The sequence below is a fragment of the Oncorhynchus mykiss genome, chromosome 23 (assembly GCF_013265735.2).
Source record: "Oncorhynchus mykiss isolate Arlee chromosome 23, USDA_OmykA_1.1, whole genome shotgun sequence".
In the NCBI taxonomy this organism is placed as follows: domain Eukaryota; kingdom Metazoa; phylum Chordata; class Actinopteri; order Salmoniformes; family Salmonidae; genus Oncorhynchus; species Oncorhynchus mykiss.
In genome coordinates this window covers 19,934,315-20,899,955 of record NC_048587.1, presented here as the reverse complement: position 1 = coordinate 20,899,955, position 965,641 = coordinate 19,934,315, and the positions used below count along the sequence as shown (strand labels likewise).

Sequence of the window (965,641 nt, the reverse complement as noted above, 5' to 3'; positions counted from 1 at the left end):
TACCGCCAAAAGGACAAGATGCATGGATAACCGGTAAAGTGCGTTAAAATATAATCGTATTCAACATTCTGGTCGTAAGAGGAAACGTTCCAGATTCAAATGTTTTTTTCTGCCCAACGTAGTATTTAATACAATTCAAAGTTGAGTTTCCAGGCAATAGTCCAGTGCTTGTCTTATGTTTGATGTGTCTTTACTGAGTGTACTCTATGTCTAATCCATCTCTATTTCCTTCTACTGATTACATTGCTAATAAGCCTCCTGTATACATTTTTTTCCTTAAGTTGGATATTTTGTTTAGCCACCATATCCTCAGAATGTAACGCAGGGAGTTGTTGGTGAAGACAGGAAGTTTATTGATTAGGAATTGTGCGAATCTTGATGTTTAAGGAGAGCTGTGATGAGAGCCATATGGGGCGGAGTGTCATGAAAGCATGTCGAGCTTTGCTGAAGCATATTTTAAAATCCCCCGTCAGTGCTGATGTTGCTTCCAAGGTAGACAGTCAGGCACGTTTTCAGTAGTTTTCCCATCAATTGGGAGTTTTTCCGGGGGATTTGTTTTTTATTGTCAGAATCTTGATATTAACCACATTTATTTTGAGGCCAAGTTGCCTGCTGTTTTCCTATAGTCAATCTGTTTTTTGTTGCATTTGCTTTTGACTTTCAGAGTCCAAAGCCAGGTCCTCCAGTTGAGCGAATGGGCTCCACTGGATCCCTGTTTTTTGGTGGGCTGTGACTCTATTCATGGTCCAATCAATGGCTATTAGTGAAAGCAGAGGGGATCTTAAGCAGACTTGGGATACTCCAGTTTTGAGATGGAGTTTGTCATTAAGTTTTCTGTTGGAAGTGACCTGGCAAGTGAACCCTTCATACATACTCCTTATCAGATTTTTATATATATATATATATATATATTTTTTTTTTATTTATTTATTTATTTATCACTTTTATCACTTTTATCACTTTTATTTAGCCAGGCAAGCTAGTTGAGAACAAGTTCTCATTTACAACTGCGACCTGGCCAAGATAAAGCAAAGCAGTGTGACACAAACAACAACAAAGAGTTACACATGGAATAAACAAGTGTACAGTCAATAACACAATAGAACAAAAATAAATTCTATATACAGTGTGTGCAAATGGCGTGAGGGGGTAAGGCAATAAATAGGCCATAGTAGCGAAGGAATTACAATTTAGCAGATTAACACTGGAGTGATAAATGAGCAGATGATGATGTGCAAGTAGAGATACTGGTGTGCAAAATAGCAGAAAAGTAAATAAAAACAATATGGGGATGAGGTAGGTAGATTGGGTGGGCTATTTACAGATGGACTATGAACAGCTACATCGATCGGTTAGCTGCTAAGATAGCTGATGTTTAATGTTAGTGAGGGAAACATAAATCTCCAGCTTCAGAGATTTTTGCAATTCGTTCCAGTCACTGTCAGCAGAGAACTGGAAGGAAAGGCACCCAAAGGGGGTGTTGGCTTTGGGGATGACCAGTGAGATATACCTGCTGGAGCGCGTGGGTGTTGTTATCGTGAACAGTGAGCTGAGATAAGGCGGAGCTTTACCTAGCATAGACTTATAGATGACCTGGAGCCAGTGGGTCTGGTGACGAATATGTAGCGAGGGCCAGCCGACTAGAGCATACAGGACGCAGTGGTGGGTGGTATAAGGGGCTTTGGTAACAAAACGGGTGGCACTGTGATAGACTGCATCCAGTTTGCTGGGTAGAGTATTGGAAGCTATTTTGTAGATGACATCGCCGAAGTCGAGGATCAGTAGGATAGTAAGTTTGGCGGCGTGAGTGAAGGAGGCTTTGTTGTGAAATAGAAAGCCAATTCTAGATTTGATTTTGGATTTGAGATGTTTGATATGAGTCTGCAAGGAGAGTTTACAGTCTAGCCAGACACCTAGGTATTTGGTGTTGTCCACATATTCTAGGTCAGAACCATCCAGGGTACTGATGCTAGTCGGTCGGGCGGGTGCGGGCAGCGAACAGTTGAAAAGCATGCATTTGGTTTTACTAGCGTTTAAGAGCAGTCGGAGGCCACGGAAGGAGTGTTGTATGGCACCGAAGCTTGTTTGGAGGTTAGTTAACACAGTGTCCAAAGAAGGGCCAGATGTATACAGATGGTGTCATCTGCGTAGAGGTGGATCAGGGAATCCCCTGCAGCAAGAGCGACATCATTGATATATACAGAGAAAATAGTCGGCCAGAGAATTGAACCCTGTGGTACCCCCATAGAGACTGCCAGAGGTCCTGACAACAGGCCCTCCGATTTGACAAAATGGACTCGTCTGCAAAGTAGTTAATGAACCAGGCGAGGCAGTCATTTGAGAAACCAAGGCTATTGAGTCTGCCGATAAGAATAAGGTGATTGACAGAGTTGAAAGCCTTGGCCAGGTCGATGAAGATGGCTGCACAGTACTGTCTTTTATCGATGGCAGTTATGATATTGTTTAGTACCTTGAGCGTGGTTGAGGTGCACCAGCTCGGAAACCGGATTGCACAGCGGAGAAGGTACGGTGGGATTCTAAATGGTCAGTGATCTCTTTATTAACTTGGCTTTCGAAGACTTTAGAGAGGCAGGGCAGGATGGATATAGGTCTATAACAGTTTGGGTCTAGAGTGTCACCCCCTTTGAAGAGGGGGATGACCGCGGCAGCTTTCCAGTCTTTATGGATCTTGAACGATACGAAAGAGAGGTTGAACAGACTGGTAATAAGGGGTTGCAACAATGGTGGCGGATAATTTTATAAAGAGTGTCCAGATTGTCTAGCCCTGATTTGTACGGGTCCAGGTTTTGCAGCTCTTTCAGAACGTCTGCTATCTGCATTTGGGTGAAGGAGAAGCTGGGGAGGCTCGGGCAAGTAGCTGCGGGGGGGCAGAGCTGTTGGCCGGGGTTGGGTTAGCCAGGAGGAAAGCATGGCCAGCCGTAGAGAAATGCTTATTGAAATGTTCGATTAACATGGATTTATCGGTGGTGACCGTGTTACCTAGCCTTACTGCAGTGGGCAACTGCTCTTGTTCTCCATGGATTTTACAGTGTCCCAAAACTTTTTGGAGTTAGAGGTACAGGATGCACATTTCTGTTTGAAAAAGCTAGCCTTTGGTTTCCTGACTGACTGCTGATTTTGAGGGATGCCGTAGCAGTTTCCATAGACTGTTTCTGTCTAGACTATCGAAAGCTTTTTCGAAGTCTACGAAGTTTATGTGTAATGGTGTCCGCCATTTAATGCACTGTTCAACGATTATCCTGTGTTACAATGTGGTCTGTACAGGAGTAGTCCTTCCTAAAGCCTGCTCGTTCCTTTCAGAGTCTCTTATCAAGTGCGTCCTGCATCCTATCCAAGATGATCCGACAGAGGATTTTGCTGAGGATTGAGAGGAGCATGAGCCCTCTCTAGTTCTTGCACTCACTGAGGTTTCCTTTCTTGGGGATTGTAACAATCAAACCTGTCTTCCATTCTGTTGGTACTTCTTATTTTTCCCAGATCTCATTCAGTAGGATGTGTAAGACCTCTGCAGTGGCACGGATTTCTTTTTTTAGAACATCATGTGGTATGTTGTAATTTCCTGCCCTGCCTAACTTTAGCTTTTTGGTGGCTCGCTTGATCTCCGCCTTGGATGTCCTACTACAGTTTATGTTTAGGTCTTCTGTTGCTTCGATGATGTCTGGGGTTAAGTCAGGTGGAGGCCTGTTTAGGTTTTCCTCGAGGTGTACTTTCCAGAGTTACAGTTGTTGGGATTGTTTGGTAAGAAGGTTTCCACGTTTGTCTCGGATGGAGTGGCTTCGGCTCCTGTTCTTCCCGGGCCAGCTTTCTGGTGATCTTATACAACTCCTTGGAATTGTGTTGCTTGGCTGCCATCTCTGCCTCGCTAGCAAGTTGTTCAGTGTGTGCTTTCTTGTCCCTCTTGCATCTCTTTCTAACCACCTTGTTTCTGTGTTGGTATTCCTGTCTCATACTTTTACTTGGCGTCATCCATTCCCTGTTAAGTTTGGTCTCCCTCCTTGCCTCTATTTTTTTCCAGGTGTCATCTGTGATTGTCTTTTCTCCTAACTTCCCTGTGGCCTAGAACTTCTTCACAAGGCTTCACAAATCTTGACCACTTCATCAATGATTTCTCCCTCTGCCAATGCTTGAAATCTGTTTAATAGAGATATTGCCCAATTCCTGGCATATCTAGTTATTTAGTAGTTTTCTGATCTCAAATCGCCTCTGCACCCTACTGCCCACCGTGCTCTTTACTACCAACTTCATCTGGAATTCCCCAACCAGGAGGTGATGGTCTGACTCCATGTCAGACCCTCTTTTGACTCTGACATCCAGGAGAACTATTCTCCATTTCCTGGTTATTGTTATGTGATCAATCTGGTTTTCTGTTCGGTGGTCTGGGGATATCCATGTGGCATTGTGGGTGTGGTTGTTGTGGGAAAAGACTTCAAATTGCCAGCTCATTGAGGGCACAGAAGTCTGTGAACAGAAGACCATTCTCATTCATCTGTCCTAGACCGTCTCTCCCAATTGTGCCCCTCCAGTTGTCATTGTCCTTTCTGGTCTTGGCATTTATGTCCCCCAATACAATTTGGATGTCTCTTTTGGGTACTTTTTGAATAACTGCCTGGGCTGTTGACAGAAGGCGTCTTTTCGAAGTCAGCTGAGCTGGTTGGAGCATAGCACTGTATGAATGTAGTGTTGCACCCTTTAGATGTAAATCTGTCTGTGATGATTCTTGCAGACATTGGCTTTCACTCAATCAGACTCGTTGCTGCATTTTTTCACAGAAGTAGTCCAACTCCATGTTTTTGTGGGTATTCTTCATTTGTGCTTCCAGAGCAAAGGAAGGTTTCACCCTGGTGGTTGTTATTTCACCAAAAGTGTTCCACCTTTCACAGACTCCAATAATGCTCAGGTTGTATCGTCTCATCTCTCTGGCTAGTTGTGACAGATTACCTGTCTGGTGTAATGTTCTGACATTCCAGCATACAATTCTCACTCTTTACTTGAGCTGTAGTAGACTTTTCCTCCTCTAGGCTTTCAGTTGAGTTTGGCCCAGGGGATTCGTAGACACCCTTCAAGGGTAGTCTGTTCGGCTCAGGTTTTGGAGAGGTTGAGTTTACATATTTTTGGTTTCTGTAATCATGCTTTGTCTGACCCCTCGCCCTAGACCTGTCTGGTTTGGTTAGACCTGCTGAGAGTTACCTCCCACCGACATATCTCTAAAGGGTCGCTAAGGTACACAAGCCCCCTCACCACGACAAGGTGACAGTCCCACTGAGTGGCACAAGTGTAAAGACAACAGCTCTCCCTGTGAGAATGACCTTAATTACCTTAATACCAGTAGACAGCATTTTAGCTCTGTTAGGCTTTTAAAATATCTATACGAATCATTGAACTAATTAAGTGTGCAACACTATGCACAATATGGTTTGGATGAGAAGCTCCTTTATAGTTTTAATTGCTATCCTTATATTGTTTGTCTATATACTACGTTAAGCTAATAGCTGCACTCACACAGGAAGCAGGAATGTGGCTTTGGTTAAACCACATCCAAGACTAGTGTAAACATAACTTGCAAATCTGATGTTCAAGAGACTTCATTGGGAGTATGGAGGTGGATGGCAAAACACAAGCAGTTTTGCAAGCGGCGTGGTTTGTGATGCTCGCTCCCGTAAACGGCGCCACTGGCTTGGCGATCGTGGCGCCGAAAGATGAAATTAAGTCTTGAGTGGCCGCCGTGCATGATTAACCAATGAGCGGAGTTCATCTTGTCAACCAATCAATGACAACATTCAAGCTGGCAACAACCGGGACCACTGGTCTCTACACACGGTTGGCAGATTTTCTCGTGGTTCAATTGCCATTTACCGCGGCCCATCTGTAGGCACCTTAATAGAGTTGTGATAAGGATCATGACCTCTATTTGATCAATTGGCCACTGCACAGTTGATGTCTCTTCAGCAATTCAGAAAAAAATATAGGCGGTTTGATGTCAGTTTGTTTCCATTTCATTCTGTCATTGTAGCATATCAGTGTTTTCCCTTCTTTTAGCATCTGCCATGGTATTCACAAACTGACTAATGCAAAACAAAGAGCTAATCCAAGACCTCAGAACATGCCAGCAGTCTATATATACACATAAGAATGAAAGAATCATTTCAAAAGTAGCTGTTCTAACATTCACAGAGTGAGCCTAGAAGGAGTGTAGGAAACCCAGCCTGGATTCCCTTTCTGTCGTCTGTCTTTGTTCCTCAAAAATGTTTGATTCGGGACAGTGACACATTTTAGGCACAAAGCAAGAAACTTCAGATCGCTCAATGGGCCTGCTCCTTGCCAGGTTTGCCTCATGGGATAAGAACCAGAGTGCCAGCTTGGTTTAGGAGAGTTTACTTCTGTCAACATCAATGATTACTCTTGTGCAGGTAGTATTGCAATTGTGCGCCAAATGTGAACGTGTAGCAATTAAGCACCACCAATCTTGGGCAGAATCCCATTCAGCTATTATTACAGTTTGATCTGCAAACACAGCACTGACATATTGTAAAACAATGTTTTTTTTTGCAGCACTATTTTCTGACTTCTCTTGAAACACTATATAAGAGTAAGTACAGGAGGGGGTTTCAGGTTGCAATTCAATTGGTCAGCATGATCCTAAAAGTATGACATCATTTTCCATGTGCTGAAACCTCTGCAATCTGCCAATACCCAAGATGCCTTCAAGACAAAGTAGCCTACAGGAAAATGTCATGATGAATAAGACAAGCACATGGAAAATTGTCATTAGAGCTGTAATTCTGATGTGCTGAGCAGGATGAGTAATATTGGAGCAACATAATAGTAATGAAACACAAGAGTGACTCAGATATTTAATGGCACCACTCAATAACACATTATATATATTCACCTTAACATTCAAGGTATTTTATACAGAGTACTTACAGGATATGTATGAAGAGAGGTGTGTACAGTATAGAGGTTGACCGATTAATCGGAATGGCCGATTAATTAGGGCCGATTTCAAGTTTTCATAACAATCGGTAATCAATATTTTTGGACACCGATTTGCCTATTTTTTTTTATTTTTAATTACACCTTTATTTAACTAGGCAAGTCAGTTAAGAACACATTCTTATTTTCCTTGACGGCCTAGTTAACGGTGGGTTAACTGCCTTGTTCAGGGGTAGAAAGACAGATTCTTACCATGTCAGCGCAGGGATTCCGGGATTTGTTTTTGCAACCTTCCGGTTACTTGTCCAACGCTCTAACCACCTGCCTTACATTGCACTCCACTAGGAGCCTGCGTGGCAGGCTGACTACCTGTTACGCGAGGTCAGCAAGAAACCAAGGTAAGTTGCTAGCTAGCATTAAAGGCTCGTATTTCTGTGTGTTATGTTATAATTAAGTCTATGATTTGATAGAGCAGTCTGACTGAGTGATGGTAGGCACCAGCAGGTTCGTAAGCATTCATTCAAACAGCACTTTCGTGTGTTTGCCAGCAGCTCTTCGGAACCCAGTCCTATAATTGCTAAAATAACTACAACCTAAAACTTCTTACATGGGAATATTGAATCATGTTAAAAGGAACCACCAGCTTTCATATGTTCTCATGTTCTGAGCAAGCAACTTAAACGTTAGCTTTTAGGCACATATTGCACTTTTACTTTCTTCTCCAACACTTTGTTTTTGCATTATTTAAACCAAATTGAACATGTTTCATTATTTATTTGAGGCTAAATTGATTTTATTGATGCATTATATTAAGTTAAAATAAAAGTGTTCATTCAGTATTGTTGTAATTGTCATTATTACAAATACATTTTTAAAAAATGACCGATTAATCGGTATCAGTTTTTTTTTGGTCCTCCAATAAATCGGTATCGGCGTTGAAAAATCATAATCAGTCGACCTCTAGTACAGTAGACCTATAGCATTCTGGAGTTGAATAAAAATCCTTCAATGAAAAAGCAACAGTGGCAGGAGCGAGAGTCTGAAGATTGTTTTAAAGAAAATATCACAAAATAAATAGTTGTTCAGTGACAATCGGAAACATGCAGTCATGTGACTTAAAGCCCCATATAACAAAATAAGGTTTGAACGTTCAGTGGAAACTGTAAACAAACATTCCAGCAAGTGTACAGGGGAGTCGTTAGTTTTGTTTCCTATTGGGATTGAAGTACTAAAACCAGACAGTTGTAATTTTTGCGTTAGTAATAACCACATGAAGCTTAGACATCTCCTCAGTATGAGCGTTTCAAAATCAGAGTGGCATGTGACCATGTTACGTCTGCACTGTATATGCTTGGTAAGTATGTAAGATGTGTTTGTCAAACTATATAAGAATGATGAGAAGATTGCATGGATCATTTGGGAATTGCACTGCAACTTGAGACAAAAACTCAGATATGATATAGAATTGAGATGATGTATGAAAAATAAATTGACAGTGCACACAATACATGTAAACACACACACTCTCTCACACGGACATGCTTGCACACACACACACACACACTCACCCCGCCCCCTCTGGCTTCACATAATGCTGATAGGAAAGTGCAGCTTTTTAACAGAAATTGGTTGACAGATGGATACTGTATGTGGGCAGGCAAACAGGCAGACATAATTTAAGCCTTTGTGAGAAGCCATGTCATCATTGCCACATATACAGAGCCTCAAAGGCCCACTCATGCCTCTCATATGATCTAAACCAGCGATCTGTAAGCTGACCAATTTGGCCAATTGTTTCAATCAAGAGTGGAGCACATTAGCATAGGCATAAGTTAAAATGCATGCACAACAGGAATGTTCATGAAACAATTATTAATTTAGAAGCCATATGTACTGTAAATATACAATATTGTACCTTAATGATACTCCACCTAATGCTTCTGACTAGACTTCCTCCCATTGGCACCATTAATTGGCTTTTCACAGGTGTCGCAGTGTGATACTATGGCATGCATTCTAGTGCAATGTCATTCACCTATGCAGTCTGGCTCTCATAATTGAACCATTGATGCATTAAATGCTCTCATCAAAGTGGTATTTCCACACAACCAAGAATGCACAATGCCATACAGGCTTCTCAAAGTGTATGCAAAACAAAAAGTGACTTAAAAGCGCTCTGCTGGATGTGCAACTTTATGAGTGAGACCGTGAGCAGATACCCGGATGTGGTAACCCTCTCTAACCGGTCACTGCGCCTTTAATCCCCCCACCTCCCCAAAGTCATATGATAACGTGAGCTGTCCAATGGCACAGTAGCAGCATCAGATCCTTGGAGGGTTGTTGGTGACTTGGTCAATCCAGCGCAGGAACCTGCTGACCCGCGTGTACACCCCAGGGAAGGAGGGGTCACCACAGCCATGACCCCAGGAGATGACCCCCGTCAGCACCCAGCGGCCCCCCTCTCCCTGACACACCAGGGGACCACCGCTGTCACCCTGGCAACTGTCCACGCGCCGACGGTCCGACAGGCTGCCCGCACACAGCATGCGGCTGGTATAGCGCTCGCCATATCGCTTCTTACACTTCCAGGAGGGCAGCAGGGGAACCCAGGCCTGCAGCAGGGTACGGGAGTATTCCGAGTCTGAGAAAGAGAGAGCGAGAATGAGAAAGTGAGGGACGAACAGAGAGATAAGAGAGAGAGAGGCAAAATCCATGGAAATGCTCTCACATAAAATATCAAGCAATGAACAGATCAAATGGCTGATTCCAATATAAAACACAAAAGGAACTGTCTGTAACAGAGAGGCTCATGTTCAGCACCTGTGATGCCCCACCCTGTGATGACACAGGCGGCTGGCCTCTTCCCCCACTTGCTGCCAGGCGCAGGGAGGCAGGCTGAGTTGGTATGAGGGTTAAAGGCCACACAGTTGCCTTCGGTGCCCTTCAGTCTAAGCAGGGCAATGTCATACTCCCAGCCCTGGCTGTGGTACTTCCTGTGAATGATGATGCGCTCCGGGGACAGGCTGCGCTCAAAGTCATCCCTCTCCTCCGTGTGGTAGTCACCCAGTCGCAGCACGTAGCGCGATGGGTCCCCGCCAAACCTAAGAGAGGGAGAGAGGACGAAAAAGAAGAGGACACGAAATCAAGGTCTGAGGAAGTTGAAGCCAAGCTGAAAAGAAGCCAGACTGAAAAGAAGCCAAGCTGAAAAGAAGCCAAGCTGAAAAGATCAAGACAGTGACTCAAGAAAGTTTCACTTATCAGAGGCGTGTCAATCTCTTACTAAGCATACTTTATACAATTATTGACATAGACAAGCTCCTTGATAGATCATTTATTGTATGCGTGACACATGTCATTTTTAGAACGTAGTCACTGCAATTCCATCATTGAACACTAGACGTCTCTATGTCCCACCTCTTGAAGCAGTGTGCAGCAGTCAGGACCCAGCAGGAGTTGATGAGCGTGGCTCCACACAGTGGATGGTTCCCTTTGGACTGGGACTTGAGCCACAGAGACACCTGCCATGGCCAGTCCCCCCTAACACAGCACAACCAGGGGAGGAGAGAGAACATATGTAGAAATAGATCATGGATGACTTGATAATGTGATCATTTGACTTGTGCAATGTGTTTTGCATATACAGTATCTATGCAGTGATACAAAGTAATATAACCCTTTGTACGTGCGTGTGTTTACAGTGTACCTGATTGACTTGTCCCCTCCAATTATCCTCCTCCTGCGGCGCTGTGTGTTTGGTCTCATGCCGCAGGTCTGCGTTATTATGGCGCCATCTCCCACCGGCTCGGGGACGTAGTCACAGATGACCCCTGCATCTTCGCTGTGCTTGCAGTCATGGGCGTCCTCTCCCTCGGCCGGACACTCCCCCAGGGACACCTCAGCCCCCATGCACCTCACATTGTCCAGGTGGATGGGGCCCTTGCCTGCTCCAAAATATGCCATGGAGCGAGCCTTCGACACCCCACTGAGGAAGAGCCAAGTGAAAAGTACATTTCAAAATTCCTAAATGTCCCCATCTCCTGAATGGCAGTTAAAGTAAGAGTTGATCACTCAGAGACAGGGAAACCCCAGGTGTCTAACCACATACTTGACTTTGAGGTATACCACAGATGAGGGAAAGGATATGATACATTAACAGGGAGAAATATGAGAAGAAAATCCATATTTACACAAATCCCAACTGCCTGCAGACCACTGCAGCATTGACGTCATTCCAGCCGTCATCACACACGCTCCCCCATTGGCCGTTCAGAAACACCTCCACACGCCCCTCCTTTCGGCTCTCTCCAGCAACCAGTCGCACCAGAGGGCCTGGGACCAGAACAGAGAACCACCATAAACCGCAATGTATGAATTTGAATTTTCTTTGCAATATTCACCAGAGAAGATAAGACATCTAACAGAGATATGTGGATAGGAACTTTGATTTGATTTCTTATGCAATCTCAGTGGGTACAGTTAGTTGGCCTACCTGCGATGCGTGGCAACCCTGGCACCTCATTGGTCTCTCCCCCCCTCTCACAGCGCACCCCTACGTCCTCGCTGTGGGAGCAATCATGGCGACCCCACTCGGCGTGCCCGCAGGCAAGCAGGGTGGCCTCTGAGCCTTTACACTGCACCTCATCCAGCAGGATCAGCCCTGTGCCCTCTCCGTACAGCCCGTCTGATGTCACCTCTGCACGCCCTCTGCTGGACAAAATACGCCATTACTACAGTATCACTACACTATTACGACAATATCACAACACTATTAATACAGATACACCTACTTCCCATGTTCAGATTGTATTTGTACATATAAGGACTCCTGTAGACCGACCTGAAGCCAAGCTGTCTACACACCACTTGTGCGTGGTGCTCAGTCCAGTTGTCGTCACACACCGTACCCCAGTCCCCAGAGTGGTACACCTCCAGACGACCTTCCCAGGGACTGTCAGACCCCACCAGCCGTACTACACCATCTGCAACACGGTGTGTGTTTGAAACAGTGTGTATGTGTTTTGCATACAAATATGTGTAATGTTCTGGGTGTTTACATACACATAGTGTTCCTGTCCTGACTCCTGACCTGTATATGGGTTACAGGACACGCCAGCATCCTCCATGTGGTCACAGTTGTGTTGTTGCCAGTTGTTGTGGGGACACTCCTCCAGGGAGAGCTCGTTGCCTGTACACTGCACCCCATCCAGGAGGATGGGACCAGAGCCCTGGCCAAAGTGAGCCCACGTCCAAGCCTTCGGTACACCCCTGAGTGGACACACACACAGGCATACGCAATGACCATATGACTAACTCACACAAGAAATACAAACACCATATATGGACAACATGTAAACAATATATGGCAACCACTCAAGGGTCATTCAAATGTACACATATAAATGTATTCCCACCAAGTTAACAGGCTTTAAGGGTACTGTACAGAGCACAAAAACATGCACTTACAGAGCAGATAAATACATTTACATGGCACAAAAACCCCAGTCCCTGTTTCAACACTCATGCACACCAAACATAGTCAATATAATTGAGAAATGAATTATTAATGACCCGTGGAATATCTGAAAAGTGTCCTGAGACCGATCCACTTTGCTTTTTTGTTTATTCACTCTTTGTACACACGCACTGTTGGTGCGAGTGACTCTGAACTTACCATGGCTAGCCTCGAGTCGTACAAGAAAAAATTAAATATAGAACATTTTGCTATTTGCCTCATGATTCCTGTATGCTTTGTTGACTACGAACTTTCTTTTCCCAACTGTGGGACAGACTGTTTGTTCCCACACTCGGGACTCTGACTCTCTATAGGTTACACAGACTTTTGGCCTAACATCCTATTCTAACCACCTCTCGCTGGCTTTGTATTCATGTTACCTGATGAAATTGCTGTACAATATGATCTTGTTGCCATCTGATGCAGATGTCATAAATCAGCAGTGCAGAGCTCTCCCTGTCCTGTGCCGTACCTTGATTGTATTACTGTTGATGGTATCTGGAAATGTGCATGTACTCCCTGGCCCATCTACAGTTGCTAGCCCCAATTCTGACACTGATATCGGCGTCACTGATTTCTGCTCTCGTAAAAGCCTGGGTTCTCTGCATGTTAACACTAGAAGCTTATTACTTAAAATGGATCAATTGAAAGTGTGGGTTCACAGCTCCAATCCAGATGTGTTGGTCATTACTGAGAAGTTGTTCAGGAAGAGTGTTTTAAATACTGATGTTAACCTTTCTGGTTATAACCTTTTTCGGCCAGACAGATCTTCCAAAGGTGGGGGAGTGGCAGTTTTTTTTTACCAAGGATCACCTTCAGTGCTCTGTTGTCTCCACCAGGTCTGACCCCAAACAATTTGATTGGCTGGTTTTACACATTAAACTTTCAAATAACTATTTGTTGACTGTTGCTGGGTGCTATCATCCTCCATCAGCACCGGTATGTACCCTACCTGCCCTAAGCTCTCTCTTGGCCCCTTACACTAAGTCTGAATTTGTCCTGCCAGGTGACCTAAACTGGGACATGCTTAAACTACCTGACCAAGTCCTAAAGCAATGGGACTCCCCAAATCTTTCTCAGATTATTACCAATCCCACAAGGTATGACTACAAACACCTAGAAAAGGCTACTCTCCTCGATGTTATCCTCACAAATAATCCTGATAGGTATCAGTCTGGTGTTTTCTGTAATGACCTTAGTGATTACTGTTTTACAGCTTGTGTCACTGCTGTAACACTGCTCAGTGAAACGACCTGTCCTGATTTGTCATAGACGCTTGCTAAAAAAAAATTATGTTCATGACAATGCTTGCTCTGGCCTCTGTAAAATGGTATAGAATCCGCTTGATCGCCTCTGTCGAGGACGCTTGGCCTTTCATTTTTGATATTTTCTGTGGTATTGTTAACAAACACGCCCCCATAAAGATAATGAGAACTAAAAACAGGTTGAGCCTCTGGTTCGACCGTGATCTTGCAGTTACTCCACATCAAGAATTGCATTTGGCGAAAGGCTCGGCACACGCATACCCAGGTTGACTGGCACTCGTTCAGCAAATGAGAAATAAGTGCACTCAGATCCGGAAGGCCAAAGTTAGTTACTTTAAGGAGCAGTTCTCTCTCTCTGGGTCTAACCTCAAGATGTTCTGGAAAACGGTTAAAGACCTGAAGAATAAACCCCCCCCCCCCACACACACACACACACAGCTGCCCATGTACCTTAATGTTGATGATGTGGATGTTACTGACAAGAAGCACATGGCTGAGCTCTTTAAATCACTGACTGGCTTGGTTGATGTCTATCGTATTATCTCGGGTATGCAATCTGGCTTCCGCTCAGGTTATGGATGTGTCATTGCAACCTTAAAGGTCCTCAATGATGTCACCATTGCCCTTTATTCTAAGCAATGTTGTGCTGCTATTTTTGACTTGGCCAAAGGTTTTGATACGGTAGACCATTACATTCTTGTGGGCCGTCTAAGGAGTATTGGTGTCTGAGGGTTCTTTGGCCTGGTTTTCTAACTGCCTCACTCAGAGTGCAGTGTATAAAGTCAGAAAATCTACTGTCTCAGCCACTGCCTGTCACCAAGGGAGTACCCCTTGGCTCGATCCTAAGCCCCACGTTCTTCTCAATTTACATCAACAACATAGCTGAGGCAGTAGTAAGCTCTCTCATCCATTTATATGCAGATGATACAGTCTTATACTCAGCTGGCCCCTTCCCAGATTTTGTGTTAAGTGCTCTACAAAGTTTTCTTAGTGTCCAACAAGCATTCTCTACCCTTAACTTGGTTCTGAACACCTCCAAAACAAAGGTAATGTGGTTCAGGTAAGAAGAATGCTCCTCTCCCCACAGGTGTGATTATTACCTATGAGGGTTTAGAGCTTGGGAGTATGGCTAGACGGTACACTGTCCTTCTCTCAGCACATATCAAGCTGCAGGCTAAAGTTAAATCAACACTTGGTTTCCTTTAAAGTAATCGCTCCTCTTTCACCCCAGCTGCCAAACTAACCTTGATTCAGATGACCATCCTACCCATGCTAGTTAACGGAGACATCATTTATAGATCTGATTTTCTTTACCATTCGGCCGTCAGATTTGCCACTAATGCTCCTTATAGGACACATCACTGCACTCTATACTCCTCTGTAAACTGGTCATCTCTGTATACCCGTCGCAAGACCCACTGGTTAATGCTTATTTATAAAACCCTCTTAGCCTCACTCCCCCCCTATCTGAGATATCTACTGCAGCCCTCATCCTCCACATACAATACCCGTTCTGCCAGTCACATTCTGTTAAAGGTCCCCAAAGCACACACATCCCTGGGTCGCTCCTCTTTTCAGTTCGCTGCAGCTAGTGACTTGAACGGACAGTTTTATCTCAATCTCTTCATTCAAAGACTCAATCATGGACATTCTTACTGACGGTTGTGGCTGCTTTGCGTATTGTTGTCTCTACCTACTGGTCCTTTGTGCTGTTGTCTGTGCCCAATAATGTTTGTACCATGTTTTGTGCTGCTACCATGTTGTGTTGCTACCATGGTGTGTTGTCATGTGTGGCCTTGCTATGTTGTTGTCTTAGGTCTCTCTTGTCATGATGTGTGTTTTGTCCTCTATCTATATATATATATATTTTATCCCAGCCCCCATCCCCGCAGGAGGCCTTTTGCCTTTTGGTAGGCCATCATTGTAAATAGGAATTTGTTCTCAACTAACTTGCCTAGTTAAATAATGGTTCAATAAAATAAATAAATCAAACGTACTGTAAGCCACTCATTTTGTGTGCGTGGCTACATGTGGGTGATCTGCTAAGAGCAACGATGACATCTGAATAATCTGGTTCAGCTGGCTCCTCTCCAGCAGAGCAACAACCCAAAACACTGTAGGCCATCAAAAATGCATGCCTTCCGTTCATCTATATTAATATAGTTCACTCAGTGGGAATGCAGCAGTGTAAATAAGGCTATCCTTGCAGGAGTGCATCCAGCTTTGTGGAGTGCAGAGAGCCTTGGTTGGTGGGCAACTTCATGCCTGGGAACCCTTGCTACCACTGATAGGGCATCACCTCTAGTTTTTACCTACATAGGAACTGAGTCACATTTAGTGAAGGGGAATCACATTAATAACCCATAAGCTACCTGCAAGCCAAGCACCATGCTCCTGAGCCATCAGAACCCCAGTGCTGCTCACCCCAGTCCCAGCTGCCGACAGACCACCTCAGCATCGATGTCATCCCACTGGTCATCACAGATGGTGCCCCACCTCCCATCATGGTACACCTCCACACGACCCTCGAAGTCCTCCAGGCCACCTACCAACCTCAAGGGGGCGCCATTGCCTGAAAAAGACAGCAGAAAGTAGTTACCTGGCAGAACACGTTGGCATCATGTTACAATAGAAACCACCAGTCTTCTAAGTTATCTACTTGTCCACTTATGGTCTCCTTGATGAATGCAAATGTAAATAACCTCGTGCCTAGTGCCATGATAAATAAAGTGATCTGAACCACAGAACTGTTGGAATGCTGTGACCCCTAACACTGGCTCAGTTTGGTTCAACGCTCCGGCATGTCATTTGAAACTACAGCAAGTATAAGTATGTGCGGGATGCAGGGAGCAGGAAAGGGGGGTGGATCAGTTATGCAATCGGAGTATGTGAGCAGCCCTGGCAGAGAAGTTGAGGAGGTGGGAGGGTTGTTTGGGGTAGGTGGTTTGACAGGGGCTCAGGGCTCTCAGATAGCTCTCTCCCTCATAATGTTCCAGACTGAATAATTCACCGCACCACACTAAATATATCACCAGGGCCTGCTCCTCTGGGCACCCCTCTCTCTACCCTCCTAACACACACGCAGAGGCACACACACGCGGAGGCACACAAACAAACACACACACACACACACCCCTGTTGTAGTTCATTATGCCCCTTTGGGACGCTATGACACGAGTGCTGTAGAAGCCGTGAGAGCTGGCAGCCTCAGAGAGCTCTAAAAGCTACGTGAATGACTAGGCAGGCAACATCAGCTCCCTCTTGGCCGTGCTGCTCAGAAGAGACTGTTCTTGTTCTAGCCTTGCAGTGTTTGTGTTATGGAGATGAATCTTAGCCACGAATCTCAAACTGGTGCAGCAGCTCTGAATGAGGTGGGATAAGGACACAAACTCTTAAGAGTCTACACAGTCTCTCTCTACCACTGTCTTACTCAAAAAGGGGAAGTGGCTCTTCACAACTTTAGATAACTACTGGTAGGCCTAGTACACATGTAAAGTAAAATGTACTACATTTATACTTGTGCGAAATCTATGCTTTATCCCCATGGATGTTTTGAAATCTCCAACAGCCTCACCTTCAGGTGCAGCACACACCACCCCCGCTTCGTTTCCATGGTTACAGTCGCTGGTGACAAACTTCCGACTCCTGCAATCCAGCAGAGTGTTTTCGTTGCCACGGCAGCCAAGGCGTTCATAGTGGAAGAGTCCAGAGCCGGGCCCGAAGTAGGAGTGCTGGAGGGCCGTGCCGATCTCACTGCAGACAGAAAGACAGGATGGACAGAGAGAAAAAGACCGGTGGACAGTCAGGAGTGGAGGATAGGATTTGACACACACACAAAGCAGTGATACAAGTATGGCAGTAGCTCTCACCCCAGTCCAAGCTGTTTGCAGATCACACTGGCATCGCGGTCGGTCCAGTGTGTGTCACATACCGCCCCCCACTGGCCATTTAGGTATACCTCCAGACGCCCGCCCTGAGGGGAGGACCCACCTACCAACCTGGCAGCTCCTGGAGAGGAGAGAAGGCATTAAGATATGGAACAGCACCAGAGATTGTGAAATCATTTGAAATGACAGGTGGGACATCTCTCTCTCACACCCACCAGAAACAGGTAGACCGACAAATTGCTACCAAGTCAACCATGAATCCAACAGGTGTGATTATCTCAGGATAATTGTATAGATTATCCTTGGTTTGTGGGTCTTGCAACACTTACCTATTCCAACCTGACAAACACACACACCCTAAGTCAAATTGCCTACAAACCCTGAGAAAGGTTAACCGTTTCAAAGAGAGAACTTGGGAGAGTTAAAAAGAGGCAGACATAATGACAGCAAACACAGATATTTCAACACGGGGATACCTACATACAAGCAAGGTGCTGACAGACCAGTACAAAGACAGATGGTTGGCTAATGGACACGCAGGGGTAAAGGCTGACACATGCTTCCCAGTCTAAACAGTTTGAGCATATATTATGAAACCATTTTTGACGTTTTGGTGTTCGGTAGGGTTTTTCTTCAGGCCATTTGTGCACACAACATTTTTTTGTTCTTGAGGCAAGTCGAAGTTCGGTAGCCGAAGTCTACGCCCCTTCATCTGTGATTGGTCAACAGTAGGGGTGGGAACTATGGATGGGATTCTTCAATGAAGTGTTTGCTGTCATTCAACGAGGGAGAGCACAGCAGCAGCAAGGCCCTACTGTCTGCAGTGCACTAGTTTTCATGCACATTTTTTCACTTGAGAAGTACTGCACCAAACATCTTAGCTAGATGTAAAATTGCAAGACTAAGCAAAAAAAAGTCTAAACTAATTACAGATTTCTTGATTTTTTTTCCAAGCATTTTTCTTGTTTTTCAAGCAAAGGTCTTTAGGGAGTATGCGAGCACAGACATTCACTTGACCGAGTTCTGCTAGGAGCAAACCGAACCGATGGACAGTATGTGGATGCCTTTACACTACTAAAGGGGTTGGGAGTCACGGAGAGAACAATATCGGCTGCCTAATGGATAGGTGGGAAACACAGTGGGAGGAGCCAACTGACAGACATACAGAAAAATAATGGGGTGCAGACAGATTGAGAGACACAAGCAGACAGGCACATACAGTGCATTCGGGAAGAATTCAGAATTTTTCCGCATTTTGTAACGTTACAGCCTTATTCTAAAATCGATTAAATAGTTTTTTCCCCCTCATCAATCTACTCTGAAAACACCATAATGACAAAGAAAAAACAGGTTAAAAACATTTAACTGAAAAATCACATTTACATAAGTATTCAGACCCTTTACTCAGTACTTTGTTGAAGGACCTTTGGCACCGATTACAGTATTGCTGTACAGCTATTTTCAGGTCTCTCCAGAGATGTTCGATCAGATTTAAGTCCGGGATCTGGCTGGACCACTCAAGGACATTCAGAGACTTGTCCCGAAGCCATTCCTGCATTGTCTTGGCTGTGTGCTTAGGGTCGTTGTCCTGTTGGAAGGTGAATCTTTACGGTCCTGAGCACTCTGGAGCAGGTTTTCATCAAGGATCTCTCTGTACTTTGCTCCGTTTATCATTCCCTTGATCCTGACTAGTCTCCCAGTCCCTGCCGCTGAAAAACATTCCCACAGCATAAGGCCACCACCATGCTTTACCGTAGGGATGGTATTGGCCAGGTGATGAGCGGTGCATGGTTTCCTCCAGACGTGACGCCTGTCATTTAGGCCAAAGAGTTCAATCTTGGTTTCTTCAGACGAGAGAATCTTGTTTTTCATGGTCAGAGTCCTTTAGGTGCATTTTGGCGTGCTGTCATGTGCCTTTTTACTGAGGAGTGGCTTCCGTCTGGCCACTGTACCATAAAGGCCCGATTGGTGGAATGCTGCAGAGATGGTTCCCATCTCCACAGAGGAACTCTGGAGCTCTGTCAGAGTGACCATCGGTTTCTTGGTCACCTCGCTGACCAAGGCCCTTCTCCCCCCGATTGCCCGGGCGTTTGGCCCGTTTAAGAATTTAAGAATGATGGAGGCCACTGTGTTTTTCGGACTTTCAATCCCGCACAAATGTTTTTCTACCCTTCCCCAGATCTGAGCCTCTCGGAGCTCTACAGACAATTCCTTCGGCCTTATGGCTTGGTTTTTGCTCTGACATGCACTGTCAACTGTGTGACCTTATATAAACAGGTGTGTGTGCCTTTCCAAATCATGTCCAATCAATTGAATTTACCAAAGGTGGACTCCAATCAAGTTGTAGAAACATCGATGATTAATGGAAACAGGATGCACCTGAGTTCAATTTCAAATCTCATAGCAAAGGGTCTGAATACTTATGCAAAAAAGGTATTTCTGTTTTGACTTTTAATACATTTGCAAACATTTCTAAACCCTGTTTTCGCTTTGTCATTATGTGTAGATTGATAAGGAAATGTTTTTACTTAATCCATTTTAGAATAAGGCTGTAACGTAACAGAAATGTGGAAAAAGTGAAGGGGTCCGAATACTTTCCAAATGCACTGTAGGTTCCCTAGATAGTCAGAGGCATAGATATCCTGCCAGAGCAACATGATCACCCCAAAATCACAGCAAAGATACAAAGATACCTCGCAATTATTTGTTGGTCCCTTTGGAATTCATACACCACTATAAATCATCTGGTTCCAGGTAGTTACCCAGCAGTATTGATTCCCTTGAAGTAAGTATCAGTCTGTAAATTCTCACCCTGGTGGCAGTCACAATAGGCCCAGCCGATGGCTCCAGAGCTCTGGCGGAAGAAGCACCAGGGGTTGGACTCACGGTCAGGGTTACGGCAGTAGCTGTGGCCGCCCAGCCCCCGGCCTGGGTACTGCAGGACGTAGTCTGGGAACTCTGTCCACTTCAGGCAGGGCGAGCCAGAGTCAGTCTGAGACACAGAGCCGTTGTAGTAGCCCAGCTCAGTGAAGCCTTCTGAACAGGACAGAGGAGCTAGGGGGAGACACATTCGCATACAAGGGGTTAATCAAAGGATGAGCTTCTGTTGAAGCTTAGTTAATACAGTATAGCGATACACATTTTTGTGAGACGAAGTGATGGAGGGGGGTTAAAGCAGAGTTTTATAATTAAGTCACATTAAGCCAGGCAGGCGTTCAAACAATTTCCTCTCCTTTGTCTCTCTCTCTTTTGGTTCCACCTCCCCCTCTCTCTCCATCCTCAGAGGTAAAGGAGTGAGCCACCTGGCTGGTCAGACTGACAGCGTGCTGCTGCAGTGCAGGGGCCAGAGTATTTGTGTAGGTCTGCTTTGCTGAGTCACAGAGCGTGGTGGGCTACCTTCTCAGACAACCTGAAAACCTGTGCCCTTACTGCAGCCATCTCTCTCTGTGTGTGTGTGTGTGTGTGGGTGCCCGTGCGTGCATATATCTCTATTTTTTTGTCCTTAAAATGCACCCCAGGCATACAGGTCTTAAAATTATTTTAAAAATTCAAATCCTCACAATTATTTTCTCAATGCTGTCAAAAGCATAGTTTGATGATAGATATACAACTTTGGGGTAGACAACTATTCCTCAAGAGGGGTGGATGCTCATGTCCAGAATCCAGTGCATAAGCCATTAGTTCCTAAAGGGCGTACTGATTAACTGAAACTCACTGCAATGCAATTCTCTGAGTAATCCAGGGCTTTTTAATTACAGATGCATTGAACTGGGTCTGCGAGTGCTGCATCTCTATTCTCTAATTGGCTTTGAGAAAACGTGAGATGGGATCGTTACGGAAAAACCTGAGCTCAGCCTTACGTTCTAAACTATGCAGGTTAAAGAACCACTGGGACCACTTGTGAAGATGACCCATCACATTGAATAGGAGTGGGCCATTAAACACAAACACACATCTGGTCCACAGATTGAGTTTTAAAAACAGGGGGAAGGGTCTGTGGTTTAATGCAGAGGCAGACATTTAATGGCAACCAGAGCCAGAGGCAGCCCTGAACTTGATCCATAAATAACCCATGTATTTCCAAGGGATCAATGTCTGGTAATACATCATGCAAAGAATACAGACAGTTGCTTGGGAATGTCAGTTAAATGCAAATCCAGAACCAACTATAACTAACTGAATTATCAGTCCCTTTTCAATGGGATATGTATGCGCTTATCTGCCTAGCAGTCAGTCTTCAGTAGAAGTAAGATAATCTTTAGCTTTAGGCCCATGCTTCCTGTGATGTGTAACTGATGTGGCTGTACCTCAGCCATATCAGTGTGTGTGTACTGTATAGGATATGAAGGGGAGACGTGCTAACATCCCTCTAGATCCAAGTGTTAAACCCTGAGGAGATTGGAGGGAAGTGGAAATGGGCACTGGGGTCCAGCCAGGAAAGAAAGATATCCTCTTCACGCACCTAAACTCCTCGTCCTGAACGCTCTAAACCAGTGGATTAAGGACCGCAAGTCCTTTGAGGTGTCGCTGGGTAAACATTCACAGCTGTGAGCGATCGCTCGCAAATCTACACCCGCCCAGTGAGTGGCCTAACCCCTGTCTGTGTTTGTTTGAGGGACTGCTGGTCCACATTCGCACAGGCTTAGTGACTTAAGACTGGAGAGGGTGTCTGACTGATGCCTGAGAGAAAAGACATCTTGAAGGAGCAATACTCTGCTCAATTCCAGATTGACACCTTGTCCCAAACCCTGGTCACTTCATGTAGATCTTAAAGGATTGGATATCTATGAGCAATATGGTAATAGCTCTAGCAAGGTAAAGGTAATACATCCATCTGGCTCTTTGATAGATTAGGTGGATTTGTATAGAATTTTGCTTACACCTATCTAATCCTTTCAGATCGCATAATCGGAGGAGATACATATTTGATAGAGTTCACACATTAAGAGGGTGTGCCAGAGACAGAAATGTTATGGATAGCGTTATTACGAAAGGTTACCCGGAACATCACCAGCACATGAAAGCAGATGTGCTGTATCGAATGTGTATATGCATGGATAATCTGTTTCCATGCAGAGGATGAGATAGGGAGTGAGTATATAAATGCATGTATTGAGAGCAAGAAACTCAGTATGCACGTTGGTGTCATAAATCTGTCACACTGTCCATCCCAGTTTAACTAAGCTCTAAAGTATCTTAACATAGCTTGCATTCTATCCCCGATGGGTGTCTATAGTTGAGCCACAAACGGACACAACCATCTTTAAGACCCAGACTTTTTGAGACCCCATTACATAACTTCACCAAAGACAAGGACCAGACATACAGCATCTGGTTGTTGGAGAGTGAGAGTCGATCAGAGATGATGTCAGGGCTCTTAAATCAGGGACACTCATTTACATAAATGAAAGCCTAAAAATGAGACAAATTTGGGGGTGGGAGAGGGGAGCTGGTTATGTGTCTTTTGGCTGTGGATAAAGAGAGCGACACTCCCAGCAGACTGCCTCCACTGTTGAACAGAAAGAGAGAGAGAGACAGAAAGAGAGAGCGAGAGGGAGAAATAACAAAAGAGACTGATGAGGGAGTTGAGCGTTGCCTGAATATCAACCCAACCTTCAGAGGCTCAATTAGAATCACCATCTGATCATCAGCAGCGCTGGTGACATCAAATTACTCTTATAATAGCGTATTTAGCAGAGGAGGGAGGCTTTTTCAAGCTTTTGTTCTGAAATTGTGACATTTTGCTGAAACAACACCTTGCCATCTCACATCCACACCATCCCACTAGGTCCCTAGGCGGGGTGCATCACTTGAGTGGGTTGAGTCACTGACGTGATCTTCCTGTCTGGGTTGGCGCCCCCCCTTGGGTTGTGCCGTGGCAGAGATATTTGTGGGCTATACTCCTTGTCTTAGGATTGTCTCAGGATTGCCTTGTCTCAGGATGGTAAGTTGGTGGTTGAAGATATCCCTCTAGTGGTGTGGGGGCTGTGCTTTGGCAAAGTGGGTGGGGTTATATCCTTCCTGTTTGGCCCTGTCCGGTGGTATCATCGGATGGGGCCACAGTGTCTCCTGACCCCTCCTGTCTCAGCCTCCAGTATTTATGCTGCAGTAGTTTATGTGTCGGGGGCCTAGGGTCAGTTTGTTATATCTGGAGTACTTCTCCTGTCTTATCCGGTGTCCTGTGTGAATTTCTCTCAGAGGACCTGAGCCCTAGGATCATGCCTCAGGACTACCTGGCATGATGACTCCTTGCTGTCCCCAGTCCACCTGGCCGTGCTGGTGCTCCAGTTTCAACTGTTCTGGCTGTGGCTATGGAATCCTGACCTGTTCACCGGACATTCTACCTGTCCCAGACCTGCTGTTTTCAACTCTCTAGAGACAGCAGGAGTGGTAGAGTTACTCTTAATGATCGGCTATGAAAAGCCAACTGACATTTACTCCTGAGGTGCTGACTTGCTGCACCTTCGACAACTACTGTGATTATTATTATTTGACCCTGCTGGTCATTTATGAACATTTGAACATCTTGGCCATGTTCTGTTATAATCTCCACTTGGCACAGCCAGAAGAGGACTGGCCACCACTCATAGCCTGGTTAATCTCTAGGTTTCTTCCTAGGTTTTGGCCTTTCTATGGAGTTTTTCCTAGCCACCGTGCTTCTACACCTGCATTGCTTGCTGTTTGGGGTTTTAGGCTGGGTTTCTGTACAGCACTTTGAGATATCAGCTGATGTACGAAGGGCAAAATACATTTGATTTGATTTGTTCATTTAGGCCAGGGATGAACAACCCCAGTCTTCTGTGGCCGGACTGGTGTCACACTTTCTCCATCCCTAGCAAACACAGCTGATTAAATGAATTGCATTCTAAACTGAAGATCATGATTAGTTGATTATTGGAGTCCGCTATGTTAGCTGGAACAAAAGTGTGACAGCAGTCTGGCCCCCGTGGACTGGAGTTGCCCATCCCTGATTTAGGCTATTCAATTAGTGCTGCTGAGTCATTCATCCATGTCCTTGGATGACTTGGCAGAATCACAATGATGGATGGATGAAATCAAGACCTATTAGAGGAAGAGGAAAAGAGGTGTCTACCTGCACTCTGCATAGTATTTAGGTAGCCATCTTGAGAGATGACCTGCAAAAAAAAAGACAACAGAATATGAAACTGCAGGCTTATTTAATTTAGACCAAGTTTTCCACATTAGGTTATGGAAGCCTGTTCATAAGTAGTCCCTTATATCCCATAAGTAGCCTGTCGGATTGTTTGCAGCCTTCATACAGAACAACGTTTTCTCTCTCTAGTATTATATTGTAGCCTACTTGTAGAAATATGGTTTTACTCAACCTATCTATGCTATTCTGTAGATCTGTGAAAAGCATTGTTACACTGTGTTAACCATGTTCATCCCTCTTCTCTTCTGCTATCTGTTTTCAATTACTTTCTATTTTACCACTGAGGCCGGGAGCAGGTGGCATCGTTTAGAATGTCTATGCAGAAAGCAATTAAATTATTGAAGGGTTAAGTTAAAGGGTTCTACTTTGTGGCACCACTATCCCCACCCAGGCCACTAAAATCAATACTGTCATGCATGGGAAACAGCTGCGCCTTAATCAGTTGAACTCTAATAATTGCATCTGTCAATCTAATGGAGACAGGGGCAGCTGGAGTTCTCCATAGAAGGATTCTTTGGGGGAAAGGACAGGAGTAGTTCCTTAGCCCATTTAAAAATGAATTCACCGTTTTCAGTGGGTAACTCTTTATAATAACATGAATGAGAATTAATAAACTATTTATAAATAGTAGCTTATACACATTATTCCTAAATTAGTATTTCATTATTTGTAAACATGCATAAGCATTTCATAAACATTACACTTCATAAGCATTTATAGCATTTAACATTGAAAGTTATAAAGTGCAAGCAAGTAACCTACAACCGTTGCCTTTACTCTTTTTTTGTGTTTTTGTTGTCACTTTAAAATGATGTAGCCTACAGCCTCGAACCATGTTTTACAAAAATGTTGCTCGCAAGGAATGTCATTGGCTATATGAATCAATTGCTATTTGCAAGGAAGTTTGAACATATCATTGAATGCATTTGCCCCAGTGTTTTTATATTTTTCTTGGTGGTTCAGTATTGCACACATCAGTGTGCATGGCTTTAACTACTGTAAAACGCATGATGAGAAAACTCTGACGCACGACCTCCGCAAGGGATGGCGCGGTTTGACAAAACTATTTCTCGTCATCTAATGAAATCGCTGGCGGAGAATAAAAATAATTGGGTCCAATTCAACCGAATTTATACTGGAATATCGTTGTATTTACCAGCTGATGGGCGCGCTTACTGTGCAGGCTAATTTAGGACACACAGTCAGCCTTCAGAAATGCATTTAGGAAAGCTCAGCATTTATTTATCTTAAATGTTTTACAAAGTGATACTGTATTAACAGTATCTTAGGATGAGTTACCTTATGACAACAGCAAGCCAAGATTGATTGCTGAGGATAGGGTGATGGTCTGTCCCAATTATTTCCTTCACCGGCAATAAAACAAACTGATAAGGGTAGGCTATAGGCTATTGCTCGTTCTTAAGTTTTCCTGGGAGCAAAGTCCTTAGTGAAATGAAAATGTAGCCTACATAGGGCACTATAAAATAATTGGAAGAAAAATAAAAGCGAAAGCTCAGTAATGATGCACTGCAGAAGCAGAGCAGGCCTAATATGATACATTCAAGTGAATATGTGTGGCCCAATTTGGATGGTTTAACCTCAGAAAGCGGGTTTACTGGCACACGAGAAGGTGCCACGCACAGCATACCTTTTGCAATTACACATAGGTTTATGTTACATAGGCAATAGGCTACGCAAAGTATATAGCCAGTAGACTACGCGAAGTCTATAGCCTACCTATATATTCCCAATGAATGTAAATCGTAAGGAATTTGGTTATCTATGGTCACCTGTTTACCTTTCTGTTGTCAATACATATCCCCTCGCAAACAGAAAACGCACAGTGACGATGAAAGATACACATACCTCTCCAGAAACTGAAACCAGAAAACACCATACAAATGACAGAGAGAAGATTCCTTTTAAAGCGTCCTTGTCCATCATCCTGTTATATGTGTCATTGCCCGCACCTTGAGCAGATTTCACCCATATCCAAAACAAACAGCCAGCCTCCGAGTGCAAGCGACACTGACCAGAGAGAGCCCGCTACTGAGCGTCCAAAGTTAGGCGGGGGACAATGAGACGATGTGCTTGTTTTTTCTGTCTGGAAAAATATTTTTAAAATAATCCAAACTCCTATGTGACATTACACACCCTGAGGTGCTCCAAGCTTCGACTATAAATGACGAACCTCCTAGTGAGGAAGTGTCACTGAAAGGAGACACCGGTGAGAGACACGCTGTCGCCTCTCGCCTTCTGCGCAGCCCACATATGCCGATATGTCGACAATAAACAACACAGCAAGCTCAACGCGGTTTAGTTGTAGGCCTATTGCACTTGCGTAAAGGGGCGTTACTGCGCTCAGAGGATAGGTAGGTGAGTGAAGGTTTCATGTTTTATTAATGAATATTTGATTGGGCTGAGTAGGCCCCTAACTTAATATTGCTGTTGGATATTAAATCAAGAATATGCCTGAATTTAGTGACACATGTTCCACCTGGATTTGATGTAGACGGTCATTTCAACCAGTCACCAAAACGCAAAAAACATAAAATTACTAATCTCCAAATTATGCTTTCCTAGCATGGAAAGTTAAACTCGAAGATCAATTACATGTATATTGCCTTGCAGTAACGAGACCTAAACACATTCTATAACATAGATCATGACACTGTGGCACTCTCATTTAGGCAAGGGTATTGTAACGACAGATTTCATCCTCTTCGTCTGAAGAGGAGGTGTAGCAGGGATCGGACCAAAACGCAGCGTGGTAAGTGTCCATATTGTTTATTATAAAACATAAACTGAACACTAAGAACTACAAAACAATAAATGTGAACATGAACATTAACGAAAACCAGACCAAACCGAAACAGTCCCGTGTGGCACAAACACTGACACAGGAAACAAACACCCACAACCCAACAGTGAAACCCAGGCTACCTAAGTATGATTCTCAATCAGAGACAACTAACGACACCTGCCTCTGATTGAGAACCATTCTAGGCCGAAACAGAAACCTAAACATAGAAATACAAAACATAGACTGCCCACCCCAACTCACGCCCTGACCATACTAAATAAAGACAAAACAAAGGAAAATAAAGGTCAGAACGTGACAGGTATTGTGCCATACTTGGCTAATGGAGATCTCCAGATATGTAATTGGCAATAGGCTAGTACTAGTCATTCTCCCACTAAATTCGTTCCAGGAGTAGAGTAAGCTAGGCTACTGCTCACAACCCGAGGCAGCAGTGGAAACATTTTATGAGACTTTGAAGCCATATGAACACATGTTGGCAGCAGCAGTATAGCCTAATGCACAGAGCTTACTTAAAAGCCAGGTTGTCTGATATGTTGGACCCATATATATGCCTGTTTGTCAACTACAGAGTATTTTGAATTTGTTAGCTCTGGACTAATTTTAGAGTTTGAAATAGACTACGCCTTTTGGCTATGTTTTATCAGTAACTGTGTTAAAGGTGTGTCCCGAATTTGATAAAGTAGGATTTTTTATTCTGTGTGGAAGTGTGACCTACACCTACAGCAGTGGAGACTCCTCAGAGGAGGACCATCCTCCTCAGGGAATTTCATAAAATGTAAATGGTAAAACATTTAAAAAGTCATAATTTTTTGATAAAATTATACTAAATATAATTATATTAAAACACTATTTTGCAAAGGTCTACAGTCGCCTCAGCAGCCTACCAGAGCTCTTGCAGCATGAACTGACATCTTGTCCGAACAATCAAAGGTTCAGGGAATGAATCTAATAATGAAAGCATAAGCTACAGCTAGCTAGCACTGCAGTCTATAACATGTGGTGAGTGGTTGCATCAAAGAGAAAAGACAATAGTTCACCAGTTTTGAACAAATTAATTTATTCCAAAATGTAGAAGCAAGAGAGAAATAGAGATTATCATTTTTTTTTCACTTTCAGTTTCACTTACTTAGCTAGCAAATGCAGCTAGTTAGTACAGCCTACTGAAACATTCTGCTCAAACAGAGGGATGCTATGTTAGCTAGCTGGCTATGACTTTCTAACACGACACTGGAACTCTTCCAAGTCAAGGTAAGCTTTTGGTATTACAATTTTTTTTGCCAGCGGGGCCCGCCGGTATTACTGCATACTGACTGTACACTGTAACGTTACTGCATGATTGTAGCGGACGTACTAACGCGTTAGCTCTATTAGCTATGCTGACTATGACGTTATTTTAGCTAATATGGTGACAACGATGTAGGCTGTGTGTAGCGGATTGGCGGGTCAAATACAGCTGACGTGTTGTGCATTGAAGTCCACATGCGAAGGGAAGAGGTGAGAGAAGAGCACATAGATGTGAGAAGGAATACAACGTGGCTGCTATGAAAGTGAACTGTTTACTCGTGATCAGGGGTGTATTCATTCTGCCAATTCTGTTGAAAAACGTTTCTTAAATGGAAGCAAACGGAACAAAATGGGGATAAACATACCTGAATTTGTCCAATAGAAACTCTCGTTTGCAACTGTTGGACTAATGATTACACCCTATATCAGCTAGATACAGGCAAGAGTGTTGCTAGGCGGTATTGAATGTCACTGTCTGTCACCTCAAATGTGTCTCTCGATCTGTGTGCACCTACCATGTAAACTTTAATTCATAGGCCAGGTTGTAGCAACCTCAAGATGGGTATAGGGAAAAGTTGAGTATCATGTAGTAACCTAAACCTAAACCTGTCACTGTTACATTGAACTGGGTGAATGGAATATGAATGAGTCATCCAATATGCTGTAATAGAAATAAGGCCATGCTCCTGAAAAACAAATTGTCCTCCCTCATCTTAAACGACACTGACTGCCACTGATCTACAGCATGCTTAATAGAAACATGTTTTTAATAAAGATCTTAAAAAACCAACCACAACTGACCTTCTCACCATTAGTAAGAAGATTATTGTTATTATAACAAATATGAGATCATGAGATGTACTTCTAGTATAGGCCTATAGGCTATTTTCAAACATGGCTTTAAAGGATTTAGAATTTGTTTCTCACTGACCAAGGCGTGATTAGTCCTACTTAAGGGGCACCACTGTTTTCTCTGGCATCCCAACATAAATATTCAGACGGGTACACAACATGAGCATGATAAAATCAACATCTCCTCAAAGGTTTTTTTAGATATTTCTGTGCGACTTGAGAGTCTGTGATGCTCTGCTGGCAACCTTTTAAGAGATGTCAAAGATAGCCCATTTTTTCTTATATCCTATTGGAACAGCTGATTATTTTCTGAAGTTCTATTCTGGTCTGAACAAGGAATCAAAGCGGGCCAAACAAAAGGGGAAAGGCCTTCTAGATTCTGATATGATCTTCAAAGGACCTATTGATTTGCCTCTAGTCTTGGACTGTTAATCACTTTCGGGGTGTCAGTCTAAAGTAAATATAGTCACATTTTTATGAATATAGATTTAGATACCAGGCAACACACAGTCTAAAAACAGTTCAACTTTTGTAACTGGTCTAGAATATTCTCGCAGTGTCTAAGCCAAGATCAGCATGTTGTGATAGGAGGCCTTGATCCTTTTACATGCTTTAATACTATAACTCAAAATGACTGCCAGTCTAAGTACAGAAATATAGAAATAATCCAGTACTGTACTGTTTCATAGTTGTACATAAATACACTGAACAAAAATATACACGCAACATGTTAGGTGTTGGTCCCATGTTTCATGAGCTGAAAAAATACATCCCAGAAATGTACCATAAACACAATAAGCTTATTTCACTCAAAATGTTGTGCACAAATTGGTTTACATCCCTGTTAGTGAGTATTTCTCCTTTGCCAAGATAATCCATCCACCTGATGAGTATGTCATATCAAGAAGCTGCTTAAAAAGCATTATAATTACACAGGTGCACTTTGTGCTGGGGACAATAAAAGGCAACTCTAAAATGTGCAGTTGTCACACAACACAATGCCACAGATGTCTCAAGTTGAGGGAGCGTGCGATTGGCATGCTGACTGCAGGAATGCTGTTGATGAATGAAGTTGATGAAGTTGTTGCCAGATAATTTAATGTTAATTTCTCTACCATAAGCCGCCTCCAACGTTTTAGAGAATTTAGCAGAACATATGGTATGGGCAGGAATAAGCAACGGACAACGAACCCAATTGCATTTTATCGACGGCAATTTGAATGCACAGAGGAACCATGACGAGATCCTGAGGCCCACTGTAGGGCCGTAGGGCCAATTTTTTTTAAGGGATCTGTGACCAACAGATGCATATCTGTGTTCCCAGTCATGTGAAATCCATAGATTAGGGCCTAATCAATTTATTTCAGTTGACTGATTTCCTTATATGAACTGTAACTTTGTTCACTGTATATATAGTGAATTGCTATTTTGTGGTAGTGGGATCAAACCCATATGCACTGCTAATGGTGAAGGACAGCATTTATTTTTCAGTCTAGGCGTTTAGCAGGAAATTATAAGGAGGGTGAGGAAATGGTAGGGCGGGGTGGCAATGGGGTGGGATGGCAATGGTTCTCTTCATAATGAGGGGCAGCCTAATATGGAAATACTTAAAATACCCAATTCTGACATCGGATTTAGCCGTTTCCTGGACGGCAGACAAAGCATAAGTGCATCCTAATGCTGACTTCAAACATCATTAGCGTAATATAAAAAACAGTGCCTGAATCAAAAGGACTAAGGGAGGGTTTTAAGATTAGAAAACGGAAACAATGTATGAAGGTAATGCAGTTGGAGCTGAAATTACAGTAGACGTTAGTCAGCAAATGAGATATTTTCTTGGCACCTCAGTCATCTTAATGCAATTTTCAATACCTGTGTGACTATGACCAGCAATGGGCTTTACTTCCCGGCATGTAATCCTATCTGGCAAATTGGTCAATAATACAGAATAGCTAGAATGTTCACTATATCAGGAGTGTTTCAAATTACATTTGAGTGATCTATTTGAAACTCAAAGTAGGTATTCTATTGAGGTGACCATCGAGTTATAGTGCACGCCAGAGAAGATGAGCAACAAAAGAACAATAATTCAATACTGCACAGGTCACTAATAATATCTTCATATCATTAGCAACCACTGTGCAGTATAGAATTATTGCGATCATTTTTATGGGCGTTAACTCAAGATACTGGGTTAACAGTCAGTCACAGTATTTCATCCAGGTCACACCCAATATCATGTCAAGTAAGTTACGAAAACAAATGTCCTTGATTGTTATGAGAAATGTGAATTAGCATCGTAAAAAGTAAAGTAGTAATATATGTAATATTAATATAGTCATGTAATAATATAGCAATAACTGAAAGCCTAATGAAAATGCTTTTCAAAATATTACAGACAGTGAGTGAAGTTATATATTCGTAGGAACCTTTTGTGACTGAAGCCATTTAAATGGTACTGTTTTAGATGACCTATAACAGCATACTCAATTAAACATAGCAATCACAACAAGTGTATCTGCAGCCCAGTTTGTTGATTAATCACGTCTGGCATCGATGGAACTTGATGTTTCTGTGTGGGGGGGTCAAAAATTTTAGAATATCTACTCATTCAAGGGTTTTTCTTTATTTTTACTATTTTCCACATTGTAGAACAATAGTGAAGATATCAAAACTATGAAATAAAACATGGAATAATTTAGTAACAAAAAAGTGTGAAACAAATCAAAATATATTTTATATTTGAGATTCTTCAAATAGGCACCCTTTGCCTTGATGACAGCTTTGCACACTCTTGGCATTCTCTCAACCAGCTTCATGAGGTAGTCACCTGGAATGCATTTCAATTAACAGGTGTTCCTTCTTAAAAGTTAATTTCTGGAATTTCTTGCCAATCAGTTGTGTTGTGACAAGAAAGGGGGGGGGGGGTAATACAGAAGATAGCCATATTTGGTAAAAGACCAAGTCCATATTATGGCAAGAACAGCTCAAATAAGCAATGAGAAACGACAGTCCATCATTACTTTAAGACATGAAGGTCAGTCAATATGAAAAAATGGGGTAAAATAGTGCAGTTGCAAAAACCATCAAGCAAAAACCACCGCCACAGGAATGGAAGCACCAGCCTACAACAGCATTCTGCGGCGATACGCCATCCCATCTGGTTTGGGGTTTGTGTGACTATTATTTGTTTTTCAATCGAACAATGACCCAACACACCTCTAGGCTGTGTAAGGGCTATTTTACCAAGGTGGGTGATGGAGTGCCGCATCAGATGACCTGGCCTCCACAATCACCCGACCTCAAACAAATTGAGATGGTTTGGGATGAGTCAGACCACAGAGTAAAGGAAAATCCTGCAGTGCCAGACGTGTCCCCCTGCTTAAACCAGTACATGTCCAGGCCCGTCTGAAGTTTGCTAGAGAGCATTTGAATGATCCAGAAGAAGATTGGGAGAATGTCATATGGTCATATCAAACCAAAATATAACTTTTTGGTAAAAACTCAACTCGTCGTGTTTGGAGGACAAAGAATGCTGAGTTGCATCCAAAGAAGACCATACCTACTGTGAAGCATGGGGGTGGAAACATCATGCTTTGGGGCTGTTTTTCTGCAAAGGGACCAGGAAGACTGATCCGTGTAAAGGAAAGAATAAATGGGGCCATGTATCGTGAGATTTTGAGTGAAAACCTCCTTCCATCAGCAAGGGCATTGAAGATGAAACGTGGCTGGGTCTTTCAGCACGACAATGATCCCAAACACACCACCCGGGCAACGAAGGAGTGGCTTTGTAAGAAGCATTTCAAGGTCCTGGAGTGGCCTAGCCAGTCTCCAGATCTCAACCCCATAGAAAATCTTTGGAGGGAGTTGAAAGTCCGTGTTGCCCAGCAACATCCCCAAAACATCACTGCTCTAGAGGAGATCTGCATGGAGGAATGGGCCAAAATACCAGCAACAGTGGGTGAAAACCTTGTGAAGACTTACAGAAAACGTTTGACCTCTGTCATTGCCAACAAAGGGTATATAACAAAGTATTGAGATAAACTTTTGTTATTGACCAAATACTTATTTTCCACCATCATTTGCAAACAAATTAATTAAAAATCCTACAATGGGATTTTCTGGATTTCTTTTCTCATTTTGTCTGTCATAGTTGAAGTGTACCTATGATGAGAATTACAGGCCTCTCTTTTTAAGTGGTAGAACTTGCACAATTGCTGGCTGACTAAATACTTTTGTGCCACACTGTAAATAGTCTCTGGCCAGCAACCTGAGTCAATGAACACATCTTAATAGTAGGGCTTGTGGTAGTACTAGATTCATTTGTGTAATTTGGGGTGTCACTTCAGCAGGGTTGTGGCTTGTTTTGGTTGAAAGCATCCCCCTTGGCCAATGATGTGATGCTCTGATATGGCTTTCACTGCAATCTGTGAGGAAATACATTTAGACAAAAACTGTTAAAGAAAATGCATTGCCTCATTCAATACTAATTCAATTGAAAGCGTAATGGCTTTGAGCTATTTATTCACATTTGTAAATAATGTTTTACTTCCTTGTAGACACTAAACTGAAAGTGTAATTTAGCCAAAGACTTGTCATCCATCCATGCAGTGCTATAGTAGCATGCGGTAGCTGGGCATCTCAGCTGAGGAAGGGAAATTGTGAAAGAATGGAAAACAAAAGCAAAACAGGAAGGAAGACCTTCAAGGAAACAGGCCTGGGGTAGATTTTTTGTTATGACTCCTCCCAAGCCAGGAAACGCCATAGAAAACCATGTTACCCATACTGCTTGGTTACCTTATCTCCTAATAAAATGTTTAATATAACAACGCTGACCTAGTTTAAAACAACAGGGAGTCGGGAGAGTGGGGGGGGGGGGGTGTGTGTGTAATAAGCCTGTAGCAAGGATTTCCGGTACACTGTGAGAAGCAGCATCTTACCTGGGCTTCTCAACACACTTGTAGAAGGACTGCATTTCATTGGAACACAGGGCATCGGCAAAGTTGTTCTGCTTCCAGCATGCCATCATCATGGACATCTCAGTGATACACATGGCATCTGTGGGGAAACAGTGTAATCACTGTCCAGTGTTGTTGTCATTGTCACCAAAAATATTAAAATGTTGAATAAAACACTGAATTATAAGGTACTACTAACTCAGCATGCTGATCTACATTGATTTCAAAAGAGAGTGTATAATTTATGCACACTGCAGTAAAAAGAGGTGTAACAGGCAACATGGCTGACCAATCAAACGCTGAGGGCGTTTTAGTAGACAGAACATGGTGCAGCGTTTAATTCAACTGAAACGGTAGCCTACTGTACTGAACAACCAGTTGAAGAACATTGTGATTATGGTGGCCCAGAGGGCCCAATAAAGGGAAAGTAACTGAATGACTACCAACCCGTAGCACTCACATCAGTCATCATGAAGTGCTGCGAGAGGCTAGTCAAAGACTTCTGTACATTACCTCCTCCCTCCCAGACACACTCAATCCTCTACAGGGAAGAGGTTGGCACTAAGACGGTGTGGTACCAGCTAAACAACCTCTCCCTCAACCTGTCCCTCGTCTGTATGAGTATCTAGATACAGTGCTTTCGGAAAGTATTCTGACCCCTTGACTTTTCCACATTTAGTTATTATTTGTATTTAACTTTTATTTAACAAGGCAAGTCAGTTAAGAATAAATTCTTATTTACAATGACGGCCTACACCGATCAAACCCGGACGATGCTGGGCCAATTGTACGCCGCCCTATGGGATTCCCAATCACGGCCGGTTGTAATACAGTCTGGATGCAGTGCTTTAGACTGCTGCACTACGTTACTGCCTTATTCTAAAATGTATTAAATAAAACTATTTCCTCAGCAATCTACACACAAAACCCCATAATGACAAAGCGAAAACAGGTTTAGACATTTTTGCACATTTATCAAAAATAAAAACAGAATTACCTTATTTACATAAGTAAACAGACACTTTGCAATGAGACTTGAAATTGAGCATCCTGTTTCCATTGAATCTTGATTGGAGTCCACCTGTGGTAAATTCAATTGATTGGAGATGATTTTGAATGGCACACAACTATCTATAAAAAGTTCCCACAGTTGACAGTGCATGTCAGAACAAAAAACAATGTTGAAGGAATTGCCTGTAGGGCTCCGAGACAGGATTGTATCGAGGCACAGCTCTGGGGAAGGGACCAAAAAAATTCTGAAGAATTGAAGGTCCCCAACAACACAGTTGCCTCAATCATTCTAAAATTGAATAAGTTCAGAACCTCAAAGACTCTTCCTAGAGCTGGCCGCCCAGCCAAACTGAGCAATCGGGGGAGAAGGGCCTTGGTCAAGGAGGTGACCAAGAACCTGATGGTCACGTTGACAGAGCTCCAGAGTTCCTCTGTGGAGATTGGAGAACCTTCCAGAAGGACAACCATCTCTTCAGCACTCCACCAAACAGGCCTTTATGGTAGAGTGGCCAGACAGAAGCCACTCTTCAGTAAGATGGTGCCGACAGATATAGCAGATCTGCTTCTAGCTCCTAAGCAACTTTTCAGTATTTTTTTGTGTGTGTATTATTTCTTATATTATAAGGCCAGAATTTTTTGGGGTCTTATTACATTCAGCTCGGAAATAACTTTTGGATATCAGAGTGGCGCTAACTCAACAGCATTACGACCAGGAATACGACTTTCCCGAATTGGATCCTTTGTTCGTACCCGCCCGGGAAATGTAACTTATTCCAGAGGCTGCTCCAAGACACACCCGACGGAGAAGAAGTATTTGGAGTGGACTTTAAGTCCGACTCAGGAGGTGTGCAAGCCATCCACCGCTTCCGATTATATTACTCGCTAATGTTCAGTCTCTGGATAATAAAGTAGACGAGCTCAGGGCGAGAATCTCCTTCCAGTGAGACGTCAGGGATTGTAACATACTCTGTTAAACTAAAACATTGCTCTCTCGAGATATACTGTCCCCGTCCATTCAGCCACCTGGGTTCTAAGTACATCTGTAGGCTGTCATTGTAAATATTTGTTCTTAACTGACTTGCCTAGTTAAATAAAATAAAAATTAAAACATAGAGCAGACAGGAATAAAGAACTCTCCGGGAAGAAGAAAGACAGGGGTGTATGTTTCATGATTAACCACTCATGGTGTGATTGTGCTAACATACAGAAACTCAAGTCCTTTTGTTCACCCGACCTAGAATACCTCACAATCAAATGCTGACAATATTACCACATCATCAACCACCCCGAGCCACTGCCTGTTCACCCCTCTATCACCCAGAAGGTGAGGTACAGGTGCATCAAAGCTGGGACAGAGAGACTGAAAAACAGCTTCTATCTTAAGACCATCAGACTGTTAAATAGCCATCACTAGCCGGCTTCCACTCGGTTACGCAACGCTGCAACTTAGAGGCTGCTGACCTACAGTATATACACAGACTTGGAATCACTGGCCACTTTAATCATGTTTACATACTGCTTTTATTTTTTTAACATTTTATTCACCTTTATTTAACCAGGTAGGCTAGTTGAGAACAAGTTCTCATTTACAACTGCGACCTGGCCAAGATAAAGCATAGCAGTGTGAACAGACAACAACACAGAGTTACACATGGAATAAACAATTAACAAGTTAATAACACAGTAGAAAAGAAAAAAAAAGAGGCTATATACATTGTGTGCAAAAGGCATGAGGAGGTAGGCGAATAATTACAATTTAGCAGATTAACACGGGAGTGATAAATGATCAGATGGTCATGTGCAGGTAGAGATACTGGTGTGCAAAAGAGCAGAAAATAAAATAAATATAAACAGTATGGGGATGAGGTAGGTAAATTGGGTGGGCTATTTACCGATGGACTATGTACAACTGCAGCGATCGGTTAGCTGCTCAGATAGCAGATGTTTAAAGTTGGTGAGGGAGATAAAAGTCTCCAACTTCAATGATTTTTGCAATTCGTTCCAGTCACAGGGAGCAATGAACTGGAAGGAAAGGCGGACAAATGAGGTGTTGGCTTTAGGGATGATCAGTGAGATACATCTGCTGGAGCGCGTGCTACGGGTGGGTGTTGCCATCGTGACCAATGAACTGAGATAAGGCTTACAGTGAAGTGCTTACTTACAAGCCCTTAACCAACAATGCAGTTTAAAGAAAATACCTGTAAAAAAAGAGCAGCAGTAAATAACAATAGCAGGGCTATATACTAAGGTAACTGAGCTAAATGACTATCGCCCCATAGCACTCACTTCCGTCATCATGAAGTGCTTTGAGAGTCTAGTCAAGGATCATATCACCTCCACACTACCTGTTACCCTAGACCCACTCCAATTTGCTTACCGCCTCAATAGGTCCACAGACGATGCAATCGCCATTACACTGCACACTATCCCATCTGAACAAGAGGAATACCGATGTAAGAATGCTGTTCATTGACTGCAGCTCAGCATTCAACACCATAGTACCCTCCAAACTCATCATTAAGCTCGAGACCCTGGGTCAAGACCCCGCCCTCTACAACTGGGTTCTGGACTTCCTGACGGACCAACCCCAGGTGGTGAAGGTAGGAAACAACATCTCAACTTCGCTGATCCTCAACACTGGGGCCCCACAAGGGTGCATTCTCAGCCCCACTTGTATTCCCTGTACTCACACGACTGCGTGGCCATGCACGCCTCCAACTCAATCATACATTTTGCAGACAACACAACAGTGTTGGGCTTGATTATCAACAATGACGAGACTGCCTACAGGGAGGAGGTAGGGCCTTCGGAGTGTGGTCTCAGGAAAATAACCTCTCACTCAATGTCAGCAAAACAAAAGAGATGATCATGGACTTCAGGAAACAGCAAAGGGAGCACCCTCCTATCCACCCCCCTAACGGGACACAGTGGAGAAGGTGGAAAGTTCCTCGGTGAACATACTGTATCATCAACAAATTGAAATGGTCCACACACACAGACAGTGTGGTGAAAAAGGCGCAACAGCGCTTCTTCAACATCAGGAGGCTTAAAATATTAGTGTTGTCACCAAAAACCCTCACTGATTTTTACAGGTGCACAATTGAGAGCATCCTCTTAGCCTGTATCACCGCCTGGTTCGGCAACTGCACCGCCTACAACCGCAGGGCTCTCCAGAGGGTGGTGCGGTTTCCACAACACTTCACCGGGGGCAACCTACCTGGCCTCAAGGACATCTACAACACCCGATGTGACAGGAAGGCAAAAAAAGATCATCAAGGACAATAACCACCCCAGCCTCTGCCTGTTCACCCAGCTTCCATCCAGAAGGCGCGATTAGTATAGGTGCATCAAAGCTGGGACAGAGAGATTTAAAAACAGCTTCTATCTCAAGGCCATCAGATTTTTAAACAGTCACCACTAGCACAGAGAGGCGGCTACCTACCTACAAACTTGATATCGTTGGCCACTTTAATAAATGGAACACTAGTCACATCTCACATTACTTATCTCATATGTATATACTGTATACTGTATCCTTCACTATCTTTTGCATCTTAGACTCTCTGTCACGGCTCATCCATATGTTTTATACTTATATATTATTATCCCATTCCTTTACTAGATTCTGTGTATTACGCTTTGTTGTGGAATTTGTTAGATATTACCTGTTAGATACTACTGCACTGTCGGATCTAGAAGCATAAGCATTTCGCTACACTCGCAATAACATCTGCTAACCATGTGTATGTGACCAATAAAATTATATTTTATTTGATTAAGTTATCTATACTTTTACTCAAGTGTGACAATTGGGTACTTTTTCCACCACTGCCTATCCCCTTTCTTAATTTTCCTGTAACCTCATCTTTCAGAGACAGCGGTTTGTTGGGTTTCAGAACGTTTTTTTTCTGCTTTCTGCTCAACATCTGAACGACCTCCTCCTGAAGTGCAGTCCCACCGTGCATCGACATTGCGGCTTGCACAATACAATTATAACACGTAGCTAAATAGCTGAAATAAGAAAGTAAAATATTGCTTTCGCAAATAAATTATGGCAAAACATACGCACATAATATGTGTATTAGTGATATTTTCTCAAACAACTTTTCCACTAGAGACAAACGTGGAGAGCAATCTTTGATCGTATTTTGCTGTTACTGTCGTAATGACTAAGTTACGACCATACATTACAAAATATTAGCGTACACCATTTGTAGTTTTCTGTCGAATAATGAGCTGCACCCAAATAATTAGGAATTAGAATACATTAATAGGATATCTTCGGCTGCACCTCTGAAATGTATTTAAAGCGGCAATATGCGATTGGTACTTCCATTTTTTAAAACTTTAAATTAAGGATATTTGATCATTGATTCTTGAAGAATTTAACTTAGTTCCACTTAGTTCAACTGTCGTACCCCATCAGAACCCCAAATATAAGCTTGTTTTACACCATTTGTAAACAATGTAATTATAGCCCCAAAACATGGTTAAAATGATCATTTTGATATCAAGGATGGTCAATCCATAGCTCTGTCTATGAATTTGAGTGTGGTTACATTTCTCCATCCCCATCCTTCAGCTCTTTACCAAAACAGTGACCATTTTGTTATTGTTTGAACTGAAGTTTTCCCCTTTAATAACGCCATCATTTTTGTCAATTCATATTGTACCAAAGGAGTTACATAACTTGCGTGTCGCATATTTATAGATCACCAATTTTAAGAGCCTTTCTTGAGCTTTTGCGTTCTTGCCCATGGGCTGCAATAATTCACTGGCATTGGCACATTCTAAATGAGACACATTCTGTCTCAAGGATACCTGGAGTTTCCAGTGGAAAGGTAAGCATGCAAAGATAAATATGTTGACTCTCCAATACGGCAGTGTGACATTTTTGTTATAATATAGGGCAAGTCAAAACATTGGCTCACCTCTTGGGGCACGTTGTGTGGGGGCTGCAAACTCAGCAGATATTAGTGTTGATAGTTCTGTCAGGTGAGTTCACCGCCCAACTCCCAATACACAAAAGGGGATCTTCAAGAGATGACGCACACATCTAAGGGACGTTAATGGCAGTATAATAGTATAACAGTTTTATAACTAGGTGAATCACTTGAAATAAATAGTTAGTTATGAAATAAACATATGGTTTTGGGGAGTGGACTTGCAAAATCGATAAAGGAGTAATACACTATTTACATTGCATATAGGAAATGGTCTAATGCGTTCTTTCGTGTTTTCACTGGATGCCATTTCCACTGAAACGTGGCAGTGATTGGGCCATGCACCGTGGAGGCGGCCATAAACAACTGCACAACATTTCATCCAGTATCCATCTAAGACCATTAAAGTCAGACCACGTGACTGCTGCACATAACTTCAAACCCAGATAGAGTTACAGTATAGTAGGTGGGCAAAGTCATGTTCTCCTACTTTTTTTATCACGTGGCGTGGATATAACCAGGATGATGAACGTTTTCCTGTGTGTGTGTGTTTGTGTGTGTGTGAGTGTGTGTGTGTGCGTGTGTGCGTGTGTGTGTGTGTGTTGCAGTGATTCAGTTTGCTGTCGTATTTCCTGACATCGAAGCTGCTCAGAGGTATGCTGGACCCTCAGGGAACAACACAAGGCTCGTTAGGGCTCTTAGTAGAATAATATTTATCACTTAATATGTTTACTGATTATGTTTGCTTTCCGTCCCTAGTCAGGTTTTCGTGGGGGTAATATTTCAGCAGATGGGCTCCAGCATATTCACACTGGCACATTCCATTGATTCACCGCCTCCTGGACCCAAAGTTTCTGGTATTCACTCTGTCTCTGCAAGCTTATACCTGGAGGAAACTTGCATAAGAGCACTTGATAAAATAGTTGATGTGCAGCCAGCATCAGTTTCTCCTCAGGAGCCTAATCTCACCGCAGTCAATTAGGTATAGCTTGGACATCCAAAGGTTTAGGGCTCAATGATACACATAGTTGGAAAGAGACAATCACCCGACAGTATCTACAGATCAGGGAATGTAGTCCATTCAAAGCTATATCCTGGTAATTTGACAGGGGAAATGCAAATGAGATATTGATGATGAATGTGCAGGCGGAAACTCTTGGGATGGACAATGCTATGGAGACATTAAGTGGCCCCTGCTGAACTCTAAACCCTGAACCTTCCAGACACTCGCTTGACTGAGCAGCACTACATGGCAAATACACACTTAATCACTCGCTCGCTAACTCATTCTCACTCTCTGTCTCTCTCTCTCTGTCTCTGTCTATATCACGCTCTCACACACACACACACACACACACACACACACACGCGCGCGCACACGCACGCACACACGCTCACAAAGAAAGACACTCTCAGAAAGGTTTGTGAAGTTCCTCCTTTTGTGAGGATTTTAATCGTAAATCAATCTGACACTTTCTATTTGAGCATTCAAAATAGTCAAAATTCCAAAGGCACTCGCACGTCTAAGCTATCTTTGTTGCAGGTGCGTAGTAACAATTGAATAACATGAGAGAAAAGAAGAAGAAACCAGCACACTGCTCTTGCTACTGTCACTGCTCTTTATTTAGCTTTTACGTATCGGCCTCAAGGCCTTTCGTCAGAGCCACAAAACGCTCTGACAAAGGCCCTGCGGCGGATACATAAAGAGCAGTGACACTAGCAAGAGCAGTGTGCTGGTTTCTTCTTCTTTTCTCACACATCTGCATGTCACCATATGGGAAAGGTTGATCTTTTTGTTCAATTCCAGAGCTCTTGACTCTAACTTGAGGTTATTATCAGTATCACTCATGCCAGTGATAAGTCAAGTTGTAACACAACCCCAGCATTTTAATGTAATTGCTGTATGATAATGAAATCATTTAGATAAGCTAAATTGGCACAGGGAACACTTGTCATGTGGTACAATATATGGCTGTCATGAAAAAAATGCCTTGTTTAAGCATAACAGGCATTGGGCCTTTGACAGCTTGATGTAGATGATGCCTTTGTGAACCACAGCATTGGCAAATATATTACATTGTTTGTGTACTAATGGTGACAACCAATATCCTGTGTGTTTCATCACCCTCAATATGAGCATGGTGTGGTCAACCAATGGAACAACAAAGAGTACAATGGATTAAGATGATGAAATGAAAATTGTTGATGAACAATGGAATGTTTATTGCTTGAGGCTTCCGGTATTGCTGTTAAGCTCAGTGTCAAAAGCCTGTCCTCCACAATGTTGTCAATGTTCACCAACCATAACCACCTGCCTACCAACTGGAGCAGAACTGGGCTGGCCTGTCAATTACAGGACTGTTGGTATTGAAACAGCTCTCAGAAAGTCAACCCTTAACTGGTAAGTTGGTCAACCGGAGCCCCCATGGAGTTGTCGCCCCATTCTCCTGTCACAGCCCCAGTAATGATGCAGTGATGTTTTAGGTGCTAACAATTTGCAGATGTACTAACAGTGGGAAATAATGTCTATGTACACTGTCTGTTAATTGAGGGAAAGTTTGTGTTTGTCAGGAGGATGGTGCTGCCTCTACAGCTTTGACCTGTCCTGTCTTGTTCAGCTTTATGCCCAGGGACTTCTGAATCACTCTGAAGCGCTCAGTGAATCTGCATATTTACTAGTGACCTTGTGGGGAGGGGGTAGCTGGCTGCTGCTGAGGTCAACTCTGCTTTCTCAGCCTCTCACCTCTCTAGTGTGCCTGAGAGACGGGTTCACTGGCTACAGACAAAGGAATAACAAAACATGTACGGTCTGTATGTCTATCTTACTTCCCCGTCATTAGGCTATACATTCCCTGTTTATAAACTATGGAGAACTTGAAGTCCTCTTCCTCCGCACTTTCTGATACAGTATATAGGCTAGCCTCTAGTTGATGATCACTGGTATGAATATTGCCTCTTTTTTTAGATTTTTATGTTGGACTTATATGTGTCTACTTACACATATAGGTCAAAACGAAGATCAACATTTCCATTTTAAAGACTTTTGTCAAAAGGTTCAACTAACTTTCAACTAGTCCGAGTAAAACTTCTATCCTTAACGCAAAAACTGGCGCACTGGAATTTTCTACGTCAGGTTCGGCAGTTTACCTGTCTAACATTAGCTGGCTTGCGCTGAGGTGGGAGGGGTGGCAATATGAGGGGTTCCTTAAAAGCAAGTGCAAAAGTGACAATTTCATGCAGCGCCAATGGGAAGTTTAGACCCACAAAAAGCATGTGTTGAAGGTCACGCAGTTGATAATGGCATGGAATTTGACTGTGCAGCCTATCCAGTCATGATGCACAGTGGCCATGGAACGACTTACAGTGCATTCGGAAAGTATTCAGACCCCTTAACTTTTTCCACACTTTGTTTCAGCCTTACTCTAAAATGTATTAAATACATGTTTTCCTCATCAATCTACACACAATAGCCCATAATGACACAGCAAAAACAGATTATTTTGAACATTTTTGAAATGTACTACGAAAAAAAGAAATATCTTATTTACATATGTATTCAGACCCTTTGCTATGAGACTCACATGCATCTTGTTTCCAATAAACATCCTTGAGATGTTTCTAACACTTGATTGGAGTCCACCTGTGGTAAATTCAATTGATTGGACATGATTTGGAAAGGCACACACCTGTCTATGTGAGGTCCCATAGTTGACCACGCATGTGAGCAAAAACCAAGCCATGAGGTTGAAGGAATTGTCCGTAGAGCTCTGAGACAGGATTGTGTCAAGGCACAGATCTGGAGAAGGGTACCAAAAAATGTCTGCAGCATTGAAGGTCCCAAGAACACAGCTGGCCGCCCAGCCAAACTGAGCAATCAGGGTAGAAGGGCCTTCGTCAGGGAGGTGACCAACACCTGGTCACTCTGAGAGCTCCAGAGTTCCTCTGTGGAGATAGGAGAACCTTCCAGAAGGACAACCATCTCTGCAGTACTCCACTGCAGCACTCCGGTCATGGGACCGATATAAGCATTTTTCGCGCATATTTTTAAAAAAAAATTAATTGGTGAGCTTCACAGTCAATTTCAGAAACTTTTTGGATGATTTGGACATGATGGACGAAAAATACTAATATCGATAATTGTCTTGAATGAGATTTGTGCCACAAATGCTAGAACATAGTATTTGGAAACTAAACCAGCATGGATTGCTGTCATACCTTGTTCATAGACTGGTGACAGGGTAAAGAAACTTTAATAAAGATTTGAAATTGACAGCCCATCTGCCTAGGGAGACTACTCTTCATAATGATGATCAAAAGATTGGATATTACAGTAAGCCTATAACCAAGCCAACTATAATGGGTATGAGGTAGGGAGGGATGTAATTGATGTTGGTCAAGATTGACATTAGCCTAATCTATTTGAATGTTGAAAATGTAAACCATAATGTTGATTCGATCAAAGTAGGTAGGCTAATCAATATGTAGAAGTTATGCTTTGCTTATTGGTTATGTGGTGCATTGGCACAGAAACCTGTTGGTGGAAGATGCATTATGTATATTTTATGTAACTATAAATGTAGCATTAAAATGTGTGCCAGCTCTTTGAATACCCCCGCGATCTTGCTTTAAAACAGAATCTCCTTATGACAAAATGTGTACAATTTCAGGAAATGCATTTAAAAAAATATTAAAGTATATTTTTCAGGAGGAGGGCCACTAAAATGTTTTGCCTGTGAGATGGGGCCCCCAGCAAAAATGTGCTTAGGTGTCACTGAAAATGCATCATAGTCTAATCCACAGTTTCACCTGTTATCTTCTCAGTATTTAATAGCTGTTGTCAACACTAGCCATATGGCCAAGTAACTTTAATGAGCTACACAATCAGTTTCAGACTCTTTGAAATTATTTGGGCATGAAAGATGCCACAATGCTCTTTGCCATACTGTCCTTCCGAGTGATTGAAAATAAAGAAAGAAAGAAAGAAAGAAGAGTGACCAAGTGAGATACAAAATATAAATATATATATTTAAATAAACATAACATTTATATATATATTTTTTAAATAAAAATACTAAATATAAAAGCTAAAATCTTGATGATAATAATAATAGATCATAGTAACAACACTCTGAATACTTATGGAAATAAGGTATTTCTGTTTGTATTTTAATACATTTGCAAACATTTCTAAAAACCTGTTTTCCCTTTGTCATTATGGGGTGTTGTGTGTAGATGGATGAGGAAAAAAATTCATTTAATCAATTTTAGAATAACGCTGTTATGTAACACGATGTGGGAAAAGTCAAGGGGTCTGAATACTTTCCAAATGCATCTCTAGCTTAAACTGACAGATTGTTTTATTATGTTAATTCGATTGACGCACAGGATTTGAATGAATGTAGGGTGTTATAATCTAATTGACAATGTTCCAGCTTCAATGATACAGATGATTTAATGCAAGTCTGGCTCAGCTAACTGTCTGATTAATATACGGTACATGCTAAATATTGAACTATGAGTCCCTCTACCTTCCTCTGCTGTTCTTTCTCCTTTAGGATGTTCACATACTTATAATGAGAGATGTTCTACACATGTAGACGAAAGAAACCCCCTATTCATTTAAATTGTTACTGTGCTGTACAGTTAATGAGAATTCATGCCTCAAGAGATTGCCCTCACCTCCTTTGCCTGTGTCGGAGTGGGCGGGTTTTACACTCTAAATAGTGAGGAGTTATGGAATATTGGATGTAAGTGGAGAGGTGGGGGAGAGTGAAGAAGCAGGAAACCAGCATGAAACTGAATTATCATGAAGGAGAGAGGAGTGAATTAATGGATTCTCCTTTGGTAGGATACATGACGCTTAAGGATTTGAGGATCAGAGTTTAAGCAGGCCAAGAGGAAGGGGGCAGTGCACTGTCAGAGATTTAAAAGTAATTTGCAAGGGGCAATGATGGGTCACAGAAAATCCACAGTAAAATAACCGTTCCAAAATTACGTCTATTTTTGTCCAAAGTCTATTTTTTGCACCTATACAAGTTCTGTCTTTGTTTTACAGTTTAATACTTACTGTAACACTGTACAGGGTAGATGTTTAGCACATGGGACCATACCAGGCAAACAGATTCACAGAACTACTTCAGAAATGGATGTTTTTCCACATTGTAGCAAGCTTTTTTTTCAAGGAAAATCAAAACACAACATGTGTGTTATTATAAGCCATATGAGAGCTTTGGGATTTGAGTCTGAGCGTAGATATCTCAGGCTTTGAGAGTTTTGGCATAATGGTCCAGGATGGCTTTGAGGAATTCATCAGTTTGTGTCAAATCTCTCTGATTGATCAGTTTACAGCTTCATCTGGCAAAACAACACACAGTGGCGGCATCTATAAAAGTGAGCTTGAAGTAGTTATCTAAGAGCCTCTGGCACTGTAAAATCTCTACACTCCACATGAGAGCAAATGAAGAAAAGTGAGAGAACACGTGTGTTTAGATGTGTGCGGTGTATCTTCACTCTGGATCTTTCATTTTGTATTTTTGCCCCAGGTCAAGGGGTGCACGTCTCCCTCCATATAGTCTTTAAATATGCAGTTGTGAGTGTACTGTAGGGTCGTCATTATGCTTCAAATGATTTGCATGACGTGGGTACTCCCCAGGGGATGGAGGGGATCCCTGTGTTTTCGTGCTGTTCAATATTTGATGAGGGCGTAAGGTCTGGGAGCTGTCTCAGCTGGCACAGGGGGTAACATCCCTGACCCCCCCCCCCCCCCCCCCCCCCCCCATAGAGCCTTGGTCCACCGCCCCAGCTGTCAGAGAGAGAGAGAGAGAGAGAGAGAGAGAGAAGAGAGAAGAACCCCACACCCACTGATAAACTTATCAATTTTGAAACCTTTAGGGTACTTATTCGATTGCCAAACATTTTACTTGAATGGCCCTCTAATGTCCTATACGACTCCACAGATAATAGTTTTTATTTGAATAAATGTTATCATTTAGTTGGTAGTTATTTTGAGGAGACTGTAGTAAAATCACACTGCGTCATGACAGGCCCCTTGGGCAGTTGAACAGGGAAATGCATGAGCACGTACAGTATCTCCAATGTCACTGCTGAGGGTAAAAGACAGACAGAAACAAAACAGGGTTTCTGAGTGGGTGGGAGGGATGGAATGAGGAGAAAATAGAGAAACAGGGAGGGAGGGAAGGAAGGAAGGAGGGTGGGAGAGAGTGAAAAAAAGAGAGCACAGAATGTGACTGCGTACTGTCTAGGTTTGAAGATGGATGTCTGGGAGACTGAATTGATTAGTTGTGGACAAGGCCATTAGCTAATGAAGGCTGTCTCGGGAAGACAACAGCACCTCTTCCAGAAATTACCTTCCTTCCCTCACAACTGGATTCATGTGGCAGGTAGAGGGAGGGAGGGAGGGAGGGAGGGAGGGAGGGAGGGAGGGAGGGAGGGAGGGAGGGCACTGCTGACAGCACTACAGCATCCACTATCATTGTCACATACCATACGTAAAGGCTGTGAAATAGATTCATTCAGTCTGGACCAGATGTGGTTCTCTGATGCAAGAACTACAACATGAACTACAGCCCTACTTCACAGACATTTACATAAGGGAATTTAGAGAATGCCTGATGCATTGATTTTGACATAATCCGGAAAGGCACAATGAATCACAAAGCTGCCCTTATGCTCTTGTGCATTAGTGTGAATAATGTCTCTGTTATAAGTCATGACATGAGGAAGGAACCTGTGTGAATACGAATCCGTGCTTCTCCGCCGTGAGAGCTGATGCACTTCAGAAGTGCTCCTGGAGTCTTCTCTTAACATACTCCAGAGGCTGATCTTAAACTTGCTCTGTCCATTAAACAGTTATCTGAACTGTAACTCCAATCAGATTGGTAGGTCATTTGGTTACGTGTTGTCTCTGTGGCAGGTGCACTCAAAGAAAACACTCCTCATGCTGTGAATAAAAGTGAATGGTTTTGTTGCGTCAGTCTAACTAAATATGATTCCCTGTGTATGTATGGAGCATTTAACATACAACGATGCACTTAGCCATGTAATTCACTTTATCTGAGTCTGGGATGGACGTATCACTGAGTAAGATCTATCTCTCTAATAACTCTGAAGCCTTACCATAGGTCGGACTCTATGAGGCTAAATAGTCCCTCAGTGGCCAGGAACCCAGCTAACATGACCTTCTGGGGCCTATTCAGACCCTCTGATACATTAGGCTGACTTGTCTGGGGGGGAAATCCCTGTTAAACTGTGTCGGAGCAACCGTCTTTGAGGCCAAGCTGGTCAGAGAGACTTGGGTTTCCTTACATTCTCCGTGCTTCTCCTATGATTGTCCTGTGATAACATGTCTTGTCGGGTCATGATGGATTTCGTTCATGGGGTTAGAAGCAGATAGCCAATAAGAGGGCAACTATTTACAGACTTACTTACTTAGTCCTCTTCATCCCGAGTGGGACATGACTCATATACAAAGAATAGGCCTTGATATTTTGTCCACATTATTAGTATTGAGTGGAGGGATCAAACACGACACTAAAGCTTTGGACAATGGCATTGTCATTTTTGCATGACAGTTTTTCAGTAGATAGCGTAACTGTCACGAATAGTGATAAAAGGGCTGAATTAATTACGTTCCATTGTCTGACCGGTATCTGCATTTCCAGATGGTGATGAATTGGCAGCACAAGGATGTAAGTTGGAGAAACAAAATTGAATCACCAACCTTGGGGGAAGAAACTCTGGTTTTAATGAGCTGTCTTAAACTGCCACCTGCTGTTCAAAACCAAGGCAGCAGAAATGGAACTATCCATGTGGCTCTAAACTGGACTTCTCTTTAACGTCCTCTGTTGGTGACTTCTATACACAACCATGGACATGGTCATGAAATTATTCATGGTATCAATTTGGTGTTAACACTGCCCACATAGAGGTTTGTGATCTACCAGTATTGATCAACTCGCTCACAGAGCCTCTTAATCTGCCCCAGAATTTCCTGGCACCCCTACAGTAATAGGTTCTATCTGGATTTGTAATACTTTACATTACGTGTCGCCGGTGTGGCTTCATTTAGCTACTTCTTATGAAATGAAGGTCTCACGCTCTGCTGGCCCAGTAAATCTTATTGATAGGAAGGAAATATGATGTAATAAGAGGTAATAAGATGATGTCATATACTAGTGATAGTCCTATCACAGTAGCCTCTGTGTTGTAGTTTATATTGCATTATGACCTTTATTTAGCAATCAAACCATGATTTTTTTATTTGTTGTTATTGTTCCTTTTTAAAGTAATCTTTAAAGGTTTACAGGGAGGCTGGACGAGTAAAGGGAATCCGTTTTTGCGTCATTGTTGTGGCTTCTTGTATTTCAGTCTCAGTGTCTCCTAGGAGCTAATAGTCGACTGATGAGCTTTGGAGAGATTTAGGATTTAGAGCGTATTAGAAAGGGAGCGAGAAGGAGGGCTGGAGGGAGATAGAGAGAGCATGGATGGGAGTGAGAGAAAGAGAGAGAGAGAGAGAGAGAGAGAGAGAGCGAAAGAGAGAGAAAGAGAGGCAGAAGGGCGGGGTGGGGGAGGGATTGTGTGAGAGAACTAGAAGGAGAAAGACAAGAGAGAATTAAAAAACAGAGGCAGGGAGTGAGTGGTACAGAGAAGAGAGACAGTGTCTACTGTGTGTGAGACAGAGGGAAATAAAGACAGAGAGGGAGAGAGGGAGAGGGAGAGGGAGAGAGAACGCAAGCGCAGTGACTGAAGACAGGGCACGCCTGGCCTGAAGCAGGGCTGCTGCTCTCTCATTACTGAGTCAAACACACACACTCACACACACACACACATACACACATACACACACATACAGTATCGGCAGAGGAAGGAAGCCAGAGAGCCGGGATAAAATCCCAGGGAGACAGTAGTGAGCGCCTGCCGACCTGCAGCCATGGCCGACGTGGGTGAGTAGAAAAACCCTTTCTGAAAACCTCCGTTACAGCGTGTGCATGCCAATGAGTGAGTATAGCAGTGAAGGCATTGCCAATATTTGGAGCAGGGGATGTACAGTACAGTGGGAATCAACAAGGATGTAGCTCAGATTCCAAGACACAATCAGCCTGTCTATTTTAGTTCCCTGTCTTGTGTTTAAAGGTCATAGTAATATAGGCTGACATTACAGGCCCAGGTAAACATTGTGGGACAGAGACAGGGCACAGCGGGATGTCTCAGAAGCAACCCTGGAAGACAGGGAGAGGAGGGGAGAAAGAGAGAGAGATGGGAGGGCTGGAGATACCTAAAGGAAGCACCTCGTTTGTGGTATGTCAGTGGTAATAAGGACCATGGGGGGGGGGGGGGGGGGGGGGGGGGGGCTATATCTATATCAGTGGAACAGATTAACACTCTGCTGTACGCAGCATTTCCCTAGACTCTCACACATATGCACACACGCACTCATGCACACACACTATGAATGACAAACGGAAACTGTGAAATTGGGGTCTGTGTGGTACTTGACTCTGTGTATTTACTAGGTATCGCCGTAACTATACCAGTATCATCATGTTTTTTCCATGGCAAAAATAAAAACACGAAGCAGACCAAAGTCTTTTGGTCCTTTAAAAACCTGCTGTATGTAAAATGTTGTGTGCTCTAGCTTGGTAATGAAATAAATGGGACTCTGGATGATTGTTTCCAACATTGGGGCTGTTTTACGAAATACGTTTAGTTTCCTTGCCACGATAATGACGAGTATTGTGATTCTGGTATCGTTCCGGGCCTATATCTAACCCTGATAGCCCCCTACTGTAGGTTCTATTTTCCCACTGCTTACCAGGGATTAGCCAAGGTGATTACTCTCTGTCTGTGGCTCTGCTTGGAAAGTATGTGTTGACGACACAGCACAGAGGACAGCTAACTATCACACCCACACATTGACTAAGCTCTGCTTTACTCTCTCTTACTCTCTGCGCTCAAGTCAAGGGTTCTCTGCTCTTTTTTGTTCATATCGCTTTATTTTCAGATAGGTTCAATGAAGTTGTAAAGTCATTTATATAGAGAGAATTTTGTATATATATATACAGTGCCTTGCGAAAGTATTTGGCCCCCTTGAACTTTGCGACCTTTTGCCACATTTCAGGCTTCAAACATAAAGATATAAAACTGTATTTTTTTGTGAAGACTCAACAACAAGTGGGACACAATCATCAAGTGGAACGACATTTATTGGATATTTCAAACTGTTTTAACAAATCAAAAACTGAAAAATTGGGCGTGCAAAATTATTCAGCCCCCTTAAGTTAATACTTTGTAGCGCCACCTTTTGCTGCGATTACAGCTGTAAGTCGCTTGGGGTATGTCTCTATAAGTTTTGCACATCGAGAGACTGAATTTTTTTCCCATTCCTCCTTGCAAAACAGCTCGAGCTCAGTGAAGTTGGATGGAGAGCATTTGTGAACAGCAGTTTTCAGTTCTTTCCACAGATTCTCGATTGGATTCAGGTCTGGACTTTGACTTGGCCATTCTAACACCTGGATATGTTTATTTTTGAACCATTACATTGTAGATTTTGCTTTATGTTTTGGATCATTGTCTTGTTGGAAGACAAATCTACGTCCCAGTCTCAGATCTTTTGCAGACTCCATCAGGTTTTCTTCCAGAATGGTCCTGTATTTGGCTCTATCCATCTTCCCATCAATTTTAACCATCTTCCCTGTCCCTGCTGAAGAAAAGCAGGCCCAAACCATGATGCTGCCACCACCATGTTTGACAGTGGGGATGGTGTGTTCAGCTGTGTTGCTTTTACGCCAAACATAACGTTTTGCATTGTTGCCAAAAAGTTCAATTTTGGTTTAATCTGACCAGAGCACCTTCTTCCACGTGTGGTGTGTCTCCCAGGTGGCTTGTGGCAAACTTTAAACGACACTTTTTATGGATATCTTTAAGAAATGGCTTTCTTCTTGCCACTCTTCCATAAAGGCCAGATTTGTGCAATATACGACTGATTGTTGTCCTATGGACAGAGTCTCCCACCTCAGCTGTAGATCTCTGCAGTTCATCCAGAGTGATCATGGGCCTCTTGGCTGCATCTCTGATCAGTCTTCTCCTTGTATGAGCTGAAAGTTTAGAGGGACGGCCAGGTCTTGGTAGATTTGCAGTGGTCTGATACTCCTTCCATTTCAATATTATCGCTTGCACAGTGCTCCTTGGGATGTTTAAAGCTTGGAAAATCTTTTTGTATCCAAATCCGGCTTTAAACTTCTTCACAACAGTATCTCGGACCTGCCTGGTGTGTTCCTTGTTCTTCATGATGCTCTCTGCGCTTTTAACGGACCTCTGAGACTATCACAGTGCAGGTGCATTTATACGGAGACTTGATTACACACAGGTGGATTGTATTTATCATCATTCGTCATTTAGGTCAACATTGGATCATTCAGAGATCCTCACTGAACTTCTGGAGAGAGTTTGCTGCACTGAAAGTAAAGGGGCTGAATAATTTTGCACGCCCAATTTTTCAGTTTTTGATTTGTTAAAAAAGTTTGAAATATCCAATAAATGCCATTCCACTTCATGATTGTGTCCCACTTGTTGTTGATTCTTCACAAAAAAATACAGTTTTATATCTTTATGTTTGAAGCCTGAAATGTGGCAAAAGGTCGCAAAGTTCAAGGGGGCCGAATACTTTCGCAAGGCACTGTATATACATATATATATATATATATATATGTAATGTATATACTGTATGATAATTCTTTCATTTGTCTGTATGGAGGGAGACCAATGGAGAGCCTGAACGGGGAGACCGCCCCCCAAACACTCATGCACTCACACACGCACACAGTGTCCCCTGTCACAACAACATCATCAAGCAGAAAAGTGTGGGATGTGACAAGACAGCGTCACGCACCAAGCAGTCCGATATTTGCTAGCTGGAGGGGACAGAGGCATGTTGCGGAAATAATGTACGCACACACATTCCCCACTTCTCTCCCTTCTACTCCTAGCCTCTGGCATGGGGGATACCGTTGCCAGCCACCCCTTCGCTGTCTCTGATGTATAATCCATGACGCAACTTGACCTCTTTGCCTGTGTATTCATATATTCATATCACTCTGGTCCTATACTCTATGTGCCAATGTGTTTGGCTGAGATGAATTGCACCAACAGTAACAAGTGCAATACATTTGACATGTATGTGCATTGGTAAGCCACTATGAGATTGGAAGATCCTGAAGGTTCATGAGGAGTTGCAGTGTTGATGTTTATACAGCATCAGGGTGTACGGTTACCAGCATGTATTATTTGTACAGGAATATTTTGTTGTATATGTGAGCAAGGTAGTTGTTCTGCAGGAGGATATGACTAATACATGATGTGTCTCTCTTCCTGTGTGTGTGTGTGTGCTTGTTGTGTGTGTGTGTGTGTGTGTGTGTGTGTGTGTGTGTGTGTGTGTGTGTGTGTGTGCTTGTTGTGTGTGTGTGCTTGTTGTGTGTGTGCTTGTGAGGGTGTGTGTGCGCTTGGTGTGTGTGTGCATGTGTGTGTTGTGTCTGTATATGTTGCAGACTCCCTGACTGAGGCACTGAATGCCATCAGTGTGAGCACGGAGTTGGTAGAGCAGGAGCTGAAGCCTCATCTGGACACCCTGCTGGCTGTACTACTAGAGAAGAGTGAGTCTACACACACATTTGCAGTAGACACTGACCTCTGATTCATCAATCTCACTATTGCCTGTTCCCATCAGACAGCTTTTATGGCATTGCTTTGGCCATGGCAAGCAAGGCCTTAGCTTCTAGAAACTATAGTAGCAATGTGGATCTATCGTCTCAGCTTAAATTATCTCAACGTTATTCATCAGGTTGTTTTGGAATCTGTCCTTCCCCCCTTGAAATGAACGGAAGGAAGTGTGATAGGGACAGTTCAGGTTATTCTCCAGCTCTCTCTCTCTCTCTCTCTCTCGCTCTCTCTCTCTGCTCCAGCAAATATCCAGTTTATCTGAAGTTGCACTGTGCACGGGCAGCTAAATTTGGTTCCCCTCAAAAACGGACAAGGGGACGTTACCATAGCAGCGCAGCGTAGCCTGACAACCTGACCTGCCTCCTTGGCTGTTGTGTCATTCTTTGAAAGGGGAAATGCTAATATCAGGTCTTCCTCTGTGTCTATTGCACGTTGCTGCTTTAATGACAATGAATCTGCCTCCCAAACTCAACAGAGGAGGATTCTATTTTAGTTTCTCTCTCTGGTCTCTTGACTTTACAGAGGGGTTAGAGTCACTGTTAATCAGAAACAGGAGTAGAAAGAGGAAGGCCGAAGACAACCTCTGCACCCAGTGATCCTGATCAATCTCAACACAGAGAAGATTGACAGGAAATGGAATTATATCTACTGCTGGGACACTTACAGTACATTAGCAAGAGTTTTGTGTCAGAACTAATTTCTGGTTAACAATTAGCAAGTTGTCAATAGGTCAATAAAGATATTTATGTTACTATGGAGCCAATGGTAATTTTCCATCCTCAGTTATATTCCATTTTATTCTATATCCATACCCAGGGGTTGTTGCCATATAAGTATGTGTTATCTGTCCCCAGAGAAGGGTGCCGCAGTGGAGATTGCCTCCAGTGGTATCGTTCCCATCCTGGCCCAGTCCCTCGGAAAGAAGAGTCTCCTCACCAAACAGGTGGCACTGGTGGTGGCAGAAATGGCCAGGGAAGGTGAGATTAGATGCCACCCTACTACTGTAGACAAAGGGACAGGGGTTATGGGGCATGAATACCAATCTGCAACCTGGACTCAGGGGTAAATGTAACGGATGTGAAACGGCTAGCTTAGTTAGCGGTGGTACGCGCTAAATAGCGTTTCAATCGGTGACGTCACTTGCTCTGAGACCTTGAAGTAGTAGTTCCCCTTGCTCTGCAAGGGCCGCAGCTTTTGTGGAGCGATGGGTAACGATGCTTCGAGGGTGACTATTGTTGATGTGTGCAGAGGGTCCCTGGTTCGCGCCCGGGTATGGGTGAGGGGACGGTCTAAAGTTATACTGTTACATAAACGTAACATAGTAAACGAGAATCCAGAAAACTCTAATTAGTATGATACTGTATGTTAGGTTTGGTATGGTATGCATTAATTTGTCGATGTCCATAATCCATTTTGTATGATATGTTACGAATTACAATTCATATGATATGATATAAATTATAATTTGTACAGTAGTACGAATTTGCAATACGTATGATATGTTACAAATTCCAATTTGTTGTGGCTAACATTAGCTAGGTGGCTAGGTGGCTAACGCTAACGTTAGGGGTTAGGGTTAAGGTTAGCGTTAAGGTTAGAGTTGGGAGTTAGATTAAAGGGTTAAGGTTAGGCTTAGCTAACATGCTAAGTAGCTAAAATGCTGAAGTTGTCCATGATGAGATTAGAAGACGCAACCTTTGGGTTGCTAGACGTTTGCGTTGTACACCCACCCCGACCAACAACGCTACTTTAGTTTTTGCCTTAAGTAACCTTCTGTTTTATGTAACCATACCAAACGTAACATATCATACTAATTTTAGTGTCACCGATTTTCATTTACTATGTTATGTCTAGTCTGAGACCAGCCTGCAATCTGAGTTTAATGTAGAGAACCAAGGCCTTAATCACTACTACTCTGACTCATATTGTGTCAGAAAGACTCACTGATTAAAACAAAATAAGTTGATTTTGCTATGGATGTTGACACATTTGATGTTGACACATTCTAACTTTATGTAGATGATACTGGATCGATGCATAATATCTGTTACTGATGTGCCCTGTCCTTCTTTCACTATACATTGTTATTTATTCTATGCCTTATTCTGTGCTATGCTTAAAGCACCTCTGCCACTCAGTTATTTGCATTCAGTACTAACCACCCCCTAAACCAAAAATGAGGGGGTGGTTTTGGTTATCACTCACTGACAGTGCCAAGAGTACTTTTCATTTACATCTGCCAAGATCCAGTCCAATGCCATAGGCTCACTGTGGGTAGAATCAGAGGTTGATGAAATTCTGTCCCTGTGTTAAAGCGGCCGTGAGGGACACGTGCATTGAGGCAGGGCTAGTGAAGGTTCTGGTGCCCCTGCTGAACAGTGCAGATGAGGAACTGCTGCTCCACACTGGAAGAGCCATCGGACGCATCTGCTTCGACAACAGTGAGTGAGACTGACTCTAGCAGGCCGGGGCCTTCCCACAGGGAATCAGGCTTCACCTGCAGTGACAGGATGAATTTTACCCTATTAATACAATTAATTCTGTAATCTTAGCACGCAATGCTTGTCCTGGTGGATTTCGTGTGTGTGGATGTGTGTGCCTCCACCTCTCTATGTCTATTTATCTCAGTCTCAATCCATTAGACTTTCCCTCCTTCTTTCCCTTTCTCTCTATTCTCTCTCCTCCTCCCTCTCTCAGCGGCCCAGCAGGATCAGCTGGTGCAGAGTGGGGTGATCCCCAGGCTGGTGGCCATCATGAGGGAGTATCCAGAGAATGACCCACTGGTCAACGTGTGTCTGCTGGCCCTCTGTAACCTGGCCGACATGGGTGAGGACCACCGGAGGAACTTTAGAGGGTCACAGAGACGAGGAATGACTCATTTGTTTTGGAGACTTTACACTGTATACTGACTTGAACCAGTTGATATTGTGTTCCTCACATCTTATCTGCGAATGATAATTGTTTCATAACTGAAAGACCTGGTTAGATAAAGGTTTAGACAAAAACGTTTGGCCTCTGATCCCTGCAGACACGGCGCGGGAGGCGCTGGTAGAGGTGGGCGTGGCAGAGGTGCTGACAGCCCAGCTGAAACGGGCTCCTGACGCAGAGAGAAGACACATCATACTGGAGGTTCTGGGATCCCTGGGAGAGAGTGGTGAGTCTGGACAAGGGCCTGAAATATAATTTATACAGAGACACGCGAGATGAAATAGGCTGTATGGGGTTTATGCTTTTCACATGAAGGGTTGAATGAATGTGTGCTCAGACTAACACACCCCTCCTGTGCTGCTGTTGTCAGACGTGCTAAAGCTGCAGTTTGTGGAGTCGGGGGTGCCTAAGGCTCTGTCTGAGATGATTCGAGGTCTACAGGGTGGCTCTGACCCCCATGATCTCTGCAGCATCAAGATCGGCTCCAACCTCATCGTGTCTCTCCTTCTGGGAGGTAAGGAACTCAACCTGACCTGGAGGCACCAGAAACCCTTTACTATCCTCCCCTTCAACCTAACCCTCTGTGTCCATGCCTCACTCACACACACACACACCATTTCACTGTCTATCAGCTCATATCTCTCACGACTCAGAATATGACTCAGATGCAGACACAGGAGGTGGATGGTTCGGTTCTCAAAATATTTTTCATGACAAAAGGGCAGGCAGAGGTTCGTAGTCCAAAGCAGAGTCTAAAAGGGACAGAGCGGCAGGCAGGCTCAGGGTCAGGGCAGGCAGAAAGGTCAGAACCGGGAAGACTATAAAGCAAGAACAAGGTAACAAGGTAACACACGGAAAACATGCTGGGACATTTGAAGAGACAAAATGAGACAAGAAGAACTGGAAACAGGAGACAACGGGCTGTGAGACAAAGGTTTAATCCTAGACCCATGGAAAGTGGGATGTATACAGAGGGTACGGGGCAATAGAAGACAAACAGCAGAGGGAAAAGTTTTCCAGACTCCACCCGTAGGGGCAATCACTGGAGGACAGCCATACCCTCTGTCTGGGCCGATAGCGGTGAGATGGGGTCCGGTGGCGATCCTCCTGTCGCCGATACCTAGAGGTGGTCTTAAGAAGAGTGGACCAGGCTCTCTTCCAGGTACGCGACAGCTGACCTCTTCCTCTTTCTCAGGGAAGAGCACGGGCTGGTAACCCAAGGAATGCTCGAAGGGCGAGAGTCCAGTGGTCACGCAGGGAAGGGAGTTGCTGGTGTACTCCAGGTGGTGGGGTTGACAGAGACGAGGCAGCGAAGAGTAGTCTCCAGGTCCTGATTGGCTCGCTCCGATTGGCCGTTGGACTGAGGATAAAATCCGGAGGACAAGCTAGCCGATGACCCAATGAGGGTGCAGAATGCCTTCCAGAACCTGGACGAGAACTTAGGACTCCGATCAGAGACAATGTCGACCCGGAAGTCTATGGATCCGGGAAGACATGCTGCACCATAAACTGGGCTGTCTCCTTGGCTGAGGGTAACTTGAGAAGGGGAATGAAATGTGCAGTTTTGGAAAACCTATCTACCACAGTGGGGTTGCCATCTGACGGAGGGAGACCGGTGACAAAGTCCAGGGATATATGGGACCAGGGGCAATGAGGAACAGGGAGTGGTTGAAGGAGGCCAGCCAGAGCGATGGCCCGAGCGGCATAGGCAAGGTGCAATAGATGGTATAAAATACTGTGCTGTACATGTGATATGAGTAATGTAAGATATGTAAACATTATTAAAGTGGCATTATTTAAAGTGACATTGTTTAAAGTGACTAGTGATCAATATATTAAAGTGGCCAGTGATTGGGTCTCAATGTAGGCAGCAGCCTCTCTGAGTTAGTGATTGCTGTTTAGCAGTATGACGGCCTTGAGATAGAAACTGTTTTTGTCTGTGATGTGTACTCATAAGAACTTAAAACTTTCCACCTTCTCCACTGCTGATGTCCACAATCATCTCCTTTGTTTTGTTGTCGTTGAGTGAGAGGTTGATTTCCTGACCACACTCCGAGTGCCCTCATCTCCTCCCTGTAGGCTGTCTCGTTGTTGCTGGTAATCAAGCCCACTACTGTTGTGTCGTCTGCAAACTTGATGATTGAGTTGGAGGCGTTCATGGCCACACAGTCATGGGTGAACAGGGAGTACAGGAGAGGGCTGAGAACGCACCCTTGTGGGGCCCCAGTGTTGAGGGTCAGCAAAGTGGAGATGTTGTTTCCTACCTTCACCACCTGGGGGGCGGCCCGTCAGAAAGTCCAGGACCCAATTGCACAGGGCGTGGTTGAGACCCAAGGCCTCCAGCTTGATGATGAGCTTGGAGGGTATTATGGTGTTGAATGCTGAGCTGTAGTCAATGAACAGCATTCTTACATAGGTATATTATTTTTGTCCAGATGGGATAGGGCAGTGTGCAGTGTGATGGCGATTGCGTCGTCTGTGGACCTGTTGGGGCGGTATGCAAACTGAAGGGCGTCTAGTTTGGCCGGTAAGGTGTAGGTGATATGAGCCTTGACTAGCCTCTCAAAGCACTTCATGATGACAGAAGTGAGTGCCTCAGGGCGATAGTCATTTAGTTCTGTTATCTTTGCCTTCTTGGGTACAGGAACAATGATAGCCATCTTGAAGCATGTGGGGACAACAGACTGGGATAGGGGGTGATTGAATATGTCCGTAAACACACCAGCCAGCTGGTCTGCGCATGCTCTGAGGACGCAGCTAGGGATGCTGACTGGGCCAGCAGCCTTTTGAGGGTTAACACAGCGAGCCGCGACGGTGGCACTGTATTATCCTCAAAGCGGGCAAAGAAGGTGTTTAGTTTGTCTGGAAGCGTGACGTCAGTGTCCGTGACGTGGCTGGTTTTCTTTTTGTAGTCTGAGATTTCCTGTAGACCCTGCTGCGACTCCACCTTGTCCATGTACCAGCATTTTGCTTGTTTGATTGCCTTGCGGAGGGAATAACTACACTGTTGATATTCAGCCATATTCCCAGACCTCTTTCCATGGTTCGCGCTTTCAGTTTTGCGTGAATGCAGCCATTCAAAACCTACTCTGGTTAGGGTAGGTTTTAATAGTCACAGTGGGTACAACATCTCCAATGTACTTCTTTATAAACTCACTCACCGAATCAGCGTATAGGTCGATGTTGCACTTCACTCATGCACTTCACTCCGAAATGGCCTGCATCAATCTCGGTTAGCACGGCCTCTATCTCCACTTTAGTAAAAAATCATCCTCCTGAGTGGCTGTCCATCCTTCCCCCGTAGGTACATTTGCCATTTGACTTGCACTTTCATCGTCTGCACATCTTTCACTCCAGTGTTTAAATTGCTAAATTGTAATTATTTCGCCACCATGGCCTATTTATTGCCTTACCTCCCTTAACTTACTTCATTTGCACTCACTGTACATATACTTTTTTTCTATTGTGTTATTGACTGTATGTTTGTTTATTCCATGTGTAACTCTGTGTTGTTGTTTGTGTCGCACTGCTTTGCTTTATCTTGGCCAGGTCGCAGTTGTAAATGAGAACTTGTTCACAACTAGCCTACCTGGTTAAATAAAGGTGAAAAAAATAAAAAAAATAATTATAAATTAAATAATGATCACAAAAAAATTATAGTTGGTGGTTGACTAGTCTGATGTGCTGCCTTTCCCTGTGTGCTGTGTTTTGGTGCATTAGATGAGTCCATGCAGAAGTGTTTCGGCGAGGGCACAGGGGTGGTGTACCAGGACGTGCTCTCCTGGCTGCAGTCCTCCAACACTCAGCTGCAGCTGTCTGGAGCCCTGGCCATCGCCAATTTTGCCAGGAACGGTAAGATGGCAAAATGCCTTCAGATTGACTTATCTGCATTGTCTGATTTGGTTTTGACATGAGAATGGATTCTCACCCGTCTCTGATGTTCTAAGCCCCTGTCTATCTTCATATTTGATTACCTTATCACCTCTTTCTCTCTCTGTATCTTTTCACTGTCTCTTCTCTTCTCTACCCTCTCTCTATCGCCCTTCCTCTCTCAACCTTCTCAGATAGTAACTGTGTGAAGATGTTGGAGTTGGGGGTGGTTCCTCATATCCTGACCCTGCTAGAGCAGCATGTGGACGAAGGCGATGTGTCCGTCCAGCATGCCGGACTGAGCGCTCTCAGAAACCTGGCCATCCCAGGTGCATATTAGGATGGATAACCACATACACACATGCATACACACACACACACACACACACACACACACACACACACACACACACACACACACACACACACACACACACACACACACACACACACACACACACACTGACCCCACCACTGAATTACAAACTGACACCATGAAAGGAATCACTAATGGTATTCTCTTGTAAGCTCTTCTCAGGACTGTCAGCTCTGACCTTTGAACCCTCTTCTCCCTGGTGTTTCAGCTACTAATAAGGTGAGGATGCTGAAGGACGGGGTGACAGAGAGAATCAGGACCTTGCTGCGCTCTGACATGCCCCCAGTGCAGTTCAAACTACTGGGCACCCTGCGCATGATGGTGGATGGCCAAGGTGACTGGAAAAGGTGTATGGTGGAAGAGGGGTGTGTGCTCAGTGTAGATGTGTGGGTTATACTGTATCTGATTAAGCTAAAATCATAAAGGCATGATGCATTTAGCCGGTATAGAGGTAATTATACGGTAGCAGCCAAACATATTGGGACCCTTGCACTTTTCTTTAAAAAAATCCCGATTTCTTTTAAAATATGTAGAAATTTGAGGAAAAATACTTTTGGTCTCCACACATTGTTATTATATTTTCAACATTGCACAACCAATGTATTTTCGGGAAACTTAAAGGTGCTACACAAATGATTTGCAAAAATCATTGCATTATAATTTCAGAAAATGTTGATAATATATCTGGCACTAACAGTGGAATGATGATGTTTCAGAGTATTATTTACCTGCCAGTGTTGTGATTGGCTGTGATATTTGCCTATTGATTTTTCCCGCCCGAGTGGCATCTGTTGATAAACTGGGATAACTGTTCTTTCTGGCTGTTTTATCTAGTGGAACTCGCACTCATTTTCTGGCTGTAAAATTCTTCAGTTTATGTGAGAAAACAATAGTGTAGGGAGTTATTGTACCGTCTATTTTCAATAACAAAAATGTAGTTTTTACAGCTATTTGAAGATGATGGACCTTTCTGTCTTGGTCCATCAGCTTCAAACAGAGGTTTTGGTCCATCAGCTTCAAACAGAGGTTTTGGTCCATCAGCTTCAAACAGAGGTTTTGGTCCATCAGCTTCAAACAGAGGTTTTGGTCCATCAGCTTCAAACAGAGATTTTGGTCCATCAGCTTCAAACAGAGGTTTTGGTCCACCAGCTTCAAACAGAGGTTTTGGTCCACCAGCTTCAAACAGAGGTTTTGGTCCACCAGCTTCAAACAGAGGTTTTGGTCCACCAGCTTCAAACAGAGGTTTTGGTCCACCAGCTTCAAACAGAGGTTTTGGTCCATCAGCTTCAAACAGAGGTTTTGGTCCATCAGCTTCAAACAGAGGTTTTGGTCCACCAGCTTCAAACAGAGGTTTTGGTCCACCAGCTTCAAACAGCTGTAAAAACACTATTTTTTGTTAGTGAAAATATATTTCACAGTGATTTAGATGGCACAATGATATATGTTATGGACATTTTCTGAAAATACGATGCTAAAATTCAACAAAGAAATACCTATATGTAGCACCGTTACTTTTACAATTTTAATTACGAAAATAGAAACAAATGGCATTGACAAAATGTTTGGCACCCGGAGCTAGTACTTGGTTGCACAGCCTTTGGCCAAGATAACTACAGACAAACACTTCTTGTAGCCATCAATGGGCTGCACCTTTCTACTGGCAATTTGCCCTACTCTTCAACTACTCCAATTCTTTAAAGTTTGAGGTGTGCCTTCCACCAACTGTTTTCAGATCTCTCCATAGATTTCCGATGGGATTCAAATCTGGATTCATCGTTGGCCACTCCAGAACTGTGCAACGTTTCTTCTTGAACCATATCTGGGTGTTTTTTTTAACGTGTGTTTTGGAGAGAAACAGTTTTTGGACACTGGGTTGAACGCTGCACTCCAAGACACCTTTGTAATCTGCTGATTTCATGATGTCTTGCACACATTCAAGGCCCCTAGTGCCAGAGGCAGCAAAGCAACCACACAGCATTATCAAACCTCAAGGACAGACCTTTTTCAATTTCAAAGTCTTTTTTGAACAAGTAGGGAATTGAACAAGTAGGGAATTGAACAAGTAGGGAATTGAACAAGTAGGGAATTGAACAAGTAGGGAATTGAACAAGTAGGGAATTGAACAAGTAGGGAATTGAACAAGTAGGGAATTGTAAGAAAAGTGCAAGTGTGCAAATACACTTGGCTGAAACTGTATGTGGTGGGAGTCATTTTAGTTGTGATAAATGTGTGAAACAGGGCTGTTGTTCCCACAACCAACCATCTGTAATTGATAGTTAATTCAGCTCCATTAGATGTTGTAATGTTATACTATGTCCAACGGCACTGTTGGAATCACAGCCTATTTACACTGTCTGTGGGAGGTCTCAGCGCCAAACAATAGAGTAAATGCCAAGCCGCCACAGGCGCTGCTATGACCTGTCACGGTAAATTGCAGGGTACTGTGGCTCCCCTTGATTACTGGAGTCTACTGAGGTAATACACTAGTCTAAAGGGAGTCACCACTCTTGAGTCTGCTTTCTCACTCCTGCTCTCTTTACTCACTAGCCCACCTCAATCTTGACTGTTTCTTTGCCCGTCTCTGTGGTTCTCTTTCTAACTTCTGCAATCCCCTTTCCCTTGACACTTTCTAATGTCCTCACCCTCTCGGATCCTTTCTGTTCTTTATTTTCCTGCCTTCTCTTTTTTGTCTCTCTCCTCTATATCCCTCTCGTTCAATCATCCCTTTCTACCCAACATATTTCTCTCATCTCTACTCTCTCCCTTATCTCAATCTCTCACACCCGCTCTCCATCTCCGACTCTCTCTTCCTCCGCTCCTTCCTTTCGACCTCTGTCAGAGGAGGCAGCTACGGTGCTGGGCAAAGATGAGGTTCTCTTGGCGAGGGTCATGGAGTGGTGTGAGGCAAGGGACCATGCAGGGGTCAGGGGAGAGGCAAACCGCCTCCTGGCTGCCCTTATTAGACACAGTCGTGCTCCGGTGAGACACACACACATGCGCACACGTGCACTCACACACATACCCACACACACACGCACGCACACACACCATACATACAGTACGTAATCCCCATCTCTTCTAGAGGCTGATTCTCTCCCTCCTGACTTTGACAGGAAGTCATCAACGCTGTAACCAAAGCAGATGGGGTGCGTCACCTCATCTCTATGGCAACCAGTGAACACGTCATCATGCAGAATGAAGCCCTGGTTGCCCTGGCGATTGCATCTGCCATTGACATTGGTGAGGGATTTTTCTATCCTTTGAGCGCATTCAGAGGGAAAGACCAATACATCTAAACCTACCATTTGGACTAGCATAATATAACTAGATACAGGTTTACTGACAGCAACCAAAACTAATACACTGAGTATACAAAACATGAAGACATAGACTGACCAGGTGAATCCAGGTGAAAACTATGATCCCTTATTGATGTCACTTGTAAAAATCCACTTCAATCAGTGTAGATTAAGGGTAGGAGACAGGTTAAACAAGGATGTTTAAGCCTTGAGACAATTGAGACATGGATTGTGTATATGTGCCATTCAGAGGGTGAATGGGCAAGACAGAAGATTTAAGTGCCTTTGAACGGGGTATGGTAGTAAGTACCAGGTGCACCGGTTTGTGTCAAGAACTGCACCGCTGCAGGGTTTTTCATGCTCAACAGTTTCCTGTGTGTATCAAGAATGGTCCACCACCCAAAATACACTCAGCCAACTTGACACAACCTTGTCGAGTCCATGCCCCGACAAATTGAGGCTGTTCTGAGGGCAAAAGGGGGGTGTTCTGAGGGCAATATTAGGAAGGTGTTCCTAAAGTTTGGTATACTAAGTGTATATTTGTAATAATGTCAGTATATATTATATTATTATCGGTATGTAATAATATACTGCTAATGTAATAATATCAGCTCATATTTTACAATGGCGAATTACTGTAAGCTTATTCTAGTTTATACTAATTCCCCCGCATACCAACGTACATATATCGTAATGTACTTACTGTAAATGAGAGTGTGTGTGCCTGTGTGTCCTGCTGTTCTCCAGACTCCATGCAGGAATCCTTCCAGGAGGCAGAGCTCTTGCCTACACTGCAGAAGATGCTGGAAGACCCAGTGGGGGCAGTGGAGGTCAAGTTCAGTGCCCTAGGCCTCATCTGTAGCCTGGCCAACTCCAGTAGGTACCACACACACACACACACACACACACACACACACACACACACACACACACACACACACACACACACATATATGCATGTCCTTTCTCTACTTCTTTCTCACTCTCTCAGGCATGATGAAGGAAGAAATGGAATCTCTAAACCTGAAGGAGACGCTCACCAAGCTCTCTGGTCACTCCAGCACCAAGCTAGCCACACAGGCCGACACAGTGCTGGCCATGCTCTCTGAAACGAACTAGACTGTCCTGACCGGACCACTGCCCTGGTCAATGTGATCATGGACTCTCCGCACCACGTGCCACCACAATCACCCCTACTACCGTGACCACACCATCCTACCCATCAACCGCACTTCACCAGAGAACAACCCATCCCTCGCTCTGAAAGGGGAAAAGAGGTGGAGGGTTTGAAAATACATATTGACAGTCTTCCAAAGCTGGGTTTTCATTCACCTGGCCTATGGAGAACACAGTTGGACAGAGATATACTAGGACTGACCAACCCAATCTGACAGAGAGGTCACAAGGTGATTGCCGATGTTCGAAGCACAAGCTGAATGAGCCAACCCATGTAAAACGCACACGAATCACAACATCCCCGGTTCACTCATCATGACCATCTGTAGAAAGAGTGTTTACTGTATGTGTGAAATAGCTATTCTAATCAGTACACCAATCAGTTGAATGTACACTATGTAGATTTCCTGTAGGGATCAGTGTATATTGTCAAAGGAAATGTTTGCGTATGTATGCGCCATAGAGTTAACGATGGCTACTATTCATAGCATCTACTGTGTTAACCCTCAATGGAAAACATAAAACTAACATCTGACACTGTTTATCAATGTGATGTTCTATATATGCTCTGTATTGACCAATGTATATGGATGTAAATGTTCCAAGAATATGACCATGCCTGTCTCTTCTCTGTGGATCTCGTATAGTGAGATTCTCTTGGCAATATCTACAGTGTACAGGACAAGAAAAGCATTCAAAGTCAATATCTCAATCATGATCTTTTACCAAAGTACATTCTAATTGTTAAAACTGTGCGCGAGGAAGTAAGAAATCTAATCTGATTAACAATTGTGTGAGGCGTTTGATTCTTTGATTGTCATCCAGGTACCAGGAAGATAACAGTAACTGTAGACCTAAGAGGTTTTTATCCCATGTTGTCGGAGGGAAGATCTCCAGACATTTATCCCCCCAAAAAATTCCTACTGACACATCTAGCTCAGTCCTAGTTATGTAAGAGCCCGGGTGGGTGGGCACTGGGCAGGGTAATCATTACAGAGCTGTGAGAGTGTCAGGCAGCTTTCCCACTGGGTGCCAGCTCCAACATTCTGATGAAAAGAGATCAATATGTTGTGTGAATGCTGGGGCAGCAAAGGGCTCGTGATGAAGGGCGCTTTAATGTTGCACTCAGAGCCACGCTGATTCATCCAACTCCTTTTAAGACCAATTTGTTAAGGTGTCTAGAGCCCAACGGAGACTGGCTGGCTATTTCAAAAGCATTTACATAGTGAATATCAACTGAAAACAGCCCTCCGTCCCTCTGTCTGCCCTTAATAGTACCTAATAAGCTACTCAATGGGAGCTGAGTTGTTGTTATTGAATTTATCTTTGAAATATAACTATTTTGATGTTTTAAAAAGAGTGGCTTACAGAAACAACTGGAAATAAAATAAAAATATGAATGGCCATGGCCTGTGACTCTTTTCTGTTCATTGGAGTATATATGAATGACTGTGGGTGTGTTTCAGTCCTCTAAAAGACTTCCTGTCCTTGTCTCCTTTCCTTCGTCTGCACTGATCTGAAAACACAGGACAGGTGAAAAAATTGGAGGATGGCTGCTGGTCTTTTTCCCCCCTACAATTCAATACTGGGTCTGCTGTCTACTTGTCATTTTCCGAACATGGTGGCTGCTCTTCTCACTCTGCTAACGTATTCGAAACACTGATTAACACATTGTTTCACACAGACTCCCTTAGGCTCTTTCCCTGTGAGGAGAATGAGTTGTGGTAAAGCCTCCGTGGTTACAGGAGAGGTCATGTTTTTTCGTTGGGTTTTAAAGGCCCGTACTGTGCTTTACACCATACATACTGTGTAAAAAGCCCTTGTATGTCCCGCCTGTAGAAGGACAGGGAAACAACAATGTAGCACATTAGAAAGGAAGACAACCATTCTAACCACTAGGTGGCAACATAGTTTTAGGGTACAGTAGATGCTTCTCCAGGGCTCCTTATTGAAATGAGTCTCTGTGTGTGTGTGTGTGTGTGTGTGTGTGTGTGTGTGTGTGTGTGTGTGTGTGTGTGTGTGTGTGTGTGTGTTTTCGAGTGTGATCTATGTGTGTGAGTACATGCTTGTACGTGTATCATTGGGTAGCCACAGATTTTCACAGATTGCACAGTGGCCAACATATGGGTGATCTCCGCAGGAGAGTGGGATACTGGGCCACGGGCCCAGACAGTATTCTTGTGTGTGTGTGTGTGTGCGTGCGCACGCGTGTGTGTGTATGTGCGTGTGTCTCACACCAGGCAGAGCACAGCTGAGTCCTGAGTGTGTCATTAACACTGCTGCCAACCTGCCCCAAGTTCTGCACCCTGAGCTAATCAGATAACCACCTCTATAACCAACATGGTTGTATACCAGGTTGACTTTATTGGAGTCGCACTGCACATCTCGCAACATTGGAATTAGAACCTGGAGCGTGACCGTCATGTCAGTGGCTTCCATTTCTGTTGCAGTATGTACCAAGTCATCTGTGTGGGATAAACATTTAGGACCACATACCACTAGAAATATACATCTGTAAGAGCCATCCATGTTAGATCTGTGTATCACAGTATACCAAGTTATCTATGGAAGCGTACAAGTCGTGTGACATTTGAATGTCATTTGTATGTCACTCTTACATCTTCTTTGTACTCTAGCAGAGCATTCCCCAGAGACTGTGAGCACTAGACAGACAGGAAGCACACATGAAACACTGCTACAGTTTACTATAGAATACTACAGAACTCTGTAGTAAACCGTAGTATACTGTAGAATACAACACTACACACTGTAGTATGGTGTGTAGTACTTTACTATAGAATGTTGTAGAATACTGTTGATTATTATAGTGAATACTACATTATTATTCACACAGAAACACTGTACTAAATACTAAAGTAATGTCTGCAATAAAAACACAGTTCTATAAAACACTACACTTTTTAACTATTATAAATAGTACAGTATTTCATTTGCATATACTCTGCCCATTCCCCTCACCGAAATCCCAGTTTGCGAAACCTACATGCCATGTATAGACCAGATACAGCATTCCCCATAGCATCTAAAAAAAGAGCAGAAGCTTTGAACTACAGTGGGGAGAACAAGTATTTGATACACTGCCGATTTTGCAGGTTTCTCTACTTACAAAGCATGTAGAGGTCTGTAATTTTTATCATAGGTACACTTCAACTGTGAGAGACGGAATCTAAAACAAAAATCCAGAAAATCACATTGTATGATTTTTAAGTAATTAATTTGCATTTTATTGCATGACATAAGTATTTGATCACCCACCAACCAGTAAGAATTCCGTCTCTCACAGACCTGTTAGTTTATTTTTAAGAAGCCCTCCTGTTCTCCACTCATTACCTGTATTAACTGCACCTGTTTGAACTCGTTACCTGTATAAAAGACACCTGTCCACACACTCAAGTGAAAACATATTTTTAGACATTTTTGCAAATGTATTGAAAATTAAATGCAGAAATATCTCATTTACATACTGTAAGTTTGGCAGTAATTACAGCTGTGAGTCTTTCTGGATAAGTCTCTAAGTGCTTTCTACACCTGGATTGTGCAACATTTTCCCATTGTTATTTTCAAAATTCTTCAAGCTCTGTCAAATTGGTTGTTGATCACTGCTAGACAACCATTTTCAGGTATTTCCATAGATTTTCAAGTAGATTTTAGTCAAAACTGTAACTCGGCCATTCCCGAACATTCACTGTCTTCTTGGTAAGCAACTTCAGTGCAGATTTGTGTTTTAAGTTATTGACCTGCTGAAAGGTCTCTCAGTGTCTGGTGGAAAGCAGACTTAATCCGGTTTTCCTCTAGAATCTTGCCTCTGCTTAGCTCCATTCCGTAAATGTTTTATCCTAAAAAACTCCCCAGTCCTTAACGATTACAAGCATATCCATAACATGATACAGAAACCACTATGCCTGAAAATAGGGAGAGTGGTACTCAGTAATGTTTTGCATTGGATTTGCCCAAAACATAACACTTTGTATTCAGGACAAAAAGTGAATTGTTTTGCCACATTTTTTGCAGTATTACTTTTAGTGCCATGCTGCAAACAGGATACACATTTTGTTATATTTCTATTCTGTACAGGCTTCCTTCTTTTCACTCTGTCAATTAGGTTAGTATTGTATTTGGGGCGGCAGGGAGCCTAGTGGTTAGAGCATTGGGGCACTAACTGAAAGGTTGTGAGACCAAATCCCTGAGCTGACAAGGGAAAAATCTGTTGTTCTGCCCCAGAACAAACAAGGCAGTTAACCCACTGTTCCTAGGCTGTCATTGTAAATAAGAATTTGTTCCTAACTGACTTGCCTAGTTAAATTTAAATGATTGTGGAGTAACTACAATGTTGTTGATCCATCCTCAGTTTTCTCCTATCACAGCCATTATACTCTGTCACTGTTTTAAAGTCACCATTGACCTCACTGGGAAATCCCTGAGTGGTTTTCTTTCTCTCCGGCAACTGAGTTAGGAAGGACACCTGTATCTTTCTAGTTACTAGGTGTATTACTACACCATCCAAAGTGTAGTTAATAACTTCAACATGCTTAAAGGGATATTCAATGTCTGCTTTGACATTTTTCACCCATCTACCCATAAATGCCCTTCTTTGCGAGGCATTGGAAACCCTCCTTGGTCTTTTTGGTTGAATCTCTGTTTGAAATTCACTGGTCGACAAAGGGACCTTACAGATAATTGTATGTGTAGGGTACAGAGACAAGATAGTCATTAAAAACACTATTATTGCACACAGAATGAGTCCATTCAAATGATTATATGACTTTTTAAGCAGTCTTACTGCTGAACTTATATAGGCTTGCCATATCAAAGTTTGACTACTTATTGACTCAAGACATTTCAGCTTTTCATTTTTAACTAATTTGTAAAAATTTAATTTCACTTTGACATTATGCGGTATTGTGTGTAGGCCAGTGACAAAAAATCGAAGTTTAATTCATTTTAAATTCAGGCTGTAACACAACACAATGTGGAAAAAGTCAAGCTATGTGAATACTTTCTGAAGGCACTGTATAACAGACAGACAGTGTACAGATGTGGGATCTTAATTTGATTACTTTGCTGTCGCTGAGAATGTTCCCTCCGTCACAGGATTTACATAAATTCACTAAAAACCTGCACTAACACATGGTTATATTAACAGTACTGCACTTTCATGTAGCCTAATTTTGGCCAGCTAATTGCCTAACCACGATCAAGCAACATTACATCTGGAAAAGAGTGAATGGACTAAATGTTCATTATTTTGCTGCGACAATACTTGTCAAATTACGATCCTACACCTGTACATGGCGGACAAAGATGATAACCCAGCATTTTTATATACCACAGGAGGTGAGGGATCACATACAAGCATCTTTTGTTTGACCTTCTGTAGATTTCTGCTTGCTAAGCCCCCTATAATAGCCACCATCAGGCCTCTCAGCATTCCTGTGGGAAGCAGGTCTTGCAGATCTTGATGCATAGATAGGAATCCCTTAGTTCCACTCTCCTCTGACATGACTGGGAGGGCAATAACTAGTTTCCAAGGTGACACAGGTCTCAAGTGATAGGGTTTGTCCTTGGTCTCTGTTAAGTGGGTCTCATGTTTACACAACACACCCCACATTGCTTTTGTACAGAGTAGAGGGTTTGAGGATGTTGTTTGGTAAGGGATAAGACAGGAAATCATACTGCGAATAACACCCCCTGTTGACTCAAAGAGTTGTTGTTTTATCTGTAGGTTTGATCAGGATGTGAACCGCCTTGCGGGCCACAAATGTATTTTCTTTCCAAGTACTTTTTTTTTTTTTTTTTTTTTTTCCAACATTTTCCAAATGTTAACTGTTGCTGAGAGACAGTGCAATGACCTGAAGAGAGCTTTCTGTGCACATCACTGGGTATCACTCAACCTCATAAATAAAAAAAATACTGTAAATTAAATCAAATGTTATTTGTCACATGCGCCAAATACAACAGGTTAGACCTTACCTTGAAATGCTTACTTACAAGCCCTTAATCCATTCACAACAAAATGTGAAATAAGTCAAGAGGTGTGAATACTTTCTAAAGGCACTGTAGCTCCATCGCCTTAATCTTCATTTCAATTGGTGGTGGTTGACCCTCGCCCTTTGACCTCTGTGGATTACAGGCTATGGCATCTGATAGCTAACGATCCCAAAGCTTTGAAAACTTCTACTGTCAATGTGAAGGGTGTGGATAAAGTGTGACTAAGCAACCCAATAACAACACATCCAGTATATATGGTTGATGAGGAGTCACACTTTGTAGATTCTGCAAACTGTGTCTTACATTATAATATTTTGTTCCAGTTTTGATATGAGTTCCTTTATTTCAGCTCATAATGTTCTCCTGGGTTTCAAAATGAAACAGTGCTTTGCATAAATCATAGAAAGCCATCAGATGATAATTATGCATACTAGGCAGATTCTTCTATCAGGGACTGAGAACTGTGAAGCCAGAATAGGAGAAACAAATTGGCTTGGGATGCATTCTAGGTCAAGGTGTGAGCCTGAGTGTGAAACTGAATATGCAGATGTAGAGTAGGTGTGTCTCAGATTTGCGTGAGTAGGCGTGTTTGCAGGGCCAGAAAAAAAGGAACTGAGCTCTAAAAAGCACCTGCGAATGAACAATAGTGCACTTTGGAACTGCCGATACGCGTTACCCCGAATCCACAGTTTTCACAGGAACAGGTGTGAGCTCCACAGCCATAGAGGTGTGTTGTGGCTAACGCTGAGGTAGCTAAAGCAACAGAACAAAGAAACTAGAGAGGAGCACTGGAACAACACAGACCTGACCCTTTATGAAGGTAATACGAGACATTAAATTGGACAGGACAAGTTATAATGCCTTCCAATCCTTCCAATTACCACATACATGCATGGCTTTGTATTATAACTTCATTCAGTCGGTGACAGGTGGTTATATAAGATTGTTACGGGTTTGTATGCGGATAAGAGTTTCAAAGAGTGTCCAATAGGTCAAATGTTTTGCTGTGTTGTACCATATGGTCCTGTTCCTTTATGCACACGTACGAATGTCCTATATGTACACAGCACAGGGGCTCAAATGCAGCGTATGTGGCACTTTCATTTTGTTTGCTGTCGTGGACATAAACATGGACATTAGTGTTTTGTCTTGTGGGTTTCCCGGGAGACAGGAATTAGATCAACCATTTATCTACAATATGACAACATCCAACTCCCATGATGCTCTGTGGCACAACCCCAATACACCACATCTCCTCCCCACCTACTTTAATTGCCCCCACTATGAACAACAGTCCTGAGAAGGTGACTTTAAACACCTAGGTGACGACTGCTGGGTCAAGGTGTCACCTAGTAACAGTTCTGGACCACTCACGACTTGTGGTTCTGTCGGTGTTGCTTTTCTCAACAGTAACTGATCTGTGTGGCTTTTCCAGATTACATCCTCTGCAGTCTGGACAGTGTAGGACACAGGACCAGTCTGCACAATGACTGTAGCAGGAACCCACTTTGGTCTGTTGAGGTAGTTCCTAGCTAAGACAGTTTCTCCAGGTTTGAAAGCTCTGTCCTTTGCTCTCAGTTCACAACGTTTGACTTGACTCTCCTGTTGACGTAGGACTGTCTCCTTTGAGTTCGGATGTTTGAATAGGTCGAACTTGTGCGCAGCTCTCTCTTCATGAGTAGCGATGCAGGCAAAGCCCTTGTGGTTGCATGAGGCATGTTTCTGTAGGATAGCAGGAAACTGTTCTAGCGTTGGTGCAGTGTCCCTTGACCCTGAGATGTTTCATGGTCTGTACAAACCTCTCCGCCAGCCAGTTGGTTGATGGATGATAGGGTGTGGACCTGATGAGTTGTACGCCATTCACCTGAAGGAACTTAGCCATTTCTTGAAACACTTGCTGTGGTCCGTTGTCACCAATGAGTTGGAGTGGAAATCTGAACCGACTAAACACTTCTCCAATATTCTCAATGGACTTCTCTGCAGTAGTAGACCTCATGATGACAACTTCTGGCCAATTGCTATCAGCCGGTTCAGATCGGTTCAGATGGCCACTCCAACTCATTGTCGACAACGGACCACAGCTAGTGTTTCAAGAAATGGCTAAGTTCCTACAGGTGAATGGCGTACAACTCATCAGGTCCACAGTTTGGTGAAAGCATGGTTTTCCTATGGTTCTTCTGCTTACACCCTTCCCACAACTTTCTGGGAACGGTGCAGGTTAATTGTTTGGCTTTGGAACATTCTCAGCACATTTGAGGAACTTGACAAAAAAAAACATTATTTTCTTAGTATTTCATTACTTTAACAGAACGTTTCCTAAAACATGGTTACATTTCATTTCAATTTTGGTAGTGTACTAGGAACATTCTCAGACTGTTTCAGAGAACGTTATGAAACAATGTTCTTCTGTGGGAATTTAAGTACTTCAGCATAACGTTTCCTACAGGTGTCCTCATGGTTCTATTTCAAGTCATGTTCTCAAATTGTTCTGAGAATGTTAAGAAAACTTTCCAGAAAAAACACGTGAAAACTTTAGTAATGTTCAGAGAACATTCAGTTCTCAGCATCAACAAAACTCCCTCTATCCTCTATCTTGTTAAACCTCTTTGTGCTAGGGGGTGGTATTTTGACGTCCGGATGAAAAGCGTACCCAAAGTAAACTGCCTGCTACTCAGGCCCAGAAGCTAGGATATGCACATAATTGGTAGATTTGGATAGAAAACACTCTAAAATAATGTCTGTGAATATAACAGAACGGAAATGGCAGGCGAAACCCCAATGACAAACCACCCCCCCAAAATAATTCAGCATTACACTGATTTCAATGGCTGGCACATTTATTATAGGGCAAAATCCTCCCTGATTGCAGTTCCTAGGGCTTCCACTAGATGTCAATAGTCTTTAGAAAGAGTTTCAGGCTGGTTTTTGGAAACATGAACGAGAAGTTGTCGTTTTTCTAAGTGGCTCCCATTTTGGCTGTAGTGTTTCCAAGCGTGTGGAGGAAAGCGCGTTCTTTGTTATTTATCTCTGGTAAAGACAATAACAATATGGGACATCGCGAGTGGCGCAGCGGTCTAAGGCAGTGCAAACTGCGTTGCTACGGATGTTGGTTTGAGACCCGTGCCAGCCGAAACCGGGAGACCCGTGAAGCGACGCATGGGTTTGGCCGGCCGGGATGTCCTTGTTCCATCGCGCTGTAGCGACCCCTGTGGCGGGCCAGGCGCATGCCCACTGACATGGTCACCAGGTGTACCGAGTCCGACACCAATTCTGGTCCGATTCAATCAGTTCAGGCCCCTCGAAAGAGGGCCGCTTCTGGGCCGACTCCTCATTACTAGCTGGGTATATTCCTCCCTTTTTAATCACGTTGTTTTCCTGCTTTTCATCCATCTCGAATCCTTTTCTTCCATGCCTGACGATGCTAACACGCTCTCTTAGCTAGCTAGACTCTGCATTTGCCTCTGCTAGTAATACGCTGTGCTAACATTAACTTAGACTGTACCACGGGATATAACATTTTTAAACTTGTAAAAACCGACTTCTTCCAGACAAAATAGTTCCTGTAGGTTCAGACTTACTCATCGCCAATCTTTTGTTATGTCTTGTGGGTTTCATAACCACGTCTTTATAATGATTAAATGATGAGACAGGAATTAGTTCAACCATTTATCTAGAATGTGATCATCTACCAACATCCAACTCCCATGATGCTCTGATGGGACAACCCCAATACACCACATCTCCTCCCCACCTACTCAAATTGTCCACATTATGAACAACAATTATATACAACCTTACAAGTCCAAGCGTCTTGGTGCCCGCCTATCTCTCATAGGGTAACGGCGGTCAACCTGCAACAATGTCTCTAGACTGTAGCGTTGACTCTGGTGTAGGCATGTGAGTAGCCTATGTCACAGTCTCATCATATACTTGTGTGGGTGCGGCTGAGTCAGTGTCCTGAGAAGGTGACTGTGAGCCCTTAGGTGACAACTGCTGGGTCAGGCCTGCAGATGAAGAGTACAGGTCAGGCCTGCAGATGAATCTGTCCCCCAAGGGGAAAACAGTTTGACTGAATATACAAAATGTAACATGAAACTTGACCCAGGAGAATTACTTATTGTGATGGATAATGTCAGAGATTCAAGGCACAGATGGTGCTAGTATCACACTAGTAGTTTTCTCTTTTCAAGAGAAATGGTTTAGCCTATAGTTGACGCTTAAATTGTGCTATGAAGTTTCTAGTCTTACTATGTTAACTGTCTGGTAGTTTCTCAAACCATAGATGTTTTACTGCTACTGCACCTCCTATGTGTTTGCTTCAGCCCAATGGAACTCTGAGGAGATGGTGTATCTTTATCTATGACGGTCTTTGTTGGGGCATACTCAAATACAGCATTGACAGGATATCAATGCCTGCTCCAAAGTTTATTTATACATTGCCATCCCAGCTAGCACTTTTGGTTCCTTGGACGTTGAGGGAACGTTTGTTTTTGGTTTCACATTGGTTGTTGGAATGAAGCCATACGTTTCCTGACCGGTAAAACTGAAATTTTTTAAAACATTCTCAGAACAGAAATGAACATTTTGCTTGTTCTGGGAACATTTATTTTTAGGTTGCAGAGGTTCTGAGAATGTTTTATTCTGGTTCCTTTAAAATGTTCCTGGTATGTTTTATTAATGCTCTGAGAATGTAAATTATATGTTATTTTGAGGTTTTTGTATAATTTCTTTAAACATTTCACTGAATGTTAAAATAAGACTTTTAATAACGCTGCTAACTTATTTGGGATGAACTTTTTTGAACTCCAAGCACAGATAGGACACTTGGAAATGAATTTCCATAGGCATGAATCATGCAAACATGTATTTTTTATTGTGAGATGGCATCAGTGAAATTCAAACCTATAATGATCTATTCTCCATCCATGGAATTAGTCCACTGCGCCACCAGAATGGAGCTAGCATGCAATATATTTTTTTACACATATAAAGCAGTTAATTTTAATCTATTCAAACAGACCCCATTTCAAAGGGAAAATGCACTCATTAATAAGATCAATTGTGACCAATTAATGGGCACGGCGAAAACACTTCAACACACTTAACAAGAGAGTTTTGCTGATGCTGAGAATGGAATTAATGTTTTTAAATAACATTCTGTGAATGTACTCTGAACATTACTTCAGTTTTCTTGTGGTTTTTATGGAACGTTTTCTTAACGTTCTGAGAAAGGAATGTATGTTTTTAAATAACATTCATAGAACTTTCTCTGAATGTTTACAAACATTTCTTCAGTTTTTTTATGGAATGTTTTCTTAAAGGGATAGTTCACCCAAATTACAAAATGACATATTGGTTTCCTTACCCTGTAAGTCTATGGACAAGTCTATGGACAAGGTATGACAGCAATCAATGCTTTGGTTTAGTTCCCATGGCACTGTTTCCACATGCTAATGTTTTAGCATTTGTGGACAAATCCCATTCAAGTAATGGAACCGATATTAGCATTTTTCACGCAATTCTCAAAACATCTATAAGTGACTTTGTTGAGCTTCACAATCAATTTTTGATACTTTTGGATGATTTGGACATTAAGCACGAAAAATGCTTATATCGGTCCCATGAATTGAAATGGATTTATGCCACAAAATGTTAAAACATGAACATGTGGAAACAGTGCCAGGGAAACTAAACCAAAGCATGGATTGCTGTCATACCTTGTCCATAGACTACTTACAGGGTAAGGAAACCAATGTGTCTTTTTGTAATACCAAGAAAATAATGTTTTTGTTGTCAAGTTCCTTAAATGTGCTGAGACTGTATCAAAGCCAAGCAACTATCCTTCACCATTCCTAGAAAGTTGTGGGAAGGTTGTATGCAAAATAACACATGGTTCTGAGAATGTTATGTTCTAGCTGTAACTGCTGATTAAAGGTGTTTTTGTAATGCTTATTCAAATGATCATGGATAGCTTGGACAAAGAATTGGAGAGTTGTTTGTGTGTGCTGGGAGTAGTAGGGGATCTATTCAGTGAGCCGGGTGTATCAGCCATGTTATATCTGAATTATATCTGAATGCATGCAGCTAAGGCTTTCCTGTCTCTGACAATGCCGGGAAAGATATCACGGCCATGCTGGGGCATTGCTGTTGCTGAGATACTATCAGGGTTGTATGATAGAGGATCTCATTTAATTTCAGTCTGCAACAATATGGTTTGCCAGCTGGAGAAACTCACTGATGAATGAAATGTGTCTCAATCTGTCTCCTTACCCTTCCTTATGCCTGATACTATTTAGGTCCTAAAACTGTTACTGTAATTGGTACAGGAGCCCTCCCTGACATTGTTCTTAGCTGTGAAGGCTGTTGGCCAGTAGGATCTTCCACAAACCTCCATCCCTCGCTGACTCTCTCTTTGAAATCTAACCTTTAATCCCCACACGTCTATCCCTGGTACTGCCCTTCTCCAGATGTTCAGTCTGCCGTAATGAGACTTTTGCTCCTAATACTAACTCAACCTCCCTCCCCTCCTCCCAGAACTTCTACTACAACAATCCCAACCCCTGTACTTGAAATACCGACGCACAAGTGTAGCCCATCCAATCACACACAACCCCTCCCCTCACCTCGGTTAACAATGCAAAAAAAAGATTTTCATCATAGCAGTATGCACTAAGAACCGCTAATTACCCAGATCAAAGGTTACTTGTGTTCCTTCTGCCAGATACATATCATTCTTCCATTTGAGCTTCTACAGATGTACAATTACAATAACCCAAACAAGAAATGTGATATGTCTGACAGGCTTTGTTATGACTGCCTTTTGTTTGATCAGACATTTTCTGTCTTACACTCAAACCCCCTGTCTGTTTTTATTTTCCACCTGTTACTGCGGTGAGGAGTGGTCCTTTACTGTAGGCCTCATTCATTGTTCATTGTTCCCCCTAATGGTTAAGGTTTGATTTGGGAAGGGTAAGCTGATCCTAGATCTGTGCTTAAGGGCAACTTCTACCCATAGCCTGTCACAGCCTACTAGGTGTGGTGGGTTGGAATCAGGCGCAGAGAGCAGGGTTCAGTAAATCTTAATTTATTATCGGCAGAAAACGGTCACGCCAACATACAGGGCGCATAAAACAGACCAGCCCAAACACAGGACCAAACAGTCCGGAGAATACAAACATGAAACCACAACCAACAGAGTTAAAAAAAACAATCCCGCACAAAACAAGGGCGGGTCAAACTACTACATATAGGGAAGCTAATTAAACCAAAATACACACAGGTGAAACTAATAAGACAAAACCAACAGACAAACGAAAAGGGATCGGTAGCGGCTAGTAGGACGGTGACGACGACCGCCGAGCACCGCCCGAACAGGCAGGGGAGCTAACTTCGGCGGAAGTCGTGACAGTACCCCCCCCCCCCCCCCCCCCCCCCCCCCCCCCCCCCCCCGGAGGACCCGGAGGACAAGGCGCCGGGCGATCCGGGTGGAAGCGGTGGAAATCTCTCAGGAGAGAAGGGTCCAAAATGTCCCCCACCGGAACCCAGCATCTCTCCTCCGGACCGTACCCCTCCCAGTCCACGAGGTACTGTAAGCCCCCCACCCGGCGTCTCGAATCCAGAATGCCACGAACCGTGTACGCCGGGGACCCCTCGATGTCCAGAGGGGGCGGAGGGACCTCAGGCACCTCACCTTCTTGCAGGGGACCAGCCACCACCGGCCTGAGGAGAGACACATGAAACGAGGGGTTAATACGGTAATACCTAGGAAGTTGTAACCTGTAACACACCTCGTTTATTCTCCTCAGGACTTTGAACGGCCCCACACACTGCGGCCCCAGCTTCCGACAGGGCAGGCGGAGGGGCAGGTTTCGGGTCGAGAGCCAGACCCTGTCCCTCGGTGCAAACACGGGGGCCTCACTGCAGTGCTGGTCAACGCTCCTCTTCTGCCGTTCTCCCGCTAACCTTAGCGAGTCCTGGACGGCTTTCCAGGTGTCCTTGGAGCGCTGTACCCATTCCTCAACCGCAGGAGCCTCGGTCTGGCTCTGATGCCATGGGGCCAGGACCGGCTGGTAACCTAACACACACTCAAAAGGGGACAAGTTAGTTGAGGAGTGGCGTAGGGAGTTCTGAGCGAGCTCAGCCCAAGGAACATACCTTGCCCACTCACCAGGCCGGTCCCGGCAATAGGACCGCAGAAACCTGCCCACATCCTGGTTTACGCACTCCACCTGCTCATTACTCTCGGGGTGAAAACCTGAGGTTAAGCTGACCGACACCCCCAGTCTCTCCATAAACGCCCTCCACACTCTGGACGTGAATTGGGGACCCCGATCAGATACAATGTCCTCAGGCACCCCATAGTGCCGGAAGACATGGGTAAACAAGGCCTCCGCAGTCTGTAGGGCCATAGGGAGACCGGGCAACGGGATGAGACGACAGGACTTAGAAAACCGATCCACAACGACCAGGATTGTAGTACTTCCCTGGTACGGGGGAAGGTCGGTAAGAAAGTCCACCGATAAGTGTGTCCACGGCCGTTGTGGAACGGGGAGGGGTTGTAACTTCCCTCTAGGCAAGTGCCGAGGAGCCTTGCTCTGAGCGCACACTGAGCAGGAGGAGACATCAAATCTCACGTCCTTAGCCAGCGTGGGCCACCAGTATCTCCCTCTAAGACTCCGCACTGTCCTCTCGATGCCAGGATGACCCGAGGAGGGGAGAGTATGAGCCCAAAGGATCAGCTTATCCCGGACCCCCCTTGGCACGTACTGAGTTGGACAGTTAGGGGGGGCCGGCTCTAACCGTGAGGCCCTCTCTATCTCCACGTCCACCTCCCATACTACCGGTGCCACGAGACATGAAGGTGGAAGGAAGGGAGTTGGGTCAAAGGACCGAAACCTGGTGAAAAACATGGCCCATCTAGCTTGACGTGGATTTAGTCTCCTCGCTGCCCGGATATACTCGAGATTACGATGGTCAGTCCAGATGAGAAAAGGGTGTCTCGCCCCCTCAAGCCAATGTCTCCACACCTTCAGAGCCTTGACTACAGCTAACAACTCCCGGTCCCCCACGCCATAGTTTCGCTCCGCTGGACTGAGCTTTCTCGAAAAGAAGGCACAAGGGCGGAGCTTGGGTGGCACGCCGAGCGCTGGGACAGCACGGCCCCGACCCCCGCCTCGGACGCATCCACCTACACTATGAACGCTAAAGAGGGGTCCGGATGCGCCAACACGGGCGCATTGGTGAACAGCTCCTTCAAACGACTGAAAGCTCTGTCCGCCTCTGCTGACCAACGCAAGCGCACCGGTCCTCCGTTCAGCAGTGAGGTGATGGGAGCAGCCACCTGACCAAAACCCTGGATAAACCTCCGGTAGTAATTGGCAAACCCTAAAAACCGCTGCACTTCTTTCACCATAGTCGGAGTCGGCCAATTACGCACGACTGTAACGCGGTCATCCTCCATCACCAAACCGGAGGTGGAAATATGATAACCCAGGAAGGAAACGGCCTGTTTGAAAAACTCACATTTCTCCGCCTTGCAATACAGGTCATGCTCCAGCAGTCGCCCAAGTACCTTACGCACCAGAGACACATGTGCCGAGCGTGTGGCAGAATAGATCAAGATGTCATCGATGTACACTACCACTCCCTGCAAGAGCAGGTCTCGGAGAATCTCATCTACGAAGGATTGGAAGACGGCTGGAGCATTCTTCAATCCATATGGCATGACACGGTACTCATAATGACCAGATGTAGTACTAAATGCGGTTTTCCACTCATCTCCTCCCCGGATACGTACCAGATTATACACACTCCTCAGGTCCAGTTTTGTGAAGAAGCGCGCCCCGTGAAATGATTCCACCGCCGTAGCGATGAGAGGTAGTGGGTAACTAAACCCCACTGTGATGGAATTTAGGCCTCTATAATCAATGCACGGATGCAGACCTCCATCCCCTGTCCCAGCGATTCAGCAACATATGTTTCCATCACTACTGTCTCCTCCTGGGACAATGGATACACGTGACTCCTAGGAAGTGCAGCGTTCTCCAGAAGGTTTATTGCACAGTCCTCTCAACAATGGGGTGGTAATTGGGTCGCCCTCTTTTTACTGAAGGTGATAGCCAAATCGGCATATTCAGAGGGAATGCGCACGGTGGAAACCTGGTCTGGACTCTCCACCGTAGTCGCACCAACGGCAACTCCTATACACCTGCCTGAACACTCCTCTGACCACCCCTTAAGAGCCCCCTGTCGCCAGGAAATCACCGGGTTGTGTTGAGCTAGCCACGGAATTCCCAACACCACTGGAAACGCAGGTGAATCTATAAGGAACAGACTAATCTGCTCCTTATGACCCCCCTGCATTACCATGTCCAGCGGCACCGTAGCCTCCCTAACTACTCCTGACCCTAATGGTCGGCTATCTAAGGAGTGCACGGGGAAAGATAGGTCTAACGACACCAGGGGAATCCCTAGCCTTAACGCAAGCCCACTATCCATGAAATTCCCTGCTGCGCCTGAATCGACTAGCGCCTTATGCTGTAGAGAGGGAAGAAACCCAGGGAAAGAAGTTAACACATATATATGACCGACAGGAAGCTCTGGGTGAGTCTGGTGCTTACTCACCTGGGGTGATCGAGTAGTGCTCCGCCTGCCCTCCCGACTCCCAGACGAGTTTCTCCAGCACCAGTCGGCCGTGTGCCCTCGCCGACCACAACTGGTGAAGGAGGACACTCCTCCTCCGGTCCCCCTCGAAGCCGCCCCTCCTAACTCCATAGGGATAGGGGCAGGAGGGCTGGGAAGTGGAAACGACAGGACCTCATCCGAACGCCCGCGGGCAGCCAGCAGGTTGTCGAGACGGATAGCCATGTCAATGAGTTCATCCAGTGTGAGGGTGGTGTACTAGCTCCCTGCGGACGTCCTCCCTGAGACTGCATCGGAAATGATCTATCATGGCCCTGTCGTTCCACCCTGCTCCTACGGCCAAGGTCCTGAACTCCAGGGCAAAGGCCTGCACGCTCCTCGTCTCCTGACGCAGGTGGAACAGCCGTTCACCCGCCGCACGACCCTCTGGTGGGTGGTCAAACACAGCTCGGAATCGGCAGGTGAACTCGGGGTAATGATCCCTCGCCGAGTCCGGACCATTCCACACTGCGTTGGCCCACTCGAGAGCTCACCCAGTCAAACAGGAGACGAGGGCGCTCACGCTCTCCTCTCCAGAGGGAACAGGACGCACGGTAGCCAGGTACAGTTCCAGTTGTAGAAGGAAACCCTGGCACCAGCCGCCGTTCCATCATACTCCTGTGGGAGCGTCAGCCAAAGAGCCCCGGAGCCAGATGCGGTAGCAGGAACAGGAGGTGCTGGAGGAGGGCATGCTGAAGATGAGGTGGGAAGGCCACTCCTCTCCCATCGATCCATCCTCTCCATCATTTGGTCCATGGCTGAACCAATCCTATGGAGAACGCTCCCATTCCTCCATGATGGGAGAGGAGATGCGGCTTCTCCTGCTGATTCCATGTTCCGGTGCAGGATTCTGTCACAGCCTACTAGGAGTGGTGCAGGGTTGGTAAATCGTAATTTATTCTCCGGCAAAAAACGGTCACGCCAACATCAAACTAATAAGACAAAACCAACAGACAAACGAAAAAGGGATCGGTAGCGGCTAGTAGGAGGGTGACGACGACCGCCGAGCACCACCCGAACAGGCAGGGGAGCCAACTTCGGCGGAAGTCGTGACATAGCCTTATGAACTACAATAAATACTGTTTTATACTCCCATTACTTTCCATTTTAATGTGACTTTTCAAGCAAATTACATTCCTGCTTTTTAATTAATTGTCATGCAAAACACGGACATACCATGGCATGTGACATCCATGCACAAAAAATTGACATAAAATCACATTGTTCTCTTGTTACTTGACAACCATGAGCACTGTCGTTTCCCGCCTGCCATGTTTTGCTGTCTGTCGCCTCACAGTAACATAGAAAATGAACATTCATCAGAGTCCCATTGAGTATTGCAGTTTCCATAGCAACAGGGACAGAGTGATGGAGAGTGGGCGAGATTGATGGGGAGTGTGTAAAGGAGTAGGTGAGGTAGGAGTCAAAACAATGTGTGTGTGCGTGGGTGTGCACGTGTGTGTGTGTGTGAGAGAGAGACAGAGAGAGGAGGATGAGTGGGAGGGAGAGAGACAGAGAGAGAGAGAGAGAGAGAGAGAGAGAAGAGGATGCGAGAGAGACAGAGGCTGACTGTCTGTGTGAGGGGTGGCTGTTTTTTCGCTGTGAAACCTTCTATTCGATAACATCCATTCATGCATTTTTCTGTCTCATTTTTTTCTCCCAGGTGGACGGAGTGACAATGACGCTGTCTGCCTGACTATCTGTGCATCTCCTCATTATCATTCTCCCTCCCCCTCTCCATCCAATCCCCTAGTCCTATCTACCATCCCCCTGTACACCACACACAAAGCCAAACAACCACCACCACCCATCTCTAACAACGTCTCACACACACACACACACACACACACACATATAGACACACACACATTCGCACACACACTACCCCTGTCTCCTGGAAAGGGATTTAAAGATTCGCAGTCTCTCATTTGTAATCAGATGAAAGAGAGGATTATCTCAAGGTTTCCTCCATCTTGTTCACAGCCAGGATAGAGGGAGGGAGAAGGAAGAGGAGGAGACTAGTCGAAGGGAGGGCGCTGTGGATGGTGCGTGGCGAGAGGGGGGGGGGGGGGGAGTCACCTGTGGATGTGAGGGAAGGAGAAGCGCTTTCCTTTTCCTTTCCAACATCCTGGACTAACAGGGGTTCTCCGGGGATCCTGGGGGATAACTGGACTCTGACACTGAGTGATTGAGAAAGAGAGGGAGAGGAGGAGGAGAGAAAAGGAACATAAGGCACGGATCTCATATTCTTCCTGAAAGGTAAGCAGGGGTTACAACAGAGACTTTTCAGGATGAAATGGTTAAATCTCTGTGTGTGGGTGTGTGTGCATGCGTGGCTTGCATGTGTGCGCGTGTTTATGTACTGCATGCATGTGTGTGTAGGGTGGGGGGGTGGATTGATGTAGGCCCCTGAGTGAGTCAATACATGCAGTCAGTCACAAGCTGTCCCTAGTCTCATACAAAGTTCAGATAGTTGAGGCATTGTTATTATTTAGATGTTTGTATAGCATAGCAGAAGGAATATCAATTTGTTGCGTTGTGTGAGGAGGTATATTCTGAAATGTTATTGTAAAGAGAAGCATTACTGTAAAAATAAAAAAGGCCACTAATTCATTAAATTGACTTCTCACATCTCTATTTTCAGACTACCACAGATCAGGTGTTTTGTTCTAGTGTCAGCGGGCAAAGTGTTAGCACGCCATTATTTTTCACTGACTGGTCGCATGTTCCTACACTTTATGGCATATCATCTGCCTGATCTGTCTATTGTCAGAAGTGACCTTTGGTTCAAACCAGCTTAGATGTAGCCAATTTATAGGAGAGAGACAACTCCGTGCTTCGGATCAGCAGCAGCTTGTTAGCTGTGAGGAACATGTGGCTAGTCAGACAATATTAAAGAAAGGCATGCTAACACTTTGCCCACTGACACCAGGCCATACAGTGATTTCATTGCACAACATTAAATGACTTGAGCGTTTGCTGTTGCCTGTCAACATTGTAAACATTGAATTGAATGGGTTTGTCTTGTCTGTAGACAATACGATTTACATATGTTGTAATTCACTGCGAAGACATTCAGCTTGTGAGCTGTCAACACAGATTCCTTCAATAAATACACTGAATAATGCACAGAGACTAACATGAGACTAACACTATCCTGCATGTTATCCCCAAAAAGACTGTAACAGATATTCATTATTCATTATAATATTCATATTCAGCCTGTAGAGCCCCTAACAGAGACCCTACATGTAAATAACGAGGAGGTGTACCATGGGACTGGGGTGGGATGGAGAGCCATTTGGCTCCAAGGGTAGAGCAGACTCATTGGTGATGCTTTTTAAACTGCCCCTAGAGGCCTCATATGTAAAGTAGAATAACAAGACATCAATGGACAATTAAATGCATATTTTTCAAAAGCCCATAGAAGGTACATGATCATTTCTGTATTGTGTGTATATCATTTCAGGGTATTTGACTTAAAAGTTAAAGGTTTTGTGATTGAGGTGCAGCACTCTAGCCGACATCGTATCATCACGCCATGTCACAAGTTAACACATCCCACTACCAAAGCTTTAGAGAGCCTACATTGAAGACACCCCCTAATGCTCTCAAAGAAGACATAGACAATCCTGTATTTCTCTTGTAATCTTATGGATCAGTGAGGGGCTGATCCAGACCTAATCTGAACGGCCTAATCTCTGCCACTGTGAGTGAGAGATACCTGACCAGTTTGCTCATGGCATGCCCCCTTCTGTAGTGGACAAAACCAATGACCCTCTGGTTTAGGCTGGCACCACAATCTGTGTACAAGAGATAATCAAGGCCTTAACGTTTAAGCTGCAGAGACCAAATGGTCGTGTCTGTGTCTCTCTTGTAAATCAACAAAACAACTACACTAACACTGTGAAAACACTTGGGACTAGACTCAACTTCAATTATAAAAATGAAGAAAAAAAAACACTGTGAAATTCTAGCTGTCAAGTCTGGCATTACACTAGACTACTCCCAGCAGGATGATGACTCATCTCATAATGAAGCAATTAGCATGGTACCAGATGACTGGTTTCATCAGGGCGTCCTCATGCATAAACTGTGTTAGCTTTCCTTATCATACAATAAGAGCTTATATCCCTGAGCCATATTGTTGATGCTCTGTTAATTTCCATTGTGTTCCAGGGCTTTCCCATGGCAGAGAGTGGGCATCCTGTGTCTGAGTTATACCCACCAGAGGGCAGTGTTTCCCTTGACTCTGCTCTCTTTACCGACCCCTTTTTACCCCTCTCCCAGAGCTCCACAGATGGGCTGACAGGTCCCCTGAGGCAGGAGGAACTCAGGAGGAGCTCCAGTGAGCATACAGCTCCATGCTCTAACAGAGACAGAAAGAATGACAGCCAGGGGCCTACTCAGGCTGTCCAGCACACCATCCAACAACATGTGGACCCCAGGACTACTGTTCGCCCTCACAGTATGGCTGAGTCATCATACACAGCCCATCACCATGAAGAGGGCATCACCAGCCATGGTCACCAAGCCAGCGGGGACATGTTATCAGCCTTCGGAGAGAGCCAGGAGCCTTACCCCTCGTCATCATCCCAGAAAGACCTGAGAGGACTGGATCTGTCCAGGTTGCCTGTCCAGAGGAGTCACTCACATACCCTCCACATGCTCAGGGAGGTCTCTGCCCCCCCACCCCGCAGTGAGACCAGCTGCCCCTTGTATCCAGGGAGAGACTACCTTTTCCAGGATGCCTCTCCTCAGGCCTTCTCCAGGTTTGCCTGCAAGCAGCCCATGCAGGTCCAGAACTGCAACACTGTCAACACCACCGGCAGAGGGGGAAATGGTAGAGGAGGCAGCCCCACACAGCAGCCTCAGGCCGGGAGTGTCAGGGTCGGTGCCCCTGGCCCCTCTAACACAGCCGCTGAGGTCGGCGATGAGACCCAACAACAACATTCATGTGAGGAGGCCATCTGCTACTGCACTTTTGTCCATCACCACGGGGCGTTGGAGGACACGTTTGCGGCGTACTGCCACCCCCAGCCCATCCTCGCCACTGCCCAGTTGATGCCACGCTTTCCAGGCACCGAAGCTAAGTTCAGGGACCAGAGGGTGCTGCCACCTCACCTGGCGCCTACCCTCATCTCCCTCCCTTGTCTCATGTCCTCTGGCAGTGAGACAGGACTGGATGCCAAGCGCCTGCTGCAATGCTGCAACCTCAATTGCAACCTCAACTGCTCCTGGGCCAACACTCTGCCTCCTAGTGGAGCCCTGCAGCAGCAGGAGAATAGTTGTCCTAGCAGCAACAATAGAGCCACCAGGGACACAGGGACTATGACATCCCACAGGGAGCTCAGGGACGTGGGGGTGCAGACTGGGAAGATCCACGAGGCATGCCTGGCCCATGTGTTCCCCCAGGTCTGCCTGGTGGAGAAGAACAGGAACGAGAATGAGAACGAGAGCGGGAATGAGACGGATACATCCCAGAAGTCCCCAGTGAAGGAGGTGAAGTGGGACGCGGAAGGGATGACGTGGGAGGTGTACGGGGCGTCTGTGGACCCTGAGGAGCTTGGTCTGGCCATCCAAAAGCACCTGGAGCTGCAGATCAAGGAGACGGCTGGCCGCGCTGCTAACCTGTCCTGCCAGGATACGGCCACGTCCAGGAAGAGCAGTATTGGCGCTGGCGACAGGAAGAAGAGGGGCGGGGTGATGGGCTCAATCAGGACCCCAGCCTGCTGCGCAAGCTCCAGCACGGCTGTGGACTGACGGGGGGAGACCTGAACACTGTGCTTAGTGGTCAAGTTGGCAGCAGCTTTATTATGCATCAAATGTGACCCCAAAACACCAGAGACAGTGTGACCAGCCTCACATAGTGAATAAGATCATCTGTGTGTCAGTCAGAATATTGGCATGTGTACAAGAACCTACCATCATATTGATAAAAGAGGTGAATGGACAGAGAGTGAAAGGTTGTATTTGGATGGAATTCATTCGTAATTGTACCTTCATCATCAGCATAGATGCCCAGTGATAGAACGGAGTGCTGCCACAACAGTCAAACAAAGGGATACAATTATTTCTTTATCATTTAGAGTTGATTTATTTACTAGGGGGGAATAACTAGGGGTTTCTGTAAACAGACAAGCTAAAAGTTATTAACAACACAGAGTGGGAAAAGAAAGCATCAATACACCCTAGACTTCTAATCACTATGGCTGGAAATATATGTCTATCTTTCTCATTTCTAATGCTAGGATTTAATCAAATTCTGTGTGAATGTTTGAAGCATGCAATAGTTTTCGTTTTTTTGCATTTCTTTTCACATTATTTCTACTGCCCCATATTCACATTGAAAATATAGAGAAGTTATCGCACACCTGATTTAGCAGTACTTCATTCTACTGGCATATAAAATAAGTCTTTAACTAACCTCAAATTCTGTGATCTCAGATGATTCATCCAACACTGTGATGCAGCGGAGAATACCGTGACATAGAGAAAGGGTTAACAGACTGGAAAGCGTTGATCAAGAAAGCTGAAAAATCTCATCAGATATCATTCAATATATTAATGCACATAACAAAAGGCCAAATAGCCTATTTGTGAATAATACTTTCTTTCAATTTTTCAACATTGTCATATGAACATTTATTGCATTTGACCCAGTACTTTAATATGTCTCAAAAACATTATGGGTAACGGATCTAATGTGTTACATGTTCTGCATGATGATTGTCTCAAAACCACAGCCAATGTTTTAGTCATGTACTGTATCTAACCAGAGGGTTAAAGGTTAACTATCACCACTGTAACAGAATCTTAGCAATTTACTGTGCCATAAAAATGTGCTGCATTGGTAGGCCTTTTGTAAAATGGATGAGTTACAACTAGCCGGTCAGTTTCATAAACCTTTCAAGTATGTCACTTCCATATTGCGTTTGAAAGAGATTTTGCTCAATCAATTATAACCAGATTTAAAGTAGCTTTTACTGTTGCTACAATGCAGGAATAACTGTTTTATCATTAAATCAGTAATATAATGTTTAAGAAAGTTATTCTTGTGTATTAAATAATTACCAAGCTTGGCATTAAAGGGCTCTTTTGTTCTTTATAGTATAATTTGAATACAATTCCTTTATCATATATTGCCGTTTCAGGTCATAGCACAGGCTGTTCATCAGTGTTGGGTTTGTAGTGGAGGGCGTGATGATACGTTAATAGCAGTCCTTATCAGTAGAATATGACTGCTGTTATCAGGTCTTTAGAAACCTGTATTACTGGTTATGTATGTATATCAGTGGAGGCTCCTGTTGGGAGGACGGCTCAAAATATTGTCTGGAATGGAGTTAATGGAATGGTATCAAACGTGTTTGCTACCATTCCATTCACTCCATTCCAGCCATTATTATGAGCCGTCCTCCCAACAGCAGCCTCCACTGATGTATATTAGGACATAACCAGTTTATTAGGTACACCTATCTAGTACCAGGTTGACGTCCTCCCCCTTTGCCTCCAGAGCAGCCTGAATTCTTCGGGGCAATATACAAGGTGTTGTAAACTTTCCACAGGGATGTTGGTCCATGCTGATGTGATGGCATCATGCAGTTGCTGCAGATTGGACGACGGTACACTCATGCTGCGAACAGCCCGCTCCATCTCATCCCAAAGATGCTCTATAGGGTTGCTGTCTGGGAACTGCGCAGGCCCCTCAAGTTAACTGAACTCACTGTCATGTTCCAGGCAATGTTTTTCAACTCTTCAATTGTCCAGTGTTGGTGATCGCGTGCCCACTGGAGCTTCTTGATGACTTGTGCGTTCCCGAGATGCGGTTCTGCACAACACTGTTGTACTGCGCCGTTTGTGGCACGCCTGTTAGCCTGCACCATTCTTGCCATTCTCCTTCGACCTCTCTCATCAATGAGCTGTTTTCGACCACAGGTCTGCCGCTGACTGGATGTTCTTTGTTCGTCGTACCATTCTCGGTAAACCCTAGACACTGTCGTGTGTAAAATACCACGCTCAAAGTCGCTTAGGGCACTGGTTTTGCCCATTCTAACATTAAATCGAACAGTAACTGAATGCCTCGATACCTGTCTGCCAGATTTATACAACAAGCCACGGCCACGTGACTCACTGCCTGAAGAAGTGATCCATTTTCGTGAACGGGGTGGTGTTACCTAATAAAGTGTATGTCCCAGATAATATCTCTTAGATGAAGTCTGAATTGAAGCATCTAGGAAACTGTTTCACTCCTTTTTATTACTGAGGTTAAACGAACCTCTGGTGACACTAATGTCAGGTATTTAGAATGCCACACTGTAATTCAGTCCCTACAAAGAATTCAAATATGTTTTGTCTCATTGTCTACCTTGCGGTAAAGCTCAAAAACAACATCACTGGAGCGGATAATTCACAAAATGATAAATATTTTTCCCCTACGAAAGGTTCAACCTGCAGTTGAGAGCTTGAGAAATGTAACCATGTTCTGAGGCGAGTTTTTGTTTATAATCAAGAGAGTAAAACAAGCTTACTGTATCTTTTGGAATGTATCTAATTAATTTAAAAGTAAAAAAAAATGGATGTACTAATGGAGATTGCCCCTTTAAATGAAACTGCAAGGTGTGTTTAATGAAATGTTTTATTTCACTTTTATTCAACCAGGTAGTCTAGTTGAGAACAAGTTCTCATTCACAACTGCGACCTGGCCAAGATAAAGCAAAGCAGTGCGACACAAACAACAACACAGAGTTACACATGGAACAAACAAACGTACAGTCAATAACACAATAGAAAAAAGTCAATGTACAGTGTGTGCAAATGGCGTGAGAAGGCAAGGCAATGAATAGGCCGTAGTAGCGAAGTAATGACAATTTAGCAAATTAACACTGGAGTGATAGATGTGCAGATGATGTGCAAGTAAGAAATACTGGTGTGCAAAGGAGCAAAAAGTAAATAAAAAAAATATGGGGATGCGGTAGGTAGATTGGATGGGCTATTTACAGATGGCTGTACAGGTGCAGCGATCGGTTAGCTGCTCAGATAGCTGATGTTTAAAGTTAGTGAGGGAGATATGTCTCCAACTTCAGCGATTTTTGCAATTCGTTCCAGTCATTGGCAGCAGAGAACTGGAAGGAAAGGCACCCAAAGGAGGTGTTGGCTTTGGGGATGACCAGCGAGATATACCTGCTGGACCGCGTGCTACGGGTGGGTGTTGTTATCGTGACCAGTGAGCTGAGATAAGGTGGAGCTTTATCTTGCAAAGACATAGATGACCTGGAGCCAGTGGGCCTGGCGACGAATATGTAGCGAGGGCCAGCCGACGAGAGGATACAGGTCGCAGTGGTGGGTGGTTTATGGGGCTTTGGTGACAAAAAGGATGGCACTGTTATAGTCTGCATACAGTTTGCTGAGTAGAGTGTTGGAGGCTATTTTGTAAATGACATCGCCGAAGTTGAGGATCGGTAGGATAGTCAGTTTTACGAGGGTATGTTTGACGGTGTGAGTGAAGGAGGCTTTGTTGTGAAATAGGAAGCCGATTCTAGATTTAATTTTGGATTAGAGATGTTTAATATGAGTCTGCAAGGAGAGTTTACAGTCTAGCACACCTAGGTATTTGTAGTTGACCACATATTCTAAGTCAGAACCTTCAACAGAGTAGTGATGCTAGTCGGGCGGGCAGGTGCAGGCAGCGATCAGTTGAAAAGCATGCATTTAGTTTTACTAGCGTTTAAGAGCAGTTGGAGGCCACGGAAGGAGTGTTGTATGGCATTGACGCTCGTTTGGAGGTTTGTTAACACAGTGTTTAAAGAAGGGCCAGACGTATACAGAATGGTGTGTGTGTGTGTACGTGTATTCTCATTCATGTTTCTGTCTGTGTCCTCTGCTGCCTGAGGAGTTCCAGGTGTATGAGTTGCTCCAGGAAGCCAGAGTTTGGTCCGATGGATCTGCTCAGATAGAGAAAGGTTCTTGTAGACCATCAGATACCCCAGGGCCAGAACATTGGATGCCCATGGCACAGTAAACAAACCCCTAGCCTTCAGGACACACAGAGCATTATACCTTAGTAACCATTGTGTTTCAGTGTGTGTGTGTGTGTGTGTGTGTGTGTGTGTGTGTGTGTGTGTGTGTGTGTGTGTGTGTGTGTGTGTGTGTGTGTAATTGTGTGCGATATGGATAGCTGAATAAGAGGAGAGAAGGATGAGCTGAGACAAGCGAGGGATGAGAGGAGAGAGGGATGGCTGGTGGTCCGTCAGTGGGCTAACAGTAACTCCAGCAGCTCAGAGACAGATGGAGATTCATAGCACCGCTTCTTTAGAGACATGCTGCCACCGTCTGGAGAGGAGGTGTGTGTTAGTTACAGAGACAGAAAAACCTAAGCGGAGCAGAAAACAGTCTGGTCAACAACAATCAAACAAAACCTCTTTCCCATCTGATCCAAGTCAACTTACCTTTAACAGGCAGCACAGCCCCTCCTCTTACCGCATCTGCTCCTCTTCATACACACACACGCACATGCACGCATACACACATACACACCCCTGCAGTTAGCTTCCATTTTTAGCATTCTGTAATTCTATACCTCCTCACCAGTGACGAAAGCATCCTCCAGAATTTACTGGACAGATGACACTATTCATTATGTAAAGGTTTCATAGTTCTTAATATATTAGTAGTACACGCCTGAAAGTAATATAATAGACACCAATCTGAGAGAAAAAAAGTACATTTTAAATTGTGTAATCTCATTATTAATGTTTCAACTGATATATTCCCAGGAGACAATTCTCAACTGCACAACTCACAGCGGGCTCAACATGACAGTGAGCATTGATTGTCATGTGCCTTTCTTTTACTGAGGAGTGGCTTCTGTCTGGCCACTCTACCATAAAGGCCTGATTGGTGGAGTACTGCAGAGATGGTTGTCTTTCTGGAAGGTTCTCCCATCTCCGCAGAGGAACTCTGTCAGAGTGACCATCGGGTTCTTCGTCACCTCCCTAACCAAGGCCCTTCTCCCCCGATTGCTCAGTTTGGCTGGGCGGCCATCTCTAGGAAGAGTCTTTGTGGTTCCAAACATCTTTCATTTAAGAATATGGAGGCAATTGTGTTCTAGGGGACCTTCAATGCTGCAGAAATGTTTTGGTACCCTTCCCCAGATCTGTGCCTCAACACAATCCTGTCTCAGAGTTCTACGGACAATTCCTTTGATCTCATGGCTTGGTTTTTGCTCTGAAATGCACTGTCAACTGTGTGACCTTATATAGACAGGTGTGTGCCTTTCCAAATCATGTCCAATCAATTAAATTTACCAAAGGAGACTCCAATCAAGTTGTAGACAGATCTCAAGGATGATCAATGGAAACAGGATGCACCTGAGCTCAATTTCGAGTCTCATACCAAAGGGTCTGAATACTTATGTAAATAAGTTTTTTTTTTAATGTATACATTTGCTAAAATCCATTAAAAGCCTGTTTTCGATTTGTCATTATGGGGTATTGTGTGTAGATAGATTTTTTTAAATGTAATATATTTTAGAATAAGGCTGTAACGTAACAAAATGTGGAAAAAGTCAAGGGGTCTGAATACTTTCCGAAGGCACTGTATCCATCAGAGAGAGGGTTACAATACAGGGTTGATTAATGAGAGATGGAAATGGAGAGAGAAGGGGAAAGAGAGAGAGAAAGAAAGAAAGAGCAGAGAAAGAAAGAGAGTCATGTAACAGGCATTATGTCACAGCTGAGGTCACCAGATGACAGGAGGGAGGAATGGAGGGGTGTGCATGTGTACTGTGTATGCGTGTTTATCATGTGTGGGTGTCAAAATGTATTGGTTGCGTACACAGTTTTGCAGATGTTATTGCAGGTGCAGCGAAATGCTTATGTTTCTAGCACACATAACCCCCCCCCAAAAAAAGAAAAGAAATTAAGACATATCAGAACGAGCAATATAACACACATACTGTATGTGTGTGTGTGTCAGACCTGGGAAGAAAATTGTTGTATTCGTAGTTTATTTGAAAATACCAACTTTAAAAATACTCAAGGCAGTTGAATATAGGCAATTATTAGTTAAATACACGAAAAGTAATTATTTCCTTTGGCATTCAAATACAGGTTTCAGAAAAACAAATCATATTTGAAGGTATTTCAACATTTGCAAGTTATTTGAAAACAAAAAAATATATATTTGATGGCTGCCAAATATTTGATGAAGAAACATAAACTACAACAGTTAGTTTAATTCATCTAAATCACCAACCTTTTCTGAGTCAAGATCACTTCCTCAGTAAAAAATCAAGCCGAGATCTACCACTTTTTTTTAAAACATGACTTACATTTTTAAAACATTAACCTAATAAAAACTGTTCTGTAGGGAAGAGGCTGGGCAGTAGGCCTGATACATTATCACAGCATATTGGCTATATGCCTAGCCTGACAATATTGTTATTCTCATACCATATTACAGGCTATTTCAAAACTCAACTTTTGGTAACAAAATAGATCGGTGGGTGTAGCACTTGAGAGTTACTGCTGAGCATTAATTTAAATAATTCGCTTTTTTTATTTTACTGGACTGATGGTACAAGCATCTTGTGGTAATGGTGCTGGGACAACTGGGAACTCTGAAGAAGAAAAAAACGATGTCAAATCATAACGTCATAGATCTTCAGGCCGGAGAGTTGAAGATCTAGAAAGATTCCCGATTTGGAATTCCGAGTTGGATGATCGTTCAAAAAAAATCCCAGACGGAGCTCGTTTTTTCAAGTTCCCAGTTGTCTTGAATACACTGAATTCGGAAGTCAGAGATTTCCGAGTTCCCAGTTCCGAGTTGTTTTGAATGTTGCATCTGTTTCCCACCTGATGGCGAAACTCTAGTCGCACCGCATCTGCCATGCACAAATTCATGTTGTTCCTATGACCAGAGAAAGTTAAATATTCCTCATATTAAAATAGACATTACGAGCTGCTAATAATAATAAAAACGCAGGGCTATCGATACACTTGGCTAGGCCACTCAAGCACATTTTATGTTTTGTAATAGTGTTGACAGTGCTGAATAAATAGTTAATCATGAACACATTCGTAAAAACAGCAGCTATTTGGTGTATTCTTTGACAGTCTCGCTGTGGCCATGGTTTTAAAAGTTATTAAATCTTACGTAGGCTAATATCAATGTTTGCTGTGCCGGAGGTCTTGGAAGCGCTGCCGGTGATTTGAGCTATCCGATTGGCCAGCGCACTCTCACACACTCTCACGATCCACAGATCTCCCGGTCCGCCGGGAAAGGCGGAGTTTGTTTTCAGACAAATTAAATGGTTCAAAATGGAAACACTTTGTTTACCCGGTGCGCAGGGCTTCTGAATCAATTGCACCGCGAATAAAAAACGAAATGTTTGGAGATCGACTAATAATGACTTGAAGATCGACCAGTTGGCGACTGGTGAAAATATCCAGTATGAGAATTTAATGTTACTGAGAATACTAACAGTAACTGCTAAAATATGTCAGTTAATTGTCTAAGGGAACTAAATATCCCTAAACTGCCTTCTTGAATCAACTACAGAAAAGGTAGTTGGAAAATCATGTTAATTTGTATTCTGAGTAAACTATCCCTTTAATGATAGCGTGTGTTTGATATAAAAAAATATATAAAAAAGAGTTGCACACTACATATGATATATTTCGGGGATATGTTGTGTAGTGTGTGTTTGAAACAAGAACTCTCAGATGGACAAAGAGGTTCAACATTGTTTTTTCTGAGCATCCAACTTCCCGTTTGCAATGTTTACAAATGGCTTTGAATTATTTTATGGAATCATAAAATTAATTGCAGCTTTTGACCTTTAAAGAGTCATACACTCTAAAAAAAAGAAGTTATGAATACTGTTGTGTGCATTTTTTGTATAATATCTGTATAATTACAATTTTTGGGGATTCATAAACTTCACCCTCTCTACACCTCTGAATATAACATGAAACCTGTTTGATCACCATGCACTGCAAAATCATTCTGGCTATGGATAAAGAGAACATCAACACATTAAAATCAACATGCCAGAGGATATGTAGTTGAGCATCACAACTTATTTATATTTATCTGTACAAAATATCATTGGTTTGACTTGATTTTCTACACCTGGGGCCTGTTCAGGAGATTGGAAATGTGCTGAATGTTCAGATATAAATGCATTATGTACAACAAATATGATCGACTGCAAGATAGATTTGCATAGTGTAGGAAATTGTGTTTGCTCTATTCATTCTATTTCTATCTGCAACATGCATTTCCTGATACAGCCATGCCTTTAGTTGAAGGTAGCTAATCCAATAGTTTATGTTCCAGATACAACCCTACCATTAGTTAAAGAGTGGTTACTTTCTGAGATCTGTATTCAAATAGTCTTAAAAAGTAGTCATTTTTTGGGATCTATAGTCACAGGTATAGTTACTTTCCACAAATAATATTCAAAACTATAGTTATCCCAGGTCTGGTGTGTGTGTATTCAGTCCATTCTCTCTCTGTGAAGAGTGTAGTCCAGGTTAATAAGCTGCATTAGGAAGCCTCTGTTGGGGAACACCCATCGTTTTTGCTGCACCAACCGGATGGCTGCCAGCAGAGGATGATGATGATGGATCATGAGGAAGGCTAGGACCAACGCAGCCGACCGACTCACTCCTACAGCACAGTGCACTAACACCTTGCCTAGGGAAGACAATAACATATTTACATACAGTCATGCATCAGTCACTCACACTCACGCACAGACAACACACACACACCAGCTCACTGTATGGGTCGTGGCTTACCTCCTGACTTTAATGCCTGGTGGATGAACTGAGCAGCAGGGTGAAAGAAAGGTGAGAGGTCAAAGGTGGGTAGGTCATTGGCAGGAACACCGTAATAGCTGACTGTGGTACCATAGTAATCATCACTGCCTTTACAACACATCTTACCATGGGCTGCATTCAGGACATGAGTGATGCCCAACTTCCACAGCTCATACTTGTTATGAGACATATACCTAGGAGAAACAACATAGAGATATCACTACAATAACACACACTATCACACACACACACACACCAACAGAACATACTGATTCAGCCCATACCTATCAAGAGACATGTAGCTGACACACACACCATATCCAAATATATGTGATGTGTAAGTATAGGTGTGTGCATGCACATGTGTGTGTCTGTGTAATTACGACTGGAAAAACAGGTGTACTCACATATCCCCCAGGTATAGGTTGGGCCACACCTCGTCTCCGTGCCTACAGGAGCTCTGGGCTGAATGTAGCACCTCCTCCAGCTCCTCCAGAGATGGAGGCTCACACACATCTGGCTCACATTCACAACTCTGCCCAGTGTCACATGAGCCTGAGACACCTGACACACAACCCAGTAGCTCACCTGTTTTGCTGGACACTGTACTTGAAACTCCCTCACTGGCCATTGTAAAGCCTAAACATAAACAGTGATAGTCCTCAGCTCATACAGGCCTCGAACATAAACAGACCATTGACTCTGTACTGCACTCTGCAAACTCTCCCTAGGCACACTTGTTTTTGCTTGCCTGGTGTGCCAGGTAGGAAGAGTTTTCAAGCTTGCGTTATGACAGCAAGTGACTGACATGAACAGGCGGAACAGTTAGCGGTGTTGACTAAATCTATAACACCATCTTTATACCCCCTCTAGTGGACATTGAAGCCCAATGTCTGCAGGATTGAAGGAAGGAAGAATGCTATTACAACCCTACTACATCTCTGGCTGCATACAGCAGCAGACAGCATGATTCTTGAATGAAGAGTGACAGTCTAAAACGCATTTAGGTTTGTCAGCAAATATACTGATAACTAGTTTTCCCTTGTGTCTTTGTTGTCAGTTTTCATTTTAACTGACGCTTGAGAGCGCCACAATAAGTAGAGCGAAGCTTGTGACGTCATTGAAAACACGAGCTAAAATGGCAGCGACCATGAGCAACGTGGATGAAATTCGGAATAGAGTGATATTAGGTGAATTTGATATAAAAAATGTAAGTGATTTAAGATTATACAATAAAATCTGATAAATTAAGATACTGTTTGTGTCTGAAATATATGTGCAGATGATATTCGAATTAACGGGTAGCCAACATTTGCTGGCGAAACATAATGTGCAGCTAACGCGTTAGCTAGCTAACGTTAGTACGGTAGAAAATACAACACAGTTCGCACACAGCATATTTCTCATGAAATATATGTACTGTGTTTAATACGCCAATAGATTAGTTGATCTGCGACGTATAAGTGCTTTAAAATTGTTCAAATGTTTCCAGGTTCATACAACAGATTACCCTGGCAATTATCCTGGCTACGATGACACATGGAACTTGCAGAAATTTCAAAAGGTAGCTCTTAGCTAGTTAACTAACTATTATCATGCTGGTATAATTTTACATTCAAGTCTGTTAAGTGGAATGCCAATAATACCCTTTACGTCAATATTATGTATTTATTGCAGAATTTCAGAATCGACGTGGTGCAAATGGATGAGACTTCTCTGGAGTTCGACATGGTGGGCATAGATGCTGCTCTCGCCAATGCCTTTCGAAGGATATTGCTTGCAGAGGTAGCTCAAATAGCGCCCTGGCAATAAAAATTATATGTTTATTATGTTTTATATGGTACATAGTGACGTGTATTAATACGCCCTCTCCTAGGTCCCCACTATGGCTGTCGAGAAGGTGCTTATTTACAACAACACATCTATCATTCAGGATGAGATCCTTGCCCACAGGCTGGGCTTGATCCCTATCAAGGCTGACCCACGACTGTTCGAGTACAGAAGTGCAGGTACATTTATGCTGCATACCTTGTCTCCACTTCCTCTGACAATGTTAACACAACGTTCCAAGACTTGTCTTGTAGAGGGTCACTGCCAATTACATCAGTTTTAAGGCATTTGTGCTTTTCCCAGGGGACGAAGAAGGCACAGAAATCGACACAATTCAACTTCAACTGAAGATCAAATGCACCAGGAACCCCAGAGCCACCAAAGACTCCGCTGACCCCCGGGAACTTTACCTGAATCACATGGGTAGGTAAGGCCGTGGACTGGGGCCAGCTCCAAGCAGAAGTGGTCACTGGACGCTCAGGGGCCCATTAGGATGTCAGTGGGAGTCTCAACTTACTGTTGAGAGTTAGAATAGTAGAATACACAAAGTGCAAGTTTCAAATTTGGTTGTGCGTCAGTAGTTTTTATGTCAGTCACTGACTCACTCAATTAGCCATGTCAGCAAACAATTTTTAGATTAAGTTAGTCAAGCCAGTTATCTAAACTTGTCGTAATCATTGTTGAATACCGACCAGGCACGCAGGGCACATGCCCTATTGATTTTTTGAGTCACTCTCATATGATTAACATGGCATAAGTCATGGGAAAATGTGTAGAATTGCAGGAGATATGCTTTAAAACTGCAAAAATGTCTCTGTCCCATGGTAAAATGAGTAGAATTGTATTACATTTTTTACACTGTTTTTCTTCAGTGTACTCTAAGGACATGAAGTGGGCCCCTATTGGGAACCAAGCTGATGTGTTTGCAGATGCTAACATCGGTCCAGTACATGGGGACATCCTTCTGGCGCAGCTCCGGCCTGGACAGGAGCTGGATATAGTCATGCACTGTGTGAAAGGCATTGGTGAGAGGACTTTCTCTGCAAAATGTTATAATGTCTGCACAATGGCAATCTGACGACAGTTTAACCTTTCTCAAGCCCTGTAACCAGTGATGTAGTATACAATTTAAATAATGTGGGTAAATGCTGATATTTGTCTGAATAAGTTAATTCTCCCTGTATTTTCAATGCATTTTTAGCAATGGGTGGGTAAACACTCGTCCAAATAAAAATACTTTATGTTAATTTACCCTCGCCACGCCGTTGCCTGTCGCTACAGATCTACGTCATATTCTGTTGAAATTAGTGATCTTTCTTAGCTGTTCTGGTGGCTTAATCCTATGCTCTATGTTTCCAGGTCAAGACCATGCCAAGTTTTCACCTGTGGCTACAGCCAGTTACAGACTCCTTCCTGAGATCACACTAATGGAAACAGTGGAGGGGGAGAAAGCAGAGCGACTAAAACGCTGCTTCTCACCTGGAGTCATTGAAGTGGAGAACCATGGGGGTAAAACAGTAGCTATAACATTTTGAAGCATTGTCCTTTGCACATACTGAAATTGTACTTTTACTGTAGCTATTTAAGTTCCATGTAGTTAATTCTCCATCTCCGTCTCAGGAAAGGTTGTTGCCAAGGTGGTGAACAGCCGCTTAGATACCTGCAGTAGGGAGGTTCTCCGACATGACGACCTCAAGAATGCTGTGAAACTTGCAAGAGTGCGGGACCATTTTATCTGTAGGTACCCAGGGAATTTAGACATCACTATGTTTCTGTTTCTTGAATTTGTGAAATGTACAGTCATAATGTCTAGTAAACTCAGCATAAAAACAAACGTCCTTTTTTCAGGACCTTTTCTTTCAAAGATAATTCGTAAAAGTCCAAATAACTTCACAGATCTTCATTGTAAAGGGTTTAAACACAGTTTCACATGCTTGTTCAATGAACCATAAACAATTAATGAACATGCACCTGTGGAACGGTCGTTAAGACACTAAGAGCTTAGAGACCGTAGGCAATTAAGGTCACAGTTATGAAAACTTAGGACATTAAAGAGTCCTTTCTACTGACTCTGAAAAACACCAAAAGAAAGATGCCCAGGGTCCTTGCTCATCTGCGTGAACGTGCCTTAGGCATGCTGCAAGGGGGCATGAGGACTGCAGATGTGGCCAGGGCAATAAATTGCAATGTCCGTACTGTGAGATGCCTAAGACAGCGCTACAGGGATACAGGACGGACGGCTGTTACATGTGGTCTGCCTCGCAGTGGCAGACCACATGAAACAACAGCGGGACAGGTTCAGGATGGCAACAACTGCCTGAGTTACACCAGGAAAGCACAATCCCTCCATCAGTGCTCAGACTGTCTGCAATAGGCTGAGAAAAGCTGGACTGAGGGCTTGTAGGCCTGTTGTAAGGCAGGTCCTCACCAGACATCACCAGTAAAAAGTGCTCTTCACTGACGAGTCGCAGTTTTATCTTACTAGCAGTGATGGTCGGATTCACGTTTATCGTCAAAGGAATGAGCGTTACAACGTGGCCTGTACTCTGGAGCGGGATCGATTTGGAGGTGGAGTGTCTGTCATGGTCTGGGACGGTGTGTCAGAGCATCATCGGCTTGTCATTGCAGGCAATCTCAACGCTGTGCGTTACAGGGAAGACATGCTCCTCCTTCATGTGGTACCCTTCCTGCTGACATGACCCTCCAACATGACAATGTCACCAGCCATACTGCTCATTCTGTGTGTGATTTCCTGCAAGACAGGAATGTCAGTGTTCTGCCATGGCCAGCAACGAGCCCGGATCTCAATCCCATTGAGCGCGCCTGGGACCTGTTGGATCGGAGGGTGAGGGCTAGGGCCATTCCCCCCAGAAATGTCTGGGAACTTGCAGGTGCCTTGGTGGAAGAGTGGGGTAACATCTCACAGCAAGAACACTGACTGTTAATTTTGCCCCCCCCCCCCTTTTGTTCGGGGGCACATTATTCCATTTCTGTTAGTCACATGTCTGTGGAACTTGTTCAGATTGTCTGTTGTTGAATCTTATGTTCATACAAATATTTACACGTTAGGTTTGCTGAAAATAAACGCAGTTGACCGTGAGAGGACGTTTTTTGCTAAGTTTAGTACATAGCCCATAGTGTTTCCACTGGAATATTTTTGCAAGGGTTGTGGGAAGGGGGTTGGGGGAATTAAGGCTTTAGATTTTGTTACTTTTTTATTTTAGGTTTTCACTCTGTCCTTTTTAAAAACTTTTTTTTTCTTTTTTCCGAACATCCCATTTTTGTTGTACATAAAAATGTTAAAACCACACCAGGACCACTTTTGAGGTCTGGGAAACATGTATGAAATTGACTTTTGCTTCAGTTATCCCTTAATTCAGGTACATATTCAGGTACATATGAACGTGATGGAGTTTGCAAAACAAATGCCCACTGGATTGCTGCAAATAATAATTATATAATTCTGCCAGGTAGATAGAACTAGCTACAAAGTAACCTATTCAACATTTAATTCAAGGTTTTTGGGAAAGCCTTTCCATCTATCAGAAGACCGATCATTAGCATAGCTATATCTTTTTTCCTGTTCAATATTTTGTTGTGGTGGCAACAATTTAGCAGTGGCGATGCACTGCTGCTAAATGAATACGAGGGTAATACTGCCCATATCGTTTTGCACTGTAGAAGCTAATTGATTCTCAGTGATTCTAGTACTTTATTAGTTTAGTATAGTTTGGCATTCTGTGCATGAATACTGTCATCAATCCTGTCTTTCCTCTTTCCCATACAGTTTCTGTAGAATCCACTGGCATCCTGGCACCTGATGTCCTGGTCACAGAGGCCATCAAAGTTCTCATGACCAAGTGTCAGCGATTCCTCGGTGAACTCGATTCCACAGAGATGGAATAAGAGCTATGTTGGACCAAATGGAAATACCCACTACGGGGGTTGGATATATGCGTGTGTTGAGCCGGTGTGCAACATGCTTTGGATAGTAGAATACAACACCAGTTGGAATAGCAGAACAATGCGGGAATGCTGAGGATGCTTTATTTTAGATTAACTAGACTATGGATTAGTTTGTTCAAATATGTACCCAGCATGACTTTGTCGTCCTCAAATAGTTGTGCTACTTATATATTTTCTATTCTGATTCATGCTAATGTCACTTGCAAATCCTTATGGCTCACCCATGTCATTAGGCCATTTGTAGAATTCTGCCTGAATTCTGTCCTTTTGGGTATACAAGAAAAATAGGTTGATGTCTTTACTGAATGAAGACGGATTTAGAACAAATTTGTCAATGGCGGGATTGGCTCTTCTCAGCCAGGTGCACAGTTGTGTTGTGTTCTGTATGGACTTGTTTCATGAAACAATAAAGGTAAAGCATATTACTCTAAATACTGATGTTGCAACATCTGTGCATACTTTACATTTTAGCAGATGCTCTTTAATTACAGGGCCAATTAGGGTTAAGTGCCTTGCCCAAGGGAACATTGACATCTGTGGGTCACAGGTACCTTAAACAAAATGGGCCACGGTATTTTTGTGCATTCAAATTGCCATCGATAAAATGCAATTGTGCTCGTTGTCCGTAGTTTATGCTTTCACATAGTATAACCCTACTGCCAAATGGGACACTGTTCACAACGTTGACATCAGCAAACCACGCAGATGTCTGTACAGAAAAAAAGATTGGGTAACGCAGCTTGATGATTGCTTCTTGAACAATATCAGTTGTAGCCAATGAGATGACTAAAGTGTAAATCAGATTGACATAATTGTGACACTATAACCCAGGGCTGGACACAGCTGTTTGTAGGGACGAGTGGGTTCATGCAAAATCTTGCTACTTTGTTTACTCAAGTGAATTGAAATAGTTGTGTACAGTCTTGCGAGACTTTTTCGAGCGTTGTTCAGAGAATGTTCCCTATGAAACGTCATTTCCCCTATCTAGCAATTGAAGATGGCTGCCGTTGTAGAAAGAGTCGAGGGAGGTTTTGGAGCCCTGGATTGCGACTCGGCGTTACCGAGATTGTCTACACCACCACCGGATCAACTACATCAGAACAACCCGCTCTTAGGACTTCCCATTGTGGCGATTGAGACTATTCTCAATTTCCTGTCTTACGACGAAATCAGCCTGCTACGCTTGGTGAGAGAAAACAAAAACAAACCATTAAGCAAATACCAATGCAGCGTCTGGCTAATCTAGCTCCTGCCAACGTTGGCTATTTAACGAAAGGTAGTAGTAGTCACTGCTTGCTTATATGTTAAATGTGGATGTCTTTCCCACTTTTAGTAATAATAATAGCCAAGGGTACCGAAATATAGCCAACTAGCTAAGCTAGTTTAGGTTATTTGCATCGGCTTTTATTTCAATTTCATTCCCAGTTGCTTTAGCCAGCTAGGGCCCTCTCCTGGCTGGAACTCATGACAAACATGTCCATTTCAAACAAACAAATGGCTATATTGTTTGTTTAAATCTCTACTTTTCTAGCTAAGTAAATGCGTCATCTAGTTACTTGGTATGTTTGTCAAGATTTAGCAAAACATCAGTGTAATTCTGAATGTCCACACTAAACTGGCTGGCTAAACATTTGAAGTTTGGTTTTATTTCTGCTTTCCACCAAGTACAGTAAGACTTCCCTTTAATTTACAGTGGTGCAATAGGCCAATTGACATCTAGATGTGTGTGTTGGGGAGGAGTAGTAGGCTATTTCAGCTCTACCGCAGCCCTTTTCGATCTGGCCATTGTAGAGTGCCAGTCGGCGTTAAAATGGAACTGACAGCATTATAGCAACATGAAATCTTATTCAAATCTGTTCATATACACTCCCAGTAATGACACTTACCTGACAGGTGTTCACTTAGATATGGTAATTTGTAGAATGTTTGGGAATTGTCTACTAAGGCATTTGTGAAAATGTTATAGTAATAGTGTGAAAGCGGCCATGTGTTTGGAAAATTTAATAGACACTGCAGTAAATAAAAACATCTGTCTCCTCCAGGACCGGAGTCTACGCAGACCGGTGCACCATAGCCAATCAGAGCTACAGTAGGTCTTTATGCAAACAAGAAATTGCCACAGGCCTGCTATCATTAACTTTGAACTGGACTGTGTTTACAGGCAGTTGTAACTGCACGACTTTAGGTCAATAGAACGCATTCACCAAAAGCCACAAATACACCTGAATGGATTTCTGCAGATGTCAATACCATGGGAGTTCTCTTACATTTGGTAACTTTGCAGTCCTATTGCTCAAACCATGAAAAGGTATGCTCTCTCCCTCAATTATGCACAAGATCAACAACTAATGCTAGCCAGAGCAAGAAGCTTACTGACTCCGGTCATATTCAGCAGGTGTTGTGTAAATTCATCAGTTATTCTGCACTCCGGCACACAGATGAAAGCATCTCGTGTTTGCAAATTCACTCTGGCTGTCTGCCAATTTTAGAGCAAACTGGATAAGTCGTTCAAGTTCTTGCTTGCAAACCAAATAACCCCTGCATCTTTAGCTGTGTATAGCCACCGAAAATTAGATTTAGGGGAGGGGGGGGGGGTCACTCAATGATATCCTCCTAGCAGCTAGCTAACGTTAGCCTCTGTGTTTTAAGCTTGCTACATAAATGGGTAGCTAGCCTATTAGCCACGTTATGACTGACTTGTGATCATTGCCCTTGCTAGGTTGATTGTAGTGACATTCCCAGTCTTAGTTACATTTGTCTGTTTTTGTCTGAGATATTGAGTCATTGAAACTGAAACAGTGTATCCTGAATGGATGCAGTAAACAATGTACCAGGCCAGCTGTGATTTACAACCTAATAGCAATATTTGTGGGACTACCAAGAAATGAATTGGGGGAATTATATTTATCATGCATTGAACTGCATCCCATTATTCTACCAAAAATGCCTTAGTGAATGTCTTGGAATGTTGAGTCAAATAGAACCTGTTTTATAAATGTGGTTTTGTAGCATAAACTGGGAATTTTATATCGCTTTCATATCTGCAAAGTTAAAAAAGCTGCCAGTTCCACTTTCAGGCCAAAGTTCAGTCTACTGTAGGGATTCTTCAATGGTCTTTCATTTAACGAAAGATGACACAATTTTCATGCACATTTTATCATTGTTAGATGTAAAATTGCGCGACTAACATCTCCTTGGCAAAACCGGCAAAGTTAATGTCTGATTCCTTGAGTATGCAAGCACACTTGTTTTCCTAGCCTTTAGGTATGTCGCTGCCCCGCACATCTGTGGGAACACAACCTGTGGTTACCTAGGTTCATATGCAATTTTTCTTGTCTGCTTGGTTCAGTCATTACAAAACTACATTAAAGAAAAGTACATGTCTTAAGAGTACTTTAAAACATTGCATGTGTTCTCACTACTTAAAAAAACATATTGCAGTGCTTCCCTCATGCCCCTTTTCATGACTGCGAGCAGCCATGTGAGTGCTAGCTACTCAACATTAAGCTAGCCCAACTGGACTCGGGTAGACGTAACATAGTAAATGTAAATACGGGACACTCCAATTAGTGTATGCTATGTATTAATTTATGCATGTCAATCATCCATTTCGTACAGTGTTAAATTGGGATTTGTGGTGGCTAACGCTAGTTGGGTTAGGGACAGGCTTAGTTAACATGCTAAAGTTGTCTGTGGTGAGATTCAAACATGGAACCTTTTGGTTGCTAGATGTTTGTTATATGCTCACCCATCCGCCCTACTTTTTGTTTTTGTTTTTTTGCCTTAAGTAACCTGTCGTGTGTGTGTGTTTAATGTTACATTTGATGTGTGTGTGTATATAATATATTTCCAACCATATCAAATGTAACAAACTAATTTGAGTGTCCCGGATTTAAATTTACTATGTTACGTGTGGTCTGAGACCAGGTGGGCTAGCAAAGACCAACAACACAAATAAATGGACTTTTCAGCTACACGTGGATTTACAAACGGACTATACTAAACAAGTTAAATGTCTTACCTGTGATGTTTGTATTTATTTCCACACGCATGGCTACGCCTACTTAGACACCGGGTCCGCACATTTCCCACTCTCCCATGCTGAATAGCCTGAAGCCATATGGCTCTTCTCACATGCTCGATTTCCCTACATGGGTGTATTGCAGCATTTTTTTTACCTGGTTACATGTACATTGAACAACACAGCAGCTTTTCGGCATGTTTTGTTATTTCTGTATAACAAAAAATCCATAACGAAGTTAGCTCTTTTTGTTTCCCCAATTTGTGGGCGTGGTCAAGGGGAATTAATTCTTAGTATGAGTACACTGAAGACAGTACAGTATGATGGGAAGAAACTGCTTCTCAAATAGAAATCCCCGATCACAATTGTAGTCGATGTCATGGCGACATTGGCTAGTTTGGCTCATGTGTAGACCTGATGACATGTTTCTAACGGTCGTCTTGCGCCGAACTGCACCTGTGCCGGCAGTGCACTCTTTCGACAGTTTTTAACGTGTCAGTATGTCACTTTCACCAGGTTAGAGTAATAACGTTGGCTGGAATCTAGGTTAACGTTTTAGATTTAGAATGAACTACTCGGGAAGAATTTCACTTCTCATTGGGCTTGTTCAACATTGCACCTGACAGTGCAGGTGACTGCTGACTGATCTACAAGTCACCTTGCATCATAAATAACGACTCGTCATTTGTAAGTCAGTCACTATTTACTCATGATTCATCACGGTTTTGATGCTCTCGAACAGGGACAGATTTCTCACACCTGGGTCTGTTTCGCAAGCATTCTCAGAAGTCTTGCGACATTGTTTCTGGGTTTAGAAACTCTGTGGCTGTACCATCACCCCACTGGTGCACCCTGCAGTGCAAACTGTCACTTTAGTTTGAGGATCACAGGCTGTATGTGTCATGCAAGGTCATGGGGAGGTTGGAGGAAGGGTAAAAGACATGCTACTCAACCATACCTTCCCGACTCTGTTCTTTTCCCAGGTATGCAAGCGCATGGACATGATCAATCAGCGCATGCTGAACCAAGGCTTCCTCAAGGTGGAGCGTTACCACAGCCTGTGCCAGAGGCAGGTCAAAGCCCAGCTTCCAAGGTCAGTCTCAACACCACTGGAGGGAGTTCTATAGTATTTGATGTGTATGCTATTTGAATATACATGTTTTTGCTTGGCCTATGTCCTGTAGCAAATCAATGAGTAAAAGTTGGTCTATTGCAATTCAGGAAATTAAGTCAGAAGTGCTTGAGCTCTGTAGGAACTAGGGCAGTCTTGTTCTTTCGACCTATCGATTGGTGTACATTTTAAGATGTGTATTTTTCCATATAAACACCATATTTTATAAATCATCTAAGTAGGTTGCTGAGCTTGTCTAATGATTTAACATTTCTTCGAGATCGGTGTTCATTCCACGGGACGGTTGAGTTAACGTAGGCTAATGTAATTAGCATGAGGTTATAGGTAACAAGGAAATCTCCCAGGGCATAGACATATCTGATATTGGCAGAAAGCTTAAGTTCTTGTGAATCTAACTGCACTGTCCAATTTACAGTAGCTATTACAATGAAATAATACCATGCTATTGTTTGAGTGAACAATTTTGAACATGAAAAGTTGTTAAACAAATTAGGCACATTTGGGCAGTCTTGATACATTTTGAACAGAAATGCAATGGTTCATTGGATCAGTTTAAAACTTTGCACATACACTGATGCCATTTAGTCGCCAAAATCTAAATTGCACCTTGGCTGGAATAATAATACATTATGGCCTATCTCTTGTATTTCAAAGATGGTAAAAAAAAATACAAAATGTTTTTTTTCCCTTTGTGTTATTTTTCTACCTGATCTATTGTTATGTTATCCTACATTCCACATTTCCATGAACTTCATTGTTTCCTTTCAAATGGTACCAAGAATATACATATCCTTGCTTCAGTGCCTGAGCTACAGGCAATTAGATTTGTGTATGTCATTTTAGGTGAAAATGGGGGGGGGGGGGGGGGTTAATCCTTAAGATTAAAATAAAAAATGCACAAATTACTAAAGCGGGAGCCAGAGATCAGTATAGCCTAACCAGAAGCAAAACTTATCCCGACCAAATGTGCTGAAGGTGAACCGAAGCCTTAAAACGTGAAGTTGCTTGATCCCCATCAAGGGAGGAGTGGATTTTGATTTGACGGGAAAACCATGTGTTGGCTCCTTCAATTCTTGCACATTTTCTCAAACTACTAAATTTGGAACCAATCAGAACTCTCATACATACTTGTTGTAATGAAGGCAGCCAATGGCCTGCTTCTATCTATGATTTAAACACAACCTCTTGTGAAACCGCAAGCTGCTGTCTGATGAAGAGGAACAGATGTAGCTAGCTGGCTCCCCCAGACTGAAATAAGATATCTGTGAGTGAAATATGCAATATGAGTTGTCTTGATGAGGTTACTCATTTTTCTACTTAAAAAAAAAAGCTAGCCGATATTAGACTAGCCAGTTATTTAAAAATAATTAATAAATATATGTTTTACCCTTTTTCTCCCCAATTTCGTGGTATCCATTTGGTAGTAGTTACAGTCTTGTCTCATCGCTGCAACTCCCGTACGGACTCGGGAGCCAGCGATTTTAAATGTCCATTTGTGTTTTCTCTTCGTGAATTCAATTCATGTTTGTCTCATTTTCAAGTAACTAGCTGCAGGCTTAAAAACATTAACTCATATACAGTGACAGTGAAGTTTGGACACCTACTCATTCGAGGGTTTTTCATTAATTTTACTGTTTTCTACATTTTTAGAATAATAATGAAGACAACTATGAAATGACACTTGGAATCATGTGTTAAACAAATACAGCTTTGCACACTTGGCATTCGCACAACCAGCTTCATGAGGAAGTCACCTGGAATGCATTTCAATTAACAGGTGTGCCTTGTTAAAAGTTAATTTGTGGAATTTCTTTCCTCAATGCGTTTGAGCCAATCAGTTGTGTTGTGACAAGGTAGGGGTGGTATACAGAAAATAGCCTTATTTGGTAAAATGTCAAGTCCATATTATGGCAAGAACAGCTCAAGTAAGCAAAGAGAAATGACAGACCATCATTACTTTAAGACATGAAGGTCAGTCAATCCGGAACATTTCAAGAACTTTGAAAGTTACTTCAAGTGCAGTTGCTAAAACCATCAAGCTCTATGATCAAACTGGCTCGTGAAGACTGCCACAGGAAAGGAAGACCCAGAGTTACTTCTGCTGCAGAGGGTAAGTTAATTTGGCTTTACTGCCTCCGAAATTGCAGCACAAATAAATGCTTCACAGAGTTCAAGTAAGACACATCTCAACATCAACTGTTCAAAGGAGACTGCATGAATCAGGCCTTCATGGTCGAATTGCTGCAAAAAACTCCTACTAAAGGACACCATTAAGGGCCAAGAAACACGAGAAATGGACATTAGACCAGTGGAAATCTGTCCATTTGGTCCAAATTTGAGATTTTTGGTTCTAACCACCGTGTCTTTGAGACAGTTGGTGAACAGATGATTTCCGCATGTTTGCTCTTAGTGGAACTATCATTTGTTTTTCAACATACAATGACACAGCCTGGAGGTGTGTTGGGTCATTGTAAGGGATATTTGACCAAGAAGGAGAGTAATGGAGTACTGCATCAGATGACCTGTCCACCACAATCACCTGACCTCAACGCAATTGAGATGGTTTGATATGAGTTGGACTGCAGAGTAAAGGAAAAGCAGCCAACAAGTGCTCAGCAAATGTGGGAACTCCTTCAAGACTGTTGGAAAAGTATCCCAGGTGAAGCTGGTTGAGAGAATGCCAAGAGTGTGCAAAGGGTGGCTACTTTGAAGAATCTAAAATATATTTTAACACTTGTTTACTACATGATTACATATGTTATTTCATAGTTTTGATGTCTTCACTATTCAACAATGTAGAAAATAGTACAAATAAAGAAAAACCCTTGAATAAGTAGGTGTCAACTTTTGACTGGGATTGTAGTTTGCATAGAAACCTAAATAAAAGCATGTAGATGGAAATATGCTAGAATGGAGGTTTAAAAATGAAATGGTGAATAGCACTTGGTTGATATCTGGAGAGCTGAATAGATCGAGTCAAAGAAGAATTAATCAAATAAATCGCAGAAAAGGAATGTAGTGTGCGCGTTTAGTGTTTTTGTTTGCTCATACAGGAGCAATAAAGGCAGAGATTTTTGGGGTAACAGCCAATGTTTCACATTCATTGGTCGGCACGAGAGAAGCTCGATCTCTGTAAAATTCCAAACGGTCTAAGCCATTTGCTTTCGAGAGGCTGGTCCGGATCGTCCTTGAACCAGTCAGACGTCTTTTTGGACCGTTCTGGACCAGCCTTGATTTGTCCCCAACTTTGATGTTCTGTCTTCTGAGCTGTTAATGCTCTGTATTTTGTCATGTTTTGTGGACACCAGGAAGTACTCTTCTGCTGCTGCTTTTGCAACATCTAATGGGATCCTAATAAAATAACACATTTCAATGTCTAGATTTTTGGTCTGGAATAAATCTGAACCAATCAGACGTCCATGATTTTGACTGGACCGGCCTTGATTTGGTCCAAAAATAGACGTCTATAAGAGACTTAGGTTCTGAGTGAAAGTTGAAAATAACTTCAATATCTGGGAAATAGGGATTTTAGACGACTTTTCAAAATGTTGGATTACTGGGTCTACTCTAGATTTGTGGGTTATATGAGGGCATCAATTTATTTGCCTTGCCTAGGGTGTCAGGATGGCCAATTTCATATAATGCAACTTTGGATTTTACCCGTCTCGAAAGTGACTGGTTTGGAATATTATGGAGAAAAACTACATACATTTTTTTTTTAAAAAGGTGCCTACAATTCAAAGCTGATCAGACCGCACCAAATCTGCATTTAACATGGACATCAAAGTTTGGGCCAAATCAAGGCTGGACTGGACCAAACAGATGTCTATGATTTGGTTTAACGCTGGTCCCAACTGCACAAAAAGACAATAGGACCAAAAACAATGCGTCCAAAAAATGTTGGCATCGGTCCATGCTTACTGGGGTGTGGCCTACAGTGTCTGCTGCAATGTAATTTTATAAATGCCCATCCATGTGGCAGCCCTACTGTTTGTAAAACAGGCACTTCCATTGGCTTGACTAGTCCTGATTCCTGTGACTAATCAATTAGCCTATTTAAGCTCTGAATATCAGCTACTTAAATATCAGCTACTTAATCAGGAGTTATCCTGAGACTATTTGCAATGTGTTTACACAGCGGGGAAATGCTTATCACAGGTTCGGCATCAGTGTTCGCCTTAAAATACCATATTCCACTGGTTAAGGTTTAGTTTTATTAATTTGACCAATTTTTTTTTTTTAAAGCGCACACCTTGAAAAGGCCATACATGCACATTTAATAAAATCATTGAGGATAACACACAATAAAGACTTATTTCCATTGTGGTCCTCTTGAGACAAGGTGGCTAGACAAGATCGAACACAGTACGGCAGTGAAATAATAAAACAAAAACAGAGAAGAACATCTATCTCATCATTCCAGTTACATCATAGGGGTTATTCATATATGCACAGAAGACATCAAATATATTTTTTACTTTATTTTTTAAGCTGCCCAGAGAGGACGTTGTTTTTATGGGCAGAGGCAACTCATTCCATTCTGAGGCTCCAGTACACAAGAAAGTTCCTTTCCCAGCATTACTCCTCAACCTGTATAAGCACACATCAGCAACACCTGATCTGGTGCTGTGATTATGTGCATCCCTAACACGAGGAAAGTAATCACTTGTATTTATGGTCCTGCGCCCAGATATCTTCCTGTAAACCAAACCTAGTCAAATCTGGGACACCTTAGCCTCAACAGGCAGCCAGTTTAGTTCCTGAAAGCAGCTCCTGCCTATGTGAGTACGTGGACTCACCTTCAATACTACTCTGATCAGCTTATTCTGGGCTATCTGGAGCTTCCCCTTCATAAGTTTAGATAAGCCCCCAAACCAGGAAGTACTAGCATAGTCAAAATGGCATTGAAATGAGGGCAGTAGCTAGCACTTTCATGGAGTCCTTAACAAGCAGCTTGGACTATTTAGGCAAAAACTTAGTCCTGGCATTAACCTTCCCTAGCACCTTATTGGCCATGCTCACACCTCCCAAGCTTCCATCTAGGATACATCCCAAGTAGCTAACAGAGGTTTTAGTAGTCAGCACCTCACCCCCTAACTCCATTCTGATTTCTGACGACCTACACAATTTAGGTCTGGATCCAAAAATAAAAACCGTAGGTGGACTCCTAATCCTGCCTAATGGGCTAAATGCCATGCTTTCAAAATATAAAAATATTGACATGGTACTAGCTCAACAAATTAAGTTAATCAATGGGTGGGAGTGATTCTGACTTTTTTTTTAAGTATGAAAGTTGTGACAAATCAAATTTCACACACCCGTAATCTGATAGTCAGGTGGAGCTCAGTCTGCCCAATGGCTCAGGTGCCCACACACACACACACAACATTGACAGGCGCACACTAGCAGAGGTCTAATCGGCATAAGGTCCCCTCAGACCGATCCAGCTCAAAGGCCCAGCTTCTGAGATCCCCCTCAGCAGCAGATATTAATTTTAAAATGGAAAATGTCATCTTTATTGACACTTTAAAAAAAATATCAATTCTTTCCCCTACTCAAAATGAATCACTTTAAACTAAAACGTATCGGAGCGTTGCTATTCTAGATCGAATCGTTCATGAAAGAAGATCCATGTTTTCCTTGTTACAATAAGAAAGATGCATTGTGGATGATTAAATAACATGAATCATTTGACCATATACTTGTGAATACTCACCCCAGTGTCAGCAGCACCACCAGTGCATTACAAAAGTGATTACCTCATGCCTCGAGGCTATTTTTTTGTATGGCTATACTTTTATTCCAAACCATTCAGCAACTTCACTTTTTGATGATCCCTCAAGTTTGCATTCAATCGTGATAATGTTACTTGTAATCATAAAGTTCTGTCATCTTGTCCAATGTGTATATTTGGTGCGCTTAGGCCTCCCAAGTGGCGCAGTGGTCTAACGTGCCACTAGAGCTTCTGGGTTCGAATCCAGGCTCTGTGCCGTCGCAGTGCACGCTGACACGGTCGCCAGGTGTATGGCGTTTCCTCATTGATGCGGCTGGCTTCCGGGTTAAGAGGGCATTGTGTCCAGAAGCAGCGCGGCTTGATTGGTTTGTTTCAGAGGACGCATGTCTCTCGACCTTCGCCTTTCCTGAGTCCATACTGGAGTTGCAGCGATGAGACAAGACTAACTACCAATTGGAAACCATGAAATTGGGGATAAAATATTTTGTACTTTGTCTTGTGGCAGGCGGGAGTCGGAGCGGAGGAACCACTCACTGGCCCGTCACGCTGACATCCTGGCTGCTGTAGAAACGCGTCTCTCGCTACTCAACATGACCTTCATGAAATATGTGGACTCCAGTCTTTGCTGCTTCATCCCTGGCAAGGTGCCTAGATTCATCCTCTTTAACCTACCACCCACTAACGACCTGTCGCATCTGTACATTAGATGCTAATTTCTGTTTTATGGTTTTCTTTTACATCGACTAACTTTAGAGCTTCTCCCGTTTGGCCACATGATGGCACTCCTGTTCTTAGATTGACTATAGTTTAGGAAAATTATTTGATTAAATTATCAAAGCATAATTTTTTTTTAAAGTGGAAGACTAGTTCCATCCCAGAATAAACATGCTAGCTACTTCCATTAACTTGGATAGTCTTGGCCTCAACATTACACACACACACACACCAGGATCACATTCTTAACATTCTAAGCCTAAGCGTACAATTTATTCTAAGCTTAAGGTTCCCGGCATGTGACTGTGTCTTTCCCTGAGGTGATTGATGAGATCTACCGTGTGCTGCGCTATGTGAACTCTACACGTGCGCCCCAGCGGGCTCATGAGGTGCTGCAAGAGCTACGGGACATCTCTTCCATGGCCATGGAGTACTTTGATGAGAAGATCGTCCCCATCCTGAAAAAAAGGCTTCCCGGGGCTGACCTGTCAGGGCGCCTCATCGGATCTGCCCCAGGTAATGAACAACTACACTGACCTTTCTATGGCCAATAACGATTCAACAAACATCCATGTTATTTAATATGAATACAATTTAACATGACGATATTTATTGTTCGACTTCGCTACCCATTTAAGAGTGTACCTAAGATCATCACCCTCCCTATTCTCTCTGCCTACCCCAGTGGCCGGCCCCTCCACCTCCCTGACCACCATGTCCCTGCTGGCCAAGAACACGCCGTCACGCTCTGAGATGACCAAGGTGCAGCAGCAGGTAAAGGTGAACGGGGCGTCCATGACGGTGCTGCGGCGGGAGAATCAGGAGGTGCGCGTCAAGCAGCTGGAGCAGCAAAAGCAGCTGCAGGACCAGGAGCAGAAGTTGCTGGAGCAGACTCAGGTTATCGGGGAGCAGAACGCCCGGCTGGCTGAGCTGGAGCACAAGCTCAGGGAACTGATGGACAGTGCGGTGGGGGGAGGTGCCAGGCCGGCCGTAGCCACCTCCACCACAGCAGCTTCTTCCACGACGGGCTCTTCTGCTGTCGCCACGACGTCTTCTGCTGATGTCGCCACGGCAACCAGTGCGGTGGGTAGCCCGCCCTTGAAACGCACCAGGAAGAGCTCAGACCTCCCGCGCCAGTCCAAACGCCTGCGCAGCAAGAAATAGGACACAATGTTTTTTGTTTTTGCCTGATTGCACATCCCACCATGTCCTGTGACATTTATTTTAATTATCATTGTTTGGAATGTCTTTAGGAGAGGGGGGGGTCATGGTAAAGGAGACCGGAGTTGCTCTGTTTCCCTTGCGTTGAATCCCTTTGTCATATCCTTTTCAAATTCCTGCAGAAACTACACCATGGACATGTTTATGCTGATTTGGCCAGCATATTTGGGCAAGAGTGCCAGTAGTCTCCACAGTTTAACCACTGACTCTTAAAGCCACTAAGAATTTGCACACTAGTTGACAAGGTTAAGGTTAGTTTGAAAAGTCAAACACCAATTTTGGTGTTCACTCTTTCTTGTCCATCAACAAAAGTCAATCCACATTAGGTTGTTGGCTCCTAGTTGGGAGAGAGTCTTTGCAGTGAGGCAAGAAGTAATGAGAGCTTTCTAATATGTATCGCTTAACTACTGAAAAGGTTGACTTTGGTTGGTTAGAAATGCATTTGAAATATTGGCTAGACGAGACCATTCAGGATAAAGGATGTTTAAATTCTGCCTCTCAGACAATTTTGTTCTTATTGATGCAAATGTCATTTCTTATTGTGTTGTTCTCTGTTGGCCAGGTGGGATTGCTTGAAAAATATCCTTGAGCAATATTCTTCATTTTCTGAGACGGGCTAAATTTAAAGTATTTGATTCCTGCATCGAGAGGGTTATATCCCAAATGTGGCGCAGTAAAATTAAAGGAAGTTAGTCTCTATTTTGAAAGAAAATGGACATTTGCATATTTTAGCCAGGTCCTGGGAGATCACACATCTTCATGAAAAGGACAGTTTGAGGGTTCCTGTTGTAATGAACACTGTTCAGCTAGCATTAGTGAAATGACACACTTGATTTTAAATGCATTTCTGTGTTCCACATGAAGATGCAGTCTGGCACTCCATGTTGCGTTGAAGACAGGCAGGCTAGTGTGGCTATTTATCATGTAGCCGAGGGCACATCTAAAGCCATGGTGCCTGGGAAATTAAGGGAGTCTTGACATCGGACAACTATAGGATCCCACTAGACGTATAGTTTTCAGAGATCAATCATTTCTGAAAATAGTTCTCGGACACCATGAAATCTTCCTTCAGGGCTAGAGTATTTCTGCTCCCCCGTTATCTGTATTTTTTGCGAATGCCTGTCATTGATCAAATACTAGTCTGTAAAATGGGATTTATATGCAGTCAAGTATCTGCTGTCTTTGGGGGAAATTAATCAAAGCTTTATCGAAGAGGTAGAAAAGACCCTCTGTATTGATTGACCAGACTGGTGATTCTGAGGTCGAAGGTAAATTTGCCACTTAGAAAATGTCTCCACTCCAGTGTATTTAGTCAGTTGTCATCTAGACCTACTGATCTTATTGTTATGGTGTCTTTGTACACAAAGTTCCCATGTAACATGAAGTTCATCTGTTCAAGAAATATTCAGATTTGCCAAATGACTGTTGTACAACTACAGTAGTCTGTCTACCAATGTAAGACCTACTGAAGATGCATTGTGGAAGGAGTTCAACTAAAAGTGACAAGGTTTTTAAGTCTTAGTATTCTCCCTGATTGCTATAAACTCTTGCACAATAGCACCTTTCCAATTTCAAGATCTCAGCACACAGTTCTCTTTTCAGCTTGAGCCCAAAATGCGGCTGGAAACGTAAGAATGACCTCAACTACTTGTGGCATGAAATCTCTGTGTAGCATACTGGGAAACGCAGTTCACAACAGTGGACTCAAGCGTGTATTCTAAACGGACTGGGCAGGAAATAATTATCTATTGGCTTAATTTGAGACAGCGTCTCAGTTTAGAAATGAGTGTTCTATAAACTTCATGTACTTAAAAGTGTAGATTGTGGATTATAATGTATGTATAAGAGTGTAAATTGGCCAAACTGTATGGGTTGCACACTTTACCGTTACAAGTACAAATGACGCATTAAAAGATAACATATTGGTGTGTGTGTTTGAGTAGTTTTGCATAACATTTTTATTTTTACTGTAAAATGTGCCGATACGTGACAAAGCCTGATCCATATGAGGAACATGTGACCTATTCCTCCAGTATGGTTCCTCCTATCCAAAACCTTTTTATAAAAGGTAGCTGTAGTATGAGATCTAGTATCAGGCCTTTTACTTGATGTATTGGTCTGGCTTGTTTCCATTCCACATCTGATCAGATATTATCTACAGGTACTAAACTCTTACCTGGGTAGTCCTCCATCATATATGCTCTGTAAATGAGTTAGAACCCCACACACAAGCACGCTGCAACACGTGCAACTCAAGTCATTACTGTACCCTCCTTCCCAACAGTGACTCATCCGAACTTCAGAACAGTTTCATCAATAGAAAAGACTGCATGAAAGGAGATGTCTGTCCTGCTGTGGGTATGATTGAGGAACAATTTCACAAAACTTGAAAGGCCTTGGCTGATTATGTATTTATTGTTTAACAGAATAGCTTTCATAATACATACTTTGTATTAGAATGCCAATGTTTATGCTTTTTACTGTAGCTGATCAGTGGATTGTTTCAAGAGGACATGGTCTTCTGCACTTTGCTATTTTAAACTCTGCTGTGCAACTACTATAAAGCCTGGTGTAACAGCGACATAGATTAATTTACATGCCAGAGCAAGTTCCTGTTACAGAATTCGAAGGAATTTACATTGCGATAAGAAACGGTGCTGTGTGTTGGTTTAGCAACCCTGTAGGTATTTGCTTACCGGTCTCTTAATTATATTTGGTCACATGTATCCTCCGTTTCCTTTTGGATAAAACAGGAAATGTTGCTTCCACACTGCAAAAGTGAGTCCTTCGATGGCAGACTGGATTACGTCCGGAAGAAAAACATGATCATTAAGAACAGCAGCTAGAAACTGCAGTGCATATATTTGTTTTTATGTTCACTTGTGTGATGCATGCTGTGAGCATTTTGTGAATTCGTCATTCTGTATTTACTTGCGCTAAGTTTAAACATTTGTATCGACCACTATTCAATTGTTGTAATAAAAAAAAATGCTATTGCCACCATTCTGGCATACTTTAAATGTTCAACGCAGCCTACAAAATATATAGTTATGATTTATGGCTAACAAAGTACCTTACTGTGATTTTTTTTATTTTATTAAAATGCAAAAAAATAGCTTCTTGGCAACGGGCTATTTCTCAAGCAAATCATTTAGCTAGAACTGAGTGGAGAGGGGAAATTTCCTGTTATGGGAAATTAATGAAGTTTTTTTTTGGTCTTTGGCTAAACGGTAAAAAATAAAGTCTGTGGTAAACATTTGTTCTGAGATAATCATCAGCTAATATCACTTGTGAATTTTGAAGCATTTATGTATTCAGAAAATAACAAAAATGCTTCATAATTAATAAAGGTCATGTTAACTGACTGATTTTATAACACTATAAGATCTAAGCCTGTTTTAACCTCACCTTATTTTTCCAATAGAAATGGCTGAACGAACCAGAGGTAACTCATTTCTGTTTATTAGGACTACAAACTGGCGAGCTCTATTGGCAGTGGTTTGGAACTTAAAATCAAATCAAAGTTATTGGTTTCGTACACAGTTTGGCAGGTGTTATAACGGCTGCAGGAAAATGCTTATGTTACTAGCTCCTAACAATGCAGTAAAATGTCAAACAAGAAATCAAGAACGGCAAGACTAATCTTATCAACCCAAATAGCATTGTAGCAGTAATCAAATGCAATCTATACGTATTAGTGAGCCATGTCAATAATAAATATGCATTGTGTATAAACAGTGTAACTAAAATACAATGTACAGTAGCAGAAATATTATGAGCTACATTAGGGATACAGTATATACACAGTGTGAAACGGGAAGTGATCAGTGATTAAATGTCTCTATAGCATGGGATAGCAGTGTTGGTTGTGTGTGTGTGTGTGTGTTCGTTAGTATGAGGTGTGTGATAGCTTGTGTGTATGTTTTGAGTGAGTGAGTGTTGATCACCTGGTACATGGCTAGTGATGGCTGTTCAACCGTCTGATGGCCTGGTAATAGAAGCAGTTTTTTTAGTCTTGCTCTTGGCACTGATGCACCTGTACTGACTCCGTCTGTCGGACAGTAGCCAAGTGAACAGTCTGTGGCTCGGATGACTGAGGTCCTTAATGATCTTCATGGCCTTCCTTTGACACCAGGTGCTGTAGGAACTTGAAGCTTCTGACCCTAGCCACTGTGGCCCTGTCAATGAGGAAGGGGGCATGCTCTCTCGTCTCCTGTAGTCCACGATAAGCTCCTTTGTTTTGTTGACATTGAGGGAGAGGTTATTTTCCTGGCACTATTTCGCCAGGGCTCTAACCTCCTTACTGTAGGCTGTCTCGTCATTGTTAGTCATCAGGCCTACCACTAGCAGATCCACAAAGTTCTACAACTGCACCATCAACAGCATCTTGACTGGCTGCATCACAGCTTGGTATGGAAAATGTACCGCCCTCAACTGCAAAGCGCTACAGAAGGTGGTGTGTACAGCCCAGTCACTGGGGCCAAGATCCCAGCCATCCGGGACCTCAATATCGGGCGTTGACAGAAAAACGGTACCAGAGCATCTGCATTCGGAACAAAAGTCTTCAAGACAGCTTCTACCCACAAGAAATAAGATGTCTAAATAGCTACAAGATTCTAAATAGGTAATTAAATGTACTATCTGCACTGACCCTGACTCGATGCACACTCACAAGACTATACATACTGTGCTCATACCCCTTGACCTATTCCACATTTTGTTGTGTTACAGCCTGAATTCAAAATTGATTAAATATATATTTTGCTCACCCATCACCTAATACCTTTTTTTGCACTATTGGTTAGAGCCTGTAAGTAAACATTTCACTGTAAGGTGTTTGTAAGGTGACCTGTTGTATTCGGCGCACGTACACTTTGATTTGATTCGATCTACACACAATACCCCTTAATGACAAAGTCAAAACATGTTTTTAGAAATTTTAACTACCTTGTTGACCCATCCTCAGTTTTATCCTATCACAGCCTTTAAACTCTGTAATTGTTTTAAAGTCATCATTGGCCTCATGGTGAAATCCCTGAGCAGTTTCCTTCAAAATCGACAACTGAGTTAGGAAGGACGCATGTATATTTGTAGTGACTGGGTGCATTGATACACCATCTAAAGTGTAATTAATAACTTCACCATGCTCAAATTAATATTGAATGTCTGCATATTTATTTTTTATCCATCTACCATCAGTGCTCTTCTTTACGAGGCATTGGAAAACCTCCATGGTCTTTGTGGTTGAATCTGTGTTTGAAATTCACTGCTCGACTGAGGTCCATTACAGATAATTGTATATGTGTGGTACAGAGGTGAGGTAGTTATTCAAAAATCATGTTAAACACAAGTTTTGCACACAATGAGTCCATGCAACTTGTTAAGAAAATGTTTTTAACTTATTTAGGCTTGCCATAACAAAGGAGTTGAATACTTATTGACTCGAGACATTTCAGCTTTTCATTTTTTATTCATTTGTAAAAACATAATTCCACTTGGACATTGTGCGTAGGCCGTTAACTTCGATAAGGGAACATATCTTTCATCAATCTGTCATGGAAAGAGCAGGTGTTTTTCATGTTTTGCATACTCAGTGTATACACACACATACATATACACTGCTCAAAAAAATAAAGGGAACACTAAAATAACACATCCTAGATGAGGCTCAGTATTGTGTGTGGCCTCCACGTGCCTGCATGACCTCCCTACAACGCCTGGGCATGCTCCTGATGAGTTGGCGGATGGTCTCCTGAGAGATCTCCTCCCAGACCTGGACTAAAGCATCCACCAACTCCTGGACAGTCTGTGGTGCAACGTGGTGTTGGTGGATGGAGCGAGACATGATGTCCCAGATGTGCTCAATTGGATTCAGGCCTGGGGAATGGGCTGTGCCAGTCCATAGCATCAATGCCTTCCTCTTGTATGAACTGCTTTCACACTCCAGCCACATGAGGTATAGCATTGTCTTGCATTAGGAGGAACCCAGGGCCAACCGCACCAGCATATGGTCTCAAGGGGTCTGAGGATCTCATCTCAGTACCTAATGGCAGTCAGGCTACCTCTGGCGAGCACATTGAGGGCTGTGCGGCTCCCCAAAGAAATGCCACCCTACACCATGACTGACCCACCACCAAATCGGTCATGCTGGAGGATGTTGCAGGCAGCAGAACGTTCTCCACAGCGTCTCCAGGCTGTCACGTCTGTCACATGTGCTCAGTGTAAACCTGCTTTCATCTGTGAACGGCACAGGGCGCCAGTGGCGAATTTGCCAATCTTGGTGTTCTCTGGCAAATGCCAAACGTCCTGCACGGTGTTGGGCTGTGAGCACAACCCCCACCTGTGGACGTCGGGCCCTCATACTACCACCCTCATGGAGTCTGTTTCTGACCGTTTGAGCAGACACATGCACATTTGTGGCCTGCTGGAGGTCATTTTGCAGGGCTCTGGCAGTGCTCCTCCTGCTCCTCCTTGCACAAAGGCGGAGGTAGCGGTCCTGCTGCTGGGTTGTTGCCCTCCTACGGCCTCCTCCATGTCTCCTGATGTACTGGCCTGTTTCCTGGTAGCGCCTCCATGCTCTGGACACTACGCTGACAGACACAGCAAACCTTCTTGCCACAGCTCGCATTGATGTGCCATCCTGGATGAGCTGCACTACCTGAGCCACTTGTGTGGGTTGTAGACTCCGTCTCATGCTACCACTAGAGTGAATGCACCGCCAGCATTCAAAAGGGACCAAAACATCAGTCAGGAAGCATAGGAACTGAGAAGTGGTCTGTGGTTATCACCTGCAGAACCACTCCTTTATTGGGGGTGTCTTGCTAATTGCCTATAATTTCCAACTGTTGTCTATTTTTTTGCACAACAGTACGAAATTTGTCAATCAGTGTTGCTTCCTAAGTGGACAGTTTGATTTCACAGAAGTGTGATTGACTTGGAGTTACATTGTGTTGTTTAAGTGTTCCCTTTATTTTTTGGAGCAGTGTATATAAACTCAGCAAAAAAAGAAACGTCCCCTTTTCAGGACCCTGTCATAAAAAGATCATTTCTAAAAATCTAAATAACTTCACAGATCTTCGTTTAAACACTGTTTCTCATGTTTGTTCAATGAACCATAAACAATAAATTAATATGCACCTGTGGAACGGTCGTTAAGACACTAACAGCTTACAGACGGTAGGCAATTAAGGTCACAGTTATGAAAACTTAGGACACTAAAGAGGCCTTTCTACTGACTGAAAAACACCAAAAGAAAGATGCCCAGGGTCCTTGCTCATCTTCGTGAACGTGCCTTAGCCATGCTGCAATGAGGCATGAGGACTGCAGATGTGGACAGCTGATCGTCCTCGCAGTGGCAAGTAACAAGTAACAACACCTGCACAAGTAACAACACCTGCACAGGATCGGTACATCCGAACATCACACCTGCGGACCAGGTACAGGAAGGCAACAAAAACTGCCTGAGTTACACCAGGAACGCACAATCCCTCCATCAGTGCTCAGACTGTCCGCAATAAGCTGAGAGAGGCTGGACTGAGGGCTTGTAGGCCTGTTGTAACATCACCGGAAACAACGTTGGCTATGGGCCCACCATTGCTGGACCAGACAGGACTGGTAAAAAGTGCTCTTCACTGACGAGTCGCGGTTTTGTCTCACCAGGGGTGATGGTCAGATTTGCATTTATCGTAGAAGGAATGAGCATTACACTGAGGCCAGTGCTCTGGAGCGGGATCGATTTGGAGGTGGAGGGTCCTCCATGGTCTGGGGCGGTGTGTCACCGCATCATCGGACTGAGCTTGTTGTCACTGCAGGCAATCTCAATGCTGCGCGTTACAGGGAAGACATCCTCCTCTCTCATGTGGTACCCTTCCTGCGGGCTCATCCTGACATGACCATCCAGCATGACAATGCCACCAGCCATACTGCTCGTTCTGTGCGGGATTTCCTGCAAGACATCTTATAACTCTTCTGCAGTAACATCTCGTACACCAAGATACTTCTCTGCAGCTGCCACCTCCACTCATTAAAACCCACTACCCCATTCCACTACTTTGACCCTATCTGCTCCTGCACCATGCCAACGGCCTGGGAGGGCGGGACACCACCCCTCGACCCTGTGACTCTTCTGAAGTCAAGTTTCGTATACCAAATATATACCCAAATACTTCTATGCAGCTGCCATCTTAACATCTATTTTCTGAGATGTATGTTCCATTTCTGTGGTAGTTGATAACCATTGCTATGAAATCTAAGAAGCCAACCTTACTGAAGCATAAATCACTCGTTGGCCTATCCCTCTGTGCTGGCACAAATCTACTCATTGGGATCATCTCAGGATCCCTCATGCTTGAACCATCCTCTACTTTCTTCACTGACTCGGCATACGACACCTTCTGCATTACTCTGACCACATCAACCTGCCTCTCTCACACCGGACGCTTCTGATCCCGCAATGGCACCCTTCTTCTTCTTCTTCTTCTTCTTCTATATCATCACTCTTCCTCCCTTCAAATGTTCTTTAATATCTACTGTGGACATAGATATTGGGACTCCAGTGATGACTCTCCTCAATCTAGTGTAAGCACCAGGGACATGGCTTTTAATCTTCTTCCCATTAAGCTTTTCCATTTTCAGAATCTTCTCTTGCTGAGCCTGGCTACCACAACATATGAGCAATCTACCATTTCCAATGAACCAAGCTAATTTGACTTCACCTACCTCCTACGTCTTTCCATTACTGACCATTCCAGTCCTTGCCCCTCATCCTCCCATACCATCAGAACTGACACACATATTATTCACATTACAGTACAGCTTTTGCTTCACCAACTTTTTCTGAATTTCCTCCATTTCATCCGCACTACTCGCTGCCATTTCCGACTCACCAATTTAACAACCTTTCCCCGGTCCTCTTCTCCACCTGTCTCTCAAAGGCAACCCAATTGCACCCTTCTCAAGTTCGAGGCGTGTAAACTGAAATTTTTATTGAAAGAAAGAAAAAGTGGACGGGCAGGCAAGTCCCAGCTCTCAATCAAATAGGCTAAATTACCAGAAACCGTGCACTGCGCTGTATGATGTAGAGAGAGAGATTGTGTGAAAGGGTTAGGAGGCTGGATAGGGTTGGGGTAGCGGGGGGAGGGAAGTGGTGTCTAGGGCTCTATTTTGCCTTAGAGGAACCGGACTAATTAAAGAGAATTGAATGTAGGTAGGCCGTGACTGGCCTCACACTCCAGTACAGTAGGCGGCGGTGTATGCATCTTAAAAGTTGGATGCTATCCGCCAAAACACTCTCAAAGAAGAAGAATGGCGCACTGCGTGATCTGCATTCGGAGTCTTTTCAGTGAGTCATTCACAGATGCGATTCGGTTCCCGACGTTCACCAAAAATAGCCGTTTGTTCGCAAACGACCAATCGACGTTACTGCGCAGTCCCGCGGCGCCGGAGAGGGTGGTGTGAGTCCGTTAGGTAACCAGGGAGTGAACTTGACACTTTTAGTAAAGCAAATGTTTTGAGACGTTCATTTTCGGTTACTTACACCAACAAAAAGATATGGGTAACCGTGTCGCTCGTGAGGATTACGAATGGGTTTATACAGATCAGCCACATGCCGACAGGAGGAAAGACATTTTGGGTGAGCAATCCCCACACCCCAGTAACGTTAGACGCTAACATTAGCTTGTGTATTTTTTTAAACTAGACCTGATATCTAACTTGCTAATGTAGAAACCACATGTTGTTTGCTTAGCAAGCTCATGAATCAATAATTTAGCTAATGTTTATCTTGTCTTGCATCACAGCTAGCTGGCTGCTAACTACTAGTAACTAACGGCAACCCTCTTCATCTTATGTGTGGTACAGTATGCTATGTAGCTAGCAATAGGTCATTGCAGCCACGGATTCATGGTTAGCTAATTAGCTAGCGTCAGTAAATTAGCGAACATTGGCTAGTTACTTACCTTGTTAGCCAGACAGGGAGAGGGGTGTTAGCTAGCAGCTAATCTAGTTTCAACAATAACTGTTGCCAACAAGTAGTTAACATTTTCGTCGTTTAGCTAGCCAGGCCAATTATTCGGTGTAAAGATTTATGTGTACGGGTGTGGTTTTGCTAAATATTGGCTAATTAGCTATTTCTCCAATTAAACACAAACTGGAAACCGTTACAACAAAGTCCCTGCCATGACCCGGGCCCTAGACTCACTGACTGCGCCACTCCCTGAAAGTGAACAGTTAACTAGTCAGCCTGTAACGTTAAGCTATTTGGAGATTACACGATGGTAAAGATTCAGGAGAAAAATACCGTTTGCGTAAACTAGTAAAAGATAAAATCATGAAACTATTTAGCTACAAATACTGATATGTATTATTGTTTGCCAACTCGACCGTTGAGCATTGTCATGGGAATGGAGTGACACAACTGTAACTGAGAACAAAGGGGCGGGGGCAGCACGTACAATTAGAAAAGTAGTGTTGCCAGACGTAAGCCAGAGGCACTGGCACAGCTGATCTCTAGGGCTAGTGTGCCGGCCAAAGCCTTGTGGGTGTGGTACCTGTAGTCCCTTGGCCATAATTACCGTGGCCTTCTTTTGAGGTGCAGATAACCCCTGTGGTGAGCAGCAGGTGGTCTTCTGTATGCATGGTCTTGTCATGTATGATTGGGGTTGAGTGGGCTTTCTGAGGGTCCAATGTTGATATAGTCTCAACATGTTTGGCATGTCAGCAATCAAGTTTTCAATAGCTTTAGAAATACAGTATTTCATACTGGCTATATTTCATATGATGCTAAGTGCATTATACTAGCAGTATTACTGTATTTTGAAACTTGATTGCTGACTTGCAAAACATCCCTTTGTGCTGAGTCCGGGCTCTGTCGATGTCATAAAGAACTCATTGAAAAAGGAAACATATCCTGTCTGAGTAATTCATTGTATGCCCTGGGAGTACAGCAGCACCAGGAGACACAGAGGGACACTGATAGTTTCTATCATAAACAGGGAGGCTACGGGCTACTATTTCAGTCTGGTGATGGCGTTTAACTTTTTATCTCAGTGTAGTTTACTGTAGGACAGCCCATGTAAGGTATGTAGACCCTTTCTGAGCTCATCACATTGAATCAAGCATGTAAAGGCTTATGCTAATCACATGATCAGTGATCACACATGCCTCAGGCCTCTCCCACCACACAGCCCCTTGACGAAACACAGAACAATGTAGCCTACACAGGAAGTGGCATTTCTTTGCATGGACTTGTCCCCTAGATTAACTGCAGTCATCATGGCCTCTCTTTCTCAGTAGCCTATTAAACAAACAAAAAAACATAAGCACTCTTAAAATATGAATTAAAAACACTATGATTTAAAAAAAAAAAAAAAACTATTTACAACTTTTTCTAGATTTTCAGATATAACAACAAAAACAGTACAACCACCAACCCTTCATTCTTCCACTCCCACCCTCCACCCACCCACCAAAGCATCTATAAAAGTAAATTAAATAGGAAAGAAACTAAAAGTAATAGAAACAAAAACAATGGGGGGAGGAAATGTTCTGATTGTGAGCTCAAATGGCCACTAGAACAGCTTACTAAAATATGCAGGTTACACTAGTAAAAGACAGGCTCTCCACGTATTGTATTAATGGGGACTAGGTTAAGTCTAACTTTTGTCGGGAACAGTCTGATTTCTTAATAGTGAAAATTAAACTGTGCTTCCTGGCACTGGTAAAAATGGCCCTAATGAGATGGGGCATGCACCATCGCGCACTTGTTGCTTTTGTCCATCCACACCAGACGCGATAAGGACACACAGGTTGAAATATCAAAACGAACTCTGAAACAACTGTATTAATTTGCAGACAGGTCGAAACGCATGAAACATTCATGGCCATTTAGCTAGGTAGCTTGCTGTTGCTAGCAAATTTGTCCTTGGATATTAACATTGGGTTGTTATTTGACCTGAAATGGACAAGGTCCTTTTTTCTGTATCTTTTTAGAATTTTCAGTCACACACAATCGTGTGTTCTCTACTCCAGTAATTAATCCACAGATAAAAGGTGAATCTTACTTAGTTTCTAGTAATCTCTCCTTCAGTCTTCTTCTGTGGACTTCATATGGCGATTGGCAACCAACTTTAAGGTGCCCCACCAACTGGACTGGCGTGTGGACCTCAGTTCATCTTTCAAACACCCATGTGGGTATATGCTCCTAAAAACCAATGAGGAGATGGGAGAGACGGGACTTGCGGTGCATGCTACGCAGACGCTCGTTGACATGCGCAAGCAGTTTGGATGAAATTATTGAATAACGTGCATGTCTACATTTATTTTGCAATGCTTGCACATGCAACGCGGGCGATGTGGTCAGGAAGTAAGGTAAATATTTTGAAAACCATTATGCAAAGGTGGCTCTGTTATATCTTGGAGACTTCTCTGAATTCTAAGATTTCTCACAGATTCTCTCATCCCAGAGGAATTGTCAGTTCCCAGAAGTGGTAAATCTGACCTTTTAGAATAATTAGTCCAGACATCACACCAAAATCCAATCAAACTATTAATTTGATCACTCCACAAAGTGATAAGAAGTGAAATTGGATAGGATCATTGGACTATTGTCAGCTAGCCAGCCCACCACCTTCCACCTGAGTTTTTCCTGTCTCTGTCATCCTTTATCATCCTTATCATTCAGTACTACTGAGGAAACCAACCGAAGTGTGTTACCCTGTGATGGGACACTGCCCAGAAAGCCAACAATGTAACTTAAGTTGTTGAGTACGATTTTGGTTATAACTAGGGCTGGGAATTGCCAGGGACCTCGCGATATGATATTAGCACTATACTTAGGAGCCGATACGATATGTATTGCGATTCTCACGATGTATTGCAGTTTGATACTGTGATTTTTATTGCGATTTAATGTTCCAAACATATTGCTCACCATATGTCTGTCCTTTGCTGATGGACATGCGAGAGTCGTGAGAAAACAAGTTTTGATCGGTCATGGAAACAAGTGCTGAAAATAAATTAGGTACCTATTTAAAAAGATGGAAACGTTTTGGTGCAGGTGGGTGCAACCAACTAGCACAAAAATAATGTAGCGACATTGTCAAAACAATACGATATATATCGTGAAAAATAATATCCCAATGTGTAACTGTCAAGTTTTTTTTCTCCATCACTAGTTATATCTTTGCCTTATAAACACCACCATTCCCCATTGATACGAAGTTGAAAGTTCATTCATCAAGAAGCACTGCAGTGAGTAGGCTGAACAGTCCTGTCTGTCCACACATCCATTATAAAGTAGCACAGTAAACTCAAGGTCAGCGTGGTTCGTCTTTCACTTTCTAGTTTATAGCCTAGTTAAATAAATCCATGTGATAATGTAGGCTAGGCCAACACATACACACAAAATAATCTTAACTTTTGTCCACTGTAGTAGGTGCTACTAACACTTAAAACATGATTTTTTTAAAAAGTAGGCTACTACAAGCTGGTGATGTTTGGGTCTCAGAAATTGTGGGTGGATTAGGAAGTATCACCACATACATCGTTAGAATGACTTCTCCCTACCTGCTGAAAAGGTTTCCCTATTCCTTTGTATATAACTCGCATGTACAGTGCCGTGCGAAAGTATTCGGCCCCCTTGAACTTTGCGACCTTTTGCCACATTTCAGGCTTCAAACATAAAGATATAAAACTGTATTTTGTTGTGAAGAATCGACAACAAGTGGGACACAATCATGAAGTGGAACGACATTTATTGGATATTTCTAACTTTTTTAACAAATCAAAAACTGAAAAATTGGGCGTGCAAAATTATTCAGCCCCTTTACTTTCAGTGCAGCAAACTCTCTCCAGAAGTTCAGTGAGGATCTCTGAATGATCCAATGTTGACCTAAATGACTAATGATGATAAATACAATCCACCTGTGTGTAATCAAGTCTCCGTATAATTGCACCTGCACTGTGATAGTCTCAGAGGTCCGTTAAAAGCGCAGAGAGCATCATGAAGAACAAGGAACACACCAGGCAGGTCCGAGATACTGTTGTGAAGAAGTTTAAAGCCGGATTTGGATACAAAAATATTTCCCAAGCTTTAAACATCCCAAGGAGCACTGTGCAAGCGATAATATTGAAATGGAAGGAGTATCAGACCACTGAAAATCTACCAAGACCTGGCCGTCCCTCTAAACTTTCAGCTCATACAAGGAGAAGACTGATCAGAGATGCAGCCAAGAGGCCCATGATCACTCTGGATGAACTGCAGAGATCTACAGCTGAGGGGGGAGACTCTGTCCATAGGACAACAATCAGTCGTATATTGCACAAATCTGGCCTTTATGGAAGAGTGGCAAGAAAGCCATTTCTTAAAGATATCCATAAAAAGTGTTGTTTAAAGTTTGCCACAAGCCACCTGGGAGACACACCAAACATGTGGAAGAAGGTGCTCTGATCAGATGAAACCAAAATTGAACTTTTTGGCAACAATGCAAAACGTTATGTTTGGCGTAAAAGCAACACAGCTCATCACCCTGAACACACCATCCCCACTGTCAAACATGGTGGTGGCAGCATCATGGTTTGGGCCTGCTTTTCTTCAGCAGGGACAGGGAAGATGGTTAAAATTGATGGGAAGATGGATGGAGCCAAATACAGGACCATTCTGGAAGAGAACCTGATGGAGTCTGCAAAAGACCTGAGACTGGGATGGAGATTTGTCTTCCAACAAGACAATGATCCAAAACATAAAGCAAAATCTACAATGGAATGGTTCAAAAATAAACATATCCAGGTGTTAGAATGGCCAAGTCAAAGTCCAGACCTGAATCCAATCGAGAATCTGTGGAAAGAACTGAAAACTGCTGTTCACAAATGCTCTCCATCCAACCTCACTGAGCTCGAGCTGTTTTGCAAGGAGGAATGGGAAAAAATGTCAGTCTCTCGATGTGCAAAACTGATAGAGACATACCCCAAGTGACTTACAGCTGTAATCGCAGCAAAAGGTGGCGCTACAAAGTATTAACTTAAGGGGGCTGAATAATTTTGCACGCCCAATCTTTCAGTTTTTGATTTGTTAAAAAAGTTTGAAATATCCAATAAATGTCGTTCCACTTCATGATTGTGTCCCACTTGTTGTTGATTCTTCACAAAAAAAATACAGTTTTATATCTTTGTTTGAAGCCTGAAATGTGGCAAAAGGTTGTAAAGTTCAGGGGCCGAATACTTTCGCAAGGCACTGTATGTGTTTTTGTCCAAAACTTTTCAAACGGGTGTTTATGGACAGTTCTTCAAGTTCTACATTTCACCCATTCTCCATCAGCTGTGAAATCAAGGCAATGAGGATAAGTCAGTTTCTGTTTGGTGTTGCTTCCCTTTACCTGTTATGTGGTGTAAACTGATAGGCCTGCATCTAAAACCCTCTGTAACCACCCATGTCCCAGTCTTGGCCTTCTGTATAATTTGTTCTCATGAACATGACATTTATTTTTTTGGGGTGGTGGACCCCTCACCCCACAGTTTGGGAACCGCTGCTGTAGTAAGCTGAACCCTCAGTGCTTTGCTTTTGTCAATCATCGTCTGGGCCCTAGTGGTTGCAGGCGTAGGCCTAATCTGAAACCACCCTTTGTGCACATTAGGTTACTTTTTAGTCAGGAGCGATAAGATTCATTCTCAGTGATATGACTTTGTCACAAAATGTATGTTGTGACTCGCTGACTGCTTTATTTGCAAGTGGAGGGTGGATTTGGTAACCTTGTTTACATTGCCCTTATTCTTTGAAAGTACTTGTATCATTGTGGTCTCATATCCTGGTGTGGCTGCTAGTCAAATAAGATACTGGTATAATTAGAGTAGTTTTGAATTGCAATTGCCAGACTGTTCCTGCAGGCACCTTTTATAAATTGTGTTTTGTAGTTGACAGTTTGGGATCTCTGGGCCAGTCCTGTCTTGGCTTTAGGGGGCCATTTGACTGAAGTAGCAAAGATGCAAAGCTCCAGGGCTTGAGGTCCTGCAAACAGTTACAAAGATTACAATTTGTAGGAAATGGCTGATTGGTTTGTAGCAATTAAAGTTCTGAATTGGAATGACATTACAAGAAAGGAGTTGTGTATCAGTGTTTTATGAAGTCTTGATTAGTGCTTTGCCAAATTAGAAAATTAACCAAACTTGTATTCTTTCTCTTTTCTAACAGCAAAGTACCCAGAAATAAAGACACTCATGGGGCCTGATCCCAGGCTGAAGTGGATTGTTTGCATGATGGTAATCATCCAGTTCTTAGCGTTCTACCTGGTCAAAGACCTGGACTGGAAATGGGTCCTGTTCTGGACTTATGCCTTTGGCAGCTGCATCAACCACTCTATGACCCTGGCCATCCACGAGATCTCCCACAACACGGCATTTGGCAACAACAGGGCCATGTGGAACCGCTGGTTTGCCATGTTTGCTAACCTGCCCATCGGGCTGCCGTATTCTGCCTCCTTTAAGCGCTACCACCTGGACCACCACCGCTACCTGGGAGGAGACGGTATAGACGTAGACATCCCTACTGATTTTGAGGGCTGGTTCTTCTGCACACGCTTCCGCAAGTTTGTCTGGATCATCCTCCAGCCTCTGTTCTACGCCATCCGCCCTCTCTGCATCAACCCCAAGCCCATCACCGGCCTGGAGCTGGCCAACGTGGCCGTGCAGCTGTCCTTCAACGTGGCCCTCTACTGGCTGTGTGGAGCCAAGCCTGTGGTGTACATGATGGCGGGCTCCTTGCTGGGAATGGGCCTGCACCCCATCTCTGGACACTTTATCGCTGAGCACTACATGTTTCTCAAGGGCCATGAGACCTACTCCTACTATGGCTCCCTCAACCTGCTCACCTTCAATGTGGGCTACCACAACGAGCACCACGACTTCCCCAGCATTCCAGGACGTAGGCTACCTATGGTATGGATGTTGTAAACAACATTGGGGGGTGACTGGGCCCCTTATTGATTCAGGAAAAAACCCTGCTAATAATTATCTTTATTTACTTACTATTTGCATTTGCTTGCTTATCGCGATGAAACAGGATAAGTAATACAACACGAGGGTAATAAAAAATGTTTAAAAAAATATTTAAAAAAGATACAACCATATTCCTCCAAATATGTTTAGGCAGTCTGTCCAGGCTCATTCATAAGAAAAGCATTTCCACAAACACAGGAAGACTTTGACCGTAAGCTCTATTTCACAGAACATTCTGTGTTTGGAGACGTAAATGATTTAAAGCATGAAACACCATTGTGCAAAGAATGCCTATATGTTGGTTTATGGGGAAATGTGTTGCATCATGAGTATTCTTATATGATTCAGGACTGCTGCGATTTCGCTTTATCTGTTGTAGTTTCCCTGATTTGGTACTGAGAGGTGAAAGGGGAATCCCAGATATGTCACATGGGGTAAAAACCTGAAGCTTCTGGTTAGAACTTCCACTCACCACCTAATATTAGGGCATGGACGATACTAGTACTGCGACGCTCGTCCGTGTCAAGGAAACTTTTTTTTAGGAAAGTCTTAATGTTGGAAACAAACATCATTATGTTGTTGCGTTTTATAAAAAAAATGTTTTTAAAGCTTTAGCATACAATATTTGACATACAGTAGGTTTTTAAATTACCAAAAAGTTTAGCTTGCTTAGTGTTTCTTTTTTTGCCATGGAAAAAATATTGCGATACTGGTATTGTCACAGTCCTACCAAATATGGTGATGAGTGGAAGTCCAGTGGCAGGCAGAGGGGAAAGATGAAGCTGGGCCAACGTTCTGCTTATTTGATCATCGATTAAACATCCAATCTCTTACAGTTTTTGGTTCCCTAAACAATAATCTGTGTTATGAGTGCACTAAGTTTTGTAGAATTGACCCTTTGCCAAAGTATAAAAAAATTATATTGTTTAGGAGGAGTGCAAGGGCGAATTGAGTTATTGCACACGGGCACTTCTGAGTAGGCAGAAATACCTGTGTGCACTTCTGGAAATATGTGTTCCCTAATGGAAATATGCAAATACATGTTAAAACATGCCAGGATCTCGCTAGCTTGTGCTTGGCTCTGCCCACCTTCTTGTTTGTTCTGACCACTGTGTATAATTGGTTCCCAATGTCAACAACGTATGTCCTATCTTGGGTTAGTTATAATCATCTTTGATTGTAGCAAACTAGACTAATGTTTTTTTATTTTCTTCCGCTAAACCTAGGTGAAGAAAATAGCATCAGAGTACTATGATGACCTGCCCCACTACACATCGTGGGTGAAGGTCCTGTATGACTTCATTATGGATGACCAGCTCAGCCCCTACTCTCGTGTGAAGAGGAGGCTGAAGGGAGACGTCAAGCAGGAATAAATCCTTCCCTTCTCCTACTCTCGTAACAAAACGACACTGACGCACCTGACACCAGCCCCAACTCGCCACCAAGACTTTTTACAGCTTTTGCATATTAATACACATTTGCACTGAATGTGAAGAGAATGTGTGGACAGGACATGTGCGACATGTATGTAAGAATTTGTTCAGTCCGTCCTTACAAACAAAATAATTTGTTCTACTAGTCAATACACACAATTACAGTTGTCATTTCACCCATTTTTTTGCACTTGTGGTCATTTTAGAAACTTATAATGTGGACAATTTTTTCCAGTCAAATTTGATTCCAGAATTAATTTATATGTATAATTGACATCTTTAGATTTGAGTTTTGTGCCTGTTTCTGCACGTGTAGAATATATTAGATCCTGTTTTTTTATTATTATGATAACTCTCTTGAAAGAGGCTGTATAGCAATATACAGTTACCCATTTCAATGCTACTGATCTGCATTTGCTGTGGATAGTTTGTTCTCTCCTCACTCAATCGTAAAATGTCCCTTTCATTCCATGTAGACGGCACTTAGCACATGACTGTGTGTGTGGACATATTGACTTACGTTCTGAGCTTTAGTTTAGCCCATTTTGATCCAAGTGCCATTTTGTATTGTGATTTTGTCAACACCTCAGTCCAATAACTGATCCAGATAGCCTGAAGCACCAAGTTAATTTGCGCTTCGCTAAATGTCATTTTTGATACAAACGGGAGAAAGCTAGTTCAAAGCAAGGTTAGGTAAGACAAGGGCCGGGATTCAATCGATCATGGGTTGGAGACAATGCAGATTTGAATCTCAGCCAAGGTCAAACGTTGTCTTTGTTTTGTTTAGTTGAGCTTTAACGGAAAAACCAAATGTGGCCTTAAATGTGTAAATTACTGTAATGGAGGAGAATCATTCATATTTTGTCTGATGAACATAAACTTTTCCGGGCTTATTTTACGGGTTCTCCTTCTATAATTAATACTCAATCTTAAATATACTGAATGTTAAAGCTAATTTAGATTTTAGACTAGTGAAGTCTTTTGACAGTAGCTATATTGAGTTTCTTATGGAAACCCAATCGAGGGCCAAATTAATTGAAACCAAATTTCCTTTTGTTCATATACTGTATGCTTTCATATTTTTTTCTTTAACACTTTCACTTGATTATGAAAGATTATTTCCAATTGTGTCCTTAACATTTTTCAAAGCAGTATGCAATGCCGTAAGTAGCCTAATTAATGTGAGAGAAAACAAAATGGCTTTCTTTAGCAGTGATTGACCTCAAGAACAGAGCAGTGCCCCCTTAATCCTAGAGTCCGAAAGCTACTCAAATGTTTAACTTTAAAGTAGCTACCAATGAGGTAGTGGAACCCAATTGATGCATCACATTATGCAAACCGTGATGTGGATGAATATTGTCCAAAGTAGAATGGAAGCTTGCTGACAGCAGTGCTGAATCACAAATTGACCCTTAACCCTAGACACTCCATGTAGATCTGGAATGAACCTTAGCAGTATGGTAATAGCTCCATCTTGCCATCTGATTGGCTTGGAGGGAGATTTGCAGTATTGAGTAGACTTAGGGCTCGATTCAATCTACCGCAGAACTAATATGGAAGATGTATCTTTAAAGGCAATGTTCTCGCGTTGGCAGAGATTGCATTCATGGTAGACGCCTCATATGTCTACTCAATCGTAAATTACCTTTACATTTTTAAAGCAGATCTTCCACCATACGGATTAAATCAACCCCCTATACTTATCTAAAATAGATGTGGCTAGGGGTTGATTTGGGATTCAATGGCTTCTAAAACGGTAAAGGAGCTGTTTGTTCCATCTACATCTATATTAAACACAAGCTGAGCTCATGCTGGGTAGCACCTCATTAGGCCCTTTCACAGTTGTGCATATTGGACTACGGGTGAAATAATTATATAAAGTAGTCTTTATCTTCTTAAATCAAGCATATTCTTTAATGTAGAATACCCCTCAGCACTATGGGAAGGGAGGAGTCATGATTCCACCCTCATTGTGTAACACATGCCTTTTGCATTATTGAGTTTTGTCAGATTGTCATCCTTTTTGCTGGTCAGCCATAAAGGTTCTGTTATAAGATGGAGTAGCAGGTCAGATCTATTGGGTATAGGCTAGAGCTGTACTGGTAATTGGAGTAGGACTTTAACGCTATCTCCCTTTCACCTCATTTAACACCTGAGTACGGGCCTCTTTACACTACAAGATACTTGTGTCGTGTAAAGAAATGGATCTAGATTCAAATCTATCTTTAAGAGATGTCTCCCACACATCTTACAGCGGTAGTATGGGAGACATATACGCTAGTGATGCCAATCCCTACGGTTATAGCAGCGGGTTTAGGGTCATTAAATACTGTGTGGATGAAGGGCGGGCGGGTTGAATAAAGAGAAAACAATACCTTAAATGTATCATTCTTGTACAATTTATATCCATAAGATCTGTAAGCTACATTGAGGTTTTTAATAATTTTTGGCTATCTGGCAGCCTAAGCTTTAGGGCCTAACTGTAAGCGTGCCAAATAGCTTACATGCCAAATGCTTTTGGGAATGGGCAGAAAAATATTGGAGTTTAATTCAATAAGAGGAAAAATAAAGACGAGTAATGTTCGGAAAAGATTTGGTGAAGTTGTCAGAGGATGATAGCAGTGCCTTTTATGTTATGTGTGATTGTAAGGCGCTATACAACTTAAACCGTCACTAGACTGGGACTTTAAATAGGTCTATGGCAAGTCAAAGGAACTGTAGCCAACTGTTGAGATGGGTTAAATGGAAACTGAAATCTGGACACTGACTAGGTCTAAAACCTCTCACATAGCCATAATATTAACTCTTGCAGAATTAAGCATTTCTTGCAGTAAAATAGTACACCAAATGTTGGTACAATTCTGACTAGAGAACAGGAGTGGAGAAATATAATTTCTTTCTTTCAGCATCTTAAGAGAATGCGGAGTTAGCACCTCCACAGACTCTATCTTTATCAGCATCATAAAAGTTGATAGTATTTCAATGACATGAAATATGCATCCGAGCCAAACTGAAATCTTATCAGAAACATGTTGGGTTGGTTTTACAGCTTTCTATTTCCTTACAACTGATGTTATTTGGAAATGTTGCACAGAAAATCTTTCCAGTTTTTTTTAGTTAGGGCCATTGCATTTTCTCCCCGGTCCCTAAACGTCTTTGCTCTACGGAAGAAGCAGAGATGACCGAGATCTTTACAGATTCTATTGAGTTATGACATTCTGGTGAACAAGGGTTTATTTAGCATTCTAGGGCAACATCTACACTGAACAAAAATATAAACACAACATGGAACAATTTAAAATATTTTTCTGAGTTACAGTTCATATAAGGAAATCAGTCAATTGAAATAAATGAATTAAGTCTATGGATTTCACATGACTGGGAATACAGATATATATCTGTTGGTCACAGATACCTTTAAAAAAGGAAGGAGATGTACTGCAGTCAGGATCTGGTGTGACTGCCATTTGCCTCATGCTGCATGACACATCTCCTTCGCATAGAGTTGATCAGGCTGTTGATTGTGGCCTGTGGAATGTCCCACTCCTCTTCAATGGCTGTGCAAAGTTGCTAGATATTGGTGGGAACTGGAACACACTGTCGTACACGTCGTTCTACAGTACCAGTCAAAAGTTTGAACAAACCTACTCATTCAAAGGTTTTTCTTAATTTTTTACTATTTTCTAGAAAAATAGTGAAGACATCAAAACTATGAGATAAAACATATGGAATCATGTAGTAACCAAAGAAGTGTTAAAACAAATCTAAATATATTTGTGATTCTTCAAAGTAGCCACCCTTTGCCTTGATGACATCTTTGCACACTCTTGGCATTCTAATCAAATCAAATCAAATTTTATTTGTCACATACACATGGTTAGCAGATGTTAATGCGAGTGTAGCGAAATGCTTGTGCTTCTAGTTCCGACAATGCAGTAATAACAAGTAATCTAACTAACAATTCCAAAACTACTGTCTTGTACACAGTGTAAGGGGATAAAGAATATGTACATAAGGATATATGAATGAGTGATGGTACAGAGCAGCATAGGCAAGATACAGTAGATGGTATCGGGTACAGTATGTACAAATGAGATGAGTATGTAAACAAAGTGGCATAGTATAGTATAAAGTGGCTAGTGATACATGTATTACATAAGGATACCGTCGATGATATAGAGTACAGTATATACGTATGCATATGAGATGAATAATGTAGGGTAAGTAACATTTATATAAGGTAGCATTGTTTAAAGTGGCTAGTGATATTTTTACATCATTTCCCATCAATTCCCATTATTAAAGTGGCTGGAGTTGAGTCAGTGTCAGTGTGTTGGCAGCAGCCACTCAGTGTTAGTGGTGGCTGTTTAACAGTCTGATGGCCTTGAGATAGAAGCTGTTTTTCAGTCTCTCGGTCCCAGCTTTGATGCACCTGTACTGACCTCGCCTTCTGGATGATAGCGGGGTGAACAGGCAGTGGCTCGGGTGGTTGATGTCCTTGATGATCTTTATGGCCTTCCTGTGACATCGGGTGGTGTAGGTGTCCTGGAGGGCAGGTAGTTTGCCCCCGGTGATGCGTTGTGCAGACCTCACTACCCTCTGGAGAGCCTTACGGTTGAGGGCGGTGCAGTTGCCATACCAGGCGGTGATACAGCCCGCCAGGATGCTCTCGATTGTGCATCTGTAGAAGTTTGTGAGTGCTTTTGGTGACAAGCCAAATTTCTTCAGCCTCCTGAGGTTGAAGAGGCGCTGCTGCGCCTTCTTCACGATGCTGTCTGTGTGAGTGGACCAATTCAGTTTGTCTGTGATGTGTATGCCGAGGAACTTAAAACTTGCTACCCTCTCCACTACTGTTCCATCGATGTGGATAGGGGGGTGTTCCCTCTGCTGTTTCCTGAAGTCCACAATCATCTCCTTAGTTTTGTTGACGTTGAGTGTGAGGTTGTTTTCCTGACACCACACTCCGAGGGCCCTCACCTCCTCCCTGTAGGCCGTCTCATCGTTGTTGGTAATCAAGCCTACCACTGTTGTGTCGTCCGCAAACTTGATGATTGAGTTGGAGGCGTGCGTGGCTACGCAGTCGTGGGTGAACAGGGAGTACAGGAGAGGGCTCAGAACGCAACCTTGTGGGGCCCCAGTGTTGAGGATCAGCGGGGAGGAGATGTTGTTGCCTACCCTCACCACCTGGGGGCGGCCCGTCAGGAAGTCCAGTACCCAGTTGCACAGGGCGGGGTCGAGACCCAGGGTCTCGAGCTTGATGACGAGCTTGGAGGGTACTATGGTGTTGAATGCCGAGCTGTAGTCGATGAACAGCATTCTCACATAGGTATTTCTCTTGTCCAGATGGGTTAGGGCAGTGTGCAGTGTGGTTGAGATTGCATCGTCTGTGGACCTATTTGGGCGGTAAGCAAATTGGAGTGGGTCTAGGGTGTCAGGTAGGGTGGAGGTGATATGGTCCTTGACTAGTCTCTCAAAGCACTTCATGATGACGGATGTGAGTGCTACGGGGCGGTAGTCATTTAGCTCAGTTACCTTAGCTTTCTTGGGAACAGGAACAATGGTGGCCCTCTTGAAGCATGTGGGAACAGCAGACTGGTATAGGGATTGATTGAATATGTCCGTAAACACACCGGCCAGCTGGTCTGCGCATGCTCTGAGGGCGCGGCTGGGGATGCCATCTGGGCCTCTCTCAACCAGCTTCATAAAGTAGTCACCTGGAATGCATTTAAATTAACAGGTACATTTGAGACATCTGTGGCATTGTGTTGTGCGATAAAACTGCACATTTTAGAGTGGCCTTTTATTGTCCCCAGCACAAGGTGCACCTGTGTAATGATCATGCCGTTTAATCAGCTTCTTGATATGCCACACCTGTTCGGTGGATGGATTATCTTGGCAAAGGAAAAATGCTCACTAACAAGAATATAAACAAATTTGTGAGAAAAGCATTTTGTGCATATGGAACATTTCTGGGATATTTTATTTCAGCTCATGAAACATGGGACCAACATGTTGCATTTATATTTTTGTTCATTTAATTGTCGACAAGTTGACTAACAAATAGCCTACCAAAATGTCAGAAATGCAGGTGCTGGCCTCACTTTCAAAGAAAATTGTATTGGTCACATGCGCCGAATACAACAGGTGTAGACTTTACAGTGAAGTGCATACCCAACAGTGCACAGTCAGAAAAGTAAGAAAAATGTTTGCTAAATAAAAAGGAACAATAAATAGGCTATATACAAGAGGTACCAGTACTGAGTCAATGTGCAGTGGTAAGAGGTAATACCGTATGTGGTTAGGGGTTAAAGTGACTAGGCAATCGGGATGTATAATAAACAGTCTATCAGCAACGTGTGTGTGTGTGCACACAGTGCATTCGGAAAGTATTCCTACGTTACAGCCTTATTCTAAAATGTATTCGTTTTTTTCCCCTCATCAATCTACACACAATACCCCAGAATGACAAAGCAAATATATTAAATATAAAAAATGTATATTACATTTACCAAAGTATTCAGTCCCTTTACTCTGTACTTTGTTCAAGCACCTTTGGCAGCAATTACAGCCTCGAGTCTTGGGTATGACGCTACAAGCTTGGCACACCTGTATTTGGGGAGTTTCTCCCATTATTTTCTGCAGATCCTCTCAAGCCCTGTCAGGTTGGATAGGGAGCGTTGCAGCACAGCTATTTTTCAGGTCTCTCCAGAGATGTTCGATCCGAGCTCTGGCTGGGCCACTCAAGAGACTTGTCCTAAAGCCACACCTGCATTGCATTGGCTGTGTCATTGTCCTGTTGGAAGGTGGACATTTACCCCAGTCTGAGGTTTTCATCAAGGATCTCTGTACTTTGCTCCGTTCATCTTTCCCTCAATTCTGACCAGTCTCCCAGCCCCTGCCACTGAAAAACATCCCCACAGCATGATGCTGCCACCACCATGCTTCACTATAGAGTTGGTGCCAGGTTTCCTCCAGACGTGACGCTTGGCATTCAGGCCAAACAGTTCAATCTTAGTTTCATCAGCCATATAATTTTGTTTCTCATGATCAGAGAGTCCTTTAGGTACCTTTTGGCAAACTCCAAGTGGGCTCATGTGCTTTTTACTGAGGTGTGGCTTCCGTCTGGCCACCCCTCCATCAAGGCCTGATTGGTGGAGGGCTGCAGAGATGGTTGTCCTTCTGGAAGGTTCTCCCATCTCCACAGAGGAACACTGGAGCTCTGTCAAAGTGACCATCGGGTTTGGCCGGGCGGCCAGCACTAGGAAGAGTCTTGGTGGTTCCAAACTTCTTCCATTTAAGAATGACGGTGGCCACTGTGTTCTTGGGGACCTTCAATGCTGCAGGCATTTTTTGGTACCCTTCCCCAGATTTGTGCCTCAACACAATCCTGTCTCGGAGCTCTATGGACAATTCCTTCAACCTCATGGCTTGTTTTTTGCTCTGACATGCACTGTCAACTGTGGGAACTTTTATATAGACAGGTGTGTGCCTTTCCAAATCATGACCAATCAATTGAATTTCCCACAGGTGGGCTCCAAGTTGTAGAAACATCTCAAGGATGATCAATGGAAACAGGATGCACCTGAGCTCAATTTCGAGTCTCATAGCAAAGGGTCTGAATACGTATGTAGATTAGGTATTTCCGGGGTTTTTTAAATATACATTTGCAAACATGCAAACTTGTGTGTAGACTGATGAGGAAAACAAAATGTGGAAAAAGGGAAGGGGTCTGAATACTTTCCGAATGCACTGTATGTTGGAGTGCAAGATACAGTGAAGTTGGAAGTTTACATACAGTTAGGTTGGAGTCATTAAAACTTGTTTTTCAACCACTCCACAAATTTCTTGTTAACAAACTATAGTTTTGGCAAGTCGGTTAGGACATTTGTGCATGACACAAGTAATTTTTCTAACAATTGTTTACAGACAGATTATTTCACTTATAATTCACTGTATCACAATTCCAGTGGGTCTGAAGTTTACATACACTAAGTTAACTGTGCCTTTAAACAACTTGGAAAATTCCAGAGGTTTGAGTCAATTGGAGGTATACCTGTGGATGTATTTCAAGGCCTACCTTCAAACTCAGTGCCTCTGCTTGACATGAGAAAATCAAAAGAAATCAGCAAAGACCTTGTAGACCTCCACAAGTCTGGTTCATCCTTGGGAGCAATTTCCAAATGCCTGAAGGTACCACGTTCATCTGTACAAACAATAGTGCGCAAGTATAAACACCATGGGACCACGCAGCCGTCATACCACTCAGGAAGGAGACCCTATCTGTCTCCTAGAGATGAACGTACTTTGGTGCGAAGAGTGCAAATCAATCCCAGAACAACAGCAAAGGACCTTGTGAAGATGCTGGAGGAAACAGGTACAAAGTATCTATATCCACAGTAAAACTAGTCTTACATCGACATAACTTGAAACGCCGCTCAGCAAGGAAGAAGCCACTGCTCCAAAACCGCCATAAAAAAAGATCAGACTACGGTTTGCAACTGCACATGGGGACAAAGATTGTACTTTTTGGAGAAATGTCCTCTGGTCTGATAAAAAAAAATAGAACTGTTTGGCCATAATGACCATCATTATGTTTGGAGGAAAAAAGGGCACGCTTGCAAGCCGAAGAACACCATCCCAACCTTGAAGCATGGGGGTGGCAGTATCATGTTGTGGTGGTGCATTGCTGCAGGAGGGACTGGTGCACTTCACAAAATAGATGGCATCATGAGGTAGGAAAATGATGTGGATATATTGAAGCAACATCTCTAGACATCAGTCAGGAAGTTAAAGCTTGGTTGCAAATGGGTCTTCCAAATGTACAATGACCCCAGGCACACTTCCAAAGTTGTGGACAAATGGCTTAAGGATAACAAAGTCAAGGTATTGGAGTGGCCATTACAAAGCCCTGACCTCAATCCTATAGAACATTTATTGTGGGAAGCTTGTGGAAGGCTATCCGAAACGTTTGACCCAAGTTAAACAATTTAAAGGCAATGCTACCAAATACTCATTTAGTGTATGTTAACTTCTGACCCACTGGGAATGTGATGAAAGAAATAAGAAATAAATCATTCTCTCTACTCTTATTCTGACATTTCAAATTCTTAAAACAAAGTGGTGATCTTAACTGACCTAAAACAGGGAATTTTTATTAGGATTAAATGTCATGAATTGTGAAAAACTGAGTTTAAAAGTATTTGGCTAAGGTGTATGTAAACTTCCGCCTTCAACTGTAAATAAATAATAAAGGAGGTCAATGTAAATAGTCCAGGTAGCCATTTGATTAACTGTTGAGTCTCATGGTTTGGGGGTAGAAGCTGTTCTGGTGCCTTTTGGTCCCAGACTCAACACTCCGGTACCACTTGACATGTGGTAGCAGAGAGAACACTCAATGACTTGGGTGGCAGGAGTCTTTGACCATTTGTAATGCCTTCCTCTGACACCGCCTGGTAAAGAGGTCCTGGATGGCAGGGAGTTCGGCCCCAGTGATGAACTGGGCCGTACGCACTACCCTCTGCAGAGCCTTGCAGTCGGTTTTTGAGAAATTGCCATATGAAGTGGTGATGCAGCCAGACAAGATGCTCTCAATGGTGCAGCTGTAGACTTTTTGAGGATCTAAGGGCCCATGGCAATTTTTTTGTGATCTGGACACCGAGGAACTTGAAGCTCTCGACCAGCTCTACTACAGCCCCATCGATGTGAATGGGGGCGTGTTCGGCCTTCTGTTTCCTATAGTCCACGATATACTCCTTTTTCTTGCCCACATTGAGGGAGAGGTTGTTGTCCTGGCACCACACTGCCAACCTCCTCCCTATAGGCGGTCTCATCGTTGTCGGTGATCAGGCCTACCACCGTTGTGTCGTCGGTAAACTTAATGTTGGTGTTGGAGTCAGAGTATGTGAGCAGAGATAAGCGGTCGGAAAGACATGCTTGCACACGTCCTTTCTAACCATTCTAACCGCTCAGCTAAAAACCGCTCCTCTCTCAAAAAGAAAACAAAACTGCCGCTCCAAATTAGCTCCATTCATTAAAATTACAATTTAACCAACACCCATCAATTTTTGTGACTAAGTTGACCTACCATTTGGTTTTGAATGAAAGGTATTTAAATAAACAGGAAAAGGTGACTCTATGGCTATATAATACAGCAAATATACACTAAATAGGTCAGGAGCCAGACAGGGAGCCTAAGAAGGATCGAAAATGTATTATTTAGGTTATATTATTTCAATTATTTCAAGGCTATAGCCTACAAAGAAATACATTGTGAAGCATTTGCGAGTGCGACACAGTAGACTGGCTGGGACATAAAGCGCACAGCATTTAAACATTTTGTTGTGTTAAATCATTATAGTTTATAAATTGTGCATATAGGCTGTGACTTACTTAGAATGAAATACAAATTCAACAAAAAATCAGTCCAAAGTGCCTGTGAATTCATTTTTAGTAACATGAGTTTGGCCAGAGTACGGCTTCAGGCTCGTGATGGTGCCTGGAGAGCAGGCCAGCAGTAGAGAATACCCTCTCTGCGTTTGCAGAACCACCGGGGATGCTAAACACCCTTCGGGCCACTCTTGCCAGACTGGGCAGGGATGCCTAGTTGTTTATTTTTTGTTTTTCTTTTGTTTGGCCTAAAGATTTTTGGGAAAAATAACCCAATGGAAAGCTCCTTCAAAGAGGTAATATGCCAGGCCTATTGGGCCAAAATCAATGATGGCCTATTGTATAGATAATAGAACGAATATAAACAAAACTTTTAAGAGATAGGATTTATAATCTATAAATACTTAGCTACAATGACACACTTAGCTATGTGGCTACCCACCGCCGTTCCTTTCTGTTAGCATGTGCACATAGTATGTACAGCATCACGCTTTCGGGATACTTGTCTTTTCAGATTCCACAATGATTCTTTAGCTGTAGACACTACATCACCACACTCCCACTCTTGCTCTTGGTCCTCCTCTTCTTTGTAAGTCACCTTTATTTTTCACCTGTGTGTTTTATCAGTTTCTTTATGAAAATATGTATCATACTAGATGACAGTAGCTAAAGCAGGGGGCTATAGCAGCACACAAGTAAGTTACAAATGCATGCTGGGAATGCCGCTGGCTCCCGGGTTAAGTGGGCATTGTGTCAAGAAGTAGCTTGGCTTGGTTGGGTTGTGTTTAGGAGAACGTACGGCTCTCGACCTTTGCCTCTCCTGAGTCTGTACAAGACTGTAACTACCAATTGGATCCCACGAAATTAAGGAGAAGGGGTAAAAAAAAATTATTATGCTATTCATTGACTACAGCTCAGCATTCAACACCATAGTACCCTCCAAGCTCATCATTAAGCTTGAGGCCCTGGGTCTCAACCCCGCCCTGTGCAATTGGGTCCTGGACTTTAATGGGCCGCCCCCAGGCTCACTGAGCCTCAACACTGGGGCCCCACAAGGGTGCATGCTCAGCCCCATCCAGTACTCCCTGTTCTGTACTCCCAATCATCAAGTTTGCAGACGACACAACAGTAGTAGGCTTGATCACCAACAATGATGAGACAGCCTATAGGGAGGAGGAGAGGGCCCTCGGAGTGTGGTCCATCCACACAGACAGGAGGCTGAAGACATTTGACTTGTCACCTAAAACCCTCACAAACTCTTACAGATGCACAATTGAGATTATCCTGTCGGGCTGTATTATTGCCTGATACGGCAACTGCACCGCCCACAACCGCAGGGCTCTCCAGAGGGTGGTGCGGTCTGAACAACACATCGCGGGCAAACTACCTGCCCTCCAGGACACCTACAGCACCCGATTTCACAGGAAGGCCAAAAAGATCAAGGACAACAACCACCCGAGCCACTACCTGTTCACCCGTCTACCGTCCAGAAGGCGAGGTCAGTACAGGTGCATCAAAGCTGGGACCGAGAGACTGAAAAACAGCTTCTATCTCAAGGCCATGAGACTGTTTAACAGCCATCACTAACACAGAGAGGCTGCTGCCTACATACAGACAATCATTGGCCACTTTAATAAATGGATCACTAGTCACTTTAATAATGGCACTTTAATAATGTTTACATATCTTGCATTACTCATCTCATATGTATTTATTGTATTTCATACCATCTATTGCATCTTGCCTATGCCACTCGGTCATTGCTCATCCATATTTTTATATTTTCTTATTCCATTCCTTTACTTAGATGTGTGTATTAGGTAGTTGTTGTGGAATTGTTAGATTACTTATTAGATATTGCTTCACTGTCAGAACTAGAAGCACAAGCATTTTGCTACACTCACAATAACATCTGCTAACCATGTATGTGACCAATAAAATTTGATGATTACAGATGTGAGTGCTACATGGTATTAGTCATTGTAGCATGAAGCCTTAAGAGTTCTTGGGAACTGGAATGGTGGTGGTCATCGTAAAACGTGAGGGAATTACAGACTGGGACAAGGAGAGGTTGAAAATGACTGTGAATATGCCTGTCAACTGTTCTCCGCATGCTCTGAGAATGCACCCTGGAATACCATTGGGCCCCGCAGCCTTGCAGGTGTTGACCTGATTCAAGACCTTACATTGTCCCTAGTATGAGTAATTTACTGTCAGCCTGGGTGTAAAAGGAGAGAGGTAATTGTCTCATGGAAGATCAGTTTACAGATGGAAGATTGTGGTGGATCTTGGGTATACAGTGGGGCAAAAAAAGTATTTAGTCAGCTTCCAATTGTGCAAGTTCTCCCACTTAAAAAGATGAGAGAGGCCTGTAGTTTTCATTATAGGTACACTTCAACTATGACAGACAAAATGAGAAAAAAAATCCAGAAAATCACATTGTAGGATTTTTTATGAATTTATTTGCAAATTGTGGTGGAAAATAAGTATATATATTTTTTAAACATAATTCATAAGGTTTACTCTTTCATAAAATGTGTTATAAAACATGGTTTGGATTAGAAAACAGCAATCCTCCAAAAAGTTAATATAGTAAAAATGTGGTCAAATCCTCATAAGAGATTCCTTTAGCTGCTCATACATATGCTGGTCCTATAGAGAGGGGACAATAAAGTGCATTTGTTTAAATCATTAAAAATCCTTATGATTTTCTCTCTCTCCCCCCAACGCAGTTAAGCCAAAACCACGCCCCGTTATTCTGAGAGATGTTCTACTACGCTCCAATTGGCTAACTAGCGTTGTCTCACTCACAGGCGATCAGTGCAGAGACAGTGACCTTCCAAGGTAAGGATGGAAAGTGTCATTTAACAATTAGCTGCCTACCGTAATGCAGGCCTATTATCATCATCATGTTTGGTAACATTTGCAGATGTATTTATATTCAGAGTTTCAATGAGTTGTAAAAATGTCTCAAGATAATCAACTCAACTGAAGGTCAGCTAAATTAACCTAGGCTACTTAACGTTACTAGCTCGGTATTTGATGTTTTATTATCATTAGTAGTCTATTATCAGGTAAAAGCAAATGCTTATTATTCATAATTTCTCTAATATTGATTAGCTAATCATTCAGTCGAATACGCTATGCTACAGTCATAGAATCTGTCTGTAAACTTGAAATACAAGGGCAAATGTTATTAATCAGTGACTAAAATTTCGAGCTACGTGATATTCACTTCCGTACTTGCAGAGTGCTCAAAGGGTTGTAGAACGCCCCTCTGAATAACGGGGAGTGGTTTTGGCTTAACTGCGTTGGGAAAAAGAAAGACGCGTCTACAGCGGGTGGTCCCTAAAACCACAGAGTATCCATTATATTGACCAGATACTCTAGTGGCCACTCTAACAATGAAAATAAATGTATTCAAAAATGGAAGGCAGTCGGAAGGAGGCAAGATCAGGTGGGACGATTCTAGCCAATGAGCGGTAGGTTCGCTTTTGAACAACAGGCACGGTTTCCATTAGTTACCACAGACAGAAATTCATTATCATATTTTTTTTTAATGCTTTTTGGTTTTAATTTAATGTTAAGCATACGGGTAGCAGTGTGGTTAATGTTTGGTTAAAAATTACATTTTAAAAATAGGTGGTGTTTATAACTCTGGTAACCAGGTGTAACTCCGATAAAAAACCTTTATTTCTCGATGTCGCTGGGATGCCATGTGACCTACTTATATCAGTACACTTGTAACAACCTAATCATTGCGACACTTATATTCGATCAAATAAGCCATTCCATTTTATTTTTATAAATATTTATTTCTACACTCATTGACCTCCATACAACAAAAATGAAAAAACACCACCTGCTGGAGAGCTCCCAGTTGTCCCTCTTGCTACGCCTTTTCCTCTCGGCTAAAACACAGCGTGTAAATAAAAAGCACACGAATTCATTGTATGACCACAGGCTAGACCATGTTTAATGGGCTTAATTTACATCTATCTGTATGGGCCTCCCGAATGGCGCAGTGGTCTAAGGCAGTGCTAGCTGTGCCACTAGAAATTCTGGGTTCAAGTCCAGGCGCACAATTGACCCAACGTCGTCTTGGTTAGTTTAGGGTTTGGCCGGCAGGGATGTCCTTGTCCTATCGCACACTAGTGACTCCTGTGGCGGGCCAGGCGCAGGGCACGCTGCCAGGTTTAGGGTTGCCAGGCGTACACATTGGTGCGGCTGGCTTCCGGGTTAAGTGGGCAGTGCGGCTCGGTTGGGTTGTGTTTCGGAGTATGCCGCTTTTTCCGTGTCCGTATGAGAGTTGCAGCAATGAGACAAGACTACCAATTAGAAACCACGAAATTGGGGAGAAAATAGGGCAAAACATTGTATGCAAATAGGGATGGAAATAGTAATTACGGAACAGTTAGTTCCCCAGAGTCCACAAACCCCCTGAGGCTGTGTGGGAATAATGTGCTGACCCCCTCCATTGTTAATGACCACATTTAGGAATGCTGATCCTAAGGATGACCGAGGCAACTCAAAAAGCCATTACCAGAAACACACTCACTGGGGACATAACTACTTGTCTAATCGATTTGGATTCGAGGCGAGTCACTCACTGGATAAATGATGACAGTGCAGGAGATTTGACTGCTATGGTGTGTGGTCATCCACACCCCCTCCCAAAATGGCTGCTGTGCCATTTCTTCCCCTTGCATGTCTGTGCAGTCATTCATATGTCCATGTCCCAATGCATCTCACCTTTTTAGACACAGACCGGCCGTACTTTCTTGAAGGCGTCCTCAAAGTTCTGCTCCCAATGCATCTCACCTTTGTGAGATGTCGGCCACAGGGCCGTTGGAGTAGCTATGACCTGAGGGGTTAATAAGTACAAACTCAGACGGAGCGGAAGTGGACTGGTGACCTTGAGGCTAATAGCGCAAATCCCTGGTGGAGGATACTGTACAAATGCTATGACCTTGGCTACGGTACTTATCTTGCCTTAGAAAGCGTTGTAAACAGAAATCCAGCTTTCTAAATGGCAGGCATGGGGAAATGCATGTGAGCAGTAAACCAAGTTTGCAGTGTTCCATAAAACAATAACAAGAGTAAAGAGGCAGAGAGGACCTAGATGTCTTTAGGCCAGTATTACCTGTGTAAGATGGGTTGGGTTGAGTCAGGAGGTAGGCTCTCAGAGCATTGACAGAGGCTTCCCTCACCAACACAGACAGGTCTGTCCCACTGCATGGAACATAGACACACATTACACATACGCTCAAACACATCATATCCACTGTGTTATTATAGCCACTGTGTTGAGGAAGGCAGCGTGAACATCTGTAACAAAATCATCAGGGTGTTCTAAGGGAGTGGGTTTTATTTCTCCCGGTGGAGCAGACAGACAAGTTTAGATGCATTTTGCTCTCTCCTTCCTTCTCTGGGACACTCTGGCAAAGCAGTCACTGTGCACGTCACGGGCAATTTGTTCCAGACTCACGTCCTGCTCCAGATGATGTTTGCTTCCCCCCTATGCCAGACACAGTAATCACGAAACAACCCTTCTCCCAGCAACAAACATTATGAGAGGCTCATGGACCATTTACATCGTGAGCTTCCATCCATGGCATTCCACGTTACCCTGGTGATGGTGAGTAAGATGGCGTGTCGGTCTGATGGAGGTGGGAGGCCCACATACAGGGTCTTGTCCAGACGGCCTGGTCTCAGCACAGCAGGGTCAATAATATCTACAGGGACAGCGTCAATAATGGTGAATAACTTCAAGGATTTTGATTGTAGCTTCATACAAGTATACAAAACTGTACATGTGTCAATATAATCATACCTCAAAACAATGAATAATAATCTTTGTGAATATCCATGTCAGTGAGGGAGTGAAATTATGCCAGACGTCCTCCTGGTCTGTTGGTAGCCACCATGATGAAGACCTGCCGCCTTGTCTCCAGTCCGTCCATCTCAGTAAGCAGCTAGTTGACCACACGGACACTGGCTCCAGACTGAGGACACACCGCCACCATCACCCACATGTCAACAATACTACAGTGAGTCAATCTCATCTCTCTCTCTCTCCGACCTACGAAGGGACAAGAGACACAACGATGTCTAACTCATGTCGAAACGCACAGCTTGAATAAAAGAGACGCAAAAATGTCTTAGCTACATAATGCAAAGATAATAATTCAGGTCCCCAGGATCCTTTGTGTTTTACTTCACATTATATAAAGTCAGTGGGCATGAGTTAGGAATCTTACCTCCCAGTGTGAAATGTATCTGATGTAATGCCAATTAAGGTTATTGATGTCTGTGACTACAGGTAACGGGAGCCCTCTCCAAGTAAATAATGCACAATACTTTTTGGGGGGCGGCAGGGTAGCCTAGTGGTTAGAGCGTTGAAATAGTAACCGGAAGGTTGTCAGCTCGGGGGTTTGAACTTGCAAGGTACAAATCTGTCGTTCTGCCCCTGAACAGGCACTTAACCTACTGTTTCTAGGCCGTCATTGAAAATAAGAATTTGTTCTTAACTGACTTGCCTAGCTAAATAAAGGTTAAATAAAGGTTGAGAAAAAGGCTATTGGATCAATTAAGCCTGCTCTCTGTGAGAACGCTTTCGAGAGCTACGGCGATGCTATTGATTTCAGTGGGGCACTTCAGTTACAAATATACATTTCAGCAGATCTACCAACACAGAGGCAATATTACTGGACAGGGCAAAGGGTCACAGGGAAAAGAGTGACGTCGAGGCACTCCAGGAATCTGTATAGCTGAACGTCTCACCATGTTCAGCAACTCTGGCCCCTTGACAGAGATGAAGTTAAGTCCAGACTCATTGGCAACAGCCTGAAATAAGAGAAAATGGTATACTGTTTTAAATGATTAATTACTTAAAACAAGCCTTCAACATTCTACTTATTTTAGCAGTTGGCAAATGGTACCTTGGCCAGCAGGGTCTTTCCACAGCCTGGAGGCCCAGCTAGCAACACCCCTGCAGGAGCACTGAGCTATGAACTGCTCAGGAGAACGCACAGGGGCCTATGGACACACACAAAGTTACACACACACTGCCCTTATTCATCTAAACAGCACACTACCACAGCATTCCTTCTGATGTCAACAACATTGAATGAATGCTGGCATGCTACCAGGACTATTTGCATTGTCCCCCCACCCCCATTTTTACGCTGCTGCTACTCTGTTTATTATCCATGTGTAGTCACTTTACCTCTACTTACATGTACACATTATCTCAATTACCTTGACTAACCTGTGCCCTCGCACCAGTACACCCTGTATATAGCCTCGCTACTGTTATTTTATTGTTGCTACTTAATTATTTGTTATTTTTCTTATTTATTTTTTACTTCCGTTTATTTTAGTAAATACTTTAACACTTATTTCTCTTAAATCTACATTGTTGGTTAAGGGTTTGTAAGTAAGCATTTCACTGTAAGGTCTACCACACCTGTTGTAGTCTCCGCATGTGACTAATAAAATTTGAAATACACCCTACCACAATCCAGTCTGAATCTGGTGTTTAGAACTAGATAGAGTTAAAAGGCCTGTCATACAATTTTTATGTATGTATAACATTTACAATTAGGGACGAGATGATACTAGTACCACTATACTCGTTAGTATTGTAGCAAGCTGACAAAACACTAACTTCTTTAGGAAAACAGCCCTAATGTTAGAAACAAACACCATTATGTTGTCATCCAGAGTCAAATGTATTTTCCAAGCTGTAGCACACAATACTTTACATACAGCAGGTTTATAAAGAACCAATGAGTTCGGACAGCTTGTTTTAATTTTTGCCATGGAAAAGATATATAGATAATGGTATCGTCCCGGCCCCATTTACAATGTGCCATTAACTCTGTGAACACTGCTATTGACCGTGTAAATTGACTGACATCATGCAGTTGTTAAATGAACCCAAAGAGGACATATGGTTCCTTGTGTTGCTACTTATTCAAATCATAGCAGTTGAGTCAAACTACCATGTTGTTGGTGAGGAAGCCAATTATACATGGTTAAGTTCCCACTGTCAATCCCTATTGATCTAAATGACATGCTCAGAACAGGTATATTTCCTTTGTTCTGATGACCTTCTAGGGTGGGGACAATTGCTGTATGGTGTTATACTTTTAGAGTAGATGGTTTAATGTTTCTTAGAGAGCTAACCGCGATAGAGTTTGATATTGAACTTGACCAACTTAGAGACTACAAGAGCAAAGGAACTGGTCAATTATACTTTAAGGAGGAGGCAAGGAGTTTTTCCTGACCATGTGACCTGACCAGAAAAACTCCTGGCTCAAATTAAGTCCAAATCTTAATATGTTGGTGCGCAGTGGCTAACACTGAGCCCAACATATTAGATATCTTGTTTCAGGCCTATCGAGGCGATACCCACCAGGAGGGCCATGGTGAGCTCTTCGCGGATGTCATGCAGGGCCCCCACATCCTTCCAGGTGACGTCTGGCACCGTGGCGAAGCCTTCACTCTTGGCAGAGGGCTGCGGGCTGGCCAGTGAGCCCTGGAAGTCTGACATGAGGATGCACAGGCCAGCCATCTGTTCCTCAGACAGAGATTCACTGCTCTTCAGCAGAGACAGCAGGTGACACAGCTCCCCCTGGTGGTAAAGACAGAAGTGGAACATTTTCACACCACTGAATCTGGTGAACATTCCACCTTAATGGTCAGAGGGAATAGTAGATCCCATACTATGTACAGCATTCTGCCCTGGTGAAAAACACAACTAGTCTACGCTTAATGGAGTCAAATATATCACCCTGAAGATTGTCTCTGTGGCCAGAGGCTGCTGCTCATCTCTCGGTGGTACATTGATTAGGTCTGTCATCTCCTGGCTTTCTGTGTCTGCTAAAGCCTGACAGCTCTCATCACCTGCTCCCTCCTGGACCTCTGGGCCCTGTTGGAGAGGACATGCGCCCTGAGGCCCTTCTGACTCTCCTCTCCCCTCCGCCTTGGGGACCAGCCCCTGGTTCTTGTCCTGCATCTCCAGCAGGACCCTGTCGACGGCGCTCATGGCGGCCTCGCGGCACAGCGCCATGAGTTCAGCTCCCACATACCCAGGGGTCAGGCGGGCCAGCTGCCGGTAGTCAAAGTCCTCAGGGTGCTTCAGCTTCCGACAAAGGGTCTTCAGAATTCTGAGAGCAGGAATCAACACATGGCGGGTGACTTACAGTTGCAACACCAGAGCTAGCAACCACATTCTTGTCAACACCACTATTATTATAGGAGACAAGCCCACTCACCTGAGACGAGCTGCTTCGTCAGGTATCCCCAGACAGATTTCTTTGTCAAAGCGTCCAGCCCGGCGCAGCGCTGGGTCCAGAGAGCCTGGCCGATTGGTAGCACCAATAACCATCACCTGGGCTGTGACAGCTAAAGAGTTCAGGTCTGGAGGAACATATCGATGAGTGAAGGGACGATGAACGTCAACCAAAAGTACCAGAGAACGTGAATTGATCCTCTCCCAAGCCTGCCAACAAAATATGTCATATTGATATTTTTTATCATAAGTACTAAAAACGGAGATATTCCTATCAACAAAATGAAATGATGAAATCAACAAATGTATTCCACTAGCATCTCTCACCATCCATGCAAGTGAGCAGCTGAGAAACAATCCATCTCTCCATGTCCTTGGATGCCACCTCTCTTAGGAGTGATGGCATCAATCTCATCAATGAACAGGATGCAGGGGGAGCTGGTCTGCAAGGGTAAAAGGACCAGGATTGTTAGTCTCAGCAAGCGGTCCTTAAAAAAAGCCACAGTTAGCTGTAAAATAACATTTAAAAAACGTGTGTAGCAGCTTGACAGTAAGGTCTCAGGAGTAGGGCTTTCCCCAACAACAACAAAACATCTTGCTTCCGAGAGTTGGAACTTTGAGACTCGAAATTGAGCTCAGGTGCATTCTGTTTCCATTAATCATCCTTGAGATGTTTCTACAACTTGGAGTCCACCTGTGGTAAATTCAATTGATTGGACATGATTTGGACATGATTTGGCACACACCTGTCTATATATAAGGTCTCACAGTTGACAGTGCATGTCAGAGCAAAAACCAAGCCATGAGGTTGAAGGAATTGTCCGTAGAGCACTGAGACAGGATTGTGTCAAGGCACAGATCTGGGGAATGGTAACAAAAAACTGCAGCATTGAAGGTCCCCAAGAACACAATGGCCTCCGCCATTCTTAAAATGGAAGAAGTTTGGAACCACCAAACTCTTCCTAGAGCTGGCCTCCCAGCTAAGCTGCGCAATCGGGGGGGGAAAGGGCCTTGGTCAGGGAGGTGACCAAGAACCCGATGGTCATTCTGACAGAGCTCCAGAGTTCCTCTGTGTAGATGGGAGAACCTTCCAGAAGGACAACCATCTCAGCAGCACTCCACCAATCAAGCCTTTACACTAGTGGCCAGACAGAAGCCACTCCTCAGTAAAAGGCATATGACATCCTGCTTGGAGTTTGCCAAAGGCACCTAAAGACTCTCAGACCATGAGAAACAAGATTCTCTGGTCTGATGAAACCAATATTGAACTCTTTAGCCTGAATGGATCAAGGGAATGATGAACGGAGCAAAGTACAGAGAGATCCTTGATGAAAACATGCTCCAGAGCGCTCAGGACCTCAGACTGGGGTGACGGTTCCCCTTCCAACAGGACAAGGCAGGAGTGGTTTCGTGACAAGTCTCGATGTCCTTGAGATGCCCAGTCAGAGCCCGGACTTGAACCCAATCTAACATCTCTGGAGACTTGAAAATAGCTGTGCAGTGACGATCTCCATCCAACCTGACAGAGCTTGAGAGGATCTGCAGAGAAGAATGGGAGAAACTCCCCAAATACAGGTGTGCCAAGCTTGTAGCGTCATACCCTAGAAGAGTCAAGGCTGTAATTGCTACCAGAGGTGCTTCAACAAAGTACTGAGTAAAGGGTCTGAATACTTATGTAAAATATATATTTTTTTAATATACATTTGCAAAAATGTCAACCTGTTTTTGCTTCATCATTATGGGGTATTGTGTGTAGACTGATAGGAAAAATTATGTAATGCATTTTGGAAAAGTCAAGGGGTCTGAATACTTTCCGGATACACTGTATATTTGCGACTGCTCGACCAAAAGCCTATCCACCAAACAATCGACTAAATGGTGTCAGCCCTACTTAGGAGTGACACTTACCACAGCTTCTGCTCAGACTCCCCTGACACCCCAGACACCAGCTCTGGCGCAGACACCTTCAGCAAGGGCAACTCCATTTCCTGGTAACGCAGAGGGAAATTAATAAGTCACCTAGAAACCACTATATTATTTGTAGATTTTTCCAGGAAATGTGTAAAAGTGCTACCAAAAAACAGGTTTTGCACAGTAGTGAGAAAAAAATTAAATCAACATTCAGACCAAGGTTATTATAGTAAACAAAAAAAGAATTAAAACAAAATAATGAACAAACCCGTTTGAAAAACTAAAACTATTACACTTGACTACAAAACTAACTAAAATCCATCATGAATTATGTTCAATTAGATTTTTTCTAAACTTCAGCCAAAAACCTAAGCTTTTTGAAGATTGTCTAGTTACTGAATCTGGCAGGTAAAATGTGTCTGGGAGATGGCAATGTTTCAAATAGGCCTAGCTTGTGCATCCCTATTACTAGCGATCACTAGATAACAGAAAGACAAAAAAAGGTTTGTAGGTTGCCTACTAGATTCTGCCTTTTCTACTAAAGTTAAAAAGCAGTGGATTGGTGTAAACATGGGCGAAAGAGTTTTGCTCTGTAACAAAGTTAAGAACGTACCATAAGCTCACGCCACAGCTAGCTTGTAATGTTGCCGATGGAGCTATCGATTAGGTCTTTTTCGATAGCTCAAACGGTTGGTACGTTGTCAAGATAATCAAATTGTCACATGAGTCTAATACAACTGTTGTAGACTTTACCGTAAAATGCTTGCTTACGAGCCCTTCCCAACAATGCAGAGTTTAAAATAGTAACAAGAGGAATAAAATAAAATACACAATGGAGCTACGAGTACCAGCACCAGATCAATGTGCAGGGGTACGAGGTAGGTATTTGAGGTAGATATGTACATGAAGGGAGGGTAAAGTGACTAGGCATCAAGATAGATAATAATATGAGTGAGTAGCAGCACACTGACTCACTTACAGCTACTGAGTAGCAGCACACTGACGTCCATTTATTTCACTGGTGCCATGACCCTAATCGGCTGTTGGGCTCAGCTCAACGGCTGGGGTCGCTCGCTGTGTAGTGAGTTTAAAAGGAGTGAATGTAACGGAGTTAAGAATGTACCGTAGGTGCACTGCACAGCTAGCTTGAAATGTCGCCGATGAGCTATTGAATTAAGATATTTTTCGATAGCTCAAACGGTTGGTATGTTGTCAAGTAGGACGGTCACGTGTGTCTACGAGCAGAGGACCACTGGTTTGAGTCCAGTATGGTGACAGGGAAAGAAGCTACACTGTTAACAGCACAGGACCCGTTTCACTTCCAACATATTTTTTTTTACATCAGTCTCTCTCTCACAGACTATTCCTTTAAAATCCACGTCACATTGAGATGGGTTTAAAATTATAAAATCAAACCTATAACCTGACCCGTCACCTTGTATTACTGCCAACCAGTTGCAAAGTGACATCCCCAAAAAATGATTCAATACAAATAACTAGCCTAGCCTCCCATGCCTGCTTTCTATCCCTAACACTAAATAATATAAAAATGAAATATAAATGTTTTAGTAACCTTGATCCAGAATCACACCAGCCACAGGCTGGGCCAGGAGAGTCTTTCCACAGCCAGGGGGACCATGGAGCAGAAACTCCCATGGAGGGACAACCCCCAGCTGCTGGTACACCTCTGGGTGACGCATATGGATCAGCAGCTTGCACACCTCCTACAGTTACAAAGAGCCAGATAGGAATTCAATCTACAAGCCATTATGGTTCAGCGCCTGGGTCATCATGTTCAGTAGAATACAATGTAGCAAAATGCTTTGAAATGGGAAATGAATACGAGCATTCTTATTGGACAAGTTCAGGTATCATCTCTACTGCATCAAAACACAACCCTGGATACATCTAAATGAGCTTCCACAGCTAAGCAAACAAAATACTAAAGGAAAGATGTCAATGTAACAAGTGTACCGCCAATGTGTCTTCATTGCCACCAACATTTTCAAACTTTAATGTAGAATACTGTAGCTCAATGGATTTTGTCATCGCTAGAACAATCAGAGGACAACTTATAGTTTATAAAACACACACCATTCTGACTTCATGTGCTAATGTAAAATGTCTTGACATGTTCAACTGTTTGCTGTATATTGTTTGTATCCTTGACTGACTACAATGTTAGACTTCTTAAACATCAGCAAAGTAAGGTGGGAAGCAGCCTTTACCTTTCTTGTTAATGATACTGGCCTCTGTCGCCATCATTTCGCTTTGAAACTCCCTCTTTCTGATGTTTCGATTTTTTTTAAATTGGCATTTTTTAAAATTTCTTCTCGGGCTCAAGCATTGAGACATTTGTCTGCTTCTGGTGAAGTCAATAGAAGCATTCAAATTGTTATAGCAAATTGTGAGACAAAGAGACATGTAGCAATCCACAACTGATGAAAGACAGCATAGGAAGCTGTAAGACATACATTTCCTGCAGGACTGGCTGCCTCCTCTTTGCACAGGTCAATGAGGATGCTGTCCTGCTCCGGGCCTCTGCCCTTGTTTTTGAACCACCCCCCTGCAGACACCTTGGTGCCACAACTATGAGGGGTGGACTGAGCCTGGGCAGGGCTGTCTGATGCAGACTGTTCCCTCTTGGGAGAAGTCCCACTCTCTGGGTTACCCTTCTTGTACAGGGACATTGGGGAGCTATTCATGACGTTGATGGGCTGGTCAGGCAAGGGATAATCAGAAGGAAAAACAAGTTCAGTCTATTAGCATAGCATCCTGAAGCTCTTTGCCATTTATTATATTACATGGTAATAAGCAACAGCTAATGATGGTACACCTGACAAATTAATTATATGGGAATTAGTAGAGGATTATGTACCAGTTGTTCGGGAAGGTCCTCATGTCATCCGAGTTACTGCTGCCATCACTGTAAAAGACCAGAATATGAACAGTTTAGTCACGCCACTCAGGTGACAAATCAAAAAGGTTATGAGCAGATGGCGTGACCCTTACCCAGCATCCTTCTGACTGTGTTTGGCTCTCTTGGCTAAGTGCTTGTTCTCCAGATCTGTCATTCCAGATTCATCGCATATCACTCCATGGACTAGAAGGGAAAAGGAAGCGAGAATAACAATATCTGGTTTTCTCTCGGAGAGACAGGCTAACATACTTTCACCAAAAGGCAAGAGAACATTGTGATCGTCAGTGGCATTATTAAACTATCAAAAATGGCTTCCGAAGTCAAATAATAGATTGATTATCTGTATGAAGAAAAGGTTTTTGCTGACCTTTTTCCACCTGAATCCTGAATGCAGTCTTGTTTCGCCTGCCATAGTCCATTCTGAGGGTACAATATTATTTTATTATTTATTTTATTTAACCTTTATTTATGTGCATAAACCCTGAAGGTGTTCAGAAAGGCAAAGCTGTGGAAAGAGTACAGGGGGAAATTATGGCAAACCTCACCTGTGGAGTCTCTGAAGGTCTTCTGCCATTGAAGAAATGTCAACATTGTCCGCTCTGGTTACTCAAATACCAGCAAACAAAATTGAACAGATTCCAATACAGTAACAAACCATTATTACTGTTAATTTTGTAGCTAGTTGTTACCGTGGATAGCTAGTCCAAAATTGTCTTTACCTGCTCAACTTTCTGATTGAGTCGGTTGTCCACTCTGCCGAAGCCACCTTCATTGTGTCCTGTCACATTTGATAACTGCATTAGTGAAGCGTTATTACACGTAAGCTAGCTAATGCAAACTCGCCACATTCCGTACAAATGTGCGCAACCGCAACATTCAAACGAGGCTACAAAGAAAACTAATGGGACTGTAGCGACTGTGTTGACTTCAACATCGGGGGTGTGAACTAGGTTTCTATTCAAGCATTGATCGACATGGTAATGGCTCTATAGTATTGGAGAAAAGTTGGTCTTCCAAATTGACAATGACCCCAGGCATACTTCCAAAGTTGTGGCAAAATGGCTTAAGGATAACAAAGTCAAGGTAATGGAGTGGCCATTACAAAGCCCTGACCTCAATCCTATAGAAAATTTGTGGGTAGAACTGAAAAAGTGTGCACGAGCATGGAGGCCTACTGTCACACCCTGGTCAAAGTATTTTGTGTTTATCTTTATTTATTTGGTCAGGCCAGGGTGTGGCATGGGTTTTTGTATGTGGTGTGTATGTATGGGGATTGTAGCTAGTGGGGTGTTCTAGCTAAGTCTATGGCTGTCTGAAGTGGTTCTCAATCAGAGGCAGGTGTTTATCGTTGTCTCTGATTGGGAACCATATTTAGGCAGCCATATTCTTTGAGTTTGTCGTGGGTGATTGTCCTTAGTGTCCTGATGTCATTGTTCTGTGTTAGGTTACACAAGTATCGGCTGTTTCGGTTTTCGTTAAGTTTATTGTTTTGATAGTGTTTGTGTTTAGTGTGTTACTTCATTAAACATGGATTGCAATAGACACGCCGCATTTTGGTCTGACTCTCCTTCTCATACAGAAAACCGTTACAGAATCACCCACCACAAAGGGACCAAGCAGCGTGTCAACAGGCAAGAACAGCCCAAAGTGGAGTACAGTATGGACTATACTTCTTGGGAGGAGATAGACAGGTGGGCGGTCGACCCAGGGAGAGTGCCGGAGCCCGCCTGGGATTCGATGGAGCAGTGCGCGGAAGGATATAGGAGAATGGAGTTTGCGAAGCAAGCAAGGCGGCGCGGACGGAGGCCCCATAGTCAGCCCCAAAAAATTCTTGGGGGGGGGCTCAGGGAGAGTGTGGCAGAGTCAGGAGCCAGACCTGAGCCAACTCTCCCTGTTTATCGTGAGGAGCCAAGGAGGAGACCAGAGCCGGTGTTGGAGGTGAGCGAAACAGAGACTGTGAAGGAGTTAATGGGGAAATTGGAGGAGAGAGAAATGAGGGAGTTGCTGTGTTGGTGTTTTAAACATGGAATTCGCCCGACGGAGCGTGTCGGGGATTTGATGGCACCTGGGTCAGCGCTCCATACTCGTCCTGAGGTGCGTGTTAGTCGGCTGGTGAAGATGGTGCCAGTCTCACGTACCAGGCCTCCTGTGCACCTCCCTAGCCTTGCACGTCCTGTGCCAGCACCGCTCTCAAGATCTCCAGTACGCCTTCACGGTCTAACCCATCCTGTGCCTACTCCACACCCCAGCCCTCCGGTAGCAGCTCCCCGCACCAGGCTTCCTGTGCGTGTTCTCGGCCCAGTACCACCAGTGCCAGCACCACGCATCAGGCCTACAGTGCGCCTCGCCTGTCCAGCGCTGTCGGAGCCCTCCTCCTCTCCAGCGCTGTCGGAGTCTCCCGCCTGTTTAGCGCTGTTAGAGCCTTCCTTCTCTACAGCGCTGCCGGAGTCTCCCGCCTGTTCAGAACTGCCAGTTAGCATAGAGCTGCCAGTTAGCATAGAGCTGCCAGTTAGCATAGAGCTGCCAGTTAGCATAGAGCTGCCAGTTAGCATAGAGCTGCCAGTCTGCAAGGAGCTGCCAGTCTGCAAGGAGCTGCTAGTCTGCAAGGAGCTGCCAGTCTGCAAGGAGCTGCCAGTCTGCAAGGAGCTGCCAGTCTGCAAGGAGCTGCCAGTCTGCAAGGAGCCGCCAGAGCTGCCAGTCTGCAAGGAGCCGCCAGAGCTGCCAGTCAGCATGGAGCAGCCAGGGCCGCCAGTCAGCATGGAGCAGCCAGGGCCGCCAGTCAGCATGGAGCAGCCAGTCAGCATGGAGCAGCCAGTCAGCATGGAGCAGCCAGAGCAGCCAGTCAGCATGGAGCAGCCAGAGCTGCCAGTCAGCATGGAGCAGCCAGTCAGCATGGAGCAGCCAGAGCTGCCAGTCAGCATGGAGCAGCCAGTCAGCATGGAGCAGCCAGAGCTGCCAGTCAGCATGGAGCAGCCAGAGCTGTCAGTCAGCATGGAGCAGCCAGTCAGCATGGAGCAGCCAGAGCTGCCAGTCGACCAGACTCTTCCAGATCTGCCAGTCGACCAGACTCTTCCAGATCTGCCAGTCGACCAGACTCTTCCAGATCTGCCAGTCGACCAGACTCTTCCAGATCTGCCAGTCGACCAGGATCTTCCAGATCTGCCAGTCGACCAGGATCTGCCAGTCAGCCAGGATCTGCCGAAACCACCAGCCAGCCAGGATCTGGTAGATTCATCAACCTGCCTGAGCTTCCTCTCACTCCTGAGCTTCCTCTCACTCCTGAGCTTCCCCTCAGTCCCGAGCTGCCTCAGTCCCGAGCTGCCCCTCAGTCCCGATCTGCTCCTCAGTCCAGTGGGGTTCTGGGTGAGGACTACTAGGCCATGGTCGGCGGCGAGGGTGGACTATCCAGGGACGCGAGGAGAAGGGGCTAAGACATTAGTGGGGTCCACGTCCCGCGCCGGAGCCGCCACCATGGACAGACGCCCACCCGGACCCTCCCTATTGTTTTGAGGTGCGTTCGGGAGTCCGCACCTTAGGGGGGGGGGTTCTGTCACACCCTGGTCAAAGTATTTTGTGTTTATCTTTATTTATTTGGTCAGGCCAGGGTGTGGCATGGGTTTTTGTATGTGGTGTGTATGTATGGGGATTGTAGCTAGTGGGGTGTTCTAGCTAAGTCTATGGCTGTCTGAAGTGGTTCTCAATCAGAGGCAGGTGTTTATTGTTGTCTCTGATTGGGAACCATATTTAGGCAGCCATATTCTTTGAGTTTGTCGTGGGTGATTGTCCTTAGTGTCCTGATGTCATTGTTCTGTGTTAGGTTACACAAGTATAGGCTGTTTCGGTTTTCGTTAAGTTTATTGTTTTGATAGTGTTTGTGTTTAGTGTGTTACTTCATTAAACATGGATTGCAATAGACACGCCGCATTTTGGTCTGACTCTCCTTTTCATCAAGAAAACCGTTACACCTACAAACCTGACTCAGTTACGCTCTGTCAGGAGGAATGGGCCAAAATTCACCCAACTTATTCTGGGAAGCTTGTGGAAGGCTACCCAAAACATTTGACCCAAGTTAAACAATTTAAAGGCCATGCTACCAAATACGAATTGAGTGTATGTAAACTTCTGACCCACTGGGAATGTGATGAAAGAAATAAAAGCTGAAATAAATCATTCTCTCTACTATTATGCTGACATTTCACATTCTTAAAATAAAGTGGTGATCCTAACTGACCTAAGACAGGGAATTTTTACTTAGATTAAATGACAGGAATTGTGAAAAACTGAGTTTAAATGTATTTGGCTAACGTGTATGTAAAATTCCGACTTCAACTGTATTTTTTTGTATTTTTTTTATAGCTGCTAGTTAAATAAAGGTTTAAAAAAAAAGTACTTGCCATGCTAATCTCATTCCACCGATGGGTTGCTGCGTGGCTCTCAGCATTGGTCATGTCTTCAAAGAACTCCTCACACTTCTGGCAGTAGAACCTGATGACAGGAATTAAAAAGCTAGACCCTGAAAAATATAGGAGTGAAAAGGCATTTAAGAGTCATTCTATTTGCAAGTAATGATAGAATCAACAAATAATGCTTAAATTATGTAGACAGAAAAGATGGGTCTATAATGAATAATATTGTACCATCCTGCTTTAGCAATTCCTCCAGTTCCTTCACAAGAGTCTCTTTCCTTTTCATTTGGTCCTGTCTCGATCTCCTCTGACTCGCATGGTCATCTTTGCTCTAGAAACATACTGTACACAACATACAGTACCAGTCAAAAGTTTGGACACACCTAAGGGCTTTTCTTTATTTGTACATCAAAACTATGAAATAACACATGGAATTGTGTTAAACAAATCAAAATATATTTTATATTTCAGATTCTTGAAAGTAGACACCCTTTGTGTTGATGGGAACTTTGCACACTCTTGGAATTCTGCTCAGCTTCATGAGGTAGGCAAATGGAATGCATTTCAATTAACAGGTGTGCCTTGTTAAAAGTTCACTTGTGGAATTTATTTTCTTCTTAATGCGTTTGAGCCAATCAGTTGTGTTGTGACAAGGTAGGGGTGGTAAACAGAAGATAGCCTTATTTGGTAAAAGACCAAGTCCATATAATGACAAGAAGAGAAATGACAGTCCATCATTACTTTAAGACATGAAGTTCAGTCAACCCGGAAAATTTCAAGAACTTTCAAAGTTTCTTCAAATGCAGTTGCAAAAACTCTCAAGCACTATGATGAAACTGGCTCTCATGAGGACCACCACACCACGGCCCAGAGTTACCTCTGCTGCAGAGGATAAGTTCATTAGAGTTAACTGCACCTCAGATTGCAGCCCAATTAAATGCTTCGGAGAGTTCATGTAACAGACATCGAAAATAACTGTTCAGAGGAGACTGCGTGAATCAGGCATTCATGGTCGAATTGCAGCAAATAAACCACTACTAAAGGACACCAATAAGAGGAGACTTGCTTGGGCCAAGAAACACGAGCAATGGACATTAGACCAGTGGAAATCTGTCCTTTGGTCTGATGTGTCCAAATTTGAGATTTTTGGTTCCAACCGCTGTGTCTTTGTGAGATGCAGATTAGGTGAAGGGAATATCTCCGCATGTGTGGCTCGCATCGTGAAGCATGGAGGAGGTGGTGTACTGGTGCTTTCCTGGTGACACTGTCGGGGGATTTATTTTGAATTCAAGGCACACTTAACCAGCTTGGTTACCACAGCATCCTGCAGCGATACGCCATCCCATCTCATTTGCGCTTAGTGGGACTATCATTTGTTTTTCAACAAGACAAGGACCCAGAACTCACCTCCAGGCTGTGTAAGGGCAATTGACCAAGGAGAGTGATGGATCAGATGACCTGGTCTCCACAATCACCGACCTCAACCTAATTGAGATGGTTTGGGATGAGTTGGACAGCAGAGTGAAGGAAAAGCAGCCAACAAGTGCTCAGCGTAGACTGTTGGAAAAGCATTCCTCATGAAACTGGTTGAGAGAATGCCAAGAGTGTGCAAAGCTGTCATCAAGCCAAAGGGTCGCTACTTTGAAGGATCTGAAATATAAAATATATTTGATTTGTTTAACACTTTTTTGGTTACTACATGATGCCATGTGTTATTTCATAGTGTTGATGTCTTCACTTTTATTATACTATGTACAAATAAATTAAAACCCTGGAATTATTGTTGTATCCAAACTTTTGACTGATACTGTACATCAGGAGTAATTATCATCAGCAATAATTAGTTTTATCTCAGAGAAAAGAGTGTGAATAGAATGATACTGCCAGGCAAATTACCTTTTGTTTGCCTGAAATCCTCTGGGAATGGTTGCTATCATGTGGATCACTCTCGGCACTTTTCTCCCTTGTTGTTAAGAAAGCAAGTGAAATGCAATTAGTCAGGTAAGTAATATAGATTAACATGTTTCCTGTAAGAGTGAATGTGTTGTATATAGACTGCTCTCACCTTTAATAATGGACTATAAAGACTCCAGTGCTTGTCGTATTGGTGCTGTTCCAAGTGCTGGCGAGGCCAGTCTGGGCTCCTGTGATTCCCCAGCTACAAGAGGAAGAGGCAGCATTGGTGCTGGTAACGCCAGTTTCTCCTCCTGCTTCTGCTCCGGTATCTTCCCATCCTTCTGCTCCGGCATCTTCCCATCCGTCTGCTGCTGCAGCTTGATCATCAACTTACTGATCTCCGCTGTGCCCAATGGTTTTCAGCATGGTCTTGATCTTCTCACACTCCTTCACAGTGGGGGCAGGTTTCACATCAGGAGCAGGGACAGGCTGTACCCTCGATTCAGGCCTCACACTGAACTGGACCAGTGGAAGAGGCAACTTGAAGTCCTGGATTTCACCATGGTTCACCATGGTTCACAGAGGCATGCTTTGATCGTAAGGAGGGCCTGCCGGTGAAACCTCTGCATAGCTTTGCTGGGTAATGGTTGTGGACTGTGCAAAAGGCAGGGTGGCAGGGCGTTGTTTTGGTTATCCTCATTCCCATAAAGAAAGTCCTCCTCATCCTCAACCTCCTCCTGTTTCTGAACAGGCGAGACCTCCCTAGTGCCCTGCAGCCAGAATAAATCACAGCCCACTCTCTCGTGGGGGAGGAGATTGCTGTCAGTTTCCTGCTGTCTCATCTGGGAAACTTCCTGTCCACTGACTGGATTAGGCCCATCTGGAACTTGAAGAAATTCCTGTCTTCTGGCCAACCTGGAATACTGCTGCTCTGGATTTCTCTGCTGAAGTTATTGGCCTATGGAACAAATAGAAAAGACAATGAGTTTTATTGTGAGAATTTATTTTACATTTGTTAGATTGCCTAGCCTTCTTCACTGCAGATATAATTAATAGTTTTGCAGCAAAATGGATCTCACAAGGTCTGTAGAACATTCATTAACTTACCATACCCCATGATGACATGTCGTTCTCATACTATACCTGGATTGTGAGAATGGCATTCTTGATGGAAGGCATACTGTCCTCCAGTTTGAGGCACTGGAGCAGGTCATTGTAAGCGGAGGCGTGACTACTGATGCTACTGCCGCTACAGCTCCGACTGGGGCTCCTTTTGTCCCTGTGGTCTGGGTGATGTTCCATTCAGCCCTGACTCTTTCCACGGCTGCGACTCCTACTCCTTGCTCTGCTTTTGCTCCTTGTCTGACTTTTCCCTCGGCTTCGGCTGCTACTACGAGCCTTGCTTTTGCTTCTGACCTGGCTCTTTCCACGACTGTGACTCCTGCTCCGTGGTCTGCTTTTGCTTCTTGCCTGGCTTTTTCTTCGGGTACGACTTCTGCTGCGCGGGCGGCTCTTGCTTCTCACCTTGCTCTTTGCTCGGCTCTTGCTCCTGCTTTCCTTTGCTGGACTACGAGATTTTCTCCGCAGACTTTGCCTCTCATAGCCCCGGTCTTCTGGTACACCTGGTGCCTTGACTGCCTTCCCTGCGTCCGACAGGTTGAGTCCTTTGAGGAAGTCAGGGACTGGCTTATTGGCTGCAAGGCATCTGAGGAATTCTTCACCAGCCGTCAAGTTCTCCCTGATATACAAGTAAAAGCTGTTTAGATTCCTGTCCATTGCAAGCAGCTACAATTGAATGAGGTTGTGAACTAGGGGGCGATTCCACGTCAGCGTAGGTGGAAAATATTTTTGGTATCTCAGATTGTTCTGACAATTCTCACATATAAATTATGTTTGACATGCTTTTTACATTTGTATCTTTCCAGATCCCCTTTTTTCCTTTAACGAGTCCAAAGACAAGGATATACTGCTCTCCCGGGAACAGGCCCAAATCACTGTCATTTGCGTGACGAAAAGATAGAGGATAAGAGGACGCAGATCGGGCTGCCTTCCGAGAATCTGTAGGCGAGGAAGTAAACTTCCACTGCCATCCGTCCTACTTGCTAACATGCAATCATTGAAAATAACATTGATGACCTACGATTACTCTACAAACGGGACATTAAGAACTGTAATATCTTATGTTTCACTGAGTCGTGGCTGAACGACGACACGGATAATATAGAGCTGGCGGGATTTTCCATGTACCAGCAGAACAGAGAAGCTACGCCTGGTAAGACGAGGGGTGGGGGTGTGTGTCTTTTTGTCAATAACAGCTGGTGCACAATGTCTAATGTTAAAGAAGTCTCTAGGTATTGCTCACCTGAGGTAGAGTACCTTATGATAAGCTGTAGACTATATTTGTAGCTGTCTATTTACCACCACAGACCGATGCTGGAAATTAGTTTTACCAAATGTTCACCAGCATGTTACATGTGCAACCAGAGATAATAAAACTCTAGACCACCTTTACTCCACACACATAGTGGGGCAAAAAAGTATTTAGTCAGCCACCAATTGTGCAAGTTCTCCCACTTACAAAAGATGAGAGGTCTGTAATTTTGATCATAGGTACACTTCAACTATGACAGACAAAATGAGAAAAAAAATCCAGAAAATCCCATTGTAGGATTTTTAATGAATTTATTTGCAAATTATGGTGGAAAATAAGTATTTGGTCACCTACAAACAAGCAAGATTTCTGGCTCTCACAGACCTGTAACTTCTTCTTTAAGAGGCTCCTCTGTCCTCCACTCATTACCTGTATTAATGGCACCTGTTTGAACTTGTTATCAGTATAAAAGACACCTGTCCACAACCTCAAACAGTCACACTCCAAACTCCACCATGGCCAAGACCAAAGAGCTGTCAAAGGACACCAGAAACAAAATTGTAGACCTGCACCAGGCTGGGAAGACTGAATCTGCAATAAGTAAGCAGTTTGGTTTGAATAAATCAACTGTGGGAGCAATTATTAGGAAATGGAAGACATACAAGAGCACTGATAATCTCCCTCGATCTGGGGCTCCATGCAAGATCTCACCCCGTGGGGTCAAAATGATCATAAGAACCACACGGGGGGACCTAGTGAATGACCTGCAGAGAGCTGAGACCAAAGTAACAAAGCCTACCATCAGTAACACACTACGCCGCCAGGGACTCAAATCCTGCAGTGCCAGACGTGTCCCCCTGCTTAAGCCAGTACATGTCCAGGCTCGTCTGAAGTTTGCTAGAGAGCATTTGGATGATCCAGAAGAAGATTGGGAGAATGTCATATGGTCAGATGAAACCAAAATATAACTTTTTGGTAAAAACTCAACTCGTCGTGTTTGGAGGACAAAGAATGCTGAGTTGCATCTAATGAACACCATACCTACTGTGAAGCATGGGGGTGGAAACATCATGCTTTGGGGCTGTTTTTCTGCAAAGGGACCAGGACGACTGATCAGTGTAAAGGAAAGAATGAATGGGGCCATGTATCGTGAGATTTTGAGTGAAAACCTCCTTCCATCAGCAAGGGCATTGAAGATGAAACGTGGCTGGGTCTTTCAGCATAACAATGATCCCAAACACACCGCCCGGGCAACAAAGGAGTGGCTTCGTAAGAAGCATTTCAAGGTCCTGGAGTGGCCTAGCCAGTCTCCAGATCTCAACCCCATAGAAAATCTTTGGAGGGAGTTGAAAGTCCATGTTGCCCAGCAACAGCCCGAAAACATCACTGCTCTAGAGGAGATCTGCATGGAGGAATGGAGCCAAAATACCAGCAACAGTGTGTGAAAACCTTGTGAAGACTTACAGAAAACGTTTGACCTCTGTCATTGCCAACAAAGGGTATATAACAAAGTATTGAGATAAACTTTTGTTATTGACCAAATACTTATTTTCCACCATAATTTGCAAATAAATTCATTAAAAATCCTACAATGGGATTTTCTGGATTTTTTTTCTCATTTTGTCTGTCATAGTTGAAGTGTACCTATGATGAAAATTACAGTCCTCTCTCATCTTTTTAAGTGGGAGAACTTGCACAATTGGTGGCTGACTAAATACTTTTTTGCCCCACTGTAGATGCAAACAAGCTCTCCACCGCCCTCCATTTGGAAAATCTGACCATAATTATATCCTCCAGGTTCCTGCTTACAAGCAAAAACTAAAGCAGGAAGTACCAGTGACTCGCTCAATACGAAAGTCATCAGATGACACAGATGCTACGCTACAGGACTGTTTTGCTAGCACAGACTGGAATATGTTCCGGGAATCATCCAATGGCATTGAGGAGTATACCACCTCAGTCATCGGCTTCATCAATAAGTGCATCGACGACGTCGTCCCCACAGTAACCGTACGTACATATCCCAACCAGAAGCCATGGATTACAGGCAACATCCACATTGAGCTAAAGGCTAGAGATGCCAATTTCAAGGAGTAGGACACTTATAAGAAATCCCACTATGCCCTCGGACAAACCATCAAACAAGCAAAGTGTCATTACAGGATTAAGACTGAATCCTACTACACCAGCTCTGACGCTCGTCGGATGTGGCAGGGCTCAAACTATTACGGACTATAAAGGGAAACCCAGACGCGAGCTGCCCAGTGACGCGAGCCTACCATATGAGCTAAATGCCTTTTATGCTCGCTTCGAGGCAAGCAACACTGAAGCATGCACGAGAGCACCAGCTGTTCTGAATGACTGTGTGATAATGCCCTCGGTGGCCAATGTGAGCAAGACCAATGTGAACAGGTCAACTTTCGCAAAGCCGCAGGGCCAGATGGATTACCAGGACGTGTACTCAAAGCATGCACAACCAACTGGGAAGTGTCTTCACTGACATTTTCAACCTCTCCCTGACTCAGTCTGTAATACCTACATGTTTCAAGCAGACCATCATAGTCCCTGTGACCAAGGAAGCGAAGGTAACCTGTCTAAATGATGACCGCCCCATAGCACTCACTTCGGTAGCCATGATGTGCTTTGAAAGGCTGGTCATGGCTCACATCACCAGCATCCTCCCGGATACCCTAGACCCACTCTAATTCGCATACCGCCCCAACAGATGCACAGATGATGCAATCACAATCGCACTCCACACTGCCCTTTCCTACCTGGACAAAAGGAACACCTATGTGAGAATGCTGTTCATTGACTACAGCTCAGCATTCAACACCATAGTGTCCATGAAGCGTATCACTAAGCTAAGGACCCTGGGACTAAACACAACCCTCTGCAATTGGATCCTGGACTTCCTGAGGGGCCGCCCCCTGAGGGTAGGTCCCTCCTGTACTCCCTGTTCACCCACAACTGCATGGCTGCGCACAACTCCAACACCATCATCAAGTTTGCTGATGACACGATGATGGTGGGCCTGATCACCAATGACGATGAGACCGTCTATAGGGAGGAGGTCAAAGACCTGGCAGTGTTATGCCAGGACAACAACCTCTCCCTCAACGTGGGCAAGACAAAGGAGCTTATGATAGACTACAGGAAATAGAGGGCTGAACACGCCCCCATTCACATCGATGAGGCTGTAGTGGAGCGGGTTGAGTGCTTTAAATTCCTCTATGTCCACATCGCTAAGGACCGATCATGTCCAAACACACCAACACAGTCATGAAGAGGGCTAGACAATGCCTCTTCCCCCCCAGGAAGCTGAAAAGATTTGGCATGGGCCCTCAGATCCTCAAAATGTTATACAACTGCACCACTGAGAGCATCCTGATTGGCTGCATCACCGCTTGGTATGGCAACTGCTTGGCATCCGACTGCAAGGCACTACAGAGGCTAGTGCGAAAGGCCAAGTACACCTCTATACGCGCAGTGTCAGAGGAAGGCCCTCAAAGACTCCAGTCACCCAGGTCATAGACTGTTCTCTCTGCTACCACATGGCAAACAGTACCGGAGTGCTAAGTCTGGGACCAAAAGGCTCATGAACAGCTTCTACCCCCAAGCCATAAGACTGCTAAATATACTGAACAAAAATATAAATGCAACATGCAACAATTTCTAAGATTTTACTGAGTTCATATGAGAAAATCAGTCAAATGAAATAAGTGCATTAGGGCCTAATCTATGGATTTCACATGACTGGGAATACAGATATGCATCTGTTGGTCACAGATACCTTAAAAGAAAAATGGGCCTCAGGATCTCGTTACTGTATTTCTGTGCATTCAAATTGCCATTGATAAAATGCAATTGTCTTGGTTATCCTTAGCTTATGCCTGCCCATACCATAACCCCACTGCCATCATGGGGCACTCTGTTTACAACATTGACATTAGCAAACAGAGCTCCAGAGTTCCTCTGTAGAAATGGGAGAACCTTCCAGAAGGACAACCATCTCTGCAGCCTCCACCAATCAGACATTTCTGGTAGAGTTGGCCAGACGGAAGCCACTCCTCAGCAAAAGGCACATGACAGCCCACTTGGACTCTCAGACCATGATAAACCAGATTTGATGGGCTGTACAGAAACCCAGCCTAAAACCCCAAACAGCAAGCAAGGCAGGTGTAGAAGCACGGTGGCTAGGAAAAACTCCCTAGAAAGGCCAAAACCTAGGAAGAAACCTAGAGAGGAACCAGGCTATGTGGGGTGGCCAGTCCTCTTCTGGCTGTGCCGGGTGGAGATTATAACAGAACATGGCCAAGATGTTCAAATGTTCATAAATGACCAGCATGGTCGAATAATAATAAGGCAGAACAGTTGAAACTGGAGCAGCAGCACAGTCAGGTGGACTGGGGACAGCAAGGAGTCATCATGTCAGGTATTCCTGGGGCATGGTCCTAGGGCTCAGGTCCTCCGAGAGAGAGAAAGAAAGAGAGAATTAGAGAGAGCATATGTGGGATGGCCAGTCCTCTTCTGGCTGTGCCGGGTGGAGATTATAACAGAACATGGCCAAGATGTTCAAATGTTCATAAATGACCAGCATGGTCGGATAATAATAAGGCAGAACAGTTGAAACTGGAGCAGCAGCACGGCCAGGTGGACTGGCAAACTTGAGTCAACTTTTTTGATGAGATGGGTCCTATTATGTCTGGTGAAAACCAAACACTACATTCCACAGTAAGAACCTCTTACCAACAGTCAAGCATGGTGGTGGTAGTGTGATGGTTTGGGGATGCGTTGCTGCCTCAGGACCTGGACGGCTTAATAGGAGGAACCATGAACTCTGCTCTGTATCAGAGAATTCTACAGGAGAATGTCAGGCCATTTGTCTGTAAGCTGAAGCCAGGGGCGCAACTTTCACTGGGGACGGGGGCGGACATTCTGAAATTGCAGTTTTGTCATTGGAATGTGATACAATACGAGGCAATGGTGTGCTTTAGGACCATGCGGACGCCTCCGAGGTAGGCTTTGATGTCGTCGTCCCCCCCCCCCCCCCCCCCCCCCCCACACACACACACTTCTAAAGCCAAAGTTGCACCCCTGGCTGAAGCTGAAGCGCAGCTGGGTCATGCAGCAAGACAATGATTCAAAACACACAATCAAGTCTACATGAAAATGGTTAAACAATTTTTTTATTGTTGTTGTAATGGCCTAGTAAATGTTGTGGCAGGACTTGAAACAAGCAGTTCATGCTTAACAATCCACAAATGTCGCGGAGTTAAAGCAGTTCTGCATGCAAGAGTGAGCCAAAATTCCCCAACAGCGATGTGAGAGTCTGATCAACAACTACAGGAAGCGTTTGGTTGCAGTCATTGCAGCTAAAGGTGCCACAACCACTTGTTCAGTGTAAGGAGGCAATTACCTTATCACACAGGGGAATTGGGTGTTGCATAACTTTGTTAGTTAAATAAATAAAATAAGTAGATCTTTTTTTATTTATTTGTAAACTCAGGTTCCCTTTATCTAATATTAGGTTTTGGTTGAAGATCTGACAACATTCAGTTAAAAAATATATACAAAAGTAGAGAATCAGAAAGTGGGCAAATACTTTTTACAGCACTGTATCTCATAATGAGTCATTTATGAGATAGTAAGTTATTTGTATGAGAAAGTTACTTACTATCTCATAATTGACTTAGTATCTCATTATGACATTAATTTAATTATGACTTACATATCTCATAACAAAGACTCAATTCTGATTTACTATCTCATAATTCCGACTTACTATCTCATAACTGGTAGTCAGGTTCATTTTTTTCGTGGCGGGAACGAGCTTCCATATCACTTGGCATGTTTGATTTACAATGATAAATTGTAGATGATCTGTGCCATTTGGCCACCACTAGGGGGTGGTGTCTGATAACACACATTTTACATTTCCCATTTCACTTTAGATGACAGTGAATTCAGACATTTTAATAGAACACGAAAGGCATTTTTTTCAGATGTTGCTTCCTCTTTCTAAATTAGATCTAACTTAACTGTATCTGCTTTCTGTGGGAGACATCCTGTTGTGGACACCCCATCTTCCCTCTCTACATCCCACTGGTTCAACATGTAAAAAAATACTGGTACTCCAGTCTGATAAACAGGAGTCGATTCTTTATTTGGCCGTTTACAGTGTAAAGGTCGATAGTTTACATGCCACATATGGAGAAACAGAATTCGTAGCACTCCAGGGGTTTATCTTTAAGACATGGTGCCCCCCAGTGAAGATACAACACACATAGGTCTAAGCAGAGATAGAGAGAGAAGACAGATTTGGCAAATCAACCCATAGCACATGGTTGACAAGATGGAACAGGACAACATTGAAGCACAGTATAGAGCAGATTTATACATAAAAGTGAAATATGAAAAGATATGGGAAATGAGTAGGCTACTAACAGCAGATGGTTCATAGGAATAATGTAAAACTTCTATAAATACATTATATTATCATCACTTATTTTTCCTTTGTTCAAAAAAACACTGTTTTTAAAGCCCATAACCCCAACATAATCCATCAAGGTAATGCGTTTAACACATAAATAAGGTAATTGACCAAGGTAATGTATATACAGTGCCTTGCGAAAGTATTCGGCCCCCTTGAACTTTGCGACCTTTTGCCACATTTCAGGCTTCAAACATAAAGATATAAAACTGTATTTTTTTGTGAAGAATCAACAACAAGTGGGACACAATCATGAAGTGGAACGACATTTATTGGATATTTCAAACTTTTTTAACAAATCAAAAACTGAAAAATTGGCCGTGCAAAATTATTCAGCCCCCTTAAGTTAATACTTTGTAGCGCCACCTTTTGCTGCGATTACAGCTGTAAGTCGCTTGGGGTATGTCTCTATCAGTTTTGCACATCGAGAGACTGAAATTTTTTCCCATTCCTCCTTGCAAAACAGCTCGAGCTCAGTGAGGTTGGATGGAGAGCATTTGTGAACAGCAGTTTTCAGTTCTTTCCACAGATTCTCGATTGGATTCAGGTCTGGACTTTGACTTGGCCATTCTAACACCTGGATATGTTTATTTTTGAACCATTCCATTGTAGATTTTGCTTTATGTTTTGGATCATTGTCTTGTTGGAAGACAAATCTCCGTCCCAGTCTCAGGTCTTTTGCAGACTCCATCAGGTTTTCTTCCAGAATGGTCCTGTATTTGTCTCCATCCATCTTCCCATCAATTTTAACCATCTTCCCTGTCCCTGCTGAAGAAAAGCAGGCCCAAACCATGATGCTGCCACCACCATGTTTGACAGTGGGGATGGTGTGTTCAGCTGTGTTGCTTTTACGCCAAACATAACGTTTTGCATTGTTGCCAAAAAGTTCAATTTTGGCTTCATCTGACCAGAGCACCTTCTTCCACATGTTTGGTGTGTCTCCCAGGTGGCTTGTGGCAAACTTTAAACAACACTTTTTATGGATATCTTTAAGAAATGGCTTTCTTCTTGCCACTCTTCCATAAAGGCCAGATTTGTGCAATATACGACTGATTGTTGTCCTATGGACAGAGTCTCCCACCTCAGCTGTAGATCTCTGCAGTTCATCCAGAGTGATCATGGGCCTCTTGGCTGCATCTCTGATCAGTCTTCTCCTTGTATGAGCTGAAAGTTTAGAGGGACGGCCAGGTCTTGGTAGATATGCAGTGGTCTGATACTCCTTCCATTTCAATATTATCGCTTGCACAGTGCTCCTTGGGATGTTTAAAGCTTGGGAAATATTTTTGTATCCAAATCCGGCTTTAAACTTATTCACAACAGTATCTCGGACCTGCCTGGTGTGTTCCTTGTTCTTCACGATGCTCTCTGCACTTTTAACGGACCTCTGAGACTATCACAGTGCAGGTGCATTTATACGGAGACTTGATTACACACAGGTGGATTGTATTTATCATCATTAGTCATTTAGGTCAACATTGGATCATTCAGAGATCCTCACTGAACTTCTGGAGAGAGTTTGCTGCACTGAAAGTAAAGGGGCTGAATAATTTTGCACGCCCAATTTTTCAGTTTTTGATTTGTTAAAAGAGTTTGAAATATCCAATAAATGTCGTTCCACTTCATGATTGTGTCCCACTTGTTGTTGATTCTTCACAAAAAAATACAGTTTTATATCTTTATGTTTGAAGCCTGAAATGTGGCAAAAGGTCGCAAAGTTCAAGGGGGCCGAATACTTTCGCAAGGCACTGTATTTGGATGTAGCCTATGAAGTTGCATTTCTTTTATTGCTTTTTAACCATTTTCATTTAGACTTGATTGTGTGTTTTGAATCATTGTCTTGCTGCATGACCCAGCCGCGCTTCAGCTTCAGCCAGGGGTGCATTCATATTATATACATAAATCCAGTATTCAAGTTTGATTAGTTGGTGAATTCTGCCTCTCTAATAATGCATCTGATATTGGACTGCAATGACAGTTTTTTTGGCCTCAGAATGTGTTGGCTTTCCTTTTCCCTCAAACAAAGACTGTCAGCAGGTAACAGGGCACTGTTTCAAAAAATACACAAGGAGTAAAAACACTGCCATATATGACTGGTTTCAGGAAAGCATTGAATGAGAGTTTTCTGTGGTAACCTTCAATAACAATCTGACAATTCTAAACTGAATACTAGGTGCTGAAAATCTGTAGTTTTATACAGTACATTATAAAAATGTGTATACATTTGCCACATCAACAAATAAAATAAAATTGGCACAGAATGGCTAATTAAACAATGCTAGAAAATGCTCTACATAAACAATACATTAGACAGTATGAAAATAGATGAAAAACGTACAATCAAGTGAGAACACACTTTTCTCAAGTAGACCAGTTAAATGTTGATAATAGTGTCATCAATATTGTTGACAATAATTTGACAGGAATAATATAAAGTTGGAATGTGTCCCGAATACAAACAAAGTGTGTCGTTGTAGAAGTGAAGTTGTTCTTGTCGTAATATCCCTTATAGACATGATAACTCAGAACCTTTTTCAAAAACAAGCAAAGTCATTTTGTGGTATTTACAAAACATGACCAAAAGTATGTGAACACCTGCTCGTCAAACATCTCATTCCAAACTCACAGGCAATAATATGGAGTTGGTCCCCCCTTTCCTGCTATAACAGCCTCCACTCTTCTGGGAAGGTTTTCCACTAGATGTTGGAACATTGCTGCAGGGACTTGCTTCCCGTTCAGCCACAAGAGCATTAGTTAGGTCGAGCACTGATATTGGGCGATTAGGCCTGGCTCGCAGTCGCCGTTCCAATTCATCCCAAAGGTGTTCGAGGGAGTAGAGGTCAGGGCTCTGTGCAGGCAGGGGCGGCAGGGTAGCCTAGTGGTTAGAGCGTTGGATTAGTAACCGGAAGGTTGTGAGTTCAAACCCCCGAGCTGACAAGGTACAAATCTGTCGTTCTGCCCCTGAACAGGCAGTTAACCCACTGTTCCCAGGCCGTCATTGAAAATAAGAATTTGTTCTTAACTGACTTGCCTGGTTAAATAAAGGTAAAAAAAAAAAAAAAAAGGCCAGTCAAGTTCTTCCTCTCCGATCTCGACAAACCATTTCTGTATGGACCTTGCTTTGTGCACAGGGGCATTGTCATGCTGAAACAGGAAAGAACTGTTGCCACAAATTTGGAAGCACAGAATCATCTAGAATATCATTGCACGCTATAGTGTCAATATATCCCTTCACTGGAACTAAGGGGCCTAGACCAAACCATGAAAAACAGCCCCAGACCATTATTCCTCCTCCACCAAAATGTACAATTGGCACTATGCATTTGGGCAGGTAGCGTTTTCCTGGCATCCACCAAACCCAGATTCGTCTGTCGAACTGCCAGATGGGGAAGCGTGATTCATCACTCCAGAGAACGCATTTCCACTGCCTCAGAGTCCAATGGCGGCAAGCTTTGCACCACTCCAGCCGACACTTGGCATTGCGCATGGTTATCTTAGGCTTGTATGCGGCTGATCAGCCATGGAAACGAGTGGAGGCTGTTGAGGGGAGTACAGCTCATAATACTGTTTGGAACGGAGCAAATGCAATAGCATCAAACACATGGAAACCATGTGTTGGATGTATTTGATACCATTCCACTTATTTCCGCTTCAGCCATTAACATGAGCTTGTTCTACCCAATTATGGTTGAGATTGCGTCACCTGTGGATCTGTTGGGGCGGTATGCGAATTAAAGTGGGTCTTGGGTATCCGGGAGGATGCTGTTGATGTGAGCCATGACCAGCCTTTCAAAGTACTTCATGGCTACCGACGTGAGTGCTACCGGGCGGTAGTCATTTAGGCAGGTTACCTTCACTTCCTTGGGCACAGGGACTATAGTGGTCTGCTTGAAACATGTAGGTATTACAGACTCGGTAAGGGAGAGGTTGAAAATGTCAGTGAAGACACTTGCCAGTTGGTCCGCGGATGCTTTGAGTACACGTCCTGGTAATCCATCTGGCCCTGCAGCTTTGTGAAAGTTGACCTGATTAAAGGACTTGCTCACATCGGCTACCGAGAGTGTTATCACACAGTCATACAGAACAGCTGGTGCTCTCTTGCATGCTTCAGTGTTGCTTGCCTTGAAGTGAGCATAAAAGGCATTTAGCTCGTCTGGTAAGCTCGCATCACTGGGCAGCTCACGTATGGGTTTCCCTTTGTAGCCCATAATAGTTTTCAAGCCCTGCCACATCCATCGAGCGTCAGAGCCAGTGTAGTAGGATTCAATCTTAAACTTGTATTGACGCTTTGCTTGTTTGATGGTTAGTCTGAGGGCATAGCACGATTTCTTATAAGCGTCCAGATTAGTGTCGCGCTCCTTGAAAACAGCAGCTCTAGCCATTAGCTCGATGCAGATGTTGCCTGTGATCCATGGCTTCTGTTTGGGATATGTACGTACGGTCACCGTACGTTGTCGATGCACTTATTGATGAAGCCAATGACTGAGGTGGTATACTCCTCAATACCATTGGATGAATCCCGGAACATATCCCAGTCTGTGCTAGCAAACAGTCCTGTAGCGTAGCATCTGACCACTTACGTATTGAGTGAGTCACTGGTACTTCCTGCTTTAGTTTTTGCTTGTATGCACGAATGAGGAAGATATGATTATGGTCAGATTTGCCAAACGGAGGGCGGGGACGAGCTTTGTATGCATCTCTGTGTGTGGAGTAAAGGTGATCTAGAGTTTTTTTTCCTTTGGTTGCACATGTGACATGCTGGTAAAAATTTGGTAAAACGGATTTAAGTTTTCCTGCATTGAAGTCCCCGGCCACTAGGAGCGCCACTTCTGGATGAGCATTTTCTTGTTTGCTTATGGCCTTATGGAGTTGTTTGAGTGCAGTCTTAGTGCCGGCGTCGGTCTGTGGTGGTAAATAGACGACTATGAATAATATAGATGAGAACTCTCTTGGTAGATAGTGTGTCTACAGCTTATCATAAGGTACTCTACCTCAGGTGAGCAATACCTTGAGACTTCTTCAATATTAGATATCGTGCACCAGCTGTTATTGACAAAAAGACACATACCCCCACCCCTCGTCTTACCAGACATAGCTTCTTCTCTGTTCTGCTGGTACATGGAAAATCCTGCCAGCTCTATATTATCCGTGTCGTCATTCAGCCACGACTAGGTGAAACAAGATATTACAGTTTTTAATGTCCCGTTGGTAGGGTAATCGTAGGTCATCAATTTTATTTTCCAATGATTGCATGTTAGCAAGTAGAACGGATGGCAGTGGGAGTTTACTCGCTCGCCTACGGATTCTCAGAAGGCAGCCCGACCTTTGCCCTCTTTTCCTCCGTCTTTTCTTCACGCAAATGATGGGGATTTGGGCCTGTTCTCAGGAAAGCAGTATATCCTTCTCGTCGGATTCGTTAAGAGATATAGCTTCTTCCAGTTCGTGGTGAGTAATCGTTGTTCTGATGTCCAGAAGTTATTTTCAGTCATAGGAGACGGTAGCTACAACATTACATACAAAATAAGTTAATAAATAAGTTGCAAAAAAACTGTTGGTTAGGAGCATGTAAAACGTCAGCCATCCTCTTCGGCGCCATCTTATCAAAACATGTGTTTAATGCCATTCCATTTGCTCCGTTCCAGCCATTATTATGAGCTGTCCTCCCCTCAGCAGTCTCCACTGATGGAAACCCATTTCATGAAGTTCCCAACAAATAGTTATTGTGCTGACGTTGCTTCCAGAGGCAGTTTGGAACTCGGTAGTGAGTGTTGCAACGATAACAGACCATTTTTAGGCACTGCGTGCTTCAGCACTCGGGCAAGTCCCGTTCTGTGAGCTTTTGTGGCCTATCACTTTGCGGCTGAGTTGTTGTTGCTCCTAGACGTTTTCACTTCACAAGAACAGCATTTATAGTTGACCGGGGCAGCTCTAGCAGGGCAGAAATTTGAAGAACTGACTTGTTGGAAAGGTGGCATCCTATGACGGTGCCACATTGAAAGTCACTGAGCTCTTCAGTAAGGCCAATCTACTGCTAATGTTGTGTGCTTGATGTTATACACCTGTCAGCAACGGGTGTGGCTGAAATAGCCAAATCCACTAATTTGAAGGGGTGTCCACATACTTTTGTATATATAAGTGTATGTGAATGTGAGACAAGCAGAGAATTCAAAGGTCAGCTTAGTGGCATTCATTAGTGTAACATTATACATGCATGTGTATGTTCTCAATACCCAACACGTAACAACTCCAGTAGAGCTATATAAGATCTGGCACCAAGATCAATGAGAACTTATGCAGACCAATGTACTCGAAAGCAGCTCAGCCAAGCATATGGAAAGAACCTCTGTGGCATCACAACACTTTGCTGTCCTTGATTTTAGCCAGGTATGATGATATTGTGGGTTTAGGAGACCTTGCAGGAATATCACATTATCCATGAGTAGTCCAGCAGCAAGGAGAGTGATATTGCACTGACTCGTGTCACCCACTAAGCACTGAATCATTGTCATCCCTTAAAGGCCCAGTGCAGTCAAAAACGCAATTTCCTGTGTTTTATATGCAGTATATTTCCATAATGCCCTTTGCACAAGAGCTGTTTGAAAAGATTGCCTGAAATTTCAGCCTGTTTTGGTAGGACAGAGCTTTGGTCTGCCTGGTGACATCACCAGGAGGTAAATTAGTTAATAGTCCAATAAGAAAGAGAGTTCCAAACCTCTCTGCCAATAACAGCTCGTTTTCCTCTCCCCTCTCAGACCACTCCCAGACAGTCCTAGCAAAATGATTGCTTGAGAAATTGCTCTTTGCTAAGAATCTATGTGTTTGTTTTCAATTAAAATGGTCAAAAAGAAACACAGTAAGGTACTTAATTGTTACACAAAAATGATTTGATGTTGAGATAAAAAAAAACGGCTGCATTGGACCTTTTTAGCTCTTGTATATGAAGCCTTGGATATCTCTTGCAAATATACACAATATTTCCCCCATGCTCCTCCCCCAACATGGAGTCCTCTGACCCTGCAGTCCTGTTCTTGGCTCTGTCTTACTGTGTCAAACAGAAGGTCAGACTCTATTGTCATTACAGAGACCTCCATGTTAAACTCACCTGCCCGTACCTACTTGTCCCTACCTTGAGGACCTACAAGAAGTCTCTCTACAGATGAAAATAAACTCCCTCCCCTCACGTAACCTGCTGTATCCTTGGTGATGGAGAAACTTACCTGCTCACTCAACTGATGCCTGGCAACCACAGCACAAGCACCTGGGCTCACACCTGGTGCCACTGTAAGCAAGTGCGTAATCAGTGCTCCACTGACTGACTGACTGGCTTAGTGGAGATTCCATTACCTCTGCCTGAATGCAACAGGCTTGATTCTTCAGCTGATGAAAATAGGTCAAAGGTCACTCAAATGGTGTCTCTATTTATGTGGACAATGAGAAACATTGTTGACCCATATTCACATATTCAGCCTGCAAGGCTTTGAAATAACCGGAATACTTTAAACATGGAATCGCCTGACTATCAAATCCCTTTGAAATAATAAGGCTGAAAATAATAACGCTTTCTTGACTAACCAAAAGACAACTTTTCCTTAAATTTATAACACAACTCTCAGTGGTTGCATTGTTCTTTTCCTCATGCTAACACAACAAGTACCATTTCTTGTATTCCAGACTAAGATATAGAACTGGCTCATAAACGATCATCAGTTGTCATGCTACATGTCATGCCACTTTTAATCCATTACCCTTAGAAACAATGTACCTGCCACTTTTTCCCTCATATTCATCTTCACCTTTAACTTTCTATTGCTTTACATCTTGATCTCTTAATGCATTCTCACATCTCCAAATGCATTCTCACGTTGCATCCCCCACCCAGTCCATCATAAAACATTCACAGTGTCCTCAAAATGTCAATGAAACATGATACATTATTGCAACTAAGCCACGTGAACCAAATAACTTAATTTTTTCAGCAAATCAACAGTAGATAACACACATATGTGCTCCACAGACCACACACAAATTCAATAGGAAGCATGTACATGCTCCGACATTCATACAGGCACAGGTGGACACCCGCTCATTTACGTTCAGTCAGTCAAACACTGGTGAGCCCCAACAAACCTAAATCACATGTACTGTAAGTAGTCCAGGATCCTTTTCCAATGACACTGATGGGTTGTGAAGGCAGGGTGTGTAGAGCTGGGGAGCATTGAGCACAAGGGCTTTTTCAGTCCCATCACTCACATCCCTGGTTCGGGATTAAACATCAGTATTCATATGAGGTTCACTGAACACCTGTCTGGATAGGCCAGAGGAAGTCCATCCTACTCCAGGTCACCAAACGGGGGCCTCAAGCAGCCAAGTAATTCGCCCAGTGAGGAGTGCTTCCTGATGCGGGCTTCCAAGGGCCTCCTGGAGCCCTGGGTTCGGCCCTTGGTGTCTCCAAGTCAGCTGTCCTGAGTGCAAGAGGAGAGACACGCACTGTAGTCACATACTCAGAGCTCACGATAGAGGAGAGAAGACAGGAACACACTAGCCAGGTATTCCCAAGAAGTCACTACTGTAAATAGACATTCAGTTATTGTATTCTTGTTTTTCTTTACAATTAGATTGCATTGGTAAGAAATTGGCCAATGATACAGTAAGGTTTTACGTTCTGAAGGCTGGGCCTAAAATAGTGTATAAGAGATCATACAAAAGAGGTTCTGTAGTGATTCCTATGTTGAAGATGTAAAGAATATTGTGTTGTATTGTTTATTGAGGAGCAACCAGACGCCGCACTTGACATATTTATGAAAACAATTTTACTGAGTTACAGTTCATATAAGGAAATCAGTACATTTCAATAAATGAATTAGACCTGGGAGGTCATTTGCCGAACCACTGGGGAATCAAGCCCAGCCACTGGGGAATCAGGCCCAGCAAATCAGAGTTTTTCCCCACAAAAGGGCTTCATTACGGATAGAAATACTCCTCAGTTTCATCAGCTGTCCAGGTGACGAGTCTCAGACGATCCTGCAGGTTAAGAAACCGGATGTGGAGGTCCTGGGCTGGAGTGGTGTCAAGTGGTCTGCGGTTGGACATACTGCCAAATTCTCTAAAACAACATTGGAGGCGGCTTATGGTAGAGAAATGAACAGACAATTATCTGGCAACCGCACTGGTGGACAATCCTGCAGTCAGCATGCCATTTGCCCGCTCCCTCAAAACTTGAGACATCTGTGGCATTGTGTTGTGTGACAAAACTGCACATTTTAGAGTGGCCTTTTATTGTCCCCGCACAAGGTGCACCTGTGTAATGATCATTCTGTTTAAATCAGCTTCTTGATATGCCACACCTGTCAGGTAGATGGATTACCTTGGAAACTGAGAAATGCTGATTTCCTGTAAAATGTGTGGCCAACATTTTTGAGAAATAATATTTTTGTGCAAATGAAACATTTCTGGAATCTTTTATTTCAGCTCATGAAACATGGGACCAACACTTTACATGTTGCGTTCATATTTTTGTTCAGTATAATAATCATGCACCCAGTAAGAAACTGACTCTAAAAATTGCTAAATCCCTGTGGATGATGAGAAATGGAAGCATTATTGTTGAGAGGGACGAGGCAAAAGGAATGGCAAATAAGTCTGTCCACACAGCCGATTGGCAAACGTACTGTAAATTGAGAAATCCTGTGACTAAACAAATAGAAGAAGAAACTACTATGAAACAAAAATAAATGTAAAATCTTTGGAGCATCATAAATTATATTTTGGGGAAAAAGGCAAACTCAGCTCCATCCTGCATTGAATCAGATGTCTCATTCATCACAAAACCCTCTGATATTACCAACTACTTTAATGACTTTTTCATTGGCAAGATTATCAAACTTAGGGAAGACATGCCAACAACAAACTCTGAACCTTCGTGTCCATACATAACTGACCAAATTAAGAAAGACAAGCATTGTAATTTTGAATTCTGTAAAGTGAGTGTGGAACATTTTAAATTATTGTTGTCTATCAATAATGACAAACCACCTGGTACTGACAACTTGGACAGATTTTACTGAGGTTGGTAGCGGACTATATTGCCATTCCTATTTGCCATCTCCTCAATCTAAGCCTACAGGAAAGTGTGTTTCTTTAGGCCGGGAGGGAAGCAAAAATAATTCCGTTACCCAAGAATACCAAAGCACTAGTTCAAACAGCCGACAAAACAGCCTGCTATGTATCAAAAACTAAAAGCATTGAATTTGGGACAAATCATTCACTAAACCCTAAACCTTGGTGTAACCCAAGATTGTAAACTGACATGGTCAAAACATATTGATGCAACGGTAGCTAAAATGGAGAGAGGTCTGTCTGTGATAAAGCGCTGCTCTGCTTTCTTGACATCGCTATCAACAAAACAAGTCCTACCGGCCCTAGTTTTATCACACCTGGACTACTGCCCAGTTATATGGTCAGATGCCAAAATGAAGAACAGAGGCAAATTACAGTTGGCCCAGAACAGAGCAGCACGGCTGGCACTTAAATGTACATGGAGGGCTAATATCAATAATATGCATGTCAATCTCTCCTGGCTCAAAGTACAGATCAGATTGACTGCATCACTACTTCTTTATGAGAGGTGTTGACGTGTTGAAAGCACCTCACAGCACATTGCGGACTGTGAAGAGACACACACACACACACGCACTCATAGGGCTGTGGTGGTCATGACATTTTGTCAGCCGTTTATTGTCGTGCAAATAACTGGCAGTCTCACAGTAACTCACCGTTAATTAACATAAACACATTTAGCATCTTCTGGCTTCCACGCAAGTCTAATAAATCTATGTAATTTAGCCGACACCTTCACAATAAATCCATTATTTGTTTTAGACAGGTCTAAAGAAACATGATATGAAGAAAATGTAGTACATTTTCAGAATAGCATACTCTGAGTTGTTCTTACGTTAGGCTCTGATCTGGCTATGCCATATGGCTGTGGGCTACACTAGTTCTCTTAGCAGACAAGATTTGTTTAGAATTCTGTGGAATTATTTTATAGTATTAAGAATACAATTGAACAAAGCTGAATAAAATAGAAAGGATATTTTCTCCAAGCGATTTGAGTGGTTAACAAAGAAACAGGTCCTACCGTGTGCTTAATTTAGAGTTATTTATGCAACTTCAGTTTGTTTTCAAACGTTGGGTTTTGATTTTTATTTTTAGAATTTTACCCCCTTTTCTCCCCAATTTCGTGGTATCCAATTGTTTAGTAGCTACTATCTTGTCTCATCGCTACAACTCCCGTACGGGCTCGGGAGAGACGAAGGTTGAAAGTCATGCGTCCTCCGATACACAACCAACCAAGCCACACTGCTTTTTAACACAGCGCGCATCCAACCCGGAAGCCAGCCGCACCAATGTGTCGGAGGAAGCGTTTTGAGGAAGTGTTTTGATTTTTAATACATTCTAACACTGCATGATGGGACTCGAACAATGATTTGAAAAAAGTTGTTTGAAAGGCATGACCTCGTCTTTGTTTTTAGCGCAGGCTACACTGCACTTCCTCAGTCTGTCATTCACAAATTGAGAAACACTTGATAATGCCTCAAATTTCTCGGCGGCATCCCCTTTGTGTGGCCGTAATGCCCCCTAAAAACATCCATGCCTTTTGCGGCCAGTGGCGGTTGTGCCCTTGGGCTGAGTATGTGTCCATTGTGGCTGCAATACGGTCATCATAACAGTTCTAACTCTACACACACACACAGTAATGTTATGGTATTGTGAATTTTATATTGTATGTTTGTAATAATTGAGTAATAATGTAATGTCTTTTGATGTTTTCTTTTATTTACGATTGTGTTTGGATGTAGTTGTTTTAACCATATTTGGACCCCAGGAAGAGTAGCTGCTGCCTTGTCAGCGGCTAATGGGGATCATAATAAATACTAAATACAGTGTCTCATAATGGGATAAAGCAATATTTGGTAGTGAGTTTTGTTGAGGCTCTTAGGATGGAAACCACTTGCAAATATGTTTGACTGAATGTCTAAAAATAGAGGAGCCAGCGTGTTTGCAAGTCACCTTCCATCCTTTCATGTATTTCCAAATATTCCTAAGGTAGCTGACCTAATAATACCATTAGTGCCTCAGGTTATAACAGCATGATTTGTCTCGATAAAATATTCAACGCCCTGCTTTTGAGCCAAAATATCAGGTCTTTATTTAACCTCTATAAACTGATGAAAATCAACTTTTTGACACAGGCCACCATCTTTTAAAAAAAGAAATCATTGTTGGACATAAAAGACTTTAAAACATCAGCTTCAAGGGATTTCAATTTTGGACATTTGTGCCCAAATATTCCAGGCATAATAGAGAGACATATGTGATCTTATATAAATAATAATAAATAATGATTGATTGGATTTAGGCCTATGTGGCACTTTTCTACCAACTGAGGTACTCAAAGTGCTTTACATAGTAGAGGGAAACTCACATCATCCACCCTCAATGTGTAGCACCCATCTCAGTGATGCAAGGCAACCATTTTTGTGCCAGAACGCTAATTCCACCTCAGCTATCAGGTGGAGAGGTGATATATGCCAATTTGGAATGAAGGGGATAATTAGGTGGCCATGAAGGGATGTAGCTAGGTTGGGAATTTAGCCATGAAACCAGGTTGAACACACCAGTGGTCTAGTGGAGGGTATACCCACTTATTTTTCAGTGTGCATTGCATATACTCACTTCTTAAATCTCCACGATGGGTATTACAGTGTAGTGGAGGAATGCGCCGTATCAGTAAAGAGGGCTGATAGAACAGATCCGAATGTTTAGCTTAAAATGTTGATCAAACTATTATTTCTTCACATTTTAGGTGCAGCAATGTTCACACTGTAGTAGGTCTATATGTGAATGTTCCAAAATGCAATTTGCAGGAAAACACAGTTCTAAAATACGCACCCCACATGCACGCTGTTTCATGGACAGAGATCAAAATATCCTTTAGAAAGATTGCCTCCACATTTCTATGGCGGGACTTTGGCTATAGGCTACTTTGAAGCAAGGTAAGACATGCCTCATAATATGAAGTAAAAAGATAGGCCACACCATCTTCTGGTAGAAGGAAAGGCTTTCCCAAAAACCTCTAAATGTTAACTAGCTACAAAGTAGCCCATGCCTTGTTGTCAGAATGATATCATGATGATTATTTGCATTAATCCAGTGGCCATTTATTTTGCAAACTCCGTCTCGTGTGCCTGCACACTTGAATTAAAGGATAATTACTCTCAAAAATCTAAATGCCTCAGATTTTCCCGGAACTCAAAAGTGTTCTCCTAATGTGGATTAACCATTATGGGCTTAGAACATATCACTTTGATGTTTTTCTGTTTAAAAAAGTGTGACTTTGAGAACGAAAACCTGAAAAATGTGAGAAAATCTGAAACCTGTGAACTTCGGACTCAGTTTCAATAGTAGGCCTACTATAGGCCTACTGCACAGGGCAGCTAGGGTTGGCCTGACTGTGAAAGACCTACAGTGCCTTGCGAAAGTATTCGGCCCCCTTGAACTTTGCAACCTTTTGCCACATTTCAGGCTTCAAACATAAAGATATAAAACTGTATTTTTTGTGAAGAATCAACAACAAGTGGGACACAATCATGAAGTGGAACGACATTTATTGGATATTTCAAACTTTTTTAACAAATCAAAAACTGAAAAATTGGCCGTGCAAAATTATTCAGCCCCCTTAAGTTAATACTTTGTAGCGCCACCTTTTGCTGCGATTACAGCTGTAAGTCGCTTGGGGTATGTCTCTATCAGTTTTGCACATCGAGAGACTGAAATTTTTTCCCATTCCTCCTTGCAAAACAGCTCGAGCTCAGTGAGGTTGGATGGAGAGCATTTGTGAACAGCAGTTTTCAGTTCTTTCCACAGATTCTCGATTGGATTCAGGTCTGGACTTTGACTTGGCCATTCTAACACCTGGATATGTTTATTATTGAACCATTCCATTGTAGATTTTGCTTTATGCTTTGGATTATTGTCTTGTTGGAAGACAAATCTCCGTCCCAGTCTCAGGTCTTTTGCAGACTCCATCAGGTTTTCTTCCAGAATGGTCCTGTATTTGTCTCCATCCATCTTCCCATCAATTTTAACCATCTTCCCTGTCCCTGCTGAAGAAAAGCAGGCCCAAACCATGATGCTGCCACCACCATGTTTGACAGTGGGGATGGTGTGTTCAGCTGTGTTGCTTTTACGCCAAACATAACGTTTTGCATTGTTGCCAAAAAGTTCAATTTTGGTTTCATCTGACCAGAGCACCTTCTTCCACATGTTTGGTGTGTCTCCCAGGTGGCTTGTGGCAAACTTTAACCAACACTTTTTATGGATATCTTTATTAAGAAATGGCTTTCTTCTTGCCACTCTTCCATAAAGGCCAGATTTGTGCAATATACGACTGATTGTTGTCCTATGGACAGAGTCTCCCACCTCAGCTGTAGATCTCTGCAGTTCATCCAGAGTGATCATGGGCCTCTTGGCTGCATCTCTGATCAGTCTTCTCCTTGTATGAGCTGAAAGTTTAGAGGGACGACCAGGTCTTGGTAGATTTGCAGTGGTCTGATACTCCTTCCTTTCAATATTATCGCTTGCACAGTGCTCCTTGGGATGTTTAAAGCTTGGGAAATATTTTTGTATCCAAATCCGGCTTTAAACTTCTTCACAACAGTATCTCGGACCTGCCTGGTGTGTTCCTTGTTCTTCATGATGCTCTCTGCGCTTTTAACGGACCTCTGAGACTATCACAGTGCAGGTGCATTTATACGGAGACTTGATTACACACAGGTGGATTGTATTTATCATCATTAGTCATTTAGGTCAACATTGGATCATTCAGAGATCCTCACTGAACTTCTGGAGAGAGTTTGCTGCACTGAAAGTAAAGGGGCTGAATAATTTTGCACGCCCAATTTTTCAGTTTTTGATTTGTTAAAAAAGTTTGAAATATCCAATAAATGTCATTCCACTTCATGATTGTGTCCCACTTGTTGTTGATTCTTCACAAAACAATACAGTTTTATATCTTTATGTTTGAAGCCTGAAATGTGGCAAAAGGTCGCAAAGTTCAAGGGGGCCGAATACTTTCGCAAGGCACTGTATATGGGATTTATCATTTATAGGTCATTCAGAGTGTATGTCACTGTTTCACCACTACAACACTGGTACACCCCTACTCATACAATAAGTGCCATGGGATTTTGAATGACCACAGAGTCAGGACACCCGTTTTAACGTCCCATCCGAAAGACAGCACCATACGCAGGGCAATGTCCCTAAATGTAATCAAGGATTGAAATGATTATGTCTCTGTTTCGGCTTCTTGCGGTCAATTTGCAGTCTACAAATGATTTGTTTTATTATGATCCGGCCCCCCGACCATCCGTTTAATAATAAATTGGCCCATGGCTGAATTTAGTTGATGATCCCTGATCTAGATACTCCCAATGAATGAAAGAGAAAATGCCCCTCGTTGCCCTGTAACTGAATCTCTTGTTTCCAAGGGGGGGGGGGGGGGGGGGGGGGGGAATAAATGAGGCTTTAATAACAAAATATTATGAGGTTGTGAGGCCATAGGTAAAATAGATTCATCATTCACTGTGTTATTCTGCATCCCTGAATCTGATCTGGCCAGGTTATCCATTTGGGCTTGATAAGAAAACATGTATAACACAATAATAACTGTAAGGCTGTAATTGGTATTTTATTAGAAAGAAAATACAGTCTTCAAACATCCATGAGAGAGGATCAACATGAACGAACAGGATGTGGGTAATAACCACTTGGGGGAGAATGAGTGATAATGGGAGACTCAATGTGACATATGTTGTGTCACAGATAATTAAAATAACCTTAACCTTCCCTAAAGACACAAAACAATACACACACACACACACACACACACACACACACACACACACACACACACACACACACACACACACACACACACACACACACACACACACACACACACACACACAGGTACTCACACTTTCCAATATACAGACCAATATACAGAGATCTCCTGATCCATCTACACTCTCAACCCACACACACATACACACACACCTCAGCAGCAATTACCTTCTCTCTGTGTGGTATTATCCCGTTCTGCACCACCTCTGCAGGTCTGTCTGTCTGTTCCTGGGATTCCCGCCGACCCCTGGGCTCCTCCTGGGCCTCGTTCTCCCAGCGGGCAAAGCCTTTGCTCTTAGAGGCCTGCCGGTGTGGTCGATACTTCATCTTGGGGAAGGTGTGGGAGCCCCCATCCCCAGGCCCCCAGGTGTGCTCTGGCCATAGGTGCTCCGTCTGCGTGGTCTGGCTGGTGGTGGCCCGCTGTAAACCCACAGAGATCCGCTGGGCTGAGCCCGTCATCAGGGTGATGGACTTATGCTCCAGGTCAGAACCTCCAGGTGTCACCGAGGGGAACTCAAACATCTCGTCCTCATCTGCATGGAAGACAGTACGACAGGAATGAAACACACTGACCAAGACCATGTTAGTTGAAACGCTGTTGGTGTATGTATCACTGAAGTGCTGCTGTACCCTTGAAGGTGGGCATGGTGGGGCTGCTGGGTAGAGAGCTGTGGGTCAGGCCTCCAGGGGAGACACTTTGCAAAGAGGTGGAACGTGGCAGCTTCCTACAGGCCAGTACCAACAGCTCTCTGCACTGCTTGTGGCAGTTCACACCGCAATCTGAAACAGAACACATAACAGCACTGTCAGGCCAAAGCCCTCACAGTGCATGCATTGAAAAATTCCAAATGTCTTAAATATGTAGTTCTATACACATGAACATTACAGTCCATAGAGCCTACCTTTGCACTTGTATCCCTGTTTGATTATTCCCCAGAGCTAAGAGCAACATGTCCAGAGGGGCAGGAATAGGAGGGAGGTGGAAAAATACAAAGGAGTGTTAGGATTTGTAATGTGGAAGCATATTCATGCTGCAAATATGGTCAGAGGGGTCAGTGTAAACCATTGTGTAATACCGTTTTTCTTTTACAATCGCTTTGGTGCAATTTGCACAAATATGTAGTATACTTTCACAACAACTACAAATACAAATACCTAGGTGTCTGGTTAGACTGTAAACTCTCCTTCCAGACCCACATCAAACATCTCCAATCCAAAGTTAAATCTAGAATTGGTTTCCTATTTCGCAACAAAGCATCCTTCACTCATGCTGCCAAACATACCCTTGTAAAACTGACCATCCTACCAATCCTCGACTTCGGCGATGTCATTTACAAAATAGCCTCCAATACCCTACTCAACAAATTGGATGCAGTCTATCACAGTGCAATCCGTTTTGTCACCAAAGCCCCATATACTACCCACCATTGCGACCTGTACGCTCTCGTTGGCTGGCCCTCGCTTCATACTCGTCGCCAAACCCACTGGCTCCAGGTCATCTACAAGACCCTGCTAGGTAAAGTCCCCCCTTCTCTCAGCTCGCTGGTCACCATAGCATCACCCACCTGTAGCACGCGCTCCAGCAGGTATAGCTCTCTGGTCACCCCCAAAACCAATTCTTTCTTTGGCCCCCTCTCCTTCCAGTTCTCTGCTGCCAATGACTGGAACGAACTACAAAAATCTCTGAAACTGGAAACACTTATCTCCCTCACTAGCTTTAAGCACCAACTGTCAGAGCAGCTCACAGATTACTGCACCTGTACATAGCCCACCTATAATTTAGCCCAAACAACTACCTCTTTCCCTAGTGTATTTATTTTATTTTATTAATTTATTTTGCTCCTTTGCACCCCATTATTTTATTTCTACTTTGCACATTCTTCCACTGCAAATCTACCATTCCAGTGTTTTACTTGCTATATTGTATTTACTTTGCCACCATGGCCTTTTTGTTGCCTTTACCTCCCTTATCTCACCTCATTTGCTCACATCGTATATAGACTTGTTTATACTGTATTATTGACTGTATGTTTGTTTTACTCCATGTGTAACTCTGTGTCGTTGTATGTGTCAAACTGCTTTGCTTTATCTTGGCCAGGCCGCAATTGTAAATGAGAACTTGTTCTCAACTTGCCTACCTGGTTAAATAAAGGTGAAAAAAAAACCTCTTAGCACAACATTCAGTAACACTTTATTTGGATAGTCCAGCTGTAGATTCTCTACAGACTGTCAATAACATTTCAACTATCTAGTAACCCTAACTCTAACCTTAACCATTATTCTAAACCTCACCGAAACCATAGCCTGCAGTTACTTATCAACAGATAGTATGGGCATCTGTAGAGCATCTACAGTGCCTTGCAAACTATTCATCCCCCTTGGCGTTTTTCCTATTTTGTTGCATTACAACCTGCGAGTAAAATTGATTTGGATTTCATGTAATGGACATACACAAAATAGTCCAAATTGGTGAAGTGAAATGGAAAAAATTACTTGTTTCAAAAAATTTGAAACAAAAAATGAAGCCCCTAAATAAGGTTTGGTGCAACCAATTACATTCAGAAGTCACATAAGTAGTTAAATAAAATCCACCTGTGTGCAATCTAAGTGGCACATGATCTGAGTATGTATACATACATGTTTTGTTCTGAAAGGCCCCAGAGTCTGCAACACCACTAAGCAAGGGGCATCACCAAGCAAGCGGCACCATGAAGACCAAGGAGCTCTCCAAACAGGTCAGGGACAAAGTTGTGGAGAAGTACAGATCAGGGTTTAAATTTTTTTTTTTATATCAGAAACTTTGAACATCCTACAGAGCACCATTAAATCCATTATTAAAAATGTAAAGAATATGTCACCTCAACAAACCTGCCAAGAGAGGACTGCCCACCAAAACTCACGGACCAGGCAAGGAGGACATTAATCAGAGAGGCAACAAAGAGACCAAAGAGAACCCTGGAGGAGCTGCAAAGCTCCACAGCGGAGATTGGAGTATCTGTCCATAGGACCACTTTAAGCCGTACACTCCACAGAGCTGGGCTTTATGGAAGAGTGGCCAGAAAAAAAGCCATTGCTTAAAGAAAAAAATAAGCAAACACATTTGGTGTTTGCCAAAAGGCATGTGGGAGACTCCCCAAACATATGGAATAAGGTACTCTGGTCAGATGAGCATTGAGCTTTTTGGCCATCAAGGAAAATGCTATGTCTGGCGCAAACCCAACATCTCTCATCACCCCGAGAACACCATCGGCAGGGACTGGGAAACTGGTCAGAATTGAAGAAATGATGGATGGTGTTAAATACTGGGAAATTCTTGATGGAAACCTGTTCCAGTCTTCCAGAGATTTGAGACTGGGATGGAGATCCACCTTGCAGCAGGACAATGACCCTAAACATATTGCTATAGAAATACTGGAATGGTTTAAGGGGGACATTTAAATGTCTTGGAATAGCCTAGTCAAAGCCCAGACCTCAATCCAATTGAGGATCTGTGGTATAACTTAAAGATTGCTGTACACCAGCAGAACCCTTGAACTTCAAGAATGGGCAAAAATCCAGTGGCTAGATGTGCCAGGCTTATAGAGACATACTCCAAAAGACTTGCAGCTGTAATTGCTGCAAAAGGTGGCTCTACAAAGTATTGACTTTGGGGGGGGTGAATAGTTATGCACGCTCAAGTTCAGTTTTTTTGTCTTATTTCTTGATTGTTTCACAATAAAAAAATATTTTGCATCTTCAAAGTGGTAGACATGTTGTGTAAATCAAATGATACAACCCCCCCCAAAAAATCAATTTTAATTCCAGGTTGTAAGGCAACAAAATAGGAAAAATGCCAAGGGGGGTGAATACTTTTGCAAGCCACTATACAGATGGGAAATCCGGACTTTCCAAGTAAGATGTGACCAAAATTCAAAACAGACCACTGAAAAGGCAGTTGTTTCAAACTCTAAGCACATTTTCAATTGACTAAGTATAACAGACAAAATCACAGTCACATTTTCACCAAACTTAATCAGTGATTCATCTAAAGTAATTGGTTTTCACAATGCAATGCTCACATTACCTTTGATAGGATTTTCTTCTAATTTGTTAAACCAATTTTACTATTACTTAATACGAATGCTTTTAATTGATAATCACTTAACCATTTGCTAAACCTACTGGTTTATCTACTATAGATTGAGAACTACATAGTGAAAATGTTTGTAAAGTATAAACATACATATAAAGTTTGATAAATACTGTAATGTACTATTATGACTTCACAGTAAGTTTTACGAAATATAATATTGACCCAAACTGATTTACTGTATGTAATGCATCCTATATACAGTAAACTTGTATCCCAAATGAAGTTGCTAGGGTATTGTAACGTCTGCTTCCAACTCTCAAACACCTAGATCCCCTGAACGCAGCTCACCTTCCAGCCCACTTTCCAGCTCACACTCTCAAACACATAGATCCCCTGAACTCAGCTCACTCTCCAAATCCCAATAACCTGAACTCTGATCACCTGTTCACACACCTGTATGTCATTACACACACTATTTAGTTAAGATCTTTGCACCCCATCATTGTGAGGTATTGTTTGTTTTGTGACACACTTCTATTGGAGTGCTGGTTTGTCCAGTAATTTAATCCTCCCGTGTTTTGATGGTTGTATGATGGTTGTATGATGGTTCTGTTCCTGCCTCCCTAACGACGCCTATCGGATTTCCTGTTATCAACCTATTGCCTGATCTCCCGGATGACGTTACTAGCCTTTTCCCTGCCTGTACTGTTGCCTTTTTGGACCCCTGTGTAGGACCTTCTGCCTGCCCCTGGACCCGGCTAACCTGCCTCCTCCTGTGTATGACCTTCTGCCTGCCCCTGGACCCAGCTACCTGCCTCCTCCTGTGGTCCTTTACCAATAAACACCTGCTGCGCCCTGCGCTTGAAACCAGCTCTGTGTCTCCCATTGTGTTCATTACAGGTATTTTTGATGGTGGGGTTTCACACTACTTTCCTAAAACTGCATTGGCCAATACATTTACTGTACTACTGTGATGTATGCCATTTACGTAGCAGGTGTTTTATCCAAAGTGACAACAGTGAGTCCACACTTTTTTTTAAGTGACCCCAGTGGAAATCGAAACCACTACTCTGATGTTGTTAGTGTCGTGCTTTTACTAACTGAGCCACACAGGACCACTACAATACAATAATGTCAAATAAAATACATGATTACAATACAAGTGGAAGGTGTATGACCGCCATCCCCATGAGCATGCCACCCTCGTCCAGGCCATGGATCATGTGGCAGGTGTGCAATGACATCAATCCAGACGTATACAAGGCTTGGATTCACCATGCCAAATTGTTTTTCCCTAGGTCCATGAACAATGAGGGCATGTACTGCAATGTCAATGAGAACCTATAGCCAAATGTGCAAAACGGGCTTGATGCAGACTACAGTACACCTATGCTGTAGTTATATCTTTGAACAATATACTTTTTGCATCAATGATTGTGAAAGCTGTCTTCAATTATCACACATTTGATTACACATGGGATAGAAATGATGGAAATGGGATTTAACATTTTTGAGGGGTCAAATTTGATAGGTCGTGTAAGTTTATTGCCTAATGTGAAAACAGTGTAATGTACTTTAGCGTACTGTAGTATATTACATTCAAAGAGCAATTTTGAAATATGTATCTTGCATTTTTTGGGTATTGAATTCAATTGTTAAAACAACTACATTGAAAATATCTCATTATGTTGTGTTCTGGTGATTCAATCAATGTTCTCATGGTATTTCACAGTAAACTTATTTGGTTGTGTGGTGAAAGATGTCTCCAAACAAAATGAATGCACAGTAAAAAGGGTTTGAATATAAGACATGCTGTATTGCGAGTGTTAACAGTTTGGCGTTTACAATTAGTTTTGAAAATGTTCCACACTTGTGAAAATAGCACCAAAGTGATGTAAAAAAAAAAACTGTAAACAGGATACAATGTCTCATAACACCCTTCCTGTAAACTCGTATGTGTGTTTTATTTGTGTACCTGTGTGCGTGCTCGTTTAAGAAGAGGAGGAATTCTCTATAGAAATTCTCATTTATTTTCACTAAGTGATGCCTAAATCAACACAAATAGAAAGCTAGAGGGAACATCACTTGTGTACATGTTTTGACACATTGTTGACTATGTGAGTGTTGCCATCACAATGTAAATTGCATTATTGTTCCACCAACGCTAGTCAGTGTTTCTTTATAAACCTGTAAACAATGTAGCCTGCACTCATGTCAACATATTGCATCTCTGTATTTTGAAACCCCTCTATACACTGTGAATAATCTCTGTCTCAGAAGGTCATTAAGAGCCATGGGGTATCAACTTCAAGGAATAAAGATGGACATCTTCTCTCAGCGCTGTATCATTTGGTAGCTGACTGAGGGCTTGACGGCAATATATAGCACAGAGTTCCTGACAGAAACTACCAGAAAGCCTATACTTTTCTTCCAACCGAAATTGCACTGTGTTGCTGAGCATAAACAGTTCATGTTTCTCACATGGTGCACAGTATACATACAAATCCAGCACAGTGCTCGCAGAAGGTAGGCTTCAGATACGTCATCTCCGTAAAGTTGTGGATAAAACCAGGGCCCATTTTACACTGGAGCAAGGGGTTGGCCCTCAGGAAGTAAGCCATCATCTCATCCTTACTAATCAGGCCATCTCTGGAGTGAGGGGGAGAAGACAAAGAATATAGATAAGAGAATAATAAGATGGCGAGAATGACAGCTTTTGTTCTGCAAACATTACAGTAAATCCCAACCCTTATTTCTGTCTTATCCAGACATGGAGAGACCTACAAAAATGCTCTAGATCAGACACCCAGGTGGTTTGTAGCAGCTCCAGCCTCTGCATGTCTCCAGTCTCCCTCCCAAGGAGCTTAGCCTCCCAGACCTATTTCCTGAGTCATGGAGCTGCTCAGGCGATCTGAAATGTGATTTGAGGGCAGAGCACTGTGTGTGGCGCTGCGTGTCCTTCATGGGCTGCCATAACCTTCACCTCCCCCTCCTCCAGCCATGGTGACAAAGCACCACTCCTAGTCAAGGCAGGGCAGGGCTAAAGCAGACGTAACTCTGTTGTGACTTCAGAGTGTTTTCCTGCAGATTTACGATAGGAGGTTTGACAACACCAATGACCTCATTCATACTGTACTGTAGGTTTGTGTGGAGAAAAATGGGTGATGGCCTGTGAAATCACAGGGTTTTTAGAACACACCCACAGTTGCAGTCCTATTGCATCATGGATGCTCATAATTGCTTTAAAGGCAAATATTAGGCACAAGAATCACATTACTGTGTTTGTGTATAAGAGAGAGTGAGAGAGATATGGGGTGCATATGTGAAGGGCAAACAAGGTGAGATGTATGAGGAGATGGGTTAGTGTGGAAATGTCAAAATGTGGTTGCATGTGTGGAACTTGAATCTGTGGGTGGGTGAGTGCTTGTGTGGGTTGGGTGTGTGTGCGCGTGTGCGTGCTTGGTGCCTGTGTGTGTATGAGTGAGAAAGAGGCGATGTGAGAGAGTGTTTGTTGGTGACAGAAAGAGGGAGATAGAAGAGGAGGATGAGGTGACTTAGCTGTGACACTTCTGAAGCTTGAAAATGTCAATGGTAGACAGGGTCACTCACTGGTCCTTGTCCAACACACAGAAAGAGTCCAAGAAAGGAAAGTTGGCAGCAATACTCTCAAAGTCCTCCTGAGAGATGTAGCCATCATGATCATGGTCGTAGTTCCTGAATACAGACTTCCCAGAATAAGACAAAAACAAAGGACTTCAACTGATTTACAAGCCCCAGCAATTGTGTGATTCATATTTTAGTAGTTGTTGTGAACCATCGTGGAAATGGTTCATATACAGTACCTACTCAAATATTTGGTATTCTGACAGAAATAGCCACAGACTGATTCTTGAAGTCATGTATGAGATATTTCTGAATGGGTAACTCATCTTATAGATAATAACATGTTTAAGTCTTGTTGTTTTTTTTGAAAACTTAGTTTTCTACTACAATGTAATTTCATCAGTCAATAAGAGTTTCAGTTCAGACCACAACTTACATCCACCACCTTCCTGATGTGCTTGTTCACCACATTGGGGTCAGGTTTGGTTGTCACACCTGATGCCCAGTCCAGAGGGGCCATTGGCTTGTTGGGGGTTGTTGGAGAAGTAGGCTGTGGAGTGGGAAAAGATGGAGTGAAGATAGGACCACTCAGGTATCAAATATTATTTCTGTTCTTTATACATTTCAGTTGATATTTATAATAACCATAGATCCAACAATGCAGCCTATAGACCCCAACATGGAGACTTACCAAAGACTTTGGGTTCCGTGGTTCCCTTAACAAGGATAGCTCATATATCTCATCTTCAGTGTAGTAAAGGTCTAGAGAGAGCTGGGGAAATCACTTAAGATTAAACATGAAAATAGACTTAGTGTTTCTGCAATAACAAAACCATTTATGATCATGTTACTCTTCTGTATGATCCTACAAAATGTGGTTTGAGACCCACTGAAATGAGAAATGTGACTGAACGATTAACAAGTCCATTTCCTGTTGATGGGGGACCTTTTAGGCCGGGACACTCACAGTGAGCAGGTAGATGAGGTCCATGTTTGGTTCCATCTGGGCTGCAGCACTCTGCAGGGACACCAGCTCGTTGAAGGTGAGGTAGAGCTGCTGCATCTTTACGATGTTCACCTTGTCATCGTTCACCCAGTCGGGGAAGACCACGTGCACGGCGATCAGGTCCTTCAGGTGGACTCCCAGGATGGGGACCTTGAAGCCTTCGGAGTCTGTGAAGGCCTTGCGGTAAGCACAGTAGTTCCCATTGGAGGAGACCAGCTCCGTCATCTCATTCCAGATCTGATGGGAGGGGTAGGACGGCAGGAAGTAGTGGACAGGATCGATATTAGATACAGCACCGGAAAGCTACAGAGAGAGTGACCAGTGCCAGGGAATCTACTATGAACATATAGTTCACCAAGCTACCAATTACTTCACACTGGAAAAAGTTAAGCTACATTAAAGCTTCCCTATAAAAAAATGTGCTGGAGTTCCAATAATTCTCTACACCACATGGCAAAAAAAGTTATGAACTACTGAAAACACTACCAATATTTTAATTTAGTTCAACTACCACCAAGCTTCTGCTAAATGTAATTAAATTACATGTGGTTCACAACTCCCCAACACTGAATGTAACATCAAATGGCAGGAAATGAAGAAGATACCAATTCTGCGTGGTGTGTTTTCTGAAACCATCACTACATGGCAGTTGATGAATTGACCTACATTGTTCCTTAGCAGACGCTAAATGATTATGACCATGATCTAAAGTCAATTCAAGTGTAGAACCCGATCAGATGATATTAGTGAGGCTGTGACAGAGCACAGGCAGGCGTACGTGCTGACCTTGTTGACCTCGGGTGCTAGATGAGAGTGGGTCTCCTTCAGACGGGAAATTGAGCTGTGGCTCAGACCTCCAACCATGGCCATCAGTGTATTAAAGTTCTGCAGTTGGAGGAGTTTCTGAAGGACAGAGTGGCATGGAACAAAGTGGAAGAGATTGGAGGTAGAGTGAGAGAGATAAATAGAGAGATAGAGAGAAATATAGATAACGAGAAAACAGTGCAAGAAAAAATTACAATAAACAACAAACAAACCTAAAATATAAAAATAAATGTACCCCCTTTTTCTCCCCTAATTTCGTGGTATCCAATTGCGATCCAATTACGATCTTGTCTCATCGCTGGAACTTCCCAACGGGCTCGGGAGAGTTGAAGGTCAAGTCATGCGTCCTCCGAAACATGACCCGCCAAACCGCGCTTCTTAACACCCGCCCACTTAACCCAGCCACACTAATGTGTCAGAGGAAACACCGTCCTACTGACAACCAAAGTCAGTCTGCAGGCACCCGGCCCACCACAAGGAGTCGCTTGAGCACGATGAGCCAAGTAAAGTCCCCCCAGCAAAATCCTTCCCTAACTCGGACGATGCTGGGCCAATTGTGCGCCGCCCTATGGGACTCCCGGTCATGGCCGGTAGTGACACAGCCTGGGAACTCACCAGGGTCTGTAGTGACGCCTCAAGCACTGCGATGTAGTGCCTGCTGCACCACTTGTGAGGCCACCTAAAATAACCTTAATAAAAAAACAGTACCTAAAATAACATAAACCAACATAAATTGATCTCTTTACATTGTGCTTATGGAATCAATTGCATGAGGGGAAAGTGCTTGAACATCTTATTTAAAAATGCGAGAAGCTTTACAAAAAAACTAAAGAGCCCTCTTGAGTTAAACGGTCACACTTCTGCATTTAAAGGGTAGGCCATTTCATTGTAGCTGACAGATGACCTGCATAAACAATAGAGGCAGACATGAGCATGAGTGCTTGTCATTGGTCTTCTGAATAATTCCTTTTTCTAAATCCTGGTAGATGATAATGGTAGAGAGAAGCCACCGGTCTCTGATGAGATTGAGAGGCCTAATAGCATGCATGATGCTTAATGTCTGTTAAGAAATACAGACAATAATTGGCACCCCCCCATGCACACAGCAATTAGACATGGAGAATCACATTAATAATGATGAAACGTAATTGCTGGAGGGACGCCCTGTGCTAACATATCATTGTCTTACGTCAGATAGCGCAAGGATTCCGCCTGCACTGATCTGTTTGGTTTATCGCAAAAAGAGCAAGGGGATGGATCAAAAGTAATTCAACGACAATGTGCCACCATAACTATTGAAAATACTATGCGAGTTCGAGTTCAAGGTCACCTATGTAATGATTTTTGTGAAAGTTCTCGTGGATTAATGTTGAGATACGTTGTGATATGCAACCTGCTAAACAGCATTATGAAATACAATTTCTCACAATAAGCTATAGGCTTCAATTGTTGATAGGAAGGGTAACACTGAATCTTAGCCCTCATTCTCATGATGGCCTTTCTCAACTCAGAGAACTCTAGTGGATAATGGTTGATGAAAGGGTCGTTCATCTGAAATTGAGATTGATCCCCACAACATCCTGTATGGCATAGTCCCCATGCATCTTAAAAGCTATTTTACTTCAGTACTACCCTGACTACACCACTCGCATGCGCTAGCTAAAGAGGACAAATTAGCTAGCAAGTGCAAGCTAGCTAGCTAAATTGCCGTAAATGTTTAATGCTTTTCGACATGTCCCCAAATTAATGTAATTGTTACAGAGTTTGTTTTGATATTTTAACCTGCGTGTCGTGATTGCGTTTGGTGTGGGGCGACAAAATAGATTTATGCACGATGGCACACGATGGCGCACGCGCTTAGCCGGTTTGGGTTCCGTGTAAGTGACTCCAGAGGCAGTGCCACCGACTTTGTGCCATGTCGTTTCTAAGAGTTTTTGTATATGTATCTGTTGCCGGGTGTAACATTGTTATGTATTTTAAATTGTCAAACAAAATCAAATAAAAAATACATGAGGAAAGCATATAAGAGAAGGCCTTTCTATAAGACAAAAGAAAGTATGTGTGGGCAGCACACACATGTTCTGATCTAATTGACAATGTTCCAGCTCCATTGATACAGATGATTTAATGCAAGTCTGGCTCAGCAAACTGTCTGATTAATATATGGTACATGAGTCCCTTTCCCTTCCTCTTTCTCATTCGGGATGTTCACATACTTATAATGAGAGATGTTCTGCACAAAAAGATGAAAGAAAGGTGAAAGAAACCCCTATTCATTTCAAGTGTTACAGTGCCGTACAGTTTATATATTTAAAAAAATATTACTCCTTTGTCCAATTGGTAGTTACAGTCTTGTCTCATCACTGCAACTCCCGTATGGACTCAGAAGAGGAGAATGCATCCTCCGAAACATGATCCAACCAAGCCACACTGCTTCTAGACATGATGCCTGATTAACGCGGAAGCATGCCGCACCAATGTGTCAGAGGAAACACAATACAACTTGCAACCATGTCAGCGTGCACTGCGCCCGGCCACAGGAGTCACTAGAGCGCAATGGGACAAGGACATCCCTGCCGGGCAAACCCTCCCCTAACCCGGACAATTGTGCGCCGCCCCATGGGTCTCCCGGTCGCGGCCGGCTGCGACAAAGCCTGGACTCGAACCAGGATCTCTAGTGGCACAGCTAGCAACTGTGAGGCAGTGCCTTAAACCACTGCACCACTCAGGAGGCTAGGGCTGTACAGTTAATGAGAATTTATGCCTCAATAAATTGCCCTCACCTCCTTTACAATTGCTTGTGTCAGAGTGGGCGGGTTTTACACTCTAAATTGTGAGGAGTTATGGAATATTGGATGTAAGTGGAGAGAATGAAGAAGCGTGAAACAGCACCTCCCCAGCTGTCAGAGCGAGAGAGACAGAGAGAGAACTATTTGCAAATCGTTACAACACGGTATATAGACATAACATGACATTAGAAATGTCTTTATTCTTTTGGAACTTCCGTGAGTGTAATGTTTACTGTTCATTGTTATTGTTTATTTCACTTTTGTTTATTATCTACTTCACTTGCTTTGGCAATGTTAACATTTGCTTCTCATGCCAATAAAGCATTGAATTGAATTGAGAGAGATACCATCTCCCTCTTCTTACCTGGGCCACGTTGATGTATTTGGTGATGACCTCAGCACGGTGTTGGGGTGTCAGCTTACTGAGCACCATGAGCTGAACCCACTGGGAGACTCCGTTGAACAGGGCGATGGAGCGCTCCAGCGTTGGGTTGTCCACCAGACATCCATGCATCACATAGCTTTGGTAGTCTGTGAACTGGGTTTGGGGGTTGGAGAAAGAGAGAGTTAGTGTACGTGGCATGTACAGTACCGCTGAGTTAATAACACAGATGCCATTGGCATATTCAGTATACAGTGTTCCCTCAGTCACTGGTGAATTTACAAGTGAACTGCCCAGTAAATAAAACAAACTGAAAGGTAGAGCAAACGTATCTAAGAACATATTCTGTGGTGGTGCGCAATTATCCTGGGGATGAAGTTAGTTGACAGCCAAAGCTTTGTTCTGTAGTTAGTAACAGAAAAAAAAAGAGTTCTGTGGAAAAAGCACTCTTGGAAAGAGTATTGAGGAATGTCACACACAGGGGTTAGATAGGGAGGAAAGGGCACAAGTATTTTTCCACCAGGGACACTCACAGATATCCTCCTGATGGACTTGTACTCCAGGAACGTGAGGTGTTCCGCCAACTCCATGGGCTCTAGGTGGTCAAAGAGGAGTGAGGCTTTGCCCTTCTTGGCTTGCTTCTTCCTCTGGGTCAGCTTTCTCATCCAGTCATATGACGGGCTAGAAAGAAACACACACAGTCTGTTGAAACTGGAAATTCTCTACTGACTGCGTGTGCGTGTGCGTGTGCGTGTGCGTGTGCACGTGCGTGCCCATCCTTGGGTAGTTCCTCACATGGTGGAGATGTCAATGAGTTTGTAGTGTTCCTCACAGCCCAGCTGAGCCGCCACGTCTCTGAACTCCTCAGTGAGGCGTATAAGGCCCATGTCCAGGTTAAACTCTGCAGGAAACACCGTAATCCAGTACCTGACACACACGCACACACACACGGATGGCTGATTTAGCACTAATATGTTAGCAGTTACGCAATATGTTTACTGTTTGCACGTGGACATTATGGCTGGGCAGTCTGGCTGAACATCATAGTGTGTAGCCCCAAGCAGCAGTTCCAATAGAATAGGAATGATTCACAATGACACCATAGTCTCAGAAGGAAAAGGTAGAGTTGAGGGTACTGACCCTGCACAAGGACTGCCGGGGGCTCCTTGCTCAGTGATTTGTAGTGTGATGTGGCTAAGGGGAGTGGTGAGATGGGCAAGTCCAGCAACCATGGTCATAAACGTGGCCTAGATTTTATCAACCCAACAAATCATGTTTCCCTAATGTGGAAATAACAAATGAATACAGAGAACCATTGACAAGGGAATGGTATTCCCCCTTCGGATACAAATTCAATGCAAAATATAACATGGACTTTAGTATGGCGTTACAGTAGTTAACATTAAAATCAGATGATTTATTTAGTGTTTCCTTTCATGTAAAGGTTGCACACAAAATAATAGGACACATTTTTTAATGGATTGGCAGACGGTGGTAGAGAATCGCTTTAAAGGGGTTACCAGTGAAAATGAGTGTCTGTGTACTCTGTTAAAGATGGCCTGAGGACGTTTTTGGGGTAAATAATAGATCACAAGACTCCTAATTCACTGAACGCTTTCGCACAAAACAGTATCTCCACTGCAGATGGCAGGCGGCGACCCACGTCTCATGAGGACAGCCACTGGCTGTCAATTGTAATGACATCCTCTCAACTCTCATTGCACCAGCCAGTCAGTCACAGAGCCCCAAGAGAGGAGCCTACAACCCTCAGGGCATTTTCAGCCTAGCAATACAAAACATCTTCAACACTAAAGAGCGCAGAAACTCATTGGTATGTAGCAGTGTTTTCTTTACCTCATTAAATAGCAGATCTTCAGTCTCGTTCTTTGGCACTCATCTCCCTGGCAGTCACGGTATGTGGGGTTGTGTCAAGGACAGTTTAGCACTTTTTGGAGACCGTGTCCCAAGCCCTATTACGAATGGACACACATTCCACATTTCCAACCCCCCCCCCCCCCCCCCCCCCCAAAAAAAAAATACAACAATAAAACAGCATCTTTCATGAGAAGCAGCAGCTGCACATTTATCAGTTGGACAAAATGTCTCTAATGAAGAATAACTAAAGTGTTCAAAGAGGAATGCCCAGTATGTGGAAATATAAAAACAATGAAAGGTCTGGCCATGTTATGAACCTCTCCACCAATGCGTGTGCACATTCTCTAAATAATTGTCACTTGCCAATGTTTTTCCTCCTCGAAATGTACAGGTAGCTGACAAAATAAAGGAAACACTTGAGAAATTAGGGATACAAAGTATATTGGATGCAGGTCCTTCCACACAGGTGTGGTTAATGAGGTAATTAAACATCCCATCATGCTTAGGGTCATGTATAAAAAAATGCACGGAATTTTGCAACTCTAACCATGGCTAGAGATCTCAGTGACTTTGAAAGAGGGGTCTCAAAAGGAGGATAGGGGGTTTAAAGGTGTGTGTGTGGGTTGACGTATTGAACTATTCTTGTGGGGACCAGAAGTCCCCACAAGAATAGAAAACAAACAACACTTTGACAAACTGGGGACATTTTGTTAGTCCCCACGAGGTCAAATGGTATTTCAAGGGGGTTTAGGGTTAAGGTTAGAATTAGTGTTAGGGTTAGAATTACGTTAGGGTTTGGGTTAGGGTTAGGAGCTAGGGTTAGGAGCTAGGGTTAGGGTTAAGGTTAGGTTTTTGGGTTAAGGTAAGGGTTAAGGTAAGGGTAGGGTAAGGGTAAGGGTACGGTTTAGGGTTAGGGTTAGGGGTCAGGGAAAATACGATTTTGAATGGGACTGAATTGTGTTCCCCCAAATGGTTAGCTGTACAATACTGTGTGTGTGTGTGTGTGTGTGTGTGTGTGTGTGTGTGTGTGTGTGTGTGTGTGTGTGTGTGTGTGTGTGTGTGCATGCCTCAGTCACCAGATCTCATCCCAATTGAACACTTATGGGAGATTCTGGAGCGGTGCTTGAGACAGTGTTTTCCACCACCAACAAAACACCAAATTAAGGATTTTTATAGTGGAAGAATTGTGTCGCATGCCTCGAGTTCCAGACACTTGTAGAGTCTATTCCAAGGCGCATTCAAGCTGTTCTGGCGTCTCGTGGTGGCCCAACGCCCTATTAAGACACTTCATGTTGGTGTTTCCTTTATTTTGGCAGTTACCTGTAGATCTTAGAAGTAGCTTTGGAGAGGCCTTGGGCAGGGAGCCAGGTCTGGAGCGTAGCCTGCCTACTATCACTTTCAAAAGGAACGCAGCTATTTCTCTGCCCAGGATATAATCACAACCATGCAGCAGAGAAGACTAACCTCTGCCTTCTTTGTGGTCCTATGAAACTCTCCCACCATGGAGGGTCAGGATGGATGCTTATTGGATGTATACATGACTGTGGAAAACACACACAATCAGTTGGTCTCGCCTTCTCTCCAGAACACTGAAAGATATTCTCATGGGCTAACTCACAAACGTGGAGGCGATTCAATGAGAAACACATTAGGTGTAGGAGCTAAAAATACACCTCAGCAACAGCTGAAGGACAACGATAAGCACTGTATATTTTGTTGGGTTAATGCAAAAGCAAAAAGTGAGAGAAAGGGCAGAATAGTGCCTTCGTATTCTGTCACATGAAAGAGGCTCTCTGCTCTGGCTCTACTCTGAGGCAGCTTCATACCGCATGGAGAAGGTGAGAGTTTCTGCAAACTGGTCCCAGGTTAGATATTTGTAGCACTTTCCTTACGGTAAGGTTAGGATTGGAGTTAGGGTGATGGCTAATCTGATTATAGATCTGCAAATAGGGGAATCTTCCATCATGAGCACCACAGCCATTACTCCAACCAGCAGCAGGGGAAAGATGGGGTTCGTCAGTGGAGAGGCCTGACGCCAGGCATTGTAATATCTCAGGGTGTCTAACCAGAAGCAAAGACATCAAACCACTTAGTGGTATGGAGTCTCCAGGAAAACACTGTCCAGGACCCTGCTAACTGAATCAGATTCAAATGCACAGTCAAGGCACACTAGGTACAAATCATAAAGAGGAATGGAACGCTAATAGCTATCGATTCGATCCAGGTTGCTCTTCCTTTTGAAGCGGTTCTCCATCTCGAACGTTGCTCTCAAATGCACGTGCACATAACACGTCTAATTCTTCCAGTAGCTTTGATAGGACAATCTGCCTTAACCCAGAGCTGTGCGATCAACCAATCATAATTGGTTGCTAGAAATGACACAAACAGTTGACTGATATACTATCCCTCAAAATAAACCAGATATTTTGTATACTCAGGAAAAGTCATACAGGGTTAGTCAGTGTCCACCCAGAAAATACATTTGGCACAGTCAGGGAACACAGCATTCCATAGCGCCCATATTACAGTATATACTCTGCCATTTCTAAACACTATCAGAAAGGCTTTAAATGGCATATGACAACTGTTCTTTGTTGGTCTGATGAGAATCCACATGGAAGGATATATCATGAGCAGCTTCCCGGCCAGCTCTGTGGACGTGACATACCAGCGATGCATCAGCAGTAGAGTGCGAGGGAGCTGGTTGGACTGCAACTCCCCATTGTCATCTGTGGAGAGGGATCACATCATAGAAAAGGAACAATGAGAACACATCTACACTGAGTGTACAAAGCATTCTAAACACTGTCTCTTTCCATGACATAGACTGACCAGGGGAATGCAGTTGATGTCACCTGTGTAGCTGAAGTGGAGGAGACAGATTAAAGATGGATTTTTAAGCCTTGAGACATTTGGGACATGGATTGTTTACGTGTGCGATTCAGAGGGTGAATGGGCAGGGCAAAAGATTGAAGTGCCTTTGAATGGGGTATGGTAGTAGATGCCAGGCACACCGGTTTGAGTGTTTCAAGAGCTGCAACGCTGCTGGGTTTTACACACTCAACAGTTTCCCGTGTGTATCAAGAATGGTCCTCCACCCAAAGGACATCCAGCCAACTTGACACAGCTGTGGGAAGCATTGGAGTCAGCATGGGCCAGCAACCCTGTTGAACGCTTTCGCCACCTTGTAGAGTCCATGCCCAGTCTAATTGTGGCTGTTCTGATGGCAAAAGGGAGTGCAACTCAATATTAGAAAGACATTCCTAATGTTTTGTCCACTCAGTGTATACTGTATGGATCACATCACACACCACTGAGATAGCTTCCCCACTGTGTTTCTGTGCCATACCAGGCAACTGCACCGCCCGCAACCGCAGGGCTCTCCAGAGGGTGGTGCGGTCCGCCCAAAGCATCACCGGGGCAAACTACCTGCCCTCCAGCACACCTACAGCACCCGATGTCACAGGAAGGCCAAAATGAGAATCAAGGACAACAAACACCCGAGCCACTGCCTGTTCACCCCGCTATCATCCAGAAGGCGAGGTCAGTACAGGTGCATCAAAGCTGGGAACGAGAGACTGAAAAACAGCTTCTATCTCAAGGCCATCAGTCTGTTAAATAACCATTTCTAGGCGGCTTCCACTCGATTACGTAACCCTGCACCTTAGAGGCTGCTGCCATATATACATAGACATAGACTTGAAGTCGCGAGCCACTTTAATAATGGAACACTAGTAACTTTAATCATGTTTACATATTTTTGCTTTACTAATTTAATATGTACATACTGTATTCTATTCTACTGTATTTTTGTCGATGCCACTCTGACATTGATCGTCCCGATATTTCTATATTCCTTAATTCCATTATGTTACTTATAGGTTGTGTGTATTGTTGTGAATTGTTAGATATTACTGGACTGTTGGAGATAGCAACACAAGCATTCTGCTACACTCACAATAACATCTGCTAAACATGTGTATGTGACAAATAAAATGTAATATGATTTGATTGGTCACTCACTAAAAGCCTGGATGCAGGCATCCAGTAGCATGTTGAGGGGGGCTGCCTTCCCCAGCGTCGATGTTCCCATGGTCCCACTGGACGACTCCTCACAGCAGAGATGGGTTCACGCCCCCCGAGCGGGAGAACACATGGTACACCTCCACACCTGGAGGTCAGGGGTCAAAGCCTGCTCAGGAGCTCTCTGTGAGAAGAGGAGACACAGCCAGGCTAAACAAACATTGCTTACATCCCTTCATGGGATTATTGTAAACACATGCAGACATGGGTGTGGATGTCGTTTATTAATCAGCACACAATCATAATTGCTGTTCTAATTGTGAACATATACACAGTCAATTCACCAGGTGTATTTCCATGTACGTTACATATGACCACTACATGGATGCTATACTAGGTTTTTCAATAGACAACAGTGGCTAGTGAAAAAAGCCGGTTCAGTGCATTCCTCCAGCATCATGCTCCTCTCCTCCACATCTGCAGGAGCTGGGCAGTCTTCTGAGAACTCCCATGACAGCCATCAATGTTTAATGAATTTCTGATGTGCTCAGTGCGTGATACCACCAAAACAGCTCATGATTCCATACAAATTGCATAATACTCTTCAGGCCCAGTGAGCCGGACAAGACAGCAATGGCCTGGTTGGGGACTGGGTTTATGTAATCTGGATACTGTGGTTTCTCTCTGTCTGAAGAATATCAGTGATTGTCAGTTCATATCGTATCGCCACTGATGCCAACACAAAGTTAAGAAAAGTACAGACAAGGTCATTTTAGAATGTTTTTCTAGGGTTTTAAGATTCCCAGATTAGATTTTACAACACAACAATAAAGGTTGATATAGCAGAGCGAGTTGTCTGTAGTGATGACATTAGAGGTGGCGTCATCGAAAGGTTTGGTTGGTGGTTTTGGAAACCGTGGCTGATTTGGATTGGTTGCGGTAGTGGTGACGTGGGTAAGATCACTGAGGAGGACAAGCCAGTAAAAAAAACATATTACAACCTATATTGTGATAATTGCGTTGTTCGTTCTATAACCCATTGGTTCATACACCACCGTGATATACAAAAAGGCCGGAACAACAAAAAGACAACAGTCACACAGTGGTGGAATAAATTCAACCACACGTATGTTTGATTCATTACTAAACCAGAGAGCAACATCTGTGAAGTCCCCAAAGCAAACATTGCATGTAACAAACAGTTATATGACCTGCAAAATGGTCAAGCAAGTTGTTTTCGGCAGTTTACGAAACAACTACTGATTTTGAACCACAGAGTTACCGCAAGTCAGCACAAAGAGAACAGGAGTGCTGCCTCCGCTACTCCAGAACCATTTCAATTGAAACATTTAAACATCATCAAATCAACTATGTTATATATATATGCATAGTTTAATACTCTGAAAAACCAACTTAAAGATACCAACAACTATTTATGTTGCTAAATATCATGTGGATGTCTATGGTACTGATTTCTGTCTGTGTGTGCGTGAGTGCGTGCGTGCGTGCTTGCTTGCAAATATTATTATTTTTTGACTCCCCCTACATGCAAACTAGTTGAATGACAATGCCATCCTCCTCTCTTTCATGTTGGCAAAGTGGTCAATGGCTCTGTCATACAATGCACTTTTAGTTTTTGTTGTCATAGGCTACCTAGATAAAATGCTTACTAGCCTGACTTCCTCACATGGGCAACAATCAACCAGCTATGTTAGATTGCTAATTAACGTGAGCCTGAAAGGGCTAGGCTTCACATTGCACTTCCATCGTCTCAGGCCAGTGGCACAACATATTCATTTATGGTTAGATCAGAATCGCCGTCATAATTATTTGTACAAGCCAATGATTTGGTCCAAATCCCATCTCCATCCATGGCTTAGGAAAGGGCGAATTTAACAAGCTAGATACAGCAGGACATCAACACAATCAGACCAGAAATGAAAATGACGTTTTGCTTAGGATGTGATTTGATTGGTGAGGAGCAAAATCCAAACTGGCCTCCAAACAGACCAGAAATGAAAATGACGTTTTGCTTAGGATGTGATTTGATTGGTGTGAAGCCAAATCCAAACTGGCCTCCAAAGAGACCAGACATGGCCTGCCTTGGAGAGCATTTTGCTGCACCAGGACAACCCTCAGTTGAGCTCAGCTCAACGCTGATTGGCTAATTATTGGTGGGGGTTAGGGTCAGGAGTGGTGTGTGTGTGTGTGTGTGTGTGTGTGTGTGTGTGTGTGTGTGTGTGTGTGTGTGTGTGTGTGTGTGTGTGTGCGTGCGTGCCACATGCTTTTTCTGGAAATGAAATCAAGCCCTTGTCCCTTGACTGTAGGATGATTAGTGAGCTCTCTCTAGCTGCAGACAGAGCTGTTAAGATCTTAAAAGATGGACATAGAATGGATGTGTTACCGTACTGACTACTATGTGTCCTTCAACTCCGATTCATCGTCGTTAATGTTAAGATGGATGATGTCCATGGCCTTGACTGAAGGCGACCTTTCTTAATTAAGGCTCGGCGACAAACATACGTAAATCAAGGCCTAGTCTCGGATTGCCTTGGTGCAAACATTAATCAACTCTGCCATGGAGATTCATGTCAAGCTACCTACTTCAATCCCATCTCAAGCCTCCTGCCTACCACAGTTTCAGGTGCATTTGAAATGTAACAAACTGATGTACACTAGTTCCGTGATTAAGTCGCTCTGGATGAGAGCGTCTGCTAAATGACTAAAATGTGAAATGTAAATGTTCTACAACATACAGTATATATTGCATTTGAATAGTATGCACATATATTGATAAATACATATTATGTCAATAGTCTATGCAAAGGGAAGAGCAAATGCGTGAGGAAGATTTGATCAGCATTCAACTCAGTGGAAATATGTGACTCTGTTACGTTATTACCTAGCCAATAGCCTATCACTGCACTGAAACAAAACAGCAGATGCTTAGAGCCGAACTGGACATCATGACAGATATGCCCAAGCTTGTTAATCTCAAGCAATTACAGTTGATTAATAAGCATAAAGGCACTAACAGCAGCCCTCCTAACAGATAAGAGGTTGATCACCACTGTTTTCCATCATGATCTGCGACATGATCTCCACTTCATGGACTTTGAAGCAATTACAAGAGCCATAACAATTGGTCTAATATCCTACAAACTTCTACCCCTTATTCTGGGTATTTCACCTCCAACTCCCTGTGCAGTCTGTCACACAGTCTGCCTTTGTGTAGCTCCGCACAGAGCCAGAGTGCAGCCAAAAGCCAAAAGCCAAGCAGCCTTGGAGGGTCACACTTCAATCAGCTGAGAGGAGCACTGATAAACCAACAACCAACTCAGCTACTGCTTTGACTCCAGGTTCACCATACATTTTGTGCTCAAAGCATACAGTGAGCTATTTGGTCAATACAGTTGTGAACACAGAGTTGTACAGTAGCATCCTGAATTACATAATTAGTCTATGCTGTAAATGTTGTTCTGACCCCATAGTACAGAGGGACAGACAGAACCAACATAAGCATCATCTGTCAACTGGAAACGGCATGTTTCTCCACAAGCATGTCCAGTCAAAATGGTTCCACCTGGAACCAACACGGTTTCTTCAAAGGGTTCTCCTATAGGGACTGCCAAATAACCCTTTTAGGTTCTAGATAGACTAACCACAGTAGCCTTGTGGTTCGAGTGTCCGCCCTGAAAGGTTGGGAGTTTGATTCCAGGCGGAGTCATACAAAGGGCCCTAAAAATGGGACCTGATGAGTCTCTCCTTGGCTCTCAGCGCTAAGGAGTTGGATTGGGGGTAAGGCCCTGCAATAGACTAGTGTCCTGTCCAGGGGGTGTACTTGTACATCAAGCTGCCTCATACTACAGAAACAGGATATTCACTGTTCTAGCGCACACAAGCCAAGGCTCGTTCAAGGCTACTTACTTACTTAATGGCAACACGAATGTTAGCAACACCTCCATTTGGTATATCCAATAAGACCTCGCATTTATGCTTCCACAAATACAGCAGGGAGCGTGTAGGTAATATTATTGCACTACTGTATCTTACGTGCCGTAGTTAGATGACACCGAATGACTGTTGAGTTTGTTGCCCAGGGGTAAACATCCCTAATGTGTCTTCTATATTTACCCATGACACTGCTGATCTTTGAATCCTTAAGACCACCCTGTGGGTGCTTGGAAAACATTCTGCATGTCGAAGAGCCTTTATCTCAGAGCCTTTAGCTCTGATTAACAGAATGAAATGTGAGCGGAATGCTGTGGCAGAGCAGCATGCTGTCTCAGGGATGTGCTAAAAGACATCTATAAAAATGACCACAAAAGTACCTTCTACAATTTCTCCTCAACCAAAAAAAACATTCTGCAACCTCTCTAAATCAAACGTCTTCTCCAACCAGAGAGAGACATCATGGTTAGCCACATCAGGGCAGTGGTGTACAGAAGCGTGCAGCACACGGCTCCTCGCGTGAAGAGTCTGCTGCCTTGAGCCTGAGGAGGACCTGGATCAGTAAATTGATTAATTGTCCATTCCGGGGTTATCAGGCAGGCAACTCCAGCCCTACTCTCCACAAGGACACGCCAAAGCTTGACCCCTTCTATCCCCCTTTAGTCACTCCCCTTGTCCAGAGCTGATAGGAGCGGACGGATGGAAGCAATATGACAGAAACTACTTAGGTATGGGCACCTTAGTACTATAGCAGTACTTAGTACTATTAGGTACTACTACCGCATATGAAAATGGAAGTGATTGTGGGCAGTAAGTGAAAACACTTCTCTGTTGAAAAGAAGCCTTGCTCGACTCAGTATCACTACTTCATAATGCCATCCACAACACAAGTGAACCATGGAGAAATGAGAGGGAAGGAAGCTTGTTCTGGAAATGTCAATTCGAGGTGAACAGAATTCCTTCCTGCATTAAAGAAGCGCAGGAGCCGAAACGGAGCATCCATCGTGAAGGAAAGGGTCATGTGTTATTTATAATCTTGCATTTTCATGTTTGACTCATTTCCTTAACGCCTCATAAATATTTGATTGATTGTTCGGATGTGGATGTACAAGGATGTGTGTATGCTCCGGCTCCAAGGGCGGAAGCAGAACGCCTGTAGAGCTACAGTTAGATGTTGCTTGTTTAAAGGACCCCGAAGTCACTATTTGTATCACAACCCAAGGCAGGGCGCTTGTTTGTAAATCAAATATTCCTTGGTGGATTCAAGGCCTTGGCAGTTTCGTAAACAAAAGAGTTGTGTTTTTCACAGAGCTGCGAGGGTTTTCCTAATCCTACTGACATGGATCGCTGTTTACTGTTCATTTTGATTGTTTATTTCACTTTTGTATATTATCTACCTCACTTGCTTTGGCAATGTTAACACATGTTTCCCATGCCAATGAAGCCCCTTGAATTGAATTGAATTGATCCCATACGATTGGCCTTGGGTGCAAAGGCTATATATTTATTGCCATTCATGTTCATATTCCAAGAAAGTGTGTAATGTGTCCTTCTGTTTGTCACAGATTGACAGCAGGTAATCTGTCTGTTTTCCAGGAAGCTTTACCCTTGAGACCCCTCTCTATACAGCTTTAAAACACTTAAATGGTCACTATAGGCAATCCCACTGCTAGACACACTGCTATATGAATGTGGGCGCATTTGGGGGAAACATTGGAGTACTAAGGAAATGTCAAATTTCAACACAAAGGGTGTCCTCATATAGCAGCTTTGAGGGCACTATATAAATATGGAACAGTTTTATATTATTTGATATTATCAGGAGGATAGGATGATTTAGGATTTTCTTAAAAGAAATACATATTATTTTCAAAGACTATCTGTCAAATAAGTTGTATACACGGAGGGACCTGGAAACGCAGACAAGAGTGGATGGATAAATCAAAGTTTAGCAGGTGTTATAATGGTGCAGCAAAATGCTTATGTTACTAGATCCTAACAATGCAGTCTAGACTTGTTGTAAAATCAAACCAAATCAGATGTCATTGGTCACATACACGTGTTTAGCAGATGTTATTGCGGGGTGTAACGAAATGCTTGTCCTTCTAGTTCCGACAGTGCAGCAATATCTAACAAGTAATATCTAACAATTTCACAACAACTACCTAATACACACAAATCTAAGTAAAGGAATGGAATTAAGAATATATAAAGACATGGATGAGCAATGTCAGAGCGGCATAGGCTCAGATACAGTAGATAGTATAGAAAACAGTATATACTGTACATATGAGATGAGTAATGCAAGATATGTAAACATTATTAAAGGGACATTATTAAAGTGTTTCATTTATTAAAGTGGCCAATGATTTCAAGTCTGTATGTAGGCAGCAGCCTCTCTATGTTAGTGATGGCTGTTAAACAGTCTCATGGCCTTGAGATAGAAGTTGTTTTTCAGTCTCTCGGTCCCAGCACCTGTACCGACCTCACCTTCTGGATGGTAGTAGGGTGAACAGGCAGTGATGGGTGGTTGTTGTCCTGGATGATCTTTTTGGGCTTCCTGTGACATCGGGTGCTATAGGTGTCCTGGAGGGCAGGTAGTTTTTCCCTGGTAATGCGTTGTGCAGACCGCACCACCCTCTGGAGAGCCCTGCGGTTGTGGGCGGTGCAGTTGCCGTACCAAGCAGTGATACAGCCCGACAGGATGCTCTCAACTGTGCATCTGTAAAAGTTTGGGTGACAAGCCACAGTTTAGGTGACAGGCCACATTTCTTCAACCTCCTGAGGTTGAAGAGGCGCTGCAGCGTCTTCTTCACCACACTGTCTGTGTGGGTGGACCATTTCAGTTTGTCAGTGATGTGTACGCCGAGGAACTAAAAACTTTCCACCTCCTCCACTGCTGTCCCGTTGATGTGGATAAGGGCGTGCTCCCGCTGTTTCCTGAAGTCCACGATCATCTCCTTTGTTTGTTGACATTGAGTGAGAGGTTGTTTTCCTGACACCACACTCCGAGAGCCCTCACCTCCTTCCTGTAGGCTGCCTCATCGTTGTTGGTGATCAAGCCTACTACTGTTGTGTCGTCTGCAAACTTGATGATCGAGTTGGAGGCATGCATGGCCACACAGTCATGGGTGAACAGGGAGTACAGGAGGAGGCTGAGAGCACACCCTTGTGTGGCCCCAGTGTTGAGGCTCAGTGAAGTGGAGATGTTGTTTCCTACCTTCACCACCTGGGGGCGGCCCGTCAGGAAGTCCAGGACCCAGTTGCACAGGGCGGGGTTCAGACCCAGGGCCCATAGCTTAGTGATGAGCTTGGAGGGCACTATGTGTTAAGGGCTGAGCTGTAGTCGATGAACAGGATTCTTACATAGTTATTTCTCTTGTCCAGGTGGGATAGAGCAGCGTGCAGTGCAAGGGAGATTGCGACGTTCGTGGATCTGTTGGGGCGGTATGCAAATTGAGGTGGGTGTAAGATGTTGGGTAAGGTGGAGGTGATATGGCCCTTAAATAGATTCTCAAAGCACTTCATGATGATAGTCATTTAGTTCAATTATCTTCGCTTTCTTGTTACAGAAACAATGGTGGATAAGAGACACATTTCAACATCATGTGTAACCTCGTGAAATGTGGGCACAATCAGAATGTGGACAAGATCAGGAAACACAAAGCATGTTATAACCAGGTATAAACAGGGCTTAAAGGGGCAATATATGTTTGCTACATCCATTTTTGGACATTTAAATTCATCATATATACTCATGGATTCCTGAAGAATATACAGTTGAAGTCGGAAGTTTGCATACACCTTAACCAAATACATTTAAACTCAGTTTCACAATTCCTGACATTTAATCCTAGTAAAAAAATCATTGTTTTAGGTCAGTTAGGATCACCACTTTATTTTAAGAATGTGAAATGTCAGAATAATAGTAGAGAGAATGATTTATTTCAGCTTTTATTTCTTTCATCACATTCCCAGTGGGTCAGAAGTTTACATACACTCAATTAGTATTTGGTAGCATTGCCTTTACATTGTTTAACTTGGGTCAAACGTTTCGGGTAGCCTTCCACAAGCTTCCCACAATAAGTTGGGTGAATTTTGGCCAGAGCTGGTGTAACTGAGTCAGGTTTGTAGACCTCCTTGTTCACACACGCTTTTTCAGTTCTGCCCACACATTTTCTATAGAATTCAGTTCAGGGCTTTGTGATGGCCACACCAATATCTTGACTTTGTTATCCTTAAGCCATTTTGCCACAACTTTGGAAGTATGCTTGGGGTCATTGTCCATTTGGAAGACCCATTTGCAACCAAGCTTTAACTTCCTGACTGATGTCTTGAGATGTTGCTTCAATATATCCACATAATTTTCCTACCTCATGATGCCATCTATTTTGTGAAGTGCACCAGTTCCTCCTGCAGCAAAGCACCCCTACAACATGATGCTGCCACCCCAGTGCTTCATGGTTGGGATGGTGTTCTTCCGCTTGCAAGTCTCACCCTTTTTCCTCCAAACATAACCATGGTCAGTATGGCCAAACAGCTCTATTCTTGTTTCATCAGACCAGAGGACATTTCTCTAAAAAGTACAATCTTTGTCCCCATGCAAACCGAAGTCTGGCTTTTTTATGGCGGTTTTGGAGCAGTGGCTTCTTCCTTTCTGAGTGGCCTTTCAGGTTATGTCGATATAGGACTCGTTTTACTGTGGATATAGATACTTTTGTACCTGTTTCCTCCAGCATCTTCACAAGGTCCTTTGCTGTTGCTCTGGGATTGATTTGCACTTTTCACACCATAGTACGTTCATCTCTAGGAGACAGAACGCGTCTCCTTCCTGAGCGGTATGACGGCTGCGTGGTCCCATGGTGTTTATACTTGTATACTATTGTTTGTACAGATACACTTGGTACCTACAGGCATTTGGAAATTTCTCCCAAGGATGAACCAGACTTGTGGAGGTCTACAATTATTTTTCTGATGTCTTGGCTGATTTATTTTCATTTTCCCATGATGTCAAGCAAAGGGTCACTGAGTTTGAAGGTAGGCCTTGAAATATATCCACAGGTACACCTCCAATTGACTCAAATGATGTCAATTAGCCTATCAGAAGCTTCTAAAGCCATGAAATACTTTTCTGGAATTTTCCAAGCTGTTTAAATGCACAGTCAACTTAGTGTATGTAAACTTCTGACCCACTGGAATTGTGATACAGTGAATGATAAGTGAAATAATCTGTCTGTAAACAATTGTTGGAAAAATGACTTGTGTCATGCACAAAGTAGATGTCCTAACCAACTTGCTAAAACTGTAGTTTGTTAACAAGACATTTGTGGAGTGTTTGAATAACGAGCTTTAATGACTCCAACCTAAGTGTATGTAAACCTCCGACTTCAACTGTATGAATGGCCATACGCTTAGTTCAATTGTCTAACCCCATCAGAACCCAATAAAAAAAACGATATATTTGTAAACAAACACTGTAGCACCTCAAAACATAATTAAAACTGTAATTTTACATCCATCGCACTGTCTATGAATTTGAGAGTAGTTCAAATTCTCTCAGCCACAATCCCCCACGTATTTATTTCATCAGTAAAGCTAGAACTTTACATTTGATTCGATACTCCCGCATTCAAATGTTTTATATGAGGCGACAGTACAGAATGTCACCTTTATTTTGACAGCATTTTTATACATAACTGTTTACCGTTTAGAAATAAAAGCACTTTATGTATCTAGTCCACCCATTTGACGGTGTCATAAGTTTGGACAAATGAACTTACAGTGCCTAGATAAAAGGCTACACCCCTCTTGGATTTCACATTTTATTTTATAATAAAGTGGGATTAAAATGTATTTAATTTTGTCAATGATCTGCAGTACACCTAACACTCTGTAATGTCAAAGTGGAAGAAAAATGTAATTTTTTGTGTAAGATTATTGAAAAATTAAACACTAACATACCTTGATTAAATACACCCCGACATTTTTGAAACACCTTTGGCAGTGATTACAACTGTGAGTCATCTTGGATGTGTCTCATAAGAGCTGTATTGTGCAATATTTGCTCGTTATTCTTTTAAAAATTGGAAATCATGGCCGGACAGCAATTTTCAAGTCTTGCCAAAGACTTTCAAGCCGATTTAAGTCAAAACTGTAACTTGGCCACTCAGGAACATTCACTTGGTAAGTAACTCCAGTGTAGATTTGGCCTTGTGTTGTAGATTATTGTCCTGCTGAAGGTCCATTCCTTTACCAGTGTCTGTAAAGCAGACTGAAGCAGGTTTTCCTCTCGGATTTTGACTGTGCATATCTCCATCCCGTTTCATTTTTTAAAAACTCCCCAGTCTTCGCCAATGTCAAGCATTTCCCATACCATGATTCAGCCACCACCACGCATGAAATTAAGGAGGCAATTACTCAGTGATGTGTTGAAATTTCCTCAAATATAAGGCTTTTCATTTAGGACAAAAGTGTATTCCTTTCAATGTTTTTTTATATTATTACTTTACTGCATTGGTACATACATATGCATGTTTTAGAATATTCTGTATATTTTTTTATCTTCTTGTCACTCTGTCATTTAGGTCATTATTGTTTATTCACTACAATGTTGTTGATCCATCCTCAGTTCTCTCCCATCACAGCCATTGAACTCTAGCTGTTTTAAAATCACCAATGGACTTATTTTTGACATCCCTGAGCAGTTTCCTTCCTCTCATGCAGCTCAGTTCAGAAGGACCACTGCATCTTTGATGTGTTTGGGCTGTTTAATACATCATCCACAGCATAATTATACAGTTGACGAGGCTTAAAGAGATATTCAATGTCTTGGTAATGTTCTCCATCTACCAATCACTGCCGTTCTTTATTGAAATTCAATACTTGACTGAGGGACCGACAGATGTTGCATATATGGGGAACAGAGGAAGGTGTAGTCATTAAAAAAATCATGTCAAAGCCCCTATTATTTCACACAGAGTCCATATCACTTATTATGCGATTTGTTAAGGCAAAGGGGGTGAATGCTTCTGCAACGACTATATTTATATAGTTATTACATTTGTATTAATTGGTAAAAATGTGTAGAATTTTCTTTTTAATTTGACCGTATGAAGTATTTTGTGTAGATCAATTACTAAAAATTACAATAAAATCAATTTCAATCCCACTGTGATTTTTAATTTTAAGGTAGTGTAGACTTTCTATAGGCAGTATAAATGTGTACTAAAGTAGTCAAAAGTGTAGTATTTGGTCCCATATTCCAAGCACGCAATGACTACGTCAAGCTTGCGACTCCACAAACTTGCTGGATGCATTTGCAAGACATTCTAACCTCTCAACCATACCCGGGGGGGTTATAATTTGAGGGGGTATGATCCTTGTGCCTCTTACTTTCTCACTCCTCATTATCATGATTATGATTCATTCTAGATTATCCGTAATCATGGTAGAATGCATCCAAATTCACGCAGAAGTATTCAGAAACATATTATACTATAGACCACCCTCTGCCCCCAGCTGTGCTCTGGACACCATATGTGAACTGATTGCCCCCCATCTATCTTCAGAGCTCGTGCTGCTAGGCGACCTAAACTGGAACATGCTTAACACCCCAGCCATCCTACAATCTAAACTTGATGCCCTCAATCTCACACAAATTATCAATGAACCTACCAGGTACCTCCCCAAAGCCTTAAACACGGGCACCCTCATAGATATCATCCTAACCAACTTCCCCTCTAAATACACCTCTGCTGTCTTCAACCAAGATCTCAGCGATCACTGCCTCATTGCCTGCATCCGTAATGGGTCAGCGGTCAAACGACCTCCTCTCATCACTGTAAAACGCTCCCTGAAACACTTCAGCGAGCAGGCCTTTCTAATCGACCTGGCCGGGGTATCCTGGAAGGATATTGACCTCATCCCGTCAGTAGAGGATGCCTGGATATTTTTTAAAAATGCCTTCCTAACCATCTTAAATAAACATGCCCCATTCAAGAAATTTAGAACCAGGAACAGATATAGCCCTTGGTTCTCCCCAGACCTGACTGCCCTTAATCAACACAAAAACGTCCTATGGCGTTCTGCATTAGCATCGAACAGCCCCCGTGATATGCAGCTGTTCAGGGAAGCTAGAAACCATTATACACAGGCAGTTAGAAAAGCCAAGGCTAGCTTTTTCAAGCAGAAATTTGCTTCTTGCAACACTAACTCAAAAAAGTTCTGGGACACTGTAAAGTCCATGGAGAATAAGAACACCTCCTCCCAGCTGCCCACTGCACTGAAGATAGGAAACACTGTCACCACTGATAAATCCACCATAATTGAAAATTTCAATAAGCATTTTTCTACTGCTGGCCATGCTTTCCACCTGGCTACTCCTACCCCTGTCAACAGCACTGCACCCCCAACAGCAACTCGCCCAAGCCTTCCCCATTTCTCCTTCTCCCAAATCCATTCAGCTGATGTTCTGAAAGAGCTGCAAAATCTGGACCCCTACAAATCAGCCGGGCTAGACAATCTGGACCCTTTCTTTCTAAAATTATCTGCCGAAATTGTTGCCACCCCTATTACTAGCCTGTTCAACCTCTCTTTCGTGTCGTCTGAGATTCCCAAAGATTGGAAAGCAGCTGCGGTCATCCCCCTCTTCAAAGGGGGGGACACTCTTGACCCAAACTGCTACAGACCTATATCTATCCTACCATGCCTTTCTAAGGTCTTCGAAAGCCAAGTCAACAAACAGATTACCGACCATTTTGAATCTCACCATACCTTCTCTGCTATGCAATCTGGTTTCAGAGCTGGTCATGGGTGCACCTCAGCCACGCTCAAGGTCCTAAACGATATCTTAACCGCCATCGATAAGAAACATTACTGTGCAGCCGTATTCATTGATCTGGCCAAGGCTTTCGACTCTGTCAATCACCACATCCTCATCGGCAGACTCAACAGCCTTGGTTTCTCAAATGATTGCCTCGCCTGGTTCACCAACTACTTCTCTGATAGAGTTCAGTGTGTCAAATCTGAGGGTCTGTTGTCCGGACCTCTGGCAGTCTCTATGGGGGTGCCACAGGGTTCAATTCTTGGACCGACTCTCTTCTCTGTATACATCAATGAGGTCGCTCTTGCTGCTGGTGAGTCTCTGATCCACCTCTACGCAGACGACACCATTCTGTATACTTCCGGCCCTTCTTTGGACACTGTGTTAACAACCCTCCAGGCAAGCTTCAATGCCATACAACTCTCCTTCCGTGGCCTCCAACTGCTCTTAAATACAAGTAAAACTAAATGCATGCTCTTCAACCGATCACTACCTGCACCTACCCGCCTGTCCAACATCACTACTCTGGACGGCTCTGACTTAGAATACGTGGACAACTACAAATACTTAGGTGTCTGGTTAGACTGTAAACTCTCCTTCCAGACCCATATCAAACATCTCCAATCCAAAGTTAAATCTAGAATTGGCTTCCTATTTCGCAACAAAGCATCCTTCACTCATGCTGCCAAACATACCCTTGTAAAACTGACCATCCTACCAATCCTCGACTTTGGCGATGTAATTTACAAAATAGCCTCCAATACCCTACTCAACAAACTGGATGCAGTCTATCACAGTGCAATCCGTTTTGTCACCAAAGCCCCATACACTACCCACCATTGCGACCTGTACGCTCTCGTTGGCTGGCCCTCGCTTCATACTCGTCGCCAAACCCACTGGCTCCATGTCATCTACAAGACCCTGCTAGGTAAAGTCCCCCCTTATCTCAGCTCGCTGGTCACCATAGCATCTCCCACCTGTAGCACACGCTCCAGCAGGTATATCTCTCTAGTCACCCCCAAAACCAATTCTTTCTTTGGCCGCCTCTCTTTCCAGTTCTCTGCTGCCAATGACTGGAACGAACTACAAAAATCTCTGAAACTGGAAACTCTTATCTCCCTCACTAGCTTTAAGCACCAACTGTCAGAGCAGCTCACAGATTACTGCACCTGTACATAGCCCACATATAATTTAGCCCTATCAACTACCTCTTTCCCAACTGTATTTAATTTATTTATTTATTTTTGCTCCTTTGCACCCCATTATTTTTATTTCTACTTTGCACATTCTTCCATTGCAAAACTACCATTCCAGTGTTTTACTTGCTATATTGTATTTACCTTGCCACCAAGGCCTTTTTTTGCCTTTACCTCCCTTCTCACCTCATTTGCTCACATTGTATATAGACTTGTTTATACTTTATTATTGACTGTATGTTTGTTTTACTCCATGTGTAACTCTGTGTTGTTGTATCTGTCGAACTGCTTTGCTTTATCTTGGCCAGGTCGCAATTGTAAATGAGAACTTGTTCTCAACTTGCCTACCTGGTTAAATAAAGGTAAAATAAAAATAAATAAATAAATACTTTTATTTTGGGTAAAAGTGACTCCAACATGACATAATACATTATTTACCATTCATTTCCAATGTGCGCAATATAATCTGAAACACAACGAAAACAAACTGCAAATGCATCCAACAAGTTTGTCATTTCTAAACGATAAAACAGATATGTAGGAAAATACCCTCAAACACTGTCGCCTCATACGAAACATTTGATTTCAAATCCAAAATGCTGGAGTATAGAGCCAAATCAAAAGTTTTAGCTTCACCGTCCAAACAAATACGTAGGGGAGTGTATTTATCAAATCAGTGGCTGAGTGGCGGCTTGTTTATTGTTTGATCAGCACATTGTCTCTTTAAGTGATATGCTAACTTCTTATTACGTAACAACCCCATGAGTAGATTGGTGTGTGTGTGTGTGTGTGTGTGTGTGTGTGTGTGTGTGTGTGTGTGTGTGTGTGTGTGTGTGTGTGTGTGTGTGTGTGTGTGTGTGTGTGTGTGTGTTCATCCCTGTCTTCCTACGTATGTGTGTGCGTGAGCTAGCATGGTGGGCTGTTTGCTAAGAATCCTCTCCAGGTTTTGTCATGCAGTTCACTTAATCTATTATGTAGCATGTTATGATTAATGTACACAAGTCTTCATTCTGGACTAGGTTCTCTTGTCAAGATACGTCAATATTTCAAGCTCGCTCAATTTCAGAGCGTTTGGCAACAAACAGAAAATGTCATCAACAAAAAAATAATGTGTTTCCAACGATGGGGTGTTTTCTTACGAATCCAGTGGGATTATCCCAGAGAGATGAGGAGAACAACATTAGGTAGAATGTGTTGCATTGTGGGAAAGCTGGTTATTTCACATGAGCTGTGGTGACCAGCTACCAGTAAACAAATGTACTTAAACATGGTCCACTGGTGTCTGTGGTGGGGGACTACGTGTTTTTTGCTTTAACACCAATGTCATACGTGGTTTTGAGGATATTTCTCTCTGTCTCCTCCGATCAAATGGTGGCAGAAAAGGGATTCTCAACGAGGAGGGCCCAGAACCTAGAGGGCCTCAATTCATTTTCCGAGGGGTATTCATGGACAAGCAGGGAAGAACAATGACATCATTTTTTGGGTGGAAGAGTACTGTCTGACTGGAGAATTACACAGAAAACTATAAATATATAGGTCAGAGGCCAGTCAAACTAGACATCGGCAAGTTTTAATAGACAGAGTACAAATCCACAACTCCAAACTACCAGTCTACTAAGTATAAACATTCTTATTGCTTAGCATGTTCTTAATACTGTCCAGGAAGTATAGCACCACTCACACACTACCCTTAAAACCAATTAATCCCAGCCTTCCAGAGTAACAGACCACTCCCCTAACTGCCACCCCATGTGCTACCTACACCGCTCCCAACTGGCCTCTTCTCTCCCTCTGTCAAACTCTCTGTCGGCACAGTCAATGAAACACAGACACCCCCGGAAGTGTGGAGCGAGTGAGCGCTGCCAAACCATGCATGCACACACACACACACACACACACACACACACACACACACACACACACACACACACACACACACACACACACACACACACACACACACACACACACACACACACACACACACACACACACACACACACACACACACACACACACACACTCTATAAATAGCCCCAGGGTTTACTGGAAACAAAAGCCCCGGCCCACGGCTGCTCTGCAAATAACAATCTGTGTAGCCTTGCTGGAAACAGAAGGAGGGAGAGGCAAAGAAAGAGGAGTGAGTGAGATAATAATGAGAGAGAGAGAGAGAGAGAGAGAGAGAGAGAGAGAGAGAGAAATGAGGTGTGTGAACATTTGTGAACCTTTCCCCTCAGATTTGTCCTGTTTTTTAATTTTTTTTAATGTTACATCAAGTACCAAACTTAATTTTGAAGTCCACATTTTATCATCATAATAAAAAAAAGATGTGTCTGTGGTATTTTGCAGAGGGGGCACACTGACTGGACCATGCAAAGACTACTCCTCTAACCCCACCCATTCTCCTCAGTAAGTGGTTCCTTCTGATGTGCACCACGGAGCAAAGATATGCTACGTCAGTGGAGGAGGAGAGAGACAGTGTTGATGGGTGCATGACGCCGCTGTGTGTGTGAGAGAGACAGAGAGAGAGAGAAGGAGAGAGAGAGAGAGGAAGAGAGGGAGATAAAGAGAAAGGTGGAGAAGAGACAGTAAAAGACAGAGGAAGGGAGCACTCTCCCATGTTAGTGATTTATCTCTCCCTCTCAGTTGTCTGCTGGTCATAATTAATCAGCTGGCAGGTGCAGGTGGAGCAGATAGGGGTGCCGATCGAAGAGAGAGCGAGGGAGAGGAAAGAGAGAACGGAGAGAGGGATCGAGAGACAGAGAGGAGAGAGGAGAGAGAAAGAGGGAAGGAAGAGAGGAGGACCTGGCTATCTCTGGCTGGTATCTGACTGGGACCTGACAGGCAATATAGGTGTGGGGAGGACTGTCAAGTGCCTGAGGCACTCTCTGTCTAGTCACAAGCTCCAGATGTACTTTGACATTACGTTTTCAAAAGGGGAATGATCTTTTATGTTGCCTATCTAACAGCTCAGCGAGAGAGACAGAAAAGTTAGGTGAAGAAAGGAATAAGAAAACAAGCATGTGACTAGAATATAGCGTCCTCCGTTCTCTCAGGATCTATAGCTACTGTTGCTACTGCCGACACTGACGCATAGAAAGTCTACAGTGGTAACGCTATTACTATGCATTAGGATCCTCGTATTACTTTTACCCAATATAGCTATTATATCATCAACTATTACACTAACTTAATTAAACTGCTATACTGTTTTAGCATCCTCTGTGTTGATTACACAAGGAGAGCTTGTGTGCTAGATGTGTGATCATCTTCACTGTAGGTAAGTTGCCGCATCCCCCCACAACCCCCACATGTTAACTAATTCATGTTCTTTTATAAATCTCAGTGAGGCTGTCAGGGAGCCACCCCTCTGTGATGTCATCCGCCACGCTTCAAACACGCCATGGGTGACACAGGGCAAAGCTAGATTTAATGTCTTGGACACACACACACGCACACACACACATACAGTATGTATACTGATAAAAAAAATATATAAACGCAACAAGCAACAATGTCAAAGATTTTACTGAGTTACAGTTCAAAGAAGAAAATCTGTCAATTTAAATAAATAAATGAGGCCCTAATCTATGGATTTCACGACTGGGGAGGGGCGCAGCCATGGGTGGGGAAGGCATAGGCCCACCCACTGGGGAGCCAGGCCCAGCCAATCAGAATGAGTTTTTCCCCACAAAAGGGCTCTAGTGCAGACAGAAATACTTCTTGACATGCCACACCTGTCAGGTGGATGGATTATCTTGGCAAAGGAGAAATGCTCACTAACAAGGATATAGCAAGGATATAAACAAATTTGTGCCCACAATTTGTGATAAATTTGCTTTTTTGTGCATATGGAACATTTCTGGGATCTTTTTTTTTCGGCTCATGAAAAATGAGACGAACAGTTGACACGTTTGTTTATATTTTTGCTCAGTGTCAACATGCACACCCACTTTTTTTGTTACAGAAGTTTTGACACGGACACACGCTCACAGCAAATACCACCTCACTTTCAACACTGCTTATCAGACCGGCCTTGAGGCTAAATTAAAGTAGTGCATCTCTCTATGTGCCCCAGATGCTGACACTCGGTCATATTTTTGGCAGAGTTATAAGTTGCTGCAATGGTAGCAACTCATTTCCAGAGCTCATTAACAAACAAACGGGGTGGGATTTCTCCCCGATTTTCTTTAGGAAACACATTGTCCAAAAACACCTGTTACACCAACTTCTCTCAATCAAATATGTATCCTCCAACAACAGCACACCGCGTTCTTTTCTCACCCGTCTCCCTGAAATCTCTACTCAACTTCAACATTCAGGTGAAAAGAGCCTTTGTTGATGTGCGTTATAGTTCAGTTGCTGAGTCTGACAGACACTGTGAGAGTCTCCAGTCTCAGCTGGAGCTGAATTTGCTGTGTAGCATATTGTTCTTACCTCTGTCTCTTCTTCGGTATGGCTTACTCTCAGTGGGACAGGAGTAGTTGAGTCCTGACTCTGGTCATGCTGTGGAAACTTTCCACTCAAGCTTGGGCAGCAGTGCTCTCTGACAGTGTGAGCGACTCTCGCTCTCAGCTGAACCAGAGAGGCTAAACAAAAACAGCGTGCTGTGCAGAGAAAGAAGCATGTGATCACAGCCCTCTGTGTCTGTGTGCCTGCTCTCTCTCGCTCTCTCTCTCTTTCTCTAGTGAACACTCTCTTGAACACATTCTCTTGAACACACTCCTTTTCTCTGTGCTCTACACTCTGAGCGCTCCCTCTTCTCTCTGAGCACTCTGAGCGCTCCCTCTCCCTCTCTGAGCACTCTGAGCGCTCCCTCTCCCTCTCTGAGCACTCTGAGCGCTCCCTCTCCCTCTCTCACACACAAAAAAAGGATCCAAACATTTCAAAGGTCCCTGTATGCATGGCACTCAAGGGCTGAAACACACACGCACGCACGCACGCACGCACACACACACACACACACACACACACACACACACACACACACACACACACACACACACACACACACACACACACGCACGCACGCACGCACGCACGCACGCACGCACACACGCACGCACGCACGCGCACACACACACACACACACACACAATCTCTCCTCTCTATCTCACTATCAATGCTCTTACACTTTCTCTCAGATCACTCCTCTCGCTCTTTGGGGCTGAGTCTGGTGCAGGCTCTCTCCCCACCTCATGACATTTGAAGCTATGTGAAGCAGTTCTGGCTGCAAGAGTAGAGTTGTATCAGCCAATCAAATACTTCCTCCATACATGAATTTTGGCATGTGCACACATTTGAAGCATATTTTTCAAACACGTACGCAAGCAGGCATGCACACACACACAAACAAGCACACACACATGCCTGCCAATCACGTAGTCCCTTCACAGCCAATGTGTGTAATAATTCCACGTGGATTGGATTTGAGAGAGAGGGTCTGTTCTGTTCAAATAGGAGCTGTATAAATCAGATTAGATACTGCTGCCTTCCTTGCTATGGTGGAGAACAGGTTACAGTCCAGACAAGACCTGTCTACTGCAAGTGGTTCTCAAAGCAAACTAACCTAACCCAGATACAGATGAGAGCTGTTAGTGATAGCCACTGACCTGTAGGGTGTTATAGGCTGTAGATTTTCTCTCCAATTCGATACGTCCTGATTAGGGGTGGCGAGCACTGATTGAAGTTACCTCGTTAGTCAGGATGTTGTTGCCCCTCTATGGAAAGATGAGACTCCCACGAACACAATGGTGTTCACAAGCGTCTTGGGACTTGTCTGAAGTCGATACAGCTACACACTAATATGACCCCTCTGTGGAAAGGTGAGTCCCTCACGAACACGTACATGTCGTTATTTTGCTCTAGGAAGCCCACAGGCCTCACAAGACTCGTCTGAAGGTCCCCCAGTACCAGTTGAAAAAATGAATAGTACTGTATAATATGGACACTGATTAGTGCCAACCCTTTTTTTTAATGTTTCCTGATCTTTCTTATATCTCTCAAACATAGGACAGTCACTTCAGAACAAACTTCCTTTAGATTGTTTTTTTTGGGGGGGGGTCTTTCTGTTGTTCCATGTATTGAATCTGTTATTCAATGCTCTTGGATGGGCTAATAGCAGTAAGGCCAAAACAAATTTTTCATTACATTTAAAAACATATATATTGGATATTTTTTATACTTCAAGGGGTCTTAAAATATAAAATCAAATAGCTAAATGATCCTTGGTATGACCTTCTTAAAACAATTCCATATAGCTTAGTAGAACCCCTCCCTGGCATTGTTTTGAGAGGAGATTTTGGGAGAGCTACACCCCACCTTAGAGCTTCCACTTTAGCTAGTCAAACAAAGCCTGAATCTGTTTTTTTATCCCCTGTTAAGTTTGGTCCATATTCTTTGTTACGCCTCATTCTAAATGGGTGTGGGCTTTTCCTTCCAGATTTTCTTTTCAGACTACATTTATTTTGTAGCGTTTTTGTGACTGACAAACAACGTAGGGGGGTTACAAGACTGGTGAAATCAGTTTAACAATGTAATAAGCACAGAAAAAAATACATGGAAGCATTTGTGGAAAATCCTACTTGGGGAGATACTAGATAAACGTAAGAAGGCAAATCTGATTAGTATGACATCTACCCATTCAAAATAAGTTGTCAAATAGTTACTCGATGCTGTTTTGGTGGAGAAGGAAATACTCCTGGAGAGAGAGGACGATTAAAAGGGTGCTACAGGTAGTAGAGCAAACCTTGTAGACGTGTAGCTGCAGGAGGTAGAACTACAGGAAAAAATGGATCAACAGAGATTAGAGTTTGATTTAAAGAAATGGGAACTTGGGTTAGAGCATGCCATTTGATTAAAAGAGTTGGATCTGGAAGCACTCAGTATCCATTCAGGCCATCATGCACTCTCAACAGCGTTCGATCTTGGTAGGAACATCTGGCTTGTACCGCCTTTCAATGAAATGGAGGTGGACGTACGTGTATATTTTACTCTGTTTGAGCCGATTGCCACAGAAAAGGGCCACGCAATATCTGGTCGCTGCTCCTCCAAAAGTGTTTTCATGGGAAAAGCTCAACATCTATGCCACTCTATCTCATGATCAGGGTTCAGATCATGACACTGTTAATGCTGCCATCCTTCGGGCTTACGAGTTAGTCGCAGAGGCATACAGACAACAATTCTGTAAATTGCGAAAGAGAGACACAAAGTATTGTTGAATTCGCAAGGGAACAAGCATGTCTTCTTGATCGGTGGTGTGCTTCTCAAGAGGCAGAGGACCTTGAGGGTTTAAAAACACTCATACTACTTGTGCAGTTCAGAAATTGCCTTCGCGAAAGGGCTGTTACCTACATTAACGAGCGCAAGGATCTCCCTCTCGAGACAAAGTCCTTGTTTGTGTTGACACATAAAATGACTTACTGATCCCTAAACACAAGTCTATCCAGAGAAGTCACCTCCCACTACAAGGTTTCAGTCTTTTTCCCCAGTGCCCAAAGACAGGGATGGGCAGAAAACGGGTTCTTTGTATCCGCTAATTCGTCATTATGAGAAAGGCCATACTACTGTGAGAAAGGCCATATTGTGTCCTAAGTTGAAACAGAAAAATAAGAGAAAGAAAAAGCAGTTTCTTCTTGTGGGAGCCCTCCAGCCCATGAAGTCTCTGGTTGGGACTGGTTTATCTCCTAAACAAGATTTTGGATCAGATTTGTATGAGCCCTTTGTTTCAGATGGGTTTGTGTCTCTGCAGAGTGGTGATGTTGTTAGGTAGCCTGTGAAGAAACAGTGAGACACTGGGGCAGCCCAGTCCTTCATTTTAGAGGGTGTTTTGTCTTTGTCTGACACATCAGCAACTGGTAACAGTGTTTTGGTTCAAGGCGTGGAGATGCATGGAAGTTCATTTGTATAATGTGGAACTCAAGTCTGATCTTGTTTCTGTTCCCGTGGTCATTGGAGTGAGGCCTAGCCTACCTGTGAATGGGTTGTGACAAATAATGTCATTTGTAAGGTGCCCGAGTAAAGGAAACTGATGGGTTATCAGAGAAATACCCTAGAGTGTTCCCAGCATGAGCTGTTACATGTGTTATGTCTAAGATGATTGCCAAGAGCAAGTCTAGTTTTAAGGAGGCTGGGGAAATGGGATACCTAGTCAGTTGCACAACTGAATGCATTCTTCCGCATTTTAACCCAACCCAAATAAAGTGTAATATTTTTTTGCTCATATAATTTAAAAAAAAAGTTGTTAGGTGTAGGCAGGGCCATAAGTAAAAAGGTAAACTGGGATGTGACTAAATGATTCATCAGGGTGATTTTTCCACAAATAGACAGGGGTTATCCTTTCCATGGCAGCAATATCTTATCTAATTTGTCTAACTTTCTATTCAAATGTATTGTAGTGAGATCCTTTCTTTCTTTTGAGATATGAATACCAAGTATGTCTACTTTACTGTGGGACCATTTTCGGGTGAACTACATGGTAAACATTGTATTTTTTAGAGAGCCAATACATAATTTGGTGCATTTATCATCATTTGGTTTTAATCCAGAGAGGTTAGAAAAATTATCTAGATCCTCTATGAGGCTGTGCAGGGATCCAAACTGCGGATTTAAAAGAAAGCAACATGAATCGTCAGCGTACAATGACGCCCTGGATTTCTAGCCCCTTTATATTATTGTTTGATCAGATTTTAATAGCTAACGTTTCGATGGCCATAATAAATAAATATGCTGATAGTGGACAGCCTTGTTTTAATCCTCTTGACAGTAGCCATATTTATTATTTTGCAACTGTGATACTATATTTAACTTTAACCCATTGTATAAGAGATTCTCCAAAATTAAAATAGTCCAGGCATTTATATATAAATTCAAAGCCATCTATGAATACCAGGCCTGCTTTCTCAAATGGTATAATTCCTTTTTTTTCCTTTAAAAAATGTCACCTAAAATGTTTTTGTTTTAAATATGAGTATTGTATTGCATTGCCTCTAAAGGCACATTTAAAAGTGTCCCATGCTGTACCACTGTTATGTCAGAAAAGTTGGTTAGAAATGATTCTGTCCTATATATATATATATATATATTATTTGATGGTCTGACCGCATTCTGTCCCCTATCAACACTTTTTAAACTTTTGGTAGCAGGGAGAATGACATAAGAAAGTAGTCAAGATGACTAGCTTGATTGAGCCTCCGCCATGTATATCTCACTAGGTCAGGATATTTAAGCCTCCATATATACACTAGTTCCAATATATCCATAATATTCGTAATTTCGAGGTTGATAGTTTGTAGTGTGATTTCCATATATTCGATTAAGGTACTTAAAACCTAAATTATAACATTTTAAATGTAACCTTTATTCAAGTCAGTTAAGAAAAATTCTTATTTACAATAACGGCCTACACCAGTCAAACCCGGACAATGCTGGGCCAATTGTGCACCTCCCTATGGGACTCCCAATCATGGCCGGTTGTGATACAGCCTAGAATCGAACCAGGGTGTCTGTAGTGACGCCTCAAGCACTGAGATGCAGTGCCTTAGACTGCTGCGCCACTCGGAAGAGTCATGTATTGCCTGTAAGCTCGCTAAATTATTATATATATTTTCAAAGAAAAGTGGATCATCAATATTTGGACGATATAGATGAATGAGCCAAATGTGTTTATGGACCAATAACATATTTAAAAGGATTCACTTGCGTATCTGTTTGAACAGTTTGCACCTTCAGATCAAAATGATTGTTAGTTAATATCCTTACTCCTTTTGAGTTTCTCTGCCCATGGGAGAAATATATTTTGCCACCCCAATCCTTTTTCCATACAACTTAGTCTAAAGGTGTAGAATGAGTTCCCAGTAAACAACAGATATTATATTCCTTCTCTTTTAGCCAGGTAAAGACTGCTAAGCCATGACAATAATAACTAGCTATACTTATTTCACCATTTACCATAATGAGATACAAGTTTTGATTATACTTACCACCGCGTCCTGTTGAACGCGGAACGAGGGAGAGCTCAATTTGTTGTTTTGAAAGTCTATTCAAAAGTTTCTTGGTAGCTAGCTGCCGTTTGAGTTTGGATCGTGAGACACAGTTGCCGTCATTTGTGTGAATCCCACTTTAAGACCATTGATGGAAAGAGATAGGATGACCACCTCGTTCAGGGATGGGCAATTGACCCTTTTGAAGGCCATTGGAACAAATTATTATTATTTATTTAAGTTGAGGTCTCAACTTACTGTTGCAATTTAGAATAGTGAAATACACAAGGTGCATTTTGGAAATTTGGTTGTGCATCAGCAGTTTTTATCATATTGTCAGTCACTGATAGTCACTTAATTAGCCCATGTCAGCTAAACATGTTTAGATTGGTAAGTTAGTCTAGTGGTCAGCTATCTAAATTTAGTAATCATGGTCGAATTACTGGCAAGGGGGCCCCAACGATTTAGCAAGTAAAGAATGTAGTCTATTCCAGTATCCTGGTGGTGGTGAAAGAGGGATCATGAAACTACAGAAGTTGATTCTGGTAATACAATAATTTTCATTATTGAGAATCAAGACTGGAAAAAGTTTGGGATTTGCTCCCATTTTTCTACATCAGACTCTATGCTTCTTAAGATGGTGTTGAATGTGTTTGACTATTTATTGATTGCAAAGTAGGAAAGATGTATATTCCCAAGTAGTGGAAATGGGGCGGCTGTGAAATACACATTGCTTTGCTCAGGGGCAATAAAGCGGATTTTGTCCAGTTGAGCTATAGAGCTGTAGTTATTAAAAATGCCGAGAAGGTTAGGTAATAACTGAGGTGCATTGCCCAAATAGAACAATATATTGTCTGCATACACTACTCATTCAAGGGTTTTTCTTTATTTTTACTATTTTATATATTGTATAATAATAGTGAAGATATCAAACTATGAAAGAACACACATGGAATCATGTAGAGACCAAAAAAGTGTTAAACAAATCAAAATATATTTTATATTTGAGATTCTTCAAATAGCCACCCTTTGCCTTGATGACAGCTTTGCACACTCTTGGAATTCGATGTGTCGTCTTTTAAGTGCATGACAATGTGTGTGAGGTGTACACTTTTTTTTTGTTTCAAAGTAGATTTGTTTAAGACACACTCTGTGTGACCCTGATTTACCCCACTGCAGTAAAAGGTTGACATTCGAGAATGCCCATCCCTGCAAGTTAAAAGGCCATACAATTCAAATTCTGTATAAAGGCACAGCATTTCATCAACTTTACTGTGGGAAAGTGTATATGTTGATATGCTTCAGTTTGTTGCTATATGAGTGGTTTCACATTTGTCTCCAGCGATTTTAAGGTAAAAACAAGTGTCATTTAGATATCCAATTCACTTATCCAAACGGATTTATCATTTACCTTGCACTTATCAAGTTGTAAATTACAGTGTATGGAGAATGCTGTTATTTTTCTCAGAAAAAATAAAGTACAGTCTTGGCCAAAAGTTTTGAGAATGACACAAATATAAATTTTCACAAAGTCTGCTGCCTCAGTTTGTAGGATGGCAATTTGCATATACTCCAGAATGTTATGAAGAGTGATAACATTAATTGCAATTAATTGCAAAGTCCCTCTTTGCCATGCAAATGAACTGAATCCCCCAAAAAACATTTCCACTGCATTTCAGCCCTGCCACAAAATGACCAGCTGACATCATGTCAGTGATTCTCTCGTTAACAAAGGTGTGAGTGTGGCTAGAGATCACTCTGTCATGCTGATTGAGTTCGAATAACAGACTGGAAGCTTCAAAAGGAGGTTGGTGCTTGGAATCATTATTCTTCCTCAGTCAACCATGGTTACCTGATAAGAGACTTGTGCCGTCATCATTGCGTTGCACAAAAAGGGCTTCACAATCAACCATTTATCGGATCATCAAGAACTTCAATGAGAGCGGTTCAATTGTTGTGAAGAAGGTTTCAGGGCGCCCAAGAAAGTCCAGCAAGTGCCAGGACTGTCTCCTAAAGTTGATTCAGCTGCGGGGTCGGGGCACCACCAGTACAGAGCTTGCTCAGGAATGGCAGCACAATTTTGCCTAAGAACACAGCCATGAAAAAAGAATGGTACCAACACATCCACCAAGAGCAACTTCTCCCAACCATCCAGGAACAGTTTGGTGACGAACAATGCCTTTTCCAGCATGATGGAGCACCTTGCCATAAGGTAAAAGTGATAACTAAGTGGCTCGGGGAACAAAACATTGATATTCAAAACTTCCCAGACCTTAATCCCGTTGACAACTTGTGGTCAATCCTCAAGAGGCAGGTGGACAAACAAAAACCCACGAATTCTGACAAACTCCAAACATTGATTATGCAGGAATGGCCTGCCATCAGTGGCCCAGAAGTAAATTGACAGCAGGCCAGGGTGGATTGCAGAGATCTTGAAAAAGAAGGGTCAACACTGCAAATACTGACTCTTTGCATCAACTTCATGTAACTGCCAATAAAAGCCTTTGACACTTATGAAATGCTTGTAATTATACTTCAGTATTCCATAGTAACATCTGACAAAAATATCTAAAGACACTGAAGCAGCAAACTTTGTGAAAATTAATATTTGTGTCATTCTCAAAACTTTTGGCCACGACTGTACATACATTTCCACGTGGAACTGGCAGGTTCGCTAGACCTTATTTATGGTTTCGTTGCGTGTAAAGCTGGTGGAATTATTAAGGAATTAAGTCACGGTCAGAATATGCCATATCTGTAGACACACCTCCGCCACACCTTCATTTATCCCATCTCCACCCAAAATGAATTGCAGGTGAATAGCTACTATTCTCGAGTTCAAGGTCAGAATACGCAGAGAGAGAAGGGAATTACGTTCCATTTACGCACGCTTAACTCGGGTCGGAATCGGGCCCATGGGGACTAGAAAGATGGACTTTGTGACCTTGGAGGGACAAGTTAAAGTCAGCCCGAACCTTTGGCTGAGCCTGAGCTGATCTAAGTCCTGACATCAGAAAATATCTCATTCACACAACAGGAACCAAGCCCTCAAAAACAACATGGGCTTAACAGGGTAGGAAGTGATGCCACGTAGAGGGCTTGATGACTGAAAAAAACATAATTGACATACTATTGGGGAGTACAGTACATAAGCACTAAACATACAATATTCTTAAAGTAGCAGTCTACAATGGTCAGGGAGGAAGTCAGCACACTATTACAGTTGAAGATTCTACAGAGTGGGCTTCCAATGTGATTGAGAGGCAACATGGGAAATGCCTCATCTCTTCCAAATTACTGAACAGGGGGAATTCTCGGTTACCACCCGGGTCGCTCTTTTGTTCGGCGCAAATTATGGTCAAGCCTGGCGCTGGAGGTGCTAAGCTGAGTTTAATGCTGTTTGAGTCCCCCGTCAAAGGTTTCCGCTGTCCCCTTGTCACTGTGGGAATCCCCATCTGGGTAGCCAGCCAGGAGGAAGGCAACAGTAACGCTTAACATTTATTAACTGACTGGCTGTGGTGTTTTTACACTGGTCCTGCTACTGTGCCATTCAGATCTTAGTGGTTATATCAGAGACACAATCACAAATACACAGATCTATAATAACCAGATCCAACCACTGAGCTTCAGCCATGTCACTGTTGGCCCATAATAAGAACAACAGCAGGGAAACAAAATGATTGCTCAGGTTTACTACGATGTGTTGACATCAGAAGTGTGGTTGCACTGTCTGTGTCAATGGAAAACATGACAGAGGGGACACTGGAACATGGGGCAATAGGGAGGGTGGGGAGAGACAGGCAAGTGCTGAAATCCTCGAGATCTGCGAGCAACAAGAATGCAGCAACAACAGCAGCAAGGTCATTGGTAGTTGAAGCGACCTCGGCCTCTTTTCCTCTGATCAGAGGAGGGTCTTGACACTCTGGTGCCAATTCATATTTCTATAATGCAGAAAACATCATCTCTGACCGAGGTATTTCTCTGCTGATCAACCAGTCCATGTTAAGTGAAGTGTGTTCACCCTAACCCTGAGACTACACATACTAATAATAGCATTGGTCTGAGGGTTATTATGGAGTGACCAAAACAATGACAATTAACAATATGATATGAATTAACCATATGGAAACAGAGTGTTGGAAAGGTGTGATATAAAATGTATTGATAGTAACAGTTGCAAAGGTGTAAACATGACCCATTTCTTTTGTGTCCATTGTGATCTAGCTTGTGTTATCGGACATGGGTCACATGACTATGGTTCTAGGTACAGCTATTGAGCACAATGTGAATAGGTCTTTGTTGCTTCTAATAATAAGTTCCATCACATACCAGGGAGTATAAATATCACCATTTGTGATTTATTACCAGGGGTTTAATATACATCATAATATGAATATTCGTACAAGAGCTATTTTTCATGAACAAATTACAAATACATAAAACTTGGTTTCTCAACTCTTCTGTTTAAATGTACAAAATTTCTCCCACGGCTGTCCCATAGCAGCTTTGCAACCTGGAAAGACTTTTACACATTGCAGTTAGATGCAGAAAAAGGTTTCATTAAAGTGTGAAAAAAATCTGTCGTAGAATTTTTGTTCAAAGAAATAAAACAATATCTCAAGAAAAAAAAAATGGTAGGGAATATGACTGCTCCACAGGGCAGGCAAGAAAAAAAGAATAAAATAAAATAAAGACCTGCTATTGTCCAATGTCCAAGACACAGAGAAGTAGTTTTGTGTTTGCATTTATCATTAATACAAAAAAATGCCTAGAAAAAAAGCTTATTCCAATGAATTTACATGAACAAAATGATATTACAGTAGTGTGCATACTGTATGTTTGTGTGAAGCCGCGGAGCAAAGATCTTATGGCTGTCCATTCATGACCAGGCAGGCAGTCCTCCACAGCCACTGTACGGGGACGAGGACTGTGAGGAAGAGGGAGAACGGGGAGAGCAAAGGGACGGCTGGCCTCTTCACTGAATTAAATATCCACACACAAGGCGTTTTGGGCTGGGTAGAAAATAAAACGTTATCCCCCAGTAAGAGTTCATAGGGTTTGTCGTTGCGTTAGGAGAGCGAAAGCTCCTAAACTCATTGCATAAACTCCTTCTAATATAAAAAGTTAAACTTACAAAAAACAAACATACATTTTATACAATGTTGTGTTTCTCCGTCACAAGGCACCACATAGTTGGTTAAATTGGATCTTCATCTCAAGTAAATGATTTTGTTGTTTTGTTTAGTGTGTTTTTATACAGTGCAGGGTATATGGGCTTGGATTAAATAAGTGTGTTTTTAGTGTGTTGGGTGTCCCTCTACTGGCCATGGGGGCTCACTCCCTCTCTGTGCGCGCTGCTGCTGCTGCCTCTTGTTCCCTGGCCACGCAGTAGTTAGGCTGCTCAGAGGGGGTGTATCCTGGCAGGCACACACACTTGTAGGATCCTTCCGTGTTGATACATTTGGCGTTCTTGCAGAGGGACATCCGGTTGTTGAGCTCGGAACATTCATTCACATCTGTGAGAGGGAAGAGGGGTAATTAGGTTAGCACAGTCTACGTACACTCAGTGGACAGTTTATTAGGCACTCCCATCTAGTACCGGGTCGGACCCCCTTTTGCCTCCAGAACAGCCTGAATTCTCCGGGGCATGAAAATATTGCTCAATTGGTATCAAGGGACCTAAACGTGCCGTTCTGCACACCACTGTTGTACTGCGCCGTTATTTGCCCTGTTTGTGACCGGCCTGTTAGCATGCACGATTCTTGCCATTCTCCTTCGACCTCTCGTTAACAAGCTGTTTTCATCCACAGGACTGCCGCTGACTGGATGTTTATTGTTAGTCGCCCCCATTCTCTAAGACCTAACGCTCAACGGGAGTTGAACATAAAGGGCGTGACCGTTGAGGAAACTGAACTCTTAGGAGTAACATTGGACGATCAGTTACAATAGTCAAGTTGCTGTGAAGATGGGGAGAGGTACAGTGGGGCAAAAAAGTATTTAGTCAGCCACCAATTGTGCAAGTTCTCCCACTTAAAAAGATGAGAGAGGCCTGTAATTTTCATCATAGGTACTTCAGCTATGACAGACAAAATGAGAAAAAAAAATCCTGAAAATCACATTGTAGGATTTTTTATGAATTTATTTGCAAATTATGGTGGAAAATAAGTAGGAGAGATGTACTATTTTCCTTCTAGTCTATTCAGTGTGTGTGTCCTCCACCCATGTCTTACCCACACACGCCATGCGGGACATATCCAGGGTGTATCCGTCGAAGCAGTCGCAGGTGTAGCCCTCCTGTACCCGCACGCAGCGCCCGTTCTCACAGCCGTTCAGAATGCCACACTCTTCCGCTCTCAGGCCCTCAAACGCGTCGTACGCGACTGCAGGACGAGGGCAGGGAATGAGGTGTTTCATTAATCCAAGTCAGATGAAGCTATTATGAATGATCATTTTTGAATGTGGTGTAATGATGATTTAAAAATCCTCTACATTTAACTAGCTTGACTAGATAAACTAATGAATAATTAATCATCTCTTTTATGTTCTTGGAGGACCTTGGTTACCTCTGTGCCTACCAACTGAAAACAATTTGTGGTCATGGCATGTAGTAATTCATGTGGACACAAGATGGCAGAAAAGAGCTATCATTGAGAGAATAGGCAGCTTGTCCCAAGCTCCCCATGCCATATCCCCTCTCTCTGCATGTTTGAGCTTCATCAGTGTGTTGTGGTGGGGACTGGTTCACTCACTCTCCTCATCCTCGTACAGGGGCAGGGCACCAGGCTGGTCGGGGCGAGGTTCATAGTCCAAGTTGACCTCATACTCCTGGACGGGCTCAGCCACAAGGGCGTCGCGACCATATGGACGCCCCTGTCCTTCCCTCATTGGCACGTTACACATGGAGGCATAGTCCTCTGTGAGAGAAGGGAGAGAAACTGAGACATGGCCCTCAGAGAGAGAGAGAGCGAGAGAGAGTGAGAGAAGGGAGAGAGACTGAGACATGGCCCTCAAGGAGAGAGAGAGAGAGTGAGAGAAGGGAGAGAGACTGAGACATGGCCCTCAGGGAGAGAGAGAGAGAGTCTTCTGAGAGAGTGACAGAGGGAGAGAGACTGAGACATGGCCCTCAGGGAGAGAGAGAGAGAGAGAGAGAGAGAGAGAGAGAGAGAGAGAGAGAGAGAGCGAGAGAGAGTCTTCTGAGAGAGTGACAGAGGGAGAGAGGAGACTGAGACACAGCTCTCTGAAACAGAGATGGAGATGTAGCCCTGTGACCACAGCTGAGATCAGGAGCTAGAGAATGCATGTGATGCTGGGCGCTATTTACAATGTACTCATAAAGACAGAAAACATGACAAAAACCTACTATGTTTGATCAACACAACACGTTTCTGTGATTTATAAGAACTGAAGCTTATTCAAATTTCAACACAAGGTTTTTCAAAGTAATTACATTGCCATCATCACTTGGCTTAGTAGCCAGGGGATACTTGACTGAACTGAATAGTCAGGTTGTGACTAGCGGCCCACTTCCCTCCTGAACGTGGCGTTCAACACACACCACAGCACGGCACCTGCTCTGAGGTCCCTCCTCATTGGTCACTGTACTGTGGGAACCTAAACCAGAGTCTTTCATCTGCACGCCCCGGCCAGCCATCCCCTACAGTCCCCTGCTAATCCCACGCACCTGCTTGCCTCTGTTCGCTCCCACAAGAACGTCTACACAGGAAACGCATCAGAGAGGGACCGCAGAGCGATCTGGATGGGCCTGATGAGAACAAACCGACTGTGTGTTCTGTCCTCTCTGCGGAGAGCAGGGGTGAGCTCACACACCTGCATCTCAGTTTCTCAGTAAGGATCCAAGTGGGGACCATGTTGGCCGATGTTGGACAAGAAGTCTTAAGTGGAACTCCAAAGGGTGTTCCACGGAATCGTTGAAAACCTGATGAGGTGCTCTCTGTTTAAAAGTGGCCCGGACGTGCAACTTTGAAATGGCTAACTTGGATTTCTGTCGATGTTTCTCAATGACGTAACAGAAACAGATTTTATAAAGAGAGTGTGCAACTGTCATAGCTGTAGGCCTATGTTGCACAGCTGCAACGTTCCTGGAGAGCTCTCGTGACTTAACCGGGCCCACTAAACTTAACCGGGCCCACTAAACTTAACCGGGCCCACTAAACTGTCGGTTCAACATCACTCTCACATGAAGCTACGAATTCCTAGTCAAACTGCTGGGAAATCACTCAACATTTAAAAATCCCCAACTCTACCAGTTCCATCTTCCAGTGGGTTGGAATAATAGTCTTATTTTATCAGAGGGAGGAAAATGATCCAGTTCAGAGCCCTGAGGACTGTCCCCACATGTTCCAGTCCACAGGTCCCCATAATGCACACTGCAGCCATCTTCCCTGGCAGCATGGTGAGGACATGCATCAGAGACCAGACCTCCCTGCCTAGACACACTCCAGGTATTGGATAAGGGAGGCGAGGAAACGGGAAAGGGGGGGGGGGGGGGTCAACGATAGAAGATAGGCCCCAGGCAGGCTAGATCTCAGAGGCTCCAGCAGACAGGAGCATTAGCAGGCAGCTGGCAGACTCCAAGCCTAATGAGGTGTCACTAGTCCTGGGTCTGATGTCTGAGAGGCCCTGGCCCATCTGGTTTAAGCACTGACCAACATCATCACTCTGAGACCAGCTGAAATATACTGTGTGGGGTTCTATATTATATCGCACACGAGACTAGACGAAGCATCTGCCTCAAATGAATGACTCTACATATATGAAGAAATGACTCTAAGATCTCTGAATGTTAAGTGTTCATAGCAGGACAGTGTAAACACAGTGTATTCACTCCAAAGATAATGGATCATAATCGGTCAAGGACAAAGTCATTATAACAGTAGAGTTGATAGATGGACATGAGTGCTGGTGTGGAAGGGTTGTATTGTTGAACCTGTGTTCTTCAGGGGGCAAAGGGCACAGTCCATGCCCCAGGCCTCTCCATGCAGACAGCAGCACTCTGTGAAGGTGGTCTTTCTGTTGGCTAGGGGCTTGGTGCAAGTCTTCCGGGTGCCCGTTACCGTCTGCCAGCAAATACCCTGGTAGTCAGTCTGCACAGAGTGTTGCTCTGCAACAGACACGTTACATCTCAGTCACAATCATTACCTCACTATCAAGGCACACTACGACTACGACACGGCAAGGCATGCAATCGCCATGAGAAAGACGTCAACAAAAAAATAACATGTTTCCAAAGAACAGAGACAGTACGAGAGGATGCTTCTATTTTTGCATCCAGCGTTCTTACCAGCCACTTCAGGGGCGATCACGCAGCGCTTGTTGTCAGAGTCCAACACCATGGGGCGGGTACAGAAACACATGTAGGAGCCCTGTGTGTTCAAACACTCTCCTCCCACACAGCTCGACTCATCCTGACACTCATCGATGTCTGCAGGGGAGGAGAGGAAGGGAGAGAGATGGAGACCAAGATGTCAAGAGGCCCCGTTGGGAGTTCTGTCGTCTCACAGCCCGATTCTCAAGGAAAACGCACCGTAACTCTTCACTTGGATATTCCATCTGTAGATGCTCAACCGACTGTCTGACGTTTCAACTAACTATCTACTAACCCCAGCCCTTATCCTAACCCTAAACTTAACCCGTACCCTTATTCTAAACCCAACCCGAGCTGTAACCTTAGTTGCTTATCAACAGTTTGCTAATAGTATGTCCATCTGTAGAGCATCTACGGAATTGAGGAGGAATCACCCACTCAAAACATGACTAACAAACCAACTGCATTTTCTCCATCGCATTGATGAGAGCTCAAATCTGTTTTCCCTGTGTCCGTGAAAATGTCTGTTGCAGAGACGAGCGGCGCAGTTAACAAGTTTTTGTGAATTCTCGGTAAACTAATACAGCTTCAAGGGGATTATTTTGCATACATTTTGAAAAATAAACCTGCTATTTGGATTGTAACTTCGTCCCAACTGAAATCCCATGTATTTCTGAAATATACAGCCACAGTGAACGCATTAGATACACATCAGGCCTGTGGTTTCATAATTACTGAGGAAATGATATATATATTTTTTTAACTCAATGGTTTCATCCATCCAGACATTGAACTGAAATACACATCCACTTGATATTCTACACTTTCAAAAATACCCCTCCATCCCCTTTTTAAAAATATCCCATATAGAGCACGGCTCCAGGGCTGGTGGTGGTAGTGGTTGGTTTCTCTAGTCCACGCGTAACGGGGTAAAACCAGGACCGTCCAGGGTAAAATGCCAAACCTCCGCTGGACCCTCCGCCCAATCTCAGCCTGTCCAAATAATCAAATGCAAATATGGTGGAACTCTGCAGACGGCCCCACGGGCATTCCACTGCTGCCGACCAGGGGTGCGGTGTGGGGCCAGGGGGTGCGGTGTGGGGCCAGGGGGTGCGGTGTGGGGCCAGGGGGTGCGGTGTGGGGCCAGGGGGTGCAGTGTGGGGCTAGGAGTACGATGTGGGGCTAGGGGTACGATGTGGGGCCAGGGGGTGCGGTGTGGGGCCAGGGGGTGCGGTGTGGGGCCAGGGGGTGCGGTGTGGGGTCAGGGGTACGATGTGGGGCCAGGGGGTGCGGTGTGGGGCTAGGGGTACGATGTGGGGCCAGGAGTACGGTGTGGGGCCAGGGGGTGCGGTGTAGGGCTAGGGGTACGATGTGGGGCCAGGGGTACGGTGTGGGGCCAGGGGTATGGTGTGGGGCCAGGGGTATGGTGTGGGGCCAGGGATGCGGTGTGGGGCCAGGGGGTGCGGTGTGGGGCCATGGGTACGATGTGGGGCCAGGGGGTGCGGTGTGGGGCTAGGAGTACGATGTGGGGCTAGGGGTACGATGTGGGGCTAGGGGTACGATGTGGGGCTAGGGGTACGATGTGGGGCTAGGGGTACAATGTGGGGCCAGGGGTGCGGTGTGGGGCCAGGGGTACGGTGTGGGGCCAGGGGTACGGTGTGGGGCCAGGGGTACGATGTGGGGCTAGGGGTACGATGTGAGGCTAGGGGTACGATGTGAGGCTAGGGGTACGATGTGGGGCTAGGGGTACGATGTGGGGCCAGGGGTACGATGTGGGGCCAGGGGTACGATGTGGGGCCAGGGGGTGTGGTGTGGGGCTAGGGGTGCGATGTGGGGCTAGGGGTACGATGTGGGGCTGGGGTACGATGTGGGGCTAGGGGTACGATGTGGGGCCAGGGGGTGCGATGTGGGGCCAGGGGTACGATGTGGGGCTAGGGGTGTGGTGTGGGGCTAGGGGTGCGATGTGGGGCTAGGGGTGCAATGTGGGGCTATGGGTGGGATGTGGGGCCAGGGGTGCGATGTGGGGCCAGGGGGTGCAGTGTGGGGTTAGGAGTACGATGTGGGGCTAGGGGTACGATGTGGGGCTAGGGGTACGATGTGGGGCCAGGGGTACGGTGTGGGGCCAGGGGTACGATGTGGGGCCAGGGGTACGATGTGGGGCTAGGGGTACGATGTGGGGCTAGGGGTACGATGTGAGGCTAGGGGTACGATGTGGGGCTAGGGGTACGATGTGGGGCCAGGGGTACGATGTGGGGCCAGGGGTACGATGTGGGGCCAGGGGGTGTGGTGTGGGGCTAGGGGTGCGATGTGGGGCTAGGGGTACGATGTGGGGCTAGGGGTACGATGTGGGGCCAGGGGGTGCGATGTGGGGCCAAGGGTACGATGTGGGGCTAGGGGTGCGGTGTGGGGCTAGGGGGTGCGGTGTGGGGCTAGGGGTACGATGTGGGGCCAGGGGGTGCGGTGTGGGGCTATGGGTGGGATGTGGGGCCAGGGGTGCGATGTGGGGCCAGGGGGTGCAGTGTGGGGCTAGGAGTACGATGTGGGGCTAGGGGTACGATGTGGGGCCAGGGGTTGCAGTGTGGGGCTAGGGGTACGATGTGGGGCCAGGGGTACGATGTGGGGCTAGGGGTGCGGTGTGGGGCTAGGGGGTGCGGTGTGGGGCTAGGGGTACGATGTGGGGCCAGGGGTACGATGTGGGGCTAGGGGTGCGGTGTGGGGCTAGGGGGTGCGGTGTGGGGCTAGGGGTACGATGTGGGGCCAGGGTGTGCGGTGTGGGGCTATGGGTGGGATGTGGGGCCAGGGGTGCGATGTGGGGCCAGGGGGTGCAGTGTAGGGCTAGGAGTACGATGTGGGGCTAGGGGTACGATGTGGGGCTGGGGTACGATGTGGGGCTAAGGGTACGATGTGGGGCCAGGGGGTGCGGTGTGGGGCTAGGGGGTGCGGTGTGGGGCTAGGGGTGCGATGTGGGGCTAGGGGTGCGATGTGGGGCTAGGGGTGCGATGTGGGGCACGGCAGAAGGCCAGGGTCCATCCAGTTTGACCGGGTTGGTAGTTTGGGCGTGCTGCCTGAGCCTGCTGGGTTTGGCCCCTAGGTCACTGCAGTCTGGCCTTGTGTCACCCCCAGTGTCCCGTGTCCCCACCCTGCCTCTCACCCTGCTCTGACCCCCACCTAACCCAGGGAGGGGACCCACTCTGCACACCCTGGCCCAGCCAGCCAACACACACAGGCTGTGGTACAGTAGCACTAACTGCTTTTAATGTGCGTGGACAGTTTAATGACACAGGGCTGTGGAAATGGTATATTAGTAGGCTGAGGGCTATTGATTCCAATTTTTTAATTGTCGCAAAAAAACAGCATGTTGTGAGTAAATCAAGTATGTTTGGGCTGAATTAACACTAACTAATGTGAATGACCTGCCCACTGACCTCTGCACTGCAGCTTGACCTCGTCGTAGTACAGGCCAGTCTTACAGTAACACTCGTAGCTCCCTGGGCTGTTGAGGCAGAAGCCATCCTTACAGATCTCCTGGCCAAACAACGCACATTCATCTGCATCTGGGAGGGAGAGGACAACACGGGTTTAGTAACAGCACGCACGCCCACACACACACACACATTTTCAATGCATCTCTTACTATTTAGACAACAATGTAATCATGCAGTTACTTCCCCGCTGAATCTGAGGGAACACCAATACCACTCAACGGGAATATACATGTCCAGTATTCAAACAGTCTCTACTCTTTATGTTTACAGAAAGGGGAGACCAACTCAACGCTTTAATGAGATGAAATCCGGAGAGGCGTAGAGAAAACCTCCATCAACAAACAGTTCTGCGTTTCAGTACTCTACTCTTCCTTCGGTTGGGCGTTGGTGTTTGCAACTGAGACCAATAATCAGCCATGCAAACAGGTTGACTAATTGAAGACATATCCAGACGTGTCTGAACGTGAACGTGTCTGGCAACTCGCCTTCCCAGCCCGTCTCAGTCTCTCTCTCGGAATATACCACATTCACTTGCTGCCGGCCCCTCTCTACCAGAGATAATAAATTACATGATTGAATTAAGGCTGTTGGTTCGATGAATTAGCTTTCGCGCCAGGTGAACAATCTAGGCTTGAAGGGGCTGGGAGAGGAGAGGTGAGAGAAGAGGACAGTGGGAGAGAAGAGGACAGAGGGAGAGAAGAGGACAGAGGGATAGAAGAGGATAGAGGGAGAGAAGAGGACAGAGGGAGAGAAGAGGACAGAGGGAGAGAAGAGGACAGAGGGAGAGAAGAGGACAGAGGGAGAGAAGAGGACAGAGGGAGAGAAAGGAGCAAGGGAAAAAAGCAGGAGAGAGGGGAGAGGAGAAGATGCGGAGGTCATATGTCTCCAGACATCTAAAGCTGGTATTTCTGCTCTGTGACTCCAAGGCTGAGAGACAAAGACCACAGACAGAGACACACACATAAACAAACACTTACACAACAAGAGCACAGACACAAGCCATTCAAAATCGTGGGGTTTGTTGCGACCTCATTATCTGAATCATGAGGTTCTCACAGCATTCTCTGAACACTACCGTTGTGAGCGAAGGCTCCGCTCAGCCTATACTGGGTCTCTGAGTTCACATACCTTTATAACTCTCGGCTGCGGTCACTCCGAACACAGCGTCACCAGTGGGGACATTGCCTCTCCCAGCTGGACACATCTGGGAAAACTGATCTGTCGAAGAGATAGACAAGAATATGTGTAACAAGTAGTGTGTGTGTGTGGATATAATAAGTGTGTCTGTGTGTTCATGTGTGTGCTTCCTCACCGGTGCCCTGGACGGGGCAGGGGTGCACCTCACAGTTGTCCCCCCAGCCTGCCCCCAGCGTACAGCAGCACTCCTCCATGGTGACACTGCTGGTCAGCACGTTCTCACACAGGTTCTCATCATTGAGGTTGTAGTAACACTCCTTCCTCTCTACTGACGAGGCTGGGGCAAACAGGGGAGAAGAAACATGATTACACATGAATAGATCAACAATAAGTGTTCAGTAATATTTGCAGTTGTGGGCGTGAAGGAGTAACGCTTTTTCTTAACCCAGGAGGAATGAGACTCTTTCGTAAACTGGGACAATTTGCAGCCTGATGGAGAGATGGGCCACATGATGACTGTGATCTGGGTCTTCGCACTGCTTTAATGATATACCTGGAGAGAAGAGAACAACCCCCCTTCCCTTCCCCTCCTATCTCCACCTCCTCTCCTTGGTTTCCCCCAAACCCTCCACATGCACTTACGCACATGAACACACACACACACACACACACACAGCGGTGTCTTTATCACAGTTTTGTGATCTGTAAATGCCTCTGATAATTACAGATTACCAGAGATTCGTATCTAATTGCCCATTCTCAGAAAAACACAGCTTTTATTGCTTCAACATGGAAATGGCTTTTATACATTCTTCTAAAGCAATCCTACTATTACGTAACGTCTGGGGTTGTGAGCACAGAACATGCTCTAATTCCTAACATTATATAATGATACACTATCCTCCTTAAATATTTGGGAGTGTTCTCAGAGGTGAGAGAACATACTTGAGGTCATCGGGTGAAGTCTGACAAGGAGCCCAGGTTAATGTTAAGCTTTGGGACCTAAAGCCCTGTATTATACAGTATATCCGCCAGACAGACAAGACACACCGTTGGCTCTGTTTCTCATTAGGGTTTTACACTAGGCAAAGACAAAGGAGGCCCCTAACCTGCGGCTGTGTTGTTAAACAGAGCCAGGCCCCCTCATTCATCAGAGCACCACTCTACTCAAATGAAACTCCAAGCTATGAAAGGTTAATATTGTCCTCTGAGACAATGCGCTACCACTCAATATTCAATATTTAAAATGAAACATTTAAACTGTGCTTTATATAAGCTTCATTTCTCTTCAGGCAATGTGTGGGTCACCTGTGGGAGCGGGACTGCACTTGGCGGTCATCTGGTTGTACTCCTGGTCCTCGTCGGGGCACATACACAGGAACGAGCCCTCCACGTTCTCACACAGGGCCTCGCCACACACACCGCTCAGCAATTCACACTCATTCACATCTGCAGGGAGAACACAACACCTTGGTTAGCGGTTAGCACTAATGAGCATAGTTAGCAACCTCACAGGATGCATCTTATTTACATAATATCTCACATATGTGGCATGTGTGGTTTCATTCACAAGACAAGTAGCTAATAAAGATACATTAAGATACTAAGTGGTGTACTGTATGGGGAGCTGGTGATATACTCTTGGAAATAGATGAATCAATGAATAGGCCTATACATTGAGGAAGAAAAACACTCAAATATCTATTTCACACTCCAATAACATTGTCTGTTTTCCTTTGACCTGGCTGTGGTTATAGCTGTGCATCCATCCATGTATGTCTCTCCAGTTATGAAGGAACGTGCAGAGAAAACACATACATCAACCCCGACGTGGAGCTTAATGTAAAAAGACAACAAAGTCTCGTGGTTCCGACGTGCTCTGAGCTGCTCTGCATTCCCAACACCCTATCCAATACTTCACACTGGGGTGTGGGCCAGTTTGTCAATGAGCTAGAAAGTGTTAAGGAGAGAGCGGGGAGGACGAGAGTGGGTGTGTCGCAATAGGGGAGCACTAAAAAGGGGAGAGGTCCAGAACGACAATGGAAAAGGCAGATTTTTCTTCATAGGATAATATATTTCAATATATTTCACGGCCTTTCCCGCTCAGCGGAATGGGACTACCATTTGGAGGGAAATTTGTTTTCCATTTCAGTGGATTCTGTCCTCACGCATCTGTGACTCCTTTCAGGAAACTAGGTGTATGTCGCGGGTCACTACTTCACAGGAGGCATTTGAACGTAAACATTTTTTATTAGATCAAAATGCCTTTTATGGCAGAAATTCCTTCTGGAACTTGTGCACCTTCATGTGCCTTAATAACAATCTTGTATGCCATCTGTAAATATGAATACAATTGTTCAATTATGAGCCTAGTTGGTATAGCCACACAAAAAAAGACAGTAACCTTTCCCCTAGCCATGACTGGCTAAGATAATGGATGGGCTGGACATGCCGAGAGAAGAGTTCGGATTCCATGTAGCGCGCTTCTGTCTTTCACATGAGCTGCTCAGTATGTGCAAGTAATCCTTTCTAACGCTGCTTTTTTGAAAGTTATCACAAAGAACTGTGATAATGTTGCTAATGCTCTCCACTTTCTGGAGGACCGAGTTTTGAAATATGTGGAATGCTCAGTGGAAGGTAAGGAGATTCAGGCGTTTGATTATGCGGAGGGAGAGAACACACAAAGGATGTTGTATAAAACAACTGTCTCCGGATTACATCTTCAAACTAAGGGCAACCATGGCATCCATGACAGAGAGGGAGAAGCGTTCATCCATGTATATGGGTAAGAGAGTGTCAATGATTTAGTTATAGGAGAAACGAGACCAAGATGAGACTCTGGACAAGGCGGATACGGTATATTTGAGGCATTTTAATCTAGCATAGTAATATCTGGCAAACGTGCAGCACGGCTCCTATCGTCCACTCTTAGGGAGGTTTCGGAAAAAGAGGGCGTAACACATATTTGGGCAGTACATTTATACATTGAAATGACGTAGGTAGATTCTAGTAGTCCTGGCTCCTGGTTGGTTGTTCGTAGGTGATAGACAGTCCTCTCCAGCCTGTTGTCTGTATCACATTGGTTCTTGACAGAGTTCTTTGTCTTTGTAGCCCATCCCAAAGGGTTTGGAGCAGTGTATATTCATGGGTTATCAGTGTGTTTAACAACAGTCCGTGAATGCGTCATTACATGTTTTAATATGTTATTACAACAAGAGTCTAGCTAGCTACATTTTCAGATATTATAAGTTTCAAATATTGTCAGAAAGTCGTTTCATTGCAAGTTAGCTAACGTTAGTTGGCTAGCTGGCTCGCTAGCTAACGTTACATGTATGATCTGTTTAGTGATATTATTTGTATCTCAGAACCATTTGTATTGCTAGTTATAGCCTAACGTTAGCTAGCTAGCTAACATTGAACCTAGTTGGTTAACTTTAGCTACCTGTAGATTCATGCATGGTAGTAATGTTATGAGTTGGGATTATGGTTCATTGTTTAGCTAGCTAGCTACATAAACAAAAGACTCCACTATGCAAGTAACCATTTCACTGTACCATTTACAATTACTGTATCCTATGCATGTGACAGATAAACATTGATTTTATTTTATATGGTGTGCATTTACCAGAGACGGTAATGTGAAGAGCAACATGACCTGCACCAAAGTCAAATTATGACATAATGTTAGGCCAACCAAAGTTCTAAAATTCTCCAGTAAAATGCCCTACTTTTATTTCATTACACTCCCAACCGTAAGCTATTTTCTGTAATTATCTCACCATTAACTTGTAAATAATGATCTTGTTATGAGTTTATTTTCCTGTAATAAGAAATACAAATTAGTTAAGGCATTGTCAGCAATATGATATGGCCATTATTTGAACTGGTTAGCAAGCTCACATAACAAGCTAGATACTAACCAAAATATTGTTTAGAAAATTGCTTTTAGTTACCTGGTTTGCTAGATTGACACATACAACATTAATTTTTAAACAGGTGGGTTTATTGGTGTTAAAATACGCCAGTCATGCTATTTTGAACCACCAGGCTGCTGATGTCATGCAGCCTGTCGTTTTTGTGTTTATACTTTTTCCTAGCGACAAGTTTTATGTCGGACAACAATAGAATGTTCATGATGTCACTGCGACAACTGTCTACAAACATGTCGATAGACGTAGTATAAACCAACCTTTAGACTTGATATCTTTGGTTGTTTAGTACACAACCATACTCACTCTGTTTAGCACATGGCCTCACGTGTGAATCCTTAAAGAGATGGGTGGGGATAAGGCTTGAGAGGGTGTGAACAATGCTGAATGGGTGTAGACAAAGAAGAGCTCACCAGTAGGTGTACCTAAACATTCAAGAGCCATTTGCTCAAAAGTGGGGTTTCAAGTTGATCAACTTTCAAAGCAGAATTACTTTCCCATTGTTCCTCAACTGCAGTGTACGGTTTACCATGTTCCAGCTCCGAATCAATTTTATCCAATGTAAAAAAAACTCAATTTAAAATGTTGCTATATAAGACCAAATCGAGCTGGTCGAACACATTTAGGTTTACCACAATTTGGCTATATAGTACATCTCTACTGCCCAGCCAATGGAAATTATGTTTTCATGTGTAAACGTAGAGAAATGCTGAGTTACAGTAAAGTACAGACAGGCTGGTTAGAAGAAGGATTTAACCGTGGCTCTATTTCCATGGCTATATACAACTTATTTTTATGCAAACATGCTTTCCTGCGTAGTTAACTTTATTGTTGTTAATTCAGTATGTGACTGGGCAGAAATAGCCAGTCGCAAGAGCCATAGAGACTGTATCATAGTTTGATTCAGAGCACAGATGGCTTGGCATACCCTTCCACAATGACCGTCACCGCATATATCTGCTGCCACGGATTGGAAAGCTCATTAACGGCCAGGTACACAATGCAGGAAGCAGACAAAAATAAAAATAAAAAGTCCCTCCTCCTCTCCCGCCTCTAGTTACAAACCTTCCTCAACGCTCAGCTCAAAGCGCACCGCTACTGAGGAGAATCTATAATTCATTAGCAGACATTAAAACCTGCTGCTGCTTCTCTGGTTATAGCCCGCACCGCAGTGCCCTCATTAAAAGCCAGTCTGTCTGGCGTGACCCTGAAGCACCTTGTTCGCCTTGCACAGTCACCATCTGGGTTCAGCCCCAACCGGTATCCCTACCCCAACCCCTGTCCAGCAGAATGAGAAAACGCTGGTTGAATCTTGATCTTGATCAACGTTGCAGCTGGACTAGAGGGAGAGAGAGGGAGTACTGTCAATGACACGTGTCACTTAAATCACTTGACAGTGAGAGAGAGTTCCGTTCAATGACATGAACTGTGAAATGAAAGGACACAGACAGATAAGCTACGTTATCTGATTCCCAGTCTGAAGAATATGTACCAAACAACACTGAATGCCAACACAAAGTCATTGAACTCCAAAACAGCCTCTTAATCTGGGAAGCAGCAAACAATCCCAGAGGCTCAGGGGTTCATCTGTCTAGGGGTAACCAGAGACAGGGAGAGGAGCGGGGGGAGAGAAGGGGTTGGTTGTGGACTACTTCCAATAGTTTTGGGGGGAAAAGTGAGCCCATCTGTGCAAGACACAACAGAATGATGGGCTGGCAGGAGAATGGAGGCAGCTGGCTGTACAGGGCTGGGGTGGGACCAACCAACACTTGCCAAGGTACAGATGGAGAGTGTGTGTGTGAGAGAGAGAGAAAGCAAGAGAGACCATACGTGTAGGTTTGCATGACTGTGTGTGTGTGTGTTTGTTGCGTGGAGTGCGTGTATGTGTGTGTGTGTGTGTGTGTGTGTGTGTGTGTGTGTGCGCACAGGTCAGGGGAGAGATCTGGCTGGAGGAAGTGTTCTATCAGCTTCAATAGGGGAGTGCCTGTGACCCACTTTCAGGGCTCTGACAGACCTTCCTGTAGGAACGAAAATTGTAAAGATGGAAACTGCATGGGCCCAGTTAAAAAAAAAACAAGACAAACAAGCTCCAATTCTTCACCTTGTCCCAGAACATGAACTCACTGACTCTCTATCTGATTGCGATCCCCCCACTCACCCAAACCCCCTCAAACGATGAGAATGAAATTGAAAGCTACAAACAAAATGGCATTCTGCTGATTGAGTGAGAACTGGCTTCCTTTGAGTCTGCGGAAGAATGTCCTCAATGCCCACTGGCTTGGCTGAGGAAGACATTAATCCAGGATGATGGTTTGATTTGGTGGCAGGGATGGACTTTCTGACAGAACACTCTCACCTTTTCTCACTGCACCCCGAGGCTGAAATGAAAGCCACGCATCATTGACAGTTAGCGGTGCCACCACAGCACAGCCCAGACCAGAAAAAGCTATTGACTGAGAAATAACCTGGTCGACCACACATGTAGTATATCACATCAAGAAAGAACATTGAGTGTAACCTACACTGAGTGTACAAAACATTAAGAACACCTACTCTTTCCATGACAGACTGACCAGGTGAAAACTATGATCCCTTATTGATGTCTTTAATCAGTGTAGATGAAGGGGAGGAGACAGGTTAAAAGAGGATTTTTAAGCCTTGAGATAACTGAGACATGGATTGTGTACGTGTGCCATTCAGAGGGTGCATGGGCAAGGCAAAAGATTGAAGTGCCTTTGAACTAGGTAGGTGCCAGGGTAGTAGGTGCCAGGCTAAAAACTGTACCCCTGCTGGGTTTTTCACGCTCAACAGTTTCCTGTGTGTATCAAGAATGCTTCACCGCCCAAAGGACATCCAGCCAACTTGACAGAAGTGTGGGAAGCATTGGAGTCAACATGGGGCAGCATCCCTGTGGAACACTTTCAACACATTCTAGAGTCCATGCCCCGACACATTTAGGCTATTCTGAGGGCAAAAGGAGGGGGTGCAACTCAATATTAGGAAGGTGTTCTTCATGTTTTGTACATTCAGTGAATAGATCGTATTCAGACAGCTCCAGTCTCGAAACAAATCAAATCAAATGGCGAAAATGTAAACACAAATCTAGGTCTTATAGTCAATCTTTCTCTTCAGTGAGGATAAGCAGACAGGAACCAGAGGCCCGGGACTCACACCGACAGAAAGACAGACAGCTGCCATACAGCTTCATGGCTCCGGCTCCATCACTTTCACTGCAGCGGAGTGTGTGTGCCCATGTGTGCGCCAGTGTGTGGGAGACAGCTTGGCTAAGAGTCTAAGCTCCGGTGCGTTTCCAATCCCAGGGTCTGAGGAGCGCTGCAGACACGGTGGGGATATGTCTAAAACATCACAGAGAACGCCGGCTACACCTTCAAATTGAATGAAAATAAATGGTCACATCAATCAAGCGTCTGCCATCTTTCTTTTTTTTTTCCTGCAGAGAGGGAAACCACTGTCCAAATTTGAGAGGACAGGAGTATTTAAAGTCCCATCAATCTGCCCCAATATGGCCCATACCACATCATTACATTCAAGTCTTTCATGACATATGATTTAATGTCTACAATGCTTATACTATCTTTAAGAGAAGCATGACGCATGACGCATACGTGTCTAGCACTGCCACCACCAACAAACTTCAGAGGGAAAAAAGCTGTCAGGGAAATACACTCAATCATACTTCCTATTGCTTTGCATGGACCACTTCATGTTTGTAATTGGCAAAACGGCTACAGCAGTTGTCACTGAGTCAGAAAATAAATCTCATTTGAAGATTAAAAGGTTACTGTCGGTATTCTCGGTTGGCAGACACATCCATGGCAGACTACCCAGCATGTCCATAATAGGGGTGAGCTGTCCTCCCGTCGTCATGACAACCCCGCTGAAGTTCTCAAGGCGGGAGCAGACGTTTTAGCCATCAGAGTGTTCCAGTGCTTTCAGCAGGACCCTTCAAGGAAAGCCTTGTAACTTCCTTGCAAAGAATGAGCACCTATATCATCAAAGCACACACATGCACTGACATGAAATAGGCGCTTCTGAGTATCAGACCAAAAATATATCAAAAGATAGACCATAATGTCATTGAACATTTGAACAAAAACTTGCAGTGGCTTTGCTCTAAGTCAAAGCAGGAGCCAACTGTTCAGTATATTCTAGCACATACTGTCGATGTACTAAAGACTATACCAGATGGTCTCCATGAAGAAGCAGACCTATCCATGCCCATGTCATACACTACTGTCTTCATTCCTTCTCTGGCCCTCCTGGGACTTTTTTGTAACCCCCTCCCCTTCCCCAGACACCCAACCACCCCCAACCCCCACCCACCCACCCCCAACACCCACCCAACCACCCCCAACACCCACCCCCAACACCCACCCAACCACCCCCAACACCTACACAACCACCCCCAACACCCACCCAACCACCCCCAACACCCACCCCCAACACCCACCCAACCACCCCCAACACCCACCCAACCACCCCAACACCCACCCAACCTCCCCCAACACCTACCCAACCACGCCCAACACCCACCCAACCACCCCCAACACCCACCCAACCACCCCAACACCCACCCAACCACCCCCAACACCCACCCAACCACCCCCAACACCCACCCAACCACCCCCAACACCCACCCAACCACCCCAACACCCACCCAACCACCCCCAACACCCACCCAACCACCCCCAACACCCACCCAACCACCCCCAACACCCACCCCCAACACCCACCCAACCACCCCCAACACCCACCCAACCACCCCAACACCCACCCAACCTCCCCCAACACCTACCCAACCACGCCCAACACCCACCCAACCACCCCCAACACCCACCCAACCACCCCAACACCCAACACCCACTAAACCTAACCCTTACCTTAACCCCTAACCCTAACTCCTAACCATAATTCTAACCCCAACCCCTAAGCCTAAAACAGCCTTTTTACAAGTGAGGACCTGCAAAATGTACTCACTTCTTTGAATTGTTGTTGATTTACTATTCTTGTGAGGACTTTTGGTACTACAAGTATAGTAAAGTACACACACACACACACACACACACACACACACACACACACACACACACACACACACACACACACACACACACACACACACACACACACACACACACACACACACACACACACACACACACACACAAACACACACACCACTCCTACTCACCCACGCAGCCGAGGCCCTCCTGGGACTCCTGGTAGCCCCGGTCACACAGGCAGCGGAAGGAACCGACCGTGTTCTCACAGAAGCCGTGGTTACCACACACCGTGGCGTTGACGTTGCACTCATCAATATCTGCAAAACGAGGAGGAGGAGGGTCAAGAGCTAGTTAGCCACTCTTCTTTACAGTCTCAGTGGCAAAGGTGGTCCCACAGTTAGGACCAGTTGACCCACAGAACAGCACCCACTGAGCTGCAGTGGAACTAGTCTCAGGTTTAAAGCACATCTCTCATTGGTGCCATTGCGATGAGTAGGAGCATCCAGAGTTCAAGCTGACAATGTGTCCGGAGTTGAGGTAAATCAGAAGAGTGCAGCACACCACGAACACACAGAGGGAAGAGCTAAATAAACAAAAGGCAGATCCATACACTGAAAAAGAGTGTGTGTGTGTGTGTGTGTGTGTGTGTGTGCGTGCGTGCGTGCACATCAGACTCCACACCTTGCGAAGACTATAATAAAATTGCTCAAATATTAACACTAGGGAATTCATGGAGAGTGATAGACAAAACACTTCACACACAAACATCCTCTTGGCTGAGCTGAGCAAACAGAGCACTCTAAACTGTAGCTGGAACACTGTGTAACCCAAACAGTGCAAACAACCGCCTGACTCCCAAACAAGCAAATGCAACAGATGTAATGTTGCTGCCTCACGACAGATGCTCAGAGTGAGTTACTATGGTCAATGAGGGACCTGTTCTGTGGAGTTCATTCGTAGAGAACCAGCTTTAGTTAGCTGGACCAAAGAGACAGTACAACTCCGTTAGAAGACCCCCCCCCCCCACATACATGTACAGGGGTCAAGTCAAGTTGACTCTTTGTGGTGATCAGTGTCTAATACAAAGCAGAGTTGATAGGACAGAACACAAATGTTTGAAGATGGATGGGGAACAGCATGGAAAGGCGTGTTGATGGGTGAGGGAGTAAGGTGATGGATGGATGGATGGATGGATGGATGGATGGATGGATGGATGGATGGATGAAAGGATGGATGGATGGAGGAGGGTAAGATGAGATACATTGATGGGTAGAAGAGAAGCACAAAGTAAGACACTTGATTGGCACGTGAGCATTTCAAAGAATTGGATGGGGCAACAGCTGAAGCAACGGAAAGTTGGCATGGCTGTGGCCTCCTTTTTGATGCCCCCGTGATGCTGACTCACCAACACAGATGCCTTCTGGGCCACGGTCGTGTCCAGGGGGGCAGTCCACCAAACACCTATAGGAGCCCTCTGTGTTCTCACAGAGCCACGCCCCACAGATACTCTGGCCCAACTCTGCACACTCATCGATATCTGGGAGAGCACAGCACCACAGTACCCCAGTCAACACTCAGCTAAACACCTGTACGCCCCACTGAAGTGAACACAGTAGCGATGCTTGAATTGCAGTCCTCGGGATATCATGATCGGTATAGAGAATGATGGGATATGTAGTTGTGTTACCAACCCAGGCATGTGTCAGTGTCTGGCTGCAGGCGGTAGCCAGTGTCACACTGGCATCTGTAGGAACCCTGGCTGTTCTCACAGGAGCCGCCAACACACCTGGTGTCATCCGAGCACTCATCCATATCTGCAAAGAAACACACAGTCACGCTCGGCATACCGGTATGTACCACTTCACATGCCAACAATAAACCTTCTCAAAGGGGGTGTTGGAAACAAACATCCAACACCTTTCTTAGAGTCCAAGGACTTTGATGTCTTTGGATACCCTGAATGTCCGTTGACTGAGACTCAAAGAAACAGCATCCCGCCATAAGAGCCTAGAGATGAAAGAGACAGGGAGAGACAACAACGAAGCAGATGGGACAGGCCAAAGCAGGTTACATCTTCCTCTTGATCTCAACTGGACACAATTCAATCTGGCTGTCAAACAGGCCCTCCCTGAAGCCCAACCATTCTTCTTCGAGGGGTCAGAACATCCTTTGGCTGTTACAGGGGAGGACAGTCTGTGGGGGTATTACGGTGCTTAAGCCAAGCTTGGGTCTGGGTAGAGGAGCAGGGAGCCATGACCCCTCTGCTTTTATTGTGTTCCAGGCCTCAGTCCCAGTCTGCTCCTCAGCTGTGGTTCTACTTGTCCAATATAAACAGGGGGGGGCTGAGTTGGGGGGCGCTGAGGTGTTTTATGGCCCCTGTCCTGTTGCTGGTTCACTGGGCCCGTGTTCCCAGGATCAAACAAGGTCGGGGCCCCACCTCAGGGGGGCCTATCATGGGGCCATGTTCAGGCTGAAAACATGTTTATATCACAGGGAGGAGAGGAGAACTCCCCTAACAGTAAATGCTATTTCTCTGCTTGCCTCCTTTCAGCTTGGGAGGATCATGTGTCTGTAGTTCAGTCTCAGTGATGACACCTGCGAAAGCCATCTGCTGTAAACTCTGCTTTATAGACTTACACAACATGCAGGATGCTCACATACTATGGAGCATCCGCCTAATTCATTTCCTTAGTAATGGGATTAGTGAAATTACATGAAAAGAGAAAATTGTATGACTGCAGATTAGGACCAAAAACGGTAAATTGTCAATTGTAGTGGTAAGTGTGGAATATGTTGTCCGCCACACACACACACACACAGACACACACTCTCGCACGCACGCACGCACGCACACAGACACACACTCGCACGCACGCACGCACGCACACTCACACAGACACACAGACACACACACACACACACACACACACACACACACACACACACACACACACGGGGGACCTCACTGACTGAGCCTGAGATCCTGCATAAATCAGGAGTAACAGAGTACAGCAGAAAATATTCCTCCTAGTCTAGACAGCGAGCTCAAAGGCTTCCTTCTTTGTTTTTTCTCATTTTTTACTGCAGGAAAGGGCATTTAAAACAACTCTGGCACGGGGCAAGACTCCTGGCATGAAGGTCTTTGGTGGAAAAATAGCCGGAGCCATATGTGAAAGAAATGAAAGTCACTCTCTTCCAGGAGTATCAAGGCAACGGCAGGGAGAGAGACAGAGCCGGAAGTGCGGAGGGACCAGGCGGCAGCATACGGAGGAGGCGTTAGACAAGCATCCTACTAACGTCAGATAAACAATCAGTTGAACCAGAGGAAACTACAGCCAAACATGGGACTGCTGTCAATCAAACCACAACTTTAACAACGGGTGTTGAGGAAAGATTGTGTACGTATGACTATGTGTGTGTGTGTGTGTGTGTGTGCGTGTGTGTGTGTGTGCGTGTGTGTGTGTGCGTGTGTGTGTGTGTGCGTGTGTGTGTGTGCGTGTGTGTGTGTGTGTGTGCGTGTGTGTGTGTGTGTGTGTGCGTGTGTGTGTGTGTGTGTGTGTGTGTGTGTGTGTGTGTGTGTGTGTGTGTGTGTGTGTGTGTGTGTGTGTGTGTGTGTGTGTGTGCGTGTGTGTGTGTGCGTGTGTGTGTGTGTGTGCGTGTAGTGCTGAAGTAGTAAAAAAAAAAAAATTGGGTAAACTCTTGCGCAAAATAAAAAAGGTGCGTAAATAGAATTTACTGTACGTGCATTTACCCAGTACTACACACACTGCATGTGTGTGCATAGTGTGTGCATACGCTCAAGAAAGAGTGACGTGAGAGAGTGACGTGAGTGAATGACCGTGTGAACGCGTGACAAAATGACTCAGTGAGTCAGTGAGCCGCCCCCTAACACACCTAACCACTCTAACAGCGTATCATATACTGTACCACCAGTCCTCTCGGGCCACAGAAACAGAGCTACAACAACTACAGATCACTGGAAGACGCGGAGCGTCGTATTCTTCTGTGGCCTACTGTACCACCAGTCCTCTCGGGACAAAGAAACAGAGCTACAACAACTACAGATCACTGGAAGACGCGGAGCGTCGTATTCTTCTGTGGTCTCTACTGTACCTTCACAGGTGTGTGTGTCCTGGCCTGCAGCGAAGCCTCTCTCACAGACACAGTAGAAGGAGCCCTCGGCGTTGAGACACTCCCCGTGTGGGGAACACAGCTCCGGGTCGTCCAGACACTCGTCAACATCTGTAGGGGACAACCAGCCAGACCAAGACACAGGTGTGAGGTCATTCAACTTGACACACCAGGGAGGGAGGGGTGGATACAGGCAAGAGGCTTGTCAACAGCTGCAGGTGCCCCTGTCTCTGATTACTCCGTACACACAAACACACACGTACACACACACACACACACACAATGAAGGACGACAGCAGCGTTACCACAGGCAAGGGAGACATCTGACATCACCTGGTACATCAGACTGACATCACCTGGCCTCTCAACTTCTCTGGCACGCTCACATGATGTGTGTGTGTGTGTCAGAACAAGTTAACGTATGAGTGAGAGGGTGTGTACAGCTGCATGTGTGTGTATTCATGTGTGTGTAGGTACATCCCCTAAAAAAAGAGATGTATATACAGCACTAGTTAAAACGTTGGACACACCTGCTCATTCAAGGGTTTTTCTTCATTTTTACTAGCTTCTAGATTGTGGAATAATAGTGAAGACATCAACACTATGAAACAACACATATGGAATCATGTAGTAGCCAAAAAAGTGTTAAACAAATATTATTATAATATTATAATATTAATATTATATTCTTCAAAGCAGCCACCCTTTGCCTTGATGACAGCTTTGCACACTCTTGGCATTCAATCATACAGTCGTATGAAAAAGTTTGGGCACCCCTGACAATTTCCATGATTTTCATTTATAAATAATTGGGTGTTTGGATCAGCAATTTAATTTTGATCTATCAAATAACTGATGGACACAGGAATATTTCAGTAGTGAAATTAGGTTTATTGGATTAACAGAAAATGTGCAATATGCATCAAAACAAAATTAGTCTCCTTTTGCTAAAATAACAGCCCGTAGACGCTTCCCATAGCCTCTAATGAGTGTCTGGATTCTGGATGAAGGTATTTTGGACCATTCCTCCTTACAAAACATCTCCAGTTCAGTTAGGTTTGATGGTTGCTGAGCATGGACAGCCCGCTTCAAATCATCCCACAGATTCTCAATGATATTCAGGTCTGGGGACTGGGATGGCCATTCCAGAACATTGTACTTGTTCCTCTGCATAAATGCCCGAGTAGATTTTTAGCAGTGTTTTGGGTCGTTGTCTGTTGAAATATCCAGCCCCGGCGTAACTTAAACTTTGTGACTGATTCTTCAACATTATTCCCAAGAATCTGCTGATATTGAGTGGAATCCATGCGACCCTCAACTTTAACAAGATTCCCAGTACCGGCACTGGCCACACAGCTTGTGGGTAGCAAGTGTTTTTCTTGGAACGCTATGTTCTGTTGCCACAATGCATAACGTCCCTTGTTATGACCAAATAACTCAAATCTTTGTTTCATCAGTCCACCGCACCTTATTCCAAAATGAAGCTGGCTTGTCCAAATGTGCGTTTGCATACCTCAAGCGACTCTGTTTGTGGCGTGTGTGCAGAAAAGGCTTCTTCCGCATCACTCTCCTATACCGCTTCTCCTTGTGCAAAGTGCGCTGAATTGTTGAACGATGCACAGTGACACCATCTGCAGCAAGATGTTGTAGGTCTTTGGAGGTGGTCTGTGGGCTGTTTTTGACCGTTCTTACCCTCCTTCGTCTTTGCCTCTCTGATATTTTACTTGGCCTGCCACTTCTGGCCTTAACAAGAACTGTGCCTGTGGTCTTCCATTTCCTCACTAAGTTCCTCACAGTGGACACTGACAGCTTAAATCTCTGCGATAGCTTTTTGTAGCCTTCCTCTAAACCATAATGTTGAACAATCTTTGTTTTCAGGTCATTTCAGAGTTGTTTTGAGGCCCACATGTTGCCACTCTTCAGAGGAGAGTCAAAGAGAACAACAACTTGCAATTGACCACCTTAAATAACTTTTCTCATGATTGGGTGCACTTGTCTATGAAGTTCAAGGCTTAATGAGCTCACCAGACCAAATGTGTGTTCCAATTAATCAGTGCTAAGTCGTTACAGGTATTCAAATCAACAGAATGACAAGGGTGCCCACATTTTTGCATAGTCTATTTTTCACATCTGATTTAATTTCATACAACTTAATATTGCCACACTAAAGATCTTTGTCTGGACAATACCCCAGTACTCAGCTTTTATTAGAAAACGAATGGCATGCCACTGTGATCATTTTCTGTGACGACAGAGTAAATTATTATGCAGCCTCAGAGGGGTGCCCAAACTTTTTCATACGACTGTATGTGCTATTTTATGGTTTGGATATCTTCACTATTATTCTACAATGTATAAAATAGTAAAAACCCTTGAATGAGTAGTTGTGTCCAAACCTCTGACTGGTACTGTATATATAATACATGGTTTTTGTGTCTGTTTGCATCTGTGTGTGTGTGTGTGTGTGTGTGTGTGTGTGTGTGTGTGTGTGTGTGTGTGTGTGTGTGTGTGTGTGTGTGTGTGTGCATCTTTGCATGTACGTTTTGAGAACGTGAGGGAGCGAGTGGCCTATACCTAGGCAGCTGGTGCCGTTGATCTGCTGGTAACCCTGGGGGCAGCTGCAGTGGTAGGAGCCCATGTTGTTGACACACTGGCCCACACTGTCACAGGGCATGGGCAGCTCCTGGCACTCATCCACATCTGCAACCACAGGTACAGCTCTCAATGCAGGCAACACACACACACGTACATACTGTAAGTGTGAACACACACAAATACACATAAAGACGTACATAATGTGCACGCACACACACACACACATGCATGCACACACACGCACACACACACACGCAGGCAGGCACGCACGCAGGCAGGCACGCACGCACACACACACACACACACACACACACGCAGGCACGCACACACGCACGCACACACACACACACACACACACACGCACGCGAACACACATACATGGACCAAAACACAGACACTATGCTTTATGGGCAGATAGATGATATGAGTGCGGAGGGTGAGTCCGTTTTAGGGTTTTAATTAAGGTAGATTCTATGAGGGGTTGGTGGGATTCATCAAACAGGAAATCAACTCCTGAACCATCAACAAACCTGAGCATCTGACAGCAACACAAGTTCAACAATCAAAAGGAAGAGAGTGTTATAAATAGATTGATGGATTGATGCTGTACATTACATGATTCAAAATACATTCAACTAGATTAACAATATACATAATATTGATACTGTATTTGCTGATGCTGAGTCCAAAAATGCAATCTTCAGAATCATTATCAGAACCGAGTGGTTTAAATAACTTTTTTTCAGATCTATCTAAATACAGTTAACTGCAAAGTGTCCCAAAACATCCACTGCACAGTAGGACATTGTACCACATGAGACAGTGTGCAGTTCTGAACGTGAGGGTGTAATTGTATGAGTAAGTGTACAATGGTATGAGTCCGCGTATAACGGTGTAAGTCAGTGTGTAATCGTAAGCGTCAGAGGGTAGTAAGAGTCTTACCGTCACACTGGTCCACCGCCGGGGAGGCCCTAAAGCCCGGCCCACAGATACACAGGTAAGAACCCACAGTGTTCTGGCAGTGCCCCCTGGTACACACCTGCTCATCCTGGCACTCATCCACATCTGGGGCACAACACACAGCACTGTTAGGGCAAAACTAGCATACAAATCATCAAACAAAAGCAGTAAGGTATTTGTATTTATTCAGGATCCCCATTAGCTGCTGCCAAGGCAGGGGTCCAGAAACATTAAGGCAGTTATATACAATAAAATAAATATATGACATGACATTTGGAAGGTACAGATTAGAGGTCGACCGATTATGATTTTTCAACGCCGATACCGATACCAATTATTGGGGGACCAAAAAAAAGCTGATACCGATTAATCGGCCGATTTGTTTTTAGTTTTTTTGTAATAATGACAATTACAACAATACTGAATGAACACTTATTTTAACTTAATATAATACATCAATAAAATCTATTTAGCCTCAAATAAATAATGAAACATGTTCAATTTGGTTTAAATAATGCAAAAACAAAGCGTTAGAGAAGAAAGTAAAAGTACAATATGTGCCATGTAAGAAAGCTAACGTTTAAGTTCCTTGCTCAGAACATGAGAACATATGAAAGCTGGTGGTTCCTTTTAACATGAGTCTTCAATATTCCCAGGTAAGAAGTTTTAGGTTGTAGTTATTATAGGAATTATAGGACATTTCTCTCTCTACCACTTGTATTTCATATACCTTTGACTATTGGATGTTCTTATAGGCACTTTAGTATTGCCAGTGTAACAGTATAGCTTCTGTCCCTCTCCTCGCTCCTCCCTGGGCTCGAACCAGGAACACAACGACAACAGCCACCCTCGAAGCAGCGTTACCCATGCAGAGCAAGGGGAACAACCACTCCAAGTCTCAGAGCGAGTGACGTTTGAAACGCTATTAGCGCACACCCCGCTAACTAGCTAGCCATTTTACATCGGTCAAAAAGATTTCCGATTGTTATGAAAACTTGAAATCGGCCCTAACTAATCGGCCATTCCGATTAATCGGTCGACCTCTAGTTCAGATGCTACATTGAGGATTCTGAGGTGCGTCACTAAAAGTCAATAACATCAAACACGGCCCGTTCCCATTTGAGGCTGAAAAGAGGCATAACATACCATTTTTGGAATAATAATACTTGAAATAATGTGAATTAAATGCGAAAGCTGTGTTCAAGGAATTGTCAATGATGTTGGCCTTTCTACCGCATCTTGAATGCTAGTGCTGTCCACACCATAGAGAATCTATTAACTTAAGAAATAATAGGGAGGAAGGATGTTATGGATGCAAACAATATCAAAAACATTTTTGAAAATCCTGATGAAAGTGGCAATTGTCCGCTCGTTTTAGACCTATACGTGTCTCTTCTAAGACCCTATGATCCATGAACCGTACATAATACAGACACCATCTTGGTTTCATCATACTTCTTAGGGTGTGCTCTCAAATAGGGAGTATTTTTCACATTCATTTATCAAAAATGAAACATATTGACAGGAATATCTCAAAGTACCCATTTTTATTGTGCTAATTTGTATACATATTGTTTTAAACAATATACTCTACAAGCTAGTGGGCTCAGAATCTAGACATCCTCCATATTTGCACACTATAAGAGTATAATGACCAAGATGTCGTCTGTATCATGTAATGTTCACAGATCGTAGTGTTTTACAGGAGGCATGTCTAGGTCTAAAAAGGGCCTAAAATGGCCACTTTCCTCATGATTTTCAAAAAAATGGTTTGTGCTACAAATGTAAAAGCATGTAAATAAAACATTTCCTGAACATATATTCTATTTTCAAGTTTTCCTGGGGTTGAATCGCCTCACACTTTGATACACAGACTCCAAGAGCAAGGTAGCAGGGAAAAGATTATTCTCATTTCAGGTGCAAGAGGTGGGCCAGGGAAACAGAGAGAGATATTGATGCGGCGTATTGGGAGAAAGATGACGAGATATTGATATACCGCAACTCTTAAGGGTTTCATATACTTTCATTACCCCAAACAGCCCAGGGTGATTACTGAAATTCCATCATTTATTTAGCAGGGCCCAATAGCTTCACTGTGGGCACAACGGTCCGCTGAAAAGGTCGAGCGCTGCCAGGCCAATTCTGAATGATTTATAAACCTGCACTACAAGGTCTCCATCTTAAGCAAGGCGCCTTGTGACTGGCATTAAAGACACTGTGGGAAAAGTTTGGGAAAAGTGCTTCGCTGTGCTAAACTGACTGTCTTACACAGGCAGAGTCATTCATTATGTCACATATACAAACAGTGCCCAAACAAATAAGTGATTATGAGGTAATATGTGCTTACTTTTACGGCATTCGCTCTTTGCCGCTATTATGCTGTTTACATTTATGGGTTTTCTGGAAGATTCTAACCAGTGGCTAATTCAGTTTGGACAAAATGGTGATTCTCTCTAAACTATGATATCATCCAGTAATAATGGAATCCAGTCTTCTAGATCATTCAGGGACTTGGTAGAGCTAGTTTTGAGTTGTCACTTGAAAGTCCCATAACACCATAAAGCACTAGAATTAGGGTGTTACCTTCACATGATTGTCCATCTAGGCTGAGCGTGAATCCATCGTTACACGAGCAGACAAAATATCCCTCAAAGTTGGAGCACTTCCCATTGGCACAAGTTGACTGGTGCAGGCATTCATCTACATCTGGGCAGAGTCAAGAAAACAGGAGGGAAAGAATTGTAGTCAAAGATTTTTACAATGTGTTTAATATCTCAAATGTCTAAACATGCTGCCATGTTGGATATGATATTAGAAAACCAAACTCCAGCACAATGTTATTTTTTCATGCTTCACAGTGTGTTTAATGGATCTCAAAACCAATGTCTGGGCCAACCTTCACTTGGCTTAAGGTAATGCACCTGGAACTGCATTATAATGTGTGTAAACAACCCTCATTGTCTTGGATAAGATACAACCACACGAAACAGACCCATTGAAAGTTGGCATGACCTAGCTAAGGACCTAAACCAGCACCACTACCTTAAATGAGACTCTAGAGGTCTCCCTATGTGTCACATGGCCTAATGATTTCCTGTCCCAACCTGCACCCTGCCTACCCACTGTGGCTGGGCTGGGTCAGGACACTGTGTGAATACTGCTCACAACCTCACAGTCAACCATCCACCACATGCAACACGTACTCTCTGGAAGGGCTGAGTGATGCACCTATGGTTTCAACAGAAACCGGTCGACTTCCAGGAAAATGTGGGTCCATATGGTGGCTTTTTAATTGGTTGATTTGTGGGACTTATACTGTACTGAGCGTAAACAGAAATACTACATTTGTTTCCTGAGGTGTTCTTTGTCCATTAAACAGAAACGGTTTAGGAATGAGATTAGATTATTCCTTGAAACTCATGGTTAAATAATACGGCTGTGGAATACTGTCTATAAAGTGTAGGAAATTCACTCATCTCCCAGGCAGCTCACATGATGTCCTGGAGCTAGGATTAAAGCTGATGTGAGGCATCATGTACCTCACTGACAATACAGACTGTACCCAGCGACCTACTCTGCATTCCAAATCTAGCTAGTGCGTTTCAGAAGGTGGCTACAGCTAGGGCTGTGGCGGTCATGACATTTTGTCAGCCGGTGATTGTCAAGCAAATAACTGCCAGTCTCACAGTAATTGACTGTTAATTAACTTAAACACATTTAGCATCTCCTGTCTTCCAAGCATAGCCTACAAGCCACTGATGCAGACCTTTGGAACATCTACATTTTAAAAATAAATACATGTAATTTAGCCTACACCTTCACAATAAATCCATTATTTATTTTAGACAGGTCTAAAGAAGCATGATATGAAGAAAATGTAGTCTATTTCAGAAGAACAGAATAACAGACTCTGCGTTGTCCTTATGTTAGGCCCTGATCTGACTATGCCATATGGCTGTGGGCTACACTAGTTCATTTAGCAGACAATATTGCTTAGAATTCCGTAGCATTTTTTTATACAAAATATATTTTCTCCAAACAATTTGAGGGAGTGCGCACATGCACATGCGGCTATTCTGTGTTGAGCAGTTAACAAAGAAACAGGTACTATTATATGATTAATTTAGAGTTATTTATGTAACAAATGTAGAGCTATATGTTTTGATTTTTAATACATTCCAAGGCTGTATGATGCGACTCTAAGGACAATTTGTTTTTTAAAGTTGTATGAAAGGTTTGAGCTCTGCTTAGTTTTTTTGCGCAAACTGTACACACTTCATCAGTCTCTCATTCACAATTTGACAAGCACTTGATAATGCCTTGAATTTCCCGACCAGTGGTGCTATGCCCAGTGGTGCTATGCCCTTGACCTGAATATGATAATTATAATTCCCTTCAAACATAGTACAGGACAGTTGTGGGATGCGATAGATCCCAAATTAATACAACCACTAAAAAAAAACTGTTTTTATGCTTTGAGCCTGAAGCAACAGATGAGAACATTTAGCTTAAAATGTTGATAAACTATTAGGCTATTTCTTAACATTATAAGCGCAGCAATGCTTCTTGATTTAATCATGTCTTTACATACACTAAATCATATATGCGGGAAATAATGTTTTGATTTGGAATGGACCATTATCATGCACCTGTCTCGAAACAGGGGCAGCGGGAAAAAAATACATTTAATCGCTGCATTTTAATAGTGAATGAAGGAAGCTTTCCCTGTGGTTCATTTATATATCAGCCAGGTAGGCTTTACTCCTGTTTTAAAAAGAAGCAACGTGCTTAATATTCGGAAGGTTGAGAAATAAATATAGTAGGCCTAGCATATAGAAAGCTGATTGGATCCTCCTCTTTTTAATAGAGGCCATCACTCTGTTTTCTCACGCAATTGCATAGCCTATAGAAATATTGCACAACATGAGCTCATGGGCTCTCATGAAGTGTTTGATTAGATTTTCTATTACATTTGCATTGATGTCAGAGTGATTAGAGGGACAATGGAGTGCAGAGTACCAGGCAGTTAGTAAGTTTGGTAGGCTACTAATGACCATCGGCAGCATCAGAGCTTGGAGATGTCTAATTACCGTAAACGGTGGAACATGGAATTTGACTGCCATCATGACTCGTGACCGCCGGTGTGGCAGTAATATGTCACCGTAACAGCCCTAGCTACAGCACTGTATTCTGTATATGACCAACAGCAGGGTAAACACTTAGAACTGTCAGTGCAGGGTAGTATTAGAAATTCTAAATAGTGATATCCTCTCGATATATACCCTGTTGGAAATACAGTCTGTGTCCCAATTCCCCTGCTTTCAGTCTGTGTGAGGGCTTTGAGAAGACAGAAAAGCAGTGAACCAGCACTGTGGCTCAGGGGTTCTGAGGAAACTCTTGGACTTCGTAGTAAAGGCGGAGTGTAAGAGAGATGGAGTGGGGGACGAGCCAATGCCCCAGGACAAAGCACACACCTAACAGCTTTGTCCCCCCCCCCCCCCCCCCCCCCCAGGCAGTATAGAATTTCAATTCAGAGCCAAGCCACTCCAGTAATTTGGATGCTCCTGATTATTTGTGTGAGAGAGAGAATGTGCAGTCACATACCGACACACTGTCCTCCCTGGCCCTGGAAGCCCTCTGGACACGAATCACACTCATAAGAGCCCAGCAAGTTGACGCACATGCCGGATGGACACACACCCATGTCCAGACACTCATCTATATCTGTTCGAGAGAGAGAGAGAGAGAGAGAGAAAGAGAAGAGAGAGAGTGAGAGAAAGTAGAGGTGGGGGGAAAGAAAGAGAGAGGCGAGGAGAGAGGCAAGCACTGAATCAACACCACAAAAGGCCAAGGATTTAAGTGTGGGTGATGTGTAAGTCGGCAATATGCATATAATGTTGTTAATATGTCAGAAACAACCATGGCATTGTCTTACCATGAACCCCCCTCTAATTCTCTTGCCCCTAAAGCTCTCCAAATAGAACCCAAATCGTTGAAGGGCGCTTCTTGTACCTTCACACTGGCCTGTTGGGCTCATCCTGAAGCCGCTGTCACAGTGCCGACAGATGTAGGAACCCACATTGTTGACACAAAAGCCATCCTCAGGACAAGCGTGGGAGTTCAGACACTCGTTTAAATCTGAGCGAGGGATACAGAGAGGAAGAGGAGGGGAGAGAGAGGGATGGAGGGAAAGACGGGGGTGGGAGCGAGAAGGAGATATTTGAGGATAGTAACTGGCTCCAACAAAGATACTCAATCTTTCAAGAATAATCAACCCTTTCTTGGTACTCACCCAAACCCATTAAGAACATAAGCATAATCCCCAAAACCCTGGAGAAATGTGATGGGGTACACATCATTTTAGTGCTGTGTCACTTTTGTTTTACAAACATGTCAGACATTACTCCGTCCAATATCAACAAGGGCAGCGGAAGTTCAGGCTAAAGTGATGGAATCCCCTGGTCTGTCCGTAGATCTGTGCCAGATCTCTATGTACCCCAGTCTGAATGTGATATCCATCGATCTAAACGATTTGGACAGTCTGGCATTACAGATAGCTAGAAGAGTGACTCATGACGCTCTTTCCTTGACTTTAACTGAATATCATGGACATTGCTGATTCATGCCAGGACTTTCTCTGCTTCATGCCCTCCCAGCCCCCTAAAATGGACCAAAGCCAGCTTAAGGTGACATAAACTTCCTCTGAGGGCCCTGGGCGGGACTTCCTGTGGGACATTACAAAAGACAGAACCAACAAGGAAGGAAACAGGGACTCTAATTAGAGGGGAGTGGTATCCAGGATACCACTCCCCTCGTTAGTAGCCAAACACCCCCCCCCCACCTTGAAGTAGAGAGTGTAAATGCATGACTCAGCAAAATGACGACAGGCAAGAAACAGACTGGACATGGAGTGGAAAACTTTATTTCGGTTTTAACTCGTCATGTAGTGTTGCCTCTGGTTAAGTAAGTGTTTTCAAAGTATTTTTAAACTGAAAAAAAATATAAACGCAACATGCAACAATTTCAAAGATGTTACAATTCATATAAGGAATTCAGTCAATTGAAATATATATTCATTAGGCCCTAATCTATGGATTTCACATGACTGGGCAGGAGTGCAACATGGTGAGTGGTGGGTGGGCACCCACTACCCACTTGGCAGCCAGGCCCACCCACTGGGGAGCCAGGCCCAGCCAATCAGAATGAGTTTTTCCCACAAAAGGGCTTTATTACAGACAGAAATATGCTGTTTAATCAACTTCTTGATATGCCACACCTGTCAGGTGGATAGATTATATTGGCAAAGGAGAAATGCTCACTAACAGGGATATAAACCAATTTGAACACAACATTTTAGAGAAATAAGCTATTTGTGTCTGAAACATTTCAGGGATTTTTTATTTCAACTCATGAAACATGGGACCAACACACTGCATGTTGTGTTTATATTTTTCTCCAGTATAGTTTCGTTTTCATCATTGGATTCAAGTATAACCAGTCACTCAATGTTCCATCTGTCTTATTGAAGATTTAGGGCTGTTGTCCTCCAAGTTGCCTGTTTTTGCACTCTTCTTAATATTAATAATAGATCAAGTACTCATATCCACATAGAAATCCCTGGCAAACGGTGATAAATTATATCCTCATATTTCCTTTTCAGATGTTTGACTGTTACAGTACAGTACAGTTACGGGGAAATAATCATTGGCTTTATGCCTCCGCAAACCTCATTTTCTGTCATTTTGTGGAAGAGAAAATCTGTGTAGAAACACCAGAAACCACCTAATGACAGTGTTCACAGTATTTATATCCCGGGATGGGGAGGAGGATGGGGAGGACGTCGCTAATGGGCCACACTGTGGTCATCTCCTAAAATGCAGCCCCTATCTCCAGGGAGGGGGGACAATGCCAATGGGGAACTATACTGGAGACAACTGGGGAAATAACTAGGGGTTTCAACAAAAATGAAAACACCCAAACGGCTATCCAAATGTGTGCTGCTGCGGTGCACAACACGTATTGAATCTCAGGGAGTGTGGTGGTATGTGTGTGAAATGACTTTACCAATGCAACTGGTTCCCTCCTCATCTGTCATGAAGCCTGGTTGGCACACACACAGGAAGCTGCCGGGAGTGTTCCTGCAGCGGCCGTTGGAGCACAGTGATGCAGACTCCAGGCATTCATCAACATCTGTAGCAAGGCAGGAGTCATGGGATGGAACATGGGTCAACTTGCTAAGAGACATACTGACATACTAATGTAAGTGGATTAAAGTATTATGAGTATAGATAGTGTTTATTTCAAACCACCACTGCACCAGAGCGGTAACTAAATGATTATTCTACAACATTCACACATAACTCCAAAATGCTGAAAGGCTAGTTAAATCATTATATATCACAAGTATATTCAGAAAAGGCCGTCATTGTAGGCAGTCATTGTAAATAAGAATTTGTTCTTAACTGACTTGCCTAGTTAGATAAAGGTTAAATAAAATAACAAAATATTCCCATTTACTGATGTAATTCAATTAATATATGTTCTGGGGCAAATGTGAAGAGTGAAAACCTAATCCAATCAGACCAAATGACAAAAAGACTCCGTTCCCATTGGTCTGATAAATGGACGTGACCTTTGACGTCTTGTTTCTTACCGACACAGGTGGTGTGTGTCTCATCCATCTGGTAGCCCTCTCTACAGATGCAGGTATAACCCTCCACAGTGTTGTAGCAGATCCCCTGGCCACAGATGTGAGGGTTGACCTGGCACTCATCCACCTCTGGCCGAGAGCGAGAGACAGAGAGCGAGAGAAAGAGACAGAAAGAGAGAGAAAGAGAGAGAAAGAGTAGAGAGAAAGAGAGAGGGAGAAAGAGAGAGACAGACAGAGAGAAAGAGACAGAAAAAGAGAAAGAAAGAGAGAGAGAGACCCAAATAGCAGGATTTTGAGTATGCATGCTGAACACAATCATGGAGGAAACCTCATGCTACTCTTCAAATACTAAATACATAAATACTGTATCTATATGCGCAGCATAAACAAATCTATTCCATTCCTGCAAATGGCCTTTCCTCTCCCTAGCCGATATTCTCATCAACTTCCCATTCATGGCTGCAAATGTGTTTCTGTATGACAAATATTGGCAAGGATTCAGCACGCCCAACCAACAACTGCTGATAAGCCAATGCTTATTAGCTTGGAAACCCCCTCTAACTTTAAATCTCATAAGGTTATTGAACTGGCGAACTTAAAGACATGCTCCGTAACTTTGCATTTTTTAAACCTCACGCTTTGGGCTGGATGTGTCAATGTTAGGTTCATGTCAATGTTTTGTTCATACATGTATAATCTATGAGCAGAATTACTGTCTTACCTCAATTAGCCGCAAAATTCCTAGTTTGATAGCAACTGTTTCCTGGAAGTTGTGTGGCGCCATTTCCCCTACATTTTCCCCCACGTGGGCCAGCTCCCTAGCAATTCGAGTTCCAGCCAATGAGCTTCAGCCCCTCCCCATTTGAATGACAGCTAGCAAGATGCACACACATCAGAGCGAGAGAGCGCAATGATGTGGTGCACATATCTGCACGTGACATAATATGAAATTTGTGTGGACCACTTTTGGCTCGTGAGCGCTACTTTCAGAACTACTAGCTAAAAATTATAGAAAATATATTTTTTTAAATGTGCAGAGTATTCACTCAAAAATGTATATGTTAGGCATTTGGGTCCAAGATACTAACCCTGACATTATTGTACTCTCTGAAACTTGGTTCAAACAATGTATAGCTGAACACCGCAGCTCAATCAGGTGTAAGAAAACCGACTGCACAGTAGAAGCTCACTTTGTTGAAGCTAAACATCCTATCTCCTCCCTCAAATACACAGGTATCGAGCATGTTACTCTCTCAAGGAGAGGTAACATCGAGACCAGTTGCAGGCTACTCAGAGGAGGAAAGGGAGGACCATCCTCCTCAGTTACTTTCATAAAAATAAAAATAGTAAAACATTGTAAAAACATATCCTTTTTAGATGAAACTATACTAAATATAATCACGTCACCAAATAATTGATTAAAACACACTATTTTGCAAATAAGGTCTATAGTAGCAGCAACAGCACTCTGTAGGGTAGCACCATGGTGTAGCTGGAGAACAGCTAGCTTCCATTCGCCTCTGGGCACAATGACTTCAATACAAAGCATAGGAGGCTCTTGGTTCTCACCCCCTTCCATAGACTGACTTACACAGTAATTATGACAACTCCCAGAGGACATCCTCCAACCTATCAGAGCTCTTGCAGCATTAACTGACATGTTGTCCACCCAATCAAGGATGTGAGAAAGGATCAAAGAATGAATCTGGTACTGAAAGCATAAGCTACAGCTAGCTAGCACTGCAGTGCATAAAATGTGATGAGTAGTTGACTCAAAGAGAGAGAAAGACAGTAGTTCAACAGTTTTTAACAAATTCATTTCTTCCAAAATGAAGGAGAAGCAAGAGAGAAAAAAGGAAGAGAGAGGGAGAGATGTAAATGTGGCCATATAGTCTAGCCTACTGAAACACACTGCTGAAACAGAGGGATGCTATGTTAGCTAGAGGCTATGACTTTCCAACACAACACTGGAACTCTTCCAAGTCGAGGTAAACTTTTGGTTTTACTAATTTATTGCCACCGGGGCCCGCTGGTGTAACTGCTTACTGACTGTACACTGTAACGGTTACTGCATGATTGTAGCGGGTTTACTAATGCGTTAGTTCTATTAGCTATGCTGACTATGATGTTACTTTAGCTAATATGGTGACAATGATGTAGGCTGTGTGTAGCGGTTTGGCTTGGAAAGGTTTTTCTGCTTGGTCACATACAGCTGATGGGTTGTGCATTGAAGTCCACACGCGAAGGGAAGAGGTGAAAGGAGGAGAGCTCATGGATGCAAGAAATAATACAACGTGGCTGCTATGAAAGTGAACCGTGTCTAAGCGTGATCAGGGGTGTATTTATTTCGCAGAAAAAATGTTTCGCAAACGTGACAAAACTGGGATAAACATACCTGAATTTGTCCAACAGAAACTCTTGTTGGCAACTGTTGGACTAATGATTACACTCTATATCAGCTAGATGCAGGCGATAATGTGCAAGGCAGTATTGAATATCACTGTCTGTCACCTCAAATTTGTCTTTCGACGCACCTACATTGTAAACTGTCATTCATAGGCGAGGTTGTAGCAACCTCATGATGGGTGTAGGGAAAATTTGAGTATCATGTAGTTGCCTAAACCTGTCACTGTTACATTGAACTGGGTGAATGGAATATGAATGACAGTCATCCAATATGCTGTAATAGAAATAAGGCCATGCTCATTAAAAAAATATTCGTACTCCCTCCTCTTAAATGGCACCGACCGCCAAAGATCGGGACCCTACTACTACAGAGGGAGGCCTAATGGATCTCCTATCTAAAAACACGGACTCCTAGTGGTCTGATTATTGAATTTGACCTCAGGCCATTTCAACCCAATGATTTTTTTTTGGGCCACAGTTTCTTAGCTTATACTGCATGTCATGTTTCCCATGGTGATGATGCTCATTATGCATTATGTTTGAACCACAACAAGATATGAAATTAAGTAATGAAACAAAGATGAAAGTAAATTAAATGTAAGAATAATGATTGTTGATATTAGCATAATGTATTCCATTATATCTAATCATGTTGACATAAGATTATGTAAATAATTGTCCGCATGTATTGCCATGCTGTTTCACTGTTTTTCATCCCTCCTTACCTTAATTACTATGACACACCCCTCACTGTGTTCATTGGCTCCACTAATTGCACTGCTTGTCTACATAACTGTATCAAGCAGTTACAATGTAACCCTGAAGGCAGCACTGCGTTCCAAAATGTTGGTTACTATACCCATTAAATGTTTGGGAGTGTGCGACCTTCTTTCTTTTTTATAGCCCTATCCATATAGGCCAATTTCTACAAGTGTAAAGGGTTAAAGCCGTTAGATGTAGTTCACCACAGTGCACTTTCCGTTTTATAACGGGGTGATAGGTTTTGCACTCATCACTACTTGCTCTATCAGAAATTAGGATGGCCCTCTTTGACCTCATGTAGGTCGAAACACTGCATTTTGTAAAAACTCCCTCATTACCTTACATCTTTACTTACCTATAGAAGTACGAGTTACCATACCAGGTCACAGGGATGGATATCTATGGAAATTCCGTCTGTTGCTACAGACTTTTAGCTTTAAGTTTCTTTGCACCCCAAGTATGGAACAATCTTCAGAGTTCCCTACAAATGGATGTATTGGTGCCTTTCAGACTATTTGCATTCACTGTTATTTTATTGTTGCTCTTAAATTATTTGTTATTTTTCAATGTTCTTATTTTTAAATTTTATTTATGTATTTATAAATGTTTTACTTCAGTTTATTTAGTAAATACATTCCTCTTAAGGATCGGCCCCTTTTTCCCCCCAGATTTTCGCCTAAAATGACACACCCAAATCTAACTGCCTGTAGCTCAGGACCTGAAGCAAGGACATGCATATTCTTGATACCATTTGAAAGGAAACACTTTGAAGTTTGTGGAAATGTGAAATTAATGTAGGAGATATCACATATCAGATCTGGTAAAAGATCATCTTTGAAATGCAAAAGAAAGGCCACAATGTATTATTCCACTTTAGGCTCTATTTAGATTTTGGCCACTAGTTGGCAGCATTGCATGTGCAAAGTTTTAGACTGATCCAATGAAACATTGTATTTCTGTTCAAAATGTTGCATCAAGTCTGCCCAAATGTGCCTAATTTGTTTATTAATACATTTTCAAGTTCATAACTGTACACTCTCCTCAAACAATAGCATAGTATTATTTCACTGTAACAGCTACAGTAAATTGGACAGTGCAGTTAGATTAACAAGAATTTAAGCTTTCTTCCCATATCAGATATGTCTACGTCCTGGGAAATGTTCTTGTTACTTACATGCTAATCATATTAGCGCACGTTAACTCAACCGTCCTGTGGGGGGGCACCGATCTCGCAGTTAACACTTCTTAAGAAAGGCATTGTCGGTTGTAGGCTTGTAAGTAAGCATTTCACTGTAACATCTACACCTATTGTATTCGGTGCATGTGACAAATACAATTTGATTTAAAAGTGTTGATTGGGGACCTCTTTGCTGTGGAGTGTGATTGTTTTTCACGAGTGTGCTTTATTGAATTTTTTGTATTCTCTTTGTATTTTGTATTTTCTGGTGTATTTCCTATGTCCAATTTGTAATTGTAAGATGCAAAACAGATCTTGGTCTCAATGGGACTACCTGTTAAAATAATCGGTAAAATCCCAAAACCTACTCACTGGGTGCATCAATCGGTCTACTCATGTCTCGACATGAGGTCAGCTGTGGGACATAACACAGTGGGAAAGTATGGAATGGAGTAAATCATAGTGTCTAATGCCCATCAAAAGGCACCAATATGCAGACATATTACAGAAGTGGGCCACTGGACCTACAGTTCCAGAGACTTAAGGACTCCGCCATATCAGCCGAAACTGCACAACTGTCCAATCACAGTGACGGAGCGGTTTGCCATTTCAGGACTTGATGAGAAGAAGAGAAAATGAAAGGGGTATTAAATTTGTGGTGATCGACGATGAATATAGTATTTAAGAATTACAGTGTTGCTGAGGAAATGGTCGTCAAAATGTCAGCAAGCTTCGAGATCACATTAACAATACATTACGCATCCCTGATGTATGTGATTATTAATGGCTGGGCTTCTTCAAAGCTCAGCAGGCCAGTATGGTGGAATTACAAAGAATTGAAGTATTACTGTACACATTTCAATAGGCGAGGTATTATTGCTCAAATATGCCACAGCGGCATCTCCTCAGAAATACAGTTACATTCAATTACTGCTGTGTTTTATATAGGATTTAGGGAAGACATCAGCCAACCAGAGGAGGATGGGCTCCTGCTCTAGACTCTGCTTCCTGTCAAGGTTTCTTCCCGCCTAAGGAGATTTCCCTCATCCGTTCGGTCAAGCGTTAGTTATATTTTAGCACTTTGTTACAAATGTATTTGTAAAATGCACAATCATTTGATTGACTGACTGACTGATTGGTTGATTGAGCTACAGAATGATTAGCGAGTGTAGTTGCTTTTTCACCTCAAAGAGCATCTCCGCCATGTTACAATCAAACGATTGTTGTGTTCTGTCGAGGATGTACTTTAGAAAGAAACGTCATGTTGAGAATGATTAGCAAGCGTTGAGGCACAGAGGCCAGAGTCTAATCACAGTAAGGATGACAGAATGATTTCAACAAAAAAAAAAAAGAGAGACGCAATTATGTATCACAGTTTACCGAGTACCTGTCATCAGGTGGCTTAATTGCTGTGGCTTCTTAATATGGTGTCACCTTTCCGGGACACCGGGACGTAAAACGCTGAGATGAGAGCGGTCTGGGTGCTTGGATGTCCGCCTAGCAAATATAACCCCAAATACCCCAGATGTCCCCTGATTGGTCCAGGTGCTTTTTGTGGGCCTGGAACCAGATAGTCCCACTCCCTTCCCTCCACACTTGTCTCCGTGCCGACACTAATCTCTATTCTACTGCTCTGTGAAGTCCCCCCTCTTCCTCGCCCTGGGTATCAAAACAGGTGCGTTTCACACAAGTGGTTGCCTAGCGATGGCACAAATCTCTGGCCTCACTGGCCTTTCCCTTCCGATTCAAATAACCACAGCAACAACTTCTAAAATGGGAGTCTCTCAAATACAACAATACAGGACCCAAATACATTTCTCTAAGGGTCAGGAGAGAGAGAAAAAGTTGCTCTGCATTTTCATTGGAGTGAGTTGAAGCCTTTATGAGGATGTTGTTAGACTATTGTTAAACTATTCCCATCTAGAAAGTGGAGAGAGAGACTTCATGTTGCCACGGCCCCTCAATAACAACACAGGATTCCTAATTATAGAAGAAGCCCGAAATACAACGGGGTAGAACCCCAAGGACAAAGAGAGGAGGCCCGGAAGAGTCAGAAAGTGCCATGTTCCCAGTCTGCGGGCCTCTATTCATTCATGATTTTTACACAATCAGCTTGGGATAGCTTAGATAGAGTTTGTAGCAGGGATAGTAGTTACTAACCGGCCAGCAGCACAATGACCAGTCGACTAAACTGTGTCCAGATGTCACCGGGTTACTGCGTGTCACTGTATGTCACTGTGGGCTCTTACCTGCTGACTGAGTCGGGGCGATGTCCTGGCCAGCGTTGGAGGGGAGGATCAGGGCTGGAGCAGGGGGCGACGTTTTCTCCACAACCTCTGCGAGACCAGGACAGATAGAGCCAGGGGAGAGAACAGCGCAGTCAGACTTTCCGTGGTCTTTAAAATGAGTGTTTCAATGTTGAGTTGTTGTCATGAAACTGTAACACGGAGCGCTGCAGAAATCAACAATCCCAGCGGACAGAGATAAATCACTCTTCACCGTCACGTGCTGAGCTGACAGTTGTTAAAAGATTTTTCCAGCTTGGATACATATTGAACCCTTTTTACAACAATTGAAACCTTGCATTTCAATGAAGATAATCCTATACTAGAGCCTGGAGAACACCCATCACAAATGGCAGGTGCTCTTTCCACTATGACGATTAGACCTGTCACAAGGGAAAGAACATCATATATTTTTCAAACCAACCCATTTTCATTTCTATTCTTTCAGGTCAAATTGACCGAAAGTACAGTGCCAAAACAACATAAATCATAATTAAATTACTTCCACACTTTGCCCTGTGAGGGTGGGCACCAGCCCAGTGAGACTGAAATAGCAGCAGAGAGAGTAGAGGGGAAGGGAATGGATGAGACACCTGGGTAGGCCGGCTCCATCCTCATGGTAGAGACACCGGGAGAGAGCTGTGGCTGGCCAGCCTCGACCTCAACTACTGGCCTACTACTAGTAGCCTCCAGAATAACCAGCTCCTTGAAGGACAAAACACAAGACAAACACAATATGGACCTCGGGGTCAGTGGACTGATCCGTATAGACATGTGTGAGGTTTCGGTGAGCAAGCGCCGCTCATGCACCGCTGTCATGCGTGAGCTCGTCATATAGGCCGCTCGGCAGTAAACTATTTACAAATCAGCTTGCATGGCAGCTGAAGGAAAGAAAGTGCTTGAAAGGATTGTAAGAGCAAGATTTCGGATTGTGAGAGCAACATTTGTTGTCATTGAGTGGACAGGGTCTATAGAATGCCCAAGTCAGTTGTGTGGACTCCAACTTGACTTCAGCTTTGTAGACATTTGGAGTTTCTCAGAGTGTACTGCGCAACAGTGTTCACTTACTCCACCCTTGTCAAAGTGCTTTTAAAGAGTTTCAAGCAGCTGAGTCTACTTTACCGCTGAAAGAACCAAGACCAGATCATGTAAAAGAGAGCTTCTATATTTAATTCAAAAAGTCATAATACAATACTAAATCCATTACAGAAAGGTTTCAGGACTGTTCAGTGTTTGAGGCTCTAAGGCTGCACTTAAACATGCAGCCCGATTCTGATCAGTTGCTCAATTATTGGCAAAAGAGCTGATCTGATTGGTCAACTGACCAATTTGTGGAAAAAGATCAGAATTGGGCTGCCTGAGTAAACGCAGCCTTACAGTATGAGGCTGGACAAAAGCGCAAAGAGCAAAGTCTTGCCAGCTGCGAACGGCATTGACATAGACGTTCCACTGTGAATGCTTTAAGTGCGCTTAGGCTGAAAGCATGGAGCATTGATTGGCTCAAAGTCATGCAGTGGTGATGCCGACTTCATGCAGAGGTGATGCTGCAGGCTGCTTCTGCAGGTCGCTGCCATAGAGGCTGAAGGATGAATACTTCTTGTTGCATGCAAGAAAGCTTATTTCTGTTCCGTTGTTTTTTTGCAGAAGAAACCCAACCTACCTGCTCAGGTGCATCTGTGGCAACTGGCCATGAAGACAAAATAAAAACAACACAAAGAAAGAATGAGTTCAAAAAAAGAGTGGGACCGTTTGAAAGCACAAGGCTGGATATACCTGCCCTTGACTACCAAGGTTTGTCAGAGGCAAGTACATCATTTATATGTATTTTTAGGACAACATTCACATTATAGTTCCCCATTAAATATAGTCAGGCTTTTGAATACATCAATTAACCCGGCTGGGGCCAGAGAGGATTAATGATTTGCAATCCATAAGATGGTCACCTTCACAGGTACTTTTAGCTGTTCATGACCGCATCAACATGTGATATTTTTCATGGCCACGTACAAATGTTAATCAGTAACAAGGATGTTCCACTAACACCTTATTTTAAACACTGGCCAAATGCCATGTCATAACTCAACCCTCTTGCATTTTTACGGAGGTCATAAAGACCAACGGTATTGTTACGAATGACGCATAACATTAGGCGTAAAATAAATTCCCTCCGACAGGGTTCATAGCGCCTTGTGGCATGCAAACACTAATCAACACAGGTTTGGGCAGTGACTTTCTCCTCTTATTTTTTGTCTGAGTCTGTCCTCTGCATTGGATCCTCTGTGCTCAAGAGAAGTTTAGCTGAAGTTTGCATAAGTCTGTGCACTCTACCGCTGGCCAAGTTTCTCTCTCCCTCACCAGCCGCCAAGCATGTCCTGAACAATAAAAGAGAGGAACTCCATCTCTCCTCTCAGAATCCAGCGGTTTGAGTGGTGAGGGCAAGCCAAAGCATGTGAATCCTCATCATCCTATCCTGGGTGGAACTGAATTGGTGTCTGGGTGAGCAATGTTTTTAAAGACCCCCACACACTCACGCATACAAGTCGGTTCTGTCTTTTGTTTCACTTATGTGCTGCCTTTTGTCGAAGGGTGGATTACGAAAAAAGTGCGCTGGCACTGAAGGTACACGATATTCCACATATCAAAACAGGACAGCATCGTGAAAAGACAAAAGCATGGCCCCAGGGCCCATGTGTTACAGTCTATGATGCCAAATTCCACAGAGCACTACTTGAATTCTAAAAGACCAAGCAACTCCCATCTATGAGTCACACTGAGGCCCAGCTCATCCCAATGTTCTGTCTCTGTCTTTCTGGAGTACATTAGTAAAGATGGCTGCTCTTCTACTGGTGCTTGCTGTGTGATGTTGACTCAGCTGGTATAGAGGGAATTGTGTGATGTTGACTCAGCTGGTATAGAGGGAATTGTGTGATGTTGACTCACCTGGTATAGAGGGAATTGTGTGATGTTGACTCAGCTGGTATAGAGGGAATTGTGTGATGTTGACTCTCTAGGTATAGAGGGAATTGTGTGATGTTGACTGAGCTGGTATAGAGGGAATTGTGTGATGTTGACTCAGCTGGTATAGAGGGAATTGTGTGATGTTGACTCACCTGGTATAGAGGGAATTGTGTGATGTTGACTCAGCTGGTATAGAGGGAATTGTGTGATGTTGACTCACCTGGTATAGAGGGAATTGTGTGATGTTGACTCAGCTGGTATAGAGGGAATTGTGTGATGTTGACTCTCTAGGTATAGAGGGAATTGTGTGATGTTGACTGAGCTGGTATAGAGGGAATTGTGTGATGTTGACTCAGCTGGTATAGAGGGAATTGTGTGATGTTGACTCACCTGGTATAGAGGGAATTGTGTGATGTTGACTCACCTGGTATAGAGGGAATTGTGTGATGTTGACTCAGCTGGTATAGAGGGAATTGTGTGATGTTGACTCACCTGGTATAGAGGGAATTGTGTGATGTTGACTCAGCTGGTATAGAGGGAATTGTGTGATGTTGACTCTCTTGGTATAGAGGGAATTGTGTGATGTTGACTCTCTTGGTATAGAGGGAATTGTGTGATGTTGACTCCCCTGGTATAGAGGGAATTGTGTGATGTTGACTCACCTGGTATAGAGGGAATTGTGTGATGTTGACTCAACTGGTATAGAGGGAATTGTGTGATGTTGACTCTCTTGGTATAGAGGGAATTGTGTGATGTTGACTCTCTTGGTATAGAGAGAATTGTGTGATGTTGACTCAACTGGTATAGAGGGAATTGTGTGATGTTGACTCTCTTGGTATAGAGGGAATTGTGTGATGTTGACTCTCTTGGTATAGAGGGAATTGTGTGATGTTGACTGAGATGGTATAGAGGGAATTGTGTGATGTTCACTCACCTGGTATAGAGGGAATTGTGTGATGTTGACTCTCTTGGTATAGAGGGAATTGTGTGATGTTGACTCCCCTGGTATAGAGGGAATTGTGTGATGTTGACTCACCTGGTATAGAGGGAATTGTGTGATGTTGACTCAACTGGTATAGAGGGAATTGTGTGATGTTGACTCTCTTGGTATAGAGGGAATTGTGTGATGTTGACTCTCTTGGTATAGAGAGAATTGTGTGATGTTGACTCTCTTGGTATAGAGGGAATTGTGTGATGTTGACTCTCTTGGTATAGAGGGAATTGTGTGATGTTGACTCTCTTGGTATAGAGGGAATTGTGTGATGTTGACTCCCCTGGTATAAAGGGAATTGTGTGATGTTGACTCACCTGGTATAGAGGGAATTGTGTGACATTGACTCAGATGGTATAGAGGGAATTGTGTGATGTTGACTCACCTGGTATAGAGGGAATTGTGTGATGTTGACTCAGCTGGTATAGAGGGAATTGTGTGATGTTGACTCACCTGGTATAGAGGGAATTGTGTGATGTTGACTTAGCTGGTATAGAGGGAATTGTGTGATGTTGACTCTCTTGGTATAGAGGGAATTGTGTGATGTTGACTCCCCTGGTATAGAGGGAATTGTGTGATGTTGACTCACCTGGTATAGAGGGAATTTTGTGATGTTGACTCAGCTGGTATAGAGGGAATTGTGTGATGTTGACTCACCTGGTATAGAGGGAATTGTGTGATGTTGACTCAGCTGGTATAGAGGGAATTGTGTGATGTTGACTCTCTTGGTATAGAGGGAATTGTGTGATGTTGACTCTCTTGGTATAGAGGGAATTGTGTGATGTTGACTCCCCTGGTATAGAGGGAATTGTGTGATGTTGACTCACCTGGTATAGAGGGAATTGTGTGATGTTGACTCAACTGGTATAGAGGGAATTGTGTGATGTTGACTCTCTTGGTATAGAGGGAATTGTGTGATGTTGACTCTCTTGGTATAGAGAGAATTGTGTGATGTTGACTCAACTGGTATAGAGGGAATTGTGTGATGTTGACTCTCTTGGTATAGAGGGAATTGTGTGATGTTGACTCTCTTGGTATAGAGGGAATTGTGTGATGTTGACTGAGATGGTATAGAGGGAATTGTGTGATGTTCACTCACCTGGTATAGAGGGAATTGTGTGATGTTGACTCTCTTGGTATAGAGGGAATTGTGTGATGTTGACTCCCCTGGTATAGAGGGAATTGTGTGATGTTGACTCACCTGGTATAGAGGGAATTGTGTGATGTTGACTCAACTGGTATAGAGGGAATTGTGTGATGTTGACTCTCTTGGTATAGAGGGAATTGTGTGATGTTGACTCTCTTGGTATAGAGAGAATTGTGTGATGTTGACTCTCTTGGTATAGAGGGAATTGTGTGATGTTGACTCTCTTGGTATAGAGGGAATTGTGTGATGTTGACTCTCTTGGTATAGAGGGAATTGTGTGATGTTGACTCTCTTGGTATAGAGGGAATTGTGTGATGTTGACTCCCCTGGTATAGAGGGAATTGTGTGATGTTGACTCACCTGGTATAGAGGGAATTGTGTGATGTTGACTCAACTGGTATAGAGGGAATTGTGTGATGTTGACTCTCTTGGTATAGAGGGAATTGTGTGATGTTGACTCTCTTGGTATAGAGAGAATTGTGTGATGTTGACTCAACTGGTATAGAGGGAATTGTGTGATGTTGACTCTCTTGGTATAGAGGGAATTGTGTGATGTTGACTCTCTTGGTATAGAGGGAATTGTGTGATGTTGACTGAGATGGTATAGAGGGAATTGTGTGATGTTCACTCACCTGGTATAGAGGGAATTGTGTGATGTTGACTCTCTTGGTATAGAGGGAATTGTGTGATGTTGACTCCCCTGGTATAGAGGGAATTGTGTGATGTTGACTCACCTGGTATAGAGGGAATTGTGTGATGTTGACTCAACTGGTATAGAGGGAATTGTGTGATGTTGACTCTCTTGGTATAGAGGGAATTGTGTGATGTTGACTCTCTTGGTATAGAGAGAATTGTGTGATGTTGACTCTCTTGGTATAGAGGGAATTGTGTGATGTTGACTCTCTTGGTATAGAGGGAATTGTGTGATGTTGACTCTCTTGGTATAGAGGGAATTGTGTGATGTTGACTCCCCTGGTATAAAGGGAATTGTGTGATGTTGACTCACCTGGTATAGAGGGAATTGTGTGACATTGACTCAGATGGTATAGAGGGAATTGTGTGATGTTGACTCACCTGGTATAGAGGGAATTGTGTGATGTTGACTCAGCTGGTATAGAGGGAATTGTGTGATGTTGACTCACCTGGTATAGAGGGAATTGTGTGATGTTGACTTAGCTGGTATAGAGGGAATTGTGTGATGTTGACTCTCTTGGTATAGAGGGAATTGTGTGATGTTGACTCCCCTGGTATAGAGGGAATTGTGTGATGTTGACTCACCTGGTATAGAGGGAATTTTGTGATGTTGACTCAGCTGGTATAGAGGGAATTGTGTGATGTTGACTCTCTTGGTATAGAGGGAATTGTGTGATGTTGACTCTCTTGGTATAGAGAGAATTGTGTGATGTTGACTCACCTGGTATAGAGGGAATTGTGTGATGTTGACTCAGCTGGTATAGAGGGAATTGTGTGATGTTGACTCTCTAGGTATAGAGGGAATTGTGTGATGTTGACTGAGCTGGTATAGAGGGAATTGTGTGATGTTGACTCAGCTGGTATAGAGGGAATTGTGTGATGTTGACTCACCTGGTATAGAGGGAATTGTGTGATGTTGACTCAGCTGGTATAGAGGGAATTGTGTGATGTTGACTCACCTGGTATAGAGGGAATTGTGTGATGTTGACTCAGCTGGTATAGAGGGAATTGTGTGATGTTGACTCTCTAGGTATAGAGGGAATTGTGTGATGTTGACTGAGCTGGTATAGAGGGAATTGTGTGATGTTGACTCAGCTGGTATAGAGGGAATTGTGTGATGTTGACTCACCTGGTATAGAGGGAATTGTGTGATGTTGACTCACCTGGTATAGAGGGAATTGTGTGATGTTGACTCAGCTGGTATAGAGGGAATTGTGTGATGTTGACTCACCTGGTATAGAGGGAATTGTGTGATGTTGACTCAGCTGGTATAGAGGGAATTGTGTGATGTTGACTCTCTTGGTATAGAGGGAATTGTGTGATGTTGACTCTCTTGGTATAGAGGGAATTGTGTGATGTTGACCCCCCTGGTATAGAGGGAATTGTGTGATGTTGACTCACCTGGTATAGAGGGAATTGTGTGATGTTGACTCAACTGGTATAGAGGGAATTGTGTGATGTTGACTCTCTTGGTATAGAGGGAATTGTGTGATGTTGACTCTCTTGGTATAGAGAGAATTGTGTGATGTTGACTCAACTGGTATAGAGGGAATTGTGTGATGTTGACTCTCTTGGTATAGAGGGAATTGTGTGATGTTGACTCTCTTGGTATAGAGGGAATTGTGTGATGTTGACTGAGATGGTATAGAGGGAATTGTGTGATGTTCACTCACCTGGTATAGAGGGAATTGTGTGATGTTGACTCTCTTGGTATAGAGGGAATTGTGTGATGTTGACTCCCCTGGTATAGAGGGAATTGTGTGATGTTGACTCACCTGGTATAGAGGGAATTGTGTGATGTTGACTCAACTGGTATAGAGGGAATTGTGTGATGTTGACTCTCTTGGTATAGAGGGAATTGTGTGATGTTGACTCTCTTGGTATAGAGAGAATTGTGTGATGTTGACTCTCTTGGTATAGAGGGAATTGTGTGATGTTGACTCTCTTGGTATAGAGGGAATTGTGTGATGTTGACTCTCTTGGTATAGAGGGAATTGTGTGATGTTGACTCCCCTGGCATGAAGGGAATTGTGTGATGTTGACTCACCTGGTATAGAGGGAATTGTGTGACATTGACTCAGATGGTATAGAGGGAATTGTGTGATGTTGACTCACCTGGTATAGAGGGAATTGTGTGATGTTGACTCAGCTGGTATAGAGGGAATTGTGTGATGTTGACTCACCTGGTATAGAGGGAATTGTGTGATGTTGACTTAGCTGGTATAGAGGGAATTGTGTGATGTTGACTCTCTTGGTATAGAGGGAATTGTGTGATGTTGACTCCCCTGGTATAGAGGGAATTGTGTGATGTTGACTCACCTGGTATAGAGGGAATTTTGTGATGTTGACTCAGCTGGTATAGAGGGAATTGTGTGATGTTGACTCACCTGGTATAGAGGGAATTGTGTGATGTTGACTCAGCTGGTATAGAGGGAATTGTGTGATGTTGACTCTCTTGGTATAGAGGGAATTGTGTGATGTTGACTCTCTTGGTATAGAGGGAATTGTGTGATGTTGACTCCCCTGGTATAGAGGGAATTGTGTGATGTTGACTCACCTGGTATAGAGGGAATTGTGTGATGTTGACTCAACTGGTATAGAGGGAATTGTGTGATGTTGACTCTCTTGGTATAGAGGGAATTGTGTGATGTTGACTCTCTTGGTATAGAGAGAATTGTGTGATGTTGACTCAACTGGTATAGAGGGAATTGTGTGATGTTGACTCTCTTGGTATAGAGGGAATTGTGTGATGTTGACTCTCTTGGTATAGAGGGAATTGTGTGATGTTGACTGAGATGGTATAGAGGGAATTGTGTGATGTTCACTCACCTGGTATAGAGGGAATTGTGTGATGTTGACTCTCTTGGTATAGAGGGAATTGTGTGATGTTGACTCCCCTGGTATAGAGGGAATTGTGTGATGTTGACTCACCTGGTATAGAGGGAATTGTGTGATGTTGACTCAACTGGTATAGAGGGAATTGTGTGATGTTGACTCTCTTGGTATAGAGGGAATTGTGTGATGTTGACTCTCTTGGTATAGAGAGAATTGTGTGATGTTGACTCTCTTGGTATAGAGGGAATTGTGTGATGTTGACTCTCTTGGTATAGAGGGAATTGTGTGATGTTGACTCTCTTGGTATAGAGGGAATTGTGTGATGTTGACTCTCTTGGTATAGAGGGAATTGTGTGATGTTGACTCCCCTGGTATAGAGGGAATTGTGTGATGTTGACTCACCTGGTATAGAGGGAATTGTGTGATGTTGACTCAACTGGTATAGAGGGAATTGTGTGATGTTGACTCTCTTGGTATAGAGGGAATTGTGTGATGTTGACTCTCTTGGTATAGAGAGAATTGTGTGATGTTGACTCAACTGGTATAGAGGGAATTGTGTGATGTTGACTCTCTTGGTATAGAGGGAATTGTGTGATGTTGACTCTCTTGGTATAGAGGGAATTGTGTGATGTTGACTGAGATGGTATAGAGGGAATTGTGTGATGTTCACTCACCTGGTATAGAGGGAATTGTGTGATGTTGACTCTCTTGGTATAGAGGGAATTGTGTGATGTTGACTCCCCTGGTATAGAGGGAATTGTGTGATGTTGACTCACCTGGTATAGAGGGAATTGTGTGATGTTGACTCAACTGGTATAGAGGGAATTGTGTGATGTTGACTCTCTTGGTATAGAGGGAATTGTGTGATGTTGACTCTCTTGGTATAGAGAGAATTGTGTGATGTTGACTCTCTTGGTATAGAGGGAATTGTGTGATGTTGACTCTCTTGGTATAGAGGGAATTGTGTGATGTTGACTCTCTTGGTATAGAGGGAATTGTGTGATGTTGACTCCCCTGGTATAAAGGGAATTGTGTGATGTTGACTCACCTGGTATAGAGGGAATTGTGTGACATTGACTCAGATGGTATAGAGGGAATTGTGTGATGTTGACTCACCTGGTATAGAGGGAATTGTGTGATGTTGACTCAGCTGGTATAGAGGGAATTGTGTGATGTTGACTCACCTGGTATAGAGGGAATTGTGTGATGTTGACTTAGCTGGTATAGAGGGAATTGTGTGATGTTGACTCTCTTGGTATAGAGGGAATTGTGTGATGTTGACTCCCCTGGTATAGAGGGAATTGTGTGATGTTGACTCACCTGGTATAGAGGGAATTTTGTGATGTTGACTCAGCTGGTATAGAGGGAATTGTGTGATGTTGACTCACCTGGTATAGAGGGAATTGTGTGATGTTGACTCAGCTGGTATAGAGGGAATTGTGTGATGTTGACTCTCTTGGTATAGAGGGAATTGTGTGATGTTGACTCTCTTGGTATAGAGGGAATTGTGTGATGTTGACTCCCCTGGTATAGAGGGAATTGTGTGATGTTGACTCACCTGGTATAGAGGGAATTGTGTGATGTTGACTCAACTGGTATAGAGGGAATTGTGTGATGTTGACTCTCTTGGTATAGAGGGAATTGTGTGATGTTGACTCTCTTGGTATAGAGAGAATTGTGTGATGTTGACTCAACTGGTATAGAGGGAATTGTGTGATGTTGACTCTCTTGGTATAGAGGGAATTGTGTGATGTTGACTCTCTTGGTATAGAGGGAATTGTGTGATGTTGACTGAGATGGTATAGAGGGAATTGTGTGATGTTCACTCACCTGGTATAGAGGGAATTGTGTGATGTTGACTCTCTTGGTATAGAGGGAATTGTGTGATGTTGACTCCCCTGGTATAGAGGGAATTGTGTGATGTTGACTCACCTGGTATAGAGGGAATTGTGTGATGTTGACTCAACTGGTATAGAGGGAATTGTGTGATGTTGACTCTCTTGGTATAGAGGGAATTGTGTGATGTTGACTCTCTTGGTATAGAGAGAATTGTGTGATGTTGACTCTCTTGGTATAGAGGGAATTGTGTGATGTTGACTCTCTTGGTATAGAGGGAATTGTGTGATGTTGACTCTCTTGGTATAGAGGGAATTGTGTGATGTTGACTCTCTTGGTATAGAGGGAATTGTGTGATGTTGACTCCCCTGGTATAGAGGGAATTGTGTGATGTTGACTCACCTGGTATAGAGGGAATTGTGTGATGTTGACTCAACTGGTATAGAGGGAATTGTGTGATGTTGACTCTCTTGGTATAGAGGGAATTGTGTGATGTTGACTCTCTTGGTATAGAGAGAATTGTGTGATGTTGACTCAACTGGTATAGAGGGAATTGTGTGATGTTGACTCTCTTGGTATAGAGGGAATTGTGTGATGTTGACTCTCTTGGTATAGAGGGAATTGTGTGATGTTGACTGAGATGGTATAGAGGGAATTGTGTGATGTTCACTCACCTGGTATAGAGGGAATTGTGTGATGTTGACTCTCTTGGTATAGAGGGAATTGTGTGATGTTGACTCCCCTGGTATAGAGGGAATTGTGTGATGTTGACTCACCTGGTATAGAGGGAATTGTGTGATGTTGACTCAACTGGTATAGAGGGAATTGTGTGATGTTGACTCTCTTGGTATAGAGGGAATTGTGTGATGTTGACTCTCTTGGTATAGAGAGAATTGTGTGATGTTGACTCTCTTGGTATAGAGGGAATTGTGTGATGTTGACTCTCTTGGTATAGAGGGAATTGTGTGATGTTGACTCTCTTGGTATAGAGGGAATTGTGTGATGTTGACTCCCCTGGTATAAAGGGAATTGTGTGATGTTGACTCACCTGGTATAGAGGGAATTGTGTGACATTGACTCAGATGGTATAGAGGGAATTGTGTGATGTTGACTCACCTGGTATAGAGGGAATTGTGTGATGTTGACTCAGCTGGTATAGAGGGAATTGTGTGATGTTGACTCACCTGGTATAGAGGGAATTGTGTGATGTTGACTTAGCTGGTATAGAGGGAATTGTGTGATGTTGACTCTCTTGGTATAGAGGGAATTGTGTGATGTTGACTCCCCTGGTATAGAGGGAATTGTGTGATGTTGACTCACCTGGTATAGAGGGAATTTTGTGATGTTGACTCAGCTGGTATAGAGGGAATTGTGTGATGTTGACTCTCTTGGTATAGAGGGAATTGTGTGATGTTGACTCAGCTGGTATAGAGGGAATTGTGTGATGTTGACTCACCTGGTATAGAGGGAATTGTGTGATGTTGACTCAGCTGGTATAGAGGGAATTGTGTGATGTTGACTCTCTAGGTATAGAGGGAATTGTGTGATGTTGACTGAGCTGGTATAGAGGGAATTGTGTGATGTTGACTCAGCTGGTATAGAGGGAATTTTGTGATGTTGACTCAGCTGGTATAGAGGGAATTGTGTGATGTTGACTCTCTTGGTATAGAGGGAATTGTGTGATGTTGACTCAGCTGGTATAGAGGGAATTGTGTGATGTTGACTCACCTGGTATAGAGGGAATTGTGTGATGTTGACTCAGCTGGTATAGAGGGAATTGTGTGATGTTGACTCTCTAGGTATAGAGGGAATTGTGTGATGTTGACTGAGCTGGTATAGAGGGAATTGTGTGATGTTGACTCAGCTGGTATAGAGGGAATTGTGTGATGTTGACTCACCTGGTATAGAGGGAATTGTGTGATGTTGACTCACCTGGTATAGAGGGAATTGTGTGATGTTGACTCAGCTGGTATAGAGGGAATTGTGTGATGTTGACTCACCTGGTATAGAGGGAATTGTGTGATGTTGACTCAGCTGGTATAGAGGGAATTGTGTGATGTTGACTCTCTTGGTATAGAGGGAATTGTGTGATGTTGACTCTCTTGGTATAGAGGGAATTGTGTGATGTTGACTCCCCTGGTATAGAGGGAATTGTGTGATGTTGACTCACCTGGTATAGAGGGAATTGTGTGATGTTGACTCAACTGGTATAGAGGGAATTGTGTGATGTTGACTCTCTTGGTATAGAGGGAATTGTGTGATGTTGACTCTCTTGGTATAGAGAGAATTGTGTGATGTTGACTCAACTGGTATAGAGGGAATTGTGTGATGTTGACTCTCTTGGTATAGAGGGAATTGTGTGATGTTGACTCTCTTGGTATAGAGGGAATTGTGTGATGTTGACTGAGATGGTATAGAGGGAATTGTGTGATGTTCACTCACCTGGTATAGAGGGAATTGTGTGATGTTGACTCTCTTGGTATAGAGGGAATTGTGTGATGTTGACTCCCCTGGTATAGAGGGAATTGTGTGATGTTGACTCACCTGGTATAGAGGGAATTGTGTGATGTTGACTCAACTGGTATAGAGGGAATTGTGTGATGTTGACTCTCTTGGTATAGAGGGAATTGTGTGATGTTGACTCTCTTGGTATAGAGAGAATTGTGTGATGTTGACTCTCTTGGTATAGAGGGAATTGTGTGATGTTGACTCTCTTGGTATAGAGGGAATTGTGTGATGTTGACTCTCTTGGTATAGAGGGAATTGTGTGATGTTGACTCCCCTGGTATAAAGGGAATTGTGTGATGTTGACTCACCTGGTATAGAGGGAATTGTGTGACATTGACTCAGATGGTATAGAGGGAATTGTGTGATGTTGACTCACCTGGTATAGAGGGAATTGTGTGATGTTGACTCAGCTGGTATAGAGGGAATTGTGTGATGTTGACTCACCTGGTATAGAGGGAATTGTGTGATGTTGACTTAGCTGGTATAGAGGGAATTGTGTGATGTTGACTCTCTTGGTATAGAGGGAATTGTGTGATGTTGACTCCCCTGGTATAGAGGGAATTGTGTGATGTTGACTCACCTGGTATAGAGGGAATTTTGTGATGTTGACTCAGCTGGTATAGAGGGAATTGTGTGATGTTGACTCTCTTGGTATAGAGGGAATTGTGTGATGTTGACTCTCTTGGTATAGAGGGAATTGTGTGATGTTGACTCCCCTGGTATAAAGGGAATTGTGTGATGTTGACTCACCTGGTATAGAGGGAATTGTGTGATGTTGACTCCCCTGGTATAAAGGGAATTGTGTGATGTTGACTCACCTGGTATAGAGGGAATTGTGTGATGTTGACTCCCCTGGTATAAAGGGAATTGTGTGATGTTGACTCACCTGGAATAGAGGGAAGCTGTCTCTCAGTGACGCTCAAGGCCTCCACTGGTTTCTCGGGTGTCGGGAAGGGCAGAGGCGGGGCCACAGCCTCTTGGTGGGTGATCATTGGCTTGTTGATGGTCTCAGGTTGGCTGGGAAGTTTGGGTAGTTGATTGGGTAGTTTGGGCTTGTAAGAGCCTGTGACAGTGTAGCCCATCCCACCAGGGCATATCTCCTTGAATTTAGCTAAAAATGTTAAAAGAAAAATAAGTATTCTTTACGCAAGAAAAAAAAACACATCAGAAACCACTTCCATCCCAAAAAACAGATCGAAATGTCCACATTAAATATATTTACTTTGCATAATTCATAGCTATATGACTAATTTGATTGATCTTTTATTTGATGTAACTCATATGTAAAGTACAATAAGTTAGGTTAGGTTTTTGTTGAAGCAGATTCACCACGTGTATATAATTCTCTGAGTTCTTTCCGAGCTCCACATACAGTGCATTCGGGAAAGTATTCAGACCCCTTGACTTTTTCCACATTTTGTTACGTTACAGCCTTATTCTAAAATGGATGAAATAAAAAAAAATCTCATCCATCTACACACAAAGTGTGACAAAGTGAAAACAGGTTTATAGACATTTTAGCAAATGTATTACAAATAAAAAAGTATTCAAGCTCAGGTGCATCCTGTTACCATTGATCATCCTTTAATGTTTCTACAGCTTGATTGGAGTCCATCTGTGGTAAATTCACTTGATTGGACATGATTTGGAAAGGCACACACCTGTCTATATAAGGTCCCACAGTTGACAGAGAATGTCATAGCAAAAACTAGGTTGAAAGAATTGTCCGTAGAGCTCCGAGACAGGATTGTGTCGAGGCACAGATCTGGGGAAGACTACCAAAAAATGTCTGCAGCATTGAGGTCCCAAGAACACAGTGGCCTCCATCATTCTTAAATGTATGAAGTTTGGAACCACCAATACACTCACTAGAGCTGGCCACCCAGCCAAACCTAGCAATCGGGGGAGAAGGGCCTTGGTCAGGGAGGTGACCAAGATCCCGATGGTCACTCTGACAAAGCTCCAGTTCCTTTGTGGAGATGGGAGAACTTTCCAGATGGACAACCATCTCTGCAGCATTCCACCAATCAGGCCTTTATGGTAAAATGGCCAGACGGAAGCCATTCCTCAGTAAAAGGCACATGACAGCCCGCTTGGAGTTTGCCAAAAGGCACCTAAAGACTTTCAGACCATGAGAAATAAGATTCTCTGGTCTGATGAAACCAAGATTGAACCCTTTGGCCTGAATGCAAAGCATCGCGCCTGGAGGAAACCGGGCACCATCCCTACGGTGAAGCATGGTGGTGGCAGCATCATGCTGTAGGGATGTTTTTCAGCAGCAGGGACTGGGAGACTAGTCAGGATCGAGGGAAAGATGAACAGACCAAAGTACATAGAGTACATAAAACCTTCTCCAGAGTGCTCAGGACCTCAGACTGGGGCGAAGATTCACCTTCCAAGAGGAAAACGAGCCTAAGCACACAGCCAAGACAACACAAGAGTGGCTTCAGGACAAGTCTCTGAATGTCCTTGAGTGGCCCAGCAAGAACCCAGCCAATTGCAGTTAAAACACTACATTTAACATTGATAGTGAAACAAATATATCAGATCAAACAGTAACTAATCCAGCTACCTTGGTAAACATTCCAACAAACGAAGAAGAACACATTGAAAAGATACCTTAAAAAACGCTGCACTTCACATCAAGGTTAGTCCTGAAATGATTACACCAATCCTATATGTCTACTCAAGTTTATTTCCTGATTATGGAGCACAAGTCTATAATTTACTCTTATCTTCTTATGGCTGCAGGGGCAGTATTGAGTAGCTTGGATAAAAGGTGCCCAGAGGTGCCCAGAGTAAACGGCCTGCTCCTCAGTCTTGTCAGTCTCAGTATTGGATAGAAAACACTCGGAAGTTTCTAAAACTGTTTGAATGATGTCTGTGAGTATAACAGAACTCATATGGCAGCCAAAAACCTGAGAAGAAATCCAAACAGGAAGTAAAAAAATCTGAGGTTGGTCGATTTTCAACTCAGGTCCTATTGAATTCACATTGGGATATGAATGAAGTTGCACTTCCTAGGGCTTCCACTAGATGTCAATCGTCTTTAGAAACTTGAATGAGGCTTCTACTGTGTTGTGGGACTGAATAAGAGCTGAATGAGTCAGGTACTGGCAGAGAGCCATTTCCTGGTCATGCGCATTCCACATGATATCGACTTTGCTCCTCTAGACACAAAGGAATTCTCCGAAGATTCTGAAGATTTATGATAAAAACATCCTAATGATTGATTCTATACTTAGTTTGAAACGTCTCTTCGACCTGTAATATAGTTTTTGTCCGAAGTAATGCACGAGCGTTTGATATGTGTACTTAATGCTAGCTACTTTTGCTATAGATAACGGACATTATCGAACAAATCAAGCATTTATTGTGGAACTGCGATTCCTGGGAGTGCATTCTGATGAAAATCATCAAAGGTAAGGGAATATGTATCATGTAATTTCTGGTTTCTGTTGACTCCAACATGGTGGCTAATTTGATTATTTTTCTGAGCGCCGTTTCAGATTATTGCATGGTTTGCTTTTTCCGTAAAGTTTTTTTGAAATCTGACACAGCGGTTGCATTAAGGAGAGGTATATGTATAATTCCATGTTTATAACTTGTATTATCATCTACATTTATGATGAGTATTTCTGTTGAATCGATGTGGCTAGGCAAAATCCCTGGATGTTTTTGGAACTAGTGAACGCGCCAATGTAAACTCAGATTTTTTAAATATAAATATGAACTTTATCAAACAAAACATACATGTATTGTGTAACATGAAGTCCTATGAGTGTCATCTGATGAAGATCATCAAATGTTAGTGGCTAATTTTATCTCTATTTGTGCTTTTTGTGACTCCTCTCTTTGGCTGGAAAAATGGCTGTGTTTTTCTGTGGCTTGGTGGTGACCTAACATAATCATTTGTGGAGCTTTCGCTGTAAAGCATATTGATATCGGACACTGTGGTGTGATTAACAACAAGATTACCTTTAAAACGGAATAAGATACATGTATGTTTGAGGAATTTTAATTATGAGATTTCTGTTGTTTTGAATTTGGCACCCTGCACTTTCACTGGCTGTTGTCATATCATCCCGTTAACGGGATTGCAGCCCTAAGAAGTTATAACAGCTCTTAATCTTACCCACAGAGATGTTCTCACTTGGGCCCCATTCCAAGATATCATCCTCTAACTCTACCACCCACACTCTCTATAACAACCTGCTGTACCAAACTGCAAACCTGGAGGATCTGGCAACCAAAGGAATCTGGCAACCCAGATTAATTTGACTGGTGTTGTTAATTAGGCAAAACGAGGTAATTTAGTAATGTCTCTCGGAGCCCAGACAGACAATACAGGCACAGACGAAGAAAAGGGTTAGACTTATTCCCAGATAAACTCCCAGGTCTAATGGAATGTTTGGCTCGACGTCATAAATTAAATAAGACAGACCTTTTTGAGTGGAAGTGTGAGGACTCAGCGAACAGCTTCTATCTATTTAGTGTGGCTGTGGTCCACATGATCTGCAAGCGTCTGCTATTGTATCACCAAGGCGAACACTGACCATAATACCCGTACAGGTTGCACTGACAGAGGGGGAGCCGTGGTGGAGTAAGGGGAGACAGTGGGAGTGTGGTGGTGGTGGTGCAGTAAGGGGATACAGTAGGAGTGTGGTGGTGGTGGTGGAGTAAGGGGAGACAGTGGGGGTGTGGTGGTGGTGGTGGAGTAAGGGGAGACAGTGGGAGTGTGGTGGTGGTTGTGGAGTAAGGGGAGACAGTGGGAGTGTGGTGGTGGTGGTGGTGGAGTAAGGGGAGACAGTGGGAGTGTGGTGGTGGTGGTGGTGGAGTAAGGGGAGACAGTGGGAGTGTGGTGGTGGTGGAGTAAGGGGAGACAGTGGGAGTGTGGTGGTGGTGGTGGAGTAAGGGGAGACAGTGGGAGTGTGGTGGTGGTGGGGATTTAACTGCATCTAAAAGCATATATTTGGCAAAGCAGTTAACCACATGCACAGAGAGAGAGAGAGAGAGAGAGTGTCTGTGGGGGGGGGGGGGGTCGGATGAATGAATGCCATTGGTCCCATATTTCCATCTCTCAGTGTGAGATTGGTGGAATAGATGGATGGGTAGAGGTGTAGTCTGTCTGGAGCTCAGAGGTGCCAGCGTTGGGGACCTTACCTGTTCCTGGCAGGGGGCACTTGTCGCAGCGCGGGCCCCAGGCCTTGCCCACACTGCAGCAGCACAGCTGTTTGCTCAGCTGAGCAGGCACCGGGTGCAAACACTGCTTCCCCGAACTGACCAATCGGAAACAAGCCCCTTTCTCCTCGTGGACGGCAGGGGTGTCAGCTGAAGAGGTGCGGCGGAGGGTGGAGGGAGAGGGGCGAGGGGAGGTGCGCCACAGTGGGGGGGAGACACATACATGGGGGAGAGAAGAGAAATAAAGAGAAGAGAAGTAAAGAAGTCCCCCTTCACCGGAATCTCCCCGCCCAACACAGAGTCCAGTAGTCACACATTTATAACAACGACATCAAAAATACCAAGGAAAATGTGAAACATCTCGGCGTAGTTAGCTGCTACCGCTGAGACCTTTCATATCTTCGACGCAGGATTTTTGAGCTATGAAGAAAGTGTTGACTCAACTAAACGCTCAAACACAAAACACACGCGACACATACAACATCGAAAGCTCTTTGGGTGTACACACATTGAGCGCTTCATGCCATGGCTTCATGCACTAGTTAGCAAAGTCAAACGCTGACTCAAATAACAGCATGCAGTAGGGTTGGTTGAGTGTTTCTGAATGGTGCCCATCATGAGGGGTTGAAGCAGCTCAAATCCTGAAGTGGGGGAGCAGGAGTGGAAACTGTGGCACGGCAAGGCACCAACGGAACAAAGACTCTCTAAGGCTTTGACCTCCAAGTAGAGCTAGAGCCATATGATGTTCTTTCAGCATTTCTTCATTTTTCAATTGGTAAGCCGTCCTATCAACGGCAAATCAGTGCTAACACATATGGACCATGACATTCCTTTATTTCTCTCGCACAACAGTCTCCAAAACCCCAAATGTGACTGTGTTGTACTGTTCAGACCAACAGCAGGCATTAATGAGTTAATGGACGAGTTTACAAGACATCATTCCAACAACAGTGAAAGGTAATAGGCTTTTCTTTACCAATTCCTGTACAAAAGGTCACAAAGGCTTGTTCCAAAGTTTTAATTCCTCTAACATTTTCCCCTTCAGGCAGTTTGTGTGGTGCATTGATATTCGTCAAAACAGGCGGAAAGAGTTCTCAGGTTTCCAGTCATTATGTTGACAAAGCTGAGCGTGTGTGTGAGCATGTGTGTGTGAGAGTGTGTGTGAGCGTGTGTGTGAGTGTGTGTTACTGTTGGAAAGGCGGGCTCAAACCACTGAACCACTGTCCCCCCAAACCCTCTACAAAAAATTGTGACGGCGCCTCTGAGTCTCACACTTCACAGCTTGGACACACGGTGGAAATCGTGCATGACAGGCAGCAATCATTTTTGCTCTAGTCTCCACTCACTTCCCAAAACTCCATCCACCCCCCTCCTCCCTCCTTCTTACCACCCACAGTAAAGTTGCCACCAATTAATACCAGTGACTACCAACTCCCTGATATGGCAGCACCACCGTGTTTAACACACTTGAGTCTTTTTGAGTCTCAGTAACGGTCCAGCTAAAAGGGCTATGGCTTGGCTATTGGGTTCAGTTGCTAAAGGCTAAACTAGAGCAGTCCCATGAATAGGCCAGTGAATGACCCAATGTTAGAATCTCTCTCGTTGTCAGATGTTGGGAGGTAGCCCAGTAGAGGGTAGTGGAGATAGAGGGATAGAGAGAGGTGAGATTTCTGGGGTTCTGTTAGATTGCCCTGGATGGCCCTCCCTCCATTCCAAGTCAGTTGCTCTATTTGTGTCCCATCATGTTACCCTATTTTGGAGCTTGATCACGTGTGGTTTGTGAACTTCAAGCAGTCATTATTTTTAACCTTTTGGTCAAGAATTTGTCTAAAATTACAGTCTTGCACCAGTGGAATGTTTGATGACGTGTCAAAATCCCCAAATACAAATTAGTCCGAGATTTTTTAAGTGCTACGCATGGAATGCATTGGTTTATTTTTGTTATACGTTTAGTTGGACACAGGATGTACACGTAAGTAAATGTCAAGTGTCGCTCACAATGGGTACGCGAGTTTTGGTTGGTTACTGTCATGCACACTATAAGCCAATCAACACGCAAAGGCGCAGTACAGGGGAGGGTCAGGCTATATCCTGGTCCTTCATCGACACCAATATGTTTCTCTCCAAATTCCACTCTGCTTTTCAGGTCAGTAGAGAGCCAGAGAAACTCAGTAACTCAACACACACAACGAGGGGAGACGTCTAGACCTGACATTGGGGGTTCAATGACAGGCAACATATGCAGGGGAGGGGGCAGACACAATGGCTGATGTCACTGATGAATTTCAAACGCCTCCTTTTTCCATGTAAGAACAAAACGGTAGCAAGGCTCCTTGCCGTAGCCAGTGATGTTGATGAATGGCCACTCAGGTTTCATTAGCAATGAGATAAATAGAGGGGAACCAGGAATAGAAGAAAAAACAAGAATGACAACGCACACACGCATACACACAAACACACATACACAAACACACACACACACACACACACACACACACACACACACACACACACACACAGTGGTCGGACTGGGAGAGACAACGAGCCGACAGGGAAACACAGATTACATTGGAACAGTGATTAAAAGGCCATCACTGTTCAATCGCTCTCCGACCAAAAACCCAGAGAACGTAGAATCAGGTCAATAGGATTTTAATCCCCCCTCCCTCCCTCCCTCCCTCCCTCCCTCCCTCCCTCCCTCCCTCCCTCCCTCCCTCCCTCCCTCCATCCATCCATCCATCCCTCCTTCCGTCCCTCCCTCTTTCAGTAGAGAGAAATGAGATCTGCTGTGTTTTCAAATGCTGTGCCTTGTGTTCCATGCTCTAGGGGGAATCTGATTAATTTGATAAACACCATGCTTTTCATCCATGCATTTTCATCTGTTCCCACATTCGTATGCATTTCATCAAAACGCAGCCTTTGCAGTACGATTTGCGGCATTCACAACATTCTTAGACTGCAACCCAGACTGTATGGGCTGAATTAATACAAATTCAAAGAAATGTATGGGAAATGTATGTCACACCCAAAAATGGCACTGAGAGAGAGAGAGAGGGAGGGAGAGAGGGAGGGAGAGAGAGAGAGAGAGAGAGAGAGAGAGGGAGAGGGAGAGGGAGAGGGAGAGAGAGAGGGAGAGGGAGAGAGACAGAGAGAGAGAGAGACAGAGAGAGAGAGACAGAGAGAGAGAGAGAGAGGACTTACGGATACAGGTGGAGAGGGTGGGGTCAGGGATGAAGCCGGCCTTACAGCTGCACCTGTAGCTACCCATGGTGTTCAGACAGTCTCCGTTGGGACACACGCCCTGCAGCTGGCACTCATTAAGATCTGCAACAGAACAACAAGGAGAGGAACAAAGTAATGCACTGTTGATATACATATTAGTGTTTATTACACAGTACAGAAAGGAACATGAACTGAATGTGCATAGAATGGAGTTGTGTGCAAAACACAGCCTGTATGCCTGACACATATTACCATCATTTTATTTGTTTCCGTGCATGAGTTTGTATAATAGCTCACAACAACCACATTCATATCATAACCCTGGTGTAGCCGCATAACCCTGGTGTAGCCACATAACCCTGGTGTAGCCGCATAACCCCGGTGTAGCCGCATAACCCTGGTGTAGCCCATTAACCCTGGTGTAGCCGCATTACCCTGGTGTAGCCGCATAACCCTGGTGTAGCCGCATAACCCTGGTGTAGCCCATTAACCCTGGTGTAGCCGCATAACCCTGGGGTAGCCGCATAACCCTGGTGTAGCCCATTAACCCGGGTGTAGCCCATTAACCCTGGTGTAGCCCATCAACCCTGGTGTAGCCGCATAACCCTGGTGTAGCCCATTAACCCTGGTGTAGCCGCATAACCCTGGTGTAGCCACATAACCCTGGTGTAGCCGCATAACCCTGGTGTAGCCGCATAACCCTGGTGTAGCCGCATAACCCTGGTGTAGCCCATTAACCCTGGTGTAGCCCATTAACCCTGGTGTAGCCGCATAACCCTGGTGTTGCCCATTAACCCTGGTGTAGCCCATTAACCCTGGTGTAGCCCATTAACCCTGGTGTAGCCGCATAACCCTGGTGTAGCCGCATAACCCTGGTGTAGCCGCATAACCCTGGTGTAGCCACTACATAACTGTTCTGGTCCAAGGCAGCCCTGTAGTTTTAGGTAATTTATGTGGAGTTGAAGAGACAGTTTCAGGTCTTAGGCATGAATCCTGGTTATGTAGTAACCTCACAGAAGAGCAGGTTCATTTCCTTAGTTCAAGGTCTGGGTTATGAGGCTGGCTGTGGGACTAACAGCTTTATGCTTTATGTCCTCAGGGGTTCATTGGCTCATTGCAGCTGGGCTGTGTCAGCCAGTCACTAGAGAAGGGTTTCTCAAACCCGGTCCTCGGGACCCCAAGACGTGCACGTTTTAGTTTTTGCCCTAGCACTACACAGCTGATTCAAATAATCAACTAATCCTCAAGCTTTGATCATTTGAATCAGATGTGTAGGGTTAGGGCAAAAAAACTAAACATGCAGCCTTTGGGTCCCGGGGACCGGGTTTGAGAAACCCTGCTTGTTCATGAAGCAACAGCAGGGTAGACATAATATGTCCGGCTGGAAGAAGGTCAACAGAATGCTCTCCCCCATATTCTTCCTCCTAACAGGAGACAGGGAGCCTTTGTATCCCCTTCCAACTCAGCTGCCTCTTAGCTGTTTACATATACCTGGCTCATTTCTTCTGGCATCCAGTTTACAAGTGCAGTTTGTTATTGAGAGGGCTAAATACGAAGCATGTGTCTGAGTTATGTATCGAAAGGAGAGCTTTGTTTTCCCTCTAATTCTGCTCCACAGGACACATATTTTCACTTTCTGTTTGCAAAGTGAAAAGCAGAAGCAGTACAGGAGCATCATGTACACAGAGAGTGTGCTAGACGCCTGACACTAAGTGGATGGTGTCATGACAAGAACAGCATCACATCACCGTGTGGCACTCTAACACCAGCCGGCAGCATGTTGATATCCTTCCATGTAAGTCATGAATATTTCAGCGGCTACATCACGCCCAGGTCCATAACACAGGAGGCTCTGTCAAACTGTCAAAGAACCACTAATCAGGGGCAGAGACGTCACTTCCCAGTGACGTTTCCCCTGGGGTGGGTGAATGAGGGTGTTGCTTCCTGCCCTACAGGATAGATGATCAAAATCCCCCTTTTTTTTCTCGGGCAGATCTCAAGAGGAGAAAGATGTTTGCGTTAACATTCTTTTCTATGACACCCTCTGTCGGGAATATCAATGAATGGCAATTATCATCTTACGGGACGCGGCGTGTCCTCAAACACGTCTCCACTGGTGGTTTCACAGTTTCAACACCTGCACCGCTCCTCTGAGCCGTGCCCACCTGCGCTGTCAATCACCGCACTGACAGAATAATTACCCACAAGGCAATAAAACGGCCCAGCGGTGAGCCGAGTGGAGGAGAGATGAATGGACTATTTCTGGCCCCTTGGGGCCCCACAGAGAGCAGCCAATTGCCTCTGATGACACACGGAGAAATGTGTCATGCTAGGTTGAGGAGAAGCATAGGAGCACAGCTACCATTGGAAATGAGACCCTGGTCACAATGGGTTCTCCTGGTTAAATAAAGTTGAATAAATCACTGCTCCCTCATCACCTTAATCACTTTGTACTCAAATCCTCTGCCTGGGCTGGAACCAGAGCATGTGAGCAGAGTGAAGCAAGTTGCATACCGCTCTGGCGCTTCATGTCCTTTCCAACCGCTCCGTGCTCACAGAAAAATAATGCCACTCCAAATTCGCTCCATTAATTAAAATCAATTTAACCAACACCCATCTATTCTTGTGACTACCTGGACCTACCATTTGGTTTTGAAGTATTGAAACCAAACCATTTGGATTTGAATGAAAAGTATTTGAATATAGCCTACAAAGAAATACATTGTGAAGCATTTGCGAGTGCGACACAGTAGACTGGCTGGGACATAAAGCGCTCAGCATTTAAACAACATTTTGTTGTGTTAAATCATAATAGTTTATAAATTGCGCATATAGGCTGTGACTTATTTAGAATGAAATTAGTGCATTTGAATTCATTTTTAGAATGAATTTGCAGAGCTACTGGGATGATAAACACCCTTTTGGCCACTCTTGCCAGGCTGGGCAGAGATGCAAAGTTAGTTTTTCTGTCTATAGGTAGGCTTATAGGTAGGCCTTTCTCTCTATAGGTAGGCCTATAGGTAGGCCATTCTCTCTATAGGTAGGCCTAAAGGTAGGCCATTCTCTCTATAGGTAGGCCTAAAGGTTTTTTAGGCACAATAACCCAATCAAAACGGAAAGCTCCTCGGACGTGGGAATATGCCAGGCCTATTGGGCCAAAATCAATGATGGCCTATTGTATAGATAATAGAACAAAAATGAACGAAACGTTTAAGAGATCTGGTTTTGAGTTTAGAAATACTTTGCTACAATGACACACTTAGTTATCTACCCGCCTCGTTCCTTTCTGTTAGCATGTGCACGTAGTAAGTACACCATCACGCTTTTGGGATACGTGTCTTTTCAGATTCCACAATGATTATTTATCTGTGGACGCTACATCACCACACTCCCACTCTTGCTCTTGGTCCTCCTCTTTGTAAGTCAGATTGATTTAGCACCTGTGTGTTTTATGTCTTTCTGAAAATATTTAGCGAACTCCATGAGAGTAGCTAAAGCAAGGGGTTTACAGCCGCACACAAGTAGACTACAGACGCATGCTCCGCCAGGCCCTGAGCTCGTGAAGTGAACGCTACTGGGCGAGAAGGCCGATGCTCCAGCCTTTGGGAATCTCGCTCCCTGCTCTTGTCAAATTGGCCACGCTCCACTCCTCGCTCCACTCCATCTCCGCTCACATAATCTGTCTGGGACGCACCTGCGCATTAGCCCCCACAACATTCAGCAGTGCCTGAGAAGTGCTAACCTAGAGTATGTGGGAGGGAGATTGGCTTGTCCAAGTGAAATCATACTGAACTTAACCATGCCTAACACCACACTTTGCCCCTAACCTCACCGCTTCAGAACTCAAATGGCTCACTCGGGAATTTAATCAGAACCTGGATCAGACCGGGGACCAAACATCTTTAAACCAGCCAAGCAATCCTCTACCTTGTCTCTTTTTCCCTCCACATCTTATATTGGACACAGTCACACCATGTCTGGCGATTAGTAAACACACGTACCTAGCTCCAAGGAAAACAAATTGGAAATGAAATCCCCCAAAAAAGGGTGAATAATAACGGGAACAGGATGTGGTGGATTACAGGGTGAGTCACAGCACCTCCACAGGGATAGCCAAGTCTGGGCTCCTGGGCCCTGGGCCGGCGCTCTGTTCTCCTCAGCCTGGCAGCTCTCCGACTAGGCAGCAAGCAGGCTTCAGCTCCCCTTTCAGAGCCCTTTGCGCCTGGCAAACGCTTCGGCGTGCTGGCGCTCTGCTTCATGGCGAACCAGTGTAACCCTGGCAGATGCCCTCTATTGGTTGTGCCATGCACGACAGTACCAGTGCTGCCAACGAATGGGATTCCTTTGAAGAGAGCAGGGAGTGATGCCAAATGATGTCCCCTGATATCATCAATGTCTTCAATGTACCGTCCACTGTTCCAATATATCATTCCTCAATGATGTGGAATAATGTAGTGTACTAAGTGTTGGGCAGTTGCTATTGTCGAACAAATGGCACAAGCTCGATTTGAAGGAGAAGCCTTCACTAGTTCAGAATCCAATCAAATCAAATCAAATGTATTTTGATATCTCAAAGTGCTGTACAAAACCCCTCTCTGTAAGATCTGACCGTTCAAACAGCCAGCTACCATGGAGAGGAGCAGAGGTCTGGGTTTGCAGGTGAGATGATGAGAGCGTTAAGGGTTATAAATTACTTCTGAAAAAGTGAGCAGTCAGTTAAGTCCCTGAAGCAGAGGCCTGTGGCCCACATGGACCCCCACCCAGACACTGAGGCTGGCCTTCTCTCTCTCTCTCTTTCTCTCTCCATCTTTCCCTCTCTATCTCTGTCTCCCTCTCTCTCCCCTTGAATGGAGTGCTGAGTGAATCTTTTAAGATGGTGCCGACGTGCAAGGCAGCTCTGCTTCTAGCAGCAACTTTTCAGTATTTGTTTTGTGTGCGTGTGTGTTATTTCTTACATTATTAGCCCAGAACGTTTTTTTTTGCATCAGTACATACAGCCGGAAATAACATTTAGCTATAAGAGTGCCAGTAACTCACCAGCATTCCAACCAGAAATACAACTTTCCCGAATTGGATCCTTCGTGACAAGCATTTCGCTACACCCGCAATAACATCTGCTAAATATGTGACCAATAAAATGTGATTTGATTTGAATTGGGCCACAGTGGGTTCAAAAGTCGCTGGCGCGGAGCAGGCTTGATTTAGAGTGACTCCCCTGAAAGTGGTCAGGCCTGCCAGCCCTGATGTATTGTAGTCATCACTTGCTATCATATTCAAATTCAATACAGATTAGGGAAATCTATCAAATATGGCACCTGCCTCTTTTTTCCTCTCTCTCCTGCATGGCTGTTATGGTGTTTGGGGTCCTGTGAAAGCAGGATTGATCACTGACGAGTGAGTGGAGCAGGTCAGGAGGAGAAAGAAAATAATTTAAATTTTTTTTAATCCTTGATGGATTTCAGGCAGCTCTGGGAGACAACAAATGGCAGCTGGCACACTAGGGTTGTAAATTAAGAATATATTCTCTCTCGCCTCAGAGTTGGCTGAGTGAGTGCGTCTGTGGAGGACCGGAAGGTGAGGGACCAGCAGAGGGTGCTGTGTACAGGTAGACAGGCCCACACCGCCCAAGGAAGGAGTAGAGCAGAGAAGAGCGCACAGGACACCAACACAAAGCGAGAGAATTATATCATTGTCAAAAGGAAGCATATTCATTCCCATTTCTGGTTTGCAGCCCTGCTCTCTAGCAGGGTTTTATGTGGCTGGTGACAAATCATTTCTTTGGGGCTCATTTCTCTTGGCAAAGCCCTCCTCCACGCTAAGAAACGCTCTCTGTGTGGGAAAACACAAGCAAAACAATGCCAGCGGGTCGACGCAGAGAGGTTGAACTAGAGGTGGGCCGCAGCTCTTACCTTGGCAGTGGGAGTTGTTGATGCGCTTGTATCCCTGGGGGCAGTCCATCGCCTGTCTGGATCCTCCAGCTGTCAGAGGAATAGCTGGAGAGAAGAGAGAGAGAGAGAGTTCTTTGTTTTGACGCCCATCATTCCATCTCTGAGGCGTATATGACTCAGAGCAAATGTAGGTGGAGTATATACGCTTCATTCTCGCACATAAACACGTTTGAGGACATGTCAAGGTTTTTTCAAATGCGTTATGCATTTTCTACTGATACTTTGGGGATTCCTTCTGACTTCTGAGTAGACCGCATTTGAGGACTCATCCAGAATTGTCTAGGAAGGAGGAAGGCCACTCTGACAGTCTCTACTCTGACCTGTTCAACACAAACACGATCCATCAAACAAACACCCTGAGTAAGAACCAGCGTTTCATCTGACACACGTGCATGCATGCGTACAACACACACGCACGCACGCACGCACGCACACACACACACACACACACACACACACACACACCATTTTGTTTATCGCACTGGAAGTGTCACCTAGAACAGTTCCATAGTTTATCATGACTCCAGGCTAGAGGTGGCGTCAGGAAACCTGCCAAGAATAAAAACCATCACACTTGGTTTTGATTGATGACAGGTTGCTTTAATCCCACTTTGATCTGAAATCACGAATGCATGGTGTGGTCCTCCTGACGCAGGCCTCTCTGCTTACTAGCATTGTCTGATAGCTGTTAAAGGACAAGAATAGGGATCTCAAGCTGACCTCTAGGGAAAATGAGAATCACGGCAAAATAAAAACATTTCTGCTCCCACATGGATTTGAGTTGAACGACAGCACAAGCATCCATAATATGAAAACAAAATGAAAGGGAAAATAGGGGTAAAACCTCCCTTCTCTCACGTGGTGTGCACATGCACGGCAACTGATCAAACCCATGAACAAACACTTCCTCTCATGCATTCAACTTTCTTATCCCTGGCCACACAAGCCTCAAGGACAGAACACTGTGCAAAAACACCCTCCTACCTCCGCTTCCAAATGCCAAACACCACGTAGCCTTACTGTTTCATTTCCAAAGGTTGACATTAATTGCTTTCATTGTAAAAACTCAACGAAGGGAGCTGACATCTGTTAATCAAGACTCTGGTTGAGTTCCGATGGGTTGACAGGGGATGAGAGCCCGAGGGCACAGTCAGAGTCCTCAAAGAGGAACCATTAAACCGCATTGCCCATGGTACCGCTGGCTCAGAATAAATCAAACCATTTCAATGCTGATGGGTGATTGCAGATGGAGAGTTAACTCAAAGTCTGCTTACGGTAATAAGGGGGAATCTAGATCTACTCTGGCAGACGGAAGTACTCATGGAGGGCTTTTCAGGCCCCGTGACAGGGTGGCACCCAAATACCTAAAAGCAGATTGATAACTTGCTAGCCTTGTCAACAGGGAACAAGGCTGTGTTTGTTTGCGCGTAAGCCAATCTATTTAACAGCGAAAACTGTCTCCGGGGGCATAATGTGGCTGTTAACACGACGCCCACACATAAACACTAACCTCACGCCCCTGCCATTCCTGACTCCCAACACAACCAGTCAGTATACTGTGCCTCCTTTGTACCTCTCAATAACAGGAGACTTTTGGGAACAAACTGGTGAAGGGCTTTAGGTTTTGTTCAGTGTGGAAAACAGGGAAGTAATGGTAGAAAAATATGTGTGGTGATTTCTGACCTTGAAAGAGTCTACCTGTCAGGTAAGACAGGAGTACAAACTAACCAAGTTAAACTTGATTCTCAGGCCCAACAGGGAAAAGTCTCCCTGACATAAAATGAGAGTTAATGAAAAAGCTGTCATAAGATTATTTGATAATGATTAAAGCGTAGTTATTTCATCTCCAAAGTGCACTGAGGGCACAGAGTACTTTGATGCCTGTCTGATTGAGGCAGACTAATAGCTTTTTTCTGGGTTACAAATTAGTTGTTTTTTTTATGAGCTCTTCTTGAGTACAAGCTATTCACGCGAGGATATCCACCGCCCTCCAGTTAATTGATGAAAACACATATCTCTAACCGCGTCCCACCCCCGTCTCCTCCCACCATCCCCTCAGTCTCCCAAGCTCTCAACGGTCCCATAGCTTTGGTGCGAAAGAAACAAAGATCATTCTTTAAGCAGCACCCTTGGGAGATGGTTGGAAGGGTCTAATGCAAACATGGGCCTCACCTTCCCCCACCGGGTAACAACAAGCTAAAATAGCCCAGGAAGAGAAAGACAGGACAGCCACGTGGGAACACAGACTACTGATATGGAGACATCCAGGTTTTTTTCTCTTTTTAAACAGATCTCTTCTCAAAATAAACCCACAGGGCCAGAAGCCAGCCACCTTTTTTTTTAATCTGGATAAACACAAGGGTCATATTATGTTCCCAAATGAATGTGACTCTGCGTCTTTATTTTGCCTGTTGCCAGCTGATACAAGTGACTGGGCAACTCGTGAGAGTGCATTATTTTGTATTTGATCTTTATTTAGCTAGGCAAGTCAAAGCTAGGATTTTCATTGGAGGTAGGCTAGCAGTGCCTCAAGAGCAGCTGCTCTGAAATGACTGGGCTGGACATTCTGTTGTTACTTGCCGTAACTAGGCTACATTGTGTAATGTGTCTCAGGTGATGAGAGCGAGGCTGTGTCATGTTCATTTGAAAACAGATCTCCCAATTTCTCATTCCTAGCATATTTTTTTAGCATCCCAGCATAGTTCAACATTTTCCAGAACTATAAACACAAAAAGACGAAAGATCAAGATAATGTGTCTGGGTTTCAGTCTGGGTCTTGTACAAATCATTATTTCACCAAATATGGATGATACAAGCACGGCAATGTTGTAACGCTCGTCTGGGGGTATTAGAGGGAACGATTTTCACCTATTGTAGCCCTTTCCACTTGTGCCCGTATATACGGGTTGATAATTGCAGATTTGGGCACTGATAAGCCCATAAATTAGAACGCAGTGTCTGTATAGTAACATGCTATAAAAGATGCCAGAGATCAGGCTCTGCGCTTCACAGCGTTGTATGGGTTTTGACTGACAGACGTTCTGAATTTGAGCACAGCACGCGACAAGAAGACGCCCCCGTCCCTCCCGCTAATTGGGCAACTTTATAAAACATTGTTGTTGTCATCCTGTCTGGGTTGGCCCCCCCCTTGGGTTGTGCCGTGGCGGAGGTCTTTGTGGGCTATACTCAGCCTTGTCTCAGGATGGTAAGTTGGTGGTTGAAGATATCCCTCTAGTGGTGTGGGGGCTGTGCTTTGGCAAAGTGGGTGGGGTTATATCCTTCCTGTTTGGTCCTGGGGGTGTCCTCGGATGGGGCCACAGTGTCTCCTGACCCATCCTGTCTCAGCCTCCAGTATTTATGCTGCAGTAGTTTATGTGTCGGGGGGCTAGGGTCAGTTTGTTATATCTGGAGTACTTCTCCTGTCCTATTCGGTGTCCTGTGTGAATCTAAGTGTGCGTTCTCTAATTCTCTCCTTCTCTCTTTCTTTCTCTCTCTCAGAGGACCTGAGCCCTAGGACCATGCCCCAGGACTACCTGACATGATGACTCCTTGCTGTCCCCAGTCCACCTGGCCGTGCTGCTGCTCCAGTTTCAACTGTTCTGCCTTATTATTATTCGACCATGCTGGTAATTTATGAACATTTGAACATCTTGGCCATGTTCTGTTATAATCTCCACCCGGCACAGCCAGAAGAGGACTGGCCATCCCACATATGCTCTCTCTAATTCTCTCTTTCTTTCTCTCTCTCGGAGGACCTGAGCCCTAGGACCATGCCCCAGGAATACCTGACATGATGACTCCTTGCTGTCCCCAGTCCACCTGACTGTGCTGCTGCTCCAGTTTCAACTGTTCTGCCTTATTATTATTCGACCATGCTGGTCATTTATGAACATTTGAACATCTTGGCCATGTTCTGTTATAATCTCCACCCGGCACAGCCAGAAGAGGACTGGCCACCCCAAATAGCCTGGTTCCTCTCTAGGTTTCTTCCTAGGTTTTGGCCTTTCTAGGGAGTTTTTCCTAGCCACCGTGCTTCTACACCTGCATTGCTTGCTGTTTGGGGTTTTAGACTGGGTTTCTGTACAGCACTTTGAGATATCAGCTGATGTACGAAGGGCTATATAAATAAATTTGATTTGATTTGATTTGATTTTGTTCTCTGAGTGAGGGACATGCTGTAAATGAAGATGCCTCGTTGTATTTTGAAAGATGAGACACTGACGATTAGAATAAATACTGCTGTGAAGTTATACAAGCAAGCCAAACACCCGTGAGTAAAAATGTGCACTTCACATTTCCATATCCTAAAACTCGTGTCATATACAGTGTCAGGAAAATGTTATCACTGTGTTAGATGTACAGTTACAAGATGACAATCTGCCGCAGAACACACACCTGAATGCAGTCATGACTTCTTTCTATCCGCACCAAAATGACAATCTGTTTCTCTGAATAGCCCTGTGAAAGCCTAACACTGGTAGATGGTATTTTATTGCTTATAGCTGGTCATGTTTTTGGGCCGTTTTTGGATTGCTTAAACAACAGTAACTGTGTGATGGCGGGGACGCAGGGTTGTGTTCCAAACAACTACAAGTGTGCTTCCTCTAGTTCCTCAACAGCACAGCTAGAAGAGCCCAGAAGCACCTTATAGTTGAAGACTCTTCTTGAAATAGTTTAGGAACTGTGCGCACTTTGGAGAGGTGTGTGTGGCCAGTTAGTCCTCTCACTCAAACCCGTGTAACTTTTTTGGTCTTATGTCGCACCTACCCCACATTTTCCAGGAATATTCGTATCATGTTACTGAATGTATCCAGAGTATTTTCAGATTTCGTGGTCAACAAACGCGAGGAAAAGTACAGTAAATGTAAAATGCGTGTAAAATCAACAGTGTGATATTTGGATTCAGTTTTGTGTCCCAGGTGAACTGTTGTGTCCTCAACTTTGGCCTAATCATTTTCCCATAATCTCCAAACTGTTCCGTTTCAATTGCTACCATGCCTGCATATGCTTTTCATACTTCTTCTGCAATAAACATGAACATTTAGCCTTACCCATATAGGCCAATTCCCACGAGTGTAAAAGGTCACAAGAAAGTTATTAGAGGATTACCATGAGGTGAGTCCGTGGACTGGACACCAGGGGTCCGGTTGTTGGAACATAACTGTGGGTCAGTGTCTGGTCTGGGTCTGTTTGCTATGTGAGTCAGCACATTCACACTTGCGTGTCTTCACTGAATTCTACCATTTCTCCAACTCCCCCCCACCCGCCCATTTCCTTCTGCCCCCTTCTCTGTCATTCTCTGTGAAAAACCATTACCCCTCCTTTTTTTGGCAGAAGTCGGGTTCCAATGTGTTGATTGTCTCGACACAAAAAAACTCATTTTCTTGGAAGCAGTTAGGAAGTGAGAAACTGCACATGCCAGTAAACTGCTTCCACAGTGCCAGTAAGGTGCATTACCGGATCTATCTTCAACTACTGTGTCTCGGCAGCAAATAGCCACACAGCACTCACATAAGCTGAGACAAATTTCATTGGGCTGAGACGTCCTTAATTGGGTGTACAGTTCATCTGTCTCTGTCGCTGCCTGTCTATCCCACGACAGTCTCTCTCACTCCCCATTCCCCTTCTGATAAAGGCCAAGCATTATAATCTACACCGGTCAAAGAGTGTTACTTGTATTACATCGGTACTTACATGGTTTTGGGCACTTCTGGCATTTGTGGAACCCCCAGGATGTTCCGATGCTCTGACAGCATTCCTCCTGCTTGCTGAGACCAGGGAGGGCCTTGCCACACTGGCATTTAGAAGAGAAAGAGAGAGAAAGAGAGAGAGAAATAGAGAAAGGGAGAGGGAAGGAACAGCAGAGGGAAAGACTGAGTGAGTTCAGTATTTTCAGCCGGGAGAAAACTCCATATTCCTCTATTTGGCTGGCTGAAGTAATAAAAAAAAGCTGCAGAACAACGACATGGGCTTGTGAGCCATCAGCATCACACAATGCCCATCTGTCACTCCAACTCCAACTCTCAGACAGAACAGCTCTATTATAGAACACATCCTGTCGCCAAGCCTCCCTCAGATGGACACACACTGATAAGGGAACAGTCGTCGGCGCCTCGCCTGCTGATGGAGCCTTATCACCACAACGTCCATTTGACTGCAAAATGCAAACCAAATTGAATGGTGATCTGGAGTGGATAAGATGGGCGAGTTGCCAATGCTGCTAATAACTTTGGATGTATTTAAACACTGACCTGGGTTAAGGGACTATTTCTAAGATGGGAAAAGTTGCTTGGTGTTGATAAGATCTTTATTCTCTGGGTATAAAGCAGGCTGAAAAATGACAGGAAGGCTCTTACACCTGCATTGATTTAAATTGAGGCATGGTTGTTCCCCCCCCCCCCCCCCCCTTTAAACACACATCAATTTAGATTAGCGTAGATTAGTTTGATGCACAAACAGCTACTTTGATTGTAGTTTTTCCAATGCAAAGAATGATAAATGGCTGGCATTGAAGCAGTACTCATTAACCACAAATCCTAACAAACTCTCCCCCTCTTATTTCCACTCTCTTTCTCCAACCCCCACTTTTCCACTTGTCCTTCTCTAACTTGTCTTCCAATACTCTCAATCTGCACTCTCAACACTTCCAGTTATCCTCTCTCTACCCCACTCTTCACCACCATCCCTCCTCTCTCTCTCTCCATCCCTCCCCTCCCCCCTAGTCCCTCTCTGACCTGTGTGCCAGTGGTCTCTTGGAAGCAGCGCCCCAGCTGGCTGTTGGAGACAGGCTGATACTGGGGTACGTAGCTCTGCAGGTTGGGGTAGATGATGTTGTGTCCCTGCTGCTGGATCTTCTGGCTGCTCTCTGAGTGGTGGTAGGTGTAGTGGGACTGGGTCTGGGAGTGGCCATTCTGCCCATTGGCATCCAACTGGGAGACCTGGTGGATCTGCACCGAGGCCTCTGGGGGATGCTTCACGTGGATGTTCACGATGCTGGGGGCATATTTCACTAGGGGAGACAAGGGAAAGAGGAAACGTTGGGTCAACGTTATTGAAAAGAGGAACTTAATGTTCCCCGACTGCACTTACTGGATGTACACTTACTGGATACTCCTTCATTTTTGTACCTCTATGCCTGTGCATGAAAAACTAACATTTTCAAAAAATCATCCTTAACTCCATGTTTCTGGACTCTATCTTACCAGGGTTCTGTCCATTGCTGAAGGTGAGCGGCAGAGTGTGAGTGGAGTGAATCTGGGACGTCTGCTGCTGTCCATTCTGGCGCTGCTGCCCATTCCCATTCTGAACAGGCATCTGACAGAACTTCCCTGTGAAGGTAGGCGGGCACTGACACTTGTCCCTGGCACTGCACTTCCCTCCATTCATGCAGGGAAGATGGCACACCACTAAAGAACACAAAGAACGTGAAGTTTAGCCAGCTGTGTCCACAGGTGACAGCGAACCCAATGATAATACACACACACACACACACACACACACTCTGAGCATTTCACAGCAGTTTATTGTTGGAAACGTTTTTTAACTCGGAGGCTGATCAACCTTTAAATAAAGAGCAAGTAGACAAAACAACCACTGTTTATGAACTTTGTTTGACATTTCTCCAAGAGTTATCGTCTTCCAATATTGTTTTCTTCTCTGAGTGCTCTCTCTCTCTCTCCCACTCCAGCGTCCATATGCCAAAGACCTCCTCTAGGAGGTTTGTGCTTTGGCACACAAAGATATGAAGCCGGAATCACAAGCTGCAACATTAAAAAGCATGATGGATCCATCCAGACCAGGGAGAACAAAGCCTGTGTTGTTCAGCCATCGTTCACATCTCCGTCCTCGTCTTCCGGGGTTCTACGCCATTACACATTCAGCTCAGTGTCCAAACACTGCCTGGCTCCCCCGCCATCAATATTCATCACAAAGAAGCAAGGAGGGGGATGGCAAATGATCCATTATGCCTGGAGACTGCATAATTCCTCAGCAAACCTGGATTAATTGAGGAGCCTGTGATGTATTCATGTATTCAGCCCTAGGGTGTGTTTTCCATCCGGACTCTGACAGTCATGAAGAGCTCAGCCTGGTTCTGAGGGAGACTTCAGGCCCAGATAAGGCTGCTTGAGGCTAAGACCCAAACCAAATGACAGAGGTGTGACCAGGAAAGTATTACTCTCCAGAGGGGGCAATGACACAGAAATGCCTTGATGTTCATACTCAAAATTGAGTAAGTGTTCCATTCTTTTTACTATCTCTCTCAAACCATCATTCACACCTACAGTCTCACTTTTCACGTTCTCTCTCTGTCTCAGTTGTCAGTCACCCAAGGCGTATTCATCCACAAAGGAATTTCTTCATATTTCCAGCTAGTCTCCGCACGTGCCGCACATGCCACCACACCCCTCAGCTCACCACACGCACCACACGCCAGATTTAAAGAAACAAAAACAAATGAGAAATATAGAATCCAAAGGAGAACATTAAAGGCTCCATTCAGGCAGTAAGTTTCAATAATTGCCAGGCTGAAGGACCTTCTGTGGAGGGTTTGTTTGCCGATCCATCCTCTGACAAGGTCTGAGGGAACTGAATCCCCCCCCCCAGTGTATTTGAAATATTTGTCAATGGCGTGTGGGTCGCCAGCATGAATCAAGCTGTCAGTCCAACCAGCAGACAGAGAGGCGGTCTCTCTCTCTTGCTCTCTCTCTCTCTCAAATGGGAATACCTGCTGCCTACGGGGAACACCACAGTCTCTGCCGTCTAGGCTTCCTGGGTCTGTCGCCCTTTCGACCAGTGCAGGAATCTCCTCAGCAAACCGCGAGTCGATTGCTCAATTGAGCGAGAGAGAGAGAAGTAGTAATCACGCCTCTTCTGGCACTCTATTGCAACGTTGTAGTAAAGCATGTCAAACAAAGACACACAGCAGAAATCCCTGGTGGTGTTACGTGTTCTGACGCAAATCACACACTTTTCAGACCTTCAGAGGCAACCGTAGACATTAGCCTCGCGCTAGTGTTTCAAAATGAAAATGGTGTTCCAAATTCCTCGAAAGAGGCATTCGAGTTTATTATAGCGAAAGTTATACATGTTCCAACTGTAGCAACAACATTAGTATATAGTAGCTCTTTGCCCTGGGACCTATAGTCTTTGTGTTCAGTGCCTCCGGGTCACTACCATACTGCCCACATATTGTATCCACGTTTTTTCCCTTTCATTTAGTGTGTTTTTCCTAGAAAAGGGACAGGCAAGGTTTGTTAGGATTTGCAGCGGTGACACAATGACAGCTGTAATAAATCTGCCTCTCCCCAACCCTCTCATTATGGTGACTACAACACCGCTCCCAAACCTCACATTCCGGCTGCCTCTGATCCTATCTGGCCCATACAGGGACCTGCTCTAGAGTTCTGTTTGAAGTCCTCTCTGACTCTGCCCTTCCCCAGCACCAGTCCCCTCCCAGGTCTGACCCATGTCATTACCATGCAGCTGGTGGCATTAGGAGCATCAGGTGACATCCTGTTTGCTAGGCATCTCAGGGACAACGGGTTATTGTTGACATATGGGGTGTCTGGAAGAGACAGCATCGATGTAAAATGTGCTTTGAGAGAGTATATATGGCTAATCAAACTGGTTGACAAGCCGTTTGCCACATTTGTACTGACTGGTCATTTGAACAGAGCAGGATCTACACATGATAATCATGGGTTTGGTGGGCCCCAAATCAAACCGAATTGGATGAGTACGTAGGGTCGGTCATTTTTCCTGACCACGTGACCCGACACCTCCAGTCTCTTTGAATGAGGTTCATTCGCGCATTAAAAATGTCAATCACAATGCCTAATGTGATGAGTAACTGTGTCTCTTGTTGACTGACATCCGGTTTGCCCTCCTCCTCCTCCGCAGCCCTCAGTATGATGTCATAGAGCCTCCACCAGAAGCCACAGCTGTGGTTCCCAGAGCCTAATGAGATCATAACTACATAGACTGCTTACCGGGGTGAATGACCCCCAAAACCACCCAACTTCATCTGATAGAACGTGTTTTGTCAACCCATCCCCTAGAACCACTAACCACACCATAATGGTTACACACTCATCTTGTTGTGGGCGGAAAACAAGCTACTGGAGCTGTGTGTGCCAAAACATCACAGGGTGGGAAGGGAAAACCCACTCTTTCAAACAGCCATTTAACTTTATCAGACCTGATCTGATTGACCTCTGATAGTCAGCCACTTAAGGGAAATCAATGTAAGAGCATTCAAAGGAAATTAATCCACACATCGTAGTAGTCACAAAATATTCAATATTCTTTTTACATTTTTTTTTTTGTACAATTAATAGCAATGTCAACATCAAATCAAATCAAATTTTATTTGTCACATACACATGGTTAGCAGATGTTAATTCGAGTGTAGCGAAATGCTTGTGCTTCTAGTTCCGACAATGCAGTAATAACAAGTAATCTAACTAACAATTCCAAACTACTGTCTTGTACACAGTGTAAGGGGATAAAGAATATGTACATAAGGATATATGAATGAGTGATGGTACAGAGCAGCATAGGCAAGATACAGTAGATGGTATCGGGTACAGTATGTACAAATGAGATGAGTATGTAAACAAAGTGGCATAGTATAGTATAAAGTGGCTAGTGATACATGTATTACATAAGGATACCGTCGATGATATAGAGTACAGTATATACGTATGCATATGAGATGAATAATGTAGGGTAAGTAACATTTATATAAGGTAGCATTGTTTAAAGTGGCTAGTGATATATTTACATCATTTCCCATCAATTCCCATTATTAAAGTGGCTGGAGTTGAGTCAGTGTCAGTGTGTTGGCAGCAGCCACTCAGTGTTAGTGGTGGCTGTTTAACAGTCTGATGGCCTTGAGATAGAAGCTGTTTTTCAGTCTCTCGGTCCCAGCTTTGATGCACCTGTACTGACCTCGCCTTCTGGATGATAGCGGGGTGAACAGGCAGTGGCTCGGGTGGTTGATGTCCTTGATGATCTTTATGGCCTTCCTGTGACATCGGGTGGTGTAGGTGTCCTGGAGGGCAGGTAGTTTGCCCCCGGTGATGCGTTGTGCAGACCTCACTACCCTCTGGAGAGCCTTACGGTTGAGGGCGGTGCAGTTGCCATACCAGGCGGTGATACAGCCCGCCAGGATGCTCTCGATTGTGCATCTGTAGAAGTTTGTGAGTGCTTTTGGTGACAAGCCGAATTTCTTCAGCCTCCTGAGGTTGAAGAGGCGCTGCTGCGCCTTCTTCACGATGCTGTCTGTGTGAGTGGACCAATTCAGTTTGTCTGTGATGTGTATGCCGAGGAACTTAAAACTTGCTACCCTCTCCACTACTGTTCCATCGATGTGGATAGGGGGGTGTTCCCTCTGCTGTTTCCTGAAGTCCACAATCATCTCCTTAGTTTTGTTGACGTTGAGTGTGAGGTTATTTTCCTGACACCACACTCCGAGGGCCCTCACCTCCTCCCTGTAGGCCGTCTCATCGTTGTTGGTAATCAAGCCTACCACTGTTGTGTCGTCCGCAAACTTGATGATTGAGTTGGAGGCGTGCGTGGCCACGCAGTCGTGGGTGAACAGGGAGTACAGGAGAGGGCTCAGAACGCACCCTTGTGGGGCCCCAGTGTTGAGGATCAGCGGGGAGGAGATGTTGTTGCCTACCCTCACCACCTGGGGGCGGCCCGTCAGGAAGTCCAGTACCCAGTTGCACAGGGCGGGGTCGAGACCCAGGGTCTCGAGCTTGATGACGAGCTTGGAGGGTACTATGGTGTTGACTATGTCATTAACAGCAGTGATACAGTGTACATGGTTTGGTTTTATGATCACTGCAAAGGTTTAAAAAATATGAACGGCCTAAATGCCTTAATCAGCTGAGTCAGAGAGAGTGACCTCAGTACCTCAGTTCCAAAATCAGCCACAGTCTTATGCGCTCCAGATGTTTCCTTTTGACTACCACAGAGTAAAAGAGTTTAAGGAGACTATTTCACCTGGTGGACTGTGGACACACACACACACACACAGATGTACACAGATACAGTTAACACAAATACCCTAACGGCAAGGGCGCAACGTTCACTGGAGACGGGGGGGACATGCCCCCCACACATTCTGGAATTGCATTTTGTCCCCCCCAGTTTTATCACTGGAATGTGATCCAAACGAGGCAATGGTGTGCTTTAGGACCACGCAGACGCCTCCGAGAGGTCGGTAGGCTGTTTGGCATGTTTATCCGACTGGATAATAAAAAATAAAAAAATAATAATTATGTCCCCCCCACTTCTAAAGCCAAAGTTGCGCCCCTGACGAACACACACACAACCACACTGACTAATTTCCTCCTCATCCACTAAATGGTTGAGAGTGGAAAGTGAGAGAGGGAAAGAGAGGGACGACCGGAGCCCTGGAGCCCTGGAAGTTGTTCATTAATGCAGGCTGCTGTGCTCCTTCCGCGGGCCAGGGATGTGTGATTAGAGGAGGCTGGGTCAGCAGCAACACAGTGTAGGGCCCCTGGGTGCCTAATGAGATTTTAAGACGTGGTGTCTGGCATTTCACAGAAAAATCACACTTAGTGGTTAGAGCAGTGAGGCAGGTTGGCCCAGACAAGGCAACCCTAGACTCACGAGAGAGGCTAGTGCCTGGTGTTTACTGTGGGCACAGGATCTGGCAACCAGAGAAGCCCCCCATCGCTTCCCACTCCACCGCAGGCAGCCCATCCACTGAGACTGTAAAAACAGGGCAGCGCTTCCCTGCCTCCCAGGTAGGGATGACAAAATAAATGCAATCTACAAAGAAGAAAACAAAACTTGGAGGGAGGAAATGACAGTGCGGTGATTATAAACTAATGAAATCTGACAAGGAGGAAATGACAGATACCAGAGGAGCAGTTGACTCCAGCCATCTCCAGCTCCATATAAGGCTGGAGCTGCACAGCTCATAAACTCTCCAGCACGCTCCGCCACTGGCAACCGCTGGACTCTCCCCTTCCTCCATAGCTACAGGTTTTATTCTTCACCAGATGATCACCCAGCCATAACTTGCGTACGTGGGAGAGAAGGGAGCCTATAAAACTCAGTGAAAGTGTTTCAGTTAAATACCTGGCACTCTCCTTTACAAGGCAGACAGAGAGAGAGCTGCAGACTTGTTTCTTTCCCCAGGAGCCTCACATGCTTTCAATTAGGCACAGACCAAACACCTGATTACACTCCTTTGGTCCAGTGAAAGCCTAAACGCACTATTAGTGTGTAATGCTCATTAATCAAGTCTCATGCAGGACTCCAGACACATAGGCCTCCAGACAACTACCTCCACCCAAAGTCAACATGGACGTCCAAAAAATGGAATGGGAACCCCTCCATTACGGTCCTTCTCACCTCTGTAAAAACTGAACAGGTTACCTGAGGAATTAGAACATTTATGGAAATTGTCCTGAGAGCCGGGGAAATCTATCGGCTTCTTTCTTTACCTCCTCCCTGAAATGGGACATACACTACATGGCCAAAAGTATGCGGACACCTGCTCGTCAAGCATCTCATTCCACAATCATGGGCGTTAATATGAAGTTGGTCCCCTCTTTGCCGCTATAACAGCCTCCACTCTCCTGGGAAGGCTTTCCACTAGATGTTGGAACATTGCTGTGGGGACTTATTTCCATTCAGCCACAAGAGCATTAGTGAGGTCGAACACTGTCTCGCAGTTAGCATTCCAATTCATCCCAAAGGTGTTCGAAGGAGTTGAGGTCAGGGCTCTGTGCAGGCCAGTTCTTCCACACCGATCTCGACAAAAAAATGGACCTTGCTTTGTGCACGGGGGCATTGTCATGCTGAAACAGGAAAGGGCCTTCCCCACCAAACTTTACAGTTTGGCACTGCATTGGGGCAGATAGCGTTCTCCTGGTATCCGCCAAACCCAGATTCATCCGTCAGACTACCAGATAGTGAAGCGTGATTCATCACTCCAGAGAACGCGTTTCCACTGCTCCAGAGTCCAATGGCGGCAAGCTTTACAACACTTCAGCCAATGTTTGGCATTCTGCATGGTGATCTTAGGATTGTGTGCGGCTGCTTGGCCATTTCATGAAGCTCCCGACAAACAGTTCTTGTGTTGATGTTGCTTCAATTTTTACCTTGCTACGCGCTTCAGCAGTCGACGGTCCCGTTCTGTGAGCTTGTGTGGCCTACCACTTCGCGGCTGAGCTGTTGTTGCTCCTAAACGTTTCCACTTCACAATAACGGCACTTACAGTTGACCGGGGACGCTCTAGCAATGCAGAAATTTGAGGAACTAACTTTTTGGAAAGGTGGCATCCTGTGATGGTGCCACGTTGAAAGTCACTGAGCTCTTCAGTTGCGGCCATTCTACTGCCAATGTTTGTCTATGGCGATTGCATGGCTGTGTACTCGATTTTATACACCTGTCAGCAACGGATGTGACTGAAATAGCTGAATCCACAAATTTGAAGGGATGTCCACATACTTTTGGCCATGTCGTGTATTTGTAGAGGTGCTGTGTGAAGAAAAGGGGTATATATAAAATGCTTCCCTCCATCTCACCTCCATCTTGAGTTCAATCGAGTACAGGTTTAACTGGATGAACAACAGAGACAGATTGCAAAATAGAATTGTATTAAATAGTTTGGGATATGGCCTTGTCTCTGAGGAATGCAGTTTGAAGGAAGTTGCTAACTATCGCTAGTACAATTGCTAACTAATGCTAGTTAGCATTGGCTCGCAAAACTACCTCCAACTTCCTTTCTACTGGACACAAATACATACAAATGGTATCCATCAGTTTCTCTGACTCTGCCAATATCCCGAAGTATCTCTTTAAGGGTAGTATAGCTGGTGGTGGGGAGGGGGATGGTTGTCGACAACTGTTGCTGAAAAACAGCAAATATGAGAGAACATGGGGAAGTTGACATATAAATACATCCCAAGGTTTACACTCATTGGTTGAGAGAGAGTGATAATTGCAAGAGTAAGCCCAGAGGCCAATCGCCAAGCGTGTGGAAAGTGAATTACTGTACAGTGACATGGTTAATAGGAAGAGGAGAAGAATGAGACGCCATGCTGATACATTTGTATTAATTCCCGCTATGGCCGTATAATAGGAAACAGAGGAATTATTTTGATGAAATCGTCTAGAACGAAGCTAACACACAAAATGAACTGGCAGCCGTGACCATTTTTAAATATGAAGCCTGGACCGATCCAGGAGGCTCACAATACTTGGACAGGCAATGCGCACAACAGGGGACACAACACGCCAAAAAGACCACTGAGGTCTGGAGAAACACCACTCTGAAAGAGTCCCTTATCCCCCATAGAATACTGTGACAGTGGAGAGAGACAAAGAAGAGAGAGAGAGAGAGAGAGAGAGAGAGAGAGAGGATGCGAGGGAGAAATGTTATTCCGTTATCAGTAAGGAGCTGATATGGAAACTGAACAAGACCGTTATACAATCTGCAAGCCAGTAGACTGTACAGCTGGGTCCTTCTCTCTTTCCACATACAAGTCTAGCGGAGTTGGACTGCAGGGAGAGTTGAGGGGCTGTCTCCATCGGCGACAGAGGGTAATATGGCGGCCCAAAACCACCAGGCCTCCAGCCCTGAGCGCTGACTAGGCAGGGCAGCAACCCAAAAAGGAATGTGGAGAAAATGAGACTGCTGCTGCTTGTAAATCAGACGGATGCTTAAAATCACCGGCAGGTTTTTTTCCCCCCTCATCTTAACGCCTTTGTTTTCCCCAATCCAACCCACATCATCAAATTATTCCTATCATATTCTCAAAGGATGTATTGTGTTTTAATTGCACAAAATGTCGTAAGAACAGCACAGTTCAACCCACCACTATGATCTAACCCTCTTTCCACAGGACTGTAAAATACATTTTTCCTTTGCAGAGCCTCCAACAGGCATTTAGTACCGTGTTAAGTGGGTAAAAAGAACAGTTGCAACTCGCCCTGGATAAATGAGTCACAAATCACAAAACAACTTAAGCTTGTTATGGGCTTGGTAAGCGTGTTAATTAGCCAACACCCTGTAGCAAGCAGGGACACATCCCCCCCCCCCCCCTTTTGTTATTATGAAGCAAAACTCTCCCTCCTCCTCCTTCTTTCTCATCACTCAGGTATGATAAACAACCATGGGATTTATTCCATCTCTGCTGCTGGAGATGGGCCCGCACACTGTAAATGAAACGTTGCTCTCCTTTTTTTAGGCTCTCGTCTGTGCTACTTAATAGCTCTCTTGGCTCTGAGCATGTAGGGAAGAGCCGGCCTGGGACAGACTGCATGCCTCGACGGGTACATTAGGCTGATACTGCGCCAGGTGCTCTCATTTAAAGAGACAGTCACACGGACAGAGCAACGCTCGAGACTGCAGATCTGCACAAAGAGCAGGAAAAGGCAAGTTAAGCTGCTAAATTTGCATGCACTTCACAACATGAGATAGGCATTTAGTGATGATTAAAGAAAGTATCTTGAACCACAAACTGAGTAACAACATCAAATGGTATTGGTCACATACACACATTTAGCAGATGTTATTGTGGGTGTAGCAAAATGCTTGTGTTCCTAGCTCCAACAGTGCAGTAGTATCTAACTATGCACAACAATACACACAAATCTAAAAGTAAAAGAATGGAATTAAGAAATATATAAATATTGGGACGATCAATGTCGGAGTGGCATTGACTAAAATACAGTAAAATAGAATACAGTTTCTACATATCAGATGAGTAAAGCAGTATGTAAACATGATTAAAGTCACAGAAGCAGAGCGAGCGCTCTCCTATCTGTGTTTGCTGCTGAGTCAGACAGGAATTGGTTTTCTTTGGGTTTTCCCACATGTCTGTGTCAAGAGCAAGGGGCAACAGACAGTGGTGAGCTCCGTATAAGGATTGAGACAGATTAACATACTAGACTTTTCCAGGGTCTGTGCAACACATTAAGGAACACCCACCTTTTGTGATCCTGTATTGGAACAGTCACTATTCTATTTTGCATATAGCAGGGTTCCCCAACTGGCAGCCCGCGGGCCTAATTTGGTCCGCGAATGATTTCATTTGGCCCCCCAAGTTTTCTGACCATCATTGATGGACATCAAATACTGTAAAAACACCAGGAAATCATCTCCAAGTGATTTACATTTTGAGATCGTATGAAAATGTAAGCAAGGTTTGAAATGATTATGTTTTAGTCAAATTTGATATTTGTTTGGGCTTCTTGCGGTCAATTTGCAGTATACAAATGATTTGTGATTATATTCTGGCTCCCTGACCATCCGCTCCAGAAACAATCGTCCTGCGGCTGAATCCAGTTGATAATCCCTGGTATATAGCATGTAAATCAGATACTACACGTTTATACAGGAAAATACAGTCGGCACATAATGTAAACATCAATCATCAAAATAGTTTCTCACCTCATACAGAACGCAGATCATGCGCACACGCACCAACACACACAACATAATAAACCACCCTGATGCCGGATGCTTTCTACCGCATTAATCACCAGACACAAGACAGCGACCACATTGGATGAACACAAGACAGAAGCAGGTGGGGAAGAGTGATGATAAACTGGACCAGAGATCACTCACCTACTCTGAAGTTGGGGGCAGTGAGGGTGTCTGCGGCATGGCCGTTCTCACTGACGATGGTGGTGGTGTTCCCCAGCTCACAGTTGTTCTGGCACCGCCCCCCTGTGCAGGTCACTTTGCAGATGGTGGGTGTGAAGACCACCTTGATCCGTCCCGTGTGGTTCCCCACTGCCAGTCGGGACGCACAGCACACCATCAGAAAGAAGAGGGAAGGGAGGGAGAGTCTAGTCAGTCTTGTATCCATTGGTTAGTCAGTAACACCTTGAGTGGCCTGTCACAGACGATCACGAACAACGAGTTCAGTCAAAACAATAACTGAAAGGACTGTTGTCCTCTCTATTCACATATACCCCCGTTGTGTCTCTCCTTTCCCCTTTTATCTTTCTCTTTCATTCCCTCTCTCTTTCTCTCCCACTGCTTCTAAATCCGGTGGCGTCTCTGAAACATGAGGAGGGAAAGAGAAAAAACAGAGGGAGAGAGAGCTCAGCAAACAAAACTCTGGGATGCACTCCAATTCTTCATCAAAAGTCAAGTTCCCTGAGAGGTGGGTATTGGCAGATCACAATGCCATGCTTTATTCCAAGACGCACAACGAGTGGGCATGGCGGTGTAGTCGGCCCTGGTTTCTCTGCCTTCCACCCCTCCCTCTTCTTATTTCTCTCTCTCACTTTCTCCCTCCCTTTCTCTGCCTTCCCCCCCTCCCTCTTCTTATTTCTCTCTCTCACTTTCTCCCTCCCTTTCTCTGCCTTCCCCCCCCCCCCTCTTCTTATTTCTCTCTCTCACTTTCTCCCTCCCTTTCTCTGCCTTCCCCTCTCCCTCTTCTTATTTATCTCTCTCACTTTCTCCCTCCCTTTCTCTGCCTTCCCCTCTCCCTCTTCTTATTTCTCTCTCTTACTTTCTCCCTCCCTTTCTCTGCCTTCCCCTCTCCCTCGTCTTATTTCTCTCTCTCTCACTTTCTCCCTCCCTTTCTCTGCCTTCCCCTCTCCCTCTTCTTATTTCTCTCTCTCACTTTCTCCCTCCCTTTCTCTGCCTTCCCCTCTCCCTCTTCTTATTTCTCTCTCTCACTTTCTCCCTCCCTTTCTCTGCCTTCCCCCCCTCCCTCTTCTTATTTCTCTCTCTCACTTTCTCCCTCCCTGTCTATGCCTCCCCCCCTCCCTCGTCTTATTTCTCTCTCTCTCACTTTCTCCCTCCCTTTCTCTGCCTTCCCCTCTCCCTCTTCTTATTTCTCTCTCTCACTTTCTCCCTACCTTTCTCTGCCTTCCCCCCTCCCTCGTCTTATTTCTCTCTCTCACTTTCTCCCTCCCTTTCTCTGCCTTCCCCTCTCCCTCTTCTTATTTCTCTCTCTCACTTTCTCCCTCCCTTTCTCTGCCTTCCCCTCTCCCTCTTCTTATTTCTCTCTCTCACTTTCTCCCTCCCTTTCTCTGCCTTCCCCCCCTCCCTCTTCTTATTTCTCTCTCTCACTTTCTCCCTCCCTGTCTATGCCTCCCCCCCTCCCTCGTCTTATTTCTCTCTCTCTCACTTTCTCCCTCCCTTTCTCTGCCTTCCCCTCTCCCTCTTCTTATTTCTCTCTCTCACTTTCTCCCTACCTTTCTCTGCCTTCCCCCCTCCCTCGTCTTATTTCTCTCTCTCACTTTCTCCCTCCCTTTCTCTGCCTTCCCCCCCTCCCTCTTCTTATTTCTCTCTCTCACTTTCTCCCTCCCTTTCTCTGCCTTCCCCTCTCCCTCTTCTTATTTCTCTCTCTCACTTTCTCCCTCCCTTTCTCTGCCTTCCCCCCCTCCCTCTTCTTATTTCTCTCTCTCACTTTCTCCCTCCCGTTCTCTGCCTTCCCCCCCTCCCTCTTCTTATTTCTCTCTCTCACTTTCTCCCTCCCTTTCTCTGCCTTCCCCCTCCCTCTTCTTATTTCTCTCTCTCACTTTCTCCCTCCCTTTCTCTGCCTTCCCCCCCTCCCTCTTCTTATTTATCTCTCTCACTTTCTCCCTCCCTTTCTCTGCCTTCCCCCCCTCCCTCTTCTTATTTCTCTCTCTCACTTTCTCCCTCCCTTTCTCTGCCTTCCCCCCCCCCTCCCTCTTCTTATTTCTCTCTCTCACTTTCTCCCTCCCTTTCTCTGCCTTCCCCCCCTCCCTCTTCTTATTTCTCTCTCTCACTTTCTCCCTCCCTTTCTCTGCCTTCCCCCCCTCCCTCTTCTTATTTCTCTCTCTCACTTTCTCCCTCCCTTTCTCTGCCTTCCCCCCCTCCCTCTTCTTATTTCTCTCTCTCACTTTCTCCCTCCCTGTCTATGCCTCTCCCCCCCCCCCTCCCTCTTCTTATTTCTCTCTCTCACTTTCTCCCTCCCTTTCTTTCCTGTCTCCCACCTAGCAAATGTTCTAGGTCTTTGGCACCTCTGTCCGAAAGAAAGTTCTCCCAAAATGCTTTTGCTGTCTCTTCCTAAGATCACCTCCTCTCTCTCTCTCTCCCTCTCTGCACTTTAGGATGAAGTCACAGGCTACCCACTGCACCGAGATAGAAACTATCAGCCTACCCGTCCACCCATTCGCCTATCCTCTCCCCTTCCTTCCTCCCTCACCACCAAACCCAGCCCTCATATCAGACAGGCAGAGAAAGAGAGGGGGAGGGAGAGAGAGAGAGAATGAGAAGGAGACTAGCGAGACAGAGAGAAGAGTATTGATCACAAACATCTGTACGAGGTTTACCGCATCCCTTCCCAGACTAGCCTCCTCCAACCTTTCCCCTTCTACTTTTCTGCATTCAGTGACACAAGTCTTTATAGAAAGTTCCTCAGCTCCCCTTCCTTTTTTTTCTCCCATTCACATCTTCCTTTTCCCTTCACCAACGTCTCTCTCTACGTCCTGTCTTTACTACTTTGCATGTACCCCCGCCCACCCACCACCCCACCCCCCACCCATCCAAACTTCCCCAAAACCCCAGACTCCTGAGCTCAACATTTCGTCTGCGGCTGTCAGCTGTTCACACCAGACAGGGCAGAGATGCAGGGAGCATGGCCAAGGGGAGAGAGGGCTTTTTCCTCTAAACCAGAAAGCAGGCAAAACCACTGGATTACAGACTTTTGGGCCGCCTAAATATTTGCCATAAGATTTTTAAAAAAAGATGATGTGGACATAAAGGGGAACTAATATGATGTAGTCATATGCCAAGGACTAATAGACTGGAGCCAACTGTATTATATACATAATAGACATAGTATTTAAAAGACAAGTTTGCCAAATGTCATTTCCAAGTAGAAGGAAGGAGCGCCGTTCCCATGTAGGAAGGAGCATTGATCTGACTGATGCTGGCATGGGAGAGCTGATGGGGGAAAAGGTCTGCTTTAACAACCTGCTCTGCTTCTTTAAGACCCTATAGACATATCAGGCTCCACTCATGAGAACCGTCAACCTCTCCATCAAACTGCCGCTGCCTGCTGAAAGGTCCTGCGTTCTTTACCTGCAGTATAATCCCCCGTGTCACACCAGGGCTTCCTGTGTCTGCTACGCTGCGCCATCGCTCCAGACTACGCAGAGTTCGGCCAGCGGAGTGTCCCTTTTTAGACATTGCCTCTCATGTCGTTCAGTCTCTCTGCACTCTAGCGTTCACTGTATTATGCCGGTTTACCTCCATCAACCTCATCACACCGTGACCCAAAAAACGTACTGGTTTCTCTCTGGGGGCTGAGCATTAATTTGGCCGTTACCTCCCAGTAGTTTGTAGCTCTTTACTTTCTGGGGTTTCTGGGTGATTAAGCTACTTCTGGGTGATTAAGGCTCTGCTGTTGTCTGACAGCCCCCCTGCACCATGTTCAACACATGCCTTAACTACTCTGACACAGCTTGGAGTCCCTGGCCTCAACAGTGATAAAACATGTCCGCCTTCATCCCTCTATCCCTCTTCTGCCTCCATAAGAGCTGCCTCCGTATGTAAGCAGATCCTTCGCACGGCACGGTAGACTTCTCCAGCTCTGTGGAGCAGCTCTGTGGAGCATATGGAGAGAGAAGCTGGAGGGGCGTCTCAGACAGAACGCAGACATCAATCAGCATGGAAGACGCAAGGGGATGCAAGAGGAAGGGGCTGAGAACACACATGCTAGGCTAGACTGGAGGGATGTGGGGGGGGGGGGGGTATGGAGAAAGCGAGTCTGCAAGGAAAAAGAGGGTCTTCTTTTGAGCTCCCCTGGTGGAACTCTACTGGTCCAATATTTCCCTGTATGGGGTCAAAGACAGCAGTCTGAAGCCAAACATGTAGCCTGGTTTGTCTGTGTGGGAGAGCTGGGGGACAGTGGCCGGCGGGGACCATAGCTAGCTGCTGACAGGCTGTCTGTGTGGGAGAGCTGGGGGACAGTGGCCGGCGGGGACCATAGTTAGCTGCTGACAGGCTGTCTGTGTGGGAGAGCTGGGGGACAGTGGCCGGCGGGGACCATAGCTAGCTGCTGACAGGCTGTCTGTGTGGGAGAGCTGGGGGACAGTGGCCGGCGGGGACCATAGCTAGCTGCTGACAGGCTGTCTGTGTGGGAGAGCTGGGGGACAGTGGCCGGCGGGGACCATAGCTAGCTGCTGACAGGCTGTCTGTGTGGGAGAGCTGGGGGACAGTGGCCGGCGGGGACCATAGCTAGCTGCTGACAGGCTGTCTGTGTGGGAGAGCTGGGGGACAGTGGCCGGCGGGGACCATAGCTAGCTGCTGACAGGCTGTCTGTGTGGGAGAGCTGGGGGACAGTGGCCGGCGGGGACCATAGCTAGCTGCTGACAGGCTGTCTGTGTGGGAGAGCTGGGGGACAGTGGCCGGCGGGGACCATAGCTAGCTGCTGACAGGCTGTCTGTGTGGGAGAGCTGGGGGACAGTGGCCGGCGGGGACCATAGCTAGCTGCTGACAGGCTGTCTGTGTGGGAGAGCTGGGGGACAGTGGCCGGCGGGGAGAATGGCTTTCCCAGACAAGGCACCATAGCTAGCTGCTGACAGGCTGTCTGTTGGGTGGGACAGGGCTGACAGGAAGGCTGCAGGCCCAGCGATTTAGGAGCACAAACATTCTCCCCTGTCTGCTACTCCATCAGTCAGGTAGCACACCAACACCACTGCACACTGGGCTAAAGCCAACAGTGACATCCCTACCAATGGGGAGCTGAAGGCCTGAGGCGCCATTCATTGTAACATAGGCAGTGTATCTACTGTAAGTGTTTTGCAAGATGGAGTAAAGTGTTTTGTGCGGGAGGCAGGAGGCAGGGGGCAGGAGGCATGGGATGGGATGGGGATGGGGGTGGGAGGCAGGGGGCAGGGGGGCAGGGGATGGGGGCAGGGGGCAGGAGATTGGGTTATATTGTGCCCTTGTACAGGTGCATTCATTTTCCTTTTAAGACCTCTACTGTGTCTTAGTGATGTGCAGTTTGTGAACAGTTCAATATTTTTGAATGACTCTTTTTACTGACTCAAGAGTCATGATTCACTCATTTCACTTGTTCGTTTGACCTGGGATTAATACGCCCTCCTCCGGCTTAGCAGCTCTGGATACGTGCTCCAACCAACTAATGCTGCAGGCAGCATAGAGAAGAAAAATACATGTTCGAACTGATCATTGATCGCATGGTGCAAGAACGAATGCAATTCATTGATTATTGAATGTTATTGATGTTCAGCTCAACAAACTCAAACTCGAGAGCTAATCGTTTAAGGGGCTGCTGCAGTTCGCAAACGATATTGTGCTTATCTCCCTCGCTGCAGTCAAGCATTGTGTTCTGCCAAGACTAGTCCACAATGTAGTCCAATTGCGGCCCCAAAGACATCGTTTCAAAGTTAGAGAAATAATCCTATTTTTATGCCTACCAATCAAAACGGTACATTGTTTGAAGCACACTTTTATAAGTCTCAGTCACAAATGACAGCTCTAATACCCCTATAGAGAACGAGAGGCTTGTAGAATCATGACTCTTTCTTGTTCATCAGTAGGGGGTCCTGCGTGCTCTGGGCATTACAAATGAAAGAAATTAGTCAAAAATATTTTTATTTTTTGAACAGAAAGAGTTGTAAAAATCAGTAAAGTCCGTAAAAAAGAGCCGAACTTCGCATCGCTACTGTATTTCTCCTTTCGTCCCCTCTTTCCGTCTCCCCTTCTCACCATCTATGTCTCTCTCTCTCTCTCTCTCTCTCTCTCTCTCTCTCTCTCTCTCTCTCTCTCTCTCTCTCTCTCTCTCTCTCTCTCTCTCTCTCTCTCTCTCTCTCTCTCTCTCTCTCTCTCTCTCTCTCTCTCTCTCTCTCTCTCTCTCTCTCTCTCTCTCTCTCTCTCTCTTCTCTCTCTCTCTTCTCTCTGATGCCTGGACATATCCCTGATGGTCCCACACTGGAGCTGTATGAGAGTGGACTGGGGTTATTTGTAGCTCTGTGGCCAGGCTGGGGCTGGCTGAGCACTGCAGCCACAAGGGCCCCAGAGGGGAGAGGGAGGAAGACGCAGACAGAGACCAGCGGAGGCTGTTGTGTCTGCAGACTGCTCCATTTATAGCACAGAGACTGTCTGGGTAGATGGACATGATGGTAGATGGACATGGAGCCATTCACTTCCAGGTCAGCAAATGACTTACTTACCTAAGGAAGTCTAACAGGAGGTTAAAATATGTATATCCTCTGCCAACACAGTAGAGAGTATACCTCTAGGTGTACAGCATATCAGATGTACAGTATAACCTTAAATACATACCATGAGATGGGAAATCATCATAAAATCCTCCAAGCCACTATGCGTCCAACCACAAGCCATGCATTATTCATGTATCTCACTTTCAAAAGCCACTTGACTGTTCGGCCACATCGTAAAGTGTAAATGGAAGACAATGTGTCTTCCATGAAGGGGCCGCAAGGCTATTCAGCGGGGGAGCTTTAAGAGGAGCAGATAACAGCTATTCAACAGCTCAGCACACTGGAGATGGCCTCTTCCATTCATATCAGTCTGTCACAATTGTTGTTTCAGCAATTGAGGGGTTCTCTGTTGGATGACACAGTGTATCACCTTGCTCTGTCATTTAGTTTTCTCTCCCACTCCCTTCCTGTATCTGAAATTGCCCACTGAAAATGAGGCTAATAATTCATTTTAGACAGAGCCGAGCAGCAGGCAATGCTTAACTCTTTATGCCATTACCGCTGGGGCTGCAATTTGAACAATCCCATTGCTGCCCAACTTCAAGCTCCAGTTACAGCAGACGTGAGTGAGTGTGTGTGTGTGTGTGTGTGTGTGAGTGTGTGTACTGTTTATGCCCATAAGGAACAATTGCTGCCTTTTATCCATTTAGATGAAATTACTTTTGAGTAAGACAATGTATTTACCATGCAAAGACTTATCTGACTAGAGGCAGCTGACAATGTGACAGATGTTTCTATATAGATCCCATCTAAAGACTAACATACCATCTTAAATGTTTCAATGGCACCGGAGGAGATGGCTGCAGTTTTACGGGCTCCTAATCAATTGCGCTATTGTGTGTGTTTTTTCACATTATTTGTAACTTATTTTGCACATAATGTTTCTGCCACCGTCTCAAATGACCGAAAGGAGCTTCTGCAAATCATGACAGCAATTACTCACCTCGTACTGGACGAGTCGGATGCAAAGGATTTACTTCGGACAAGGACCAAATCCCTGCATTCGCATGAAGAAGAGACGGCGATATCGGGGACGTAGGTCGGGTGCCTTGTAAGGATCCGACGGCGAGTGGGTAATCCGCCACCTCTACCATCAGTCCTATTAGCCAACGTGCAATCATTGGATAACAAACTGGATGAGCGTAGATCAAGGCTATCCTACCAATTGGACATTAAAAACGGTGATATCTTATGTTTCAATGACTCGTGCCTGAACGACGACAATATAAAACAGCTGCCACCGGTAAGACGAGGGGTGGTGATCTGTGTCTATTTCTCAATAACAGCTGGAGCATGAAATCTAATATTAAGGAAGTATCAAGGTTTTGCTCGCCTGAGGTGGAGTATCTCATGATAAGCTGAAGCCCACACTATTTACCAAGAGAGTTATCTATATTTTTTGTAGGTGTCTATTTACCACCACAAACCGATGCTGGCACTAAGACCGCACTCAACGAGCTGTATAAGGCCATAAGCAAACAAGAAAACGCTCATCTAGAGGTGGCTATCCTAGAGGCCGAGGACTTTAATGCAAGGAAACTTAAATAAGTTTTACCTAATTTCTACCAGCATGTTGCAACCAGAGGGAAAAAAACTCTAGACCATCTTTACTCCACACACACAGATGCGTACAGAGCACTCCCTTGGCCTCCATTCCGCAAATCTGACCATAACTCTATCCTCCTGATTCCTGCTTACAAGCGAAAATTAAAGCAGGAAGTACCAGTGACTCACTCAATACAGAAATGGTCAGAAGACTCAGATGCTAAGCTACAGGACTGTTTTTCGAGCACAGAGTGGAATATGTTAGGGGACTCTTCTGATGGCATTGAGGAGTACACCACATCAGTCACTGGCTTGATCAATAAGTGCATTGATGACGTTGTTCGCACAGAGACTGTACAGAGTAGCCTAGTGGTTTGAGCGTTGGACTAGTAACCGGAAGGTTGCAAGTTCGAATCCCCGAGCTGACATTCTGTCCCTGAACAGTTCCGGACGACTGTGTGATCACGCTCTCCGTAGCCAATGTGAGTAAGATCTTTAAACAGGTTAACATTCACAAGGCCGCAGGGACAGACGGATTACCAGGACGTGTACTCCAAGCATTCACTGAACAACTAGCAAGTGTCTTCACTGACATTTTCAACCTGTCCCTGACCGAGTCTGAAATACCAACATGTTTCAAGCAGACCCTGTGCCCGAGAACACCAAGGTAACCTGCCTACATGACTACCGACCCGTAGCACTCACGTCTGTAGCTCACATCAACACCATTATCCCAGAAACCCTAGATCCACTTTAATTTGCATACCGCCCTCCCAACATATCCACAGATGACGCAATCTCTATTGCATTCCACACTGTCCTTTCCTACCTGGACAAATGGAACACCTACGTGAGAATGATATTCATTAACTACAGCTCAGCGTTCAACACCATAGTGCCCTCAAAGCTCATCACTAAGTTAAGGCCCCTGGGACTAAACACCTCCATCTGCAACTGGATCCTGGACTTCCTGACGGGCCGCCCCCAGGTGATAAGGTTAGGTAACAACACATCTGCCACGCTGATACTCAACACGGGGGCCACCCAAGGGTGGGTGCTCAGTCCCCTCCTGTACTCCCTGTTCACCCATGACTGCATGGCCAAGCACGACTCCAACACCATCAGTAAGTTTGCAGACGACACAACAGTGATAGCCTGATCAACGATGAGACAGCCTATAGGGAGGAGATCAGAGACCTGGCAGCGCTGTGCCAGGATAACAACCTCTCCCTCAACATGATCAAGACAAAGGAGATGATTGTGGACTACAGGAGCACACCCCCATTCTCATCAACGGTGCTGTAGTGTAGCAGGTTGAGAGCTTGTCAACATCTCCAATGAACTATCAGGGTCCAAACACACCAAGACAGTCATGAAGAGGGCACGAATGTGCCTATTCCCCCTCAGGAGACTGAAAAGATTTGGCATGGGTCCTCAGATCCTCAAAAAAGCTCTACAGCTGCACCATAGAGAACATCCTGACTGGTTGCATCACCGCCTGGTATGGCAACTGCTCGGCTTCAGACCGCAAGGCACTACAGAGGGTTGTGCGTACGGCCCAGTACATCACTGGGGCCAAGCTTCCTGCCATCCAGGACCTCTATACCAGGCAGTGTCAGAGGAAGGCCCTAACAGAGGAAGGCCCTAACATGTGCCCCCGCACATTGACTCTGTACCGGTACCCCTTGTATATAGCCTCGTTACTGTTATTTTATTGTTGCTCTTTAATTATTTGATATTTTTCTATTTCTTTTTTATGTATTTCTTTTTTACTTCAGTTTATTTTTGTAAATACTTAACACTTGTTTTTCTTAAAACTGCATTGTTGGTTTGGGGGCTTGTAAGTAAGCATGTAAGTTCTACACCTGTTGTTTTTGGCACGTGCCAAATAAAATGTGATTTGATTGATAATTTGATGTTATCTTCCTCGCCATAAACTAAATCTCCTATTACCATAAACAATCTGGCTTTATATTCAACCATGGCAGATCATTTTCTCAAATTGTTAGATATTTCATCTTACTAAATAAAGTACATATAAACTTGAATGCATCTTCCACACAGTGATTGGGATACCATCAGTGCAACCCCTCCCCTCCCCACTGGAAACACCCTATCCCCCAGCCCCTACCCCCGAACTCGCCAATTAGGCTATGTGTGTTTTTATATGACTCAGAGTACAGCAGGAACCCATTCCACAGGGGGAGAGCGGGCTACTGCATAGCGCTGAAATCGCACTGGCTCCCGTAACGTGAGAAATGGGTGCAGTCCAAACCCCATGCTAAAATAATGACAGGCTGACCTAACTAAAGCGTCACTACAGTGTCCGTTTGGCAGTGATTAATGGTCGGCCCGATAAATCTCCAGCCCTGAAATAACAAACAGGCCAGTGTAATTGGCTCAGCTGGATCTGCTGACACTAGCTGGTGTCGTGCGGTCTGCTCAAAGAGTAAAGAGAGAGAGAGAGAGAGAGAGAGACAGAGAGAGAGAGAGAGAGAGAGAGAGAGAGCCTGTCACGGAATTTTCCAAACCTCGGGTTCAGTCGTCCCCAGTCTCTGCCCCGTGCCAGCGAAGCCGTGCCTGGGAGAGCTCAGGAATTTTAAAGCCGAGTCGACGACACTTTTATTAAAAAATTAAATTAATTTGTGAAATAACATCTTTAAAGTGTTTGAGGACTTTGCGTACCGCCACAGAACCAATGGTTGGCAAAATGTGGGAAAGGCCTCAGACTCACAAAATCATCACTTAGTGAATACTAGCTGATTTAAGAGCAGAGGTTTGTGACAATATAGTGCTGCCCTATGAGTAAAGATGACTGTTTCTTAGCTTATTTTGCACATCGTAAAGTCACCTGGTGTTTGAGGTGCACATCCAAAGCTTCCAAAGACTTAAATTACGTACATCTGTGGTTAGAGCTTCAATAAAGCCACCTGTCAGTCCAGTACAGTAGCTAACCTTCCTGTTAAAAACCCTCTCTCTTTAACCTTCTCTCTGGGCCTGTGAGAGACACAAACTTTGTAGCCTTTTACAGATGAGGTAGGAATCCATCACCCTTCTCAGCCTGACCCTATTGTACAGTGGCATAGGGCACATCACACCTATGTGTTAGGGACCAGTTTTCCAGGGAAATCAGTCAGCTGACCAGGGCCAGCCTGGCTCTCCCTGCTGGTGGTAATAGACACCCATTCCTGCTTGTGCTTTAGTTGCTTCCAGGAGGGCAGGGTTAAGAAGGTCGCTGTAAACTACTTGTGTTGTTATGTGTTAATAACATTTAGGCTATGTTACCCAGCAGGCTATGCGGGTGGTTGAAGAATGCCCTGCATGGCTAAACATGGAGTTTTCTAGCTGAAGTATATGTTCATTAAAAGTAGTTAAACCCATGCCCCGGTTTGTCATTATATAAGGAACAAACATAACATGGTGTCAGATTTGTAGTCGAGACAGAGAAAAGAAAGGAGTAACAAATTTCCGCGATGAAAATGGAACATTCTACCACAAGTCAAGTGACGTGAGTAGTTGAAGACGCTAGCTTGCAAGAGCGAGGACAGCGAGCCGCAGCAGCGAGAGTGACAGCAGCGAGAGCGAGGCTGCATTGGAATCTGTTGACGAGCAAGTTGATGAGCAACATACTGAAGTAAGAGAAATTGACACTGTTCCTGTTCTCCGTCATGGATAGGCGTAGTCCTCCTACTCCCATGCAGTTAACAGGCAATCTAGCTGACAATTGGAAACGTTTCAAGCAGAGATTCAATATCTACCTAGCAGCCAGTGGTGCAGGGGGAGATGATGACAAATTGAAAGCTTCCATTTTTCTGCATGTTATTGGAGAGGATGCATTGGACATTTACAATAACTTTCAGCAAGACGAGGCAAACTTGACATTGACTGTGCTAATGACTAAATTTGAGGAGTACTTTGTACCAAGCCAGAACGTCACGTTTGAGAGATACAGGTTTTTCTCTCATGATCAGAGACAGGGAGTCAGTTTTGACCAGTATTTGGCTGAGCTGAACACACTGAGCAAAACGTGTGAATTTGAAAATCTGAAAAACTCACAAGACAGGATAGTCTGTGGCATCCTTGATAATGGACTCAAGGAGAGATTGCTGCGTGAGCAAGATTGAACTTTGGATAAAGCAGTGAATATGTGTTGAGCAGCTGAAACCACCAGAGCACAAGCTAAAGAACTGCGCAGGGATGAGACGTCAGTGTATACAATAAAAAGAGAGGAGCACCACACACACAACGCCTTACAAAACATAAACAAGCAAAAGAGAGAAATCAAAACACTACATGTGGAAAATGTGGATTTATCCACAAGCCAAAAAAAATGCCCTGCATATGGCAAATCATGGGACAACTGTGGGAAAAAATAATAATTTCTCAAAATGCTGCAAAGCTGAGGCTACAAAGAAAAAGGTTCACACAGTCGAGGAGATTGAATAATTCTTTGTTGATTCTGTGGAAATATGCAATGCAGTAAATGCTGAATGGATTGGACTGTGAATGAAACTATAATACCATTCAAGCTTGATACTGGAGCACAGGTAAACCTGTTATCTCTGGAGGACTACAAAACACTGAAGGTGAAGAGCAAAATACACCCGGGGAAAATGAAGGTTACTGGTTATACTGGGGAGAACGTACCAGTCAAAGGAAGCTGCATAGTAACTTTACAGCACAAAGGAAAACAGTTCAGAGCACAGCTGCTGATTGTGGAAAAGAGTGTACAGTCTATTCTAGGAATTAATGCAAGTGAAAGGCTCAATTTGTTGAAAATAGTGTATGTAGTGACATCACAGACTGAAAATGACCAAGAATCGCTACTGGCTGAATATGAGGATTTGTTTGAGGGTCTTGGATGTTTACCAGGAGAACACAAAATATGTACTGATGACAAAATTACTCCAGTTGTGCATGCATGCAGAGAAGTTCCATTTGCACTGAGGAAAAAGCTCAAAGAGGAACTCGGACGCATGGAAAAGATGGACGTCATAACAAAAATGGATGAACCTACAGACTGGGTAAGCTCACTGGTTATTGTGGTGAAAAAGAACAACGATCTCAGGATATGTCTAGACCCGAGAGATCTCAACAAAGCAATCAAGAGAGAGCATTTCAAGTTGCCAACCAGAGAAGAGATAATGTCGCAGTTTGCTGGAGCAAAGTGGTTCAGTAAGCTTGACGCCTCATCAGGATTCTGGCAAATGAAGATAGATGATGCAAGCTCAAGGCTATGCACATTCAACACACCTGAGGGCAGGTACAGATTTCTTCGTCTACCATATGGGATTCTCTCAGCGCCAGAGGTCTACCACAAGACAATCCACATGATCTTCGAGCACATTCCAGGAGTGGAGAGTCTGGGGGTCCACAAAAGAAGAACACAATGCGAGAGTAAGACAAGTGCTGGACCTGACACGGAAAGTCAACCTAAAACTAAACAAGGACAAATGCGAGTTTGGTGTGAAAACACTTACCTTCGTGGGAGACATACTTTCAGAGGATAGAGTCAAACCAGACCCGAGGAAAACATCAGCCATCAACAACACGGAGCACCCGAAGAACAAGGACGATGTGAGAAGCTTCATGGGCATGATCACCTACCTTGCAAAGTTCATACCTCAACTGTCAGCACAGTCCGCTCCACTCAGATGTCTTCTGGAACAGAAAAATAAATGGGAATGGTCCCATGAATAGGAAAACTGCTTCAAAAACCTAAAGAAGACAATCACAGAAGAGCCAGTGCTCAGGTTCTATGATCCAAAGAAAAGCACAAGGATTTCTGCAGATGCGTCACAGTTTGGCCTGGGAGCAGTTCTTCTGCAACAGCATGACGACACATGGCAACTCATCGCTTATGCGTCCAGAGCCTTGACAGGCGCAGAGACAAGGTATGCACAAATAGAGAAAGAACTACTGGCGAGCACATACACTTGCGAAAGGTTTCACCAATACGTCTACGGATGAGACTTCGAAGTAGAAACCAACCACAAACCATTGGTGTCAATCATGTCTAAGCCACTGAATGATTGTCCAATGAGAATCCAGAGAATGTTGATCAGACTGCAAAAGTATGATGTGAAGATGATCTATACCCCGGGAAAGTTCATGTTCGCCGCCGACACTCTTTCTCGAGCAGTCGACAAGAAGGAGAGCTTCGACAAACAGAAAAATACAGATTCAGGCCTCCGTCGACATGATCGTAGCATCACATCCTGTGTCCTCTGAGAGAATGGAGCAGATCAAAAGAGAGACTGCAGCTGACCAAACAATGACAGAGTTGAAAGAAACAACACTGATAGGATGGCCCGCACAGAAAAACAACTGTCCAAGGAGAATACAGGATTACTGGATGTGCAGAGCAGAGCTCACCGTTGTGGATGATATAGTGTTCAAAGGCAACAAGATTGTCATTCCCATGACACTACGCAAAGAAATGCTACAGAAAATACACGAGGGCCACTAGGATGAGGAAAAATGCAAATGACAAGCACGAGAAGTAATGTACTGGCCAAGAATGAACCAGGAAATCAGCCAGACCACTGATTCATGTGAACTGTGTTTGACCTACAGGCCAAAGCAGCAAGCAGAGCCGCTAATGCCTCATCCAGTACCCAATAGACCCTACTACAAAATTGTCAAAGGTCTGATGAAAAAGGCACATGATGGAAAGGAGGATTTCCTAAAGAATCTGATGATGTACCGCAGCGCACCGCTGCAGAACGGACTTTCAACTGCACAAATGTTGATGGGACGTCGCATCAGAACCGACCTACCCATCCATGAGGACTTGCTAACACCCAGAAGTGCTCACAAAGTCAAACTCACGAAGGAAAAACAGAAAAGACAAACAAAAACAACGACACGACAAAAGTGCAAGACGCTTACCTGAACTGAAACCTGGAGATCATGTACGACTCCGAGACATCACTACAGGAACCTGGATGCAGCAAGGGTGTGTGCAGAGAGAAGTTGCACCGCGATCCTATGAGATCCAAACGGAGCATGGATCACAACTGAGACGAAACAGAGTGGATCTAAGGCTGCAGCCATCCACTCAAGGGACTGAAGATCATCAGGAGGATACTACTGAAGCGTCAAATGCCTTTAGAAATGGACAATTCAGTCAGAACACCCTGACTGACAATGAACGCTGTCCAACTGTTTCAGGAAGCACTTTAGCAGAATGACCAAAAAGGACTGTCAGAGCTCCTGAAAGGCTTATTGAGAATTGCTAAAAAAATATTTAAAAAAAGGGGCACCTGGACTGAATGTTTTGTTAATGTGAAAAGAAAGAGCCACAATAGAGTATTGTTGGAAAAAAATAAAAATTGGGGGGAAAGAAATGTGTGTTATTGAAAATGGCATGTTATGCAGGTTGAGTAAACAAATGTGATGTGACGTGTAGTTACATAGAAAAGTAATTTTATTTTAAAGGAAAGAAGATGTGTTGTTATGTGTTAATAACATTTAGGCTACGTTTCCCAGCAGGCTATGCGGGTGGTTGAAGAATGCCCTGCATGGCTAAACATGGAGTTTTCTAGCTGAAGTATATGTTCATTAAAAGTAGTTAAACCTACGCCCCGGTTTGTCATTATATAAGGAACAAACATAATACTACTGTCCTCCACTACAACTCATAACTGGACATTCCTTAAGGGACAAGCCTTCCCTCCAATCAAATCCAAGTTTATTGGTTGTGTACACAAATGTGCAGACGTTATTGCAGGTGCAGCAAAATGCTTGTGTCTCTAGCTCCAATAGTGCAGTAATATCTAGCTTTTTTTTAATACACACATTTAAAAAAAAGTTATGTAGGATGAGGAATGACTAAAATACAGTATATACATATAAAGTAGGTGAAACAGTATGTAAACATGATTAAAGTTATAAGTATTCAATGACTCTATGTACATAGGGCAGCAGTCTCTAAGGTGCTGTGTAGAGTACAGGGTGGTAGCCGGCTAGAACAGTGACCAAGTTTCAGGGCAGGGTACTGGGCGGAGGCCGGCTAGTGGTGACTGTTTAACAGTCTAATGGCCTGGAGATAGAAGCTGTTTCTCAGTCTCTATATCCCAACTTTGATGCACCTGTACGGTCTATGCCTTCTAGATGGAAGCGGGGTGAACAGGCCGTGGCTGGATTGGCTGAAGTCCTAGAGGGGGAGCAGTGTGCCCCTGGTGATAGGCTGGGCTGATCGCACCACCCTCTGGAGAGCCCTGCGGTTTCAGACAGTGCAATTGCCGTACCAGGTGGTGATAGAGCCCCGACAGGATGCTCTCAATGGTGTATCTGTAGAGTTTGTGAAGGTTTTAGGGGCCTAGTCAAATTTCTTCAGGCTCCTGAGGTGCATCACTGAACATGAAAGAGAGCTTTGTTATGATTCATCTGTATATTTGATCTGTTATAGGTTGCTATTGCTTTGTTAGTATATGCTAACATCCTTGTGTATATGTCAGGATTGTCACCCATGTCACATACTTCACACATTCTGCCCCTTTGGCATAGTTCTGTATACCTTTATGTTCAAGCCATGAGAAAAAGGATGCATTTATTGTAGCTGGGGATTTTAACAAAGCAAATTTGAGGAAAACGCTACCGAAGTTCTATCAACACATTGACAGTAGTACTCACTTAGGAAAAGCACTAGATCACTGCTACTCACCTTTCGAGATGCCTACAAGGCCCTCCACCGCCCTCCCTTCGGCAAATCAGATCCAGATTCCATTTTGGTCCTCTCTTCCTATATGCATAAACTAAAATAGGAAGTACCCGTGCTAAGGTCTATTCAATGCTGGTCTGACCAATCGGAATCCATGCTTCAAGATTGTTTTGAACACGCGGACTAGGATAAGTTCCGGGTAGCCTCTGAGAATAACACTGACGCTTAAACAGACACGGTGACTGAGTTCATCAGGAAGTGTATAGGGGATGTTATTCCCACTGTGACTATTAAAACCTACCCAAACCAGAAACCGTGGATAGATGGCAGCATTCGTGCATAACTGAAAGCGCGAACCACCACATTTAACCATGGCAATGTGACTGGGAATATGGTTGAATAAAACTGTGTAGTTATTACCTACATAAGGCAATCAAAGAGGCAAAACGTCAGTACAGAGACAAAGTGGAGTTGTAATTCAACGGCTCAGACACAAGACGTATGTGGCAGGGTCTACAGACAATCACTGATTACAAAGGGAAAACCAGCCAGGTCGCGGACACCGACGTCTTGCTCCCAGGCAAGCTGAACACCTTCTTCGCCCGCTTTAAAGACAACACAGTGTCACCGACGAGGCCCGCTCCCAAGGACTGTGGGCTCTCGTTCACCATGGCCGAAGTGAGTAAGACATTTAAGCGTGTTAACCCTCGCGAGGCTGCCGGCCCAGACGACATCCCTAGCCGCGTCCTCAGAGCAAAGGCAGACCAGCTCGCTGGAGTGTTTACGGACATATTCAATCTCTCTCTATCCCAGTCTGCTGTCCCCACTTGATTCAAGATGTCCATCAAAGGTAACTGAATTAAATGACTATCGCCCCGTGACATTCACTTCTGACATCATGAAGTGCTTTGAGAGGCTAGTTAAGGATCATATCACCTCTACCTTACCTGACACCCTAGACCCACTTCAATTTGCTTACCGCCCCAATAGTGACACATTGGTGTGGCTGGCTTACGGGTTAAGCGGGCATTGTGTCAAGAAGCAGTGTGTCTTGGTTGGGCTGTGTTTCAGAGGACGCACGGCTCTTGACCTTCACCTCTCCCGAGTCCGTACGGGAGTTGAAGCGATGAGACAAGACTGTAGCTACCAACTGGATACCAGAAAATTGGGGAGAAAAAGAGGGTAATTTTTTTATTTTTTTAAATGATGTTCATTCCCTATAGCAAGCCTTCAACACCATAGTACCCTCTAAGCTCATCATTAAGCTTGGGGCCCTGGGTCTGAACCCTGCCCAGTGCAACTGGGTCCTGGACTTCCTGACGGGCTGCCACCAGGTAGTTAAGTTAGGAAACAACACCTAAACTTTGCTGATCCTCAACACAGGGGCCCCCTCCTGCGTGCTCAGCCCCCTCCTGTACTCCCTGTTCACCCATGACTGCGTGGCCACGCACGCCTCCAACTCAATCATCAAGTTTGCAGACGACACAACAGTAGTAGGTCTGACTACCAACAATGACGAGACAGCAAACAGGGAGGAGGTGAGGGGCCTGGCAGATTGTGGCCTGGGAAAAAACTCTCTAAACGTCAACAAAATGAAGGAGCTGATCGTGGACTTCAGGAAACAGCAGAGTGAGCACGCCCCAATCCACATCGATGGAACCGCAGTGGAGAAGATGGAAAGCTTCAAGTTCCTTGGCATACACATCACTAACAATCTGAAATGGTCCACCCACAAAAAAATTGTGGTGAAGAAGGCGCAGCAGAGCCTCTTCAACCTCAAGAGGCTGAAGAAATTTGGCTTGTCCCCTAAGACCCTCAGAAACCTTTACAGATGCACAAATGAGAGCATCCTGTCGGGCTGTATTACCGCCTAGTACAGTTACTGCACTGCCCGCAACCGCAGGGCTCTCCAGAGGGTGGTGCAGATTGCCTGCCCTCCAGGACAACTACAGCACCCGATGTCACAGTAAGGCCAAAAAGATAATCCAGGACATCAACCACCCGAGCAACTGCCTGTTCACCCCACTATTTTCATTTTTTTCATCATTTTTTAAAAACCTTTATTTAACTAGGCAAGTCAATTAAGAACAAATTATTATTTACAATGACGGCCTACACCGGCCAAAGCTGCATCGCAGTGCCTTAGAGACTCTGGGTTCGACTCTGGGTTCGAGCCCAGGCTCTGTCGCAATCGGCCGCGACCGGGAGGTCCATGGGGCGACGCACAATTGGCCTAGCGTCGTCCAGGTTAGGGAGGGTTTGGCCAGTAGGGATATCCTTGTCTCATCGTGCACTAGCGACTCCTGTGGCAGGCTGGGCGCAGTGCACGCTGACCAGGGGCACGGTGTTTCCTCCGACACATTGGTGCAGCTGGCTTCCGGGTTGGATGCTGTGTTAAGAAGCAGTGCGTCTTGGTTGTGTTGTGTTTCGGAGGACGCATGACTCTCGACCGTACGGGAGTTGAAGAGATGAGACAAGTTAGTAACTACTAAAAACAATTGGAAACTGCGAAATTGGGGCGAAAAAATAGGGTAAAAAAAAAAATCTGGAACCATAGAGACTGAAAATAAGCTTCTATCTCAAAGCCATCAGACTGTTAAATAGCCATCACAAGCCGACTATCACCCGGCTACTAAACCCTGCACCTTAGAGGCTGCTGCCCTATATACGGTTGAAGTCTAAAGTTTACATACACCTTATCCAAATAGGTTTTTCACAATTCCTGACATTTAATCCAAGTAGAAATATCCTGTTTTAGGTCAGTTAGTATCACCACTTTATTTTAAGAATGTAAAATGTCAGAATAATAGTAGAGAGAATGATTTATTTCAGCTTTTATTTATTCCATCACATTCCCAGTGGGTCAGAAGTTTACATACACTCAATTAGTATTTGGTAGCATTGCCTTTAAATTGTTTAACTTGGGTCAAACATTTTGGGTAGCCTTCCACAAGCTTCTCACAATAAGTTGGGTGAATTTTGGCCCATTCCTGCTGACAGAGCTGGTGTAACTGAATCAGGTTTGTAGGCCTCCTTGCTCGAACAATCTTTTTCAGCTATGCCCACAAATTTTCTATAGGATTGAGGTCAGGGCTTTGTGATGGCCACTCCAATACCTTGACTTTGTTGTCCTTAAGCCATAAGTGAAATAATCTGTCTGTAAACAATTGTTGGATTCCTTGTGTCATGCACAAAGTAGATGTCCTAACCGACTTACCAAAACCATAGCTTGTTAACAAGAAATGTGTGGAGTGGTTGAAAAACGAGTTTTAATGACTCCAAGTATATGAAGACTTCAACTGTACTACTGTGTGCTATTACTTATAGCCCTGCTAGCTCCCACTGTACAGTTGTGGCCAAATGTTTTGAGAATGACACAAATGTTAGTTTCCACTAAGTTTGCTGCTTCAGTGTCTAGAATATGTTTGTCAGATGTTACTATGGAATACTGCTGTATAAATACAAGCATTTTATAAGTTATAAGTAAAGGCTTTTATTGACTATTACACGAAGTTGATGCAAAGAGTCAATATTTGCAGTGTTGACCCTTCTTTTTCAAGACCACTGCAATCCACCCTGGCATGCTGTCAATTTACTTCTGGGCCACATCCTGACTGACGGCAGCCCATTCTTGCATAATCAATGCTTGGAGTTTGTCAGAATTCGTGGGTTTTGGTTTGTCCACCCGCCTCTTGAGGATTGACCACAAGTTCTCATTAAGGTCTCGGGAGTCCTTAATGATTAAGGTCTCGGGATTAAGGTCTCGGGGTTAAGGTCTCGGGGTCTCGGGATTAAGGTCTCGGGAGTCTCCTGGCCATGGACCCCAAATATTAATGTTTTGTTCCCCGAGCCACTTAGTCATCACTTTTGCCTTATGGCAAGGTGCTCCATCATGCTGGAAAAGGCATTGTTCATCACCAAACTGTTCCTGGATGGTTGGGAGAAGTTGCTCTGTTCCTGGATGTGTTGGTACCATTCTTTATTCATGGCTGTGTTGTTAGGCAAAATTGTGAGTGATCCCACTCCCTTGGCTGAGAAGCAACCCCACACATGAATGGTCTCAGAATGCTTTACTGTTGGCATGACACAGGACTGGTAGCGCTCACCTAGTCTTTTCCGGACAAGCTTTTTTCTGGATCCCCCAAAATATCGGAAAGGGGATTCATCAGAGAAAATAAGTCCTCAGCAGTCCAATCCCTGCACCTTTTGCAGAATATCAGTCTATCCCTGATGTTTTTCCTTGAGAGACGTGGCTTCTTTGCTGCACTTCTTGACACCAGGCCATCCTCCAAAAGTCTTCGCCTCACTGTGCGTGCAGACGCACTCACACCTGCCTGCTGCCATTCCTGAGCAAGCGCTGTTCTGTTGGTGCCCCGATCCCACAGCTGAATCAACTTTAGGAGACGGTCCTGGAGCTTGGTGGACTTTCTTGGGCGCCCTGAAGCCTTCTTCACAACACTTGAACCTCTCTGCTTGAAGTTCTTGATGATCCGATAAATAGTTGATTTAGGTGCAATCTTACTGGCAACAATATCCTTGCCTGTGAAGCCCTTTTTGCGCAAAGCAATGATGACAGCACGTGTTTCCTTGCAGGTAACCATACTTGACAGAGGAAGAACAATGATTCCAAGCACCACCCTCCTTTGGAAGCTTCTAGTCTGTTATTCGAACTCAATCAGCATGACAGAGTGATCTCCAGCCTTGTCCTCGTCAACACTGACACCTGTGTTAACGAGAGAATCACTGACATGATGTCAGCTGGTCCTTTTGTAGCAGGGCTGAAATGCAGTGGAAATGTTTTTTGGGGGATTCAGTTCATTTGCATGGCAAAGAGGGACTTTGCAATTAATTGCAATTCATCTGATCACTCTTCATAACATTCTGGAGTATATGCAAATTGCCATCATACAAACTGAGGCAGCAGACTTTGTGAAAATTGATATTTGGGACATTCTCAAAACTTTTAGCCACGACTGTACATATTGTATACTATGCTAGTCACTAATTGCATCCCATTTTATACTGCCTATGCTATTCTAGCCCATACTACAGCATGATACCATTTGTCTTTTGTAGCCTGTTCGCCTGCATTACTGCTCTGTAGCATGTTAGCTTACTAGCCCCTGTGTATTACTGTATATTTATTACCAGACAATAATATTACCATGCGAGCACCGCTAACACTACTATAGCCATTACTATCATGTGCTATCCCATTGCTATGCCATTGCCGATTTGTATATATTGTATCACTGCTATTACTACTGTGTATCCAACACTGCTGCCACGCTGTTGTAATATATATTCCCTGTTCCTTCTGTCCTACAGAAAACCAATATCACGTTCACTGATTGTATTCCTCTTCCTGTTTGATGTGTGGTAATAAAGTGTGGATTGTATTTCTGTCCTCTGAACAAGACCCCCGGGACAGTTGTACCTATAATCTAAAACAGCACCTCTTTCGGAAACCACCACATGGTGGCGCTCTTTTCCAGTTCTTATGGAGCTTAGGTTAAGTTAATACAGGAACAGGATAGGGTAAACGAGGTGGGCTACTCACCGTGGATGGGGTTGTGTCCCACTGTCAGGGGAATGGGTCTGTCAGGCTGATGCTGGACATGTGTCTGTGTGTGTGTGGTTTGTGTGTGGTAGTACTTGGGCTTCCGGACAAACTGCTGGCTACCAGGATGGATTCTGTAAGGGAGAAGAAAAAAAATCTGTCAAACACTGTAAAGAACAATTTAATCTATGCACATTATCCACTGTGTTCACATCCTTGAAATAATACATGAACAATTAAACTCAGCACAAAAAGAAACCTCTCCTGTCACTGTCAACTGTGTTTATTTTCAGCAAAATTAACATGTGTAAATATTTGTATGAACATAACAAGATTCAACAACTGAGACAAACTGAACAAGTTCCACAGACATATGACTAACAGAAACGTGTCCCTGAACAAAGGGGGGGGGGGGTTCAAAATCAAAAGTAACAGGCAGTATCTGGTGTGGCCACTAGCTGCATTAAGTACTGCAGTGCCTTGCAGGAAATCACGCACAGAACGAGCAGAACGGCTGGTGGCATTGTCATGCTGGAGGGTCATGTCAGGATGAGCTTGCAGGAAGGGTACCAAATGAGGGAGGAGGATGTCTTCCCTGTAATGTATGTAGATTGCCTGCAATGACAACAAGCTCAGTCCGTTGATGCTGTGACACACCGCCCCAGACCATGGCGGACCCTCCACCTCCAAATTGATCCCGCTCCAGATTACAGGCCTCGGTGTAACGCTCATTCTTTCGACGATAAACGCAAATCCGACCATCACCCCTGGTGAGACAAAACCGCGACTCGTCAGTGAAGTGCACTTTTTGCCAGTCCTGTCTGGTCCAGCGACGGTGGGTTTGTGCCCATAGGTGACGTTGTTGCCGGTGATGTTTATTTTTTTAACCTTTATTTAACTAGGCAAGTCAGTTAAGAACAAATTCTTATTTTCAATGACGGCCTAGGAACAGTGGGCAGAACAACATATTTTTTTACCTTGTCAGCTCGGGGATTCAATCTTGCAACCTTTCAGTTACTAGTCCAACGCTCTAACCACTAGGCTACTTCCGGTGAGGACCTGCCTTACAACAGGCCTACAAGCCCTCAGTCCAGCCTCTCTCAGCCTATTGTGGACAGTCTGAGCACTGATGGAGGGATTGTGTGTTCCTGGTGTAACCCGGGCAGTTGTTGTTGCCATCCTGTACCTGTCCTGCAGGTGTGATGTTCGGATGTACCTGTCCCAGCGCAGGTGTTGTTACACGTGTTCTGCAACTGTGAGGATGATCAGCTGTCCGTCCTGTCTCCCTGTAGTGCTGTCTTAGGCATTTCACTGTACAGACATTGCAATTTATTGCCCTGGCCACATCTACAGTCCTCATGCCTCCTTGCAGCATGCCTAAGGCACATTCACGCAGATGAGCAGGGACCCTGGGCAGGGACCCTGGGCATCTATCTTTTGGTGTATTTCAGAGTCAGTAGAAGGGCCTCTTTAGTATTCTAAGTTTTCATAACTGTGACCTTAATTGCCTACCGTCTGTAAGCTGTTAGTGTCTTAACGACCGTTCCACAGGGGCATGTTCATGAATTGTTTATTGTTCATTGAACATGCATGGAAAGTTATTTGTGAAGGTATTTGGATTTTTACTAATTATCTTTGAAAGACAGGGTCCTGAAAAAGGGCAGTTTCTTTTGTTGCTCCCAAGGCAAAGATTATGGGGGCGGGGCTACGGGACTTAAATCATGGCGTCAGTCGTCTCATGTCCTCCCACTAAGAGAGAGGGACATGAGACAAGAGCACCGGCCAGAAACCCAGAGAATGAACCTAACCTAATCTCTCCCAGTGAGACGGGTGAGGAAACCCAGACACATCCTCAACACTGGAAGAGGGAGGGGAGAGAGGAGGGGGTCCGGAGCTGGTCCAAAACAACCAGACCACCCTGTAGTCCCCCTGACAAGGCCCAATCAAACATGACAGACAGAGTGAAAGGACAGCAGGGTGTGGTTGGCAAGGGAGTGTGGAGAGCAGAATTGGGGGTGAGTGGGCAAGGAGAGGAGGGTGAGGAGAACGTAAGAGTTGAAGTAGAACAAAACCCTCCAAAAGCAGCCCTGCAAAGCCTCTCTACTCCTAACCACTCTGCTAAATGTCCCCCAGTCCAAATGAAATGTGACTTGTTTACACGGGAGGAAGAGAAATCTGGTAATCTGGGGCAGGGCTGCTGAGGGAGACAGCAGTAGTAGAGGTTTTTTCTTCACAGCATAACCGTATCAAGTTGTCAGCTGCCAAACTAAAATCCCTCAGACAGGTCTGGGTCATGGTAACAGAGGACAAAGGACAAAAATAAATTTAATTTTGACAGGAGAGAAAAGAGCACAACAATATGGGTGGTGTTGTGCGCCATATCTAAATGGTTTATAAAGGGGGAGGATAAAGAGACAAAACATCGGAGACGTTCAGACTTTTCAGAGCACTGAACAATCTTCATATGCCTACAGGGAGACAACAATGTACTGGCCGAGAAATAGCTTATCATTAGCTGAGGCATAGCCAAGTCCCCATTTCCATAAAAAATGTATGTAATTAAAATGTCATTTGAACAGCTTGATAGAAGCCTCCCTCAACCTACTGCAATAAGTACTGTACATACATCTAACATAAAATAAACACACTTGTGACAGACTCGTCCTCCACACCCAGACACACACCCGCACACATACAATAAAGTTGTCACTCAAGGCCACCCGTGGCTGTGAGCTTGACCTTGACTGTTGACCCCTTTTGTGATCATCTCATCTCATGTGAGTCCATCTCAACAGGGCCTCTACTCACTCTCTCTGTGCTAATTAGACCTGGCTCTGCCTGCCACCACAACAACCATGTGTGTCATGTAGCCCCTCATCACGTTCACAACAGACAACAGAGATTGTGTAAGGAAGAAAAGAAAAAGAGGATATTGTGTTGACAAATGCCAGTGTCAATCACTGTGAGTAAACTCCTCCCTTTCCTCTCCTCCCCTTTCATTCCTCCCTCTCCCTAATGCACACTCACAGACTATCAAACAATGGGACCCTTTCACTCCTCCCTCTCCCTAATGTACACTCACAGACTATCAAACAATGGGACCCTTTCACTCATCCCTCTCCCTAATGTACACTCACAGACTATCAAACAATGGGACCCTTTCATTCCTCCCTCTCCCTAATGCACACTCACAGACTATCAAACAATGGGACCCTTTCACTCCTCCCTCTCCCTAATGTACACTCACAGACTATCAAACAATGGGACCCTTTCACTCATCCCTCTCCCTAATGTACACTCACAGACTATCAAACAATGGGACCCTTTCACTCCTCCCTCTCCCTAATGCACACTCACAGACTATCAAACAATGGGACCCTTTCACTCCTCCCTCTCCCTAATGTACACTCACAGACTATCAAACAATGGGACCCTTTCACTCCTCCCTCTCCCTAATGCACACTCACAGACTATCAAACAATGGGACCCTTTCACTCCTCCCTCTCCCTAATGCACACTCACAGACTATCAAACAATGGGACCCTTTCACTCCTCCCTCTCCCTAATGCACACTCACAGACTATCAAACAATGGGACCCTTTCACTCCTCCCTCTCCCTAATGCACACTCACAGACTATCAAACAATGGGACCCTTTCACTCCTCCCTCTCCCTAATGCACACTCACAGACTATCAAACAATGGGACCCTTTCACTCCTCCCTCTCCCTAATGCACACTCACAGACTATCAAACAATGGGACCCTTTCACTCCTCCCTCTCCCTAATGCACACTCACAGACTATCAAACAATGGGACCCTTTCACTCCTCCCTCTCCCTAATGTACACTCACAGACTATCAAACAATGGGACCCTTTCACTCCTCCCTCTCCCTAATGCACACTCACAGACTATCAAACAATGGGACCCTTTCACTCCTCCCTCTCCCTAATGTACACTCACAGACTATCAAACAATGGAACCCTTTCACTCCTCCCTCTCCCTAATGCACACTCACAGACTATCAAACAATGGGACCCTTTCACTCCTCCCTCTCCCTAATGCACACTCACAGACTATCAAACAATGGGACCCTTTCACTCCTCCCTCTCCCTAATGCACACTCACAGACTATCAAACAATGGGACTTCAAGGAATCTGGCTGAGTTTCATCTTTTGTTTGATCCTATGGGGTGGAGGGTGGTCGCAGGGTGTTGGGGGGGGGGGGGGCATCAGGGGCTGAACAACAGCAGTACGGCTTCTCATGTGCCTGCTTTCATCCCCACATTCACCCCCCCCCCCCCCCCCACCACCACCACCTCTATCTCCACCTCCAACTTACTGGGTGAGTGTTGTTTAACTTCTGCAGTCTTTCATGTACCAATACAGTCATGGTGAGGTAGACTGTCACAACAAACCAATACTTGGGTTTCTTTGCTACAAGACCGGGAGTTGTAAACCAAAGCCTCTCACTGTCAAATGCAAGCATGGCCCACAGGCTACAGTATGCATGGCTGGTTATATATTTATTTGTAATTTTCTGTTATTAACTGTTTACGGATTTCTGTGATGCAGTTTTATTGGCTGTAATTCCAGTATTTGACATTCCTTTATGGCCCCCTGGGGGCAGAAACCAAACACCTACAGCTCATACAGTACATTCCTCCCGTTATAAAATAATTATCAGCCTATATATAGACTATTCGGTATGCTTGCGACTGACTGTATCTATGTGGATTAGCTAGGATAAGGTTGGTTTTATGTAGGAGCAAAACTAAGTGGATGAACCCGTCTTCTCCCATTGGCAACTGTAGAATGGAAGCATTGTTGTGGGATGTGTTGTTGATCGTGGCCCGACATGCATTTTATACCAAAATTAATATATTAGGAAGAGTTTACAAGAGATGCAGACTCAGAAGAATCTCAAGAGAGGACAGAAAGAGGGTAGGGGAAAAGGAGTTTATGGTAGGGGAGAAAGAGGGAGAGGCTCACTGCCAGAAAGATTCAAATACAAAAAAAAAAGAGCGAGAGGGTGAGAATGGAATTGAAAGAGAGAGAGAGAGGGACTAGAGGGTGTATTTCACAATAGTCCTCAGTTGTCTTTCTCTCCTGTCTCTCTTTCCAAATGCCCTGCGGTGATCTAATCTGCAGTGTCTGCCATGCTCTAACGCCTGCCTGATGCAAAGTGTTTGAACAAAGGAGAAACATATTCCAGCCCCCCGGTTACATCACAGCCCTGCTTGGAAAGCAGACTAAAAAGTGTCAGTAATTCTCCCCTTTTATTGGAGGGAACATGGCAAAACCAACCCTCAGACAACAGGAAAGACATTGGAGAGTCTATTTATCTCCATGCAGAATGGACAACCTGTATTTTCTGTATCTTCTCGTGTCTTGTTGACATAGTTTGGTTTCATTGGAGTTCAGAGGGAGTGAGAGGACATACTATGGGGTAAATGTGCACTTTGGCCTAACTTGCCATCCTGAAATCATGAGCTTGCCTAATCTAAGTTGTCTGTGAGAGATATTTTACGGGTCACCAACAAACCAGATTATGTGCCACCCAGGGCCTAGAAAGACTCTTCCCAGGGTTACCGTCAACAAATACAAAGAAACCTTTACGCTTATTTCCCCAGCAATAAAACCTAGCGGCTTTCTTTCCCCCGATTTTTTATGTGACGGGAACACTTGCAGTAAATACTGGGAGATATGTGTTAAGCTCTTCCACATGCTCCTATTTGGCCCATTGACTTTAGCAACAAGTTCAGCTCTTACCCTAACCATCTCCAACATATCAATTAGCTCAACTGAGAAACACTGAGAAACACAGAGGAGGATTACATCAATTCATTTGAAGTTGTTTGAAAAAGATTGTGTGCTGTGCAAGGTCGCCTTAGTCGATCTCGACACAAGCTACTTATCAAAATATATTTTGATAAATAAAACGTTGAGGTCGAATAAACTGCTCTACTTTAAAAAGAGGCACAGTAACGCAAAAAAAACATTGAAAATCTTCTGAGATTAGGTGGTTATCAGGTTTACTGCTATGGGCCGTATAGGCCTTCAGCATATCATCCACCAACTGTCCTTTCTCCTCTACCACAGGTGTAAAGTTTCTGTTGTATCATTCCTAATATACAAAACCACAACTCACTTAAACTGGCTGGCCAAGCTTCAGTTGGGCTCAAGTAGAAGAAAAACAACAGTGAAAACATACAGAACATATTAGAAATGTGGAAACATTTTTACAATCAAGGTTGTCTTTTTACCAGACCCATGAATAAAATGCCGACTTACTGTACAGAAGGTTACGATGGGCTACTGTTCTTGTAAAGTTCCCCCTGAACTCACTAACTTCACCAACCCCAAGGAGCACGGAGGGGATTCTTGGCATCATCAAAACACTGGGGTGTGTTTCAAACAATTTGCAGGACAAATGATTTCCCTGTAGGGAGCGGGACTGATGGGTGCTTGCCATTTTTTTTTCTCTCCTAGAGATGTGGTTTTCCTGCACATGAAGACTTGAGGAATGCTGGTGTGGAACAAGTTCTGAGGCCAGTTGGCAGGTTTGCGAGCTTCTCACAGACGACATCCATCAAAGCAGAGATTTGTCATGTTATCCCCTGATTGAGGGGACTGCTGGTCTCGGCCTCTCTCTCTCAGCTGTGATTGGTGAGGGGATACCTGTGTCTCCCCCTCTGTCTACACTGCCTACCACAACACCACCAGGGTTTTTTCTGAGGACTTCTGACAGGAGTCTGGAGACAGACAAGGCAACCCACCCAAATGGAGGCTTACTTCTCATTCATTTTTACAGCTACGGCTTAAAAAGGGAGACTGGGTTGTATTTCTAGACAAAACCAACAAGCTAGAGAACCTAAAGAGTTCAGCACCTGTGCAGGACTGCTTCAAGACATCTCTCCTCACCAAAATGATCAATGAAGACAACATGCAGAAACATTATTGTGTCTGGGGCTGTAAGGATGCAAATACACAGGGGACCATCTTTTTGCGTAGTTTAATTTTGGAAATAATATGTATATGAGTATATTTTACAATAAATCACTGCCAACTTAGATATCCAGCGATGGTCAGTTTGTAAAAACACAGCGTACTTGTGGGAGTCTTTTTACATTTCAGTATATACTCTGCAATTCTAAACAAGCACTATCAAATAACATTGGCCTCCTAAACTCATCCCTTGCAGTAAGACTGCACCTACAGAGGACTAGAGAGCCATTAAAGATGTAAGGATGATTAGGTCAGAACTGGCATTGATAGAACAGAGTGCAACATATTCCCTAAGCTGAAGCTGAAGCATCCCGAGTCAGGGAGTCTTCCGGTCTATCCCTGTCTGTCCCCCACTGTAGTGGTATCTGCATCCTTTTGAGTTGCTATTGAGCTTCAGTTTGTGTAATGACACAGCTTGCCAGAGAGTAAGATAAGGACACCACAATGTCAACAGTTGACTCATGTGGTGGCAAACAGAGTGATAACCACTCACGGTCAATCAAGACAGATGAACTGTAAACTCTCAAATCGATGAGGACAGTTCAACAATGATGGTCCACCTCTACTAGATGACGACAAATCATTTTAGAGGGGAGGTGACTTTGATGCAGCCAAAGAGTGCGTCAGAGGGCTGCTGCTGGAGTGTCCACGTCCCTCTGGGCCAAGTGATAGCAGGTAAAAAAGGGGGCTAAAGTGAAATTGCTCACTGTGAGGTCTGAATGTAATGCCTCATTAAAAACCACAATAAAGGGACTGCAGCATCGCTCAGCAGCCCAGAAACCCTGGGGGAATTATTCATCGTAGCAGTCAAATAAAAAAAATGGGCGCAATAAAGACTGCATAGATGGCTATCCAAATAGATTTTCTACACTCAGTTTTTTTCTTCTTTGGTGAGACTTTTTGCGGTTGCATGCATTGTGACCTCTAGCCAGCATGGGCCTTGTGTCACTTAGCATTGAAGTGTGGTGAAAATCGGCAGTAAATCTATTTCAGCCGGTTCTTCTGGCGAGCATGGGCGTAAAAATAAATGTCAATCTGAATAGATCTATCTATACTCCTCTGTTTGGCCAGCTGCTAGCTTCGGGAAAAGCCTGGCAATTCCATCGTCTAATATTTAAACTCCAAATGGAGGGGTGGGATATGATTGCCCAAGGGCTGGTTAGAGGCATATTTCACATCCTTTATCTTTCCAAATAGGTCAATTATATACAGTGGGCCCATCTACTGAGTGTGTAAATGCCAGAGCTTGCCTGCAGTCACATGGGGCATGTGCTCCGAATTCTGATCATGCAGTATGACTTTATTCAAGATAAGCAGCTTATCTCTGCTTAGTCCCAGGGATAGAAACGTTGAAAGTCCCAGGGAAGAAAACGCTGAAAGTCCCAGGGATAGAAACGCTCAACGTCCCAGGGAGACTGCTAAAATGAAATCCAAAGGATTCTCTGGTGTTAACAAAGCACAACATAATGACTGATGATCTCTTTACAAACACATCAATTCAGTGCTAAATGAAAGGGAGCTGCCACTGCGTAAATGAGTCATCTGAAATACAGTGGGGCAAAAAAGTATTTAGTCAGCCACCAATTGTGCAAGTTCTCCCACTTAAAAAGATGAGAGAGGCCTGTAATTTTCATCATAGGTACACTTCAACTATGACAGATAAACTGAGAAAAAAAATCCAGAAAATCACATTGTAGAATTTTTAATGAATTTATTTGCAAATTATGGTGGAAAATAAGTATTTGGTCAATAACAAACAAGCAAGATTTATGGCTCTCACAGACCTGTAACTTCTTCTTTAAGAGGCTCCTCTGTCCTCCACTCGTTACCTGTATTAATGGCACCTGTTTGAACTTGTTATCAGTATAAAAGACACCTGTCCACAACCTCAAACAGTCACACTCCAAACTACACTATGGCTAAGACCAAAGAGCTGTCAAAGGACACCAGAAACAAAATTGTAGACCTGCACCAGGCTGGGAAGACTGAATCTGCAATAGGTAAGCAGCTTGGTTTGAAGAAATCAACTGTGGGAGCAATTATTAGGAAATGGAAGACATACCACTGATAATCTCCCTCGATCTGGGGCTCCACGCAAGATCTCACCCCGTGGGGTCAAAATGATCAAAAGAACGGTGAGCAAAAATCCCAGAACCACACGGGGGGACAAAGTGAATGACCTGCAGAGAGCTGGGACCAAAGTAACAAAGCCTACCATCAGTAACACACTATGCCGCCAAGGACTCAAATCCTGCAGTGCCAGACGTGTCCCCCTGCTTAAGCCAGTACATGTCCAGGCCCGTCTGAGGTTTGCTAGAGAGCATTTGGATGATCCAGAAGAAGATTGGGAGAATGTCATATGGTCAGATGAAACCAAAATATAACTTTTTGGAAAAAACTCAACTCGTCGTGTTTGGAGGACAAAGAATGCTGAGTTGCATCCAAAGAACACCATACCTACTGTGAAGCATGGGGGTGGAAACATCATGCTTTGGGGCTGTTTTTCTGCAAAGGGACCAGGACGACTGATCCGTGTAAAGGAAAGAATGAATGGGGCCATGTATCGTGAGATTTTGAGTGAAAACCTTCCATCAGCAAGGGCATTGAAGATGAAACGTGGCTGGGTCTTTCAGCATGACAATGATCCCAAACACACCGCCCGGGCAACGAAGGAGTGGCTTCGTAAGAAGCATTTCAAGGTCCTGGAGTGGCCTAGCCAGTCTCCAGATCTCAACCCCATAGAAAATCTTGGGAGGGAGTTGAAAGTCTGTGTTGCCCAGCAACAGCCCCAAAACATCACTGCTCTAGAGGAGATCTGCATGGAGGAATGGGCCAAAATACCAGCAACAGTGTGTGAAAACCTTGAAGACTTACAGAAAACGTTTGACCTCTGTCATTGCCAACAAAGGGTATATAACAAAGTATTGAGATAAACTTTTGTTACTGACCAAATACTTATTTTCCACCATAATTTGCAAATAAATAAAAAATCCTACAATGTGATTTTCTGGATTATTTTTTCTCATTTTGTCTGTCATAGTTGAAGTGTACCTATGATGAAAATTACAGGCCTCTCTCATCTTTTTAAGTGGGAGAACTTGCACAATTGGTATGAATGCAAATAAAAATGAAAGCATTTCTGTCTAGATTCACATTGAATATAAAATCCCCTAATAATCTCTTACGTCAGTCTTGACCACATTAACGCAAATTCCACTCTTTTACACCAGAAACCTGGCAGGGTACAAGCAGATAATCTGCATTTAAATTGAGGGGAAATTAAATGAGAGAGGCTTTCTTCATCTTTACAAGACATGACTGATACATTTCAAAGGCTAGATAGTCCTGGCCTTTCCAAGAATAATTATTGTTTAAGGAGCAGCAGGTGAGATTACCAGGCTTCCAACAATCATGCGCTGGGAAACCTGAGAGGGGACAATCTGTTACATGGGCAGTCTCTTTCCTCTTACAGTAGCAAGTCATGGTTAGGGAGGAGAGAGCATTCTACTACCTCAACCCAATGGCTGCCTATTAAAAGGGAATTTCACATGCAACTATGAATGCATACCACTGGGACTGGAGGGGAAATACCACCCATTAAATTAAAAAAATGAACCCAGGGCAAAGTTCACCCTGCATAAAAGAGCTAATATTTACACTGGTGGTCTGATGAGAGCTGGGACATGTATGAGGAAGCCCAAAGTCCTCTAGGATGGGCAAGGTCACAGGAAGAGCAGGTTTCTGTTGATGTTCCATCTGAGAGCTGAGTGGAGGAGTCATGTGGGGTTGAAGGTTGAAAGTATAGGCCAAGGCTCTTCCTGTCTGATTGGCAGTCTATGTGCTAGGATCCCAGTCCACACCGGGGCTCAAGGCAGGCCACAGTATGTGGGAATAGAAAGAGGGCTGTTGGGCGAGGTGAGGGACAGGAGGAACAGTCATTCGGCACACGGCTCATATCATAGCCCATCCACAGGCCCCCTGGAACAGTATAAATAAACAGAACGTGATAGCCTTGTAAATAGCCACCTCTTTCCACCACCGCTTCTTAAATAGCCATTCTGTTTTCGTATGTGAATACATGTGCATGTTTGCGTATAAGAGACTGAGTAAGTGAGAAATTTTGTTTGATGTCTCTGTGTGAGCGCTTTATGAATGTGAATATGTCTGTGTATGTGAGAGAATACTAGAATGTCCAGTAAATATGTATATGTGAGTGAATACTAGGGTTGAATATTTTCCTGGTATTTTACAAATGTTCCATCCCTTGAATAAATAACTTTTCTCCTGGGTAACCCGGTATTTTAAAACCGGAAGCGTCATTGAAAAGTATTATAAAGCATTTAAATAGACTTATAAGCCTGATGCTACCTGATCCTGATGAGTCATTAAAGGAAAGGGGCAGATACAGATTAAATACGTTTTATGAGTACTATATTTAATACATTTAATGAGCCCAAGCCCAAAAAAGGCCAAATGATTGTGCCGTTATCCAATACATATATGATATAGGCTACTGCACATTACGCACAACAGAAAAACATACAAGCCCATAGATGTAGCTAGCTATATGCTCGTTTGGGTAAATTAATGAAACTAGCTCCAGTTTGCTAATCTTTTTGAGTGTGAACTGTATTACTGTACTGTATTGTATTATACTGTATTATATGGATGGGAATTACGCACATCTTTCAAACCATGATAAAGCAGGGAGAGAACATGCAATTATGGTGCAGCACATGAGGCCTACAACATTACAAATATAGGCTGGGGAATTAGATATTCATTTTGAAATATAATAGAGCTTATTTGTATAATTAGTAGGCTGACGCATTTATACCTTTCATAATATTTCCCCTAATGTTATTAGCTTACCTCCTATTTCTCTCTCTATTGTTGCTTCATTCCTTCCTCTCTTTCAACAGTTAAATTAAATAAGTTAAGTTGCCTTTATCTTCATCATTCTAATGACATCCTTGAATAATATAGTGGCTTGCAAAAGTATTTACCCCCTTGGCATTTTTCCTATTTTGTTGCCTTACAACCTGGAATTAAAATATATTTTTTGGGGGGGGATTTATATCATTTGACACACAACATGCCAACCACTTTAAAGATGCAAAATATGTTTTATTGTGTAACAAACAAGAAATAAGAAAAAAAATGGAAAACTTGAGAGTGCATAACTATTCACCCCCCAAAGTCAATACTTTGTAGAGCCACCTTTTGCAGCAATTACAGCTGCAAATCTCTTGCGGTATGTCTCTATAAGCTTGGCACATCTAGCCACTGGGATTTTTGCCCATTCTTCAAGGAAAAACTGCTCCAGCTCCTTCCAGTTTAATGGGTTTTGCTGGTGTACAGCAATCTTTAAGTCATACCACAGATTCTCAATTGGATTGAGGTCTGGGCTTTGGCTAGGCCATTCCAAGACATTTAAATATTTCCCCTTAAACCACTCGAGTGTTGCTTTAGCAGTATGCTTAGGGTCATTGTCCTGCTGGAAGGTGAACCCCTGTCCCAGTCTCAAATCTCTGGAAGACTGAAACAGGTTTCCCTCAAGAATTTCCCTGTATTTAGCCCCATCCATCATTCCTTCAATTCTAACCAGTTTCCCAGTCCCTGTCGATGGAAAACATCCCCACATCATGATGCTGCCACCACCATGCTCCACTGTGGGGATGTTGTTCTCGGGGTGATGAGAGGTGTTGGGTTTGCGCCAGACATAGCGTTTTCCTTGATGGCCAAAAAGCTCAATTTTAGTCTCATCTGACCAGAGTACCTTCTTCCATATGTTTTGGCAAACACCAAACATGTTTGCTTATTTTTTTCTCTAATCAGTGGCTTTTTTTCTGGCCCCTCTTCTGTAAAGCCTAGCTCTGTGGAGTGTATTACTTAAAGTGGTCCTATGGACAGATACTCCAATTTCCGCTGCGGAGCTTTGCAGCTCCTCCAGGGTTATTTTTGGTCTCTTTGTTGACTCTCTGATTAATGCCCTCCTTGCCTGGTCCGTGAGTTTCGGTGGGCGGCCCTCTCTTGGGAGGTTTGTTGTGGTGCCATATTCTTTCCATGTTTTAATATTGGAATCAATGATGCTCCATGCGATGTTAAAAGTTTCTGATATTTTTCTATAACCCAACTATGATCTGTAATTCTCCACAACTTTGTCCCTGGCCTGTTAGGAGAGCTCCTTGGTCTTCATGGTGCCGCTTGCTTGGTGGTGCCCCTTGCTTAGTGGTGTTGCAGACTCTCAGCCTTTCAGAACAGGGGTCTATCTACTGAGATTTTGTGACAGATCATGTGACACTTAGATTGCACATAGGTGGACTTTATTTAACTAATTATGTGACTTCTGAAGGTAATTGGTTGCACCAGATCTTAATTAGGGGCTTCATAGCGAAGGGGGTGAATACATATGCACTCACCACTTTCCATTTTTTTTTTTTTTATTATCATTTTTTTAAACAAGTAATTTTTTAAATTTCACTTCACCAATTCTCCCAGTTTCTCCCATTCTTCTCTACAGATCCTCTCTATCTTTGTCAGGTTGGATGAGGAGCGTCGCTGCACAGCTATTTTCAGGTCTCTCCAGGGATGTTCGATAGAGATCAAGTCCGGGCTCTGGCTGGGCCACTCAATGACATTCAGAGACTTGTCTCGAAGCCACTCCTGAGTTGTCTTAGCTGTGTGCTTAGGGTCGTTGTCCTGTTGGAAGGTGAATGTCTGTCTGAGTCTGTCCCAGTCTGAGGTGCTGAGCGCTCTGGAGCAGGTTTTCACCAAGGATTTCTCTGTACTTTGCTCCATTCATCTTTCCCCCAATCCTGACTAGTCTGCAGAGATAGTTGTACTTCTGGAAGTTTCTCCCATCTGCACAAAGGAACTCTGAAGCTCTGTCAGAGTGACCATCGGGTTCTTGGCATCGGGTTCTTAGTCACCTCCATGACCAAGGCCCTTCTCCCCCGATTGCTAAGTTTGTCCGGGTGGCCAGCTCTAGGAAGAGTCTTGGTAGATCCAAACTTCTTCCATTTAAGAATGATGGAGGCCAATGTGTTCTTGGGGATCTTCAATGCTGCAGAAATGTTTTGCTACCCTTCCCCAGATCTGTGCCTCGACACAATCCTGTCTTGAATTTCTAAGGACAATTCCTTCGACCTCATGGCTTGTTTTTTTCTATGACATCCACTGTCGACTGTGGGACCTTATATAGACAGGTGGGACTTTCCAAATCATGTCTAATCAATTTATATTTACCACAGGTGGACTCCAATCAAGTTGCAGAAACATCTCAAGGATGATAAATGGAAATAGGATGCACTTGAGCTAAATTTTGAGTCTCATAGCAAAGGCTCTGAATAGTTATGTAAATAAGGTATTTCTGTTTTTTACTTGTAAAAAATGTGCAAACATTTCTAAAATCTTGTTTCGCTTTGTCATTATGGGGTATTGTGTGTAGATTGATGAGTTTTTTTTCTCATTTAATCAATTTTATAATAAGGCTGTAATGCAACAAAATGTTGAAAAAGTCAAGGGGTCTGAATAATTTCCCAATGCACTGTAAGTTAGAAGCTTATTATGCATAACCCATCACTAATTAGCTAAATATAAGGCTAATACTGCATGGAATGTATTACCTGAAAGAGGTAGGCTAGGACATAGAATATATATATATATATATATATATATATATATATACAGTGCCTTCCGAAAGTATTCGGCCCCCTTGAACTTTGCGACCTTTTGCCACATTTCAGGCTTCAAACATAAAGATATAAAACTGTATTTTTTTTGTGAAGAATCAACAACAAGTGGGACACAATCATGAAGTGGAACGACATTTATTGGATATTTCAAACTTTTTTAACAAATCAAAAACTGAAAAATTTGGCGTGCAAAATTATTCAGCCCCTTTACTTTCAGTGCAGCAAACTCTCTCCAGAAGTTCAGTGAGGATCTCTGAATGATCCAATGTTGACCTAAATGACTAATGATAATAAATACAATCCACCTGTGTGTAATCAAGTCTCCGTATAAATGCACCTGCACTGTGATAGTCTCAGAGGTCCGTTAAAAGCGCAGAGAGCATCATGAAGAACAAGGAACACACCAGGCAGGTCCGAGATACTGTTGTGAAGAAGTTTAAAGCCGGATTTGGATACAAAAAGATTTCCCAAGCTTTAAACATCCCAAGGAGCACTGTGCAAGCGATAATATTGAAATGGAAGGAGTATCAGACCACTGCAAATCTACCAAGACCTGGCCGTTCCTCTAAACTTTCAGCTCATACAAGGAGAAGACTGATCAGAGATGCAGCCAAGAGGCCCATGATCACTCTGGATGAACTGCAGAGATCTACAGCTGAGGTGGGAGACTCTGTCCATAGGACAACAATCAGTCGTGTATTGCACAAATCTGGCCTTTATGGAAGAGTGGCAAGAAGAAAGACATTTCTTAAAGATATCCATAAAAAGTGTTGTTTAAAGTTTGCCACAAGCCACCTGGGAGACACACCAAACATGTGGAAGAAGGTGCTCTGGTCAGATGAAACCAAAATTGAACTTTTTGGCAACAATGCAAGACGTTATGTTTGGCGTAAAAGCAACACACCTCATCACCCTGAACACACCATCCCCACTGTCAAACATGGTGGTGGCAGCATCATGGTTTGGGCCTGATTTTCTTTAGTATTTGGAGCCAAATACAGGACCATTCTGGAAGAAAACCTGATGGAGTCTGCAAAAGACCTGAGACTGGGACGGAGATTTGTCTTCCAACAAGACAATGATCCAAAACATAAAGCAAAATCTACAATGGAATGGTTCAAAAATAAACATATCCAGGTGTTAGAATGGCCAAGTCAAAGTCCAGACCTGAATCCAATCGAGAATCTGTGGAAAGAACTGAAAACTGCTGTTCACAAATGCTCTCCATCCAACCTCACTGAGCTCGAGCCGTTTTGCAAGGAGGAATGGGAAAAAATGTCAGTCTCTCGATGTGCAAAACTGATAGAGACATACCCCAAGCGACTTACAGCTGTAATCGCAGCAAAAGGTGGCGCTACAAAGTATTAACTTAAGGGGGCTGAATAATTTTGCACGCCCAATTTTTCAGTTTTTGATTTGCTAAAAAAGTAAATATCCAATAAATGTCGTTCCACTTCATGATTGTGTCCCACTTGTTGTAGATTCTTCACAAAAAAATACAGTTTTATATCTTTATGTTTGAAGTCTGAAATGTGGCAAAAGGTCGCAAAGTTCAAGGGGGCCGAATACTTTCGCAAGGCACTGTATATAGGCTATATATATATCAATATAGAACAGGATGATCTATTTTGGATGCAATTTGAATGGAGGTGATGAAGAGGGAGAAAGACTGAGTGAGAGTCCGTGCGCGCGTGCACTGATTTAAAGCAACAATATTCGAGTGATTGGCTGTATTAAACATTTCCAGCTGCAATTTAAAAAAAAAGATCTTTACACTAAAAATATGAGGTGACCCCCGAAAGCCAGATGGAGATGGGTCAATTGGATGCGCATTCGGTCTTGATATTACTGTAGCATAGACTATGCCTGTCACAAGAAATAAAGCTACCATGATGAGATGATAGGTCTACATGCATTGTGAACTGCGCTCCATTCTGAGATGGGCTGTCTGTCCCCACCCTGAGCATTCATGGTACATCATGCAAAGGCCATTGAGAAGCCAGATTTAGACATTGCATATAATTTAACAGTTCAATTTCACGCCATGCTGTTCATATAAATCATTTCTTATAAATTCTCGCAGTTATTTATCCCGGGGAAAAGGGAGTGGTTTTGGCTGGTAAACCCCGGTAAATTTGTATAACCGGGTTCCCACCATTCACCCTAGTGAATACTATATACAGTAAATGTGTGTGTGTGTGTGTGTGTGTGTGTGTGTGTGTGTGTGTGTGTGTGTGTGTGTACACGTGTTCATGTGAGTGTGTCGGCGGTGCCTTCATCACTCCCCATTCCTAGAATAGAAGGGAGTATCTCTTTACCTCCTCCCCAATGACGAGAGGTGAGAGGTCAGGCTGGTCTCTCCCTGACCCAGCTCTGCTAAATACTCGCTGACACACGGCAAAGCTACCTGCTTAGGAGGCTTTGCCCAGCCTTCTCACAGCCACAGAGGCATGAGTTTGGCCCTCCAACCATCAACCACAATACTGAAACAGAAGCCCTCTGTTGTAGTAAGAGGGTCGCACTGTATTCTTCCCAGCCACTGCAAATCCATCTCATCAGCAGCAGTCGTAGAGGGGCAAATCCATGGTATCGAATTACGCTTTGAGTTTTTTCACTTCAAAATGTATGCCAAACCAAAATCATGATTTCAAAGTTTAATAAACCATACAACTCTATGCACAATGACTACATTTAACAAGTCCCACTGTAAAATGTAATAAAACTAATTTAGTGGATTAATCAAACTTTGGTAATGAAATTAGGGAAAAATCTCCCTCAGGTTTTATTGTGACCATGTTTTCCAAAAACTCTTAAATATCTGCTCCGAATGAAGATTCAAAGATGTCCGCAGAAATAATGGGGTGTTAGCGATAACACAACACCTTGACTTTGCAAGAAATCTATTTTGGTTATTGAACTACAGTAAGCAAAGTGCATTTACATGAGTCCCTGATCTGTGCTACACAGAAATGCATAATTATGGATATTAATGTAACTCTCGTCTTGTTTCACAAGTTTGAACATCACAGCACAGCACAGCACAGTAAAGTACAGTGCAGTACAATATAGCAGAGCAGAGTAGAAGTAGTGTAGAGTTCAGTACAGTAGAATAGACTAGAGTACAGTAGATTACAGTAGAGTACAGTACAGTAAAGTAGAGTATAGTTCACTACAGTAGTGTACAGTATAATATACTGTACTCTACTCTACTGTACTATACTCAAATGTTCTTTACCTTACTGTACTGTATTATACTGTACTACTGTATTGGAGTATACTCTACTTTACTCTACTCTACTCACTGTACTGTATTGTACTGTATTACTCTACTGTGCTCTACTTACTGTACAGTACTGTGCTGTACTATCCAAACTTGTGAAACATGCATCTATGATAGGTTTAAATTTGGTCCAGGGACTGGCCAGGGTGGACTGACCAGGGTGGACTGACCAGGGTGGACTGACCAGGGTGGACTGACCAGGGTGGACTGACCAAATTTCAATCACTTTTCAACTTCCATTGACGTCCGGTGTCGGTCGGTGCTTAGTGGGTGAGGGTGCTGGTTACAGTAAATGGAAAGAGATGGGGCTCATGGGTAGGTGTCAGTAAGAGCTGGGAGAGGTGACATTAACTGGAGAGAGAGAGGCAGAGAGAGAGAGAGGGGGGGGGGGGGAGAAAGGGAGGGGTTGTCCAGATTTAGACTGTTTTAACACTGAATATACCATTATGCCAGTGGAAGGGAGGACAGTAGCAGGTGACCCAACTGTGGTTTGTGACTATTATAATTACCCTTTGTAGCCAATCCAGTTGCAGCAATTCCGTTACAGATCTGGTAACGGAATTACGAGTTTTAATCACTTAATAATAAAAAAAGGCAATATTTCATAAATTCCAAAACAAAATGTAAGTGTGATATTTGTTGGCAGGGGTCTTAACCTCAACATTATTGTGTTTTGATATATTTCTGATACGTTTAAGACTTTTCTGGGAGACGTTTTCCAAGACCCATTTTCCATCTGCTTATCCAGAAATCAAAGCCTTTACTTATGCCTAATGTGTAAGATGGAAAATGGTTGAAAAATGTAACTATGCCTCAATTTACCAAAATTAGAAACGCTTAGCCGTCATTGACACCCAATTTGATACGCTACTATCAACAGGTTGGTGCTCATGGGTCCTTTTCAATGGAAATGCCCAGAGTCAGAAAGGGAGAGAGAGGTAGAGAGAAAGAGAAAGATAGAGGATGGACAGATCTGTTCTCTAGCACTTTAGCCTGCTGCTTGGGAGATAGATACCAACTGGTTCCGTGTAGATGAGAAGCTCTGGGGTGGATTGAGAGGGTCTAAGGAGAACGGGTGCCGAATGCCATTGACACCAGCATATCTATTTAAGCTGGTCTCCTCTCAAGGGCATAGCCAAGGTTTCAGTGACACAAGAGCCTCATCCACTCTTTGTTGTTCTTACCACTTTGACTTGATCTATGAGGCTGGCTGTAGTCTGAACGGGTGGCTTCAGACATCAAAGGGCTTTAATAATAGCCAGACCAAACAAACAGGTAGTTTAAGGGTGGTTTACAAAACAAGGAAGAGGATTGTCACGGAATGTGTGAAGTCAACGGGAGGTCAATGATTTGTTGTGACTGGAGCAGACACAACATGAACACTAATATGTTTGTTTGGGGTTATTTAGGGGTGGGGGCTTTGACCATCGTGGCAAAGCACAGTCCCATCAGAACCTGGCTTCAGTGTGAGATTTAAATGATTTCTACCACCGATGGCATGCATGAAGTGATGTTACTCTGTCAAATAAATACAGTGGGGTCTACTGCAGCTAAGCTTTAAATACGCCAGCAAAAGAGAGCTGAAAAGTCAGGGTAGGCAGAGGGAGAGAGAAAGAAAGAGGGAAAGGGAGAAGTTGTAAACATAAGATCTTATTCCAGTCTCAACAAAATATCTGGCAAGACTAGGTGTGCTGGCAATGGCTGTGCAATTAAATAGAAAAAAATTGATATTTTTTCAGCGTTTCACTTTATTCAAGGAATGGTTACAAGAGCCTGGTTGGTAGTCTGAAATATCAGAGCAGAGATCTTGCTCATTTCTATATAAACAGACCATTGACAGGGGGGGTGAACCTGTGCAGTCTCGACCTTCAGCACTCAAATTCTCTGGCCACGCTCACACACTCCACCACTGGCCCCGTTACCATTCCCAGTCCTCCCCAAGAGAACCGACACACTCTGCTCTACCGTAGTGAACCCAGTAAATGTAAACAGAGCCCGCTCATAGTTTATCAGCACGAATGTGTCAGATGAGAGACAGAGAGAGAAAGATAGAGAGACAGAGAGGAAAAAGAGAGCGCGCGCAGGAAATCCACGTTTTGTCAGTGCTCCGTTGCGGTTAGTTGATTCTCTGGTTCCTTGATTGACTCAATACCCAGAGCCAGCAACTTGCACACTTGGAATTTGGAGCTGATCCCATGTGATTCACTTGGTTTCAGTGGGATTCTACTCAAAAGATGGATGCCTGGATACAGTTCCCATTTTCATTTTATACAACCAGAGAAAGGAGAAATAGCCAACTTCCTGGGTGTAACTAGGAACATATTGGCACCACAAAGAAATTCCTGCTCGGGGAGTTACACACACACACACACACACACACACACATACACACACACACACACACATGCACGCACAAGGACCTGGAAACATCAGCACACTCCCAACAAGTTTGTGGCTCACGCTGCGAGAGAGAGTGGAGAAGGAGGAGGAGCAGAAAGGAGAGCGTCATTTGTCTATACCTATCTCCACAAGTGCTGAGAGGTAAGGTCATTCGTTCCTTGGAAATGGGGAATGTTACTTCAAACCGATGTGGGCGGATGACACATGGCTCTGCTGGGGTTTTCTCAGAGAAGGGGGTAAAGACAGAACGATAGAGAGTGCAGAGGGAGAAAAAGACACACACACATCACTTGACCCACTCCAATACCAGGCATGGCATTATCACACAGGCATGATCACACAGGCATTATCACACAGGCATGATCACACAGGCATTATCACACAGTCAGTGTATCCAGCACTGCCATGTGTTCCGAGGCCTGTCAGGACACAGGGTCAGGACACAGAACCACAGGGGCAGGAGTTAGACCACAGCCTGGCCTACTCCTGGGACACACCATACAGTACCACCATAGAGGTCCCATTACAGGAGCAGCGCTATACATTTAGAGACTCATTTCCCTTACAGTTTACAGTAGGAATGTCAGCAAATATCCTTAAACCTTTCCTGCTCTACTGTAGATGCGGGTCTGTGTAGGAGACAGGCGGACGGTATCACGCTGACTTTAGGAAGAAAAGAGGCGATAGAGCCACCTGTGCTGCCCGCCTCGGCTTCCAATTGCTTCACTCCTCTTGTTTCTGTCTTTTTTCGTACCTTGAGTAAATGAAGTAAAAACAAAAACGGCACGTAATTTCCCTCTGACAGCACAGAAGGGCTTGTTTTGGCCCCTCAGGTATGACAAGTAGTGCTACTCAAAGTTATTTTGTCTGGATGAGGTTCTTTACTGCAGCCGCGGAACACACACACACACACACACACACACACACACACACACACACACACACACACACACACGATTTCCTTAGCTCTAAATCTCCCTGTGAACAATGCCAGAGCACATTCCAGAGGCAAGCCCAATATGGGGCGGCAGGTAGCCTAGTGGTTAGCGCAATGGGCCAGTAACCAAAAGGTTGCTGGATCGAATCCCTGAGCTGACAGGGTAAAAATCTGTCACACTGCCCGTGAATTTTTATTTTACCTTTATTTAACCAGGCAAGTCAGTTAAGAACAAATTCTTATTTTCAATGACAGCCTAGGAACAGTGGGTTAACTGCCTGTTCAGGGGCAGAACAACAGTTTTGAACCTTGTCAGCTCGGTGGTTTGAACTTGCAACCTTCCAGTTACAAGTCCAATGCTCTAACCACTAGGCAGTTAACCCAATGTTACCCGGTAGACCATCATTGTAAATCTGAATTTGTTCTTAACTGACTTACCTAGTTAAATAAAAACATTTAAAATCCAAACCTCTTCTATCACACTTTGATCTTTCCTGAGAAATCAGCACTCGCAACTGACAAATCACCCCCTGTTTGCCCAAGTCTTTGTAAGGTTAGTCTGGGTATTCTATGAGGTCAGACACTTATAATAACAATGGCACATTCACCCACTACTTTAGCTATTCAAAGGTTAACGGTTCAACAAAGCTCTCGATACCAATTGAACCATACTAGCAGACATTACAGTAACAAACTTTTCCCCATGATTTATGTGTTTAACAGAAATGATGGGGCGAGACTCCTCACAGCACAGCATGGATGACTGAACCTAAATGACTGAACCTACAACCGCACCAATGCTGTCTCATTGCAATCCGTCAACCAATGTGGATACGCAAGACTAACAAAAGAGTGATACAAAAATCCTATACTAGACATAATAGCATAGGTATTAAATAAACTAGAGTGATGAAAACAGGTTAATCAATTAAGTGACATCACTGTTGGATCTGACCAATGAAATCCCATCAGTCAAGGAGCCCCCTTCCACTGCCCTGACGACCCTCTCTTTGATGGCGTCACAGGGCATGTGTTTGGCTAGACAACCCGATCATTTGTCATTTTAAGGGTCAGAGGGGACACTGAGACCAGCCATTAGCTCAGTCATCCATTTATCACACTAGACAATCTCTCTGGGTGTCATACCAAAATATAATCTGAAATCTCTTGAAATTGAACAGAAATGTGACCCATTTAGTAAAAATGCAGTTTGTAATGGCATAAAAGGAAACCGTTATTTATCTTGCCCTGCCGCTGCTTTTGCATATCTAACTGATCTGATTATGAATGATAGATCTGGAGAGTATGTTTTTATTTGAAATATCAGATAACATGTTCCTGCACTCATATAAGTGATGGGGGAATAGCTCCCCGTGAGAAATAATCCTCCTAAATTGAGAGCAGCTTTCGAGCACACAGATCTGGGTGCAATTACACCGCCTGAGCAACGCAAAACCTCCGATGTTTTACAGTGAAGACACGCAAAACACAGCACATAAAATGGATTCATTAACATTTGAAATATCATTAATCGATACCAGAACTAGGCCACCCGTGCCAACATTTGTTGGACCTGATGTGAGGCAATTTTGGACATTTCTATCAACACGCTGCCCCACATTCGAGTGTGAACTGAGATTTACACAGTCTGCATTCACGCTGATTACTCTTGACAAGTCGAGGGCCTTGCGCCATGTCCGATATGACGGCACATTTTCCAGCAGTCTACTGTGGTGACAGGCAAAACAAACCGATAGGCCAACCACAGGAGGAGTTAGCATCTTTTCAAATACAGTCTTAAAATGGTGTAAGTGATTCTACCTATCACACTGATGGATGGTGATAAACCCCAAGAACACAGTCAACACGGCAGGAGGGAGTACAGTTTAAAGCACATTGTGAAAACTTTCACAGGGAAACATGATTTCTGTTCAGTGGGCTGGGGGCCTCACTGTCCTCTCTGGCACAGTGTGGGGCACCAGCAGTGTCAATATGATTATTTACAGATGAGCCCTCAGACCAACTCTGCCTTTGTTTGACAGTATGCACCCCTTCGACTCCACTACTAATAAACTGTGAAGAGCGCAAAACAAAAACAGATTGGAAGAGAGTGATGGCTTAAACAAACCATTCCAAGCATTCTCATAACTTCAATATAGATTGCAATAAATGGAGTGGGTGTTGTCAACCACATGCTGCACTTGTAGAGAGAATACTCACTGCTGGGGCCGGACCAGGTGGGGGGATTGCTTGACAGTCAGGGTCATCTGGGCCATGTTGCTGACAGGGACTGGCCCAGGAATATAACCCTGCTGGGGGATGGGCCGCTGGGGCACTACGTTGTGTCCCTTGGTGTGCCCATTGCTGTGTCCATTGGTGTGGCCGTTCCCTGGCTGCGCTGGGTAGGAGGAGGTGGGCATGGTGTTCTGTTCACATGCTTTGCCCTTGGAGCCCGCTTTGCAGACACAGAGCTGGGGCCTCAGACACATTCCTCCATTCTGGCACTGGGGCAGACAGTTGGCTGCAGCACAAAACATAGGGGGGGAAGAGAGAGAAAGAGAGAGTGAGTGACATTGCAACGTGTACATATTCACACACACATGCATACATACACACTCACACAACATATACAAACCCCAAGAAGCAGACATAATATACCATGTTAAATGCCAGTTATATGACGTTGTCTCAGGGAGCTATTTTCAGACATTTATTGAGGAAACTCAGGTAGTGGGGGTTCATTTAGGTGCCATAGAGTCATTACTCAAACCAGAAGTAATGTACGATTTAGGACAAAAGTATCATGAATGAATAATGCATTACCAAACATAGAGTCGCTGTTTTTCCTGGTTAAAAAATGAATCTCTACAGTACTTAGCATTCGTAATAAGATTTTTGTCATGGAAAAGGCAGAGGGACAGGGATAGAAACCCCGGTGACAGAATCTAAATCCCTAACAATCATAGTCGGAGAAAGCTGTTCCCGTGTCTCACTCTCATTATTAGTATTAGCAGCCAAAGTAAATACCACCTCCACGGTTCCCCACACTGTGAATGTACCCTCCCAAAGCTGAGAGTTTGACAGTGCTTTACACAAGCTGAGGCTCGGTAACCAATTACTGGAGTCCCCGGCACAATGACATATGTGCGGTGGGTTGGGGCATCAGAGAGAGGGACTGTTTGTGTGTGTATGTGTGTATGTGTGTGTGTGTGTGTGTGTGTGTGTGTGTGTGTGTGTGTGTGTGTGTGTGTGTGTGTGTGTGTGTGTGTGTGTGTGTGTGTTTGAGTTGTTACAGGAGGCTGGCAGGTAGCCTGTAATTACACTGTGCTCCCTTCTCTTAAAAAGGCACAGGACTGGGACTGTCATTTTTCAACTACAAAGCCTGCCTCGAGGCCACAGTGGCCAATTCTCACACACTCCAATGCGCGTGTACACACACACACACACACACACACACACACACACACACACACACACACACACACACACACACACACACACACACACACATTGTAGATAATCAAATCAAACCCACTTTTTGTGCTTTCATTGGAGCCATCATTCCAGAGGTGGTGTGTGTGTGAAGTGTAAGAGCAAATGTCTCTGCCCAGCCCCACAGGCTCCCTGAGGAGGGCTCCTCCACCACACTCCTCTCATTACCATCACTAGTTCCTTTTGATTTGTGAAAGTGATTAATGACAGAGAGAGAGAGAGCAAACTGCATCAAAAAGCAAGTCATGCATCGCCCAAGGACATGAAAACAAATCCAAATCCCTCTCACTCTCAATAGGCGTCTACTAATGACTCACCACTGGCTCAAAGCTTTTTTTTTTTTTAACCGACTGAGCTATTTAGACACGAGTCCTAATAAACGCTGTGCAACAAGAGACCCCCCCTTAGAAGCATCAGAGGGCGATTACATCTACAGATTACATCACTCCTGCTAAATTATGTTTTGGTTTATACATACCCCACACTATCATGCTTTTTTTGCTTTCTTTTCTGAGTAGAGTAAATGGTTAGATTTTTTTCGCCGCTGGACCTGAGTAAGGCTACCATCGGTTTGCGAATAGGGCTACACAAGAGCGCTGTTCTGTGACAAGGGCACGGTGTACGTGATGCCGATTTCAGCACTAGCTGGGGAGGGAAAATAAGTGACGTCCCACTTTGATAAGACGACACCTCTGTTATAGGGAGTGTTGCTGGGTTCTGCAAGGGTCTGTCGTGGAACACAAAAATGTATTTGTGTGTGTGCCTACATTAATCACCTGGGGAAATCAAGGTGCAACATCATATGCTTATACTAGTGGACATACAACCGACACTACCTTTCTCAGGAAATAATTTTCCACGCCGATGATCCAGTGCAGATGTTACGGGATGTCTCATTAGTTGAACAACCCCCCATCCTACAGCCTGTCCACACCGATCCCGAAGGTCTCACTGATTCCCAGGGCATCAGATGACCTAAAGTTTATATTTCTTGATTTATTTCTCGACCACAAAGTTAAATTGGATCTGAAATGGTGCTGCAGTTGTGTGAATACAGTTTTTTGACAAGAAAGAAAATATGTCTTTGTCCTCGCTCATAAACTGTCTTTCTGCCCACTTCCTGTACAATATGTAGGATACAGACAGAGCACCTGTGGCTACAATGCTGACTCAAGCAGTTCTGGGCCTCAATGGACATTTCTATAAATGATAATTCATCATTGTGTTTATCGCTGGAGTTGACACAAGACAGCATTGTAAACTTCCAGCCAACTGTCTGACATTATGCTTCACTAAAGCAGGTGGAGAGCCAAGTCAATTAAGACATTCCTGTTGCCATGGTATTGTGCCCATACTTAGTCCTCACCCCACTTAACTGCTGCTCCAGATCCAGGGAATCCGAATGGGCGCTGCACAATGACAACAGCCAGATACGTTCCCCTCAATCAGCAGACTAATCATAAATCACCAGGTGCTGGGCTGGGATGAAAACTGCTCTGTTTTCTCCATCTATCGTGTCACTTATTTCCATTGTCTAAGAATGGACAGATTAACCGATTTCCCTGATAAGAATTAGCCTCCTCTTTTCCTCCATCTCTTTTGATTTCCCTCCCTTTAGCTCTCTGACTTGGAAAAAAAACCTGTCCAAGTCGTGCTCGCCTGGTCTTGGCAGGCGGCTGCGATCTCTGAAAATAATTATGGCATGCATGCATAGAGGAGATGAAGAGACTAAACACATCACTACATGACTAAAAATATGTAGACACCTGCTCGCCGAACATCTCATTCCAAAATCATGGGCATTAATATGGAGTTTGTCCACCCTTTGCTGCTATAACAGCCTCCACTCTTCTGGGAAGGCTTTCCACTAGATGTTAGAACATTGCTGTGGGGATTTGCTTCCATTCAGCCACTTGCTTCCATTCAGAATTAGTGAGGTCGGGCACTGATCTTGGGCGATTAAGCCTGGCTCGTAGTCAGTGTTCCAATTAATCCGAAAGGGGTTCAGGTCAGGGCTCTGTGCTGAAACAGGAAAGGGCCTCCCCAAACTGTTGCCACAAAATTGGAAGCACAGAATTGTCTATAATGTCATGGTATGCTGTAGCGTTAAGATTTCCCTTCTCTTGAACTAAGGGGCCTAGCCCGAACCCTAAAAAACAGCCCCAGACAATTATTACTCCTCCACCAAATTTTACAGTTGGCACGATGCATTCTGGCAGGTAGAGTTCTCCTGGTATCCGCCAAACCCAAATTCGTCCATCAGACTGCCAGATGTTGAAGCGTGATTCATCACTCCAGAGAACGCGTTTCCACTGAGTCAAATGGCGGCGAGATTTACAGCACTCCAGCCAACGCTTGGCATTGCACATGGTGATCTTAGGCTTGTGTGCGACTGCTTGGCTACGTGCTTCAGCACTCTGCGGTCCCGTTCTGTAAATTTGTATGGCCTACCACTTTGCGGCTGAGCCGTTGTTCCTCCTAGATGTTTCCACTTCCTAATAACAGCACTTACAGTTAACCAGGGCAGCTCCTATGACGGTGCCATGTTGAAAGCCACTGAGCTCTTCAGTAAGGCCAATCTACTGCCAATGACTGTCTATGGAGAATGCATGGCTGTGTGCTCGATTTTGTGTCTGAACGGGTGTGTCTGAAACAGCCGAATCACCTCATTTGAAGGGGTGTCCCCATACTTCTGCATATATAGTGAACCTGACGGCCCTGAGTAACCAAAGAAATCTACAAAGAAAACGTCAAGTAATCAGGAATATAAAACCTTGATATGAGATCTGCAAAGGGGAGTCCTGGTATGGCAACTGAGAGGCGAAGACATAATGATATAATGGTGGAATTACCTGGATAACAAGAGCATCTTAATACCGTAAAGGAAAAGTTTACAGTATAGTTTTTAGCTCTTCCTTGTTAATCTTCGAAAGAGGTAATTTTCCTCTTCCAATAGGCTATAGTCCTTATATTTCTCCCATAGGTTGGACTAACCCAGTAGCGCTAAAGCCTGCTTAAATTATCCTCAGATAACGATGAGGACCAAGAGCACAAAGACACTTTTGCGAGTCCATCCTATCCACCTCACTATAGTATCTGGCTGCCTCATTTGCTTTCAACACCCTGTGCTGTTTTATTAGGGACGCGCAAGGCAAAGGCACAAGAGAGCTTAAATATATAAAATGGTTGAACCTGTCACCTTCTCTTAATTTTGGGGGAGTTTCAAGCGTCCTCTTCTTGAGCAATCCTTCATGAAAAATGAAGACGGCTCCTCCGCTGTGCTGTGCAGCTACGCCGAAGTGAAATATTTTCTTGTTGTTTTGTCTGGCCTGGTCTGCCTACTTTTGGGTTGCACTCGGTTAAGGGAGAAATGAGCTGGGCAGCTTTTCAAAGCGTGCGATTGCCATGCGACTCCACATTGTGAATAGCCATGCCAGACTCCAGTGGAAGAGGAGGAATTGAGCCTGGTGGAGGTGCTGCTGCCTAAGGCCAAATGGATCTCAAAGACCATCTAACACATGTCTCTCTCAGACAAACAAGTGAAACTAATCACTGCATCTTTAATTTTTACATCTCTTTTCATTTTCTTTCTCTTGAATTGAACTTCTGGAATTTTAAAGAGGAACACTGGAGTTCTACAATTAGTGAACAGGTAGAACAGGAACAGGAAATTACTGCTCCAGAGTGTTAATACACAGCTAAGTGTTGGTAAGAGCGTAGAGCTGGCAACTCCAAGGTCTTGGATTGAATTCCCACAGGGATCACAAAGGCCTATACACTCTAAAAATGAATGCACTCACTGTACTGTTAGTCACTTTTGTATTAAAGTGACTGCTAAGTGACATGTATTCTATATTATAAGCCTATTATTACTAAAGCCATTTTCTCTTGCGGATAGTCTTGAACCTAGCAGAAAAGACAACAGAGTGCTATTCTGCTCTGCAATTCAATAATCATATGTCATTGGACTACCTGCTCTGCGTCTGGACTAGACTGAATCAATCCTTGGGATGTTTGCTCAATCTCTATTAGACTACAATCCATTAAGAGGACAGAGAGGAGTTGTTAGTATCTGCATCACATGACTGGAACTGTCTGGATGCCATTGAGACAAAAACAATTATAATAATAATATTCTAAGGCACAAAACATTTATAACATATTTTCAACATTACTGTTGTGGTTACACCATGATGTCATCTAATAAGGAATGCCAATAACAGCTTTATGATTAAACATGGTTGGTCCATTTTCCATGTAATAAATAGGTTTTCATCTTTCTCCATCTCTGTCACTGTTTAAGGAACGTGTTAGAATGAGCTACACTCACTCTTAAATGCACATGAAGTCTTGAGTGTGTATTGTGTGTGGCTTTGCATGGACAATATCCTGGATTAAATATCCTAGTGGTGAAGTGTTGTAAGATATTCACAGCTTCTACTTGCTATCTGGAAAATCTCAAAGCTTGCCTTGGTGGGAGGTTGGGGGTTGTTGGCGTGACTGACAACCTGAAAGAACACTTTATGCAGGGTGCTAGCAAGCCATGTCTAAGGCATTGCCAGAACAAACAAAATACATTTCTATTAAGAAACCCTTTTGTTGGCATTTTCAGTGAGGGTAGTGGGTGGGGGGCTGGGTTGTCCTGAAAATCAAACGCCATTAAACATTTAACGGGTGGATTTACAACATAGTCCATCTCCCATGACAAGGTAGGTGGAGCAAAGTAAAGAGCTGATCCTGAAAAACCGATTGAGCAAAAGATATATAGGACGATGGAAATCTATCCATAAAACATGTGACTGACTATCGTATTTTTTTCATATCGGAAAAAACAAGCAGAATAAAAATAAAGAAATAAGGGGGGAAGCCAAGTATATGTGTTGGTCAGTTAAAGTAATTTATCAATCATAGTTTTCATTATTCATCATATTTAGTAGGGTTGTCTAAAGCAATTCATGCTATTGATTAATGGGAATCACAGAGAAAACCTCTCACAGTGCCTCCTTGTGTTATACTACTGTACATATTAATATCACAGCCAATGGGAAATCATAATCAAATGAGTGCTGAACACCGGATGATCTGAGGTTGAGTTTAGAAAATAAAAGGATTTCAAGAACATACAGACATTTTTCCAGAAAGAGAAGCTGTACACTAAAATAAATCTAGTGGCACAAAGATCTTTGGAGGTTTTTCTCAAGCAGTCTTGAAACTCTCTGTAACATTTCATATTTATGTTGCGTTTAGATTTTACAAGTTAGACGGCAAACCGGATATCATTGTTTTCAATGAGAGCACAACGGTAAATGCCGTCAGCTGCCACGGTAGACAGGCCATGCCAGAGTTCAAAATATTCTACATTTTGAACTCTGCGGCAGCCTTGTTTTCTACTGGATGTCGATTTACACGGTTCGTTTACGGAAATCACCATAGCAACGCATACCGTTGTGCTGGTTTGCTTTTGCCGTCACGCTCTTTCTTGTTTTCTTGACCCGCTATGCCGATTGGTCTGAGGTCTAAACGCAGCATTACTGCATCCTGTCCACCCCCCTGGTTCCAGCATCTGGCTACAGTAGGGAGTACTGGGCTCTGATCCTGACATCAAAAAGACCAATCCAAACCATGGGTACTGAAGGAATGTCCACTGTTGGTTATTTTCCAGAGGCCTTGCACAGCGTTCCCCATGCCCATGTAAACAGGAGCATTCCCTCATGGTGCATTGCATGCCTGCCCCCACTTCTCCACCTAACCTCTGCCAATGAGAACAGCTACGATATTGGACACTGGACAAGAGTAGTGGGAATTCCAATGAGTTAAAAAAAAAAAAAAAAAAGGTCCCACAAAAAAAATCTGTGCATGTTATCAAGGAGCCAGCGCTGCACGGTTAATGACAACTCAACACTGAACGATAAACACACACTCATGCAGCGCCTTCAGGAAGTATTCACAACCTTTACTTTCCCCACATGTTGTTGTGTTACAGCCTGAATTTAAAATACATTACATTTAGATGTATTTTCACTTACCTACTACACACAATAGCCCATAATGTCAAAGTTGAATTAGGTTTTTCATTTTTATTTTTTTTTTTACAAATGAATAAAAAGTTAAAAGCTGAAATGTCTTGAGTCAATAAGTATCCAAACCCTTTGTTATGACAAGCCTAAATAAGGGCAGGAGTAAAAATGAGCTTAACAAGTCAGATAATAAGTTGCATGGACTTACTCTGTGTGTAATAATAGTGTTTAACATGATTTTCGAATAACCACCTAATTTCTGTACCCCACACATACAATTATCTGTAAGGTCCCTCAGTTGAGCATTGAATTTCAAACACAGATTCAACCCCAAAGAACAGGGAGGTTTTCCAATGCCTCGCAAAGAAGGGCACCTATTTGTAATTGGGTAAAAAAAAAAGCAGCCATTGGATATGCCTTTGAGCATGGTGAAGTTATTAATTACACTTTGTACGGTGTATCAATACACTCAGTCACTTAGATGGGTATGTTTATAATTGTTACAGACTGCAAAGTTTTTCAGGATAAAATTGAAACGGAAAGGAACTAACCGCAGGCAAAATCCTAGAAGAAAACCTGGTTCAGTCTGTTTTCCACCAGACACTGGGAGATGAATTCATCTTTCAGCAGGACAATATCATAAAGCACAAGGCCAAATCAAGAAGACAGTGAATGTTCTTGAGTGGCCAAGTTACAGTTTTGACTTAAATCTACTTGAAAATCTATGGCAAGACCTGAAAATGGTTGTCTAGCAATGATCAACAACCAATTTGACAGAGCTCTACATTTTTGGAAAATAATAATGGGCAAATGTTGCATAATACAGGTGTGGAAAGCTCTGAGACTTACCCAGAAAGACTCACAGCAGTAATCGCTGCCAAAGGTGCATCTACAAGGTATTGACTCAGGGGTGTGAATACTTATGTAAATGAGATATTTCTGTATTTAATTTCCAATATATTTGCATACATTTCTAAAAAAATGTTTTCACTTTCTCCATTAAGTAGATGAGTAACAAAAAAATAAATACTGAATCCATTTTGAATTCAGGCTGTAACACAACAAAGTGTAGAATACGAATACTTTCTGAAGGCACCATATATACACATACACCCAAACAAACACCAACACAGACGTACACACATACCACTGGCACCAAGGCAGCGACAAAGAGTCCCTGTACTAAGTGCAGTCCAGTCTTAAGCGTGAGTAGACCAGAGCAGAGTAGAGCAGAACAGGCGCACTGGGCCTATTAAACGTATGAACCAGGGGTCCTAGACTAAAACGTAACCCTGGTTTCCCCAGGAGGTCCACCAGACTCGTCGCAGAAGAAAGCCGTCTGTCTCTTATATAACCAGCTGGCAAGGCCTTACGGTCGAATAAGACAGAGATCCCACTGGTGGGGCCGAGCCAAGAGGTATAATACACTCTAAACCTGCTTCTCTTTCGGCCGGCCCTGCGCGCCCAGTCCTATGCAATAACAGTGTCCTCATGACTCTGCAACACGGGCCATAACACACTGACAGTCCCGGCATTGTTCCCAGGTGGGTAGAGCCACTGCCAGCAATGCCAGTTACTTATAAAGAGCAACATAGAAAGGTGTTGTTCTCCAATCTGGCGCTACAAATCAGCTAAAGGCGCCTTGAAAACATATACGTATGTATGCTTGGGTGAGTTTCCAAGTAGAGTAGGGGAGGGGGTATTCTGGATGGATTATACATGGTATGATGCTGGGGTTCTGGCACATGTGCTGTCTGATGAACAACACGAGCGAAGACGATTGTGTACATTTTCCAAAGGAAGAAGTTATGAGGTGCCAAGTATACTCTTAGATAAAAAGGTTCCAATAGGGTTCCCTCGGCTGTCCTCATAGGAGGTCTATTCTTGGTTCCAAGTAAAACCCTTTTTGGTTCCAGGTAGAACCATTTTGGGTTCCATGTAGAAGCCTCTTGTGGAAAGGGTTCAACATGGAACCCAAAATGGTTCTACTTAGAAGCAAAAAGGGATCTACCTGGGACCAACAAGGGTTCTTCAAAAGGTTCTCCTATGGGGACAGCCGAAGAACCCTTTCAGGTCCTAGATAGTACCTTTTCTTCTAAGAGTGTAGAGTGAATCCAAGACTGTTGTCAATAATTTGGAAAAACATTTTGATCAACTGCAACGATTTGGCAGCGGTGGCTCGGCTGTGGTGATGTAGTGTAGTGTATACTCACGCTTTGTGCACTGCTGCGATCCAGAGGCCTTACTCCATCCATGACAGCACTGCCCTCCACAGACATTCACCCTGCAATAACACCCAGAGACACAGAGAGAAAGAGAGAGCACTGTCACACACAAAAGACCAGCTCATACTGGCTAAAACTCACACACGGGTGGTTCGAGTGACCCACCTGTGCCGCCAAGCCTGGGCCAGATCTGGTATTAGGGGCCTCCTTTCATTGGAGGTAAAGCTGGGCACCCCTAGCCTGGTGGCCCCTGCTGAGAGTGTGGGAATGTCCCCACTAATCATACATCTGAGAGTGCTGCGACTAGGACCCTGCACTTTGAGGTCATGCTCCTGAACACAACAGGATATGGGCCATTTTGTTTTATTATTTAGTGTCCTTTGAGGATAGTACTTTAAATTGGCTGTTTTAGTTTCTGTCTCTACTGAGTGGATGTTAAGACATGTATTTTGTATCAACTTGAAAGTTTTGAACAAAGTTCATTATTGACACATTACATTCATTGGGCTAAATGTCTGAAATGAGTACAGTATCGTATGTTGTTTTAATTGGTCAGAAATATGATCAAATTAGCTACCTGAATCAAATAGAATATAGAATGTATTGTAAGTTACAGACTATTTATTTAATAATGCACAGTGAGTGCACAAAACATTAGGAACACCTGCTCATGACATCGATTGAATCCAGGTGAAAGCAATGAGCCCATATTGATGTCACTTGTTAAATCCACTTCAATCGTTGAAGATGAAGGGGAGGACACAGGTTAAAGGAGGATTTTTAAACCTTGAGACAACTGAGACATGAATGGTGTATGTGTGCCATTCAGAGGGTGACTGAGCATGACAAGATATTGAAGTGCCTTTGAATGGAGTATGATAGTAAGTACCAGGCACACTGGTGTGGGTGTGCTAAGAACGGCAATGCAGCTGATTTTTCCATACTCAACAGGTTCTCATGTGTATCAAGAATGGTCCAACACCAAAAGGACACCCAGTCAACTTGACAAAACTGTGGGAAGCATTGGAGTCAACATGGGCCAGCGTCCCTGTGGAATACTTTCGACACCTTGTAGAATCCACGCATTGAAGCCCTTCTGAGAGCAAATGGGGGTGCAACTTAATATTAGAAAGGTGTTCCTAATGTTTTGTCCACTCAGTGTATATTTAACAACCCTAAGACCATGCTGTATGCTCATGTTGATGATGACAGTGAATGTTGTAGGCCAGTCTTATAGCACGTTTCTTTACCAGGTGCCAGGCATGCCTATACTGTAGGCTACTATATATAGTAAGTTGACCCAACAACATTATATATTTTATAACAGACCACCTGGCCATCCAAGAGGATACGTAGCCAATAGCCATTCACTGTTCTGTAACATCAACTATTTTTTCAGAGACCCGCAGGTTATCTTACCCTGACATTTTCATTTGGTGACTCTGTTGAACGTTGTGGCTGGTGCGCCGAATGACTTGCTGATGCTGCGTAAACTGTGTGTCCTGGCGAAGCGGGATCGGGTTCGCTTGGTTACCCATCCTACGGGTTCGGACCTGGCCACTGTAACTGGCCGAGAGCTCCACATTGTAGGCATGGGGCTGTCCCGTGGCACCGGAGCGCGAAGAGATGGAACTCACATGTACTCTGTCCGTCCCGCTCGGTCCTGGCTGCAACACGTAGTATCTCCTAAAGCCACTCTGATCCGTGGAGACAAATGCCGGTGAAATGAATAAACCTATAGAAAATAATAGGTCCCATCTGATCCAAGCCATATCCACTCCGTATCCGCGTAAAGACAATATACTTTTTTGGAAACTTTATAATAAATTCCTTGAAGAAGGTCCGTATCTGGAAAATAAAAACTTCTGTAACTTTATAGCAAGTGAAACAGTTATATATCCCTGAGTATATTTGTCTATGGTTCGCCTTTCAACCCGAATTAAAGACGAGAACTAAAACGTAGGCTTAATTTTAAAAAGTACAAAATAAAAGAGGGCATGTATAAACCTGAATATGGGTCTAAAACGGAATAAGCACTGCTTTATCTCTGCGCTGGGTAGGGGGAAGCTGGGCAGCAGATGTTACGGCTGCTATGGCTACGTTTGTGCAATACTTTACCCTGCAGATGCGATTGAAAACTCTTTTAAAAAGTTTCACTGTGTAAGGGCAGGAGTTAGTGTCAGAACTGAACAGCCAATCTCCGGCAGACATGACGTCAGGAGTGGGACGCTTATTGGAACAAACTTGTGGGGCTGAACCCTAAAATAAATGTTTGGAGTGCGTAGTGTTCATAAAGTCGCCAAAGACCTAAAGAAAATCTATTCCTGAAGATGCATAAACTGTGCTGTCGGCAGGAGCGCGAGCTCATCAAAGTGACAGAAGGCATAAACCTTGTTGTCCAGCAAGTTCATGAGTGATAAGAGTATAAATACACGCTTATAAGAATGACACGTTATAAAATAATAAACAACCAATAAGCCACGTGTAATGTGTAATACTTTGGAATACTAATAATGTGTCAAGTTTCTTAACTCGTATTTATAAATAACAAATATTTATTTAAAGTACACGCTGTCAAAGTGCTCTATGTCATTGTTACTTCGGTTCCATACACTCCCGCATGAATCAGATAGGAACTACCATGCGAAATGCGTCATAAACTATAGTCAAGTAATTCATAAAGCCATGTTCGTACCATTATTCATCCAACAACCCACGAGTTGACCACAGTTGCGCAGCGGGCCATTCCTGGTGCGGTTCTAATTTTTGATGCTTATCCCTAGTTACTGTCCTCCTACACTGCAGAATTACCAGCGACCCCTTGGTAAATTGTTCAGCAGTGACTCATTATTCCATTGAAGACTGCAGGGGATATTCCAGTACAGGAGTGAGTTCATTGAAGACGTACTATAGCGCATACACAGTGATTTTGAGGACCTCCACCCAGATCAACATAAGCCCCATGAAGTCATTGCGTGTGCTTTGGAAAACATACAAAGTAGAATTACGTCTGACGTTGGCTCTCTGAGTGGTATCTAATTGTTTTCTTAAAAACTCTATGTCCCCCATTGAAGTTTTAAGTGGGTGGATACTTGATACAGTGGTGTCATACACTTATTAATAGATTTTTTTTTAAAAAGGCCACTAGACTCTTCCCTCCAGAATGCGAGGGAAAGGGGGGACAGTCGAGAAACGTTTGAATTTGAAACACAAGGGGTGATGGTAACCAGAGCTCAGTGTCTGTGGAGCTGCATCATCTGAGAAGGGGATAGATATGTGGCGAAAGACAGGGCACATGCAGTCACCGATTACATCTGGGTCAGCCTCATGTGCCAGATCAAATCTGACCAGGAAACAGTCATCCAGGATGATCAAGGACGGAAGAGTCAGACATGAATATATGCATTCACTACTTACTGTATTTAAGTCACTCTGGATGTGTAAGATGCTTCTGGGAAATACTGAAGTCATAGTAAGACTGTGGGAAGGTACCAACATAGACATGCACAAGTTGCATGTAAAATGTGAATGTTGGGGTCTTTGTTCCAGTGAGCTTTCAGGTCACACATTTTCTATAAAGAAAGTTATTCTTCTGAAAAAGATTCTGATAAACCTTTTGTAATCAAGTCCTCACTCTAGGTCGTCCTGACCAAGAACGGCTCATGGTGATGATCAGTTCCTTACTGTTAATTCATACCACTCAATGAATAACATGAAAGGTGATGTCATTTTGTTGTTCCTCACTGGCAATGACCTCACCATCGAACTTCAGCTGCTGTTGGAACTTTATGAGGATGTTGTCAGGTTGTCACTGGGAAACACCAGGAATGTTGAAAAGAAACAGGAGGCTGAACAAGCATTTTGTTCTCCTGCTTCAAAGGGAGGCCTCTCCAAACATATGTCATGGCAGCAAATCAGTGTAATGATGTTTGTCATGAATATTTATGACTATATTTTCCCTGTGTCTCCTGGATATATGATGTAATGGTGTAGGATAGTAAATAATGACAACACACTCGTAATGACCATTATTTTACATTTTTATTAAATTACTGACATTTTGGGCCAGAAATCTGGTTCTGATCGAGTGGTTTGGTATGCAAACAAGTTGTGTGATCACAAACTGTGGAAAAGATGGAAGGTAAACAAACATACAGTATACTTAAGGGTGACGCACACTTCCTTCCCAATCCAGAAATGATCACCAAATCGCAAAAAACTAACAACATGAAAGAGGACTACAGCTGTGACATAACACATGTACATATCTACTCGTATAAAAGTCATTTCCTCCTTTGTCAGTCACCCACACTGTGGGACTTTACTTCAAAGCAAGGCAGAGACAGTCCTTGACAAAGGCATAGGCAAAGAAAAAACCTGTACAATATCAATAAAACAATAAGTATGATAAAACAAAGGCAATGTCAAGGTCATTTTCCTTTCGGAGAGAAAACCCAAGAGGAGAAGAGTGTAGGATCTCTGTCTGTAGCCCCTGAGCATGATGAGTTAGCTGTGCAGAGTCTGTTCTTCTTCCATGGAGTCTGTTCTGTGTGAGCGAGGCGAGATGACACTTTCATGGCCCGCTGCTTCCCCGGTGATGAGTGTGTGTGTCCACACTCTCCTGTTGTGCGTCTGCATCGCTCTTATATTTGGCCCACATGCTTACATTTCTCATCTGCAAAGCTCTCACTGCGCCTGGGGGAGTGGGTTATGACTAGTACATACTAACAATAAGGTAAGCGTGGTTCTATGATCATAAAGCTTCATCTTTGTACAATGTATGGTTGTACACATTTTGTGATTTCTTTAGATTCCGTAGAGTTCATAACATGATTGAGCTAGCAATTCCTCAACCATGCTTTACACAACAAATAGCACATACCTCAAGGGGGAACTATACAAAATTACACTTTGTATATACAAATGTATCCAGTTAAGTCCCCTTGGCAAGGAAGAGGGTGATGGGTGCAGGTCCCCTGACAGCGTCCCTTGTAGCCATGTCTGCTCTGGGACAAGTTTGCTGTAGGAGGTCTTTAGAGTCCTTCGAGGTGTGTCTATAGCGAGGCATTCATGCTGATTCTCTGCGCAGCTCCGTGATAAGCTGCTCAAGCTCTTTGACATCATCACTCAGGTCGCCATGGATGTCGCCAGTTGCGACATCTGCGTGCAGTGGCTGAGGAGAAACGGTTTAAAAGAAATACGATTACTACATTTGGTTAGAAGTTACCGCAAAAAAACAATGCGAGGTCAGTGATGTAGTAATGACTGGATGTGAGCAGTCCGATACATCTGTGTGATGTGGTGGGATGCTGGCATGAAAGCCAAGTGTTTAGTAGTGTACCTTCGCTTTGGTGGCGAGATGAATGGAGAACAACATCTGCAATGACTCCTGGGGGTTACTCTTCTTCTTACTACAGCCGAGGGTCACTGTGAACACATACATGTGAGAAATAGAGACCAAAGATACCTATTAGCACGTAAATATTCGTGATTAAAAGACAGAGCACGTAAGTTGTGTATTAAAATGAGTGATTGCTAGAGGGAGAGACAACCAACCATCATGCATGGGGTACCATGGAGGGGTCAGGAGGGGAGAGATCAGGGGTTTCTGGTTCAGGGTCCAGGGGCCATGGCCCTGCCTGCCCTGGTGAGACACTGTGGCACCATGGACCTATGCATGACTAACAGGTCCCATATAGACACAGGACTGTGGGTTATACTGCACATGTGCGGAGAAGTTGAGGAGAGGAGTCATTTCTCCTGGGACTGGTTAATGAGGGCTCTACCTCCCGCAGGGTGACTTCGCAGGCCTGCAGTCAGTGACTCCGTTCAGTGGGTCTCATCTCGTTACGCCGAAAGACACTTCGCCGTTCACCCCCGCCGTGACAGGCCTGGCAGCTCGCAAATAAATCATTAGACCAAGACCTTTTTCCACAACGCCTGTTTAAATCACTCCCGTGATCACTGTCCGAGATAACGTGATCAAAATGTTCTCTGTAACGCCTCTACTTACTTTTTCAGAGGACATCACAGTGAATATTCATTCAGCGGGATGAAACACCATTCATTTCCTTTGTAGAATTGTACCAATTTCGACAAACACCTTATCCATGGTAGCTATGATCCACACAAAGTGATGAATAAAGCTCAGGAGAACCTGTTATTCTGTGACTCTTTGAAAAACATACCAACACAAAGCCATGTTCCTGAGCCCAGTGAGGATACTGATAGGCTATTTCCCCATCGCCGCAGTCTTTTGTCCTGGTGTTTACCCAACACCTTTTATCTTCTTCTTGCACACGAGGAAAGAGAAAACAAGCGGCGGTCCCTTCTACTCTATCTGAGCTACACCTTTTCCCTGTATGGTCTTCTTCAGCCGCGACAGGTCAAAACAGCATGATTTATGGATGAGGACCTTTTCTGCTCTACCCCCCTCCTCGTTCTCATCACTTTATTTTTTCGCATCCCTCTCAGCTCTGTGGATGAAGTGTCCAGGCCCATCATAGAGGTTACAAAGCTGAGTTGAGTGAGGAGGTTGTGGAAGAGGGGGCACTCTACCACAACCTGTATCTCTTTATAAAGCTTTGTGCTTTTCTGAAGGACACAGGGGCAGCATATTGGAGGGTTTTGCGATTCACACCAGAACCTGTGTGTGTGTGTGTGTGTGTGTGTGTGTGTGTGTGTGTGTGTGTGTAATGAAGTATATGTGTGGGGTGTAAAGTATGTGTGTGTGAGGGACAAGGTGTGTGACCTGAGTGAAGATGAGCCTTAGCGACAGCATCAACCCCAGAGATGTGTTGGAGAATGCACATTGCTATTCCTCCCGTGTTGCCCCGGTGCCCTGACTCCTTCTGATGTTTAATTCAAAACAGCATCCGGCTGTAATGAAAAACCTGGGGATTTTTGAGATTAACAACTTTATTGAAGTTCTTCTATAGGACACTCTCCTCCATCCTTCCTGCTGTCTTCATCTCCCAACCCCCTTGCCTCCACACTAACTCGCAGAGTAATTGTTTGGATGGCGATTGCGTTTCGCAGAGGGCAGTGGGGTAAGACGGATTTGTTTGTCTTCTTTTTACTCTTCTCGTGGCTGCCATCGATCATATCTCCTCCCCGCGCGGCCTGACGCAAAGACCTGCAGGAGACTTGACATTAAGCATGACGAGTGTTCCGTGTGTGTCGAAGAAACGTGTGTGGGGGGATGAGGTGTGTGTATGTATAGGGGCAGGGAGTGCAACACTCACCGTTGGCCAGATCTATGGCTCTCTTTATAACCTCCATGAAGGTCCCAGACCTTTTCTCCAAGCCTCTGGCCTGCACCTCACAGCGATGGGCCTTGGACAGGAAATGCAACGCCTGCCAAGCAAACAGACACACACAAGAAAATGCATTAAAACAATTATCCCTCTAACACATAGAATGCTGTGGCCACCTATTTTTCTTTTTTTAATCAAATATTGTCACACACCATAAAGCCTGACCAAGCTGCTGGCAACATCAAGCCATCTGGTTTATAATGAATACAAAGTAAACACATTTAATGAATAAAACAATTAACAGAAGCCATCGCTGTGGCATGACTGGCCTATGGGAGGGGGGAAATGGCAGTGGAAAGATGAATGGAATGACAAACAACATGCCAGTGCTATGGGTCTTTGGGTCACAACTCACACTAAGGATATGATCAGGGTGGGAAATAACATTTTTGGTCCACCAGCCACTGTGGCAGGTAGAGTTAAAAAAATCTAAATCAACCAGCCACTCAGATTTTTTACCAGCCAAAATATTTTTGGTGGCATTATTATAATTATTATACTTTTTTTAATGATATAAAAAAAAAAGGGATGAGCACGCTTTCGATTTTTCTAAAACAAGAAATGTATTACTAGTAAGAAGTAAATGGGGTTTATTGCTTAATTTCATTAAATTTTTGTGACCTGCGTCTTTTAACCAAAGTTAAAATACATAATTAAGATACAATAGTAAAAACAGATAAACAGTTCTACACTGAACATCAATAATCAACAAAGTGCTTACCATGCCACAAAAGGCTGATAATATGGCTTATTTATTATAATAACTAAGGACTAACAGTGCCTAAAATTAACACCCACCACCTGCCAAATGCGGGTAGATTTTGGCATTAAATTTCAGTCAAGGGGAAGGTTTACTATTTTTTTAATTAGTCCAGGGGAGGGTAATGTAATTTGTAATTGATGAAACTTTAATATTTCTCAGTGTTTTAGGATTTGTTGCTTATTAGGCCATACAGTACCTTCAGAAAGTATTCATACCCTCAACTTATTCCACATTTTCTTGTTACAGCCTAGCTTTTTTCCCCCTTCTCACCCATCAACACGCAATACCCCATAAACGACAAAGTGAAAACATGTTTTTAGAAATGTGTTGAAAATGAAATACAGAAATATATCATTTATATAAGCATTCAAAACCCTGAGTCAATACATGTTAGAATCACCTTTGGCAACGATTACAGCTGTGAGTCTTTCTGGGTAAGTCTCTAAGAGCTTTGCACACTTGGATGGTATAATATTTGCCCATTATTCTTTAAAACATTCTTCATGCTCTGTCAAGTTGTTGGTGATCATTTATAGACAGCCATTTTCAAGACTTGCCATAGATTTTCAAGATGATTTAAGTCAAAACTGTAACTAGGCTACTCAGGAACATTCAATGTCCTTGTGTTTTAGGTTATTGTCCTGTTGAAAGTTGAATTATTATCCCAGTGTCTGGTGGAAAGCAGACAACCAGGTTGTCCTCTAGGATTTTGCTCAGTTTCTTTTAATCCTAAAAAACCCCTCACTAGTCCTTCCCGATGACAAGCATACCCATAACGTAATGCAGCCAACAACATGCTTAAAAATATGAAGAGCGGTACTGAGTAATGTGTTGGATTTGCCCCAAACATAACTTTGCCTTCAATACGAAGCGTTAATTTCTTTGCCACATTTTTTGCAGTTATACTTTAGATCCGATTATATAAAGCATCCCGGACCAAAGCTCTGTTATTGATGCTTTATGTTACAAACAAGCTGTAAAATACCCGGGAAAGACATTATGGGGATACTGTACCATTGTTGTGTTTCTTTGACATTCAGAGGCTGAGCTATAGCCGAGAAGATGAAAAATAGACTTTGGGGAAAGAGGGATACCTAGGTCAGTTGTACAACTAAATGCCTTCAACAGAAATGTGTCTTCTGCATTTAACCCAACCCCTCTGAATCAGAGAGGTGCGGGAGGCTACCTTAAATCGACGTCTTCGGCGCCCGGGGAACAGTGGGTTAACTGCCTTGCTCAGGGGCAGAACGACAGATTTTTACCTTGTCAGCTCGGGGATTCAATCCAGCAACCTTTCGGTTACTGTCCCAACACACTAACTACTAGGCTACCTGCCGCCCCAGCTTGGGAAGTAATCGAATTCTGTTACGATCAAATGATTAAGCTATTCACTTTCTGTACAATAGAAGATGTTTAAATCCAGACAGCTTTTAGGGAAACACTTGTGACCTTCTCTCGTTGGGTTAAGCCACGGAAGAAGAGTAGCTAGCTAGTTAAAGATGAAATTTTTCTGAATCGGTAGGCCAACTCTGTCTGGGGTGGAAAGGTAGGCCTAACTTTTCTAAGTACCATGCTCTGATGATGTCTCAGATGTAATTATTTGAGAACAAGACACAAGGATTTGGCATTGGAGAAATATGATAAGATTAACACATACACCTCTCTCTATGTCCATTCTGAGCCGGTACACTTCGGTAATTTGTGCGGTGTTAAAAAAGATTCCGCTAATATGTAAAATGGCGAAGAATTGCATGAAATTTGTATTAAAAGGCTATTTTCTTTCCTGACCTGTAAATACGATGACAGATGCATGCAATGCTTTTACTATTAAGGAGATCTTTCCACCCCTACTCTTGTCCACGGTGGTCTGCGAACCCACAACCTTCTGGCCCGCAGCCCCGTGCTCAATAAAAATTCCTGCATTGCCATGTAACGCTTACAAGATGAAGAACAGTTTCTAAAACTGAATATCTAAGTCTGTCCAATAAGTGAGGGTAAACGGGAGACATATTCTCTGCTATCCACTTGTTTAAATTATTATTCTTGGTATAGGGAAGGGTCTTTATATTTTTTTCTTATTTATTTATTTTTTCAAGAGTTCAGAGAGGGTTTAGGTAAAATATATTTTGCTTAAGGGAGTACCATCCATTTTCATTTCAGAGGTCTGTACTATAAATAACGTTCACTCCCTAAGAACGTCCAATTCACCAGCCACGTTGTCAGGTGGTCACACTCAGGGCTATACAGTGTGAGCATTTCATAAAAATAGTCAAGTATGGGCACAAGTGCAAGTTGTGATTTATAGCTAAATAAATGCTGCAGTAGCTGTTTTCAAAGTATTTCTGCCCTTTTGTTTAATTTTTGGTAATGCACAAAGAAATCTGAATCCTAACGTTAATTTATCCCACCTTCCGCAGCCATACTGCCTGTCTGGGGTGGCTGTGAGCACTGAGGGATGTGCTGAAAGATTCATTTTTAGAAGCAATGAGCACAGGTATAAATGTTGGTCTAATTCATTCTAAAGTCTACTAAAGTGAGACTTTGTCCTCGTGTTTCTTGGCTAGTTACACTGTTTTGCTCACAAGCTAGGTTGCTTTTCAATGTGTGAGTTTGCTTCCACTGCTAGCAAAAAGAGACATCTTCGGTCTTTACTAGTGAGATTCTCACAGGCACACATGACAACTGGAGTGGCACTGTTACCAGGGTAACCTTAAGGGGGCAGCAGTTTTTATTTTTTTGACTCAGATCACAGAATATTAAATTAAATAGAGCATTATACAACATTACTTCTTACCAGTAATACATTTCTTGTTTTCGAAACATTACGAAGCATGCTCATGCGTTTTCATGTGTTATTATTAGTAATAAAAATAATTGGAGTGGCTGGTAGATTTTTTTTATCCACCTACCAAAAAAAAGTTAATTTTAGGCCCTGCCTTATGCTGACACGATGTGCTCCTAAGTAAAAATGTAGAAGCACACAAATACATCTAAGATAACAATTAAAGTATAAGTATTGTAATGACAAGAACCAGCAAAAAGTGAATGCTCAATCAAGCACAATCCTTACTGCGGTAACTTGGGAAATCGCTTGTCTGTGATGAAAAAAAGTCTCAGACTGCTATGTCTTCCTAGCAGCAGACAGTTTCTAACATTGAAAAAAAACCTAGTGTGTGAACAAAACACTACAACTGGCCAATAAACACGAGGACAAAGTCACACTTTAATAGCTTTTTTCTCTCAATTTGACCAACTTCTACATGTGGCCTTTGTATGAAGGAAAAAAAAAACTCATCAGCCCACTGAGTCGGACAAATAGGAGCCATCTATCACCGTGTGGCTAAGTGCAACACCATTAGTTACCAATGCCTATCAGTTACTAATGAGCCTATGAATAGCTTATTAACAGGCGCAAAGTCCATTACAATAATTACTTTCCCCCCTCTCCTCAGAGCACATACAGTAAGTATATTTCATGTGTGGTGTTTGCACAGCTAAATGTCAAGGGATGTTAGGGGAATGTTAAGGGGGCCTACTAACTCGTCACCAGGCCTGGTGCTCTGTCCGTCTCCATACAGCAGGGCGTAGTGACGCCAGATCTCAGCGTCGATGCTATGGCGGGACAGGAGCTCCTGGATCTTGGCCCGCAGGGACGAGGCCTGGTCGCCATGGTTATCCATCATGTCCTCCACCACCGCATGCACCAGGAACTCTTGAATCTGGAACACAGAGAACAGGGACGAGTGGGAATGTGAATGGAGCGCTACTTTGGTTTGAAGAGAGAGAGGAGTCAGAAAGGGTGGAGTGACTACTTTTGTCTAAATCGAAGAGAAAGTGGTGGGTGGTTTGGTGTGTGAACCTGACCACACTGGCTTGAATTACATATGTCCTCTCTCAACATAGGCCAGTTGGGTTTCCTCAATGTCTCGTGGCTGCGTCATCCTCTGTTTCTAGTTTGGTGACTGCCATCTGAGCAGGAGAGTATTTCACACCGACGCTTTCCGCACTTGGTTTCAATTTCCCGTCACACCCACTCAAATGCAATACGATAGGGACTGAGACTGGAATATCAACACCGCACAGGATTTGTCTGGCTTGTTTTCCATTGTCTCAATGGAAATGTATGCATAGTCACGATCATCATGCAGTACAATTAAAAAGTGACAGGGCAGAGCAATGCCAGATTTGAAAATATGACCTCACCCTCTTTTACATATTTTAATTAAATACTTTCCCATATGAATAATAAAATGATTTCATCATCAGCACACTGAAAACAAATAATTAAGTTAGAAAGCAACACACACAGGCATGTAATAGTCATAGCTATACTGAACAAAAATATAAATATAAAATATATATATATATATATATATATATATATATTTTTTTTTTTAAATCAGTCAATTGAAATAAATAAATTAGGCCCTAATCTATGAATTTCACATGACTGGCAGGAGTGCAAACATTGGTGGGCCAGGCACACCCATGAGCTCTTGTCTAAAGTCTAAAGAAGGCCAGCATCCCGGAGTAGACTCTTCACTGTTGACGTTGAGACTGGTGTTTTGCGGGTACTATTTAATGAAGCTGCCAGTTGAGGACTTGTGAGGGGTCTGTTTCTCAAACTAGACACTAATGTACTTGTCCTCTTGCTTAGTTGTGCACCTGGGCCTCCCACTCCTCTTTCTATTATAGTTAAAGCCAGGCTCTTCGCTGGCCATGTCGCTGGCAACTCACATACCGGTCTTGCAGGGAATCACGCACAGAACGAGCAGTATGGCTGGTGGCATTGTCATGCTGGAGGGTCATGTCAGGATGAGCTTGCAGGAAGGGTACCACATGAAGGAGGAGGATGTCTTCCCTGTAACGCACAGTGTTGAGATTGTCTGCAATGACAACAAGCTCAGTCCGATGATGCTGTGACACATCGGACCCGACCATGACGGACCCTCCACCTTCCAATCGATCCCGCTCCAGAGTACAGGCCTCGGTGTAATGCTCAAATCTTCGACAATAAACGCAAATCCGACCATCACCCCTGACGAGACAAAACCGCGACTCGTCACTGAAGAGCACTTTTTTGCCAGTCCTGTCTGGTCCAGCGACGGTGGGTTTGTGCCCATAGGCGACATTCTTGCCGGTGATGTCTGGTGAGGACCTGCCTTACAACAGGCCTACAAGCCCTCAGTCCAGCCTCTCTCAGCCTATTGCGGACAGTCTGAGCACTGATGGAGGGATTGTATGTTCCTGGTGTACCTCGGCCAACTGTTGTTGCCATCCTGTACCTGTCCTGCAGGTGTGATGTTTGGATGTACCGGTCCTGCACAGGTGTTGTTACACGTGGTCTGCCACTGCGAGGGACGATCAGCTGTCTGTCCCGTCTCCTTGTAGCGCTGTCTTTGGTGTCTCACAGTACGGACATTGCAATTTAGTGCCCTGGCAGTCCTCATGCCTCCTTGAAGCATGTCTAAGGCACATTCACGCAGATGAGCAGGGACCCTGGGCATCTTCCTTTTGCCGTTTTTCAGAGTCAGTAGAAAGGCCTCTTTAGTGTCCTAAGTTTTCATAACTGTGACCTTAACGACCATCCCTCAGACCGTCCTGCATGTTCATTAATTGTTTATGATTCATAGTATTTGGTAGCGTTGCCTTTAAATTGTTTATCTTGGGACAAACGTTTCAGGTAGCCTTCTTCAAGCTACCCACAATAAGTTGGGTGAATGTTGGCCCATTCCTCCTGACAGAGCTGGTGTAACTGAGGTTTGTAGGCCTCCCTACTCGCACACGCTTTTTCAAATTTTCTATAGGATTGAGGTCAGGGCTTCGTGATGGCCACTCCAATACCTTGACTTTGTTGTCCTTAAGCCATTTTGCCATAACTTTGGAAGTATGCTTGGGGTCATTGTCCATTTGGAAGACCCATTTGTGACCAAGCTTTAACTTCCTGACTGATATCTTGATGTTGCTTTAATATAATATCATTTTCCTTCTCATGACGACATCTATTTTGTGAAGTGCACCAGTCCCTCCTGCAGCAAAGCACCCCTACAACATGATGCTGCCACCCCGTGCTTCACGGTTGGGATGGTGTTCTTCGGCTTGCAAGCATCCCCCTTTTTCCTCCAAACATAATGATGGTCATTATGGCCAAAGAGTTCTATTTTTGTTTCATCAGACCAGAGGACATTTCTCCAAAAAGTACGATCTTTGTCCCCATGTTCAGCTGCAAACCGTAGTCTGGCTTTTTTTTATGCTGGTTTTTGAGCAGTGGCTTCTTCCTTGCTGAACGGCCTTTCAGGTTATGTCAACATAGGACTCATTTTTACTGTGGATATAGATACTTTTGTACCTGTTTCCTCCAGCATCTTCACAAGGTTCTTTGCTGTTGTTCTGGGATTGATTTGCACTTTTCGCACCAAAGTAAGTTCATCTTCTAGGAGACAGAACGCGTCTCCTTCCTGAGCTGTATGACGGCTGCATGGTCCCATGGTATTTATACTTGCGTACTATTGTTTAAATAGATGAACGTGGTACCTTCAGGCGTATGGAAATTTCTCCCAAGGATGAACCAGACTTGTGGAGATCCACAATTTGTTGTTGTTGTTGATTTTCCCATGATGTCAAGCAAAGAGGCACGGAGGTTGAAGGTAGGCCTTGAAATACATCCCAAGGTACACCTCCAATTGACTCAAATGATGTCAATTAGCCTATCAGAAGCTTCTAAAGCCATGACATCATTATCTGGAACTTTCCAAGTTTTTTAAAGGCACAGTCAACTTAGTGTATGTAAACGTCTGACCCACTGGAATTGTCATACAGTGAATTATTAGTGAAATAATCTGTCTGTAAACAATTGTTGGAAAAATGACTTGTCATGCACAAAGTAGATGTCCTATCCGACTTGCCAAAACTATAGTTTGTTAACAAGAAATTTGTGGAGTGGTTGAAAAACAAGTTTTAATGACTCCAACCTAAGTGTTTGTAAACTTCCGACTTCAACTGTACACACACGCACACACACACAGTCAAAAGTTTGGACACACCTACTCCTTCCAGGGTTTTTCTTTATTTTTACTATTTGCTACATTGTAGAATAATAGTGAACACATCAAAACTATGGAATCATGTAGTAACCCAAACACCGACATACAGGTAACTGACAAAATAATAGAAACACTTGAGTAAATTAGGGATACAAGGTATATTGAAAGCAGCAATTAACACCCCATCATGCTTAGGGTCATGCATAAAAATTATGCGCAGGCCATTTTTTTCGCTACCATGGCTATGCCTCGATAGGATGACAATTCCCCCATCCACAGGGCACGAGTGGTCACTGAATGGTTTGACGAGCATGAAAATTATGTACACCATATGCCATAGCCGTCTTGGTCACCAGATCTCATCCCAATTGAACACTTATGGGAGATTCTGGAGCGGCACCTGAGACCCCCCCAATAGAGGTCCAGACACTTGTAGAATCTATGCCAAGGTGCATTGAAGTTGTTCTGGCTCGTGGTGGCCCAAAACCCTATTAAGACACTTTACATTGGTGTTTCCTTTATTTTGGCAGTTACCTATTTGTGTTCCATAAACAACGAGCGGGCGAGACAGTAGAGGATGATCTCACACGGACACATCTCAAAAGATCTGTCCATGTGCTCCACTAAAAGCCAGGAAGTGCAGCAGCGTTCTGGGCCTCATTCTGTCTGTACAGGGGAATGTTATTTATGAAGCCCTCATGCACTGCATCGAATACCAACACTCTAGTCTGAGCACGCTCAGTAGAGGTAGGGGAAAGGCACGAGAGACCTCAAATGGATGAAAGGTGGGGCCTAAGGGTTGGAGATATCTCCCCTGTGTTTGTGTAGTATGTGTGTGTCTCATCATGCATATCTGGGCAGTGTGTGTGGGTATTTGTGGTCTGGAATGGAGGGGTTTGTGAAAGGGGGGATACCTAGTCAGTTGTACAACTGAATGCCTTCAACTGAAATGTGTCTTCTGCATTTAACCTTTCCCCTCTGAATCAGAGAGGTGTGGGGGCTGCCTTAATCGACATCCACGTCTTCGGCGCCCGGGGAACAGTGGGTTAGCTGCCTTGCTCAGGGGCAGAACATTTTATTTGACCTTGTCAGCTCAGGGATTCGATCCGGCAACATTTCGGTTACTGGCCCAACGCTCTAACCACTAGGCTACCTTTGTGTGTGGGTAGTATGTGGGGTTAAACTGCAAGTTGTGTGTGTCTCCCTATGTATTGGTGGGAGTGTGTGTGGGTGTCCCCATGCTAGACTTTGAGAGTGTGTGCATGTCTCCCACACGCATGCCTGTGCGAGTGGTTTCCCAGAAGTCAGCTAGGCCTGCTCCCTTTGAAGTTGTGGAACTAACAGAAAGCCAGCTAGTGAACAGCTTGAAACTCGGGTGCTTGCTGAGCTAAGGATTTTTTTGTTGTTGCTGTATCCCACTTTTGATTGTTCACAGTAACATTTCAGCCAAACATGACACCTCTAGCCTACTGTACATATCCATACAACCACTCACAGGGAGGGATTTCACCTTCACAGTGACTGAATCAACAGAGCCAATGCATTTCTTATGATTGTGTGTTTGAAAATCTCTTCCCAAACTGCACGTCTAAAGAGGCCGTTTAAAGACTCCACACCAGAGAGTCTTGACACCAAGTGATCCAATGACCCAGCTTTTAGTTAAATGGGCTGTCAGTTCAGCTGCACGCAGATGGCGGGAGGGCAACACTGCCTCTGCTAATGCGCGCCTATATTATTGTTTTGTCTCCAGTTGACTGTGGCCTGCCCGCCGGTGGAGGAGGAAGAGAATCTGTGAGGAAGTGGATCTGATAGCTTCAAGTGGTGTGAACTTCAACAGGCAGGAGGGAGTGGAAAAGCCAACTTCACACTAAACCAGAGGGTTGGATCTGGTCCAAACCAGACTCCTCTCCTCACTACCACCCTAATCATACAACTGATAGTCAAGCCACCCAGACACCTACACACAATACATACTTTTGTATGTGGAATCCAGGATTCTCTCCCCTTTTCACTACAGCTATTGGCATTCCACGGGAGTTCTGATTTTTAAAACGTTTTATTCCCCTTCTCAACACTCACATGTAACAAATGACTCGTCTTCAGAGTCTCTTGGGTGCTCCAAGTTTAGTTTTCACAGTGTAAGTCCAAGCTGTATCACATCCGGTCGTGATTGGGAGTCTCAACTGGCCCAGCATTGTCCGGGTTTGGCCGTCATTGTAAATAAGATTTTGTTTGCCTAGTTAAATAAGGATTCAATTTAAAAATAAAAAAAATACCTCTCCCCCATCTCTTTGTTTAAAATGTAAACTTTCAATATATGAGCAGATCCTCAGATGCTGGAACAAATGTAATTCTGTATACCATAACAGTGTGGCAAATATCTCCCTACACCCCTCTCCTGACCCTCAGATAGGGTGCCAGTGTATACAGTGGAAAGAAAAAGTATGTGAACCTTTTGGAACTACCTGGATTTCTGCATAAATTGGTCAGAATGTGATCTGATCTTCATCTAAGTTACAACAATAGACAAACACAGTGTGCTTAAACTAATAACAAAAGCAATTATATGTTTTCATGTCTTTATTGAACACACTGTGTAAACATTCACAGTGCAGGGTGGGAAAAGTATGTGAACCCTGGATTTAATAACTGGTTGACCCTACTTTGGCAGAATTAACCTCAACCAAATGTTTTCTGTAGTTGCGGATCAGAACCGCACAACGGTCAGAAGGAATTTTGGACCATTCTTTTTTACAAAACGGTTTCAGTTCAGCAATATTATTGGGATGTCTGTTGTGAACTGCTCTCGAGGTCAAGCAACAGCATCTCAATCGGGTTGAGGTCAGGACTCTGACTGGTGTTTTCTTGTTGAAGACATTCTGTTGTTGATTTACTTCTGTGTTTTGGGTCATTGTCCTGTTGCATCACCTAACTTCTGTTGAGCTTCAATTGCAGGACAGATAGCCTTACATTCTTCTGAAAAATGTCTTGGGAAATCATTGTTCTGTCGATGATAGCAAGCTATCCAGACCCTGATGCAGCAAAGCAGCCCCAAACCATAATGCTCCCTCCACCATACTTTACAGTTGGGATGAGGTTTTGATGTTGGTGTGCTGTACCTTTTTTCCTCCACACACAGTGTTGTGTGCTACTTCCAACTGTAGTTTCATCAGTCTACAGAATATTTTGCCAGTAGCACTGTGGAACATCCAGGTGCACTTTTGCAAACTTCAGACTTGCAGCAATGTTTTTTTTGGACAGCAGTGGCTTCTTCCATGGTGACCTCCCATTAACACCATTCTTGTTTAGTGTTTTACTTATCGTAGACTCGTCAACAGAGATGTTGGCATGTTTCAGAGATTTCTCTAAGTCTTTAGCTGACACTCTAGGATTCTTCTTAACCTCATTGAGCATTCTGCGCTGTGCTCTTGCAATCATCTTCGCAGGACGGCCACACCTAGGGAGAGTAGCAACAGTGCTGAACTTTCTCCATTTATAGACAATTTGTCTTACCGTGGACTGATGAACATGAAGGCTTTTAGAGATACTTTTGTAACCCTTTTCAGCTTTATGCAAGTCAACAATTCTTAATCTTAGGTCTTCTGAGATCTCTTTTGTTCGAGGCATGGTTCACATCAGGCAATGCTTCTTGTGAATAGTTTTTTATTGGGCAAGGCAGCTCTAATCAACATCTCCAATCTCGTCTCATTGATTGGACTCCAGGTTAGCTGACTCCTGACTCCAATTATCTTTTGGAGAAATCATTAGCCTAGGGGTTCACATACTTTTCCCAACCTACACTGTGAATGTTTAAATTATGTATTCAATATAGACAAGAAAAATACAATAATTTGTGTGTTATTAGTTTAAGCACACTATGTTAATCTATTGTTGTGACTTAAATGAAGATCAGATCCAATTTGATGACCAATTTATGCAGAAATCTAGGTAATTCCAGAGTTCACATACTTTTCTTACCACTGTGTGTCTGTGGGCCAGAGGGAGAAAAAAAGTCTATCAGTGTGTATGTGAGATAATGTAGTGAGAGGCAGGGTACAATAAATATGTCACAGTAGAAAGCTGTGAAAGGCATGCTAACACCCATAAACAGGGTTTCCCTCTGTCTACTGGCTCTGAGAAGGGGTTGGTCTGACTTATCAGTTAGCTGCCATACTGGCACAGTCGTTGATGGGAGTCTGTGTGTTGGAGGGAAATCAAGGGGGGCGGTGCTGGGTAAATTAGTGTTAATGTTGATTGACAGCTCTCTTCTGCCACTGGGACACCTCAGCGTCTGAAGCTAATTTTTGCCTGGAAGGTCTCAGACAGGATTCATCTGAGTGTCGATTTCGATGAAAATGTGTAACAAATGAAATCCCTAAATGGGACGGTTTATGATGGTTTCGCTATGTGGTCAATTCAGAAAAAAAGCGAGGGAAAATTAAATGGGGGAAATTGAATGGATCGCTCTCCCAGATTCGTTCTGTATCCTGTTATAGCGTGAAATTAAGAGGAAAAGTAATATCCTCCCACGGGGAATGAGCGAGATGGGAAAACGCAGTCAAGGTTTGATGTACGCGGAGTAACGAGAGCACAGTAAAGTGAGATTTGATCCATTTTGAATTAGACTTCCTAGATTTAGAACAAGGGAAAGAAAAAAACGTTAATTATTTTCTCTGTCTTAAAGGAATGCGTGAGTGTGTGTTCATAGACGGCTGGTTTAACTTAACCCATCATTTCTCACTAGGACCTCACTAGGACCCTGTGGATAAGGAAAATACAGAGCGTATGTGACAGAGGTCCTCGTAAGTCACTCAAGCAACTCTAGAGTTGATTATCCTCTGCATTCCATAGAAGAGGAATGCATCATTGCCATGGCTCAAAAGCGCAACCATTTTGGTCGCATATGCTCCTAAATATTTTGCTGTGCAACGTGACATTTTATTTTGGGAGCAACGGGAAGAAAAAATAAATAAATACATAATCGCACAGATAATTGTGGTAATGATTAGGCCTCGCTGTACCCGAGTGCCCAAGAGAAAATGGTCTCTCTCGAAAACTCCTCGGACTAGCCCATTATTCAAGCCATTATTAGAGGCACAGCGCATGAGCAGAGAGAGGAGTTTGCAGACCACGATGGGACCACTGGGCACCGGGGCTATGGTGCTAAAATGTCCCACCTCTCAAAATGTAGGCCTACTGCTAATAAAGTTAACAACGCACTGGCTATTTTATCTAGCTAGCTACTGTAATGAATAGGTAGATGCAGTTATGCTGATTACAGAAACGGTGCAGAGCTGGTGTACACGGAAATGCGCCATTCTCCTGTTTAGCTAGACGCCGCTTGTAATAGACTTGGGCGCCCTTGTCTCCACATTTTCAGCGCCATAGCCAACTTTCAATTACTGCTACGGTCATTTCAATAAATCTATAAGTAGCACTAAGTGGTTCAAATGAGGTAGCCTACATTTGGCTGGCTGTCATGTTCCAGTAAATTCATTAGATACATTTTTCAACTGTGCTTATTACGCAACAAGATTAAAGCCACCAATTTAGTGCATGCATGCATTGCATGATCAATGTTGCGAATGTGAAGCGCAAACCATAGGCCAATCACACGTGACATTTATTTTTATTTCAGATGCCTATATTAATGAATAGGCAGGTCCATCTTAATTCTGGTATTAGGCAATGGGCTATCGATTTCATAAAAAATAAACATCCGTTGTTCCTGGTTATTTCAATGACCTCTGGTATAGAAATATGCTGCAGTTGCTTGCCTGTTTGCCCTACTGACGTCAAAGTCCATTGTTTCAGAATGTCAAACGTCCAAATGAACTTTACAAACCTTTAGTTTAAAATGAATATAGTTTCTTTTTTAGGGATCAAATGTAATGAATCTCAATAGTTTGTGTAAATGCACTATGTAGAAACCTAATATTCCACCAATGACTTCCTCTCAATGACAGATATCAACATTGTAGCTTTTATAATAAACAAGCGTCTTTACAGTGCTACAGATTCGTTTTTAGGGCACAACATGTGCTTCACAAGTAGCTAGAATTCATAAAGGCCCAATACATGCTATATACCAATCAATTTCAAAATTGTACTATCTTCTGGTGCTCCAAATGTTATGTTGTGCTCCTAGCTTTAAGTTGGGAGCACGAGTGCTACCAATGCATTTAATAAACTGCCCTGGTCATGGTCCATAGGGAGTACAGTTGTAATATACTCTCTCCCACTCAGACATACAGTCCAGTATACACGAAAAACAGTCACAGGAAGCAAACAAAATGGAAGAAAATAAACAAAATATGAGGTCAGAACAAGTGAAGGAGGGGAAAGGAAAAGACATTGGTGACAAACAAGCACTTCCAAGAATAGATTTAATGAAGTGGGTTAAGAGGTACGACGTTAACTGTCGCCTCTCTTTAAACAATTCAAAATACAATTCAATGACGCGAGTCAGGCATGCCTAAAAATAGGGTGCCGAATATAGCCTGCTCTTCAAATACAAGCGCTTTTAATTGAAACAGTGCTGAGTTGAGGAAGGGAGGAGGGGCATGGCATGGGGGGGGGGGGGGGTAGAAGTTATGGGTGGGGACTTTACAATGTCAGCAACTCAGATAGCCCCACCAAACTATGCACATTGTGTGAGTGGAGAGGGGCTAGGGTATCAGACAACCACATTAAGCACTCATAAACCGGATGGGAACACATTTTAATTTGATGCTCAAAAGCCAAATAAGCTGGGGCCTTAGGAACTGACCCATCCTCCTTACGCAACCCAGAGAGTAAAGGGCAGAAGGAAAAATAAAGAGAATGAAGACTGTGGGAAAACAGTTAAAGAATGTGAATCTAGATCCCAATTACTGGGACATATCCTTCTCAACAGCGGGTGGCTGGTTGTGACCTTTTCAACTTGTGTGCTTTTACATCTCCGACCCTAATTTATGAGGCACTAGCATCTTGCCAAGCATAAATGAATCCATTGAGCGAAAGAAGAGTAAAAGAGGGAGAGCGGGCAGGAAAGGAAATAACACTTTTTGAGCAAACCCCTACTGACTTTGCCAAGCTAATTAGGAAAGGCAATGAAACAGCTCCAAACATGGCTGTGAATGTTAAGTGGCACGACGGTGGCGGTGCAAGACGAAGCAAGGGCTGGGTATTATGACTGTACACCCAGGAGCACCCAGCCCCAAATGGCTGGGTATTATGACTGTACACCCAGGAGCACCCAGCCCCAAATGGCTGGGTATTATGACTGTACACCCAGGAGCACCCAGCCCCAAATGGCTGGGTATTATGACTGTACACCCAGGAGCACCCAGCCCCAAATGGCTGGGTATTATGACTGTACACCCAGGAGCACCCAGCCCCAAATGGCTGGGTATTATGACTGTACACCCAGGAGCACCCAGCCCCAAATGGCTGGGTATTATGACTGTACACCCAGGAGCACCCAGCCCCAAATGGCTGGGTATTATGACTGTACACCCAGGAGCACCCAGCCCCAAATGGCTGGGTATTATGACTGTACACCCAGGAGCACCCAGCCCCAAATGGCTGGGTATTATGACTGTACACCCAGGAGCACCCAGCCCCAAATGGCTGGGTATTATGACTGTACACCCAGGAGCACCCAGCCCCAAATGGCTGGGTATTATGACTGTACACCCAGGAGCACCCAGCCCCAAATGGCTGGGTATTATGACTGTACACCCAGGAGCACCCAGCCCCAACCTCCAGACATCTAAAGATCTGTTTGTTATTTAGAGCGTTCACATTCAGACCGAAACATCTTTAAAGTGAATTGCTCTGAAGGCAGACCATATGTAGTCCGGGACAGAGGACTTATACTGCCGTTCTGCTCAGTGGCGATGTTAGGACTTGTTTATTCGAAGTCGCCGGGTAAAGTTTCTATTTAGTATGCGTTGGTGGATTTCTAATTAGCGAGCGATGATTCACTGATTGTACATGTACATTTTTGAAAATGAAACCAAATGAAAGTCCCTGATAAGCCTAGCAGGCAGGGTACAACTATTGGCGTGGACATTTTGCAGGGACATCTTCAGAGAATGTGAGCAGGGTCCTACGGATCCCATTTCAATATCGACACCTGACATTCCATTAGACATCGTGGGGTTAAGAGCCTCAGCAAAATAAGAGACTGGTGTTCAAGTGGTGTGTTGTCATGGAGGTCTAGAAGGTTCAGGTCTCCGAATGATCGGGCTCCCTGACCCAAGTGATTTCAGTATTAAAGAGGTGGTAGCAGGTGGTGGTGGCTTTTCTCAAACAGATTACAACCTCCCTCATAGTTTTCATTCCCCTGGGTTCATTCTCTGGGTGGCCCTGGGTTTTGTGATGGAGCTAAGAGGCGGAGAGAGGAGGTTGAGTGCACCCTTCTGTGCCCTGGTAAATTATGGAGGCTAAATCCCAAATGACACGGCTGAGACTTCTCTGTTAAACACACATTATTAGAGGGGCAGCAGGGTAGAACAAGCAGATGAGGTGTATGGTGAAATCAAATCCAATTTTATGTCACATGCTTCATAGACAACAGGTGTAGACTAACAGTGTATATATATATATATATATATATATATATATATATATATATATATATATATATATAGGGAGTAGAAAACATGGCTATATATAGGGAAAATAACATGGTTATATATAGGGAGTAGAAAATAACATGGCTATAAAAAGGGAATACCAGTACCGAGTTGATGTGCAAGGGTACAAGGTCATTGAAGTAGCTATGTAGGTAGGGGTAAAGTGACTAGCAGCAGTGTATGTAGTGTGAAATTGTGTGTGCATGTTGTGTGTGTTGGCGTATGTAGTGTGTGTGTGTATATTGGGGCGTCTGTGTAAGTATGTGTGAGTGTGTGGGTAGAGTCCAGTGTGTGTGCATGTTGTGTGTGTTGGCGTATGTAATGTGTGTGTGTGTATTGGGGCGTCAGTGTAAGTATGTGTGAGTGTGTGGGTAGAGTCCAGTGTGTGTGCATGTTGTGTGTGTTGGCGTATGTAATGTGTGTATTGGGGCGTCAGTGTAAGTATGTGTGAGTGTGTGGGTAGAGTCCAGTGTGTGTGCATGTTGTGTGTGTTGGCGTATGTAGTGTGTGTGTGTGTGTATATATTGGGGCGTCAGTGTAAGTATGTGTGAGTGTGTGGGTAGAGTCCAGTGTGTGTGCATAGTCAGCGCAAGAGAGTTAGTACAAAAAAGGTCAATGTGGGCAGCCGTGGTTGACATTTTATGAGCTATTTATCAGTCTTGTTTAGAAGTCTTATGGCTTGGGGGTAAACGCAGTTCAGGGTCCTGTTGCTTCCAGACTTGGTGCATTGGTACGACTTGCTGTGCGGTAGCAGAGAGAACAGTTTGTGGCTTGGTGGCTGGAGTCTTGGTGGCTGGATACATTTTTTGGGCCTTCCTCTGACACCGCCTGGTATAGAGGTCCTGGATGATGTACTGGGCCGTATGCACTACCCTCTGTAGTGCCTTGAGGTCGGATGCCAAGCAGTTCGCAAACACAGTGGTGATGCAGCCAGTCAAGACGCTCTCCATGGTGCAGCTGTAGACTTTTTGAGCATCTGATGGCCCATGCCAGCTCTTCAACCTCCTGAGGGGAAGAGGCGTTGTCATGACCTCTTCATGACTGTGTTGGTGTGTTTGGGCCATGATAGATACTTAGTGATATGGACACCGAAGAACTTGAAGCTCTCGACCCGCTCCACTACAGCCTCGATGTGAATGGGGTGTGGCTGTAACAATTCCTGTAGTCCAGGATCAGCTCCTTTGTCTCACTGTTGTCGAAGGAGAAGTTGCTGTCCTGGCACCACACTGCCAGGCCTCTGACCTTCTCCCTATAGGCTGTCTCATCGTTGTCGGTGATCAGGCCTACCACCATTGTGTCGTCGGCAATCTTAATGTGTGCGCAGCCACACAGTCATGGGTGAACAGGGAGTACAGGAGGGGACTAAGCACGCACCTCAGAGGCCCCGTCAGGAAGTCCAGGATCCAGTTGCAGAGGGAGGTGTTCAGTTCCAGGGACCTTAGATTAGTGATGAGCTCCAAGGGCACTATGGCGTTGAATGTTGAACTGCAGTCAATGAACAGCATTCTCACGTAGATGGGGATTTGTTTGGCGGTATGTGAATTTGAGAGGGTCCAGGGTGTCTGGGACGATGGTGTGGATGTGAGCCATGACCAGCCTTTTAAATAATTTCATGGCTACAAATGTGAGTGTTACGGAGCGATAGCCATTTAGACAAGTAATCTTTCTTGGGCACAGGAACTATGTGGTCTGGGAAAGGTGGAAAATGTCAGTGAAGACACTTGCCAGCTGGTCAGCGCATGCTCTGGGTATGCATCCTGGTAATCCATCTGTCTCTGCGGTCTTGTGAATGTTAACCTGTTTAAAGGTCTTACTAACATCGGCTACGGAGAGCGCGATCACACGTGTCTGGAACAGTTGGCGCTCTCACGCATGAGTCAGTGTCGCTTGCCTCGAAGCAAGCATAGAAGGCATTCAGCTCGTCTGGTAGGCTTGTGTCACTGGGCAGCTTGTGGCTGGGTTTCCCTCAGTAATCTGTGATATTTTGCAAGCCCTGCCACACACAACACGCGCCAAAGCCGGCGCAGTAGGATTTGATCTTAGTCCTATATTGATGCTTTGCCTGCTTGATGGGTTGTCGGAGAGCGTAGCGCAGGGGTGTCAAACTCATTCTATGGAGGGGCTAGTGTCTTCGGGTTTTGTTTAAGACCTAGACAACCAGGTGAGGGAAGTACTTTACTAATCTGTGATCTTAATTCATCAATCAAATATAAGTGAGGAGAGAAAACCTGCAGACACTTGGCCCTCCGTGGAATGAGTTTGAGAAGTGGCATAGCAGGATTTCTTATAAGCGACTGGGTTAGTGTCCCGCTCCTTGAAAGAGGCAGATCTAGCCTTTACCTCAGTGTGGATGTTGCCTGTAATCCATGGCCTCTGGTAGGGATATGTACATGTATGTACGGTGCATTTATTAATGAAGCAGGTCACTGGTACTTCCTGTTTGAGTTTTTGCTTGTAAGCAGGAATCAGAAGGATAGCGTTATGGTCAGATTTGCCAAATGGAGGATGAGGGAGAGCTTTGTATGTGTCTCTGTATGTGCAGTAAAGGTGACCCCTCTAGTTGCACAGGTGAGACGTTGGTAGAAATTAGGTAACGGATTTCAGTTTTCCTGCATTAAAATCACCGGACACTAGGAGCGCTGCCTCTGGATGAATATTATCTTGTTGGCTTATGGCCCTATAGAGCTTGGTTTGTGGTGGTAAATAGACAGCTACAAAAAATGGATGAAAACTCTCTTGGTAAATAGTATGGTCTACAGTTGATCATGAGGTATTCTAACTCAGGTGAGCAGAACCTCGAGACTTCCTTAATATTCAAAATTGTGCACCAGCTGTTGTTAAAGAGACATACATCCCCACCCTAGAGTTTATGAGATGTTGCCGGTCTGTCCTGCAATGCATAGAAAAACCAGCTAGATTTATATTAACCAGGTCCTCGTCCAGCCACGACTCCTTGAATAATAGGATATTACTGTGCCATTATAGGCAAGCTCCTGGTGGCATATTGGGTCCAGCATGTTCAAATTCTAGGTTGCTTTACACGTACCGCCCACTGACACCGATCTAAGATCCATTTAGCATTTCCTCCTAAATGGTTTAGGCTGTGATTTCAGGATGACTGATCTTAGATCTGTGCCCGTGGGCACTATCGTTACCTGTACATCCTTGAATTTGTCCCTCAGGTCCATGAGGCGGTTGTAGGCCTTGATGGCCTCTGCAAACTCTCCAACGCCGGTGCAGACAGCGATGAAGTGCTCCCAGGTCTGCCAGTGTTCGTGGTTACACTTCAGAGCATCCTGCAGGTTGTGGAACGCCTTGGTCCTGACAGACAGTGGGACAGACAGGGCCTGGAATTAGTGGTGTCAAGTGAAGTGTTTTTACATGGCTGGTGCTCATGATATTTTTCAGGAGCAGCTTACAAAGTCTTATGGAATTAATATTAAGTTGAGATGCACACAGACTTTGGAGTAAATCATGCATTACTGTCAATGGGATATTTGTACCAATTTGAGTTACTCAAAGGGATAGTGCAAGATTCTGGCAAACAAGCCCTTTCTCTACTTACCCAGATGAGCTCATGGATACCATTATGTTTATGTACAGTTTGAAGGAAGTTGAAGGTAGTTTCATGAGCAAATGCTAACCAGCGTTAGCGCAATGACTGGAAGTCTACCGGTAAGCTAGTTAGCACTGGCTCACGAAACTACCTTCACTATAATTATCAAAATCTCGCACTATTCCTTTAAGTTTGGATTCGGTCCTACCCGTCATTTCTACAGTTCAGTAATTAGTCACGATTTCAGGTGAGGTGCCAGTATCTCTGTAACTTCAGCAGATGTCCAGAGGTGGAGCATAGCCAAGCATGACTGACATGGCTGCCTGCCCTCTGTGTCTGACACCTCAGTGAGACGCAGGCTACATAGTTAGCACCGGGCTGTCACAACCGCCCTGATTCTCTCCCTCTGATCCACCTGCACTCACACACACACACCACAGGCTCCAGCCTCTTCAACAGAGAAGGCTTCGACTGAATTAGCCCAAGCGCTAACCAGGTAGAAGTCTCCACACTTTTTAATTTCAGGCCTGAAAGCACAGACCTGATTTGAACAGGGGCTGAGGGGGGAAAGTTTCCAAGAAAGAAACAGTGGCGAGTCCTGCTTCCCAAACAGAGAGTCCTGCCAGCAAGAGCTTGTGGTTTTCAGGGGAAATAAGCGAACCTGCCCATCTTGCAGGGGTGAGAATGTTCTAATTGACTTAAGCCTAACAAATCTGTCTGATGCCCTCATCAGGGTCAGCAGGGGTGTACCTAGGTCCTGTGGTAAAATCAGGAGGGCGCTACGATGTTATCTTTCCCATTACTACTGCCCGGTGAGTTTCGGGAAGTAATTGAAAAGCATTGAAGTCAGTTACGAGACCAAACTAATGACCAGAGAAGTTGGAGTGGGGTGAGAAAAAAAACAACCTTGTAAACATCAATCTGTTTCACTAGTGTGTAAATCAGTGCTATCTGTGGGGTTATGCAGGCTGGCGATGTACTGTTTGATAAGTGTTGTAATGTCCTTCCACAGACAACATCTCGTCTCAACCCCCACTCTTTGATACCCCTCTCCAGCCAAAAATCAATACGGTCAGGTTGAATGGAGGCCTGCTGGCTGACAGTGCGATTCCCTCTCGCTGTCTCTGTGAGAGTGACATGTCTTTGATCAGTACGGGTAGCGTCCTGGGAAACTCAGGGATATCAGGGCTGATCACATCAACGTTTGAGTCCTCTGTCTTTGTTCTAGCCTTGTGTCAACCGGCACCAGGGGGGTGGATGGATGGGCGGGTGAGTGAGTGACCAAGTGAGTGAGTATCAGTGAGAGCCACCAAGACCAGTTGGCTCAATAATATAATTCCTCACCCTAAAGCGAACCTCCAGTCCAGTCAATTGTTTGTGAGCTGGGGAGAGGAGGCTCTCGACTAGACTGAGGGACCCTAAATTCAAAACCAGGAGACATTCGAACATTGAGCCAGTCACTCGTACGTATGACTGAATTCTACATCTTCCATAGTCCTAATTCTGTTCAATCATTGACAGGTTAATGGCCCAGGGGGTGCGACTGTACAGTACTCACTTCTGTCTCAGGCGGATGTAGGCCGTGGAGAGGTTGTTCCACGCCTCTGCGTTCTAAAGGAGGAAAAAGAGAGGGAAAGAGAAAAACAGTTTACACACAAGTAAGCACAGGGTTGTTTAGATACCGTGGCAGAAGACTAACTCCCTCAGAGCAGAAATCGGTTCTGCCGAGTGCTCTAGGAGTACATTCCCTCCCGATGCATTGGGCACACAGGTGCCGTATGGGTCATTAAGTTGGATTGGAAAGACTGCTGGAGGACAAGAGTGTTATAACTGGGGCTACGGTAAGGGCGTGTTCTCAGTTTGTCTGAGTGTGTTTGTGTGTGGGAATGTGTGCGCATTTGTGAGAGTAATGGAAAAGGAGAGTGGGGGGAGGGGGTAGAGGGAGTGACAAAATGAGAGAGGAATGGTATTTTAATGGTCCCACTGCGCATTCATGTGATCGACTCTGTCTTCCTATACAGTGCCATCAGAAAGTATTCACACTCCTTCACTTCTTCCACATTTTGTTGTATTACAGCCTGAATTTAAAACAGATTAAATGGAGATGTTTTGTTATTATCAATGGCCTACACACATTACCCCATAATGTCAAAGTGGAATGTTTCGAAATGTTTACAAAATAATAAAAAATGAAAAGCTGAAACGTCTTGAGTCAATAAGTATTCAACCCGTTTGTTATGGCAAGTCTAAATAAGTTCAGGAGGAAAAATATGATTAACAAGTCACATAATAAGTTGCATGGACTCACTCGGTGTGCAATAATAGTGTTTAACGACGACATCATCTCTGTACCCCACACACACAATTAACTGTAAAGTCCACCAGTCAAGAATTTCAAACACAGATTCAACAACAAAGACCAGGGAGATTTTCCAATGCTTCACAAAGGGCACCTATTGGTTGTTGGTGAAAAAAAAAGAAAACAGACATGGAACATCCATTTGAGCATTGTCAAGTTGTTAATTACACGTTAGATGGTGTATCAATACACCCAGTAACTACAAGGACACAGGCGTCCTTCCTAACTCAGTTGCCGGAGAGGAGGAAACCGCTCAGGGATTTCACCATGAGGCCAATAGTGACTTTAAAACAGTTACAGAGTTTAATGGCGGCGACAGGAGAAAACTGAGGATGGATCAACAACATTGTAGTTACTCCACAATACTAACCTAATTGACAGAGGGAAAAGAAGGAATGTTACACAGAATAAAAATATTCAAAAACATGCATCCAGTTTGCAACAAGGCACTAAAGTAATACTGCAAAAACTGTGGTAAAGCAATTAACTTTTTGTCCTGAATACAAAGTGTTATGTTTGGGGCAAATACAATACAACACATTACTGAGTACCACTCTCCATATTTTCAAGCATAGAGGGAAGTTTTTCTGGATGAAAAAGAAACGGAATGGAGCTAAGCAAAGGCAAAATCCTAGAGGAAAACCTGGTTCAGTCTGCTTTCCACCAGATACTGGGAGAATAATTCATCTTTCAGCAGGAAAATAACCTAAAACACAAGGCCAAATCTACATATGAATTGTTGTCATGTTGCGTCCCTCCTGTGCATGTATGTTTGCTTTGGAGGAAAGCCCACCTGTCACGGGGGGAGTGGCAGGTCCCGCTCTGCAACTAACGGGCAGGACCCATCTATGCAAATCAGCTGTGGTGTCAGTCCCCCGGACTCTTTCCCGCTCCCCCGTTTATTTCCCTTTCTTTTCCTCTCGCTCTCTCACCCTCGTTTCCCCCCCAGCTCTGATATCTGAGCCACACTCGAGTGTCTTTCCCCTCTCACCACAACATCTTATTGCTCATATCAAAGGGAGGTGGGAGACGGGCATGTAGAGTATATTCCCCTATATTCTGTTTATCTTCATTCTCCAAAGAATAGCTAGAGTGATCGGTTACAAGGGCTCTCATATCTCCTTGGCAATACTTCAACAACTCCTTGAAAAATGGAAGGGGGAATGTCATTATGGCAAAACAAACTAAATTAAAACATCCTATTGCTGGCTGACCTGCTGAATTAAATATGGACAAAGGGCAGAAGAGTGAAGGAAAACAGGAAATTATTTCCCTTTCCTCTGTTCCGCTATGGCCTGGGTGAAACTGACTCCTGATTTCTTCTCTTTACGGTGCCAACCTTCTCTCTAAAGTGCTATTGAATGATTGATTGAATCCATCTATTCGTTAAAAAATGTGGAAATATCACTTGTAGGGAGGTTACCAGCAGGTCAGGTAGTTGAGTTCCACCCTATGAGTAGTCCTGACATGACAAGAATCCACTTCAGAGACTCAAATAACTGTTCAAATATCCTACCCAAAGCTAGCCATATCAGAGGTTAGTTTACCTGCATAGTGGTGATGCGGAGTGACTTCTTGAAGCACTCCACACACTGTTAGAAGTCCTTGGCCCGGAGGTATAGCAGGGCCTTGGAGCGCATGGCGCATGCGCTGCGATGGTTTGACAGCTCCCAGGCCTGGTTGTAGTATTGGTGGTCCAGCAGCACGTCCCCCAGCAAGCAGTACAGACTGGGGGACTCCTTCTCCAGCTCCCTACGCAGGATCTCCTCTGCCTGGGAGAGAGGGAGTGAGAAAGGAGGGAGGGAGTAAAACAGAGGGAAGAGGGAGGAGAGAGAGAGGCATGGAGAGAGGGGGAAAGAGCTTTGCTCCTTAAGACCCTCAGAGCCAGCACACTGAACATTCTCTGCTAACAATGATCAGGCTTTGATTTGGTCTGGGAATGCCACAATACACTCATTGGTTAACCTCTTGAGTGTAGGGGGCAGTATTTTGATGTTTGGATGAAAAACGTACTCAAATGAAACTGCCTATTTCTCAGGCCCAGAATATGCATATAATTGTCAGATTAGGATAGAAAACACTCTAAAGTTTCTAAAACTGTCAAAATATTGTCTGTGAGTATAGCAGAACTGATATTGCAGGCGAAAACCTGAGGAAAATCCAAAGAGGAAGTGCCTTCTATTTTGAAAGCTCCCTGTTCCATTGCATGCCTTCCCTCCATTTAAAGGGATATCAACCAGATTCCTTTTCCTATGGCTTCCACATGGTCTGAACAGTCTTTAGACATAGTTTCAGGCTTTTATTCTGAAAAATGAGCGAGAAAGATCACATTGCGTCAGTGCATAGCTGGGTGCCAGCAGCGTTTTGCATGCGCCAACAGAGTGGAGCAAACATTTTCTCTCTCTCTCCTATTGAAAAAGCTACGGTCCGGTTGAAATATTATCAATTATTTATTGTAAAAACAACCTGAGGATTGATTATAAAAAACCGTTTGACATGTGTCTACGAACTTTACGGATACTATTTGGACTTTTCGTCTGCCCTGTCGTGACCGCTCAAGCCTCTGAACATAACGTGCCAACCAAATGGAGGTATTTTGGATATAAAAATTATCTTTATGGAACAAAAGAAAAATCTATTGTGTAACTGGGAGTCTCGTGAGTGCAAACATCCGAAGATCAAAGGTAAGCGATTCATTTTTATTGCTTTTCTGACTTTCGTGACCAATCTACTTTGCTGCTAGCTGTTTGTAATGTTTTGTCTGGTGAGAGAGATGTCCTTACATACGCTTGGTTTGCTTTCGCCTAAAAGCTTTTTTGAAATCTGATCTGAACTGAACAAATCTGAACAACAAGCTAAGCTGTGTTTTGCTATATTGCACTTGTGATTTCACAAAATAAAATGTTTTTAGTAATTTAATTTGAATTTGGAGCTCTGCAATTCAGCCGTATGTTGACGAAAATGATCCCGCTAAAGGGATGGGTGCGCCAAGAAGTTAAAGGAAGCTCAATCAAGATGTTGAAACAAGCCAACAGACACTGAACCTCTCAAAATAGCTGATTTGAGTACTGTACTCCCTGATTTGGAGAGTGTAGAATAACGATCAGGTTTCACTTCCCTTCACTTTGAGAAGTGCTTCTGTTCATGTCGAAGCGTCCCAATCTACCCACAGCTCAGGGTGAGTGCTTTTGAGCGCAAGGGACTCTGGGTTTTCATTGCATTCCTTTACCTCATGGAGTAACCGTAGCCCTCTCTTCCACACCACTCATCAGACCACATAACCCTGAACTCACCTCCAACAAATGGAATTACAGCGCAAAAACAATACGGCTGGCAAAGTGGAATATTTGTTTGGACGAAAAGTGTTTTTGGTATAAGCTTGAATAGTAGATGGACATGGACATCTGCAAATCACAGACTGGGTTGATAAAAGGGGATTAACACCACAGAAAAGAAAGGTGAGTCCAGCAACTCTACCGATGACAGAAAATTGCTGTAGACTATTATCTATTGGTCAATCTATTGCACATATTTGTATTTTCACTGATCCCACTAAACTATATAGTACAACAAGGGAAAACTTATCTCTGAAGACATGTGCATTTATATTAGAAAGAAAGCATTTCCCCCCCTCTACTGAGGGAGGGAGCAAGCCAACAATTTACAGCCCATTAATATCGTCCTTAGGGGCCATCACATCAGCACACTAGTGCTGCTGGTCAAAACGACGTGGGCTTCCATGGCCTTTTCCAGACCACACCCCCTCCGCTGGCGGAAGAGCCTGATCCCTTTAACAAATATTTTTAACAGATTCACAGTCATCGGTACTGCAGCGAATCCTATAGTTACCGCCATTCAGTTATTTGGAGGGGTGCTGCACACCCAGGAAAGAGGGAAAACGGCTGACTGCTTCCCAGAAAGGCAGGCAAGATTTTATTACCATGATAAAAATCATATTAGGAAGGTTATATTCACAACATCAATTGGGCACTCCTACAGCCAACTGCTGGTTAAGAATTAGGCTAATTGATTAGAAAGCGCACACACGCACACTTGACACGCTCTCACCAGGAAATAAGACAGACTTATGTGCATTTCACTGGAGAATGACTTTCAGTAGAAGCATTTCACTCGATTTTCTGGGGGAAATGGAAAAAAAAGGGTTATTGTGAATTGGATTTTAATAAACTTGGAGAATGGCCCACCAGTTAGAACCCCCAGCATGCCCCTCCATAAAAGAGAGAGAGAGCGAGAGGTAGAGGGAGAGAAATGGAGGGATTCAGTACTCCTCCAAGTACAGACACCCTTATTGTGCTGGGAAAACCACATAAGGAGTTCTCTGAACTCACTGACCCTTGCTTAAGGGTAGAGTGGAAGCACCCTTTGGCTATATCTGTCGCTTTTATAAATGGGGCCTGTCTTACTATGGGGGCCATGACACATTTTGTTAAGGGGAGAGTAATTTTCCATGGTGTGGTAGCACATCGAAGGGAATCCAATCAGGCTTGGAATATTTCTAGAAATTGAACAACATTCATGAGTTCTGTACGCGAACATATACTCTCTAAATGGGTTCTCTGTCTGAACTGCATGTCCCGGGATATTCATATGTGATTTACTGTCCCATTTGTGAAACAGAGGTGCTTTAAACATTTGTCAATACCATACATTTATTTCAAATGTGGCTATTTTGGCCTGGGTTATACCATATAAGTGTTGTTCAATGTTTCATCTTGTTTATTTCCATGTAAGGTTTACACAGATGGCTCATCCATAAGGCTGGTGTAATACAACAATTACATTCTAAACTCAAGAGCTACCATACGAATTCAACAGAAATCGACTTAATGCAGGTCTCCCTCTCTCTCCTAGTTTCTCTATTTTAGTTACATTCTTTTTTTCTCATGGTGCGGCAAGGTCAGGCTCAATCACATTCAGCATGCATTCAGACACAACGAGAGCAGGAACAGCACGTTTAGTACAAAGAGACTACCGGCTGGAATCCACCCAAGTCTTCTCCAGACAAATGGATTGTCTAGCCTTTTTTATCATGTTACATGGAGTACTGACCGGGGCCAAAGTGCATGGTTTTAGTGTGGAGGACTTATTATATTGACCAGAATGCACGTCTGTAATCAGATTGGAAGACAAAACCAGCTGTAATTCACTAACGGAGCACAATGGCCTGCAGGACTCGCATTCAGGGTTGGGACTGTGAGCAGCGGCTACGTACGGGTCAGCTGGAGGGAGCACTGGTATGTGTGTGTGCTGGCATGCATGCGTGTGTGTAGAATACTCATTTCTGCTCAATCTGTCCAAGCCAAGCCCTGTTGATCCAGAGAGATTGATGTGGTGATATTAGCTATTACAGAGCATTTATGAAAAAGAACCCTGTGAATCATGCTGAGACGTCACTTAAACAGGTCGATCACTAAAAGGACAAGGGGAAAGAAAATACTTCAGCGAGAATCTTACTGACAATTAACCAGATGTCCATTGCGTAACAGTTCAGGAGAACATCCTCAGAGCATTTGTGACAAATCTGGCACTGGTTTCATCAATGACTTTCAGAACCACAGCAAGATGGGGGACAGTGTTACAGGATTCTCTTCTTGGCCTGGTGTTAGAGGATGAATGATTAATCAGGGCCGATTTCAAGTTTTCATAACAATAGGTCATCTGCATTTCTGGATGTTGATTATAGCCGATTACATTGCAATCCACGAGGGGACTGCGTGGCAGGCTGACCATCTGTTACGCGAGTGCAGCAAGGAGCCAAGGTAAGGTGCTAGCTAGCATTAAACTTACCTTGTAAAAAACAATCAATCTGAACATAATCACTAGTTACAGTGCCTTGCGAAAGTATTCGGCCCCCTTGAACTTTGCGACCTTTTGCCACATTTCAGGCTTCAAACATAAAGATATATCACTGTATTTTTTTGTGAAGAATCAACAACAAGTGGGACACAATCATGAAGTGGAACGACATTTATTGGATATTTCAAACTTTTTTAACAAATCAAAAACTGAAAAATTGGGCGTGCAAAATTATTCAGCCCCCTTAAGTTAATACTTTGTAGCGCCACCTTTTGCTGCGATTACAGCTGTAAGTCGCTTGGGGTATGTCTCTATCAGTTTTGCACATCTTATCTTTATGTTTGAAGCCTGAAATGTGGCAAAAGGTCGCAAAGTTCAAGGGGGCCGAATACTTTCGCAAGGCACTGTAACTACACATGGTTGATGATATTACTAGTTTAAGTAGTTTGTCCAGCGTTGCATATAATCAATGCGGTGCCTGTTAACATATCATCGAATCACAGCCTACTTCGCCAAATGGGTAATAATTTGACAAAAGCACATTCGCGAAAAAAAGCACAATCGTTGCACCAATGTACTTAACCATAAACATCAATGTCTTTCTTAAAATCAATACACACTACATATTTTTTAAAACTGCATATGAAAATTACAGGCCTCTCATCTTTTTAAGTGGGAGAACTTGCACAATTGGTGGCTGACTAAATACTTTTTTGCCCCACTGTTTATATTTTTTTGGTCCTCCAATAAATCGGTATCGGCGTTGAAAAATCCTAATAGTTCGACCTCTACCTGGTGTGGCACGCCACCATTCTGCTAGGACGTGACAGAACATCGTCTGACAGAGGAGGTTGCCTAACCTCTGACTCTTTATTCTTGCTCTGCTTTATTACCTCAGTCAATTCTGACCGAGAGCCCTTGCAGGTTGGGCGAGAAAAAAAACAACAACAAAAAACACCTGTGTAAACATTGAGACTTTTCCAGCAAAAAAGAAAAGAAAATGAAAACGATCCGCTATCAAAAAGGAGGACCAACAAAAACAAACAGCTGCCATATGTCCACATCTTTGATTCTTTACTGTCTGCCTCTGTGGAAAACAGTCTAAAACCAATGCCATTGGTTCTGCCGGCTACCCTTGTGACCTGTATTTCCACAGCCTGTTGTTTCACCATCAAGAGATAAAAGAGAACGTTCAAATCAGCGCCACCAAGAGGACACTGACTGAAGGATAGGGGGACTCAGAGAGTGATCCAACCCAAACATGCTATATTTCTGTCTATCTGGGAGTGTGTGAGTCCCAGGGGGGCCCTGGGGGCCAGACAGGTTAATAATAACGCCAGAGACACAGAGCCAGATCTCCCTGGGACTGATTCGTCTGACAGCTGGAATGCCCGAGAACACAAATGAGTGCATAAACAGGTGCGCACTAAAGACAGACAGACAGATAGACGGGGGGCGAGAGAAGGCAGGGAGTAGGGAGCAGAGCGAGATAGCTAGGTAACAGGGTAGATGGAAAGAGCGGTGATATTCACTGTTCTTCCAGTGTGGGCAAGATGAGCTTCTCTCTTGAGTGTTTTGTGTGGTGATGGTGCCCATGTTTAGTACGAAGAATGTCCTTTGACTGTTGTGTAAAGCAATGAGTATTAAATGCGCCTGAGAAGGGAAGTCACCGTTTTTCTGGTGGTTATAATGGCTGTGTTGTACCTTGCCATGTTGGCCCATCCTCTCCAGGCAGATGACAGCATCCTCCCACAGCTCCAGCTTCTCGTAGATTAGCAGGGCTGAGCTGGTGCAGCCCAGGTCTGTCAGCAGGTTGGCCAGCTGCTTCTGGAGATGGGAGATAGGAGAGCTGTTCAGACATGGGATAGCACAACTAGGTTTTGAAGGTCCAATGCTGCCATTTTTACCTCAATATCAAATTATTTCTTGGTAACATTTAAGTACCTTCTTGTGATTGGCTTTAAGTAAATTTGGTTAAAAGGAAACAAAAATAGCTTCTTAGCAAATAGCAATTTGTCAAGCAATAATTATGCTAGGACTATCTGGGAGTGGTCTGAGTGGGGAGGGGAAAACTGAAAACTAGCTGTTATTGGCAGAAAGGTTTGGAACTCTTTGGTTTGGAACTCTTTCTTATTGGTCTATTAACACATTTCCCGACTGGTGATGTCACCAGACAGACCAAAACTCCATCCCAACAAAACAAGCTGAAATTTCAGCTCTTACACAAAAATGGCATCATCATCATTTTCACAATTTCACAGTATTACTCCAACCTCAGTGTGGAAATACAGTATTTAAAACACAGCAAAATCATGTTTTTCACTGCACTGAACCTTTAAAACAACCACACCAGTAGAAATGAGGCGTATAAAGGGTTGGGTCTGCACTGTGAACCCGAATGAATACACAAAAATGTAAGCACTAGGCCTGTAGGCTATGGCTACACTGTGTTGTATGTAAATCTGAGTAAATCTAAGCTGAAAGAACAGTGTAGGCTATTCCGTTAAAACAACAAGAGCCTATGCATACATAGTAATCAAAATTCAAATCTTAATTGCCGCATTTCAAACTATCCTTTTGAGGTGCAGCTGGAAAGTAGTTCTGTACGAAGGCGAGTGCTGGGGTGGACAAACCATAATTGGAGGATCCTCAATCATCATTTAAAATCTCCAGTTTGGGAACTTTTTGAACTTAGTAGGAAATGAACTAAATGTATTGAATTTATTAGAACATTCATCAATTTGCCCAAGATGATGATAAGACATTAGGGCTGTTCCCGACAACAACAAAAAATTATCTTGGTCGACCAAGAATTGTCTGTTCTTTCGACCAATCGATTGGTCGAAATGTTTAAACATTTATTTTTCCAAACACATCCTACAGTGCATTTGAAAAGTATTCAGACCCCTTCCCATTTTCCACATTTACAGCCTTATTCTAAAATGTATTACATTTTCCCCCACATCAATCTACACACAATGCCCCATAATGACAAAGCGAAAACAGGTTTTGGCCGGGGGGCCATATTTGCAAAAACATCCCCACAGCATGATGCTGCTACCATCATGCATCACCGTAGGGATGGTGCCAGGTTCCCTCCAGACCAGAGGTTGACCGATTAATTAGGGCCAATGTCAAGTTTTCATAACAATCGGTAATCGTCATTTTTGGACGCCGATTACATTGCATTCCACGAGGAAACTGCGTGGCAGGCTGACCATGTATGCGAGTGCAGCAAGGAGCCAAGGTAAGTTGCTAACTAGCATTAAACTTATCTTATAAAAAACAATCAATCTTTACATAATCACTAGTTAACTACACATGGTTGATGATATTACTAGGTTAACGAGCTTGTCCTGCGATGCAAGAAATTGTGCCACTCCTCTTGCATTCATTTAGCAGCCCTAGCGCAGGGTAGGCAAAGTGTCCCCATTTTGAATAATTTTCAATAAAACAATGAGGCTACATAAAGGGGGTACCGGTACAATGTGTGGCGGTACAGGTTTGTTGAGGTAATTTGTGACTATGCATAGATAATAAATAGCGAGTAGCAGCAGCGTAGGGGGGGGGGGGGGGGGGGGGGGGGTGTCAATGCAAAAGGTCAGGGTAGCCATTTGATTAGCTGGTCAGCAGTGTTATGGCTTGGGGGTAGAAGATGTTAAGAAGCCTTTTGGACCTAGACTTAGCGCTACGGTACCACTTGCCGTGCAGTAGCAGAGAGAACAGTCAATGACTATGGTGGCCGGAGACTTTGGCAATTTGTAGGCCCTTCCTCTGACACTGCCTGGTATAGAGGTCCTGGATGGCAGGAAGCTCGGTCCCAGTGATGTACTGGGCACTATCCTCTTAACGCCTTGCGGTCGGAGGCCGAGCAGTTGCCATACCAGGCGGTGATGCAACCAGTTAGGTGCTCTTGATGGTGCATCTGTAGAACTGGATCTGAGGACCCATGCCAAATCTATTCAGTCTCCTGAGGGGGAAAGGTGTTGTCATGCCCCCTTCACGACTGTCTTGGTGTGTTTGTGCCATGATAGTTTGTTGGTGATGTGGACACCAAGGATCTTGAATCTCTCAACCTGCTCCACTACAGCCCCATCGATGAAAATGGGGGCGTGCTCGGCCCTTCTTTTCCTGTCGTATAGGCCTACCGCTGGCCAATCCGATAGCTCAGATCACTATGTCTGAATGGTTTCCTCGAGCCATAGATTAAAAAGAAACCTTGAATGCACAGAAAAGCTGATACTGTGAGATTTCAAAACTTAAAACCAGGCACCAGAAACTCAACGAATAAAGCAGAGAGCTGCTGTTTTTACGAGTGAGTTCATGATTGAGTTGTTATTCAGCAGTGTCAACACTTTTATGAGCCATAAAATGTGTGTTTTTTCTACTTCCACTGCAGTTGCAATGAATGAGAATAGCAAAGTGTTTCGATAAGGTTGCGTTGTTGTTATGAGCGGTGTGTGTTTTTTCATAGAGGAATATTTCACTTTCTCTGGTAATAGGAGTAACATGAATTTGTGCATGCGGCATCAGTCCAGTAAAAAATAATCATATAATTATTATGCTCACAAGTAATAGAATAAATGATCCTTTACCAGTGTGATCATATACTTTTCAAAATGGTCTGAGAAGAACATTGGCAGGGCAATTCAAGCATAGCCAATATGCAGTGATAATGTATTGGGCCTATAACCTACTGAACAAACCTTATTGCTACAAAACTGTTTTTCAATTGGTTAATGTTGCATATGCTTATGTTTTTTAAGTAATGTAAAAATAAAAAATTAATGAACGGTAAAGCTCGGCTTGCATGTTGACTCAAAGTGAGAAAGGGTTGGTGTAGTGTAGATGAAGGGGAGGACATAGGTTACCCCCTGAATATAGCCTTGTTATTTTATTGTGTTACTTTTTTTAAACTTTACTTTATTTGGTAAATATTTTCTTAACTCTTTCTTGAATTGCATTGTTGGTTGAGGGCTTGTAAGTAAGAATTTCACGGTAAGGTTTACACCTGTTGTATTCGGCGCATGTGACAAATAAAGTTTGATTTGATTTGTGTCAAGAACTGCAATGCTGCTGGGTTTTTCCCGCTGAACAGTTTCCCGTGTGTATTAAGAATGGTCCACCAGCCAAAGGACATACAGCCAACTTACCACAACTGTGGGAAGCATTTGAGTCAACATGGGCCAGCATCCCTGTGGAATGCTTTTGACATCTTGTAGAGTCCATGCCCCGAAAAATTGAGCCTGTTCTGGGCAGTGGGGTGCAACTCAATATGAGGAAGGTGTTCGTAATGTTTGGTATACTCAGGGTATATATTTACACAGTATATGTTTTTTGTTTTATCATACATTTTCATCGACCAGCCAACATCAATAAAAGATGGTCCGGCTCTTCTGGTATTTTCCAGAATTGCCAGATGGCCAATCTGCCCATGGCGTCATACCCTTGCTTGTTCTGAACAGAATGAGGCTGTGGATCTATTGTGAAGAACATTTGCCGCGGCACACACACCTGATGCACTCCTTTCTATGAGCACCAAAATTACCATCTGTTATAGAACAGAAATGATGCCCACCAGACCCAGACTGTGATTCACAATGGGCTGTTTTTGGATAGCGAAAAAAAAAAACAGTGTTTGTGTGAGGGCGGGGATGCAGGGTTGTGTTCCATTACAAGTGTGCTTGATCTAGTTCCTCAACAGCACAGATAGTCGTTTGTTAGGAAGTTAGGAACTTCGAACACTTTGGAGATGTGTGTGACCACTTGGAGACACCAGTTAGTCCTCTCACTCAAACCCTTGTCATTTTTTTGTCTTATGTTGCACCTACAGTACATTTTCCAGAAATATTCTTATCATGTTACTGAATGTATCCAGAGTATTTTCAGATTTCATTGTCAATAAATGCAGCGAATAGTACAGTAAATGTAAAATTCACAAAACCAATAGTGTAATGTTTGGATTCAGTCTTGTGAATTGTTGTGTCCTCACCTTTGGTTTAATCATTTCCCCATAATCTCAAAACTATTCCCTTTCAATTGCTACCATGGTTATGCATTTTCATATTTATTCAGTAGGAAACATTTAAATGTAGCCCCATCCATATAGGCCAATTCCCACGAGTGAAAGGGTTAAAGAGCATGGTCGTGACGTAACTAGGGCGGGTTTGTTTACCCGCGGCAGACAGCACTAAGGGTCAGCTGAGGTAATTAATGAGCCAAATCTGAATACTGCTGGGGGGTTGGGAAAGGAGGGAGACTATTGTTATGAATTTTTACAAGTCTCTCCTTAAAAAGGATGATTAATTTATGTCAGAAGCTAGCAGATTCATTACTTACCAACAACAGCTGCAAATCCCAATAAAACTATATCACATTCTGAAATTCACTTTCCTTGCCTTATCTAACACTATCATGAACCTAGCAAAGATATTTTGTGTGTCAGAGTGCAGTATTTATTTAGTTTCTTGGAACAAACATTTGGTAGCAAGTACCAGGGGGTTTGCCTAGCAAAACGTGCCTCGGAGTGAGGCAACATCTGCATAGTGCAACAAATCCCCATGATTCAATGCCATATTTGGACCGAACAGCTAGCACGACAGCAATTGTGTAAAATAAACTATGTTTAGCTAATAGGGAGATCTAACAAAATAAACTATTTACAGTGTCCACAACTAAAGAATCACTTATCCGAAAGAATGATGGTGTACCATGCGCACATGCTAACAGAACCGAGGTGGGTAGCTGGCCAAGTGTGCCATTGTAGCAAAGTCTTTTCAAACTAAAAATCTGATCTCTTAAAAGTTATGTTAATTTTCGTTATATTATCTATACAATAGGCTACCATACATTTTGACCCAACATGCCTGACATATTACCTCTTAAGGAGATTTTCATTTTGATAGGGTTATTTTGCCTTAAAATCTTTAGGCCTAATTTAAATCTCTGCATCCCTGCCCAGCTAATGAATGTAAATTTCACAAAATCAATAGTGTAATGTTTGGATTCAGTCTTGTGTCAGCTGAACTATTGTTTCCTCACCTAATTGTCCCATAACCCTTGAAACTGTTCCCTTTCAATTGCTACCATGGTTATGCATATGTTTTTTATAGGTCTTCTGTAAGAAACATTTCAATTTAGCCCTGTCCATATAGGCCAATTCCCACGAGAGTAAACAGTTAAAGAGCAAGGAGTGAAACGTAACTGGGGCGGGTTTGTTTACCAGCGGCGGACAGCGCTAAGGGCCAGCTGAGGTAATTAATCAAGCAAATCTGAATACTGCTGGGGGATAGGGAGAGTAGGGATACCATTGTTCGGGCAGAACGGCTAGTAAATCACATTTTTTCCAACACAATTTTAGCTAAGAGGGAAAAGTATCTAACAAAATAACTGCATTATAGTATTTGCTTATCATAAACTATTTGCAGACATGTGGGTAGATTTGTGGACAAATTGTTTACTTACTCAACCTTATTAACTACTGTCATGACGTACCCTCTTTGGGTACAGCAAGCCCCATCCCCCTCTCCGTGCCTCCCCCTTTCCTCCTTCAACTAGGCTGCTGTGTTCAGAGAGGGGTCATAAATTCCTGAGGAGAAGACCCTGCCACATGGCCACACAGTATAAGAGAGATTGAGTCTCAATTTTCATAGAGAACAAAGGAGTTTCTTCCACCTCACAGAACTTGAGGTCCGAACAAATTTCATGTTCCGGAGAAAGTATAAAAGATCGGTGAAGAATCCAGCTAGGGAACTGGTCCGTTTGTTACAACTTGGGGAAGTTCATGGGAGACGGTGTGGCCACATTACCATAACGCTGTTTATATAATAGCCTCAGATATGAGGTTTACATCTAATTGTTGTATAAGATGAATGAGTGAGTATGATACTGTTTACACAAATTTACAATGTGATTTTGGACTGTTTAATGAAGGAAATTCCAATTCCCTTTTGAGTTTAACTAAATCAGAGGACCGCCCCTGAGCCCAGTTAGGGTCAGGCATCCTGGGACAGCCCTTTTCTGCAATTCCGAATAAAACCCAACTTTGAGAAATTATCACCAGACCATGTTTCTCTCAATCACGGGAGTACAAAGGTTGCAGACCATTGCTGAATCTTCTAACCATACCACGTGTTTAAACTCTTAGACTATCGATACCGACAGAATAAGAACAAGTCTTTGATATTAATTACTAGTCTGCAGCTAGTCTCCATTCTATAACGAATGTCACTCTGAACAATCCATTCTAACCACGAGAGAGAGAGAGAGAGAGAGAGAGAGAGAGAGAGAGAGAGGAGAGAGGAAACAAACTTTTCACCAGCAATCAAGACGACAGACTGAGCGTAAATATATATATTGATTTCAATTGTTCCCGAATGAGTGAGCGTTCATGTGCAAAGGATTAGCATTTCAATTGTTATAATTATCAACTCTGTAGTGACTTCTCAGCTGACCTATACTTCCCGTTGTGTCCACCAAGCCGCGATGCCGGTTTAGCCCACTAGGGCACATTCTCCTATCATTTCTTGTAACCATATTTACTTTGTTGTTTTGTTTATGCATTTCTGTGAATTACTTAGTTAGTAATAAATAAATGATTTAAGACAATTGATGTATGGATGACTCATAGTGAAGACTGGGTTCGTGCAGATAACCAACAATTTGCGACGTTTGGAATGAGTCTAACGTGAGGTAAAGTAAATAATTAATTAATCAGAAGACTATGGATCAGATATGACAATATCTGAAAGGTTATATTGGGAAATTATAACCTTGTAATCTGAATATTTTCCTTGGTGCCCCGACTTCCTAGTTAATTACGGTTACATGATTAATCAGTCTAATCGCGTAATACTAATTACAGAGAATCTTTGATAAAACTAAGTCTTCAATTTAATGATAGTAAAGACACAACACTACGCACACAGGCCAAAGTATGAGGGTGCCTAATTTGACTGGAGGCTGGAGTGTCGGCTTTTTCGCCCGCTCCGATTTAGCTCCAGTAGCGCTTCACGAGCCCAGGGCATGGTAGATTTTTTAATCTACCTACCACAGTGGCTGGTGGACCAAAAAGTTAATTTTCCACCCTGACGATCACATCTCTCTATTATGCGTGGGAATACTTTGGAACAGATTTCCGAAATTAAAATCACTCAGAAGCTGATTTGCTGGTGTTTTTACATTATGTTCAACAATAAAACAAAATGTATTTTTGCTCAGGAAACTTGGGAGATCAGATAAAATCACTGCGAACAGCAAACGAGAGTTGGGGAACCCTGACCTACAATATCGGATATCAGAACCCATCTCCCTGTCCCTCCTCTCCCAACACAGCTCCTCTGTGAGCAGGCATGGCCATAGTTACATGTCTCTTGCTGAGGAGAAAATGCACAATCAAAGCCCCACGATTCTCTGCCTTGCTTGCACTTTCAATTCCCCAGGCGGAAATAAAAGGGTGCCTTCAATTTTTTTCTTTATTGCTGTTTGCTGCTGTTACATGGAGCCTGGGCTATGTATCCTCTTTTACACTCTCTCCCTCAATCTCCCTCTCCATATCTCTTCCTCCCTCATCTGTTGGGCAGTCCCTGTCAATCTCCTTCTCCATATCTCTTCCTCCCTCATCTGTTGGGCAGTCCCTGTCAATCTCCTTCTCCATATCTCTTCCTCCCTCATCTGTTGGGCAGTCCCTGTCAATCTCCCTCTCCATATCTCTTCCTCCCTCATCTGTTGGGCAGTCCCTGTCAATCTCCTTCTCCATATCTCTTCCTCCCTCATCTGTTGGGCAGTCCCTGTCAATCTCCTCCTCCATATCTCTCCCTCCCTCATCTGTTGGGCAGTCCCTGTCAATCTCCTTCTCCATATCTCTCCCTCCCTCATCTGTTGGGCAGTCCCTGTCAATCTCCTTCTCCATATCTCTCCCTCCCTCATCTGTTGGGCAGTCCCTGTCAATCTCCCTCTCCATATCTCTTCCTCCCTCATCTGTTGGGCAGTCCCTGTCAATCTCCTTCTCCATATCTCTTCCTCCCTCATCTGTTGGGCAGTCCCTGTCAATCTCCTTCTCCATATCTCTTCCTCCCTCATCTGTTGGGCAGTCCCTGTCAATCTCCCTCTCCATATCTCTTCCTCCCTCATCTGTTGGGCAGTCACTGTCAATCTCCTTCTCCATATCTCTTCCTCCCTCATCTGTTGGGCAGTCCCTGTCAATCTCCTTCTCCATATCTCTTCTTCCCTCATCTGTTGGGCAGTCCCTGTCAATCTCCTTCTCCATATCTCTTCCTCCCTCATCTGTTGGGCAGTCCCTGTCAATCTCCTTCTCCATATCTCTTCCTCCCTCATCTGTTGGGCAGTCCCTGTCAATCTCCCTCTCCATATCTCTTCCTCCCTCATCTGTTGGGCAGTCCCTGTCAATCTCCCTCTCCATATCTCTTCCTCCCTCATCTGTTGGGCAGTCCCTGTCAATCTCCTTCTCCATATCTCTTCCTCCCTCATCTGTTGGGCAGTCCCTGTCAATCTCCCTCTCCATATCTCTTCCTCCCTCATCTGTTGGGCAGTCCCTGTCAATCTCCCTCTCCATATCTCTTCCTCCCTCATCTGTTGGGCAGTCCCTGTCAATCTACCTCTCCCCCACTTTATGTCTGTTTGTGGGTCTCCCACTCTGCCTAGGTAAACATTGTATTGACTGATTGTATTGAGGAGCATTGGCTTTAGACAACAGCAAATATCTAATTAAAAAGGGGAAACCTTTCCAACCAGCTGAACATGTAAGCAAATATCACTGCTCAAAACACCTTAGCTGCCAGACGCTGTCATTTCTTTGTAGTAAGAGGAAGAATAAACTGACTATGTGCCAGGAATGGCATAGTCAACACAAAATACAACACAAAATAAACATCCACGGTTGACAAATCATCTTTCTGAAAGCTACAAATATGGACTAACAAAAATACTCACTCACTCATCTCCCAAAATATGTACACAGAGAAAAACAGATGAGCCTTACTTGCATCACCATATATAAACTACCTGGTTGGTGTAGCTCCTACGCTGAGGGGCTGTCTGGTAGATGATGAAGGACATAGGTGTACTGTTTTAGTGGCCATCCTAGAGTGGAGGCGGCCATCAGGTGGCCTTTGGCTTGAAAGCAGCCTGCGCTGACACAGAGCTTGAGCCTGACAGATATATTGTCTTATTGTCCAGATTAGATCAGGGCTCTGACGCACTACCTACTCACATATGACCAGCCCTGTGGTGATGGATGAGACTCCTCTGAGGACAAGGCGTTAGTGGACCTCGGGCAGGAGGTCAAGAGGACACAGTTACAACACCGGAGCAAGGCCCAGCATCCTTGTTCAAATGTGTAGGAGTTCAAAGACAGTCTCCCCCACCGCCCAGCGGATGGATCCCATCCTTTTCTCCTGACTTAGGGATCACTCATATAAACCTGACACATATGTTTATTTTTAAATCATGGCCATGACTTAGAATGGGTCAAGTCATAAGTCAAAGCTTTGATGAAAGACATTGCTGTGTGGTACCTCAGTTAGAGTGAGTCGGCCCTCAACAGGAAGTTAACATTCACAGTGGAACAAAATCAGTTCAAAGTCAATCAGCATAAATCAGAAACCCAATCAGCGGTGACGGTCTAATGAGGGGGTGTTACCTGGACAGCCCACCTGGGAGGAGCCTGGCAGCAGTAGAAGAGTTTCAGACGCTGAGTCACAGGACAGCTCTTCTCAAAGCAATCCACTATAGTCTGGAAGAGAGGAGAGAAAACCAACATCAACTAGACAGTCATACCCAGGCAAAGTGCTAATAATAAATGAAAGGAATTTAAACTGCAAAGTTGGTAGAGCAAGTCAAGAGCAAATTGTAATGTACTAATTGATTGAGATGTGGGTGAAGCAGGTGTAGACAAGCATTGACAGCGTGGGCAACCCTGGTTTAGATCCTTCTTCTGTCTCAATCGCTGTTGTGTTGACCGGTTTGACAATGGCAAGGGGACGTTAGGTACTCCATGAACACATGCTGAGGGCATCCAGGAAGACAAGGCATAAACAGTAAACATAATTCTCTCACAGCTGTGCCAAATGAGCCACAGCTGACTGCTATCCAATTGTTATCGTCTCATTCACGAGACTCCTCTGGCGAGTCAAGTCACTTTATCAGTGGGTCGTTATGCAGAGCAACAACTCACATTCTGCCTGCTATTGGATAGGAGATATTTTGTCTGTGTCTAAATTGGGTCTCGACTCACACCTAAGTATTTAACAACGATGAGATGGTTTCTTAATATCTGAATTCGAAGATCCTATACCATGGCACATAAACCTCAGTCCTGTTGTTATGGCTCGGTTGGGTGGTGTTATCAGTGGGACGTGGACAGGGCCCAGTCTCCTGTAATGAGATTTGGATCCCGACTGCCCAGGATAAAGTGCTTAATTATAAGAAGTGGATGGAGTTGGGCAGCTTGGATGTGATTGGGCTCCTTGTATAGGAAATGAAGAGGACATTGTTTAAGTGATACAGGAGATACAGTATTTTACTGTCTGGGATGAAGAAAATCCAGAGGTGAGTCATGGTGATTGCATTTTCTGGGGACACTGACGGACACAAATAAAAACACCAAAATCTAGACACAGAGACACCAACACAATCAGGAGGGCGGGGGATAAAAAGCACCCCTTCCTTTTAGATTTTTTAATAACTCTGAAAGACAAATCCAATGCCCTGTCCAAGTGTTGACGTCAAACCGGCACGGCTTCCGATGAACGCTGATCTTGATTCCTCAAAGACCATTACTGCCCAAATGATTTTCAATGTTCATCTTTTGTCTCGGTCAGTTTAATGGGTGGTTGGCAAAGTTGTCTTTACCAATAAGAGATGCATGTATCTGGTAACATCTAAACAAACCTAGTCTACAAATGAGTGGGCCCGGTCAACCGTTAAGAGTCCATCTTTCCATTTAAAACAAGTCTCTGACACTGTCAGAGAAAGTGACACAGTGTGTCAAAACAGGCAGCCTGCAGAGTGGGAGCAGGCACACTGCAAGTGCAAGACGAAAACTGTAAGAATGCAACAGAATGAGGAATTTAAAATGGGGCTGTGTGTCTATTCATGCCAAAACAAACAGCCTTTGCACTTGTTTGAGAGCAAGCTTCCAGTCTTCCAGATCGATGTAAGTGCTCTCTTTTGCTACAGAGAAACGACGCACAAAACCAACGAGAGAAAATTACCATTATTCCTTGCTCTAACTTTGTTGGTGCTCTAATTTGATACCGCATGCAGCTGGGTTCTGTTCTTTATAAAACCTACAAATAAATTCCTGAGGACTTTTGTTTCCCAATAAAAATAATTAGATGTAAGATGAAAAAAGGTAGCACACATCCAAGTGACTTACACGGCTGTGCAAAAAAAACAAGGCTGTTATCATCATTGTCAAAAACCTGTACTACCTTTTTGGGGTATATCGGAGAAGTGTCGGTGTAAATCCTGTGCCATGTCATCTGTTGGAGGTTTGACAATCTTACAGCAATGCTCAGAAGAGGAATTCATGAAGGCAAAGCCGATCCAGCTGTCACAATTAAAGGATAGAGCTCTTTGCTTAAAAGACTTTGATGCTCCAGGATGAAATACTTCCTCTGCACATTCAACCATCCCCCAAAATGGGATATGTCAAGCATCCACAGACCAATATCTGCTAGCATTTCAGCGAAAGTGTGGACTGAACAATGTCTCATGTCAGAGGGTAGAAAGGCAGAGAATAAAACCTATGTTGACAGGTGTGAAAGAACTGATAACTAGTCTCACAACACAACCAGCAGTTGGAGGGAAATTCCAGCTACAGTTTGAAAGGAGAGTGAGGACGGTTCTTAGCGATGAACATCAACCTCATCTAGAAATTCAATTTCCAGTTGGCTTGGTGCAATCGGTTTCCCTTAATGGCAAGCAAGGTTTGTTTGAAAGCAGACTGCGGATGACTAATAACTAATTTTGTTTCAACCACGGCCAGTGGATAGCTTCAAAGCACAAACGGGGTTGGTATGTGGTGAGCTCCAGTAGACCAGAGACCCTACAGAAAGAGCCACAGGCTACTGGGGAGTGGTTCAGAGAAGATTGGTGAGTAAAAACATCCAGATTCACTGAACTGAGTTATTAGTTGCTCTGTGAACACAATTATAGCAGATGGTGGTTGTAATGGAAAGTATATTAAATGAGTATACAGTAAGCCAGAAAATACAGATTTTATACAACTGCACAAGGAAGGAAAACATCCCATCTGACAGGTTGCAGAAATATTACGTTTACACATTCAGAATAAGACCAGTGCGCCTCCCGAGTGGTTTAAGGCACTGCATCGCAGTGCTAGCTGTGCCACTAGAGATCCTGGTTAGAGTCCAGGCTCTGTCGCAGCCACGACCGGGAGACCCAAAGGGCAGTGCACAATTGGCTTAGCGTTGCGCGGGTTATGGGAGGGTTTGGCCAGCAGGGATGTCCTTGTCCCATCGCGCTCTAGCGACACCTGTGGTGGGCCGGGCGCAATGCACGCTGACACGGTCGCCAGGTGTTTCCTCCGACACATTGGTGCGGCTTGCTTCCGGGTTAAGCGGGCATTGTGTCAAGAAGCAGTGCGGCTTGGCTGGGTTGTGTTTCAGAGCACGCACGGCTCTCGACCGTCGCCTCTCCCGAGTTCATACGGGAGTTGCAGCAATGAGACAAGACTGTAACTACCAATTGGATACCACGAAATTGGGGGAAATAAATGGGGTAAAAGTAAAATAAAAATAAACAAATAAGAATAAGAAGAATAAGATAAGACCAGTGTACTTTTAATACACTTGTTAATTTGGAACAAGTCTGTTAAACTAAATAAGGACAATTGCTAGGAATGTCCTCCAGCTACATATGTCAAAGTACTCACCACTGCTGTTTGCTTACGACCTTTTTGAAAACAAATACCTAATTATGGAACAAAATAAAAGTAAACAGACTGCATATTATACGTTTACTTATATGTTTACACCACTACTGCCTTAATAAAATAAGAATAAGAATAAAATAAGAAATAGCCTGAGTGGACTAAGAACAGTAAAACCTGTCTGGTAAAAGACCCTGGGCTTTTCAATGTCTACAAGTCTCTGATAGGAGAGTAATAGACTGTCATTAATTAAGTTATTGGCTGTGATAGAATTACAAGGAACCTCATACTGAAATAGCACATTTTCTTCCTGGATATACAGTCTACATTAAGAACGCTTGCCCTTTCCATGACATAGACTGACCAGGTGAATCCAAGTGAAAGCTGTGATCCCTTATTGATGTCACCTGTTAAATCCACTTTAATCAGTGTAGCTGAAGGGGAGGAGACGGGTTAATGAAGGAGTTTTAAGCCTCGAGACGACTGAGACATGGATTGGGTGTGTGTGCCATTCAGAGAGGTGAATGGGCAAGACAAGATTGAAGTGCATTTGAACAGGTTATGGTAGTAGGTGCCAAGCGCACCAGTTTGTGTCAAGAACGGCAACGCTGCTGGGTTTTTACACGCTCAACAGTTTCCGGTGTGTATCAAGAATGGTCAACCACCCAAAGGACATCCAGTCAACTTGACACAACTGTGGGAACATTGGAGTGTACATGGGCCAGCATCCCTGTTGAACGTTTGGACACCTTGTAAAGTGTGCCCCGACGAACTGAGGCTGTTCTGAGGGCAAAAGGGAAGGGGTGCAACTCAATGTAAGGAAGGTATTCTTAATATTTTGTACAGTCAGTGTATATGTCACATTACAAAATGAAGAGAGTGAAGCATTTAAAAGAGAAAAGATAACTCAATCAGACGATAGGAAGGGAATTTCACCTAGCCTTCCCTCAGGTCAGTCTACATCTGGACTTTGGGTGTCCACTCTCAAACACAGGAAATAAGAAGTGGAAATGACAGACAACAAAGACAGGGAAGTGCAGTTTATTATAATCACTCATTCCCTTGAGGGGCCAGCCATTAGTGCCACGGCTATGTATTCCACCCAATGAGGAGCTTGATCGTGATAAACAAAACCCAGTCGGATCTCCATGGGCCCAGCTAACAGCTTCCTCACAGAAGTCGCCCAAGTTGCTTATTGGAGCAGGACGGGGTTAATAATTCCTGCTCCAACATGAAACAACTCAACACATAACATATTTCCTCCACATTTTCCCCCCTTCAGCAGCCAAGGAGATTTTAAGTCAAAACATCACCCTGGGGGAGAAGAAATTTGAAACAAAGGAGGGCAAACTATTTTATTTTCTCCATTCCCTCCAACTCTCAGTCATTGGTGCGTGTGAGCCGCCTGTCAACCCTCGCTCTGATGTGTCTCTCTTTGGGTTCTGGCGTTCTGGGAGAAACGGTGATTGAGCATGTCTGTCTCACAGGGGATTAGGGCCGGGTGCAGATGGGGTTGGTGTCAGTGGTGGGATCATTGAGTGATTGACGTCTTCCTTGCACAGTGATGGACAGGTGACTCCACCACCCCCCTAGATGACCGACCCCCCACCCGCCTGTCACACGGCTCTCCCTAGAGGGCTCCCTCAGCTGTTTCGCCCCCCTACAGGTCCTGTCTGTCAAATCAGGTTTCGGGATAAGAGTGCAGAGCTCCGTGTGCAAACATTTTAGGAGGGGATGCTAGGGAGATGGAAACCAGACTTTCACTTTCCTTTATGTCACAAAACCATGGGGCAGCACTAGTGTCTGGCTGCTTTAAGAGTCTCCTGTTCTATACCAGACGTCGGACCGTCTTATACCAGGCCCCAACCTCCTGCTTTATGACTCTGACCTCGTCTGGCTGCGACTGACAGCTCATTGCACACCTGGAGCACTGAAGCTGGGGCTGGATAGAGCAACAGGCACACACAACATGATGTCATCCCCATCAGTTTACAGCAGCCCTGAGAAGAGCATAAATTATTCCCAGATCATACATCTGTGCATGACCAAGTATAAGCATGTCAGAGAAACTGTCTGCAAAAAAAGGGGTGTGGAAACATTGGTAAAGGAGAAGAGAGGAGGGTGGGCTGGTTTCACAGACAGACACCCATGACAAATATCCTAAACGGGTACAGGAACCCCGGCACAGGGGGAGCGTGTCTGTCCTCTGCTGGGTTTTTTCAAAGGCCCCTGTACTTTCGCAAACACAGCTCAGTGGGAATACTGATTTGGCTGTGCGGATTTCAGACGGCATGCAGCACATGTTCTTGCAGACTGTTGTGCTAATGATGTGACATATGTAACCTACAGAAAATGTAAATCCAGGTTTGGAATGTATATAATTGTGCATGTAAGCCCTGGAAATGGTATGATGCCAAGTGCCTTCACTTGACAGATCAGCATTAATGGCCTTATAAATAATATAGGCTGATTCTGTGCATTCATGTACAGAATCAGACTTGATATTGTGGGCTACCAATAGTGTCGTTCACCATCAGTGTGTCAGAGTATCTCGTAGAATCAAAACTCTTATGTGACCTTTCATCTTTTACCTGTGTCTGCATCATTGTCCTCTGCATCATGGTCCCCTCCACCCGTCGAGAGCTGGTCCTTAGACACAGCGCCGTCACCACAGCCCAGAACTTGGGCTGAGATAGATGCACTGCAGGGAGAGAGTAGAGAGACCGGTAAGGGCATGGAGATTCAAGACACTCACTTTCATTTCATCATGGACCAATAGGGACATCAATCTCAGATAAAAGGGATAGTCAAATCTCTCAGATAGTGATGGCATAATACAGTAGAGGGTACAGAAATACGTAGCTATGAGTTTGACATCTTCAACATGGAAACTCAAATCTACTGTATAGAGCCGATGAAAGCATAAGAACCAGAAAATTAGGACGCTCTTATGACAGATTCGGGAGTTTCCATGAGAATCAAGCTACTGGAAAGCCGGTATAGTACAGCTTATATAACTTAAATAGGCCCTCTTACTCCAACGATGATGGCGGAGTGTAGACAGTCCTGGAGTTTCACATGGGAGTGTGTGTGTGTGTGTGGGGTGTCTGTTTTGTGTGAGCAAGGACAGAAGAGGTGAGTCCTACTTCCTGTCTGCCGCAGGAAACATTACTCACTGTGGAGTCAGAGGCGAACCCTCCCTGCCAGAGCGGCAATAAAATTTGTCTCTCAGGACCAAGGTCACGCCTACTGATTGACACATATACAGTGGGGCAAAAAAGTATTTAGTCAGCCACCAATTGTGCAAGTTCTCCCACTTAAAAATATTAGAGGCCTGTAATTTTCATCATAGGTACACTTCAACTATGACAGACAAAATGAGAAGAAAAAAAATCCAGAAAATCACACTGTAGGATTTTTAATGAATTTATTTGCAAATTATGGTGGAAAATAAGTATTTGGTCACCTACAAACAAGCAAGATTTCTGGCTCTCACAGACCTGTAACTTCTTCTGTAAGAGGCTCCTCTGTCCTCCACTCGTTACCTGTATTAATGGCACCTGTTTGAACTTGTTATCAGTATAAAAGTCACCTGTCCACAACCTCAAACAGTCATACTCCAAACTCCACTATGGCTAAGACCAAAGAGCTGTCAAAGGACACCAAAAACAAAATTGTAGACCTGCACTAGGCTGGGAAGACTGAATCTGCAATAGGTAAGCAGCTTGGTTTGAAAAAATCAACTGTGGGAGCAATTATTGGAAATGGAAGGCATACAAGACCACTAATAATCTCCCTTGATCTGGGGCTCCACGCAAGATCTCACCCCGTGGGGTCAAAATGATCACAAGAACGGTGAGCAAAAATCCCAGAACCAAACGAGGGGACCTAGTGAATGACCTGCAGAGAGCTGGGACCAAAGTAACAAAGCCTACCATCAGTAACACACTACGCCACCAGGGACTCAAATCCTGCAGTGCCAGACGTGTCCCCCTGCTTAAGCCAGTACATGTCCAGGCCCGTCTGAAGTTTGCTAGAGAGCATTTGGATGATCCAGAAGAAGATTGGGAGAATGTCATATGGTCAGATGAAACCAAAATATAACTTTTTGGTAAAAACTCAACTCGTCGTGTTTGGAGGACAAAGAATGCTGAGTTGCATCCAAAGAACACCATACCTACTGTGAAGCATGGGGGTGGAAACATCATGCTTTGGGGCTGTTTTTCTGCAAAGGGACCAGGACGACTGATCAGTGTAAAGGAAAGAATGAATGGGGCCATGTATCGTGAGATTTTGAGTGTAAACCTTCTTCCATCAGCAAGGGCATTGAAGATAAAATGTGGCTGGGTCTTTCAGCACGACAATGATCCCAAACACACCGCCCGGGCAACGAAGGAGTGGCTTCGTAAGAAGCATTTCAAGGTCTTGGAGTGGCCTAGCCAGTCTCCAGATCTCAACCCCATAGAACATCTTTGGAGGGAGTTGAAAGTCCGTGTTGCCCAGCAACAGCCCCAAAACATCACTGCTCTAGAGGAGATCTGCATGGAGGAATGGGCAAAAAAAACAGCAGCAGTGTGTGAAAACATTGTGAAGACTTACAGAAAACGTTTGACCTCTGTCATTGCCAACAAAGGGTATATAATAAAGTATTGAGATAAACTTTTGTTATTGAAAAAATACTTATTTTCCACCATAATTTGCAAATAAATTCATTAAAAATCCTACAATGTGATTTTCTGGATCCCCCCCCCCCCCCCCCCCCCCGCCCATTTTCTGTAATAGTTGAAGTGTACCTATGATGAAAATTACAGGCCTCTCATCTTTTTAAGTGGGAGAACTTGCACAATTGGTGGCTGACTAAATACTTTTTTGCCCCACTGTATGTCCGACCTTATCACAGATGGACTTGGTTGCATACTACACTGTGAAGGAGACATGCAGTAGGAATATGTGACCACTAGTGGCCAGCGGCTGACTCAGTGGGAGGCGGTGTGTAAATGTAGAGATCAGGTTCCGGTGCTGTTCGCCCAGCCGATGTCCCCCTCCACGCAGGAGGAGAGATGGGTAGGGAGCTAGCAGATAGTCTGGGTGTGTCCCATACTGTACACTGAAGGCCACGGGAACCTCAGAGAGCAGTGTTTGCACAGGGCCCTCAAATAAAATCGCCACCGGACAATTTACATTGACCCCCCCCTCCCTTTTATACACTGCTGCTACTCGCTGTTTATCATCTATGCATAGTCACTTCACCCCCACCAACATGTAGAAATGACCTCAACTAACCTGTACCCCCGCACACTGACTCGGTACTGGTGCCCCCTGTATATAGCCTCGTTATTGTTATTCTTATTATGTTACTTTCTATTTTAGTCTGCTTGGTAAATATTTGTCTTAACTCCTCTTGAACTGCACTGTTGGTTAAGTGCTCGTAAGTTAGCATTTCACGGTAAAGTCTACTCTTGTTGTATTCGGCGCATGTGACAAATAGAGTTTGATTTGAGTTTAGCAAACCTGTTGCTGCCTTACCTTAGTGTTTATTCAAGAAAATACATCCTAACAAACGGACAAATAAATAGCTGAGAACACCACCACCTCGGAGCAATATAATGTAGTCTGGTTTATAAGGAGGTTGTGTATGTGAAATATTGAATACCATCACTGGTAACAAATCATCATATGGGGAACAAATTGACAAAAACAAAACAAATCAATAAAAAAAATATATCAAGGAATTCCTTGCCATTGATTTCTGCTTACTGGGGAGTTGTCTGTATTACAGCTCCATTCTCCCTCCCCCAACATTCATCTTTGTGAGAGTGAAGACAAATAGTTTGAGGGCGCAAAGAGGAGCACAAGTCAGAGTTGAAAAGAGAAGAGAAAAGATGGTAAGAAAGGAAAGATGGTAAGGCTTAGCGTTTCCAGTACATTCCTTTGTCTTTGCCTCACAATTTCAAGGGTAATTGTTTAGAGAACATAAACAATTCTGTGCTCGACTCTACAACTTGCAATAACCTTTCAGGAAAGGAGCAGATCAGTTAAGTTTCACACGGAAACATTGCGTGACGAGCTTTGGGTTACATATTTAGCCGCAAAGGCAATGGATATTTTGTCTCTTTCACTAGCTCACTTCCTCTGAGCAGAGTCAACACGTGTTCTCCCCTGGCTATCCTGTCTGGCCTGTGGGCCATGTCTAAACATGAGACCTGATAGAAATCAGCCAAATTAGTAGCAAACTAATGCAGAGGCCTGGGATAGAAACTGAAGGCAACATGACCAGCGGTTCCCAACCCTTTTCCATTCCGGGGACCACCAAATCACCGTCAAAAGCTCTCGAGGACCACCATTCGTGATTTTATAACACACAATATATCTTGGCGGTCGAATGTATTCAATTTCAGCAGTGAATGTAAGAAATTAAAGGCCTATTATTATTCTCAACAATTTGCATTGTGAAAAATCATGTAAAATAATACCATTAATACTCCCAACTGTTATTACATTTGGAAGAAAAAAAAAGATCTCACGTAACCAAAGGGTGAACAGCACAGTGGTGTGATGTATGGAAAACAGAAGCTATGAATTCTAATTATCACCCCATCAGTATGGTGGTGTACTGACAGGGGGACAGAGATTGCCTTGGAGGAGGATGAAGTTAGGACACAGCCCCCATGGGACGCCTCCCCTCTCTCTTTGTCTTTCCTAACTTCCGTGCCAAGTTACGAGATGACTATCAAATCGACTTCCTCTTATGGGGCCAGAGAGAAAATAACAATTTAAGATGGAATCACCCTCCTCCCACATTTTCCTCCTCCCCCCCTCCTCCCACATTGTCCCCCACCCCTCCTCCACTCATACCAAATGTCACTATGGCAACCCTTCCAGTTCGACTACTTAGCTTCTCTTACCAAAACCTTCCCAGAAGCTCTCAGTGGGAAGCGGAGGGCGGACTAGGGAACGGTATTGAGCAAAACAGACCCTATCTTGCCCAAGGCCCAGTCAGAATTTCACTGCAGACTGTATTTTTTGAGTTCGGTGATGTGATAAGTCAGGCTGACACATCTGTGTAGATAGATAAGAAAAAAACTATCTGGATTTTTTTGATTTAACTAACTTATCAATGACGCAGAGGAAATCCTATTTCCAGCCCTAGATGATAACTCCCGCGGATTTGCTGACATCAGGAAAACACTTTTGAAACTGACGTAAGGAGCTGTCTCTGTCTCTCTCTGTGTGTGTGGCACTAAAGAACAGTTGACAAAAAGAAACATCTGGCAAACTCAAACGGAAGCTCTACCCCATTGCAGAATCACTATTGTGGAATGGGATCATAACCACATCCTAAATCTTACATCTTAAACACGCTTTCTTCTTTAGAGTTCCCCCAAAACCAAGGTAGGAGCGAGATAAGATCGGTACTTTTGAAAGCTTTCAATATGTTGGTTGATAAAATCCGAGATAAAAAGGGACCAAGTTCTCTAGCTGAACCAACTGTTCCCCTTGGAAAGGAGACTACTACAGTATGACACCCCCCCCCCCCCCCCCCTTTCCTTTTGTTCAACCTAAGATCAGACAAACAAGGTGAGCTTCGTCTCCATTGACTCATCTCAGATAAGGATTTCATGCTAATATCAAAACCTAAGATTCTGAGATCTCCAGAATGGAGGGAACTTGCATTGACACGACTAAGATTGGGATCTTATTGCTAGCTTGGTGGAATGTGGCCATTATGAAGAGGCCTCCCCCCCTTACCATCTTTGTGCAATATCCATACTCGCAGGCTTCTAAACTCATCAGTCAGCAGTACAGTAATATGGAGAGGGGAGAGAAAGGTCAGCCATTATTCCTCCCAAACACTGTTTCACTGGTGTTATTAAGCCTCAATGACCTTCTCACACAATATTAGAAAAAATAAAAATAATTAAACCATAACATCTTGGTAACGGTATCAGAAACACCTGTGAAACGGCACAGTGCTTTACATAAAACTGGTTAGCTGCCTGAAATGCTTATAACAGTTTTTGACCAGGATGATTGGTAGAGAATAGTCTATTTTGAATAGTATGTTTGTTAGCCATACATTTCATTTATATAATAAGAGTTTGCTACTAATTTGGCTGATTAAAATCCAACACATTAAGATGACATTCAGCAATAAACAAATATGCAGGAAAAAGGCAGCATGAAGTATGAGGTTGTGTACGAGGTTCACATGATCCCGAATGTGTTTGTAAATGCTAAACGAGTCACGATGGAACTCAAAATGGGACATTAGCGCAACAGTAAATCATCATCATTATGTAGTCATTCCGCTAGAAGGTAGAAACAACATTAATCATTGTCCTGAGTTAAAGTGCAATGGCAAACTGATTTAGATGGTGAGGCAGTGCCATTTCAAATGAATATCCAGCAGTGTTTAATTGGCTGGGCTTGCTTGGCCAACTGCGTCACACTATAGCACCTGTCTGCAAACTCCGGAGATGAGAATCCTGGTGGAGCAGCAGGCCAGAGCCCCAGGCCCATTGGGAAGACTGTCGAGGAGCTCAAAGCGCTTAACAGAGTGGCCTTGCTCAGCGGCCCACGTTGAGTCATTTATTACCTTAATTCAAACCTTTTCAAAAGCAGTTCTAACACCGCAGCTGGCTGCATGGTACTGATTTGCCTCCTAGCAGCAGAAAGCTAGGTCAAGAAAACAGACCCGGGTTATAGGCGTGACAGTAGTTCAGACAGCCTACGGGAAGTAGGGAGTCTGTTTGAGAAATGCTTGAAAATAACTAGGGAAGGTCCATTTTAAAATTGGTCAGTCAAATTTTTGGGGTCATTAAAGTCAAAAAGGGGAATTTCAATAGGCTCCAATAGCAAATAGAGAGCAATAAAATCATACTATAAAAACAACATTTGTTTTTAAGAAGGTATTAAGATAAAAATTGCCAAAACAAAATGGTAATCCAGATAAATACATTGCCAAAATTACAGACAACTCCAACTACAGCACATTCAAGTTTACTTCCAAACCCCCAAACTTAGTGAACTGCTGTGAGAATTCACAAACATCAAAGGCAAGTTCAGTTATTGGCTAATGACTGAGAATTCCAAATGTTCCCATAAAATCCTCTACTTGTATTGGCCCTAAAGACTTAAGAGATTGGCTATACATGAGCATGGAACATTTCTCCATCCAATCCCTGACACGGTTCAGCAGTCTCAAATATACTGTAACCACGATGCTTTCGTATCTGTAATGAAAAGAACAATGATGGATGCCATTTTTCCACTGGACCTCAAAGCGCTTTACATTGTAAGGGAGGAGAACTCATCCTCTTCCATCAACAAATGAGCAGCATCCACCCATCTGGGTGATGCGCTGCACTTTTGGTCAAATTTGGGCCAGAATGCTCACAACAAGTCAGCCACATAAAGAGGGAATGAGCACACTAAAATGGTCAGATATATAGGTGGACAGTTGTACTTTTCAATTGGACTTTCTTGCGCTAATTTGAGCTTCAGCAGAGCCGATGGGGCAGGGGCAAAGTGTGTGCACATCCTAACACAGAGCAGATCAGCGAGCATACGCCAGAGCTACTCCGAATTAATAAATCAGACATTAGCTCATAGCCATTGCGTCTTTATCATCAAATTTCACTGGCAGCAGCGAGAGCGACAACCCACACATTCCGCAAAGCTTAGAAGTCTCTCTCTGCTCTCTCATTTCTGACATTACATCCTTAAGTATCATTTATATAAAACAGCAAATAAAATAACGACAACACATCATAAGTCACTTCAAGGGAAAATTGGGAAATTACTTTGTTGTTGTCCTGTATAAAAAAATATGTCAAAAGGAAGAATAACTGACCATAGAGTAAGTAAATAAAAACAGATCATTTTAAAGAGGGCAGGTAAATCTTAAGGTTCAAGCAAATGGTAAAAAGGTTTTGGAGAGATGTGAGTCTGTGAAGAAAAATACATGATGTGTAGTAACAGATCATCTCTATTAAGTCTATGGCTCCACCCTTCAACCACTGAGGATGGCATGACAAGCTAATGCAATCAGCCATGCAGCCGTAATCCTGACTACAAAAATAGCCCTCCCATCTTTTTTTTTTGTGTGAAGCTTGACCTTCTAAGACTCATTTAGCTCAGACCCCACAATCGCAAGCGGGTGACAACAATTTCAGGCTCAAATTGCAGTTCTCTGATTAGTCGTCGAAACATTTTGTGGTCCCACGAATGTGCCGGAAAACGATCTACAAGTGACAGCAGCAATGAAAGCTTTTCATTCTTGATTTATGTTCAACTAGTTTACAGAAAAGTAAGGGCAGGTTTTAGGGCAGGTTTAAAGGAGGACAAATCAGAGGTGGAGATGGCCTTAGTGCTGTGCTGACTGGAGGACATATCTGTCTCAGTCTAGGAGTTTAGGGTATGTCAGCAGCCGACTGCCAGACAACCTGAGTCTCTCATTTGGAGACAAGGCAGCCTTCACACTCCAATCGCCCCTCACAACGTCCTGGCTCAGACCGAGGAGGATACGCTCGGTTCTGCTTAAGTAATGCCCTGGTGATGAGTGGGAGGAATAATCTGATTTGACGTGCTGGGCATTGTGATCAAAATCAAGGCAACACGCAAAATCAATGCACAGAGGAAATTTAACCTCCTGGATGGGTCATGTGGTGTGCTCTGAGCCTATCAGAGTTGTTAGATTTGACACAAGTGGCAGTGCAACCAGTGTTGGAGGAAAAACAGAGTCAACCACTGAGTTACATCTTAAAGGTTTCTAATGCATATAGAGACTGAGTAGCCTAATCCACATAGCAGAGTTTGAGAAATGAGATGCGCAAATATACTTGCTTCATACACCAACAACTATATCTGCTAATAATCTTTGAAAACCACTTTAAACTATATTTAAATAAATGTCTAAATATACATGAAAAGCCAGCTCTGGTTAAGACATCAGCCTGGAGCGGACTGGGGAGATTTACGGCAGAACAGCCACAAACTCCAGGGCAATAAATTTACCTTTGTGACCGTTCTTGCTTTTTTCCCCCTCTGACAGACGTGAGCTTTCCAAATAGATTTCCGAGATTTTTTCCCCTTGAGTGAAGCCTAAGCTGGCCCTTGACATTGCAGAACATTCTTCACCTCATTCCTGGAACGTGAGCCAGCGCAAAGACATCAGTGGTTTGTGACAGAGGTAAGCATCTGACTGTCATTCAGACATGCGTGCATCCAGACTAGTGACACTCATCCTCCGGTAAGAAACGTATACTTCAATACACAGAGAGGTGCACTAACTGAGCTATCGGCAATATTACAATTTATATAATGCCATATGTACATTTTTGTGAACACAAGTAATTACGATCCATTTCATCACCACAAATTGGGTTCAACTAAAGCATGGTAGTCTTGGCACACTGGTTACTGTATCCTGTTAAAGGATTTGTTTACTGGTCACAAACACAGATATTGTAGAGCTTGGTGTTAACAGTACCCTTATATGAGTGTTCCAGACAACCATCAGGAAGGTGACATAAGTAGAGTGCCGATGAAGAAGACCAGACATGTGACAACCATCTAACCAGCCTGCAGATTCCTGGATCCACATGTAGGCTGGGAAGATGCCTGCTCACACAGCCAGCAGAGGCTCTGGGGAGTCCAGCAACGGTGAGATGACTGGTGCCAGCCCATTGTTTCAGCTGAACTAAAGGCTGGATGGACATCAACTCCAAGCTGATGGAGTGACCTTTTGATTTGAATTTTTGAAGAACGGAACAGGAGGGGGTGGCTGCCGTTTTACGGGCTCCTAACCAATTGCTATTTCTTTTGCATTGTATGTAACATATTTTGTATATAATGTTGATGCTACCGTCTCTTATGACCGAAAAGAGCTTCTGGATATCAGAAAAGCGATTACACAAATTTTTTATTTAATGAGTCTGACGAAGGATTTAATGTTGCTCCCAGACAAGGCCCAATTCCCCGTAAAGAAAAGAAGGAACTATAGGGGGCGAAGATCAGGGTGCCTTGTGAGAATTTGTCAGCGCCTCTACCATCCGTTCTATTGGCCAACGTGCAACCACTGGAGAATAAACTGGATGAGCTCTGTTTGAGACTATCCTACAAACGGGATATTAAAAACTGCAAAATCTTATGTTTCTCCGAGTCGTGGCTGAAAACCACACGGATAATATACAGTTGGCTCTGTTTTCCATGCATCGGCAGGACAGAACAGCTACGTCTGGTAAGACGAGGCATGGGGGTGTGTCTATTAGTCAATAACTGCTAGTGAGAGATGTCTAATATTAAGGTAGTCTCGAGGTATTGCTGACCTAAGGTAGAGTATCTCATTCTAAGCTGTCGATCACACTACCTACCAAAGGAGTTCATCTATAATTTTCTGTCTACCACCACCCGACGCTGGCACTAAGACCGCACTCAACGAGCTGTATAAGGCCATAAGCAAACAAGAAAATGCTCACCCAGAAGTTTTATTTAATTTCTACCAGCATGTCATATGTGCAACACAGAGACAGGTTAAAAAATAAAAAAAGAAGCTATCCCTCATTTGAAAATTCTGTCCATAATTATATTATCCTGATTCCTGCTCACAAGCAAAAACGAAAGCCGGAAGTACCAGTGACACGCTCAATACGGAAGTGGACGGATGAAGGGGATGCTACGCTACAGGACTGTTTTGCTAGCACAGACTGGAATATGTTCCAGGATTCATACAATGGCATTGAAGAGTATAGCACCTCAGTCACCGGCTTCATCAATAAGTGCATCGACAACGTCGTCCCCACTGTGACCGTATGTATATATACACCAACCAGAAGCCATGGATTACAGGCGACATCGGCACTGAGCTAAAGGCTAGAGCTGCTGCTTTCAAGGAGCGGGACACTAATCCGCAAGCTTCTAAGAAATCCCACTACGCCCTGAGACGAACCATCAAACAGGCAAAGCGTCAATACAGGACTAAGATTGAATCATTCTACACCGGCTTTGATGCTCATTGGATGTGGCATGGCTTGCAAATTATTACGGACTACAGAGGGAACCCCAGGCGCAAGCTGCCCAGTGACACGAGCCTACCAGGTAAGCTAAATGCCTTTTATGCTAACTTCGAGGCAAGCAACACTGAAGCATGCATGAGAGCACCAATTGTTCCGTACAACTGTGTGATCAGGCATATGTGACCATGACCTTTAAACAGGTCAACATTCACAAGGCCACAGGGCCAGACGGATTACCAGGACATGTACTCCAAGCATGCGTGGACCAACTGGCAAGTATCTTCACTGACATTTTCAACCTCTTGCTGACCGCGTCTGTAATACCTACATATTTCACGCAGACCACCATAGTCCAAGAACACTAAGGTAACCTGCCTAAATGACTACCACCCCGTAGCAACCACATCAGTAGCCATGAGGTGTTTTGAAAGGCTGGTCATTGCTCACATCAACACCATTATCCCGGAAACCCTAGACCCACTCCAATCCGCCCCAACAGATACACAGAAGATGCAATCAGAATTGCAGTCCACACTGCCCTTTCCCACCTGGACAAAAGGAATACCTATGTGAGAATGCTGTTAGTTGACTACAGCTCAGCATTCAACACCAAAGTGCCCACAAAGCTCATCACTAAGCAAAGAACCCTGGGACTAAATACCTCCCTCTGCAACTGGATCCTGGACTTCCTGACGGGCCGCCCCAAGGTGGTAAGGGTAGGTAACAACATCTGCCACGCTGATCCTCAACACGCGGGCCCCTCAGTTGTGAGTGCCCAGTCCCCTCCTGTACTCCCTGTTCACCCACGACTGCATGGCCAAGCACAACTCCAACATTAAGTTTGCTGATGACACAACGGTGGTAGGCTTGATCACCGACAATGATGAGACAGCCTATAGTGAGGAGGTCAGAGACCCGACAGTGTGGTGCCAGGAACACAACCTCTTCCTCAACGTGAGCATGACAAAGGAGATGATCGTGGACTACAGGAAAAGGAGGGCCAAACCTGTCCTCATTTACGTCGACGGGACTGTAGTGGGAGCTTCAAGATCTTTGGTGTCCACATCACCAAACTACCATGGTCCAAACTAACCAAGAAAGCTGTAAAGAAACAGAAAGAGCATGGTTTCAAACTTTAGAACCCAGTTTCTACATTTGAATATAAAAATGGATTTTTATGAACAACAAAAAACTATGCTACATTTTATCTCTGGGACACTCAGGGTGACAAATCAGAGCAAGATTACTGAATGTAAGTACATTATTTACCTTCAGACGTGAATGAATCAATGCCGTGATAAAAGTTGTTGTTGTTGGGCACTCTACTCAAACAATAGCATGGTATTTTTCACTGTACTAGCTACTGTAAATTGGACAGTGCGGTTAGATTAACAAGAATTTAACATTTCTGCACATATAAGATGTGTCGACATCCTGGAAAGTTGGCTGTTGTATACAATGTCATTCTAGTCACATTAGCAACAACCATCCCGGTAGAGCAGCATTTCTTAAAGTGTGGGTCGTGGACCTGTTTATGATGGGTCGCGACGTGTCAGAGTGAATGTATAATTACTTCATGAATTACTGGAATGGATTTGGCCAAGTGCAACTGCGGTCTCTGTTCAGTACGCTCTCAGCTTAGCAGTTGTGTCTGCTCAGTTTGGCAGCTGCGTGAGTGGGAGAAGGAGATGCCCGTGTGCTTCGTGGTTTACCTATTATTTTTTCTTTAAGATCACCCCGCGACACACGCTGCAGCACTGTCGTTCAGCAGCAGATGATGAGCTGTCAGCCACTGACTTGTCATTCCCACTCGCCATCACCATCAAATTGACTCATGCTAGCAACAAGTTCTGACGGAGCGCAATCATCATGAAAAGCCAATAAACCGATGAGTTTCTCTTCCATACAAACTGTGAGAAATAACGAGGACCTCCGTCAATGTGCTTTGTGCGGGGAAGTGCTTAGTAATGAGTCATTCAAAACTTACAAATTCATATAACAACATGTCCTGACCAAATATCCACAGCATGACGGTATACCCAGGGAATTCTTTCAGAACAAGGCAGAAAGCTTCAGGAAACAGTGCTTCGGCGGTGGAAAAGTCAGCTAGCAAGGCATTGTTGTCATTTTATAACAGGTAAGCAGATATAAAGCAGTACTACAGTTGAAGTCAGAAGTTTACATACACTTAGGTTGGAGTCATTAAAACTTGTTTTTCAACCACTCCACAAACTTCTTCTTAACAAACTATAGTTTTGGCAAGTCGGTTAGGACATCTCCTTTGTGCATGACAAGTCATTTTTCAAACAATTGTTTACAGACAGATTATTTAACTTATAACTCACTGTTTCACAATTCCAGTAGTTCAGAAGTTTACATACACTAAGTTGACTGTGCCTTTAAACAGCTTGGAAAATTCCAGAAAATTATGTCATGGCTTTAGAAGCTTCTGATAGGCTAATTGACATCATTTGAGTCAATTGGAGGTGCACCTGTGGACTTATTTCAAGGCCTACCTTCAAACTATGTGCCTCTTTACTTGGAAAAATCAAAAGAAATCAGCCAAGACCTCAGAAAGAAAAATTGGAGACCTCCAGAAGTCTGGTTCATCCTTGGGAGCAATTTCCAAACACCTGAAGGTACCACGTTCATCTGTACAAACAATAGTACGTAAGTATAAACACCATGGGACCATGCAGCCGTCATACCTCTCAGGAAGGAGATGCATTCCTAGAGATGAACGTACTTTGGTGCGAAAAGTGCAAATCAATCTCAGAACACCAGCAAAGGACCTTGTGAAGATGCTGAAGGAAACAGGTACAAAAGTATCTATATCGACATAACCTGAAAGGCTGCTCAGCAAGGAAGAAGCCACTGCTCCAAAACCGCCATAAAAAAGCCAGACTATGGTTTGCAACTGCACATGGGGACAAAGATCGTACTTTTTGGAGAAATGTCCTCTGGTCTGATGTAACAAAAATAGAACTGTTTGGACATAATGGCCATCGTTATGTTTGGAGGAAAAAGGCGGAGGCTTGTAAGCCGAAGAACACCATCCCAACCGTGAAGCACGGGGTGGCAGCATCATGTTGTAGGGGTGCTTTGCTGCAGGAGGGACTGGTGCAACAAAGTCAAGGTATTGGAGTGGCCATCACAAAGCCCTGACCTCAATCCCATAGAAAATTTGTGGGCAGATCTGAAAAAGCGTGTGCGAGCATGGAGGCCTACAAACCTGATTCAGTTACACCAGCTCTGTCAGGAGGAATTTATTGTGGGAAGCTTGTGAAAGGCTACCCGAAACTTTTGACCCAAGATAAACAATTTAAAAGGCAATGCTACCAAATACTAATTGAGTGTATGCAAACTTCTGACCCACTGGGAATGCGATGAAAGAAATACATGCTTTAATAAATCACTCTACTATTATTCTGACATTTCACATTCTTAAAATAAAGTGGTGATCCTAACTGACCTAAGACAGGGAATTTTTACGAGGAATAATGGTCAGGAATTGTGAAAAACTGAGTTTAAATGTAATTGGCTAAGGTGTATGCAAACTTCTGCCTTCAACTGTTCTCATAGTAGTATATGTGAGTTTCTCTTTAAAACAATCCTCCGGCTTTGTACACAGCTAATAGCTAACCGTAGCTAGCTATGCTAGCTAGCTACTGATAGTGCAACCCTAAGTAACAGATGAAGATGAAAAATGAAAATGAAAAATGATCAGGCCTACTTTACATCTTACTGTAGAAATTATTGTTGAAAACAAATCTAGATTGGAATCGTTGCTGTTAAAATAAAAGTCATCATGTTTATTCTGAACTGGAATAAACTGAATGAAGCAAGATACTTTTTGAGGCAAAAACACACACACAGTTCTGGGTTGCTCATCTACAGCAGGAAGCGGTCTCCTGCCTAACTGAGAAAGCAGTAGATGTTCTGGTCCAGTTTGGCACCACATACTTATGTCAGTCAGGGTTCTCAACTCTGGATTACTTAAGAAATAAGTACAGAAACAGTCTCAATGCTGAGCATGACCTCAGTGTTGCACTGTCAAAAACTGATCCCAGAACAGACATGCTTGTTGAAAACCAGCCACACACAGACCTCTCATTAGGACTGTGTGTGTGTTTTGTGTTTTCTGGTCTACATCCATGTGATTATTTAAAAAATATATTTTTATTTATTTAAATTGAACTTTTTTTAAAACTAGGCAAGTCAGTTAAGAACAAATTCTTATTTACAATGGCGGCCTATCCCGGCCAAACCTGGACAACGCTGGGATAATTGTGTGCCGCCTTAGGGGACTCCCAATCACGGCCGGATGTGATATAGCCTGGATCAATCAGTTTATTCCATTTCAGGATAAAATATATGACTTCTATTTTAACAGCAACAGCTCCAACCTAGACTTTCTTTCGACAATACTTTCTACAGTAAGATGCCACGCAAGCCTGGTCATTTTTCATCCGTACAGTTACTTAGGGTTGCACTATCATTCGTGTCTGTTCTGTTATGCATCTGTGTGATGTGATCAATCAGTTTGTTCCAGTTCAGAATTAAAATTATAGATTGAATTTTAACAGCAACAGTTCCAACCTAGACAGATATGTAAGAGTTTTTAATGGGTGAAAATAAACATGAATAGCTATTTATATGGCTATTTCATTTAATTGTTATTTGTTTTAGTCTATATTGCATTTGTTTTAGGCATAACGGCAATGAAATGTACCAATATGTACATATAGTTGCATATGTTCCTAAGCTTGGGTCCCAGGAAAACACCATTTCTAATTTGGGTCCCAGGCTGAAAAAGTTTAAAGAACCCTTGCCGTAGATGATAATTCTATTTTCTTTAAACTGCATTGTTGGTTAAGGGCTTGTAAGTAAGCATTTCGCGGTAAGGTCTACCCCACTTGTTGTATTCAGCGCATGTGACAAATAACATTTGATTTTGAGTTAACTTCACAAAATGCAAGACCATTTGATAAATGAATCATGTAACAATGGTATAAAAAAAAAATCAATATAGCTCTGCTCATTTCCCTGACAAAATAAGGGAACATTTATTCTAGACAGCCACATTGTCCAAAAGATGGGCCATTTCAAGAGGAAAGTGGAACAACATTTTAAGTTTGGCAGTTGTCCTGGTTAAACTCCATGTAAACAACATGAAAACATATGTTAAAACTCCCTACAATACAGAGGAAAGGGCAGCTATTTGGTTTATTTTCTAGAGCATCATCTCCCAACAGCTTGTAGTTTCTAACAAGCTTGTATCGATCCCACAAATTGAACAAGTATTTGGTTTGTAAATGCTCAAGCGTATAAAACAGATACATCAAATGGAACATCCGGAAGGGATTCTCTTTCCTCCAATGGGAGGAAAGAGACTAATTTAGGTGTTTTCCTTCAACTCATCACCGGTCCCTCAACACTTCAAGGAAGTCAACCCATAACCCTACAAACAAGGATGCCGTTACGTCCACACCCCCAGACACCCATTATCAACCACTCATCGCTGACCAGAACTGTGGTCCTGCAGTTAGAGTAAATATACTATAAACTCCTACCACCTGCTCCCCCACCCAGATTATTAAGACAACCAAAGCAAGAACAGACATGAGCTGTGTTCGAATACCCATACTAACTTATTGTATACTACATACTTAATGAGTATATACAACAAACTATTAGTTAATTTTAGTATACTGTAAACGAAACAGTATCCTTTCAGTTGAGCGTACTAGCTCTTCGCCGGTCTACCGGAAGTTGATGCTGTTGCTATGCAACCTCTTGCTAGCTAGTTAGCATAACACATGACTAGTTAGATATTTTACGACTTTGGATGTGTTCTTCAATTCAATCCGGAGTGCCAGAGTGCGCTCGTAAATTAAATTTCCGAAAGCACGCGAATGTCCATTGTGAATGCACAACAACTGTACCATTTAGCTAAGCATGACGGGAATAATCAAGTCAATAAACGTTGGGTAGTTAGATAGCTTATAGTTAATATACTGGCAAGTTTGATGTATAAGTAGCCAACTGACATACCGGTACATACTGCTGTAATTATATGCTATGTGATTCGTAAGGCCAGCGTAGCTAACAAATGTCAGTCAACATAACGTGTAAGGTAACTTACTGCAAAAGTAATTACTTTTTACAATGCTCAACATTTTGATAACATTTGTCATAATTGGTTAAATGAATTTGTATCTGCTATCGTTGGACTTCGGCTAAATATTTTCCATCATTTTCTTCAAATCTGAAAACGATGTAAAGCCAGGCCCATTTCCTGAAGAATTGCATTATGGACCCTAAAGTACGGAAATAGTGTCCTCTGCGTGTATACTTCATATTTTGACGAATATAGTATGACTTCTGGGAATTTTTGGCATACTAACTATATCCATACTATGACCAATAAGCATACTATATACTCAATTCCCGTCACAAACAGTACGGTTAGTGTGGGTAGAATGAGTACATTTAATTTACCAAAAACACAAATAAATGGATGTGGCCTATTGAGGTTCACAAATGCAGCTTTGGGCTTTTAGCACAAGTAAATACTTCCCCATGCTTTTCAACATCTCACTGTAGGGCTGTGTGGTCAATACAGATGTCTTCATCCTGAGATGGAGGATGCTACCGCCAAACTCACTTTCTCAACTATTAATTAGTACTCCCACCTCTCGCTCTCCCCTTGCTCAACCCTCCACAACAGACTCGCGTCTGGCTGAGGGTGGGAGCGGTAGAGCGAGAGACAGACCAAATATTTCCTTCAGCAGAAAAAAAATTACTTGCACAGAGATGACAATGACAACAGCTTATTTAGGAGAAAATTGCTATTTCCCAGAGGATAGTGCAGGGATCATCAGCGCTTGATGGATTTTGCCTCAAACCCATTTTTGCTCCGATGATATCATATGAAAAGGATATATCAGTCAACGTGTTTCAACAGGACCTCAGGGGCTGAACTGGATATTTGAACCCTTTGTCGACTCGTCTCCAGAACCGAAATCACCAGCCACTGATCTACACCTATGGCGGCTGTACAGCCTATACGCAGTGTGCTTATGTAGACCTACAACTATAATTACCTTTGCCCTATATGTTCATTGTATTCAAGAAACAATGTCTATTTTTACATCCATCTGTTTTATATTTCATGTAAGCGTCACCAAACTGAGCCCGTTGGGAACACACTGCCCTTGGCCTGCCTTTGTTAGTGAGATCAGCCCTAGTGGGGGCGTAAAGACATTCGGAACAGGGAAACAACCCAATTCAAGAGTGCATGACGTGGCCAGCCATCATTGTTCCAACGGTGTGGGAAAATAAAACATGGATCCACTGAGGCAGTCCCACACCTAAAAAAAAATATGGGAAATAAATCGCTGACACAAGCAGCTCAGCTTGACAACACACCAATGGGTGGCAGTTCAAGCCCTCAACACCAGAAAGAGACAAGAAGTGCTGACAAGAGAGGAAAAACATGACAGCTGTCCAGGTGCACAGAGCCAATGTTGGGATCAGTTGATGGACGCCAGCCAGGCTATAGACCAGAACATCAAACACGTCACCAAGCTTAGTGTAGCAGACCAGGACACACTAACAGTTTACTATCCTCAGATAGGAGGGGAGCTGGAGTAGATGAGATCAAATTTGGAGCAGAGCAGACAACATTTTGGTGGGAGTGGTGCTCAGGCAGAGGTCTGTTGCATCATTACCCTTTTTTTGTTTTTTTGTTTGAATTTTGCCCCTTTTTCTCCCCAATTTCGTGGTATCCAATTGTTTTAGTAGCTACTATCTTGTCTCATCGCTACAACTCCCGTACGGGCTCGGGAGAGACGAAGGTTGAAAGTCATGCGTCCTCCGATACACAACCCAACCAAGCCGCACTGCTTCTTAACACAGCGCGCATCCAACCCGGAAGCCAGCCGCACCAATGTGTCGGAGGAAACACCGTGCACCTGGCAACCTTGGTTAGCGCACTGCGCCCGGCCCGCCACAGGAGTCGCTGGTGCGCGATGAGACAAGGACATCCCTACCGGCCAAGTCCTCCCTAACCCGGATGACGCTAGGCCAATTGTGCGTCGCCCCACGGACCTCCCGGTCGCGGCCGGTTACGACAGAGCCTTGGCGCGAACCCAGAGTCTCTGACGGCACAGCTGGCACTGCAGTACAGCGCCCTTAACCACTGCGCCACCCGGGAGGCCCCCCGCATCATTACCTTTTGGGTAATATCGCAATGGGAGGTATCAAATGATGGCGTGGGGACCTCCAAGGGTGTAACTACAGACCTCATACTAGCAAAAACAATTTTACACTAAACTTTATTAGCAAAGAATTTCTCAAGTACTGATAACTCAAGGCTACTGACAGTGCTACTCTTGTTTTCTTAATAGGATAGTGCAGTTTATTGTTCACTTGCAGCTTATGTTTTAAATAGCTTGGATTCAATTTCAACACAGGCCGTTCATAAGCACTTACCTTTAAATTCAAATGAATGTTAGACATTGTAATCATATGGATGAGTTCACAGAGACATTCACAGAGACATTTCTGCAGACCCTACAAAGCTTTGTCAACAATAGAAAACTTCTACGATAATGCATACCAGCTCAACCAGCTCCACACTTAGTTTAAGAATACTTCCTCATCATATAGCACGAGGAATTATGAGCAGTTCCATTTACCGGCAGACATTTGAATTCTGAACCCTACAAAATTACCATTAAAAAAAAAAGTATTTACAGCTCTTAACCAGGGCTGTGAAAAAGTTCTCTGGGGTTTAATTTCAGCAGAAGTGCTAGCTCAGCTGTGCTATCGTTTACAATTTCCTCCAGCGCTCCCCTAAAAGTTAATCTAAAAGAGGAGAAGAAAAGCAGTGTCCCTGGTGAATTATGAATCTCACCTCCCGTCATGCACCAGTGGGCAGGTTATTCTTGGACTCCCTCTTCGCCATAAAATAGGATGTACATTCCATGCATTTAAATACGAGCCAGAGTAAAATGGCAGTGATCGGTCAGTCTTGAGCAACAGAAAGACATTGATTTCTTCTAGAATGGACGTCTGGTAATGGTGGGCTATTCGATGGGCACTTGTGTATCACCTCCAAACTTACTTTACAGGATTGATTGATGGTAGATCGAGGTGGTTTCATCCAACACTGGTATTTCATCCCCAGGACTTGGGATATAACACTTTGCTCTTGCTGTTCATTTATGATCAAGCAAATACTTTTTTTTGATGGCGAAGTTGAAGAAAATGTGGATAGAAATGTCAAATGCCCTTGAAAAGGTCTGGAGAGGGAGCAGGAGATAGTGACTACTTTTCACCAGGTTTATACATGGAAAGAAAATGTAAATTAAAGTGAGAAGGCTCTTCAATATTTGCCAAGCCAATGTAAACATGCTACTGACAGTAGCTCCAGAGCTGGGGGACCCATCCAATCCTCTGACACACTTCCATACCCAGTGAGAAGAGCTACCCAGGGTACAGATGCCGAGATATGCTTCTTGTGACTGTGCGCTGGCATATGTTTAAATTCACAGAACTCCGAAAGTTGGTGATTATTTTTCCAGAGAGACTGAGCTTTAACGGCAAAATGAGATTTTGGCCCCTGGTGATGCCAGTCCCAGGTTCAGTCTCAAGAGAATTTTCATTTTTTACTTTTTATTTCAATTTCCTGTCTCTCACGTTTCTTCAGCCCAGCACAGTCTTTTCCCTGAATGGACAATACCCTCACAGAGCTCTTCCAAAGGCTACTCGATCGGCCGGCCAACTAGGCTATCTGATTACTGAACATGACGTCTCTGAAGTGGTGGAACATCTCCGAACAAGCTTATGGGATCTTGACTTAACTTTGGATGTTTTGCAGTTTTGGCAAATGTTTCTGAGTTACAACTGTGGAAAACCACAGCTGTGAGAAACCGCACCCAGCCCTGTTCTCTGCAGTGCTTAGTATCCATGCATCCACCTGAACCTCGGGCTGCAGAGAGGACTGGTGGGAGAGGGAGGTTAAGGGTTCAGACATTGAGTGGGATGCTGCATTCTCCAAGTCTGTATAAGGTATCTGCTGGCAGCCACTCCAGTATTAATTCCATTCATGAGAGACGGCATCGACCCCTGTATGTTTAAGACATTCTCCTTACGACAGAGGCTCAGTGCTGAACTGCAGAGAATGTGGCCCCTACACCCAAACCCAGGGATGTAGAGATATCACAACCCAATCAGGGTCTGAGTTAGCAGTGCTTTTCCCCAGATAATATGCAATGGAGGACTCTTAATGAATGCAAATGCATTCTGTTACCGTGGCAAATGGAGAGGGAATAATTAAGGTAAGAGGGGGAAACGAAACCAAGGACAAGCCCAAACAATAACCAAGCAAATTATCCCTTCATATAGTTATAAATAATATCAGTCTCACTTACAGGACAGTCAGAGCTCCTTAGACGTCAAGAAGATAGCCGGATCGAGGATGAAGTTTCTGTATGTAATATATAATGCATGTAAACAGACATATGGAGAGAAATAGAGATCGATAGGCATTTAACCCACTGTTCCCCGGGTGCCGACACCCGGGTCCCAAACCCCCTCTCTGATGCAGAGGGTTTGAGTTAAATGTGGAAGACATATCAGTTGAATGCATTCAGTTGTACAACTGATTAGGTATCCCCCTTTCCTTTCAACTACACATACATTTGAGAATGTAATTCATTATCAAGGACACACACTGTGCATTCGGAAAGTATTCAGACCCCTTCACTTTTTCCACATTTTTACGTATTGAATATCCAAAACATACAGTATACATGCAGTGAAGCCGCTCAACAACTACACCACACCAGTCATCCAACAGACTCCCATTCAGAGTGACACACAGAAGCATCCAGGATCAATGCCCTGCTCAAGGGCACGTTGACAGATCTCCCACCAGGCCAAAAAAGGAGAACCCGAACCCTCCAAGATCCCCCCACAGTTCCCCAATAGCTGTCCCTCAACCATTCGAGATCCCTCCCCAAGAAAAAAATTGCAATTAATTCCATTCCCCAACCCCAAGAACCTCCCAATGCACCAACAAAATTAACATTCTAAAATGTATAATTTTTATTTTTCCCACATTATCTACACACAATACCCCATTACGACAGAGCAAAAGCAGTTTTCTTCAAATGTATTAAAAATAAACTGAAATACCACATTTAATAACTACTCAGACACTTTACTCAGTACTTTGGTGAAGAACCTTTGGCAGTGATTACAGCCTTGTCTTCTTGGGTATGACGCTACAAGCTTGGCACACCTGTATTTGGGGAGTTGCTCCTACTCTTTTCTGCATATCCTCTCAAGCTATGCCAGGTTGGATGGGGAGTGTCGCTGCACAGCTATTTTCAGGTCTCTCCAGAGATGTTCGATACAAGTCAGGATTCTGGCTGGGCCACTCAAGGACATTCAGAGACTTGTCCCGAAGCCACTCCTGCGTTGTCTTGGCTGTGTGCTTAGGGTCGTTGTCCTGTTGGAAGATGAACCTTCACCACAGTGAGGTCCTGAGCACTCCGGAGCAGGTTTTCAGCAAAGATCCCTCTGTACTTTGCTCCGGTCATCTTTCCCTGGATCCGGACTAGTCTCCCAGTCCCAGAAAAACATCCCCACAGCATAATGCCACCACCATGCTTGACTGTAGGGATGGATGGTGCCAGGTTTCCTCCATAAGTGACGCTTGACATTCAGGCCAAAGAGTTCAATCTTGGTTTCATCAGACCAGAGAATCTTGTTCCTCATGGTCTGAGTCTTTAGGTACCTTTTGACAAACTTCAAGAGGACTGTCATGTACCTTTTACTGAGTAGTGGCTTCCGTCTGGCCACTCTACCATAAAGGCCTGATTGGTGGAGTGCTGCAGAGATGGTTGTCCTTCTGGAAGGTTCTCACATCTCCACAGAGGAGCTCTTGAGCTCTGGTCACCTCCCTGACCATGGCCCTTCTCCCCCAATTGCTCAGTTTGGTCAGGTGGCCGGCTCTAGGAAGAGTCTTGGTGGTTCCAAACTTATTCCATTTAATAACAATGGAGGCCACTGTGTTCTTGGGGACCTTCAATGCTGCAGAAATGTTTTGGTACCCTTCCACACATCTGTACAGACACAATCCTATCTCGGAGCTCTACGGACGGCTTGGTTTTTGCTCTGACATGCACTGTTAGCTATGGGACCTTATATAGACAGGTATGTGCCTTTATTCTACAGCACCAGTCAAAAGTTTGGACACCTACTCATTCAAGGGTTTTTATTTTTACTATTTTCTACATTGTAGAATAATAGTGAAAACATCAAAACTATGAAATAACATATATGAAATCATGTAGTAACCAAAAAAGTGTTAAACAAATAGAAATATATTTTAAATTCTTCAAAGTAGCCACCCTTTGCTTTGATGACAGCTTTGCACACTCTTGGCATTCTCTCAACCAGCATCATGGGGTAGTCACCAGAAATGCACGGTGAGCCTTGTTAAAAGTTAATCTTTGAAATTTCTTTCCTTCTTAATGCATTTGAGTCAGTTGTGTTGTGACAAGGTAGGGGTGGTATACAGAAGACCAAGTCCATATTATGGCAATAACAGCTCAAATAAACAAAGAGAAACAACAGTCCATCATTACTTTAAGACATGACATTTTCCACATTGACTGACCTTTAAGTGCAGTCGCATAAACCATCAAGCGCTATGATTAACTGGCTCTGTTACGGATACAGGTATTCTGTGTGTGTATCCTGTGTGTGTGTGTGTGTGTTTCTTTTCTCTCCTTCTCCCCTCCTCACAGGTGGCAATCATCATTCCCCAATCATTCCTCATTCCCCTCCTTTTCCCTTACCATATCACATTTCCTTTCAGTTGGTTTAAAAACCCAATCAGTTGTTTTCTCAAGAGCTCAATATCTCTGTCATACAATGTCTCGGTAGTTCTCGTTTGTTTTAGCACCTCCAGATCACTTTGTCCCCACCTGTGAGTATTGTTTGTGTTATGGTGTTTGATGTTGCCCATGGGCATACACTACCCGTAGGACTACTTTGTCTAAGAACCCTAGGTAGAACTGGGCGGACCACCCACTGTATTTTTGGTTAGTTAGTTAGCTGTATAGTAGTAGGCTAGTCTAGCTTAGGGCTGTTTTTGGATATTTGTTTCTTTCCTTGGGTCCAGCTAAGCCCCTTTTCCTGCCCCCCTTTACCGTGTGTTTTCAAATAAACCCTGAGTGTTAGACGGTAATTAAGTTGTCTGTGGTTTTTCGTTCGCACTGTTATTTTGTCACTATTATAATTTGCATGAGTTATGTTACGGTCTCGTTACTATCCTGCCGGGCCAAAAAGGGATTTGTAACAGGCTCTCATGGAGAACCGACACAGGAAGGACCCAGAGTCTGCTGCAGAGGAGAAATTCATTAGTTACCAGCCTCAGAAATTGCAGCCCAAATAAATGCTTCAGAGTTCAAGTAAGAAACATCAACATTAGCTGTTCAGAGGAGACTGTGTGAATCAGGCCTTCATGGCTGAAAAGAAACCACTACTAAAGGACACCAAAAAGAAGAATAGACTTGCTTGGGCCAAGAAACACGAGCAATGGACATTAGACCGGTGGACATCTGTCCTTTGATCTGATGAGTCCAAATGTGATATTTTTGGTTGCAACCGCCGTGTCTTTGTGAGACGCAGAGTAGGTGAGCGGATGTTCTCCGCATGTGTTTCCCACCATGAAGCATGGAGGTGGTGGTGTGATAGTGTTTTGCTGGTGACACCGTCTGTGATTTATTTTGAATTCAAAGCACACTTAACCTCTCTGGGATCGTTCGGGACGCTAGCGTCCCACCTCGCCAACAGCCAGTGGAAGTGCAGGGCGCCAAATTCAAAACAGAAATCTCATAATTAAAATTCCTCAACCATACAAGTATTTTACACCATTTTAAAGATACACTTCTTGTTAATCCAACCACAGTGTCCGATTTCAAAAAGGCTTTTCGGTGAAAGCAGAACATATCATTATGTTAGGTCAGAAACTAGTCACAGAAAGCATTCAGCCATTTTCCAACCAAAGAGAGGTGTCACAAAAAGCAGAAATATAGATTAAATTAATCACTAACCTTTGACGATCTTCATCAGATGACACTCCCAGGACTCAATGTTACACAATATATGGATGTTTTGTTCGATCAAGTTCATATTTATATCCAAAAACCTCAGTTTACATTGGCACCATGTTCAGAAATGCCTCCAAAACATCTGGAGAAATTGTTGAGAGCCACATCAAATAACAGAAATACTCATCATAAACTTTGATGAAAGATACATGTTTTACATAGAATTAAAGATAAACTTGTTCTTAATGCAACCGCTGAGTCCAATTTCAAAAAAGCTTTACGGCAAAAGCACAATATTCAATAATCTGAGAACAACGTTCAGCCACAAATGCAAGCCACACAGTTACCCGCTAAGTTGGTCAACAAAAGTCATATTTGGCATTATAAATCTTCACTTACCTTTGCTGATCTTCGTCGGAATGCACTCCCAGAACTCCCACAAGAAATGTTTGTTTTGTTAGATTACGTCCATATTTATTTCCAAATACCTCCGTTTTGTTCAAGCGTTTAGTTCACTATTCCAAAGTCACAATGTGCGAGTGCAAAATCCAGACGAAAAGTCAAAATAGTTCCATTACAGTTTGTAACATGTCAAATGATGTTTACAATCAATCCTTCGTGTCTTTTTATAATAAATCTTCAATAAATGTTCCAACCGGACAATAGCGTATTCATTACAGAGGAAAAAGAAGGAATGGCACGCCCGCGTGACCGCGCAGTAAACAACTGATTGGCCTCAGCCTAGTCCACTTGTTGAGACAGCTCTTATTTGAGCCCCTTCCACAATAGAAGCCTCAAACAACTTTCTAAAGACTGTTGACATCTGCTGTAAGCCTTGGGAAGTGCAATCTGGCTCAATAGACACAGCATATTGGATAGGCAATCACTTAAATGGAACTACAAACCTCAGATTTCCCACTTCCTGGTTGGATTTGTCTCAGGTTTTCGCCTGCCATATGAGTTCTGTTATACTCACAGACATCATTCAAACAGTTTTAGAAACATCCGTGTTTTCTATCCAATACTACTAATAATATGTACAGTGCCTTGCGAAAGTATTCGGCCCCCTTGAACTTTGCGACCTTTTGCCACATTTCAGGCTTCAAACATAAAGATATAAAACTGTATTTTTTTGTGAAGAATCAACAACAAGTGGGACACAATCATGAAATGGAACGACATTTATTGGATATTTCAAAAAATGTTAACATATCAAGAACTGAAAAATTGGGCGTGCAAAATTATTCAGCCCCCTTAAGTTAATACTTTGTAGCGCCACCTTTTGCTGCGATTACAGCTGTAAGTCGCTTGGGGTATGTCTCTATCAGTTTTGCACATCGAGAGACTGACATTTTTTCCCATTCCTCCTTGCAAAACAGTTCGAGCTCAGTGAGGTTGGATGGAGAGCATTTGTGAACAGCAGTTTTCAGTTCTTTCCACAGATTCTCGATTGGATTCAGGTCTGGACTTTGACTTGGCCATTGTAACACCTGGATATGTTTATTTTTGAACCATTCCATTGTAGATTTTGCTTTATGTTTTGGATCATTGTCTTGTTGGAAGACAAATCTCCGTCCCAGTCTCAGGTCTTTTGCAGACTCCATCAGGTTTTCTTCCAGAATGGTCCTGTATTTGGCTCCATCCATCTTCCCAACAATTTTAACCATCTTCCCTGTCCCTGCTGAAGAAAAGCAGGCCCAAACCATGATGCTGCCACCACCATGTTTGACAGTGGGGATGGTGTGTTCAGCTGTGTTGCTTTTACGCCAAACATAACGTTTTGCATTGTTGCCAAAAAGTTCAATTTTGGTTTCATCTGACCAGAGCACCTTCTTCCACATGTTTGGTGTGTCTCCCAGGTGGCTTGTGGCAAACTTTAAACAACACTTTTTATGGATATCTTTAAGAAATGGCTTTCTTCTTGCCACTCTTCCATAAAGGCCAGATTTGTGCAATATATGACTGATTGTTGTCCTATGGACAGAGTCTCCCACCTCAGCTGTAGATCTCTGCAGTTCATCCAGAGTGATCATGGGCCTCTTGGCTGCATCTCTGATCAGTCTTCTCCTTGTATGAGCTGAAAGTTTAGAGGGACGGCCAGGTCTTGGTAGATTTGCATTGGTCTGATACTCCTTCCATTTCAATATTATCGCTTGCACAGTGCTCCTTGGGATGTTTAAAGCTTGGGAAATCTTTTTGTATCCAAATCCGGCTTTAAACTTCTTCACAACAGTATCTCGGACCTGCCTGGTGTGTTCCTTGTTCTTCATGATGCTCTCTGCGCTTTTAACGGACCTCTGAGACTATCACAGTGCAGGTGCATTTATACGGAGACTTGATTACAGACAGGTGGATTGTATTTATCATCATTAGTCATTTAGGTCAACATTGGATCATTCAGAGATCCTCACTGAACTTCTGGAGAGAGTTTGCTGCACTGAAAGTAAAGGGGCTGAATAATTTTGCACGCCCAATTTTTCCGTTTTTGATTTGTTAAAAAAGTTTGAAATATCCAATAAATGTCGTTCCACTTCATGATTGTGTCCCACTTGTTGTTGATTCTTCACAAAAAAATACAGTTTTATATCTTTATGTTTGAAGCCTGAAATGTGGCAAAAGGTCGCAAAGTTCAAGGGGGCCGAATACTTTCGCAAGGCACTGTATATATTAGCATGTGGGACAGAGTAGCAGGCAGTTTACTCTGGGCACCTTATTCATCCAAGCTACTCAATACTGCCCCCGTCACCAAGACGTTAACCAGCATGGCTACCACAGCATTCAGCAGCGATACACCATCCCATCTGATTTGCGCTTAGTGGGAGTATAATTTATTTTTCAACAGGACAATGACCCAACACACCTCCAAGCTGTGTAAGGGCTATTTGACCAAGGAGGAGAGTGATCGAGTGCTGCATTAGATGATCTGTCCTCCACAATCCCCCGACCTCAAACCAATTGAGATGGTTTGGGGTGAGTTGGTCCACAGAGTGGAGAAAAAGCAGCCAACAAGTGCTCAGCATATGTGGGAACTCCTTCAAGACTGTTGGAAAAGCATTCCAGGTGAAGCTGGTTGAGAGAATGCCAAGTGTGTGCAAAGCTGTCATCAAGGCTAAGGGTGGCTACTTCAAAGAATCTAACATTTTAAATATATTTTGATTTGCTAAACATTTTATGGTTACTACATACGTGTTATTTCATAGTCGAGACAAACTATAATTCCACAATGTAGAAAATAGTCACAAAAAAAAAAAACTTGAATGAAAAGATGTCCAAACTTTTGACAGGTACCATCCATCCATCATTTTACACTCATCATATGCTTCTGCTTATTTTACTCTTGTTATCTATCCTGATGCCTAGTCACGTTACCCTGCCTTCATGTACATATCTACCTCATTCCCCTGCATATTTGATCTGGTACTGATACTCCCTGTACAGTGGCAAGAACAAGTATGTGAACCTTTTGGAATTACCTAGATTTCTGCATAAATGTCCAAATTTGATCTGACCTTCATCTTAGTCACAATAGACAAACTGTGTGCTTAAACTAATAACACAAACATTTTATTTTTCTTGTTTATATTGAATACATAATTTAAACATTCACAGTGTAGGTTGGAAAAAGTATGTGAACCCCTAGGCTAATGACTTCTCCAAAAGATAATTGGAGTCAGGAGTCAGCTAACCTGGAGACGAGATTGGAGATGTTGGTTAGAGCGGCCCTGCCCTATAAAACACACTCACAAAATGTGTTTGCTATTCACAAGAAGCATTGTCTGATGTGAACCATGCCTCGAACAAAAGAGATATCAGAAGACCTAAGATTAAAAATGGTTGACTTGCAAAAAGCTGGGAAGGGATACAAAAGTATCTCTAAAAGCCGAATATAACAGACCTTACAGTGAAATGTGTAGACCTTAAGGTGAAATGCTTACTTACAAGCCCTTAACCAACGATGAAGTTCGTTTTTATTTTTGGATATTTTCTTAAGAAAAAAGTAAGAGAAAAACAAATAATTAAAGAGCAGCAGTGAAAAACAGTAGCGGGGTTATATACAGGGGGTACCAGTATAGAGTCAATGTGCCGGGGTACCGGTGTCGAGGTAATTGAGATAATTACGTACAGGCAGGTGTTACAGTGGCTGTGCATTGATTATAACAGAGTAGTAGCAGGGTGGGGGGGTGGCAGTGAAAATAGTCTGAGTAGCCATTTCATTAGCTGTTCAGGAGTCTTATGGCTTGGGGGTAGAAGCTGTTTAGAAGCCTCTTGGACCTAGACTTGGCGCTCCGGCACCGCTTGCCATGCAGTAGCAGAGAAAACAGTTTATGACTAGGGTAGCTAGAGTCCGACAATTTCTAGGGCCTTCCTCTGACATCGCCTGGTACAGAGGTCCTGGATGGCAGGAAGCTTGGCTCCGGTGATGTACTGGGCCGTACGCATTACCCTCTGTAGTGCCTTGCGGTCGGAGGCCAACAGTTGCCATACCAGGCAGTGATGCAACCCGATGCTCTCGATGGTGCAGCTGCAGAACCTTTTGAGGATCTGGGGACCCATGCCAAATCTTTTCAGTCTCCTGAGGGGGGAATACGTTTTGTCGTGCCCTCTTCACGACTGACTTGGTGTGCTTGGACCATGTTAGTTTGTTGTTGATGTGGACGCCAAGGAACTTGAAGCTCTCAACCTGCTCCACTACAGCCCCGTCGATGAGAATGGGGGCATGCTCGGTCCTCTTTTTCCTGTAGTCCATGATCATCTCCTTTGCCTTGAAAACACTAAACAAGAATGGTGTTCATGGGAAGACACCACGGAAGAAGCAACTGCTGTCCAAAAATAAATCATTGTTGCACATCTGAAATTCGCAACAGAACAACTGGATGTTCCACAGCGCTACCGGCAAAATATTCTGTGGAGTGATTAAACTAAAGTTGAGTTGTTTGGAAGGCGCACACAACACTGTGTGTGGAGGAAAAAAGGCACAGCACACCAACATCAAAACCTCATCCCGACTGTAAAGTATGGTGGAGGGAGCATTATGGTTTGGGGCTGCTTTGCTGCATCAGGGCCTGGACAGCTTGCTATCATCGAGAGTGGTTCACACCAGACATCCTAAGAATAATGCTGAACTGAAACAGTTTTGTAAAGAGTAATGGTCCAAAATTCCTCCAGACCGTTGTGCAGTTCTGATCCGCAACTACAGAAAACGTTTGGTTGAGGTTATTGCTGCCAAAGGAGGGTCAACCAGTTATTAAATACAAGGGTTCACATACGTTTCCCACCCTGCACTGTGAATGTTTACACGGTGTGTTCAATAAAGACATGAAAGCATATAATTGTTTGTGTTACTAGTTTAAGCATTCTGTTTGTCTATTGTTGTAACTTAAATGAAGATCAGATCACATTTTATGACCAATTTATGCAGAAATCCAGGTAGTTCCAAAGGGTTCACATACTTTTTCTTGCCACTGTATATAGCTCCATCCTTGTGTATTTTATTCCTCATGTTACCAGTTTTGTTTTTATAATAACTCTATATAACTCTGCATTGTTGGGAAGGGCTTGTAAGTAAGCAGTCCACACTTGTTCTATATATGTGACAAATAAAATTTGATTTAGGTCTGGGGTTCTTTTCTGCTTATGCATTATGATTTCAACGCTAACCCCACCACTGGTGTGCGTGGTCAAAGAGCTCTATTTTCATGTCATCTGACCATGGCACTGGTTTCAATCCAATTGCCAATGCCGTTTAGCAAACTCCATGTGTTTACAGGTAATTTGTTGGATGACATGAAAACAGAGCTCTTAATGATTTATTTTATACAGTCATTTTTGCTTATCTTTATCAAGGCTGTCAATAATTGCAGGCCCACTGTATCTTTATTTTGCTGTAAAAGTGCAGGAAAAACAAAGAGAGAGGGAGAAGGAAGTTTGAGTTCCATGTGGAAACGATATGATAGAAGCAGCAACTAGAGGCCTGCCACATCCTTTTCTTCCAAACAGAAAAACACTTACACACACACACACACACACACACACCTCTGTGATTTGCCTTGCCAGTGGACAAAAAAAGGGGAAATATTAACTTGCTATGACAACAAAAGCAGCCAAAGCACAGCCCTTGTGTTCCTCTCCTTCACAACTCCCTGCAGTGAAACACAACCGAGAGCAGAGAGCCAAAGCAGTACACACCTCTCTGACACTGATCTGGGGGAGAGAACAAGGCTGGGGGAGCAAGAGAATGGGGGAGCAAAAGGGGAAGCTTAGAGTACACGTAAGGGCATAGGTACTGTACAAGAAACTAGTGCAATGCATTAAAGGTTTAGATGTTGAATGAAGCAGCAGGACTGTTTGGCATTGGTCTGTAATAACACAAACAACATACAGAGAATGCTGGAGATGTCAGGGAGTGTGTAGAGCACCGAGAAGGAGCGGGGAAGGCTGGCACCCGCTGTGGGGGAGGGATTAGCGGAGAGGAAATTATACTTCCCTCCTGGTGAGATGAGGGGACATGACCCCCGCATTAGGGAGGGAGGGAAAAAGAGGAGGGTGACAGAGACGAGCCTGCACGCTGCTTCTTCTCTCATCAGCCGCCAACATATCTTAGATTCCGATCATTCTGCGACTCCCACGCCCCCCTTACTTGTAACCAAATACCCAAGGGACTTCACATGAAACTGTTGGTGTGGTTAGTGATGGATCACTCAAAGCAAAATGTCCCCTTCAGAAGAGAGGGGGAGCAAAGTTTCTTAATAGAGGACGTGCAAGACATGTCACAGAGGAAGTGCTAAAACTAAACATGGTGAGACACAACTTACTGAGGTGAAGGCCAGGAGCTCTTCTTCAGTCAGCTTATGGATAGGGTTGTTCTTCTAGAAATCAGTGCTGCGAGACAGACACGACACACTGTAATCAACATGGAGCTTGTCTCTGCTCTCCCCCGATTGATTGCAGTGTTTTCTCCCATACATCAAGATGTTGACAGGATTCTTTCCCCCCTCCATATTGATTTATTAACGGTCAAGTGCCATTGTTCTATCGCTGAGGACGCTTCAGTGCATTGGCCATTAGACAGAATTGCCGGTTATGATAGAAAGGGCTTTCCTGAGACCATTAATCTACATCACTGCACCATCTGAGGGGCGATTGATTTCAGAATTAATTGTGTTCCTTGTTCTTTTTGATGAACAGTTTGGTGTAGTGTCGCGATCCCTTAGCCATGTGCCTGCCTGGCCAAATCGACATTAGGCAGGTGTGATATACTCCCAGGGGCAACACACACTATGACCTGGAAAAGGCAGAAGGCCAGACAGACATTCTCTACAGTGGTATACTCTCCTTCATGGTAGTAATCTGAAAACACAAGCTAGATGAAAGCAATGTGCAGAATGGCTACCAAGAATTTGCTTTCACTTGTCGAGCAGCCATTTTAGACTATTGAGGTACACCCGTAAATGTATCAAATCAATGCCTGAACGGAAACGTCTGTGGCCAGCTACAAAACCAGATAAGGTTTTGGCAGGAGGTGAGCAGTCAGGTTGTGGGGTGTTAGGGGAGTCTGCTTTCCAGACCAATGACGATTATGATTTAATGGAGGTTAGATAGAACAATAACCAGCCCTCCATTACAAATGTTGTTTGTTCTCCAGCCTTGGACATTGGAGTCCAATTTTGTTTTGTTTTGGGGGGGGGGGGGGCAGTGTGAGATGTCACTGTGTGTGTGTGTAGGGGTGACCTGTGGGAAAGCCACAGAGTTCACAGGGTTCTCTTGGAAGCCTTCAGATGTCCTAAATGAATATGGTCACATTACAGAGGATTTGTAAATATTATAAATCATGTACCACATCAAACCAACAATACATATTTACATATTTCATTCCTTTTGAACGGCTGTTATGGTTTCCTCTGCCACATCATACTTTCTAACCAATTTCGTATTTATGGTTCATTGTGAACTTTTGATTACACAACATTTCAAAAATTCCTAATTTAATGGAGCTGAGCCAAGTTCTTTAACAGTTTGTTGTTTATTAAAAAAGGTCTACTTCCTCCCCAGTTATGAAGGACAGAAACCCTTAGCGCAAATTGTTATTAGAACCTTTTAGAACAGTCACTGAATAATTACAAATAGGGAAGATCTTGCCCAGGGCTCTACAAATGAGAATTTGCTAACAGAATTCCAGTCTGTAATTGTTTTCTGGCATCAGGCCTGTAGTCCACAGGTCCATAATGGGTAGGCGGTGGGAGGATGATGGAAACAGTGGGTCTAGAGTAGGCTGGTCCAATCCTTCAGGTGCATGTCATATGTAAGGAAACCAACACCAGCCAGTGCCATTGACATCAAATATAACAATAATTTACTGAATGTCATTTATAAAACGCCTAAATCCAAAATTACTTACAGTCATGCGTGCACACATTTTCATGTGGGTCGCCTTGGCGGGAACCCACGATCCTAGCGTTGCAGGTGCCATGCTCTACCAACTGAGCCGTAGACTGCACTGTGTGGCAGGAGAGTTTATTTTTGATTTTGCTGGCGGGTGTGTTGCTGGTTATAGGGGTGTTATTAGGAGTTGCCAGGTTCCCAGGAATGGCAGGAGCCCAAGTCCAGGAAAGGGATATTCCAGACTAGGTCACATTCACAAAGCTCCATGGAGCGGCGTGAACTCTGATCCATTCCCAGGTGAAGTGTGAGGGGAGAAGAGGGAGCACAGGGCTGGTGGTGGACTCCCAATACACTCGCTACACATGTGCAGTGTGTGGGATCAAGTATGTGAGTGTGTCTACACTAGCGTGTGTAGGAAAGGGAAAGGGGGGATACCTAGTCAGTTGTACAACTGAATGCATCCAACTGAAATGTGTCGTCCGCATTTAACCCAACCCCTCGGAATCATAGAGGTGCGTGGGGCTGCCATAATCCACATCCACAGCACCCGGGGAAAAGTGGGTTAAACTGCCTTGCTCAGGGGCAGAACAACAGACTTTTTACCTCGTCAGCACAGGGATTCGATCCAGCAACCTTTTGGTTACTGTAACTGTGTGTGTGGAGAACGCACACATCTTTACTATTGAATCTGTGCCATTTGACTCAAGTCAGAGGTATGGCATCAAAACCAGCCATCTCTAAAAAGTTAAAAGTATTGGGTGGGTGGGGGTCCAATGCAGACAATTTTATCTCAATATCAAATCATATCGGGTAAACAATTAAGTACCTTACTGTGATGATTGTTTTCAATTAATATGGTATGGCTAAGGCCCAGCCAATCAGAATGAGTTTTTACCCACAAAGAGGCTTTACTATAGACAGAAATACTCCTCAGTTTCATCAGCTGTCCTGGTGGCTGGTCTCAGATGGATGTGGAGGTCCTGGGCTGGCATAGGTACATGCGATCTCCGGTGGGGAGGACGGTCGGACATACTGCCAAATTCTCTAAAATGACGGCCGCAGTTTATGGTAGAGAAATTAACATTCATTTCTCTGGCAACAGCTCGTTGACATTCCTGCAGTCAGCATGCCAATTGCACGCTCCCTCGAAACTTGAGACAGTGGCATTGTGTTGTGACAAAACTGCACATTTTAGAGTGGCTTTTTATTGTCCCCCAGCACAAGGTGCACCTGTGTAATGATCATGCTGTTTAATCAGCTTTTTGATATGCCACACCTGACAGGTGGTTGGATTATCTTGGAAAATGAGAAATGCTCACTAACAGGGATGGAAACAAATCTGTGAAATAAATGTGAGAACTTTTTGCACGTATGGAACATTTCTGGGATCTTTTATTTCAGCTCATGAAAAATGTGACCAACACCTTACATTGGTCATGTTTATATTTTTGTGCAGTATAATTAACCCCATGGTCAAAGCTCTATCCAACCAAAACAGGCGGCCTTTTCAAACAGCTCTAACACTAAAAAGGCATTATCTTAATTTTTACAATTTCACAGTATTATTTAAACTGTGGAAATATGTATAAAACACTGGGAATTTAAGCGTATACACAGATTGCACAAAACATTAGGATCATGAGACTGACCAGTGTCATGACCTTGGCCTGGGGGTAGGTTTATGACAGTCATAAATACCTGTCTCCACTTTTTCCTCTGTCTACCCTACTGACGTGACATTTGAAAATCCTTTGGTTAAACAGAGATTCTGGGAACATCAGAAGGTGGGGGGAAATTAACTATATTCTGGTAATCCGACCAATTGAACATATGCGGTGGTACTTAATGAATATGATGTCAGTTCGGTTGTCAATGATAGGATGACAAACTCTACAGTGGAAAGTCTGCACATTGTAGTTATCGGATTCACATGGAATTGTTGTTCAATTTAAATGTTTGAATATAAAATTATTGGTGAAAAGATTCAATTTAATTTTAGCTTCCAAATGAGAGATTTAGGTTTTCATAAGGTTAGGGCTCTGCTCAATCAGTGGCCCGCCCCTGTGAAGAGACATGGATTATAAAACTTTTCAAACACACCCTTCTCCCTCCACTATATAAAGCCTTGACGAAAATGTAACCACCTGTTCCGAGGATGTGAGGACAACTGTCCGATGTCAGAATGGTTCAGATAATAACTACAGAACGAAGCCAAAAGCGTGAGCTTTGGTTGCGAATGGTATGAACTTTGAACTCTTATTCACTACAGAAGTGATACCTTCTAGCCGTTGAGTTAGCAACAACAGCTGCAAACGTGGGCTAGGAAAGGACAGAGTATCCTGTCTACCACACAACAATGTTGCTACAACGTATTCAATTTAACACCACATTCTTTGACATTCTTCAAAGGACTCTGTTGGGCAACACGGCCTTCCCTCTACCACCAACCTACCGAAGTGCAGCTCAGAGTAAATATTTATTGCATTTTCCTTTTCCAAGTGGGCGGTAATTTAGAATGCATAAGATACTGGATTTACGAAAGAGACCTCGCTTCTCCCTTTGTTCCTCAGTCTTCCCGCTCTTTCACTCAAACCCAGCCCCTTTTCTTTGTGTAACCAGCTGTCATATCTGTTCAGCCCGCTAGGGACGTTTTCCTTTATGATGTCATTTGTAATCAAGGTATTATTTATTCTGTATACATGTAATTATGTGTAATTAGTTATGTATTTAGTAAATAAATAATTAAACCAAATGTTGTATTGCTGATTCAACTTGTTAGCTAGTGTTCGTGAAGATAACCAAGAATTTACAACTGATGAGACTGAAATAAGACTGAAATAAGGTGACGATTAATATTGACTGCTATTGATGTAAAATATTACTAGGTCTTTAAGAGTTAATTCGGAAGATAACAGCTCTATAAATATTATTTCGTGGTGCCCCGACTTTGTAGTTAATTACATTTACATGATTAGCTCAATCAGGTAATATTAATTACAAAGAAAGGATTTTATAGAATAGCATGTCATATCACTTAATCCAGCATAGCCAAAGACACGACACCAGGTTAAAGCTATGATCCCTTACTGATGTCACTTTAAATCCACTTCAGAATTGTTGTAGATGAAGGGGAATAGACAGGTTAAAGAAGGATTGTTAAGACTGGAGACCATTGAGACATGGATTGTGTGTCATTCAGAGGGTGATTGCAATTAGAATTGTTGTGCAACGACTGGGCTTATAAAAGCATTTGTTTTACTCCAGCAGCAACGGGCCGAGGAGCTGCAAGCAGTACAAGTGTAAATACACAAGTGGCAATTTAAATTCCACCATATCATGCAAATTAACCTATAGGCCTATAAGCATGTCAGTCAAATACATTTTCATCAACTGGTACTTCCATCAATGAATAAAAAGCATTACTAGGCAACGGGATAATGTCTTCTCCTGGTCAATTTGGCCAGAAACAATTTATTTTGGGGAGCCAAAAGCAGGCAATTACCAGCTAATGGAAACCCTGTTCTGCACCATAGGGTCAATATGCTCCAATGTGCAATGCGTCTCCTCTAGGGACGAGCGCCTTGCGGGGAGGGAGATGCAGGTTACGTAAGTAACCTTGAGTTCCATTTGAAACAGTTGTTTCGATGTTTCACTAAGGGATATGGCAAACTGCCGTAACACAGACATGCTCTCCAAAGCCAGGGTACTTTCAACAGCATCACCCCTCAGAGGCTCCCACACTGAGAACAGTATTCCCCAATGGTGCAGTGACATGTAGTCGGTAAAACCTCAAAAGTAGGAGGAGGTGGCTCAACATGCCACCTCGCAAACCTCTTGTAAAGTGATGTCTTTGAACAGTGCCCAAGAGGAAGCCAAACCTCTGGTGGAATGAGTCCTCAGGCCCATTTTAACCCTTGCTATTATAAGTTAATATAATAACCTCTACTATCCAATGGGATAACCGTTGATGAGAGACAGTTGGTCACTCTTGCGCCATGCTCTTGTTCTATGCAAGTAGATGCACAACATGTGTACTGCACATCAACGGTGGAGACGCCCTTCTTCCGTAGAGTTGAAGAGTGGTGGTTGGAAAGACATCAGGTCTAGGTTTTCCAAGATAATTGTAATTGCTGCTGATCTTAGGAATTAAGGCAGGGTTGAATAACAGCATCACCTTGGAAAACACTGGAGCAAGCTGCAGACACGAATGATGGACTGAGTGCGTGCAACTCACTCACTCGCTTTGCGGATGTAAGGGCAAATGGCAAAGCAGTCTCAGAGATTTCGTCTCAAAAGATTCCTGAGAAATCGGCTCAAGCACAATACACGTCTGAAGATAGAGCTAAAGGCTTGGAGACTGGGCGTAAATGGCGCTTAGCCTTCATGAAACAACACAACAGAAGGTGTTTCCCAACTGTGTTATTGTCCAAGCCTATACACTGAGTATACAAACATGAAGAACACCTCTTTCTAGCGAACTTGACAACTGTGGGAACTATTGACTCAACATGGCCCAGAATCCCTGTGTAAGGCTTTTGACATCTTGTAGAGTCCATGTCCCAAACAATTGAGGCTGTTCAGAGGGCAGGGGAGGGGGCGGTCCAACTCAAAATTAGGAAGGGGATCCTAATATTTGTTATATTCAGTGTATGGCAGGCTAAGATGGCTTCTAAATAGACATTAACAGTGGGGAAAAAGCCTTCCCTCTGTCCAAAAAGACCCGCAAGAAGCATAACACCTCAAGATACAGAGCATTGATTGGTAAGGAATTATCAATTTTCAGTGAACCAACTTCTCAAAAACACACCAGTTGTTTCCATACAGTAGTAGGGGCTCTTGTGATCTGGATCGCCTCAATGACTTCGAGAGGAAAGCCTGTCGCATTCAGATTTATTCTCTCACGGGCCAGGCTCAGAAGGCCATGGTTTCAGGGTGGGAAATCTCTGTTTGCCTGGGTCAATAGATCCCTGCTTAATGGAAGCTGTCATGGCTCGACATAAAGCAGGAGTAAAAATTCTGCTAACTAGATTTTGAATGGCCATTGAGGGGCTTCCAAGATAAGGGGTAAATATTGTTCTCTCACTCTGTTCAAAGTGGGGAGAATCAATCATAGGAGGAGGAAATGCATAGCGCATCACCCTTGGCTAAGGGTGTGCCAGCGCGTCCAGTTCCAGTGTTACGTATTCCGCTATCACAAAGACAACGGGCAGTGTCTCTTTGTGTGATGCAAAGAGATCTAGACCGTATCTATCCCAGATTTGGTTCAACACCTGGGGATGGAGTCTCCAGTACCCATATAGGGGATTGCCTATGGACAAAAAGTCCGCTCCCACATTCAATACGCCTGAGACATGAGTAGCGTGTAGTGGAAGTAGGTTTGCCCTGCCCCACAGAAAAATCTTAACAATCTGTGTAGATGCAGAGAGTGAGTGCCACCCTGCTGGTTGATGTATGCTACCACAGTCATATTGTCTGTCCTGAGAAGGATGTGGCAATTTTGAAGGAAGTGCATCAAGGCATGAATCAATGTCAGCCGTTCGAGGTAATGTATGAGCGTGGCGGAGCTGTGGGGACCATAATCCGTGTACTGCCCTTCCCTCGTGAACTGTGTTCCATCCTGTGAGTGCCACATCTGTTGTCTCTACCCTTTGGGGAATGCCATATAAGAAAACGGAGGGGCTACTCCCGTGAGGGAGAGCTGAAAAGACAGTCCTGGGTCACAACTATCTGTCAATTGCTGTGTCGTTGACACCCCAGGCCAGCCCCTCAATTCTGAAAATCTCTCTTTCGCAGTAATCCCAGTAGTATTACTGAGATGGAAACTGCCAGTATTGATGGCTCTGACCCCCCATTGCTTAATAGAGAGGAGATTTCCTGCTCTAGTAAGCAAGAGGAGATCCGACGCAGATCTCGCCCATTGGTCTTGGTTGGCTGTGCTCATCTATTGAGCAAATCGGCCTGGTGCGCCAGCAGTAAGGATGTTACGCTCAAGCCCATACTGAACCTGCCGCAGCAATGTAGACCTTTTGGAAAATGGAGGCGGTAAACACTCCGCTTTCCCAGGGAGAGCAGTGCCGGTCATTGCCGAGGCACTGGGGTTGAGGTGACTAGCCAGTGAAGGCTTGACTACCAGAGGTTTGCCGAATCCCAATTCCTCCATGCCCTGGATGTCAATGCCAACAAAGCGCTAATCTCAATAGCTAGCCATGTGGCGATAGCTAAACAGAAACTGACAAGTAGAAAATGAATTATGCAAAAGCAAAACTGCGAAGGCAGAAATCGAATCGTGCTGACGAGAGCTTTAGTGAACGCAGTCACTTCCGCGAGGAAGAGAGGTGGGAATAACCAGTTTGGAGGGCGAGTGGCTCCCTTTATAGAGAGGGGCTCAAATCATTCGCCTCGCCACTCAACCGGTCTATCCCCAATAGACACTGTGCGATTGGTTACTTCGAGCTTGTGGGCATGCCCTATCGTATCTGGTAGTAAGACATCAAAACAAGTATTTGAAATAGCCCAGGTTCTAACTAAACTTTCTTCTTGACTAACCTTACATACAGCGCCTTCAGAAAGTATTCACACCCCTAGACCTTTTCCACATTTTGTTGTGTTACAGCTTGAATTTAAAATGGATTAAATCAAACTTGTTTTTGTGACTGGCCTACACAATAACCATAATGTCAAAGTGGAATTATGTTTTTAGAAATGTTTACAAATTAATTCAAATGAAAAGCTGAAATGTCTTGAGTCAATAAGTATTCAACCCCTTTGTTACTGCGAGTTCAGGAGTAGAAATGTGCAGGAGTAGAAATGTCACATAATAAGTTGCATGGACTCACTCGTTGTGCAATAATAGTGTAACATGATTTGTGAATGACTACCTCATCTCTGTATCACACACATACAATAATCTGTAAGGTCCCTCAGTCGAGCAGTGAATTTCAAACACAAATTCAACAACAAAGACCAGGGAGGAAAGAGGAAAACCTGGTTTAGTCTGCTTTCCACCAGACACTGGCAGATGAATTCACCTTTCAGCAGGACAATAACCTAAAACACAAGGCCAAATATACACTGGAGTTGCTTACCAAAAAAGAGAGGCAGAGTTAGAGTGACTTAAATCTACTTAAATCTATGGCAAGACCAGAAAATGGTTGTCTAGCAATTATCAACAACCAATTTGACAGAGGGTGAAGAATGTCAAAAAGAATAAATGGGCAAATGTTGCACAATCCAGATGTGGAAAGATCAAGGAGACTTACCCAGAAAGACTCACAGCTGTAATCACTGCCAATGGTGCTTCTATAAAGTAATGACCCAGATGTGAATACTTATGTAAATGAGATCTGTATTTTATATCGAATAAATTTGCAAACATTTCTAAAAACGTTTTCACTTTGTCATTATGCAGTAGTGTGTGTAGATGGGTGAGAAAAATCCATTAAATCCATGTTGAATTCAGGCTGTAGCAAAATGTAGTCAAGGGGTATGAATACTTTCTGAAGGTAATGTATTTTCCACTATATCAATGGACCATAGGAGGATGACAGGGTTGCTGACTTTCCAGCATTGAATAATTATGTAACGTGTATGTAATGAGTAAGAACGGCATTCAACAAAATATTTTTTTGCCCATGTTATCTTGAGTGCTGTAGGTATGTTCATCAATTTGTTCTCGTCAGTATCAATAAGGTGAACCGTATTCCACATACAATGACCGCCTAGCCCTTTATATCTAGTCTCCCAATGGAACAGCTTTGATAGACTATTTTGACCTTTATTGACCTTTGGTGGTACAGTTGAAGCCGGGAAGTTTACTTTCACCTTAGCCAAATACATTTAAACTCCGTTTTAACAATTCCTGACATTTAATCCTAGTAAAAATTCCCTGTCTTAGGTTACTAAATTATTCCATGTGTTATTTCATAGTTGAGGTCTTCACTATTATTCTACAGAGTAGAAAATAGTACAAATAAAGAAAAACCCTTGAATGAGTAGGTGTTTTAAAATGTTTAACCAGTAGTGTACATAAGAGGGAAACATAAGAGGAAAGTAGGCAAGAGATGCAGAAAGAAGAATGGATAAAAGAGGGAGTCAGAGAAGGGAAGTGTAAGAGTGGTTTTTGACTGGAGGAAGCAAGCATCACTCCCCTTTGTCCTGAGTAGCTGTTCTAAAACTTTTGACCAGTAGGGTACTTGGAATGTGGCAGGTCCATTTAGATTTAGTTCCAGGAAGAAATGTTTTAGGTGAAAAAAGTCTGCTGCCATGCATAATGCATTTGTACACATACACCCACCTAATAACACTAAACCATTTTTCATAGCTCATGATTACTGTGAACTGACATCACAGTAAACAAAGGGGATCTGTGTTTTGGCCAATTTTCTAACTTGTAAACAAGTCTAGTGTACACACACAGAAAAAAATACTGAAAATGGCCAAACCCCTTTCCACCCAAATACCTTGGCCAGCATAAACACAGCATTTGACTGCCAGGAACACCCAGTAGAAATCCCACCATCTTGAAAGGTTTGGAAGTCCAAAGTACCTGATAGTCTATTTTCTGTGGCCCTTCTAAAGGAGGTAGCTAATGGCTAAAACACACAAGGTGCCAGATGTCCTGACAAGCTGCACATGCGCCTCAGGTGGCCGGGTCAGAAGACATATGCATGGTTACCCACAAACACACACTTAGGAGAGCAAAGGTTAACCCACCCACCACCAAGGAGAGCCTTCTACAGAATGGCTGCCTGGCTCAGTGGGGGTTTTATTGCGCTTACACCTGCACCCACCACAGACATCAGTGAGACAGTTTAATGATAAAAGCCGAAGTGTTGTTCTATTTGCTTTCCCCATTGTAATTCTCCCATTCCCTCATTCTCTGTGATGTTCTCCTAACCGCTTTACCTCCGTCTACTTTCCCTCACCAGCTGATAAAAGAACCAGCCAGCTGTGGCAAATCTCATATCTGGAGTTTAATCCCATATTGTATTTTTACATCAAGTGCATTGCTCTGACAGAAACCCTACTCAAATGGTGCATGACACACAATATTCTATAGCAGTGGTTCCCAAACTGTGGGGCGGGGGGGGGGGGGGGGGGGGGGGGGTGCGCATGAATACACATGTGGCAAGATGTATAAAGTTGCAAGAAAACTAGCTTTAAAACGGTAGACAAAATGTGTAGAATTGCAGGAAATGAGCTATAAAACCTGCAACATTTTCTCTCCACCAACAAAGAGGGGTTTGAACAGTTTATGTCATGAACAGGGCTTGTACCCATAGAAATAGACATGGAGCGCGCAGGATGTTGCCCCAATGCTGGAAGGGAGGCCTGACTGAAAACGGTTGGGAACCCCTGTTCTATAGGACAGAAAGTAAAATGTATGTATGGACCAATTCAGGAACCTCCTTTTGTTGTATAATGCTTCATAGTTCCCTCTGACAGTGCTTGTCTGCATATTACAACATAGAATTGGCAATTGATCAGAGAAGGTTGTGTCCAATATTGGGTAATATAATACTGGGTAGGTACAGAAATTGCATTTCTTAAATACAGTCCCCAGAGTATCTATACCATGCAAATCCCCCACCCAAAGTCAATGGTTCTTACCAATGACTATGTGAGAATGCTATTCATTGACTACAGCTCAGCGTTCAACACCATAGTACCCTCAAAGCTCATCACTAAGCTAAGGAACCTGGGACTAAACACCTCCCTCTGCAACTGGATCCTGGTCTTCCTGACGGGCCGCCCCCCAGGTGGTAAGGGTAGGTAGCAACACATCTGATCCTCAACACTGGAGCTCCCCAGGGGTGCGTGCTCAGTCCTCTCCTGTACTCCCTGTTCACCCACGACTGCATGGCCAGGCACGACTTCAACACCATCATTAAGTTTGCTGACGACAACAGTGGTAGGCCTGATCACCGACAACGACGAGACAGCCTATAGGGAGGAGGTCATAGACCTGGCCGGGTGGTGCCAGAATAACAACCTATCCCTCAACGTAACCAAGACCAAGGAGATGATTGTGGACTATAAGAAAAGGAGCACCGAGCACGTCCACATTCTCATCGACGGGGCTGTAGCGGAGCAGGTTGAGAGCTTCAAATTCCTTGGTGTCCACATCAACAACAAACTAGAATGGTCCAAATACACCAAGACAGTCATGAAGAGGGCACAACAATGTCTATTCCCCCTCAGGAGACTGAAAATATTTGGCATGGGTCCTGAGATCTACAGCTGCAACATCGAGAGCATCCTGCATCACTGCGTAGTACGGCAATTGCTCGGCCTCCGACCGCAAGGCACTTCAGAGGGTAGTGCGTATGGCCGAGTACATCACTGGGGTAAAGCTGCCCGCCATCCAGGACCTCTACACCAGGCGATGTCGGAGGAAGGCCCTGAAAATTGTCAAAGACCCCAGCCACCCCAGTCATAGACTGTTCTCTCTACTACCGCATGGCAAGCAGTACCGGAATGCCAAGTCTAGGACAAAAAGGCTTTTCAATAGTTTTTACTCCCACGCCATAAGAATACTGAAAAGCCACCCGCCAACCCCTCTTTTTACGCTACTGCTACTCTCTGTTCATCATATATGCATAGTCACTTTAACCATATGTACATACTACCTCAATAAGCCTGACTAACCGGTGTCTGTATATAGCCTTGCTACTCTTACTTTCAAATGTCTATTTACTGTTGTTTTATTTCTTTGCTTACCTACACACACACACACACACACACACTTTTTTTTCTCCCCACTATTGGTGAGAGCCTGTAAGTAAGCATTTGACTGTAAGATCTACACCTGTAGTATTAGGCACATGTGACAAATAAACTTTGATTTGATTCCTATACACTATACAGTGCATTCCGAAAGTATTCAGACTCCTGGACTTTTTCCACATTTTGTTATGTTAACCTGTTAGATCTCTAGGGGCGCTATTTCATTTTTGGATAAAAAACGTTCCCGTTTTAAGCGCGATATTTTGTCACGAAAAGATGCTCGACTATGCATATTCTTGACAGTTTTGGAAAGAAAACACTCTGAAGTTTCAGAATCTGCAAAGATTTTGTCTGTAAGTGCCCCAGAACTCATTCTACAGGCGAAACCAAGATGATGCATCAACCAGGAATTAGCAGAATTTCTGAAGCTCTGTTTTCCATTGTCTCCTTATATGGCTGTGATTGCGCAAGGAATGAGCCTACACTTTCTGTCGTTCGCCCAAGGTCTTAGCAGCATTGTGACGTATTTGTAGGCATATCATTGGAAGATTGACCATAAGAGACTACATTTTCCAAGTGTCCGCCTGGTGTCCTGCGTGGAATTCGGTGCGCAATTGCCAGCTGCTCGTACTTTTCCATTTGATATAGGGGAGAAACCATGTGTCCAAGAACGATGTATCAATGAAGAGATATGTGAAAAACACCTTGATGATTGATTCTAAACAACGTTTGCCATGTTTTCAGTCGATATTATGGAGTTAATTTGGAAAAAAGTTTGCGTTTTGAGGACTGAATTTTCAGATTTTTTTTGGTAGCCAAATGTGATGTATAAAACGGAGCTATTTCTAATACACAAAGAATCTTTTTGGAAAAACTGAGCATCTGCTATCTAACTGAGAGTATCCTCATTGAAAACATCAGAAGTTCTTCAAAGGTAAATTATTTTATTTGAAGGCTTTTATGTTTTTGTTGAAATGTTGCGTGCTGGATGCTAACGCTAATGCTAACGCTAAATGCTAACGCTAAATGCTAACGCTAAATGCTAACGCTAAATGCTAACGCTAAATGCTAACGCTAAATGCTAACGCTAGCTAGCTACTTTTACACAAATGATTGTTTTCCTATGGTTGAGAAGCATATTTTGAAAATCTGAGATGACAGTGTTGTTTACAAAAGGCTAAGCTTGAGAGATGGCATATTTATTTCATTTCATTTGCGATTTTCATGAATAGTTAACAAACGGAGCGATTTGTCCTAAACAAATAATCTTTCAGGAAAAACTGAACATTTGCTCTCTGAGAGTCTCCTCATTGAAAACATCTGAAGTTCTTCAAAGGTAAATGATTTTATTTGAATGCTTTTCTGTTTTTTTGTGTAAATGTTGCCAGCTGAATGCTAATGCTAAATGCTACGTTAGCCATCAATACTGTTACACAAATGCTTGTTTTGCAATGGTTGAGAAGCATATTTTGAAAATCTGAGATGACAGTGTTGTTAACAAAAGGCTAAGCTTGAGAGCTAGCATATTTATTTCATTTGCGATTTTCATGAATAGTTAACGTTGCGTTATGGTAATGAGCTTGAGTCTGTATTCACGATCCCGGATCCGGGATGGGGAGATCAGAAAGGTTAAAGCCTTATTCTACAAAGGTTTGAATAAATAAAATAAATCAATCCACACACACACAATACCCCATAAAAAACAGAAATACCTTATTTACATAAGTATTCAGACCTTTTGCTATGGGATTCGAAATTGAGCTCAGGTGCATCCTGTTTAAATGAATCATCCTTGAGATGTTTCTATAACTTGATTTGAGAACACTTGTGGTAAATTCCTGTTTCAGCATGACAATGCCCCCCATGCACAAATACAGAAATGGATTGTCGGGATCGGTGTGGAAGAACTTGATTGGCCTGCACAGAGCCCTGAACTCAACCCCATCGAACATGTTTGGGATGAATTGGAACACCGACTGCGAGCCAGGCCTAAAAGCCCAACATCAGTGCCCAACCTCACTAATGCTTGTGGCTGAATGGAAGCAAGTCCCTGCTGCATTCTGATGTTCCAACATCTAGTGGATAGCCTTCTCAGAAGAGTGGAGGCTGTTATAGCAGGAAAGGGTGGGCCAACTCCATAATAACGCCCATGATTTTGGAATGAGATGCTTGACGAGCAGGTGTCCACAACACTACATAACCAAAATTATCTCCACAGGGTTAGCATCCCTCAACTCCGATTCCAAATTATGTTTTTCATGGCATAAGGGTATTGGATGTGCATGTCACCATTTTCTACCATTGAGAAGGTCTTATTTCAGAGGAAGACACAAAAGGCAGATAGGGTCAATTGGCACTGGGGTCTCCCCCTGCCGCCGCTGTTGTGAGGTGCTGTGGAGTGGTGTCTACCAGTTCTCTCTATCTCCATTCCAGCCAGCAAGCTCTGGCTAATGATGGGCTTGATTGAGCCCATTTACTTCCCCTCAGCCTGTAATGAGGGCATTACCTGAGTAGCAGAGCCTGGGAGCTAGCTGGATACCCGCCACAGCCAGGAGGACGATGGAGGGAGGCCAGCGCTGTTTTTGGAGATGACTGAAGAAATATAGGACACATAATACTTGCATACAGGAGATGTACAGTATATAGTAGGGGTATTCCAATCTGGATCTCAAGGTCAGCAACACATTTGATTGCAATCCTTCCACTGTTAAGACAGATAGACTTTCCAATCCATCAACAAAAGTGAATAGCCCTGCTGTACAGTACCAGTCAAAAGTTTGGACACACCTACTCATTCAAGAGTTCTTCTTTATTTTTACTATTTTTCTACATTGTAGAATAACATTTCATTTGGGTCTTTTGAGCATCATGCTATACTGTTTAATTATCAGCCTCCAACCTTCTTTCATGATTTCTCTGAATTATTGTCCTTGAGAACAATGATAAAATCATTGTGTTGGGTGACTTTAATATTCATGTTAACAAAAAGACCGACTCCAAGGCCATTGAATTTATGAATCTTTTGAGCTCTATGGACTTTATCCAACATGTTACTGGGCCCATCCATAACCACGACAATACTCTGGACCTGGTTATTACCAAGGGGCTTTCTATTGACATATCCTCTATTCTTGATGTTGCTTTATCTGATCACTGTGTATTTTTTACTACCTTGATGCGCTTAGCACAGGGTAAAACCGAACGCATTATTAAGAAATGCCATCTTACCTCTGAAGTTGTTACAGATATTATTGAGTGTATGAACAATACCCCATCACCTATTCTGTCTTCCTCTTGTGATTATTTAATTGATCACTTTAATATCAAATTAAAAGGCAACCATTGATGCCATAGCTCCAGTGAAGTTGAAAAAGGCCACATCCAAGCAGAAAGCCCCTTGGCTAGGTGAGAAAACAAATAAATTAAAAGACACATTTCAGAAAGGCAAGCGGAAGTGGAGAGAGTCAAAGTTGCAGATCCATTATGATATTCTGAGAGCAACTTGGCATATATAACAAGGCAATTAGAAAAATGAGCCTGTCTGGCATTTCTAACTTGATCACTAATAATCGGAATAATTTGAGAGTGCTCTTCCCGACCATTGATGGATGGCCTGATAAAGCCTACCCCCGCAAACCTATGTGAACTTTCCTCCACATTTAAATATGATGAGAGTTGCGGTATATTTCAGAGATGAGATAAAACTATTTTTGCTGGGTATCAGTCAAGCAAGACCTGATGAGAAGTTTGATGATATGTGCTCCAGTCCATCACGCAAAAGCACTATGGATTTATTCTCTCTGGTTGATACAGACATGCTCAGGAAAGTGATATCACAACTTAAGCCTTCAAGTGGCCTTCGATCCTATCCCCTCCACCTTCTTCAAAACAGTTTTTATTTGCATATCTGAAGAAGTGCAAACTATTGTTAAATCACTCCAACCTCCTATTTTTCATTTTTTTTAAATTACAATCTGGCCCACCACAGCACAGAGACAGCCTTTGTCAAAATTGTAAATTATTTTAGAGCCAACACAGGCGCCAAACAGCTCTCTAACCAACAGTCTCACCTACTGTTTTAGCTAGCTTTCCCAACTCAACACCTGTGATTACTGTATGCCTCGCTGTATGTCTCTCTCAAGTGTCAATATGCCTTGTATACTGTTGTTCAGGTTAGTTATCATTGTTTTAGTTCACAATGGAGCCCCTATTTCCACTCTTCATACCCCTGATAACTCCTTTGTCCCACCTCCCACACATGCGGTGACCTCACCCATTACAACCAACATGTCCAGAGATACAACCTCTCTCATCATCACCCAGTGCCTGGGCTTACCTCCGCTGTACCCGCACCCCACCATACCCCTGTCTGCGCATTATGCCCTGAATATATTCTACCATGCCCAGAAACCTGCTCCTCTTATTCTCTGTCCCCAACGCTCAAGGCGACCAGTTTTGATAGCCTTTAGCCGCACTCTCATACTACTCCTTCTCTGTTCCGCGGGTGATGTGGAGGTAAACCCAGGCCCTGCATGTCCCCAGGCACCCTCATTTGTTGACTTCTGTGATCGAAAAAGCCTTGGTTTCATGCATGTCAACATCAGAAGCCTCCTCCCTAAGTTTGTTTTACTCACTGCTTTAGCACACTCTGCTAACCCTGATGTCCTTGCTGTGTCTGAATCCTGGCTCAGGAAGGCCACCAAAAATTCAGAGATTTCCATACCCAACTATAACATCTTCCGTCAAGATAGAACTGCCAAAGGGGGAGGAGTTGCAGTCTACTGCAGAGATAGCCTGCAAAGTAATGTCAAACTTTCCAGGTCCATACCCAAACAGTTCGAACTACTAATTTTGAAAATTACTCTCTCCAGAAATAAGTCTCTCACTGTTGCCGCCTGCTACCGACCTCCCTCAGCTCCCAGCTGTGCCCTGGACACCATTTGTGAATTGATCGCCCCCCATCTAGCTTCAGAGTTTGTTCTGTTAGGTGACCTAAACTGGGATATGCTTAACACCCCGGCAGTCCTACAATCTAAGCTAGATGCCCTCAATCTCACACAAATCATCAAGGAACCCACCAGGTACAACCCTAACTCTGTAAACAAGGGCACCCTCATAGACGTCATCCTGACCAACTGGCCCTCCAAATACACCTCTTCAACCAGGATCTCAGCGATCACTGCCTCATTGCCTGTATCCGCTACGGAGCCGCAGTCAAACGACCACCCCTCATCACTGTCAAACGCTCCCTAAAACACTTCTGTGAGCAGGCCTTTCTAATCGACCTGGCCCGGGTATCCTGGAAGGACATTGACCTCATCCCGTCAGTTGAGGATGCCTGGTCATTCTTTAAAAGTAACTTCCTCACCATTTTAGATAAGCATGCTCCGTTCAAAAAATGCAGAACTAAGAACAGATACAGCCCTTGGTTCACCCCAGACCTGACTGCCCTCGAACAGCACAAAAACATCCTGTGGCGGACTGCAATAGCATCGAATAGTCCCCGTGATATGCAACTGTTCAGGGAAGTCCGGAACCAATACACGCAGTCAGTCAGGAAAGCTAAGGCCAGCTTCTTCAGGCAGAAGTTTGCATCCTGTAGCTCCAACTCCAAAAAGTTCTGGGACACTGTGAAGTCAATGGAGAACAAGAGCACCTCCTCCCAGCTGCCCACTGCACTGAGGCTAGGTAACACGGTCACCACCGATAAATCCGTGATAATCGAAAACTTCAACAAGCATTTCTCAACGGCTGGCCATGCCTTCCGCCTGGCTACTTCAACCTCGGCCAACAGCCCCGCCCCCCCCCCCCCCCCCCCCCCCCCCGCTGCTCCTCGCCCAAGCCTCTCCAGGTTCTCCTTTACCCAAATCCAGATAGCAGATGTTCTGAAAGAGCTGCAAAACCTGGACCCGTACAAATCAGCTGGGCTTGACAATCTGGACCCTCTATTTCTGAAACTATCCGCCACCATTGTCGCAACCCCTATTACCAGTCTGTTCAACCTCTCTTTCATATCGTCTGAGATCCCCAAGGATTGGAAAGCTGCCGCAGTCATCCCCCTCTTCAAAGGGGGAGACACCCTGGACCCAAACTGTTACAGACCTATATCCATCCTGCCCTGCCTATCTAAGGTCTTCGAAAGCCAAGTCAACAAACAGGTCACTGACCATCTCGAATCCCACTGTACCTTCTCCGCTGTGCAATCTGGTTTCCGAGCCGGTCACGGGTGCACCTCAGCCACACTCAAGGTACTAAACGATATCATAACCGCCATCGATAAAAGACAGTACTGTGCAGCCGTCTTCATCGACCTTGCCAAGGCTTTCGACTCTGTCAATCACCATATTCTGGATGGTTCCGACCTAGAATATGTGGACATCTATAAGTACCTAAGTGTCTGGCTAGACTGCAAACTCTCCTTCCAGACTCATATCAAACATCTCCAATCGAAAATCAAATCAAGAGTCGGCTTTCTATTCCGCAACAAAGCCTCCTTCACTCACGCCGCCAAGCTTACCCTAGTAAAACTGACTTTCCTACCGATCCTCGACTTCGGCGATGTCATCTACAAAATGGCTTCCAACACTCTACTCAGCAAACTGGATGCAGTCTATCACAGTGCCATCCGTTTTGTCACTAAAGCACCTTATACCACCCACCACTGCGACTTGTATGCTCTAGTCGGCTGGCCCTCGCTACATATTCGTCGCCAGACCCACTGGCTCCAGGTCATCTACAAGTCCATGCTCGGTAAAGCTCCGCCTTATCTCAGCTCACTGGTCACGATGGCAACACCCACCCGTAGCACGCGCTCCAGCAGGTGTATCTCACTGATCATCCCTAAAGCCAACACCTCATTTGGCCGCCTTTCGTTCCAGTACTCTGCTGCCTGTGACTGGAACGAATTGCAAAAATCGCTGAAGTTGGAGACTTTTATCTCCCTCACCAACTTCAAACATCAGCTATCTGAGCAGCTAACCGATCGCTGCAGCTGTACATAGTCTATTGGTAAATAGCCCACCCATTTTCACCTACCTCATCCCCATACTGTTTTTATGTATTTACTTTTCTGCTCTTTTGCACACCAATATCTCTACCTGTACATGACCATCTGATCATTTATCACTCCAGTGTTAATCTGCAAAATTGTAATTATTCGCCTACCTCATGCGTTTTGCACACATTGTATATAGACTCCCCCTTTGTTTTCTACTGTGTTATTGACTTGTTAATTGTTTACTCCATGTGTAACTCTGTGTTGTCTGCTCATACTGCTTTGCTTTATCTTGGCCTGGTCGCAGTTGTAAATGAGAACTTGTTCTCAACTAGCCTACCTGGTTAAATAAAGGTGAAATAAAAAAATAAAGTTGAAGTCTGAAGTTTACATACACTTAGGTTGGAGTCATTAAAACTCGTTTTTCAACCACATCACAAATTTCAACTTAATAAACTATAGTTTTGGCAAGTAGGTTAGGACATCTACTTTGTGCATGTTTACGGACAGATTATTTCACTTACAATTCACTGGATCACAATTCCAGTGGGTCAGAAGTTTACATACACTAAGTTGACTGTGTCTTTAAACACCCCGAAAGTTCCAGAAAATTATGTCATGGCTTTAGAAGCTTCTGATAGGCTAATTGACATCATTTGAGTCAATTGGAGGTGTACCTGTGGATGTATTTCAAGGCCTACCTTCCAACTCCGTGCCTCTTTGCTTGACATCATGGGAAAATCAAAAGAAAATCAGCCAAGACCTCAGGAAAAAAAAAAAGACCTCCACAAGTCTGGTTCATCCTTGGAAGCTGTTTCCAAATGCCTGAAGGTACCACGTTCACCTATACAATCGATAGTACGCAAGTATAAACACCATGGGACCACGGAGCCATCATACAGCTCAGGAAGGAGATAAATTCTGTCTCCTAGAGATTAACGTACTTTGGTGAGAAAAGTGCAAATCAATCCCAGAACAAGAGCAAAGGACCTTTGACCTCATGGCTTGGTTTTTTGCTCTGACATGCACTGTCAACTGTGGGATCTTGTATAAACAGGTGTGCACTTTTCCAAATCATGTCCAATCAAATGAATTTACCACAGGTGGATTCCAATAAAGTTGTAGAAACATCAAGGATGATCAATGGAAACAGGATGCACCAGAGCTCAATTTCGAGTCTCATAGCAAAGGGTCTGAATAGAAAAAAAACAAAAACAAAATGTTGCTTTGTCATTATGGGGTATTGTGTGTAGATTGAAGAGGAAAACACATTATTTAATACATTTTAGAATAAGGCTGTAAAGTAAAGTGTGGAAAGTCAAGGGGTCTGAATATTTTCCGAATGCACTGTATATCACCGAGTATGGCTAAGCTATTCTTCGTACTGCCAGTGAATTGAAGTTGAACAGCACCAAGCATCAGTTTACTTTGGCCTAAAATGTCATATCAAAAGTATTGCCTATAGCTTATTTAACGAAACCCTGGCTGGCTGTTGATGTCCAAGGTCAGGGCTCTCCAACCCTGTTCCTGGAGAGCTACCTCCCTGTAAATTTTCACTCCAACCGCATTTGTAACTAACCTGACTCCACTTATCAACCAACTAATTATTGATTCAGATGTGCTAGATTAGGTTTGGAGTGAAAACCTACAGAATGGCAGCTCTCCACGAACAGGGTTGGAGAGCCCTGTCCAAGGGAATCGATCGCAAAGCAGCGTCCCCGCAAAACCTTTTGTTAATGGCAAGTTCACTTTACTCATCCATAAATAGTCAAGTGCAAATACGGTTCAGCAGCTCAAATCAGCAGGATGTTGGGGTATTGTTATCAGGAAGGATAACAATGGATCGCTAAAACAATGATGGATCGCTAAAACAATGATTATGATCACACTTTCATAAATGTAAATATTAAGGGGAGAGCTATACATTTGCCAGCCAAGCACGAGTTATCAGTGTGTAGCCTATTGTCGTCCAGACATGACATTGAAATATCTTCACACCTACAATAAAAGCCTCCAAGCTTCTATCGTAAGAGTCAATTCAATTCTTAAAAAATTAAGAATTAGTGGGATGTTTGGAAAAACTAATCCTGTGTGAATCGTCTTCTGGAATAACGCACATGCTTGGACAATAATTACAAAACCAACGGCTCTACTAATACCGTCCGAATAGGGCTATAACATAGCAAAGATTAGGCTTATCAGTGTCGAGTGAGCCGCGTCATCCGTCAAGGATGCTCATGCGAGTCCTCTAGAACGCAAATGTAGTCTTCCTAGTTGGACTCTGCAATAATGAGGTGGTGTGTGTGTGCGCATTCGTTCCAGCATGTTCACAGGAGTCAGTGACAGCTCCAAAAATCCTTGAGTCGTGCACTACTAGTTTTAAGGTCACTGCACTGGCTGCCTGTGAGTTTTAGAATTACTTTTAAGATTATTCTGCTGGTTTTTAAATCAATCCACGGTTGTCCACCCAATACATGTCAGATATGCTTTTAAAGTTAAGTTATGTGCCCAGTAGGTCCCTCAGGTCCTCTGGCCTTTTAACTATCCCAACGCCTAGGACCAAGAGGCATGGAGAGGCAGCGTTTAGTTACTACGCACCCAGCCTCTGGAATAGCCTGCCAGAGAACCTGAGAAGGGCCGGAAATGTGGGCATACTTAAAAGAGATCTTAAAACATCTTTTTAGCTTTGCTTTTCCTTTTTAGTCATTCCATTTTTGTTATCCTTTTGTTTATCCTCTTATGTTTGTTGTGTAGTAAATATTAAAGTTATTTATTATTTGTATTTTTTTCCTGTGAAGCATATTGTGTTTCAATACATGTCAATACATGTCTGAAATATGCTGTAGAAATAAAAGCTTGATTTGAAAGGAAAAAAAAAGTATTTTTATTTATTTTACCTTTAACTAGGCAAGTCAGTTAATAACAAATTCTTATTTACAATCACGGCCAAACCCGGATGATGCTGGGCCAATTGTGTGCCGCCCTATGGGACTCCCAATCACGGCCGGATGTGATACAGCCTGGATTCAAACAAGGGACATTAGTGACGCCTCTTGCACTGAGATGCGGTGCCTTAGACCTCTGTGGCTCTCAGGAACCCAAACTGTACGAGTATCTTTTTAATTACAGATGCAAAGGCCTACCCTGTTACTCTTTCTGTTAGTTTTTGTCCAATCGCAGTTGTCTCTGTCTGTGTAAAAGGTTTGTTTTCATCCTCCCTAGGGCCAGTAGTTTTTCAAGGAGTTAAAAAAAAAACATATGACCTGATCAGAAATCATAGGCCATACAAAACAGTTTTTTGCTTTCACAGCTGATTCATAACTATGTCAAACGCTACAAATTGGGTAATAACCAAACAGAGTGGTTACAGCATCACTCCCTGTAATTCTTAAATCAGCGGCTTACATATTTCCAGAGTGCAGGTTAATAGTGTTTTAATCAAAGCATGTGTCAATTTATTTATATTTTTATGGTTCCGCAGGAGATGGCTACCGTTTTACGGTCCCCTAACCAATTGTGCGTGTTTTTTCATGTTATTTGTAACTTATTTTGTACATAATGTTTCTGCCACCGTTTCTTATGACTGAAAAGAGCTTCTAGATATCAGGACAGCGATTCAAATCAAATCAAATTTTATTGGTCACATACACATGGTTAGCAGATGTTAATGTGAGTGTAGCGAAATGCTTGTGCTTCTATTTCTGACCGTGCAGTAATATCTAACAAGTAATCTAACAATTTCACAACATCTACCTTATACACAAGTGTAAAGGAAATAATAAGAATATGTACATATAAATATATGGATGAGCGGTGGCCATGCGGCATTGGCAAGATGTAGTTGATGGTAGAGTACAGTATATACATATGAGATGAGTAATGTAGGGTATGTAAACATTATATAAAGTGACATTGTTTAAAGTGACTTGTGATACATTTATTACATCCAATTTTTTATTATTAAAGTGGCTAGAGATTTGAGACAGTATGTTGGCAGCAGCCACTCAATGTTAGTGATGGCGGTTTAACAGTCTGATGGCCTTGAGATAGAAGCTGTTTTTCAGTCTCTCGGTCCCTGTTTTGATGCACCTGTACTGACCTCACCTTCTGGATAGTAGCGGTGTGAACAAGCAGTGACTCAGGTGGTTGTTGACCTTGATTATCTTTTTGGCCTTCCTGTGACATCGGGTGGTGTAGGAGTCCTGGAGGGCAGGTAGTTTGCCCCCGGTGATGTGTTGTGCAGACCTCACTACCCTCTGGTGTGCCTTACGGTTGTGGGCGGAGCAAGTTGCCGTACCAGGCGGTGATACAGCCCGACAGGATGCGCTCGACTGTGCATCTGTAAAAGTTTGAGTGTTTACGGTGATTACTTACCCTGTACTGAAAGAAGATTGTTAATTAACGAGTCAGACGTAAAGGATTTACTTCAGACACCCGACAAGGCCCTCATCCTCACAATTCGTAGGAGAAAGACAGAGATATTGGGGACGTAGGCCTGGGTGCCTTGTAAGGATCTGACGGCGAGTGCGTAATCTGCCTTAACCAACGGTGCTATTAGCCAACGTACAATGACTGGATAATAAAATAGACGAACTACGAGAACGTATATCCGAACAACAGGTCATCTTAAGTTTCACCGAGTCGTGGCTGAACAATGACATGAATAACATACACCTGGAGGGTTTTATGCTTTTTTGGCAGGATAGAACAGCTGCCTCCGGTAAGACAAGGGGTGGAGGTCTGTGTATATTTGTAAACAACAGCTGGAGCACCAAATCTAAGGAAGTCTCGAGGTTTTGCTCGCCTGAGATAGAGCATCTCATGAGAAGCTGTAAACCACACTATTTACCAAGAGAGTTTTCAATATTCTTTGTAGCTGTCTATTTATCACCACAAACCGATGCTGGCACTAGGACCGCACTCAGAGCTTTACACGGCCATTAGCAAACACAAAATTGCTCATCCAGATGCAGCGCTCCTAGTGGCCGGGGACTTTAATGCAGGGATACTTAATACCCTTTAACATAATTTCTACCAGCATGTTACATGTGTAACCAGAGGGGGAAAAAACTCCAGACCACCTTTAATCCACACACAAAGATGAGTACAGAGCTCTCCCTCGCCCTTCATTTGGCAAATCTGACCATAATTCTATCCTCCTGATGCCTGCTTACAATCAAAACCTAAAGCAGGAAGCACCAGTGACTGTCAACAAAAAGTGGTCATATAAATCAGATACTAAGATAGAGGACTGTTTTGCTAGCGCAGGCCGGGATTCTTCCGATGGCATTGAGGAGTACACCACATCAGTCACTGACTTCATCAATAAGTGCGTCGCTGACGCCCCCCCCACCAGTGACTGTATGTACATACTCCAAGCAGTAGCCATGGATTACAGGAAACATCCGCACTGAGCTAAAGCTGCCGCTTTCAAGGAGCAGGACTCTAAATGGGACGCTTATAAGAAATCCCGCTATGCCCTCCGACGACCAGCAAACAGGCAAAGTGTCATTACAGGACTAAGATGGAGCCGGTGTGGTACGATTCAAACGCTCGTCAGATGTGGCAGGGCTTGTAAACTATTACAGACTACAAAGAGAGGGCACAGCCGAGAGGTGCCCAGTGACACGAGCGTACCAAACGAGCTAAAATACTTCTATGCTCGCTTCGAGGCAAGTAACACTGAAACATGCATGAGAGCATCAGCTGTTCCATAAGACTGTGATCATGCTCTCCACAGCCGATGTAAGACCTTTAAACAGGTCAACATTCACTTGGCCACAGGGCCAGACGGATTACCAGGATGTGCGCTCTGAGCATGCTGTGTCTTCGCTGACATTTTAAACTTGTCCCTGACCGAGTCTGTAATACCAACATTTTTCAAGCAGACCACCATAGTCCCTGTGCCCAAGAACACTAAGGTAACCTGCCTAAATGACTACCAACCCGTAGCACTCACGTCTGTAGCCATGAAGTGCTTTGAAAGGCTGGTAATGGCTCACATCAACGCCATTATCCCAGAAACCCTAGACCCACTCTAATTTGCATACCGCCCAAACAGATCCAATCTCTATTGCACTCCACACTGCCCTTTCCCACCTGGACAAATGGAACACCTATGTGAGAATGCTATTGACTTCAGCTCAGAGTTCAACACCATACTGTCCTCAAAGCTCACCAATAAGCTAAGGACCTTGGGACTAAACACCTCCCTCTGCAACTGGATCCTGGACTTCCTGACGGGCCGCCCCCAGGTGGTAAAGGTAGGTAACAACACATCCGCCACGCTGATCCTCAACACTGGAGCCCCCCAGGGGCGCATGCTCAGTCCCTTCCTGTACCTACAAGGTGCCTACAAAATAATAAAAAAATGTGTTTAACCAGTGTTGATAAGAGAATTCAATATATTTGCACACAAGAAAAATACAAAACCATGAATTGAGTTAAAAAGGCAAGCGGAGAGGGCATGTGCTGGAGAGGAAGACAAAACTACCCTGAGGAGCTTTCAAGGCACCTCCACTTTCAAATATTTATACAACAAAATAAATAAACTATATCCTGATTAATAAAACAGAAATACATAGTTGAGGATTTAAAGAAAATGAAAAACAATGCATCAGGGGTTAATCAATAGCAGCAGAAGACTATTGCAATCGGAATGTCCAGGAGATCTTTTTTCATTTTGTATTTCAAGGAGGGCAGTTCTTGAGGTGTTCTGGGAGATGTTACCCAAAATAACTGAGTATTGAATTTGAAAAGATATTGAAAAGAAACAGGGAGAATGGTCATTTTGAATTGGAATACAAAATGACAAATTGAAGTGGATTGATTTCTTAAATGTTGAGAATTTGAAGAGAAGAGTGGAGAGAAATAGGCACGACTGTCAGAATGAGTTGCCATCCTCAAATAGTCTCTAGACCAGAGGTGTCAAACAAATTTGGGCCCATGGGCCGCATTCAGTCTTCAACAAGGTCTGGAGAGCCACACTGAAAATGTGTTAGATTTCCTCGCCGTCAAAATAAAATAAAAAGTTCTCCATCCATCACTTTTTGAATGTTCTATCCTCCGACTGTCTAGCTTTCATTTTGGTGTTCATTAGAGCTGGACCCAGTCAAGAAACTGCATGAATGAAGGTCTATTATAATTTATACCGTTTCCATTTGTTTTCTTTGTCATTTTAAAGTACAATGCATTCAGAAATTATTCAGACCCCTTCACTTTTTCCACATTGTTACATCACAGCCTTATTTCAAAAAATGGATTAAATTATTCCCCCCCCCAATCTACACAATATACCCCATAACAACCAAGCAAAAACAGGTTGACACACTTCAATTCAATTTTCAAAATAAGGGTGGATGCAAAGATGAAGCCTAGGCTGTATAGCAATAGAAATGCCTACTTGGATCACATATGTGTAACTAGATGATGAAGCTACACATTTCATCTAATTTAGAACCGAGAACTTGCGAGGAAATCTGTGGTGAGAGGAGTCTCTGCAGATCATGCAGGCCGGGGATGAGGTGCCTTGCAGTGGCAAGCGGAATGGATATGGAGGAGCACGTAGGGGTGCATGTGTGTGTGTGTAGTGTCAGGGTTTCCGTTAGGAAAATGTGGCGCCAGACACTGAACGGGAAGATTTTTAATTTACCGGCCATTTGAGAAATTTACCGGACCCATATGCATTCGGTCCGTAAACCCATTAGGGTGTCCACCGACGGGGCTCAGAATGACAAAAATCACATTTAGATAATGGTAATTAATCTCATTAATAACATTCAAGTCCTGTAATGAAGCAGCGAGCGAGTGAAACATCTCCCTGGAGTCAATTTTCATCCTGATCTTCCAAGGCTATTTCAGCGCCACAACATGATATCAGTTATGGTCGAGGGGTAGAGATCCCCCTCTGCTGGAGACACTTAGTATCACACTGGATTTGCCCCCCCCCATGTGAGTGAGGGTGAAGGTGAAAGGGGTAGAGAATGCTTACCTTGGGCAGGCAGGCCAGTGGGGTGGGGGAGAGGGTCAGCTCAACGTCTAGCTCGGGAGCTGGGGTACCCTCCTTACTCTTGACATCCAGGATCAGCTGGGCAAGGAAGTTCTGCTGGAAGCGAGTCCGTTTGCACAGAGCACCCGCATGGAGAAAAGACCACGTCACACTTCCATGACCAAAAGCCTTCTAAAGCCCAGGCTGTTACTGTATGTTGAGACTATTACTTACCTATCATGTTCATCTCTAGGCCAATGAGGAGAGTTCCTTGGCCCGTTGGAAGTGCTCCTTGGCTGGGTTGTTCTCATAGTAGGTCAGAGAGGTGAAGCCACATTCATGGTGGAACTGGATGGACAGTTCTGGTGGGTTCCATCAGAGAACAGAGGCTCACACGTCATTACTGCAGAGAAGATGAGGGGTGTTAAAATTAGAAGATGTCCTTTTTCTATTTCAGTTAAATATATTACTATTTGCATTGATATCATAAATCAGTTCAGCGGTGAAATTTTTTTAAAAAAAGATTACATTTTATTTTTCACTTCTTCCAAGTTCTCAAAACATACCATCCCACATCCCATTTAGCACTAAAAGATGGCACATCTACTACTAAAACAAAAGTATTCAGCATTACTTTGATCACAGACGTCCCCTGAAGACCATCCAATGGTCAATTAAAGCTCAGTGCACCTACAGACCAATCCCATGAGGCCGTTGGTCAGCAACATCGTGAGCGAGAGATACCTTGAGGCGACATATTAAAGAGAGAGGTGTTTTGGCTTTGTCCTTGGCTCCACCTCTCCCCGTCCGACATGATTACCAGTTTGGTGTCGTTGAAGGCTGTGCGTGGTGTGGAGATTATTCCTTGCTTCTAATGTGTATAATTCATGGTGCAGTGTACTCTCGCGTTCCCCCATTCAAAATTTATAGAGGCAGCCCAGGCCAGCGCCAAGGAGATTTACTTTGCGCCTTGTCACCTTCATACAAGGAAATTGGCTTCTTGGGCTGTTGTGAAATGTGCAAGGGGAGGGGACAATTTACTTATTTCTTTTACACAAATGACTTGGAGTCAAATATTGATATAATAATGTCCAAAAACAATATTTTGCGATACGTAACTATATTGCCCACCCCATTACTAATAGCTAACCATTTCACTTAGCTTCAAAAAGTTATCCTATTTCATGCCTACTGATCACAACCCTGGCAGCAAATGAGTACAGCGTGACGTGCAAGCAACCATATTACATTAGCATGGGCCCACACAGAACAAATGAGCATTTATCTTGACGGGTTTCCAGCTAATCCTTTTTATTAAGTCTTATCTGGGCATTGTTACAATGAACATTGACTGATTAATGAATTCTCAGGAAATATTATGGTAGAGTGAAGAAGAGAAAATGAAAACAGGTCACAAAATAACAGTCGATGCTTGAAATACTTTTATCCCATTCTCTCGGTGTCAACTCAAAACCCAACAGCAATGCTAGGGAAAGAGAAAGGGAGAGGGTGAAATTGGATCGTAAAAATCCCCTTTTCCATCTGCATGCCTTTCACAACCCGGAGCTCAGAGTAGTAAAAGGGATTGTGTGGTCTTTTGCTGGCTGCTCCTCTGGAATACGGATTGGCTGTTTCATAGCCTGCAGAATCTGGTCACCCTTCACACACTGTTAAGCACCCCTCACACACACCCCCACAACAAAAATCAGCAAACCAACATCTCAAGCCTAGCAGAAGTCAACTATAATTAAGCAGAACAATCTTAAACTGTGATCTGCTACTAATGACCTGGTGGCAGGACGGTAGGACAAACCAACGCTGGGAAAATAAATGGACTATAATGAGCTCTCAAACCACCCTGAAAGGAAGGGGGGGGGGGGGGTTCAAGAGGGATCAGAGTTAAGAAAGTGCCCTTTAGTCTCATTTTCACAATTTCTTAAACTTGGAAGAAAAGGGGAAAACTCAATTGTGCACACTAGCTAAACCAAAATCAAAGACTAAAACTCCATTACGGAAGGGATCGTTCTCAGAAACAAGGCGGAGCAGAGGCCCTTTGCGGAGTTGATTTTTCCAAGGCAATGTACAGAACGGAGGCGTTCATTCAGCTCATACCACAGTTGCCAAAGAAAATAATCCTAAAATAACACTTACCCGTAGAAATACAATTTTGTTCATATACAGTGCATTCGGAAAGTATTAAGACCCCTTCGACTTTTTCCACATTGTTACGTTACGGCCTTATTCTAAAATTAATACAATTGTTTCCTAATCAATCTACACACAATATCCCAAAATGACAAAGCAAATAAACTGAAATACCTTACCCATAAGATTTTGGACCCGTTGCAATGAAACTGGAGGCTGAGACCCATCCTGCCTGAGCCTCCAGTATTTATACTGCAATAGTTTGTGTCAGGGGGCTAAGGTATACCGTTGAAGTCAGAAGTTTACATACACTTAGGTTGGAGTCTTTAAAACTTGTTTTTTAACCACTCCACAAATGTCTTGTTAACAAACTATAGTTTTGGCAAGTCGTTTGGGATATCTACTTCGTGCATGACACAAACAATTTTCCCAACAATTGTTCAAAGACAGATTATTTCACTTTTAACTCACTGTATCACAATTCCAGTGGGTCAGAAGTTAACATTCACTAAGTTTACTGTGCCTTTAAACAGCTTGGAGAATTCCAGAAATTTAGGTCATGGCTTTGTAAGTTCTGATAGACTAATTGACATCATTTGACCGGTAGTGAGTGAATATCTATATAGATTTTATTTTTTGCAACCAGATAAAACAATCCAGTTGTTTGTTCTATATGTTCCCTTGCTTGTTAGCCAAATAGCTACAGCTAACAGTCACAACCTCTGCAGCCAGAATAACAGCAAAGGCGCTGCAGTTTTCTACTGACAATCATTTGGATAAATCCAAAATGAGCAGATATCTGATTCTGCCTGGCATAGCTAGAAAAGTTTACCTTCATCAGGACACGTGACACTGCTCATTACAAGGAGATCGCATTGTATATCAAACGCCAGGCTAGAAGCCAGCTAAATAATTTATTGCTAGCGAGCCTGCAAAAATGACAACCGAATTAAAAAATATCTGTTGCTAAAAAAAAACTGGTCAAACTAGAAAACATGTGGGAAGATTTGACAGCATACCGCCACTTGTGTAATGACTGCAACAGTAGGGACAGGAGAAATGCATGTTCATCACTCACCATGTCGGGTCATCAAATGCTCCCCAAAAAATGTGTCAGCAAAAACAAATAAATGCAAGCTAGTTTTTCTTCATTGGACCTGCAGTAACAATGTATAACATTTTGGTTTGTGTGATTGTCATTTTAGCTTTCTGTAACTTTGTAGCAAGTAGTATGGTCTGATGGTGTAGGCGCATATCGCAAGGTGTCACAATCTCTTTCCAACTGTCCTGTAATCTGAATTTAATGCCCATTCTAGAATGCGCTTCTAGCCAATCAGAAACAAGTATTCAACAATTCTGTGGTATAAACATAAACAATAGGTACTATGTCATGTCTTCAGTGATTTGTTGCCTACCACTGCAGTGGGAATGAAAGCAAAGTACAGCGCAGCCAATAGAACCACCACAGAGGCCAACAGAGAACTGCACAACAACCAAGCCATGTCATTTCTTCACAGCACCACCACACTGGGTGCTATTGGCCAACAATCTGTCAACAGTGAGGTGCAAACCACAGGAGAACAACTGTACATACCTGTGTTTGTGTCACCTGTATTAGGTGTCAGGTTTTTTAGTCATGCTCAATCAACCATCACTTTGGAGAACGCAGAGGGCATATATTTTTCGAAGATGCGGTAAGACTATTAGAGAATGTCTCAGCAAACAATAATTTATTTAAATTCACAATATGGCAGTACATAATTCAATTAATTACAAAAATAAATAACACTTAAGAGAGAAGCAAGCAAACATTGAGAGAGATTGCGTTCAGAACCTAACATCCCCTTCTATGTGTGAACCTCAGCAGAGCTGCTCCCGGGATAAATTCCCCAACATTAAAGCAATGTGTTTGGCAGCAGGGCAGGTTGGCCATGACGCCTGGCGACCTCTCAAACTGGAGCAGGTTTTTACCCTAGCTGTATGATGCATAGATCAGGCCGGGCCCTGGAGGTGTCAGCACGGCTGCTTGGGTTTTTCAAACAACCCCAACGTTCTGCTGTTTTCCCTCGTTGTTTCTGCCGGAACATTGAGCATATATAGACAAAACGCTAGGACGGTGTGGGTGTCAGACATGGAATACAGACTTTATTGACAGCCATACCGACAGGATTAAACACTGTCCGAGTAGTCCATTGCCCTGCTATTCATTACAGGAGGAACCAATGCTGTATTCAGTACCAGTGCATCTACTCATCAACCTACACTAACAGCAACTCTAGCCAGCCCACTAATGATCATGAAATCACATGTTATTAGTCACATGCGCCGAATACAACAGATGTAGACCTTACAGTGAAATGTTTACTTACAAGCCCCAAACCAACAATGCAGTTACGAATAAGAAATAGCACCAGTAGGCCGAGGTAATATGTACATGTAGCTAGAGTTATTAAAGTAACTATGCATAGATGACAACAGAGTAGCAGCGGTGTAAAAGAGGGGGACAATGCAAATAGTCTGTGTAGCTATTTGATTAAATGTTCAGGAGTCTTATGGCTTGGGGGGGTAGAAGATGTTTAGAAGCCTCTTAGACCTAGACTTTGCGCTCTGGTACTGCTTGCCATGCGGTAGCAGAGAAAAGAGTTTATGACTAGGGTAGCTAGAGTCCGACAATTTCTAGGGCCTTCCTCTGACACCGCCTAGTATAGAAGTCCTGGATGGCAGGAAGCCTGGCCCCAGTGATGTACTAGGCCATACGCACTACCCTCTGTAGTGCCTTGCGGACGGAGGCCGAGCAGTTGCCATACCAGGCAGTGATGCAACCAGTCAGGATGCTGTCGATGGTGCAGCTGTATGCATTTGAGGATCTGGGGACCTATGCCAAATCTTTTCAGTCTCCTGAAGGGGAATAGGTTTTGTCGTGCCCTCTTCACGACTGTCTTGGTGTGCTTGGACCATGTTAGTTTGTTGGTGATGTGGACAAGCTCTCAACCTGCTACACTACAGCTCCGTCGATGAGAATGGGGGCGTGCTCAGTCCTCCTTTTCCTGTAGTCCACAATCATCTCATATGTCTTAATCACGTTGAGGGCACAGGGACTATGGTGGTCTGCTGAAAACATGGTGGTATTACAAACTCGAAAATAAAAGAGCCGCACACTCTAGGAGCTCAGACGCAAAAATGTTATTACCAACGTTTCGACAGCCAAGCTGTCTTCATCAGGGTATAATCACAAACACTGCGGGATGACTCGTTTATATAGTGTCAAAAGATACAGGTGTCTGTATTTTCCTTCCAGTAGGGGCGCAAATAGACGTTGTTCAGGAATATCTTGGGGTGGTAAATCAGAGTGTACCAATTGGTCTCTGAAATTTCTGCCCCGCGAGAATACGACCAAGGGAAGGTCCGAAAACACATTACCGAGACTATCATCCGATTTTAGAACGTGCCAATGTTTGTGAACGATTCCCTTAATTTGTTCAGAACGCTTTGAATAGCGGGTAGTTAGAACACAAGAATGCATCTTTTTGTGAGACTGACTTTGAAAAAGGTCAAGTCTCGTTTTGTTTTGAATTTTCTCAATGGCAATATTAATCTGATCATTTTATTACAAACTCGGACAGGGAGAGGTTGAAAATGTCAGTGAAGACACTTGCCAGTTGGTCAGCGCATGCTCGCAGTACACGTCCTGGTAATCCAACTGGCCCTACGGCCTTGTGAAAGCTGACCTGTTTAAAAGGTCTTACTCACATCGGCTGTGGAGAGTGTGATCACAGTCTTCCAGAACAGCTTGTGCTCTCATGCATGTTTCAGTGTTACTTGCCTCGAAGCGATCATTGAAGTAGTTCAGCTCGTCTGGTAGGCTCGTGTCACTGGGCAGCTCTTGGCTGTGCTTCCTTTTGTAGTCTAATGGTTTGCAAGGCCTTTCACATCTGACGAGCACTTATTGATGAAGCCAATGACTGATGTGGTGTACTCCTCAATGCCATCAGAAGAATCCTAGAACATATTCCAGTCTGTGCTAGCAAAACAGTCCTGTAGCTTAGTATCTGATTTATCTGACCACTTTTTTTTTATTGACCGAATCACTGGTGCTTCCTTCTTGATTTTAGCTTGTAAGCAGGAGTCAGGATGATAGAATTATGGTCAGATTTGCCAAATGGGAGAGCTTAGTACGCATCTCTGTGTGTGGAGTAAACATGGACTAGAGTTTTATTTCACTCTGGTTGCAAATTTAACATCCTGATATAAATTTGGTAAAACCGATTTAAGTTTCCCTGCATTAATGCCCCGCCTCTGGATGAGCGTTTTCCTGTTTGCTTATAGCGGAAATCAGCTCATTGAGTGTGGTCTTAATGCCAGCATCGGTCTGTGGTGGCATGTAAACAGCTACGTAAAATACAGATGGAAAACTCTAGGTAGATAGTGTGGTCTACAGCTTATCATGAGATACTCTGCCTCAGGTGAGTAAAATCGAGACTTCCTTAGATATTGTGCACCAGCTGTTGTTTACAAATATGTATGGTCCACCCCCCCCTTGTCTTACCAGACACCGCTGTTCTATCCTGCCGATACAGCTGGCTGGTTATACGCTGTATGTTGATAATGTTGTTGTTCAGCCACGACTCCGTGAAGCATAAGATGACAGTTTTTAATGTCCCGTTGGTAGATTAATCTTCCTCGTAGGTCGTCAATTTTATTTTCCAACAATTGCACATTAGCTAGTAGAATGGAAGGCAGGGGAGAATTATTCGATCGCCTACGAACTGAGAAGGCAGCCAGACCTCCGTCCTCTTTTTCTCCTTCGTCTCTACACGCAAATTTGGGCCTGTTCCCCGGAAAGCAGTATGTCCTTCATGTCTGGCTCATAGAAATTCAACAAAAAAAAAATAACATTCTGCCAGTTCGTGGTGAGTAAATCGCTGTTCGGATGTCCAGAAGTAATTTTCCGTCATAAGAGACGGTAGCAGCAACATTGTGTACAAAATAAGTTACAAAAATAAGCTAAACCACCAAAAAAATACAAACCAAAAACATATTAGGAACATGTAAAATGTCAGCCATCTTCTTCAGTGTGAATCAGGGTATTAGCTCCATGCGGGAGAGGTGGGGCGTTGCTGCAGTATGCCAACTAACACTGTGGTACCATTCTACCTCTATTAAATATCTCATTCATCCCCCTACCGTGGGCTCTCAAGGGATGTCTCCCATTGTTGAGGAAATTAGGTATTTCACTGTAGTGCTCACTATAGCCATTGAGATGACAGGCTGCCTGGCACCAGTACCAATATTTAGATCCCCCACTCCCACCAGCATATGCCCAGGTGCCTCAACCCACACAGAGCCCCTGTAGCAGGCCAAGGTAGAGCAGGGCTGATCCATCCTGCTTTACATCCCTCCTAGGGTCTGAGGCAGACTGGAGTTCTACTGGCAGGCTGACTGACTTCATCCTCCAGGTGGGGGAGAGAGACTCCAACACTGCTAACGTTTCCCTCCTCCACTTTTCCAATTACCTCACTCCCTCCCTCCCTCCCATGCCCCCTCGGTATTAGTCATACAGTGCGGGGGTCAGGCTCCTCAGTAGTCAGACACGAGCGGTGAGAAATGCCAAGGTGCCAGCGTCAGAAACATGTTGTCATGCTAGTACAGGTTGTTATGCAAAGAAATAGACAGGGCTCCAGAGTCTGACAATTTGAGTTGGTTGTGCAAGTTTACTTTTTAATTGGTCGCACTGGTGCAAATTCTAGCTTGTCACTTCACTCAAAAAGTTATATTTTGATTCAGTCAAACAATAGCCCAAAGTGCATTAATACCCTGAAGTGTCTGCCCTGCCCCTATGCCCGTTTATTTATGTGCTCCAACTCAAGTATAGGAGAGGGAGAGAAAAATGCTTTCTGATTGTACAACATTTCTAAATGCAATAGCACTGTTTTGAAAACTACTACTGTTGTGACTGTTGAGAGGGTCTCAGCTTTATGTAGGTATTACAATTATTTTCTCTCAATATTGACAATTTTAGCACCGTTTTAAGTATCTGGTATGGCATTGAGATGTATGGAAAGCGGGAAGCGCGTGCATCTGCCATTTGAGGTGATTACATGTACTGTTAGGTTAATCAATTACACAGCTAACTAGCAGTGTATTTTATCCTCCTGAGACCCCCCAAAAAATTGTGGATATTTCTGTTTGCTAAACTTTATTTTTAAAGAAATACATATTTTAAAATAAGTGCAAAATTGTCCTCTGTAGTGATCATTAATAAATTAATTACACAGTCCTTAACTATTCCTGAGATATTCACATACAAGAACATTTGAATATCAAACTCCCAAAAAGTATAATTACACACTTATTTTAAAATATCCATAAAAATCGGCTAATTTTGATGGCAGACGGGGTTGAAGGTCACACCCCTACACATGTGATATCATTGAAATGGATCTCTCAAATGGACAACAGCACTTCGTGCCTTGTACGACCTCGGCGTTGTCGTGACCGCAATTTCCGGTCGATTTTTCAGCCAAACGTGAAGAACAAACGGAGCTATTTCGGCTACAAAAATAGTCTTTATGGCAAAAGGGAACATTTGCTATCTAACTGGGAGTCTCGTGAGTGAACACATCCAAAGCTCATCAAAAGGTAAACTATTTAATTTGATTGCTTTTCTGATTTGTGACCAAGCTGCCTGCTGCTAGCTAGGTATAATGCTATGCTAGGCTATCGATAAACTTACACAAATGCTTGTCTTGCTTTGGCTGTAAAGCATCATTTCAAAATCTGAGGTGACAGGGTGATTAACAAAAGGCTAAGCTGTGTTTCAATATATTTCACTTGTGATTTCATGAATATGAATATTTTCTAGTAATAATTTTTGTCCGTTACGTTATGCTAATTAGTGTTGATTAGTTGATGACAATTCTCCCGGATCCGGGATGGGTAGTTCCAAGAGGTTTTAAGACTAGTTGAGTATCTGGAGCATCAGCATTTGTGAGTTTCATTACAGGCTCAAAATGGCCAGAAACAAAGAACTTTCTTCTGAAACTCTTCAGTCTATTCTTGTTCTGAGAAATGAAGGCTATTCCATGCGAGAAATTGCCAAGAAACTGAAGATCTCGTACAACGCTGCATACTACTCCCTACCCAGAACAGAGCAAACTGGCTCTAATCAGAATAGAAGGAGTGGGAGGCCCCGGTGCACAACTGAGCACGAGGACAGCTACATTAGTGTCTAGTTTGAGAAACAGACGCCTCACAAGTACTCAACTGGCAGCTTCATTAAATAGTACCCGCAAAACACCAGTTTCAACGTCAACAGTGAAGAGGCTACTCCGGGATGCTGGCCTTCTAGGCTGCATCCTTTTTCTTTCAAAACAAGGACATTTCTAAGTGACCCCAAGCTTCTGAACGGTAGTGTATATCTTTATCTTTTAAACGTTCTCTAAATAATCTTTGTTGTACAATTAACAGTCAAATACACTGCATTTAAAGCGGTCAACATTAATCAAAATTAAGTCAGAGCTTATGAAATTACACATATTCCACCCACAACCATAAGAGCCACTAATAATTTATCAAAATAGTTGTGCATTCTTACTTTTTTTTTTTTAATAATCCCTGATTGTCAGGTCTTTCAATACAAATGTCCTTTTTGTTACAAATTTAACCAGAACCATGCATAATGCACATTCACTAATACTGCAGCAGGCATTATAGAAAATGAACATTGGTCTCAAACAATCTCAAGCACAAGCCCACGTGCTAGTGAGTAACCAGCTAATTAATTAAAATGATGCACACTAACACACACACACACACACATATATACACACAGTTGAAGTCAGAAGTTTACATACACTTAGGTTGGAGTCATTAGTATCACCAGTATCTCTACTTGCACATCTATCACTCCAGTGTTTAATTGCTATATCGTAATTACCTCGCCAGTATGGCCTATTTTATTACCTTACCTCCCTTATTTTACCTCATTTGCACACACTGTATATACACGCTTCTTTTTTTCCCTTCTACTGTATGTTGGTTTATTCCATGGGTAACTCTGTTGTTGTATGTGTTGAACTGCTTTGCTTTATCTTGGCCAGGTCGCAGTTGCAAATGAGAACTTGTTCTCAACGAGCCTACCTGGTTAAATAAAGGTGAAATAAAAAAATAAAAAAAAATGTTTTTCAGCCACTCCATAAATGTATTGTTAAAAAACTAGAGTTTGGGCAAGTTGTTTAGGACATGTACTTTGAGCATTATTTCATGGCTTTAGAAGCTTCTGATAGACTAATTTAAGTAATTTGCGTAAATTGGAGATTACCTGTGGATGTATTTCAAGGCCTACCTTCAAACTCAGTGCCTCTTTGCTTGACATCATGGAAAATCAAAAGAAATTAGCCAAGATCTGAAAAAAAATAATTGTACTCCTACACAAGTCTGGTTCATCCTTGGGAGCAATTTCCAAGCGCCTGAATGTACCACGTTCAAACAATAGTACGCAAGTTTACAAACAATAGTACGCTAGTATAAACACCATGGGACCACGCAGCCGTCATACAGCTCAGGAAGGAGACGCATTCTGTCTCCTGGAGATAAACGTACTTTGGTGCGAAAAGTGAAAATAAAACCCAGAACAACAGCAAAAGGACCTTGTGAAGATGCTGGAGGAAACAGGTACAAAAGTATCTATATCCACAGTAAAAGGAGTCTTATGTTGACATAACCTGAAAGGCCACTCAGCAAGGAAGAAGCCACTGCTCCAAAACCGCCATAAAAAAAGCCAGACTACAGTTTGCAACTGTACATGGGGACAAAGATCGTACTTTTTGGAGAAATGTCCTCTGGTCTGATTAAACAAAAATAGAACTGTTTGGCCATAATGACCATCGTTATGTTTGGAGGAAAAAGGGGGATGCTTGCAAGCCGAAGAACACCATCCCAACCATGAAGCATGGGGGTGGCAGCATCATGTTGTGGGGGTGCTTTGTTGCAGGAGGGACTGGTGCACGTCACAAAATAGATGGCGTCATAAGGAAGGGAAATTATGTGGATATATTGAAGCAACATCTCAAGACATCTGTCAGGAAGTTAAAGCTTGGGTCGCAAACGGGTCGTCCAAATGGACAATAACCCCAAGCATACTTCCAAAGTCGTGGCAAAATGGCTTAAGGACAACAAAGTCAAGGTATTGGAGTGGCCATCACAAAGCCCTGACCTCAAGCCCATGGAAAATTTGTTGGTAGAACTGAACAAGCATGTGCGAGCAATGAGGCCTACAAACCTGACTCAGTCACACCAGCTCTGTCAGGAGGAATGGGCCAAAATACACCCAACTTATTGTGGGAAGCTTGTGGAAGGCTACCCAAAACATTTGACACAAGTTTAAATTGTTTAAGGCAATGCTACCAAATACTAATTGAGTGTAAGCAAACTTCTGACCAACTGGGAATGTGATGAAAGAAATTAAAGCAGAAATATATAATTCTCTACTATTATTCTGACATTTCACATTCTTAAAATAAAGTGATCCTAACTTACCTAAAACAGGGAATTTTTACTAGGATTAAATGTCATGAATTGTGAAAAACATCCGACTTCAAATGTATCTGGAGAATTTATCCTCTGTGTGTGTGTGTGTGTGTATGTGTGTATGTGTGTATGTATGTATGTATGTATGAATGTATGAATGTATGTATGTATATATATAGTCGTGTCTGACATCATTACATTTTATACTTATTTTATCAAATCAATTCTCTAATTATTATTACGTGATTAAACTAATCATGTAAATGTAATTAACTAGGAAGTCGGGGCACCAAGGAAAATATTTAATATCTGATCAATTAGTCTTCTAATTAAATAATTATTCTTTACCTCACATTAGTCTCATTCCAAACGTCGTAAAACGTTGGTTATCTGCACGAACCCAGCCTTTACTATGAGTCATCCATACACCAATTGTCTTAATCATTTATTTACTAACTAACTACAGAAATGCATAAACAAACAATAGATATAGTTACAAGGAAACGATAGGGGAGGTTCCCTAGTGGGCGAAGCCGATATGACGGCTTGGCGGACAAAGGGAAGTGGGTGTGGACTGAGAAGGGCGGAAAAGACAAAAATTAGTCACTACACAGTTGATAATTATATTAATTGAAATTCTAATCCTTTGCACATGAACGTTCACTCGTTCGGGAATAATTGCAATTAATATATATTTACGCTCAGTATGTCATTGTGATCTCTGTTGGAATTGTCCGTCTTTCTGTTGGAAAGTTCATCCAAGCGTCTCACTGCTTCCCTGGAGTATTTCGTAGTTAGAATGGATATTTCAGAGTACCAAATCAAATCAACGTTTATATGTCACGTATGCCAAATACAACAGGTATTTTACAGTGAAATGCTTACTTACAGGCTCTATCCAATAGTGGGGAGAAAAAAAGTGTGTGTGTGTGTAGGTAAGTAAAGAAATAAAACAGTAAAAAGACATTTGAAAATAAGAGTAGCAAGGCTATATACAGACACCGGTTAGTCAGGCTTATTGAGGTATGGTTAAAGTGACTATGCATAAATGATGAACAGAGAGTAGCAGAAGCGTAAAAAGAGGGGTTGGCGGGTGGTGGGAAACAATGCAGATAGGACCGGTTAGCCAATGTGCGGGAGCACTGGTTGGTTGGGCCAATTGAGATAGTATGTACATGAATGTATAGTTAAAGTGACTATGCATATAAGATAAACAGAGAGTAGCAGCAGCGTAAAAGAGGGGTTGGGGGGGGGCACGCAATGCAAATAGTCCGGGTAACCATTTGGTTACCTTTTCAGTAGTCTTATGGCTTGGGGGTAAAAACTGTTGAGAAGCCTTTTTGTCATAGACTTGGCACTCTGGTACCGCTTGCCATGCGGTAGTAGAGAGAACAGTCTATGACTGGGGTGGCTGGGGTCTTTGACAATTGTCAGGGCCTTCCTCTGACACCGCCTGGTGTAGAGGTCCTGGATGGCAGGCATCTTTGCCCCAGTGATGTACTGGGCCATACGCACTACCCTCTGAAGTGCCTTGCGGTCGGAGGCCGAGCAATTGCCGTACCAGGCATTCAGAAATGTTCTTATAGAATAGATGTTTCGGCGGTTGTCGGTCCTCGCATCTCAGGTTCACATAATTCCTAGCTTCAGACTAGCAATTAGTATCAAAGATTTGCTCTTATTCTGTCGGGATCGATAGTCTCAGAGTTGAACCATTTTCATCCGTGTAGCCAATGCTCCACGTGGTATGGTTAGGAATTCAACAACCATTATAACCTTAGCTTATACTTCGCCCACTCAGCTGACCGAGGTAGGCGTGGTCTCAAGAGGATTTCTTCAGATGGGGGTTTTATTTCTAACAGTAGAAAAGGGCTGTCCCATGAGCCAGATCATGCATGTCGGTGCTCATGGAGGCGTGCCAATGACTTAGTTAAAAAGGGAATACAATTATCTGACATTAACAGTTTAAAATCACATTACATAATTTCACAAATAGTTTCATCTTTACTCATTCATTTTATACAATAATTAGACGCAAACCTCATAACAGAGGCTCCTGTATAAACAGAGTTATGGTAATGTGTCTGTATTGTCTCTCATGAGGTCACAAACATGAAACAAAACGGACCAGGTTTCCACCGACCGTTCACACATTCTCCAAAACAAGGATATTGAATTTACGACCTGGGATAATAGAACCTGGGTGTTGGAGGGAGAGGGGGAAGCCACTCACAATACCCAAAGAGGGCCACGTCATGACCTATCCATCCATCCATCCATCCATCCATCCATACACACACACACATACATACATACATACATACACACACACATACCTCCCTAGCATTCTTCTTGCCAATGTCCAGTCTCTTGACAACAAGGTTGATGAAATCCGAGCAAGGGTAGCATTCCAGAGGGACATCAGAGACTGTAACGTTCTTTGCTTCACGGAAACGTGGCTCACTGGAGAGACTCTATCCGAAGCGGTGCAGCCAACGGGTTTCTCCACACATCGCGCAGACAGAAACAAACAACTTTCTGGTAAGAAGAGGGGCGGGGGCGTATGCCTTATGACTAACGTGACATGGTGTGATGAAAGAAACATACAGGAACTCAAATCCTTCTGTTCACCTGATTTAGAATTCCTCACAATCAAATGTAGACCGCATTATCTACCAAGAGAATTCTCTTCGATTATAATCACAGCCGTATACATCCCCCCCCCAAGCAGACACATCGATGGCTCTGAACAAACTTTATTTAACTCTTTGCAAACTGGAAACCATTCATCCGGAGGCTGCATTTATTGTAGCTGGGGATTTTAACAAGGCTAATCTGAAAACAAGACTCCCTAAATTTTATCAGCATATCGATTGCGCAACCAGGGGTGGAAAGACCTTGGATCATTGTTACTCTAACTTCCGCGACGCATATAAGGCCCTGCCCCGCCCCCCTTTCGGAAAAGCTGACCACGACTCCATTTTGTTGATCCCTGCCTACAGACAGAAACTAAAACAAGAGGCTCCCACGCTGAGGTCTGTCCAACGCTGGTCCGACCAAGCTGACTCCACACTCCAAGACTGCTTCCACCACGTGGACTGGGACATGTTTCGTATTGCGTCAGACAACAACATTGACGAATACGCTGATTCGGTGTGTGAGTTCATTAGAACGTGCGTTGAAGATGTCGTTCCCATAGCAACGATTAAAACATTCCCTAACCAGAAACCGTGGATTGATGGCAGCATTCGCGTGAAACTGAAAGCGCGAACCACTGCTTTTAATCAGGGGAAGGTGTCTGGTAACATGACCGAATACAAACAGTGCAGCTATTCCCTCCGCAAGGCTATCAAACAAGCTAAGCGTCAGTACAGAGACAAAGTAGAATCTCAATTCAACGGCTCAGACACAAGAGGCATGTGGCAGGGTCTACAGTCAATCACGGACTACAGGAAGAAATCCAGCCCAGTCACGGACCAGGATGTCCTGCTCCCAGGCAGACTAAACAACTTTTTTGCCCGCTTTGAGGACAATACAGTGCCACTGACACGGCCGGCAACGAAAACATGCGGTCTCTCCTTCACTGCAGCCGAGGTGAGTAAGACATTTAAACGTGTTAACCCTCGCAAGGCTGCAGGCCCAGACGGCATCCCCAGCCGCGCCCTCAGAGCATGCGCAGACCAGCTGGCCGGTGTGTTTACGGACATATTCAATCAATCCCTATACCAGTCTGCTGTTCCCACATGCTTCAAGAGGGCCACCATTGTTCCTGTTCCCAAGAAAGCTAAGGTAACTGAGCTAAACGACTACCGCCCCGTAGCACTCACTTCCGTCATCATGAAGTGCTTTGAGAGACTAGTCAAGGACCATATCACCTCCACCCTACCTGACACCCTAGACCCACTCCAATTTGCTTACCGCCCAAATAGGTCCACAGACGATGCAATCTCAACCACACTGCACACCGCCCTAACCCATCTGGACAAGAGGAATACCTATGTGAGAATGCTGTTCATTGACTACAGCTCGGCATTCAACACCATAGTACCCTCCAAGCTCGTCATCAAGCTCGAGACCCTGGGTCTCGACCCCGCCCTGTGCAACTGGGTACTGGACTTCCTGACGGGCCGCCCCCAGGTGGTGAGGGTAGGCAACAACATCTCCTCCCCGCTGATCCTCAACACTGGGGCCCCACAAGGGTGCGTTCTGAGCCCTCTCCTGTACTCCCTGTTCACCCACGACTGCGTGGCCACGCACGCCTCCAACTCAATCATCAAGTTTGCGGACGACACAACAGTGGTAGGCTTGATTACCAACAACGACGAGACGGCCTACAGGGAGGAGGTGAGGGCCCTCGGAGTGTGGTGTCAGGAAAATAACCTCACACTCAACGTCAACAAAACTAAGGAGATGATTGTGGACTTCAGGAAACAGCAGAGGGAACACCCCCCTATCCACATCGATGGAACAGTAGTGGAGAGGGTAGCAAGTTTTAAGTTCCTCGGCATACACATCACAGACAAACTGAATTGGTCCACTCACACAGACAGCATTGTGAAGAAGGCGCAGCAGCGCCTCTTCAACCTCAGGAGGCTGAAGAAATTTGGCTTGTCACCAAAAGCACTCAAACTTCTACAGATGCACAATCGAGAGCATCCTGGCGGGCTGTATCACCGCCTGGTACGGCAACTGCTCCGCCCTCAACCGTAAGGCTCTCCAGAGGGTGGTGAGGTCTGCACAACGCATCACCGGGGGCAAACTACCTGCCCTCCAGGACACCTACACCACCCGATGTCACAGGAAGGCCATAAAGATCATCAAGGACATCAACCACCCGAGCCACTGCCTGTTCACCCCGCTATCATCCAGAAGGCGAGGTCAGTACAGGTGCATCAAAGCTGGGACCGAGAGACTGAAAAACAGCTTCTATCTCAAGGCCATCAGACTGTTAAACAGCCACCACTAACATTGAGTGGCTGCTGCCAACACACTGACACTGACTCAACTCCAGCCACTTTAATAATGGGAATTGATGGGAAATGATGTAAATATATCACTAGCCACTTTAAACAATGCTACCTTATATAATGTTACTTACCCTACATTATTCATCTCTTATGCATACGTATATACTGTACTCTATATCATCGACTGTATCCTTATGTAATACATGTATCACTAGCCACTTTAAACTATGCCACTTTGTTTACATACTCATCTCATTTGTACATACTGTACTCGATACCATCTACTGTATCTTGCCTATGCTGCTCTGTACCATCACTCATTCATATATCCTTATGTACATATTCTTTATCCCCTTACACTGTGTACAAGACAGTAGTTTTGGAATTGTTAGTTAGATTACTTGTTGGTTATTACTGCATTGTCGGAACTAGAAGCACAAGCATTTCGCTACACTCGCATTAACATCTGCTAACCATGTGTATGTGACAAATAAAATTTGATTTGATTTGATACATACACACACAGTGGGGCAAAAAAGTATTTAGTCAGCCACCAATTGTGCAAGTTCTCCCACTTAAGAAGATGAGAGGCCTGTAATTTTTATCATAGGTACACTTCAACTGTGACAGACAAAACGAGAAGGAAAAATACAGAACACCACATTGTAGGATTTTTAATTAATTTATTTACAAATTATGGTGGAAAATAAGTATTTGGTCACCTACAAACAAGCAAGATTTCTGGCTCTCACAGACCTGTAACTTCTTCTTTAAGAGGCTCCTCTGTCCTCCACTCATTACCTGTATTAATGGCACCTGTTTGAACTTGTTATCAGTATAAAAGACACCTGTCCACAACCTCAAACAGTCACACTCCAAACTCCACTATGGCCAAGACCAAAGAGCTGTCAAAGGACACCAAAAACAAAATTGTAGACCTGCACCAGGCTGGGAAGACTGAATATGCAATAGGTAAGCAGCTTGGTTTGAAGAAATCAACTGTGGGAGCAATTATTAGGAAATGGAAGACATACAAGACCACTGATAATCTCCCTCGATCTGGGGCTCCACGCAAGATCTCACCCCGTGGGGTCAAAAGTATCACAAGAACGGTGATCAAAAATCCCAGAACCACACAGGGGGACCTAGTGAATGACCTGCAGAGAGCTGGGACCAAAGTAACAAAGCCTACCATCAGTAACGCACTACGCCGCCAGGGAAGCAAATCCTGCAGTGCCAGACATGTCCCCCTGCTTAAGCCAGTACATGTCTAGGCCCGTCTGAAGTTTGCTAGAGAGCATTTGGATGATCCAGAAGAAGATTGGGAGAATGTCATATGGTCAGATGAAACCAAAATATAACTTTTTGGTAAAAACTCAACTCGTCGTTTTTGGAGGACAAAGAATGCTGAGTTGCATCCAAAGAACACCATACCTACTGTGAAGCATGGGGGTGGAAACATCATGCTTTGGGGCTGTTTTTCTGCAAAGGGACCAGGACGACTGATCCGTGTAAAGGAAAGAATGAATGGGGCCATGTATCGTGAGATTTTGAGTGAAACCTCCTTCCATCAGCAAGGGCATTGAAGATGAAACGTGGCTGGGTCTTTCAGCATGACAATGATCCCAAACACACCGCCCGGACAACGAAGGAGTGGCTTCGTAAGAAGCATTTTAAGGTCCTGGAGTGGCCTAGCCAGTCTCCAGATCTCAATAGAAAATCTTTGGAGGGAGTTGAAAGTCCGTGTTGCCCAGCAACAGCCTCAAAACATCACTGCTCTAGAGGAGATCTGCATGGAGGAATGGGCCAAAATACCAGCAACAGTGTGTGAAAACCTTGTGAAGACTTACAGAAAACGTTTGACCTCTGTCATTGCCAACAAAGGGTATATAACAAAGTATTGAGATAAACTTTTGTTATTGACCAAATACTTATTTTCCACCATAATTTGCAAATAAATGTATAAAAAATACTACAATGTGATTTTCTGGATTTCTTTTCTAATTTTGTCTGTCATAATTGAAGTGTACCTATGATGAAAATTACAGGCCTCTCTCATCTTTTTAAGTGGGAGAACTTGCACAATTGGTGGCTGACTAAATACCCTTTTTCCCCACTGTATGTATGTATGTATGTATGTATGTATGTATGTATGTATGTATGTATGTATGTATATATATATATATATATATACATATATATACAAACACTTCAAGTTTAGACAATTTAGATCTAGGTATAATTTCACAAGCTCAGAATTCAGCTAACACAAAGCAGTTGAATTGTTATGAACACAACCTTCTGTTCATCTCCAACTGTTTGAACAGCATGCTAGCCTGTCCACTTTGTTCAGATGTTGAAATCAAGTTGCCTACCTTATTTCTCAATGAAAACAAGTTGCCAATTCCTTATATAATTAAATTAAAACTGCATTGTTGGTTAAGGGCTAGTAAGTAAGCATTTCACTGTAAGGCCAGAACACCTGTTGTATTTGGCGCATGTGAAAAATAAAATTTTCTTTGAAACTTTAATTGTTTCATGCTTATTGCACATTTACAAAAACACAGTCATTCATCCAAACAGCTAGCATAAATCTCTATTTGACTAAAATGCTGCTAGCGATACGTGGTACCGTAACGCGTGGCAACAAACTGAGCATTAATATTTCAGAATGAATGTTCATGAGTACAATCGTGACAAAAAGTTTTCTGAAGGACACAAATTAGAGGTCGACCGATTATGAGTTTTCAACGTCAATACCGATATCGATTATTGGAGGACCAAAGAAAGCAGATACCGATTAAATCGGCCGATTTTTATTAATTTGTAATAATGACAATTACAATACTGAATGAACACTTATTTTAACTTAATATAATAGATCAATAAAATCAATTTAGCCTCAAATAAATAATGAAACATGTTCAATTTGGTTTAAATAATGCAAAAACAAAGTGTTGGAGAAGAAAGTAAAAGTGCAATATGTGCCATGAAAGAAAGCTAACGTTTAAGTTCATTGCTCAGAACATGAGAATATATGAAAACTGGTGGTTCCTTTAAACATGAGTCTTCAATATTCCCAGGTAAGAAGTTTTAGGTTGTAGTTATTATAGGAATTATAGGACTATTTCTCTCTATACCATTTGAATTTCATTAACCTTTGACTACTGGATGTTCTTATAGGCACTTTAGTATTGCCAGTGTAACAGTATAGCTTCCATCCCTCTCCTCGCTCCTACCTGGGCTCGAACCAGGAACACATCGACAACAGCCACCGTCGAAGAATCGTTACCCATCGCTTCACAAAAGCCGCGGCCCAGCACGAAAGTGCTGTTTGAATGAATGCTTACGAGCCTGCTGGTGCCTACCATCGCTCAGTCAAATCATAGACTTAATTATAAACACAGAAATACAAGACGTTTATTCTTTCAGTGAAATACGGAACCGTTACGTATTTTATCTAACTGGTAGCATCCATAAGTCTAAATATTGCTGTTACTGTCATGTATTGTCATGTTGTGTCTTTCTGTCCTTTCCTTTCACCCTGTCTCCCTCTGCTGGTCGTATTAGGTTACCTTTTCTCCCCCGCTTTCCCCCAGCTGTTCCTTGTCTCCTCTTGACTACCTCGTCACCCCTTCTCCCACCTGTTCCCCTTTTCCCTCTGATTAGTCCCCTATATCTCTCTCTGTTTTTGTTCCTGTCCTTGTCGGATTCTTGTTTGTTGTGTTTCATGCCTGAGCCAGACTATCGTCATGTTTGCTGTAACCTTGTCCTGTCCTGTCGGAATCTGCCGGTCTATCTGAGCCTACCTATGTTTGGTTATTAAAGAAGCTCTGTTTAAGTTAGTTCGCTTTTGGGTCCTCATTCACTCACCGTAACAGAAGAATCCGACCAAGAATGGACCCAGCGACTTCGGATCCTCTCCACTCAGCCGTCGAGATCCAGGGAGCGATGCTAGGCAGACACGAGCAGGAATTGTCTGCTGCTCGACATGCCGTTGAGACCCTGGCCACCCAAGTCTCCAACCTCACAGAACAGGTTCACCATCTCCGCCTCGATCCACCGGCCACTTCCAGGGCTTTCGAATCTCCGGAGCCCAGAATCAATAACCCGCCGTGTTACTCTGGGGAGCCCACTGAATGCCGCTCGTTCCTCACCCAGTGTGATATTGTGTTTTCTCTCCAGCCCAACACTTACTCCAGGAGCACTGCTCGTGTCGCCTACGTCATATCTCTCCTTATTGGACGGGCTCGTGAGTGGGGCACGGCAATCTGGGAGGCAAGGGCTGAGTGTACTAACCAGTATCAGGACTTTAAGGAGGAGATGATACAGGTTTTTGATCGATCTGTTTTTGGGGAGGAGGCTTCCAGGGCCCTGTCTTCCCTATGTCAAGGTAATCGATCCATAACAGACTACTCTATTGAGTTTCGCACTCTTGCTGCCTCCAGTGGCTGGAACGAGCCGGCTTTGCTCGCTCGTTTTCTGGAGGGTCTCCGCGCAGAGGTAAAGGATGAGATTCTCTCCCGGGAGGTCCCTTCCAGCGTGGATTCCCTGATTGAACTCGCTATTCGCATTGAGCGACGGGTTGATCTTCGTCACCGAGCTCGTGGAAAGGAGCTCGCGTTCTCCGTTGCCCCCCTCTCCGCATCACTACCATCTTCCTCTGCCGGCTCGGGAGCTGAGCCTATGCAGCTGGGAGGTATCCGCATCTCGACTAAGGAGAGGGAACGGAGAATCACCAACCGCCTCTGTCTCTATTGCGGTTCTGCTGGTCATTTTGTCACTTCATGTCCAGTAAAAGCCAGAGCTCATCAGTAAGCGGAGGGCTACTGGTGAGCGCTACTACTCCTGTCTCTCCTTCAAGATCCTGCACTACCTTGTCGGTCCATCTACGCTGGACCGGTTCGTCAGCTTCCTGCAGTGCCTTAATAGACTCTGGGGCGGAGGGCTGTTTTATGGACGAGACCTGGGCTCGGGAACATGACATTCCTCTCAGACAGTTAAGGGAGTCCACGGCCTTGTTCGCCCTGGATGGTAGTCCTCTCCCCAGGATTCAGCGTGAGACGCTACCTTTAACCCTCACTGTTTCTGGTAATCATAGCGAAACCATTTCTTTTTTGATTTTTCGTTCACCTTTTACACCTGTTGTTTTGGGCCATCCCTGGCTAGTTTGTCATAATCCTTCCATTAATTGGTCTAGTAATTCTATCCTCTCCTGGAACGTCTCTTGTCATGTGAAATGTTTAATGTCTGCTATCCCTCCTGTTTCCTCTGTCTCTTCTTCACAGGAGGAGCCTGGTGATTTGACAGGGGTGCCGGAGGAATATCACGATCTGCGCACGGTGTTCAGTCGGTCCAGGGCCACCTCTCTTCCTCCACACCGGTCGTATGATTGTAGTATTGATCTCCTTCCGGGAACCACTCCCCCCCGGGGTAGACTATACTCTCTGTCGGCTCCCGAACGTAAGGCTCTCGAGGATTATTTGTCTGTAGCTCTTGACGCCGGTACCATAGTCCCCTCCTCCTCTCCCGCCGGAGCGGGGTTTTTTTTTGTCAAGAAGAAGGACGGGTCTCTGCGCCCCTGCATAGATTATCGAGGGCTGAATGACATAACAGTTAAGAATCGTTATCCGCTTCCTCTTATGTCTTCAGCCTTCGAGATCCTGCAGGGAGCCAGGTTTTTCACTAAGTTGGACCTTCGTAACGCTTACCATCTCGTGCGCATCAGGGAGGGGGACGAGTGGAAGACGGCGTTTAACACTCCGTTAGGGCACTTTGAATACCGGGTTCTTCCTTTCGGCCTCGCTAACGCTCCAGCTGTCTTTCAGGCATTAGTCAATGATGTCCTGAGAGACATGCTGAACATCTTTGTTTTCGTTTACCTTGACGATATCCTGATTTTTTCACCGTCACTCCAGATTCATCTTCAGCACGTTCGACGTGTCCTCCAGCGCCTTTTAGAGAATTGTCTTTTTGTGAAGGCTGAGAAGTGCACTTTTCATGCCTCCTCCGTCACATTTCTCGGTTCTGTTATTTCCGCTGAAGGCATTAAGATGGATCCCGCTAAGGTCCAAGCTGTCATTGATTGGCCCGCCCCTAAGTCACGCGTCGAGCTGCAGCGCTTTCTCGGCTTCGCGAACTTCTATCGTCGTTTCATCCGTAATTTCGGTCAGGTGGCAGCTCCTCTCACAGCCCTTACTTCTGTCAAGACGTGCTTTAAGTGGTCCGTTTCCGCCCAGGGAGCTTTTGATCTCCTCAAGAATCGTTTTACATCCGCTCCTATCCTTGTTACACCTGACGTCTCTAGACAGTTCGTTGTCGAGGTTGACGCGTCAGAGGTGGGCGTGGGAGCCATTCTTTCTCAGCGCTCCCTCTCTGACGACAAGGTCCACCCATGCGCGTATTTTTCTCATCGCCTGTCGCCGTCGGAACGTAACTATGATGTGGGAAACCGCGAACTGCTCGCCATCCGGTTAGCCCTAGGCGAATGGCGACAGTGGTTGGAGGGGGCGACCGTTCCTTTTGTCGTTTGGACTGACCATAGGAACCTTGAGTACGTCCGTTCTGCCAAACGACTTAATGCGCGTCAGGCGCGTTGGGCGCTGTTTTTCGCTCGTTTCGAGTTCGTGATTTCTTATCGTCCGGGCTCTAAGAACACCAAGCCTGATGCTTTATCTCGTCTCTTCAGTTCTTCAGTAGCCTCCACTGACCCCGAGGGGATTCTCCCTGAGGGGCGTGTTGTCGGGTTGACTGTCTGGGGAATTGAGAGGCAGGTAAAGCAAGCGCTCACTCACACTCCGTCGCCGCGCGCTTGTCCTAGGAACCTTCTTTTCGTTCCCGTTCCTACTCGTCTGGCCGTTCTTCAGTGGGCTCACTCTGCCAAGTTAGCCGGCCACCCTGGCGTTCGGGGTACGCTTGCTTCCATTCGCCAGCGTTTTTGGTGGCCCACCCGGGAGCATGACACGCGTCGTTTCGTGGCTGCTTGTTCGGTCTGCGCGCAGACTAAGTCCGGTAACTCCCCTCCTGCCGGCCGTCTCAGGCCGCTTCCCATTCCCTCTCGACCGTGGTCTCACATCGCCTTAGATTTTGTCACCGGACTGCCTTCGTCAGCGGGGAAGACTGTTATTCTTACGGTTGTCGATAGGTTCTCTAAGGCGGCTCATTTCATTCCCCTTGCTAAGCTTCCTTCTGCTAAAGAGACGGCACAAATCATCATCGAGAATGTTTTCAGAATTCATGGCCTTCCGTCAGACGTCGTTTCGGACAGAGGTCCGCAATTCACGTCTCAATTTTGGAGGGAGTTTTGCCGTTTGATTGGGGCTTCCGTCAGTCTCTCTTCCGGCTTTCACCCCCAGTCTAACGGTCAAGCAGAACGGGCCAATCAGACTATTGGTCGCATCTTACGCAGTCTTTCTTTTCGCAACCCTGCGTCTTGGTCAGAACAGCTCCCCTGGGCAGAATACGCCCACAACTCGCTTCCTTCGTCTGCGACCGGGCTATCTCCTTTTCAGAGTAGCCTCGGGTACCAGCCTCCGCTGTTCTCATCTCAGTTCGCCGAGTCCAGCGTCCCCTCCGCTCAGGCTTTTGTCCAACGTTGCGAGCGCACCTGGAAGAGGGTCAGGTCTGCACTTTGCCGTTATAGGACGCAGACTGTGAGGGCTGCTAATAAGCGTAGAACTAAGAGTCCTAGATATTGTCGCGGTCAGAGAGTTTGGCTCTCCACTCAGAACCTTCCCCTTAAGACGGCTTCTCGCAAGTTGACCCCGCGGTTCATTGGTCCGTTCCGTATTTCTCGGGTCATTAATCCTGTCGCAGTTCGACTTCTTCTTCCGCGATACCTTCGTCGCGTCCACCCGGTCTTCCATGTCTCCTGTATTAAGCCCGTTCTTCGCGCCCCCGCTCGTCTTCCCCCCCCCCCCCCCCCCCCCATCCTTGTCGAGGGCGCACCCATCTACAGGGTCCGCAGGATTTTGGACATGCGTCCTCGGGGCCGTGGTCACCAGTACCTCGTTGATTGGGAGGGGTACGGTCCTGAGGAGAGGAGTTGGGTTCCCTCTCGGGACGTGCTGGACCGTGCGCTGATCGAGGATTTCCTCCGTTGCCGCCAGGTTTCCTCCTCGAGTGCGCCAGGAGGCGCTCGGTGAGTGGGGGGGTACTGTCATGTATTGTCATGTTGTGTCTTTCTGTCCTTTCCTTTCACCCTGTCTCCCTCTGCTGGTCGTATTAGGTTACCTTTTCTCCCCCGCTTTCCCCCAGCTGTTCCTTGTCTCCTCTTGACTACCTCGTCACCCCTTCTCCCACCTGTTCCCCTTTTCCCTCTGATTAGTCCCCTATATCTCTCTCTGTTTTTGTTCCTGTCCTTGTCGGATTCTTGTTTGTTGTGTTTCATGCCTGAGCCAGACTATCGTCATGTTTGCTGTAACCTTGTCCTGTCCTGTCGGAATCTGCCGGTCTATCTGAGCCTACCTATGTTTGGTTATTAAAGAAGCTCTGTTTAAGTTAGTTCGCTTTTGGGTCCTCATTCACTCACCGTAACAGTTACATTGCACAACCTTCAATGTTATGTCTTAATTACGTAAAATTCTGGCAATTTAGGCAGCCCAACCGGTTGCATATACACTGACTCTGCGTGCAATGAACGCAAGAGAAGTGACACAATTTCACCTGGTTAATATTGCCTGCTAAACTGGATTTACTTTAGCTAAATATGCAGGTTTAAAAATATATACTTCTGTGTATTGATTTTAAGAAAGGCATTGATGTTTATGGTTAGGTACACATTGGAGCAAGGACCGTCGTTTTTTGCGAATGAGCATCATATGCAACGCAGGACATGCTAGATAAACTAGTAATATCAACAACCATGTGTAGTTAACTAGTGATTATGATTGATTGATTTTTATAAGATAAGTTTAATGCTAGCTAGCAACTTACCTTGGCTTACTGCATTCGCGTAACAGGCAGGCTCCTCGTGGAATGCAATGAGAGGCAGGTGGTTAGAGCGTTGGACTAGTTAACAGAAAGGTTGCAGGATTGAATCCCGGAGCTGGCAAGGTAAAAAAAATCTGTCGTTCTGCCCCTGAACAAAGCATCCACCGTTCCTAGGCCGTCATTGAAAATAAGAATGCGTTCTTAACCGACTTGCCTAGTTAAATAAAGATTAAAGGCGTAAAAAATAAATCTATATTTAAAAAAAAAAAAATATATATATATATATATATATATTATTATTTTTTTGTTTTTAAATCAGCCAAATCGGTGTCCAAAAATAACAATTTCCGACGGTTATGAAAACTTTTACAAATCGTCCCAGCCATTCCGATTAATCGGTCGACCTATAACACAAATATTAATTTACACAAAGTTTGCTGCTTCAGTGTCTTTAGATATTTTTGTCAGTACTGTGGTGTGGCCAGTATGGAATACTGAAGTAAAAATACAAGCATTTCATAAGTGTCAAAGGCTTTTATTGACAATTACATTAAGTTGATGCAAAGAGTCCCCAAATTAATGTAATTGGTTCCGAGTTTGTTTTGATGTTTTATTATTCATTTATTTTCACCCCCTTTTTCTCCCCAATATCGTGGTATCCAATTGTTAGTAGTTACTGTCTTGTCTCATCGCTGCAACTCCCGTACGGACTCGGGAGAGGCGAAGGTCGAGAGCCATGCTTCCGCCGAAACACAACCCAACCAAGCCGCACTGCTTCTGAACACAGTGCACATCCAACCCGGAAGCCAGCCGCATCAATGTGTCGGAGGAAATGCCATACACCTCGCAACCTGGTCCGCGTGCATGGGCCTCCCGGTCGCGGCCGACTGTGACAGAGCCTGGGCTCGAACCCAGAGTCTCTGGTGGCATAGCTGGTGGCATAGCTAGACTTTAGACCACCACATAGCATGCCTTAGACCACTGCGCCACCCGGGAGGCCCTTGTTTTGATATTTTAACCTGCGTGTTGTGATCGCGTTTGGTGTCGGGGGACAAAATAAATGTATGCGCGATGGCCGGTTTGGGTTCCATGTAACAGTGCAGAAACTTCAGGAACCAACTTGTTGGAAAGGTGGCATCCTATGACAGTGCCATGTTGAAAGTCACTGAGCTCTTCAGTAAGGACATTATATTGCCAATGTTTGTCTATGGAGAATTCATGGCTGTGTGCTCGATTTTATACACCTGTCAGCAACGGGTGTGGCTGAAATAGCCAAATCCACTAATTTGAAGGGGTGTCCACATACTTTGTATATATAGTGTAGCAACAGTACAGACGAATGATACCTGACGAACCTGCCGTTTCTACTTGTAAAATCACGCAATGCAACTTGACTTGAGCAAATCAGAACCGAGTAGAAAGGAAAAACACCAGCAGCCTTCCTGTTGTAACTTGGCTGGCAAATTCTCCGGGTCAAACTGTTTCCTTCTGATTCCTAACTGGGCTGGGTTTCAGTGGAAGACGGCGTTTAACACTCCGTTAGGGCACTTTGAATACCGGGTTCTTCCTTTCGGCCTCGCTAACGCTCCAGCTGTCTTTCAGGCATTAGTCAATGATGTCCTGAGAGACATGCTGAACATCTTTGTTTTCGTTTACCTTGACGATATCCTGATTTTTTCACCGTCACTCCAGATTCATCTTCAGCACGTTCGACGTGTCCTCCAGCGCCTTTTAGAGAATTGTCTTTTTGTGAAGGCTGAGAAGTGCACTTTTCATGCCTCCTCCGTCACATTTCTCGGTTCTGTTATTTCCGCTGAAGGCATTAAGATGGATCCCGCTAAGGTCCAAGCTGTCATTGATTGGCCCGCCCCTAAGTCACGCGTCGAGCTGCAGCGCTTTCTCGGCTTCGCGAACTTCTATCGTCGTTTCATCCGTAATTTCGGTCAGGTGGCAGCTCCTCTCACAGCCCTTACTTCTGTCAAGACGTGCTTTAAGTGGTCCGTTTCCGCCCAGGGAGCTTTTGATCTCCTCAAGAATCGTTTTACATCCGCTCCTATCCTTGTTACACCTGACGTCTCTAGACAGTTCGTTGTCGAGGTTGACGCGTCAGAGGTGGGCGTGGGAGCCATTCTTTCTCAGCGCTCCCTCTCTGACGACAAGGTCCACCCATGCGCGTATTTTTCTCATCGCCTGTCGCCGTCGGAACGTAACTATGATGTGGGAAACCGCGAACTGCTCGCCATCCGGTTAGCCCTAGGCGAATGGCGACAGTGGTTGGAGGGGGCGACCGTTCCTTTTGTCGTTTGGACTGACCATAGGAACCTTGAGTACGTCCGTTCTGCCAAACGACTTAATGCGCGTCAGGCGCGTTGGGCGCTGTTTTTCGCTCGTTTCGAGTTCGTGATTTCTTATCGTCCGGGCTCTAAGAACACCAAGCCTGATGCTTTATCTCGTCTCTTCAGTTCTTCAGTAGCCTCCACTGACCCCGAGGGGATTCTCCCTGAGGGGCGTGTTGTCGGGTTGACTGTCTGGGGAATTGAGAGGCAGGTAAAGCAAGCGCTCACTCACACTCCGTCGCCGCGCGCTTGTCCTAGGAACCTTCTTTTCGTTCCCGTTCCTACTCGTCTGGCCGTTCTTCAGTGGGCTCACTCTGCCAAGTTAGCCGGCCACCCTGGCGTTCGGGGTACGCTTGCTTCCATTCGCCAGCGTTTTTGGTGGCCCACCCGGGAGCATGACACGCGTCGTTTCGTGGCTGCTTGTTCGGTCTGCGCGCAGACTAAGTCCGGTAACTCCCCTCCTGCCGGCCGTCTCAGGCCGCTTCCCATTCCCTCTCGACCGTGGTCTCACATCGCCTTAGATTTTGTCACCGGACTGCCTTCGTCAGCGGGGAAGACTGTTATTCTTACGGTTGTCGATAGGTTCTCTAAGGCGGCTCATTTCATTCCCCTTGCTAAGCTTCCTTCTGCTAAAGAGACGGCACAAATCATCATCGAGAATGTTTTCAGAATTCATGGCCTTCCGTCAGACGTCGTTTCGGACAGAGGTCCGCAATTCACGTCTCAATTTTGGAGGGAGTTTTGCCGTTTGATTGGGGCTTCCGTCAGTCTCTCTTCCGGCTTTCACCCCCAGTCTAACGGTCAAGCAGAACGGGCCAATCAGACTATTGGTCGCATCTTACGCAGTCTTTCTTTTCGCAACCCTGCGTCTTGGTCAGAACAGCTCCCCTGGGCAGAATACGCCCACAACTCGCTTCCTTCGTCTGCGACCGGGCTATCTCCTTTTCAGAGTAGCCTCGGGTACCAGCCTCCGCTGTTCTCATCTCAGTTCGCCGAGTCCAGCGTCCCCTCCGCTCAGGCTTTTGTCCAACGTTGCGAGCGCACCTGGAAGAGGGTCAGGTCTGCACTTTGCCGTTATAGGACGCAGACTGTGAGGGCTGCTAATAAGCGTAGAACTAAGAGTCCTAGATATTGTCGCGGTCAGAGAGTTTGGCTCTCCACTCAGAACCTTCCCCTTAAGACGGCTTCTCGCAAGTTGACCCCGCGGTTCATTGGTCCGTTCCGTATTTCTCGGGTCATTAATCCTGTCGCAGTTCGACTTCTTCTTCCGCGATACCTTCGTCGCGTCCACCCGGTCTTCCATGTCTCCTGTATTAAGCCCGTTCTTCGCGCCCCCGCTCGTCTTCCCCCCCCCCCCCCCCCCCCCCATCCTTGTCGAGGGCGCACCCATCTACAGGGTCCGCAGGATTTTGGACATGCGTCCTCGGGGCCGTGGTCACCAGTACCTCGTTGATTGGGAGGGGTACGGTCCTGAGGAGAGGAGTTGGGTTCCCTCTCGGGACGTGCTGGACCGTGCGCTGATCGAGGATTTCCTCCGTTGCCGCCAGGTTTCCTCCTCGAGTGCGCCAGGAGGCGCTCGGTGAGTGGGGGGGTACTGTCATGTATTGTCATGTTGTGTCTTTCTGTCCTTTCCTTTCACCCTGTCTCCCTCTGCTGGTCGTATTAGGTTACCTTTTCTCCCCCGCTTTCCCCCAGCTGTTCCTTGTCTCCTCTTGACTACCTCGTCACCCCTTCTCCCACCTGTTCCCCTTTTCCCTCTGATTAGTCCCCTATATCTCTCTCTGTTTTTGTTCCTGTCCTTGTCGGATTCTTGTTTGTTGTGTTTCATGCCTGAGCCAGACTATCGTCATGTTTGCTGTAACCTTGTCCTGTCCTGTCGGAATCTGCCGGTCTATCTGAGCCTACCTATGTTTGGTTATTAAAGAAGCTCTGTTTAAGTTAGTTCGCTTTTGGGTCCTCATTCACTCACCGTAACAGTTACATTGCACAACCTTCAATGTTATGTCTTAATTACGTAAAATTCTGGCAATTTAGGCAGCCCAACCGGTTGCATATACACTGACTCTGCGTGCAATGAACGCAAGAGAAGTGACACAATTTCACCTGGTTAATATTGCCTGCTAAACTGGATTTACTTTAGCTAAATATGCAGGTTTAAAAATATATACTTCTGTGTATTGATTTTAAGAAAGGCATTGATGTTTATGGTTAGGTACACATTGGAGCAAGGACCGTCGTTTTTTGCGAATGAGCATCATATGCAACGCAGGACATGCTAGATAAACTAGTAATATCAACAACCATGTGTAGTTAACTAGTGATTATGATTGATTGATTTTTATAAGATAAGTTTAATGCTAGCTAGCAACTTACCTTGGCTTACTGCATTCGCGTAACAGGCAGGCTCCTCGTGGAATGCAATGAGAGGCAGGTGGTTAGAGCGTTGGACTAGTTAACAGAAAGGTTGCAGGATTGAATCCCGGAGCTGGCAAGGTAAAAAAAATCTGTCGTTCTGCCCCTGAACAAAGCATCCACCGTTCCTAGGCCGTCATTGAAAATAAGAATGCGTTCTTAACCGACTTGCCTAGTTAAATAAAGATTAAAGGCGTAAAAAATAAATCTATATTTAAAAAAAAAAAAATATATATATATATATATATATATTATTATTTTTTTGTTTTTAAATCAGCCAAATCGGTGTCCAAAAATAACAATTTCCGACGGTTATGAAAACTTTTACAAATCGTCCCAGCCATTCCGATTAATCGATTAATCGGTCGACCTATAACACAAATATTAATTTACACAAAGTTTGCTGCTTCAGTGTCTTTAGATATTTTTGTCAGTACTGTGGTGTGGCCAGTATGGAATACTGAAGTAAAAATACAAGCATTTCATAAGTGTCAAAGGCTTTTATTGACAATTACATTAAGTTGATGCAAAGAGTCCCCAAATTAATGTAATTGGTTCCGAGTTTGTTTTGATGTTTTATTATTCATTTATTTTCACCCCCTTTTTCTCCCCAATATCGTGGTATCCAATTGTTAGTAGTTACTGTCTTGTCTCATCGCTGCAACTCCCGTACGGACTCGGGAGAGGCGAAGGTCGAGAGCCATGCTTCCGCCGAAACACAACCCAACCAAGCCGCACTGCTTCTGAACACAGTGCACATCCAACCCGGAAGCCAGCCGCATCAATGTGTCGGAGGAAATGCCATACACCTCGCAACCTGGTCCGCGTGCATGGGCCTCCCGGTCGCGGCCGACTGTGACAGAGCCTGGGCTCGAACCCAGAGTCTCTGGTGGCATAGCTGGTGGCATAGCTAGACTTTAGACCACCACATAGCATGCCTTAGACCACTGCGCCACCCGGGAGGCCCTTGTTTTGATATTTTAACCTGCGTGTTGTGATCGCGTTTGGTGTCGGGGGACAAAATAAATGTATGCGCGATGGCCGGTTTGGGTTCCATGTAACAGTGCAGAAACTTCAGGAACCAACTTGTTGGAAAGGTGGCATCCTATGACAGTGCCATGTTGAAAGTCACTGAGCTCTTCAGTAAGGACATTATATTGCCAATGTTTGTCTATGGAGAATTCATGGCTGTGTGCTCGATTTTATACACCTGTCAGCAACGGGTGTGGCTGAAATAGCCAAATCCACTAATTTGAAGGGGTGTCCACATACTTTGTATATATAGTGTAGCAACAGTACAGACGAATGATACCTGACGAACCTGCCGTTTCTACTTGTAAAATCACGCAATGCAACTTGACTTGAGCAAATCAGAACCGAGTAGAAAGGAAAAACACCAGCAGCCTTCCTGTTGTAACTTGGCTGGCAAATTCTCCGGGTCAAACTGTTTCCTTCTGATTCCTAACTGGGCTGGGTTTCAGTGGGGAGAACAAAAACATTAGCAGTTTGAGGAAGGGATGTCATCTTGAAGTTGTGTTGCCTAGTTAAATAAAAGTAAATACATTTAGAGCAGAGGATATGTCAATGCTGACATGAGCCCTGTTGCTGTGAAATGCTTTTCTATTTCTGTGGCCCAGCAAGTCATACTCCAAATCTCCCTAAACTGATTAAGAGCAGCGAGAGAAATAATAAATTGCTCATATATTGGGGCCTGAATCTAATGGAGCATACATGCTGATGGGGAAATAACAGAATGGCAGACTCAGTATAAAAGTTGTATATCTCAGCTCGGTGGGTGCTTCCAGTCTCAGAATGACAACATGACAACATTATGGCTCGAACTGACCGATCTCACTACCGTGACTGTAAAATGTTAACATTCTCTAGAATGTCTTAAGTTTGTGTCAGTCATCAATATCATGATAATGCAGGTAATCAATCATATCACAACTACATAATCATCTAGATAAAACGGGATTAAAATTGCTACTCAAGTAAAGAGTTTGATGCATTACAGCACTGTGTCAATGGACAAAAGGCTTACAGCCTGGTAAAGGTAACACACAGCTTGTTATACATCGTTTGGGTTTTATCTGATGGGGATATTTTTAACCATCACACATTATCAAGTTCTTTACGTACTTTTCTGCTGTCCTGCACAACCTGTTGGTTATCTTTTCTAGTAAGTCTTCATTGGGAGTCCTGTGTAGTGGTGGTCCAGAGATAAAAGAGAATAGAATGTGCTTACTGCCGAGTTTTCCTTAAGTGGACTCCTTTTAGTTTTAAGACCATCAGGAAAATGTACCTGTCTGTCCTCACCCAACCAGCACTACTGGACCGCTGCAAATGAAATAGTCTCATTTAGAGGAGCAATCTCCACTTTAGCCTGAGCCTGCCGACACAGCAACACAGACGTTATGATCCCATCCATCCCCTGCCACGATTTGCCTACACACACACAAAGACAAGTGCTCACACAAACAGTGAGGCAGAGACAAACATTTTGTAGATTATGTGCTGACATCAAAGCTCCACATCAACCTGCGAAGAACACTGGGGCTCCTCCGCCTCAAAACCACCGCTGACATCAGCCCTCTTCAAAGATAAGGACTTAACTGGAAATGGCAGCTGCATTATTTCTTCAACTCTTCAGCGTGTTTATACTGACGCTCAAGTACCTCACGGACGTCCCACTCAAGGCCACCATGACTTAGATGGCCAAAGTGAGAAATGATATTTTCACCTAGCAGTTTAAATTAGCCTCGTTAGAAGAGGTTAATGCCATATGACACTTGATTGCAAACATGCATGAGTAGAAGCAACTTAGTCATACATGCATACTTTTTTTGTATGGTTGGTCCCGGGAATCAAACCTACTATCATGGCGTTGAAAGTGCCATGCTCTACCACATTGGGCAACAGTGGACCACACTGGGCTACAGAGGACCACCTTTTAGGAGTTAGTGAGTGTGTGGGGGAGTATTTAAGTGGAACAACAAACAGGCAAGTGAATATGAGAGAGTTCGCTTTTGTACAAACAGCACAATACATAGATGGGGTCACTCAAAGTAACTAAATAAATAAAACTACTGTACTAGTGCTTGAACCACCTGAACACACATGACAACCCACTAAGAACCAACATACAATGGTAGAGTTAAGTGCTGATCCAGCGATAAAAATGTCCAACTCTCTCTTTTTCAGCTCTCTGACCAAAACATAAAGTGTCAGGGAAAATAACAGCTCAAAGGTTGCGTTATGGTAATGAGCTTGAGGCTATGATTACGCTCCCGGATACGGGATTGCTCGACGCTAGAGGTTAAGGCCATAAGCAAACAAGAAAATGCTCATCCAGAAGCGGTGCTCCTAGTGGCCGGAGACTTTAATGCAGGCAAACTTATATCTGTTTTACCTCATTTCTACCAGCATGTCACATGTGCAACCACAGGGAGGGGGAAATAAAACAACTCTAGACCACCTTCACTCCACACACAGAAAAGCGTACAAAGCTCCCTCTCACCCTCATCCAATGATATTAAGGAGAATACCACATCAGACACCGGCTTCATCAATAAGTGCATCGACGACATCGCCCCCACAGTGACCGTACATACATATCCCAAACAGAAGCCATGGATTTCAGAGAGCTGCCACTTTCAAGGAGCAGGACACTAATGCGGACGCTTATAATAAATCCCACTATGCCCCCTGACGAACCATCGAACTTGCAAAGCGTCAATACAGGACTAAAATTGAATCCTTCTACACCGGCGCTGACACTCGTCGGATGTGGCAGGGCTTGCAAACTATAACAGACTACAAAGAGAAATGCAGCCGCGAGCTGCCCAGTGACATGAGCCTACCAGACGGGCGAAATGCATTTTGTGCTCACTTCGAGGCAAGCAACACTGAAGCCTGCATGACAGCACCAGCTGTTCCAGGCGACTGTGTGATCACGTTCTCTGTAGCTGATGTGAGCAAGACTTTTAAACAGGTCAACATTCACAAAGCCGCAGGGCCAGACGGATTACCACTCCGAGCATGTGTGGACCAACTGACATTTTCAATCTCTCCCTGACCGAGTATGTAATAGATACATATTTCAAGTGAAGCACCATAGTCGCTGTGCCGAGGAAAGCAAAGGTAACCTGCCTAAATGACTACCGCCCTGTAGCGCTCACATCGGTAGCAATGAAGTGCTTTGAAAGGATGGTCATGGCTCATATAAACAGCATCATCCTCCAATTTTCATACCGCCCCAACAAGATCACGCAACCGCAATCACACAGCTCTTTCCCATCTGGACAAAAGGAACACCTTTCTGAGAATGTTGTTCATTGACTACAGCTCAGCGTTCAACGCCATAGTACATAGCGCATCACTAAGCTAAGGACCCTGGGACTAAACACCTCCCTCTGCAACCGGATCCTGGACTTCCTGACGGGCCGCCCCCAGGTGGTAACGGTAGACAACACATCAGCTACGCTGATCCTCAACACGGGGGCACCTCAGGAGTGTGTGCTTAGTCCCCTCCTGTGCTCACTGTTCATTCACGACTGCATGACAAAACACGACTCCGACACCATCATTAAGTTTGCTGACGACAATGGTAGGCCTGATCACCGACAACGATGAGACAGCCTATAGGGAGGTGGTCAGAGACCTGGCAGTGTGGTGCCAGGACAACAACCTCTCCCTCAATGTGAGCAAGACAAAAGGAGCTGATTGTGGACTACAGAAAAAGGAGGGCCAAGCACGCCCCCATTCTCATCGACGGTGCTGTAGTGGAGCAGGTTGAGAGCTTCAAGTTCCTTGGTGACCACATCGCCAACAAACTACTATGGTCCAAACACACCAGGACAGTCGTAAAGAGGGCACGACAATGGCTTTCCCCCTCAAGAAACTGAAAAGATTTGGCATGGGTCCCCAGATCCTCAAAAAGTAATACAGCTGCACCATTGAGAGCATCGTGACCGGTTGCATCAGCACACTGGGATGGCAACTGCGCTGCATCTGACCGTAAGGCGCTACGGAGGGTAGTGCGTACAGTCCAGTACATCAATGGGGGCACGCTTCCTGCTATCTAGGACCTACGTACTACACGGTGTCAGAGGAAGGCCCAAAAAAATAGTCAAAGACTCCAGCCACCCAAGTCATACTGTTCTCTCTGCTATCACACAGCAAGCAGTACCGGTGCACCAAGTCTCCTTAACAGCTTCTACCCCCAATCCATAAGACTGCTGAATAATTAGTCAAATGGCCAACCTAACTATTTGCATTGACCCCCCCCCCCCCCCCCCCTTTGTTTTTACACTGCTGATACTTGCTGTTTATTAACCATGCATTGTCACTTTACCCCTACCTTATGTACAAATAATCTCAATCACCCTGTACCCCCACACATTGACGCGGTACCAGTACCCCCTATATATAGTCTAGTTATTGCCATTTTATTGTGTTACTAAATAAACTAAAGCAAAAAAAGTCAATACTTTCTTAACTCCATTTTTATTTTTAAACTGCATTGTTGGTTAAGGTCTTGTGTAAGTAAGCATTTCACGTTAAGGTCTACATCTGTGGTATTTGGTGCATGTGACAAATAACATTTGATTTGATGACATGCAGATAAGCAGTGCAGGCCAATCTCTCATCCTCTCTTTATGACTGGGATGGGAGAGGTGGAGAAGCTGGGTGACAATAAGACTACAGAGGGATGGAGGTAGCAGCGGACAGTGTGCCCTTGAGTTAAAAACAGTTAGCTGTTGAACTCCCAGATGTTCGCAGAAGGTGGTTGTAATTAATTAATTTATCTCAATAGCATTTTAAAGGCTGAATGGTAGGGGGATGAGTACGGCGGTAGTTGCGCGTCTCAACTGTAGTAGTAGGATCACTAGAATGGATCTTATCAGCAAACTACACATTGCAGCATGTAGTAATTTGTAGGTATCAGTAATACTAAAATAGCCTCCGTTATAGCATGATCTTAGGATGTTGTGGTGAACTTCTGAAACTCAAAGGCAGCCAATACGCAGTTACATAAATAATATTTAGCCATTACGGCTCTAAAATATACATATATACACAGTACCAGTACCAAAAGTTAGTACACACATACTTATTCAAGGGTTTTACTTTATTTTGTACATTGTACAGTAATAGTGAAAACATCAAAACTATGAAATAACACATATGGAATCATGTAGCAAACAATGTCACCAGCAAAGCACCCCCACATCACACCACACATCATCCTCTAATGCTTCATGGTGTGAAATACACATGCAGAGATTCGTTCACCTACTCTGCATTTCACAAAGACACGGCGGTTGGAACAAAAAATCTACAATTTGGACTCCAGAGCAAAGGACAGATTTCCACCAGTCTAATGTCCATTGCTCGTGTTTCTTAGCCAAAGCAGGTCTCTTCTTATTGGTGTCCTTTAGTAGTGGTTTCTTTGCAGCAATTCGACCATGAAGGCCTGATTCAAAGTCTCCTCTGAACAGTTGATGCTGAGATGCGTCTGTTACTTGAACTCTGTGAAGCATTTATATGGGCTGCAATTTCTGAGGCTGGGAACTCTAATGAACTTATCCTCTGCAGCAGAGGTGACTCTGGGTCCTGTGGTGGTCCTCATGAGAGCCAGTTTCATCATAGCGCTTGATGGTTTTTGCGACTGCATGTTCAAAGTTCTTTAAATTTCCCCAATTGACAGACCTTCACGTCTTAAAGTAATGATGGACTGTTGTTTCTCTTTGCTTATTTCAGCACTTCTTGACATAATATGGACTTGGTCTTTTACCAATAGGGCTATCTTCTGTATACCACCCCTACCTTATTACAATACAACTGATTGACTCAAACACATTAAGAAGGAAAGAAATTCCCAAAATTAACTCAATTCTACAATGTAGAAAATAGTAGAAATTTAAAATAAAAAAAACCTGCAATGAGTAAGTGTTTCCAAACTTTTGACTGGTATTGTATATATATTTTTTGGGGGGAGGGAGGGTGATTATGTCTTACCTGAAGGCTGTCCAGCTTGATAGTACAGTTGACCAGTTTGCCGCTGGCTAGCAGCAGGAAGGGGTTCCATACCAGTCTATACACAGACTCTCCATCCAGTAGAAGACTGCCGAGCAGGGCTGAGGTCAGGGCCCCAGGCTGGGAAGTAGAGCGATATGACAGAGGGGACCAAGACTGGCATAAGGTTGAGGAAAAGATCAAGGATATGTTGTGGCTCTGCTGCCCTGTCCCCCGAAGTGATGCCTGAAATGGCAGCTCTATGTAGGTATGAAGGGAAAGGAGATATGAATATTTTAATAAACAAGGCTACAAGTGAGGATTTCCTACGCTGGACAACTTTTTTTTGTTTGATAAATTAATAATCTGCCCCCACACCCAAAAAAATAATTACATTAAGGGGAGAACATGGTTATATTCAATAAAATTCACAAGTTGATTTAAAACCTGTTTACCCCTTTTTAATGGTTGTCTTAAAGGATTTGTCCAAAATCGTACGACAAAACATTTTTCCTGTCCTTGCATTTATGGCAGTGTAAGTTGTCGTTATACATTATCATACATTAATCAGTTAAATTAGACATTGAACCATGGATCTAGCTGTTGGATCTACATGGACATGGATGTTGGATCTACAGCTAGACATGGATCTAGCTGTTGGACAGTATTTTTGTATAGAGATCTCAGAAATTCAGTTTAACTACTGAACATTTCATGAGAACCCTGTTTAAAGGATGTATAGTCCTAAGACTGTTGTATAGGTGGAGTTAAAGGCCGATTTGCACTCACTCGTCTGTTGTAATATGTGATTAAGTCCACCAATCAGGTGTCTCCACCAGGCGCAGGAGGAAACTTCTCTCCTCACCTAGGGCGGGGCGATATGGCCAAAATATCACATCATGGTATTTTTCACATTTGACAGTATTTTACGTTATTTTTTGTTTTTGATTAGTAAAAGTTCTAAATTTGCTTCATGAGTAGTGTGTGACCCTAGGGTGGCAACACATACAGTGGGGCAAAAAAGTATTTAGTCAGCCACCAATTGTGCAAGTTCTCCCACTTAAAAAGATGAGGCCTGTAATTTTCATCATAGGTACACTTCAACTAAAAATCCAGAAAATCACATTGTAGGATTTTTTATTAATTTAATTGCAAATTATGATGGAAAATAAGTATTTGGTCAATAACAAAAGTTTCTCAATACTTTGTTATACACCCTTTGTTGGCAATGACAGAGGTCAAACGTTTTCTGTAAGTCTTCACAAGGTTTTCATACACTGTTGCTGGTATTTTGGCCCATTCCTCCATGCAGATCTCCTCTAGAGCAGTGATGTTTTGGGGCTGTTGTTGGGCAACACGGACTTTCAACTCCCTCCAAAGATTTTCTATGGGGTTGAGATCTGGAGACTGGCTAGGCCACTCCAGGACCTTGAAATGCTTCTTACGAAGCCACTTCTTCGTTGCCCGGGCGGTGTGTTTGGGATCATTGTCATGCTGAAAGACCCAGCCACATTTCATCTTCAATGCCCTTGCTGATGGAAGGAGGTTTTCACTCAAAATCTCACAATACATGGCCCCATTCATTCTTTCCTTTACACGGATCAGTCGTCCTGGGCCCTTTGTAGAAAAACAGCCCCAAAGCATGATGTTTCCACCCCCATGCTTCACAGTAGGTATGGTGTTCTTTGGATGCAACTCAGCATTCTTTGTCCTCCAAAACACAACGAGTTGAGTTTTTACAAAAAAGTTTTATTTTGGTTTCATCTGACCATATGACATTCTCCCAATCTTCTTCTGGATCATTCAAATGCTCTCTAGCAAACTTCAGACGGGCCTGGACATGTACTGGCTTAAGCAAGGGGACACGTCTGGCACTGCAGGATTTGAGTCCCTGGCGGCGTAGTGTGTTACTGATGGTAGGCTTTTTTACTTTGGTCCCAGCTCTCTGCAGGTCATTCACTAGGTCCCCCCGTGTGGTTCTGGGATTTTTGCTCACCGTTCTTGCGATCATTTTGACCCCACGGGGTGAGATCTTGCGTGGAGCCCCAGATCGAGGGAGATTATTAGTGGTCTTGTATGTCTTCCATTTCCTAATAATTGCTCCCACAGTTGATTTCTTCAAACCAAGCTGCTTACCTATTGCAGATTCAGTCTTCCCAGCCTGGTGCAGGTCTACAATTTTGTTACCTGTCCTTTGACAGCTCTTTGGTCTTGGCCATAGTGGAATTTGGAGTATGACTGTTTGAGGTTGTGGACAGGTGTCTTTTATACTGATAACAAGTTCAAACAGGTGCCATTAATACAGGTAATGAGTGGAGGACAGAGGAGCCTCTTAAAGAAGAAGTCACAGGTCTGTGAGAGCCAAAAATCTTGCTTGTTTGTAGGTGACCAAATACTTATTTTCCACCATAATTTGCAAATAAATTCATTAAAAATGCTACAATGTGATTTTCTGGATTTTTTTCTCTCATTTTGTCTGTCATAGTTGAAGTGTACCTATGATGAAAATTACAGGCCTCTCTCATCTTTTTAAGTGGGAGAACTTGCACAATTGGTGGCTGACTAAATACTTTTTTGCCCCACTGTATATTCTAAAATATTTCAATGGGTTCTTCTCCACTGGGATGTGATTCTGACAGTGTGATGAATGGTGAGGACCGAGGCGGACAGGCCCTAGTAATTAACCTTCTCTTGTGTCCCAATAATGCAGGGGTGAGGACAGGGCTGGGCGGTATATCGTATTTTACTATATACACCAGTATTTTTGCACAGTCGGTTTGGGTTTTTACTTTACCCTCTATAGCGGTATTTTAAATGTTTGGTTTGTTAAATGTGATCGTTTTATACTGTTCTAAAATAATTTCCATCAATTTCTGCATTTTCTGCACTCATTTGAGATCATTTCCACACTGCCACGATATAGGCAAAAACACTAGGCCTTCTTTTTTTACCAAAAGTTGCAATTTAGATCAAAACACTTGGGTGAACATAGGGGTGTAACTGTACCTCAGTGAATGAGGATAGCAGGGCCTGGGTTAGCAGGTCAGGGACATGGATGGTGACAGGGGGACCTGTCCAGTTACTCTGACAAAGAGGTGAAGGCTGGCGACCGCCTGGGCCAACAGGGCAATCTCCCTGAGAGAGAGAAGAAAAAGAAAGTCACAATGAGTAGGAATAGGAAAAAACAGTCGCTAAAAGAAAAAGAACAGAGAAAACAGAAGAAAAAAACAATGGAGGGAAAGTACAGGACACAGAACTACTAGACAATAGAAAAACACAGAAACAAAACAGAAGAGAGAAGGAGCAATAGAAAAGTGAGGGGACAAAATAAATTGAGAGCCCAGAGAATTGTCAAACGAGGCTTCCCAAAAGAGCGAGCACAAGCTCAGTACAGAGATGAAAGAGATAATTCATACTGAACAAAAATATAAAAGCGCAACGTGTAAAGTGTTGGTCCCATGTTTCATGAGCAGAAATAAAAGATCCCAGAAATGTTCCATATGCACAAAAAATGTATTTCTCTAAAAAATAATATATTTACATCACTGTTAGTGAGCATTTATCTTTTGCCAAGATAATCCATTCACCTGGCAGGTGTGGCATATTGAGGAGCTGCCACAGATATTTTCAAGTTGAGGAAGCGTTAGTGAGCATTTATCTTTTGCCAAGATAATCCATTCACCTGGCATGTGTGGCATATTGAGGAGCTGCCACAGATATTTTCAAGTTGAGGAAGCGTGCAATTGTCATGCTGACTGCAGGAATGGCCACCAGAGCTGTTGCTACTAAATGTAAGGTTATTTTCTTTACGATAAACCTCCAACGTCAGTTTAGAGAATTTAGCAGTATGTCCAACCGGCCTCACAACCGCAAACCACGTGTAACCACGCCAGCCCATGACCTCCACATCCGGCATCTTCAACGGTGGGATGCTGAGGAGTATTTCTGTTTCTAATAAATCCCTTTTGTGGAAAAAATAAGAAGTCAATTCTGATTTGCTGGGCCTGGCCCTCCTGTGGGTGGGTCTATGCCCTGCTAGGGGCCTAATTAGCTGTTTTAAATTGACTGATTTCCTTATATGAACTGTAACCCAGTCAAAACTTTTAAAATTGTTGCATGTTGCGTTTCTATATGTATTCATTATTTTAGCAGGCGCTCTAATACAGAGTGACTTACAGGAGCAATTAGGTTGTCTTGCTCAAGGGCACATCGGCAGATTATTTTACCTAGTCGGCTCGGAGATTCAAACCAGCGACCTTTCGGTTACTGGCCCAACGCTCTTAACCACTAGGCTATCTGCCGCTTAACGAAACGAGTAAAGATACGCCCATTTGATTTCCACACCGCGAGTCAGGCCGCCAGTGGATATGGCCGGCTGCTCCAATCCTCACAGCAGGATTCATTCAATAAGATGTCTGGTGTAACCAGGCACAGGTTGGGGGCAAAGAACAACGCTGCTTCCCATCTACCTCAGGGCAATTAAAGCCATGCATACATACTGTACACACAGGCTCCTCTGACACATGTAATTGACTACAATCACTGTAAGAAAAATGGGAGAGCGATAGAGGATTGAAAGCTTCTGATACGGAGTGTAGCGACGCTTGCTGTAATACCCATTCTTCCACAGGCATCCCCATGGGAGAGAAAGAGATGTGAAGCTGTCCTTATTAAAAATGTATAATTCATGGCAGCAGGAAGCTCCACTCGGCACCATTCAGCGAGAAGCCCATGCCTGGTAATTCCCCTACCCCTTCACTCAATAAAATGTTTTTAAAAAGTCACTGTACTGGCACAACGTTCCTGCCGTCAAGAACTTAACTGTGGTGGGCCTCCATTTTGAGGCGTCACCTGGCAGCACAGCTTGGCCTAAACTCAGGTCTAAATCATGGCATGAGGTATTGTTTTCAAGATGAAGTCACAGATAGTTTTATTCATTCATAGTGATGTACACTGAAAAAATAAATACGTGGGCTTGCGTTGAAAGGATAGTAAATCTTGTTTAAAATAAACACTAAATGCAGTGTCCACCAACTCTGGTCCTGGGGAGCTACAGGGTGTGCAGGCTTTTACCCCAACACTAAAACACTTGATTCAATGAATTAAGTAACAGTAACATTGAATAAGGCATCAGCAAGAAATCCCTACCCAGATATTGTTTCTACCCGTCAGCCTTGTCCTCCTCTGTGCTGTTATCGAGGTAGGCCAGGACCCGTCTCTTCAGGTAGGCATCAATGGCATCTCCATCGCTGCGGTCTCCTCCACCTAGCAGGTCCAGGACCTGAGAACTCAGCAGCACCGCCTCAAAGTCCCGTTCAAACGGACTGCAGCACAGGACCCACCTCTGGAAAAGGAATAAGCAGTGAGACACACAAGAAGCTGACAAAGTAACATATTCAGAGATGTGTTTTCTGTGTGTGCGCATCTGAGATAATGGGTGGATCAAATATGATAGACCATGTAAAAAGAAAGTCGTTAGTTCTTCTGACACCATCACAATTTTGCCATTGTGTGTCCATTGTTTTTACTTATTTTAATGACACACACACACAGCTCAACAAAATAAAGGGAACACTTAAACAACACAATGTAACTCCAAGTCAATCACACTTCTGTGAAATCAAACTGTCCACTTAGGGAGCAACACTGATTGACAATAAATTTCACATGCTGTTGTGCAAATGGAATAGACAACAGGTGGAAATTATAGGCAATTAGCAAGACACCCCCAATAAAGGAGTGGTTCTGCAGGTGGGGACCACAGACCAGTTCTCAGTTCCTATGCTTCCTGGCTGATGTTTTGGTCACTTTTGAATGCTGGCGGTCCTTTCACTCTACTGGTAGCGTGAGACGGAGTCTACAACCCACACAAGTGGCTCAGGTAGTGCAGCTCATCCAGGATGGCACATCAATGCGAGCTGTGGCAAGAAGGTTTGCTGTGTCTGTCAGCGTAGTGTCCAGAGCATGGAGGCGCTACCAGGAGACATGCCAGTACATCAGGAGACGTGGAGGAGGCCGTAGGACGGCAACAACCCAGCAGCAGGACCGCTACCTCCGCCTTTGTGCAAGGAGGAGCAGGAGGAGCACTGCCAGAGCCCTGCAAAATGACCTCCAGCAGGCCACAAATGTGCATGTGTCTGCTCAAACGGTCAGAAACAGACTCCATGAGGGTGGTATGAGGGCCCGACGTCCACAGGTGGGGGTTGTGCTTACAGCCCAACACCGTGCAGGATGTTTTTCATTTGCCAGAGAACACCAAGATTGGCAAATTCGCCACTGGAGTCCCTGTGCTCTTCACAGATGAAAGCAGGTTCACACTGAGCACATGTGACAGACGTGACAGAGTCTGGAGACGCCGTGGAGACGCCGTCTGCTGCCTGCAACATCCTCCAGCATGACCGGTTTGGCGGTGGGTCAGTCATGGTGTGGGGTGGCATTTCTTTGGGGGGCCGCACATCCCTCCATGTGCTCGCCAGAGGTAGGCTGACTGCCATTAGGTACCGAGATGAGATCCTCAGACCCCTTGTGAGACCATATGCTGGTGCGGTTGGACCTGGGTTCCTCCTAATGCAAGACAATGCTAGACCTCATGTGGCTGGAGTGTCAGCAGTTCCTGCAAGAGGAAGGCATTGATTCTATGGACTGGCCCGCCCGTTCCCCAGACCTGAATCCAATTGAGCACATCATGTCTCGCTCCATCCACCAACGAACGCCACGTTGCACCACAGACTGTCCAGGAGTTGGCGGATGCTTTAGTCCAGGTCTGGGAGGAGATCCCTCAGGAGACCATCCGCCACCTCATCAGGAGCATGCCCAGGCGTTGTAGGGAGGTCATACAGGCACGTGGAGGCCACACACACTACTGAGCCTCATTTTAAGGACATTACATCAAAGTTGGATCAGCCTGTAGTGTGGTTTTCCACTTTAATTTTGAGTGTGACTCCAAATCCAGACCTCCATGGGTTGATAAATTTGATTTCCATTGATCATTTTTGTGTGATTTTGCTGTCAACACATTCAACTATGTAAATAAAAAAGTATTGAATAAGAATATTTCATTCATTCAGATCTAGGATGTGTTATTTTAGTGTTCCCTTTATTTTTTTGAGCAGTATATATATTATATATATATATATTTATTTATTTATTACAGTGGCCCAGCCAGTCCACAAGGTGGCGCAGCACCTTTCTTACATTATCTGGTGAGAACCCTGGTGGTCCCAGAACCATTACGACACCAGGGTGGAGAAAATGAAGCATCCCGCTGGACCTAGCCAGCAGATTACGAGCCAGCAGATGCAATCATGTAATAGTAGAATGCACAAGCGCAATATTGAAATTAAGTAGTGCATCATCAGTTCCTCTTGTCATGTTAGTCATTTCATACCTTAGAGAGCTATTATAACTTGGGATAATTGATCTGGACATTTCTGACATGTCTGCTAACTAAATTTGCCCATACATACTGTTTTATTCAAATATCACATGAATACACAGGCATGGCAAAATATATAGAATTACAAAAATTGATTTGTACCCAATGTTTTCAGAACTTTTAGTTCCATGACTGATCAAAACTTGATTTCTAATGGCTCCCTCTTGTCTGTCTGCAGCAGACATATGGTGAGCAATGATCATAGAACATTGAATCACAAAAATAACAGCACACATATAGAATCATGAAAATCGCAATACATATCGTTTCGGCACCTAAGTATCGTAAGGTCCCTGACAATTCCCAGCCCTGCTAGTTAGCAGTAGCCATTACAGAACAGCACATTGTTTTGAACATCAAATGAGCTGATTGGCTGGCACGGCCATTCCAAAATGGCTGATGTGGCTACTGCTAGCTAGCTAGCTAGCATGAGGACAAATAGGAATCTGCTGGCTACGCTGCACCATACACTCTGCTTTGCTCCACAACATAACCACTCTCATTCTGTTTCTCACAGATCATTAGTGCAAAACTTCAGTTAATATCCTGGGCGTTTATTGGCTTAAATCACTCAACACAACAGGTTCTTATTAGACAGGCTTCTAGTCGAGCCTGGTGTCTATTTCCTTAAAGCACACATCTTTTCTTCATTTGCAAAGTTCATTGTTTAATTCCAGCGTTCACCTACAGAATGTTTATATATTTCTTCATTTCCTGCAATAATGTGTTATTTACACAATGTCACATTTGTCTCATTATGACTCTATATTTAAAAACAACCCTTGCCTTAAATGTCTAAGAAAATTGAGGAGAGAGGAAACCACAACTTAACTAGGTCTATAAATCAATGCACTAACTGTTAAATGTGACTGGGTTTATAAAATCATAGATATATATAAAAAATATAAAAAAACATTCAAAAACACACTGCCAGTTAGGACACACCTACTCATTCAAGGGTTTTTCTACATTGTAGAATAATAGTGAAAACATCAAAACTATGAAATAATACATATGGAATCATGTATCCAAAAAAGTGTTAAACCAAAATATATTTATATGAGATTCTTCAAAGTAACCACCCTTTGCCTAGAGGACAGCTTTGCACACTTTTCATTCTCTCAACCAGCTTCCCTGGAATGCTTTTTCAAAAGTCTTGAAGGAGTTCCCACATATGCTGGCTGCTGTTCCTTCACTCTGCGGTCCAACTCATCCCAAATCATCTCAATTGGGTTGAGGTCGGGTAAATCTGGAGGCCTGGTCATCTGATGCAGCACGCCATCACTTTCCTTCTTGGTCAGATAGCCCTTACACAGCCTGGAGGTGTGTTGGGTTATTGTCCTGTTGAAAAACAAATGTCCCACTAAGCGCAAACCAGATGGGATGGCGTATCGCTGCAGAATGCTGTGGTAGCCATGCTGGTTAAGTGTGCCTTGAATTCTAAATAAATCAGACAATGTCACCAGCAAAGCACCACCACACCACCTCCTCCATGCTTTATGGTGGGAACCACACATGCGGAGATCATCCGTTAATCAACTCCGCGTCTCACAAAAGACACAGGAGTTGGAACCAAAAATCTCAAATTTGGACTCATCAGACCAAAGGACAGATTTACACCGGTCTAAAGTCCATTGCTCGTGTTTCTTGGCCCAAGCGAATCTCTTATTATTATTGGTGTCCTTTAATAGTTGTTTCTTTGAAACAATTCGACCATGAAGACCTGATTCACACAGTCTCCTCTGAACAGTTGATGTTGAGATGTGCCTGTTACTTGAACTCCGAAGCATTTATTTGGGCTGCAATTTCTGAGGCTGTTCTGCAGCAGAGGTAACTCTGGGTCTTCCTTTCCGGTCCTCATGAGAGAGTTTCATCATAGCGCTTGATGGTTTTTGTAACTGCACTTGAAGAAACATTCAAAGTTCTTGAAATTTTCCAGATTGACTGACCTTCATGTCTTAAAGTCATTAGTAGGTTTAATATAGCAGCCTTGTATAAGCACCATCAAGCTGTAAGTCTAAGAGCGCATCCTGTTGAGTCTTAATACCGTCACTTACTTAGGCCTATATTTCAATACTTACAGTGCATTCTGAAAGTATTCAGACTCAGACTTTTTCCACATTTTGTTACGTTACAGCCTTATTCTAAAACGGATTAAATCGTTTCCCTCCCTCATCAATCTACACACAATACCCCATGATGATAAAAGCTATAACAGGTTTAGACATTCTTGCTAATTTATAAAAAATATTTTTAAAATAATACCACATTTACATAAGTATTCAGACTCTTTACTGTGAGCAAGCTTTTGGGTGTTGGAAGGGCATTACTGAAGGGGGAGGAATTTTGATTGATAAAGATAAGTGTAGCTATGAGGCCAAGGCGTCTCGGCCTGGTATAATTGCATTTAATGCAATTGGTGTGCTACGCTTCAGCTTCTCTCCAGCTTTCATTAGTTCTTTATTTGAACAGGGATGCCTGTGGTGCTCATTAGCATTGATTGCATTGTGCTCACCTGATGAGAGTGAGGAAAGGCCTGAGAGACAGAGAGAGAGAGAGTAATGGGAAGGAGGAGAGGCTGGGTGTGCAGTAAAATAACTGGTAAACCTGAGCAAACTAAAACATCCCTGCAAGCTGACAGACATGTGCGGCAGGTAGCCTAGTGGTTAAGGGCATTGGGCCAGTAACCGAAAGGTTGCTAGTTCGAATCCCGAGCTAAATAACTATAAAAATGCATTACGTCCCAAAAATCTCTCCTTGCTCCTGAAGTGTGCACCTCTTCACAACTGCCAACAAAAATAGAATCCATGATGGGTAGTGAACAAGTGCACCAGGATTTGGGGAGAAAGGAGAGATTATTGGGACAAATGTTTTCAATACACAATGTCATAGTAGAAATCAAGAAAACCAATCATACATTCCTAACTGTCTTGTCATTTCAATATAATGCCATGTGTTTTGAGACTGATATTCAATGACAACCTGATATGCACCAAATGCTATTCTATTTCAGATTTGTCACGGAACAACAGAACAGCAATTATGGAAAACAATTCGACCTCAAAATTAGACAATTCATAAAATGGTTCTCACATTAAGCAGTCCTTAATGTAAGGCAAATCCATATGAATTGCCCAGGGCCTCAATATTCAAGTAACATTTCATCTATTACATTAGCGTAGATTTCGTAACTAGTCAGTGCAACAGCCTCATCTCTCTCCTACAAGCACGGGAACAGGAAGGTAACTACATTGTGTCATCGGTGTAAACGTGTTGGATTTAAACAACAAAAAACTTGCAGTGTAATGAAACAGGGCTAACGCTTCATTCACAATATATCATTTCAATCCAGCCTGATGTCAAAAATTGCAGAGAAGTGACGTCTTAAAATCACAGCCTAGTTTGCTTTATCCAAATATGACCAAAATATGTCATGTCTATTCCGACAACAGCCCAGACAACCATTACTTAGTTAGTGCTACATCACTTAACACAGCTACTGTGCCATCAGTGACTGGATGATGGGCGAGAATTATGACAGGATTGATTATTGTGCAAAGCCAGTGACCTCGGATTTAGCACAAATGAGCATACATACATACATAAAGAAAATAGCCGAGCATACATACATGTCAAGAAAATAGCCGAGCATATAGCCGCAGTGCATGGTGATTGTCCAGAGAGACTTAACGTTTTCCCATCACCGGGGCTGGGATGTTTGCCCCACGTGCGTGGCCGCAGCCTCAATGCAGTAAATTGACAAAAGAGTGTTCAGCGAAAGAGCCTGACAGCAATTAACTCACTATTGCTGCCTCTCATATTATTATATAATGTAGCAAGAAAACATTACAGAGACCAAGCTACTCATTAGTTTTGCTAGACATCTAGCTCCCGGCAAGTTATCACAGGCTGCTCGCACACTTGTGTTGTGAACAACATTAGCATGAGCAAAAGTAGTGGGATCTCCGGTTGGCCTTCAAAATAAAAGTAAAAGTCCCCCCATTGCAAACGGTAAAAATAGTGGAATCATGCCACAATTGGCTTAGTTAATCCTAAACAAGGTTGGAACATTAAATAAATTCAACAAAATGACAATTATTTAATTGTACACAAAAAAGTTTAAAATATGTTGGAAATTTAACTGTGGATGTATTAAGACTTCACATATAATAACTACAACGCTAATATTTGTGAAAACTCCTCAGTTGTGTTCTGTGAGTGCCACTGAGTAGGCTGATAACCCATTTAATGGACCCAAGATCCATAGGTAAGATGTACATTGCAATATGTACAGTAAGGGCTCCCGAGTGGGCAGCGGTCTAAGACACTGCATCTCAGTGCAAGAGGCGTCACTACAGTCCCTGGTTTGAATCCAGGCTGTATCACATCTGGCTGTGATTGGGAGTTCCATAGAGCGGCGCACAATTGGCCCAGCATCATCCGGGTTTGGCCTGGGTAGGCCGTCATTGTAAATAAGAATTTGTTGGTAACACTTGCCAAGTTAAATAAAGGTTAAATAAATAAATAAAATACTAATAAAATTGTCCAATGCACATAATAGGCCGAATAGTGTGGTGATTTCCCACAGGTAAAGTCCCTCACTAAAAGCTGTAAAGCTAATATTTGTGAAAACTCCTTAGAATTGTAATCTGTGGGAGTCACTGAGTAGGCTGGTAAAGCTGTACGTACATTGCAATATAATGCAATTCTGAAATCTAATACAAGCAGTGCAATTTCAACAGGTTTTTTGTTCGTTTTTTGTCCAATTAACTAATTGTCTTTTGTGGAATTTACATAAGATTCCTACCTTGTTTAGTATTATCTAGTCTAATTGTGGCATGATTTCACAACGTTTAACCTTTGCAAGTGTCAATGGGGGACTTTTATTATGCAGGCTAACCGCCGATTACACTATTGTTGCTGCTTATGTTGTTCACGGCACACTGGTGGCTCACACGTAGGAGGGTGAGATTTGGCATAGCCTCGGGCGAGATAGCTACCGATATAACAATATTGTGATAATAACGTAGCTAGCTATAGTTGGGTTTAAAAGTAACAGTATGAGTCTATGATATTAATATTCAGTCAATTGCACGTGCCAAAATTTGACTACTCTGCGGTGTAGTGAGCCACTACTCCATTCTCGGCTCGTGTTAACCGTTAAAGTTAGATTCTAAGGTGTCTCCCACAAATTGACAGCTAGTTGTTTCCAACCTGTGTTGTCATGAACTAACTAACTAGTAAGTTTCAAGGAATCAGAACACGTTGCCCAAATATTTAACATTTAAACATTCCACATTCAAATTACGCTATCACACCATTGACAAACCGACTGACAGTGGCTAACTGCGAGCCATGCATTTCTTCGTCTCCACATTATTATTTTAGTTAGCTAGCTACTCATTAGCTGAACGTATTAGCCACCAGCGTTATTTGTGACGGTAGCTACAATACTCACAAAACTAGGTAAACTACACCAAAATGTACAATTTGATTTATACTGCTTGTCGAATAAATTATTAATAATCTCACCTGCAGCGCTGAAAACATTCTGCTTCCATTCAGTTGCCTCGCCGCTTGGTTTCAGAAAACCCCGGAGCACGGGAATCTCAGCGTCCCGCAACATCCCCAAATGTGATTTGCAGCAGTCTTACAATGAAGTCAATACTGTTTCCAACCGGGATCGGCATAATTGTAAATTGACAATATATACCCTTACTGCTGTAATGTAGGTTATTTCAACTCAATGGTATACATTTGTGTATTTCAACCCATGTACTGTGAGTGACATCAGTGTGCAGCCATGACAGATAGTCATTGCATCATGGGAAACCTAATAAGGAGGGTGCTGGCATTGATACTTTTCTAATATCTCTGGTGCTGGTCGTGCAAGTGACTTTGGTGCCTGTGAAGAACAGCTGCCTCACAGGCTGATGTTTGCGCCACTGCTGCCTCACAGGCTGATGTTTAACCAACTCCGCCCATTCTTTCCCAGCCAATCAAAGAATGCTGCCTCACAAGCTGACGAGAGAGTGGTGAGGAGGAGGAGTCTACAATGTCCAGAATGGACTTCGCCATTCATTTTCTGTATTCAGGGTTCACTCAAACAGCGTTTTAAGCTTTGTTTTAATATTTACAATCTCTGCTGATTTCAGGATTGTATAATAATAATAATGTATATCGATTTGCTCTCCTTAAATTGAAGTTTTCTGATTTATGCCTTTCATTTTCTGAATTATTTGCTCAAACTTTTCGTCACCAGCTCCTGATATCAGGGCATAAAAACTACAATCTGTATCCTGAATTATGTGGGCGCACTAAGGCTCAAACTAGTTTTTCCATGGTTTTCTCTGGCAAAACTAGCTGGCTAGGTGAACTATGCTAGTTTCCTCATTGCCAAACTTCATATATACTTCATTATATACAAAGGGTCAGCAGAGATCCTCCTCCTTACCACTCTATACCCAAATAATGTTGTTGACTCGTCCCATACTCGTATTTGTGGCCAAAGCATAAATTTGAGAAAACAGTAAAAATAAACAGTAAATATAAATGCTTACTATTTCCTCATAGAAGCTGATGTCATTCTGAGTGGGATGAGCTGGACGGTATACACCCACACCATTTTGTTGTTGGTATACACCTACACCATTCCAACACAGAAAATATGATTTTTAACATACTTAATAAAAAAATGGAAGAAAAACTATTTCCTTCATATTGTAATTAATTAAAGGTCATATTTCATATAAATATGGAAATACTGGACAGTTACTTTAAAGGTTAGTGGGTCTCAAAGCTAGCAGTTTCACCCACAGCCTCCGAGGCTAGTCTATGTGCAAGGCTCCTCGGAGGCTGATCAGAGTAAATAGGGACCTTACAGGGTGGTCTATAATAAATGTTCCTTGCAGGCTGGTCAGTGTAAATAGGGGCCTCGCAGGCTGGTTTATAATAAAGGTTCCTTGCAGGCTGGTCAGTGTAAATAGGGGCCTCGCAGTCTAGTCTATAAGGGCTTCCGAGTGGCGCAGCATTCTAAGGCACTGCATCTCAGTGCTAGAGGTGTCACTACAGACCCTGCTTCTGTTGTATCCTGAGCAGCAGTACGACTGGGAGTCACTGGGACCCTACAGAGATGTCACTCCTGTCATCCTCCCCTGGAGGAGTAGAGGGAGAGGGACGTCACCGCTCTACTGTGGGACAACATGGCCCTCCTCTACCCTAGCAGAATTAAGGTACTCTCCATGGATTAATAACAAATATACTCCTACATTTGATTTAGTTTTGTCATTTGTCTTTTTCAGAGGGGGGTTACAGGTGCATAAACAATCAAATAAATGCATACAAAGATAACCCCTCCCACCTCAGTCCCCATCCAAGTGCCCGTATCTTCCCTCCTTCCCACCAAGAAACCCTGCCTCCTAACCCATCCCACCCAGCAACCAAGGTTGCTTATCAGTCCCCCTCCCCATTCATCCTAAGTCTCCACTTACATTCCCCCAGCCCCCTACAAAGACCAAAGATCCCCTTCCCGTACCACCTCTTCTCTGTGGGCCTGAATGGAAAGAAAGTAACAAAAGTCTAAATAAATATATATAATTGGTTTGTACTGTATGTGTGGGGCTTTAGCGGAGATTGTTCATTACAGATTCAAGTATATTTGTCCAGGCCTCAATTGTTCCTTTAAAAATAATAATAATATTTAACCTTTATTAAACTAGGCAAGTGGGAGAGAGTGAAGTGGGAGAGAGTGAGGTGGTTGCCATGTTAGAGCCCAGCAGTGATCTTTCTTGATTGATTGAGAAATTCAAGGGGCTATCATCATTAAGTAACATAATAGATGGAAAGCATTGAACATTTAAATTACAAATGAATTTTGTTACTTTACTCCCGAAGCATTTAACTGAAGGGCAAGATTAACGCTCTCCTTCTGTCCCATCAGGAATACTGACATAAGGCTGCAGGGTGTGGTGCTGCGTAGGCATCTCCAAATCAGAGCTGCTGCCCCTGGGATTGGTCCCAGACCGTCTAATGCGGCAGGGGTCATAACCTTTTACAATAGAGATGACATTCACATGTTGATCTGTCCTATATTTTGTGTCCTCATAGTACTCTCAGATCATTGTTTGCATAAATAGATTAAGGAAAAATCTATGAAACTTTAGATAGTCAAATATTCAGTGGTGATTGTGTGGAAAACTAAAATGGACAGTTAGTGACGTAATACAGTTATTTTGAAAATGTTATTCTTTATCCCTAATTGAACCCTAAGCTGTACCCTACATCCCTTTGGAGATATGGGAGGACTTGACATGTACACTACCGGTCAAAAGTTTTAGAACCCCTACTCATTCAAGGGTTTTTCTTTATTTTTACTATTTTCTACATTGTAGAATTATATATAGACATCAAAACTATGAAATAACACATATGGAATCATGTAGTAACCAAAAAAGTGTTAAACAAAGGTAGCGAGGTAGTCACCTGGAATGCAATTAACAGGTGTGCCTTATAAGTTAATTTGTGGAATTTCTTTGAAATCATGTAGTAACCAAAAAAGTGTGAAACAAATCTAAATATATTTTATATATGATATTCTTCAAATAGCCACCCTTTGCCTTGATGACAGCTTTGCACACTCTTTGCATTCTCTCAACCAGCTTCACCTGGAATGCTTTTCCAACAGTCTTGAAGGTGTTCCCACATATGCTGAGCATTTGTTGCTGTTTTTTCTTCACTCTGCACTCCGATTCATCCCAAACCATCTCAATTTGGTTGAGGTCTAGGGATTGTGGAGGCCAGGTCATCTGATGCAGCACTCCATCACTCTCCTTCTTGGTAAAATATCCCTTACACAGTCTGGAGGTGTGTTGGGTCATTGTCCTGTTGAAAAACAAATGATAGTCCCACTAAGCCCAAACCAGTTGGGATGGCGTATCGCTGCAGTATTCTATGGTAGCCATGCTGGATAAGTGTAAATTAAATTCTAAATAAATCACAGACTGCGTCACCAGCAAAGCACCCTCACACCATAACACCTTCTCCAAGATTTACAGTGTGAAATACACATGCAGAGATCATCCATTCACCCACATCGGGCCTCACAAAGACATGGTGGTTGGAACCAAAAATCTCAAATTTGGACTCTAGACCAAAGGACACATTTCCACTGGTCTAATGTCCATTGCTTGTATTTCTTGGCCCAAGCAAGTCTCTTCTTCTTATTGGCGTCCTTTAATAGTGGTTTCTTTGCAGCAATTCGACCACGAAGGCCTGATTCACACAGTCTCCTCTGAACAGTTGATGTTGAGATGTGCCTGTTACTTGAACTCTGTGAAGCATTTATTTGGGCTGCAATTTCTAATGAACTTATCCTCTACAGCAGAGGTAACTTTGGGTCTTCCATTCCTGTGGCAGGCCTCATGAGAGCCAGTTTCATCATAGCGCTTGATGGTTTTTGTGACAGCACTTGAAGAAATGTTCAAAGTTCATGAAATTTTCCAGATTGGCTGACCTTCATGTCTTAAAGTAATGGTGGACTGTCGTTTCTCTTTACTTTTTGAGCTATTCTTAATATGGCCATAATATGGACTTGGTCTTTTACCAAATAGGGCTATCTTCTGTATATCACCCCTACCTTGTCACAACACAACTGATTGGATCACGCGCATTAAGAAGAAAATAAATTCCACAAATTGACTTATAACAAGGCACACCTGCTAATTGCATTCCAGGTGACTACCTCACTACCTTTGTTTAACACTTTTTTGGTTACTACATGATTCCATGTGTTATTTAATAGTGTTGATGTCTTCACTATTATTCTACAATATAGAAAATTGTAAAAATAAAGATAAACCCTTGAATGAGTAGGTGTGTCTAAACCTTTGACTGGTAGTGTAAGTAGTATCATAATGGCTTTATTAGCCCTACCAGTTTTACAAGTGGATAAACAGTGCATCAGGAGTCCTGTGATATTGTACACAATCCATTAGACAAGGAGCCATTTCCCAGACAAAGATTAAGCCTGGTCCTTGACTAAAAAGCATGTTCAACTGAGAATTTCCATTGACAGTGCTTTTTTGTCCATGACTAATATGACTACAGCTCAGCATTCAGCACTATAGTACCCTCGAAGCTCATTATTAAGCTTGCTGGTGCAGGTCTCAACCTCGCCCTGTTTGATTGGGTCCTGGAATTCCTGACGGGCCGCCCCCCAGATGGTGAAGGTAGGAAACAACATCTCCACTTCGCTGATCCTGAACACTGGGGCCCCACAAGGGTGCGTGCTCAGCCCCCTCCTGTACTCCCTGGTGTCAGGAAAACAACCTCTCACTCAACGTCAACAAAACAAAGGAGATAATAATGGACTTCAGGAAACAGCAGAGGGATCACCCCCCCTATCCACAGAGACGGGACAGCAGTGGAGAAGGTGGAAAGTTTCAAGTTCCTCGGCATACACAACACGGACAACCTGAAATGGTCCACCTACACAGACAGTGTGGTGAAGAAGGCGCAACAGCTACAGCACCTCTTCAACCTCAGGAGACTGAAGAAATGTGGCATGTCACTTAAAACCCTCACAAACTTCCACAGATGCACAATTGAGAGCATCCTGTCGGGCTGTATCACAGCCTGGTACGGTAACTGCACCCCCGACAACCGCAGGGTTCTCCAGAGGGTGGTGCGGTCTGCACAACACTGGGGGCAAACTACCTGCCCTCCAGGACTCCTACAGAACCCGATGTCACAAGAAAGCCAAAAAGATCATCAAGGACAACAACCACCCGAGCCACTGCCTGTTCGCCCCTCTACCATCCAGAAGACGAGGTCAGTCTCTCTGGGACCGAGAGACTGAAAAATAGCTTCTATCGCAAGGCCATCAGACTGTTAAACAGCCATCACTAACACAGAGAGGCTGCTGCCTACATACTGTACAGACTTGAAATCAATGGCCACTCTAATAAATGGATCACTAGTCACTTTATTAATGGCACTTTAATAATGAAGTTTACATATCTTGCACTACTCATCCCAGATGTATATACTTTATTTTATACCATCTATTGCATCTCGTCTATGTCGGTTGGTCATGGCCCATTCATATATTTGTCCACTCTTATTCCATCCCTTTACTTAGATGTGTGTATTAGGTAGTTATTGTGGAATTGTTAAATTACTTGTTAGATATTGCTGCACTGTCGGAACTAGAAGCACAAGCATTTCGCTACACTCACAATAACATCTGGTAACCATGTGTATGTGACCAATACGATTTGATTAGGCTAAATCAATGTCTGGGAAACCAGCCCTAAGAGTACCCTAAAAATTCAATCTAAAACTTTGGGGCCTATTGCAACCATCGATAGCCACCAGATTATCGCCAGCTGATCTCTCGTTAAACCATCAATACTAGCTAAATGAACTCGCATAGCAGTCACTTGTGCGCTTCGCACAAGGGCCATGGCTATTTTCCCTTTTTGTCTGTGATCTGGCTAGTGTAAATGTGTTAGTGAAATGTAATCTTATTTTCTATTGAGTAGAGCACAGATGCCAGATAATCACTGGTCAAACCAAAAATGATATAATGGAAATGGAAGGAACTGTCCCTAGCTGAAACTGGCATCTCTGTATCTGTTTTGTTTCAAGGTTGAGTGGTTGGAAGACCAATAGTAATGAATATATATATATTTTTTTGAATTACGACTCAGGTGACTACATGGGTTGTGTCGTGTCATAACGCTTTGAGCATTTGACTTAATACCTTTCAGCCAATCTGTCATCTTTCTGTAGGATCCTGGGGGGAATTGGAAGGTTCTCCTCTTTATAAAAATCAGATGGGTGATTTATCTTGATCATGCTAAGTGGCTCCCAGAGGGAGTTTGTGTGTGTGTGCGCAGAAGGAACGTTTAGGGAGAGGCATATGAGTTACAGGAATTCACTAGAAGCATGCAGGTGAGGCACTGTCTATCCCCACCAAAACCTGTAGTACTGTGCCACAAATGGGAGCAAGAGGAGGGATTGTACTTGAAATAGGTTGATTACCCTACATTTATTGTTTGCTCTTTCATGGGATGAGAACAGTCGTGATGTAGTGATGAACATGACCCCACAACATCACCACTAATGAACAATTATCATGAAAGGACTACTACAGTCATAGCCTTTACTTGTGCAGAGCTTCTCACAAAATATTTCCTTGAGCAGGGCATTAAGTCACATGGACTCTTAATGAAAATGATCCCATGGCTGGCTGACCTTTTCTTCTCCACTGTCAGTGGTTTACTCCAGTGAGACTCTAGTACGGTATGCTGCTCCTGGAGATAAAGCCAGTGAGTAAGCCTATTGTTTGACATGAGACAAAAACAACATCAAAATGATTCAGAGCGCCAGCATGGCGCATTGATAGAGCTCTCGGCTGTTTTTCTCAAAGCATGGGAGGCTCTAGTCTAAGGTTTGTTTTCTCCACCACTCGTTCTCCTTTCCCCTCCCCATCTCCCCTTTCCTCCTATTTGTGCATTACATTTAAGAGAAGTGTGCTTGAGCGTGTCATGGAATTCTTCACAGGCTCTTTGGAGTGGCTTTGAGGAACGGAAGAAAGACCATGGTGAATAGGGCTGTGATTTACCTTTCCAGAGGCATGCTTCCAATTTAAAGAGCTGTCAAGGACACACCACTGTTCAACTGATGAGAGGTCATTTTCAAGACTTTCTTTCAGGGGAAACAAACAAAAGATTTGCTGTTAAAGACAACAGCTGACACCTGCAGTGCGCAGATGCTGTTTGAAGCTCAGGCTACCAAACCATACATCCAAAGCTCCAACACGCATACTATTCTCACATTGATTGCCAGAGCAGTGTGAAGAGAAATTGTTTTTAAAAAAAATCCCCAGACACCCGTGTTTTTTACTGCTCTATAAATGTATACAAAGGAAGGTGTGTTCGTGCTTGGGGAGATAAGGGAGATGTTGACTTTCATTGTTGCAGTCTGAATTATGTCTGTTTGGAAGCCTATTGTAGCTTGTTCTTCTACTTTTGGAGAGGCCATGAAACATTACCTCATCAGTCCTGCAGGAAAGGGCTGAGCTTGGCTCTTTCAAAACAGAGTACCTTTCTTTGAAAGCAAGTCTGTGCACACTGGCAGATAGCTAGCCAGGTTTCATTGCCAAGGTTAAATGATACCAAACCACACCACCAAAAGCTGAGTGAGGCTACCATCTCCTATAACAAACCAGGGGCTGTGTGAATAACACAATCTACTGGTAAAATACAAAAGATGGTTTAAGTTAGAAGGAAAAATGTACAATGAAAACCAGTGCCCTAGAAACAATTGTACATTAATTCAATTATCAAAACATTTTGGAAAAGGTAATATATTGCAATAAGAAATGAGACAAAAACAAACAGCATCAAACTCACCGTTCAACATTTCAAGTGTTTCATTAGGATTGATTCCCGACAATTCATTCAAACCCTGCTGTAGGTACTCTGTAGCCCATAGGATTGTCACATACCATGTTGTGAAAGATTCTCCAAATGGCGCTTTACACTCAATGCATTTTCCAGAAGGCATTTCTCCCTCTACTTCACTGTGAGGTTTAAAGCATAGGATGAAAATTGCATAGTGGGGGGCTAAATCACAGAAGCACATCCACCGTGCTATTCTCCTTCATCCTACACCATAATCCGTGTATCCAAGCTCGCTGTACAGCAGTTTTGTCAGTCATTCCCAAAGGCAGAGTTCATTGTGGGAAAGGGATAGCAAGAAAGGAAAAGGTGAGTCTTCTCAGTGAGTCTCAATGTTGCACAGTCTTCATATAGAACTGTTGAGATGTATTAATTATATTTGGTTAGGAGACACCTAGCACAACATACAGCCAGCCATGATTCACACTACATCAAGCTGGATGTTGACTTTGGTAATTACATTATGATAGTAAAATGCAAAAGCCAATATAAGCAGTGGTATAAAGTACTTAAGTAAAAATACTTTAAAGTACTAATTAGGTAGGTATTTTGGGGTATCGGTACTTTACGATTTGTATTTTTGACAACTTTAACTCCACTACATTCCTAAAGAAAATAATGTACTTTTTACTCCATACATTATCCCTGACACCCAAAAGTACTTGTTACATTTTAAATGCTTAGCGGGACAGAAAAATTGTCCAATTCCCACACTTATCAAGAGAACATGCCTGGTCATCCCTACTACCTCAGATCTGGCGGACCACTAAACACAAATGCTTCCTTTGTAAATTATGTGTTGGAGTGTGCCGCTGGCTATCCGTAAATAAAAATAAAAAAACAAGAAACTCATGCCATCTGGTTAAGGAATTTGAAATTATTTATACTTTTAATTTTGGTACTGTAGCAAATTTAAAACCAAATACTTTTACTCAAGTAGTATTTTACTTGATTTTCACTTGAGTCATTTTTTATATGAAGCTTTACTTTTACTCAAGTATGACAACTGGGTACTTTCTCCACCACTGAATATGAGCTCATCTATCTTATGGTAAGGAGGTTAGGAAGGCTCTACCCTCAGAGGACTGACAGTTGTGGAAGGCCAAACTAGCAATGGAAACAATCGGCAACCCAAAAACTGTACCAGCAAAGACAAAAGTATATCTAAACATGTTACTCGTATACACAGTAGATAGCCTGTTTCCCTGCACTGGGCCTCATCTGACTGTACAGTAGCAGCTCATGCGCCTATGTGGATTGGCACCATGTTTTCCTTTATATATACTTTTAGATCAGAGATTCCAAGTGTTGTTCAAAAATGCAGAAAGAACCATTCGCACAATCAATAAACATTTTCAAGCTCCATTTAATGTCCTACCAAAAGGAGTATGTGACTGAACCGGGATGGAGTAAAGTAGGAAGTGCTTTATCTTTTACTGGAATCAAATTAAAATAGACGAAGGGATTTTAGCCAAACAGTGGAATGATGTGTGTAGAAATGTCAAATAATCAGTGAATAAACTCTTTCAAAGTATCTGGTGGTATTGATGTCAATGTAGATAAAAAGGCACATGCCAGCTTGGCATCTTATGAGAATTGTTTAACACACACAATCGCATACACATGCAGAAGCATTCACATACATATCCCAAGCACATCTTACATACACTCATCTACACAATCAGATCAGTGTATATATAGGGGGCAAAGTAAAACAGGTTGCATTTATTAAACTTGCATTGAATTAGTGGGGCAAAAAAAAAAAACGTGTGCATTTTTTTCAACAGCCTGTAAAAAAAAAAAAGGTAAGTAATCATAGCAATTAAGAACGTCCATTTCAGCCTTTATTGAAGTTTACAGGATCCTGTAGAAATCAATGGGCAACCAGAAGATTTCTCAAATTCAGGAAAGTGTATGTGTTCTTTTAAATAGTATCCTTAAAGAATGACCAATACATTCTTGGTTACAACTGTTCTTGCGCTAACAGTCCATTTTTTTTGTTGAAATTAACATTCATTAAACATTCTCTAAAGGTATGCTAGTTCCCTTATATATTCTGTGATTCCCTCTGTCATTATGTATACATAAACAAGTTTAATAACATACCAATCAGTGGTTAATTCACAATTGAAAAAAAAAAGCACAAAAAGTTTACACTTTTACAGGTAAATAAAAGAATTTGTTTGTCAACTGTTTCCTTAAGGGCATAGCATAGTTCGGAGTTTTGTCTTATTTTTGTTGGTTTGTATGCAGTTTCATTCTCATCTTTTTTCTTTGTCCTATTTTTTCAGCTATTACATAATTAGATTCTTACATACAAATATTGACAAAATGGTGGCTTGTGCTTCGAAGCCTTCAAAGTCTATTTAATAACAATAGTAATAGTCGTGAGGAGGAGTAGCCGCGGCTAAGGGTGGAGGGGTGCAGGGAAGGGCAGGACTCATAGCAGGCCCTCACTGCAGGGGGCGTCTTGGCTGCCGCTTGGCTTCTCCGCATCCTGATTGGGCAGCTCTTTGACCATGAGGGCGGCACTCTTCTCTGAGAACTCCTCCCCGTCAGGCTCCAGGCCCTCGGGGCAGGGCAGCTTCAGCAGTTCCTCTCGTAGCTGGGCCGTGTGCCTCTGAATGGGGGAGAGGGACAGAGGACACAGGGTTACCACCACAGGGCTCAGTTCAGAGCTACTATTTGCTGTGATGGGGCAAGTACAAACATGGGCTCTTACAAGGAAACTGATTTATACTCTACCCCACAGTTATGACAAGGCCTGTGAACTCTAAAAACTCTTCCAAACCAATACAAATTTCAAGCCCTTCATTTAAAAAGATGCACAATGTAGAAATCACTTCACCATTTCCTGGTTGCTAAAATGTTGGCCTAATTTCAGTTTGTGGCAAAACAAGCAAGTGTAGTATAGAGAGTCATTGTATGATCTAAATCATAGCTAAATATATTTTCTATAAACAAAATATAGTATTTTCAGCTGTTGTACAAAGCCTAAAGTAAAAGACACAAAAACAAAACTTTAAAAAAGGAAGCATAGAAGTAGTGCCCATAGAACAGATCTACCGCTTCTTACACTTGCTTTCAATGAGAATGACAGATCAAGAACTCACATTTCTGTGTGAATTTTGTCAGGTCGCCCAAAAAGTTACATATTGTAGCTTGAAGTTTGTCCAAAATACTCTTGAGCTCACATGAATCCATTCCAGTTGCCTTCTCAGCGCCAAATCAGAGTATCTCTGTGACGAGAGCATACAGTAAACCAATGAAAAATGACCACTTCCAGCACTTTACCTTAAATGTTTTACCAAAAAAACAAAACAATGTGCACCAAAACAAACCCATCGTTTCAGAACCTAAACCTGTTTTCTGGAGCAAGAGGAAAAACCATGAAGGTAATGGGACTACACAGACCTCTGTAGCCCTGCTTTAAAAACAGCACCGAGTGCTTCCACAGCACTGTGCTGCGGCCCCTCTGTCTTTTATCAGTGTGTCGGGGAGATTATTTACACTGGGTATTAATTGTGGTTATTAAAAGCCAGAGGAACGGAGTCTGGCTGCCAGTGAGCTTAGGGAAGTAGGACGCAGGTCCCTGATCTGTTCCTCCATGGCTGCCTCGAGACTGTCAAGAGGGGGAAGCCGGCTAGTGCATGAATCAAGCCTGTCCACCATGCATAAAACACCAGGGATGTCACTCTCCTCCTGAGAAACCAATTCAGACTTCCTTAACCAGGACTGTGTGTATACATATAAGTGAAAGGGGGATGGGGTATTCACTTCTGTGGAGAAGGACAAAATTCTGATACAATGCGAGGTCTCCTGTAGATGAATAGTGTTTGTTTACCTTCAACGCAGCAGCGTGATGGGACATGGTGCGGCCCACTCTCTTGTCACTGCTGTACTGCTGGATGTCTGCGATCCACTCCTCACACTGCGCCATGACTTCCACCCGCTTCAGGTAGAAGTGCTTGTGTATCACCTGGGGATTACAACACAGCCATGAGACTCAGAAACAACATGCAACACATGCACCTGCAGGTCCTCATTATTGAAACTCATCTCTAGTTTATAGCCATTTTGTTTTTAGGAGTTTTTTCTGTCTGTATGACCTGACCAGGAACATCTCTGGGCCCTAGTTAGAATGCTTGAAATATGCTGAGAAATGTAGACGTTGCATCCATGACACACTGGATAATGAAAATGACCATAATGAAAATATAATTCAAATTTTCCGATTGTTCTTCAACTGAACTGCTGTCCTAAGGCCCAGATGATGGAATAGTGAAATGAGAGCCAGCAAGTTTTGGATTAAATTTCCCATGGTTCATACTGGAAAGGACAAATGGTGAGCGCAGTGAAAATATGTATTTTTTCCGCAAAATTCTGATCAGGCCCCTCCAGGTGCCGTAACGGTCAGTGCTATCCGGGATCCCTACACTACACCACTAACCCCTACCTTAACCCTTACAATTTTAAAATGACAACTTCAATGGGGTAGGTATGTCCCAAGGATCCCAGATAGTAAGGACCTTGCCCCAACTTCTCCCTACCCAATTGGTAAGTTTATGAAGCTGAAAAAGCAGGATGTTGTGAAGAAAAGCATAACCTCTGAAAGTTCTCCTCTGCAGCGGGAAGCAGCAAGAGAACTGCTCGTTTCACTGACTGGGAAGGGAGTTGGATATCTGCAGTCAGGCTGCTTTGAAGTGGAGCGTTAACAGAAGCGCCATCTCTCCACTGAAAATGTTTTGGAGGAGAAGTGCTATGACGTCTCCCTTGACTGAGTTCTCTAGGTCTGCACAGATCCTGAGATGCTGGTTATGTATAAGAATTTTACGCCAAATGAACTGATAAGCAGAGTGATTTCTGTCATTATTTTTTTTTTAAATTCAGATCCCCAATAGCTGTTGAAGAACCAGCAGCTATTCTTCCTGGGATCTACACAAAACATAGTGTTCGTTATTTTGTCACGTTCTAATGGACAAGAACAGCAACACAAATTTGAACTAAGAACACTACATATGACATTTTTTTACATAATTAAAATGAGAAAAGAAAGCTTCTCCCAGCCACTGTTCTGGACTTGGGGACTGTGAAGAGACCCCTGATTGCGTGTCTTGTAGGGTACGTATACATGTTTGCGCTATGTTTTGCCCAGACATTTGGGTACTTTCAGCATGTCAATACTTCTTACAAAAACCAGCAGTGATGCAGTAATTGTCTCCTCTACTCTGAACCAGGAGACTGACATGCATGTTATTGACATACGCCCCTCTGTGTACATTTGATGGCCAGACGTGCTGCTCTGTTCTGGGCCAGCTGCAGCTTTTCTAGGTTCTTTTTTCCACACCTGATCATACAACTGGGCAATAGCCAAGATGCGACAAAACCAGAGCTTGCAGAACTTGTTTGGTTGCATGTGATGTTAAAAAAAGCAGATTCTCTCCATTACAGACAGACCTCTCCCCATCTTTACAACGGAATCAATATTATTTGACCATGTAAGTCTACAATCTAATAGTGCTGAGCGATTAACCGTAATGTCGGTTATTTTTCAGTTTTTAAAACAACTAATTGACATTGGTTCAATTATTTGAATTCCATGACTTTTTCCTTCTCTATAGATAAATCCAAACAAGCCCCAACTATGCGATGTAGTAGGGAGTTGTAGTTTCCAACAGGCCAATATTCTACATAGTTTAGGGCAGAAAACTTGGTAATTAACTACAATGACCATAATACATTGGGTGCCTACTGGTCTGGTCTGTGGTTCTTTTACGCATGCTATGTCAGGTTATTGCGCAGACAGAGTGTGAGAGAAGAATGGCATCAAGAGGGATAAGAGCAGTTGCTTTGGAAGGTCTACCTGAAAATACATGATCTTAGTGATTGATAGTTGGTATTAAGCAGTCAAACGTGCCTTATTTACTTTGAAGAATTACTAAAAAGGTGATTTTGTCAGACACCATAAGCAGCAGCTCTCTAGAGATGACTTGGAGTGAAATAACAAACTAAATCAAATTAAACAAATCTAATGTACACAACTGAAATGTGAATAAATGGTAAATAAGTGATAAGCAGTAATGGGCAGTCACTACCATCAAGGGACTTTTATTAATTGTGCCACTCCCAAGTTAATTTCCTCCCCCAGGTTAGATTAATGTCATATTGTAGGCTTCCCTTCTCGTAGGCCTATTACGTCATTTGTATTGCTCTGTCAGTGTCAGCAGAGTAGGCTACTCTGTAATTATTGTTGTATTAAGAAGATTATTCTGATGTCTCCAGTCATATAAAGTGTAGCAGAATTGCATGAAAGGTGTCTATAACAAGGCCAAGAAGAGCATCTGATCTACTGTTGCCTATAGCCTAGGTCTACTCTACTCCACTACCCGCTCAGCCATGCATTGAACGGTCTTTTTATTTTTTTACAAACAGTGATTGAGTTATATTATTAGCCTAAATTATGACCATCCAATCTACACACAAGTCGGCAAATGCGATGATGCATGGAAGGCTTTATTATAAAAGGTGCTTTAAAAAAAAAAAATGGTGAAAATTAGCCCCCCCAAACTTGAAACTCACGTGCCGCTTAAGGCTAAAGAAAAACAGCTAGCCAAACAGTCTGGTTGGTGAACACCTGAGTTAAACGGTAACTACAGAAAAAAATATAAAATCTCAGATTATGAGGCTGGCTCTGTATGGGACACAGGCACATTATGGGACACAGGCCAGGTCATTATACATTTATTTATTTTTTATAATAAGACAATCGTTGCAACCAAATCATGTGCTGGTGTCACCAGTGGATAAAGTAGAACACTGAGGATTAAAATCCAATACCATCTAATATATTATATTGAAAGGCAGATCTAGGCCTGACGTTATGTGGGAGACCTCCATTTAACATAGTCGTTTTGAATTGGTGAGCGTTTCTAAAAGCCTAAGTACCCAGGGGCGTTTCGTGTTGGAAGGGCAGTGCACGTGTGACTTCGGTACACACATCGATCACGGTATGGACGAAAAGCCTTGTGTACATATCCAAGAGTCACTGAACATGGATCACGTGTGCCCATCAGAACAGGGCGTCTTGACAAATTACCAATCCATGTGAGAGACACTCAATTACAACCAGACAAATGCCCATACGCACACACTGGCATGGTCTGTTGATTGTGTGCTCCATTTCTAGATAAATTAAGTGACCTTTTAGGTGAGCTGCCGTCCACTCATTATTCCAGAGGGCAGACGTGTGCATGTTTCCATGTGCTCCACACACACAGCGGTCAAGGGTGAGTATGAATCATGCTGTGGCCATTCAAATTGATTTTTTCATCCCGTCTGCTGTATGCTCACTCAGCCCCAGGTCTGCTCCCCTGCGAGCTCAGGTCTGCTACACTGACTACAGCATCGTAAATACTCCCACTCACGTCTAGCCTCAACTTCAGCCTCCCCTCTCAGTGTTCATTCCGAGTAGAGAACAGGAACCTCTGGAGGGGTAAAAATCACTACTTCAGGCAGAAGATTATGGGGTAAGTCATTAGCTGGGCTTCATTCAAGTAACGTTACCTTAAAAATGCATCCTCACTTCATTTCTTACTTGCCATTGATCACTGATCTTATGTGACTGGATTGGTGTACACTATGCATGTATCGTATTGCTTTCACCTTTCCAATCAATGAAATCTTACCAAATTGGGAGTGCATATACGATAAGGTAATTGCTAATTTGCTGCTAATACGCGCCTATCCACAATGACTTCATGGCTAATTAGCTGTATTATATTCAGCGTCATTTAAAGTACCAAAGAAGGTATGTGTAAGACAATCTATGCTGAACAAAAATAAAACGCAACATGTAGGTACCATATTTAATGAGCTAAAAAACAATCCCAGAAACTTTCCATACGCACAAAAAGCTTATTTCGCTAAAATGTTGAGCACAAATTTGTTTCCATCCCTGTTAGTGAGCATTTCACCTTTGCCAAGATAACCCTGTCAGGTGTGGCATATCAAGACGCTGATTAAACAGGATGATTTACACAGATGAACCTTGTGCTGTGGACAATAAAAGGCCACTTTAAAATGTAAAGTTTTGTTATACAACACAATGCCACAGATGTCTCAAGTTTTGTGGGAGCGTGCAATTGGCATGCTGACCACGACAATGTCCACCAGAGCGGTTGCCAGATAATTTAATGTTCATTTCTCTACCACAAGCCTCCTCCGTCATTTTAGAGAATTTGGCAGTACGTCCAGCTGGCCTCAACTGCAGACAACGTATATATTTTTGTAGAAGAACTAAAATCTGCTCCATAGTCAACTGCTAGGGAGGTGGTCTCAAGCCTAGTCTTGAACCCCCCTCCCCATTCATTCTAGGTGAGCATAGACCAGCAGTAATTCATGTACCGGTATTGACGATTTTTTTGTTGCAATAGTATCAAAGTGATTTGTTGTGTTCGGAGTTGCAGTCACACGCCTCGGCGCCTTTGGGAGAGGGAGTGAGTGTGTGTGACTACAGCTGGGACTGAGGCGGGGGTGGGCACAGCAGAGGGGAACGATGGCCTCCTTTCCCAAATGGGCAAAGGCGGCACGGCAGATGGCGTGGCTTGGCCTCTGGATGGAAAGACAGCTCAGGTTTATTTACGCTGACAGACACAACGAGTCCAGCGATGTGTTTGTGTTCATGTCAGCATTGTCAATCATCGCCCCGGACACCGCGTCATCCTGACAGAGACGAGGAGTTGCCAAAGACAAGGTCCTACTCAGTCACACAGATCCTGGTGACTAAACAGTGACATTTTAAAAGCCCCCATCGTCACTTTTGACTGACACGCTTCCCATCTGCAGAGGCAAGCAGTCGCTGCCACAGAATTGGGCCATGGGAGGGAGATTAGGGCAATGATCAATTTCCTTCCCAGCGTAGCCATGGAAACCCCGGTGGCTGTGGCACATCTTGGCTTTCCCTGCTCCGTGTGTGTGTCCAAAACCGGGCAAGCTTTCTCTCCCCATCTCTCAGTCACGAAACCCAACACAGGAGCCTTATCTCTCCTCCAGCTAGACTACAAAGCAGTATTCTCAACCAGGCTGTGCTGGGTTAGCAAGTTACACAGAGAGAGGAGAGGAGTCAACGCCCCAGCCTCGATAGGTCCCACTGGGCAGAGGTGTCTTGTTAAAACCCATCAATAATGCACCGTAATGGAGTGTGCTCAACACAATGACTAATTTCCTTGACAGGGTGTGCGAGCTGCTCTCTCTCAGTGTGCGTGTGCGCGGTCCCGCCACTGATGCATCCTCCTCTTGTTTACATGAAAAATGAACACGCAAGGAAGCTAGCTCCATCTGCTCTGGAAGGTCCTTGAACCGTGAATCAATCACACTGTATAATACACCTGGTCAGGGCTGGTAGAGGTCAGGACAAGAACACGCTCCTCTCTTAATGGTTTCCATAACTTACCCCTTTTCACGACCATACAGCCCCACAGTGGAAGTGTCGTAATAGCCATGAAATCAGGCGGTCAAACAAGGAAATGGTTCCAATCGTTTTTCATTTTTCCCATAGGGGATTTTAGAAAAACATAAAATATGGGCTGTGTTTTATGTGGGCTTACCCTGGCGGTGTTTCATGTAGGCTTACCCTGGCGTTTTGATAACCATGTTAATCTCTCTCGGACAAGATTAATTTAATCAATATATATTCGGCTGTGTTTACTCAGTTTCGAAAGTGATAATTAGCATCAATCAAAGTAGACATCATGCAAGACTACAAATCCCTGCAAGCTCCTGCACATCTCTACCTTTGTTATTTTTATTTTACTAGGCAAGTCAGTTAAGAACAAATTGACAGATTTGTACTTTGTCAGCCCGGGGATTTGAACCTTCCGGTTACTAGTCCAACGCTCTAACCACTAGGCTACCCTGCCGCCCCAGGTAGTGTCAATTAAAACAAACTTTCAGGAGACAGTTCACAGACTTGTCAATTTAATGACATTTTGCCAATTTATTCATTACTAAATGTAATGAATAAATGACTAAATGTAGCTAACATTATATAGTTAATCCAGAGGTTCTTACCTTTGCCTCCATTCAGCAGTCTCGTCCAGATCATGGCATTTGTAGTTCATGATAGCCACATTAGCATTTTATTTAAATCGAGCCGAATATATTGATAAGTCACCTTGTCCAAGAGAGATTTACAGGGTGATGAAAAGTCACCTTGTCCAAAAGAGATTTACAGGGTTATGAAAAGTCACCTTGTCCTAGAGAGATTTACAGGGTTATGAAAAGTCACCTTGTCCAAGAGAGATTTACAGGGTTATGAAAAGTCACCTTGTCCAAGAGAGATTTACAGGGTTATGAAAAGTCACCTTGTCCAAGAGAGATTTACAGGGTTATGAAAAGTCACCTTGTCCAGGAGAGATTTACAGGGTTATGAAAACGTCACGCCAGGGTAAGCCGAAACACAGCCCTTATTTGAAGTGTTTCTAAAATCACCTATGGGGGAAAAAAATAATGGTGGACCACTAGGTTTCATGGGTATTATGACTCATACTGTGGTACTCTTGCCACACAACAGTGGATAGCCCTGTGGTAATGAGCTCCATCCCTGTGTGGCCTGACAGGGGTGTCGGTCTCGCTAAGCTCCTGAGGAGAGAAAACACTGGTTTCCTGAGATTTGGAGGGGTGGGTTTTGGATGTCACCCGCAGCACCGCCTCCCCTAATAACCTACTCACCCCTCGGCTCTCACACACACTGGGAATTATATTTCAGCGGCCGACCTGTTGTTCCTAATACCACCTGACAATCTCCTGCTGCATTATTCAAGGTTGCTTTTTATTCTCCATCTCAGACTATAAATAGGGCATAAAAACTTTGGAAATCTCACACATAATCCCCCGGCCACAAAAATAAATGTCTATGGAGTCACCGCTTTCACGGTTCACCTGAGTTCGGAAAGAGACCAGGCTGAGCTCGGGGCACCATCAAAACAGAGACGATAGTACTGTATGCGTGTGCCACGGCTATACTTCCTACAAAGGCAAAGTAGGTAAAAAATGTGACTGCAGAATCTGACAGAAAGCAATTTCTGGTACTTCATGATGTTTTCTGATCGACTGGCTTCTTTTTGTGTCAAGAAACAAAATGCCACATTAAATCAGACAATATACCTGGCCATCACAACAGATCAAAATATTTGTGACCAAATTCGTCGTTTCCACATTTCGCCTTTGTAGGGCAGTAGAGCTCGCCAATGTTTGCGGACAGTATTTCAGTCTGTCTCCGCCATGGGCTTAGACGGGAAAAGGGCAACTCAGGAGTGCCACATGAGCCTAATTGAATTTCAGGAGGGCACTCGGGCAGTATTGTAGAGGCATGCTGGTTTTCCCAGCTCCCATGGTCCATTTCATATTGAGCCACTGATGTCAGAACCCTGTTTTATTACAACGGCTGCTATACCATGCTGACCATTTTGTCCCTGGGACCTGAAAAAGAAACCGCCACTCTTCTACACAGAGCATGGGATAATACTGGGAGCTGGTGACACGGGTTTGGCTGTGTGTCTGGAACACACACAAGGTACTTCAACAGTACCTCTACCTCAATAGATCAACTTAAACACAGAGACCAATTGTTTTGAACTATTCCCCAAACTATACATCTGATTCTTCTCTGTCAATGTGTTCTCCTGGTTTGATGCATTTCTCTAGGTAATTCCGTAAATCTATTTTTCCGGGGGAGACAGGTATGGTTCTAGATCTATAAAATGGAGTAACACGGGGCCAATAGATTCTGGACTAGCCTCCATAATATTTCAGTCTGGCTTCCCTCCCGGTCTCTCTATACAAATGACAGAAAGGACATGGCAGTGCTTTCCAAAATGCCACATCCCCACTTTGTCTCTCCAGCCTGGCCAGCTAACAGGGCTAATCACCAGCGTCTGACGGCCTGCTAAATAATGTCTAGTTGAAGGAAAACATTGGTCCGGAGGCTCAGGTTGAGACCCACAGACAGACGTCCTCTCTTTTCTGATTGCAGGTAGAGAGAGACCGGAAAATACATTACTGTTTGGCAAAGCGGAGGTTGCTTGGCAGAGCAGCAAGCATCTGGGATCTTAATTTAATTCCATGTTTTCATCCAGGACTACATTACCAGAATCCAATATTTTAATCGATGTTGGCTGTGTGCGTGCGTGCATACACACACAGGTGAACAACGAAGCAAAGCCAATGACAATGGCATTATGAAGAAGTTTATCTGTTGCCGTGTCATGAAGCTCCCATGAGCTACAGTGTGACAGAGGAGATAGAAGCAACAGAGTGAGTGGAATATCAGAGGCTGACTTCTATCTGTTCCCAGTGTGAGTGATTAGATATCGCACGTTAGGAGCCAAACTGGAGCGGTGTCGATCTGTCTGTGGTCCCTTGGTTCCCGCCATCAGACAGCAGCACCCACACAGGGGCGTATGAGACGCTGACACCTGCCCCCCCAGCAAGGAGGAATTCATTAGAAACACCTCTTTCCTCTCTTTTTCTACTGCTCTCTACCTCCAAACCTCCCTCTGTTTCACTCTTTCCCGCCGCCCCCACACTATCTTCCCATTCCTCTCTACCTCCCTCTGCTTCACTCTGTCCCTCCATCTTCCCATCCCTCTCTACCTCCCTCTGCTTCACTCTGTCCCTCCATCTTCCCATCCCTCTCTACCTCCCTCTGCTTCACTCTGTCCCTCCATCTTCCCATTCCTCTCTACCTCCCTCTGCTTCACTCTGTCCTTCCATCTTCCCATTCCTCTTTCTACTTTCTCCCTCCCAAACTCCCTCTGCTTCACTCTTTCCCTAGACCCCCGCCCTCCTCCCCTCCCAACGCTTCTCACTACCCCCCCGCCCTCTTTCTACGCACCATCTTCCCCTCCCCCCTTCCCTCTAAGCAGAGTTGGTGACTGATCGCTATCTGCCACGCTATCAGCCTGCACGGCCCGTGTCAAGGACAGGAGGAAATTAAAAAACGAGCGATATGATCTACCTGGGAAATAGTAAACAGTGAATTTATTATCTGCCACGGTCCTAATATCGTCCCACAGGAGACAATTTATTGTGCTTTATCTGCCGTTTTTTTTGTGTGTGCAGAGGCTGGTTGCTACTGTAACAAGGGAGCATGGTGAGCGTAATGCTTTGTCATTACAAAGAACGATACTACAGTAGAATTGAGGGCCATTAAACACTGGCGTGGGCCAGGTTGAGGTGCCAGGAAAGCTGCGGGGTAGCCTAATTGTATGTACGAAAGGGTGAGCCACTGTTGGATTGCCTAATAGCATGGCGGCGGCGGGGGGGGGGGGGGGGGGGGGGGGGGTTAGGGACAAAAGAGATTTAACCGCTCACCTCTTTGAAGCAAGGCGAGGGGTTGCGTAACTGCTCCAGCATGGCCCACTTGACGGAGGCCTGACGGATGTTTCCGTCATACTCGCGGGAGCTCTGCGTGCCGCTGGGGGTTCCGCGTGAGCGCTCGTAGCCCGGCTCGTTGAAGTAGGGCTCCGACACCAGGATCAGAGACTGCACCGATACCAGCACCTGAAGAGAGAAGGTTAACAGCCACTTGTAGGAAGGTTACCGAAGGGGGTGTGTGGGGAGAAAGAGAGAGGAGGGGGAGCAAGAGCGGTAAGAGAGCAAGAAAAGTTGGAGGAGACAAAAGCAGGGGGATAGGTGAGAACATTGCAGAGACCACAATGAGCAACGCAGCAGACCGCATGGGGGACACTAAGGGAGCGTCAGACAAAAGCATGATTTTTCACCCTCCTTCAATATATCTTTATTAACAATTCAATTAATACCCCGGGCTGTCTCAAGGAGACTGGGTACACGGCTCGCTCCATCACACCGCCCAGCATATATTAACCACAGAGCCAGACACTAGCTGGACGCCTGCCAGGCCAAGCTGGACAACACTCAGCATGTATCCTGACGGTCAAGTAGCTGTCCGCCTAACAATAGATCTAGATTACCCCAATCCTTTCCTCAACCATCAGTGGAGATGAAGAAATTGATACTGTGTGACTGCCAAGGGACCCTCTCTACTAACTCAGACCCTGGTGACCTTTCTACCCTCTCCTAGCTCCCACCCTTCCCCAACCTGCTCACCGCAACTAGATATCAGGACCAATATCAGGGCCGGCTGATTTTGACTTGACTCCACCATGTCGCCATTCAGCCTGCTATTTCCATTATTGATCTGGCAGACACCAACTAGAATGATAATCAATGGAGACATCTCTATGAACTCTCCAACCCTGAAAATGAGGGAATTAGAAAAGGGAACCATTTCTAAAGGACTCTAGCTAGGCTTGTTGCCAGATCAATATCCACAGAAACAGACTCTTTCCCTTCCCCATTCAGAGGACAAATATCTTTATTTTTTAATTATTTTTTTTACAGCTTTTCTGCTCCATATACACTATTGTTCAAAAGTTTGGGGTCACTTAAAAATGTCCTTGTTTTTGAAAGAAAAGCAAATTTTTTGTCCATTAAATTAACATCAATTTGATCAGAAATACAGTGTAGACATTGTTAATGTTGTAAATGACTATTGTAGCTGGAAACGGCAGATTTTTGTATGGAATATCTACATAGGCGTACAGAGGCCCATTATCAGCAACCATCACTCCAGTCTTCCAATGGGACGTTGTGTCAGCTAATCCAAGTTTATAATTTTAAAAGGCTAATTGATCATTAGAAAAATATTTTGCAATTATGTTAGCACAGATGAAAACTGTTATTCTGATTAAAGAAGCAATAAAACTGGCCTTCTTTAGACTAGTTGCGTATCTGGAGGATCAGCATTTGTGGGTTCGATTACAGGCTCAAAATGGACAGAAACAAATAACTTTCTTCTGAAACTGTCTATTCAGTCTATTCTTGTTCTGAGAAATGATGGCTGTTCCATGCGAGAAATTGCCAAGAAACTGAAGATCTCGTACAACGCTGTGTAGTACTCCCTTCACAGAACAGCGCAAACAAGCTCTAACCAGAATAGAAAGGAGTGGGAGGCCCCGGTGCACAACTGAGCAAGAGGACAAGTACATTAGAGTGTCTAGTTTGAGAAACAGACGCCTCACAAGTCCTCCACTGGCAGCTTCATTAATAGTACCCGTAAAACACCAGCCTCAACGTCAACAGTGATGAAGCGACTCTGGGATGCTGGCCTTCTAGGCAGAGTTCCTCTGTCCAGTGTCTGTGTTCTTTTGCCCATCTTTAATATTTTATTTTTATTGGCCAGTCTGAGACATGGCTTTTTCGTTGCAATTCTGCCTAGAAGGCCAGCATCCCGGAGTCGCCTCTTCACTGTTGACGTTGAGACTGGTGTTTTGCGGGTACTTTTGTCCATTCCGACCCAAGGGCTGTTGCTCTAATGACATCATATTCCATATACAGTGTACTACTTCAGACAATCATGTCACCCCATTTCGCATATAGTGCAAGTGCACTACTCAAAAGTAGTGAACTATATAGGGAATAGGGTGTTATTTGAGATTTGCCCCGAGTTCTCTACCAGTGTGACACAGACTACAGACTGGCAGTCAACGATAAAGCTAGTGATAAAACCCCTTAGCAGCCCAGCTCAGAGTGATAGGTGTCGAGATGGAATTGCCTTGCGCTCCCAAGTGGCGCTGCGGTCTAAGGCACTGTATTTCAGTGCTAGAGGTGTCACTACAGACCCTGGTTCAATTCCAGGCTGTAACACAACCGGACATGATTGGTAGTCCCATAGGGCGGCGCACAATTGGCCCAGCGTCGTCCCGAGGTAGGCCATCATTGTAAATAAGAATTTTACTTGCCTAGTTAAATAATTAAAAACAACACACACGCCAACATAAACTCTATGAATGGCTTTACAATATGGAGGATCTTTCATGGCATCTGTCAAAACAGCCACCTATTAATACACACCCTGTGGTCACAGACACAGGCCGATGATCAAACATCACCAACAACTGATGGAGATGGACTCAGGTTTTGACAGCAGAAACAACCAAACACAGACCCAAGAAAGGGTGGTGGAGGTATAGTGCAGTGGATTTCTGTCTCACCTGTAAAAAGCTAGAGGTCTGAGGGTTCCACTTCTCCTCTGGTCTCCCGTGCCAGGTGTTGAGGATACTTAAACACACCTGGAGAAGACAGAAACAGATCAAGGGTTGAAGACAAGAGAATGACTGTCAGGTAAACATCCACAGGCCCTGCCTCCTACCCATCCACCCCTCAATCAGAGGGAAAGCTGAGAAGCAGTTTGCCCTGGCCCCCTCACCAGAGTGCTACCTCTGCTGTAGAAAGCCCACAGTAATTCTTAGAGCAGCTGTCTCCTTCCATTATGAAAATAGATGTTCCTTGTCAGAGTCTTCCTAATGAGGAAGAACAGATGAGGCAGGCTCCAGCACCTTCACGGCTTTTCACCAGGGGAGAGAGGGGGGGGGGGGGGGGGGGGGGGGGGGGGGGAATAGTGTGCTTCTTTTTCATTTTGGCAACACACCAAAAATAAACTAGTGTGAAGGGAAGGCTACTCAAATCAAGCTCTCGCTCTCTCCACTCCAAGCTGTGAGGTTAACAGGTTGATGGTGCCACAGAGGGATCACTCTGGACAGACTGGTGCTGAATATACACTCAAATTAGACATCTTTTCGTGGAAAGCCAAAAGCTGAAGGGACGGTAAACATTTTTCACGAAATGAACCAAACCCCCAACATTTAAACTGTTGATTAAAAGCTAGGCAGTTGACCCAACTCCTCACCAACCCCCTAACCCTGAGTAACTGTATGGGACTCACTTTCCCGTCGTTGTAGAGGTTTGGGTTAAAGCGCACGCTGTGTCCCCCGGTGGTCTCCAGGTTGACCAGGGGCGGGGAGTTGGGGTAGTCCTGGGGGAAGTACACGTCAAACTCAAAGCAGCCGTTGGCGTACGGCGTGTCTGCCGGGCCAGTGATGAGAACCTGCAACACACAGACCACAAGGGGTTAATGACAGTTCACTACCCCCCTTTTTCTTCAACAAACCCATTACCACTAGAGGTGGCTGACACAAAAGGACAGCATTTTTCGCCTGAATATCTCGTGGCTATTATAGAAATCCAATTCATTTCCACACTAGCTAATCAATCAAGGAGACCACAGGAAGTAAAAAAAAAAAGAAACGGCAGACAGACAAACAGGCTTGGGAAGGTCCCAAAAAGGATCAAATAAGGGAAAAGGGATCTTGGTTATTCTGCAGGAATACCCTTGTGCTTTCAGTGACCAGGAACTAAAGACCTTTTGTCTGTATAAGTGGCTCGGTCTGATCGATACAGGGGAAAACCTCGTGGGGAGGTAGACCGCACTCCCCGCTCTGCTCTGTTCTTTGCTCACACGCGCTGAGTAGCGGGTTATTAGCTAGTCACAGGTATTCAGCCTCAAGGATGGCATGCCCGAATGGGGGGGCTGTGATTTACTGCATTAGCCGCTCGCAGAAGGCCCTGACAGCGGAGGGCTAATCTGATCTGAAACCCACTGCACCGAGACCTTGTTTCAAGAGCATTTGGCTCTGGCTTTTTAAAACAAAAAACCCTTTCAGAGTTTCTGTGGGGGCCAAGCTCAGAGAGACACTATCTAGACCAAGGAGGAAGGGCCAGGGATGCAAACTGTAGAGGCCGCAGAGACAATTTAGCTGTTTTAAAGCTAACTTCCTGCAATTATACACATTTTGCCATGGATTATGTAATGTTGTCATGCCATCTGAGTGACTCATAAAATCAAATGAGGACCCCATGCCATTTTTGGAATTTTAGATTATCCCCTAGTGGAATGGTGGCAACTATATAGCAGTGACGGCCCGGCGCTGCTAAAATTGAGTATAGGGGAGACACTGCACTTTTTACTGTATAACAGAAAGGGCTACTGCAGAAAATAACTGATTTACTCATATCCAAATGCCTACCTGTGATTGGGCATGAGGAACGTAGTAAGGAACATAAATGCATAATGATCTGAATTTTCAATGTGTACGGAAAGGGGAAAACACACCAGGTTTATATGAAACCATCTTTATCCTACTCTTCAGATAACTTTACACACAGCCTTCCAATGAAAACGCTGCGTTTGCCTTGCAGAGGCAGTTGCAGTGCATTTGGTGTGGTGCATACGTTGGATTTATCGAACGTAGGGGTCAAACTGTACGCGTTGACAGAAATGGTAGCAGAAGGTGAACGTTGAACTTTTGTTGCACACATATCCAGATGATGCTGCGTACTATTTTGCGCAAGGATGCTGTCGGTGTGTTCGAAGCGTTACTCTCACACACACACACACACACACACACACACACACACACACACACACACCAAAAGTTAGACACCAAACAGAATTTAAGGAACATCAGATGGATTTTTTTCACCCCTTCAGATTTACCTTAGAATGAATTACATTGAGTAGGCATAAGCATCTCTTAGAGTAGGCTCTGTATCCCTTTTCTGTTTTTCCTGTGCAATCCAAATGTGTGCATAGCCAAAGGGTACCATGTTAGCTAGCTAGCCAGGTAACATGACTAAACAAGGTCGTTTGTTACCAAACGACCTTGAAAACGACCTTAAACGAGTAGTTTAAAAAGGCCCGCAACATGGTTTATAAAAATACGTAAATTATGCGCCAATTTGCGATAGAATGGGGTTTGGCTTGAAACGCAAGGTTTCAGTGACGTTAAGGCGCAAGCATGACCGTCCCTGTGCTCCGTTTTTTCTCTGGCAGTGGCACTCCGAGGCTGCGCCACAGTGAAGCCTAGTCAGGCTGGCCTGCTAGTCCGTACAGGCCAAATTAAAATATATCTACATATCCATAACAAAACCCCATCACTGTCTGCACACCCCAAGATCACCATCACGGCTAAATAACATTTAAAAACCGATGGGAGATGGGCAGAGGGAACGGACGGAGAGAAGCAGCAGAGTAGGCTTATGGCTGGTTAGGGGGGTGCGGCTGGCTCTACACAGCTGTCACATTGTGAGATCAAAACGGTGAATATCCCCTTTCATCCCTGAAGGGGGAGAGGGGGAGATCCTGGGAGTGTCCTGTGTTCTTGCATCAACAAACAAGGTGTCTGAGTGAAGTTTCAGGGAGGTTAGCTTTCCCAGCTGAAGAGGAGAGAATGGGCAGGGGAGGAGGGGGAGAGCTGCCCACGCTGCCAGCTGAAGAGAAGGAGAGAATGGGCAGGGGAGGAGGGGGAGAGCTGCCCACGCTGCCAGCTGAAGAGAAGGAGAGAATGGGCAGGGGAGGAGGGGGGAGAGCTGGCCACGCTGCCAGCTGAAGAGAAGGAGAGAATGGGGAGGGGAGGAGGGGGAGAACTGGCCACGCTGCCAGCTGAAGAGAGCAGCTTGCTGATGGGGGAGGAGGAGTAGAGGCAGAGTGAAGCAGGCAGCGTGGAACAGGAACAAGACACAGAATAGTAATAAATAAAAAAAATCAAATAATCACTGATCCGGGGGAGAGAGGTAGGAAGATACGAGAAGACGTGTGACGGTAAAGAGGACGTGGACACACTGTAGGTAGGTAGTTGGTGTATGTGAGAGAGGGAGAGAATGTGTGGGAAGGGTGAGAGTCAAACACCGACTGACTGACCCCTGTCTCAGCAGCGTTAGGTGTGAGGAGTAGCATGCCTATCCAAACCAGCAGAGCGCTCGCAAGATAGCTTGAGGGCACCAAGTGTCACTCAGGCGGTAACTACATTTCGACATTAACATTCAGACACTTTTAGTGTGCTTCCCAGAGAAGTAGGTGGGAAAACTGGAGCAAGTGGTTTTGCTAATAATGTCTACTAAGATAGCTTGATGCTACCGCTCCCGGTGAAAGAATGATACACTGTTTATGGCAGTATTTTTTATTTATTTAACTTTTTTTATTTTTTTAAACTATGCCAGTAGGACAGGAGCTCCCTGGGGACACTTGAAATGAGGGGGGCAACAACCCCAGATGGGTCACTAGACATCCACAATGTCCCACCACGTCCTCCAGCCTCTATCAACTTGTGGCCCGTTCTTGTGCTGCTAAGGAAAAAGTTGTGTTCTCGGCAGAAATAGAACCTTAGCAGACGAGGGTTTTGACATTTACCAAATGAGACTTTGCCATTAATCAGAAAAGGGGTCAAGGCCATGTATTAAACGTCATTGGGAAATGAGTAAGACTTTCAATGACGGCATTGGAACGCGAAGCCATAGGCTATCAAGACCAGAAGCAGAGTCCCCAACAGACCAAATCCGTTTCCCAAATCCGCTCCCCCCCCCCCCCCCCCCTGCTGCAACAACCGCAATTAGCGCAAGTCCTGCGGTTTTAATGCATCCATTTGACTGGAACAGTACTGGAAACACCCTGCTCACTTCTACAAGCATCATCATCATCATCAGCTGGCCATCATGCCTCAGGGCATCTCTGAATCAGACAGATGGGGTCTCCGGTAAAGGCATTTCATAAACACCTTGAATATCATTGAACAGATATCACTTCTATAGATGATTACGTAAAATGTGAGTGGCTAGTACTGTATGTATAAAACGGGGAAGGGGAAATGATAGGCTGGGTGGTTTGGGCTTGTAAAAGACATGCTGAAAGGTATGTACAGTATCAAATCAAGTGGATTGATTACTGTAGGTGTAAGATAGTCCTAAGAGAACAGGACGTGTAACTGAGTGTAAATGGTACAGCACAGAGGACCGTAGAGGACAGGGCAGTATGCATCTGTACCTTCATGATGTCCAGTCGCTCTTCGTCGCAGCGGACAAAGACGCTGGAGGAGGAGGAGAGGGGCAGCGAGGTGGAGAGCGTGACGGCCTCCTGTGCCAGGCGGCGGGCGCGGGCAGCGCTGTTGGCGTCGCTGGCGTTCTTCACCTGAGACATGTAGTGGTAGTTCACCTTGAACACCAGCTTCCCGTCATCGTCCTCCGAGACCATCTCAAAGGTGTCTGCCAGGGAGAGACCCAGCACAGGTATTAATGTCAATACCTACTGGGACTGCTGGAGAGAAGGTTTAAACACTTTCAAAATGGTTCACTACACATCAAAAGAATAAAAAGGCATGAAACAAACACCCCGTTGGCATATCATGCAAATATCCTCCCACTTGGATGAACGAGTACACATGTATCTGGCAGTAAACCTCTATTCAGTAATGACATGGCCCCTACGTCCTTTAATCATATTCCACACCAGGGTTCCTGCCTTGATACTGTGGCTCGTCGACCGTCTCGCTCTTGTACTTGGGCCAGAGCAAGTCCGTTTACATTCATGTCACTTGCGGTTACTTTAGACGTGTGCCGTGCGCAAAAAAAATCTATTGCGGCACAACAAAAGTCCCGTAATCAACCACGGCGTGGCAGGATGAGAAGTGACAGACAGAAAATACCTTCCTCCCTGCAGACAGGCGGCAGGACTGCGTTATCTATCATTTCAGAAAGGGGTAGGAGGGGGTTTGGGGCTGTGCTGCTGCTGTGTTCTGGGCATTACGTGCACTGAGGGAGGGACCAACTGACAGCCAGCCTCAGAGTGAAGAGCCCTGCCTCTAGTATGTCAAAGCATTCCTCCTGTCTTGAAAAGAAACAGTTCCACATTTCCAACATACGGTACCCACCAAACCACAACTGGCCCAAATGTACACCACACATTGAACACAAAACGCACAGAAACTTAAAAGCACTCACCAAACTGGAGCTTCTTCATGATGGCCACGTACTTCTCCTCTAGTGAGCGTAGGATGGACATGGGTTTGGGTCTGGTTGTTGCCTTCTTCGAGGACTCGGCCAACTTCCTCTCTGATGGAGGGAAAGATAAAAAGAAAACCTTGTTACCACGGCAGGTTCAAAGTCATCCCTGTTTGAGAGCCCGGCTTACTGCTGTGTCCCGCCAGCATCTGGATCCAGACCTACCATCTTTACATTAATCTTCCTGGCAAACAAACACACCAACCACACTGTGATAAAGGACTGCTGAGGTCACCGCTTCATTGATATTACTGCCTAGTCCACGCCGACTAAATCGATTAACATCGAAAACACAAAAAGTCATATTCAAGCCATATTCCTCATAACAAGATTATCTCAGAATATGATGGCATTCGCAGGTAATGGCAGGGTTTGTCAGACCTCCTTATCCTCCCGTTTTCACCTTCATATTGATGAATGAATCTGCAATCCGTTGGGAGATTCTCCCACCCCCTACCCTCCAATTTCTTCTGGGTCTTGTCGACAGCTAAACCATGTCCAAGACAAATGACAATGGAAACGGCCACCAATTTTCGCACCGACAGTCGAGAGACGGGGTAGAAAGCAGTTAATGCATTCACATAATTAACAGTCTATTTATAGCACCCCAGCTCCGCTCTCATCCTCTGCTTTAGTTACTGCTACCTGGACAGATGTACCTCCCATTAAATTACTGGTGCATTTTACTGGCCTATTACGACCAGACTTAGGATGCAAGGGGGGGGGCCGTCGATACTTTATTTACTCTCAGTTCTGTTGGCACGTTAGTGTTGGATATCAATATTTCTTGGAACAGTTTCCCAGTTTAACCAGTCTAATACTAGGCTGTAGGAACAGAGCTAAACGCCCGCCTTTTTCGTAAGCCTGCCGCTGGGCCATTTTAAAGACTAATTAAAACAAAACGCATATCGGTCCAGCCCTCTATGCTGCCCATTCCCTTTTGGAACACGAATCCAGTGGCCATTATCATATGAATTTCCTTGTGTAAAGTGACGGCTGCATTGATCTGAGCATTCCCGCCGCCCCCATCCCCAAATAGAGAGAAGCACCTGGGGGGGGGGGGGGGGGGGGGGGGGGGGGGGTGTTACGGTCAATCATACGTCAGATGCATCGGTTGGCAGCTTTCTTCAGCAACGGTGAGTAACGGCTGGCAGGAGTTCCCTGACAGCGGGTTTTATGACCCGATGCCCTCACTACCGAACCCTCCTGTCCTTCTCGTGACTGTCTGCACTATGGGTCTCCCTGCACCGTGGGGACGCAGACAGTAGGGCTGCATGGGGCCTGTGGGACAACAGGTGGCCACAATAGGACAAACGTCTCTATTTAGCATCAAAGCGATGTAAGAGAACGGGTTAACTTTTAACCTGTCACTGACAGAGTGGGGTTGGAGTTGGGTAAAGGACGTTCAGGCCTAAAACAGGACGTGTTTCCTTGATTAAGATAAAATTGAGACTTAAAAGGCTCCAAGTCAATGACAGCCCAGGGAATTTGTACTTGTGGAGACTAAACTTAAGAGACCCATTTTCTTGTCCTTGTCCCAAGAACACACAGGACAAAAGGGAGAGGTAGCAAGAAAAATGTAGACTGGGAAGACATTTGGGACCTGCTGAAATAATTCAGTCAAATTTCTAGGGGGGAGGGGGAGAAAATCTTTTGAAAGAGCCAAAACCAGACAACCTTTAAAAAAGGCACTGGCTAACATTTTACTGTGTCACTTCGTATTACAATAAATGTCTGTAAAAAAAAAAGCCAAGGAGGGTCCAGACTAATAGTCCCCTTGCTCGGCATGGTTTGGCCCTAGGCCAGAGAGCGACGTGTGTGCGGCCAGCCTTACCCTGGTTTGCCTGCCGTAGGCTGGTGGTGGCAGCGTAGACAATCTCAGCCGTCCTCTGGATGTCAGGCACCAGCAGGGTCAGGCCCTCAGGCTCTGGGTCTGAGCTATCAGGCTTCACCACGCCTTTTGCCTTGTCTTTCTTTGACCTGAATAACAAAAAGAGGAGTTCAGTAAATCAACATAATCCCTGCCTGCAGTGACATATATCGCTAATTTACTTGCATTGCAGTCAATCACGGAAGGAAATCTGAGGCGACAAGATTACTGATGGGAATAGAAATGTTCAATGGTCCTAAGGAGTGCTCTACAGTGCAACAATTCAACATTTTGGGCGGTTCTGTAGATGATACCCGTGTCCATCTGAAAAGGAGCATATTGCCCAGTGAGCCACAATCCGGGAGCAAAATTGATATACCCATTCCCAGTATTTTTCATGCTTTGTTAAAGGGGTGTGCATCCAACGGTGAAGCCTCAAACCCAAAAAGCAAAGACCATCTGACCCCATGTTCAGACAAATGTAACGAAGTGGCAAGGACACCATTCCTCTTGTCCAGGTGCCACGAATACTTTAACCAGTTTTGTGAAGACTTGCAGCATAAATAATTTGGCGCTCACAACTAGGTAAGCAGAGACATTGAAAAAACCTCCCTACTTTCATCCCAGTTAAAATTAAAATAAGTCCCTGCATCAAAACTCCTGGGTTAAGTGGAAAACCCCAGAGGTGGCTGAAATACACGAGGGACGTTAAAACAGTCATTTAACCTTGTGCATAAAAACGCAGTGGGAGCTGAGAGGAGAATGGATTCCGCGGCCTTGCTGATGGGTGGCTGAAAAAGACACTTTCCACATGACCTTTTGTGAAGTTGAACAGCCGCCAAGTTCCCTCCCCTTTCTCGCCCCTCTGCTCCACCAAGGACAGTCAGCGAAGGTCTTCTGTCACCAACCCCCCCCGTCCTCATCGGCCATTTCATTCCATTCCATTGCAGGCCAGGCGGCCAACACATGCCTTGGCAGGCTGGACACAGATGAGGAGAGACAGTTGAAGAGAATGCCTAACGCTCTGCTGTGGATGCCCAGCTGTCCCAACCGCCCCAAGGCCCTGCTTTCATTAGAACTCTCTCGGTGTGTCCGGACCTCAGCCCTCAGAGTCCAGCCTGATGTAATGCCTGTGGATATGATGCTTATGAATGCATTATCGCCGAGGCCTGACGGAGCCGATAGCAGGGCATTTTTCTTCCTCATCCCCGCCCCCATCACTGGTGAAGAAACCACAGCTTCATGCTGGACCACCCTCAGACAGTAATCCTAAGTGTGTTGCTGATAAGCAGCAGGGGTACAGACCACCAGGTAGGTCTGTCAGTCTCCCAGGGTGGATTGGCTATTCTGCTGTACATTTGAAAAAAACTGTCATGGGTCCTGGCATGTTTGTTGGTGGGACATTCAAGAGGGAGGGGCTGTGCCTTCTGAAAATAACACCCAGCTGGAACATTAAATTCATAACATGCCACCAGGGAGGAGACATGCATGTCTGTGGGAATCGTACATGCGCTGGAACGGTTTGATACGTCTCCACGGCTAACCACGCATGGCTCACATCCTTTAAATATTGACTCCTCGGATGGGATCCCACGGAATACTGAGGATTCCGCGCACTGAGCAGATGTGTGTAGCTTGCGTAGAGGCTAGGAAGAGGTTAAGAGTGCCTCGGCTCCTCTGAAGTGTCCTGCTACGGTCTTTGCGTAAAGCTCAGCACTGGGCTGGATGGTGGGGGGAGATATATGGGAGGGGGTTAAGGATCCTTTACACAAACTGTTAATTGTGCTGCTGAAGCAGAATAACATGGACTTCCTGCACACTTTGGGGCTGTGATTAATAATGGATGCTCACAGGCCCACTACTGCTGATGACTCACGGTCTAGAGACCAGTGAGGAGGCTGGCCCAGGATCGAACCCCCTTGAAAAGCTAATGCGCGGCAGAAACCATCAATTTACATTGATTACATGGGCAGTGAGGCTTTATTCTTTGCTTGTGTTGTATGTTCTTACTCTGTCCGTTTAAGTCCCCACCTGAGGCGGTTAGTGTAGGTGTCCACGCAGGTCTTCATCTTGGCCAGCAGCATGCCCACAGACGTCTGTCCCTCGGAGCTTCCCTCCTCCTCTTCCTCCTGGCTGGGGTCTCCTGACAGAGGCAGCAGCAGGGGCACCAGGGCCGTGGAGGTGGAGATGGCCCTCAGCAGCTCCAGCAGCGCCCGGTACAGGGGCACGTGGCGAGCCATGTCAAGCACTGAGGAGAGAAGAGAACACAGGAACCAGGGCGTTAAGGAGGAAGGTAAACTCAGACTGGAGAGTGCATAAGCGAGAGCCAAGAGAAACATGGTAATAGGGTTGTTTTTGGAATCAATCCCAATGAAAACATGGACAAAGACAAGACACCCATAATTCCGACACCTCTCCTGTGATCAAACTATGCATCGCTGTAAAAAGGAAATCCAAATTGGGCTGGCACATCTGAAGACACACACAAATCGAAATTGGCTTCCAAGACACCAGTTTAGAATTCAATATAGGAGTACATGAGAGAACATAACAAGAGTATCCGTGACATGGTCTTGAGTCAACCTGTGTGTGTGTGACGGGATATATGGGGGCAGGTCGGAGAACTCCAGATTGCACTTGGAGAAAGGAGAGGAGCAGCATGACTAGAGATGGATTGTAGTGAGCAGAAAGCTAGTGAAAATGGATATTAAATATGATTAGAGTTCCAGGAATGGACAAATGACATGCACGCACTAGGAACAGCCCTCAGGCGGCCAAAACCAAAGTCCAGAACTCAATTTAAACTGCTCACAAACAAAAACGTGAGCCCGACTTCTGTCCAATACCAACTCACGTCCCTGAACGCAACTCAAAAACAGCCCTGTGTTCCAGGCCCTGAAATGAAGCCGAGCCAGCTAGTCAGGAGGGCAGTCACCAATGGAAGCTACTCTAAAAGGAAAGCCTGGGGCCGAGCAACCCCCTCACTTACGTTCCCAGATACATGATTGAATCAAATAATGAATCTCAGGGTGTCATTTTCTAGAATGTAGGACGAGTCAGAGAGTGTGATAGATTGGAAAATCCACAGCTGTGCTGTGGTCCAAGGAAAAGGGGGAGGGCGGGAGAGAGAAAGAGGTGGAGACATATTAGATTTGCGGGGAGGGAATAATCCTGACGTGGCTGTGACAGGAGCAGGCCCAGCTGTTTGTCCTGCAGCTTCTTCATTGTGATGGGATTCCATACAGTATAGGTCTGACAGTTCCCACTTCATACCCATAATGGAAGTTTAAATAACACTGAGTTGTGGTGGCGAGCCTGCTGAGCTAGGCCCCTGCATTCCCTTGTGAGCGGCTTGCGCGAGACAGAGGGCAGGTGCACTCGGCGACCCACAAACCCCATTAAAAATCTAACCTGGTTCCACGTGGTTGTGCTGTGAGAAAGGCCCTGGCCTGGGACAGCGTGACACCGAGTTAAAAGGATGTGCTAGGTTTCTTTGTGTGTGGTTGGTTGTGTTCCTAGTTGGTGGGGGAAATAAAAAAGAAGACCCAGACATAATCCCTTGGTGAAAGGAGAGGATTTTTAGGATGTATTCAAAACGGGTCTGACTTGGAGAAGCACAAAGGCAATTTGATGGATTAGAACAAATCTAGCAGAGAGCACCGAGGAAGCAACCCTGTCCTCACTCCTTTTTCTGATGATGTACTCCCGTTTATTTAGCCACATTGTTTACCAAGCTGTCTGAAAAGCATAAAAATCACTTATTGTGGCCTACATCCCTTAGATGTGTTTTAAGCAGTCCATGGACAGTCATACTCCTGCTGAACCAAGATCGTGTCCATCATTGTCAGAGGCATATCCGGTCTGTGAGTGGAAAGAGATTTGCGGTGACGGCACAGACATTTCCATTCGCGTATGTGTGCGTACACGTGTGTCACTGTCGACCTGAGCGCAACGGTGTGCTCAAATGGAGCAGGACGGCCCTACACTTTTGCACCCAGTCTGCTTTACATTTATATTGGAATTCCCGGCCCCAACGTCCCTTTTCCCAGATTTTTAACATTGACCTCTCGTCACTTTAATCTGCTCCTCAATCCTCTCTAGTATGTGGGCAGCACCCAGAGCAGAGACCAAATCCCCACGCTACTGATTCCAATTACCGCTAGGCTCCGGTCAACTGGTATGATTGATGTGGGAGATGTCACTATTATCCTTATGTCTAATGTCCCCAGTGTTGAGCGAGTGTGTGTTGCTTTAAACTCCTCCTCCATGTCTCTCCCTCCCCCCATTCTCCTCGTACTCTCATGGTCAAGTACATCCCTTGTTCGTCATCATTTAACTTGGACTAGAACCAACAAAATAGCCTTCTCTGCGCAAGGAAAGAAGATGGACTGAGAATCTAATAATACATTAAGACTCTTTTTCCCCCAAAGGGTGATAAAACAAGGTTAGGAAATCTAACGACAGCAGTAATGCTGCAGAGACAAACATGGGTCTGATATGACCTTCGTTCCTTTAAGGTACACCATAATTCTGTCCATCAGATTAAAATAAAGGACACAAAAAGTCACAATAGGAGGGGCACCTCCCCAGACTTTAAATTGGCAATAAAAAAAGGTTATCCGTGATACTCCAACAGACGAACAGAAAAGGAGCTACAATGTACTGGACATCCATCTTGACCACAGCTGGCTGGGGGGGAGGGGGGGCCCTTGTCCACATTTTATACGTTACAGCCTTACTCTAAAAAAAAAAAAGACAAATAATAATTATTCCCTAAATCTACACACAATACCCCATAATAACAAAGCAAAAACAGGCTTAGACATTTTTGCAAATGTATTAAAAATAAAATACTGAAATATGTAAATGTGATAGGTATTCAGACTCTTTACTCAGTACTTTGTTGAAGCACCATCGGCAGCAATTACAGCCTCAAGTCTTCTTGGGTATGACGCTACAAGCCAGTCACATGTGTATTTGGGGAGTTTCTCCCATTCTTCTCTGCAGATCCTCTCAAGCTTTGTCAGGTTGGATGGGGAGTGTCGCTGCACAGCTACTTTCAGGTCTATCAAGAGATGTTCGATCGGGTTCAAGTCTGCGCTCTGGTTGGGCCACTCAAGGAGGCTCAGAAACTTGTCCCAAAGCCACTCCTGCGTTGTCTTGGCTGTGTGCTTATGGTCATTGTCCTGTTGGAAGGTGAACCTTCACCCCAGTCTGAGGTCCTGAGCACTTTGGAGCAGGCTTTCATCAAGGAGCTCTGTACTTCACTTTGTTCATCTTTCCCTTGATCCTGACTAGTCTCCCAGTCCCTGCCACTGAAAAACATCCCCACAGCATACTACCACTACCATGCCTCATTGTAGGGATGTGCCAGGTTTCCTCCAGATGTGACGCAAATCTTGTTTCTCATGGTATGGGAGTACTTTGTGCACCTTTTGGCAAACTCTAAGCGGGCTGTCATGTGCCTTTTACTGAGGAGTGTCTTCTGTCTGGCCACTCCACCATAAAAGCCTGATTGGTGGAGTGTTGCAGAATTGGTTGTTTTTTCCACAGAGGAACTCCGGAGCGCTGTCAGAGTGCCCATCGGGTTCTTGGTTACCTCCCTGACCAAGGTCCTTCTCCCCCGATTGCTCAATTTGGCTGGGCGGCCAGCTCTTGGAAGAGACTTGGTGGTTCCAATCTTCATACATTTAAGATTAATGGAGGCCACTGTGTTCTTGGGACCTTCAATGCTGCAGAAATTATTTGGTACCTTTCCCCAGATCTGTACCTTGACAGAATCCAGTCTTGGAGGTCTATGGACAATTCCTTCAACCTCATGTCTTGGTTTTTGCTCTGACATGCACTGTCAACTGTGGGGCCTTATATAGACAGGTGTGTTCCTTCCCAAATCATGTCCAATCAATTGAATTTACCACTGGTGGACTCCAATCAAGTTGTAGAAATATCGAAGATAACCAATAGAAACAGGACGCACCTGAGCTCAATTTCGAGTCTCTTAGCAAAGGGTCTGAATAGATATGTAAATAAGGTTTGTTTTTTACATATTGAATACATTTACAAAAAAAATGTAAACCTGTTTTCGCTTTGTCATTATGGGGCATTGCGTGTAGATTGAGGGAAAAAATATTTCATACATTTTAGAATAAAAATGTGGAAAAGTAAAGGGGTTTGAGTACATTCCCAATGCACTGCTTAGCTAGGTGCTTCATACTAAAAACAATCTGAGCAAGCACGTGAGACGCAGGCAGGCGCGGGAGACGCAGGCAGGCGCAGGCAGGCGCGAGAGACGCAGGCAGGCGCGGGAGACGCAGGCAGACGCTCTTTGCATATTGTATTTTAAAAACAAGGCCAAACGCTAACATCTTAAATAGTCTTACAATGGATTTTTGTGGTTTAGGGGAAACTTGAGACCGTGGCTATGCTACAGTTTAACAAAAGGCTAGGAAGGTCGGTGACACAAACCAGTCAAAATACTAAACACATTTATCTTCGCACTGTGGCTTGGTTCAAGTTTAATTGGCTTCTCGACAGGGCGCACAACTGCTTCTGACACAGGAGAGAAGATGGGGAATCGCCTTGGATTTATCCACGGCACTTCTCATCGACGCTGGAAGAGCATGGCACTGGCTCGCAGCGGCAACCACCACACGTTGATATTCATCACAACATTCCTCAGTCTATTTGGGCATCTGTGAGAAAAACAATCCCCAGAACATCAATAGCCTGTCACCCAATATAAAGCCCTTGCAGGAAATAGGGCTAACTAACCTGATAGGAATATGACTAGAAAAAGGGACAAGTGAGAGGAAGGTGTGCAAACCAAATGCAAATTGGGTTTGTTCCACCAATTGGGTGCCTTTTGAGAAGTGTAACTTGGTGGGGGGGGGGGGGAACGTTTTATTTCAACAAATGTTAACATTGTCATAAAGAGCACGTTCAACTCAATAAAACGCACTCTTCCCCATCTCAAGATGTTAAATAAGTGAAATAAAGTGCCTATTAAGGACCAAATAAAGTAACAGGGTTGGCAACGTCATCTTATATCAGCCATAAATCCTTTTGTGACAGGGGGAACGGAAGCTTGAGGTGTGCAACAGGGCGGGGCAATTGAATGCAAGCTTCACAAAAAAAATGAAATGTTACAAAATGTCTAGCCTGTCTGACGTGTAATATTCGACACCGCTTACTTTATCACAAAACACCAGAAAATGTCGAAAGAGTAGAACCAGCTGAGCTCACCTGCTTTTACAATAGGATTTGAGTATTACATGTTCAATGTGTTTAAAATAAATAAATAATTCAACGGAAAAATGAATAGTTTCACCATATTGAAACAAGAGTTCAGCTCACGTAAAAAGGTTGACTTGAAAATGTGGAACAGGTTTTTTTTCTTCCTTAAAATGAATCACTAATAACATGCAATAAATGATCTTCATAAATAACTGTCAAAGCAACAAAATAACTAAGGTTTGATAATGACAGCGAAACTTGGAGAAAAGTTGGATTGAAGTGGGTTAAAACACTTCCTAGAAATCAGAGGATGCACAGAGGGACATGTCAGATTTATTGAATTTTCCATGTCGTCTATATTAAAAAGGGCACTTCATTTAATATAAACAGGCTTTTAAAATTCTATATTTGTACACAATTTCCACTTAAAGGGGCTCATTTTAGGGAACAACCCAATTCATTAAAGAGAATGAGATCAAAACATTAAAATGTGGCAGTGGAGCCGTCCTAATAAGTGCCAAGACATGATGGCCTGAAATGTCTCTTGGCTGCAACAACGCATAAACAATTCAGAGACGACATCCAAAAAGCCACAAGGCAAGGGGAAGGCATCTCATATACTCTATTCGCAACTTTACTTAGAAATCACATAAAGTGGAGCAGGTTGAAATATTACATCAAGCTAAGTGTGATGCTGAAATACGACACTCCAGAGTTGAGAACCAGTCGAGGGTTAGCTGCATACATAATGCATGTGCAACAAGCATTGAAAGTATAAAGCCTTTGCTAGTCCTCAAATCAAAAGTACAAGCATTAAGAACAGAGTGCCCCCTGAGCACCCCAGCCATGTTATCTAGGCCTAAACTGTTATTATTGTCAATGTAACAACACACCAGCCATTTGTTTTTGTTTTTATGACTCATTTTGGTAGGGAGACGTTGCGGGCAATTCGCATCACTCCGCTAACGGGAAGCACAGAAAATGAGACCCCAGAGCATACATGTCTACCTTGTTGTGATTAAAGTCATAATTCAACATCTATCATGGTCCAAAACACACCAACACAGTCATGAAGAGGGCACCACAACACCTCTTACCCCTCAGGAGGCTGAAAAGATTTGGCATGGGCCCTCAGATCCTCAAAAAGTTATACAGCTGCACCATGGAGAGCACCTTGACTGGTTGCCATCCAGGAGCTCTATACCAGGCGGTGTCAGAAGAAGGCCCTAAAAATTGTCTAAGACTCCAGACACCCAAGTCATAGACTAGGGGTACCGATGCACCAAGTCTGGAACCAACAGGTCCCTAAACAGCTTCTCCACACAAGCCATAAGACAGAGTTAGTTGAATAGTTAACCAAATAGATACCCGGACTACCTGCATTGACCCTTTATGCACTAACTTTGACTCATCACATATGTTGCTGGTACTGTTTATTATGCGACTTTATTCCTAGTTATATGTGCAGTGCCGTCAGAAAGTATTCACACCCCTCGACTTTATCCACATTTAGTTGTGTAACAGTCTGAATTTAAAATGGATTAAATTGAGATTGTCACTGGTCTACTACACACAATACCCCATAATGTCAAAGTGGAATTATGTTTTTATTGTATTTTTGTTTTTACAAATGAAAAGCTGAAATGTCTTGAGTCAATAAGTATTCAACCGCTTTGTTATGGCAAGTCTACATAAGTTCAGCAGTTCACTTTTGCTTAAAAAGTTAGTGTGAGCAATAGTGGTTTTTAATGACAACCTCATCTAAAGGAGGGAAACCATTCAGGGTTTTCACCACAAGGCCAAAGGTGACTTTAAAACAGTCCTAGTTTAATGGCTGTGATAGGAGAAAATCGAGGATGGAACAACATTGTAGTTACTCCACAATACTAAATTGACAGAGTGAAATGGAAGCCTGTACAGAATACAAATTGTCCAATACATGTAGTCTGTTCACAACAAGGCACTAAAGTAATACTGCAAAAACAAATGTGGCAAAGCAATTAACTGTTTGTCCTGAATACAAAGTGTTACGTTTTGGGCAAATACAATACAACACATTAATGAGTACCACTCTTCATATTTTCAAGCATAGTGGTTGGTGGCTGGATCATGTTATGGATCTGCTTGTAATCGTTAACTGGGGTGTTTTTCCAGGATAAAAAAATAAATGGAGCACAGGCAAAATCCTAGAGGAAAACCTGGTTCAGTCTGCTGTCTACCAGACACTGGGAGATTAATTCAGCAGGACAATCGACACTTGAGTTGCTTACCAAGAGGACAGTGAATGTTACAGTTTTGACTTAAATCTGCATTAGAATCTATGGCAAGACCAGAAAATGGTTGTCTAGCAATGATCAACAACCAAACAGAGCTTGAATAATTTTGAAAATAATAATAAATAATATATATATATATTTTTTTCAAAGGTAAATGCTGCACAATCCAGTTGTGGAAAGCTCTTGGAGGCTTCCCAGAAAGACAGCTGTAATCGGCGTGTGATGACACTGCTCTGGATGAAGTTCATGGTTGGGATTGTACACTATACCGTCCAGATGTCAATCTCAACATAAAAAACAAATGAAATTATCAAATTGATTGTTTGACATTTATAAAATTGCATAGCGAATATGGCAATATGAATACTGTGCTCGTTATGTTTTTCGCATGAGTTATACAATAAGAAATAAAATGGTAATGATTCATCTCCAAGTGGCCATTGATTTAGCATAATTGAACACGTCACAAGTAGTGTCACTCCATCTAGTGGAAGGGGAAAGAAAACGGGTTAGGATTCAGCAGCGGGCTGCATAATCTGTTTGTATATCCAATCACAGCGCAGCGACATGTTTTCAGGCCAACCTTCGGCTAAAGCGTTGCCCCTGTGGTGTCAGGTTTGAAATGAGATGAGAAACCAAAGGAAATGAGAGAGAGCTCAAACAAGAGGCCTGTGCTTCTGGGAAGGAGGGAGGAAGGGAAAAGGGAGGGATGAGAGAGCGCGACGCTGCCGTGTGTACTTGACAAATTAGTGTTCATAGAACTACCAGATAAGAGTGCCATCGGCGGCGACTCCTCTCCTACCACCGACGCTTTTGGCAGCTTCAATACAAGAACAAGACTCTACCTTGCCCCTTTTCTCCTGTTCCCAGTCTCCTGCTCCTCCAATAGCAGCACAGTAAAATGTGTAATAGACAGGATCCTGTGTTTTGCGCAATCATGTGACAGAAATATTTTATCCTGTATTTTAAACCATATTCAGAAATGAGAATTGCACCAAAAAAAATTCAAGCTATGGTCTCCATTTATAGCTGGGAAGGGACCTCTACTGTTTCTACAAGACCAGCGGAGTATGATTTCTGTTTCAACTTGTTATTGTTTGTTGATATCAACTTTGTTGATAACTAATGAGGGAAAATGTACTTGTTACAACTGTGATACGTGGTCTCACCTAGCTATCTTAAGATAACTGCGCCAATTTTAAGTCGCTCTGGATAAGAGTGTCTGCTAAATGACTAAAATAAAAATGATACTCCTGAACCATCTGACAACAAAAGGTGACAGTTTGATGAAAAAGGTTCAAATCCAGGTATGTCACATGACTGTGCAAAACAGGGCCCGAGATCGAGGCTAGCCAAGCAGTACTATGCACATGGAGGTAAGTGGGAATAAGAGCAGCGAGAGTGGGAGAGGCGCCACGGTAGCCTGGTTGCTCCTTCTGCGGGTCCCCAGAGGTGGCAGTGAGTGACAGCCTGGCACAGGGCACAATGTCCAGCCAGCGTTGTTAATCCACAATTGGGGGTTAGGCTCAGGTAGTGGTAGGAAAACTGTAGTAAACAAATAAGAACGTGGCAAAAGGGGAATGGGAAGGAGGTCAATGCCTATAGCGGAAATTGCTTATTCGAAATATGTTGCAGAGGATAAAAAAATGGAATCGGCAAGGTTTATGCTACACACTCCTTTGCAGGGAATACCTGGTCGGTCTCTGCGATTAAATGGAGTCATGTGAATAGAAGTAAATAGGCTGGCCCTGTCATTATGTTACTAAGCCAGTGGGCTCCCTGCACGTTTCCATTCCCAGTTCATCATGGGAGTAAACAGCAGGTGACAGAGGTCAATAAAGCAATAACAGATAAGGTCCCACCACTAACACAGAGCAGCATGGTAGATAGTTCTGGGGAATTACCCAACCATTTGGTTCTTTTTTGGGTGTTTTAAAAAACAAAATTGACTTCACATGTTCAATTATTTGAATTCCATTTCCTTTGTTTTTTCTGAGAGCACAATGGAGTTTCTCTATAGAGATATATCAGATCAAGCCCGAACTGTGGGACGTATACTGAACAAAAATAAAAGCAACAATTTCAATTTTGCTGAGTTACAGTTGACACAAGGAAATCAGTCAATTGAAATAAATAGATTAGCCCTAATCTATGGATTTCACATGACTGGGCAGGGGCTCCGCCAGGGGTGGGCATAGGTCTACCCACTTGGGAGCCAAAACTAGGTCCAGCCAATCAGAAAGAGTTTCTCCCCACAAAAGGGCTTTATTACAGACAGAAATACTCCTCCGTGACAATCCTGCAGGCGAAGAAGCCTGATGTGGAGGTCCTGGGCTGGTGTGGTTACACGTGGCTTGCAGTTGTGAGGCCAGTTGGACATACTGCCAAATTCTCTAAAACGACATTGGAGGTGGTTTATGGTTGAGAAATTAACATTCAATTCTCTGGGAACAGCTCTGGTGGACATTCCTGCAGTCAGCATGCCAATTGCACACTCCCTCAAAACTTGGGACATCTGTGACATTGCGTTGTGTGAGATAATGGCCAATTTTAGAGTGGCCTTTTATTGTTCCCTAGCACAAGGTGCACCTGTGTAATGAGCATGCTGTTTAAATCAGCTTCTTGATATGCCACACCTGTCAGGTCGATGGATTATATTGACAAAAGGAGAAATGATCACTAACAGGGATACAAACAAAAGTGTGCACAAAATTTGAGAGAAATTAAAATCTTTGCGCATATAAAACCTTTCTGGGATCTTTTATTTCAGCTCATGAAACATGCGACCAACACTTTACATGTTTCATTTATACTTTGTTCAGTGTAGTAAGGAGTTACCAAAATAACAATATCCAACATAGTGCAGAAAAAGCGGTAATTAACTACAATGACCATAATCCATTGCTCGCCTACACAGGATAGAGCGCAGGCTGCATCGTGAGGTATCTCTGCCTGAAAATACATGATCTAAGTGATTGGTCTTCAGCAGTCATAAAAGTATGCCTTATTTACTTTGACGAACTACTAAAATAGTGATTTGTCAGACAGCAGCTTTATAGAAATGAGGTGACTTGGAATGAAATAAAGTAATCAAATATGATTCATGATTCCATGTGTTATGTTATAGTTGTCTTCACTATTATTCTACAATGTAGAAAACAGTACAAATAAAGAAACCCTGGAAAGAGTAGGTGTCTAAACCTTTGACTGATACTTTGTATGCAAAAAAAAACACAAAAAAAAAAAACACTTGTACATGTCTGAAATAGGACAAATTTAAGCACCCACTTAATTAGCATTATACAGTACATACCAGGGACAATCAACATTTGGGATGGTGGATCAATTTAAGAGACAAATTCCATGGAGATATAGCCATAATCAAGTTAAATTGCGTGAGCTTTTGTTTGTTCCTTATCAAGCACAAATTCTGAACCGTAAAATGCCTCTCCAGTCCTCTTGAGAAGACATCGTTTCTCTGAATGCTACAAAACACCAGGGATCTTAATCATTTTGCCAAAGTTGTAATATGACTCTGATTGGAGTCATTTAAAAAAAGATGGGCTGCCTGGAGGCTGCCTCTGTAGTACTCGCCCTGCTGATAATTGCCCTGGTCTGTAATTTCCCAGCATTAGAGTGATTGGTATGTGTGGATCCTAATGATCAGAGAGGAGTTCATCCACTCAGCCCAGTTGGAGGTAATTCTCTCATGGAATGTCTGAGCGCTTCCTTGCAAAGCCAGAAAGCCAGGGCTGAAGAGCTTTCTACAATTGCCTTGAAAGTGGATACTGGTCGATAAGTGTTCACATGAACGGTCAACTCAGGGGCCGTGTCCAAATACCCATACTGGCTGTAGACCGTTTGAGTACACACACAAAAAATAGTTTTAAAGTATGCACATTCTCGAAAGTCTATTATGCTGTAAATGCCATACTAATTTTGGCTTTTCATCTAGCAGAATTCACTGCACAATTTTCTGGAATTTTATAGCCACAATAAATTGGAAGAGAGGGGCTGTGAGTTTTGATAGATAGATCTCTTCAAGTAAACAACTAAACTTGGCTGTATGATTGCCATAGGCTGAGAGACATCCTATGACCATTAATTCCCTTAAGAATTTACATTGTATATAACATGCAAGTAATATAGTGTAACCATGTATATTGTTGTTGATTTATTAGCCATTCTTTTATGATCGTTTAATTTTATTCAACGTATCGACCGAAGATTACACAATGCAACAGCCGTATCTGTATACATGATATGTACTGTCAACGATTACTATTACTACTGAAATTGACTTTCATTATCCACATTGCATTGTCCTGTATTTACTGAAATGCTGTACCACTATATTGCTTTGGCAGTATCTACAAATTGCGTTTCATGCCAATAAAGCAATCTGAATTAGAATGAGAGCGCGCGAGTGACAAAGCGGGCACGAGTGACAAAGCGGACACGAGCGAGAGAGAGAGTTAGATAAACTTGCTGCTGCCATAGGTTATCATACCATCAGGAAGTGCCCGTCTCGACCTCATCAAGACTAACTAGCTACAGTAGCCAGCTAACTAGCTAAAGTAGCAAGGCTATTTTGATCTACAACTCCATATGAAACAGCCTAACTGTTGGTTGATCATTGTAGCCTACACCATATCATTTTAGTTCAATTTTTGCATCGATTAGAAATCTCCCACTGACTGTAGCGCTGCTTTGATTGACAGTCAATAACAAGCTACACATGTAAAAACGGACGCGTCTCTGTTTAAACGGGTGCACTCATAACTGTCGTTTTATTTAAATATCGAATGCAAATGGCATTTCCTTGTAGGCTATGTAGCATCGTCATATCATTTATAAATATTTTAGACAAAGCCTTAACAGAAAGCCAAAAAAAAAGTCTCCCAAGTAATCGAATACTAACGTCCGTTCGGATAGTCAAATAACCGTGCCCATCCCTAATACAAACGCTAGTTTCCGTCGCAAAACTTCAATTTTACAACTGTTTGGAGTATACACCCGTGTTATGGTGAAAGAAACTATAAATTGCACTCGTTACCGATTCACCTCAGCACTATAATCTGGTGAAGTATGTCAGTCACAGTCTAGTTAACCTTTCTGATCTCCCCATCCCGGATCCGGGATCGTGAATACAGACTCAAGCTCATTACCATAACGCAACGTTAACTATTCATGAAAATCGCAAATGAAATGAAATAAATATGCTAGCTCTCAAGCTTAGCCTTTTGTTAACAACACTGTCATCTCAGATTTTCAAAATATGCTTCTCAACCATTGCAAAACAAGCATTTGTGTAACAGTATTGATGGCTAACGTAGCATTTAGCATTAGCATTCAGCTGGCAACATTTACACAAAAAAACAGAAAAGCATTCAAATAAAATAATTTACCTTTGAAGAACTTCAGATGTTTTCAATGAGGAGACTCTCAGATAGCAAATGTTCAGTTTTTCCTGAAAGATTATTTGTTTAGGATAAATCGCTCCGTTTTCTGCGTCACGTTTAGCTATGAAAAAACCCCTGTATCCAGGATTGTGTAAATCTATCAGCAAGCTCATTAGCATAACACAACGTTAACTATTCATGAAAATCGCAAATGAAATTTAATAAATATGCCATCTCTCAAGCTTAGCCTTTTGTAAACAACACTGTCATCTCAGATTTTCAAAATATGCTTCTCAACCATAGGAAAACAATCATTTGTGTAAAAGTAGCTAGCTAGCGTTAGCATTTAGCGTTAGCATTTAGCGTTAGCATTTAGCGTTAGCATTAGCGTTAGCATTAGCGTTAGCATTAGCGTTAGCATTAGCGTTAGCATTAGCGTTAGCATTAGCGTTAGCATTAGCGTTAGCATTAGCGTTAGCATTAGCGTTAGCATCCAGCACGCAACATTTCAACAAAAACATAAAAGCCTTCAAATAAAATCATTTACCTTTGAAGAACTTGATGTTTTCAATGAGGATACTCTCAGTTAGATAGCAGATGCTCAGTTTTTCCAAAAAGATTATTGTGTATTAGAAATAGCTCCGTTTTATACATCACATTTGGCTACCAAAAAAAATCCGAAAATTCAGTCCTCAAAACGCGAACTTTTTTCCAAATTAACTCCATAATATCGACTGAAAACATGGCAAACGTTGTTTAGAATCAATCATCAAGGTGTTTTTCACATATCTCTTCATTGATACATCGTTCTTGGACACATGGTTTCTCCCCTATATCAAATGGAAAAGTACGAGCAGCTGGCAATTGCGCACCGAATTCCACGCAGGACACCAGGCGGACACTTGGAAAATGTAGTCTCTTATGGTCAATCTTCCAATGATATGCCTACAAATACGTCACAATGCTGCTAAGACCTTGGGCGAACGACAGAAAGTGTAGGCTCATTCCTTGCGCAATCACAGCCATATAAGGAGACAATGGAAAACAGAGCTTCAGAAATTCTGCTAATTCCTGGTTGATGCATCATCTTGGTTTCGCCTGTAGAATGAGTTCTGGGGCACTTACAGACAAAATCTTTGCAGATTCTGAAACTTCAGAGTGTTTTCTTTCCAAAACTGCCAGAATATGCATAGTCGAGCATCTTTTCGTGACAAAATATCGCGCTTAAAACGGGAACGTTTTTTATCCAAAAATGAAATAGCGCCCCTAGAGATCTAACAGGTTAACAAATGTGAGCAACCGCAACATTCAAACGAGGCTACAAAGAAAACTAATGGGACTGTAGCGACTGTGTTGACTTCCACATCGGGGGTGTGAACTAGGTTTCTATTCAAGCGTTGATCGACATGGATGCGCGCTGTGTTAAGAAGCAGTGCGGCTTGGTTGGGTTGTGTATCGGAGGACGCATGACTTTCAACCTTCGTCTCTCCCGAGCCCGTACGGGAGTTGTAGCGATGAGACAAGATAGTAGCTACTACAACAATTGGATACCACGAAATTGGGGAGAAAAAGGGGTAAAATGAAATATTCTTTTTTTTTTTTAAATGGACAGTGACGCATTTTTTTGCGTCATCATTTGCATGCGACCATCATTCTCAAAGCCGTTGTTAACTTCTAAGATCCCTTTAGCACTGCCCTAAAAACCAGATTCAAATTCGACACAAACCTTCAAATAGGTATGTAATTACACATTATATAAACTCTTTATAGTGTTTTATTTACATTTTAGAGGCGATAAGGTTGGACAGGTAGAGTGAAAAAAATAGATTTTCCCACACAACATCTCTCCTTCTCACTATCACGCATTAGTTTATTTTCCCCACCCTACATTTTTAAAAAGACCCGACGGGGCTCATTGTCTTCTTTAAATTATGCAGAAACGGGCAGCGTGGGGGTCATGTAATTTATTCTGTTGGAAAGGGGAGACATTACAGTTGATCTGGAAGTATTACGTTTTTGGAGGGCTAAAATAAGGTCAATTAAACAGACCAAGGCGATGTACAAAAGTGAGTGAGTTTACGTTACATGTATAGATGAACGGTTCCGGGCACTGTATCTACTACGCTTTGTTTCGGGACAACCTGGATCACTCAGTTCCAATGCAGCAATTGTTTGCTTGCCGAGGATTATAGGCTTGAGGTGGATTCCTTGATCATGCAGGTCGCCAGCCTACGTAAGAAACTGGGGCAAACGCAGAGTGGAATGTTTACCTTTTCTACGCCAGTGGCTGAATCTCCACCTTGTTGTTATCCGACTGGCCGGAGTAGCCCGGAGCTCCCCTATCTGACAGTGGAGTCGAAGGAGCACAGCAAGAGGAGCATGGCAATCAACGATGCTCGCATGTCACAAGCCGTGGAAGCCTAAGACAGCGACCTCCCACAACGCAGTCTACAGTCCCAACGAGAGGCCCGGAGCGGATACAAACAACCAATAGTTTCTCCGTCCTTTTGCCTGTTCTTCCTGCACCTTCGCCGCTGGGGGTTACCCGTGTCTGCGGCCACAGTGCCTACCCGTAAGATTTTGAAGTCGACATTGGCAACATGCTCTGAATCGAGCGGGGCTTCTCCATCTCCAAGTTGATTCTATCATAGTCCATGTGGGTTTTAATGACATTATGAAGGGCAGCTCTGAACAGTTGAAACTGGATTTTAAAAGAGCTGATTGACTCTCTACTAATAAAATACACGTGTTATCTGGCCCTGTGCCCTCTCAATCATGGCATTGAACACTTCAGCAAGATTCTCTCTTCACATCTGGTTACATGATTATTGAAGCTCAATGGGTGTAGCTTTGGTGGACAATTTCAATACCTTTTGGAAACTAAAACATGTTTTATAAGGAGGATGGGATCCACCCAAATCACTTGGGTTCCTAGATCCTTTCACAAGGCTGCGTTGAGACAATGACTTAATGACCCAAGCCCAGCTCAGTTAATCCCTACTACCATTGTGACGCTGAGTTGTCATAATGCTTCAGCAAATGTACATTATACCAGGGGTTTTGGTAGACAATGCAAGTAACCCAATTGAAGTTCCTCTAACTTCCCTGAATGCCTCTGCTGATCCTACAGCTATTGTATGCAGTCATGTGCCTATGAACCAGTTTTATACTGTTGGCACTGAGGCGGTGTGCCCTAGTAGGAAGTCCACTGTGTGCAGATCACCCTGCACTAACATAAATAACATGAGCATACCTACTTCTGCTAAGCTTCCCAGTAAAGCAATCAATCAAAACAAGCATCCCAGAAGGTGCTCAATAATAGCCCATGTTGACATGTGTAGCATAAGAAACCAGTTCCATGAAATCAATAATTTGCTAGTATCAGATGACATTCATATTCTAGACTATCTCTGAAACTCACTTAGATAATACCTTTGATACAGTTTTTGCAATACAAGGTTATAACACTTACAGGAAAGACAAATGCCAATGGTGGAGGTGTTGTTTATATTCCAAACCACATTCCTGGAAAGTTTAGAGAGGATCTCATGTTAAATAAGTAATATGGCTACAAGTTCATCTGGCTCACGTTAAGTCCATTCTTTTCAGAAGCTGCTATAGACCAAAGTGCTAAGTCAGTATCTAGATAACTTGTGAAATGCTTGATAATGTGTGTGATATCAACAGAGGTATATTTTCTGGGTGACTTAAAATTGGCTGGCTTTCATCAAGCTGACCACTCAAGAAAAAGCTTCAAACTGTAACCAGTGCCTGGTTCAGGTTCTCAGTCAATCTACCAGGGTAGTTACAAACAGCACATGAATGAAACCAACGTGTATTGATCACATCTTTAACGCTGCAGAAATTAGCTTGAAAGCAGTATCCAGATCCATCGGATGTAGCGATCACAATATAGTAGCCATATCTAGGAAAACCAAAAGTTCCAAAGGCTGGGCCTAATATATTGTTTAAGAGGCCATACAATAAGATTTTTGTGATTCCTATGTTGTTGATGTAAAGAATATTTTTTGGGTCCATGGTGTGTAATGAGGAGCAAACAGATGCTGCACTTGACACATTTATAAAATAGCTTATTCCAGTTACTAATAAGCACGCATTAAGAAAATGACTGAAAAAAATTAAATCCCCGTTGATTGATGAGGAATTTAAAAAATTGTATGGTTGAGAGGGATGAGGCAAAAGGAATGGCAAATGAGTCTGGCTGCACCACCGATTGGCAAACGTATTGCAAATTGAGAAATCATGTAGCTAAACTGAATATTTTTTTTTAAACTACACAATGAAACAAAGAAATGACAAAGAATGACAGTAAAAAGCTTTGGAGCACCTTAAATTAAATATTGGGAGAAAAGGCAAACTCGGCTCCATCATACATTGAATCAGATGGCTCATTCATCACAAAACCAAAGGATTACTTTAACTACTTTAACGATGTTTCTATTTGGTAAGATTAGCTAACTTAGGCATGACATGCCAGCAACAAACGCTGACGCTACACATCCAAGCATATCTGACCAAATTATGAAAGGCAAGCAACATCATTTCGAATTCTGTAAATTGAGTGTGGCAGATGTGAAAAAATAATTTTGTCTATCAACAATGGACAAGCCACCAGGGTCTGACAACTTGGATGGAAAATGACTGAGGATAATAGCAGTGTGTGCTCCCAGGCTTGGAGGGAAGCAAAAGTAATTCCCGCTACCTAAGAATAGTAAAGCCCCCCTTACTGGCTCAAAAATAGCCGACCAATCAGCCTGTTACCAACCCTTAGTAAACTTTGGGGAAAAAATTGTTTGACCAGATAAAATGCTTTTTTACAGTGAACAAATTGACAGACTTTCAGCAAGATTATAGGGAAGGACATTCAACAAGCACAGCACTTGCAAAAATGACTGATGATTGGCTGAGAGAAATTGATAGAAGATTGTGGGGGCTATCTTGTTAAGACTTCAGTGCAGTTTTTGACATTATCAATCATAGTTGGCTGCTGGAAACACTGTTATGGCTTTACACCCCCTGCTATATTGTGGATAAAGAGTTACTTGTCTAACAGAACAGAGGGTGTTCTTTAATGGAAGCTTCTCCAAAATAATCCAGGTAGAATCAGGAATTCCCCTGGCAGCTGTCTCGGCCCCTGACTTTTTTCAATATTAACTAACGACATGCCACTGGGTTTGAGTAAAGCCAGCGTCTACGTATGCAGATGACTCAACACTATACATCAGCTACTTCAGGGACTGAAATGACAGCAACACTTAAAGAGCTGCAGTTCGTTTCAGAGTGGGTGGCAAGGAATAAGTTAGTCCTAAATATTTCTTAATCTAAAAGCATTGTACTTGGGACAAATAATTCACTAAACCTCAACTAAATCTTGTAATAAATAATGTGGAAATAGAGAAAGTTGTCATGGTCAAAAGATATCGATACAACAGTAGCCAAGATGCGGAGAAGTCTGTCCATAATAAAGCGCTGCTCTACCTTAACAGCACAATCATCAAGGCAGGTCCTACAGGCCCTAGTTTTGTTACACCTGGACTACTGTTCAGTTGTGTGGTCAATCTCCCCTGGCACAAAGTGGAGGAGAGATTGACTTCATAACTACTTGTATTTGTGAGAGGTATTGACATGTTGAATGCGCCGAGCTGTCTTTTTGAACTGCTGGAGCACAACTTGGACACCCTAAAAAATACATGCCATCAGAGGTCTCTTCACAGTCCCCAAGTCCAGAACAGACTAGGGGAGGGGCACAGTACTACATAGATCCATGAATACATGGAACTCTATTCCACATCAAGTAACTGTTTTATGGAACAGAGGGGACTGTGAAGCAACAAACACATGCATGCATACACACACGATTACATACGCACTATATTGTAATGTTTAAAATAAAAAAAAGTATAGCGGCCTTCATTTAACTGGACCCCACTTGCAGTACGATCCGTTTTCAAAGCAGAGACAAATCCTATAGTTAAGTAGTGGACCTTTATGGTCATGGCTTGCTAAGACTCCAAACAGGCTTGCAACCGCGGAGCCGGCCTGAGGACCTTGTATAATTGACCGGGCTGGAAAGGGACTGGATGGGGACTTTAATAAAAAATGAGCCAACACATTCACAAGTAAGATCGTTCACACGACGGAAAACCAAAATAAACAGTCTTAGTTGCATAAACAGGTTAAAAATCATAGAGTGACTGATAACCATATATTGTACTTCATTGAAACGTAAGAATAAGATGAGAGAAAGTTAAATATCAGGAGGGCAACTCAAATGAAGGAGGAGGAGCGCTGAAGGGCTAGAGTGAATCACTGCTGAGGAAACTGATTGGATCATATTCGTTGACATACATTTAGAAAACACAATCCTTCTGGGGAAATGGAGAGTGCACGCTCTCGTGTTTGTCAACGTCACCACAGCACCTCTACATGTTGGATTGGGGAGTCTAATGTATGTAAGGGGGCGATGGCGGACATACTGCATGCTGGTTCGGGTAAGATTTTTGCACACAACATGACAGTGCAATTTGGTGGTTCAGGGGGAACAGTCCCTCTAGTGAGGATGAGAGAAATCGGGGGGTGGAACAAAAGGTTCCCATGTGGCTCAGTTGGTAGAGCATGGCACCTGCAATGCCAGGGTTCGATTCCCATGGGGACCAGTATGAATAAAGTATGAACTTGTACGCGCTCCGGATAAGAACGTCTGCTAAATGACAAAAAAAAAAAGGGGGAAAGAGTTAGCGTTTTGCTGCTACTGCTTCTCAGAGTAGAGACCCCTGAACATATATTTCTACAACCCCCACTACGACTCATCTCTTAGCCACGTCCTATTCCTGTCCCCACCCGCCTCTTCTCCAGTCTAGCTGTGTCTGACAAAGGGATAGACTGTGTGCTACGTGCATTCTGCCGCCCTGCTGCGTTGAGGAAGAGGTCGCTTCATCTCTTCTCTACTAAAAAAAAATAAACACAATTTCGTTGGCAGTAATAGCCCCGGTTGTGTGTGCTCAACCAGCCGCCGAGGAAGAGACTGTGGGAAGCTTGAGCGTTCTCCCCTCCCTCCTGCCACAAGGACCCGGCCGCTCTCTCTTTCCGCTTGGTTATGCAATGCACGTCTCTCCCACGGCTTGCACAGGGGACCCGCCACAACACAGCCGCCACCAGCTGCAGGTGCAGACCAACATAGCAACAGCTACGCAGCAGCACTCAGGCTTTCCAGCTCTCTGGGATTTTACTGTTGTACTTGGCTCTTTGGAATACCACTTGCTGAGCGGTGGGCTGTCTGTAGTAGCCGCCGCAAGCGCTAGCGTCTCCAGAGTAACCATGCGCGACTGGGCCTCCGGGTTTCAGCGGCAGGAGATAGAGAGACGCCTCTGAAAGGCACTAATTGCTCTGCTCCCGAAGGTGGGAAGCAAGAAAGGAGGAGAGAAGAGGGGGCGTGTACATTTGTCACAGAGACTGTGGCGCTCGCTCTTTGAGCTGCTAAGAGGGTCAAAAAGACAAGAAGAGCTGAGGAGGAGGAAGAGGGGGGCTGTGGTGGAATTTGGAATTGGAAAGAGAGGGGCGGGAGGATGGGAATCATAGTGGGGAGGGAGGGGGAGCTTATGGGGAGAGGGTTTCTCCAAGCCCCCTAGTGCTTCAGCTGTGGTGGAGGAGACCTGAGGAATAAAACAACAAAAGCAAAAAACGGAGACTATAGCGCAACCAACACCAAGGCAGCATTTAACCCAGGGGGTGGCGCAGAGGACTGGAGAATTCATACGGCAAGAAGGGGGTGATTTTTCACAGAGAGCTGTTTCTGCGCAGAGCCACGCACCAAGGCGCAGTTGGGAGCCAGGATCTCCTTTTCCTTTTCATTCCTTCTCTCCGACGCTGGGAGCGAGGCTACGCAGCCAGCCTCCCCCGCTTCCCAGTAATGCAGGCTCCTGTGTGTGGCCATGCTTCCCCGCTCAGGACCCAAAAGCATGCTGGATGTCACCCCACTCTTCACGCCATAGGGTAAGAAACCTTTTTCACCCCTCTTTCTTCAGCTCACCTCCGCCTTTCTATTCTGTCTCTCTTCAGATGGATGGTAGGAACTGCCTGTTTGAGATTCAGGGAGGGGGGGGGGGGGCAGCTGTTTCCGCGGGCTGCTTATTGTTGATGGTGTTGTGGCTGTAGCTTTGCGCCGCATGCCTCTCAGCCCTGGCTGGATGTGGCAGTGTCACTGACTGTTTACCTCCATGTAGATTTCCCTGGGAGGTCTGACACCAGCTAGACCACCGGCGCCATAGGGACACTTACACAGAGTGGTGGGCAGAAAATCATTAACTACCTTTGGGGAAAAAAGGGAGGGAGGGTGGGTGTAAGGGGCTCTAAATGGGAGCATTAAATTATGCTCGTTTTGACACGTCCAATGTCATTGAACATTTGCGGGGTGTTTAACTTTTGTGTTGCGGCTAGACATTAAGGGATGTTGAATACTAGGATTCTATTGTGGTGGGCACAACAGCTATGGCAATGAATAAACAGAGCATAGGAATTGTTTTGTTCGATCACCATTCATTTCTTCTTGAGGATTCTGTTGGCTAGGCTAGTCGAGGGCTGTTTGGTTCAGTTTTCCCCAGGGCGCCGTATAAAGCACATGTAGAAGAGGACGAGTGGGGAGGGGAGTTGAATGCATCGTAGCAGTGCAGCCTTAAAAGAAACAACTACATTCATTCCCATTGTCTTGTGTTCTCTTGATTGTGGGCTTGCGTTGTTTCTTTTCTCTAATGTTTGTGTCTCTGTATGTGCCTATGTCACGTGGGCTGCCTCCACCCCCCTCTCTCCCTCTGCAGATAAGTGCCAGCAGCACCCCTGCCAGGTTGAGCGAGCATTATGGCCATGGGTCCCACGGTCATAACTATTGAGGAGGTGCGGGCGCTGGAGAGTAAGGAGGAGCAGGAGGAGTCCATTTTGGCCTTGCTGGGCATCGTTGGCACCTTCCTCAACCTCTTTGTCATCGTCTTTGTTTACATATACACTGTCGTGTGACTTAAGCCAGAGTCGGAGTGGTCCTCCAAACGACAAGGCACAAACCAAGATTCCTTTTAACCCTAAATCAACATATACTGGATTTGAAAACCAGAGCTCCTCCTCCCCTTAACTTTATACTAGTTAAAAACGACATGAGCAGTTTCCCAACACAGAGAGTGAGGGTGGACAGTTATGTGGCGGAGACGTCTCACAGCCACAAACCAGGGAGATAACAGTGAGCTGGTGGCTACATCAGGACCATAGCTGTGCTGGATCTGGATCCAGGATGGGCAGACAGACACTGGCCCTACCCCAGCCAGGGTTCACTTTCCCAGGCTACAGGCCAGCACAGCCTGGAGTGGAACATCACCTTGGACTCATTGGCGTGATGAGGGAAACAGTGTTACTGACAAATCTCCTTTGTCAAATGGATTATAAAAACGGAATAAGGGACACTGATGTCACTGGCCTGGATGGTTCAAGGAGCATGGCGTGGAGGAGGCAGTGTATGCAAAGAACACTGGGAAGCCATTACAGATGAACTGTACCTCACCGTATCACATTGGTAATCTTCCGGGTACAGCATTTTAAACTGCTTGGTGGGATGTCACAGCGCACGTTACCCCGGCAATGTGGCTCTGGAGGAGCTTTAATGTAATGTGCTGCTTGCCGTCAGATAGGCCACACACGCGCTCGCACACACACACACACACACACACACACACACACACCCCAAAACCAAAGGGTTAGTCACCGCTTCTCATGATTTGACAGATCACAACAGAGCGATCTCTATTGTCTGTATCTCGCTCCCGGCAAGAAGAGTGGCAATGACTAGGAAACATTTCTATTCCAATTGACCACCTGGGACTTCAAAACCAAACTGGAGATCTGCAATAAAAAGGGAAGTGGAGAGAAAGACCAATAGGAGAGCCTGCGATAGGAGAGCCTGCGGTGGAGATGAAATCATCCGCAGGGGTGGAAAGGACCTTGTGGGCACCAGAAAGAAAAGCTCCATTCTGCATTTACTAAAACATAAGGCCTGACTTACACTGTCTCTTTCTGCATATTTTTCCACGTTCTGTTCGGTTATTGGGGGGTGGGGGGACTGACGTATTTGTTCATGTTGATTTCAGGGTAGTGTTAGTAATCCTGTTTCTGTATAAAAAAATGTAAAGCTTTTATAAATATATGGATAAACTCTAGATGTACTGTGCTATAGGGAAAATGTAAACAATAAAGTTAGAATGTATGAATTGGATTAGCCTCAAGCCTAATCTATGATGGGTTCTGTGTGAGAATGTATGCATGAGTAAATGCCTGTCTTAGTATGTGAGACCAAACGCATAGTTACCAGTAAGGATACGAGACATACGGTGAAGATGGGTGCGTAACAGGAAGTTTGTCACATATTCAAAGGGGCTGGATGGGGTCTGTATTTTCACCTCTATTCACATGCTTATAGCATGCCTACAACATGTTCCATTAGTTAGATTCCCTCCTACTCAGATTAATATTAGGATTCAGAGAGAGTCTTCAGCTTTCACAGCTCGGTTTCAGATGTGTCGACTGCTACTGCAATCGGAAACGCACATCAGGAACTTGAAATCGTGTCAGTTGCACCTACCTCAATGTGATGTGTGAGTGAGCGTGTGTATGTGCACATTGTGTGTGAATCAATGGGGTCAAGGACACGCAAGATGAAGTAGCTAGCAAGTACAATCTGGGTAACTACACAAGTGAACAACGCACACTGTTAGGACACACCACGTGCTACAAAACCAAAAAGGGTCGCTGTAATCAGACCAGGTGCTATTAAATGACATCACGTGCTCGCGGAGGAAAACGACAAGAAACACAGCAGCCCAATGAACCTCGGAGCAAAGCACCACTTTTGACTCCATCCGCTCCCAGCCCTACTTCCATCTGCCTGTTCCTGAAGCTAGAGTAAGGCTGGGACTGCCTAGGAAACGAGTTCGACTTAATCCTCATGTGCACAGCATTTGTTCCACAGTGCTCCAGTAATGTCAGAAAGGACAACATGCTTTCAAGGAAAGGCTCTTACGTAGGCAATGTCCTTACCATGATGAGTACTCTTACCACGGGGAGGCCTGCCTGCGATCCATACTTACCGCTGCCCTTACCATGATGAGTACTCTTACCACGGGGAGGCCTGCCTGCGATCCATACTTACCGCTGCCCTTACCGCCTTACTGCTAACCCTATAGGCATAGACACCCATATCTACTTCAAAACGCCAATACAGAGAAAATTACATAGTAGAATAGGCGGCCAGCCGGGGGTAGATTATCATATGCAAATAGGGGGAGGGGAAGCGTTAATGAATCTGGGGTGGTGAGTCGTTTAGCATTCGCCTTGTGGATCCAGGTCCACTAGGAACATGTCCAGCAGTAGGGACGAGCACTGTAGAAATGTAGTCTAGGTGCTGAGAACTGGATCAGTATAGGGCAGTCACGATCCCCACAAGGGCCTCTCCATGAGATTATGGGGTCTGGGCCATGAATAACCCGTCCAGCCCCCTCTCTGGAAGCCTCCCTTGTTCAGATGACCCACTACATCAATGTACAGGCCCATTAAACATGGATGGCTTATAAATCACATCTGCTTTTGAAAAGGGTGGAATCGGAACGAAGACAAGAGGGAAGAGTGGAGGAGATGCTAATGCTGTGGAGCTAAGCCATCTCTGCCCATGGTTTCTGCGCGTAGATAGAAGCACTTGGCCCAAATGCAGTATTCCTCACCAATGCACCACACAGAGAACGCTTCACAAAAGCGTGGACTAGATGCTTGTCCTGTCTAACAAGCTGTTCCTAACATGCTCACTGAGGAACGGTGAGGTGGCGGGGTGAGGTGGGGGGGAAGGTTCACGTGTGAGGACGGTTGGGTAAAAGGGGAGTGAGTGAGGGGAGAAATAAATGTCATTTTCAATTAAAATAGATTAGTTTCGCAGTGACATTAAAAGACATTACCTCTCACTAATGGTCTAACTTCCTGTGATGGAGTGCGCAGTGGTGTAATGCGTCCCAAAAGGATTGCCAAGACACCGATGACTAATGTGGAATAATACGCAAGCGGCGCAGCCAAGTTGGAAGATTAGCAGGAGGAATGAGTATGGCCTGAGGCAGATAGACTGAGGGGAGAGGGAGGATGGGAAGAGGGGTAGGCAGGGGCCACAGTAAGCAATGGGACACAAAAGCCCCCCCCCCCCCCCCCCCCCGTGTCTCTTAGGAGAGCATAGGAAGGCTGGGCTAAGAAATTCATCACAGCACGGCGGCTATTAGGCAGCACACTGAGGATGAAGAGCATGAATGGAGACAGGAGTGTGGTGCTGTAGCCTTAATGATGCTTTTAATGTCATCTAGTGTGTTATCCCTTAATAAAGCTAGTAGCCAGGTTTTTAAATGTATCGACACTGGATGAATGGTGCATGGTATGAGAATGGGTTTGGACTGGAGTAGCCCATCTTAATAGATTTTAAAAGACAGATTGATGTGTTTGGTGTCATTCCTGAAGCAAAGGTACCGCCACTTTACCGAAACACCACACAATCCAAGCTGCAAGGACCTAGGCCTACAGATAAAAATGTCACCAAATCACTAAAATAATATATAACTGTTTATACAAGTAGGGCTGGAATTTTGGAAGACGGTAATTGGCCAGCCAAATGACCGTGGCCACCGTAATAACCGTTAAAAATAGCAAAATAAACTCAATTATTTATTGAATTGTGTTTATTTTGACACTTTCTCCTCCTCACTGCAGGTGCTGCCATAGAAATATAATGAATAGAATGGGCATCCCCATTCAAGTCAATGATGGCATAATGGGCGGCCATTGCTGGCGGCCATTGCTATTGTACCCATAGGATCAAAGCAGTAAGTAAAATGTTAAAATACACTACAAGTATGTGGACAACCCTTCAAATTAGTCGATTCGGCTATATCAGCCACAGCCGTTGCTGACAGGTGTATAAAATCAAGCACACAACCCATGCAATTTCCATACGGAAACATTGGCAGTAGACTGGCCTTACTGAAGAGCTCAATGACTTTCAACGTGGCACCGTCATAGGATTCCACCTTTCCAACAAGTCGGTCTGTCAAGTTTCTGCCCTGCAAGAGCTGCCACCTTCGACTGTAAGTGCTGTTATTGTGAAGTGGAAACATTGAGGAGCAACAACGGCTCAGCCGCGAAGTGGTAGGCCACACAAGCTCACAGAATGGGATTGCCAAGTGCTGAAGCTCGTTAAAATCACTTCCAAGTTCAAAACTTCCTCAAAGCAACATCAGCACAATAGCTGTTCGTTGGGAGCTTTATGAAATGGGTTTCCATGGCTGAGCAGCCAAACACAAGTCTAAGCTCACCATGCGCAATGCCAAGCGTCGGCTGGAGTGGAGTAAAGCTCACCACCGTTGGACTATGGAGCAGTGGAAATGCGTTCTCAGGAGTGATGAATCACGCTTCACCATCTGGCAGTCCGGCGAACTAATCTGTGTTTTCCGGATTCCAAGAGAAAGCTACCTGTCCAACTGTAAAGTTTGGTGGAGGAGGAATAATGGTCTGGGGCTGTTTTTCATGGTTTGGTCTAGGCCCCTTAGTTCCAGTGAAGGGAAATTAACGCTACAGCATACAATGACATTCTAGACAATTCTGTGCTTCCAACTTTGTGGCAACAGTTTGTAAAAGACCCTTTCCTGTTTCAGCATGACAATGCCCCTGTGCACAAAGCGAGGTCCATACAGAAATGGTTTGTCGAGATCGGTGTGTAAGAACTTGACTGGCCTGCACAGAGCCCTGACCTCAACCCCATCGGGCACCTTTGGGATGAATTGGAATGCTGACTGAGTCAGGCCTAATCGCCCAACATCAGTGCCCGACCTTACTAATGCTCGTGGCTGAATGGAACCAAGTTCCCGCAGCAATGTTCCAACATCTAGTGGAAAGACTTCCCAGAAGAGTGGAGGCAGTTATAGCAGCAAAGGGGGACCAACTCCATATTAATGCCCATTATTTTGGAATGGGATGTTTGAGCAAGTGTCCACATAATTTTGGCCATGTAGTGTATGTGCTGTGATTTGTTGATTCAACTCAATATATTGCATGAGCCACATACATTAGCATCTTTTGAATTAACATTCAACATTACCATGGAATTATTGCGTCAGAATACCAGGCAGCCATACTTCCAGACGGTATTAGATAGAATGTCGCAGCCCGCCCGCCTTGGGTGAAAACAACCCATGGTTACCCTATTGGCTCACTGCAAAAACAACCCTTTTCAAACACATTTTCTTGTTGAAAGCTTGTTTTAGTCAAAAGGTACAACATATCTAAAGATTACTTTTCAACATCGACTGCTCCTGAGCATTCTCACTACTTGTAAAAAATGTAACGTAGGGCTTCCCGCATGCCCCTTGTCATGGAGCTAGCGGCTAATGACTGGAATATTAAGCTAGCAAAGACCAACAAACAAAACTGACTATACAGCTACAAGTAGTGAGTGGAGTTACAAACGGACTATACTAAACAAGTTCAATATCTTACCTGTGAGGAAATGTTTTCCACACACATAGCTACGTGTAGCCTACTTGGACACCTGGTCCCCACAATTTCCCACGCCGAATAACCTGAAGCCACAGGGCTCTAATTCCCTACATGGGAGAACTGTGAACTATAAATCAGGATTTTTGATCTGGTTACACGTACATTAAACACAGCAGTTGGCGCTTTTACAATGAGGGCCAACGGAAAATAATGTTTTTTCCCTCCCAATTTGTGGTCGAGGGGAATTCCGTCTCATGACAGAGTATTGCAAGTGTACCCATGAGTTTACCAGTCAAATCGCCAGGTTCCAAGCCCATTCTATTCATTATATTTCTATATGTGCTGCTGCATTGCGGGGGCTTTGACTTGGCAACCACAGACTATTTTGCTTGTTTCAGCAAGTTACGGACTCAAACGCACGGATGCCCGACCATCCCATCTTCAGCCAGCGGTTTGTTCCACACAAAAAAGGTAAAAACGGTTATGAAGTTTTAATTTTCATGACCGTCTTCATCCATAACCATCTGCTACACCGTTATACGGCAACTGTGCTAGCTCTTTCTACAAGCATCATGTAAAAAAAAAAATGTAACGCCAGTGAAGGTAAATGGTAGACAAAATGGAAAGTGAAAGCAGTACATTAAGTAGAAATGAGATGGAGGTTTCAATCCCTCCTTCCAGCAGCATATGACAGTTGATCATTAGTGGCACACTCCTACTGAATATCAAGTCTGCCTCTGTCACCACACCCACAGTTATCAACCTCCCAGGGCTGCCTGCCCCCTGCCTTGCACTTAATGCTTTTTGGAAGGAACACCCCCTCCCTCCACTCCTCAGCGCAGCACGTTATATAAAAAATGATATATATTTTTTTTAAAGACGTCAGGAGTGCTTAGGTCTCTTCTCATTTTTATATTACCAGCAACCTCTTGACATTGATTGACAGCTCATGGCTCTGAGGGCTGGCGCCGATACAACAGAGTGAGAGGAGCCCTTGGCTTCCATCAGCGCACACACCGAACCGACACTGACCATACTGCACAGTAGATTCATCACCAAAAACACCATTTGTTATTCAATTGGGTGATAAAACATGTCAATTGAAATATTAGTCCATTTTAAAAAGGCAAATGTTTAATCACAACAATGACATAGGAGAAAGGCCAGCGACAATGAAGAGGCAGTAAACATTGTGATTTAATAGCAGACGGCCCCGGCTGCATGTTTGCACACACCACGCTTGAGCGTGTCTGAGGCATTTAAAAGATAATGAGGACCAATTACAATACTCATCTCTTTATCTGCTGTTATTTAATTATGAGACCAGGGGCGCATTAATGCACACCACAACACACATACAGGAACAGACACACACACTGACAACATCGGACAAAGAGGCAGTTGCGGTTACATACACAAAGCTATTAGCTACCTCCACCTGATATGCAACTATTATGGAATTACGTTAGAAAGCAAATCCTTCTGAATGGAGGCTACGTTGATACAGGCCTACCTGCCCATTTCAGCTCAGAACAAACGGATTGAGAAGCATAAAATCATTTTAGGGCGAGTCTATGCACCTTGTCGAAATCAAACATGCCAATAATCTGTCCATAGTCAGGGAAGTGATGTCTCCTGCTAAGGGTTCATTATAAGCAAAGTATTTGTAGAGAGAATGCAATGAAAAAGTTTTTTCAAGGTGATTTTATTTCCTTGGTAGTGTGCCAACTTGTCATTTTATTCCTGGCAATGGCTAAAGGTCTGTGAGCAACTGTTCTGTTAATATTCATAAATAACTGGACAAAAACATAAGCGAACCATAAAATCACCACAAAATGTGGATAGATCACCACAGATTCTCCTATCCCCACAGATTGTGGATGGATTCTACTATACCCACTAGTGCTTCACAGTATACTCCAACTTCTGTACTTGAACATGAAAAACAGTGCGGTACTAGAAGTTATTACTTTCGGTAATTCTGTCAACTGTGTCTCATTGATCAACTGTCAGCCAATGTCCTCAGAGCGTGAAAGCACTGTGCCTGCTCCACTTTACCTGCACTGGGAGACTGGGCTGCATCATGTTAGCTCCCCACTCATGCTGCACTGAAGTTAGCACATTTGAATAATGTGACACGGCACGAAGAAAAGTAGCTGTACGCAAAACAACGCCCATACAGGCAAGATAACTTTACAATGCAAGAAGATACCAGTAGCTTCAGTGACGTAGCGCAGTTTCGCAGCGCAACCCCACAACGTGGTAGACATTTTGTTCCCTCATGGGGCTGGGGTAATATTTTGCTGTTTAAGAGCTTAAGGATTCTTGAAAGACGGGGCAAATTAACTTTTTCCTCTACAAATATTTGTCTTAATATTAACCAAATTTGAAAATAAATAAATATAAATATATTTTGATGGACCAAAGTATCAGCATTCAGACCATGTGAAGACAACTAATAATAAAAAAATGCAACTGGATTTATTTCAACTCCGTCAGACAACATAAAAGGAATTTCATCTTTACAATTATTGTCCAACAAGTGTTTAAAGACAATGATTGTTTAAAGGGACATTTCTAAAACGTCCAACTTCATATTCATCATCTCCAGCACCATCCCAACATCAACATGCGAAAATTGCGTGTTTCTATGTTTTGTAGTAAAACAAATAAACAAATATTTGTGTTTTCAATGACATCGGTGTGCATCGTGTGATTATAACCCATTTTGATTAGGTATTCCCTGCTAATTGATTGATGCCATTGTAAATACTAATAATCCTCTCTTTTTCACTATAAAACAAACACGCATGTTGAAATTGGGGTGGTGCTGGAAATGAATATGAAGTAGCCTTTTTTAAATTTCGCTTCCAAACATCAGATTTTGCTTTATAGCACTATTATATGCTCCAGGGCTAATTTTGTTAGTATTTTTGGCATGTTTTTCTAGATTTAGAACATAAAACATGTATAGAGCAAACATCCTCACTTCCATCTAGCACGCAAATACTTTAAGTATAGGTGATATTTAATTAGCACGCAAATACTTTAAGTATAGGTGATATTTAATTAGCACGCAAATACTTTAAGTATAGGTGGCAGAACAGTGATTAAAATGTACTCCAGTGACGGAGTTGATAAATCCTCAAAATTGACATTTCTGCCTCTAAAAATAAAAAGTTAAATGCAAACATCAGTAAAATGATTCATTTGAAAATCCCCAATAAACACTATTCTATCAGATGACAAACAAAATCTGAGTTGATATTTTACAGAGTTGACAAAAATGGCATTTTTCTTCATTAAAGTAGTATCTACAGTAGCAATTTAGCTTTTCCTCAGATGCTTTATGACTCAAATCTAATTAAATGTAACACACTTGAACCAAGATTTTCTATCAGGCAGAGGGAGTTGACACTTTAGGGATGTGACCATGATGCCAATATTGTTGTTTGAATCTATCAAAAGTAGAACTTTAGAGACCATAAGTGGTCTTATTAAACTACATTGTAATAAGGACATGAATAAGGGGTCCTTAACGGTATTGCGGACCCTGCTCATTCCTGATTAATGTAGGATTTTAGACAAATCTGACAGAGATCACCAAATCTCCAGACACATCTTTTAGGAATCACAGTTCTTTAAAGTCAGAGGGTTATTGCAAGAAACCACATAAGAATTAAATATTGATACATATTATTCTTGCCTCGTGAACGACATCATTACTGGTTAAAGAGACCGAGCACACACTTATAAAATAAGCTACTTCTATGCAAATGTTGTTGACAAGTATAAGAAAATAAGTCCCAAATGGAAGGGAAACAAATTGGATACAGATGACATCCGCCAAAACAAACTCAATAACGCAATGCATGCACACACTTACTGAATATGCATTCATGTGAACAGGCCTAGGCTACATCTTAATTTACAAATAGAGAACCATTTAAATAAATGATTGCCATTATGTTATTGTTAAAAACAAAAGTCAAATGGATTGTATGATTGATTCATTAGTGCATACATGGCTGTCTCTGAAAAATGTTGATGTAAAAAACATCCAAGGTAATGATATTGAACTCACTATTCCCAACGATTGAACAGAGCAGTTTGTCTGGATCACTCTGTAACTTTGGTTTATGCAAGGCTCATATGAAAAACAATCCAGAGTCACAGCTGAAGAGACAGCAAACCTAGTCAGAGCAATGGACTGACCCATCATTTAACTCTGTGTTCAGTTAGCTCTGGGTCGGCCCTCGCCACCAGGGACGAGGGATTACCTTAGAGGATTACCATCATATCCTGCTTTCACAGAAAACCTTTTCAGACCCCGATCACATCAGAGTACAGACTCCGCACATAAAGCACTGTAGAATGACGATGGTACATGCTCAGAATAAGAATTACCTTCACTAAACTTTTCTACCACAATACTCGAGGGACAAGAGGTTCTAAGAGTTGCTCGGTGCGGGGAACTAATTATTTCTAACAAAAACGTCTGTTGCATATTAAAATAATATATAACACAGCATAGAGAATGAGATCGTGTAGAGCGGTGGACGCTTCCTATCTATCGTCAGAAGATAAAATGTCATCCAATTTTCCTCATAATAATTACTACCAGACGAAGTCACAAGTAACAAATTAGACTAAATCTATTCGTTCTCGCGCGTGGAAAAAAACTGAATCATAAGTGGATGGGTATCTTGAAAGCTTGGATTAATATCATTTAAATTGTTTATTGAACTTTATTGGAGAGCGTCAACCCCCACAGAAGCAATAGCCATGTTAGAGGAAGATCCTGCAGCTACATCTGTGTGTGGTCTCATCAAGCAAATGATCCCCACACACCACCAGGTTGCTTAGCTGCAGAAAAGACAGTCTTCCAGATGAAAGACCTCATCTAAGGACATTACAATGATGAAGAAAAATAGGTTCTCCTACTAATAATTTGCCTCCTTTAGAAACGTCATTCTATTTCCAACACAATATAATGCACTTCTGACTAATTCTTCATCAATGCATTGAGTAGAATAGGAGTCAGAACATCGAAAACAATTGTGAGGAAACGTGCAACACATAAATAGCCTACTACCCTTAGCGTAACATTTGAAAACATCTACAACTATGCGGTCTTATATTCCAGTGGTTCCCAAACTGTGGAGCAACCCCAAAGGTAAGAAGATAAATTACATTGCACTAGCACACAAACTCAACCCACCTCACCCGAGGAGGACATAACTACAATCACATGTTGTTGGAGACCAGGAGAAGCCATAGATCATGAGAAACACACAATGTAAAAAGGGTATCATCTTTCATCATCACCAGCGCTGATACACTAAATCGGCAAAAGTATGTGGACACCTGCTCGTCGAACATCTCATTCTAAAATAATGGGCATTAATATGGAGTTGGTCCCCCTTTGCCGATATAACAGCCTCCACTCGTCTGGCAAGGCGTTCCACTACATGTTGGAACATTGCTGCGGGGACTTGATTCCATCCAGCCACAAGAGCATTAGTGAGGTTGGCCACTGATGTTGGGCTATTAGGCCTGGCTCGCAGTCAGCGTTCCAATTCATCCCAAAGGTGTCTGATGGGGTTGAGGTCAGGGCTCTGCGTAGGCCAGTCAAGTTCTTTCACATCAATCTCGTCAAACCATTTCTATATGGACCCCACTATGCACAGGGGCATTGTCATGCTGAAACAGGAAAGGGCCTTTTACAAACTGTTGCCACAAGGGAAATCTTAACGATACAGCATACAATGGCATTCGATTCTGTGCTTCCAACTTTGTGGCAACAGTTTGTAAAAGGAACTGTTGCCACAAAGTTGGAAGCACAGAATCGAATGCCATTGTATGCTGTATCGTTAAGATTTCCCTTCACTGGAACTAAGGGGCCTAGACCGAACCATGAAAAACAGCCACAGACCATTATTCCTCCTCCACCAAACTCTACAGTTGGCACTAAGCATTAGGAGTCCTCCTGGCATCCACCTAACCCAGATTTGTCCGTTGTACTGCCAGATGGTGAAGCGTGATTCATCCCTCCAGAGAACGCGTTTCCACTGCTACAGAGCCCAACGGTGGCGAGCTTTACACCACTGCAGCCGAAGCTTGACATTTCGCATGGTGAACAGTTATTGTGCTGACGTTACTTCCAGAGGCAGTATTGGAACTCGGTAGTGAGTGTTGCAACAATGGACAGACGATTCTTACACGCTTCAGCACTCTGCGGTCCCACTCTGTGAGCTTGTGTGGCCTAACATTTAGCGGCTGAGCCGTTTCCACTTCACGTTAACAGCACTTAGTTGGCCGGGGCAGCTCTAGCAAGGCAGAAATTTGACTGACTTGTTGGAAGTTGGCTTCTTATGACTGTGCCACATTGAGAGTCACTGAGTTCTTCAGTACAGGCCATTCTACTGCCAGTGTTTGTCTATGTAGATTGCATGGGCAGTTTGCTCATTTTTATATACCTGTCAGCAACGTGTGTGGCTTGAATAGCCTAACGCACTTATTTGAAGGGGTGTCCGCATACTTGTTGCCATGTAGTGTACGTTCAACCTATCAAATTAATTGTTGTGAGATTTGCCATTGACTTTCCCGTTTCATTAAAGGCAAAGCCATCCTAAACGGGAGTTATCATAACCTACATGGAAACTTTCAACACAAAGTCTAAAGAAGAGTGTTCATTCACCAGAATCGTTGCGTAGGTAGGAGGACATGGCTGGAATGAGGCAGGACTGGCTGAGCAGCTCCTGCAGTACTGTGGGCAGTGCGTTGCTGTTGTGGCCCCTGCTCTCCCCCGTAGGGGACTCTCCGTGGCTCACACAGCCTGCTGGGTTGATGTAGCTGGCCAGCACCTGACAGACAGAACAAGTGGCGCAAACATATACTTTTAGCAACACGTGTAGGACTTAAGGCTGTTTTACAGTTGGTCTAACGATATGTCATGAACATTCTATTGGTCGGCCAACATCAAACTTGTGGTTATGGAAATATAAACAATAAGACTCTGCATGATATCAGCAGGTGCTCCAAATAGCATACTTGCGCTATTTTAACACCAATAAACCCATCCTTTTAAAAATGTATTTAGTAAATGTCAGCCGAGCAAGAAAGGCAACTAAAAGCAACTTTCTAAACAATGTTTTGGTTAGTTGCTGGCTTGTTAACTAGCTGGGTAGCCAGTACAAATAATGACCAGAGTATAGCTGACCACGTCTTAACTTTAACAGTGAATAAAAAAGTAGCTATAGGAAAATAAACCCACAACATTATTTACAAGGTAATGATGGCGAGCTTACAGAAAATAGCTTAAGGTTGTGAGTGTTTAGAAATAAAAGTAGGTCATTTTATCATCATCTGAGAATTGTATAATTTGTCCAAAATAGATTTGCTTTTGTTGCTGCAGCAGCCCAGTAATCACGACAACGGACGATGCAACAGTCCCAGAGGCATTCACTTTTTTCCATGTCTGTGCGACACAAGGAAACTGGCAGTATGAGCGACGGTCTACAGACATTCCACCAGAGTATAAATTATGTTTTCACCAGCGACACATGTCGCATTCTAATTGTCTACAGACTTGTCGTTATACCGATTTTAAACCTTCTACCCTGAGGTAACTAGACAGGAAGTACTTCTGTAAAGTACGTAAGAGCATAGGGCTCCCGAGTGGTGCAGCGGTCTTAGGCACTGCATCTCAGTGCTTGAGACGTCACCACAGACACCCTGGTTCGATTCCAGGCTGTATCACAACCGGCCGTGATTGGGAGTAACATAGGGCGGCGCACTTTTGGCCCAGCGTCGGCCGGGATTGGCGGGTGTAGGCAGTCATTGTATATAAGAATTTGTTCTTAACTGACTTGTTAGCCAGTTAACACTTTTATACTATTGGGGAAAACCCCCAAGTGCACGTTTCGGTCCATGCCCTAGCACTCCACAGCAGATTCAAATAACCAACTCATCAAGCTTTGATTATTTGAATCAGCTGTGTAGTGCTAGCAGGGGGTGGGGGACGGGCAGAGTTTGGGAAACCCTGGCGTAGGGGATTCTTACCTGCAGAAGACATGTGACGTGCTCCTCTTCCAGCCTCTGCTTGGTGAGGGCCTGCTCCACGTCCCAGCCTGAGGCAGTGGAGCCTGTACCGAACCCAGTGCCCTTGGCCCAGTACAGCTGCTGCTCCTCACTGGTGCCCCCTCCATGACCACTGGACACCGTTGGCTGGGGTCAGACAGAACCAGAGAAAAAGTCATCAGCACAACACAGGAAATCAGCAGGGGGAAAGTTCAGCCTACTGGTCCACTGATGACAACATAGGCCTGGACTACAGATAATAGCATTCCATAAGCTCATGAAACCAGCAAAAAATGTTAGCATAGAGAGAGCTAAGAACGTTTAGCCTTCTCGAGACTGCACCCTTTCTGACAGAGCGGCTTCGGCGATCATCAGGCGTGACGCGGCGTGCTATAAAGGTCTATGGCAGGGGCTCTCCCAGCGCACCTTTAACATCGCAGGAACGCTCCCGACGTGCACACAAGCGTTACGGGAATGTAACTGGCTAAATGGAGCATGCAACTCTGCCAATAGAGATCACTGTCAAGTCTATCAGTCAACTGGGGCGCAGCGGAGACCATACAGCAGTTACAATGATTTTTTTTTAACAGTAGGTGGGATGAGGCCGCTGGGATTTTTTAACAGTTCACTGTATTTTCAAAGACGGCCATTGTGTGTGTTTTGTATATGGCCGAAGCAGGGCCCAGTCCTGACCCAGCAGTACATGGGGGGGTGAGGTATGCTCACGTCATAAGAGGTTGGAGATTAATCACTGAGCCCTGGAAAATCAAAATCAGGGAAGAGGCTCACTTTCCCAGATAAAGAGGGATGGGTGTGTGTGTGTGTGTGTGTGGACTGACCGTCCGCCGGGCTCTGACCACGGTCTCATCTCCGGCCACATAACTGCCCGCCGCCTCGAGGACAGTCATTACCACTGTGACAGGACTTTGGCCCCGCGCTCAATCTTTAAGCCCGGAGATCTGTCCTCAACTCTGACAACTCCATAAATCCACACTGGTGTGTGGACTGGAGCGCCTGCTGAGACAATCCACAGTGGGTTGTAGTGCTGTAATCTATCCTGCTATAGAACATGTCATCTACGGCGGTTTAGCTGAGTTTAGGCCTGTGATCTATGGCGCTTGGACCCTTGTTAGTGGGCATTGCTGGGTGTGTTGAGTTTCTCCTAGCCTCTGCCGAGTCCCCAACAACCGGATGTTCTGGTTTTCTGGCTAAATGGAAAGAGCCTGTGATGCAAACCTCCGCTATTTGAAATTAAACAACTCCCACCCCCAGCTGGATTGGTTGAACAGTGCAGAAGAGACCCTCCCGACAGTTATTTTTCTTCTAATCAAGACCAGAATGAAAGGGGGTCTAAGTTCAGGCGTTTCTTTTAAGCTTCTAGTGACCAAAATCAATATGGTGATCGATACAATTTGGTGGGTGAAATCTGGTCTTTGATCCGAGTCGTTGGTCATCTTTGAGTCTCAGATGTCCTAGTAGAGTCCAGAGTCCTTTGAAAGGCTTTGAGCAGGAGGTAAGTCTTGACGCCCAGCAGAAACCTCAATAGAAGACGAATCACTCAATTTAATGGGCATGGCAGTCAGAGTCCATGATTCAATTCCTATTCATGATGTTCCCTTCTGCCTGGAGTTGGCAATAATACAAAGGACACGTCTGTTCAAAGCCAGACCTGCCTCTTAACATTCCCACAAAACAACTACCCAATTTATCAAATGCTCAGTGGCGATATGCATAAGAGCGCAGAGTAAAGCCCTGCCAGATAGAGTAATACATAACATGACTGATCCTCACCGCCCGTCTCTCACTGAGGGAAAGACAAAACGACGCATTTCTCCCTGGAGAGTGAGTACCTCTTTATTGTGTCAAGCCAAACGCACCGGAGGCAGCGTCTGAACACTAGACTAGACTGACGCACCACGTCAACCCAACCCAAAATAGGTTGACGCTGGCCTCGATCCATCATGAACACACAAGAGAAATGCAAATGGACAGAACACATTTCCGCTGAGATCTGTCCACATCCGGTGACATACGAGTACGAGTGTGTGTGAGCTGTGTTTTCATTCATGCTCTGTTGAGCGCACACACACACACACACACACACACACACACACCACCACCACCACCAGGAGAGCGACAGAGTGAGGGTGTGTGTTCCGGACAAGTCCAGTGTCTGGGCCTCACCTCTGAGGAGTTGCCACTGGCATTGGGGACACGGGGCGCGTGGTGGCTGAGGGCTGACAAGCAGGCCAGGATGAGGTGGATGGCTCCTATCTCCAGGGCCATGCGACGCAGCAGCACGCCGTCGTCTGTGGTAAGAAGTGTCGTGCTGAACAGGGCCCGCAGCACATGAAAGGGCAGTGTGGGCAGCACATTGGCCGACGGAGACTGCAGGATGTGGCCTAAGGGGAAGGTAGGGAGAGATTCAGCCAATCAAGGAAGGGGAGAGAGACAGGGCATTTCTCAATATGCATACTATCGTGCTCCACACACATGCTCTGAGTGCATTCTCCAATGACGTTCTCTTGGGTACGTTCTTGTGAGGACTAGAGCGTGGAGAACGCATAAAACATTACATTTGAGAAGCACTCGCACTCCCCCTACTGTATTACCTCACGCTGCACCTGCCCATTCACTGAACCTTCTTCCAGCCAGGACAACGGCAACAAACAAAACAAGATATACACAAAGCAAACGTTTCACAATTACCAGCTAGATATGCAAATCGTAATAATGTAGCTAACCAGATAGTTCAACAGGCAAAAATGACAAAAAAATTATATTATGCAAGATAGCTGTCAACCCTTCATTGGTAGCTAGCTAACAATTCTTTGTGGCTATCTGGCTAGCTAACAGTAGTAGCCTTATTTACTAATTATGGGCTTGTGCTCTACAGTAACGTAGGCAGGTAAACATGCCAAAATTAACACAGCATGTATTTATTAACATATCAAGAAAAAATATTGTAGTTAGGCAACATATGAGATGTCAATAGGCAACATTTAATTCCTTAGTCGGGAGTGCTCAAATAATGGGTGCCATTGATTTCAAAGAAACCATTAAGCAATGCATACTCATAATTAGTTCAAAAAGACACGCTGCACACCAATGTCATTGGAAACACTAATCTTACTCCATCTGTTTAACTACAAAACACAGAAACGCAACATCCTCACATCTGTTGGTGTTGGGGTGGTGCTGGAGATATGAGGCGTTAGATTATGGGCTAAATACAAACATACTATCATTTTTTTACGTGGGCGCATCATATTCCCTTGAAGTTGTATCGATGCGTGCTTCACAATATGTATAAACGGAGTACGCAGTCGAGAAGAAACCTCCGTCGTTCACATACTCTGATTTGGACTCCCGTGCTCAGAGCAGAGTAGTACGAATTTTGAGAAACACCCAGTCAGTCAGAGAAGAGAATTGATAATATCACTGGATAAATGTGTGAGAGATGGTGTGAGAGATTACCACCAGAGAGGTGGAGGAATAATGGGCAGAAAGGATGGATACATCGATTTAGCACTTATGAGAATGAGGCCAGAGAAGATAACAGCCGACTAAATGGCAGGCTGACGGTGTGCTATGTGACCAGTGTCACTAAACAAGCTGGCAGCCTGCTGTCCATCAATCATTAAAGGGCTGTTATTTCAAGGACTAAAGAAGAAAAAAAAACATTGGCAGGACAACATAGTTGATTTCAGGCCCTGAAGGAGAGAGAGGAACTAAATAGGCATCAATAATGAAGGCAGAGGTTGGGAGGAGTTGTAATGTATGAGAGGGTAGGACTTGTCAATATTAAACAAGCCAGTGAGTCCTTCGGCTAAATTACCCACAGGGTCCGCAGACTGGTAGTCTCAAGGACTGCAGGGGAAGAGCCGCATCAAGGGGAACAAACGTGCCTCAATTGTAAATGGAGGGATTAAAATCTCTCTTTCCATCTCTTTCTCCCCGCTCTTGGGGCTGGCTGCTTTTAAAGGAGCCGATTTACATGCGTTGGCCACTTTATGACACTGATCGCTATGTATTCAGGGAATTATCGATCGGCTGGGTCCACAGCTTGGCAAGATCAACTGCCTGACAAAGTCAGTCTGGGCATTGGGGAGGGGTTACCTGCTATAAGTAGGGCTGACAAGATTTGTCGCTAGGAAACCTGCAGCAGTCTCCTTTATTAGAAGCATAGGGACCTGGTCATCCTCAATGGTGTCCCCAAATACAAACACACTTAGAAAATCATCCATCGAAAGGGCCAGGAGTTTTCCTGTCCACGTCTGAAACTGTGTGAGGCGTCGTGTCACTTACTGCCCTCGCCGTCATCGGTGACCCCCAGCACCAGGCGGAGCAGACACTGGGCGTGCTTCCTCTCCTTCAGCAGCTCCTCAGCGTAGCCCGGCAGGCGCAAGAACAAACCAAAGGCAGCCAGCGAGTGGGCGGGGATGGGCGACATGGTCTGCACTGACGACTTGTTGATGGGCGGCGGCTCGGCGGCCATGGTCTCTGGCGCCTCGTACACGAGCTCGCCGGACTGCTCGATGGTGACCCACTCAAACTGGTCGCTGTCCTTGGGCTTCTCCTGCGTGGTGGAGGGCACCACCGGTGGACTCACCTGCACAGGACGAGCCAGGGTTAGAATGCAGTTAGAGGACAATGCTGACAGATGTGCTGACTCGGATGGGATCTGAAGGTCATGTGCTGTGTTTGAGCACTGAAGGTAGTAGGGGGCATATGGAACTAGAGAGCTGATATTCAGATCCATAGAGCTGCTGTGGGGGACTTGGCATAGAGCCCTGCAAATAAGACTTTTTTAAAAAAAATGGTATCCACGAGTTCAACTGAATCTGGGGAAGTAGATCAAGGGTTTTATAGGCAAACACCAGACATATCCCTTTAAGATGAAGGCGAGTATTGGAGCTGCAGCACTGCAGAGAAATACAGTTATTTTACGCATAGTTGTGATCAATATAATCAATTCAAGCTCAGTTGCACTAAGAGTCAGAGTGGATGTCCAGGAACAGGCTGTGCTGTGATTAAAGAGCTAAAACACCAGTGGGTCAAAGGGCATCGACCTGAGCTGTTTGGCTAACCTATTAGAAAACACTACACAGAGTCAGTCCTGGGTAAACAGAAAAGCATCACCTGCATCAATATCGATGCCTTAAGTTGACTTTGCTAATAGTCTTGCTCAGGGTGAGAGCGGAACTCTTCAATTATTCACAGCATTAAGAGCGTGCCCAGCGAACACTATCCAGTGAGAGAAAAGGGTTAAACTAAGGCAGAATGGATGCAATATCCTGTTGAGAAAGGGTTATGGTAAACCAACCAACGACCAGTCACGTATATGATTCATATCGATCACAATGCTAAGTACAAAACAAATAATCTCACTTGGTAGCCCTCGTGGGGCGTCTGCTTCAAACCACCAGTAGCTCTGGGAGACTGCCTGAATAATTCAATTTGCTGCAACAATTTGGAAGGGGGGAGAAAATAACAAAAAGAAAACAGATTTAGTACCTGGCAGCTCTCAGAATGCATTCCAGCTACTCACCTTGTCACTGTGCGCTCTCAATTACTGTTTAAGTATCCATTTACTTTCATTTAGGAGGCATGATGTAGCACCCGGGGGAGCGCAGAGGAGACAAAAACGAATTTAGACTGAATGGCAAACCCAGTGACTTGCCATGCCTCTCAATAAGCTGGGCCAAAAGTAAAGACACGTCATTACTTTGGCAACCGCAGATCCGCATTGGAATGCTCTATATACGAAAGGTAACTTTAATTTCTGAAAGGGAAATTCCATAGTTTTTTTATTATCTCCAGCACCAACCCAACATATGTGAAAATGTTGCGTTTCCATGTTGCGTGGTAAAAAGATAGAGGAAGATAAGTGTTTCCAATGACAACCAATTTGTAGACAATGCATACTCATAATTGGTTTTTAAAAAATGAGCAACAAAAAAATCACGATGCACACCAATGTCATCATTGGAAACACTAATCTTACTCCATCTTTGTTACTACAAAACATAGAAATGCGCAATTTTCACATCTGTTGATGTTGGGGTGGTGCTGGAAATTATGAATAGGAAATTGAACCATTTTGAAATGTCCCTTTAAATTTAAGGCTCTAGATTATGGGCTATATATAAAACACACTATCTAGAAACATGAGCTAAACATTGTAGGACAACAATGAAATAACTCCAATGAAGCAGGCTGTGAAAGGGTTATTTGACTGGTGGTGTTTGTGATATACGTATTAGAAGGGTATCTGTGGCAGTCTAACCTGTTGGATGACGTCTGGGTAGAGCATGGGTAGCCTCTCTGCAATCAGGGCCAGACCACCCATGCCTGCAAACACCTGCAGGGGAGACTGGATGGGGTTGGTCTCCAGCAGGGACTCATCGATGGCTGCATCAAGACAGTCGTCCCCAGGGGTCATGGGTTCGTCCTCCGGACAGCTACTCAGCATGTCACAGTGTTCCACTGGAGGAGGGAGAAGCAGAGGAGGGTTAGAGAATAGACCAATTATTACTCTCGAAGGGTTTCCACTGGGACACTAGCTATGTTCTGTGACGTACGGTCTTCTGTGTGCTGCCCTCAACCAATCATGACAAGTAAAGAACGGAACGCCCTGCGGGAGGGAAATTGTTCACATCGCAGGCACTTAATGAGAACTCATCCCTCATTCGAGGATCAAGAGAGAGTGGGAGAAACCAACAGGGCCATCACACTATTTATTAGTCAAGTTCAAGCAACCAAGGAGAGAGAGGGAGGAGAAGGGGGAAGAAACAGACAGCAGTTTCTCAGACATAAGTGAATGCATAAACCCGCGACTGGTTGTAGTTGGGAAACGGACGTGCTCTCCTGATGAAGTGCACGCGGATTAAAACAGAATCAAGGACACAGGATACTTGTCGCTGTTTGCGCGTCAGGAGGTGGCTCTGTAGACGGTAAAAAAAAAAGATAAACTGGAACAGCGGGTGAAGGGTAAAAATAGCCCCCCATTATGGTTTTCATTCCGCGGTGCGGCTGGCCTGTTTTATGATGATATAAAAGCCCCAGTCGATTGATAGGTCATCTACCAAAAAAAAAAAAAAAAAGCTGCACATCATCTCTCCTGGAGAAGAAAATAAAATAAATGATGAATTGCTCCAGTCTCTAAAGGGATTTTTCCCCGTCCCCCTCATGGTGAATTATAAAGTCACCAAGGTTGTGACTGATACGATTTGTAACAGGGCCCGTGCTCTCTAGACTTCCAAAACAGGATTAGAAATGATGGAGAGGGAAGGAACCGCTCGTCTTTCAGCGGGCCGCAAGGAGAGACCGGGCTACCCAGAGAATATCTAAACAGCATCAACCCAGTGAGTTGTTACATTTCAAATGCAACCGTGAAGACACGGGGAAAAAAGGTGATCGTTAGACTTCAGAGGAGCATATGAGATAAGATCAGCGAGAAAGAGGACAAATTGTGAACGACAAGGATTTTCACAATTCTGCTCAACAACAAACATATTTCACAGAATGTTCCAGTACCTTTACTATGCAAGGCGCATCCTATTAGGCTGAGATTTCCACATGATAAATCAGGAGGAGGTCTAGAGATCTAAAAATGGTTGGAGGGACAAAACCCATTTAAGGTCTGGCCTATTTGGGGAAGTTGTAGGCTATTAAGGAAGCTGGGGCTAGATCTCACCATGTACCCATCTTCAGTTCAGTGGATGGCCGTTAGTGGGGCTGAAAGCCTTCGCGCTGGGTTTACAAGATTTCTTCATGTTTCCCCCTCCCTCTCACAGGACTGTTAGTGGGGGTCACCTCTTCCCTCCACTTATTAGCCTCAATGGATCTCGAGACAGAAGATTCCGGAAAGATTTGTTTTGGGAAGAGATGGTATTGGAAGCTATCTGAGGAAATTTAAGGTGAGGTACGCAGTAAGTGTCGGCAGGCAGGCATTTTACTGTACATACAGTGCCTTTAGAAAGCATTCAGATCCCTTGACTTCTTCCACATTTTGTTAGGTTACAGTCTTATTATAAAATTGATTGAGGGGGGGAAAAAACAATCTACACAAAATACCCCATAATGAAAAAGCAAAAACGTTTAAAAATGTTTGCTAATTTATTAAAACAAAAGAAATTACATATCATGTATCCACATTAAGTATCCAGACCCTTTACTCAGTACTTTGTTGAACCACCTTTGGCAGCGATTACAGCTTTGTCTTCTTTGATATGACGCTACAAACTTGGCACCCCTGTATTTGGGGAGTTTCTCCCATTCTTCTCTGCAGATCCTCTCAAGCGCTTGTCAGGTGGGATGGGGAGCGTCGGTGCACAGCTACTTTTAGGTCTCTCCAGAGATGTCGATAGGGTTCAAGTCTGGGCCACTCAAGGACATTCAGAGACTTGTCCCAAAGCCATTCCTGTGTTGTCCTGGCTGTGTGCTTAGGGTCGTTGTCCTGTTGGAAGGTGAACCTTCACCCCAGTCTGAGGCCCTGAGCGCTCTGGGGCAGGTTTGTCGTCAAGCATCGCTCTGTACTGTCCTCCTTTCATCTTTGCCTCGATCCTGACTAGTCTCACAGTCACTGAAAAACATCCCCACAACAGGATGCTGCCACCCCTAAGTTTAACTGTAGGGATGATGCCAGGTTTCCTCCAGACGTGACCCTTTGCATTTAGGCCAAAGAGTTCAATCTTGGTTTCAGACCAGAGAATCTTGTTTCTCATGGTCAAAGGGTCTTTAGGTGCTTTTTGGCAAACTCCAAGCGGGCTCTCATGTGCCTTTTACTGGCTTCCGTCTGGCCACTCTACCATAAAGGCCTGATTGGTAGAGTGCTGCAGAGATGGGAACACCTTCCAGAAGGACAACCATCGCCACAGAGAAACTGTAGACCCCTGTCAGAATGACCATCGGGTCTCTTAATCACCTCCCTGACCAAAACCCTCCTCCCCCGACTGCTCAGTTGGGCCGGGCGGCCAGCTCTAGGAAGATTCTTGGTGATTCCAAACTTCTTGCATTTAAAAATGGAGGCCACTGTGTTCTTGGGGACCTTCAATGCTGCTGAATTTTTTTGGTACCCTTGCCCAGATCTGTGCCTTGACACAATCCTGTCTCGGAGCTCTACGGACAATTCCTTTCACCTCATGACTTGGTTTTTGCTCTGACATGCATTGTCAACTGTGGAACCTTATATAGACAGGTGTGTGCCTTTCCGAATCATGTCCCATCAATTGAATTTACCACGGGTGGACTCCAATCAAGTTGTAGAGTCATCTCAAGGATGATCAATGGAAACAGGATGCATCTGAACTCAATTTCGAGTCAAAGGATCTGAATGCTTACGTAAATAAGGTATGTTTATTTTTAATACATTTGCAAACATTTCTAAAAAACGTTTTGCTTTGTCATTATGGGGTATTGTGTGTAGATTGCTGAGGATTTTGGCAAATATTTTGAAAAAGGCTGTAACAAAACAAAAGTCAAGGGGTCTGAATACTTTCAGAAGGCATTGTAGCATGGTATATGGTTCAACGCACAGAGAAATGGGCTGAGGGCTTTCAAACACAACAGACGCCACAAATGTGCACCAATACACAGGCTGAAAATGTGTATGCACTGCATTCCTTTTACATAAAGTGTTCCTTTACCCTAGACCAGAGAATATGCTGAATATACACCCTTCGGCAGGCTTCAGATCGTTTCTAATCTATACGCCTCAACTAATTATCTGAACTCCAGAGTGCACAGAGGTTAAACGAAAGCGGTTCAATGAAGACAATGATAGACCTAATCAGGTGGGTTAGTGTCTGGCTGAAGACTGTCTTGGTGAAATGGGTTTGGAGCTGGGCAGACTCATTAGCAGATAACACGCAGGTCACCGGCCTCCCATCTTGGGTAACCACTAACAGACCACTGTTCTAGTAGTGGGTTGGCTGAACTGATTGACAGTTGCCTTTTAAAATATCTCACCCAACAGGGGGACGGACATGTCATCCTGTGGGACTGAGGTGAGGAAGAAGATGGTGCACTGCAGGAGTTGGAGTTGACGCTCTCCACTGCATGCAGAGTAGGTGGTGGCGGCTAGCGTTAGCAATTAGCCCCAGGGTGCCAGGGGCGGCATATAGGCTGTGAACTGCCAAAAAAATCTAATATCCACACTGACGGAAAGAGAGACAGGCTCTGGGCTTTGTAGCAGTGCTACCATGCATGGGCTCTCTTCACAACAGAACAACCAGCCTCCAGCGAGAGAGAAAAAGGCACTAGGGTAGGTTTCGGTGTAAAGCAAACAATATCTTGCCACAGAGTTAGTGGAAACTACATTGAATTTAGCCCTGAATTGAGTGACTGGTATGGAATCACAGGGACAAATGAATTTTACACCCAAAAAAATCTGATGTGTTTTGACTACACACACACACACATTTGTAAGAGCAAACACCTAGATTTGGATTATTTTGTCAGCCATTAGTTCAGTTTTAATGCATTTAGTACAACATATGGTTGAGACTACACCTAAAGACGGTGTTCGCATAGCCGTAGGCTACCAGTAAAAAAAGAAAATCACTGGATTATTGAACCAGGCAACCAAACAATTTGACTATGTTTGCACATTACTAGCGCTGACATCAAACTAAAACATCAACTGCTCTGGCTGGCTGTCATATCGTAATGCCCAAAATGTATCCTCCCCATGCTATCATGTGTGACCTGGTACTGACCGTCAAAGCTAGGAGGGGAGGCTAAATCTAGTAGCATCACCCCTAAAATCCTGCTCCAACGCAGTCTTTAAAAAGGGTGACTAATAACATTTACCAGGTGAAACCATTACATGGAGCGTAGTGTTAGTATAAAATCTATATCAGACATGAATCTCATATAGATGTTATAGTGACATTTAGAGGACATGAATCTTATATAGATGTTATAGTGACATTTAGAGGACATGAATCTTATATAGATGTTATAGAGACATTTACAGAGGACATGAATCTTATATAGATGTTATAATGACATTTACAGAGGACATGAATCTTGTATAAAAAGGTTTCCCTCGATGTTAATGGCTAAAACAGCTTTGGGAACAAGCGGTGCTTGAAAAGTAGAGAGTGGAATCTGATTGGGTGGTCAGGTTGCACTAGGAGCTTTCAAGCATCAGAGCTTTTCTTTTGAAGCAGGAATACCAGGTAACAGGGGATACAAGGGGGACCAAAAAAACAAAGTTACATTCAAATGGGATTTGATGGAAAAAGACTGGCCTGTATTTACTGAAGTTGATACACCCATGCCATTTTCAAGCCTCCATTCCCTCGTCCAAACTCATTTTTGTCATACAGCAAACATTTCCATCTTTCTCTTACAGTGAAGTCATTGAGGCCAATTGATGATCGCAAAATAATAGCTTTCCATCTTAAGTAAACCCTGGCCCAAGAGGCAGAGAAGGCGTACAAGCAGGGGTGCCAAACAAACGCAATATACGTTCAAATGCAAATGACTCCAAATCAAAATTGTGTAGAAATAAATGGACCTACATTCATAGTTTGACTGTCCAGCTCCCTAATAATCACCACAATGAACGCTAAACAGCCAGGCAGCATAGAAAATTATAGATTTTTTTGACTGCAAATCTTGACTGCAAGAAAATACACTGCTCAAAAAAATAAAGGGAACAGTTAAACACAATGTAACTCCAAGTCAGGTGGTGACCACAGACCACTTCTCAGTTCCTATGCTTCCTGGCTGATGTTCTGGTCACTTTTGAATGCTGGCGGTGCTTTCACTCTAGTGGTAGCATGAGACGGAGTCTACAACCCACACAAGTGGCTCAGGTAGTGCAGCTCATCCAGGATGGCACATCAATGCGAGCTGTGGCAAGAAGGTTTGCTGTGTCTGTCAGCGTAGTGTCCAGAGCATGGAGGCGCTACAAGGAGACAGGCCAGTACATCAGGAGACGTGGAGGAGGCCGTAGGCGGGCAACAACCAAGCAGCAGGACCGCTACCTCCTCCTCCTGCTCCTCCTTGCACAAAGGCGCACTGCCAGAGCCCTGCAAAATGACCTCCAGCAGGCCACAAATGTGCATGTGTCTGCTCAAACGGTCAGAAACAGACTCCATGAGGGTGGTATGAGGGCCCGACGTCCACAGGTGGGGGTTGTGCTTACAGCCCAACACCGTGCAGGACGTTTGGCATTTGCCAGAGAACACCAAGATTGGCAAATTCGCCACTGGCGCCTTGTCCTCTTCACAGATGAAAGCAGGTTCGCACTGAGCACATGTGACAGACGTGACAGAGTCTGGAGACGCCGTGGAGAACGTTCTGCTGCCTGCAACATCCTCCAGCATGACCGGTTTGGCGGTGGGTCAGTCATGGTGTGGGGTGGCATTTCTTTGGGGGGCCGCACAGCCCTCCATGTGCTCGCCAGAGGTAGCCTGACTGCCATTAGATACCGAGATGAGATCCTCAGACCCCTTGTGAGACCATATGCTGTTGCGGTTGGACCTGGGTTCCTCCTAATGCAAGACAATGCTAGACCTCATGTGGCTGGAGTGTGTCAGCAGTTCCTGCAAGAGGAAGGCATTGATGCTATGGACTGGCCCGCCCGTTCCCCAGACCTGAATCCAATTGAGCACATCTGGGACATAATGTCTCGCTCCATCCACCAATGCCACGTTGCACCACAGACTGTCCAGGAGTTGGCGGGTGCTTTAGTCCAGGTGTGGGAGGAGATCCCTCAGGAGACCATCCGCCACCTCATCAGGAGCATGCCCAGGCGTTGTAGGGAAGTCATACAGGCACGTGGAGGCCACACACACTACTGAGCCTCATTTTGACTTGTTTTAAGGACATTACATCAAAAGTTGGATCAGCCTGTAGTGTGGTTTTCCACTTTAATTTTGAGTGTGACTCCAGACCTCCATGGGTTGATCAATTTGATTTCCATTGATAATTTTTGTGTGATTTTGTTGTCAGCACATTCAACCATGTAAAGAAAAAAGTATTTAATAAGAATTTCATTCATTCAGATCTAGGATGTGTTATTTTAGTGTTCCCTTTATTTTTTTTGAGCAGTGTATATACAATTTGAAGCGTGGCCCTCCAGACCTCGAAGAATGCGGCCCCCGGTGCAAAATGAGTTGGACACCACTAGAGTACAGCGTCGTTGTAGAACTGGATATACAATTGCTTCCTGAGCCCTATTACGCAACAGTGAAGAAGAGCGGAGTGAGTATGAGTCTCCCAATGGCCCACCCGTTCCAGAGACTGGTAATGGCACCATACGACATCTCAGGAGCCAGAGGCCCAGCGCTCAGACAGAGAAATGGATGGCAATGAAAGGGGAGAGCCATTAATCGCGCTGTGGAATGGGCTGTCAGGGGATGCGTGGAGAGAGACGTTCTGGGCTCACTTTACACACTAACTGCAGAGCAAGAAGAAAAATGACAGAAGCAGAGGGAGGTAGGAGGAGTGTGAGATTGTGTGTGTGTGTGTGTGTGTGTTTATATGTCTGAACGCAAGCATGTGCTTGTATGTACGTGAATGCTCTAAAATACCTTTCTCTGTGCGGAGCCGTTTGAACGAGTCCGTCTTGGAGAGGCCCGGGTCGGCGATGACCTTGGAGCCCAGCTTGACGGTCAAGTCGATGGACCGGTAGCCCTGGGGCAGCTTACGGTCATAAAGCAGGGTCAACAACTGAGCCAGTGTCATCTCTGCCGGCAGGGGCTGACCTGAGGGGTGGAGGGGGGGATGAGACAGTGTTCACAGTGAGGAACCAAAGCCTTGTGGTTACACTACCAGGCCCAGAGGGACAGGAAATACATGACAGCTATGTATCATGAAGGCTAGTGACCTAGATAACAATGACAACATGTGAAGACAAGACATCATGGATGGAGTGCTGTTTTTGCTCATAGTACATCCATGTCCTTGCAAACCCAGGTCTGACCATGTTTCTGCTCATCTTCCCAGAGTTTGGGAATACTTGGATCTGGTTGGCTGTGATTTTCAATATTGACACAATGTCTAAAAGTAACAACATCGAAAGTATCAAAAGTTAAATGAACATTTACCTGGACACCCCAGGGTCCCAGCAACACACACTGGCTCAATGAATTGACTGAGACGGAGGTCACAGCTTCATTAAGCAGGTCGGATCAATAGGCTTCCCTTGGCAGAGGGAGGTTCTGGAAGGAGGGGAGCTGACAACTGTGTGTGTGTGTGTGTGTGTACAGTACCTGGGAGCAGCTTGTGGTAGAGGTGGAAGACAGGCACGCTGAGCGTTTTGGCGGAGGGGTCCACACCTGAGGAGGATGTCAGCTTGTCGCTCATCACCCGGCCCCTCCGCGAAGGGGGACGAGGAGGGGTGGAAAGAGCTCTCTTCGACTGGGACTTCAAGCCTGGCAGGGAAACACACACCGGTCATTTTATCACGTAAAATTGCACTTTTACATGCTAGGGAATGTGATTCTAGAGGTGTGCTTCTGTCTAATGCTTCTCATCTACCAAACACTTTCAATATTTCAAGAAAAATGGGATATTAAGCCATTTGTCCATATACAAATATATCAATCATTCCCTTTACATTTGGTGCAGGAGCTCAACATAGGGCTGGAAGCCTAGCTACCAGCCAAACAATTCTTGCCCTCTAATTGGTGCAACAGGATAAATTAATTAATCTACTCCTGCTAAGCCATAATGATTGGCAGGCGTGGGAGGGAAGGGATGAGGTTGCCCACCACGATAAGCTGACAGATTGGAGAGAGCCAAAACGTGTACCTGAGGCCACGACAACGCTGTAGTTGTCCTGGAAACCACTGTCGGTCTTCATCTTCTCCTTCTCCTCTTGATTCTTCTTCTCCTTGTCCTCCTTCTGTTCGTTGATCAGCTTTGCTGTGATGCTGGGGGTGTCTGAATAAGGGATGGAGGTGAGAGACCGAGACGGGGCACATTAGAGCCACCCTTCGGTAACAAGTCACATGTGAAAGAGTAAATGCTAATTGTCATAATATGTACAGCCTCAGTCGCCAGTGGCCAACTGGTCCAGTGCACACAAGTATTGACATCAACCCTAATGTATGCACGAACAAGGCTACGCAATCAATGAGACTTTGGCCCATCTCAGTCCTCCATTCCCTGGGATTTCAGATAAGATGGGCTAGATAGCAAATAATCTGCTATTAGCAATTCCAAGGGCCACTACCGCAGGCTCCTTTAAAAAGACCCCTGGCTAGCGCTAGCTGTATGTAGCGGTCTGGGCTGTATTATTAACTGAGCCTGCCCCTCCCTCACTGGGTAGAGCCTCATAACGCCCTGTTGTATCAGGCCTCCATCTGGTGTTCTCAAGGTCCCGGGAGGAGAACCACTTATCATAGCCACACAGCTAACCGGGTCATGCCGTCACAAAGCTGGAGCCCACCACCACACACGCTTGACATTGACAACCAGATAATGCCTTAAAATTAACACCTCTCCAATCTGGGTTTATATTACTGTTTGATCATGTTTTGAGGGGGGGGATGCATGTTTTTAAGAGGGCTTTTCTAATCTAGAATGGACATAGGCTATTTGCTCCCTGAGATTATAGGTGCGAACATCGTCCCCCTTAAGGAGAAGGGGACAGGCCGGGTTAGTTTAGAGAGAGAGACTGGGCCTCAACGACAATTTTAGGAAATGTATGAGTTATTTAATAGAGCACAAGGAAACATTGGATTCAGTGCTTCTTACATAACTCTGGGACTTCTGGAAAAGGCCAACAAAATACATAGAAATAAAATCAGTGCGTCAGCAGGGCTATTTCAATCACAGAGTGGACCAGCCGGGTTAAAGACCGGAATGAGGGTGTGTGATTTAAGTGCCACTATGCTAGGCATGTGTACGGGGGTTAAGCGTACATTTCGACTGATGTTCTCTCTAAAATGCAGTTGCCACCAGCTGATCAACTCCGTAGCCATTAATCAGAACGCTCATCTCCACCTGCTGGGAAAATAATATGGCGAGACGCTCTTCCATACTCACGCTAATGAGGAGATGTGAGTGGACCCAGCAGTCGCCTGAAAAGGTCAATGTTTATGCCCAGGGAGAGTGTGTGTGTGTGTGTGTGTGTGTGAGTGTGTGTGTCTGTGTGTCCGACAATGTGCGAGGTGCTGACATGGTGCATTAACTTCAAATATGGCTGCCTTTTAAATCATTTAAGGACCCAGTGAGAGGGGATAAAATGCTTGAATGACGAGCGGCGTACGGAGAGCGGGTTTCCCCCGCCATTCAAATCCCGTGTGTCTGTGGCTGTCGGAGGGTGGTTTGTCTGAGTGGCAAGGGACACTCTGCTCCACTTTATCTGAGGGCCACATAATATTGAGGAGGTTGATGAGGCTACGAGGAGAATATTTAAAGTAATTCCCCATCAATGTTGCGTAACACACTTAGTGACAGATGGGTAGGGGCAGCAGACGTACCAGACACCCGGTCCAGCACTTCAGCCAGGGTGGTGGAGATGGGGAGGTGGAGAGTGCGGTACTTGTGCCCTGCTCCGTACATGGGGTGCTGGATCACATGGCTGGTAGCGTTGATACGGCCCTTGTACAGCTGAAGACGGATGAGAAAGTATTAGGACAGACCAAGTACATAATACCACCAATGTTATGAATGATCATGACTACGAGAGTGAAAGAGAGACGCAAGTTATGAAAGATTCAGTAGCACTACGCAGGGCCACATTGAGATTGAATGAGGCCGGCCTTGGCTAAAGACCTCCCACTCCATCACTCCTGCCTCGACCTTTATTGGAGTTGACAAGGCTTCTCATTCAGCATGAATGGTACATGTTCACGACATCCCAGGCGACATCCATCGCCTTCTGCGACCTGCAGGCGACAGGCATGGTGGTGTCGCCAGAGCACGGCTCGGCTACGGAGGGTCCTTGGACAAGTCACTGCAGCTCCAAACACAACCGTCACTCAGGCCCCACAGTACACTTTCCTGACAACTCTACACTGCAGTGACTAGCCTGGCAGCAGAAGCCATCAAGATGATGTAATATAAAATGCTGTTTGAAACATGCACCTTGGCTTTTAGGCAAGTCTAATACACGTCTCATTGGAACAATAATGTTCAAGAACCCATATCTTGGTATGGTCGCGAGCATAATAAAAAGTCAACCGTTTTTTTTTTTGAATGACAGCAAATCAAAATGTCAAAGTTCCCTCCAGTGAGATTCAGATTAGGGAGAAATGTAGTGATCCTTACTTAAATATCACAGATCAACTGACAATTACAACGCTGATGAAATGAAAATGTTGGGCAAGTCTACAGAATACATCATTCACTTTTTGCAGATCTGAAAAAGCCTGATGTACAATATCAGTCAAAAGTTGACCACTACTCATTCAAGGGATTCTTTATTTGTACTATTTTCTACATTGTAGAATAATAGTGGAGACATAAAAACCATGAAATAACACATAAGAAATCATGTAGTAACCAAAAGTGTTAAATCAAAATATATTTTATATTTATTTGTAGCCACCTTGACAGCTTTGCACACTCCTGTCATTCTCTCAACCACATTCTTGAGGTAGTCACCTGGAATGCATTTCAATTAACAGGTGTGCCTTGTTAATTTGTGGAATTTCTTTACTTCTTTATGCGTTTGAGCCAATCAGTTGTGTTGTGACACGGTAGGGGTGGTATACAGAAGATATAATTTTACCAAATAGGGCTAAGTCCATATTATGTCAAGAACAGCTCAAATAAGCAAATACAAATGACAGTCCATCATAACTTTAAGACATGAAGGTCAGTCCAGAACTTTGAAAGTTTCTCCAAATGCAGTCGCAAAAACCATCAAGTGCTATGATGAAACTGGCTCTCATGAGGACCTCCACAGGAAAGGAAGACCCAAAGTTACCTCTGCTGCAGAGGATAAGATCATTAGAGTTACCAGCCTCAGAAATCGCAGCCCAAATAAATGCTTTAAGTTCAAGTAACACCTCAACATCAACTGTACAGAGGAGACTGTGTGAATCAGGCCTTCATGGTCAAATTGCTGCAAAGAAACCACTACTAAAAAGACACTAATAAGAAGAGACCAGTTCGGGCCAAGAAACAAGAGCAATGGACATTAGACCGGTGGAAATCTGTCTTTCGGTCTGATGAGTTCAAATGAGAGATTTTTGGTTGCAAACATTGTGTCTTTGTGAGACCCAGAGTAGGCGAACGGATTATCTCAGCCTGTGTGGTTCCCACCGTGAAGCATAGAGGTGTGATGGTGCTTTGCTGGTGATACTGTGATTTATTTAGAATTCAAGGCACGCTTAACCAGCATAGCTACCACAGCATTCTGCAGTGATACGCCATCCCATCTGGTTTGCACTTAGTGGGACTATCATTTGTTTTTCAACAGGAAAATGATCCAACACACCTCCAGGCTGTGTAAGGGCTATTTGACCAAGACAGAGAGTGATGAATGTTGCATCAGATGACCTGGACTCCAGAATCACCTGACCTCAACTCAATTGAGATGGTTTGGTATGATTTGGACCGCAACTCATCCAAGACTCATTCAAGACTCATTCAAGACTCATTCAAGACTCATTCAAGACTGTTGGAAAATAATTCCAGGTGAAGCCAAGAGTGTGCAAAGCTGTCATCAAGGCAAAGGGTGGCTACTTTGAACAATCTCAAATATATTTTGATTCGTTTCACACTTTGTTGGTTACTACATTATTCCATATGTGTTATTTCATAGTTTGGATGTCTTCACCATTATTCTACAATGTAGAACATTTTTAAAATAAAGAAAAACCTTTCAATGAGTAGGTGTGTTCAAAATGTTGACTGGGACTGTAAGTAAAACCTTTTTTTTTGGGGGGGGGGGGGGGGGTAAGGCACAAGAAGGTGGACTATGACATTACCTAAGGCGTAAACACATTAGCATGTAGACCCACCCTGCTATTAATCACATACTGATCATACATGATTAACCTTCACGGCTGTGATTCCCAGGACTCCTTGTGTAATTCAGCACACAAATGACCTCCTAAGTCAAAGTACATGTAGGCTTGTCTCGCTGTGCATAATCAGAAACCTCTCGGCATGCCATGCACAACAGTCATCCTTCACCTTGACCATGGAATGACCCTCACCCTTCCCTGACACCATGTATATCATCAAAAACGGGATGGGGCATAATAATGAGGACAGCGAGAGGTAGGAGGTTCAAATGAAATTATCTTTAGACAATTGAAACCCCCCCCCACCACCACCACCACCGTGACTGCTCTCTAAACTCCACTCATGACAACTAATCAGTGAGGAGGGTGAAAGATGGAGCATTAATGTGACTGAAGTGCAGTGCCATTTCTCCGACAAGCATCAGTCTGGGGAAAGCCTCGAGTGAAGAGGGATTGTCTGTACTGCTGGGCTGGCCCCTTGTGGCCACCTGGGGATATCACATCACAGCATTATTTATTTCCAATGCAGTCCATAGGTAGGATAATTAAATTGCTCCAAGATTATGATTTAAGGTCAGTTTGACATTTTCCCACGTTATGGTTAAGTTTAGGACTGAGGGTATGGAGAGCTGATCCGAGATCAGAGCCTACAAAAACTTGGTACCCACCGGACAGGGCGACTGCAGGAAGACTGTGACCTTCTCGTCCTCCAGCATGAGTTGTAGGAAGAGCCTGCGGATGAAGCCGGAGATGTTGCCAGAGACGGGCACGTTTCCACGCTGGGGGGCCGACTGGAAGAGCTCACACAGCACCTACGGAGAGGGAGAAACCACCATAAACACACGTTAGTAAAACATCACAGTCACTGTAGGCCAGGTGGAAATGTGTGTCGTCAAGGCATTCCACCAGACCTGTGCCATGAGCCGCTGGTTGTTGGGGTGGCAGGAGATGCACTGCAAGAAGAAGGCCACTGTGGCGTTCTCGATGGCTGTCCTCTGCTGGGTGGTGAGCCCGCTGCCCCGGGACGAGGAGGCTAGAGAGTAGCGCGACCCAGAGGGCAGGGGTGGAGGCGGAGGAGGGGGGCAGCACGCACCACCGGAGGCAGCAGAGTGGGCTCCCGTGTGCCCCTGGCCACCACTGGCTCCCCCTGCGCTAGCACTGGAGTGGCACAGCAGGAACAGCAGAGCGGTCCACAGAGAGTTCACCTCAGGCCCACCAAGCCAGTCCTTCATGGCATGACTGTTCCCCACCTCTGTGAGGAAACGCAGCACTGGGGCTGCCAGCTCTGCAGACAGGGGCACCCTGCTCTGAGAGGAAGAGGAGGATGAAGAAGAGGAGGAGCAGTGGGGGTGGTGGTTGTGATGGTGTTGCCGTCGTTCAGCCTGGGCGGTGGCGGGCAGGGGCAGGTCAGCGGCAGCCAGGAGGCCACAGCAGAGTCCGGCCAGGCTGCGGACTAGCAGAGAGGGCAGGCCCGAGTCCAGCAGCTGCTCTATTGCCCCGGGTGACTGGGAGGCTGAAGCCAGAGTGGCCAGTTCCGACTCGGACAGGGCGATGGGCGGCCGCGCGTGCTTGGAGTCGTCGGTGAGGCCGGTGGCAGCGGCACTGGTGGTGGCGTTAGCATTGGCGCTGCTGAGGTCGTGCTGCTTCTTTCCGTCGTCCGTCATGGAGAGGCGGTGCTGGGCCTGAGATTGGGCGGCGGTGGGCGGGGCCACGATGCCCATCCAAGACATGAGCAGAGAGAAGTAACTGGGATGGATGTGGCACATGGAGCAGAGCAGGCTGTCTACTGCCTTCTTCAGCACCATGTTACTCGGCAGGGACATGGACCAGTTGTACAGAAGTCTACAGGAGAGAAGGAGACAAAATGGTATAAACAAAGCAAGCGCCACTCGCTGGACAGACATCTTTCCCCCTAAAATAACAAGATAAGAAACCTTCATATGAATCCTTCTGAGCCTTTTCAATTCTGTCTGTATATGTCGGTTGGAGATCAACGGAGCCAAAGGTTAGACGTCTGTATTTTTTTTAAACTTTGCATTCCCTGTTCGATGTAAACTATTCATGTTTACAGAGTAGAAACGCAGTATTCATGTCTGCAGAGGATATGTATAAGACATACAGTATCAAGAGGGGGGATGGGAGAAACTTAGAGGTTGAAAATCTATCAGGGAGCTGTTTTCTCCCCAGGCGACAAAGAATGAGATGTTCTACAAACATTTATGGCTCAAAGCATGTGAAAGCTCGGCTTAGCCTACGACGACGTAACAAAAAGAGCACACCAAGGATGAACCGGTGGGTTTTTTCCTGACAGGATAAAGGGTCATTCACACCAAGGATGATAACTAGAATGGTATATATTATACACAACCACAAAACGTTGGCGAGCATCCACACCAGCTGACCGTTGATCGTTCTGCAGTACACCCATCAGTCAACGGATCAACGCGTCCTACTGCGCGCTGCCTATTAAGGTGGTAACAACACCATTCTGTACTTCCGGGTGTTTCAATTGTCATAGTGACAAACTGCAAATAACACGTCAATGAACATGTCATGAAAAATATAGAAACTCATGTAAATGTAGCAATTCAAAAACGCATCTTTTACATAATGGCATTGCTTGCCTCGGTTGCTCAAGTGATTCGTTTGGCTCTTTTTCAGTGTGCTCATCTGTTTGTCCTGTGTAACAGTTCACTTGGCCCATTTTACATTTAGTACTTAGCAAGAGCACGAAAAAAGGCTATTTAGGCCAAGTATAAAAGACGCTAAAATAAATGTCCTATAGCTTTAGTAGCCTATAGCTTTTCCTGCGATTTCACACAGAGGAATTGCGGAGAAGCTTGCGTGGCCTACAGCCTATTGCGCACCAGAACAGCTGGAACAGAAAGGCTAGAGATGTGTAGCCGAAGTAAGAAACTAAATATAAGCTTGATATTAGGCCATTCTTCAGCTAAATAGTAGGGCTATAAATATTTACCTGTCGGGAAGGCTGATGCACTCCCCGACACTGACCAGGCCTTCGATTTTATACGAGGAAATTATTAAACCTAAGCCACAACACAGTGCAATGAGGAATGTATTTTTGTTGTCAAGTGAGTACACAACTTTTGTCTATAGGGCTGTTAAGCTGCAGTGACGTAGACTCATTTGAATAACTGCTCAAAAGTCCTGTTCTGAATGCTTCATGCTGAAATAACTTCGTACAGCCTAGGTCTGACTATGTAACCATTCGGATCAGTTACGGGTCTATTCCGTTTACTAGGTCCAGAAAGAGAAGGCCTACCACCGGAAAAATATGGCCTCCTCATGCGCGATTTGTCGTGGATCATCCTTCCAAGTCGTCCTATAATTAATGTTGCAACCAATACGCTCACATATGCCAAGTAAAATTCAGGCAAGCTTACCGTGAGCTCTGCCTTCTCTCCGAGCAACAACGCTTCAACAGAATGCGTTTTTGATTGGTTGTCAATGTTTTATCGTCGGAGGGACAAAAAAATAAAAATGTAATCGCTCTTAATTAAAGTGATCCAAACTAAAGCTATGATTTTAGTGTGAATGCTCCTGGTCACTAGAATTATATATATATATATATATATATATATATATATATATCCGTTAAAAAGTAATCGTTACAGTCCTTGGTGTGAACGGCCCTTAACACTTACTCAAAGAGCTCTCCATTGAGCAGCACTGGGAGGTCGTAGTCCACGGGGAGCTCGTAGCTGTGCCACAAGATGGCCGCCACACAGTGGAGGTGGGAGGGCGAGGGCATGACGAGGCCATACTCCCGTGACGAGGAGCTGCTCTGGCGCATGTAGCCCAAGGGGCCGCTCCTCTTGTGGGCCGCCACCAGCGATGAGTCATGGACCCACTGGAGAAGGGCCTGGATCCTGGAGGGAGAGACGGGGATAACGAGGTCAAAATTAACATATCGAGAGCCGCTTTCACAGACCCAGATTACATGGATCCAGCAGTACTAGGCTCAACACCTAGATCAGTAGATGTTAAGGGGGTCTTTACCTGTCCTTAGTCCCAGGATCTTGTATGGTTCCCAGCTGGTAGAGGATGTCAATGGTGGAGTCTGAAGAGAGACCGTTGAGCCTTCCAAAGAGCAGGGGACTGTTCAGGTCTAAAAATAAAAAACGACAGAGAAATCACAAAATAGCCATTGATGTCCATATATAAATGATACTCAAACGATAGCGCCATGACACACAGAGCTGAAGGACAAGATCTTATGATTGAAGTATAATTACACAAATTATAAAATGTGCTCAATGAGCGTTTTATTCATGCGGCGGCTAATTACTGGTAGGGTCGGTGCCGGAGGCTGCACAGTTCCTCAGCAGGATGTCGATGAGCTTGAGGCCGATGCGGGTGGACTGCAAGCCAATCTTGACCAGCACGGCTTCGATGTTCGGCGAGTGCATGCCGCAGTAGGGGGACATGAGCAGGGCGGCACAGGTCTGAAGCAGGTTGGCGGTGGGGGCAGCGGCGCTGGCCATCGTGGCCTCCAGGTCACTGACGTGGGTAAGACAGTGGTGGAGCAGACGTAGCCAGCCAATACTAGGAGAGAAAGAGAGGGCAAGGAAGAGATTTGCTGTGACACTGCTGGTGTTTCATTTATTATTTTTTATCTCTCAAGTAACATTTAACAGAAGTTCCTGTGAAGGAAAGTATATCTGCACCTGGTTTTAGAGACCTGGTCCTCAGAGGGCAGGAAGGGATTGTTGACGGTGGCTGAGGAGGTGTTGCCGAAGGCGGTTAGGCCAAGCAGTTTGATCTGGGACAGGCCCAGGGTGCTGGCGTCACGGGGCCGGTGGAGCCTCAGACACACGGCGGACGCCACCTCAGCCTTCACCAGCTGGATCTTGATGTAGGTGAGGCCGCTGGTGATGATGGGCGTGGACAGAGGCAGCATGTTGACCCCGTCCGCGCTGATCTCAACCGAGACCGAGGAAGGGCAGGCTGGCGAGAGGACAAAAGGGACATCGTCGGGGTTTAGCAATAATAGATGGTGGAATATGTTCCAACTTTATTTTCTCCAACTGGTACTGCCTGGCACAATGGTGTGTTGTGTTGGATAGAAGCATGGAAAAGGTTTTGCATATTTAAAATGGCACTATAGTCGACAGCGGTAGGTTAATATTTGAGTGGATGAAATAAGTTAGTCATGAGGAAAACTATGCTTAAGAGGTAAGTAGACAATGTGCCCTTTAGACTCTAAAGCAGAGTGGCACAGCTCTCTTGCTGGTACCTGAGCTGCAGTCCTGCTGGTTTTCACTTAAATGATCAATTAGACAACTAAGGTCATTTCTTTGCAAGAGATTTCGCTGAACTGTTTATATTTAATTCAGTCTCCTATGTAAACAACTCGTCTGCACTAGTGTCCCCCAGCGGGGCCGTGGTGCAGTACTCACTGGCGAGAGAGGCCAGGTGTGGCTGGATGTGCAGCTCTTTGAGCAGAACGGCGGCAGGAAGGTGGATGGTGAGGTCACACCACGCCTCCTCCGGCAGGAAGATGTAAGACCAGGCAGCCGAGCGTGCCCGTCTGTGAGGGGGCGTGGCCTGAAGGAGGACCTCAGCCGGCTGGGCCGTGGGGCTGCTGGAAGTGATGGTGCCTGCAGAGGGACAAACAGCACTCAATAGGACACAATTCCCATTTTACAACACATAGAGGTCAAAGGGAAAAAAACACAAGAGAACCTATTCAACATGAGAGGAGACGCTTCACTTACCAAGCGGAGCAAAGTTGTGGAGTCCCTCTGCGTTGTCGGGCTCGGCGGCTAGGACCCGGGTTTTAAGGCTGCCATCTGCAGCCTTCCCTGGACCAGTGTCCAGAAACTTCATGATGGTGGACACCATGCTGCGTGCTGTGTTCACTATGGCCCGTGTGCTGGTCACCATGTTGTTACAGATCAACTGGACCCCACCTGCACACAGGTCAAATACAAACACAACCTGTTAAGTCTAATTGACAGTACAATATACCTGAACAAGGATATTTCCCTATTGTGTATGTATGTAGGTGTGTGTGTGTGTGTGTATACCCATGTCGTGGAATGCCTTAAGTGCCTCGCTGGTGTCCAACACTCGGAGGATGAACCAGAGCAGAGGCTCAGACAGCTGGCATGTCGACAGGGAACCCTGGGAGAAATACAAAGACTGCTTGTGATTTAAAAACTTTCAGAATCCACGGGTCAAACAATTATAAATCTAATAAACGGAAGTACTATTAAAGCAAATATATTTTTCCTCAATCCTTTTAATCTTGACAAGTAAATCTCTAAAAACAGACCAAATCAATGATGCCCGTTCAGTCATGGCTGAGCTCAGTCTTACCTGTCTGCCCATGTACCCACAGGCCATGTAGGTGAGGATGGGTTGCAGCATAACCTGCACCGAGGTGGCCCTCTTGCTCAGGGTGGTGAGGATGGTGAAAAGGCCATCTCCTACAGAGATGGCATCTAGTCCTCCATGGAAATTCTCATGCTTGGTCAGGTGGAGACCACTAGCACCTAAAGACAGGAAGGTAAAGCGTCATCAATAAGAAGCACTTGAATATCTTAGCCGCTAATCCGGGATCCCTCTAAATAAACGTTGTCTAAAAAAGGGAAGTGTGAGTATACGGCCTACCTATGATCATAGCCATGGCGCTGCTGTTGCACTGGCCCAGAGCCGAGAGGATCTGGCTCATGATCTGCTGGTTGGCCAGCACCAGATCAGCCACTCCGGCCGCAGGGCCCTGGTTAGGGGTGGACCCCCCCGCTGCCCCCTCCTTGCTGCCGCACACCTTCTCCTCGTCCGACACGCTGCTGTCCGACGCCCCGCTGCCCGCCGGCGGCAGACGCCCGCTGAACTCGCGGTCACCCGACAGGGGCAGCTGGACCAGGGCGTTGACCAGCTTGAGCAGGTCGAACATGAGTTGGTCGCGTGTGGTCTCGCCGCACACCGCCTTGGCGTCGCCGGGCCGGATGATGTTGGCGAACAGGCCTCCGAAGCAGGCGCGGGCACCCACAGCGCTGTCGGAACCGCTGCGGGACACCACCTTGTCAGAGCAGGTGATGTAGTGGTGCACCAGGAAGGTGATGGACTCGATGACAGAGGAGATGGTGCTCACCGACACCACCTCAAAGTTCTGCTCTAGGGTGAACTCTAACAGCTTGACCTGGGCGTCCAGAGGACCCTGGCCTGACTGGAACGGACCCCTGAAGGACGGGTGGAGGGGAAAAGACGGGATCATTGACGAAGGTGCTTCCTAACAAATCATTGTACTGTTTTGTGATGGAATCAAAAGGATGGCTTTTGTTCCAGCCCAGCACGACCACAGATTAAATTGAAGAAGATGATTAGTTATCATTTGAATTACGTGTCTTAAGTGCTGGGGTGAAACAAAAGCTGCTTTTGATGTGTTTAGAGTAAACAACCTACCTCTCAGTGGACAGGATGTGCATTAGTTTGAGCAGGAACTCACTGAACATCTGTGGGCAGGTGGAAGAGAGGTGCACCTGGAGTCTGGTGAGGAACTCCTGCATAGCTTGGGTGGCGGTTGGGCCGACCTGGGAGCTGTGCTGGCTGGTGCCGTGGGGGTTGCTCCCAGACAGGAAACGCACGAGCACGTGCACCAGCGTAGGGTCCGACACCATCTGCTGGGCCGTGCTCTCATGAGCTCCCATCCCACTGCTGGAGGCTGCGGACAGAGACGCACAGGACCAAAAACACACTTGATTTAAAAGGAGAACTATTGAAAGTCCTTGAAAGGCCTCATTTATTTCTTCGGTTACACTGCATCGTCAATTACTATTTCTCAACCCTCAAATGGGAAACGTCAGTCAGAGTTGTCAGACACTGTCTTGAGAGTGAAACCCTAGGAATGGTGGACTTACCACTGGAGGGCATGTTGGTCATGAGGGTAAGGGAGTGCAGCACCAGGCACCAGGTCCTCAGGGAGGTGTTGGGGTACCAGGCTAGCACCGACAGGAAACTGTTGATAGAGGCTGCAGGGAAACACAGGAGACGGCAGTTTAATTAACACGTACACTTCCCCATGTGAAAAGGGAAAACAGTGAATGATTCACACAAGAGAAATCCAGCGGTTTGAGAGTTAAGCGGCAAAAGAGAGTGAATGGGGACACACACAGGGTGACCTCTGACCTTGGTTGAGTGGGATGGTGGGCACTCTGCTGGCGTTGAACAGGAAAATATCCGATCCACTCTCCTCAGTGCCCCCAGAGCAGGAGTTGAGACTGAGGGTCAGCCACAGTTGCAGCAGAGACTCCATCTAAGGCAGAAACACATGTGAACACTTCATCGACAAATCCACTTATCCAGGGTAACCAACGTATTCTTGAGAATGGTACAGTAAGTTACCCCTACTGCCACACCATTACAAAACGGTGTAGAGGAATGTAAAAAAAACAGAGTGAAGTGCAACAAGTCATTCAAGTCTTCTGGAGTAGCAGAGACCCTGGACTATACCGTCTGTCTGTGACTGACCTGTACGTGGTGAACCTGGAGCATGGAGAAGAGCTTGTTGAAGCAGGCACTCAGCATGGGGATGGAGGAGGCCTGTACCATTAGGCTGCTTCCTGGTGGGGAGCCCCCACGGAGCCCCCTCAGCAGAGAATCATCCGTCCCATTGGATGCCTGGGACACTGGTGGGAGAGAAGGGACCAGGGTCAGCCATCTTTGATGCTTAGCAAAGTCTTTACATTTTTTTCCCCAAGACTCAAGTGTACATGACCAAACATCGATAAATACTTTTTCGGTAGGTTTATACCTGTGGGGGACGTTGAGGTGAGCGCCTGTAAGATGGAGTCGGCCTCCAGAGTGGCCATCATCTTGAGCATAAGCTCAGCCTGCTGCTCCAGCCCCACCTCCAGGCGGGCATCCAGAGCTGAGGGAGAGGACAAAAAGGTCCGGGTTAAAAGGTGGAAGGTATTCCTTTACATGCATGGAACACACTAGAGTACAAAGAAGCAGAAGTGTGGAATCCAGTTTGGGAGCTGATACCCGGATACAAAAAAATAATAATAAATGAGCCCTTACCTTGCGACACAGAGACAGAGAGACTCTGAGACCCAGGCTTTTCGGCAGCAACCGGGGGCTTGGACACGGCAATCCCTACTCCCCCTATGTAGGGGTTGTAACCGTAAGTGCCATAGTCAGCACCCCAGTAGTCATACCAGGTGCTGCTAATAGGCTGTAGGAAGAGAGAGAGAGAGAAAAGGGAAACGCAAATGCAGTCATTCTTGTCAGATGCTAGCTACTGGTAGAATATTACATGCACATTAACACTACATTCTTTTGCATGCAATGGTGGCGTCTTCAGAAAGAAGAGAAAGAGTGAAGAGGAGAAATACTTCCCCAAGTTTGCTAGTTTGATTGATTGGGTCTACATACACAACGTTGCTTTGAGACTCCAAATGCCTGAGTGGAGTTAAATTGGAAAGTTTCTGAGAAATTAGAGGGCAAGGCTAAGACGGAGGTGGTGTTGGGGAGGATTCAATACGACTGCAGAACTTTGTATTACGCATTATCTAAAAAAATAAAAATGCATTATGAGAAGAGGGTAAACACTATGGTTTGAAGTTCGTTTAGCTACATCATTGATCAGTGGGGTTAATTTAAGTTTGTGTACTAACCGGAGGTGATTGTGTCAATACTGAACTCAGAAATGCAAGAGAGCATGGAGAGAGGAGTGGAACAGGACAAAGGTGAGTCAAGCAAATTACATACCTTAAAGACTTTGGCGGCGAGGGGATCTTTTTCCAAATCAATATCTAAAGGATCAATATCAACATCCATGAGGTCTTGTAGCAAGTCAAAGTCAATGTCTTTATCTTTTTCCAAAGATGAAAGAGATGGAGCACCTTTGGATAACGAAAAGAGCTTTAATATTGCCAAGCAAGCACACTAAAACCAGCAAACTCAAAGGCCTTCTTTTTAGGAAGTCACTAGGCAATTTTAAGGCCTACAAACATTTATTTCTGCAGTTGAGAGGGAGTCCAAACAATGGATGTTTGCCCACTAAATCAGCAATCTGACAACTTTAGCCAAAATCCAGATATAAGTGATGTCATTGATGTTGTTTAGGGAATGAAGATTTGTGATAGTACCACGAAGTAGTGCATCATTTGCACAGATTAAATCCCCTTAGTCTTAAGAAAATAACCACCACCCCTTGAAACATCTGGTTAACTAATAGGCAATGAAGATACACTGTTTGAACTCCCCCTTCAAAAGGCAAACAGTCCACTCAGAATTAAACTGGTTAGAGAAGCTCTCAATAGTCTCCTTTAAAATAAAATACTAAAATAAACATGCAGCTAGCTAAAAGGGGGAAAAAAGACAAACAATTTAACACAAATGCATCCATTTGGGGCGGGGTGGGGTCCATGTGTAAAATGTTGTCAAGGACGGGCCTACCAACGCACTTTGGAAAACAGAGGAGGTCCCAGGAGTACCTGCGATGATATCCGGAACCAGGGCCTCGTCGATGGTCTCCACCTGGGGGATGGGTGTGGACAGGGAGTCAGAGTCGATCCCTGCTGAGGACGACGATGCCCCTGCCTCCTCACCCACCGCCCCCTCGTCCATACCATCCAGGGACCCTGGGGACAGCAATTCCCCTGAGGAGAGGGGACAGGACAAGGTCAGTGCTGGAAGAAATCAAAACCACCAGACTCCCAGCAATGCAAGGACTCCCCAAATCTATTGTTCTCTTAAACACCAGCTCTTGCTGGAAAACAGAGTTCACAATGAAGTGTGAATTGAATTGTAGCAGCACCCCCTACCTGCCAGGATGTCCTGCAGCATGCAGGTGAGGGAGTACTGGGCCCAGGCCCCTCCCCATGAGATGTCCCCCCTGTTGAAGTCTGTCCCCACCAGCAGCAGCAGCAGACGCTCCAGCTGGTGCTCCGACACCACCTCACACAGGTGGATGGTGGGCCTGGTGGCGTTGGCTATCCTGGCCAAGACCTGTAAAGTCAAATCAGACAAGTGATCAGCAAAAATGTATACTTTGTCACAAAGTTAAGTAGCCATTTAGAGCCAACCAAATCCTTCTTTGCCAGTAGTAGTGGTGGTGGTAGTAGTGGTGGTAACATCAAGTGTGCCCTCTATTCAACTGAACTCGACGTTGTGACTGTGCCTACCTTGCAGACGAACAGCAGGAGGTCTGCGTGGCAGGTGAAGTCCATGGAGAGGAGGAAGAGGGACAGTTTCTGTACCACGGAGATGCAGCGCTCATGGGCCAGGGTGAAGGGCAGAGGCTCCACCTCAGGGGGCTCCTTGGCGGCGGTGGCCTCTGTGTCCAGGGTGGAGCGAGGCCACTCGGCTGTACGTCTCAGACGGATCAGGTCCTTAAAGTGCTGCCAGAGCGAGAGATGGAAGGGGAGAGAGATGGAAAGGCAAATGTCAGGCAGGGAAAGTCGATGAAGACACATGGTTTCACCGATCACTATTGAAACTAGCATACTTGTAACCTGCGTAAGTGTGTTAGGTACAGAAGTTATGCTTAAGTGTATGCAGATCTGTCGTAACTTGTTAAAGTTGGCCCCAAAACATGCAGCGTTGAGGATATTTGACATTATATTCTTGTGTTCTCAAGATGAGAAAAAGCCTAGAAATAGAATTACTTCATTCTTAGTCATTCCATTTCCAGATTGATCAGTCAAAACAGAAAGCTTTCCTTTTCAGAGCTTCTGAAATCCTCACCTTGGATGTGGCCTGCTTCAGCTTGGCCTGCTCCACCAGCAGTTTGTACGAGGAGCTTTTGTTGCTCTGGATCTTCTCCTTCTCAATTTGCTCCACCAAAGCTTTCTGTTTTGCCTTCAATAGATTTAACTGCTACAATGAAAAGGGCATGATAAATATAAACACTGCACAGACCATCTACTACATGCAGAGACGTCATGCAAAGCCATTAATAAGAGGGAGAATCCCAGTGGTGTAAAGTACTCAAGTAAAAATACTTTCAAGTACTACTTAAATCGTTTTGGGGGGTATCTGTACTTTATTTATATATTTTGACAACTTTTACTTCAATACATTCCTAAAGAAAACAAACATACTTTTTACTCCTTACATTTTTCCTGGCACACAAATGTACTTGATACATTTTGAATGTTTAGCAGGAAAGGAAAATGGTCCAATTCACACACTTACTGTATCAAGGACTCACTAAACACAAATGCTTCTGTAAATTACAATAAGCTATCCGTAAATTATTTTTAAAACAATTGTTGTTCGTCTGGATTGCATAATATATACTTTTGATCCTTAAGTATATTTAAAACCAAATAACTTTTAGACTTTTAATCAAGTAGGTATTTTACTGGCTGACTTTCACACTTACGAGTCATTTTCTATTAAAGCCTCTTTATTTTTTACTCAAGTATGACAATTGGGTACTTCACCCACCACTGGAGAATCCCATAATTGTGACGAATACAGATTTAAGAGGTGTGAAAAAACATGGCAGATAAACAACTCCGCGCCGCTTTTGAGATGGAACGAATGTTGGATTTGGACACATTTACCTGTTTGTGGTGCACCAGCTGTTTGCGGATCTTGCGGGAGTACAGACGGTCCAGGCTGCTGTTGCCTTTGGTTGATCTGTTGGTGCTGGAGGACTGGAGGCTGTTATTTATAAAGCTCCACTGATTACCTTGATTCATTGGGGAGAGAGAGAGACGGGAAAAAAGGCATGTTAGACTTGTGTTTTGGGTTCCAAATCAATATGCATTACCCTGTTAAAAGGAATCACGGTGCTAAAAACTGAAGAAGTATTGTAATAACTTCACTTTATAGCCACTCAAAACCAAGGGTAATAGAATAAGGTTTCTCCTAAGCCTATAACGTCACTCATGCAAGGCTGTTTCTTAAAGAAAATGAGAATGCACAAGTCAACAAAAGGGGAAATCGGGGAGACAAAACAAGAAACATGGTCACTTTTGGGATTTCTTGACCTCATAAACCATCAGATCTCATCGGAGAGCTACACCGCACTAGCCTACACTACACTACCTGTGAAGGTGCGCTCCCTCTCCTTCCCTCCCTGGTGCTTCTTGCCTGCAGACGCCTCATCCTCCACGCTGGCCACGTAGTCCAGCAGTCGTGACACAAGCATCACCACCCAGCTGATCATGGGGACGTCCAACACACCTGCCGCACACACAGACACACACTCATAGGCTGCTGGTTGAGTCCATGGTCCAGGGAGGCCGGTGTTGGTGCTGGGGCCAGGGAGCCCCCCAGCCCCCCATCCCTGCTGCCAGCCCCAGCCCAGGGACCCTCCGGCTAGCCCACCTTCAGTCCTGCGCTGGGTAGCCGACCGGGGCTGCTGTAGTGGGGACAGCAAGCTGTCCAGCAGGTTGAGCAGCCCCTCCAGCACACCGCTGTTACTTAGGGATCTTTGACCGATGCAGGACAGGAGCATGAAGACTCTGAGGGAGGACACAGAGGACACGGTCAATCTCCGGAAACATGGTAAAACACAAAAATCGATGGGTCTAGATGGGTCTGGATGGGTGCATCTGATACATTCAAACCCATTAGTATCTTCACGTGACACACATTTATCTTTATGGAATCCAATTTCAAACGGGCAGTAGTCAGTTTATGTTGTGTCCAAGGAGCTACAGTTTGTCAGTGTGGTGTAATCAATCTAAATAAAGGAAGTGGATCAGGGACCTGGCTGGGAATTGCCAGGGACCTTACAATACGATATTATGGCGATACTTAGGTGCCGATACAACACGCATTGCCATTTTCACGATTCTTTATGCATTGCGATTCGATAGTGATTTTACTGCGATTCGGTGTTCCAAACATATTGCTCACCATATGTCTGCTGCAGAGAGACAAGAGAGCGCCACGAGAAAATGAGTTTTAATCAGTCAAAGTGCTGAGAAAACAAATTGGCTCCCTATTTAAAAAAGACAGAGAAGAAGCTATGAAGGAAAAATACTGGAGATTTGATGCAGGTAGAGCAAACCAGCGCAAAAATAATATTGCGATATTGTCAAAATGACACATCGTCAAAAACAATATCCCGATATGTAACTAATGGATTTTTCCCTGCATCACTAGCGGATAGATATAGCTCCTCAGACGAATCGTAAAAGCCCACCTGTCCTGGGGGAAGATGAGCAGCTGCTCGGAGTTGTACAGTTCCTGCAGGACGTTGGAGAGGAACTGGCCCCACCAGCGCTCCCCTCCACACAGCTGCACCAACAGCAGACCAGCGTGCAGGCGGATCTTGGGCGTGCCACTAATGCACAGGTGCTTGAAGAGCTCCTCGCAGGCATGCGCGTGGAATGTGCTCTGCAGAACAGACGGGACTGCGTGCCCTAGAGGGAAGAACAAGGAGAGTGAGCATAATAGAACACAAGGAGCAAGTGAGAGGTGGAGGTCAAATGAGAGACAGGGAAAGCTGGAGGGGGAGAAAAACAGATCCACTGAGAAGGTAAGGTAAATAATGGAGGGGAAATCACAACAGAGCGGTAAAAAACAAGTGAAGGCCCAAAACATTTAATAGCAAAATGCACATGACTAAATCAAACAGTCTTGAACAGTAAAAAACTAAATCATTCAGTTACTATCCTAGAAAAGGGGTTTCATATGACAAGAAAACCCCAGTCTTTTAAATAGCAACTCTTCACTTCAGAGAGAAAATAGACATTTCAAGGCTCCTTTCCACTGCTGTAAACAGGGCCCCATTGGAATTCACTGAGGGTACAGAGACAGTGCAGGTATAAAGCCAGGCAGCACCAGCAGCAAGGGGGGTAATCCATTATTCTCTTTCACGAGAGGAGACTCATGAAACTGTACGACGAGCTGCTAGGGAGCATCAGTGGGGATTTGATAGGTGAGAGGAGATTGTTAAGGAGATTGTTAAGCACACTTAACAGCGCCGTGGGCTTTCGGGTTAACTTGGAACAACTTTAAAAAGAGAGTTATCAAAGTGCAACTTTTTCCAAGGAGACCATACAGAATGGCTTGTGAGAATATGGATAGCAAACATTAAATATGTAGGCTTTTTCAATTCAAGAGGCAAATGAGGGCAGAGAAAATGATTGATTCCTAAAAAGATGGGAAAGTTCTTTTTTTTTTTATTCATTCTTACGTCACTTGAAATAATTCATGCTCAAAACATGGCTATAACGTCCAAAAAACGCTTTAGGCTTTTGCAAGGGGAAAACGCACGTATTGAGGTGAGACTCACCAAGCAGATCAGACACAGAAAGACAATACCCAATGTCCTCTGGGGATGTCGTGAGGACAACGGACAAACGGGATGATATTGGTTTGACGCTAGGCCAACAGAGATGCATGAATATGGGATAGTCAGAAAAGTAGACCCCCATCCCTGATACAGACCCTGTGGCACTCCCAGACATCTCACCATTGTTGGAGTGCAGCAGGCTGAGGAGTGTGTCCAGCAGGTAGCGGATGATGGTTCTCAGCTGCTCGGTGGATGAGTTCTGGATGAGCTCCCGGGGGTCGTAAGGTTCCGGCAGGACCTTGCGCCCGGCCCCTAGGGACACGCGGAGTCTCTGAACGGCATGGTGTGCCAGGTTGAGCTGTAGTTGCAGCTGAATACAGTCCTGGTAGGCCGAAAAGACCCGAGAGTCCTCCTCCACCGCCTTGTCGGGCTTGCGCAGGAAGTACTGGGCATTGTTGGCACTGTTGAGAGGAGGCAGGTCGATGTTCTGGAGTAATGTCTCCAGCCGGTGGCACGCCAGGTTGTACCTAGAGAAAGATGGAGAGTCAACTGGGCATACAGCTTATGTATACAGTTTTACTATATATTGATTCTAAACTACCGTGGCTATGTCAAGTATGTCACATAAAACCTTTCCTACTCCTTGACTCACTAAATCAGACAATCAGTGAGCAAACTAGTGGGATAGTACCACCTCTGACCTGCACTGGATGTCCTCCTGCAGGGCCACCATCATGGCCAGGTGCTGGTGCACGTCAGGCTGGCTGGCCGCCTCACACTCCCCCCTCAGGGGGTCATGCATCAGCTTCAGCTCGCTCTCCCATGGCAGGATGTAGGTGTGGCCATAGTAGAAGCCCAATGGGATCTTGGCCCGGGCGTTGGTGCTACCATAACGCCCAATCACCGTGATCTGTTGGGCATAGGTGGGTGGGATTGCCAGGAGGACAGGTTAAGGTGTGGAGAAATGGTTGCTGTTAAGCACAGTGATTTTCTCACAGAAATCTCACCAAAACAAACTAACAAAATAAAAAGGTATTTCTCTTCGGCGACCTTGGAGTTCAGATATTTACTCTAACCTGTGAAATGGGGGGGGGGGGGGGGGGGACAAAAGAAATCTTCAGCGATAATGCCCAAATGCCACTGACCTTCATGAAGCGGCAGACAGGGGGTGGCAACAGGTCGTGTAGGATGAGGGAGTGGGTGCTAATATCCGTGGCCACTACCAGCCTGCGTCCATCCACCTCCTCCCCCAGCGTCCAGATGTCGATGGACAGAGAAGCCAGGTCCCCACAGGTGGGGATCAGAGCGTCGGTCAGCAGCACGGGGCGACCGAAGTCGAGCGTCACAAACCTCCGCGCTCCTGGGACAAGAGGAGATATTTACACACACACACACACACACACACACGCTCACCTAAACAACTTGGTTTCCATCCCAAATGAATCCCCGTTTGTCATCTACTTGTGATATATCCTTTTGAGTTTAAAACTGTTGACCAAGTCAAAGAGAGACAAAAAAAAAGGTAAGTGTACTTACCAGAGTGCATGCGCTCGATAATGATGGACTGTTGCGGAGGAGGCTGGAGGAAGTGAGAGGCTTGAGAGATGACCAAAGCCAGACCGCTGCCCATCGGATTCTGGAACAAACAGACTCTTTTCAGTCAAAACAGGTAGTAAAAAAAACTATTTGAATAATTTGACACAAAGTAACAAAAATCCCTTGGCGTTCATGTAAAACATAACTGCTGTGTTATGAGCTATTGAGAGTTGTCCATGTTACTGACCGGCTTGGCTTTCTGGCTGTTCTTGTTGTGTGCAGCCAGGTTTACGGGCGGTGGATCCATCATGGAGCCGGGGAAGAGCTGGGCCAACTCCACACTGATGGCTGCCGACACCGCCTCGTTGGGCGGGGTGAGCGGGGGCGTCATGAACAGCGGGGTGGTCTTGGGCGTCGGGGGGATGACGTCAGAGGGGTGGATGAAGAAGCCGGGGGTGCTGGAAGGCACAGAGTTGTGGATGGGCCCTACGCCGGAGGCCGCAGCTGACGTGGTCTGGTGCAACTTTGCCTCCAGCTTGGCCTTCTGTTCCGAACACACAGGATTACTACTCGGCTAACAGGAAATAGTCAACACACGGCTACATGAGGTCTGACATAGGATCTTCGTATACGTGCGTATTGGTAAATAAGGGCTTAGATAAGACTGTATGCATGCGCATGTGTGAGTACATGATTGTATGTCTGTGCCTTTGTGCAAGCATATGGGCGTGCATACAGGTGTCGGGACGTGTCGGTGTCACTACGGGTGCTGGAGTCCCTGACCTGTTGCTGCAGTTTGAGCAGCTGCTGCTGTTTCTCCTGGAGCACCTGCAGCTGCTGCTCTGCAGACACCATGGCGTGGGACAGCGACTGCAGAGCCACCTGGGCGGCAGAGCTCAGCGCCGTGGACGCCTCGCCCACCGTGCCCGCCGACAGCCCACCCACTGCTGGGGTCACCCCAAACGTGCTCACTGGGAGGAGAGGGCAAAGGTCAGGAGCATCACTCAAAACATCCCTGAGGAGGAAACGCGACGATGCCCGTGTTTAATGTTTCCGTTTCTGGATGTTAAAAAGGCGAGTTGGGTACCTGTGAACATGCTTGCGTCGTCCCTCTCCACCCTGGTTCCGTCGCTGGTGGAGATACAGGTAAAGTGCAGTGGCTCCACCTCCAGGAGCCCGGTGAGGGCCGTGAAGCTGCCCTCGGCCGCCGCACAGCTGCTGACCTTACCGTTCCCTGCAAGAGACACAGACACACACACAAAGTACAGCCCAGACCAACATTTATTTCCCTGATAGTTCTTGAAGGGATTGGATAGGTGTAAGCAATAAGGTAGAACGTGGTGCAGACCTGAGAGAATTTCAGAAAGGTCAATCTCGTCAGACTGGACGCCGATGCTGCTGTTGAAGGCATTCTTACAGGAGGAGCCGCTGACTTCCAGGTCAAACAGCACTGGGTCGAAGGGGGAACTGTACAGGCCGTATCTGGGGAGGAGAGACACGGTACAGAGCATTACAATAGAAAGAGGCAAGCTGGGTTCAACACAAAGTAGCTTTTAAGGTAGTCTAATCACAACATGACCGCTAGTTCTTTTTGGTTTCTTTAGGTCCTGATTGGGGCGTATGGACACTACAGGGTGAAAAGGCCTACCTGGTCTGTAGCAAAGCCTCCAGGGGAGTGAGGCGGTCCTGCAGTTGCCGGGAGACTGCTGTGAGCAGAGAGGCACAGGCCGTGCTGCAGCCTGCCAGGTCCTCATCCTTCACATAGTTCAGCAGCACAAAGTACCAGAACACCGACCCTGAGAATGAGAGAATGAGAGAGAGAGACTTATGACACACGCACTTCCAAAACGATGCTGCTGACAATGCAGAAGCAGATAAAATTGTGGAAAAACATCAGTTATACTTACCACCTGTTGCTGCTGCGGGCAAGTAAGGCATATTGTCCAGCAGAGCCTTCAGTAGACCCATGCCAAAGCCCTGCTGACTGGGTTCCCCTTTTCCATTACTGACGACACAAAAACAAGTTACAAAAAGTGCACACCTACCACATCGCACAAGCATCGACAAGAGTATGAAAGAGTACGGGTCACGAAACGAAGTCGCAACATTCATGAAAAGCCTAACTCACCTAATACAAAGTGCAAGAAAGCGGGCGCATTTGTGGGCTATACTCCGTCCAGCCTCAAAAAAGCACACCCGCACAATGTCGGTTAGCCGTTTCCTTGTTTTCGTCAGCATAGCCTCCTTTCCTTCTCTCAGGCTGGAAGGAAAACAAACAGAAAATGTTGATACGTGACCAAACACAGCACAGTGCTCCCTGCATCAGAATGATGATAATATCTTATCTCAGAGCCATATACATGCGCTAAAGAAACAGCGGAAGGACGCGTCGTTGGAGGCCCTTCTAAATATCTGATCTAACAAAGGGGCAATTCATTAAAAAAAATTGGTCACCATTTAAGTGTTCTCACAGGCAATGTGGTAACAAAAATTAGATTGATATATTTAGCTGCATTATATTTAGAAGTTGTCCTTTTAGGGATCTGAAAAAAAGATTCTGCTAAATGCTAACTCCTGTTTGTATAAGCTGGTAGCATAGCTAGCCATAAATATAAATCTGTGATGGAAGTTGATGCAGTTTTTATGTGTAACGCAGTTGATTGGTGACGATGACGAACTGTATTGGGGTTGACATCCATACAAACATTATACTCTGATTTTTACCCTAACGCAGCGTTAAATACACAAACAATAGCCTAAAAGTATGCTAATTTTGAGGGGTGTCAATGAGGAGAGTCTGGATCCATCTCCCATGGTGGGGGGGACACACGTGCGTGGCATGTCCATTATTTTGGTCGAATTCCAATGATTCCTTTACTGCATGTAAAGAGTAGATAGACCTCAGAATCCCTATGAATATCGCATCCCACTTTCATCCTCTTAGCCCCACCTGCAGGGTCCGTTGGAATAGACTCCAGCCAGCCAGCAGAGGCAGTCCAGGATAAGGCTCTGGGAGTGCTCTGTGCCAGGGCCCTCGTCTTCCCGCTTACACAGCCCGTTCAACAGCTTCTCATGGAAATCTGGGAACTGCAGCATGGCACAGCGCTGGACTCTGGAGTAGACAGACAAACAGAAGGATCAGTTAGTTCTCATGACATCATTTTTTTTTTACTACAATAGTGTAACGAGTATCAAAACATGTCGGTTCTCGTAATATAAAACAAACGCTATCCTTGCTTTATAAACAACAGGTGTGGACTAACAGTGAAATGCTTACTTACGGCCCTTCCCAACAATGCAGAGAGAAAGAAAATAGAGAAATAATAGAAAAGTAAAACAGGTAATAAAAGTAATAGATACATAATAAGTAACGATAACTTTGCTATATATATATATATATATATATATATATATATATATATAAATAAATAAAAGGGGTACCAGTACCGAGTCTGTGTAGCGTTACGAGGTAATTGAGGTAGATATGTACATACACTGAGTGTACAAAACATTGACACCTGCTCTTTCCATGACAGACTGACCAGGTAAATCCAGGCGTAAGCTATGAACCCTTACTGATTTCAATTGTTAAAACCACTTCAAATCAGTGTAGATGAAGGGGAGAGGAGGGGTTAAATGATGATTTGCAAGCCTTGAGACATGGATTGTGTATGTGTGCCATTCAGACGTTGAGCGGTTAAGACAACATTTGTAAGTGCCTTTGAACGGGATAAGGTTTCAGGTGCAGGGCACACCGGTTTGTGTCAAGAACCGTAACGCCACTGGGTTTATCAACACTCAACAGATTCCCGTGTGCGCCAAAAACGGTCCACCACTCAAAAAGGACATCCAGCCAACTTGACACTGTGGTAAACTGTGGTAAACACGAGTCAACATGGGCCAGCGTCCCTGTGGAACGCTTGACACCTTGTAGAGTCCATGCCCCAACGGATTGAGAATGTTCTGAGAGCAAAAGGGAGGGTGCAACTCAATATTAGGAAGGTGTCCTTAATGTTTTCTACTCTCAGTGTATAACTAGGAATAAAGTGACAGATCGTAAACAGTAGCAGCTGCATATGTGATGAGTCAAAAATGCGAGTGCAAAAAATGTCAAAGCAGATAGTCCGGGTCGCTATTTGTTTAACTAGTTAGATAACTATCTAACAGTCTTATGGCTTGGGAGAAGAAGCTGTTCAGGGTCCTGTTGGTTCCAATCCTTGGTGCACCGGTACCCCTTGCCGTGCAGTAGCAGAGAGAACAGTCTATGACTTGGGTGGCTGGAGTCTGACAATTTTTAGGGCCTTCCTCTGACACCGCCAGGTAGAGAGGTCCTGGATGGTAGGGAGCTCGGCCCCAGTGATGTACTTGGACGAACGCACTACCCTCTGTAGCGCCTTGCGGTCAGATGCCAAGCAGTTGCCATAACAAGCGTTGATGCAGCCAGTCAGGATGCTCTCAATGGTGCAGCGGTATAACTTCGTGGATTTGAGAGCTCATGCAAAATATATTCAAAGAAGCATTGTTGTGCCCTCACCGCGACTGTGTTGGGGTGTTTGGATCATGATAGATCCTCTGTGATGTTTACACCGAGGAACTTGAAGCTCTTCGACCCGCTCCACTGCAGCCCTGTCTGTGTGAATGGGGGCGCGCTCGGCCCTCCATTTCCTGTAGTCCATGATCAGCTCCTTTGTCTTGCCGACTTTGTCATGGCACCATATTGCCGTCTCATCGTCAGCGGTGATCTTGCCTACCACTGTCGTGTCGTCGGCAAACTTACTCGTGGGTGAACAGGGAGTACAGAAGAGGACTAAGCACACACCCAGTGTTGAGGGTCAGCGTGGCGGATGTGTCGTTGCCTACCCTCACCACCTAGGATCCAGTTGAGCGAGGTGTCAGTCCCAGGGTCCTTAGCTTAGTGATGAACTTTGAGGGCACTATGGCATTGAACGCTGAGCTGTAGTCAATGAAAAGCATTGTCACGTAGGTGTTCCTTTTGTCGAAGCGGGAAAGGGCAGCGTGGAGTGCAATTGAGAATGCATCATCTGTGGATCTGTTGGGGCGGTAAGCGAATTGGAGTGGTGTCCAGAGTGTCTGGATGATGGGGTTGATGTGAGCCATAACCAGCCTTTCAAAGCATTTCATGAGTAGAGATGTGAGTGCTACGGGGCGATAGTCATTTAGACAGGTTACCTTGGCATTCTTGGGCACAGGGACTATGGTGGTCTGCTTGAAATGTATGTAGGTATTAGACTGGGAGAGGTTGAAAATGTCAGTGAAGACACTTGCCAGTTGGTCAGTGCATGATGAGAAAATAAAGCATTTGATTGAAGTGTTGGGATTCTACAATAGTTAAGTGTTTTGGTGACACAAAGGCACTAAGGAAATCGCCAAACCTTTCTTTTGGTATGGACGTCTTCTTAAACCTTCTGATTGTGACGGACACCTCCTGGAGAAGGTCGCACCCTCGGAGGTTGTCAGGTTTCTTCGACTGAGCTGGAGAATCTGCTTTGGAAGTGGAGGCCTTTTCCTAAATGGGAGAGACAACCTATTTAAAAGAAACAGATAACAGTACGACACCAGAGGGGACCAAATTCTAGAGCTATAAACTAATGGAGAGAAAATGTCCTCCTTCAAGAATGGGATGTTGCTGGTATGAGGAAGCCACATCAGAGCAATTTGACACCTTCAACTTTTCACTGAGAACCTGGCAATGGCACTACTCTCCCACCAGATGGAGACAAAGGAGAAGGCTACAGTCAAGGCTTTCATGCAATCAACTTACACAACTCCATTACACAACTGCACCGTCAGTCAGAGATGCCTCAGGTGTGCAGAGAAAGACTCCCGAAATAAACAGCTTTGATGTAAAATTGCATTTGTTTTCCCAATGGTTTGCCCTCTGTACCTTGGTGGCCTGTGCCCTCTGGAGCAGGGTGGAGAGGGAATGGCCCTTGCTGCTCTGGGGCTTGGCAACGGGCATCCTCATCACCGGCCTGGGACTCTCCTCCATGCCCTTGTCGCTCACCGCCTTGATGTGCACCAGGAACGAGCGGTACTTGCCCCCGGCCATGCCTGCAGGGAGGGGGACAAACCAGCAGAAACACCACTGAAAAAAATCTAACATACAATACAATACGTACATAGACAGGGGGGAGAGGATTCACAGCAAACAGTTCTGAGGAAACAAATGGCCATCAAATCAAATCTTATTGGTCACATACACATGGTTAGCAGATGTTATTGCGAGTGTAGCTTCTAGTTCCGACAGTGCAGCAATATCTAACAATTTCACAACAACTACCTAATACACACAAATCTAACTAAAGGAATGGAATAAGAACATGCATTTAAATATACGGATGAGCAATGACAGAGCTGCATAGGCAAGGTGCAATAGATAAAATCCAGTATATACATATGAGATGCGTGGCGTTATTATTAAAAGTGGCATTATTAAAGTGACTAGTCATCCATTTATTAAAGTCTGTGTGATTTCTTCAATGTGACTCAATGTTGCAGATACTGTTACCTTTGACCAGCTTGGGGCTGGTGAGGCTAAGCATCCCAGCATGGCCTGAGAGGTCCAGACCACTGGCCAACCACACAGGACCACACAAGATATCCTCCTTATGGTCCTCTAGGAAGGTGCACAGCCTGGAGCCTGGACGGGGGAAGAGCAATGTGATGAAACCTCCGCTTGGCTGAGGAACCCCTCGGATTGCTGCGTTACCCTCAGAATCACCAGTAACGCTAATCATCTACAATCTGGCGACGCAACCCACAATAATCAAGTGTCGAACACCGGCGGAGGAAAATACATCGGGTGTCTATCAACGCTGGCTGCCTGCCCCTGCAGCTCCCTACCTGGTGTCTCTTCGATGTCCATGAACTGGATGTCGTCTGTGAAGTCGTGCATAAGCGGCTGTCCGTTCCTTTCCCCGTTGGCATGGAGAACATGGGACAGGGGGAAGGAGATCTGTCTGTCAACTGCCGTCTCTGGAGAGAAAATGTTATACATTTCTTTTGACGAATTGAGAGACGGTAGGCAGCAGAGGCAGACACGGACGTCTACAAATAAGACTCAAATGTGATGTCATGCATGATCATAAATGATATGGTCAATATTTCCCTGCAAAAGGCTTGTTTCTCTACGGTAACCAGTCCTCCTGTTCATAGTATATGTTCCAGATACAGTCTTGTCAAAATTAGCCAAGGCAACAGAGATCGTGGTGAGTGTCCTCACCATTGACCTTGCCCAGACCTGGGGCCTTGTTCTTCAGCAGGGTGATCTGGATCTGAGGAATGTTAGTGATGTTGGCATTCATGACGAACTTGAAGTCCACGTGGCCCACCATGCAGGCCTTGGGAAGGACCAGTTCAAACACATGCTCGTCCCAGCTGGAGCTACAACCCACAAGGAAAACATGGCCGCATTATTCACCTACACAAATAAGATTCTATTTCTAGTCTTTAAAAGTCAACATATCCTAGGCTACTTTTGTTTTCTATAGGAGCTTGAGAGGTTATGTCAACATAGAAGTTCAACGTTAAAAAGGAACATGTGGATGTCGTCCTCAATGAGGAATTTCTAGTGTGTGAGAACATACAAAATGTGCAGCCATTATCAAATAGCGTTTATGTATTACTGTGTGTGGCATTTGCGGACAAGACTTAGGAGAAATGCCTCAGTGACTAAGTGCACACACCCCATAAGTATTCTACCCACACCCATACCCACCCTGTCACGCCCACACGTCCGTACCTGTCGCTCTGCAGCTTCCAGGTGCGTGTGTGCTGGGCGGCGTCTCCATGGTGCTGCTGGTGCAGATGCTGGGGGTGGCGGCGCTGCTGCTGCTCCTGCTGCACCTCCACCCAGCAGGGCGGCACCGTGGCTGAGAAGCGCGGCGTCAGCGTCTCGAAGCGTGTCAGCTCCACCAGCGACGTCAGGCTCTCCACGGCCAACGCTTGGTCCACCAGGAGGTCAACTCCTTACAGGGAGAGGAGGTTGGCAGAGTAAAAAATACAATTCAAATCGCAGGATGTAAAGAACTTGATTGTGATTGAGGCCTTTTCACTGTCGGGACAGTATCTTTCAATGGAAAGAAGGTTCCAATAAGCGACTCAGTTTTCTCACCACCTATTAAATAACCAACAACGGTGAAAATGAGGCAAAAACAGGGACAGACAGTTATTGAATGAGCAGAGACGTGAAGCGTAACGGGGTCTGCATCTCCTACCTGTGATCCCTGGGCTCGAGGGGTTGGACGAGGGCTTGGTCCCCTCCAATAGCTGTTCAGACCCTTTAGAAAGGGGGCCATCGACAAAAATGTCGGCGTCATCTATATCGTCACACACACCTCCAATTTGAAGGAAGTGAAGTTCTCCACCTGGGGGGGGTTAGATGACAGTGGTAAGACTGAAAACATTCTAAATATGAAAGAGATCCAAAAGTTACAGGTCCAAGAAGTAGGCTGAGAAAGTGGCCACCGACAACTGTCTCTTTGTTCTACCAAAGAGGAAAATAAATTCCCCTTGAAAATCACTCATGCCCGCTACAAAATAAATATCTCTATATATTTTCAAATCATATTGCAACTTGTTTCTTTCAGCCTGGACAGACTGGAAAACAGCTTGGTGGACCAGACCGCGATACAAATGTTCATAGACAAATCTGACTCGGGGAAAAATTGAATATAAACTTTCGGTAGCAGCCCATCCCCCATCCCTAGACCAAAAATACCAGCCTCCAGGACTCGCTCAATGTCAGCCACACACAGACGGCATCGCAGGTTACTTTTCTGCAGTCTTTTTCATTGTTGTATCATACATACTAAACGCATATCCAGATGTTGTGAGATACATTACAACTATTAAAAACTGTAAAACATGATCTGCACCATTAAAACCTGGGGAAGAGATATTTCTAGCCTAGATTGTGGAGCCGTCCTCACCTTTAGTGCAAGCGCAAAGGCGGTCAGTCCCGGAGCAGTAGGTGACTGCGACGAAAGGGTCAATCTCATCCACTATCCCGTCCTTCTTGGGCGGCTCCACTTTGGCCAGGACCTCCAAAGTGGACAGGTCCAGGATCATGATGTACCCTGCCTGAGTGGTGACCACCAGGTGGCCCAGTCCGACCACGTCCCCCTGCTTTACCTTGGTGCTGCTGGGAGCAGCTGTGCTGCTAGTACCAGTCCCTGGCCCACACCCGTGGCCGCAGCCGTTTTTAAGCCCACGCCGATGCGTCTCCTCCGGGGCCTCCTCGCTGTCGTCCTCCCTCCCGTCCAGCACGTCTGGCGGGAGCAGGATGAGGGAGGTGACGGCGTCCCGGGGGTCTCTGATGTGCTGCACCTTGACAGGCTCCTCCTCCAGAGTGACAATGCGGGTAGAGTAGTTGAGCTTGTAGAGGGCCAGATAGCCCCCACCGCCACAGCCTCCCAGGGGCCTGGACGGCTGTTGTCGCTGGTCAGGGGGGGGCAGGATGAGTGGGGTCTGAGGGGGAGAGGCGGAGGGAAGGGCCTCGTGGCCGTTGGCCAGTGTGGGCAGGGGCTGGAGCTCTCCCTTACGGCGGCTGCAGAGTGCTGAGTGGAGGCGGTTAAGGTTGTTGAGGGCCTCCACCTGGTTGATGGCGCTGAGAGACTCCACGGAGCAGGGCTGTAGCCCCACCAGCAAGTGCACGCCGTCTGAACAGGGTGTGACGGAGTCCACATAGAGGTTCTCCTCCTCCAGCTGCTTGGGCAGTCGCAGACACTGCACCAGGGCTCCGGGCCGCGGCGCCAGCGAGCTCCACTTGTCCCCGTCCAGGGCGGCTAGGTTTGCGGCAGCGTCTGCAAACTGCTGGATGTAGGTGATGGGCGGGTCCTGGAGCAGCAGCTGCTCATGAGTGTCGAACTCCATCTCGATGATCTGTGGTACGGAGAAGCCCTCCTCGTGCAGCCCCTTGCTCATCAGATTGTTCATCTGGGCAAACACCTTGCCCGACGACTTCTCGTCCGACTCCTTGATGCTGTAGAGCAAGAGCACAGGCATAGTCCTGCGCACGGCAGGAGCGGCTGGGTTTGGCGAGCCCAGCTCCATGGGAGGTGGATTGCAGGTCTCCATCTCCACAGGCCCCTGGTCAGGCACGGCATGGGGGAGCTCGGGGCCCTGAGTCCTGAGGGGGCCGTCCATGGTGCGGCGGGCGGAGGGGGGTGGGGCGGCAAGCGGGGAGCCGGCAGCAGAGCGGTAGCTGAGCAGGCCTCCAGCCAGAAGGCAGGGGAAGGGAATGTTGTGGTGCTCCGCGGGCTTCTCCTTGGCCTTGTCGGCCTTGACCTGGGCCAGGGAAGGGTTGGCCCCCAGCTCCTCCAGGTCCTTGACGGTGTCCTCTAGCACGCTGGCCACCACCTCCCACTGGAGCTTCTCTGGCTGCTGAAGGAGGCTGAGTGCTGTCACGCCCAAGCTCACCTCCATGCTCTCCCTTTGGGACGGGTGGCCTGGGAACAGGAGAGGGGACAAAAATAAAATGCCATAGCTCAACTTACGGATACCTAGAAAGTCTACGGAGCAAAAGAGTAACAAGATTTGAAGAGCGGCTTCATACCGGTCACCGACTCTGATCTGGAATGCTCTTCACTGTCGGAGTCCTCCAACTGATCGTCACTGGCAGAGACAGAAACAAAAACACATTTCCTCTTTTACACGCACTTAACACCACTGAAACTTTCATTGACTCGGTACATAGAATAGGTGTGTCCAGTAGTACCTGTCCCCCTCTAGTTTTGGTATGTCTGAGCAGCTGGAGGAGTCCTCTAGCCAGGCTAAGGTGGGCCTCCTGGACTCCTGGGTCCCCAGGGCCAGCTCGCTCCCAGACAGAATCAGCTGCCTCAGGATGGCCGGGTCATAGGGGTTGATTTCAAATTTCAAGTGCACCTGAGAGGAACACAAAACATCATGAATCAACAAATCACATTTACAAACATTAGTAATATCCTTAAGCACATAGATTAATGCATTCATGCAATAAGTTGTATTAAGTCTGATGACCCATGGGCCCAGACATCCAGGACAAAACATGGAGGCAGACATCAACAAAACTGTACCTCATGTTTCCTGCTTCGCCGCGCTGCACAGCCTTACCTTCATGAGCTTGGACAAGTCCCAGATGCAGATCTTGCCACGCTTGGTGGCGGCTGCCAGGAAGTGTGGGCAGCTGCCGAAGCCGTAGCAGGCGATCTTATCTGAGCCATCAGGGGTGGGGAACTGTGCGGGGCTGGTGGCCAGCGTGACGGACAGGGGCACGTTCTGGGTGTGCTCACCCTTCACAAATGGACAGTTGGGGGAATGTCGCTCGTGCTCAGACCTGACGGGAAGGCCGGGGCGTGAACATTATGTTGAGAGGTAAATAAATGTGCGATCTGAAGGTTGTGGTGTGTGTACAGTGCATTCTGACTCCTTCACTTTTTCCACATTTTGTTATGTCACAGCCTAATTCTAAAATGTATTAAAATAATGACAAAGCGAAAACAGGTTTAGAAATGTTCGCAAATGTATTAAAAATTTAAAAAAACAGAAATACCATATTTACTTAAGTATTCACACCCTTTGCTACGAGACTCGAAATTGAACTCAGGTGCATCCTGTTTCCATTGATCATTCTTGAGATGTTTCTACAACTTGATTGGAGTCCACCTGTGGTAAATTCAATTAATTTGGACATGATTTGGAAAGGCACACACCTGCTTATATAAGGTCCCACAGTTGACAGAGCCTGTCAGAGCAAAAACAAAATTCATGAGGTCAAAGGAATTGTCCGTAGCGCTCTGAGACAGGATTGTGTCAAGGCACAGATCTAGGGAAGGGTACCAAAACATTTCTACGGCATTGAAGGTCCAAGAACAGTGGCTTCCATCAATCTTAAATGGAAGAAGTTTGGAACCACCAAGAGTCTTGCTAGATCTGGCCACCCAGCCAAACTGAGCAGTCAGGGGAGAAGGGCCTTGGTCAGGGAGGTGACCAAGAACCTGACGGTCACTCTGACAGAGCTCCAGAGTTCCTCTGTGGAGATAACCTTCCAGAAGGACAACCATCTCCGCAGCACTCCAATCAGGCCTACAATGACAGAAGCCCCACCTCAGTAAAAGGCACATGACAGCCCGCTTGGAGTTTGCCAAAAAACACCTAAAGCCTCTCTGACCATGAGAAACGAGATTCTCTGGTCTGATGAAACCAAGATTGAACTTGGGGACTAGGAGGATCGAGGAAAAGATGAACGAAGCAAAATACAGAGGGATCATTGATGGAAACCTGCTCCAGAGCGCTCAGGACCTCAGACTGGGGCGAAGGTTCACCTTCCAAACAGGACAATGACCCTAAGCAAACAGCCAAGACAATGCAGGAGTGGCTTCGGGACAAGTCTCTGAATGTCCTTGAGTGGCCCAGCCAGAGGCCAGACTTGAATCTGACCGAACATCTCTAGAGAGACCTGAAAATAGTTGTGCAGTGATGCTCCCCATCCAACCTGACAGAGCTTGAGAGGAATGGGAGAAACTCCAAATACAAGTGTGCCAAGCTTATATGGTCATACCCAAGAAGACACAAGGCTGTAATCGCTGACAAAGGTGCTTCAACAAAGTACTGCGTAAAGGGTCTGAATACTTCAAATGTGATCGTTTTTTTTAAATATATATACACATTTGCAACAAAAAATGTTTTAGCTTTGTCATTATAGGGTATTTGATGGGGCTGATTTTTTATTTTTTTTTAATCTATTTTAGAATAAGGCTGTAATGTAACAAAATGTGGAATAGGTCAAGGGGTCTGAGTACTTTCCAAATGCACAGTATGTGTCACTCACCATGGTTCATCTGTGGGCTCCCAACACACTAGGCAGACACTGCATGTGAAACACATGGCCCTGTCATCACCGGTGGAGGCAGGCTGCAGAGGGAACGAAGAGAGAGAAGGCATTTCCAAACAGTGAGAAACTCCAAGTCAAGTACTAATCTATTACACTTTATGAACAGCAATAAATATATTTTATACTGCGTCAGCAATAGTGTGCCATACAGCAACGTGTCTGTCAAACAGCATGCAAACTTGTGTGCATGCATGATAAACATGTAATAGGAGGATGAAATAGTAAATAAATGAATATGTAAGCATTAGAGACAGAGAGCTGATGGGAGACGGTGTCCTTACACTGCCTACCTGGTGGTAAAATCCTGCTTGGGCCATAGGGTCAGGCTGTGCCCACCTGTACCCGGCGTGGGGCCATGACATGAACGTTTCTCTCCTATTGGCTTCACTGTACATTAATGATCTGAAAGACAGACAGCAAGAGTCAATACCTTATTCATTCAGAAATGACGGCAAAACATAAAATTGGTAATGGAGAGATAAAAGTTAATTCAGTGATTTTCACGCCTCTGTGGTGCACGGTGAGGTTTGTCATGGTTTAAGGTCCTGCTCACCTATCTACAGAGCGCCCTGGGCCCACCCCCAGCTCAGGCCGTGCGCTTGGTAAGAGGTAGGAGAGTCTGTCCATTATGAACGAGGCCACAGACAAGGCAGCGACATTCTGGTTTATCTTCTTCAGCTCATTCACGATGGCACTGGCGACCAACTTTAGCACATGGTGTGGAAGATGGAATGTCACTGTTGCCCACTGGAGAGAGAGAGAGAGAGAGCGACAGACAGTGTTAGGGAAGGAGAGAGAAGGGTGTCCCTTCCGTGTGTCATTTTAGTAATACTGCATCCCTTCCCTGTTGGTACAGCAGTTAAAAGTATACAACCAGGGTTCGCGCAAATGCACATATATTATACAATGTATGCCATTCTGTGACAAGTCACTGGGAAAGTGAAAAGGCAAATCCAGGGTGAAAAGGCAAATCCAGCAGTGTGACTTGGGATCCGGCCAAGGAAGAGATGCCCGATGTTAGGTAAACTGCAAATACCAGGCCTTGGTCCTGCTTTGGATTTGCAAGGGGAGTGTATTTCTTTTGATACAGAAAACATTCACCACATAGCAAGCTAAAGCAATGGGTGCTAAATGAAATGGGGCAATAAAATGATCTTGATGTAACAGAGTGCAGGTTGGCACTCTGACGGCCAGTAGAGTGGATTCTTCTGCCCTGGTTCTCAGCAATGGAACCAGGGCTAAAACATGTGCATGAGTAGAAACCTGTGAGAGTCATGTGTTGGGTCACTCACTGGTTATAGAACAACATATACTGTTACAGACATCACTTTTAAATAAGACTGAACAAGTAGGTCACCCAATCCTGTGTGAGGGAGACAGGGCTATTCCAGACAACACAAAATATCTTTTTTCGACCTGTTCTTTTGTCCAATCGGTCTACATTTTTAAACATATTTTTTCATATATAGACACTTGTGCTTAATATCAAAATCAACTATATATATTTTTTTCTTAAGCTTTATTTAACTAGCAAGTCAGTTAAGAACAAATTCTTATTTACAATGACGGCCTACCGGGGAACCGTGGGTAAACTGCCTTGTTCAGGGGAAGAACGACAAATGTTTACCTTCGCAGCTTGGGGATTCGATCTAGCAATCTTTCGGTTACTGGCCCAACGCTCTAACCACTAGGTCACCTGCAGCCCAATATATGCACTGAGCTTGTCTAATGCTTTAAGAGCTCTGTTAGATGAAATAATTAAGACAAGTGACTAGAGGGAGTCCGATCGCAATTGATTTGATTGTGCCTGGCTCAAACTTGTGAAGGGAAAAAAAGAAGATTAAAATTAAATAAAAAGACTAGCACCCATTGTCTCCTCCCTGGTGCAGCGACTACCACAGAACATCAGTGTTTATCGCTGATGCATATTATGTGTTCCAAAGAGGTGCTGTATCGATTACAATATAGTTTCCAACCATTTGGAACAGTGTAAACACTGGATAAATTAAGTGTAGAGTGTTGTAGCAATTCGATTATTTTTGTAAGTCCTTTATTACAGCAAAGACTAAAAACCAGTCGCATGCATTTGTGAATGCAATTACCGAAATGGAACGGTTCAGTTATAGTTTAAGCTATTTATTCAATGGTTGCGTTGTTATTTTAATTTAAAATGCTTGATTGCATTTCACATCATTAAATGACTCGTATGCTGTGTGATGACATGAACAAATTAATGACTGACAAAGTAGCCTATATAAGTATTGGCATATATGCCTAAGTAAGTTAAGGTATTAAGACTAAAAGAGGATGTGCTCTTAGGCCTACAGTTCGATGGTGGTTATACAAGGCTGCTATACTAAGTCTACTAATGCTAACGAAATTACTTATTATAACGATAATAACAAAAAGGAGATCAAGAAAGAGGGTGATTATTATTATTACGGATGCATGATATATCGGTGAACATATCGGAATCGGACGATATTAGCTAAAAAATACCAACATCGGCCCGATGTCTAGTTCAACGCCGATGGTTTTTCACAATGTCAAAGCTGACGTGTTATCTATATAACGTCGGTACATGACGTAATGGCGCCACAAAAAAGTTTGCGCTACACATGCAACACAGCATTCCTAAACGAGCCCACAATGTCTACTGTGTGGCTCGAGCAGTCAAGCCAAGCAGTCATTTGAAAGAGTAATAACATTTCAGCGAGACAACTCAAAGGCGACATTCATTAACACCAAGATAATGGAATTCATTGCCTGAAAAATAGCGCACTTGGTAGTGTGTACAGGTGCTCGACCAGTCGCGAAAGTCAACATCACCCACGACAGAGAACGGTTGATTGTCAAAATGGTCGAGCACCTGTACACACTACCAAGTGCGCTATTTTTCAGATGTTGCCCTACCGGAGTTACACAGTAATATCGTCACTGCTATTAGCTTCACGACTGACATTTGGACCAGCGATATCAGCCCCATGAGCATGCCGAGTCTGACAGCAGTGGGTCGTCGAGGATTTTGTACTGAGGAAAGTAGTATTGCATGCTCATGAATGTGCTGGTTGTTATACCGCTGCTGCCATTTCAACAGCATTTGAGAACATGTTTGAAACATGAACACACTAGCTAGCACCATTCGAGCTGACTCGATAAATAAGCTCATCAACTGTGCCTGCAGCAGACTTGATACCCTCTGTCATGGCATTGAAACGCCTGCTGAACAAAACTGCCGACAGGCTGTGAACAAACAATTGGGTGGCATTCTCGCTTTACTGTGTCGCAACCATGCTCGATGCTAAGTACAAGAACCGCTATTTCGATGCAGACAAGAAAACCAGGGTTTACGTGAGATGTTACATACACAGCTGGACAAGATGGAAATGGACATAGTGACCGTGTGCACCGAGGAAGAGAGGCCACGGACAGACAGTGCTGAAACTTCACTGCTTGACATGCATGATGAAATCCTGGTTGAAATATGAAACGACTGAACAAATTAACGTAACAGCATAGCAAGTAAGTGAAAGAAATAGGTTTTGATTATGTTTTACTGGTAATGGGGACATATGTAAATGCCAAAAACAACACTGGACCAATTGTGCGTTGCCCTATGGGACTCCCAATCACAGCCGAATGTGACAACGTGCCTGGATTGGAACCAGAGATTGTAGTAACGCCTCTTACACTGAGATGCAGTGCCTTAGACCGCTGCGTCCGTGTGTGTTAACTATTTACTAGAATGCTGAAATGGCCGCTTAAATTGTAAATATCAGTATCGTTTTTTTGGGGCAAGGAAAATAACGGATATCGGCCAAAAATGTAACATCAGTGCATCACTATAAATATACATTTGACCATTTGGAACAGTGTAAACACTAAATAAATAATAATCCTTTTTTTTTTTTTTTGTAATACCAGAGGCGCAGTTCTAATGAAAAAATGTATTAGAGCATAGCAAATATAAAAACACCAGCCAAACAAATACTGAAACACGCAACACAAGCATGATGTGTCTTATTGTTGCCTGTAATCCATGGCTTCTGGTTGGGGTATGTACGTACAGTCACTGTGGGGACGACGTCCTCGATGCACTTATTGATAAAGCCAGTGACTGATGTGGTGTACTCCTCAATGCAATCGGAAGAATCCCGGAACATGCTCCAGTCTGTGATAGCAAAACAGCCCTGTAGTTTAGCATCTGCTTCATCTGACCACTTTTTTATAGACCGAGTCTCTGGTGCTTCCTGCTTTAATTTTTGCTTGTAAGCAGGAAGATAGAATTTTGGTCAGATTTACCAAAATGGAGGGAAAGCTTTGTACCCGTCTCTGTGTGTGGAGTACGGGTGATCTATAATATTTTTCCCTCTGGTTGCGCATTTAACATGTTGATAGAGATTAGGTCAAACTGATTTAAGTTCCCCTGCATTAAAGTCTCCGGCCACTAGGAGCACCGTCTCAAGGTGAGCGGTTTCCTGTTTGCTTATTTTATAGGCAACTTTTGAAATATTTTATAGTGACGTTGCGTTTTTGTAAGCTGTTTTTTTTCTGGATCAAACACGCTTTATAAATGAACATTTTCGATATATATGGATGGAATTAATCAAACAAAAGGACCAATTGTGATGTTTATGGGACATATTGGAGTGCCAACAAAAGAAGCTCGTCAAAGGTAATGCATGTTTTATTTCAGTGTTTTGTGTAGCGCCTGCTATGCTAGCTCCTTTGTTTACGTCTGTTGCAGATGGTGCAGGCTATCAGATAATAGCTTCTTATGCTTTTGCCGAAAAGCATTTTAAAAATCTGACATGTTGGCTGGATTCACAACGAGTATAGTTTTATTTCAGTATCTTACATGTGTGATTTAATGAAAGTTTGAATTTTATAGCATTTTATTTGAATCTGGCGCTCTGCATTTCCCCCAGCAATTGGCCAGTTGAGACGCTAGCGTCTCGCCTATCCATAAGAGGTTTTAACTTCTTAAAATGTAAAAAAAAAAACACAAAAAGATCCCACCTTGTCTAGTGGGTCTAAAAGGTATCATGTGAGAAATCGCGGTGGAAACACTTAGTGGTTTGTCCTTTAAAAGTTGCGTCATACTGCGGCACACCTTGCGTGCTGCCGCAGCATTCTGTGACACATCATTTAATCGTCAGCCAAGTTATTGCTAGTTTGACCACCAGAGGGCATCTTTGAGAAGCATTTGATAGTATTCCACAATGGCATTAATAGAGAATTTAAACCCTTTTTGTAATAACATAGTATATGGGATTGATTAAGAAATTTGGCTTAATTAATTAGATTAATATTATGGTATTTCTAGTCAGGATGGAAAATACGGCGCTGTACAACACGAGTGTCGGGAGGAGCTACAGCATTGGAGGACTCTAAAAGGTTTGTCTTCATTAGACAACTTTGTTCCAATATTTCAATAAATCAGAGATATTTATTCCCATAGTAATTCATTATGGATCCATAACTAAATCAACATCTGCATTTTGAAAGAGTATTTTTTTTATCATTATTTTATTAACGAAATGTGTTTTTGTTTATTAGGCTACTGTGCAGTCTACAATACATACTTTAGTAAACATGGGGAAGTGCCTAATTCCTCACATAAAGGAGAGCAGGCCATGTCTGTACTACAGAATGCAGGGCACCCGGGAGACCGGTGTTATTTCATAGTTGTGACGTCTTCACTATTATTCTACAATGTAGAAAATTGTAAAAATAAAATATAATTCCTTGAATGAGTAGCTGTGTCAAAACTTTTGACTGGTACTTGCTTAATTAATTTGATTAATATTATGTCTTTTCTATTCTAAGAAAAACTAAAAACCGTCTGGGTTTCCATTAGGATGGAATAGAAAATATTCAACTTGACGGTCAGCAGTATAGCAGTACAGTATTGGCCTATTTAGGTATAGAAACCCCACAGGGCACAAGTAGGCTGTCCTTGTAAGAATGTGTTCTTAACTGAATTTCCTAGTTAAATAAAGGTTACACTAAGAGCATAACATTTCTGTGCCCTCATTTTCTAATTGTCTATTTAGAAATATTTATTTCTGGAGAAACCTAAATTGGTTATTTAGCAGACATCGCTTGCTTATATTCATGAAGATGATGAGCGCTTGGAAAAGGCTATCTGTAATCTGCTGGCATCACGGCACAACATCAACATCGCTCTAATTACAGTCAGAAGACCGTTGAAGAAACTTGCATAGATTTAAGGAAAGGCTCAGTAAGAAATGTTAAATATTATTTGTTATTATCAGAACATTAAGCATGCGTGTTCACTTGTTTTGTACTGTTCTGTAGTTTTGACTCAATGATTCTTCAGGACAAACATAGAACTTGGCGTCCTGCAGGCCTAGGCATGGATCAAAGCTGGCAAGACATTCAATAATGTCATCTTCATAGACGAATCAACCATGGCCCTGGAGCAATTTGCTCAAAATTGCTGCAGGGGAAAAAAGGAAGATCAAGCAAGCAGAGTCCCAAGCATCCGCTCAATGTGTGGGGGGCAATTTCTGGCCAGGGAACAGGCCCATATTTGATTTTTGATGGTAACTATTTACAAAGCAAAAGGTACATAAAATATTGTAGTTTACACCTCACAGACTATTATGTGTTGCAATATAATTCATTCTTGCCTCCTTTTTCAGGTATCATGGCTCGAGATGTCTTTGAGGAATAAATCACCAACAGATTTACTGGACCCTATGTCAGAGAGGTGTTTCTGTGTACACATCGTTTCTTTCGAGGTTGGCTTATAGCAATATTGTTACGTTTAGGCCTATTTACATGTATATTTCTATTATTGTACCTAATTTTGGCTGTTAGGCAAAAAAAAAAAAAATTCTCCAAATGCAGACAATGACCCAAAACGCACTGACGACCGGGTTTGCATTGCAAATGAGCATAAACTGGAGAGTAGAGTAAGTAGACCTTTATGTAGTCAAATAAAAAGGTTAAATAATAAATAATACAAATAAATACATGACTTACAACACCTTTGGTAGGACTACAGTATATCTAAGAAATATTTTGTTCATCGCCACATGTAGGTCTCCAGATTTAAACCCAATCAAACTTGTTTGGCATCAACTGAAAACATTCATCCGTAACGCCGCCAAGAAAAGATAAACTGGTCAAGGCCATCAAGATGTTTCGGCTAGAGAAATTGACGATACAACAAGAAAACAAATACATTGATCCATCTCAGCAAGGTTTTACCTGTGGTCGTGGAGCTGGGTGGAAGTGCGACTAAAATATAGTTTATATAAACATCTGCATTTGAATGACTTTTTTCTCGTTTCATTTATTAACGAAAGCATGAAGATGTTGCTGAAGACATACTGTACTGCTGTTTTCAGTTAGAAATGTAACACTTTAGAGTAGTTAAGCATCGAATACATTGCGGGGTTGAGGGGTTTTCACAACAGTAGCCGGGTTACAAAAAGTCTATTGTCCTGCTCATAGGAAACATTTGCATGATGGGCTACACCTGCTACAGTTGTGAGAAACAAGCGTTTGAAAACATGTTTGCAAAATGCCTCCAGTTGTCCATCACTACTGTAAATAAAACCACATCTTGTTTCCATTCTTTATTGTGTCAAAAATGTGTATCTACCTTTCCAATTACTTTTAGAGATTGGGATTTACAAATGTGCGCTTTTAATTATTAGGTACATTGTTGTAGTTTGAACGTGCAGACTTTTTTTCTTCAAATGAGTGTTTTATGTAGGATGCTACATTTGACCAGTTGCAACTAAGTTGGCGTAAAAAAAAATCCTACTTCTATTAGGCTGTTAAGCCTCATAACCTATCGCAGCCAGTTAAGTTATTTTATATAGCTCTAGGCTCCGAAGAAAGTATCCAATTAAGCCCTCTTGTTGTTTGTAAAGTCAAATTAAAATGAAGATTTTTGTTGAAATTAATTTCTCAACCTACACCAGTCTTCTCCATCTGTTGGTGTGCAACACTTGCATAACAAGCTATATTTTCAGCACCAGCCACTGCTCTCCTCCTATTGATTGTGCTGCGGGTGCTGCCAGTTGTTTTTAAATTGAACCTTTATTTAACTAGGCAAGTCAGGTAAGAAACGATTCTTATTTACAACGAAGGCCTACCCTGGCCAAACCCGGATGACGCTGGGCCAATTTTGCGCCGCCTTATGGCACTCCCAATCACGTTCGGCTGTGATACAGCCTGAAAATCGAACCAGGGACTGAAGTAAAGCCTCTTGCACCGAGATGCAGTGCCTTAGACGGCTGCGCTACTCGGGAGCTATGACATACATACAGTGGGGCAAAAAAGTATTTAGTCAGCCACCAATTGTGCAAGTTCTCCCACTTAAAAAGATGAGGCCTGTAATTTTCATCATAGATACACTTCAACTATGACAGACAAAATGAGGGAAAAAATCCAGAAAATCACATTGTAGCATTTTTTATGAATTTATTTGCAAATTATGGTGGAAAATAAGTATTTGGTCAATAACAAAAGTTTCTCAATACTTTATTTACCCTTTGTTGGCAATGACAGAGGTCAAACGTTTTCTGTAAGTCTTCACAAGGTGAAGCAACACACTGTTGCTGGTATTTTGGCCCATTCCTCCATGCAGATCTCCTCTAGAGCAGTGATGTTTTGGGGCTGTTGCTGGGCAACACAGACTTTCAACTCCCTCCAAAGATTTACTATGGAGTTGAGATCTGGAGATTGGCTAGGCCACTCCAGGACCTTGAAATGCTTCTTACGAAGCCACTCCTTCGTTGCCCGGGCGGTGTGTTTGGGATCATTGTCATGCTGAAAGACCCAGCCACGTTTCATCTTCAATGCCCTTGCTGATGGAAGGAGGTTTCACTCAAAATCTCACGATACATGGCCCCATTCATTCTTTCCTTTACACGGATCAGTCGTCCTGGTCCCTTTGCAGAAAAACAGCCTCAAAGCATGATGTTTCCACCCCCATGCTTCACAGTAGGCATGGTGTTCTTTGGATGCAACTCAGCATTCTTTGTCCTCCAAACACGACAAGTTGAGTTTTTACCAAAAAGTTATATTTTGGTTTCATCTGACCATATGACATTATCCCAATCTTCTTCTGGATCATCCAAATGCTCTCTAGCAAACTTCAGACGGGCCTGGACATGTACTGGCTAAAGCAGGGGGACACGTCTGGCACTGCAGGATTTGGGTCCCTGGCGGTGTATTGTGTTACTGATGGTAGGCTTTGTTACTTTGGTCCCAGCTCTCTGCAGGTCATTCACTAGGTCCCCCCGTGTGGTTCTGGGATTTTTGCTCACCGTTCTTGTGATCATTTTGACCCCACGGGGTGAGATCTTGCGTGGAGCCCCATGTCGAGGGAGATTATCAGTGGTCTTGTATGTCTTCCATTTCCTAATAATTGCTCCCACAGTTGATTTCTTCAAACCAAGCTGCTTACCTATTGCAGATTCAGTCTTCCCAGCCTGGTGCAGGTCTACAATTTTGTTTCTGGTGTCCTTTGACAGCTCTTTGGTCTTGGCCATAGTGGAGTTTGGAGTGTGACTGTTTGAGGTTGTGGACAGGTGTCTTTTATACTGATAACAAGTTCAAGCAGGTGCCATTAATACAGGTAACGAGCAGAGGACAGAGGAGCCTCTTAAAGAAGTCACAGGTCTGTGAGAGCCAGAAATCTTGCTTGTTTGTAGGTGACCAAATATTTATTTTCCACCATAATTTGCAAATAAATTCATTAAATCCTACAATGTGATTTTCTGGATTTTTTGCTTCTCATTTTGTCTGTCATAGTTGAAGTGTATCTATGATGAAAATTACAGGCCTCTCATCTTTTTAAGTGGGAGAACTTGCACAATTGGTGGCTGACTAAATACTTTTTGCCCCACTGTACATATAGTTGAAGTCGGAAGTTTACATAATTAAAACTATTCATTAAAACTAGTTAAACTATAGTTTTGGCAAGTCGGTTAGGACATCTACTTTGTGCATGACAAATAATTTTTCCAACAATTGTTTACAGACAGATTATTTCACTGTATCACAATGCCAGTGGGTCAGAAGTTCACATACACTAAATTGACTGTGCCGTTAAATAGCTTGGAAAATTCCCGAAAATTATGTCCTGGCTTTAAGAAGCTTCTGAGGTGATGTCAATTAGTCTAATTGACATCATTTGAGTCAATTGGAGGTGTACCTGTGGATGTATTTCAAGGCCTACCTTCAAACTCCATGCCTCTTTGCTTGACATCGTGGGAAAATCAAAAGAAATCAGCCAATTGTAGACCTCCACAAGTCTGATTCATCCTTGGGAGAAATTTCCAAATGCCTGAAGGTACCACGTTCATCTGTACAAACAATAGTATGCAAGTATAAACACCATGGGACCACGCAGTCATCACACCGCTCAGGAAGGAGACGTGTTCGGTCTCCTGGAGATGAAAGTAATATTGGTGCAAAAAGTGCAAATAAACCCCCGAACAACCTTGTGAAGATGCTGGAGGAAACAGGTACAAAAGTATCTATACCCACAGTAAAACGAGTCCTATATCGACATAACCTGAAAGGCCGCTCAGGAAGGAAGAAGCCACTCCTCCAAAACCGCCATAAAAAAAAGCCAGACTACGGTTTGCAACTGAACATGGGGACAAAGATTTTGAGAAATGTCCTCAGGTCTGATGAAACAAAAACAGAAATGTTGGCCATAATGACCATCTTTATGTTTGGAAGAAAAAGGGGGAGGCTTGCAAGCCAAAGAACAACATCTGAACCGTGAAGCACAGGGATGGCAGCATCATGTTGTGGGGTTGCTTTGCTGCAGGAGGGACTGGTGCACTTCACAAAATAGATGGCATCATGAGGCAGGAAAATTATGTGGATATATTGAAGCAACATCTCAAGACATTAGTCAGGAAGTTAAAGCTTGGTCGCAAATGGGTCTTTCAAATGAACAATGACCCCAAGCAAACTTCCAAAGTTGTGGCAAAATGGCTTAAAGACAACAAAGTCAAGGTATTGGAGTGGCCATCACAAAGCCCTCTTCTCAATTCCATAGAACATTTGTGGGTAGAACTGAAAAAGCGTGTGCGAGCAAGGAGGCCGACAAACCTGACTCATTTACACTAGCTCTGTCAGAAGGAGTGGGCCAAAATTCACCCTACTTATTTTGGGAAGCTTGTGGAAGGCTACCCGAAACATTTGACCCAAGTTAAATAATTTCAAGGCAATTCTACCAAATACTAATTGAGTGGATGTAACCTTCTGACCCACTGGGAATGTGATGAAAGAAATAAAAGCTGAATGAATAATTCTCTACTATTATTCTGACATTTCACATTCTTAAAATAAAGTGGTGACCCTAACTGAACTAAAACAGGGAATTTTTACTAGGATTAAAATGTCAGGAATTGCGAAAAACTGAGGTTAAATGTATTTGGCTAAGGTGCATGTGAACTTCCGACTTCAACTGTATACACACACATACGTGTACACACACACACACACACACACACAATATATTTTTTTTCTGAGAACATTAACTGTGTGTAGGTAGATGTGGAAAGATAGATACAAATGATTTGTTGCAAGTTGGGGGGGGTTCACACCTAGCTCAAGTTAGGGAGGGGGGTTCACACCTAGCTCGGCTATTAGACAATTCCTTAGGAAAGGTTGAAGTCTATTGTTCAGCTAATAGCCCATTCTCCTACTCTTGTGAAAAACTAATAATAATAATTTTCCTCCTTTCCACATAATGATTCCAATTGATAGAGTTTTTAGCCACAGTCGGCCCCAACTCAATAAATTTGGGCACAGTCGATAGCATGCTGGACTTCGGGCTAGAATGTTGAGAGCTCGAAACCTGCTCGTTTCATTACATTAGTATGCCGGTCTCAGAGTAAATAGCGTCATTCAGTACTCTTGTGGGCATGCTGGCAGGATGTAATGTTTTTTTATTCTGTATATATTAAAAACAAAATCAGCCTTTACTTAAATCATGTTTCTAGTCTATTGCATAGTTACAATGTGTAATCATTGATGTCCCAGGAGCAGGAGTGGTAAACACTGTTTAAGTGTATAATTGTAATACATACATGCAGACACAGCATCAACCAAATAATGGAGTTTGATACACCTGGTATTGGGTATGACAGAGAAAAAAAAATCACTTGCTAAATAATAATTTTCGTAAATTACCTTTATGACAAAAAAATATGCACAATCGTTTGTCTCTACATTAACTAACATTTTCCTCTCAATTGTACATGTTTTTTGCTTGACTCGTTATGACGTTATAACTACTTACACTTACATTTTGTCAGCCATCTTTGCTGAAGTCACCTGGGTCAGGTGGCTCGCGTCAAATTCGTCATTGAAACCACCCGATATGATTGGTCATATAAAAACTTTGGGACCCAAATGCATAATGAGTTCTCTAACTCCCGCTTGTGGTGGTCTGGCGCAATGAAGCCGTGACGCTGGATACCTCTAAGTCCTGTGGTGTAAGCACGCAACTTTTAAAGGAGGAACCACAGTATGCACACATATTGATATAAACTTGGAGTCACTCAATGACTCGTTGTGTGGTCCTCCAACTACAACTCGGGAAAGCATGCAGTTTATAAAGTTACAGATGAAATAAGTTATGACGAACTTCACAGGGTGTTGAAAGCACACGGTGGTGAACTTGATGCTGCTTTCCAATAAATATAGAGGGGGTTATTCTAGTGAAATGATGCTAGATACTTGGCTGCCGTTTGACACATAATGAGATTATGTTCGACCTGTTGGCTAGAGCGCACTGGCCAACCCCATAGAGGGTACATTTGCTATATAATGCAACATTTGTCACAAAACCCATTGAACATGTATCTTTTTATTTGGTACATGGGAATTTAACAGCAAAAGTTATTTTTATGTGCACCACGTCATCACTCACACCATTTTCTCCACAACAAGTCAATTTGATGGAAACGTCTCTTAGGAAAATGCTTATATTGCTTTTATGCAGATTTTTTTATTCACGAGAATATGTCACCAAATTAGATGAAAGCTGATCGGGTGACGACATGAAGCGAGTGGACGAAGAGATACAGCTTCACTATCCATTCAGAGCAGCAGAATCAACGTAGGCCTACAGCCTGCCATTCTCTTTACAGACAGTTGAGTTATTTAGACCATGTAGAACCAAATGACTGACATGAGAAAGATGCGTGTCGGTACCCGAAAATGGCGATTTTCCCAGTCACGGATCAAAAAAAAAATACTCTGATCATAATCGTATCCAGAAGATTGCCCATATTCGATATGACGACCGTTTTGTCCGACAACTCAACACACCCCTATTGCTAACGAAGATGTTAATCTCGGTCACATGAAAATGGCTCACATTAAGTGTGTCTTTCAGAACAGTGTTATCCCACAAAATGCATTTTGGAAATTATATTACATTGTCTGCTTCATTACAGTAGTTGCATGTTCAATAATATGAGAGGATAGGCTTGCTATTGTCCCGTCTTTTAAGCTCTTAAAATTTAATGTACCCATGCACGGTATTTTATGTTGGTCACGTCATTTTACTGTTTGGAACTAATTTAACCATTTGTTAATTGGTTAATGGGGGTTGGTTAAATCGGCAGCAACATTTATCGAAATGTGCATCCTTTGTTAGTAGGAAAGTTGTGACAAGGTTCGCCTCCTCCCAGAGCGCTGAGTGTGACTCACCTTGGCCACTTTGTGATTGGCTGCAGTCTCATGTGACGTATTCTTCAGTCCTTCTTTGAGTTGAGTGATGAAGATGTCATAGCCTTCTGTGTTGGACACATCTACCTTCTCCAGGCAGGCCGAGAGCATCTGCTGAGCCTGCAGGGAACACACACACAGATCCACACTCACCATAGGACAGAGATACAATAATTGGTTTACTGATGGAACCGAAACCTTTTTACACAAGATCGTATGCCAATTGTTAACACTGACAAAAATGCAGGGGGACGCATTTTCTTTCAGAAATAAGCATTTTCAAAACGCAGACAATCAAAAAATCTGTTTCTCAAACCATTTCACCTGCATTTTATATTGAGAGTCAACAAGGTGTCGAAAGCATTCCACAGGGATGCTGGCCCATGTTGACTCCAATGCTTCCCACAGTTGTGTCAAGTTGGCTGGATGTCCTTTGGGTGGTGGACCGTTCCTGATACACAGAGGAAACTGTTGAGCGTGAAAAAACCAGCAGGGTTGCAGTTCTTGATACACAAACTGGTACTCCTACTACCATACCCCATTCAAAGGCACTGACATATTGCCTTACCCATTCACCCTCTGAATGGCAAAGATTCACAAGCTATTCCTCAACTGGATTTAACAAGTGACATCAATGTAGGATCATAGCTTTCACTTGGATTCACCTGGTCAGTCTCATGGAAAGAGCAGGTGTAATTTTCATCAGGGACAGAGAAGTGCAACGCTATTTGGCTATCAGCCACACAAGTAAATTATACTGAACTAAAATAAAACGCAACAATTTCAAAGACTTAACTGAGTTACCATACATAAGGAAATCAATCAATTTAAATACATTTATTAGGCCCCCCCTAATCAATGATTTCACATGACCGAGAATAGATATATGCATCTGTTGGTCACAGATACCTTAAAAAGTTAAGGCCGTGGATCAGAAAACCAGTCAGTATCTGGTGTGACCACCATTTGCCGCATGCAGCGCAACATCTCCTTCGTATAGAGTTGATCAGGCTGTTGATTGTGGCCTGTGGAATGTTGTCCCACTCCTCGTCAATGTCTATATGAAGTTGCTGGATATTGGCGGGAACTGGAACACGTGGCAAGTAAAATTCAAGGATTTGAGTACTTCGTAAAGCACTAATATTTAATTTCAAGGACCATCAATTTGAAATTGTTTATATTCTGCAATTGTTTCTAGTTGCAAGCATAAGGCAGAATATTGCCTCAAAAAACAACTTAGTATTCATCACTACCAAAGTTCTACTCAATAATACGCATTTGACTACATAGATGAGTGGTAAAGTCAGTCCTGATGATGACCGATTTCCTTACAGTGGGGCAAAAAAGTATTTAGCCAGCCACCAATTGTGCAAGTTCTCCCACTTAAAAAGATGAGGCCTGCAATTTTCATCATAGGTACACTTCAACTATGACAGACAAAATGAGAAGAAAAAAAATCCAGAAAATCACATTGTAGGATTTTTTATGAATTTATTTGCAAATTATGGTGGAAAATAAGTATTTGTTCAATAACAAAAGTTTCTCAATACTTTGTTATTTACCCTTTGTTGGCAATGACAGAGGTCAAACGTTTTCTGTAAGTCTTCACAATGTTTTCACACACTGCTGCTGGTATTTTTGCCCATTCCTCCATGCAGATCTCCTCTAGAGCAGTGATGTTTTGGGGCTGTTGCTGGGCAACACAGACTTTCAACTCCCTCCAAAGATTTTCTATGGAGTTGAGATCTGGAGATTGGCTAGGCCACTCCAGGACCTTGAAATGCTTCTTACGAAGCCACTCCTTCGTTGCCCGGGCGGTGTGTTTGGGATCATTGTCATGCTGAAAGACCCAGCCACGTTTCATCTTCAATGCCCTTGCTGATGGAAGGAGGTTTCACTCAAAATCTCACAATACATGGCCCCATTCATTCTTTCCTTTACACGGATCAGTCGTCCTGGTCCCTTTGCAGAAAAACAGCCCCAAAGCATGATGTTTCCACCCCCATGCTTCACAGTAGGTATGGTGTTCTTTGGATGCAACTCAGCATTCTTTGTCCTCCAAACACGACAAGTTGAGTTTTTACCAAAAAGTTATATTTTGGTTTCATCTGACCATATGACATTCTCCCAATCTTCTTCTGGATCATCCAAATGCTCTCTAGCAAACTTCAGACGGGCCTGGACATGTACTGGCTTAAGCAGGGGGACACGTCTGGTACTGCAGGATTTGAGTCCCTGGCGGCGTAGTGTGTTACTGATGGTAGGCTTTGTTACTTTGGTCCCAGCTCTCTGCAGGTCATTCACTAGGTCCCCCCGTGTGGTTCTGGGATTTTTGCTCACCGTTCTTGTGATCATTTTGACCCCACGGGGTGAGATCTTGCGTGGAGCCCCAGATCGAGGGAGATTATCAGTGGTCTTGTATGTCTTCCATTTCCTAATAATTGCTCTCAGTTATTTTCTTCAAACCAAGCTGCTTACCTATTGCAGATTCAGTATTCCCAGCCTGGTGCAGGTCTACAATTTTGTTTCTGGTGTCCTTTGACAGCTGTTTGGTCGTGGCCATAGTGGAGTTTGGAGTGTGACTGTTTGAGGTTGTGGACAGGTGTCTTTTATACTGATAACAAGTTCAAGCAGGTGCCATTAATACAGGTAATGAGTGGAGGACAGAGGAGCCTCTTAAAGAATAAGTTACAGGTCTGTGAGAGCCAGAAATCATGCTTGTTTGTAGGTGACCAAATTCTTATTTTCCACCATAATTTGCAAATAAATTCATAAAAAATCCTACAATGTGATTTTCTGGATTTTTTTCTTCTCGTTTTTTCTGTCATAGTTGAAGTGTACCTATGATGAAAATTACAGGCCTCTCATCTTTTTAAGTGGGAGAACTTGCACAATTGGTGACTGACTAAATACTTTTTTGCGCCACTGTATATGAACTGTTACTCAGTAAAATCTTTGAAATTCTTGCATGTTGCGTTTATATTTTTGCTCAGTGTACATGACAATAATAATATGTTATATTATCTCCATCTTTGGTTTGTCTTTCCTTCCAGTTCTCTGCTGCCAATGACTTGAACGAACTGCAAAAATCTCTGAAGCTGGAGACTCACATCTCCCTCACTAGCTTTAAGCACCAGCTGTCAGAGCAGCTCACAGATCACAGCACCTGTACATAGCCCATCTATCTACTACCTCACCCCCATACAGTATTTATTTATCGTTCTCCTTTGCACCCCAGTATCTTTACTTGCCCATTCATCTTCTGCACATCTACCATTCCAGTGTTTAATTGCGATATTGTAATTACTTCGCCACCATGGCCTATTTAATGCCTTAACTCCCTTATCTTACCTGATTTGCACTCACTGTATATAGACTTTTTGTTGTTTTCTTTTACTGTATTATTGACTCTGTTTTGTTTATTCCATGTGTAACTCTGTGTTGTTGTATGTGTCGAATTGCTCTGCTTTATCTTGGCCAGGTAGCAGTTGCAAATGAGAACTTGTTCTCAACAAGCCTACCTGGTTAAATAAAGGTGAAATAAATAAAATAAATCACAATTTTAGGTCCCACATTCTTTCAACACAATGACATGAAAGTTAATTCTGATGGCGTAAAAGGCCAGTAGTTGACTCAAATGATCTATTCTATACCCATTTGAAGAGAATCAAGTTATTCATGTGTTTAATAAGATTAGACTCTCGGGGGACCCCATTTAAATTTTACGGAACCCCACATGAGTCCCGGACCCCAAGTTTGGAAACCACTGTACAACTAACCTCTCTCCCTGCTTGCGTCAATGCTTCCTCTCTGTATCACCTTAGCCTCCACTGCAGCCTGACTCACCACTGTCTGTCTCAATACTCACTGTAGAGAAAAGGTATTCTGTTTTAAGAACATCTTGATTGTAGCTAGCTTAATGTCAGTCAACTTCTTCTGCTGAGGTCATGCTCTGTTCAACATTAGGTTTAACTTCATCCTTCTAGCCAGCTAGTTATAGCTAGCTACTTGGCTAACAGCCAGAGCCCTTGAGCTACCTAGCTAGCGCTGGACATCGGACTGAAATAGCAGCGATTTAAAAGTTGTACACTCAAAATCCGCTGTCGGGGACATCTCTGCCACTTGCCTCTGTGGGTCTGGGCTGAGGTAGTTCATTTCAACTCTCGGTCTGTCGTGGGCGGAGTTCCTCGTTGGACAGAGTGGTGAGTGAATGCGCTGCTAACAAGGCAAATCCGGGGGAGCAGGCGAACATAACGAGCATACATGAATCCACTCGTTCGCAGAGGTAGGCACAATTAGATCTCAGATTAAGAAGCATTCTGACCATTGTTCAACGCTGATAATGCAATTTCACAAATAAAACTGTGAGTCAACGGTGTTTAACCTCTACTACATCCCTTAATGGGTCTGGCATAACCGTTCATAAACATTAACATCCAGCCAGGCAGCTTTGAATCTATATTTCCCCATATTTACTATCGATGTGACGTTTGGTGCCTAATCAGTCAGTTCTGTACCTGAGAGAGGCAGAGTGGGTGGGATGAGCGAGCTTGCCTGGCAACCAGAGAGCGAAACACGTGAGGAAATAAAACTTTAGTCTGCCTGGAAATGAATTAGCAAGACCAATATATTAACATATTTGATCATTCGGTTCTCCTCTCATTTTAACCAACTTGAGAAAATGTCAAATTTTCAAGGTTGTCTCCAGTACTTGAATTTTACTTGTGTCAAAATCAAGTACTTTAAGCACCTTGTGCGAACCCTGTGAATAACAAGTCAATCCAAAGCATCCCAAACATGCTCAACGGGTGACATGTCTGGTGAGTATGCAGGCCATGGAAGAACTGGGACATTTTCAGCTTGTGGAATTGTGTACAGATCCTTGCGACATGGGGCTGTGCATTATGCTGAAACACGAGGTGATGGCTGCGGATGAATGGCAAGACAATGGGCCTCAGGATCTAGTTGCGGTGTCTGTGCATTTAAATTGTCATCAATAAAATGCAAGTGTTGTTTGTCCGTAGCTTATGCCTGCCCATACCATAACACCACCATGGAGCACTCCATTCACTCGCCCACACAACGCCATACACGTCTGCGGTTGAGAGACCGGTTGGACGTACTGCCAAATTCTCTAAAACGACATTGGAGGCAGCTTATGGTAGAGAAATAAACATTAAATTCTCTGGCAACCGCTCTGGTGGACATTCCTGCATGTCAATTGCATGCTCCCTCAAAACTTCAGGCAACTGTGGCATTGTGTTGGGTGACAAAACTGCACATTTTAGAGTATCCTTTAATTGTCCCCAACACAAAGTGCACCTCTAATGATCATGCTGTTTAATCAGGTTCTTGATATGCTACACCTGTCAGGTGGATGTATTATCTTGGCAAAGGACAAATGCTCACTAACAGGGATCCCTCAACTTTTGTGCGCTGAATTTGAGAGAAAAGCCTTTTGTGCGCTGAATTTGAGAGAAAAGCCTTTTGTGCATATGGAAAATGTCTGGGATCTTTTATTTCTGCTCATGAAACATGGGACCAACACTTTACATGTAACGTTCATATTTTTGTTCAGTGTTGCTTACAATGAAAAAGCAAGGTATCTTTTGCAAAAACGATGCATGGCCTTCATATTTCTAATGTTTATCATATAAATAATGTAGCCAGCTACATTTCCTAATGTTTTGCTGAAAGTTAACCTTGCATTTTTAATTTTCTATCAGAGAAAAACTACAACAGAAGAAGTTACAGGAGAGAAGAATCTTACACATCAGTCAGAGCGCCGACTTGTGCTCCAATTATAATTTTTACATTTATTTAACCAGGTATGCCAGTTGAGAACAAGTTCTCATTTAAAACTGACCTGTCAAAGATAACGCAAAGCAGTGCGACACAAACACAGTTACACATGGGATAAACAAACGTACAGTCAATAACACAATAGAAAAGTCTATATACAGTGTTTGCAAATTAAGTAATAGGGAGGTAAGGCAATAAAATAGGCCATAGTGTCAAAATAATTACAATTTAGCAATTAAACACTGGAGTGATATATGTGCAGATGATGATGTGCAAGTAGTGATGGGCTATTTACAGATGGGCTATGTGCAGGTGCAGTTATCTGTGAGTGGTGCTTTACCTAGCAAATACTTATAAATGGCCTGGAGCCAGTAGGTTTGGCGACGAGTATGAAGCGAGGGCCAGCCAACGAGAGCATACAGGTCGCAGTGGTGGGTAGTATATGGGGCTTTGGTGACAAAAACAGATGGCACTGTGATGGACTACATCCAGTTTGCTGAGAAAAGTGGAGGCTATTTTGTAAATGACACCGCCGAAGTCAAGGATCGGTAGAAAAGTCTGTTTTACGATGGTATGTTTGGCAGAATGAGTGAAGGATGCTTTGTTGCGAAATAGGAAGCAGATTCTAGATTTAATTTTAGATAGGAAATGCTTAATGTGAGCCTGGAAGGAGAGTTTACAGTCTAGCCAGACACCTAGGTATTTGCAGTTGTCCACATATTCTAAGTCAGAACAGTCCAGAGTAGTGATGCAAGGCGGGCTGGCGTGTGCGGGCACCGACCGGTTGAAGATCATGCATTTAGTTGGAGGCCACGGGAGGAGCGTTGTATGGCATTGAAGCTCATTTGGAGGTTTGTTAACAGTGTCCAAAGAAGGGCCAGAAGTATACAGAATGGTGTCGTCTACGTAGAGGTGGATCAGAGAATCACCAGCAGCAAGAGCGACATCACTGATATATACAGAGAAAAGAGTCAGCCTGAGAATTGAACCCTGTGGCACCCCCATATCAACTGCCAGAGGTACGGACAACAGACCTCCGATTTGGCACACTGAACTCTGTCTGAGAAGTAGTTGGTAAACCAGGCGAGGCAGTCATTTGAGAAACCAAGGCTGTCGAGTCTGCCAATAAGAATGTTGTGATTGACAGAGTCGAAAGCCTTGGCCAGGTCGATGACTACAGCTGCACAGTATTGTCTCTTATCGATGGCGGTTATGATATCGTTTAGGACCTTGAGCGTGGCTGAGGCGCACCCATGACCAGCTCGGAAACCAGACTGCATAGCGGAGGGATTCGAAATGGTCAGTGCTCTGTTTGTTAAATTGGCTTTTGAAGACTTTAGAAAGGCAGGGTAGGATTGATATATGTCTAACAGTTTGAGTCCAGAGTGTCTCCCCCTTTCAAGAGGGGGATGACCGCGGCAGCTTTCCAATCTTGCTGTGGGGGGTGCAGAGCTGGTGACCCGGGTAGGGGAAGACAGGTGGAAAGCATGGCCAACCGTAAAAAAAATGCTTGTTGAAATTCGATTGTCATAGATTTATCGGTGGTGACAGTGTTTCCTAGCCTCAGTGAAGTGGGCAGCTGGGAGGAGGTGCTCTTATTCTCCATGGACTTTACAGTGTCCCAATGATGATAACAAATAGAGTTGAAGTCAGAAATTTACATACACTTAGTTTGGAGTCATTAAAACTCATTTTTCAACCACTCCACAAATTTCTTGTTATTAAACAGCTGGGAAAATTCCAGAAAATGTTGTCATGGCTTTAGAAGCTTCTGATAGGCTAATTGACATCATTTGAGTCAATTGGAGGTGTACCTGTGGATGTATTTCAAGGTCTACCTTCAAACTCAGTGGCTCTTTGCTTGACATCATGGGAAAATCAAAAGAAGTCAGCCAAGACCTAAGGAAAAAAATTGTAGGCCTCTGGTTCATCCTTGGGAGCAATTTCCAAACGTACAAACAATAGTACACAAGTATAAACACCATGGGACCACGCAGCTATCATACCGCTTAGGAAGGAGAAGCGTTCTGGCTCCTAGAGATTAATGTAATATTGGTGCAAAAAGTGCAAATCAACAGCAAAGGACCTTGTGAAGATGCTGGAGGAAACAGGTATAAAAGTATCTATATCCACAGTAAAACAAGTCCTATAGACATAACCTGAAAGGCCGCTCAGCAAGGAAGTAGCCACTCCTCCAAAACTGCCATAAAAAAGCCAGACTACGATTTGCAACTGCACATGGGGACAAAGATCGTACTTTTTGGAGAAATGTCCTCTGGTCTGATGAAACAAAAACAGAACTGTTGGCCATAATGACCATCGTTATGTTTGGAGGAAAAAGGGGGAGGCTTGCAAGCTGTAGAACACCATCCCAATCGTGAAGCACCAGGGTGGCAGCATCATGTTGTGGGGGGGTGCTTTGCTGCAGGAGGGACTGGTGCACTTCACAAAATAGATGGCTTCATGAGGCAGGAAATTTATGTAGATATATTGATATATTGAAGTGTTGATATTGAAATGTCATTTAGCAGACTTTTTATCCAAAGCAACTTACAGTCCTGCGAGCTTACATACTATGTTACAGCAGTCCCTTGGTCCAGTATGTACTGCAGTTTTGGGTTCACGGTTCAGCAGAAAACGAAATTCCAACAGTTATGTAGTTAATATTTGCGGTCCAGTTCCTGTAAAGTCATTCAATGTTCCTGGCATTGTTTGTCTAGACGGGGATTGTTATGTTGGGCCTCAAGTAGGGTGCTTTTAAATTTTGCATATATATTTTTAAATAAACAAAAACTAACTGTTGGAAGTTGTACTCGTTCCGAAATGGACCTGGGGCTTTCCCACCCGGACAAATATGAATAAATAAATTGTTCAATATCGAGACCCTCTCCGAACAGACAACCTGTTCCATATAGACGTGATCGGATCCAAGTGAGGGAAGCAGCAGAAAATTCCATTTACACAATTTTATTAAAATCAGTGCTGATACAGCACAAGCGAGAACAGACGGAGGAGGGGCCTTGCAGTGTGTGTACTGTGAGCGAGGGAAACAGGAGCAAGGGAGGGGCAGCAACCAACCAAACCGACTTGCGCTAGTCGACTAACTTCTAGCTTGTCATAGCTAGGTTATATATATATCATCCAATATGATCACGTTGTACTTGTCTTAACTGCATCAAACCGAGAGAAGCTAGTTGGCTAAAATAGCTAGCTAAATTAGCCAGCTATCTAGGCTAATCCGAGTCTGCATACGCTTTCTTACTGTCCTAGTTACAAACACCAGCTCCTTTCAGATTATTAAATAGCATCTACCTGGCTCTTGTTCGTTGTAGCATATACTTCTCATTTAACTCCATCTTCCATTGATTAGATAATCTCCTAACTTGGCTCTATGACTGTAATGGCACTTTGTAGCAGACAACAAGCTACACACACACCACTCTGCACATTGAGCAGTGGAGAACATACTATTAACTTTTTATCCACAGCTCTGTCCATCGCCATTGTAGGCGACTGTGAAGTCAAAATGTTCCCAAACGGGAGATTTAAATGACAGAGGATCCTCCAATTCTGGCTTATCGATCCCACCACTCGCCACGACAGAGTTCCTCGGCTGCACCTCACAAACGGATAGTTTGAAATCTGCCAGTTAAGATTATACATTTTGATTACGTGTGCGTGCATAGGCTGCAGTTGATTTAAAGGAATAGCCCCCAAAAAATAAAAACTCAGATTTACTGACAAGGCAATGGCATACATCGCAGTGTGGGCATAGCGTAAAGGCTGTGTGTTTTATTTATGTACTCATTCCAGGTTCACAGTGCGGACCATACCAAGGTCCTCATACTTTACAGTTTGGTATGAATACGTGCACCATTACAGCCCTAGTCACTACCCTGGTGTTACAAGCTAGAGGTCGACCGATTATGATTTTTCAATGCCAATACCGATTATTGGAGGACCAAAAAAATCCGATACCGATTAATTGGCCAATTTTCTTAAATGTATTTGTAATAATGACAATTAAAACAATACTGAACGAACACTTAATATAATACATCAATAAAATCAATTTAGCCTAAAATAAATAATGAAACATGTTCAATTTGGTTTAAATAAACGCAAAAACAAAGTGTTGGAGAAGAAAGTAAAAGTGCAATATGTGTTATGTAAGAGAGCTAACGTTTAAGTTCCTTGCTCAGAACATATGAAAGCTGGTGGTTCCTTTAAACATGAGTCTTCAATATTCCCAGGTAAGAAGTTTTAGGTTGTAGTTATTATAGGAATTATAGGACAATTTCTCCGTATACCATTTGTATTTAATGAACTTTTGACTATTGGATGTTATTATAAGCACTTTAGTATTGCCAGTGTAACAGTATAGCTTCCGTCCCTCTCCTCGCTCCTACCTGGGCTCGAACCAGGAACACATCGACAACAGCCACCCTCGAAGCAACGTTACCCATGCAGAGCAAGGGGAACAACCACTCCAAGTCTCAGAGCGAGTGACGTTTGAAACGCTATTAGCGCGCACCCCGCTAACTAGCTAGCCATTTCACATCGGTTACACCAGCCTAATCTTGGGAGTTGATAGGCTTGAAGTCATAAACAGCGCAATGCTTGAAGCAGAAACGAGCTTCTGGCAAAACACACGAAAGTGCTGTTTGAATGAATGCTTACGAGCCTGCTGGTGCCTACCACCGCTCAGTCAGACTGCTCTATCAAATCATAGACTTAATTATAACATAATAACACACAGAAATACGAGCCTCTGGTCACTAATATGGTTGAATCCGGAAACTATCATCTAAAAAAAAAGACATTTATTCTTTCAGTGAAATACAGAACCGTTTAGTATTTTATCTGATGGGTGGCATCCATAAGTCTAAATATTCCTGTTACATTGCACAACCTTCAATGTTATGTCATAATTACATAAAGTTCTGGCAAATTAAGCGGCCCAAACTGTTGCATATACACTGACTCTGCATGCAATGAACGCAAGAAAAGCGACACAATTTCACCTGGTTAATATTGCCTGCTAACCTGGATTTCTTTTAGCTAAATATGCAGGTTTAAAAATATATACTTCTGTGTATTGATTTTAAGAAAGGCATTGATGTTTATGGTTAGGTACACATTGGAGCAACGACAGTCCTTTTTCACGAATACGCACTGCATCGATTATATGCAAAAAATATATATATATATATATATTTTTTTGCATATAATCGATGAGATATATATATATATATATATATTTTTTTTTTTTTTTTTTTTACCTTTATTTAACTAGGTTTGTCCGTTTTTTTTTACATCTTTATTTAATTTTTATTTAACAAGGCAAGTCAGTTAAGAACAAATTCTTATTTTCAATGACTGACAGTGGGTTAACTGCCTATTCAGGGGCAGAACGGCAGATTTTCACCTTGTCAGCTCGGGGATTCGAACTTGCAACCTTTCGGTTACTAGTCCAACGCTCTAACCACTAGGCTACCCTGCCTAGTAATATCATCAACCATGTGTAGTTAACTAGTGATTATGATTGTTTTTTTATAAGATAAGTTTAATGCTAGCTAGCAACTTACCTTGGCTTACTGCATTCGCGTAACAGGCAGTCTCCTCGTGGAATGCAATGTAATCAGGTGGTTAGAGCGTTGGACTAGTTAACTCTAAGGTTGCAAGGTCAAATCCCCGAGCTGACAAGGTAAAAATCTGTCGTTCTGCCCCTGAACAAGGCAGTTAACCCACCGTTCCTAGGCTGTCATTGAAAATAAGAATGTGTTCTTAACTGACTTGCCCTGTTAAATAAAAATTAAATAAAGATGTAAAAAAAAACGGCCAAATCGTGTTCAAAAATACCGATTTCCGATTGTTATAAAAACTTGAAATCGGCCCTTATTAATCGGCCATTCCGATTAATCGGTCGATCTCTATTACAAGCATAATGCTCTATCAATTGAGCTACAAAAGACCACCTACAAACTGAGCTACAAAAAGGTATTGACTGTGAGGTACAACTAATCCTGGAATATAGGCTGTTTGTGCTCAGATCTATTAACCGCCTGTGGTGATGATTAAAAACAACATCAGTCTCTATGAGGAATGAGGGAGAAATGTCTCTGAATACATAGGACTGCCTACTGTCTGTGCAAACCGCACTAGATAGCCCGTAACAATTTAAAGCAAAAAAAGTGAGACATGCAGCACATAAACAGCCAAAGGTCATAAAGCAAAGTAAGCCTTGCTTTGAAACCAACGAGATTGCAACAGTCAAGGGTTACAACAATCCATCTAGTACCTGGGGTCGGACCCCCCTTTGTCTCCAGAACAGCCTGAATTATTTGGGGCGTGTTCCACAGGAATGTTGGTCCATTCTGACGCGATGGCATCACGCAGTTTCTGCAGATTGGATGGTGGTACATTCATGCTCGGTAAACCCTAGACACTGTTACTTGGAACTGATTTCCTTCTGTTTTTACAGTATTATGTCCAACAAAGAAACAACTAATGTTTTGCACAGAAAACTTGGGGGGGAAATAAAAAGTACACGCTAGCCGCCAGTTGGGGAAATAGGGTTGGGTGATGTCAACCTTTGTCCTATCGTGATTAACTGCCCATAAAACATTGTGATATACGGTGCTATTGCTCAATCTTAAACTTTTCCTTTTATTAAAAATACAACAAAACAAACAACAAAAAAAAAAAAAAAATTGCTGCAAAAACAGTTGGCTATTGAGCGAAAGCGAATGATGATTACCAAAGGTAATGTTGGGTAATGTAGTTGAAAACCTGGCAGAGGCCAATTGCAGGCAATGGCAAATATTTTCTAAAGTTCCTTTCTGGTGGAGCAGAACAGGTGTCTGTGGCACGCACATGATGGAGTAATAACTGATGAGGAACACACAGTGTTCTACCGTAGTGAGCTAGGTTATAGGCCTACATCAAGGGCTGGACATAAACAGTCTACTGTCTTCAGAACTGGATAATTCCTTTATTTGAATTCTAAAATAATAAAAAAGGTGTGATTGAGAATAGCCTATCCTATAGACTTTCCTTCTGCTTATTTTTTAAAGCCACAACAACTTTAGGACAACGCCTTCGTAGGCTAAAATATTTGGGAAATAAGCTACTGTTTAGAATTTTAACTTGTCTTGAAGCTTTGATGATAGGGCTAGGAGGAGGGGAATAGGTTATTGACCCTTTGGTTTTCAACCTCTCATGGAGGGATTTCCCGGCCGGCATGGACTATTTTTTTCATAGTAAGCTTCTATTTGATTAAAATTGTCAGTCGGCTTTTCAATAGGCTATTGAATGTTCACTCATTATTAGTCCTCTGGCTACCTTACCATTTTAGACTATTTAAATAACTGAGATGGAACTCTGTTACAGTCATTGTTTGATCGGGAGAAAGCCATGCATAAAACGATAGGCTATGAATATGACTGAAGGCTATCGAATGGAGAGAGAAGTGACTAGCATACAATTTTTAAAACAGACAACATAGTTAAGGAGTGTCCTATACTTCAAAATATAGATATATTTTTTAGGCTAAAACCTAATGCCCATACATCCGACAGAGAGAAACAATATTTTCTATCTGGACATTTGGATTTTGTTTAATTTTCTGCTGCGTCTGGCCTACATTCCTCTCCAGCGTTCTGTGGGTTTTATAACATTTATTGAAATAGGCTATAAAATAGGAATAGGCAAATTATCCAGAATGACACTTGTGTGCTGCCCTGCTGTGTGCACAGACGGCAGCTTTTTACAGTGTGGCGCCAGTCAAGTTCAAATAAGCTAAACCATTTTCTGTCACATCACAATGTCGTCACCATCAACGATGGTGGTCAATCTTCATGGATAAACGATGCTATTGTAATATTGCCGAACCGTACTCTGAAATTATCATTTCTGTCTGTGCATTCCTTTCAGGAAAAGGTTGGAATACCACAATGGGGTCAAGCGCAATTTTCTGTGGGCTATATTGACTAATTACAGGGGGAAATGTGTGTTCAAATAGTTCAATTTAGAAAGTTAGTGTAACCAGGTGCTACAAATACCATAAGGTATGAGATAAAGAACATGAAACAAGGATGAGTGCCATCATTAACTATTTCAGGGGTGTAATGGATTGATTCCTATCTTGACAGTTGCACACGTAGCACTTTTTTACACAAATCTGTGGCACTTGCACAGGCCAAGCATTGTCATTCAAACATAAATACATGGGAGTGGTGGATTCTCCACGGTTAGCATGTGTGTTCGCTCACGGTGGACCAGTCTTTCTACATTTCTAAGCAGACCTGTCGAAGGGATTGTGTGATCTTGAAGCTAGGTAGACAATGCTTGCAGTAGTGTGACATAATTCAATTATCAATATCTGTATCCTAATTTGCACTCACAACAGTAAGAATTTGGGCTGTTCACAAAAACTAGTATCGCAATATTTGTTCCGTGATAAAAATGAAAACACAAAGCAGACCTAACTCTTAACCTGCTGTATGTACAATAGTGTGCTATAGCTTGGAAGATAAATACATTTGACTCCGGATAACAATAAAGTGATCTGAATCTTAACATAATGCAGTAGAGCTGTTTTCCTTAAGAAGTTAACACACAAAGCAGATTTTTCCTGCCACGATACTGAGTATTATGCTAACATCGTCACGGCCCTATTTAGAATGTATTAAGAAATACATTTTTTGTTGTAAGATGACAATCAGCCAAAGTAGCAAGTTACCTGTTTTTGAGCATTGTTGTTTGTTGTGTGTGGTACTAGAAGACAATTGTTAAAGATACAATTGTCTGCCACGATACTGAGTATTATGAGTATTATGCTAACATCGTCACGGCCCTATTTAGAATGTATTAAGAAATACATTTTTTGTTGTAAGATGACAATCAGCCAAAGTAGCAAGTTACCTGTTTTTGAGCATTGTTGTTTGTTGTGTGTGGTACTAGAAGACAATTGTTAAAGATACAATATGATGGTTAGTGATTCTATCAATGGGTTTTAAAACCCTATCAATGGGTTTAAAAAAACTCAAATGTGAGTTTGGCAACTTTTCCAAGTGCTATGTACGAGTGCGTTTTATGTCATGCGTCAGTGGCTGGCTCTCTTACCTCTGTAACAGGCAGCTCTAGCTGGACCATGTCCTCTGGTTTGGCCACGGGGGCCTGCAGGGCTGTGTCCAGCAGCAGGATACCGTTCAAGTCCTTTCTGCAGCCCACTGCGTAGTCGTCCACGAAGAGGACCTTGTCTACCGCAGGGAAGTACTGACACCTAACACGGCCTCCAGGTTTAGCTAGGAAACACAAACATCAGGGTATTAGTGTAGCTACTAAGACCTAGCATTAGCTGGACTTTTGTCAGATTATAACTCCATCATGTTTACCAGATAATAAAATATACTTTTAAGTTAGTCTTTGAAATATTGATGAACTAAACTGCAAATTGCTTGTTACGTTCACAATATTTGCACAGAAATATGGAAACCCTATTAATATCTCACAAAACTTGATTTGTTTCAATTATACCATCTCCTCAAAAAATAATGCTTTATTGCCCTATCGGGTAGCCTTATTATTGTTACTGTAAAGATACTTACTCACAATGAAAACAATTTCCCAAACAACCCTTAACACTTTTGTAGCATCTACTATGTTACTAACACTTCATTATGTGCTGTAATGTAAAATGCTAGGGTAATGCTAATTCAACCTGGTTCAAGGTAATCACCATTCCTATTATTCTGGGAAACAAGGATGAACAATTGGCTACATACAGTGCATTTGGAAAGTATTCAGATCCCTTGAATTTCTCCACATTTTGCTACTTTACAGCCTTATTCTAAAATTGATTTTTAAAACATTTCTCAATTTAAACACCCTATAATGGACAAAGAAAATACAGGGTCAGAATTTTGTTTTACAAATGTATATAAAAACAGAAATAGCACATTTAAAAAAGGATTCAGACCCTTTACTCAGTACTTTGTTGAAGCACCTTTGGCAGCGATTACAGCCTTGAGTCTTCTAGGTTACGACGCGGCAAGCTTGGCACACCTGTATTTGGGGAGATTCTCCCATTCTTCTCTGCAGAGCCTCAACTTCTGTCAGGATGGATGGGGAGCGTCACCACACAGCTATTTTCACTTATCTCAAGAGATGTTCGATCAGGTTCAAGTCTGGCCTCTGGTTGGGCCGCTCAAGGACATTGAGACTTGTCCCGAAGCCACTTCTGCGTAGTCTTGGCTGTGTGCTTAGGGTCGCTGTCCTGTTGGAAGGTGAACCTTCTCCCCAGTCTGAAGTCCTGATCGCTCTGGAGCAGGTTTTCATCAAGGATCTCTGTACTTTTCTCCCTTCATCTTTCCCTCGATCCTGACTAGTCTCCCAGTCCTTGCTGCTGAAAAACATACCCACAGTATGATGCTGCCACCACCATGCTTCCCTGTAGGGATGGTGCCAGGTTTCCTCCAGAAGTGACGCTTGGCATTCAGGCAGGCTGTCATGTACCATTTACCGAGGTGTGGTTCCATCTGGCCACTCTACCATAAAGGCCTGAATGGTGGAGTGCTGCAGAGATGGTTGTCCTTCTGGAAGGTTCTCCCATCTCCACAGAGGAACTCTGGAGCTCTGTCAGAGTAACCACTAGGTTCATTGTCACCTCTCTGATTTAGGACCTTCTCCCCCAATTCCTGTTAGCCGGGCGGCCAGCTCTAGGAAGAGTCTTGGTGGATCCAAACTTCTTCCATTTAAGAATTATGTAGGCCACTGTGTTCGTTGAGGACCTTAAATGCTGCAGAAATGTTTTGGTACCCTTCCTCATATCTGTGCCTCAACACAATCCTGTCTCAAAGCTCTATAGGCAATGGCTTGGTTCTACCTCATAGCTTGGTATTTGCTCTCATAGCAAAGGGTCTGAATAGATCTGTTTTTATTCATTTACACATTATGTCATTATGGGGTATTTGTTTGTAGATTTATGAGGATTTTTTTTTATTTAATACATCTTAGAATAAGGCTGTAACAAAATGTGAAGAAGCCAAGGGGTCAGAATACTTTCCGAATGCACTGTACAAACTTTATCAGTCCAAACTCAGAATCAAATATGCTTCCCAAAAGTAACATGTTGTTGTGATATCACATTTATTTTGAGTGCCTATTTTCTGCATTTTTCAGGCCGATTTCAGTGTCCATGCAAACAGGCTTATTACGGATATCATTATTTTTGCAAAGCATGTCAACGTTTTAATTTAACTATTAGATTTATCTGACAATACACCATCGCATTGTTGTGTGCATGTAACCTTACTCTCTAATAATTGCCTTATTGTGGGCATACAACGCAGTGTTAACCAAACTCAGACCTCGGGACCCCAAGGGATGCATGCACGTTTTGGTTTTTCACATAACACTAAACAGCTGATTCAAATAATCAAGTTTTCATTATTTGGATCAGATGTGTAGTGCTAGTGCAAAAATCGTCATCCCACAGTTCCTCCCACCAGCCAAGTCTGCATTCAATGTAGCTACAGATGGGGGGGTCACGTTGAAGAACAAACACTAATGTTTTCTATTGTTTGGCATCGTCAAATATAAATTGTCACAAAAACTAAAGCCAAGCCTATTCACTTTCGTCAACCATTTTCCACACAAAATGTTACAGCTACAATACTAACTTAACGTTATTAGCTAACGTTAGATTGCCAACAGACATTGCATACTTTATTGTTCTGCGTAGTAGGAATAGCTACACGTCATAACCTTTCTAGCCAACTAACGTTACCTAACTAGATCAATATTCTACAACAAACTAACGTTACCTAGCAAGCTTGCTAACATTTACTGCGACACATGTATGCACGGTGCTGGTGATCATCGATGAATTTACATATTAGCTAGTTAACGGTTTTAGCTATGTAGCCAACTAACGAATGTGACTTCACAATGTCAGTAATGTAAACTAGCCTTCAAGCACTTTCTTTGTAGATAGCTATCTAACATAGTTAGCCAGCAATCTCACAATGCACATTTTGCTTCCTTGGCCCAACACAGCCAACGAAACGAGTTAGCTCACTAGTAATGTTAGTGTCATCACAATTAACTAGGTAACTACCACCGAATACAATCTAACTAGGTAACTAACATTAACGTTAGATATCTACATGTTACTTACCCTATTGATAGAGGCTACATATTTAAGCAAGATAATGTGCCTAACTAGTTAGCTATGATGACAACGATTGATTGAATGTTGACAAAACGTTATACACCGTTAGCGGGTTCGCTAGCTTTGCGGCCAGTTCATGATCAGAGAGCTGTTTTCATAACAAATCGCTAGTTAGCTAACGTTGACGCTAGCTAGTTAGCAAAACGTCTTGACAACAAGACGATTCTTAAGACATTTAGCTACTTATGTATTCAAGTGTTTTTTATATGAATCGGATAACAAAATATATTTGTTTAGCAAGTGAATCAGTAGCTAAATGTCAGAATTCACGACAAATTATAAAATGTATATTTATTTGCTAACTAACTTAGCCCAAGTCAACCACCACAGCAGGCCCAATGTAACGTTACATTGTTGACCAGTGTCGTTTCATCTGATAGTTATGACAATCACCTGATTGCTAGCTACCTAGCTAACTAACTAAACCAGTTAGCTAGTTCCTTGGCCTTGACTTACCATGCAAGGCCGAGGCCTGGAGAATGGCCCCTGAAGTGCCGTCGATTACTTTTATACTGCCCCGGCTAGTAACAGCCAGGATAGCGTTAAGGGCCGGGTGGTAGGAAAGGCTCCGCAGGCCCTCCTCGTCGCAACGAAGGCAACCGTCTCTCAGTACAATCCAGTCTGAGGAGGTGGACGAGCAGGAGCCCGGCGAGGCCGCGGCCGCCATCTTTATTTATTTTCCCCGTTCCCTTCTGTTTTGTAGGAAGTTCCCGTTTATACGAGTAAGATTAATAATTGTAAACGCTTAATCCCAAACTACCGCTCCTCTACTACTGCTGACTCTCCTTCTGCGGCTTCTGTTCCTCCACCGGTTACCGCAGCTGTAGCTATTCACCATCAGTACTGAGAAAGCTACGAGCGTTGCACTCAGATGAACGTCAGGTAAACGGAACTAGCGTAGTGCTTGGCTATCACGCGACACCAGAGAGGGCACTGCGATGTTGACTCCGGAGTACAGACAGAGAACCTCTTTGGATTACTGTTTTGTGAATGTTATTATTTCCCCACTGTTTGTTGTGACTCCCATATATATAAATTACTAGCTATGTGAGTTATATGTAATTATGACTATTTTGTTTTTGATTCAGCCCTTGCCTGATGTTGGGATATACAGCAAATCCCCACCCAAGAACCCCGAAAAATAAACCGTAAAACCCATCGCCCAGTGGTCCCTATAACATACCGCGCAACAGCAAGCAAGCGAACGAACGAACGCCCCCCTACTGTACAGTTAAACAATCGGTCTGTTGAGTTTTAGCAGCCCACCAAGATCTTTTATCACTTGTAAAGCCCTTGAATACGGACACCAAATAACACAGAAATTGGCTTGAACCGCATTACTGTAAAACCAATGCACATTTCCGTTCCTCCTTTATCACTAGAAACCATATGCATACTTTATTTGCGTTTATCTGATATCCTATTTCAGATGTACTCTGTAATAACGATTATGATCTAAATGGCACATTTCAAGAACAAATGAACAGTATTTGTTCTAAATGCTTATATACAACAATGTGTCAGCACAACACACTAACAATATTTTAAAAAATGTAATGTTTACAGCTAATAATTCATATTCTAATTACTGTAAATACCACAACTTGAACCCCGCCAATAAATCCTACATTAAAGCTTGGGTGTGAGTTTTTTTTAACAGGCATGCAGATTAATGATAACATTTTACATATGAGAGGGAATGTATTTTAAAATATCTAGTACAGTACAACAGTTATATGGACAATTATGTTGATAGCTTTTAACCCCCCCACTGTGAATTCATTATAAATATCACTATTGTTCCAGGTCTAAAAATGTTCCACAATTGTATAACATGTTCTGATACTATCAGGTCTCCAACACATTAAGTAGTTATACGTACAATCGATACAAGGAAGTTGTCTGAAAATATACATCAGTTCAATAAAAGATTAAACAACTGTATAAAACAACTAATGAAAGGCACCACACTTTAATAGACTGTTTTATTTCACTCAAACTGCCCATCTACTGGCCTACCCAGGCTGAAATTCATAAGTTAAGAAATAAAGGTTTGTAAAAGGTGCATAAAATGACAACTAAATAACGCATAACAGTATGTTAAATCCACTACCTTACAAAATAATGGTGGAACCTCAGTTAGGGGTTGACGTCTTTCTTAACCCCTTGGTTCTAATTGAACATTTGTGCACTGTATTTGGCACCACCTTCCTCTATGGAATAAAAGCATTAACAAAAATCTGTGTGTCCCCAACATGATTACCAAAACCAGATTTCACACCCTAATTAAATAATTATATGATGCGAATGCAAACCAGGGTTCTAATTACAATTAAATCTGAATGCAGCCTTACACTATACGCTGCTTTTTAATGAGCAAAGAGGTAAGGGGCACATTTAAATACACTGACGTAACATATACCCTTATCCCCACAGTCTAGGATTGTAAACAGAGATAAAAGAAGAGGGAGAAAATAACCTTTTAAAAAATCCATGTTCCTTATTTTCATTGTGGAATGAATCCTTGTGTGTCTTTTCACAGTGCTTTGTGTCAGTCTCCAACCAAAGTGCCGACAGTAGCCATTTGTCCAATCAGACCCCAGTATATAGTGACAGGAAGTAGATGTACAAAAGGAAAATAGGGTATATGAGAAGAGGCTTCTTGGTTTTGAATTCATTCCCAACAAGTAGAGAAGCAGCACTGTAAGCAGCCCAGAATACCCCAAAAAGCTGGAAAATGAAAGACAGTTGACAACTAATAAACACTCATATCTGATTTAAGAGTACATTTGTATTATCAACAAAAAAAATCTAAAGATGTTCAAAAGCTTTGAATATGTTAGCGTATGTTAAATCAAATTTGCAGTGCTGAATTAGAGATTAATTTTTGTGGAAAATGTGAGAGAATAAATGTTGATTATCTTTGCTGATGTGCTCACCTTTATTAGTGTAGAAACAACATCAAAACCCCCAATGACCAAAAGCAAGGGAGCTATAACGATGAGCGGGAGTAGAGAGTATCCAATCACTCCAAGGACTTGTCCATAAGACACCTATCCGATATAAAACAATGCAAGTCAGTGTTTCACAGCATGCCACATCATTCATGTTGTAATAGGAAGCAAATTCACATCCAGAGGCATGTACAGTATCAAGTAAGAGAAATGTACTACTCATCAAGACTAGGAATATTAATTATTTAACTTAAAAAGGTGGCGCTTACCTCACCACCGAGAACACGAGCCAGCAGAAAGATTGTTAAAGATCCGAATATCCAAATGGTAATTATCCAAGACACAACCTTAGGAAATAAAATAATGCAACAAATAATTAAAACAACTTTCAAGCTGAAAATTGTGACATGGTACCAAAGGACACATTGTTTTGGTGTGATCTGAGAAGAAAATAAATCACAGGTTGTCCTGCCGCCTCACCCTGAACTGTCCGTAGATGGAGATCATGGAAAACAGGAGCACTACAGCCAGAGGACCCCAGAAGTCAGGGTTGTCCCTCACAACCTGCCGGTTGAAGCCCAAGGAGGGCATTGGCATCAGCACACAGCGGATCTTGTAGTAGATGTCTTTCAGGTCGATGTCCAGCTCCTCCCTAATCATACAAGCATATGAGAGAGAACAGGAGCATCATGAGATATCAGCACATTTAGTTAGCAGTGATGGACAAATTGGATGTCAGTGTCATTTTAATATCAATGTGCATGGACAAAGAATGGGTTTCTTGAAGAAGGTACTTACAGAAGAGGTTTGTTGTCTTCTGGGTCATCCTCGTCTACTTCCAGTAGCCAGCCATAGCCTCGTTTCCTCAGGAACGTGGTTGCATATGGGTCTTTTGCATTGTCGCTGCCCATGTTCAATTTAACATCTGGGGCATCGATAGTACCACTTAGATCTGAAGGGAATTTAATGTAAACGATTATTGGTTCACATATAACATGCGTTGAATTTCTGTATTGTTGAACTGTACAGTATATGTTCAAGGTTTCCAAAACCGTATCACAATTAAGGATACCTTTTTTCCCCTCGATAGATCGTTTTACACTAAACCAAATCACCTCAGTTAAACAAAAAACGGACGTAGAATGACGAAAATAATTGTCCCCCTGTTTGTCCTACTGTCTAAATGATATTCAACTTTATTTACTCAAATCAGCAATACATGCAACTAGTGAAAATATACTTTTGAGTTATGTATTACGCGTATCTTTAGAAGAATATAGTTAGACAGATGGATTTACTTCAGTGATATAGCTAACGTTAGCTAGTTGGATTGCTAACGCTAGCCTAGCCGTAAAAGCTGCAGAAGCTGTCAAATCTCTCTGAACCACTACGTAACTTGACAAAATTGACAACACTATGACTCAAGGTTAGTTAAATACTTGAATTAAATGTCAAGCTATCAGAATGGCGTGTTGACAAATACGGTAGCTAGCTAGCAAGCTAACTAAAATGAATATAAAACACATATGACAGTTTTCACGGCCTGCTAACATTACCCTCAGCTTCAGTTGACGAGACGAAGGTAAAATCTCCGTTGGTGGGAGACAGCTGCATTGTTGATGTTGTGCCAACAACCTTCATGTCCTAAGAACTGACATTTAAAAGGCGTTTCAATTAATAACCTGCCACAAGTAAATAGAACGTTGTCAATGACGGGCTTCCCTTAATTTGTCACGATTATTCCATCTTGTTGTTGAGGTATCGTTTGGTCCCACCCACTGAGGTCCGACAACACACACAGCCAGAGATATTGGTTTCCACTGGTTACCACAGCCACTAAGTCAAATTGGCTATATCGAAATAACTGATGAAAACAAAAATTTGTTTTTTGGTTTTCATTTAACGTCATGGTTAGGCACAAGATTAGCCATATAGTTAGAGTTAGTTCGAGTCAGATTTTCAGAAAATAAATTGTAGAAATAGTCGGGATTTATTACTTTTTGGCTGTGGTAACTAGTGACGACCAGCGATATTACAGAAAGAAGGAAGTGTGAGGCTGGTAAAGACGACACGTCAAATCCCAACACGGCAGCAGAAAAACTCGCCATCTAGTGATAGTTGGACTCCCGCCAGCAATATACAACATGACACTTAAAAAAAAGATAACCACTCCTTCCTTTGTCGTCCAAAACACTCCCCCCATATGGTTGGCTGATCAGAATAGAAAGACCAATAGTATCAGCTCGTTGTGAACTCATTTGCCATTAAAAACGAACACCTGTTAGCTCTGTTATTGCTCAGTCATTCTTATCGTTGTTAGCCCATTCAATTCGTGGGTAAGTATTTCGGGAAATGGCTAATGGTATTTTATATTCATGAAAGCATGTTCTTATTTCAAAATCACATTAAAATGCGTTTACAAGTAACTTCGCTATGCCATAGCTGCGATTTGTTTTGCCGACAGGGTTGGGGTAAAAATACTTGCATGCAGGAGCGCAACTTTCACTGGGGTTACATGTCCCTCTCTCATTCTGAAATCGCATTCCCCAGTTGTATCATTGGAATGTGATACAAAGCCAGGCAACGGTGTGCTTCAGGACCATGAGGAGGCCTCTGAGTGGTCGGGTAGGCTGTTTGGAGTGTTTATCTGGCTGGATAAAACTCATATATTAGTAAATGGTCACTCTCAACCAACCTAGAATGCTTTTCCAACCGTTTTGAGGGAGTTCCCACATATGCTGAGCACTTGTTGGCTACTTTTCCTTCACTCTGTGGTCCAACTCATCCCAAACCATCTAATTTGGGTTGAGGTCGGGTAATTGGAACTCAGCACTCTCCTTCATGGTCAAATAGCCCTTACACAGCCTGGAGGTGTGTTTTGGGTCATTGTCTTGTTGAAAAACAAAGGATAGTCCCACTAAGCAACAACCAGATGGGATGGCATATCGTTTCAGAATGCTGTGGTAGCCAAGCTGGTTTATTGTGCCTTGAATTCTAAATAAATCACTGACTGTCACCAGCAAAGCACCCCCACACCACACCTCCTCCACAATTCACGGTGGGAACCACACACATGCAGAGGCTGAGGCTGGAGCGAGGGGGGGTTGATAGGGTAAGCAGGTCCAGGGAGGAATCCAAGGGAGTAGAAGCGTAACTGACTGAGCCGAGATTACGATCTGGCAGTGTGGAAGTGTCAGGACTGAGTATTTGTTGAGGTCTTGATTATGGAATGAGTTGCAGCTGATGGGGATCTGCTCAGACTTCAGCACACCTGTCTACACACACACACACACACACACACACACACACACACACACACACACACACACACACACACACACACACACACACACACACACACACACACACACACAGGGAAAGAGCACTGCACTGGGGGAGGAGGCAGGTCAAAGAGATACAGGATGACCAGTAGAGGGCATTGCAGGAGCAGATGTGACAGGCGGTTATGAAATAAACCAAAACAAGGCTATCAGAGCATCACCCACCACTTTACAATGTGAGCTGAAGGCAGTATGCATTTTGAAAGGTGTGCTTAATTGTTTGAAACATGAATGTTTTATTTTATATTATGAGGCATAACTTACCTTGCTTCAAAGTAGTGTGATGGAACATTTTATGTTTGTGCTTTTCTAATAACCAATTTCTGTGTTCATTTAAGTGACTGATTGAATGAATCCTCACTATCAGTATCTGCAATTTGGCAGTACGCACAGACCCTTGTTTTGAGAACAAAAGATATCTCAGTTTCATGGTCTCAGCTTAGGGAGAAGAAGCCTCATGATGGATTGGTCGGTCACATGAATGAAGCAAACGTTAATGATAATTCATTATGAAAGATGAATAAGCTAAATCATGCAAATGTAACTTGTCGGCAGTATATAAGAGAACTAACGGGACTGCCCCGGGAGAGCTCACTTCAGACCGGTACTTTATGCATCTAATTTTGACTGTGACCTCTCCAGCAAGTTGTTAATAAACAATGATTCATTCATGAGTGTCCCAGTGGGTAGAATTTCCACGACAATTTGGCATCAACGAACAGGATGATGGATTCTGCCTGCGGAGCTTTTCAGTGGGGGTCTGCGAGGAAAACCGGTGGCGCATTTTAAGAAGTGTCTGACCAAAAGAGCACGAGGACCCGCCCAGACCCTTACTGTAAGCTGCAGAGGAGACACGTCATCTGCGAACAATTGAAGGACACGGCGATTGAATTTCAGTAAGAAAATGTAAATTAATTTGAATAAAAATAGAAACAAATTAATAACAAAACCAATAAAACTAAACATACAAATGGAGGGTACCACTAGTCTTGAGTCAAATAATAGCATGAAGTGAATTTGGATGGGAGTTGTGTGAGTGTAGTGAATATGGATGTGAGAGTTGTGTGAGTGTGGAAAGTATTAAACTGATTGACATTAGGATAATAACAGATTGAAGGTTGGCTATTAAGCTGATTGAAATTTAGATAATTTACAAATTTCAATATCTTAAGAAATATTAGTTAAGTGATTGAAATTTGGATAATAAGCTGGTTTAAATTTGGATAATAAGAGGTTTGAAATTTAGATAAGAGATATAATTACTATTAAGTACTGAGTGAAAATGTGCGTGTTATTCTATATGTATGTGGCAAGACTGTACAATCAGTAGTTTATGACTACATGAACTGCTGAGACTATAGACACTGAGAGACTATAGAAATGAAAGACTAGAGGGTATAGATACTGTAGAGACTATGGCCACTGTAGAGACTATAGGGGAACCTTGGCAGTGATACATATGACTAAAGAAGGCTAGAGCTAGTCTTATAGACAAGACTAGAGTTAGTGCAAGTAACAGTACCATGGAAAGCCCCACTAACAGCTGTCTGTAGGCATTTATAAGAGAAGTGTCTACGTGGTAATAGCACAAGGTGCTCTTCTATATGCATAGAAAGATACATATGGTGCATAAGAAGTAAAAACAGGAGAATCATTGAAGATGCACATGGGGTAATAAGGGAGATTACAGAGTGTGTTTGGGAATAGTACTAAGTGAATGTGAGAGTTGTGTGAGTGTGAAAGAGGTGTGTTTTTGAATGAATACCCCAACCAGTTCTGTGAGCTGAGTTTCGATCTATAATGTTATCAAGGGGTTCCGTCCACCACCGCCCATCATAGTCTGGGTCTACTAGCACGAGGTGTTATTATATATGTAAAGGATGTAGGGTCAAGAGAACTGTTGAAGAAGCATATGGTGCATAGGATGTAATGATAGAAAAGTCTATGTTGTCTGAGAAACACTGATGAGGTGTTATTGTAGGCATTTAGGAATCGTTGAAGATGCACATGGGGTGGTGTGGATGTGAAGACATGAAAGGAGAAAGTACTATTACCGAATATGCTGTATGAATGTATAATGGGTTACTAGAGATTTGACGAAGTAACAATAGAAATAATAATAATATACAACTTGCACACCCACGTAAGTGGTGTTAAATGTATTGGGATAAATTAATAATATAATGGGTTTCTACATTTTATAAAGTACAAATGTATAATGGGTTACTAGAGTTTAACTTGCTAGGCTAGGTTGAGACTTATTATGGGCAGAGCAGGCCATCTATAGGGGACTGATAAACAGTGCCAGCCCAGTTATTGTGAAAGTTGATCCCAGAAAGAGACTCTAGTCTCAAGAGCTACCTTAGAAAGGATGCTCCCTCAAGTTTATCTCTTACATTCTGAATTGGCAGATGTATTTTATAAATTCAGAGCATTACATGTCAGTCTTAAAATAATATACTTTTTTAAAATTTAATTTGACCCCTTTTTCTCCCCAATTTCGTGGTATCCAATTGTTGTAGTTGAAAGTCATGCGTCCTCCGATACACAACCCAACCAAGCCGCACTGCTCCTTAACACAGCACGCATCCAACCCGGAAGCCAGCCGCACCAATGCGCCGGAGGAAACACCGTGCACCTGGCCACCTTGGTTAGCACACACTTACGCCCAGCCCGCCACAGGAGTCGCTGGTGCGCGATGAGACAAGGACACCCCTACCGACCAAGCCCTCCCTAACCCGGGCGACGCTAGGGCCAATTGTGCGTCGCCCCACGGACCTCCCGGTCGCGGCCGGTTACGAACCCAGGGACTCTGATGGCACAGCTGGCGCTGCAGTACATCGCCCTTAACCACTGCGCCACCCGGGAGGCAAAATAATAGACATTTAATAAGTGGGAAGCAGAAAGTGAATATCCAACATAAATTGGTAATAAATATTAATTGGTAACATTGTTAGGGTAGACTAAAATTATAACAATGCCTTCCAATACGGAGTAAGTTATCATGTTTGTTTTGTTTTTAAACCTTGCAATAGGGGTAAAAGCAGAACATTGTTTGAGAGTGTTCCGGGTGTATTAGCAGTAGAGATTGAGAAGGTCTTCCTGTTGGGGAGAAGGGTCCTAGTGGCTTTCAGATAGAACTCTAATAATACAATATCTTAGTAATTTGAAGAGTAAATGGTTCAATACAAGGTCACATGATGAACAGAGGGATTAAGCATTGGGACTGATATTAAATTAGAGGCCGCAATCTGGTGTTTGGGTTATGGATACGTAAATAGCCGCTAGTACTCACTGAAGTCAAACAAGCTGAAAGTGACATAGTGGGGACATTTGGGACAGAGGTATGAATAATTGAATAAGAGACATTTTTTGACTATTTCCAATTATTATTACTCAATTCTATAGTTTGGGTTACACCAATGATTTAAGTAAGAAGGTAATGTAACCTAAAACAATAATCTGTTTCTGTTATGTCTGAAGTATAATTCTGTATACACATGGTTTTATAAACTCTTCCTGCCCAATATTTAGCAAACTCAATTAAGCTGAAGTATTTTTAGGACTGATTTAAGATGTGCAAACTAAGTACATATTATTTTATTTTCTCCAAGACTGATGTTATGTCCGCTACCAACTTTATTTGACATGTTTATCAATGATTCTGTATCTCTCCCATTGAAAGGCTTCCTGAGGCAGGTGCCTTAGGAGAGCAGTCATTGAGATCCAGTATAAATATTCTATTGATAAGAATTTTACTGAAAGATCCAATGTAAACTTGATACTCAACATGTTTGTAATGTTTGAAATATCTTTAAATAATGTCTGAGGTAAAAGGAAAGAAACACTCACTTAATAGGGTTGACTGACCTCTGTTCTGACTCTCTGGTGAGGCCTGATCACCCTTACTAGAAAGGCTAAGAATATTGGGTGACATTTAAATGTAAAATGGAAACACTAATAATTAGGAAGAAGTTTATAATTTAGCATTTGTCCTATGTGTGATTTGGACCACGAGAAGGACAGAGAGCGAGCGCTGCCCCTAAATGAGGGACATCTGTTTCTAGTATATTTTACCATTAACCTTATGGGATACAATTATTTCCTTATGGAGTTATCAAGAGTTGTAATTCTAATTTGATTTGTTATTCTAATTCATTTATTTTTTACTTAAAACCTGTTAAGGATATGGCAGACATACGCCCCCTTTGGAGAGATTGGGTACCCCTAGTAAACTGGAAAAAAAATCTGTCAAAAATTGCTAATATATGCAAATAAAAATTAGTATTGGATAGAAAACACTCTAAAGATTCTAAAACCGTTGGAATTATGTCTGTAAGTATAGCAGAACTCACAGGGCAGGCATTCTTCCAAACTAGTTTTTGTGGCCATGAAAGTTGGAGCAACTTTGACGTCATGGCCCCCACCCTTCCCAACCAGTTATGATTCTGGGGACACTTTCTATCTCTTCCGCTAGATGTCCTCTTTCAGTAGAGCTTTGAATCGTTCAAATCGCGCGAGAATTGACCCTATGGGAGTGAAATTAGTGCGTGCCACGAGAGAATAGGCTGTGCGTATGGGTGCGAATTGGTCCCAGCCATTCCTTTGTTCCAGCACTCAGGAGAAGGGCAGACGATGGCCGATTGAATTGAAGTTTGTTTTGCGTGTCTAAAACATCATAAAGCTTGCTTCTGCACTTAGTTTGACCTGTTTAGTCGACATATAATATGTCATTTTGAAGTTTTGATGCGCAACTTTTCCGGACCAGAGGACGTTTTGGGTGCATTTCAGCTGATGTTATTAGCAGTAGCTAATACAAAGACGCAAGACTTGAAACCAAACGATGTATTGGGTAAGTATGAAGCCTTCCAGAACATTCTGAACGAAGACCATCGAAGGTAAGGGAATATTTATGCTTAAATCTGTGTTTCTGTTGACTCCAACATTATGTAGAAATGTAGCTTGGAACTGAGCGCTGTCTCAGCATATGGAATAGTGTGCGATTTCTGTAACGTTAAAAATAAATCTAACACAGCGGTTGCATAAAGAAGCAGTGTATCTTTCTAACTATATGTAGAACATGTATATTTAGTCAAAGTTTATGATGTCTATTTACGTTATCTTGCCGCGCTACATAGATTTCCTGCGGGCATTTTTGAGTAATTTCTGAACGTGAACTCACTGTAAATGGACATTTATGGATATAAATGGCATATTATTGAAAAAAAAAAATATGTACTGTGTAACATGTCATATTACTGTCATCTGATGAAGATTTTCAAAAGGTTAGTGAGCGATTTATTTTTTAATCCTGCGTTTGTTGATTGCATGTTTTGGCTATTCAAATGAGCTGTGTCTGGTGGTGGTTTTACATATATGTGCTATGTTTTCGCCGTAAAACATTTTAGAAATCTGATGAACAAGGTGTTTATCTTTCATTTGAGCTATTGGACTTGTTAATGTGTGGAGGTTAAATATTTTTAAGAATATTTTTGCGTTCCATGCGCCACCGTTTCAGCTGAACGTGGGAGGGTTGATTCCCAATTGGGAACCAGTATCGTAGACAGGTTAACAGGCAGTGATGTTATTTTCGGGCGTATGAATCACAATGTGAGGCATGTGTCCAAAGGGGGAATTACCAATCCCCTGGGACCCTTTGGTAAATATGCATATTGTTTTGTTCACATGCCTGCCTATAAAAAAAATGTGTATTGCTGTTGTTGTTTTGTTTTCTTTGCTTTTGTTGTGCTTCAATAACAAATCTCACCAGATTGGGTCTGCTATTTGGTCGGGATTTCTCCCTAAGGATTAGCCCACTAACTCCCTAACCCTGTAACTCTGCGTGAAGGAGGGGGGTGGTCAACCGTGACTGTAATTGATTTAGGCTTGTCCAAAATTGTTTATTTGGGGTCCCTGGTTGATTGTGGAGGTCTGCACACTGCAAAAATTTAAAGTAATTTAGACTAAGAATGCGCTGAGATACCAATCTGTCATTACCACAATGATGGTTATTGATGAGTGTACTGACAACACCGATGTAGCACAGTTGTGTGTGTATATGTCTGTTATTTTCAAGGAAATTTCTTTAAAGAAGAGCTACTGGCACTGATTCCCCTCGAAGGACACACCACCGAGGACATCCTATTCACAAAGCTGGAAGAATTGTTTACGCAGCATGGCCTGTCATTTGAACAAGTCTACTTTGTGGTCTCAGATGGGGCTTCTGCTATGGTGGGCAGACACAGAGGCCTGGTCAGCAGGCTGAAGGAAATCGCCCCACAAAGGAATGGCTTGCATTGTCTCATCCATCAGACTGTGCTGTGTGTCAGACTAAACGTTGAGCTAAAGGATGTGATGGATAAAGTAATGCGCATAATCAACTTTTGTCAGGGGGACATCAAGTACACAACACCATATTTTCCGCAAGCTTGTGACAGAATCCGAGGAGGCCACCCACTATGACCTCCTGCTTCACAACAACGTGCGCTAGCTTAGTAAAGTAAAAGCTCTAGAGCAATTCTGTAAGCTGCATGACCAGGTTGTGGATTTTGTCTGAAAAAGCTAAATGACGGCAGCAACTGACCACATTAGTATTCTGGAAATTGAGCTGTTTTGGCTGACATATTCTGTCACTTAAATGGGTTAAATCTGTCTTTACAAGGAAGAGGGAAAACAGTTGTGGACATGGTGAAAAAACTTCCAAACAACGAGCCAAATCAGGGATGCACTCAAGAGTGCTTAGTCGTTGGGTGTGCATTTTGGGTGGCATGCTCAGAGGAATACAGCACAATAAAGAAACTTGCATTATGTGCTAATAATGTTTGGATCGACTTACACCTGCGAATCCTAATTTTCCTCTATGAACGCAGTAAAGACTCACGACAGGAACTGGCTTTCACATAAGTCAATCAAGGACTGCCTGCGCATCAAAATCACAACCCTCTCACTCGACATCCACAAGATCGTGTCCGAGGGGAAATGCAACTTTTTCCAAGACTCCCGATACAGACATTCAGACATTGACTTATTTTCTTTAAATTATTGTTTTATGTAGGATGTTGCCTTGTTGGCCAGTTGCAATTGTAAGTAGGCCAAATGCATTTAAAAAAAATCCCATTTCTATTAGGCCATTTTTCTTCTTGTGAAAGATGCTGTTAAGCCACATAGCCTACCTCAGCTAGTTAAGTTATTTTATATGGGCCTTGGCTCTGAATAAATAAGACTACAATTAAGCCCTCTTGTTGTTTTGTAAAGTCAAATTAAAATTAAGATTATTGTTGAAATGAATTACTCGACTGGTGTAGTTTTTCTCTGTATGTTGCTTGGTGCCACTTGCGTAACAAGTTAGCTATATTTTCAGCACCAGGTGCTGTTCACCTCCCATTGATTGCGCTGTGGAAGCAGCTTTACATTTCAGCACCTAAAAAAAAAACGGGGCCGCTGCCTGCTTTATTAGTTGACTGTCTCTTGCATTCTCTCTCGTCATGAAGTTAAAATGTAACTTTTGCATTAGTTAGGTAGGGTCACTTCCTTCTTGGGACATTGCATTTGGGACTTTTTGCATCTCAGTTCCAAGATAAGGAATGAGCGTTACACCGAGGCCTGTACTCTGGAGCGGGATTGATTTGGAGGTGGAGGGTCCGTCATGGTCTGGGGCGGTGTGTCACAGCATCATCGGACTGAGCTTGTTGTCATTGCAGGCAATCTCAACGCTGTGCGTTACAGGGAAGACATCCTCCTCCCTCGTGTGGTACCCTTCCTGCAGGCTCATCCTGACATGACCCTCCAGCAGGACAATGCCACCAGCCATACTGCTCGTTCTGTGCGTGATTCCTGCAAGACAGGAATGTCAGTGTTCTGCCATGGCAAGCGAAGAGCCTGGATCTCAATCCCATTGAGCACATCTGGGACCTGTTGGATCGGAGGGCTAGGGCCATTCCTCTCAGAAATGTCTGGGAACTTGCAGGTGCCTTGGTGGAAGAGTGGGGTAACATCTCACAGCAAGAACTGGCAAATCTGGTGCAGTCCATGAGGAGGAGATGCACTGCAGTACCTAATGCCACTGGTGGCCATACCAGATACTGACTGTTACTTTTGATTTTGACCCCCCCTTTGTTCAGGGACACATTATTCAATTTCTGTTAGTCACATGTCTGTGGAACTTTTTCAGTTTATGTCTCAGTTACTGAATCTTGTTATGTTCATACAAATATTTACACATGTTAAGTTTGCTGAAAATAAATGCAGTTGACAGTGAGAGGACGTTCCTTTTTTTGCTGAGTTTATATACAAGGCGGTGTCAGAGGAAGGCCCAAAAAAGTCTAGGTCCAAAAGCCTCCTTAACAGCTTCTCCCCCCTTGTTTTTACACTGCTCCTACTCGCTATTTATTATCTATGCATAGTCGCTTTACCACTACCTACATGTACAAATGACCTCGACTAACCTATACCCCAGCACATTAACTCGGTACCCCCTGTATATCGCCTCATTATTGTTATGTAATCTTATTGTTTTACTTTTTATTTTAGTTTTTACTTTAGTTTATTTAGCAAATATTTTCTTTACTATATTTCTTGAACTGCATTGTTGGTTATGGGCTTGTAAGTAACCATTTCACCGTAAGGTCTACATGTGTATTCGGCGCATGTGACAAATAAAATGTATTTAATCAAATAAAATGTTATTTGTCACATACATGTGTTTAGCAGATGTTATTGCAAGTGTAGCGAAATGCTTGTGTGTACGTTGAGGAACTTGAAGCTTTCCACCTTCTCCACTGTGGTCCCGTCGATGTGGATAGGGGGGTGCTTCCTCTGCTGTTTCCTGAAGTCCACGATCACCTCCTTTGTTTTGCTGACGTTAGGTGGGAGGTTATTGTCCTGGCACCACACTCCCAGGGCCCTCACCTCCACCCTGTAGGCAGTCTCGTCATTGTTGGAAAGCAAATAGCACCCCCATATCCACATCAAGCCTACTACTGTTGTGTCGTCTGTAAACTTGATGATTGAGTTGGAGGCGTGCGTGGCCACACAGTCATGGGTGAACAGAGAGTACAGGAGGGGCTGAGCACGCATGCTTGTGAGGTCCCAGTGTTGAGTATCAGCGAAGTGAAGGTGTTTTTTCCAACCTAAGCAAATTGAAGTGGGTCTAGGGTGTCAGGTAAGGTAGAGGTGATATGATCTTTGACTAGTCTCTCAAAGCACTTCATGATGTCAGAAGTGAGTGCTACATGGCAATTGTCGTTTTGTTCAGTTACCTTAGCTTTCTTGGGTAGAGGAACAATGGTGGACATCTTGAAGCATGTGGGGACAGTAGACTGGGATAGGGAGAGATTGAATATGTCCGTAAACACTCCAGCCAGCTGGTCAGCACATGCTTTGAGGACGCGGCTAGGAATGCCGTCTGGGCCAGCAGCCTTGCGAGGGTTAATACACTTAAATGTCTTACATCGGCCACAGAGAAGGAGAGCCCACAGTCCTTGGTAGTGGGCCGCGTCGGTGGCACTGTATTATTCTCAAAGCGGGCGAAGAAGGTGTTTAGCGTGTCTGGAAGCAAGATGTCGGTGTCCGCAACGTGGCTGGTTTTCCCTTTATAGTCGGTGATTGTCTGTAGACCCTGCCACATATGTCTTGTCTGAGCCTTTGAAATGCCACTCCATTTTCTCTCTATGCTGACGTTTTTTGCCTGTTTGATTGCTTTGCGGAGGGAATAACTACACGCTTTGCATTCGGCCATATTCCCAGTCACCTTGCCATGATTAAATGTGATGCTTCTTGCTTTCAGTTTTGCGCGAATGCTGCCATCTATCCACGGTTTAAGGTTAGGGTAGGTTTTAATAGTCACAGTTGGTACAACATCTCCTATCCACTTGCTGATAAACTCAAGTCACCGTATCAGTGTATTCGTCAATATTATTATTGGAGACTACCCGGAACATATCCCAGTCTGCCATCTTGAAGCGTGGATTCCGATTGGTCAGACCAGCGTTGAATTGTCCTTAGCATGGATACTTCCTGCTTGAGTTTCTGCCTAAAGGAAGGAAGGAGCCAAATGGAGTCGTGATCAGATTTGCCGAAAGGAGGGCGGGTGAGGGCCTTGTAGGCATCCCGGAAGTTGGAGTAGCAGTGGTCGAGTGTTTTAGCAGCGCAAGTACTACAATCAATGTGTTGATTGAACTTCGGCAACCTTTTTCTCAAATTTGCTTTGTTAAAATCCAAACCTACAATAAATGCGGCCTCAGGATATGTGGTTTCCAGTTTGAATAAAGTCCAGTGAAGTTCTTTGAGGGCTGTCGTGGTATCAGCTTGAGGGAGGATAAACACAGCTGTGACTATAACTGAAGATAATACAGTCGGCATTTGATTGTGAGGTATTCTAGGTCGGGTGAACAAAAGGACTTGAGTTCCTGTATGTTATCACAATCACACCATGAGTCGTTAATCATGTAACATACACCCATGCCCTTCTTCTTCCCGGAGAGATATTTTTTCCTGTCTGCGCGATGAACAGAGAACCCAACTGGCTGGATGGACTAAGACAGTACAGTCGTGGCCAAAAGTTTTGAGAACGACATAAAAAATAAATTTTCACAAAGTTTGCTGCTTCAGCGTCTTTAGATATTTTGTCAGATGTTACTATGGAATACTGAAGTATAAATACAAGCATTTCATAAGTGTCAAAGGCTTTTATTGACAATTACATGAAGTTGATGCAAAAGAGTCAATATTTGCAGTGTTGACCCTTCTTTTTCAAGACCTCAGCAATCCGCCCTGGCATGCTGTTAATTAACTTCTGGGCCACATCCTGACTGATGGCAGCCCATTCTTGCATAATCAATGCTTGGAGTTGGTCAGAATTTGTGGGTTTTTGTTTGTCCACCCACTTCTTGAAGATTGACCACAAGTTCTCAATGAGATTAAGGTCTGGAGAGTTTCCTGGCCATGGACGAAAAACATCAATGTTTTGTTCCCCGAGCCACTTAGTTATCACTTTTGCCTTATGGCAAGGTGCTCCATCATGTTGGAAAAGGCATTGTTCGTCACCAAACTGTTCCTGGATGGTTGGGAGAAGTTGCTCTCGGTGGATGTGTTGGTACCATTCTTTATTCATGGCTGTGTTCTTAGGCAAAATTGTGAGTGAGCCCACTCCCTTAGCTGAGAAGCAACCCCACACATGTACGGTCTCAGGATGCTTTACTGTTGGTATGACACAGGACTGATGGTAGAGCTCACCTTGTCTTCTCCGGACAAGCTTTTTTCCGGATTCCCCAAACAATTGGAAAGGGGTTTCATCAGAGAGAATGACTTTACCCCAGTCCTCAGCAGTCCAATCCCTGTATCTTTTTGCAGAATATCAGTCTGTCCCTGATGTTTTTCCAGGAGAGAAGTGGCTTCTTTGCTGCCCTTCTTCTCCTCCAAAATTCTTGGCCTCACTGTGCGTGCAGATGCACTCACACCTGCCTGCTGCCATTCCTGAGCAAGCTCTGTACTGGTGGTGCCCCGATCCCACAGCTGAATCAACTTTAGGAGACGGTCCTGGCGCTTGCTGGACTTTCTTGGGTGCCCTGAAGCCTTCTTCACAACAATTGAACCGCTCTCCTTGAAGTTCTTGATGATCCGATAAATGGTTGATTTAGGTGCAATCTTACTGGCAGCAATAGCCTTGCCTGTGAAGCCCTTTTTGTGCAAAGCAATGATGACGGCATGTGTTTCCTTGCAGGTAACCATGGTTGACAGAGGAAGAACAATGATTCCAAGCACCCCCCTCCTTTTGAAGCTTCCAGTCTGTTATTCGAACTCAATCAGCATGACAGAATGATCTCCAGCCTTGTCCTCGTCAACACTCACACCTGTGGTAATGAGAGAATCACTGACATGATGTCAGCTGGTCCTTTTGTGAAAGGGCTGAAATGCAGTGGAAATGTTTTTTGGGGGATTCAGTTCATTTGCATGGCAAAGAAGGACTTTGCAATGAATTGCAATTCATCTGATCAGTCTTCATAACATTCTGAAGTATATGCAAATTGCCATCATACAAACTGAGGCAACAGACTTTGAAAATTAATATTTGTGTCATTTTTCTAAACTTTTGGCCACGGCTGTATATCCCGAGAGAGCAATGTGTCCATGTAAAACAAGGTATGTTACAATCCCTGATGTCTCTCTGGGAAGAAATCCTCACCCTGAGCTCATCGACTCTATTATCCAGAGACTGAAAATTTAATTTTTTTATTAGGCAAGTCAGTTAAAAACAAATTCTTATTTTCAATAGGTTAACTGCCTGGATCAGGGGCAGAATGACAGATTTTCTTTTTACCTTGTCAGCTCAGGGATTCGATTTTGCAACATTTCGGTTACTAGTCCAACGCTCTAGCCACTAGGCTACTTACCGCCCCAAGATTAGTGAGTATTATACTTTGAAGCGGTGGGTGGTTTGCGCGCCTCCTAAATCAGACTAGAAGACTACTCTGAGTACCTCTCCTCCGCCAGCAGTGTTTTGGATCAACCTCTGGAATCAGTTCAATTGCCCTGAAGGGGTTCGAACAAAGGATTCGGGAAAGTTGTATTCCTGGTCGTAATGCTGGTAGTGCTGGTGTGTTCTCACTGCTCTGATATCCAATAGTCCTTCCCGGCTGTATGTAAAACACAAAAACTATTCTGGGCTAATAATGTAAGAAATAACACATAAAAAGCTAAATACTTCAAAGTTTCCTAAGCGCCAGAAGTACAGCAGCCCTCTTTGTCGGCACCATTTTTCATCATAAACTTGATCCTACACTTTGTTAACTCTTGTTAAACTGCTCTTTTGATTAAATCGGTTTTATTATATGTTTACATTTGCTTCAAGTGTGATTTTTTTTTTTAACTAAAAGTTGACAGATTGTATGGAGTTTGACGTTTCAAATGATAACTTGAAGCATAAAGAACATTTTCCAGTTGGTTTTGGCTCAGGAAAACCAAGTAAAACACCAATCCCTGTTCTAATTTCAACAATGTTTACCAATATGGCATGTCTGGTATTGTTTGTAGTAAATATCACTAATTTGTACCCCTGGTCTCAAACTCAGTCATATTATTTTTTTTAATCTATGTTCAACTTCAGTACCAAAATGTTCTGGCTGCTCCCATAGGACATATTAATTACAAAAGTGTACAACACTGAAAGTAGGGCTTAGGTTTAAAAGCTCTCATATGGTGTTTCTCATTAGAATTTTGGTGGGCACTATGCTGGTCAAAGGGTCCAAGGCCAAAATACAGCTGGATTATGAATCAGAATGTCATGGGAATTTTCTACCATAATTCTTTTGACCAGGATAACAGAGGACACGCTGCCTGATGCCTCTGGATCTGCAGATAGATACAGAGAAGCTGTTTGCTCAACTCTCACCAGCCAGTTGGTGTTGGCAACTCTGTGGTATTGGGAATGACACCCTTCAAGTACGGAGCAAATGTCCAAATTAATGAAATGCCCTTAATTTGCATTGTGAATGTTGCTTTGATGGCTATGATCAACAGTAGGAATGTAAGTGTGGTAATGTATTTAATTACAGCAGCAGTATTTTTAGGATCCAGCAGACTGGAGTATTTCACCTTGAATAACTGAGCAGCCCAAATGGGTAGGGGCAGAGAGCAGGGTGCAGGGGGTTTAGGCTTGAGATCCAAAGGCCAATTCACGCAAAATGTGCCCTTAATCCAAATTGAGCAGCTTGAGTGCCATTACTCAGTGTTGAAGTCATTAAACCCACACCCACATTTCTGAAATGTTTTTCCTGCTGTGCTCTGCTCACTACTATCAACCGAAAGTGCAACACATCCTCCTGAATATGAACACAGAGCAGTTTACAAGCTACTGTACATGTAAAAAATATGACACCAGAATTGGACGGCCTTACCTTCGATATAAATAAATAAAAACACTAGATCTGGATAGAAAGTTTGACAAATATGAGAGAGAGAGAGGACTATCTTTAAACTTGCATTGGAAACACTTATGACATGTATGAATCATAACAGATCATGGAAATTCACCAGTCTACACATTTTATGAGTGCTATCAAAACTGTGACAATGCATCTTGATATGGCCTATAGTGGTGACAGACTGTACTGTCAAACAAAGCTGAGAAAGAGAGAGTGAAAGACTACTGGAGATGTAGCTTCAGCCAACTCACTGTAGTTAGCCAGTAAATTTGTCTCAGTAACGTTTTACTGACATTATTTTAAAGCTTTTATGCATTCTTTGAATGTGATGTGACTTTTAACTGTGGTACAATCGTATACTGAGTCCACAGTGATATGGAATAAGGGTTTATTGGACACATATATGAACACCTACATGAGTAAGTCTTTGTCAGAGCTAACAAGCCACAAATGAATGACATTTTGTTCCTAAACTCAATGGAAAAACATATACAGGGCACTGGTGGATCTCCACACATCTGCGAGTGATATCACTGAGTTGTGACAATGCATCTTGATATGGCCAATAATGGAACATATTGACTTCTGTCAAACACATTTTGAACTCTACTGTAGCTGTAAAACTGTATAAATGTAGCCTATTGTGTGCTTAACTTTCAGAAACATTAACACTGGATAAAATGGTTTTGAAAAATGTCAAGGTTGGAGATCCTTCATCACCGCCAGGGCTGCCCCCAGACTGGTTTCTGGTGGACCCTCTGCCTGGCACTTTGGAAACTGTGACGAGTTCTGTGCCCACTCTCTCACAGAGGCCTGACACACCAGGAGGCTCTGGCAGCAGGTGGAGAGTGTGGGCTCCTGCATTATTGTTGAAAACATATATCACTTGGATCAGCATTATGCCCTATTAGAAAACGTCTATTAACATCTGTTTCATTGGTAGTAATACTTGATGCAACTAAAGATGCATGAATTCATGTTCTCCCACCTAGGTTACTAAAATGCCATAATCGGTGGTCTCCCCTCACATCATCAACTGACTCCAACATGTATAAAAAGCTGATTCTCATCAACACCCACCTGTTACCACATCACCCCTGTACACCGGGAATAACACTGACGACCCATGAAAGTGAGGATTGACTTAAGTTCTGGGCCTGGTTGCATAAAACATCTTAACATCTTAAGTGTTTCCCTTAAGGAATCATTTTTTGTTTTTGTTTTCAACTTGAAATTGAGCTCAGGTGCATCCTGTTTCCATTGATCATCCTTGAGATGTTTCTAAAACTTGATTGGAGTCCACATGTGGTAAATTCAATTGATTGGACATGATTAGGAAAGGCAAACACCTGTCTATATAAGGTCCCGCAGTTGACAGTGCATGTCAGAGCAAAAACCAAGCCATGAGGTCAAAGGAATTGACCGTAGAGCCCCGAGACAGCATTGTGTCAAGGCACAGATCTGGGGAAGGGTACCAAAATTTGCGTTGAAGATACCCTAGAACACAGTGGCCTCCATTATTCTTAAATGGAAAAAGTTTGGAACCACAAAGACTCTTCCTGGAGCTGGCCGCCCGGCCAAACTAAGCAATCATGGGAGAAGGGCCTTGGTCGGGGACGTGACCAAGAAACCGATGGTCTCTCTGACATAGCTCTAGAGTTTGTCTGTGGAGATGGGAGAACCTTCCAAAAGGACAACAATCTCTGCAGCACTCCACCAATCAGGCCTTTAAGGTAGATTCTCTGGTCTGATGAAACCAAGATTGAACTATTTGGCCTGAATGCCAAGTGTCACATCTGGAGGAAACCTGGTACCATCCTTATGATGAAGAATGATGGTGGCAGCATCATGCTGTGGGAATGTTCTTCAGTGGCATGGACTGGGAGACTAGTCAGGATTGAGGCAAAGATGAATGGAAGAAAGTACAGAGAGATCCTTGATGAAAACCTGCTCAGGCCTCAGACTGGGGCGAAGGTTTACCTTCCAACAGGACAACAAGCCTAAGCACATAGCCAAGACTACGCAGGAGTGGCTTCGGGACAAGTCTCTGAATGGATATGACAGGGAGAAAGAGATCGCAGGAGCAGTGGTACCCTGTATGTCCTGGGTTCCCCTGGTTCCCCTGTATGTCCTGGGTTCCCCTTTGTGGTTCCATTAAGTGCTTTGAAAGGTTGGTAATGGCTCACATCAACACCATTATCCCAGAAACCCTAGACCCACTCCAATTTGCATACCACTCAAACAGATCCACAGATGATGCAATCTTCATTGCACTCCACACTGCCCTTTCCCATCTGGACAAAAGGAACACTTATGTGAGAATGCTATTCATTGACTACAGCTCCGCGTTCAACGCCATAGTACCCTCAAAGCTCATCACTAAGCTAAGGATCCTGTGACTAAACACCTCCATGAGGCACACAAATATATAAAGTAGGCATTGCTGTTATGAGTTCAGTTGTCCTTGATGTCCTTTGTTATAAATGTATTTATTCTTTGCATTGTTGTTTGCTGTTTTCTTCTGTCTTTTCCTTGTTTCTCTTTAGTTCATTCTCTTGGTTGTTGGTGCATTGGGGGGTTCTTGGGGGTGGGGAGTGGAATTAAATGTAAAAAAAAAAATCATCTGGGGGTGGTGTGGGAAGGGTCTCGAATGGTTGAGGGAGAGCTATTGGGGAACTGTGGGGGGATCTTGAAGGGTTCGGGTTTCACAAGATTGTGATCATGAAAAAGGAAACTACGGCATATATTTTATATCACTATCATGCACACGTTGCCTCACACATAAGTATGGCTCTGTTGCGGAAAGACTGATACATGTTTGATAGTGTCTTGATGCTCTATTGTTTGTCCTTCATGTTCTAATACTTTAATGTTACCCCTTCCTTGTGTTTCTTGTAATAAATCAAAAATAAAAAAAGTGGCTGGGATTTCCTGCACTGAGTACACCATCATCTTTACCTGAAACACTTCCACCACTTCCACCATCTGCTGTCTGCACCACAGCTCCCTCTGACCACAGTTTGATGCGTAGGCCAACCAGACTCATCACACATTTGGGTGGAAATTAGATTAAATCAAACACAACTGAGAACACACATCAACTTCATAAAACAATGAACACACATGCTCTACTCATAATATAAGTATTATGACTAGAGAGAGCAGGGTAAAGCACCTACACGGATAAACATAAATACAACTCATAAGATTCTCAGTGCAGACTTGAAGGCTTTCTATGTGTCTGTCTGTGTGTGCTCATCCATTCCTTTGTGTGCGTGTTACATGTAGGAAGTGGTCTAGCAGCTGCAGCAACTCCATGTCTATGGATGTTCTTCTCTACCAAATGTGAGGGATTGTAAGGAACTGTATTTATGCATCTAGCGTCTCTATGGAGATTGAAGATTGTACACACAGAGTCAAATACAACATATATTTAGTTAATCACATATTACACATTGTCCCTGACCCTCTCTAGAAAAACAGAGGGAAATGTGTCATTGTACTCTAGTACAGGGGTATTCAACGCTTACCCTACGAGGTTCAGAGCCTGCTGGTTTTCTGTTCTACCTGATAATGAATTGCACCCACCTGGTGTTCCAGGTCTAAATACTGTAGATGCAGTATACCATACTGTAGATGCACATCCCGCACATTGGCTAACCGGGCTATCTGCATTGTGTCCCATCCCCAACCCCCCAACCCCTCTTTTACGCTACTGCTACTCTCTGTTCATCATATATGCAATGTCACTTTAACCATATCTACATGTACATACTACCTCAATCAGCCTGACTAACCAGTGTCTGTATGTAGCCTCGCTACTTTTATAGCCTGTCTTTTTACTGTTGTTTTTATTTCTTTACCTACCTATTGTTCACCTAATACCTTTTTTGCACTATTGGTTAGAGCCTGTAAGTAAGCATTTCACTGTACGGTCTACACTCTTGTATTCCGCACACGTGACAAATAAACTTTGATTTTGATTTGTGGAGGTGGCCATACACAGGAATACGCAGTATGCCCACCCATTTCTCTACAGCTATACTCACCTATACTCACTAATTACCATTGAGAATAATTGAATGATCGAACAATCTATCTTAATGCGCACAACGCATCACCGGGGGCAAACTACCTGCCCTCCAGGACACCTACACCACCCGATGTCACAGGAAGGCCATAAAGATCATCAAGGACAACAACCACCCGAGCCACTGCCTGTTCACCCCGCTATCATCCAGAAGGCGAGGTCAGTACAGGTGCATCAAAGCAGGGACCGAGAGACAGAAACTGTTTTTCAGTCTCAAGGCCATCAGACTGTTAAACAGCCACCACTAACATTGAGTGGCTGCTGCCAACATACTGACTCAACTCCACCCACTTTAATAATAGGAATTGATGGGAATTGATGTAAAAAATTATGACTAGCCACTTTAAACAATGCCACTTAATATAATGTTTACATACCCTACATTACTCATCTCATATGTATATGTATATACTGTACACTATATCATCTACTGTATCTTGCCATCTTTATGTAATACATGTATCACTAGCCACTTTAAACTATGCCACTTTGTTCATATACCCTACATTACTCATCTCATATGTATATACTGTACTCTATACCTTCTACTGCATCATGCCTATGCCGTTCTGTACCATCACTCATTTAATACATCTTTATGTACAAATTCTTTATCCCTTTACACTTGTGTGTATAAGGTAGTAGTTGTGGAATTGTTCGGTTCGATTACTCATTGGTTATTACTGCATTGTCGGAACTAGAAGCACAAGCATTTCGCTACACTCGCATTAACATCTGCTAACCATGTGTATGTGACAAATAAAATTTGATTTGATTTAATTCCTTTCATCTCTGCCATTATTAGGTGGCGGGAATGACCACCTGTAGCTAGCTACCTACACCATATAGACAATTGTTTAGAATTACTTCATACCCACCTGATGGTAGAGAGGGTGATGGTCAAAACTTGGTATGTCAAGCCATGTTAGCTGGGGCTGGATCGTCCTGAACGATCCTTGTACAGTGTACAGACAAACACACACACACACACCTGTTTGGTGTGATAGCTAGTTAGCTTTAGCCTTTAGCTCGATGCTTGGTGGCTTTTAATATAAGCTCCCTGTATTGTCTGTCAGTAAAGCCACCAAACATTGAAGTAACTAACGTTACCTGTTTTTGCCGCTTATTTATAACTAACGAAAGCTAGCTAGCTGGAGCGATGATCACTTAACGTCAGATCGTCACACAGCTTTTACTTTGAAAAGAGCTTGCACATGTATCCTGTTGCAGCCCTTCATCTATGCCCACACCGTCTCTGAATTAATGAACAATATTGTGGATGACATAAGAAAAATAAATGAATGCAGTTGAAATGATTATTAAACTAAATTGGATATTGATTAAATGAACCGTATAAAATCCTGGGGGTTTCCTTGCCCCCCAGCAGCCAAATCGAACGCTCTGCACCATATTTTGACGTTTTATTGATGACGACCTACAATAACATTTCTAAATATGATTTGTACGGTATATAATGCGCATCAATTATTAGAAATAGTGAAATACTTATAAACTTCTTATTACAAATCATTTATAAATGCTTAAGGTTATTGTACAATTATAAAATAGAACAAATAAAAAAATATATTTTTTTGCAGTGTCATGACTTCTGCCGAAGTCAGCTCCTCTCCTTGTTCGGGCGGCGTTCGGCGATCGACAACACCGGCTTTCTAACCATTGCTTCTCTATTTTTCATATTCCCATTTGTTTTGTCTTGTTCCATACACACCTGGTTTTCATTCCCTAATCACACTGAATGTATTTAGTCCTCTGTTCACCTCCATGTCTTTGTGTGAAATTGTTTTGATGTTATGTGGGTATTGTTACAAGCCAAACTTTTGTTTATATTCTGTGTATTGGGCACGTTATATGTACATATGTGCTTTCGTTTGGACCAGAATAAAAATGTGCCTGTTAACTACACTCTGCTCTCCTGAACCTGACTTCGCCTCCAGTACACACCCTTAACATGCAGACTACATGGCCTTTATGCATTTCCATGATAACATTATTTAAACATAGTGAGAAAGTGTGATAGAAGTAATATGTAGTTCACAATTCTTGCTAGGAAAGAAGAATGATTGATTTTCTACTTTTCTCACTCGATTACTGTGTTATATTGAGTAGGGCCTTGGTAGCTTTATGTTGAAGTAGTTGACTGAAGAATTCAAATTCCATGAAGACAGGACCACTTGTCTTTTAAATCAAAAGAAGCATGTCGAACGTACAACTGGGCATTTTCATTGTGAAACTATAGTATTGTTGTCTACTGTATTAACTGATGACTATCATAAGAATCTTAACACAAGCATTCCTTCACTTGGGCCCAATGCAAAATACCTCTGCTCTACCAGATGCCTGGCGTGCTTGAGTCTCAGTTTACCCCACGGATTGCACAATGTACAGTGAGTGACCTGACCTCCTGAAGACTGAGGATGGGTAAGACAAGTGACACATTTATTTCCTGTTCAGCAACAGATATTCACAGTCCAACAAAGGGCCCTATTTAATGAAAACCGATAACCAGGTTTCTAGGGTAAGACGAAAACATCACTTTTGCATTGCAAGATGGCAGGTTTTCCATTCATGAATAAATGAAACACTGTTTATGTGATGACATTGTTGCATATCTGACTACAGGTAAATAGGTAAATACCAAAATATATGAAACACCAACATAGAGTGTTGTCGTGTCTTTGGCCATGCTGGATTAATTGATCAGACATGTTATTCTATAAAATAATTTCTCCGTTATTAATATCACCTGATTGAACTAATCATGTAAATGTAATTAACTAGAGAGTCGAACACCACAAAATAATATTTATAGAGCTGATATCTTCTGAATAAACTCTTAAAGAACTAGTAATATTTTACATCAATAGCAGTCAACATTAATCTTCATCTTATTTCAGTGTAACGGCATTCTTCGGGAGAAAGAGAGGAGGACCAAAGCGCAGCGTGGTAAGTGTTCATGATGATTTTAATTAAAGAAAGCACTGAACACTGAATCAAAACAATAAACGATGACGTGAATTTACAAAACCGAAACAGTACCGTGTGGCCCAAACACTCACACGGAAACTAACACCCACTTCACCATAGGTTTGGTCCGCCACTTCAACCGCACGCTTTGCCTCTTATGAGCGGCGACCCTCGCCGCCGACCTCGGACTGGGGACCCTCGCCACGGGTCCCGAATGGACTGGAGATTCCGGCAGCACCGAGCAGGCGGGAGGCCCCGCCAGCTCCGGAGTGAAGGGCGATTCTGGCATCGCCTGGCTGACTGACGGCTCAGACGGGCGGCTGACAGACGGGCGGCTCTGGCGGCTCAGGACTGACGGGAGACTCTGACAGCGCTCCCGTCTGAGACTCTGACAGCGTAGTGCTCCTCCCAAGTCCAGGAGTCTTGTGTTTTCGGCCGCTGCTGCTGCTGCCCGTTACCAGACTGCTTGGTCCTCTTGTGGTGGATGTTTCTGTAACGGCATTCTACGGGAGAAAGAGAGGAGGACCAAAACGCAGCGTGGTAAGTGTTCATGATGATTTTAATTAAAGCAAGCACTGAACACTGAATCAAAACAATAAACGATGACGTGAATTTACAAAACAGAAACAGTACCGTGTGGCCCAAACACTCACACAGAAATGAACACCCACAAACCAAAAGTGAAACCCAGGCTACCTAAGTATGATTCTCAATCAGAGACAACTAACGACACCTGCCACTGATTGAGAACCATACTAGGCCGAACACAAAAACCAACATAGAAAAACCAACATAGACTGCCCACCCCAACTCACGCCCTTACCATACTAAAACAAATAATAAAATAACAGAACTATGGTAAGAACGTGAGATTCAGTCTCATAATCTGAAAGTTGTCAATTATTTTATCTGCAAGAACCCTGGCTAACAATTTGAATCAGCAATACAAAATTGGGTTTAATTATTTATTTACTAAATACCTAACTAATCACACAGAATTCACATACACACAATTAATCACAACTTGATTTCAAATTACGTCATAAAGGAAAACGTCCCTAGCGGGCGGAACAGATATGACAGCTTGTTACACAAAGGAAAAGGGGCTGGGTTGAGTGAAAGAGCGGGAGACTGAGAAACAATGGGAAAAAGCTTTGCTATCGTAAATACAGTATCTTATGCATTCTAAATTACCTCCCATTTGGAAAAGGAAATTGCAATAAATATTTACTCCGAGCTGCGCTTCAGTAGGTTGGTGGTAGATGGAAGGCCCTGTTGCCAAGCCGAGTCCTCTGTCCTTTGAAGAATGTCTCTGGTTGTCAATTGGATACGTTGTAGTAACGTTGTTGTGTGATAGACGGGTTACTCTGTCTGTTCCTTCCTAACCTGCGTTTGCAGCTGCGGTCGCTAACTCAACAGCTTGGAGGTATCACTTCTGAAGTGAATAAGAGTTCAAAAGTTCATACCATTCGCAACCAAAGCTCATGCTGATGTTGGCTTCGTTCTGTAGTTATCTGAACCATTCTGACATAGGACCTCATATCCTCGGAACAGGAAGTTCTATTGTCGTCAAGGGCTTATATAGGAAGGGAGAAAAGGGGTGTGTTTCATAGTTTACAACCTCTGTCTCTTCACGTGGGCGGGCCACTGAGTGAGCAGCCCTAACTTATGAAAACCCACATCTCACATTTTAGAAGCTAAAATCACATTTCATCCCATCACAAATAATTTCATATTGAAACATTTACATTGAACAACAATTCCATGTGAATCTGATAACTCTGATGTGTAGACTTTCCACTGTAGAGTTTAGGTCATCTTATCATTGATGAGAATGTCTCAGATGACAACCGAACTGACATCATATTCATTAAGTACCACCGCATGCATTTGTTCAATTGTTCTGATTAGCAGAATATAGTTAATTTCCCCCCACATTCTGATGTTCCCAGAATCTCTATGTCAACCAAGGTTTTTTCTAAATGTTTTTTTTTTTGTTTTTTTTTGGTCCGCCACTTCCGCCACTGTAACCTCAGTTGGTTAGAGAGAGGAAAAAGGGGGGGAAGAGGTATTTATGACTGTCATAAACCTATCCCCCAGGCCAACATCATGACAGTGTCTTGATAATAATTGATGGAAAACAATTATCTCTTATAGATTCTCAAATCACATCCATATCTTAACAAAAATACTTTCATCATTGTTCATATTACATGCACAACGCATAGCATGGGAACTTCGTATATGTAGTGGGTATACTTTCCATGTTACAGTATTTCCTTTATAACATTTCTAATTACATCACTAACTAACAACCAAAATGACTTTAGTATTCTGTAGATCTCCTCTGACCATTCCCCACATTCTATGTTAGAAATATTGTTCCAGTATTCTCTTTTGAACGTGATACAGTTTCAGCGGGAAAAGGTCTGTTGAAACAAAGAACCTTTCTCTGGTGAGTGTTGAGAGCACAAGCCTGGATCTTCTCCCTTGATTTACAACAGGACGTGAGTTGGTAACCCCCACTAGTTCTCCACCCTCCCTTCTCTAGGGTGAGAGGGGTCTGACTGAAGTTATTCATTGCAAACCCGATCTGACCTATTTGGATTCACGTGGACAGTCATGACAATTGATTGTATAAGTAGAAGTCATGTCCACTTACCAGTCAGGCAGGAAGTAGCAGTGCCAACACTGCAAAGTGGCTGGGATTTCCTGCACTGAGTACACCATCCTCTTCACCTGAAACACTTCCACCGTCTGCTATCTACACCACAGCTCCCTCTGACCACAGTTTAATGCGTTGGCCAACCAGACTCATTGCACATTTGTGTGGAAATTAGATTAAATCAAACACAACTGAGAACACACATCAACTTTATAGAACAATGACCACACATCTCTCACAAAAAACAGACTTTTATGAATATTATGAGTAGGGCAGATTAAACTGACACACGCACACACACACACACACACACAAACAAATAAACATGAATAAATCTCATAAGATTCTCAGTGCAGACTTGAAGCCTTTCTATGTGGAAATTATGACCATGTGTCTGTCTGTGTGTGCTCATCCATTCCTTTGTGTGCGTGTTACCTGTAGGAAGTGGTCTAGCAGCTGCAGCAACTCCATGTCTATGGATGTTCTTCTCTACCGAATGTGAGGGATTGTAAGGAACTGTATTTATGCATCTAGAGTCTCTATGGAGATTGTACACACAGAGTCAAATACAAAGTATATTTAGTTAATCACATATTACACATTGTCCCTGACCCTCTCTAGAAAAACAGATGGAAATGTGTCATTGTACTCTAGTACAGGGGTATTCAACTCTTACCCTACGAGGTTCAGAGCCTGCTGGTTTTCTGTTCTACCTGATATTGAATTGCACCCTCCTGGTGTTCCAGGTCTAAATCAGTCCCTGATTAAAGGGGAACAATGAAAAAAGGCAGTGGAACTGGCTTTGAGGTCCAGAGTGTAGTTTGGGGGTTCTAGTATATACAAAGCCATAGCTTGCAAGGCAGGGAATGGCAGAAGTGTTGTGACTGTCTATATGTGTAGTGTCACTGTCAACAATACCAGGTTCACTATCACCCATACTGTAGATGCAGGTGTAGAGGTGGCCATACACAGGAATACACAGTATGTCCACCCATTTCTCTACAGGTATACTCACCTATACTCACTAATTACCATTGAGAATAATTGAATGATTGAACAATCTATCTTAATTCCTTTTATCTCTGCCATTATTAGGTGGCGGGAACAACCACCTGTAGCTAGCTACCTACACCATATAGACAAATTGTTTAGAATGAATTCATACCCACCTGATGGTAGAGAGGGTGATGGACAAAATGTGTATGTCAAGCCATGTTAGCTGGGGTTGGATAGTCTTGAACGATCCTTGTACAGACAAACAGACACACACACACACCTGTTTGGTGTGATAGCTAGCTAGCTTTAGCCTTTAGCTCGATGCTTGGTGGCTTTTAAAATAAGCTCCCTGTATTGTCTGTCAGTAAAGCCACCAAACATTGAAGTAACTAACGTTACCTGTTTGTGTCGCTTATTTATAACTAACGAAAGCTAGCTAGCTGTAGCGATGATCACTTAACGTCAGATCGTCACACAACTTTTACTTTAAAAAGAGCTTGCACATGTATCCTGTTGCAGCCCTTCATCTATGCCCACACCGTCTCTGTTCATTCATTCAATCTTGTGGATGACATAAGAAAAATAAATGAATGCAGTTGAAATGATTATTAAACTAAATTGGATATTGATTAAATGAACCGTATAAAATCCTGAGGGTTTCCTTGCCCCCCAGCAGCCAAATCGAACGCTCTGCACCATATTTTGACGTTTTATTGATGACGACCTACAATAACATTTCTAAATATGATTTGTACGGTATATAATGCGCATCAATTATTAGAAATAGTGAAATACTTATAAACTTCTTATTACAAATCATTTATAAATGCTTAAGGTTATTGTACAATTATAAAATAGAACAAATAAAAAAATATTTTTTTTTGCAGTGTCATGACTTCTGCCGAAGTCAGCTCCTCTCCTTGTTCGGGCGGCGTTCGGCGATCGACAACACCGGCTTTCTAACCATTGCTTCTCTATTTTTCATATTCCCATTTGTTTTGTCTTGTTCCATACACACCTGGTTTTCATTCCCTAATAACACTGAATGTATTTAGTCCTCTGTTCACCTCCCTGTCTTTGTGTGAAATTGTTTTGATGTTATGTGGGTATTGTTACAAGCCAAACTTTTGTTTATATTCTGTGTATTGGGCACGTTATATGTACATATGTGCTTTCGTTTGGACCAGAATAAAAATGTGCCTGTTAACTACACTCTGCTCTCCTGAACCTGACTTCGCCTCCAGTACACACCCTTAACATGCAGACTACATGGCCTTTATGCATTTCCATGATAACATTATTTAAACATAGTGAGAAAGTGTGATAGAAGTAATATGTAGTTCACAATTCTTGCTAGGAAAGAAGAATGATTGATTTTCTACTTTTCTCACTCGATTACTGTGTTATATTGAGTAGGGCCTTGGTAGCTTTATGTTGAAGTAGTTGACTGAAGAATTCAAATTCCATGAAGACAGGACCACTTGTCTTTTAAATCAAAAGAAGCATGTCGAACGTACAACTGGGCATTTTCATTGTGAAACTATAGTATTGTTGTCTACTGTATTAACTGATGACTATCATAAGAATCTTAACACAAGCATTCCTTCACTTGGGCCCAATGCAAAATACCTCTGCTCTACCAGATGCCTGGCGTGCTTGAGTCTCAGTTTACCCCACGGATTGCACAATGTACAGTGAGTGACCTGACCTCCTGAAGACTGAGGATGGGTAAGACAAGTGACACATTTATTTCCTGTTCAGCAACAGATATTCACAGTCCAACAAAGGGCCCTATTTAATGAAAACCGATAACCAGGTTTCTAGGGTAAGACAAAAACAAAACTCTTGCACTTCAAGATGGCAGGTTTTCCATTCATGAATAAAAGACACACTGTTTTGTTATTACATTGCTGCATACCTGAACAACTCAATCAAATGTATTTATAAAGCCCTTTTTACATAAGCCGATGTCACAAAGTGCTATAATGAAACACAGCCTAAAACCCCAAACAGCAAGCAATGCAGATGTAGAAGCATGGTGGCTAGGGAAAACTCCATAGAAATGCAGGAACCTAGGAAGAAACCTAGAGAGGAACCACGCTCTGAGGGGTGGCCAGTCCTCTTCTGGCTGTGCCGGGTGGAGATTATAGCAGTACATGGCCAAGATGTTCAAACGTTCCTTGATGACCAACAGGGTCAAATAATAATAATATTCACAGTGATTGAAGAGGTTGTAACAGGTCAGCACCTCGGGAGTAAATGTCAGTTGGCTTTTCATAGCCAAGCATTCAGAGTTAGAGACAGCAGGTGCTGTAGCGAGAGAGAGAGTCGAAAACAGCAGGTCCGGGACAAGGTAGCACGTCTGGTTAATAGGTCAGGGTTCCATAGCCGCAGGCAGAACAGTTACAACTGGAGCAGCTGCACGACCAGGTGGACTGGGGACAGCAAGGAGTCACCAGGCCAGGTAGTCCCAGGGCTCAGGTCCACCGGGAGGGGAGAAAGAGAGAATTAGAGGGAGCATACTTAAATTCATACAGGACACCGGATAAGACAGAAGAAATATTCAATACGCACAACATACATTTTTAAAATGGTTTGATATTCGTTTGGATGGTGTTGCTACAATTTTTTCACAACTCACCAAGCTTTGTTTCATGCCATAAACAGAGTAGATGAAATGTAACCATACTTTAAAAGTCATGTCATCAATGATACTATTTAGGCCTATATACAGTAGCAAATTAAAAGTCATCAACAGCTTTTGCTTCAATTCAACCCAGGGTTCAACAAAAAATAGACAACGCATATAGGCACAGGGTTTCAAGCTTTGGTTGATTTCAAATGTAATCTTCAAGTTAATCATTAATATGTTGGATGCACATCTCCATCTCAACCAAAAATCTAAGTTACAGAATAGGAGTAAATCAAATGCAACTTTATTTGAAGTGCATTCAAAGTTTGGTTAGATTATAATTAGTTCTATTCTTTAACTTAGATTTTTGTTTGAGATGGAGACGTGAATCCAAAAAATAAACTATTAATTTGTAGACGAACTGGATATTGAATTGTGTTTAGTTTTCAATACAGCCAAATATCAACATTTGAAGGAGATGTATCTTCTGCTTGGATAGTTCCATCTGTGCCACTGACTTAGTCTGGCTTTAATTCCAGTTTGTCTACAAATGAATAATTGATATGTTGGATTTACATCTCCATCTCAACCAAAAATCTAAGTTAAAGAATAGGACTAAATCAAATCAAACTTTAAATGCACTTTGCATAAAGTTTGATTTGACTTGGTCCTATTCTTTAACTGCTTCAAATGTTGATATTTGTGTTGACAACCAAACACAATTCAGTATCACTTTTGCAATACAGTAAATAGCATATTAACTTGTTGACAAGTTAACAAATTATATGTTGGATTCATGTCTCCAACTAAACCAAAAAATACAAGTTGAAGAATAGGATTAAGCCACTAGCGCAGACGAAACGATCCAATCATTAGATATCCTTTAAATGTTGATATTTGGTTGTATTGTCAACCAAACACAATTTAATATTATTTTTGTAATGCATCACATAGGCTAAAGTAAAGGCAAAAAATATTTTGTACGATTGTATGTATTTTATGTATCTTACGAACTAGCAGTAGCAGTATTCATTCATCCTTAAAATCAGTGACACATCCATGGCCAAATGTTGAGGTTAGCCTACAGTAACTATACATGTCTTCTTATGTAATCTTAAAAAACTTGCATGTTCAAGATAGCAAAGTCGCAGGTCTATGAGGATCTTCAAAATTGCTATATTAATCTGTGCAGAATCTCGAACAGCATTGACTGCTTGCACAATGTACTTTTAATGTAATCTCAACTGCAATCCAGGCCGTTTCGTTGTGCTATTAGATGAAGCTCAGTGATAACAGATTCAGTTTTTGTATAAACACAAAATATGTCATTATATTCCCATTTCAAAATTGTTGTGCTTTTAAATGGTTGAAAGCACGGCGAGGACACATTTAGATGACAAAAAAAAAAAATTCCATTGGAATTTGGTTCTGCTTTTAGATGGTTGAAATCAAAGTGATAACACATTGGAAATTCTACAGACTTTTGGATGAATTTTTGAATGGGTGAATTTGAAATCTCTTAGATTCATCCCACTGGGCACACCACATAATTTCAACATGGGAATAAGGGTAATATTTTGTTGAGACATTATTCTCAACCATGTTGAAATTACGTGGTGTGTCCAGTGGGATGAATCCAAGTGTGACTGAAAGGATCGTTGGCCTAGCTGTCAAGTAAAGTATTGCAGTTGAGCATTGCAAAAGTTTCAATGCAAAATAGCCAGGGAAAGAAGTACACCACAGACTTTTCATTGTGCTAAACTCATTACAGATGATTGCCCTTGATTCTTAATTGAAGGTGTGTAACCTTTGATCCAATGTTGTGTTGATTGGACATCAGTGTCAAGACAAATGGAGTAGGTAGGCTAGAAAAAGCTGACTGTCGAATACTCAGAATTCCTTCCTTTACTATGGGTACCACTTACCAGATTATGTCGAATCGCAATAACCGGATTGACAGCGGCTTACTATTCACCTGTCATCAGAGCCATTCACATCTGAATGAATAAAAATCCCCCCTCCTCTTGACATTCCACAGTGACGAGCTGCTGCATACGAGGACTTACAAATGCAAGAGGTGGTTTGATCAGCATTACACGGATTGTTAAATAAAGAATCTCGCTTTGAAGCATGTGAGGAATGTTGTTGTGTGGAAGAATGTTAGTGGCATGACACAAACCCTTCTTGTGACATTTTCAACATGGTTTATTTTTCTGATTTAGTGTCGTAGTTTACTATATTTGAAGCACATACTGTATGATTGAATGATGTGCACAGTGTGGTGTTTGGGCCTGTGCAAACAGAGGGGGAGACTTTCTTTGTTTCACAGAGCTCCCCATCTGACATTTTAGAGACTTTCATTAAAGAGAAGTCTAGCTATGAGAGTACAGCATGTTTAGACCTGAAGCTGAGACAGTAAGTGAAACATGAATCAAGAAGCCATCCTTATTTCTCTTCTGATTCCAGAATCCTCCCTTCAGGCGAAACCATTTGACTTGGTTGCAGACATGTAGGAACAAATTCACAACAAATTCATTATAATGAGAACATCTGGTATTTTCCTTGCAGTGCATGTCTTTGTCCATTCTACAAGTGTAAAACCTGCTTTTTTCACTGTTCATTCCCCTGCCTACATGGTCATTTCACATCCACCACCTCCTTTGGAAGGCCAAATACAGAAATTGACTGTGTTTTCAGAGTTTAAGTCACTTTATTAGTTCTTTGTACACAAGGTCCAACCGCTTTATGCCAAACCCTCCGAAAGACACACATACATGTTGGAGAGGTTGGAACAGGGGTGGGGGGGTTTGCCACATTAGGCGCCCGTGGAGCAGTTGGGTTAAATGTCTTGTTCAAAGGCACAATGGCAGGAATGTCATCAAAAATGTGATACCATATGTTTCCTATCAGACCTGGGATTCAAACCGCCTCTAACCGCTAGGCTACCTGCCACCCTCCAAATACCTTACAACACAGTTACTGTGCATGTTTTCTGAAGAGAACAAGTGATTATTGTGTTCCAGTATCTTAAACTTGGGGAATTCAACATAAAATGCCATCATTGCCTGATACCTCTCTGCTCTGAGGACAGTGCATGATAAGACATGCATGGTAAGACATGCATGATAAGACATGCATGATAAGTATGACACTTTGCAACTTCATTACAACAACAGTAAATCAGTAAAGAAATTCTCAATGGTGGTGGTACTGAGATGGATTCCAGACACCTAGTGAGATCTATCTGTCTGTTGGACTGGGAGGACAGAAACTAGACATTTAATATACAGTGGGGAGAACAAGTATTTGATACACTGCCGATTTTGCAGGTTTTCCTACTTACAAAGCATGTAGAGGTCTGTATTTTTATCATAGGTAGACTTCAATTGTTAGAAACGGAATCTAAAAATCAAAAATCCAGAAAATCACATTGTATGATTTTTAAATAATTAATTTGCATTTTATTGCATAAAGCTCTCGTCGGTCAGACCAGTTGATTTCGACTGGTTCCTCCACAGCAGGAGGGCATGGAAAGGGGTGTGAGTAAGAGGAAAAGTACCAGTACCAGAGTACTCACCCCTTCTTGATGAGCCTGGTTTCTTAATGGGCAGGTAGCTACGAAATGTCCCGTAGCTCCACAATATAGACAGCTCTGGGTGTATTTGGTATTTGATTAGGGTCCCCATTAGCTGTCGCTTAAAGCAACAGATACTCTTCCTGGGGTTCATACAAAACATAATACAGAAAGACATAATACAGAACATCAATAGACAAGGACAGCTCAAGGACAGAACTACATAATTTTTTTTAAAGGCACACGTAGCCTACAAAATGACAGGTCAAGGGCAGGCAGAGGTCAGTAATCCAGATCAGTCCAAAAGGTACAGAACGGCAGGCAGTCTGAGGGTCAGGGCAGGCAGAGGTCAATAATCCAGTGTGGTGGGGCAAGGTACAGGACGGCAGGCTCAGGGTCAGGGCAGGCAAGGTGGTTTCTACTGACAATTGAGATGTAGAAACTATGGCATAAGGGGACGACAAGCGGATAAGAGGCAATCCGTAATTTCGATTAAGACATTAATGAGCGAGCTAGGACAAACATAGTCAATATGACTTTTTTTCAGCACTTTTGAAATGAACAGTGACAGAATTCAGAACATGGGCCGTTCTTACAGTGTTTTCCCTGTACACCAAGTCAGAACCATATGATAAATAAAGGGGGCTTATAAGCAGACAATGAAAGCTCTTAGAATATTATGTGATTACATTTCTCTTAAACAGGTTATAGGCTACATGTGTACCATCAAATCAGAACAATAGGCGAAATTAAGAGTGGAAAATATACCAAATTATTAGGGTGAGGTACATGGGCTACTAACAGATTACTACACAACATACACTTAGTATTACTTTCTTAGCTACAGTATACAAATCTCCCTGACATATTACATAATTTATGCAGCAGCATACAAGACATTTTTGGACTTGTGCTGTGCTCACTTGAACAGGAGTTCAAAAGTTCATCAAACTTTGTCATCAAAGTCTGGCATTCTCTGGATTTGTGGTACTTTCATGACAACTGGGAACTAAAAAAAAAAGAAGGTTGAATCATGATGACGTCAGTGATCTTCAGGTTGTAGCTCTAGAGAGGCCCGAGTTCTCGACTTACAATTCTGAGTTGGATGACCCTGCAAAATGTTTTTTTCCCAAGTTCCCAGTTGTCGGGAACTCACTGAAGTCAGATTTCCCAGTTACGGGTTTACAGTTGTTTTGAGCACAGGAAGAAATCATGCTGGATTGACAGGATGGCCAATGTTGAATGTTTATCATTTTAAGCTTGGAAAAGTGTTGATGGAATTTATAGGTTTAAATGAATGACTATAATATTCCACCTTGAAGCCATACAATTGTATGAAATTGATTAATAGTCAGTAAAATTATAATAAATGATGTGTGTAGTTTTAGTCAGAATTAGGTTAAAACATAATTATTGCACAATATGTCTCTAAAGTGTCTTAAACACAGACTGTCTGAGCAAGATTCGGTGCCGTCCTTGGCTAGGGGCCACTGAGAGATTTGGGAAAGGACAGGGAGTGATTCTCATGGTCCCTAATCTTTGTTGGCAGGACAGTATGTGCGTAGGATACCTACTGTTTGTGTGCAAATGTATGTGCGTATGAATTATGTTTGTGTGCAAAAGTATGTGCGTAAGGAGCTAGTATAAAACAAATGGTTTTGTACAACTAACCAGCACTCTTGTGAATAAACCTTATTTACTATTTTAGCTGGGCCTCCGTCTGTTCAATCAGTATCTTACAAATCCTGATTAGCAGACTGAGTAGTTTAATTGAATTGGTTTATGAATATCGAGAACATAATTCTCATGACAAAAAGAGACCCTTAAACCCAGACTTGGGACCATAACGCCACTCCACTGAGTAGCAGGCTAGTGATTGCTTTGCAATGCTTGCAGTTAGCCACTGATTCCTTCCAAAACACTCATTGTTGAATTTGCGATTTCCAACTTGTTGTGTAATGTTTATGTCCAATGGGCGATGAGCACCGATATGTTTTGTCTATAATTTCTATTCATTATTTATCTTCATGTGACAAGGATTAAAAAGGATTTGACACTAGATTGCCGACTTGATTCATGATGATGAGTGCTAGCTAAGATTTGGAATATATGAGTACCAGTCCAATCAAAGCTACTGTAGATATAAGGTGATTTGACATCATTTTATCTGTAGTCAATAACCCTGAGAATTCTTGGATGTGCACTTCTAATGTAACTCAGGAAATTAAGCTTTGAATGCAGAGGTTCTTCTTATTGTACCTACCACTAGAGTACTACTGCTTTCCTGGAGCTGAGCCCTACTTGTGTGATGTACTTTTCTAAACATTGTATTCATTGGGTGGGGCAATAACTCACTATATTATGCCTGGTTTTGGTTTGGTACATAGTAAGCATAATACTGAATAAACCCAGTTATTATTACCACTTTGACACACTGATTGTCAGCACTGTGACCTCATCTCTACGGCCTTATGTCCTACTGTACCTGGGACGAAGTGAAATCAGTAAGGAAAGTATGAGTCTACAGTATAATAAGGATGCTGTAGTGTAGGGGCTGCCATGTATCTGTGTGTATACATATTAACCTCCAAAAGAAGTTGAAATGACAAAAATACAATACTTTATCATGATAATGAGCAGATTTTTGAGCGATCGCAATCAAGTTCAACTCACTTAAAATAACATCCGCCTCCCTTCACTATACAGGTCAGTCAGATACAGTAGAAGACGGCAAAGACACTGATCAATGGCTTATGGCAGAATCTTTGGATTCCATTAATCTCTCCAGAGCTGTGGGCAGTGTGTGTGTATGAGAGACAGAGAAGGAGAGAGTGCATTCATATGTTGATGGATGTAGATGCATGTTTTGCAATTGTTGCAGGCCTCTGTTTCTTAATCCTTGGTTAAGGACGGGTGGTGTGTACCGCTTTCTCTCTCTTTCTAAATCTCCATTTCTCTCTCTCACTCTCTTGGCAGGTTTCGGCTGTCACCAGCCCTGTAAATGTGCATGACATGTCCCTCTCCCTGTGAAAAGGTTCATAGTGGGGGTTGGGGTGGCATTGGGGAGGCGGTCTAGGTGCTGCCTAACCTGTTCTACAGCTCAGGTTGCGGTCAGAGAAGGCATTTAACATAATGTATTTAACACAGATCCTCTTAGGTTGACAGAACAGCTAAGGTACAGAGGAGACAACATTGCCTGGGCTTTCAGAGGACGCATATCTAGGAGCATCACAAGGTGAGTCCTTCCCATCCTATGCCCCAATCTGAGCCCAGCACAGGCCCAGCATATATGTATACGAGCTACGCGGCCACATTATAAGGCTTTTGGTACCATTAGAATAAGATATTTAACAAATTGATGTAATTCGTGCTGATGGTACAATGGGAATTTTAATCATAGTTCAGTGCTCTTGTTTCTGTTGTGTCAACTGGTAATAGAATGAACCTTATAAGTCCTGAGACCCCAGCCCTAAACAGTTGAATTCACGAGTTTTATTGATAAAGGTGAATATCCAACTAGTCAGTGACAACTGTGTGGAGTTTGGCGTTTGTGACAGCAACTATGTGAGCTTATTACAGTATTATAGACACAAGGTCCTTGGATTTCCTAGGATCTTCTATGTAGAAGAACCCCTTACCTTCTAATGACTCTTGTGTAGCTTGTGAGCATTATATAGTTTGTGAGAGTCTCGGCTTTTCATTGAAAGCTTTTAATAGTTTGTAGCTCAAACCATACAGACGTTTTTAGAAAAAGAACCGGCCCCTAGTCTCACAAACATTATTCTACTCAGCCCCCGTTAAACACAGAATAATGGTTGGTACCAATGAATGCAGAATAAATAGAAAAATCTAATGGTACAACCCAAAAGTCTGTAGCTCATTGGGTTAACAATTCATTCTTTGTAACGCTAATACTAAAAATCCTCTTCTCCTCATAAATGATGTCCGATTCACTTCAGATTTTGTGTTTCAACTCATAACTGCACATAAAATAATATGCATACATCATAGAGCGCTTGCTTTGTTATCCAACTGATCTTGTGTCCTTTCTGTCATCCTGTGAACCCCGTTCGTTGCTGCTCACAGCGATATTATTGTATTTTAAATGTCTTGCTATTCAGATTAAATAGTCCCTCATTGAATTTCCTTGAAATAAATATACATGAGAAAACATGTAGATATCTGAAAAGTAAATATCGACCTGTGTAACCTTACAACTTCATTTGAATATGTGGCAAGGGAGGATGGTTGTTTTATATGTTGTGCTTTTAGTGTCGTTGTTGCGATCCATTTAGTTTCCTGAAGGTACTCCCATAATTGCTGTCTGGTTGGGGGTTTGTGAGTCATCGTCTGAGCAAATTTGTTGTGTTATCTGAAACATTGTGAAATGATGGGGATTATATCGATGTGTGGGTGTGGGTAGTGGATGTAGGGGCATATTTCAGTAATGTATTTCAGCACATGGGTTATCGCTGTTGGATGGTTTCTAATGAACTTGGCATCACCCTTGCAAGGCATTTTGAAAAATACACTTTAATGCCCAGAACTGTAAATAAATCAATGAAGTGGATTTTGCTTGTGATTTACTATTCATCAAACATATAGGGCTGGTTTCCCAGAAACCAGATTAAGCCTAGTCCTGGAATGAAATTCTCCATTGAGCAAGCTTTTTAGTCCATGACTATACTTAATCTGTCCGGGAAACCGGCCCACAGTGTCTTTTATAGTACCATTGTTACTTGATATCTGTTTGAGGTGTTGCTGTTGTATTACATTCTCCATGGTGGTCAGATGAGAATGAAGCCACCATACAATTATTATCAAATAAGTAAATAGACCTCCCCAACATATGGAATGTGTTGCTTGTTGTGATATACAATATGAATTACATACCAAGCCATTCTGGCCTTAAAACGAAGCCACAATAATAAAGCCACAACTACTTACTTTCTTCAACTGTCTTATATCTAGTATTAGTCAGAGATTGAATACAACCTTTTTCCTTTTCATGAAACACAAAGAGACCAGTAAAAAGTTGTAACCCAATGTTTGTGGCCTCAGGTTTTACATTTTCACAGAATGCATTTGTGCTGGTGGACAGGGGCAGACTAGTTATTTGGCAATTCTGGCAAATGCCTGAAGGGCTGGTAAATTTTGTGGTTGGGTGAGCAGGTCGGAATTGACACACACAAAAATATTTGTTTTATATACAAATAAAAAAAATGAAAAAGGTGAATGGCTGGCGGCTTGTGGACCTGTTAAGATTTTGTATTTTGCATTTATTTTTGTGCAATTTCTTGGTTATACTAGACTTGCTTCGACTCTGTCATCCGTTAGACAGCCAAGATCATGCATAAAAAAAAACATAAAGGGTGCCTATAAAATAAAAATAGCACATTCTACACTGAACAAAAACATAAACGCAACTTGTAAACTGTTGATTTCATGTTTCATGAGATGAAATAAAATATCCCAGAAATGTTCCATATGCACAAAAAGCAGATTTCTCTTAAATTTTGTGCATACATACATTTGTTTACATCCCTGTTAGTGAGCATTTCTCCTTTGCCAAGATAATCTATCCACTGGACAGGTGTGGCATATCAAGAGCTGATTGAACAGCACAATCCTTACACAGGTGCACCTTGTGCTGTGGACAATAAAAGGCCACTCTAAAATGTGCAGTTGTATCACACAACACAATGCCACAGATGTCACGGAGCATGCAATTGGCATGCTGACTGCAGGAATGTCCACCAGAGCTTTTGCCAGAGAATTGAATGTTAATTTCTCTACCATAAGCTGCCTCCAATGTCATTTTAGCGAATTTGGCAGTACGTCCAACCAGCCTCACAACCGCAGACCATGTGAATGGCATCATGTGGGCGAGTGGTTTGCTTATGTGTCACAGTTGTGAACAGAATGCCCCATGGTGGCTGTGGGGTTATGGTATGGACAGGGATAAGCTACAGAAAACGAACACAATTGCATTTTATCGATGGCAATTAGAATGCAAAGAGATACCGTGAAGAGATCCTGAGGCCCATTGTCGTGCCATTCATCCGCTGCCATCACCTAATTTTTCAGCATGATAATGCATGGCCCTATGTCGCAAGGATCTGTGCACAATTCATGAAAGCTGAAAATGTCCCAGTTCTTCCATGGCCTGCATACTCACCAGACATATCACCCATTGAGGGTGTTTGGGATGCTTTGGATCGACGTGTGCGACAGCGTGTTCCAGTTCCCGCCAATATCCAGCAACTTCACACAGCCATTGAAGAGGAGTGGAACAACATTCCACAGGCTACAATCAACAGCCTGATCAACACTATGTGGAAGAGATGTGCCGTGCTGCATGAGGCAAATGGTGGTCACACCAGATACTGACTGGTTTTCTGATCCACGCCTATACCTTTTTTTTTAAGGTATCTGTGACCAACAGATGCATATCTGTATTCCCAGTCATGTAAAATCCATAGACTACGGCCTAATTCATTTATTTCAATGGACTGACTTCCTCATATGAACATTTTTGCATTTATAATTTTGTTCAGTACACATTGTCACCTCACTCAAAAGTATGTGGACACTGGCTCGTCGAACATCTTATTCCAAAATCATGGGCATTAATACCTCTTACTGGAAGGCTTTCCACTAGATGTTGGAACATTGCTGTGAGGATTTGCTTACAATTTTAAGGGGTGTCCACATACTTGTGCATATATAGTGTATAACAGCTACTAATTTCCAATATAGCCTAAGTCGCTAGCTTGGCTTTTATAACGTCTGTTTTATAAGCCTTATAAGGCTTAAGCAGACAGGCAGGCAGAGAACAATAAGAAGCACAGAGTGACAGCAGAGAAGATGCAGAGACAGACAGCACAACAAGGAGGCAAACAAAATGGCTAGCGCAGAGGGACAGTTATTGTCACCAGTGGTGTTTTTACATATTGTGTTTCTCTTTTAAAAAGGTTGAGGAGGGCCTCCCAAGTGGCTCAGGCATTGCATTGCAGTGCTAGCTGTGCCACTAGAGATTCTGGGTTCGAGTCCAGGCTCTGTCGCAAGCCGGCCATGACCGGGAGACTCGTGGGGAAGTGCACAATTGGCCCAGCGTCGTCCAGGTTTGGCCAGCAGGTTCCCATCGTGCACTGGCGGGCCGGGCGCAGTGCACAGTGTTTCCTCCGACACATTGGTGTGGCTGGCTTCTGTGTCAAGAAGCAGTGTGGGTTGTGTTTTGGGGACACATGGCTCTCAACCTTCGCCTCTCCCGGGTCCGTACGGGAGTTGTAGTGATGAGACAAGACTGTAACTACCAATTGTATACTGTGAAATTGGAGGGTAAAAGTAAAAAATATATTTTTTTGTACAAAAAAAAGTTGAGGGGAAGTCAGTCACTGGTACTGTCAATTGTTGAATAACGCTGTACTGTACTGCCAATGTTATGGCTGTACTGCCTGTGTCCAGGTAGGGTGTGGGGATGGGATGTGTGTGTATGGCTGTGGATGAGTTGGCAGCGTGCACAGTGATGTGGGCTGGTGTGGATAAAATGCATGGGCTGGATTCTTGTCCCAGTCTGCCCCTTCCGGTACAATAATGTAATGTTTCGAAGCCAATATCATGGCACTCATAATTCAGTTTACTCCATTCCCTCTTTCTGACATGCTGCCCAAACCCCCGTGAATACGTTGACATTCATGAGAGTAGTGGGTGTGGCAGTATGTGGCTGTGGTAGTAGGTATGGCATGTAAGCTATCATGCATCTAAACCAACTTGATTGGGGAACATTCCCCTGAGCATCCTGGCAATGGCCATTCCTGGGGTTCCTAAGGTGTGCGGCTGTCTGTGTGTGGGTGTCGCTGTCACTCTCTCTGTCAATCAGCTAGCAGTAAATTAAAGGCAGAGAGCTTTGTCAAAAGCTTTAGAGTGGTTATCAAGATAATTATTGTCATTATAACAATAGTGATGATACCTTTCAGCAGACATAGTCCAATGACTATTTTGGTTGGTTTTTACAAGTTAAGTTATGCAACCTGGTCTCAGAACATTTCATATTATTCTGTACGTAAATCACCCTCCATTTGTGAAATGCTCAAGCATTCATCCCACCTCCTGCCTTATCTTGTGACACAGCAAAAGTCTAGCAAAAACTGTTTAGGTGTCAGTCTGAGCAGAGATGCATTAACTGTGTGCAACTGTGTTTCTGTGTGGATGTTTCACCCAAAGAGCTGGTAGAGGATGTGGTTTTTCTCTGCAAGCTACACCTCACAAACATTTTAATTATCAGATATATCACCACATACAGATATTATAATAATGTGAGGCAGTTTTGTAATTAGTAAATGCAATATTTCCAAAGCTACCCTTCAATAGAAATAGTTGAAATAGATTTCTCATTTGGCCCCTACAAAATGATAGGGGGAAATCATCCTTAAGGATTTTTCAATGTACATTTTATTGTTGTGCAACATCAAACCCTGTCAGATGAAATGTCTTATTTTAGAGGGAGTTTTGCTTATTAAATCACATTATAAACTGATAGTAAAGACAAACTGTACCACTTATTTTTTGTTGTTTTTACAGGTTATAGTGAGGACATTTTTCTTGATATGCCGCTGTAAATATACTTCAGAAATCATGGTGAGTCAAATCATTTATAACGTTCCCTGAAATTGTATAACCTTTCATGCTTCCCATTAAAGCGACAATCTGAGATTGGTACATCCATTTTTGTACTTAAATAAATGATATATTCCATTGATTCATGAAGAATATAACTTATAAAATCCTTGTGTGCTTAGGTCAACTGTCATAACCCATCAGAACCCAAAATAGAAGAACATTTTACTTCATTGTTAGTAAACAATATCATTGTAAACAAACCCTGTATAGTCTCAAAGTATATTTTAAACTATAATGTTTATATCATGGCTGGTCAGTCCTCGTAACCATAGCTCTATCTATGAATTTGAGAGTGATAACATTTATCCAGACCCATCCCTCAGGTTTTTACAAAAACAATGGCAGGTGACTTCTTTGTTAATGTTTGAAAAGCAGATTGCCCCTTTAAAGAGCTGGAGCCTTGAGGGAGTCAGCTTGTTTTTACGAGAACAATCTATCCTGGGGTGTATTCACAGTGTAAAAAAAAAATCAGGGCCTGAAACCATACAGATACTTTGTTTTACCAGATTCTTAGTCCACTTTGGATGAGTACTGCACACACGCTAATGTAACTGTTGCAAATGGTTGCTGCTTGATGATAGTGACTACAATTGTTATTTCATTTTATTTGACATCTTACTAGAATGGGGAAAGTCAGCAAAGACATTACTCCAAAAGCTTGGTCCTGGAGGATTCAGAAAGAGGAGGAGTCACAGGAATCACAGACCCGAGTGTCACTGATAAGATTGGCTTAAAAGAAGGCAAAATGTCAAATACTAGTTTATTTCTGATCAAAAACATTCATAATTATAACATACAAAGCATAATAGATCATTATTAGTGAAGCGTTTTTCTCTCTACTCTTTTAGACAATGAGATTGTTGCGGTCACCATCAATCTGAATCACCTCAGTAAAGAGGACAGGATGAAATTACTCAAGATCATGGAGCCTTACAATGACAACATGAGAGTTATGACAAATCAGGATCTGAAAGCCAGCGTCAGTCTCGGATCATTGGATGGTGGCCTCAAAGATCCTGGGGAAGTAAGTGTCAGAATCAAATGTACTTAATGATTTATGCCAGCAGTCATTGCACTATGCTGACATAATACTTCCAATATTATTTTTCAGTTTTGAAGAATTAGAGTGCCTTCAGAAAGTATTCAGACCCGTTGACTTTTGCCACATTTTGTTACGTCACAGCCTTACTACTCTAAAATTGATTAGACATTTTTTTCCTCTCATAGGTTTTTAGAATTGTTAGCTAATTTATGAAGAAAAATAGAAAAATGACATTTACACAAGTATTCAGACCCTTTACTCAGTACTTTGTTGAAGCCCCTTTGGCAGCAATTACAGCCTTGAGTCTTCTTGGGTATGACGCTACAAGCTTGGCACACCTGTATTTGGGGAGTTTCGCCCATTCCACTCTGCAGATCTTCTCAAGCTCGGCCAGGTTGCATGGAGAGCATCACCGCACAGCTATTTCCAGGTCTCTACAGAGATGCTTGATCAGGTTCAAGTCCGTGCTCTGCCTTGACCACTCAAGGACATTCAGAGACTTGTCCTGAAGCCACTGTCTTGGCTGTGTGCTTAGGGTCGTTGTCCTGTTGGAAGGTGAATCTTCGCCCCAGTCTGAGGTCTTGAGCACTCTGGAGCAGGTTTTCCCTGCCCTTGTCCCATGATTGCTCAGTTTGGCCGGGCGGCCAGCTCTAGGAAGAGTCTTGGTGGTTCCAAACCTCTACCACTTAAGAATGATGGAGGCCACTGTGTTCTTGGGGACCTTCAATGCTGCAGAAATTTGTTGATACCCTTCCCCAGATCTGTGCCTCGACACAATCCTGTCTCAGCACTCTACGGACAATTCGACCTCATGGCTTGGTTTTTGCTCTGACATGCATTGTCAACTGTGGGACCTTATATGGACAGGTGTGTGCCTTTCCAAATAATGTCCAATCAATTGAATTTACCACAGGTGGACTCCAATCAAGTTCTAGAAACATCTCAATGATGATCAATGGAAACAGGATGCATCTGAGCTCAATTTCGAGTCTCATAGCAAAGGGTCTGAATACTTATGTAAATAAGGTATTTCTGTTTTGTTTTGTTGCAAAAACCTGTTTTTGCTTTGTCATTATGGGGTATTGTGTGTAGATTGCTAAGGAATTTGTTTTATTTAATCCATTTTAGAATAAGGCTGTAACGTAACAAAATGTGGAAAAAGTCAAGGGTCTGAATACTTTCTGAAGGTAATAAAATAATGTATTGTGGATCAAAACCTTAATATTTGCCCACTGAGTACCACATAGCACTATGCTTTATTTACTATTTGATTGTCTACAGATGTTCAAGGATACCTACAGCAGAATGCAGCAATCAGTTGAGGCACCAACTATCGAGGTCGATCACCTCAGTGGACAATTAAATGCTGAAGGGGGGTTGAAGAGTGCAATCAATGGTCCCACTTTGAATGGGGAATTGCCCAATGTGACATTGGACACACCTGGAACTGATGGTGATGCGAAGTTCACAATGCCCACCATTGGAATATCTAGGCCTATAATGAAAGGAGCAGATCTCGATGGCACCCTCAGATGCCTTGAAGACAGTCTATTAATACTAAAGCTCCGCACTCCAGATGCCTCACTTGACTTGGAGAAACCAGAGGTTAAGACAAATGCATATAAGTACAAGGAGTCAAAATTAAAAATGCCTCACTTCAATCTACCACACATAAAAGCCAAAGCACCAAAGGGACACGTGAACATATCAGGAGATTTAGAAGGCCCTGGTCTCAGTGGAGAGCTGGAGACACCAGACCTGAAGATTTCAGCCCCTGATGTGGAAATTAAAGCCCCAAATATAGATTTGAATGATCCAAATGCTGACTTGAAAGCTCCAGATGTTGACATAGAGGCTCCTTCAGGCAAATTCAAATGGCTAACTCAAACAAAGCCCAAGTTTGGATTATCAGGAACAAAAGTGAAGGGACCTGACGTCGACATAGATGCTGGCCTGTCTGCAGTTGATGTGAATCTCTCCACTCTCAACATTGATGGAGAGATAAGTGAATCAGATGTAGATTTGAGTTCACCAAAAGCTGAGGTAGATCTGCAAGCTCCAGATATCAACATTGAGGCTCCCTCAAGTAAATTCAAATGGCCTCATTTAAAGAAACACAAATTTGGTCTTCATCGGCCAAAAGTCAAAGCTCCTGGTGTTAAGACAGACCTGGAGACACCACCCGTTGATCTTTCTGCCTCAAAGATTGAGGGTGAGATGAGCACCCCACATTTAGAATTGAATTTACCCAAAGCAGACCTGAGTGGCCCTGATGTTGACATTCATCCTCCCATTGGCAAATTTAAGTTCCCGACACTCAAAAAGCCTAAGTTCAGGCTCTCTGGACCAAAGATTAAAGCTGATGCAGATCTGAAGGTACCTGACCTCAGTCTCTCTGTCCCTGATGTTGATGCATGTCTTGACATGCCTGATTTGGGAACCAATTTGTCAAAAGCAGATATCAAAGGCCCTGAAGTAGACTTTAACGCACCAGAAGTGAACATTGAGCCCCCTTCAGGGAAATTCAAATGGATTACTCTAAAAAAGCCCAAATTTGGACACTCTGGACCCAAGGTTAAGGGACTCCAAGTCGACATAGACGCCGACCTGTCTGTACCTGACTTGAATCACTCCACTCCAAACATTGATGGAGAAATAAGCGCACCAGATGTATATCTTAATTTACACAAAGCTGACCTTGATGCCCCAGATGTTGACACTGATGCTCCCTCTGGAAAATTCCAGTTGTTCAACCTAAAGAAGCCTCAATTTGGACTCCATGGTCCAAAGGTGAAGGAGACAGAAATGGTTATGGATGCTAATCTGACTGTACCTGACATGAGTCTCTCTACCCCTAATATTTACAGGGATATAAGTGCACCAGATGTAGATGTCAATTTACCCACAGCTGACTTGAAAGGTCCAGATGTAGATCTTCAGGCACCAGAGGTCAACATTGAGGCACCCTCTGGAAAACATAGATTTCCAACTTTTAAAATGCCCAAAGTTAACTGGTCTGGACATAAGGTGAAGGGACCAGACCTTGATGTTGATCTGAAGACACCAGATTTGGACCTATCAGCAATTGAAGGTGACATCGCTGTTCCAGATCTCAATGTCAGTTTGCCTGAAGCTGACCTCAAAGGACCAGGTGTAGATCTTGATGCTCCCTCTGGAAAATTCAAGTTGCCGAAAATAAAATGGCCAAACATAATTAAAGTAAAAGGACCGGAACTTGATGTAGATGCTGATTTTAACACCCCAGAATTAGATGTTGATTTACCCGAAGCATATCTGAAAGGGACTGAAATTGATTTGAAAACAGCAGACCTCAACCTCTTAGCACCAGCAATTGAGGGAGACATCACTGTTCCAGATCTCAATGTGAGTTTGCCTGAAATTGACCTCAAAGGACAGGTTGTGAATATTCAAGTCTCAGATGTTGACCTTGATCCCTCTGGAAAATTAAAGTTCCCTAAAATCAAACTGCCAAATTTGGGTTTAACAGGGCCAAGAGTTAAAGAATCAAACCTGGATGCTAATCTAAAGGCCCCAGAGTTGGACGTCTCGGTTCCTGATCTGGATGTCAATTTGCCAACAGCTCATCTCCAAGCTCCTGTAGTAGAGCTGAAAACACCAGACCTGGACCTTTCTGCCCCTCAAATTGAGGGAGCCATTGCTGCTCCAGATTTGAGTATCAGTTTCCCTGAAGCTGACATCAAAGGTCCAGAGGTAGATCTTCAAGCCCTAGATGTTGACCGTAATGCTCCCTCTGGAAAATTCAATTTTACTAAAATCAAACTGCCAAATGTTGGTTTAACAGGGCCAAGAGTTAAAGGACCAAACCTGGATGTTAATCTAAAGGCCCCAGAGTTGGATGCCTCTGTTCCCGATGTGTATGTCGATTTGTCAACAGCTGACCTCCAAGCCTGTGTTGTAGAGCTGAAAACACTTGATCTTTCCGCCCACAAAATTGAGGGAGCCATCGCTGCTCCCTGTCTTGATATTCATTTGTCTGAAGTAGACCTTAAAGCCCCTGATCTCAACATTGAGGTTCCAATAATTGAGCTTAAGACACAAGATTCAGGCATATCAGTTCCAAAGGTCGATGTGAATTTACCAAAAGCAGATATTCAAGGGTCTGATCTAGACCTGAATGCACCTGGCCTTAACTGCTCAGCTCCAAAAATTGAGGGAGACATTGCTGCTCCAGGTATCAATGTCAGTTTGCCTGAAGCTGCCCGAAAAGCCACCGATGACCAGCTGCAAATATCAGAGCTGAACCTTTCTACCCTAAAGGTTGAAGGCGATATCTCTGCTCCAGATTTAGATATCAGTTTGCCCAAAATGCACCTTGAAGGACTAGATGTAGATCGTCAAGCCCCAAATGTTTACCTTAATGTTGATGCTGATCCAACGACACCAGATTTAGACATCGCAGCTCTTGAGGTTGATGTGCATTTACCAAAAGTAGACCTTAAAGTTCATGATCTAGACCTGAAAACACCAGAGCTCAATCTTTCAGCCTCCAAACTTGAGGGTGAAGTGAATGTACCAGAGATGGATATCAACGTACCCAAAGCTGACCTCAAAGGATCTGAAGTAGATCTAAAAGCTCCAGATATAGATAAGGATGCCACTTCAGGCAAATTCAAATTCTCTTATTTTAGGCACCCCTCATTTGTTCTTTCAAATCATAAACTGGAGGAACCCAACTTTGACGTTGATACACCTGACATAAATATTCTAGTTCCCACACTTGAGACTGGGCGTGTAGCCCCAAAGGTAGATGTACCTCAAGCAGACCAAAATCTATCTGCTCCTAATGTTGAAAGTGATATCAGTGCTCCAGATGTAAATCTAAGTTTACCAAAAGCTGACCTCTCCGGCCCGGAGGTGGAATTGAATGCTCCTGGTCTTAATCTATCTACTCCAGAGATTGGAGTAAGTGTCCCAGACATTGATCTGAGTGTGCAGGGAGACATTAAAAGCCCCGGGGTTGAGCTGAAAGTTCCAGATGTTGACATTGAGGCTCCCTCTGGAAAACTGCCTTATTTTAAGATGCCAAAGTTTGGTCTCTCAAGACCTAGAATAAAGGTACCAGAACTTGATGCCAGTGCAGATGTGAATGCGCCTGATGTGGAAGTTTCTGTCCCCAAAGTTGAGGGAGAGATTAGTACACCTGAACTGAGTCTCTCTGCTCCTGACGTCAATTTACCTGACATCAACATAGATGACACTCACAAAAGTAAGTTAAAATGGCAATTAAAGTGGCCAAGGTTTAGATTCTCTGTCTCAAAAGGTAAAGAGTCTGACATGGACAATGAGGAAGAGCAGAGTATGGATGAAACAGAGAGTGGTCAGGTAGAAGTACCAATGTTTACCTTTCACAGACTTCCAAAGAACAACAAGATTGAGAGTGCGCTCAAAGATGCTGCGGAGGCCCTTTTTGAGGCCATTGACACACCAAAGCTTGAAGGAAGCCTTGATACAGCTAGTATAGAGGTCAGTTTGTCTAAAGTGAATGTATCTTTGACTGAAGGAGGGAAAGAGACATCACCTTCAGGACCTATTAACATCATGGAGCGGTTGAAGTTGTTCAAAGCAAAAATCACCTCAGATGCACTAGACTCATCGGATGAAAACAACAGGATATCAATAAGCCTCTCCAATATGCTTGGTCTGAATATCACAGATCCCGATGCAGATTAATCCTGGTTTCCAGCCATGTAAACCTTACACTTGGGATAAACCAACATGAATGCAACTTTTTTGTAAATAAGCACCATTCCATTTGTGCATGGGTTGACTCCATGTTGAGGATGTGATTTGTTTCTATGTAGAAAACATAAACATTTCATTATTTTTTATGTAGATTTGTCTCAGATATCTCTTTGTATTCATCCATATGCTACATCTATATTTAAACAGTTGACATCAAAATGAAGGAAAATGTGCTCATTAGCTCTTTATGTACTCAAACTTATTTAAATTATGGTACCATTTCCCAACTTCTGTTCACTTGGAAGTATACTCATTTTTACAAATGCATCAATATTGTATCTGTCACAATTCAGACCTATTTCACCCACAAAGGGGACACAATCTGTATGGAAGATGTCATCTTTACATTTTAAGCAAAAACAATAGTTGAAAAGTGAAATGTAATTAAACTTTTCATGAGATATTTTTTCCAATAAACTATTATATTAAATTAATACATCCATTATGTTTCTTTGTCATTTATTGATGATAGACTACTAATTTATAATTGACTACAACCATATGATACTGTATAATTAAATGACAGGCTTGAATTCCTCTGATTGGATATTCATCACTGAAATCTAGATAAATAAACATTTACCAAGTTATATAATCATATACACAGAAAGCTCAAACTCTCATGGGTAACTTCCAACAGAAATCCTTTTTTTTTTCAGCGCTGTATTTTTCAATGATGACTTTTGAAACGTGTTGATGAAGAAAAGTTCATAAGATTATCAAGAAGCTGGAAAACATCTAGCTTTTATTTGCTTCAAGTGGGGGTGGGGGGGAATTGTAACCACAAAAAAATATAAAACGTAAGGGAAAATGGCTAATTAGGATTCAGACCGGAGTGAGATATCTCATTTGACAACATGACCTCAGCTTCATCAAACTATCCCAAAATAATCAAGACTCATTAACTATTAATACAAACGATACAATATTTGGAGATGTTTCATGTTTTTATGAGACTATAAAGACCAATACGCAACACTATCTCCGTTGCCATATTATATATACTACATTGATTATTATTGTCTGTCATTACTATGGTGACTGTTCTAATAAGTAAAGATGTACTAACAGTTCACCATTTAAATCTTCTCTCTTTTCCACTTCTTAATGTGCCATGTTGGTTAGCACAGTTCCACTTAAGATTGACCTAGAACCATGATTTCCAATCTCCAATGTAAAGCCCAAAAGGTAGGCTACCATTATGTCAGATCGTGAAATACGTGTTAAAAAATTTTTTTACGTGGTAAAATTATTAGATCGGTCCAAAAAAAATGGTGTTCATTTTTAACAAACTGCAAAAATGAATGTGGACCAGAATGTACACGTTATATTTGCATAGTAGCAGTATGCAAATCAGGGAGCCAAATGAACGTCTCTTTCAACGATGCGATTTGTTTCCTGAAGTTCACCAAAAAGGATCTGTTCATAAAGAGCCGTTTGTTCGCGAACAACCCATCACTATTGGACACACAGCAATTCTGAGGTTGCGGGACCTTTGAAAAAGAAAATAATGACCTGGTTGAGATGTTCAGAACTACAGTATTGGTAAAGAGTACACAATGGAAATCAGTCCTATTAAGTCCTCAACTCCGCAGGAGTCATAAAATGTGATCCACCGGTCTTTTGCACACCAACTCAACCAAAATCCTGGAACCACTGGATGTTAAATAAATGGGCTTCTGTTAAAGAAAAAATGGTCCAAGTCCCTGTTGCTAATTCAATAAAGTGTATAGCAAAATGTAAAAAGTAAAAAGTAATATGCATAATTTCTGAGGGATTTTCAGGGGTTGGGGCAAGTTGTTAATGAGCATTTTGCCAGCGTGAGGGCCAGTCGTTATCCATCCAGCGTTGCAGAAGCCGCAGCACATCAATGCGCTGGTAAACCCGGCAAAGTTCGGTGAGCTCAGTGACGGTCTTGTGGTTGTTGCGCAGCAGGAACTCTTGTGTGGGGCTGTGGCACATTGAGCCCTGGGTCCGGTGCTCCAGCAGAGTCAGCTCATCATAGCTCATACCCCAACGGCTCGCAAAGTTCTTCCAGTTCTTAACAGTGCAATGATTTGGGTCCAGTTTAAGACGCAGTAAGTCCAGCAAGTCCTTGTCATCCATCAGGTCACTGATCTTTGGAGGTGGAGCTGAGCAACAGCACTTCTCACAGGGGTTGTTCAAGAACTGCAGCTCCTTGGGGAAGTCTAGGGGGTAGGAATTGGGGCAAGGAAAATGGAATTACCAACAGCCTTGGAAATATATACACTGTACATGGAAATGATTAGACTACCATTTTAGGTACACGTATGTTAGTGTAATGCATCTATGTAGAACATGTGCTTGGAAATGTTGTTCGGAAATACAGTATACATCATGATAAAAACGCTAATTTAATTTACCTTGTAAGATGGAGCCTGTGCAGATGCACTCCACACCAACTTCTACTGGCTGTATGAGGTTGGGTAAAACAAAACATTACATTCAGTTGTTGTAATTCTAGAGTGGAATTAACTACAAATATGATTCAGAATACCTCACAATATTCTAATTGATACCATTAAAATAATCACAACCTTTTTAAACCAACTCACAACACCTTTCCTATGGAAAAAAAGTGATAATTCTCACCCATCAAAATGGTCTTGTGGTTTTGACACCAACAGCTAGTTTCCGTTACAAAGGCTCAAACATTACAGATAGCCAGGGTATGACATTTTCAGATGCTGGGTAAGAGGTTTGGAGTTATATTTAAAAAGCTACAGAGTACAGGGGCAGCCTGTCAAGACTAGTCACCACATTTTCACATTAATATCATAAACAAAGAAACAATACACTTTAGCTCAGTGCAAGTGACCCCATTACACACCTGTCTTATTCTGCCTGAGGGAGGTGTGAGGTAGCCAGGTGGCATGGACCTCAGCTGCAGTGTCACTGCATCTGGAAAGGTCAGATGGAAGGTGTAAGTGAATGCTGTACTTTCTCAGAGTGCACAGAAAGGCACATCAGTTGTGTGAACAGATGTACTGAGCTTAGAGCACCCACCTTGAGGTTCTGTGACTTGGACTGGATAGTTGGACTTCAAGGACTAAGAGACACAAAACACACATGTTCAGCTTTGCTGGGAAGTGGCACACTGATGGATTGTGATCTTAATACTATATATCAATGCAGATATTTATGCTGATATACATCTTTTAAGACCGAGAGGTAGCAATGAAAACGTCTGTAAATTGTGTGAGAAAATTATACTCTTGTGTTGGATAGCGAAAAGTGGCTTGTTGCAACTTGCTTCTATATCAGTCCCTGGGCATAAGAAATTCCAGCATAATGTACTCAACTATGCTTCAATTACTTTACATGGCTATTTTCTCCTCAATCTAAACAGGCCGAAGAGTTAGCTCAAAAGAATATAACAAAATTTTTGCTAACAAAAACAATGTATCTATTCAATTAAAGGGATAATCCACTCCAAACCTCTAATTCCAATTATTAACAGTGTTAAAGAGTGTTAAATAACACTAATATGTGAAAACAATATTTTTTTGTGAACAAATGTTTCATTTTGTCATTATAACAAGCTTGGTAGCAACATGAAAATAATTGTGGAAAAATGTTGCTGTTCAAGTTGACTACAAAACCCACCATGTAATGCTCTCTCTGGGCTGGCTGACAAGTTAGCTAGGTAGCTAGCTAGCAAATATAGCTACACACAATAATACCAAAGTCCATATCAGCATGTGAAGTAGCTAGCTAGCTGTAAAAATCACCTAAACAAACTGCACTGTCAATTTAGGAGTGTATCTCAGTATATACTCTGTATATATCTTGAGTGTATCTCAATATATACTCTGTCATGACGATATAAAACGGATGAATGTGTTCTATTGGCCGATCTGAAGGGCAGGTAATTGTTTTAAAAGCGTTATGAAATGTGATAGGTGATAGATAACACACTATCTCCAGTGACGAGAAACTGGTAGCTATGATGAGTTTCTACATGATTTTCAGATTTCCCAGACGGACCATTTAGAAGTTAAATCATTGGGTATAGTTCTATTTTAACCCCTGATAGAACATAGGCTTTCACCAAATTGACAGGTGTTTCATGATTTTTTATTTCTGGGGGTGGATTATCCCTTTAAATTCAGATAGTACATTTGTTTACACTAGTTTGTTTCTGATGATATTAGGAGGGTCGTACCATTTCTGCCATGAAGCTACTAGTATCTGTGTCCTCCACTGGTTCAGAGATTATTCTATCTGTCGAGACAAGACAGGTGTAACAGGGAGATTACATGAAGAGAACAATGCACAAAGGACAATATTGCAGATTTTATAGAAAATGATGGCCGATGGAAATGGAATGCAGTTTTTCAACAAAGCAAATATCAGCATGAAGAGGACACATTAAATCTGAACTTATTGAGTGTCATGGGTCCTGATAGTTGCAGACGTACAAAGCCCTCTTTTCAGCTCTAAAACATACCTCTACAAGGCTATGCAGGCCTCTATCAGTCTGCGTCACTGTGAGGCTATTGTATGAGACCTCAGAGTTCCAAATAAAGAGCTACTCTGACCTTTCTTAGGTTACACTCCATGAAGCTGACACTCACTTCAGCTTAAATGGGAACCTTGGATTTATAAACACATTCAAGTTAACCAAAGACCATTTCACATGGGTTATATTAATGAAGTTGTTGACACAGTTGAAACTACAGTGTAAGTCAGACATAGATCTCAAAACGACAATACGTGGGTGGATTCACTTCCTCAAACAAGAGAAAAAAATAGCAGCGTTTCTCACATTGGTGGCATGAGTAAACACACACACACACACACTTTACTATAATGGAGTTGTAAGGTGTCTCACACCAGGGGCCTGGGTCATTGATTGAACATATCACCAACAAGAAGGGAAATATTGTCAAGACGTCACTTCTTTTGTGGGGATGCAAACTGTGTCAGAGTTTTACATTGCAGTCATACCAGACTAAAATAAATACTAAAACACCCTCACCAGCTTTGATTAGCCAGCAGCATACCACCCTGCATACCACTGCTGGCTTGCTTCTGAAGCTAAGCAGTGCTGGTCCTGGTCCGTCCCTGGATGGAAGACCAGATGCTGCTGGAAGTGGTGTTGGAGGGCCAGTAGGAGGCACTCTTTCCTCTGGTCTAAAAAATATCCCAATGCCCCAGGGCAGTGATTTGGGACACTGCCCTGTGTAGGGTGCTGTCTTTCGACTGGGACGTTAAACGGGTGTCCTGACTCTCTGCGGTCATTAAAGATCCCATGACACTTGTCGTAAGAGTAGGGGTGTTAACCCCGGTGTCCTGGCTTAATTCCCAATCTGGCCATCAAACCATCACAGTCACCTAATAATCCCCAGTTTACAATTGGCTCATTCATCCCCCTCCTCTCCCCTGTAACTATTCCCAAGGTCGTTGCTGCAAATGAGAACGTGTTCTCAGTCAACTTACCTGGTAAAATAATGGATAAATAAATTGAACAATATTATTTTAAACATATCACAGTCCAGAAACTGTGATAATTTCTGTGGAGGGTACAAACAAAATATTGCAGTATTTTCTGCATATTGACATATTGCAGTATTTTCTCAATTGTTTTTGTTGTTACATAGATGATGATGACAGTGAGACAAGAGAGGAGAGGACATTCCAGTTAACTCACCATATGCCATACTCTCAGTAAGATCAATAACAGCAGAGCAGTGATGATCACTGTAATAACCGTGCAATTGCTGATGGACACAAAAATAGAATCTCATTCTAGGTCTGTGGTTGCATAGATGTGTACAGATGCTTTGGTAATGCATACTCAATCTCATTCTACCTTGCTCTTTATTAGTGCAATGCTGAGACACATCAGCCCCATGTCCCCTACTCATCAACTGTAAGCAGAAACCCATCTCAGCTCAGCATTGTTTCTGCTCCACAGGGAATGCACAGACATGTACCTACTCGCTCTGCAAGAAGTTCAATAGATGAAATATAAACCACATCATAATAGATCCCTCCAGGCCATGATTCCATAGAGATTAACCTAGATTTTCTCCTTTTTGACCACCCATGCCTTTGCTACTAAGATAAGTCGAGTTTCTAAAAGTTTAATCAGACCGTGCAATGTTGCATTTGCTCTGCAGCGACCAAGGCATGCTTTTTTCCACACATGGCTTGAGATGAATGGCGCGCTAATACCTAACTCAATCCATGCAGTTTCTATACCTAAAGCAGAGATGGACAAATGCTTTGAAAGTTGCCTTGTCTATGTACGGTGAATGATTGAGGGTTGTGTGTGTGTATGTGTGTGTGTGTGTGTTGTAAAACTCAAGTTCCAGCAGGACAAATAAGTTCTGTGATTTTGTTGTGTGAGAGAAGGCTTACTTTGCTGGCCTAAAGCCCTCAGCTTCTGCACAGGCCTTGGCTGCTATATGAAGATTGACAACGCAATAGTAATAAAGAATAAAGAGCTTGTTCTTCAAGGCTTGCTGATGAGGACAATGTTTCAGCATTAAAAAAAGCACAGACATTTTTATGAAAGAATCAGAGCATTGTGCAAAATTGGGGTATTATTGTTCTGCTCATTCAACTGAGCAGGCATCCTCAAGACCCAACAGGTATCTGTCCAAACAGATCACTGAGTAAATGTCATTTATATGTATGAGCTCAAGGGGACAGCTCACATTTTCATACATTTTCCACAGCGCGCGGGAAGTAGGGGTGCTGAGGGTGCTGCAGTTCATTCGTGGAATTTATTTCCTTCTTAATGCATTTGAGCCTATCAGTTGTGTTGTGACAAGGTAGGGGTGGTATACAGAAGATAGCCCTATTTGGTAAAATACCAAGTTCATATTATGGCAAGAACAGTTCAAATAAGCAAAGAAAAATGACAGTCCATCATTACTTCAAGACATGAAGGTCAGTCAACCCAGCAAAAGTCAAGAACGTTGAAAGTTTCTTCAAGTGCATTTGCAAAAACCCTCAAGCGCTATGATGAAACTAGGACTGCCACAGGAAAACAAAGACCCATAGTTACCTCTGTTGCAGAGGATAAGATCATTAGAGTAACCAGTCTCAGAAATTGCAGCCCAAATAAATGCTTCACAGAGTTCAAGTAACAGACACATCTCAACATCAACTGTTCAGAGAAGACTGCGTGAACCAGGCCTTCATGGTCAAATTGCTGCAAAGAAACCACTACTTAAAGACAGCAATAAGAAGAAGAGATTTGCTTGGGCCAAGAAACACGAGCAATGGACTTTAGACCGGTGGAAATCTGTCTTTTGGTCTGATGAGTCCAAATTTGAGATTTTAGCTTCCAACCGCCCTGTCTTTGTGAGACGCAGAGTAGGTGAACGGTTGATCTCCGCATGTCTGGTTCCCACCGTGAAGCATGGACACTGTCATGATTTCTTTAGAATTCAAGGCACACTTAACCAGCATGGCTACTACAGCATTCTGCAGTGATACGCCATCCCATCTGGTTTGGGCTTAGTGGAACTATCATTTGTTTTTCAACAGGAAAATTATCCAACACACCTCCAGGCTGTGTAAGGGCTATTCGACCAAGAAGGAGAGTGATTGAGTGCTGCATTAGATGACCCGGCCTCCTCAATCCCCCGACCTCAACCTAACTGAGATGGTTTGGGATGAGTTGGACCGCAGAGTGAAGGAAAAGCAGCCAACAAGTGCTCAGCATATGTGGTAACTCCTTCAAGACTGTTGGAAAAGCATTCCAGGTGAAGCTGTTTGAGAGAATGTCAAGAGTGTGCAAAGCTGTCATCAAGGCAAAGGGAGGCTACATTGAAGAATCTCAAATGTAAAATATATTTTGATTTGTTTAACACTTTTTTGGTTACCTCATGATTCCATATGTGTTATTTCATAGTTTTGATGTCAACACTATTATTCTACAATGTATATAAAAAAAGTTAAAATAAAGAAAAACCCTTGAATGAGTAGATGGATCCAAACTTTTGACTGGTATTGTATATATTATTATTGTTTCAATGTTTTTCCACAAAAGTAGTGCACTGGGCCTTTACTAGTATTAGTGGATCGATATAAAAAGTCTGTAGGGCTGGCAACATTTTTTTTCAGCATCTCTGCTTTGGCAGAAAATGTTGTTGTACAATTAAGAACAGTATCTTTCAGGATTCAATAGTTAGAATTACAAGAGTTGTTGCCCTGTCCCTTTCTCTGTTATTCTGGATTCCATTAGAATGACAAAGAACAAAACCCTGTCCTCAAACAGTTACATCAAAAGGTGCAAAGTTATGGGCAAAGACACAAAACATCCAAATCAAAGTAAATATTTTCTTGATCATATATATATATATATTTTTTATAACATGGAAAATAACCACTTTTGTTCAGTATTAATTTACCATCCTTACAAACCACTTAATGTAAATGTACAGTACTATATTGTATAAAGGCTGGTCATCTAGGTTTGTACCTGTAGACTTTCCATCACCATGAAGAAAAACAATGGACAATAAAGTTATTGAGTACATTGAGACATCAAGTGGTTTGCGATTATGTGATGTGGCTCAGTTGGTGGAGCATGGCACTTGTGATGCTAGGGTTGTCGGTTTGATTCCCATAGATGACCAGTATGAGGGGTATTTTTATGTTTGGGGAAATCCCACTTTTGAGAAGAGCACATTGAAATGGAATCAATGGAATGCAAATTATCTTAATTAAATTATATCAATGTGAAATGAATTATAAAACATTTTTTTAAACGAATTATTTAAAAAGTTCAGATAACCAACATTTAAAAAACAAAAGGACTTTTACATTTCAATATTACAGTGGGTCTATTTATTTGTAAATTAGAAGGTTGCTCAAAAAGAACCACAAGCAAAAAGGTAGCATCATAAACGACATAGCCTATCTATACCATTTAACGTTTGAAATAACAGTGCAGACTTACCGAATGGCTCCTTAAACGCCTTCAAGCTAGTCATCTTCACACAAATAGATGTGAACATAAGAGAAAAGTCCGTTGCACATAAGAGTAAAATGACAACGGATGATAACGAAATTGAGTCGAATAGTGCAACCGCGTTCCCGAGAATGCGCTGAGGGGGCGGGAGGTGTAGTTGGTAAAATGACGCTCAATGGGAGAAAAACAAGTTCTGACCACAATGCTATTGGTGCTTTCAAGACAACTGGGAACTCGGAACAAAACGTTTTGAATGGTCATCAAACTCGGAATTCCAAATCGGAAACTCAGGCATCTTTCTAGAGCCCTGCCTTTCCGACCTGAAGATCACCAACGTCATAACCTGATCTCGGTGATTTCCCAGTATTGAAAGCACCATAAAACTTCTCCCCCGACCACAAGTGTCACGTAACTTCCCATACACATAAATGGTAGACATGGAGGCTGACAGACCCCTTCTACAGATTTACCATTCACTTTCCGCCATGTCTGATGACCCGAAAATGGGGACTTTTCTTAGTCTATACTATAGGATGCTATTTTACGCTATATAGCCAAGGAAACAGACCGATGCTATGTCCCATAACACTGGTGTAGAAAATTGTCTAAAAACAGTTATAAGGCTATGCAGTGGCTCCAGTTAACCAGTGGTCCAAATTAAAGCATAGGCCTACTTTTTTTGTTAATGCAGCCACACTTTTTGGGCTGCATTTACACAGGCAGCCAAATTCTCCACTGATTGAACAGTAGGAAACATCCCAGAATGAAATATGGCGGCCACTCCAATTAATATGAAATGTTACGTTTTGTATGGTATGTAGGCTATTAATTTGTGGATGTCCATCATCCATTTTGTATATGTTACAAATTACAAGTCATATATTTTACAATTGCAATTCGTACAATATGTTACGAATAGCAATCCATACAATATGTTATACATTTCAAAACGTATGATATGTTTCGAATTCCAATTGTGTGGCAAAAGTGGCTAATGTTAGTTAGGGTAGGGCATATGGTTAAGGTTAGGTTTAGGAGTTAGGTTAAAGGGGAAGGGTTAGCTAACATGCTAAGTATTTGCAAAGTTGCTAAATAGCTAAAATGTTACAGTTGTCCATGATGACATTTGAACACGCAACCTTTGGTTAGCTCGACATTCACGTTGTTGTATAAAACAGATGATTAAGTCATCTTCTGTCTTGTGTAACCATACTTAACGTAATATAACATTAAGTTGAGTGTCCCGAATATACATTTACTATGTTATGTCTACTCTATGAGACCAGGCTGCATCTATAATATAACAGTTAACTTATACTGCATAATATATTATCCCTTTAGAGAGTCCTTTGAAAATTCAAATGTAAAGTTGCTGCCATCTGCTGAACTGTATGGGTATGTCCTGCACAATGTGGACAAAACACAGCTTCTCTTAGAAATTCAATACAACACATACTTTTATGCCTAGGCATTTATTAAGATTTAAGAGTGTTCTGTTGGGGAGTAACTGATTACATGTAAGCACGTGCATGTAATCTGATTACTAAAAACTGTAATCAGGTACGTTACCAGCTGTAATATTGTCATCAGATTACAGATACTTTTGAAAAACTAGTTAATTACTTATTTGATTACTTTTAAAATCAGAAAGGTTTGCGAAAAAATACATGATGACACCTTTCTGTTTTCTCAATCACATTCAATTCAGCATTGAAAAAAGGTGCAAGTGTACTCCACCTGAGCGAGTCTGACCACAAGGCATACCACTATAAATGACACACCAAATGTGCTTGATGGATCCTTCTCGTCTTCTTCTAATGCCATTCAAGGGGAATGTAATCCAATAAAATGAATCAGATTACATCACTGAGTTTGAGTAATCCAAAGGTTACGTTACTGATTGCAATTTGACAGGTAACTGTAAATTATTACATTTAGAAAGTAACTTATCAAATTAACGTGGATTGTTTTTAATAATGGCAATAAAAATAAACTAAAAAAGGCATAGAAACCGTAAATTATTTGATAACAGAAAATACATGTATTTCAATGACAGAGTTAAAAATACATTTTTGACTGACCAGTGTTGATAGTTTCAAATACATGCAATTTAAAATTCACGAAATTTCGATTTAAAATATTTTAGACAACTGCGCAACCTTGTGGGAATCTTACTTGAGTCAGAAAATGATATTCGTATGATAGGTAAAATGTTCAAAACCTTGCAGTGAGCATATTCAATTGACAATCTCTTAGAAAAAATAAACTATTCGAACCAAGACCTGAAAAGAACTGACGTTGGCACAAAATGGAGGGAAAGTTGGAGCATAGCGAACGAAATTACGGTTAACGAATTTGTAAATTGAATCCAGTATAAAGATAATGTATAGAATGTACTATACAAGAGACAAAAATCACACATTTTACATCATAACGGCAGAGTTATGTCCAGGTCCTGCCGCAGAACAAATCAGTTGGACCGGCGTTTGATTTCCATAGGCAGGAAATACCTCACATTTTTTCATGGGTGTAATGGTAAATACCAGACAGCTCATCATCCTCAATGAAGTGAAGTATTTTTAATGAATTAATTTAGACCAGAGTAATTATATAATTGTGACATAACATACACTTACTTTAGGGGAAGCCAGCACCCGAACAGTGCACTGTGCAATCACCAGCTTTCCTTTCCAATTTGCAAGATGCTGAAACCAGAGATCTGTATACAGTTATTTCATTTTTTAAAAATGTATCCTTTATTTTACCAGGTAGTTAAAAACAAGTTCTCATTTGCAACTGCGACCTGGCCAAGATAAAGCGTAGCAATTCGACACATACAACAACACAAGAGTTACACATGGAATAAACAAAACGAACAGTCAATAATACAGTAGAACAAAATAAAATAAAATGTCTATATACAGTGAGTACAAATGAAGTAAGTTAAGGAAATAGGCCATGGTGGCGAAGTAATTACAATATAGCAATTAAACACTGGAATGGTAGATCGGCAGAAGATGAATGTGCAGGTAGAGATACTGAGGTGTAAAGGAGCAAAATAAATAAATGCCAGTATGGGGATGAGGTAGGTAGATAGATGGGCTGTTTACAGATGGGCTATGTACAGGTGCAGGGATCTGTAAGCTGCTCTGACAGCTGGTGCTTAAAGCTAGTGAGGGAGATGTGAGTCTCCAGTTTCAGAGATTTTTGCAATTCGTTCCAGTCATGGGCAGCAGAGAACTGGAAGGAAAGACGACCAAACGAGGAATTGGCTTTGGGGGTGACCAGTGAGATATACCTGCTGGATCGCGTGCTACGAGTGGGTGCTGCTATGGTGACCAGTGAGCTGAGATAAGGCGGGGCTTTACCTAGCAGAGACCTGTAGCCAGTGGATTTGGCGACGAGTATGAAGCGAGGGCCAACCAACGAGAGCGTACAGGTCGCAATGGTGGGTAGTGTATGGGGCTTTGGTGACAAAACGGATGGCACTGTTTGTTGAGTAGAGTGTTGGAGGCTATTTTATAGATGACATCACCGAAGTCGAGGATGGTCAGTTTTACGAGGGTATGTTTGGCAGCATGAGTGAAGGATGCTTTGTTGTGATAAAGGAAGCCGATTCTAGATTTAATTTTGGATTGGAGATGCTTAACGTGAGTCTGGAAGGAGAGTTTACAGTCTAACCAGACACCCAGGTATTTGTAGTTGTCCACGTATTCTAAGTCAGAGCCGTCCAGAGTAGTGATGCTGGACGGGCGGGCAGGTGGGGGCAGTGATCGATTGAATAGCATGCATTTAGTTTTACTTGCGTTTAAGAGCAGTTGGAGGCCACGGAAGTAGAGTTGTATGGCATTGAAGCTCGTCTGGAGGTTAGTTAACACAGTGTCCAAGGAGGGGCCATAAGTATACAGAATGGTGTCGTCTGCGTAGAGGTGGATCAGAGAATCACCAGCAGCAAGAGCAACATCATTGATGTATACAGAAAAGAGAGTCGGCCCGAGAATTGAACCCTGTGGCACACCGAAAGAGACTGTCAGAGGTCCGGACAACAGTCCCTCTGATTTCACACACTGAACTCTATCAGAAAAGTAGTTGGTAAACCAGGCGAGGCAATCATTTGAGAAACCAAGGCTGTCGAGTCTGCCAATAAGAATGTTGTGATTGACAGTCGAAAGCCTTGGCCAGGTAGATGAATACGGCTGCACAGTAATTTTTCTTATCGATGGCGGTTATGATGTCGTTTAGAACCTTGAGCGTGGCTGAGGTGCACCCATGACCAGCTCTGAAACCAGATTGGATAGCGGAGAAGGTATGGTGAGATTCGAAATGGTCAGTAATCTGTTTGTTAACTTGGCTTTCGAAGACCTTAGAAAGACAGGGTAGGATAGATATAGGTCTGTAGCAGTTTGGGTCTAGAGTGTCACCCCCTTTGAAGAGGGGGATGACCGCGGCAGCTTTCCAATCTTTGGGAATCTCAGACGATATGAAAGAGAGGTTAAACAGGCTAGTAATAGGGGTTGCAACAATTTCGGCAGATAATTTTAGAAAGAGAGGGTCCAGATTGTCTAGCCCGGCTGATTTGTAGGGGTCCAGATTTTGCAGCTCTTTCAGAACAGGTCTGGAGTGAACCAAGGACTATATCTATTCCTAGTTCTACATTTTTTGAGAGGGGCATGCTTATTTAAGATGGTGAGGAAGGCAATTTTAAAGAATAGCCAAACATCATCTACTGACGGGATGAGGTCAATGTCATTCCAGGATAACCCAGCCAGGTCGATTAGAAAGGCCTGCTCGCAGAAATGTTTCAGGGAGCGTTTGACAGTGATGAGGGGTGGTCGTTTGGTCGCAGACCCATTACGGATGCAGGCAATGAGGCAGTGATCGCTGAGATCTTGATTGAAAACAGCAGAGGTGTATTTGGAGGGCGAGTTAGTTAGGATGACATCTATGAGGGTGCCCGTGTTTACTGATTTGGGGTTGTACCTTGTAGGTTCATTGATAATTTGTGTGAGATTGAAGGCATCAAGCTTAGTTTGTAGGATGGCCGGGGTGTTAAGCATGTCCCAGTTTAGGTCACCTAGTAGCATGAGCTCAGAAGATAGATGGGGGACAATCAATTCACATATGGTATCGAGGGCACAGCTGGGGGCAGAGGTCTATAGCAAGCGGCAACAGTGAGAGACTTGTTTCTGGAAAGGTGAATTTTTAGAAGTAGAAGCTCAAATTGTTTGGGTACAGACTTAGATAGCCTGCAGAGTTCTGTATTACTATCTTTGCAGTAGATTGCAACACCGGCCCCTTTGGCAGTTCTATCTTGGCGGAAAACATTATAGTTAGGAATGGAAATGTCAAGGTTTTTGGTGGTTTTCCTAAGCCAGGATTCAGACACGGCTAAGACATCTGGGTTGGCAGAGTGTGCTAAAGCAGTGAGTAAAACAAACTTAGGGAGTAGGCTTCTAATGTTAACATGCCTGAAACCAAGGCTTTTACGTTTACAGAAGTCAACAAATGAGAGCACCTGTGGGGTGGGAGTGGAGCTAGGCACTGCAGGACCTGGATTAACCTCCACATCACCAGAGGAACAGAGGAGAAGTAGGATAAGGGTACGGCTAAAGAGTATACGAACTGGCCGTCTAGCACGTTCAGAACAGAGAGTAAAAGAAGATATCGTACTATTTTTGTCAAAACAGCATCAGATACATGGTTTACACATGCTAAGACAGAGGGGCGTTGTTTCGCTCGATCAGATGTTTTATATGAGATTGATGCGTCTTTCTGTCGATGCGTGTCTCAGTCAAATAAATCAATATTTCAATATTTTATTTGGACGGGCAAGGAGGTACGGTAGTGCGGGCCAGGCCTCCTAAGGCACTCCAATTATAACGCCGGCCCAAGTCATGTCTAAAGTGTAAAGTAATAATGACTCAATAATCAAAAATCCAACCATGCTTTCTGGGAATGCTATAAAGTCCGGAAGTTGTGAGCGGAGGTAGAAAGTTGGCTGTCAGAAGTATTATAATGAACATTTACCTTTAACCCGTCTGTCTGCTTATTACAATACATTGCATATGGGGTGTAGTGAGATACTCGACGGGTTGGACGATTCTCTTTTCATCACTCATCTTGAGAAAATGTAAACAAAAAAACGTGGAAATTAATCACTCCGCAATCATTAATTACATTGGAAAAATCTCATTATTTATTATTTAAATAATGAAAGTGCTGGGCTACGGAGAGAAAAAAAATGGTGGGGGAAAGTGATGTGTGCTAGTGGGTCTGGGCAGGTGTGATCAGTTGATGTTTGTTTGATGATGTCATTTGCATGTGTATGCTTTGTATTGTTTTTAAAATACAATATTTTGGTCTAGGTTAGGCCAGAATTGATGCACAAAATTGGGCACGTACCACAGCTAAGGTGAGGCGAGGGAACAACCAATGGTGGCGTGATACGTCACCGACAAAAAAATAAATGCTATAACATGCGGTCTGGTTAGCTAAGACACTTAAAATACTTATCCAGGAGTTGTAAGATCTGCAAGCGTTAGCAACGTCTAAGCGTAGTTAGCTAACAGCAAACTGACAACATTGAAATGTCCATGTTAGATATGCTAAGCTAGCCAGTCTAATAGACATCAATACAAATAGTGGGGTGGTTAAATTGTGTATTTTGTTGTAGGTGGTACAGAATCTAATTCCACCCACATGCTCTTCCAACCTCTAGCTCTGTACAAGGTGAAGGTAAGTTGGCATATTTACTAAGGTCGCTCAATTTACAGTAAGCATGGTATAAACATGAATTGGGTAGTGTTTGTTATGGGGTTCCAAGTGTTTTTTTAACCTTTTATTTTTGTAAAACCTGGGTAATCTGGAGCCATTCCCCAATGCCCTGCTGAAAAATACCCCAAAGCAGTGACATTTTGGATACACGCATGAGGGAGCAGACACCTTGCTGTTATGGAGCACACAAGATTGTGGGACAGAAACCAGAAAGGGGCACTTGAAGGATATAAAATCAAGACAACAGTAATGACACAACCAAATCAAATCAAATGTATTTATATAGCCCTTCGTACATCAGCTGATATCTCAAAGTGCTGTACAGAAACCCAGCCTAAAACCCCAAACAGCAAGCAATGCAGGTGTAGAAGCACGGTGGCTAGGAAAAACTCCCAGGCTATGTGGCCAGTCCTCTTCTGGCTGTGCCGGGTGGAGATTATAACAGAACATGGCCAAGATGTTCAAATGTTCATAAATGACCAGCATGGTCGAATAATAATAAGGCAGAACAGTTGAAACTGGAGCAGCAGCACGGTCAGGTGGACTGGGGACAGCAAGGAGTCATCATGTCAGGTAGTCCTGGGGCATGGTCCTAGGGCTCAGGTCAGTTGAAACTGGAGCAGCAGCACGGCCAGGTGGACTGGGGACAGCAAGGAGTCATCATGTCAGATAGTCCTGGGGCATGGTCCTAGGGCTCAGGTCCACCGAGAGAGAGAAAGAAAGAGAGAAGGAGAGAATTAGAGAACGTACACTTAGATTCACACAGGACACCGAATAGGACAGGCGAAGTACTCCAGATATAACAAACTGACCCTAGCACCCCCCGACACATAAACTACTGCAGCATAAATACTGGAGGCTGAGACAGGAGGGGTCAGGAGACACTGTGGCCCCATCCGAGGACAACCACCTCATTTACAGACAGTACTTTGAGATGAAAGTTTTTTTTGGTTGTGCAGGGTTTTGCTTAGACAGTAAATGTATTGTTGTCTATGAGAGCGATTGAGGTGCCATTTCTCTTTAATCTCCAACACAACTATTCATACTGTGTAAGAACTTCCTTCCAAATACTTTTTACACTTTCTTTAGCCCCCCAGCCCATTCACTGTGTTGACTGATCTTTCCTCTCTAAAGCAGCTCCCAATGTCCCCTCATTGTCCCAAAACAGTACGCTAAATGGTCCCATTCTGTTGACACCTTTACCAACAAAGGCATGTTGCCCTACATCCCTTCCACAAAAAGTGTAAAATGCTTACACCACGACCATGTCTTTCCAGCAGACGAGCAGTACCAGCAAATATTTTGCAAGAGGACCAAACAGTTGTTGGTTAAGAAGCCCTACACCACTTTTGGCAGAGTCTTATCCAGCTGGCCACTTACCGCAGACAGGACAAGAACATTTGCCATAAGCGCAAAGTCTCAGCTTCCCCAACCCACCAATGCCGAACACCATTGCCAGTGTACAGAAGCCGGATAAAGGACTATGGCTGCGTTTACACATTCGGCCCAATTATTATCTTTTTTTCACTAATTGGTATTTTGACCAATCAGATCAGCTCTGAAAAAGATATGTGATTAAGACCAAATAGTGGGGGAAAAGATCACTATTGGGCTGCCTCTGTAAACACAGCCAGTGTGGATCAGCATAAGACCATGTGTAGACCATGGGTCTCCAACCCTGTTCCTGGAGAGCTACCCTCTTTTATGTTTTTGCTCCCACCCCAGTTGTAACTAACCTGGTTCATTTTATCAACCAGCTAATTATTAAAATCAGGTGTGCTAGATTATGGTTGAGGGAAAATGTACAGGACGGTAGCTCTCCATTAACAGGGTTGTAGAGCCCTGATGCAGAATCACCATGAGATAAATATGGATCTTTTCTTTCAAAATATCTTGGAAATTTGTATTCCTTTATGGATTCAGAGAATATATTTATATTACCTGTACAGGGCTATGTAGCATCAAACAGATGCTCGACATTCAGATGTCCAACAAATGTTTTTGTCAAAATCTAAAATACAAGGGTACACTATTTAATGCTAAATCAAGTAAAAAAACAAAAACATTGTATGAACACTGTTTTACAGTTCAGTGTGTCTGGGTGTTTCTCAGGTGTAGAGACACACAAGTGCAGGGAACTGTAGCTACATATTGTTACACCAGATAATGTGATTTACCCAAAGATTCTTGCAGACATCATCTAATTTCAGGTCTTCTCTCATTGATCGAGACAGGTGGGTGTGCACCCCAAAGAGCTGCATGGCATGATAACCGAGACCTACCGTGTAGTGACACAATAATGTCAGCACAAGTGCAATGTCAGCACACGCGCTGTTCATCGGGAGCTTTATGAAATGGCTTTCCATGGTCAAGCAGCCGCACACAAGCCTGAGATCACCATGCACAATGCCAAGCATCGGCTGGAGTGGTGGAAAGCTCGCCACCATTGGACATTGGAGCAGTGGAAATGTGTTCTCCGGAGTGATGAATCGCATTTCACCATCTGGTAGTCCAGCAGACTAATCGGGTTTTGGCAGATGCCAGGAGAACACTACCTGCCCGAATGCATAGTGCCAACTGTACATTTTGGTGGAGGAGGAATAATGGTCTGGGGCTGTTTTTCATGGTTCGGGCTAGGCCCCTTTTTTAAAAACCTTTTTATTTAACTAGGCAAGTCAGTTAAGAACAAATTCTTATTTTTAATGATGTCACTACCTTGTTCAGGACCAGAACAACAGATTTTTACCTTGTCAGCTCAGGAATTCGATCTTGCAACCTTTCGGTTACAACTCCAAAGCTTTAATCCACTAGGCTACCTGCCACCCCATTAGTTCCAGTGAAGGGAAATCTCAATGTTACAGCATACAAAAAACGTTCTTCCCACTAACTAGTCGTTATGCATCCTCAGAGAGGCATCTTTTTATTTGATTATTTTACCACCTTTTCTCTCCCCAATTTTGTGGTATCCTACAGGCTGGCATGGCCGTCTCTCAGCTCCCGGTGTTCTGCGTCCTCGAAAGAACCAGCAGTTTGTGGAAGGGCAGAGGCAGAGTCCAGTATTGGAGAGCCGCACCTTGGCCGCTCTTTCGCGGAGCTATACGGGAGGAGCTGGGTGGTGGAGAGATAGAGACCAGGTCCACTTGATGGCGGAGAGAAGGCAGAGGAAGCCCGGAGCAGTGGATACAGAAGAAGGGGTCCGTTACATCCACCTCTACGTGGTCCGAGGCATTGGGCGCACTCTCCGTGAAAGTCCCTCCCTGACATGAACTCGACGCACTGTTTTATCCCGGCAGGTTACGACAACTCCGTCTGAGGAGAAATAAACAGTTAAAAAACAGAAATCTGAAGGAATCCATCTGATACCCTCACTCAAAGCTTAAGAACACTGTTTGAGTGTGATTGAATAATTACCTCAGAATCTTGTCTCCTGCAAGCATGACACGTTAGCTAGCTAGCTAGAAGGACTGTTAGCAGTGGCTAGAAAGCTAGCTGACTCAGGCTTCTAAATGGACAGATGTCAAAGGAATCTAAAATGTAAAAAAAAAAAATGTCTTTGTCGCTCGGTCGAAGGCGTAGGGTATCTGAAATTGAGCAATTTGGATGAAAAAAGTAAAGATGAATTTTCAGATGATAAGAATGGTGGCTTCGATAAACAGCGGTGGTTGAATAAAATAAGAATGAGACTCTCTGACAAGGCAGTGAGTGTTATCGTCTCTGGGGTGGGGCAATATGGCCCAAATTGGCTAATCACTGCCTGCCATGGCCAAGACTGGACTTTGGTGGTTTCAAAGTAGAAAATTATTCAGTGGTGCTGTCTGGAGACAGTTTATAGCATAGTACAAACTTGAGTTAGAAATTAAGTAAAACCTGGTAGGTAGGTAGGTAGGCAGACAGTAGCTATCTACCTACAGCCATGTCTATCAGGCATGCTTTGGCAAATATTATTTTATAGTAAAACCGGCTTCAGTTTTAGATTTACAATAGTAAATTGTTGTATTATTGTTTCTCTATGTTTGCTAGTAAATTTAGCTATCTAGCTTGGTGGATATACAATAGTTTGGAATCTTATCTTGTGTCATGCTTATAATTTTGTGAGATTGAAATTGTTACATAGGTAGCTAGTAAAATAATGTACAGTTGTCAATGTTACACATTTGCTAACAAGTTACATACGTGAGGCACGCAAGTGCTGTTTGAATGAATGTATGTTTACTTGCCTGCTTCTGCCTACCACCGCTCAGTCAGATACTTAGATACTTGTATGCTCAGTCAGATTATATGCAACGCAGGACACGCTAGATAATATCTAGTAATATCATCAACCATGTGTAGTTAACTAGTGATTATGATTGACTGTTTTTTATAAGATAAGTTTAATGCTAGCTAGCAACTTACCTTGGCTTACTGCATTCGCGTAACAGGCAGGCTCCTTGTGGATTGCAACGAGAGAGGCAGGTCGTTATTGCGTTGGACTAGTTAACTATAAGGTTGCAAGATTGGCTCCCCCGGGATGACAATGTGAGAATCTGTCGTTCTGCCCCTGAACGAGGCAGTTAACCCACCATTCCTGTTAACCCACCATTCCTAGGCCGTAATTGAAAATAAGAATGTGTTCTTAACTGACTTGCCTAGTTAAATAAAGGTATAAAAAAATAATTAAAATCGGCAAATAGGCACCCAAAAATACAGCTTTCCTATTGTTATGAAAACTTGAAACCGGCCCTAATTAATCGGCCATTCCGATTAATCGGTTGACCTCTAATCCACAAGCACAAAAACGTATAGTGCGATCAGTATAAAATAAAGCATTCACAAAATGCCACAAAGAGGACTACATTCTTTAAAAAATATATTTTATTTTAATTTTAAATGTGAGGTCAAATCATGACCTCAGTGATCTTCAGGTCGGAAAGTCAGAGCTCTGGAAAGTGGATTGAGTTCCCGAGTTGGAATTCCGCGTTGGATGACCATTTAAATCAATTGTTCCCGGTCGGAGCTCGTTTTTTTTCAGAGTTCCCAGTTGTTTTGAATGTGCTAAAGTCAGAAGTCGGAGATTTCCGAGATCATTGAATGCACCAACAGTTTCCCTGGGCTTGGTTGGTGCTTATTGTCATTTCGGAAAAGGCTAAGCGAGAGGCAGAACTTTGCCAGAAATCTTTCTTCTCCAGCAGGCGACGTTGTTTAGTTTATTTATTTATGAGGTGTATTTGATCGAATAGAAGTTTTGTCATGCTTAGATTGTTACGAGTGTACTGATAAGTAGGATACGTGATATCCCGGCAATTTGGAAAAAAAAACCCTTTTATATCGGAGTAGTCTCGAGATGGCTATACATATTCATGCCATAAGGCTAGTAACGTAGCAGATATGTAATACAGGTGGTTGATGTTAACAACTCAAATAATGAGATGTATCCACCAATCCAAAGAGAGGAATAGGGAGAGCTCCGTGCAGTTTTGTGTTAGGGCGGAGAGACAAGTATTGCCGCGTTCAAGTGCTAGTCAAACTGACATTTCAGATTTGCTAACTAGTTGTAGTCATACAAGTGCCACATGTGAACCAGTTAGCGAGGAAATTTGAGTTTAGTTCCGACTAGCACACGAAGGCGGCAAAATATCCATAATCTTTGGTATGGTAGTGTACACTTTTCTAAATCCGTCATTACGCACAACCACGTAATACGTTCGCCCAATCAGCTGAAGAGCTTGAACCCCAAGAAAAAGGCAGCTAATATGGCAGGCAGGTTTGTGAGCAACCAGGTGGAACTTGCTTTGTTATTACGGTTAAACGTCGGAATATGATTGTTTTATAACGCGGAAACGGCAAGAGGCAACTGCTCGAGATGATTTACTTGATAGTAATTTCCGCATTATCTGGCGTACTCATTACGTTGGTATTACAGTTCTTACTGCTTTACTGGAGAAGCCCCGAGCCAAAAACCGGGACAGTGCAATATGTCAAAGCAGTGCCTGATCCCGCCTTGAAGGATTACTTCAATAACCAACATGCCGAATCAGGTCAACAACAAGATATCGCAGCATCTGCTGCATCCAAACAGCAAGAGGCCATCTCTCCCAGGCAACAGGAAGCAGCTGTCACAAGCAGTAGCCCTAAACAACAACCGCCACCGCATTGTCAAAGCGAGCCACTCCACACCTCCAAACCGGAGACGTGCAATTTTCTAAACGCTATCTTTTTGTTCCTATTCAGAGAACTCCGCGACACTCCTGTCGTTAGGCACTGGCTGACCAAAAAGATCAAGGTGGAGTTCGAGGAGCTATTACAAACCAAGACAGCTGGTCGGCTGTTGGAGGGACTCAGTCTCAGGGATATCTCCCTGGGTAATTCTTTGCCCGTTTTTAAAACGGCCAAACTTATTAATCCAGTGCGTTTAAATGAAGACTGCATGCCCGAGGAACTCAATTTCGAAGTGGACCTTGAATATAATGGGGGATTCCATCTAGCAATTGATGTAGACCTTGTTTTTGGGAAGTCAGCCTACCTGTTCGTAAAGATGACGCGTGTGGTTGGAAGACTGAAGCTGCAGTTCACTCGCGTGCCTTTTACGCACTGGTCCTTCACGTTCCTCGAGGACCCATTGATAGACTTTGAGGTGAAGTCACAGTTCGAGGGAAGGCCCTTGCCTCAGCTTACCTCAATCATTGTCAACCAGTTGAAAAGAGTCATCAAGAAGAAACACACCTTGCCAAATTACAAAATCAGGTAAAACTTGCTCAGAAACTACAGTTTTATATTTGTTTAGGTCTATGCAAGTCAGTAGGCCTGCCGAGAGATGGTCAAACATGTGTATCAATATTTCAAGCTAACCTAAGGACCATGGAAAGTGGCCCTCAACAGCCTCACTTCTATTTCTATAGTTACCAAGATCTGTAAGATGCATATTTGGACTCCAAGTTGGTGATAATACATAAACTGAGCTAAATAGAAGGCTCTGGGCCTAAGGCTCTGCTTAGGCCTTTTAGCCTACTGCAACCCTTTTAGAAAAATGTTTAGGTTAAAAATGGACCACCATGTTACTGAAAGGTTTAATGACAACAAAACATGCTGTCTTGATGTTTTTTCAACTGTCAGCCGGGACATACACTGTGTGCATACTGAAAGTGGGTGTTAGTTTAAGGTCTTGAGACATGGGATGGCACCTGTTGCAAAGAAAGCCATTGAGGGACATCATGGTTGCAGACCTATGAAAGGATAGGGTTCATCCTTTTTAGACAGAGGAGTGCTTTCTGTCACTACATTCGGAATGTTTTTAAATAATCACAACCTGGTGTGAAGTAGTGACAGTTAAACATTTAGCCAACACTTGTGTAAAACTGAAAGACAAAAGCTTTCTACTATTTCCCTGTTAGAAACATGAATGCACGTGTAGCATCCTTTCACCTCCTATTATTTAATCTCTGTCACTTTTTTCAGGCTCCCTTTTATAGGTATTTTTTACTGCTAGTGTTCCCCTTCACTCTTGTATTTGGTTGCACTCTCATAGGTAAACAATTTAGACTAAGCTAGGCCTGGAAGTTTTCCGATTTTCTGTAAACGTATGTCACATAGCCTAAATGTAAGTTTAACTGATGATATACTTCCTTACTAAATTAGGCTATTATGTTACCGTAATGTTTTTACACTGTACCACTACTGTACCTTCTCAGGTATAAGAGCAATTTAATGTTAAGCGTTACCTTTTCAACGTGACTAGGCCTTAATGTAGTATAAATCGATGCCTTTTCAAGTTGCGGAAAACTAATCGATTGAATTATGCTGAAAAGGTAGGCCTTAGCCTATCACCTATAAGTTGCTATGGTTGAGCTTATTCTAAATGCTTCTAGTGGCTCTGTCAGCTTATCATAAATGCTCTGACAGCACTCTCTGGGCTCAGAATTGGTGGCCCCAATTACATGGCACACTGTCCCATGCAGCTGGCTCCTCTGTGTTATGTTTGGAAGGGTCACACTGGTGTGCTGGAACTGCAGCGATAGCTGCATTGGAATGTAAAACCTCTATACATTCAGTCTCCTGTACAGCGTGATTAACAGTATTCCTGTCTCATTCCTTTGCTTGGATTGTTAGAATAGCAGTATTCCAGCAAAATGTTATCTTGTTGCCTGTTCTATCCTTTGAAGTGAAATGCACTTCACATCCTGGGTAGGTTGTCTGCAGGTGCGTTGGAGATTCACTAGAATGTAGCATGCCAAAATCACTTTTTTAGTTCAATATGATTTATTTCAAGATGTGGTCTTTGCGTGCAAGTTTTTTTTTGGGGGGGCAAATCCACGCTAACAGAGGGATGCACTGTTCGGTAACAGAATGACGGTACCAACAGCATAAACCGTCATTCTGTTACCAATCTTTGCATCTGCACTGTTCTGCAAGCACGTGTTTTTGTAAGATTTTATATGGTTTGTTGAACTTTGCATTAATTCGTTTTTGTTTGACATGCATTTTAAAGTGAAAAATCAGAAACTTTGCATTTGCACTGTTTTTCAAGTAGTGCTGAGTGATTACATGAAATTTCGGTTATTTATTTTTAATCAATTAGTTGACCAACATTGTTTATTATTTGAATTCCGCTTTGTTCGTTTTTTTCTGTGAGCTCAACGCGCACATTGCACAGTTTATCTAAAGATAAATCAGGTCCTGTCTGAACTGTTTGATGTAGTAGGGAGTTGTAGTTAACAACAGGACAATGTTCTACGTAGTTTAGCGCATATAACATGGTAATTATTCCGTTGTCGTAAATCACATTCTTTACTGCAATATTTTTCGTAAATTGGACGATGCTTTGTGTTCTTGAAATTTGCAACACAAACAAACATGGAGGAGTGTGAATGTGACACAGAGCACGGAGACACGGAGCTCGTACCTAAAAGAGGGGCTACTTCAGTCGCATGGATGTGGTTTGGGTAGGGCTGGGCGATATGGCAAATAAATTATCACTATCTATATATATTTTTTTCATTCGATAAAGAAAGTTATCACGATATTAATAAAATAATGTTTAAAAGGTGCATATCTGCTTCACTCAAGAATGCCTAATGCCTGAACAAACCACTAGGCAGAGCATTGGGCCAGTAACCGAAAGGTTGCTAGATCGAATACCTGAGCTGACAAGGAAAAAATGCATAATAGCATTTGTGATGTCTTTGTCTTATCAATGTTTGCTTGTAGGACATAAACGCTGTCAGTGTTGACTGCTTCGGGCAAACATCCCTAGATTGGCTGGTGTTTGAGGGGCGTTTATCAATACCGTGGCGCAAACTCAAAACTTCCTGCATGTTCCAAACAGTGACTTTGCTTCAGATGTTGAATAAGGTTTGTCGTATTACCAGACTTTGTAGCCACCTGTTTACGGCACAATTTGCACCGAATGTTGCTCTGCTCTTTGTCGGACTTCAAGAAGCCAAACCACTTCCAAATGACTGAAACAGTTGAACACTTTTTATCAATTTCTTCATTGGAAGCTGCTCCTTCTCCATGGCTATCACTGCCACTGTTTTCGCTTACAATAATTTTTTGTGGTTAATAGTGGCTACTCCATCACATGAGGTGCTAAGTGGTTTTTAGTGGGCGTAAAATCAAATCAAAAAATGATTTGATTTGATTTTGATTTAGTGGGCGTATACCTCTCCACGTGCATATTGTCACTTCTCCTCTCGTTCCTGCGCGTCAGAGGTCAAATGGACTGCTGTACCTAATTATTCTATATCGACATTATCGAAAATGAATCTAAACGTTTTTATATCAATATTGAGGGAAGTAATTACCTCAATTAATTATTGATTTATTGCCCAGCCCTAGGTTTGGGTATGAAAAGTCTGACACAGACCAGAAAACCGTCCTCTGCAAAATATGCCGCAGGCCAGAGTACTGACAACGAGCTCAAACACGACTAACCTCTTTACCACCTACGCAAGAATCATGTGAAACAGTATGGAGAGAGTCTACGGATGAGACCCAAAAAGTACAGTCGAGTGCTCAAAACAAACCCCTGACTCAGACGTTGCAAGATGTTTTTGCCCGCGGCACACCATATGCCAAAGAATCCCGAAGATGGAAGGAGATAACAGCTGCCGTTACAACTTACATCTGTCCAGACATGGCCCCAATTTACATGGTCGAGAAACGGGAGTTTCTTGAGTTGGTGCTAACAGTTGACCCAAGGTACCAAATGCAAATTAATATGTGACAAGTATTAATGCCAAAATAACAGGCAAGCCCCCCAAAATATATCTATTTTAGGCCTATATTTATTTTGTTTGCAACTATAGTTGAAGTATTTTCTATTTACCTTTTTTTTAAAGATTTTATACATTAATATTTTTATTTTGTTACATGCTTAATTGAAAATTTGCACAAAGGTTCTAAATAAAAGGAGAAATAATCAAATATGAGTAAGTACCTTTTATTTGTTGAGTATAATTCAAAATGTAATAAGATGTTTATTTTTTAAATTTTATTTCACCTTTATTTAACCAGGTAGACCAGTTGAGAACAAGTTCTCATTTACAACTGCGACCTGGCCAAGATAAAGCATAGCAGTGTGAACAGACAACAACACAGAGTTACACATGGAATAAACAATTAACAAGTCAATAACACAGTAGAAAAAAAAAGAAAAAAAAGAGTCTATATACATTGTGTGCAAAAGGCATGAGGAGGTAGGCGAATAATTACAATTTTGCAGATTAACACTGGAGTGATAAATGATCAGATGGTCATGTACAGGTAGAGATACTGGTGTGCAAAAGAGCAGAAAAGTAAATAAATATAAACAGTATGGGGATGAGGTAGGTAAATTGGGTGGGCTATTTACCGATAGACTATGTACAGCTGCAGCGATCGGTTTGCTGCTCAGATAGCAGATGTTTGAAGTTGGTGAGGGAGATAAAAGTCTCCAACTTCGGCGATTTTTGCAATTCGTTCCAGTCACAGGCAGCAGAGAACTGGAATGAAAGGCGGCCAAATGAGGTGTTGGCTTTAGGGATCATCAGTGAGATACACCTGCTGGAGCGCGTGCTACGGGTAGGTGTTGCCATAGTGACCAGTGAACTGAGATAAGGCGGAGCTTTACCTAGCATGGACTTGTAGATGACCTGGAGCCAGTGGGTCTGGCGACGAATATGTAGCGAGGGCCAACCGACTAGAGCATACAGGTTGCAGTGGTGGGTGGTATAAGGTGCTTTAGTAACAAAATGGATGGCACTGTGATAAACTGCATCCAGTTTGCTGAGTAGAGTACTGGAAGCTATTTTGTAGATGACATCGCCGAAGTCGAGGATCGGTAGGATGTGCTTATTTTATGCCTGCTTCAAAAGAGGCAGAAGAATGCACGATCGTGAGGGGATATAGGGCAGTGCACAATTGGCCCAGCGTCATCCGGGTTAGTGTTTGGCCGGGGTAGGCCGTCATTGTAAATAAGTTCTTAGCCGACTTGCCTAGATAAATAAAATAAATATAGAGAGCAGCTGTTGCTTCGCGAGATATCTCTACCTGAAAAAATTAATTTAAGTGATTCATCATTGGTATTCAGCAGTCATAAAAGTATGCCTTATTTACTTTGAAGAACTACAAAATATACTTTTTGTCAGAAAGAATAGGCAGCAGCTCTATAGAGATGAGATGATGACTTGGAATAAAATAATAGTCATCAAATAAAACGCATGTAATATACTCAACTGAAAGTATATAAGTAATGTGAATAAATGGCTAATAAGTGATAAGCAGTAATGGGCAGTCACTACCGTCATGGGAATTCTATTAATGGTTTTATTCTGTGTTACAGCATTCAACTCAAATGATTGAAGTCGAAAAGCCTGATCATTTAAAAAAAGAAAATCCAACCAAATCTGAACCGGCCTCAAAAAGCACTAATTGCTCAGCACTATCTTCAAGCAAATGTGTTTTTTAGTGAAATTCGGTGGAAATTGTTAAAAGTTGGCCTTGTGCATGGAGTTGTATGGTTTGCTTGATTTTGCAATCATTGGTTTTTGTTTGGCATACATTTTAAAGTTTAAAAAAATGGTGTGTCTGCATCACTGTGTTACTGTGCAGTTGCCCTTTTTCAGGATGCGTAGTTGTGATTATAGGGTTGTGTAATAAACTACTATAATATGTTCTGGTCCATTTCAAATCATGTTTATCATTGTTCTACCTGGCTGTTACCTGGCTGTTGCTTTAATTTTTTAAACATTTTTTTTCTCACCAATCTTGTGATATCCAATTGGTAATTACATTCTTGTCCCATCACTGCAACTCCCCTACGGACTCGGGAGAAGCGAATGTTGACAGTCATGCGGCCCCCGAAACACAACCCTGCCAAGCCGCACTGCTTTTTGACACACTGCTCGCTTAACCCGGAAGCCAGCCGCACCAATGTGTTGGAGGAAACACTGGCCAGCTGGTGACCGAAGTTAGCTTGAAGGCGCCCGGCCCGCAAAATGAGTCGCTAGAGCGCGATGGGACAAGGAAATCCTAGCCGGTCAAACCCTTAACCCGGATGACGCTGGGTCAATTGTGACACAGCCTGGGTCAATTGTGACACAGCCTGGGATCGAACCCGGGTCTGTAGTGACGCCTCAAGCACTGCAATGCAGTGCCTTAGACTACTGTGCCACTTGGGAGGCCCCTGGCTGTTGATTTTTACATGTTTTATTTGATATCAACATTTTTAACACTGTAATGCAGCAAATAGTCCCTACAAAACCAGCTTTTCTCATTGATTTAGATTACACTTAACTAATTAGGTGAGATTAATCAGGTAATTATTGCTGTTTAAATGCCAGAGAATGTGAGTAGGCACATTGCTTCACTTGAAAATCAATGAAATGCTGTCTTGTGTCCGTTCATTTTCTCAGACTTTCCTTTTATCCACTATGTACTGTGTGGGCTGCAGAGCAGGCAAACAATGGTTTGGTTGTTTTGTGAGAACAACAACTAAATGTAACTATTTTAATGTTCCTCTGTGTGGCCACAGACACCTATTGGCATGGCATAGCCACTTCTTGTGAAAGATCTGTTTCGGCTCATGTGTGGGAGCTAACTGTTAATTGTAGACTAAATGCACCAATCTGGAGGAGTTGCCTAAAAGAGTGCATGTGTCTGAGGTGCCCATGATAAGGACTGACTGAGCAAGCTAGGGTTCTGAGGTGATTTTGAGGACAGAGCAGTGGACATTAGGATTTGCTGAATGTCACAGATGGCAGAACTCTGGGCCAGACGGTTTACCAGGATGTGTACTCAAAGCATGCGCAGACCAACTGGCAAGTGTCTTCACTGACATTTTCAAACTCTCCCTGACCGAGTCTGTAATACCTACATCTTTCAAACAGACCACCATAGTCCCTGTGCCCAAGAAAGCGAAGGTAACCTGCCTAAGTGATTACTGCCCATAGCACTCACGTCTCTAGCCATGAAGTGCTTTGAAAGGCTAGTCATTGCTCACATCAACACCATCATGCCGGAAACCCTAGACCCACTCCAATTCGCATTCCGCCCCAACTGATCCACAGATGATGCAATCTCAATCTCACTCCACACTGCCTTTTAACATCTGGACAAAAGGAACACCTTTCTGAGAATGCTGTTCATTGACTACAGTACTCACAAAGCTCATCACCTAAGCTAAGGACCTTGGGACTAAACACCTCCCTCTGCAACTGGATCCTGGATTTCCTGATGGGCTGTCCCCAGGTTGCAAAGGTAGGCAACAACACATCTGCCACACTGATCCTCAACACTGGGCCCACTTAGGGGACTAAGCATGCACCTCTACTGTACTCCCTGTTCACCCACGACTGCGTGGCCAAGCACGACTTCAACACAATCATTAAGTTTGCTGACGACACACAGTGGTAGGCCTGATCACCGACAACGATGAGCCAGCCTATAGGAAGGAGGTCAGAGACGAGAACTTCTCCCTCAATGTGAGTAACACAAAGGAGTTGATCGTGGACTAAAGGAAAAGGAGGGCCGAGCAGGTGCCCATTAACATCGCCGGGGCTTAATCGGAGCAGGTCGAGAGTTTTAAGTTCCTTGGTGTCCACATCACCAACAAACGATCATGGTCCAAACACACCAAGACAGTTGTAAAGAGGGCATGGGTCCCCAGATCCTCAAAAATCTCTACAACTGCACCACCGAGAGCATATGACTGGTCTAGGACCAAAAGTCTTCTTAACAGCTTCTATCCCCAAGACCATAAGACTGCTGAACAATTAATCAAAATGGCCACCCGGACTATTTACGTTGACCTGTTTTGCCAGGTAAGGGGCCAATCACTTGGTGGATCAGATCAGAGTAAAATGCACTAAGCCATTCACCCTGTTTCCATCCTTATCTGAGATTGGACAGGACAGACCAGATTGCCATCATTTTTTTGTAAGCTTGGGCTTACCTTGCGTCATTCCTTTTTAATTGTCATGACTTTGGGTGGTTGTTGGATTGACTCTACAATATGACTCGTATGTCCTGTGTGAAATTCAGAAATTATTTTAGTTTGAGATGTCCTGGACCATCCGTAATGGGTGAAGCCTCATGGCGTTGGAGCCATTACGGCATCAAACAACCCCCACCTCTCACTTATCCACTGTCAGCTGGGTTGTTTGTTACATAATTGCTCTCCAGACATCTGTTATTCCTTCACTTTTACGTCTAACCTCTATCGCTCTCTCTTTGAGCTCTTTGACTCTACATGCTGAGGTAGGGACACAGCACAGTTTTACATGTAGGTAGCCACTTTTTAATGGACCCTCTTCTCCTCTCTGCTCCACTCTGGATAACCTGGGACTTCAGACACTTCATTGATTGAGCTGTCATTGTTATTTAGCTGTTCTATTGGATCTCAGAGAGGGAGAAAAAGAGGTTTATAAAACAATGAAGCTAGAAGTACAACAACAACTTCATACATTACAAATGGCCATGCCCTCGCCCACCAATCTCCCCTTTATGTCCAACCTCTGTCAATAGAACAACATATTGCATACTCTTGTATAAGTGTGTGTTTTAGTGACTGGTGCTCAGCTTGGGTTGACCACATTTAAAATACCCAAATGAGGGAGAACAGGATTTTGCGGGACAGTGTAGCCTACATTAATAATTTTGGGGGGCCAGCACCCCCCAACACACACACATCCCCTTTAACTAAAGCGCACCTAGCCTACTCTTGCCTCATGCCAAATTTGGTGATGCAGAAAACGAGACCACGTGTAGCTGTTTTCTGAAAATGTGGAATATGTGGCCAAAGAACATTTTCTGGTTGGTTTCAGGGAATGTAAAACAGTTAGGAAGTGAGACTAAAAACGGGATTGAGTGAAGTAGAAGCAAAATATGTTGAATGAGAAAACCGCAATAGTTTGAAAATGACCTTATGTTTCAGTCTAATATGGCGATTTACATAATTCTGTAGCTCTTTGTTAAAAGCATGCTTTTTGTAAGTACTAAACTGTCCAATTTTCTCTAAATTTAGATGGAATTCAGCCTGAAAGGATTTGACAAATGTGATAGGCCAATGTCATATCTCAACCAATGTCTCATCCTGCGCTGTGCATAATATCAGATCTCAACAACGATTGGAGAAGTGTTTAACATCACCAGCACCACATCCTTATGATCTATCTCGTCATAAGCGCAATGTGATTGCAACAGGTACAGGTTGGAATGTCTATTTTCCTCGATTGAAGAGGAAGTCTGAGTGAAATGCGTGATAAATTGACCTTTTCTGTAAATTAGTTAATTTTTTTGATAAAATGTGGGACACAATTGTTTGGTTGTGGGACAAAGGGCCAAAATGCAGGACTTTCCTGCACAATCCTGGATATGTGGTCACTCTATGTCAGGGTAGGGCTGTGACTGTCATGGGATTTTGGATGACACTAATGGGCCATCCACAAAAATGTATGTATGCATGCATGCATGCTCCTCCGCTCCTGACTGTATGGGCAATGTGTGTTGCAGCTGCAATATGGGGGGTGTTGCCTAGGCAACCGACGAATCCTTTGCTCCAACCCCGCTGGTCATCATTAGCTTCCATAGCAACAATGTCCAAAATGTATGGCTGAATTCTGCCCATTTCTACAATTCCTCTATTAAAATGTGATTTAAAACCTAACCCTAAACCATAACCACACTGCTAACCTTATGCCTAACCTTAAGGCAACACCTTGCTTGTTGTAGCAAGGGCCAACAGTTTCATCACGTTGTTAACAGTCCATGTTACCGCAGAAACTGACAACTGCACGAATGCCTGGCCGTCCCGTCTTCGGTCAGCTGCTCATTGCACAAAAAAATCGAAAACAAAACTTCTAAATGGTTATGGCTGTTATTTTATTTTCATTACGGTCTTCATCCATAACCATCGGTTTATACGTATTTGTGCTAGACATCCTGATAATGTTGTTCATGACATCCTGATAATGAATAACTTCATCGATTCCTTTTGCTCGAAATTTTGATATTTTTTTTTACAAGACACCTGACCAGTTTTCTTTACCTGCTAAAGTGATAGCATAACTCACTGTCTGTTAAATATGGATCGCAATCTGTTTCAGCTCAATGTTTTCCAGATTTCTATCTAACACTTATGATTTCACTGTTGCTAGGGCACCGGGCATAACAATGGGTACTATAATTCCCTTGTAGCTGAGGGAAGGTGACAACAGGGGAGAAGTACATTTGTCTCAGAGTACAGTAATAATTTAAGGAGCATGTGATTTCAGTTCTATTTTGAGTGAAGTAGTAGAAAATGCTATGCTACTGTCTTTAGCACACACACGACAAGTTTATGATGACACATGTGCTCCCTGATCCTGTTAGGGCATTGAGCAGTGGGGGGGTTACACAGGTGGTGTTGAGTCCATTTTCATAACATAAATAATTGCTGTTATTTTCACCACATGGGCCATTGGCATGTTTTCCAGACATATATGCATGCTTCTTCTCATTTTGAGACTGATACCTTTACAAAAAATGTAGACAAGGTAGTGGAAGGATTTTCAGTCTGCTTTGCTCAGTAATGTAGTTTTCATGCATTATTTAAGAGAATCACAATGTGTTTGGTTATTCCATCAGATTGTTGCATTTTACTGGTCACCTCTGCTTATCATTTCCTCTCACCTAGCAACCCTCATACAGTCATTTTAGGATTATTGCCTGAAACATCTGTCTGGCTGCATTTTATCCAGTCCTCCCAAAATAGACTTTAATCCTCACCGATCACACCAGGACTGTTAAACTGAGTTTTGCAGATCTTTATTGGGCAACCAAGGCAGTTCAAATTTGATTCATCACGTGCTTCGTAAACAACAACAGGTGTAGACTAACTGTGAAATGCTTACTTATGGGTGGGTCCCTTTCCAACGATGCAGAGTTAAAGATAAGATATATACTTTATTTTGATAGTCCAGATTTTCTATCTGTAGATGTTCTACAGATGCTTATCAACAGATAGTATGACCAACTGCTTGCTAAGAGTAGGTTTAGGGTAAGGGTTAAGTTTTTAGGGTTAGGATAAGGGTTAGTAGATAGTCCATGCTCTACAGATGGACTATCCAAATAAGGTGTTACCAAAAGTAGAAATAGTGACAAGGAATAAATACACAATGAATAATATCAATAACGAGTCAAAATAACCTGGCTATATACTGAGTTAATGTGCAGGGGTATGAGGTAATTGAGGTAGCTATGTACATATAGGTGGGTTAAAATGACTAGCCAACAGGGTAGATAAAACAGTAGCAGCAGCATATGGTGTGTGTGGTGTCAGTATGCATGTGTGTGAATGTTGTATGTGTGTGGGTGTATATAGTGCGTGTGTGGGTAGAGCCCAGTGTGTGTGCATAGTCAGTGCAAAAAAGGATCAATGCAGGTAGTCCGGGTAGCTGTTTGATAAGGTATTTAGCAGTCTTGTTTAGAAGTCATATGGCTTGGGGGTAGAAGCTGTTTAGGGTCCAGGTTTTGCCCACTGGGGAATGTTTAGCTAAAAATGTTGATAAACACGAAAATATAAATGCACCATGTAAAGTGTTGGTCCCATGTTTCATGAGCTGAAATAAAAGATTCTCTCAATTTGGGGAACAAATTTGTTTACATCCCTGTTAATGAATATTTTGCCATTGCCAAGATAATCCATCCACCTGACGTGTGGCATATCAAGAAGCTGATTAAACGGCATGATCATTACACAGGTGCACCTTGTGCTGGGGACAGTAAAAGGCCACTCTAAAATATGCAGTTTTGCCACACATGTTTTGATGGAGCGTGCAATTGGCATGCTGACTGCAGGAATATCCATCAGAGCTGTTGCCAGATAATTCAATGTTAATTTCTCTACCATAAGCTGCCGCCAACATCATTTTAGAGAATTTGGCAGTACGACCAACCGGCCTCACAACCGCAGACCAAGTGTAACTACGCCAGCCTATGGTCTCCACATCCGGCTTCTTCACCTGCGGGATCGTCTGAGACCAGGTGCAGCTGATGAAACTGTTTGCACAACCGAAGAATATCTGCATAAACTGTCAGAAGCCTTTTCAGGGACGCTCATCTGTGTGCTTGTCATCCTCACCAGGGTGTTGACCTGACTTCAGTTTGGTGTCGTAACCGACTACAGTGGGCAAATTCTCACCTTTGATGGACACTGGCACGCTGGAGAAGTGTGCACTTCATGGCGGAATTCCTGTTTCAACTGTACCGGGCAGGATGTATGGCATTGTTTGGGTGAGCGACTTGCTGATGACCATGTTAACAAAGTGGTAGTGGTGGAGTTATTGTATGGGGAGGCATAAGCTACCAACATCAAAAACCATTGCATTTTATCGATCGCAATTTGAATGCACAGAAATACCGTGACAAGATCCGGAGGCTCATTACTGTGCTATTCATCCGCTGCCATCACCTCATGTTTCAACATGATAATGCACATCCCCATGTCAGAAGGATCTGTACACAATTGCTGGAAGCTGAAAATGTCCCACTTCTTCCATGGCCTACATGTCACCCATTGAGGGTGTTTGGGATGCTCTGGATAGATGTGTATGACATCGTATTCCAGTTCCCGCCAATATCCATCAACTTCACACAACCATTTGAAGAGGAGTTGGACAACATTCCACAGGCACACCAGATACTGACTGGTTTAATGAGCCACACCTTACTTTTTATTCCCAGTCATGTGAAATCCATTGATTTAGGGCCTAATTTATTTCTTTAAATTGACAAATTTCCTTATTAACTAACTTTTGTTCAGTGTAGTTAGTTTTTTTTACTGCTGTATGTACGGGAAACGCATGGTATAGATTCTCCAACAAAATGCTTACTTGCAGCTTCCTTATCGACAATGCAACAACAATAAGAAATAATACAAGATAAGACTACGACCATAAAGTTAATTGCATTAGAATATGTTTTTTTTTAGCATAAGTATAATACAGGAAGGTACAATTTATAGTCTAGTCTAATGTTTACACGTGTATTAGGGAAAGGGGCCAAGTGTATAAATTGAGCAGTATATTAAGATTCTGGTAGCAGCAGTTGTGGTGTATCTGTGTGGGCGTGTGTGCTAAGGTTTGGAGAATCAGCAGGTGGTCAGTCCAGTTCAAGTGTTCAGCACTCTAATGGATTGTAGATAGAAACTGTATCTGAGCCTATTGGTATCCGACCTCATGCTCCCATAGCATCTGCCTGACAGTAAGGGAGAGAACAGCTCGTGGCTGGCGTGTGTGGGGTTCCTGATGAGGCTGCACGCCTTCTTCAGGCACTGTTTCGAGTAGATGTCCTGGATGGGTGGGAGCACGGTATTAACTATGGCTGTATCCGAGTAAAAAAATAAATAAAAAAAAGAGTCGTCTGTTCTTCTGACGAATCGATTGGTTGAAATTTTAAAACGTATATTTTTGGCAAGCCATATGTTTGGCTACTGAGCTTGTCTGATGCGTTAAGCACTGCGCAAAAGATGAAGACACCGGTCAATATAGCCTAACTAGAAGAAAAAAAATCTGTTCCCGGCCGTTCTCCTCTCGCTGCCCTCTGCTGCTGGCCTTCGCAGATTCTACCATTATGCTCCTGATGTTGCCGGTAATAAACTACACCAGCATTCGGCAACCTTTTCCAGTTGGAGTGCCAATTTATCATACCATTTCTACTGATCTGCATGCCAGTTAATTTATTCCTTTATAATAATGTCTTCATATCTCAAAATCAATGTCATGTGGTTAATCAATTATATCTAAATGATTCAAATATAAAAGTAGCATCTATTGCCATATAAACATAGCCTATAAAGCCAACAAATAAAAACGTTGAAGGTAGAAACTATCCTGATAAATATCCCGTAAATCACATTGGCTACTCATGGAACTTTTAAATATTGTGTCAACTATTGTATTAACTTGGTCCGGCCCGAAGCTCGTGCTAGGAAATTTGCAACATTGTGTAAAATATTCTGGACCCTCAGAGTTTCCGGGACCAATAAGCTCGGGACAGACACACAGCTGTAGGCTATTTTGCGCAAGGGAAAATAAGTAATCTGGTAGACTTACACTATAATATACAAAAGTATGTGGACACTCCTTCAAATTAGTGGATTCGGCTATTTCAACCTAACTTGTTGCTGACAGGTGTATAAAATCGAGCACACAGCCATGCAATCTCCATAGACAAACATAGGCAGTAGAATGGCCTTAATGAAGAGCTCAGTTACTTTCAACGTGGCACCAGCATAGGATGCCACCTTTCCAACAAGTCAGTCAAATTTCTGCCCTGCTAAAGCTGCCTCTGTCAACTGTAAATGCTGTTATTGTGAAGTGGAAACATCTGGGAGGAACAAAGGCTCAGCCGCTAAGTGGTAGGCCACACAAATTCACAGAACGGCACTGCCGTGTGCTGTAGCGCGCAACAATTGTCTGTCCTCAGTTGAAACACTCTCTACCGAGTTCCAAACTGCCTCTAGAGTTTCATGAAATGGGTTTCCATGGCCGAGCAGCCACACACAAGCCTAAGATCAACATGCGCAATGCCAAGCGTAGGCTCAACTGGTGCAAAGCTCGCCTCCATTGGAGCAGGGGAAATGAGTTCTCTGGAGTGATGAATCACGCTTCACCATCTGGCAGTCTGACCGACAAATTTGGGTTTGGTGGATGCCAGGAAAACGCTACCTGCCGAATGCATAGTGCCAACTCTAAAGTTTGGTGGATGAGAAATTATGGTCTGGGGCTGTTTTTTATGTTTCGGGTTAGGCCCCTTAGTTCTAGTGAAGGGAAATCTTAATGCTATAGCATACAATGACATTCGAGACTATTCTGTGCTTCATCTTTGTGGTAACAGAAGTGGCACTCCTAGTGGCCGGGGACTTTAATGCAGGCAAACTTAAATCAGTTTTACCAAATTTTTACCAGCATGTCACATTTGCAACCAGGGGAAAAAAAATCCTAGACCACCTTTACTCCACACACAGAGATGCATTCAAAGCTCTCCCTCGCCCTCCATTTGGCAAATCTGACCATAATTATATCCTCCTGATTCCTGCTCATAAGCAAAAACTAAAGCAGGAAGTACCAGTGACTCGCTCAATACGGAAGTGGTCAGATAACGCGGATGCTACACTGCAGGACTGTTTTGCGAGCACAGACTGGAATATGTTCCGGGACTCATCCAATGGCATTGAGGAATACACCACCTCAGTCATCGGCTTCTCAATAAGTGCATAGACGACGTCGTCCCCACAGTGATTGTATGTACATATCCCAACCAGAAGCCATGGATTACAGGCAACGTCTGCATCAAGCTAAAGAGTAGAGCTGCCGCTTTCAAGGAGCGGGAGACTAATCCGGACGCTAATAAGAAATCCTGCTATGCCCTCAGACGAACCATCAAACAGGCAAAGCGTCAATACAGGATTAAGATTGAATCCTACAACTTCAGCTGACACTCGTCAGATGTGGCAGGGCTTGAAAACTATTACGGACTACAAAGGGAAACCCAGACGCGAGCTGCCCAGTTACGCGAGCCTACCAGACAAGCAAAATGCCTTTTTATGCTTGCTTCGAGGCAAGCAACACTGAAGCATGTATGAGAGCACTAGCTGTTCTGGATGACTGTGTGATAACGCTCTCGGTAGCTGATGTGAACAAAACCTTGAAACATGTCAACATTCACGAAGCCGCTGGGCCAGACGGATTACCAGGACGTGTACTCCGAGCATGCGCTGACCAACTGGCCAGTGTCTTCACTGACATTTTCAAACTTTCCCTGACTGAGTCTGTAATACCTACACGTTTCAAGCAGACCACCATAGTCCCTGTGCCCAATGAAGCGAAGGTAACCTGCCTAAATGATTACCGCCTCGTGGCACTCACGTCTGTAGCCATGAAGTGTTTTGAAAGGCTGGTCATGGCACATATCAACAGAATCGTCCCGGACACCCTAGACCCACTCCAATTCGCATACCACCCCAACAGATCCACAGATGACGCGATCTCAATCGCACTCCTCACAGCCCTTTCTCACCTGGACAAAAGGAACACCTACAGTGCCTTGCGAAAGTATTCGGCCCCCTTGAACTTTGCGACCTTTTGCCACATTTCAGGCTTCAAACATAAATATATAAAACTGTATTTTTTTGTGAAGAATCAACAACAAGTGGGACACAATCATGAAGTGGAACGACAGTTATTGGATATTTCAAACTTTTTTAACAAATCAAAAACTGAAAAATTGGGCGTGCATTTTGCTGCGATTACAGCTGTACGTCGCTTGGGGTATGTCTCTATCAGTTTTGCACATCGAGAGACTGAAATTTTTTCCCATTCCTCCTTGCTAAACAGCTCGAGCTCAGTGAGGTTGGATGGAGCGCATTTGTGAACAGCAGTTTTCAGTTCTTTCCACAGATTCTCGATTGGATTCAGGTCTGGACTTTGACTTGGCCATTCTAACACCTGGATATGTTTATTTTTGAACCATTCCATTGTAGATTTTGCTTTATGTTTTGGATCATTGTCTTGTTGGAAGACAAATCTCCGTCCCAGTCTCAGGTCTTTTGCAGACTCCATCAGGTTTTCTTCCAGAATGGTCCTGTATTTGGCTCCATCCATCTTCCCATCAATTTTAACCATCTTCCCTGTCCCTGCTGAAGAAAAGCAGGCCCAAACCATGATGCTGCCACCACCATGTTTGACAGTGTGTTCAGGGTGATGAGCTGTGTTGCTTTTACGCCAAACATAACGTTTTGCATTGTTGCCAAAAAGTTCAATTTTGGTTTCATCTGACCAGAGCACCTTCTTCCACATGTTTGGTGTGTCTCCCAGGTGGCTTGTGGCAAACTTTAAACGACACTTTTTATGGATATCTTTAAGAAATGGCTTTCTTCTTGCCACTCTTCCATAAAGGGCAGATTTGTGCAATATATGACTGATTGTTGTCCTATGGACAGAGTCTCCCACCTCAGCTGTAGATCTCTGCAGTTCATCCAGAGTGATCATGGGCATCTTGGCTGCATCTCTGATCAGTCTTCTCCTTGTATGAGCTGAAAGTTTAGAGGGACGGCCAGGTCTTGGTAGATTTGCAGTGGTCTGATACTCCTTCCATTTCAAAATTATCGCTTGCACAGTGCTCCTTGGGATCCAAATCCGGCTTTAAACTTCTTCACAACAGTATCTCGGACCTGCCTGGTGTGTTCCTTGTTCTTCATGATGCTCTCTGCGCTTTTAACGGACCTCTGAGACTATCACAGTGCAGGTGCATTTATATGGAGACTTGATTACACACAGGTGGATTGTATTTATCATCATTAGTCATATAGGTCAACATTGGATCATTCAGAGATCCTCACTGAACTTCTGGAGAGAGTTTGCTGCACTGAAAGTAAAGGGGCTGAATAATTTTGCACGCCCAATTTTTCAGTTTTAGATTTGTTAAAAAAGTTTGAAATATCCAATAAATGTCGTTCCACTTCATGATTGTGTCCCACTTGTTGTTGATTCTTCACAAAAAAATACAGTTTTATATCTTTATGTTTGAAGCCTGAAATGTGGCAAAAGGTCGCAAAGTTCAAGGGGGCCGAATACTTTCGCAAGGCACTGTATGTGAGAATGCTGTTCATTTACTACAGCTCAGTGTTCAACACCATAGTGCCCACAAAGCTAAGGATTCTGGGACTAAACACCTCCCTCTGCAACTGAATCCTGGACTTCCTGACGGGACGCCCCCAGGGGATCAGAGTAGGCAACAACACGTCTGCCACGCTAATCCTTAACACTGGGGCCCCTCAGGGGTGTGTACTTTAAGTTTGCTGACGACACAACTGTGGTAGGCCTGATCACCAACAGCAATGAAGACGGCTTATAGGGAGGAGGTTAGAGACCTGGCAGTGTGATGCCAGGACAACAACCTCTCCTTCAGTCTGAGCAAGACTAAGGAGCTGATCGTGGACTACAGGAGAAGACAGGCCAAACAGGCCCCCGTTTAACATTGACGGGACTGTAGTGGAGCGGTCGAGAGTTTCAAGTTCCTTGTTTTCCAAGTCACCAACAAACTATCATGGTCAAAACATACCAAGACAGTTGTGAAGAGGGCACGACAATGCCTTTTCACCCTCAGGAGACTGAAAAGATTTGGCATGGGTCCTCAGATCCTCAAAGTTCCACAGCTGCACCATCAAGAGCATCTGGACTGGTTGCATCATCGCCTGGTATGGCAACTGCTCGGCATCTGACCGTAAGGCGCTACAGAGGGTAGTGTGAACGGCCCAGTACTTCACTGGGGCCAAGCTTCCTGCCATCCAGGTCCTATATTATAGGCGCGTCAGAGGAAAGCCCATCAAATTGTCAGAGACTCCAATCACCCAAGTTATAGACTGTTATCTCAGCTACTGCATGGCAAGCGGTACCGGAACGCCAAGTCTAGGACCAAAAGGCTCCTCAACAGCTTCTACCCCTAAGTCATTAGACTGCTGAACAATTCATTAAATTTACATTGAGTCCCCCCCCCCCCCCCTTTCCTTTTTAACACTGCTTCTACTCGCTGTTGTTTGTTACCTGTGCAAAGTCACTTCTCCCCCACCTGAATGTACAGATTACCTCAACTAGCCTGTACCCCCGCACACTGACTCGCTACCAGTGCCCCCTGTATATAGCCTCGTTATTCTTGTTACTTTTTATTATTACTTTTTATTTTAGTCTACTTGATAAATATTTTCTTCTTCTTGAACTACACTTTTGGTTAAGGGCTTTTTAAGTAAGCATTTCACGTTAGTCTACACTTGTTGTATTCGGTACATTTGACACAAAGTTTGATTTGATCTTTAATTTGAACAGTTTGGGGAGGGCCCTTTCCTGTTTTAGCATGAAACAAAGCGAGGTCCATACAGAAATGGTTTGTCGAGATCGGAGTGGAAGAACTTAACTGGCCTGAATAGAGCCCTATTCTCAACCCCATCAAACACCTTTGGGATGAATTGGAACGCCGACTGCGAGCCAGGCCTAATAGCCCAACATCAGTGGCCGACCTCACTAATGCTCTTGTGGCTGAATGGAAGCAATCCCAGCAGCAATGTTCTAACATCTAATGGAGTTCCTTCCCAGAAGAGTGGAGGCTATTATAGCAGAAACTCCATATTAATGCCCATGATTTTAGAATACAATGTTTGACGAGCAAGTGTCCACACACTTATTTGGTCATGTAGTGTATTTTATGACGTTTCCACCAGATCAGAGCATTACATTTTTTCCTCCTTTCATGCTTAGTGGTTATCGAAAGGGAGAGAGCTGGAAAGATTTTTCAAATAGGCTAAATTGCGGAACTGTTGTAATTCTTAATGGATATAAAAACAGACTTTGTCAGTGAGTTAAGACAATCAGATAACAGTATTAGATCACCAAATGGGCACATTGATAGACCTACACTTGTGCGCAGGCCTGGTAGCCTCATCCTACTTCTATATGCGTAATCAGGTGTGTGTCCTTAGTCAAGATTGACAGGACTCCTCCAAACAAAAACTTGGAAATGGAATGAACCAAAACTTTTTTCTCACAAGTTTAGCCTAGGGTGTGCTCTCTGCAAACAACGTGTCCACTCCTACAATGACAACGGTAAGACTGTAATAATTATTACTATAATAATATTAAATGCATAACAAAAATTACAGTAACCAAACAAACATTGTAAATGAGAAATAATGGGAATTGACAGTAAATGTACTACTGGTGATACTGGTGTGCCATCCCCGCAGCCTCTGCAATGGGTTAGTCCACTCAGACATGCGTGAATCAGATGGGTGTCTCGTGTGCCAGAATCTTTTTATATTCAGTGCCTACGTTAGCCTTATTCTAAAATTGATTAAATTGTTATTTTTCTCTCATCAATCTCCACACAATACCCCATAATGACAAAGTAAAAACAGGTTCCTATACATAAAAAAAAGAAATATCACATTTACGTAAGTATTCAGACCCTTTACTCAGTACTTTGTTGAAGCACCTTCGGCAGCGATTACAGCCTCGAGTCTTCTTGGGTATGACGCTACAAGCTTGGCACACCTGTAGTTGGGGAGTTTCGCCCATTCTACTTTGCAGATCCTCTCAAGCTCTGGCAGGTTGGATGGGGAGCATCACTGCATAGCTGTTTTCAGGTCTTTCCAGAGATGTTCAATGGGCTTCAAGTCCGGGCTCTGCCTGGTCCACTCAAACATATACATAGTCTTGTCCCGAAGCCACTCCTGCGTTGTCTTGGCTGTGTGCTTAGGATCATTGTCCTGTTGGAAGGTGAACCTTCGCCCCATTCTGAGGTCCTGAGTGCTCTGGAGCAAGTTTTCATCAAGGATTTCTCGGTACCTTGCCCAGTTCATCTTTCCTTCGATCCTGACTAGTGTCGCCACAGCATGATGCTGCCACCCCCATGCTTCACCGTAGGGGTGGTACCAGGTTTGGGCTCCCGAGTGGCACAGTGGTTGGAGGCACTGCATCTCAGTGCTAGAGGCACTGAGGCACCCTGGTGGCACTACAGACACCCTGGTTCGAATCCAGGCTGTATCACAACTGGCCGTGATTGGGAGTCCCATAGGGCGGCGCACAATTGGCCCTGCGTTGTCACGGTTTGGCAGGTGTAGGCGGTCATTGTAAGTAAGATTTTGTTCTTAACTGACTTGCCTAGTTAAATAAAGGTTTTTAAAAAATCCTCCAGACATGACGCTTGACATTCAGGCCAAAGAGTTCAATCTTAATTTAATCTGACCCGAGAATCTTGTTTCTCATGGTCTGAGAGTCTTTACGTGCCTTTTTGGCAAACTCCACACAGGCTGTCGTGCCTTTTCCTGAGGAGTGGCTTCTTCTGGCTGAGGGCTGCAGATATGGGAGAACCTTCCAGAAGGACAACAATGTCCACACAGGAATTCTAGAGCTCTTTCAGTGACCACCGGGTTATTGTCACCTCCCTGACCAAGGCCCTTCTCCCCCAATTGTGCAGTAAGGCTGGGCGGCCAGCTCTAGGAAGAATCTTGGTGGTTCCTAACTTGGAGGCCAGTGTGCTCTTGGGGACCTTCAGTGTTGCAGAAATGTTTTGGTACCCTTCCCCAGATCTGTGCCTCGACACAATCCTGTCTCGGAGCTCTACGGACAATTCCTTCGCTCTTATGGCTTGGTTTTTGCTCTGACATGCACTGTCAACTTTGGGAACTTATATCGACAAGTGTGTGCCTTTCCAAATCATGTCCAATCAATTGAATTTACCACAGGTGGACTCCAATCAAGTTGTAGATACTTCTGAAGGATGATCAAGGGAAACAGGATGCACCCGAGCTCAATTTCGAGTCTCATAGCAAATACTTGGGTAAATAAGGTATTTCTGTTTTTTATTTTTAATACGTTTAGAAAAACAATTTTTTTTTGCTTTGTCATTGTAGGATATTGTGTGTAGATTACAATGGAATTTTTATTGATTGAATCCATTTTAGAATAAGGCTGTAACGTAACAAAATGGCTGTAACAAAGCAAAAAGTCTAATTACTTTCCGAAGGCACTTTATTTGCAACTGCTCAACTAAAAAAATATTTATTGACCAAACAATCGACCAGTCAACTAAATGGGGTCAGCCGTAATGTCAACATGGAGGGTAAATGGGATTTTAAGATATTGAATTTGGACAATGCTAGTTAAGAAAAGATCAGTGTTAGCTGTGAATTTCAAAGCAAATCAAATGTTATTTGTCACATGCGCCGAATATAACAGACCTTACAGTGAAATGCTTACTTACAAGTCCTTAACCAAAAATGAAGTTTTAAGAAAATTACCCCCCCCCCCCCCCCCCTTAGCAGTCAGTCTTATGGCTTGGGGGTAGAAGCTGTTTAGAAGTCTCTTGGACCTAGAATTGGCTCTCCGGTACTGCTTGCCGTGTGGCAGCAGAGAGAACAGTCTATGACTTGGGTGGCTGGAGTCTTTGACAATTTTAGGGCCTTCCTCTGACACCGCCTGGTATAGAGGTCCTGGATGGCAGGAATCTTGGCCCCAGTGATGTAATGGGCCATACGCACTACCCTCTGTAGCGTCTTATGGTTGCATCACCGTCTGCCATATCAGACGGTGATGCAACCGGTCAGGATGCTCTCGATGGTGCAGCTGTAGTACCTTTTGAGGATCTGGGGACCCAGGCCAAATCTTTTCAGTTTCCTGAGGGGGACAAGGTTTTGTTGTGCCTTCTTCACAACTATCTTGGTGTGCTTGGACCATGTTAGTTTGATGGTGATGTGGACGCCAAAGAACTTGAAGCTCTCAACCTGCTTCACTTGGTGTGCTTGGACCATGTTAGTTTGATGGTGATGTGGACGCCAAAGAACTTGAAGCTCTCAACCTGCTTCACTACATGAGAAAGGGGAGTTCTCAGTCCTCCTTTTCCTGTAGTCCACAATCAATCAAATGTATTTATAAAGCCCTTCTAACATCAGCTGATGTCACAAAGTGCTGTACAGAATCCCAGCCTAAAACCCGAAACAGCAAGCAATGCAGGTGTAGAAGCACGGTGGCTAGGAAAAACTCTAGAAAGGTCAGATCCTAGTAAGAGGCCTAGAGAGGAACCAGGCTATGAGGGGTGGCCAGTCCTCTTCTGGCTGTGCTGGGTGGAGATTATAACAGAACATGGCCAAGATGTTCAAATGTTCATAGATGACCAGCAGGGTCAAATAATAATGATCACGGTGGTTGTAGAGCGTGCAACAGGTCAGCACCTCAGGAGTAAATGTGAGTTGGCTTTTCATAGCCGATCATTCAGAGAATCTCTACCGCACCTGCTGTTTCTAGAGAGTTGATAACAGCATGTCTGGGACAAGGTAGTACGTCCAGTGAACAGGCCAGGGTTACATAGCCACAGGCAGATCATTTGAAATTTGAGCAGCATCACGACTTGGTGTACTGGCGACACCAAGGAGTCGGTAGGTAGTCCTGAGGCATGGTCCTAGGCTTCTGGTCCTCCAAGAGAGAGGGAGACACAGAGAGAGAAAGTGAGAGATAAAGAATTAGAGGGTGTACTTAAATTCACACAGGACACTTGCTAAGACAATATAAATACTTCAGATATTAACAGACTGACCCTAGCCATCTGACACACAAACTATTGCAGCATAAATACTGGAGGCTGAGACAGGAGGGAGACACTGTGGCCCCGTCCGACGTTACCCCCGGACAGGGCCAAACAGGCAAGATATAACCCCACCCACTTTGCCAAAGCACAGTCCCTATACCACTAGAGGGATATCTTCAACCACCAACCTATAATCCTGAGACAAGGCTGAGTATAGTCCACGAAGGGGGGGGGGGTGAGCGCCAACCCGGACAGGAAGATCACGTCATTGACTCAACCCATTCAAGTGACACACCTCTCCTAGGGATGGAATGGAAGAGCACCAGTAAACCAGTGACTCAGCCCCTGTAATAGGGGTTGAGGCAGATAATCCGAGTGGAGAGATGGGAACCGGCCAGGCAGAGACACCAAGGGCAGTTTGTTGCTCCAATGCCTTTCCGTTCACCTTCACACTCCTGGGCCAGACTACACTCAATCTTAGGACCTACTGAAGAGATGAGTCTTCAATAAAGACTTAAAGGTCGAGACCGAGTCTGTGTCTTTCACATCGATAGGCAGACCATTCCATGAAAATGGAGCTCTATAGGAGAAAGCCCTGCCTCCAGCTGTTTGCTTAGAAATTATAGGGACAGTAAGGAGGCCTGCATCTTGTTACCATAGCGTATGTGTAGGTATGTACGGCAGGACCAAATCGGAAATGTAATGTAAAGCCCATGTAATGCTTTGTAGGTTAGCAGTAAAACCTTGGAATCAGCCCTAGCCTTAACTTCTTATGGCTGGGGGCAGTATTGATGAATAAGGTGCCCAGAGTAAACTGCCTGATACTCAGTTCCAGTTGCTAATATATGCATATTATTAGTATATTTGGGTCGAAAACACTCTGAAGTTTCTAAAACTGTTTGACTGATGTCTGTGAGTATGACAAAACTCATATGACAAGCAAAATTATTGAAGATTTATGTTAAAAACATCCTAAAGATTGATTCTATACATCGTTTGACATGTTTCTACGGACTGTAATGGAACTTTTTGACATTTCGTCTGCTCCTAGTGGACGCCCTTCATGAGTTTGAATTTGTTTACAAAACGTGCTAACAAAGGTAGCTGTTTGGACATAAATGATGGACATTATCAAACAAAACAAACATTTATTGTGGAACTGGGATTCCTGGGAGTGCATTCTGATGAATATCATCAAAGGTAAGTGAATATTTATAATGTTATTTCTGACTTCTGTTGACTGCACAATATGGCGTATATCTTTTTGGCTTGTTCGGTCTCTGAGCGCCGTACTCAGATTATTGCATGGTTTGCTTTTTCCGTAAAGCTTTTTTGAAATCTGATACAGTGGTTGCATTAAGGAGAAGTGTATCTAAAGTTCCATGCATAACACTTGTATTTTCATTAACATTTATTATGAGTTTCTGTAAATTGATGTGGCTCTCTGCAAAATCACCGGATGTTTTTGGAACTACTGAACAATGCGCCAATGTATACTGAGATTTTTTTATATAAATATGAACTCTACCGAACAAAACATACATGTATTGTGTAACATGAAGTCCTATGAGTGTCATCTGATGACGATCATCAAAGGTTAGTGATTAATTGTATCTGTTTGTGATTTTTGTGACTCCTCTCTTTTGGCTGGAAAAATTGCGGTGTTTTTCTGTGACTTGGTTCTGACCTAACAATCGTTTGTGTTGCTTTCGCCGTAAAGCCTATTTGAAATCGGATACTGTGGTGGGATTAACAAGAAGTGCAAATTTAAAATGGTGTGAAATGCTTCTATGTTTGAGGAATTTTAATTATGGGATTTCTGTTGTTTTGAATTTGGTGCCCTGCACTTTCACTGGCTGTTGTCATATCGACCCCGTTAGCGGGATCTCAGCCTTAAAAGTTTAGCAGGAAGCCAGTGTAGAGAGGCTAGCACTGGAGTAATATGATGATTATTATTATTATTATTTTGGTTCTTGCCAAGATTCTAGCAGCCGTGTTTAGCACTAACTGAAGTTTTTTTTAGGTGGAAAGTAGAGCATTGCAGTTGTCTAATCTAGAAGTGACAAAAGCATGGATTATATTTTCTGCATAATTTCTGGACAGAAAGCTTCTGATTTTTGCAATGTTAGATAGATGGAATAAAGCTGTCCTTGAAACAGTCTTGATATGTTGGTCAAAAGAGAGATCAGGGTCCAGAGTAACTCCGAGGACTGTACAACCATCAAGATAAATTGTCAGATTCAACAGAAGAGTTCTTTGTTTCTTGGGACCTAGAACATGCATCTCTGTCTGAGTTTAAAAGTAGACCTCTCCTTTTGTCTTGATCATGTTAAGGGAGAGGTGGTTCTTCTTGCACCACATGGTCAGGTCTCATTGTTGTTGGTGATCAGGCCAACCACTGTTGTGTCATCGATAAACTTAATGATTGTGTTGGAGTTGTGCCTGGCCATGCAGTCATGAGTGAACGGGGAGTACAGCAGGGGACTGAGCACGCACCCCTGAGGGGCCCCCGTGTTGAGGATAAGCGTGGCATATATTGTTACCTACCCTTACCACCTGGGGTGGCCTGTCAGGATGTCCAGGATTCAGTTGCAGAGGGAGGTGTTTAGTCCCAGGGTCCTTAGCTTAGTGATGAGCTTTGAGGACACTTTGGTGTTGAACGCTGAGCTGTATTCAATGAACAGCATTCTCACATAAGTGTTCCTTTTGTCCAGGTGTGAAAGGGCAGTGTGGAGTGCAATTGAGATTGCATCATCTTTGGATCTGTTGGTGCGGTTTGCAAATTGGAGTGGGTCTAGGGTTTCTGTTCTAATGGTGGTGTATTGAGCCATGACCAGCCTTTCAAAGCATTTCATGGCTACAGACGTGAGTGCTACGGGTCGCTAGTCATTTAGGCAGGTTACCTTAGTGTTCTTGGGCACAGGGACTATGGTGGTCTGTTTGAAACATGTAGGTATTACAAACTCGGCCAGGGAGAGGTTGAAAATGTCAGTGAAGACACTTGCCAGTTGGTCAGCGCATGCTCGGAGTACACGTTCTGGTAATCCGTCTGGCCCTGTGTCCTTGTTAATGTTGACCTGTTTTAAAGGTCTTACTCACATCAGCTGCAGAGAGCATGATATCACAGTCGTCCGGAACAGCTGATGTTCTCATGCAAGTTTCAGTGTTACTTGCCTCGATGCGAGCATAGAATTAATTTAGCTCGTCTGGTAGGCTCGTGTCACTTGGCAGCTCTCGGCTGTACTTCCCTTTGTAGTCTGTAATAGTATGCGAGCCCTGCCACATCCAACAAGCGTCGGAGCCGGTATAGTATGATTCGATCTTAGTCCTTTATTGATGCTTTGCCTGTTTGGTGGTTCGTTGGAGTGCATCGCGGGATTTCCTATAAGCTTCCGGGTTAGAATCCTGCTCCTTGAAAGTGGCAGCTCTACTCTCCGTGTGAATGTTGCCTATAATCCATGGCTTCTGTTTGGGGTATCTACGTACAGTCCACTGTGGGAATGACGTCCTCGATGCACTTATTGATAAAGCCAGTGACTGATATGGTGTACTCTTCAATGTCATCGGAAGAATCCCAAAACATATATTCCAGTCTGTGCAAGCAAAACAGTCCTGTAGCTTAGCATCTGCTTCATCTGACCACTTTTTTTATAGACCGAGTCACTGGTGCTTCCTGCTTTAATGTTTGCTTGTAAGTAGGAATCAGGAGGATACAATTATGGTCAGATTTGCCAAATGGAAGGTGGGTTAGAGCTTTGTTCGTGTCTCTGTGTGGAGTAAAGGTGGTCTATTTTCTTTCCCTCTGGTTGGACATTGACTTGCTGATTGAGATTTTAAGTTTCCCAGCTTTGACTTTTGGAGATGAGTTAGGCTCACAGAACTAGAATGAGTTATACATTTTTCCTATTCAATACGTCTATGGTTAGGTTATCTCACATCTTCCATGTTAAGATTTTGTGTAACTGTTCATAATAATCTATCTGGTTTAGAATGCGAGGGGCTTCAGGCTAGAAATAGCATCAGGCATCAATTACTGGAAAATAAAGGCATACGTGTGGTCCCAAACAGCATGATGTTCTTAATTATAATGAGTAAAGGGAGTTGCACACTGTATATTCAAGCTCCCAGTAATTTATTGGGTGAACCACCAACGTTTCTGCGTCACTGTTTTGCTCAGTTGGTGCTTTATCCAATAAATTACTGGAAGCTTGTATATGGAGTGTGAGGCTCTCTTATTTAATAGCATACTGTTTACTCACCGTTAGTCAGCACCTCAAATAACTATTTTGTGTGCGTGCCAGCTCATGCTTTTTATTACCTAATTACAATGAACCCATTATTTACGGTTTAACCATCTGCCTTACTGCTGCATTTAGCCAATAACCACACCCAATTGCGGAAGTCACAGTGCTGGGACCAAACATTTTGTGAGGGTGTCTGTGTGTATGGTCAGGGAGAGAGGTTGTGCGAGCAACGGGCAGGAGAATGTCATGTTCGGAGAGTGGGTCAGTGTGTGAGTAGAAGAGTGTGAGCTAGGGCGAGCCTGGGAGATGGAGAGCTAAGCTGTGAGTGTCTTTCTCAGCCCCGCATTGGTTGAGGTCAGCCTCCCTGCTGTGGAGCGAGAGCAGGAAACAACCAGGGTTTGTTAGATAATCTGATCCCAGCAGGATATGGATTTCCTCCTGCCTTTCCTACCTGCCTGCCAACTGGAACTGTGGGGCTCCTGTAAACGCTCCTATAGCATCTCCAACATTTCTTATCTATCTGTTCTCCATCTTTCCCCTACTTTTCCTCATCTCACCATCTTCCTCATCTCTACATCATCCCTCCTTCATGTGTCAACTCCATATCCTCTCAATCTCTCCTTTTATTTCCTAAAATGTTTATTTTCTCCTCATTTCTCTTTCTACTTCATCTCTTCTTCTCATTGTCTTCTAAATTCCCTTTTCCAACCCATTCATTCTCTGAGCAAGGAAGTGCCCTTATTACTGTGTAATTATTCCTGTAATTAGAATGTAACATATTACACTAATTTATTACACACATTGATTCAGTGTATTTTTTTTGTTTTGTGCCTTTTTATACCTGTAGTCCTATACTGTGTGGCTTTGTTTATGTGTAGGTGTCGTGAAGAAGCCGTCAATAGCAGCTTTAGCATGCATTTTAGACTGTTGTTTGTCTCTAGTTTTATCACTGAGCCTGTATTTCTGTCACTTAAGAGAGACAATCCTGAGGATGCTGACAAAGCAGAAATGCTTAACGATTGTGTCTGTTAATCTGTTGCTGTGGGCTAACAGCAGATCATCCTCTGAAACATAGATGTTACCCCCAATGGAAAAGCCAGAGGCCTATGCTTCGATTGTCAAACACGGCTAAATGTTGTTTTCAGTTAGGCCCCGAGTTCTTTCAAGTGTAGAATCCCTCAGCAGTTATAGTCTCACTGAAATCACTAACAGTATACAACAAATGTATAATAATTTACTCATTGTCTACCTTTTTGTGTTTTTCCAGATACAAACCCTTCTTCCCGTTCCAAGTGCAACCTTCCATTGGATCCTCCGCCTGTGACTTGGACCTCTCTGTTCAGGACTCAGGATTGGCTGAGGGTCGGCTTAGGGTCACCCTCGTTGAATGTAGCAGGTAGGATGACTAATTCTTGGTAATATTTGAGAGGGGGTGGGGTGGTATTTCCCTATGCATTACAGCAATCCCCCTTTTATCAGAGAATATATCAAATAATATAATTATACTCAAACTAAGTCAACCCTTCCCGTGTTGTATGTAGTTAGTGTTATGGTCCTAACAGGCCTATGAGACCATAAGAATGAAATGAAAATCAATAGATCATCATTATTAGTAGTTCAACAGTACTGGTCTCCACAGCTTTTCTGCACAGGGATACTATATACTTTATGTAACACACACTATGTTCAGCACTTTTTATGCAGAATCATAAGGTAGGCCACCCGCTGTGTGTATTCTAGCCTGGTTTGAGCTACTTGACAGGTTAGGATATATCTTATGGTGAAAACCACTTTTATTACATAAGTATTAAAAGGACCTAAGATGTCTGGACTATATCTTAACATTGCATTTGTCACTAGTATCTATGCTAGGTGTTCAAGGCTGCTCTTCATAAATAATCAAGGCCTTTTATTCTCTAGCCACAGAAAGGAAATGCAGCACTAATCAACTTAACCTGCAAGGCTACAAATTTACCAGGTGATTGACTTACCGCCTGCTCAAACTAACCTAATCCGTTTGGGCGACAATGCCTACCACAGTTTCAGGCTGACTACACCGCTCACGTCGTGTGCGCGCAAAATAAATTTAGACATGCATGTTATTCAATTATTGCACCCACACTGCTCGCGCGCGCCAATGAGCGTCTGCGTTGCCAAGGGCTAAAATAGAAGTCAGTTCTATTTCTGATGCAGATCGTACTGCAAGTCCTGCCTCACCCATCTCCTCATTGATTTATAGAAGCAGCTATCCATGTGCCATCTCCTCATTGGTTACACCCACGTGGGTGACTCAAAGACAAATGAGGTCAGTGCCGGTAATGCACCTAATTTATAAAAGTTGTCAATCGCCATATAAAGTCAAGAGAAGAAAAAGCCTGGAAGGAGGAGAGATGACTAGAAACGATTTGGTTGACCATTTTTATGTTTGGATTAATTGGCGGAGCAGAGGACCTTGTGCATTTCAGGTAAAATATCAACTCAATGTTTATATCCCAGGTCAAATTAGCTAGCAACAGCAAGCTAGCTAAATAGGACAAATTAGCTAGCAAGTGCAAATTGCCATAAATGTTTAATACTTTTCAACCGGTCCCTAAATTAATATAATTGTTCAGAGTTTGTTTTGACATTTTAACCTGCGTGTCGTGATCGCATTTGGTGTGGGGGGACAAAATAAATGTATGCACGATGGCGCACGCACGCGCGTAGCTGGTTTGGTTTCCATGTTAGAGGGCGCACTTAAAAAGCAGCCCTTTGTCTCGGGGTAGGTGATGTATCCCTTCACTAGTCTCCTCTCCCTTCCTGAAACGCACCCACTTCTGCACTGGGCTAGGGCTGTTGCGGTGACTGTTTCACCACCTCACCGACAGTCATGACCGCAGTAAAATTCCATGTGACTGTTGAGTCATGGTAATCTCCTCTTATGCACACTGGACATGCTTTAGTAGTACCCAACTTGCTAATGGCCTAACGGCCTGGTACTCAGGGCTCTATTGTCCCTCTAACCACTCTGACATCAATGCAAATGGTAACGAAACACAACGAAATGGAACAGTGCTTTCTAAGGTGATGATTAATTCAAAACACACATTGGCATATTAGGGCTTATACAGCCGCAGAGGCTTATGAGCGCAAGCATGAAATAAAAACCTGAATTATGATTCTGCCGTTATACAATATATAACCTACAGCATATTACGCATGGCAGAAAAACAAGAAACTAAATTGATTTTAAGATGCCTTTGGTACATAATTGGTCTAGCCTATACTCCAAAATTATACAAATTAGAGTAATCGCTTTTGAGTGTGGACAGTTTATTTATTTATTTATTTATTTATTTATTTATTATTATTATTATTCATACCAGATGGCGTGGTTACCTTATGCTACGTTCCAAAATGTCTATCCAAATCAATTTTTATTGGTCACATACACATGGTTAGCAGATGTTAATGCGAGTGTAGCGAAATGCTTGTGCTTCTTGTTCCGACAATGCAGTAACATCTAACAAGTACCCTAACAATTTCACATCTACCTTATACACACAAGTGTAAAGGAACTAATACGAATATGTACATATAAATATATGGATGAGCGATGGCCTAAAGGCATAGGCAAGATACAGTAGATGGTATAGAGTACAGTATATACATATGAGATGAGTAATGTAGGGTATGTAAACATTATATAAACTGGTGTTGGCAGCAGCCACTCAATGTTTGTGATGGCTGTTTAACAGTGTGATGGCCTTGAGATAGAAGCTGTTTTTCCAGTCTCTCGGTCCCAGCTTTGATGCACCTGTACTGACCTCGCTTTCGGGATGATAGCGGGGTGAACAGGCAGTGGCTCGAGGGATTATATTTTTGGCCTTCCTGGAGGGCAGGTAGTTTCCCCCCGTGATGCGTTGTGCAGACCTCACTATCCTTTGGAGAGCCTTACGGTTGTGGGCGGAGCAGTTGCCGTACCAGGCGGTGATACAGCCCGAAAGGATGCTCTCGATTGTGCATCTGTAAAAGTTTGAGTTTTCGGTGACGTGCCAAATTTCTTCAGTTGAAGAGGTGCTGTTGCGCCTTCACAATGCTGTCCTTGTGGGTGGACCATTTAAGTTTGTCTGTGATGTGTACGCCGAGGAAATTTAAAACTTTCCACCTTCTCCACTACTGTCCCGTCGCTGTTTCTTGAAGTCCACGATCATCATTATCGTTTTGTTGACGTTGAATGTGAGGTTATTTTTCCTGACACTACACTCCCAGTGCCCTCACTTCCTCCCTATAGGCTGTCTTGTCATTGTTGGTAATCAAACCTACCACTGTAGTGTCGTCTGCAAACTTGATGATTTGAGTTGGAGGCGTGCATGGCCACGCAGTCATGTGTGAACGGGGAGTACAGAAGAGGGCTGGGAACGCACCCTTGTGGGGCCCCAGTGTTGAGGATCAGTGGGGGGGAGATGTTGTTTCCAACGCTCACCACCTGGGGGAAGCCCGTCAGAATGTCCAGGACCCAGTTGCACAGGGCGGGATCGAGACCCATGGTTGCGATCTTAATGACGAGTTTGGAGGGTACTATGGTGTTAAATGCTGAGCTGTAATCGATGAACAGCATTCTTACATAGGTATTCCTCTTATCTAGATGGGTTAGGGCAGTGTGATTGCGATTGCGTCGTCTGTGGACCTATTGGGGCAGTAAGCAAATTGAAGTGGGTCTAGGGTGTCGGGTAGGGTGGAGGTGATATGATCCTTGACTAGTCTCTCAAAGCACTTCATGACGACGGAAGTGAGTGCTATGGGGCGATAGTCATTTAGCTCAATTACCTTAGCTTTCTTGGGAACAGGAACAATGGTGGCCCTTTTGAAGCATGTGGGAACAGCAGACTGGGATAGAGATTGATTGAATTTTTTCCATAAACACACCAGCCAGCTGGTCTGGGCATTCTCTGAGGACGGACTAGGAATGCCGTCAGGGCCGGCAGACTTGCGAGGGTTAATACGTTTAAATGTTTTACTCGCGTTGGCTGCAGTGAAGGAGAGCCCGCAGGTTTTGGTAGCGGGCCTTGTCAGTGGCATTGTATTGTCTTCAAAGTGAGCAAAGAAGTTATTTAGTCTGCCTGGAGCAAGACATCCTGGTCCGCGACGGGGCTGATTTTCTATTTGTAATCCGTGATTGACTGTAGACCCTGCCACATTCGTCTCGTGTCTGAGCCGTTGAATTGCGACTCTACTTTGTCTCTATACTGACTCTTAGCTTATTTGATTGCCTTGCGGAAGGAATAGCTACACTGTTTGTATTCTGTCATGTTTCCGGTCGCCTTGCCGTGATTAAAAGCAGTGGTTCGCACTTTCAGTTTTGCGCGAATGCTGCCATCAATCCACGGTTTCTGGTTGATGAAGGTTTTAATAGTCACCGTGGGTACAACATCACTGATGCACTTGCTAATAAACTCAGCATATACATCAATGTTGTTGTCCGATGCTATCCGGAACATATCCCAGTCCATGTGATCAAAACAATCTTGAAGCGTGGAATCAGATTGGTCGGACCAGCGTTGAACAGACCTGAGCACAGGCGTTTCCTGTTTTAGTTTCTGTCTATAGGCTGGGAGCAACAAAATGGAGTCGTGGTCAGATTTGCCGAAAGGAGGGCAATTTCCTTTAGATCTGACTAAAATAAATAATGGATTTATTGTGATGGTGTATATTAAATTGATTTATTAGACTTTTTTTAAATGTAGATGTTGGAAAGGCATGCATCAGCAGCTTGTTTGCGCGGAGGCCTTGAGATGCTAAACATGTTTATGTTAATTAGCTGCAAATTACCGTGAGACCGGCAGACTTTTGCATGACAACCAGATGACACAATTTCATGACCTCCAGAGCCCTACTCTGGGCCAATGAAAATGTGTAAACATGCCAGCTCTGGGTCTGAGCTCTGTCTCCTCCACCCTCTCCTGATGGTGGTGTAAGCCTTTATGTTGCTTGGGTCTGGTATAGTAGTGGAGTGGCTGCAGACGGTAGGACATCCAGAAACCGCTCCTCATTAATAATGCACAGTCCCTGCCCATTATGAGACCAGGCCAATGCTATGACTGGCTGGCTGACACACCTATCCTCACAGCTGCTGCAAATGGATACCCTATTACCTCACTGGGCCAGCCAGACATGTCTGACAATGACAACCATCCACCTCAACTTACCGTGTCCAATATTGGGTTTGTCTATGTGGAATTCCATTGGGATGGTGCCAAATGCAACCAAACTGCAAGGTCTTAGTTTTTGGGGGATAGGCAATGCATTTTTAAGGAAAAAAAGGTTGTTGATATTCAGAGGAATATCAGGATATTCTACATAGGCCTGAAATGTACAGTGCACAGGTCCGGATGAATATTTGATCGATTGCAAATTGCAACAGGATCTCTTTAAACTGCCTATCATGTTCTTTATGTTCTCTTAGTTTTGGCTACTTTCTGTCTGGTTACTACCAACAGACGGTGAGAAACCTCTAAGTTAATGATAGCATGCTTGCTTTTTCTTGCATACAAAATACATCGCTAGTGAAAGTCTAAAATTCAATCTAAAAAGGGATTACATTTTTTTCCCCTCCAAATTAATACAAAATACACATTGCATATATAAATGCATATATTTTCACACCCCAGAGTTAATGCTTGGTGGAAGAAGCTTTGGTAGTAATTCAACTGTGACTCATTTTGAATAAGATTTTGCCAACTAAGCACAACTCTTACTATACTTACTCAGCTATAGTTTTTGTCAATATTGCTCTAGCTCAGTCAATTTGGTTGGGAATCGTTGATGGACAGCAATATTCAAACGTAGACTTTGGTGTTAAAATCTGTGTAATTCTCCAGCTGAAAAATAAAACTCAGACTGCTGTAGGTTTTCCTCTAACTTTTAACCTGGGCTCCTTTTTAATATTTACATCCGGACAAACTCCCCAGTCGCTGCAGGTGACGAGCACATCTATAACCTGATGCTGCCACCACAATACTTGAAAATACAGAGGATCAACAACTTTGCTTTCACTCCACATTACTGGCCTGTATGACAAAGTGAAAAGAAGAAAGCTGGTGTTAAAAAATCCACTCCAAATCATCCATTCTGTTTGCAACAAGGCCCTTAAAGGTAAACTTAGCGAAATGACATTGCCACGAGCAGTAGGTTGTGTTGATCTGTAGGAATAAAATCCAAATGAATCTCTTTTTTCAGATGTAATTGTAAGGCATCAAAATGTGAAGACTGTGCAAGGGGTGTGTAGACTTTCACTAGGCTCTGTATGAATATAGAGTTACCAGTCAAATGCTTGGAGACACCTACTTATTCACTTTTAATTATTATTATTATTTTTTAAACTATTTCCTACATTGTGGAGTAATAGTGTTGACTTCAAAACTATGGAACCATGTAGTAACCAAAAAAGTGTTAAACAAATGAGAATCTATTTTATTTTATATTTGAGTTTCTTCAAAGTCGCCTTGATGACGGGGTGGCAGGGTAGCCTAGTGGTTAGAGCCAGTAACCGGAAGGTTGCTAGATCGAATCCCCGAGCTGACAAGGTAAAAATCTGTCGTTCTGCCCCTGAACAAGGCATTTAGCCTACTGTTCCTAGGCCATCATTGTAAATAAGAATTTGTTCTTAACTGACTTGCCTAGTTCAATAAAAGTAAAAATAAATAAATTAGCTTTGCACACTTGGCATTTTCTCAACCAGCTTTTCTGGGAGTTCCCACATATGCTGAGCACTTGTTCGCTGCTTTTCCTTCACTCTGCATTCCAACTCATTCCAAACCATCTCAATGGTGATTGTGGAGGCCCGGTCATCTGATGCAGCACTCATGCAGCACTTCTTGGTCAAATAGCCCTTACACAGCCTGTAGGTTGAAAGCACAAACCAGATGAGATGGCGTATTGCTGCAGAATGCTGTGGTAGCCATACTGGTTAAGTGTGCCTTACATTCTAAATAAATCAGACGGTGTCACCAGCAAAGCACCTCCTCCATGCTTCACGGTGGGAACCACATATACGGAGGTCATCCGTTCACCTACTCGGCATCTCACAAAGACATGGCCGTTGGAAGCAAAAATCGCAAATTTGGGAATCATCAGACAAAAAGGGCAGATTTTCACCAGTCTAATGTCTATTGCTCGTGTTTCTTGACCCAAGCAAGTCTCTTCTTATTGGTGTCCTTAGTGGCCTGATTCACGCAGTTTCCTCACGCAGTTGATGTTGATGTGTCTGTTACTTGAGCTCTGGGAAGCATTTATTTGGGCTGCAATCTGAGGTGCAGTTAACAAGTTACATCAAGCACTTGATGGTTTTTGTGACTGTGCTTGAAGACACTGTCAAGGTTCTCAATGTTCTGTGTTGACTGACCTTCATGTCTTAAAGTAATGGTCTGTCGTTTCTCTTTGCTTATTTGAGCTGTTCTTACCATACTGCCACTGACTGATTTATAAATCACTTGGTCTTTTACCATATAGGGTTATCTTCTGTATACCACCCCTACCTTGTCACAACACAACGGATTGTCTCAAAAGCATTAAGAAGGAAACAAATTACAGAAATTAACTTCTAACAAGGCACTCCTGTTAATTGAAATACATTCCAAGGTGACTTCCTCATGAAGCTGGTTGAGAGAATTCCAAGAGTTTGTAACGCTGTCATCAAGGCAAAGGGTGGCTACTTTGAAGAATCTCAAATTTAAAATATATATTTGTTTAACACTTTTTTGGGTTATTACTGTGTTATTTCGATGTTTTCACTATTCTACAATGTAGAAAATAGCAAAAATAAAGAAAACCCCTGGTCAAGACAGAAGAAGGGTGTCCAAAGTTTGTGGTCGGCTTTTACCCAAATTCAGAGAGGAGCTCGAAGATTTTGCAATCAGTCCGTGACAGTATTAATTAAGTTATCAAGTCTGTGTAAAATGTGCTGTCTACCACCACCAGATGGAGACATAGTCAGTATATTGTTAATCCAGAATCCACACATCTTGTATAAATACTGCACTTGTTGTATACAGTAATTGGGGACTCAATGGATTTAAGTAATGGGTTTATCCAGTGGTCTAATTGAGGAAAATAAAAAAAGGTCACTACCGTTTCTTTTATTTGCTTTTTTAAACACTTGTCAGTTGTATTTTTATGACCATAAAATTAAGTAAAAAAAATCTACATTTTGAAACCATCAATTTCAAATAGGTCTACGTACTGTATATTGTAGAAATGAATCCCACAATACACAAGAATACTCTCCTATGTATTAATTTGACAGTGAAGCAAAAACTTTTCATTTGGCTCTATACTCCAGCATTTTGGATTTGAGATGAACCGTTTCATATTGACACTACAGAATGTCACTTTTTTTTTTAGGGTGTTTTATATAACTGTTTTACCGTTTAGAGAGAAGTTTATGAAAGAAAGAACTTTTATGTATCTAGTACCGCCTATTTGAAGGAGTCATAAGTAGTCAAGTGTAGTATTTGCTCCCATATTCCTATCACACAATGACTACATCAAGCTTGTGACTCCGACAAAATTGTTGGATGCATTTGCAGATTATTTTGGTTGTTTCGGGTTATGTTGTGCCTAATAGAAATGAATGGAAAATAATGTATCGTCTTTTTGAAGTCACTTTTATTGTAAATAAAAGTGGAAGTATGATCTTTGTGCGTCTTAACTTTCTCATCAGTATTCAGGATTATCCATCGTCATGGTAGCATGACATTAATGTAGAAGTGTTCAGAAACATTTTCCATTCTTATTTACAATAAAAAACAGACTCCAAAATGACACCATACATTATTTACCATTCATTTATATTGGGGCACATCATAATCTGAAACACAACCAAAACAAACTGCAAATGCATCCAACAAGTTTGTGGAGTCACAAGCTTGATGTAGTCAATTTGTGCTAGGAATATGGGACCAAATACAACACTTGACTACTTTTATACACAAGTACATTTGTAAAAATACTTATGACACCTTCAAATTGGGGTATTAGATACATAAAGTGCTGTAAAACAGGTATGTATAAAAAGAATACCCTGAAATAAAAAGTGACATTCTGTACTGTCTCCTCATATGAAACATTTTATCTTCCAAAATAAATCATTATGGGAGTGTAAATAGCTCAACACTTCAAATGTGCAGATACTACTGCTATACTACAGTAGTTTATGCTTTTCTTGTGTATTTTCATCACTACACCAGGGGGCAGCAATAGCCTTGACAGTGTTTGTTTGCTTTAGTATCATTGCAACCATTGGTCAGGGGTCTCTCTGATACATCTTAGTAGCACCAGAAAACATAGTGGCATCAACAGGTTTACATACAGTAGGCTATGCACTATACATAGGGAGACCAAGAGAATCCGCAATGATGTACTGTCTAAATGAGCTTTTTGTTCTGTAATTTCTCCTTCAGGCTGTTTATCCTGGGCTCGTATGACAGAGAGACCTACGTGCACTGCACCTTTGAGCTGAGCAGCCATGAGTGGAAAGAGAAGACGCGCAGCTCCATCAAAACGGTGGGCTTCTCTTAAGATACTGTTCCCCCCCTCCCCCATGTAAATCCAATTGTTACATTTTGGCAATGGTGTTTAACTCTTATAGATGAGGTACGTTTGTGAAACGTTAATTTGCTAAATACAAAACACCTAATGGTGACATTTATCGGTTTCACTGATTTTTATACATTTATATTCACAGATATTAACATGATAGAGACCATAGCCATTAGAGAAGAAGCATGACATGCTTGATCTATTGACACAAATGTTTTAACTTCCCCCCCATCTGAGAAGTCAATTACCCCCAGTAACATTTTGAAAGAAAACAAATAATCAGGCCTTAGAGCAAACCTTTTCTAATTGCAGCAATTCAGAGATATTAGCATTTTCACATTGGGGTTTTTCGGAAGTAACGCCTAACGACCATTTGGGACTGAAATGTCAAGTCTAGGCTAATTGCTGACTCCACCGCTCACACATCCCAACGCTGCTTCTTTCTGTGTGTATAACTGTCATTTGTATTGGCTCAAAGTTAATTTTAGTTTCATTCAAGAGGTAATTTCCCTGAACAATTATTTCATATTCATTGTAATTAAAGGAGCAGCTTCCATCCTATCCAGCAGGGGGCAATGCCACTAACATTTGTTCTTCGCTACGTCTCTTCCAATAAATGTCTCAGTAAGCCTTATTTACTGAGTATCCTCTCAGTAAGCCATGCTTTCTAGCATGACATGATCTGTAAATTACAGTTGTGTGTGTGTGTGTGTGTGATGTTTGTTTTAAAGAGGGAGCCAATGAACATCATTTTTATTTTACCCTCATTAATTTGAGAGAGACCTAATTATATCTCTACCATTACATTTTCCCATATTAAGCTTGTTTGAGTTTTACGCTTTGCTTCAAACTGTGTTTTTGTTGTTGCTCTGTAGCCTACAGTGCATTCAGACCTTTTCCACATTTTGTTACGTCACAGCCTTATTCTAAATTTGATTGCAAAATTCCCTCATCAAGCTACACACACTAACTACCCCATTATGACTTTTTCATTTATTTAATTTTGTACATTTTAGCAAATGTATTAAACATTTTAAAACTGATATGACACTTACATAAGTATTCAGACCCTTTACTCAGTATTTTGTTGAAGCACCTTTGGCAGCGATTACAGCCTCGAGTCTTCTTGGGTATGACGTTACAAGCTTGGCACACCCATATTTGGGGAGTTTCTCCCATTTTCCTCTGCAGATCTTCTCAAGCTCTGTCGGGTTGGATGGGGAGTGTTGCTGCACAGCTATTTTCAGGTCTCTCCAGAGATGTGTGATTGGGTTCAAGTCCGGGCTCTGGCTGGGGCACTCAAACATATACAGAGACTTGTCCCAAAGCCACTCCTGCGTTGTCTTGGCTGTGTGCTGAGGGTCATTGTCCTGTTGGAAGGTGAACCTTCACCCCAGTCTGAGGTCCTGATGACTCCGGAGCAAGTTTTCATCAATGATCTCTCTGTATTTTGCTCCGTTCATCTTTCCCTTGATCCTGACTTCTCTCCCAGTCCCTGCCTCCCAGTCCCCACAGCATGATGCCACCACCATGCTTCACCGTAGGGATGGTGCCAGGTTTCCTCCAGATGTGACGCTTGGCATTCAGGCCAAAGAGTTCACTCTTGGTTTCATCAGACCAGAGAATCTTGTTTCTCGTGGTCTGCGAGTCCATTACGTGCCTTTTTGGCAAAGTCCAAGCGGGCTCTCATGTGCCTTTTACTGAGGAGTGGCGTCCGTCTGGCCACTCTACCATAAAGGCCTGACTCCACAGAAGTACTCTGGAGCTCTGTCAGAGTGACCATTGGTTTCTTGGTCACCTCCCTGACCAAGGCCCCTCTCCCCCGATTGCTCAGTTTGGCCAGGCAGCCAGCTCAAGGAAGAGTCTTGTGGTTCTAAACTTATTATATTTAAGAATGATGGAGTCTGCTGTGTTCTTGGGGACCTTCAATGCTGCAGACATTTTTTGGTACCCGTCCCCAGATATACGGACATATCCTTCAACCTCATGGCTTGGTTTTTGCTCTGACTTGCACTGTCAGCTGTGGGACCTTACTTACACAAGTGTGTGCCTTTCCAAATAATTTCCAATCAATTGAATTTACCACAGGTGGACTCCAAGTTGTAGAAACAGCTCAAGGATGATAAATGGAAACAGGATGAGCTCAATTTCTATTCTCATAGCAAAGAGTGAATACTTACACTTAAGGTGTGTTTATTTTTTTTATATGTTTGCAAAAATGTCAACCTGTTTTTGCTTTGTCATTATGGGGTATTGTGTGTACATTGAGGAAAAAAATCAATTTCAGATTAAGGCTTTAACAAAATGTGGAAAAAGTCTAAGGGTCTGAATACTTTCTGAATGCACTGTGTGTAATAGTGCAAGTGATAGCCGAAGGCAGTAGCCATTTTTGTAAAAGCTATGAATCACAGACATGCTACAACACATTTTCCTCAAACATTCCTTCCAATGTAAAACCTCAACTGCAGCTGCTGAGGTAAGTGTTCAACTTGCCCGGTGCGTCCCTCTAATGGCTCCTCTACAGACAGATCTTTTGCCAGCTCTCCATTAATATGCAACCTAGAGATGCAGATGCAAAGTGGCATTTAGGCTTTTTTATCAGCCTCTTCCAGCTTGTGTCCCAACAGGACTCCATGCTAAGGATTAAAGGCGATACCATCTGAAAAAAGGTCACTCTCTCTCTCTTTGCATATTCCTTTGCATTTTTTTCCAAGAATGATCGCCTGAGATGAGGCCTAACTTTCCTCTGAACTGGGCTCTTTGTGTGGCACGTATTTCATGCAATTTAACTACTTTCTCTCTCTCCCTCCCTTCCTCCCTTGAGCAGCTCTGTCCTCAGAGTAGCATTTTTCCAGGAGAATTGGTTCAAGCTTCTAAATTATATTATTGACGGTGTTTTTCACAGCCATTTGCAGCTGTCTGTAGATATTTACTTAGTTGTTTCACACAAAAGACATGCACAACACTGGTTTCCATTGCAGAGTGCTGCAAAGCCTGCTCTTGAATAACCTGTTTGCAGAAAGAAAATAGTGTTGTCATTTATACTAGTTGTGTGGTCACAGTTGTAGCTTAGAGTATGGTGTAATTTTACTGGTAAATGATTGTAAACCAGGATAAGGTTTGAGCTATCTGCTTCCGTTTTACTCTCACCTTGACCACCCTCCCCTACATTGAGTTATAGCACGGTTTGCATTCCTAATATTGATTTTTAGATGCGTTTCCCTTCCTATTGTAGACTAGAGGGGGGGCTCGCTCCCTTCACACTCCTTCCTGCCATCACATAATACCCAGACATACCCCTTTTGTGTCATCTACCCGTCTCAATATGTGTAGGGGGAGAGGAAACGTTGCGGACGCTTGGGTAAATTTAGCCTTTTTCCATGACCAAGCTGGGCTGGGTTTATTAGTGACAGGAGGCCTGTGGTGCAGACTGCTCCGCCTTACGTGTTTGCACATCTGCCCCATTGATTCCATCATCAGCCATCAACTGGCCCCGAGTGCTGATGCTTTCTGACAGCCTACCAGACGATGTGTGTCTGTATGTGTTTTCTACATATGTTTTCTTATTTGTGTGTCTATAAGTCCATCTCTTTAGTACCAAAATGTTAATGGTAAATAACCAATTTTTTTTTTTTTACATGGTCCTTCTGTTGTCCAAATGTGCCTGAAGGTGTGTGCTTAGATTAGAAAGTGATTGGCTGAATGGCTATATCTAAGAACTGATGTCTAGTTCTCCTCAATGACAAAGGATGTCCGGGTTCAGCACTGCACTACCCCCCCCCCCCCCCCCCCCCCCACACACACACACACACACACACACACACACACTTATTTTTACTACACATAAAGGGAAATGCACTGCTCTGTCGATAGGATCACCTCAGCCCAGTGGTTAGGAGATCATGACACTGCGAAAGAACACAGCGTTTCTCACCAAAGAGCAGTCCATCTCTACATCTCTCTCACTCTCTCCATCATCATTACTGTTGGTCATGGGAATGACGCAGGCAGACAATGTCTCTGGCTGGAGTTAGGAGCTGTCTCTCTGAGGCTCACTCTCTTCAGCTGGCTGGAGACTAGTGAGTCTGTCTGTACACAGTTAGACGTAGTACTGTGCACGCACAGCTCGTTCAGAGGAGTTCCCCACAGACAAAAACAAGACAAGACGTAAAGGTGCTCACTGGGCATCCTTAATTCCTGTGACCTAGAGAGCTTGTTTGCTTTTATTTCCTTGCGATTTTGTTTCTTTTATTCAGCATTTTTCTGTGTTTCTGTCCCTCCCCGTCTTTCATGAATAATCAATAAGACATTTCCTCACTTTTCACTGTAAAGGCATCTGTCTGCACACTAGGTTTGGTTTGCTCCAAGCAGAACTGGGCTGAAGTGAATGTCTGTACTCCCTTAAAATACCTTTGCTTGAGAAATGAGAAAAAATAGGCACTAGTACTGTTTGTCCCCCTTGAGATGCCGTAGCCAGTATACACTTCCTCAAAATAGTCTGAATTCATCTAAGACAGGGGTGCCCAGACTTTAGTTACGTACGATCTACTTTTCTGCTGCCTCTAAAAAGGCCTCTCTTATCATTTCTCCATCCTGGAACGGTTTATTGTGCTTTGCTAGTATGCGACTCACCCGGAATGATGGAATCGTGGCTGCCTCTGATTTTGAGTTGGGCCTTGTAAAGATTGATTGTTGGGCAGCTAGTTGAGACTTCAACTCTTACTTTTCTCTTACGTAGTTCACTTTGAGCTGGAAAGTCACTTTCATATTTCTTGTGAACAGTTTTGAAATGCCTCTCGACATTTCCCTTCTTAGCAAGAGCTATTTTTGAATAGCAGATCAGACACACACATTTAGAATTTGTGGCAAAAAAAATCATCTTCCTCCCACTCACTGTGAAAGTGGTATTTCGATTTCTTGCTGCTTGGTTCAGCATTCATATTAAAAATGGAACCTCAACTTCATAGAAAAAAACATAGTAAAATGACAACTACCACTGGAATAACAAAGAATATTCTGTTACAGGTCTCGCAAGCGTGGAAATGTAAACGTACTAACTTCAGACGGTTGCTATGGTAGTTACAGTTTGGAAAACAAATGTAGCAGCTATAGTGCTGCGGGTTGGTCCAATTGTATGTCTATTATGCAGTTTAAAAAATGAAAAAATATTTTGGCTGTGCAGTAGTATTCGAGAAAGAAGCTAACCTGTAAGCAAAGCATATGGTGCTTCAGAACAGTGGACCTCATTATTTTTAAGCAGACTCGATGGTAACGCTGAATTGCCCCAAAAAATCAAATAAATTGTGCATACATTTTGAAACTTTTTTTATGCGGTCTACTAGAAAGAACGTTGCAATTGACGGGTCAACCGCGATCAACGTCCTGGACACTAATGGTCTAAGATATCTCAAGAAATCTGTAATTTTGTTGTTTTTTAGGGGTAGGTACCTTGCCAAAGACCAAAACGAACAAATAACATCACAAAATGCCATCATAATAGATGCACAAACTGTTTCGCATGGGAAGCATGTGGACGCCTTAAGAACTGTCATTTTTCTGCATCCTGTTTTCACAAAGGATCCTCTCTCATTTTGCCAGTTCACCTGGAACAACTCCATGTGTCCATCTCTGCAGTCTGGCCTTCAGCATCTACCCAGTGCTGGTTTGGAGCGATCGAAAGGGAGCACTTCCTGTGTCCATTGGTGTCATCAGAGATACTCTGACGCACCTCTTCACTCCCCACTGTTTGATGTTCCACTCCGGCATGTGTGCGTTCCTGTCTCTTTTAATCCACCTTGTGCATGGCTCGCACTGACAGCTGATGAAAGGCAGTCAATTGACAGGTCTGTCTCCCTCTCTCTCTCCCCCTCCCTTTGACCTCGCCTGCCCCTGCTCATTCTGCCCTGCAAAGATGAGGTTCATTCAGGCGATGGGCTGCACACAACCCCAAACTCCACCATACAGGTCAGGTATACACAGTGCAATTACTGGCTCCTTTGTTGTGTGGCAGAGCTATAAAGCTCTTCTCTTGAGGCAAATGTTTGATTTACATGGAGAGGATGTGAAAAAGTAGATGGTTTATCAGGTATTTTTTAATTACTTTCATCGTGTTGGTGTGGCTATTAATTTCCCTGAGGGACAGTGATAATGTACAGTGGTTGCGCCACTAAAAGTTTTGTGATTATGCTGCGGGACTTAGGTAATGTGTGGTTTAGTACGGTACCCTGCGTCACCACTTCATTGCTCCAGACCAGCGCACGGGGGAGTTGGAGCACCGATTATGCTTTTGTGTCCTACTGTGTCTCTGACAATGAATGGGTGACATAAACCTAAATATAAACTGATAATTGTGCATGATTTCAGTATTACTTACTAAAACTGTTGTTACACTAAGGTTTTTATTATTTATTTATTATTTATTATTATTATTATATTTTGTTAAGATTTTGTTCTTACTGTAGGCCACTCCCGATCGGTCACATTATACAGCGCCTGAGTGGCACAACTGTCTAAGACACTGCATAGTAGTGGCATGCTGTGTTGCTACAGATGCTGGTTCAATACCCGTGCCGGCCTCGACTGGCAGTCGCATGAGATGACTAGGTTTTTGGTTTCTCTCCCTCTAAAAACAGAAATAAATAATTATAAAAAACAAACTGGCTTTATTTACAAATTAGTAACGATGTCTCACGCCATGTTCAAGGATGGCCTTTTTCTTGCTCATTTTATGTTATTTGAATACAAAATCATCTCCAAAATATATTTTTTTTCAACAAAGCTATTATTTATTAGTTTAGAATTATATAAAAGCCTGTTGAATATTCTCACAGATATATTATTAACCCTGTTATTAGCAGGACAATATATATTGGTCATGGCTCCCGAGTGACCCACAATGGGACTGCCTTGCAGTTCTCCTGCTGTATCCACTGAAAGCGTGCGAGGTTCAAGGCACGGGGGCAGGGGCCACGGGATGGGCCGCAGAGCCGCGCACAGAAGACCGACCTAGCCCGCAGGGAGGGAGGGAGGGAAGGAAGGAAGTAAGGACCCCCACCTCGCCACACTGGCAAAACTTTGAGGCATTGCACTAATAATGTCGCTGACTAGGGAAACGTTCTAGCTGTTTGTTCTTAGTGCCAGTCTGCACGTTCAACCTAAAACAGTGTAACTAATACTGGCATCTTTATGCTTTCGTTAATAAAATAATTATAAAAATACTCTTTCAAAATGCAGATGTTTATTTAGTTATGGCTCCATAACGAATTACTATGGGAATAAATATCACTGAATTACAGAAATATCCTCCAATCCTCTATATGTAATTATTAGCGGAGAGAAGTCATTTTTCGATATAACGAAGGCCAACCGTAGGCGACATGAGTCTCACTAGTGTTGAGTAATGTGCTGTTAAAAGTGGTGTAGGTCTTATTTATTTAAAGAGCATATTGAAGTTAGAAGCAATAGAATTTGAAGCAATAGCCTACAACTATTTTAGCACAGTATCGCACTGCTCTGAAACAAGCATGGGGACTGGTCTTGATAAATCAATGAGATTTTTATTTTCACTGAATTTCCATTTGGGTATTGGTTAGACTACAATTAGAAAATTAGGGAATAAAAATGTTATGCTCGTAGTGAAACCTTTATAACTAGGCAAGTCAGTTAAGAACAAATTCTTATTTACAAGGACAGCCTACTCCTTCCTCCCTATCGGGGAATTGAACCCCGGTCTTCCACGTGCCCGCATGACATGGGGATTCTTTAGCGAAGTAGTCCAGTACTGTACTCCCGACCGTCATGTTGTACAGTGCCATATTTTCCGTTCCATCCTAACGGAAACCCCAAGTTTTTTTTGTTTTTCTTGGAATAGAAACATCATAATATGAATCAAATTAAACAAGTAACTTTTCTTAAAATCTGTCCCGTATACTATGTTCTTACAAAAAAGGCTATCAAATGCTTCTCAAAGATGCCCTCTGGTGGGCAAACTAACACTAACTAGCATTAATTCTACCAGTGATTCACACGTAAATAACGTGCCATAAAATTCTGCGGCACCATGCAAGCTGCACCGCAGTACGCTGCAACTTTTAAAGGATGAACCACTGTAGGTAACAAAAATGCCTTTGACACATATTAATGGATCGAAAATGTATGTGGAAAATGTATTGACATGCATCAACTCCTCTCAAAAGCCAGTAAAATACTTTTATTTCTTAACCCAGTGGGGATAGTTGATGATCTAGCCATTGGAGAACTGCTGTCACCTCAATATCTGTTACATGGCAAACAAATTGATTGCCGGATTGTGTGACACTTATCAGCGCCTTCCTCCTAGGTGTGGCCAATAAATGGCCCACTATAATTCTGTTTACAGCTGTGTGTCTGCAAGGTGGGAACAGATTAAAGACACAGACACCAGGTCTCGTAGGCTGTTTGTTATCATCATTGAATTTACAATCGATTCACCTCGGAGGGTGAGCATGACAGACCTCGCCACAACCACATTACTGACTTCCTGTCATTTGGGCTCGGAATGCCTTCATCTGATGCCTTGGACAGCATCACTCATTTGAGCGTGAATGACCTCACGTTATTTGCTGCTGTATGTCAGAATTGTCCCAGGTTCTGAAAGAAACATCAATACTGTGAGGAAATGAACCAAATGCGATGCTCTGTGTTTCATGCGCAGGCAGGTTTGGCTGCCACAGTGCCACAAAGAACTACATAACCTTTAGAAAGCTGTTGTTGTACCAAAACAGATCCATTTACTGAAGAAAAGCATAACACAAGTTTATTAAAACTAAGTTTGGTAGAGATACTATGATGTTGTGGCACAGCAAATCAATGTTTGTTTTATTAGTACCGGTATAAACTCACAGCAGATGGATCTTAGGCTATAGCCTACAGTAGATCACACTAGTTGGCAAACTGCTCAGATGAGCTGAAGGAGAACTGTTTAGTTTTATGATCAGCTTATATTCCTCTGACAAGGGCCATGTTTTTTCTCCTCAGTTTAACTTCATTCAGTATGAAATAAATTGATGGTAATTTATTTTCTTAGAATTTTTTTCTGCTGCAGTTTGCATTTCCTCTGATCCAAAACTCTGATAGTACACAGGAAGGCTAAGAGACAAATGAAGAGACTGGTGCTGGAGGGGGTTGCTATGGGACTGGCTCCACGTCTGCTCTGGTAGGGTTCAAAGGGTTGGTTGGCAGGGGATGTTCTAATACACTGTGGTTGGACCAGACTAATACACTGTGGTTGGACCAGACTAATACACTGTGGTTGGACCAGACTAATACACTGGTTGGACCAGACTAATACACTGTGGTTGGACCAGAATAATACACTGTGTTGCTGTTTACCTACGGGCTCCAATCAGCTCCTAAGGTAAGGTAAGGTAAGCTAAGTAAATGCCAGGGGTTAATCAGGCAAGTCAGGATTGAGAAGTCCCAGAGAGCTGAGTAGCACCTGCGATCCCACAGAGAGCCTCCACTTGAGAAGTTCAGACAAGGATATGACCAGGCTAACTCTGCATTTGCCTGATTGACAAGCTGCACGTTGGAGCTCAAAGGACCAAGAATAAATAATTAAATGCCAACGTGATAAGGAAAATAAAAGTGTGTCATTGCTGTTTGAAAGGAAATTGCTGATATGAGAGGAAGGACATTTTGTGTCTTTGTGGTGGTTTTATTTCCATTTGGGAAAACTGCTGCTGATGAGAGATTATTATCTGGGTGCGAAGGACAATGGGCCTGCTATAAACAGACCTGTGGACTACGTGTGGGTGAAGAACCTACAGGGGAGGCTGTATATGCAAGTGCAAATTAGGAGGGGGGGGGGATGAGTACCTTTTTTGTGTTTGCCTCAGTCTCCATAACAACTCTTTTGTCCCCTTGCTTTTGAACCCGGCCTCCTATCATAAGCCACAGTGGCAACATTAAAATTCTAATATATTTTGATGACAAACACAATCATAAATTAGACCGCAAGCTTTGTCAACTCAATTTTTCTAGATTTGTATTATTTAAATGTATTTGGGTACATCTTCCCATTCTAAAATAACTAATCTAGTAGCTTAATTACTTCATCATTAGTGGAAGCCACTAATGCTTCATTTAAATTGACTACCACCAATTGACACTTTTGAATTTACACACTCCAAATGATCAATGGAATCCTCAAATGTATGACATACTAAAAGGGTGTGATTAGCTAATAATTGTATTTAATATAGACAGACCTCTTCCCCAGTAGCAGTCCGCCAATGGAGAGAATGCTCAACGTCCTTGTATATCTTTGTAGTGTAATCTGTGATTTTCAAGGCGGTAACACCAATGGCATAAAACTGAGGGACATACATTTCAGTAAAATAAATAGGTATTTGAATAGTTGATTTAGAGCGTTATTTACTTTTCACGAAAGAGGAAAGGGCAACCATGACAGGCAACGATAATTATGTCAGTTACGTGTGAGGCCTGATTTAGCAGGTACATCTGCAACATGCCCAACGAGTAATGTAATTGGCTTTCTCCTTCAATTAAACATTTTTGGGTTAAACAGATTGCAATGCTTCACATCCAAAACAGAGATTATTGAGGAAACATCCATTATGAGACCTTTTATTAAATATGTTAAACCAGGCAGCCGTAACCAGCCATATAAAAGTAATCACAGTCACATTCGCTCTTACACATTCTATTCCATATCGCAGGGGTTGCCAAACTTTTTGGGGGCTGGGGATGCTTTTTGTGATGCCTAATTCATTGGGGATCCCCTCATAATCAGAACACAACTCGAGTGAGGTAAAAATAGCATACTTAGAGTTTTACTATGTCTTTTTGACAGTGCATGGCCAGACAAACCAAGTCTCTGGCCCTGGGAAGGAACATTTTAAAGGCCCTCCTCTTGGTATCAGAGAGAATTTTGCAGTTTTCAAGCAAATTTCCTGCAATTCTAGACATTTTGTCATGTGGCAGAGATGTTTTTTTTTTGATGCAGTTTTAAAGCTAATATCCTGAAATTCGACACATTTTCCCATGAAGGAGAACTTTGCCATTTTAAAGCATGTGAAGAAAAAAAAAAAAAAAATATATATATATATATATATATATATATATATATATATATATATATATATATATATATATATATATATATATATATATATATATATATATATATATATATATATATATATATATATATCTTAAATGTATTTTTGGGGAAAACAATAAGTATTGAGTTGAAAACATTGATAATTGGTGGAATACTGTGGAAAGAACAGAAATTCTAGATCCATAATACTGTATTACACCCTCAATTTATTCCCTTTGCCAAAATATGTTTAATCTGTTTTTAATATCCTCCCAGCTGCCCACTGCACTGAGGCTAGGTAACACGGTCACCACCGATAAATCCATGATTATCGAAAACTTCAATAAGCATTTCTCAACGGCTGGCCATGCCTTCCGCCTGGCTACTTCAACCTCGGCCAACAGCCCCGCCCCCCCCGCTGCTCCTCGCCCAAGCCTCTCTAGGTTCTCCTTTACCCAAATCCAGATAGCAGATGTTCTGAAAGAGCTGCAAAACCTGGACCCGTACAAATCAGCTGGGCTTGACAATCTGGACCCTCTATTTCTGAAACTATCCGCCACCATTGTCGCAACCCCTATTACCAGCCTGTTCAACCTCTCTTTCATATCGTCTGAGATCCCCAAGGATTGGAAAGCTGCCGCAGTCATCCCCCTCTTCAAAGGGGGAGACACCCTGGACCCAAACTGTTACAGACCTATATCCATCCTGCCCTGCCTATCTAAGGTCTTCGAAAGCCAAGTCAACAAACAGGTCACTGACCATCTCGAATCCCACTGTACCTTCTCCGCTGTGCAATCTGGTTTCCGAGCCGGTCACGGGTGCACCTCAGCCACACTCAAGGTACTAAACAATATCATAACCGCCATCGATAAAAGACAGTACTGTGCAGCCGTCTTCATCGACCTTGCCAAGGCTTTCGACTCTGTCAATCACCATATTCTTATCGGCAGACTCAGTAGCCTCGGTTTTTCGGATGACTGCCTTGCCTGGTTCACCAATTACTTTGCAGACAGAGTTCAGTGTGTCAAATCGGAGGGCATGCTGTCCGGTCCTCTGGCAGTTCTCTCACTGATCATCCCTAAAGCCAACACCTCATTTGGCCGCCTTTCGTTCCAGTACTCTGCTGCCTGTGACTGGAACGAATTGCAAAAATCGCTGAAGTTGGAGACTTATCTCCCTCACCAACTTCAAACATCAGCTATCTGAGCAGCTAACCGATCGCTGCAGCTGTACATAGTCTATTGGTATATAGCCCACCCATTTTCACCTACCTCATCCCCATACTGTTTTTATTTATTTATTTACTTTTCTGCTCTTTTGCACACCAATATCTCTACCTGTACATGACCATCTGATCATTTATCACTCCAGTGTTAATCTGCAAAATTTTAATTATTCGCCTACCTCCTCATGCCTTTTGCACACATTGTATATAGACTCCCCCTTTGTTTTCTACTGTGTTATTGACTTGTTAATTGTTTACTCCATGTGTAACTCTGTTGTCTGCTCATACTGCTATGCTTTATCTTGGCCAGGTCGCAGTTGCAAATGAGAACTTGTTCTCAACTAGCCTACCTGGTTAAATAAAGGTGAAATAAAAAATAAAAAAATAATAATAATAATAATAATAATATTCATAAACATGTATTTTTAAATTATATTTTGAGATCTGGCCGCGGACCCCCTGCAGTAGCTGTCTGCATGCCTTGCAGGGACTTGTACCCTATAAGCATACACAAATCGATCTGACATGTGGCATTAGATTAGATTACTGGGCAGCCCAGTGACAGGGAAAAGGATTTGTTCGCCCTGACCAGCATCCGGGCAGACACTCTGCTCACGTGCAACCCCCTGGACCAGCCCGAGAGGAGCTTCAAGTTCAGCCATTCTGCAGAAGCCCCAGCCCTCTCAGGTCATCTATATTTCAGTTTGTACCTCTAAATGCACATGTTACACTATAGAGTGTAACATGTGCTTTTAGAGGTACAAACTGAAATATAGATGAAGCTGGTTAAGCTATGACTGTGGCACTACCTGGCCTATACAGGGTATTATATGTTTTTTGAGGCAGAATGAAAGTAAGGGGCTAGTATCGTTGACATGTTTTATCTTTTTCTGAATAGTGCAAAACCACTGAAACCATGTTTGTTTTGGCTAACCTTTCTAGTTTTTTTTACCTCTTGCTGCCTAAAGTCATGATATTGCTGCTTATATTTTGGCATCTAGCATGGTGTCAGTCTACACATGGACGTTGATGTAGGGAGTGCTGAAGTTTAACATTTATCTAAAATTTCTCTGTCATAGAATTTCACAATTTCATTAGGCTACATAATAACAAAGAAGACACACACACACACATTATCAACAAACTATTGAATAGATTTCACAGTACAGGCCAATTTAAGTAAAAATCCAACGTGCGATTTAAATACATACTGTGATGAATCAAAGAAGATAATGGCCAACTGTATTCTTACTCAAGCGGAGGACGAGGCTACAGACAAATGTGTATTTTAATCAGGAATACCTGCTAAATAAGTAATATTAACCTTTCATTTGTTCTTCATGGCAGCACAGATAAAAGATAGGTTTGCTGAAATAGGCAGAACATTTTTCTATTTACATCGAGGCCATTCACTGTTGCTACGCTTCCTGTTTGTTTTTCTCCTCAGTGAGAAGAAACCAAGAGCTGTCTGTTCTCTGTCAATGTTAACTAGATTACTCAGTCACTTCAGCTCGCGCTTGAGATTAAGCACCCACATAAAATAATAAAACAATGTCATTTGAGGGTGAAAGCCATTTTAAAACAACTTTAAGCACGAAAAGTGCCATTAAAAAAAGGCCTGTTTGGCACACACAGTTTTTCATTAGTTGAATTTCAAGTCTGTTTTTGTCCAACACCATGGTTGATATTCAGTCTTTTAAAAAAATGTCTAAATGATAAAAAAAATGTGTTTACTGACGCATACTGTAGATATATATATACTTTATATTCATATTTGGATACTAACATCAAGCTGAAAGGAATACTACTATAATTGTTTTGTGTCAGCAGCAGCACTGATGGATTATAAGAGGTGGTGCTGGTTTCTCTGTTAGTTGAATGACTCATCGGAGTACAGTAGACCATAACTCTGAAGGAGCCCGGGACAAACACTCTTTAATGAACACCTGGGAGAGAACAGCGGTCTTATTTCTAAATTCATTAGGGGTTTTCTTTCTTGTCAGTGTCCACCGTGTGTGTGTGTGTGTTGTGCACACAGCATGTGGGAGGGGAGAAGGCACTATTTGCACTTCACACAAAAAAAAACTCTGCTCTCATATGCAAATGACCCAGGGGGTGGATGTAGAGGTAGATTGAACAGTGGCGTCGCTCGAGCAACAGGTATATCTGCAAGGCTACTGTGTTTGAGCACAATAGCTTCAATGACTGTCCGTCAGCACACACACACACCCATCCATGTGCCTCAACTTGGCATATTTGCTCATTTACATTTGACATTTTGGTAATTTAGCTGACGCTCTTATCCAGAGTGACTTACAGAAGCGATTAGGGTTAAATGCCTTGCTCAAAGGCACATCGTCAGATTTTCCACCGCTTAACCACTAGGCTACCCGCCGCCTCCTCAATCTCTTGGCATCTGCTACATGGGTAATTTGTTTCTCACCAATGTACTCTGTCAGACGGCCTGTCATTACAATTGCAGCGTACAATTTGATGTCTGTGCATTCTGTTCAGAGGCAATGTTGCTTAGCAGAGCATACAATTGTATTTGTGGGGACACTGTTTTTTTTTTGTTGTGTGAATCATCCTGCAGTTTTATGTTTACGATTTCACTACTTGTTTCCCTGTGAACAGTAACTGAATAAAGGACGTAGTGGAGTTGTATTTAGTCATCAATGGTGTTGACTCACCTCACTTCCTGTACTGAAAAACATATGATTTCCGCTCAGTGCAAGGCGATCATTTTTTCAGTATAATACTTGAAGTGCTGTAACTGCAAGCATAGATGTATTCAACCCTGTATGATTTTGCTGCAGCCTACGACTTGGTCATCTAACTGTAAAGCTTTTTAGTGTTACGTCACCCCTATGAATGTAATCACATGTCACTCAAGACAATGGTACCATGTTGTACACACAGCTCGAGGGGACATTAATGCTGGTCAATGAATATTCCTACTCAGGGAGGTGTGTGTTTGGTGTGCCTCTTTTTAGTTCATGGCAGGTAGGCCATCTGTGGGCCAGGCGTGCTGATCTATAGGGACCGTGTACAGCATCAGTTTAAATTGATGTGGTGCGGAGCGCTGCACGCCACAGCCCTGGTGAGCGGCAGCATCTGTTTACCTGCTCCCTGAAATTATTGGCCTGGCTGAATCATACGCCGCTCCCCACTGCTCCTACCGTCTCCTCCGTAATTGCCCTTTAGTCGGCGTTCATCCTTGCAAATTACCCATAATTGCCACTCAATGACTCCTCTGAGTGGGTTAGGATTTTGGGGGGGAAAACAGTGACATGGACACACACAGGATGTCTATCTCAGGGTCTTGCTGCCAGGGCATGTAGAACAGTCATAGCAGAGGGTATTATCTCTGCTTTCTTCTTTTGTATAGTGTCTCATTTTTGAGAGCCTTCAAGAGGTGACATGCCTATTTCCTATAAATCCTATTCAAGGCAAACTGATGAGCTTCAAGCATAACCCTCCTTGACCCGGCGAGCATTCTTTTTTTTTTTTTTTTTTTTTGGGGGGGGGATTTTTACCCCTTTTTCTCCCCAATTTCGTGGTGTCCAATTGTTGTAGTAGCTACTATCTTGTCTCATCGCTACAACTCCCGTACGGGCTCGGGAGAGACTAAGGTTGAAAGTCATGCGTCCTCCGATACACAACCCAACCTAGCCGCACTGCTTCTTAACACAGCGCGCATCCAACCCGGAAGCCAGCCGCACCAATGTGTCGGAGGAAACACCGTGCACCTGGCAACCTTGGTTAGCGCGCACTGCGCCCGGCCCGCCACAGGAGTCGCTGGTGCGCGATGAGACGAGGACATCCCTACCGACCAAGCCCTCCCTAACCCAGACGACGCTAGGCCAATTGTGCGTCGCCCCATGGACCTCCCGGTCATGGCCGGTTACGACAGAGCCTGGGCGCTTACCCAGAGTCTCTGATGGCACAGCTGGCGCTGCAGTACAGCGCCCTTAACCACTGTGCCACCCGGGAGGCCCCCGGCGAGCATTATCATCACAAAATATTGATAAGCTGCAGTACCATGAAAACAGTTTTGTTTAATGCTTTTTAGAGTTGTGAGGTTTTAGACTGAATGTCTAGTTCAGAGATCAGTGTTTCTTCAGGTTGGATGCTGAAACTCATGAGGATCCAGCTGATGGTTTGCAGTCAATTGAATTTGCTTCGTGACTATAGCAGTGTATAGCAGACCATTCGATCTGATGTTAAATTGTCTTTTGTCAGTCGCAGCCTTGTGTGTGATTTGCATCATAACCATCGACTGAAGTGGATTGCAATGCTTTCAGAGGCAGACATTCTCAGATGAAAGCCTCCGGTTTAGATCACACAGCGTTTCCGCTCCTGGCACAAAGAAGATATTAGCCTCAGTAATAGCGGCGGCACCCTTGATATTCACTCTGCCCAGCTAAATGTTGAGCTTGAATTGCTTTATGTACACTCGGGTCCAAAATGATTGGCACCCTTGATAGATAAACGAAAAAGACTGAATGAAAATAAATAATACAATTAACATTTCTGAGCTATATTGCATGCTACATTTTTTAAATGATATTTTATACTAATACAATTACTCAGAGAAAGAGATTTCCAAGTCCACATATTTTACAATAGGTATGGTCTTTTCTTTTTATGCAGCTTTCCACCACTGGTGTAAGAACTCTATTTTCATATAATCTGACCCCAGCACAGGTTCCGATCCAAGTGCCATTACCGTTTAGCATACTCCAGGCGTTTACATGTGTTGGATGACATGAAAATATAGCTCTTGGGCTAGTGGTGGGTTTGGCTTCGAAAGAAAGATTAACCCATACCTACTGTAAAATATGGTGGTGGATCTTTGACGTTATGGGGCTATTTTGCTTCCACTGCTCCTGGGGCCCTTGTTAAGGTCTACGTCATCATGAACTATACACAGTACTAGGACATTTTAGCCAAAAACCTGGTTACCGCTGCCAGGAGGCTGAAACTTGGACGCAGGTGAATCTTCTAGCAAGCCAGTAACCCCAAGCACACATCAAAATCCATAAAGAAATGGTTACTTGACCACTAAATCAACATTTTGCAATGGCCATCTCAGTCTCCAGACTTGAACCCCATTGAAAACCTGTGGTTTGAATTGAAGTGGGCAGTCCATAAGCACAGACGAAGGATATCAAAAATCTGGAAAGATGACTTATGGAGGAATTGTCTAAATCCCTCCCAATGTGTTCTCCAATCTCCTAAAACATTTTATTAAAAGGCCCAGTGCCATTATGTTTGCAAGGTAAGGGTATTTAAAGGTAAGGGTATTTAAAGGTAAGGGTATTTAAAGGTAAGGGTATTTAAAGGTAAGGGTATTTAAAGGTAAGGGTATTTAAAGGTAAGGGTATTTAAAGGTAAAGGTATTTAAAGGTAAAGGTATTTAAAGGTAAGGGTATTTAAAGGTATTTAAAACAAGGGTGCCAATAATTTTGACCCCTATCTTTTTGATAAACAATATCTCTTTCTCTGAGCAATTGTATTAGTGTCATTCTTTTGGCATAAAATATAGATTATACAGTATTTTGTATATTTATTTTCTGAAGTCGAGTTTGCTCGTCTTTTATCAAGGGTTCCAATCATTTTGGAGCTGACGGTATGTGTGGTTTCAGACCCTCTTCTGAATCTCACTGGCCTCTTATTTTAGAAAAGGGGGAAAACATGTTTTCTTTGGCAAGATTGGCCCCCATAGTTTGACTTACCTACAAAATGTGTAGTTTCCTCCTCTAATATTACAAGAGCATGCTGTCAACTCTTACACAAACTCTATATATTTGTGTATGTGTGTGTGTGTGTGTGTGTGTGTGTGTGTGTGTGTGTATTTACACAGTTGAAGTCGGAAGTTTACATGCACCTTAGCTAAATACATTTAAACTCAGTTTTTCACAATTCATGACATTTAATCCTTAGATACACAGTGGTCTTCATCATTGACTTGTGCACAATTTTGATGACTTTAAAGGCTCTTGTGCACAGTTTGTCTTTACAGCTACTGTTAGCTTTGCTGTTCTCCTAGTTTCCCCACAAACACCTGTTGCCTTTTAAATGTCGTTAGGGCATTCTAGGAAAGGGGAGCAACGTGGCCAGATCAGGTTAAGCCGTGAGGCAGAAACCTGCATTAAATTAATTTGGAATGTCTCAAATGAAAAGGCAGGTTCCTGGGTCCACGGGATTTATAAACAGGTTATAGGACTAACTTTAAAAACTGCTGTCCACACCATATAATGGCGGCAGGTAGCCTAGCGGTTAGATCGTTGGGCCAGTAACCGAAAGGTCACTGGTTTGAAATCCTGAGCTGACAATATTTTATTTTGTCTGTGCTCTTGAGCAAGGCACTTAACCCTAATTTGGCTGACCCTGTAAAACAACACATTTCACTGCACCTATATGGTGTATGTGACAATAAAATAGATTGTTTTTGAAAATTTTTATTTAAAAAAAACATTGTCAGTTGCCTCCCAATGTGACAAGGCCTACAGGCTATTTTCATGGTTCACACCTCAACTGTGTTTGTATTGTTCTGGTGTATTGTAAGTATTTTTAAACCATCTGCAACATGTGTGAACATAGTCAAGATAATCTGCAGTTCTTTATGAATCATTTGATTTCCAACAATAAAATAGTCAAATAAATGTACGTCAAAAGCACAAGTTACCATTTTACTTTTTCTGATGATACCTGAAACTTTTATTAGAAATATAAACCATTATGATCTGTTCTTGCCTACAGTGTAACATTGTGATGTAGCCACATCTCTTTATCTCCAAAAGGTTCCCATCCCAGGTTTGAAATCATCCGTCAGCTTCAAGTGAATCAACCCCCCTCGGCTTGCCAGCTCATATAGATCATTTGCTTTTTCATCCCCGCCCCTAACTCGATCAGTGCCCTCCTTGAGAATTATGCCAAATGACAGCTGGGAAATTACAGTTGTTCGTCTCAGTCTCTCTGGCTTCTCTGAGTCCTCTCTGTCTCCCCTTCTCCCTCAACCATCAATCTCTCATCACATTTGAACTCTCATTCAAGATCTGACCGACTTCATCAACTTCCTCCACAATTCTATAGTTGTGTTGGTGTGTGCACGATGTTGATAGTTGGAATTGTCCCATGATGACATGGTGTTATGAGGATCTGCATACAATAGAGGGGGACTCCAACTTTAGACGGACTGCACTTTAGCGACACATGCTGTCATGTTGCATTGGGCCAGGGAGACACAAAGCAGGTTGCCCCGACGTCACAACCGGTGAATGGTGGATACGTGACTTGTTCTCAGTGCGCTGTGACAGTGATTGAGGCAGCTGGTAAACTCCAGGAGCCTCATTTATCAATCATCTGTAGGCACAAATCTGTGCGTAAACGATGCAGGGTATCATTTCCGCGCAAAGTGTGAGATTTATCAATATGAACGTTTGCTTGAGAGTGTGTGTAAATTTACATCCATGACCATGCGTACGCACAGTGTCGATTGGTCGTAATACGAGAACTGCCGGTCAAGCGTAGCCTAGTGAATGTAGCCTAGTGAATGTATATGTTGAAATTGTGATCCATTTTTATTGTAAAGTCATGCAACATATCTTGACAGTGCATTTGTTACAATAATAATCCTTATAAAGTACAGTTATTTGTTAAATTAGAGGTACGTGTGAAAGGGAAGCCATTGTTGAAATACTATTAAAGGAAATGGGGAAATGGAATGAGAGCTGGCCGATCTTGCTCTGTTGGAAGATTTGGCACAGTTATTGTATTTTGCAGCGAGCACGTTTTTAGAGACAGGTGGGACTTTTTAGCGTCAAGTACAAATTGGATCATCAGACATAGTTTCCCCAAACCAATGTTATAGGATTTTTGTAAGGATTTAATACCTACTTTAGAAAGGCAAGCACATGCCACTCCGGTGCACATCCAAGTGCTCTCCACCCTAGGGTTTTTGGCAGGAGTTTACCGATCGGCATCTCACAGCTCGACGGACTGCGTTTTGGATGTGATCATTAGCAAAACGAACAGTTGCATACAATTTCCATACTCCATCTCACAACAGGTTAAAGTTGAGGGGTTTCTTTGCCATCAATAGGTTCCCAAATACGAAAGGAGCAATAGACGGCACCCACATCGCCATAAAAGCACCCTCCCTAAACAAGTTAAACTATGTGAACAGAAAAGGCTTCCACTCACTCAACCTATCACCTGCACATTGTGTGATGCGCAAAAGACGCTGCTGAATGTGGTGGCCAGGTGGAACACACAACTCATCCATTCTGCAGAACAGCAATGTTGGCCTGAGCTGTTGAGGATAGATGGCTTATTGGTGAGAGTTGCCTACTCATTTGAAGTATATTTGTCATTGCTAAACCAACTTGAATTGTCCTAATGTCCTCTATTTGTAGCTATGCTTTTATTTTTACTTGTCAAACCGTTTGGTTTTACGTAACCTCTGACACTAGCACCTCTATCTCTGTATTTCATTTTCTTCAAGGCAAGGAAACATTGCTCAATCCCCACACCATTACACCACTGCCACCAGTCTGTACCGTTGACACCAGGCAGGATGGGCCCATGGACGCGTGCTGACTCTGCCATCAGCATGACTCAACAGGAGCCGGGATTTTTTTTCTTGAGCAGATAGTCGGGGGGCCAGAACATAATTACAAATAATTTGTAGACTGCAAATTGTCCGATTTTTAATATTTGACTAAAACATGATCATTTCAAACCTTGCTTACATACAGTTGAAGTCAGAAGTTTACATACACAGGTTGGAGTCATTGAAACTCATTTTTTCAACCACTCCACAAATTTCTTGTTAACAAACTATAGTTTTGGCAAGTCGGTTAGGACATCTACTTTGTGCATGACACAAGTAATTTTTCCAACAATTGTTTACAGACAAGATTATTTCACTAATAATTCACTGTATGACAATTCTAGTGGGTCAGATGTTTACATACACTAAGTTGACTGTGCCTCTAAACAGCTTGGAAAATTCCAGAACATTATGTCATGGCTTTAGAAGCTTCTGATAGGCTAATTAACATAATTTGAGTCAATTAGAGGTGTACCTGTGGATGTATTTCAAGGGCTACCTTCAAACTCAGTGCCTCTTTGCTTGACATCATGTGAAAATCAAAAGAAATCAGCCAAGACATCAGAAAAAAAATAGTAGACCTTTGGTTCATCCTTGGGAGCAATTTCCAAACGCCTGATGGTACCACGTTCATCTGTACAAACAGTAGTATGCAAGTATAAACACCTTGGGACCACGCAGCCGTTATACCGCTCAGGAAGGAGACGCGTTCTGTCTCCTAGAGATTACCTGAAAGGCCGCTCAGCAACGAAGAAGCCACTGCTCCAAAAACCACCATAAAAAAGCCAGACTACGGTTTGCAACTGCACATGGGGACAAAGATCGTACTTTTTGGAGAAATGTCTTCTGGTCTGATGAAACAAAAATAGAACTGTTTGGCCATAATGACCATCGTTATGTTTGGAGGAAAAAGGGTGAGGCTTGCATGCCGAAGAACACCATCCCAACCGTGAAGCACGTCGGTGGCAGCATCATGTTGTGGGAGTGCTTTGCTGCAGGAGGGACTGGTGCACTTCACAAAATAGATTGCATCATGATTAAGGAAAATTCTGTGGATATATTGAAGCAACTCTGACCATGAGAAACACGATTCTCTGGTCTGATGAAACCAAGATTGAACTCTTTGACCTGAATGCCAAGGAAACCTGGCACCATCACTACGATGAAGCATGGTGGAGGCAGCATTATGCTATGGGGATGTTTTTCAGCGGCAGGGACTTGGAGACCGGATCCAGGAAAAGATGAACGGAGCAAAGTACAGAGAGATCCTTGATGAAAACCTGCTCCATAGCGCTCAGGGCCTCCGACTGGGGCAAAGATTCACCTTCCAACAGGACAACAACCCCAAGCCACACTCCCCATCCAACCTGACAGAGCATGAGAGGATCTGCAGAGAAGAATGGGAGAAACTCACCAAATATAGGTGTGCCAAGCTTGTAGCGTCATACCCAAGAAGACTCGAGGCTGTAATCGCTGCCAAAGGTGCTTCAACAAAGTATTGATTTAATGGTTCTGAATACTTGTGTAAATGTGATATTTAAGTTTATTTTGAATACATTTGCAAAAATGTTTAAACCTGTTTTTGCTATGTCATTATTGTGTGTACTGTAGATTGATGGGATTTTTTTATTTCACTTTAGAATAATTGTGGAAAAAATCAAGTGGTCTGAATACTTTTTGAATGCACTGTATATGAATCGTTTAAGCTAGTTAAACAGGCAAAAATTACCTAAAACGATTTTTTAAATTTTTACCTTTATTTAACTAAGCAAGTCAGTTAAGAAGACCATTCTTATTTTCAATGACGTCCTAGGAATGTAGCTAACCAGATAGTAGAACAGGCAAAAATGACCTAAAACCATTGTTATCCAAGGTAGATAGCCATGGAGAATTTATATCTGGCTAGCTAACATTAGTAGCTAGCCAGTTAGCGCTATTGACTTACTATGGTCTTGAGACCTACGCACACTACAGTGGGTATTGTAGGCAGGTAACCCTGCCAAAATTAACACAGCATGTATTTATTAACGTTTCAAAATAAAATATTGTAGTCAGGCAACATATGAGATGTTTTATAGTCGACTGCTATAAATAGAGGACTTCACAAGAAGTCAAGTGTTTACTTACTGTCTAGAAATGAACTTCATTTGTTGAATACTAATATTGTTGAATATTTGTATGCTGTAAGGGTGTTAACTGTTCTGTGATACTTTGGCTTACTGTATTTTCTTCAATGTTCTGATATCCATAGCAAGCTTAAAGTTAGAATCCTTAGTTGCTACATCCATTTTTGGACTTACACATTATTCTATGTACCCATTCATTCTTGTAGAATATAACTTATGCCTTATGAGCTTACTTACAAACACTGTATAGCCTCAAAACATGGTTAAAAGTATATTTTTTATGATGGATGGTCAGTCCATGCATCCATAGCTCTATCTATACATTTGAGAGTGGTTACATTTCTTAGCTTTTTAGCAAAACACTTTATTGTTTTTTTCTTCAGGATTCTAGTTTTAAAGTGATCCTAAGTTGAAAGTGCTAAGTGTGTTTGTTTCTCTCTGTGTGTTTCAGGCAGAGGTGATCAAAGGGCCCTTTGGGAGTGTGGGTATGACATTCAGGCACATCCCCGACTGTGAGGGTGATGCGGTCCATGTCAGCATCGAGACAGTCACTCCCAACTCTCCTGCTGCCCTGGCAGACCTACAGAGGGGCGATCGACTCATCGCCATCGGCGGTAAGACACTAAGGCCATGCAGCATAAGTAAACTGACTGTGGCATGATCTGGCAACCCTGAGGATGTTCGAAGTGACTTAAGAACAGCAGCATACAGTAATACTGGATGTATGTTGTTCAGTTGTACTGTTTATCTCTATGAGTCTAACATGTTCTCTATCTCTGGGCAGGTGTCAAAGTGACATCCTCTGTCCAAGTGCCCAAACTGCTGAAGCAGGCAGGGGACAGGGTGCTGGTCCTGTATGAGAGGCCTGTGCGTTACCAGAGCACCACCATTGGCCTGGGAGCCCTCCAGGAGGGGCTGGGCCAGCTGGAGGAGCCCGGGTTCATCCTCCCGCCGGGGGGCTATGAGGAGGACCCGGCACCCATCGCCGCCCTCGCCGACATATCCGACAGCAGAGACATGGACTCTGAGTTTGAAGAGTCGATTGCAGACCCCAAGTCTAACCTGCTTAGTAGCAGCGCCGAGGCCAAGGAGGATTTCCTGTCAGTAAACCAAAGTCCCAAAAGGACTGTGGCCAATCTGGCCTCCAAACCCCTTGGCAGCATATCGCCCATCCTCAACCGCAAACTGAACTTGGCAGGGCTTCAGTCACCGGTCAGACCTCCACCCACACCAAAGCACTCACCACACAAGAGTGGCGAGCCAGGAGAGGGGCCACAGCGCCCCACTGTCCCCCCTCCACCCCCACCCACTCGCCCGCTGGTGCCCCCTAGACCCCACATTAAATTAACGTCAGCCTCTTCTGAAACACAAAGTCTGTTGGAGGGGAGCGAAGCTTCCACCGCAGCTGAGAGAACTCCAGAAAAGACTCCTACACACTCCACTGGAAGCAATGGTGACAAAGGCAGTGCTGTGACGACACCTGTGAAACAGCCCGAACCAAAGCCGGCGGTCAAACCACCCGAACCCTGCGAAGAGCCACCAGGGGCCCCCTCCGCTCCCAGCAAGCAGGAACTGGCCAAAGACAAGGTGTCTGAGAGCTCCATCATCACCCGAGACATCATGGAGGACCACTCAATGTGGGAGTCCTCAGAGATCATGTTCCGCAACCGGACGGCCCATTGGGGCAATGGTTCCGTGGTGTTAGCGGTGGAGAGCAACCATAAGTACCTTAACACGGCCCTGTGGTGCAAAGACCCCTTCAAGCTGGGCAGCCTGCTGTGTCTGGGCCACGTCAGCTTGACACTGGAGCATGTGGCCCTGGAGTGTCTGTCCTCGTCTGAGTACCAGAGCACTTTCAGACTGGAAGCCCCAGAGCCCAGGGCCAGTGTCAGCCGCACCGCCCTGCGCAGCCTTAGCACCCACAAGGGCTTCAACGAGAAGCTCTGCTACGGAGACGTCACACTCAACTTCAGCTACCTGGCTGATGGAGAGTCAGAGACGTGTGCTGGGCTGATGGAGGGTGAAAAGAAGGCCAGCATGCCGGATGAGGAGCTAAGGGAGAGGGAACAGCTTTCCTTTGTTCCCCGTGACGACCTGGCTGACAGTGCCATACAGCTGGTGGAGGTGCGCCACAACTTTCAGGACACCCAGTTCCAGAACCCCACCTGGTGCGAGTACTGCAAGAAGAAGGTGTGGACCAAGGCCGCCTCCCAGTGTATGAGCTGTTCCTATGTCTGCCACAAGAAGTGCCAAGAGAAGTGCCTGGCCGAGCACCCTTTCTGCGTGGCCGCCACCGACCGACGCAGTGCCGACCCGGAGGCCAAATCCACCATCAACCGCGCCACTGCGGGCCTCAGCCGCCACATCATCAACACCGGCTCCCGTCTGCTCAATCTGCGCCAGGTGCCAAAGAGCCGGCTGGCAGAGCAAGCGGCTGATGTGCCAGATGTGGTGCACATCCCCGACATCTCTGACAACGAGAGCAGCGATACAGAAACCTACGCTGGGGCCAGCCCCTCCAAGCATGCAGCCGGCGGCAGCACCAAGCTTGTACGGCGGGAGGGAGGACTTGACGACAGTGTATTTATCGCAGTGAAGGAGATCGGCCGCGACCTTTACCGGGGCCTGCCCACTGACGAGCGCTCTCAGAAGCTGGAGCTGATGCTAGACAAGCTGCAGCAAGAGATCGACCAGGAACTGGAGAACAACAATGCCCTGATGCTGGAGGAGAGGGAGACGGGGGACGCCCGGAGGAAGGCCCTGATCACGGCCGCCCTGGCCAAGTCTGGGGAGAGGCTCCAGGCTCTCACCCTGCTCGTGATTCACTACCGGGCAGGCATCGAGGACCTGGAGTCTGTGGATAGCACCGGCACCTCCCCCTCGGAGCCACATGGTTTCAAGGATAAGGGGGTGGCATTGGAGGAGGCCTTACTGGGGACAGAGGTTTATGACAGTGATATATGCAGCCCAGTGGAGGCCCAGCTGCTGGATGACATCACAGAGGAGCAGATCTGTGTGGAGGCGCTCCACTAGAGAGGACAAGGACGAGGGATGGGCTTCAGAACATTTTTCTGTGGGGATGGTGGGGTGAAGGTTACCTTCTGAAGATCAGCTGAGGCGGCCTGGTGAGGGTGAAATTGTTGATTTGTAAAACAATTGGTCACGCAATTCATACTTGGTTTGGGGAGACCACTCTTGTTGTCCCAAAGAACAGCAGTTTAGTTTTCCTAAAATGATACTTTTAAAGGGAAGCTGGAAAGCTAGATGGTGAAATTTGCATTGAGGATCAGTGTTTCATGGCAATCTGTAAGTGCTTGGGATCACAAACATTTTAAAACATACATATATAACATTGCCTTCTATAATTTAGCTTTTGTTGACATTAAGGTGCCCTGTAACTTTTTTTTCTATCACTTGAAAATGTGAGTTTAAATGTTTGTCACAGTTCAGTATTTTATCACTGAAAGTTACAGCAACCACTTTTCCGTTTTGCAGAAGATTGCAATCAAAATGTGGTTGCCATTGCAGGAGCTATGCAAATAGCAAATGGCTCTGTTTTATCCAAATTGCATTTGGGGAATGAATATTAGTTTGATTTGTTTTACTGTGAGTAACACAAGCATATTTTGTTAGACTGGACACCGTGTTGTGCGTCTACAGGAAGACAACAGTGTGGAAATGCAGAACAAAAATGAAATCCTCCACCATATGGAAATGTATGTTTCAGATGATGTACTTTTCATATCTTCACTTTGTGAGCACTTTTGATTTGAATGCATAATCTATTTTTAGAAATCACCTATGACTTTCCTCTTCTTTTGGACTTTTTTGATTTTTTGCAAACTACAAGCTCGTGACGATTGAATGAAATGGGCAATAATGTTGTGGGGGAAGATGGTCTCTCCCCTGTCATCCTTGGTTCAGTTTATTTATAGGCCAAACATGTATGACCCATTTTGTTTAACCAGCATATTAACTGTACATGTTAGTTCTCTCTCTGTTACAATGTTTTCTTAGCTTTTTGGTTGGAGGGATAGTTATAATAATATTTTTCTCAAATGTATCATTTTAAAATGTTGTAAGTTATTTGATTAAGCACCTGCTTTTGTGTTCTTGCCCCCCTTCCAAATCTTTTTTTTTTTTTTTGTATGGATATAATATCCCTGAACTAAAACATAACTATGGTGGTGGTGGTTTTATCCAATCATGTTACTTCAGACGGAATGTTTGCTTTTGAAATTATTCTTGATAAATGCAAAGTATTTATGTAGTCGTGGCAGAAAGTTTTTATTTATATGGTTCATCTCAGTATGAATATTGTTACAGGAGCACATGGATCTCTGTTTTATTCTATGTACAGTGCCAGTCAAAAGATTGAACACACCTACTCATTCCAGGATTTTGCTTTATGTTTACAATTGTCTACATTGTAGAATAATAGTGAAGACATGAAAATGACAAATTTACACATATGGAATCATGTAGTAACCAAAAAAGTGTTAAACAAATCTACATATATTTTATATTTGAGTTTCTTCAAAGTAGCCACCCTTTTTCTTGATGACGGCGTTACAAACTCTTGGAATTCTCTCAACCAGCTTCATGAGGAAGTCACCTTGGAATGTATTTCAGTTAACAGGTGTGCCTTGTTAAAAGTTCATTTGAGGAATTTCTTTCCTTCTTAATGCGTTTGAGCCAATCAGTTGTGTTGTGACAAGGTAGGGGTGGTATACAGAAGATATAATTTTACCAAATAGGGCTAAGTCCATATTATGGCAAGAACAGCTCAAATAAGCAAAGAGAAACTTCAGTCCGTCATTACTTTAAGACATGAAGGTCCGTCAATCTGGAACATTTCAAGACCTTTGAAAGTTTCTTCAAGGGCAGTCACAAAAACCATCAAGCACTATGATGAAACTGGCTCTCATGAGGACTGTCACAGGAAAGGAAGACCCAGAGTTACCTCTGCTGCAGAGGATAAGTTCATTAGAGTTACCAGCCTCAGAAATTGCAGCCCAAATAAATGCTTCACTGAGTTCAAGTAACAGACACATTTCAACATCAACTGTTTAGAGGAGACTGTGTGAATCAGGTCTTCATGGTCAAATTGCTGCAAACAAACCACTACTAAAGGACATCAATAATAAGGAAACTTGCTTTGGCCAAGAAACACGAGCAATGGACATTAAACATTAAACTGGTCCTTTGATCTGATGAGTCCAAATGTTTTATTTTTGGTTCCAACCGCCGTGTCTTTGTGAGATGCAGAGTAGGTGAACGGATGATCTCCGCATATGTGGTTCCCACCGTGAAGTATGGAGGAGATGGTGTGGGGGTGCTTTGCTGGTGACAATGTTGGTGATTTATTTAGAATTCAAAGCACACTTAACCAGCATGGCTACCACAGCATTCTGCAGCGATACGCCAGTCCCACTAAGCGCAAACCAGATGGGATATCATTTGTTTTTCAACAGGACAATGACCCAACACACCTCTAGGCTGTGTGCTGCCTATTTTACCAAGAAGGAGAGTGATTGAGTGCTTCATCAGTTGACCTGGCCTCAATAATCCCCTGACCTCAACCCAATTTAGATGATTTGGGATGAGTTGGACTGCAGAGTGAAGGAAAAACAGCCAACAAGTGCTCAGGATATGTGGGAACTCCTTCAAGACTGTTTCAAGAGTGTGCAAAGCTGTCATCAAGGCAAAGGGTGGCTACTTTGAGCAATCTCAAATATAAAATGTATTAACACTTTTTTGGGGGGTTACAACATGATTCCATATGTGTTATGTCATAGTTTTGATGTCTTCACTATTATTCTAGAATTTAGAAAATTGTAAAAATAACAACCATGGAATGAGTAGGTGTGTCAATGTTTGACTGGTACTGCATATCTTTATTTACTTGGTTTGGTGACTGGTGTGGGTTCTGATTTATAAATACTCTGAGCAGTTAGGATGTTATAAATCCTCTGTGCAGTTAGGATGTCATAAATGCTCTGAGCAGTTAGGATGTTATAAATGCTCTGTGCAGTTAGGATGTTATAAATGCTCTGAGCAGTTAGGATGTTATAAATGCTCTGAGCAGTTAGGATGTTATAAATGCTCTGAGCAGTTAGGATGTTATAAATGCTTTGTGCAGTTAGGATGTTATAAATGCTCTGTGCAGTTAGGATGTTATAAATGCTCTGCAGTTAGGATGTTATAAATGCTCTGTGCAGTTAGGATGTTATAAATGCTCTGCGCAGTTAGGATGTTATAAATGCTCTGAGCAGTTAGGATGTTATAAATGCTCTGAGCAGTTAGGATGTTATAAATGCTCTGTGCAGTTAGGATGTTATAAATGCTCTGAGCAGTTAGGATGTTATAAATGCTCTGAGCAGTTAGGATGTTATAAATGCTCTGAGCAGTTAGGATGTTATAAATGCTCTGAGCAGTTAGGATGTTATAAATGCTCTGTGCAGTTAGGATGTTATAAATGCTCTGTGCAGTTAGGATGTTATAAATGCTCTGAGCAGTTAGGATGTTATAAATGCTCTGAGCAGTTAGGATGTTATAAATGCTCTGTGCAGTTAGGATGTTATAAATGCTCTGTGCAGTTAGGATGTTATAAATGCTCTGTGCAGTTAGGATGTTATAAATGCTCTGAGCAGTTAGGATGTTATAAATGCTCTGCAGTTAGGATGTTATAAATGCTCTGAGCAGTTAGGATGTTATAAATGCTCTGTGCAGTTAGGATGTTATAAATGCTCTGAGCAGTTAGGATGTTATAAATGCTCTGAGCAGTTAGGATGTTATAAATGCTCTGTGCAGTTAGGATGTTATAAATGCTCTGAGCAGTTAGGATGTTATAAATGCTCTGCAGTTAGGATGTTATAAATGCTCTGCAGTTAGGATGTTATAAATGCTCTGTGCAGTTAGGATGTTATAAATGCTCTGCAGTTAGGATGTTATAAATGCTTTGTGCAGTTAGGATGTTATAAATGCTCTGAGCAGTTAGGATGTTATAAATGCTCTGTGCAGTTAGGATGTTATAAATGCTCTGTGCAGTTAGGATGTTATAAATGCTCTGAGCAGTTAGGATGTTATAAATGCTCTGCAGTTAGGATGTTATAAATGCTCTGAGCAGTTAGGATGTTATAAATGCTCTGTGCAGTTAGGATGTTATAAATGCTCTGAGCAGTTAGGATGTTATAAATGCTCTGAGCAGTTAGGATGTTATAAATGCTCTGAGCAGTTAGGATGTTATAAATGCTCTGAGCAGTTAGGATGTTATAAATGCTCTGCAGTTAGGATGTTATAAATGCTCTGAGCAGTTAGGATGTTATAAATGCTCTGAGCAGTTAGGATGTTATAAATGCTCTGTGCAGTTAGGATGGGGGGATTTTTAGGGTAAAGTTCAAATAAAGAGAGCATTATTCTCTTCTCAAGGGGCCCAAATCCTCTGGATAGGATCAGTATGACATGTATTCTGTTCTCACCAAGCTAATTTATATCGCAGTGTACTTCTGTGGCTGTGCTGCCATTTGCTTCAGCACAGGACCAGAGCTGGTTAAAAGCAGGACTTTTGGGGTCAGACAGGAGGACAATATACAAGGTGTGAAGGGGAAAGGAAGCAAAGCAAAAAATGTCTGTGCAATAGACGTGATGCTCTTCTAGATACTGTCTTGGCTGCTACTTGTTGATCTCTCTTCAATTGTTGTATATTCATATTTTTGTAGGAAATAAAGACAAATGTGATAATCAGGAAGGGAATCTTCAGTTTGCAATCTCTCCTTTTCAGTTTCTCGTTGTTTCTCTCCGACGCAAAAAAATATCTGCCGTAGTTTAAGGGTCAGTTAGGTAACTTGGGGGACCCTGGGCTGGAATTGGGCTCATGAGGAGAGTAAACAAAAAACATTTTTGGTCTGTGTCTTGCTACTTCCATTACTACTGCTGCAGCTATTGTACATCTGTGCTCTCTAATCCCATTCATACGCTGTTTATCTCTCTCCCCACGATTCACATCGTGTTATGGCGTTCTGCTTTTGTGATTTGTTTTGTAAGAGGGATGTTGTACACAGTTCTAGAGGTGGATCATGTGATGAAGCGCTATTGTACATAGCCTCAATAAACAAGCTCATCTGAAGCCCCTTCCTGTGTGTTTCTACTCCAAATACTCGTTGAATTACACAATACTGAACTCATAGTCTTACAGTACCTTCAGAATATGGCATTTGCTCCTGTTAAATATTTTCTTAGTGAAACATTACATTGATCTAAAGGTTTTTCTCTCACACTGTCCTGTAGACACAGGGAAAGATAAGGCAGCCATCGGTCTTATGGTAACTGTAAAGTTCCTTGGTGGAATGGGAACGTAGCATCTGGTAAGTAATTGGAGCCCAGTGGGGAGACTGACATGATAAGTACAGTGTGTCGTCTCAAACATGGGAAACTGGTGACACACACACCCCCCCCCCCCCCATCATCATAGCCTGGTCCCCCATCATCCTTGTGTCTCCCACTACTGCTTCGAAGACATCAAGAATAGGAGGCATTTATCCTCAGTCAAAAACAATCATACCATCAAACATGTAACAAACTGAGGTTGATTGAATCTACTGCTTAAAAAAAAAAGATATCCAATGTTGACATACTCATATTCAATTCAAACACTTTTTCAGAGCAACATTTATTTTGGGGTTTTCCATCCCCACTGAGTATCAACATATATTACACAATCAGCACACTTTACAGGTAAACAACCAGTCCAGAATATAAAAGGTCAACATTTGTTTTTGTGTACCAGTTAGTAAGTAGTTGATATACACACAAACCAATTACATACATGTCAGAAGGCACACACACCAACATGGGCACACACACACACACATGTTTGTGCATGTGTGCAATAGAGTTCTAATATAAACAAATGACCAATATATTCATCTCTACACCCTAGGTAAATATGAACAAAAAAGGCTAGGGAAAAAAGTTGTTTATCAGCTTAATCTTACACTCAAAATATATGAATCTATCCTGTTTTTTTTTTTTAAACAAACATGCATATCTTCAATTATTGGCACCTCTGCATTTAGTTCTTTGAGCACCCTCCCCTTTCCAAGATAACAGCTCTGAGTTGTCTAGTAATGTTTGATGGGGTGGGAGAACACAGGAAGCGATTTGAGACCATTCCTCCAGATCCTTGGTCCTCGCTTGTGGACTCCCCTCTTCAGCTCACCCCACAGGTTTTCAGTAGGGTTTAGGTCAGGGGACTGGGATGGCCATCGCAAAAGCTTGATTCTATGGTCAGTGAACCATTTTCTTGTGGATTTGGAGGTTTGCTTTGGATTGTTGTCCTGCTGGAAGATCCAACGACGACCCAGTTTTAGCCTCCTGGCAGAGGCAGACAGGTTTTTGCCTAAAATCTCCCGGTACTTGGAGTGAGCCCATGATGCCATGTATCCTAACCAGTGGTGTAAAGTACTTAAGTCATCTTTGGGGGGTATCTGTACTTTACTATTTCTGTTTTTGACAACTTTTACTTTAATACATTCCCAAAGAATGTATTATTTTAAAATATATTTTTTTTACCCCATTTTCTTGTTATCCAATTGGTAGTTATAGTCTTGTCTCATCGCTGCAACTCCCGTATGGACTCGGGAGAGGTGAAGGTTGAGAGCCGTGTGTCCTCCGAAACACAACCCAACCAAGCTGCACTGCTTCTTGACACAATGCCCACTTAACCCGGAAGCCAGCCGCACCAATGTGTTGGAGGAAACACCAAACACCTGGCAACCGTGTCAGCATGCACTGTGCCCAGCCAGCCACAGGAGTTGCTAGTGTGTGATGGGACAAGGACATCCCTGCTGGCCAAACCCTCCCCTAACCCAGATGACGCTGACCCAATTGTGCGCCGCCCCATGGGTCTTCCGGTCACAGCCGGCTGCAACAGAGCCTGGACTCTAACCCAGAATCTCTCTCTCTCGTTTTTGGAAGTAAACAGCCCCACAACATCACAGATCCACCACCATACTTATTTTCTGCATGACCATGGCTCTCTTTTTACACCAAACCCTTGTTGCCAAAAATCTCTATTGTAGTCTAATCAGACCATAGAACATGGTTCCAATCAAACTTCCAATGACATTTAGCAAACTCCAAGTGCTTACGTTTGTGGTTTGGTAACCGCAGAGGCTTTGTTCTAGCAAGCCTTTCAAATAACTTTTTGGCATTGGTGGCGTCTAATTGTAGTTTTGGAGACTTGGTGACTCCAAGATGTTACCCTTCTGCAATTCTCCAACTATTATCCTTGGAGATTTTTTTTGCCACTTGAACCATCCTTCTTAATACACTTGCATCCTCTTCGAGGCAGGTTCATCACAGTCACCAGTTGTTTAAAATGTATTAATTATTGCCATTGGTATTTTCAGGCATGTAGCTATCTTTTTATAGCCATTGCCTGATTTGTGAAGGTCAACAGCCTTTTGTCCATGTTGATGGATGACTAAGGGATTTAGCCTGCGTGTCACCTCATATTTATACCCCTGTCATGGATGACCTGTTAAGAGTTCCCAAAGATCAGAATATACATACATTTGATTTTGTTAATAAGAATTTTTAGGTGTGGCAATAATTCTGACGCATGTTTTAGAATAAAAAAAAAAATTCTTGATTTTTTTAAAAACATTTTTGTTTTTAGAATTTTAACTCAATTCAATGTTACGTTCATATGATATTTGGAGTGTAAGAACAAGTTGATAAACAACAATTACATTTTTTCACAGCCTTTTTTGTTCACCTGGGGTGCCAATAATTCAGGAGGGCACTGTATAATCCATTATGTAACCTACATGACCCAACAATGTATTGCGAAATAATAACAATCTCTCAGAATGGTAGCCATCTCGACATGAGCATTTCAATTTAAAATGTTAATATACATTTAAGAGCAAATAATGAAACTAATAGTTAAGGTATCAGGAAACTTTCTCTGTCAACTCCATCACAGACTATTTTGCTTGCATCATTTATTTACAATGAAACCCATTGGGGTGTCCATTCAACCAAACCTGCAATTCAGCAAACCCAGAGTTTTGCAATTAACAGTTCATATACCTAAAAATGCAGTCTTATTTGACATTTTTAACATGTGCCATTGTGTTTTTCTGTGGCAAGGGCATAAAAGTATTTTCACAGATTTCCAGATATCAGGTTTGCTCGAACAACCACAGAATGGTTTGTAATAAATGCACTTTGCAAAACAGCACAGAGATATTTGACAGTTATTAGCAGTGCTTTGTATGCCTGGCTGTTTCTGTTAGATCACAGTGGTCTTGACAAAGAGCAGTGGATGAGTCAATATTTTCAGCTTCAGGACAAATAGGAGAGGAGAGAGAGGGGGGGGGGGGACACTTCATGGCTCTGTGTTGTGGATTAATACTGGTGACTGACTTCACACAAAAGTCTCTAATGACATGTGCAGGCCAGGGCCCAGTCAGCCAATAAAATCCTCAGACTGAAGTTGCTACTGTATGTATGTATGCATATTGATCTGTATATATTGTGTGTATACTTTTTGATGACCTACTGGAAGTGTTCACAAATAAGTTCACAAATAATGTTAATGCTCTTCACAGGTTAGTTTAGGATTCCAACTGGTCAAGATTGAGACCAGGAATTCAGTGTTTGAAAATAATGTACATTGCGGTTCTATTTTATTTATTTAACTAGGCAAGTCAGTTAAGAACAAACACTTATTTACAATGACGGCCTCCACCGGCCAAACCTGGGCCAATTGTGCGCCGCTCTATGGGACTCCCAATCACGGTCGGTTGTGATACAGCCTGGATTCAAACCAGGGACTGTAGTGACACCTCTAACACTGAGATGCAGTGCCTTAAACTGCTGTACCACTCAGGAGTAGTGTTAGGGATTAACACTACTGGGATAAGTGAATTCATCTTTGAGAAAACTTTGAGTATTTTGTTGCTAACATTGGACAAAATTACAAAACATATCAAGCTCATCACCTCAATTCTCTCTCTGCTAAACCAACATCAACATACTAGAACTGTCCTTGGAGTTAAATGGTGTGAGTAACTAGACTCTGATAAAGTGCTTTACCATCTCCTCAAGGTGCTGTTTATTCAGAGACGTCAAAGTAAACCTGTATCCGTTTACTTTTCAACACAATATATATTTGTATGGCTTGTAATGTCAATAGGGAAAGTTAATTATCTTCTCCCTAAACATTGAGTCTTCAGATCCCTATTACTAGCCTGTTCAACCTCTCTTTCGTATCGTCTGAGATTCCCAAAGATTGGAAAGCTGCCGTGGTCATCCCCCTCTTCAAAGGGGGTGACACTCTAGACCCAAACTGCTACAGACCTATATCTATCCTACCCTGTCTTTCTAAGGTCTTCGAGAAGCCAAGTTAACAAACAGATTACTGACCATTTCGAATCCCACCATACCTTCTCCGCTATGCAATCTGGTTTCAGAGCTGGTCATGGGTGTACCTCAGCCACGCTCAAGGTTCTAAACGACATCATAAGAGACATTACTGTGCAGCCGTGGTCAGGCGTGCGGGTGCAGGCAGCGAACGGTTGAAAAGCATGCATTTGGTTTTACTAGCGTTTAAGAGCAGTTGGAGGCCACGGAAGGAGTGCTGTATGGCATTGAAGCTCGTTTGGAGGTTAGATAGCACAGTGTCCAAGGACGGGCCGGAAGTATATAGAATGGTGTCGTCTGCGTAGAGGTGGATCAGGGAATCGCCCGCAGCATGAGAAACATCATTGATATATACAGAGAAAAGAGTCGGCCCGAGAATTGAACCCTGTGGCACCCCCATAGAGACTGCCAGAGGACCGGACAGCATGCCCTCCGATTTGACACACTGAACTCTGTCTGCAAAGTAATTGGTGAACCAGGCAAGGCAGTCATCCGAAAAACCGAGGCTACTGAGTCTGCCGATAAGAATACGGTGATTGACAGAGTCGAAAGCCTTGGCAAGGTCTATGAAGACGGCTGCACAGTACTGTCTTTTATCGATGGCGGTTATGATATCGTTTAGTACCTTGAGCGTGGCTGAGGTACACCCGTGACCGGCTCGGAAACCAGATTGCACAGCGGAGAAGGTACGGTGGGATTCAAGATGGTCAGTGATCTGTTTGTTGACTTGGCTTTCGAAGACCTTAGATAGGCAGGGCAGGATGGATATTGGTCTGTAACAGTTTGGGTCCAGGGTGTCGCCCCCTTTGAAGAGGGGGATGACTGCGGCAGCTTTCCAATCCTTGGGGATCTCAGACGATATGAAAGAGAGGTTGAACAGGCTGGTATGTGTCGAATTGCTACGCTTTATCTTGGCCAGGTCACAGTTGCAAATGAGAACTTGTTCTCAACTAGCCTACCTGGTTAAATAAAGGTGAAAAAAAAGATATGAGTCTTCGTTTTCCACACATTCAAATGGCTTACCAAAAGGTATGTACACTTAAAAAACAGCTAAACATGTGTCCTATGAGCTGTGGTATCATTTACAGTGACAGTCATGTGCTTTATTAACTTGTTTTTAGTTTTGATGTGGACAGTGAAACTGAGGAAAGGCATTGGAGTGATGGTGTTTTTTTAATGTGGTATACCATGCAAATAGTCACAAGCACAGTCATAAGCAGTCAACCCAGGACAGCATTGGCTATAACAGCTTCTGGTGTATTGTCCTTTCATTTCAGGTATTTCCTCAATTTAAAAATCAATCTCAATGTATAAAAAAAAATGTTTGTGGAATCAATGAAAAAGGCCAATTTCAAGGTAAAATGTGGTTTGACTTGTTATAGCAGTAAGAACATTCTCATTCCAAATGTATTGAGTAACTTGTATCTCTCATAGTGCCTTGTTCGAGATGTTGAATCTGAACCTAGGTCAATTTCTACACAGACAGAAGTAACTCTCTAAGTACATTAGTTTTGTTCGTACTGTTAATGGCCAATAGGTGAATTATTAGGATAGGTTTGTACTCCTAGCCGATCTACAGCACAGAATTTGGAAGAATTCTGAGAATTTTGAGAATGACACAAATATTCATTTCCACAAAGTTTGCTGCTTCAGTGTCTTTAAATATTTTTTGTCAGATGTTACAATGGAACAATGAAGTATAATTACAAGCATTTCATAAGTGTCAAAGGCTTTTATTGACAATTATATGAAGTTGATGCAAAGATTCAATATTTACAGTGTTGACCCTTCTTCTTCAAGACCTCTGCAATCTGCCCTTGCATGCTGTCAATTTACTTCTGGGCCACATGCTGACTGATGGCAGCCCATTCTTGCATAATCAATGCTTGGAGTTTGTCAGAATTCCGTGGGATTTTGTTTGTCCACCCGCCTCTTGAGGATTGACCACAAGTTCTCAATGGGATTAAGGTCTGGGGAGTTTCCTGGCCATGGACCCAAAATATCTATGTTTTGTTCCCAGAGCTACTTAGTTATCACTTTTGCCTTATGGCAAGGTGCTCCATCATGCTGGAAAAGGCATTGTTCGTCACCAAACTGTTCCTGGATGGTTGGGAGAAGTTGCTCTCAGAGGATGTGTTGGTACCATTCTTTATTCATGGCTGTGTTCTTAGGCAAAATTGTGAGTGAGCCCACTCCCTTGGCTAAGAAGCAACCACACACATGGATGGTCTCAGGATGCTTTACTGTTGGCATGACACAGGACTGATGTTAGCGCTCACCTTGTCTTCTCCGGACAAGCTTTTCTCCGGATGCCTCAAACAATCGGAAAGGGGATCAAAGAAAATGACTTTACCCCAGTCCTCAGCAGTCCAATCCCTGTACCTTTTGCAGAATATCAGTCTGTCCCTGATGTTTTTCCTGGAGAGAATTGGCTTCTTTGCTGCCCTTCTTGACACCAGGCCATCCTCCAGTCTTCACCTCACTGTGCGTGCAGATGCACTCATACCTGTCTGCTGCCATTCCTGGGCATGCTCTGTACTGGTGGTGCCCCGATCCCGCAGCTAAATCAACTTTAGGAGACAGTCCTGGTGCTTGCTGGACTTTCTTGGGCACCCTGAAGCCTTCTTCACAACAATTGAACCACTCTGCTTGAAGTTCTTGATGATCCAATAAATGGTTGTTTTAGGTGCAATCTTACTGGCAGCAATATCCTTGCCTGTTAAGCCCTTTTTGTGCAAAGCAATGATGACGGCACGTGTTTCCTTGCAGGTAACCATGGTTGACAGAGGAAGAACAATGATTCCAAGCACCACCCTCCTTTTGAAGCTTCCAGTCTGTTATTCAAACTCAATCAGCATGACAGGATGATCTCCAGCCTTGTCCTCGTCAACACTCACACCTGTGTTAATGAGAGAATCACTGACATGATGTCAGCTGGTCCTTTTGTGGCAGGGCTGAAATGCAGTGGAAATGTTTTTGGGGGATTCAGTTAATTTGCATGGCAAAGAGGGACTTTGCAATTCATCTGGTCACTCTTCATAACATTCTGGAGTATATGCAAATTGGCATCATACAAACTGAGACAGCAGACTTTGAAAATTAATATTTGTGTCATTTTCAAAACTTTTGGACACGACTGTATAATACCACCCTCATCTGAACTATTCAGTAAATATGACTCACAGCAGTCTGCTATTACGGCCCATGAAAACCCTGTTTTGACACGGCCCCACTTCCATTGGATAAGGCTGTTGGCTCAAAATAAACACAGGGCAATGACAACAACTTTGGTTTGCTCTAGTCGTACAATAACAATGACACAGAACAGTGAAGACGGACACTCACAACGAAACAGCTTCGCTGTTAAAAATAATAAACATTGTATCTCTGTTTTTGTACAACAAAATAGATCCTCTGGAAGGTAACATACATGTCTGGTGTCCATTAATACTCATCGTACTCTGTCTCCATCTCTTCGTACTCTGTGTTCCCCTGTGTTGAGTATGATCGGGTCTTCATCGAGCAGTTAGAGTCCATCAAGATGGCCTGAGAAGATTACAATTGTATAGAGTCAGAATATAACCAAAGAATTTACCAGAAATTCTAAGAAAACAAAAATTAGCCACCAATAATTTGTTATCAAGGATCAAAGTTTCAGAGACAAAAGGTGGTTCTCGATTGAACACAAAGAGCTTTGTACTGTGGTTACATTGTAACAGTCATGTGGAAGACAACTACCAAGGCAAATTCATCCGCCTGTCTCAGTGCATTCAGAAAGTATTCATTTTGTTACATTACAGCCTTATTCTAAGATGAATTAAATTGCTTTTTTTCCTCATTAATCTACAACCAATACCCATGAAGACAAACCAAAAACAGGTTTTTAGAAATATCACATTTACATAAGTATTCAGACCCTTTAAATCAGTACTTTGTTGAAGCACCTTTTGCAGTGATTACAGCCTCGAGTCTTCTTGGGTATGACGCTACAAGCTTGGCACACCTGTATTTGATGAGTTTCTCCCATTCTTCTCTGCAGATCTTCTCAAGCTCTGTCAGGTTGACTGGAGAGTGTCACTGCACAGCTATTTGCGGGTCTCTAAAGAGAGGATAGATCGGATTCAAGTCTGGGTTCTGGCTGGGCCACTCGAGGACATAGAGACTTGTCCCAAAGCCACTCCTGCATTGCCTTGGCTGTGTGCTTAGGGTCGTTGTCCTGTTGGAATGTGAACCTTCACCCCAGTCTGAGGTCCTGATGACTCCGGAGCAAGTTTTCAACAAGGATCTCTCTATACTTTGCTCCGTTCATCTTTCCCTCGATCCTGATTAGTCTCCCAGTCCCATGCTTAACCGTAGGGATGGTGCCAGGCTAAATAGTTCAATCTTGGTTTCATCAGACCAGAGAATCTTGTTTCTCATTGTCTGCGAGTCCTTTAGGTGCCATTTGGCAAACTCCAAGCGGTCTGTAATGTGCCTTTTACTGAGGAGTGGCTTCCGTCTGGCCACTCTAACATAAGGCCTGATTGGTGGAGTGCTGCAGAGTTGGTTGTCCTTCTGGAAGGTTCTCCCATCTCCACAGAGGAACTCTGGAGCTCTGTCACAAGGCCCTTCTCCCCCGATTGCTCAGATTGGCTGGCCGGCCAGCTCTAGGAAGAGGCTTGGGGATTCCAAACTTCATCCATTTAAGAATGATGGAGGCCACTGTGTTCTTGGGGACCTTCAATGCTGCAAAAATGTTTTGGTACCCTTCCCCAGATCTGTGCCTCGACACAATCCTGTCTTGGAGCTCTACGGACAATCCCTTCAACCTCGTGGCTTGGTTTTTGCTCTGACATGCACTGTCAACTGTGGGACCTTAGACAGGTGTGTGCCTTTCCAAATCATGTCCTATCAATTGAATTTACCACAGGTGGACTCCAATGAAGTTGTAGAAACATCTGAAGGATGATCAATGAAAACAGGATGTACCTGAGCTCAATTTCGAGTCTCATAGCAAAGGGGCAGAACACTTATGTAAATAATGTATTTCTGTTTTTTTATGTATAATAAATTAGCAAAAATGACATTAGTTAGTTGCAGATTTTGCATGTGCAATTTATAAAAGCATTTCTAACTATGTACAGGTATTGTACAGTGGCTTACAAAAGTATTCACCCCCTTGGCATTTTCCCTATTTTGTTGCCTTACAACCTGGAATTAAAATCGATTTTTGGGGTGTTGGTATCATTTGATTTACACAACATGCCTACTACTTTGAAGACGCAAATTAGTTTTTTATTGTGAAACAAACAAGAAATAAGACAAACTGAGAACTTGAGCGTGCATAACTAGAAGGTGAACCTCTGTCCCAGTCTCTAGAAGAGGTTTCCCTCAAGAATTTCCCTGTATTTCACCTCACCAATTTGGACTATTTTGTGTATGTCCATTGCATGAAATCCAAATAAAATCTATTTAAAATACAGGTTGTAATGCAACAAAATAGGAAAAACGCAAAGGAGGGTGAATACTTTTGCAAGGCACTGTAACTGCCAAAAAAAAGGAAACGCCAAGATAAAGTGTCTTAATAGTGCCAAAACAGCTTCAATGCGCCTTCGGATTGTCTGGAACACTATTGTAGGGATGCAACACCATTCTTCTATGACAAATTCCATAATTTGGTGTTTTGTTGATGGTGGTGGAAAAAGCTATCTCAGGCGCTAATCCAGAATCTTCCATAAGTGTTCAATTGGGTTGAGATCTGGTGACTGATACACACACACACACACACACCTTTTAAACCTCCTATGCTCCTTTGAGACCCCTCTTTCAATGTCACTGAGCTCTCTTATTCCAGCCATGGTAGCTACAATAATGGGCAACTCTGCATTTTTATACATGACACTAAGCATGATGGGATATTAATTGCTTAACTAATTTAGGAACCACACCTGTGTGGAAACACCTGCTTTCAATATTTTGTATCCTTCTTTATTTTGGAAGTTACCTTTAGACTTACCTTTAGACACCATTCACCACCACCATCTACCACCAAAAGGTCAAAAGGGGAAACTTTATATAGTTCAAACACTTTAATAAAGCTGAATCCCCTGCTATCTGGTCATGTATGTGGTGTATCTGTTACAGCAAACAGTAAACATTCACACAATCTGTCCACCAATCCCTCCACCACAAGAGGCTGGAATGGAGTGAATGGCGTAGAATCATAGCTGTGTTCGAATACTCATACTAACCGCACTGATCGTACTATTTGTGACGTGAATTGAGTATATAGTATGCTTATTGGTCATAGTATGGATATAGTTAGTATGCCAAAAGTTTCCAGATGTCATACTAAATTCAGAAAAATACAAAGTATGCACGCAGGGGACACTATTTCCGTACTTTTAGGGCCCATAATGCAATTCTTCAGAAAATGGGTGTGGCTTCACAACGTTTTCAGATTTGAAGAAAATGGCGGAGAAAATGCAGCCGAAGTCTGACTAACTAATGACAAATGTTAAGAAAATGTTGAGCAATGTAATAAAGTAATGACTTTTCAAATAAGTTGCGTTACGTTGGCAGACAATTTGCTAGCTACACTATCCTTACGAACCGCATAGCATTACAGCAGTATGTACCGGTATGTTAGCTAGTTACCTAACGTTAGTTGGATACTAATACATCAAACTTGCCAGGCAGTATATTAACTATCTGCTATCTAACTAACCAAAGTTTATTGACTTGATTATTCACATCATTCTTAGCTAAGCGGTATAGTCGTTGAGCGTTTCAATAGACATGGTTAATTCTGGCTATCTACTCTAGCGCACAGTTGAATATGGCCGGTGTCGGCAAAAAAAAGCGGAATACATTTTTGCCAGCAGCACAGTTACAGTCACCAACGCTCTGGATAACATGAAAACAGCCTAACCAGCTCTGCTATGGCAAGTAAAATGGTCAGAGAGAGGTGTTCTCTCATTTGTGTCTAGAAATAGCTAGCCAACGTTAGCCAGTTAGCGTGGGTGCTTGACTGCCGTTGAACGCTCGGATCAACCCTACTCCTTACTCCTTGGCCAGAGTGTCCAGTGTGCTCTCTGAACGCTCCGACCGCACTGAATTTACAATCTGACAACGCTCTGGATTTACAAACGCCCAGAGCGCATTCTGGTACTGCAGATTGAATTTACGAATACCCCCAAAATCGTAAAATGTTTAGCTAGTCATTTGTTATGATAACAGGCTAGCAAGAGGTTGCATAGCAACAGCATCCACTTCCGGTAGACAGGCAAAGCTCTAGTATGCTCAACTGAAACGATACCATTTGTTTACAGTATACTAGAATGAACTAATAGTATACAGTATTTAGTATATACTCATTAAGTATGCAGTATACAGTATGTTTGCATGGGTATTCGAACACAGCTCATGTGTTTGGAATGGAATGAATGGAATGGTATCAGTCATTACTATGAGCCTGTCCTCCCCAATTAAGGTGCCACCAGGCACCATGTGCACAATCTATCCACCTATCCCTCCCCCATGTGCACAAATAAGCCATCCTCTTCCACCTACCCATACACAGCTTACTCATAGTCTAAATCAATTTAGTCTAGGGAACCAAAAGCAGGTAGAAGGTAGAGTGGGGGTGGCCAAAAGCAGTAGAATGCAATACACAGCGATGATGAGACCTGAACTGGTCAACTTAAACAGACAGCCCATTCAAAGTGTGTCTCATGATCAAAGAGTGTCTCGAGTTCCTCTCTCTCCGTTTCACCTGGTAGTGAAAAGATGGCAATAGTTTGAGCCTGTGGGGACGGCAATGGATAGTTCTCTCTGCATCAGATGCAGCTTTACAAGTAACCAGTATTCAAACGCATACCTCTGTTTAAGTGTGTGTAGTATGTTTGTGTGTGTGTGTGTGTGTGTGCATGCGTGCACACTTCTGTGCACATGTGTACAAGGTGTTCAGTGTCTCACCATTTTCTCTTCCCTCCCAGGAGGACTCCTGAGGAAGTAGCAGAGGGGAGCGAAGAGGATGTCCACGACGCCGATGATGGTCATGAGCCAGGGGAACCCAATGTTCTTTGCTATGGCGCCTCCAGCGGACGGACCTTCATCAGCAAAAGGAAGGTCAGTGAGCTTATAGAGGAGCCGGATATAGATTATTTCCCCCAAATTGACATATCGTGATGCCACTCTTTTCGTGCCACACCTCAAAAAAAAAAAAAAAAAAAAAAACATACATAAGAATGTGTGACAGAAATGTTTTAAAACTATACTATGGGACTGGGATATTTTCAAGCATCTGATGGTAATTTACCTAAAGCAAAGCCCATGCAGAAAGCCACATCAGCAATGGCGTACACAGTGCCATAGACTGACACATGTCTCAGGTCCACCAAATATCCCATGATTGGCATCATAGAGGAATCCACCATGCCTGACAAGAGACAAGAGAATGAGAAGTTCAGTAATATCTGTTACAAACCAGATGCTGATTTCATCATCTGTTGTTTCTCTATACAATACAAATTGACTTACCAATTGCAAAACCAACACCAAAATTCGGAAGTATCAGTCCATAGATGTCCTTAGCGAAAGGGACCTATGACACGACATAGTCAAGGTAAGGAGTGGAAGAGGATTTGTATTGATCAAATGTTTACCGTGTAATTCAGAATACCATCTTTATGTGGTCTAAGGACTTGAGGATCTTTGTTCTCGCACTACATTTGTTATCGCACAACACAATTGCATAAGGAACAACCATGAAAATGTAATTATCTGTGTCCAGAGAATTTACTGTTCTGACTGGCTTTTGAATTGACTTCTGATTGAACTCCCCTTCCCTTCGTAGACTCAAAATATGATTTGGAGACTAATGAGATAAAGTAGGACATTAAGACAGTAGGCCTGTTCCAATACTTAGAAAATTAATCCTTACTTCCTCCCTTCTTGTATGTAACCCCTGATCTGACATGACTGGGTTGGTAAAACCCTAGCTTTCACCTACACAACATGACCAAAAGTATGTGGACCCCTGCTCGTCCAACATCTCATTCCAAAATCATGGGCATTAATATGGAGTTGGGGACGCTTTTCACTAGATGTCACTGTTGGCACAAAGTTGGAAGCACATAATTATCTAGAATGTCATTGTAGGTCTGTAGCATTAAGATTTCCATTCAGTGGAACTAAGGGGCTTAACCCAAACCATGAAAAACAGCCCCCAACCATTATTCCTTATCCACCAAACTTTACAGTTGGCACTATGCATTGGGGCAGGTAGCGTTCTCCTGGCACTCTGAGCTCCCGAGTGAAGCAGCGGTCTATTATAAAAAATATAAAAAGATTTGTCCATCAGACTGCCAGATTGTGAAGCGTGATGCATCACTCCAGAGAACTTGTTTCCACTGCTCCAGAGTCCAATGGCGGTGAGCTTTACATGACTCCAGCAGACGCTTGGCATTGCGCATGGTGATCTTAGGCTTGTGTGTGGCTGCTTGGCCATGGAAACCCATTTCATGAAGCTCCCAACAAACAGTTATTGTGCCGGTACAAGAACTGTTTGAAACTCTGTAGTGAGTGTTGCAACCGAGGACAGATGATTTTTACGTGCTACACACTTCAGCATTCTACGGTCCCATTCTGTGAGCTTGTGTTACTTACCACTTCACAGCTGAGCTGTTGTTGCTCCTATACATTTCCACTTCACAATGACAACACTTACAGGTGACCTGGGCAGCTCTAGCTGGGCAGAAATTTGACGAACTGACTTGTTGGAAAGGTGGCATCCTATGACAGTGCCACGTTAAAAGTCACGGAGCACTTCAGTAAGGCCACTATACTGCCAATGGCTGTGTGATATATATATATACAGTGCCTTGCGAAAGTATTCGGCCCCCTTGAACTTTGCGACCTTTTGCCACATTTCAGGCTTCAAACATAAAGATATAAAACTGTATTTTTTGTGAAGAATCAACAACAAGTGGGACACAATCATGAAGTGGAACGACATTTATTGGATATTTCAAACTTTTTTAACAAATCAAAAACTGAAAAATTGGGCGTGCAAAATTATTCAGCTCCTTTACTTTCAGTGCAGCAAACTCTCTCCAGAAGTTCAGTGAGGATCTCTGAATGATCCAATGTTGACCTAAATGACTAATGATGATAAATACAATCCACCTGTGTGTAATCAAGTCTCCGTATAAATGCACCTGCACTGTGATAGTCTCAGAGGTCCGTCAAAAGCGCAGAGAGCATCATGAAGAACAAGGAACACACCAGGCAGGTCCGAGATACTGTTGTGAAGAAGTTAAAGCTGGATTTGGATACAAAAATATTTCCCAAGCTTTAAACATCCCAAGGAGCACTGTGCCAGCGATAATATTGAAATGGAAGGAGTATCAGACCACTGCAAATCTACCAAGACCTGGCCGTCCCTCTAAACTTTCAGCTCATACAAGGAGAAGACTGATCAGAGATGCAGCCAAGAGGCCCATGATCACTCTGGATGAACTGCAGAGATCTACAGCTGAGGTGGGAGACTCTGTCCATAGGACAACAATCAGTCGTATATTGCACAAATCTGGCCTTTATGGAAGAGTGGCAAAAAGAAAGCCATTTCTTAAAGATATCCATAAAAAGTGTTGTTTAAAGTTTGCCACAAGCCACCTGGGAGACACACCAAACATGTGGAAGAAGGTGCTCTGGTCAGATGAAACCAAAATTGAACTTTTTGGCAACATTGCAAAACGTTATGTTTGGCGTAAAAGCAACACAGCTGAACACACCATCCCCACTGTCAAACATGGTGGTGGCAGCATCATGGTTTGGGCCTGCTTTTCTTCAGCAGGGACAGGGGAGATGGATAAAATTGATGGGAAGATGGATGGAGCCAAATACAGGACTATTCTGGAAGAAAACCTGATGGAGTCTGCAAAAGACCTGAGACTGGGACGGAGATTTGTCTTCCAACAAGACAATGATCCAAAACATAAAGCAAAATCTACAATGGAATGGTTCAAAAATAAACATATCCAGGTGTTAGAATGGCCAAGTCAAAGTCCAGACCTGAATCCAATCGAGAATCTGTGGAAAGAACTGAAAACTGCTGTTCACAAATGCTCTCCATCCAACCTCATTGAGCTCGAGCTGTTTTGCAAGGAGGAATGGGAAAAAATGTCAGTCTCTCGATGTGCAAAACTGATAGAGACATACCCCAAGCGACTTACAGCTGTAATCGCAGCAAAAGGTGGCGCTACAAAGTATTAACTTAAGGGGGCTGAATAATTTTGCACGCCCAATTTTTCAGTTTTTGATTTGTTAAAAAAGTTTGAAATATCCAATAAATGTTGTTCCACTTCATGATTGTGTCCCACTTGTTGTTGATTCTTCACAAAAAAAATACAGTTTTATATCTTTATGTTTGAAGCCTGAAATGTGGCAAAAGGTCGCAAAGTTCAAGGGGGCCGAATACTTTCGCAAGGCACTGTATATATATTTTACACCTGTCAGTAACCAGTGTTGCTGAAATAGCCGTATCCACTAATTTGAAGGGGTGTCCACATACCCCTGTTTTTACAGTGCCTTGGAAAGTATTCAGAACCCTTGACTTTTTCCACATTTTGTAACATTACTGCCTTATTCTAAAATTGATGAAATAGTTTTTTTTTTTCCATCATCAATCTACACACAACACCCCATGATTACAAAGGAAAAACAGGTTTTTAGAAATGTGAAATAAAAACTGAAATATCACATTCACATAATTATTCAAACCCTTTGTTCAAGCACCTTTGGAAGTAATTACAGCATCAATTACAGCATTGCTACACAGCTATTTTCAGGTCTCTCCTGAGATGTTCGATCGGGTTCACGTCTGGGCTCTGGCTGGGCCACTCAAGGATATTCAGAGACCTGTCCCGAAGCCAGTCCTGCGTTGTCTTGGCTGTGTGCTTAGGGTCATTGTTCTGTTGGAAGGTGAACCTTCACTGCAGTCTGAGGTCCTGATTACTCTTTGAGCAGGTTTTCATCAAGGCCTTTCTCCCCCGATTGTTCTGTATGGCCGGGTGGGCAACCCTAGGAAGAGTCTCGGTGGTTTCAAACTTCCATTTAAGAATGATGGAGGTCACTGTGTTCTTGGGGACCTTCAATGCTGCAGAAATATTTTGGTACCCTTCCCCAGATCTGTGCCTCGACACAATCCTGTCTCAGAGCTCTACGGACAATTCCTTCAACCTCATCACTTAGTTTTTGCTCCAACGTGGACTGTCAACTGTGGGACCTTATATAGACAGGTGTGTGCCTTCAAATCATGTCCAATCAATTGAATTTACCACAGGTGGACTCCAATCAAGTTGTAGAAATATCTCAAGAATGATCAATGGAAACAGGTTGCACCTGAGCTCAATATCGAGTCTCATAGTAAAGGCTCTGAATACTTTTCAAAAAAACTGTTTTTGCTTTGTCATTATGGGTTACTGTGTGCAGATTGATGAGGAATTTGTATTTATTTAATCAATTTTAGAATAAGGCTATGTAACATAATAAAATGTGGCAAAAGTTAAGGGGTCTGAATACTTTCCGAAGGCACTGTATAGTGTTACCCAATATCCTTAGATGGACCCCCTGATTCTGATGATGCCACCAGGCCAAACAGCTACATTAATGTTAGCATTGTGTTGAGCTGGTTGCTAAAAGCTACCTGATAAAGATGTGTCTAGTACTCACACAGAGGATGCTAACCCCCACGAGGACCATCCCGATGAGAGAGCACAGCCATCTGGGAAAAGAGGAAAGAGCAGTTCAGGGTCTGCCAATGACAACAGTCAATGTCCCTCTCCCCTCCCTTCACTGTTGTTTTTGTTACCGCAAGCCCACAAAATCTCATTTATTACAATAATAAACTTCAAATAAATGACAGAGGAAGCAAATGGATCACAATCTGTTTCTTTGAGACTGGATTAGGACATTTTGAGAAACAAATGTTAGATTTTTTTTCAAACTTTCTAAAAGAATACTTCTATGACTACAGGCATTATTTGAGCCCTGAAACACATGTATTTTCATAAAGTGTGAGGTAAAAATCTATTGATTTAAATGTGACTGTGCACACACAACTGTGGTAAACAAACAAACGTTAGCCAAGCGGTTATAAACACACTGTCACGCTGTAGACTTCAATAAACAGCAAATACCCAACCTGCCTGAGAAATCTAATTTAGAGTTGCTCAATAGCACAGGAAACAGATACCAACATAGGAAAAGATAAGGAGACCGAAAAAAAAACGGGAGTCATTTCCCTCCCTACCTCCCCATCTTGTGCGCGAGGACGCCAAAGATGTTAGTTCCAATAAGGTAGGAGATGCTGGCTGGCACAAAGGCAACGCCTGGCAGAGAGAAAGATAGAGAGGGAGGGACAGAGATCAGTTGAGAGAGAGCAGGGTAGAGAGAGAGATAGCAGGGTAGAGAGCGAGAGATAGCAGGGTACAGAGGGGCCCAGATAAGCAAGCACATTATCCGTCTCTATCATAGGGCTCCAGCATATCTCCTAGACACAGTAATGAGCACTCCCACTCTCCACTCGCCCGCAAATGAAACCCTAATATCCTGTCCCCCTGCCTCCCCCCTATGTCCCTCCATCCTCTTTCTCATCCCCCATTTATCTGTGTGAGTCCTCATAGTCAATGCCACTAATAAAAATAAGTAATAATGGCGGGAAAAGAAAAAGAGTATTCGGTTTCACTAAAACGGGAGGTTCAATGAGGTGGAGAACGACTACAGATCCGTTTCAATGGTCATCTAGATACTGTATGAAGTTTTTGTGAATTCACAGTTATACGCCACAGTGTCATAATCAAGTTATTATTGTGCTATGCTGTTTCTTTTTGCTGTGTTTTTAAACCTCGAGTTCCAATGAAGGCCATTATTCTAAGTACATTCAGCAAGCAGGGTAGCCTAGTGGTTAGAGCGTTGGACTAGTAACCGGAAGGTTGCAAGTTCAAATCCCCGAGCTGACATGGTACAAATCTGTCGTTCTGCCCCTGAACAGGCAGTTAACCCACTGTTCCTAGGCCGTCATTGAAAATAAGCATTTCTTCTTAACTGACTTGCCTAGTTAAATAAAGGTAAAATAAAACATTTAAAAAGCAGCATTGGCAATAGGGGAAACAGGGTTGTCAAAAGGGACAAAAAGGAAAAGAAATGTCAAAATACCTAGCTGCCATTTTCTTGGACACATGGTCTCCATCATCCAAATAGGCAACGCTGGTTCTAACATTGCAATGGCCATGTTTGCAAAACAAATGGATCCTGGAAAAGAGAATGTGATTGAGGATAAGTGGATCTTGGGCCTGTTGTTCTCCATCTTTACACATTTTTATGTCCCTGACAGCCCCCCCCCCCCCCCCCCCCAGGCATAATACCCAGTATTAGGCTGCCCTGGCAAAAGGGCCTGGTAATTGAAGTGGTGGGGAATCTAACTGACACATAGATGTTGTTTCCCCAAGCACTTCAGCATCACACATACACCAACACACACAAGCAAATGTGCACGCACACAACACACATACACACTCTATTCTGATGCGGAGATGACCCCTTCTAACATGCAGTGCTCGCTCCCTCTCAACACTCTTTCTGGCAATAATACTGTTCTTAACCCAGAAATCAATTGGTAGGCTCAGTGTTTGTCTTTTCCTAGCTCAGGGCAGAAATTCAACCACTGGAATACAATTTGTTTGAACATCTCAGTCAGTTCTTCTTCCACATCTTTGCTCCCACCCAGTTGCTTTTCACTTAGTGTGACTGAAATGGGAAATGCCACAGTGGGTACTTCAGAATGAAGTAATAATATGACTAACAATAATAAATGATGAATTCTTACCTGCAGCAATGAGTATGTATGGATCTTTAATAAGGCTCCAAAGTGAGGACCCTTTCTGGCTCTGTAGAGAGAAAAGGGTCAGGAAATGTAGAGCTAAACAGAGCTATCAGTTTCATGTCAAAACTGATTAATACAAAAAGGCAGCCTCGAATAATTATGTGGTACCTAGTTGCTACAGTGCTGTCTGTACCTTTACATCATTCCACAATGATGTACAGTTACTATCTGTGCTTTCAGTATGCAAAGTGTTTGTGCACACTGAAATACCACTGTTCCTGCTCTTACAGTAATGAATAGGACATGTCCACACATAGCCATTGAGTTCACTAATGACTGGCACAGGTGTGACAATAACCTCTTGTCAGTTACTATGACAACGTCTTTAAGCTTAATGATCATGTATTCACGTCACTGTTAAAAATCTCAGCAACAGAGATTTTAATTTTTTTTAACTAGGCAAGTCAGTTAAGAACAAATCCTTATTTTCAATGACGGCATAGGAACAACTGCCTTGCTCAGGGGCAGAACCACAGATTTTTATCTTGTCAGCTTGGGGATTTGATCTTGCAACCTTTCGGTTACTAGTCCAACGCTCTAACCACTAGGCTACATGCCGCCCAGCAGCGATGTACTAATAGTGAGGATTATGTCATGTCCCCTTCCCTTTTTCCCTTTTTAATATTCATCATCCACAACTAAACAATGTATAAGCGCCATTGGTCTGATAATCACAGCCACCATCCGATTGGGTCTCTGTCACTACCTCCTTGGTATCCGTGATGACTGATATGCATCAGCCCCATAGATCAAAGTCAGAGGGGCTCTGATAGGAATATCCATCCCAGGCACATGTCTCCTCTAACTGGGATGGTAACCCATCATACCAGAGACCTACACAGCGCACAGCTCAGGCTGCCGCTCTGATATAAAAACCTGGCTGGAAGACACTTCCAAACGGATCATCACTCATGGCTGTCACTGTGAGCGGCTGAGGTTCATTTCTCTGCTTATCTGTTTGCATGGCAGAAGAGTTCTGACAGAGAAAAGTGTATTTATTCAGTGTTAAATTACTTGTAATGGCCTGTGCACTATTTGTATTCCCTAAACAGTGTAAAACACTTTAAGCATCTGGAAAGACGCTGTATGAATCCAATCAAATCACTTATAATACTCTATTGATCCCCGCATTCATATCACAGTGATCTGGTGATTGTGAACACATTCTTACACAATTCCAATGAATTTACATCAATAATCATAAAAAGAGCTGTCAAAGCCATACACTCACCTCTGGTTCCACCTTTGAGGGCTGGAGAATGAACAGTTGCAGTGCTGTTGGGAGACACAGAGGATGAACTTAGTTAGCATGCCTAACAGGTGACTCCAGATTAGAGAAAACAGAATATCTGCATTATGATAGACAGAAACATGGCCACATTACTTACCTCCATCCAGCACAGCCAGAACAGCCAGAATGAGGAAAGGCGCCGTTTTCCCCACAAACTCATACATGACGCTGCCGAATGGTGGGCCCACTGGGTGGAAGAAATTAAAGGTGGTCAATGATTTTGTGCCAACTGTTGCCTGTTACAGTAGTCTACAAAGAGCTCAAATACATCATGAATTGTGTACATACCCAGCACGCCCATGGCCAGACCACCCAGTGCTATCCCGATGGCATTTCCCCTCTCCTCATCATCTGTGTACACACTGGCAAGCATCCCCATCCCTAGAAGAAGAACAGAACATGTAAGCTCTTATATACAAATGTACATTTCACCTGGCCATATCTATTTAGTTGGTTTGAGCAGTCAGGGTAATATACAGTGCCTTGCAAAAGTATTCAGACCCCCCACATTTTCACAATTAAAATGTATTTAATTGTCTTTTAAATATATATATATATATTTTTTTTTACATACATAGAACCAGTCAAAAGTTTGGACACATCTACTCATTCAAGGGTGTTTCTTTATTTTTACTATTTTCTACATTGTAGAATAATAGTGAAGACATCAAAACTATGAAATAACACATACGGAATCATGTAGTAACCAAAAAAGTGTTAAGCAAATCTAAGTATATTTTATATTTGAGATTCTTCAAAGTAGCCACCCTTTGCCTTGATGACAGCTTGCACACTCTTGGCATTCTCTCAACGAGCTTCATATTCTGAGCACTTGTTGGCTGCTTTTCCTTCACTCTGCAGTCCGACTCATCCCAAACCATCTCAATTGGGTTGAGGTCGGGTGATTGTGGAGGCCAGGTCATCCGATGCAGTACTCCATCACTATCCTTCTTTGTAAAATAGACCTTACACAGCCTGTGTGTTGGGTCATTTTCCTGTTCAAAAACAATTGATTGATGGGGTGGCTACTTTGAAGAATCTCAAATAGAAACTATATTTTGTTTGTTGATTTTTGGTTATTTCATAGTAAAATGTAGTAAAATAAAAATAAACCCGTGAGTAGGTGTTTTTCTTTTTTTACCCTTTTTTCTCTCCAATTTCATCATATCCAATTGGTAGTTGTCTTGTCCCATCGTTGCAACTCCCGTACGGACTCAGGAGAGGCGAAGGTTGAGAGCCATGCGTCCTCCGAAACATGACCCCATCAAGCTGCTCTGCTTCTTGGCACACTGCTCGCTTAAGCCATCCGCACCAATGTGTCCGAGGAAACACTTTCCAGCTGGTGACCGAAGCCAGCTTGCAAGCGCCCGGCCTGCCACAAGGAGTCGCTAGAGTGCAATGGGACAGGGACATCCCGGCTGGCCAAACCCGGACTACGCTTGGCCAATCGCACGCCGCCTCATGGGTCTCCCAGTCGCAGCCGGCTGTGACACAGCCTGGGATCGAACCCGGGTCTGTAGTGATGTTTTTAGCACTGCGATGCAGTGCCTTAGACAGCTGTGCTACTCAGAAGGACTAATTGTAATTTTTTGTTAACAGTCTACACAAAATACTCTGTAATGTCAATTGGGATGAAAAAGTATAACATTTATAAAAACATTAATAAAAATGTAATAAATTAAAATATTGTCGTTGCATAAATATAAATAACCCTGAGTCCATACATGTTAGAAACACCTTTGGCTGCGATTACATAGGTGAATCTTCTAGGGTAAGTCTCAGCTGGATTGCGCAAGATTGACCTATTATTATTTTCTAAATTCTTCAAGCTCTGTCAAGATGTTGGTGATCATGGCTAAACAGAAATGTTCAAGTCTTGCCATAGTATTTCAAGCAGATTTAAGTCAAAACTGTAACTTGGCCACTTAGGAACATACACTGTCTTCTTGGTAAGCAACTCCAGTGTAGATTTCTCTCCCAGTGTCTGGTATGAAGCAGATTTGAAGCAGGGTTTGCTTTAGGATTTTACCTGTGTTTAGCCCTGTCCCGTTTTTTTAATCCTGAAAAACTCCCCAGTATTTGCTGATGTCAAGCATACCCATACCACGATGGTGGCACCACCACGCTTGAAAATAAGAAGGCAGTTACTCAGTGATGTGTTGTATTGGATTTTCCCCAAACATAAGGCTTGCATTTAGGACAAAAAGTGTATTCCTTTGTCATGTTTTTCTTGCAGTATTACTTTATTGCCTTGTTGTATACAAGATGCATGTTTTGTATATTTATGTTCTTCTTTTCTCTCTGTCATTTAGGTCATTATTGTGGAGTCACTACAATGTTGCTGATCCATCCTCAGTCCTCTCCCGTCACAGCCATTGAAACCACTTTTAAAACCACCAATGTCCTTAAGGTGACATCCCTGAGCAGTTTCATTCCTGTCCTGCAGCTCAGTTCAGAAGGACGACTGTATCTTGGAGGTGTCTGGGTGGCTTAATACATAATGCACAGCACAATTATACATTAGACCATGCATGCCACAAGAGGTATTCACTGTCTGATTTTTATTGTTACCTATTTACCAATCACTGCCCTTTTTTTATGAGGCTTTCGAAAAGTTCCCTGGTCTTTGTAGTAGAATCTGTGCTTGAAATTCAATACATAACTGAGGGACTTTACAGATGTATGTATGGGGGACAGAGGAAGTGTTAGTTGTTTAAAAATCATGTCATGTCCATGTAACTTTTCATGTAATTTGCCTAGCCAAATTTGACTCCTGAACTAATTTAGGCTTGCCTAAACAAAGGGGCTGAATACTATGCAACAACTATATTTTTGTTATTTAATTTTATATGAATCTTTCATTCTTCCACTTTGACATTACAGAGTGTTTTGTGTATATTGTTGACAGAAAAATGACAATTACATCAATTTTAATCCCACTTTGTAACATAAAAAAATGTAAATCTGAATACTTTTACAAGGCAATGTATTTCTTTATAGCATACTACATACATTATTAGTTCTTGAAACACTGCTCTTCATTTATCCCAGGGCTGCTTGCAACAAATCCTCTGTGACTGTTTGAATAGACACTTACCAGTGTCTATTAGGGAGTATTTGTTGTTCCTCTCACCACATCACCTTTCAATAACTTAACTAGAGATGTGTATAATAAATGCCTCATTGTTCAACTCGAGAGACAAAGATGCATACCAAGGTAGGCCTACTGTAATAACAAAGGGGAAGGTTCTGGGGCAACTGTATGTGCTTGCTGCTCCTGTCTCAAAGTGAAGCTAATCCTGAAAGCATCTATAAATGTCAGGGGTAATGCCAAGGACCTCACCAGCCACGGAGGAGCAGGAGGAGCCCACACCCTGCAGGGATCTGGCCAGAAACAGCAGAGTGTAGCTCGATGAGAAGGCGAACACTTTACAACGACGACAATAGAAATTCAGACGACAAAAAAAAAGAAAAGAAAACATCAATCATGAAAAAATATAATTGAAACACGGTGTGAGATCTGGAAACAGGTGTGGATGTGACAGGTGTGGATGTGGGTAATACTTACTAATGGTTGACAGGAACATAATACAGAACCCGGCAAACATGGGGATCTGGTATCCTATTCTGTAAGCACATTGAGACATCCTTTCTCAATACTATAGAATGTAATGCAATAATATATAAAACAAGACGCATAACTACAGCTCATCTAACATTAGGCAGTCTAGTAGAAGTTGGGCAGAAACACTCTTTGGCCTCGTACACACTGCGTTTGACACAATGGTTGTGATACAACTGATATTTGTGTGATACACACCTGGGAGTTGGTCTGCACAAAAACGACACAATCATGGTGCGGTGTCAATGCTTTTGTAAATATGCATTGTGTGTACTTAGAGCCTTGTTCCATGTACCTGACATGCATGACTTGCCTTGTGTTGTCGTTTCCCACACGGAAGGTGACTATGGGTAAATAATAGGATTCTATTGTTTGCTTTAATTACAGAATATTGTGGCGCCCGGCTGAGACGGTAAATATTAGCCTTGACGCATTTGTCTATAACTGAGCAGTGAGCACTGCTAGAGCTCAAACCTTGACTGACTTTACCCATGTGAGCATTCCACAAGACAATATTTCACAGTAATATCTCTGACAAATTGGTCTTTCTGAATAGGTGCGCTAACATACAGATATGTCTACAAAAGTACTGATCCTTAGTACAATCGATATTGAGTAATTTCAGAATACAGTACGTAGTAACAATAACTACAAGTGCTTGTAAAGCACTACAAGCAGGGATCCATACTGAATGCATGCATGCAGAGATGCATAAATCCAACACAAACCACTAAACAGGAATTTAGCTATATGGGAACAGGCTGGATTAGATCTAACTGACATGACATTTGGTCTCAAAATAGCAATATACAAATGGCAGCGTTCCATTTGACTCCCTGTCACTTGAAAAGAGTCTGTTCCTGGTCTTTCTCTCCATGGACCTTTGACTGATTACCCAAACGCAGGCCAAGCTGAGCCACCATTTAGCTCTGGGCTAGCAGGAAGCCCTGGCAGGCACTCACACTGCATGTGGCTTCACACTGAAGATACACATTGGCCTAACCTGCATGCCTGCTGTCATCTCATTTTAGTGTCATTCAAAACTACTTGTCTTAATTATTAGTATTATTAGTCAAATCAAGTCATAACTGTATGAAACCACCCCTTTATAACCATAATTAAAACATTTGTGCAACCAGGGAATCATTTTAAATGCTAAAACTCTTCATTAACTAAGGCAACATAAATAGACAGGTTTTACGAAACCTGAATTATAGTTGCCATGCAAGCAAGTTCACAGCTGGCATTTCATTGAAATAATCTAGAAATAAGTATGAAAATTAGTTAACAGAAAACACACCAACCAGTGTGATCATGTCAATCACCCACCTGTTGGTGAGAGGCCCAATAAAGGGGTTGGTGATGAGCTGTACGGTGGCCTTGGAGGCAAAAAGTAGTCCCACTTTCACATTCTCATTGAGAAGCTGGTCATCTGCTTTGGGGCAGTCAGGCTCTGTGGAATTGTGGGGTGTGAGAGCCGAGGTGGAAAGAGAGACCGCCTGCGCCTGATCCAAGGGTATGGGTGTGGAGTCCATTGGGCCCCCGCTGGTTACCCTGACAGAGTTGTCATAGAGGGACACGATGGTCTGGAAGGTTCCAGAAGGGGTGTGTGGGGAGGCCGTGGTGTGATTCTTGGCCATGTTGGCTGCTGCATCATCAACTGTGTATAGGTAGCTGGGGATGATGGGGACTACCAGGAAGAAAGGAGCAGAAAAACAGATCCTGAAAAGTGTTATATCTACTATAGTATATTCCGATATAACCTCATCATCCAAAGAAGTCTGTGTGGAATATAATTACAAATTTATTTCATATTTATTAGATTTTCGTAGCGGGTAGGACATTAGGACACACTCCATTTCTTTCAAAGGTTAAGAAAATATTGATTTGATTTAACTCATGTAGCTATAAATGTGCCAGATAACACAATAATTGGCCCCTTTAAGATGGTTTTAGCTTATTATTTTCATATTATTGTTATTATCATGCTTTTATCATATTGTTATTCACACCCTTGCTGTTTATCGATTTGTCTCCAATCACGTATGAGCATACACAGCTACTCTAGAGTCATTTCTGACTGAAAAATTCGGACATTCTTCCAATGCGCATCTGTATCCATTGCTCAATGGACATGTCCGGGAGACGTGACGACACGATCTCAAGCAAAATAACAGCATTCATGTGCACATCAATGCCATCCATAATCTATCTGATACAACTGGGAGATTCATTGGTAATGGCAATGCTGATGCTTTCAAGGAAATCAAGAGAGCTGGGCACCTTGGGACCAAAAATATACAATGGGTGTAGATGGATGAATTCCACGGCCAAATAATCTGTAGCGGGCCCACCATCCCGGCCCACCATAGTTTTAATTTACTAATTACTATTCACTTGGCCACGTGAAAGGCGATATAAATGATGACCAATTATTAACAATTAACCTCCCTGTGAACTTTACACTAAGGCTACATTCAGCTTTTGAAAATGCCTAAGGTTGTAAACAACTTGACACAATCTGATAACATGAATAATCAACAGAGGAAATGTTTAGGGAAAAACATTGTAGCACATAGGCCGCTTACTAATATGTTATTATGGGTATATTTACATTTTAATTCACAATATGTTGGATTTATGACCTATTTTATTCATTCATTCTGAACTTGGACTCAGGAGTAGATGTAAAAGTAGTAAAAGTAGTAAAAGTAAATTCGGGATGTTCCAATTATTTATTTACATTTTATTTCACCTTTATTTAACTAGGCAAGTCAGTTAAGAACAAATTCTTATTTACAATAACGGCCTACCTTGGCCAAACCTGGACGACGCTGGGCCAATTGTGCGCCGCCGTATGGGACTCCCAATCACATTCGGATGTGATGCAGCCTGGATTAGTATGATATGTTACATTTGGTATGTATGTATTCATTTGTGGATGTCCATCATCCATTTCGTATGATATGTTAAGAATTACAATTCGTACAATATGTAACGAATTTCCAAAATGTAAAATATGTTACGATTTCCAATTTGTTGTTGCTAATGTTAGCTAGGTGGCTAACACTAACACGTTAAGTAGTTGCAAAGTAGCTAAAAAGTAGTAAGTAGTTGCAATGTTGCTAATTAGTTAAAATGCTAGTTGTCTGTGATGAGATTCGAACACGCAACCTTTGGGTTGCTAGACATTCGCGTTATACACTCACCCACCCTACTTTCACTTCTGCCTTAAGTAACCTTCTGTTTTATGTATCATACCACACCTAACATATAATACACATTTTTGTGTCCATGATTTACGTTTACTATGTATAGTTTAGTCTATGAGACCAGACTGTCATTCTTACTCATTGTGCTATCTAATATTGGATATTGGATGAAAACCAATGTGTATCTTATTTGAATAAAATGTAACAACTGAAGTAGCTAGTGTCTAATTTCGTATATAATTAAAAAGCTTCATGCAAGGTAAAATTATGAGCAAATCATAGGCTTTAGACTGGACAATGTTTTTTTCTTTTTTGGGGGGGCAAGACCGAATAACTTTTTTTCCACACCAAAAATTATAATTGAACTACTCTAAACAAAAAGGAGAATACAACCATCTTATACAAGTGAAACAACAAAACATTGCATGGTTGAAAATAATATTGTCAGTTGTCCACATTGTTAATGGGTTAGTTTGGCTAGCAACAGACTCGAATTGTCCTTTAGACAGGTATTGATTGATACGTTTCAGTGGGTGAAACAACAGTTGACACAACAGTAACAGGTGTGAAAATAATATTTCCAAAGTTGCACCTACCGACCACCGTTAGAAGCATATTATCCAGCAGCAAGGCGATGAAAACGATGACCAGGGTCAACTTCCTCGATTGTCTTTCCTCTCTCATCCATGACAATAAATTAAATTCTCTCAGAGTGTCTAATCTTCCCATTTTTTGAGTCCACAAAGGAGCGAGCGAAAAAAGATTTGCTCTGGGGAAATAACAAACGTTATGGACACCAGAGAGTGACAGTCCTAAAAATGTGCTTTAGCACAATAAGCCTAATTGCAAATTAAGCATTCATACAAGGCGATGCAAAATGACTTGATGTAGATTGGAGAAGACTCAACTAAATCGCATATGTGTCATTAGAATAAAACAGAAATTGGGACATCTGCTTCAATAAATCGTGACCTGTAATGTGACATAATGGTTGAAATCTTACCTTAGATGCACATTAGCAAAAATCACTTTGCGGCTGCAAACCGTGGTGAAAGAAACGATATGTGCAGGGCGTTTTAGTTTCTTGACTGGTCCTTGACGTCATGCAACTTTTATCATGAACATCCTCACCTAGAGCACAGCAGTGTCTCGAGAAGGGTGCAACTGCAGCCCGCAATTCGGGGGCGTTCCTACATGTGGGCATTTCTGCATCTGCAGGAACCCCTCTTTATACTTCTATTGATCCATTTTAAACTCTTACTCCAGTATATAGGCAGGGGCGCTCCAGTACAGTAGATGGCAGGGATGCAACATAATGTTGGATGCAATACGCTGATAAACCTCACAGGCAGAAGAGGCGGGGGCGACAACGGTAGCTAGCTATAGCTAGTATACACCGACAAAGGACACAGGAGGGAGCCGTTCCGCTAATGTCATCCGTGTTTATCATGGCTAAAAAGGACATTATGTTTTCAGGAATTTTTACGATATGGCCAATTTTGACATTGTGGCTGTGGAATACAGTGAAAACCGTTTAGCACTGCCTTCTCCCAATCCTGATTCGTCCAAATAATCAATGATGAAAACCCAAATCCAGGAACTACTGCTGCTCGTAATCACATAATTCTACGTAAACCTTGACAGATTCTCGCTGTTTCATCTGTCCACGATAATCTGTCCACTAGAGGTTACGTTGAAGACAAAGTCGAAATAGTGAAAGTCTGTGTTTTGATGATGTTCATGATATGAAATCAATACAATCTGCAAAATTGTAATTATTCGCCTACCTCCTCATGCCTTTTGCACAAAATGTATATAGACTCTTTTTTTCCCCTTTTTTTTCTACTGTGTTATTGACTTGTTAATTGTTTACTCCATGTGTTGTGTGTTGTTGTCTGTTCACACTGCTATGCTTTATCTTGGCCCGGTCCCAGTTGTAAATGAGAACGTGTTCTCAACTAGCCTACCTGGTTAAATAAAGGTGAAATAATTATTTTTTAAAAACAATTCAATGTCCAATTCCATAAAGTTACACTACATGGTCAGCCACACCCTTTGCTGACAGGCGTGTAACCATGCAATCTCCATAGACAAACATTGGCAGTAGAATGGCCCGTACTGAAGAGTTCAGTGACCTTCAGTGTGGCACATTCATAGGATGTTTTCATGGCCGTGTAGCCGCATACAAGCTTAGGATCACCATGTGCAATGCCAAGCGTCGGCTGGAGTGGTGTAAAGCTCACCGCCATTGGACTCTGGAGCAGCGGAAATGCGTTCTCTGGAGTCACGCTTCACCATCTGAATCACGCTTCACCATCTGTCATTCCGACGGACTAATCTTGGTTTGGTGGATACCAGAAGAAGGCTACCTGCCCGAATGCATTGTGCCATCTGTAAAGTTTGATGGAGGACGAATAATGGTCTGGAGCTGTTTTTCTAGGCCCCTTATTAGTTCCAGTGAAGGGAAATCTTAATGCTACAGCATACTAGACAATTCTGTGCTTCCAACTTTGTAGCAACAGTTTGGGGAAGGCCCTTTCCTGTTTCAGCATGACTACTACTACTGTGCACAAAGCGAGATTCCTACAGAAATGGTTTGTCAAGATCAGTGTGGATGAACTTGACTGACCTGCACAGTGCCCTGACCTCAACCCCATCTAATGCCTTTGGAATGAATTGGAACGCCGCCTGTAAGCCAGGCTGAATCGCCCAACACAGTGCACAACCTCACTAATGCTCTTGTGCCTGAATGGAAGCAAGTCCCTGTAGCAATGTTCCGACATCTAGTGGAAAGCCTTCACAGAAGAGTGGAGGCTGTTATATCAGCAGAGGGGGAACCAACTCCATATTAATGCCCATGATTTTGGAATGAGATGTTCCATAAGCAGGTGTCCACAAACCTTTGGCCATGTAGTGTATTATTTTTTTTCCACTTCTGATTGGCATCATTGTAATTTTTTATCCAACTACAGTTTATCTGTTTAAGACTGACAATCTAGCATTTAAAAAAATAAAAATAATTGGGTAGCCTAATAAGAAGGCTACACTCCAGTTTATTCATAATCATACATAGGCAACAGCCTATCACAAGGTCTACAGTAGATGTGTGTATGTGCGTGCTTGTGCTTGTGGAAGTCATTTAAAAGAGATTTCTCATGGGGCTGTGAACCAAAAGCTGGAGCATGTACATGACCTGTACATGACCGATTGTCACATCTGCACATCTGCTCATGCTACGCCCTCTGGTGGTCATCCGGTGTCCTTTTGTCAGTTCTCAAGATCCTGTTGCTCTGCTGTGCTTGTTTCCCTGCCTCACACCGTCTTGTCCTCTCTTGCAGTTACCTCTCTGTCTCCTGTCTCCTGTCTCCTGTTCCACATCTCACCACCCAACCAACTTGCCCTGTATATCACTCACCATCACTCCCTTGGATTCCCCTTAGGACCTGTTTCCCTGTTCAACTCAGCCAACTCCAACCTCACTCTACACTTCTGGTTTTCCTGCATCTCATCTGAGCTATCCCGGTTCTGCACTCCATATTTCTCTGTGTACAATAAACATTTTGGTTCCATCATCCCGGCTTCCTCTTCAGAGTCTGCTCTTGGTTTCCCCGTTTCGCACCACGTAACAACAATATAGATCCTGTGAGGTCCTGCGAGGTAAAACTACTGGAACTTTTGTGAACTGTCAAAAAAACTTTATTTTGATCCCCTCATACAGGAGTAATAGGAAAGGGGGGATACCTAGTCAGTTGTCCAATGTATTCAACTGAAATGTGTCTCTGCATTTAACCCAACCCCTTTAAATCAGAGAGGTGCGGGGGGCTGCCATAACTGACATCCATGTCTTCAGCACCCGGGAAACAGCAGGTTAACTGCCTTGCACAGGGGCAGAACGACAGATTTTTACCTTGTCAGCTCAGGGATTCGATCGAGCAACCTTTACGGTTACTGGCCCAACCCTCTAACCACTAGGCAGGCCTAGTTCAATAATTTTGTGGAGAAAAAAAGTTATTTACATTTTTTAATACATATTTGTTTTAATTTCGATATATCAGGGGTTGCTGCAGCACCCTCAGCACCACTTACTTCTCGTGGCTTTGTAAAAAACGATACTCTTGTCTATTTTGAAAAGGACAGTAAAGTAAAGGGTGGCAATGGCACCATCTTGTGTTATATGACGTCTCTTGCATCTCCACGAGAATGCGAAACTGACACAGAGTAAGCCTATGTGTTGCCATAAACAGGGAACCACCTACAGTGTCTGTGCATCGCCAATTCTACGGAGACATAAAGATGACGTAGCTGTTATCTGTCTAGACTTCACGCGACTGTAAGTGTGATCACATTACATTTAATTGGCCCCAGATATATCCACGACCTTCATCCAGTTAAACTGAAGCAAATCTAAACTATATTGACATATTCAAACTATCATGTCACCCACCAGTTTACAGATCATTTAGTCCACATCTAAAGGATGTTGACCAAGAAGGCTCGTATTATAAAGATGGAAAAAATGACCTTCACTCTTTCTGCAACCCATGATGTTTTACCCATTGTAGCCTATTCACCTCCTTGACCTACTGTATGAGATCTCCAGCTCATTAAGTAACCATAGCCTCTTGCCCCTCCGGTTGGATAGCTGACAGCAAGTTTATCAATAACTTTTCTTACATTAAGTGCATTTTTTTCATTTTTTTGTGATTTATTAGTATGTTGCTGGTGTGGGAGTAGACCAAATATTTTGTTCTATTGGTTACCTCAAGATACACTAAGGGGAAATTGCTTCTGTCTGAAATAACACAGTTGCTTTCCTGAATTGTCGTAGGCCCATGTTGTTGCTACTGGGGTTTTATGAGATGCCGGTACAGTATGTTGGTTGGGATCTCCTGTGATTGGCCATTGACAACATCCCCCACTTTACAACACTGTTCTTCCGGTTGAGCTGTCAGACTTCACTCTCAACCTTTCTTTTTTCTCTCTGCTCTCTGAGAATTTGCTGCCATACTAAAAGGATATAAGCATATCGTATTTTGCTGTTCCGAATTTGCTGTATGAGTCTGATTTAAACAAGTTTTGATGTGTCACGATGTCTCACGTTGTTTCCCTCATGAAAAATGTAGACACCACACATTGAGTTGAACGTGTTTTAATGGTGGTGTGAAAGCAGGATATACAGTTGGCTGGAGACAGCATGAGCTTATACATGCAGGGTGATTAAGATAACAAATTATCTGAAATATGTTGTCATCTCTTCTCCATTACAATTTTAAACAAAAAATGTAAGTAAACTACCGTATACATGTTAGTAGTTACTGCTGGCACATACAATGCACACAGTCAAATACTAGCTCAATGAACACAGAAGGCAAGTTGATTTTTTTTGATTGGTAGTACTTAATTTTACATTACCAAGAATTTATACATGATAAATGATAATTACACAATAATAACCATTTGGTACCAGGTACTATAGTTACTAGCCTAATTGTGTTAAATTAAGTAAATACCAGAGAAAATGCATTGATAATAAATACAAGGTAAATACAGTGACCATTTATAATTTTTTATATATAAACTGCTACCACATTAGTCCCTATAGAGAAGGCACTGAGAAATGCAGGCGCAAGTGCACAAACATTCGGAACACCTGCTCTTTCCATGAAATTAACTGACCAGTTAAATCAAATCAAATTGTATCTGTCACATACGCTGAATACAACAGGTGTTCAACCTTACCGTGAAATGCTTACTTACAAGCCCATAACCAACAATGTAGTTCAATAAATAGAGTTAAGAACATATTTACTAAATAAACTAAAGTAAAAAATAAAATAAAAAGTAACACAATAAAATAACAATAACAAGGCTGTATACCGGGGGTACCGGTACTGAGTCAATGTGCTGGGGTACAGGTTAGTCAAGGTAATTTGTACATGTAGGTAGGGGTAAAGTGACTATGCATAGAAAATAAACAGAGAGTAGCAGAAGTGTAAAAACAAAGTGGGGGGGGGGTAAATAGTCCAGGTGGCCATTAACTGTTCAGCAGTCTTATGGCTTGGGGGTAGAAGCTGTTAAGGAGCCTTTAGACTTGGTGCTCCTGTACTTCTTGCCGTGCGGTAGCAGAGAGAACAGTCTAGGATTTGGGTGACTGGAGTCTGACAATTCTTGGTCCTTCCCCTGACACCGCCTAGTATATAGGTCCTGGATGGCAGGAAGCTTCGCCCCAGTGATGTACTGGGCCGTACACACTACCCTCTGTAGTGCCTTATGGTTAGATGCAGAGCATTTGCCATATCAGGCGTTGATGCAACCGGTCAGGATGCTCTCAATGGTGCAGCTGAATAACTTTTTGAGGATCTGGGGACCCATGCCAAATCTTTTCAGTCTCCTGAGGGGGAAAAGGTGTTGTAGTGCCTACTTCACAACTTTCTTGGTGTGTTTGGACCATGATAGTTGGTTGATGATGTGGACACCAAGGAACTTGAAATTCTCGACCTGCTCCACTACAGCCCCGTCGATGTGAATGGGGGCGTGTTCGGCCCTCCTTTTCCTGTAGTCCACGATCATCTCTTTTGTCTTGCTCACGTTGAGGGACAGGTTGTTGTCTCTGACCTCCTCCCTATAGGCTCTCTCATCGTTGTCCCAGGTGAAAGCTATCCCTTATTGACGTCACTGGTTAAATCCCCTTCAATCAGTGTAGATGAAGGGGAGCAGGTAGGTTAAAGATGGATTTTTAAGCCTAGACACAATTGAGACATGGATTGTGTATGTGTGACATTCAGATTGTAAATGGGCAAGACAAAATATTTAAGTGGTAGTAGGTGCCAGGCACGCCGGTTTGAGTGTGTCAAGAACTGCAACCCTGCTGGGTTTTTAACACTCAACAGTTTCCCGTATGTATCAAGAATGGTCCACCACCCAAAGGACATCCAGCCAAGCACTGGAGTCTACATGGGCCAGCATCCCTGTGGAATGCTTTTGACATCTTGTAGTTGACACCTTGTAGAGTCTCAAACTTGAGGCTGTTTTAAGGGCAAAAGTGGGTGCAAATATATTAGCAAGGTGTTCCTAATGTTATTGTACACCCAGTGTATATTCAGGCAACAGACATGTAAGATGAATCTCACACAGATAACATCACACAATTTTGCTTAAAGTGGCACTCGTCTCATTTTTACCTCATTTAATACCTGATTTACTTAACAAAAGGAACATCTCAATAGGTGGTCAAGGTGAGTCATGACATATCACAGGGGGGTGGGCCTTTCCTCTTTTGTTCTCTAATGTTCCTCTATTGTTCCTCAGGCAAGGAGGGAGGGTGATGACATCACGACTTCCCATCAGACCAACTCCTTGAATGCCCTATTCCTTGAAGTTTGTAATTGTGTCTAAAAAAACACTATTTTTCTCTAAACTTTTTGGTTTTACCCTTGAGTGTGTGTACTTTACTGTATTTATACTTGGGATATCACTTTTCAACTGGACATTTAAAAAAAAAAATCACTGGAGGATGTCTTTAAGCATTGTCCACATGCACATTTTCATTTGCTCATGCTAATGATGAGGGGTCAACTCAAGGGTTATCTTTGCACCGCCCTGAGCTAGACACTGTTCCCAAGTCAGCCGTACAGAACTTCAACTCCACTCTTAGTGCTTTTTTGACCCACAGTGCAGGGCCTTATAACCCTAGAACCCTTGAGCTGCCCAATGGGGGCCAAAACTCTTTGATTCAGTCGCTCTCCAACTCGTCATACCTCTTGACCTTCCCCCCGCTGATACAGCGCATGCACTGGCGGTAACAGCTGACGATGCGTGACTGGCCCAGCTTGAAGGCCATGGACATGATGGCCATGCCAGTGATGATGAAGACGAAGGTGAGCATGAAGAACTTGGGGTGGTTGGGCACGATGTCACCGAAGCCGATGGTGGTGAGGGTGATGAAGCAAAAGTAGTAGGCGTCAAAGGTGTTGAACTCTGTCTCCCACAGGGGCAGGATGAGGCCTCCAAACAGGATGTAGGCAAACACCACCACCAGGATGAGGAGCAGCGGGACGTTTAGCTTGTCCATACTCTCCCCGATGCCTGTGAAGTCCCAGATGGCAAAGTCCTTGGGCAAGGGAGGCATGCTGTCAAGCTCATGGCAAGAAAGGCTCCGCACCAGTGGGCCCTGCCTATTGAAGTTCTCCTGTGCAATGATGCAGTCAAAGATCTTTGTGTTGTTCAGCAACTGGTTGGACTTGCGCTTCACAGACTGCTGGCTGTGAAGGACCTGTCGGATGTCGATGGGCTCCCGGACCACCACCTTGTGGCTGAATGTGTAGGTTCCGTCCTGGCGGTCCCCCTGGCCCCCGTCCCCTGACTTCTCTGTGTGATGGGAGGGGAGCCAGCGGCCATATTGACGCAACCTGCAGAAAAGAGTGTGCAGGTGGATGTAGGCCCTGGACAGGAGCACGGCCATGAGGTCTCCCACATCTGTGATGACCAGGAGCATGAGGGGGATACCCACCATGGCATACAGGATACAGACCACCTTACCATTCAGGGTCACCGGATATATCTCTCCATAACCTGAGACAAGAAAATAAGCAAGGTATTCATTATTTCTCCCTCATTACCAAATATAATATTTTGTGACAACAACAATTGAGTCTAACTTCAAATTATATTGTAAAAATGATATGTACACTACCAACATACAACAAAGACGTGTAGAAGGTTGAGATAATACATTTTTTTAAAGTTGGTTTTGGATCTACAGTGCCTTGCAAAAGTATTGGCGTTTTTTCTATTTTGTTGAATTACAACCTGTAATTTAAATGGATTTGTATTTGTATTTCATGTAATAGACATACATGAAATAGATCAAATTGGTGAAGTGAATTGAAAAAAATAACTTGTTTATATTATTATTATTATTTTTAAACTGAAAAGTGCGTGTGTATCTATTCACCCCTTTTGCTATGAAGCCCCTAAATAAGATCTGGTGCAACCAATTACCTTCAGAAGTCACATAATTAACTAAATAAACTCCACCTGTGTGAAATCTAAGTGTCACATGATCTGTCACATGCTCAGTGAAAGGCCCCAGAGTCTGCAACACCACTAAGCAAGGGACACCACCAAGCAAGCGACACTATGAAGACCAAGGAGCTCTCCAAACAGGTCAGCGACAAAGTTGTGGAGAAGTACAGATCATGGTATCAGAAACTTTGAACATCCCATGGAGCATCATTAAATCCATTATTAAAAATTGAAAGAATATGGCAACACAACAAACCTGCCAAGATGGTGCTGCCACCAAAACTCACGGACCAGGCAACTAGGGCATTAATCAGAGAGGCAACAAAGTGATCAAAGATAACCCTGAAGGAGCTGCAAAGCTCCACAGAGGAGAATGGAGTATCTAGCCATAGGACCACTTTAAGCCGTACACTCCACAGAGCTAGGCTTTACAAGAGAGTGGCCAGAAAAAAATAAGTAAACATGTTTGGTGTTGGCCAAAAGGCATGTGGGAGACTCCCCAAACATATCGAAGATGGTACTCTGGTCAGATGAGACTAAAATGTAGCTTTTTGGCCATCATGGAAAACGCTATGTCTGGTGCAAACCCAACACCTCTCATCACCCTGAGAACACCATCCCTACAGTGAAGCATGGTGGTGGCAGCATCATGCTGTGAGGATGTCTTTCATCGGCAGGGACTGGGAAACTGGTCAGAATTGAAGGAATGATGGATGGTGCTAAATACAGGGAAATTCTTGAGGGAGACCTGTTTCAGTCTTCCAGAGATTTGAGACTGGGACGGAGGTTCACCTTCCAGCAGGACAATGACCATAAGCATACTGCTAAAGCAACACTCGAGTGGTTTAAGGGGAAACATTTAAATATCTTGGAATGGCCTAGTCAAAGATCAGACCTCATTCCAATTGAGAATCTGCCGTATGACTTACAGATGGCTGTACACCAGTGGAAGCCATCCAACTTGAAGGAGCTTGAGCAGTTTTGCCTTGAAGAATGGGCAAAAATCACAGTGGTTAGATGTGCCAAGCTTATAGAGACATCCCCCAAAAGACTTGCAGCTGTAATTGCTGCAAAGGGTGGCTCTACAAAGTATTGACTTTGGAGGGGGGGTTGAATAGTCATGCACGTGCAAGCTTTCTTTTTTTGGTCTTATTTCTTGTTTGTTTCACAAAACAAATATTTTGCATCTTCTAAGTGGTATGCATGTTGTGTAAATCAAATGATACACTCCCCCCCAAAAATCTATTTTAATTCCAGGTTGTAAGGCAGCAAAATAGGGAAAATGCCAAGGGGGTGACTACTTTTGCAAGCCACTGTATTGCTGCCATCTGTTGGTCATATCTGTAAGCTGCCTTTGCTGATTCTTCTCTTTGGGCATTCAGGGACATATAACTGTATGCTCATTGCGCAGGTATTGCTATCATAACCTTATTATTCAGTTCTTTCAATTACAGTCAGTGCAACATTATGCAAATTCACAGACATATATATGGAAGCGATGACTGGCCATCCATGATATACAAATGTCGTTTTAACCATGCATTGAGGCTATTCGGCGATTGTTTACAATTACATTATTTACAAGAAATGTAATAATACAAGCTTATATTTTTGGTTCTGAGGGAGTAGGACAGTTGAAGTAAGCTCAATAGGCATTTATTAGGGGTTAACAGCCTATTGTTATTATTAGATGTGTTTTTTTTCCCTTGACATGGTCAAATAACTCAAGCATAGATTAGTAACTTTTTTCTAATTTGGCACACAGAAACTAGACGCCATCAGTAACTTGTTCAAAAAGAATAGCCCCAATGGCACTGCCATTATGAGCAGTCTCACTTAAATCATCATATTGGATGCCCGATTTGACACATCTCTTAACATAGTTCAAGGAAAGCAAAGGGATTCGTTAAGAATTGGCTGAGTTATTGGTAGATCAGGACATCAGATGTTTCATGTCCATTTAAATCCTTTGTAAATCCACTTCACAACGGCCTATCAACTTGAAACCTTTTAGAGTCATCAAATAATTACCATAATGAACCATGTTTTTGCACTGATATCTTAAAAAATAAGGAAACTATTAACAATCCACTTCTTTGACTATGTAATGCTAATGCTTAAAATAATCAGAAAAAATCTTCTCATGTACTAAAAGTCAGATTCACTACAAATGTTGTCTTTGGGCTCATCACAATGGTCCCTAAAGAGATGGAGACAATAACATTGATGCATTCAAAGATGGCCACACTATACCAGTGCTAAAATATGCTTCTCATGAACCATAGGACCAAATGACACCAAATGTGGAATCTAGGCCCATGGTACATATCTTAAAGATGCACTACGCAGAAATTGTTCCTCCATTTCCTGGTTGCTAAAATTGTAATTGTTTGCCTAATTTCAGTTTGTGACAAAACAAGCAAATGTTGTGCAGAGAATCATTGTATGATCTAAACTGCTGTGAAATATATTTCCCATAACAAAAAATATTGTATGTTCAGCTGTGTGAAACTGGTTAACAAAAACACATGAGAAAGACACAAAAACAAAACTTAAGAACGGGAAGCATAGAGATAGTGCACATAGAACAGATCTACCGCTTCTTAGACTTGAGTTCAATGAGAATGGCAGATCTATAACACATGAATTTGGTCATATTGCAGCTTTAACTTAGTTTAAGAAAAGCTAAGGGATTGGTCAAAAGATGGCTGAGCAATTGATAAATACAAAATCAGATTTTACATGTAATTTTAAGCCACTGTAAATCCACTCCACAGTGGCCTGTCAACTTACGTGTCATCGCTATCATGTAATTTGGAATTGATATCTCAAAACACAAGGAAACGATTAACAACTCATTCTTTGCATATGCAATGCTAATGCTCAAAATGATCTACAATCATCTTCTCCTCATGAACCATATGTCAGATTCACTCCAGATTCTGTATTGAGACTCATGATTGAACATCAAGGAAGATAGTTCCTACATGATAAAATGCTTGCTTTGATATCCAACTGATACTGGTTTTCCATTCTGTCATCCTGTGAACTCTGTTCATATATTCTATTAATTTAAAAGTAAAACATTTGATGTAGAAACCGCAGATTGCCCCTTTAAAAGTACTGTTCAAAAGCAGCTGTTGAGTGACTTTTATGAGAGATTAGAAAATATATATCTGACTTACTAAAAGATATGTGCTGTCGCTGAGGGGGGTGATGCTTATTAGCGTAACTCCCATAGCATAGAATGGAAGGCATGCATGGATTACCATGCATTTTCTCTCACTTGAGAGTGTCCCTGGAGATGATAGTGCTACATCATATCACAAGCTTAATAAAAGTGAAATCTCCCACTATAGACACACACCATTGCCTCAACAACACGTGCACAATAACAATCTCATACAAGCTCAATAACTTACAATTTTGACTACTACGGGATAAAGAGGGGACATAGTTGAGATGGGATCCATTGTGGCTTTTTAGTAGCGACATGAGGATACAATTGAAGTCGGAAGTTTACATACACTTTAGCCAAATACATTTAAACTCAGTTTTTCACAATTCCTGACATTTAATCCTAGTAAAAATTCTCTGTCTTAGGCCAGTTAGGATCACCACTTTATTTTCAGAATGTGAAATGTCAGAATAATAGTAGAGAGAATTATTTATTTCAGCATTTCTTTCTTTCATCACATTCCCAGTGGCTCAGAAATGTATATACACTCAAATAGTATTTGGTAGCATTGCCTTTAAATTGTTTAACTTGAGTCAAACATTTCGGGTAGCCTTCCACAAGCTTCCCACAATAGGTTGGGTGAATTTTGGCACATTCCTCCTGACAGAGCTGGTGTAACTGAGACAGGTTTGTAGGCCTCCTTGCTCGCACACGCCTTTTCAGTTCTGCCCACAAATTTTCTGTAGGATTTAGGTCAGGGCTTTGTGATGGCCACTCCAATACCTTGACTTTGTTGTCCTTAAGCCATTTTGCCATAACTTTAGAAGTATGCTTAGGGTCATTGTCCATTTGGAAGACCCATTTGTGACCAAGCTTTAACTTCCTGACTGATGTCTTGAGATGTTGCTTCAATATATCCACATATTTTTCTTCCTCATGATGCCATCTATGTTGTGAAGTGCACCAGTCCCTCCTCCAGCAAAGCATCCCCACAACATGATGCTGCCACCACATGCTTCACGGTTGGGATGGTATTCTTTGACTTGCAAACCTCCCCCTTTTTCCTCCAAATATAACGATGGTCATTATGGCCAACAGTTCTATTTTTGTTTAATCAGACCAGAGGACATTTCCCCAAAAAGTACAATCTTTGTCCCCATGTGCAGTTGCAAATCGTAGTCTGGCTTTTTTTATGGTGGTTTTGGAGCAGTGGCTTCTTCCTTGCTGAGCGGCCTTTCAGGTTATGTTGATATAGGACTCGTTTTACTGTAGATACTGTATTGTACCTGTACCTGTTTCCTTCAGCATCTTCACAAGGTCCTTTGCTGTTGTTCTGGGATTGATTTGCACTTTTCGCATCATCTCTAGGAGACAGAACGTGTCTCCTTCCTGAGCGGAATGATGGCTGCGTGGCCCCATGGTGTTTATACTTGTGTACTATTGTTTGTACAGATGAACGTGGTACCTTCAGGCGCTCCCAAGAATGAACCAGACTTGTGGAGGTCTACAATAGTTTTCTGAGGTCTTGGCATATTTTTCTAGTTTTTCCCATGATGTCAAGAAAAGAGGCACTGAGTTTGAAGGTAAGCCTTGAAATACATCCACAGGTACACCTCCGATTGACTCAAATGATGTCAATTAGCCTATCAGAAGCTTCTAAAGCCAAGACATAATTTTCTGGAATTTTCCAAGCTGTTTAAAGGCACACTCAACTTAGTGTATGTAAACTTCTGACCAACTGGAATTGTGATACAGTGAATTATAAGTGAAATAATCTGTCTGTAAACAATTGTTGGAAAAATTACTTGTGTCATGCACAAAGTAGATGTCCTAACCGACTTGCCAAAACTATAGTTTGTTAACAAGACATTTGTGGAGTGGTTGACAAACAAGTTTTAATGACTCCAACCTAAGTGTATGTAAACTTCTGACTTCAACTGTATATTGTGGTGATCTTGGAGACTAAAACCTAGCAAACAATACTCGTCAAGAAAGTGGAAAGAAGTATGTCTTAGGACCACTGATCTCATTTGGTGATGGGAAATGCATCTTGCTCTTTCAGTAATTTATGGACTCCCTGTTTGCCAACCAAGCTATTAGCCATTAGCACAATAACCATGGACCACAATAACTATCATATATCAGACCTTAACAGACTTCCTAATGTATTAATGTAAACAGACTTCCTCATGTATTAATGGCTCCTTAGACAATCATCCAGTTGAACGGTTTATTGCCTGCCAACTGTACAGCATACACTAAAAGTTGCCAGATTCAGAACAATGCTAAACAAGATAGACTACCTGCTGATTAATAATATGTCAATCGGTTAAGAGCGTTGGTCCACTAACCGGAAGGTTGCTAGTTCGAATCTCCAAGTCGACTAGGTGAAAAATCTGTCGGTGCCCTTGAGCAAGGCTCTTAACCCTAATTGTTTCTGTAAGTCACTCTGGATAATTGCTTCTGCTAAATGTTTAAAATGTCAAATCTGCAGTTGATGGGATGACACTTTAACAATCACATCTAGGCACTTATGCTGTAGCTTCTAATGGATTTTGAGTGAAGTCAAGACTGGTGGTGAAGCCAAGTCAATGATCTATGTTCTCCACTAGAAGAGAGCTGAAAGAGCAGGCTAACCAATGTCTTATCTTATAACTTTAAATACTGGACATACACTACCTTGTCCTCACACTCCCTCAATATTGTAGTAGTTGTCGTGTCTATGACCACATCTGTCATTGACAGTTCAATTATTTGACTACCAAAATCAATAGGGGCCATTTGGAGATCAGGGCCCCTGGGAACATGCCCTGCATGCCCGCTCGGTATTCGGCCATGACTACTACAAGATTAGATAGCTAGCTAGACTAATTTACCAATCTAAAAATTGTTAGCTGACATGGCTAATTTAGTGACTGTTAGCGACTGACAAAACAAGAGAAAAACTGCCGATGCACAAACACATTTCGACCTTGCACCTTGTGTCTTCTACTAATCTAACTCTCAACAGTAAGTTGAGACCCCGACTGTTCTCCCTCCAAAAAATGACCGTTTATGTGGCTTATCCCTGTGTCCGGCCCTGCTAAACCCAATAGAAATGCTTGTTTCCTCTGGGAAGTAATTGTTAGGGAGGGGGTCAGGAAACCACATTTGTTTAATATAGAATACAGAACGTCTATGTATGTGCTAGATACAAGTCAATGTCAACCATTTTTTTAACAATTCATTTGAAAAAGGGATATAGGTTGGATGAATATAAATTCATATTACAGTCCAGACCTTTTGGAAAATGTTTACAAAATAAATAATAATAATAAATAATACTGACAACTTTGTCCATGAAATGATCTAACGTACAAAAAGGTGTAACATTTATTATACTGTATTTCCATGTAATGACAAACTATGTATCACAAGGCTAATGTAGAAGTCAAGTTGGCTATGGTAAGAATTACAGAGAGACAAATCACCAAAATATCACAGCTTCAATCTCTGTTGGCCAAACATGTTGTTTCATGGTTGACTGCTGGATGGATGGAGAGCAGGTCCTCAATTTTCTACCCTGATGAAGACAGCTTGGCTGTCGAAACGGTGGCTATTACATTTTTGCATCTGAGCTCCTAGAGTGTGTATCTTCAAGTTTTCTACTCCGCTAGCCAGCACCTCGCCTAAACAGGTGTGCGTTTCTTTTTCTTCTAGATTCCTCAAATTTTCTACAGCCTGGTAGCATCAGTTCACTCAGTGAGCACAGCACACAGCCACTAAGACCAAAGTACATCAAGCCTCAGGCAAACAACAGCTAATGTGGTGGAAATCTCAGTGCCCAAAGAGATGAGAGAGACAGAGTCCTATTTGTTTTTTAGGTTAATCTTTGTAAAAGATTTTCATTGATATTGTACCAATACATCATATATGGTCTTCGAAATCCATGTATATGTCTTTCAAGCACGCACATTTATTTTTTTACAGGAAAGCCATAGAGGTTGCTTAGAGGCTGTCAATCTGTGAGTGACAGTAGGCTGTTTGAGATTGCGCAGATTGAAAATGTGCTAGCCTGAATGACATGCTGCGCTGTTCCAAGTTGTCAAGTGAGGGTTTGTAAGGTCATGAAAAGTCCTGGGAAGGAGTTTCATAATTGCTGGTAGTGTAATTCATTAAAGCACACTTTTAAATATGATCAATCCATTAAAAAAGTATATATCAGCCATTATCGGAATGACCCTTCAGTGCATGTCTGTGGTGTTGCGTGTGTGCCAGTGCAACATGCCAGTGCGAGTGGGCCATTGCCCGAAGAGAGAGAGCAAGGGCGCCGCCAGGGATTTTGGGCCCCATGAAAAGATATCACATTGAGCCCCACCACCACAGGCCACACCAACCCTGCGCAATTGTTGTAACCACACACCTCCAGAACCCAATCGACCCATTTAAAGCTTTATAAATAACTCCACCTTTGCAGGCTTGCAACTCTCTTGTAGTCCAATATATACTGTACAATATTTACTGACAGTGAGCTGTGAAAATATAACACTGTGCAGACATGCATGCAGCATTCTGCATACAGTGGAATTCACTATTTGATGCAAGACTGATACCCTCTATAAGAAATGTGCTAAAGGCCATCTTTTACAGTCTAAATGTAATTTTAATGGGAAAATTCTCTTAACATGAATGAATAACTTGAAATAAATATAACTTAAATATACATGAACCTCTTCAATTTAAATAAATTAACATTATCATCTATAAAATGATATAACAAACAAAATAATAAAATCAGAAGCAGATTATTGAACTAAGTATACATACCAACTAGACAATAAGCAGCTGGAAAAGTGGAAATGGAAAACAAAATGGAAATAGAAATGAAAAGGCCTGATGGTGGCGCTAGAGGAAAGGTCAAGAGGTCACCAAATCAATAATCAATAATTTTGCACGCCCAATTTTTCAGTTTTTTATTTGTTAAAAAAGTTTGAAATATCCAATAAATGTCGTTCCACTTCATGATTGTGTTCCACTTGTTGTTGATTCTTCACAAAAAAATACAGTTTTATATCTTTATGTTTGAAGCCTGAAATGTGGCAAAAGGTCGCAAAGTTCAAGGGGGCCGAATACTTTCTCAAGGCACTGTATATATTTTTCTCAGTCTGTTCTCAGTCTTATTCTCAGCCTGTGGGCATCATGTGTGTAGTGATCCAATATCCATAACCATGCCATTTAACAGTTATCATTGGCCCTTGCTCAGTCTTACTCACCAAGAGCCTAGCGTTGAGCCTTCTTGCTAGCAAAGTCACTGGTCAAGTCTTTGAAGTCCAGCTTTCTAGCTTTCTAACTGACTTTCAGTGGGCAGCATGGCAAGACTGCAAAGCCTGTCCTGGGACATAGAGGACCTCAAATAGTTTATCAGTTTTAGCTTCCTGAAAGCTCTCTTGCCATCAGCAAGTCACAGGCAGTTTGCAAAATATACATAAAGCAATGCACACTTCTCCAAAAATGCTTTGCAGCTGCATCTTACAAATTGCATTTAGGAGACAAAGAGGGGACAAGTTAGGGGGAAAAGTGGCAGCGTATACAGTGTTCAGGTGTCTTACTGCATTTTGAAACTCAGGTGTAAGATCTCTGGAATACTTCATGATCAGTGGTTGGCACACAGAAGGGACTTTATCCTCACTAATCTGCCCAACTTTCAGGACAGCAGAAATGTCTTCTACAATTTTTGGCAGTGGTGTGGAACCTAGTGTCCAAGTCACTTATGATGTTGTCCATAGCAGTAAAAAACACTGTGTGCCGAAACACCGTTGCTGCACTGTCCTGAGCTGTCTCCTCTTGAGAGGTCTCATCATGGAATCTCTTCCTTTTCCTCTGGCGGCTGTGTTCCGTGCTAAATTGAGGTGGAACATCCATTTGCGTAGCAATCAGTGTTGCCTCAGACAGGAGAGACTCCCATCCATCTCTAAGAGCCTGCATCTTAGAGATGGGGCAGCAGGGTAGCCTAGTGGTTAGAGCGTTGAACTAGTAACCAGAAGGTTGCAAGTTCAAACCCCTGAACAGAACTGTTGTTCTGCCCCTGAACAGGCAGTTAACCCACTGTTCCTAGGCTGTCATTGAAAATAAGAATTTGTTCTTAACTGACTTGCCTGGTTAAATAAAAAAGGCTCTGATATTGGCTGTGTCAAGTGAGATTTTTCCTGACTGAAGAATCACATTCCTGTCCTCAATGCATTGCAGTACCTGCAATTATGCCAACTGACATGTCATTCAACACAATGCTGCCCACCTCCTTCTTCAGTTGGGAGTAGGGCTGGTTCAGGGGTATGGGGATTGGGAGACAGGGCTGCTGAGCCTGAAGCTGCATCTGTTGGGCCTGGCACCAGGCAGGGGCAGGGGCAACTTATTTAGTATGAATAGCTTGCTAAAAGTTTGGCTGCATTGATTAAATGTCGGCTAAAAGAGGAGCGAAATGTAAACACACTGACTACAGTGTGCAGTTCAGGGCCGAGCTCAATGTGGGCGAAGTCAAACGTGTTTAACCTGAACCCTTCCCGCCTCCTTCAAGGTCACCCAAGTTGAGGTTCATGTCGAAGGTATCAACGTCAATGAATCTTAATCGAACCTAACCAACATGGATAAAAATATAAACCATGGAAGTAAGTGAGTATAATGTACTTTATAATATTCATGTTTTTCCATTGCAGTGGTATATTTTTGTATAAAAAAACTACCGCACCGATGTTAGAATAGCATTAATTAGCACCCATTTGCACTTGAGCTAGCTAATTATCAATATCACCCTTTTGCACGTGAGCTAGCTAATTGCTTACAATGAGGGAACCTTATTTGGAGTAATTTGCCTACCTGAGCAGTAAGCCTAGGTTTACATGTACAGTTATGTAATCGATTTGATCATTGCTTTTCTGTGTTTCTTCAATGTATGCTTTGTTGTGTTTGGCTGGCTCAAAATGTGTGTCATTGATGCCGACAGCCATTCCCTTAGTTAGGGGGGGTATGTTTTTTGGGATTCCCATCCGATTGTGTGATTTTCTTTTTCAAAGGAAAACATGCAGCAAATTAGGCGATGGTGGTGCCTAGTTCTCCTGCAGAACATTCCCATGCCATAAGTCTTAAACATTATAAAAACGTTTTATTTGCATCCTTAAAATCACTTGTTTTACTGTAGCCAGACTGACCTAAATATATTTTCATATTGAATGTATGTCATTCACTCACTAAGGTCTGAAGAAGAGAGATTGAAAAAGGCGGCGAAAACAAAATCCACTACAGGTAGATGTCATATGATGAGTGGTATCGTCTTAAACCAATGTTTTAAATACTTACCCCCCCTCTCTCATATGATGAGTGGTGTAGTCTTAGACTAAGGTTTAAAGACTTAACCCCCCCATATGATGAGTGGTATAGTCTTAAACCAACATTTAAAGATTTAACCCCCCCCCCCCCCCCCCCCCCCCTCTCCAATATATTTCAGGACGATGTAGAAGACACCCCCCCAAGAAGTCACAGCATGTCACGTCAGCATCTAGCTCTGCGGGATCAGGTGCTGTATAGGCTACTAGCTAAAGTAAGGTGCATTCTTGTACACACATCCCGAGAGGTTCCCTTACATTACTTAATGACCACAATCTGTTTTCTTTCTTGGCGATACTGAAAACAAAATACACGGCGAACTGGGTATGTAGTCTACTGTGTGTAATGATGAAGGCTTGATGCAAGGCAAGATATAATAGTTGTGATGACTTGTTGAGTAGTTAGAGATATCACTGAAAACCCCTTCAGTAATAGTGGCTTTTGTTTGCATGTTGGAAGTTTTCATACAAGTACATTTGAACTCAGTTTTTCACAATTCTTGACAATTAATCCTAGTGAAAATTCCCTGTCTTAGGTCAGTTAAGATCACCACTTTATTTTAAGAATGTGAAATGTTAGAATAATAGTAGAGTGATTTATTTCAGCATTTCTTTCTTTCATCACATTCACAGTGGGTCAGAAGTTTACATACACTCAATTAGTATTTGGTAGCAGTGCCTTTAAATTGTTTAACTTGGGTCATTGTCCATTTGGAAGACCCATTTGTGACCAAGCTTTAACTTCCTGACTGATGTCTTGAGATGTTGCTTCAATATAGCCACATATTTTTCTACCTCATGATGCCATCTATGTTGTGAAGTGCACCAGTCCCTCCTCCAGCAAAGCACCCCCACAACATGATGCTGCCACCACATGCTTCACGGTTGGGATGGTGTTCTTCGGCTTGCAAGCCTCCCCCTTTTCCTCCAAACATAACGATGGTCATTATGGTCAAACAGTTCTATTTTTGTTTAATCAGACCAGAGGACATTTCTCCAAAAACTATGATCTTTGTCCCCATGAGCAGTTGCAAACCGTAGTCTGGCTTTTTTATGGCGGTTTTGGAGCAGTGGCTTCTTCCTTGCTGAGCGGCCTTTCAGGTTATGTTGATATAGGCCTCGTTTAACTGTGGATATAGATACTTTTGGACCCGTTTCCACCAGCATCTTCACAAGGTCCTTTGCTGTTGTTCTGGGATTGATTTGCACTTTTCGCAACAACGTACGTTCATCTCTAGGAGCCAGAATGCGTCTCTTTCCTGAGCAGTATAACAGCTGTGTGATCCCATGGTGTTTATACTTGCGTACTATTGTTTGTAAAGAAGAACGTGGTACCTTCAGGCATTTGGAAATTTCTCCCAAGGATGAACCAGACTTGTGGAGGTCTACAATTTGGCTGATTTCTTTTGATTTCCCATGATATCAAGCAAAGAGGCACTGAGTTTGAAGGTAGGCCTTGAAATACATCCACAGGTACACCTCCAATTAACTCAAATGATGTCAATTAGCCTATCAGAAGCTTCTGAAGCCATGACATCATTTTCTGGAATTTTCCAAGCTGTTTAAAGCACAATCAACTTAGTGTATGTAAACTTCTGATCCACTGGAATTGTGATACAGTGAAATAATCTGTCTGTAAACAACTGTTGGAAAAATTCTTTGTTTCATGCACAAAGTAGATGTCCTAACCGATTTGCCAGAACTATAGTTTAACAAGAAATTTGTAGTGGTTGAAAAACAAGTTTTGATGACTCAAACCTAAGTGTATGTAAACTTCTGACTTCAGCTGTATATATGCTCAATTAAACAATTTAATTATAAAGTTAACATTTATCAACACAATTTTAACAGTACATAAGTATGTTGTTCACTGCAACAATATCAGTAGCTTGTCTCAAATATAGCATGAAGCAAAAAGTGTTAGAACACGTGCTGGTACCACTTCATATAATATTTCTTACAATCTTCAAAAATGAAATACGTTTGTATTCTACATGTGCTTTGCACAAACGTGTGTGTTTGTATTCAGTGTGACTGTCAAACCCGAGATGGACTAAAAAAGTGTGTGTGTGGGGGGGGGGGGGACGAATGTGGGCAGAGTCAAACGTTTGACTACGCCCACATTGAGCCCTTCCCCGACATTTGACTCCGCCCACATTGAGCCCCGCCCCGAATTGCACCATGCAGTCAGGGGTACTTGCAATCCAGAGGCTCTTTGGATGTTCTTCCTTGCTTTTCTTGCTTTTCTTGTTTTTGCCAAAACAAGAAAAGGAAACCGTACATTTTAAATAAAATGTAATTTTAATGAGAGGTTAATAATTTAATATTGAAAAAAATGTACCAAATGTTCTAATAATTTTTTAGAGCCCCTGTCAGTCACAGGCCCTTTGAGTCATCCTAACTTGGCTTAACGACCCACAGCCTTGCCTCGTTGGAGCAGGAAGTCCATATAAGGGTTGGAGGTGGAGCCAGCGGGCTGCAAGATATCTCCCCTCAATAAACACTCTCACCTCTCCCTGCCATCTGCCACAGTATTTACAGACATACTAACTAGATCAACAATTCAAAACATAACTTGTGGTAGTTATCTCGCTAGTTAACTATAACTAACTAAGCATTCATTTCGTTACTGCCTTTCCCCCGGCACTGTTCAGCATAAATACATCTGTACCGTTGAAAAGCAGGGATTCCCCTTTATTAAACAGTAGCCATGTAATTGCGACAACGTTAAACATATTCTAAGAATAGCCTAATTGACAAATAAATTGCCGCGCATAGCTCTCCCCCAAAATATTAATATTTTAGCCTTATATATTAATCTTGGTGGGGCAAACTCAACCAAGTTTTTCACATGCATGCCAGCAAAGCCATTATTTTATTTTATTTGCCCTTTGTAATCTTAAAAGGAAGGAAAATACAATACACTTGCAAAGACAATATACCGACACACAGACAGCGCATTGTGCAAACAGAACAACCCTCGCAATATCAACTGGAAATAGATGGGTCTATTGCTGAACCTTTTGTTGAAATGGGATGGGAAGAGACTGTCACTGGCAAACATGGTTACAGACCGAACAACATTATATAGGATCCCCTCCTCGTGAAGAAAAACCCATGAGCTAATTATAATTCACACAGTATACAAAACAATTAAATCATTCCAAGATTGCCTGAAATTATGAATAAGATACTAATGAGATAGACCTAAATAACAGTAGCCTGCCTACCTTATCCAATTGATCCCCGATTTATTTAATGAGGTAATTATTTTATGAAGACTAAAGTATTTGTTGTAACGTAGATTTTTTTTTGTTGCCAACCTAGGAGCTCTCCAGACGGATGGCTAAACTCTCTTTGGTAGGGGGCAGTATTTTCACGTCCGGATGAAAAGCGTGCCCAAAGTAAACTGCCTGTTACTCAGGCCCAGCTAGGATATGCATATAGTTGGTAGATTCTGATAGAAAACACTCTAAAGTTTCTAAAACTGTTAAAATAATGTGAGTGAGCATAACAGAACTGATATGGCAGGCGAAACCTTGAGGACAAACCATTCAGGGATTTTTGTTGTTGTTGAGGTCATAGGATTTACCATTGTTTTCAATGGGATAGCCTTATTATTAGGAACCTGATTTGAGTTCCTATGGCTTCCACTAGATGTCAACAGTCTTTAGAAATTGTTCAATGTTTTTCTTTTGAGAAATGAAGAAGTAGTGCTATTCATTGTAAGTGTTACTCCAGGTGGACTGTTTTGATGTGTGTGAACTGGAGGGCGCTTCACATTGTTTTTATCCGGTATTGGAAAAAGTTTATTCCGTCATAAATTTTATTGATTATTTGCGTTTTAGGGTACTTCAGGTTGGATTAGGAACGTTGTTTGAAATGTTTGGACCAAGTTTACAGGTAATTTATTAGATACTTTGTAGGCATGTTGGGCGAGTTGAAACCGGTGCATTTCTGAATCAAACGCGCCAAATAAATTGACATTTTTGGGACATAAAGAAGGACATTGTTGAACAAAAGGACCATTTGTGATGTTTCTGGGACATTTTGGAGTGCCAACAGAAGATAATCTCATGGTTTGCTTTCCCTGTAAAGCCTTTTTGAAATCTGACACAGCGGCTGGATTAACAAGAAGTTAAGCTTTATTTTGATGTATAACACATATTTTCAAGAATGTTAAATATTTAAATTTGGTATTTGGGAATTTCGCGCTCTGCAATTTCACCGGATGTTGGCCACGTGGGATGCTACCGTCCAACCTGCCCATAAGAAGTTTTAACCACGTGTTGACAACATGTGACTAATAGTGCAGTTCTATGTGGGGGTCTTAGTGCCTTAATCAAGGGCACAATTGCAGGAGATGGTAGGCATACATGGGAACAGACACAGCAGCTTTTCAGTGTCAATAATGCTTACTTTGTATTGTAGGCTATAAGAATAGTCATGAAAATGTGGTTAAAAGTCATGGAGAAGTCATGTAGAATGTGTATAAACCGTTAACAGTGAATATTCAGAGGTCCTTATAGCATAATGTCACCAAGTCAAGCACTGGTGCCCATGCATAACAGTCCATAACCAGGCATAATCATTGACAGTATCTGTATTGTCCTCATACATTTACAAAGCCAACAATTGTCATGCACAAAAAGCCTATTACTACAGATCTTAATTTGATCACACTGTTGCAGGACAACTTTCCTGCAATGCAGTGGCGATTTTAGCATGTAAATCTTGGTGGGGCAAACTCAACCAAGTTTTTCACATGCATGCCAGCAAAGCCACTCACAACATGCTATTATTTTATTTGCCCTATGTGGTCTGAAAAGGAAGGAAAATACAATCACAAAGATCCACTTTTATAGACAATATACCGACACACAGACAGCGCATTGCGCAAACAAAATAACCCTTGCAATATCAACTGGAATTAGATGGGTCTATTGCTGAACCTTTTGTTGGAAAAAAATATTTGAATGGGAAGAGACTATCACTGGCAAACATGGTTACAGAACGAACAACATTATATAGGATCCTCTCCTCATGAAGAAAGGCGCATGAGCTAATTATTTAGCATGTGCTAATTATAATACACAAAGTACACAAAACAATTAAATCATTCCAACATTGTCTTAAATTATGCATAAGATACTAATGAGAGAGACCTATATAACAGTGGAGGCTGCTGAGGGGAGGATGGCCCATAATAATGTCTGGAATGGAGTGTAATGGTTGCAATGGAGTGAATGGAATGGTATCAAACAATGTGTTTGCCACCATTCAATTCATTCCAGACATTCTTTTTGAACCGTCCTCCTCTCAGCAGACTCCACTGCTGTTTAAGCAATAAATCAATTGAGATGTACAAACTATGGCATAAGGGAACGATGAGCTGATAGGAGGCAAGTTGTAATTTTGAAGAAGACATTAATGAGCGAGTAGTCAATATAACTATTTGTTCAGCACTTTTGAAATGTACAGTGACAGAATTCAGAACATGGGATGTTCTTACAGTATTCTGCCTGTACACCACATCAGAACCGTAGGATAAATAATGGGGATATGAAGCAGACAATGAAAGCTTCTACAATATTCAATGATGATATTTCCCTAAAAACAGGCTACATGTGCACCACCAAGTCAGAACAGTAGTCTTAGGGGGAGATGGGACAAATTCTTAGAGTGAGACAAATGGGCTACTAACAGCGTACTACACAACATAAACTTAGTATTACTTTCTTAGCTACTGTATACATACAGTGCCTTGCGAAAGTATTCGGACCCCTTGAACTTTGCGACCTTTTGCCACATTTCATGCTTCAAACATAAAGATATAAAACTGTATTTTCTTGTGAAGAATCAACAACAAGTGGGACACAATCATGAAGTGAAACGACATTTATTGGATATTTCAAACTTTTTTAACAAATCAAAAACTGAAAAATTGGGCGTGCAAAATGATTCAGCCCCTTTACTTTCAGTGCAGCAAACTCTCTCCAGAAGTTCAGTGAGGATCTCTGAATGATCCAATGTTGACCTAAATGACTAATGATGATAAATACAATCCACCTGTGTGTAATCAAGTCTCCGTATAAATGCACCTGCACTGTGATAGTCTCAGAGGTCCGTCAAAAGCGCAGAGAGCATCATGAAGAACAAGGAACACACCAGGCAGGTCCGAGATACTGTTGTGAAGAAGTTTAAAGCCGGATATGGATACAAAAAGATTTCCCAAGCTTTAAACATCCCAAGGAGCACTGTGCAAGCGACAATATTGAAATGGAAGGAGCATCAGACCACTGCAAATCTACCAAGACCTGGCCGTCCCTCTAAACTTTCAGCTCATACAAGGAGAAGACTGATCAGAGATGGAGCCAAGAGGCCCATGATCACTCTGGATGAACTGCAGAGATCTACAGCTGAGGTGGGAGACTCTGTCCATAGGACAACAATCAGTCGTATATTGCACAAATCTGGCCTTTATGGAAGAGTGGCAAGAAGAAAGCCATTTCTTAAAGATATCCATAAAAAGTGTCGTTTAAAGTGTGCCACAAGCCACCTGGGAGACACACCAAACATGTGGAAGAAGGTGCTTTGGTCAGATGAAACCAAAATTGAACTTTTTGGCAACAATGCAAAACGTTATGTTTGGCGTAAAAGCAACACCCTGAACACACCATCCCCACTGTCAAACATGGTGGTGGCAGCATCATGGTTTGGGCCTGCTTTTCTTCAGCAGGGACAGGGAAGATGGTTAAAATTGATGGGAAGATGGATGGAGCCAAATACAGGATCATTCTGGAAGAAAACCTGATGGAGTCTGCAAAAGACCTGAGACTGGGACGGAGATTTGTCTTCCAACAAGACAATGATCCAAAACATAAAGCAAAATCTACAATGGAATGGTTCAAAAATAAACATATCCAGGTGTTAGAATGGCCAAGTCAAAGTCCAGACCTGAATCCAATCGAGAATCTGTGGAAAGAACTGAAAACTGCTGTTCACAAATGCTCTCCATCCAACCTCACTGAGCTCGAGCTGTTTTGCAAGGAGGAATGGGAAAAAATGTCAGTCTCTCAATGTGCAAAACTGATAGAGACATACCCCAAGCGACTTACAGCTGTAATCGCAGCAAAAGGTGGCGCTACAAAGTATTAACTTAAGGGGGCTGAATAATTTTGCACGCCCAATTTTTCAGTTTTTGGTTTGTTAAAAATGTTTGAAATATCCAATAAATGTCATTCCACTTCATGATTGTGTCCCACTTGTTGTTGATTCTTCACAAAAAAATACAGTTTTATATCTTTATGTTTGAAGCCTGAAATGTGGCAAAAGGTCGCAAAGTTCAAGGGGGCCGAATACTTTCTCAAGGCACTGTATCTCCCTGGCATATTACATAATTTATGGAGCAGTATTTTTGGACTCAGCGTTGTTGTGCTGTGCTCATTTGAACGTGGTGCTGCGGTCCGTCTGTGGGCAAACTTTGTCATCTAACTTTGTCATCTCAGTCTGGCATTCTCTGAATTTATGGTGCTTTCAAGACAACTGGGAACTCAAAAGTGAACAAGGTCAAATCATGATGTCAGTGATCTTCAGGTCAGCTTTCTAGAAAGAGTCCCGAGTTCCCAACTTGAAATTCTGAGTTGGATGACCGCTCAAAACATATTTTCCAGTCCAAGTTAATTTTTTTCAAAGTTCCCAGTTGTCTTGAATGCACTGAATTCTGAGATTTCCCAGTTCTGAGTTTCCAGTTGTTTTGAATGCAGCAGTAGTCATGCTGGATTGACAGCATGGCCAATGTATTCAATATTTTCTGTCCCATGGTGTTGCATGTGAATGTTGATCCTTTTAAGCTTGGAAAAACGACCCTTTCAGAGATATGTTTTAAATCCTTAAAGCCATACTTAGCCCACACACCCTCACCATTGAATAGCAGGCAGGGGAAGCAACATAGTGATTGCTTTGTGACGCTTGCAGTTAGCTATTGATTCCTTCCAAACCACTCATTGATGAATTTGTGTAATGTTTCAAAAATATGAACGCATAATGTTAAAGTGATGGTCCTATGTTTCATGAGCTGAAATTAAAGATCCAAAAAGCTTATTTCTCTCAGATTCTGTGCACCAATTTGTTTACATCCATGTTAGTGAGCATTTCTCCTTTGTCAAGATAATCCATCCACTTGACAAGTGTGACATATCAAGAAGCTGATTAAACAGCATGATCATTATACAGGTGCACCTTGTGCTGGGGAAAATAAAAGGCCATTCTAAAATGTGCAGTTTTGTCAGACAACACAATGCCGAAGATGTCTCAAGTTTTGAAGGAGTGTGCAATTGGCATGCTGACTGCAGGAATGTCCATCAGAGCTGTTTTAGAGAATTTGGCAGTACATGCAACCGGCCTCACAACCACAGACCACGTGTATGGCGTCGTGCTCGCGAGTGGTTTGCTGATGTCAACGTTGTGAATAGAGTGCCCCACGGTGGTGGTGGGGTTATGGTATGGGCAGGCATAAGCTATAGACAACAAACACAAATGTATTTGATCTTTGGCAATTTTAATACTGAGGCCCATTGTTTCAGCATGACAATGCATGGCCCCATGTCACAAGGATCTGTACACAATACCTGGAAGCTTAAAATATCCAAGTTCTTCCATGGCCTGCATACTCACCAGACATGTCACCCATTGAGCATGTTTAGGATGCTCTGGATCAGCGTGTACAACAGCGTGTTCCAGTTCCCGCCAATATCCAGCAATTTTGCACTGCCATTGAAGAGGAGTGGTGCAACATTCCACAGTCCACAATCACCAGCCTGAGTCTCCACTTAGTCAATCACGGTGCATCTAGAGAAGATTACCAATGCCTACGCTATGTATTATAGCTGGCTGCCCCTCCACCACAGAAAGCACTGAGCTAGGCTGAAACACCTTCATTTTGGAGCTGCCTTGTGTTTTTTAACTCAATGTTTTTGATTCTTTATTTTTTTTACATTGTTTGCAAACTGATATGTGACACGAAACAATTAAAAAATAACTTGCAAAACAGGCACTAAAAAAAATATAGACGGGTTGCAATTGCTGCAATGCAGGACTGTTTAAAATGCTGCTTTAAAAAGGCTCCTGAAGTTTGTAATTTGTACTTTTCAATTTTGTACTTGATTTCCCCATATGAAAAATTAATCAACTCCTACAAAAATGTCCATTAATTATAATTATCCACACAATAATTCACATTTCCTATTTCCTAGTAGCAAATTAAAATCCTATACCTGCACACCAGTATTGTAGTATAGGCCTAAAGTGTTGTCTTAATTGGGAGTATTTTGTGTTTGTTCTGCATGTCTTTTGAAATGTATGTGCATTAGATTACTTACCCACGGTTGTGAATACAGTACAGCAGAAGAACATGGATGCATCGTATGTCCATCGCTCTGGACGTTGAAGCCATATGGACTTGAACCCCCTGTTGATTTCTTTCTCTAGCTCCTTTACCAAATCTTGTTCTTGAGTAGAATTGCTGGACAAATTAACTGCAAGTAAAATGCTATTATTTGAATAAAAGTAGACTACACTTAAAAAACAAAACACATTTCCACCACATTTTCACCCCATCTATAAAGACTTTACAACTTACACGTACTACAAAAACAAAATGTATACTGGTGTTATCAACATAGATCTAGCTACCTATCTGGTATTTCACCTTACCTGGATAATTCTGAATTGTGCGCACCAGTTCACCCAAAAACTCACGATATTCCCGTTCTGTTTTGTACACACGCCCTCCCTCTATGTACCAGAATAGCACCGCACCCAAGGCTGCATATCCGACGAGTGAAAGTATGAGAAAAACGTGAGGAAACAGCTTCCATAGATTCAACTTTATTGACTTCTCTATCGAACTTCGTGACTTTCCCTCTGCCACCGACATCTTCCAGTCTCTGAAGAGCTATTGTATCGCAATTCCAAATTATCTCTCCACGGTAAGGCTGTCATGACGGTCTGACGGCAAGAAGCGCAGGACCTGGCCACCCCTCTGCATTAAGCAAATCCTTACTCAAAGTCCCCCAGGAGACAAGTGCTATTGACTCCAACGAATTATCCCTCCATTTCTAGTCTAACCATCCACAGACACGGCAGAAAGATGTCTCTTGGAAGGCATCCAACAATTAAGATGCATCTTAATGCATCTTCATCTCAGGATGAAACTCCACAAAAGAGGACATTTATTCGTTTGGTACTTGATTTCACATTAAAGCCTCCTAAACTGGATAATGCAATTGCCATTTTAATCAGTTAACACAATTTGATCTTGTCCCCTTGCCTTTTTGTACATTGAGCAACAGGTGTTGATCTGTATTTAGCTAGCCCATATGCCAGTGTGGTTTCAGAGGAACGACTCCAGGCTTCTCAAATACCAGGCAGTAAAAAAGACAATACAATGCACAGGGACAAAACTACCTTAAAAACATCTTACAACCATTACAACTAACTTCTGCTGCCATAAATCACAATGTGAATCATGACCATTGCTAAAACATTGCCTGCTAAAACATTGCCTACTGAAAATAGGCCTACTGTTTTACTCAGTTGTGATATTTATTGTACAAAGTGTAACGGCCGTTGTTGGTGGAAGAAGGTGAGGACCAATGCGCAGCATGGTAAGTGTCCATATTGATAATTTATTATCACGAGAACACTAAACAAAATAACAAAGGCGAATGAACGAAACAGTCCTGTCTGGTGTAGACACAAAACAGAAAACAATCACCCACCACTCAAGGGTGAAAACAGGCTACCTAAGTATGGTTCTCAATCAGGGACAATGATTGACAGCTGACTCTGATTGAGAACCATACCAGGCCAAACACAGAAATACCAAATCATAGAAAAACGAACATAGACAACCCACCCAACTCACACCCTGACCATACTAAAACAAAGACAAAACAAAATAACTAAGGTCAGAACGTGACACAAAGGGCCTGCTGTAAGGCAAGAAAGATGCATCTCTTTAAATGTATTTCTTGTTTAATCCAACGAATCACGTTAAAAGGAGCACAATGTCAGACGGTCCATTTAAAGTCTTTTCAGACTGTTGCCATGATCCAAATAGGTGTAAGTCTGACAGTGGCAATTGTTAAGGGAGTCAACTTAGGGAGGATGTTTTAGGCTCTCAAGCTAAGTTTTGCATCATGTGAGCGTGGTTCACCGACACACATGTAATGAAACTAACCTACCAGGTTGTCCAATTTTGTGAGAGTGGCAATAAAGAACCTTCTGTGCCAGGTGCATCAAAGCTGGGACCGAGAGATTGAGAAACAGCTTCTAGCTCAAGGCCATCAGGCTGCTAAACAGCAATCACTAACTCAGAGAGACTGCTGCCCACATTGAGACCCAAGTACTGGACACTTTAATAAATGGATCACTAGTCACTTTAAACAATGCCACTTTAATAATGTTTACATATCTTACATTACTCATATCACATGTATATACTGTACTCAATACTACTGCACCTTGCCTATGCCGCTCAGCCATCACTCATCAATATACTTATATGTGCATATTCTCATTCACCCCTTTAGATTTGTGTGTATTAGGTAGTTGTTGGAGAATTGTTAGATTACGTGTTCGATTTTTGTGTATTAGGTAGTTGTTGAGAATCGTTAGATTATTTGTTAGATATTACTGCACTGCTGAACTAGAAGCACAAGCATTTCACTACACTCGCATTAACATCTGCTAACCATGTATTACGTTCCCCAGGTTCTGTGTTGTTTTGGGTTTGTTTGTGTATATGTGTGTATTTCAGGAAATGGTTTCCTGGATTCGAAGCAGCTGATTGGTCTGCCCCATGATGATTGGAGGTCTGATCCCCGCCCTCTTGTCCGGGGATACAGCTGTCTAAAATTACAGACTCCTTCTGCAGCTTGAAAAGCCAGTGTTCCTTTGTTAGAAAGTGAGCTTCTTGGATGTCCTGTGTTGGTTGTTGCTCAGAGACAGGTTTTGTAAAGTATTTTGTAGCTGCTACTTCTGAGGTATGTGTGTGCGCCAATAGGACTCAGTGTTTTTGATGATTGAAGTTGTTCACTTTAAGTTTATTATTCTGTTTCATTTGTTTCCAGGGGTGGAAGGGTAAGGCACCTTGGGAGTGCTTAGGCAAGAGGCCTGCGGGCATACATATACCCGTAGTATGTACTCTGTCTATGCACACTAGGTAAGACCTGGGCAGACCACCCCCTGTATTTTGGTTAGTGCGCCAGGTGGTGTTAGGTGGGTAGGCAGGTTAGGTAGGAGAGAGGACTCTTTAACTTTATTTGCTTTGGTTCCGTCCAGACCCTTTTCCCCACATTACTGTATTAAGGAAATCAATTCCTAGTAAACGGTAATATTCTCTGCCTCTGTCATCCTTACCTGCACCTACAATCACATACCTCTTTCACTCCACGGGGAGTTGAGTGTAGCAGGGTGTTGCGTTCCCTCCTCCAAGAGGCGTGTACGTAACACATGCGTATGTGAACAATAACATTTGTTTTGATCAGCAACTGGTCTGCAGCCTCCCTTTTGTAGGCCCGCAGACCAATTTAAACAAAGCCTTTTTTAAACTCAGTTGGTCTCAACTTACTGTTGAGAGTTAGAATAATAGAATACACAAGGCGCAATTTTGAAATGTGGTTGTGCATCAGTAGTCACTCAATTTGCTCATGTCAGCAATTTATTTTTAGATTGGTAAGTTAGTCTAGCGGCCAGCTATCTAAACTTGTAGTAAGCATGGTCGAATTACCGACCGGGGTGGGGCCCACTAATCATCAGTTATATTAAAAACTGCAAATATTTGCCTCCACCCTATGGCAAAATGTGTAGAATTGCTGTAAAATAGCAGATTCTTTCAGCCCTACGGCAAAATTAGTAGAACTGCATTAAATTAGTTATACACTTTTTAAATGTTCTCTAAACTCCGTTGTGCAGAATTGCAGGAAATTAACTTTAAAATTTAATTTTTTTCTCTTCACTGTCACAAGGAGGGAGGCTAAAATGTTTTGCAAGCCAGCGCATAGGGCAGTGAGTATGGGTACGAGCCAACAAGGGGTTCATTCTCAGACTACTTTTTCTCTTCTTTACCCCAACTGGCTTTAATTATGGGCAGGTGGGACGGTAGCGTCCCACCTCGCCAACATCTGGTGAAATTGCAGAGCGCAAAATTCAAATTATAGAAATATTTAATGTTCATGAAAATACAAGTATTATACATCAAAATAAATCTTAACTTCTTGTTAATCCGGCCGCTGTGTCAGATTTCAAAAAGGCTTTACGGCGAAAGCACACCATGCGATTATCTGAGGACAGTGCCCCGCATACAAAAACATGAAACATTTTTCAACCAGGCAGGTGCGACACAAAAGTCAGAAATAGTTGATATAAGGAATGCCTTACCTTTGAAGCTCCTCTTCTGTTGGCACTCCAAAAGGTCCCAATTACATCACAAATGGTCCTTTTGTTTGATAAAGTCCATTATATCCTTAACTCAGTTTAGCTGGCGCGCTTCATTCAATAATTGACCGGTTTCCCTCCTTCAAAATGAATCCCAAACGTTACCAATAAACTTATCCAAGCAAATCAAACAACGTTTATAATGAAACCTCAGGTACCCTAATATGTAAATAAACTATCAAATTTAAGACGGAGAATAGTATGTTCATTACTGGAGATAAATAAAAAAGAACACGGATGGAAACACAACAGCCAAAATGGGAGCCACTTAGAAAAACTACAACTTCCAGCTCATTCTTCCAAAAACCAGCCTGAAACTCTTTCTGAAGACTGACATCTAGTGGAAGCCCTAGGAACTGCAATCTGGGAGGACTTCACCTCATAAAAAACATGAAAGACAGTGGAAGGCTGAAGGCTGTTTGTCCTCAGGGTTTCGCCTGCCATATCAGTTCTGTTATACTGAGACCTCATTTTAACAGTTTTAGAAACTTTTGAGTTTTCTATCCAAATCTACCAATTATATGCATATCCTAGCTTTTTTATCCGGATGTGAAAATACTGCCCCCTACCCAAGAGAGGTTAAATCAGACCATTGTAAGATCTCTGAGCCTGACCACATAGGCGAGTACCAAACCATTAGAAATTAGACACTGTGGCACCACTTTTGCAAAGTTTCCTACAATACATGTACTGTGGATATATAAATAATTCAGATGAGGATGGGACTTCACTGTCTGTATGGTTATCACATCCATTTGAGCAATCAACATTTGAACATCATACAATGTTCAAATTAATAATGGTCAATTGATAGGGTCACGTATAGACAGTACTGTGACACTATCACACTACATCTACAATCACAACTGGTTAATCTGGTGAATAATTAAGTGATAATGCCAGAAAAGCGAATGTTTGGAGGATATATTGGCTCGGGTTTTATATCTTCCAAAGACCGACTTCTCGAGCATTATCAAATGTATTTATAAAGCCCTCCTTACATCAGCTGATATCTCAAAGTGCTGTACAGAAACCCAGCCTAAAACCTCAAACAGCAAGCAATGCATGTGTAGGAGCACAGTGGCTTGGAAAAACTCCCTAGAAAGGCCAGAACCTAGGAAGAAACCTAGAGAGGAACCAGGCTATGAGGGGTGACCAGTCCTCTTCTGGCTGTGCCGGGTGGAGATTATAACAGAACATGGCCAAGATGTTCAAATGTTCATAGATGACCAGCAGGGACCAGCAAATAATAATAATCACAGTGGTTGTCGGGTGCAACAGGTCAGCACCTCAGTTGGCTTTTCATAGCTCATTCAGAGTATCTCTACCGCTCCTGCTGTCTCTCTAGAGTTGAAAACAGCAGGCCTGGGACAAGGTAGCACATACGGTGAACAGGTCAGGGTTCCATAGCCGCAGGCAGAACAGTTGAACCTGGAGCAGCAGCACGGTCAGTTGGACTGGGGACAGTAAGGAGTTATCAGGTCCTCCGAGAGAGAGAAAGAAAGAGAGAATTAGAGAGAGCATACTTAAATTCACACAGGACACCGGATAAGACAGGAGAAATACTCCAGATATAACAGACCGACCTTAGCCCCCCCGACACAAACTACTGCAGCATAAATACTGGAGGCTGAGACAGGAGGGGTCGGGAGACACTGTGGCCCCATCCGACGACAGGGCCAAACAAGCAGGATTTAACCCCACCCATTTTGCCAAATCACAGCCCCATACCACTAGAGGGATATCTTCAACCACCAACTTACCATCCTGAGACAAGGCCGAGTATAGCCCACAAAGATCTCTGCCACGGCACAACCCAAGGGGGGCGCCAACCCAGACAGGAAGATCACGTCAGTGACTCAACCCACTCAAGTGACGCACTCCTCATGGGACGGCATGGAAGAGCACCAGTAAGCCAGTGACTCTGGCCCCTGTAATAGGGTTAGAGGCAGAGAATCCCAGAGGAGATAGGGGAACCGGCCAGGTAGAGACGGCAAGGGCGGTTTGTTGCTGCAGTGCCTTTCCATTCACCATCACACTCCTGGGCCAGACTCCTGGGCCAGAAGTTTATTTAGTGCTTTTTCCGGGTAGCCGGAAAGTAGAGCATTGCAGTAATCTAACCTAGAAGTGACAAAAGCATGGATACATTTTTCGGCATCATTTTTGGACAAAGTTTCTGATTTCTGCAATGTTACGTAGATGGAAAAACCTGCCCTTGAAACAGTCTTGATATGTTCGTCAACAGAGAGATCAGGGTCCAGAGTAATGCGCAGGTCCTTCACAGTTTTATTTGAGACGACTGTATAACCATCAAGATTAATTGTGAGATTCAATAGAAGATCTCTTTGTTTCTTGGGATCTAGAACAAGCATCTCTGTTTTGTCTGAGTTTAACAGAAGAACATTTGCAGCCATCCACTTCCTTATGTCTGAAACACAGGCTTCCAGCGAGGGCAATTTTGGGGCTTCACCATGTTTCATCGAAATGTACAGCTGTGTGTCATCCCCATAGCAGTGAAAGTTAACATTATGTTTCCAAATGATATCACCATGTGAAATATATAGTGAAAACAATATTGGTCCTGAAGTGGAACCTTGAGGAACACTAAAATGTACATTTGCTTTGTCAGAGGACAAACCATTCACAGAGACAAACTGATATCTTTCCGACAGATAACATCTAAACCAGGCCAGAACTTGTCCGTGTTGACCAATTTGGGTTTCCAATCTTTCCAAAAGAATATGGTAATTGATGGTATCAAAAGCAGCACTAAGGTCTAGGATCACAAGGACAAATGCAGAGCCTCGGTCTGACGCCATTAAAAGGTCCTTTACCACCTTTACAAGTGCTGTGATTGGGTCTAAAACCAGACTGAAGCGTTTCGTATACATTGTTTGTCTTTAGGAAGGCAGTGAGTTGCTGCGCAACAGCTTTTTCTAAACATTTTGAGAGGAATGGGAGATTCGATATAGGCCGATAGTTTTTTAAATATTTTCTGTGTCAAGGTTTGGCTTTTTCATGAGAGGCTTTATTACTGCCACTTTTAGTGAGTTTGGTACACATCCGGTGGATAGAGAGCCGTTTCTTATGTTCAACATAGGAGGGCCAAGCACAGGAAGCAGCTCTTTCAGTAGTTTAGTTGGAATAGGGTCCAGTATGCAGCTTGAAGGTTTAGAGGCCATGATTATTTTCATAATTGTGTCGAGATATAGTACTATAACACTTGTGTCTCCCTTGATCCTAGGTCCTGGCAGAGTTGTGCAGACTCAGGACAACTGAGCATTGGAGGAATATGCAGATTTAAAGAGGAGTCCGTGATTTGCTTTCTAAATGATCATGATCTTTTCCTCAAAGAAGTTAATGAATTTATCAATGCTGAAGTGAAAGCCATCCTCTCTTGGGGAATGCTGCTTTTTAGTTAGCTTTGCAACAGTATCAAAATTACATTTTTGATTGTTCTTATTTTCCTCACTCAAGTTGGAAAAATAGGATGATTGATTATCACTTTTATACGGTTTACTAACATGTTAAAATTATGATTGACATATTTTCATAAATGTTGTTTCTCATTAGTAATTCTTATTAATGTATTATTATTACCTTATTAGTCTCATTTCAAACGTCGTAAAATTCTTGGATATCTGCATGAACCCTGGCATAAATTATGAATCAGCAATATACAAATTGGCTTAATTATTTATTTACTAACTAAATAATCACAGAAATACATAACAAACAAACAGTAGATATTGGCTACTAACAATGATAGAAAAGTCCCTAGTGGACTAAGCCGATATGACAGCTTGGTAGACAAAAGGAAAGTGGTGGGACTGAGAAAGAGAGCGAAAGACAAAATGGAGTCATTACACACAGTCTATAATTATACTAATTGAAATGCTAATCCTCTACACATGAACAGCTGCTCATTCGAGAATGATTGCAATGTATATATATTTACGCCCGTATGTCATTCATTTGTTAACTTTCATTGAAGTCACAAAGTCTTTTGTGATTGTAAATGGTTAGATGGATACTTTAGAGTACCATTCAGAAATGTTCCTATGAAATAGATGCGGCGTGGTAAGTGTTCATGACGATTTTAATAAGAAAAGCACTGAACACTATGAAATACAAAAACCTAATACGTGAAATAACCAAACTGAAACAGTACCGTGTGGCGACAAACACCCACAAACCAACAGTGAAACCCAGGCTACCTAAATATGGTTCTCATTCAGGGACAACGATAAACACCTGCCTCTGATTGAGAACCATATCAGGCCAAACACAGAAATAGAAAAAACATAGAAACACAAACATAGACTGCCCACCCCAACTCACGCCCTGACCATACTAAATAAAGACAAAACAAAGGAAATAAAGGTCAGAACGTGACAACCAGATAACTGCACTTTACCACCTGCACCACTTTGAAGGAATGGACTTCTAACATTAGGTCAGTAGCAAAAGCATTTAAAACATGTATACGCTTTTTCCATCAAGTCTAGTGTGACTTGAAGGTAACATGCTATCAATTTATTTGACAGTCTTTTAAAGTGAAATCTTGCAGGTAACTACTTCTGATTGTTTCTTCCAATGTCTAATAAAGGCACTTGCAATATGAAGCCTTGTATGACTAAATTATATTCAATAACCTACAATTAATCTGGCTCAATTTAATGTTAACGTTCATAGACACTATTTTACCAACAACGACGAGACGGCCTACAGGGAGGAGGTGAGGGCCCTCGGAGTGTGGTGTCAGGAAAATAACCTCACACTCAACGTCAACAAAACTAAGGAGATGATTGTGGACTTCAGGAAACAGCAGAGGGAACACCCCCCTATCCACATCGATGGAACAGTAGTGGAGAGGGTAGTAAGTTTTAAGTTCCTCGGCGTACACATCACAGACAAACTGAATTGGTCCACCCACACAGACAGCATCGTGAAAAAGGCGCAGCAGCGCCTATTCAACCTCAGGAGGCTGAAGAAATTCGGCTTGTCACCAAAAGCACTCACAAACTTCTACAGATGCACAATTGAGAGCATCCTGTCGGGCTGTATCACCGCCTGGTACGGCAACTGCTCCGCCCACAAACGTAAGGCTCTCCAGAGGGTAGTGAGGTCTGCACAACGCATCACCGGGGGCAAACTACCTACCCTCCAGGACACCTACACCACCGGATGTCACAGGAAGGCCATAAAGATCATCAAGGACAACAACCACCCGAGCCACTGCCTGTTCACCCCGCTATCATCCAGAAGGCGAGGTCAGTACAGGTGCATCAAAGCTGGGACCGAGAGACTGAAAAACAGCTTCTATCTCAAGGCCATCAGACTGTTAAACAGCCACCACTAACATCGAGTGGCTGCTGCCAACACACTGACTCAACTCCAGCCACTTTAATAATTGGAATTGATGTAAAATATATCACTAGCCACTTTAAACAATGCTATTTAATATAATGTTTACATACCCTACATTATTTATCTCATATGTATACGTATATACTGTACTCTATATCATCTACTGCATCTTTATGTAATACATGTATCACTAGCCACTTTAAACTATGCCACTTTGTTTACATACTCATCTCAAATGTATATACTGTACTCGATACCATCTACTGCATCTTGCCTATGCCGCGCTGTACCATCACTCATTCATATATCTTTATGTACATATTCTTTATCCCTTTACACTTGTGTGTATAAGGTAGTAGTTTTGGAATTGTTAGCTAGATTACTCGTTGGTTATTACTGCATTGTCGGAGCTAGAAGCACAAGCATTTCGCTACACTCGCATTAACATCTGCTAACCATGTGTATGTGACAAATAAAATTTGATGATTTGATTTGATTTTTAGCAAGAGGCTCAGTCGAGACTAACAGATTTAGGCTGAGAGCTAATCTGTCAGTCACACAATCAGTCCCCCCAAATGTAACTTGTATTAAGATGTACACTAAGTGTACAAAACGTTAGGAACACCTTCCTATTATTGAGTTGCACACCCTTTTGCCCTCAGAACAGCATCAGTTCATCAGGGCATGGACTCTACAAGGTGTCAAAAGCATTGATGCTTGTGATGCTGGCTCATGTTGACTCCAATTGGTTGGAGTGGTGCACCATTCTTGAGACACATGGGAAACTGTTGAACGTGTGAAACCCAGCAGCGTTGCATTTCTTGACACACTGAAACCGGTGCGCATGGCACCTACTACCATACCCCATTCAATGGCACTTAAAATATTTTATCTTGCCTATTGCCCCTCTGAATTACACAAATACACAATCCATGTCTCAATTGTCACAAGGCTTAAAAATCCTTATTTAACCCGTCTCCTCCCCTTCATCTAAACTGATAGGAAGTGGATTTAACAGATGATATCAATAAGGGATCATAGCCTTCACCTGGTCAGTCTGTCATGGAAAGAGCAGAAGTTCCTAATATTTTGTACACTCAGTGTAGTTTACAACTACCAACTAATAGATTTATTAGGCACAAATGAATTAATACAAACAATAACCAAACACATGCAAGATATGGTACAGAATAAAGCAAAGTAAATTACTATCATGAAATTATCACGACTCAGGATATGACACAGGAGGCGGATAGTTTAATTCTCAGAATATTTAATATAACAATGGGGCAGGCAGAGGTTCGTAAACCAGGTCAGAGTCAGGCAGGTACAGGACGGCAGGCAGGCTCAGGGTCAGGACAGGCAGAAAGGTCAGAACTGGGAAGACTAGAAAATAAAAAATAAGAACAGGAGAAACGAGAAACACGCTGGTAAGACCTGACAAAACAAGACGAATTGGCAACAGACAAACAGAAAACGCAGACATAAATACACAGGGGATAATGGGGAAAAATGAGACACCTGGTGGGGGAAGGAGACAAGCACAAGACAGCTGAAACAGATCAGGGTGTGACATAACATGGTTACACCTAAGGTGGTGGTGTCTCCATATGAAACATACTGTATGGTTTATAATGGTAAAATATAAAAAATACAGTCTAGAGAAACAACACACAGCGTCTATATCGTACGGAACATAGACTAGGAGCTTGGAAACAAGAACCCGAAGTCACAACAAAATGCATTCTCCTTTTAAACCATCAGAAGCAGGGCTTAAAACTTCTTAGGGCTGCAATCCCGTTAACGGGATCGATATGACAACAGCCAGTGAAAGTGCAGAGCACCAAATTCAAACAACAGAAATCTCATAATTAAAATTCCTCAAACATACATGTGTCTTATACCGTTTTAAAGGTAATCTTGTTGTTAATCCCATCAAAGTGTCCGATTTCAAATAGACTTTACAGCGAAAGCACCACAAACGATTTTGTTAGGTCAGAGCCAAGTCACAGAAAAATTCAGCCATTTTTCCAGCCAAAGAGAGGAGTCACAAAAAGCACAAATAGAGATAAAATGAATCACTAACCTTTTGATGATCTACATCAGATAACACTCATAGGACTTCATGTTACACAATACATATATGTTTTGTTCGATAAAGTGCATATTTATATTTAAAAAATCTCTGAATACATTGGCGCGTTACGCTCATTAGTTTCAAAAACATCCGGTGATATTGCAGAGAGCCACATCATTTTACAAAAATACTAATTATAAATGTCGATGAAAATACAATTGTTAGACATGGAAAATATAGATACACTTCTCCTTAATGCAACCGCTGCGTCAGATTTCAAAAAAACTTTACGGAAAAAGCAAACCATGCAATAATCTGAGTACAGCTTTCAGACAACAAAGCAGCCAAAAAGATATCCTCCATATTAGGTAGTCAACAGAAGTCAGAAATAGCATTATAAATATTCACTTACCTTTGATGATCTTCATCAGAATGCACTCCCAGGAATCCCAGTTCCACATTAAATGTTTGATTTAGTTTGATAATGTCCATCATTTATGTCCAAATAGCTACTTTTGTTAGCACATTTGGTAAACAAATCCAAAGTCATGAAGCGCGTTCCCTAGTTTCAGACGAAATGTCAAAGTGTTTCGTTACTGTCCATGGAAACATGTCAAACGATGTATGGAATCAATCTTTAGGATGTTTTTAACATAAAACGTCAATAATGTTCCAACCGGAGAATTCCTATGTCTGTAGAAAAGCAATGGAACGAGAGCTAACTCTCTCGTGACCGCGCCTCAGAGCCTGTGGCACTCTGCCAGACGCCTGGTTCAAAGAGCCCTTATGAACCCCCACTTCACAGCAGAATCCTCAAACAAGTTTCTAAAGACGGTTGACATCTAGTGGAAGCCTTAGGAAGTGCAACATTGAAAATCGACCAACCTTCAGATTTCCCACTTCCTGTTTGGATTTCTTCTCAGGTTTTTGCCTGCCATATGAGTTCTGTTATACTCAAAGACATCATTCAAACAGTTTTAGAAACTTTGGAGTGTTTCCTATCCAATACTACTAATACTATGCATATATTAGCAACTGGGACTGAGGAGCAGGCCGTTTACCCAGGGCACCTGTGGGCATCTTTCATCCAAGCTACTCAATACTGCCCCTGCAGCCATAATAAGTTAAGACCCCCCCCCCCATTAATTAGCATCACTTTGCTGGCGAAAAAATCTAATGAAATATTATAGACTATTCCAATCAGATCACACAACTTAATTTCAATATTATGAACGAACACCAGGAATGCGCTCATCTGTGTCATAACTCTCCTGTGACGATCTGAAGGATCAGGTTAGTGGTTCCGCTCTACAGCGTGCTCTCTCTCATAGAGGGGGAGAGCGGGAAGTCGGCTGTTTAATGTCGGTTATAAAATACGCTGCCCATATGCTCTGTAGTGTTCGAGATTGGAATGTAAACTGTGGAACACAGAGAGGCCCTTGGACAAAAATAATGGAACAATATTTCTATTGTTGAGAATGTCGGAGTGGTTCGTAGACACTTAAGGGAGAGTCATGACGAGTTTGTTTCATTTGATGATCTCATGAAGGACAGGAAACCCACATAACTGTATCTTTGTTTGTGTACACTTTTCAGTTATCAGATTTACATCTAGATGTTGGATAAAATATGATAGTTTCATAAGTTATTTGTGAGAAGATAAAATGTGATGTTAACCTCCTAAATTAGAGTAGGGATTTTCATATGAAGTTTAACTAGTCAGTGGCCACACCCTCGTGAGCCCAGACATCACATTAGGCATCATAGAACTGCCTGCCTTCATTCACAGAGTATAAAACCTACTTCCTACAAAATGCACATTAAGCCAGAGAACGCTGGGACGGAGTCCCCGCGTTGGAATGGCTACAATTCTATAGGACATCAGAACAGATAATATGAAGCTGATAGGCCACGGAGACCATACAGGGTGCAGCGTTGGCTACACGGCTGGAAATGGTTCAACTCTAAGACTATCGATCACTACAGAATAAGAGCAAATCCTAGACGTAGAATTACTAGTCTGCAGATGGAAATTACGTAAGTCTAGTACGAGAATACCGACAACCGCGGAAGCATCTATGCAACGACCATCTGTACGCCTGACGTATACATTACAATAGACACTATCCAGAGCCGCTGAGAAAGCGACAACTACGAAAGACATTGTGACTTCTGGGGAAGTTAACCAGAGACTCTGATGAACTGACTTTCCAGCAGACGGATCGGCGATTCCAACAGAGAAGATAATGACATACAAGCGTAAATGTATACATTGCAATTATTCTCGAATGAGCGGCCGTTCAAGTGCAAAGGATTAGCATTTCAAAGAATATAATTATCAACTGTGTGTAGTGAATCCATTTAGTCTTTCCCGCTCTTTTCCTGTCCCCAACCGTTTCCATTGTCAACCAAGATGTCATACCGGTTTAGCCCACTGGGGACTTATCAATGCATTGTGTTAGTAACCAATAACTACTGTTTGTTTGTTATGTATTTCTGTGATTATTTAGTTAGTTAGCAAATAATTAATTAAGCCAATTTGTATAGCGCTGATTCATCATTTAGGCTCCTGCAGATATCCAAGGGTTTGCGACGTTCAGTAATGAGAAGTGATGAGGTAATAATCATACATTAATAGAAGACTAATCGATAAGATATGAAAATATCTGAAGAGTTGATTCGGGAAATAGACTCTATAAACATTTTCCCGTGATGCCCCGACTTCCTAGTTAATTAAAGTGTACATGATTTGTTTAAACACGTAATAATAAATACACCATGAGAATTGATTTGATAAAATAACAGTCTTCACATTTAATGATAGTTCAGACACGACATCTAATAATAAGCAAGCAAATGAATGAGACCTGGTCTCTCTGAAAATACATCAATCATAAAACGTAGAAGGCAAAAACTCATATCAAAATACTCTGCTCTTTATGATCTAAAAAATGAAACCAAGGCCCCTGAATTGAAGATACAATTCATGAAAATATATTCACAATATCAAGTCAGCAAGCTGCTGATGATGTCTTCACACTGTCTTCCTCTCTCTCTTACTGTCTCAAATGGACAGTGTAACCAGACTGGACGTCCCACCAAGAAATTGCAGTTAGAATTGCTCCTCTCAATGTAAAGACTGATCTGATTGCATGTTGTTCTCGCTCTCCCTCCATGGAGGGGCTCATGTCAATGGCATGCGTGCTGCTCATGGTGGTCCTATTCCTCCACAGGCACCTTCCTCTCGAGGACCTTCCCGAGAGCCTGGAGGATCTTCTCCTTGTTGTTCTGGATGTTGTATGAGGTAAGGTCTGTCAGTGCCCGGAAGTCCTTTGCTGCGTAGGTCAGGTGTTTGGTGAGGTAGGGGGAGCGGCTTGTGCTAACGTCAACATCCCCTGCCATCATCTCCTCCTTACCCTTACGTGCCACACCTAAAGAATGAGAACATAACAATACCATCAGCTTTAAACATCAAACAACCTTAAAATCAAACTATAGTTTGATCAATAATATCAACAAAGTGCAATCCAATACAAAGTTTGAAGGCAATGATCTTTGGCCCTGATCCCTAAAACACATATGAACCATTTTCTATTGACAGAATATTGATTTGATTGACAGGCACAGAGCCAATGGCTTATTGCCAGCTTGCATTATAAGCTAGCTACAGTAGCTCATTGACTACCCCTACACTCTGCTTCTTTTAAAATGACCATCATCTTGACAGTGCTTACCAGGGGCCTTGAACTCTTTGAATGAGATGTTGACGAAAGGGAAGTGAAGCACTGTGGGAGCCTTGGGGTTCTTTTCATCCTCAAAGATGTATAACTCTTTCAGGGGCTGTCCCTTCACGCTGCTGAAGTCAATGCGGGGGAAGGGGATGCTGTGGTCTTTGCAGTAAACCTCAGTCCTCTTTAGGACCTGGTAGATCGATTAAAGAGATGTCAGTCAGAACAATCAAACTCAGTGTATGGCCATTAGGCAAGTCATATGCACCTTCTGGCCTAGTGTGTGTGTGCAGACCTCTGTGCAAAATGTGGATCTAGCAAATTATCAAGTACACTGCTCTGTTCATCTTTCAACACAAATTCACTCTTGTATTATTCATAAATTCAACCCATTTACTTCGAATTGGTCCTCGCACCACGAATAGTTGAGGGACATGATGACATCAACAGCCCTCTCTGGTCTCAAGACAGGGGGGCAGCCTGTGTTGATGGAGAACCCAGAGTCTGCCAGGTGGAGTGTGGAGTCAGCTGGAGTCAGTCTGTTGGGGAAGGCATCTGGATGCATATCTGCAGCAACATTGGGAGAAAAACTTCAGCAAACATAATCTTAAACTACATACAGTAATAATACAATACATAAATAGACTGTTGGTGCCACACACACACACACACACTGTACAACAGTATTTGAATAAATCCATGTTGAATTTGTTTTACCAGTAATAGTTAGGGGAAGTTCATGCATGGTACCTTTCCAGGCAGTAAAGTTGCTGTTGTCATTGTAGTTCCAGTGCAGGAAGAACCCCCGCATAAAGTTGTAGATCTGAGTGATGACTGGCCGGGTGGTAAAGAAGCTGGTCAGCGCTGAGGCAGTGTTAGTGACAGGCTTGAAGAGATAGGTGTCCAGGGTGGTTGGTTCATTGTCGGTTTCTTTGGAGGAAGAATTTGAGGGGTGTCAAATAACTGAAATATTGCCACAGAGTTTGGCTGTAGAACAGTATAGTATAGAGACCCTAGTCGCATCCTCCGAGCATGTGCAGACCAGCTGGCTGGTGTGTTTAAGGGCATATTCAATATCTCCCTAACCCCGTCTGCTGTCCCCACATGCTTCAAGAGGGCCACCTTTGTTCCTGTACCCAAGAAGGCAAAGGTAACTGAACTTAATGACTATCGCCCCATAGCACTCACCTCTGTCATCATGAAGTGCTTTGAGAGACTAGTCAAGGATCATAATCACCTCTACCTTACCTGACACCCTAGACCAACCGATCCACAGACGATGCAATCGCCATCACTCTGCACACTGCCCTATCCTATCTGGACAAGAGGAATAACTATGTAAGAATGCTGATTATTGACTATCAACACCATAGTACCCTCCAAGCTCATCCTTAAGGTCGAGGCCCAGCGTCTGAACCCTGCCCTGTGCAACTGAGTCCTGGACTTCCTGACAGGCCACCCCCAGGTGAAGGTAGGAAACATCCCTAGACCAACCGATCCTCTCCGCTGATCCTCAACACTGGGGACCCACAAGGGTGTGTGCTCAGCCCCCTCCTGTACTCCCTGTTTACCCATGACTGCATAGCCAAGCACGCCTCCAACTCAATCGTCAAGTTTGCAGATGACACAACAGTAGTAGGCTTGATTACCAACGATGACGAGTCAGCCTACTGAGGGGAGGTGAGGGCTCTGGGAGTGTTATGCCTGGAAAACAACCTCTCACTCAATGTCAACAAAACAAAGGAGATGATCGTGGACTTCAGGAAACAGCATAGGGTGCACCTCCCCATCTACATCGACGGTACCGCAGTGGAGAAGGTAGAAAGCTTCAAGTTCTTTGCCGTACACATCACTGACAAACTGAAATGGACCACCCACACAGACAGTGTGGTGAAGAAGGCAAAACAGAGCCTCTTCAACCTCAGGAGGCTAAAGAAATGTGGCTTGTCACCTAAAACCCTCACATACTTTTACAGATGCACAATTGAAAGCATCTTGACGGGCTGTATCACCGCCTGGTACGGCAACTGCACCACCCACAACCGCAGGGCTCTCCAGAGGGTGGTGCAGTCTGCCCAACGCATTACCAGGGGCAAACTACCTGCCATCCAGGACACCTATAGCACCCGATGTCACCAGAAGGCCAAAAAGATCATCATGGACATCAACCACCTGAGCCACTGCCTGTTCACCCCACTATCATCCAGAATGCGAGGTCAGTACAAATGCATCAAAGCTGGGACCGAGAGACTGAAAACAGCTTCTATCTTAAGGCCATCAGACTGTTAAACAGCCATCCCTAGCACATTAGTGGCTGCTGCCTATAGACATAGACTAGAAATCACTGGCCACTTCAAGGAATGGAACACTAGTCACTCTAAGGTTTACATATCTGGCATTACTCATCTCATATGTATATACTGTATTCTATACTTTTCTACGGTATCTTAGTCACTTAATAATGTTTACGTATCTTGCATTACTCATCTCATATGTATATACTGTATTCTATACTATTCTACGGTATCTTAGTATTTTAATGTTTACATATCTGGCATTACTCATCTCATATGTATATACTGTACTCTATACTATTCTACGGTATTTTAGTCCGTTCTGCTCTGACATTGCTCGTCCATATGTATGTAGTTTTAATTAATTCCTACTTAGATTTGTGTGTATTGGGTATATGTTGTGTAATTTGTTACATATTGCTTGTTAGATATTACTGCACTGTCAGAGCTAGAAGCACAAGCATTTCGCTACACCCGTGATAACATCTGCTAATCACGTGTATGTGACCAATAGAAGTTCATTTGATTTGACCTATTTTGTTGACATCTTCACCCAGCCATGGGCTCCAGGATGGCTGACCTCCAGTTGCAAATCTCCAAAGCTGGGTCAGGTTGAGAGAGAAGACACTGCTCCAAAGACCTGTCAACACAGAGACAGAGGTGCCCACAACCGTTGTAAAAAGTATTGCATTTACATTGAAATTCATAGATACATTTTGCACACGCATGCACACACAAATAAGTGATCTCTCACCAAGCAGATAGGAGGTACGTATCGCTGGATGTTTTTTGACTAGGTGACCAAGGTAGAATTCACTCCCGAAGTCCTCCGCATGGATGTAGGCGCCATACTTTGGAATGCCCACCTCATATGGTGTGAACTCACACCACTCTAAAATGATAGGAACAGCCATTTCAACTCCAACTGCTATTTTTCAAATCGGTTGTATAGCATTTTTGATTTGACACGCGCAACATATAGGTGTATTACCTGGATACATAAAGTTAACACCAACATTCTGTTATTCAACACGTGGACCACTGTTTGGGTTTCATTCAAATACATATTATCAAACATAAAATGCTAGAACAGCTTTACCAAGTTCTCTTGTGGTGTCTTTCACTCCATCTTTCAGGTTGACAGCAGTGCAGATGGGTAAAGGGTTCTGTCCCTCTGATACAGCCTTCTGCTGGTCAGACAGAGTACTGGTGTTCTCCTACAAATCACACGTTGGAGAAATCATTCTGTCACAGGCTGTTCCAAACAACTTCGCAAAATGTTAAATATGTAAAGCATCATAACTCCGTGTGAAAGACATAAGACACTAATTGTGCCTGTGGGAAAAACATTCCACGGTTTCAATTAAATAAAAAGCACTATAATTACAGGCAACAACCATTTCCGTGAAACTCCTTCCCATTGCAGTGTGATTAGTACAGTGTGTATTGTAAAGTAGGAGTGTACAGTAGGCTGGTGTACCTTCCCATACAGGCAGTGCTCGATGACCAGACCCCACATGTCTATGAGTGACACCATATGACCCTCCTTCTCTTTCTCTGCCATCTGGTGTCTGTAGTACTGCAGCTTCTCAGGGGTGAAGGCACTGAGGAAACTCTTGGTGATCTCCCCCTCCATAGCTGAGATGGACTCATCCATATCACACTGTGACCAATCTGCTTCCTGATACAGCGTCGCTAAGGCCCTGTTGAACAGGAATCTGTTATGATGTCACATAAGTATGGGTCTCAGTAGTATAAACTGGCATGTGTTAGTTTGTTCATTCACTCCTTCATTAATTTTGCTTATTGGATATGGCATATTTAATTGCAATGGAGATAAATTCCATGCTCACCATGTGGAGCCTGACACACCAGTGATATAGCTCATAGCATCCAGTAGGCCCAGTCTCTGCAGCCCCTTCAGACTGCCATACAAGCCAGTCATTGCTCTGGTCCCTCCCCCTGAGCCAACCACAGCTATAACAGGCACCTGGGTGAAAAAGACAAACACCATCTCTGGTTGGATCTTCCATCTATCAGTCAACCTGTTTGAGACTTGTTCCATAATTACAGTGAATGTCACCACAGTAGAAATAAACCAATTCCCCACAACAATGTCTTTCATGAGACTGGAAAAACACAAACATATTTGGTCAGCATCAATATTCAGTCTTCATTAGTGTGTAAATTATGGATGACAAGCAGCCATTGGTGCAGTGTGTAATAAGTGCATAAAACTCATCACCATGTACCTTTTTAGGGTCAGGGGCCGAGCTGAGGCCCAACACCTTTTGTAAGGCCTGACCCACTAGCACCTTTCTTTTCTTCAGGAATTCTTTTTCCTCCGGAGGGATGTCAAAATCAAGACGCACCTCAAATTCATCATCTAGGCTGTGGATTTACAGGGGCCATAAAACACGCACACAAGCACGCACACAGTATCTTACAACAATAATAACTCATGCCTTGTGTTTGTATACTTCTGAATGAAATACTGATGGTTTTTTTTTTTCGTAAAAAGGAACACTTTACCAGTCCTCTGCTCTCAAATGTAGATCCACCATGTCCTGTGAAGGGGCAGTGTCCACGTAAGTCATATAGGCTTTACAAACAACCTTCATCAATAATCATTCCTTGGATCTTTATGGCAAAGACTAGAATGTGGTCTACTGTACCTCTCCCATAGGTAAAGATACTTTGAAGTCATTACTGGCTGGAAGTTGCTGGAGTGGAACAGCAGATACGCCAGTGATAGTTGCACCTTCTATCTCACCCAATTTATCCTGGGGATACAAGAAATATGATAGTGGAATTTGGATGACGATAAGGAAGATATTGGTCAAGTAAAGTATTTCGCCACTATGGCCTATTTATTGCCTTCAGTCCCTTATCTTACCTCATTTGCACACACTGTATATAGACTTTTTCTATTGTGTTATTGACTGTATGTTTGTTTATTCCATGTGTAACTCTGTGTTGTTTGTGTCGCACTGCTTTGCTTTATCTTGGCCAGGTCACAGTTGTAAATGAGAACTTGTTCTCAACTAGCCTACCTGGTTAAATAAAGGTGAAATAAAATAAAATAATGAAATAAAAGGATCAGTTAACCGCACCGTCAAGCCAAGCTCCGTCTCCAAGTCTCTGTTGATGTAGTAGCGTACGGTTTTGGCCAGGTTCGATGTTTCTTCAGGAGCAAGAATCTTATGTTCTTCTTGAAAGGCCCCACACAGTTTCAGTACCACATTCTGCTCCACTAGGACAATAACATAGATTGGTTGCTCAGTTGAGTGCTTTATGATATACAATTCATACATTGGGGTGTATTTAGAAAACAAATCAACGTTTATTGGTTGCGTACACAGTTTAGCAGATGTTATTGCGGGTGCAACAAAATGCTTGTTACTAGCTCCTAACAATGCAGTATAATGTCAAACAGCACACAAATATATATACCGTACAGTACCAGTCAAAAGTTTGGATACACCTACTGTAGTCCTTCCAGGGTTTTTCTTTATTTTTTACTATTTTCTACATTGTAGAATAATAGTGAAGATATCAAAACTATGAAATAACACATATGGAATCATGTAGTAACCAAAACAGTATTAAACAAATCAAAATATATTTTATATTTTAGATTCTTTAAAGTAGCCACCCTTTGCCTTGATGACAGCTATGCACACTCTTGGCATTCTTCAACCAGCTTCATGCTTTTCCAACAGTCTTGAAGGAGTTCCCACATATGTTGAGCACTTGTTGGCTACTTTTACTTCACTCTGCAGTACAACTCATCCCAAACCATCTCAATTGGGTTGAGGTCATGTGATTGTGGAGGCCAGATCATCTGATGCAGCACTCCATCATTGTCCTGTTTTTGTCCTGTTTAAAAACAAATGATAGTCCCACTAAGCGCAAACGAGGTGGGATGGCATATCGCTGCAGAATGCTGTGGTAGCCATTCTGGTTAAGTGTGTCTTGAATTCTAAATAAATTACTGACAGTATGACCAGCAAAGCACCCCCACACCATCACACCACCTCCTCCATGCTTCACGGTGGAAACCACACATGCGGAGATCATCCATTCACCTACTCTGTGTCTCACAAAGACACAGCGGTTGGAAACAAAAATCTCAAATTTGGACTCATCAGACCAAAGGGCAGATTTCCACCGGTCTAATGTCCATTGCTCATGCGTCTTGGCCCAAACAAGTCTTCTTCTTATTGATGTCCTTTAGTAGTAGTTTCGACCATGAATGCCTGATTCCCACTGTCTACTCTGAACTGTTGATGTTGAGATGTGTCTGCTACTTGAACTCTGAAGCATTTATTAAGACTGCAATTTCTGAGGCTGGTAACTCTACTGAACTTATCCTTTGCAGCAGAGGTAACTGGGACTTCCTTTCCTGTGGCGGTCCTCATGAGAGCTAGTTTCATCATAGCACTTGATGGTTTTTGCAACTGCACTTGAAGAAAGCTAGTGAAATTGTCCGGATTGACTGACTTTCACGTCTTGAAGTAATGGACTGTCATTTCTCTTTGCTTATTTGATCTGTTCTTGCATTATATGGACTTGGTCTTTTACCAACTAGGGCTATCTTCCCCTATCTTGTCATAACAAGATTGGCTCAAACGCATGAAGGAAAGAAATTCCACAAATTAACTTAACAAGACACACCTGTTAATTGAAATGCATTCCAGGTGACTACTTCATGAAGCTGGTTGAGAGAATGCCAAGAGTGTGAAAAGCTGTCATCGAGGTAAAGGGTGGCTTCTTTGAAGAATATAAAATATAGTTTGACTTGTTTAACACTTTTTTTGCTTACTACATGATTCCATATGTGTTATTTAATAGTTTAGATATCTTCACTATTATTCTACAAAATAGTATGAATAAAGAAAAACCCTGGAATGAGTAGGTGTGTCCAAACGTTTGACTGATACTTTTGGCTGGTGCTGAATCTAATGAATCTAATTAACAACTGAAATAGCACTGTAACAGTAATCCAAATGCAATCTATACGTATGCCCACCGGTTGAATTTACACAAGATATACTAAGAATTATATGTACAGCAGTATATAGAGTGAGCTATGTAAATAATCTAGTATATAAATAAATATGGCGGTGTGTATAAACAGTTGAACAAAAATGCAATTTACAGTAGTAGAAATAGTAGAGTGAGCTATGTCAAGAATACAGTATTTAAATACACAGTATAAAACTCCATGGCAAAACGGATAGAATTGCAGGAAATTAGCTTCCGGACCAGAGTGTATGTGAATATGTGTGTGAGTGGTGTGTATAGACAGTATGTGAATAGAAAATGAGTCTATAGCAGTAGTTATATAGGATGAGCCATGACTAGAATACAGTATATAAATATAAAGTGGGTAAATAAGTGGCACTTATAGTCACTGACCACGTTTACACGCCCAACAATATCCTGTTATTATTCGGGTTACTCAAGTATTCTGTTTTTGAGTTGACACACAGCTTATGAACATCATATCCCATTTACAATAACATGAAAATGCTTGTAAACTGGATATGAGTAACACAGATAAGATGCCTGGGATATACTGATCTTAGATGGGATACTGTGGCATGCAAACATCTTATCCCGTTTACTGTTGTTTTTTTGCGGTCTGTATACAGTAGGCTCAGTTTCGCATATCATGGCCCTAGTCAAAATACCCTATAGAATTAATGATTTTTCCAATAGAATCCTATAGGATTCTGGCAGTCCTATAGGATTTTGTGTCACCTGTATCAGAATTCTATTGGATTACTTTCCCCCCCCTATTGGAAATCAAATATAACTTTTATTTCTTAATTGAACCCAATAAACAACAAGTTATTGCCGTAAGTTCCTGTACAACATAACATTAATTACAACATTTTAGTTGATCGGAAACAGTTCAATATTAATTTCTGTTTTATTCACCTTCAAGACTGTCCCTTTAAGAAGGACTGACGTCACAGCTAGCACATGCTTGCAGTATTAATTAACTACCAAGTTCAGCTCACCACCTGTGGCTGTGCAGAGGATCTCTGATTTTCTAACATTAATATTCTACCCGTTTTATCCTACACTGTGCGTGAATGCAAGAACTTGTGAATACAGCAGTGGTGTAAAGTACTTAAGTAGTACTTGAAAGTTTTTTTTTACTTAAGTACTTTCTAGGCAGAATTGCAAAGAAAAAGCCATATCTCAGACTGGCCCCAAAAAATAAATTGGCGTCCCGTCAATTGGCGTCTCGTCAACGGGACAATTGTAAATCATGCAGCGCCTTTTGTCAAGATCGCATATTTTAGAGAAACAAATGTCGGTACATATAAGTGTCTTACATTGGCTGAAAGCTTAAATTATTGTTCATATAACTGCACTGTCCAATTTACAGTAGCTCTTGCTGCGAAAAAATGCCATGCTGTTGTTTGAGGAGGGCTCCTAACAACAAAACACTTTTTTCACTGCAGTAGGTTTGATAAATTCACCCTTGAAGGTGAAATGTGTACTTACGTTCTGAAATATTGCTCTGATTAATCATTCAAAGGGTCCCAGAGATAACATTAAGTGTTGTTTTGTTAAATAAAATCATTTTTCATATCCTAAAAAGGTCGATATAGCATGCACAATCGATTTTGTATTTCCACTCGTTCAATTTGCAAAGAAAGGAATCTGTAAAAATCTCACCCTAAACGTTGTTTCAAAGAGTCAAATCACGTTCGTATTTATTCCTCAGAGATCCTAGAATGTAACAAGACTTCACTATATCATTAGGGGTGTAGTATATCCTATATGACACCATATTTGGTCAGAGAGCGATGCCTTCATGGCACGCCGATGACGCGGGCGGTCATCACTTGAACGACTGCATCTTTGTCAAATAAGCACCAAACGGGGTCAAACAAAGCTAGCTAGATAGCCAATGAGCTGGGCTTTACGGGACTATCCGGAAAACTATGTATATGTCGTACAATGTAGCTACTAACCTTGTACAACAGCATGCCTTTTCATTTTGGACAAAAATTCTAAGAATATTCAGAGTTATGAAGTTATGAAAACTGGTTGTTTTGCAAATGTTGAACATATAATATGGCTACTAATACTTGGAACGCTAAATCAAAGTCCAAGTATACAGATTTTACGATATTCTTGCAGAAAAATGTCATATGAATGTGAATGTTTCCTTCACGATTTGCTCAAATGTACCTGGGGACTTCACACTAAAAGTCTTGTAGTTCACTCATTCTTCAAGTTATCCGTCTGAAACTTTGCACATACACTGCTGCCATCTTGTGGACACTATCAGAATTACAACCAGAGTGATGGCTGGATGGTGGTAGAAATAAAGTTATTTCTTTGTGTTTTCTTCTACCAGATCTATTATGTTATATTTTCCTACATTGCTTTACAATTTCCACAAACGTCAAAGTGTTTCCTTTCAAATGGTACCAAGAATATACATATCCTTGCTTCAGGGCCTGAGCTTCAGGCAGTTAGATGTAATTTAGACTAAAATATATATTTTTTTTAAGTCTTTAAGTTTTAGTCGTCACTGTTGATGTTGAGATGGTTGTTTTGTGGGTACTATTTAATGAAGCTGCCAGTTGAGGACTTGTGAGGCATTTGTTTCTCAAACTAGACAATCTAATGTACTTGTCCTCTTGCTCAGTTGTGCACCGGGGCCTCCCACTCCTCTTTCTATTCTGGTTAGTGCCAGTTTGCACTGTTCTGTGAAGGGAGTAGTACACAGCGTTGTACGAGATCTTCAGTTTCTTGGCAATAGCTTTCATTTTTCAGAACAAGTATAGACTGATGAGTTTCAGAAGAAAGTTCTTTGTTTCTGGCCATTTTGAGCCTGTAATCGAACCCACAAATGCTGATGCTCCAGATACTCAACTAGTCTAGTCTAAAGGCCAGTTTTATTGCTTCCTTAATCAGCACAACAGTTTTCAGCTGTGCTAACATAATTGCAAAATGGTTTTCTAATGATCAATTAGCCTTTAGAAATTATCAACTTGGATTAGCTAACACAACGTGCCATTGGAACACAGGAGTGATGGTTGCTGATAATGGGCCTCTGTATGCCTATGTAGAAATTCCATTTAAAAAAAAATCAGCTGTTTCCAGCTACAATAGTCATTTACAACATTAACAATGTCTACACTGTATTTCCGATCAATTTGATGTTATTTTAAATGGACAATTTTTTTTGATTTTCTTTCAAAAACGAGGACATTTCTAAGTGAACCCAAACTTTTGAACGGTTGTGCAAGTATACTTAAAACCAAATACTTTTAGACTTTTACTCAAATAGTATTTTACTGGGTGACTTTCACTTTTACTTGAGACGTTTTCTATTAAGTTATCTTTACTTTTATTCAAGTATGACAATTGGGTACATTTTCCACCACTGGAGTACAGTATTTGTTTCCTTATGTTTCCTGACAAAGTTATCAATGTTTAAGTCCTATTTTGTCATTGTGCAACCCTTTATGCACACATTTTTCTGCTACCTAAGAAACTACTGTTATTTGGCTAAGTTGTATCCATTTGCATCTTGTTTTTGAGTAACTATTGTTATAGCAGATAAGAAATATTTCTTATTGCTAAATATAAGTATGTGCCTTATATTTTTAACCTTTATTTAACTAGGCGAGTCAGCCTTATTATAGGCAAGGCAAACACGTTTTCATTATTTCAGGTAGATCAAAATAAATAACTCAATTACATCACGTTATTTGTACTCATTCAGCAGTTTTGACCAAATTAAGAAGAATACTATTGGAAATTAATGTTGAATGTTCCATTTATATTCCTAAAACATAAGTTAAAAATGATGCTGTCGCTGCTTCCCCTTGACAATCATTTTTGATAAATAGCCTTATGTCAAAACACTGTTTTGAAGGGTTCAAATCAATAAATATCAAATACAAAGTAATTTTACAGAAAAAAAGTTATCAGCAGACTTTCAGCATGACTATAGGGAAGGGCACTCAACATGCTCAGCACTGACACAAATGACTGGTGATTGGCTGAAAGAAATTGATAGTATGAAGATTGTGTGAGCTGTTTTGTTAGACTTCAGTGCAGCTTTTGATGTCATTGATTATAAACTATTGCTGAAAAAAACCTAGGTGTTATGGATTTGCATCCTCTGTCTTATTTTGGATTGAGAGTTACCTTTCTTATAGAAGAGTGGGGGTTTTCGTTAATGAAAGGCTTTCATGCAAATTCAGTTGAGTATGGTGTACCGCAAGGCAGACGGCTCGGGCCGTTATTGTTTTCTGTTTTTTACAAATGACCTTCCACTGACCTTGAATAAAGCCTGTGTGTCTATGTACGCTGACGACTCAACAGTATACACGTTGGCTGCAACAGTTAAATGAATAACTGAAACTTAACATAGAGCTCCAGTCAGTTCTAAAAAACGAAAAGCATATTTTTTTTTGACAAATCTCTCGTTCAATGCTAAACCTCATTCAGATCTATTATTGAATGATGCGGCTATTGAGCAAGTTGAGGAGACTAAACTGCTGGGTGTAAATGGCAAGCTGTCATGGTCTAAACATATAGACTCAAAGGTGGCTAAAATGTGATGATAGGGTGTTGCGCTGCCTTCTTGACAGCTCAGTCGACCAGACAGGTCCTACTGGCCCTAGTTTGGTCACACCTGGACTACTGTCTAGATGTGTGGTCATCTGCGACAAAGAAGGACATAAGTAAATTGCAGTTGGTCCAGAACAAAGCAGTGCGTATCACACTCAAAGTTGAGGAGAGATTGACTGCATATTGGTCTTTGTGCAAGGTATTGATGTGTTGAAGGTACCGAACTGTCTGTTCAAGCAGTTTGCACACAGTTCAGACACACATAGGTACAACACAATACATGCAACCAGAGGTCTCTTTACAGTCCCCAGGTCCAGAACAGAGGATGGAAAACTCACAGTTTTAAATAGAGTCATGGCTACAATGGAACTCTGCCACCCCAGGTAACTCAAGCTAGCAATAAAAACAGATAAACACTTTAATGAACAAAGGACTGTGAAGAGACACAGCCATTTTATACATGTTGTAATTTGCACTATACCATGTATTAGACTTATATAGTGTGTAAGTACTGATATGTTGGCTATGTGTGACGTTTTAAATTGAGGTATTTCCGTCCTTGACTAATAATGTTCTGTACTATGTATTATGTTATGTTTTATGTAGACCCCAGGAAGAGTAGCTGATGCTTTTGCAGCAGCTATTGGGGATAAACCAAAATCCCTGTTGTTTTGACAAGTAGCAATTAATCACTCATATTGACTAGGGGGAAATCAGGCTGTATGCGCTGTTGAAACTAACACAAATCAAAAACCAAATGGAAACTGGAAATATTGTTTGCGTCACTTGTTAGAGGACAACTTGTAGAAGACAGCCAGCCACATTTTGGATTGTTGCATTTTGTTTCGAGTGGGTCGCCAAAGCAGAAAGCTAAACGCAACACTATTTTGTTAATCACATATCGATATCAATTTGATATCAATAGAGCGGGGTCAAACGTTTGATTTCAAAATAGCACTATTCAAAGGCCACACTGAATCTCAGAATCGTTCACACAGTATATCACTGGTTAGAAGAGAAGTTGCTGTGGAAACGGGGAAGGAAACAAATCAGTTGCTTTATTATTTATCTTCAACGAATCACGACCCACCATAGTATATCAACAGTGACAAGAGTTGGCTGTTATTGGAGTGAAAGTTTGACTCTCAAATCCATGTATTTGTGTGAATACAAAGAGCGCCCCGAATTTCCTCTGCCATTTGAGTTTGAAAATTGATAGCAAAATTCGACTGATTTGTATGACAAATCTGATCTGTGGTAAAAAGGACGTGTAATTACCCTCAATTCGATTTGGTCAAAGCGTGAGGTTGTGCAATGTAGTAACACACACTCTCCACGTACAGGAAATTAGCGGAAATAATATCAAATAATCTACTGTAATATGTAGCTTTATTGGGCAATCTCACAGCTAAATATGGAACAGAAACTTGAACATTTCTGTTCAACTGCAATCAAGATTAAAGACCAGTAAACTGAGGAACAGTCTCTGACCCGTATCGCTCCGGAGCACAATCTCCATCTCTTTGCCTACTCACCCCAGTGATAATTGAAGAGGTTCTCAACCTCTTCAACACACCACCACAATATGGGAGTGATTCAAATTCAGAATTTGGAACCAGTCCTATTGGACTGCTATGGGATTCGATACTTTAGGATTGTATCTTATAGGATCCTATAGGATTCCAATACAAGAATCCAATAGAAAATCCTATCAGATTTTAGAACCAGTCCTGTGCAGATCGATCCACCATAATAATTCCATTATACTTTATTTTGCTGATAAATTGTACTGGACCGTGTAGCCTACTGGCTTAGGCTACTTTTACCCCTAATTTAGATACGTTTTTGCTTACAATTTACGACATTTTGGTAGGGCATAGTATAATTTCCGACATGTGTTTGTCAACTATAGTTAGATACATGCAGCTTCGCTTCTGTCATAACTTGTTGCCCAGAAGACTAAATAAAGTAGTGCTCACCAGAATAACATCCATAGAATGAATTTATTAGTAATTTAGTTAACACCTGTAAAGCTGTCTGTTTTGTTTAGGGACCGGAGAGAAAACACAATACCTCCAAAACAGTGGAAAGATTGTTCCTGTGCAAAATGTCCAAATGTAATCAGCTTGACCTGTTAGGGAAATTAAAAGCTGAGAAAAAGTTTAAACATGTCTCTGATAAGACTTCAGTTCTTCTTGGGTGCATATTTTATGTGGTTGAAATGCTGTCTGCTTGCATAACAGTGTTAAAGATAACAAGTGACACGCGTATTTTCATTTTCTAAAGAGATAAAATAAATAATTTCTGTTCCCGAGACAAAATTACATTTGTTGTATCATTTTACTGAAAGAAGTGCATAATTCTGCAGGAGTTAATATTATGCTACATGTGAGAGGTTATAGACCTACAGTCAATGTCCAGATTTCAGTTACTATTCCATTTAACCCATATGAACTTATCCAGAATAAAACCTTAAGCGGGATATGAGCTACTATCCAGAATACTGTGCGCATGTAAACGTGGTCACTCCTCTTGTCAGGACTATAGAGGGAAGCAACTGGGTTAGGAAGAATGCAAATACTAATAACAAAGTGAACATCCCTTGGGCCTGTCCTGACACTGAACAGGCAAAACTCAAACCAGGAACTGATAATGACAATAATGCAACCAACTTTGCCCCAGGGATAGTCTTAAGACTGTAGATATATCCACGTCTTAAATCTTGCAAACAAGTTTAAACCTGTTTTATGGGTCAAGTAAATGGAAAACTATGTTCAACAGGCACCTGGAGAAAAATGCTCTTCAAACTAGCTTTTCAGGGGTTTGTGAAAGAAAAGCTGGGTAGAATGCATTATGTGTTACAATTCAATTTGTGTTCCAATAAAATGTGTGATTGTGTAATTATTGTTATTCCATTTCTGGTAGGGAAGGAACAGGTTTTCTGATTACATGTCTCTGCAGCTCAAAAGGTCACAATCTCACAATCTCAAGTTTCAATATGCAGACGGATTTATGGCGCAGTTGCTGACTGCAGGGCCGGCGCCAGAACGAATCAGTTACGGACATGACACAATAATACTCACTGGCAGTGGTCATCAGCTTTTCCACATTCACATCCACAGTAGAGAATGTGGAGGCCTAGGACAAAATATACTACAATGATCAGCCAATAGAATAGCCTTCTGTTTGGGAATGACAAGTTCTTTCCTTCATTTTGTACAGCAGTACATTACGTGTACATTGCATTCAGAAAGTATTCAGACCCCTTGACTTTTCCCACATTGTTACATTAGTCTTAATTTAAAATGGATTTAAAAAAATGGAAAACACCCCTCATCAATCTGCACACAATAACCCATAATGACAAATCAAAAACAGGTTTTGCAAAAAAAATTACATCAAGTATTCAGACCCTTTACTCAGTACTTTGTTGAAGCACCTTTGGCAGCGATTACAGCCAAGTATTCTTGGGTATGATGCTACACCTGTATTTGGAGAGTTTCTCCCATTCTTCTCTGCAGATCCTCTCAAGCTCTGTCAGGTTCAATGGGGAATGTACTTCTCTCAATTGATCTTTCCCTCGATCCTGACTAGTCTCCCAGTCCCAGTCGCTGAAAAACATCCCCAGAGTATGATGATGCTGCCACCACTATGCTTCACCATAGGGATGGTGCCAGGTTTCCTTCAGACGTGACCCTTGCCATTCAATTTCAGTTTTATCAGACCAAAGAATCTTGTTTCTCATTGTCTGAGAGCCTTTAGGTGCCTTTTGGCAAACTCCAAGCGGGCTGTCATGTGCCTTTTACTGAGGAGTGGCTTCCGTCTGGCCACTCTACCGTAAAGGCCTGATTGGTGGAGTACTGCAGAGATGGTTGTCCTTCTGGAAGGTTCTCCCATCTCCACAGATGAACTCTGGAGCTCTGTCACAGTGACCACAGTCACCTCCCTGACCAAGGCCCTTCACCCCCGATTGCGCAGCTTGTCCGGGCGGGCAGCTCTAGGAAGAGTCTTGGTGGTTACAAACTTCTTCCATTTAAGAATGATGAAGGCCACTGTGTTCTTGGGGACCTTCAATGCTGCAGACATTTTTTGGTACCCCCCCCAAATCCTGTCTCGGAGCTCTATGGACCATTCATTCGACCTCATGGCTTGGTTTTTGCTCTGACATGCACTGTCAACTGTGGGACCTTGTGTGCCTTTCCAAATCATGTCCAATCAATTGAATTTACCACAGGTGGAGTCCAATCAAGTTGTAGAAACATCTCAAGGATGATTAATGGAAAAAGGATGCACCTGAGCGCAATTTTATATATATATATATATATATATATATATATATATATATATATACATACACACACACACACACACACACACACACACTTGCATACATTTTTATTTTGCTTTGTCATTAAGGGTTAATGTGTGTAGATTGATGAGGAATTTAATACATTTTAGAATAAGGCTGTAAAGTAACAACATTTGGAAAAAGGGAAGGGGTCTGAATACTTTCCGAATGCACAGTATTAAATACAAATAATTGTCTGTTTCTCACAGCACATAACCATGTCCTTTCATTATTGACCTCATCATTATCCCTCTATGATCATCCTTTTTATGCTGACTTTGCCTTAGAATGATAAAACATATGATCATGTCCTTACCACTAGTACACCATTAGAGAGATAGTCACCAGCATGCTCTTTACTGCAAACAGGGAACACAAACTGTTGTCAGTCATGGAATACCTTTTTACAACAACAAAAATGTGACTATTTCAGCACCTTCTTTGAAAGTAGTCTGACAATGGTATGGATGTCAAAGTTGTCACTCACCTCTCCAGCAACTCAAACTCAACCCACAATTCATTTGTGGTCTGAAATAGAGAGATGGCATAGGAGACTAAACATAGGCTACATGGGATTCATTAATGACATATTCTAGCTCTAATTCTTAGTGCTATAATAGTCCTACCGGTTCACTGATGAAGGTCTTGGTCTCCTTCTTCCCAGGTGTGAGGTTACTGATGTCAAACACTACAATGGAGCACAAGTCATCACCCATGATACTGTCCTCATCGTACATCGTCAACTCCACAATATTCTGAAAAGACAAGGGCATCTCTTACTCCATTTTACCACGTTTGGATGTATTTTGATTTACAGTATATTACAACAAGACAATGCATGTCTGTTTTATACTATAAGGGGTAAACTAATGAGATACAATCTCTCATTCGCTCATTCCATGGCATGTGAAACAGCTTGATAACCTATTTCCAATATATTAAGGAAATAAAAATGCACTCCAAACTCGCTTTTCAGGGGGTTGTGAAAGAAAAGCTGGGTAGAATGCATTTTTTTACGTGTTACAATTCAATTTGTGTTCCAATAAAATGTGTGATTGTGTAATTATTGTTATTCCATTTCTGGTAGGGAAGGAACAGGTTTTCTGATTACATGTCTCTGCAGCTCAAAAGGTCACCATCTCAAGTTTCAATATGCAGACGGATTTATGGCGCAGTTGCTGACTGCAGGCCCGGCGTCAGAACGAATCAGTTAGACAGATATTCAATTTCTATAGACCCAAACTGCAGGAATGTCAAAACGGATGATCAATGGAAACAGGATGCACCTGAGCTCAATTTCGAGTCTCACAGCAAAGGGTCAGAATACATATGTAAATAAGGTATTTCTGTTTTTTATTTGGAACACATTTGTAAAAATGTTTAAAACCCTGTTTTTGTTTTATCATTATGGGGTATTGTGTGTAGATTGCTGAGGAAAATGTTTTATGTAATCAATTTTAGAATAAGGCTGTAACGTAACAAAATGTGGAAAAAGTCAAGGGCTCTGAATACTTTGGATTAAATTGCCCAGCCAATTAAATAACTTTTAATTTACTCATCTGTCTTCTGTTCCATGACGCAATTCATGCATCTCCACTGGCATCACCACTGGCCTCTCTCTCATCCATCCTCTCTCTATAGTAGCCTAGTTCAATGTGTGTCCCAGTAGTAGCTATATAGTTTGGTCCCTTATTCCGATCAATTAAAAAATGTATATATATTTGAGGAAGAAAAACAAGTATATAGGCTACATCTTGTCAACTAGCAGGGAAGTTTGAATGGTGAGAGCTTCTCTGGTGTGATCACATTGGCCGCTGGTAAAAATACAATGAAGTGGAATACTCTGTTCTCCTCTCGCCCAGTGTTTATGTTTACAATTACATGTATTACGTCAGAATTGGTAAGGGGATACCTAGTCAGTTGCACAACTGAATGCATTAAACCGGAATGTTTCTTCTGCATTTAACCCAACCCCTCTGAATCAGAGAGGTGCAGGAATGCCAAATGTTAGAATGTTTCTTCTGCATTTAACCCAACCCCTCTGAATCAGAGAGGTGCAGGAATGCCAAATGTTAGAATGTTTCCAATCAAATGTATGAATTATAAACACTGCGATTGGATGATAGCTGTGAGGGTTATCGAATCAGACTTGAATCCTCTGACCACCTCAAGCTCATTAATGTTCATATTTGAAGATTGCCGTAAGGCAAGTCTCTTTGGCAAATGACAGGAGTGGCAAGGGGTGTAATGTAATGCTGAGCAGACCTGGCAACCAGGCTATTACCAGCATGACCAAATACCCCAAATGGGTGGCTACAATGTCATTGCACCCTACCTACTTACAGTACCTTTAGAAAGTATTGATTCCCCTTGACTTATTCCACATTTTGTTGTGTTGCAACCTGAATTCAAAATGGAATACATTATTCCTTTATTTCTCACCCATCTACACACAATACCCCATAATAACAAAGTGAAAACATGGTTTTAGAATTTCATTTTATTCCAAATGTATTCCGGATTTATTCAAAATGAAATGCAGAATTATTACATAAGTATTCACACATGTAGAAGCACCTTTGGCAGCGAATACAGCTGTGAGTCTTTCTCTAAGAGCATCTCTCAGAGCTTTCCACACCTGGATTGTGCAACATTTGCCCATTGTTCTTTTCAAATGTCTTCACGCTCTGTCACATTTATTTAGGCTTGCGATAACAAAGGGGTTGAATACTTATTGACTCCAGACATTTCATAATTCCACTTTGACATTATGGGGTATTTGTGTGTAGGCCAATGACAAAAAAAACTCAATTGAATCCATTTTAAAAATCAGGCTGTAACACAACATGTGAAAATAGTAAAGAGTTACAAGTACTTTCTGAAGGCACTGCATGTGTAAATACATAGGTTTTAGGAACACTATGTCCCTAAGGGTAAATCTGCCTAGTGATTGGCCTATTGTGTGAGGGGACGTACCTTGACATGACGGTGGACCCTGAAGTGGAAACTCTCATTCCACTCTGGGGTCTTGCTGTTGGGCACAGTCTTAGTACGGTGAGACCTGGCAGAAGCTGTGGGGAGGCGTACAATAACATAACAGTCCGACTCAGACCCTGTAAAACAAAACAGGACTGTCACAAAATAGTTTTGCCAATAGCAGGTAGGTCTTTGTATGTATAAACAGATCAGAGACCTTAACTAAAAAGCTTAAAAGTGGTAGTTCAGTTTGTTTGTTTTTTCACCCAAAAAAGTGTCTGCTCTGAAAATTAATTTAGAAATCTATGAAAAGTATGCACAAGGCGAAAACAATATGACTCACAATAATCATGAGATTGGTTGTTTTTTGCTCGGAGTACGGTAACAGTCAGGCTCTGGTAGGTCTTAACTCTTCTCTAACAGGGGAGGCAAAAACATACAGAGATAGTTACAGAAATACAACACACATACACCCTACATATTCTGGGAAAAAAGTGCTGAAGGGTGTAGTGAGAAACAATATTTCTTTATATAGTAGATACATTAAGCACCTGCATAATTCTAATGGATACATTTCAAACATGAAAGCACCTGGACGAGATAAACAATGTTTTGTGCATGATCTATATTATACACTTTAAAATATAGAGAAGTACTGTACCTTCATCATGGTTAGTGAATGTTCCTCCCAAAGAATTGAAGAGCCTGTCAGCTGCTGGGAATCCTTCTCCCTGAAGAGTGGAAGGTAAATACACTATGTAGGTGAGGCATAATAGGAGGACACACTGTTCTCAGGCTCAGGCATGTCCAACACAGGAAACCAGGGGTCTCAATGCCAGATGGGATGGCCTAACTTCTTGTTTTGTTTTGCACAAAAGGATCACTATCTGGCTAATAATGCTTGACGAGAAAAAATGGTCCAGAGTGGTAGCCTCAAGGAAACAAATGGGCGGGTGTGCAATGTTCACAAAAAAAAAAAAAATGTAAGCACTGATCACATTTCAGGTTTGCTGAGCACAAACTTGAACTTTGTGAAAATTCTGTGCAACTTCTGGCACGCGTTTATTGTGAACACTGAGGCTGTACCCACTTTAAGTTACAGTTATAACAGTGGCCAAGTAGGCTACTGTGGCTTTCTGATCATAATATAGACCTATCAGAATGATAAAACAATGGAGAAAATGCATCCCATAACATTTTGACATGGAAAAATCTGTTTTATCATTCTGCCTACAGTAGGAGCCGATATGTGTTGTTCAATGTAGGCCTACATTGCAAGAGACTTTAGGAAAAATTGTGGATGTCAGTTAAAACCTGCTTATCCACTTGTCCTTAAGATAAGGATGTGACTGAAAAAGTGTTGTTTGATGCAAGAAACCGCTTTTCAAAATAAAGTTCATTATTTCCATACCATTATTACAGAGAATGACAAATTATGCCACCTTCTGCCTATTGGCTACTTAGCTTACTGAAGCCTGTCTCAAAATACAACACTGCCCCTTTAAGACCAAAGAAAATGCTCTTGACCTGACTAGCTTTTCAAAGATGGATAGAAATGCTCACGTGTTGTGCTCTTGTAGGAAGCAACCACTTCCCCATTGCTGACTAGAAATGAGCTACAACTGGGCTAATAACTTACTAGCTAGCAAAGGATATGAAAATGGTGTGCACACGTGACTACATGCAGCTCTCGCTTTGATTACAAAACAAACGCATCTAATCGCAACCACTCATGCTGGTAACAGAGTCCAGTTCAAAATAATGGCACAGATCCATATATGGACAGGAAAATGTGCAATGCTGGCTCACCATTCAAAATATGTATTTTTATAAACATGAATAAATTAATAAACATTAATGACATTAGATTGATGTTTCGGCCTTCAATGGCATGCTTCAGAATAATCACAAAGGGAATGGACAAGTTCATGTAGGGCACGGGGAGCACAATTAGGGAGAAAACTCTTCAGCTGGTGGTGCTAATCAGAGACAGTGTGGTAGACCATACAGGTTAGTACTCAGGGTGTGGTGTGCTGTGGTCAAGGTCTCCACCTAATGTTGAAATACAGAAGTGAAACCAGTAAACAACAATTGGAAAAGTAGACAAGCTTTTTTAATTTCCAGTACGGTAGATGTAATTGATATACAACCACTGCTATATAATTCATGTTGAATATGTTGTGTGTTGAAAAATAAACAGGGATAAGCAAAACTAGGGATAGCAACAATAAACATCAAAAGCTTAGGCAAAGAGGTCTAACAACTGGTTTGGACTGCAGTTAGTGAGCTAGTGAGCAATAAAATGCTTATCATACAATGTGATTATTCTGGATTTTTGTTATAGATTTCGTCTCTCACAGTTGAAGTGTACCTATGATAAAAATTACAGACCTCTACATGCTTTGTAAGTAGGAAAACCTGCAAAATCGGCAGTGTATCAAATACTTGTTCTCCCCACTGTGTTTGAGCCATTGAATTGCGACTCCACTTTGCCTTGCGGAGGGAATAACTACACTGTTTATATTCGGCCATATTCCTAGTCAACTTTCCATGGTTGAATGCTGTGGTTCGCACTTTCAGTTTTGCGCACCATCTATCCACGGTAGTGATAGGTGAACGTTGGGAGCCGGCTCGCACATCAGAAGAGCCAAATCTTTAAAAAATATATTTTAAAAATTAAGATATGAATATTCAAAAGATTTAAATAAATAGAATCAACTCATTCATAGACCAAAAATAAATAAAATAATATGGCCTAAATGTTCAATCGCACACACATTCGTTCAGACTGTCTGCTCAGACTAACTGCCTCCCCTGTGGATCCTGTCAATCAGACACGCAGTGTCAACCAATGACCCAAAGATGCATGAGGGAGGGCAGAACCATCTCTCTCACAGTCACACACTTAGCAGCCGAGGAGCGAGAGGAAGGACAGCTGTGAAAACAGCTGGAAAATGAGTCAGAAGCACAGTAGCATTTGGATGCATTTTAATAATGTAGACAATGTTAGAGCACAGTGTAGAATTTGCCAAAACATTTCATATAATGCCGGTTCTACGCACAACCTACACCGGCATGTGCGAACTGTGCACCCAACTGTGAAGCTAGCTGTAGCAAAGCTTCGAGAAACTAGCGGGCCTGCTAGTGATAGTGGAGCCAGCACCTCCCCACGTGGAGATGTATCCACTCAGTCAAATAAGCCTAGACCATGACCCACAGCAACGCAGTCTTCTATGGACCAGTTTATGCCAAACGTCTGTAGCAAAACAAGGCCAAATTGATATTGCAATAATTGCCACCGATTTCCAGCCATTTTTGAATGTGGAGGACAGAGGTTTCAGAAATTATAGCAATAGTCTAAATCCAATGTACACAATTCCACACAGGAAAACCATTTTAAAATAACTTATTCCACAACTGTACGAGAGCACACAGGCTTCAGTGCGGGAAAGAGATTAAAAGCTACTGCAGTTTGCCTTACCACTGACTGCTGTACATCAAGGGTAACCACTTCTTACATGTCGGTTACATGTCACTTCACTGATGATTTTTCGATGTCTAGCTATCTTCTGGACTGCTTTGAGTTCAGTGACAGACACCTCAGAGAACTTGGCAGAGGAACTGTTGAGAGTGGCCAGAGAAAGGCAAGTAGATGGAAAAGTGGTCTGTTGTGTTAGCGACAATGCAGCTAACATAACCAAAGCCATGAACATTTTTAATCCATGTCTTGCACACACAATCAACCTGAGTGTAAGAGATGCTCTGAGGGTGATGAAGCCCATTGTGGACAAAGTGAAAACAGCTGGGGAATACTTGCACAGGAGCAAAGTAGGTGCTGAAAAACTAAGTCTACACAACGCCAGATGGGAATGCTTCAGCTGAGGCCTAAACAAGACTGCACTACAAGGTGTAATTCAACATTTTATATGTTGTAGCGGTTTCTTGAGTCAAAGGATGCCATTATCTCTAACTTGGCCATTGTCAATGCACCTGTTGATGCTCTGACCCAAGAGGAATGGGAGGTGGTCCTGGAACCCGTTGAGCAGGTCACTGTGGAGATCAGTGGAGAGAGGTACAGTAAGCAGTTATTACTACATCATTATTTAATCAAGTATTACACATGTATATGAGCAGTAGATGAGAATGTAGTATCAGTAGACAAAACATGAACTAATAACTTACTGTTCGCTCTTTTCAGCTATGTGACAGCAGTCACAGCCAGCCGCCAGAGAGAAACAAATGTAAACACAGGACATGTGAGAGTTGATGGACACCCTATGTTCATGACCCCAGGTTTAAGAAGTTAGCCTTCAGTGATGCCAGAGCAATTGATGAGGCTCTTCAAAAAATAACCTCAGCAGCAGGGAGGGACAGCCCCAGCAGTCAGCTGGCTCAGGCACCAGGAAGAAGAGAGATCAGATGGAGCAGCAGCACCAGCAGTAGTGCCACAAATGTCTGCTGTTTGGATGCTGTTTGACGAGAGAGCAACTGGTGATGCAGCATGAAGGAATCCCTCAGCAGATGCCATAATGGAGGTCCGATCCTATTTGGAGCCCCTCCTCCAAAATGTGATCAGTATTGCTGTGTGCTGCTGGTTATAACATGGCAATAACAAAGAGAGAGAAAAGAGGGACCAGTTTAATGTTTTAGGTGGGATGCTCCTGTTTTGCACATTTCTATTTATTTTTCTTTGAAATGGTGCAATATTCTATTATACTGTTTAGATTGTTTATTTACATTCAAAAGTTATACTTAAATGCAAATGTTTAATAGCATTATTTTTCATAACAAACCAATGCATTTTTAAATACATTGTGGTTAAGGTAGAGTATGATTTCATTTAATAATTTAATTAGAATTGTTTTAACAACAATCATAATCAAACTATTTGACTTGAACATTTTTTTTTTAAAGACCCTGTCAGGACCCGGTTACGAACTCGGGTCTCCGGTGTGAGAAACAGTCCCTTAGCAAACTGAGCCACTAATAGTCAGCAGAACCCAGAAGATGAGGCAGACACAGCAGTACTTGAGACGGTGTTTTAATAAAGTAAAAAGGAAGGTTCTTCAGGCAAAAGTATAAATCCACAACGTCAAAAGTAATTCCAAGAGAAAAAGGTAATCCTCTAAGTCAAAAGGTAAATCCACAAGGTGGTAGGTACAATAGGGAAAAAGCCTCAAAAGATCAAAAATAAACAAGGACAAAAACAGAGTACCACAAGAGAGTCCAACTGGAGTAACAAATGTTCACAGCATGGCTGGGGCTGGGTGCTAACATTAAAACACAGAGCAAAGAACTGAGGAAAACTAAGGGTTTAAATACATTCAAGGGAAATGAGGCACAGGTGCAAATAATAACTGGAAACAAGGGAAAACAAAATGGTCAAAAAAGCACAATGGGGGCATCTAGTGACCAAAACCGGAACAATCCTGGCCAAATCCTGACAGACTAATCCACGGTTTCTGGTTAGGGTAGTTTTAAAAGTCACAGTGGGTACATCATCTCCAATGCACTTCCTTATGCATCTTCGCGTTAAAATTTTCTTAGCGATGTCCTGGGTTCAGGCGGCTCGCCATCCTTGGTGGAACAGAATCCATATTCAAAAAACCTGACCTGTTTTACCAACAGGATCACACAATATATATATATATATATATATATACACACACACACACCATGAGTACCTTTCATATAAACATTAATATAGCTATTAGCTTTCATCTCTTACAGGAATAAGAAAATAAAACGTAGTCAAAATGCTTTAACTACAGCATAAGCCTTAACAATAAACTAGCCTGGGCAATGCAAAGGACTTTACACCATTAAAGCACCAGGATCACGTGGACTGAACAATAGACTAGCCTGGGCAAATGGAAAGTACTAGTGCTTACACCATTTCTAATAAAGTAATCTAAAACATATCTGTGTACCAAAATGGGTTGTGATAATAGCTAACCACATTTTATAAAAGGTTAAAAACTAAAATATTGCCATGCATGACTAGCATGATCACTAACGATTGCTATTTCAATTGAGCAATAGCTGAGCTAGCCTAAATGTTAATGGCTTGTGCATATGCTTAGCTCAGTATGAACACGCACAAAATGCTAGCAATAGCTTAGCTAGCCTAATCACTAACAGCTCGTTCTCCTTATGATAACTCCCCAAATCCTGGCGTCAAACTTTCCCTCAACTCTTTTACAGCATGTTCGGATAGATTAGTGAGTGTTAATATAAGGTTCTCTTTTTAGTAAGTGTTTTATACAACTTCTCATGATGATTTGAAACTTATTCTATGGAAGAAAGACTGGCGGTAGCTATTCACGTTCCGTTCTAGCTCCTTTTCAACATGTTAGCACCCACCGGTGTTGAACGTAAGGTTAGGAGAGGGACTAAGATAGAATATTGGGTTTCATCATGTTGCTGGTTACTATTATTTTTCTCCACATATACAGGGTCAACTGAAGTAGGTTCAACAGGGACATCATCCCTTGTGTTCTTTGTCTCTTCTTCACTTTCAGACATGTCAGAGAAAACAGCTAACTCTTTGTCTATGATGAGAGAAGCTTATTTGTGAGGATTTGCAGAATGTTCAGGTAAGTTGTTTATCTCTCTGTCAGGGGTTTCAGGTTGTTGAGGTAAGTTGTCAGTCTGATGTACTGTTCCAACTTCTTCTGCAAGGACATCTTGGCCTGCCGTAACTTCATCATGCTTTTCCTCGATAGCAACCCTCCTTGATGTTCTCAACCTGTGAGTATCATAGACCTTGGTAAACCTAAGAGTCTCTTGTCTTTTCGTTTTTTCAACTTAGAAGTCATAAGAATCTGAATGTGTCTCATTCTCTTCGGTCACATCATCAATTTTAGAAAGAGAGGGTCCAGGTTATCTAGCCTAGCTGATGTGTATGGGTCCAGGTTTTGCAGCTCTTTCAGAACATCTGCTATCTGGATTTGGGTGAAGGAGAAACTGGGGAGGCTTGGGCAAGTAGCTGCGGGGTGCTACTGCGGGGTGCAAGTAGCTGCGGGGTGCTGAGCTGTTGGCCGAGGTTGGGGTAGCCAGGAGGAAAGCATGGCCAGCCGTAGAGAAATGCTTGTTGAAATTCTCGATTATCGTGCATTTATCAGTGGTAACAGCATTACCTAACCTTGGTGCAGTGGACAGCTGGGAGGGGGTGCTCTTATTCTCCATGGACTTTACAGTGTCCCAAAACTTTTTGGAGTTAAAGCTACAGGATGCAAATTTCTGTTTGAAAAAGCTAGCCTTTGCTTTCCTGACTGACTGCGTGTATTGGTTCCTGACTTCCCTGAAAAGTTGCATATCGCGGGGGCTATTCAATGCTAGTGCAGTCCGCCACAGGATGTTTTTGTGCTGGTCGAGGGCAGTCAGGTCTGGAGTGAACCAAGGGCTATATCTGTTCTTAGTTCGCATTTTTTTGAAAGGGGCATGCTTATTTAAGATGGTGAGGAAATTACTTTTAAAGAGCAACCAGGCATCCTCAACTGACGGGATGAGGTCAATGTCCTTCCAGGATACCCGGGCCAGGTCGATTAGAAAGGCCTGCTCGCAGAAGTGTTTTAGGGAGCGTTTGTCAGTGATGAGGGGTGGTCGTTTGACCCATTGCGGACCCATTACAGATGCAGGCAATGAGGCAGAGATTGCTGAGATCCTGATTGAAAACAGCAGAAGTGTATTTGGAGGGCAAGTTGGTCAGGATAACATCTATGAGTGTGCCCATGTTTACAGATTTAGGGTTGTACCTGGTGGGTTCCTTGATAATTTGTGTGAGATTGAGGGCATCTAGCTTAGGTTGTAGGACTGCCGGGGTGTTAAGCATATCCCAGTTTAGGTCACCTAACAGAATGAACTCTGAAGATAGATGGGGGGCTATCAATTCACATATGGTGTCCAGGGCACAGCTTGGAGCTGGGGGGGGGGGGATCTAAAACAGGCAGAGACAGTGAGAGACTTACTTCTGGAGAGATTCATTTTTAAAATTAGAAGCTCGAACTGTTTGGGCATAGACCTAGAAGACCTAGTTTGGGCATAGACCTAGAAACTCCTCCACCTTTGGTGGTTCTATCTTCACGGAAAACGTTGTAGTTGGGGATGGAAATCTCAGAATTGTTGGTGGCCTTCCAAAGTCAGAATTCGGACATGGCAAGGTCATCAGGGTTGGCGGAGTGTGCTAAAGCAGTGGGAGGAGGCTTCTGATGTTAACAAGCATGAAACCAAGGCTTTTTCAGGTACAGAAGTCAAGTTAACCTCCACATCACCCGAGGAACAGAGGAGGAGTAGGATGAGGGTACAGCTAAAGGTTATCAAAACTGGTCGTCTAGTGCGTCGTCTATGTCCCGGAAAGTTGGCTGTTGTATACAACGTCATTGTAGTCACATTAGCGTAATTTACAAACAACAAGAACGTAAACAAACATTGTGGAAAAACAATTGGATTTCTGGTTTCTTGAGTTTGACATGCCTGAGCCTGAAAACAGTGGGTCCTCCCATTTAGCCTCCCTCCCACTCTGCAAGAAGAAGGATTCACAACATCTGAATCCTTCAGTCTATGCTCAGACCCCGACCAGAGCACTCCGTTCTGTCACATTTGGACTCTTGCCCCCCCCCCCCCCCCCCTCCTATGAGGGGCCAGTTTTCCCTCATCCCAGTCAAAACTCTTCTGTCCTGGCACCCAAATGGTCGAACAAGCATTCCCCTAACAGCTGAGTCCCTGCCCTTCTTGCACTAACACTTGCCCCTGTCTTTTCTTACCAGCACTGACTTTGCTAGCTGTTTTATTGAGGAAAAATGTATTATGACTTCGATATGTAGTTGTCTCACCTAGCTACTTAAGATGAATGCATTAACTGTAAGTCGCCAAGGATAAGAGCGTCTGATCTAAATGTAAAAATGTATTGTGAATGTATAGCTCCAGAATATGGTTGAAACTATGTCTTGGATGTCATGGACTGTCAGTCCTTGTCTCTAGAATGTTGTTTGAGGATATTTTAAGAGAGGTTACATTTCCTTACATGCTCCACCCCTCAGTTGTATACCAAAATACAAATAAAAATGTTTTTACCAAAAGTCTATTACTCTTATCTTTGTTCACAGTTGTGATATTCTGTTTCAGAGACATCAATTATGAAGGACCCCCCTCATGTAAATTCATAATCATCACCACAGGGAATGGGGGATGGCCACAGGAGGGCGATAGAGCCTCACTAGTCACAGACCTCCAGATGCTACTGCAGCTATTACGCCATGATCATTGGAAACCATGGCCATATTTTATCGTCTGTCCTTGATCCCTTTCTGTCAGGTCTTTGTCATGGTTTGTTTGAGGCTCCTTACCTCTTATAAAAAAACATTACATTTGTGATGTATTGTATACCAAGGCAACAAATTCACCATCCAAATGTCAAATGAAATATTCTGATTGACATATAGCAACCATCATAGTTGGTGCTATTTACACATCAGCTCTTTGGGAATACGGGGCAGTGGAGAGCATTTTGGGTATTCTACTCAAAGAGTAGTCCAGCTTAGATGTCATTTTTCTCACTTGCATTCACAGTGGTCTATGTCAGAGCATTTTGATGGAGTTACATTAATCATCAATTTTTCTAATGATTTATTGTTCTAAAGTAGGCATGCCAGTTAAAAATGTAATCTAAAACTGTGAAATAGCCACATCGACTGCTTTAATTCCCAAATCAGTGTCTGAAAAAATTGGAGGTAGTTCTTCCCCCTAATTTCCCCCATTAACTAATTTTAGAGCTAAAGTGTAAGTAGCTGCCAGACGAGTTTAAATACCTTGCAAACAAATTGGAGTCTTTAGGATTTCCTATAAGCAGAGCTTTGAGGATGATTTAACCTTATACCCAACGGTATATATTTTTTAACAACTCCAAAAACGCTGTGCAGGTGAGGTTGGAAGCTCAAAGGGGCTTATATGAAAACCACACCACAAAACCAATATACAAATCTAAATACAATAAAATGTGTTCAATCAGATAAACAGAGCATATAAAATGTACATGATATACTCGGTATACAAGAAAGAACATTTGAGTATGTGTGTGTGAGAGTTAGGCTACATGGAGGAGACTACTGGGTAGTCACGCTGACCCCTAGTCTTCGCTTGAAGTTATTGAGGGTTGATGATGTTTTGGCAATGTGAAGGTTCATAGAGAATTGACTATGTGAGGTGCAGCAATGAGGAGGGTGAAGGGTGTCACAGTGTGTTGTATGCTTTAGATTTGGGAATTAACCTGGAAGAATCAGTGGAAGGGTTTGGGTAGGCTGTCTGGGAGGTATGTGTATTTGCATAATTGGAGTATATTAATGTTGTAGATAGACAACATATTGAGTTTCTTAAACAGGGGGGAAGATGAAGCCAAGTAGTTAGAGGAGCTGGATAGTCTTGCACATTTCTTCTGTGTGATGAGTAATTTGTGTAAGTAGGAAGCATATGTACTGGCCCAGACAATATTGCATTCAATTATATATGGGTAAATGAAGCTGTAGTATAGTCTTGGGAAGCAAGCCTGATGAACCAAACCACTAATGTTTCTGATGATACCAACGGACTTCACCACTTTGCTGAAGACAAAGTGAATATCTTTCCAGGACAACCTTTCATCAACTAGAACACCGACCATAAAGGTTATGGTGGCTGAAATTGGATACAGTAGTGAGGCCCAACACCCAAAATCTCATGTAGCTAAGGTAATACATCTCTAGACACTGTTGACTATATTGTCAAACTAAAGATGAATGAAGTTGACAATGCAAGACTATCACATTTCAGAATTGCTGCCGTTGAATAGCTACTGTATGTAAACACAAACACTAAATCATTCTTCAAAATACTGAATGTTTTCTCCTGTAAAAACATTTAAATGCCCAAAATGTTACAGTGAAGACCCTTGTTCCATTCATTGTTTTATGCTTCAGTATTTGAATAGGAAATAGATTCATTCAACTAAACATGAACATAAACTCATTTTATAATCTCGGACAGTGTTGTATGTATATGCTACTTTTCTTATTCCCTTAATGAAAGCAATCTGGACTTTATGTACATGTAAATGTGTTTTAGATGGTTTATTGAAAGTGTTTGCTCTTAAATGCTTTACAGGTCAAAGGATTTTAGCATTAAGCGTTACCCTTAAACATACATTTTCATTGATGCCATGTTGGGCAACGGTACCTGCAAAATTGAATTGATGTATTGTCTTACAAATATATGGTACTACACACGTATACGTTTTATCAAGTTATTGATCACTCAGCACAATAATCCGTTTTCCCTTTCCTCTATCAACCATTGCCAATGTTGGAAAGATTCTGTTTCTCCTGACTGATCCAAGCAGAATGTGTTTTCCCCCTCGATATTGGCTTCAGGAGCCTCCAATAAAGAGAGCACTTACAATCCTGTCTGACTAGGAAGATCAGGCCATACATACACTTGACAAGATTATCACCCCAATACAGAAAGACTAAACACAGAGTAATGGGAACATATTTTAAAAGAGCTGAATTTATCCAGCTATTTGTTGTTGTGCATACGTGGTTCACTGCACTGATTTGTTCAGTGAAGAAGTACTTATGAAGGTATTGATTTTCTTTGGAGACTGAATGATCACATATGGCTACAGATCCAGATAAAATGCTGTTTGATGATTGAGGAAATGCTTCAGCGTTTACAAATGGTTTGGAGGACGTTTGTAACAATTCTTCACTTAAAACTGCCAGGCATCACTATTATTATAGTTTTTTCCCTCCTAACCTTGAACGGAGTGTGTTCATTTTGTCTGGTGATAGTGATAGACGGGGACAATGATACACATTAAATGAAAACAATACACGTCATGTACATTAAAGGGGCAATCTGCAGTTGCAAAGTCAATTTTTGGACAGTTAAACTAATGATATATAGCCATTGATTCTTGAAGAAAATAACTTATAAATGCCTCATGAGCTTAGTTCAACTTTCGTACCCCATCAGAACCTCGAATATATTCTTGTTTTACTCCAATGTTTGTAAACAAAGTCAATGTAAACAAACACTGTATAGCTTCAAAACATGGTTAAATCTGTAGTTAAGGGGCTCTATTCAATCTGTATCACGGAAGTTCAGCATTGACTGAAATTCAAAGGCAATGCTACATTTCTTCAATTCTATCGCTTCAGTGATACAGATTGAATAGAGCCCTTGATCTCATGGATGTTCAGTCCTTGCATCCTTAGCTCTGTCTATGAATTCAAGAGTGGTTATATTTCTCAAGCCCCATCCCTAAGCTGTTTACCAAAACAGGTGGCAGGATGCCGGCTTTGTTTTTGGTTCAACAGCTGATTGCAGCCTTAAATGCTGTAATGTGTAATTGTTTCTGTTTTCCAGCCTTTTCTATTCTCTCTGGCATGTTCAGTTAGCTGGGATGTGAACCGTATCTGATTTGAGTATATCCTCATAAGTCGAGAATGAAGTTCCTTTTAAAATCATAGCCTTGAGAGTTATAGTACAGTATATCGGCAAGCTCACTCTTCGTACCGCATCCCTGGCAATTTACTAGCGCTACTTACTCCTCATTACAAAACTACAGTGTTTCCTTTAGTCTTAATGAAATCAGATTTCTTATTCAATGTTTTTTTGCTGATGTTCTGGCTTGATGAAGGCATCTCAGGCCTCCACTCATGCTGTTGGCCACAAGATGGTGAGGGAAATTGAAATTGACACCTTGTTTTGACACTGTCTGCCTACCTCCCATTAATATCTTTGTGTTGAACCAATTGCGCTGTTGTCTTCCAAAGCATGGTGTTACATCACTCCACGTTAGTATGATTAGGCCCACAATCGAGTTATGATTAACTGTCCAGTGTTTCTAGATTTCTAGGAAATATGACCTATAGTTAATTACAAAGAAATACTTTTCCTTCCAAAAAAATTGTAAATAATTATGTTAAAAAGCAGATTTTCTGTGTTGGAATGGTGTGGGCGTATACTGATTGGCCAACTCAGCCAACGAGACAGGGCGACATCATTCTCCATGAGTGAATTGCAATAATTTGTTTAATGGTCTGTTTGAGATACAAGTTTGAGAAGGGGTTTTTAAAGTGAGATTTTCACTGGGCAGTTACTTTAAATAAGGGGTGTCAAACTCATTCCATGGTGGGCCCAGTGTCTGCAGGTTTTTGATTTTTCCTTTCAGTTAAGACTTAGACAACCAGGTGAGGGAAATTCCTTACTAATCAGTGACCTTAATTCACCAATCAAATACAAGGGAAGAGCAAAAACCGGCAGACACTCGGCCCTCTGTGGAATGAGTTTGACATGTGATTTAAATGAATAAAACCATTTTTTTTTTTAGAAAATATGAATATTTCACATTGACCGCTGTATTTTTCAATATCTGTATTTTCTGAATAGTCAGGATGCTGGTATATAAAAAGAAAGAAAACATCAAAGTGTTCATTCACTAATCTACTATTGAAAAGCTATGATGAAGCCAGTATGGTCCTTAGATTTTTCTACAGTATTCCTGAGTAGTTTTAGATAGCACTCTTTGTCCTATATAATTCATCATTGTAGTAATTGCTACAGGTGTAATTTGAGCAGTTTCTTTGTATCTCTGGAACAGTTATGTGCCAATGTCAGTCACTGTGTACCTTTAGACTAAGGATAACAGTCGTGATGAAAAGACCCATAAAGCCTTTCAAAATAGATCATTTTCCCACCCAACAATGAATGTCATTCAGGCGCGCAGATGGATTTTTGGGGTAAATCTTTGTGATTGTTTGGAAACATGGGAGACCGAGTGGGGACGGCTGTGGTGCTCTACGTTTAACATCATCTTAACTGTATTGCATGATCGAGAATTACAAAGGATAACTCTGCTGTGAGTTGTACCGAATATACAGTGTACAGTTTTAGAGCAGTCACTACATAGAGACAGGTCCGATATGTGATGAGGGCCTACCTATTGAAAAAATCCCCTCACTCTGCCTCTCTCTGGCTTTTGTTCCTCGTCCTCTCCCTCCCCCTCACTGAGCCCACTGAGGGAGAACAGGTCTCACAGTAATGCTTTGGTGGAATATGATTATGTTGCCTAATTTCTGATTCATGACATGAAGCATAATTTATTTAGGTCTTGTTAATTGAAACATCAGTACAACAAGACGTTATGAAATATCAAGACATTAAGTAATTTTTTCTCTCCTTATTTTCATTTATAGGCTACATTTCAGCGATGGTGTAATATGTACAGTGCCTTCATAAAGTATTCAGACCCTTTGACTTTTTCCACATTTTGTTTTACGTTACAGCCTTATTCTAAAATTGATTAAATCGTTTTTTCCCTCTTATCTACACACAAAATACCCCATGATGACAAAGCAAAAACAGGTTTTTAGAAATGTTCGCTCATTTAAAGAAAATCACATTTACATAAGCATAACCTTTTACTCAGTAATTTGTTAAAGCACCTTTGCAGTGATTACAGCATCGAGTCTTGTTGGGTATGACGCTACAAGCTTGGCACACCTCTATTTGGGGAGTTTCTCCCATCCTCTCAAGCTCTGTCAGGTTGGATGGGGAGTGTTGCTGCACAGCTATTTTAACTTCTTTCCAGAGATGTTTTATCGGATTCAAGTCCGGGCTCTGGCTGGGCCACTCAAGGAGATTCAGAGACTTGTCCCAAAGCCACTCCTGTGTTGTCTTGGCTGTGTGCTTATGGTCATTGTCCTGTTGGAAGGTGAACCTTTTTCCCAGTCTGAGGTCCTGAGTGCTCTGGAGCAGGTTTTCATCAAGGATCTCTCTGTACTTTGCTCCCTTCATCTTTGCCTTGATCCTGACTAGTCTCCCAGTCCCTGCCACTGAAAAACATCCCCACAGCGTGATGCTGTCACCACCATGCTTCACCGTAGGGATTGTGCCAGGTTTCCACCAGACGTGACGCTTGGTGTTCAGACCAAAGAGTTCAATCTTGATTTCATCAGACCAGAGAATCTTGTTTCTCATGGTTCGAGAGTCTTTAGGTGCCTTTTGGCAAACTCCAAGAGGGCTTTCATATGCGTTTTACTGAGGTGGGGCTTCCGTCTGGCTACTCTACCATAAAGGCCTGATTGGTGGAGTGCTGCAGAGATGATTGTCCTTCTGGAAAGTTTTTCCATCTCCACAGATGAACTCTGAAGCGCTGTCAGAGTGACCATCGGGTCCTTGGTCACCTCCCTGACCAAGGCCCTTCTCCCCCGATTGCTCAGTTTGGCCGGATGGCCAACTCTAGGAAGAGTCTTGTTGGTTCCAAACTTCTTCTATTTAAGAATGATGAGGCCACTGTGTTCTTGGCTTGGTTTTTGCTCTGACATGCACTGTCAACTGTGGGACCTTGTATAGACAGGTGTGTGCCTTTCCAAATCATGTCCAATCAATTGGATTTACCACAGGTGGACTCCAAGTTGTAGAAACATCTCAAGGATGATCAATGGAAACAGGATGCATTTGAACTCAATTTCGAGTCTCATAGCAAAGGGTCTGAATACTTATGTAAATAAGGTATTTCTGTTTTTTAATTTTCATACATTTGCAAACATTTCTGAAAACCTGTTTTCGCTTTGTCGTTAAGGGGTATTGTGTGCACTTTGTCTGTATAACCTGTTGATTGAGAAAAGGCGTAAGATAGCTGACACCCCCTCTCTTTGAAAACAATGGAGCAGCTAGGACCTTTAAGAACATCTGGCGTTTGTGTTGAAGCCAACACAAACCCATAATCCCAATTATTTGCGCAGTTGTCACAATTGGTCATTTTTAAACCCCGTGTCTCAAAATGTTGAATATAATAGGGAGGAAAGTTTGTTTTCACAAGATCACTTGGAACCACATGGCTCAAGGGTTTTGACAAGAAAGAAAAAAGTAAATGTGAAACCAGCTGTAAACCACACAAGATTCTCCAGCTCAGCCGCCTGTGCAGGCCCCTATGTACCTAGAAAGAACAAGCTCCTTAATACATCATTCAGTTTGGGTAACAGCTGGGTTTACTACCATAAGGAATATAATCATGCTAATTGTAAACATAAAACTCTTTCAATACACATCTTTACCTTGAATTAACACATTTTGTATAACTTGCCAAGACTTATCCCCTGGTAGCAAGTTAACTTCTATTAGAGGCTTTGTTAGAGGGTGCCAAGTAACATTACCCAAAGAAAATACTGGGAAGCTTGGTAATTAGGCATCAATGACCTATTATCAAGAATATAGTTTTCGGGCTCTCTCTGTTGACTGAACTTGCTCATCACTAATGCCAGGAGTGCCTTTGCTTAGGCAGCATAAAGGAATTCTAATATAAACACAGATGGATGTTATTGTCTGGTCTGCATCAACATTTACCATTTCATCTTCGAGATCGCTACAAATTTCACACCACATCATCATGCCACCCCAATTGAACAGATTTGTATTTTATGTGCAGGCCTATTTGATTTCCGGCGCCTGTTTGTGAAACACATTGATTTCTATCCAGGCATAAATGTGTTTAGTTTAAACCTCCAGTTTTCTGCCTTGATTGACAGAATGATATTGAAATGTCCTCTCTCTGTTTCCCAATCCATTACACTGTACAAACACACACACACACACACACACACACACACACACAATCACACTGAAAGAGCAAGGCTCTGATACTGGACCTTCCCACTAATCACGCTGGCTGTGATCATGATGAATGTGTTAGCGCTTTACTAGAACTGCTAGTGGTAGTGTCCCTGCTTGCACTTGGCCTTTTCTGTAAACAGTCGCTAGCCCACCCATGATGACCAATATGTATGTTTAAGAGCTTCCAGTTGTGGGCTGCTGCTATTAGGTGTTCTGAGAGAGGCTCTGAATGGAGCTACAGATGCATGTTATATGAAGGGATCATGTGAAGTGGGTTCCTGGTGACACAGGTTGAGGGGGAAAATGAGGGGTAGTTTCCCTACCATCTGCCATACTTGTAGATACATATACAAATAATGTGTACCACAATTTTCTTATTTTAAAAGAACCAAATTCAACCCACACAATTTGGAACATTTTGACAATCTTATAACCAATTGCTTCTTACAAGCATAGTAAGCAATTCTAAGTCTACAAAGGCCTCTGTTCCGTTTTCTTCCACCATAAATGATTATTTTGTCTGTGATTCTTATAAGCAGAAACCACTGTATTTGTGGGAGGATAATGCTATAGTGCTATCTCTGTTGCAAAATGTTACTATTACTAAGACTGTTATGTCTCTCTTGAATAATGGCCATTATTGGGAGGGATGTAACCTTCTTTTTGGATAGAGTGGAAGTGACAAAATCAACGCCAATGCAGCGCCATGGGGTGCAGCCTCTAAATGTATTCATTTAGCTTTTACAATCTTATCCGAGGGCACCCTGCATTGCCAGGACTGTTACTGGGGAAGACCATGCCCCTTTAATAACCACAGCACCACCACTGCCTCTTCATATTGTGCCCAACCATTCACAATTTGACCAGTAAATAGCGCATTCGCTGGTCCTGGTAACACTTCACATGAACTTGCTCTTCTACCTGTATCTGAACCATGTTGTTGCACTAGTACCAGCATTTAAGTTGTTGCAATCTGATTTTTGATTGTTGCAATCCGTTTCTTATTTCACCCCCCCCAAAAAAAACAACGCCATTGTAAAGTGATGACTAAAATCACCACGTAACAGCATGTTAATAGAATGTTGTTACTATAGTAATTACAACATTGCACAAGTATAGAGCGACTGTTACTGATGTACTGTTTTACCATCTTGTTTGATGTATACAAAGCTTTCAAGTGAGCTCATAATTAAAAATGAGAAACACAACTATTACATTGTGATAAGAACAATGGAATAAAATCAAACTAGCTGCGAAGCTTGTGAAAAGACATGCAGAAGCTAAGTGTCAAAAAGAGAATAGAGCATTTCATTTCTCAACAAAGCACACCCATCGATATTTTTAATACTCAACCTTTTGAATGTACATACTATTTTCCTGCCTATTACATGGATTTTGAATTTTCACATTATATTCACACTAATTTACAGTGTCTTTGCAATATTGCTGTAGAACTAGCAATTGGGGACTGGATATTTCAAGATGAGCCATTGTTGGAACCCGAGAGGCCACAGGGCTGCGTGTACAAGCTGTTTCCCAGGCTGAAGCTCAGCAACACAGCTTGAGAAGCAGAATTCCCCTTCAGTCGCTCCCTTTTTAGCCCCCTTTTACATTTCTTGAACAATCGCTCCTTCTCCACTTCAACCAGTCGTCCCCAAACACTCAGTGAATAAAGTTAGTGCAACATGCGGCCCTTAAACCCACCCCAAGACTGCTGCCTGGCAGCCACACTCACAGAATTGTTTATTAATAGTCCAATTAGATAATTGCCATCTTTCACTACTTTTCCTCCCTGTTTCCCATAAAGGAATTATTGGTGTTCAGGGAGGGGGACAGCTTGAAGAGGGCTTCTGGCCCCGCAAGGTGACGAGAAGGGCCGGAGAATGTTCCTTGCACAAGGCCATTGGTTTGAATTGAATCATTGTAGCCTAATCAATGGTCTTATTGGATTACTCCCTGAGATTTTGTTGCTCTGACAATGGAAATAGCTAAGAGTTGGTGGGTGGGTGGGTGGATAGTGGGATGGAAGGAAGTGCTGGAGAGGGGGCCGTTCCACTGGTGTGAGTGCAGGGGCACTAATGACAAGTTTTGTCCCCTTTTTGTGTTTTTCAGATTAAGATTAGAAATGCAGCAGACTGCTTCTTATATGAATGGTGGGGACACTACATTAATGACTAGGACCTGTGGGCAGCTCTTCCTGCTGTTGTTCGTCGTGCTGAGTGACGTGGGACGACACAGGAAACTTTAACACAGTTCCTGTTAAGCAGAGCCAGGTGGTTTTTGTGAATCAGCTTTCGTGGAGAGTACAAATTCCTATCGGGGTGGATTCACTTTATTCTGTATCCTCTGTCTCTCCGCCTCTGCTTTATTCTCTCTATCTCGGTCTCCCTCCCTCGCTCTCTCTCTATCCTTCTCTTACTCCCACTCGCCTGTGAAAGTACTATATCGGCAAGAGCTCTATGTTGCAGAGGGACGATCATTGGCAAAAGACACAATAAATGCGATTAAAGTTAGCCATCGTGGCCAGACAACCAACTCCGGAGAAACGTTGAAAATGGCGGGCCATGTTCCGGGGATCAAAGAATGAAGTGCCTGGGAACTTTTCTGGAAGTGTTGTACCCCTGTGATTGTGTCTGTGTGCTCAGGGAGGCTATTTTGCAAAGCGAGACCAATCATTTCTCTTGATTCCCTGACTGAGAGCTGGCTGACAGATGAGGACAGAGTGAGCGAACCCCTCTATTAGGACCTGATATATTTCCCAAACAATTTAGTGTATTCATGAGGCAATGCAAATGTGGAAGCAGCAAAATGACCGTAATCAATTGAAACAGCGAGCGTGTCGATCCATCGCTCTGATTATTTGGAGATCATCTATCAGCCTGATGTGTATGTAACAAGGCGAGGTGGCATTAAATCGCTTTTAAGTTTCAGTGATAAGTCCATGATCATTGGGCAAGTGAGTTGGACAATGAAAATAGGGCACCTTGGCAGGTGAGGTAAGCGCTCCCCGAGCATTAGGTAGGTGACTCTCTGGTCTAAAAGGTGCTGTGTTAAAACAAAGCCACAGTGTTGAGACAACACAACGCGCAATACTCTCTGCAATCCCTTTTTTCATCTGACAAAGGAAAGAAAGTGGGGGAGGAAAGAAATATCGGAGAGGATAAGTGATTATGGAGGTCAGATACAACCAGGAGACAGAACCGGGGATGGGGCTGAAGAACGGACTAAAGGATGGGAAAGACAGCAAGGATTCCCAGGGAAACCTTTCCAAAACCTTCCTAAAGAATCAGCAGGAGTCCTTCTCACCATCTGGGATGGCGGAAAACTGTGAGAAGAACCGAGCTAGCACGGGGGACCCAGACTACTGCCGTAGAATACTCGTCAGAGGTGAGAGGATTTCTACTCATATGTTCTAATGCTGAAGCGTATGGGGTCTATTTACTCATTGCTTTACTTTATATGTACCCACAGGAAGAAATAAGATCATTTGCTATGTGAGATATGCTGCATTTTTCAAACAAAAAAAACATTCTGAATTAGGAGTAAATACAAATATAAAAGTGTAAATAAAAACATACATTTTTGAGCATTTATGTCCATATTTTCATGACTTATGTAACACTTGTGACATACACCTTGTGACATGCTCCTTGTGTCAAAAATGATTCACAACAATTGTGTTTCTTCTGAAATTGAATTGTAGGGCACACTTAAAGAATCATAGCAAACCTTTATTTAAGGTTTCTAAATACATTTGGTTTCTAAATTAAGAACGCATTTTCACGCTGCTATATACTATACAATTTCTCCTTTTGAAAAACACTTTGTATTTGAAAAGAATATTCAGAGAAGCTTAAAAGAATATGATATATAGGTGTTCGCTGTCTTATTCAGATACAGATGTTGAATGACAGTACTAATGGACGTAAAATGTATTTGCTTATATCATCTTTGATTCAAGCTATTTCATATGTAGTTAATACAAATAAATGTGCTAATTGTTATGAGCGTCGTCTGGCCTCAGGGGTAAATTGCCACAGAATAAGCACACATCATTTATCTACTCTGTTTAACACAGTTGGTTAAACAGAGACTGTTTAAAAAATAGGAATAATCCTTGCTAATTGGTATAGAAATAATTTAACAACTAAATGAAAACTACATTCAAAGATAACCTAAAAGTATGAACATTTATCTTTTGCTGCTTTTAGATGAGAGAAATAATAATACTATATAAAAACTATAAAAAGTAATAATACATTTAAGTTCATTGAGAAATAACCTTTCCCTACTATATTTTCTCTCTTTTCTATTAAGTCAATAAAAGCTAATACAGCTATGGAATTAATATCAAATCAAATGATTTAAATGTATATCCTTGAATTATTTTCCATTCACATGACAAAAAGTACAACTTTTTAACTACTGTACACATTCGATTTGGATTGTAGAAACCTAGAGGAAAAAACACGTTTGAGGTTAGTTGACTCATTTTAGGAGAGAGTTCTGATTGACATGATAAAATATGATCATTTAAAGTATTACTGCAATAAATGAGTTGGTAAAAGTAAATTATCACAATGAAATAAATGGATAATATCGCTGTATTTTGTAGATGTTTTATTCTTTTTTTTCAATCAACTTTCTTCTGTAAACGGCACTTTTCAAATGAATTAAAGACGGTTCTTTTTTTAAACTGGTTTTAGTGCACTTGAGGTTACCCGTAGTTAGTCTGCAAAGTACAGTAGTTGGTTGGGAAAATGTCAGTGTATCAACTGAAGTAATGCGTAGAACTGTGATTGATATTGTGCATTGTATGCATTCATATAAATATTGCACCATATTCATGTGCGTACCTGGATGGTTCATTTTTCCATTTTGCAGACATTCTTAGTTATCAAAACATTTTGGATTGTGTAATGTAATTCAATGGAGATGTACAGAGATCCTCAAGACCTAAGTCTTTCATTGAAGACAATCATCAATTTCATGGACAACAGTAGGCATACAGATATTACAAAAAGGATGAATGGTCATTCTGATGTGATTAAATTCAGACTAAGAGATCACTTTATTGGTCAAAAATCTGACTTCCACTTTTAACCCAACCCCTCCAAAAGACACACATACACAGGTATTTGGAGAGGTGCAGGGGGGCTGTTAAGTGCTTTGCTCAAAGGCAGGTAATGGCTTCATGGATTTCATATCTGGTTGCCAGCTCACTTCCCGACAGACCGAGGATTCGAACTCTCTAACCACTAGGCTACCCGATGACCCACAAGTGTTTCTAAAATTGAAAATAGCTATCATTGATAAAGCTTCAATGGTCACTTGTTCCTTGTTGTAGATGCCAAAGGGTCTATACGAGAAATCATTCTGCCAAAGGGACTGGATTTGGACCGTCCCAAACGAACCCGGACCTCTTTCACTGCAGAGCAACTCTATCGTCTGGAGATGGAGTTCCAGAGGTGCCAGTATGTGGTTGGGAGGGAACGAACAGAGCTGGCCCGCCAGCTAAATCTATCTGAAACTCAGGTAATTCAAGCAATACACAATACATGTGCCTTTTTCCCCTCTGACCATGAGTAAATAAAAATGGCAAGTGCAATACTACATCTATGTTCTGTGCTATCACAGATAGTATGTTATCGGATTGTTCAATGAAGGGCCTTTTGGGTAGTGTAATTTTGTCAATAATAATGATTTATTTCACCTAATTTGAACATTCTGTCATAAAAAACACATGCTCAACTTCATGTAACACACGGTTTCCCATCTCAAGAGGTTAAATTAAGAAAAATGAAAGTAAAAGTGTTGACCATAACAGGGTTAACAGTTTCATCTTAAATCAGCCGTAACTCCCATTGTGACAGGGAGCATGGAAGCTTGTTGTTTGCAACAGGGAGGGGCAATTTAATGCATGTGTAACAAAAAAATGTAACTTAAAAAAAAACTTCTAGCCTATCTATCTATGGGTAGCATAGTTGATGTGTCATGCTTGACAGGCTCAGTTTTCCGCAACAAAACACCAGAATATTGCCTAAAAGAGTAGAACCAGCTCACCTGCTTTAACACTATGATTTGACAATTAGATGTTCAATGTTTTTTTAAATAAAATCACTATTATTGGAATATGGTTACATTTAGTTAGAGTGTAGATGTACTCTCCGTGACCAAAAGTATGTGGACACCTGCTTGTCGAACATCTCATTCCAAAATCATGGGCATTAATAATATGGAGTTGGTCCCCCCTTGACTGCTATAACAGCCTCCACTCTTCTGAGAAGGCTATCCACTAGATGTTGGAACATCAGAATTCTGCTGGGACTTGCTTACATTCAGCCATAGCAACATTAGTGAGGTTGGGCGCTGATGTTGGGCGATTAGGCTTGGCTCGCAGTCAGTGTTCCAATTCAACCCAAAATTCAACCCAAAATGTATTCGATGGGTTTGAGGTCAAGTCTCTGTGCAGGCCAGTCAAGTTCTTCCACACCGATCTCGACAAACCATTTCTGTATGGACCTCGCTTTAGGCACTGGGGCATTGTCATGCTGAAACAGGAAAGGGCCTTCCCCAAACTATTGCCACAAAGTTGGAAGCACGGAATCGTTTAGAAAGTCATTGTATGTTGCAGCATTATAATTTACATTCAGTGGAACTAAGGGGCTTAGCCCAAACCATGAAAAACAGCCCCAGACTAGTATTCCTCCTCCACCAAACTTTACTGTTGGCACTATGCATTCGGGTAGGTAGCATCTCCTGGCATCAGCCAAACCCAGATTAGTTTGTCGGACTGGTGAAGCGTGATTCATCACTCCAGAGAATGCATTGGCTTTACAGCACTCCTACCGATGCTTGGCATTGTGCACTGTGAACTTAGGTTTCCATGGCTGAGCAGCCGCACACAAGCCTATTTCATGAAGCTCCCGACGAACAGTTCTTGTGCTGACGTTGCTTCCAGAGGCAGTTTGGAACTCGGTAGTGAGTGTTGAAAACCGAGGACAGATTATTTTTATGCGCTACACGCTTTAGCACTCGGAGGTCCCGTTCTGTGACTTGTGTGACCTACCACTATGCGACTGAACCGTTGTTGCTCCTAGACGTTTCCACTTCACATTAACAGTACTTACAGTTGACCAGTGAAGCTCTAGCAGGGCAGAAATTTGATGATCTGACTTGTTGGAAATGTGGCATACAATGACAGTTCCACGTTGAAAGTCACTGAGCTCTTCAGTAAAGCCAGTCTACTGCCAATGTTTGTCTATGGAGACAAATGGCTGTATGCTTGATTTTATACACCTGTCAGCGACGGGTGTGGCTGAAATAGCCGAATCCACTAGTTTGTAGGGGTGTCCACATACTTTTGTATATATAGTGTATGTGATACAACAGTTACTGTTAAACGTTGTGTTTTATCAAAATCTACACACAACGACCCTTAGGAATTTTCAAATCTTATCTCAAATTTGAAAAATGCTTTCCATATTGTCATCATACTTGTTGTCATATCCCATTCCATTACAATCTATTTAATTGTTACTATAACCCAGCTGACATTTTATTTAGCATACTGGTTAGCTAATTGTTTCTTACTAAAATCATTTAGAAGATAATAAAAACATGTGGAAAACTGTTTCACTGATCACATAGCTCCAGCAATACTATTGTCAGGTAATGATCATATACAAAACTCAAATAAAATATATGTTGTTGTATTTCGCTTAATGAACTATGCAATCGCAGTCAATTCTATTGCCATGTTAGCCATATTTTCAGTTTTCTAGTCCACAGGCCTTAGCTGTGAGGTCAGAGAAAGGTCACGCTGCATACACTGTCGGTGAACTGTATTTGCGCTTATCTGCTCGCTCTCGACAAGAGATACCAAACCTAGTTACCCTTCAATGTATAATTTTCACTTCTGCTGCAGAACTCAGGCCGACATATTTGCAGCACAATTCTATTTATTTATTTATCTTGCAAGCTGGCTAATGGCATGGTCAGCCACATTTGCATATGTTTATTACGGTATGTCATGAATGCTGAAAATCGGGCCTAAACTAGCTTGACTTTGGACAGATGTTGGACTGGAGCATTATGCTCAGGTATTTTCTGTGAGTCACAACATAGTGACATGTTTCTCTCACACATTTCTGATCATCACAATAAATATTCATAATGATCTAGCATATACATACATTAAAAAAAGTTAAAAAATGTATTTATGACCCATACATTTGATGCTTTTATTTTGTATGTAGCTACAGTATACAGTACATGTGGTTAACCATGTCAGCACACAATTGAATTCAGAATTCTTTGGTGGTTTTCAATAGAGAATAATGGTACTTTAGACTTCACGCAGCTGTTAGGTCCCCATTCACAGGGAGGACAATAGGCTTGAATTTCTTAACGTCTTTTCACATGCAACATTAAATGTTCCACGCAGCCATGCTACTTGATTACTTTAAATCTTCAAATGTCTCGTTCATGCATTGATGAAGTGGGCTCTAATGACGGCATCATGAAATACAATTTTTGTTCCGAAGCACTCTTGGGGTGTTACATTAAGAAAGGGCAGCCATTTGCTGAAGTGTGCACACCTAATCACCTTTGTTTGGGTTGTTGGCTTTAGAGCCCCTCGTTGGACGTTGTTGAAAATGTATCCTCTCAGATAAAAGATGTTCACTAATTGTTATGGTTATCATAATGTAATTCCTTACTTACAGTGTGTAAAATAGATTTGCGATTAACCTGCTAGCCTTGTGAATTTACTGAGTTGTTTATCTACAACAACAACAACAACAACATGAGGGAAAACATACCATTCAGATGTGATTGAAGTAGCTGCCGTTTGAGGTACTGTAGCTGGAGGCTCATTGATTGAGACACATTCCCTCTAATTATGGGACATATGAAAGCAATCAGATTTGATTGCCACGGACTTGACAGAGGTGGGGAAAAACATGAAGAAATGCAAAAAAATACTAACTCCTGTTATCATTTTTTAAAAGGAATTTATTATATAAAATGTATATTTATAAAACCCAAATGGGAAAAGATAGGTCTATTTTTATTGTTGAATGACTATCAAACGTGGAATAGAAACGCGTTTACTTTACTTTGTAATACCTCAGTCCTTGTTATACTTCAGACACATACATACATATAAACTCATCAGGGCCAGCCCCGGGCATAAGCGGCATAGGCGTTCAGGGTCTCAACTCAATCCGTTTCTCAATATACTGTTGAGAGTTAGAATAGTGGAATACACAAGGTGGAATTTTGAAATTTGGTTGTGCAGTTTTCAATTGTTATGTCAGTCACTGCCAGTCACTCAGTTAGCCAACTTAGAATTTTTTAAATCTAAACTTGAAGTAATTATGGTAAAAATACCGACCAGGCATGCAGGCCATGCAAGGCATGTGCTCCGGGGCCCTGACCTCCAAGGGGCCCCCATTGATTTTGTAAGTCTTCCTCACTCAGATATCATTAACATGGCATAAATCATGGCAAAATGTGTAGAATTGCAGGAAAGTAGCTTTAAAATAAGAAACATGCATCTCCACTCCATGGCAAAATGTGTAGAATTGCAGGAAAGTAGCTTTAAAATAGGAAACATGTATCTCCACTCCATGGCAAAATTAGTAAAATTGCATGAAATTTGTTATAAAATTGCTAAATGTTTTCGCCACTCCATGGCAACTGCAACACTTTCTCTACGCCCCATGGCAACTGCAAAACTTTCTCTACGCCCCATGGCAACTGCAAAACTTTCTCTACGCCCCATGGCAAAATATGTAGAATTGCAGGAAATTAACAAAAATATATGAATACGTTTTTCTCTCACCGACGTATTATTACTATTATTATTATTATAGCGGGTCCACTAACAAGTTTTTCCAGCAAGGGCCCCCAAACCAAATCTTGCCTAGGGCCCCCAAAAGGCTAGAGCCGGCCCTTATACTCATTACTATCTGACCCTGCTTTTGTTGCTTTCATGTCCTTTAGTTCATGAATTATTTAATATGCTAAAGATTTTAAAGGTCATGGAAATACATTTGATTAATTTCTTACTACTTTATCTTACATTCTGCATTTTACCAGGAGAAAAATATTTTATTGAGTTATTCATGCCTCCCGTCACACATTTTTCTTTACGGAAAGTTTAGTTCAAGTTTAGACCCCAAACAAAGTACTGTATAGTGTATGCTCATACCTACTATGAAAAAATACAAATTATGTGTGACTCTGATAACATCCATTAATGTGACATTGATACATAAATATTTATATGGCATTAGGTTGTGATTTCATCCGTATTTCTGTAAATTAGCTACTAAATCTGTCAAGGGGTGGTAGCTGGGCCCCCTGGTCTCATTCCCATTTTATTACTATCACAATTAAAATCATGTGGCCATCAAAGTATGACCTATACTGAGACCACAGGGGAATTCGGAATTATTCACAACAATCCAAATCATTGTCATTTTCTGAAAACATTGGTGTTGCAATAAATGCCCACAGAGATGATAAAATATACATATTATCCAAAGTATGTTCATTTGGAAAATAGGCCCTATTTTGCTTAAGGTCTCTAATGCTTATTTTCTGTCTGAATTTGGTTTTGTGTCCTCCCTCAAGGTTAAAGTTTGGTTCCAGAACCGACGCACAAAGCAGAAGAAGGACCAGGGCAAAGATTCAGAGCTGCGCTCGGTGGTGTCGGAGACGGCAGCCACCTGCAGTGTATTAAGACTCCTAGAGCAGGGCCGGCTCCTCACGCCGCCAGGTCTGCCGGGGCTCCTGCAGCACTGTGGCAACGGCACCTTGAGTGTCGCCCTGCGAGGGCCCTCCATGGGCATGGCCAGCAATGGAAGCAGCAGCAGCAGCAGTGGTGCCAGCTCAGGGACGGCCGGGGGCAGTCCCCCTCTGCCCATAGTGACCAGTTCAGGGACGGTAGCGGGCCTTCAGAGCTCCCCGTCAGCTCATGGCCTGTTCAGCTTCCCCATGCCCTCTCTGCTGGGAAGCGTGGCCACCCGCATGTCCTCCAACCCGCTTTCTATGGCCGGGAACCTACAGGAACTGTCTGCCCGCTATCTGAGCTCTTCTGCTTTTGAACCTTACTCACGGACAAATGGCAAGGAGAGTATGGACAAAAACGTTTTCGAATGATGTTTTTGATTCGTTTCATTGCTCTCCTTGCTTTTTATCACCTTGGTTTTGTTTGTTTCGCCCTCTTCTGTCCTGTTTGTGTTGTGGTTGTCGTTCATGTGAATCCAATTGAGCATCTGATGCCTCTCGGAGGGAGGAAAACAAAGACATACATTTCATTCTTACAAGAACAGGGTGATTGTTTTTAAGCTTTTGCACTAAATTAAAGTTTCAACTCCATGTTGTGAATTTCAATACAAGTACTCAGAGAAACAAATATCCATGAGATTGCATAGGGGCAGCATTGCATTTTTTTTGCAACATTTTCTCACATTTATTTTGCCGCAATAGCAATCACAAAAAGAGCAACAAAAATGAGTCTGTTTATGTTTTGGTAACACATCACACATGTTTAGCTGCTGCAGGTAATTGGCACATTACACACAAAGCTTTTCAGTGATTGGCCATGGGTGTAACATGATGGTACCTTTTTGATTTTGTGTTTTATTATTTGATTGTTTTGGTTAGACAGTGTTTCGAAGTAGAGAGTTATCAAGCATTACAGCTTGCGGAGTTCAGGTGACAGACTGTCAGTTCAGGATGGCATGGTGAACTTGGAGTTCGGCCCTTGTCAAACATGACATTTCAGTTTACGGAAATATCACAGGTCTCTTTTTCTATTTGCAGATACTCATGAGGAACACAGGCATTTAACATACAAATGCATTTACATATGCAGATGTTTTGCAATATGAAACTACAATAACAGTATTTTATACCAGTTTGTATTTGTTTTTATGTTTGGGCCAAAACAAACTAAAGAAAAATGTTGTCATACAGTATGATAGTTCAATTGTTCTGTGCTAGTTGTTTTATAAATGGGTTTGTGAGGGTTTTCCCAATATGATTTTAAACACAGTCTACATTTGTAACTTTTATGTCTTAAAGCTGCAGTATTCCACTTTTTCGTCTGTGATTTTAAGAATACTGGAGTGGTAGTCCAGATTTCCATGTAAGAGTTGGAGAAAAGCTTGGACGTGTGGGGTTGGGCAAAGGGAGGACGGAGGAAAGGGTTCTGGAAAAGCTTTTGAACTACAGTAAGCAGCTTGCATAGTTGGATATAGAGAATTGAACTTGATGCTACACGATTGAAAACAGTGCAGAAGGTTTTGCAATCTTTTAAGACCTTTTCCCGTGTGAAATGTTTTAAGATCAGTCACCATGGCGGGAGGTTTAGTAGGAAAGGAGCATGAGGTGAGTGAAATTACTGTAGTACAAAAGAAAGACAAATGAGAATTGTACCTAAAATTGTTATTTTATTGTAAATTATTAATGTCCGTAATTAATAGATGATTAGTATGTATATCTGAAAAATAATGAATGAATGAATGAATGAATGAATGTAAGGGAGGAGGTGATAAATCAATCAAAGCTCTTTGGTGCTGTTGTTGTGAAATAACTTGAACTTCGTGACATGTGTGGTAAGAGTGTGGATACATATTATATACAGTATATATGCCTACCAAAAAAGCCACGTGTGTTTTTTTGTTTGTTCATACATTCATCATGATGATAATCCAGTTATGATTAAAAAAAAGGCCATGTTGTACCTTCATTGACAATGGGTTCGAATAGCAGTTTACTTAAAAAAAAAAAAATATTCAAATGAAGTGTTATGCCCTATGGAGAGGACCTTTGTCTGTATTATTCTAGGTAGCAACTGAAAGGTTGCAAGATCGAATCCCCGAGCTGACAAGGTCAAAAATCTGTCGTTCTGCCCCTGAACAAGGCAGTTAACCCACTGTTCCTAGGCCGTCATTGAAAATAAGAATTTGTTCTTAACTGACTTGCCCAGTTAAATAAAAGTACAAAAAAATTTAAAAAATAATAACCAGGGTCGTGTTAAATAGTAGCATGCGTGTTTGAGGGGAGTGTTTTTGTTTGCTATCTTACTCTAACCCTAACAGAAACCCTAACCATAACCTCTAGCTCATGGGAAAATGTACACACATTCAAAAATGTGATTGAGGCAGCGAAGGAGGCTAGGGAAGTGATATTGAAAATATGGTTTGACTCAACTCTGTAAAGTTTCGGTACTAGATGGGCTTCGTTGAAAAATGACAATTGTTAATTAAGAGAGCTACTGTATAGAACTGTCAAAATGGACACTGGAAAAACTTTGTCCGGAAGCCAAGCTATGCAGCGAAAATGACATTTGCAATGTCTGTACATAAGAACCCTTGGAGGCCTTTTCAATAGTAGTGTTTTCTATGGAATAGGAAAAAATCCCACTCTGGCCTATGAAAAGAATTGAGCTAAACCATTCAAAGCAACAAAAAAAATGTCACACAAGGAGGGGAATTGTCTCTTGAAAAAGCAGTTGCAGTGGTCAAAACCATGGAAGTCTGGGCACAAAAAAAATGGGGATGAATGTGATGATCGCAACAATAAAGGTCATAAAGGGTGTCCAAACAAATAAGCACACAGCCCACCATGTGGATTAATGGCATAATGCTCCTGGAATGGCTACCACTCTACCCTACTATATGTAGTGTACGACTGTGTGTCGTACAGCTTAATGTTTGAGTCAATGGAAATAACATAAAAATATGATTGTATTAGAAATTCAATATAAGAAATGTATTAGTGTTAGCCAAGTTCATTAAGTTGCACTTGTATCAAACTGGTGTCAAACTGTCATATATTCAAAAATTCTATGGGCCTCTTTTGTCAAATCAACAATTTAAATATGGACCAGTACAAAGAGCATGGATACAAATGACATGGAATTTCTACCAGTGATTCATAAATGAAGAAGAAATAATCCAATATGGCGGAAGTTCTGGTTCCACTTTGGACATTTACACGGAACAAAAATGTAAACGCAACATGTAACAGTTTTTTGGATTTGAATGAGTTCCAGTTCATATAAGGAAATCAGTCAATTGAAATAGATTCATTAGGCCCTAATCTATGGATTTCATATATGTTGGTCACAGATACCTTAAAAAAAGGTAGGGGCGTGGATCAGAAAACCAGTCAGTATCTGCAGTGACCACCATTTGCCTAATGCATCTCTTTTGCATAGAGTTGATCAGGCTGTTGATTGTGGCCTGTATAATTTTGTCCCTCTCCTCTTCCATGGCTGTTACAAAGTTGCTGGATATTGGTGGGAACTGGAACATGCTGTCGTACACGTTAATACAGAGCATCCCAAACATGGTCAATAGGTGACATGGCTGGTGAGTATGCAGGCCATGGAAGAACTGGGACATTTTCAGTTTCCAGGAATTGTGTACAGATCCTTACGACATGGGGCTGTGCATTATCATGCTGAAACATGAGGTGATGGTGGTGGATGAATGGCTCAACAATGGGTCTCAGGATCTCATGGTATCTCTGTGCATTAAAATCGATAAAATGCAATTGTGTTCGTTGTCCATAGCTTTTGACTGCCCATACCATTATCACACCGCCACCATTGGGCTTTCTGTTCACAACGTTGACATCAGCAAATCGTTCATCCACACATACACGGTCAGCAGTTCTGAGGTCGGTTGGACGTACTGCCAAATTCTCTAAAACAATGTCGGAGGCGGCTTATAGTAGAGAAATTAACATTAAATGATCTGGCAACAGATCTGGTGGACATTCCTGCAGTCAGCATGCCAATTGCTTGCTCCCTCAAAACTTGAGACATCTGTGGCATTGTGTTGTCTGACAGAACTGCACATTTTAGGGTGGTCTTTTATTGTAAGCTTAATAAGCTTATTGTGCACATGGAACATTTCTGGGATCTTTTATTTCAGCTCTTGAAACATGGGACCAACACTTTACATGTTGCATTTATATTTTTGTTCAGTGTATTTCCCTGTGTGCAGAGGGAATTTGATTTAAAAATTTATTATTTAGCATTTTAGCCATGTGTTACCGTGCAATATTTACGACAAGGAAATCTAATGATACGAGAACAGTCTATGTTCATTTAGATATTTGAACTTGGAGTGCTGATGCTGAAACTCCTATTAAGTCTGTCAGGGCCATGCACACACCTTTTGGGGGACATAAAAAGGCACCCTACCAAAATAAATCCCACAACCGCAGCCACAGACGTGTTACAAGAAGATGGGAAAGCAGCACAATCTGATGAGTAAAGTATTTTGAACTGGAATAAATTCTGCACTTATTAACCATTAACAACACAATTACAGTCAAAATAGAATTATGTAGGAAATAATGTAGCCTGCCATTACTATATCCAACCAAACTCCATTTGGTGACACTATCATGTATCCCAGTGGTTTTCTAACATATTTGACCCAAAACCCCCAAAAAGGAGTGATATAAAACTTGTGACATCCACGCAAGCACATGCAGGTGTGCACACACGAAGATGTATGCACGATCGCTGCGCAAATGTAACTTGTCATTACAGCCATAAACGTCATGCATTTTCAAAACGCAAAGACAGGCTACAGAAATAAACAGCATTTTACACCTGCATTTGGAGTCTTTCATGTTAACAGCCATTATCAAGTAAGGATATAGGCCATCATGTCACTTCTCTGGAGTCCGGAGCAATACTTATGCAGACCACGTGCCTTTTTGTCCACAGTCTCCATAGTGCCATTTTCGGTGGTGGTAATTTACCCATTTTGGAGAAAAAAAATGTTGCCGTTGTTCTTGTTCTGAACCCACTGACCACAAGTTGTCGTTAACTTCTCATCTATACTTCAGAACCAAAAAGTGCCGCTCTGGATTGTTGACCAATGACCATTCATCAGCAGTTGCACCAGTGGCGATTTAAGCATGTAAATCTTGGTTGGGCAAACCATTTTTTTCTGTGCATGCCAGCAAAGCCATTACACAACACATTAATTGCACTATAACCGTGACAAACGGTGCCCACAAACTGTTAGAGCCTACATAAAGCTGTCCCAACAGCAGAGCTTTCTTTTCAGCACCATGGAGTGAATCCTTACCACCGCTACACAAGCAGAGTCTTGTCTGGCAGCGAAAACAGATCATTCAGCCTCATTTACTGCCTTTTTTAAAACATAGCTGATATGCCTGACTTGCTTTAACAAATGTACAGTAGTTACTACTCACTCCTTGTGGATTTGTGTAAGTCGATAAGAACCACATTCTCCTTCAGTAATAACAAACGCCAAAATGAGTTTTGACTTTTGAACCATACACAAACATTATTACATTTATGTGCAGTAAATTCATAATGTTTATTCTTATATCATTAACGCTTAACTCTAGTATAAGCAAGTGCAAGCAAACGAGTTACGACGAGGTGGGCCTTTTTGTTCAGCGCTTTCAAAATGGACACAGACAGAAATTCAGACTGATGTTAGTTCAGAGAAATTCAGCAAGATGTTGAGGCCTTAACTCTTCTTTAAGTCACCACAGAGAGAGAGAGCGAGAGAGAGAGAGAGAGAGAGAGAGAGACTCAGTTAGCCTACCATTTGAAGTATTTTATTAGGCCCATGTGGTCTTAAAAGGAAGGAAAATAAAATCATGAGGATCCACTTGCGCACTGCGCAAAAAAAAACAACTTGCAATATCAACTGGAATTACATCAGTCTATTAGTGAACTTTTTGTTGAAAACAAATCATCTAATAGTAAGATACTGTCACTGGCAAACATGGTTACAGACCCAACAACATTATATAGGATCTCCTCCTTGTCAAGAAAAATTATAATACACAAAGTATAAGCAGACAAAGAAAGTACTTATAATATTAAATGATTTCTCTAAAACAGGCTACATGTGCACCACATAGTCAGAACAGTAGGTTAAGTTCTGAGGGGGAAAGGGACCAAATTATTAGGGTGAGGCACATGGAGTACTAACAGCTTACTACACAACATACACTTAGTATTACTTTCTCAGCTACAGTATACATATCTCCCTGGCATATTACATCATTTATGCAGCAGCAAATAATACATTTTTGGACTCACCATTGTTGTGGTGCTGTGCTCACTTGAACAGGAAGGTGGTGCGGCGATCCTTCTTGTGGGCAAATTTTGTCATCAAAGTCTGGCATTCTCTAGATTTATGGTGCTTTCAAGACAACTGAGAACTCAGAAATAAACAAGGTGGAATCATGACGTCAGTGATCTTCAGGTTGGAGCTCTAGAAAGAGACCAGAGTTCCCGACTTGGGATTCCGAGTTGGATGACTGTTCAAAATGTATTTTCCCAGTAGGAGTTTCCAGTTGTCTTGAACTCAATGAAGTCTGAGATTTCCCAGTTCCGAGTTTCCAATTGTTTTGAATGCGGCAGAAGTCATGCTGGATTGACAGCATGGACAATGTTTCCAACCTTTTCTGGCCCATTGTGTTCGTGTAAATGTTTATACTTTTAAGCTTGGGAAAGAGACCCTTTTAGAAAGATGTTTTAAATCCTTAAACCCAGACTTGGACCACACACCCTGTCCACCAAATAGCAAGCAGGGGAAGCAAAATAGTGATTGCTTTGCAACGTTTGCAGTTAGACATTGATTCCTTCCAAACCACACATTGTTGAATTTGAGATTTCCAGCTTGTTGTGTAATGTTTATGTCCAATGGCCAATGAGCACCGTTTTATCTATTGTCGACGTGATTCATGATGATGACTGCTTGTCTAGCTTGCTAGCTAAGATTTTGAAAGCATGATGTTGAAAGGATCGTTCCAATCAAAGCTACGGTAGATATATGATTTGACATAATTTTATCTGTGGCCAATGACCTTGAGCCATCTTGGATGGGCACTAATGTAAATCTATGGCAACACCCAAGGGGGCTGGAACTGCCAAGCTCTCCCTGTAGATTCTGCGGTTACGTAGTGTCTCCATGAGTGACAGAACACTGAGCCAATCACGGTGCAACTAGAGAAGATTACCAATGCCTACACTATGTATTTTCTGCTGGCTGCCCCTCGATGACAGAAAACACTGAGCTAGGCTGAAACACCTGCATTTTGGAGCTGCCTTACTCCAGAAAGCATGTTTGCACGTGGCTTTATTCACTCAATAAATATGCCTTTACATTATTTTCAAACTGATATGTGTCATGAATTAATGCCAAAATAAAAGGCAAAACAGGCAACAAAACAAAAAAACATAAAAATATATACAGTTCAAGTCAGAAGTTTACATACATTATGGTTGGAGTCATTAAAACCTGTTTTTCAACCACTCCACAAACTATAGTTTTGGCAAGTCGGATAGGACATCTACTTTGTGCATGACATAAGCAATTTACCCAACAACTGTTTACAGACAGAGTATTTCACAGAAATTCACTGGATCACAATTCCAGTGGGTCAGAAGTTTACATACACTAAGTTGACTGTGCCTTTAAACAGCTGGGAAAATTCCAGAAAATGATGTCATGGCTTTAGAAGTTTCTGATAGGCTAATTGACATAATTGGAGTAAATTGGAGGTGTACCTGTGGTTGTATTTCAAGGCCTACCTTCAAACTCAGTTCCTCTTTGCTTGACATCATGGTCCTTTGCTGTTGTTCTGGGATTGATTTGCACTTTTCGCACCAAAGTACGTTCATCTCTAGGAGACAGAACGCGTCTCCTTCCTGAGTGGTATGACGGCTGTGTGTGTTTATATCTGCATACTATTGTTTGTGTAGTTGAACGTAGTACCTTCAGGCGTTTGGACATTGCTCTCAAGGATGAACCAGACTTGTGGAGGTCTACAATTTTTTTGGTCTTGGCTGATTTCTTTGGATTTTCACATGATGTCAAGCAAAGAGGCACTGAGTTTGAAAGTAGGCCTTGAAATACAGCCACAGGTACACTCAATTGACTCAAATGATGTCAATTAGCCTATTAGAAGCTTCTAAAGCCATGACATCATTTTCTGGAATTTTCCCAGCTGTTTAAAGGCACAGTCAACTTAGTGTATGTAAACTTCTGACCCACTGGAATTGTGATCCAGTGAATTTCTGGGAAATACTCTGTCTGTAAACAGTTGTTGGGAAAATTGCTTATGTCATGCACAAAGTAGATGTCCTATCCGACTTGCCAAAACTATAGTTTGTGGAGTGGTTGAAAAACAGGTTTTAATGACTCCAACCTAAGTGTATGTAAACTTCTGACTTCAACTGTATATATATCTATGTTGTTGTTGTTTTCTTAGCTAAACAGGTGGGGCTCAAAACAGGTTCTGCCCCACCTGCCCTGAATAATGAGTCGTCACTAATTTACACGCAAAGGTGGCACACATATCCAGTTTAGTAGATTAGTGACCAGAAAGAAGAACTTGTTTAATTTAATTTCCAGTTTTGTCTGGCAAATACAGAGTGGGCCTACATTTATCATCCATGTAAAATACAGTTTAGCAATCTACTACTGACTCATCTTTGCCAGAACAATAGGCTGTGTGGCATTTTGATGGACCATTTTCATATTTCAGCCTACCCACTGGACATAAATTTCAATTAATTTTCTATTCCACATTGGTTCAATGTAATTTTATTTAATAACGTTGATTCAACAAGTGTGTGTCGAGTGGGTAGTTTGGTGGCTACATGTCTAAAGATAAGCAGCTCTAACATCACACTGCCTCCCACATTATAAGATAAAGATGTAACATTCTTATGACCTTTTCACCATATTGGTGAGAGAACAGGGTTGGCAATAAGCACTCTGCAGGAAGGCTGCCTCTACTCTGTTTTTGTCAGGCAAAACTGGAAGAAATTAAACAAGTTATTTCAGGTCACATGCACTGCCTTTGCAAGCCAATGCTGATGACTGGTCATTGGTCAACAATAAAGACACGCAGCGTTTTGGTTCTGAAGCATAGATGAGAATTGAAAGTCGACTTGTGGGCAGTGGGTTCAAAACATTTTTTTAAATAAAAAAATGGGAAATTATACCACCACCAGAAAGGGCAATTTTGAGACTGGAAGAACAAAGGGGCACGTGCTCGCGTGTAAAAGTCCTATCTGGGCAGTGTGCACATGCCTGAAGTCTGGGCTACCACGGGAACACAAGACCCTGTTCAGATTCCACATGCCATACAGTTATATTGTTTTTCGGGGCATGTTTGCCTTGGGTTGGAAGTAAAATTTGAAGACACATTTCCATTCCATCCATCCCTCTCTCTTCTGTGGATGAGTAAAGTAATGCTTCAGTGGCATTGGAAACTGACGGTCTTTTGTCTATCAGAAGTATGAGCAAAGGCAGAAAATCTTACCTTCCCCACTGTGTCTTGGGAATCTCCCAGGAGAGAGAACAGTCACATTTATGTCCACCCCCTTTTCTACCCCCACCCATTCTCTCTCTTCTCCTGCAGTCCAATTAGACAGAAGGTCGGGAGGTTTTGTAAATGGGGGGATAGGGAGCCGGTGGATTTGTTGGGGGGAGTGTCATAGCTTGAGACCACCAACACATTTCTCCAAACAGTCTTTAAAACTAAGACTTTGGGAGGAAATAAAAACTGCATCCAGTCTGTTTGTTTTGTCCACCTCTTTCCTTTTCCTATTTGTATATACAGTACCAGTCAAAAGTTTGGACACACCTACTCATTCAAGGTTTTTACTTTATTTTGACTACTTTCTACATTGTAGAACAATAGTGACCACATTAAAACTATGAAATAACACATATGGAATCATGTAGTAACCAAATAAGTGTTAAACAAATCAAAATATATTTTATATTTGAGATTCTTCAAAGTAGCCACCATTTGCCTTGAACTTTGCACACTCTTGACATTCTCTCAACCAGCTTCATAAGGTAGTCACCTGGAATGCATTTCAATTAATAGGTGTGTCTTGTTAAAAGTTAATTTGCGGAATTTCTTTCCTTCTTAATGCGTTTGAACCAATCAGTTGCATTGTGACAAGGTAGTGGTGGTATACAGGAGATGGCCCTATTTGGTAAAAGACCAAGTCATATTATGGTAAGAACAGCTCAAATAAGCAAAGAGAAACGACAGTCCATTACTTTAAAACATGAATTTCAAGAACTTTGAAAGTTTCTTCAAGTGCAGTCGCAAAAACCATCAAGTGCTATGATGGAACGGGCTCTCATGAGGACCGCCACAGGAAAGGAAGACCCAGAGTTACCTCTGCTGCAGAAGAACAGTTCATTAGATTTACCAGCCTCAGAAACTGCAGCCCAAATAAATGCTTCAGGGAGTTCAAGTAACAGACACATCTCAACATAAACCGTTCAGAGGAGACTGTGTGAATCAGGCCTTTGTGGTCAAATTGCTGCAAAGAAGCCAATACTAAAGGACAGCAATAAGAAGAGACTTTTTGATTCCAATTGCCATGTCTTTGTGAGACGCAGAGCAGGTGAACAGATGATCTCTGCATGTGTAGTTCCCACCGTGAAGCATGGAGGAGGAAGTGTGATGGTTCTTTGATGGTGACACTGTGATTTTATTTGGAATTCAAGGCACACTTAACCAACATAGCTCCCACAGCATTCTGCAGTGATACACCATCCCATCTGGTTTGCGCTTAGTGGGGACTATCATTTGTTTTTCAACAGGATAATGACCCAAAACACACCTCTAGGCTGTGTAAGGTCTATTTGACCGAGAAAGAGCGTGATGGAGTGCTACGTCAGATGACCTGGCCTCCACAATTACCCAACCTCAACCCAGTTGAGATGGTTTGGGATGAGTTGGACTGCAGAGTGAAGGAAAAGCAGCCAACAAGTGCTCAGCATATGTGGGAACTCCTTCAAGACTATTGGTATCCCAGGTGAAGCTGGTTGAGGGAATGCCAAGCGTGTGCAAAGCTCAAGGAAAAGGGTGGCAACTTTGAAGAATTTCAAATGTAAAAAATATATATATATAAAATATATTTGGATTTGATTAACACTTTTTTGGTTACTACATGACTCAATATCTGTTATTTCATGGTTTTGATGTGTTCACTATTCTACAATGTAGAAAATAGTAAAAATAAAGAAACATTCCTGAATGAGTAGGTGTGTCCAAACTTTTGACTGGTACTGTATGTATGGGGATTAGAAAGTACAGGCCTTATCAAAGCTCCAACCCTCTCATGCCACATAAGACTAGCCAAGAACTAGTGACCTCAGGTCCTGTAGTGCGCCAAATCTAGAGGATGTTCTAGCCTTCCCAGCCTGTTAAGTGACCTGCCTACCTTTGACAAGCTGTTAACCTGTTTGCACTATGAGACTACGTTGAGTAGTGGGGTCACAGCCACGTTGTATTCATTCTAGCCTCTATGCACTCCCCTCCTCTAACCTTTTCCCTTCGTTTGTAGACTTCAATGAACAACACATCAGCTGTGTGACCAGGCTAAAAGCCTTCAAGCCATACCATGTTATAACTGCTACACATTGCCTACATTGTTGTCCCCATATTAGCTAAAGTAACGTCTTAGTCAACATAGCTAATGGAACTAATGCGTTAGTAAATCCGCTATTGTAAGCAGTTACACCAGCGGGCTCCGGAGACAATAAATTAATCAAACCAAATGCTTACCTTAACTTGGAATAGTTCCAGTGTTGTGTTGGATAGTCATAGCCAGCTAGCTAACATAGCATCCCTCTGTTGGAGCCGGGTGTTTGAGTAACTAACCTATCCAGCTGCATTTACTGCTAAGTGAAAAAAAATTACTCTCTCTTGCTTCTCCTTCATTTTTGAAGAAATTGATTTGTTGAATACTGTTCAACTATTGTCTTTCTCTCTCTTTGAGTCAACTACTCACCACCTTTATGCACAGCTTATGCTTTCATTAAGTACTAGACTCATTCTCCGATCCTTTGATTGGGTGGACAACATGGACGTCCTCCAGAAGTTGTCATAATTACTGTGTAAGTCTATGGAAGGGGGTGAGAACCAAGAGCCTCCTAGGTTTTGTAATGAAGCCAATGTACCAAGAGAAGGACAGAAGCTACCTGTCTTCCGGCTACATCATGGTGCTTCCCTACAGAGTGCTGTTGAGGCTACTGTGGACCTTCATTGCAAAACAGTGTGTTTTAATCAATTATTTGGTGGCGTGAATATATATAGTATAGTTTTATCTAAAAAGGATATATTTTTCCAATGTTTCACAATTTACATTTTTATGAAATTCACTGAGGAGGATAGTCCTCCCCTTTGTCCTTTTGAGGTCCTCCACCGCCTTGGGGATAGTGTATACCCCAAAAAGTAGACTTCTAAATATTGTGATGTTGGAGAAATAAAGCAAATAACAGACATTATGGAAGTTACATGACATTTACATTTTTGGGGAGACTGAACATATTAGAAAATGTCTGAGTTTGTAAGTCTTAGGTCAAAACATGGATAACCATTTCGAAGGAAAGGCTCGGCAGAACAATTTGTTGACATCTGGAACATTTTTAAATGTCAGCAGAAGCCAAAATACCTTAGAACTAAATAAAGGTAGCTTGAACTGCATACTGCAGAGGCTAAAGCCAGGCACCACATCTGAATAGAGCATGTTCACTTTTTCCATATTTTGTTACGTTACAGCCTTATTCTAAAATTGATTAAATTGTTTTTTCCCCCTCATCAGTCTACGAACAATATCAAATAATGACAAAGCAAAAACAGGTTTTTAGAAATGTTTGCAAACATATTAAAAATAATGAACTGAAATATTACATT

General features: G+C 43.1%; 20 protein-coding genes and 2 long non-coding RNA genes across 53 annotated transcripts; 9 read left to right on the top strand and 13 right to left on the bottom strand.

Annotated features, from left to right (window-relative positions):
- Positions 1 to 6,858: 6,858 nt before the first annotated feature.
- Positions 6,859 to 27,087, bottom strand: si:ch211-51a6.2 (neurotrypsin). Of its 2 annotated transcripts, XM_021580465.2 has the most exons (14): positions 26,659 to 27,087; positions 24,712 to 24,754; positions 20,430 to 20,672; positions 17,601 to 17,739; positions 17,306 to 17,484; positions 16,156 to 16,303; positions 12,041 to 12,219; positions 11,792 to 11,933; positions 11,444 to 11,658; positions 11,142 to 11,283; positions 10,658 to 10,936; positions 10,369 to 10,491; positions 9,775 to 10,055; positions 6,859 to 9,595 (listed from the first exon to the last, which is right to left on the bottom strand). In XM_021580465.2, the coding sequence occupies exons 1-14, from the start codon at positions 26,734 to 26,736 to the stop codon at positions 9,276 to 9,278; spliced, it is 2,511 nt and encodes an 836-aa protein (XP_021436140.2). In that variant the 5' UTR covers positions 26,737 to 27,087; the 3' UTR covers positions 6,859 to 9,275. The 2 variants fall into 2 exon arrangements, with proteins under 2 accessions (XP_021436140.2, XP_036816034.1); XM_036960139.1 differs by lacking the exon at positions 24,712 to 24,754.
- Positions 27,088 to 50,336: 23,249 nt separating this feature from the next.
- Positions 50,337 to 67,455, top strand: LOC110502440 (rap1 GTPase-GDP dissociation stimulator 1). Its single transcript, XM_036960267.1, has 14 exons — positions 50,337 to 50,626; positions 54,227 to 54,331; positions 55,253 to 55,375; positions 56,714 to 56,839; positions 57,096 to 57,224; positions 57,427 to 57,552; positions 57,697 to 57,840; positions 61,047 to 61,178; positions 61,391 to 61,525; positions 61,781 to 61,906; positions 64,412 to 64,551; positions 64,686 to 64,812; positions 65,619 to 65,747; positions 65,863 to 67,455. The coding sequence occupies exons 1-14, from the start codon at positions 50,614 to 50,616 to the stop codon at positions 65,988 to 65,990; spliced, it is 1,683 nt and encodes a 560-aa protein (XP_036816162.1). The 5' UTR covers positions 50,337 to 50,613; the 3' UTR covers positions 65,991 to 67,455.
- A 17,355-nt stretch (positions 67,456 to 84,810) lies between these two features.
- si:dkey-191g9.7 (GRIN2-like protein) lies at positions 84,811 to 89,819 on the top strand. Of its 2 annotated transcripts, none has more exons than XM_021580463.2 (2): positions 84,811 to 84,995; positions 87,027 to 89,819. In XM_021580463.2, the coding sequence occupies exon 2, from the start codon at positions 87,207 to 87,209 to the stop codon at positions 88,497 to 88,499; it is 1,293 nt and encodes a 430-aa protein (XP_021436138.2). In that variant the 5' UTR covers positions 84,811 to 84,995; positions 87,027 to 87,206; the 3' UTR covers positions 88,500 to 89,819. The 2 variants fall into 2 exon arrangements, with proteins under 2 accessions (XP_021436138.2, XP_021436137.2); XM_021580462.2 differs by having other exon boundaries at positions 86,916 to 89,819.
- Positions 89,820 to 96,153: 6,334 nt separating this feature from the next.
- Positions 96,154 to 98,453, bottom strand: LOC110502437 (dual specificity protein phosphatase 13). Its single transcript, XM_021580461.2, has 3 exons — positions 97,966 to 98,453; positions 97,538 to 97,752; positions 96,154 to 97,433 (listed from the first exon to the last, which is right to left on the bottom strand). The coding sequence occupies exons 1-3, from the start codon at positions 98,187 to 98,189 to the stop codon at positions 97,234 to 97,236; spliced, it is 639 nt and encodes a 212-aa protein (XP_021436136.2). The 5' UTR covers positions 98,190 to 98,453; the 3' UTR covers positions 96,154 to 97,233.
- Positions 98,454 to 98,484: 31 nt separating this feature from the next.
- On the top strand, positions 98,485 to 103,786 carry polr1c (RNA polymerase I and III subunit C). 2 transcript variants are annotated; one of them, XM_036959798.1, is made up of 9 exons: positions 98,485 to 98,565; positions 99,051 to 99,122; positions 99,236 to 99,343; positions 99,435 to 99,567; positions 99,692 to 99,811; positions 100,261 to 100,413; positions 100,748 to 100,897; positions 101,009 to 101,125; positions 103,176 to 103,786. In XM_036959798.1, exons 3-9 carry the CDS (start codon positions 99,260 to 99,262, stop codon positions 103,292 to 103,294), a joined length of 876 nt encoding a protein of 291 aa, XP_036815693.1. In that variant the 5' UTR covers positions 98,485 to 98,565; positions 99,051 to 99,122; positions 99,236 to 99,259; the 3' UTR covers positions 103,295 to 103,786. The 2 variants fall into 2 exon arrangements, with proteins under 2 accessions (XP_036815693.1, XP_021436135.1); XM_021580460.2 differs by lacking the exon at positions 98,485 to 98,565 and adding an exon at positions 98,610 to 98,768.
- A 529-nt stretch (positions 103,787 to 104,315) lies between these two features.
- Positions 104,316 to 119,176, top strand: LOC110502435 (F-box only protein 28). 3 transcript variants are annotated; one of them, XM_036959797.1, is made up of 6 exons: positions 104,407 to 104,540; positions 105,397 to 105,443; positions 108,359 to 108,468; positions 114,747 to 114,885; positions 115,276 to 115,471; positions 115,641 to 119,176. In XM_036959797.1, the coding sequence occupies exons 3-6, from the start codon at positions 108,371 to 108,373 to the stop codon at positions 116,117 to 116,119; spliced, it is 912 nt and encodes a 303-aa protein (XP_036815692.1). In that variant the 5' UTR covers positions 104,407 to 104,540; positions 105,397 to 105,443; positions 108,359 to 108,370; the 3' UTR covers positions 116,120 to 119,176. The 3 variants fall into 3 exon arrangements, with proteins under 3 accessions (XP_021436132.2, XP_036815692.1, XP_021436133.2); XM_021580457.2 differs by lacking the exon at positions 105,397 to 105,443 and having other exon boundaries at positions 104,316 to 104,540; XM_021580458.2 differs by lacking the exons at positions 104,407 to 104,540; positions 105,397 to 105,443 and adding an exon at positions 105,533 to 105,662.
- A 6,328-nt stretch (positions 119,177 to 125,504) lies between these two features.
- Positions 125,505 to 134,775, top strand: LOC110502434 (sphingolipid delta(4)-desaturase DES1). Its single transcript, XM_021580456.2, has 3 exons — positions 125,505 to 125,807; positions 132,360 to 133,102; positions 134,389 to 134,775. The coding sequence occupies exons 1-3, from the start codon at positions 125,726 to 125,728 to the stop codon at positions 134,533 to 134,535; spliced, it is 972 nt and encodes a 323-aa protein (XP_021436131.2). The 5' UTR covers positions 125,505 to 125,725; the 3' UTR covers positions 134,536 to 134,775.
- A 12,928-nt stretch (positions 134,776 to 147,703) lies between these two features.
- On the bottom strand, positions 147,704 to 151,058 carry LOC118943881. Its single transcript, XR_005039205.1, has 2 exons — positions 150,815 to 151,058; positions 147,704 to 150,716 (listed from the first exon to the last, which is right to left on the bottom strand). It is a non-coding gene; the product is annotated as an uncharacterized LOC118943881 (long non-coding RNA).
- Positions 151,059 to 151,656: 598 nt separating this feature from the next.
- LOC110503089 (nuclear valosin-containing protein-like) lies at positions 151,657 to 158,895 on the bottom strand. Its single transcript, XM_036960857.1, has 7 exons — positions 158,665 to 158,895; positions 157,780 to 157,914; positions 154,263 to 154,489; positions 153,779 to 154,154; positions 153,401 to 153,619; positions 151,765 to 151,827; positions 151,657 to 151,665 (listed from the first exon to the last, which is right to left on the bottom strand). Exons 1-7 carry the CDS (start codon positions 158,893 to 158,895, stop codon positions 151,657 to 151,659), a joined length of 1,260 nt encoding a protein of 419 aa, XP_036816752.1.
- A 22,229-nt stretch (positions 158,896 to 181,124) lies between these two features.
- On the bottom strand, positions 181,125 to 227,542 carry LOC110502432 (ras guanyl-releasing protein 3). Of its 2 annotated transcripts, XM_021580454.2 has the most exons (16): positions 227,220 to 227,542; positions 208,815 to 208,998; positions 207,418 to 207,520; positions 204,771 to 204,833; positions 203,712 to 203,843; positions 203,450 to 203,597; positions 202,899 to 203,072; positions 199,707 to 199,823; positions 198,882 to 199,157; positions 198,606 to 198,686; positions 198,351 to 198,464; positions 197,921 to 198,036; positions 196,813 to 196,960; positions 191,142 to 191,178; positions 190,870 to 191,019; positions 190,307 to 190,772 (listed from the first exon to the last, which is right to left on the bottom strand). In XM_021580454.2, the coding sequence occupies exons 2-16, from the start codon at positions 208,882 to 208,884 to the stop codon at positions 190,366 to 190,368; spliced, it is 2,136 nt and encodes a 711-aa protein (XP_021436129.2). In that variant the 5' UTR covers positions 208,885 to 208,998; positions 227,220 to 227,542; the 3' UTR covers positions 190,307 to 190,365. The 2 variants fall into 2 exon arrangements, with proteins under 2 accessions (XP_036816137.1, XP_021436129.2); XM_036960242.1 differs by lacking the exons at positions 207,418 to 207,520; positions 208,815 to 208,998; positions 227,220 to 227,542 and adding an exon at positions 181,125 to 182,735 and having other exon boundaries at positions 190,408 to 190,772; positions 204,771 to 204,915.
- A 9,556-nt stretch (positions 227,543 to 237,098) lies between these two features.
- Positions 237,099 to 381,145, bottom strand: LOC110502431 (latent-transforming growth factor beta-binding protein 1). 5 transcript variants are annotated; one of them, XM_036959791.1, is made up of 35 exons: positions 380,423 to 381,144; positions 378,992 to 379,062; positions 369,490 to 369,790; positions 345,949 to 346,082; positions 323,568 to 323,735; positions 313,150 to 313,353; positions 312,682 to 312,956; positions 311,642 to 311,741; positions 305,909 to 305,992; positions 299,979 to 300,101; positions 296,760 to 296,927; positions 292,483 to 292,707; positions 280,289 to 280,311; positions 279,222 to 279,333; positions 278,593 to 278,679; positions 272,002 to 272,127; positions 271,413 to 271,538; positions 269,361 to 269,486; positions 268,953 to 269,072; positions 265,932 to 266,054; positions 263,331 to 263,453; positions 262,368 to 262,493; positions 259,776 to 259,904; positions 257,354 to 257,476; positions 257,068 to 257,199; positions 255,851 to 255,979; positions 248,018 to 248,158; positions 246,885 to 247,046; positions 246,701 to 246,790; positions 245,513 to 245,641; positions 242,064 to 242,204; positions 241,710 to 241,883; positions 239,512 to 239,676; positions 238,993 to 239,142; positions 237,099 to 238,278 (listed from the first exon to the last, which is right to left on the bottom strand). In XM_036959791.1, exons 1-35 carry the CDS (start codon positions 380,773 to 380,775, stop codon positions 238,097 to 238,099), a joined length of 5,145 nt encoding a protein of 1,714 aa, XP_036815686.1. In that variant the 5' UTR covers positions 380,776 to 381,144; the 3' UTR covers positions 237,099 to 238,096. The 5 variants fall into 5 exon arrangements, with proteins under 5 accessions (XP_036815686.1, XP_036815687.1, XP_036815690.1 ...); XM_036959792.1 differs by lacking the exon at positions 257,068 to 257,199 and having other exon boundaries at positions 380,423 to 381,145; XM_036959795.1 differs by lacking the exon at positions 296,760 to 296,927.
- A 1,880-nt stretch (positions 381,146 to 383,025) lies between these two features.
- LOC110502429 (tetratricopeptide repeat protein 27) lies at positions 383,026 to 541,365 on the bottom strand. The gene is given in 19 exon segments (XM_036960856.1): positions 383,026 to 384,176; positions 384,345 to 384,430; positions 386,248 to 386,359; positions 390,619 to 390,801; positions 405,902 to 406,067; positions 407,861 to 407,913; positions 410,209 to 410,433; positions 416,183 to 416,305; positions 426,138 to 426,230; positions 431,984 to 432,093; positions 443,415 to 443,509; positions 463,353 to 463,419; positions 490,629 to 490,739; positions 490,860 to 491,028; positions 527,965 to 528,221; positions 528,751 to 528,826; positions 530,968 to 531,096; positions 533,110 to 533,305; positions 540,929 to 541,365. Coding segments are annotated over 11 exon segments (1,266 nt in total). The 5' UTR covers positions 443,425 to 443,509; positions 463,353 to 463,419; positions 490,629 to 490,739; positions 490,860 to 491,028; positions 527,965 to 528,221; positions 528,751 to 528,826; positions 530,968 to 531,096; positions 533,110 to 533,305; positions 540,929 to 541,365; the 3' UTR covers positions 383,026 to 384,071.
- A 9,206-nt stretch (positions 541,366 to 550,571) lies between these two features.
- On the bottom strand, positions 550,572 to 691,338 carry LOC110502424 (baculoviral IAP repeat-containing protein 6). Of its 20 annotated transcripts, none has more exons than XM_036959784.1 (74): positions 690,887 to 691,338; positions 687,322 to 687,503; positions 672,376 to 672,513; positions 659,204 to 659,397; positions 658,932 to 659,052; positions 658,588 to 658,670; positions 656,871 to 657,093; positions 656,497 to 656,663; positions 656,335 to 656,393; positions 654,710 to 656,227; positions 653,996 to 654,145; positions 653,497 to 653,746; positions 653,002 to 653,162; positions 652,623 to 652,754; positions 652,288 to 652,419; positions 651,664 to 651,830; positions 651,152 to 651,285; positions 648,709 to 648,870; positions 647,887 to 648,018; positions 647,666 to 647,763; positions 647,407 to 647,554; positions 647,107 to 647,240; positions 646,846 to 646,992; positions 646,542 to 646,729; positions 646,006 to 646,302; positions 645,759 to 645,858; positions 645,368 to 645,582; positions 644,924 to 645,132; positions 644,403 to 644,749; positions 643,128 to 643,347; positions 642,305 to 642,441; positions 642,023 to 642,160; positions 641,536 to 641,663; positions 640,712 to 640,843; positions 640,150 to 640,365; positions 639,790 to 639,973; positions 639,430 to 639,624; positions 638,732 to 638,865; positions 638,042 to 638,195; positions 637,773 to 637,889; positions 637,490 to 637,647; positions 637,148 to 637,274; positions 636,880 to 636,990; positions 636,425 to 636,683; positions 635,630 to 636,201; positions 635,336 to 635,511; positions 635,044 to 635,158; positions 634,732 to 634,926; positions 634,414 to 634,614; positions 633,682 to 633,961; positions 633,303 to 633,559; positions 633,014 to 633,122; positions 632,659 to 632,883; positions 629,905 to 630,835; positions 629,662 to 629,805; positions 626,498 to 626,627; positions 624,822 to 624,953; positions 624,281 to 624,442; positions 623,600 to 623,773; positions 616,339 to 616,538; positions 615,441 to 615,512; positions 614,358 to 614,661; positions 612,234 to 612,451; positions 610,032 to 610,196; positions 608,668 to 608,833; positions 574,490 to 574,727; positions 572,444 to 572,589; positions 570,550 to 570,660; positions 569,597 to 569,814; positions 565,664 to 565,825; positions 564,933 to 565,010; positions 562,231 to 562,419; positions 552,704 to 552,838; positions 550,572 to 551,479 (listed from the first exon to the last, which is right to left on the bottom strand). In XM_036959784.1, the coding sequence occupies exons 1-74, from the start codon at positions 691,095 to 691,097 to the stop codon at positions 551,300 to 551,302; spliced, it is 14,994 nt and encodes a 4,997-aa protein (XP_036815679.1). In that variant the 5' UTR covers positions 691,098 to 691,338; the 3' UTR covers positions 550,572 to 551,299. The 20 variants fall into 20 exon arrangements, with proteins under 20 accessions (XP_036815679.1, XP_036815682.1, XP_036815680.1 ...); XM_036959787.1 differs by having other exon boundaries at positions 635,044 to 635,140; positions 639,460 to 639,624; XM_036959785.1 differs by having other exon boundaries at positions 642,068 to 642,160.
- Positions 593,566 to 597,663, top strand: LOC110502426. The gene is made up of 2 exons (XR_002470326.2): positions 593,566 to 595,403; positions 596,225 to 597,663. It is a non-coding gene; the product is annotated as an uncharacterized LOC110502426 (long non-coding RNA).
- A 778-nt stretch (positions 691,339 to 692,116) lies between the features above and the next one.
- On the bottom strand, positions 692,117 to 695,478 carry LOC110502425 (protein YIPF4). 2 transcript variants are annotated; one of them, XM_021580451.2, is made up of 7 exons: positions 695,382 to 695,473; positions 694,941 to 695,248; positions 694,183 to 694,336; positions 693,865 to 694,036; positions 693,654 to 693,731; positions 693,370 to 693,483; positions 692,117 to 693,160 (listed from the first exon to the last, which is right to left on the bottom strand). In XM_021580451.2, the coding sequence occupies exons 2-7, from the start codon at positions 695,023 to 695,025 to the stop codon at positions 693,023 to 693,025; spliced, it is 741 nt and encodes a 246-aa protein (XP_021436126.1). In that variant the 5' UTR covers positions 695,026 to 695,248; positions 695,382 to 695,473; the 3' UTR covers positions 692,117 to 693,022. The 2 variants fall into 2 exon arrangements, with proteins under 2 accessions (XP_021436126.1, XP_036815685.1); XM_036959790.1 differs by having other exon boundaries at positions 694,941 to 695,478.
- Positions 695,479 to 730,743: 35,265 nt separating this feature from the next.
- On the top strand, positions 730,744 to 743,553 carry LOC110502422 (neuroblast differentiation-associated protein AHNAK). Its single transcript, XM_021580448.2, has 5 exons — positions 730,744 to 730,821; positions 736,170 to 736,226; positions 736,891 to 737,008; positions 737,117 to 737,292; positions 738,592 to 743,553. The coding sequence occupies exons 2-5, from the start codon at positions 736,224 to 736,226 to the stop codon at positions 743,020 to 743,022; spliced, it is 4,728 nt and encodes a 1,575-aa protein (XP_021436123.2). The 5' UTR covers positions 730,744 to 730,821; positions 736,170 to 736,223; the 3' UTR covers positions 743,023 to 743,553.
- Positions 743,543 to 752,349, bottom strand: LOC110502423 (ectodysplasin-A receptor-associated adapter protein). Its single transcript, XM_021580449.2, has 6 exons — positions 752,036 to 752,349; positions 747,281 to 747,339; positions 746,122 to 746,164; positions 745,946 to 746,016; positions 745,479 to 745,527; positions 743,543 to 745,283 (listed from the first exon to the last, which is right to left on the bottom strand). Exons 1-6 carry the CDS (start codon positions 752,091 to 752,093, stop codon positions 744,895 to 744,897), a joined length of 669 nt encoding a protein of 222 aa, XP_021436124.1. The 5' UTR covers positions 752,094 to 752,349; the 3' UTR covers positions 743,543 to 744,894.
- Positions 752,350 to 763,952: 11,603 nt separating this feature from the next.
- Positions 763,953 to 830,759, top strand: LOC110502421 (PDZ domain-containing protein 8-like). The gene is made up of 5 exons (XM_021580447.2): positions 763,953 to 765,544; positions 793,901 to 794,029; positions 803,073 to 803,175; positions 826,732 to 826,894; positions 827,065 to 830,759. Exons 1-5 carry the CDS (start codon positions 764,664 to 764,666, stop codon positions 829,311 to 829,313), a joined length of 3,525 nt encoding a protein of 1,174 aa, XP_021436122.2. The 5' UTR covers positions 763,953 to 764,663; the 3' UTR covers positions 829,314 to 830,759.
- Positions 830,760 to 841,718: 10,959 nt separating this feature from the next.
- On the bottom strand, positions 841,719 to 862,912 carry LOC110502420 (synaptic vesicular amine transporter). The gene is made up of 16 exons (XM_021580445.2): positions 862,767 to 862,912; positions 862,360 to 862,532; positions 859,881 to 860,241; positions 858,498 to 858,556; positions 858,273 to 858,356; positions 855,218 to 855,310; positions 855,027 to 855,116; positions 854,870 to 854,913; positions 853,582 to 853,642; positions 852,912 to 853,007; positions 852,007 to 852,085; positions 851,427 to 851,478; positions 847,233 to 847,296; positions 847,012 to 847,131; positions 846,669 to 846,802; positions 841,719 to 842,258 (listed from the first exon to the last, which is right to left on the bottom strand). The coding sequence occupies exons 2-16, from the start codon at positions 862,490 to 862,492 to the stop codon at positions 842,157 to 842,159; spliced, it is 1,572 nt and encodes a 523-aa protein (XP_021436120.1). The 5' UTR covers positions 862,493 to 862,532; positions 862,767 to 862,912; the 3' UTR covers positions 841,719 to 842,156.
- A 5,760-nt stretch (positions 862,913 to 868,672) lies between these two features.
- On the bottom strand, positions 868,673 to 891,318 carry LOC110502419 (potassium channel subfamily K member 18). Its single transcript, XM_021580444.2, has 3 exons — positions 891,038 to 891,318; positions 890,704 to 890,859; positions 868,673 to 870,334 (listed from the first exon to the last, which is right to left on the bottom strand). Exons 1-3 carry the CDS (start codon positions 891,258 to 891,260, stop codon positions 869,496 to 869,498), a joined length of 1,218 nt encoding a protein of 405 aa, XP_021436119.2. The 5' UTR covers positions 891,261 to 891,318; the 3' UTR covers positions 868,673 to 869,495.
- Positions 891,319 to 905,059: 13,741 nt separating this feature from the next.
- On the bottom strand, positions 905,060 to 962,256 carry LOC110502418 (cytosolic phospholipase A2 zeta). 2 transcript variants are annotated; one of them, XM_021580443.2, is made up of 21 exons: positions 962,240 to 962,256; positions 925,893 to 925,962; positions 925,575 to 925,647; positions 925,232 to 925,368; positions 922,882 to 923,010; positions 922,743 to 922,783; positions 922,572 to 922,614; positions 920,991 to 921,045; positions 911,406 to 911,545; positions 910,968 to 911,075; positions 910,825 to 910,859; positions 910,545 to 910,683; positions 910,146 to 910,282; positions 909,773 to 909,995; positions 909,392 to 909,509; positions 909,047 to 909,184; positions 908,825 to 908,932; positions 906,749 to 906,928; positions 906,396 to 906,565; positions 906,005 to 906,191; positions 905,060 to 905,701 (listed from the first exon to the last, which is right to left on the bottom strand). In XM_021580443.2, the coding sequence occupies exons 2-21, from the start codon at positions 925,899 to 925,901 to the stop codon at positions 905,490 to 905,492; spliced, it is 2,382 nt and encodes a 793-aa protein (XP_021436118.2). In that variant the 5' UTR covers positions 925,902 to 925,962; positions 962,240 to 962,256; the 3' UTR covers positions 905,060 to 905,489. The 2 variants fall into 2 exon arrangements, with proteins under 2 accessions (XP_021436118.2, XP_036815960.1); XM_036960065.1 differs by lacking the exon at positions 962,240 to 962,256 and having other exon boundaries at positions 925,232 to 925,326; positions 925,893 to 926,163.
- LOC110502416 (ventral anterior homeobox 1) lies at positions 944,010 to 955,921 on the top strand. The gene is made up of 3 exons (XM_021580442.2): positions 944,010 to 945,268; positions 947,229 to 947,416; positions 952,523 to 955,921. Exons 1-3 carry the CDS (start codon positions 945,052 to 945,054, stop codon positions 953,048 to 953,050), a joined length of 933 nt encoding a protein of 310 aa, XP_021436117.1. The 5' UTR covers positions 944,010 to 945,051; the 3' UTR covers positions 953,051 to 955,921.
- Positions 962,257 to 965,641: the final 3,385 nt, after the last annotated feature.

Excerpts from the sequence above, each read along its gene's own strand:
- si:ch211-51a6.2 (XM_021580465.2), bottom strand. The coding sequence starts at position 26,736 with ATGATGGACAAGGACGCTTTAAAAGGAATCTTCTCTCTGTCATTTGTA. Across the intron at positions 24,755-26,658 it reads TGGTTTCAGTTTCTGGAGAG|GTCATCTCTCAAGATGGCTA; the intron begins GTATGTGTATCT and ends TTTTTTTTGCAG. Across the intron at positions 20,673-24,711 it reads AAATACTATGCAGAGTGCAG|CTCCTCTGTCCTGTTCAGAA; the intron begins GTAGACACCTCT and ends GTCTCCCCCTAG.
- LOC110502440 (XM_036960267.1), top strand. Across the intron at positions 57,841-61,046 it reads CGTGTCTCTCCTTCTGGGAG|ATGAGTCCATGCAGAAGTGT; the intron begins GTAAGGAACTCA and ends TTGGTGCATTAG. Across the intron at positions 61,526-61,780 it reads CAGAAACCTGGCCATCCCAG|CTACTAATAAGGTGAGGATG; the intron begins GTGCATATTAGG and ends CTGGTGTTTCAG.
- si:dkey-191g9.7 (XM_021580462.2), top strand. The coding sequence starts at position 86,925 with ATGGCAGAGAGTGGGCATCCTGTGTCTGAGTTATACCCACCAGAGGGC.
- LOC110502437 (XM_021580461.2), bottom strand. The coding sequence starts at position 98,189 with ATGGCCAGTGAGGGAGTTTCAAGTACAGTGTCCAGCAAAACAGGTGAG. Across the intron at positions 97,753-97,965 it reads AACCTATACCTGGGGGATAT|GTATATGTCTCATAACAAGT; the intron begins GTGAGTACACCT and ends TGTTTCTCCTAG. Across the intron at positions 97,434-97,537 it reads CCAGGCATTAAAGTCAGGAG|GCAAGGTGTTAGTGCACTGT; the intron begins GTAAGCCACGAC and ends TGTCTTCCCTAG.
- polr1c (XM_021580460.2), top strand. The coding sequence starts at position 98,697 with ATGGCAGCGACCATGAGCAACGTGGATGAAATTCGGAATAGAGTGATA. Across the intron at positions 99,812-100,260 it reads ACTTTACCTGAATCACATGG|TGTACTCTAAGGACATGAAG; the intron begins GTAGGTAAGGCC and ends GTTTTTCTTCAG. Across the intron at positions 100,414-100,747 it reads GCACTGTGTGAAAGGCATTG|GTCAAGACCATGCCAAGTTT; the intron begins GTGAGAGGACTT and ends CTATGTTTCCAG.
- LOC110502435 (XM_021580457.2), top strand. The coding sequence starts at position 104,352 with ATGGCTGCCGTTGTAGAAAGAGTCGAGGGAGGTTTTGGAGCCCTGGAT. Across the intron at positions 104,541-108,358 it reads AAATCAGCCTGCTACGCTTG|GTATGCAAGCGCATGGACAT; the intron begins GTGAGAGAAAAC and ends TTCTTTTCCCAG. Across the intron at positions 114,886-115,275 it reads GCTGCTTCATCCCTGGCAAG|GTGATTGATGAGATCTACCG; the intron begins GTGCCTAGATTC and ends TCTTTCCCTGAG.
- LOC110502434 (XM_021580456.2), top strand. The coding sequence starts at position 125,726 with ATGGGTAACCGTGTCGCTCGTGAGGATTACGAATGGGTTTATACAGAT. Across the intron at positions 125,808-132,359 it reads CAGGAGGAAAGACATTTTGG|CAAAGTACCCAGAAATAAAG; the intron begins GTGAGCAATCCC and ends CTTTTCTAACAG. Across the intron at positions 133,103-134,388 it reads CAGGACGTAGGCTACCTATG|GTGAAGAAAATAGCATCAGA; the intron begins GTATGGATGTTG and ends CGCTAAACCTAG.
- LOC110503089 (XM_036960857.1), bottom strand. The coding sequence starts at position 158,895 with ATGAATAGCTCCCCAATGTCCCTGTACAAGAAGGGTAACCCAGAGAGT. Across the intron at positions 157,915-158,664 it reads CAGCCAGTCCTGCAGGAAAT|GAGGTGTGCAAGCTGCTGAT; the intron begins GTATGTCTTACA and ends TTGTAACTGTAG. Across the intron at positions 151,828-153,400 it reads AGCTCACCATGGCCCTCCTG|GCTGTTGCCAATGAGTCTGG; the intron begins GTGGGTATCGCC and ends CTCTTATTTCAG.
- LOC110502432 (XM_021580454.2), bottom strand. The coding sequence starts at position 208,884 with ATGGGAACATCGACGCTGGGGAAGGCAGCCCCCCTCAACATGCTACTG. Across the intron at positions 199,158-199,706 it reads TAGCACCCGAGGTCAACAAG|ATCTGGAATGAGATGACGGA; the intron begins GTCAGCACGTAC and ends CCCTCCCATCAG. Across the intron at positions 196,961-197,920 it reads TGTGTGTTGGACAAGGACCA|AGATGGCCTGATTAGTAAGG; the intron begins GTGAGTGACCCT and ends CCCTCACTCCAG.
- LOC110502431 (XM_036959791.1), bottom strand. The coding sequence starts at position 380,775 with ATGGCTTGGATCAGATGGGACCTATTATTTTCTATAGGTTTATTCATT. Across the intron at positions 346,083-369,489 it reads CACCTGGTCCGGCCCCAGCA|AATCCATCCTGGTAGCCAGC; the intron begins GTGAGTATTCTC and ends TCTCCCTTACAG. Across the intron at positions 239,143-239,511 it reads CCTGTACGAGGATGAGGAGA|TCGCGTACGACGCGTTTGAG; the intron begins GTGAGTGAACCA and ends CTCGTCCTGCAG.
- LOC110502424 (XM_036959768.1), bottom strand. The coding sequence starts at position 691,097 with ATGGCGGCCGCGGCCTCGCCGGGCTCCTGCTCGTCCACCTCCTCAGAC. Across the intron at positions 648,019-648,708 it reads TATTCCAACGGACCCTGCAG|CCTGAGAGAAGGAAAGGAGG; the intron begins GTGGGGCTAAGA and ends TTTTCCTTCCAG. Across the intron at positions 615,513-616,338 it reads ACCCAGACGTCATCCAACAG|CAAATTGAATTATTCAGGCA; the intron begins GTTAGACTGCCA and ends AAATTGTTGCAG.
- LOC110502425 (XM_036959790.1), bottom strand. The coding sequence starts at position 695,025 with ATGAAGGTTGTTGGCACAACATCAACAATGCAGCTGTCTCCCACCAAC. Across the intron at positions 693,484-693,653 it reads CTCGTGTTCTCGGTGGTGAG|GTGTCTTATGGACAAGTCCT; the intron begins GTAAGCGCCACC and ends TATATCGGATAG. Across the intron at positions 693,161-693,369 it reads TTGTTTCTACACTAATAAAG|CTTTTTGGGGTATTCTGGGC; the intron begins GTGAGCACATCA and ends TTCATTTTCCAG.
- LOC110502422 (XM_021580448.2), top strand. Across the intron at positions 737,009-737,116 it reads TAAGATTGGCTTAAAAGAAG|ACAATGAGATTGTTGCGGTC; the intron begins GCAAAATGTCAA and ends CTACTCTTTTAG. Across the intron at positions 737,293-738,591 it reads GCCTCAAAGATCCTGGGGAA|ATGTTCAAGGATACCTACAG; the intron begins GTAAGTGTCAGA and ends GATTGTCTACAG.
- LOC110502423 (XM_021580449.2), bottom strand. The coding sequence starts at position 752,093 with ATGTTCACATCTATTTGTGTGAAGATGACTAGCTTGAAGGCGTTTAAG. Across the intron at positions 746,165-747,280 it reads GTAGCTTCATGGCAGAAATG|TCCTTGAAGTCCAACTATCC; the intron begins GTACGACCCTCC and ends TGTGTCTCTTAG. Across the intron at positions 746,017-746,121 it reads CCAAGTCACAGAACCTCAAG|ATGCAGTGACACTGCAGCTG; the intron begins GTGGGTGCTCTA and ends TGACCTTTCCAG.
- LOC110502421 (XM_021580447.2), top strand. The coding sequence starts at position 764,664 with ATGATTTACTTGATAGTAATTTCCGCATTATCTGGCGTACTCATTACG. Across the intron at positions 794,030-803,072 it reads ACCCTCGTTGAATGTAGCAG|GCTGTTTATCCTGGGCTCGT; the intron begins GTAGGATGACTA and ends TTTCTCCTTCAG. Across the intron at positions 826,895-827,064 it reads TCGACTCATCGCCATCGGCG|GTGTCAAAGTGACATCCTCT; the intron begins GTAAGACACTAA and ends ATCTCTGGGCAG.
- LOC110502420 (XM_021580445.2), bottom strand. The coding sequence starts at position 862,492 with ATGGGAAGATTAGACACTCTGAGAGAATTTAATTTATTGTCATGGATG. Across the intron at positions 853,008-853,581 it reads ATACATACTCATTGCTGCAG|GATCCATTTGTTTTGCAAAC; the intron begins GTAAGAATTCAT and ends TCTCTTTTCCAG. Across the intron at positions 852,086-852,911 it reads TCCAAGAAAATGGCAGCTAG|GCGTTGCCTTTGTGCCAGCC; the intron begins GTATTTTGACAT and ends TCTCTCTGCCAG.
- LOC110502419 (XM_021580444.2), bottom strand. The coding sequence starts at position 891,260 with ATGTCGGTGGCAGAGGGAAAGTCACGAAGTTCGATAGAGAAGTCAATA. Across the intron at positions 890,860-891,037 it reads CACAATTCAGAATTATCCAG|TTAATTTGTCCAGCAATTCT; the intron begins GTAAGGTGAAAT and ends TTTTACTTGCAG. Across the intron at positions 870,335-890,703 it reads TACTGTATTCACAACCGTGG|GTTATGGAGAGATATATCCG; the intron begins GTAAGTAATCTA and ends TTCTTGTCTCAG.
- LOC110502418 (XM_021580443.2), bottom strand. Across the intron at positions 911,076-911,405 it reads AGACGGAGCTTGGCTTGACG|GATAAATTGGGTGAGATAGA; the intron begins GTGCGGTTAACT and ends TTGTATCCCCAG. Across the intron at positions 910,860-910,967 it reads TATCTTTACCTATGGGAGAG|GACATGGTGGATCTACATTT; the intron begins GTACAGTAGACC and ends GCCCCTTCACAG.
- LOC110502416 (XM_021580442.2), top strand. The coding sequence starts at position 945,052 with ATGGAGGTCAGATACAACCAGGAGACAGAACCGGGGATGGGGCTGAAG. Across the intron at positions 945,269-947,228 it reads CCGTAGAATACTCGTCAGAG|ATGCCAAAGGGTCTATACGA; the intron begins GTGAGAGGATTT and ends TCCTTGTTGTAG. Across the intron at positions 947,417-952,522 it reads TAAATCTATCTGAAACTCAG|GTTAAAGTTTGGTTCCAGAA; the intron begins GTAATTCAAGCA and ends TCCTCCCTCAAG.